Below are 1,136,149 nucleotides of genomic sequence, written 5' to 3'. Positions count from 1 at the left end.
TCCCACTGGCTCCCTCCCTAGGGGATCAGGCCCAGCCTAGCTCATCCATCTGCCTGCATGCTCCTCCCAGCCTCCCTGTGCCCATTCAAAGGAGGCAGCTCTCGTACTTGCTAGAGCTCGAACTACCCAGCTCCTTCCCCAGCCAGGCCTCCTGTAACAGAGGCTGCCTGTGCCTGGGGCTGGGAGACCTGAGATGCCCGCTACATTGAGCCTCCCTGGGAGATGAGAGCCGGCAACCTGAGCCCTCAGAGCACACTCAGAGGCCCCGATTAGCAGGAAGCCTCCTACCTCCCTCCAAAGGCTCCTGCTAGGGGAGGCACTGGCCTTTTCTCCTAATGATGGGAGCCAAAGGGAAAGTAACACGGGAGTCGGAAGGAGCCAAGGCTGGACTTGCTTCCTGCCCCTCATTCTCTCTCCCTTCCTCCCTGGGTTTTCTGTCCTAGTTCAGCCCTGGCTACCTGACAAAGTCATTCTGCTTCTTAGGGCCTCCTAGTCCCCCTGCAAGAAGAGTGGGTTGAGCCCAGAAAGCTGTATGTGACCAGGTGCCCCCAGGTGGTCCTGATGCAGGTTCTGGGTGGATAGGCTTTCAGAAGCAGCCTTTTTGTACATAGCAGAAAGGTTTTTGTCTTACGTTCTTCCTGAAAATAGCCCCAGAAGCCAAGGGTCCCAAGTGAGCACACCAGAGCCTGGGGCTTCTGGGATCAAGGCAGATGATCCACTTGGTGGGTCTTGACTCTTAAAGCTGCTGCCATCAATGGGTCTTTACCCAAAGCCTGAGAAGGAAGCCAATGGAAAAATGAGAGCAGGAGTTCCCGTTGTGGCATGGAGGAAATGAATCTGACTAGGAACCAAGAGGTTTCAGGTTTGATTCCTGACCCCGCTCAGTTGATTAAGGATCTGACGTTGCTGTGAGCTGAGGTGCAGGTTGCAGACGCAGCTCAGATCTGGCGTCACTGTGGCTGTGGCATAGGCTGGCAGCTGTTGCTCAGGCAGCTACAGCTCCAATTCGACTCCTAGCCTGGGAACCTCCATGTGCCGTGGGTGCGGCCCTAAAAAGCAAAAAAAAAAAAAAAAAAAAAAAAAAAAAAGAAAGAAAAGAAAAAAGGAGAGCAGAGCCAAGCAGAGAGACTTGGAGACCTGCCAAGGCCTGGGGACGTTGCTTGAGTCTTGATTTAGTAGGGAAGCCATCCTGATTCTTGGAGTCTGGGGACCTAATACATCCTTAGGCAGTAGGAAGATGATGGAGATTAATATAGCAGGGAGAATTACATGTGCATTTCTATCAGAACAACTTAGAGGAGAGGCCTTCAACAAAATACTTATCCTCTCTGAGCCTCTTTTATTTTATTTTATTTTTTGGACACACCTAGGGCATGCAGAGTTTCCCAGGCCAGGCCAGGAATCGAACGTAAGCCACAGTAGTAACTAGAGCCAAAGCAGTGACAATGCTGGAACCTTAACACACTAAGCCACCAGGGAACTTCAGATCTCTGTTTCTTCATCTGTAAAACAGACATGATAGGAGTTCCTGCTGTGGTGTGATGGGATCCTTAGCATCCTGGGAATGCTGGAATGCAGGTTTGATCCCTGGCCCGGCACAGTGGGTTAAGGATCTGGCTTAAGTTGCAGCTATGGCTCGGACCTGATCCATGGCCCAGGAATTCCATGTGCTATGGGGCAGCCAAAAAAGAAAAAAAAAGGTGGAGGGGGTGGGGGGGCGGTTCCCGTCATGGCTCCGTGGTTAACGAACCCAACTAGGATCCATGAGGATGGGGGTTCGATCCCAGGCCTCGCTCAGTGGGTTAAGGATTCAGCATTGCTGTGAGTTGTGGTGTAGATCACAGATGTGGCTCGGATCCTGTGTTGCTGTGGCTGTGGTGTAGGCTGGCAGCTGTAGCTCCCACTGGACCCCTTGCCTGGGAACCTCCATATGCTGAGGGTGAGGCCCTAAAATTCAAAATAATAATAATAATACCTACTTCAAGGAGTAGTTGTCAGGACTGAATCAGATGTCAGAAATGATAAATAGCTGGGGTAGGGAGGAAGGTCCTCAAAAGGTATAAACTTCCAATTATAAGTTCTGGAGGTTAATGCATAGCCTGTGACTATAATTAACAACACTGCATTGTACACTTGATAGTGGCTGAAAGAGTAGTAAATTTTTTTTTTTTTTTTTTTTTTTTTACAGCCTCACCTGCAGCATGTGGAAGCTGCGAGGCTAGGGGTTGAATCAGAGCTGCAGCTGACAGCCTACACCACAGCCACAGCAACACAGGATCCAAGCCACGTCTGTGACCTACACCGCAGTTCCCTGCAATGCAGGATCCTTAACCCACTGAGCAGGGCCAGGGATCAAACCTGCATCCTCATAGATACTAGTCAGATTCTTAACCCACTGAGCCACAGTGGGAACTCCTACATTGTCTTTTTTTTTTTTTTTTTTTTTTGCTTTTTTTGCTTTTTAGGGCCCCACCTGCAGCATATGAAGGTTCCCAGGCTAGGGGTCCAATCGGAGCTGTAGCCGCCAGCCTATACCACAGCCACAGCAACATCAGATCCGAGCCATGTCTGCAGCCTACACCACAGCTCATGGCAACACCAGATCCTTTACGCACTGAGCAGGGCCAGGGATCGAACCTGCCACCTCATGGTTCCTAGTCGGATTCATTTCCACTGTGCCACGAAGGGAACTCCTACATTGTTATTTTTAAAAGGTGATTTTGAATGAGCATGTGTTGGGCATATCTAGGTACAACCAGGCACTGAAGGTGTGCCCAGAAATCAATCACGATGCTTTTAGGCACAAAGAACAGAAAACCCAACATAAAGTGGCATAAACAATAATAAAATGTATTATGTCAACTACCTGAAAGACTGGAGGCTTCAGGTAGGGTTTGACTGTTCTCTTCCTAGGACTAGAGAATATTTAGCTACATCCTGGAATTTCTATAAATGTCAGGGAACTTAGCTGCAAATAACAGAATATACTCTAGTTTAAGCAGCAAAAGAAGGTATCTAAACATATAAATAGCTCACCCAGCCTCTGAGTGGAATAGAGAATTGGGCTTGGAGGCTAAAGAGCCAGGAACAATATGCCAATTTTACCCCAGGACTGTTGTCAGCAAAACACCTGCTTTTCATCACCACTGGGCGTTGTCTCCCACATAAGAGAGAAAGTAGCTCTAATGCGCATACTCCCACTGCCCCACAAAAGTGGCGAGTCTCTGCCGCTCTGCAGCATCCTCTTCCTCATATAGTTCTCCTGTGAATCAAAGTCAGTAGTATCCAATTGGACCAGCCTGGACCACATGCCTTTGCCCTAACTACGCAGGAGGCTAGATAGAAGAGTCTGTCCTACTTTCATAAGGGGAAATTTTTTTGGCATGCGTAGGAAGGGTTTTCAAAAGATGTTAGGTGACCACAACATAAAAAAAGTCCATTAGGAGTTCCCTGGTGGCCTAGTGGTTAAGAATTCAGCATTGTTGCTCCTGTGGCTTGAGTCTGATCCACACTGGATCACCAACCCACTGAGCGAGGCCAGGTTGTTTTTTGCTTCACCACGGCGGGAACTCCCTACGCTGCCAGATTATACCCAGAGCTCACCCTGACCTTAGATGTCATGCTCTGTCTCAGCCTAAAAAAGTTAAAACCAAGTGAAAGAAGCAATAAAGCATGCAGTAAGTTTGCCCTGCAATCCCCCTTTCCTCCCAAGAGGTACGTGATGAGTGAGTAAAAACACTCTTCCCAGATTGCAGGGAAGCTAAATTATTTTATAGGATAAGAGAAGATTGCTTCTGGAGTTCCCATCATGGCTCAGTGGTTAACGAATCCGACTAGGAACCATGAGGTTGTGGGTTCGATCCCTGCCCTTGCTCAGTGGGTTAAGGATCTGGCGTGGCCGTGAGCTGTGGTGTAGGTAGCAGAGTGGCTCAGATCCCATGCGGCTGTGGCTCTAGCATAGGCTGGTGGCTACAGCTCCGATTAGACCCCTAGCCTGGGAACCTCCATATGCTGCCAGTGCAGCCCTAGAAAAGACAAAAAAAAAAAAAAAAAAAGAAAGAAAGAAGATTGCTTCTGATAATGTGTATAAGTTAGATTCCCAGGCTATTTTTTTTTCCCTTGGTTTTTTGGTTTGTTTATCTTTTTATTATTTTTTTTTTCTTTTTTTTGGGGGGCCGCACCCTCAGCACTTGGAGGTTCCCAGGCTAAGGGTCAAATTGGAGCTACAGCTGCCGGCCTGTGCCACAGCCACACAGGATCCAAGCCATGTCTTCGATCTACACAACAGGTCATGGCAACGCCGGATCCTTAACCCACTGAGCGAGGCCAGGGATAGAACCCAAAACCTCATGGTTCCTAGTGGGATTTGTTTCCCCCATGCCACGACGGGAACTCCTGTTCATATCTTTAGGGCCACATCTGTGACATATGGAAGTTCCCGGGCTAGAGGTCGAATCTGAGCCACAGCTGAGACCTACACCAAAGCCACAGCAACACCGGGTCTGAGCCGAATCTGTGACATATCTAAGCCAAATCTGTGACTTACGCTGCAGCTTGCGGCTTGCACAGGTCACAGTTCACTGTTCTCAAGTTCACTGTTTCTGGCCACAGTATGCTTTGCGAGGACAAAGGAAGTAAGAACTCAGGCCTGGGTTCTGTCTCTGGATTGATTTCTGCCTCCCCTGGGACCTTGGGCAGGCCCCTCCCCCTCTCTGGACCTTAGTCTCTTTGATGGGACCCTCAGGGTTGCTGTGAGCCACCCAGCAAGCACTGAGGTGGGTGGGCTGCTCCGGAGCCTGCAGGAAGCTTGAAGTCTGAGCCAGGATTTTCTTTGAGGGACCCAAAGGCCTTACACTCAACACCTTCTGAAGGGATGCCCACCCCACCCTCTATACAGATGGCAGAACCGAGCACCAAGGATGAAGAAGCTAATTATCATTTAGGGGCAACTGCAGGCACCTGTGCATGCACTGTTACTCCACCAGGACCCAAAAAGGAACAGGTTTCCTGCTCAGACCTGTAAGAACAGCTGGGAGGGTGGGGTGTGAGGAGAGAACAGCAGTTAAGACTTAAGGCCAATGGGCGGGGCATATGAATTCCCCGCCCCCCCATTGCACCACCCGTTTTCTCTTTCACAATTAAACTTTTTTTTTTTTTGTCTTTTTGCCTTTTTCTGGGGCCACACCGGCGGCATATGGAGGTTCCCAGGCTAGGGGTCTATTCAGAGCTACAGCTGCTGGCCTACACCACAGCCACAGCAACGCAGGATCCTTATTCTACTTAAAGAGGCTGGGGATCAAACCCACAACATCATGGTTACTAGTTGGATTCATTTCCACTGAACCACAACAGGAACTCCTGTTTTGTTTTTTTAATGGCTATACCTGTGGCATACGGAAATTCCTGGGCCAGGGATTGAATCCGAGCCATAGCCATCAATCTACGCCATAGCTGCAGCAACACCGGATCCTTTAACCCACTCTGCCAGGTTGGGATGGAACTCAGTGCCTCTCCAGTGATCTGAGCCACTGTAGTCAGATTCTTTTTTTTTCTTTTTTTCTTTTTAGGGCCACATCCACGGCCTACGGGGGTTCCCAAGCCAGGGGTCGAATCAGAGCTGTAGCTGCCGGCCTACACCACAGCCACAGCAACATCAGATCTGAGCTGCATTTTTTTTTTTTTTTTTTTTTTTTTTTGGCTTTTCCAGGGCTGCACCTACAGCATATGGAGGTTCCCAGGTTAGGGGTCTATTTGGAGCTGTAGCCGCCGGCCTACGCCACAGCAATGCCAGATCTGAGCCCCGTCTGTGACCTACACCATAGCTCATGGCAACACTGGATCCTCAACCCACTCAGCAAGGCCAGGGATGGAACCCACAACCTCATGGTTCCCAGTCGGATTCGTTAACCACTGAGCCGCAAGGGGAACTCCTGAGCTGCGTTTTTTTGTGTGCAGTCAGATTCTTAACCCACTGTACCACAGTAGGAACACTGAAGATTTTATACTGTCTTTTTGTTCACCACCGAATCAGCAGTGCCTCAAATAGTACTGGCACGTAGTAGGTCCTGACTGCTGATTCTCGTCCTCCACTACTCATTACCCATTTGCTCCTCTGCCTCTACATCCATGGCTTTGGCCTGTGCCATTCCCTGACCCTTTCACGAAGGTCCCTGATGGACCCTGTCACCATAGGACATTTTAGTCCTTTGAATCTGTTTCTTTTTTAACCTCTGTATTGACCACTTCCTCCTTAAAAACCTTTCTTGTCTTCCCTTAACCTCAATGATCTTCCATTCTCCTGGCCTTCATCCTCTTTAGCTTCTCTTGAGTTTTCTTGCAAGTTCCTTTCCCTCTATTGCACCTTTCCAGGTTTGTTCTACACAGGCCCATTAATTAATTGTTTAATTAATCAATCAATTAGTTTTGCTTTTTAGGGTTGCACCTGCGGCACATGGAAGTTCTCAAGCTAGGGGTTGAATCAGAGCTACAGTTGCCAGCGTACACCACAGACATAGCCACAGCCATGTGGGATCTGAGCTGCGGTCTTGGACCTACATACACCACAGCTCACAGCAACCCTGGTCCTTAACCCACTGAGCGAGGACAGGGACTGAACCTGCGTCTTGGCCTGGCCCAGTGAGGTCGAGGATCTGGGATTGCCATGACCTGTGGTGTAGGCCTGTAGCTGCAGCTCTGATTTGACCCCTAGCCTAGGAACCTCCCTATACCGAGGGTGCGTCCCTAAAAAGCAATAAAATAAATGAAATGAAATGAATTGAAATAAAACGTTTTCCTTTTAAGTATTTTTTACTTTTTTTTTTTTTTTTTGCCACTACATGCAGAAGTTCCTAGGCCAGTGATGGAACCCTTGCCACAGCTGTGACTCAAACCACAGCAGTGACAACACCAGACCCTTAACCTGCTAAGCCACCAGGGAATTTCAGTATTTTTTACTTTTTAATCTCAAAAAAAAGGTAATTAAATTAATCAACCAAGAGAGGCTTTTTCTGTGACTTCAAGAACACCTTGGTCAGAGTTCCTGTTGTGGCCCAGTGGGTTAGGAACCCAACTAACATCCATGAGGATGTGGGTTTGATCCCTGGAATCATTTAGTGGCTTAAGGATTCAGCATTGCCTCAGGCTTAGGTTGCAGATACTGGTAGGATCTGGCGTTGCTGTGGCTGTGACATAGGTCGCAGACGTGGCTTAGAGCCCACATTGCTGTGGCTGTGGCTACCAGCTACAACTCCAATTCGAACCCTAGCATGGGGACTTCCATATGCCACAGGTGTAGCCCTAAAAAAAAACAACAAGAAAGTATGATAACACAAAAAAAAAGAGAACATCTTGGCACATTATTTTATATCACCCTCTGCTAGACACAGACACACAAACCAATTTTAATAAGCACAGGACTATACTAATCTTGAAAGATTATCCTATTATTAATTTAATAGGATTGAGTCATTTGCTCAATAGTTACTGAGTGTCTACAGCATAGCATCATTATATTAAACTCTGAGAACAGAAAAGTAAAATGGAGTTTTGCCATCGCAAACCTTCCTGACAATTAAAAAGAAAAAATTAATTGAGGGAGTTCCCTTGTGGCACAATGGGTTAAGGACTTGGCATTTTCATGGCAGCAGCTGGGATCACCACTGTGGCACAGTTTCAATTACTGGCCTGGGAACTTCTGCATATCAGGGGAGCTGCCTGAAAAAAAACAAAACAAACATTGAACTATTGCAGGATAAATATTAGGATAGAATATGTAATACTTGCTGGAAATAGGAAACATGGGAGTAAGATTAATTTTGAGATTGAGAAAGATTTCTGGAGGTAATTGCTTCTTCAAGGATCTGAAAGATGAATTCATAGGCGTTTGCTAAGTACACCGTAGAACAGCGTGTGCTGGGCCACGGGAACAGCAAGCGGAAAGACCCAGAGGTGTAAAAAAAACCCTTGACCTTTTGGAAGAAGGAAAGAAGTCTACCATGCCAGGAGCAAAGAGTGTCAGGAAGACACATAGGATGAGAGAGTCAGGATAAAGGTGGAGAGGCCTGAGGACTAGACCCTGAAGGGCAAGGTAACCATACTGGGGAGCTTGGGCTTCATCCTAAAACAGTAGGGGAGCCATGGAAGTGTTCTGAGTGGGACAATAGCAGATTTTCGTTTTGAAAGTTTGGCTGTGGCTGCAGAAAGTAGATGAAGGGGGGGAAGGTCCAGACCAGTGGCCAGGAGACCCTTCCAGAGGCTGCAGCAGTCCCCAAGGCCTGGATGAAGGAGTGTCAAGGCAAAGGGAGAAAGGGCCCCCTCAGGCCTTGGTGACTGATCAGATGCAGGGATGAGAAAGGGGAAGAACCAAGGCCAACTGTCTTGTTTCCGATTCAGTGACTGCGTTCTGTTAATAGTGACAGAGAAGGTTGGGGAGAAGGCAGTAAGTTCTTTTTATTTTATTTTATTTTATTTATTTATTTATTTATTTATTTATTCTGTATTTTCTAGGGCCTCACCCGTGGCATATGGAAGTTCCCAGGCTAGGGGTCCAATTGGAGCTGTAGCCATCGGCCTTCGCCAGAGCCACAGCAATGCGGGATCCGAGCTGCATCTGTGACCTACACCACAGCTCACGGCAACGCCGGATCCTTAACCCACTGAGCAAAGCTAGGGATCGAACCCGAAACCTTATGGTTTCTAGTCAGATTCGTTAACTGCTGAGCCACAACGGGAACTCCTATTTTTTTATTTTTAATTTTTAAAATTTTTAATTTTTTTTTTTTTGTCTTTTTGCCCTTTCTAGGGCCATTCCCATGGCATATGGAGGTTCCCAGGCTAGAGGTCCAATTGGAGCTGTAGCCACCATCCTATTCCATAGCCATAGCAACGTGGGATCTGAGCTGTGTCTGTGACCTATACCATGGCTCACAGAAACACCGGATCTTAACCCAATGAGCGAGGCCAGGGATCGAACCCTCAACCTCCTGGTTCCTAGTTGGATTCGTTTCCGCTGAGCCACGACAGGAACACCAGTAAATTCTTTTTATTATTATTTTTTTTAGGGCCACACCTGCGGCATATGGAAGTTCCCAGGCTAGGGGTTGAATTGGAGTTTTACAGCTGCTGGCCTACACCACAGCCACAGCAACTCTGGATCTGAGCTGTGTTTGTGACCTACACCACAGCTCATGACAACTCCAGATCCTCAACCCACTGAGCGAGGCCAGGGATCAAACCCACATCCTCATGGTTACTGGCTGGATTTGTTTCCACTGCACCACAACAGGAACTCCTATTATTATTATTATTATTAACTTTTTTTTAAGCCTCCTGGTGGCATGTAGAAGTTCTCAGGCCTGGATCGAACCTGAGCAATAGCAGTGACATTGCCAAATCCTTAACCACTAGGCCACAAGGGAACTCCCTATTATTAACCATTTCAGAGATTAAAGTAAAATTGATTTATAATATTGCGTTAATTTCCAGTGGACAGCAAAGTGATTCTGTTAAGAATATTCAAGAAGGAGCTCCTGTTGTGGTTCAGCGGTAACGAACCCGACTAGTATGCATGAGGACAGTGGTTTGATCCCTTGCCTTGCTCAGTGGATTAAGGATCTGGCATGGCCCTGAGCTGCAGTGTAGGCTGCAGACACAGCTCGGATCTGGCATTGGGGCTGCGGTGTAGGCCGGTAGCCTCAGCTCCAATTCGACCCCTAGCCTGGGAACTTCCATGTGCCTGAGTGTGGTTCTAAAAAGACAAAAAAAAAAAAAAAAAAGAATATTAAAGAACATTTTTTAGATTCTTCTCCATTATAAGTTATTACAAGATATTGAATATATTTCCCTGTGCTATACAGTAGGTCCTTGTTGTTTGTCTATTTTATATGCAGTAATGTGTATTTGTTAATCCCATACTCCTAATTTATCTCGCGCCAACCTCCCCTAGTAAGTTCTGATCAGGGTAGTTTGAGGTGCCCATGGGACACTTGCCCACCTCCTGGCCTTATCTGAACCTGGCTCTCTGCTAAGGACTCAGGTTCCTCAGCCCTCTCAAGAGAAGGATGTCTTCTCTCACATTTCATAGATCTCGGGGCCAGCAGGCTTCACAGAGTCACCCGGTTCCTCACTGCTGCTTCCCAACCTTTCTTCTCCTTTTTCTTCCCAAACTCTAGCTCTTTGAGGTCAATGCCACCCACTGTAGCATTTATTATTCTCTTAATTGCTATTATCCTTGGACCCATTCATCGGTGACTTTGCCTCCTGGTTCACAGCCTTTCCCCTCACCCCTACTCCAACGCTCATCCTGGGGAACTTAGTCACCCACATGGATGACCTAGCCAGTACTCTTGTCACCTCCTTGACCTCCTCTCTGCCCCTCCCCACCAGCCTCTCTCATGTTCACAGGGAAACAGCTCACCACCCATAACCTTACTTCAACTGAATTCTGAATTTCAAGCCACCCACCCTGACCACCACTTCCTACCCTTCTAGCCCATTTGCTTCAGTGACCACACCACACAGTTTTCAACCTCATCAAGACCTCATTATTTGAATCACTTTTACAGTATTCATCATCTCCTTTCTGTTTTCATTTCCTTCTTTTTGGCTGCCTACAGCAATGAGGGATCTGAGCCTCTTCTGTGACCTACACCACAGCTCACAGCAACCCCGGATCCTTAACCCACTGAGCTGAGGCCAGGGATTGAACCCAAGTCCTCATGGATACCAGTCGGATTCTTAACCTGCTGAGCCATGACGGGAACTCTGATTTCTTTCTTTACTCATGTTAGAGAAGAGTCCATTACTATAGGCACTCTCTTCACATGCCCTCAACAAACTTGCCTGCCTATTTCCATCTCAAACTCCATTCACTTAACTGGCTAGCTCCTAACTGTCAATGTACCCCAACTCCCAGACTTTTTCATGCCTGAACCTTAGCACCCGAACATTACCCACTCACCCCCCAAAATTACTCATCTGGACCTACGGGTTCCATTTTCAGTTCATGACCACAAACCTCAAATAAGCACTCAACACGAAGATCTCTATTTTTCCATCTTGCATTCAGCCTGCAACCCACTTTGCTCTGCCTGCTGTCAATGTCACTCCTTTAAAACTCTCCTATCAATGTCAAAACAGCTTTCTAGTTTCAAAATTCAATGCATGGGTCTGGGGGAGTATGAAGGGAATCAAAAGGTACAAACTTCCAGTTGTAAAATAAGTCACGGGGGGAATTTCCTGTCGTGGCGCAGCGGAAACGAATCCAACTAGGAACCATGGTTGCTGGTTCGATCCCTGGCCTTGATCAGTGGGTTAAGAATCTGGCATTGCTGTGAGCTGTGGTGTAGGTTGCAGACGTGGCTTGGATCTGCTGTTGCTATGGCTGTGGCTTTGGCCAGTGACTGTAGCTCCGATTCGACCCCTAGCCTGGGAACCTCCATATGCCATGGGTGCGGCCCTAAATAGGCAAAAGACAAAATAATAGTAGTAATAATAATAATACTGTATTGCATACTTGAAAGTTACTGAGAGAATAAATCTTAAAAGTTTTCACAATAAGAAGAAAAATGTTTTGTTAACTATGCGTGGCGATGGCCGGTAACTTGACTTATTGTGGGAATCTTGGTGTATTCACATATTGAATCACTATGCTGTACAAGTGAAATTAATATGTCATTTATACCTCAATAAAAAATTCTAAAAGCAGAGCAGAACACATAGATCATAGATATTTCTCTGAATAGAACAGTATTAATACTGGGACCACCTGCAGGTTAATGCTGGAAATTGCTTCATGGAACATTTTCCTAAAAGATTCAGAAGGCAAAGTGCACAGACATCAGGTGTGAAATGTCAGTAAATTCTTTCAGGTAGTGAAATACAAAACAGGTAGTAGGGTCATGCCTGGATGAGTTTTTTGTTTTTCGGTTTTGATGGATGAGTTGTTAAGTAACTCAATACATTAAGGAGATAGAATGCAGCCTCTTACACTTGCTGTTAGGGGAGGCTGTACGTTACAGTGAGTAATAGCTCAGGCTTTGGTGACAGACAGACAAGGGTTTGAATCCCCATTCCACCACTTACTATGTTTTAAGAGGCCTTGAAACCTGAGCAAGCCACTAAATCTGAGCCTCAGTTTCCTCATGTGTGGAATGGAAATAAAATAGGGTTATGTGTGAAATCTGTGAGCTAATGCGTTAAAGTAGTTATTCAGTTACTTTGCACATAGTGAACTTTTTTTTTGTCTTTTTAAGGCTGCACCCATGGCATATGGAAGTTTCCAGGCTAGGGGTCCAGTTGGAGCTGTAGCTGCCAGCCTATACCACAACTACAGCAACACCAGATCCAAACTGTGTCTGCTACCTACACCACAGCTCATGGCAACATTGAATTCTTAACCCACTGAGGGAGGCCAGGGATCGATCTCATGTCCTCATGGTTACTAGTAGGGTTCTTAACCCCTTAGCCACAGTGGGAACTCCCCCCATAGCTCTCTCTCTCTCTCTCTCTCTTTTTTTGTCTTTTTGTCTTTTTATGGCCGCACCTGTGGCATATGGAGGTTCCCAGGCTAGGGCTCCAATCGGAGCTGTAGCTGCCATCCACAGCCACAGCCACAGCAATGCCTGATCTGAGCCGCGTCTGCAACCTACACCATAGCTCATGGCAACACCGGATCCTTAACCCACTGAGCCAGACCAGGGATTGAACCAGCAACCTCATGGTTCCTAGTCAGAATGACGGAACTCCACCAAATAGATCTCTTGACATCTCCAACTAAACCTGTTGTTCCTTTCTCCCTTTTTGAAATCAAGTCAAGTCTAGGAATCATAAATGGAGGTACTGTCTTTCTCCTTACCCACATTCAATCCTTCAGTAAGCCTTTTCTGTTTTACTCCCCAAATTTATCTTAAATTCATTCCCCCATCTCTTCTCCCCACATCTGCTCTACCATCCCTGCCCCCATTCTGGTTCAAGCTACCGTGGTCTTTTTTTTTTTTTTTTTTTTGTCTCTTTGCCTTTTCTAGGGCCTCTCCCACGGCACATGGAGGTTCCCAGGCCAGGGGTCCAATCAGAGCTGTAGCCGCCGACCTACACAGAATGTGGTATCTGAGCCGCGTCTGCAACCTACACCATAGCAACTCCAGATCTTTAACCCGCTGAGCAAGGCCAGGGATCGAACCCACAACCTCATGGTTTCTACTCGGATTCGTTAACCACTAAGCTACGATGGGAACTCCCAAGCTACTGTGGTCTTTTGCTTCATCTTCTACAACTGCCTTCTGACTGATATTCCATCAAAGTCTTAGCTTTTCTATAAGCACCAAAGGGAGCTTTAAACATCATAAATCGGATTACACCTGCCTCAAGGTTTCCACTGTAACTAAACTAAAATCCAGGCTCTTTCCTCTGGTCAACAAGGCCTCCTGTAAGATGACCTCTGCCTGCCTCTCCAACCTGCTCTTAGCCTCCTTTCATTAGGCTTCAGTAGAGCCTCCCCACCCACGCCCCACCCTTTCTATTCTTTGGACACGCCACGCTCTTCCTTACCATAAGGTCTTAGCAGTAGCTGTTTCCCCAGCCTGGACTGCTCTTCCCCCAAATCCTCAAATGGAACCGCCTACTTGTAATTCAGATCTCAGCCCAAATATAATCCCTTGAAAGAGAACTCCCCTGACTACCTTATCTAAAATATACCCTTTCCCTCAATTATCCACTTACCCTATGGATTTTCACTGTATCACTTATAACCTAATGATGATTTCTTTAATATTTGTTTACCATTTTTTTGGCTGTGCCCATGGCATGCAGAAGTTCATAGGCCAGGGATGGAACCTGTGCCACAGCCGTAACCACAGCCACAGCAATGACGACACAACACACTGAGACACAATGGGAACTCCGGTTGTTCCTTTTAATTCTTGTTCTGGGGGAGAGGGAGAACAGTTTTTTCAGTAACTTTTGGAATCAAGAAACGGTATTAGAACCTGCGCCTCTTCTGGATACCTTACCTGGAGCTCACAGAGGCTGTAAGCCTTTTTTTTACTTTTGCCAAGCCTGCAGCTTGTGGAGGTTCCTGGACCAGGGATTCAGCCACATCCACAGTAGTGACAGCACTGGATCCTTAACCTGCTAGGCCACCAGGGAACTCTGAGACTAAGCCTTTTGAGGAAAGGAACAGAGCTGTTCTTTGTGTCTTCTGTAGTTCAAGTATAAAGTTAATACAGGTTTAGTAAATATGTGCTGAAAGGACAGATACATTTGAGTGCCATTAGGTATCATTTTTCTGCTCATCTCTTTATCGAGACTGAGACTGTTTTACCCAAGGCAGAAGGCTGTGGGAATGAGGAAGGGAGGAGGTAGAGTGGGGTAAAGTTGCTTTTTTCCAAACCCTATATCCCACACTTTTACATAGAAGGTCTCTTTCTGGACGTTTTGTACTGTGTATATCAGATTTTGCTAATCTCCTTTTACACAAAGAGATTGTTATTAATGATGTTTAAACATTTCTGCTATGAGGTGCAGAACATTTTATTTATTTCAAGAATTTTCTGCGCATTCTTTTTGTGAAGTAAATTACCAGCATACATTTAGTCTATTTGGGGGTTTGCTTAAAATGAGGCACACCAGTACTAAGTTCAGCTTTAACAATGACTAATTCGCACCATGTGTGGAGTGTTGGATGGCTGTTGGGCGCTGGCCAACAACTAGACATCCACCACTTCTTCTGACCCCTTCACTTCAAGACCACTTGTTTCAACCCGGAGGCGGTGTCCTGACCTTCCGCGACCTCTTTGTCATGGCGTCCGCGGGGCGTCTGCCGCCGAGGCCTTGGCATTATGCCGGGCGGCGACCTTCCCAAGATGGCGGCGACCGGGGCAAATGCGCGTAAGGGGGCGGGGTTCTGTCTCCGGAGGCGGGGCAGGGAGGCTAGAGGGGTCGGGCTAGCGGACGGGCTACTTCCGAAGTAGGCAGCCCCAGCGCGCCTGCGCGGAGCGGCCCTGGGCGCAGTGAGCCAGTGGCGGGGGAAGGCACCGGTGGGGCCGACGGGCGGGTTGAAGGAGGGAAGCGGGCGAGCGAAGTCCCAGTGCGCGCCGCGGCGGCACGGGTACCCTCCCCTTCCGGGCGTGAGGCGCTGTGAGGAAAGCTGAAGCGAGCGGACTCACACCGGCAGCGAGGCGCCGCTACCGCCGCCCCAGCCCAGCCTCCCTCGGCTTCGGCGCTCCCGTCGTGGGGGTCCGGGTTCCTCAGCACACCCAGCTCCAGCAGCCCCAGAGCCTGTCCCCAGTCCTTCGAAAGCCCCGGCGCCAGTCCGGGCCCTTGGCGGGGAGGATGACGGAGCTGCAGTCGGCACTGCTACTGCGAAGACAGCTGGCAGGTGAGCGGGCGGGCGGCCGGGCCGCGATCGCAGCAAGCAGCTGCCTGCTCCTCCTCCCATCTCGGGCGCTCCCGGGCCGGCTGCGGGCCGGCTGAAGGAGAGCGGCAGCCGCCGGCGAGGCCGGCCGCGGACCTGCGAGGGTGGGGAGCCCGGGCGCCGGTCCCGGCCGGGCCCACTACTTCTTCCCCGGCTTTCTGAGGCTTTTGGGGGCGGAGACGCGCCCCAGCCTGGGCCCCTGGACCGGGCCTGGGCCCGGGGGATGCGGGGGGAGGCTGCCCCCTCCCCCACTGTTCGGTGGGACGTTGCGGGGGAGGGGCTGTGGGGCTCCGGCCGGGGCCGACCCTCCTTGAAGGGGCGGGTCCGGGCTCAGGTGCGACGGAGGCCGCCGCACCCCGGGGGCAGGAAGGAGTGTCTGGGCTGGGCCGGCGGCTCGTCCCCGGCTCGGGTGTCCGGGCAGCGGGGGCGAGGGTGGGCGAGAGGAACTGGCTCCCGGGCAGATAGGTGAGGCGCGCCAAACTTCTGCCCGGCAGTGCCGGGTCCGCGGAGTTGTGGCGGACAACAAAAGCGCTGGCCTCCGCGGCCTTGTCGCCGGCGCGCGGGGTACTGAGAATCCGGCGGGGCGCGGGACGCCGCCTCGCCTGCCTCCGCCTGGCACGGGCTCTGGCTGCGCCGCCCGGCTGGGGGAGGGTAGGAGCCGGCCGAGCCGAGAGCCGCTCGCTGGCCCGCTCGGGGCTTTGTGCTCCGGGCGATTCCGGCTCCTGCGCAGGCCCGCGGGTCCCGGAGTCTGCGGCCCGCGGGCTCTGGCTCGGGGCGGCGGCCGGGTCGGCCTCCCCGGAGGTGCCTGCGTCCCCCCTCCCCCATTGTCCCGGCCTCCGGCCGTTTGCGGCTTCCAGGTTGACTTTTTAGGGGGTTGGCTCCGACTCTGCTAGGACTGTGTGAGCGGAGCATGCGCACTGCAGACGTACGTGTGCGGAGTGTAAGGGGGGAGGCGGGTTGGTGGCTTCACAATGCCTCCCCACGTGCTGCCAGATTTAAAGAGAAATGAACCCGCAGTTACCCCTGCTGTCCAACGCCTAGCGTGTGTCCGTCTCAGTTCTGGCGGATCTTCACCTCCCCACTCTTACAGTCCGCGCCCTGAGCCCTCGTCAGAAGCTAAAGGCTTGAGTGAAGACATCTATTTTTGCAATGGGTTTACCAAGAATTTGAGGTGGTAGTTAAATCACCTTTATGGCTTCTTAAGGAAAAGGTTGTCAGGGGCTGTCCAGGTTGTATAATTAGGTTTATTATTAGACCATGAACAAGCAGGTTTGGACAAGTACTGAAGTTCTTTCTAGATGCTCAGGAGGAGTTTTTGGAGTGAATGGAGAAGTTCTAGTGATACTTTTGTCCATCAGAAATAATGTATTGGACCAGAAGTGAAATAACTTCATGGCATCTTATTTCTGCAAACACACCTTACTTTTCTGTGTTTGGGTTTTTTTTTTTTTTTTTTTGGTTTATTTTGTTTTGGAGGAAGGAATTAAGGTATCCTTCTGTCTCTCCAAGAATTCTTTGATCAGAATAAGTTTTAGTTATGTGTGAACTTTTATTAAACAAAATTAAAATACTAGATCAGAATTAAAACATTGCTCAACTGTAACATAATGGTAAAGATACACATTTTAAAGGTGTAAAAGTTAACGCAGTTTCTAAGAATGACATAACAGTGTTAGCAGTAGTAGTATTTCAAAACTATTTCCGACTCACTTGTGAATACGCTCTAAATTTTGATAACCACTTGGTTAAGTTTTGCACTCTTTTTACAAGATTAATCCCAAATGTTGATAAAACATTTCCCAAAGCTCTTTATTGATGCTTGACTTTTCGATAAGGCACACCAGGATATACTTTATCTTAAGGTTGGAGGACAGAATGATTTGGTTAATTTTCCAAGCCTCATTATTAAGTTACTTAGCTTCTGATTAGCTCTTCTTGTCTTCATCAAAAAAATGGACAATTCTTAATATTTTCTTACATTTTTGAAGGATTTTAATTAACATGCTCAAAATGTATAAAATATGCCAAGGCCATTGCATTAAGTGAAATGTGAAAATAGTAAGTTTATGGGAAAGACTTGATATTACTTTCAGACCAACTGAAATTAAGGCCCTGTTGTATCTTAGAATTTAGTAGTACATTGTTTGAGCTTTGTGGTTCTTCAAATGTCATTTGAAAACAGAAAAGAATGCTAAACTGTAATCTCTTGAAATCATTTAGAGTGAACTTTTGGAAAGCTTAATAATAAATGCTTTAAAAATCTTGAAATGTATTGAATTGAGTAGCTACACAAACCTAAGCCATTCCAGCTGCTAGAATTTCAGAAACTTAGAACAGTGGCCCACAATGGTTACATTTATTGAGCCCCTAGTCTGGCAGTCCTTAAGGATTTTACTTCATTACTTGCAGGGAGAATTTATTGTGTGTGTGTTGTTTTGTGGGTAACTGTAATGAAAGAACCTGGTTACTTTGAGAGTGAAGCAGAATGGTTCCTTGGGTTGCAGAACTTAACAGTCTTTGCACTACTGACATTTTGGGCCGATTATTGTTGTGCAAGCCTATAATATGCGTATTAGAATGTTTAGCAGCATTCTAGGCCTCTACTGATCAGATGCCAGTAATATACCTCCTCAGTTGTGACAACCAAAATGTCTCTGTTGCCAGATGTCCCCTGAGGGACAGAAGTCATCACAAGTTGAAAAATCACTGGTAAGGTGTTTTAGTTAAGACTGTAATGGCCATGGTGAAGCAAAAAGAGCACCTAACAGATTCCTGAAATTAGATAGGTTGTGTATTTCTTTGTGGGTATTATTAGACCATGACTTACTGTTTTATGAATTCAGCAGTGACAATTCAGCTTTTGCAATGCATAATGCTAAACACTAAGAAATCCAACAGCACAAGAGGCATCTTTTAAACACATTTTTTTGGGAGTTTCCATCGTGGCTCAGTGGAAACGAATCTGACCAGTATCTATGAGGACGCAGGTTCAATTCCTGGCCTCCCTCAGTGGGTTAAGGATCTGGTGTTGCCATGAGCTATGGTGTATGTTGCAAACTCGGCTTGGATCCTGAGGTGCTGTGGTGTAGGCTGGCGGCTACAGCTCCGATTCGACCCCTAGCCTGGGAACTTATATATGCCGCGGAAGTGGCCCAAGAAATGGCAAAAAGACAAAAAGAAAATACAGATTCCTAGCTTCACCTTCATAGAGTATTGTGTCTACATGTCCAGATGGAGCCAAGAAAACCTAATTTTATTAATTAATTATTAAATTTAATTTTATTGGAGTATAGTTGAAGGAAAACCTAATTTTTATTTTTATGTTTATTTATTTTGTCTTAGGGCTGCACCCGCAGCATGTGGAAGTTCCCAGGCTAGGAGTCTAACAGAGCTGAAGCCACTGGCCTACGCCACAGCCACAGCAACGCCAGATCTCAGCCACATCTGCCACCTACACCACAGTTCACTGCACTGCCGGATCTTTCACCCAGTGGGTGAAGCCAGGGATCCACCCTGAGTCCTCATGGATACTGGTTGGGTTCGTTAACCGTAAGCCACAATAGGAACTCCGAAAGCCTAATTTTTAAAGCAGCACTTTGGGTGACTGGTGTTCTGAGCCCCACACTTAAATAGGTGCCCTAAACTATTTTGCTGTCTGTAGGTAACCCAGTTCCTAGTTTTTTTGTTTTTTTTTTTTGTCTTTTTGCTATTTCTTGGGCCGCTCCTGCGGCATATGGAGGTTCCCAGGCTAGGGGTCGAATGGGAGCGGTAGCCACCAGCCTACACCAGAGCCACAGCAATGTGGGATTCGAGCCTGCGTCTGCAACCTACACCACATCTCATGGCAACGCCATATCCTTAACCCACTGAGCAAGGCCAGGGATCGAACCCGCAATCTCATGGTGCCTAGTCAGATTCATTAACCACTGAGCCACGATGGGAACTCCGGGAACACATTGTTTTTAAGTTATGTTTGTTAGTGAATATCTTTGATATGTGAAATTTAGTTTTTTATAAGTAATAATAGTTTAATTTCCTATAAATTCAGAATGAAACATACTTTCTACATTAATCTTTTTTTGGCCATGCACACTGCATGCAAAAATTCCTGGGCTAGGGATCAAACCCATGCCACAGCATTAAATAGAGCCACAACAGTGACAATGCCAGATGCTTAACTGGCTGACACCAGGGAACTCCCTATATTAGTCTTTTGTAATGAATAGCCTCACTAAAATACTGCTGAATGCTTGTTCCTTTTGTGGCTCAGCTGGTTAAGGACCCCTCATCTCTTTGAGGATGTGAGTTTGAACCCTAGCTCAGTCAGTTAAGGATCCACAGTTCCTACAGTCTCTCCTGTAGGTCATAGATGTGGCCCATATCTCATTTGCTGTAGCTTTGGCATAGGCTGATGCTGCAGCTTTGATATGACCCTTGGCCTGGCAACTTCCATATGCCTACAGGTTCCATCATAGAAAGAAAAAAAAAAAAAACAGAATATATTAAAATGTTGAAGTAAATGATATAATTTGTACATATTAGTATAATCTGTATTTATTCCTGGGAAAGTCCCTGTGGTACAGCAGGTTAAGGATTCGGCATTGCTGCAGCGACAGTGCAGGTCGCAGTTGTGGTGCAGGTTCGACTCCTGGCCTGGAAACATCCACATGCTGTAGGTGTGGCCAAAAAAAAAAACCCCTCAAAAAACAACTCCATTTACTTTAAAGTAGTGCCAAATTATATGGTTTTATTGTGTGCTTTATGTAAGTTAATACATACTATTTTTGGTGACATGCCGTGTAATTGTGATGTTACTTTGTTTTATTTTGTTTTCTGTTTTTTGCCTTTTCTAGGGCCGCTCCCATGGCATATGGAGGTTCCCAGGCTAGGGGTCGAATTGGAGCCGTAACTGCCGGCCTACCCAGAGCCACAGCAACAGGGATCCTAGCCGCTTCTGTGACCTACACCACAACTCACAGCAGCGCTGGATCCTTAACCCACTGATTGAGGCCAGGGATCGAACCTGCGTCCTCATGGTTCCTAGTTGGATTCTTTAACCACTGAGCCACGACGGGAACTCCGAAAATTTTTTTGTTATGGTTGATTTACAGTGCTCTGTCAATTTCTGCTGTACAGTAAAGTAACCCAGTTGTATTCTTTTTCTCACATTGACATTGTTTATTAATAGAGTGATATCTATTATGGGAAGTTTGAAAATCCATTAGCTACCACTGTTTTATTGTTGCTTTTTGACTTTTGAAATGAAGGGTGCATTATCAAGAAGAGTTTCAGTCCTTTAGTTATTTGGTTTTGGGTACTTTGCAAGTTTCTTTGAGGGGATATGCTAACTTATGTAAATTGTGTCAGTGTGCTCTTGCTTGAAGCAAGTAAAATGCTAAGTATTTTTTTGTTTCAATGGAGTAGTTTCAATTAGAATTGAGGAATTTCGCATTTCGATTTTTTTTTTTTTTTTTTTTTTGGTCTTTTTGAAAGGGCCGCAGCCGAGGCATATGGTGGTTCCCAGGCTAGGGGTCCAATTGGAGCTGTAGCCGCCAGCCACAGCCACAGCCACAGCAACAGGGGATCTGGACCGTGTCTGTGACCTGGACCACATACCATGGCAACGCCAGATCCTTAACCCGCTGAGTGAGGCCAGGGATTGAACCTGCGTCCTCATGGATGCTAGTCAGGTTTGTTAACCACTGAGCCACAGTGGGAACTCCTAGGTTATATACTTAACAGAATCTTTGCATTTATCAGTGTAAAGAAAATAGTAATTAGAATTACTTAGCATGACAGAAACCTAAAGTTGACAGATTTAAAACAAATAGCTTTTTTTTAACTCAGTGAATTTTATGGTTCATTTATAATTGTACAGTGACCATCACAACCCAGTTTTATAGCGTTTGCATCCCAAACCACCAACCCATCCCTCACCTCCCAACCTCTCTCCTTTGGAAACCATTAGTCAGTATCTGTTCTGCAAAAAAGTTCATTGTGTCCTTTTTACAAATAGGGTTTCTGGAGCTCCTGTCGTGGTACAGCGGAACAAATCTGACTAGGAACCATGAGGTTACAGGTTCGATCCCTGGTCTCGCTCAGTGGGTTAAGGATCTAGCGTTGCTGTGAGCTGTGGTGTAGGTCAAAGACGAGACTCAGATCTGGCATGGCTGTGGCTGTGGTGTAGGCTGGCAGCCACAGCTCAGATTAGACCCTAGCCTGGGAACCTCCATATGCTTCGGGTTGGCCCTAAAAAGACAAAAAACAACACAGATATCGTTTCTGAGAGACAACTGATCCAGTTGAAGATTTCCAAGAAAATAGTTTGGAAACAACTTGAAGGGCAGAAAGGAAATTCAAATCATTGGCTGTCACAAACACTTCTTCGTGATCCTCGGGTTTTCCATATAGGATTACATTCAGTTCTTACATCGAATCTTTATGAGATACGGAAATTGAGGTTTGTATTATGTCAGGTAATTTCCCCAAGCTAACCCTGATGGAGCTGGCTGGAAGAAATACATCTGTCTGCTGATGAAATCTAAGCCTTTTCCTTCCTTATCAGTGGTTTCTTTAACATTTTGGGGGTGCTTAAACTCCTTTGAGAATCTAGTAAGCATTAAAGATCTTCTCCTGAGGAAAGTGCACACACACACAATTTTGGGTATAATTTCGGAGGGTTTTCTGATCTCTTGAGTGAATTGATGCACGTGGAATGCTGCCTCTTACATCATTCATTCATCAAATTTGATGCCTGTTTTGTGTGCTTTATAGGGATGGCAAATGAACAAGTTATTCTTGTATTCCAGGATCTCAGTTTGTAGAAAATCCTATCCATCCTACCAGAGGCTGCTTTTAAAGTATTAGAGAAAGTCAGGGGAAGTTTGCTTCTGCCTGTCTGGATCATGGAGGGCTTTGAGGAGTTGGTGGCATTTCTTTTTGACTTTAAAAGGATATATAGGAGTTCCTGTGTGGCTCAGTGGGTTCTGGTATTAGTCACTGCAGTGGCTTGGGTTGCTGTTTGATCCTGGGCCCAGGAACTTCCATGCTGTGTGCCCTGGGTGCAGCCAAAAATAAAGAAAGAAAGAAAAGGAGGATATGTAAAATTTGATCACATAACATTACCTGTGGTAAAATATCAGCTTTAAAATTTTTTTCCGATTCATTATGTAGTGATACTTTGAAAAACAATAAAAGTGAGTTATTAGAAAAATTAAGAGACAGTAAGTTCCTGTTGTGGCTCAGCGGGGAACGAGCCCAACTATCATCCATGAGGATGTGGTTTCCATCCCTGCCCTTGCTCAGTGGATTAAAGATCTGGTGTTGCTGTGAGCTGTGGTGTAGGTTGCAGACATGGCTCAGATCCTGTGTGGCTGTGGCTGTGGTGTAGGCCAGCGGCTGCAGCTCCAATTCGACCCCTAGCCTGGGAATTTACATATACTGCAGGTGTGCCCCTAAAGAGCAACAACAACAAAAACAATACAATAAAGAGACAGATTTGAGCCCATACTTAACAATATTAGGTTCATCATATAAAATGACTGACTGAGTTTCTAAATGCTTACTCTGGCTGATTTTCACAGGCCAACTAACAATTGTGTTGGTTTGGCACCAGTTAATGCACCACACTTTAGCACTGCTTTGGACAGTGTAGGATAATATTAAACTGCAGTCTCTCCGTTAGGACAGAGATTTTTATTTTTGTTTATTTATTTTTTTGTCTTTTTGCTATTTCTTGGGCCGCTCCCGCAGCATATGGAGGTTCCCAGGCTAGGGGTCCAATTGGAGCTGTAGCCACCAGCCTACACCAGAGCCACAGCAACGTAGGATCCAAGCCGTGTCTGCAACCTACACCACAACTCACGGCAACACCGGATCCTTAACCCACTGAGCAAGGGCAGGGACCGAACCCACAACCTCATGGTTCCTAGTCGGATTCGTTAACCACTGCGCCACGACGGAACTCCGGATTAAAATTTCCATACTGCCTCCCCTCCCCAGGACTTAAGCACTTATGAACTGAATATTTTAAGGTAGAAAGTGAAACAATTATAATACTTCCATTCAGTAAACATTTAATTCCTTCTTTGTGCCAGGCCATAGGGATAAAAGATTCATGATACAGTTCCTGGCTTCCCCTTCTAGTGGGGGACATAGACTTTTATAAACCAATATCAGTTGATAATTAGAATATCTATACTTCGCCACAATAGTGTAGACATTCTTGCCCTTTTTACTCCCCCTGCTCAACTTAACTTGTTTGAAGTGTGGCTTTGACCAAATGACACTTGTTAGAAATCTGCAATATCTCAGAAAGGTCCTTATTTTTCTCTCATTGCGGTTTCTCTAATGGACAACTCTACCTACTGTGACGAGTTTTTCTAACTCTTTATAAACTACCACAAAAATTAAAGATTTTCTCTCCTTTTTAAATCTTTCTGTCTCTCTCTCTCTCTCTTTTTAACCCCCCCTCCCTTTTTTTTGGTTCATCTGTTCAAAATTTCTTTCCAGTCACCAGCGCTAGGTACCTAGGTTTCCTACCAAGGTGGCTGACCGTATTTTCCACATTTTCCAGCGGAAGAAACTAAATTTGGCTTATCCACTGTAGCAGAACCAAGACAACTAGATTTCATTAATCTCAGTCTGTCCTTTAACAGTTTTTTGGGGGTGGGGTGGGGATGTTGTTTCTTTTTGGCCATTCCCAAGGCATGTGAAAGTTCAAGGGTCAGGAATTGAACCCTTGCCACAGCAGCCACCCTAGCTGCTGCATTGACAACACCAGATCCTTAACCTTGCTGCTCCACAAGGGAACTCCTGAGGCCTCTGTTAATACTTGATTATTTTTCTTTTCACTGCATTTTGCCATCTTTGTACACTGAAATTCTGAAAGGAAGAGCCTTTAATTTTACTGAAAATCATACTCTGAAGTTGAGTTTGCTTCTCTTTGAGAAACCTAATGCAAAAACAAAAAACGAAAAAACCCCTAGGAGTTCCCCTCATGGCTCAGTGGTTAATGAATCCTACTAGGAACCATGAGGTTGTGGGTTTGATCCCTGGACTTGCTCAGTGGGTTAAGGATCCGGCATTGCCGTGAGCTGTGGTGTAGGTCAAAGACGAGGCTCAGATCTGGTGGTGGTGTGGCTGTGGTGTAGTCTGGCAGCCACAGCTCAGATTTGACCCCTAGCCTGGGAACCTCCATATGCCGCGGGTGTGCCCTAGAAAATACAAAAACAAAAATCTAATGCAAGATCAAGAAGTTAATTTTTCAAATTGTAGCCGGTAAACTGCAAAAATAGATTTTAAACTCAGGTCACCTTGGACTGCTCCTTTTTATGCAGTAGTACACTGTTGGTTAAACTCTGAAAACTTTGTGACTTTTGGAAGGGGCACTACTATTGCTTGTGGCCGAACTTGATATTTTGAGCTTTTCTGTTTCTCATCTTCTGTGCTATAGGATTCTAAAACTAAAATACTTGTTTCAAGCCCTATGTACAGAGGTGTGTACAGGAATAAAGGAGACTATTTCTTAATACTTTTACCTTAAGTAAGTAGAGGATAATGTTTGTTAAGTAGAGGATAATGTTTGTTTATTTATTTATTATTTATTTTTTTGTATTTAGCAGTGCATAGGGTGATTTTAGCAGTCTAGGACTTTGCAGCTGTGCTAGCTTCTTTTTTCAAATTGCTGTGAGCATCTGTGGTGTGTTAGTCCCCTAGGGAAATACTATATTTTCAGTGTCTTTTCTGGTTGTTTTTATATCTTTCCCTTAGGATTATACCTTTGCTGTGGTTTCTGCCCATAGCATTTGCCTGGTAGAAAAAGAACAAAACTGTCCTTATCCAGTTTGGTTTATATTTAACTCTTGCAGGTGCAGCAGTGGCATGAGTAAGGGTGCTGTGCTTCCTGCTGCCCTCTTCAGGGTCTAAGGCATATATGGTCTGGCTCTTGGGGAAGCTCTGCCACTATGATAGGCTTTTTTTTTTTTTTTTTTTTTTTTTTTTTTAACTTTTAATTTTAGAAAAGTTTTAGATTTACTGAAAAAATCTGGAAATAATAAGTAGAGTTCCTATATACCCTGCCCCCAGTTTCCCCTATTAACATCTTAGACTAGTGTGGCTCATTTGTCACAATTAATGAACCGGTATTGATAGATTAAGTCTATACTCTCTTCAGATTTCCATAGTTTTACCTGATAACCATTTTTCTGTTCCAGGTGCCTTTCCAGGGTACCCATTGCATTTAGTCGTCATGTCATCTTAGTCTCCACTGTTCTGTGAGAGTTTCTCAGTTTTATGTCTTTTACAGTTTCGAAGAATACCAGTCAGGTAGAATGTTCCTCAGACTGGGGTTGTCAGATGTTTTTCTCATGATTAGATTGGGTTTTCAGAAAGAATAGCACAGAGGTGAAATGCCCTTCTCATCACATGTCAGTTGTACACAGTAATCACATGACAACACTGGTGATGTGAACCTCGACCCCTTGGTTAAGGCAGTGTTGGTCAGGTTTCTCCACTGTAAAGTTACTGTTTTTCTCTTTTCCTACCCTTTTATTTCTTTCTAAGCTGCTCCCTTACAAAGTCCAGCCCACACTCATGTGGGAGGGAGGCACTAGACCCCACCTCCTAAAGGGGACTCTGTGTACTTACATTATTTGGAATTCTCTGTAAAGGTTTGTCACTTCTCTGTTTATTTGTTAATTCAGTCATTTGTTCAGTATGGACTTGAAGTCTGTTTTGGGTTGAAGTCTGTATTAGTCACAGTTCTCCAGAGAAGCAAAACCAATAGGATGGATACAGAGATAGTTCTCTAGGTCATGTGATTGTAGGGGCTGGAAAGTCAGGGATGAGGCAGTGTGCTGGCTGAATTTCCTCTGGGGGGAGGTCAATCTGTTTAAATTTAAGGCCTTTAACTGATTGGATGAGGCCAGTCACTCACATTGTGAGGGTAATCTGCTTTACTGAAAGTGTACTGATTTAAATTGTAATATTTAAAAAAAAATGCCTTCATAGAAACATCTAGAATATTTGACCACATATCGGTACTGTGGCCCAGCCAGGTTGACATAAAATTAATAATACGTGTGTTTTGTTTCTAAATTATCCCAGCTTTAGTTATTAAGAGTTGTTTCAGGTTGGCGCCTAGGTCCCTTTGACCTGCACTCAACCTTTTAGTTTTTAAGCATTTCTTATTTTCTGATGACTGCAGGATGTGTCAGACCCTCTTCTGTTTTCTCTATCCCAGCCTTAGAGTCAGCGTTTCTCTAAGAATAGTAGCTAGAAACCAAGATCTGAGTATGGAAAGTGCTTGTAGCCACTGGGGTGTCATTACCTTATGGGACAGAGGTAGGCAATATGTGTGTTTAAACTAACTTGGGTATATACGTGTCAATGGTTCTGTATATCCATCTGTATGTGTATTTTATTATTACTAAAGTATAGTTGATTTACAGTGTTTCCTCAAGTTCTGTTGTACAACAAAGCGACCCAGTCACACACATTTCCCTGTGCTGTACAGTAGGATCCCATTGCACATCCATTCATCTGCGTATGTATTGAGCTACCCCTAGGTTCATACTTATTTTGACTCTATTCAAGTATTAGAGTGTTTATTCTAGCCTTCCCTTTTTTTTTTTTTTTTTGTAACTTCCCTCTCTGACAGTGAGAAACCTGGCCCTTACCATTTATTTAAAAGCAGTTTTAGGAGTGCCTTGTGGCTCAGCAGGTTAAGGATCCAGTGTTGATATTGCTGTGGCGTGCGTTTGTTTCCTGGCCTGGGAACTTCTGCATGCTGTGGGCATGGCCAAAAAAAAAAAGCAGTTTTAGAAATTTTAAACCCATACCCATGTGGGAAATAAATTTACAACTAGAGTACATTGCTTATGTAAGTTCTTTCTCTGTTTCTTTTCACTTTACAGTCCAAACATTGATTTCCAGCCTTTCTTAGGTCACCTCCTTTCCCTCCCAACCCTTTCAGTGAGATTGTGTCGTACATTTGTAATACAGTTAGATTCATTTGTCATAGTCTCATTCCGTCCTTGTTGATTTTTAAAATTTACGTTCATCAGAGTTCATGCTTTGAGATACACATTTTTCTTCATGGGTCTTTTGTTTTGCTTTTTAGGGCTGAACTCACAGCATAAGGAGGTTCTCAGGCTAGGGGTCTAATCGGAGCTATAGCCGCCAGCCTACACCAGGGCCACAGCAATGCCAGATCCCAGCCACATATGCCCATGGCAACGCCGGCTCCTTAACCCACCGAGTGAGGCCAGGCATCGAACCCGTGTCCTCATGGATACTAGTTGGGTTCGTTAACCACGGAGCCACGAAGGGAATTCCTTTAGTTTTGCTTTTTCCTTGAATTTGTCCAATGTAGCTTTTAGAGTTTGGCTTATTTTATTTTACAATGTGCACTTAAAATTCATTTACATTGTTGCATGAATCAGCCTGTTCCTTTTTATCATTGAATTATATTCCATTGTATACTTTCCACTGTATGCATTCCAATATACTGCAGTTTACTTATACCATGTCGAGGGATATCTTGGTTGTTTTGGGTTTTTTTTTTTTTTTTTTTTTGTCCCGAGGCATATGGAGGTTCCCAGGCTAGGAGTTGAATGGGAGCTGTTGCTGCCGGCCTACACCGCAGACGCAGCAACACTGGATCCTTAACCCACTGAGCGAGGCCAGGGATCAAACCTGCATCCTCATGGATACTAGTTGGGTTTGTAACCCAATGAAGCCACAATGGGGACTCCCTATCCTAGTATTTTAAAAATATTTTAAATATTCTATTCTGTCATGGCACAGTGGAAGCGAATCCGACTGGGAACCATGAGGTTGTGGGTTCGATCCCTGGCCTTGCTCAGTTAAGGATCCTGCATTGCCGTGAGCTGTGGTGTAGGTTGCAGGCACACCTGAGATCTGGCATTGCTGTGGCTATGGCATAGGCCGGCAGCTGTAGCTCGGATTAGATCCCTAGCCTGGGAACCTCCATATGCTGCAGGTGCGGCCCTGAAAAGCAAAAATAAATAAATAAATAAAATATTATAAATTGTTTGGTAAATTGTGAGTCCTTGCATATTGAAAAATGCTATTATTTTGTCCTCACATTGGATTGTTAGGTTTTCTGGGAATTGAATTCTGAGTTGAAAGTCCTTTCCCTACATGCAAACTACTGCATTTAGAGTAGGTAAGCAATGAGATCCTGCTGTGTATAGCACAGGGAACTGTATCTAGTCACTTGTGTCAGAACATGATGGAGGATAATGTGAGAAAAAAAAAAATATATATATATGACTGGGTCAGTTTGCCATATAGCAGAAATTAACAGAACATGGAAATCAACTATAAAATTTTTTTTTTAAAAAAGGAGTTCCCATTGTGGCACAGCAGAAACAACCCAACTAGCATCCATGAGGATGCTGGTTCGATCCCTGGCCTCGCTCAGTGGGTTAAAGAAGGATCCGGCATTGCCGTGAGCTGTGATGTAGGTTGCAGATGTGGCTTGGGTCCTGAGTTGATATGGCTATGTCACAGGCTGGCAGCTACAGCTCCAATTCGACCCCTAGCCTGGGAACCTCCATATGCTGCAGATGTGGCCCTAAAAAGACAAAAAACAAAAAAACAGAAAACATTATGCCAAGGGAAAAAAGCCATATTAAAATAACACATTTTATCTCATTTACATGAAATGTCCAGAAAAGCCAAGTTCATAGGAACGGAAAGTAGATTAGTAGTTAGTTGTCCAGGTGTGGGACTGGGAAAGGGGAGTGACTGACTAATGGGCGCAAGCTTTCCTTTTGAGGTGATGAAAATGCTCTAAAATTACACTGTGATGATAGTTGTGCAACACTAAATGTACACTTAAAATGAGTAGAGTTTTGGGGGTTTTATAAAGCACTTTGTACTTGGGGGCAAGATAGGATATTAAAAACAAATCCTAAACTTTCTGGTTTAGGAATTTCCCCTTTGGAAAAACATTTTCTCTCCTGTTCCTTTTCCTGTGTAAAACATACTTTTAATTGGTGGTGGTGGAGGTGTTCCTTTCTTTTTCCATCTCTGTTTGGTAAAATAAACCCATCCTTTAAAGTTAAAAAACCAGTTGAGGTGTTTTTGATTTTAGTCTGCTCTGATACCTTATCCCTCACAAAATAGATGTATAAGGTTTTTGGCATTGAGAATATGTCTAAAGTAGGGCCTAGCATATTTTTAGTGAACTTTTACCCTCTCTACCCAGTATTTTCTTTTTTTTTAAAATTTAATATTTATATTTATTTTTTATTATTATTAAAGTATAGTTGATTTACAGTGTTTCGTCAGTTCTACTGTTGTAGAACAAAATGACCCAATCGCACACATTTCCCTATGCTGTACAGTAGGATCCCATTGCCCATCCTTCCAAATATAACAGTTTGCATCCAAAAAACCCCCAAAATGCCCATCCATCCTACTCCCTCCCCTTTCCCCCAGGGAACCCAAAGCCTGCCCTTCTTGGCCATGCTCTTGTTTCTGTTTTTTGTTTGTTATTTTTAGATATGATCATCTGTTCCATATTTTAGGTTCCACAAATAAGTGATATCATATGGTATTTGTCCTTTTCATTCTGGCTTATTTCACTTAGTATGAGAGTCTCTAGATCCATCCATGTTGCTGCAAATGGCATTGGTTTGTCTCTTTTTTTGTGGCTGAGTAATATTCCATTGTATATATGTACCACATCTTCTTTATCCATTCATCTATCGATGTACATTTAGGTCATTTCCCTGTCTTGGCTATTGTGAATAGTGCTGCTCTGAACATGGGGGTGCATGTATCTTTTTCGTTGAAAGTTTTGTCTGGATGTATGTCCAACAGTGGAATTGCTGGATCATATGGTAGCTCTATATTTAGTTCCCTGAAGTACAACCACACTCTTTTCCATAGTGGTTGTACCAATTTACATTCCCACCAATAGTGGAGGAGGGTACCTTTTTCTCCATATTCTCTCCAGCATTTGTGATTTGTTGACTGTTGGTGATGGCCATTCTGATTAGTGTAAGGTGGTACCTCATTGTAGTTTTCATTTGCATTTCTCTAATAATTAGTGATATTGAGCATTTTTTCCATATGCCTGTTGGCCATCCTAATGTCTTCTTTGGAGAAATGTCTATTTAGGTCTTCTGCCCTTTTTTCACTTGGGTTGTTTTTTTGTTTTTTTGTTTTTTTTTCACTTGGGTGGTATTTATTGTTGTTGAGTTGAATGAGTTGTTTGTATATTTTGGAGATTAGGCCCTTGTCTGTTGCATTGTTGGCAAAGATTTTCTCCCATTCTGTGGGTTGTCTTTTAGTTTTTTTAATGGTTTCCTTTTCTATGCATTTTATTTTTATTTATTTTTTATTTTATTAAAAAATCTCGTTACAGTTGATTTTTGTTGTTCTGAGTATTTTTTTTTTCAAGCATTTATTATCTAGTACTGCGTTGTGATTATTAGGTATGTATGTGTTTGCCTTGCCCCCTTGTGATATTAACTGGTCAGTCTACTGTTAGTATCCTGTTTCTTTCTTTCTTTCTTTTTTGCTTTTTAGGGCCACACCCTGGGCATATGGAGGTTCGCAGGATACGGTTTGAATCAGAGCTACAGCTGCTGGCTACAGCCACAGCAGTGTGGTATCTGAACCCTGTCTACCACTGACACCACAGCTCACGGCAAAACCAGAACCTGACCCACATCGTTGCCACTACACTACAATGGGAAATCCCAGTATCCTGTTTCTTAATCCCCATTCCCTTCTTTCTCTCTTTTCTCAGTCATGTATAATTCTTTGTAGTGATTCTATTAAAACACTCGACAGAATGGTTTGTAGTAGCCAGATGGAGGACTGGATGCTTGTATAGTGGTGTTTGATTGGTTCATATAACCAGGACGGACATACTCCTACTTTACATCAGGGTTTCTGAACTTAATTGACCCAATTCCAAAAAGTAATCACCTGGAATGAAGACATTAATGTATATACTAAGGAATTGAATAACCAGTAGTTTCATTGATAAACACAGTATTTGGACAGTTTTCCATAATTGGGCAGAACAATTGCTAAAATAATGGATAACTGTATTTGTCTTAAAAAAAAAAAAGAACTTTGCTTGTGTGAAGTCTGGGAGACCTTGCCTAGTAATAGGTAGCTTGTGAGAAAAAGACCTATATCAATCACTTTTTGTTTCGTCAGAATAGACTAGGTTATGCTGTGATTAAAAAAACACAACCCTAGGGAGTTCCCATCGTGGTGCGGTTGTGGGTTCGATCCCTGGCCTCACTCAGTGGGTCGCGGATCCGGCGTTGCCGTGAGCTGTGGTGTAGGTTGCAGACACAGCTTGGATCCTGCGTGGATAGGCTGGTAGCTATATAGCTCCAATTCGACCCCTCGCCTGGGAACCTCCATATTCTGCGGGTACAGCTCTAAAAAGCAAGAAAACCCCCCCAAACAAACAAAAAACCCCCTACAACCCTAAAATGTCAGTGGCTTCAAACACAAAGTTTTATTCCCAGGAACTCAGGTTGGCAGCGGTCTCTGCTCGCTGAAGTTACTCAGTTAATAGTGCAGCCACCATCTCAAACATTGCCAGAGAGAGGCAGTGTTTTTCTGGAGGTTTTGTTTAACAGTGAAGTTAAACTCTGGCCAGACGTGAATGGAGGCACTTCACTTACAAGTCATTGATCAAGTCTAGGCATGGTACCTCTCAACCACAATGGGGCAAAGAAATGCAGTGTTAATTGTGTGACTGCAGTGGGGGAGAACCTGAAGTATTTGACAGCAGCATTAATAACCAGAACATTTTGGAGTTCCTGTCGTGGCGCAGCGGAAAAGAATCTGACTAGGAACCATGAGGTTGGGGGTTTGATCCCTGGCCTCGCTCAGTGGGTTAAGGATCTGGCATTGCCATGAGCTATGGTGTAGGTCGCAGACATGGCTCGGCTCCTACGTTGCTGTGGCTGTGGCATAGGCCAGCAGCTGTAGCTCCGATTCGACCCCTAGCCTGGGAACCTCCATATAATGCAGGTGCGACCCTAAAAAGACAAAAGACAAGACAAACAGGAATTTTATTACTAGCACATAACAATATTTATGTGACATATTATAGACATTCAGTAAATAAACATTGAATGGATGGCATTGTTCAAGTAGCTAAATTTAAATCTCTAAAAAGGATGTTAGGAAATTGCTGGAAGATTATATTAGAAGAGCTAAGCATTCTTTTAAAAAAAAATTCTACAGTTGTATTGCTTCCTCTTTAGTATCTTTTCCTTAAACATCTTTTTCTTTGTTCCTCCTTTTTTTTTTTTTAATAATTTTTTTTTAATTTTCCCACTGTACAGCAAGGGGGTCAGGTTATCCTTACATGTATACATTACAATTACATTTTTTCCCCCATGTTCCTCCTTTTTAGAGTCCTATGTACAAAAAGTCTTAAGTTGTATAAGTGAGACTGCAGTATCTTACCTGCTTTGGAGGACTGTAAAAACCGCATTCATTGGCTAGGATTATTTCAGTTTAGTCTGGATACAACTTTTATTGGATTAGTAAGAAGAAAGATCTACATGTAAAGACTTCTTTCAGTAGGTAGAAAATGTACCTAAGAATTAAAATTGGCCTTCACATTAAAGCAGTAAATGAATTTGTATCTTAAGGATAGTCTTTTTGCTTTTTAGACCTGCATCCATGGCATATGGAAATTTCCAGGCTAAGGGTTGAATCGGAGCTACAGCTGCTGGCTTAACGCCATAGCCTCAGCAATTGCGATCCAAGCCACTTCTGCTGCCTACACCACAGCTCACGGCAACATTGGATCCATAACCCACTGATTGAGGCCAGGGATTGGACCCTGTCCTCATGGATCCTAGTTGGGTTCATTACCGCTGAGCCACAATGGGAACTTAAGCATAGTCATTTTTATTAAGAGAGTAAGTTATGAGTTGTATGGCAGTTCTGAATACTGTATTGTTGAAATATCAATAGCAGATATTAGCATCCTGTTGGTAATGTGAAACTAGTTTGAAAAGTGCAGTCTTTAATTATTCAACACTTCTTATTTAAATTATGGGAAATGCCTATTTTATGATTTTTGAATAGAACCCAGGTTGTTTACTTAAATAAGGCTTGTTCTTTTCTCCCCCTCCTTCTCAATTTGAGTCTCTGGAATATGTTCTATTTTTACTTGTGGATCTACATACTGAAGCTATCTCTGATTTCATGCTCTGAAGATCAACAAGTGATCCTCTCTTGTAAGATGAGAATTGTGTAATAGGTGACTATTAGAAGAGTAAACAAGTCTTAGTAAACATTTATTGAGGTTTTCCCAGTAAAAGCAATGCTGTACCAAATGTCTTTTGGTACTGTGACTAAAGATAATTCAATAATAAATTCAGTGGCTGGTTTTCTGCTTGATAATTGCTAGAAGTAATTTTTATTTTGTTGAGGCTTTACTTTATGCTTAATTTTAATTTTTTTTATTTTTTATTTTTTGTCTTTATGCTTAATTTTTAAACTAAGCCAGGACTATTGAATTTGAAAAAAGTCTTGCAAATCAAATTTTATCTTAATTTTTATTATAAAATGAAAGTGAAGGCCTTAGAATCTGTTTGGGGGATTTAACCATTTTGGCTCAGAGGTAATGAACCCGACTAGTATCCATGAGAACGAGGGTTTGATTCCTGGCCTTGCTCAGTGGGTTAGGGATCTGGTGTTGTCACGCGCTTCAGTGTAGGTTGCAGGAGTGGCTTGGATCCCGAGTTGCTGTCACTGTGATGTAGGTGGCAGCTTCAGCTCCAATTAGACTCCTAGCCTGTGGACCTCCATATGCCTCTGGTGTGGCCCTAAAAAAAAAAGAATTAGAATATCAACCTTTAATTAAATAGATCTGGGGCAGTGATAATTAACAACTTCTGAACATGGAAGACTGGCAGCACCTGAACCCACATCATAAAAATAGGGACAAACTAGATGTGTGTACCCCGTGATGTGATGCAGTGTTGACACCACTTGTGAAATATTCTTGTACAAAATTCACATCTGAGAGAGTTCCCGCTGTGGCACAGTGGGTTAAGAATCCCAACTGCATTGGCTCCAGTCACCGCACAGGCCACAGGTTCAATCCCCAGCATGGCGCAGTGGGTTAAAGGCTCTGGTGTTGCTGAAGCTGTGGTTCAGTTTCAGTCCCTGGCCGGAGAACTTCCATATGCTGTGGTGTGTCCATTAAAAAAGAAAAATTCAGGAGTTCCAGTTGTGGCTCAGCGGTTAGTGAACCTGACTTGTATCCCTGAGGACATGGGTTTTATCCCTGGTCTTGCTCAGTTGGTTAAGTATCTGGCATTGCTGTGAGCTGTGGTGTAGGTCGCAGATGCAGCTCAGATCTCACATTTCTGTGGCTCAGGTATAGGCCAGTGGCTACAGCTTTGATTCCACCCCTAGCCTGGGAATCTCCATATAACGTGGGTGTGTCCCTTAAAAAAAAAAAAAAAAAGAAAGAAAGAAAAGAAAAAAAGACACACAAAAAATTCACATCTGAATCTGATCAAGCCCCTTGATCTACCAGTTTATAGGAAATACAGGGTGCCAGGAAAATGTTCAAAGACTCCAGAGGAGGATATAATCGGTAAAATCTGGAGGGAGAGTCCATAGAACAAGTGTCGTTTTTGACAAATATGTGACAAGAAAAGGCCAATCAGGAAACCTTTAGAAGAGACATATTAACAAAATACAATGTGAGCATCTTGTTTGGATGAGTCTTGATTCTAACCAACTAACTGTAAATGTAGTCTTTATGGAGAAAAAGTGAAAATTTGAGCTCTGGATATGTGATACTAACAAATTGTTCATCTTTTTTAGGTTGTGATGATAATATTGCTATTACGTTTTAGAATTCATACTAAAATATTGACAGACAGAAGTATGACATCTGAAATTTAAAATCCAGATTGGGGAGTTCCCGTCGTGGCGCAGTGGTTAACGAATCCGACTAGGAACCATGAGGTTGCGGGTTCAGTCCCTGCCCTTGCTCAGTGGGTTCACGATCCGGCGTTGCCGTGAGCTGTGGTGTAGGTTGCAGACGCGGCTCGGATCCCGCGTTGCTGTGCCTCTGGCGTAGGCCGGTGGCTACAGCTCCGATTCAACCCCTAGCCTGGGAACTTCCATATGCCGCGGGAGCGGCCCAAGAAATAGCAACAAACAACAACAAAACAACAACAAAAAAGACAAAAGACAAAAAAAAAAAAATAAAATAAAATAAAATCCAGATTGAGGGAGAATGGTTGGGGATACAGATAAACAACATGGTCCCTGTGATAATAATTGAACCTGGGACATGGGTACATGATAGATCATTTTACTATTTTACTACTTTGCTGAAGATTTTGGCGAGTTTTAAAAAAAGAGATGGGAATTCCCTGGTGGCCTAGTGGTTAACGATCCAGCATTGTCACTGCTGTGGGTTAGGTTGCTGCTGTGGTACAGGTTTGATCCCAGGCCTGGGGACATCTGCATGTTGTAGGCGCAGCCCCCCAAAAAGGGAGACATAATATGCTGATGCTTTGGTCTTACATGAATTACATAAAATTCAGTTTTTATATGTGAAGCAAATGAGTTTTCTCAATTGGTTAAATTTTTTCTTGAGCTGTCTTTTCGGCTAAGACCAGGAGAACTTTTTGGTAATGCTATTTATAATTTGAATTATCTATGAAACTTAAACCCTGCCTCATTTTTTGTGTGTTTCATGGTTGGGCTAAGGATTTTTTTTTTAAAAGTAGGATTAAAATAACTTCTGAGATTCATTCCTTTTGACATTCGCTTTAGTACTAGGGCAAGCTATATAGAAAACCTTTTATCACACTATTTTTTTTTTCCTTTTTACGGCCGCATCTTTGGCACATGGAAGTTGTTGGGCTAGGGAGGTCAAATCCGAGCTGCAGCTGCCAGCCATAGCCATAGCCATAGCCGTAGCCACACCAGATCCAAGCCATGTTTTCGACCTATACCGCAGCTTGCAGCAACGTGGAATCCTTTAACCCACTGAGTGAGACCAGGGATTGAACTTGGATTATTATGGATACTAATTGGGTTCTTAACCCACTGAGCCCCAGTGGGAACTCCCATACTATTTAAAAAAAAAATTATTGAAGTATAGTTGATTTACAATGTTGTGTTAATTTCTGCTGTACAGCAAAGTCAGTTTTATATATTTTCGTGTCCTTTTTCCATTATAGTTTAATTACAGGATATTGAATATAGCTCCCTGTGTTAAACAGTAGAACCTTGTTGTTTATCCAACATCTGTATATATATCTGCATTTGTTAGGCCCAAACTCCCAGTTCTTCTGTCCCCACCCTCCCTCTTGGCAACTGCAAGTCTGTTCTCTATATCTTTGAATCTGTTTCTGTTTTGTAGATACGTTGATTTGTGTTGTATTTTAGATTCCATATATAAAAGATATCACATGTCTGTCTTTTTTTTTTTTTTTTGTCTTTTTGCCATTTTCTTGGGCTGCTTCTTCTGCGGCATATGGAGGTTCCCATGCTAGGGGTCTAATCGGAGCTGTAGCCGCCGGCCCACACCACAGCCACAGCAACATGGGATCCAAGCCACGTCTGCGACCTACACCACAGCTCATGTCAACACCAGATCCCTAACCCACTGAGTGAAGCCAGGGATTGAAACCACAACCTCATTTTTCCTAGTTGGATTCGTATCGGCTGCGCCATGACAGGAACTCCAAGCAGAGTAGTTCTTGACTTTAAAAAGAAAGAGAGAGGAGTTCCTGTTGTGGCTCAGTGGTTAACGAATCTGACTAGGAACCATGAGGTTGCAGGTTCAATCCCTGGCCTCACTCAGTGGGTTAGGGATCCGGCGTTGCCGTGAGTGTGGTGTATGTTGCAGATGCAGCTCGGATCTGGCGTTGCTGTGGCTGTGGTGTAGGCCAGCAGCTACAGCTCTGATTTGACCCCCTCCATATGCCCAGGGTGTGGCCCTAAAAGGACAAAAGACCAAAAAAAAAAAAAGATACTCTGTTTGGTTAGAGATTCTTTGAAGTGCAAACTGCTGTACTGTCTGTTCACTGTTAATAGCAATAACTAGCAACTCTATTGTTTTTCTGGTTACACTATTTATTCCTCATATTAACTTGCTTTATTATTGAGGATAATTTTGGCTCTGCCTTCAGTAAATGAAGGACTTAGTGCTGTTTTATTTTTTTTTTTTTGTCTTTTGTTGTTGTTGTTGCTATTTCTTGGGCCGCTCCCACGGCATATGGAGGTTCCCAGGCCAGGGGTTGAATCGGAGCTGTAGGCACCGGCCTATACCAGAGCCACAGCAACTCGGGATCCGAGCCGCGTCTGCAACCTACACCACAGCTCACGGCAACGCCGGATTGTTAACCCACTGAGCAAGGGCAGGGACCGAACCCGAAACCTCATGGTTCCTAGTCGGATTCGTTAACCACTGCACCACGACGGGAACTCCTAGTGATGTTTTAGAAACCTACTGGAGCACCAGCATATTTGTTTGCCTCAGTTTTTTCTTTTGGCTAATAGTCGTTGCTGTTTTTTTCCAGAGATATCCCTAGAGCTTCAGCCTCCAGAGTTTATATCTCTTGCAACTGATGAGAAATTTATCAGTAATATGTATTTTTCCCCTTCTTGAAAAAAGGTTTGAAGAGGAGTATAGTGAAATCTCTCATCCTGTTATAGAAAAAGAGGACTTTGCCTTGTTTCAAAGTTTTATAGTTTTTAAGTGATTGGGTCATCTAAAAATCATCTCACATAGCACTTTTAACTTAAAGTACTGACATCAAATTTAATCCCTAAATTTAATTCTGTAGTCATTCAGTAAATATTTGAATGCCTACTTTTCTAAGCATTTGTAGTACTTTGAAAAACAGAATATAAAAGCTGGCACAGAGTTTATATTTAGTGTGGCAAGACAGATAATAAACTAGATAATTAAGTTAAAATGTGGTGTGTTATTAATAAGTGCCCTGAAGAGAGAGTAAAGTGGGGAGAGCGGATGGAAAGTCGAGGGTGGAGCACTGGTGTCTGGGGCCCAGCATCCCAGGCAGTGAGTGAGGAATAACGACAAATACAAAGGTTCTGGGGTGGGAATGAGAGGCCTAGTTTGTCAACAGAACAACAACGTGGGGTTAGTAGTGCGGTCTTTATAGGTAAAGACTTTGGCTTTTATGCTGATACAGACCATGAGAAGGTTTTCAGCATAGGAGTTGACGTGATTTGATTTACTTTTTTTTTTTCTTGGCTACACCTGTATCATGAGGAAGTTCCTGGGCCAGGGATCGAACCCACCTAAGCCACAGCAATGGCATCGCTGAGGCAACAGGGAACTCCTGATTGACATTTTAATAGGATCACACACACTTGGCTTGTGATGCTGAGTTATAGACTGCAGGGGGACAAGGGCAAAAACAAATAGACTGAGACTTTAGCAGTAAGTCAGAATAGGTATGACATTGGCCTAGACCAGGGTGGTGGCAGTGGAGACGATAAATGGTTGAATTTTTTTATGTACTTGCTAAGTGGAGTGGTCAAGATTTTCTGATGAGCCAGATTTTGGAGGCGTGTGGGGGTGTGTGTGTGTGAGAGAGAATATGTCCTGGATGCTTTCACGGTTTTGGCCTGAGCAATTGAAAAGACGGAGTTGGCATTAACTGCAGTGGAAGAGGCTGTAGGAAAAGGTGGAGAGATTACCAGGGGCTGAGTTTTGAACATACTAATTTCTTTCAGTCTATTAGACATTTAAGTAAAGTCATATAGGCAGTTTACCATATATGATAGGAATTCAATGAAGAGGTATGGCTTAGAGACATAAACTGGGAAACTGTTAGTATATAGACTATATATAAACCATAAGGCTGGATGGGATCAGTAAGAGAATTAAGGACTAAATCTTGGGGCACATCAGCATTGTTGTCAGAAATTATCAGAAATTAGGGAAGGAGTATAAGGAGAAGTGGTCAGGGGGGTAAGTGGAAAACCAGAATATGGAAGCCTATAAGCCAAGTGAAGAAATTTCAAGGAGGGAGGGAGGTCATCTTTGTCAAATAAGCGGTCAGGTAAGATAAGGACTGATAAAAGATCACTAGAGGTGAGTGTCCTTTGAAAAGGACAGTTTCAGCACCAATGTTGGAGGCAAAAGCCAGATTGGTTTGAGCTTGAGTGAATAGGAGAGGAACTGGAGATAGGGAATGCAGATGACTTTTATAAGTTGTGTTCTTAGAATGGGGAAACAGAAATGGGACAGTGACATTTTTGTATTTGTAAAGGTTGGAAAATGACAGCATGTTTGTTGAATGGTATTGAATTCAGGGAAGGGAAGAGGTGATGACCCAAGAGAGGGTAGGAATTTATGGAGCAGTGTCTTTGAGCAGGGGAAGTTAGATGGGATCTAATTACTGCCCATTTTGGAAGCCTTAGATAGGAGCATGGGCAGCTAGCTCTTCTAGAGTTACTACACAAGCGAAGGTGGCGTGGAGTGATGAATCTGTGGGCAGAGATTCAGGGAAGAGGTTGGGTCTTTTGTACACTGTGGAAAACTTTAGTACTTACTCTCATAGGATTTTTGTGAGTACTAAATAGGTTAATACTTTTAAAAGGATGATTACAGAACATAGTAAAGCACTCAGTAAGTGTTGACTATTATTATCATCACTTGAGGTAACTGTCAACCATTTGGTATGACATTGCTAATGCTGTAATATTTGTTTATAAAGTCATAATGTTGTTTACATGACTAGTTTCCAGTTTGGAAACTATAGGAGTTCCTGTCTTTGGAAACGAATCTGACCAGCATCCATGAGGATGAAGGTTCGATCTCTGACCTCACTCAGTGGGTTAAGGATCCAGGGTGGGCGTGAGCTGTGGTATAGGTTGAAGACCCCACTCGGATCCCAAGTTGCTGTGGCTGTGGTGTCAGTCAGCAGCTACAGCTCTGGTGCGGCCCTAAAAAGACCGAAAAAAGAAAAAAAAGAGAGAGAGAAAGAAAGAAACTATATTTTGGAAATCCTGCCTTTTCACTTTAGCCAGATGGATCACTCAGTAATTTCTGGTTATACCATTGTTTGTTTGCAAAGATGCTGGCCACTAGAGGTCTACCCACACAGAATATCAACTGAAAGTACATCCCAGAAAGACAGGATTTTTCATACTTCTAATCAGAAACATTGTAATTTTATATTATGGTCTTGAAGGTGGTCCCTTTTCTTTAATATGTAAGTAAAAGTCCCCTTAGCAAAATTGTAACATTGTCTAATAGAAAAGAGGATTCTTTTCATACTTTGGTTAAAAGTAGCAGAGAAATAATATATGTTCATATAAGTTATAGCTGCAGTTTTAGGACGATTTATAAATAAAGCTGGGCAATTAATGTAGGAATGTTAGAGGAGGAGTTGAAACCTGGAGATGCCTGGGCAGTTTCCTCAGACTCTCACCTGGTTTTAGGCATATTCCTGTTTTGAAAATGAGATGGAGAATATTAAAATATGTAAATACATCAGTGTCATTTTAGGGTGATGGAGGGACGAAAGGTGAAAAGAGAGATATGGAGAAGTCTGATCAGAGATCCCAGAGCTTCTGTTAGAAACAGGGTTTCTCTGATGAAGAATTAGACCTTGGCAATATAGAATCCCAGCTTCTGACTAGGTTGTTGTGTAAGAAGTAATAGGACTAAAGTATATAGATTTGATAAGACAAGACCTGGCATGTAAAAGCCTTTAGGAGGCTTTTAAATTATCTGGGAAAGTTGGAAACTGGAGAGAAGGTTAAAGAGGAGTTGATTTGAATCAAGCGCTGATAATTAAGAATTTAAAATTTACTGTTTGAAATACCTTTAGACTGAAATTATATTTATAAAATATTTGAAATTATAAAATTATAAAAATATTTATAAAATTATACTTTTGAACATCCATCACTTAGTAACTAATGTTCAACATTGAAAAACAATATTGAAAGATATAGAGTCAATGTTTAGACATGGATCCTTGTAGTCGAAAAAGTGTGTCAAACTAAGGGAAGTAATATACTATAAGAAAGATAAAAGGATGCTATAGGTTTTTATAGGAGGAGTAGACTAACTTCAGCAAAAAAGGCTTCGTGGAGGAAGGAGCACTGTGGGTGGCCCCTTGAAAATGGAAGATAGAACACTGAGGATATTTTAGGTAACAACACTGCATTATTAGGTAGGAAAGAGTAGTGCTATAAATCGTTCTGGTTAAAATAAAGTTCAAATAAATGTCTCCGAGCAGGGTTGTTATTCCTTTTTCTTCTTATCCACCAGTGAATCCTTTAAGAATTTATGGGTGAGATGGGTAGGAAGTGGGAAAGGGTGCTCAGTTTTTGATCCTTCTGTTCATTTTAGTCATCTATTCTTAATTATGGACAGTCAGATTTTATCAGATAAGTAAAATAATGCTTCCTCACCTGAGAGAAATCATTTGAGGTAGAAAACAACTGGAAGGAAGTTTGGTAAATATATGGTAAATATGGTATATTTCTTCTCAGACAAGGAGAAGAAAATATTAAAAAAGAAAAAATATTAAGATGATAATGAAGGTTAACTTTGTAAACAGGAGCATAATTCTATAAAGAAAGAAAGGCGCTCTTAGAAGGTAAAATTGAAGAAATCTTCCAGAAAGTATAACAAATAGGGCATTGTAAAAGATGAGCAGTATTTAAAAAAAAATTTGGAGTTCCCGTCGTGGCGCAGTGGTTAACGAATCCGACTAGGAACCATGAGGTTGTGGGTTCGGTCCCTGCCCTTGCTCAGTGGGTTAATGATCCGGCGTTGCCGTGAGCTGTGGTGTAGGTTGCAGACGCGCCTCGGATCCCGAGTTGCTGTGGCCCTGGCGTAGGCCGGTGGCTACAGCTCCGATTCGACCCCTGGCCTGGGAACCTCCATATGCCGCAGGAGCGGCCCAAGAAATGGCAAAAAGACAAAAAAAAAAAAAAAAATTTATTATGGCTATACTTTTACAATGTTCTGTCAATTTCTGCTGTACAGCAAAACGACTCAGCTATACCTTTATAAAATTTTTTTTTTAACATTATCTTCTATCATGTTCCATCGCAAGTGATTAGATATGGTTCCTGGTGCTATACAACAGGATCTCATTGCTTATCTACTCCAAATGCAAAAGTTTGCATCTACTAACAACCCCAAACTCCCAGTCCATCCCACTAGGAGCAAAAGTGAATACTGTGTGTAAATATGTGTTTAGACATTGAAGGTTTTTTGTTTCTATTTTTAAAAATTTTTATTTATTTTTGTCTTTTTGCCTCTTCACAGGCTGCTCCTGCGGCATATGGAGATTCCCAGGCTAGGGGTCGAATCTGAGCTGTAGCCCCCGGCCTACGCCAGAGCCACGGCAACTCAGGATCCAAGCCACGTCTGTGACCTACACCACAGCTCATGGCAACACTGGATCCTTAACCCACTGAGAAAGGCCAGGGATCAAACCCACAACCTCATGGTTCCTAGTCGGATTCGTAACCACTATTTGCCACGATGGGAACTCCGAAAACTTTAAATACATTTTAAAAAAAAAATCTTTATTTTTTTGTTGAGTTCCCGCCGTGGCTCAGTGGCCCTAGAAAAGGCAAAAACACCAAAAAAAAAAAAAAAAAAAAAAGTTTCATTAGTGGCTTCTAGGTTTTTTTTTTTTTTAAATCTGATTTCAGACTTTTTCTAAACTAAGATTTTTTAAATGTTCCCCGTTTTCCTATATTTTCTTGCTGTACTTTTATGGTTTTGTTTTGTTTTTCTTTTTGTCTGTTTTAGGGTTGCACCCAAGGCATATGGAGGTTCCCAGGCTAGGGGTCGAGTCGGCCCTGTAGCCTCTGGCCTATGCCACAGCCACAGCAGCACCAGATCCGAGCCCCATTTCAACCTTCACCTCATCTTGCAGCAGTGCTGGATCCATAACCCACTGAGCAAGGCCAAGGACAGAACCTGTGTCCTCGTGGGTACTAGTCGGATTTGGACTTTTATTATAAGAAATTAGGTAGAGATTGACTTTATTTACTCTAATGAATCAGTTGTTCTAAGACACCATTTTTGACTCATCCATCTTCCCCTCTTCTGATTTCCATGTGTATTTTGGTTCATTTCTGGGCAGTATTCTGTTCTCTAGATCTCTGTTTCCAATCCGGGTTATACTATGTTAGTTACTGTACTTTTAGAAAGTTTTCATGTAAATGTCATCTTATTTTTGATCAACCATGAGCTAAAAGAATTAAAATCAGTTGTGGCTCAGTGGTTAACAAATCCGACTAGGAACCAAGAGGTTGCAGGTTCGATCCCTGTCCTTGCTCAGTGGATTAAAGATCCGGCGTTTTCATGAACTGTGGTGCAGGTTGCAGATGTAGCTTGGATCTGGCGTTGCCGTGGCTGTGGCTGTGTCATAGGTTGGCTGCTACAGCTCTGATTTGACCCCTAGCCTGGGAACCTCCATATGCCGTGGGCGCAGCCCCCAAAAAGACAAAAAGACAAAAAAAAAATCAGTTGTAAACGTCTTATAATTAACAGCTGCCTCTGTCTCTTCTCACTTAGAAAGTCCAATACCAGTTTTGAAGTTTTGATTAAAAAAAATAAAAAATAAATAAAAATAAAAAAAATAATAAAAAAAACCAACTGTTTTTGCCTGGAAGCTATTAGGACGATGGTGTTCAGAAATTTTATTATGCTTTTAGTGTGAGCCTTTCTATTAATGTCTTGTGTATTTTGAAGTCCCTGTTATAAATTTTATGTCCTGCAGTTCTGGGAATATTGTGTGTTTTATGTATGTATGTGTTTTATGTATGTCTTGTGTATTTTGAAGTCCCTGTTATAAATTTTATGTCCTGCAGTTCTGGGAAAATTGTGTGTTTTATGTATGTATCCATTCCTGGTTTTTTTTTCTTTTTTTTTTTGGCCACACCCACAGCATGTGGAAGTTCCCAGGCGAGAGACTGAGCCTGCACCACAGCTGTAACCAGAGTCACGGCAGCAACAGTCTGGATCCTTAACCTGTTGAGCCATGAGGGAACTTCTTTTTTTGTTTTCTCTTAGGTCTTTCTGAAATTTATGTTAATGAGACCAGACTTGTTGATCGGTGTGGGAAGATTAAGATGAGCAGTGAAAAGAGAAGTAGGATGGGGTCAGACAGCTAAAAGGGAAGATGTGTGACAGGTCCTCTGAGGGGCCTTGTGGGCTGTTACCGGATAGGGCTTTCACTCTAAGTGAAGTAAGGAGCCAAGAAGAGTTTCAGCAGAGGAGAGACCTGATCTGACTCTTATTTTGGTAGCTCACTTTTTGAAACAAAAACTGTAGCTCCCAGCTTTTCTGAATAAGAGATTCCTTTTCTTTTTTTTTTGTTTTGGCCGTGCCTCCCACCACCACATATGGAAGTTTCTAGTCCCGAGATTGAACTACACTACAGCAGCGACCCAGGCTGCTGCAATGACAATGGCAGGTCCTTAAGCTGCTGTGCCGCAAGGGAACTCCTAGGTCTATTTTTAAAAATTATTTATTATTTATTTATTTTTTTTGCTTTTTAGGGCTGCACCCACAGTATATGGAGGTTCCCAGGCTAGAGGTGGAATCAGAGCTGCAGCTGCAAGCCTGCTCCACAGCCACAGCCACCAGGATCCGAGCTACCTCTGTGACCTACACCACAGCTCACAGCAATGCTAGGTCCTTAACCCTCCGAGCAAGGCCAGGGATCACTCCTGCAACCTCGTGGTTCCTAGTCAGACTTGTTTCCATTGCACCACAACGGGAACTCCCTATGTTTTTTTTAGATTAAAAAACATTTTACTTTTTGTGTGTATTTTATTTTATGTTTGTGTGTGTGTCTTTTTGCTATTTCCTGTGCCACTCCCGTGGCATATGGAGGTTCCCAGGCTAGGGGTGAAATCCGAGCTGTAGCCCCCGGCCTACGCCAGAGCCACAGCAACGCGGGATCCGAGCCATGTCTGCAACCTACACCACAGCTCACGGCAACGCCAGATCGTTAACCCACTGAGCAAGGGCAGGTACCAAACCCGCAACCTCATGGTTCCTAGTCGGATTCGTTAACCACTGCGCCACGACGGGAACTCCTGTATGTATTTTAAATAAAATTGTAATGTAGTGCTTCATTTTTGAATAGCTTAATTTATCAGTATTGAATTGTATGTTTAACATTTATTTTAATAAGTTTACATTTTCTTTCTTCCTTCCTTCCTTTCTTGGGCTGAATGTGCGGCTTATGGAAGTTCCCAGGCTTGGGGCTGAATTGGAGCTACAGTTGTCAGCCTACACCACAGCGCAACGAGGGATCTGAGCTACGTCTGCGACCTTCACCACAGCTCATGGCAACGCTGGATCCTTCATCCACTGATCAAGGCTAGGAATTGAACCCACATCCTCAGGGATACTAATCCGGTTTGTTACCACTGAGCCACAACAGGAACTCCAAGTTTACATTTTCTTGATATTTCATAATTAACACTTTTTTTTTGCATTGAGATGATTGCTTTTACAAATTATACAATTTGTTAAAAAATCTGAGCACTTTAAAATGCAAATATTATTGCTGGTATTTTGGTATTAAGTGAAAAAATACCGGCATCTCTTTGCTCCAGCATTGAATGTACTAGAATCATCTTGTAAAGTTTTATTCATTACTGTCTAATCCTCACCCTATCCCCCCTAACCTTCGAGTTTTGATTGAGTGCACTGCATTGAATTTATGGGTTGATTAGACATGATCTGACATCTTTACAGTGTTATCTTTGCCAAGAACAAGTCTGGCTTCCTGTGTATTCCCAGCTTTCAGTGAGCATTATATTTATTTTAAATACAGGCTCTATGTTTTTCTGTTAAACTTGAATTGCTTCTGGGTACAGGGTCATTTTTAAATTTTTCCCTTTTTTTGATTAGTTATGTATGGGAAAGCCATTAATTTGTTTAATTTTGTAATTGGCCACTTTGTTTACCTTTTCATTTGGTTTTGTTAGCTTTCCTAGCTGTGTAGTAATCATATTCAGATCTCCTCTTTAAGGGGTTCCCTTGTGGCACAGTGGGTTAAGGATCTGGTGTTATCACTGCAGTAGCTCTTGTACTGTTGTGGTTTGGGTTCAGTACCTGACCCAGAAACTTGCACATGCCATGTATGTGGCCAAAAAAAAATCTCTTAAAGTATATTTTTAAAATCTGAGTACCTCACTAAATTGTTCTAAAACATTGTTAGGTGTTTTACTATTTATTAATAGTTTTTTTTTTTTTAACTGTGTTAAATGCTCTCATTTTTATTTTTCTTTGCTCATAAAACATTAGTTTTATGATTGCTCATCTTCATTTCTTGTCTTTCATAATAGTTGTCATGGCAGGCATCCTTGTTTTGTTTTTTGTTTTGTCTTTTTTGCTATTTCTTGGGCCGCTCCCTCGGCATATGGAGGTTCCCAGGCTAGGGGTCGAATCGGAGCTGTAGGCACCGGCCTACGCCAGAGCCACAGCAACGAGGGATCCGAGCCGCGTCTGCAACCTACACCACAGCTCACGGCAACGCCGGATCCTTAACCCACTGAGCAAGGGCAGGGATTGATCCCGCAACCTCATGGTTCCTAGTCGGATTCGTTAACCACTGCGCCACGACGGGAACTCCCTCTCTTTCCTTTTAATGTGAAGAATGTATATTGACATTTTTTGAAAAAATTTCAACAATGAAAACAAATGCTTTTTCTCATTCAGTCTTTTTTTTAAGAGCTCAGCTTTTCATTTGATCTCAACATAATTTTAGCTCAAAAGATTGAGGCTATCTTGAATTTGTGGAAGATTGACACCTTTTATTTAAATTTATTGTTGGATTACATTTAGTAGTATTTTGTTTCAGAAAGATGGTATAGCATAGGGGTTAAGGGTGCCAGCCTCTCTGTTATCCACCTTCCCTGGGTCTGTTCGCTCAGCTGTAAAGAGAAGATAACAAATAGTTTTCAGCTTGTAGACCAGGAGTGGTAATCATTCAGTAGGCCTTCGTACTAATGTGATGTTAAAATACTTGCTCCTCTCCTTGGCCATTACCCTTCTTGCTTGTGATCTGTTCACTAAAGGGGTAAAGCTGGCACAAAAAGAGGGCCTGGCTGTAGGACTGTGTTCCAGCATAGCCTGGCTGTGGCATGCTTCTCATGGGCTGGTGATTCTTCAGTACCTGCTATTAAATATGTTGGTCTTTCATCTCATCAGATTGTTTTGAGAGTGAGTTACCTGTTAATGATGTTACATACATACTTATCTAGACTAGTGTCTGGGGTATAGTAAATACTATAGTGTTTGCTGTTGTTATTTGGAATTTTTGTCAAGAGTATTCGCTGTGGTGTCTATGCACAGTTGGCTCCATGAATTAGAAAACTCTCTTTGGATATACTTTAATAAAGGAACTCCTTTTTGAATTTACTGTGAACATGTCCGGGACCGATGTTTGGAATGGTTTGGAGAGATAACTCTTTGGCAGCTTACTTAGTTCTTTGGAGGTTATTTTTTTTTTTTTTAATTTAATTTTTTTTCATTACTCGAATTTGTCACATCTGTAGTTGTATAATGATCATAACAATCTGATTTCACAGGATTTCCATCCCGCCCAACTTTGGAGGTTATTGAAGTATTTATTTTCTAATTCTACTTGATGCCATTTGACAATTTGTATTTTATTGGAAAACTATCCATTTTATCTACATTTTAAAATTTATTAGAAACTTAATTTGGTTTTCTCTGTATCATCTTATTCATTCCTTCTTTTTTAGTCCTTATTTTATATGATTGTTTTTTCAGTCCGGCTAGTGGTTTCCCTGTTTCCCTTCAAAATGTATCTCCTAGCTTTTAGAACGAAATCTGCTAGCTTCTGCTTTCCAGTTGAGTAACTTGTGAATTTCTTTAATTCTTTTATTCTGACTTTTTTAAAAGTTCTATTTTCTAACCTTGAGTTTGAATGCTTAATATTTAATTTTAATTCTTTATCAGTTGATAGTATTTCGACTGTGGATCTTCTGAGTGTAGCTTTATTTGTGTATCAAAGGCTTTTTTTATGTAGGTTGTTTTAATAATTGTTATTTACTAGGTAATTTGGATAGATTTTGATTCCCATCTTTGAATGGAATAGTTCAGGGAGAGGAAGTATGTAAATGGTCAAGTCTATTCCACTAAGGGGAGCAATTTGTGTCATTTTCAGATTGTGGTCTCTGTTATTTCTACTTGATTAATTTTTCAAGTGTTACGGCCTGTTATTTCTACTTGATTAATTTTTCAAGTGTTACGGCCTAAATAGATGATCAGTTTTTGTAACTGTTCCTTAGGGATTTGACCTTATCCGGTCATATGTTCAGCCATTTTATTGTTTCATGTTTTATCTTTAAGGACTGAAATGGTGATTGGATTCTACTTTGATTTCTGCTCAGTTTTCTTGTATTTCTTTAAAATTTGGGCTCCAATTATGTATATAGTTCCAGAGTATATAGTTTTATATACATCATATCTTTTTATAGATTATAATCTTGAACATTCTAAAAAGTGACCCTTGGAGTTCTCCTGTGATGCTGCTGGTTAAGGATCTGGCTTTGTCACCGCAGTGGCCTGGTTGGCTTGTGTTGCTGCTGTGGTGTGGGTTCATTCCCCAGCTTAGGAACTTCCACATGCTGTGGGCTCAGCCACAAAAAAAAAGAAAAAAAAGAAAAGAAAAAAAAAAGTGACTCCTTTTGTCACCTTTAATGTTCTATTTTGACTCAAATGGTAAGAGTGTTTATACTTGCCTGGTATTCTTGTCTAACCTTTTACTGTTAACCTTTCAAGTCTTTGTTTTAGGTTTGTCTCATGTAGTTGGATAAAGACAGGTTAGTTTTTTGGGACCCAGTCTGAGATGCTTTTAATTAATGTGTGTTTAATTTTGCTTCTGTAATACTCTTCTTTTCATTGCCTGTATTGTTGTTTTGTTTTCTTTTTTCTTCCTTGAACAACATGGTTTATTTTACTTTCTCTCCCTTCTCTCATTTGGGAAGTTGCATACCGTATTTCATTATGTCTCAGATACCATTGATTGTAAGATGCCTTATTATTTTGACAACCACTAACATGGTTAAGCTCTGTCCAAGAAACTATGACATGCCATTGATTTTAATATGCATGTTAATTTCAGATATACTAAAATGTGGAAAAAAGTGCCTCTTAAGACTAGGTGAAATATGGTAGTTTATAGTTCAGTGGCTATTATAAAGCTGTAGCTTCACTAAAATGTATTATGTTTTTATCAAGTAGATTTTTTTCTGTTTGAGGAGTGGTTGTTTGAATGCTCTATTTTCAGGATTCTGGTATGTTTAAAAATATTGGTGGCTTTCATAAGTGAAGTTATATTTTGGCTGGTTATAGAATTTTTGAGCTATGTTACCTTCCCCTTGATACCCAGTAGTCATTGTTCCATTACCTTCTGGTGTCTAGGATTTCTCTAGAGAAGTCTGGGGCCAGCCTGACTGTTTTTTTCCCTTTATAGGTGACCTACTTCTGCCTGAGTATTGGTAGAATTCTTTCTTTATCCTTGAAGTTCATTAACTTCATCAGGATATAGCTCGGTCTTGGTGTGATTCTCTATTACATTTTCCTGGTACATGGTAAGCCATTTCAATCTGCGTTCAGGAGTATGTTCTTATATATCTTACTGATATGCTTTCAGTTTTATTTTTCTTTCCTGAAGGGACATCAATTTTATGATTATTCATCTTCATTTCCTGTCTTTCATTTCAGATGCTTCTTTTGTCTTCTGCTGTGTTCTAGGTAGTTTTCTCAGTATTATCTTTTCATTAATTTGTTTTCATCAATATCAGGTCCACTACTTTATATGATGTAGTTTTCATTGTGCCAGTGGCTTCAGTACTTCATTCATTTTTATTTATTTATGTCGGTGAGCTGCCCTTTCAACTTGTCTCATTTATTTCCCTCTTTAAAACAGCTTTTACTTGTGGTAAAAACAGGTAAAACCACATTGTCTTGAGATGAGTAAATCAGTGCTAATACCACAGTTTATTCTCCAAGAACACAAGTGATTAGTGAAATCTGTTTTATCGTCATGCTGTTAAATGTGCTTTATTAATGGCATGAAATATGAAAAAACTGTTATTCATTTGCATCCTAAAGACATTTCTTTTTGCAGTTGGGTGAGCTTTTGTGCACAGTAGAAATCTGTTTTGCCATGTGTGCTTTTGTGTGTATGAGAGATAAGTGTTCAAGAATTTTTCTTATTAATCGTTGAAGATCTGTTGAAGATTTTTTTTTACCCAGTGTGTTTGTAATGTAAACCATTAAGAAAAATTTCATTGAGAAGGAAAATCATGACTGACAGAGGCTGTGTCATCCATGTGTGCCATAGTAAAAGACCTGCTGTATGAATTTCATAGGAGTACTAACTTGCTCTTTGCTTTATTCTGAGGAAATTAAGGTGATCTAAAGTGCCCCTTGGAGTTCCCGTCATGGTTCAGCAGAAACGAATCTAACTAGGAACCCTGAGGTTGCAGGTTAGATCCCTGGCCTGGCTCAGTGGGTTAGGGATCCAGTGTTGCCGTGACCTGTGGTGTAGGGTGCAGATGAGGCTCGGAGCTGGCATTGCTGTGGCTGTGGTGTAGGCTGGCAGCTGTAGCTGCTGTTGGACCCTTAGCCTGAGAACCTCTGTATGCTGTGGGTGCACCCCTAAAAAGACAACAGACCAAAAAAAAAAAAAAGTGCCCCTTAATCTCCATTTGAGGTTGAAGGAAATAGTGAAAATTGTGAATGTGTGTAAAATGTGGTTACTGAGTATGATATTTTCACTGTGATTTATTAAAATACGTGCAAGACATATGTACTGTAAAGTATCCTAACTGTTTAATAGGGCCTAGGTTCTCCCATGGTTTTTGTTGTTGTTTTTTTGGGGTTTTTTTTGGTACGGTGGCTGAGATAACTGGCATTTTTAATGTTTTTGTTGATGTTAACAGAGGTTATTTTAGTTAATCAGCATGGCCTGATATGGCCAGCAGCATACCCAGTATTGTGAATAACCTGAATTTACTACTTTATTAGAGTCTATTCATAGCTTATTCTTAAAGTTGTTAGAATTACCTAAAGGCTCTAAACTGTTATGTTTGATTGCCAGTAATGTGGCATCTTCCTGAGATGATGCATATGTTTTCACTGATCCATTAATTCAACAGATATTTACAGAGGGCCTACTACATGCCAGGGACTGGAACAGGTGCTGGAATATATCACTAAACAAAAGTCCGTGCCCTTTTAGAGCTTTCATTCTAGTGGGTGTAGGGGAGATAAACAAAACTAATAGGGAGTATATAAGCATAGAGTAATAAGCATTATAAAGAGTAGGGGAGGAAGTTCCCATCCTGGCTCAGTGGTTAACGAACCCGACTAGCATCCATGAGGTCTTGGGTTCAATCCCTGGCCCTGCTCATCGGGTTAAGGATCCGTCATTGCTGTGAGCTGTGGCAGGCACATCTCGGATCCTATGTGGCTGTGGCTTGTGGAATAGGCCAGCGGTTATAACTCCGATTTGACCCCTAGCCTGGGAATCTCCATATGCTGCCCTCTAAAAAGCCAGGGGGGAAAAAGAAAAAGATTATGGGGATAAAATAGGGAGGACAGTGTAAGAGTATGGGGGTTACAATTTAATTAAAACAGGATGACATTCGTATAATTGAATTAGCTAAGAAAGGGAATCGTTCAGAGGGTCCAGCAAACAAAAGACAGAATTGGGACAGACTTGAGCGTTGGAGGAAGATAAGGGAAAGCAGTTAGCTGAAGCCAAGTAGTAGCAAGTAGAAGGTTGGAGAGATGCTGGATAATTCTAAAGAAACTTTTAGGCCACTATGCAGGCTATTCATTAATCTGAGTCAGAACTCAAAGCCCTAGGAATAGTGACATGATCTGAATTCACATATCGATAGGATCATTTTGGGTGCTGAATTGACACGAGAAAGATTTCAGAGTACCCACGTTTATTAAAGTAAACATTTATAGCCGAAATGAAAGCTCCACCAACAATATCTCTATTGTATTTTTCCTCTTATTAGGAAGAGAAATGCTGTTTATGTCCCACTAGATCTGTTTCATGACTGCCCAACTTAGAGTTGAAAAGCACTGCTAAATGAGATACAACCTTCTTTCCTTGCTGGGAAGGAAGGAAATAGTAGAACGTAGGGTGTTGTGTAATAGAAACTTAAAAAATCAATGTTATCCACAAACTTAGCTTTAAAAAAAATCAAGTAATTGTCAGTGATAGAAAAGGCCTAATCATGAAGAGCCCCACTTCTCAGAGACACCTACTTAAAGAAAAAACCTTGTTCAGATTTCCTGGGGCTTAACTCCATGTTCTAAATAATATGCTTATAGTGTTTATTTTTTGGTTTATCAACTTGAGACATTCTCTGTTGACTTCTTGCTATGACAGATGTTTTCAGTCCCACTTCTCACTACTGACCTTCCTCGTACGACGGTCACTGAACTGGCGCCTCTCTGGGGTTCTGCCCAGAAGATTAGCCTTCCTCCTTCGCTGCACCCCCTCTGTGAGTATTCTGCTCTTCTCCCTCCACTGTGCTTAATCAGTTCACATTCTTCCATCCGTTTTTCATCTTTTCAGAACCATGGGCAATCTCTATGTTCTTTTAAAAAAATATTTTTAATTAAACATTTATGTTAAAATTTCTTTAGAAAAGTTTATTTTAAGTTGTTAGGAAGGAGAAGAGATAATCTGGCACCTTGAAGATTAGAAGTTTTGGCCAAATTTTTTTGTTTTGTTTTTTTTTAAATGTGCGTAGTGTGTTTAAGAGTTAGATGCATTTACAATATTTAATCTTTTTTTTTTTTTTTTTTTATTGTCTTTTTGCTATTTCTTTGGGCCGCACCCGCAGCACATGGAGGTTCCCAGGCTAGGGGTCGAATCGGAGCCGTAGCCACCGGCCTATGCCAGAGCCACAGCAACGTGGGATCCGAACCGCGTCTGCAACCTACACCACAGCTCACGGCAACGCCGGATCGTTAACCCACTGAGCAAGGGCAGGGATCGAACCCGCAACCTCATGGTTCCTAGTCGGATTCGTTAACCACTGTGCCACGACGGGAACTCCTACAATATTTAATCTTTTAAAAACAAATTTTATCTTCCAATGTCATTAACTACTCTTTCAAAGTGATATATAGCATTCTTTCATATAGGATTCCCCCAATTTTAGGTTATTTTTATATTACAAGTTATATAAATTATAACTAATGATCCTATGGATTTTCCTTATGGAAATATTTACATGTAATCTTTATTTCTCAGGAGTGGTCATTGCTAAATCAAAGAAGATAAACATTTTTTTGAAGCCCTTTTTTCCCCTTTCAGTTTTATTGAGATATAATTGATATGTAGCCCTGTGTAAGTTCAAGGCGTATAGCATAATGACTTAGATATATTGTGAAATGATTATTACAATGAAAATTGTTAGGAATTCCCTTGTGGTGTAGCCGTTTTAGGATCTGGCATTGTCACTGCAGTAGTTCGGAGAGCTGCTGCGGTGTTGTTGGTTTGAGCCCTGCTCTGGGAACTTCCTCTTGCCTTGGGCACAGCCAAAAAAAAAAAAAAAAAAAAAGTTCACATTCGTCACATTATATAGTTACTCCAAAAAAAAGTTCTCTTGTGATGAGAACTTTTAGGATCTACTCTCTTAGCAACTTTCAGGTATACTCTATAGCAGTGTTAAGCTTTAGTCATCATATTGTATATTACATCCCGCTACTTATTTATTTTAAAACTGGAAGTTGTACCTTTTTTAGATTCTTAGTAACTATCACCAGTTACCTTCTAGGAAGGTTACAGTCCCACTATCATTGTATTAAAATTTCACTTATTGTGTTCTTAATATTATCAGGGACTTCTAAAAATGTTTGATTCTGCTAGGTTAAAAAATATATATGTATTTTTTAAATTCCCAAGGAAAACAAATACTTGACAGTTTTGAATTGCGTGTGTGTGTGTGTGTGTTGGGGTTGTTTAAAAGGTTTCTAAGAGTACTTTTTTGCCTTTTAATTTTTTATGTCGATTTTGACACGGAAAATTTTTTCAGTTGTCCAGTTAATTAGACTTCCCTGTGTTTTCTTCCTTTCCTTTAACACTTTGAATAGTTCCTATTCCTAAGATCAGATAGGGCTGTGGAGTATTTGAAGGTAGCTTTGAAATGGGCAGTGAAGGGAGAAACTTTTTGACAGTAGTTGCTTTAGAAACACTCAGCTTGTATTAAAAATCTTTCATGATAATTTAGGTTTTTTGTTGCTGCTTTTGAATATAATCAGTTACCTTGTGCTATAGACGTTTTAAATTATTAGACACTTCCATGAAAGTGTAATGTATAAGGCTACTTCAAGTTGTATGAGATGTTATCAGTACTAGTAACTCCATTCTTGGGTAATCTGGCTAAACTAGTCTTTCTACCCAAATTGCATGATACTTAAACTTTCTTTTAATGAGTTATGGAATGTCACCAGGGGATTTGTCACTATTTGGCATAATTCCATTAAGAACTTGTACTGGTGATACTCTAGTCCTTTTGGGGGGAAATTAATTTTAGACTATGAGAACTTTACTGACATTTTAAGCTATTTTTAAGTAGCAGCATTTTATAAAAATGTTTTTAAAAGATACCTTTGAAAAAGCCCAAATGGCAATAGACCAAGGCTTCATAGTAAGTTGTATGGGGAAGAGAGAGATTAGTTTATAACTTGGCTACAAAAGATGGATTCATATTATTTTGAAGGAATCCCTATTTTCTGGGCTTACTGAAATCTCTAACCATTATAAAAATGTCTTTTTTTTTTTTTTTTTTTTGTCTTTGTGGAGCCACACCTATGGCATATGGAAGTTCCCAGGCTAGGGGTCAAATCGGAGCTGTGGCTGCTGGCCTACTTCACAGCCACAGCAATGCCAGATCCAATTCTTAACCCACTGAGGGAGTCCAGGGATAGAACCCAAGTCCTCATGGATACTAGTTGGGTTTGTTACTGCTGAGCCATGACAGGAGCCCCCCAGTGTCAATTTTTTAACGTGACACAAGAGCCTATCCAGTGGCAGTCACATAATTCTTCATTTAGACTCTTTTTTGAAAAAGTTTAGTTCAGTTCCTTTTTTTTTTTTTTTTTTTTGGTGGCCCTGGGGCAGTGGTGGTTGCTGTGCCTGTGGCATGTGGAAGTTCCTGGGTCAGTGTTCAAACCCAGGCTACAGTTGCAGCCTGTGCCATAGCTGTGGCAGTGCTGGGATCCTTAACCTGCTGCACCACAAAGGAACTTCCTAAATTCCAATTTTTCATGCTTAGGTTTTCTTCATAAATTTGAGTAAATATATAAATGATTTCAGAGTTGTCTCATGGATTCTTTACCTCAAGCAGATAAATTGTTCTGTAGCAGGAGGTGGGGTGAGGGGGAGGCACTGAGGTAGAGGAATGAAACAGGAAGCAAAAGAATCAAGCATGATGGCATTTCTTTTTTTTTTTTTTTTCTTTTTCCATTTCTTGGGCCGGTCCCTCAGCATGTGGAGGTTCCCAGGCTAGGGTTCCAATTGGAGCTGTAGTCACCCGGCCTACGCCACAGCCACAGCAACACAAGATCTGAGCTGCGTCTGCAACCTACACCACAGCTCACGGCAACACCGGATCCTTAACCCACTGAGCAAGGCCAGGGATCGAACCTGCAACCTCATCGTTCCTAGTTGGATTCGTTAACCACTGCACCACAACGGGAACACCATCTTTTTATTCTGTTTTATCTCCTTCCTCTCTCTCTAGTAGTCTGATTCCAAGGCAGTGAATCCAGACCAAAATCTTAAGCTTTCCTTTATATCTGTTAGCTAAAATATTTGTTAATTCACTTGACATTTATCATGCCCATTAGAGTTTTTTGGTATGCATAGGGTACTAAAGTGCTTTTCCAAAAAAAAAAAAAAATTCAGTATAACAGTATTTTGAACTGGCATTAAGTAATTACAGCATGTGTATTTAATTTAAAAATACTTCGTGGAAAGTATTTCTAGGTTTTTTGTTTTTTAAAATCAGGGTTAGTTTATCTCTTTTTTTTTGTTTTGTTTTTTAAAATCAGGGTTAGTTTATTTTTTTTGTTTGTTTGTTTTGTTTTTTAAAATCAGGGTTAGTTTATCTTTTTTTTTTTTTTTTTTTGTGGTCTTTTTAGGGCCATACGTGCAGCATATGGAATTTCCCAGGCTAATGGTCAAATTGGTGCTGTAGCCACCGGCCTCCACCACAGCCACGGTAACGCCAGATCCCAGCTGCATCTGTGTCCTACAGTGAAGCTCACAGCAATGCTGGATCCTTAACCAACTGAGCTGGGCCAGGAATTGAACCTGTGTCCTCATAGATACTAGTTGGGTTCATTACCGCTAAGCCAAGTGGGAACTCCAAGACTAGTTTATCTTCCTGTTTCGTTCTCAGCCGGGAGAACCAGACTACCCATTATTTTTCTAGTCCAGGCTTTGAGTTCCCACTCCATAAAAATGACTTTCAACTTTGTGTAATTTTATATCCCTCAGAAACCTAGGAAGGTGATCCATTTGGAGTTTTTTATATATGTGTTGTTAATGAGAACAGGGCCTTGACCCTCTTGAACCTCACACAGACTAAAAGGGCCTTTCATTTTAGGAGAAGCTCCAGAGAAAACAAGGGAGAAAGGGTTCCCATGTGGTGAGAGAAGGGCACATTTGTTTTCAAAGGTTACGTGTTAGGGCAAAGATAGCAAATGTCTCATCATGTGTTCCCTTTGGCTGGAGTGGCTCCTGATTTTGAGTTTCATGATTGATTATTTGATTTAATTTTATTGCCACACCTGCAGCTTATGGAAGATTCCAGGCCAGGGATTGAATCCAAGCCACAACCGTGACCTACACTGCAGCTCCTAAGCTGCAGCTGTGGCAGTGCCAGACCCTTTAACCCACTGTGCGGGCTGGGGATCAAACCTGCATCCCCACAGTGACTTAAGTTTTTGCAGTCAGATTCTTAACCCACTGTGCCGTGATGGGAACTCCCCATGATTGGTTATTAATGGTGCCTCCTTGGGTGGCCACACCAAAGGTTTGAGAGTGATTAAGAGCAGTGCTAGCCTCCCTCAGTCTCTACTTCAGGACCTGCCACACGAAGATCCTTGGCTTCTGTCTGAGGCACTCCACATATATCTTATTTGCATATTGGACTTTCTCGTTGTGAAAAAATACACATAAGAATTTATAATTTTAACCATGTTTAAGTGTACAGTTCAGTGACATTAAGTACATTCACATGGTTCTGCAGCCTTCACCACTATTTCCAAAACTTTTTCATCATCTCAAACTGAAAAACTCTGTAGCCACTAAACGGTTGAATCCATTCCCACCTTCTCTTGTAACCACCTTCTACTTTTCTGTCTCTAGAGTTTGATACCTCATATAAGAATCACACAGGAATTCCCATCGTGGCACAGAGGAAACGAATCCGACTAGGAACCATGAGGTCGTGGGTTCGATCCCTGGCCTTGCTCATTGGGTTAAGGATTCGGCGTTGCCGTGAGCTGTGGGGTAGGTCATAGACATGGCTTGGATCCTGTGTTGCTGTGGCTGTGGCGTAGGCCCAGCAGCTGTAGCTCTGATTTGACCCCTAGCCTGGGAACCTCTTTATGCTGCAGATGTGGCCCTAAAAAGCAAAACAAAACAAAAATTACACAATATTTGTCCTTTTGTATCTGGCTTGTTTTACTTAGCATGATGTTTTCAGGATTTCTTTTTTTAGGGCTAATATTCTATTGTATGTATACACTACATATTGTTTATTCATTCATCTCCCAGTGAATGTCATGAAGATTTCCCCTATGTTTTCTTCTAAGAATTTTAGAGTTTTGGCTCTCAACACTTAGGTCTTTGATTCATTTTGAGATTTAATTTTTGCATCTGATGTTTGGGAAGAGTCCAGCTTCATTCTTTTGCATATGGATACCCAATTTTCCTGATACCATTTGTTGAAAAGTCTGTTCTTTCCCCATTGAATGGTCTTAACACTTTTGGCAAAAATGTGAGTGTATACAAGGGTTTATTTCTGGGCTCTTATTCTATCCCGTTGGTGTATGTGTGTTTTTATGCCAGCACTACACTGTTTTTATTATTGCAGGTTTGTAATAAGTTTTGAAATTAGAAAATGTGAGTCCTCCAATTTTGTTCTTCTTTTTTAAGATTGAGGAAAAAGTTCAGTTGTTTAAAGATTTCTCTCTTTGAAATTTTATAATTATTTCTCAATCTGTTTCCACTGTTTGACTTTTTTACTCTTATGCTATGTAATCACATCTACAGAACAGTATGTGTATATGTGATGCATGCAGCATAAAACATGCAGTTTAAAGAGTTGTTGTAAAGCAAGGTATAACTGCTACCTAGGTGAAGAAATAGTTGTGTGAAATTTTTAAAACCATTGAACAAGCGTATGGATAGGCAGGTGATTCTGTCAGCTGAAGTCAGAAAACAGAACCATGTTTCTCAGGATGCACTAGGAAGAATACTTAGTGTATTGGGGATATGTTACTAGCTAGGGATTGGGGCCCTGGGGGCACTTGGGGACAGGATTTCCTAGAACCTGATGGTGTAGCTAGAGGAAGGAACCTTTGAATGCCTAAGTCTGAAAGAACTCTGCTCTGGAGACTAGTTAGTTAGCAACTAAATTTGTACTCTTGTTTTGCCCAGGATTAAGAGGGAATAAGAGTAATGTAGCTAGAAAACAGTGCCTATTAAAGCTGAGTCATAATGTAATAAGAATTGAAGCTGTTTTGAAACCCAGAGTAAGTTGATCTGGTTGTTCCTAATCACTAACCTCAGAACCCCAAGCTCTTTACATAATTAGAGTCAGGTGTGATTGTATATCCAGTTGGATTGCCTAGTTTTAAATGTCATTTTGGCAAACTATGGTGGTAGGTACTTAATAAATATTAAGTATGTTTAGCATGGTTTTTATTTAAAACTAAAGGGTTTATATTTAGGGTTCATATGTTGTAGCAGTCAAATGAGTTTTTGTATCTTCTTTCCCCCAATTAAATGGCTCCTTTTGAGCATCTTACAATCTAGTGGAGTTATAAGGACAAACAGATTAATTTATACAGCCAGAAAGTGGCAAATGGCAAATTCACTAATATAAAATACCAGGGAGCATAGAAGAAGGTTAGTTTACATCCCTGATTTGGGAAGGCTTATAGGAGGATCTGACATTTGAACCAGCCCATTAAGATTTGGTAGGCTTTCAATAAGTGAAGATAGGTGTTCCCGTCGTGGTGCAGTGGTTAACAAATCCGACTGGGAACCATGAGGTTGCAGGTTCGATCCCTGGCCTCAATCAGTGGGTTAAGGATCTGGCATTGCCGTGAGCTGTGGTATAGGTCGCAGACTCGGCTAAGATCCCACGTTACTGTGGCTGTGGTGTAGGCCAGTGTCTACAGCTCCGATTCAACCCCTAGCCTGGGAACTTCCATATGCCACCGGAGCAGCCCTAGAAAAGGCAAAAAGACAAAAAAAAAAAAAAAGGAAGAAGTGAAGATAAAGGGCTAGTTGAAGCATTACTGTTTAAGTATAGGGGATTAACATGAGTAAGATGAGGGAGGCGATAGGACTTAGGAGTAGTTCAGTGGTTGTCAGCATGAGTATGACTGGGTGTGTACTCAGAGCGGGGAAGGATGTATAGTAAGAGATGAGGATGCAAAGGTTTCTTTTGAAATCAGGTCCTAGAGGACCACCAATGCTGGGTTAATGACCACAATTGTTTATGTCCAAGAAAGATTAATCAGGTGGCAGTTCGTGGGTGGGATTTGTTGGGGAAGGCACTGAAAGTAGGGGCATCATCATTTAGCAAGCTAGTTGGTTGTAAGTGCTGAAGAAGAAGGAACAATACGTAATGGCCACCAGGTTTCAAGGTTGGATGGCTACAGGGAAACAAATGGAGTTAGGTAATTAGAGCAGGTTTGGGAGAGAGGATGAGCTTAGGTGGAGGTCCTGTTGTGAAATAGATTCTGATAGGTAAATTCAGAATAATCTCCTATAGAAGATGGGTATGCAAGCGCCCAGATTAGATTGTTGAGCAAACAGAAGAGAGCAAATGATGGGTTATTCTTGCCAGGCTATGTTTGGAGGGCAGGTGGAGGAAAAGGAACCATTAAACCCTGAGAAGTGATGTTCAGGAAGGGAGGAGAAAACTAAGAATGAGAAGTTACCTGGTGGCTCAGCAGGTTAAGGATCTGGCATTGTCCCTGCAGTGGCTCAGGTTGCTGCTGTGGTGCAGATTGAATCCCCAGTCTGGGAATTTCCACATGGCGTGGGTACAGCCACATGCACAAAATATCCTTACAGTTAACACAGAAGAATTAATCAAATAGAATTAAAATGATCCCAGCGGTTTTCCACCCTGTATGGAAAGCTATACCTAGACTAATGATGTTGATAGTAGCAGTGCAAAAAGTAGATGGACACTAGAGACATTGAAGAAAAGTCAGGGATGGATTAATAGATGGATCTTTACATTAAATGGCCTGGCAGTAAATGAAAAGAGTGGGGAGTAGTCAAAGATGTTAAGTCTCGAACCTGCACAATTGACTCAGAAAATGGGGAAGTTGAGAAGGGAAAAAGAATATATAGGATGAAAATAAACTCTGTGCTCCTACCTTGGAAATAACTTTATTTTTCTAATTATGAAAACATGTGCATGCTTTTTAAAGAAAGTGCCCCCCCCCCAGTTTCCTCAGAAAATACTAACAGAAAAAAATTCCACTTTGGAGTTCCTGTCATGGCTCAGTGGTTAACAAACCAGACTGGCATCCATGAGGACGCGGGTTCGAACTCTGGCCTGGTTCAGTGGGTTAAGGATCTGGCATTCCATGAGCTGTGGCTCAGGCCGCAGACGCAGCTCGGACCCTGTGTTGCTGTTGCTGTGGTGTAGACCAGCAGCTATAACTCCAATTAGACCCCTTGCCTGGGAACCTCTGTATGCCACGGGTGCGGCCCTAAATAGACCAAAGACCAAAACAAACAAAAATTCCCCATTATAAGTATTATATTTTCACAGTATATACAAAGTCTTTAGCTTAATATCCCCATCAATTTTTCTCCATAAAATCAATGTTAGTCTGATAATTTTTCTTGTTTTTCAGTAATTCACTGGGGGAAATTAGTTGTAGCTTTGTTATTAGCAAAAGCTATTTTACTGGTGATATTTAATTTGTACATTCTTACAATGTTCTTAAACCTCTGAAACAGTTCAAGCCTTGCTTTGCAATATAACTCTTCTGCTGAATTCTCTTCTTCCTCCATTTTTACCTTCTTCATAATTTTGAAGATACAAAATCCTATTCTATTTCTAGTCTCTTGGGATAGACACAAAGATAATTTATGAAAGATAATGTATGCACACATACATACATATGTATGACTAGGTCACAGCAGATATTGGAACAACATTGTAAACCAACTGTATTTTGATAAAAAAAAAAACCCTATTGCTATATCCGTGTAGTGCTTAGTGGCATCTGTACTGATTATAGTATATAAATCTATTGTACCGAGTATTTCTTGGCTTTTCAGAAAAACAGCATGCCATGCTCAAGTCATCAATGTTATCTTTGTTTTTCTTTTTCTTGAATAGAAATAAATGCAGGGAGTTCCCGTCGTGGCGCAGTGGTTAACGAATCCTACTAGGAACCATGAGGTTGCGGGTTCGGTCCCTGCCCTTGCTCAGTGGGTTAACGATCCGGCGTTGCCGTGAGCTGTGGTGTAGGTTGCAGACGTGGCTTGGATCCCGCGTTGCTGTGGCTCTGGCGTTGGCTGGCGGCTGCAGCTTCGACTCGACCCCTAGCCTGGGAACCTCCGTATGCCGCAGGAACGGCCCAAGAAATGGCAAAAAAAAAAAAAGAAAAAAAAGAAAAAAAAGAAATGCAGTCTTGGCGTGGTTGGGGCGGGGGCAGGGTCGAGGACAGGAATATGGTCACAGTCACACTCTTATCTTATGGTTTTCTTCCCTTAATAAGCTTTATCACTTCCAACTTTTTTTTTTGTTTGAATGTATGTCCTTTTCTAAGGCTTCTTAGGCTCACCTGTGTTTTCATAGGACATCCCATTTTCTTAGAAGCCGTTTTTACTTAATGTGGAGACAATCACTACAATGTACAAATAAGCTTTTCAGTAAAGGTATATTGCATGTGCTCCATTTCTCTTTAGACGGTAGGGTTCTCTCCTTTTGCTAATGTGATTATAATGAATAAAAACACACAAAAGTAAACAGTAATTAGAATTATTGAAACATAAGTTTTACTACCATCTTAGGGAAAGGTGAGAAATTTAAGGCATGATAATGAAATATACCAGAAAATGAGTTAATAGCAGTATATCACTGCTATTTCCACATAGTCACATGTATTATTCTCCTCTCTGGAAGAAATCTTGGATTAGAACTGAAATGGCTTGCTGCTTAGATTTATTTTTTTTTCTGTAGCAAGCAGGGAATAGAGCCCACTTAGAGGAAATAATGAAAGACCCAGAAATCACACTGTTTTAGTATGCATTTATGAGTTAGCACATGTTAAATTTATATTACCCATTCCAGTTTTTACTTTATGTGTTGCCTTATTTTGTATTTGTAATGTGAATCAAGTAATATGTGCACTAAAAGCAAATGAATAGTCATATGCTATTTTTTCCTGTCGTTCAAGTAGTTACATTTCTGTGCAGAGTTGTCATTCTGATATTTATGAATTTTGTGTTTGATGTGTTGCTTATTACAGCCAAAGAATAAAAAAAAAATTAGCAAAGTCATTTTGGTAAAATTTATGTTAGATATAAAACAGGAAGAGTTCCCATTGTGGCTCATTGAGTTAAGGACCTGACATAGTCTCTTTGAAAGTGTGGATTCCATACCTGGACTCCCTCAGTGGGTTTAGGAACCACCGTTTCCATAAGCTGTGGTGTAGGTTACAAATGCGGCTGTGGCATAGGCTGGCAGCTGCAGCTCCGATTCAACCCTTAGCCTGGGAACTTCCATATGCTGCAGGTACAGCCCTAAAGAAAAGAAAAGAAAAAAAAAAAAAAAAAACGCATATGTTGAAAAGGCAATTGAAAAAAAATCCGGCTTCCATTCTTTACCTTTAAAAACAAACCAAAGTAGGAGTTCTCATTGTGGCGCAGTGGAAACAAATCTGACTAGTAACCAAAGGTTGCTGATTCAATCCCTGACCTTGTACAGTGAGTTGGGCATCAGTGTTGCTGTGAGCTGTGGTGTAGGTCACAGACGTAGCTCAAATCTGGCATTGCTGAGGCTGTGGCATAGGCTGGCAGCTGTAGCTCCAGTTCGACCCCTAGACTGGGAGCCTCCATATGCCACGAGTGCAGCCCTAAAAAGCCAAAAACAAAATACAAAAAAAATACACCCAATTCAAAAAACAAAACTAAGAAACAACCCTAAAACATAAAAACACCCTAGAACCTGCTTTAATGAGTAATTGTTGGAAATTAATAGTAATTACCTGTATTTTTAAAATGAGGAATAATAAGGAATTCCCTGGTAGCTCAGCAGGTTAAGATCTGGCATTGTCACTGCTGTGGGTCTGGTTATTTCTGTGGCTCCGGTTTGATCCCTGGCCCAGGAACTTCCGCATGCCATGGAAAAAGTTAAAATATTAAACTCATTAAATTTCTACAAATTTACTATAGTACTTGTTTTTGTGATTGGGAAAGCTTGTTTTAGATAAAGAGAGAAAAAGAACTTACTGGTAGTGAGTTTTTTTAATAAAAGTTAATTTTGCCATGTACATGCAGAAGTATTTCAAAGTCTTCATTAGATTTTCAGTGCATCTATGGCTATGATAGATGCCATAGATGCCATATAATGAAACAAACATTATAGTTCTCTTATGACACAGCGAGTTAAGGATCCGGTGTTGTCACTGCAGTGGCTTGGGTTGCTGCCGTGGCACAGGTTCAGTCCCTGGCCTGGGAACTTGTACATGCTGCAGATGTGACCCCCCCTCCCCCCCCAAAAAAAGCCTCAAACAAATATTACATAAAGCCCAGATAAAATGACTGGTAGATAGTCAAACTGTGTAGACTGTTGCCAGTCAAAAGGAAGAACAGATTCCTAAAACAATACATGGAAAAACAGGATTTAAACCTAGAAAATGAAAAAGAGAGAAGCACTGAGACTAGAGGTAGATGGTCACTGACCATCTAGATAGAAAGTTTAAGTAGTTCTTAAGGCAGTCTAAGGAGGGGGCTGGATCCAAAGCCAACAGAAAATATTTCCTATGCTAAGTAGTGGGTTTTTGTTTTTGTTTTATGTTTTTTTTTGGTTTGTTTTTTGTTTTTTTCGCTTTTTAGGGCAACACATTTGGTTTCTCTGTTTCCATTATTTATATCGTCCTTTTGTCTTATTTTCCTACATTGGCTAGAATTTGGGCCAGGGAGCAGCTTAATTTTTAGTAATTTATATGGTATCCTTTCTTTCTAGGGTGCTTTGGAGCCAGTTAAGAAATTTATATATGTGTACAATGAATGAAAGATGGGGACTATCAATTTGGATTATTTTCTTTTTTTTTTGGTAGATTTTAAGATATGTTAAACACTTTATCTGTAATAACCTATATGAGAAAATAATCTGAAAAAGAATGGATATATGTATATGTACAGCTGATTCACTTTGCTGTACACCTGAAATTAACACAAGTCAACTATATTCCAATAAAATTTAGGAGTTCCCGTCGTGGCACAGTGGTTAACGAATCCGACTAGGAACCATGAGGTTGCGGGTTCGGTCCCTGCCCTTGCTCAGTGGGTTAACGATCCGGTGTTGCCGTGAGCTGTGGTGTAGGTTGCAGACGCGGCTCGGATCCCGCGTTGCTGTGGCTCTGGCGTAGGCCGGTGGCTACAGCTCCGATTCGACCCCTAGCCTGGGAACCTCCATATGCCTCGGGAGCGGCCCAAGAAATAGCAACAACAACAAAAGACAAAAAAGACCAAAAAAAAAAAAAAATTAAAACAAAAACATTTTGTATTGAGAATGGGTAGAAGCCTTTAAAAATTATGCCATGAATGTGTATTTTGATGATTAACAAAGAAAGTCTGTGATCTATATTAAGTAATAAAGCATCTTGTAATGGGGGGGAACCCTCTTTATAAGGAAATGCTGTTAAAGACAAATCTGAAACCAAACCCAGAATTCATCGCCATAGTGAAGCAAGCAGTGAAGTAGGAGTTCAATGACCTCCAAGTCCAGGATCTACCAATAGCTAGCTTTCAGCTCTTGAGTAGGAGAGTTATATAATAAAATGTCCTGGAACAACTGGCTTATCATACTGGGGGTAGGTGGAGGGGAGCTAGATATTTATGTAAATTATAAAAGGATTGTGATAGTTATTCAATGCTTACAGTGTGCCAAGTGATAGGTTAGACACTGTACGTGCACAAATGTGTTCCTCAAACATGTGAAGTAGACGCTTATCCTCATTTTACAGACGAGGAACCTCACATGGTGAATTAGCCAGTAGTTTAAATAAAAAATCAGATCATTAAAAGAAAGCAGTCAAGGATCTTATAACCTGGGCTTGAGAGAGGGAGGCTTTTTTTTCCCCTTTATGTATGGCAAACCTAAGAGCCATGAAAAAGATCAGCTTTCAAAAAAACTCTTTATCTTCCTTGAACTTCTGTTTAGCAAAAAATGAAAATTGAAGATAATACAAATCAATAATGTTTTGTTTTGCTTTGCTTTTTAGGGCTGCACCTGTGGAATATGGAAGTACCCAGGCTAGGGGTCAAATCAGGTCTGCAGCTGCTGGCTGGACTACACTGCAGCTCGAGGCAATGACGGAACCTGAACCCACTGAGTAGGGCCAGAAATTGAACGTGAATGCTCATGGATACTAGTCCAATTCATTTCAGCTGAGCCACACCAGGAATCTCTGGTTAGACCTTTTCTTGCAGGCCATGCTTGTGGTATACAGAATTTTCTGGGCCAGGGACAGTAATGACAACACCATATCCTTAACCCACTCATCTACCAGGGAACTCCTGTCATTTCTTTCAGGCTATTTTTCTAAAGTCTTCCAGGGTTTTATAGGTATTGTTAGGTGGCTGATAACGAACTTGGAATGAATTGGAGTAGAGAATCGAGTATGTTATCATTATGCCAGGAGAATTTTGGTTGTGGGGCTGTTCATGCAAGTGATGATAAAAAGGGATGGTAAAGAGAGGTAGGTTTCACCTTGAGGCTGCTGCAGCCTGGAGAAATAGAAACGAAAACACACTCTGTGTATTAATATATGAAGTAGAGCAACTTACCTAGTTCCGTTGTACAAAAACAAGAAGATAGGGATTATTAGATTGTAAGTAAAGGGTAACTGGTTTCCCAGAAACCTTAATTTAATTTGAGCAGTACTTAAGAAAATCCACATGAAATGAGGTGGTTAATGATCATTCTCACCTTCGGTGGTGTGGTGAATAGAGTCCCCCATTCATTTGCCTTTGGGGGAGGTGGTCGAACCCCACCATCCATGCTGAGAACCACTTGTAACCCTTGTGTAATGTGGTTGAGGGTAAAGGAAAGCCAAGAACCACTGCTGTAAAGCATTAAAGGGGAGACTGACCATTGACCATGACCATGACCGTGAATAGAGAAGAAGGTACTCTTAGTTGGAAGCAATATGAATTGAGTGAGTTTAGACAAAAAAGGAAATTTGACTTAACCAGATCTATGGAAGGGGGCAGGAGTGGTACCAGGGGTAAAAAAAATCCCTGTTGCTTACGTTTGCTTATTTGACTTCATTTTGGCTTCATTTTCACATAACTGCTCTCTCCTTGAGATTTAAGCTGTGGCTGATAGCGGCTCTTAGGCTTCCCCCTGAATTGGTGCTCCCTTTCTTTAATTCCAGTTTGAAAAATGCTCTACAAGATCGCATTCTCTTGACTTGTCAGGTATTCATTCACTCATTCTAAGCACCCAGGGGTGTAGGGTACAGAAAAAACTGGTCTTAGAATATCAACACGAAAACAAGTATTTGCGTGTAATGTTCAGGGGTGGGTAGTATTTCCCAAAAGAACTAAGATATGGCTTGTTCCTGAGAGTCTAAGGAACATTGTATTGCTTTTATAGCCTAGAGTCTAATGAGCAATTTTAAAGGAAGAAAATGGACACTTGATATTTATTGTACTCTAAAATAGACAATTTTTTTTTTTTTTTTTTTTTTTGCTTTTTAGGGCCACACCTCTGCATATGGAAGTTCCCAGGCTAGGGGTCAAATTGGAGCTACAGCTGCCAGCCTACACCACAGCATCGCAGGATCAGATCCAAGTCTGCAACCTACACCACAGCTCATGGCAACACAGGATCCTTAACCTACTGAGCAAGGCCAGGGATCGAACCTGAAACCTCATGGTTCCTAGTCAGATTCGTTTCTGCTGCACCACAACGGGAACTCCTAAAATGGACAGTCTTTTGCCACACAATATCTGTCCTGCATCACTATCATGGGTTTTGCCATATCTTCCTAATGAACATAGCATTAAAAAAAGAAGAAAAAGGGAGTTCCCATTATGGCTCAATGGTTAATGAACCCAACTAGTTACCATAAGGATGCAGGTTCCATCCTTGGCCTTGCTCAGTGGGTTAAGAATTTGACATTGCCTTGAGCTGTGGTGTAGGTGGCAGATACTTCTTGGATCCCCTGTTGCTGTGACGGTGGTGTAGTCTGGCAGCTACAAGCTCCAATTAGACCCTTAGCCTGGGAACCTCCATATGCGGCAAATATAGCTCTAAAAAGACGAAAGACAAAAAAAAAAGAGAGAGAAATGACTTATTTAAAATGCTAAGACTTTCGAGACTGACATAGTACCACAATCTGTGCCCAAAAGTATGGTCCAGGAGTTCCCGTCGTTGCACAGCGGAAACGAATCCAACTAGGAACCATGAGGTTTCGGGTTCGATCCCTGGCCTTGATCAGTGGGTTAAGGATCTGGCTTTGCCATGAGCTCCAGTGTAAGTTGCAGATTCAGCTCGGATCTGGCATTGCTGTGGCTCTGGTGTAGGCCGGCAGCTACAGCTCTGATTAGACCCTTGACCTGGGAACCTCCATATGCTGCGGGTGTGGCCCTAAAAATGACAAAAGCCAAAAAAAAAAGTATGGTATGGATTTTTTCTTGTGTGATGAAATTCACAAGCAGCCCTCCTATTGTATCTTTCATCAAATTATTTTTTAAAAATTGATGAAAAGTTTATATAAAACCGTAGATTTTAGTCTCAAGGCATAACAATTTCTTGTACTTTGGGGAATACCTGCTACAGTAAATTTTGGCAGAGACATATACTGTTGTTGCTGTATTTAAGTACAAGCAACAACATTTAATGTGAAGAAGCCTTAGATAGTAAGCGTTTGAAAAGGGTATAAGCAAGGTGAAAAACACTGAAAGTAGCAGAGAACTTCCTTAAGTGAAGTTTTAGGAATGTGGTCTAGACTCCTGCCAGGCAAATCTTTTTAGAAGCATATTGGCAAAATCTTTGCAAGATATGATCTCTGACCTCTTGCTTGTCTGCTCCATATTCCTTACGTTTTTGAAGCACAGTAAAATAAAATGTTTTGGATTAGGAAATCAGCTAGCCCTAGCCCATGGCATAGGATAAAGGGAAAAATTCTAATTTTAAGCAATCTTTTAAAGTTTATCAGAATTTATAAAGGTGATGTAATTGATGCATTAAAAAATCTATAGAGGAAATATAAACAAACCTTTTGAGGTTTGCTGACACATTACTTTTTTCAAATTGATTAGTTAATGGAAGCTTTCAGGACAGGGTTATTTTTCAAAGTTAATTTTGATGACTTGGTTTCTGGCAATTTGTATGCTTTAAAGTAATATGGCAATTTATTCCTCTGATAATAAGGTCCCAATTATTTTGACCAACCATCTTAATACTTAGGAGGAGTAATTAGATAGTGTGCAGAAAGAAGGTTTTATTAAAGATTTCAAAAGTTCAAAATGAAGCAGTCCAAAAATAGTCACTTTACAGAAGTGCACCTTACACACAGCTGTGTGTTACATAAATAAACTTGACAGGAATGCACATTCCTTGAACAGGAGACCACAGCCATTGAGACACAAAATCATTGCTGGGCTATAAATTAACAGTTTATATTTTTATATTTGGTTCTTTGTTAGATTTTGTCAACTATTGGTGTTGGCAAAGTGTATTTACAGTTAAAATAACTTACTTTTTCAATATCCAAGTATAAAATGACCTAGAGTTGGAACTTTGAATGTTGTTGTTCTGAGACATCAGGGTTTTTTCCCTGAGTCTCAGTGAAGGTTTTCACATGATCAACAAAATAGTGTAAACCATTATTTTAAACTACATTAAAATGCCTCCCCCCCTTTTTTGCTGGCGTAGGGGTTGGGAGGCCACACTAGTGGCAGCATATTAAGGTTCCTGGTCTAGGGCTTGAATCAGAGCTGTAGTGTCGAACCAGAACCAAGCAGTGCCTGTGACCTACACCACAGCTCACGGTAATGCCCGGATCCTTAACCCACTGAGCAAGGCCAGGGATCAAACCTGCATCCTCATGATGCTAGTCAGATTCCTTTCTGCTGAGCCACAACAGGATCTCCTAAAATGCTTTTTAAACATTAAAAAACAAACAAAACTTTGAGTTCCTGCTGTGGCATAATGGAATCAGCACTGTCTTCTGCAGCACCACGAGGCAGGTTCAATCCCCAGCCCGGCACAGTGGGTTAAAGTATCTGGTTTTGTCAAAGCTGCACTGTAGGTCGAAACTGCAACCCAGATCTGATTCCTGGCCTGGAAACTTCCACATGCTGCAGGGTGGCCAAGAAGAAAAAACAAAACAAAGCAAAAAAACATTTATTGAGAAGAAACTTAAACGTAAAATAATTCCAAAGTATACTAACTGTGCAGTGAACCTCCATGTGCTCATCTAGACTCAGCAGTTACTAGGGCATAACTAGCCTTGTTTGCTCTCTCTCTGCCCTGTCCCTTACGATTTTTTTTTTCTTTTTCGTCTTTTGTTGTTGCTATTTCTTGGGCCGCTCCCGCGGCATATGGAGGTTCCCAGGCTAGGGGTTGAATTGGAGCTGTAGCCACCGGCCTACGCTAGAGCCACAGCAACGCGGGATCCGAGCCGCGTCTGCGACCTACACCACAGCTCACGGCAACGCCAGATTGTTAACCCACTGAGCAAGGGCAGGGACCGAACCCGCAACCTCATGGTTCCTAGTCGGATTCGTTAACCACTGCGCCACGATGGGAACTCCCCCTTACGATTTTTAAGAATGTCCCAAACACCATCATTTGTCTATAAATATTTTAATATCTTTAAAGATTTATGTGTCTCTTAAAAATCAGAGTGAAAAACCAGCATAGTGATTTTCCTTTTTTTCGTGGTTTGTAGACCATTGCTGACCCACAGTGATTTCCAGGTTCACAGAATGCATACGTAACTATCATTTAACAATCACGTGACACTCCAGGATTTACGGAGTTTCAATAATTGAAGTATAATCTACCCAAAGAAAAATGCATAAATATTGTGTATAGCATGCCATTGCAGGCATCCCCAGAAGTCTCTTTCACTCTTCCTCCCAGAAAGAAGGCTGTCACCATGGCCTTACCCTTTGTCATCCTTCACATACTGTGAGATCGGTTTTTGAATATGTAAATCTCATTAGATCACCTTATTGTTTTAAAAACAAAACAAAGAAAAACATAAATCCTTCAAAGACTTATTTTTGCTCTTTGGGTGAAGTGTAAACCAACATGGCTTATAAAGGAGAGTTGGAGTTCCCATTGTGGCGCAGTGGTTAACGAATCCGACTAGGAACCATGAGGTTGCGGGTTCGGTCCCTGCCCTTGCTCAGTGGGTTAACGATCCGGCGTTGCTGCGGCTCTGGTGTAGGCCGGCAGCTACAGCTTGGATTCGACCCCTAGCCTGGGAACCTCCATATGCCGCAGGAGCGGCCAAAGAAATAGCAAAAAGACAAAAAAAAAAAATAAAAATAAAGGAGAGTTGCTGTCCTTCTGACATTCTGCGTAGTTTCAGTTGTATGCCGCGTCCCCCGCCCCCCCCCTTGTTCTAGTCCTCCATATTTCAAATTTGTGTATATGTTCCTCTGTCTAAGCTTTGCACTATCTCCACTCAAATCCTTTGTCTTCTTTGAGATAGCTCTGTTTTTTTTTGTTTGTTTGTTTTTGTTTTTTTTTTTTTTTTTTTTTTTGTCTTTTTTGCCATTTCTTGGGCCGCTCCTGCGGTATATGGAGGTTCCCGGGCTAGGGGTCGAATCCGAGCTGTAGCTGCCGCCTACACCACAGCCACAGCAGCGCGGGATCCGAACCTCATCTGCAACCTACACCACAGCTAAGGCAACTCCGGATCCTTAACCCACTGAGCAAGGCCAGGGATCGAACTCCCAACCTCATGGTTCCTAGTTTGATTCGTTAACCACTGAGCCACAATGGGAACTCCTGAGATAGCGCTTTTCTTGACTTTCTGTCTCTTCATGATTTATAATCTGTGCTTCCTTTGTGCCCCTCCAATTTCCTGTACTAATGTTGGAGCATTAATTGCACATTGTAATTTCCTCCTAACTTCTTTGGGAATCGGGAGCTGGTAATCAGGTGCCAGGTGCTGTAGTGTAGACAGTAGATATGATTAATAGGAATTTAGCAGAAGTCAAAGATTATTGGGTAAATTATTTAGGAAAGTCCTCATGGAGGAATATGGTGCTTGAATTGGACCTCAAAGGAAGCATTCATGAAGATACAGTAATGATCTGCCATTGTAGGTAGATTAAATCTGTTGAATACCCTTGGATCTAGTCTTGTGAGGATCCATTCTATGGGAAAAAGCCATGACAAAAGTGAGATAGATGTACATTCTTCAGCATTGCTTTTGCATGACTTAATGAAACAAGCAGTGGACACCATCACTCCTATAGGAGAAAAGCATGGAGAGAATTTACAAAAGATTTTTTTTTTTCTTTGCTTTTTAGGCCCACACCTGTGTTATATGGAAGTTCCCAGACTAGGGGTCGAATCGGAGCTGTAGCCGATGGCCTACACTGCAGCCACAGCAACACCAGATAGAAGCCACATCTGCGACCTACACCACAGCTCACAGCAGCACTGGATCCTTAACCCACTGAGTGAGGCCAGGGATCAAACCTGCATCCTCATGGATACTAGTCAGATCTGTTTCTGCTGAGTCAGGACAAGGGCTCCCCACACAGCATTTTCTAATCTCTTACTCTGAGGTGGACATAGGAGAGTTTTACCCCGTTTTCTGCAGAGCAGGGACGGGCCTCCCAGGAAATCAGTAGCAAAACTGTGGCTCATTGGCTCCATCACGGTTTCCTCTAATATTTTTAGGCCATGCTCCCTCTGATGCATGAAAAAAAGCCTCATTTCCCCACCCCAGGAATTTCTAATAACTCACCCGTGGGGAGGAGGGCAGAAATCTACCTCCCAAGTTGAGGTTCACTGCATCTTCGGCCAAGCTGTTGAATTTTACTTTCGACAGCTTGAGATATAATTTGAACTCTGAAAAATCAAAGTTGTCCTTATTTCCCAAGTATGAAATACCATAACATTGGAACATTTAAAACCATACCACAGGAGTACCCTTTGTGGCTCAGCAGTAACGAACCACAACAGGAAGTCCCACAAAAGATTTTTAAAGAACCTAGTTGTATTGGAGTACCCTTGTGGTGCAGCAGGTTAAGGATCCAGAATTATCACCTCTGTGGCTTGGGTTTGATCCCTGGCTAGGAACTTCCATGTGCTATGGGCATGGCTAAAAAACCCAAAACTTCTATATATGCTAATTTCAGAGTTTACCACCTACCTTTGTAAAATCCTACTGGGCTTCTGATGGAAAATGCAGCAACAACTAGGTGATTCCTGAATAGGTTATAGAATCTTCCATAAGACTCTTGTATATAGTGTTGGAGAGAATGGCCTGAGTAGTCTGCCCATGTCGTGACTGTCTCTGCTCTCTTAACTGACAGTACAAGTGGGGACTTTAAGCTCTTTTCACTATGTTTGCAGCATGTTGGCACTCAGTAAACGTTTGCATCCATAAAGAAAATGTCAAGATTGAAATACAATTTCTTGCATTTTCAGTATTTTTAAGATGTCTTAGAATAGCTGTTTAAAAGTAAAAAATGCATTTCTTGTGTTTCGAAACACAGTGCTGATTTAAAACTATTTATGAAAGTTTGCTTTGCCTGTTAGGTAAAAAGACTAGACCTAGCAAAAAAAAAAAAAAAAAAAAATCTCCCCTCAAATTTTAAGAAAAGGGGTCATTCATGTTTAAATATAAATAAACTTTCTCTTTTGGCGCTCTCTGTGTTTCATTGGTGTGTTGGGGTGTTAAATCCTAGTTGAAATAACCACCTCTGAATCCTCAAAAAATTAATATTTTCTTCTCAGTTACTTACATATTTTGTTCAGCCTTTATAGCACTCTTGAGTTGTGTTACACTTGCCATGAGACTGAGCTCCTTGAGGATGATGGCAGGAATTATATGAGAATTACAACCCTCTTCAGCCTCCCAGCAAGTCCTCTCTCAATTGCTATCCTGTGTTCTCTGTCCCCACTTCTTAATTTGAGCCAATCTGTGGCCCTTGTTGGTGATTTGTATATTTATACACACACACTCTCTTTCTCTCTCCTGATTGTGGTGATGGCTTCACAGGTGTATACATATATCAGTATGTAAAAATCATATAATTTAAATATGTGCAGCTTGTGGAATGTCAGTTATGTCATTAAAGCTGTGAAAAAAAAATCCTGACAAGACGCCCACCATCAATACGTCATTACTTAATCGAGCCGTTTCTTCAGGAACTGTTCAGACCTTGTACTTTCTTACCTGCTCCTCCTGTTGGCATTCATTCCCTTAGGCTCCAGCTCTTATGCCTGGAAACTGGCCAGCAGGGCAGATGGACCCTCTGCTGTCTATGTGCTCGGAGTCTCATGGGCACAGCTGCAGATGTGTATCTCTGTCTCCCTCCCTCTCTGTCTCTCTTGCTCACATACACACACAGTTGCTAGTGTAAATGAAGGTTACTTAAGCAGCAAATTCCAATGAAAAAGATACCAGGCGCTCTGTTGATATTTCTGAAAGTGTATATTCTTAAGACCACAGCATGAGGATTAACAGAGGTAATTTGGTTTCCCTCTAAACCAGAATCGCTGGGGGATGGGGCTGGATATCTACATTTTTAATAAGCTCTCTCTACCGTTATACTTATGTACCACCACAGAGCTAGTAGAGTGCTAAGAACAAGCTGGAAATCAGGGTAGAAATAAAAGGGCAGTAGAAATTGTTCTTCTGTATAGTTTGTTTTAGCGATTGCGTCCTTGTGTTATAGAGATGGAAATTTTTTTTGGTCTTCTTTGGGCCGCACCTGCAGCACATGGAGGTTCCCAGGCTAAGGGTCGAATCGGAGCTATAGCTGCCAGCCTATGCCACAGCCACCCCAGATCCAAGCCACATCTGTGACCCTACACCACAGCTCATGGCAATGCTGGATCCTTAACCCCACGGAGCAAGGCCAGGGATCGAACCTGCATCATTATGGATTTGTTTCCACTGAGCCACAAGGGGAACTCCAAGATGGAAGTGTTTTGATCATCAGATAGCATTTTGCTAATGGATCCAGGTATATCCATTTAATAGGTTAGAATTTATACCATGTCTATTTAACTTCTGTAATGAGAGTTGGGTGAAGATTACATACTTAACGTTTTTGATAAAAATTTTCTTTTTCCACAGAACTCAACAAAAATCCAGTGGAAGGCTTTTCAGCAGGTTTAATAGATGACAATGATCTCTACCGATGGGAAGTCCTTATTATTGGTCCTCCAGATACACTTTAGTAAGTATAATGAAATGACATTTGGAAGTGGAGCTCTTTTAATTAATTGAACTATGTTATTTTGACAAACTAAAGTGTCCCAGTTTGTAAAAGTGATTGCTAAATTAATCACTTTTAACTAATCACTTTTTTTTTGGTCTTTTTGCCATTTCTTGGACCGCTCCCGCGGCATATGGAGGTTCCCAGGCTAGGGGTCTAATCAGAGCTGTAGCCACCGGCCTACGCCAGAGCCACAGCAACGTGGGATCCGAGCGGCGTCTGCAACCTACACCACAGCTCAAGGCAACGCCGGATCGTTAACCCACTGAGCAAGGGCAGGGATCGAACCTGCAACCTCATGGTTCCTAGTCGGATTCGTTAACCACTGCGCCACGACGGGAACTCCAACTAACCACTATTAACTGATGTAATGATAGACATCTGAATGTGTCTGTCGTTACATCAGTTCAACTGAATGTGGTATTATCAAAGAGCAATAGAAAAAGATGGAATTTCTTAAATATATTATGTAATACATTTTTAAAGAATATATTATGTATATTTTTCCCCCTGTTCTGAGTGGTTGCAGACTAACAAACTTACTGATATTTAATATTCTTTAAGATGGATCATGACTATGTGATGTTAGTGACTAGTACTAGTTCCATACTTTTAGGAGAAGTTGAGGCACTGGGGGGAAAAAATGCAGCAGCCTTCTCAAAGCTATACAACAACTGAAGGGCAGGAGGGACTTTCTCACTTACCTGTGGTCCTTGTTGGTATATCAGATAAATTTTTGGTGATGGCCATGTAGTTTTAGTATAGATATTCTGAGAGCGTAACCCCTTCCCCTCTGTAAAACAGCTAATGGAAGAGAACATTCTATACCAGAGCAGACAGATACATGACATGCAGAGTTGAGTTGTAGTACTGATTTGGGGATTTTCTAAAAATGATGTCACAGTTGTTGCCAATAAAAAATTTTGGTGATCTAGGAGTTCTCTTGACACATCAGGTTAAGAATCCAGCATTGTCACTGTGGTGGCTTGGATCTGATCCCTGTCCCACAACTTTAACATGCCCTAGGCACTTCCAAAAATTTGTGTGTGTGTGATTTATTTCCCAGTGTTATATGTGCACTGGTAATTGTTGCAAACTAAAATAACTCAGTTTAGTCATTCTACAGCGTTAGTTTGGTAGATAACAGTAGCAAATGAAAAACATTGTAGAGTTATTCCCCCACACCCTCATTATTATTTGAAAACAAATTTCTTACCAAATTTTGCACATAAAATCATACATAAAATGTGGGTTATGGACTTGATGAGGTTTTATTTGTCTGGGTTTTAAACTGAAAATACATTGTGTGAAGGTTGCTCAAAGGAGACAGCTATATTCCAGTGACAAAATCTTGTTACTCTTAGCGTTGATATGCAGCAAGGAGAGAAATTCTTCTAAACTAATGTCCATGTAGAGGATTAATTAGGCATTCAGGTTTGACCTCCATCTCTAAAGACCTCACAAAATTCTTACACTTTTTTCATGCAATGATGACAGGAATCTCTAAATATTAGCTGGTTTGTTATATATGTTGTGTCTTTGCAGCTTCACCAAAAAGAGACATTTTAATACTCATTGTACTAATTACCAGTCCATTCTTTCCATCAATAAAACCTTTTTCGGGCCCTCTGTATATGTTTAAAAAGTGCAGGCTGTTGGAGTTCCCGTCGTGGCTCAGCGGAAACAAATCATGAGGTCGCGGGTTCAATCCCTGGCCTCACTCAGTGCTTTGAGGATCTGGTGTTTCTGAGAGCTGTGGTGTAGGTTGCCGATGCGGCTCGGATCTGGCATGGCTGTGGTTGTGACCAGCACCTGTAGCTCCAATTGGATCCCTGGCCTGGGAACCTCCATATGCGGAGGTTGCGGCCCTAAAAAGACCAAAAAGGGCCGGGGGCGGGGGGGAGTTACCAGTTAGTTAGGTTTATATTTTAGAATGTGCCTCAAATTACTAAGTACCATAACTTTAGAATTATGGATTTTATTTTCCTTCAGCTTACTTGTATTTTATTTCTGCAATAAAATATGTTTTTAACTATTACTCAAAAATTTTTTTGAAGTTCCCTTGTGCAACAGATTAAGGAAGCATTGCCACTGCTATGGCTTAGGTTACTGCCGTGGTGCAGTTTCTATCCCTAGCCTAGGAACTTACACATGCCCTGGGCACAGCCAAAAAGAAAAAAAAATTTTTTTTGTTTGTGTTGTAAAAAATGGACTGGAATTTATTAGGGCCTGACTGTATCCACCTGAAGTAGGGAGATCAACAGCCTTTGCTGTGGGGGCAAGGGGAGAGAGAGAGAGAGCACATATGCCTGGGGCAGGACCCTGAGAAAAGCAGAGGCAATTAGTCAGAAGAGGAACAGTGCTGTAGAGGTAAGCTTTCTAAAATGCTACCCAGAATCAAGCATTTAATGGTATTTATTGATAAAACAGGAAATGACTGGTGTTCTTGTGTGTCATGTTGGTGGTGTGAAGAGGATAGAGATCCAGAGTTGGCAGTGGGTTAAGGAGCACTATTGGGCATGAGTATATACGCCTTGAGTGTAAGTAGCTGCCTGTGAAGAGAAGCAGGCTGGGGAGGAGGGTATAGAATTGAAAGTAGGTTAATGTAGGCTTAGATGGCACCCCAAACCTAAGTGATTAATTCATCACTTAGTAATTATAATTAGATCATTTATGTAATGGAAAGAATGAATACTATACCAAAATTCTTAAAAAGCTGGTGAGATATTTCAGTGGTGTCTTTAGCGTTTGTGTAGTCACTAGAGGGCACTCTCTTTACAATCCACTTAATAATGGTACATTCAGGCATTACTTTGAGATTGATAGTTGCATGAGTATTAATTTAATTATACTTATTTTCACATAGTATTAAGATTTTATTACTGCATTTACTATTAATTAATCTTTCTGGTTCTGTTAAGAATAGATTCTCAAGGGAGTTCCCATTGTGGCGCAGCGGTTAAGGAACCTGACTAGTATCCATGAGGACACAGGTTTGATCCCTGGCCTTGTTCAGTGGGTTAAGGATCCGGTGTTGCCGTGAGCTGGGGTGTAGGTTGCAGACATGGCTCAGATCCTGCATTGCTGTGGCTGTGGCATAGGCCAAAAGCTGTAGCTCTGATTCCACCTGTAGCCTGGGAACCTCCATGTGCCACGGGCGTGGCCCTAAAAAGCAAAAAAAAATAAAAATAAAAAAATTCCAGCCCCCAAAACCCCCTAAATTTTATAAATTTGTATTTATGAGTGGTGAAATGTGTACCTTTTATCTCTTTACTCTTTTTTTCTTTTGTCACTAATGGCTAGTCAAGAAGTTATGTGGTTTTGTTTTTTTTTTTTTGTCTTTTTGTTGTTGTTGTTGCTATCTCTTGGGCCGCTTCCACGGCATATGGAGGTTCCCAGGCTAGGGGTCGAATCGGAGCTGTAGCCACCGGCCTACGCCAGAGCCACAGCAACGCGGGATCCAAGCCGCATCTGCAACCTACACCACAGCTCAAGGCAACGCCGGATCGTTAACCCACTGAGCAAGAGCAGGGACCGAACCCACAACCTCATGGTTCCTAGTCGGATTCGTTAACCACTGCGCCACGACGGGAACTCCTCAAGAAGTTATGTTTTATTTTGTTTCTTACCTCTGGCTGTGACATGAAGAATTTGAAGAGTCTTTTCCTTTTTTTTGTCTGTGCTCACTGCATGTGGAAGTTCCTGGCCAGAGATTGAACCTGTACCACAGCAGCAGCTCAAGCCTTTGCAGTGACAATGCCAAATCCCACAACACTGCAGGAGCACTCCTGGAGAATTTTTTTTTTTTTTTTTTTTTTGTCTTTTTGCCATTTCTTGGGCCGTTCCCTCGGCATATGGAGGTTCCCAGGCTAGGGGTCGAATCGGAGCTGTAGCCACCGGCCTACACCAGAGCCACAGCAATGTGGGATCCAAGCCGCGTCTGCACCCTACACCACAGCTGACAGCAGAATCTTAAGATTATTTGTATTTTGTAGTATTGTCTTAGCTTGAGTGGATACAGAAAATGAAGAGTTGGCTAACCAAACTCCCTGATTAATGTTCTTTTACGGTAATGAAGTTCTTTCACAGTTCTCGTTAAAACTTAGAGGCACAAACCGTATATTCTGTAATGAAATTTTGGAGGAAATGAACCGAGTTCCTTCATGGCTTAGAAATTGATCAATGGCTATTCCACGTCATTTATCATTTAGCGCTTAAGAAGATGAGTTTTTAGGAACTGTCTTTAACTCCCTGAGTCTACCACTTTTATTATCTGTATGACTGAACAATTATTTAAACTTTGTCTTGTTTCATTTCTAGGGTAAAACTCTATGCCTAAGAAGTGTTCAGAATGTTCAGTGTTCTGTTTTAATAGCAAAAAATTTGGAAGCAGTCAAATATGAGTATAATGGCTAATTTGTTGAATGTAGCCGATAAACAGGAGACAGGAATCAACAGGAATGTATATAAGAGAATAGTGTTAAGCAGAATTTTCAATAGCAGCATTTGGCATATCATTTAAATAAAATAAACAGGGCAGAATGAAAGGCTGTTATCCTTGTAAGATTTTTATAATTTTAGTACAAAAACAGTAAGGGAAGCCTCATGGAAGAAACTTTAACTAGGCCTAGGTTTCTCAACCCTTTCAAATGTGAAACTATTGGTTGCATACCTCTTTTTAAAATCATGCTATTAATATCCGTGATGAAGAGAATATATAGTGGAAGGAAGGATATTTTTTTTTTTTTTTTTTTTTTTTTTTTGTCTTTTTGGGCCGCTCCCGCGGCATATGGAGGTTCCCAGGCTAGGGGTCGAATTGGAGCTGTAGCCACCGGCCTACACCAGAGCCACAGCAACGTGGGATCCGAGCTGCGTCTGCAACCTACACCACAGCTCACGGCAACGCCGGATCGTTAACCCACTGAGCAAGGGCAGGGACCGAACCCGCAACCTCATGGTTCCTAGTCGGATTCGTTAACCACTGCGCCACGACGGGAACTCCGGAAGGATATTTTAATTTGTTGATGCTTTTCATAAATTTTCGTTTTTACTTAATCATACTAGCATCTTTATGTAGTTGAAAAATTTGTGAATATATAACATGTTAATGTTTAGTCTACTGTGTTTTGTACTCTGGGTTTTTTGAGTTCCTTTTTGCTAACTTGGCTATTCACTATTCAAATTCAATTTGGGGCTACTGATCTAGGCTGAAAAAAAAACATATGGGGTAAGAGGGTACGAAAGGTTAAGGATCTGGCATTGTCTCTGTGTCGGTGCAGCTTCGATCCCTGGCTCAGCACAGTGGATTAGGATCTGGTGTTGCTGCAGCTGTGGCATAGGTTGAAGTTTCAGCTGAGATGCCATCAGATTTCATCCCTGGCCTGGGAACTTCCATATGCCATGGGTGTTGCCAAAAAAACTCCCAAAGCAAAGCAAAACTGAAAACCAGTAGAAGATTTCCCTTCTGGAGCAGCAGGTTAAGGATCTGGTGTTGTCTTTGCAGTGGCTCGGGTCTGGCATGGGTTTGATCCCTGGCCTGGGAACTTGTACGAACCTCAAAGTGAGGCCAAAGAAAAGGGGGGGAAAAAAGGTAGGATTTTTACAGGTGTTAGAAAAGTTAACAATTCCACCTGTAGAAGGAAATTATAGAATTGCATGATTGGTTCAGAATGGGTGAGGACATTGCAGACAAGAGTCAGAATTTTATCCTTTAAACTTCTAAGGGTAGTCATATTAATTAAATTTGATTGAAAATAATTTAATAGACTAAAACAATTTTTCATAATAGGTATTCCAGTCAGCTAATATAAAGCTTTCAAATGGATCTGATAGCAGTCAAAATTCAGGGACCTAGGAAAGCTAACTTAGTATCAGAGAAAAGCCGTAGCACTGAGACAGTTTATGGGCTTTGTGGTAGCTGTTTGATGTCCTTTTACATAGTTTCTTGAATATGTAAAGAAATACATATACAGATATTTGTGGATTTAACTATTCTCTCTCTTGTTTTTTAACCAGAATCCATAATCAGAAATATTTTTACATCATTACCCAGTGTATACTTATGTGTATACATTTTATGAATAGAAAGAAATATGTATGTAGGTTATATAACCGAAACAAACTACTTGTGATAAGTGCCTATATTTTCTTTTTTCTTTTCTTTTTTTGCTTTTTCATGCTGCACTTGTGGTATATGGAGGTTCCCAGGCTAGGGGTGGAATCAGAGCTACAGCTGCTGGCCTATACCACAGCCACAGTAACGCCAGATCTAAGCCACGGCTGCGACCTACACCACAGCTCATGGCAACACCGGATCCTTAACCCACTGAGCAAGGCCAGGGATTGAACCCCTAACCTCATGGTTACTTAGTTGGATTCGTTTCCGCTGCGCCACAACAGGCACTCCAGTGCCTACATTTTCTGTCTATTTTTATTTGTTTAAAAAGAAAACTGGTTGGCCATCCATTTCTCCATCAGTCTGCAAGGACGTTGTTGTGGAGCTGTCAAGGAGAAAAATTACCATGGCTGCTAGTTCTTTGACCAAACCTCAGATGCGTGGCCTTCTGGCCAAGCATCTGCGATTTCATATTGTTGAAGCATTCATTGTCTCATTGAGGGTTGCAACTTTATATAAGTTTGCTGTGACTGAACCAAGAAGGAAAGCATACGCAGATTTCTACAGAAATTACGATTCCATGAAAGATTTTGAGGAGATGAGGAAAGCTGGCATCTTTCAGAGTACAAAGTGATTTTGGAATGTAAAGAAGTTCTTTGGGTTGAGTTCCATGAAGTTTGTCACTTAGCTGTTTTCCTGAACTGTGAAAACTATGAGCTTCAAGTATCTGGGCTAAGAAGTAGTTTCTCTTGATAAATAAATAGTTAACAAATACTGTGAAAAAAAAAAAAGAAAGAAAGAAAACTGGTTAGTGACTCATTTAATTAGTTTTGTAGCCCCAGTTTGAAAAACTATTTCATGTAATTAATATGTCCTAAGACCAATTTGGCACTAACTTAATGCAGTTGGGGTAACTTGGGATAAGAAGGTAGACTTAGCTCTTACCAGTGTGATATACTTTTCACGAATGCTGTTCTAGTCTCCATTTTCCTCAAGTCTTACCAGTGTGATATACTTTTCACGAATGCTGTTCTAGTCTCCATTTTCCTCAAGTCTTCGTGTGTTTCCTCTTCAATCGGTAATCTCAAATTATGAAAAATAAGGCCATAAGGCAGGCCTAAAATCTGTCATTTTTTCCTTCTTAAAATTAGATTAAAAATTCAGTTCCTCAGTGGTACTAGCCAGATTGCAAGTGGGTGGTGGCTACCATATTGGACACTGTAACTGTAGACCATCTTCAGTGTGCAGTAAGTACTATTGCACAGCATCAGACTTTGGACAATCACTAGAATTAAACTCCTAGAGAGACTTCATGCTTTGTTTACTCTACTGTACCCTGGTGTCTGACTTGTAAAGACTGAATAAATATTTGTTAAATGATAAGGTGAGTAAATGGATGGATGGATGGACCAATGGAAGGTCAGCACAGATGTTCCCAGAGAGGGAACAAGAAAATACATCAGCTTTCAGAAGAGAAAAGCCTTGTTGTGTTTGTAGAACAGAAAGAAGACTGGCTGGGAATTCCTGTTGTGGCTCAATGGAAACGAACCCAACCAGGATCCATGAGGATGCGGGTTTGATCCCTGGCCTCACTCAGTGGGGTAAGGATCTGGCATTGCCGTGAGCTGTGGTGTAGGTTGCAGATGTGGCTTGGATATGGCGTGGCTGTGGTGTAGGCTGGCTGCTGCAGCTCTGATTGGACCTCTAGCCTGGGAACTTCCGTATGCCACAAGTGCGACCCCAAACAACAGACAAACAAAAAAACAGGAAAAAAAAAAAGAAAGAAGACCTACTGGATCAGACTGAAGATTGATAGGTTGAGATCGAGATAGAGAAATTGGCAACTTGATTCCTATAGACAATGTTAAATTTTAATTAAACTTTTGAAGTATGTATGTATGTATGTATGTGTTTGCTTTTTAGGGCCGCACCCACGGCATATGGAGGTTCCCAGGCTAGGGGTCCGGTCAAAGCTACAGATGCTACACCACAGCCACAGCAATACCAAATCCAAGCTATGTCTTTGACCTACACCACAGCTCATGGCAATGCCAGATCTTTAACCCACTGAGCAATGCCAGGGATTGAACCTGCAACCTCATGGTTCCTAGTTGGATTCGTTTCCGCTGTGCCACGATGGGAACTCCGGAACTCCAAACTTGAATTTTAAGTGCAGTGGGAACTGATAGAAAGATGCGCAGCACAGCAGTAATGTGGTCTGATCTGGATGCTTTTTAAAAACTGTTTCTTTAACTTTACTGTTTTATTGAGTTTAATAAGGTGGTAGGTATGACAGTTTGCTAAACAGAGTATTTGAGTTAAGTAAACTGCTTGAAATCCAGATTATTTATTTCATTTGTAGTTTTAGCACTAGCACCCTTGTTTTATGTTTAATAATTATCTTACTTACAAGCAGGAACTTACAGGTAAGAATTTGTCTTTTGTTTTCCAGTGAAGGTGGTGTTTTTAAGGCTCATCTCACTTTCCCAAAAGATTATCCTCTTCGGCCTCCTAAAATGAAATTCATTACAGAAATCTGGCATCCAAATGGTAAGTTTATCTAGTTTTACTTCTACATTTGCAAGTATGATGGCATTTCAATGACGTTTTCAAGATCAATAAGTATGAAGTGGTTCTCATTGGAATTGCATTGGAATTTTTGTACTAAGTTCATTGTGTTCCATTATACACATGGGCTAGTAATCTTTAGAAGAGAATGAAGGAGTAACAGATCATGTGGGAAAAAAATCGTTTATTTACTTTGTTTTTAGCTCTTTTTGAGACTCATGTTGTTCCAAACTAGAGGCAAGATTGGTGGATGATTCTCAGTATTAAATAGAGCTCTTATAATTGAGGAAATAATTTTCAAGGTATTAGGTGACTTGTTGGCTGTTAAAAAGAGTATAGAAGCAGTTAAACTTAGATTTTTAATTTTTATTTTCTCATCTTAGCTCCTAGACTATGGACAAAGATTGACTTTTTATGTATATTCTGAACTGTAACAAAGGAATGTCAGAGTCCCTGTTGTGCTCAGTGGGTGAGGATCTGGCCTTGCCGCAGGTGCCACATAGGTTGCAGATGCGGCTAGGATCCGGTGTTACGTGGATGTAGCATAGGCCTGTGGGGGAAGGATTGGGAGGGGAAGACAGACTAAATAGCCAGGAGATAGAGGATTTTATCAGTGGCTCTGGTAAGACACAATGAAAGCTTAAATAATGGCAGGACGAAAAATTTAGTTATTTTCACTTGTGGACTATGAGATGTGGGTGGAAATAGAGAGGTAAGAACTTATTGATGGACCATTTACAAAATATTTATAGACATAAAACCACAGTGAGATACCACTTCACATGTACCAGGATGGCTGTAATCAATAACACAGATAATAAAACAGCATTGGGAGGACACAGAGAAATATGAACCCTCATACATTGCTGGCAAGAATGTATAATGATGTAGCCACTTGGAAAACAGCCTTATAACCCAGAAATGCCAGTCCTAGATAAATAAACAGGAAAATGGAAAACATAGGTCCACAAAATACTTGTACATGAATGATCGTAGTAACAATATTTACACTTGCCGAAAAGAAGAAACAGCCCAAAGGTCTATCACTTGATCAGCAGTAAAACAACATGTGGTGTATCTGTATAATGGAATGAAGTACTAATACATGTTCCAACATGAGCGAATCTTAGAAACATCAGCTAAGTAAATGAAAAGGCTGCATAGTATATGAGTCCATTTCTGGAGAATGTCCAGAAGAGGCCAATCTATAGAGACAGAAAGTAGGTTGGTGGTTGCCTAGGCTTGGGGGAAGGTTGGAGGGAAATGGGGAGTTATTGCTAATGGGTATGGTATTTCTATGACGAATATATTCTAGCTCTTTTTGGAGGTTTACGGTCTTCTGCCAGCATTCAGTATGGGTTGTGTACGAATCGTTTACATGTAATGGGGTTTTTTTTCTTTTAATATGTTTGTGGAAGAAGGTCAGTGCCATGTCTTACTCCTCCACCATCTTTTTTTTTTGGGGGGGGTGTCTTTTTGCCTTTTCTAGGGCCACTCCCGCGGCATATAGAGGTTCCCAGGTTAGGGGTCGAATCGTAGCTGTAGCCACCTGCCCATGCCAGAGCCTCAGCAACGCGGGATCCGAGCCATGTCTGCAACCTACACCACAGCTCACGGCAACGCTGGATCCTTAACCCACATTGAACCCGCAACCTCATGGTTCCTAGTTGGATTCGTTAACCACTGCGCCACCATGGGAACTCCCACACAAACATTTAATATCATGTTCTCAAAGAAAATGACTTGGAAAAGTCCTTATGTGATAAGTGAGGAAAGGGTCACAATACTGTGTAAGTATTTTATGGGAACTTTCTAGTGCTATTAGAATTTTTGTTGCTTTTATTCTTGCCTCTTGATCTATTTATTTAATTTCAGCTAATAGATTGTACTAGCAGGTGAAAAGTGAATTGGAAAGAGGAACCTTAAATTACTTAATAGCTCATATACAAGAAAGACACTGAAGGCAAGGGTCTTGTATGTCGCATTCACTGCTGAACTCCCTGTGTCAAAAGGGTGCCTATCACAGTTATATCTGTCTGTCTGTCTGTTTATCTATCTGTTTTGTTGGACTTAGGTGGGTATGAAATATGTATAAATAATTGTCATTGGTTGTTTATGAGATTTGAGAATTTGGTTGAAAAAAGTTTTACCAAAATTTTATACTTTTCTGTCTTTTCCAACATTTCCTCAATGAGTATGATTTTTATAGTAGGTTAAATTTCACCATAAAAGTTTAGTGGAGGAGTTCCCGTCGTGGCTCAGTGGTTAACAGATCCGACTAGGAACCATGAGGTTGCGGGTTTGGTCCCTGCCCTTGCTCAGTGGGTTAACGATCCGGCGTTGCCTTGAGCTGTGGTGTAGGTTGCAGATGCGGCTCGGATCCCGCGTTGCTGTGGCTCTGGCATAGGCCGGTGGCTACAGCTCCGATTAGACCCCTGGTCTTGGAACCTCCATATGCCGTGGGAGCGGCCCAAAGAAATGGCAAAAAGACCAAAAAAAAAAAAAAAAGTTTAGTGGGTGTTATAATTTTGATAGTTTCACTAATAGAGGGAGTATTTGTGTCTTGCAGATGAGTTTGTGTGTTAAGACACCCTCCCTCATTTAATTTGGTCAGCAGTTAATTTGTGGATTCGATTTTTAAATAGTGGGGGTTTTTTTGTTTGTTTCTTTCTTTTTCATTTTCTTTTTTGGCTGCCCTGCAGCATTGGAGTTCCCAGGCCAGGAATCAGATCTGAACTGCAGTTGTGACCTACACAGCTGCGCCAGTGCGGGATCCTTTAACCCATGTTGCTGGGCCTGGGATCGAATTGGCCCTGCATGGACACCACTGATCCCATTGTGCCATAGCAGGAACTCTATGGATTTTAAAATTGTTTTATAGAATAGAGACCTCAGAATGTTATTTATGTTGATGAATTTTCACTGAATATATGATGTTTTCCTTTTGTGGATTTGAATACATTTTGCCTAAAATTATAATTTTGCCTTTATGTGATTTAAAAAGTATATTATGTTACTTTCCATTTTCTCTTAGGAAAGTCTGGGGATCTTTGACTATCACCAATTTAAATCAGTATGTTAGTGGGGAAACTAGGAAATTATTATATAGAAACTCAGTTCTGGTTTTTGGACCATATACTTTCAGCAAATGAAGAGCAAATTCAATAGATGCCATTTATTGTTTCATTGTGTTTATTCCATGTAACTGCTAGGCACCATGTACATACTAGGTATCTTAAAATTTTGCACAGATGAATAAGATAGCTTACATTCTTTTTGGGTTTCACAGATGGATACTATTTGGGAAAATCTGTGATCTTCCTAAAAATTAAGAGGTTCCATTTTGGAAATTAACTTCTGAATTTACTCAGTGGTACCATTGTATCCAATTTTATACAGATGCCATAAGAATCAGGACCATATGTATAATATATATTTTATGTATAATCACATTTTAAGTATTTAAAACAGGAATCTTATTCTCTAATTTTGCAGTTGATAAAAATGGTGATGTGTGCATTTCTATTCTTCATGAGCCCGGAGAAGATAAATATGGTTATGAAAAGCCAGAGGAACGCTGGCTGCCTATTCACACCGTGGAAACCATCATGATTAGTGTCATTTCTATGCTGGCAGACCCTAATGGCGACTCGCCTGCTAATGTGGACGCTGCGGTAAGGCCCTGCACAGCTCTCCCCTGCCCTGTATCTTCATATGTCTGTATGCGTGTCTGTATTGATACATCTTTTATTCCTCTGAATCTTTTCAAAAATAAGGTAGACATAACTAAGCTTTCCCAGCAAGTACTTGTCCCTGCATCTTTTAAGATTGAAGACACTACCTTAACATAGCTAAATAAGGATTGTCATGTCCACGAAAATATAATATCAAGTCCCTCTTGAGTCCATGTTATTATTTCCAATTTTTATTTATTTATTTTAAATTTTTATTTGTGTATTATTTTATGGCTGCACTCAAGGCATATGGAAGTTCCTAGGTCAGGAGCAGAACCCGAACTGCAGCTGCTGCAATGCTGGATCCTACTGTACCACAGGGGGAGCTTCCAAGCGTTTGTTTTTAAAACTTTCAGACCCAGAAAATTTTGCATTAATTAAAACAAATATCCCTAAACCCTAAACCTAAACTCAAAAATTGTGGAGATTGGGAGTTCTCATTGTGGTTCAGTGGGTTATGACTGACTGGTATTCATGAGGATGTGGTTTGATCCCTGGCCTTGCTCAGTGGGTTAAAGAAAGAATCTGGCGTTGCTGTGGCTGTGGTACAGGCCGGCACCTGCAGCTCCCAGCCTGGAGCCTAGCCTGGGAACTTCCACATGCCATACATGTGGCCCTAAAAAGACAAAAAAATCAAAACAAAGCAAAAAATAGTGGCGATTTTACAACTTTGTTCTTATTATTTTTTTCTAAACTTAGAATTCAGGTCTTCGCATTTAAATACTTCAGCATGTCATGTTGCTATGGCTGTGGTGTAAGTCGACGCCTATAGCTCCAATTCGACCCCTAGCCTGGGAACCTCTGTATGTCACAGGTGCAACCCTGAAAAGACAAAAAAATAAAAATAAATAAATAGATACTATAGTATGTATCTTCTAAGAACACGGGTATTTTTCTACATAAGTATGGTACCACCCTGTCACAGATACAGTTCTATTATATAGAATCTACACAGACAGTCTATATAGATTTTTCCAGTATTATTCTTTATAGCATCCTTTTTGTATGTGTGTATGGGGAAAATCCAGAATGTAGGAACCCATGTTCTATTTGTGCTCATGTTGTTTAGCCTCCTTGAAAACCTAGATAGTCCTAGTCCCTCAGCCTTGTATTCTTCTGTGAAAATCCTTTTTTTTTTTAAAAGGGCGAACCTGCAGCATGTGGAGGTTCCCAGACTAGGGGTCTAATCAGAGCTATAGCTGCCAGCCTATACCAGGAACACAGCAACGCCAAAACCAAGCATCGTCTGTGACCTACACCACAGCACATGGCAATGCCAGATCCTTAACCCACTGAGTGAGGCCAGGGATCAAACCCACTACCTCATGGTTCTTAGTTGGATTTGTTTCTGCTGCCCCATGACAGGGAACTCCCTGTGAAAATCCTTTTGTTCTTACACTTATTATTGTAACCTTTGTTAATGTATATGAAGCCACGGGGGTTAAAGTCACCTTTTTTCTTTTACTTAGACCTATGTAAAAACTTGGGGGGAAAAAACCCTGCATATATATACACCCCCTTTTCAAATCTCTGGCTTTGAAATTTTGAATTTAGTAATTGAATTGAAGTAAATATTGGCAGAAAACCATTCTAACTTTATATTTATAGTCAGGTATCAGTCAGAACAGCATAGGGGTACACCTATGCAGAATTGGTTCCATGTAAGAGTGTGTGAGTAATAAGACATATTAAACTAAGAGTGAGTTGGAAGAAGAGAGGTGTCATTTAAATGCCAAAGTGAAGAAGTAATTACTTTCAGTACCAGTACCCACACTAGCAGCTCTAATTCTAGTGGTCTTCAGTGCATTTATTTTCAGATCTATGTATCATCACCCTTCTGCCATCAATTTGAGTCTTTCTTACTTCTTACCTGTATTATTGAAATAGCTTTCTGTCTGAGCTCCCTGTTCTCAGTCTTAGTTCTCTAGTTCTCTCTGCTCTTTTTTGCCTCTTGAGACTGACCCCTCCCTCTTTGCTGGAATTACTCCTTTCTTCTTAAAATTTCCTAAAAATGATAATGGACTAATTACAAACCTAATAATGTTTAATCCAGAAATACTTCATCAGATGTCTATAAATCTCTGTACATTTCAGCATTGACTTTCTGGGGTAGCCTTGCTTTGAGAGCAGATAGGTTGTTCACATCTTTTCCTCTGTGAAGGAAGGTTGAAGACTTGTATATTAGTCTTTCTGTCCCAAGATGGATGATAGATGGGGGAATGGGGAAACCTGGCATTTTTGTGAGAATTTCCTGCTGTTTACATGATAGGTAAAATCAGCTCTGTTCTCATGTGAAACTATGCTGATGTTGTGTTCTATCCCTTTTGCATGTGCTTGGCAGTGATAGTGATATGCTCAGTGTCACGTGTCCTGTCCTCCCTGCCCCCACAGTATCATCTCAGTGTGATGCACTCTGCCAATCTGCTCTATGTAGGAGGCTCTTTTATGTCTACTTTCTTTTCTGATTGCTTCCTGTAGAGAGAGTTGGTGATCCTTCAGATAGCCTGAATATCTTATTTGTAAGCTGTAGTTTCCTTTTCAGTGTAATACAAAACCTTTAGGGCCTTTTCCTTTTTAAAAGAGAATTTTGCCTATGGGGTAACTTACATAGGGGATTTCAGCTCTTGTATCTCAGCAAAATGCCTGGCAAAAGTATTTTTTGACTACTTTTCTACCTTTTTTTTTTTTTTTTTTTTTTGGTCTTTTTAGGGCCACCCCCATAGCGTATGGAAGTACCCAGGCTATGGGTCAAATCGGATCTCTAGCTGTCAGCCTACACCACAGCCACAGCAATGCAGTTCCTTAACCCACTGAGCAAGGCTAAGGATCGAACCTGCATCCTCATGATACTAGTTTGGTTCGTTAACACTGAGCCACAATGGGAACTCCTACCGTATCAATTTGTTGTTGTTGTTTTTTCCATTTTTGGCTGCCCTTTGACATATGGAGTTCCCGAGTCAGGGATCAGATCCAAGCCACAGTTGCGAGCTAAGCTGCAGCTGCAGCTGCAGCAATGCCAGATCCTTAACCTACTGTGCTGGGCCAAGGATTGAACATAGGTCCCAGTGCTCCCAAGGCTGCCGATCCTGTTGCGCCACATTGGGAACTCCCATATTTAGCTTTTAAAAACATATTATAGACAAAGCATTACATTCAAAATTAAAAATTAGTATTTGAGATTGTAAAAGGAGTTTGCATAAAATCACTTGGTGTTACTTTTATACCCACAGAAAGAATGGAGAGAAGACAGAAATGGAGAATTCAAAAGGAAAGTCGCCCGCTGTGTAAGAAAAAGCCAAGAGACTGCTTTTGAGTGACATTTATTCAACAGCTGTAACTTCACTTATTTCAGGGTAAGTTCATTTAAAAAATCATACTGTTCTTTTGCTGGTGGTTTTTTTTGTTTGTTTGCTTGTTTGTTTGTTTGTTTGTTTTGTCTTTTTTGCTATTTCTTGGGCCACTCCCGTGGTATATGGAGGTTCCCAGGCCTAGGGGTCCAATCAGATCTGTAGCCACCGGCCTACGCCAGAGCCACAGCAACGCGGGATCCGAGCCGCGTCTGCAACCTACACCACAGCTCACGGCAACGCCGGATTGTTAACCCACTGAGCAAGGGCAGGGACCGACCCTGCAACCTCATGGTTCCTAGTCGGATTCGTTAACCACTGCGCCACGACGGGAACTCCTGGTGTTTTTTTTTTATTATTATTATTATTTTATTTTTTGTCTTTTTGCCATTTCTTGGGCTGCTCCTGTGGCATATGGAGGTTCCCAGGCTAGGGGTTGAATCGGAGCTGTAGCCACCGGCCTGCACCACAGCTACAGCAACTCGGGGATCCGAGCTGCGTCTGCAACCTACACCACAGCTCCGGCAATGCCAGATCCTTAACCCACTGATTGAGGCCAGGGATCGAACCCACAGCCTCATGGTTCCTGGTTGGATTTGTTAACCATTGTGCCACAATGGGAACTCCTTTTGCTGGTGTTTTTTTGTTTTTGGGGTTTTTTTTTTTGGCCATACCTGGGGCACATGAAAGTTCTCGGGCCAGGGATTGAACCTATACCACAGCAGCAACCCAAGCCACTGCAGTGACAATGCCAGATCCTTAACGCCCTATGCCACAAGAGAACTGCTCTTCTGCTTTTTTGTAAATGTTGTAAATGTTTTTAGAAATTGTGTGATTTGGGTATTTGAATTGCCTTTTTTTTTTCTTTCATTTGCTTTATTTTTTAATGATAGCATCCAGGATTCTTTTGTTAATTGTTTTGCATTTTCCTTTGTTAAATCCAGCTGTTTTTAGATATTCCATGTTAAACTGGGCGTTTGTATGGTAGCATGATATCAGGGCCAGTAGAAAAAATTTTGCTTTTATCGTATACCATCTGTCCACAAGTCTTTCTTGAGTGTAGCAAGGAGTCAAAGATAGAACGTGCCCATCTGGCTTAGAAGAGGCCCTGGTGTAGATGAATTGATCAAGTATGTGATATTTATTTAGTTTCTTTTTTAAAATTAAATATTGAGGTGATAAAACCTATTTGTGAAACGTAGCATCTAAAAAAAATCAGAAAATCTGATATATCCCTCTACCTGCCACCTATTTTAAGAAAAAGGAAAAAGTGTTTTGTTTGGGCAGTTTTTGATTTGGTGTAAAATGGTATGTCATTATGGATGTGTGTGTTGCCCTAGTTTTTATGCAGTTGCATATAGTGTCATGTGTTTTGACCCTTGACGTTTTCCTTTGTGAAATGCCTTTTCTGGTCTTCAATGTTTTTCAGTTAGGTTATTGATTTGTATCATCATCAAATAGCATCACTTATGTATGCTGTCTTTTAATGAACAGAGGTACTTAATTTTAACGCTGTTGAATTTATTAATTCTTTCCTTTGTGGCTTTTACTTTTTGTGTCTTTCTTCCCTGCCATTAGAACGCTACAATTATATATTGTCTTCTAAAAGTTTTATAGTTCTGCCTTTCACAAATGTGTTGAATTCACTGAAATTGTTTGGCTTATGGTGTGAGGTAGGACTTCAACTTACCTTTTGATACCCATGTATTACTGTTGGCTGAATCATTTATTGACAAGTCCATCTTTTTGCCATTGATAACACAGTGTCGGTTGTGTTACAAACTAAATTTCCCAGTATGTTTTGCTCTGTTTCTGACCTTTCTATGTTTCATTGATTGGCTTGTCTATCCTTGAACTGGTATTATACTGTCTTAATCTTTACTTGTGATTTTTATGATTAGGTATCAGACACAAAAGTGCAAATCAGAAGTAAAGCTAAATCTACCCATCACTCATTCTGTTTTCATGTTTGCTATGTCTCTTTCTGAAAAGGTACCTATCTACTTTTAGATCTCGTTACAATAACCTGAAATGCTGAAAATTAACCTTAATTCTGTGTTACCAGCCTGTAATAACACTAACCTTGCCGTCTTAAAATTACTTGTTTTTTTACCATCTTGTTTCTATCCGTCTTGTTTAGTTTTCCTTAGTTCTGTCCTGATATCATTATCATTATATCTGATACCTCCTTTACATCTAGTCCATGGTCCACACCTTTTTTTTTCTCTTGCTTTCTACCACTGTAGTCAAGTTCTTGTTACTGCACTATTGCCTTAGTCTGCTGGTATTGGACATCTTTCATGTCTGCTTCCATGTCATCCGTCCTAGGAATTTGTCCTTGACACAACTGCCATGTTGGTTTTCACAGAGCTCAGGTCATTGCATTGGTTCTTTTAGGGATGACTCTGACAATATCCCATGAACAACAAACACCTCATGGCTTATTTTCCTTTTCCGTACCATTTTCCAGTCCCCAAAGAGTTTGCAAACAACAAAAAATTGAAGAGGAACAAAATAACAAATATTGAAGCCTAAGCATCTATGTGATTTTACTGTATAAATAGTACTTTATAGAAGTTCCCATCATGGCTCAGTGGTAACAAGCCCAGCTAGTATCCACTAGAATGTGGGTTTGATCCCAAGCCTCGCTCAGAGGATTAAGGATCCAGCATTGCTGTGAGCTGTGGTGTAGGTCGCAGATGCAACTTGGATCTGGCTTTGCTATGTCTGTGGTGTAGGCCAGTAGCTATAGCTCCAATTAGACCCCTAGCCTGGGAACTTCCACATGCCTCGGTTGCAGCCCTAAAAAGATTCCCCCCCCCCCACCGCCAGAAAAAGTTCTTTATAAATTTAGGAAATAACAAAGAATTTTATTATATTTACCTTGGTATTGCAAATTAACTAAATACATACAAATGAAGTGTCCCAGACCAGTTTTGTCAGAGATTGTGATTATATATTATTTCCTTTGTTAGTGGAGTTAATTTATACTTGATCATAACAAACACGTCTTTGAAGTATATGCTTATCAAGGATTAAGTTCCCTTAAAAAGATGGAGGCAAAAAATAATGCTGAATCAAAATACTTCATTGGAGGAGTGCCCCTTGTGGCTCAGTGGAAATGAACCTAACTAGGAACCATGAGGTTGCGGGTTCCATCCCTGGCCTTGCTCAGTGGGTTAAGGATCTGGCCATGAGCTGTGGTGTAGGTCGCAGATGTGGCTCAGATCCCGAGTTGCTGTGGCTGTGGCCTGGGCTGGCGGCTACAGCTCCTGTGAGACTGCTAGCCTGGGAAGCTCTATATGCGGTGGGTATGGCCCTAAAAGGCAAAAAAAAACAAAACAAAACGAAACAAAAACAAACCTTCATTGGAGTTTCCATTGTGGCTCAGTATGTCATCGTGTCTATGAGGATGCAGGTTTGATCCCTGGCTTTGTTCAGTGGGTTAAGGATTTCATGTTGTCATGATCTGCAGCGTAGGTCACCGATGCAGCTCAGATCCAGTGATGCTGTGGCAGTGGCATAGTTCAGCAGCTGTAGCTCTGATTCAACCCCTAGCCCAGGAAATTCCATATGCTGTAGGTGGGATTGTAAAAAGAAATAATAAAAAGTGTGATTTTAACATTAAGCCAGAAATAGTGTATGCTTATAAAATGTACATGACTTTTTAAAGTCAGCACCATTTATTTCAAGTGTTGCACAGGTGATTCAGCTTCACATTTGTCTTTCTAGAGAAAGAAACAATAAACTTGCCTTTTCCATACCAAGGCCTTTTCTCTGTTAGAAATACATTTTATTCAAAGGGGAAAATAGATTTTTTTCTATTCCTACTGAAGAAGTTAGTGTCATTTAAAGCTGGGTCCTCAGAGTTGCTGTCATGGCACAGCGGAAACAAATGCGACTAGGAACCATGAGGTTGGGGGTTCGATCCCTGGCCTTGCTCAGTGGATTAAGGATCCGGTGTTGCTGTGAGCTGTGGTGTAGGTCGCAGAAGCAGCTCGGGTCCTGTGTTGCTGTGGTGGTGGTGTAGGCCAGCAGCTGTAGCTCCCATTCACCTGCTAGCCTGGAACCCTCCATATGCCTAGGGTGTGGCCCTAAAGAGCAAAAATAAATAAATAAATAAATAAAGCTGGGTCCTCACTGTTTAAAGGCTCAAGGAATTCCCTGGTGGCTCAGTGGATTAAGGATCTGGGGTTGTCACTGTTGTGGCTTGGTGCTAGTTCAGTCCCCAGCCCCAGAACTTCTACATTCCACAGGTGAGGCCAAATAACTAAATAAATCTTTTTTTTTTTTTTTTTAAAGGAGGCTTGATTGCCTGATTTTTTTGGTAGTTAATGACTTTCTATAGTTCAGTTCTCTCTGGAGTATTTTTCTTGAAAACCTCACATGGAAAGTTTTAAATGGCTCTTTTGTTGCCCTGAAATTTCTTGTTCATATCATAGGGGATTGATTACTCCAGTGCCCAAACTCTATACCCAGTTGTCTTTTCAGTCCAGAGAGGTTAATTAGCCAGGGATTAATTTGAATGTGGTATATAGTCTTTAGAAAAACATTCAAGTAACATAACCTAGAAGTTACAGTCTATTCATAACAATGTCTCTTGAGTACAGTCTGTGTTTTTAGATTTTCTAATAAAACGTGTGCACATATATATATTTGTGTGCAAATGATAGAACCTGATGCTGGTGAAGTTGGTATATTCATATTTGGTGGATTCAGTGCTTTGCTGGGGACCATTTACATTGATATGAGACCTTTGGAAAGAAATAGTTGTTCTTCTCAGAAGTTGTCTTAAATTAGGGAAATGGCCATGTGTTCAGCCATAGATAAGCCCATTGCTTGCTTCAACAGAGGTTAAAACTAGTGTTTTCCTAACCTTTTGAACAAGAAACCCTGTCACTTAGTCATTAGCCTCGTGGTCTTGTCTCACTTTTCTCTATAAAATGGGGGAAACTCCTTCATGTGGTGTTTAAGAGTATTAGATGAGATGAGTTGTAAAAACTCTTTGTACAGTGCTTGGCACGTAACATGCATGGAGGAGGTTAAGGATCTGGCGTTTGCCATGAGCTGTGGTATAGGTCGAGGATTTGGCTTGGATCTAGTGTTGGTTGTAGCTGTGACATAGGTAGGTAGCTACAGCTCTGATTCGACCCCTAGCCTGGGAACTTCCATAAGATGTGGGTACGGCCCTAAAAAGACCAAAAAAAAAAAAAAAAAAAAAGGCAAAGCAGCAGCAGAAGAAAGCACTCAATAAGGCAGTAGTTTTTTGTTTGTTTGTTTTTGTCTTTGTCTTTTTCGGGCCGCACCCTTGGCATATGGAGGTTCCCAGGCTGGGGTCTAATCGGAGCTATTGCTGCAGGCCTATGCCAGAGCCACAGCAGTGCCAGATCCTTAATCCACTGAGCGAGGCCAGGGATTGAACCCTCAACCTCATGGTTCCTACTCAGATTCACTTCCGATAAGGTGGTAGTTTTTATTTAGATACGGTTCCTGACTTCTTGGCTAGTTGAAGACCTGAGAGCAGCAGACACAGAATAATAGGAAATATTTAAAATGAAATGAATAATTTGTTTCCCAAGAAATAAAATAAAAATGAAAATTTCTAATCAATTCATTTATAAATTCACTGTATAATGCTGTTTTCTTTCTTGTAGGTCTCCAATGAGAAACATGGCACTGTTTTTCCTGCACTCTACCCACCTATTGCTGGACTTCTGATGTAACAAGTTGGCAAACACTGGCTGGAACTGGGCTGCAATAAAACATGCCAGTATCAATGCTGACAAGAGCCTAACAAGTGCCAACTTACAGATGATTACGCATTTTGAATTCTAATGAACTGTTTTAACCTTCAGGAAGAATTGTAAAGACCTGTACATAGCACAACATGATCCGGATAATATATATACTGTTCATGTACATCCACAAATACACCTTGTACCAAATAATGCTTTCTTGTAGTAGAATAAGAATCGTGTAAATTCTCAAAGATTTTAGCAGGTTTTCTTTCCCTATTCATTGTTTCTTATCAGTTTAAAAAAAAAAAAAAAACTCCTTAAAGCATGTCAGATGAAGAGCAATTAGGATTAAAAGTATCCATTTAATTTCCTTTAAACCATTGAGGCTTCATTAAACTCTTTTCACTTACTAAACTTTTGTATCTTCTTTGTTTTGACACACTCCCCTTTGCTTTTATCTCTTCTCTCTGCCAGGAAGTTTTCAAGTCAGTTCAAATACTGAACTACTCAATAAGCAACTACTTGATTTTTACTGATGACTTCAGGGGAATGGTCATCACTAGGTGCTTTGTCCCTTTTGTATTACACTCGCACCCATCTCTTGGATTGGATGTAGCAATAACATTTTTTGTTGTTGAGAGCTCTTGAATTTAGTCATTATCCCCAAGAACTAAAAGGAGTTGGTTCTGAATTCAATTCAGATTTCAAATGACCGAAATTTATCCCGAACAATGCAAAATCCAGGTTTTATTTTTGCCCTTCAGTTGTCTAATGTGAAGGTTGGATGAATATAGCATGCACAGCTACAGGCTTTCTATTTAGCTTCTGGGTTTGCTATTAAAAATGCTGTTTACCCTCATTCCCTTCTCCTCAGCCCTTCATATTTCTTTGCCTCTCTTCTTCTATACTGCAGATTTTTTCCCACCTATTGTACAAAGAAATTGCGATGTATATTTTCATGTAATTTGATTTTGGAATTCTGTCACCTTATGTAGTGAGTTCTTCCAAAATATAATTTTTTTCCAATAATTGTCAAGTTGTTGGCTTTTATTGTATTGAATGAAGGTTATAATACTGAGTGCCAGAGAAGTGCAGTTTAGAGAAATCTCAGGTTGATTCCTTATGCAAACAAACTTAATACTTGAAAATCACTTGGCCATGGCAGTATATGTATTGGACTCTATATAGATTCTTATATGAATCTCAAAGCAATATAGGGATATAAATGCTCTGTTTGCTATTGACATATTCTGTCACTGACATAGTGCACTTGGATTTTATTAATGTTTGAGCATAAGTATATTTCATAAATTTTCTAAAACAGCATCAGGAAATGGTAAAATGAGCATGTACGGTGTTGAAGGCGGGCCCAGGTCTCTCTGTGTTTGGTGTAGGGTTGGGACTAGGAAGTAGTCTTTGGTATATAAGGGACAGAACTTGAGACAGTACCAGATGGAACATGGCATTTGTGAGAATCAGGGATGCATCTCTGCTTTGTGGGATTTGAAAAAATGCTTTGGCAGAAGAGGGAAAGGATTCCCCCAAGTAGCCGGTACTTTATAAATTTTGCATGTCTTTTTTTAAGCAAAATAATTGAGGATATAGTTACAGTAAAGAGTGTTTTTTCTAAGGCTCAGTCTGTTCTTCACTCTGAAGCATTATAAAAACCCATAAATGTGTAATGACTGAATGTGAAATTGTTTGATTCATTGCAGCCCAACTTTTTTCAAGAACTTCGCTTGTGACTTTATTTTTGCAAAGACTGAAAATTGTTGCCCCTATGTTCCAGTACTGCATAACCTACCTGGGACTTTGAAACCCTTTTGTTTTAAATCAGAAGTCGTTCACATGATGGTTGTCTGTGGCAAGATGGAGTCTGAATTTTGCTCCCCTGTTGCTGTAATTCAGCTAGCCATCAGTTGAGTTAAAACCTGGGATTTGACTCTTTAGGGAGGAGCAAATATCCTAGTACTCAGGGACAGCTATTCTTTAAGTGCCACTTTAATGCAGTTACTTTGGTTTAACCATGTGTGTTTAGGGCTAGATCTAGGGGAGTAGAAGGAGAACCAGGAGCGAGTGCACGTCTCTTCACACTTTTCCACCCGGTGCCCTGACCCTGCTACATATCTTTGAAATACAGGCCTCCGTAGATGTCTTTTTCTCTGTCAGAGGTGTCATCTGTGCCTTTCCCAGTGTTCATCTGACAGTGAATCTCAATGCCTCTACATTTGATGTTAAACCACACTCAGGTGACACTGATCCATGTGGCTCTTGTCCCGGTGGTGCCTCATCGTTAGTATGAGGACAGTTCTCTCTTGCTTTAGGAAAAGGTTTTTTCTCCCTGACCTTGTGCCAACTATCAGCAACACCTACATCATCTTATGGATTGTAGGACTGTTGCCTATTTTCCTAAACTCCTTCCAAGTTCTTACAAAGGCTTATCTATTTTTGTGTTCATAATGGGATGGACGATTTCAGTGGCTTTCTGGCCTCCTTTTGTGAGTTTAAAATCCAAATGAGGTTGGTTTCCTTGTCATTACAAGGTAATATCTTTGTGAGGTTATTCCACTGGTTATGCGATCACTTGGGTGTCACAGTATCTTTAATGGCCTTCATTCTTGGTTGTGAAATTTCATTTTATATGCTCATTCACCCTCTACAAATCTACCCACTTTGGGTTGTGGTGCCTGTGTATCTTTGCCCGTCTGGTCTCCAGTTGGTGGAATTACCTTTTTTGTACTGCCACTTCTCAGCATCTTTGAAATTTGACATAATGTTGCTTCATTCCAGTTTTTTTTTTCCTTTAGTTTTTGTAATGTGTTGATTGTATTTAACTATGTGAGTTCTGTTGTGATGTTTACTGTATTGTAAAGCACCTTGATCATGTGATGGGTGCTCTATAAATCAATAAATGATGACTTAGAGGCTGTATCATGAGCTATTTTGGTTTTAGGATGCAGGTCCCCAAAGCAAGTTGTGGGACTCTTTCTATATAAACAGCACACCATACCAAAGGATTCACAGGGGAATTTTGATAAAGAATTTTAAAAATTTCGTTTAAAGAAGGAACCAGAGTTTCTATGCATGCTGATTTAGAACCTTAAATAAAATGAGCACATGTTAGAGCATTACTGGGGATTTTTTCTTTGGCTTAGATTGGCTCTGCCATGAAGATAAGCTGAAAAGTGAAGAACCCAGACTCAGATGTGAACTGGAGGAGACCACAGGCACCATCTCAAACACCACCTTCCCTCCTCTAAACTGATGGGCAGACTTGGCCCAGATAACTGCCCAGTATCACTTAAGAAGTTAGTGGCAAGCGAGGCCAAGACTGAGTACTCCCCCCCCCCCATTATTTCCTTATTTTTTTTCCCTTAAAATTTTCCAAATTAAAATCCTTTTTTATAGAGGACTGCAAACCCCAGCAGGATTCAGGATGTCAATATTCAGCTTTTCACCCTGCATCCTTACGTATGTTGTATACGGATTTAGTGTTAGGTGTTGAAAGCTCGTCTGTCTTGATAGCAGTTGCCAATGGTTTGAAGGCTTCTTCCTTAAAACTTGAGAAAAGGGAGTTCCCGTCGTGGCGCAGTGGTTAACGAATCCCACTAGGAACCATGAGGTTGCAGGTTCTATCCCTGGCCTTGCTCAGTGGGTTAAGGATCCGGCGTTGCCATGAGCTGTGGTGTAGGTCGCAGACACGGCTCGGATCTGGTGTTGCTGTGGCTGTGGTGTAGGCCGGTGGCTACAGCTCCGATTTGACCCCTAGCCTGGGAACCTCCATGTGCCAAGGGAGTGGCCCAAGAAATGGCAGAAAGACAAAAAAAAAAAAAAAAAATTAAGAACATGGAGTAAGAGCTCTCAATCACTAGAAGAAAATCCTCCTTCAGAGCAGTTTGGGGAAAATGGGGGCCTATTTTCAGAGTGTAACTTTCCTGATAAATATATTTGAAATAAAACAATTCTAGGAGTTCCCGTCGTGGCGCAGTGGTTAACGAATCCGACTAGGAACCATGAGGTTGCGGGTTCGATCCATGCCCTTGCTCAGTGGGTTAACGATCCGGCGTTGCCGTGAGCTGTGGTGTAGGTTGCAGACGCGGCTCGGATCCTGCGTTGCTGTGGCTCTGGCGTAGGCTGGTGGCTACAGCTCCGATTCAACCCCTAGCCTGGGAACCTCCATATGCCCAAAGAAATAGCAAAAAGACAAAAAAAAAAAAAAAGAAAAAACAATTCTAGAATGGTCTAAATGATGTCCCTCGACTTGAAATGGTTTTAAGCATAATCACCTACTCAAGGTGTGGAGCAAAGTGATTTGCGTGCCTTTTCCGATGCAAATGAACAGTTTTTAACTGTGTCTACTGTTTGCAAGGCTTTGAAGGAACTGGTTGATTTTCTTCCTTCATAAAATAGGGTTGGTAACACCTCACCACATTAAACTTTTTTCCTTTTTCTGGAGGACTGCAAACACAAACAGGATTCAGTTTGCAGAGGAAGTTATTTCCAGGATAAGGTATTTTTGGTTGTTCAGTTTCGGATGGTATAACCTGCCTGCCACGATAGTTCTAGGCTTCTTGTCTCAAGTGTGCACACCCCACTGAGCTGCACTGAGCTGCCCTGAAACAGTGAAAAAGTCTGAACCCTATTCACAGAGGTGGAATAAACCGAAGGAGAAAAGACAAGCTCTTACAAAAGGCAGCCGGACACATCTTAGACAAAGAAGCTGCCCAGGAAGCCATAGAGCTAAGGTACTTGGTTTTCCCTTACTAGTAGTCTCCATCACGAACAAATAAAGTAGTACTGTGTGTCAGCAACAAGGGATCCAAGTCATGTCTGAGAACTGCACCACTGCTCACAGCAATGCTGGATCTTTTTTTTTTTTTTTTTTTTTTTTTTTTGTCTTTTTGCCATTTCTTGGGCCGCTCTCGCGGCATATGGAGGTTCCAAGGCCAGGGGTCTAATCGGAGCTGTAGCCACTGGCCTACGCCAGAGCCACAGCACACAGCAACGCAGGATCCGAGCCGCGTCTGCGACCTACACCACAGCTCACGGCAACGCCAAAACCGTGACCCACTGAGCAAGGGCAGGGACCGAACCCGCAACCTCATGGTTCCTAGTCGGATTCGTTAACCACTGTGCCATGACGGGAACTCCCAATGCTGGATCTTTAACCCACTGATCGAGGTCAGGGATCGAACCTGCATCCTCATGGATACTAGTCAGGTTCCTTAACCACTGCGCCACCTCAGGAACTCGGACATCTCCTTTATTCTTAATGAGCATCTTTGTGGCAGGCTTGTGCTAGATGTGTTTCATACAGGATTTAGTCAAATTCTTAAAGGGATCTTCCAAGTAATAGGTTCTCATGCAGAAACAGGTTCAAGTTAATTTCTGAAGACTGACTGGAAAGCAAGTAAATTGCAGGGTTAGGATCCGGTTTCATGACCGCCCTTACATACCGGGTGCCATTACCTGTAACCTCAGGAATTTTTTTTTTTTTTTTTTTGGTCTTTTTTCTAGGGCCACACCCACAGCATATGGAGGTTCCCAGGCTAGGGGTCCAATCGGAGCTGTAGCTGCCGGCCTACGCCAGAGCCACAGCAACGCCAGATCCGAGCCACATCTGGGACCTATACCACAGCTCACAGCAAAGCCAGATCCTTGACATACTGAGTGAGGCCAGGGATCGAACCCTCAACCTCATGGTTCCTAATCGGATTCACTAACCACTGAGCCATGACAGGAACTCTGCTCGGGAATATTTTTTCCAGGGTTATAGAGAGTGAAGACTGGTACGTGAACCCAATTCACTGGACTACAAGTTTAGTGGTTCCCTCGCTTTCCCCATTACCATGATGTGACACTGCTTCCCCACAGAGTCTGTTCCCCTATGCTCTTAAGGCAGGTAGCGTTTATCCCTTCCTGCTCTTCATGCTCCCTGTCTGAGACAAGTCCACACAAAGTTCCTCTAAATCAGACTACAAAACAGGAATTGGGTCCATGCTTTAGTGCTCAGATTTCTCAAAACATAACTAATGTAACTCCATCCAACCCTGTGGGTGTTGTAGTTCCCTGATTACTACAGATGCTTTATTTTACAGGATGGATTAAGAGGCCCTCTAGCTCAGGGATTTCAAGCCAGTAATGGTCAACTTAGAAGACAAGGGCCTAGACATGGGACAGGCATTGCTAAGAAGACTGCCTTCATCTCTGCCAGAGGGCTTTTTTCTCCCCCCCTATTTAGGGCCACACCCAGGCTAGTTCCCAGACTAGGGGTTGAATGGAGCTGCCGGCCTACACGGGATCCAGGATACGAGCCACATCTGTGACCTACACCACAGCTCACAGCAACACTGGATCCTTAACCCACTGAGCAAGGCCAGAGATCCAACCTGCGACCTCATGGATACTTGTTGGGTTCCAAACTCACTGAGCCATGATGGGAACTCCTAGAGGGCTTCTGGAAAGTGAAGTTGTGAGGGGGAGGTAGTGAAGCCCTTGAGTTGATTAACTCCCTCAAGGGGAGTTCTCATGAGCATCTAGATCTGTCAATTCTTACATGTGGCTCCTATAAGGGAGAGGCTCCCTGGTTTTCATCGGATTCTTTTTTTTTTTTTTTTTTTTCCGGTCTTTTTTGCCATTTCTTGGGCCGCTCCCACGGTATATGGAGGTTCCCAGGCTAGGGGTCGAATCGGAGCTGTAGCCTCCGGCCTACGCCAGAGCCTCAGCAACGCAGGATCCGAGCCGCGTCTGCCACCTACACCACAGCTCACAGCAACACTGGATCCTTAACCCACTGAGCAAGGCCAGGGACCGAACCCGCAACCTCATGGTTCCTAGTCGGATTCGTTAACCACTGAGCCACGACGGGAACTCCTCATCGGATTCTTGAAGGAGGTCATGATCCTCCAAATCATTAAGAACCATTGGTCCTGGTCCAACTCCCTCTTGAAATTTATGGAGAATCTGAGACGGCAGCATAAATCTTTTAGGGACTTGACCATGATCAACAAAAAAATCAGCTCCACAACCAAATCTGAATCCAGTTCTCCTGACTCCTGGTATAGCTCACAGCAACAGCTCATCAAACACTTTGAGCACTTACTATATGCCAGATGCTAGACTGGTGCTGGTGAGGCGAAGATGTCATATGATGCCAAACCAGACATCAGAACTTCCCAACCATTTTACGTTATGATCCAGGAAATTTGTAGGGCACTCTTAAAATATAAAACAGATGAGACTTCTTGTAGCCAGAGAAGACTATCTTGCTTGGCTACACTGATTTCCCCAGAGGCTCACCATCCAGCATGCCTATAAACCATTCTTGATGGGCAGGGAAGCTTTGAGCTAGGTGAGTCCTCATGCACCCTCCTTAACCTAAGTGTTGCTTCCTCAATGCAGCTCCTCTAAACACCTCCCAGCCCCTCCCTTCTCCTTTTTTTTTTTTTTTTTTTGCTTTTTAGGGCTGCATCCACAGCATATGGAGGTTCCCAGGCTAGAGGTCCAATCGGAGCTACAGCTGCTGGTCTACACCACAGCCACAGCAATGCAGGATCCAAGCCTTGATCCTTAACCCACTGAACGAGGCCAGGGATCGAACCTGCAACCTCATGGTTTCTAGTTGGATTCGTTTGCATCATACCATGATAGGAACTCCAGGAACTATTTTCCTGAGCACATCATTGTTCTTAGTCATTTCAATACTCCCTCCCCTTCTACTTCCGAGGTGTGTCTCAGCCAGAATCCCTCCCTCTTGCTCAAAATTTTAACCCTATGACCCCCGTTTCCATGATCTAACCCCAAATTCCCTCTCCATTTCACCTTGCTACTCAGTAATGCTTAATCCCGGCAGCACCTAACAATTTTCCAACTTCAGATCCTCTGCCTTTTCTGTTCTGACACCCTCATCCTGTTCTCAGATCCTTCCTTCAACATACCATCTCTTGCTCTTGGCTCTTTTCTAAGGCCACCGCTTCCCCTGCACTCCTTAACTGCTGATGCTTCTAGGAGTGGGTACAACCAGCATTCTTTTGATTCTCCTTTTGAGTAAAAATCTGTTTGGAAAGGTTTCATGCTATTCAGTTATATTTAGCCCTCTTTTTGGTTAAAGTCATCCCCGCATTCACTAAAGATTTTAGCACCTGGTAATAATAAATTCCATTATTTAATTCTTGCTTCTCACTTTCACTTCCACTACTGTATTCCATGGCTCTGTACTAGACTACTTTTTTGTCTCCTAATACTATTTAACTTAGGAACTTCATTTTACTGCCCTAACACAAGGCTCTCATAACCTTGTTTACACTGCCCTAGTCTTCAATAGTATAGAGACCTGCAATTTTATGGCTCTATCCAGTCTGCACTGGAGCTGTATTCTCACAGTTACTCTCGATTTCCTTTTGGCAATAAATCCCAAGCCCTGGGCAAAAGCTACAAACCATATTCTCTGCTTCTGCAGCCAGGTGGCTGAGTTCTGCTAGAAAAAACGTGAACCATCCACATCCACAGGAGACACTTGAACCCAGGCCTTTGGAAGGTCTTCTTCTGATTCCTCTCCCAAATTTTCTTCACTCTCTTTTGATTCCCTTGCCCATGAACTTCAACCACAAAATTGATGTCATCAAGCCATCGTCCAGAGAGTCTTCCCTCCTTCACATCTATCTGCATGCATGTTCTTGTTTCCTAACGTTTTAGTAGAAAACGGTGATTTGCCTGTAATTTACAGTTCCTTCTCCTAAATTCCTTCTGCGTTCGCCTGCAGGGCATCCCGCCTCCGCAGGGACCTTGAACCTTCATTAAAAGCCTTTCCCTATTCTTTGGCTCTTTTCTCTCAGCCTCTCACAGCTTGACAAATAAACCTAAAAACCAAGAAAATCCCTTTCTCGATCCTCTCACAGCCAAGTTTTCCCAAAGAATAGTCTGTGCTCGCTGCGTCCAACCTTTTCAGTGCCCTGCCTACGGCCTGGAAAAGGACAGAACCCAGCCAATGCTTGATAGGTCCGGAGGCTCGAAAGTACTAGGTGAGGGGAGACTGGCTTTGGGTTCTTCTTCCTGTGTCCAGATACGCCCTTCACTTTCATTCACTGCTCTTTCCTAATCTCGATCCCGCCCTCAGCCTGGGCTTCAGGACTCTCGCGAGACCTGGGGCCTCCGTTACGCGCCGCCCCGCCTGAGCAGCGCACTTCTCGCGAGGCTGAGGCAGGGCCGGGCCCGACATGGCGGAAGGTAGGGTTTTTGTGGAGCAGCGCGGGAAGGCGCGGAGCTGTGGGGGCGCTGCTGGTTGGGAGAAGCAGCCCTGGGAAGGAACGGCCGGGCGTGGTCGCTTGGGCACAGCGGGTCTCGCGAGCCTTCCTCTCCAGCCTCTGCCGGGCGCCTGGGGCTGGGGTCTTGAGCGCTATTCCTATGGCAACGCCCCTCCTGGCGTCCCGGACCCCACGGGACCGCGGCGAAGTGCGGCGCAGTTCGCGAGGCCCCTTGCCGGGAATGCGTGCAGCTGCGGAGATCCTGAGGAGGGCCGCCGGGGAGAGTCCTTTGATTACGGGCGGTGCTTGGGACTGCGGGGGAAGTGACCCTTCTCCTTAGGAAATCGAAACTGCTGTCCTGGCAGGTCCCGCATCCGGAAGGGGTACATCCCTCTCCTGCGGAAGAGCTTGGGACTCTAATCGGGGTGGAGTGTGGGGGTGAGCCGGGGCTGTCACTGCCCAACGCGCCCAGCGGGCGCGCGCTGTAGACTGTGGATGTCCCAGCAGCCCGGGGATTCGGGCCGGCCGGGATTCTCTCCCCAGGCTTACAGATGTGGACGGGAGGCGGGGGTTTGCTTGGTAGAGGAATTGAACAAGGTCACACTGCTTTTAAGAGATGTGCTATATCAGCCCCCGCCTCCTTTGCCTCTCAGTCCTTTCCTTACTCGCTTTTCAGGCATTCTCTTTATGACACTGCAGGTAAAGGCAGTTCGGCTTCTCAGGTTCTGTCTCCCTTAACTTAGCAATATTGGAATCCTTTATCATGAAAGCCTTGTACAGGTTGGAGGAGAAGAGGCCCAAAGATGGGGGTAAGCTGCCAGGGACCCTAAAGCGACGGGTCGAACCAGGCTAACTTGGTTCTCCTTTTCACCCCATGACTGGAGGAAAATACTCCTTATTTGACTAAATGTTTACTGAGTGACTGTATGGTACTGTTCCACCACCTGTCCTATTGGTTTTGAGCTAAGCTTTGTCTGAACCCATCTTTACTTGGATCTTAGATTTTAGGGGCATCTGACACTCTGCAGGCTTTTCTTATTTGGATTAAACTTGGCAGCAACCTTGTGAAGGAGGCCTGGTGTGGTGTGTTACTTGTACTTTCTTTTATTTATTTTTTTATGTCTGCACCCATGGCATGTGGAAGTTCCCAGGCCAGGGATTGAATCTGAGCAGCAGCTGTGACCTGTGTCACAGCCGCAGCATCGGCACATCCTTCCATCCACTGAGCTGGGCCAGCAATGGAACCCCAGCCTCTGCAGCCGTCTGGGCCACTGCAGTCATCTCCTTGACCCACTGCACCACAGCAGGAGCTCCCCTTGCCCTTTGTAGATAAAGGAATTGAGGCCAGAGTTCTAGAGATACCTGGGACTGACACCCACTTTTTGTCTGTTCTTTCTACCATGTTAGACCCCCTGAAGGAGGAAACATCAGAAAAATATTGTATGAAAGCAGAGGAAGACTAAAAGGAACAGAAAGAAAGCTAAGGTGTCCCCCGCAGCTGGTTTTTGGATAAATCACAGAACATTGTTTAACACAGCGGGCAGCCAGCGTAATGGAGCTTGTTGCCCAGAGCAGAGAGGTGGGGTAGAAAGGTTTGGGAAGGTTTTGTGGGAGGTGACAGGTAGTCCAGCGCTCTTGCACCAGTTAGAGAAGTTGAGGAATGTTTTGAGAATACATTACTGAGTTTGAAATTGAGAGAGCAGCTGGTTTTTCATTCAGTAATTTTACCGAGCATCTGCTGTGCCTTGCCGTCCAATTCCAGCCTGAGGAGCTCACACTGGCTGAATGTTCTTACTGATGGTTATCCTGCAAGTGCCTTTGAGACATGTGCTGGGGTAACCTCCAGAGACATCCAGCCAGCAGAGTACACACCCTAAACAAAAGATCCTTTCAGGGTTAAATTGGCAAGGGAGTACAGATAGGTAAGCAGAGTCAGGAGGGTCTGACTTGACAGTTTGTATCACAGTTTTTTGTGTGTGTTCCATTTTCCTGGTCTGCATTCTGATAAAAGTTTTTTGGAAACAATGTCACAGACTTTGGGAAGAATTGAGTTGAGCAGTCTAGTCCAGTTACCTCATTAAACTGAGAAATTATGCAGAGGAAGGCAAGATTAGCTTGAACATGTTTTGCCCAAGTGTTACTTGTTTAATGCTGCTTGTACTTGAGTCAGAATCTGTTGGAACCACCTATGCTTGTTCAGAAATACACATTTAAATGTAAACAAATAGCAAAAATCTGTGTCATGTTACAATTGGATTATCTATAAACACATTCTCTGGGAACTTTCCTGATGATGGATTTTGTTTGGTGCTGTGAGTGTGTGAGCAGGTGGGAAATTGCGCTTAGGAATAGTAAATAGAACCTGCAGAGGCAGAGTTATACAGTGACTTCTTAATGTGACCTGCATAGAAACCGAGCTCATTTCCTTCCATCCATCCATGGGTATTGGTTTGACCATGTATATTTAGCTAGTCTGCCCTAAAATTAGTTTTCCATTTCTGCCCTACATCTCTGCAGCAGCTATTCTGCTAATCTAAGCGTCCTTCATCACTCAGGAAAGTCCCTCCTTTACTGCTGTGGCTTGGGTTCGATCCCTGGTCCAGGAACTTTCACCAGCCATAGGTATGGGCAAAAAAAAAAAAAAAAAGTTCCTCCTACATGGTCTTCCTGCTTTTACTTTTTCTCCTTGATTTTGCTTCCCCACAGCCTATTTTTATGTTTCCAGCTTCCCTTTAAAACATAAATGAAATCATGTCTCCCCCACCCTTGCAATACACCTCCCCTTCCACGTGCCCTCCCCACTCCCATGGGTCACCGTGATCTTGAAATATATTCTGAAGCCCTGCAGTGACCTGAAGGAAGCGTCTGGCCGCTGGTTAACATTGATGCCTTATTTCTTACTCCTCATTGCCCTGCCTCTTGCCCCACTAACTTCCTTGCTGTTCTTTGTACATTCCCAATGTGCTTCCCCCATTTCTCTGTCTTTGTCCTGCAGTTTCCTTGGCCTCAGACAGTCTTCCCCAGTTTCTCCACTTGGCCGATTGATTTTTATTCACTCAGGTGTCTGTTCAGTTCTCACCTCTTTAGAGATTATCCCTAGTTTGTCTACAGCCATACCACCCTGAACATGTCTGATCTCAGAAGCTAAGCAGGGTTGGGCCTGGTTAGTACTTGGATGGGAGAGATTATCCCTAGTTTGTTTGTTTTTCTTAATTCCCTCACTGGATTATAAATCCCCATGAGGGCTTTTTCTGTTTTGTTCGCTGCCTGCCGTGTCTCCCAATTTAGAAGTGTCCCTGTGGTTGAAGGAACGGATGAGTTATTGAGCATCATTGACCAGACATTGAAGAAAAAGTTGCCTGGATACATCTTTCCTCTTTTGTTCAGTAAGCTGGCTGGTCCAGTTTTTAATGTGCTCTGAATAACTGGGAGCTGCCTAAATTTTGATCCAGGCCAGTTTAGTCTTAGCAGTTAAAGTGTGATGCTTAAGAGTGCCGTCTCTGCAGACGAACGTGGGTTGGAATCTGAGTTTTACTAAGCTGTGATTGTAGACAAGCCAGTTAATTGCTTTCAGCCTCAGTTTCCTCAGCTTTATTTAATTTTTCCAGTTTCCTCAACTTTATTTATTTATTTATTTTTGGCCTTTTTAGGGCTGAACCTGATCCTTAACCCACCGAGTGAGACCAGGGATTGAACTTGTGTCCTCATAGATACTAGTCGGGTTCGTTACTACTGAGCCACAACTAGAACTTCAAGTTGCCTTACCTTTATTATTTAAAAAAATTTTTTTTTAGGGCCGTACCTGCAGCATATGAAGGTTCCCAGGCTAGGGGTCCAATCGGAGCTACAGCCGCTTTCCTACACCACAGCTGTGGCAACGCCAGATCTGTGCCGCGTCTGTGACCTACACCACAGCTCAAGGCCACGCCGGATCCTTAACCCACTGAGTGAGGCCAGGGATCAAACCCACAACCTCATGGGTCCTAGTCGGATTCGTTTCCGCTGCGCCACAACGGGAACTCTTTCCTTAACTTTAAAAGGGGGATGATCACCATCTTGAAGGAAATAGTGTATCAAGAGCCCTTATATCGCAGTGCCTGACGTTTTTCCTCTGCCGTGCAGTCTTTCACTTGGTCTCCTCTTAAACCACTCTCCTCTTTCCTCCCCCAGTAAAATAAAAGTGAGAATTGGAAAAAATGTAAATAATTTGTTAAGCAGAAAAATGATCATAGACTTTTATTAGCTTACTGGAATTGGGTCATAAAAATACCTTTGACAATTGTTTAAGTAACAAAGTGAAGACATTCCATATTCTGGAAAATCACTGGCTGGTACGGTCGCTACTAGATACCTGGTACGGTCGCTACTAGATACATATGTAGGGCTACTTAAATTTAATTAAAGTTAAATAAAATTTAAAATTCAGTTCCTTAGTCACACTGGCCTCATTCCGGGTGTTCAGTAACCACGTGGTTAGTGGCTCCCACACTAGCAGACAGAACAGATGCATAGAACACCTGCATCATTCCCGAAGCTGCTGTTGGACAGCAGTGTTCTAGAAAATATACCAGTCAGTATAGGCTGATAGAAACAGGGAAAGGAGAACGTTTGCTCTTTCCAATTTTGTAATTTATCTCTTAATTTTTATTTTGCTCATTCATCAGATGCCCCAGGCGGTTGATAGTTACGTATTTTTAGTCTGAAGACCCCCTCAAGCACTATCCCTCTCTTTGCCATTCCTTTCTTTTCCTTTTCTTTTTTTTTAAAACAAAGTCTCCAGTCACTGCAGTGTCTGTGGATGTGCCAGAGTAGAGCTACTGAGTCATGCTGAGATATGCAGGCTTCAGTCACTGGCAAGGCGAGTCGCTGTAGTTAGACATTATCATGATTTACAGTCATGCCCAACACAATGAGAAATTGCTGTGAAGTCTGAGTAGGCCAAGGACCTGCCGTGTAAGGCCCTGTGCAGTGGAGGATAGGATGAGCATGGAGTCGAGGAGAGAGAAGTAGTGGGTGGTTAAAAAGGAGGAGCCGCACCTAGAGCCTCTTCTCGGGGAGCTCCGCAGTCCAGGAGGGGAGACAGAAGGCAGGTGTACAAGAAACTGCACTGGAGCCTAGAAGGCAAAACAGGCTTAGGAGTTACTTTGAAAATTCAGAGTAGGAGTTCCCGTCGTGATGCAGCGGAAACAAATCTAAATAGGAACCATGAGGTTGAGGGTTCGATCCCTGGCCTCGCTCAGTGGGTGAAGGATTCGGCATTGCCGTGAGCTGTGGTGTAGGTCGCAGACTCGGCTCGGATCTGGCGTTGCTGTGGCCCTGGCATACGCTGGCAGCTGTAGCTCCGATTGGACCCCTAGCCTGGGAACCTCCATATGCTGTGGGTGCGGCACTAAAAAGACAAAAAAAAAAGAAAAAGAAAATTCAGAGTAGGACGAGCTGTTTAGGGAAGGGGTGGGGAGTATGTTTTGGGTGTCAGGGGAGGCCTTTGCTGCAGGAGATAAGCTGGGCTTATCTGGGCTGGGCTTTGGAAAATAAGCCTCCTTAGGACATGTGGAAACGGGAGTAGTGAGAGGTCACTTTCACAGTGGAAGAAATAGTGGGATGTGAGGTTGGTTGGAAGAGTATGTGAAGGGCCAGATTATGAAGGGATTGGTTAAGCGTTTGGATCTTACTCTGTGGGCCATCAAGTGAGGCTACTGAAAGGTAACAGCTGAAGTAGTGACGTGACTAGAATTTCTGCGGCCTGTTAAAAGGGCTGCCATGTAGGGAATGGATTTGGTGGGGAGGGAGGCTGGAGCAGAGGCTGTAGCGTTGATGTTGAGCCCTTTGCTGAGGGGCGTTGCGGTTATTGCGGGCTGATGTGAGAGACTCGCTCTAGAAGGTGGAAGAGACAGGACTCTTGAAACCTGCTCGTATGTTGACAAGAGGGGATATCAAAGATGACTCAAGGCTTCTAGGTCATGGTGAGTCAGAAAATGACTGGGTTCTTAACGGGAAGAGGAGGGACTGATTTGAGAACAAATGTCTTGACCTCAGTCAGGGACAGATTTTTGCATGAAGTCTGTGTACCTTTAGGTAGTTAGGTCTTAGCAGGCGTTGGAAGCATTTCCAGTCGGACTGGTGTTTGGAAAATTAGCCAGTGAGCTAATATTTGTTGAGTGTCTCCTGTGCAGCCAGTCCTGTCTATAGAGTGTGAGATTTCGAAGGATGTGTAAGTCATGCTATTGACTTGCAGACAACTCTTATTAAGAGTTGAATCTCAATCGGGAAAAATGCGTTTCATTTCTATTCAGTGCAAAGCAGCTCTGCTGGAGACAATGACGGGAGCAGCACACGGTCTCAGTCTTAGCGGAACTTGGGAAGCTGACAGAGGAAGGCAGTTTCTCAGAGCAGCAGCACACAGTCCTTTATAGTTGACTGCGTTTTCTCATCTCTTTTCCATCGAGGATTAGTTTCACCACCATCCAGTCTGCAACTGAGTAATCCCCGACTTCCCCCAACTCTGTATTTGGTCACTAATTCCTGGATCCGTTAAAGCTCTTTCATATGCTCTCCTCTCTGGGCTCATTCCAGTCGTTCTCAACCCGGAGAACCCTGCATGTTAGAATCACCTGCGGAGCTTTTAGAAACCCAGATTGATGCATCACCCAGCTTCAGCAAAGATCAGTATATCCCACAAGATATTTTTTTCAAACTGAGTCAAAATTGAATAAAAGAGTGTCTTACTTAATCATTTTTCATTAAATATAATTATATGTGTGCGTGGTTTGTACACATATACATAAATAAAATAAGATCATCTTTCCAAAGAAGTCCTGAATAGTGAGTTTTATTTGTAACTGTAGTAAATGGATTTTTTAAAGCAAACTTGTATTAAATAATGGCTTTGGGCTTTGTGAAAGCATCCAGGTTATGACAGAATTGCTAGACTTTATAAAGGGTGAAAAAAAGTAAAAATATGAAATTTCTCTTAGCACAATTTTATTTTTAATTTTTTCTTTTTTTCATTTTTATGGCCTATCCCGTGGCATATGGAAGTGTCCGGGCCAGGGATTGAATCCGAGCTATAGCTGCAATCTGTGCCTCAGTTGCAGCAATGCTGTATCCTTTAACCCACTGTGCTGGGCCAGGGATCAAAACCCAAGCTTCTACAGTGACTTGAGCTGCTGCAGTTGGATTCTTTTTTTTTTTTTGTCTTTTTGCCATTTCTTGGGCCCCTCCCACGGCATATAGAGGTTCCCAGGCTAGGAGTCTAATCGGAGCTGTAGCCTCTGGCCTACACCAGAGCCACAGCAACGTGGGATCCGAGCCTCATCTGCAACCTACACCACAGCTCACGGCAACGCCAGACCCTTAACCCGCTGAGCAAGGCCAGGGATTGAACCCGCAACCTTATGGTTCCTAGTCGGATTCGTTAACCACTGAGCTGAGCCATGACGGGAACTCCTGCAGTTGGATTCTTAACTCACTGTGCCACAGCAGGAACCCCTTTTAGCACTGTTATGTTTTTATTTTATTTTTTATTATTTTGTCTTTTCTAGGGCCGTACCCGTGGCATATGGAGGTTCCCAGGCTAGGGGTCTAATCGGAGCTGTAGCTGCCGCTTATGCCAGAGCCACAGCAGTGCCAACTCCGAGCTGCATCTGGGACCCACACCACAGCTCATGGCAACGCTGGATCCCTAACCCACTGAGCGAGGCCAGGGATCAAACCCTCAACATCGTGGTTCCTAGTCGGATTGTTTCTGCTGTGCCATGACGGGAACTCCACCAATATGTTCTTAATGATTCATACAAACTGTGTGTGTGTGTGTGTGTGAACTGGGAGAGTGCAGGCTGGCAGGGGTCTTACTATTCCCTTATACTCTCTTCCAGATGGTATTGCTGTCTTCTTTCCCCTTCCCTTCCTCTTTTCTTTAGGGTATTTTGTGAACTTGAATTCTCAATAGTAAACATACCACTTAGTTCTCATTTTTCACTAAACAACTTTGCTATGTTTAGCACTCTTGATTAGTGAATATTCAGTAATCCAGTGAAAGAAAAATTTCCTCTGCCATGTGACAGGGTTAGGAAAATCGTAGTGGTAGGAATTCATCACCAGTGAGGAGCTTATCCCCCTCCCCCCCCCTCCTTCCTTCCTCTCTCCCTGTCTCTCTCTCTTTTTTTTGGTAAGGAGCTTATCTTTTCTGTTGCCAATAAGGAAGATAGTATTTTCTGGGAAGATTGTACATTCTTTAGTGAAATAGAGATACATGAAAGACTCTTCTGTATGTCTGAAACAAAAATTGTTCCTGTAGTTCTGGAGTTCCCATGGTGGCTCAGTGGTTAACAAATCCGACTAGGATCCATGAGGTTGTGGGTTTGATCCCTGGCCTTGCTCAGTGGGTTAAGGATCCAGCCTTGCTGTGAGCTGTGGTGTAGGTCGCAGGTGTGGCTCGGATCTCGTGTTGCTGTGGCTCTGGTGGAGGCCGGAGGCAACAGCTCCGATTTAGACCCCTAGCCTGGAAACTTCTGTATGCTGAGGGAGCGGCCCTAGAAAAGGCAAAAAAGACAAAAAAAAAAAAAAAAAAAAAAAAAAAAAATCCATGTAGTTCTCAAAATAGATGTTATCATAGCTTTTGCAATCATTTTTCTTTTATCTAATGGATGTAGAGTAGGGACAAAGTCATTTAATAATTAAAGAATTCCACAAAGAACACTAATTCATTGCTAAAATTGGGGCTAGAAAGTAAGAACTATGGAAATGTAGAGAAAGGAAATATCAGGGTTTTGTTGATCAAAAACACTGAATGAATTCAGTGGGTTAGACAGGAGGAGGCTGAGGGGAATAGAAGTTGCATTTGAGGCAGGGAATGGGAAGAACATCTAGTTCCTAAATCAATTAATTAGTAAATATTTGTTTGATATCCTAACACTGGAGCAGAAAGTAAGTAGCATAGTACATGGGATGAGCATGGACTTTGGCTTAAGATCTTAAATCATGATATAGAACATTTTTATAATCTTAAAAAAATTTCCTCAAACTTCTTTGCATTTGACCCCATTTGCCGGACCTCTGGCAACTGCTAATCTGCTTTCTACACAGAGCCTAAAATATTTACTATCTGGCCCTTCACAGAAAAAGTTTGCCAACTGCTGACATTGAAGGAAGAGTCTTTTAGAATCATTGTTGATTCCTTTTCTGAATGTCTCCTTACTTGCTGATTAAATGTATGTATATGTATATATATGTATGTATATTTACATGGCAGTATTTATAGTGCTGTCGATATTGGTCTGTCTTTTTTTAAGGTATTCCTAGGGACTGTAGATTTTTTTTTTGTCTCAAGCATCTTTGGTATGGTCAAGCCTGATGAATTACCCAGAAAGCTCATCAGAATGGCCTCCAGTTGCATCGGTGAAGAGCAAGTGGGTATTACTTGGAAAGAAACGTGATTTAATTACAGTGCAAGTGCTTACATTCTTCACTGATACTTAGCATAGCTCTTTTGGAGAAACTGTAGGTTTTATCTCTTATTTAAATCTATAGGCTAAATTTTCAAAAGGAAAGTTGGAGGAAGAGAAAGAAGAAACCACAGCCGAAAAACTAGTCACTTGAAGACCTAGCAGTAAACCTTTAAACTAGAGACTGTTCTAAATACTTTAATCGTAATTACCCCTCATAGCCCTCTGAGGTGCTCTTTATTCCCACTTTTCCCTGTAAAACCGAAGCACCGAGAGGAGTAAGCGGCTTGCCGGAGTCACAGAGCGAGTCTGTGGGCAGGCTGGGTTCCCACCCAGTCAGGTGAGGCTCCAGGGTACATTCTCTTAAGGACTACATTGTGTTGCCTTTCTAAGAATTGTAATAGCAGCCACCATTTTTTGAGCAGGCCAGGTACTCTTACATGTATTAGCACATTTAATGTTTACAACATACTTGATATATGAGGAGGAGACATTTGCCTGATGTGTCAAACCAGAAAGTGGTGGGGCTGGGATTGGATCCCAATCCATCTAGCTCCAGAGCCTGTGCCTTTTCACCTCTGTGCCGTGCTGTAGATTCTCTCTGCATTATTTATTACTCAGCATGGTCATTGTGTATTTTTTCCTGGAAACAGTCTACCGCTTGGTGGTACTTCAAACAGACACGTTTCCCACAGAATAACATCTCAGCCATGGGTGCTCCCTCCATTACGCTATGAAATCGTCTGGCCGTTGCTATAGCAGTGGTAGATGCACTTGAGATCAGGGTTTCCTCCTACAAAAGATGCTGGGCGGCAGAGTTCACTCATGGTCTAGTGGTTAAGAATGTGGTATTGTCACTGCTATGGCTCACATCACTACTGTGGTTTGGATTTGATCCCTGGCCTGGGAACTCCACATGCTACAGGGCAGCCAAAAAATAAAAAATGAAAAACAAAGTAATTTGACACTACTTTGGTGCTACATTGTTTGGAAGAGGTGCAAATTAGATTGCTCTTTTAAAAAAACTCAGGAGTTGCTGTCATGGTGCAGCAGAAGCAAATCTGACTAGGAACCATGAGGTTGCAGGTTCCATCCCTGGTCTCGCTCAGCGGGTTAAGGATCCGGTGTTGACATGAGCTATGGTATAGGTTGCAGACACAGCTGGGATCCTGCATTGCTGTGACTATGGCATAGGCTGGCAGCTATAGCTCCAATTGGACCCCTAGCCTGGGAACTTTCATGTGCTGTGGGCGCAGCCCCAAAAAGCAAAATAAATAAATATTAAAAATCGTTGCAATTCTCACTTAAACAGAAAACCCTCAAGAGTTCTCGTCATGGGTCAATGGTTAACCTGACTAGGATCCATGAGGACGTGGGTTTGATCCCTGGCCTCGCTCAGTGGGTTGGGGATCTGGCGTTGCCTGAGCTGTGGTGTAGGTCACAGATGAGGCTCGGATCCCACGTTACTGTGTCTCTGACATAGGCTGGTGGCTACAGCTCTGATTCAACCCCTAGCCTGGGAACCTCCATATTCCTCAGGTGTGGCCCTAAGAAAAACAAAAGAGTCAATAACAACAACAACAACAAAAACCTCTCAAAGAGGCAACTCCTGATTTTAAGGCATAGTAGGTGCTTCACAAGTACTTGCAGAATGATAGAACCATCAAGTGCAATGGAAATGTGAAGTATTTACTGATGCTGTAGACTTGATGGATTGGAGCTCTTGGGCAAAATGTTCCCTAGAGTATAATGTGATTAAAACCAAGGTTAAAGGATTCAGTTTGCTTCAGGGAAGAAAAATCTGCTATCTAGAGCCTTAGGCTACCCCTGTGAAAACTTGGAACCTGTCTTTTGGGCAAATGAGATGCCACTGTAGCCATCAGTATGAACTAGCAAGATAAGGTGTCCCCTGGCTGTCCATTATTTGACTTATGCAGAGGCCAGTGAGTGACAGTCATTCTTGCCAGTGCCTTCTATGGAGGGCAAGGCTAGGTCTTGGCTTCTGATGATTTATTTTTCTCATGGAGCCTAGTATTATGCCTGTTCCACAAACCTATTGACTGATACAGTTTAGGAGGAAAATCTAAGAGAGTAAAAGACTGAAACCCTTTGCATGCATTTTCTGGATCCAGTATGCTACAAACACAGTCTTTATTTAAATCTTTGGCAGCGAAACACTCTGGGATATCTTTCCTTCGGCTGACCTAAGCCAGGCGGTCTTGCTCCAGGCTCTGTCAGATGCTGTCATTTTGTTTTTTCATTTTATTTTTCTGTTTTTGACTGTGCCTACGGCATGCATGAGTTTCTGGGCCACAGACTGAACCTCTGTCACAGCAGTGGACCTGAAACACTTCAGGGACAACATTGACTCCTTAACCGCTAGGACACCAGGGAACTCCTGACTTGTTTATTTATTTATTTCACTTTTTTTTTCTTTTTTTAAAGGGCTGCGCCTGTGGCATATGGAAGTTCCCAGGCTATGGGCTGAATCAGAGCTGCAGCTGCCTGCCTATGCCACAGCCATGACAGCGTAGCATCTGAGCCATGTCTGTGACCTACACCACTGCTTACTCACTGTTGGATCCTTAACCCATTGAGTAAGGCCAGGGATTGAACTCGCCTCCTATGGATACCATTTGGGTTTGTGACCTCTGAGCCACAACAGGCACTTTCCTGACTTGTCTTGTTTAATTGCCTGTCTTTTCCATTTGCCCTGTCACTTTGTAAAAATCATGTACCAAGATAGTTTTCTTTACTTTGACACTGCCACTGCATAGGTGCTTATTAAATTTTTAATGAACCTTTAGGTTATATAATTATCTTCTTAGATGAAAGTCTTTGGATAAATCAATAAATGAACAAAAAGTTGCAGCTCAGTCGGTCTTCGTTATAAACAGAACATTCCCAGACTGTGTGTGACTTGGGGAAGTACGTGCTGGGAGCCGAACTTTTTCCTCCAGGCTACTCATCCTGATACCAAGGATTGTCTTAGAAGGACTCCCGTTTTGGGCTTCTCTTTTGGTGTAGTGGGTTACAGATCTGGAGTTGTCACTGCAGCTGCTGTGGTGGGGTTCAGTCCCTGGCATGGGCACTTCAGTATGCCATGGGCATAGCCAAGAAAAAGGAAGTGCTCACATTTCTTGACCCTACCCCAAAACTGCTGAGTTTGGATACTTTCTCTGTTTAGTTCAAACTAGATGATTCTTACGCAGCCAGCTTAGGAATAATGTCATCAAGCATGATCTGAGCCAGTAGGTAGTTAGCTCCTGGTCATGGGTCTGTCCCCTTTCTGCTCCTCAGTTCATTGTCTGGGAATTGAACCAAAAGAGGTGATCCTTAGGTTCCTTCCCTTCCTGAAGTTTTGTGATATATAAAGCCCTTACACTTAGGTATTAGAAAATTTTGATTTCTGGAATTCCTGTCGTGGCTCAGTGGGAACAAATCTGACTAATATCCGTGAGGTCGCAGGTTCAATCCAGGTTCCTGGCCTCGCTCAGTGGGTTAAGGATCCGACGTTGCTGAGAGCTGTGGTGTAGGTTGCAGACGTAGCTTGAATCTGGTGTGGCTGTGGCTGTGGTGTAGGCTGGCAGCTGTTGTTCCGATTTGACCCCTAGCCTGGGAACCTCCCTATGCTGAAGGTGCAGCCTAAAAAGACAAAAAAACACACAAAAGGTACAGCTTAATTTGCATCTTTTCCAAATGAATAATAGCGATGAGTTTCAAGCATGTTAGGCTTTGCTTTTTGGTTTGGGATTTGTTAGTGTAGACTTACTCTATGAGGTGATGGAGTGTTTAAAGTAGCTTATTCAGTGTTTAGCAGTGTTTCCATTTCTGTTTTTACTTTTGTTCATCACCTCATACTTCTGATAATGTCCTGCTGATTTACCATGACTTTTAATTGATCAATCTTAATTTCCATGTCGATAAAACATTTGAAACTCATGAAGCTTTTCATAACTCAAAAAAAAATATTGTATAAACAGTTGTAGTTTAAACTGTTCGGTAATTCTGTAGTTGTGGAATGCAGAGAAGAGGGTGGAGGAAATTCTGACAGTTCTGAGTGCATGTGCCAGTTGTGGTCGTTTCTCATTTTCACAACACCAAAAAGTGTATCTCCCTCTCCCCTCAATTTTACATGTAGAGAAACCGAAGCTCAGAAAGATTAACTGCCCATGGTCCCTTTAGCTAGTTACTAAAAGGATTTGGACGCCAGACTCCACTACAGGTATATATCAGTTTAATTGAAGCATAAGATACGTGCAGAAAAGAGCAAATCATTAGTATAGAACTCAACATTGTAAATCAACCATAATAGAAAAAATAAAAATCTTACCCAAAAACCCTCAATGAATTACCAAAGTGAAACATGGGTGTAACCACTACACAACAACAAAAAGGAGGTTACCAGCACCCTAGAGGGTACCCCTCATGTGCCCTCCGCTACCACGCCCCTGCCAATCTTCCAAATGAGGGTACGCGTTATCGTGACACCCTCGATTGATCTTGCCGCAAGTGATAGCAGGTCTCGAACAAAATTTAATCTTACTCCTCATTTGTATGTCCTTTTACATTTTCTGTTAAAACATCTAGAAAATTGATGCTGGCTTTTCTTTAAAGATGCCCGTCAACACCATTGCTTTCTCTTCGGAAAAAAGTGTAACTTTTGTACAGTCACATGAACTTATTTACTGCTTTGTGTTAGATGCATCCCCATTTAGGGTAAATAGTTGCAATTTCTTGCCTCTTTAGTGCAAGTAGCTATGAAGAACTCTTCAAAACCAGTGATGCATAAATTCGTAGAATACAAGTGTAGACCTGAGTAACAGCGCCTTGCTGAGATTTTTAAAGTATAATAATAGGATTGTTGTAAGTACTGTTTTCCTTTAGTTTTTTGTTTGTTTGTTTGCTGTTTGTGTCTTTTTAGGGCTGCACACACGGCATATGGAAGTTTCCAGGTTAGGGGTTGAATTGGTGCTGCACCTGCTGGCCTACACCACAGCCACAGCAATGCCAGATCTGAGCTGCATCTGCAACCTACACCACATCTGGCAGTGCCAGATCCTTAACCCACTGAGTGGGACCAAGGGTCTGACCTGTGTCCTCATGGATACTAGTTGGGTTCATAATGCACAGAGCCGCAATGGAAACGCCTAGCTAGTGTTTTTAAAGCAGTATTTGGTTTATATATTAGTAGGCTAAATAATTGCAGTATTTTTAAAATATGTTATAGGAATTCTCATCTGATATGTAACTCATGAGCACAGTGCAGTTTAGCAGCTATAAGCAAACTTTCATCATCTAAGTGCCTTCTACTTGATTTTCCCAGGAATACTGATTTACACCTGAAATATCCAGGGCTTTTTTTTGTTTTGTTTTTTTTAACTCAGGTGTTTATGTAATATGGATACTCTAGATAAGGGAAAAAAGTTCCTTACTGTATGTATGGAAATTTGTTTAGTATTTAAACAAATTTCTCTTTAAATATTTTTTTTATAATTATGAAACGCATTTGTTATAGAGTACTTGAAATGTGCAGGAAAGCACAAGGAAGAAAAGAATTCTCTCATAATCCCCCCTTTCAGTGAGATCTACTTTATTTTGTGGTATTTGTCCTTTTACTACTCATATATGTGAATATTTATAATAAAATTGGAATTATAAAATATACTTAGTTTCACAGCCTGCTTTTTTCTGTTATAATTATTCTTTCAGTGTGCATATTTAGTATTACATATTTATTTGAAAACATTAATAGTTGCATAACAACTTCAAGCTCATGTACCACTTAGTTTAGGCCCTGTGCTAGGCTCTGAGATGCAGGTTTGATCTGCATTCTTCCACTTTGGTGAGCAGATATGATGAGTAAGGGCCTGATTAAAGTCATGCTGGAGATGGGATACAGAAGATAGGAAAAATTCTGGAGAATGTTAAGTCAGATTTTGAGTTGGGGTAGTGTCACTTATTAATTTATTAATTTATGGGCCATACAAAGGAAGAGCAATTATGCCTGAAGTTTTTTTTTTTGTTGTTGTTGTTGTTTTTTGTCTTTTTAGGGCTGCACCTGCAGCATATGGAGGTTCCCAGGCTAGGGGTCAAATCGGAACAACAGCTGCCAGCCTACACCACAGCCACAGCCACACCAGATTCAAGCTACGTCTGCAACCTACAGCACAGCTCTCAGCAACGTCGGATCCTTAACCCATTGAGCGAGGCCAGGGATTGAACCTGCATCCTCATGGGAACTAGTCAGATTCATTTCCCCTGAGCCACAGTGGGAACTCCTGAAGTTTTGTTTTGGATATAGAGAATTTAATGTGCCTGTGGGCCGCTGGGGAGAAATATCCGTTGGGCAGATGGATAGATGAAGCTGAGAAGAGGGCTCTCTACTAGAGAGATGGATCCATGGATCATCGGCACTAGGTTTTGGTATCAGCCACAAGATCAAAGATCTGGTGTAATTGCCTTGGGAGAACATCCAGTTGAGAAGAAGGCCATGGATAGACCTCGTGGGGGAGTGTTGGTGGTCAGAGGTTGGGAGGCATGCAGAGAAGCACGTCATGAGACAGACGGAATGGAAGAGAAGGTGGCATTGTGGTGGCTGAAAGAAGAGAAGAAAAGAGGGATGAACAGTCGTGTCCTCTGCCGTGTCGTATAGGTCTGGGAAGAGGACCACTGGCAAGTGTCTGTTGGGTTTGGAAATTAGAAGATCATCAGTGAGAGGAGTTTCAGGGCAGTGGTAGGAACAGAGAGAGGGAATGGGGGGGGAATAGTGGGTGGGGAAATGCGCCTGGTAGCTCAGGATGGAGGGGCAGCACGTGTGGAAGGAGAGTTTTACTAGGTAGAGACCTGGACAGGTTTATGTGTTGATGAGAAGAACCCAGCTGAAAGACATTGAGTTGCTGGAGAAGGGGTGGTGGTTGATAAGGCAGAGAACCTGAGGAGGTGATGGGTTTGGAGCAGGGGTGGGGGGGGTTTGGAGAGGAGGGAGATGGTTTCTCTGAGAAAGCATGGGACAGATGGCAGTGGTTGCTGGTATGGTGGGAGTTGTTGGCAGTATTCTCAAGATACTGGCTAAGCATGAGGCAAACTGGGTGGGAGATGGGCTTGAAGGCAGTGTCACGTTTTGGAATGCCTGTGGTTGGGGAGAGAGATGAAGAGACTGAGGCCCAGAGGGTGATGCAGCAGCACTGTGGTTCCCTAGTTAGAGACCATGACTTTTGCATGGTTGCATGAGTCCCTTCCAAAACTCCAGGTAAAGGAGGAGAGAAGTTTCTTGATTATTTGCTTCCCCAGGAAAGCCTTCCCTGAGGTCCTAAGTTACATTTCTTTCTTGTAGGCTCTCATAGCTCTGTTCTTTCTTTCTAGTGCTCATTAGACTTGTAGTTTTGCATTTGGTTGTTGCAGTTGTTGTTGCGATGATAGAAGTTTACTTTCCCCAGTAACTAAAAGCTCTGAGGAAAGTTAGGTCTGATTTTGCTTATCACTGTACAAGGTCTGGCACCTTGTAGATACTTGGTAAATGTTTCTTAAATTTTTTGGGGGGGTCTTTTTTATTTAGGGCTGCACCTGTGGCATATGGAAGTTCCTAGGCTAGGGGTCAAGTCGGAGCTGCAGCTGCCGGCCTACACCACAGCCACAGCAACGTGAAATCCTTAACCCACTGAGCAAGGCCAGGGATTAAACTTGCATCCTCACGGATACTAGTGGAGTTCATAACTCACTGAGCTGCAACAGGACCTCCGTGTGTTGAATTTAATGCATTGAATACAGTGGTTCTCACCTTTTCTGATCTGCCCTAGCTCATCTGTGAAACATGACTTGCTTCCACCTGAACCATTATTGACTGCCTGGGGCCTTCCTGAAGGAGGCCAGGTGTCAGGTGGTGTGGGGTAGTAGTTAATAGAGCACAGGCCCTGAAGTGAAAATGCCTGGGCTCACAACCCAGCCTCGCCTCTCACCAGCTTCATGACTTGGGGCAAATTCTTAATCTCTCTGTGCTCCAGTGTCCTCATCTCTAAAGTGTGGCTGGTAAAATAGTACCTACCCCATGACGTTGTCATGAAGCTTGCATGAGAATGCACAGTAAGTCTGTAAAACAGCATGTGACACGTAGAAGTTAGTTCCTGCTCCTAGTGGTCTGCAGAAGTCTCCTTGGTGATTTTGGTAATCCGTCCTTGAGACTTCTGGCTTTGTGGTGAAGGACTTTTGGGGCAGGTACCTATTTGCATCTTACGTGCATCTGTTCCTTGTCGTATATTGAATACTGATCTTGAGGGAAACTGAGAAGAAGTCCCTGGGCCATGGCAAGAGCCCGAATCAAAAGCAGTGTTAGTCTTGTAGGCCTAGCAATAAGAAATGGCCGAAATGTCCTGGGACTGCATTGGACCCTTGAGCAACGCTAGGGGCTAACCTTCCTGCACAGCTGACAATCTGTGGCTTGGAGTTGGTCCTGTGTGACCCCAGTTCCTCTGTTACCTGTGGATTCAACCAGCTGCGAGTCGTGTAGTACCGTATCGTATTTACCATTGGAAAACACTGTGTATGTATAAGAAGAGCCGCGCGGTTCAGACCCGTGTTCAGCTGTAGTTGTTGGGGTTGCCGTCCTAGCTGTGGGAGGAGGGATGACGGAATGCTGTACCGTGGTAAACGTGAGTCTTTGTTTCCTTGCAGAGGAGGTGGCCAAGTTGGAGAAGCACTTGATGCTTCTCCGACAAGAGTATGTCAAGCTACAGAAGAAACTGGCAGAGACAGAGAAGAGATGCACCCTTTTGGCTGCACAAGCAAACAAGGAAAGCAGCAGTGAATCCTTCATCAGCCGCCTGCTGACGATTGTGGCCGACCTGTACGAGCAGGAGCAATACAGGTGCGCTCTTGCCGCCGGGCTAGTTCGGGGAAGCAAGCCCTTTTGCTTTATTCCCAGGCCACCTTGCAACGTCTCCTCTCTTACTGACTTTTTTCCCAAGTTTATTTTTTTAATATTGAGAAGCATTTAGTCTCTAGAATGTAAGGCCCTGGAGGCCAGATTTTGTCTCTTTTGTTTGCTACTTATCTTCAGCACAGAGTATGGGAATCATGGTGATAGCATCACTGGTACGAATAGGAATTAGCTCACAGGTCCAGGAATTCAGAGGGGAGAGGTCACTTGGGCCGGTCAAAGAAGGAGTCTTAGAACCAGTGGGTAGTGCAGCATGATGGTTCAGGGTGCACTCTGCAGCCACACAGCCTGTGTTAGAAGCTCAGCTGGCCACCTACTGGCTATGTGACCTTGAGTCATATGATAGGCCTCAGGTCCCCAGTCTGTAAAATGGGGATAATAATACTGCTGTGTACCTTAGGTTGGTGTGTGGCTTAAATTAATAAATGCTTCGTTTATTTAAGCACTTAGAACAGCAGGGTCTGCCATATAGTGAGTTTTCAGGTTTTAGCTGTTGTTTTTGAGTTTGGAGGTCAATGTTAAAGGCTAAGTAGGATTTAATAAAGACAGTGATATTACTAGTCGAGGGAGTGGCTGAGAACAGGCTCAGGCAGGGGAACGTGGGGAGGATGCGGAGGACAGTGAGGGCATGGGTCCATGTAGGGGAGCGCTGGGGGAGGTGGGAAAGGTGGGGTGAGTTGCGTTGAGATGCCACGGTGAGGACTTTGGACTTGATCCTCTAGGAAGTGTGCCGCAGAGGGTTTTTGAGTTACAGGACTGTCATCATCAAAGCGGTGATTTAGGGCGATGAACCCGCTAACATCATATGGACGAAATCTTAAAGAGAAGAGAGCAGCTGTGAGGTTGTGAATTGTCCAGACCGGAAGCGATGAGGGCTTGACCTAGGATCTGGCAGTAGATGCGGAAGAGAAACATGGATGTGAGTGTGCCCAGAAAGGAGGGTTTGGCTGATGGGGAGAAGGATGATTGCACTAAATAAGACATAGCAAAGTTTCAAAATAAATTATGACATTTATTTATGTATTTATTTAGTCTTTTTATTTCTTTCTTTCTTTTTTTTTTTTTTTTTTGCCTTTTCTAGGGCCACTTCCCACAGCATATGGAAGTTCCAAGGCTAGGGGTCTGATCGGAGCTGTAGACGCCGGCCTACACCAGAGCCACAGCAACTCGGGATCCGAGCCGCATCTGCGACCTACACCACAGCTCACATCAATGCCGGATCCTTAACCCACTGAGCAAGGCCAGGGATCGAAACCGAAACCTCATGGTTCTTAGTCGGATTTGTTAACCACTGGGTTGTGATAGGAACTCCCAAAATAAATTATGACGTTTAAAACAGTTCAAATTCCAGAACTGCCATCTACCATCTTAATCATTCCTGAAAGAAAAGTTTAGTATCAAAAAAACAGTGTGTAGGCGTTCCCATCGTGGCTCAGTGGTATCGAACCCGACTAGTATCCACTGAGGATGCAGATTTGATCCCTGGCCTCCCTCGGTGGGTTGGGGATCCGGCATTGCCATGAGCTGTGGTGTAGGTCACAGTTTCAGCTTGGATCTTGAGTTGCTGTGGCTGTGGTGTAGGCCGGCAGCTGTAGCTCCGATTCAACTCCTAGCCTGGGAACCTCCATATGCTGTGGGTGGGGCCCTGAAAAGACAAAAAAACAAAAAACAGTATGTACATATCTGAGTGAAGGACAGCCCTTAAAAATCTAATGGATGTAGCTACTCGTAAAATATCGTTCACTGTCATTTTTTTCCCTCCTCTCTTTTCCAAGGACAGGTGAAAACTTCATTTCCACTGGCCCCAGGGAAGCCTGACATAATTTTTTTTTTTCCCCTGTGGTTCTGGTGGGTCTCTCTTAGGCTTCTAAAACCTGTCCTTTATCTAGAAAAGGCTAAATACCTTTGTTATCTACAGCTGATAATCAGATGGGGAATGGAGACTTGAGAGAGGACCTCGCTTTTGAGGTGGAATAACTGAAATTGGAATATCAATTTCTTTCTTCTTTCTTTCTTTCTTTGCTTTTCCTTTTCCTTTTTCTTTTTCTTTTGCCTTTTTAGGGCTGTACCTGAAGTATATGGAGATTCCCAGACTAGGGGTCAAATTGGAGCTGCAGCTGACAGTCTACACCACAGCCACAGCAATATGGGATCTGAACTGTGTCTGGGACCTACACCACAGCTCACAGAAATGCAGGATCCTGGAGTTCCCATCGTGGCACAGTGGTTAACAAATCCGACTAGAAACCATGAGGTTGCGGGTTCGGTCCCTGCCCTTGCTCAGTGGGTTAACGATCCGGCGTTGCCGTGAGCTGTGGTGTAGGTTGCAGACGTGGCTTGGATCCCGCGTTGCTGTGGCCCTGGTGTAGGCTGGTGGCTACAGCTCCGATTAGACCCCTAGCCTGGGAACCTCCATATGCCACGGGAGCGGCCCAAGAAATGGCAAAAAGACCTAATTAATTAATTAATTAATTAAAAAAAAGAAAAAGAAATGCAGGATCCTTAACCCACTGAGCAAGGCCATGGGCTGAACCTGCATCTTCACTGATGCTAGTCAGATTCGTTAACTGTTGAGCCATGATGGGAACACCTGGAATATGAATTTCTGAAGCAAATGCTCTTTTTTTTTTTTTTTTTTTTTTGTCTTTTTTGCTGTTTTGTAGATCGCTCCTGTGGCATATGGAGGTTCCCAGGCTAGGGGTCAAATTGGAGCTGTAGCCGCTGGCCTACGCTAGAGCCACAGCAACGTGGGATCCGAGCTGCATCTGCAACCTACACCACAGCTCACGGCAACGCTGGATCGTTAACCCACTGAGCAAGGGCAGGGACCGAACCCGCAACCTCATGGTTCCTCGTCGGATTCGTTAACCACTGCGCCACGATGGGAACTCCTGAAGCAAATACTCTTTTACCAAGATAGGAAAAAAATGCCTTGTCCCATGAACATGCTTATTTTTTTTTCTGCTTTTTGGTTGTACCCATGGCATGCAGAAGTTCCTGAGCCAGGGATTGAACCTGCCCCACAGCAGTGACCTGAGCCACTGCAGTAACAATGCTGGATCCTTAACTCGATTAGCCACATGGGAACTCTACCATGAACGTGCATTTTGTTGAATAATTTTTTTTTTAATCTTTTTTGCCTTTTCTAGGGCCATTCCTGCGGCATATGGACGTTCCTAGGCTAGGGGTCAAATCCTAGCTGTAGCTGCAAGACTACACCACAGCCATATCAACTTGGGATCCGAGCCGTATCTGCGACCTACACCACAGCTCACGGCAACGCCGGATCCTTAACCCACTGAACAAGGCCAGGGATCGAACCCGAAACCTCATGGCTCCCAGTCGGACTCGTTAACCACTGTGCCACGACAGGAACTCCTTGTTGAAGAATTTAAATAGTGTTTTTATGTGCATTTCAGCAATCGGAGTAACGAGTCAAGTGTTAAAATTTTTCTTTCTTTTTTTAAAATTACTAGTATTTTTTGTTTCTTTAGGGCCGCACCCACTGCATATGGAAGTTCCCAGGCTAGGGGTCTAGTAGCTACTGGCCAACACCACAGCCACAGCAATGCCAGATCCAAGCCATGTCTTCCACCTACACCTCAGCTCACGGCAATGCTGGATCCTTAACCCACTGAGCGGGGCCAGAGATTGAACCAGGGTCCTCATGGATAATACTTGGGATCGTTACCCTGGGCCACGACGGGAGCTCCTTAAAAATTTTAAATTGAGGAGTTGTTGTTGTGGCTCGGTGGTTAACGAATCCCACTAGGAACCATGAGGTTGTGGGTTCAATCCTTGGCCTTGCTCAGTGGGTTGAGGATCTGGCGTTGCTGTCAGCTCAGACACGGCTCAGATCTGGCATTGCTGTGGCTGTGGTCTAGGCCGGCAGCTGTAGCTGGGATTAGACTCCTAGCCTGGGAACCTCCCTATGCTGCAGGTGTGGCCCTAAAAAGACAAAAGACAAATAAATAAAGTAAAAATTTTAAATTGAACGTTGTGGAAGAAATTGGTTCACTTCCTTTATTTTTACTTAAGTTCAGGAGAAGGCTTTTGTCCCATAAGATAGTAAACGATGGTTATATGTAGTTATTTATTGTTTTAATTCTTTTAGCAATCAAACATAATTTTTCCTATTAATGTGTTTGAGACACTCTAGTAAGAAGCTCTGTATGCTTCCTCTCCAATAACAGCATCCTAGTATCCATATTTTAAAAGGAAATGCCTTTAATTGTCTAGAATGAAATTTAATAAAATCAGTTACTAGTCCTGGAGTTCCTGCTGTGGTGTAGCAGGATTACCGGCGTCTTGGAAGCGCTGGGATGCGGGTTTGATCCCCATGCCTGGCACACTAGGTTGAGGAGCCACGTTGCTTGTTGCTGCAGCTGTGGCTTTGGTCATGACTGAGGCACGAGTGTGATCCCTGGCCTGGGAACTCCATGTGCCGCAAGGTGGCCAAAAGTGAAAAAAAAAAAATTACTAGCTTCGTAATTGTTTGTGCGTAGAGTCTTCATGGACCTGAGCTGTCCAATTTTCCATTTTTGAACTGTATTTTAAAAAAATTATTATTAGAGATTACTAGTGAAATCCTTCTCTTTATTTCCCTTTGGGATGTTAGACTACAAAAGAAAAAAGTTTGACTTGACATTAATGAATAGTAGTAGGAATTTTATAGACACATTTATTTACAAATTTGTATTGACGTATATAGTTGATTTATAATGTGTTAATTTCTACTGTACAGCAAAGTGACTCAATTCATTTATCTGTTCTTTTTCATATTCTTTTCCATTATGGTTTACTGTAGGATAGGACATATAATTCCCTGTGCTATACAGTAGAACCTTACTCTTTATTCATATTATATATACTTGTTTGCATCTGCTAATCCCAAACTCCCAGTCCTTCTCTCCCCTACCCCTCAACCTGCCTTGGCAACATCAGGTCTATTCTCTATATCTGTGTGTCTGTTTTTGTTTTGTAAATACATTGCTTCGTGTTGTATTTTAGATTCCTTGTAAGTGATATGGTATTTGTCTTTCTCTTTCTGACTTAATTTGCTTAGAAACATTGATTTTTATGATTTTGTGGCCAAGGTCAGATTTGTGGCAGAAACAGTAAAGTTAATAGTCGTTTATGTTATTAGAATTTAGTATTTTATAAGATGAATAGTTTACTCTCCACCAGTGCTTTACACCCGAATACACCATAGCAAACAAGAAATTAAACATTTCTTTATATAGAAAAAAGAAAAGAATTTAATACTTTATAAATAAATTCAGAGTTTAAAAATTATTTGTGCTTTGTAAAGAGCTGCATGTTTTCAGGGTTTTTTTTAAACCTTATCATAGGGTATAATCTGAGACAGTGTTTTATGTTCCGTTTTAAATAGAGTATCAATTCTCTTTCTTCTTTATTTATCAATAGTATTCTATGTTAATAGTATTTTCTAGTATTTTGCAATAATAAGTACCCTATTACTCTTTTCAGCTAACATAACTAGTTGCAGCTTGTTTAGTTCTTTGATAGTTTTTTTTTTTTTTTTTTGGTCTTTTTGCCATTTCTTGGGCCCCTCCCATGGCATATGGAGGTTCCCAGGCTAGGGGTCCAATCAGAGCTACAGCTGCCAGCCTACATCACAGCCACAGCAACGCAGGATCTGAGCCACTACGCAACATACACCACAGCTCATGGCAACACTGGATCCCTGACCCACTGAGCGAGGTCAGGGATTGAACCCACATCCTCGTGGATAATAGATTCATTTCTGTTGCACCACAACGGGAGCTCCTAAAGTATGTTCTGGCTGGTGCTTTTGTGGGGTAAAATATATCTGCTTTGGGCATTATATAGAAACAGTATTCTGTTTGGGTCTTCTTTTAAGTAAATGAATTAATTCATGTAATAACTTTTTTCTTTCTTTTTTCATGTAATAGTTATTGTGATTTAGTTTCTAAAGGCTTTCTAACCTGACAAATTATTTTAAAGGGGAATATGAAAGTTTAAAAAAACATACAGATACAAGCAGGATGATGATGATTGTGGACTGCTGCCAACATAGCCATATGGCACGTGCTTGTGTCACCCAGTGGGTCATCCTTAGGTTTTTGTTAACTGCTCACATGATTTCCTGCCTTGGCATTTGGCATTTCAGAGTTAAATATAAATAACTATTTGGAAAGCTGTTTTTGTATAGTGGTATGTCATAGATAAGGAAACATGTTTGAAAAAAAGATTCTTCTCACCTCATTTCTCTATAAATTGTTGAGTAAGAAATGGCCAGTAATAGATCTGAATATTTCTGGTGAGAACAGGAGTCTAGATAGTGGGTTTCTTAATCTTGACTGCTTTGTCGAAGCTAATTTGTTCAGGAGTTCCCGTCGTGGCTCAGTGGTTAGTGAATCTGACTAGGAACCATGAGGTTGTGGGTTTGATCCCTGGCCTTGCTCAGTGGGTTAAGGATCCGGCGTTGCCATGAGCTGTGGTGTGGGTTGCCCACGCGGCTCGGATCCCGCGTTGCTGTGGCTCTGGCGTAGGCTGGCAGCTGCAGCTCCGATTCGACCCCTAGCCTGGGCACCTCCATATGCCGCAGGAGCAGCCCAAGAAATGGCAAAACGACAAAAAAAAAAAAAAGCTAATTTATTCATAGCTTTTTGTCTAACCTTACTTGACCGTTAATATAGTATAGAGCTTTGCAGCACCGTAGTCTCAGAACTGTCATCATAAGCTTTCTGTCTTTCTCTCCCTGATGTTTTATTTTGATCTTTTTTTCTGCATATAAAATGTCTTCTACTTTTTATATGACTATTAATCATCCCGTGTAACTCGTAGGTTCACCATCAATATGTGCCATGAAGGAATGTCATTGAAAGCAGGACATCCCATGTGAACTAAAGCTAGAAGTTCAAAATAGAAAACATGTGTAGCAACATATTATAAATATAACCCATCAGAATTCGGTGCTTGGGTAGAGAAGTAATTTTCCTGTCACCTGTTTTCTTTTGCAGATGTGTGTCATTCTGCCAGTACTCATGTATTTGTCAGCTGTGAATCTAGCTCTGTCTGTTATGATGACATTTTCTTTCTCTATCTGTGGATATTTTTCCTCACCAGTGATCTGAAGATAAAGGTTGGGGGCAGGCACATCAATGCTCACAAGTTTGTCCTGGCAGCCCGCAGCGATAGCTGGAGTCTGGCCAGTTTGTCTTCCACCGAGGAGCTGGACCTGTCAGGTGAGCCTCTGACTGGCTGGGGACTCAAAAATCCCAGCACAAGAGCACTTGGCAGGAGGTTATGGTTTGACATCTTGAAGTGTTTGTGGTTTAATGAAAGTAGAATACTTTTTGTATCAATTGATGGCAGTCATAAACTAGTTAAATTATTAGTGACTCAGTAGATGGTACTTTGTGGATACTTCTGTTTAATATCTGGCTGACAGATCATAAATATTTGAGGGTCTACAGTATTGTTATAATTTATAAAATAAGACTATCTGTTCAGAAACTCTTATCATGTATAATAGTATGCTATAAATATGGGAGCATGTGTAGACAAAGAAATTTTTCTTCCACTCCAAGGAAAAAATCCTGCTGCTGTTTAGTTGCTTAAAATTTAATCATTACTGCCAAAGTAATTTTCCTGATCTGTAAGAACTGAATTCAGAAGTAACAGTTGCTCCAAAAATAAGAATATTCTTTCCTCTTTCTTTTTTTTATAGTGATTTTTATTTTTTCCATTAAAGCTGGTTTAGTATATTCTTTCTTCAACATCTAAGAATGACCATCAGTCTTCAGAATTTGAATAGGTGCACTGAAAAAAAAAAAAGGAAAATGAATAGCACATTGAGCTATTTAATGTTATTTGTTTTATGCCACAATATGTTGTATAGAATTTGGGTTAATATGGTGATTAAGGAGACTTAAAAACATCTTTCAGAAGTTGATTTCAAAATCGTGTTTTTTTTAGTTCTTGCCTAACTGCTGCTAAAAGAAATAAAAAGAGCAAATTTCCAATTTAATTTTGCAATTAATAGTCGAGAGATTACCACATAAGGAGCGTACCCAGGCATTAAGATAGATTTACTTGTAGAAGTGATTGGCTGTGTGCAAAGTCTGCTGAATTATGTCTTTGTTCAAAAGGTTTGCCAGTTCGGGAATTCTCTGGTGGCCTAGCAGTTAAAGGATCTGGCGTTATCACTGCTGTGGCACAGGTTTGATCGCTGGCCTGGAAACTTCCTCATGCCATGCGTGTGGCCAAAAAAAAAAAAAAAAGTTTGCCAATTCAGAAGGTGCTGTTTTCCACGGGCAGTGCTAGGAACCCTGAGAGGGTTGTAACACTCTCCTTGCCATATACAGTTCATACTCTGTTGGAGGAAAGGGGTTAATAAATCATTTCAGGCCAGGGCTGTATACTCAGTAGTGTAATTGCTGTATGTCTGAGGTACAGAAGCGATTAACTTGGGCTGGGGAGGAAGATGGCAGAGGTGGCTAACACCTGGGCAGTGTTGCACAGGTTCAGTAGGCATTTATCTCAAGGACATGGGGGAGTAGATGTCTGCTGCTTTCCCACTGTGAGTGAACTCTGTCTCACTATGTTCATTTCTAAGTTTAACCCGAGGGGCGTAATTCATAGTTGGAAACACACAACATACATACATGTCTGTACATGTGTGTCTGCATCCGTCCCTGAACTAAAACCTCTACTTGGGTAACAGCTTTTATTGGAAGGGCACCAGTCTCCATGATTGAAATCTCTGAACAGAGTTTTTCTTTTTTAAAAATAGAATCTTTTGGGCGTTCCCATCATGGCTCAGCAGTGAGCGAACCCTGACTAGTATCCATGAGAATGAGAGTTGGATCCCTGGCCTTGCTCAGTAGGTTAAGGATCCGGTGTTTCTGCAAGCTGTGGCGTGGGTCGCAGACACAGCTCAGATTCTGAGTTGCTGTGGCGTAGGTCGCAGACACAGCTCAGATTCTGAGTTGCTGTGGCTGTGGTGCAGGCTGATGGCTACAGCTCCAATTGGACCCTGAGCCTGGGAACCTCCATATGCCATGGGTGTGGCCCTGAAAGACCAAAAAAAAAAAAAAATTAAAAAATTGCAATATAATCTTTTGGAGTTCCTGTTGTGGCACAATGGAAATTAATCTGACTAGTATCCAGGAGGATGCAAGTTTGATCCCTGGCCTCGATCAGTGGGTTAAGGATCTGCCATTGCTGTGAGCTGTGGGGTAGGTCGAAGATGCGGCGCAGATCTGGTGTGGCTGTGACTATGGTGTAGGCCGGCAGCTGTAGCTCTGATTTGACTCCTAGCCTGGGAACCTCCATATGCTACAGGTACGGCCCTAAAAAGCAAAAATAAATAAATAAATAATCTTTGGAAGCCATATTATCTTTGACCCCATGTAACAGAGCTGTGGATAGCAAAAAACCCTTTAGATCATGAGATGTTTTTCACAGAATACTTGATAGAATTACATGAACAGATAGTTTTCAAAGACTAGTATAGATAATAAAATGCTGAAAATTCAACTTTGTTAGAAAAAAAAATTTAGGAGTTCCTGTCGTGGCGCAGTGGTTAATGAATCCGACTAGGAACCATGAGGTTGTGGGTTCGGTCCCTGCCCTTGCTCAGTGGGTTAATGATCCGGTGTTGCCATGAGCTGTGGTGTAGGTTGCAGACGTGGCTCGGATCCCGCGTTGCTGTGGCTCTGGTGTAGGCTGGTGGCTACAGCTCTGATTCAACCCCTAGCCTGGGAACCTCCATATGCCGCAGGGGCGGCCCAAGAAATAGCAAAAAGACAAAAAAAAAAAAAAAAAAAAAAAGAAAAAAAATTTCGGATAAGTTACCATCTTTTGGTACCTAAAATACCAAAAATTTGATGATCCCAGTAGTCGTGAGGCTTGTGAAGGTTGCACTCTTGAACATTGCCAGTCACGTGATAATGGATATGATGGTTTTAGAAAACTGCTAGGCAGCTGAGCTATAAAATTGTCTTTTTTTTTTTTTTTAACCTCATCATCTGACTTCTAGGTGATTCAGACAGCATAGATGTTTATCATGGTTTATGTGTAACTGCGAAATACTGAATGTAACCAAATTGAGTAAAAGTGGGGAAAAATGAAATATGACTGCTCCCCAGAACAAACAAAATTACATAAGAACACAGAAAATTGCATCAGTATATAAAAAGCTAAATTTAAACATTGAACTGAAAATCTTGCTTTTCCTTTTTTTTTTTTTTTAAATTACATCACAACATTTAAGAGTTGCTTTAACAAGTAACCATCTGACCCATAATATTGTGTCACTGGAAATCAGATTTTTCTAGAGTTTAGGAAGGTATCATGTTAATGCCTTTAAATGTCCCTGGATGCCCTACTGTTGTCAGTGATCAACGTGGTTTGATCCTGCAGTGAGGTTTGCTTTTAGGAGTGAGCACTGCAGAGCCAGCGTTTTTTGTGGCTTTGGTAGATCAGGCACCTACTGGAGTAGCTGTGGTAGAGCCTATGGCATCTGTGCTTTGCTTTATGAAGTTTATCTTTGGAGGGTGTCATGGGAGAGGGTTCCACCAAGGTGGTGGCCTCTGGGGACTTCTTCATGTTTGTGTGCTTTGTCCAGTAGTCCTGCTGCCCAGCCCGTGTGGGCATGGGTGCTATTGCCCTAAATCTGGGGTTGCAGCAGCTGAAACTGCCTCCGGAGCCTGCGTGTTATGCGATAGCTGGAAACACTACCGCTCGTGGCCGGCCAGGCGTTGAGGGAGAATAGAAATAGGTGCTTGTAAACAAGTGTATAAATAGCATGTGTAAAAAGCTATGTTTTAAGTGGTTGAACCTTTTCCACACTAATGGGCTTGGGGATAAAGCCATTTTGTGAATTTATTTGGTGTTTTGTTTCTTCAGAATTACTCCATTAGTATCACAGATGCTGAGTGCCAGACACTTTTCCGGTACTAGGGGGATAGTAGTGAACAAAACTAAATTCCTAGGAGAGATTGACAGCCTAAGCTTCACACTTTCTTTTGAAGATCTTGTGTAATTGACATTGCTTAAAATTCAAAACAAGCAAATCTTTAATTCTGTTAATTATGAGAATTTTAGCACGTCAGTGATGGTATTATATAGCAAGTGTTTAAAGTGTATTTGAACATGGAAAGTTTTCTTAAATCATACCTTGTTCAAAAAGGTAAAATGTTTTGGAGTTCCTGTTGTGGCTCAGTGGTAACGAAACCCAGCTGGTATCTATGAGGACTTGGGTTCCATCCCTGGCCCTGCTCCCTGGGTTAAGGATCTGGTGTTGCTGTGGCTGTGGCATAGGCCAGCAGCTGCAGCTCCGATTCTACCCCTAGTTTGGGAACCTAACTAGGGGTAGTATGCTACAGGTGCAGCCCTATTAAAAAAAAAAAAATGTTTTGTGCCTGATGCAATGACAAAAACACAGTCACTTTTCTAGGATTCTTGCCGTAAATGCATAACCTTAGTCTAATTATAAGAAAGCATCAGTCTAACCCAAATTGAGGAACATTCCACAGATTAAGTGAGCCACAATGGAGCTCCTAATCACCTGGTTTTAATAATCGTACTATGATTGTGCTAATATTAGGGGAAGGTGGGTAAAGGATGTATGGGAACTCTTGTCTGCACCTGCTCTGTAAATCTTAAATTGTTTCAAGAAAGATAAAAAGATATAAATTTGGAGTTCCTGTTGTGACTTGGTGGAAATGAATCTGACTAGCATCCATGAGTACACAGGTCGATCCTGGGCCTTGCTCAGTGGGTTAAGGATCCAGTGTTGCCATGAGCTGTGGTGTAGGTCGCAGACAGGGCTCGGATCCCGTGTTGCTGTGACTCTGGCGTAGGCTGGCAGCTACAGCTCCAATTGGACTGTGGGTGTGGCCCTAAAAAAAGACCAAAGAGAGGGGAAAAAAAGATATAAATTTGCTTTTTATTGATTATTTTACATATAAAGATATGTTTATAAAGATGCTGACTGTTCACTCGGGAAGAGAAGACTGTAACCGTTAGCTCAACACAGTATAACAAATCATGAGCTTTGGAGGAAAGCAGATATTTCAGTCTCAGTGAAGTAAAGCAGTTTGCTTCAGGCTCAGTGATTGGTTTATAGCCTCTGTAGCACTTGAGCCTAGCAGCTGACCCTGTGCGAGGTTCCAGGGCGGTAGAAGGCTGTTTTGAAGCTAGAGTTTCTTGCATGCTTTCTCCAGCAAAGGTCTTATGGTTCCCTGGCATAAGAGTTTATGGTGAGTCATTCAGCTTTCCTGGAATGTGTTCTGGGTCCTGTCGAGCCGTTCCGAGGAACGGGCAGCATCCTGCTTTGCTCTTTGCCGTCCAGGTGGGGAAACTGCTCATGAACGCACAGACCTGGGAGGTGGCACTGTGCAGTTGAAGGAGCAGGTGCTCAGACTGCGGGCTCAGGCACCCTAAGGTGCTACCGCAAACCCTCAAGGCCAGTGATGTTTTACATTTTCAAGAGAAACAAGGCGATATCTGTTGGATACCATGGGAACTACTAGCTCAAGATTGTTCATTTTCAGTATTTTGATGATATCCTTGGTAGTTTTAAATGTGTCCCTAAATTATTTGCTATTCTTCCCTTCAAAAGGTGGGGAATTCTTCTCTGGAGTGTAGGCGACTGAGCTGGTGGTAGAAGTGATACTTCAGAGAGGTTCTTTCTTGGGCGTGTGCCTTCTTCCTGGCTGTGTTTCGGATTGCTCGCTTTGGAAGGAGTTGGCTGCTGTGTCATGAGGACTCTCAAACAGCCTTTGCGGCCTCTTGCTAACAGCTGAGACCCTCTCCCAGAGATTCTCTTAGAGCTTCACGAAATCTATTTTATCTGTGGTCATGTCTCCTTACTCGATCCTAACATGACTTTTGTGTTTTTCTCTAATCTTTGGTTATTCTTGAATTGTCTGTGTGTTGGTTAAAATAGTCTGCCTTGGAGTTCCCATCGTGGCTCAGTGGTTAACGAATCCGACTAGGAACCATGAGGTTGCGAGTTTGATCCCTGGCCTTGCTCAGTGGGTTAAGGATCCAGTGTTGCTGTGAGCTGTGGTGTAGGTCGCAGATGTGGCTTGGATCTGGCGTTGCTGTGGCTGTGGTGTAGGCCGGCAGCTGTAGCTCCAATTCGACCCCTAGCCTGGGAACCTCCATATGCCGAGGGAACATACCTAGAAAAGGCAAAAAAACAAACTAAAACTAAAACTAAAAAAAAAAAAAAAATAGTCTGCCTTAATAATAGTCGTAGGAATTCTCATTGTGGCTCAGTGGTAAGGAACCTGACTGGTATCCATGAGGTTGTGGGTTTGATCCCTGCGCTTGCTTAGTGGGTTAAGGATCTGGCATTGCTGTGAGTTGTGGTGTAGGCTGGCAGCTGCAGCTCCAGTGCAGCCCTTAGCCTGGAAACTTCAGTATGTCGTGGGTGCAGCCCTAGAAAAAACAAAGAAAAAGGAAAAAAAATAATCATAGCAAATTTTTATATAGCAATTACTGTTTGGTGCAGCTAACCAGGTATTAATGCATGTATCTTTAGAATAATACTTTGAGGAGTATTATCTTTAATGCTTTTAGAATAATACTCTTATAGATGAGGAAATTGTGAAGCGATATTAAATAACTCCCTCAAGGTCACACAATAGTAATGGTCCAAGCTGGGGTTTGACCCCAGTTATTTGAGCTGCAGAATCCATGTCATTAACCACAAGGCTGTGCTGCCTCTCACTTTTGGTTTCTTTTTCTTCTGACTTTATTGAGATATAAAGGAAGTGAAATAAATTGTCCACAGTAAAAGTGTACAGTTTGATTAGTTTTGACGTAACTGTGAAGCCATCACCACATGGAATAACAAACATTTTCTTTATTTTGTTTTTGCTTTTTAGTGCTGCGCCTACGGCATATGGAGGTTCCCAGGCTAGGGGTCGAATTGGAGCTGTAGCTGCCAGCCTATGCCAGAGCCACAGCAACTCAGGATCTGAGCCATGTCTGCGACCTACACCACAGCTCATGGCAATGCCGGATCCTTAACCCACTGAGCAAGGCCAGGGGTCGAACCTGTGTCCTCGTGGATATCAGTCAGATTTGTTTCCACTGAGCCACAATGGTAGCTCCTCGTGTATGTTATCTGAGCCATTCTTTTATATATATATGTATTTTTTTTTTTGTCTTTTCTAGGGCAGCACCCAAGGCATGTGGAGGTTCCAGGCTAGGGGTCTAATCAGAGCTCTTGCTAATGGCCTACGCCACAGCCACAGCAACATCAGATCCAAGCCGTGTCTGAGACCTACACCACAGCTCATGGCAAGGTCAGATCCTTAACCCACTGAGCAAGGCCAGGGATCGAACCCGCATCCTCATGGACAGTAGTTGGGTTCATTATCCACTGAGCCATGATGGGAACTCCACCTTCTTTTCTTTTTTTTTCTTTTTGCTATTTCTTGGGCCGCTCCCGAGGCATATGGAGGTTTCCAGGCTAGGGGTCGAATCGGAGCTGTAGCCACCGGCCTACGCCAGAGCCACAGCAACGCAGGATCCGAGCCGCATCTGCAACCTACACCACAGCTCACGGCAACGCTGGATCGTTAACCCACTGAGCAAGGGCAGGGACCGAACCGGCAACCTCATGGTTCCTAGTGGGATTCGTTAACCACTGCGCCACGACGGGAACTCCATCCCCACCTTCTTTTCTAATGTAAGGACTTAAAGCTCTAAGTTTCTATGTACTGTTCTAGCTTCATCCCTGCAAATTTTCATATGTTGTATTTTCATTGTCATTTAGTTCAGGATATATTCTGTTTTTCCTTGTGGGTTCTTCTTTGACCCTTGAATTATTTACAGGTGTGTTGCTTAATTTCTAGATATTTGGGATTTTCCTAGATATTTTGTTGTTATTGGTTTCCAATTTAGTTGTTATTGTCCAAGAACATACTTTATGTTTCGATCCTTTTAAATTTATTGAGACTTTTTTTATGGCTCCACACGTGGCCTGTCCTGGTGATTACAGGCACATTTGAAAAGAAAGTATATTCTGCAATTGTTGGATGTAGTGCTCTTTAAATGTCAGATCAAAGTGTTTGATAATATTTTTCATTTTTTTTTTTTTTTTTTTTGTCTTTTTGCCTTTTCTTGGGCCGCTCCCGAGGCATATGGAGGTTCCCAGGCTAGGGGTCTAATCAGAGCTGTAGCCACCGGCCTACGCCAGGGCCACAGCAACGCAGGATCCGAGCCGCATCTGCAACCTACACCACAGCTCATGGCAACGCCGGATCCTTAACCCACTGAGCAAGGGCAGGGACCGAACCGCCAACCTCATGGTTCCTAGTCAGATTCGTTAACCACTGTGCCACGATGGAAACTCCTGATAATATTTTTCAGACCTTCTGTATGTTTTCTTTGTATGTCTAGTTCTGTATGTTCCTTGAAGGTGGGTATTAATGTCTGTAATTTTAGAACTCTCAAGTTCTTTCTTGAATTCTGTCAGTGTTTGCTTCATGAATTTCCTTTCTTTGTCGTTATCCTCATGTACATTTGTAATTATTATTACTTTCTGATAAATAGTGGCTTTATCATTTTGAAATGATAATTTTTATAACTAGTAACACTCTGTCTTGAAGTCTGTTTTATCTGATATTAGTCACTGCAACCTTCTTATGCTTATTATTTGCATGATAAATCTTTTTCTGTTTACTTTCAACTTATCTGTATCTTTTTATTTTGTGTTCCTTAAGCAGCATATAGTGAGGTCTTGCTTTTCTCTCTCTCTTTCTTTTTTTTTTTTTTTTTTTTGTCTTTTTGTCTTTTTAGGGCTGCACCTGCGGCATATGGAGGTTCCCAGGCTAGGGGTCCAATCGGAGCTGTAGCTGCTGGCCTACGCCAGAGCCACAGCAATGCGGGATTCGAGCCACATCTGTAACCTATACCACAGCTCATGGCAATGCTGGATTTGTTTTGTTTTTTGGGATCCTTTAACCCACTGTGCCAGGCTAGGGATTGAACCTGTGCCTCTGCAGAGACCTGAGCTGCTGCAGTCAGATTCTTAACCCACTGTGCCACAGCAGGAACTCCTTTTTTTGCCTTCATTTCTAAAGGATATTTTTGCTAGATTTGGAAACTTGAGTTGACAGCACCCCCCCCCCCCAGTTTTCTAGCACATTAAAGATATTTTTCCACTGTATTCTGGCCTCTGATTTCTGATAAGAAATCTGCAGTCATTGGAATCTTTCCTCTGTATGTAGTGGTCATTTTTCTGTAGTTGCTTTTAAGACTTTTTCTTTTTTTTATAGAATAATTTTTATTTTTAATTGTGTTAAAATGCATATAATGTAAAACTTACCTTTTTTTTTTTGCCTTTCAGGGCATATGGAGGTTCTCAGGCTAGGGGTCTAATCAGAGCTACAGCAGCCACAGCCACAGCAACTCGGGGATCTGAGCCTTGTCTGCAACCTACAGCACAGCTCAGGGCAACACCGAATCCTTAACCCACTGAGCAAGGCCAGGGATCCAACCCGCAACCTCTTGGTTCCTAGTTGGATTCGTTTCCACTGCACAACAGCAGGAACTCCACCATTTTAAACATTTTTAAGTTTTCAGTTCAGCATTGTTAAGTATATCAACTGTTGTGAATCTTCATTGATGTGCAGCCTATCTCCAGAGTTTTTTCATTTTGTAAAACTGAAAATCTGTGCCCGTTAAATAGCACCTCCTCATTTTCCCTGCTTCTACCCCTTGGCAACTGCCCTTCTACTCTGTTTCTTTAATTCACTTTAATTATCTCATGTAAGTAGAATCATAAAGTATTTGTCTTTTTGTGACTAGCTTATTTTATTTATTAACGCAATGTTCTCAAAGTTCATTCATTTTTTTTGTATGTGTCGAAATTTCCTTGCTTTTTAAGGCTGAATAGTATTCTGTGTATATACCATATTACCCATCTGTCCACTGAAGGACACTTGGGTTGCTTCTACCTTTCGACTATTGTAAATAAGGCTGCAGTGAATATTGGTGTACACATCTTTCTTTTAGATCCTGCTTTCAGGAGTTCCCGTTGTGGCTCAGTGGTAATGAACCCAACTAGTATCCATGAGGACATGGGTTCGATCTCTGGCCTTGCTCGGCGGGTTAAGGATCCGGCGTTGCTGTGGGCTGTGGTCTAGGTTGCAGACATGTCTTGGATCCTGCATTGCTGTGGCTGTGGTTTAGGTTGGCAGCTGTAGCTCCCATTCGACCACTAGCCTGGGAACCTCTATATGCCGTGGGTGCGGCCCTAAAAAAAAAAAAAAAAGATCTTTATTGTTAAAATTTTCTAATCATCATCTGACAACACAGGGTCATCATAAACCTTCAGTTTGTAAAACAAACAAGCAAACAAAACCAAACCCCACAGTATCTGTGAAGTGCCGTAAAGTGAATTGCAATAAAATGAGTTATGTCTGTACATAGTTTTGGCACTTTTTGGTGACTCTGGACAAATCACATGGTCTACCTATTTTCTCTTACATTAAGAGACATTAAACCCAGTTTACAAAGCCAGCTTAGAATTTCACTTTATTCTAAGATCTGTTCTGTTATAGTTGAAATACTCCTTCAACTAGATTATTTCTATAAATCTAATTAGATGGTCTTCTGATTTTAAAATGTTTTCTCAGAGTTCACACTGCAGCTGTGGCTTGGATTCAGTCCTTGGCCCCAGGAACCTCCATATGCTGTGTGTGTGGCCATTAAAAAAAAAAAAAGTTTGGAGTTCCCGTCATGGCGCAGTGGTTAACGAATCCGACTAGGAACCATGAGGTTGCGGGTTCGATCCCTGCCTTTGCTCAGTGGGTTAACGATCCGGCGTTGCCGTGAGCTGTGGTGTAGGTTGCAGACGCGGCTCGGATCCCGCGTTGCTGTGGCTCTGGCGTAGACTGGTGGCTACAGCTCCGATTCAACGCCTAGCCTGGGAACCTCCATATGCCGTGGGAGCAGCCCAAGAAATAGCAACAATAACAACAACAACAACAAAAAAGACAAAAAGACAAAAAAAAAAAAAAGTTTGAGTTCCCATCGTGGTGCAGCAGTATATAGGTCGGCAGCTGTAGCTCCAATTCCTACCCTAGCCTGGGAACTTCCATGTGCCTGGGGTGTGGCCCTAAAAAAAGAAAAAAAATTACACTGGTGTGTATGTTCATTAAATAAAAATCAGGGAGATGATAATCTAAAAATAATTAGTTACAAATTCTAGTAGGGTTGATAATTTTAGTGTATGACCTTCTAGTGTCTCAGTAGATAGGTAGATAGTCAATCTATGTATGGCCATACAACCCTGAATGTCTTCTCTCTTGGATTGATCTTGGAAGGTAAGTAGGGTTGGACCTGGTTAATACTTGGATGGGAGGCAGACGCAAAACTGTATATATGTGGGTGTGTGTGTATGTGCACCCATGTACACATGCAAATATATCTAACACAAATGAAATTGTTTAATACATGTATTTTTAACTACTTGGTTTTTTAACCTGCTATATAGTGAATTTTTTTATGTTGAATATGGATCTAAATAATTTTAATTGATGCACAATTTTCTAGTATATATTATTTAATTAATTCTCTATTATTGGACTTTTAAGATTTTTGCTTCAGTTTTTCGTTATTAAAAATAATAGTGCATTGACTTATATTTCTCTATATTTGTTGAGTTATATTCATAGGATAATGTACATGTATAATTTCTGTGTAAAAGGTTATGCATTTTAAAGGATCTTTGCTAGTCTGAGACAAAAAATACATTCTAGCTGAAATTTGTATTTCATTGTTGGTAAGGCTTATTGTTCATTTATCTCTGTGAGTTACCTATTTATATCTATTGCCCACATTTCCATTGGGTGATCGTATTTTCATTTTTGTTTGTACGATCTTTTTATTAGAGAAGTTCCCTGGTGGCTCAGTGATAAATGTAAGCTATTTTTCATATAAAATATATTCGGAGGTCTCTATGGCCTAGCAGGTTAGTGCTCCATCGTTGTTACTGCAGCTGTTTGGTCCGTGTCCTGGGAACTGCCACATGCCACAGGTGCAACAACAACAGCAAAAATTTCCCTTGTTTGACTTACATCTTTTAATAGGTTCATTTCCCCTACCCACTGCCCCTTGCAAAACTTAACACGTCTCTGGAGTCAGATGGGACTCAGAATGCTTAAGCGCCAATTTTAATGGCTGTGTGGTATATCTTTGAGTTGCGTATACCAGAATTTCCTTCCTTAGCCTCACCTTTTGGGGGGTCCTCAGGAAGGCCTGAGTATGTCCTCTGTGCCTTGTTTTCAGTGCCTCCACTTTCTTTCCCCAGATGCCAACCCCGAGGTGACAATGACAATGCTTCGCTGGATCTATACGGATGAGTTGGAGTTCAGAGAAGATGATGTGTTCCTGACTGAGTTGATGAAACTAGCTAATCGGTTTCAGCTACAGCTCCTTAGGGAGAGGCAAGTCACAGCAGATATATTCAAGCACCTCAGATGGTGGTGGCTGAGCTTTAATTATGCCAAGCTCTGGGAAAACAGCTGCTTCTGCTAATGTAAATAACTTTTGCAAGGTGTTCTTTTAAAGGCAATAGTGGGGGGAGAATTTTATCTCCCTTCCTTTGTGTTATCTTGTAAGCTAAGCTTTGGCCAAAGCTCTCCCTGGTTTATTACCTGAGATCATAAAGTTTTGTGAACTGATGAACTGAATATGAAATAACATATCCAGTGTCAACCCCTCCCCTTTCCTTCCTATGCCTTTTCCTTTGACATTTCATCCTACTTTCTTTTTTTTTTTTTTTTTTTGGTCTTTTTGCTATTTCTTTGGGCCGCTCCGCGGCATATGGAGGTTCCCAGGCTAGGGGTCGAATTGGAGCTGTAGCCACCGGCCTACACCAGAGCCACAGCAACTCGGGATCCGAGCCGCGTCTGCAACCTACATCACAGCTCACGGCAACGCTGGATCGTTAACCCACTGAGCAAGGGCAGGGACCGAACCCGCAACCTCATGGTTCCTAGTCGGATTCGTTAACCACTGCGCCACAACGGGAACTCCCCATCCTACTTTCTGATATGTCTACCTGGATGAAGTTGTAGGATAATCTCTTGTTAGAAACACATTAAATGCCTGAATTAATCCCGGAGAGTTTCGTAGTCAGTGTTTCTGAGATCTCGCTTCATTTGTTACTGCTTTTTAGGTTCCCAAGGAGATGGCCTGCTCTGTTTTACATACTGCATTTTCTCCGTTGCTCTCCCGAGTTGGCCTTTTAGAACAACAGAAAGCAAAACCCGAGGATACTGGGCAGAATGCCCTTTGCTTTGTTGGAGGTGTGGCCCTTGGTAGTCGGCCTGGTCGGTGGAATGTCGGTGGTCTTCTGTATTCTGTGTGCGTGAAGGAGTGGCTTTTCTTTCCTCCTGGTGGGTCAAGGGATGGTTTCCGCCATCGGGAGGCCTGCCGCCTGTTGTTGTGTTGCCCTCAGGGAGTGAGAGAGACCTTGCTGCCTAGAGCTGCTTGTTCTGTTTTCATCGTGGGGCCGACGTTTCCCATGAGGCGCCCGCGTGCCCCACACGCATCAGCACCCGGGTTACTCCTAACTATCTATGATGCATGTGGGCTCGAGGACATTTTAATACCTAAATCTAAGAATTAAAAAAAAACAAAAACAAAACCAAAAGAGGGTCTAAGATTTGTAGGCACTGTAATATTAGGTTTACCAAAGAGTACTGTAAAGGCCTTTCTTTGGGTGAGTTTTTGAATTATCTGAGAGTGAAATGAGAATGATTTTAACTAGATTGAGTGTGATTTATATCTTCTTTTTCCCTCCAGATTTCCTGAGCTTTCTCCCGTTGCTTATAAATTAAATTGCTTCAATAAAAGTGCCCTGGGATTGGAGTAGTTTAGATAATTGTAATTTGTGTAATGGAGTCTTTAATTAAAATGTTTGTTATTTATTGACTGGTGAGGCTTCATAACTATCAACATTACCAGATGCTCAGTTTTGTGTTGTTGAATGAGGGCATTAAGTTTATCTGCTGCGGTTCTGTTAAGAGCTAGGGTGGAGGAGACTCCGTCCTGGAGTCAAATGTTGGCTTTTAAAAGATCACAGAGTGCCCCCTGCCGTCTGGAGGAGAAGTTACACATTTGAAAGAGTGCTCGAAAGGGCTCGGCCACAAATGTGTGCTGTTAAATGTGAGGCACGTATTGCTTGTTTTTGTAATCAGGGATCGTGGTGGGTTGGGAGTGCTGTCACCAACTTGATGAAGAGCTAATGTTTTGGGTAAGCATTATCAGGAAAATACTCTTTTTTAAAAAGAATTAATAGTGTTTGCTACTGATTGACAGTTAATATAATTATATCCTGATTATTAACTACATGTTCAGTGTATGGTGTTTGGAAAGTATAGAATCATGTAAAGAAAAAAAGTAAATCAACTGTAATTCAACCACTGTTCACCTTCTCTTGTTTACCCTTTTAGTAATTTTCCTGTCTTAGAGTCATACATATGGGATTGATACAAAACTAGACAGGAGTTTGTGGGATCTTCAGTATATGCTTGATTTTGTACTTTCAAAATTAGTTTTGTCGTTTTCGTGCATCCATCTCCTGTTGAACTCTAAAATTAAAAACACGGAGTTCTTGAGGCTCAGGGGGTTAAGAATCCGACCAGTATCCGTAGTGGATTCAACCCCTGGCCTCACTCAGTGGGGTAAGGATCCAGCACTGCCATGAGCTGTGGTGCAGGTCACAGACGCGGCTCAGATCCCATGTTGTGGCTGTGGCGTAGGCTGGCAGCTGTGGCGTAGGCTGGCAGCTGCAGCTCCGGTTCAGCCCCTCACCTGGGAACTTCCATATGCCGCAGGTGCAGCCCTGAAAGTAAGTGAATAAATAAATTTAGAATTAAATTAAAAAGGTGTTAACAACAAATCACTTCTGAGGAAGCCAGTCTGCCTTGCTACTTTCCAGAGAAAAGACATGTCCTGAGAATCTGAATTTTTAAAAATGATCACATGTTCTTCCGGTGTGTAAATCACCTCAGTTACTATTTATAGGCTGTCCAGCTAGTGAATGGCACTCCAGGGGTTCCAGAGTTTCGTGAAACTAAAGTATCTGCCATGTGTCACAAAACATCTGTCCTCCTGAAGCAGAGTCGAGTATCTTGGTGTGTTGTCTTCGGCAGGAGTAAGGAGGAGAACGGAATTTTCAGACTCTCAATGCTTGTCTGTAAAAATTCTTTGTAAAGTGCTGTACAGATGTGTCCGATGTGATTCCCGAGATCACGCCGTGTGTTAGGATGCTAGGATGTTCGTCATCGTGAAAGCGGTAGAAGTTTCCCGTATCTGAAAAGGAGACCTTTTTCTGCTGAAAAGCTCTGATGTCATAGGGCTCCGATGACTTGGTGAGACAGTGCTGTGGTATGCTAGATGCTAGGGACACCAGCTGAGGGACAGCAGTGGTTCCGACAGCAGGGGCTCAGACAACACGGTCACTTAGTGTGATAGTAACTTATTTGGATATTGTGATAATTGGGTTTGAAGGTGCCCTGGGGAGATGCTTCTTTACACCACATCAGCTGTATCGCTTAAAAACAAGGCACTTAAGCCCAGGTCTTGGAATAAAATCGGTGCCTTCATTTACAGCCAGGTGGAGAATCAGCTCCGAGATTATTCTTGCCTCTAGCCTAAGGCCTCACTTGTGAGCTATGGAAGGTTTGTTCCTCCTCCTCCCCAGGTCTTTCTCATAATTTTCTCCTTCTTTCCCCCACCTCCTGCTCACCACTAGTTATCCAAACCAAAATTGGGAGTTACCTGCTCACCAGTCAGTGCTACTTGCGGTAGTTTGGAAACCCTTTGTATCGGTTATTAAATTTTGTGAGTGAGCGTACCTTTCATATACCTCAGACTGTGCCAAGTTTATATAGTTTTCCTTGATTTTGCAAAACAGCGATCCTCTAAACCTCTAAAGTAGAGTATTCTTATGTCACAGAGCGCCTGCGTAGCTTGGCGTTTCAAACGCAGTGGACCTCATCTGAGGTCTTTCTCACCTCATGGTCCATTTTGCTCTCATCACAGCATTCTGCCCTCGTGATCAGAAAAGGGTTTCTGTGGGGCTGTGGGACAGCGATGGTGGGGTGTCAGGGGACACTGACACCATACTAGGCCTCTCTCCGCTGCCCTTGGATGTGAACCAGATTTGTAGAGAGATGTACAAGGCAAGGGAGATGGAAGGACCATGCTGCCCGCCTCCTTCCCCCCTGCCCGTTTCTGTGGCAGCTCACTGGGATTTTCAGGAATTCTGGGGTAGCAAAAATCTGGGGCTTCCCAGCTCTGCATCTTGTAAGCTAGGATGTGCCCCTGCTTTGTGCTGCCAGAGGCCTGCCTACCTGCCTGTGTGCAGCCCTCTCTTCCCTGCTGTGGTGGGCGCCCCCTTACTAGTGATTGTGAGAGTCTTGTTGTCGTTACTGTTGTTGTGCTTGTTACCAGGCCTTACGGACGTCCGCTGTAGCCAGCTCTTCTCTGTCTTGGTGTACTGTAGTTTGCCTCCCAGCTCAGTTGTTTTTATACATGACACATTTTTAAAGTGGGCTTTCTAAGCTTTATTGAGCTGTAATTCACTTACCATATAGGTCACCATTTGGGAAGACTTGTATAAGGAGGGGTTCATATGCTGAGGCATGGAGCCTCATAGCTGAAGCTACTTCTAAGCCACACTGGTTGCGTGCTCGCGTTGTGCTCCTGGGAACTGCCCGTTGTCCCATGCAGCACATCCCAGAGGACTGAGCTTGACCCATCGTGTGTTGATATTACACCTACCTGTGTGTATGAACATTTGCACGTGATTACTTTCAAGGGTGTTGGGGGTTATGCTTAACCTGTTTATTTACAGATTATTTTGATTCTGAGCAGAATGAGTAATATAATACCGGACTTTTAAAATACAGTAACTCAGCTATCGTATATTCTTAACTGCTTTGCATAGACCTTACACCTCGGTGCTCTTGGACATGGCTGGCCAGTACACAGATTATTGCTTTGGGTTTCTCACTTGCGCATCTCTTGGTCCTAATACTGTACCTCGTCCCTGTGCTCTCGTAGATGTGAGAAGGGTGTGATGTCTCTGGTGAACGTCAGGAACTGTATCCGCTTCTATCAGACAGCAGAGGAGCTGAATGCCAGCACGCTCGTGAACTACTGTGCGGAAATTATTGCAAGTCACTGGGTGAGTGCAAGCCCGAGGGATGTGGAAGTAGGAAGGCTGGGGCTTGGGACCTGGTTCCATAGAAAGAGACCTCTCTGGTCCCTAGTGTCCTCTTGGAATGAAATTGAAGGCTCAATAGTTGCGTTAGGTGAGCTGGGAGGTTTTTGTTGTTTTGTTTTTGGCTCTCAAAGTCTTGTTGTTCTGATGTTGGAGTAGAGGGGCAGAAGGTAGCTCAGGTCGGGAAGCAGGCTTGGAACGAAGGGACACACCCGCGTCACCTTCCTCTGCAGGAGCTGCAGCGGAGCCACGGGCGCGGGGGCCGTTGTGGGGCCATCCGGCCCTTCCCAGCTCTCCCCGAGAGGGTGGTTGTGTTTACGTCTGCCCTTCTTAGGTAGCTTTCATCAGAAAGAACTGATACTGCCTTTCTTTTGTTGTTGTTGTTGTTTTGTGCATTAAAAAAAAATCGTGGCTAGTGTCATGCTTTATAGCCTAGTTTCTGCAAGTTGTTTGGTATTCAACAACAACATGTGAAAAACGTACCTTAAGGAACTGGGTTTTAAAGGACTGAAACAGGCACAGTAACCTTTCTCCTGAAATGGGTAGATGTTTAGAGAGCTGCAGCGGCAGAGACCGGCTCGGTGGAGGGATTTGTTTGTGGACGTTCCAGTGAATTCTGTGATGGCCCTCTTTGTAGGGCTGAGGGGCGGACCCTGTTCTCGCGTGGGTGGGGACCCCTCGGGACTGCGTCCCCGTGGGGTGTCAGTGTTGGTTGTGCTTTACCGTCCTCACCAAAGGCTCCATGCCCGGGAGGCGGGCCACGTGGCTGGGCCGTTGGCTCACTGTGTGGACTTGGGCAGATGTTCGCTTTATGCGCTACTTTCTTCATCCGCAAATGGGGATAATGATAGTACCCACCTCACGGGGTTTTCGTGAGAATCGCCTGAGTTGGCAAATGTTTATAAGCCCTTTGAAGTAGGGCCTGCCACATTCCAAGGGCTTCTAAATAAATGTCAGTTGTTGTTGTTGACATGTTGCATCGTCGTGTCTTTCCCTAGGATGACTTACGAAAGGAGGACTTCAGCAGCATGGGTGCTCAGTTATTATACAAAATGATCAAGTCTAAGACCGAGTACCCCTTACATAAAGCTATCAAGGTGGAGCGGGAAGACGTGGTCTTCCTTTATCTAATTGAAATGGATTCGCAGGTACTGTACCTTTTCCCCGATCTGTATTTCATTTGTTTTTCTCTCTAATGCTCCTCATTTCCTTTAATGTCTTTAAATTTTTATTACCATTATTTTTGGTCTTTTTAGGGCCCTACCTGCAGCATGTGGAGGTTCCCAGGCTAGGGGTCTAATCGGAGCTGTAGCTGCCGGCCTACCCCACAGCCGCAGCAATACCAGATCTGAGCTGCACCTGCGACCTACACCACAGCTCACGGCAATGCTGGATCCTTAACCTACTGAGCGAGGTCGGGGATCGAACCCGCAACCTCACGGTTCCTGGTCGGATTTGTTTTCCCGCCGGGACGGGAATTCCACCTTTAATGTCTTGAATGTCCACAGATGACTGCTGGCAGTTTGTTCAAGGCAATCTGAGCTTTTCCTGTCTTGCTTCTCGAAATTCTTCTACCTCTGCGCATTGCCTGCTTCTAAGGACAGTTCCACATTTGTCGGTAGTTGTTACAGCAGTATACCACTTTTAAGTACTAAAAATCTCTTTGAGTTTTTCTTTTCAAACTATAAGAAACCACCACAAATGTAGTGGTAGACAACGCAAATTTATTATCCTATGGTTTTGAAGAATGGGAGTCCAGTAGAGGTGTCACCTTTCTAAAAATTGAGGTGTTGGCCCACTGGGTTCCTTTCTGGAGACTCAAGGGAGGCCTGCACATTTGGGTTGTTGGCAGAATTCAGTTCCTTGTGATTAGAGAACCAGCAACCTCAATCACTGCTACAGAGTGCCTTTCTTTGTGCGAGGCAACGTATTTACCGATCCCGGGGACTAGGACATGGACATCTTCAGGGGCTCTCATTCTGCTCACCACGCTGCCTCTGAAGACCTGCGGTTGCTCTCGAGAGATGGATGCGTCATGAGCTTTTATGCTGGGTGTGCAGGGGAGACGTTACAACTGTGGGGAGGAGTTGGGTGGTTAAGCCGCAGCTGTCAGCTGTTTCCCACCTGAACCTCTGCCCTGGCACGCGTGTTCTGCGGCATTGTCTGCATTTCCCCCGCACACCGCCTTCGTGGTATTTGCACCTGCTCTGTGACCCCTCTTAGTTCTGGGCTCCCTGAAAGGTGTGCATGCTGAAGAGGCCTGAGGGAAGTTTGTGAGTTGAGTCGAGTGTGGGGAGGAAGCAGTGTCACAGGACTAAAAGTTGACATTTGTATGAGATGGTGTCTGAGAGTCGAGGTTGGAGAGATTCAGCTGTATTCTCTACTGGCCGGGTGCTCATGTGCAAACTTCTCTGTGCAGCTGCCCGGGAAACTGAATGAACTGGATCAGAACGGAGATCTTGCTTTAGATCTAGCCCTTTCACGACGCCTGGAGAGTATCGCCAGCACGCTGGTCAGTCACAAAGCTGATGTGGACATGGTGGACAAGAACGGCTGGAGCTTGTTGCATAAAGGAATCCAAAGAGGTAGGAGGAAGCATAGTTTCTCTTTTTCTCTGGGGACAGTTTTACTTATCCAAGTAATTTTTGAAGACGCTCTGACTCCGTTCCACAAATTGCCAAAGGCTTCTTGGGTCTGCACTCGCAGGCCCCATGATGGCACATTTGTGCTTAGGGGGTCAGAGGAGAGGCCGAAGCACTCCTGCCTTACGCCTCGAAGAGGTGGGCTCCTTAGCGGGTCACCAGGACCCCTGAGGAAGGCTCGAAAGATGGTGCTTTCAAAGGAAGCGCCTTTTACTTGTGAGCAGTTGGAGTGGGTGTTTGCTCATTCAGATGTGTCGCTTTCTCCAGGAATTGTGCTAGGAAGACTTTACTTACATCTGTGACTTTACGAGAGGGAAAGTTTCAACACCACAATATTTAAATATATTCTTGCAGTTCCCGTCATGGCTCAGGAGAAACGAATCTGACTAGTGTCCGTGAGGACACAGGTTCAGTTCCTGGCCTCACTCAGTGGGCTAAGGATCCGGTGTTGCCTCGCGCTCTTGTGGTGTGGTGTAGTTTGCAGATGAGGCTTGGATTCTGAGCTGCTGTGGCTGTGGTGTAGGCCGGTGGCTACAGCTCCAATTCCACCCCTAGCTGGGAACCTCCATGTGCTGTGGGTGTGGCCCTAAAAAAAAAGAAAAGAAAAAGAATAGACAAACAAAAAACCCTATTCTTGGATTCAGAGTTTTCACTTTCAGAAGACTAGACTTCTTATCTGTCATGGCAAGTGATAAAGTTTCGTTTTTGTTCTAGAAAAGTGATTTGACATTGTAGCTATAGTTTGAGTACATTGTCATTAGTAGTGGGAAGAGGGAGGTGATAGAATTAAAATCAAAGCATTTTCATCTTAATGAATTCATGTTCCAAGGGAAAAAAAGTACTAGTCTTTTTTTTGTTTTTCCCGTGGACGTCTATAAAGGTAGAGTTCCAGTTTGGAATGAAAGCTTTCAAATGTCTCAAAGCCTTCACTATGTAGAGGTAATGATTTGATTAAAATACTCGCCTTGGCCATTTTTTTGTTTACATGTGGACATCAAAACCGAAATATACTGGTTTCCCCACATCTTTTTTTTTTTTTTTTTTTGTCTTTTCTCCTTTTAGTGCCGCACCCTCGGCATATGGAGGTTCCCAAGCTCTAGGGGTCAAGGTGGAGCTGTAGCCCCTGGCCTACACCACAGCCATAGCAAGACCAGATCCGAGCCTCATCTGCAACCTACACCACAGCTCACAGCCACGCCGGATCCTTAACCCACTGAATGAGGCCAGGGATTAAACCTGCAACCTCATGGTTCCTAGTCAGATTCACGTCCGCTGTGTCACGACGGGAACTCCTCCCCACATCTTAATCATGTATCATCGTCTGGCTGTGCCTTATTATACTGTTATCATCTCTGCCACACTTTGACCGTTCACAGGTGGCTCCTAGTTGGTAGAATGTAGTTACTTCAAATATGGTCCTCTTGCAGCTGTGGCTTTGCCCTTTTTGGGTCAAGCTTTTAATATAAATATCCCTGCAAGCCATGTGTTAGAGTGTTATGCTTGTGCTGGCTGCTGGAGAGGAAAATTTTGTTCATCACTGGGAAGGAAGTCTAGAGTGCGTCAGTGTCAAGAGCAGATGCATTTTTCCCAAGCGCCTCGCCACACTGTGCAAAGCCGCTGGGTGCCGAGCCCTGGGTGTGCGTTCAGGGTGGAGAGTTTCCAGCACATCAGGAATTATTCTTTCCCATACTGCTGAGTGTCTGAGATGTTTATTTTGGAAACAAGAACACTTGTTACTGAAAAAAACAATCTCAGGATTGTGTCTCTTTCCTCTTAGGGACTTAAATTCTCATGTATGATGAAGAAACATCTTTGACGAGTTGCTAAATATTTTGGTGATTGCTTAGTTACGAGAATTGTCAAGAATTGGTGATGCCTTTTTGATGCTTATTTTCAGATGATTTAATCTTGCACTCTAAATTTCTCAGCGGCTGAAAGTGTGTGGGTTGCGGGGTGGGCATGAAAGACTTGATTGCTGCTAACTTGAGGGAGTGTGGCATGGGGTGGAAGACAGAGCACTGGCGTTGGAGCCTGGCTGTACCAGGGTTTGAGTCCTGGCTCATCCCTGTATCCGGTGGCCTTAGACAAGTGACGGAAGCCTTCTTGAGTCTCATTTTTCTCACCTGTAAAGCGGGAATCATTTCTGCGCTGCTGGTTGTGGGGAGAATGAGGGACAGCGCTGGCACCCAGCCCAGGGACCGCCATGTGGCAGGGGCAGCCTCCAGCTCTGACCTTGTCCTGTATTGGATTTCTGTGACCAGCTTTGATTTCTGTAGGAATTTTTCACTTTGCCATCTTCACCTTGAGCTGTCCATCTATTGACCTGCTCAAATGATTAAATTGAGTAATATCCTTAACCTTTTAAGTTCCTTCCGTGTGAAGGTTTTTAATCTACGAGATTTCGGTCTGGTTCTGAACACACTTTGGAATCTATAACCAGAATAGTGGGTGGTCATCCTAATAACGGAGTGTACCGATCAGTTTCTGTGACAGACAAAGGCGGCAGCCAGTGTCCGTGACTGAGTCTACAGGACGTGTGTATGTGGCCCGAGCAAGGCTGTCTTGTCTTACTAGCTAGGTCTGGGCAGGAAGATGAATCCTTGCTTTAAAAAAAAAAAAAAAAAAAAAAACTAGTTCTAGAGTTTCCTGGTGGCACAGTGGGTTAAGGATCTGGCGTTGTCACTGCTGTGGCGGGAGTGTGACCCCTGGCTGGTGAATGTCCACCTCTGGTCCATCTTGTGCTTGTTTTTCTTGATGATCAGCAACATTCAGTGGGTCTGTTTTTGGCCGCAGCACACAGCAGTTGATGTGTGATCTCAGTTCCCAGACCGGAGATTGAGCCCTGGCCACAGCAGTGAGAGCACTGAATCCTAACACCGCACCACCAGGGAACTCCTTCAATCAGTGGGTTTCTCAAGCAGCATGCTCCTGTCTAATTATTTGTAGTAAGCCTGCAGATGCCACCAGCGGGAGTGGCATGAGATGCAGTTTTTATTGAGTAATGAAAATCACTGCCTATTCCTTGAATGAAACATCTGTCAGGAAGCTTCATTGAAAAAAAAGTTGTGTGTGCATTTTTAAGAAATGTTAGCTGAGTTATTAGAATTTTGTGTGTGCGTGTGCGTGTGCATTCTTTAGGGCCACACCCATGGCACATGGAAGTTCCTAGGCTGGGAACTGTGGACACCGCATCTGAGCTATAGCACCAAATTGGAGCTGTAGCCACTGGCCTACGCCACAGCCACAACAACATGGGATCTAAGCTGCGTCTGTGCCCTATACCACAGCTCATGGCAACGCTGGATCCCCGACCCACTGAGCAAGGCCAGGGGTCAGACCCACATCCTTGGGGATACTGGTTGGATCATTTCCTCTGTGCCACAATGGGAAGTCTCAGTAGAAATATTTTCATGTGGACAAGTCATTATAGTAACGCAGCGCCAGTGAATGAGGTGATGGAGTAACTGGAACTATAAGCACCAAATAGTTTTTTGATGGAACTCTTTCTAAAATGTACTAGAGGAGTTCCTGTTGTGGCTCAGTGGTTAACGAATCCGACTAGGAGCCATGAGGTTGTGGATTCGATCCCTGGCCTTGCTCAGTGGGTTAAGGATCCTGCATTGCCATGAGCTGTGGTGTAGGCTGCAGACATGGCTTGGATCCCACGTTGCTGTGACTCTGGCGTAGGCTGGTGGCTACAGCTCCGATTGGACCCCTAGCCTGGGAACCTCCATATGCCGCAGAAGCGGCCCTAGAAATGGCAAAAAGACCAAAAAAAAAAAAAAAAAAAAAAAGTACTAGAGCTTTTCTTATTTACAGAAACTCTTTTTTTTTTTTTTTTTTTTTGTCTTTTCTAGGGCTGCTCCCGTGGCATATGGAGGTTCCCAGGCTAGGGGTCTAATCGGAGATGTAGATGCCGGCCTACACCACAGCCACAGCAACTTGGGACCCAAACCATGTCTTCAACCTACACCACACGTACACCCACTGAGCAAGGCCAGGGATCGAACCCGAAACCTCATGGTTCCTAGTCTGATTCGTTAACCACTGAGCCACGATGGGAATGCCTACAGAAACTTTCTAGGTGATGCTTTTGGCATTTTCTGTTCCCTCATTCTCCTTTTTTGATGTCTGTTGTCTGTTTCCACTAGGTTGTATATCCATGGGCTTTCTTTTAACGTAATGGACTTTGTTTTTTTTTTTTTTTTGTCTTTTGTCTTTTTGTTGTTGTTGCTGTATCTCTTGGGCCGCTTCCGCGGCATATGGAGGTTCCCAGGCTAGGGGTTGAATTGGAGCTGTAGCCACTGGCCTACACCAGAGCCACAGCAACACGGGATCCGAGCCGCGTCTGCAACCTACACCACAGGTCACTGCAACGCTGGATCGTTAACCCACTGAGCAAGGGCAGGGACTGAACCCGCAACCTCATGGTTCCTAGTTGGATTCGTTAACCACTGCGCCACGACGGGAACTCCTTTTTTTTTTTTTTTTTTTAAAGGGCGGCACTTGCAGCATGTGGAGATTCCCAGGCTAGGGGTTGAATCGGAGCTGTAGCCGCTGGCCTACACTACAGCCACAGCAACACTGGATCCTTAACCCACTTGGCGAGGCCAGGGATCGAACCCGCGTCCTCGTGGATACTAGTCAGGTTCATTACTGCTGAGCCATGATGGGACCTCCTCTACGAACATCTTTTGTAAAGAAATCTAAGCTTTGGTCCTTTACAATGATGTTGGTAAAGACAGCGCCTTCCCTTAACCCCCTCCCCCAAGGAAAAAAAAAACAGGGACAGAAGAATGAAAGCATTTCAGAAGGAGCTGGTTAGAGAAGCCTTAAGTTACCAAAGTCATAATTGATTGGAATTAGAGCCAGTCTTTTAAAATAGAATCTAATAGTCTGGACCAGCCAATTCATTTTCTTCCCAAACATTTCCTTGGTGCTTGTTTTGTATAAGACAGTGTGGATACAAACATAAATCAGACATGGACCAATCTGCTTAGTGGCCTTGCCACCTCAATGCCTAAGCTCACATTCCCCAGCAAGATGCTTCCTTGGAAGGAAGAAGAGAGCAGATGGGAGATGTCGAAACTAGATATTTTGAAATTCCATCTCCACCGAAGATCAGATGAAACTCATATTATTCAGATGAAAATGAGCCCAGGAATACAGACAACAGACTTGAGAGCTTTGCCACTCCTGAAATCCCAAGTGCCATCCTGGAAGTTCAGACAGCGGAAGGGTGTTTGAAGAAAATGAAATAATATTGCAAGGCATAAAAGCAAGTTATAAGTGACTGTGTAACAGAAAATCTCATCTGGAAGTTGTGATTCAAAGGAGTGTGGGTCCACAGCACTAAAAGAATGAGGAACTGGAGTTCCCATGGTGCCTCAGCGGAAACGAATCTGACTTGCGTCCATGAGGACGCAGGCTTGATCCCTGGCCTCACTCAGTGGTTAAGGATCTGGCATTCCCAAGAGCTGCAGTGTGGGTTGCAGACACAGCTCAGATCTGGTGTTGCTGTGGTTTTTGGTGTAGGCCGGCAGCTACACATAAAATTTAATCTTTCCTAAGAAAATGAGGCAAGACTAACAAGAGCATCGTAAGATAATTTGACCTCTAGCCTGGGAACCTCCATATGCCGAGGGTGCGGCTCTGGAAAGACAAAAAAAAAAAAAGAAAAAAAAAAAAATGAGGAACCGATGATAGTGTCCTGATGCCAAGCAAAGGACAGGACAGCTCTGGCAGGAGCACCATTGCTGATGATCAGCACAGGGAAGAAGTTCAAGGACCTTCAGCAACCTTGCATTCACCCCAAGACTTGGTGGTCGTAGGACCAGCAAATCAGCCTGGGAGGTTGCTCTGCGTTTTAGGGAACTTTTAGCTGAAGAAGGATGTGATTTGCAAAAAAATTCATCCAGTAGACCTGGGTGGAATAGAGGTCTGCAGAAAGTACCTCTGAATCCCAGCAAAGCTCTTGGGATGACTTAACATACGGACTTTGGCACAGCCACCAAAGCCAGACCATCCAGTTTGCTTTGAGATGCCCATCTGTGAGCTGATCGGTGCACCTGGAGGCCCCTGAGAGAAACACTTTCTTCCACCCAGTTAGGTGGAATGCCTCAAAGCTTGCAGTGTGCACTTAGAAGTGATGGTTTTTCTGTTAAGCTCATTATCTTATGATGTTCTTGTTACTCTTGCCTCATTTTCTTAGGCAAGATTAAATTTTAGGTGAAGTGAGTGTTTTTGTATGTTTTAAATTATAAATGGAACCAAACCTGGAGTTCCCTGGTGGCTCAGCTGGTTAAGGATCTGGTGTTTGCCCCTGCTGTGGCTTGCTGGCTGCTGTGGTGTGGTTTCAGTCCCTGGCCTAGGAACTTCCACATGCTGTGGGCAAAGCCAAAGAACAAAAAATAACTAGAACTAAATCCAAGGAAAATTGAACTTTAAGTAATCTTACAACAAACTTATTTTCTTAGTCCCTATCATCTTCCAAATTAACTTGATCAAGCATATTCTAACTGCTTTTCCACAGGTTTTTTTTTTTGTGTGTGTTTGTGTGTTTGTCTTTTTAGAACCTCACCTGTGGCATATGGAGGTTTCCAGGCTAAGAGTAGAATTGGAGCTGCAACTGCCAGTGTATACCACAGCCACAGCAACCAACTCAGGATCCGAGTTGCCTCTGCAACCTGCACCACAGCTCATGGCAATGCTGGATCCTTAACCCACTGAGCTGGGCCAGGGATCAGTCCCAACTCCCCATGAATACTAGTCGGTTTCGTTGCCACTGAGCTACAGCAGGAACTCCAGTTATTGTCTTAATTTGGTATTTGTAAATAATTTTAGGTAGATTTTTCTACTTGTAATACTGCAAGAGTTAAAGCAATTGAAGGGACTTAGAAGCTTTGTTTTTACAACAAAGTAAATAGTAACGTGCAGATTCTTTGTTAAAAGAGTCAGTTGAAAACCTCTTGTTATGTTAGTATGCAGTGAGGCTGAGAAAGTAAAAGGCATCTTTGTGATAATAATAAATCCGTCACATGGTCTTACCCTGAACAGGAACCTGGCGACAAATACAGCAGGTTGGGAGTAGGTCTTAGGTACAGACTGTGGTCCAGAATGAGAGAGGCAGGTAAATTGTGTTGGGAGGAGTCTTGGAACCCTTTCTGAGAGCTGATGACTGGAAGAGGCCTTTGAAGGGTAGAAGCCTGGTGTACTTAGAATTATGAGGTGATGCAGAAGTGGAGGGTCACGGCAGATGACAGCAAGTCATCAGAAATTGAATTCAAGTATTTAAGTGCAGGATTGCAATGATGAGATATACTCTATCTGCAGTCACTTTTGGGGGGTGGGGGTTGCTTTTTTTTTTTCAGTCCACACCCACTGCATATGGAAGTTCCCAGGCTAGGGGTCCAATCAGAGCTACAGCTGCTGGCATCTGTCACAGCCACAAGGCCAGATCTGAGCCGTGTCTGCAACCTACACCACAGCCCGCAGCAATGTCGGATCCCCGACTCACTGAGCAAGGTCAGGGGTCAGACCCATATGTTAGGACCCATCATGGATCCTAGTTGGATGCCTTTCCGCTGAGCCACAACGGGCACTCCAGACTGGTACCTTTTTGACGCATTGGCCAGAATAGCTTGCCCTGGGCGTTGTCAGATGTGACCATTGCTTCTCCTGTTTCTTTTCAAGGAGATCTCTTCGCTGCCACTTTCCTCATTAAGAACGGGGCCCTTGTCAATGCTGCTACATTGGGTGCCCAGGAGACACCGTTGCACCTTGTAGCTTCGTACAGCTCAGAGAAACACTCTGCAGGTGTGATGTCCGAGATGGCACAGATTGCGGAGGCTCTCCTGCAGGCTGGCGCCAACCCCAACATGCAGGACAGCAAGGGCAGGTAAGCGGTGGAGCAGATCAGCTGCTCTGAGCCCTAGTCCCAGAATGTTGTTTGATGGTGGCACATGGCCGGTAGATGAGGACTGGTCAGTTTGGGGTTATTCAGTCTGAGTTTTATTGAAGTCACAAACATGTGGTTGTTTGTTTGTTTTTATAAACATGTATTTTGCAAATGAGAGAGAGGACTAAGGCCAGAGGCCCTTGGGGGAACCATTCCAACCATTTGCATCCTGGGTAACTGAGGTCCTTGGTTTTAAGCAGTTTCTGTCATTTCCAGAGGGGTCATCAAGTCCAGCTCCTCCAGGGGTTCCTTCTTCCAGCATCCTTGTGAGGGTTACGTGGATACGTTGAAGAGGAGCACGCCATCGCAGAGCGATTTGCTTTATTGCACACCGAGCAGTGAGGTCTCATGGTTGGGAGATTCTCTGGATGAAACCCAACTCTCACAGCTTGCAGATTCCACAGCACATCCCTTTGTGTATTTGACCGCAGTTGTTGTGTTCCTCTTGCCCCTTCCTAGAAATATTTGGTTGAGGATTCCTCGTGGTTTAGAATGTAAGAAAGAGCTGCTTCTCTTTAGGACAACAGCATGGGGGGCATGGAAGGGAGTTAAGCCACCTGAATGATCAACACAGGCCAGACCCACTTTTGTCATGTCCACTCAGTATTTCCTACCTTTAATAATATATACCTCTCGAAGTTCCCGCCGTGGCATGCAGTGGGTAAAGAATTGCTGCAGCCATGGCTCTGATTCATTTCCTGGCCAGGGAACTTCCATATGCCCTGGGTGCAGCCAAAGAAACCAAACAGGAAGAAGAAATAAGAAAGAATGGAAACAGAGATTTGTACGATGGGTGAAGGACCTCAATAAGGCGGATCTCCGTGATCTCAGTGTAATGGGATAATTGCCTTATTTTTCAAAATAACTGCGTCCTCTTTTCTCTTCTGGTGATGCCCTAATTTTTTCCCCCAACTGTAACCATCGCCAGCGTTCTCTACTGCTGAGACCGCTGCCAGCCTGGGAGTCCCTGTGCTCTGCGGGGCAGTCTTCTCGGGGCACGTGAGGGCTAGGCGAGAGCGCTGCAGAGCCGCGAAATGGCTTTGTAATCACTTCTCACCTGTTGCCACTCAGAATATAGCAGAACTGTGGAACGAAAAAAAGTGTTTTCAGAATTATGCAGGCTAGATAGCGAAAAACAGGCATACCTGCGGCAGAAACTACTGTTTTAAAAACACGAGTGAAGGTCAGTATTTCATTGGAGAGTATTTTATTTTATTTTATTATTTTTTATTTTTTATTTTTTTATTTTTTTTGGTCTTTTTGCCACTTCTTGGGCCGCTCCCTCGGCATATAGAGGTTCCCAGGCTAGGGGTCTAATCGGACGGAGCCATAGCCACCGGCCTACGCCAGAGCCACAGCAACGCGGGATCCGAGCCGTGTCTGTAACCTATATCACAGCTCATGGCAACGCCGGATCGTTAACCCACTGAGCAAGGGCAGGGACCGAACCCGCAACCTCATGGTTCCTAGTCGGATTCGTTAACCACTGCGCCACGACAGGAACTCCTGGAGAGTATTTTAGATCTCTTCCTTTTAATGATTTTTGTTCTTTTGGCTACTGAATAAATTGTAACATGTAATCAAATCCTAATGGAAAAAATAAAAATCAGTCAAAGCCAGGAGTTTCCGTCATAGCCCAGCAGTTAACGAACCTGACTAGCATCCGTGAGGACACAGGTCCAATTCCTGGCCTCCATCAGTGTGTTAAGGAGCCGCCATTGCCGTGAGCTGTGGTGTAGGTCACAGATGCAGCTTGGATCCCACGTTGCTGTGGCTGGCGTAGGCCAGTGGCTACAGCTCACATTAGACCCCTAGCCTGGGAACCTCCATATGCTGCAGGTGTGGCCCTAAAAAGACCAAAAAAAAAAAAAAAAAGTCAAATCCAGTTTTATTCTTTGAAACTTGGTCATGGCGTTGGAAAACTGTTTGATGGGGTGAAAGACTTTGTGGCAGAAATGTAGAATTTCTTGTGGATTCTAGTCGCTTCCTGCTGGGCCCGTCCTGAGCTGACGCCTCTTCTTCTTCGTCCTGCAGGACTCCCTTACACTTGTCCATCATGGCCAGGAATGAACACGTCTTCAATCAGTTGCTGCAGTGTAAACAGTACGTAGGGAGACATGGAGAAATGGAAAGCCAGTTGTGAGGGTGGGATTGTGAGTGAAAAATAATGCTTTTAAACCTTCTTTTAGCACTATCAATTTTAAGAAGTAAAAGTAAAAGTACACCGTTTTCGGAGTTCCCACTGTGGTGCAGCAGCATCTCTGGAGCGCTGGGACGCAGGTTCGATCCCTGGCCCAGCACAGTGGGTTAAGGATCTAGTGTTGCCACAGCTGCGGCATAAGTCACAATTGAGGCTTGGATCTGATCCCTGGCCTGGGAACTCCGTATGCCTCAGGGACGGCCCCCAAAAAATGTAACATTCAAAAAGTATAAAGCGAAAGAATGAGCCGTTGACGGTACAGAGTGTCTAGAGATGATGGTGTATGCGGTTCACATTGCTTCCTCATTTCAGACTGGATCTGGAGCTGAAAGACCATGAGGGCAGCACAGCTCTGTGGCTTGCGGTGCAGTACATCACGGTGTCTTCCGACCAGTCCGTGAACCCCTTCGAAGACCTCCCTGTGGTCAACGGGACCTCATTTGATGAAAACAGCTTTGCCGCCAGACTCATTCAGCGTGGCAGCAACACCAATGCGCCTGATACGGTAACAGGTAAAGCGCAGACCCCTGAGAGCTAATGCTCACGTCCGGAGACTCTGCGAAATAGTGTGTCAGCGTTTTTACCAAAAATTTAGAAACTGAATGGCATGCTATTATGAGAATTACTATGAACTTAATTGCAACCATAGTAAAAGGCCTGCTCTTGTGCTTCAAAAACTTAGCCAGTGGAGTTCCTGTTGTGGCTCAGCAGGTTGAGAACCTGCCATAGTATCCATGAGGATGTGGGTTCGATCCCTGGCCTCACTCAGTGGGTTCAGGGTCTGGCCTTGTGGCAAGTTGTGACGTGGGTTGCAGATGTAGCTCGGATCCAGTGTTGCTGTGGCTGTGGTGTAGTCCAGCAGCTACAGCTCTGATTGACCCCTAACCTGGGAACTTCCAGATGCTGTAGGTGTAGCCTTAAAAAAAAAAAAAAAAAATTAGCCAGACTCTAAGTTAAGTCCTTTAAGTGTAAATACTTCTATTTATTTAATGCAGTGAGTTTCGGTCTTGTTGGACTCAGACCTCTTTTGCACTCTTAAAAACTATATGTCAACAAGCTTTTGTTTCAGTGAGTATCTTTGATATTTATCATATTAGAAATTAAAACTGAGAATAAGATGTATAATGACAACAAACCATTTTAGGTTCACATAAAACATTTTTCTTTTCTTTTCTTTTTGTCTTTTTAGAGCTGTACCCACAGCACATGGAGGTTCCCAGGCTAGGGGTCGAATTGGGGCTGTAGCTGCTGGTCTATACCTCAGCCACAGCAACACCAGATCCAAGTCATGTCTGCAACTTACACCACAGTTCACGCAACTCGATCCTTAATCCACTGAGTGAGGCCAGGGATCAAACCACCATCCTCTTGGTTACTAGTCAGATTCATTATCGCTTAGCCACAATGGGAACTCCTTATGAAGATTAATTTTCAAAACATAATTTAGGGAGTTCCCGTCGTGGCGCAGTGGTTAACGAATCCGACTAGGAACCATGAGGTCGCGGGTTCGGTCCCTGCCCTTGCTTGGTGGGTTAACGATCTGGCGTTGCCGTGAGCTGTGGTGTAGGTTGCAGACTCAGCTCGGATCCCTTGTTGCTGTGGCTCTGGTGCAGGCCGGGGGCTGCAGCTCCGATTCGACCCCTAGCCTGGGAACCTCCATATGTCGTGGGAGCGGCCCAAAGAAATAACAAAAAAGACCAAAAAAAAACCCCGAAAAACATAATTTAGTTGGCAGAGTGACTGGTTTCTGAGCTATGCATTATATTCCGTCTTTCGAGATGTGTTGTTTTGGTTAAAGAAAACACACCTCACACAGATACGTGGAAGGAAAAGGGAGGAGGAGGGAGGTGTATTTCATTTCATTTCATTTCATTTTTGCTTTTTAGAGCTGCATGTTCAGCACATGGAAGTTCCCAGGCTAGGGGTCGAATTGGAACTGCAGCGCCTGCCTGCATCACAACCACAATGCAGGATCCGAGCGACCTACACCACAGCTCATGGCAATGCAGCATCCTTAACCCACTGAGCGAGGCCAGGGGTCAGTTGAACCCACATCCTCATCCACACTAGTCGGGTTCGTTACTGCTGAGTGACAACTGGACCTCCAGGAGGCGTCTTTAAGAGCCTTTTCACATAATTGTGGTTATGTTTCTTTGATGCTATAGCTAGCAAAATTTATCAAGGGGTAATTTCTTTAAGATTAGTTGCAGTGTGGAAGCTGAAAGTATTTCAATGAACTTTTTTTTTTTTTTTTTGTCTTTTTGCCATTTTTTGGGCCACTCCCGTGGCATATGGAGGTTCCCAGGCTAGGGGTCGAATCGGAGCTGTAGCCACCGGCCTACACCAGAGCCACAGCAATGTGGGATCCAAGCCGCGTCTGCACCCTACACCACAGCTCACGGCAACGCCGGATCATTAACCCACTAAGCAAGGGCAGGGACTGAACCCGCAACCTCATGGTTCCTAGTCGGATTCGTTAACCACTGCGCCACGACGGGAACTCCTCAGTGAACTTTTTGTATTCTGTCACTAAAATTCATTGTCTGGAGTTCCCGTCATAGTAACGAGCCCGACTAGTATGCATGTGGATGCAGGTTCGATCCCTGGCCTTGTGCAGTGGGTTAAGGATGGGGCCTTGCTGTGAGCTGTGGTATAGGTCGCAGACATGGCTCAGATCCCATGTTGCTGTGGCTGCTGTGAAAGTGCCGAATCCTAACCACTGTACCCCCAGGGAACTTTCAATAATTAACTTTAAATAAAGGTCAAATGTAATCACCTTTTGGGTGACATAAAAGCTAAAGGCAGCACTGCTGCAAGACAGGAAGTGTAGGGAAAACTGTGTTTTAGACTAAAGATCTCTGGAAATGAGGTTGTTACTAAATTGTTTTTAATTCATAAATGTATGTTGTTTTTTGGCCGTACTTTAACTGTGGGATGCATGTAGCATTCTCTGTTCATTATGCTGTTCAAATCTTATTCATTAACCTTTGGATTCCTTAATATATCAGTTTCTGGGAGGTGTATTGATAAGGTTCATGGTGATCATGGATTGGCCCATTTTTCTTACCAGTTTTGTCAGTTTTACATTATGTATTTTGACTTGTTTTTTTTTTTTTTTTTTTTTGCTGCACTTGGGAGCATACAGAAGTTTCCAGGCCAAGGACTGAATGCCACAACAGTGACCCAAGCCACAGTGGTAACAACGCCAGATCCTTAACCTCTAGGCCATCAGGGAACTCCTATATTTTGAGTGTTTTGTTTGTTTTGTTTTTTTGTCTTTTTAGGGCCACACCTGCAGTGCATGGAAGTTCCCAGCCCAGGGGTGGAATCAGAGCTGTAGCCACCGGCCTACACCACAGCCACACCAACACGGGATCCAAGCTGTGTCTGCAACCTACACCACAGCTCATGGCAGCGATGGATCCTTAACCCAGAGATTGAAGCCAGGGATCGAACCTGCATCCTCATGGATACTAGTCAGATTCATTTCTGCTGAGCCACAACGGAAACTCCTATATTTTTAGGGTTTTTTTTGTTTGTTTGTTTGTTTGTTTTTTTTTTTTTTTTTTTTTTGTCTTTTTGCTATTTCTTGGGCTGCTCCCGTGGCATATGGAGGTTCCCAGGCTAGGGGTCCAGTCAGAGCTGTGGCCATCGGCCTACACCAGAGCCGCAGCAACGTGGGATCCGAGCCCCATCTGCAACCTACACTGCATGTAGCTCACGGCAACGCCGGATGGTTAACCCGCTGAGCAAGGGAAGGGACCGAACCCGCAACCTCGTGGTGTCTAGTCGGATTCGTTAACCACCAAGCCACGACAGGAACTCCTATAGTTTGAGTTTTAACCCAAGTTTAGGGTTATTTTCCTTGTACCAGTTTTCAAGTAACATGTAAAATAACCTTAGTCCTCTGTTTTCAACATGTCAGTAATGTTTTAGCACTTGGAGGTTTTCTGTGTTCTGTGGGAAGGTACATGATTTAGGTCTTTTGTACACCAGGATGACCACACCAAAATAGAACTCCTTTTTTTTTTTTGTTGTTGTTTTTTTTTTTTTTTTTTGGCTTTTTAGGGCCACGCTTATGGCATATGGGAGTTCTCCCGCTAGGTCAGGGAATCAGACCCGCATCCTCATGGATACTAGTCAGGTTCATTGCCATTGAGCCACGATGGGAACTCCCCCCAAATAGAACTCTTAATAGGAGTCTCTGAGTTCGAATGACTCTCACCTCGGCATGGAATTGCTTTCTCTGAGGGAAAAGGTAAAGAATGGCATGGAAACAAACAGTGCTTTGTCCCATTGCTTTACTTTGCTTTTTAGTCCTGTGATTTAATTTAATTTGAATTTTCAAACGGCATAGCGGTAGAACATGGGATTTTGTGTTTACTAGAAATAGAAAACACTGCTCTGGGGTAACACCCTTTCAAGAAGAGAAAAAAAAATTTTTTTTTTCTTTTTAAGATTTTTATTTTTAAAAGAGCGACAGTGCTAAACTAAGCACAACATTTCTAAGCCAAGAACAAACATGTTTAAAGCCCTAGGAGTAAAACTGAAACATAAGGGGCATTTTTCTGGTAGAACTTTAGCTCATAACGTCTTCCAAATGGTCATCTAGCCCAGAGATTCTCAGAGTGGACGGTCCAGCCCTCACCCCCAACATTTGGCCACATTGGTGGACATTTTTGATTGTCATCGTAAGGCTGGCGGTGCCGCTGGCGTCTAGTGGGCAGAAGCCAGGGATGCTGGCGAATACGGTACCTGTGCAGGACAAGGAGCTTAGAGCAGAGAATTGTCTGGCCCCGAATGTCAGTAGCACTGCTGTTGAGAAGTCGCTTTCTGACCAACCCAGGAGCGGAGACAGGACTTCCCTCTGGGCCTGGGCGGTGGCTGGTGGCAGCCCCAGGCAGGAGTGAATGTCTCCTGACTGCCAGGCCCCGGCTCAGCCTCGCCTCGTCTCCACGTCCACACACACAGAGTGCCTATGTGGACTCAGATCCTGCCTCCCCGCTTCTGGTGTGGGCTCGCCAGCATGAAAGGCGGCGGGGAGGGGGAGCAGGGTGTGCACAGTGTGAAATTTGACCTCATTTCAGTGCCAATGGCAGAGCGAATATGCCCACTTTCTCGTAGGAAATTGCCTACTCCAGCGGGCGGCTGAAGCAGGAAATGAGGCAGCAGCTCTTTTCCTGGCAACCAGTGGTGCCCACGTTAACCACAGAAACAAATGGGTAAGTGTGACCGGGCAGCCAAGTGAAGTGGTTTGGGTCTTCGGAAGGAATGGCAGCGGTGGATGGGTGGGACAGACTAGAGCCCACATGGTCTACCCGCTGTTCCTGCTCTGATACCCTTCAGAGCAAGACTGGGTGCAGACCTAACGGTGTGGAGGCGCAGAGGAGACTCGAAAGCAGATGAGAATGACACTAGAGAGGGGTCTGGCCTGCTGCTTTGAGGTGTTTGGACTTTATCCTGTGGCAAGAGAAACAGACAAGCAGTGTGATCATGTCAGAGGTGTGAAAGCTTTCTGGAACAGCCGGCGACGTAGCTGTGCCATTGCGGTATAGACTGGAGCCAGGTAGCGATTGTGTAGACAGGCAATGACTTGTCCTGACTTCTGATCCTGGATTTGGACCCAGGGGGCTGGCTTTTCAGAAGAATTGAAGAATTACAGTCAATGGGACATATCTCTGTGGCTCTCTTGGAAGCAAGGGCAGGAGAGGTGCTCAGACGGGTGTGTTAGACTGAGAAGAGGAGAACCGGCCGGGGGTGCGGCGGGGTGGCGGGGGGTGGGGGGGACTGCCGGCAGAGAGGGCATCCCATTGCCATTGTTGAACTCCTTTGTAAACCCTCAGGCAGGGATTTCCTGAGTTAATGGGGTAGTTGGATGTCAAAGCAGGGCTGGGCATCTGAGCGCCCCTGCTTGTAGATCCTGGTAGAGGTCACGGGGTAGGTGCCCACACCCAGGCAGGCTGTGGGGGAGAAGGGCTGCAGCAGAAGGCAGCCCCCCAGAGCAGGCTCCCCCGCCTCGGTGGGGAGCGGAGGGGTGGGAAGGAGGTACGGGGGAAAGGGAGGGAAAGAGCCAAATCCTTATCACACAGTGAAGGCGCAGGGACCCCTGGACCCAGAGAATCAAGAGGCGGCCTTAAAAACAAGTTAGACGTGTGTAGATTACAAAACCCAGCTCAGCAAGTTCAAAGTGGTTCCCCTGGGGAAGGAGAATTTTTGGGGAAAAGGAGGTAGGATCTGGCTATTTTTCACAGCAAGCCTTGTGGGTGTGAAAGAATCCTTGGACTCTTTAAACAATGAGGATATGTAGCTTCTGTAGGAGCCGATGCAAAGCCGCGGGTTCAGGTTGTTTAGGTAAAAGCATTCCTTTGTGTGTGTGTGTGTGTACAGAAAATGGATTAACATATATGTACATATATGTATATGTTTTTCTGTGAATGTTCTGTCGCTGGAAACATGAAACTGGTAATAATGGTTCCTTCAGGAGAGGATAACTGGGGGTGGGGGCAACGCAAGAGAGAAACTGCCTTCTCACTGTATGTTCTGGTGCCTTTGAATATTGAGTGAAGTACGTATATCACCAATTTTTTTTTTTTTTTTTTTTTTTTTTTGGCTTTTTATGGCATATGGAGGTTTCCAGGCTAGGGCTCCAGCCTACACCACAGCCACAGCAGCTCAGGATCCAAGCCTCATCTGAGACCTATACCGAAGCTCACGGCAGCACTGGATCCTTAACCCCCTGAGCAAGGCCAGGAATCTAACCTGCATCCTCATGGTTGCTGGTCAGATTCGTTTCCACTGAGCCACAATGGGAACTCTAATATATCACCAATTTAAAAGGTTTTTAATTTTAAAAACCAGGGGAAGGAGACCTTGATCAGAGTTCAGGACGAGGTTGATGCTGGCTGGTCAGAGGTGTGCCAGTGAGGGTGACTTAGAGTATTGCTTGTCTCAGGGGCTGTGAGTGGGAGGCCTCTCTGGTTTCCACAGTGTTTATCTTAGTGATACTTGGAGGTCGTCTGTTGTTGCTTAATTATAGTCATATATATATATATATATTTTTTTTTAAATTATTCGCTTTTTACTTTTTCATGGCCACATCCACAGCATGTGAAAATTCCAGGTTCTCTCTCTCTTTTTTTTTTTTTTTTTTGGTCTTTTGTCTTCTTAGGGCTGCACCCGGGGCATATGGAGGTTCCCAGGCTGGGGGTCCAATCGGAGCTGTAGCTGCCGGCCTTCACCACAGCCACAGCAACGCCAGTTCCAAGCCGCGTCTGCGACCTACACCACAGCTCATGGCAACACTGCATCCTTAACCGACTGAGCAAGGCCAGGGATGGAACCCGCAACCTCAGGGTTCCTAGTCGGATTCGTTTCTGATGTGCCACGACAGGAACTCCAAAATGCCCAGGTCCTTTAACTCTCTTCGTCTGGCCCAGGATGTGACCCTTCACCTCCACAGGAACCCTTGTCCCTGCAGCCAGATTCATAACCCATCACTCCACAGCAGGAACTCCCCTATATTATTTTATAATAAGCAAAATAATGATAAAAACAACGAGAAGAGTGGAAACGCAGATGAGGAGCCAGGGCGTTTGGAGGGCGCCTGGGAGGACGTTGGAGGAACGAGGGGGAGGAGAGGACACTGAGGAGGGGACACAAGTCATGCAGCTGGGACGGGATGAGCCAAGGGCTGTGCCTGGCGCCGGGGACCCGCGTTTCGGCACATGGGCTGGCCTCCTCGCTGGGTGAAGGGAGCGCCCAGCCTCGGAGCACGCTGACGGGGCCGTCTGTTTCTGTCCAGGGAGAAACGCCGTTGCACACGGCCTGTCGGCACGGCCTGGCCAACCTCACCGCAGAGCTCCTGCAGCAGGGGGCCAACCCAAACCTGCAGACGGAGGAGGCCCTGCCTTCGCCGAAGGAGGCTGCCTCCCTGTCCGGCTCGGCGGACAGCAGCGTCTCCCAGCAGACGCCGCTGCACATGGCCATCGCCTACAATCACCCCGATGTGGTGTCCATCATCCTGGAGCAGAAGGGTAGGTGGCTGGGAATTACTGCCGTCACTGTGACCTTGGCACAGGGGTCGCGAGTAGTTCACCCCCCAAGATCCTTTGAGGTTAAACCAGACACGCTGCGCCCCGGCCCCTGGGTTTCCGTGCGTACATTTTCAGGATGGGGCCTGCCCGTCTCCCTGGTTGGGTGAAAGTGTGAGACCCTCTGACTCCTCTCTTATTTGGGGGTGTCTTTCCCGGGCCACTTCCGTGCAGGTCAGGCAGAGCTTTGCCTTGGCCTGAGCACTGCCTTTGAGATTGAGAACTCTGCTGGTCTTCCTGTGGCCAGTCAGTCCTCTCATCTGCCCATGAGCCCCCCACCCCGGGCGGGTGGACCCTGAGAGGAGCTGGAAAGAGGGGCCATGGGAGGCCCCTGCCACGCAGAAGGCCCATTGCCCTCAGAAAGCCATCTTCCAGTTTTTCGCTCTTCTGCCTTGAAATTTGTCTTGCTCTTGCCTGCGTCCTTGTAAACGCCGGCATTTGTTAGCATTGTGCCTGTGGCAGGAAGTGGGGCGTCAGGTAGGATGTGCCTCTTCTTAGTCCCTGGGGGCTGTGAGCGGGGAGGACCTCGGTGTTAGTAAAGCATCACCGGCACTTTGTTCTCACCCTCCTCGGTGATCAGGTGATTCTCCCTAGTTTCCATCGAAGAATCTGTTTCCCTTTTGGGAACATTCGGTGTTGTAACCTTTCCCAACATTCATCTCCTCATAAGCTTTGCTCCAGACCCTCAAACGTCTGGGCTCCCACTCCCCACAGGATTTACCAGTTCCCCTTGTATAGAAACGGTCAGTCAGTTTGAGACAGAGCTCCTGTTCTCCCGACTACTTAAAACACGATCGTGGGATGGTGAAATCCAGTGCTCTCTCCTTTGAAAAATTTTAGCTAATGCTCTTCATGCCACCAACAACTTGCAAATTATTCCGGACTTCAGCCTCAAGGATTCCCGGGACCAAACTGTGCTGGGCCTGGCCTTGTGGACTGGTGAGGCTTGTTGACGTCGGCAGACAGAGGGCGGGTGTGGGAGGGAGGTGGAAGGGTTGGAGCCAGTCATTGGTTGTAAAATTACTTTCTGTTTGGGTTAAGCCCGTAACAGCCAGTGGGAAGCTGCTGGCCTTGGGAAGTGGAGCCGGTGTGTGTGTGGTAAGAGGTTGAGGGAGCGGGGGAGGCTGAGAGCGCGACCATCGGGGCTCGTTTATTTTGCAGGCATGCACACGATCGCGGCCCAGCTGCTGGGCTCTGGGGCTTGCATCAACGACACCATGTCGGACGGGCAGACCTTGCTGCACATGGCCATGCAGCGGCAGGACAGCAAGAGCGCGCTCTTCCTCCTGGAGCACCAGGCGGACATAAACATCAGGTGGGCTGGGGCAGCACTCCGCCACACGCCAGCTCACGGTTAATTGAGATGGTTCAGGAGCGGAGCCTTGCTTGTAGAAAATATTTTTGGGAGTTCCCACTGTGACACAACAGGAGAGACAGTGTCCCTGCAGTGCCAGGCTGCAGGTTCGATCCTTGGCCCAGGACAGTGGGTTCAAGGATCCAGCATTGCCGCAGCATAGGTTGCAAGTGTGGCTCAGATCTAATCCCTGGCATGGGAACTCCATAGGCTGAGGGGTGGCCAAAAAAGAAAAGAGAAGTTTTTTTGTTCCTTGTTAAATAAAGGAGGGAAACAATGCAAATGTACCAATATTGTGTTAAAACTAAATGTGATCATAGACACAGAAGGGGAATTGCACTTGTTCGACCCTTTCAAGAACAGGGCACAATTGGACTTCCCGTGCAGCTCGCAGCAAAAATAGGGCACAATATTGTATAAATCTCATTAAAATGGACAATCCAGAATCAATTTTTTTTTTAAGTATAAACTTCAGCTGTAGTGAAGTACCTCACAAATGAACTATCAGAAGTCTTGAGGGGGGAAATACACAGTTACATTTTTTTTTTTTTTTGGTCTTTTATTTTAGGGCTTCACTGGTGGCATATGGAAGTTCGAAGGTCGGGGTCAAATCGGAGCTACATCCACAGCCTTCCCCCTCAGTTCATGGCAACGCCGGATCCTTAACCCACTGAGAGAGGCCAGGAATTGAACTTGCATCCTCATGGATGCTAGTGGGGTTTGTTAACACTGAGCCATGATGGGAACTCCTTATGTTTTTATTGTTTTTGTTTTTTCAAAGAAATTTGTCTTTTGTCTCTAATGTCAAGTGACCTGGAATGACTAAGTGGATGAAAAAAGTGTTTTCTCAAGTGGGTAGTTGAGGTGGCATTTTTCTTTCTTTTTTTTTTTTTTTTTTTTTTGGTCTTTTTAGGGCTGCACCTGTGGCATAGGGAGGTTCCCAGGTTAGGGGTGGAGTCAGAGCTGTAGCTGCTGGCCTTTGCCATGGCCACAGCAATGTGGGATCCAAGCTATGTCTGCGACCTGCACCACAGCTCATGGCAATGCTGGATCCTTAACCCATTGAATGAGGCTAGGGATCGAACCCGAATCCTCATGGATGCTAGTTGGGTTCATTAACTGTTGAGCCACTGCGGGACCTCTGAGGCGACATTTTATTCAGATACTGTTAAAAGCAGCTGTACGAGTTGAGCATGCTGGGATGTTAGTTATGTTGTGGGTATAAGGTAGCGTAGTTGTAGTTTTTAAAAAGGCAGGAGGGACAGATGCTGTCGACAGGTTCAGTTTCTGAGTGAAGCGTGTTTAAGGGAAACAGCAAGCCCTGGCCTCTGGATGCCTGGAGGGGTGCCCTCTGTCATTTGGCTCCAGCCGCAAACACTGGTTTTGGTGCGCGTTGCCCACAGGACTCAGGATGGGGAGACGGCTCTTCAGCTGGCCATCAGGAATCAGCTTCCGCTCGTGGTGGACGCCATCTGCACCCGAGGAGCCGACATGTCCGTGCCAGACGAGAAGGGGAACCCTCCCCTGTGGCTCGCCCTGGCAAATAATCTGGAGGACATCGCGTCCACTCTGGTGAGACAAGCTCAACCTCAGCGCCGTTTACACCTGGGGGTGTTTTGTGTCAGGGGTGGATTTGGTGCCTCCGTAGCAGTCGTAAGGAGGGAGAGGTCTGCAGGGTGACAAGTTGGGTCGAGGACGAGCCATTGAAAGTCATGTTAAGGAAGCCTGCAGCTCAGCGTAGTCTTGGCCAACACCTTTTCTTAGGTTGTCTTTTGGAGAAAACTACCAAGAAGCGAGCGAGCCGAGGCCTTTAACCGGATGTGGGCTGCCCTTGCTATCTCCATAGTGATAAGTTCTCACATCTCAGGATTGCCCCCCTTTTTCAGAAGACAGCCTCCAGAAGTGGAGCTAACCCTGGAAGCTCATTTAGTTTTCTGAAGGGTCTGAATTGTGACATTAAGGCGTTTTGCACTGGGGGTGGGGGGGTACCTAGTTGTTCTTGAGAGTCCCTGGTGATTACAGGTGTTTGTGCCTGGGGCCTTATGAGTGTGTATGTGCAGGGCCTCGTGTGCATTTTCTGTCCCTTCCAGGACCTGGCTCTAGAGGGCGCTAATCAAACAGATCTTTGTTTTATTTCTCAAACCCGTCCCATGGAACCTAGTGCAAAAACTTGGGAGATCCTGCTGAGTAGCATCGAGAACTATGTCTAGATACTTATATTGCAACAGAACAAAGGATGGGGGAAAAATGTATACATGTAAGAGTAACTTAGTTCCCATGCTGTACAGCAGAAAAAAAATTAAAATTAAAAAAAAAATCTGAAAAAAAAATACTGAACAAATATATTCAGTTAAAATTTACCTTAAAGTATACTTATAAGTTGCATTCTCTGAACAAAATAAAGCTATTATTAGTAAAAAAAGAAAACTGGCCCTGAGCAGATTTTAATCAGTGTTTGTAAAGCTAATGACTGACACAGATTAAAATAATTGTCAGTTAATCATCAACTGTATCTTGCCTGAAAAATGGATCTAATAAAGTCTGCAGGGCTCAGAGATGGTAATAAACACAGTCGCCTTTTTTTTTTCTTTTTTTCTTTTTTTTGATAGGCAAAAACTAGATTTATTAAGATAGGATGCTTGTGAGAGATGCAAGCGGGCAGGCATGGAAGCTCTGCCTCTTTCTTGCTTTTTTGGCTGCCCCATGGCCTGTGGAGCTCCCGGGCCTGGAATCGGATCCAAGCCACGGTCACGACCTAAGCCACAGCTGCACATAATGATGGATCCTTAACCCGCTGTGCCAGACTGGGGATCAAACCTGCAACCCAGCTCTCCCAAGATGCCGCCGATCCTGTTGCCCCACAGCAGGAACTCCAGCACGGTCACCTTTGCTAGGCGGTGTTTGTGAGTGACCTGTGTTTTCCTGCAGGTCAGACATGGTTGTGATGCCACGTGCTGGGGTCCAGGACCTAGCGGGTGCCTTCAGACACTGCTGCACAGAGCCATTGACGAAAACAACGAGGCCATCGCCTGCTTTCTTATTCGAAGGTGCAAGAAGCCTAAGTATCCCTTCAGCTCTTAGCTTATTGCGAACTGGCTCTTTTCTTATTTACTCCAGCTGCAGCCTTGATATACCTGTAGCTGGTTTGACCTTCATAATGGAGGCTCCCAGAGGGTCACTGTTCTGTCACGTCAGCCATGGCCTTGACTTGCTTTTGAGGAGAGGGGCTCTCGTGCTTGGGATCAAAGAAACTAAAGGCTCCCAGCTTCCTGCTTTGGGAACCTCAAAGGCTCTGGTAGTCAAATCAGCCTGGTTCACGCAGTGAGACCAAGAGGCTGGGGTGGAGGAGACTGAGTGGCTTCTGCAGGACTCCACCAAGATGCCTGAGCCTCGACAGGCTCCTCGGCCTCAGAGGGCCGGATGTGTGGGAGGCGAGGTCCCTGAGGAAAGCTTTAGAATGATTCTCAAACTTTAAATACACACACATCGCCTGGGGAGCTAGAAGAGCTCTGAGTCCCAGGTTGCCCCCATGACCAGTTGCCAAAGAATCTAGGGGAGTGGGCCCCAGACCCCGGTGAGGCCGAGGACCAAGGGCTGCAGTCCCCGGCGGTGGCGGCAGCGGTGGCAGCGGGGGCCTTCCACTGGGTGGGCTGCGCTGCTGCTCTGCGCTGTGGGCGTGCCCGCAGGCCGGGTGCGAGCGTGGCTTCTGAAGCCTTGTACTTCCTCTTCCTTTCAGTGGCTGCGACGTGAATAGTCCCAGACAGCCTGGTGCTAATGGAGAAGGAGAGGAGGAGGCCAGAGACGGGCAGACCCCCTTGCATTTGGCAGCCTCCTGGGGCCTGGAGGAGACGATACAGTGCCTTCTGGAGTTCGGTGCCAATGTCAATGCACAGGTATGGAGAGTGTCTGTTGTCCAGGGAGATGGATGGGACACCAGGATCCGGGAGCTCTCCTTCCACGGCCAGGGACCTCGCAGACTCTCCAGTCCTAGGCCTCTGCTTTTCTGTGCGTGGGCCCGAGGTACGGACAGGTGACGTGACCGTCCCGGGGTCACACAGCCTGCGTAGTAATTGTAGTCATTTCAGGTTAAGACTTTTTTGTGCCTTTGTCCTTCCAGCAAAGGAAGATTCGTTCCATTAGCTTTCCTTTGCTTCCTGTCCCCACTGGTTACCGATTTCCATCGCAAATTTGTTCTAGTCCCAAGTGAGTACTGTGTTTAGGGGAATGTTCCAGGAGCTCAGTGGAGATGTGCACCTGCTGCCCTGCAGCCACATAAGTAGGGTTTAACTTGGAGGTGAGGTTGGTTGCAGCTGTTCTAAGCCAGACGTCTTGGTGCATCTGGTGGAGTAAGAGGGGGTGGCTCTGTCTACTCTGTTTAGCCTCCTGGAAAGCTGCTTTCAAATACAGAGTAGTTGTATTGATTCTCAGAACCAAATTTGTTGTGAAAGTTGTTCCCCTTCAGATTTTCCTGGGTTTTATCTTCATTCGGACGTTGAAATCTGTGCGCTGTCCCCATAGGATGCAGAAGGAAGAACGCCTGTCCACGTGGCCATCAGCAACCAACACGGCGTCATCATTCAGCTGCTGATCTCTCACCCCGACATCCACCTGAACGTGCGAGACAGGCAGGGCCTGACCCCCTTTGCCTGCGCCATGACCTACAAGAACAACAAGGCGGCCGAGGCCATCCTGAAGCGGGAGTCCGGGGCCGCCGAGCAGGTGAGCGGCCGGTGCCCGGCGTTCTCCACGGTGCCCGGGCACAGCGGAGCCTGTTAGGTGGAGACTGAACATGTGTCAGCGGCGAAACAGGTCCCCTCTGCATGAAGACAGTTGTCTTTCTTTTTTTGTTTTCTACCTGGGGTTAATGTTCATGAATGGAGATTGCTCACGTTTCCTCCCATCAAGTATGAAGCTGGGGTGTGTGTGTGTGTGTGAGAGAGGATACGGTGCGTGAGGGAATGGGGTGTGTGTGCCTCCCTCCCTTCCTACGGAGCCCTCATGCTGACGTGACAGCTCTGGTAGCTGCAGGTCCTCTGTGGTTTGATTTGAGGGAGCTTTTTTTCTGCTTTATGTCAGTGGAGCAAAATCTGGAATATACTGTTGGTGGCCTAAACAAAAGACTTTCTAGAAATTTCTAAAGGTGTTTCTGACTGCTCAGGGCTCAGGCTGGCTTTGCCGCTGTGACGTTAGACTGCTGGCTGTGACGCCTGTGGCCTGGGTCCCTCGTTGCCTCCTCTGTGCATCCCCACATTTTGGTGCCTTCCATTCCCTGTCCTTGAGGTTGCAAGTCCACTCCTGCTGCGGGAGGATGCCAGGGCAGCTGGGATCCGCTCCCTTTTTCTGACCACGTGGACGGGACCATGCCCGTGTGGTCACGTGCACAAATACACAGCGTGGGTCCGTGGCGTTGGGGGAGGGACGGGCAGGCATCTGGTGTTAGCGCTTGGGAGGGAGCTCCTGGAACCGAGGGAGGCCGACACCACGGCCTCTCCAGTGGTCGGTGCAGCTCGCCGTGCTCCAGAGGCACTCTTGCAGGAGGGCCCACTAATGCTTTGGTTCCTCCTTGTTGCCTTAGGTGGATAACAAGGGCCGGAATTTTCTTCACGTGGCAGTTCAGAGCTCTGATATTGAGAGCGTCCTGTTCCTCATCAGTGTCCAGGCTAACGTGAATTCCAGAGTCCAGGATGCGTCCAAGTTGACCCCTTTGCACCTTGCCGTCCAAGCAGGCTCAGAGATTATTGTCCGCAATTTGGTAAGTGCCACTGCAGCGTTGCTGCCTGTAAAGTGTGGACTACACGTGTTGCAGCGCGTGCGCGGACGCTCTCATCCCACACAGGTGTTTTGTCGGGGACTGAGCGAGGCCAGCGGGGATCCGGGGAGTGAGGCAGGATGCTGGGGAAAGCCGGTGTGCAGTGGGCAGCGTGTCCTGAGAGCCCAGGGGCGGCGTGGGCAGGCGGATGCTGGATGAGGCTTTGAGGGAGGGCAGGATGTGGGCGGCAGAGGCAGGGCGCAGGCATCACTGGACGAGAGATCCCTGTCTATGCTTCTGCTGCTCTGTCAGGCCTCAGCTGCGCTGTTGAGTGAGCTGTCTCTCTGTCTCTCACTTTTTTGCATTCATCTTTTTAATGTATTTTTTTGAGGTCTAATTGATAGACAGTATTAAATTAGCATCAGGACACAACATATTGATTCAGTGTCTGTATTTTTGCAAAACAATCACAGTAAATCTAGTTAAAATCTGTCACCACATGTCGTTATAAAACTTTTTTCGGAGTTCCTATTATGGCTCAGTGGTAATGAACCCGACTAGTATCCATGAGGACTTGGGTTCAATCCCTGGCCTCACTCAGTGTTAAGAATCTGGTGTTGCTGTGAGCTGTGGTGTAGGTCACAGAAGTAGCTTGGATCCCTGTTGCTCTGGGTGTGGCGTAGGCTGGCAGCTGTAGCTCCAGTTCCACCCCTAGCCTGGGAATCTCCACATGCCACGGGTGTGGCCCTAAAAAGCAAAAACACTGTCCTTAGGACACACATTCATTTGCAACGCCGGATCCTTAACCCACTGAGCAAGGTCACAGATCGAACCTGCAGCCTCATGGTTCCATGATTCATTAACCACTGAGCCACAACGGGAACTCCCTATCATAGACATCCTTTCATGTTAAATCATAAATTTTTATTATCTTAGTCATTATTCTATTTGTATATATTATAATTTTCATAATTAAATACTTTCTGCTATTTGGTTTTAAGCACTGGACATCCTTATATAGTCACTGCAGTCCTGTGTAGCTTTATACACTAGTACTGATTCCGTGTAGGTGTGTAGACTGCAGTCTTAGATTTTCTGTGTCCTGAGGATTGGCTTTTTTGACACCTTGATAATGGCCAGTTTGCCCTTGGGACGGGTTTCGCTGGCCTGTGTCTCACTAGGAGTGTGTGTGCGGCCCTGCGCTCCCGGCTTTGCCAGCGTGGCAGATCCGTGGGTGCCAGAAGGTAGGCAGGCTTGGCCCCCTTACATGGGACCTTGGTTGGTTGTGGCAGAGTGGCTGCTCATGTAATCAACCTCACCAGCTTCTTGCAGGAGCCAAAGTGAATGAATTAACCAAGCACCGCCAGACTGCCCTCCATCTCGCTGCCCAGCAGGACCTGCCCACCATCTGCTCCGTCCTCTTGGAGAATGGAGTGGACTTTGCTGCTGTGGATGAGAATGGAAATAATGGTAAATCCCAGTCCCTCCCCGTGTGCAGTGCTCAGTGCCTGAAGCAGCCCCTCCCTTCTAGGGGTGCAGGTGCTGCTCCCTTTTGTCTGTCCCCCTTTGCGGAGCTTGGCTCTCACAGGAGCAGGGCATCCAGCCCGCTCCTGACCAGGGCCTGGGCAGCCTCCCGAAGTGAATGGTAACCCTAGAGGCCTGAAGTGGCTTCTTGTGAAACCATTAAATCTCGTCTTCGAGTCACTGTAGAGGCAGAAAGCAGAGTTTTAGGAGGTGGCCTTTATGACGCCTTCTTGGGGCGGGTGGGCTGGAAAGGCTGCTCTCTGAGGGGATGGGGGCGGCTCGGCTGCTCCCACTGAGAGGGAGGTTGGTGAGGTGAGGAAACGCCAAGATCTTGTGCGTTGCTTGTGGGCTTGCACTGAAGAGGGCTTCCTCCCCAGCTCTGCATCTCGCGGTCATGCACGGCCGGCTCAGCAACATCCGCGTCCTCTTGACAGAGTGCACCGTGGACGCCGAAGCCTTTAATCTCAGGTGAGTGTGTGGTTCCGAGCGGAGGCTGGGGCTCCACGTCCCCTACCTGCCCCTCCGGGCGGCGGTCACCGGCACCTTCTGGGAGGCCCAGGTGCAAGCTGCAGAACCGGCCACTAGGGCACTTGGCCGGCCTGTGGTGCCCGGGAATTCTGCTTTTTGAAAATACTTCTAATAAGGACTTTTCTGATCTTTGTGTCCTTGAGATTTATTCAAAATCACAGAGGTCAGAAAATCCCGTTGCATTTGTGCGTGATGGCCGTGGCAGTTACATACCTGACTCTTCCACCTTGTCTTATCAGAGGCCAGTCGCCACTGCACATTTTGGGACAGTATGGCAAGGAGAATGCGGCAGCCGTCTTTGAGCTCTTCCTCGAGTGCATGCCTGAGTATCCTCTAGATAAACCAGATGCAGACGGGAACACCGGTATGTACTGAGGTTTTTGTCTGTCCTGTCTCGCTGATATTCCTTGCTTCCTAGAAAAATAAGAGCCCAGGCACACGTGTCACAATCACTTAAGGACATTCAGCCCAGTGGATTTCAGCTGGGCTCCGTGAGCATCTGTCGCAGGTTCCTGAGGTGCAGTTTGGCAGGGTCTGGTTTTAGGCACAAGCGCATCTGAAGCACATCCATCTAGGGATCCAAAGCCAAAGCCACGTCCAAACGGCCCGCCCACCTGTTTCTAGTGCCCTCATCCACCTCCTGTCCATTCAGCTCGGTCCCTCTCCAAGCTTCCAAATCTCCAGAGAGAGAAAATGCAGCCACCTCACAGATGCTGCAGAAGGAGGACGTGCGCTTCAGTGCGTAATGACGTGCTTTGAAAGAGTGCCACGTTGTGGGCAGGTGCGGGCTGGCGTCTAACTGAGGGGCTTAATCAGCGGGCCTCTCTCGGGGTGGTGCCCTAGCTTCCCCCTTGTGTTGATTTCTGTAGCTTTCATAGTTTTTGTGGTGTACTTTTGCTTTCCTTTTTTTGGTGACAACAACCGTGCAAGGTAAGCCGTACATACAGGAAAATCCAAGTCTCCTTCTTCTCGGCCCAGGCGCTCTCCGTGCTCTGCTGCTGCTGCTGTGTTGCTGTTCCCTCTCCGTCGTGCCAGACAGAGCCTCTGTGGCCTTTGGCAGCACTGCATTCACCAACGGGTGTCCCAAGCCTTAGCCTGGGTCCAAATATTTTGTTATCCATTCTTGGTCTTGATTCATGAAATTTTTTTTGGTTTTTCCTGAGCTCCCACTTTTCCTTTTTTTAAATTTATCTTTTTTACTCATGTATAGTCGACTGGAGTTCCTGTCATGGCTCAGTGGAAACAATCTGACTAGCATCCATGAGGGCGCAGGTTTGATCCCTGGCCTGGCTCAGTGGGTTAAGGATCCAATGTCACCGTGAGCTGTGGTATAGGTCGCAGATGGGGCTTGGATCTGGCGTTGCTGTGGCTGTGGTGTAGGCCAGTGGCTACAGATCTGATTGGATTCCCTAGCCTGGGTACCTCCATACGCTGCGGGTGCCACCCTAAAAAATAAAAAGACACACACAGAAAAAGTGTAGTTGATTTATAGTGTTGTGCCAATTTCTGCTGTATAGCAAAGGGACCCAGTCATACCTGTCTGTATACGTTCCTTTTCTCGTATTATCTTCCATCATGGGCTGTCCCGTAAGACTGGATATAGTTTCCTGTGTTGTACAGTAGGACCTCATGGCTCATCCGTTCTAAGTGGAAAAGTTTTGCATCTGCTAACCCCAAACTCCTGAAGGGACGGGAGGTGGATGAGGGCCATAGAAACAGGCGGGCGCCCATCTGGACGTGGCTTTTGGCCTTGGATCCCTACATGGATGTGCTTCAGATGCGCTTGTGCCTAAAATCAGGTCACCCCACTCCCTCTCCCTCCCCCCTGGCAACCACAGGTCTGCAAGGACATGTTTTCTAAGCCAGCAGTGATGAGCCTGGCTTCAGAGGCGTCAGCCCTGGGAGTGAGAGCCTGGAGCCAACACCCACTCCAGTGAGCGCCACTGCCCAGGAGCAGATAGGCAGGCAGGCTCCTGAGTTACACAGACGGGGTTTCAATACCGAGCTCAGTCATGTTCCAGCAGGGTGACTCGGTAAGCTTCGTAACCTGTCTGCCTGTTTGCTCATTTGCAATCACCCCGATCCTCCTGGATCGTTTAGAGAATTTATGGAAGGATTTACAGTGTCCTGTAAAAGGAAGCGAAAAGGGGCTGATGAGCTGTAGCTGTCAGTACGGAGGGCCAGCAGGATGCCCTGGCCAGAGCTGTTCCGAACCGCTGCGCCTGTACCCGCACAGAAGACGGCTCCGTGGACTCGAGAGCTTTCTGGAGCAGGTCCTGCCTGCTGCTGTATTCTTTTCTCCATGTGTGCACCTCTCACAAGTCTTTAGAATAAGCTACTGTGTGAAAAGGGCTGTGTCCCCTCTGCCCCGTGTTGCAGAGGACGGGAGGCAGCTGAGACCTGCTGTATTTCCTGTCTGTGCGACACCGCCCCCCACCCCCCAGCTCTCTTGTGGCCAGAGCTCTGCGTGGCCAAGAGCCGGCGCTGCTCTGGAGCCCTGGTTCAGGGCCAGGTCTCGACGGCACGACACTGCAGGTCCTCCTGAGTTCTCCCCAGAGCCACAGGCCCCCGTGTCAGTGGGGACTTTGCTAGCAAATGTCCGGCCAGCATCAGTCCTGCCCTCGGCTGTCTTCTGCCAAGCCTCTGGCGGGGCCGGCGGGGCCGGCGGGAACGAGCTCCGTGTGTGGTTTTTGTCTTCCAGTGCTGCTCTTAGCGTACATGAAAGGGAACGCCAACTTGTGCCGCGCCATTGTCCGGTCCGGGGCTCGCCTGGGGGTCACCAATAACCAAGGAGTCAACATCTTCAACTACCAGGTTGCCACCAAGCAGCTGCTCTTTAGACTCTTAGGTGAGTGGCCACGTTCCGCTCTTGCAGCGAGAGCACGGTTGGCGGTGTTGATTATCTGGAAGTCCTGGTGCTCCAGATACCTCATAAGGACCTGCTCTACAGGCTGAGCCAGTAGCTTTCCAGGCACCATGCGGCGTAGGACTCTGTGAATGCCATGGAGGCCTTGGGCAGGGTGGCAGGGTCATTGTGAGCCGTCTCCTTTCAGAGCGCTCCGTTTGGGGCCCTTGTCCGTTCCCCATTTCCCATCATCCTGCCGAAATCCGTCAGCTCCGGGCAGGCCCCCTCCCAGGGCTTCTGGCCATGGGTCTGCACATCCTTCGTCCTTCGGCCCATGCCGAGTCCCGGCATCCTTCAGGGTGGGCTTTCGGCTCAGCCCCACTTACCTTTCCTCCCCATGCGCCTCCTGTGGTGAGGAGAGCTTCGTGCTTGATGATCTCATCCCCGTGGCGGTGGCCTCCCTGCCCATGGGTCACTGTACTGTCAGCAGCCACAGTGAGACGGAACAGGGCACGCGCCGAGAGACGAGCTCAGACGTCCGTAGTAGCTGCGTGAGCTTGACATAGGTGGCTCGCACAAGGTCACAGAGTTGGTTTGTAGCAGAGCCAGCGCTGAGGCGCGGCGTTTCCGGAGTTCCCCTGGGATGCCTCAGGTTAAGAATCCAGTGTTGTCACTGCAGCGGCTTGGGTCACTGCTGTGGCACAGGTTTGATCCCTGGCCCAGGAACTTTTCATGTGCTGGGGAAGCAGCCAAAAGAAACAAAAACAAACCAACTCCCCCGCCCAGTGTTTGTGTCTCTAGCCTGCTGTTTGCCGAGCACTTGGTCAGCCTCGTAGGAACTCAGAACAGGAGCCCGGCCGGCCACAGTAACCTGTCTGCTGGCGTGTGGGTGGTGCTGGGTGACAACCGATTCCTCCCTGTGAGCCCCATCTCCTGTGCACACGGCGCTCGCCTTGCCACGGTGCCGGCACGTGGTCCCCCAGCACCAGTAATGCCCAGCCTGAATGCCCCACGGCTTCCACAGGCTTGACACCGAGCCCCTCTGCTGCCCGGGCTGCCTCTCCTGTCTCTCCTCTGCTGCTGGTCCCACCTCAGCCTCGGCCACCCTGTCCAGCAACCTGGGAACCCCCTCGGTCTCCTTCCTGCCCCCGCCTCCCTCTCGCCTTGACTTCGGTTCACTCAGCAAATCTTACAGTTCTGCCTCCTTCATTTCTCCTGCTGCTCCCTCCTCCCTGCTCCCCCAGCGTTTGGGTCCTGCCCCTGGGGCCCGCTGCTGGCCTGTCCCCTCCCTGCCCTGCTCATACTCCGCCGAGCCTGACTGCTTCCCTGCCTTCACTGTGTCTCCCTTGCTCCTGGTCTGCCTCGCCAATGCTCAGCCCCCGTATTTTCCAGCCCCCATTAGCGTGTAGGCAGACCTCGGTCCTGTCCCCACCACTGCAGTAAAGCAAATGTTGCAGTAAAGTGAATCACATGAATTTTTTTGGTTTCCCAGTGCCTATAGAATTACATTTTCATTGTATGAGCGTGCACTAGCGTCATGGCTAAGGAGAGAAATGTGCATGCCTTAATTTAAGGTACTTTTTGGGGAGTTCTCATTGTGGTGCAGCAGAAACGAATCTGACTAGGAACCATGAGGTTACAGGTTCAATCCCTGGCTTTGGTCAGCGAATTAAGGAGCCAGTGCTGCTGTGAGCTGTGGTATAGGTCGCAGATGCCGCTCGGATCCGGCGTTGCTACGGCTGTGGCATAGGCTGGCAGCCATAGCTCCGATTAGACCCCTAGCCTGGGAACCTCCATATGCCGCGAGTGTGGCCTGCTGTGGTACAGTGGGATCAGTGGTGTCTCTGCAGTGCCAGGAAGCAGGTTCAGTCCTCATCCTGGCGCAGTGGGTTAAAGGATCCATCGTTGCCCAGCTGTGGTGTAGGTCAGATTTAATCCCTGGTCTGGGAACTCCGTGTGCTGTGGGGCAGCCAAGAAAGTTTAAAAAAATTAATTTATTGCTAAAAAATGCCGAAGCAATTAGAATAGTGACATCAAAGATCCCCGATCCCAGATCACCATAGCAAACGTAGTAACAATGAAAAAGTTTGAAATACTTGACCAAGTACCAAAATGTGACGCAGAGACACAAAGTAAGAAAATGCTATTGGGAAGATGGCCCCGAGAGACTTGCTCAGTGCAGGGTTGCCCCAGACCTCAACTCGTACAAAACGCGGTCTCTGCGAAGTGCAGTCAGAGGAGACGGGCCTCTAAGTTGCTCTCGTACCCCTCAACTGCCTCTGCAGTGCGGGGCTTTATTTATGGGTCTGTTTTCCTGCTCCTCCTACGCTTGGCTCCTGCTGGGCACAGTCACTCTCTGACAAGAACTAGCCTTCTGCCTGTTACAGATATGCTGTCCAAGGAGCCTCCGTGGTGCGACGGCTCCAACTGCTACGAGTGCACGGCCAAGTTTGGAGTCACTACTCGCAAACATCACTGGTAAGACCCCACCTCCAACATCACCTGCCAGAGGAGTCGGGGGGTTTCTGCTGGTACCATTGCTTCTGCCTTTTTCTGTGATAAACCGTGGCCTCACCAGGGACCTGCACTCTCCTGGGCAAAACTCGGCCAAATGGAGGGACGAGCTGACAGCACTACGCACACTGCCAGTGATGTGGGGAGGCCAGCAGGCACCCACACTGGTGACTGTGTGCTGAGGCCCGTGTTCCCGGTCTGCGCAGCCTGTCAGGCCTCCCCAGGCTCCCTGCCCGCAGTGAAGCAGGGCTGGGCTGCTCCCTGGTGGGAAGGGTGCCTCTGGCCTGGGCCCCGGCCGCTCTGCTGAGAACCGAGGCACCACTCCCCTTGCTGTGAGGCTCTCCTTTGGCTCTCGCAGAGCCTCTCTTTGGATCTTGCGGAGCTCCTCAGGATCACTTTAACTAGTTATTGTCAGGAATTTTGTCTTCAGGGACTGCGGGCTGTGCGTTCGTGGGTCTGACGAGGCTGGAGGGGCGGGGCTGGCCGCAGCCGTGGGTGGCTCCTGGGCAGCCGCTCTCACAGCCTTTCTTTGCTTCCACAGTCGTCACTGCGGACGCCTTCTGTGCCATAAATGCTCGACCAAGGAGATTCCTATTATAAAGTTTGATCTGAACAAGCCCGTGCGAGTTTGCAACATCTGCTTTGATGTGCTCACTTTGGGCGGGGTCTCTTAGTGAGCCCCCAGGAAGGTCCAGGCCACATCCTCGGTCGCCTCCCCAGCAGCTGCTCTGCCCACCAGCCTGACCCGCCCAGAGCAGGAGCTGGCAGTCGTCCTCCCGCGGCAACAGACTGGAACAATTAAGGACCAAATGGCGTGATCGATCTCTTCAAATGATTCTGTATGATTGTTGTGTGTCGGACTGTGATCGAGGTCACGAGTTGTCTCATTAATTGGACCAGGCCATGTAGCCTAGGTGGTCAGTGTGATAGGAATTAGTCCCCATTTTGCTAGCAACATCCAAGGCCACTTCGGAAACCATTTCCCTTCCAGTAGCCCGGTGTCTGTCTCAGAGCGTTCGTGAAGTCTTCCTGCCTGGACGGACTTTCTAGGCAGAGCCTGACCGTCCGTACGGCAGCTGGCGCGCCCAGCGGCTCGACGAGAGCTGGCTTTACTCCAGGGTAAGTGGCTGCGGACTTTTCTGCACAATGTTTTCATAAAGATCATAGGATCCTCTTGCCCTGAAGTCTCTCTCTCTCTCTCTCTTTTTTTTTTTTTTTTTGGAAAAAGCTAAGCTGTATTTTTAGTGAGCTACCCCTTTAAAAAAAGGTGAAATCTTTCTAAACAGGGTTCAAAGATGAGAGCTGAAAAACTTGTGGCCTTAACAACTGAAAGCTTTACCAGTATTCATGTTGCTCGGGTGTCAGGATTGCGCTTTGGCCGCGCCACCTCCGAGCAGCCGTCTCCTCCTGTCATCTCGCTGTGTCCTGTCCCCGGAGTCCTCTCATCTCCCGCTGGGCGCCGCTGGAGGAGATGCACCCAGAGTGTACTGCACTTTTTATATAGCTGCGTTATTGCCGATTCCAATTTAAAAATCCATATTCAACAGACCCCTCCTGCATCTGTGCCCCGGCGATGTCAAGGATCAGCCTTGACCGGACCTCAGCTCACACTGAGTCTTAAAGGGAAAACTCCTGCCGAGTGTCGTGTCGAGCAAGAGAGTCTCACGGGCCAAGCGAGGAGAAGGGGGACTCTCTGACCTCGGGCCGACAGGTCCCATCTCCTCGCCCGAGGGCTTCTTGCTGAACGATTCCCGGTCGTGCCGTGCGTGCTGTCGGTCCCAGGTCCCAGTTCTGTGTCGCTTGTCCCGCCCCTGAGAGCCGGCAGCCGAAGGCCCTGGCCCAGCGTGTGCTGAGTGAGGCCCCAGAGCTTATCAGGCCTTAGCGGCTGCTGGTATGTACATGAACCCATTAACCCACTTCATTTTTTTGAACGTTTGGCCAGTTCTTTAAATATGCACATTTGAAGAGAAACTTCTACCACTGCTTTAAAAAAAGATAAAAACAAAACTCTGAGATGAACCATATGTGTTGTAGTTACACTCAGAGATTAACAGTCTCAGCCATACATACTGTTTTTTTCAGACATTTAATAACCACTACATTTTTTTTTTTTTTTTTTTTTGCATTCATGAAGTATGGATACATGTATAACAGGGACTAAATGTTTTTTTGCAACAGGCTGGTTTTTTGTTTGGATAGCGGGATGTCCTCCGGGTTGCTGGAGATTTACATATCCTGTTGCCTAAAAATGTGTGTAAAATGAGCTGATAAACCAGAGTGCTACTTTTTTTTTTAATATTTCTGTGATTTATAAGATATATATGCTTTCTATGTTAATATGAGCTTGTGCACAGTGTTTCAAGGAAAAAATTAATTAGAGGGGTTTCCTTGTCCCCTAAAGTCTGTGACATATTTCATATAGAATTTTTATAGAAAAACAACTAGTCTTGGCAAACACCTGACCATATGAAACATGCGGTCAGTTTCCATTTTCTGTTGCCTAAACAGGGCCCGAGGAAGTAGGCCTTAGTTAGGTGGCTTGGTTCTTTAACTGGAAAGATAATTATGCTTCAGATAGGCATTGAGGTGGTCGGTACTTTTATAGCTGTTCTTTTAACATTTGTGGTGGAGAGAGGAGGGCAGGAATTCAGTCAGGGATGAGGCTGATTGTCCTGTCCCTGCCCCACCATTACCAGTTCCAGTAACAATCTTGCCTCTAATCGCACTTCAAATCATGTTTAAAATATGTTGAGTCAAACTTCCTTTTTCTTCGTGGAGTCCAGGGATAGCAATGGTACTTAGCCGCCATGGGGTGGGGGGAACATGGCGTGAGTTCCACATTGGCTTGGGGGTGCGTTCTTGGAGCTCTAGAAAGAGCACCTTTCCAGAGTCTCGGATCTCCCTGAGGTGCCGACGTGCACGGGGCTGCGTGCCGCAGGGTCCTCCAGTGGTGGCTGCCGGGGGCGGGGGGGGGCTGTGCATGTTCTCTGTCCCCTCTGTGCTCTCCAGGCTGTCACACTTGATCCTACAACTGCCTAGCTGTTCTTGTGAAGTTTGAACCCATAGCTTAAGTACTACTAATAGCAACATCTCAATTTTATTTATCCAGAAAGTTGCCAACTGTAAATGAGTAGAGCAGGAAGAATGAACTCTACGGACCTCTAACGTGTCGCGTCAGTCAACATGTGACCCTCACTTAGCTTTTAACTGCCTCTTGCTCATCCCCAGATTTATGCTACAGTGTGTTCTTAACAGCCTTTTCTTTTCTTTTTAAGAGGAGGGTACAGACCCTGTGCTATGTATAAATGGAATGGCTAGAACGATCTCGCAGTGACCCTCTAACACAGGAATTTTCCACAAATTTAAGTGCCTCCCCTTAGGACTTCTTGACTTGCAGCTGTCTTTTTAGTGGTGTCTCACTGAAGGAGGTATTAGCGTGTGTGTTCTGTTCGGAGCTTGTTGCTGTGCGTTGTCCACCCCGGTTACAGTTTCGTCGAGGCCAGACGAGATTGCTCGGTTCACCTGCCATATTCTCTCCAGGAGTGGGGTCCCCGTGACTGTCAGTCCTCTACCTCAGAGCCCTGGGTTGTTTGTGACCGCCCTGTTCAGCGTCTCACTCTTCTCCCTGAATGGGGTCCCTGCGCGGAACTCGGCCTGCATGTGGGTTCCCCACCCCTCCCCATTCGTGTCTCCCACCTTGTAGGGAACAGTGTGCTCATCTTGTCCGCAGGCGTGAAGTGGAAGAAGAGCCTTGGGGCAGGGGAGAGCCTTGATCTCCATCCAGCTTTTTGGTTTTTTTTTTTTTTTTTTTTTAATCTGGAGAAAAAACTCCATTGACCTATATAATGCTTAGGCGTGAGAGGCAGACTAAGCCCCACCCCCCAGGCGATGGTGACATGAGCAGGTAAATGCACCGGTTCGGTGACAGCCCCCCTTGGAGCTTGCAGGTTGAGACCGTGATGGAGCTTCTGAAACAAGCTTTCTTCCAGGACCTAGGGTTGCTTCCCTCAGGACCAGCCCCGGGAGAACCGGGCCCAAGGCTGGCAAACCCAGCCCTTGCAGATCTGAAGCACCAGAGCTCCCCAGCCTGTGCTGTGGAGGGGAGGGAGCAGAGGGGAAACAGCTTTCTGAAGGGGTTTGGAAGCCACATTCCCCTTTTTTGTGCAAGTAATTTAGAGAAGAGCTGATTATTTGACAAGATAAAAACTAAACACTTGTTACATTTCCAGAAGTTATCATAGATGCCTTAAAGACTTTCTTTGGAAGATCATTGCCTGTACAGTTACTTTTTGTGTGTGGCATAAATAATGCAGTAACCTGTTACAACTGACAACGTTGGTTTTCTGTAGCTAAGGAGTCTTGAGTTGGCAGCCTGCTCGACTTAATGGCTCAATGTCCTTTTTGGCAGATGTGTGGAGCTGGCTGTTACCATGACAACCTGTGTGCTATACCAAGGGGAGGGGCTGGGCAGAAACAGCAGGCACACATTCGGGTTGATCACCTTGGCTTCCAAGCCATCCGGGTGGTGCTCGGTGTGGGGCAAGGGCATCTTAAGAGGACCATGGCGCGTATCAGCATCGTTTCTTTGGAGTCTGTGTAATGGAATGTATTTTTCAAATACTGATATTTGCATTTTCTGTAATAATTCCTTATAAATAAAATGAGGTAAAATTGTGCATTTAAATTGGAAATCTTAATAACACATTTGTAGTTCTTTTTAATGCAAAAAGTACCAATAAGCATTAAAAACAAACAAACTTTAAACTCTTGACATGTGAATACATTTTTTAAACCACTACTCTCTCGGAAAATTTGGATTTCCAGTGCTTTTCAGAAACACATTATTGACAGCAGTCAAAAAGTAGCTATTTTAGGAGTTTCCATTGAGGTTCAACAGGTTAAGGACCCGACGTTGTCTCTGTGAGGATGGGGGTTCAATCCCTGGCCTTGGTCAGTGGGTTACAGATCCAGCTTTGCTGTAAGCTGTGGTGTAGGTTGCAGATGTGGCTTGGATCCAGCATTGCTGGGGATGTGGCGCAGACTATGGCTGTGGCTTAGGCTGCAGCTGCAGCTGCAGCTCCAATTTGACCCCTAGCCGGGGAACTTACATATGCTACAGATGTGGCCAAAAAAGAAAAACAAGTAGCTTTTTTAGGCATAACAACCAGCTGCCCGCATGTACTGTGCTCTTGGCCAGACTTCGGCTGATGGTGACGTGTCTGATCCTAGCTACCCAGTCTCTGTCACCGACCCCACGCGGCTCTCTCGAGGGGCTCTGGAAATTCCCTCTCTGACTCCATTATCTGGGAGCAACTCCAGAGGATCCGCCCTTGGTGAGGTTTCTGCTGGTTGTGATCTGAAGGGAGGACCAGCACTGTGAGGTTCGGAGAAAACTAAGGAAGTTTAGAATTTCACAAGTTAAAATCTATTGATCCATAAGCCCCCCGTGCAAATTGTACACATCTAGCAGCGTGCCTGGCCCTCACGCTTTCTTGAACTACTGTTTTCCTTTCCTTTACCTGTCTTCCATTGTGCTCACCCCTAGTTTGGACCAGCTGTTTGCTCCTGCTCCAGGGTGGGCAGAGACATACCAAACTGGAAGCATGAAGACAGCAGTGAATCAGGACAAGAACCTTGAGTTCTAGGCTCAGCTTCATTGCTTTGTGTCTTTATTAAGTTCTTTGGGAGTTACCGTTGTGGCACAGTGGTTAACAAATCCGACTAGGAACCATGAGGTTGCGGGTTCGATCCCTGGCCTCACTCGGTGGGTTAAGGATCCGGCGTTGCTGTGAGCTGTGGTGTAGGTTGCAGATGAGGCTTGGATTCTGCATTGCTGTGGCTGTGGTGTAGGCTGGTGGCTGCAGCTCCAATTAGACCCCCTAACCTGGGAACCTCCATATGCCATGGGAGTGGCCCTAGAAAAGGCAAAAAGACCAAAAAAAAAAAAAGTGTCATTCTAGGCAGAAGGACAGCCTGGGTGAGGGAGTCTTAGGCATAATGCAGTGAGATGAAGGCCCGAGGCAGCGGTGCATGGGGGCCAGGGGTGGTGGGAGCACTCCAGGTGCTGAGAGGAGAGGGCCATCGAAGGGCCTCGTGTTCTGCTGCAGAGCTAGTGCCTGATGCCTACGGGTACGGGAGCCAGGGAAGAGGTTTCTGTGGAGAATGCCCACCCGTCAAGATGACTGGGCAGTGGGGAGGATGGGCTGGAGGGGCGCGTTTAGACCCCTGTAGGGATCCAGGTGAGAAAGGACTGCCTCGAGGGGAGAACTGGGCCTAGATGAGGGGGTGCGAAGGGGAGAACTCCAGATGTGGGGCTGCCAGGCCCTGGAGACCCGCTGGGAGCAGCGGCTCGGGGATGACTGCCAGGCTTCTCACTTGGTGTGACTGGTACTTAGAGGTGGTGATGGTGCGACTGTGCCACGGAACGAGTGGAGTGCTGAGGGAGAAGGTGCAGATCGCATGCCAAAACCTTGGCGTCCGGGGGCCGCCTGGACGAGATAGCAGGTCCGGCAGTCTGAGTGGCCGCAGAAGGTGGAGTAAGAGGAGCTGGCGGGAAGGACTCGTGGAGGAGAGGGGTCTTAGGGAGGCTGAGGGGGACACCCGGGGAGATAAGGGAAGTCAGGAAAAAGCCGGGGGGCCCTCAGATATGACAGGTCAGGCGGGTGATCAGGGCAGGTGGCTGTGGGTTGGCCAGTTCAGGCCGCTGTCAAGCAGGGAAGGGCAGAGACCAGGCGACCGTGCTGCACAGTGAATGGGGGCTGAGGGGCAGAGACCCTGAGCACGGGCAGCGTTTCCAAAAGGCTCAGCTGGGGCAGGAAGTCGACACGGTGCTTCTGAGAAATGTGGCCTGAGGGAGTGAAGGATGGGAGCTGTTGAACGTGTCCTGAGAGGGGGAGCGGGGCCTGAAGAGGTAGGAGGTGCAGGAAGGGCAGGTGACGAAGGCGCCGGGCAGCCAAGGGGCCGAGCAGAGTCCAGGCCTGAGCAACGGCTGTGGGCAGAGGGCGGGGAGCCCCACCAGCCAAGGGGGGGTCCCTCCCCTGTCTGGTCAGCCAAGCTGGAGCGCCACCGAGTGGGATTAATGACAAAGGAGAGGAAAAAAGAGAAAGGAGGGGGAGAGAACGTTCCGATGAACAGCCGCAGGGACTGGGAAGTGAGGTGACGGCGCAGATGAGGAGATGGTGCACCTGAAATTGCACCCATTTCCTTATCGCTAAGGTAGGAACACTCCTTGCCCCTGGCTGCTTCACTAGAAACCAGGGGGTGATGGGCATGAATGCTGTCTGGTGTAGATGACAGGTGACCTTGAACTGTTGAGGCTGCTTGTTTTGCACTTGGCAGCCTTGCCCAAATTTTGTGGTGCTAACCAGTGTCTGTGTCGAAGCAGTGAAATCTTTTACTTAGAATGCAGACTTCTTTTGAAAACACACCACCCTGGAAGTTCCCGTCATGGCTCAGTGGTTAATGAATCCGACTAGGAACCATAAGGTTGCAGGTTTGATCCCTGGCCTTGCTCAGTGGGTTCAGGATCCAGCGTTGCCCTGAGCTGTGGTGTAGGTCGCAGACACGGCTCGGATCTGGTGTTGCTGTGGCTGTGGTGTAGGCCGGCAGCTACAGCTCCGATTGGACCCCTAGCCTGGGAACCTCCATATGCTGCAGGTGTGGCCCTAAGAAGACAAAAAAAGACGACAAAAAAACCCCAAAACAAAGCCACACCACCCCTATTCTTAAATGTTTAAAAGAGAAACAACACCCTTGCTTTTAAATTGTTGCTTTGTTCCGAGGCAGCTGGATTTGCTGCATCCATACAAGTAAAGGCTTTTCCATTTCTCGAATTAGCCTATCCTGTTTTCACCTCTTGCTGAAGTGGTCTAGCTCAGAGTCACTCAGTGTGGCTTTCGGTTGTAAATTCAACCAAAGCCTTCCGGTAGAGAGCTTACATACAGAAAGGCCGTCGAAGTCGGGGGTCCCGGCAGTGACCGGAACAGGGTTAACACCTTTCCTCCCCATTTTAGTTTAGTCGACCTGCAGTGTGTGAGAGAGTGGCTCAGTCACGCAGCTGTCTGTAGCTCGCCACGCCTCTACCCGTTCTTTCCGCTGTGGTTCATCACAAGATGCCGATGAAGGATCGTTCCCCGTGCTGTACGGGGAGTAGGACCTTGTTTAGGCGACACCGTTAATTTACACGACTTTTCTGGACGTGTCTGCTTGTTTCGGAGGTGTAAGGGAAAGACGGGGTCTCTCTTGCCAGTGCCCCCGATCCCCCGACCAGGTTGGGAGTTAGAGACAGGGCACAGCTGATCTAGGCGGTCCCAAAGTCTTGGAAGGAAGCTCCCGGGGCTCCCCGCCTCTTTGTGTGTCCAGCCGGCTAGTTTTGAGTTGGTCTTGTGTGTGCTCACTCACACCTGCGGACTCCAAAGCGGGTGGGCGAGGAGATGAAGGGCGCAGTGGCGGAAACAGGCTGACGGTACGCGGCAGGTTGCCAAGCTGTGGCCTCAGGCACCAGAATGGTGAGTCACAGTGAGGCGGCATCAGTCACGTTCGCGGAGCACAGCCACGCTCCTCTCCTTCCAGGCCCTCTTGGTTCAGGTCAGGAGCCACTAGGCTTCCAGGCAGGGCTCTTGGTGGGTGGGCAGCATACAGGGAACCACTTTAGAGGGGGAGGGAGCACGAGGTGGCCAGGGGTGGGCAGCCTGGGTACTCGGCCAAGCTGGGGTGGTCCAAGTCCCCACGATTCCTGTGTGGGGGGCTGTCCGGCGTCTGGTCGCTAGGGGCGCCGGTTGTTTTCACGCACACGCAGTGGGGCTCCTTGGCACCTGGCTTAAACAGCTTCCTGGGGACTCCAGTCCAGTCTCTGCTCACACCTCCACTAGGGAGAGAATGAAAGAGAACTTCTTAAAAGCAGGCACTCCTGCGTTTCTCTGGGAAGGGGAGAGGACGCCGTGAGGCAGGGCTTGTGAAAGGCAGAAGCCAGCCCACTTCCCATCTTGGGGGCTTCCTGGGGCGGCGGTCTGCCGTGGTCACCAGGCCTTCATGCTCTGAGGGCAGGGCCACGGTCCTTTCGCTGTGGCCCCCGCCCGTGCTCCATGCCTTCCTAGGAGGCAGCACGGCTTCCCTGCATTGCTGGCAACGCCTGTGAAAGGCTTTCCGCCCCTGGCCTGGGAGCTTCTCCGAAGCAGTGTCCGGCTCTGACTCTCTTCTCCCTTCCCCGCCACATCCCAGTGTGGGGCTGTGTCTGGCCCTTAGCGTCTGGGGCACTTGGGTGAGGGTGGAAAAGCCAAGGCCCGATGGGTCAGCCGTCTCTGGGAGGCCCGGGTGCACGTGCAGGCTTTCCTGCCCCTTGCGCAGGCCTGGTCCTTGATGTCTCCGGACTTCAGAGCTGGAGGATCAAGCTCTGGCCCAGCACAGCGGAGCAGCCTCCTATCACGGGCAGAGGGCCCTAACTCATCCTAGGGCAATGAGTTCGGTCTCCAGTGGTCCCACAAGCCTTGGAAATGGGAAATGAGCTTCTTGGAACCAGTACCCGGAAAGGTTCCAGTGCCTGGACCAGGATCACGCGCTGTTTGAGAAACACCCCACCTCAGCGTTGGGGCGCAGAACTGTCTCCCTTCCCGGTCCCTCTTCCCCTCCTTGCGGCCATCCATCCCCTCCCCCCAGTCCCTGCTCTGGGGGCTCGTTTCTCCCAGTCTAAAGGGAGCAGACAGCCGTGCACTGGGCTGAGGGATTGGGACGGGCCAGACTCTTTGGGGTGGGTCTGGAAGAGCTTTGTGGGGAAGGCAGAGCCTAAGCAACTCAGTCAAGAAAGCGGGACGGGGTTACAGAGACAGAGATGAGGGCTCTGGGGAAAGGGGAGGGAGCAGGCCCTCCGAGGGAGCAAGGACAGCATCTGAACGCACACAGGCCTCTGGGAGCCTTCCTGCTTCAGGCTTGCATCCCAGCAAGGACCATCTCGGCCCTAGCTCCTGCCCTTGAAGCGTGCAGGCCAGGTCCTACCTGCTCCCTCCTTCTGGAAACACGCTAACCCTGGAGAAGCCCAGTTTCCTGAAGACTGGCCAGGAGAGAAAGGGCTTTTCCTCTTTTCCTTCCTGCTACCTTTACTCCCGCTCCCCTGAGTGAAGGCAGAGGACGTGTGTGATGGGTACAGTGACTGGGCCTAGAGAGAGCTGGTGGCTTTGGCTGCTTGTCCTCGTCCACACAAGCAAGTACCTCAAGGAGCGCCAAAAGCCATGGCCTCTTCCGGCAGAAGAGGGGGGTTCTGCCCAGGTGAGCACGCAGGGGAGCCGTCTCCTTACCCTGCAGCCTCCCTGCCCCTCCTGACAGAGCGGGGCTCTGACTGTGAGGCCCTGGAGCCTGGGCCGGGGAGGGCGGCCATCTAGTTTCCGCATCTTCCCCCCGACGCCACCCCCCGCCCCCGCCCCAGGAGGTAAAGGAGGTGTGGGGACGTGAACTGCATTTGAGTCCAGGCTGGCCTCAGGAGTAAAGGAGGAAAAACGTGTTTTCTCCAGCCTCCCCAAACCAACCTGGAATCCTCCCCAAGGCATCTATCCTAATCTGCTCACCCACTTTCTTCTTACAGGAACAGACGCCTCCGTTTGGCCAGTACTTCCTGGAATTATGTAGAATTTGCAGGGTTTTTAGGACAGCTCCTCAGGGCATCACTGCCAGTGCCCCCCGCGCCCCCCCTCCTGTTGGCAGGAAGGATTTGTGCTGACAAAGAGGAGACGAAGCCCCCTGGATGGAGGGACAGGCCACAGCCAGCAAGAAACAGCACCCATGCCTTCTCGTTCCCAGACCAAGGGCTCTTCAGCAGGGCCTTTGGGGAATTAAAAAAAAAAGAAAAGAAAAAGAGAAAGCAGTTGCCCAGGTCTCAACCCTCATATTCTCATCCAGCTGTCTAGAGTGAGGCCCCATTCTTGTCTTTTTGCCTTTTCTGGGGCCACTCCTGCGGCATACGGAGGTTCCCAGGCTAGGGGTCTAATTGGAGCTGTAGCCGCCAGCCTACACCACAGCCACAGCAACACGGGATCCAAGCTGTGTCTGCAACCTACACCACAGCTCACGGCAATGCCAGATCCTTAACCCCCTGAGCAAGGCCAGGGATCAAACCCGCAACCTCATGGTTCCTAGTTGGATTCGTTAACCACTGCGCCATGAGGGGAACTCCCAAAGTCCCTAGGGATCTTAGCCTGCAGCTGAAGTTGGGAATCCCTATCCCAGAGCACAGGTATTTTGACAAAGTTCCCCTAGATGAACAGTCAGCTCATGGCCTCACTCAGCAAGGCAGACAGGGTGACCAGGCGGTGGGATGTGGGCGCGGGGCAGGAGGAGCAGGAGGAAGCCACGTACCTCTTCGGGGAACACCAGAGGCGGCTGCCCCGGGCGGAGCTCCACTCGGCATTGCACGGGGGGAACCTCTGCTTCTCTTCCAGGTCCTGCTTATTTGCCTGCACGCCTCGGGCGATCATGGCTTCTGTCCGGGTCAGTTCTGGGGTGGGCAGCCCATCCTGGCCATAGAAGCGTCCGCTCACCCTTCCTGTGGTAACAGGAGAGCTGACGTCAGTACAGCGGAGGGAGCCTGGGCGTCTGCAGCGGCGCCAGTAGGGCTGAGTCCCAGCGTTTGTGCCTTAGGCTCTGCCGCAGCCCGCTGGCTGCTGACTGAGGACGAGCTGACCGGAGGGACTCGTGCTGCCTCCCATCCTGGTGCCTCTCCGCATCTCCCACGACTCCAGACAGACGCCTCCCTGTGCTAGGTGTAGAGTCCTCCAGGGCAGAAATTATGAACCCTGTCTCCCTTCTGAGTTCCCCGAGGGCAGAACCTCTTGGGACTCACTTTTCAAATGTTCCCCAGTGCTGGAGGCTCACAGTAGGTGTTCATTCATTCATTGACGAATGAATGGCTTACCTTCTAACGTTTTGTGGCTCAGAGCTTCCCCACACTGAATTATTTTGTCTTATAGAACATAAATGATAAGTCGTTCATTGAGCGCTCGCTCAGTGTCAGGAGCTGTGCTAGCATTTTACCAAGGTTGTGTAATCCTCGTGACCCCTCTGGAGAGGAATGGGTGCTCCCATGGTCCCGGGAGAGACTGGGAGGGTGAAGAGCTGCAAGTCTCCGAGCTGGTCAGTGGCTCTGGCCCCAGGCTCATTCTCTCCTCTCACCATTCTTTTGTGGCTCCGCCCTTCAACAGCCACACTGAGAGGAAACAGGTTTTAGTTTTAGGGGGATCTTTTTGGGTCGTGCCCATGGCATGTGGAAGTTCAGGATGGAACCTGAGCACAGCAGTGATAACGCTGGATCCTTAACCCACTGAGCCACCAGGGAACTCTTGGTTTTAGTTTAAAATCTCCATCCCTGAGAGAATGTCTAAGATCTGAGCTATGGCAGTGGCCAGCCAAGTGGTCAGTGAGCTTGTAGGCCAGAGCCAAGCAGGGGGCAGTTCTCCTTAGGTGCAGGGACCTTCAGCTCCAAGTCCTGAAGTGCAAGTGGCCTTCCCAAGCAGCACCTGTCACATGGCAAGAGAAGCAGCAGAAAGCACTTGAAGGGTCGACCAAGGAGGAGGTAGCAGTCACACCTTCCCCAGCTGTGTCTGCCCAACCTCTTCAGTCCCTGAGAACTAAGATTCCAGGGTGAGTTCATGAACCCAGGATTAATAAGATCATCCTCTCGAGTCCAACTCCCTCTCTTGACTTTTCTGATTCTATTTTTTTTTTTTTTTTTTTTGTCTTTTTGCCTTTTCTAGGGCCACTTCCCGGAGCATATGCAGGTTCCCAGGCTAGGGGTTGAATCAGAGCTATAGCCGCTGGCCTACACCAGAGCCACAGCAACACAGGATCCGAGCCACATCTGAGAACTACACCAAGCTCACAGCAACACCGGATCGATCCTTAAGCCACGGAGCAAGGCCAGGGATCAAACCCGCAACCTCTGATTTTGTCCTCTAAGGAGGCAAATATTAGCCTCTGTCTGTCCTACATGAATTGTTTCCCAGATGGAAGGTAATGCTCGTCAAATATTTGTTCACATCAGTTGTGTAGGGCACTGCGCTTGCTTCTTAAATGAGAAGCTACCTAACAGTGTCCTAAAGACGGTTTTGGGAGTTCCTGTTGTGGGTGTTTGTCAAGACCACACGCAAAGAGGCCTTGAGCCTTCCTGCCTGTGTGCTGAAGCCACAGGTTTGGAATGCAGTGAGACAGGGAAGCTTCCCCCACCCGGGCTGCTTGTTCAACAGGTTCTGAGGCAACAGGCCAAAGCCACAGGTTGGACAAGCCTCTCCCAAGATGCCATGAGTGAAGGAACGAGGTGCCCCGGTCTCTTCCTTCTGGGACATAGCGCCACACTAACAACCAGAGTTTAAGGTGAAAAAGCCATGGGTGTTTTTCAGATTTTAACCTGGAGTCCAATCCCCGAAGAATTCCACCCCTTAAAAAAACTGCGGGACACATAAATGAATGCCATGGAAATGGCCTGGAGAATACCCACCAATGAATTCATAATTCTTCTCGTAGAATGAAAGCCAGTTTTGGAGTGTCAGCATCTCAGAAAATGACAGGTCAGATACATCATCCACAAGGCCTGTTTCAGAGTAGTCCCCGGTCACAAACGCTCTGGATGCATCTCGGCCTGTAGGAGACATGCTTCCAGCAGATTGACTTTTTTTTTTTTTTTTTTTTTTTGTCTTTTTGCCATTTTTTGGGCCGCTCCCTCGGCATATGGAGGTTCCCAGGCTAGGGGTTGAATCGGAGCTGTAGCCACTGGCCTACGCCACAGCCACAGCAACGCAGGATCCAAGCCGCGTCTGCAACCTACACCACAGCTCACGGCAACACCGGATCCTTAACCTACTGAGCGAGGCCAGGGATCGAAACCACACCCTCGTGGTTCCTTATTGGATTTGTTTTCGCTGCTGTGCCACGACGGGAACTCCTAGACTGATATTTTAAACAAACTGATCGTGTTATTCTCTTGCTTAAAAATCCTCCCTGGCTTCCTTTTGCCCTATGACAACATACATGTCCCTTAACATGCCACTCAGGGCCCTACGCCAGCTGCCACCCACCTCGCCTTGCCACCGCGCTCCCTTTCTCCCCTCCCCCACTAGATCAGGCCTCTGCTAACACCAGGATGCTCTCCTTAACACTTGTCACAAAAATCATTCATTCGTTGCTTATGTAACTATTTAGTGTCTGTATTTTCCACTAGTCTGCATGTTTTAGCAGGGAAAGGAACACACCAAACTCCTTTACAATCAATTCCCCAGTATGCGGTAGTGCCTGTTGTTGTTTTCGAGGTTTTTTTTAGGACCACAGCTGAGGCACATGGAAGTTCCCAGGCTAGAGGTCAAATCAGAGCTACAGCTGCCAGCCGACGCCACAGCCACAGCCACAGCAACGCCAGATCCAAGCCTTGTCTGCAACCTACACCACAGCTCACAGCAACGTCAGATCCTTAACCCACTGAGCGAGGCCAGGGATCGAACCCATGTCCTCATGGGTCCTAGCTGGGTTCATTAACTGCAGAGCCATGAAGGGAATGCCATTGTGCCTGATTTTTGGTAAATTCTCAATAAAATACTGACTGAATGAAACCCGCTCATTTAGAATCACTTGGTTTTCAATATGAGTATCAATTCAATGAGGAAAAGAATAGTCTTCACAGCTAATGGGGCTTGGATAACTGAACAGCAACATGCAAAAGAATGAAATTACCACACACCATATATAAAATTGTCTCAAATCAATATGAGTTAAAACTATCTCTTACAAGAAAACATAGGCGTAAATCTTTGTGACCTTGGATGAGGCAATGGTTTCTTAGGACACCAAAAGCACAAGCAATCGCAGGTAAAATAAACTGGATTTGGTGAAAAATTTTATATTTTGTGCATTAAAGGATACTGCAAGAGAGTGAAGGCCCGAAACCATAAAACTCCCATGAGAAAACACAGGCAGTATGCTCTTTGGCATTGGTCTTAGCGTTATTTTGGGGAATATGTCTCCTCAGGCAAGGGAAACAAAAGCAAAACTAAACAAAGGAAACGACTTCAAACTTTTGCACAGCAAAGGAAACTATCAACAAGATGAAAAGGCAGCCTACTGAAAGGGAGAAGATATTTGCAAGTAATACATCTGAAAAAGGGTTAGTATCTAAAATATACAAAGAACTCATATAACTCAACATCAACCCCCCCACCCCCCCCAAAAAAAATCTTGCAAGTTAAGCTTTGTCATGGCTCTAGTTATTGCTGTGGATCCCTGGCCTGGGAACTTCTGCATGCTCTAGGAGTGGCCAAAAAGAAAAAGAAAAAGGCAGAGGACATGAAGAGACATTTTTCCCAAAGGATACTCAGCATCACTAATCATTAGGGGAATGAAAATCAAAGTCAGGAGATATCGCCTCACCCCTGTCAAAATGGCTATTATCAAAAAGAAAACAAATAGGAGATCCCGTTATGTCTCAGCAGGTTAAGAACCCGACTAGTATCCATGAGGATGCAGGTTCAATCCCTGGCCTTGATCAGTGGGTTAAGGATTCAGTATTGCCACAAGCTGCAGCATAGATCACGAATGTGGCTCAGATTCCACGACGTGGCTGTGGCAAAGGCTGGCAGCTGCAGCTGATTCTACCCCTAGCCTGGGAACTTCCATATGCTGTGGGTGTGGCCCTAAAAAAGAAAAAAAGTAGGTTATTTGTTGCCAGGGGCATAGTAGGAGGAAATGGGGAATGACTCCTAACAGATAAGGAGTATCTTTGGGGGATGATAAAAAATGCTCTGGAATTAGTTAGTGGTGGTGTTTGCACAACTTTCTATGTTAAAAACCACTGATGGAGCTCCCACAGTGGTGCAACGGGATCAGCCATGTTCCTGCAGTACCAGGACAAAGGATCTATCCCCCTCTGGGCACAGTGGGTTAAAGTATTTGGCCATTGACACAGCTGGAGTTGATCCTTGCCCTGGGAGCTACATATGCCGCCAGGCAGCCAAAATGAAAACAAAAACACACTGAATTGTACTCTCTTAAAAAGGATGGATTTTACTTATTTATTGGCCATGCTCACTGCATTGAGAAGTTCCTGGGCCAGGGAATGAACCTGCACCACAGCAGTGACCCCAGCCACAGCAGTAGCAAAGTGGGATCTTCAACCACCAGGCCACCAGGGAACTCTGATAAGCTTTTTCAAGGAAGGCAGACAAGTACGTCTATACTAGAAGCAAGAACGATTCAAGCTTCTTAGGGAAAATTTGGAGTGGGGTGAAAGAAAAGTCACTTTGGATTGGAACACACTATAGAAATGATTAATCAGCAGGGCAACTCTGAGGGCAGGGCCAGGGCCTCACTCATCTCTGCCTTGAGAGCTAGGCAATGTGGCACAAAGTAGGTATTCTACTGGCGGTGAAAGAGTGAACAACAGGCAAGAGATGTATTTGTTCAACCTAAGTCACGAAGAGCGGTGGGGAGACAGGACAGAGGCAGGTAACAGGTGCCCACAGTCCTGCCAGAGTCAAAACAGACCAGAACGATGATGTATCTGAGAACGGCCCCCAAAGTGGTCTGACAAATGTGGGTAGGAAAAAAAAAAGCAGATGAATAAACGAAGGAACGAATGAATGAGTGAATGAATGAAACGCAGTCGGCAACCCGCCCGCGTCGTAGCAGGAAACGGCGGGAGCCGCCCGGCTAATACCTGCGAAGCCGCTATACGGGGCCCCAGGTTCGTAGTGCCTCCGGCCAGAGGACACATCGTAGACGCGGCCGAGCAAGGCCAAGTAGAGGCCAGGGTCCCCAGGGCGGCCGCGATAGCGGGCCAGCTCCTCGGGTATGAAAAGGCGGAAGTCAGCGCGGGGACTCCACCAGCCTGTCAGCCGAGCGATCATCGCCGCCACCGCCGCCGCGGCCAGGCCCAGCCAGAGCCCACGCCCGCCGAGCCTCGGCATTTAGACAGCTGTACCCCTCCGCTGCTCCGAAGTTGCCACCTCCGTCCACAACCAAGATGGTGGAGGAGCCGCCGCAACGTCATCGGCGCGACGCGCGCTCTCCCGTGTCCTCCTGTCGTTAAGGGGACCACGGAAAGGGAAGTCTTTGGCAAAAGCGTCACTACTTAGCTCCAACTCTTTCTCGTACTTTACCAGCATAGGTAGTGAACGTGGAACGATACCGAGAAAGTGAGCAGCGACAAGCTTTCTGGGCCCTCAAGTTGCCGCCCCCAACAAAGATGGTGGCAAAAGGAGGCTGGGGGATGACGTAGACATAACTGGAGACGCACCCTCCTGGAAATCCGGCTGTCCTCGGTTAGCTGTTTCACGACAGCCGGTGGAGTCCGCCTGACGGCGTCGTTGCGACAGTAGTCCTCGCTTGTGGGCGAGGAAGCCGGAAGCCGCAGCCGCCGCCGTCGTCCCCTCCCCGTCCCCGCCCGCCGGGTGCCGTCGGAGGTTGACAGGTCGTGGCGGGGAGGCGGCGGCGGCGGCCGAGCCGGGCGCCCGAGGCGGAAACCCCATGGGGAACGCTCCGAGTCACAGCAGTGAAGACGAGGCGGGAGCCGCCGGGGGCGAAGGCTGGAGCCCGCACCAAGACTGGGCCGCGGACTCCGGCACGACCCCCGGCCCGGGCCCCGCGGCCCCGGCGCTGCCCCCGGCCGCGGCTCTGCTGGAGCCGGCTCGGCTGCGAGAGGCGGCGGCTGCGCTGCGGCCCACCCCACCCTGCGAGTCTCTGGTGTCTAGGCACCACGGCGCGCTGTTGCGCTGGCTGGAAGAACGGCTGGGCCGCGGCGAGGAGTCCGTCACCCTGGAGCAGTTCCGGGAGGTGCTGGAGGCTCGTGGCGCCGGCTGCTCGGGCGAGCAGTTCGAGGAGGTCAGGGCTGACTGGAGATTGTGGGGCGGGGGCAGGGGCAGTCATCCCCAAGGGCGTGAAGAGGTGGGTGGTGGCTTTGGAGAGCCTAGGCGGGAATCCATAGGGTCTGCAGGTTCTGAAACTAGGAGCAAGGGTGTGCCGGGACCTATACTGGCGCTTCCAGCCTGCTCGAGCGGGTCGACTGTGAATCTCTTTAACCTTTACTGGGCATGTAGAAAGCCTAGGTCGTTCTTACTCAGAAGTACTGACCAAGCCTAGATGTGTCTGCATGTTGCTGTAGTACAGACCTTTGCGCTGTCCCCTGACACTGGTTCAGCTGCCCTCTGGAGCTTAGTGATCATGCTCCAGAATGGTTTAAGATGTGGTGCAGGGATCAAGGGAGTGGCCATGAGAACCATTCTGTTTTATAGGCTCGTGGGTTTTTAGCCCGCACCTTCCAAATCCAGTGTGGGGGCCCAGCAAATGTGGGAGGAGAGTAACATTTACTGGAAAAATTCACATTCTGAAAGGCACTCTCACCACAAAAACTGGCTTTTCCAAAACACATGTTAGCTTTTAGGTTTTTGAAGAACCATGTTTTAGACTCTCTTAAATGTCCCTCGAACCTAAAACTGATAGGCAAATACCAGGTTTCATGTGACTACTTGTAATTGTACAGTTTGGGGCATAATCATCAACGTCATCTCTGCTAAGTGATGAACAGTGAATTGATTCGGCAAGAAAATGTTTTCCTTAGAAGAGATCTTGGCAATTATCTATACCAAACACTTCATTTTATTTTATTTTTTTAGGGCCGTATCCTCGTCATGTGGAAGTTCCCAGGCTAGGGGTCGAATCGAAGCTTCAGTTGCCAGCCTACACCACAGCCAGAGCAATGTTGAATCCGAGCCTTGGCTGTGGTCTACACCACAGCTCACAGCAACGCCAGGTCTCGGACCCCACTGAGTGAGGCTAGGGATCAAACCCGCATCCTCATGGATACTAGTCAGGTTTTTCTGCTGTGCCACAATGGGAACTCCCCCAAACACTTCATTTCAGAGTTTAAAAGAGAACTGATCTAGGCTTGCCCTGTGAATCAGTTGACAAAACTGAAACTGTCACTCAGATTTCTTGGGGAGTTTTTTGGTTTGTTTGTTTGTTCTGTGTCCTGCTACCTCCTTCCTGGGCCCTGCTTCTTTCTTTCTCTCTCTCTCTCTCTCTTTTTTTTTTTTTTTTTTTTTGTCTTTTGTCTTTTTTATGGCCACACCCGCAGCATATGGAGGTTTCCTAGGGGTAATCGGAGCTACAGCTGCCAGCCTACACCATAGCCACAGCAAGGGCAGATCCGAGGCACGTCTGCAACTTACACCACAGCTCATGGCAACGCTGGATCCTAAACCCACTGAGCGAGGCCAGAGATCGAACCCACACCTTCATGGTTCCTAGTAGGATTCGTTTCTGCCATGCCACGACGGGAACTCCCCTGGGCCCTCTTTCTACAGTGTAGTAGCAAAAAGGTGCTTAATTTGTCAGAATGGGTAAACTACGTAGTATATTCAGTGTCAATGAAAGGTGAACATGTAAAGCAGTAAACTGACAGGTTCTCAAGATGCCATTCAAAAGTGATGTACACTTTCAAACCAGAGGTTTTTTAAAATACTTTAAGAATGTTTTCCTCCTCGTGGCCAGACTTCAGGTAATGTGGTTTGTTTCTTCTGTTTTCCTTTTAAAATACCTGTAACTCATCCTGTCTCTTGAAAATGTTGGTGTTGGTCATGTGACACAGTGAAGGTTTTCGTTTTCCTACTCTTTTTTTTTTTTGAATTCCAGGAGCACACATAATAATTTCCATTCTAGTCCTAGGTGTATTGTGAGAAAATGACATGGTGTCAGAAGAGCTGTGCAGATTTCTTGAAGGAGTTGGCGCATTTCACAGTTGTCCAAAAGAGAATGGAGAGAAAGTGTTTACGTGGTGAGGGTGTCTGACAGAAGTAGAGCTAAAAGAGTCCTGTGATGTAAGGCCAAGAAGTCCTAGAGGTGTGGTCCAGAAATCACTCAAGGGCCATGACGTTACCCATTCATTCACTGAGCAAATATTTGTTGGGCATGTGCTGAGTGCCAAGCGCTTGGATGACAGTGGGCAAAGCAGATGCTTGCTCTCAAAGAGTATCCAGTACTGAAAGAGATACACATCACCCAGCAATAATAGGTGTGGTGAGTGTTATCCAAGGAGATGAGTAAAGACAAAAAGTAACAGGAGTATTTAACCTCATCTAGGGTGTCAAGGAAGACTTTTCAGCTCAGATTTGAGGACTGAAAGCAGACAAGGAGCAGAAAGCATTAGCAGTGTTTCAGGCGGAGGGCGTTGCATGCCCAAGTCCCAAGTCTAGAGGGTGGAGCATCTGAAAAAAATGGTATGATGTGTTAGGGTTACAGAACTGCTTCAAGGGACAGAAAACCTAGTGCATCAGTGCTTGAAGCAATAAAGGAGATTTTGATGTAAAAGTCCAGGTAGGCGGTCCCGGAGTGCTCTGGCAGTTTCACAGTTATCAAGGGCCTGGCTCCGTCCGTCTTGCTGTGCTGTCACCCTCCACTTAAAGACCCAAGTGACTCCTTTGCTTTCACTTTCCACAGTCTATCCGGCAGGAAAGGGAAAAGGAAGAAGGGAGCCAACACCTCTCCTGAGGGCATGGCTCATCCCAATGGCCCAAACCCAGTCACATGACCACATTAACTGCAAGGGAGGCTGGGAAAGATCCTTATTCCATGACCATTTATTAAGCTAAAAATCAAGATTGAATTATGGAAGAAGAGGAGAACAGACATTGGATTACAGTTTAGCAGTCTTTGACTCACATGGCTAGGTGGTGGGATGCAGCAGGAGAACCAGACTAGGAAGCAGGTGGGGACCAGGTTGGGGGAGTCCTTTGCAGCATCTGTTAAACAGGAGTTTGGAAATAGTGAAGTTTTAAGCAAAGTGCCGTGATGGTTGTGGCTGCCTTGTGGAGAACCAGTTGGTAGAGGGTCAGATGGATCCAGGCAGATCCCGTTAGGGGGCTATTACAACAGTCCAAGTAAGAGATTGGGTGGCTTGGGCTGGTAGTGGTAGCTAAGATAGTATGACGTGCACAATTTTGAGAGCTATTTAGGAAGTAGAATAAGCCGTTCTTGAGATTTAGGGGTGGGAGGAGGATTAAAACAAGAAAGGAATCAAGGGTGCTTCTGGCATTGAGCAGTGGGAAAGATGACAGTGCCATTTTGGGGAAGGGAGGATCTGGAGGGGAAGGTGCGTTCCAGTTGGCCAAGTGGAGTCTCGTGTGTCCATGAGACAGCTCCGTGGAAGCGTATCTTAGACCGTTGGGTGTGTGAGCCTGGAGCTTAGGAGGGAAGACTGCCTGAGACAGAGTCATGTTTATTTCCTCTCATTCTCACGAGGGTGTTTTGGTTTTTGTTTTTCTTTCAGTGATCAAGAGTGAAAAGATTGTGCTCTGTGAGAGCTTAAATCCCTTAGAGGTGGCCCATGGACTGTTTAGGCTAGTGAACTCCAAAGATCATTCAGCCACTGTAACCGAAACAGATGGGAAGAAAAATGTGTGAATGGTTGTATCCTCCTGTTATGAAACACAAAATCATCGTAGTCACATACGAAGCTGACATAAACATTAAGGAATCATAAGCAGAGCCATAAGAACTGGGGATGTGTGGAATGTTGTGAGTTCTTATTTTACTTAAAAAAAAAACCCAAAAATCCCTGGCACAGTCTGGAGTTGTCACAGGGTATTAAGGATCCATACACAGAATTCACAAAAAGTGTGCTTGGAAGTTTTCTTTCACATTCCTATTATCTTACCTTGCTCTCTGCAACGTGTTCAGATACATGGAGTCCGATGTCTTAGACCAGCCCCATGAGCCGGGTGGGGGACAACCGCTACCAAACCCAGGAGGAAGCTGAGGACTCTGCAGGGTTCAGGGACTCACCTAAGTAAGATTGAAAGTTAAGTTTTGGCACAACGATCAAGTGTGGGCCTGCTGACTCCAGATCCTGTGCCCTGTTTTCTTCGTAGAACTGGTTCTCTATGGTTATTCTTCTTTAGTCTCTGGACTACCTCGTTACTTCTTTAGTTTTTCCCTTCATGCTAAGGGAGGCCTAGCATGAGTAATCCACATTGGAGGAAAATCATCATGACTTTTTCTTGAAACCTCTTTATCTTTATTAGATTTGGGGCAGGGAGAGGTGGAGCTTGGTTTGGTACTAAATTTACTGATTCCCCACTGGTTAGCACTGGTTAGTTGAAGAGAACAGTTCTGACTCAAAGTGAAGGCTTAGCTAAGGCTTAAAAACCTAATTGGGATAATCTCACAGTGGTTGTCTTGTCTATTACTGAGGGGTAATTATATTTGTAATGTCAAGAATATAAAGATTAGCTATGCATTTGATGTGCTTTAAAAATAAGTCTGTCTTGGAGTTCCTGTTGTGGCTCAGTGGTAACGAACCTGACTAGTATCCATGAGGATGCTGGTTCAATCCCTGGCCCCACTCAGTGGGTTAAGAATCTGGCATTGCTGTGAGCTGTGGTGTAGGTAGCAGACCTGGCTTGGATCTGTCGTGGCTGTGGCTGTCGCTATGACATAGGCCAGCAGCTGTAGCTCAGATGTGACCCCTAGCCTGGGAACTTCCATATGCCCCGGATGTGGCCCTAAGAAGACAAAAAAAAAAAAAGTCTGCCCTTTGACTTAGATAAGTATGCATTTCTGTATCTTAGTTCTACATCTAAACTTCTGAAAATGAATTATGATATTTTAATACAAGCTTTAGTGTTTTGTGAAATAGTAATAAATGTCTTTATAGTAGCCACAAAAATTATGAGTCCTTTCCCTTCATTCATTTTCTGAGAGCTAGGACAGTGGAGCAGATGATCATCAGTATATATTATGTCTTAGTAGAATGAATTTATAAATTCGTACGAGTGTCCAAGTTGCACGCGTTGGTTCTCTGGGCTCCCGTCGCCATCGTGTCCACTCCGCCGTCTTGCCTTCACGTTCCCGTGACCTTAGTTGCTGGAGGTGATGTCCTAAAGGACTTGTTGGAGTTGTACCAAGGACCAAAGTCTGAAACGTTATCATTTTATGGTACAACCACCTTTTCTCTTGGTGGGTGTGGTCCACGGAGAAGGACTCTGATTTGCTCATAGGGTACAATATTGAATTTAATCAACTCTTATGTAGAAGAGGGATAGAGTTTAAATTAAATTCTTACTTGACATCAGAGATTAAAGATTAGATGTTGTGCTCTTAATAGAACATGCTTCCAGAAAATCCTGTAGGCTCTAGGGCAGGAAAAAACTACCAAGCGCAGGATGATAGCAGACGGCTTCCCGGTGGGAATGTAGTGCTCTGGTGCCTACTTTGTGAAATTCTTTGGGTTGTAAGGTCAGAGGGAAGGACCATTTTTACTCATTTATTTATTGTACCGGCTCCTAGCCAGCATTCGGTAGGTGTTTTCCCCATGAAGCCCCCAGTTTGATTTGATGGATTGAATATGGTACAGTTCTCATTCTCCAACCTTGTATTTTATGCTCAATCTGTAACCTTTTATTAAGATATTTCTTGCCTTTGGAGGAAATAGTTAAATACAGTTTTAGTGAAAACTTAAAAAGGTCCTTAATCACTTTTGAATTTGGAGGAAATTTGGAGAAAAATACCATCTCGGCATTATCATATCAAAAGTATTGATCAGTTAATTTTGAATGGCTCTGAGCCCAAGAACTATGCAGGTAGAATTATGTAGATTCAGAGTTCTCTGGTGGCCTAGCAGTTAAAGGATCCAGTGTTGTCACAGCTTTGGCTTGAGTCCCTGCTGGGGTGCAGGTTTGATCCTTGGAGCCTGTAGGGCCTTCCCACTGCCTGAGGGCTCAAGTGCATATTCCTGTGAATGAGCTGGAGCCCACAGGCTGGCCTCTCTTCCTGTCTGACCCTATCTACCTGTGTCCCCTGTGGGACACCCACCTTGTCCTGTGTGTGGACCTTGCTTCTATGAGTTCTTCAAGATTCCCTGCCTTGGCACTATCACCCGAACAGCACCAAACCTTTCTTGTGGCATGATTCCGGTGGCTTCTTTATAATCATGTTTTTAGTCCTACCCTTTAAAAAATTTTTTTGTTTTGTTTTTTGTCCATGCCCACAGCCTGCAGAAGGGATCAAACCTATGCCGCAGCAGTGACAACGCTGGGTCCTTAACCGCTAGACCACCAGGGAGCTCCTTCATTATTACCCTTGAGGCTCTTGTCTCCTGTTTGGTATAGGTCATTTGGCTCTTAAAGCACACTGTGTGATCTTGCTGTCTCAAGATGCTCTGAGGTCCCCTGACACCTCTTTGCACTGCACTGCCACAGCACGCAGGAAGCCTTCAGTAAGCGTGGCTGTTGCTGGTGATGAGGTGGTGCAGAAGAGGAAGGTCCTGGGTGAACTCGAGATTCTTCTGGTCACGTGTGCTTTGCTCTGGGGGAACGACACTGTTGGCTTCTTTTGGAGAACTTCACGATCACTGAGAACTATGGAGGGAAGGTCACAGCTCTGTTTTGATTCTGATTTCCAGAATACCACTTCATTATGTACTGTCCTGCTTTAAACTTCCGTGGCTCTCCATTGCTTTCAGAATCAAATGTTGGTCTAATATTTGGGTCTTACCTCCCAGGGCTCTTTAGCCAGCCAGGTGCATTCACTGTTTCCCATGTCTGGGCGAGTTTTGTCCTTTGCTCCCTTCCCCGCTTCTTAGAGCTTTACTCCCTCCTAAGCTGTCTCCACTTTCAAGCAGCACGTAAGAGCATTTAATAGTAGCATGAGTCTGGGAAAGGCTTGACCAAACCAAGGCTTGAGGGGCTCGAAGAATTTCTAGGCAAAGGAAGGGATATCCCAGTCGAATGGCCCAGCATGTGCAGATACATTGAGGTGGGGGAACGCGCAGTGTGGGGAATGGTATTTCTCTGGTATCTGGTCTAGAGCCTGAGTTGGCCGGGACCTTAGTAGCCAGTGCAGGCAGCCTGCCCCCTCCCCTTACCCCCAAAGGGATCCCTTCTGTAACATCCCGGACAGTTAGCCTGTCATGGTACCAGCAAGTTTGCTGCTCTGTTAGTGTACCTTTTACAGATTGAGCTTGAGAATTGGGCCCTGGACTCAGGCTACTTGTGCACAAATCCTAGTCCCACTGTCCTCGAGCTGTGTGACCTTGATTGATATGGTCTCAGTTGCCTCACCTATAAAATGAGCATGATAATAGTGTCTATCTTACATAGGTGGTGTGAGGATTAAATGAGTTAATTCATGTAAAGCACTTGGAATGATGTCTGGCACATGCCTGATGCTCAGTAAATGTAGCTTTGAGTGGGGTCGCTCTTCTCTATTGTTCTGACTCTGTGCTAAGATTGTTGACTGCATCTTCTGTGACAGCCCTTCAGTGTTCCAATTCAGCAGGGGATGTGAGACAGTCTTACTGATGAGTAAACTGAGGCCTTAGGTGGATAGGTGGCCCTTTCAAGCAATAACTGGCAGAACTAGGAGCAGACCTAGATCTTTTTTTTTTTTTGCTTTTTAGGGCCACACCTGCGGCATATGGAAGTTTCCAGGCTGGGGTAGAATCAGAGCTGTGGCTGCTGGCCTAGGCCACAGCCCCAGCAGCCCCAGATGCTTAACCCACTGAGCGAGGCCAAGAATCAGACCTGCATTCTTACGGATACTAGTCAGATTTGTTATCGCTGAGCCACAAAGGGAATTCCTTTTTCTTTTTCGTTTTATGGCCTCACCTGTGGCATTTGGAAGTTCCTGGGCCAAGGATCAGATCTAAGCTGCAGCTGCAGCCTACACCACAGCTTTGGCAACACCGAATCATTAACCCACAGCCCTGGGCCGGTGATTGAACCAGCAACTCTGCAGCAACCCAAGCTGCTGCAGTCTAATTCTTAACCTACTCTGCCACAGTGGGAACTCCCAAAATGTATTTCTTATAGTGGATCAGCTAATAAAAGTTGAGAGGCACTGCTCTGAGGTTTATTGCCAACCTGGAGGCATCCCAGAGAGACCAGCCAGGATGGGAATGAGACTTAAAATCATACCAGTTAGAAAAATGGTTGAGGTGTGGGGAGTGTGAGGAAACCCGGAGGACCTGATCACGGCTTCCAGTGATCTGCAAGCTGCGTTGGGGTAGAAGGAGCTGAACGGCCTCACGGGGCGGTGACATCAGGGAGGCAGTTTCCATTTATTATATAGAGAGGAGAGTTGCTGCTGTCAGAAGTGGCCAGAAGACGTGAGTGTCCTGTCCCCAGTGACACGTCACAGAGACACTGGAGAAGGGGAGTCAGCATACAGAGGAGCCTTTTTGAGGGGGGGTGTAGGGCTGTTCCAGCAGGGGAACCTTTCTAGATGGGGGATGATGGGGGATGATCAGCCCCCTCCCCCCTCATGGCACCCTCACTGTGAGGCCTGAGCTCCTCAGCCTGGCTGCCAGGCTCTCTGTATTCCGACCTCTGTCCATCTCTCCGTCTCCCGCCCCTGCCTCCTTTCCACACCAGCTAGGTAATAGTTGCCACAATCTGCCGTGCACTCTGCGTCTTCCCTCCCCCCAGGATGGCCTCCTCAGCTCCATATGCCTGGGAATTCCTAGTTATTCATTAAAGCTCAGTTCAGGGGTCACTTTTCTGGGGGCCATTTCCGCCAAACATCCCTACCCCTCCTGGGCTTCTGGCCTCTGGAGGGTCTGTTAGCTCATGGCATAGCTGACTGTGTAGGGTCATGGGCGACATGCCCATGTCGTGGTTGACAGTGCAGGGTCCCAAATCATAGAAGGATTCAAATCCAAGCTCCATCATTTACCAGTGCTCCCCATGGGACCTTGAACAAAATACTTGGCTTCTCTTCCCCTCGCTAGTAAAGTGACGGTACCTACCTTAGGCGTGTGGAAAATACGCACGAGTTGATCCAGGTGAGGTGCTTAGCACTCTGCCTTAATAGTAAGTATTAGTTGTCGTGGTTGTTTACGCTGCTACTTCTGTTATTGTAATCATCACACCTGCCACATTGCCGCTGTTGGTTTACAGATCTCTCTTCTAGGCGGAGAGGATTTTGGAGGGCGAGGACTCTGCTCTGTTCACCCCCTGTATGCAGAGAGCCAAGCACGGGTCAGATGGCATTGAATAAGTGCTGAGTAAATTGGCTTCTGTGAAAGCAACTAGATGTTAAGTGTTAGATTTTAAAACCTGTGCTTTCCTTAAGGACGATTTCTGAGTGTTAGGAAATTACATATTTGTTTGGTGAAGCTCTTAGCAACACTGCTCTGATTTTTTTTTTTCTTCATCCCAGAGGCTTTTTTTTTTGTTTGTTTGAAAATTCTTTTTATCATATCCATTAACTATTGAGAAATAAACAGAGTCTGTTAAAAATAGCAAAATGAGGAGTTCCCGTCGTGGCACAGTGGTTGACGAATCCGACTAGGAACCAAGAGGTTGCAGGTTCGGTCCCTGGCCTTGCTCAGTGGGTTAAGGATCCAGCGTTTCTGTGAGCTGTGCTGCAGGTCGTAGACTCGGCCCGGATCCCGTGTTGCTGTGGCTCTGGCGTAGGCCAGTGGCTACAGCTCCGATTTGATCCCTAGCCTGGGAACTTCCATAAGCTGTGGGACCGGCTCAAGAAAAGGCAAAAAGACAAAAAAAAAAAAAAAAGCAAAGTGGGGGCGTTCCCATTGTGGTGCATTGGAAACAAATCTAACTAGTAACCATGAAGTTGTGTGTTCGATCCCTGGCCTTGCTCAGTGGGTTAAGGATCTGGCGTTGCTGTGAGCTGTGCTGCAGGTCGTAGACTTGGCTCGGATCCTGTGTGGCTATGGCCTGCAGCTGTAGCTCTGATTTGACCCCTAGCCTGGGAACCTTTGTATGTCTCCGTGCAGCCCTAAAAGGATCAAAAAAAAAAAAAAAAAAAAAAGCCTATCTTTATGATAAGCTTTCCCCTCTAACTTCTAATGACCTTACTTTTTTTTTTTTTTTTTTTTTTTTTTTTTTTTGCTACACCCATGACATGTGAAAGTTCCCAGGCCAGGGATTGAACCTATGCCACAGCAGCAACTGTAGTGGCAATGCCAGATCCTTAACCTTCCGAGCCACCAGGGAACTCCGAATGACCTCAATTTTAACTGTCCTTCCCATAACAACCCATCAGATGTTTGAAGAGAAGGAGCCTGTTAGTCCCAGTCATCTCTTCTCCTCACTGAGAGACCGTGGTCCTCTAGCTCTTCTCACAGGGCATTTGCTGCAATCTCTTCATCGTGATCTCGTTCCCCTGGTCTCTTCTATTTCAGTTTCTCTGGGTGTGTGGCTTCCAAACTAAACTCAACTTTCCTGATTGGGTCAGAAAAGAATGGGATGGTATCTTCCCTCCTTTTAAGTGTACCCTTTGATAACTTTTTGGATTAGTAGAGCCCGTTAACTTTTTGGATAATCTCTAAAAAGGAATAGAGACAAGAATGCTGTCATCTCTCTCTTATATTCTGCTTCTAAACTCTGTACCCCATCCTGCATTTAAGTCCATGGTTTGGACCCAAATAAGAATTTGGATATATTCCTATTAAACACTGCATTGTTCAGAGGTATGTGATGGAAATAGGGGTATTTGTGTCAGTGATGAAATGTCAATGGGATGTTTCCATTTTTCATGAAGAAGGGAAACAGAGAGCAGGAGTTTTAAGGAGGAGAGAGGATTACTTAGAAGAGAGGGTGGGAGACTCCTCTGAAGTATTTCCTAGTGAGGGATGTTTATGAGTGAACGTATCAGCAGGAAGAAAGAAGCCCCTGGTGAAGGGGAGGGCCTGAGAGCTGGGGAGAGCGGGGAGTTGCCAGGTGAGGGAAGTCTTGCAGGAGGTGAGAGGGATCAGAGACTCAGGAGAAGGTAACATTCAGATCAGAAAGGAGAAGAGGAACGCTTTGCACTGCTTCTGGGCTTTCACTCTATTGGGCTCTGTTCCAATGTTACTTAATCCAGGCAGCAGTCTGTGAGTTTGCTAATATTTGCTCCATCATTCAGATCAAGAAGCCAAGCCTTATGGAGGCAAGGAAATGTGTGTAAAGTCACATAGCCCGTTCGGTTAGTGACAGAGCAGGATTCAAGCCAAATCCCACGCTATACCCGCTTCCCCAGATGGCCCAGCATGAGCCGGGAGCAAATTAAATTACGGTTAAAGGTTAGCGAAAACAGGACTATGAAGTAGCTAAACCAGGTTAGTTTACTTGTCCAAAGTGTGTTTAGAAGAAAAAGCCCAGCTAAACCGGAGATGCTTCTCTAAGCCAATGCTTTGAATTTTGTACTTTGTAACCAGTTGAACATTTTTGCAGTAGTTTCTTCTGAAATTATTTGGGGAAGGGGGGTAACTCTCTTGAAAGAGATGGAATGAAATGGTATCTTAGTTTTTTGGGTTTTTTTTTTTTTTTTGTCTTTTTATATTTTTAGGGCCACACTCGTGGCATATGGAGGTTCCCAGGCTAGGGGTCGAATCAGGGCTACAGCTGCCAGCCTACACCACAGCTCATGGCAACGCCGGATCCTTAACCCACTGAGCAAGGGCAGGGTTCGAACCCGCAACCTCATTGTTCCTAGTTGTATTCGTTTCCGCTGCGTCGTGATGGGAACTCTGAAGTGGTATCTTGAGGCAATACTTAGATACACACATTTTGCAGAGCATAGTGAGTTACTAGCCTGAATTTCTTTGTTCTTCAGATGATATATATCCAGTCTTCCCACAACAACAATAACCACTAAAATCACAACTCTTGAGATGATAGGTCAAAAAGTTATTCAAGATTTGGAACAGACCTGATGTTCTTGAATCTCTTGTCTTTATAGGCCTTCGCCCAGTTTGATGCCGAGGGTGATGGTACCGTGGATGCTGAGAACATGCTGGAGGCCCTCAAGAATTCCAGTGGAGCTAATCTTCAGGGGGAGCTGAGCCACATCATCAGACAACTGCAAGCCTGTTCCCTTGTTCCAGGTGGGCTCTCATCGTTGTGCTGAATGATAAAGCAGCTCTCCCAGAGCCCCGGGAAACTCTTCTATGATACGAGTGTAGTTAGGCAGGCTTGTGGGCCCCATGAAGTAAACTTGCTTCTCCGATAGTCCTCGTTGAGCTCGTGGTCGGAATTAGTGTTCAGTGTAGTCCTCTCTCTTGTTCCCCAGTTCAGGGAGGGTTGAGCGGTTCTGCCATTTTTATGAAACTTGGTCATGAGACACCTTCCTTAGTGGATCTCTTTATTTCCTTTTCTCAGGAAGCCTTCCCTGGCCCCAATTGTGTGTTCTTTTAGCATCCCGCATTTGTTTTTTGGCAGCAGATTACCGTTGTAATTAATTAATTATTACTTATTTATAAATGTCACTTTTTTTTTTTTTTTGGTCTTTTTTGCCTTCTCTAGGGCTGCTTCTGCAGCACATGGAGGTTCCCAGGCTAGGGGTCAAATCAGAGCTGTAGCCGCCGGCCCACGCCACAGCCACTGCAACGTGGGATCCGAGCCACGTCTGTGACCTACACCACAGCTCACAGTAATGCCGGATCCTTAACCCACTGAGTTAAGGGATCGAACCTGCAACCTCATGGTTCCTAGTCAGATTTGAACCCGCAACCTCATGGTTCCTAGTGAGATTCATTAACCATTGAGCCATGACGGGAACTCCTAAATGTCACTCTTATATTGTAAACTCCACAAGGGTAGGGACCTTCTCTTTTATTTCTACTGTGTCCTCACATTTAGTACAATTTTTGGCACATTGTAGGCACTCAATGTTTGTTGGGGTTTTTCTGTTTTTGTTTTCTTTTTTTTTTTTTTTTTTTTTTTTTTGCTGCACCTGCAGGATGCAGAAGTCCCCAGCCTAGGGGTCAAACCCGAGTGATAGCAGTAATGCCAAGTCCTTAACTGGTAGGCCACCAGACAACTCCAGCCCCCATTTTTTTTTTTTTTTCTGTCTTTTTGGGGCCGCACTTGCGGCATATGGAAGTTCCCAGGCTAGGGGTCTGTCTAATTGGAGCTGTGGCCACTGGCATATGCCACAACCACAGCAATGCCAGATCCAAGCTGTGTCTGTGACCTACACCACAGTTCATGGCAACACCGGATTCTTAACCCACTGAGCAAGGCCAGGGGTCAGACAGATCTGTGTCCTCATGAATACTAGTCAGATTCACTTCTGCTGAGCTACCATGGGAACTCCCCGATGTGTTTTTTTTTTTTTTTTTTTTTAGAAAGCTATCACTCTGAAATTTTTTTTTTTTTTTTGTCTTTTTGTCTTTTTGCCTTTTCTAGGGCCGCTTCCATGGCATGTGTTGGTTCCCAGGCTAGGGGTTGGATTGGAGCTGTAGCCACCGGCCTACACCAGGGCCGCAGCAACGCGGGATCTGAGCCACGTCTGCGACCTACACCACAGCTCACGGCAACGCGAGGCCAGGGATCGAACCCGCAACCTCATGGTTCCTAGTCGGATTTGTTAACCACTGCGCCACGATGGAAACTCCTAAAATTTAAGAATAAAAATAGCTTAAAACTAAGCAATACTTCTACATTGTACCTATGAAAAAACTTTGTCTATGTTATTCTTTTTTCTACTGAGAGAACAATTGAGCTTGAAAGGAAAAAAACCTTGGCATATCATTCTTTTGGTTCAGTTTATCTTTTTTTTTTTTTTTTTTTTTTTGCTTTTTAGGGCAGCACTTGCGGCATACATATGGAAGTTCCCAGGATAGGGGTTGAATCAGAGCTATATCTGCTGCTATACCACAGCCACAGCAATGTAGGATCTGAGGCATGTCTGTGACCTACACCACAGCTCATGGCAATGCCGACCCACTGAGCGAGCTCAGGAATTGAACCTGCATCCTCATGGGTACTCGTCGGATTCGTTTCCACTGTGCCACGACAGGAACTCCAGTTCAGTTTGTCTTGTCCAAGAACTTTTCTTTGCCCTTGGAGTCATCACACTTAGTGTAGAGCCTGAGCTTGGGCAGCAGGGAGGCAGGTAGACCTGTTGGATGCAAGTAAATGTAACTGTGATTGTCCTTGACCTTTCCGGCTTCCCACTAAGGATATATTGATCTGGGCAAGGAGCTCAGTGAAGAATTCCTGTTTCTACTCTTCCTCAGACTGTCTTTAATTGTGTCATTTTTATGGACATTGTAGGTAGCCTGTACGTAATAACTTCTCTTCTCATGGCAGTTTGTTATGCTTTGAATTAGCTTAGTGAACTTATGTCTTGGCATTTACATATTACTCTCACCTCTGCATTTCCAGCATGGGGATATAGCATCAGGAGCTTTATTTGAACACCTCAAAGAGATGTGTTAGGAGAAGGGGAAACGAATGGAGACTAGGGAATCCACCAGTACTCGGGGCACTGTCGCTCTGGGTGACACTGAGAGCAGGGAAATTGAGTTAGAAAAATCTTGGATCCAGATCCCAGGATGCTTACCTAGCAGGTCGTGACTTAGGACTTTCTGCTCAAATTTTGTATCCACAGCCAACTTAAAAGAGTTGTTTTCTCAGTCTTAGGCTGAACCTTGATGAGCTGCACTCACCTCTCTGGTGGGATCTCCATTTCCTGGTCCCTCTGTCTGCCCAGACCATTATTCCTTTTGTATCACATTGTATGAGGGCTGAATGCTTAAAAGAGAGACAGCCCCTTTCCTTCCCCTATTTTTTTTATTATCTTGGCATCTCACATAAGCCCATTTTCCTGAGGTGTGAAAGGAAGATACCAGTGCTGTCAGTGCCTTCCCCACCTCCAGCCCCGCCGCACCCCACCACCTAGTCACGGGGACTGAATGAGAGGATGTGTGGAGGTCCCCTTGAAACTGTCAAATGCCATGGGAAATTGTCATCGGGGCAGTGGATGTATTTTCATCATTGTGTCTGATGTAGCTTAGTATAAAAACAGTTAAGCCTTTGCTCTCTAATGCGATAAACTTATATTCCTAAGACCATATTCCTTTTTTTTTTTTTTTTTTTTTTTGGTCTTTTAGGGCCACACCCGTGGCATATGGAGGTTCCCAGGCTAGGGGTCAAGTGGGAGCTGCAGCTGCCGGCCACAGCCACAGCCTTAGCCATAGCAATGTGGGATCTGAGCCACATCTGCGACCTACACCACAGCTCACGGCAATGCCAGATCCTTAACCCACTGAACGAGGCCAGGGATCGAACCTCAACCTTGTGGACGCTACTTGGGTTCGTTAGCCACTGAGCCGTGACGGGAACTCCGTAAGACCATATTCTATGTGCAAAACTTCTAGTTAGTATTTATGCTTATAAGTTAAACTTATAAATTTTTAAAGCTGGATTTAAACAAATCATTATTCTGAGTTTTCTAAAAATTCTATTAAACTAAAACAAAATTATTATTTTTCTTTCTATGGCAACACCTGCGGCATATGGAAGTTCTCAGGCTGGGGGTCCAGTTGGAGCTAGCTGCAGCTGCTGGCCTATGCCACAGCCATAGCAGCACTGGATCCAAGCCACATCTTCGACCTATGCCTCAGCTTGTGGCAATGCTGGATCCTTAACCCACTGAGTGAGGTCAGGGATCGAACCCACATCCTCATGGATACTAGTCAGATTCTTAACCTGCTGATCCACAATGGGAACGCCCTGATTTTTAAGTTGAGATTATCACTGGTTCATTTCTTAAAAGCTTCGTTAGATTTTTGAATGATTAAAGCTGAAACTATCAGTGAAGATTCCTAATGACTGCTTTTAATTTAGCCAATCCAGATAGGCTGCCAGCAGGGGATGTGGAAACCATTGTAGTGGGTTCCCAAAAAACACCAAAAATTATTTTGTCTGCTCAGGTTTCATAGACATATTTTCAGAGTCCAAGGAGGGGCTGGATGTTCACTCGTCAATGATTCTGCGCTTCCTGCATCGCAATCGGCTCTCGAGCACCGTCGTCCCCTACCCCATGTTGGACCACTGCAATAACATGTGCACTATGAGGGCTTCTGTTCTGAAGGAGTCTCTGGATCAACTGGTACAAAAAGAAAAGGGTATGTGTGCAGGGGTCCGGGTGTTCCTGAAAATGCTTGGTCATCATTTCTTCCAAATGTAGTATTTATTGGTAGGATGAGCCAGCACTTCTCCCCTGCGTTTATTTCTGAAAACATAAGAGTGACCAGTTTGGAACATAAAAATAAGATCTACTCTCCTGCTTCCTTCTTCCCTCCCTCTCCCCGCCCCTCTCCCCCTCCCTCTTCTCTTCTTAACACAACTGATTTCTCATCACGTGGGTCTCTGCGCCGGTATGACTTCAGGGAGGCCTTTCTTCAGTAGTTTTATCTAATTGATGCCCCCACACCCACCCTTCCCTACCTTTTGGTCACTATCACCTTTGCAGGTTTAATGGTCTCAGTGACACTCATCTGAAGTTGCAGCATTTATTATTTGCTTGCATTTTTTCTGTCTTGTTACTTCATCAGTCTTGGCACCCACAACTACGCCTGCCATGTAGTATATACTCTGTGAATAGTTGTTAAATAAATGAGAGAAACCACTATAGACTCACTTAGTGACCATAACATAAGTTGGTAATGTTGAGTTGGCAGATCTGTGGAACATAATAGAGTTCAAAAAATAGACCCAAGTACATCTGGGAAAAGAGTATCAAATGTAGGTATTAGCATTAGAAAAAAATAAAACCAGATTGTTAACCCACTATGTTCAATACAGTAAATTTCAGCTGGGTTAAAAAGTTCAACTAAAGGAGTCCCCACTGTGGCACAGTGGGGTTGGTGGTGTCTCTGGAGCACTGGGACCAAGATTCGATCCCTGGCTCTGCACAGTGGGTTAAGGATCTAACATTGCTGCATCGGTGGTGTAGGTCACAACTACAGCTTGGCTCTGATTCCTGGCCCAGGAATTCCATATGCTGCAGGGAGGCTAAAACGGAGAAAAAAAAGTTCAACTAAAAAGAAAGCTGTGAGAGTGCTAGAAGAAAGTAGCCCCACGTAATAAAAACGAAAACCTTTCTAAGAGGATGTCAACTCAAAAACTACAAAAGAAAATATTAATAAGTTAGACTGCATGCACATTTAAAGTTCTATATGGCAGAAGACAGCATAAGCAGAATCAAAGGGTGTGACATTTTAGGGAACAAAAGTATGTTTTGTAACATCGTGACAGACTTAGTTTTTCACTAACTCTGACTTGGCCAATTACTTAATTGCCTTAGTTTCCTCATTTCTGAAATCATTTAATACATAGAAAATCTGTAGAAAAGTGCCTAGTTCACAGTCAACAGTTGATAAACATTGCTTATTATATGTGTGTTTATATACATTAGATAATAAATACATATATTGATAAGAAGACTTATGACCTAGTGAAAAATAGATGAGGGTGGGATGAGGCCATACTCAGAAACACGAGTACTTCCAAACAAGTGGCTTAAAAAGTCTTACTCATAATTAAAGAAATGTAATTTTAGACTATAAGACACAATTTTCTTCTCTTGGCATGATTTTGCAATTATGTCAGTGGTTTAATACCATAATCAGCTCACGGAGCAGTCCTTGGCCAATTTCTGCTTTGTATGTGCTCTCCCATTGAAAGAGACTTTTAAGGAACGTTTGTTTGTCTAGGGTCAAATGTCAGGCCTATTTCTGTGAGATATTTTAAATGACCTTTTTTTTTTTTTTTTTTCATTGTGAAAGAGATGTCATATGATAAAGTCTGGTTTTTCTTGCAGAGAGCCCTGGAGACCTGACTAGAAGCCCAGAGATGGACAAACTCAAGTCGGTAGCAAAGTGCTACGCTTATATAGAAACATCCTCCAACCCTGCAGACATTGACAAAATGACAAATGGAGAAACATCATCCTACTGGCAATCAGATGGCAGTGCTCGCTCACACTGGATTCGGTGCGTGCTGTGATACCAATTCTTGAGTTAAAGTCTAAGAAAATTACCTGTAGTCAAGGGGTCAGGACTTGATGCGTTCACTGCTGTGGCCTAGGTCCAGTCCCTTCTCTGGGAACTGAGATTCCACATCAAACTGCTGCTTGCTGTGGCCAAAAAAAAAATTAGAATATTTTCTTCTTAACTACCTAGTTTTTTTCTTCTTGTGACTACCTGTAAAGTTGCTTTAAGAATCAAGTAAAAGTAATGTAAAATTATGCAACCTGGTTCATATAATTGTAAATATGGATAATTTATTTACTTATTTTAAGGGAGAAAATTAGAGTTTGACTAATATTTTATGATAATTATTTCAGATCTTTTTCACTAGTTTCTCAGGAAAATTAGTTAGTATCACAAGGGACCAGTGCTTTTCTTATATCTGATGTGATTTTACTTCAAGATCTTTTCTGTATATTTAAAAAAATCTGTGTACAGGTAAGTTAGCCAGTTTAGAAGAGAACGAGGTGGGGAGTTCCCGTCGTGGCGCAGTGGTTAACAAATCCGACTAGGAACCATGAGGTTGTGGGTTTGGTCCCTGCCCTTGCTCAGTGGGTTAACGATCCGGCGTTGCCGTGAGCTGTGGTGTAGGTTGCAGACGCGGCTCGGATCCCGCGTTGCTGTGGCTCTGGCGTAGGCCGGTGGCTACAGCTCCAATTCAACCCCTAGCCTGGGAACCTCCATATGCCGAGGGAGCGGCCCAAGAAATAGCAACAACAACAACAACAAAAGACAAAAGACAAAAAGACAAAAAAAAAAAAAGAGAACGAGAAAGTGCAGTGGTCAAGAATCCTGGAGTGGAATTGATGACGGTAAACTGTAATATGTCTCTAAGTTCTGAAGCTGCTACCTCAAATTTCACCTGTCCCTTCAGAGAATAGACTGGTTTCAGTTGGTGGAAAGAGAAATATTTTTTCTTATAGACGCTGAGTATATTCTTTGGCCATCTAATTTACGGATGAGGGCGTGTACTCAGTTCTTTGAGGGTTTTTGTTTGTTTGTTTGTTTTTGATTTTTTTGCTCTTTATGGCCGTACGCACAGCATGTGGAGGTTCCCAGGCTAGGTGTCGAATTAGAGCTGTAGCTGCTGGCCAGTGCCACAGCCACAGCCATGCGGGATCCAAGCCTCGGCAGCAACCTACACCACAGCTCACAGTAATGCTGGATCCTTAACCCACTGAGCAAGGCCAGGGATCGAACCTGCATCTTCATGGATGCTAGTCATATTCGTTAACCGCTGAGCCACAACAGGCGCTCCCTCAGTTCTTTGGATGACGTTTAGAATTTGCTTCTTGCCAGGTTAAGGGATTTCGTTAGAATGTTCATATTGTACTTTCCCACCTGTATTAGTAGCTTAAAAAGAAATGTAAGATTGATCTTGAACTGAAAGAAATTTTAGAAACTTGGGAAGGTCATAAGGACTTTGGAACTAATAGCCAGCATTTCAAGTTAGTTGTTTTTCGGAAACTCAGTCTTTGGGTATATCACATGTAAGATCTTGGAGATGGGACTTGGGGACCCTACTGGTTCTCAGCCTGAATAAACATTTGTAGTTTCTGCTCTCCATGTTTTCCAGTTTAAAAATGAAGCCAGATGTTGTGCTTAGGCACCTGTCCATTGCAGTGGCTGCCACTGACCAGAGCTACATGCCGCAGCAGGTGACAGTAGCCGTGGGGAGGAGTGCCAGCGAGCTTCAGGAAGTCCGCGACGTGCACATTCCCAGCAATGTCACTGGCTATGTGACACTGCTGGAAAATGCCAACATCAGTCAGCTCTGTGAGTCAACCAAGATGCATCTTGGCCTTCTAACTAAGCGGATTGGGAGGGGAGGAAGTAATGTTTTGCAAGAAGACCTCTCAAGTAAAAAGCTGTTTCTTTTTCTTTGGAGATCTGATTTGCTTCTCATGATGTACATGAAAATGGTCATTATTTCGCCTATTCAGTGTTTTTAAAAGTTATAGAAAAGCAGTAAAGTCTTTTTTAATTAAAAATACTTAATGTTTTCTTATTAGAAAATTAGAAATATGTAGATAAACAAAAATTTTTCAAAATTCTACTACCCGGGGATTTTTCACTGTGGATCCTTTGTGTAGATCCTTCCACACCTTTTCTTGCTGCATGTGTGCATACATGCGTGTGTGTGTGTATGCCTGTGTGTGCATGTGCATGCGTACAACATACCCGTGTGTGTGTATCTATACACACATATGTATATAGACACACACACATTTTTAAAAATAAAAATAGATTTGTGTATATATATTTCTATATATCTCTAGACGTCTTTTTACAAAAATGGTGATATTTTGTACATGCTCTTTTGTAACATTCTGTGTGTTGTCATAGCATATATTCATGCACATCTTTATTTAGTATTGTAAGACTATGCCTTAGTTTTAACCAGCCTTTTATTCTTGGACATTTAGCTTGTTTCCATTTTTATACTATTATAATCTTGCTTCACACATAGCATTTTGGAAATAATCACAATTCTGTGATTTCTTTCCAGGCTTATTTCATTCAGGGAGCCGGAATGCTTCATGTTTTGTCTCATTTCTTCTAATGCTTTCCTGGGCCAAAAGAAGTGTTCTTTGCTCAAAGGAACTGAGGCCTAGGGAGGTAGCGTCTTTGTGTCTTGCCCCTAGGCAAAGAAGTAGTTAAGCTTGTGGAGTAGAAGCTTCCTGTCTTATACTGTGCTGGTCTTTTCTCTAAGTTAGGTCCTTTTTAACTTCTTACCTCCTCCCCTCCAACCCTCATAAGAAATTGTGACAGCTCTTAAAAGTGAGTCATGTCTATGTCATCTATTTGGACTTGATTATTAAAAAGAAATTCTCACAACTCCTATGAACCAGCTGCAGTTTTATAACTAAAGCCAAATTTCAGAACTCTGGGAAAAATTCTTACTATGTATTTAGTCAGGATTTTTGAAATACACTTTGTTGATTTTCAGGACACATAAATTCCTAAGAAGTTTTGTGATAAATAGATTTAAGCCACCCTTAATTTTGCACATGATTTTTATGACTCCTTAGATTGGTCAGTGCATTTTTTGACAAGTTTATTATATACTAGTTCCATTGCACACATCATTTATTTCTGGCATCCAACTATATCTTCAGAATTTTCTTTTCAGAATGTGAATTACTATTTTGCTTTTAGTCGAAAGCCAGCATTTGCTGAACTGAAGAAGTTAATCCAATACTGAATTTGTTGTTTGCGCTTGACAGATGTCCAGATTAACATAAAGCGTTGTCTTAGTGATGGATGTGACACTAGAATTCATGGTCTGAGGGCTGTTGGCTTTCAGAGAGTTAAGAAGTCTGGGGTCTCAGTCTCAGATGCTTCTGCAATATGGTACTGGTCTCTGCTGACATCTCTGGTGACGGCTTCCATGGAGGCAAATCCTGCCTTTGCCCAGACAGTGCTGCGCAACACTCAGTAAGTCACTCTGCTTTCCAGGCCGGCCCCGGCGCACTCATTCTCTGACCCTTTAGGGCGAGTCCCTCAGCAGCCTACGATCATCGAGACTCAGGCAGCAGCTCGGCCCCAGGTGCCCTCTCGTTTCCTGTTTGTGCCTTCAGCTCCAGTCTTTCAGGGGGTCGCACATGCCTTTCCTTCTCTTTAGCCACCGGGAAGCAGTTGCTCACATTTATCTAGCACTTTATATTGGGTACAACACCTTCAGGTGTCATGTCTTATTTACATTGTTGTAAAATGTACCTGTAACAACCCTCTCCACTTTGTAGACAAGGATATTGTGACCGAGGTACATGACCGGGCAGGGATGGGTCAGTCTGAATCTAGGTCTTTGGACCTAGGGCCTTCATTGAGGGCTCTTTTCACTAATGAGTGAGATCTTTTCAAGGACACAAAGTTAATTTATTTTTAAATGTAGAGCATGTTTGAAAATTTTCATTAAAAAACTCTCGGGTTCCCATCATGGCGCAGTGATTACAAATCCCACTAGGAACCATGAGGTTACGGGTTTGATCCCTGCCCTTGCTCAGTGGGTTAAGGATCCGGCGTTGCCGTGAGCTGTGGTGTAGGTTGCAGACGCGGCTTGGATCCTGTGTTGCTCTGGCTCTGGCGTAGGCGAGTGGCTACAGCTCCGATTAGACCCCTAGCCTGGGAACCTCCATATGCTGCGGGAGCGGCCCAAGAAATGGCCAAAAGACAAAAAGACCAAAAAAAAAAAAAAAACAACTCTTGGGGGAAAAAGCTCAGTAACATACAAGGCAAAACAACCAGCTTCAGTAGCGATGAATTATTAGCATAATAGGTAAATGTAATAGCTGGTAATAGTCACTATTAGTGGAGGCCATCATAGTATCAGAAAAATAGAGGTTGTGAACATTTTGTTCTCTAGATGTCTTAAGATTTGTTATTGCTGTTAAATAAAAATTTTCAGCAAATACTGTGGGCAGTGCTAGAAACGATGGGTCGTATTTGGTTAGATTCCTTTCTTCCTGCCTGTTTTTAAATTTAAAAAAAAAATTTCAAACTTAGAGAAATATTGCAACTTAAAAAAAAAAAAAAAAAATCAGCTCCTTCCTGAGCCAGCGGAGAGTAATTTGCCAGCCTGATGCTCCATTGCTGTTGAGTACTTTATTTAGTATGTATTTCCTGCAGACTAGAACATTCTGCCACAACTGTCAGTATCAGGAAATTAGCATTGATATACTTTGCTACCGTGTAATTCTAAGATCCCATTCACATTTTGGTAGTTGTCTTTTATAGCATAAAAATGTCCTTTTCGCTTTTAAAAGGATCCGGTCCAGAATCATACTTGGTATTTCAGTGTCATTTTTCTGTAGTTTCTTCCATAATGAATAATTCCGCTGTCTTTCCTTGATTTCTAAGACTTTGGCACTTCTGGAAATTATGGGTCAGATATTTTGAAGAGTGTCCTTCACTTTCGGCTTACCAGAAATTTCATCATGATTAAACTTGGGCTTTGTATCTCTAGCAAGAGTGCCAGAGAAGCGATGATGGCTTCTCATTGTATCGATTGGGCAGCACACAGCTGCAGACTGTCCTGTTACTAGTGCTGTGCTGTTAGCTTCGATCCCTTCATGAAAGTGGTGCTGCCAGACTTTTCCATTGTAAAAGAATTCTTCTTTCCGCTTTTGTAATTTTTTTTTTTTTTTTTTTTTTTTTTTTTTGTCTTTTTAGGGCTGCACCGTGGCATATGGAAATTCCTAGGCTAGGCATTGAATCAGAGCTGTAGCTGCCAGCCACAGCCACAGCCACAGCCACATGGGATCCAAGCCGCCTCTGTGACCTACACCACAGCTCAGAGCAATGCCAGATCCTTCACCCACTGAGTGAGGCCAGGGATTGAACCTGTGTCCTCATGGATACTAGTCAGATTCATTTCTGCTGAGCCATGACAAGAGCTCCCTGCATTTGTAGTTAATAAGTATTTAGTGAGGAGGTGCTTTTAGACTATGTAAATACCCCATTTGTCATCAAACTTTGTATTGACTGACTCATGATTCCTATTTTATTCCCTGGATTATAATCCGTCACAGTGTTGATGCTCTGATTGGCTCAGGTTTGACTGATGGGAACCCCCTCGGCCTGATTTGTGTGTCCTTTTGCCAAGGCCTCATCTTGGAATACTTCCTTACTTTCTAAAATAACAAGATATTCCAGACTTATTTTGAATGTTCCCTGCCGTAGTCCTAGAATCAGCTATTTTTCTCAAGAGCCACAGTGGCTTTTAGTGGAGAGTTGTGTTTAGAAATTAAACAAACTGAAAACTCATTGCTCTTGGACTGTTGCTTCTCCCAGTAGACACAGCTGCGAAATACATGTTTATAAATAATAGACACACACGTGTCTATATACTTAGACACATTGACACACTCACATATATATTTTTCTTTTTTTCTTTTTTGACCATCCCACAGCACATAGAGTTCCCAGGCCAGGGATCAGATCCAAGCCACTGTCACGACCTAAAGCCACAGCTGCAGCAACACTGGATCCTTAATCCACTGTGCTGGGCCAGGAATCAAACCTGCATTCCGGGGTTCCTGAGACACCATAGATCCTGTTGTGCCACAGCAGGGACCTCCTGACACGTGTATTTATTTCTATATCTGTAACACTGAGAACTCTGGAGTTCACACTGATACTTGTAATTCTTACCCAGCACTATGGTGTTCATTCTGAACTTGCACTTCCCTCCTCTGATCATGAGAAACCTGGCTTCCATCATTCCTTATATATTTACTCATTTAAACAATCCCACTCGGTATAACCAGTCTCCCACCTCCCCGTCCCTTGCCTGGACACCCTCCTCACCCTTTTGGTGCTGACCATCCAGGCCAGGCTGTGTGGATACCTTCTCACCCTCCTGGTGCCCCACTCCGGTTCCTTACTCTGGGCCTCCAGTGCCTCCACCCACCCATGCGTCCACCCAAGCTCACACAGATGCCTGCCTGCGTAGCCCTACTTTATGGATCAAATTTCCAGGAAGGGGAGGAGGAAGAGTTTCTACCTTATCTTCATGAAGCTGTGTCAAGTTGTTGAAGAAAGGATCTATTTAAGTTTATATTGCCAAAGAGTTGTAGCAGTTAACCTGCAGTGGTGTCTTCACTCCTAACTTTTAAATATTAGTGATCTAAAACTATTCTAAAATTTAAAAATTATTTTTGAAAAATCAATTAGGAAAAGTAAGAAAAAAATTACTATGAAACAAAAACAGAAGTAAATTCAGTAAATCCTTGCATTCTGCTTACATTAGACCTCATGGAGTGCAGGTTAGTGTATCGGCCTTACTGCTGCAGCTCAAGGGGGGCCAGAAGTGAGAGCAGAGTGGAAGCTGACACAGTGTTAATCTTGCTGTTTTGTCTCTATTTTGAAGCATAGAAATAAAGTAGTTTCAGGGAATCCTACTTCTATTATCACGAAATGACTTTCGAGTATAGAATTTTGAGTTACTTTTGCATAGCTTCAGTTTGTTCATGGTACACTCATCGCTCAGCACAGTTGTTGACCCAGAGCAAGACTCAGTGATTTTTTTGTTGTTGCATAAAGTTATTAGGTGACTGCTGGTCCAGATGAGGTAAAGGTGTCAATAAGAGGAGATGAGAAAAGAGAAACATTAAAGCAGATATTATGGTAGAAAAGGCAAAGAAACACGCAGGAATAGCGGAGGTCATGGGTGCTGATATGTTTAGAGAAAATAAAATTTATTTTGCAGCTTTAGACACCATGGATCTGAAGGTGAATTTCTTTGTGTGTCACAAACTGCCCTGCCACTGGGGTCTTTCCTAGGAACTCAGGGCTTTTCTCTAGAGTATGTATATTTTTTGTTTCACACTACTTATAATGAATACTTGATTCTAGAGAGCTGAGTAAGCTTTTACAAAGGGAATTCAAACTCTTAAAAGGAAAAAGAAAAGAAAAGAAAGAAACCACATTAAACAGTTTAGCCCCAGGACTCTTGGGGAAAAAAGGCTGGTTTATATTGTGTAGCAGGTTCTCTGTAGGAGCACTTGTCTGTTTCTTGATAAGGGATTAATCAAAATATGCTTCCCATGATTTGGTTTTTGTCTAACATTTTATTATTGCACTAATAGTTTGCCACATGTTCTGATTGTGCATTTTACGCCCCTAGGAAGGCATTGCAGCACATGCCTCCACTTTCCCTCTCACCAGGATCTACAGATTTCTCAACTTTCCTGTCTCCCAACGTTCTGGAAGAAGTGGACAGCTTCCTCATAAGGATAACTAGGTAAAATCAAGGTTGCTAAGAGGGGCTTGGTGGGGGATAGCAGGTATATATCCTTGCTAATAGGTCTTTTGTGTACATTAAAAATGGTTCACTCTTAGCTGCTGAAGAGAAAGGGAAGTACTGGCTCCCCCATCTAAACTGCATTATCTAGCAGTATTACCTGACCTCAGGAATTGAGGGTGAGGGCGGAGTTGTCCTCTGATTCATCTAGAGCAGAGGTCTCAAAGGCCACAGCACAAAGCTTCTCAGTTCATCACATCCCCAGCCCAGCACCTGCTTGTCCCCATGCTCTGTCGAAACAGCCTGATTGTCCACAGACCTGGGAATGGACACCCTGGGCACAGCTCTGTCCCAGCAAGCCCTGAGGATGTTCCTGTGTTGGAGTAAAACCAGGCCCTGAGCCATTCAGACAGTATTTTGTTTTTTGTGTTTTTCTTTGCTTTTTTAGGACTGCACCTGTGGCATATGGAGGTTCCCAGGCTAGGGGTCAAATCGGAGCTACAGCTGTCGGCCTACACCACAGCCACAGCAATGCTGAATCCGAGCCTTGTCTGTGATCTACACCACAGCTCACAGCAACGCCAGATCCTGGACCCCACGGAGCGAGGCTAGGGATCGAATCAGCAACCTCATGGTTCCTGGTTCGATTCGTTTCTGCTGCACCACAATGGGAACTCCGCATTCAGACAGTTTTAAAAGGTCCAGTGTGATGTATCTAAAAAATCAGATGTGCGGGATGTGGAGTAGATCTAAAATACGTTATTGGTGCTTGAAGGAACAAACCCTTAACTTCCCTGGCCAAGCCTCAACCCAAGACCTCTTCATAGCACAACCTTATTGCAACAGCCTATTTAATTTTGGTTTATAAAGTTTGGTTTGTTAAAATTGATAGCATTAATACATATGAATTAAGTCTTCTTTTTTTTTTTTTTTTTGTCTTTTTTTTGTCTTTTTTTGTTGTTGTTGTTGTTGTTGTTGTTGCTATTTCTTGGGCCGCTCCTGCGGCATATGGAGGTTCCCAGGCTAGGGGTTGAATCGGAGCTGTAGCCACCAGCCTACGCCAGAGCCACGGCAACGCCGGATCCGAGCGGCGTCTGCAACCTACACCACAGCTCACGGCAACGCCGGATCGTTAACCCACTGAGCAAGGGCAGGGATCGAACCCACAACCTCATGGTTCCTAGTTGGATTCGTTAACCACTGCGCCACGACGGGAACTCCTGAATTAAGTCTTGAGAAGTGAAGATGTAATTTTCTGGTTTCCTGGGTCGATTTAGTTTTTCTTTAGGTTATCTTAAGGATTTTGGAAAAAGTATTCTTGATAAACAGAGAAAGCATATGGTGGATTGAGTTTGCTTATGGCCATCAGATACACAGATGATGAGCTACCTGGGTTTTCCCATGTTTTTAAGAAGTGAAATGTTTGCTTTTTGTTTATAGCTGCTGCTCCACTCCAGAGGTGGAGTTGACGCTTCTGGCTTTTGCACTAGCAAGAGGAAGTGTTGCCAAAGTGCTGAGCTCTCTGTGTACTGTCTCTGATCACCTGGACACGCACTACGACGCCGCTTCCCTCATCTCTTCCATGGCGTCGGTCAGGCAGAACTTGCTCCTTAAATACGGTAAATGACTTCGGCGTGATGCACAGGTCATAAACCGTCATCGTCATTGGTGTGGGACTTGGTGGCATCTTCTTATCTTTTTGGGTCGTTTGCAGGCTGGATCGTTGTAGTTACACCACAATTTCTGGAAAAACATATCTTCTTTGACTGGGTAGGGAGAAGGGAGGTGTCGGCTCACTCATGGAAGCAGTAACAGAAGAGAACCTGCAAGTCCATTGAGTTGTACTCCCAGGGTTTCCTGGCCGAATCACTTAGGCTTGGTGGCCTTTTGAACACAGCCGTCTTTGGTGAAGCATAGCAGTGTCTCATGGTGTTGGCTGAGAGGGTTGGAGGTTGGATCACCCCTCATTCGGAGGAGGGAGGGGACTACCCCGAGTGCATAGGATCCTTGTCTTGGGGTGCATCCCTCTGCATCCTCATGAGAGCTGGTAGCATGTTGCAACAACGTGTATATATATATATATGGTTGTACATACATGCCTGCCACCACTTTCCCCTCCTGGGCCCAACAGCGTCCATCGTAGCACCTTACTACCCCAGGATGGGATCTCCGAATCCTCCTCCACTCGGGAGTCCGCGCAGCTACTCCCAGATGACTGCAGTTGACAGGTGCTGTCCTGGCTTTGAGTGCTGAAGTATCTGTCCACAAAGCACAGTGTTGGAGCCCATCCTTTTCATGAATATGTCCTCAGGATATTTGTACCTTTGCCTTAATAATTTATTAATAATTTATTTTATGTGTATTTATTTATTTATTTATTTATTATTATTATTATTATTTTGTCTTTTTGCCTTTTCTAGGGCCCCACACGTGGCATGTGGAGGTTCCCAAGCTAGGGGTCTAATTGGAACTGTAGCCACGGGACTACACCACAGCTCACGACAACGCCAGATCCCCAACCCACTGAGCGAGGCCAGGGATCAAACCCACAACCTCATGGTTCCTAGTCGGATTCGTTAACCACTGAGCCACGACAGGAACTCCTATGTTTAATTTTTTGAGTTAGACAATTGATATTCTTATAATCCCAGCCATCCCCCTGCCCCCAGTTTTGGGAAGGTCATTTTCTTTGGAGGGGTAGCGGACCATAGCAGGGATGACTGGATGGGAGGGATACGTAGCATCCGAAAAATATTCTCCAGAAGGATTTTTGGTTCACTTTAGCAGTTACTTAGGGAGGGAGTATGGGATAGAGGAGGAAAGTATAGGGGCACTGTTTGTACTGATAATGTTCTAGTTCTGGGTTGGGTTACAGGGATCACATTATATTATTAAAACAAAACAAAAAGTTTTCAGATCATGGTAGCAAAAATTGACTTTTTTTTTTTTTTTTTTTTTTTTTTTTTGGGCTTTTTGCCTTTTCTAGGGCCACACTCAGTTCATGTGGAGGTTCCCAGGCTAGGAGTCTAATCGGAGCTGTAGCCTCCGGCCTACACCACAGCCACAGCAACACCAGATCCAAGCCGTGTCTGCGACCTACACCACAACTCACGGCAACTCAAGATCCCTAACCCACTGAGCAAGGCCAGGGATCAAACCCGCAACCTCTTGGTTCCTAGTTGGATTTGCTAACCACTGAGCCACGACGGGAACTCCAAAAATTGACGTTTATAATTTTGAAAACTTTAAAGATTTGCCTGGAGATGTTTTAAAGAAATAAAATCCCAAACCTTAAGACATTATTTATTTATTTAAATGCAATTACAGTAAGATTAATTGGCTCCAAAACTGTGTCTTAAGAATCCCCCCACACAAATACGTTGAGTGTATGCTATTAATCTATGTCTTATAAGGCACTTTTTTTTTCTTTTAAGGCCACACCCATGGCATATGGTAGTTCCTAGGCTAGGGATCCAATTGGAGCTACAGTGGCCAGCCTATGCCATAGCCACACCAACGCAGGATCTGAGTCGCATCTGCCACCTATACCACAGCTTGCGGTAATGCCAGATCCTTAACCCACTGAGCAAGGCCAAGGATCAAACCCCTGTCCTCACAGATACTAGTTGGGTTTGTTACTGCTGAGCCACAATGGGAACTCCCACTTTGTTTCTTAATAGTGGTTATTCTAGAATGATTCTACTTGGAATCACTTAGGACATAAGCTGTACTTTGTTTCAGGAAAGCACAAAAGGTGGTATCAACTTTTGTCTAATATTGTTTTCTTTTTTAAAAAATATTTTATTTTTTATTTTATGGCTACATCCACATATGTGGAAGTTCCTAGGCCAGGGATTGAATCTGAGCCATAGCTGCGGCAACGTTGGATCCTTTAACCTGCTTCGCTGGGCCAGGGTTCTAACCCGCATCTCTGCAGTGACCTGCATCCCTGCAGTGACCTGAGCCACTGCAGTTGGATTCTTAACCCACTGCATCACAACGGGAACTCCTCCTTTTCTATTCTAGCTCTTAAATGGGTAAACTTTTAGGCAGCAGTCTGGGTGGCCACAGGCTCTCCATTTCCACTGATGTGCACCCTAGTTTTCATTTCTTTGTAGCACCAGCTTAAGGCTCTCTGTCTTTTCTTTGATCAGGTAAACCTCTCCAGTTGACTCTTCAGGCCTGTGATGTCAAGGGGAAGGAAGAGAAGTCAGGACCTGAAAACCTCCTTGTTGAGCCATGGACAAGGGATGGTGAGTGGTGCATCTGTCAGCTTTTAGCAAATGGAAAGGGCCACGTCTCTGTGAAAGCGCACTCTGACCTTTGGAACTTTCAGGATGTGCAGCCCTCACTGCAGGGGTCCGTCAGGTGGCTTCAGTGGTTCCTGAACCATTCGTGTGGTTTTTTTTTGGTCTTTTGTCCTTTTAGGGTCGCACCCACAGCACATGGAGGTTCCTAGGCTGGGGGTCCAACCGGAGCTGTTGCCCCGGCTATACCACAGCCACAGCAACGCCAGATCCAAGCTGCGTCTGTGACCCACACCACAGCCCACGGCAACCCTGGATCCTTAACTCATTGAGCGAAGCCAGGGATCGAACCCACAACCTCATGGTTCCTAGTGGGTTTTGTTTCTGCTGCGCCACGTGGGGAACTCCTTCTGTGGTTTCTTTACTACAGTGTTGCCGTCTGCTAGATGTCAATCACCTGTAACAACCTAAAAGTACTTGAGCGCCTTCCATTTGGAAAAGGAAGGACTTCTGCCCTTGGAATATAAAAAGCTACCATTTTTTAAGTTCAGATTGTCTTTCTATTGTGTTGTCTCAAAGTATCGAGAAACTCAGTGGATCCACAGCACTGTACTGCTAAAAACATAGCTTAAGAAGAAAGATATTTCTGCTTCCATATGGCTGATCTGGCATTTGATGTGTCTGGAAGGAAGCCTCGTGCCTTCCCTGGCGTGGCTGGTGACGGCTGGTGTGCTCTTCAGGGCTGTGGCTCTTTTTTCCTCCTTGGGGGCGGGGGTGGGGGGTGCAGTTGCGCGTCTCTTCCTCATCCATCTTGCTGGCCAGCTGGTTATTCTGCTGCACAGGTACCCTTTCTCCTCACTGTGCTGCTCTGAATGTCGTCTGTTCAGTAAAGGACGTGGCGTGTTCCAGCAGTTACCTCCCAGTGAAAGGAACTGGCCTTAGCGCTTTGGGACTCAGTTTCCCCCGGCTCTCCTCACTTCCGAACAGACCTCATGCATTTTCAGTGGTTGCCTCCTCTCTGTCCTATTTCCCGTGGTCATTCTTAGCACCAGTGAAAGAAAGGCCTCTGGGAAAGCATTCCTTCCCCAGTCACACCTCCCTCTCCTGGGGGCCTTTGTAAGCGATGGACTGTCACACAAGACATGCTTCCTGCAGTCTGCGCTGAGCGGCTCAGCCTCTGCAGACAGATTTCTTCCCGGCCTCCTCCTGCCACACGGAAGGTCACCACAGACTGCCCAGTCACCTGCCATCTAAAGTGAGGTGGGGATGAGGTGGCGGCATTTCCCCCTCCCCACACCCAGAAAAAGCAAGACCACTCTGCCAAAGGTTCTGAAAAATTAACAGTTTTATCTCTGTAGTATGTAAGGCAGAATCTTCTTAAAACCAGTGTATGGATTTTTTTCAAACTCTCACCTACAGAAAGGCCTCTTTTTGTTTTATCTTAGTTGTTTATTTTTTAGGGGGCACACCTGCGGTGTATGGAAGTTCCCAGGCTAGGGGTCGAATCAGAGCTGCAGCTGCTGGCCTACTGGATCTGGCGAGATCCTTGACCCACTGAGTGAGGCCAGGGATCGAACCCCAATCCTCATGGATAGTAGTCAGGTTCTTAACCCCCTGAGCCACAACAGGAACTCTTTGTCTTTGTTTTTTAAACTTTTATAATCATTTCAAATTGTATCTCCATAATCTTTTTTTCCCCACACTTGCGGTGTATGGAAACTCCCAAGCCAGGGATCAAATCTGAGCCCCAGCTGCAACCTACACCACCACTTGGGCAACGCCAGATCCTTAACCCACTGCCCCGGGCTGGGAATCAAACCCACGCCTCTGTAGCCACCCACGCTGCTGCAGAGGCAGTGCCAGTTCCTTAATCCACTGTGCTACAGTGGGAACTCTGATCATCTTTTTTTTTAAAAAAGACTTTTCCTTTAAAGAGCAGTTTTAGGTTTACAGCAAAACTGGAAGAAGTGCAAAGATTTCTCATATACCTCCTGCTCCACAGCTGGCTCACCTCCCCCACTATCCACATAACCAGAATGCTATGTTTTTACCAAAGGTGAACTTATATTGACATGTCATAATCACCCAAAGTCCATAGTTTACCTTAGGGTTCACTCTTGAAGTCTTAACATTCTGTGGGTTTGAACAAAGGTATAATGACCTATATCCACCATTATAATATCATGCACAGTATTTGCATTGTCTTAAAAATCAGTATATGGATTTTTACCACTATTCTAAATAAGTCTGAAGGCACCGCAGGCTTTTCTGTCGCTATTGAAGCATTTGCCAGCTCTTCTGCTTTGTCTCCTTTGAATAGCGTGTTATTCTCCCTGTGTGGGGTCCGTCCACCTCTCCTGCCCGCCTTCCACTTAACCTTGGTGGATGAATTGTATAAACTAGTTGTAGTGTGGGTTTGATGTTTTTGTTGTGTTTCTGATGAGCACCCAGGTGGGATGTGGGTGGGTATGAGGAGGAGACTCAGGCTCCCCTGGCCGCTCCCTCCACTTCCCTTACTGTCTGTTTCTTGTAACCCAGGCTTGGCTTTGGGCCACTACAAAAAATGAGCCTGACAAGACAGCTGGGACAGAGGAAGGGCCTCACAGCCAGAACTGTGGTTTTGAGGGGTGATTTGTTTCTTTCCTTATCGGGGGCAAAGCTCTTTTCACCACTACCTTTTAAGATCCCAACTGCCAGGAAACCGTGGCCATTGCCACATGCTGCACAGGGCGCCTGGGGAACCCAAACGTGGGCATTCGGAGGGCTGACCTCCCGCAAGTCTTGCCGTGGGGCTGGCATTGTAAATGAATGCAGGTGCTGCCAGCAAAACTGAGGGCGTAGCGTTACTAAATTCTTTCCATTTGTGATTGGGTATTTTTTGTTTCCTGTCATTCCAAGAGAATGAATTGGGCAGAAGGGGCATGGTGGCCAAACGAACGTAGCTTTTAAAATATCATAATAAGACACATGAGCTGTTTTTTTTTGTTTGTTTGTTTGTTTTTTGTTTTTTTTTTTAACCAAGAAAAGGAAGCACAAAGCTTTTATTTTTCTTTTTAAGCTTAATTTATTTAGTGTATTTATTTATTTTGGCCTTAAAAATGTGTACTTGGTGGCAGTGTTATTTTAAAAGGGTCGGGTTCTTTTGACTTAAATTATTGCTTCAGCTACTTTGAGATTAATGAAGACCGCTGACTCATCAGTTAACTTCTAGATGGTGTTTCAGCCTTCACATCAGATTTGACTAGAGTCATCCAGACCTCTGGGGAAGAGTGGCAGTTCAGTAACCGGGATAGTTTTTAGCAGTATTGTGAGTGGAACTGTGTGAAGTTCTGGCTGTATGGCTTCTTAAAATTGTCTGTAGAATTGGTATCAAATAGCACTAGATCAGTAACAGCTTCTTCCTGTAAATTAGTAAAGATTCCTTTGGATTTAATTTTCTTGGTTTTAGTGATAAATCATGCATATTGTCTTATGGAGATTCAGCTTCACAGACTTTTTCATTGAACTCAGTGAAATGAAATAAGAAGTATGAAATTGGTTTTATTCTATTTTATTTATTTTACAGGCTGGGAATCAAACCCATATCCTTGCAGCGACCTGAGCTGCTGCAGTTGGATTCTTAACCCACTATACTGCAGTGGGAGCTCTGATTTTGTTTTATTTTTTGCTTTTAAATATTTTATTGTTATCCTTTTGATAAAACCAAGTAAAGAAGTAAAGCCTACCTAGTTGATAAGTGCCTTCAAATTTCTAGGCTGTATTCCCCCCTCAGTAAGGTGACAGCTCCTGACATGAGTTAATGCAGGAAAGATGTGAAGTTCTTGGGCTCCGTCCAGCCCCAGATGGAGGCCATCCTTTGTTCAGCCAGAGTCAGAGTGCCCACGTGGAAGGCGTGTTGCTCTTCCCTTCCTGTCACAGCCCCTTGTAGAAGTGGCAGGAGCCACTCCCTGGTTGTCCCAGCCATTCCAACAGCACCTCTCCAGGAGAAGTCCAGGCTGTAGGCCTTCAGTCACCAGGCTAGTCCTGAATCTTCCAGAGCTCTCAGGAAAGCATGAGACTTGTTTTATTTTATTTTTTTTATTACTCAGTGAATTTATTACATTTGTAGTTGTACAATGATCATCACACTCCAATTTTATAGAATTTCCATCCCACAACCCCAGCGCATCCCCCGACCCCCTCAAACTGTCTCCTTTGGAGAACATAAGTTTTTCAGAGTCTGTGAGTCAGTACCTGTTCTTTTTTTTTTTTTTTTTTTTTGGTCTTTTTGCCTTTTCTGGGGAGCTCCCATGGCATATGGAGGTTCCCAGGCTAGGGGTCTAATTGGAGCTGTAGCCACCAGCCTCCACCAGAGCCACAGCAATGCAGGATCCTTAACCCACTGAGCAAGGCCAGGGATCGAACCTGTAACCTCATGGTTCCTAGTCGGATTCGTTAACCACTGTGCCACACCAGAAACTCCTCAGTATCTGTTCTGCAAAGAAGTTCACTCTGTCCTTTTTTCAGATTCCACATGTCAGTGAAAGCATTTGATGATGGTGTCTCATTGTATGGCTGACTTCACTTAGCATAATTTCTAGGTCCATCCATGTTGCTAAAAATGCTGGTATTTCATTTTTTTTAATGGCTGAGTAATATTCCATTGTGTACATGTACCACATCTTGATCCACTCCTCTGTCGATGGACATTTAGGTTGTTTCCATGTCTTGGCTATTGTATGGGTGCTGCAGTGAACACTGGGGTGCATGTATCTTTTTGAGTTATGCTTTTCTCTGGATAGATGCCCAGGAGTGGGATTGCTGGATCACATGATAGTTCTATTTTTAGTTTTCTGAGGCATCTCCATACTGTTTTCCACAGTGGTTGCACCAATTTACAATCCCACCAACAGTGTAGTAGGGTTCCTTTTTCTCCACACCCTCTCCGGCACTTATTGTTTGTAGACTTTTTGATGATGGCCCTTCTGGCTGGTGTAAGGTGGTACCTCATAGTGGTTTTGATTTGCATTTCTCTAATAATGAGTGATGTTGAGCATCTTTTCCTGTGTTTTTTGGCCATCTGTATGTCTGCTTTGGAGAATTGTCTGTTTAGATCTTGTGCCCATTTTTTGATGGGGTTGTTTGTTTTCTTGGTATTGAGCTGCAGAACGTGTTTATAAATTTTGGAGATTAATCCTTTTGTCAGTTGATGCATTTGCAAAGATTTTCTCCCATTCTGTGGGTTGTCTTTTCATTTTGTTTAGGGTTTCCTTTGCTGTGCAGAAACTTTTAAGTTTGATTAGGTCCCATTTGTTTATTTTTGTTTTTATTGTCATTACTCTAAGAGGTGGATCTGGGAAGATGTTGCTGTCATTTATGTCAGAGAGTGTTTGGCATGTGTTTTCTTCTAAGAGTTTTATAGTGTCTGGTCGTTTATCTAGGTCTTTAATCCATTTGGAGTTTATTTTTGTGTATGGTGTTAGGGAGTGTTCTAATTTCATTCTGTTACAGCATGAGACTAGTTTTAGTCTTCTCATCTGGATGAGGCAAAAGGGTCAAAAGCAGTTCATGGTCCCAGGAAGAATGGGTGGTCAGACCGATGGGAGCAAATGAGTAAGTTGTATCACTTGTAGAGCTTGGAAGGAGAAAGGCAACCTTGGGTCTAGCAGACCTTTTTGAACTTTTTTTTTTTTTTTTTTTTTGGTCTTTTTTTGTCTGTTCAGGGCCGCACCAGTGACATATGGAGGTTCCCAGGCTAGGGGTCTAATAGGAGCTACAGCTGCCAGCCTACGCCACAGCCACAGCGACGCCAGATCTGAGCCACATCTGCGACCTACACCATACTCACGGCAACACTGGATCCTTAACCCACTGAGTGAGGCCAGGGGTTGAACCCGCAACCTCATGGTTCCTAGTTGGATTCGTTTCTGCTGCACCACAAGGGGAGCTCCTTTTTGTACATCTTTAAGGGATAATTGACAACAACGACAAAAGGTAAACTATAACTCTCATGCAAATATAAAAGGAACATGTCAGTCTTTTTATCGGTCTCATTAATTAGTGAGGGAACTAGCAAGATGTTACAAGCAGTTCAGAGGAGGACTTATTAATATACAGAGATGAGTATGAATACTGACACAGATCTGCGGATAGTTGGTCAGTCTAAATATCAGTCAGTCTTCATAAGGAATAATCAGCTACATTCCTATAGACACAATTTTTATTTCTGTGCACACGAATCATTTGCCTTACTGTCATTATTCTACAGTCTACAGAGTTGTAAAACAGCCTGGAGGCAGTAAAAGGTGGAGGTAGCTCAAAGAGTGTGCTCAACAGAACACCAAGCACTTTGTGTGTGTGTGTGTCTTTTTAGGGCCACACCTGCAGTGTATGGAAGTTCTCGGGCTGGGAGTCCAGTTGGAGCTGCAGCTGCCAGCCTGCGCCACAGCCACAGGAGCACAGGATCTCAGCTGTGTCTGTGACTTGCGCCACAGCTCATGGCTGGATCTTTAACCCACCGAGCGAGGCCTGGGATCAAACCCGCATCCTCGTGGATACTACTTGGTTTGTTACCGCTGAGCCACAACAGGAACTCCTCTAAAGTCACAATCCTTATCGACTTTTTATTTCTTTATTGTTACCTCAGAGCAGGGCTGCTTGTACGTGCTCTGAGAAAGTTATACGTGGCCCACGATGTTGTCTAGGGGTCTGTCAGTGGGGCTGCATCTGCCCAGAGAGGAAATCTTTTGCTGATTTTGATGAGATACCAGATAGACTAGAAGACCTCTGCCTCAAAGGATGTGGTTTGGTTTCGCTGCTCTTGGTTCTTAGGGCTATTACAGATGTGTCAGTCATCCTAACTCTAGTTTTTCCTTTTTGCAGGTTTTCTTACAGAGACTGGAAAAACCAGAGCAAGTACTATTTTTTCTACAGGAACTGAATCTGCCTTCCAAGTTACTCAGATCAGAATTATGGTAATTCTCATGCTGCCTTCTTTAAAAAATGTGACTACTGTTTTTAGAAATAGGATTGCATTTCAGAGGTCCATGTCACTGGTTTTTCATTGTACGTTTAATGGAGTTCCCCGTCGTGGCGCAGTGGTTAGCAAATCCGACTAGGAATCATGAGGTTGCGGGTTCGATCCCTGGCCTTGCTCAGTGGGTTAAGGATCCAGCGTTCCCATGAGCTGTGATGTAGGTTGCAGATGCAGCTCTGATCCCACATTGCTATGGCTGTGGTGTAGGCCGGCAGCTACAGCTCTGATTAGACCCCTCGCCTGGGAACCTCCATATGCTGCCGGAGTGGTCCTAGAAAAGGCAAAAAGACAAAAAGACAAAAAACACCAAAATCATTGTACGTTTAGTGATTATTTATTCTGTGTCAGGCCTGTCGCGCAGGGCAAAGACGTAAAGATAAGTAGATTGTGAAGTCTGGGAATGATGTGAGGATGAGGATTGAGAAGAGAAAGAAATCGTTTCTGGGGAAGCTCCTTTTCCAGGACTCGGAGTCTCTGAGATCTCATTTTGTTGGTTTGATGTTGCATTGAGTTATTTGAAGTTGACCGTATTATTTGGAACCAAAACAGCCGTGGAACTTGGGCCCCTTTGAGGTACTTTATTTAGATCTTTGTTTCCAGGTTCGACGTGGTGGCATCGGTGCCCAGTGTGGGTTGGTGTTTGCCTATAACTCACCTTCTGATAAATTTCATGCAGAAGAACACTTCAAAAGGTTTGAAAAATATGACAAGTGGAAGCTTCAGGAATTCAGGCAATTTGTAAAAAGCAGGTAAGAACAGAATAAAATTAAGGTTGTGTACACTTTTTTATTGGTGAAATGTATTTTCTGTCTTTATAGGAAAATTGCCACTAACCCATCTTTAGTGGCCATGAGTATTCATTGCTTTCTCGCAGCGTATGTGAAAACATCTATTTTAAGTTATTCACAGACTCTTACTGGTTCCCTTCAGGTGTATAAATCTTCAAAATGGCTGGGTAACAATACACGCCTGAACGGTGGGCAGCCTGAGGTCTTTCGTCTTACCTCGCCACTAGGAAATTTACCTAGGCCCCAGCTTCTCTCTTACTTTTGTGCTTTTATTGAAAATATTTTTTTTTTTTTTTTTTTGTCTTTTTGCTATTTCTTTGGGCCGCTCCCGCGGCATATGGAGGTTCCCAGGCTAGGGGTCGAATTGGAGCTGTAGCTGCCGGCCTACGCCAGAGCCACAGCAATGCAGGATCCGAGCCGCGTCTGCAACCTACACCACAGCTCACGGCCACGCCGGATCGTTAACCCACTGAGCAAGGGCAGGGACCGAACCTGCAACCTCATGGTTCCTAGTCAGATTCGTTAACCACTGCGCCACGACGGGAACTCCTGAAAATATTTATTAAGCATCTTTTATGTACCAGGCCTGATGCTTGGCACTGAAGATACCGTAATGACCCAACTGACACAGTACCTGCTTTGTAGAGCCTACCGTTTAGCTCAGAAGATGAGCGATAAAGCCTACAGTGTCCCAGTGCTGTGGCTGCTAGGTAGGTGGGAGGGATGAGGTGTTCCAGGAGCACAGGGCTGAGACCCTGACCTCACCAGGAAGGGCTTCCCGGAGGGAGTGTTGAATATGGATGAGCTAAAGTTAAGTAACGTGGAGTTCCCGTTGTGACTCAGTGGTAACAAACCCCACTAGTATCCATGAGGAGGCGGGTTCAGTCCCTGGCCTCGCGCAGTGGGTTAAGGATCTGGTTTTGCCCTGAGCTGTGGTGTAGGTCGCAGACGTGGCTCAGACCTGGCGTTGCTCCGGCTGTGGTGTAGGCCGGCGGCGACAGCTCTGATTCGACCCCTAGCCTGGGAACTTACGTATGCCTCAGGTGGACCCTAAGGAAAAAAGAAAAAAAACCCCAAAAGCCCTCAGGAACAAGTGGCAGGCAGGTGTCCTGAGCAAAGAGCAGAGTAGAGTTGACAACTCAGAGGTGGAGTCGGGCACACCAAGGGACTGACAAGTCCCGTGTTGCTGTGGTGTGCTATGGGGTGAAGCTCAGGGGCTAGGAAGCAGGTTGAAGGCCTCTTTGTCTCTACTTCGGGGTTTAGACATTATCCTGAAATCCTTGAGGGCAGGGAAAGGGAGTTGGGTGGAATCTGTTGTCAAGAAGTTTCAAGAACAAGGAGATGACACGAGTGCTGTGGAAGTACTGCTCTGGAGCTTGCTCAGTGAGGCATGGGTTGGGGGGGAGTGAGCAAGGTGGCAGGATGAAATGGCGGGGGGGGGGTTGTCACTGTCACATAGGAAGCCAGAGCGTGGGTGACCTCAGCTAGAGCAGCAGCAGCAGCAGTGGAGAGATATGGACCGATTGAAGAGATGACTAGAGGTAGAAGCAGCAGGACCTGGCTGGTCAGTGACTGGAGGTAGAACAGGAGAGGGAAGAAAGCTTAGGCAGCAGTGAGTCCTGGGTTCGCCTGGGCAGGGGAGACCCTGGTAGTGCCTTTTTTTTTTTTTAAGGGCCACACCCTCGGCACCCAGGCTAGGAGTCAAATCACTACCATTGCCAGCCTACACCACAGCCACAGCAACGCAGGATCCAAGCTGCATCTGCCACCTACACCACGGCTCTCAGCAATGCCAGATGATCCTTAACCACTGAGCGAGGCCAGGGATCAAACCACGTTCTCAGAGATACTAGTTGGGTTTGTTAACCACTGAGCCACAACGAGAGCAAACCCCCAGTAGTACCTTTTTGTGAGGTAGCAACTACCTTGAAGAAGCTGGTTTGTGGGAAGTTGATGAGCTCAGATTCGGTCCTTTTGGATTTGAGGTTCTAGGAGGTCTGGGAGATATCCCATAGCTAGTTGGGTGAACAGATCGGGAGCCTGGAGGAGACGTTGTTCTGAAGGGACAGATCTAAGAGACAGTTCAGTGATTGTTTAAAATGAACCAGAAGAGGTCATTCTTGAAGGATGTGTGGCCTTGAAAGAGTAGAGACCTTAAGTCAACATGCTGAGAGGCATGAGCATTGAAGGGGCAGCAGAGGAAAAAGCAGACGGAGAGAAACAGCCAGAGAAGCATCAGGAAAGCCAAGGATGTGTCATCATGAAGCCAAGGGAATATCATGTTTAAAGAGGTAGCAGGTGTCAGATGTTACCCAGGAATCAGTAGAGAAAAGTCTAGAAGTGGGCCTGTTGGATTTAGCCACAGAGGTCCTTGGTGCTGCCCGTGGGTAGTGTTGCTGCCCCTAGCAGCAGCAGCAGGTGAAAACTCTTGGAGCCAAGCCCGACTTGCTCTTTTCGCCCTCGTGCTTTCCAGGTCATCGGGTATGGCGTTTTCACTCTCACCCATACTGTACCACGAGGCTTTCATGTGCATACGAACCACAGAGAATTGTGTTAAAATGTGGATTCTGATTCAGTAGTTCTTGGTGGGGCCTGAGACCTTCATTTCTCACAAGCTCGCAGGTGACTGTGATGCTGCCCTGCCACAGGCGAGGATCTAGAATAACCTCCTCCCCCGCCGGACTTCCTCTGGTGACCTCCCTGACAAGTGGCCGCTTCAGCCTCTAGAAGACCCATAATGCGGGAGGACGCAGGCCTTTCAATACCTAGAATATGCCCAGTTGCCATCTGTATTTGTGACTCAACGCAGTGGTCTTAATTCCAGCCTCTAAAGGAGCTGAAACAACCTCTGTCATGTATATGTGCTTTTTAAAAAGATGCTTTTCTTTAAAAATAACTAGAGGTTATAGTTGTTTTAAAGTCGCTGTGTCCCACTCCTGGGACATATTAAAATAGGTCTTTTTCGCTAAACCTGCTGTCAAAGAAGATCCTTCACATCTTATACAGGATGATTTTTTTTTTTTTTATTAACCTAAATAGAGGCTTATTCACTGGTTGCTTGCTGCTTTTTAGCTCCTGGTTCCAGCCCGAACTACTCGAATTCCTGATTTTTCTGTCCTACGTGTTGTCAGTGCCTGTCCAGTTTGGAGAACACAGGGTTAACAGGCATGCCTCTGTCAGGCCCTCTTCTGGTCTGTACTCTGGGCAGAGCTTGGTCAGCAGGCCTCGGGACCAGCCGTCTGGTGGCTGTGCGTGCTTGAGGGGACTGACCGTCAACTCTTCGCTCCACGCTGCCTGCTGGCCGGCGGTGTGAGCGGAGCCCCCTCTCCCGCTCGCTCGCTACGCCTCCGACTTCCTTAGTGGCTCCCCAGGTGAATGGACAACTTCTCTTCCTCCTCAGATATGGAGGAAGGTCGTGGACACGGTTTTGAGCTAAGACAGAGTTCTAGGGTTAACTACGTCCTGCAAGATTGAGGGGAAGGAGAGAACATCTCTGCTTTCTGTTAGGGAGCTGCCTCTGGGTCCTCTGTCTTTTCCTTCCTCTTGCTGCACATCCCTGTGTTACTTCTCTTTTCCATACAGAACACTCCTGTGTCGGCTAGCTTGTCAGTTGTATCGCAGACTAAATAGTTTCAAGTTTTAGGAATGTTATTTGAAAAGACTGCCATTTTCTCCTTCTCGGTTATTGAATTCCTAAAAAGGAAGTACCATTCAGGTGTCCAGTTTTTAAAAAGAAATGGCACGCAGTTGTGCTTCTTCAGCCTCTGGGTTGAAATACTTTTCCTGAAAGGACTTCTTAAGGAATAGGAAAAAAAAATCCTGAGGCCTTTTGTAAAGGCTGAGGTTTTCCTGTTTCGGAGCTCCAGGATTTGAAAGATCCTTCCGTTGTCACAAGTATGAACCTCATACCAGTTGTGTGTACGTTGGCCAGACTAGGGAGGTGAAGCTGAACCTGCCCTCCCTGGGGTCTTCCCAGAAGCACACACCAGCTGTTGCATTGTGCCTTGTTCCTGAGGAGCTCATCCAAGATGCCTTAACTTCATGTCTCATTCTTCAGATAAGCCAGTTATCTAGAGAAGCACACTTTCTCCTTCGTTCCCAGGTTCTATTTGGGATTAATAAGAATTTCCATTTCACAGACGCAGAGGCCGAGAAGTGGGGAAGAAGTCACCACCAACTCCCTCATATGTTCAGAGGCATCAGATGCCACACCCCGTCCTGATTGTTAAGTGACAAGCCATATTCACAAGTTAAATGCCATTCAGATGGTGCCTTGTTTGTTAGACCCTTGAGGAGTTGAGAAAGAGGAACGTGTTTTGTGATTACCTTTGTGTTTACAGGGTTGGTTGCTCGCCAGATGACCTTGGAGAGGATGATCCTGTGGGCTGGTTTGAGCTGGAAGAAGAGTGGGATGAAGCCGATGTCAAGTTACAACAGTGCAGAGTTGCCAAAGTAAGCAGCAGTGAGTCACGGCCTTCGTGTACCTGCCCCCCCATCCTTGTGTCCTGTGTTTATCGAGTGCTTATTGTGTACCAGCCCTGGGCCAGCCCCAGAATCCTGGAGGTAAACGTGACATGATTATGACCCATGGGAAATTCAGAGTCTAGTGGAAGGTGCAGTTGTATGAGACACTGTGATATGGGTCATGGTAAAGAGACATCCACTGCAGCTCAGAGGAAGACTAACCTCGCCTGAATCCACCAGGGAAGCCTTCCCAGGAAAGGTGGTGTGATGCCAAGTGTTGGAGGCTGGTTAAGCCAGCATCTTTAGCCAGCCTAGGAGGTGTAGAGAAGGGCAGCTCAGGCTGAGAGAACAGTAAATACACAGGTGTAAATGCCAGACAGATGTCTTTCCATAGCTATGAAAGAAGCAGTGATTATTTGGCTATTTGATTTTTTTTTTTACCTCCATTGTAAATTTTTGGAAGAAGCTTAAATAAGAGAAATAAGAGGGGTTCCCACTGTGGCGCAATGGGATCAGTTGGTGTCTCTGCAGTGCCAGGACGCAGACTTGATCCCCGGACTAGCACAGTGGGTTAAAGGATCTGGTGTTGCTGCAGCTGTGGTGTAGGTCACAACTGTGGCTTGGATCTGATCACTGACCCAGGAACTCCATATTCCATGGGGTGGCCAAAAAAGGGAAAAAAAAAAAAAGAAAAGAGCGATAAAAGAACTACAGGTATTCTACATAATAGGTGCTCAGGGAATATTTGTGCAACTGAGTAGTGAATTCTGAAAGGCCCTCAACAAAGGCGCTTTCATTGTAAAAAGCAGAGAGGTGCTTTGATGTTGGGCTTTGAAAATGGCTTAGCTTTGAGCAGACAAGGCTGTGTCCTGGGGTCCCAGCACCTGAGTTGCATGTAACTGGGAGTTTTGAGATGATCCCTTAGAGTATTGACTGTTTTCACCGTACAGCTGTTTTCCCTTTCAAAATGACTGTGCCACAGAGAGGACATCCTTCTCTTACTCATCCTGTCTTAATCCCGTTTTTGCCTTGAAGAGGCAGTAATGCCATGTCTCTGATCGTGATCTCTCCCAAAACCTGACTTTGTTGAGCATTTGTATCACCGCCTTCCTATTTGTTGTAGATGCTGGACTTAGGCTTCATGTCCCCAGTACTAGGTAGAGTGGTGCCTCATAAATCATTAAAGCTATGGGACGGCCTTCCCAGAAAGACCTTTTTTCCCCTTTCTCAGTATCCGGGGCTTCTGAATCCTCCTTGCCGCTCTCTTGTCCTTCCCAGTACCTGATGGTGAAGTTCCTCTGCACCCGCCAGGAGTCGGCAGAGCGCTTGGGGGTCCAGGGCTTGAGCATCAGTGGCTACCTCCGGCCTGCAAGAGCAGAAGCAGAGCAGAGCATCGTCTGTGCCCACTGCAGAAAGGACGCGGAGGAGAGCGTGTGTGGCGCCACACTGCTCCTCAGGACCCTGCAGTTCATCCAGCAGCTTGCCCATGACCTGGTAGTGTTTCCTCAGTTGTTAGACCTTATTCCTTTGGGAAAAGTAAACGACAGTGTTGGTTGAGAAGAACCTGGCCCTGCCGAAGCCGTGCAGGATGAATGAGGACAGCAGGCATCATGCTGCTGTGATGACTTTGGGGGGCCAAGGGGAGGGAGATGGTGGGCGTTGATGGCGTCAGTCGGTGGAAGACTCAGTGGCGTGTGGCCATCATTGTAAAGCTTCCTGGAACAGACAACACACAGATCTTGAAGGGTCCCAGCTGGGGAGTTCCCGTCGTGGTGCAGTGGTTAACGAATCCAACTAGGAACCATGAGGTTGCGGGTTCAATCCCTGGCCTTGCTCAGTGGGTTGAGGATCCGGCGTTGCAGTAAGCTGTGGTGTGGGTCACAGACGCAGCTCAGATCCCGTGTTGCTGTGGCTCTGGCGTAGACCGGCAGCTGTGGCTCTGATGAGACCCCTAGCCTGGGAACCTCCATATGCCTCGGGAAGCGGCCCTAGAAAAGGCAAAAAAAAAAAAAAGATTCCCAGCTGGGTTGCCAGGGGTAGACTGGGGAGATGAAGCAAGTTTATGGAATGTATGTCTCTTTTAAGTCCTGAAATTATTCTTGAAGTGTAGGTGAATTCTCTTTGTTTACTAAGTACCAAAATAATAAGAGGATTTTTAAAAATTGAAAAATAATTGACTTGCAACATTATATTAGTTTCAGATAGACAACATAGTAATTTGATTTTTTTTTTTTTTTTTTTTTTTTTTTTGTCTTTTTGCCTTTTCTATGGCCGCTCCTGCAGCACTTGGAGGTTCCCAGGCTAAGGGTCTAATCGGAGCTGTAGCCACCGGCCTACGCTAGAGCCACAGCAATGCCAGATCCAAGCTGTGTCTGCGACCCATCTGTGTCTCCAGATGCCATGGGTGCGGCCCTAAAAAGACAAAAAAATAAATAAATAAATAAGAAAGACAAATTGGAGTTGCCTATGCCATAGCCATAGCAACGCAAGATCCAAGCTGCATCTGCCACCTACACCACACATCAGGGCAATGCCAGATCTCCAACCCACTGAGTGAGGCAAGGAATCGAACCTGCATCCTTATGGATACTAGTTGCATTTGTTTCCACTGCGCCACAACGAGAACTACACCACTGCTCTTCCTTGTGGTAACTGTTCTCTGTATCTGAGTCTACTTCTGTTTTGTTAGGTTGTTTCATTTTTTAGATTCCACATATAAGTCAAAGCTTAGTATTTGTATTTCTTTGACTTATTTCACTAAGTGTAATACCTTCTAGGTCCATCTGTGTTGTCACAAATGGCAAAATTTCATTCTGTTTACGGCTGAGTAATATTCCACACACACCACATCTTCTTTATCTGTTCATCTATTGAGGGACACTTAGGTTGATCTTGGCTGTTGTGAGTAATGCTGCCATGAACGTTGTGTTTTTGATAGTGACTTCTACAGTCACTCATAAAAGCATGGACCACCCACTCAGGGAAAGATTGTTGCGGCCATCGCCATAGGTACCGTGGCTTATGTCAGGAATCCAGTGGAGCCCTGGCCTGCGTGGTGTGCAGCAGTGTCTACTTTGACCTTCATTCCGCGTCAGGGCACAGTCAGAGACTGATGACTCAATTAGTATGTGGACTGTTTGGTCTTTGTTGTTCGAGCTCTCCTCTCACAGCAGAAAGTAGTTGATGAGAGGGGGATGCTTAGGAGTAGCAGCGGCAGAGTGACCCTTTCAGGCTACGTGTAGGAAAGGGTCGGCACATACCACAGCGGAGTCCCGGACGGTGGGCATCGTCCAGTGGAGATGACTTCTGTTCCCGCCGTGGTATCTATAAGGTCACGGAGCTCTCCTGGGGATGTTACGTGTGTGTATACATTCACATATGTATGTGCACAACACACACACGCACACATTTTAGAAAGTTTCACACCAGAAATAGTTGTTCACAGACGCTTTAGTGGTTACGAGTAAGCATAGTTCTGTTGGATGGACCTTTACACATGCAGAGCCTCCATATCCCTTAGCAGTGAGAAGTAAAGGAACTATTACAATTTTCCTCTAAATGCGTTTTTTAATTTTATTTTTTCTGGTCTTTATAATTGTCTAGGTACAGCAGAAGGGAAGTGGCTTAAAATATAAATCTTTTCTGGACTTCACGGGTCTTGATTTGCAGATCTTCTGGAATTTTTACAGTAAATTAAAGGAAAAGTAAGTCAGAATTTGTTACAAGATGATAATATAAACACAACAGAAAACACTGAAGTTTGCTGTTCTAAATGGACAAGTTGAAAAAAAATAAATAAATGGACAAGTTGAGTTCCCAGTGTGGCTGAGTGGGTTAAGGATCGCAGCTGCAGCTCAGGGTCAGTCCCTGGCCCAGGAATTTCCACATGCCGTGGGTGCAGCCATAAAAATAAATAAATAAGTAAATAAATGGACAAGTTTTTTCTTCCAAGATTTTTTACTTCCTTCTAGTTTGTATGGTTCTGATTTGAAAGATTTTGTTATTATTGAAAATAACACCTTGTATTTCTATGTAGTGCTCTATTTGGGCAGCGTTTTTGCAGACATAATGTTTGTCGCTTATTGTTACAGCCTTATAATGATAAGCAGGTCAAGTGTTATAGTATCTTCCTTTTAGTAATGAAGAAATAGGATCAGGAATGCATTTTTGTGCCCCAAAGTGGGCAGAGTCAGAGAGGGTCTGTGTTTTCAGACTCTCCCATTGTTCATTCCTTTCCACCTTTCTCTCAGCTGGCGTTCTTTTCACTGAGCCTGACGCCTAGTGGAGAAATCTTTGTAGACAGTTGTTAGGCTTGGAGAGTCAAAGCAACTTGCCTTTTTGCTCTCTGATGTTCTTTGTCTTTCTGTAGCCCAAGGGAAGAGTGTGTCTGTGCACAAACCCTGCTTCTGCAGCTCCTCCAGAGCTGCTTCTCCGTGCTGCAAGGAGACGTGCCGGCCGCCTCCGAGGATGCCAAGGCCCCACGCCAGAGCCCTGGGCAGGTGGAGGCCGCCAAGGAGCTCTACGCGCACTTATGCGATGGTAGGGATTGGCATTTCTTCCCTGTGCCCTGTGCTGGTCGCCGGCAGGGTCTCTTACTGTCGAGCACAGGGGTCCTGTGATCAGGCAAGCCTAGGAAAGGGATTTCTTTGGAGAATGAGCTTCCTCGATCCGCTTTTGAATCGCTATTTGAAGTTGAGAGTTTTAGGCCTGCCTCAAGGACTTTCTCCTGGTTCCCGATACACAGTTGTGTTATACGGAAAGTAATTACTGTCACACTACTCAGTCTTGAGCTAAGACACAGGGTTGAAGCGGATCGATTGCGGGGGAGCGATGGTAGTGATTAGTTGAGAATAGAACATATGTGATCATCTGAGGTTATTTGTAAGTCTTTGCAAAAGGACAGAGTAATAATGAAATAAAAACTGATATATAAGGACAGAGTAATAATGAAATAAAAACTGATATATAAATGTGATTTGTTAAATGTGAACCAATAAATTAAACAATGATTTCCTTACACTGCCTAGCCTGTACAGGAGAATTTCTTTGCTCTTTTAGTGAGTTTAGAGGCTGGTTGAAGCAGATGTGTGTGTATGTGTGTGTGTATTAAAGGCCGGTTGTTCATTTTTATCAGTGGTCGATAGGGTAGATGGAGACTCTGTGCCCATGGAACTACTGAAACAAGAAGTCAGGAATACCCTTCTCAATGGGGCTGCCATCTTCTTTCCCGATCGACAGACCCGGCGGAACCATCTCTTCACCATGATGGTAATTATTTATGTTAAATTTACAGATTCCATTCCTGAAGTCTGTTGCAGTGAAACTTACTAGTCTGTTTTCTCTGAATATCCTCTCACGTTCAGTTTCCCAAACGTGTATTTAATTCTTACATACGCGAACGTTGTGTGGGACACGGATATCTAAAGACATAGCACTGTGCTCAACCTGGGGGTGACAGGTAGTCCCGACTTCCGTTTCAGAACCTGTTGAATCGCAAAGGGAGAATTTAGTCTCCTTCATCTTCAAGACGTGCCTACAACCAAGTGTTCTTTTAACATTTTAACTTTATTATGAGAAAATCTAAATCCAGAACTAGACTAAATAATACATTATAATGAATTAATCCCTCCAGCCTCCCAGATACATGCTCATCACCTAGATTCAGTAACTGTAAACTCAGGCTAGGAGTTCCCATTGTGGCTCAGTGATAATGAACCTGACGAGTATCCATGAGGTTATGGATTTGATCCCTGGCCCCGCTCAGTGGGTTAAGGATCTGGCACTGCCGTGAGTTGCAGTGTAGGTCACAGACACAGCTCAGATCCCACGTTGCTGTGGCTGTGGTGTAGGCCAGCAGCTGTAGCTCCAATTCCACCCCTAGCCTGGCAACTTAAATATGCTGCAGGTGCGGCCTTTAAAAAAAAAAAAAACTCAGGCTACATTTGTATCATCTATAATATTCCTCACCCACTCTGCTGCACCCTCTTATTATTTCAGCATAACTCTCTGACATACTTTATACATCAATGTTTCAGTTTATATCTATTTAAAAAAGCACAGCCAAGTTGTATAATCCTCAGATGGATTTTCTTACCCTCACAGGCCCCTTCTTGTTACTCAGATATTAGTACTGAGGGGTGAAAAATGCTTTCAGTTTTTACAGGCATTATGTTACCAAATGGAATATCCTTATACAAAGATCTAGGTTTTTCATTCTGGAGGAAGTATTTCTGTATGAAAATGAATGTATCGTGATACATGAAAAAAGATACTAATGATAATGTCAAAGAAAGCAAAACATTTTCTTACTAAGTCATACCAAAAGCATTTAAGTAAAAAGGGGTTCATGGTCTCTAGGGTCCCAGTGATGGTAAAACACAAGGAAATATAAATAAACTAAGACTGTATAAGAAAGAAAAATTATAATATTATTTAATAATCTTATTTAATAAATCCTATTTAAAAATCCTAAGAAAATACTAGTAAACCACTTCAACAAGATGTAAACAAAATTGTGACTGAGTTGCATTTGTCCTAGGAATGCCAGGGTGATTTAACATAAGAAAATCAGTCAAGGAGTTCCCGTCATGGCGCAGTGGTTAACGAATCCGACTAGGAACCATGAGGTTGCGGGTTCAGTCCCTGACCTTGCTCAGTGGGTTAACGATCCGGCGTTGCCATGAGCTGTGGTGTAGGTCGCAGACATGGCTCGGATCCCGCGTTACTGTGGCTCTGGCCTGGGCCAGTGGCTACAGCTCCGATTAGACTCCTAGCCTGGGAACCTCCATATGCCTCGGGAGCAGCCCAAGAAATAGCAAAAAGACAAAAAAAAAAAAAAAAGAAGAGAAAATCAGTCAATAAGGAGTTCCTGTTGTGGCTCAGTGGAAACAAGCCTGACTGGCATCCATGAGGATACAGGTTTGATTCCTGGCCTCACTCAGTGGTTGAGGATCCAGCATTGCTATGAGCTGTGGTGTAGGTCTCAGATGCAGCCTGGATGCTGTGTTGCTGTGGCTGTGGTATAGGCTGGCAGCTGTAGCTCTGATTCAACCCCTGACCTGGGAACCTCCATATGCCAAGGGTGTGGCCCTAAAAGACAAAAAAAGAAGAAGGAGAAAAATCAGTCAATGAAATTAGAGAGGAAAAAAACATATTGATAGATACAGAAGAAAATACAGAGAAAGCTTAGGTCCTGTTTAAAAACAAACAGAAAGTTCACAAGAAATGTAGTCTAGTCTCTGCTCCTTCCTCTTGGGATGGCATGCCCAGTGATGAAAATAGACATCTTTTGGAGGTCATATTCGTAAACATTTTCCTGCAGGAAAACTTAAAGATGTTAGCTTTTGCAGTGAACACAAGTACACCTGCCATCTTTTGTTCAGACAGGTGGTTCTGCTCCTCTTAGCACTTGCCCGCATCTGAGTCGGGCCCTGTGATGTAGTCGCCCCCGCCCCGGCTTTCCCCCTGTTTGGGACCAGTGAGCTGTGGCATTTCATGCTGCTCTGGGTCTCTGTAATGTCACAGAATAGAGTTCCTGAATGTGCATTTTCTTGTTTTCTAGAAAAATGTCACTGAGCAAGAACACAAGCAATCCCTGCAGCTCACTTTCCGCTCACTGTGCACATATTTTAGGTAAGTTTATAATTCTTTTCAATTGTCCAATATTTCAGCTCTTTGCAAAGTTGTTTTCTTGAGCTGTCCTGTCCTTTCATGTGCGTTTGGTGTAACCAAGTGCCTGCCTCACTCAGCCAAGTTTCTAGGGTGAGGTATCACTAGTCTCAGAAGTGACTAAAATGATGGTAGAACAATAGTCCTTTCAAGAGCTTACTCAAAGCCCCAGTCGCTATAAGACAGTTTAGAGTTGGCGCCATTGGGAACCTTTTTGAAGACTTGAGTTGCTACGTGTATTTGAAGACAGAAACTGAAGCCAAAGGAGTTTGGGGTCTAGTCCTTAAGTCTAAACACAAGTACGTTAAAACCCAACTGCAGAGGCACAGAGGGGTAATTTAGCAAAAAATGGGCTGGGAGGTGATGGGGAGACCTACCTGCTGTGACTGCCGGACACGCTCATGGGCCTGTCGGTGGCATTCGTGGAAGCGCAGACTCTTGAAGGAGGAAACTCAAAGCCTGAGTTCCTCTCTGCAGGCGACTCTGCCTGGTGTGGATGCCAGACCCCGAGGGCTCTATTAAATGTCTTCAGAATCAAGTAGCCAGGATGGTGACGGGGCTGGGGGCTGTCGTGAGGAACCTTTGAAGATGGAATGTTTCGCCTGTTTTGTCAAATTCACAGTCATGAGATTTAGTGTATTTCCTATTGGGGCCAAGGTGATTTGTTCATCAGATTTATTCCCCAGAATCTCTTCTAAGGACTTGAGGGTTTGGGGGCGCCTGTGCAGGTTACATACATAAAGACATGTGGACAGAGAGTGGGACCCCAGCTTTTTCCTGACCCAAACTCCTCCTCGTATCCCATAGAATTGATACAGAAATCTTGCTACATTCTCTTTTGGAACCGTTTGAGTGAAAAGCCCCTTCCTGAAACAAGGTGTAATGACTGATTTGTGTCCTTTCAGTGATAAGGATCCAGGCGGCCTCCTGCTGTTACCTGAGAAAGGCGACCTGGCGGACACGGACCTCAGCGAGGTGCTGGCGGTCACGCGCACTCTGCTCTCCGTTGCCGCTCGGGAGGTAACTGATGGCTGCTCCCTGTTGCCTCTGCCTCTTGCCTTTAGGAGGCAGGACAGGGCAGCCGTGCCTCCCCTCTAGCCCTCACTTACAGCATGGTTGTAACTTTGCCCAGGACTGTCACGCAGGAGCTCAGAGGTTCCCCCACCTGCCTCCGATCCCAGCCAGTCAGCAGCTCCTGCAGATGAGCGAGGGGCGCTTCCCGCCCCTGGGTAGTCAGCCAGCCATGAGTACCCGGAAGTGCTCACTACGGCTTCCTTTGAAAAAGCGGCATGGGTTTCACCTTGCGCCCTTGTGTCAGTAGATGAGCCCAGAGCACAGTCATGTTTGTGGTGTGAAGCCTGTGGAAACCACCCTAAATTGTTTGTTTTAATTTAAGGTTACTTAGCAAATCTGCAGACTAATCAAATCTGAGAAGATGGTCTAATTTTTCTGTGCTAATGGTATTTAAATTTTTTTGCTTTTTTTCTTAACACGAGGGGTATTGTTTCTCAAAATGTGGTCTGTCAACTGGATCAGAATCACCTGATGCACTGTGATAGGCATTTGAATTTCTAGGTCCCTCCCCAAGCCACAGATTTAGAATCTCTGGGGATAGGGCTTAAAACTCTGCATTATATCAAGTACCCCCAGAGACTCTGAAGCGACAGCCCCTGTGCTAGGGGACCTAGAACCGCCTCTGGACTAAAACATGGGAACCAGGGCGTTAGACGTTATGGGGAGACAGGGCAAAGCAAGCCTTGAAGTGCTTAATAACGTAGCTGAACTCAGTGTCTTTAAACCTCTTACTGTAAATGTAACCTCTTAGTTAGTTTTCAGGTTGCTGCTAGAACAGTGATTTTGTTCAGTGCCAGCCACCTGCTGCCATGGGCTGCTTAACAGTGTTCTCCCACCCCCGTTTGCTCTTCGGGACCTTAGAGAACGTGCAGAGTGGCAGGTTGTTCTCCGTAGTGTGCTTGGGCACGTGAGGCCAACTGACCACTGTTGAGACCTAGTACTCCTTTGATTCAGGGTTGTTTGGATTTCGCTGTGATGCCTGTGTTCTTTCAGGTAGTATATCGACTTTATAAGCCTTAACTGTTCTTAATCACTGCTCTGTGAGCTGCCGTCACATTAATGTTCCCTTTGGTTACTTTCTTCTTTCTGTCTCCTTTCCAGACCTGTCCCTTTCCTGCCCGTCTGCATTGCTCTGCCCCGGTCAGCCGTGTCCCATTCTCTTCGCTGTCTTTGCTTCTGCCCTTCCCCGCACTTACCCTTTCTCCTGGAGCTCCTCTAGATCCAGCCTGTTTCCCAGAGCCCTGACGTCTTATTTAAGTCCTGCAGTCACATCGCCAGTGCCATTGGGCAGGAGACTACTCGTTTTCATAGGTGTTAACTCTGCCTCCTGCGTGAGTCGATATGTACTGGAGTCAGGACTAAAGCCCAGGCGACTCGACTCTTAGTTTTGTCCCCTTCCACCAGGCCATCCGCACTGGAAGGTGTCCTTAGAGACATGAGACAGCGTCTGTCCGGGAGAGTTCCTCGTGATCTTTACCACTGGGCGTCACGTTTGTCCTTTTTTCCCTGTCACTTGCCTGTGATACAGAGGAAGTTAGAGACTTCATTGCTCCCCAGGCCAGGGACCACACAGCCATTGAAATAGTTCCTTCAAGTATCTTTCAATAAGAAACATTTAAAGAGGAAGAGTTAGATTTTTTTTTTTTTAATTTTCAAGGTAGTCAGACACGTCCCTAGTCTAGATAATTTCTCCTAAGTCTATTAGTTCCATAAAGATGGACTGAACGCCCGCTATGTGCCAGGACCAGTGCTAGACGTGGGGTACAGTGCCAGAAGAGCACAGTCCTGAAGAGCAGGCAAGCATGTAATCAGGTACAACAGTACAGTAAGGGCCTAAAAGCAAAGGTCGTGTGGGTCCAGAGGAGCACACCTAGCCCTGCCTGATGGAGGAAGGTCGCAGAGCTTTCTCAAGCAGGCTTTGGGAAGAGGTGGTGCTGGAGCTCCTTTTGAGCCCATGAATGGAATCTGAGCAAGCCGAGAGGAAAGGCTGTTCTCTCTGGTGATAGAACAGGACACGATGGGGAGGAGCAGGTATTTGACGGGGAGAATGGTAATGGTTAGACTTTGAACATGTTGGGTTTATGGTTCCGGTGACGATATCTGATTGGACCCTCAGGAGCTGAGTCAGTGTTGGAAATGGAGATTTGCAATCATTAACCAACAGGTGACAGTGGAAGCCATGGGTATCAGTGTCCTCTTATCACCTACAGGCATCTTGAGGCACGCCTACGTAGAAAGGGCAGCCAGGAGAATGAGGAGGAGTGGCAGGAAGAAATTCAGGGGCGACAGAAGCTGAGAGAGAGAAGAGTTTCAAGAAGGACAGTGGTCCGCAGAGCCACCGAGGTTAAGGTTAAGTGGGGGGCGTTGCTCTCTGGCTGGTAACTGTGCCTTTGAGGAATGGTGTCAGCGAGTGATGGGAATAGAAGTGGTAGAGCAGCCGCGGGGGGAAAGGCAAAAACAGAGTGGGGATAAGAGCTTTTTCAAGTGGAATACACATACAAAAGGATATGTATTGATGGGCAATTTAAAGAAACAACGATCCTTTTTAAGAACTAGGACATTACCAATATTTTTAAAATCTTCCCACCCACCCACCTGCCCTTCCATGGCTTACCCTTCTTCCTTGCCGGAGGTGACCACCACTCTGAAGTTCATACCCATCATTCTCTTGTTTTTCTTTCTGGTCATCTCTGCATAGCACGTTTGTTTTGCCTGGTTTTGGCCTTTAATGGAATCATGTGGGGTACCATCTTCTGGGACAAGTTTTTTTTCATCCAGCGGCATTTTGGGGGTTCATCAGTGTTGATATATGTGCTGTAGTTTTGGTTTTATTTTCCACTGGTATACAGTATTCCCTTGATGAATCTGCTACAATTTGCTTATTCATTTTACTTTGGAGGGATGGTTGGGTTGTTTCCAGTTTGAGGCAATTACATGGAAGTTGTAATATGAACATAGCTGTGGTTTGTGTGTGCGATAATTTATTCCTAGAGTCCATTAAAGGACGATAGCGGGATGAAGGATTGTTTTTTAAGGTGGGAGAGATTTGATTGAAGGCTCTGAGAAGGAGCCAGAAAGAAAAGGAATTTGAAGAGAGAGAGGGAGAACTCGGGTGGGAGGGGATTCCTCGGAGGTGGAAGGAAATGGCACAAGGAGTAGAGAAACCATCGGTAAAGTTTCTGAAAAGCTGGAGGGCAAGAGAGGAACTCTCATGCCATCTCTGTTGGTCACTTTCAGGTTGAAGGTTCTTTCCTAACTGTTCCCCACTTCCCTAGAATCTTCTGCCTGTGACAGCTGCTCTCTTAGCGAGTGCCCCTGGCTGTGTTCTGTGAATGGCTTTGTTGTGAGCCCTTCCCGTTTGTCTCCTCCCTTGCAGTGTGAGCTGTTGATGCTCGATGGGGCCCAAGGGGAGGTGGGCTCTGTGCTCTTCTCCCTGTTCTGGTCCGTCCAAGGCAGCCTGCTCTCCTGGTGCTACCTGCAGCTGAAGAGCACGTACTCTGGAGCCAAAGATCTTGCCGTCGACCTTATTGAAAAATGTGAGTTTCAGTATGAAATCCATGAAAACAAATAGGCACTGGGTTTGACTCTGTGTGCTCTCCTCTTAGTACTGCCTGCCTGGAGTAGAGTGTGGTTTTCATTTGGTTATTGCAAATCAGACCCATCTTTGGGTTGTTTTTTTCTTCTTAAAATAGAATCCTCTAGTGTGCTTTTTGTTCGGTTTCCTGTCTGAATGTGGTAGTGTGCCTAAGTATTTTTATTACAGGATCGGGTCATCTCATAGCCTAAATATTGCCTCTGCAGTCCCCCAGACTCTAGGTGACAGCATACTCTTTATTTTTATTCTTTTTAGTGACTGCACCCATGACATATGGAAGTTCCTAGGCCAGGGATAGAATCTGAGCTGCAGCTGTGACCCAAGCTGCAACTGAGGCCATGCCGGATCCTTTAACTCATTGTGCTGGGCTGGGAATCAAACCCGTGCCTCCTTAATGACCCGAGCTGCTGCAGTTGTATTCTTAACCCACTGTGCTACAACAGGAACTCGGATGATAAGATGATACCATACTCTTTAGTGGAGTGTGTCTTCCCTGGTTTTTTTGTTGTTGTTTGGTTTTTTGTTTTGTTTTGTTTTGCTTTGCTTTGTTTTGTTTTGGGGTTTTTTTTGGCCATGCCCTTGGCACACAGAAGTTCCTGGGCCAGGGATCAAACTCTCGCCACAGCAGTGGTAAGGCCAAATCCTTAACCTCTGGGCCACCAGGGAACTCTCTCTTCCCTGTTTTAAGCAAGTTATCCAAAAAAGAAAAAGTCTTGAACTTTTATAATCTGAGGTACATGTGAGCATTGCTGTGATCTTTGCTAACGCTGAAAATACTCAGATTCATGTCCCGTAAACCCACAGAAAATTATATGAAACTCAACAGGTTCTGAGAATTTGTATGTGGAAAATTCAGTTCCGTTAAACTTGATCTCAGCAGCTGTGACAACAAATGCTTACAGTATCGAGTCCTGGCTCTTAATGTTTGGCCACTTGGACGGCACACCTGATGACAGGCCCTTTGTAAACAAAGGGAAAGGCAGGCAGGCAGCTGGGCTGGTCAGCCATGTACCTTCACTTATAAAAATGGTACCTCCACCCCATTGGAAAGTAGCAAAGACAACAGAAACCACAAAATCACTCACTTTAAAAGCATTCTTTTACTACGATTTGCATTGCTTTTCCCTCGCAGAGGAAGACGTTTGTATGACACTTCATGGTCTCTGGTCTCTCTGATGTGGCATTCCTCCCACAGCGTCTGTGGCTCTCTCCACCTTTGCCCTTGATGATGACCAAGCAATGAGGTTAATACCATATAAAATAGTAATTATTTTCTTTATGTTTTGGTAGATGTGGGACAGTTTCTGGCAAGCATGAGAGTGATTTTGGAATCCCTCCTGTCCCAGTACAGTGGGAAAACCATAGTGGAAAAATTATGTAATTCGGTGTTTTCAATGGCAGCTCGTCAACTGGTAAGACCAAGTGGCAACCATTTGTAGGGGGCAGGAGGGGGTAGGGGACCTGTATCCCCCCCTCCAGAGTCCGAGGTGGACGCTGAGTGCTTCATTCATCTTCCTTTAGGTGATCTTCCTGCTGGACTTTTGTACATTAGACATTTCACACTGCACACTCCTGAGAGAGTTCAGCGCCCTGACAGAGCTGTTGAAGGAGCTCTGCAGTGACCCCGACGGAGGACTGAACAAGGTACCTCGCGCTGGCCTCAAACCTGCTTTCCATCCCTTCTTAGGAGCGCTGTGACCATACGCGCGAAACGCAGCACTCAGTGCAGGCCCCACAGATCATTCACCTCCGCAAGACCCTCTGTCTTATCAGTACTTTATCAGTGTGGGTTTTGCAAACGCGGATAAATGCCAGTCTGAGTTGATTTGCTATGGTCAGCAGTCAGCATTAGAAAGGAGACACGGAGGAGGCTGTATGAAGATTAAGTTCATCTCTTTTTTTTTTTTTTTTTTAGGGCTGCGCCTGCAGCATATGAAAGATCCCCGGCTAGGGTTTGAATCGGAGTTGCAGCCCCTGGCCTACGCCACAGCCATAGCCCACCAGATCCAAGCCACATCTATGACCTATGCTGCAGCTTGCGGCAGTGCCTGATCCTTAACCCACTGAGTGAGGCCAGGGATTGAACCTGCATCCTCATGGATACTAGTCGGGTTCTTAACCCACTGAGCCACAATGGGAACTCTTAATTTCATCTTTATATAGCACATGAAATTATATGAAGAACCATGTAAGTGAATAACCATATTGAAGCCCAGAAGAGAAAATGTGTGTTGAAAGGCAAATTAGGGGGTTTGGTATTTAAAAGCATTTTCTCCATTACTCAGCCTTATAGGACACGAAGTTTTTTCACTGTCTTGTTTAATTCTCACAACGCTGTGGGAGTAAAAAGGGCCTACATTAAAAAGCCTATTTTAAAGACAAAAAAGCAAAGATTGAAAAAAAAAAGAGAGGGAGAAGAGAGGATGGGCTCAGATCTGCCAGTGTCCTAAATGTGGGTGTAAGATCTTGATACTCCACGGGATATTCATGTAGGTACTGGTTTTGTAAGAAGTGGTTCTGTCATGGTGAGAAAATAAAAGCTAATGCAGGGAGTTCCCATCATAGTTCAGTGGTTAGCAAACCCGACTAGCATCCATGAGGACAAGGGTTTGATCCCTGGCCTTGCTCAGGGGGTTAAGGATCCGGTGTTCCCGTGAGCTGTGGTGTAGGTCGCAGATGCGGCTCGGATCCCATGTTGCTGTGGCTCTGGCATAGGCTGGCGGCTACAGCTGCAATTAGACCCCTAGCCTGGGAACCTCTGTATGCCGCAAGTGTGGCCCTAAAAAAAAAAAAAAAAAAAAAAGCTAGTGCAGTGCAGACCCCGTGTCTCCTCTGCTGAATAAACGAATGTTGATCAGTCTATGTCGATGAGCTTGTGTAGGGATGTCAGTGGCTGCCGTCTGGGCTGACACAGAGGACAGTTTCCTGCAGGTGGCTGCACGGAGAGTGATGAAAACCTTTCTTGACTCCTTTTTCTGCATAGCTGGATGTTGAGACTTGGCAACAGGAACGTCCTGTGGTGTTGCATACATGGACCAAGGAGTCTGCCCACAACTATGAAAATAATTGCCACGAGGTGTCTGTCTTTGTTAGCCCCGGGGCAACCTATTTTGAGGTGGAATTTGATGAGAGATGTGAAACTGAAAAAAGGTACGACTCACCATTCTTTTTTCCCCAAGCAGTGATGGATCAAAAACGAGAGAAGGAAAGTGATAGAGATTATGCTTTCACAGGTATGACTATCTGGAATTCACTGATGCCAGAGGTGGGAAGACACGCTATGACACAAAAGTTGGCACTGATAAATGGCCCAAGGTGAGTGGTTGTCCCAGAGACCCAGGCAATGCCTACTTCTGCATCAGTTCTCCTTTTGTTATAACCTCAGGAGGACAGAGATGTGGTCTTTGAAGGAAGGATTTATATCATACTTTTGTAAAAGGAAGGGTTTATATCAGAGTTCAGCACCTGTTTCATAAATAAAGTTTCTAGAGGACACAGCCGTGCCCAATTGTTTGTTTCACCTGTAGCTTCGTGGGCACGGCAGAGGCAGGGTTGAGTCGTTGCCGGAGAGAACTGTGTGGCCCAGAAAGTCTAATAATTTACTGTCTGGTTCTTCGCCACCCTGGTTTGTATCACATTGTCCAGAGTAGACAGGGAATCGTCATCCTTAGCACGGAGGCACTGATGGGTCCAAGCAGCCTCGCCCACGACGGGGAGAGCCAGGGTCCCCCTCACAGTTTGGGCTGTGCGGCTCTGGCTGGGAAGGTAAGCGCTGCGTCACCGTTGGGGGCCAAGGAGCAGCGCAGTCCCTGGCTGAGTAGGTAGTGGGCAGGGCAGCGTCTGAGGTTTAGAAAACTGACCAGCAGTTTCCAAGTTTACTTCTTCATAAGGTGCTGTTGTGAATTTTCTGTTTCAGTCACTCCACTGTCCAGTTCTTTAGTAGTTTTGGTGGGGGTGTAAGATATAATGGTGAGACTATAGGCCAATTTTAAATGTAGGTTTTTCGAGTCGTGAAGAACATGCTTGTTGCTGGAGTGCTGCCTTCTCCAGTCGGTTCGACCACTTGACCTCTTTGTTTGTCTCCAGAAAGTGACCTTCAAGGCTGGTCCCCGGCTGCAGTTTCTCTTTCACTCCGACAGCAGTAACAATGAGTGGGGCTACAAATTCACGGTCACTGCCTACGGCCTGCCTGATGTTGCTGTGTCTTGGGGGTTGGATTTGCAACTCCTTGTTTCCCGGCTGATGGGCCGCCTCGCTTCCCAGTGCATGGCCCTCAAGTCTGTGCATCGTAAGTCCACGTGCTGTCCCTCCCCGTCTTGCTCCAGCCACACTGAAGAGCAAGGGGGCGACCCGCTTCACATAATTGCAGTGCAAGGGAATTGATACTACGCCCTTTCGGGAGTTCCCGTCGTGGCTCAGCGGAAACACATCTGACTAGTGTCCCTAAGGATGTGTTTGATCCCTGGCCTCACTCAGTGGGTGAAGGATCCGGTCTTGCTGTGAGCTCTGGTGTAGGTCGCAGATGCGCTTGAATCCCATGTCACTGTGGCTGTGGTGTAGGCCGGCGGCTGCAGCTCTGATTCGACCCTGACCTCCACGTGCTGTGGGTTTGGCCCTAAAAAGGAAAGAAACCCATTTGCTTTCAGTTTCCTTTAAACCAAACCAGAATCAAATATACACTTGATGCTGTTTTCATAAAGTTTCTTGACTCAGTCATGGGGACATATTTCGAAGGACACTATGGAGGAGGTGGGGGAGGGAGCTGGCTTTTGGCAGTATTGTCACCATTTTTTTGTGAGTGAATTTTGGTATATTCTAACCAGAAGGCAGAAATATAGAATAAATTATTTGTATACTCTTTAATTATGTGAATACGTGTAAAATAAGTGAACATGGATTTTGCCTTGAAGAGATTTTTTCTTTCTTTCTTTCTTTTTTTTTTTTTTTTTTTTGGCTTTTTAGGGTCACACCTTCGGCATATGGAGGTGCCCAGGCTAGGGGTTGAATCAGAGCTGTAGCCACCGGTCTACGCCAGAGCCACAGCAATATGAGGTCCAAGCTGCATCTGCCTCCTACACCACAGCTCATGGCAACGCCGGATCTGTAACCCCACTGAGTGAGGCCAGGAGTGGAACCCGAAACCTCACGGATACCAGTCAGATTCGTTTCCACTGAGCCACGACGACAACTCCTATATAGTTTTTTTTTTTTTTTAAGTTTTTCTCATTTTAAAAGTAAAATATCATAGAAAAGTTACATAGTGAAAAAAAAGCCAAGAAGAAAAACCATTATTAATCCTAATCCCCAGAGAGAACCGTTATTAACATTTTAATCTACTTCCACCTTGTGTTTTTTCTTTGGCTCTTCATAAACACATCTGTGGCAGGTATTTTAGTATCATCATTTGTAGTGTGTTATTTATTTATACTTTACAAACTGAAGTTTACAAATTGTGACCGTGTCTCCATAATTAAACATTTCTAAATGGTCTCCTGTTACCGCCTTGGAGGCGACTCCCATTCTGTTTTCAACTTACTACACAAGTTAGTCATTTCAGAGGGACCTGGAACTGAAGCTGTCGTACAGAATGGCAGCATTTCAGGACTGCCTGATGGTTTAGGTCCATCAGGCTCTGTGTTTCACAGTTTTGTTCTGCTGAATGGGTATGACTTCCCGCTCCGACTTAATGCCCAAGTTTTTTTAATCCTTTCTTCATCAGTGCAAAGACTCTGAGTGTGTTAAGGAAAGAACGGAATTCTTGTAAGCCTGTTTCTCTTTCCAGAGTTAGGAAGTAACGTGGCGATACCTCAGGCAAAAATGGCATTAGTCCTCAACTCTCCCTTGTGGAAACCTGTCTTCAGGCACCAAATACGTCCAGAGTTGGGATTAGAAGCAAGCTGGCCCACTCACCCACACCAGGATAATAAGGAGGTATTTACTCTTCTCTTGTCTTTGTATTTGGAGTGGGAAATGTTTACTAGTATTTTATCACTTTAGATTATAAACATTTGTGTTTATATCTCATCACCCCTGTGAAGCTGTTAGTCCTTTGAGGGCGGAAGCTACTACCCCTTGTTCGTTTGGGCCATAAGCGCCAGCATGGCAAGTGCTCACCCGTATTGAATGACTGGCTCCGCAGTGAAATAGCGCAGGAGCTCAGTCAGTCTCTCTTGGGGGAGTCATTAAACAAATCAGGTCCGTTTCCAGTGCCCGCTGAGTCACACTCTAGAGGGAGACTCGTGCTGTACTTTTTGTTCTCCACGGGACAGCAGCCCGATACTTAGGCTCATAATACTCAAAAGCCAAATGAGTTTGCCCGCTGTCTCTCCGTCATCTCTTCGTCCTTCTCTCTGCTCTCCTGCTCTTCCTCCCTTCCTCCCACCTCCCGCCACCCCGTGCTCTTCAGTGGCTGATTGCTGGTCCAGGCCCTCTTCCTCAGCGTCTCTGCTCCGTCAGACCCACCCTTCTCTTACTCCACCGCAGTCCGCTGGCTTCTCTTCTGTCTACCCACTCCGTCTGCCTCCGTCGTTCTTCTTCCTCCTTTTCTGAAGAGTTGGCTTCTTTCAGGCTCTCCCCCCTTTCCTGCCACCCACCAAGACCGTATCCTGTCTCCCGTCTTCTGCTGTCACCTCTGTGTGTGTGCTTCCTAAATAATCAGTTTCCAGTCCTGGTTCTTTTCCCAGGCTCCAGTCACGTGTCCGCCTCTTTCCGTGAGGTGTTCGCATTTCCACGTTCTAACTCCCTTTAACTCAGAAGTGTAAAACCAGGGTGGCTCCCCAGACTGCTCACTCCTATTGTCATTATTGTTTTCCCAGACATTGAGCCACTACTCCCGAGTGTCACCTTTATTCCCACCTTCTTCTCACCTTTCCTGTCCCACGAGCTGCCAGCCCTGTGGATTCCTCTTTGAGGTGTTCATCTCTTTCCATGTCCTCTGCCTCCATCTTTATCCAGGCCCTCATCTTGCACTTGCATTATTACATTGGTACCTACCAAGGTTTTTTTTTTTTTTTTTTTTTTTTTTTTAATCACTGCATTATCTTGTCATTCCACTGCCAAGCACCATTAATGGCTCCCCGTTGCCCACAGGGTGAAGTCTAAACTCCTCAGTGTGACAGTCAAGGCCCTCGCAGTCTCCTTTCACCTTACCTCTCTGACTCTAGTTCCCACCACTCCCCAGCTGAGACTTCAGGCCAGGTCAGTCTCCCCACTGACTCTCTGCTAATGGTTGTGTTCCTCAGGACCAAACCTGCCCCGTCTTCAGGGTCCCGTCCAAAGCCCATCCCCTCCAGGAGGCTTTCCTTAATCACGTTAACCGGCCAGTAGCCCTCTCCTGTGAACTCTCAGCACTGGGTGTCCCTTCTAGGCATTTGGCACTTGATAATCTTTTGCTTTATGGTAGTGGTAGTTTGAATGCTTTTAACGTGTTATTTATCTTTCCTTTTTTTTTTTTTTTTTTTTTTTTAACCCCTGTATCTGTCTGATCTCCTGCCAGTAGTGTTAGATGTCCTGAGAGGATGCTCTGTGCTGTAGCCTTCTGCTTTGGCCTCGTAGGCGTTCAGTCAACTCTCTTTTTTGAATGAATGTGTTAAACATGTTGATGTTTGTTGTTGTTGTTGTTGTTCACAGGTTAAGAACATCCCCGATGATCCCTGCCACCAATTTCTTCTTGACTTTGCACAGTCAGATCCTGCCCAGAACTTCTGTGGGCCATATTCAGAACTTTTCAAAGGATTCATACAGGCATGTAGAAAACAGGCCCCAAAGACAGATATAGTTGCTGGTTCCACTATTGATCAAGCTGTGAACGCCACCTTTGCTGCTCTGGTGTATCGCACTCCAGACTTATATGAGAAGCTGCAAAAATATGGTAACTTATATTACAGGGAATGTTTTTGATCTGAAGGCCAATTGCTAAGTTTTAAGAAAGCCTATCTTAAGCGAACACTGCTAAGTATTTTGGACCATAAACACATTTCCACAACTGTAAACTTCATCTTGTCATTTCTCCTTTGCCAGTCAAAAGATTCGTGACCAATTTATAGTTAGCAGAGTGTAATACATAGCAAGTAGCCTTGAGTTTCCTAATTAGCAGGTGATTTTTCTCTATCTAGAATTCTCATGGAAAACTCCCGAGAAGTTTAATGGAAGGAAACCTTCCCTTGGGTTGTATTCCCAGCTCGCACACTAGAAGTCGTGCAGCTTCAGGTTAATCAGATAACCTTTCTGCACCGTAGTGAGCTTATCTGCAAAGCTCAGCGTTGATTCGCTCTAACATGCTAAGAAATTCCAGTTAAAACCTGGGACGTTTAGGTAATTGAATGTGCGGATAACCGAGGAAGAAAATGTAGGTGTGAACTTCTCTTTAGACTTACAGCCTCTTTGTATCCTGAGCTGCTGGCTTCCTTTGTTGAGAGCCTGCTCCTTGCCATTTCTTTTCCTCACGTGCCCCAGGGATACCACGTCTGTGGATTTACTATAAATGTAGCCTGCAGCCTAACGGGGCCCACAAAGAGGGACGATCTCTCCCTACTCATCATCTCGTGAAGAAAAGCATTTCAAACGCAGGGTAAAGACGAGGTGTGGGCTGTCCCAAGCCCTCTGGCAGGGTGTGTGTTCTTTCCACGCACAGATGAAAGAAGTGCTTCCTTCCTTAGACTAGTTAATCGACTGTTACTGTTGTTGTAATTATGGATGCTATGATCACTGCCACCTTTATTGCTGAGTCCTTTGTGTCTCATATTGCAGAATTTATTTCCCGATGTAAAACATCTCAATTCCTCCCTCAGCTGTTAATAGTTCCTTTAAGAAGCTGCTCAGATAAGTAAAACGACACTGAAGCGTGAGTGATTGAAGGAAACAGCTGTCACATGGAAGAGTGTATCTCTGATGAAGGGCAAGCTGCCCTGTATGGTTTCGGAAAAAAAAAAAAATTCACGATATGTTTTCATAATCAAATTGTAGTAAGAGAACTGGACAATCTTTGTTACCTGTGGGAACTTTCAAGGGAGGGATCCAACACTTATGAGTTAAAAGCTGAGAAACAGAAGGTTTCTGGCTCAGGGAAAGCTCCCCCCTTGTTTTTGCAAATCATGTTTGCATATCACATACCCCTTTGTCTCTGCAAAACGCACGATCAGATGTGACGACTAGAAATATTTTGCCAAATACAGGTTGTTTCTAGAATACCTACCACTGATGCTTTGAAGGAGGCACAGTTGGTCACAGTTCTTTCCGTCCCTGCCGCTAAGGGGCTGTCGATGGGTTCTTCAGAACTGAACTACTTGGGGAGCTGGCCTTGTGTAGCTAATTTGCCAATCTTTGTCTAAAACTGTCACTCTTTTAGGTTAGAAACATATGGAAGGAGTTTTTCAACTAGACTAAGCCGCTCGAGGAGGGACCCTGTTTGTTTTTCTCAGTGCCAGGTGTAGAGCCTGGCACATTCTAGGTATTAAGAAAATTCATTGCATTTGCACTGGCTCAACAGAGAGCATCACTCTGTTCCAGTATATTAGCCTTTAGATTTTAGATGAAGAAAAGGGGCCGGCCTCATAGAGCTTTCTTTAAACAAAACAAAATGTTTTTGTTACTTCTCCAATTATAAAAATAATACGGGAGTTCCCATTGTGGCTCAGTGGTTAACAAAGCCAGCTAGTATCCATGAGGTTGCAGGTTTGATTCCTGGTCTCACTCAATGGGTTAAGGATTCGGCGTTGCCGTGAGCTGTGGTATAGGTTGCAGACATAGCTCAGATCTGGCGTTGCTGTGAGCTGTGGTGTAGGTCACAGACGAGGTTTGGATCTGGTGTTGCGGTGGCTGTGGTGTAGCCTGGCAGCTATAGCTGTGATTTGACGCCTCGCCTGGGACCTCCATATGCTGTGGGTGCAGCCCTAAAAAGACAAAAAGACAAGATAATAATAATAACACCCATTCATGTAGAAGCTTACAAAGTACAGAAAAGCTTACAGTAATTATCAGCTATCATCTCACCACTTCAGGAATACCTCTGTTAACATTTTTCTTTGTATCTACCTGGCCTTTTATTTGGGTATGTTTATATGTGTTTTTACTGTGTAAAACCATGTCTGTACCATGTAAACTCTTTGATAATTTTGCATATACTGCTTCAGTCTAATCCCCACCCAGACTGAGCTGTTTCAGCCACCCTGTAAATACTGTTTCATAACTAACCTTTTTTACTTTATATACGTACCATGAACTTTTTTCCATGTTTATAATTATTTTTTACTCACTTTTAATAATTTTTATTTTGCTTATAATATGTTCAATATTTTACTTTTAATGTTTTACTCACTTTAACAGTATATCCATTTTTAGATATTCATGTGAAAAAAGTTAGTTTGAAGTAACACAGAGAACCCCTTTCAGCTATTTGTGGTTTAATTGATCATTTCCCCCCCACCACCCCCTCTCCGGGTCCTCTCCTGCCACTCTCACTGTGTGAGTGTCAGGGGAAGACTTTCTGTGCGGAGATTTAGAAGTGAATTTATGCTTAGTGTTGCAGCAGTGAATTGTGTTAACTGAATGTCACCTCTCCTTTCCCCAGTAAATAGTGGGGGCAAGACAGCCCTGAGTGAGGAGTTTGCACAGGTGTATTCCTTGGCAGATGGGATTCGAATATGGATGGTAAGATTTTCCTTTGCATGCTATTTCTATATTTTTTGAATTTTTACTATGATATCATGGAATTAAGATAAGTAGCTGTCTCCTCAAAAATAAAACTTCAGGAATTTTTTTTCTTTTTTTTTTTTTTTCTTTTTTTTTTTGGCTTCTTAGGGCCATACCCACAGCATATGGAGGTTCCCAGGCTAGGAGTTGAATGGGAGCTATAGCTGCTGACCTACACCACAGCCACAGCAGTGCCAGATCCAAGCCACATCTGCAGCTTACACCACAGCTCACAGCAACGCTAGATCCTTAACGCACTGAGCAAGGCCAGGGATCCAACCCTCAACCTCGTGGTTCCTAGTTGGGTTCATTTCTGCTGCGCCACAGGAGGAACTCCAGGAATTTTTTTAAGAACTAAAGTTTAGTGATGTGAATGGATAAAAAAGAATAATTGAGAACCCTTGAAGTCGTGATTTGGTGAGTGTTGAGAATGTCAGAGGAAGCAGGGTTTCGTTGACTCTAACCGTTTAGACTAGGAGGGAAAGCAGTGCTTTAGATACTCTTCGACCAGTGACGGTTTTCGGCAGAGGTGAGGCCTCTCTCCGAGGAGAGGGCTTCCTGCGGTTTGGGAAAGAGGTTCTGCGGCACTGTTTGTGACAGCCGTCACCCGGAGGAGCGAAACGTCCGTGGGTAGAACCAGCAACAGGATTGTATGTTATATTACTGTGAGTCTATAGCACGATGAAAAGGAGCGCAGTAGAGCCACATCTGTCAGCATGGATGGTGCTCACAAATGTGATGAGGAGCAGAAGCACGTGGTGGAAGAATGCACAGCTGTGATTCTCCTTCTATAAAGCTGACACTCAGACCGAATGTCTATGTTACGTACATAAAGTGTATGTTATGTACACAGATATTTAGTAAAATTAACCAAATGCATGGAAATGATAAACTCCAGGTTCAGGAGAATTGTTCTTATTACTTAGGCGTGGCGATGAGTACCTGTATATTATTATTTTATTTATATATATACATTTACAACCACCTTAAAAGTTGTATAGTAGTTGAGAAAAGATCTTAAGTGAGTAGAGGATGGATAATAAAATTGAAGGCAGGAGACTAGTTGTGGTTATTAGGTGGGGATGACTGACTTCTGCTACTTAGGAGATAAAATAATTAGTCTCACTGATGGATGTGTGAACAGGCAGGTGGAGCTGAAGACTGTTTCCGGGTTCCTGGTTTGGGTGACTTGGTGGGTGGTAGAAGCATTGACCAGAATGGGAAAAATGGTCTTGGATCTGGAAGTGGGGTGGTCAGTTCAGCTGGGGACAGGATGAGTATGAGGACATCTAGGTTATATGAGACATCCAGCTGTAGAATTTAGTGAGTGCAAAAGAATCTACATGCCGAGGCAGAGATAAGGACAACTTCACATCTTTGGCCATAGTTTTTTTTAAAAGGAATTCGTCTTGTGGCTCAGCAGGTGAAGAACCCAACTAGTATCCACGGGGATGTGGGCTCGATCCCTGGCTTCACTCAGTGAGTTAAGGATCTGGCGTTGCTGCAAGTTGCAGCATAGGTCACAGCTTCGGCATAGGTCTCAGACACGGTTTGGACCTGGTGTGGCTGTGGCTCTGGTGTAGGCCAGCATCTGCAGCTCCGATTTGACCCCTAGCCTGGGAACCTCCATATGCCGCAGTTGTAGCCCTAAAAAGAAAAAAGGAAAAAAAGAATATATGAGTTTATCCAGGTACAAATGCACAGTGATTAGAGCATAGTTGGGGCCCAGAATAAACTGGATAGACAGATGGAGACCAAAATGAACAGGATCTCTCAGAAGAAACTCAAAGGTAACATCATCAGAATGGTGGGAGCGTGTTGACAGAGAAACCAAGCTAGTGGTAGCATTTAAGCAAAAGAGTGTCTCATAAAGTCAGTGACCACAGACAGTTCAAGAAAAAAGGATTTGGCAGCCGACAAAGCACATTGTAGATTATACCTCTGGTGTAGCACAGGCTAGACTGCTGACACTTGGACAAGATGCCAACCTTTTCTCCAAGACCTTGGTCTCCATACATCACGCCCGGTCTTCTGCCTGGGCTGTCAGCACCGTGGTGCATGCTGTGACCATGGCCTGCATGCGTACTAGGAGCACCATTCGCTGCCTGGCAGTCTCAGCATCACTTAGAGGTGTCTTGCTCCTTTAGAGTAGAATAGAGATCAAGTTTCAGTCCAGCGTCGCCTGCAAACCAGGTATGTGACCCTCACCAGACCCTTCACTTCTCTAAGACCTCCTTGCTTTATTTGTACTAGGTCAGCTTTAGGTAAGGGCCCCTCCAACTCCAGGGTTCTAGAATTTTTTTAAAAAGAATAGGGTCATGGTTATAAATTTCTCCCAAATAACACATAGTTAAAAAGAAGGTAGTTTTGCAGGTCGACCGTTAGGAAGCTTCAATGCCTGGATTACCTCCAGGACAAACAAAAACGGCTCAGTCCTAATATCCTCAACACAGGACTATAAAGTCCATGATCTCAGCACGGGGTGCTTTTGAAGTAGTTTGCTGTGGCTGCCCTTGCTCTCCTGCCTGGACAATGTAATTATGTGGCCCCAATCCTCCCCCAGTTAGAGATGAAGCAGAAGTCCCTGATGAGCCTGGGGAACGAGGCAGAAGACCGACGTGGGTCAGAAGCTGCTGAGGCGAACCCCGAGAGCCTGGGTGAGTGCCCGCTCTGGCTGCCAGCCCCGCTTCTTCTGTTTTCACTTCTCAGAAAACCAGTGACCCAGTTTCTAGGCATGTGTTGACACTAACTGTATTTTCTAAGGACATGTCACAAATAGAGAAGTGCCAGAGAGGAATAATTATTTATTAACATGATCCAAATGGAGCATTTTTTTAGGAGGCATTAAGTGTTTTTTGAGCTCTGTCTTGTTATGTTTTTAAGTATGCTCATACTAAATAGTAATAAAATTAAGGAATTACTGTTACTTTTTAAAATGTCATGGTTATGTTATTATCTAAAACTTTTTAGGGAAATAAACTGCAGATTTTATAGATGAAATAATGTAATGCCTGGGATCTACATGGAAATAATCTGGGGAGTGGGGAGCGGGTGGGGGTGAGAAAAGACTGGCCTTGGGTTGACAGCTGTTAAATCTGGGTGAGGGGTACACGGGGGGGTCCTTATACTGTTCTCTCTCTGTATGTTTGAAAATGTCTACAATAAAACATTTTAAAAGTGTGCTCATACTGCCAGGGAGATTTTGATGGATGTGAGGGAAGGTTCGGTTCTGTTCTGTCGGTAGGTGTGTATATCGCTGTGTTAATGGAGATATTTCTTGTCCCAGCTTGTAGAGTTTAAATAGATTATTGCCTCTTCAGAAGAAAACAAGTTGAATTTTGACTTTTTTTCATTATGTTTCTTGCCTTTTGCTTTTAGCGAAGGAGTGTATTCAGAAGAGTCTTCTGTTACTAAAATTTTTGCCCATCGGTGCAAGTTCAAAGGAGAGCTGCGACACGCTGGTGACTGCAGATGAGACGGATCACCTGCAGCAGCCACGGGACCGGCGCCAGAGGACGGGCTCTGTGGCCGGAGAGCATTTCCAAGCCTCCGGCTCCCCCACCGAAGCAGCGCCCCCGGCCGCGGGAGACAGGAGTCCTGGCTTGGGGGTCCAGCTGCCGCCGCCGCCCAGCAGTGGCCCTCCTGCGGCGGACGTGTCCTCTGCCACAGCCGAAGAGCCCTCGTCCCCTTCCACCCCGACCCGGCGGCCTCCCTTCACCCGCGGGCGGCTGCGGCTGCTCTCCTTCCGCTCGATGGAGGAGGCCCGGCCGGCGCCCGCAGTGAAGGAGCGGTACCCGGTGCTGCGGGACGTCATGGACTTCGTCAAAGACCAGGCGCTCTCGCCCGAGAGGTGAGCGCGCGCTCCAGGCGCCCGGTGCCCCGCCTCGTCAGGGCCTTGACGTTCATCTCAGAAATGAGCAAATAATGCTTGCGGGACAGATCAAGGTCTCTCTTAGAATGGTCAGGAGACAGTTTTTGATTTTTTTTTTTTCCCTTTTAAAGAAGTATTTCTTTCACTTGAGGGTTGTACATGATACGGAAATTGTATCTTTGTAATGTACTGGTTGGCTAAAAAAGAACTATTTCTTTTTTCTTTTTTTTTTTTTTTTTGTCTTTTTGCCTTTTCTAGGGCCGCTCCTGCAGCATATGGAGGTGCCCAGGCTAGGGGTCTAATCATTAGACTTGTAGCCACCCGGCCTACGCCAGAGCCACAGCAACACGGGATCCGAGCCGCGTCTGCAACCTACACCACAGCTCACAGCAGCGCCGGATCCTTAACCCACTGAGCAAGGCCAGGGATCGAACCCTCAACCTCATGGTTCCTAGTCGGGTTCGTTAATCACTGCGCCACGACGGGAACTCCCTAGAAAAGAACTATTTCTTTTGGTAGCCACCAAAATAAGTTTGTCTTATATTCATCCCTTGAGAAATTTAGGAGTTGATATTTTCTGACTTGTCAAAGGGCCTACATTCCTAGACGTTTCGCCTGCTTGGCTTCCCTGTCCTCTTGGTCCTGGTTGACCACAGAGACAAACTTCCTTTTTCATTAATTAATTGTTTCATGTGAGTTGAGGGGCTTGTGGCCAGTGGACTGATTTGGAATGCTGCTGAGTAGTGACTAAAAGCAGCAAACAGTTATCGAAATCCTTCCTGAATACTTCGCAGTGGTATTTTTATTGATATGGCACCAGAACCTGGGCGGGGGTCTGTTCTCTCTCTGCCCCAGCTCGAGAGGTTTCTGGGTGTTCCTGACTTGAGTTCTGTCTCCAGTGTTGTCAAGGTTCTTTCCCTGAGGAAGGCCCAGGCCTGCAGCATCCTCGAGGTCCTGAGGATCGCCCAGTGTTGCTCCGAGTCCCTCGGGCAGCCTCACTGCTTCCACCCGCCGTACATACTCTTCCTGCTGGAACTTCTGACCTGCCAGAAAGACTTTACCAAGTAAGTCCAAAGCACAGGTCTGCAAGGAAGCCACGCGAGGTCGTTGTAAAGAAATCCTAGTTGTCTTCTCGGATGAAGGACTCGACCCTTTCCTTGTAGGATGCAGATTTTCGGTTTGGGACAATTTATTCTAATACCATTTCTCCTTAGAAAAAGACTTGTAGTAAGTAAATAATGGAACGTGTTTATTCTTCTGGGTGAGTTTATCAGCTTTCTCTTACTGTCAAATGAGGATGATGTTCCCTGTGTACCCATACCCCTCATTTGGCTCCTGGAAGCTGCGAGCTCAATTTGACGCTCATCTACAGTAATGACATAAATCTAATAAGTACCTCACAAGATTGTTTCAACAACCTCTCAGTAAATATTTTCTGAGTGTTGACTGTGGCAGCCGCTGTTCTAGGTGGTCTGGTTTTCCCAGGGGACGGGCAGACAAGACCCTTGTTCTAGTGGAGCTTATATTCTGTTTTGGAGAGACAGACCAAGAAAAAAATTATATGTGTGTGTACACATAGCGGCAATGTTGATGTATGGTGATTTCATACAGAGTAACCTAATTTGTGTGGTTGGGGAAGGCAGGCCGAGGAGATGACACAGAACCAAGAGATGACTGAGCAGCTGACTTCAGGGGTGGGAGCCCTAAAGACAGGAGGAGCAGCACACAGACCCTAGGGTGGGGGGTTGGCCCAAGGAGCAGAAAGAAAGCCAGTGTGCCTGAGTGAGCCAGATAGGAGGAGATGAGGCCCGAGTAGTAGGCTCATATCATGTAAAGCTTCGTAGGATGCAATTTAAGGTGTTTGGATTTCATACCGAGCTGTAGATGGGAAGTCTTCGGAGGAATTGAAGCCCAAGAGGAACACACTGTGACATATATTTACCAAAGATACTTTTGGCTACTATGTGAAAAAGACCAGAAGGAAGAAAGCAGTTAGGAAGCTGTAGCAGAAGTCCAGGTTTGAACCAGGAAAAATAGCACTGGAGATGGTGAGATTCTGGATATATCTTGGAGGTAGAATTGTCAGGACTTACTGATGGATTCGATGCAGAGGGTGAAACAAGGAATCCTGGGGAAAGAAACCCCTAGGATTTGGCTTGAGCAGCTGGGTGGATGGTGATACTGAGGGAAGAGTATGGAAGAAACAGATGAGGGCAATAATCAGAAGTTTTGTTTTGGCCACGTTTGAACTGCTTCTTTCATACCTAAGTAAATATATCAAGAAAATTGACAGAAGAGCCTAAAGTGCTTGAAAGAAACCAGGACTAGGGATAGACTTTGGATGTTGTCAGCATATAGATGGTATATAAAAGCCATGAGGCCAGGGTGAGACCTTCTGGAAAGTGTGCAGAGAGATGAACAAGAGGGGGCCCAGGACCGACCCTTAGGGGCACTTCTTTGTTTAGTTGAAGTCAAGCAGAGGAAGAGCAGGCAGCTGAGGAGATCAGGGAGTGGCCATCAAGAACAAAAACCAGCGGGCAGGAGTTGCCATTGCCGCCAGGAGAAGACCGTATCTCAAAACATAGGAATGGTCAGTTGTGTCAGATGCTGATGTGAGAGGCGAAACAAGCTAAGAACACACTGGATTTGATGGCAGTCTTACTGGGGCCATGGGCTGCAAGCCCCCTTGGACTGAGTTGAGAAGAGAATGGGGGTAATGAAATGAAGAGGGAGACTAGAAGTTATTTCAGGAAATTTGGCCTCGAAGGGGAGCAGAGGAATTAGGGTAATGATTGCAGGGGATGTGGGCTCCACTGAGGGCTTTGAAGAGGTAGAGTGTACCGCGTGCGGGTGGGAGTGAGTCGCTAATGAGGAAGACTCGATGCGGGAAGAGAGGGACCGGAGGCGGTAGCAACGGCCTACGTAGAGTAGTCGGCCTTTGGCAGAGTCAGGGCGACCGTGGTAGCAGGAGACTCAGTAGCATGCAAGTTGGTTGGTAGATTTGGTGGTGCAGAGACAGAGGTATTCCTGTGGGATCATTTCTGTTTTTAAAATATAGCTCTAAGTGAAAGTTTAGGTAGAAGCAGTGGTAGTTTAAGGAAAGGCAGGGAGGTTTGAAAATTGTGACAGCCAGTCACAATTGCCTGACAATTTTGAGTGCTTATTTGAGAATGATGGTTGTGAATTTAAAGTGATGCTAGTCAGCTTGGTTGTGTGGTGTTTGCTGCAGCCACGTTTCACGGTTTTGATGTAGGCATTCTGTTTCTCAGGCAAGCACGTGGGGGGAGAAAGCAGCAAAGGTTGGGAGGGTGTGATTGTGGTAATGGGCCGTCCAATGAAAGCTGAGTACAGGGCGAAGAGAGAGCACAGCGGGAGTAGGAGATGGTGAACGTGAGGCGTGTCCTGGGTTGGGGCTTGTCGGGATTGAGGAGGCTGTTGCGAGAGTCCCAGAGCAGGTGAGCAGGATGAGAAGTCATGGTCGGAATGGGATGCTCCGAAGTCAGGATTTCAGAGGCAATACAGTTACTATGGTGACAAGGTCAGGGAAGTGACCATCAGACTGGGACGGCAAAGGAGATGGAGGAGAAGACCACTGGAGGCGAAGATGGCAGAGAATTCAGGGACAGGGAACGGGGCATCATTCCCGTGGATGTTGGGGTTGCCAAGGTAACAAGGATCAAGGTAGAAACGGTACCGAGCTTGGTGCTGAAGTCATCAGTGATGGGAGCTAGAGGGACGGGCGTGACCGGGTAGAGAGTGTTAAATGGGGTGATGAGTGAAGAATACTTCACAGTGCCAGGCACTCAGGTAGTGGTGGGAAGGGTAGTTTTTCTGTTAACAAGGAAGGATGAATCATCATCACCTCCATACTCCTGGGAAGCAGCCCTCTTAATCCAGGCCCATGGCTCACATGCCGTTACTTTCTGAAATTACTTGATTTTTATTTACTTTAGTTTCAGTGACACTTCATTAGCTTGCTTCTCCTCTGCTCTTTTCATGTAAGGCAAATTGATTATTAAGTAAATGATGTTTTGGCAATTAAGTGATCAATGATTTCTTCTGCTTCTAGTTATTTTGGACACTTGGAGGGCTGTGGTGCAGATCTACACAAAGAAATTCGAGACACTTACTATCAATTTGTTCTGTTTTTGGTCAAAGCTGTTAAAGGATTCGGTAGCCTAAATGACAGGTACGGGATAATTTTACAATTTCTAGAGAAAAATTATTTCTTTTTTCTTCTGATTTTTAAAGAAATACACTTCCAATGTTGAAAATTCAGAAAGACACAAAGAGTAAAATAAAAATAACCCCCTAATCTTACCATCCAGAGCTAATTGCTAGATGTTAACTTATTAATAGATTTTATTTCAGCCTTTTCTCTATATGGTATACACAGTTAAAGGAGGGATGGGTCTTGGGTCATCTAAGAATCCGTAACCTGTTATTTTCAGTTTTTGATGTATTATGTGCAGTTTTAAAAACTTGAATGTATGAGTTCCCGTTGCGGCTCCAGCAGTAATGAACCCGACTAGTACCCATGAAGATGCAGGTTCGATCCCTGGCCTCATTCAGTGGGTTAAAGGATCCAGCATTGCCGTGAGCTGTGGCGTAAGTCACAGATGTGGCTCGGATCCTGCATTGCTGTGGCTGTGGTGTAGGCTGGCAGCTGCAGCTCTGATTCAGCCCCTAACCTGGGAACCTTCATTTGCCATGGATGCAGCCCTAAAAAACAAATTAGAGACCTTGAATGTAAAGCCATTCCCCATTCTCCTCTATGGTAAGTGGTTTGGACACAACTGGTTCTTTTCTATATCTAAGTGGCATAACCTGGGTTAATAGGGGCTGGCCTTGACCTTGTTACGTATCAGAGGTGATTTTTACTTTACCATGAAATGTCCCCTGTGATAGTCCAGACGGAGGCATGCTTCTTTATGCTTTCAGTACTCTTTTGCTTAAGCTGTCCTTGGAAGAGGGTTTGTATGGAGTCTGAGAAATTTGAAAGGCGATTACAAGAAACTCAAACGAGGAGTTCCCGTCGTGGCGCCGTGGTTAACGAATCCGACTAGGAACCATGAGGTTGCGGGTTCAGTCCCTGCCCTTGCTCAGTGGGTTAACGATCCGGCGTTGCCGTGAGCCCTGGTGTAGGTTGCAGACGTGGCTCGGATCCCGTGTTGCTGTGGCTCTGATGTAGGCCGGCGGCTACAGCTCCAATTCAACCCCTAGCCTGGGAACCTCCATATGCTGAGGGAGCAGCCCAAGAAATGGCAAAAAAAACAAAAAAAAAGAAAAGAAACTCAAACAAGAACCTGGCGTTCCCTTCCTCTTTCCACTGACAGACACACCAGGTCTCTGACTGTTTCTGTCGTCTCCTTTGGTGATGGGCAGCTTTGGTAACTTTCACTTCGTGGCTTCTTCAGGTCCTTGTTGCCTGCCTTGTCCTGTGTCCAGACGGCCCTGCTTCATCTTTTGGACATGGGCTGGGAGCCCAGTGATCTTGCCTTCTTCGTGGACATTCAGTTACCAGATCTCCTCATGAACATGTCACAAGAAAACATAAGTGTCCACGACAGTGTGATCAGGTAAGAACCCAGCCCCGTGCTCCGCAGTTGCTGAAGTAGACCGTGCAGAACAGGGATCGCGCTCCAGGGGCTCAGAGCTGGCCCTGGGCCGAGACCCTCTGTGGAATACCCTGCCTTTGCCACATACTGGCTGGACGACCTTGGGCAACTTTTTAAACTCCTTTGTGCCTCAGTTTCCTCATCTTTAGAACGGTGGGTTGTCACAGTACCTGCCTCATAGGATTGCTGTGCAGAATAAATGCGTTCTCTTTCTTAGTGTTCAGCACGGCGTCGGGGCACAGTGGTGTGTCGCGGTTGTCGGTGGTGGTGGTGTGAACTCAGCACAAGCATCCTCCTCACTTTTGGATCCTCCTACGGCAGTTGAAATGGAAAATCCTTTTCCATATTTTTGTTATACATGTGTGTGCTTTTAGCCACTTTATTAACCTCTTGCACATTATGGAGTTCTCATGGTGGCTCAGCAGTAAGGAACCTCACTAGGATACATGAGGACGCAGGTTCGATTCCTGGCCTTGCTCAGTGGTTGAGTATCCGGCGTTGCCGTGAGCTGTGGCGTAGGGTGAAGATGCAGCTCGGATTCTGAGTTGCTGTGGCCCTAAAAAGACAAACAAAACAAAACAAAAAAACTCTTGCATATTATGAGGACTTAAGGTATGAGAAAAAATATTATGCAGAGTTTTTTCTTTTCTTTCCACTTTTTTTTTTTTTTTTTTTTTTTTTTTTTTTGTCTTTTGTCCTTTTAGGGCCATACCCGCAGCATATGGAAGTTCCCAGGCTAGGGGTTGAATCGGAGCTACAACTGCTGGCCTACACCACAGCCACAGCAATGCAGGATCCGAGCCACATCTGTGACCTACGCCACAGCTCACGGCAACACCGGATCCTTAACCCACTGGACGAGGCCAGAGATTGAACCTGCAACCTCATGGTTCCTAGTCAGATTCGTTTCTGCTGTGCCACGATGGGAACTCCTTCTTTCCACTTTTAATGAGTGTCTCCACCCTGCTGAGGTTCACTTATCCATTAACCATTCATGTCTGTAGAAAAAGGAGAGGATGTAGGAAGAGAAAAGAGGAGAAAATTAGGAGGAAATAAACTGAGTCAACATCAATTTTCACTCTCACTGAAGAGATACTCTGGGAAAAGGAGGCAGAATGTAAGCTGCCAGTCAGTTCCTTATTTCAAGCTTCACTTGCACCTACACGGTCTCGTCCTTGGGAACAGGGACTGGACCTTTCCCACCAGTCCCCTTAGCAGTGGTCCAAAGCCAAGTGAGAGCAGGCCTGAAGTCAGTTTGTTGAAACACACAAATGAACAAATGTGTATTTGTTGGTTGGTAGATATTTTGCATTTGCTGTCGGGTAGAGACTTTTGTATTAAAATTCTGGTTGCCGAAACAAACTGCAACGTGTAATTTTGGAAATCTATAACATTACATCTAAAAGGAGACCCCAAGACTATCTATTAGAAACGGGGAAACCGAGGACCAGTGCTGAGTGCTGTGTCCAGGTCTTTCCGCAGCTGGCAGGAGAGCCAAAGCCCCAGGGTCTCCTGACTCCCTTCTCATGCTGCTACTACTATGGTGTGTCCAAATTGGACCTTTTTTTTTTTCCAATCATTTTATTTGGCTCCAGTGCCTGGCACATAGTAGATTCACCAAAAGTGGCTGATGAATGGCATCATGCCCGGTAGGTATAACCTTTCAAGCTCTAATTCCTCGCCCGTTGTAGTCTGCTTTGGAAGGGGCTTCTCTCTTTTCATTGGTATGTATTTATCTAACATCTTGCAAATCCCTGGGCTTTGAAAACCAAATTGGCATCTTCCTCTTAGAAGTAAAAGTGCCCCATGTGTTGGACCCATAGGACCCAGAGTCTGCTAACAAGCACTTTCCTTGATTATGGGAGAGGCATGCTTTTCTCTCTTTATGTCCTTCTTTCAGCCAATGGAGTGAAGAAGATGAGCTTGCTGATGCCAAGCAGAATTCAGAATGGATGGATGAGTGTCAGGATGGCATGTTTGAGGCCTGGTATGAAAAAATAGCCCAGGAAGATCCAGAGAAGCAGAGGAAAGTAAGACCTCTCAACTAGAGTCATCTGAAGTGATCTGCGAGGAGTTTGGCGAGGAGAGTCGGGGGGGGGGGGCGGTGCCAGCAGGCTTTCCCCCGAGAGGGCTCCAGGTGGCAGTCAGTACCTTAGTGAGTGGGCTGTCACCGAGCCTGGGCATTAAACTGAGGGGCCCTCAATTCTGACTTGACCGCACTCAGGCAGTGGCTCCCTCCCGTAGAATTAGATTCACAGGAAATTGGCTCATGAGGCTGCAGTAAGAGATTAAGTGCCAGTGAATTAATTTACGGCAAGAAGTAGAATTACTGAAGGCCCTGGACTCTGGCGTCCTTGGTACATACATTCCTGTAGGCAAGCACGTGGGAAGCCGAGGTTCAATCAGAAGGTCGCCCCGTGAGCAGGCAGATGTGCGCAGCGTCAGAGTTAGAGGATTCAGATGTGCAAAGGCACCAGGCTCAGGTAGCCCGCCACGTCCGTCTCCACATTAGGGGTTTTTCTGTCCCCACCACATATTGTCAGGCATCTGCTGGCCTCGGGTGTGCTGATTTTCTTAGTTTTCTGTGCCTACTCTGTGCCAGTTACTTTGCTCATGTGGCATCTCGGTCGTGCTTGGAGGGAGCACACCACTTGGCCTGTGCAGGTTTTCTCTCTTGGGAGCCGTTCTGTAGCTCTAGGGTGGCGTGGCACATTTGCCGTGATCCATTACTCTAGGGTCACTTGGTGATTTATTTCCACGCCACAAATATAACCTGTGCTATAACCTCCAGGGATTCTCCAGTAGAACATTTTATTTGCTCATGAAACGGTGCCTTTACTCTCCCCAGAAAGTTTTTAAAGCATCAGCAAACAATTCTTTTGCAGTGTTTCCTGTATCTGTGACTACCACCCTTGTCCAGCCAAGTCCTCAGCCAGGAATCTGGACGTTGTTCCTGACCCTCCTTTTTTGGGGGGCCCCCATGACCAGTCAGTCCCTGGGGTTCCTCGCCACCGCCACCTTGGACCTCTCAAATCGTCCCACCTTGCCCCATCTCACCTACCGCTCGTTCCAGCCCTAACTGCTGGTCGGGGGGTTACTGTACAGCTGCTGTCGGGGCCAGTCTCCCTGACTCCAGTCTTGCCCCCTCTCATCCACTCTCTCTGTGACCAGAGCAGCTTTCAGAAGGCTCAAACGGAATCCCACTGCTCTTCCATTTAAAAACATCCATGACTCCTGAGACTAGCATCCAAGGAACTTTGCGGTTTCGCCTTTCTAACTTTAATCACCCCCTCACACTGTGTCCTACATGTGGACTTACTAGCAAGGTCACGAGCCCTCGTCTCGACCCTTTGGTGCCTCCAGGAGCACTTGCCATTGCTTTTACCCGGCTTGCCCACCTCCCTTACCCCGGCCCAGCTAATGCTTGTCTGCCCCTCCCTCAGATCTCACCTGAGGAATGAGCTCCTTTGAACAACTTCCTGTGCCCTCCAGGGCCTCTTGCATCTGCCCCTCCAAGCCCTTAGCGTGCTGTCTGGCGTCCTCTGTTTGCCCCTTCACGTCCTCGTCCTAGCGCCTAGCGCAGTGTGTGGAATGGCTCAAGTGCCTCTGCAAGGATGGGCTGAGTAAGGAAGAACGGCCACATCTGAACGTCTGCGGGTTCATTGTGCCTTGTTTTGTCGTGTAGATGCACATGTTTATTGCTCGCTACTGTGACCTGTTAAACGTGGACATCTCCTGCGACGGCTGCGATGAGATCGCCCCCTGGCATCGCTACCGGTGTCTGCAGTGCAGCGACATGGACCTCTGCAAGACTTGCTTCCTAGGTACACCGCCCGTCGCTGCCATACCCAAGAGGAATAAGCATTTCTCTTTCCCCTGATCTTGTCATTGTTTTAAACTCCCCTCTGCAGTGCCAGTGCTGCCGAGTGGCATTCTCTGAGTGATGTGCTCCAGGGCTCTGTGATCCGAGGCTCTTCCACCTCCTGTCTTGCTGGGTACAGGCCCTCGATAAACACTCAGCACCAAGGGATATACATTTAGTCGAGTTTTCAGGAAATTATTTGGCCTTCTGAATCATGCAGTGTTTGTACGTACACACAAGCAAACCTCAGAAATACTTGAATCCTCTTGGCTTGCAGGTGCTGAGGTAAAGCAAATCGACAGCAGTGAGCAGTTGAGTGCCCAGTCGTGTAAGCCACAGCCCCTGCCCCGGAAGCAAAGAGAGCCTTAGCAGGAGACTGGACCTGCTCGCAGAATGTGTATTCCAGTACAAGTGTCCATGCTGAGTTACAGACGAGCAGTACAGATTATTCTGGAAAACTTTAGAAGTAGGGAAGCCTACCGTTGCAGAAGAGCTTATGGAGGAGGTGGAGTGTGGATTGGTCTTTGGAGGAAGTTAGACCTGGATGATGTGAAGGAAATAGCAGCGAATGTGTCACCATCCATAGTCTGTCCTTTGCTCAGACAGACTCACCCCGGTGTCTGCAGCTGAGTGTTGGATCGAAACAGGTTGGGCTCAGATGGTGGGACCCAGAGAGGCCAGGCTGAGGAACGTGCATGAGTCCACAGACAGTGGGGAAGGTTTTTCAAGTAGGGTGTTAACATGATCCGAGCTGTGCTAGAGGAAGGAGGTTCTGTCCGTTGAAGAGGCTCCTTTAGGAAATCAGTCACAGTAGAGACAAGGGGATTGGTGCCTGGACTAGGTTTCTGGGGCTGGGGACAGAAGTGGGTCAGAGGTAAGGAGCACGAAGCAGGGTGTGTGAGGGGCTTGGAGACCCACTGGACTCAGAGTAAGAACGTGGCCAGAGCCGTCAGTCCCTTTTGTGACTAACCTTTCTCGCTCAGTGGGTCTGGGGTTATGGGTCTCTTTTCATCCCTTGATTTGAGAATGAAGAAGTAAGATCGAAACACCTGATAACATCTTGGTGGTTGTCCGCAAGAATACACCAATTGATGCTTAATATTTGTCAGAGGAGGGGTCACAACTTGGCAGGTGAACTTGTACCTCCCGGCAGAGGTTGCGGTGGAAACTAGTGATCTGTTTGATTGGATTCTGTGTTGCACTGGAAAGGAGGGTCCATCCACGGCATCATTCCTAACAAGTTCCGTGCCAAGGATATCGTCCGTGTGCTCAGAGCCACTGGGCAGAGCACCTCGGTCTCCAGGAGATGCCTGTGGCCCCCGACATCCTGAGTGATCATTTGGGAACAGTCCTTCTGGGGTTGGTTTGAGTTTGGAACCAGTTCTTCTAAGAGCCCTTTGGCCCAGTCTGCCTCATGCTGCTCTTTTTCCTTCAGGTGGTGTGAAGCCTGAGGGCCATGGAGATGACCACGAAATGGTCAACATGGAATTTACGTGTGACCACTGTCAGGGTTTGATCATAGGTCGGAGGATGAATTGCAACGTGTGTGATGACTTTGACCTTTGCTATGGATGCTATGCGGCCAAGAAATATTCCTATGGGTATGTCTCAAGTGGCCTCTAGTCCAGTAACCTTTTCTCCAGGTGTTTGTTTGCTTTTTAAAAAAAATAGATACATAAAACCTTTCATGATAAAAAATTTCAAACATCCCCTCAGTGAAGTGAGTAGAGTGAAGAGAGTAGTACAATGGTACAATGAATCTTCATGTACCCATTATCCAGACTCAGCAATCAGGAAGATTTTCCTTTTTCTTTTTTTTTTTTTAGGGCCACACTTGTGCCATATGGAGGTTCCCAGGCTCGGGGTTGAATCAGAGCTACAGCTGCCGGCCTACACCACAGCCACAGCAATGCAGGATCCAAGCACGTCTTCGACCTACACCACAGCTCGTGGCAATGCCGGATTCTTAACCCACTGAGTGAGGCCAGGGGTCTCCAACCTATAACCTCATGGTTATTAGTCGGATTCGTTTCCGCTGCGTCACAACAGGAACTCCAGGAAGATTTTTCTATATGTGCTTTAGTTTATTCTTTTTTTTCTTTTCCTTTGTTAAAGCATTTTAAAGCAAATTCCAGACCTTAAATCATTTCCTTACTACATTGTATCCATCTCTCAAAATTATGGGCGTTTTCTTTCTTTCTTTTCTTTTCTTTTTTTTTTTTTTTTTGTCTTTTTAGGGTTGTACTCGGTTCCCAGGCTAGGGGTTGAATTGGAGCTGCAGTTGCTGGCCTACACCAGAGCCACAGCAACTCAGGATTCAAGCTGCATCTGAGACCTGCACCACAGCTCACGGCAACACCGGATCCTTAACCTGCTAAGTGAGGCCAGGGATCAAACCTGTGTCCTCATGGACACTAGTCAGATTTCTGCTGAGCCACAATGGGAACTCCTGGGCATTTTCTCACATCACCAAAATGCTGTTACCACCCCTACAACAGTTCATAGTAGGGAATTCTAACTTTGCCTGGTTTCCATAGACAGTGTTCTGGGGGCTGTGAAATCCTGAAGTGGTATGTGCAGTGTTTGTGTTTGTTCATTTTTCTGAAGAGAGGGCCCACACCCATCTTGAAACTTCCAATAACCACAGCCTTAGACGTAACTGATGTCCAGTCCTGACCATGCATGTGGTGCCCTGAGGCCCCGCTCTCCTTGGACACACAAAAGGGCTGGTAGGCCTTAAAAATGCCTTGCCTTTGCAGCCACTTGCCTACGCACAGCATCACTGCCCATCCGATGGTGACCATCCGGATCAGCGACCGCCAGCGGCTCATCCAGCCCTACATCCACAACTACTCCTGGCTGCTCTTCGCCGCCCTGGCTCTCTACAGCGCCCACGTGGCCAGCGCAGAGGATGTGGACGGCGAGAAGCTGGCTCCCCAGGCCCGCAGGAGTGCCGCCGCCCTGCGGAGCCGGTGCATGCAGCTCGTAGGGGACTGTCTGATGAAGGCGCACCAGGGTAAAGGTACGAAACCGAGCCCCCCCAGCTGCTTGAGGAGCAGCCCAGCAGAAGGGATACGTGGTGCTCGGTATAGAGTCAGTCGCCAAAATCGTTTTCAAGAGGTGCTCACCCTGGCGTGGAACTTAATTTTAAATCCCCAGATGCATTGGAGAGAAATGTTGGCATCAAAATAGCATCTAGTGTCTCCAAAATATTTATGTAAAGATATAAAAATATTAATAATTAAAACTCTTGATGTCTGTGGATGGAGTATTTAGTATCTGAACCCATCAGCTGTAATGTTGCCGAAGGAATTCAGCCTTTTTTTAAAACCTGGAGTGCAAATCTACTTCCGTACAACCGTGTTCCAGATGAGAGCTATTTACAACTGAAATCGTTTGTCCAATAAAATATCTAGATGACTCTGACTTTGCTGAGGGTACCAAGGAGAAAAACGCTGTGCACGAACTTGAGAGACATTTAAGTTCCGTTCAGAGGGCTGGACTCCCCGCCACGGTAGTGGACGGCAGGGAGGTCAGACGGGCGAAGGACCAGGCGGGCAGTGCCAGTGCTTCACTGCTCTTTTCTTATCTCTCTGCCCCAGTGGAGCTGTGGGAATCTGGTTGTGTGGGGGTGACTATAAAATTTTAATGTTTGTGTTTTTCTAAACAGAGGATTCTGTTGTATCTTTTGTCCTCTGTGGTTAATAAGGTAAAAGCACACCCCACTGTTGAAACTTCTGGTGCCTGAAACCAGGAGCTGAGTAGATTGGGACCGCTCAGTTTGGGATCGAGAGTTCTTTGGCCTCGTTTGTGGGAACCTCAGCCATCTGTCTGCAGAGAGTAGCAGAGTGATCTGTGGCATGTAGCGGGAAATGACCCTCGGTTTAAAACTTGGAACCATTCTCTCATTTGCTTCTCTTGTAGGTCTTAAGGCGCTAGCTCTTCTTGGTATTTTGCCTGATGGCGACTCTCCTCCAGAAAATCAGGCCCCGCCAGTCACCGCGCCCACTGGAACAGCAGAGGAGCAGCGGGAGAAGGCGGCCGCGCAGGCTGCTGCAGCGCCGGCTGACGCAGGCCCTCTTGCGCACTGCAGCGTAAGTGACGGTCCTCTCCTGTGCAGTCACGTGAGGGACGGAGCAGAGAGGTTAAGGGCACAGGCTCATGACCCAGCTCGCCTGGTGCAGATCCCTGCTCTGTCAGACCTTGGGCGGGTCACCCGTCTCTTCACCTCAGTTTTCTCATCAGTAAAATGGAACGATAGTGATAATTGATACCTATCCCTTAGCATTGTTGCGAGGATTTATAGGTACACACATTGAGTTATTGTCTATAAAGTGCTTAAAACAGTGTTGATAGTAAGTTGCTCATTAGCATTAACTACTCCGGTTACCTGCCTCCTGCGGTTTTCATAAGGATTGTCAAGATTATGCCCCAAGGGAATTGGTTCCTGGCCCTTGGTGGACACCGTATATGTGAGGCTCCTATATATGCAGCCAACGAATAGGTGCCACCAGCTGCAGGCTACTTCCACGTGTCGTTTACTCACGTTGTTTACAGTCGTTTGCTTCTGTAGTTTATAGTCATTTACGTAGATTACAGTGGTTTACACGTGTAGTTTATAGTCGTTTATACATATAGTTTATAGTCATTTGCTTATGTAGTTTATAGTAGTTTACTTACATAGTTTACAGTAGCTTATATAGATAGTTTACAGTAGTTTACATATGTAGTTTATAGTCATTTACATATATAGTTTATAGTAGTTTGCATATACTTAACATACGTAGAAGAAAAATCTGGGTCTAGATGGAACCTGTGACAGTGACATTAAAGATTGTTCTGTGGGAGTTCCCTTGTGGCTCAGCAGGTTAAGGACCCGGCATTGTCACAGCAGCAGCTTAGGTTGCAGCCATGGTGCAGATTTGGTCCCTGGCCCCAGAATTTCCGCATGCCGTGGGTGTGCCCGCTTACCCCCCTGCCACCCCCACCAAAAAAAGAGATTGTTCTGTGGAAAAGCACAGCAGAGCTTCGGTGATGTCGCCTCCAAAGCTTGAGGTGGGCTGTATGTCCTTGGCTTTGCCCCTGGAGCTGCCTCTTATTTCTGTTCTCTGTCTCTGTCCTGGATTGTCCCCAGTTGGCAGTTATAGTTCACTAAGATTCTGTTGTCATTTAGAGGAAGACAGAAGCAAAGACTGCTGGCAAAAACCTAAAAATTCTGTTAGCTTCATTCAGCCAGAGTCAGCACAAAACAGGTAACATAATAACCTTCAAGCCTGTTTTGACTACAAAACCCTTCTCCAGACAGCATTTTACTCACCCACAGGTTACACTGGGCCGAGAGAATGTTATCAGCAAAGACAGGATAAATCAGCAGTCTTGTCTTCACCTTTGAGCCTCGGAATAATTGTATCTTCTTGTGAGCTCCTAGCATCCTATAATATGCCACCCATCAGCACGCCAGCACCCGTGGATCTGTTTATTCATTTATTTATATCAGGATGGACTCAACAAGTTTTTTTTTTTAATGGGTTAAAATCTTTTACTTATTTATTTTGATGCTCATATTGACCCATGTTTGGCCAGTGGAAACTCCTTCAGACTGGCTTTTGTGTCGTTTTGATAGGTCTTCATTATTCTTTGAGCACTTCCCTAATTTTCGATACACAAAGATGGTTCAGGCTTATCTTAGGCTTTCCCTGGCGAGGGACTGGAATCAGCCTTTTTCTAAGGCACTCCCAGAGCATGAGTGTCACTCCTTTTGGGTCGTCTTCCCATCAGCAGCTGGGTGCACCCAGGGTGCTCTGTCTCTTAGTCCTCTAGCTAGCAAATGGCAGTTGCCAGCACTGTCCCCACGGTGCAACCTGAATATCCCCAATACGATGGCCTGAAGGACCATATCCCATTGGTGCCCTGAGTACAAACCCCTTGTTTTTGAATTCCTGCATGTTTCTAGCCAATCCTAGGCCCTGTTAAAGGCATCTTCCCTCCACCCCTCTAATGCCTAGAAATGCTTTTTGTTGTAAACCACTGAGAAACCAACCTCTGTCAGAGGCACATCCAGCGGATTCTGTCTACAGCAGCCTCTGACCAGTAGTGAGGACCCTTCAAGGGCCCTGCAGTGCAGCTGCAGTAGCTCTTTGGAGCCCTGTGGTAAGAGGAAAGATCAAGACTCACATTCTAAGCCAGAACTTTGGAATGATAGTGTTTGCACACAGCGCCACTTAGCACGGAGAACGTGCTGCTGGAGGTCTTTTCACAGGGACTGTTTTGAGCAAAGCAGGCAGCTCTCCCAGTCCTGGTCCTCTCTTGGGACAGTCACGTTTTTCTTTGGGGGATGTTGAGGGTAGGATTGATGTTGACCTGACGGCATCTGGAGAGTATCAGCAGAGGGCAGGACAAGTCAGCTGCCACCCAGAGATGTCAGGGTCTCTGGGGGGTGTTCGGCGTTGTACGACACGCCACCTTTGGCTCCTTGGAGGTGGGGTGCCTCCACCGCGCACAGAAGACGTCCCGCATGGCCTGGTTTCCACACATTAGCCTGTGTGACAACAAGGAAAAGCACGCTGAGGGCCTGGGGCATGCAGGTGGTTTTGAGGGTGACTCCAAGTGACTCCGGAGGAGATTCAGGCCGAAGACCATCCCCTGCCGGTCTGGGCAGCTCACTGCCAGACTCCGGAGCCCAGAAAACCCTCCCAGCGCCAGTGAGGGCCCCCTTCACAGGTCTCCTTGACGAAATGGAACTCTGACAAGGGCAAGACAGCTTATGTGCTGGAAGGAGATCCACACCTTTGTTTTTTTTTCTTTCCGTCTTTGGCTTCTGAAAGACAAATAGAACGCGTAGAGGTTTGTAGCAGAGCCACTGGCGAGGTGACCGCAGGCTCTGAGAGAGCGGCATGCGGAAGACGTTTGGGGGAATGTGATGCAGTGACTGCTGTCTTAATTAGGGTACAGAGTATCAGCAGCAGTGAGGGGCCTACTCTAATTCAAAAGTATTTTAGTTTGTGAAGACCAATTGGCCAGTGATTTTAGAAATTGTATTATATTAGCAAGTAAACTTCTGTTATAAGACAGATACCTTAATTCTTTTACACTCCGCATTGTGTTTTTAGGGTAAGAGAGATGTTCCCAAGGAAGTCAGGCCTTTGGATCCCAAGCAGAGAAGTAAGGCGGATGAAGGTGTCTCATTAATGAAGGAGCCCTCCTGCCGCACTCAGACTTCAGACGCAGCTGCAGATGCCTGCACACCTACAGGACTTCCAGGTAAAGACTCTGACAATTACCTTGATCTCTTTCATCTTTTTTTTTTTTTGGCTGCGCCCGCAGTATGGAAGTTCCCAGGCCAGGGATCGAGATCTGTTTCGTCTTGAAAGACGCACATGCCTACCCCTGAGTTATTTCTTGCACACACGTTAGAATTGGCTAGCAGCCAAGGGCGCGTGGTTTCTCTGTCCTGCGTCAGATGGTGTTGATAACACTTTAAGAGTCATCTTTCCTTCATCCTGCCTGCTTTCCTATGTTGTTTATTCCCTCATTTACTGAGGGCCTCCATGCACCAAACACTCCCAGACCCCGGGGATGAAATAGGGACCGAATCAGACAGACAGACATGTGCCTCGTGCCCTCACGGCGCTTACAGTCTGGGAGGGTTTAAGACAAAGGTGTTCGTGACGGAAAGGTAAGGTGGAATGTGATCCATCCCGGAGAGGGGCCTGAGCGGCTGTTAGCAGTGATTGGTTCTAACTGGATCAGGCGGCCTCCAAACGAAGCCTCGTGAAGGCGCCTGCAGGGCATCGCGAGTAGGCCGGGCTCTGCTGCGGGGGGAGGGCTTTCAGAGCAGAAGGAACAACGTGAGCATAGGCCCCCGAGTGGGAACCCCCAGATGAATCCAGGGAGAAGTCCTTTGGGCAGGTGTGTAGGGAGGGAATGGAGCCCTGGAAGGCGGACCTGGACGGGTGCTGGGGCTCTGTCGTGGAGGCCCTCAGACGCCTGCCTGGGGACGGCAGCAGCAAGGTCAGAGCCATGTTTTAGGAAGATTGAAGGGCCAGGAGACTGGCAGCAAATGTCAGCCTCCTCCTTCAGGCAGCCCAGGGAGGCAGGATCCTTCCCACGCACCCACTCTGTGAGGGGGCAGAGGTGAGCACCCGGCATTCTGCCCTGTCTGTGGGACCAGCTCTCAGAAGGGGCTGGTGCTCATCTCTGCAGAGCATCTCATTCGAAATTCCAGAAAACAGTCTGACACGCCATGTCAGTCCGGAGTCATCAGAAGCCACTCCGGTCTGATTCCAGCCGAGGACCAGCATCCTGGTTCACATACAGTTTATTCATTCATGTACTTAATGAGTACCTGCTGTGCTCCAGAAACATTGTCACTGAAAAAAAAAAAAATCTAGAAAGATTTGATAAACAATATCAAATGATAAAATATGTTAAAGGGTAATTAAATGCTGTGAGCATGAAAGAGCAGGGTGATGGGGAGTGCAGAGGGGTCGGGAGAGAGAGGAGCAGGCTTGACTTCAAAACCGGGTGATCAGGGCAGGCCTCGCTGAGGTAGACGTGTTCAGCTGTAGGTTTGTAAAGTCCCAGCTTGATTCTGTCATGGCACAGGGGCAGTGCATGTGGTTCGCTTCCCTCTTCATACATATATAGAGGCTGCAAACTCTGAGTGTTTGGTATTTTACAACTCAGATGCTGAAAATTCAGAAGCATCATCTCAGAAACCCATGGAGGAAAAAGCAGTTACTCCAAGTCCTGAGCAGGTGTTTGCTGAGTGTTCCCAGAAGAGGATTTTGGGGTTACTAGCAGCCATGTTACCTCCCCTAAACTCGGTAAGAGACAAATGGCTTTTTTTTTTTTTTTTTTTTTTTTGATTCAAAAAAGAGGGGTGGTATTATGTATAGAAAAAAATTTTGGAAAACTATATACTGAAATTAACTGTTAATTGCGGTTGTCGCTGTATCCCTGAGGGTGTGGGATTATCAGTTAGAAGTGGGATTGTAAAATGGTGCCTGAGAATGTTTATTTTACAGTAGATTGTACCTAAGCCATTTCTCAGAGATGCTGCATAATTCCTTTGGCCCCAGTCCAGTTATAAATAAAATACGAAGGCGATAGAGTGTTTAGTTGATGTGGTTACATAGATTTTGTATTGAACAGATTTTTCTCCCTCCTGACAGGATCCCACAGGGCCCCTGATAGACCTGGAGCACGTGCTGCCGCTCATGTTTCAGGTCGTCATCTCCAACGCAGGCCACCTGAACGAAACCTACCACCTCACACTGGGTCTGCTTGGCCAGTTAATCATCCGGCTTTTGCCAGCGGAGGTAGATGCCGCAGTGACCAAGGTCCTCTCAGCCAAACACAACCTGTTTGCGGCAGGAGACAGTTCCCTCGTGCCTGATGGCTGGAAGACCACCCACCTGCTCTTTAGCCTGGGAGCCGTCTGTCTGGACAGGTAGCCACTCCTCGCCGTACCCCCTTGGTGTTCAGTTCTTTAGATCAGTGATCTGGCTGTTGATTAATTTCAGTGTGCTTCAGTGCTGTTGTCTAGTAATCTTCTGTGAGAATAGAAGTTTCACTAGCAGTGCTGTCAGCTGACAGTAAAGCTGTGCTTAAAGTAGCTGTGCCATCTCGGCACTGTCTGCCGATTCAGCTCTCTGGTGACACATGTTCTGGTTTGTTTTTTTCCTGAGAGTAATAAATGTAGGCTTTGAGGTTGAAGAAAATAGATATGTTTTTGTTATAAAAGTAATATAATCATGATACCAAATTTGGAAAACAAAAATTTGAAAAAGAAACAAAAACAAAAACAAGAAATCACCTTGCCTTGTACCATATCAGTGCATCTGGTGCTGTTTTAATATATTTCCTTCCAGTCTTTTTTCCTGTGCTTGAGAGTTTGCGCAAGTGCACATGTGGGAGTGACCTTTACCGAGATTTTTTTTAAAGTATAGCTGTAGACTGAGTATATAAGTAACAAAATCTTGCTTCTCCCCCCGCCCCCACCGTTATGTGAAAAGCATGGTTCTGTTAGTTTCAAAACTTATTAACGCAGGGCTCTTTGGCATGCTTCTGGGTCTACCTTGGAATGTAGCGCGCTCCGATGAGTTGAATTTGAAGCCTGTGCACTGCCATTTATTTAATGGAGCTCTTGCCTTCCAGCCGGGTGGGCTTGGACTGGGCGTGCTCCATGGCAGAGATCCTGCGGTCCCTCAACAGCGCCCCTCTGTGGCGTGACGTCATTGCCACCTTCACAGACCACTGCATCAAGCAGCTGCCTTTCCAGCTGAAGCACACCAACATCTTCACCCTGCTTGTGCTGGTCGGCTTCCCCCAGGTACTCCACTGACGGTCTCGCCTCTTCTTCCAGCTGTCATCAGGCACATTAAAGTCTACACTTTTGGAAGTTTTTTTTTTTTCTTTAGTTATATAATTTGCTTTTACAGTATTGGTGTAGTTTCAAGATGATGGGTTTGTTCACCCTGCATTTTTAACAATTTAGCTATTTGATTCATTTTATTAGCCAGCAGTTGGCTCTGAATAATAGGTAGCTGTAATATACTAAATTACAGAGAACCTCAGAGTACAGTTGTATTTCACATGGACATTCATCTTGACCTCATTTCTAATTTTCATGTCTCTCAACTGGTTGGGGCAAAGAAAACTGTGAAAACATGACTTCACCCCGCAAGCACTTAAACCAGTTCTGTGCCAGGCGCTGGGCTGAGATGGGAAGAACCCTAGCCTTGAATGCTTGTTCACGTCAGCGGCACAAGCCAAAGAGACGATGCTGGACGCGCTGTTGAGTTGCCTCTTCTGTCTCTGTCACGTTTAGGTCCTCTGTGTAGGGACCCGCTGTGTGTATGTGGATAATGCCAATGAACCACATAATGTGATCATCTTGAAGCACTTTACTGAGAAGAACAGGGCTGTGATCGTCGATGTCAAAACCCGCAAGAGGAAAACAGGTCCCAAGCATGATTATTTTTTCTAAGAATGCGAGAATGTTGTCCAGTCCCTGTATACCCTAAAATCAGTGAAGATACTTGGTTTTTGCCCCTGCAGATATATGTTTAAAAATCATGTTATAGCTCCCTGAACTTCTTTTTCCTCATTTCTGAAATGATGTGGTTGACAGAGTTCACTCATGGCACCGCAGGTTAAGGATCTGGCATTGTAACTGCAGCAGCCCAGGTCGCTGCTGTGGCGCTAGTTTGCACCTGACCCAGGAATATCCACATGCTGTAGTGTGACCAAAAAAAAAAAGAAAAGAAAGAAAGAAATGATGTGATTGAATTGGGATCGATTTTTTTTATTTTTTGGCTGTACCTGTGGCCTGCGGAAATTCGGAGCTGGGGATTGAACCTGAGCCATAGCCATGAAAATGCCTGACCCTTAGCCCACTGAGCCACCAGTGGACTCCTGGATCAACTTGAAGGCCCTCTCCAATCGTTTGTACATATGGCTCTGTGTGTTTTAGTTGGCCCCATGTTAGTATACTAAGTATTGAAATCAGGTCTTCCAACTTCATATTCCTTTTCCGAATTGTTTTCGCTAGTCTAGTTCCTTTGTCTTTTTCTATAAACTTTAGAACCTCAACTTATCAGTTGCTATTATAAAGAACCTGCTGGGGTTTTGGCTGGCATTGCAGTGAATCTATAGCTCCGTTTGGGGAGAAGTGACATCTTAACAATATTGAGTCTTTTCACCCAGGAGCATGGTCGATCTCTCCATTCACTTAGGAAATAAACGTCAGTCTTAGGAAATGTAGGTCTTAATTTCTCTGAACCTGGCAATAGACTATCAGCTGCCTTCTCTTATTCCTGATTTTGGTAATTGGTGTCATTTCTTTTTTTGTTACCTAGGTTGTCTAGCCAGAGATTTATCCATTTGTGTAATCTTTTCCAAGGACTAGCTTTTGTCTGTTTTTTCTCTATTTTCTGTTTCATTGATTTCTATCTTTAACATTATTAATTTCCTGATTTCTTTTTGCTTTGAATTTAACTTGCCCTTTTTTTTTTCTGGATTCTTTTGGTGGAAGTCTAAATCACTGCTTCGAGACCTTTCTTTGTTGATAGAAGCATTTTAATGCTATGATGTTCCCTCTAGGTGTGGCTTTAACTGCATTAACAATTTTTGATATGTTGTATTATCCTTTTCATACAAGTCAGAATATTTTCTACTTGTGATTTTTTTCCCTCTATGATTATTTAAGTTTTTGTTGTTTAATTTCCAAGTATTTGGGATATATTCCAGATATCTGTTACTGATTTCAAGGTTAATTACCTTTTTTTTTTTTGTCTTTTTGCCTTTTCTAGGGCCGTTCCCGCAGCACATGGAGGTTCCCAGGCTAGGGGCCTAATCGGAGCTGGAGCTGTCAGCCTACACCAGGGCCACAGCAGTGCCAGATCCAAGTGGCGTCTGCGACCTACACCACACCTCACGGCAACGCCAGATCCTTAACCCACTGAGCGAGGCCAGGGATTGAACCCACAACCTCATGGTTCCTAGTTGAATTCGTTAACCACTGCGCCACGACGGGAACTCCTTAATTACTTTTTTGTCAGAGAACATACTATAAATGATTTAAGTCCTTTTAAGATAATTGCAACTTGTTTTATGGTCTGAAATTTGGCCTGTTTCTCATAAGGCTCCATGTGCACTTGAAGAAAATGCACATGCTGTGTTGTTGGTGGAGTGTCCTATAGACATTCATTGTCATTTAGGTCAAGTCACTTGAGAGTGTTCAAGTTTTCTATATTCTTACTGATTTTTTGGCTGTTCTAACAATTACTGAGAAAGGAATTGTGTGTTCTCATTCATTGTGAAATGTTTCTGTTTATCCCTAATAATATTCTTGTTCTGAAAGCTAATAATTTCTGTGGCCTCTCTAGCTTTTTAAAAAATGACTAACCCTTGCAAGATGCCTCTTCTTCAGTTCTTTTGCTTTACACTTCAGGTGGATTCTTGCAGATAGCAGCACATAAAGGAGTCTTCTTTTTTAATCCAGTTCGACAATACCCGCCTTTTAATTGAGATGTTGGCACCATTTATATTCAGTCCTTATCAAGATCATTGCGTTCATTTCTACGACTTCTGTCTTGTTTTTTATTTGTCCATCAGTTCTTTGTTCCTTTTTCCCTCTTCGCAGGATGTGGGATCTCGGTTTCCACTCTAGAGGTTGAACCCTGGCCATAGCCATGAAAGTGCCAAGTCCTAATCACTAGGCCACCAGGGAACTCCCTTGGTTTTTTGTTTGTTTTTGTTTTTTAATGATTCCGTGTTATCTCTACCTTTGACTTTTAAACTGTATCTCCATTTTTTTAGTGGTTGTTCTAAAGTTTACAGGAATTTACCTTGAAATAATTTTTTAGTGGTGCACTAGGGTCTATAATATACATCTTTAACTCATTGTAGTCTGCCTTCAAATAATATTATACCGCTTCACATATAGTAAGGAAACGTTATAGGTTTTATATTTTTTATTTTATCATCTTCCGTGCTGTTATTGTCACACATTTTACTTTTACACAATACAAACCTCACAATATATTATTTATTTTGCTTTAAAAAGTCATATATATATTTTTTCCTTTTTTTGGCTTTTGAGGGCCGCACCTATGGTATATGGAGGTTCCCAGGTTAGGGGTCCAGTTGGAGCTACAGCTACCGGCCTAGGCCACAGCCACAGCAATACCATATCCAAGCCGCATATGCAACCTATACCACAGCTTACGGCAACACTAGATCCTTAACCCACTGAGCGATGCCAGGGATCGAACCTGCAACCTCATGGTTCCTAGTCAGATTCATTTCCATTGCACCACAATGGGAACTCCAAAAGTCATATATTTTTAAAGAGGTTTTAAAATGAGAAAACAATATCCTTTCGTTTAGTTACAATTTCTGGTGCTCTTCATTCCTTTGTGTAAGTTCAAGTTGCTACATGGTATCTTTTTTTCCCCTGAAAACATCCCTTAATACTTCTTTTTTTTTTTTTTTTTTTTTGTCTTTTGTGTTTTTAGGGCTGCACCCACGGCATATGGAGATTCCCTGGATAGGGGTCAAATTGGAGCTGTAGCCTCCAGCCTACACCAGAGCCACGGCAATGCCAGATCTGAGCCACACCTCAAACCCACAGCACAGCTCACGTCAATGCGAGATCCTTAACCCACTGAGCAAGGCCAGGGATCCAACCCGCAACCTCATGGTTCCTAGTCGGATTCGTTTGTGCTGCGCTGTGACAGGAACTCTTTTTTAGCGCCGCACCCAAGGCATATAGAGGTTCCCAGGCCAGTGGTTGAATTGGAGCTACACCTTCCAGCCTACACCATAGCCACTGCAACGCAGGATCCAAGCCTCATCTGCGACCTACATCATAGCTCATGGCAAGGCTGGATCCTTAGCCCACTGAGCAGGTCCAGGGATTGAACCTACATCCTCATGGTTACTAGTCGGATTCGTTTCTGCTGTGCCACAATGGTAACTCCCTCTTTGCATATTTTGAAGACAACAATCCATTTTCTTCTGGCTTGCATAATTTCGGCCATGAAGTCAGTTGTCATTCTCTGTTACTGTTCAAAATGTGTCTCTCTTCTCTGGATACTTGTTACTTTTAAGATTTTTCGCTTAATCACTGGTTTTTTGTATTTTGATTATAATGTGCCTTGTCATGATCTTCTTTCTTTTTTTTTTTTTTTTTTTTTTTTTGCAGCATATGGAGATTCCCAGGCTAATCAGAGCTGCAGTTGCTGGCCTACGCCACAGCCACAGCAATGCCAGATCTGAGCCGCATCTACAATCCACACCACAGCTCACGGCAACACCAGGTCCTTAACCCACTGAGCAAGGCCAGGGATGAAACCCTCAACCTCATGGTTCCTGGTCGGATTCATTTCCACTGCACCCCAACAGGAGCTCCTTGATTTTCTCTATGTTTCTTCTGCTTGGTGGTTTGTTGAGCTCCTGGATTTATGGATTTATAGTTTTCATCAAATTTGGAATTTTTTTGACCATTATGTCTTCAAATAGTCTTTTGCCCCCAGGTAGGACACTTCCACTCTCACTGGTGGGAAGATAAAATATTTCCAGAGGTGTATGTGAGCTCCAAGAATTGTTCTGCTTGCTGGTAGTTCTTTCCTAGAACTGGGTAGTTTCCTCTCACATTTGTACAGATCAGTATTCAGCCAAAGACTCGTGGGGAACCCTCTGTGAATATCTAGAGAGATCTCTCATAACCTCCTTCTCTCTGTACATCTCCCATCTCTGTGGTTTTCTGCCCCATAAATTCCAACTGCCTTGAACTCCTTGAACTGCGACCTCCATCTCTTCAGTTCGTTGGAACTGGACTCTGCTTGGATTTCCACGCAATGCTGGGCAGCTTGGAAACTGTCTCCAGATAGCCAGGGCTATTGGTGGGCTCACCTGATTTATGTCTCTTCTCTCAGGGGTCATAGTCCTGTCCTGCCTTGCCCAGTGTCTGCAAAACATTGTTTTCGTATATTTTTTCCAGTGTTCTGGTTGTTTAATCTGACCCCTCTTAGTCTTGTTCAGCAGTGGGCGTCTCTCATGTGTCCTAACCTTAAGAACTCCCCTCGGCACCTTTGCAGATAGCTGTTTGTGTGAGTAGTAGGAGCATGCATTGCCTCTCATCGTTTCTAATGGGTAGGTGGCCCCAGACCACTTTTGTCCTCAGCTACAAGCTGACCTTAAATGTATAATGGCTAAGTTTGAAGCCAGGAAGATTTGTGGTTTGGTGTCTGCAGTTCTTTAGTAAGTCACATTCCTGGGAAAGAAACTTAGCTGCGAGAAGCGTTAACTGTGCTTTTTGTGCCTTTGTTTTCCTGTCTGACGTCACCCTCCAGTGAAGGACTACCAGCTGATTCAGAAAGGCGGAGGACAGGAGGGCAGTGACGCCCAGGCCCAGCTGAGCCAGTACTCCCAGCACTTTGCCTTTATTGCCAGTCACCTTCTGCAAACCAGCGTGGACAGCCATTGCCCTGAGGCAGTGGAAGCCACATGGGTCCTGTCCCTGGCCCTCAAAGGGTTATACAAAACCCTAAAGGTAAGGCGGAGCCTCTTCCACTTGCTAATGAATCTGCCTGGGACCTGACACCTGCAGGGTATTAACTAGAAGGAAATACCGTCTGATTTCAATGGATGGTTAACCCTAGGATCTTGATGGTTTTTAGAAATGGCTGGGGCCTTGCCCACGGGTAACTTTAAGGAAGAAACAGAGTTTTACCAGTAGTTGGTTCTCTGTGATTTTTCAGCACTGCCTCGTGGAACCAGGTCCTACTGCCTTGTGGGTGCATAACCTTGGAAGATGAGAAGGAAAATGGACTGAGCAGTTTCTCACTTTCCCTCTGAACCACAGCTCCTTCCGGTTCACCATAGGAAGACTAAAGGGGGCCGATATCTATGGGATCTTTGAGCCATAGGTTTGGCAGTTGGGGTGAGAGAAGGCAGACGGGGTAAAGAGCTGGGCGATGGCTGACGTGAGATGGGAAGCCTATGGGAAGCCTCGCCGTGTGGGGAACAAGATGCTTCTACTGCCTGAGGGACATCGATGGGGAGGAAGGGATCCCTTTGAGGACGATCTTCCGGACCCAACTAGCCAATTGCCTTTGGAAAGCTCTTGAATTCTTGACTTCGGCAGTGTTGGCCAGGAGGTCATGGAAGGACCACAGGGAGATGGGACGAGATGGTGCTTCAGCTCTGGTCCCACCCTGAAAGTTTTTAGTTTTAGGATTGAGACCACACATGTGTGGGTTGTTGATTTCATGGCATTTATTACAACCTACGATTGCTTTAGTTGTTTGCATTATAGTAGGAAAGAGAAAATAAACTCCCTGAAGGCAGAAACCATTTCTGTATTTGAAACCTTCATTCCCTAGATATTTGTTGAGCACCAGATGCCAGATGGAACTGAGTAGGTTGCATTGAACTAGAAAGAAGATCCCTGCTGTCTTGGAGCTTTCAGCCTAAATTGCAAGGGAGACAGCAAAGAGCCTGTGAGGAAGACCACCCTGAGCCAAAAAGAGCCTTTCTGAGGGGGCGAAATTTGAGGTGATAAATAAGGAGTCTGGGCAGAGCATTACATGCTGGGAGAGAGCCAACTCCAGGCCCAGGAGCAGGCCTGGTTGTCAGGGAGCAGAAGGAACACCCTAGGGCTTCAGGACAGTGGCAAAAAGGAGATGCGACCACAGAGGCAGCCAGGGGGCCTGCAGGACCTTGTCAGCCAGGATGGGCACCTTGATTGTAGTTTACGGAACAGTGGGAAGCTTCTGGAAGGTAGAGAGCAGGAGTGGGACATAAAACCTCTGTTCTTAGCGTAGGACTCTGCACGTAGAATGTACGAGGCTTCAGAAATATTTGTTGAGTGAATGAATTAGACAGTGAGTGAACAGACTTAGGTTATGGCTCAGCTTCAGACTTTCATCCTTCCTCTGACTCTGGAATTTTCACCAGAAGGTAAACTTGGGCCGCTCGCTGAGACTGGGCTCTGACAGACGCCTGCTTCTCCCCGAGTGACCCTCACTGTCTTCACTCTGAGGCAGCTGCAAATCATTCCTTTTCTACTGGCAGGCTCATGGTTTTGAAGAGACTCAGGCTACCTTCCTTCAGACTGATTTGCTGAAGCTGCTGGTGAAAAAGTGCAGCAAAGGGACAGGCTTCAGTAAAACGTGGCTCCTCCGGGACCTGGAGGTAAGGGACGAGGGTGCTTCCTGCTGCAGAGCCACTGGCCTGGGAGTAGAAGCACCGGTCAGTCAGGGCCAGCGCGGCCCTGTGCACTGCACTCTCTCCTGGGCTGTTGTTTGTCCTCGCTTTGGAAATAGAGATTGTGACACTGTCTTCCCCTGTCAGGGAAAATGAACTCAGTGTTTGTTCAAAGGATATTGAAAGAGAAGTATTTTATGGAAACATACAATTGACCATTATATCCTGGTAATAAAGTGTGCCCTTGAATTATTATTTCCCTTTCAAGTTCCTTTGAGCTAAATTTGTCCTCACTTATGTTTATTTTATGTAGGATTTTAGTTGATCATTTTCATTTTATTACTCTTTCCCATAGGCCTTAGGGTTTTTTTGTTTTTTTTTTTTTATTGGAATTATTGTGGTTCCTGGTGGAGTTCCTGTGCCCAGTGCCAGCTTCAGGTCCGGAAAGGTTGCTGCCGTATGGGAGGCGGTCCCCCGTTCTTAGTCTCAGAGGCCCGAACTCCAAGAAACAGCTCTCAGTTGCCACAAGAGGGTTTGGTTAGGTTTTCGAAAAATATGCTAAAACATAGTAATGGATAACCTGGTGAGCATTTGAACGCTCATTCTTTAGGAAATGTTTTTAAATTAAAATTTTTTTATATTCAAAATTTGCATTTCTTTATATTCAGAGAATTTGAAAAATAGAAAAAAAAAATCTCCAAATTTACCCCCTCAGACACAGCTGCCATTAGTATTTTGTATATTTCCTTTTTCTCATTTTTTTCCTCCTGTGTCTATATTACATACAGAAATTTAAATCATACAATGAGCACACTATTGAAATAAACAGAGGTCATGTGATGGCCATTTTTTTTTAAGCTTCTAGTTTTCATAACCATCATTTTTAAAGGCCGCACATGATCCGTTAAAGCTGAATTTCAGTTTTTGCCGTTATGAAATGCTTCATTAACCACGTAATGACTGTAACCTTGTTGTTTGACATTCCTCCTAAAAGATGAGTTATGGAGTCAAAGGTTATGAACGTTTGTACTGCTCTGTGCGTTTCACCAAAATGCTTCTAAAAAGGTGATACCAGCTTACCCTGTCAGTGGCACAGTTAATAAACACAAAGGTCCCTTGTCGTTTTAGTTGGCATTTCTGTGATTGTCAGTACTAGCGAACGTGTTTTCCTATTTCTTTACTAACTTTCCATTCCTTTCGTGAGCTCTGATGTCTTTTAGAAAGTAGGACAGAAACACGGTGGCTCCAGTTGCTGCTGTGGTGTGGGTCCAATCCCTAGCCTGGGAACTTTTCTTCTTTGTGCATTTTCAGACTGAACCTGTGGCATATGGAAGGGTCCAGGCTGGAGGTTGAATTGGAGCTGCAGCTGCCAACCTGCGCCACAGCCACAGTCACACGGGATCCAAGCCACGTCTGCTACCTACACCACAGTTCATGGCAATGCCGGATCCTTAACCCCCTGAGCGAGGCCAGGGATCAAACCCACATCTTCATGGATTCTAGTCCAGTTGGTAAGGCACTGAGCCACAGTGGGAACTCCTGGCCTGGGAACTTCAACATGCATTGGGCGCTGCCCAAAAAAAGAAAGCTAGGTCAAATATTTTTTATCCTTTGAGGGTTAAAGACCTTCTCAGCCACTAAACACTCACATTCCTGCCCTGCCTGGTGTTCTTTCCGTGTAGGTTTTGTCCATCATGCTGTACTCCTCAAAAAAGGAGATCAACACTCTGGCCGAGCACGGGGAGCTGGAGCCGGATGAGCGCGGGGACCAGGAGGAGGATGTGGAACGGTCGGTCAGCAGCCCTGGGGAGCCAGAGCAGAAGAAGCTGGACCCTCTTGAAAGCCTGGATGAGCCCACCAGAATCTGTTTCTTGGTACGTTCTGGGTCATGGTGTGGATTGAGAAAGTGGCTCTGAGGAATGGATTCTCTTTAGCCACAGGGAACTCTTCAGGCTGATGTCCTGAGAATTACTTCCTGAAGACTCAGCCTGAGTTGGGTAGAATTTTTCCGGAAGGATGCAAAAGCCCTTACGACAGTAGCTCTTAATGTTTTGTGGTCACAGACCCAAAAGCTTTAGATTGTTTTTCCCATAAAATACATGTGCAAAAGCTCATGTGAAATTCTGCACGTGATTTCAGGCCTGTCCGTAAACCCCCAAATGCCAGTCTGTGCTCAGAGTTACTGGGCTCTTACTTTCCGTGGATAATGCCCCCTTCCTCGGAATGACGTGAAAATGGGCAGGGGCTTGGACTTCCAAGAGTCTCTGTGAAGAGCAAACGAAGAGCATGGGGTGGATGTGAGAACAGCAAGTGCGGTTTTTGAAAACATCAGAGGAGAGTCTAGGACTTAGATATATGTGCCAGTGTCAGACTTGAGTACAAGGCAGCACTACAGAGAAGCCAGCAGCGAACGCGGCCTGGTGGGTAGCGTAATGTGGTGGCGCCCTCTCAGTTGTCTCTCGTCTGCTTCCTCCCGGGGCCTCCAGATGGCTCACGACGCCCTCAATGCCCCTCTGCACATTCTCCGGGCCATCTATGAGCTGCAGATGAAGAGGACCGACTCCTTCTTCCTGGAGGTTCAGAAGAGGTAAGGGACAGTTCGATGCAGCCAAGGCGTAGCAAGGGAACAAGCGAGGGCAGGATTCTCTTCACCTCCTGCCCAGGGGAGCTGGGTAAAAACTCCGAGAGGCCAGCGAGCCGCTGGGGGACTGGTTTTCAGCTCTTCATAAAGCGACTTGAAAGCTGACTGTGCTACACTGCATAGCTCATCCCTCCCCCCACCCCTTTTTTGGGGGGCTGCTCCCATGGCATTTGGAAGTTCCTGGGCCAGGGATCGAACCTTAACCACAGCAGTGACAATGGCAGGTCCTTAACCTGCTGAGCCACCAGGGTGCTCCTGCATGGCTCATCTTTGTGTTGTACTGTATGCAGCTATGGGAAGAGCTTTGAACTTGCAGTCTGCTTCTTAGCCTAAACTCCTTAGGGATGCAGACATTGCCACCCACACCAAAGGCTGTCTCCCGTGTCAGTCCAGGGAACAAGCAGTGCCGAGCAGGACCTTCACCTCTGTTCTGGTCAAAAGTGGTCTTTGGTTTTGTTGTTTCACTTCCGTTTTCATGTTTTTTTCAAAGATTCCTATAAAATTAACAACATTACCTTCCTCTTGACTAGTTCTTGGGCCCAGCTCTCACATTTGTGTCAAACTTCATACATTTGTAACTGATCTCCTCCTCCCCTGCCCATGTCTCAGTTTTGACTTCCTATCCTAACTTGTATCCAGTTCCAATTGAATTTGTTCTTTTCTTTGGTTATTTCATATTTCCGTTTTCCCACATATTATTTCTTACCTCTTGCCTCAAATCCTTTGTGAGGAGTTCCCGTCGTGGCACAGCAGTTAACGAATCCGACTAGGAACCATGCATGAGGTTGCGGGTTCGATCCCTGCCCCTGCTCAGTGGGTTAACGATCTGGCGTTGCCGTGAGCTGTGGTGTAGGTTGCAGACGTGGCTTGGATCCCGCGTTGCTGTGGCTCTGGCGTAGGCCAGTGGCTACAGCTCCGATTAGACCCCTAGCCTGGGAATCTCCATATGCCGCGGGAGTGGCCCAAAGCAATAGCAAAAAGACAAAAAAAAAAAAAATCCTTTGTGAGATGAAGCAGAATTGCATCAGTTAGGGCAGAAGTACCGTGGTTGGGAAGGTTAGAATTTGTTTTTCTCTCATGGAACAGTCAGCGGTAGGCGGCAGCCCGGGAGGTGGGCATCTGCTTCGTGAGGTGGCCCCACCCCGCGGTGTTGTCATCCGTGTGGTCAGAGCCAGCCTGCCCGCACCACCTCACTCGTGCAGCCCCAGGGCAGGGGGACGTGGAGGAAGGAGCTCCGAGGGAGTCGGGGCTGCGAGATCGCGTATCTGACTAGAACTGGAGACCTTTGTTTCTAAAGGAAAGGGAGACTGGATCCTGAGGGACCCTTTGCAGCGTCGCTCTGCTCACATGTGCCCGTCTGCTTGCCTGAGTAGATGGACACTGTGACTCTAGTTTGAGAAACATGGAGAGTGAGCATGTAATTTCGGGAGAAAGGAAAATACCGCTGAGCCGCATTTCTGCCACCGTTCGCTGCCTCTCTGTAACTCACGAACCCAACTTGGTGCCCCTCCTCTTGAGGTTTGACGGAGACGAGCTCACCACGGATGAAAGGATTCGGACCCTGGCTCAGAGGTGGCAGCCCAGCAGGAGTCTGAGGCTGGACGAGCAGAGCGCCAAAGCCGTGGACACAGACATGATTATCTTACCGTGCCTGGTAGGTCTCCCCGCCCCCGCCCCCGCCCCCGCCCGTCGGGAGAAGCCCAGGCCTCCGTGACCGTGGTCTCTGGGCTTGCAGTCCCGGCCCGCACGCTGTGAGCAGGCCACCGCCGAGTCCAACCCCGTGACCCAGAAGCTGATCTCCAGCACCGAGAGTGAACTGCAGCAGAGCTACGCCAAGCAGCGGCGCAGCAAGAGCGCCGCCCTCCTGCACAAGGAGCTCAACTGCAAGAGCAAGAGGGCCGTCAGGGACTACCTCTTCCGCGTGAACGAGGCCACCGCCGTCCTGTACGCCCGCCATGTGCTCGCGTCCTTGCTTGCCGAGTGGCCCGGGCATGTGCCGGTGAGTGAGGACATCCTGGAGCTGAGCGGCCCTGCCCACATGACCTACATTCTGGATATGTTCATGCAGCTGGAGGAGAAGCACCAGTGGGAGAAGGTAACTGGGCAGCCGAGGGGGGCGCTCACCCCACTCACCCTCCTCTTTGTGCCCCCTCGCCCCTCTCGGGGTTTGAACAGGCTTCCTCTAGTGAGTGCCTTTCTGGAGTGAGGTTCTGTGTGAACCCCCACCCCCGCAACCCCGGACAGGTGTGAACTCGAGGAAGGTAGGGGTGGGTCCCCGTTGAGCTCGCCCAAGCACTGCCTGGAGCTGAGCTCACAGCCCAGGCAGGCTTGGTGCTCAGGCAGTCCTTGAAATAATGACCCCACGAAAGCTTCCTTGCCGTTTTCCTTTTTTGTTTTCGCACTTAGGAGTCTAACGCTCCTTGCGAGCCCGTCTCTTCTCATGTCCCCTAGAGCGTCACATAGCGTGAAATGCAAGGGACAGGATTAATTACGATTCTGACAGCCTATTCCTGTGGCACGGGAAGCCTTCCAGGCGGGTTTGTGTCTTCAGTTTTAAACCATCTTTTCCAGAATATCTACCCACTGCCAGCACTTACACCTGTGTTATGTTGTGGCCTGGAGGGAGTTTTATTGGTGAAGAAATCAAGACTCCCAGCTTCTGGGTGGCAGACGTGGGATCTCACAGCACAGTCTATGCAGTCTCTTAAGTCCCATGCTTTAATTTTAGACGTCATTTTGACAAATGGTGACTGTCTTTTGTTTTTAAATCAAAACTTGAACCTGGTCCTTGAAAGTAGTGCCAGGTTAGCAAACTTTCACAGGGACAGAAGCATTTCTTCCACCTCCTGCTGGGTAGAATCAGGGGACCCACCGAGCGGAACTCGGGAGCCCTGGACACAGCTCCTAGCTGACCTAGAAAGTTTTGTCACCATCTTCCCATGTTCCCTGCCTGTGTCCCACCAGATCCTGCAGAAGGTGCTCCAAGGCTGCCGAGAGAACATGCTGGGGACCATGGCCCTGGCTGCCTGCCAGTTCATGGAGGAGCCAGGAATGGAGGTGCAAGTGAGGGAGTCGAAACACCCGTATAACAACAACACCAACTTCGAGGTACGAGCCATCGGCGGCCAGACTCCCCCAGCCTCAGGGCACGGCTCGTAGGACCCGCAAGGGGTGCTGAGTAATCAGCTCCCACTGCAGCTCTTCTTCCCCCACTCCCTGCCCCAGACAGACCCTGCCAAGAAAGTGCTTCCTGTCTAAGCAGCAGTCAACCTCCCTGAAGCCAGACCAGGGAGTCTGTACAAACAAGCCCTTTCTTCTCCTGACTTTGTTTGAATGGAAAACACTGGGCCACCTGGCCCTGGAGGAGAGTTTACCTTTCCTGCAGCAAGCTCCTTGGAGTGAGGCCTTGGCATCTCTGGCAGAGACGCTGAGTGTGGATCTGGGTTCAGCCCTCACTCTCCATCTCCTAATGACCTGGCCACACCATGGCGACTCCCATCCCTTTGTCTAATTACCCTGAACTGAAAAGCCTCATCTTTTCCATCCTTGACTTTGTACCTGGACAGAGAGAGGTAGGCGTTTGGATGAGGCAGGAGTGGGGCCGCCGCAGTTATTCTCAGTGACTGGTACCACTTGCATTTCTTTAGCTCTTTTCAAAACGTTGGAGCTGGCAAGGCACAAGCTTCTGTGTGAATGACACACTAGAGCAGCAGTGGTGGGTGACAGAGAAACTAATCTAGAATGTGGTTGTCGCCCAGCTGAGATTCTTTTTGGTGAAGTACAAGCCTCCTCTCTCTTCCTTCTAAGCCTCTTCTCTCCCCGGTTCCCAGCCGCTGGCCCCATGGAGACACATCTAGTGAGCTACAGAGTTCTGCCTCCCAGGCATCCCCTCACCTCCTCTGCTGCCCTGACTCCTCTCCTTCTCTGGGTGCCTCTAGGAGCTCCTCGCTGATGCCCCACAGCTGGTCTCCCCCTTTGCTGCACACCAGCTGCCCCAGTGATCTCAGTACAGCAGGCACCCAGTCCAGGCGGTCTCCTGGTGACACCTTCCCCTGGGCTCCCCCTGCTGTCCAGACGAAGTCTACACACCTCCCTTCGACACACAGGGCCTTCACCATGTGCCCTGCCGGCCTCTCCATGGTCACCTCACCCCTGTCCCCACCTCCCAAGCCTATGTGCTCGTAAAGCTCACCCTGCCTCAGACTCAGCAAGCTCCTTCCTGTTCCCTGGACGTATTGGACCTACCAGTGCTCTTTCCTCCGCCTGAAGCGCTGCCACACGCGCTCACGTCCCCCTCTCACCTGCCTCCTCCCCCGACAGGCCCCTCTTCCTCCTCCTCCTCTCTCTTTGCAGCAACCTGGGCAGCCCTGTCCTGGGACTTTTTCCTGTCCCCCCCACCAAAGCCGTGCCCTGTCTGCAGTCTGCGCTAGTGTCTTTCCTGCTGTGTTTGCAGCCGGTATGCGTGCTCCCCGGCCCAGGTGGCCTGAGAGTTCCTGGAGGGCAGGGGCTAAGGCCCACCATTCTTATGTGCCCAGTTTCATAAGAAACTGGGACTCGGCAGGAGGAAGCCCTCAGTGACTGTCCAGGGACCAGCAGTGACAGGAGTGTCCTTGTTTCCCCTCCTAGGATAAAGTTCACATTCCTGGTGCCATCTACCTCTCAATCAAATTCGATCCTCAGTGCAATACGGAGGAAGGCTGTGACGAACTGGCCATGTCCAGCAGCAGTGACTTTCAGCAGGATCGACACAATTTCAGCGGGTCCCAACAGAAGTGGAAAGATTTTGAGCTTCCAGGTAGTAAATACTTCGTTTTCTAGACTCTTAACCTTAAGTACTGAAAAGGGAAGCAGTCGGAGGATTTCACAGTGGCTTTACCCTGTTTCAGTGGCGCCCCCTCACTTGCCTTTCCCTGCTGCTGCAGTGGCCTGACCTTCTGATTCTTGTGTGCCAGGAGACACTCTGTATTACCGCTTCACCTCCGACATGAGCAACACCGAGTGGGGCTACAAATTCACTGTGACGGCTGGACACCTGGGGCGATTCCAGACAGGTGTGTGCTCCGGGCTTTCCCTTGGCGTGCTCTCCCTGCCCAGGACACTCTGTGCGTGTAGGTGCCGTCACGTCACTGGTCTTCGTTAAAATCAGAGCAGGTGCTTTTCTCTGAGACGTCCATGAATTTGCCTCACAAGCCCTACGCATGGCACTCTTGAATGTGCTGGGCTTGGCTCGCTGTGACGTGCATGGTGAGATAGAAGAGCCACCTGTCAAGAGCTAGAAGAGATGCTCGTTCTCTTAGAAGTGCCAGGGAAATTTTGCAAAAAGGAGGAAGTGAAAATGAACCTATGTTGCTTTTACAAAAGGCATAATTTCAAACAAAATCTAAATGATCACCATGGTTTTGTCCTGTTTATTAGAACTTGAGTCGTTTATGTTTCTTAAATGTCTGTGTTTTGTGGGGGTTGCCAGGATTTGAGATTCTGAAGCAGATGCTGTCGGAAGAAAGAGTTGTGCCACACCTCCCACTGGCCAAGATTTGGGAATGGCTGGTGGGAGTGGCCTGTCGCCAGACTGGTCATCAGCGGTTAAAAGCCATCCACCTACTTCTGAGGATTGTGCGATGCTGCAGCCACAGGTCAGCCGCCTTCCAGATGGGGTCCTTTGCTGGGCGTTATGTTGTGAACATGGCCCCACACACTTTGCCATTTCTCTCTGTTAGTGGAACCATTGATGAAAAGAAGTTTCTGTTTGAATGTCTCCTAGTTCATTTCCTTCAGGGTAGTGCTTTCATTGTCCTGTCCAGGATGTGCTTCCTTACTTGACCTCAGGGTCATGAAGGTGACACGTGATTGTTTTTCCTTTCACGTTGAGGTCTACAGTCCACACGGAAAGAATTTTAGTGCGTGGTTTGAAGATTTGTTGCTTTCTCACATGGATCTCCAGCTGGCTCTAAAGCCCACCGCTCCCCTCACCACACTCCAGTGCCCCTCTTTGTCACAGAGAAGGTGTCCATACACACCTGGCTCCACTTCTAGTTGCTCTTGTGCCATGGGTCTTCCTGGTTATCTTTGTGCCAGGATCACACTGTCTTGTATATTGTAGCTTTATAACACATTTACGTATCTAACGGTATAAATCTTTCAGCCTGGTTCTTCACCTTCAGGGTTGTCTTGGCTATTTTGACTCTACATGTCCAGATACATTTGATTGATTGATTGCTTCTTAGGGCCACACTTGTGGCATGTGGAGGTTCCCAGGCTAGGGGTCTCATTGGAGCTGTAGCCGCCGGCCTACGCCACAGCCCCAGCCACGCCAGATGCAAGCCACGTCTATGACCTACACCACAGCTCATAGCATCGCCGGATCCTTAACCCACTGACTGAGGCCAGGGGTCGAACCCACATCCTTATGGCTACTAGTTGGGTTTGTTTCTGCTGCTCCACAATGGGAATTCCCCAGATACATTTTATTTTATTTTATTTATTTATTTTTGTCTTTTGTTGTTGTTGTTGTTGTTGTTGTTGCTATTTCTTGGGCAGCTCCCGCGGCATATGGAGGTTCCCAGGCTAGGGGTCGAATTGGAGCTGTAGCCACCAGCCTACGCCAGAGCCACAGCAACGCGGGATCCGAGCCGCGTCTGCAACCTACACCACAGCTCACAGCAATGCCGGATCATTAACCCACTGAGCAAGGGCAGGGACCGAACCCCCAACCTCATGGTTCCTAGTCGGATTCGTTAACCACTGCGCCACGACGGGAACTCCTATTTTATTTTTTTGTGATTTTTTTTTTTGTTTGTTTGTTTTTTTTTTTTTTTGTTGTTTGGTCTTTTTGCCGTTTCCTGGGCTGCTCCTGCGGCATATGGAGGTTCCCAGGCTAGGGGTCCAATTGGAGCTGTAGCCGCCGGCCTATGCCACAGCCGCATCTGCAACCCACACCACAGCTCACGGCAATGCCAGATCCTTAACCCCCTGAGCAAGGCCAGGAATCGAACCTGCAACCTCATGGTTCCTAGTTGGATTTGTTAACCACTGCGCCATGATGGGAACTCCCCCCAGATAAATTTTAGACTTAGTTTATTTTTTCCCCCAGGCTTATTGAAGTATAATTGACAGAGTTGTCATGTATTTAAAGTGTAGAATGTAATGATACGATAAACATTACACACTGTGAAAGGATCCCCAGAAGCGGGTTAGCTAACACACCTGTCACCTCATGTGTTTACCATTTTTGGGTATGTGACAACACTTAAATGTCACTCTCTGTTAAATGTTGTGGCACTGTACACGGTTGTCAGCTGTAGCCACTGTGTTGTGTAGTAGATCCTCTGGCCTTGTTCATCTAGTCACCAAACCCTTTCCCTCCTTCCCAGCTCCCAGCAGCCACCATTCTAACTCTGCGTCTATAGGTTTGACTTTGTTTGGATTCTGCACATAAGTGATACCATGCAGTATTTGTGTCTCTTGATCTAGCCTATTTCACGTAACATGATGCCTCCATGTTCATCTGTGTTGTTGAAAGTAGCAGGATCTCCTTCTCTGTCATAGCTGCATAATATTGCCTTGTGTGCACCACATTTTCTTTCTTAATTCATCCATTGGTAGACACTTCTGTCGTTTCCATACCTTGGCTGTTGGGAATAATGCTGCAGTGGACATAGGAGCACTGATAATCTCTTTGAGGTCATGACTTCATTTCTTTTGGATACACCCAGAGGTAGGATTGCTGGGCCACTTGGTGGTTCTGACTTTAATTTTTTGAGGAACCTCCGTTCTGTTTTGCGTAGTGGCTGTAGCAGTTTATATTCCCACCCAACAGTGTACAAAGGCTCTCTCTCTCCTCCACATCCTTGCCAGCATTTGCTATCTCTTCTCTTTTGATGGGAGCCCTCCTAGCACAGCTGAGGTGATATCTCATTGTGGTTTTGATTTGTGTCCCCCCCCCCCAGTGATGAGTGACATTGAGCACTTTTTTGTGTACCTGCGGGCCATACGTGTGCCTTCTTTGAAAGGATGTCTCTTTAGGTCCTTTGCTGCTCTTTTTAATGGGGTTGATTATTTGCTATTGAGTTGTGTGAGTCCCTTGTATATTTTGAATATTAACTCCTTATCAGATGGGTGGTTTGCAAATTCCTTCTCGTGGTCCATAGGAGGCCTTTTCACTCTGTTTCCCTTGTAGGGAAGCTTTTTAGTTTGATATTGTTCCACTTGTTTATTTTTGCTTTTCATATTCAAAGCAAAAAAAATCATTAGATCTACTATATATGCAGCTTTTTTAAGTTTCACATTTTATGTTGCATATCTTGCCCTTTTCCACTGAACATTTATCTTGAGATTTTTTCCGCTGTCATTGAAAGTGCTTCTTAACCGGTTTTGAAGATGCGCAGTTGATTTACATGAAGGTGCTTCAGGATCTCCTTTGCCCTGGAGCCCTGGTTTGGCGGCAGGGTTCTGGCCCTTTTCTTCTTTGACTGTTCGGGGCTGTTTTAGGGGAAGGTGAGTGGGACCGTGGTGCACTGACTTCACTAGATGGGTCGGGGGAGCGTCAGTTCCCAGCTGCTCCCCTCTGTCTGTCTGACCAGCGTGGTCCCAGCAAACCGCATCCTTCCTCCAACAGCGACCTCTGTGACCTCACGCTGCTGAAGCCCCTGTGGCAGCTCTTCACCCAAATGGAGTACAGCCTGTTTGAGGACGTGACCCAGCCTGGCATCCTGCTGCCCTTGCACCGGGCCCTCACCGAGCTCTTCTTCGTCACTGAGAACCGCGCCCAGGTGAGGGCCTCCCTGCCTCCTCTCAGGTTCCAGGGCCAGGCCGGGCCTCGGATCACGGCTTCTTTGAACGCTGGGGTGTCATGGACGGGTGGGGTTCGGGGGACAGGCAGGCGTGGCCTGGAGTCTGTGGGCCCCTCTCCCTGCCCTGGAGAGCCGTTGGGTCTGCCCTGAGGTTGCTTGTTTATTCAGGCCTGACGCCAAAGGGAAAACTGCCCTGGATCAGCCCTTGACAGCAGTGAGTTTGGGCAGATAAACTGATGGGTTCTTTCTCCTCCCTCGTCTTTTCCCTCCCGCAGCACAATAGACGCATTGACGTGGGAGGTGAAAGGGCCTTTCCAAGTTCTCCAGCCCATCCTCTCGTTTTATAGTGAGAAGACGGGCTCCCCTCTCCCGGAGGCGGGGAGGTGGGCAGTGAGGTGCCCAGCAGAGCAAGCAGCGATGATCCCACCTGAGGCTTCTGGGGTTGTGGGTCGTGGGTGGGTGTCTCCTGGGAGCCGGCCCTTACAACTGCACCCTGCTCTCTCCGCAGGAGCTCGGCCTGCTGCAGGATTACCTGCTGGCCTTGACCACCGACGACCACCTTCTCCGCTGCGCGGCACAGGTACCCCTCCCTGCGGCTGTCCCGCCCCCACCCCGAACAGCCTGGGTTTGCACAGAGCTCTGTTTCGAGTCAGCCACTTCCTGCTGAGGTCCGAGAGAGCAGCCGAGCCCCATTTATCAGTGTCATTCACATTAAACTGCGGGTCAGTAGACACTAGCAGGAATACGTGTCCTTTAAACCAAACAACCAGGGCCTTAAATTTACAGTTTGGCTGATCCCTGAAGTTTCCGTGGAGTTGGATTTCAGATATTTTTGGATGTAACTTTTTTCCCTGGTAGGAGAACTCCTCCCTGACAGCTGTTGGGTCTCAGGGGCCCTTTATGCTTTGAAATTATCAAAGGTCCCCAAAAGCTTTTGTTTATGTACATTATATATATTGATACATACCACTAGAAATTAAATTAGATTTTATTTACTTATTTATTTTGTCTTTTTTAGGGCCACACCCGTGGCATATGGAGGTTCCCAGGCTAGGGGTCTAATCGGAGCTGTTGCTGCCAGCCTACACCACAGCCACAGCAACGTCAGACCCAAGCTGGTCTGCGACTTACACCGCAGCTCAGAGCAATGCCGGATCCTTGACCCACTGAGCAAGGCCAGGGATCGAACCCGCAACCTCATGGTTCCTAGTCGGATTCCTTTCTGCTGTGCCGTGACAAGAACTCCTAAATTAGATTTTAAATTTAGAAATTAAAAATTAAAATGTTAGGAGTTCCCATCGTGGCGCAGTAGTTAACGAATCCGACTAGGAACCATGAGGTTGCGGGTTCGATCCCTGCCCTTGCTCAGTGGGTTAACAATCCGGCATTGCCGTGAGCTGTGGTATAGGTTGCAGACGCGGCTCGGATCCCGAGTTGCTGTGGCTCTGGCATAGGCTGGCAGCTACAGCTCCGATTCGACCCCTAGCCTGGGAAACTCCATATGCCGTGGGAGTGGCCCAAGAAATAGCAAAAAGACAAAAAAAAAAAAAAAAAAAAAAAAAAAAAAAAAAAAATTAAAATGTTAAACACATTTCTCAATTTATTTTTAAAAATAACAAACTGGAGTTCCCATCGTGGCACAGTGGAAACAAATCTATGAACCATAGGTTGTGGGTTTGATCCCTGGCCTTGCTCAGTGTGTTAGGGATCCGGCATTGCCGTGAGCTGTGGTGTAGGTCTCAACGCAGCTCGGTTGCTGTGGCTGTGGTGTAGGCCGGCAGCTACAGCTCCAATTTGACCCCTAGCCTAGGCATCTCCATATGCTGCGGGTGCGGCCCTAAGCAAAAAGCAAATAACAGTAATAAAAAACCCATTCTATTTTAACATTACAGTTGTGAAAAACAACTATATTTTTCAAAACAAAATAATGTTTGAGAAGGTGGCATTGTGTCCCATTTTTTCAGATCTCATTAATGTCATTACTCTGCTAATAGAAGCAGCTGAATTCACACAGCTGCTTCCGCATCCACTTGTTGTGTTATCCCACACAGTAGCCTCTGGAAAACTCCACTGTATACTTGTGAGAAGATGAAAGTAAAAAAGGCAAAATAATGTCGCGGTATTTTTGTGGAGGTGGTTGTCACGATGCAAAGAGAGCCCCTGAAAGGGTGTAGGGAACCCCCAGGCTCCAGGTACATTTGTGAACCCCAGGCTCACAGAGTCCTTGGATATGGCAGAGCCAGGGGGCTGTGTCCACAGTGTCAGGATCGGGCGCCGAGGCTCAGAGAAGGGAGAGATTGGCTCCGGTCTCAACCGAGGGGGCTTGCGGTTGGGACTCCTGGCCAGACCCCCGCACTCTGTTCCTGCAGGTTTTCTCGGTGAACCTACAGTCCTCCTGCCTCCTCCCCTCATCCTCTGCCGAAGGGTCTGTGTGGATTCTCCTGAGACCTGCAGGCAGAGGAGAACCCCCCCTCCTAACGGATGCCTGCCAGCACTGCTGCCACTGCTGCCACCAGGCCTGGGGTCTTGACGTTTGACCATTTTGACCCCAGTAGCGTATTCCTGTAGGCTCTTCCCTCGTGCCTGTCCCTGTGTCTCGTCCCCTCACCCCCGCTCTGACCCGCCCCATGGTCTGTCCACTCTGCTGGGCCCGTGTTTTCCGCCTCTTCTCCCTGCCTCCTCCTCCTGCCGCAGCTCGGAGACCACCCTTGGCCTGGCTCCGGGGCATCTGCCTTCCCAGCGTCTTCCCACCGTGCCTTCCAGGGTCCCCGCACTGACTGTCTCCTCCCTTCTGTACCTCTGTGCCGCTGTTCCCTTTCCCTAGGGCGCGTTCCCAGGCCCCACCTCCGCCCCGCGGATGCCTCCTCTGAGGCCCCAGCATCGCACCTGCTTTTCTCTTGAAGCAGTGATGGTCCTGCCTTACCTCCTGGCTCTTCATGTAGTCTCAATTGCTTTGTCTTTCACTCTAGACTGTGGTCCCATCTGGCCCACCTCTGCTTCTCCCCTGCCCCCCTCAAGTGCTCAGCGGAGGAGCTCGTTCTGTCAGCACTTCATGACCCAGCACGTGGCTGGTTCTTGACATTGCTGATGACTCTTTCTCCTCCACAGGCTCTGCAGAACATCGCTGCCATCAGCCTGGCCATCAACTACCCGAACAAGGCCACTCGCCTCTGGAATGTCGAGTGTTAGCCCTTGGTGTGGCATGCACGGAGACAGATAATCTGTCCACGAGGATCTTAGAGCAGCTGCCTGAACTCATTCGGGAAGACTCCCGTGGCGTCGGCGCCTGGCTCTCCTTGTGCACTCCTCTTCCTCCGACTCGAATGCTAAGCAGCCACGTCTCCAAGAACTTCCCGTGTCACAGGCGAGGCACCCGCACATACCATAGCATGTGAGAATAAGCAGAGCCGTGCAGAATCATCAAAAAGGCCAGGCAGGAGGCCCTTGAAAAGGTTGCTCAGAGACCTGCCTCCTCCAGGGTCTGTCCCTGCAGAAGCCAAAGCCCCAGGAAGGCCTGGCCATAGCTGCACAGGAAAGGGCTGTCTCCTTTGAGCTGGACCTGTCTGCACTTGCCCTTCAGGGGCGATGGCGTCTGCCCAGAGCTGCCTTCCTCAGCAGAACCTCCAGCAGCAGCGGCCCACCCTGGGAGCTCCTCTTTTGCTTTTGCTTCTTGAGGCTGGTCTCCAAACCCAAACCGGTGGAAGCCCCTCCTGGTTCCCACCTGGTCCCCAGCATTCAGTCCGGGACCCACTGCCGCACTAGCCCCTGCGTAGCCACAGCGTCCCAGAGAAATCCTTGGTGAGAAAAGTGCCCTTGGGAACAGCCAGCAGCCACCGTGCGCGTCCATCTGTGCACTGCTCCCGGCACAGGCCCATTTTTTTAGTTGTTGTTTTAACTTGTTTAGTTTCCACCTCATGTTTTTAGAAAGAACCACCTTGACTCCCCTGAGAGGGCCTCGGGGGGTGACCGTCGGTCCGCCGTGCAGGGGGACAAACTGGCTCATTTGACAGTCGCAGAACTTGAATATGCTTTGGCTTCGGTACCTAAAGACTTGACATGTAATCAGAGGAGATCTTATTTTAGAAGTAAAAAAAAACAAAAAAAAAAAAAAAAAAACCAAAAACCACCACACGATGATGTTGTTTCTGCTCCATGGTCGTGGTCATCCATCACGTCCACCTCTGGGACTCTCCGTGGTTCTTTAGCTGTCACTTGTTTAGCAATAACTACATTAGTTCTAATGAATGCTCTTTTCCATGTTGCTTTTTACGGTTGTAGTCTTACCCTGAAGTGCTGATTATTCTCTTGCCAAAGCCACGCTGTGGCGTGCAAGGCTGGGTTGGCCCATGGGCTATGGATAAGCCTCCGTGGGACTCGTCACTTGCAGACTGCCTGAGGCAGCTGCCATTTAAGCAGGGGGGAGTCTGGGCCTGAGCACGTCCCCCACAGAGGGCCAACCCCAAGCGCATCACAGCCAGGGCCAAGCTGAGCGGGCCAGCACTGCCACGGCCTTGGAGGCCCCCTCTTTGGGGCCCAGGAGCTTCCTCCTGCAAGAGCCCTTTTTTCTTCTGGGTCGGGAGGCCAGGGTGCAGCACCCTTCTGCAGCCCTAGAAGTGGATTCTGAGCCTGGCCCCACCCTGCCTGTGGAGCCGTTGTGGAAGGGAGAATTCAAAGGAGACAGAAACAAATAGGACAGGTCCTGAAACTCAGTCACCTGAAGCCCGTCGCCCGGATGTCAGCAAGGCCCGGGCAGCCCCGTCTCCCAGAGGGTCGGGGTGTGAGGAGACAGGCGCTGCCAGCTTGGTAGAAACCCCTCTCTCATCTTCGGTTCTGCCCGCATCCCAGAGAAGGCCCCGCGCTCTGTGCCGCCAGGCGGGTCTCCCGTCGAGGAGGGAAGTCCCGGAGAAGAGCCGCGCTTGGGAGGAGAGGAGAGGTGTGCGCCGCGGCCGCAGGCTCGAGCTGGGCTGCCGGCAGGTACATGCGCGGAGCTGGGGCTCTGGCGGCTCCCCCTCGCCTCTCATACCTCAGACGGACAGCAGAGCAGGGACCCAGGGGCAGGACAGGGGTCACACCCCTCGTGGCAGCGGCCACCAGCGTTGCTCCCCATTCTTCCACCAGAGGATAAACTACGTAACCGCGGGATTCCTCGTGGCTTCTGCCTGTACACCGCCCTTGCTCTTCTGGTCTCTCTGGATTCAGTTTGCATAGAACAAGCCTCGGTTTTCCCTTCGTGCACAACTGCTGCTCTCGCCCGGCAGGGCCCCACCCAGCCCGGCACCCCGGCACCCCTGCACCCTGCCTGCCTCTGCTTCCAGCCACTGGGTGGCGCTGCCGAACCAGGCCCCGCTCCCCTGGTCCTCAGCCGGGGGCCAGCAGCTTCTGCAAGTGAATTCCGTCAAGACCATCATCCCTCTGATCCTTCTCAGGAGGTGGGACTGCCTGGAATGAGATGAAACTGGCAGGAATGAAGGTGTGGAAACATGTGCCTAATCTCTAAAGAAATCTGTTCCAAACCATGTATATTGTACAGACAGACGCTGTTCCTAATGAGGAGTGACTTATTTTCATCATCGTTTTTAATTTGTTTTCTTACGGGTTTTCGATTTTGAATTTTTCTTATTTGGTTGAAAGAAAGAATTTTGATTATATCAGCTGAGTGAGTTCAGCTTGTAAAAAGGATGTTAAGCTGTGGGTAAAATATGCAGATGAAGAGAAATATATTGTACAAATTCTATATAAAAGTACACGTGTGTGTGGGCTCTTTCCCCCTCCTCCTCGTTCCCCTCTTTCTGTGTCTCTTGTGAAGAAGATACTTGGAGTTTCTCCCAAACCCAAACTGATGGAATTTCTAGAATCCCAAGGCCTGGGGGTAGAAAGGAATCCGAGGTTCTTAAGCTCCGATACCCCTCCCCACTGACTACAGTCCTGCGGGGACCCACCTCCCCTCGGGCTCGCGATCTGGGGGCTTAGGCTCATCGCCCGCTACCTCTGCACGGCTGCTCAGCACGCACAGGCGGTGCTCCTCTCCAGCCCCACCCCGAACACCCTTCATCCCTCACAGGACACCCCAAGGAGGTGGGGACAGGTCTCCGCCTTACGCGGCTCTGCACCTGCTTCCGACTAAACACGGGGCTAATGTCCACGTGTCCTGTGGTCTTGTGCTTCTTCCTCCCTCACGTCTCCGGCTTTTTGCTTAATTGCTCTTTTCCCTCCTCAGCCACATTCCTGGTGCTAAAGGCTGTTTCTTTTGAATTAGAGAAGAGAGCCTGGTGGGAGCCGGACTTAACTAAGCTTCGAAACCCATCTGTTCCAGCCTGAAAGCGTCTGACACATCCTCCTAAAGCCCCCAGACTGCCTTCCAAGGAATCGGGGCCCAGGACCCAGGACCCAGCCTCAGCCCTCACTGTCCCTGAGGCCAGCAAGGAAACTGAATCAGCCTGAGGCTCAGCAGAACTGGGCGCTCCCATGGCCTGTGCAGCCACCAAGTCTCCCTCTAGGGCCCTTTTTCGCCTTCTCACAGCGTGGCCCGAGCACTCTGGGCCTTTTCTCCGAAGAAAAGTCCGTCTGGAGAGCCTGGCCGTGTAGTGCTCTGTCTGTCTGAGTCCTGTGCTGCTGCTTTCACCGGCTGCCTTTGTTTGGCTGGAAGGTTTGCCTGCTGAGATTAACCCACCCATAAACAATAGAAGGTCACAGAGGTCAAATGCAGGTTGAACGCGAGCCTTTTGCAATGTAAGGGAAACAGTTCAACTAGCCGAGCCTCCTCAATTGTGAAAGAACTAGAAGCTGTGAGAGGTCAGCTTGGAATCCCACAGGAAGTGGTGGCAGAGCCAGGCCAGCTCACTCCTGCCGCCCAGCCCCAAAGCTGTCACCACGGCAGCCCCGCCCTCATTCACTCAACAAACACTCACTGGACAGATCAGCAGTGTGCTATAAACCACTCGGTGAAAAACCGAGGCTCCCAGATAGAGGGCCCATCTAAACATGGCCCTGTGGGCCCTGTATGGTGGCCCCTGTCACTCACTGCCCTTTCCCACCCACTCCCCTTCCCTGCTAACAGAATCCAATTTTTTTGCAGGTGGTGACAAGAGATACTTTATTTATTTAGGCTTTTTGCCTTTTCTAGGGCTGCTCCTGTGGCATATGGAGGTTCCCAGGCTAGGGGTCCAATTGGAGCTGTAGCTGCCGGACTACATCACAGCCACAGCAACATGGGATACGAGCCACGTCTGCAACCTACACCACAGCTCACAGCAACGACAGATCCTTAACCCACTGAGCAAGGGCAAGGATCAAACCCGAAACCTCATGGTTCCTAGTCGGATTCGTTAACCACTGCGCCACGATGGGAACTCCAACAAGAGACACTTTAATCTCAAGAAAGGTAGGACCTTCCACCAGCTCCTGAGGAAAGTCCTAATTGGTTTAAATCCCTGTTGGTAATCTCATTTCTATTGCTGAATGCTCACTTTCTCAGCCCCTCCCACAGTCACAGTGCATGTGTGACCCAGTTCTGGCTAAAGAATTCAGCGGAAGCTGCTGGGAGGCTTTGGGGAAGGGATTTTTGTCCCAACCCCCTCCTGTTCCCTGTTCATCGACTGTGATGAGAGCATGCAATGCTTGGCTCTCCTGCAGCAATCTCGCTGCCACGGGGGAGAAACAGGAGGTGAAGAAGGAAGAGCCTGACCCCTTGATTACACTAGGCACTGAACGACCCCTAGAATCACCAAGCTCCAGATATGCATGTGTGCATGAGAGGGAGAGAGAGAGAGAGAGGGAGTCTGTGTGTGAGAATGTTACTGTTTGGTCTCTTACAGATGAAAGCAATTCTGACCCAAATTTATGCAACAATTTAGCTCCAGTAGTTTGAAAAAAAGTAGTTCTGTCTCATCAACATGAAAGGTATATGGAAAGGCAGATATGTAAAAATTCCTGAAATAAATAGCTCTCTGATGGTATCCAGTCAAGCCACCAAAGGCGTTAAGCTGCAGCCATTACCAAGTTATTCTTCTCCTTTCTAGGGAGTCTTGCAGATGCAGCTTTGCTCATGCTCAGTGAGGTTCCAGACGAACTTTGGAGGCACTGCCCTGGATTTGTTGGGATTTCTTCAGCTGCAAGTTAAACCCACTCCAAACTAGCTTAATTTAAAAGAGAACTTACTGACTTACAAAACTGAAAAGCCCAAGAGTTGCATCTGGCTCCAGGCAAAGCTAGATTCCAGGTCAGTGTGTCTGTCTGTCCCCACCCCCCACCCACAACCATCCGCCTCTCTCCCCTGCTCTGCTTCCCTCTTGGGCTTTCACTAAGGTGAATGTCAAGAACCAGGTGATGGTTCTCTTCTTTCCAACCTGACTGTGGACCACCGCTGACTCCCCAGTGGTAAGAGCCTCTCTCTGTCTCTTCATGTGAGGCTCCCCTGAGTTGTTAACTGATGTTTTCTAAGCTTGATTTAACTTCATGTTTACAAAGCTACTTGGGAGACCCATGCGTTTGCAGGTTATCAGTCCAGAACTGCTGAGCAACACAACATCCATGACAACTGGGCAGGAGATGTGAAAGGAGACCTCCGCACATGCTGAGGGTCATGTCAACACATCTCCTCCACCACTCAGCTCCCTGCCCGGCAGGGTGCCCCTCATCCATTAGAGAGTATAGACATTCCCCCTACAGAAGTGGAGAGAAACATCCAAAACCAAGTGATTTAAAAACAAAAAGGTCACGGGCGTTCCTATAGTAGCTCAGCAGTAACAGACCCAAACCACAATTACTATTTTGCAGTTAACGACAGTGAAAAAAATATAAAAATTGTGTTTGGGGAGTGGTCAAAATTTTATTCAAGGAAAATCATAACCATAAGTGAATTTTTATTAACATAAGGTAAAATTAAGTGAACTAAGTGTTCATGTCAAGAAGTTAGAAATCAAAAAGCAAAATAATCCTAGGCAAGCTAATAGGAATGAATGGAGATTAAAAATAAAATAATAGGTGTTTCCACTGTGGCTCAGCAATAACGAACCTGACTAGTATCCAGGAAGATGTGGGTTCAAACCCTGGCCTCACTCAGTGGGTTAAGGATCCAGCATTGCCATAAGATGCGGTGTAGGTTGTAGACATGGCTTGGATCCTGCTGACAACTGCAGCTCGGATTATACCCTTAGCCTGGGACCTTCCATATGCCACAGGGTATGGCCCTAAAAAGATAGATAGATAGAGTAATTAATTAATTAATTAATAGGTATTCCTTTGTGGCACAGAAGGTTAAGATCCAGCATTTTCACTCCAGTGGCTTGGGTTGCTGCTGTGGCTTAGGTTCAGTCCCTGGCCTGGGAACTTCCGCATGCTGCAGGCATGGCCAAAATAAATAAAAGAAAATAAATAAAGTAGTAGAAAAAATAAAATAGATAAATGTGAATCCTAAACATGTCAGTCACAAAGCTGATGGGTTTAGCAGCCTTCCTATAAACAGCCATCCCATTCCTGTCTCTGCTGAAGGAGGGGCTGCTTCTTAAACAAGGGAAGCCTCTGATAAGAAATTAGATGTAAAATTCAAATAGGTTGACAGAGATCGAAAACAAGGTATCGTATAAACAGCATCCACAAAAAAGTTGGAAAGTTAATACCAAACAAAATGGACTTTAAAATAGAAAATGCTACTGGTGATAAAGAAGAATTTGATAATGATAAAAGTATCAATCCATCGGGAAGATTTAACAGTTATAAATGTATATGCACCTTATTACAGAAAAACCAAAGTATTAAAACTGACAAAAATTAAGGGCGAAATAGACAATTCAATGATAATAGTTGGAGACTTTAAGACTCCATTTTCAATAATGGAAAGAAAAACTAGTCAGGTCAGCAAGGAAATCGAAGACTTGAACATAAACTAACTTGACCTAACAGACATCTAGAGGATAGCCCACCCAACAACAGCAAAATATACATTTTCTGAAGTGCACATGGAACATTCTCCAGAACAGACCATATGCTAGGCCATAAAACAAACCTCATTAAATTAAAAATGATAGAATTAATACCAAGTGTGTTCTCCTCCTACAATAAAATGAAGTTAGAAGAAAAAGTTGTTATTCTGTAGAAAGAAATTTGGGAAACTCACAAATACGTGAAAATTAAACAACACAGTCCTAAATAACTAATGGATCAAAGAAGAAACCAAAAGGAAAATTAAAAAATGAAATGAATAAAAATGAAGATACAAACGCCAAAGAGCAGCTAGAGCCATGTTTAGAAGACGTTTTAAGCTATAAATACCTACCTTAAAAGAAGAATGAGGAGTTTCTGTTGTGGCTCAGCAGTAACGAAACCAACTGGTATCCATGAGGATGCAGGTTCTATCCCTGGCCTCACTCAGTGTGTTAAGGATCTGATGTTGCCATGAGTTGCAGTGTAGTTCACAGACACAGCTTGGATCTGGTAATGTGTGCCTGTGGCATAGCTGGCAGCTATAGCTGCTCTGATTCGACCCCAGCCTGAGAACTTCCATATGCCGCTGGTGCAGCCCTAAAAAGATTTTTTTAAAAAATGATCTTGGAGTTTTCTGGTGGCACAGTGGGTTAAGGGACCCAGTGTTGTCATTGATGTGGCTCAGGTCACTGCTATGGTGCCAGTTTGATCCCTAATACTGGAATTTCTGCACGATGTGGGTGTGGCCAAAAAAAAAAGAAGAATGACCTCAAATAAGTAACCTGATTTCCACCTTAAGAAAACAGTAAAATAAAAACCAGCTAAACCTAAAGAAGGCAGAATAAAGTTTGGAATGGAAATAAATAAGGAATAGAAAACAGAAAAATCAAGTTCTGGGTCTTAGAAAAGATGAACAAAATTGAAAGACTTTAGCTGAATTGACCAAGAAAATAAAAAAGAATACTCAAATTGCTAGAATCAGAAATGAAAGAGGGCATATTACTAAAACCTTACCAAAACAAAATGGCTTATAAAGGAAGACTATGAACAATTATATGCTAATAAATTATATAACTTGGATGAAAGGAACAAATTCTATAAAGATACAAACTACCTTCAAGAAGAAATAGAAAATCAGGAGTTCCCTGGTGGCTCTAAAGCACTAGCATTGTCACTGCTGGAACACAGGTTTGATCCCTGGCCCAGGAACTTCTGTATGCCTGGGTATGGCCAAAAAAGAAAAAAGAAGAAATAGAATATCTATAACAAGAAATTGAATTAGTAATCAAAACACTGCTTACAAAGAAAAGCCCAAAACCAGATGGCTCCACTGTGAAATTCTACCAAATTTAAAGAAGAATTAATACCAAAGCATTATTCACAACCTATTCCCAAAATGGAAAAGGAAGTAATACTTCCCAACTCATTCCGTGAGGCCAGTATTACCACGACAATAAAACCAGTGAAGACATCACTGGAGAAGAAAAACACAGGCCAATATCTCTTATGAATGTGGATTCCGAAATCCTAAACGAAATACTAGCAGACCAAATCCACATTATATGTAAAAAATTATATTCCACGAGTAAGTGGAATTTATCACAGGAATGCAAGGTTGGTTTAACATCTGGAAATCAATGAACATTATACATGATACCAACAGAATAAAAACAAAAACTGTAGGATCATCTCAAAAGACACAGAAAAATCATCTGAAAAAATCTAACACCCTCTCATTATAAAGCATTCAACAAACTAGGATAGAAGAGATCTTCAAGCTCATAAAGAGCATCTACGAAACCCCCACTGACATCATACTTATTAATGAAAGACTAAATGCTTTTCTCCTGAGATCAGGAGCAACACAAGGATGTTTACTCTCATCACGTCTACTCAGCATTGTACTGGAGGTTTGAGCCAGGGCAACTAGGCAAGAAAAGGAAATAAAAGATTCCAGATTGGAAAGAAAGAAGTGAAACTGGAGTTCCCGTCGTGGCGCAGTGGTTAACGAATCCGACTAGGAACCATGAGGTTGTGGGTTCGATCCCTGCCCTTGCTCAGTGGGTCAAGGTTCCGGCGTTGCCGTGAGCTGTGGTGTAGGTCGCAGACGCGGCTCGGATCCTGCGTTGCTGTGGCTCTGGCGTAGGCTGGCAGCTACAGCTCCGATTAGACCCCTAGCCTGGGAACCTCCATATGCCATGGGAGCGGCCCAAGAAATGGCAAAAAGACAAAAAAAAAAAAAAAAAAGAAGTGAAACTATATTTGCAGATGACATGATCTTGTGTATGGAAAATCTTAGACAAGTCACTAAAAAACTATTAGAACTAATATATGAATTTCAGAAAGTTGCATAACACAAAATATCTATCTAAACAATTTTCTTTCTGTATATTTGCAATGAACCATCCAAAAATGAAATTAAGAAAACAATTCCAATAAAAATAGCATCAAAAATAATAAAATACTTAGGAGTTACTTTAACAAAAGCAATGCAAAATTCATCGTGTGAAAACCGTGAAACGTTGAAATAAAGATCTAAATAGATTGAAAAACAATCAATATTCACAGATCAGAAGACTTCCTGCTATTAAGACGGCAATAGTCCCCAAGCCGATCTATAGATTCAGTGCCATCTCTATCAGATTCCCTCACTTCCTTGAAGACCTGGCAAACTGATTCTAAAATTCCTAGGGAATGACAAGGGACTGTGCACAGCCAAGACAATATTGGAAAAGAAAAACATGGGAGAACTCACACTCTCAAGTTCAAAATGTACTGCAAAGCAACGATTTCAAGACGGTGTGATACTGACATAAAGATAGACATATTACTAAACGAAAGAAACAACTTACAGTGTCAACAACCCCATTTATATAAGAAAAAATACTCTTAATATAGGGAAAAGTCTCACAACATTTGCAGTGATAATTCTCAAATAAATACAGGAAATACAGGTAGAATTAAATATGTAGGCTTAAGGCCTGGTGTCCAGAGTGTGTAGTGACCCAGGCCCAGGGGCTGCCCAGAATCAGGGCTCCGTGAGAAACAGTCGGCTCCTGTTTGTTCCAAACTCCCAGTGCCTCTCAGGCAACCTGGAAAAACACAATTCCCCAAGCAGGAAACCCGCCGCATATTCCAGCCTGGAGACCAGAAAGCCAAACCCTGTGACAAATTCAAAAACAAAACTTAAAAAAGCAAACTCTCACAATAGAATGTTAAAAAAAAAAAAACAACAACTTTATTTTCCTTTTTTATTAATAAGTACTACACATTTGTTGTAAAACTTTTTTCAATATACAGATAAGCAAAAATAGATAAATTTCCCATATTCTCACCAGCAAGTATGACCAATGTTAATATTTTACTGCAAATGTTGTGAGACTTTTCCCTATAGATAAAATTTGTTGATATTATTTATAACTTGTTTTTTCACTTAGTGATATGTGTGAATGTCTTTATGTGCCCAGTAAATATGCATGTATAATATCATGTAAAACATCTGCTCTTGCCATTTTCCCTCCTCTCACGGAAGTTTTTCTCTCCTTGTGGACGCCTGCTCCTGGCCTGGACCCAGGCCTGGCCAATAAGAGCCTTCTCTTCCCCTGCTCCAGTGATTCGTCCTGGGTTGGGCACGTGACCCAAGTCATTCCAATGAAACTCTGTCCCAGGACTTTCGCCACAACTGCGGAGAAAGAGAAGTTCTCTTCTGACTGGGGTTGCTGGGACAAAGGAACATCAACCTGGAGCTACTGGTGTTCCTTCCATGGTCCTGTCAGGAGCCTAATAAAGTCCACTGATGTTTTGTCCCCTGGTACAGCCACCCTGACGCCAGCCACCCTAAACTTAATCACATGAGCCAAGAGTTTCCCATTTTTGCACAGCCGCTCTGAGATGGACTTCTGTTACTTGTAACCCAAAGAGGCCCTAACTAATTCAGTGAGCTAGGAGCCAGGTGCTATGCCAGGCCCAGAGATGCAGTGTGACAGGCAGACCCAGTCTCCAAGGTCCAGGCTGTCTCCTGGTGGCTGACCTTGTCTGTGGTCCCCCCACCAGCCTGCCCAGCAAGGCAGCCCTCTAGGTCCTGCTGTCCACGGAGGCCTGCAGATTTTGTAAACTCTCCTGCAAGAGTCCTTCATTGGCAGGAGAGCAAGAACTTGAACTCACATTTCCCCCAAATGCTTGACCTCACCTTCCAAATTTCTTAATGTTTCCCACTGTAGCTTAAATTTTATGTAAATTCTGCATTCCCTACTATTCTGTCTCAATATTTTTTTCCTTTTTAGGGCCGCATCTGTGGCACATGGAAGTTCCCAGGCTAAGGGTCAGATTGGAGCTGCAGCTGTTGGCCTACACCACAGCCGTAGCAATGCCAGATCCAAGCCACATCTGTGACCTATGTCACAGCTTATGACAATGCCGGATCCTTAACTCACTGAGCAAGGCCAGGGATCGAATGTGCATCCTCGTGGATACTAGTCAGATTCTTAACCTGCTGAGCCACAGTGGGGACTCCCTGTGTCTTAATATTTAAAGAGTGTGTTCTCCAAAAATCTTGGAGTAAAAGTAAGATCACACTGTTTATCCTGACCTACAGAAACTAGACTCATCATATATAGGATATATGACTAGCAAATATTTTCTCCCATTTTGTGAGTTGTCCTTTTAAGAGTATGTGTATATATACACGTATATGTTCTTTTTCAGATTCTTTTCCATTATAGGTTATTACAAGATATTGAATATAGATCTCTGTGCTATATGGCCAGTCCTTGTTGTTTATATTTATATGTAATAGTGGGTACCTGTTAATCCCAGACTCTTTTATCCCTCTCCACCCCTTTCCTCTTTGGTAACCAAATGTCTGTGAGTCTGTTTTTATTTTATAAATAGTTTCATTTGCATCATTTTAAGGTTCCACATATAAGTGATATCATATGATATCTGTCTTTCTCTTTCTTTGTATAATAATCTCTAGGTCCATAAAGAAGACCACCACATCTTCTTTATCCATTCGTCTGTCATTGGTCGCTTCCATGTCTTGGTTATTATAAATAGTGCTGCTATGAACACTGGGGTATATGTATCTTTTCAAATTAGAGTTTTTATCTTTTCTGGACATATGCCCAGGAATGGGATTGCTGGATCATATGGTATCTCTATGTTTAGTTTTTTAAGGACCCTCCATACTATTCTCCATAGTGGCTGTCCTAACTTACATCCCCACCAACAGTGTAGGAGGGTTCTTCTTCCTCCATGTCCTCTCCAGCACTTATTATCTGTAGGCTTCTCAGTGATAGCCACCCTAGAGTTCCTGTCGTGGCACAGTGGAGAAGAATCTGACTAGAAACCATGAGGCTGCAGGTTCGATCCCTGGCCTCACTCAGTGGGTCAAGGATCTGGCATTGCTGTGAGCTGTGGTGTAGGTCACAAATGCGGCTCGGATCTGGCATTGCTGTGACTGTGGCTGTGGCACAGGCCAGCAGCTGTAGCTCCAATTCAGCCCCTAGCCTGGTAACCTGATGCCACAGGTATAGCCCTAAAAGCAAAAAAAAAAAAAAAATTAGAGCCACTCTAACTAGTGTCAGGTGATACTTCATTGTATTTTTGATTTGCATTCCTCTAATTATTAGAGATGTTGAGTATCTTTTCATGTGCCTGTTGGACATATTTATATCTTCTTTGGGGAAATGTCTAGGTCTTCTGCTGACTTTTCGATTGGGTTGTTTCCTTTTTTGAGCTGTATGAGCTGTTTGGATATTTTGGAAATCAAGCCCTTGTCGGTCACATCATTTGCAAATATTTTCTCACATTCTGTAGGCTGTCTTTTCATTTTGTCTATGGTTTCCTTTACTGTGCAAAACCTTGAATGTTTGATTAGGTCCCATTTTTTATTTTTCTTTTATTTCTTTTGCCTTTGGGAGACTGACCTAAGAAAACATGGCTATAATTTATGTCAGAGAATGTTTTGCCTATGTTCTCTTCTAGGAGTTTTGTGGTGTCCTGTCTCACATTTAAGTCTTTAAGCCATTTTGTGTATAGCATGAGGGAGTGTTCTAACTTCAACAATCTATATGCAGCTGTCCAGCTTTCCCAATACCTCTTGCTGAAGAGACTGTCTTTTCTCCATTTTGTATTCTTGCCTCCTTTGTAAAAGTTTAAATTTTGATGTGGTCCAATTTATTTTGTCTTTTATTGTTTGCTTTTAGTGTCATATCTAAGAAACCATTATAAATTCTAAGTTAGGAAGATTTACCGCATGTTTTCACATAAGAATTGTATAGTTTTAGCTGTTTGATTCATTTTGAGTTAATTTTTGTATATGGTGTGAGGTAAGGGTCCAACTTCATTCTGTTGCATGTGAATATCCAATTGTCCCAGCCACGCAGAGCCTGGAGTGGGCATCTCCCATCTCCCTGAGAACCTTGAAGAGAGGGCACCCCCACACCATTTCAGAAAGGACAGGTCCGCTGAATGCCAGGCCCCGTTCAGGTCAGGATGGTTTGGATCTGAGACGATGGAGAAAGAAACATGATGAGTGAGGACAGGACAAGAAAACAAAGCAAGCGGGGAATTAAGATGGGGGGTGGGATGGGAGGGCACTGAAATGAGGGGACTGGGGGTAGTCTGGCTAGGAGGGAGGGGGAGCCCACCACTGACCAGAGAGCTCAGAATCTGGGGTTGGGGTGAAGCTGAGCCAGGAGCCAGGAGGAGACCTGGAACTGAGGGCTCCTCAGCCACCCAGAAAGGACAGCCCTGAAGCTAAAGATCCTTAGAGGACTGCCAGGCTTAGAGTGCCTGGAGCACTGTTCTCAGCTCCCGGAAAAATAAGTGGTCCCAGCCCTCACTTCAGAACAATAGATGTCCGTGTTTCCAGGCAACATCGGTGAGGCGTTCGGGCTCATGAATTCAGGTACTGACTGTCAGGGCCCAGCTCCTGGATCTGCCACAAATAAGTATGTGGCCTTGGGCAAGTCACTTAACCTCTCTGATCCGTGAGCCTCAAAGGAGGAAAACCTCAGGGTGGGATGAAGGGAGTAAAGTCAGGCAAAGCGCTCAGGCGACCCCGGTACGTACCGCATGCCAAGAGTCAGTTACTGCCTTGTGCCAGGAAGCCTAGAAGTGTAAGGACACTCATTTTCCAATTTTTCACTGTTTAGGTTTCTTACAATGACGGTATATATACTCATGAGCACAAAACTCAGTGACGCTTAGGATTTGTGCCTTGGCGTTTTAACCCGGGGCTGTTCCTGGCTAGAGACAGGAGGCCGAGGGCGAAGGCCACACTATTGGTTTGACCTGAGCGTGGCCAGGCTGCGCTTGGCTCAGAGCCGACTACGGCAGGAAGCATTTGCTGCCTGGAGTCCCCAGCCCTTCATGCCTGGGGCTGCTGGGCAGGGGCTGCCTTGGTGGGAGGAGCTGAGGCAGACCTTAAAAGGGAGCTGGGCGGGGGGTGCTCTTGGAGCCTCATCGCTGCCACCAGACTGGCATGTGGCCCACTTTATTACAGCCTAGGAGTCATTTCAGAGGGCGGGTGACTTGCTTAGGGTTTCATGTGTGTTTCTGGGAATGGACCCCCAATCTAACCTGGGCTTTCAGCACCCTTTTCGGAAAGCCAAGTTCTAGGCCCATGGGCCATAGGAGTCTGAGACGCCTGGTGTCAGCATCTGCACCCCTGGCCGCGGGAAAGTCACATCCGCTGTTAGGCTGCGGGCGTGGGCTCTGCGGCACCTCCTTGGGGGGAAGTTGGCATTGTGTTCTCAATGGCCGGTTGTGGAAAAATCACACACAGAGAGCAGAGTAAACAGAGAACCGGGGGCCGCCGTCATGGGAACCGCCGGGTGGAGGTGGCAGTGGAGGCCAGTGGAGGGAGGCTGTGGCTTGGCCCAGGCTCACCTTGGAGCCAGGAATCTGCCAGCACAGGTCCAGAGGGCCTAAGGGGTGGCTCAAGGAGGTCTGAAGCCCGAGGAGCCCCCCAAGTTCAGCCAGTGAGCCAGGGCCAGGGCAGCACCCGGCCTCTCTGCTCTAGCCCCTCTGGCTCGTGCTCTCCCAGCCAGAGAAGAGATGCTGGCAGAGGAACAGCAGGACGTTTTTTTCTGAATTATCATTTCAAGGAGGCTCTGGAGACAGCCCTCATTCTTCATCTTCCAGACCCTAATCTTGACTGATGTTCAGAGCAAGGAGCCATCCATAACCCAGTGAAACGGAGTGTGGTTCCGAGTACAGCTCTGCACCGTTTGTTTAGGTAAAGCCCTTCACACCCTGCAGAAAGACACTAGTACCTGGAAGACCCTGGCACACAGAATGTGTGAGCTCATGGGAGGTAATTAGCACATGGAGGTATCAGCACATGGGAGGCAGTCACACTTAAAAGATCAGAATCGGAAAGATTCAGGGGGGTGGATCACACTTAAGACCTGCCGCCTGGGCCCCTCACTAAGGACCTGATCAAGGGGTACCTTCATTTAAGCGGATGATGAATCACTTTGAGGCTAGAAGTGGAAAGAGAGGCAAGATATGGATGTATTAATTACACTCCCTGGTATGACTTGTAACCACAAGCCTTTGGAAGTGACTGGACCCCTGCGCCATCTCAGGGCCTGGGGATGAGGTCGGCTTGCTCTCAGGAAGCTACCGCTTCCTGTGTCTAAGAATAAGGATCAAACAGCATTTCCCTCAAGAGCTCTCAGCCTCCCAGGAGAGACACAGGTCCACTGAGAACACAGGCCCTCCCTCAGCCTTCCATCCTCCGTGAGGCTTCGTCTCTGGGCTGCCCTGGCTCGGCACTCACGCCGTGCCCTGGCTCTCCCCAAAGCAGTGTGCAGCTGCTGGGGCTCCTAGGAGCCTGGGGCTGCTTCAGCGCCTCCTCCCCTCCCCTCCAGGACGATCCCAGCAGCTGACAAAGAGCTGGGCCCTCTCCGTGCCCATGGGAGGAGGTCCCTAGCCTGCTCCCACAGCAGCGGTGGCCTTTCACCTGCTCGGCGTCCCTTCCTCCAGCTCCAGTGCCTCAACTGTCCTTTGGGGACCCCTCCTCAGCCCTGGCGTTGACCTCTCCCCTCTTCCTGAAACCCCCCATCTCTCCAGTTCAGCGTATGTGACTCCATATAGCCCACTGGAGCATTTCAAGGATTGGTTCAGGAGTGGGCTCGGGACCCATGTCCTGTAGGAGCAGAGGACATGAGACTCAAGTCAAGGGCTTGCGATGAAACTGTTGGCAGAGAGAATCTCCTTCCCCTTGGGTGGCCACACAAGCGAGATGTTAGAGTGGCCGGCAGCCACGTTACTGCATGAGGAAAGGACCCCCTTGAAAATGGAGCCGCCACCACAGAGGAAACAGCCCAGAGGCAGAGAGACACTTTCTTTCTTTGTTCTTTTTCGTTTTTCAGGGCTGTCTGTTGTGTTTTCACACTTATCCTAACCTTTTTTTTTTTTTTTTTTTTTTGGCTTTTTAGGGCTGCACCCATGGCATCAGAAAGTTCCCAGGCTAGGGGTTGAATCAGAGCTGCAGCTGCCAGCCTACACCACAGCCACAGCCACAGCCACACGGGATCCAAACCTCGACTGCGACCTGCACCACAGCTCACGGCTACACCAGATCCTTAATCCACTGAGTGAGGCTAGGGATCGAACCTGCATCATTATGGATCCTAGTTGGGTTTTTTACCCCTGAGCCACAATGGGAACTCCAAGAGACATGGTCTTAAACTCATAATTCGAGAGGCCTTGATTCAGCCGTTTCTGAAGCCATATCACTCCCTGGACTTTTCAGAGAAATGAGTCAATCATTTCCCATTTGTGCCTCAGCCCGTTCAAATCAGGCTTGTGTCCCCTGCGACTGAGAGACTGCACTTGTCCAGCACATCCAGTTCAGACTCTGTGGGACAATGGCGACCTTCCAGGTCACCGCCCCTTTTCTCCGGAAGATCCCTGCTGGCCTACTTCACTCACTCCTCACTTAGACTAAGGACACTCAGAGGGGCTCGGGGGCTCAGGGGGAAGACGCCAACCAGGAGAGACGCCGGAGGGCGAGGGCTGCGGAGGGGTGGAGGTGTGCAACCTGATCCCGCGGCGTAAGAGGCCCTGGCGTGAGGGAGACTCAAAGGGCTGCCGAGACCATCCTGTCTGGCCCTTGCTGTGCCAGCAACGCGACTGAGGCCAGAGGGCAGGGACTGCCCAGGCCCAGCAGCTGGGCAGGGCTCTGTCCACTCAGGCATCGTAAAGAGGCAAGTCGGATGGAGCCCCACACCTCCGCCGGCTGCTCTCTGTGGAGGCAAGATTGCGGCCTGAAACTGTAAGAAGACCACAGGCCTGGGGCTGGAGGGGGAGAGCCTCTGGGACCACCTGATCCCACCTGTCCATCCCTACCCCTCAGCCACCGTGCGAGAGTAGAAACTAAGGTCCAGAGAGGGGCTGGGATCTGCCAGAATTTGCATGGCACGTGTGGTCCGGGGGGCATCCACTCCCTAGGCCTGGGGGGAAGGGCAGGCTGGAGCGGGTGGGGGGTGAAGGTGAGGGGCCCCGAGGGCAGCCCAGGGCTGCTGTCTGATCTCGGGTCTGTGTGGCTGCCCCTGGGTTGAGCGGAGGCCTGACCTTTCTATAGCAAGTGCTCCTTGTTCCCTTGGAGAAGGGGATGCTTCAAAAAAGCAGGCAGGCCAAAGACAAGCAAGACTTGCCCAAGGTCACCCAGCAAATGGGAAGCTGGCTGAGACCCGAGTCCTGGGCCCCACAGCTGTGTTCGAGGGAACCCCAGCTTCCACTCTCCCTTCCAGCGTTCTCCTTCCTCTGCATCTTCTCTCAACTGGTCCTTCTAGGACCCCAGAAGAGGGGTTGGGGGAGACTTTGTTTAACCTTTTCCCAGGGGGCAGGGTGCACTCTTATAGAGGCAGCTGAAGTAGGGCCCTAATGGAGGGTTCATGGTCATTGGCAGCCGGCACGCTATCACCTTGGAGTAAGCGCACCCCCGCCCCTGCTTAGGGCCACAGCTAGAATTTGTCCCTGGGAAGGCCAGGTACATTCTCCAGCAACTGGCAGAAGCTTCCCCAACCACTCACCTGCCTGTCCAACCCCAGCCAAGTTCTAGAGAAGCCACCCTCCAACCCTGCAGCCTGCAGGGGGCTCCCTTCCAGAGCCAGAGCCAGAGCCAGAGCCGGAGCCCTTCTCTCCCAAGTGGAAGGGGCAGCACAGGAAGTCCCCAGGTGGAGATGTTCGGTGATGACCTAGTTTACTGAAGAGGCAGCAGAAGCACCTGGAGGTTTCACAGGCTCCCAGGGATCCCCCATCGGCAGGGGCCCGGTGTCCGAGTTGACTGGGCATGTGGTTCCTCGGGCTGTGCCCAGGGGCTCTGCTGGCTGGCAGAGTCTATGGTCTTCAGAATTGAGTCAGGTCTGCCCCTAACTGTGCAACCCTGGGGCATCAGGGCATCATAATGTGAACCTACTGGGATCTGGGCTGGGCCCTGGGGCAGAGGGAAAGCTCCGGAGTGCACTCAGCTCAGGAGGACAAAAGAGGGCATACATCCCAGCTCAGTGCGGGGCTGGGAAACGGTTCCAACATCCCCCTGGGCGGCAGGCACGGGGGTGGCGGTAGGCAGTGGGGCAGTGAGAGTTTTCAGTTTCTCGAGTTAGAAAGACCAGACCAGAGGGTAGGGCCCATCTGCATGGGACTAGCTTGCTCTCCAGAAAAACAGGACCATGTTTTAATGAGCACATCCAAGCACCTGCCAGGGCCCCTGTTTCCTCTGCCCCCTGACAGGACCGGGTTTTATGACTCTCACTGAATTTGCCTTAGTTTATTAGGCATGTAAGGGTCGCCTCTGGCTGTGTAATTAACATTTCTTTCCTTGCAAGGGAGAGCCTCTACTTTCCCAGCAACCGCCTGCTGCGCACGCACCTGGGGGGGTGGGCTGTCCCTCCACTGTGGACACGGGTCAAGCTGGTGCCAGGACTCAGCATTGCCATGGTGAGCAAGAGTGTGTGGCTACTGCCACCCCATCGCCACCCCACGTGGTTCCCGTCCCATGGCTACTCTGTGGTTCCTGTTCTGTGTCTGTTCCCTTGACATTTATGGCAGAAAATGTCATCGCACAAATGTGTATTGTTTTCATCGGCCCTCCTTTGTCTTCTTGCTGACAACATTCCCTGTTCCTTCAACACTCGGACTCCTTTCCCAGCGGAAGCGCTGGCTCCTTCTCCTCGGGACCGTCCCTGGCCTCTCCAGTCCCACCTGCACAAAGGGAGATGGAAGAAGAGGACTCAGACGCCTCTCCAGGTCAGATACTGGGTTCTACTATTTTGTCATTTTTAAGGTGAGGGACAGAGCCCCAGCCTCCTTCCCCACAGCTCCTCAAGAGCAGGTCATCAGGCACTGGGTCCCTTAACCCCTTCTTACCTGTGCTCTGAACCCCTCGCTCTGCCTGGCAGAGCGACACCACTAAGGCTGAAGACCTCTGGAGCCGTCCCGTAGGGCAGGCCCCGTGCTCAGTGCTGGCGACACCAAGGAGGTGGAGTACTCCCGTTTCTCAGACAGCGATGTGGAGAGCAGGGCCTGCGCTCTTTTTGTTTGTTTGTTTGTTTTTGCTTTTTGGGGCCACTCCCACAGCACATGGAGGTTCCCAGGCTAGGGGTCGAATCAGAGCTATAGCTGCCGGCCTACACCACAGCCACAGCCATGCCAGATGCAAGCCGCGTCTGTGACCTACACCACAGCTCACAGCAACGCCGGATCGTTAACCCACTGAGCGAGCCCTGGGATGGAACCCGCAACCTCAGGGTTCCTTGTCAGATTCGTTTCCACTAGCGCCACAATGGGAACTCCAGGGCCTGTGCTCTTCACCTCCACAACACACTGCCTCTTGTTTAAAAAATAAGAACAAAAACCAGCAAACTGTCCCCCCCCCCCACAATTCAGAATATTTACAACCCAGGAAGCTAACCAGAAAGCCTTGGGGGCCAAGACCCCAAATGGGATTATCTTAGTTGGGTCCCATCCTTTATCACACCCTTTCGCTGACATTTGAGGCAAAATGCAGCCAGCTCTGGAGATGCCCAGAGCCTGCCATGACTCCGGACCAGGATCTGCATGAGGTCACAGGTATCCTATTGTAGGGAACAGGCTTGGTTCATGTACTCAGGCTGTAATTAATCATTAGGTTCTAAATGAGTCCTGTTTCTCCCTTTTCCTCCCTTTGTCCTCCCTGGGAAACCTCTGGTGGGGGGTCAGCCCCTCCATCTGCTGGCTTCCCTCCAGCTGTTCCAACCAGCTGGGTAGTGGGCACCAGCTGGGTAATGGGCACCTCTGGCAGTTCTGATTCAAATGCACAGCCCAGGTGCACAAAGCAAAAACTGCAGATGAGCGAAATGACTCTTCCTGAAACCCTTCAAGAAGGGATGGGGAGCCAGATACCATCACCTGTTGGTGGTTCCAGCCTGCTAGCTTTCCTGGCAGGCTTGGGGCAGTCTTGGTTTCTCCAGTGGAGCCCATGCCCAGGGGCATCTTAGCACCCTGAGGTCCTGAGAGATGATTGGGCCCAGAAGATTCATGACTCTGTCCCACTTACCCACTGAGTGCATAGACAAGTGGAGTGACCCACACCATTTACCAGCTACTTAACCCAGTTCCCACTTGTATTGATGAAAGGCTTTTAAATCATCTCTCAGAACAAGGAATAGATGTGGGCAACCTCAGGCTATTCTGCAGCTCAGCCATGCCTCCCCACTCCAAGCTCCTTCCCCATGGCCATCCTCAGTGTGAATTTCTCAGCCTCAAGCTGGATGCCTCATGGCCACAAAATGGCTGCTGCAGTTCCAGGCATCAAAACTCTTCATGGACAGGAAGCAAGGAAAGCAAAGGCATCATCCTCTATAATTTATTTAGGAAGACCCTTTCACCTCACTGGCCACGGGTCACATGGCTGTCCTCAGCAGCCAGGGAACTGAGAAAGCCAGTATCTGGCAAAGAGCAAGGGTCTCCCCATGATGGGCTTAAATCCCTCATGTTTCATGCACTGTGCCAGGGTGAAGTCTTTGCTACCTGGAGTGAAATCAAGGCTCTGTGAGCTAAAAGAGGGGCATCTTTGTTGGGTAGCCAGCTAAAAATGCTGTTTTCTCTTCGTTAAATTCACGACAGTCCACTGAGGTGGATCTTGGTATTATTCTCATTTTACAAAGGATGAAACTGAGACTCATTTAGTAACTTGCCCAAGATCACATGACTGGTAACTAGTAGCAGTTTAATCCCAGGTCTGTCTCCTGAGAGCATACTCTTAACTACCACATACCCTTAGGTACCTGCTACCTGGGTATGTGCCAGCCAGGCTGTGACCCTCTTGAGGGAAGGGACCATATCTTTCTTATCTTTGTATTTAGGCAGTGTCTTACAATGGACAGAAGCCCAGCTGAACTGATTTCAACACAGAATCATTTGGGTTTGATACTTGCTGCTTTGTAATATGTTTTATAACTGAGAGTACAAACTTGCCAACACCGCCTCTAAAAAAATAACACCTATCTCTTTTCTTTGGTATCCTTTTCCCCTTGCTCATGCTGGGTTCCTGAAGTCCTGGGAAGAATTCCAACGTAAATATTACCAGTGATGGAAATCTGAGGGAAGGCGAGGAGGATGAAAGACGAATTGAGGCCCCAAAGAGTGTCCAGTTCCTCCTTAACTGCAGAGCCATGGAAAATTCTTTGTTCCCAACTGCTGGCTTCTTGCCTCCAGGATCTGGGTGGGTATTGCCCCTTGGTCCACTTCCTGGTCAGGTCACAGACAGTTTGTCGGTGGGGGGAGTGTCCTGGGGAACAGAGGGCAGAACCAGGCTGGGTCCTTGGAAGTGGATGCAAGGTGCCCTGAGCATCTATCTGCCCCCCAGGAAGCCCAAGCTGGTCTCTGTAGGTTCACTAACTCACTTAGCGCTCAGAACGACTAAGCTGCCCATCTTACAGCTGAGAAAACCGGCACTCAGAGAGGTAAAGCCGCTTGTCTAAGGTCACATGGTGGGGCTAGGACAAACATCTCAAGCCTCTGGGCTTCTCAGGTGAGGTTCTTGTCCCAGTCCAGGGTGACAGCCATCTCGGGGACCTCGAAGAGGATGCGGATGGCAGGCTGGGGACCCCGGCCCCTCCTCAGAGCTTTTCCCAGGCTGTATAACCCAGTGGTCATGAGCAGGGGCCTTGAGTCAGAGGCAGGTCAGGAAATTAGCCCTGCAGTACCTAGGGACCCAGCACAAGCAGTGCAGCACAGGAGTTACGAGCCTGGGCTCTGGGGCCAGATGGCCTGTGTTCAAAGCTCTGTTCTCCCATGGACCAACTGTGTGGTCCTTACATTATTGTGCAGCTCTATCTGGTAGCCATGTACACCTCCTCTAAAGGCTGCTGGTAAAGACTAAATCAGCCCGGAGCTGGCTGTTGTTACTTTATATCCTCAGAGCAGAAAGTGCTGTGGGGGGCCTAAAGCAGACCCCACACCCAGTCCCACCCTTCCCTCCTCCCCAGCAGGTGGCTTTGTGGATGACCCACCCGAGAGGGCCTGTTCTGATTTGGGTACACAAATGAGGGGGGTGTGACCGCAGGGAATTAAAGGCAAATGGACCCAACTTGCAAATTTGGGCATTTTCATGGAGTGCGGTTGTTGGGGCTGGAGGCTGGAGGCCATCGAAAGACCCCCTCCTAGCCCCACCCCCCCAGTACAGAGGGCCAGCCCAGCCCAAGCCTGATGAGTGTCCCCAGTACACCCAGCCATTCTGGGAGTGAGCACACTCACCCATCACACAGATTCCCTTGGTCAGCTAGGCCTAGGCTGGGTCTGCCGTAAGTCATGGCCTCAGGGAGGAGCCCAGAGAAGGAGAGGACGTGCCAAGGTCACCTACAGAGCCGGCAGTGGGGCAGGGAGCCCTGCCGTGCACCTGTCCAGAGACTGGCCACAGCCCAGGCGTCAGATGTCCTGGGCACTGTGCCTGGTCTGCCACGCTGGGGATCTGGGTGCCTTTGCCAACTTCCCTAACCTCTCCGGGCTCCTGGACTCCACCTGGGAACCTGGAAGGGACCCAGAGCACTGGAGCTGCCCTGGCAAGAGGCAGTACCTAGGCTCTGGGCCACAATGACAGGATATCCCCAGGGAGCTGGGCTGGCTGCCACGCAGGGAACACCAGGGCGGAGACCTGGCACCACGGATGAGAGGCCCCAAAGGGCACTGAGGAGGGAAAGTCAGGACAGCTGGGCCCTGAGAGGGTAAAAGAACAGGCCAGGAGTGGCGTGGAAACTGTAACAACAATGAGAGGCCCACAAATAGAGAGCTGAATCTTTGCTCTGCCCCCAGCCTAGGAGCCTGGGGCAGGCCCGGGTCTCCTGCCACTTTGTTCTAATTTTGCTTCTGGGTGGGCTGTGTGAGCAAGTCCCTACCAGGAATCCTGTGAACTCCAGACACTGTTGTGTCCCACCCCACTGCACAGAGACCCTGAGCCCAGAGGGGAGGAGGCTTTCTCAGACTCTGAAGGCCAGGGTCATGCTTGAAAGTACCCAGCCTCACTTGAGGACTTAACCAGCCCCACTAATCCAGCCCCAGGCCCAGGGTTACCTACAGGACAAGGCTGAACCAGCTGCCCCTGCTCTCTGCACACAGGGGCAGGGATGTTCTCCAGGCCGAGGGACTGACCAAGACAAGCCTTACCCTCAGGTACCCCCAGGCCAAAGGCCTTTCTCCAAACCAAGGAGCAAGTCCCAGGTCTCAAATTCCTTTTCAAGCTGTGCCTCAGTCTTTCAAACCTGGTTGGGTGTAACCATTTACAAGGCAAATAAGGGTTTTGTGTTTTATCTTTTTACAACCCACTATTAGCTGATGCCATACAGGCCGACTGGTCAGGTGTGGCCTTGAACCTGGAACAGAGTGGCCTCCCTGCCAGGGAAGAGTTTACCTCACTGGCCAAGGTGATGATCAGCACAGCCCAAGAATATCCACGACACTCTGTGGTTATGCCAGACATTATAGCAGGAAAAAAAAAAAAAAAGAAAGAAAAAAACCATAGAGCTAGAAGGAAACTCAATTGGCTGTGTGATCTCCAGTAAATTCCAGGCTCTCTTTGGGCCTTAACCCCAGTCCATACAATGAATGCTGACTCTGACATATTCCATAGTGAGAATGCCACAGCTCACAATAACGTGATTCTATTCATTGAATTTTTCACTCTCCAGTATTTGTACCTCATTTCCTCTTCTTCTCTTATTGCATTGGCCAGCTAAAAACTTGTTCATTTAACCCATACCTTTGAGAGTCTAGTAAGTGCCAGACCAGGTGCCAGGCTCTGAAATGCCATGAGTGCTACAGACACCGTCTCAGCCTCAGGAGATTCTCATTCTAGAAGCAAATTTTATAATGACCTTCATGCACTGGGCCACCCTGTAGAGACCATTCATCTGCAGCTCCCGTCCTGGAGGGACGCACAGCTTGGGTGCTGCACATGGAGATTCAGGCAAATAGGGAGGAGCACAAAAATGCTAGGCCACTCTGGAGACACAAGGTCACCAGCTTCTGAGGGGTCAGAGAGGGCTTCTTGGAGAAGGCAGCACTTGAGCGTGGCTTTAAAGAGTGAGGAGGGTTTAGCCAGGGAAAGATGAGAAGAACAAGTTTCCCACCCTAGATAACAGCGTGGACAAAGGCAGGGGGGAGAAGACAGGTAAAGTCAAGTCCACGGTGCTGAGGGGCACCAAATAAGGCTGGCAAACCGAGGAGACGATGTTAATTAGAGAGACCCTGGGGAGCCATGGAATGTGCTTGAGCAGGAGAGGAGCCGCACGCCTAGGAAGGGGAATCTAGCGGCAGCCACGAGGGGAGGCAGGCCTGGAAGGAGCAGGCACGCCCTCATGGGACAAGCTCCCCCTCTTCCTGAGGTCCGGGGGTGCCTGTGTCCGCCACTGGGAGGGAGAGGACAGCCTCCTCTCCTCAGCCTGGCCGCGGAGGTAAGGGGGCAAGGACAGGAAGTTGCCTCAAGGAGCCGAGGCGCGAGCAGCCTGGTCCAGGGCCCTGCCCCCCAGCTGCGCAGGTCAGTCCCACAGAGATGGATGCAGGGGAAGGAGGCCAGCATCCTCAGGCCAAAAGTCTAGGCGTCCAGGGCCGCAGGCGCCTGGGTGCCTGTGGTCCCACTGCTGACAAACCTCTGCTTCCCCAGGTCCTAGCGGCCAGGCGCACTCCTGCCTTGATGCAGTCGTTCCGACACTCTCCCTGACACCTCCTGGGAAGCAAGGTGAGTTCTAGGGTGACCACAGAGGGGTGCGGGCAGACAGTCCAACCAGTGTGCTGGGAGCTTGATGGGGACCTGTGGGCTGCGGAGCCTTACTGGCCTCAAAGATGGGCTGTAGCCTGTGGGCCTTAAAGACTAATAGGAATGAGCCCTGGAAGGGTGTTCCCAGCAGAGAAAACAGAGCGAAGAAACTTCCTACTGTGTACAGGGAACTAGACATGGCCCCAGTGGGGCAACCATAGGAGGCAGGAAGTGGCGAGGATGAGTGTGGGCTGAGGAAGATGGTCACCCCTGAGGGGCAGGGCTGGGAGGAGATGAGAGGGTGAGGGTCCCCAGCTTAGAGCACACAGAGAGGCTGGAGGCCCGGGGGGAAGGGTGGCTCCAGGCCAGGTGGGGCCTTGGGCCCAGGAGGACTGGGGAGGTGCATCTGGAACTTGCACAGGGGTCCCCACCCAAAGACCAAATTAGAAGAACTTGGGGTTAGGGAGAGGTAGCCAGCAGGAGGGTCTCCCCCACTGTAGCGGGTGGCCAGTCTTTCCTGCCTGCCCTCAAGGGGTCTGTCTAAGAGGATGGAGCGGAGCTAGGACAGTGGGCTTGAAATCCATGCTCTGCAACAGCGTCCTAGGGAACCTGGGACACCTGCCCACCTGGGCCTGGGAGGAGGAAGCGAGATTCCCCTGCTTTCCAGGGCTGTTTGCATTTCGAGTCAAACCCATTTACAAACCAAAGCGGGGCAGCTGCAGGGCAGCCCCAGCCTCTCTGTCTTCTCTAAGGACTGCAGCTGCCTCAGCTGCTCCCACGGCTGGTGCTGCTGGGACAGACAGGGAATGAGGCCCAGAGACAAAACAGGGACCTCCACTACCTCGTGGCCAGGTCGGCTTTGCATGGGCCATTCCCTCGGCCTGGAACACCTTTCCCTCTCCTGTTCCTTCAGATTTCAGCAGAAGTGTCCCCTCCTCCAGGCGATCTCTGATCTGCCCTCCCCGCCACGTTCTCAAGGCACCACCGGCACCTGAAGTCCGTTTCTGTGTGTGGTTATTTGGGATTAACGACTTGCTCCCTTCTCGGCTGTGAGCTCAGGGAGGACAAGGACCATCTCTCCAGGACTTGGCAACTTGCCTGGTGCATGCCGGGTGCTTGAGAAATATTTGGGAAGGAAGTGGGGAAGGAAGGAAAGCAGAAAGAAGGGAGGAAGGAAGGAGGAAGGGGGAGGGGAGGGGAGAAGCTGGGGCAACAACAGGGTTGGAGCCCCGTCCTCTCGCCTCCAACCCTCCCAAACTCCGGCCTGGCACCTGTCCCCTGAGCTATTGCTCAAGGCCCTTCCCCAGGTTCAGGGCGGAGCCCCCATGGGCCGGGCTGTCCTAGGCTCACTCCCTGGCTTCGGAGGAGACCACCCCAGCCTGGCCCAGCAGAGGCATCCCAGCAGCTGAACCTCAAGGACAGTCACCAGCGCAGGAGGCATGGGACACCTGGCCTGGGAGTTCCAGCTGAAGCTCTGCCTTGGACTCCCTGGCTCCAAGTCACTGTTTGAGTCTCATCATCTCCCTGGGTCTCGATTTCCCCTTGTGTATGACGGGAGGTAGGCCTTGACCTTTGCATGGGGCCCCGCTCAAGTCAGTCAAAAGAACGCAGGGAATGTGAATACACAGGGCCGGGTGGCCAGGGAACTGAGTTTCAACGTGGGGAGAGATTTTAGGGAGAGGAGATGGGAGAGCAGCCTGGGCCAGGGAACAGCCTGGACAAAGGGCTCAAGCTAAAACGTTCAAGGCCAGTTTGGAGAATTTTGAGGAGGCCGGTTTGCTTGGATATACGTAGGAGCCAACTGGTAAAGGAAGAGCTGTGCCCGCCGGGTGGAAGAGCCCCAGCTTTATCCTGCCAGTAACGGGGAGCTGAGGAAGGATCTGAGCAGAGAGGAAGGAATGAAAGCCCCAGCTCAGGCAGGTAATCTGGACACACAGGCTTAAGTCTGGAGGCAGGGAGGCCAGGGTGGAGGCTGTCAGAAGGCTGAGAGAGAAAGGGCCGCCACAGTAAGGCCGAGCAAGGGAAGGGGGGCGAGAAGGAGAAACCCTTCTCTGCCTCCACCCGGAATCGTCCAGGCCCCTCACACTCCACTTGGACCTAAATACACTCCTTGACACCTCCCACTCACCCTGCTTCTCCTCCACCGCAGGGCTGATCCCCGTGCCCACCAGCTGTCACTCCTCCTTTTCCTCTCAGCCCTGATTCTAAGCCACAACCAGGACCTATCCATTGCAGCCCAGGACCTGCCATCTGCCTGGGTCCAGATCTCCTCATTTTTCTTTAGAACGATTGCGGGGTCCTTTCAGTCTCTGCTCTCCCCTTCAACCCCTTCCCCACATTGGCTTCCAGGGGCGAAACTGTTCTAGAAGGCAAATATGACCTTGAATCTTCACGGTTTAAGAAGCCAGGTTGGAGTTCCTATCATAGCTCAGCAGAAACAAATCTGACTAGCATCCATGAGGACGCAGGTGCAATCCCTGGCCTTGCTCAGTGGGTTAAGGATTCGGCATTGCCGTGAGCTGTGGTGTAGGTCGCAGACATGGCTTGGATCCCACAATGCTGTGGCTGTGGTCCAGGCCAGCAGCTACAGGTCTGATTTGACCCCTAGCCTAGGAACCTCCATATGCCATGGGTGCAGCCCTAAAAAGACGAAAAAAGAAAAAAAAAAAAAAAAAAAAAAAAGAAGAAGAAGAAGAAGCCAGGCCATTAAATGGTCAGTCAGGGCTCTCAGGGTCCCAGCCCTGCCTCTGCGATCTGCCTTCCTGGTCCCTGAGTTCACGTTCCTCATGATGCAGCCATGCTGAGGGATTGAGTCATGGTCCCTGGCAGACAACCGAGGTTTGCCTCTGCCTGCAACACCCTCATCTTCATGTGTCCAAATCCTTCCAGCAAAGACCTACCTTCCCCCCATGCTCCCCCGGCCCCTCTGCCTCCTGCCGGGGAGGTGATAAATTCTGCCATTATCTGCACTGTGGGGGATTTAGAAAGAGCTCTCAGTACCTGGCTCTCAGTACCTGGCAACTGGGAGGTGGGGAGGCCAGACCAGCTCTTTGGACAGCAAACTTGGGGCCATGTCACCCTGGCCCCCAGCTGTTTGTCTAGGTGCAGGTAGAGGGCTCAATGGGGGCATACGAGCAACTGAGCCGGTACGTGAGTCTGTGGGAGCTTGGAGGGATGCCCAGTTGTCCTGGGGGCAGCCGAGCAGGTGGGCCTGCTGACAGGTGTGTGCACCTGCCAGGTGGGGGCCAGAGTTGCCGACAGCTGTCGGCCCTGCCTGCGGTGGTTTGGAAGCAGCATGGGGCGGGCTGGGCTGGAGAAAGGGAACAGAGGCCAGGCTGCCAGAGCAAACAGGCAGGCCTGGCTCTACCTTTGAGCAAACACCAACTGACAGCGGAAGGTGGGGTGGAGGGGAGAGGCTTAATGTTAAGGTCCCTAGGGCTGGCAAAGGGGAGTCAGCCCCCAGGATGTGTAAGTGGGGAAGCAGGAAGGGCTTTCCAGCTGTTTGAGGGACTAGGGCCTCATGTCTCTGGGAGAGAGGTCTCCTGTGGGGAGGGGGAGGGCTCTGTCCCCACCTAGTCCTGGCTAACAGTTCTCCTGGCAACTTAGAGATACCGGTAGGGCTGTCTTTGCCATCTGCAGTGGTGGAGGAAGAGCGCGGAAATACGGGGTATATGGGACTTGGGATCTAAAGCGTCAGGTTGCAAGGAGCCCCAGAAGACCAGTATTCATTGCCTCCACGGCTGCAGGCTGAGCCCCAGCTGATGCCCCTGGAGTCAGTCTGGATGGCCTGTCACAAGCAGCAAAGGGCTGGACTATTCCATCCGGCTAGAACTCACTGAGTGTGTCCATGCGCAATGAGGCGTGGGGGAGGGGAGACAGAGGAGGAGGACCATGGCCCCAGGCTGGGGCAAGACATCGGGACCTGGGGGGACACTGGGCAGGGGTCGGCGGCAGGTGGCCAGGCTGGATGCTGGGGCTCCTGTGTGCTGGGGGAATGTGTGCGGTCCCCGTCTCTGGGGAGGCTTTGGGGCTGCTGAGGCGTCCGGTTTGAACAGCAGGCTAAGGGAGCTCAATCCTGGAATCTGACCTTGTGCCACCAAGGTGAATCCCAGAGGCCTGGGCAGCACAGGCCCACCTGCTGGGGGGAAGATGGTGGGTCGCCTGAGACGGGGTGGGTCTCTCAAACTGGAGGGTGTGAGCAGACTGCTGCCTTTCGCTCCTCCTTTTGGCAGGATGAGTGGTTTCCGCCTCCCCACAGCTTGCTTCCCTGACCTGCAGCCCCTCCTCCTGGCTCCCCTGGACAGACTGGAGCTCAGGGAGCACTGCAATGGGAGCCCCTTAGTCCCTTCCCTATCCTGGGCCAGAGTGGCCCTCCATGGGGGCCCTGGGGGCCCTGGCCAGAGGCCCCACACCCTCAGGCTTCTGGAGGCAGCCCCACCCCACCTGGCAGCTACATTTCCTGCTGAGGTGAGGGTGAGTCTAAGGTAACAAGACTGGTTTACTTTGGTATATACTGGTTCATTGTTAGAGGTCCTGGTTGTGCGGGGAATAACCGCTCATCGCTGGGCTTTAGGATAACGATAAAGAAACCAGAAACTTCCAAAGAAGAAAACATCAAGTCATCTCCTCCAGAGGAGGCCTGCTTAGGGTTAGGGTTTGGGGGTTCCCTCTAGACCCAGAGTCGCACTTGGCAGAATTAGAGTCGGGGGGGGGTTAGGAAGCCCCACTACGTACAGGTCCATTCTGCCACCGCCCGGGACCCAAGAAGACGCCTAAGAAGGCCACTCAGAGGCCAGTGCTCTGCAGCTCCCTTCCGTTCTCCGCCCCGGCACCCCACGTCCCTCACCGCCAGCTCGGTGGACAGCGGCTGAGGCCCTTCCGGACCACACGGCCTCGGCTCCCCCAGCCTCAGCTGTGCGTGGGCGGCCTCAGTTCCCCCTTCTGCGGAATGGGCGGGCAGCCCAACCTCCGCGCCCAGGGGCGTTGCGGGGGCGGGGCGGAGGGCTCCGAGGGCGGCCGGAAGGGGTGTGAGTGCGGGGGCGGGCCCCGCGCCGCCCCGCCCCGGGGAGGGAGCCCGGGGCGCAGCATCCTGGCGCGGGCTCCTGCCGCCGCCGCCACTGCCGTCGGGGAAGGTCCCAGCGCGGTCATGGCCTTGCGCGGCGCCCGCCCGGGCCCGAGCCCCCAGTGCCCCGCGCAGTAGCCCCGCGGCGAGGCGGCCCGGACGGTGCCGACGGCTCAGACGGGCGGGCGGCATGGAGGAGGCGCACCTGCTCCCGGCCGCGGACGTGCTGCGTCGCTTCTCGGTGACGGCCGAGGGCGGCCTGAGCCCCGCACAGGTGACACGCGCGCGAGAGCGCTACGGCCCCAACGGTGAGAACGCGGCCCGGGCGGGGGCAGCGGGGGCCCCGCGCGCCGCAGTCTCAGTTTCCCCCCAGGCACCTCGGCCGCGGAGCGGTCCTCTCCCCTCTGAGCCATATGCCCCCGCGGGCGGGCGGGCGGGCAGGAAGCGAGGGCTCCGGAAACCTCTGCAGATGCTCTTGGGGCTCCCGGAGGGCTGCGCGGCACCTTGGCGGGGGAGGAGGGTACGGGTTCCGGGTTCGGAGACCGGACGCCCGCTCCCCCGCCCGGCTCTCCTCCCTCCAGGCCCAGGGACCAGTGAGGCCCTTCCGGGCTTCCCACCTCTATCCGCGTCCGCGTCCACTCGGGCAGGCCTTAGCTCACCCCCACCGGCCGTCAGCACTGCATCCCCGCGCCGCCGCCACCCGCCCTGCCAGCATCTTGCAGGTGCACGCACAGGTCGACTGGCGACAGACCAGCCAGGAATTCCTGAGGCGCAGCCTGCCAGCTGACCCCGCAGGGCTCTCCTGCACTGGGGACTCAGTGAAATACCCAGAAGGTGCAGACTGTCAGCTGGCAGCCTTGGGGCCTCCACCCCCACCCCAGGTCTTCCTCTTTCTGCAGCCCCAGGCGGATGTGGCTGGCGGGAGTTGGTGGGGGCTTTGAACTGCAGAGGCGGGAGACCCACCTCCGGGGGGCGGGGGGTAGGGGGAGGTGGCAGGTTCAAGGCCTCACTGGGGGAGTTGCCTGGGAGGCCTTTCCTTCCTGGGTGACCTGGAGCCACGCCTGCCCATCTCTGGGCGGAGAGGGAGCTTTCACGCTGTTGCTTTTAGGGTGGGAAAAGCGTCCTTCTTCGTCATGTTTAAAGGAGTGTGGGATTCCCCACCTGCCAGGAGGCACAGCTAGTGCCAGCATCGTCCCCGTGTGACCCTGAGAGGGTAGAAGATGTAGACTCCCTCCCCGAGTTGCTTCCCGGCAGGATTTGCCACCCCCTTCGCCCTCCCCAGGGCACTGGGCAGAGTGCTAGGGGCGGGGAGAGAAATGTCGCCTGCATCCCCAGAGTGCAGCCGGGACCTGCATCCGTTCAGGACTCAGGGTCTCACCCTCTCAGGGTTCCCAGCCAGCCAGAGGGAAGGTTCTCTGGCGCGAGGGTCTCACTGCTCAGTGCCGGCTTGAAAATTACGAAGAGCTGTCAAAAAGGGAGCTTTGGGTTTTGTATTGGTTTATGACAACCACCTCTTGTATAAATATTATCTTTCTGGAGCAGAAATCCTTTTTCAAAAAAATTAGTTGCTATATTTAGTTGAGCTGTGGGAGGAACTAGGGAGATAAATATTATTTAATATCCCCCATTCGTGACTTGGCAGAGAGGGTTCCTTGCTGCAAGAGGGCAGGGCAGCAGGTCTGGGGTTCCAGCGCCTCCTCTGTGGCCTCCAGCTTGGGAGTCCTGATTCCCAAGGGAAGCTGGAGACCTGGGGCTTTGTTTTGCCTCCCAAATCACGCAGATGTTGCCCTGCATTACCCTGGCCACACCCTTCTCCTTTCTGGCCCCCATGTCTTCATCAGTCCAGCAGAGGGGAAGCTGGCTGGGGAGGAGGGAGCCTCTGGTTCGCCCCTGCGCTCTTTCCTCTGGTTGTTTCTTTGGGGGGATGCCCTGGCCACTGAGCATCTCTGTGAGGTGACGGATCAGGATGGCACTGGAGGAGGGTGGCAGGAAAAGATGGGGGGCTGTTCCCGAGCTCCCCTGGTTCCTCTGTGCTTTGACAATAGTAAAAAACAAAAGTTAGTGTTCAGTGGGACCAGGCCAGAGCCGGGTCTTAGCACTTTTCATCTCTTATCTTGTTTCTTCCCCCAAACAACCGTTGTCACCCTCATTTTACAGAAGAGATGACTGAGGCCCCAGATTAGATAGCTTACCCCAAGTCACACAGCAAGTGGTACTGGGTGCCCGCCCCTCTCTGGGCCTCAATTTCCCTAGAGGTCCCAGGTTCTGCAGGCTCTGGGACCCTGGTGTTGGGGTCGGTACTCGGAGCCCGGGTAGCTCCACAGGAGCTGTTCCAGCCTCGGACGCACGCCAGTGCTCTGGAAGTTGTCAGGTGAGGGGAAGGGAGCCAGCTGCCCCTTCCTGCTTCATGCTCCCCCCACCCAGCCCCGGCCTGAGGAGGCGTGGGTGTCACAGTCTCTGCCAGCACAGCCTTTGGGGTGAGGCTGACAGGGTTTTGAGCCCCAGCTCTGCCTGTTCATAACCGTGCTTCCCCTCTCTGTGCCGCCACTCATTTATCATAAGCGGGGCTGCCACAGGACCCACGTCACAGGCTTATTTGTGAGTGTTTGCGTTCACCGAGCCGAAGAAACTGGCCCTGGCTCTGGACCAGAAGCTCGAGGGAGAGGGGAGGGACCTGCAGGCTGCGGGGAACACCCCAGGGACTAGTGTCCCCCCCCACCCCAGGAGTCTATGCACCTGCAGGGTCGTTAGCACTGGAAACCACAAGGAAGTCATTTGCTTAAGTCCTGAAGTTTGCAAGTTCTGCCAGCAGAGGAAGAGGGGAGGCAGGGGCTGCGGACCCTCCCTCCTCCCTCCTCTGAGCTCGGGGAGGGGCCTCCGTGAGTGAATGTGCTGGGAGCTGTACCCCGATGTGTCCCAACCCCAGTGTGTAGCATGTCCTCCGAGGCCCCGACTGGGCAGTAAGTGGGAGGCTCCTGGCCTCTTGGGAGCCTGCCTTTCTCTGCAGGTCCCAGAGGTGCCCAGGGCTCAGCTTTCTCCCAGGGCTTTCTACATCCTTTCAACTTATTTTTCGTATAAAAATGTATAGCCTTCAAAGGGTGAGTATATGATAAGTTCTCCCTAGATCTGTCCCCAAACACCCACTCCCAGTGGCCCGTGTCACCCTCAAGGTATCCTGTGTACACACGCGTCTGGTCTGTGATGGATGATCTTTTTTCCATGAAAGGGAGTGGATTTCGAGGGCTCTTTTGCCCCTTCTTTCCATGTGGTCGTCACTCTTGGAGATGGCTCCACCTGGCACATCCTTTGGCGTCCTGGTGGCTAGGCAGAGGCTGTTCCAGCCTTTCCTCACCCGAGCTTTTGATTGTTCACAGCCTCTGTGATCACACATGTGTTATAAGGCATATGCTTGCCCCCACATCATTTCACACACTGTGAATATCGGCAAAGGATAAATTCCTAGAAGTAGACCCGCTGGTGAAAGAGCGTGTGTATTTTCCATTTTGACACCTATTGCTAAATTGCTCTCCGTAAAGTTGCACCAATGGACCTCCCCGTTTCCCCACCACCTGACCACATGATGCATTATCGGATGCCCATCTAATAGAAAAGTGGCCTCTCATAGTCTTATTTTGCATTTCTCTGCAAGGCAGTTTGGGCATTTTTGGGGTCTATTTAGGAGCCACTTGATCTCCTTGTGTCCCTGGACTGGATGGCTGCCTGTCACCTCTGCTGGACGTGAGCCAAGGCAGGAGGCAGCACGGGGTTGGGTGTGTCCTGCCAAGTGGGTCAATACCTAAAGGCCCCCTGGGAGCCCAGTGATGAGGGGATCTCTGCCAGGGGCAGAGGGGGAGCTGGGGGAGGGGCTATGATGGGGGCTGGAGCCTGCCTTCCTGGGCCTCAGCCTGTGCATCTGTACAGTAGGTACAAGAGTCCAGGGCTGCCAGGTGGCAGGGATAGTTTGTATTTAGATTCTGCCAGAGGTGTCTTGGCTCTGACCTTATCTCCTGCTCTCAGCCCAGCCCTCCCCCTCCTTGGTCCCCATGTCCTCAGCAGGCAGAGGCAGGATCCCGAGATCCCCTAAGGGCCTTGCCGATGGGAACTGACTCTGGGATTGGGTGGGGGTGCAGTGGGGTGGGGGAGCGTTGCCTGCAGGGATTTGGAAGCTCTGGGTCCTTCCGGCTTCATCCTTGTTCTCTCACCCTTGTTGGGTAGGCTTAGTGCCCCCTCCCAGGAATAGCCCCAGCCCTGCCCCTGCAGATCCCCCAGCCCTTGTGCCCCAGGTGGTCCAACGTGGTGGGCACACGGATGCCCAGCCAATGTGGTGGGTACACAGATGCCCAGCAACTCCTTTGCCTCTGGAGCCTGGTCAGCCAGGTAGGCTGCAGGCCCAGGTTGTCCACTCCAGGTGGGGCCTGGAGACCCGGGCAGGCCAGGTGGGTAGGGCGGGGTCTGCCCAGCCAGAGCCTCGCCCTGGCTTTGCAAGTGACAATGTAATTGCTCTGTAAATTTACCTTTGAGGAAGACCTCAGTGAGCACTTGCCCCTCCCGGCTGGAACCAACATCTAGAAGCTGAAATACCAGTTTCCAATGTTGCGAGAAGGAAGAACTTGAGGGGGGCTAGGGGAGCAGGTGGTGTGGGGAGCCTGGGGACAGCACTGGCCCTGTGCCTGCCCCATTCTCCTGGGGCAACTGAATCAACCCTTCTGTGAGGCGCTGTGGGGCCCCAGGAATGACTCGGCCCCTACCTGCCCTGGGGCCGCTCTGGTACAGGGCTGGCAGCAGCGCTGATGGCGAAAGTTCAGATGAGGAGATGGCGAGGTTCCCTACATGGAAGGAATGGCAAAGGCAACATCTTGGACAGAGAAAAGCTTTAGCAAACCAGGGGAGAGGGTGGCCGTCCCGTGGCGTGGCAGTCCTGGCTGGCAGAGGGAAGGATGGACATCTAGGGAAGAGGCGTGATTCGGGAAGGGCGGGTGGAGCAGCTCCAGGAAGGCCTTGAAGGTTGGTCTTTATTCTGCAGGCCCAGCAGAGCCGCTGAAGGTCTGTGAGCAGGGCAGGGTCATTCCTTCAGTTACAGAGTTTTATTGAGCACCTAGTGAGTGCCAGGCGCTGTCCCAGGTCCTGGAGGCACTGGAGTGTCTATTGTTATTATGGGCAATGTTCTCTGAGCATCATGTGTTCTGCGCATTATTCTAAGTGCATATTATACATATTACATTATTTCATCTTCATAACAACCTTATGAGGTAGATACTGTTATCATCCCCATTTTGCAGACGAGGAAACTGAGGCACATCCAGGGTTAAAATGATTTGCCCGTGGCCACAGAACTACTAAGAGATAGAACAGGATTTGAGGGGTTCCCTGGTCACTCAGCTGGTTAAAGATCTGGCATGGTCACTGCTGTGGCGCAGGGTTTGATCCCTGGCCTGAGAACTTCTGCATGCTGCGGGCATGACCAAAAAGAAAAAAAAAAAAAAAAAAAAGAATAAGATTTGAACTCAAGCCCTCTGGACCAGACTCCTTGCTCTAAGCCATAGGGTTTTTCTGATCATGTTGCAGGCCCCTCCAGGCCGGCCTCTCATCGGGCATCCGTGGGCATGGGTCTGTTCACTCTGGCAGCAGTGACCCAGAGCGGGGACTGGCTGGGAGAGGCTGCCACGTGAAAAGTCCAGACATGAATTGTGGGGGGTTGTTTGCCCCCAGGTCTGACTAGCTGGGTTTGGGAGGGGACTGCACCTCCTATTACTGTCTTGGCAACCTGGTGGATGACACTAAGATGTGGGCAGAGCTGGAGCATTCTCCCCACTTCACAGGTGGGGCATCTGGTGCTGCTGAGGGCCCATGCCACCACCTCAAGGGGAACTGGTTTAGCCTCCCCCCACCCCATGCAGCCTGGGGATAGCAAGAGGGAACCAGCATCTTTCAGGAATGCCTAGGAAGGGGAGGAGGGGCTCTCCCAGCCCCTGGACCACCCCCGCTGTGGCCCTGGAACTTATTCATGTGAGCGGAGAACCGAGCTGTCCAGAGTCTTGACAGGATCGGAGTTTGAAGCAGACCAGGAATGAGCAGGCAGGGCCCAGTAGCCCCCCAGACACCACCTGTCTTGTGAGGACAGCAGAGCCTCTGGACGGGGATGATTGGGCTGGTGGCTCTGGAGTTCCAGCAGAGGGGTGAGCCGACTGATGGGATGAGGGCATTCAGCCCAACAGTCAGGACTTGGGATATTGTGTCTTTCCAGGTGACCTCAGCTGGGGAGGCAGGAAGACCACCGGGGTGAGGAGCAGGACAGCCTGGGAGTGAGCATCAGAGGTCCAGAGCAAGGGTTCGAGAGCCGTATTGCCTGAGCATAGAACCCTTCCCTGCTTTTTCTTAGCTGTGTGACCATAAACTAGTCACAACCTCTCTGTGCTTTGGTTGTCTGCTTTGTAAAATGGGACTAATAATTGTGTCCTCCTCGGGTTGTTGGAGAATCACAAGAGAGTAATGCACACGAGGAGTCAGCATGGCGTCTGGCGCCCTCAGCACTAATAATTCTGCTGTGATTATTCCATGTGCGGGGCACCTGCTCACATGCTGCTCACACGATGCCCTCCCCTTTATCCCTGGAGATGAAGTAGGTGGAGCTCCTGGCACACTGTTTGGTGTGTAGTAGGTGCTTAATAAATGTGACTCTTCTTAATATTAGTGATCATAGTGACAATCCTTGCAGTGGCCCTTCAGGGTGGGGGTGGGTACGCCACCTTCCAGATGAGGTTGGGGATCCCACGGGGAGCCAGGTGCTCAGGTGGGACTTGAGGCGTGTGCATTGCATGTGCAGGGATGGGCGAGGCATCGGCGGGGGCCACCTTGCTGAGCCACCCCCCCCGGGGGGGGTGAGCAGATGGGGGTGGAAGGGGAGCCTCGGGGTAGAGGCCTGGTCTGGGGAGAAAGGGGGTGTTGGACAGGATCCGCTAGCTTATGCTGCTGTCACAACCCCCAGATCTCAGCAGCTTGAAGCAACAGAGGTCATTTCGTGCTCACGCTGTTTATACGCATGTCCGCTCGGCTCACCTGGGAGCTCAGGGTCTCCTGACTCTGTGACTCGGGTTCACAAGGCTGACACCATCTCACAGGTCGCTGAGTGCTGTGGCAGAGGGACAGACAGCCCCAGACCTGCGCCATCCAACAAGGTAGCCACTAGCCTCCTGGGGCTCTTTGAGTTCAAATGAAGGAAGATTATTAAGTATAATTTAAAATGTAGCTACTCAGCCACACTAGCCGCGTTCTCCGTGGCCGGTGGCTGCTATGTTGGACAGCAGGGCTGTAGGACTCTTCCCGTCATCACAGAAAGTTCCAGCAGTGCAACAGTCCAGCCTGAACTGACATACATTCTTTTTGCACTTCACGCCGGGAGCTGGGACGAGCAGTCCTACTGGGTGCCCCCATGGTGGGGAAACAGAAGGATTTGGGGAGCATAATGATGACCCCCACCGAGGGTGGATCCTGGATCAGGTTGTGGGTCAGCAGAAGGGGAGAGAAAGGAGGATGGGGGAGACAGACCAGCAGGCAGGGCGCTAGAGCTGGTGGGTGTGCCCCCTACAGGCTCCCCAACCCCGGGCCTCCCCCCTGCCCAGGAAAGACTCCCTGAGGAGTGTGGTGGCCTAGAGGCTACAAGCCAGACAGGGAGGGGTTGGGGAGATGGCAGGAGGGATTCCACGTGAGACTTAGATAAACCCCCTTGACTCAGGATCCCTGAAGACACCCGCGGAGGTGAGGGGTTGAGGAATCTCCTGGATAGAGCCCAGCAGAAGCAGGCTGATGTGTGCCGTGCGGCTGGGGCATGGCTGAGATGACCTCTGAAGGACCCTACGCTATTGGAGAACTGGCCCCGAAACCAGGCCTGGCCCTCCCCCCGCCTTTCCTGTTCGCTTCAGCTAAATAGATCAGAAGGAAAAAGTCTGTTTGATTTTAATCTCAACGCAGGACACTGGAGGTTACATTTTCCACGGAAAATGTCAGCCGTTGCCTAAAATAGGACTTTGGAGAAAATGCTAGAAAGTGTATTTTTAGGTTCTATGTTTTCCTCCTGGATTCCTGCAGCCCAGTGGGCTGCTTGATCCTCTCCACGGTTCAGCTGCCACGGGGCAGTCCCCAGACCTTCCAAACAGGTGGGCAGGGGAGAGGGCGCCCGTGGGAAAAAAGGCTGGCAGGTGCTCCCGCCAAAAGCAGGTGGACAGAGGCAAGGACCCGTGTCAGGAAGGAGGAGGGAGGGAGAGCCGGCCTGGCGTGGGGCCTCGGATTCTGCATGGCTAGCAGCTCCTGGGTGATATGATGCTGCGGCCTCTGGGACTGTGTCCTCTGAGGGGCGCGCGAAGGCAAGGCTCGGTTAGGCTGGGCCTGGGAGGGGCCTCAGACAGCCTGCGGCCAGTCCGGAGCTTGGCGGGAGGAGGGACAAGCCCGTCAGAGCCTGTGCTCCCCTTCCCGCAACCCACACACTTGCTGTGTGACCTTGTTCAAGCCTCGAATCCACTCGACCACAGTTCTTGCACCTGGGAAACGGGGTCAGCATTCGCACCTGCCTCCCCTTTAAGCTGCTGGGAAGATTCCAAGACTTGAGATACTGAGGCAGCGCCTGTAACATAGATGCTTCAGGAAACATAGGCGATAAAGGCAGAGGCTGTAAAGTGACAGTGGGTCCGGGTGGTGTTTGGAAACATGGTTCTTGAGAATGTTCTGTGGGTCTGGGCCTGAGCCTGCTGGGTGGGTCTCCATTGAGCCTGCAGCGGGGCCCTGGGAGGGGACAAGCTGACTCAGCCTCCTGAAACCAGTCTGTGCGCGGCGGGTTCCTCACTGCCCCGGATGTTGGCTGCTGGACCCGTGCCCATGGGGAGCCCTGGGGGGAGTGGGGCTCAGAGAGCCACCGGTGCTGCTGACCTTGTCCCCGTGGTCTTGGAGAAGCAGGTGTGTCAGAGGTGGCCCGAGCTGATGTTCCCAGTTTGAGGGAGGGCTACTCTGCGTGGGTAGGGGACACTGAACAGGACTGGGTGGCCCCCTGAAAAAGAGCAGTGCAGGGGAGCCGTGACAACCGCCAAGTCCCTGTGGCCTCAGGGGTCCGTCTCGTCTCCAGGGGTCTGGGTCCCCTCCATGCAGTGAGGGAGGGACGGGACTGGAGGGGCTGGAAGGCCCCTCCTGGGTCTGGTCTTGTCCCAGGATGAGCCAGGCCACACCAGATGTTCCTCAGAGAGTCAGGTGAGGGTGGGGGTGGAAGCATCTGGGCTCCAGCCATCCGTTCTGTGGCCTCTGAGAGCCGGGGGCATGTGTCCTGCCTGTCTTGGAGTCCCGGTGGGCACAGTGGGGAGGGGCGCACACTCGCCCAGTGCCCCAGTGCATAACCCAGTCATCTCTTGTCTCCCCACGGCTCCTGTGGCTGCCTGGATCCTGCAGAGCTCCCAACGGAGGAAGGTGAGGCTTGGGCCACTGAGTGACATCTTGGGCCATTCACTGTCAGGCTGGGTCCACCCCTTCCCGGCAGATGCTGAGCCTCCCAGGATCCCCCACCTGTGCCCCCCTAGCATCCACTAGTGCCCCCCATCATCACCCACCTGTGCCCCCAGCGTCACCCACCCGTGCCCCCCAGCATCACCCACGTGTGCCCCCCAGAATCATCCACCTACGCCCCTATCATCCCCCACCGGTGCCCCCCAGCATCACCCACCTGTGCCCCCTAAGGCCTCAGCTCTCCCTCTTGGAATGGTAGGGAGGGAGTGGGCCACGTGGTCCTGGGGCCGCCCCAGCTCTGCATAGGGGCAGGTAGCCGGTCAGGGGCCCAGGCCTCATGCAGTGCTCCCCTTCCAGGGAAGTCCCTGTGGGAGCTGGTGCTGGAGCAGTTTGAGGACCTCCTGGTGCGCATCCTGCTGCTGGCCGCCCTGGTCTCCTTCGTAAGTAGGGCCCCCTATCCCATGACATAGCCCCATCCCATGGCCCCAGGGAGAGCACAGTGGGGCAGCGCCCAGAGGCCCAGGCTCGGGACCACAGGGCTGTCCTCTCAGCCGCAGGCATCCCTGGGTGCCTACATCCCCCCGCCTTGCCCAAACCCTCACAGCCCCGACCCTGGCCTCCTGGCTTGGCCCTCGTACACTGTGGCCATGCAAGGTGTAAGAGCAAGCTTGACCCCCCCACCCCCGCCTTAGGGCAGTTCCTCAGCCTCGGCCCTGTCGACTTCTCGGACCAGGTAATTCTTTGCAGTGCAGCTGTCCTGTGCAAGGTAGAATTTTTAGCGCCATCCCTGGCTTCTGCCCCCCACATGCCAGTGGCATGCCCCAGTTGTGACAGTCAAGTCCACAGATGTTGCCAAATGAGGTCTCTGGGGGGCGGAATGACCCTGGTTGAGAGCCCATTCCATGGCCTGGAGCCCTTCAGACAGCAGCTCCTCCTCCTGGCTGCTGCTCCCTGTTGCTGCCCAGAGTCCTGGACCCCCAGGGCCACGGGGCCAGGGTGGAGCCGTGAGGTAGGGGACAGTGGTGTCATCAGTGGCAGAGCAGCAGAGACCCAGGGGTCATGCAGGGAATGGCCCCTGAGGGTGTCTGGGACTCCTGCTCCGGGCCCCACGCCCAGAAGGGCCTGGGAGGAGCCCTCATCTTGGCGACGTAGGGTACAGGGCGGCAGGGGCGCTGGGTAGGGCCCTCTTCCCCTCCAGCCAGCAGGGGCCCAGCCGGCTGCGTCAGGCCCTCCTGGCTGCTCACTGGAAACTGCGGGCTCTTAGAAAAGTCTGTCCAGGCAGGTGCCCAAAATAGCTGAGCCAGTAGGGTTCTGGTGCCCCCTCCACCAAACAGATGGATACACTGAGGCCTGGAGAGGATGACAAGCATCCACTTGGGCCGAGAGGTGGGAACGGGCTTGAACCAGGTCTCCTGCCTCCAGGCCTGAGCTCTGGCTGGAATCATGCTCCTCTGGCCAGTGGACCGTGAGCCTGAGCCTAGAGCAGGATCACCCAGGCTGCTTAAACCCCAGACTGCTGGAGTTCCCTGGTGGTGCAGTGAGTTAAGGATCTGGCATTGTCACTGTGGCAGCTTGGGTCACTGCTGTGATGTGGGTTCCAATCCCTGGCCCAGGAAGTTCCACATGCTATAGGCGCAGCCAAAAAAAATTTAGAAAGAAAGAAAACAGACTGCAGGGCTCCACCCAAGAGTTTCTGACTCGGAAGATCTGGGATGGACCCTAAGAATTTACATTCTAGGAGTTCCTGTCGTAGCTCAGTGGTTAACGAATCCGACTAGGAAGCATGAGGCTGCAGGTTCGATCTCTGGCCTCGGTCATTAGTTTAAGGATCCAGCATTGCCATGATCTATGGTGTAGGTCGCAGACACGGCTTGGATCCCGCGTTGCTGTGGCTGTGGTGTAGGCTGGGGGCTACAGCTCTCATTCGACCCCTAGCCTGGGAACCTCCATATGCCACAGGAGCGGCCCTAGAAATGGCAAAAAGACAAAAAAAAAAAAAGAATTTACATTTCTAACAAGTTCCCAGGTGCTGCTGCTGCTACTGGTGGTGAGGGCAGCACACCTGGAGAACCAGCCAGGCAGAGAGCAAGGCCTCCAGCTGGCCGTCCTACAGCTGCCCCATGTGGGTGGGGTGGGACGTGGGCTGTGATGGCCTCTCCCTGTCGGAGGGTGGGTGTCCTAAGCCAAGACCCTCTCAGAGAGGACCTCTCCAGGTCCAGGGTTCCCCAGGGGCACCTCCTCCAAAACAAGGCAGGGGGCACACAGAGACTCAGCATGCAGAGGAAACGGCGAGCAGACCCTGGCTCACAGCACAGCCTGAACTCACCTGCACCTGCTCTGATCCTGGCAGGTCCTGGCCTGCTTCGAGGAGGGCGAGGAGACCACCACAGCCTTCGTGGAGCCCCTGGTCATCGTGCTGATCCTCGTGGCCAATGCAGTTGTGGGCGTGTGGCAGGTGGGAGGCCCGGGGGTGGGCTGGGCCCTGGGGTCTCCCAGCTGCTACGTGTGACCTCCACCTAGTCCTGGCATCCTGCAGGTCCTTTTGCTTCCAGATCTGTCCTGGGCCCTAAGACTGTCCCTCCAAGGGGGTGGCCTGCTGGGGCCAGCAGGGACCGACAGTCTGCCTGCCTCTGCAGGAACGCAATGCTGAGAATGCCATCGAGGCCTTGAAGGAGTATGAGCCTGAGATGGGTAAGGTGATCCGTTCAGACCGCAAGGGTGTGCAAAGGATCCGCGCCCGGGACATCGTCCCTGGAGACATCGTGGAAGTGGCAGGTGCGTTGGCGGCCTCCTCCTTTCACTGTGTGACACCGGTGAGCCCGTCCTTCTCTGTGCCCCCATCTTGCTGCTTATATATGCAGGGGGGCGGGGGGGCCGTCGGTTCCGCCAAAGCTCTTTCACCAAAACCCCATGAGACAGATAAGGGGACCGTAGGCCAGGGCATAGCTCGGGGCCCTCTTGGCTCTCCCAGGAGGTGGTAGCCAAAGCCATTCTCCCTCCACAGTGGGAGACAAGGTGCCCGCCGACCTCCGTCTCATTGAGATCAAGTCCACCACGCTGAGAGTGGACCAGTCCATCCTGACAGGTGAGGCCTAGAGGCTGGGGGGCAGCTGGGCCAGGGGCGGGGGGTGTCCTCGTGGGGATTCTCATTTCCGATTCCACGACCAGGTGAATCTGTGTCCGTGACCAAGCACACGGATGCCATCCCGGACCCCAGAGCCGTGAACCAGGACAAGAAAAACATGCTGTTTTCTGTAAGTGCTTGGGATGCCCGGGACTGCTGCCTGGACAATGATGATAAAAATAACGTTTAGATTAATGAATTGAAACCCTATAGGAAAGAACCTCATCAGTTTTCCATTGAAAATACATGGAAATTTATGTCAATATAGCTGTGTTTACTGAAGGCTGTGTGCCTGGCCCTCTTCTAAGCCCTGTACCTGTGTTAATTTATTTAATCCTCACATCGCCTTTGAAATAAGTACTCTTGTCTGCATTTTCCAGCAGAGAAACAGGCACAGAGAGGTTAAGTAAGTTGTCCAAGGTCACACGGCCAGCGAGTGGCAGAGCTGGGATGTGGACTCAGATATCTGACTCCGGGGCTTTTCCTCCTACTTGCTAGGCTTATCCTGCCTTAAACCAGAGAGAGGCAGTTTGCCTGTAATCACTCAGTAGAATCCTCCAGAGGGAGAAGTGTTGCCAAGATGGTGAAGGATGCCAGGAACGGTCCATTTCTCAGATAGGAAAACTGATCCCCAAGGCAAGATGCCAAGCCCCACACTCTCGGGGAGAGTGATGGCTTCAGCTCTGGTGGGAGGGATCAGCCCCTGTTGCCTCGAGGGTCTTAACCATAACCCAGCAACAGCCTGAAGCTGAGCACAGAGGCCGCAAAGACGGGTCTGGCCCAGGGCGCTCGGGTATAAGGTTTCCCCGGAAGTGAACAGAAATGGAGAAAGCGACGCTTCTTTAGGACTGCTCCCTGCCCAGGTGCCTGGAAGCTCCGGCCAGCCGCTTTGGTGGGGTGGGGATGCCAAGAGACACATTCAGCCTCCGCTGGAAGCTTTCTAAGGAGGGCGCTCTGGCTAACTGCAGGCCAGTTCCTTAGCAGAGGGGTGTGGAAGTGGAGGCAGGAGCTGCATTGCTCAGGGCAGAAGAGACACGGAGGCTGCCAGCACCCCCTCCTCCCCAGCCGCGGCACAGTGCACCTGTCTGAAGGCGATCGAGTAATGAGCCTCCCCAGAGCATCTGCATCTTGGGCCTCAGTTGGACTGTTTTTAGTTGTTTTTTTTTTTTTTTTTTTTTTGGTCTCTTTGCCATTTCTAGGGCCGCTCCTGCGGCATATGGAGGTTCCCAGGCTAGGAGTCGAATCAGAGCTATAGCCACCGGCCTATGCCAGAGCCACAGCAACGCGGGATCCGAGCCGCATCTGCAACCTACACCACAGCTCACGGCAACGCCGGATTGTTAACCCACTGAGCAAGGGCAGGGACCGAACCCGCAACCTCATGGTTCCTAGTCGGATTCGTTAACCACTGCGCCACGACGGGAACTCCTCATTTGGACTGTTTTACAGGAGAGGACATGGAGGCTCAAGGCTGGCAGGCCCTTACGCCAAGCCTGGGGGGTTCCTGGGGCCTTGGGAATGGAGGGACTTGAGCTCAGGTGTTTTGGAGTCTTCAGTAAATATCTGAGATCACAGCTGCACTCCTGTGTAGCTACATCGATTGTTTCTGAGCTGCATTTTGATGGGTTGGTGCTGCGCGGTGCTAGTTGGTCATAGTGTCCACATCAGTGGCTGCTTGCTCTGTGCCAGGCATCAGACCAAGTCCCTGCCTCCATAGAACTGACACTGTGATGGCAATGGCAGCCATAACTCAAGGCTACAGAGCTGCATACATCTGGGAGCCTAAGTGACATGGAGAAAAAGAAAGCCAGGGAGGGGGATATGAGCCCTCACCCCGGCCCAGAGGGATCGGGGGTCCTGGGCCCCAGCTGGGGTGTTAAGCAGTCCTTCCTTATCCCTCCCTCGGCCAGGGCACCAACATTGCATCAGGCAAGGCAGTGGGTGTGGCAGTGGCCACAGGGCTGCACACGGAGCTGGGAAAGATCCGGAACCAGATGGCGTCAGTGGAGCCAGAGCGGACGCCGCTGCAGCAGAAGCTGGATGAGTTTGGGCGGCAGCTGTCCCGCGCCATCTCCGTGATCTGCATGGCCGTGTGGGTCATCAACATTGGTCACTTCGCCGATCCAGCCCACGGAGGCTCCTGGCTCCGTGGCGCCGTCTACTACTTCAAGATTGCCGTGGCCCTGGCTGTGGCCGCCATCCCCGAGGGCCTCCCGGCGGTCATCACTACATGCTTGGCACTGGGCACACGGCGCATGGCCCGCAAGAATGCCATCGTGCGGAGTCTGCCCTCCGTGGAAACCCTGGGCTGCACCTCAGTCATCTGCTCTGACAAGACGGGGACACTCACCACCAATCAGATGTCGGTCTGCCGGGTGAGTGGCCACAGCCAGCTTGGGTGCCCACAGGTGTTCTGTGTGATGCTCGGCGGGCTGGGCTCCCTCTCTGGGCCCCTTCCTGACTCCTTTTTGGTGGTGGATGGAGGAGAGAACCTGTGGGCTGCCCCGTGGCGGGGAGCGGGTCCAAGTTTTCATGGGGCAGCGCACCAAAGCCTGGCTGGACGTGCTTCACTGGGACCCGTGTGTCAAGCCCACCTGTGAACCTGTTTCCTCATCTGGAGTTTGGGTGACCATACCTGCCAGGTAACCACAGAGGACATAAGAAAGGGTCAGGTACAGCCTGGGCATCTGAGCCCCGCTTGGCCTGGACCCAGGTTCTATCCTGTTCCACCAGAACTCTTTGTGGTCAGCACCTGTCACCAGATACACCATCTCCAGTGACCTGGGAAGGGCCCGGGGCAGGAATTATTCATTCCCTGGCACTCGATCCCACCTCCTGGGCTGCTGCCTACATGCTCCAGGGATCCTGGCTGAGACTGCAGCAGGCCTCTGGGGCACAGGAGGGGCAGGGCGATAGTGAAGATTGTGGGTTTCCCGCCCTGCTCAGCTTCCCCCACTGCTCCCCTCCCACCCCTGCTCGTGTAATCTGCCCGCTGGGCCTGGAAAACCCAGGCTCTGTGTCTGAGACCTTCGTTCCCCACAGAAGCCCTTCAGAGGCTGCTGCAGGGGCAGGTGCATCAGCAGCTGTACTGCCCTGTGGCCCCTGACCTCATTTGAACAGGGTATTCCTCCACTGAAGTAAAGATTTGAAGGACACAGCAGAGGGGGTGTTCCCATTGTGGCTCAGTGGTAACAAACCCAACTAGTATCCATGAGGACACGGGTTCGATCCCTGGCCTTGCTTAGTGGGTGAAGGATCCAGCATTTGCCATGAGCTGTGGCATAGGTCTCAGATTCAGCTTGGATCCCAAGTGGCCATGGCTGTGGTGTAGGCCGGCAGCTGCAGCTCCAATTCGCCTCCTAGCCTGGGAACTTCCACATGCCGCGGGTGTGGCCCTAAAAAGGAAAGAAGAAGAAGGAGAAGACAGTATAGGGAAGTCATGGGGACTATACATGCTGGATGATGGGCTAAGAAAACTGACGGCTCAGGGACTGTGTTGGCTGGAGAGCTGTCCCCAGGGGCAAGGAGGAGAACACAGTAGGACATTTATTGAGCACCTGCTGGGTGCTTTGCTGGCCACTGGCATGGCATTGTGCAGCGAGGCAGTTTTCAGGAAGCAAGAAGTATCTCCCTGACATGGTGGGCTGACGAGGACATGGGCTGCCCTGGGAGGAGTGAGGCCCCTGTCCCTGAGGTACACAGGTAGGGGCTAGGGGACCCAGCAGGCCCTGGGGGCAGGAGCTCCCTCTCTGGGGAGAGGGGTCTGTGCCTCCAATGGGGTGTGAATTTCCTCCCTTGAGGCCAGGAAATCATCAAATTGAAGGGCAAGGAGGGGCAGCTGGGCTCCCACCACCCTTTTCCCCCGTGTTACCAGTGAAACTGAGGCTCAGGTGCTCAGGGGTCACAGTGAGTTGGGCAGGGATCCAGGCTTCCTGTCCCAGTTCAGGGCTCTGTCAGGCTGGCAGCTGCCCCAGAATATTGAAGAACCTGCCACAAACCCCTCAGGGGTCCAGAGCAAAGGAGAAGCCTGAACTGGACACACCTGTACAGAGCCGAGGAGCCCAGCCTCTGCCTGGACGCCCTCCTGGGGCGGCGGTGGGGAGGGTGTGTGGCTGGAGCGCCCTGGAGCCAGGCTTCCAGTCAGCCCGGCTGCCAGGGAGGAGGGAGGAAGGCCGGCCTGAGCACGCGCCCGCACTCCGCAGATGTTCGTGGTAGCCGAGGCTGAAGCGGGCACCTGCCGTTTGCATGAATTCACCATCTCAGGGACCACGTATGCTCCGGAGGGCGAAGTGTGAGTGCTGGGCTAAAGGGGCGCGGGTGGGTGGGGTTTCCGAGTGGGCGGAGCTACGTAAGGCAGCTCTGAGCAATGTCAGTGGGCGATGTCTCATGGGGGCGGGCCAAGAGGCTGGGCACCGCCCAGGGAGCGGGCTGAGGCCCCTGTACTGACCGTCTTGCCTCTGCAGGCGGCAGGGGGAGCAGCCTGTGCGCTGCGGGAAGTTTGATGGGCTGGTGGAGCTGGCGACCATCTGCGCCCTGTGCAATGACTCGGCGCTGGACTACAATGAGGTGCGCCCCGGCTCCCTTTTATGATCTCCCTAGCATCCAGGCGCTCGAGACAGACCCTTCTCCCAGGGCATCAGTGCTCCCGGGTTTGGCAGCCCTCGCCTCTCTGAAGTGCCACGCCTCAGGAGCACTGCCATCTCTGCACACCCCCCACTGCCACCCCTCCCGCTTCCTCACACTGGCTTTGGAACCCTGCTTTGGGGCTCTTGGGCTATAGGGGCAGAAGGGCCAGGGTGCTTGGAGGAAGGGGTTTGGGGGACAAGACTAAGAAGGGTGTTTAAAGCAGCAGGCACAGCCCAGAAAAGGCCCACAGGCCGGAACAGTCCGGTGTGATCCAGGTGCTGAATGCTCTTCCCTGGGCCTGAAGCAGCGGGATGGAGCGTGTGCAGGGCTGCTGCTGCCTCAGTGGGGTACTCGGCCGGATCAAGCCAGTCTGTGGCCAAGCCGAGGGCAGTAGACAGACACCAAAGGGTTTGGAGCAGGGGGGTGAGATGGTCGGATCTGCATTTATAAAAGCTCGCCCAGCTTCAGTGGAGGACAGAAGGGACTGGGCAAGACCAGAGCCCAGGAGCCCAGTGGTCATCCGGGCCTGAGAGACGCCAGCTGAGTCCTGGCTGGGGCCGCAGGAAGACGGAAGAAGCCATGGGCTGGAGAGAGATTTAGGAGCCAAGATCTTGGGGCTTGGTCACTGGTTAGGTGAGAGTGAGGGAGGAGGTCAGGGTAGCTTCCGGTTGCTGTCCTGGCTGGAACCATCGCTGGAGGGTGACAAATCTAGGGAGGAGGAGAGGTAGCCTGAGGGTCCCCGGGGAACAAAGCCCCACAGGCAGCAACTGAATGCATGGGCTTGGAGCTCAGGAGAGAGGTTGCAGTCGGGCTGGGCCCTGACGGTCGTGAACCCATGAAGGCCGTGAAGGCCGGTAGAGGCATATGAGCGAGACAAGAGGGGAGGCCAGGAGTGGGGCCGGACAGCCGGGTTTACAGAGGAGTCTGGTGAAGGAGGCTGACAGGGGCGAGCGGAGAGCGATTCAGAGGACAGGGCAGGTGGTGGCCACTGATGTCAGGGGCGAAGGGAGCCTTGGTAGCGGGGGCGAGCCTCCGTTCCGGGCACCTCCAGACCCGACCCAGCTGGGCTGGGAAAGGCCCACAGGCCTGGTACAAAGGTGGTTACAGGCGACCCTGGCAAAGGGAGCTCCAGGGGGCAGGGAGTGAGCGGGAGGTGAGGCTGGGGCCCTGTCCCTCACTCCCTGCACCCCGGCACCCACTAGGCCAAGGGTGTGTATGAGAAGGTGGGAGAGGCCACAGAGACAGCCCTGACTTGCCTGGTGGAGAAGATGAATGTTTTTGACACCGACCTGCAGGCCTTGTCCCGAGTGGAGCGAGCTGGTGCCTGCAATGCGGTGAGCAGAGCAGCACTGGGGGTGCAGGCCACAGACCGAGCGGCTAGGGTCCTGGGGCATCTGGAGAAGACAGAGAGGGGAACGGAGTGGTGGGAGGCTTCCGGGAGGAGGAGGGACCTCAGACCACTAGTAAGACTGGGGAAGGGGAGAAAAGAGGGGAGACGCTGTGTGGGCAAGGACTTGAGGTTGGGGCACGCACAGCAGGGTCAGGAAATGGCACCTTTGGGGTGTTTCTGGGGCTGGGGAGGGAGAGGAAGGCCTTGAACGCCGGGGTCAGAGGAAGGCAGACACCACCATGCAGGGAGCAAGAGGTTCTTGATGGGGCCGGGCAGCTGGCGAGGAAGCACCAGAGCTGCTGGCACCACCTCTCACGCCCCACCCTGCCTGGACCCCGCAACGCAGGTCATCAAGCAGCTGATGCGGAAGGAGTTCACGCTGGAGTTCTCCCGGGACCGCAAGTCCATGTCCGTGTACTGCACGCCCACCCGCCCCGGCCTGGTGGCCCAGGGCAGCAAGATGTTTGTGAAGGTGGGTCCTCCTGACCGGCCTGGGGCCTCCGGAGGCCCCAATCCCCAGTCCTCGGAAGAGCTGGCGCCTGCACGGCGGGAGACTGAGGGAGGGGTGAGGCCCACTGTCGAGGTGACCCCTCCAGGATGAGGGTGGCCAGCCTGGCGCGGGGACCTGGCGGTGGGATCTAGGAGTCGTGCAGATGAAGCTGGGGCCAGATGCTGCGGCCCGCCCCACGCCGTGGTCCCAGCTCCGGGCTGAGAGGCACTGTCTGGCCACCGACCTTGGGGTCACCAGGCCCCTCTGCGGGCCTCAGCCTCCCCACTGAGGGCAGGGCAGACTGGAAGGTCTCCGGAGCCCTTCTGCTTCCGACGAGGGTGCTGAGGTGGTTGGTGGGAAGGAACCAGCTTCCATCCAGAGCCCTGTCCACAGCCCTTCCCGTCAATGGTTTTGAACCTAAAGTAGGGATCAGAGCCCTAGCTTCACCCTCAGTGGGGGTTTTAATCTCTTCGGAAATGAAAAGCTTCTGTACTGGAAGCTTGGGCAGCTTAAAAAACCTAGCATTTGGAGTGCCCTTCGTGGAGAGGGAGCGGGTACTGATGGAGGACCCAGAGGCTCTTCCCAGGCTTGGGCCAGCTCAGGGGTGAGACCTCAAGGCCACTGAGCAGCCTGGCACCCCCAAGACCAGCTTCCTAGAGCTGCAGCCCCTCAGCATGGCTCTACGTTTGGTCCCCAGGCTGGGCTCAGCCCAACTGCTGCTGCTGAGCACCCTACAGAATTGGGATCCTGGTAGCACCAGGCCAGCAGGGAGGCAGGGCCTGCGGAGGGCTCCTATTCACACCCCATCCCCCAAATGCTGCAGCAAGCCTTCTCAGCGATGGGCAGTGGGGGGAGGGTGCCACCGTGTAGACATCACGTGGGATCAAACCCAGTGTGACACCCCCGCCCCCCGCCCCTGTGGGTTTTCTCACACTTGGTTCCCACTCTCAGCTTCCAAAGCGTGTGTTCCGGGGTGTGCCTTGCTGTGTGTTCCCTGGGGTGGCCTTCCCCCGTGTGTGGGCCTCAGTTGCCTCAGTTAGGCAGGAGAGAGGGGAGCTGACTGACTGATGGACAGTGCCTTCCTGCCCCGCACTGCAGGGGGCTCCTGAGAGTGTGATCGAGCGCTGCAGCTCCGTCCGCGTGGGGAGCCGCACGGTACCCCTGAACACCACCTCCAGGGAGCAGATCCTGGCCAAGGTCCGGGACTGGGGCTCGGGCTCGGACACTCTGCGCTGCCTGGCACTGGCCACCCGGGATGCACCCCCGAGGAAGGAGGCCATGCAGCTGGACGACTGCAGCAAGTTTGTGCAGTACGAGGTGGGTGCCGGGGCCTGGGGCTGGGAGCTGTGGGTCTGCCTGCAGCAGCTGGGCAGGTGGAGGTGGAGACTGGCCCGGACCCCACTCGCATATGCCCCCCCCTACAGACAGACCTGACTTTCGTGGGCTGCGTGGGCATGTTGGACCCTCCGAGGCCTGAGGTGGCTTCCTGTATTGCACGCTGCCGCCAGGCGGGCATCCGTGTGGTCATGATCACAGGGGACAACAAAGGCACCGCCGTAGCCATCTGCCGCCGCCTTGGCATCCTCGAGGACACAGAGGACGTGGTAGGCAAGGCCTACACGGGCCGCGAATTCGATGACCTCAGCCCTGAGCAGCAGCGCCACGCCTGCCGCACGGCTCGCTGCTTCGCCCGGGTGGAACCCGCCCACAAGTCCCGCATCGTGGAGAACCTGCAGTCCTTCAACGAGGTGACCGCCATGGTGAGGCCATGGGATGGGAGCCTGGGGAGCCTGGCCGGGTGGGGGGGGGGAGGAGCACGTGTCACAGGGCTTAGAAAGAGCAACCCAGGCACCCCCTGCTTCATTCGTAGTTTTCCTGTTTCAAACAAAGAAAAATTGAGGAGTTCTGATGTGGCTCAGTAGGTTAACCCTAACCCTAACCCTAAGCCTAGGAACCATGAGGATGCAGGTTCAATCCCTGGTCTCTCCCAGTGGGTTAAGGATCCAGCATTGCCCTGAGCTGTGGTCTAGGTCGCAGACACAGCTTGGCTCGGATCCCACGTTGCTGTGGCGCTGGCGAAGGCCGGCAGCTCCAGCTCCAATTTGACCCCTAGCGTGGGAACCTCCATATGCTGTGGGTGCAGCCCTAAAAAGGGAAAAAAAAAAAAGAGAAAGAGAGAAACTCAAATGATTTTTGTAGTGAATGCCTATAAATATCCACCACCCAGATTCTACAAATAACATGTTGTTCTGCTTGCTCCATCACGCCCCTATTCATCTCTCCATCCTGAATTCATCTTTCCTAAAAAGCACTTCAAAGTAAGTCGCAGACATCAGTACCCTCTGCCCCCACACCTGGGGGGGATCATTGCCATCAGCCCATGAAGTTCGCTTCTGCTCCTTCCCCAGCACCCCCAGCACAACAGGCAACCACTGTTCTGTTTGTTTCCATCATAGATGAGTGATGCCTGTCCTGGATTTTCTTTTTTTTTTCTTTCTTTCTTTTTTTTTTTTTTTTTTTGGTCTTTTTGTCTTTTAGGGCTGCAGTCGCAGCATATGGAGGTTCCCTGGCTAGGGGTCCAATCGGAGCTGTAGCCACCTGCCTATGCCACAGCCACAGTAACATAGGATCCAAGCCTCGTCTGCAGCCTACACCACAGCTCCTGGGCAACGCTGGATCCTTAACCCACTGAGCAAGGCCAGGGATCGTACCCATGTCCCCATGGATGCTAGTCAGGTTTGCTAACCACTGAGCCACAGCGGGAACTCCCAGATTTTCATGTGAGTGCGATCATGCAGCATGTGCTCTTCTGTGTTTGCTTCCCTTGCGATTTATCCACGTCGTTGTGGGTTTTAGTACATGACTGCTTCTCTCTTGCTCAGTGGCATTGTGAACATACCACAGTCCTTTATCCTTCCTCTCTGGATGGACATTTGCTTTGGGCCCGGTTTTTGTTCTCTTGCATTCTTAATTGCTGACCTCTTCATCGACACGGATTTGATTCTTGACCTTGACCTCACACCTGACTTAACCTCGGATTTGATTCTTGACCTTGACCTCACGCCTGACTTAACCTCCATTTATGGTCTTGACCTCCAGCCTAACCCAGTCCTTTACTTTGATTTTAATCCTGACGTATGGCTTAGCTTATTGCCTGGCTAATGAACTGCAGACCGACCTTGCCTTGCCTACCACTTCAGACTTGTTTTTGACATTATCTTTGACCTTCACACTGACTTGGTGCTATCTTAATCTGATTCTTTTCTCAGAGCTCAGCCTTGATATAGGTTCCAGTCTTGACCTAGACCCTGACCTGAGCCCTGGCATTGACCTTGAGCCCTTCCCAATCTAATACTTGATGTTGACTTCGACTATGATCTGGCCTTCAGTCTTGACCCTGACCTTAACTCCAGCTTCTACCATGACATCACTCCTGATATGGACCATAGCCTTGACTTGACCTCTACTTTAAACTAAATTTTTTATCTTGAGCATGAGTCCATTTTTGACCCTTTCACCTTGGTTCCAACCTTCACTTTGACTGCAGCCCCTCACTGGTCCTTGACCTGAGCCACAACCTTCACGTCATTCCTGAGTTGACCTTAACTTTGTCCTTAACTTCAATTTCATCTTCTACCCCACGTCCCCCCCTGGGTTTCAGCCCCACCCCCAGCACTGACTACCCTCATCCCCATCCCCCCCACCGTCTTCTCTGACCCTAGACTCAGTCTCCTCTCCAACTCGATCTCCTTGTCGGCCTCCTTGCCTCCCCCTTAGCCTCCCCCGCAGATCAGTTTCTAAGCTCACGACCTCACTGTTTGTTCTGTCCAGCTGCCTGCTTCCTTGGGGATGTCCCCTAAACTTGGTGGTGGGCTGAGTTGAGGGGAGTCAGGGAGGTGGAAGGAAAGTTTCTCAGGCGAGAACCCACCTAACCTGGCCCTCAGACTGGAGACGGGGTGAACGATGCCCCAGCCCTGAAGAAGGCGGAGATCGGCATCGCCATGGGCTCCGGCACAGCCGTGGCCAAGTCCGCGGCGGAGATGGTGCTCTCAGACGACAACTTCGCCTCCATCGTGGCTGCCGTGGAGGAGGGCCGGGCCATCTACAGCAACATGAAGCAGTTCATCCGCTACCTCATCTCCTCCAACGTCGGAGAGGTCGTCTGGTGAGGCCCTGCGTTCCTCCCCCCAAGCCCTCTGGACCAGCTCTGCATCCCTGAGCCCGGGACACGCCGGCTCCTGGGATGGGGCTGCAGGGGTGGAGGGACCCGTGCCCCGCCCTGGAAGGCTGGGGCCCTCCAGCGTCCCAGCTCAGAGCGGGCAGGGACGGGGCCACCTCATCGCTCTCCAGAGGCCCTGATGCACCCCAGCCCCCGAGATCGCCCCTCCAGCCATAACCTTCTTCCCGCTTTCAGAGTCCACAACACATGATGGGAGGATTTGCCTCACCTTGGGACAGTAGTGTGTTCGTGTGTGTACTTGGGCGTGTGCCTGAGTGAGAGGTGTGCGTGTGCACATGTGTGCGTGTGAGTTCCTGTTCATCTCTGGGCATGAGGACAAGTACAGAGCATTTGTGATGGGGTGTGATTGTGTACACACTTAGGTTCACGTGTGAGAGACGCCTGTGGGGAATGGCGAGCACATTTACCTGGAGGAGTACAAATTCTGCATCTCGGGGTTCCCATCGTGGCCCAGTGGATTAAGGACCCGACATTGTCTCTATGAGGATGCGGGTTCAATCCCTGGCCTGGCTCAGTGAGCTAAGGATCTAGTGTTTCTGTGGCTCTGGCATGGGCCTCAGCTGCAGCTCTGATTTGACCCCTAGCCTGGGAGCTTCCCTATGCTGCAGGTGAAGCTGTAAAAAGAAAACAAAAACAAAACAAAAAAAAAGAATTCCACATCTCTGCCTGTGAGGGAAAGTGTGTAGGTGTTTGTGTTTGTGGGATTGTGTGGCCTGTGCTAGGTATTGCATGCGTCTGTAAACAAACATATATATGCTTAGGCAAGCACTGTGTGTGTGTGTGTGTGTGTGTGTGTGCGTGCGCGCGCGCACGTGTCTGAACTCGCGGAGGCAGGGCTGCTGTGGGGATGGCAGGGAGCTCTTGGGCCTGGCGTGTGAATAGGAGCTAGACCCTCCATTTGCTGGGGGCTAGAGCCCATGACTCTGGTTCTAGCATCTTCCTCACGGCAATTCTGGGCCTGCCCGAAGCCCTGATCCCTGTGCAGCTGCTCTGGGTGAACCTGGTGACAGACGGCCTACCTGCCACAGCCCTGGGCTTCAACCCACCAGACTTGGACATAATGGAGAAGCGGCCCCGGAACCCTCGCGAGGCCCTCATCAGTGGCTGGCTCTTCTTTCGATATCTGGCTATTGGAGGTGAGTGGGGCCCCAGCCTTCAGTGGCATTCCTGGAGCTCCCTAAGACTCTTATATCGGTTATACTGACAAACTACAGACCAATATGACTCAGTCTGGTTTATTCCAAAAGAAACTATGTGGGTTCATATAACTGAAAAGACTAGACATGCTTCAGGCATGGCTGGATCCAGCCCTCAGACGGTATCATTGGCCTATTTTGGCTCTGCCTCAGCTCCATTCTCAGGTGTCCCCTGGAGTGGCAGAATGGCTGCTGCAGCTCCAGCCCTCATACTTGCAGCATTACAACCCCAAATAAAGCAAAAGAGAGAACCTTTTATCTTATTACTCCCTCAGTATTAGGATAAAAGTCTCAGGCCTGTTCTTGGTCCACATTGGGTCACCTGCTTATCTCCAAGCTAATAATCACTGTGGTCAGGGGTGGGGTAGATGCTGATTGCTAATTAGGGCCACCACTGGCACTGCAAACCACATGGCTTATGAAGGGAGAGAGGGGCTCCCTGACAGAGACTCAGAGAACTATTAAGAAGGGGAGACGGACGCCAGGAAACCGCAGTTGTCCATTATAGCCAGTTTCCTCCTGCCCTCCCTACAGTGTACGTCGGCCTGGCCACAGTGGCTGCCGCCACCTGGTGGTTCCTGTATGATGCCGAGGGACCTCAGGTCACCTTCTACCAGCTGGTGAGCAAGGGACAGCTAGGGAGCCCGCTGGGGTTATCTCGGAGGTCGAACTCACAGCCCAATTTGGAGTTCCAGGGGAAGGGGGTCCAGAACCCCATGGGTGCCCAACGGATGTCCCTCCCCGTCCCCACCCCCACCCCCACATCCAGCACCTGAGGAGGGAAGCTCAGAAGCCACAGGAAGTCTAGAGATGGTAGCGCAGCTGCTGGGGCCAGAGAAGAGGCTTCTCCTTCCCCCAGTCATTCAGTTGCAGGGGAACAAGGAGCCTAACTGCCCAGAAGTGTCTTACCTTTATTGGGAAACCCCCAAACATTGAGGGAGCCCCTCCATGCTGGAACTTCAGACAGAGGGTCAAACTAGGTGTTCAAGAGTGGAGAATCCGCCAGGCTCCCCGCTTCCATAACCAACGCGTTTCTCGGGGAAGGGACGGCTGATCTCTTGAAGTCACTTGGCTGGCCTGACATCACTCAGCACAGCTCTGGAAGCCAGCCAGGAGACCCCTGAGCTGCCTTCTGTCAGTCTGAGCAGCCAGTGCATCTCCTTTGCTTGAAAGAACCTTCAGGGCAATTCTGGCAAAACCGGTTGCGGGTTTCTTGTTTAAAGGGGAGAGCTGCAAGGATGCAGAATTTCTTTCCCTCGAGTGTGCCTGCCTCTGCTGCTTTCCTGTAGATAGAAGAGCTCAAGGGAGGGACCCCGACTTCTTGCCCCACTCTTGGAAAGGTCTGGGGAGCACAGGGCAGTGTGAGGTCTAGGCAGAGGCAGCCCAGGCACACTTTCCTCCACCTACCAGCCCTCAAGCACGTGGGGTTCTCCCTTCTGGCAGCAGTGGGGGGGCACAGGCCCAGCCCCTCATCCCCCCGCCCAGCCTCGGGCACCTGCTCGCGGAGCTCCTGTGGGAGCAGCCGGTGGAGCGTGAGGATGCGCTCACCCTCTGCTGCCTCCTCCTTCCAGCCCCGACTCTGTCACCATCCTTTGTACTGCAGACCCCAAATCCCCCACAGACCTACCCCCACACTGACTCTTCTTCTTCTGAGCCCAGTCCCATGTGTCCAGCTGGATACTTCTTCTGGGATGTCTCACCGTCCATTGCCCTCACCAAGTCCAAAGACAAATCTGTCACCTTCCCCTAAATGATCCCCTCCTCCATCCCCATCTCAGTTCCACTGCCCGCCTGGTCACCCAAGCCAGACCCCCGGGGATCATGCCAGACACACATCCCATGCCCAGTACCGGTCAGTCCCCAGTCCCCTTGGGCCCACCTTCCCCGCTGTCCTCAGGTCGTTCCATTTCTCATTTGTCCACTTGGTCGAGAAATGGCTATTGGGCACTGACTCTGTGCCAGAAACAAATTGCTAGGGCTATGGCAGTAGCCAAGCCGGCAGAATCTCTGCAAAGAGCATCCCGTCCGGTGGGGAGAGCGCCCTGGACGTAGGCAGTCACATTTCAAGGTGAGAAGTGCTTCAGCAGAGAAAAGGCACTTGGCTGCAGGACTTAGAGGTGGTCAAGGGTTAGACCTAAGCTAGAACTTTCAGCTCCAGGTGTTGGAATTTCAGGAGAGGTGCCCAGAGCTCCTGTGATTCCCTGGAGGAATGCCGAACAAAGGTAGCAGAGCAGACCCTGGATCCTGGCTGCCCTGGTTCACACCCTAGTTCCATCGCACACTAGCTGTGTGATTTTGGAGAGGCTGCTTAACCTCTCTGTTGGTTTCCTCATTTGTAAAATGGATGATAATAGCCCCTGCCTCATAGAGCTATCAGGAGGCTATCCGGAGTCAATACTTGTCAAGTGCTTAGACCAACACCTGGCACCTAGTGAGCGCTATATATATGTTTTAATTAAGTTAATGAAACACAGCAGGGGTCCTTGCAGGAGAAGGTAAATAGGAAAGAGCCAGGGAGGCAAAGGGAAGGAGTAAGAAGAACAGGGGCTTCATTCAAAGAAACAGGGACACACACACACACCGCCCCGTGGGGCAGGGAGAGGGGGTTCACGATGAACCTGTGAGGCGGAAGTTCCAGCCCTGAGCCGGAGGTCACACTGTGACCCACAACCCAGGGCTCAGTGCACGCATGGTTTCTGGTGAAACCCAGGAAGTCTCAACTGGGCAGAGGGTTTATCTACTGAAACACCTCCATGCGATCTTGTGTGTGTTTTCTTCCCTTTGCACGGGGCTAAGGACGCAGGCAGGCAAGTGCCGGAGCGGGAGGTGTGTGCAGCACGCTCGAATGTCCCTGTTTGCGTAAGGTCACTACCACTGCCATCTGGAGGTGGAGCCTGACGGTGGCGGTAGAGCCGGCGGGAGCACTGGTGCTCTTGGTTACTGACCAAGTTTAGGACATTTTCTCTGCCCCGTGATTGGTGCCAAATAAAAGTGTGCCCTCAGGAGTGCCCGTCGTGGCACAGCGGAAACGAATCCAACTAGTATCCATGAGGATGCCGGTTCAGTCCCTGGCCTCAGTCAGTGGGTCGGGCTGTGGTGTAGGTCACAGACGTGGCTTGGATCCTGTATGGCTGTGGTGTAGGTCACAGACGTGGCTCGGATCCTGTATGGCTGTGGTGTAGGTCACAGACGTGGCTTGGATCCTGTATGGCTGTGGTGTAGGTCACAGACGTGGCTTGGATCCTGTATGGCTGTGGTGTAGGTCACAGACGTGGCTTGGATCCTGTATGGCTGTGGTGTAGGTCACAGACGTGGCTTGGATCCTGTATGGCTGTGGTGTAGGTCACAGACGTGGCTTGGATCCTGTATGGCTGTGGCTGTGGCGTAGGCCAACAGCTGCAGCTCTGATTCAACCCCTAGCCTGGGAACCTCCATATGCCACAGGTGCAGCCCCCCCAAAAAAAGCAAAAAAAGTGTGCCCTTGTCCCAAATACTACAGGTTGGTTTTTGGAGAAAACCCCACCGTGGATTCAAATAAGATTCTCCATCTCTTTGTTAAAATAAGAAATCTAGGGAGTCCCCTGGTGGCCTTATGGTTAAGGACCTGGCATTGTTGTCACCGTCGTGGCGTGGGTTTGATCCCCAGCCCAGGAACTTCCACATGCTGTGGGTGTGGCCAAAAAGAAAAGAAAAGAAATCTAGCCAAGCCCTAATCTTTTATAATTGCTCATCCTGCATGAAAGAGAAAAGTGCCAGCAGCCCCTCTGGCTGGCAGTCTCCTTACCTGCATTTAGGCCACGCGGACAATGAGGGATGTGTTTCCCGGAGAGGAGGTCAGACAGGTCATTTGACAGATGTCCCTTTGCGGGTTGTTTCCCCAGCAGGTGACCCCCATTTCTAAACCCAGAGTTCAGACTCCAGAGGCTAGATTTATCTTGTTGCAGAAGAGAGCTGTTTAACCCCGTGGGGCAGGAGAGAGCAAGACAGAGGTGCTCACGCGAGTCCTCAGTTCAGCATCTAATCCCAGCGGATGCTGTGAGCAAGGTTTAGGGGCAGGAAGCAAACTCCCCTGGGCTGCAGGGGCCAGAGCCACTTCCCTTATCGAACCCGAGAGCTTCTTATTACTTAGGTAGAAGCCGAGTAGCCAGCCCACACCTGCCCATCATCAGGCCGTGTCCTGAGCAAAGGACGATTTGGCAGAGTGCAGTTTCCGCGGCAGAAAGGGGGGGAGGTATGAGTGGACTCTTATTTGATAACAGTGACTGGGGCCCCGGGAGCCTTCATCCACCCACCAGAGGTGAATTCTGCACAAGCAGCCTTTTGCTGCCTGATTTGCACATGCATGTACTCATTCTGGGGTCTCAGGTAATCACCTCTGCTACTCAGGCCCCCACCGCCTGATGCCAGGGCCCTCTGCCATCCTGCCCAGCGGAACCCCCTCTGCGCCCCCTCTGTCTCCGCATACCCCTGTCCCAGAACAGGCTGCCCTTCTCCCTGGCAGAGTGCAGCTCCTCTGTCCCCATCCTGGGTGAGCGAGCACCTGTCCTGGACCCTCCCTGGAGCAGCGCTGGCTGTGTTGCGTCCTCAGATGTGGTGGAGAGAGGCTTCCCTCTTCCCACGCCCGGCCCCCCCTGACCGCTGTTCCCCCCGCCCCCACCCTGGGTGCCCTCAGAGGAACTTCCTGAAGTGCTCCGAGGACAACCCGCTCTTCACTGGCACTGACTGCGAGGTCTTTGAGTCACGCTTCCCCACGACCATGGCCTTGTCTGTGCTGGTGACCACCGAAATGTGCAACGCCCTTAACAGGTGGGCTGGGCAGGGGCGCCTGGAGCTGGGGCTGAGGGGTGGGGCTGAGGGTCAGTTGGGGCCCCGAATCGGGCTCAGAGGTGTCCAGGCTTGCAGTGTCAGGTTTAGGGGGTCTAGGATTGGGGGCTGAGGGTCAGAAGGGTCCAGAAGAGGGTTCTGAGAAGCAGTGGGAGTCAAAATTGGGGTCCAGGGAACAAAGGAAGATGATGAAGGTCTGAAGAAATAAAAGGGTCAGGGTCGGGTCTGAGTGACACAGAAAGAGGGACCACGACCCAGGCCAGGCCCCTGGGGGCTGAGTGGCAGTAGGGACACACCCCTCTCAGCAGCACTGGCCTCCTAGAAGCTCTCTGGTCTTTAAAGGGCAGTGCCGAGGCTCGGACCATGCCCCACATCTCCACAGGGCGGGCGGGTGACCACAGCAGGGCCTGCCCGCCTCCTGGCCTGAGGTGAGCCTCCTGTGCCCTTGGCAGCGTCTCGGAAAACCAGTCGCTGCTGCGGATGCCACCCTGGCTGAACCCCTGGCTGCTGGCGGCCGTGGCCATGTCCATGGCCCTGCACTTCCTCATTCTGCTTGTGCCACCTCTGCCGGTGAGTCACCACCCTGCCCGGCACCCCTTCTCCAGCTCCTGGGGTGACAGGGTCCTAATCCTCTGACCTGGGCCTTTTGGGGCCCCTCTGGGGTGGCAACAGCCTGGGAGCTGTGGCGGGGGAGGTCTGATGGTGCTGGCACCCTGGCCAGCCACTGTCCTCCAGATGTGCCCCCCACTTCAGGAACCCCCTCCCGAGACCTGGGCAGCGAAAGAGGTGGGGGAATCTCTCGAGGCTGGGCCAAGGCTGGGGAAGGACGATGCCCTTTCCTCTCCGAGTTCCCCGCAGGGAGAGGGCGCTGGTCCTGTGGGAGAGGGGAGGGGAGGGCACCTGGGGTGGAGGGAACAGATCTGGGGGGGACCTTAGATGTGCTCTGGAGGAGTCCGCCGTAGCCTGGGTGTAGGAAGCGGTGGACTTGGGGGGCTCTGGGCACTGCTTCCGTTAGCTCCCTCCCCCTTCCTCCCCGCCCAGCTCATCTTCCAGGTGACCCCCCTGAGTGGACGCCAGTGGGTGGTCGTGCTCCAGATCTCTCTGCCTGTCATCCTGCTTGATGAGGCCCTCAAGTACCTGTCCCGGAAGCACGTGGACGGTGAGCGGAGGCCCCAGGCCCTCCCCGCCCTGCTTGCCTCTGGCCTGCCCCCCACCCCGGGCCTGCTTCTGCTCCCAGGTGGGCCGGTGCCAGCTTCAGCCTGTACCAGGGGAGGCGTCCTGGGGTCACCAGATGGAGCCCGAAGGGGCCCCGGTGGCTGTGACCCTTGGTATCTGCAGGGGTAGAAGCGTGGGAAGGGCAGGGCAGGCCCAGAGCCAGACAGGGCAGGTCAGAAGGGCTGGGGAAGGCGCCATCCCTACTGGGCCAGGGTTGGGGGTGTTTTTTGGAAGAGGTGGGGTTTGAGCACAGGTTGGAAAAGGGAGGATTGAACCTGGTGGAGAAGGGCTGGGCTCGCCTTGTTGGGTTCGCCTGGCTTGGCCTCTCCAGTAGGGCTGGGGCTCGGAGTACAGGCTAGAGAGGTGAGGCCGGACGGTGGCAAGGGGCCTTGGATGCCGAGATAAGGACCCTGGACGTCCTCCTCAGGGAAGTGGGGGCCATGGAAGGCTGGAAGCCTGGGAGCCTGGGGGACTTTGGAGGGCAGATGGGGCTTGACTGAAGGCAGGGAGGCTGGTGGGCCTTGTTGAGCTGGTCTGGGGGAGACTCTGAGGCCCGGCCCAGGGTGAGCCAGTCCCAGGCAGTGCCTCTGGCTCCATCATTAACCAGAGATGGTGCCTCTGGTCCCAGGGAGGCTTGGCTTGAAAGCGTGGTGCTCTGCTGTCAGCAGCAGTAGAGCCCGCGGGATGGACACGGGCTGGGCATCTGTGGCCACATCGGAGAGGTGGGGTGGAGTGTGCTCGCCGGCAGCCCAGACAGCTCTGCCCCGTGCGGCCGCGGTCCCTCGGGCCTCCTAAAGGCAGACAGGGCGGGGGTGAGACAGAGGACCCTGTTACGTTCCCAAGCCAGCCTGGTGGCCTTTTAAGGAAATTTTGCAGAGGCTTGAGGCTCATGGCTTCCCCAGATTTACAAGGGGTGTGTCCTGGGGAGAACTGTGGGTTCGGGGTCAGCCCGGGGGGTGTGGGGTCCTCTTGCCCCACCTCCTGGCTCTGCCCAGGTGTGGCTGAGCAGCTGTCAGGCAGAGGCCCGCGGGCCAGGCTGGGGGGAGCGGAAGCCTGAGACACTGAGCGGGGGCAGATCTGGGAGGGCCTAGGGTACGAGGAGGGGCTTGGAGTTTATTCTGATGGCAGTTGGGGAACCGTCAGAGGGAGTGACAGGCTGAGCCTGTAGTGTGACGCCAGGGACGGGAGGCTGATGCTGGGAGGCCTCGAGGCCTAGCGGGGCAGGCGAGGACGAAAAGAGCTCAAGAAATCAGCAGGCCTGGCCTGCGGGACAGGCACGAGGCCTTGGGTTCTGGCCCTCGTGATAGTGGGTAGTGGTTCCCCACACTGAAAACCAAGAGGAGGCGATGCCCCGGGTGCTCTGGGGGTTGACGGAACACTGGGGTGAAGGAAGCCCCCGATATCCAGGGGCTGGAGGCAGCCCCCGAGATGCTGTGGGAGAGGGAGGCTCCCCCAGACAGGACAGAGGGGCTGGAAGGCACGGGCCTGGCCGTGTGCTCCCACGCATACATCCTAACACACTCTTGGTTTTTCTTCCAGAAGAAAAGGGCCGGCAGTGAGTGCCGGGAGCAGAGAGGGGTCTCCAGGGCGTACCTCCAAGTGACAGTGCCCGTGCACCTGCCCCACCCCACGCCGCCACCCGCTTGCCGCTTGCTCACTGGGCCCTGCTGAGGCCCCAACGGCCGCCCCCAGGCCCCAAACCCGGGTCTCTCGCCGACTCCGTCTGCCTGGGGCTCCAGGAGTCCTGTGTCTGGGGCTCTCCTGGGAAGTTCATCCCGGAAGCTCTGGCCCGGGAGCTGCAGCCTGGGAGGGGCTGCGCAGAAGCCGGAGCAGAGCCGGAGGTGCCGAGGCCTCATCCCCAGACCTACAAGCACATGCTGGAGCCGCTGCCTCTTGCTTGGAGGCTGGGCATTTACTTGTGACCACGCCTCTGCACTGACGGACGACTCTCTCTCCCAGGGCCTGGTCTGCGGCCGCTCGGCCCCTGGTGGAGGGGGGACATCTGGGCCCAGCTGTGCGCTTCCGCAGACTCTGCTCACGAGGGCTGGGGCCTGTTGCTGTGTGTATGTGCAGGGGGTTGAAGGCCCAGAAAGAGGGACACAGGTGTCGAGGCCGGGGGCTGAGCAAGGACCTGCTCTCCTGGAGCCAGCCTGCCTGCCCGCCTCCGCCCGGCGCACCCCCAGACTCAGGTCTCTCTGTTCCAAGCAAACCAAACGTGCTGTCTCGGGGTTGCGCTGCCTGTTCTGCCAGGAGGAGCATGGATTTGCCTTCTGTGTCCCTGGTGCCTGAGACCCCGGATGTCCTCGAGTCCCTGACTGACTGCTGTGCCCTGCCCCCCGACCCAGTGCACCAGGTCTGCACGGCCGGGGGCCTCTGAGTCCCCTGGACTCTTGGCCTTACTCTTTGCCCCTGACCCTACACACCCGTGAGCCGAAAGAATGTCACTAAAAATGGCTAGTTCCCCAAGGGCGCTGCCTCTCCCGCCCTCCCCCTGTGGTGACACGGGTGTGCGTGCGCGGAGATCACGTCCGATGCTGGGAAAGAGCGTTTGAGGGACAGAAACGTGCTCTTCACTCAGCTTTTGCCCCTTTGGCAAAAATGAGTGCTGCACGGAAGAAAGCAAGGGAGGGGAACAGGGGCGTGTGTCGCCCTCTTGGGAAGTGTACGACGTGGTGACTGCGTGCAAATCAGGACTCACATCTCTGTTCTGGTCCCCAGAACGAGAAGCCCCCTCAGCCTGCCTTGCAGACAGATGGGCTTCACGTCCTGTGCCCCCTCCCCGCTCCTTCCACCCTCCCCTCTCTTGAAAGTGAAAGAAGCAGAGCCTCTCCCGGTGCCCCAGAAGCCTGCGGGGCCGGGGCCTTGTACCCGCCTGCTGACAGGCCGTCTGGTAGAGAAATAAAGGTTGAGTGTCCGGGGCAACAATGAGGGGCCGTCAGCATCTGTTTCCTGGAGTGCAGTCCCCCTTCTGCCTGGGGGCTGCCACCCCCTGCACACCGCCCCCCTGCTGCCCTGCCACCGGGAGCTGTGAGCCCAAGTCTGGGGCTCCCGTGCTACCAAGCAGGGGTCCTGTCCGCCTCAGACAAGGCCCGGGGGAGGTGCTGACTTCCGAAGCCACACCCCGGTGGCAGAGGCGTGACTGCTTTCTCCTCTCGGTGCAGCATTTGACAGTTTGTCCACGTGACCCAAGCGCTTGACACATATGCGCTGGGAAACAGACGGGGAGGGGTCCAGGGCTCAGCAGCCCAGGGCAGGGCTGGGCCTGGCGTGGCGCTGGACAATCGGGGAACCCCAACCCTGGCTGTTTTGTGGGTCCTGCATCCTCCTGAGGTTTTTCTCTTGCTCGATTTCTCTCCCCTCCCCTCCCCTCAAGGTACCACCCACCTCTTGTCCTTCCCTGCCTGAGGCTCGCACTGTCCAGGACCTCATGAGGCTGCTTGACATTAGCTGCCGACTCCCCCAGGTGCCCCCCGGGAGTGGGGGCTCGGGGAGGGAGGAGCATGGCCCCTGACCTTCCTCATTTCCTCCTTTGCAGGGAGGACTCACTGCCCTGGGGAGGGAGCTCAGTCCTGCCCACAGGGCCAGAGGCAGGACTAGCCACCTAATTTGTGGGGTTCTGTGCAAAATGAAAATGGGGAGCCTGGAGTTCCTGTTGTGGCTCAGCGGGTGAAGAGCCCAACTAGTAAGTGAGGACGTGGGTTCGATCCTTAGCCTCGCTTAGTGTGTTAAGGATCCCTGGAGGCTGTGGCTGTGGTGCAGGCTGGCAGCTGCAGCTCTCATTCAGCCCCTAGCCTATGAACTTCCATATGCCGCAAGTGCAGCCCTAAAAAGGAAAAAAACACACGTGGAGCCTGTTGTTCAAAAGTGAAGACCTTAACAGTGGCAGCAGAGCAGTAAACCAAGCACAGGGCCCTCCCCTCCCGAGCACAGGGCTCCGTGCAGTGCGTGGATGGCATATCCGGGAAGCTGGCTGGGACCCGAGGAGACGGGACCCGGCTTTAGGAGCTCCCGAGTTTTGTTCGGGAGACAGGACTTGGCACAGAGCACACCGCGGGAGCCAGGCATGGGCAGGAGTCCTCGGTGGACAAGGCCCCTCTATGCCGCTTCGCAGGTCATAACGCCTTTTCAGACAGCTCAGTGTCCTCCACCAACCCCGTGAGAGGGGCCGGGCCAGGGGCGGGCGGGTGGTTTCTGTCCTACAGATGAAGGGCCTGAGGACCCCGAGAGTGCGACCACCTAGCTGGCCCTCGCCCTGATGGGCAGGCGGCAGGTGGCGCTGGAAAGGGCCTGGGGGCCAGGCCTGCTCTGCCGCCACCCCCACCCCCGCCCAGGCCTGCCCAGGGCTGGCCCAGTTCAGCCCACAGCATGGAGCCTGACCGGCCAAGATGGGGCGGCCAAGGTAAACAGAGGTTTCCTACCTCGCGGCGCTGGCCCGGGAGGGAATTCCAGGGAAAGCCCCAGCACGCTGCTCCCTGGCTCGGGCATGGCAGCGGCCGAAGTGCCCACGGCCTCCCCCTGCCCCTCTGCGGGCAGGATTTTGTGCTTCTATGCCCCCCGCCTTGCACCTCTTGCAGGAGGAGGAGGGACCCCCTTTGGGGTTGGGAGAAATGACGGGCAAAAACAGAAAATGAAGACTTGGGTTCACACACAGACTTGACCCCAAGTGTTCATAGCTGCTCTGTCCACTGTACCCCAAGTTGGAAGCAACCGCGGTGTCCGTCAGCGGGGAGGCGGGGGGATGAACAAACCGTGGCAGGCCCGTGCGGCGGAACACACCTCCGCAGTGGAAGGGACAGAGCAGCTCTACGCATGACACGTAAAACCCTGGTACTGAGTAAAAGAAGCCAGAACCAGAAAGAGCCCGTACTGAGTGATTCCACCTCGATGAAGTTCCAGAAAAGGCAAAACAAATCTGTACCCACAGAGCAGATCCATGACTGCCAGAGCTGGGGGTTGGGGAAGATTGACAGCAAAGGGCCCGGAGGGAACGTTCTAGGGTGATGGAGTCGGGGGGAGGGGGCCGTCGCATGCATCTGTCAAAACTCATCAAACTGTGTGCCTAAAATGGCTACATTTTATTGCATGAAAATTATACTTTAATGCAGTTTGATTTAGAAAAAAAGAGAAAAGAGGCAGGAGCCAGAGGAGGTGGTGGGCACACGGCGGCTGTGGGAGCAGCGGTTTTGGCGTCAGCAGGAGGCGGGCCTCGCGGTGTGGGTGCAGTGTTTGCGGCACAGGGGCCCAGGCCAGCCCCACAATGTTCCCCCTTTCCAGGGGCAGGAAGAGGCTGAAGACCAAGGGGAAACAGCCCAAAGGGTGGAGGAGAGCTGGGAGGTGTGGCACCTCAGCCACTGGGTCAGAAGGACTCCAGCCAGGTCACGGCCCATAGCAGGGTCGGGAAGGAAGGGGGCATGAAGGGGCTGGAGAAGCTGTGCCAGGTCAGGGCAGTGGGGGGAAGCCAGCCTGGGACACCCCCCCCAGACAGTCCCCTGAGGCCAGCCCAGGACCCCGTTGTAGCAGCATCCAAGAGGCTGTGCGGCATTAGGAGCGGCCCTGGGACCCTGAGGCTGGCCCAGACGGTGTGGGGGAGGTGGGACCGAACTCTGCTGGCAGAGGTGTGGCCCTTGCAACCTCAGGACCCCAAGTGGCCACGGAGACCCAGTGGAGCCTGTGCTGACCCCCTCAAGGGCCTGGGCTGGCCTCCAGGACAGGCACAGGCCCCCTCCACACTCACAGAGCCGCTAAATTTAGCCAGGCAGGGGAGGCCGCCCTGGGGCCGAGCGCTTGGCAGCACTGCCTTGTCTCCCTACAAGGCCCGGCCCAGTGCCCGAGCTGGCCATCCAGCCTTTGGGCTTATAAGGCAGCTCTGGAGTCTTGGGGTGGGCTCTGGGCCAAGATCTCAGACTTTGGGGAGCCTCCTTCCCGGCCACCAGCAGACCTGGGAGCCCCTTGCTGTGTGACCTTGGGCAGCGGCACTCAAGTCCCAGAGCCTCAGTGACCTTATCTGTAAAATGGGAATTCTCAAGCAGACATCACAGGGCCACTAGAAAGAAAAACCTGCAGAACCACGTCTCCCTTGCTCCTCAAAATGCCTCAGACAAACGCAGATACCTGTGCCGTCCCTGACGTTGGGGCCGAGGGCGGGAAAGCACAGCATTTTAGTTCCAGGGAAGGGGACATGACCCTCTCAGCCACCTATCTGACTCTCGAAGAGTCTTTGTTGAGAAAAGGAATTGGGGAAGGAAATGTAATTGCTTTTCTTTCTTTTCCTTTGGGCACATTTTGGTTATGATAACATCCCCGAATGAGACCGGCATTTTCTGAGTGTCAAGGTCAGAACCGAGGCTCTAAGAGGAGCACTTGCATGTGCGCCAAGCAAGTCTGTCCATTGATCCATCGGTTCGTCAGCAAGCCTGGCTCCTCGGAGGAGTTAGAGGAGGAAGCGGGCGAGGAGGGCGGAGGGAAAGAGAACGAGGAGGTGGAGAACATGGTGACAGCGCTGAAAGGGACAGACATCGATTAGAAAATGATGGCGTTCCCGTCGTGGCGCAGTAGTTAACAAATCCGACTAGGAACCATGAGGTTGTGGGTTTGATCCCTGGCCTCGCTCAGTGGGTTAAGGATCCGGCATTGCCATGAGCTATGGTGTAGGTTGCAGACATGGCTTGGATCCCGCATGGCTGTGGCTGTGGCTGTGGTGTAGGCCGGCGGCAACAGCTCCAATTAGACCCCTAGCCTGGGAACCTCCATATGCCACAGGAGTGGTCCCTAGAAAAGGCAAAAAGACAAAAAAAGAAAAGAAAAAGAAAAAAGAAAATGACTGTCTAGGAGTTCCTGCTGTGGTGCCATGGAAACGATCCAGATAGTATCCATGAGGTTGCGGGTTCGATCCCTGGCCTCGCTCAGTGGGTTAAGGATCCGGCGTGGCTGTGAGCTGTGGCATAGGTCGCAGACCTGACTCAGATCCCGTGTTGCTGTGACTGTGGTGTAGGCCAGTGGCTACAGCTCTGATTCGACTCCTAGCCTGGGAACCTCCATATGTCGCAGGTACGGCCCTAAAAAGCAAACAAACAAAAGAAAATGATGGCCTGACTTCCTTCCCTCCTCCCTCCCTCCCCCACCTCCTTCCTCACCTCCCTCCCTCCTTTCCCCCTCACTTAGTCCCTGCTACCCCCCTGAGGAGGGTAGCCGAGTGGGACACAGAGATGGTGTCAGCCTCCACCCCACCCCCATGCCCCCACTGCAAGCGGTTCATGTCCAGGGTCTGCTCTGCCAAGGGCCACGAGGTCAGCGACAAAGGGGACGCCTTTTTGTCTGGGGTCAAGACCAGGCCAAGGGGATGTGGTCACTGTGGCTCTGGCTCCCAGCATCTCTGGATTTTCCTTAGAAAATCCCAGGATGTGTACTTACCAGCCCCTCTTAAAGGAAGTATCGTCGGACTGACAGCTGAGCCTGAGGTTGCTGGGAACTCCGTGCTGGGTGAGGCTGACCTGTGCGACGGGGGGACTGGCCTGGGGTGCTGGCAGGGGCCCTAGGCCTGCCATCCGTGGAAGCCCCTCACTGTCCAGAAAGCAGCTCTATTCAGACCTGAGGCTGGGATTCCCAGCCCGGGGCCTGGCTCCCCGCCCAAAGCCATTTCCCAGCTAAAGGGCTGCCAGAAAGAAGACTCCCGTCGGGGCGGAGCGGGGCGGGGGTGGGGGGAGCCCCGAGGACACCCAGCCTGGGTTGAGGGAGGGCCAAGGAGATCTTCCTGCTTCAAGCTGAGGCCTCCTCTACCAAACGGCGTGAGCTTGGGCAATTCACTTCTCTCTGAGCTCCAGTTTCTTCATCTGTGAAATGAGGAGGAGGCTGGGGGAGGCCTCCAGCCCCAGCCCAGGCCCCCGAGTCCCTGCGCTGAGGGCCGGGGCTGCAGAGGAGCTGCACCCTGAGCGTGAGAGTGGCCTCGGCTGCTCTGTCCTCAGTGTCGTCCGGACCTGTCCCCTGGGATTGCTACCCGTGAGGAAAGTCCCTTGTGGTCCCCGTTTCCCAGATAAGGAAGCAGGCTCAGAGCGGGGCACGTGCCCAGGCTCCCCCAGCAGCAGCAGAGCCAGAGCTGCTCACCCAGGCCGGGCTTTCCTGGCTGGTCTCCAGATCCTGATGGCCACATGTGGAACAGATGTGGCCCTGGCCTCGTCTGCGTACCTGGCCCTGTGTGCCGGTTCTGGGGTTAAGGAGGTGTGGCTGCCCTGGAAGTAGGGGGTGGAAAAGCCAGCCCGACCCCGCAGCCGATGGGGCAGAGGCCAGGCTCAGCCCCAGAGGAACGGGTGGATGGCACAGTCTCTGAGGTCAGGGTGGGGGTCCTGCGGCGGGTTCAGGAGGCCTCAGGCCCCTGGACTGGAAGCAGCCCTCCTTTCTCTTTGCCTCCAGGCGTCAGACCCCCAGGGACTGAGGTGTCCACTTGGGGGTGGGGGAAGGATGTTTGAATCTTGGATGGGTCCCTGTGTGGGGGAGGGCTCCAGCCTGAGGCCACTCCACCCAGGCCCTGGCCTGAGCCCCCAGCTCTGTCCTACCAGGTTCGTGGGGGGCTGATGGCTTTATCTTTGCCTCATGACGGGTGGCCCATGGTTTCCTGCCAACAGCTCCTGTTTCCGGAGGCCCAGCAGGGCCCAGGCGGAGCCAGGAGGGGCAGTGGGGCCGGGCCTGGGTGGCCCCCCCGGTCCCGCCCCCATCTATCTTTGGGAATTTATTTGTCCACAGGCGCAGGCTGGCCCACAGTCTATTGCCTGCCGGGGGCCCAGAGCTGCTCCGACCACCCGGGGGCTCTCCCGCCCAACACAAGCCAATTGACCTCTGACTCCTGACCTCTGGCCCCACCTGCCCGGCCCTGCCCTTCTTAAGGGGCTGGGAAACCCCTAGACGTTGCGCTGTAGACGCAGGTGTTGTGCCCCAGCCCCCCGCCCTCCCCACCCCACCCCGGGAGCCGAGGCCGTGCCGGGGGCTCGGTCACCAGCCTGCAGCCTGGCGGCCACCATGGCACGGCGGCTCCAGGACGAGCTGGCCGCCTTCTTCTTCGAGTACGACACCCCCCGGATGGTGCTCGTGCGCAACAAGAAGGTGGGCGTCGTCTTCCGCCTGATCCAGCTCGTGGTTCTGGTCTACGTGGTTGGGTGAGTCTGGACCCCTTCCCTCTGCCCAGCATCCCCCACCCCCGCCCCTGGCCTGTGCTCCAGGCTCTGGGGCGCCTCCCATGACCCCAAGGAGCCCTGCTTTCTCCCCATCGGCGGTCAGCCGCCTGACAAACCACTCTGGTGTCCCTCAGAAGGAAGGGGAGCCCACTGACCCACTGCCCACTGGGGGCCGGCGTCGAGGGCCAGCCCCCGCCCTGGGGCGCACGGTGAACAAGAGGCAAAGCCTCTGGGTTCCAAGGAGCTGGCCGGCTGCTCACAACGGTTCCCGCAGGTGGCGGGACACTTGGAAGCCAGGCCCCCGCCCTTCTGCCTCTGACTTCCCCCGCCTCCCCGCCACTAAGAGGGGGAGGCTGCCCCCCGGTTTTCAGGCCAGAGCTGGAGAGACCCTGCTCCCACCGGCCCTGCCTGAGTCAGAGGCAGCCCGGGCTGCTCGAGACCCTGAGCAGAGAAACTTTCAAATTTGGCCCAGCTGCTGCCCTAATGGTGGCTTCCAGGCAGGGTTTGCAGGCTGGTTCTGGTCCCAGGGAAGACAGCTCCTTTCTGGACATCGAGGGGCCTGTCCCCCATCCCGGGGTGCAGGAATAGGAGTATGTGGGACTCCCCAGCGGGCTGGCCAGCTCAGCAGGTGCTTGTGTGAGCACACATGTGTGTGATGTGTAGCTGTGTGCGTGTCGTGCCCAGAGCTCTGTATGGGGGCCGGCTGCCCATCGGGTGTGGCGGCTGGGTGTGCCCTGGGGCTGAGGCTCCTAGAGGCCCAGGAGCCACGGAAGGGGGTTCGGCCCCTACTGGGGGGTCTGGGGCATCCAGCAGCCCTGGCCCTCTGGTCTTCATGTCCCCATTTTTGCTGTGAGGCCAAACCAGGGCGGGCTGACCAGGAGGCCGGACTGTGACCACGTAGGTCCCCAAGGCCTCTAGGTTCCAAAACAGCCTTCCTCTGCCTTAGTTGGCCCCCGAGGCCTCCGAGCTGGTCAGGTAGAGCCAGGGCCAGACCCCGGCTCACCTTTCAGCCCCTGTGTTCTTCCTATTCACAAACCAGCCTGACATCGGCAATGTCACTGAGCCTGTGAGGGGAACTGAGGCCCAGTTAGAACAGGGGCCTCTGCCTTCTCCTTTCCTACATCTCAAGGGTTCTTAGAATTTTCTGATGACAGCACTGGAGCTCCCATTGTGGCTCAGCGGGTTAAGAACCCGACTAGTAGGAGTTCCCGTCGTGGCGCAGTGGTTAACGAATCCAACTAGGAACCATGAGGTTGCGGGTTCGGTCCCTGCCCTTGCTCAGTGGGTTAACGATCCGGCGTTGCCGTGAGCTGTGGTGTAGGTTGCAGACGCGGCTCGGATCCCGCGTTGCTGTGGCTCTGGCGTAGGCCGGTGGCTACAGCTCCGATTCAACCCCTAGCCTGAGAACCTCCATATGCCGCGGGAGCGGCCCAAGAAATAGCAACAACAACAACAAAAAGACAAAAAAAAAAAAAAAAAAAAAAAAGAACCCGACTAGTAGCCATGAGGATGCAGGTTCGATCCCTGGCCTTGCTCAGTGGGTTAAGGATCCGGCATTGCCGTGAGCTGTGATGCAGGTCGCAGGCGCGGCTTGGCTCCCGCGTAGGCCGGCGGCTGTAGCTCCCATTGGACCCCTCGCCTGGGAACTTCCATATGCTCTGGGTGCCGCCCTGAAAAGAAAAACAAAAACCAAAAAAAGCTAATTGTGGCACCAATGCGTGTCCGCCATTCGCCACACCCCTGACGCGGCAGGGAAGAGAGGCTCCCAGCCCAGACCTAGCCCATCTCTCCCACAAGAGGCTGGGGGATGTTGTCCTCACTGCAGCCCCTAAGGTTCCCTATGACCCACTTTCAGGTCAGCGCTGGGAGCAGTGCCAGGCCCTTTTGTGTGTTGCTCAGACTGTCAGAGGGAAAGGGACAGTCCTCCCACCTCACCCCCAGCTGCAGCATATGCCCCGGGCTGCCATCCGGTCCTGAACACATACCTCCAGTGACGGGGACCTCACTACCTCCCTCCTTCCCTTCCTCCCTCCCAAGACAGTGCACTCGGTTTTCAAACAGATGTGTCAGTGAGACCCAGAGACACCGAGTGCCTTAGCCTGGATCTCACAGCTGGAAAGAGGCTGAACCAGGATTTGAATCCAGCTGTGTGAGACCAACATCAGCCTTGATATTTCGGAAAGGAAAACCCTCAGTGAGGTGCAGCGACCTGCCCAAGTCACAGAGCAGAGGGAGGAAGGCAGAGTTCCTCCAAATAGCCCCAAATCCCACATCAGAAGGGCTCTGAGAACTTTCTGATGACGGCACTGGAGCTCCTGTTGTGGCTCAGCGGGTTAAGAAGCCGACTAATAGCCACGAGGATGCAGGTTCGATCCCTGGCCTTGCTCAGTGTGTTAAGGATCCCAACGCCCCCCACCCCAAGCTCAGGCTCCCGCTGGGGCTGACTCCTGCTGTCTCTGGCGCCCTCGTCTGGCCACTGCCCACTGCTGCACTGACCGCTCAGCTAGGCGTCCACAGCTGCAGACCAAACCCAGCCTGAACTTGGACTTGCAATCTCAGGCCTTGGTTTCCCAGTTGTTCCATGGAGCAGGGGTGGGGGGACCCTCTAAAGACGTTGCTTACAGGCTCAGAAATGTGCTCTTTCCTAGGGAGGGAGGGCCTTTCATTAATTACCCCCCACCCCCGCTGTCTGACTCTGTGGTGTGGGCCCTGCAGGGGACAGAGGGGAGCATAGAGGAGCCAGACACCCCAACCCAGAGACAGGGGACAGTCCAGGTGGGGGATGGGCAGACAGAGACAGAACTGGATGAAGGAATAGACACTGAGCACAGAACTCAGATGAAGAGAGGCGCTGAGGCATAGAGATGGAGGAGTTACTGAGACAGACGGCAGAGAGGCTGAGATGCTAAGAACTCGAACAGACTGCGAGAAGGGAGGCAGGCTGTGCTCGCTATTGGTCACGCTTTTCTGGGGAGTCCAGGGCAAGTGCAGGGAGCAGGTGGCCCTGAGGCCCCAGTGGGCTGAGCTAAGACATCACTCTCTTTGGCTTGAATTAACATGGTAATTTGTAGTTAGAAGTGATGTCTTCTGGGAAGGGATGAGCTCTCTTTCCTGGAGGTGTGCAGGCAGTAGGCTGTCATCATGACCTAGCAGGTCCATACAAGCGGTGTGCTGGGACATGTCCCTGCCTGGGGGACTCTGCCTGGGGGAAGAGAGAGGTCTGGCTGCGGTGCCTGGGAGGATCCCAAGGGGATCTGTGAATGCTGCTTGGGGAGGAAAGCCTGGGAAGGCTTCCTGGCGGAGGTGACACAGTAGTGGAACCACCCTTGAGCAAAGGCCTGAAGGCTGAAGTCCAGGCAGGGCTGCTATTGGCTCTCTCTCAGACTGCCCCCACAGAGCTCTTGAAATCACAGGCTTCTGATCCTGCAGCACACCAGGATAAGGAGACACAAATTACTGCTGGGAGAAACGCATCCACAGCATCTTCTCTCTGCCTAGTACTGGGTTGGGTTCCATGCGGCAGAGGTGGGGTACGGGGGAGGGGTATGAGCGAGAAGGCAGAGCGGAAGATGAATTAGCTGGAAGGTCTTGGTTGCTAGTGACAGAAACCCAATACAAACGGATTAAAATGGAAGAGTGGGGGAGTTCCCACCGTGGCTCAGCGGTTAACTCATCTGACTAGCATCCATGAGGATGCAGGTTCAATCCCTGGCCTTGCTCAGTGGGTTAAGGATCTGGCATTGCCATAACCTGTGGTGTAGGTTGCAGACACAGCTCGGATCCTGCACTGCTGTGGCTGTGGCATAGGCTGGCAGCTACAGCCCTGATTCGACCCCTAGCCTGGGAACCTCCATATGCCATGGGTGCAAAAAAATAAAAAATAATTGGAAGAGTGCAGGCACTGATTGGTTTGTGTAACTGAAAAATCAATGTGGGCTTCAGGCCTGGCTGGATCCTCATTCCAGCAAAATACCCAGATCCAACTCTTACTGGCTGCAGTTGAGTCATGTGCCTGTGCCAGAACCAATTGTTGTGGCCAAGGGAAGGGAATGCCCTGATTGGTGGAGCCTGGCTGTGTGCCCACTTCAGTCCAGGCTCTCCTGCTGGAAAGCAGAGTGTGATCGAAGGTCCTGGGGCAGGTAAGGGACAGCAAGAGTCACTTGGGCTGGGCGGGGGGAGCATGAACGGAGCCAAGGGAGAGGAGGGCCACCGGCCCAGGCCGCTCAGTGCTGGGCTTAGGAGCATGGGCTTCCTCTTGCCGGGGGTGGGGAGCCATAGAAGGGTGTCCAACAGGGGAGGGCCCAGAGAAGACAGGTGCTGGGGTAAGGGTGGAGGCCAGAGGCGGGATAGCTCTGAGGAGGCAGCAGTGATGAGAGGAGAGGGTGAGGCGAAGGCAGAAGCAGTGAGCATGGGGGTCAGGTCAGCGTCCGGTGGGCCCCGCTCAGCTTCTGCTCGCCGTTGCTGCGGCAGGACATGTACCCAAAGGGGCCAGAGTTCCTGATTTCTCAAGAGCAGTGGGGGGAATTCCTGTCATAGCTCAGCGGGTTAAGAAACTGACATAGTGTCCACGAGGACGCAGGTTCAATCCCTGGCCTTGCTCAGTGGGTTAAGGATCCGGCATTGCCACAAGCTATGGCATAGGTCGCAGATGCGGCTCAGATTCGATGTGGCTGTGGCTGTGGTGTAGGGTAGCAGCGGCAGCTCTGATTCAACGCCTGGCTTGGGAACCTCCTTGTGCTGCAGGGGCAGCCCTTAAAAAAAAAAAAAAAAAATTTCCCAGAGCAGTGGGAAATTGGAATTTATGAGTGAAAGGAACATCTCTTGGTTTTTAGAGGTTGGCAACTCATTCGAAACATTTAAAGACACAAATCATCAGCCCGACTTGTCTGCAGACTGCACGCTGATTAACAAACGTCTAAGCCCCCAGTGTGGACCCCAGCTCTGAACTCAGTCCCTCCAATGCCTGGAGTCTGGCCTTGCCCCTCCCTCAAGGGTGCTCTGCCTGATAGCATGTGTCTGATCTGGGCAACTCCTGCCTGTGGCCAAGGCTACACCCTGTGTCACTAGCCACACAACCTGTCCTCCCAACCCCATGCTAAAGCTGCCGCAGCATCTGCCCCAGCTCCTCTTATGCCCCAGCCCCACCCCCCCAGGAAGTCCTCTGGGTTCTTGGATGGAAGCCAAGGGGGGACAGGAAGGAAGCAGGGATGCGAGTCATGTGGGCATGATGGAGCCAGAGGGCGCGAGGGTCACTTCCAGGCTGTGCGCCTGGGGGATGGGGCGGGCGTGGCGCCATCCTTCAGGGTGAGGGCACCAGAGGTGCAAGTTCTTGGCAGGAGCGGAGGCATTCAGTTCGGTCCCACTGAATTTTTGTTTTGAGATGGAATTCACATGTCATAACATTCATCCTTTTAAAATATACACGGTGGTGGTTTCCAGTATAATCACGAAATTGTGCAACAGTCACCCTCTCTCATTCAGAACATTTGCACGCCCCCCCAAAAGAACCTCAGACCCCTTTAGCAGCCACTCCCCATTGCACCTCCCTCCATCCTGCTTTGCCTATTCTGGACGTTTCATCCACATAAAATCACACACCATGTGGGCTTTGGTGTCCGGCGTCTCTCCCTTAGCCTCCCGTTGCCAAGGTTCGTCCATGTTGGTTGGAACGTGTATCCGTACCTCGGTCCTTTTACGGCTGAATAATATTCCCTCGTGTGGAAATTCCACGCTTAGCCGGCCGTGTGCGGGGTTTCCACTTTTTGCTTGTGACGGATGTGAACATTTGTGTATACGTTTCTGTGCAGACGTGTTTTCAGTTCTTTTGAGTATTCAGTTCCTAGGAAGGCAATTGTTGAATCAAAGGGTAATTCCATGTTTAACTTTTTGAGAAACTTCCAGACGGTTTTCCAAAGGGTCAAGTTGAGCTGGCGGTACCTGCGAGATGTCCGGGCAGGGAAGGGGCTCAGCCCGGGGCGGGGGGAACATGTGTCACCACACAGTTGGAGATGTCAACGCTTAGGTACCTTCTCTGAGTGCAGAATTTTGGGTTGCTTTGTTCTTTTCGGTACTTTTCATGCCTAGAACAGTCCTTGGCACATCATCGAGGTCTGATAAGTAAATATTTGCTGAATGACCAAACGAGAGTAGGAAATTGAAATTCGGAGGCGCATACAGATGTGCAGATAGAAAACCGGGGACAGAGTGTGCCTGCGACAGCTCACTGGGGTTTCGGCCTGCGCTGAAAATGGAAACCAAGCGGATGGGGGCAGATCGACATTTAAGGAGGAATCAGTGAAGGCGCCCCGGAGGCTGTAAATAAACAGGGTTATTTAGTACGTGCCTGCTGCATGCCAAACAGTGTGCTCCCTTCCTTAAAGAGAACTCACGGGGGGGTTCCCACTGTGGCTCAGCGGTAACAAATCAATCGGTCTCTATGAGGATGCGGGGTCCATCCCTGGCCTCGCTCAGCGGGTTAAGGATCCGGCGTTGCCGTGAGCTGTGGTGTAGGTTGCAGACACGGCTCAGATCTGGTGTTGCTGTGTCTGTGGTATAAGCCAGCAGCTGCAGCTCTGATTCGAACCCTAGCCTGGGAAATTCCACATGCCACAGATACGACCCTAAAAAGCATTAAAAAGAGAGAGAGAGAGAAAGACTTTATCGGAAGGTCCCCCAATCACCTAGCCTCTTCCTGGGGCCCAGCCTGCAGCTCAGTGAATGGTAGAGTCTTGCCTATATTTGTCGAATAAGCAGCATCTTTGAGGTAGGTTCCTTCATCTCCTTTTTACTGAGACATTCCGGGCTCAGAGAGGTTTAGTTTTTAGCCAGAAGTCACACAGCAGGCGAGTGGCGGCGCTGGTGTGTGAACCTGCCGTCTGTGACTCCAGAGGCCACGCTCTTGGCTATTCCACCACGTGGCCTCGTCTACAGGGGGCTGTTGGAGAAAAGAAACAAGACAGGTTGTTGCTGAGGATGAGGAGGAAAGAATGGAAAGGAGAAATTCTGGAAGTGGGGGGGGGCTTCTGAAGATCCCAGTGTCATTGGCTTCAGGCCTCCTTGGTGGCCTTCCCTGGGCGGTGACCACAAGACCAGGTCAAGGTGAGCGTGGCCTTGGAGGGGTGGGCCTGGCGCCACGGCCATTCTGTTATTATCAGGACGGGGTCATTGATGATAGCTTTGGGCCCCAGGACCGACGGCCCCCGAGGGCAGACACCGCCTGGAATGACTGCAGCACCCCAGCCTGCAGCCTCTGTGTGGCTCCCGGCAGACCCACTGATGCCAGGCTGCTCAGTGAGCGGGGCAGAGGCCTGGGCCGAGGGCCTCGAGCCTGGGGTCTGCCTCTGCCTCCGGAGGGACCTCCCCCAGGCCTCAGTTTTCCCATCTATACTGTGAGGGATTGGTTTTGGGCAAAGAGAGAAACGCACTAGGATGTCGGGGATGGGGCCGCCAAGAGGGCGGCCGGTGACCTCTCCTCCGAGGCTGCGGAATATGGAGCAGCTCCCCATTGCCCCCCCCAAGAGCATGCCAAGAGCAACTTCCAGCTTGGGCTTGGAGCCGGAGGCCTTCCTGGAGGAAGAAACTAAGGAGAACAGGGCTCTGGGTGATGCCCCTCCCTCCCTGAGGAGGCGGAGGCAGGGAGGCCGGCTCAGGACACTGAGGATTGTCCCGCCTCACCTGTTGCCATCTGAGACCTGCAGGGGGCAGCGGTGACCATGTTAAGCTTTGGAGTTAGGGGGCAGGGGCCGAGGGGCGGGGGTGCCATCTGGGCTCCCACCAGGCTTGCTGGCCAGGAGAGGAGGGGGCTTGGAGAAGGAGGGAAGAGGAGGACATGGGCGGGCTGCCTTCCTGGGGCCTGGAGCAGGGAGCCAGGCCCAGGGAGCGAGCAGTGACTCTGGGACTAAGAGGCCTAGAGAATTCAGCTACCGGGCCTGAGTTCCGGGGGCCAGAAGAGGGGCTAGGAGTCGGCTTGGACAGATGGGTAGGGCGAAGGGTCACAGGGACATAAATACCCTCCCCACAGTCAGCCCCGGCCTCGGGCGTGCTCACAGGTGTGCCCTGGAGATACACAGCCACACGCTCTGATGGGCACCAGGAACAGACAGACACACACACACACACACACATACACACACACACTGAATCGCCAAGATTCTCTCCCAAAGGGAGAAGACCACACCCTCGAAAAAAGTGCTATCCCGAACTCTCCCTTGCAAGCCCCAGAAACCAAACCCAAACTAGCTTAAATAACGGAAGAGACTCTATTAGCTCATGTACAGTCCAGAAGGAGCTGTCTCAGCATGGTGCCGGTACGGCAGGATCCAGGCGCCCACACAGCATTGTCGGGGCTCCGCCCTCTCCATCTCCTGCCCCTGGTTTTCCTCTAAGCTGGCTCTGCTCTCAGACTTGCTCTCTCCGTGAGGACTACCCATAGTTTTGGTCTTTTGCAGCCCCCTTGCTTAACCACCTGGCAGCAAGGATGTCTCTTTCCTGGTGATTCCCAGACAAACACTGGCACACAGAGGAACCTCCCCGGGGCTGTGCGCCCACCCTCAGACCTATCACTGTTGCGAGGGCGATGGAACATTGACCGGCAGGCCTTGGTCACGTGTCCCCCACCCTGGGGCTAGGAAAGAGGTTGGCCCCACTAAACCTCCCAGAGTGATGGAGAGCCCAGAGGAACAGGGCTTCCTGGGCTGGGAGGGGAAGGCCAGAATTTCCCAAGAAAGCTGGGAAGCCTCCAGCCAGAGCCATTCCCATAAGGGCCTCAACTGGGGCCAGATGCAGCCACTTAGCCTCCGGTTTCCCTTCCAGTTAGTCTTCGTCCCCAGGGGATCCCAGCAGAGCTGAGATGGTACCAGCTCATGACTCGATCGCAAACACCTGTGGCCTGTGCAGTGCTCGCCCCGTGCCAGTATCCACTCTAAGTGCTTCCACAGGCCTTAACGCACAACACGAGCCCTGCTGGTACTATTATTGTTGACATTTCACGAGGAAATTGAAACAGAGAGGAATCGAATGGCTCACCCCGAATCACACACCCTGGGAGGTTCAAGCCCAGGTTCCTCTGCTCAGAAGGCCGGGTCTCCGCCATCGCGCTCTGCCGTTTCTCAGCAGGAGGACCTCGGGAAGGGAGGGAGAGCCAAAGGAAGGTTGGGGTCCAAGAAGCTTGGCCTCCCCCAACCCCTGCTCTTGGAAAAGACAATGAAAGAGACTCCGGGTGGCTCTGCTCCCTGGGAATTAATATTTTCCTTGTGAAAAGAATGGTGGAATTGCAGGCACAGGCCAGCAGGGGGAGCAGGTGAAGCCTTCCTGCCTCCAGCCCAAGATAGAGCTTTAGGAGCAGAGAGCGGCTCCCAGGAGCATCTGGGGAGGGGAAGGGTGGGGACTTGACAGGTCCAGCTGGGGCCAGAAAGGGCAGTGCCCCACATAGCCTCGTGCCATCCTTGAATGGCCACGCCCAGCTCTGGCCCCTCTCCCCCCCCAACCCCCCTGCAGGTGGGTGTTCGTCTACGAGAAGGGCTACCAGACCTCTAGCGGCCTCATCAGCAGCGTGTCCGTGAAACTCAAGGGTCTGGCTGTGACGAAGCTTCCAAGCCTGGGCCCCCAGGTCTGGGATGTGGCCGACTACGTCTTCCCGGCCCAAGTGAGCTGACTCGGGGGTGTGCCTTCCACCCACAGGGCCTGCGGGCTCAGAGCTGGTTTAGGCTCCTCCCACCCCCCTGTGCACCGGCTGAGCTCCCGTCTCTCTCTGGACCTCGGCTTCCCTACCTGTGCATGAAGGGCAGAAGCAGCCTGATAATATCACCCCACTCTGGCGTTTGGGGTTTGGAGGCTGCTGGGTGTGGGTTCAGGGGCATGCTGGGGCAGTGCTCGCCTTCTGGGGGCTCTTTCCCCAGCTCAGAGCCCTGCCCTCCCCTCCCCTACCTCTCACTTCCAGGGGGACAGCTCCTTTGTGGTTATGACCAATTTTATCGCCACCCCCCGGCAGGCTCAAGGCCACTGTGCAGAGGTGAGGACTTTCCCATCTTCCCCTCTTGGACCCGCAGGGAAAAATACAAGGAAGAGGAAGCCCCCTTGGGCATCGGAGGGAAAGCCAGACAGGCTTCCTGCGGGGACCACGGTGGTGGAATTTCAGGCACAGATTTACACAGAGTAACAGCCCACCATGGGCGGGGCTGAGGCTTCCCTCCCAACTGTGTGCCAAGCAGGATGCCGAGCCTCACTGCCCACCCAACCTCCCCAACCCCTGCCGGCTGACATCAACACCAGGGCAGCCGGGCAGGAGCCTGGAGGGGTCCTGGGAGGGGACTGGGGCAGGAGGCTGTGAGCAAGGGTCACCCCAAAGGGGTCTGACACTCGGCCCCACGCCCTCCCTAGGGCCCTGGGGGCGGGAAGGGATCTTCTCAGGACCCTGCCTGAGGGACCTGGGGCCAGCAGCTCTCCCCTCCCCCAGAACCCGGAAGGGGGCACATGCACAGGTGATAGTGGCTGCACCCCGGGAAAGGCAGAAAGGAAGGCCCAAGGTAAGGTCCCCCTCCTCCTTCCTCCTCCACAGACCATCACCTCCAGGCTTCCTCCACCAGGAAGTCCTTCCTGCTCTCTCCCCTCTCACCACCCTGACCTTGGCCTCCCCTGTCCCAGACCCAGCCACATTTCTGTCCTCAGGCTTCTGCTCTTGGGCGCCCCATCACTGGGGGCTCCTTGGAGGGGGGCCGGGGAGAGCTTCCTCTGCACCCCCAGCTTAGGGTGGGCAACCAGGGGTTCCCCCTCGCTCCAGGTATCCGCACGGGCAGGTGTGTGGCCTTCAATGACACCGTGCAGACGTGTGAGATCTTTGGCTGGTGCCCCGTGGAGGTGGACGACAACATCCCACGGTAATGCCCTGTCCTTCCAGGGAGCTGGTTCCCAGTCCCGACAGAGAAGCATCTGGGTCTGTGCTCGGCAAGACCCCCTTCTTCCAACCCCACCCTCACCCCATGTGTGCAGCCCAGGCCAGAGGTCCCCCCCTCCCCCAGCCCCTGGTTAAGGGGCCTGAGAGTCCACATCCCAGCATGCCCACCCCTCCAAGGACCCCGGGCCACAGGAAGTCCCCGCAGGCTCGCACACCCCTGCACCCCGAGCCGAGCTCTGGCGGGCGCCCGAGGGACTCCTGGGGAGGGGCGGTGAGTGAGTTCTGCCTCCTCCAGCCCCGCCCTTCTCCGGGAGGCCGAGAACTTCACTCTCTTCATCAAGAACAGCATCAGCTTTCCCCGCTTCAAGGTCACCAGGTTCGTGGGAAAAGCGGGCAGCCGGGCAGGCGGCTCCCGGAGGCTGCTCCAGCTGGTCTCAACCTGTCACTTCTGTCACCCTGCACTCGTGCTGACTTCCTTCTGGAGGCAGAGGCTCGGGCTGGGCCCCTGGGGTGGGCTGCCTTCCGTCTCCAAGGGCTAAGACGGGGTCTTTCTGGGGCCTGTGAGGGGTCCCCGGAGCTTCGGGGCATGGCGGGTGCTCTCCGCTGGCATACCGCCCCCTCCAATGCCCTCTGTCCCCACAGGCGCAACCTGGTGGAGGAGGTGGATGCCGCCTACATGAAGACCTGCCTCTATCACAAGACCTTGCACCCGCTGTGTCCCGTCTTCAACCTCGGCTACGTGGTACAAGAGTCAGGCCAGAATTTCAGCACCTTGGCAGAGAAGGTATGGTGCCAGGCGAGTGGGGAGGGCTGGGCACCCAGATCATCAGGCCAAAAAAGGCTTTTGGGGTCCAGTTAGACCTCCCCGCAAGTCCCCGGTGTGGGCTGAGCATATATACGGATCTGTCCCCTGACATTGGGGGTCTCTGAATCTCAGTGCTGTGTCCTCAGCCAGGCCTGGCATGGACCCGGCCCAGAGGAGGTGCCCAGAATGAATGGCCATGGGCAGATGTCACCTGGATGCCCTCTGAGGGCCCACTGTTTTTTAAATATTAGATAAAAGCTGCTTAACGAGTGCCCGTCGCGGTGCAGCAGAAACGAATCCAACTAAGAGCCATGAGGTTGTGGGTTCCAACCCTGGCCTTGCTCAGCGAGTTAAGGATCCAGTGCTGCCGTGAGCTGTGGTGTAGGTCGAAGACACGGCTTGGATCTGGCGTTGCTATGGCTGTGGTATAGACTGGCAGCTGCAGCTCCAATTAGACCCCTAGACTGGGAACCTCCATATACCGGGGTGCGGCCCTAAAAAACAGACAAACAGAAAAACAGCAACTTAAGTCCCATGACCCACGGGCCTGAGAAATCCTCTGCCCTGCCCAGGGTTTCCGGGAACCTGAGGCTGAGATGCACGGTCACGTGGGGTTCTGGGAGACGTGGTACCTTATAAGGAGCAGAGACCTGTCTGACCGGGTTCAGGTCCTGGATCTGCCCCTAATGAGCCACGTGACCTCAGACAAGTCTCTGACCCCCAGTGTGTCTGAGCTCTAGCTCCTGTAAAGGAGGGGCAGTGATGGAGTTCCCATTGTGGCTCAGTGGATTAAGAACCCTCGCAGTGTCTGTGAGGGCGTGGGTTTGATCCCTGGCCTCACTGGGCGGGTTAAGGACCAGCATTGCTACGAGCTGTGATGTGGGTCACAGATGCAGCTTGGATCCTGATGGCTGTGGCTGTGGCGGAGGCAGCAGGTGCAACTCCAATTCAGCACCTACCCCGGGAACTTCCATGTAGCACAAGTGCAGCCTTAAAAAAAAAAGCAAAAAAAGGAGGGGCAGTAGCAGTCACGTCTGGCCGAGTTGCCCTGAGGATCAGAATTCACTTCAGTACGGCCTTGCCCATGGCACCCTACGTACAGTTCCCGTGTCATCTTTGTCATCCCGCTCTTTCCATCAGGGATGGGAATCGGCCTCTTTGCTGTGACATCACACCCCACAGCATCACTCACAATACCTTGATCTAGAACTGAGGTCAGCAAACTTTCTCTTTTTCCCTTTCTTTCTTTCTTTCTTTTTTTTTTTTTTTTTTTTGTCTTTTTAGGGCTGTCCCCATGCCATATGTAAGTTCCCAGGCTAGGAGTTAAATCAGAGCGACAGCTGCCAGCCTACGCCACAGCTCACGGCAACGCCAGATCCCAGCCATGTCTGCAACCTACGTGTCTGCTCATGGCAATGCCAGATCCTTAACCCACTGAGTGAGTTCTGGGATCAAACCGGCAACCTCATGGATACTAGTTGGGTACTTAACCCCGCTGAGCCACAGTGGGAATTCCAGCAAACTTTCTTTAAAGGGCCAGAAACTAAGTATGGGCCGTAGGCCGCCTGGTCTCTGTTCCAGCTCCTCAGGTCAGCTGCTGTAGGGCAAAGGCCACCAAAGGCCACCAGACAATCTGTACACAGATCCGGCCCTCAGGTCTCAGCTTGTCAACCCCTGGAGGGAGTTGACACACAGGACCAGAAGGCGGAATGTGAGTTAGCTTTCCTCTTTCCTAAAAATCTCCAGGCCACCCCCACAAGGAGCTTCTCACCCATCACCTCCGTCTCCAGGGGTCTAGCTTCTCACCTCGCTGCGCCCCCAGCTCCACGCCTATTCTGATCCCCGCCCAGTTCTCTTGCTAGAACCCCCCCACCTGTTCTTGCCCCCGCCTCGCCCAGAGGATCTTCAGTTTCTCAAATGCTCTCTTCCCAGCCCATGTCTTTATAGACTCAGCCTTTAACTCCACAGTTATTGACTGTGACTCAGGATCAGTGACAGATGAGACAGACAGCCCCACCCTCGTGGAGTTTACAGTCTCGGAGGAGACGGGTCAATAATCACACAAAAATAAATGTGTGGCAGGTGTTCCCGCCGTGGTTCAGTGGAAACAAATCTGACTAGGATCCATGAGGACGAAGGTTGGATCCCTGGCCTTGCTCGGTGGGTTAAGGATCCGGTGTTGCCGTGAGCTGTGTGGTGTAGGTCATAGACTTGGCTCAGATCCCCTGTTGCTGTGGCTGTGGCATAGGCCGGTGGCTATAGCTCCAATTTGATCCCTAGCCTGAGACCTTCCATATGCTGTGGGTGTGGCCCTTAAAAAAAAAAAGACCCCCCCCCCAAAAAAAAACTGTGGCAGAGTTATTTTGTGGCTCAGTGGGTTAAGGATCCAGCTTTGTCAGTGCTGTGGCTTTGGTGGCTGCTCTGGTGTGGGTCCCATTCCTGGTCCAGGAACTTCTGCATGCTGGGGTGCAGCTGAAAAGGAGAAAAAAATAAATAAAACATGAAGTTACAAAGTGACGCACGTTCTAGAAGAAAACCACAGAGAGAATCACGGGGGGCATATTTTAGACTGGGGGTGGTGGTCAGGGAAGGCCTCTCAGAGAAAGTGACCAAAGGATGAAAAAGAGCCAGCCTTGTGGGAAGAACTGCACGTGCAAAGGCCCTGAGGTAGGAAGACCCTGGTGTCTTCTAGAGACGGTCAGAAAATTTGAGTGGGGCTGGAGGAGATAACAGGACTTCAACCTTGAAGCAGCGTCTCAGTGTCTTTTCTCAAAAATTTTCCCCCTTTGAGACTGCTGGCCTGGCTATAAGGCAGGAGTTCTTGATCCCATACCCTTTATTTTTTTTTTTTCCGTCTTTTTGTCTTTTTAGGGCCGCACCCACAGCATATGGAGGTTCCCAGGCTAGGGGTCGAATCGGAGCTGCAGCTGCCAGCCTACGCCAGAGCCACAGCAACGCGGGATCGGAGCCATATCTGTGACCTACACCACAGCTCACGGCAACGCTGGATCCTGACTTAACCCCTGGGGGAGGCAGGGGATTGAACCCTCGTCCTCATGGATACTAGTCGGGTTTGTTACCACTGAGCTACAACGGGAACTCCCTAGACCCCTGATCTTACGCCTGTGTCCCTGGCAGGGTGGTGTGGTGGGCATCACCATCGACTGGAACTGTGACCTGGACTGGCACGTGCGACACTGCAAACCCGTCTACGAGTTCCACGGGCTGTACGAGGAGAAAAAACTGTCTCCAGGCTTCAACTTCAGGTGCCTGCTGCGCCCCTGCCAGTGCAGCCTTCTTTGGGGTCCCACCAGCTTTTCTGCCCCCAGAACCCATTGAGGCCAAGCACGTGGGGGCAGGGGGTGGGGAGCAGAGGATCCTGGGAAACTCCCATCCTGCTGGGATCGGCCAAGCAGGGAGCCAGCAGGGAACACGAGCGTAGACGCCTGAGCCCTGCCCCTGGCTCTCGGTCCCCTCGAGGCCCCCCTGGCCAGGACGGGCTGGGGACATGCCGACATCAGGAGTCAGGGCCGTGGTTCCTGGAATGCGGCCTGGGGTCCTGCTTGTGATTCCCCCTCTGTGTACGTTGAGGGGCACCGGGCCGGCCTCATGGACCTCAAAGCACTCCTGCATCCCCGAGGCTCCGTGAACTCTGGACTCAGGCTGATTCTCCATCACCTTCTGCTGCAACCTCCTCCCCCGTCCCCAAGGTTTGCCAGGCACTTCGTGGAGAACGGGACCAACCACCGGCACCTCTTCAAGGTGTTTGGGATTCGCTTTGACATTCTGGTGGCCGGCAAGGTGAGCATCCGCTGTAAAGGGCAGCCAGACACACAGGCTGAGTTCCCGTGAGAGCCTGTCGGGGGGCCTACGGCTGGTCCGCATTCTGCACACGTCTGTGTCTGATAACAGAGGGACCTGGGTGCTGCTGAGGGCGGGGCTTTCCAGCCTGAGACCACCCCTCCGCCACTATCTCCCTGTGTCCAGGGGGACAGAGCCAAAGTCAAAACTCAGAGCTGCTGACCAGCACGGGGTCCCTGCGCAGAGCTAGACCCGTGGGCTGCAGGCAGAGGGGCTGGTGAACAGGGGAGGGTCGGGAAGCTCCCTTGCCCCAGGCCTGAGTGCTTCTGAGGAAGGTCTTTTCTGCTCCACCCTTTTTTTTTTTTTTTTTTGGCCTTTTCTGGGGCCGTTCCTGTAGCATATAGAGGTTCCCGGGCTAGGGGTCTAATCAGAGCTGTAGCCACCGGCCTACACCACAGCCCCAGCAATGCGGGATCCGAGCTGCATCTGCAACCTACACCACAGCTCAGGGCAACGCCGGATCCTTAACCCGCTGAGCGAGGCTAGGGATCGAACCCGTAACCTCATGGTTCCTAGTCGGATTTGTTAACCTCTGCGCCACGACGGGACCTCCTCCGCCCGAGCCTTCTGACCGTTACCCCTTCTCTCCCCGGGCCCTGCCGCCAGGCCGGGAAGTTCGACATCATCCCCACAATGACCACCATCGGCTCTGGCATTGGCATCTTCGGGGTGGTAAGTGCTGAGGTCGCTGTGCCGGGTCGGCCCCTCCCCTTCCACCTCAGCCACCATCTCCCTGCTCAACCAGGCTGTAATTGTCCCCTCTTGCTGAGCCCACCCACCACCCCGGACCCAGCTCCCACCCAAGGAAGCCAAGGCCCAGAGCTGGGGCAGCACAGAGGCGGGATGCAGCCTGCAGGGCTCCTCCCCCACCAGGACTTGGGGTCTGGACAGGACTCAACCGGGCCCCCCCTGCGGTCAGCAGGGACAGAAGAGGGGTGCTGGGGGGGTCCTGTCCTTGCCCCCCAATTCCCTTGCTCTATCCACCACCCACTGCCCTCAGGCCACGGTTCTCTGTGACCTGCTGCTGCTCCACATCCTGCCCAGGCGGCACTACTACAAGCAGAAGAAGTTCAAGTACGCAGAGGACATGGGGCCGGGGCCGGGGCCGGTAAGAGAGCCCACTGGGTCCTCCCTTCAGCGGCCCGAGGCCCGCGTGTCCGTGCTGGGGAGCCAGCTGCTTCTTGGGGCTGACTTTCACCCTCCCGATGCTCACGCAGGGGGAGCATGACCCCGCGGCCACCAGCTCCACCCTGGTTCTGCAGGAGAACATGAAGACATCCTGACCTCTGCCCCTGACCCTGACTGGACGAAGCACGAGGCTTCCGGCGGAGGCCCCGGCAGGGTCCCGGCCAGGGCAGAGGGGTCTCCCCGCGAGATCTCCCCCCTCAACCTTCAGCCAGGCAAACATCAGCTTGCCGGGAGCTTTAGGTGGCCACTGTGAGAGGCCGGCATGAGTCAGGGCTCTGGGCTCCAACTCTGCACCCCCAAGGGAGCCTAGCCCTGGCCTCAGCCGCTCCTGGCTTAGAGGTTCGTGCCTCTCCCTCCGGGCCCTCATCCACGCCTCCCACGGCCTCGTGTCTCAGACTGTGTTCTGCTATGTGGCAGCCACTAGCCATGGGTGACTATTTAAATTTAAATTAATTGCAATTGAATAAACTAAAACATCCGTCCTTCAGCCTAGCCTAAATGCACACACGTGGCTGGTGGTTGCCCCGATGAACCACACAGAACATTTCCAGCATCACAGAAAGTTCTGCTGGACGGGTCTCCTTGAACCCCATTTCTTCCTGGCCCCAGATTTCCCGGGGGAGCTTACCAAGAGTGCCAGTGGCACCTGGGCCATCCCAGACCTCCTGAATGAGAATCTCCAGGGCTGGTCACATAATCTGCAAAAATAGCCAGCTCTTCAGGTCATTTTTAGGACCTGCGTTTTAGAACCACTCCTGACTAGGTGTCCGATATAGCCGAGGCCTGCATCACCTGGCAGGTGCAGGCCTTGAGCAGATGTGTGGTGCACTCACAAGCCTCACGGTGTCTCATGCACACTCATCTGAATGCACTCCCCCCCCATCCACACTGTGTATTTGAACAGCAGCCATCTGAACACACTTACACCTCCAGGCACAGACTCGTGGTCCACGCCACATCCCCTCCCCGGGGATGAGCTTCTCCCTGCGTGTGTCAGGCCAGGACAGCCCCGTCTAGTGATGGATTCTTACTCAGCTACCTCTGATCTGGGTGGGCACCTCAGCTGAATCCTGGGCCCCCTGCCTGTGACTCAGCCCCAGCTCTTGCGAAGCCTGCCTGGATCTGTCAGAACACAAGGTCTGGGAAATAAATCAAGGGGTGGCGTATAATAAACGGAATGATGAATGAGTTCAAACCTCTGCCTTCTGCCCTTCTTCCCAGCCCTCTCTGAGATGCTGTGCCCTGCTGTGAGATGCAGAGCTGAGCTGTGCCATCTTGGAGGTCCTTCTGGATCTTTCCATGGGAGGGGGTGAGCTGAGCTCTGCAGAGGCGATACCAGGGTCAGCTCGCCCCTCCCCACCATGCGCCCCGAACCTTGGCGCTCTTCCCAGTCCTCCACCCGCCCCTCCCACAGCTTTGAAAGGCCTGGCGCTGGGACCGGCAAAGACCCCAGGAGAGCCCTCACGAAAGCAGGGGTGAGCGCTCTCCCAGGAGGGAGAGATCCCAAAGATTTCTGTTGGAATCCTAGAGGGGGAGGAAGGTCCACCTGCTGTGGGGATGACCTCCGGTCTGGACGTACAGCCAGGCAGGGTCTCTGGGCAGCTCCACCATCATGCTCTGTCTAGACCAGTGTCATCCAACAGCAGTGATGGAACAGTCTTTTTTTTCTTTTTGCCCTTTTAGGGCCGTACTTGCGGCATATAGAAATTCCCAGGCTAGGGGTCGAATCAGAGCTGCAGCTGCCGGCCTACACCACAGCCACATCAACGCCACATCTGCAACCTACACCGCAGCTCATGGCAACGCCAGATTCTTAACCCACTGAGAGGGTCCAGGGATCAAATCTGCATCCACATGGATACTAGTCAGGTTCTTAAACTGCTGAGCCACAGCGGGAACTCCTGATAGAATTTTTTTTTTTTTTTTTTTGCTATTTCTTGGGCCGCTCCCGCAGCATATGGAGGTTCCCAGGCTAGGGGGTCTAATCGGAGCTGTAGCTGCCAGCCTATGCCACAGCCAGAGCAATGAGGGATCCAAGCCATGGCTGCAACCTACACCACAGTTCACGGCAACACTGGATCGTTAACCCACTGAGCGAGGCCAGGGACCGAACCCGCAACCTCATGGTTTCTAGTCGGATTCATTAACCACTGCGCCACGACGGGAACTCCTTTTTTTTTTTTTTTTTTTCCTTTAGGGAAGTTCCCAGGCTAGGGGTCAAATTGGAGCTACAGCTACCAGCCTACATCACAGCCACAGCAATGCAGGATCCAGGCCGAGTCTTGGACCTGTATCACGGCTCACGACATAGGAAGATCCTTAATGCACTGAGTGAGGCCAGGGCTCACGCAACCAGGGACCAGAATTTTTATTCACTTTAAATTGCCACATGTGGGAGTACCCCAGTGGTCTGGCAGTTAAGGATCTGGCATTGTCACTGCTGTGGCTTGGGTTCGATCCCTGGCCCAGGAACTTCCACATGCCGTGGGTGAAACAAACAAACACAACCGCCATGTGTGGCTCACGGCCACCATATTGGGCAGCAGAGGCGAGCCCCTCCCTTCTCCCTCAGGTCCTTGGCCTCCTGCCCTCATCCCCGGCCCAGAGCCATCCTTCAGATTTTGTAAGACAGGAACTCTCTCTTCTTTCCTCCCTTCCTTCTCCAGACCTACCTGCTTTTAGACCTCCTGTTCCCTCCCCTTCTGAAAGAGAGAGGATTTCCCCTTGGTACCCGAACCACCACCAGCCCAGAGACCTCCCAGCAGAGGTGGCCCCTCCCGTATTTGCTCCCCTCCTCTGCCTCTGCCTAGCCCGTTTCCCTGCAGCTCTGCCTGCCCCCTCTTCCCTGCCGCTATTCCAGCAGGACGGGTCTACACTTCCCTCTGAGTCTCACCCTCTACACTTGGCCTCCAGCCCCTACCCCCACTTCTGGACGCCCTTGCCAGGGTTACCAGCAGGCTCCTTGTTGCCAAATCCAAGCGGACACTTCAGTCTGTATCCTGTTTGGCCTGTCAGCCTCTGACATGGTTGGCCAAGCCTTCTTTTGTTGACAGATTTCCTTCCAGCACCTCCTAGGACCCACCCTCTCCAGATTTTGCAGCCAGCCTCATGTCTAGGAAAAAGATAGATTTCAACTGCAGCTCTGCCACTGTGTGTCCTTGGGCAAGTGGCTTGACTCTCCAAGCCTCCTCTGAGTCAGGGATAATAATAGCCTCTACTCAGGGTGGGGTAAGATAAGATATGGGAAATGCCTAGCGCCCAGCTTGGCACACAGTAGCACTCTGCCCCTCCATCCAGCCCCTCTTCCAGTGGTGGAGTTGACTAGCTGTCCCCAGATATCTATTCTCTCTACAGTGATACAAACCTTGGTTCTCAGCAGGGTATGCGGCTGCCTAGAATGGAAGCTGCATTCCCAGCCTCTACGAGCAGCTGGGTCTGGACATGTGACTTAGTTACAGCCAATCAGATGGATGTGGAAGAGTCATGGGAACTTTCCCCAAAAGGAAGCTTGTACAGATCTTTTGCCCACTTCTTCTTTGTCGTCGTCGTCTTCTTCTTTTTAGGGCCACACCCATGGCATGTGGAAGTTCCCAGGCTAGGTGTCGAATCAGAGCTGCAGCTGCCAACCTACACCACAGCTCATGGCAACGTCAGATCCTTAACCCACTGAGCAAGGCCAGGGATCAAATCCTCATCCTCAAGGCTACTAGTTGGGTTCGTTACCGCTGAGCCACATGGGACTCCTGCCCTCTTCTTCTTCATCCTTGTCTCCATTCCCACTGCTTGGGATGCACATGTGATGGCTGGAGCTCTAGCCACTATCCTGAATCATGAAGACAAGAGTCAAATCCAGAGGTTGCTAGAGCAGTGAGTGGAAAAAGCCACATCAGGAAGGACTTTTTGGAGCTGAGCTGACATTCTGTTACCCAAAAACTGGATTTGCCTCTTGGTGGATGTTAGGTCAGGTGAAGGAAGGATTTGTTACTTGCAGTAAGTAAGGAGAACACCAGGGACCTTTCCCAGAGCAGTGTCTCCCCAACAGCAAAATTGGGGAAGTTTTTTTTTGGTCTTTTTGTCTTTTTAGGGCCATACCCGTGGCATACGGAGGTTCCCAGGCTAGGGGGCATAGCTGCTGGCCTATGCCACAGCCACAGCAACACCATATCCTTAATCCACTCGGCAAGGGCAGGGATCAAACCCGTATCCTCATGGAAATTAGTTGGGTTCGTTAATCACTGAGCCATGATGGGAACTCCATAAATTGGCAAAGTTTTAAGCTAACCATATACGTATATTCATATAGGGCCTTGGCCAGTGTACACATCAGAGAACTGGGGCAAATGCTAACAGATCCAAACTTTGGTTGTTTGAAATCACGAGGGTCAGAAAATGTCAACCTCAGCATCCTTTAGGTTCCAGTTGGTCTGGTGGTTGAGAAAGTTTAAATTTTGCAAAACTAGGAGTTCCCACCATGGCTCAGTGGAAACGCATCTGACTAGTATTCATGAGGACGCAGGTTCGATCCCTGGCCTCACTCAGTGGGTTAAGGATCTGGTCTTGCCGTGAGCTGTGGTGTAGGTCACAGACTTGGCTTGGATCCTGCGTTGCTGTGGCTGTGTCTGTGGCCGGCAGGCAGCAGTAGCTCCAATTCCACCCGTAGCCTGGGAACTTCCATATGCCGCAGGTACAGCCCTCAAAGGACAAAAAAAGAAAAAAGAAAAAAAATTCGGCAAAACTGCTCAAGAAAACGCTTCAAGCTATCTTTACCATTGAATCAGCACCGCGAGTCTTTAAAGTGATCTATTATCTTCACTATCTTTACCTCTCTTGCCTGATAGCCGTTTGTTTCTGCGTTTGTTTCTGCGTTCTTTTGTTCCCTCAAGGTCATCCGTGACTGAGGTCTATTCGAGGACAAGCAGAGCAGCCAGGCTTAGATCACAAAATGGCTCCTGCCAAAAATGGCTTTTCTTATGTCAAAAAGCTATGCCACGTCTGACTCTTTCTCTCTGGGAATCCCCTACCCTATCTGCTTATCATACCAGGCCAACCTTGTCTTCCCTAAGGCTCTTATGTGGGATTTCCGAGACCAAGGTCAAAACCGATCCTACCTGGTACAGAAGATTTTCCCACTGAAAGTGTGTGTTCTGTCCTCAGCCCTTATTTACTTGCTCTGAGTTATCTCAGCCTTTCTCATGGCTCTGCTTACTGACGACTTCCAAAACTGTCTTGCCGGCCCAGCCCTCTTTCCTGAACTTCAGCTCCACACATCCTGTCTCCTAATTGCCATGTGCAATTAATTATTCATTTGACAAGCATCTTTTTTTTTCCGGCCGCACCGGGGCCTGTGGAAGTTCTCAAGCCAGGGATTGAACGCTCACCACAGCCGCAACCTGAGCTGCTACAGTGACACCGCCAGATCCTTAACGTGCTGTGCCACAAGGGAACTCTTGGACCAACATCTTTTAAGCACCTACATGGTGTGTCAGGCTCTGTGCTAGATGAATCAGGCACAGTCCTTGCTCTCAAGGAGCTCCCAGCCCAGAGGCAGAACAGGCAGGTAGGTGAGCAGATTCTCATCTCTAGGAAGTCCCTCAGAGGGACTACTCACCTATGCTGGGCTGCAAGACAGTTATAGGGAAGGGTTTCTGGCAGAAGGGGCATTTAACCAACCCTGAAAGGAGTTAGACGGGCAGGCAGTTAGGACTGAGGTGATGGAGGCCTCGTTAGCCTTATTTTCTGGGTACTGATGAGCCATGCAAAATTCCTAATCAGGAGGAGACTAGTTGGACTTGTGTTTCTGAAACACTGTTCTTCTTGCTGTCAGATGGAGAAAAGCAAGTGGGTGGGGGTGGGTGGGGCAGGGTGATGAGGCTGGTTGGGGATGGGAGGCCAATGAGGAGGTTGCTGTGGCAATTCAGGTACAAGAAGATAGGGAAGGGCAGAGAAGCAGAGAGAAGTGGATGGATTCCAGAGATATTTCAGAAGTAGCTTGGGCAGGGCTTGGTGACCTACTGGTTGGAACAGGAAAGGAACAGGCTGATGACTCCCAGGTTTCTGGCCCCAGATTGAGATAGGGACTTGAGAGGAGTGATATGGGGCTCTATCCTGGACAGGTGGTGGGCTGAGGTGCCAGAGGATACACAAGTGTGACAGAATTGAACCTTGTTGATTGAGCTCTTCAGGGGGAGAGGTGAGGGGCAGAGTCCCCAGGAACAGCCCCCATGAAGGTCAAGACATCCTACTGTCCCCTCCACGCCTCCTGCCCTAGCTAGGACTTTCCTGTCGCCTGCTCACAGAGCCCTTCCCCAAACACGATTCAGACTAAGACCCCAGCATTCTGTTAAAACTGCTTCCAGTCTCCCCTCCTCGCCACCCCCCCACGGAAACCTAAACTCCTGACTCTACCGTTCAAGGCCTTTCGACCTGGCCCTTGGCCTGGGCCTCATCCTGATACTGATCTTGCTTTGTCCCTCCCCTAATACTCTATGCGCGTCATCCGCGCCCCCCACCCCGGGGTGGAGGCGGGGGTTGGTGCGCTCTTGCCCCTGCCAGGTCGAGACGGTTGGGGGACAAAGGATTTGGGGGCGAGGTAAGCACCTGTACCCTCCAGGCCCCGCCGAAGGACCGAGGCTTGGCCCTGCTGGGATTTCGGGGACCCCAGGCAGCCGGCGGCCGGGCGACGGGGGCGTGACTAGGCCGGTCCCGCCGCAGGGGGAGGTACTCCTCCCGAGCCACCGCCCGCCGCGGCCCCTCCCCTCCTGGAGCCCGAGGGTAGTTCTGGGCTCTGATTGGGCGGCGCCGGAGAGGGGCCGCGCGGCCCGGCCAATGAGCGCGCGCCGGACGCGGCAGCTGGCTGGGGAGCGAGCGGTGCCTGGAGCCGCGGCGCCGGCGGTCTGAGCTCGGAGATCTCGGCCCTGGCTGAGCGGGCGGGGCGCGCGCCGCGGGAGCGAGCCTGGCCGCCCGCAGGGCCGCGGAGACTGTCGCAGGGCGCTGAGGTAGGGGTCGGCTGGGAGCGGGTCTGGGGTGGGGAGCGGGAGGGGACGAACGCCTGAACGTCGGCTCGGAGCATGCAGGGGAGAGGGCTGGTCTGCGAGGCTGCGTCTGTGAGGACAGCCGAGACCCAGTCCATGCGGAGATCCTCCCCCTTGGGTCAGCCGGGCCCAGTTTATGGGGTGCCTCCGGGAGCCTGCTTCTGTCTGCGCTTGTACCCGGGACCGTATCGGTGAGGGTGCCCCGCGGTCTGCGTCCCTTCCCCAGCTCTTGCCTGCGGGACCGCGTCCATACCAAGCGCACTGCCCCCGCCCCAGCTCTCGGTGGGAGGCCTTGTGTATGAGGAGTGGGCCAGACCTGTGCACCCACGTGCAGAACTGCGCGGAGCGCTCCTCCCACACGTCCCTCCCCTGAGTCTCCCTGCAGGAGCTGGGGCGGGGGTGATGAATGGGACAGATGCGGCGCGCGGCGCTTTAGCTGCGCAGTCCTCGCTGCCTCCGGCGGGGGTGGAGGGGGGGCGGCGGAGGTGGCCGCTGCGACTTCTCGGGCCTGACAGGCACAGAACTGGTGGCTCCGAGGGTGCACACGTGCGCAGGGACCTATGTGTGGTGTTTGGAGGCGGGTGTGCATCTGTCACGTGGACACAGGAGTGTGCCTGTGTGTGTGTGAGGAGGGTGCATTACAGGATGGAGTGGTGTGTGAGGGCGGGTCACGCGGACCTTGGCGTGCGCCTCTTCCGGGAGTGGTGTGTGTGTGTGTGTTGAGGGTAGAGGGGTGCATAGGGAAGGCTCTGTCCCAAGTCACAGGACCGTGCCGCGGTGGGCACATATGGAGCTCTATATCTGCCAGGGAGTCGGGAGGCGCGCACAGCTTGTGTCCTGGTGGCCGCACTGGCCGCCCCCACAGCCCTCACGCCTTCCTTCAGCGATAGGGACCGAGCACCCACTGTGTGTCAGCCCGTGTCCTAGGCCCATGGACCCCTGCCCTTTCCTTGACCCCCTACCCTCAGTCCTCACAGAAGGCACAAGGATGGTTTTTTAAAAACTCATCCAGTTGAGTCCCTCCCCTGCTCAAAACCCTCTGGCTTTTGAAGCCTCCTGGTCTCTGTCCTAAAGAGCACCCCCCCCCCCCCCCGCCCCGGCCCCGGGAAAAAGCCAAGCCCTGAGTCCCAGCCAGGCACTGGCTCTCTGTCATGCAGTGTCCACTTCCATCCTCTCCTCCTCTGAATCCTTACTCAGCCATCATGAAAGAGCTTAAATGTCGCCTCCTCCAGGAAGCCATCCCGGAGGCTGGTGACACTGAATGACAGGGCCGTCTCACCCAGGTGCGACTCTGCTTGCCATCAGCTACTTCTCACACGTGGACACCCACTCTGGACAGTGCAAGCAGCCTCTCACCTCACAGCCTTTGCAGTCGCTGTGCCTGAAATGCCCTTCCCAGATGTCCACACTGCTGGCTCCCTCATGTCCCTCGGATTCTGCTCCAATCCTGCATTAGAAAGGCATTTCTTACTGACTGTGCTGTGTAAATAGCACCCCCGGCACCTCACTCTTGATTCCCCTTACATGATTGTATCTTTTCTCTGTAGCATGTACCTGGCTTTCTTGTTTGTTGCTTCTTGCCCCACTAGAAATTAAACCTTGTGAGGACAAGGACTTTGTCTTTGCCGTTCCCTGCTTTATCTCTGGGCACCCAGCACAGAGCAGGTGCTCAATGAGCATTTGTTGCATGAATGAGTGACTCTGGGCTTGTGTCCTAGAAGTCTGTGTCCCCAGCTGTTCTCTAGCCTGTGAGTGCACCCCCACCCCCACCCCGGTCTAAGGCTAGGGCTCCTGCTCTTCTGCCCTTCAGATTCCAAGATCTTGGAAGGCCAGGTCTGGAAGAACTGTGACCACATTTGCACGTTAGAAATATTCCCTCTCGCAGCTGGTAGGAAGGATGGGGTGGGGTGGGGTTGGGGTGTGAACCGGGAGGCAGGCGGAGTGTGTGGTGGAGCCAGTGACAAGGAGAGAGGGGGTCTGGATCTGGACTTTTTAAGGAGTTCCACTTGGTGACCTCACCCAGCAGTGGGGAGAGCAGGAAGAGCTCCCAGAGGAGGTGTCTGAACTGTCCCCCAGCAGCAAAGGAGAGAGAGGTGTGTTCCTGGCAGAAGGCACAGCTTGTACAAAGGCCTGGCAGCAGAAGAGTCTGCGGTTTGGCCACTGCGAGGAGTGTGGTTCGGGCAGAGTGGAGAGTCAGTGTGGGGCTGGGGGAGTGGGGACGGACTAAAGGGAGAAGACGGGTGATGCGGGGGCTTGGGTTTCTGGTCCAGGAACTGGGAGGATGTTGGCACTTGTCTCTGGGATGGGGACGGAGGAGGAAGAGCAGCCCGGGAGGAGATGCTGAGTTGAATTGGAGCCTCATGGGGACCCAGCTGCCCAGCAACACGGAGGGAAGGAGGCAGCTGGCTGCAAAGAGTGGGGCTGGAGGCGCAAACGTGTGGTGTGGAGGGTGAGGAGGGGCGGAGGGCGATGGCGCGGCCTGGCGACCGTCAGCCAAGATGCGCTGAGGATGTGCCCAGGGTTGCCGCGCTGACTCAGGCTCGAGCCCACCTCAGTGCCTGGGGCCTCCCTGGGGAGGCGGGAGGGGGGCGTCCTCACAGCAGGCATCCTCAAGCCTGACTTGGCACCAGACGCCTGGGCCTCCCTCGAGGGGACTGAGTCATCCCGGGCTGGGGTGGGAGCCTCGGAGGGCACCGGTTGCCAGGGCCCTGCAGACACTTGTCAGGAGCATAAACACGGCTCCTCTGCGGCAGCCTGGTGTTGTCAAGGCCGCCGTCTGTGTCCGGCTCAGGCGACTAGACCACCCCTTACGGTTTTCCCTTCTGCGCTGTCCTCTGCCAGTGCGGGCCGAGTCCCCTCTTGCCCGGATGGGAGCTGGCCCCCTGCTGGGTTCACAGCAGCCTTCCAGAACTCAGGGTGAGGCCTGCCTGGTGCCTGAAATCGTCTGAAGTGGAGCTGCTTGAACCGGCTTGGATGAGAGCAGGTCGTGCCTGTTCCGTCCTGCTCTGGGCCTCCTCCAAGGGACCCAGGAGTTGAGGCGCATCCTGAGGAAGCCTGGCTAAGCAAGGCCTGGAGCCAGTCTGCATCCCTGGGGAGCAGCCAGACACCTGGGGAGGAGGGGCGCGGCCTGGGAGAACTCTCAGGGGGGAACCGGCCCCCTGGTTCCAGGGGGCAGATGTGGAGGTATGCTTTGTAAGTACATCCAGGCTCTCTCTGGGTGGCTTTGAGGCAGACACATCCCGCCCCACATTGCTCAGGCAAATCTGCTGCAAAGTCCACCATCTCATCCTCTTCCTCCTGGAGCCCTGGGAGGTGGCAGGACAGTGGCTATTTATCTGATCACATATGAGGAAACTGAGGCTCCGAGGGGTTCAAGGACTTGTCCAAGGCAGCCCGGTCACAGTCTGGGAGGACAGATCGGGGTGGCTTTTCCCACTGACGGAGGACCTTGATCTGCTGCAGGACTAGGCTGGTCCCGGGAGGCTCCCCGCACCCGTAGTAGCCTTGCCCTGCTCGGCCCTGGGCCCGGGTGCCAGCCTGTCTGTCCTCTTTGCTCAAGTGGCTCCGAGCTACCCGCTGAGTCAATTTTTACAGAGCCTCTCCCAAGGCCTCAGCCTGGGGACCTGGGGCCTGTGAGACCCCCGGTGAGCCTCTAGAGAGGGGTGGGTCCTGCCCACGACACACAGCCCAGCCCAGCAGGCAGCCCCAGGCGAGTGGACAGGTGACTGTGTGGGAAGTTCAAACTTGACTCTGGGATTAGGTGGGGGGAGGGTGTTGGGGGGGTGCGGGCCCCACCCCCCATCCTGGGCACACGTCCACAAAGATCTAAAGACACACAGCGCATGTGAACACACTTACGCACATGCATGGACCACAGCCGTGGAGATAGGCTCCTGTGTGTGGACACCCCCGCCGCCAACACACATACAGACACGCCATCATCCCAAGCCTATAGCCCTGCTCACACCTATTCTCTCACATGGACACACACCCTCACCCGCACGGCCTCGGGCGCCAGGCCCTGTCGCCTGGACACGAGGCAGGAACCTGGGGCCTCCCGGGGCGCCTCCCCGCACAGCGCAGCCTGCTTAGTCACCTGAATTTGATCCAGGCGGGAGGGAGGGTGCAGGGCCTGACGTCAGCCCTCACAGCTGCCTTGTGCCGCCCGCGCATCCATCTGGGCCACCGCGTGTCCCAGGCAATCACAACAACAGCAGCACAACAACTCAGTTTTACGGGGCTTCCTTAGACGCAGGCCCAGGAAGGGTGTTCACTCCTTTCCTCTCTCTGCACAGCCACCCAAGGAGGTGGTGCTGCGACTGACCCCATTCTGCAGGTGGGGAAAACCTCGCCCAGAGGGCAGCCACCTGCCCGTGGGCACACGGCCAGGCAGGGGCACAGCCTGGCAGCCTAGCTTCAGAGCCCAGGCTTTAAACCGGGTAACGGCGCCCACACTGGAGCAGGAAGGTCCTACCGGGAACTGCTGTGTGACCCCAGGCCCAATCCCCGCCCCTTGCTGGCCCCACTTTCCCCATCTGAGAAAGAAGAGGAAAGAAGTTGAAGGAGGAGGGCTCCTGGCTGGGGTAACAGCCGAGAGGTGGCTGGGGTCACATGCAAATCGGATGGGCTAGGGCAGCCTGCGGCTTCTGCCCGTGGTGGCTCGGTCCCTCCCTCCGTCCCTGCCCTGGACCAGAGGGCAGGAGCTCCTGACACCGGCATTCATTCCCTGCTGTGGGCTTGTTGGGGTCCCCCCTCTGAGGCTGCTTTTCCATCTGTCTAATGGGACCAGGACTACAAATGATCACTATGGAAACCACTCCTTCATTCAACAAATACCTACTGAACACCTAGTGTTTGTGGCACTGCTGCAGAAAGAAATAATCTATGGAGTTGATATTCCGCTGGGAGAAAAAGGGCCTACAGAGGGGCAGCAGGGTGGGCCACCTACCCGGAGGAATGGGATGGGGGTGGGCCAGGCTTGGAGGGCTCCCTTTAGCCTTGACTTCCTCCTTCCTGTAAGCAGCCTGGTTCCTGGAGCCTCCCTGATGCTCTAACACCGTTCCACTTCCTCCAGGGAGGCCTCTCTGATGCTCTAGCCTCACCAACTCCTGCTCTTCTCACTGCTCCAGGGCCAGTGTCCAAGTCTTTTCCTGTTGCCACTCCAGATTCCCTTCACCCTTCCTTCCACATGCCAGCATCAGCTCTACCCCCTCCAGGCTTCTTCCACTCACTCAATACACTGCGTGCAGGGCCTAGGGGGTCTGGACCGCGCCGTTGCCCACAGTCCGTCTCCAAGCCTTGCTGTAGCCCTAGGGAATCCGGGAAGGTCCTGCATCACTCGTACAGATAGGGAGACTGAGGCTCAGTGTCGGGAGGAAGCTGCCCAGGGCCCCACAGTAGGTTGGCAGGCAGGACTAGAACCCAGTCCAGGCACCTCTGTGGCCAGTGGACGCCAGTGAGTCCTGCTCCTTGACATCTGTCAGAGCAAGATGATGGGCGAATAAGGGAGAAATGGAGACCGTGTTCTCAAAAGTCTTGTTGTGGTGACAGTGCAAGTTATCACCAGACAGGAAGGGCACAGGGTCAGAGGTCTACTTACTTCCTTTTCCTGAGAAGATGCTGAGTCTGATCCAGGAAGGGGGAGGGGCGTTGGCTGGGGCGGGGCCGGTGGTCAGCCTGGGACAGAAATGGAGTCCCCGTCTGAGTGTCAGGGCTCAGCCCGGGGTTGTGGTCAAGGGTGAGGGCTGAGGCTGGACATTGGAGGTGGATTTGGGGTTCAAGCCGGAGTGAGTCCTTGGCCTGGGGCCTGGTTCGGGCCTCAGACTGCCATAGGGCCAGGGCGGATGTCAGGCCAGCCCCAGGGCAGGGGGACATAGCCTGAGTGAATGTGGAGAACATTTTGGCCACGTGAATAATCTGGAAGGAAAAACCAGGGGGAATAAGTGCAGTGGGGTTTCTCATCACAGCCACCAAGGCAGGGGCGCCCTCCCCTAATGGACTCTGCCCTGGGCAGCAGGCTCGCTGGAACAGGGAAGTGAGTCCTGGGAGACTTGCCCTGGGTGCTGGAGAGGCCTCCCTGGAGGAGGTGAGAGCGGGTGAGATGGGCCGGAGCCCCAGGGAAGTCTTCCTGGAAGCAGTGACCGGGTGGAGTGGGGCCTGGAGCATCAGGAGCCTCTGCATCATCAGCGCCCAGCTCAGCCCAGCGCAGCTTCCAGGCGGCAGCCACAGCATTGGAATGCTCTGCTGTCAAGGGGTGGGGCCGTGAGTCACTGGGCTGTCCGCTGGATGGGGGCCTGAGCTGACCCTGGGCTCTGTTCCTCCCAGCGCTGCTGGGGCGCCAGTGTTCTGCCCACATCTGTCTGTCCTGCCTCCAGAACATCAGATGCTCCTGTTTCCTCGTGAAGCCAACAAGGCAGATGCGACTGTACCTGTTTTACAGATGGGGATACTGAGGTCTAGAGGGCTGGTGTGCAGCAGAGCCAGATGAGTCCCCGGAATGCCTTCAGCTAGCAGGGAGACCTGAGTGTGGGTGCTGGCAAGCCAGGCAGAGGGAGCAGGCAGGGCGGAGGCATGGAGGTGGGACTCCCAAGCTGGGGCTCCAGTGCAGAAGGGCCTGGAAGTCTGGCCTCCTTGCTGTGTGGCCAGGATCGAAGCCTCCTCTGCCCTCTTTTCTCAGGTTCCCAATAAGGCTGCACAGAGGACACCCTTGACCGTGGCGATGGAGGGGGGCCCAGCAGTCTGCTGCCAGGACCCTCGGGCAGAGTTGGTGGAGCGGGTGGCAGCCATCGATGTGGCGCACTTGGAGGAGACAGACGACAGCCCAGAGCCTACCAGGAACTGTGTGGATCCTCCACCACGGGCCAGAGCTGCCTCCATGATCCCTGGCGGTGCTTCAAGACACCTCGCAGCCCGGCCCAGCCTCTCAGCTAGAAAGTTCTCCCTGCAGGAGCGGCCAGCGGGGAGCTGCCTGGAGGCCCAGGCTGGGCCTTACGCCACAGGGCCTGCCAGCCACATCTCCCCACGGGCCTGGCGCCGGCCCACCATCGAGTCCCACCATGTGGCCATCTCAGATGCAGAGGTGAGTAGATCAGAACCAGGGGGTGCCCGAGAGCTTTTCAGTTGTCCTCAGGGAAGATCCTTTGCTGTCCTGTCTCTGCCACACAGCTGTCTCCCTTTGGTTTACATGCCCCCAGAGCTGAGAAGCTCACTACCTCACTATATGGCCTCTTCCCACCCTGGGAAGCTCTGCTTGAACCAACTGCTGTCTCCTGTAAGTTCCACCATTCCCACCCCTAGTCCAGGCCCAGGAAGTAGGCTCTTCCCTTGTCCCCCAAGAAGTCCTCCTAGAGCTCTGAAGATCAACAGTGTGTCCTCCTGGCCCCCAAGTCTTCCTCACATTGAGGCCCCCACCTCTAATCCCACCTCCTAGAGTCTGCTCTGACTTGGAAGCTGCCAGCTTGCTTCCAGCATCTGGGCTCCCACTGGCTCTGCCCTTGCCACTTAGACCTGAAAGTGAACCCAAGTACTGAGCCATCTACAGGCTTCAGAGGCTGAGCTTTTCATGCCTGAGCCAGGGCTCTGGTCTCCTGTTCCCAAGGCTCTCCTCATCTTTCTTGTCCATGCAACCTCCTCATTCGGCTGCTTCTGGAAATACTTGCTCCTGGGTTTCTCACATCAGCATCTCCCAGCCCCTCGGCATCCAGGCAGGATTCAGTGCATTTTTCTACCCCTTTCTAGGGAGTGAAGCATAGGCATGGTTCACCATTCATGTTTTCAAACTATCATTATCCAAGGCTTCTTGTCACTTTTGGTGTCGCTTTTGGCATTGGCATTACCGCACTTCCCTATCCAAACTTGAGAAGTCAATGAGACCTGGGGTCTGGGAGTGAGGGGGGGATCAGGATTGGGCCCTTGGATGTGCTCCTGAAGTGGGAGAAGTGCTGCTTCTGGATCAAGCTTTACCTGATGACCCCTCTCTTTATCCCACCAGGACTGTGTGCAGCTAAACCAGTACAAGCTGCAGAGTGAGATTGGCAAGGTAGGCCTGGGGACAGGCTAGAAGCAGTAGGAACTTGTCTTGTGGCCTTGGGGGCCGCCTGTCTGGATCCTCTGCTTGGGACAATCCCCTCTCCTCCTTTGGGAATGTGAGGCCAAGCCAAGAAGGTCTTAGCCTAGAAGGGAGGAAAGTTTTGTGCCGTGTAGGAAACACCTGGGGTGGGGAGTGGAAGATGACTCTTGATTTCTGACTCCCTAGAGTTTTTTTGTTTTGTTTTATTTTTATTTATTTTTTAGTTTTTGTGGCTGTACCCATAGCAGACAGAACTTCCTGGGTCAGAGATTGAACCCTAACCCCCACAGCAGTGACCCTAGCCACTGCAGTGACAATCCTGGATTCTTAATCCACTGCACTGCCAGGGAACTCCCCAGAGTTTCTGATGGAAGGGAAGGAGAAGGCATAAAGCTGTGTTGAGCCCGATAGGGACAGTGACCGGGGCACAGGAGCCCTCTCCCTGCCTGTCTGAAATTTATGCCCTTTGGTAGCAGGGGTGGAGATGGGATGCGGGAGGAGGGGGTTGGAGCCACTGAGGCTCCCTTTCTCCTGAGCTAGCCTCAGGGGAGGTTGCCCTGACCAGGGGGGCTGTCCTGTGCCTATCTGCAGGGTGCCTACGGTGTGGTGAGGCTGGCCTACAACGAAAGTGAAGACAGGCACTATGTGAGTCTGGGGATCAGAGGGAGGTGTTGCCCAAGCTGAACCCTGGAAGCCTGGGGGATGGGCGGGAGCTGTGCTGGGAAGACAGAGGACAAGGCTGCCTTTAAGGGAGTGAGCTCCCTGTCCCTAGGGGTATGCAAAGGGAATGAGCTGCTTTTTTTTTTTTTTTGCTTTTTAGGGCGGCACTTGTGGCATAGGGAAATATGGAAGTTCCCAGGCTAGGGGTCCAATTGGAGCTGTATCCGCCAGCCTACACCACAGCCACAGCAATGTGGGATCTGAGCCACGTCTGTGACTTACACCACAGCTCATGGCAATGCTGGATCCTTAACCCACTGAGTGAGGCCAAGGATAGAACCTGCATCCTCATGAATCCTAGTCAGGTTTGTTAACCGCTGAGCCACAATAGGAACTCCAGGGAATGAGCTTCTTGGCCCTGGAAATATACAAACAGAGGCTGGATGTTTCTGAGGGGAGAGCTCCAGAAAGGCTTTTTGCGGGGAATGGCTGAGACCTAGGTTCAGAGAGGGCCACCTCCTAACCCAGCTTAACCATGCTCAGGCCATACCCTTGGTGCCTGCATGCCCCTCTGGACCTTAGGTCACATCTACCTTTGCAGCCTGTTCTAACCCTTGGTGTCTGCGCACCAGTGACATGTCCACCCTCCCTTCTTAGGCAATGAAAGTTCTTTCCAAGAAGAAGTTACTGAAGCAGTATGGCTTTCCGCGTATGTATCTGTCGGGTCCTGAGCGGGGAGCTCCTGGCCTGGGGGCGGCGGTGGAGGACACCTCGGAAGCTAGTTTTTGTTAGGCCTGGGGGTAGACAGGCGAGAGCGAAGCAGAGCCCTTGGGATGGGACGGTGCTTGGTGGGTTGAGGCCAAGGCTATGGTCTTGCAAGATTCTTGCTTAAGGCTGGTTGGTCGCAGGGCCATGGTGAGGCCCTGCCTTCTGCAACAAGCCAAACAGCCCTTCCTGGTCACAGGTCGCCCGCCTCCTAGAGGCTCCCAGGCTGCCCAGGGAGGACCAGCTAAGCAGCTGCTGCCCCTGGAGCGGGTGTATCAGGAGATTGCCATCCTGAAGAAGCTGGACCACGTGAATGTGGTCAAACTGATTGAGGTAGGCGGTGAGCCTATGAGGCCTGGGGAGCAGCCTCTGGTGCGGAGAGGACACTCGGCACAGACTCAGAGGTCCTGCCGAGGGAGGTGTGCCAAGGGCAGGGCCAGGCTTGGGGTGGGGGTTGCCAGGAGGCTTCCTGGGTCAGTTCTAGCTGGTGGATGGGGAGGAGCTGCTCCAGAGGCAAGAAGTGAGCTCCCATCATGGCAGGAGGGGAGAGAAGGGCTGGATGCCTTGGGGTGGGCCAGGATCAGAGCCACAGATTTCTGAGGCCTCATTTGTCTGATGCCTGCACAGTTCCTGCTCCATTGTCCAGGGTGGCTGCAGAGCATACTAGGGGTCCTGGGGCTGGTGAGGTCGAGGAGGTCTGGGACACCCCCGCCCCCCGCCCCCATGCCTCCCCAAGCCCCACCCCCACGTCTGCTCCCTCTCCCCAGGTCCTGGATGACCCAGCTGAGGACAATCTCTATTTGGGTGAGTGACCCAGCTCATTCCTGAAGCAGCTTACCTGGGTGGGCTCGAGGGCTCCTCCGGGACACATTTGACCTGCAGGTGGGCCGACTGACCTCCTGGGGGCAAGGAGGAAACACGTGTTCTCTAGCTCTGGATTCTTTTGCCCAGCCCTGCTGAGCCAGGCTCAGAATATCCAGTTCGATTCAGCAAATATTCCCAAGCCCCTACTCCACTGATGGGAGAGACAGTGCATCAGAGAGATGCAGGAAGTAGGCTGCGGGATGTGGGTTCCCAGACCCTGTCTGATAGGTCTGTGCCTCAGTTTCCTCACCTATAAAATGGGGATAATAGTGGGATCTACCTCACAGCGTTGATGTGAGAAGCAAATGAGTTATCACGTGCAAGACACATTAGCTATTGTCATTAGTAACAGTAATGCTGTTATTATTTAGGTCCTTGGTGCCCAATTCAGGGCTGGGCTTAGAGGCTCTCAGGGAATGGGCCAGAAGGAATTAGAGGCCGAGGCTTCCGTCTCCACTCCCTCTCCTACCCGCCTGTCTGCTAGGACCTTTAGCAAACTTCCTGCTCCTTCTCCGAGGCTCAGTTTCCCTCCTGTAAAAGGGGTGCATGCTGATGGTCCTTGGAACCTGAGACTCCAATGAGGCAGGTCCGTAGCAGACCCACTTTCACCCATTTACTTCCTCTGATACCCTGGGACCTCTGTCCTGTCCCTTAGGTGTGCCTGGATGTCTAGACCCTCTGCAGGCCTCCAGGACGGGGAGGGACCTGGACATCAGCTGTTGTCCAGCCTGGCTGCCCCTTACCTACTCTTCTTCTCTTTTCTTTCAGTGTTTGACCTCCTGAGAAAGGGGTGAGTTTCCCATCCCAATCAGGGAGGTCAAGTGTTCCTTTCCCTTCTGTATCCCTACTCCAGGAGAGAAAAGAGGTCCAGGCTCTGTCCTTGGGGAGCTGTGGTCTGGGGTTGGGGTGGGGGGGACAAGGGACCAAGGGGGCAATTGATTGAAGGCTGGCGGAGTCAGTGAGGCTGGAATGGTTGGGGAGGTTTCAGGAAGAGGGCAAGGGTTTTGAGCCAGGACTTGAAGAACTGAAAAAAGGGTTTTTTTGTTTGTTTGTTTTTTGTTTTTAGGACTGCACGCATCTCCTATGGCAGTTCCCAGGCTAGGGGTTGAATCGGAGCTGCAGCTGCCCACTTACGCCACAGCCATAGCAACACCAGATCCGAGCCACATCTGCCACCTACACTGCAGCTCATGGCAACGCCGGATCCTTAATCCTCTGAGTGAGGCCAGGGATCAAACCCACATCCTCATGGATACCAGTCGGGTTTGTAACCTGCTGAGCCACAACGGAAACTCCTGAAAAAATATTCTGATGGAGGAGAGAAGAAAGGAATATTTCTCTAGCAAAAGTATAGAGCTTGGGCTCAACTCTCACCTGTATTCAAATCACAAAGAGTTCTTCCAGTTTTACAAGTCTGTGAGTTGGGTGGGATGCCATTTGCTCCCATTTACAAGAGGGGAAGCTGAAGTTCAGAGAGGGTAAGTGGCTTGCCCAAAGTCACACAGTGAGTCACTGATGAAATCTAGGGCTCTAGCTCACACTGGCTTTGCCTGACCTTCGCAGGGTACGTGTAGAGCAGCAGGCATGAGGTAGTGGACACAGGGCTGGGTGGACTTGGAGACCCTAATGGGCAATGCCTTGAATACAGGTTGTGACCTGTCTCTGCCTCGGAGCCCTGAAGACCAGTTTGGGGACGGGGCAGGGAATGGTGTCCTTTTAAGACTCAGGGGCTTTTAGCAGTTTTGACCTCCATTCAAAGCAAGAAATACAGTCTTCTTTTGGTTGTGTTGTTTTGGTTTGGTTTTGGGGTTTTTTGCTTTTTAGGGCCACACCCACGGCATATGAAGGTTCCCAGGCTAGGGGTTGAATCAGAGCTGAAGCTGCCAGCCTACACCACAGCTGCAGCAAAGTGGAAACCGAGCCGCCTCTGCAACCTACACCACAGCTCACAGGCATTATACTCTGAAGCATTCTACTTCATAAGGAAAAAGAAAAGCCGTAGCCACCTACTAAATTGATTTCATGATCTTCTTGGTCCTGGCCCTACAGTTTGAAAAGCACTGCTCTAAATGACATCTTCACAACTGTCTGATTATAGATAATTAAGTACTTAGAAGAAGGAATACCAAGCTAATCAGAAATTAAGATAAAGCTAATTTGAAACTGCAACGACAGGAAAGGGATATTTGTGTCTGTGAGTGTTTTCAAGTTGTCATTACAAGGGAGGAGGGACCTGTTCGAGCATAGAGGGCTCCCAGGAGGTCCCGAGGGGTCTGCATAGCCCAGCCCCACCCAGTGCCTCTTCACCTGCCTCCGCCTTTGCTCCCAGTTCCTCCCGCTAAACACCTCTCCTTCTCGTCCCACAGGCCGGTCATGGAGGTGCCCTGCGACAAGCCCTTCCCCGAGGAGCAAGCGCGCCTCTACCTGCGGGACATCATCCTGGGCCTTGAGTACTGTGAGTCAGGGGCTGCCTACCCCCTGGGCTGGGGACCCTGAAAACCGGCGCACGGGAGGCCGGCTACGGGAGGGGGCGGAGTCAAGGCTGAGCCGGCTTTGAGGAGTTCCTGTCAGTCAGTGCTGCTCTGCCAATCATCTTTATCTGGGGGCGGGGAAATAGCCCGGTGGGCGGAGCCAAAACCTTAGGTGGGGGCGGCTGACGTCACTGGGCATGCGCCAGGTCCTTCTCAGCGCTGCCGCGGCGGCGGCGGTGGCTGCGCTGTATGTTCTGCCTGTGTCTCCCCTCTGCTGAGTTCTTAGCCAATCCTTGCCTCGCCGCAGGGCCTCAAGAGCTGTGGGGAGGAAGCAGTTTATGTCGAGCTGCTCAAGGAAGAGACTGGGGGCCTGGGGCCTGGGCCGTAGCAGAGTGGGTTTACCGTGAGGAGCCCTAAGGTGGTGAGAGCTCAGCAGGGAGGGTGTTCGCTTAGCCTCTGTCTCTGGAATTCACTTGTTCATTCCTTTATCCATTTATGAATACCTATTAAGTGCTAGCCAGGGCCAAAGGTGCCAAAGGCCCAGAAGTGATCTCAAGGATCTTGCAGCCCGGGAGGGCCAGGAAGGGATTCTAAGCAGTACCTGCCAAAGCTGGAAAGGCTCAAGGGCTGTCAGAGCCCTCCAGGACCAGGGCGAGGCTTCCTGGAGGAGGCGGCATATGAGTAGGGTCCTGAAGGATGAGTAAGAGTCCACTGGCCGTTTGGAGGGGTGGTGGGAGGGAGTACACCAGGCAGAGAGCATTGCATGGCAGCAACTCAGGGGGCCGTGGACATGGACTAGGTGAGAAAGGGAGAAGTTTGATTTGCTTAAGTCCAGTCTGGGGGCAGGGGATAGTGAAAGATGATGCCGGAAGCGCTGTCCAGGTGGCATCACCACCACAAGGGCTGGGAATGCCTCCACAGAGGATTTTCATGACTTCCTGCCGACCTTGTGAGCCCCTGAAGGCTTGGAGAGGGGAGGAGAGTGATAGGAGTTGTGTCTTAGAAAGCTCTGTCTGGTAGCTGTGTGGTAGCTGGCTGGCTGGCTGGAGGGTGAGAGGTGGCCAGCTGGTTATGGAGGAGGCTGGTTTTGCAGCCCAAGTGACAGATGGTGAGGCCCGGATTAGGGCAGTGGTGGTGGGGAGCAGATGTGAAGGAGGTGACGTGGCCAGCACTGGGAGAAGGACCAGTCATAGGGAAAAGAGGCACCCCCAGACTCCTACAGCTCTGGCCTGGCTTGGGGAATGGGGCACAGCTTAGTCCTCTGACTCTCAACTTGGTTTACCAGAAAACTGTTCTGTCCCTGAGGGAACAGGTGAGGACCAGCTGAGGTCTGACCTGTGGGGACAGGCACAGGAATGTCTGTTTCATTTGAGCCACTCCAGTGCCCTTAGATTACTGCGGTCTTTGTCACACGTGGGGAAACTGAGGCCCAGAGAGGAGAGGGCTTTGCCGAAAGTCCCTAATAAGGGCTTAGAGGTGTGGGAAAGGGTCGTTTGACCCTGTGGCGTGGTCACCTGCAGGCACAACCCCGTACCAGCTCGGCCTCCACCCCGCTTTCTGATGTCTCCCATCCTCTCTCCTAAAGAAAAAAAAAAAAAAAAAAAAGAGAGAGACTCTAATCCATCTGGCTTCTTGGGCAAATGTTCTTCAAAACCCAGCTCCTCGCTGAGAAGGGTTTCCCGGGTTGGTTGGCACCAGGGGCTGGACAGACGGACAAGTGGAGGCACCAGGAGCCGAAAGACCTGCCTTGTGATTCTGGTTCCAAGAAAGGAGAGCTGAGGCTGCCCTGGGAACGTGCTTGGGGAGGCTCGGGCCTGCTTTTTAGAGATGAGGCAGGTGCAGCCGTGTGGGTATGAGAAGCAGTCACATCTGGAATCTATGCTAAGAGGTTCAGCCCATGGGCCTTGCTGGTGCATTGGATGTGGGGTCTGAGGGAGAGAGGAGTTGAGGTTTTGGGCCTGAGCAGCTGGTACCATGGCCATGAAGTGAATGGCAAAGAACACGGCTTTTCCGTTCTGTTGGTTTGATTGGGGGAGGGGGAAGGGAGTGGCAGGCGGAAGAATCAAGCCCTGAATCAGGCGTATGACTGAGAAATACTGGAATACATGTCGAGATGTCCACTGGCTGGCCACTTGGATGAAGGGCTTGGCGTTCAAGGGAGAGGCCAGGGTTTAAGATAAGAATTTGAGGCCACTTTCCATGGTCAAATACACAGCCTCCTGAGCCTCTCTGCCCTGATGGGGGTGTGTCGGATCCCTTGTGTGCACCTGGCACAGAGGAGTCCATGGGTTTTGTCATGATTGTTACATGGCCCTCCCTCCCTCCGCCCCCAGCCTTCCTCTCCTCCTCCCCACACCCCTCTCTTCCTCCCCACGCCCCTCCGCTCCTTCCCGTTCCATCTTCCCTCCTCTCCAGCATCCTGGGGTCTGCTGGTCTGGGGAAGGTGTTTGCTGAGGGGGGAGCCCATAAGTGGTTAGCTGTGAGATGTCTCACTGTCCTGGCAGTGCTGGACCCAGGAAGCAGGGTGGGCACTCAGCCTAAACTGCGGAAGTTTAGGAACTCAGCCACGTTCATCCTGGCAGTCCCAAGGCCTGGGGACCCTCCTTCTCTGAAACGCAGTCAACTCAGAGTCCCTGGGGCTGAGGCAATACCTCTGCAGGACACCCCACAGGGCCACCCTCAGTCTGAGGGGCAGGGACAGCTCTGACAGGCTGGGCGGGGGTGGGACTGGAGAAAGGCTTTGATGAGCTTTGAGCCTGCAGATAGTGCTCACTAGGGAGGGCCCGGGATGGCCTCTGGAGAACCCCTTCCCCCAATTTCCTCTGCCCTCCGCTTTCAGTGGCAAGTGCCTTGAATGTCACAGAGAGAGCCCTGGACTTCGAGTCCGGAGATTCCTCAGAGTCAGTCCTGGCTCTGTTACTGACGGCCTGGGTTCGCATCTCACTGCGTAGTGGAGCAGAGGTCCTGGGGAGAGGAGTGTGCGCAGGTCCAGGAAGGCCCAGCTCCTCCTCTCTTGCAGTTTGATGCGGCCCCTGTGGCCAGGCAAGGGGGGGCGGTTTGGAGGGAGGGGGGTTCTGGGTGGTGGGTGCCCAGGCCAGCCCTCGAGCCGCCTCTCTCCGCAGTGCACTACCAGAAGATCATCCACAGGGACATCAAGCCGTCCAACCTGCTCCTGGGGGACGACGGGCACGTGAAGATCGCTGACTTTGGTGTCAGCAACCAGTTCGAGGGGAATGACGCTCGGCTGTCCAGCACGGCAGGGACCCCGGCGTTCATGGCCCCCGAAGCCATTTCTGATTCCGGCCAGAGCTTCAGTGGGAAGGTGGCTTCCAGGGCCCGGGCCGCGTTGGGGTTCAGGTGGAGGGGCGGGGTGGCTTGTCGCTGGGCCTCATTTGCAAGCTGAGGCTGCCAGGGCCCTTGTTTCTCAGGCGTGAGTTCCCTCCCTCGTGTTGGCCTTGCCCCGGAGGCTCCCCGATGCAGGCCTTCTCTCCTTCTCCAAGTCTTCCCTGCCAGCTGCCCTGTGCTGAGTTCTGGGCTGGACTGTGGAATAGGTGGAGCCCGGACAGCCCAGCCCCTGCCCTTCTGGAGATGGTGAAAGGGCAGAGGAGCTCCTGTCTGGGGGGAAGTTGGTGACTCCCCTCCATCTTCTTGAACTAGGCCTTGCAGAATGGGGGGCATTTGAGCAGGAGGTAGAGCCCAGAGAACATATGCGAGAGCTGAGGGGCACAGGATAGAGGGCACGGTGGGGCTTGGGCAGAGCTTGGGGGTCTGGAACTAAGTGGCAGAGGCAGTGGCAGAGTTTTCTGAGCAGGATGTGCAGTTCTGGTCTCCCCTGGGAAGTGCCAGCTGCCCTGCTGTGGTCCTGCCACAGAGGAAAGGATCAGAGGCATTTGGACACATGTGGGTGTGGAGCTCAAGAGAGATATAGTTTTTTTAAAATTTTTAATTATTACTGCTATTATTTTTTGGCTGTGCCTTCAGCATGCTTAAGTTCCCAGGCTAGGCTCAAACTCATGCCCCAGCAGTAACCACATTGGATCCTTAACTGCTGAGCTGCCAGGGAACTCCATTAAATTTTTTTTTTTTTTTTTTTTTTTTTTTTTTTTTGCTGCACCCATGGCATATGGGAGTTCCCAAATCAGGGATCAAATCTGAGCCACAGCTGTAAACTATGCCGCAGCTTCAGCACTCAAGATCCTTAACCTGTGCAGAGCCGGAGATTGAACCCTTGCCTCCAGGGAGAAAACGCCAGATCCTTAACCCACTGAGCCACTAGGGAACATTAACTTTTAATTTTGACATTATTCCAAATTTACAGAAAAGTTGCAAAAATAATACAAAAAACTCTCAGGGGTCCCGTCGTGGCTCAGCAGTTAACGGATCTGATTAGCATCCATGAAGACACAGGTTCGATCCCTGGCCTCGCTCAGTGGGTTAAAGATCCGGCGCTGCCGTGGGCTGTGGTGTAGGTTGCAGACACAGCTCAGATCCTGTGTTGCTGTGGCTGTGGTGTAGGCCGGCAGCTGCAGCTCTGATTGGACCCCTAGCCTGGGAATCTCCATACGCTGTAGGTGTGGCCCTAAAAAGGCAAAAACAACAACAACAACAAACAAACCCAAAAGTCTCCTGTATCTTTTACCCTGATTCACCCACCGTTGCATTTGTCCCATTTACCTTTTTATCCCCGTCCCTCTATGTACAGGCGTTGGAGACATTATCTCCTTTTATCACGACATATTTCCGGAGATGTTTTCTGAGAACAAGGACATTCTCTTACATAACCTCAGTAGAGTTATCAAAATTAGGACGTTTATCATTGATAACAGACCGTTGCCTAACTGACCTTATTCGCATTTCATCAATTGTCCCCATGCTGTCCTTTAATGCCTTTTCTTCTTCTGGTCCGGGATCCAGTCTAGGGTGGGTTGCTGCATTCACTTGTCACATCTCTTTGGGGTCCTTTACTCTGGAAGAATGGCTCCGCCTTGATATTTCTGAAGCGAGCGGGCCTGTGGTCTCGTGGTCAGTGATAGGATGTCAGTTTGCGTGTGTCCGGTGTTCCCTGCTGGATTCAGATGAGGCTTCAGAGGCAGGAAAATAGGTTTGAGAATCACTCGTCTAAGAGAGAACGCGGGTATGAGGAAAGGAAGTGGCTTCCAGGGGAGAGAGACGGCACATCTGAACCCAGGGCATGGGGGAGCCCAAGGGGTTGTGGAGGTAGCCGAGGGCCAGGGCCTGTTCAGGTGTCGGGAAGAAGGTGGGTGGTGGCTTCTCCAGTGGGTCATTGGAAGAGGGACGACCTCTTGGAGCCAGAGCTGGTGTAGCAAGTGGAAGTTCAATATATACGGTTGTCTCCAGACTGGGCGTGTGTCTGGGGTACAGCAAAGGCGACCCTGTAAATGAAGGGGGTTTTGTAACTACTGAGTTGGAAATATGTCTGTTCTGGGCCTGTTCCAAGGAGACTTGGAAACCCTGGAGGGCAGGGGGCCTGCTTTGGCCGTCCCCATGGCCCCAGTGCTCAGCACAGGGTCTAGCATGGAACAAGGGCCTGGGAGTGTTTGTTGAGTGAATACATGACTGAGGAAAGAGGTTCCTGTCATGCCCCCTTCCATGGCCCACTGGAGCCGGGTGAGTGGGCAAGGGGTGTTGATCGCTTTGGAGGAACTGACGTAAGCTGCTTCTTTCTAGGCTTTGGACGTGTGGGCCACTGGGGTCACGCTGTACTGCTTCGTCTATGGGAAGGTGAGTGCAGGGTGGGCTGGTGGAGCCGGGACAGGCCCACGCCCCTGGCACTGTGGGCTGGACCAGCTGAGCCAGGATACATGACAGAGGCAGGCCCTGCCTCTGTGTCCTTAAGAGAGTTTTGAAAGAGCCCACCTAGCTCAGAGAAGACCGAGGGAAAAGGGGCTTTTCTGTTCTTCTCTTGGCCCCTTAAGGGGGTGGAGTCGTGTGCGGGAGTCCTGGCACTGGAACAGCAGACACCCCAAAGGAGGGGTAGACAGTGGTGCTGCCACAACCCCAGCCAGAGCGCTCCCTGTCCTTCTGTCCTTTGATGCCATTCCTTCATTCATCCACACATTCACTCACTTGTTCACTCAACAAACTGTCCTTGCCTCCTGCTGTGGGTCAGGTCAGACCCCTGAGCCTGATGTGGCTGAGATCCCTGTCTGCAGGTGCTCCCACTCAGGGACCATACTAAGGCCTGGGAAGGGATCAGGGAACATGTTCCCAGACTCAAGGCCCTGGCCGTGCAGGCCTTGCTGCGCGTGGCTGTCGTGCTGGCCAGTACCCAGCCCCCTGGTTCCCTCTGTGACTCATTTGTGCAGTCCCTGCTCATTGAGCATCGCCTGGGGCCCCGGGCCCTGCACAAGTTAGATGAGGCCTCTGCTATCTCCCTGGGAGCCCAGGGCTGCCCCCAGTGAGTCACGCGCTGGGCCCGCATCCTTTGTCTCCCCCCTGCCTGCAGTGCCCGTTCATCGATGATTACATCCTGGCCCTGCACCGCAAGATCAAGAATGAGGCCGTGGTGTTCCCCGAGGAGTGAGTTGCCCTCTGCGGGGCCCTGTCCACCCCCAGTTTTATCAGAGCTTTTGTCCCTTCAGGGCCATACCTACCCCGGCCTGCCGATCTGGAGGTGGTGGCGCTGCTCCCCGGGAGGGACCCCTGGGCAAATGGAGAGAGATGGGAGCAGGGTCTCTGAGACATCTGGGTCCTGGGTCGGATCTCCTTGTACAGACGGCAACTCTGAGGCCTGGGGCGAAACAGGGATGGCCCAGGTCGCGTGTTCACACTGCTTCTTCACCGAAGGCCTCTGTGAGATCAGTGGCATCAACCCCATGCAGAACCCGCTCCCCACCTTGGGCGGAAACTCTGCCTTCTCTGCACGGGCGGGGGGGGGGGCAGCTTCAGGATGTCAGTACGCTCCCCCATTTCACAGATGGAAAAGTGGAGCCTCAGTGGCTCTGTGATTTAAAGCCACTGCCTCCTCGCTGCCCTTTCCTTTGTGACTGAGGTCCCTGAGCCCAGAGGGACTGTTTGGAGAGGCCCTTCTGCTCACCCCTGCTCCTTCTGGTTATGATGCTGGCTTCCATGGCAGCCAGTCTGACACCCCCACCCCCACCCCCCACACTGCTCTGTTCAGGCCCTTTCACTGTCTGCTCAGAGCGCCGGGGCAGGTCAGAAACGAACCTGGGAGTTGTCCTTGACTCCTGCTCCCTCTGGCCCACCTCCTGGTCTGGCCCCAGGCCCTGTTGAGTCCAACTCATATTTCTCTTGGCCATTGCCACCTTTACCCCATGCCTAGTTCAGGCCTCAGCCTTGTCCAGCCACCACAGTCAGGCCAGGGTGAGCCTGAGAAAGCATAGCACATCTCTCCATATCCCCTGCTTACAGTTTTTCCAAGGCTTCACAAAGCCCACAGGAAGAGGCCCTCCCTGGCCTGGGCCTCCCAGGACCTCTGGGTGTCACCGTCTGCTCATCGGCTGCACAGCTCCCCGCCCTCTGCCCCCCACAGCACTGGCTTCCGTCCCTTTCCTGTGATTACCTGTCTCTGTGCCTTTCTTCCTGCTGTATATCCTTCTCCCCAGCCAAGAGTTTAAAAAGGGATTTAGGGATTTAAAAAGAGATCTAGGACAGCAGAGGGAGCCAAGGTCATGGTCCTAAGAGCAGGTTCCTTCTCCTAAGAATTTAAGTAGCAATGAAGCTTCAAGTGTGGGCAGAGACAGCCGAGGCTGATGTGCTGAGTCCTGCTCCCCTCCCCCTGAGCCTCAGCCCTGCCCCAGCCTCCTGGGTGGTGACATGAGCCTCAGTTTCCTCCTCTGTCAAATGACAATCTTCCCAGATGGAGGAGCGGCTAAGTTGGTGAGTGTGGGCGAAGGCCTCCTGGGGTCCCCTAAAGCGACTCTTCTCAGGTGATCCCCACCATCTCTGCCCCCTGGGGGGAATCCAGCACCTGTGGGGCCCCGTTGTCTTTGTGGGCTCTGCCCCCTGAGGGAGACTGCTTTACTTCCGACTCAGGAGAACAGGATACCTGTGTACTTGCGCTGGAACTCTCTCCTGCACCCGGGCCTTGGGTGTGTCCCCCCTGCTCTCTGACAAGTGAGGGGTGGCACCAACGGGATGGGGGGGGGGCAGAGCAGGGTAGAGGGAGGCACGGACCATCAGCAGTCTCTCTTCATCTCCTTCCTTCCCCCTTTTTAGGCCAAAGGTCAGTGAAGAGCTCAAGGATTTAATCCTGAAGATGCTAGACAAGAACCCGGAAACGAGAATTGGGGTGCCAGACATCAAGGTTGGGGAACCGGAGATCTTGGGCGGGGCTGGGCTGCAGAACACAGGGCTTCAGTGTCCCCTTTTGGAGACCCCTACCTCGGGGGCCTGTGTGTGTTGGCTTTGGGTTTGGGGCTTGTGGGCTTTGGTCAATGCCCAGGCCCCTTGGTGGCTGGTGTCTGTGGCCTGTGACCCTGACCCTCCCCGCCCTCCGCTCCGCAGTTACACCCCTGGGTGACCAAGAACGGGGAGGAGCCCCTTCCCTCGGAGGAGGAGCACTGCAGCGTGGTGGAGGTGACCGAGGAGGAGGTCAAGAATTCAGTCAGGCTCATCCCCAGCTGGACCACAGTGGTAAGAGGATGGGGGCGGAAGGCGCTGAGTCCTGGGGCTGTGGCTGCCCCCCTGAGACGCACTCTGTGCAGGGGACCAAGGGCCGCCTGGTCGACCAGCCCCATTGCTGGACCTCTGAGGCCACTGTTGCCCTGGAGGCCCGAGGGGAACGAGGTCACGTTGTCAGCCTCGCAGTAGGGAGACCAGGAGGCGTGGTGACCGAGAGGGAATGATTTAAATACCCTGCCCTCGCCGAGAGTCAGCATTCACCATGACCGGAGAGGCATTTCCTTCCTTCCTTCGTAACGGTTCTTGAACTTCTGCTATTTTCCAGGCACTGGACTAGGTGCCAAGGACATGACAGGGAGAAGGCCTAGGAATCCTCTGAATTGGAGAAGTAGCCCCGGGAGCCCCCGCATGTCTAGCAGACCCCACCTTTGTGCTCTTTCCGGTCTCCTATGTTTTAGCTTTTTTGTCTTCATCTGGACATCTGCCATGTTCACAGTTAGAAGTTAATGTAGCCCCTGATGGTTATCTTGGGGTTTTTTGTGTGGTTTTTTTTTGTTTTGTTTTTGGTTTTTGGTTTTTTTTTTTTTAAAGACACTGCCCTGCACTGAGGTCCCATGGAGAAGCAGGGTGAGCACAAGGCTAGAGGACAGGAGCCCTTGCCGGCGCGGGGGTCTGGCCTGTGCATTCAGGCCTCCCTGCCAGGGCCAGGCCCAGCTAGGGCCAGCTGGCTAACGTCCCTGTGCTGCAGAGCTCTGGGGCTCTGTGGGGTCCCTGGTGTTGTCAGCCCCCAATGGGTCCCTACTGCCACTTCCCTGGTCTTAGCCACAATCGTCTCTCCTAAACCACTGAAATCTCCTCCTAGGTTGTTCCCCTGCTTCCACCCTCCCCTTGCCCCCACCACAGCTGGTGCTCAGCTTAGCAGCCGGGGTGGTTCGGTGACCTGATCATGTCACTTCTCAGGTCCCCCTGCTTACTCAGGCTCCCATGTCACTTGGAGGAAGAGCCACAGCTCTAGCTGCCTGCCAGACCCTGCACGGCCTGCCTGTCCCCCTCTCCCTGCTGACCGCCTCTCCTCCCTCCGTCCACTCGGTTCCAGCCACGTGCCACGTGAGCTGCTGCCCCAGTGCCTTTGAACATCCCTTCCCTCTGCCTGGGATTCCCCAGCCCAAACGTCCACAGGATCGCTTCCTCCCTACCTCCAGATATTTACTCCAAAGTCACCTTCTTGGCAAGAAGTGACCCTTCCCTGGCCCTTCTCTATAATTCCAGCCTCCTCTTTGTCACACCTTAACCCCTTTCCTTGTTTTAACTTTTTCTCCGGAGCCCTTCCCACTAACAAACATATAAAGTTTGCTGATTTGTCTTATGTATTGCCTGTCCCTGCAATTAGAATGTCAGAGGGCCAGAATTTTTCTGCCTCGATGTGGTCCCTGTGCCTGGAATAGTGTCCGGCATATGTCGACGATGCTCAGTAAACACGTAGTGAGGGAAGGGAGCGGGGAGGGAGGAACACAGGCGTGTGAGAGTTTGTGTGCATGTGGGCGGGCGGGTGGAGCTGTCCTTACAGTGGCAGGGGGGACAGAGTCAGAGAGCCAGGACACAGCATGCTGTCCCCTCCCGGCATCCTCCCAGGCTCAGCATCTCTCTGGCTGCCGGGGATGGCCTCTCCTCTCTCCTTCCCCTGTAGCCAGAAGGCATTCCTAATTGCAGTCCCATGCCTTCAGCCTGGCGGCACAGACACCTCCTGGCCTGCGCGGCCTCTGTGCCTCCCATGCCCCGGGGGCACCGGGCTCGCAAGGGGCTCATCACCATTGCCAGAATTCACCGTCAGCCACCTCCCCTCCCTGCTCTTGCCCTGCCCTCTGCTTAGAGTGCTCTTCCTTGTTCTCCCCAAGCAAAGGGAGCCTCAGTGGGGCCCACCCAGCAGCTGTCCCCTCCAGGAGTCGGAGAGGAGGCCGCCGGGGTGTGTGGGAAGCTGGGGGCCTGGGTCCCTCACTCTGACATGTCCTCCCCAGATCCTGGTTAAGTCCATGCTGAGGAAGCGTTCCTTTGGGAACCCATTTGAGCCCCAGGCGCGTAGAGAAGAGCGATCCATGTCGGCTCCAGGAAACTTAGTGTCGTAAGTACTGGTGGGCTGAGGCCGGCAGGTGCTCGCTGGGGTGGGGCGGGGTAGGTGCAGGCTGAGCCCTGGCACTCAGAGCCGGGGCCCATGTGCACCTCTGTTTTCAGCCTAGTCAAGGTTTGCGGACAGGCCTGGGGTCTGCTCCTTGTAAGAAGGTTGGCTTGTCTGTGGAGGGAGGGACACTTCTGTTGACTCTTCCTGGCCCAGGGCAGTGTTAGCTGCTTGAATGGCTTGTGCTTCCTCCAGCCATTGCTGAAGCCGAGGGCCCAGCCAGCACTTTGTAAATGCTTGTCCAGCAAGAAAGCGTGGACAGGCTGGCTGACGGAGCCAGGGGAGAGGTCCGTGGCTGCAGGGTCCCCACTGAGAACAGGGCACATGCAATCACCACCTCCTAGGAGAGGTCAGAAAAGCAGTTCCCCCAACCTCTGTGAGCCCCGTCCTTAGCGTTTCTGCCTTCTTCCACTGAAATAAAAGTCACTTTGGGATGCCAACGAGGCCTGCTGGAGTTTGTGCACAGACCTGCCAAGAGAAAATGGTGAGGGGGTCCTGGACCAGAACGTGGACCTGGGACCTGGGTTGCCTTCCTCCGGCCTGTGAAGGGGGCAGCAGGGCGGAGGGGTGTGCCCCCCAGCCCATGGTGCTGCGAAGCCGTGCTCCCCAGAGAGGTGAGCGCCCGCCGCTGTCCAGGTGCCTCGACCTCTCGGGAAGAAGCAGTCTCAGCTGTGCCGCCCAGGGGCCCAGAGGTTGGTTTTGTTCACACGAGACCAGCTTCTTGTAAGTGGGCTCTTCGGAAGTGTCGGGTCCCACTGGTCGACAGGCCGGTGTCTGCTCCCTGCCAAAGGTTGCTTGCACTCAGGGAGGTCTGGACACCAACCTCCTGCCTCCCTCTTGGCAAACTCCCTGGCTGAAGCGGGGTGAGCGAGTGGGGCGTGGGAGAGGCCATGGCAGTCCTGACCTTACTTCCACTTCCCTGTCTCTTCCGTGAGGCGGCCAGCTGTGGGTAGGGGTTCCCTGACCTCCTGCAGGTCTGCAGGCTGGGGTGCTGGAATCAGACTTAGTGTAAGGGACCAAATATTTTGCATCCAAACCGAGGCACTTCTGAGAGCGCAGGAGGAAGCCGTTAGGACAGGCAGAACTAGGACCAGGAGGAGCAAACCTGGACAGCTCGTCTCTAGCTCAGTGCCTGGGACACTGCGCCCCCTAGTGGTGGGACAGGCCAGTCCCGGACTAAGGACACATCCGGCACCTAGTCCACGCCTGGCACGGGGCTGGGCGCCAAGAGTACAGCGGAGCAAGGCAATGGTTGTCCTTTTATGGACATGTTAATGGGGAGACAGGTCAGTTTGTTAGTCTAGACTGAGAGAGAATTGGGCTTAATACTTTCCAGCTATAAAATTCTGTAATTCTGTGACTCAAGTTTAATACTGTTATTTTATTTTATTTATTTTTTTGGGGGGGCTATGCCTGCAGCCTGTGGAAGTTCCCGGGGCAAGGAATGACCTTGAGCCAGAGCAGTGACAAAGCCACATCCTTAACTGCTAGGCCACCAGGGAACTCTTCAAGTTTAATTCTGATAAGCAGGTTTCTCTCATCAGAGTCCCAACATTTGTCCTTGATGGACTTTGTTGGTTTTTTGGTCTTCTTTATGATTTGGGATAATTGTTGAAATTCCACAGTAGAGTTAAATGGTATTGATCCTTTTTTAAGATATCAAAACCCATTCATTGGTCATGTTTTTAAAAAAATGTCTTGGGGGAAAATCAGATACTGGGATCTATCAAATGTGTGGCTGGGTAGACGCTGTCCTGCGAAACAAAGAAAAGAAAATGCAAAACCAAAGCCCTTCTACCCAGGACCGTGGGAGCTGATCTAGGCCAACACGGAGGGCCTATGATCTGGCTGGTCCTTGAGGAGGCGGGAAGGTCAGATTGGGAGAGGCTTTGGAAGCCAAGCTAGGAAGTCGAGGCTTCATCTCCAGGCAGTAGGGAGCCATGGAGGATTGTAGGCTGACACTAAGGACGAGCCACAGTGCAGGGGGGTGAGACTGAAGTGAACTCGGGGAAGGGAGTGAGGGGGGATTTGAGCGACGTGGATGCGAATGCCTTGTGCATGTGTGTTCTGACCCCTGGGGTCCCTCTGCCCCTGGTGTCCCCTGAACAGGAAAGACGGGTGTGGTGAAGGAGGCAAAAGCCCGGAGCTCCCTGGCGTCCAAGAAGATGAGGCTGCGTCCTGAGCCCCTGCATGCTCCCAGGGCCACCCGGCAGCACGCTCATCCCACGCCTCCAAAGGCCCACTGCCCTCATGCCAACAGCCACCCCTGTGGGCAGGGGGCTGGGGACTGTGGCCCCTCTCCCAGCCCTCCTCCCCCGTCGTGCTGCATGACCTCTGCACATGTGTCCAGGGACAGCCTTGGAATGTATGTCGTCTGGGGTTTGGGGGGTGGGGCTCCAAAAAGGCCTTGCCCCTTGTCCTGGCTCTCCCTGGCGGGACCCATCCCTTGTGGAAGCTCGGTGCCCATGGTGCCTTAGAAACCCTACTTGGCTGGTCAGCAAGGCCCAGGGGTGGGAGGCAGGAAACCAAGATGGCAAGTGGAGGCCTGGTTTGCCACCGCTGCCGAGACCTCCCGCTTGCTGGGGCTGGGAGGTGGACGTGGCTCAGCTGCCACACGCACAAGGAGGGGTGTACCCTGCCCACCTCGGGCGGCGCTGCCAGAGCTCTTGTGTGCTGAGAACACTGATGTGGAGGCTCTGAGCCCTTGGTGGGTATTCTTGGGCCTCACTGGGGCGGGGGCCACTCCTGGAGAATCCAAATGCCTTTTTTGTGATCTTCTACTTTTGTGTGTAACTTGGTGGGGGAGGGGGGTGCCAAACCCTGCTTGGGAACATGTCACCTGAGGTCTCCTCTAGCTTTGGGTTGTTCCCAGCACACCCCCCATTGCTTGGCAGCCAAGTGGACCGGACTGACCTTCCTGGATTGTGTTGCACACTCGACCCTGTCTGGAGAACAGGCTGAGTTGAGGCTCTGAGCAGAGGCCTGAGCAGGAGCACCACCCTTCGCTGCCCGCCTCCCTCCCTCCCACCCACTGTGGCTGCAGGAGACGCCAGGGACCTGACATCAACCGAGGGCCCTGGACTCCCAAGGCTGGAGCCTTGCAGATGCCAAAGTAACTGGAATCCAATCTTCGATCCTCCCCGTCTGGCCCTGGAAGCTGCCCTCACATTCCAACGATGAAGGACCAACTGTCCAGGTTGGAGGCCACACTAGAGGCGGGACCCTTGTGAGGTGCTGGCAGGTGGCCACGGAGCAGGGGGCCCACCTTCCGCTGCTGCCTCCCCCAGGAGTTGCTACTCCGCCTGCTCAGAGATCAGTGCTTGGCTGGCTGGCTTGGCCTTGACTGATCAAATGTTCAAGAGACTGAGCCCCAAAGGAAAATCAAGCAGGACTTGGACACCTGCCCTGCAAATATGGGCTGAACGAGGGATTTCAGTCACCCACATGGGGTTCCTGTTGCAGGAGCGCTTTGTCAAGACGGGAAGGGGGCGGGCCTGGAGGATTGCCACATCTTGCGTGTCTCCATGCCTGTGGGTGTTCGCCGCGCCTCCACGCACACACGCCCGTGCGTGCCCATCTGCTGCGCACAGCATGTCTTGCACCTGCACATGCATCTGTAATATAGTTTCTATGTCTATTTAAGGCTCTGAGCAGAATGCGGCCCGTTGTCACTGGGTCCACACTTCTCCCTGCTCCTCTGCACTAAGTTGTTGTAACCCGGGGCTTAAACGGTACTTCCGTACTGTTCTTAAGAACACTTTTATAGAGTTCGTGGCAGGCCGTGCACGGATCAGCACATTTTCCTTGAGCAGCTCTGCACTGGAGCCGGGAGGGTAAGGTTTCAGGGGACACCCCCCCCCAACCTTGTGGAGCCCAAAGGTGGGCCTAGCTCCCTTGCTCTGCTTGTGTCAGAGCCCCAGTGGGGTGCTCCCCGCATCACTGGGGGAGTTGGTTGGCGTCATTGTTTCTGAATGTAGCACAAGGGATGGACAAACTCCATAAGAGTGTTTTAAAAATTAACTTCCCAGGAAGTGAGTTAAAAACAATAAAAGCCCTTTCTTGAGTTAAAATACAAAAGGCAAAAAACAACCACCTTGGTTTGCATGTTTTCTGCATCAGGATGTGTTCTTTCTCACCAGCTGGCTTTGCTGAAGGGGTCTCAGTAGGACAAGAGTGGGAGGAGCTCTGGGGGTGGGGAGTGGGAGGGAGGGTTAATTTGGAAGGTGAGGGGCTACAGTCCAGGATGTGGCTCAGTCTCCTGGGTAGGTCTTGTGGCCCCTCCTTGGGAAGAACAGGGTATTTGGGAGCCAATGGACGGCCCACAAGAGCACCTGGCCTCTTTTGCAGGGGCCCAGGGAGGCCAAGGTCTGGTCCTTGGGAGCCCTCGTCACTCCTCATGGGACAGAAGTCTCAAGTGGAGCCTCACAGGAGTCCCTGTGACACTGCCTGGGTCTCCCCAGTGTCCCCTTAGCTTTGGGCGCGAGGACCTGCCATCCATGCTCAAAGGAGGGTCCGGCATGGCCACGATGAGAACAGTTATCACTGAGGTCAGCCAGCCTGGAGTCTGAATCCAAGCTTTGCCATCTAATAGCTGTGTGCCCTTCGCAAGTCATCAGAGGAGTCTCAACTTCCTTACTGGTACAATGCAGATAATCAGGTCCCTGAGCATCCGACACAGTGCTTGGTACAGAGTATGTACTAAGCAAGTTGAGACCCTTAAAAAAACAAAGAGAATTCTGCCTCTGGGGCTGTCTGCAGCCAGCCTTGAAGGTCATGGGCTCAGTCCTACGTGATTGCTCTTTGCTTATTTGTGGAGCTCCTCATTGGGTGAAATCAGAGACCAACCAGAAAGAAATCAAGCCAGAGGCTGCCCATCATGGTGATCAGCTTTTCTATCTGAGAAGTGGGGAGGAGTTCCCGTCGTGGCGCAGTGGTTAATGAATCCGACTAGGAACCATGAGGTTGTGGGTTCGGTCCCTGCCCTTGCTCAGTGGGTTGACGATCCGGCGTTGCCGTGAGCTGTGGTGTAGGTTGCAGACACGGCTCGGATCCCGCATTGCTGTGGCTCTGGCGTAGGCCGGTGGCTACAGCTCGATTCAACCCCTAGCCTGGGAAACTCCACATGCCGCGGGAGCGGCCCAAGAAATAGCAGCAATAACAACAACAACAACAACAACAAAAAGACAAAAGACAAAAAAAAAAAAAAAAAAAAAAAAGTGGGGAGCTGCTTCTGCATGTTCCCTGGTCGTCCTGTGAAGCCCCCATGAGGGCTGCACCAAGCCCTCTGCAGGAAGGGTGCCGGGGGCCAGGCAGACGTTCCCCAAATGCCAAGACCAATAAGCCACTCACTTGCCACCACTGCTGTCCCTCACTTTTGGACTCACCATCTCTCACTTCCTCACTGGTCTCCAGCCTTCATCCTCAGCACTCCAGTCCGTTCTCTTACAGCCTGCCAGCTTGCTACTGTGGTGTGGGTTCAATCCCTGCTCTGGGAACTTTCAGATGCCACAGGCATGGCCAAAAAAAAGCAAAGCACCACCTGCCAGAGTGATGTGTAGTGATGCACCCTCCTGACCACGCCCCCCCCCCAGAACCCTTCCAGTGCTCATTGCCATCAGCCCCACTGGCCTCTCTGGATGCTGTCCTGACCCTCGCCCCACCCACCCACTCTGGAGCCACTTCTTGCCCCTCACGGCTCTTCATACTCACTCCTCCAGGCCTTCCCCTACCCCTGCCTGTCAATCCACTCTCCAAGACCTAGTCTATACTCAGAAAAACCCCCAGGCTGATTCATCCCAGGTGTTGGCCCTCAAATCCTGGGCCTGGGTCTGATAGTCCAAGTCGTCACGCGAAGAGCTTTGAAAAAGACTGTGATGTCTTTTCCCCATGAGGACAACCACTCTGGGTGGCACACTAAGGTGGGGAAACTGAGGCCCAGGGACCAGTGACTCACTCAAAGCCTTTTTTTTTTTTTTTTTTTTGCTTTTTAGGGTTGCACCCCACGGCACATGGAGGTGCCCAGGCTAGGGGTTGAATTGGAGCTGTAGTTGCTGACCTACCCCATAGGAACAGCAACAAAGAATCCAGGCTGCCTCTGCAACGTATACCACAGGTCACCGCAATGCAGGATCCTTAACCCACTGAACGAGGCCAGGGATCGCACCCGAATCCTCATGGATGCTAGTCAGATTCATTAACCACTGAGCCACGACAGGAACTCCTCGCTCAAAGTCTTATAGTGAGTTAGGGAAGATCCAGGGTTAGAGCCCAGGTCTCCCGCACACCCACCCCACCCAGGTCTTCCCAGGTCAGCTGCCAGGAAAACCCAGAACCCTAACAAGGGGACACTGAGAAGGGTAGGTGGGAAAATCAGATGAAGGTTGCACTTCCAGGCCTAACCACATGATTCATGCTAGAATCTCCCAGGGCCAAGAACTGAACCCATGCCATATCAGCAACCCAAGCCACTGCAGTGACAATGCCAAATCCTTACCCCTTGCACCACAAAGGAACTCCATCCAAGGGAGCTTTTAAAAAAAATCAGCCACCATTAGAGATTCTGATTTAATTGGTCTGGGATGTATGTATTCTGGGTGTCTTTTTTTTTTTTTTTTTTTTTTTGGTTTTAACAAATAGATTTGGAGGGACCCTTTCAAGTTGATAAAAAAATTTAGTAGAAAGTACAGAGTTCCCATAGACCCACTCACTCCCTTCTCCCACCCCCCAGTTTCCTCTGTTAATAACATCTTGCCTTAGTGTGGTACATTTGTCACAATCCATGAGATAATATTGATGCATTATTGTTAATTAAAGCCCACATTTCACTTTATTTTCCCATTGAGCCCCATAACACAGCAGTGATCCAAGCCACAGCAGTGACAATGCTGGATCCTTAACTGCTTGGCCACCAGGAAACTTAACATTTTCTTTAATTGTAGGCACTTTCCTTCACTACTGACCTGCCCATGTTCCAAGAATAGACATGAACTGGGGGTCTGGGCGTGCTTGTGTGTGCCCAACTTAGAACTGCACCTGACTTCCATCAGGTGTGTCCGATGCTGGTCATGCTCTTCCTTGGTTTTTAACTGTTTGTTCCTCCATGCTCAGAGCTCTTGGAGTCTCAGTTTTGTGGTGTATAAAATGGGCCAATCATTGGAAGACCTGGAAGAGATAAAAGATGTCAAGGAAAATGCGTTGTATACCTACAGACTTGCGCAAATGTGATAGACCAAGGCTCACTCTGGGGTCTGGAGGCAGACTGTTTAGACTCACATCCAAGTTTATCCCTTAAATACCCGGTCACCTTGAGTAAATTTTTATTTTCTTCCTTCCTTCCTCTCTCTCTCCCTCCTTCCCTCCCTCTCTTGCCTCTCTCTTCCTCTCTCCTTTTTCTTTCCTTCACCCCCTCTTCCTTCCTGCCTTTCTTTCTTTCTTTCTTTTTTTTTTTTTTTTTTTTTTTTTTTTTTTTTTTTTTTTTTTTTTTTTTGTCTTTTGTCTTTTTTGTTGTTGTTTTGTTGTTGTTGTTGTTGTTGTTGCTATTTCTTGGGCCGCTCCCGCGGCATATGGAGGTTCCCAGGCTAGGGGTCGAATCGGAGCTGTAGCCACCGGCCTACGCCAGAGCCACAGCAACGCGGGATCCGAGCTCCGAGCCACGTCTGCAACCTACACCACAGCTCACGGCAACGCCGGATCATTAACCCACTGAGCAAGGGCAGGGACCGAACCCGCAACCTCATGGTTCCTAGTCGGATTCGTTAACCATTGCGCCACGACGGGAACTCCCCTTTCTTTCTTTTTTTTTTTTTGTCTTCTTGCCTTTTCTAGGGCTGCTCCCCTGGCATGTGGAGGTTCCCAGGCTGGGGGTCCAATCAGAGCTGTAGCCACCGGCCTATGCCAGAGCCACAGCAACGCAGGATCTGAGCCGCGTCTGCAACCTACACCACAGCTCACGGCAACGCCAGATCCCTAACCCACTGAGCAAGGCCAGGGACTGAACCCGCAACCTCATGGTTCCTAGTGGGATTCGTTAACTACTGCACCACGATGGGAACTCCTCTTTCTTTCTTTCTTTTGTGTATGTGTGTGTTTTGTCTTTTCAGCGCTGCACCTGACGCATATGGAGGTTCCCAGGCTAGGGGTTGAATCAGAGCTGCAGCTGCCAGCCTACACCTCAGCCACAGCAACGCGGGATCCAAACCGCTTCTGTCACCTACACCACAGCTTAAAGCAACACTGGATCCTTAACCCACTGAGCAGGGCCAGGGACTGAACCCTAATCCTCATGGATACTAGTCAGGCGCGTTAATCACTGAGCCACGATGGGAACTCTAATTTTATGGCTGCACCCGCAGCATATGGAAGTTCCGAGGCTAGGGATTCATTCTCAGCCTCAGCTGTGACCTATGCCGCAGCTGTGGCAAGGCCCGATCCTTTAACCCACTGAGGCACAGTGGGAACATCAATCTTGGTTAAATTTAAATGCCCCCCTTTGTAGTAGTAATACTTCAAAGGGTATGTGTAAGGATTCGGGCGCTTGGAACAGTCATTGGCAGGTAATGATTGCTTGGTGCAATTATTACAGGTATACTGCCCAAGGTGTGTAGCTATTTTCTAAGGCCAGACTGCAGCGAAAGGCTCCAGGCCCCGCCCCCTCCAGTAGGCCCTGCCCTTGTTCCCACTCGGTCCCGCCCTCTTTTCCACCAGATCCCGCTTCAGCTGGCCCTCAGGTACCTCCCGCCACTAGGGGGCGTCGTGGCTAAACAGGGCCCTTTAGCTGCAGCAGGCGACGCTCTAGGTAGCGGAGGCCGTTGCTCTGTGGCTAGTGGCAGCGGCGCTCTAGCCGGTGGTGTGCGGGGAGGGCGCTCAGTGGTGCGGCCGGCGGGCGGCGATGGCGGCCGTTCGGGGCCTGCGAGTGTCGGTGAAGGCAGAGGCCCCGGCGGGACCGGCCTTGGGGCCCCTGTCGCCTGAAGCGGAGTCCGGTTTGGACCGCGGCGAGCCGGAGCCCATGGAGGTGGAGGAGGGCGAGCTGGAGATCGTGCCGGTGCGGCGCTCGCTGAAGGAACTGATCCCGGTATGGGCGGGGGGGCGGGGGCGAGGAGGAGGTCGCCGAGCGAGTGTCCCGCGCCGGAGCAGGCCGGAAAGGGAGGCGGCGGGGGCTGGGGCCAGGGACGGGGGCATTCAGAGGAATGGGAGAGGGGGACGAGCCCTTGGGGGACGGGGGCTGGGACCGGGAGCAAAAGAAAGGACGCCTGAGCGCCCGGAAATGGGTATTGAGGGGGCTGGAGGAGGTGGGGTTGAGCTGGGGGGTAGTTGAGGACACCCTCTTTGCTGCCACTCTGAGCCAGTCTTTGCAAGAGGGTGGGCGAGGAGGGGTTAGGATTGTTTGGCGGCTTGAGATAAAGGGGCAGCCTCGGGCGGGAACAGAACCCGGAGCGGCCCAGAAGGAACTGTCGGGCGGGGGGAGGCGCCGGCATCCCGGCCTCCCTGTGGGTCCTGCACCGGTGGAGCTGATGTCTGTTAAACACAGCACTCGCGGTTTCCCTTGAGAGGGCTGAACTTGTCAGCTGCAGAAACTCAGTGTCCCTATTGTGATTTGAGGGTCATCTTGCTCCACCGCATCTGACCCTTAATTAAACCAAAAACATCGTAAACCAGCTAGTGGTCCGTCTTTTATCGCAATGGGGAATGTGAGAGATGTTTTGCTTGTTGTGGTTTGAGAGTCCTATGTCTGGTTCTTAGGGTCGGTCTCAGGCCTGCAGAGCTCTTCTCATGTACTTAATTTCTCACCAGACATGGACTGTTTATGTTTTCAAGTCTTGCTTTTAACTGAGATTATGGGAAAAGGTAGAGGTAGGAGCACTAAAGATAGCAAATGATAATGCTGACTCCGGCAACCACAATTAACATAGTGGCATTTTACCATTTACTGCATTGTATCGTTTAAATATCACTGTGACTGCGAAATAGACGTTATCCCCTTGTTCATTCAGTTCAACCTGTACTTATTGCATCCTCCACTTTGTGCCAGGCATAGTCCTAGGCGCTTGATCAAGATCAAGATCAAACTCCCTCCTGGAATTGACACTCCAGTTGGGGGACACAACTAAACTCGTAATTACCAATATTGGTGAGTGCTGTGGAGAGAATAAAACATTTTAATGGGATAGGAGAGTGCAGAGGGCAGAAGCAGGAAGCAGAATGGCATAGGATAGTCAGGAAAGTCCTCTGGCATAGCGACGAATAAGCTGAACCCTACGTGACAGAAAGGAGCCAGTCATGTGCAGGCTTGGAAGAGAGTGTTCCCAGAAGGGGCAGCAGGAAGCACAAAGGCTCTGAGATGGGAACAAGGTTGTTTTGTTGGAGAAACGCAAAGTTCTGTAGCTCTAGTGGGAGAGCAGTAAAAGAGGTCAGAAAGGTAGGCGGATACCAACAGAGGAAACTTAGGTCCAGAGAAGCCAAAGGAATTGTTCAGTGTCCTGTGATCAGTGAACATCAGCGCTGTGGTTTGAGTCCCCAGGCTTCCAAATCCCATCCTGTTTTCTTTGCACTGTTCTCTTTCCCCCCAGGAGGTCCAGGTGAGTCTGGACTTTCTGCATTTTGGTGGAGCCGTGTGCTCCATCTGGTGGCCTGACATGGTGAATTTGTCCAGTCTGGGTTGGGGTAATGAGAGACTGCTTCATCTTGGGTATTTTTCATGAAAGCCTTCAGATTTTCATCTACATGGATGCCTTCAGTAGAGGGAATTGCTTTAAGCTGTGGACAGGCTCTGATTTAGAGAAGAGTTCTCGTTAGAGTGGTTGATTGCTACCTGGGAGTCACTGGGACAGGCCTCCTCCTAATAAGGGAGTTGGGGAAGGATTGCTGAAAAGAATGACTTTCCAGGGAGTTCCCGTTGTGGCGCAGTGGTTAACGAATCCGACTAGGAACCATGAGGTTGCGGGTTCGATCCCTGCCCTTGCTCAGTGGGTTAATAATCCGGCGTTGCCGTGAGCTGTGGTGTAGGTTGCAGACGCGGCTCGGATCCCGAGTTGCTGTGGTTCTGGCGTAGGCTGGCGGCTACAGCTCCAATTAGACCCCCAGCCTGGGAACCTCCCATATGCTGCAGGAGCGGCCCAAGAAATGGCAAAAAGACAAAAAAAAAAAAAAAAAAAAAGAATGACTTTCCAGAAGGAATAGGTTGTTGGGCTGTCACTTATCATGTGCTTAGCTTCAGTTGCTTGCTAAGCATTTCTCACCTCTTCCCTTTGTGTTAGGACACAAGCAGGCGATATGAAAACAAGGCTGGCAGCTTCATCACCGGAATCGATGTCACCTCCAAGGTAAGACAGACCGTGATTTGTTTATTTGTTTTGAGAAGCAGGTGAACTTAATGAACTTGCTTCTAGGACTTGTAGAACAGCAGTTATTTTTTAGCTACTTTTTACTTTTGTTGCTGGATTAAACTCTTTTAAGTTAAATTTTGTATTACGCATTGATGCCTTCATACATTCTGAAAACATTTAGGCAGCTTTTGTATGTTCTCCAGTCCATGAGAAGATAAAATCACTATACCTAGATGCCTGTGCTTAACCATATCCAAGGAAGAGTTCTTTGTTGAGAATGCTTTTTTATGCTGCCCCTTTTTTAGAAATGTGTAAACCAAACAAACCAAAAAAAAAAAAGGAGTTCCAGTTGTGGCTCAGTGGTTAACAAATCCAACTAGGAACCATGAGGTTTCGAGTTCGATCCCTGGCCTTGCTCAGTGGGTTAAGAATCTGGCATTGCTGTGGCTCTGGCGTAGGCCAACACTACAGCTCCAATTAGACCCCTAGCCTAGGAACCTCCATATGCCATGGGTGTGGCTCTGGAAAAGACAAAAAAAAAAAAAAAAAGAAGACGACGACAAATAAATAAAAGTAAAAACGTGTAAACTGTTTCCACTTTAAATGAAGCAGAACGGGGAGTTCCCGTCGTGGCGCAGTGGAAATGAATCCACTAGGAACCATGAGGTTGCGGGTTCGATCCCTGCCCTTGCTCAGTGGGTTAATGATCCGGCGTTGCCGTGAGCTGTGGTGTAGGTTGCAGACTCAGCTCGGATCCCATGTTGCTGTGGTTCTGGCGTAGGCTGGTGGCTACGGCTCCGATTCGACCCCTAGCCTGGGAACCTCCATATGCCGCGGGAGCGGCCGAAGAAATAGCAAAAAAGACAAAAAAAAAAACCCCAAAAAACAAAACAAGAAAAAAAAAAAAAAAAAAGAAGCAGAATGCACATAGTAGGCCCTCAGTAAATATCTTTATCCCTCACTGGTTGAGGCCTAGGATTAGGAAAATAGGACTTCCTGGTTATGTGGTTAAACTTTGAAGGCCAAGTTGATTGAATTTTTCTCAGTACCTGGGAATATTGCCTTTTATCTAGTGATTGCTAGCACTACGTTACCAGCTTCATTGTAACTCCTCACAGAGCCAAATGTATTATTTTCCTTCTTATAAACAGTTGATACTGAAGTTCCTGTAGTGGCTCAGTGGTTAATGTATCCGACTAGGAATCATGAGGTTGCAGGTTCGATCCCTGGCCTTGCTCAGTGGGTTAAGGATCTGGCGTTGCTGTGAACTGTAGTGTAGGTTGCACACTCTGCCTGGATCCCGAGTTGCTGTGGCTGTGGTGTACTATAGCTCTGATTCGACCCCTAGACTGGAAACCTCCATATGCTGAGGGAAGCGGCCCTAGAAAAGGCAAGAAGACAAAAAAAACCAAAAAAAACAAAAAAAAACAGTTGATACTTATTTGTTGCTTTAATTTAAACATTCTTTCTGATTTTAATGTGCGTAATTAAGTTTGGAACAGAGTTTGAATTACAGTTCTGAATAAATAATATTGCATTACTGTTTTGGATGTATGAAAGCAAGAATAAAAATAAGTATGTCATGCTTACTATTTTATATTTTATCTGGGTCTCAGTCTGCCTCAGATTACTTAAAAGCCAAAGGAACTGATCATCTTTTTTGACAAGAAGACAAAATAAAGAGAAATGTTTTCTTATTGTAATTGAAAAGGATGTATACAGTACGTTCTTAATCCTACACAGTTTACCATTATATGAAACAAATGTATGGGGAAAGGGGTAGTAGCCCAGAATTGCTATTTTAGTCGTTACTAGAGGAAGGTAGTTTAGTTGTTTCCACTGGGAAGACTTGAGTGAAGAAAATTAGTGTCTGGAGTTCCCATTGTGGCTCAGTGGTTAACGAATCCAACTAGGAATCATGAGGTTGTGGGTTCAGTCCCTGGCCTTGCTCAGTGGGTTAGGGATCCGGCATTGCCGTGAGCTGTGGTGTGGGTCGAAGACTCGGCTCAGATCCTGCGTTGCTGTGGCTCTGGTGTAGGCTGGCAGCTGCAGCTCCGATTCGACCCCTAGCCTGGGAACCTCCATGTGCCTCGGGAGCAGCCCTAGAAAAGGCAAAAAGACAAAAAAAAAAAAAAAAAGAAAAGAAAAAGAAAAGAAAGAAAATTAGTGTAATTGTTGGGAAATAACAGAAGTGTTGCTGCTTTACCTATCCTCATGGGTTTTGTTTTTTGATTTTTTTGTTTGTTTTTTGTTTTGCTTTTTAGGGTCGCCCGTGGCACATGGAGGTTCCCAGGCTAGGGGTCTAATTGGAGCTACAACTGCCGGCCTACACCACAGCCACAGCAACGCCAGATGCAAGCCTAATCTGCGACCTACACCACAGCTTACAACAATGCCAGATCCTTAACCCACTGATCCGAAGCCAAGGATCAAACCCGCAACCTCATTGTTCCCAGTCAGGTTCATTTCCACTGTGCCACAGTGGAAACTCCCCTCACAAGTTTTTTATAGTCAGACCTTCAATTAGTGTGGCAAAGTCAGTATACAGTTAATGACGCTTCCTAAGAGCTATCAGGAACTCACAGTTGGATCTGGAGTTATTTTAGCTCTTGGGGGAAAAAAACCTTAGGAAACTGTTTATTTTATTTTTCAGTGAAGCAGCAGTGCTTCTTGTCACTTCAAGATGAAAACTGGCAATTCCCTGGACACAAGTTAAGAATAGAGAAGAGAGTTTCATTGCTCCAGTGTTATTTTTCCACAAGGAGGGAGCTTTAGGGAGTGGTCTGCTCAGGCAGACATAATGGGATAGGTGTGATTACCATGCACGCAGACAGCCTGAAATGGGGGTGGTGGGAGGGCTTCTAGAAATAGCACTGAGCAGAAAATTTTCCCCCTTCCTAGCTGAAGTGTCTCTAGCAAACCTTTTGACTTTTTTACGCCTCAGTTTCTGCGCCTGGAAAATGGAATGTTAATTTTGTTGTAATTCGTTTCCATGGTGGCTGGTAGTAAGTGAAATGTCAGAGCACGAAAGCTTCCTTCATTGCTCGTTGGGTCAGCACACACTGTTGAGTTGCGACTGCTCCGCTCCGTGCAGTGATGGCCATAGAGTCATTATGGCGCTCGCTCCCAACGATAGCATCATCAGGGTCCATCCTCCCAGTCACTGATTGTGAAGATCAAATTCTTGGGTTTTTTTGGTTTTTTTTTTTGTCTTTTTGCCTTTTCTAGGGCCGCTCCCAGGCTAGGGGCCTAATCAGAGCCGTAGCCACAGCAACTTGGATCCGAGCTGCGTGTGAATATCCAATTCTCTACGCAATTAAAGACAATGTTGCTTGTTCCTTTGGAGTCTTTTAGGCTTATCACTGGTGCCTCATTTTGTGTATGTGATTTAACTTTCCTCCTCCACGTTTCCCTTCTCTGGCTCTGTACTTTCTAGGAAGCAATTGAAAAGAAAGAACAGCGAGCCAAGCGCTTCCATTTTCGATCAGAAGTAAATCTCTCCCAAAGGAACGTTGCCTTGGACCGAGACATGATGAAGAAAGGTACAGGGTATTTGGGGGGATTTTTTCTACGTAATCCCAGTGAATGACTTTTCCCTGCCATGGCCTCACGCTCTGGCCTTGCCTCGCATGTCCAGTCCTCATCCAGACACTCCCAAAGGAGGGAACTTAGGAATTCTCCATTTCTTAGCTGATCTGTTAAAGTCAAGCTGCATTAGCTGGGTCGCAAATGTTAGAGCTGGAAAAAAGACGTCATGTCTGAGAAGCCCAGAGGACAGCACTGAATTGGTGGCAGAGCTGAGAGTAGAACCTTGCTTTTATGGACCCTTACTCATTTTCTGCTTTTTTCATAGAATTGGTAACTTCTCTTTGCCTTTCTTGGGGGGCTGCACCTGCAGCATATGAAAGTTCCTGGACCAGGGATCTAATCCAAGCCATAGCTGCAGCCTATGCCACAGCTATGGCAACGCTGGATCCTTAAGCCACTGCACCGGTCTTGGGATTGAATTCTCACCACCTCAGAGACAACTCGGATCCTTAACCTGCTGCGCCACAGCAGGAGCTGCTCTTTGTCTTCAGATACAGTGGAAGTGTATCACAATGAGACTGTCTTTGAGGGGGGTCAGGTTGGTGGGGAAATACCATTAGTACTTCTTTTGATACAGACTTGTGATTTTATTTTTGTGTTTTCTTAGGGTATTTTGCTTCCTAGAACTCATTCTGAATTATATATGATAATCTACCCCAGTCTTTGAAGGCAATTTATAAATAGCAGGGAAAGTTAATATTACCCTTTTACTGAGTTACAGCCATGTTTATTACTCCACGAATGCAAACGGTCTCCCTCTGTTGTGTTTGCAGATTTGAGAGTTGTAAAGGGCTTAATAGGCCGAGCTGTCTGTGTGAAAGGTCTGTGCTCTGCTGTGTGGATTTCTGTAGACTTGCTTGTTTGATAAAAACATGTTGAATGAATGAAAGAGTAGCTACTATTTGTTGAGAACTTGCTCTCTTAACAGGCACTGTGTTAATGCGCATGCTGCATATTTGTTTCTTATTCATTTCTCAGAACAACCCCATGAGGAATATATTTTTGTCACTGTTTTAGAAAGAAGGAAACAGGCTCAAAGAAGTTAAATAAATGCCCAGATTTACACAGCTAATAAAAGTGGAGTCGAGATTAGACCCCAAGTTTATCTAATTGGAAAGCCTTGCTCTTGGCTACTTTTCTCTATTGCCCTATGATTTATGACATGATCCTAGAGACCTAAACCTCCTCAGTCCACCCAGGAGATGGAGTAGCCTGGATACAGAGCTCCACTCTGAATATTTTACTCTTTTTTTTCTGCATCATGAGTTCAGTTTGGAAATACAACCTTGCTTCCCTTGCAGACTGGATTTCCAGGCATCTGCTCGAGTGGATTTCTGTTTCAGGATAGTTCCTCTGAAGGCCAAGGCCAGCTGTGCAGCTTGGCTCATGTGCCTGCATAGTCTGGGCCCAGGCAGACCTCTGAGACCTCTCTTAGAACTCCGCCTTGGAAGCACCAGGGTTTCACACACCTGTTTACGTCTAGTCCTGCGAGCATTCCGTGTGACATCTCGTCTCTGTTCTTGTTCATGCCTGTCTTTGCTGATTTGCTCCTTCTTGTCCCAGGCTTTGTCTGGTTCAGATGTCACTTCCTCCATGAAGCATCCCTAATTACTCACTTCCATCTCTCTTCCCACCTGTGTTGGCGTCTTCACAATGCTGAGCCCTCCAGGCAGCTGGTCTCAGTTCCTTGGTGAAGGTGGACCGGTTTGTGAACCCTTTTTGGCCTCACTCTCCTTGTCATCATCAAAATGGGAATATGATACCTACCTGAATAGGATCACTTTGGGGATTAAATTTTAATTTTACAAAAATGATTTTTTGAAAAACAATCCCATCTCATGGTTCTAAAGATACTCCTAAAGAACAGTAGATCTGCATGGAACATCAGTTGCTCATTACAACCTGTTTTTGATCCACTTGGCCTTGGAGTGTTTTCCTGAACTCCAGAGACTCCCCTGCCTTTTCCAGATCAATTTAAATTACAGTGAGGGATGTGTTTGGATCTATCTCTGAGAGAGTTATTTTTGTACCTCCTCAGGTAATTCTGATGTGTATTTAGGACTAAGAACCACTGGTGTTGTGTTAAGAGCATGGGTTCGGAAGCCTAACTGCCTGTATTCAAATCTTGACTTGTCACTTGCTTTTTTTTAAATTAATTTTTTTTTTTTTTTTTTTGCCATTTCTTGGGCCGCTCCCACAGCACACGGAGGTTCCCAGGCTAGGGGTCGAATTGGAGCCACAGCCGCCAGCCTACACCAGAGCCACAGCTACTCGGGACACGAGCCGCGTCTGTGACCTATACCACAGCTCAGGCAACACCGGATTCCCAACCCACTGAGCAAGGCCAGGGATCAAACCTGCGACCCCATGGTTTCCAGTTGGATTCGTTAACCACTGAGCCACGACAGGAACTCCTAATTTAATTTTATTTAAAAAAATTTTTTTATTATAGTTGATCTGACCTGTCACTCTCTAGCTCTGTGACCTTAGGCAAGTTATTTCGCCGCTAAGAACCTCAGTTTCTTCATCTGGAAAGGCAGATTAATCTTAGTTCTTATAGGCTGTTGGGAGGCACTAAAAAAAGTTATGATTCGTAGCGTGGTGTCTGGCATATAGTAAGTGCCCAATAAATGTTTTTTTTTTGTTTTTGTTTTTTGTCTTTTTGCCATTTCTTGGGCTGCTCCTGTGGCATATGGAGGTTCCCAGGCTAGGGGTCTAATTGGAGCTGTAGTCACTGGCCTACGCCGGAGCCACAGCAACGCAGGATCTGAGCCGCGTCTGCGACCTATACCACAGGTCACGGCAACGCCGGATCCTTAACCCACTGAGCAAGGGCAGGGATCGAACCCGCAACCTCATGGTTCTTAGTCGGATTCATTAACCACTGTGCCACGATGGGAACTCCTGAATGCTAGTTATTATTACCGTTATCTGGCTTTCTCCATCTTCCAAGCAGTCAATCTAAGTGGCCCAGCCTTTTGGGAGAATGGGGACGTTGGAATAAACATCTTGATTCCTGCAGCCACAGTAGGTGTCAAGTTTTTTCCTCTTATTAATACCAACAGTAATAAAATAGACCATTTGATAATTTCTTACTATGTGGCAGTCACTCTGCTGTGTGGTTCACTTATCCTTTCAATCACCCTGTTGTGAGGGAAAGTATCACTTCTGTCTTACTGGTGAGGAAAGTAAGGCGCTAAGAATTTGAGAAGTTTGCCCAGGTGCCACAGCTAGTAAGTAACAAGGCTGGGATTTGAAGGCTGGTCTGACTGAAGCCTGTGTTCCTAACCTCTCTGCCAGCTTCTGGGATGTAGTTTGGGATGTGCCGCCACACACCAGTCTGCTTCAAGAGTGACTTGCGACTCTCCCCAAGTGACTCAGTGTCAGGCAGCTTCAGTCTCCTTACCTCCAAGATCAAAGCTTTCATGGTCGGAAGGGAGCTGAGATCCCACCTCCTGCCCGGTGCTGCAGGCCTTCTGGCAAAGTTTCCAGCGGTTTTTCTGGCCTCTGCCTGAACATTTCTCATGATGGCATGAGAACTATTTATGGGGTGGTCAGTCTTGTTTGGGGTTGCTTCTTCATGTTGAACAGAAATTGCCTTCTGTTTCTGTTGATTAGTTATTGTGGGACTTCTAGAATATTAAGGCCTTTCCTCATTTATAGAATAACTTCAGATAAAGGAATGGATAGCCCATTCTCTGAACTTTATGTGACATGACTTTCTGGTCTCTCCTTTAGGCCATTCCTGGTTTCTAAATGTCTTTCCTCAGGTGAGGTGCAGATTCCAGAGTTGGTTGGATTCGTAGAGAGCATGGCAGGACGACCCCAGCCTCGGTCCCTGCCATCTCATAGTATTGGTCTTCTGGTCAACCAGAGCACGCGTTCTTTCCCCCAGGACGAGCACCCATCCGAACAGTCTTTCTCCTCTTATTCTTGGGGTACTTTAAATTTCAAGACTCCATTTCAGCCTGCGGAGTTAATTTCATCTTAACTCTGCCCTTCACCATTTGAGCTGCAGTGCTCACTTTGGTATGTGTGGCTTCCGTATCTTCATCTAGGTGTTGGTAAATGTTGGACAGGATAATCCCGTGTCATGCCATGACACATAGATCCATGAATTAGAGTCTTCTCCTGTTACCAGGCCCGTGTTGCATTTTTATTGTCATGGGGAAATAGAGGACATGCCTTAACGCACCCGAGATAGGAGGTAGAACACTGTCTGTGGGGTTCTTTGAATTTCTTGGCCTGCTAATCCAATCAGAAGAGGTTAGCCTGACGTGAGCTCGCATGTCATTTTTTATGGGAAACACTTACTTTCTTGAGGGATCAGAGAGTCTGTCTGATTAGCCATTTTATAAAAACTTTGGGGAATGACGATCTTTTCAATCTTTTTGAGAATTTGTTTCCCTCATTTATGAAAATCAGCATAGAATTAGTCCTTCTCAAGGCTTTAAGGTACTTTTGCTCCCTCTCTGTAACTTCTTAGAGATTATTAGCTAATTCTGAAATCAGTGCTATGTGTTTCAGTCAGTACAGTGGGGGTGTAATTCTAGACTAGAAGTTTTAAATCTATTAAAATGAATTCTGAAGCTTTCATCACCTATCTTAGGTTTTATTTCTTACTTAACGGTAGCAATTCTGCTGTCAGTTAGTAGTATAGCAAAATAGATGAATAGTTCTGCCGTTTTTTCTGCATCATCTTCCCAAAACAATGTTGCTCCAAACACTTACTTTAAAAAAAAAAATTAGTATTTTTTGATGAGCCTGTTTACTCTGGACTGTAGCCTTTTCTTTGTTAGATGTTAGACAGACAATTCATGTCCACCAAAGAAAATTTGGAAAGTAGAGTAAGAAGAAAAGTTGCCTTCAGTCTAGTACCCAGACTCAGTCATTGTCCACGTTTTGTGTATTTCCTTCTCATCGTTTCTGAGTATGGACTTTTGTGTGTGTTTCCCTTTGTAGTCATCATACTGCTTTCTCCCAGTTCTTCCTTGTGTGCTTTTAAATTTGTCATTGGTGATGCACCCTTTTTCTATCTCCCACGTGTGTTCTTGGTGAGTTACACGCATCTAGCCTCTGCTGCTTTCTCTTTCCTTGGGATCACCTTCATACTCTGAGTTACTGCATTTAGCGTCTTCCACATTTTTTGATCATTCTAATCTAAGGCTTTGGGATTGGCTCTTTTTTCTCTGGATTTTCAGAAATTTGCTTTCCTAAAGACTTGAGTTTTGTGTCCTGATACTTGTCATTCATTGTCTTCTTTCTTGTTGGAAAATCCAGGATGATGCGCTCCCATCCTGCCTGTAGTCAGCACTCAGTAAATACCCAGTTCTCATTCCCCGGTCATCTGTTCACTGCCATCTCAGCAGTTAGTCCTTTCTCATCAACCGGGTGTCACTTTGGGCGCCGTCTCTGTTGCTTTGTTTTCTGTTAAGCAGTGACATTGTCAGCAAGGTGAGGACGTGTTGCGCCTTCTCCTTTGGCGGGCTTCCATCAAAGCCTGAGTTCGTCTCATGCAAGATAAGTGCTCCTCACCATGTCACCATCTCCTGCCAGGCTTTTTTCTGCCTGCTCTTCCGGCTGTTTCCTCTACCTTCCCCAGGAGCTCTCTGTATTGTTTGTCACCGTCTTCAGAACTATCTCTTTACTTTCCATAGGCTTTGTTCCTCCGAAGTCATGGCTTTTAACTTGACGAACTGAGAAGGCCCCCTGAGCTAACCCCTTCAGTTTCCCATCCTACATGTTGGAGTAACTCTGCGTGTCCTGGGTGGGCATCTGTCTCATTGGGGCCTCTGTTCATTGTTGCCCAGCTGGTCACTAATAAGGACCTGCTAGGATTCGTAAGACCTGATGTCTCTGTCTGTATGAATCTGGATTGGCAGGAACCTGATTTAGTCTGGCCACACATAATGGGCTCCCTTTAAACCTATCTTTTACTCTTCAAAATGACCAAAAAAAAAAAAAAAAAAAAAAAATTAAAAAGAATTTTTATCTGAAAGAATTCTCTTGTATTTCAAGTTCATTTGTTTTTGTTTTTGTTTGCCTTTGCTAGGGCTGTACCCGCAGCATATGGAGGTTCTCAGGCTAGGGGCCTAATCGGACCTGTAGCCGCCGGCCTACGCCAGGGCCACAGCAACGCCAGATCCAAGCCGTGTCTGCGACCTACACCATAGCTCACCGCAACCCCGGATCCTTAACCCACTGAGCAAGGCCAGGGATTGAACCTGCAACCTCACGTTTCTAGTCGGATTCGTCAACCACTGCGCCACGACGGGAACGCCATCAAGTTCATTTGTTTTAAATAAAATATATGACATATTGGAATTGCTGCTGTGACACAGTGGGATCGGTGGCATCTTGGGAGCAGTGGGACACGGGTCTGATCATTGGCCCAGCACAATCTGTCATGGACATGGCGTTGCCACAGCTGTGGCTTAGGTTGCAGCTGCGACTCGAATCTGATCCCTGGCCTGAGAACTCCATATGCCATGTGCAGGGCAGCAAAAAAGAAAAAATAAATATGTGAATAAATAAATAAAATATATGACGTATAAAAACAGACTTGGGAGTAATGGATGTTGAATTTTTGGCAGATTTACTTTGGAGTAGTGGGGTAGCGAAGAGATGTGGAAAGCTTACACAGGCCTTAGTTTTATATGTAATTTTTTGGTTTCCTTTTTATAGCTGCACCTGTGGCGTATGGAAATTCCCAGGTTAGAGATCAAATCAGAACTGCAGCTGATGGACTACACCACTGTTAGAGCAATGCAGGATCCGAGCCACATCTGGACCTGTACTGATGTGGCAACGCTGGATTCTTTTTTGTCTTTTTTTTTTTTTTGTCTTTTTGCCATTTCTTGGGCCGCTCCCTCGGCATATGGAGGTTCCCAGGCCAGGGGTCGAATCGGAGCTGTAGCCACTGGCCTACGCCAGAGCCACAGCAACGCAGGATCTGAACCGCGTCTGCAACCTACACCACAGCTCAAGGCAATGCCGGATCCTTAACCCACTGAGCAAGGGCAGGGACTGAACCCGCAACCTCATGGTTCTCAGTCGGATTCGTTAACCACTGCGCCACGACGGGAGCTCCAATGCTGGATTCTTAACCCACTGAGGGAGGCCAGGGAATGAACCGGCATCCGCACCGAGACTACTTTGGGTTCTTAACCCATAGGGCCATAATGGAAACTCCTGTAATGTTTTATTTGCCTCAAATCTTTTAGAGAAATTAAGCAATAAAACTAGGTGGCGGGGTGCTCACTTTGGCAGCACATGTACTCAAATTGGAATGATACAGAGAAAATGACGATGGCCCCTGTGCAGGGATGACACACAAATTCGTGAAGTGTTCCATATTTTTTCACTTTGCTCTACCTCAGAAAATTGACAGAATACTGTAAGCCAGCTGTAATGGAAAAAATACAAATCATTAAAAAAATATTTTTTCTTTTTCTTTTTGTCTTTTGAGGGCCGCACCTGTGTCACATGGAGCTTCCCAGCCTAGGGGTTGAATCAGAGCTGCAGCTGCTGGCCTACACCACAGCCACAGCAACGCAGCATCCTTAACCCACCGAGTGAAGCCAGGGATCAAACCTTCGACCTCGTGGCTGCTAGTCAGATTCGTTTCTGCTGAACTTTTCTTATTGTTGACATATTTGCATAATTCACAATTAAAAGGATTAAATGAAATAATGTGCTTAAAATATTTAGTAAAATATTTAGTAAAAAAGTATCACAATTCCGGTAAGGCTGAGATTCCTTTTGTTTTTGTTTTTGTTTTGAAATTTTTGGGCCATCCTGAGGTTATGGAGTTCCTGGGCCAGGGATCAGATCTGAGCCACACCTGTGGCAACGCTGGATCCTTTAACGCATTATGCCAGGCTGGGGATTGAACCTGCGTCCTAGCGCCGCAGAGACATTGCCGATCCCATCGCACCACAGCAGGAACTCCTGAGGTTCCTTTTTGACCACATTCCTCAGACTTTCTTCCCTCCCAGAAGTAACAGTTGTCAGTGTAGAGCAAATTATTCCATGTCTTTTTCTGGCTATTTGTGTACACAAATGTGTATCCTTAGAAAATATGTGGTGATGTTTATGTTATTAAAAAATTAATTTTTAATGTGTATTTTTTGCTTCTTGCTTTTTTCATTCAGTGATGTGTCTTAGAATCTTTCCATGGTATATAGTAACTTACCTTGTTTTTAACTGCTTAGTATTAGGGATAAACCATAATTTATCCTCTGATAGCTACTGAGTTATTAAAACAGTGCTACAGCAAACTGTTTGTGTGAGCCACTTGTGAAGCCACTTGTGTTTAGGGTGGGTGCTGAAGAGAATGCCTATGCCTGAGGTCATGTTGTAATAGACACTCCCAATTTGCCCTTCAGGGTAGCTGTGCCAGTTCACACTCCCACCAGCAGAGGGAGTGGCTCTTTTCCCAGGCTGCCACCAATTGATACTAAAAAACATAAAACCTGATCAGTGAAAACTGATACCTTGTTTTATTTTTATTTTATTTTTTGCCTTTTCTAGAGCCGCTCCTGCGGCATATGGAGGTTCCCAGGCTAGGGGTCGAATCAGAGCTATAGCCGCCGGCCTACACCAGAGCCACAGCAAGGCTGGATCCAAGCCACGTCTGCGACCTACACCACAGCTCACAGCAACGCCAGATCCTTAACCCACTGAGCAAGGGCAGGGATGGAACCCGAAACCTCATGGTTCCTAGTTGGATTCTTCAACCAACTGAGCCACGACGGGAACTCCCCTGATAGCTTGTTTTAATGTGCGTTATCCTGATCAGCGGTGAGGGCAGCCATCTCTTCATATGTTTACTGGCCTTTTTCTTTTTATGTGAGTTACCTGTGTGTGTCCTTTGCCCGTTTTTATTTGGGGCTGTTGTTTTCGTATTGGTTTGTAGGATTTCTTTGTAGGATTTTCTTTGTTTCATACTTGGCTTTATATCCTGGTGCAGTGTCTTGTCTTCTTTTCCAAATTGTCTTGACTATCTCACATTTCTCTTTGACATATCTTTAAAAAATTTTAGAGTCTGGGAGTTCCTGTTGTGGCTCAGTGGTTAACGTATCCAACTAGGAACCATGAGGTTTCGGATTTGATCCCTGGCCTTGCTCAGTGGGTTAAGGATCCGGCGTTGCCGTGAGCTGCGGTGTAGGTCGCAGATGCGGCTCGGATCCTGCATTGCTGTGGCTGTGGTGTAGGCCAGTGGCTACAGCTCCGATTCAACCCCTAGCCTGGGAACCTCCATATACCACGGGACCAGCCCAAGAAATGGCAAAAAAGACAAAAAAAAAAAAAAAATTTAGAGTCTGTTTATCAGGTTCAATGAATAATCCTGTTGAATTTGGTGTTTTCACTACTACAGGTTAATTTGGGGGGGGGGGGCACTTATCATGTTCATTGTCAACACCATTTGTTTAATCTTTCTTAGCCTAATAGGCCTGTTATGAATTGTCATTTGTTTAATGCTATTGTTTTGTGATAAAAATCAATGTAGTTTACCTTGCTGTCAAGTCTCATTTTCTTTTGAAATAACTGTCGTCTCTTTCAGCCCAAGCTTTTAAAATACCCGTTACCTGAACGGTTCTAAAGGGGTGCTGGTGGGATGTGCAGCAGCAGGTGAGAAAATTCCATCATCTTTTCTGCGTCTGGTTTTTCTAGCAATCCCCAAAGTGAGACTGGAGACCATCTACATTTGTGGCGTAGATGAGATGAGTACCCAGGACATCTTCTCCTATTTTAAAGAATATCCTCCAGCTCACATTGAGTGGTTGGATGACACCTCCTGTAAGTACACCCAGGTGTTCTGTTGAGTATGCCTTTGTTTACGGTTTTAAAAGACTTCTTGCCATCCCAGATGGTGAATGATTGTAGCCAGACTATGTCTAACCTCTGCGCTTAGCCTAGGAGAGAAAAAAAACTGCCCATTGATGAGAACCAGAGTGCATTAACCAGTCTGGCTAGGTTACACACCATGAGTGTTCTAAGTCAGCTCAGAGGTGGTGATCAGGGCTGGAGGATTGGTTGCTGGCGTCTGAGTGGGTTTCCCAATAAAGAGGTGGGTCCAACTGCATAGACGTGGGGCTCCATTTTCAGGGCTTTGGACTTTGTCATTGCAGTTGCCATACAGCTCTCTAGAGGGCTGTCTCTGACCTTGAGCTCAACCAGAACCCTCTTGACACTGTGCCAGACCTTTCACCTCTGCTTGCTTGTTGTATTTGTTTGTTTGTTTTAAGGACTGCACCCGTGGCATGTGGAAGTTCCCAGGCTAGGGGTTGAGTCCGAGCTGCAGCCGCTGGCCTTTGCCACAGCCACAGCAATGCCAGATCCTTATAACCCAGATCGAACCTGCATCCTCATGGATACTAGTCACATTCTTAACCCACTGAGCCACAGCGGGAACTCTACCTCTGCTTGCTTTGAATCATGTTTTCTGGCACTTCATCTGCTTTGCCTTAATCTGTGAGCTGTTCCACTTGTGAGCTAACTGTACTTTTTAACTTGCTTCCCACTCCAAGTCTGGCTTGACCTCTGGTAACCAAGCTGCTGGCTTCTTATCTTTTTTTTTTTTTTTTTTTTTTTTTTCTACACCCATGGCATGCAAAAATTCCTGGGCCAGGGTCTGAACCCGAGCCGCAGCAGTGACAACACGGAGTCCCTAACTGCTGGGCCACCAGGAAACTCTGCCACTGGCTTCCTGTCTTAATTCACTTCTAGTCTGGCTTTAATTAATGCCAGCTTGCCGACCTGGTTTTCCTGGCTGCTTTCTTTTGATGTTATTTCAGTGTTTTCACTGAAAGAAGAAGAAATATGACTAAGTAAAAGGTTTTTCTCCTTTTTTTTTTTTTTCGGTTCTAACTTAGACCGTCCAAAGCAGGGGTTGGAAAACCTTTTTTGTAAGGGCTGGATAATATTTTAGGCCTTGCAGGCCATACAGGCTCTATGGAGTGTACCCAGCTCTGCTATTATAGCATGATAGCAGCCATAGGCAGTATAATTGAATGAACCTGGCTGTTTTCTATACAAACATGTGGTGGGTGTGTAGTTTTTTGTACATTAATTATAACTAAATAAAGCTGTAAATAAAACATGTAAATAGCTGGGTGGTGGATGAATGAATGAATGAATAAACAGGTGGTGGGCTGCATTTGCTAACCCCTGATTTAACAGAACTATAACTAAGGAATGTTTGAGTCAGAGGGACCCTTAGAATCATCCAGTTCAGCTACCTCCTGCTGTACATCAGAAACTGCGAAACAGAGGGAAGTTATTTGCTTAAGACCATGTGGCATATTATTCACAAGAATGAGAATCCTTAGACCTTCATTTCCCAAACTGAGACAGGGATAACAGAGACATCAGTTTGAGAAATACTGCTTTAGAGTTAAACTTCTCAAAACCTTTTCCTTGATAAATTCACTTAAAGAAGCAAATTAAATTGGTTGCTGCAAAGCCAAGTGGCTGTCACACCTCCATGGTGTGTATGCCATGGGTGCCATTGTCACTTGACAGTAGGGGGACATCATTTACTATGTCTGGACAACAAGTAGCAGCAGAGGGCTTCCATGTGGGGGCAGAAGAATAAAGGATAATCCAAATTTATTTGACAGCATCATCGTCATCATTAAGGACGGCGAACATTATGTGTGACACTCCCTCTCTGCCAGGCAGTCTTAATATACAGAACCCTTGTCCATGGAAGTCTAGACCTTTCTGTTGAGTCCAGTGTGTGAAGGCAACGCTAGGCTAATTTTATCAAAGCTTTTACTGCCATGTTCTGTGCTTCCTCTTATGAGTTGATTTTATATTTACTGATGCCACTTTGAGGCTACTGGAGACCATAGCAGTGAACATGATGTAGTCTCTGTTCTTAAGAAACTCCTTGTTTGGATGGGATGTAACGTGTTATTTTACATCTTATTTTAGGTAATGTCGTTTGGTTGGATGAAATGACGGCCGCAAGAGCCCTTATCAATATGAGTTCTCTGCCGGCCCTGGATAAGATAAGAAGCAGGGATGCCAGTGAGGACAAGTCATCTGAGAAAAGTAAAAAAGGTGACTGGCCACAAAGGAGGGACTTTGGGGCTGAAAGTCCTATTCTTTTTTTTGTTTGTTTGTTTTTTGTTTTGTCTTTTTGCTATTCCTTGGGCCGCTCCCGTGGCATATGGAGGTTCCCAGGCTAGGGGTCGAATTGGAGCTGTAGCCACCAGCCTACGCCAGAGCCACAGCAACTAGGGATCCGAGCCACGTCTGCAACCTATACCACAGCTCACGGCAACGCCGCATTGTTAACCCACTGAGCAAGGGCAGGGACCGAACCTGCAACCTCCTGGTTCCTAGTCGGATTCGTTAACCACTGCGCCACGACGGGAACTCCTGAAAGTCCTGTTCTTTACAGGTTGAATTTCTGTGCAAAGTGTCACCTAGCATCTCATGGCCAGTTTTTTCTGAAGTCAGCTATGATGCTTTGGATCATTCATAAAGAGGAGGAGAAAATAGTAGACTTAACATACACGAGATGGAGTTATGTTAAGGTTCATCTCGTCCCTCGCGTTCCATTTTATTTTTGAAATTTTTAAATTTTGTTAAGGTTTTTATTTATCGTATTCGACTGACAATGTTGTGTCTGTTTCCGCTGCCCGGCCTTCCATTTAGACAAGCAGGAAGACAGTTCAGACGATGACGAGGCTGAAGAAGGAGAAGTTGAGGATGAGAACTCCAGTGACGCAGAGGTCAGTAAGGGGGTGAAGGTGTCCAGAGCTTTCGCTGTAGACAGCTGCTTCCTGTCTTGCTGGTGAGCCTTAACGACGTGCTGCCACGTGTTCTTCCTCTGGCTTTCACCTCAGACCTCCTGAGGGGGCACCAGGCTCTTGGCCTTTCAGTTCGTGTGGCTGTAGTGAGCGATTGATCTTGATGTCTTAGACGAGTACTCCACTGCTCTATTAAAGGAAATGATTGTCTTGAGAAATAGCTTGAAGTGGAGTTTTGGTTTTTGTTTTTTTCTTTTTAGGGCCGCCCTCGTGGCGTATGGAAGTTCCCAGGCCAGGGGTCGAATCGGAGCTGCCAGCTGCCAGCCTACAACCACAGCCACACACGATCTGAGCCGTGTCTGTTGGATCCTTAACCCACTGAGTGAGGCCAGGCATCGACCTGCACCCTCGTGGACCCTAGTCGGGTTCATCACTGCCGAGCCACCACAGGAACTCCTGAAGTGTTATTCAATCAGTAACATTAAGGAAGAGCGAGTAATGGGATATTTCTTAATGGAGTATGTACTGTTGTTGGAAATGTTAAAGTGTATTCATTTAAAAATTATTTATTGAGTGCCTACTATATACCAAATTCTAGGTGCTGGGGATATAGCGTCAAGCAAACAAAGTCCCTGCCCTGTCGGAGCCTACATTCTAGTGGGGAAGACAGACAGTACACAGATACGCAGATATGTAATGTAATGTCAGGAAGGATGAGTGCTGTGAAGAAAAGTAAAGAAGGGTAAGCGGCTAGAGGACGATGGAGACGACTCTCTTAGACAGGTGGTCGAGGAAGCCCTCTGACTTAGACATCCTGCAGCCGAACTGGCGCTCTCTTGCTGATGGGTGCTTTTAAAGACAGACTGCTTTCTTAACCACTGGTACCTTTGCTACTGAGTAAATTTGAATAAGCCTTTAATTTTTGTATTGAAAATGCTCTTTTTCCTTAAGTTGGACACATTGTCTCAGGTAGAAGAAGAGTCTCTGCTAAGGAATGATCTTCGCCCAGCTAACAAACTTGCTAAAGGAAATCGGTTATTCATGAGATTTGCGACGAAAGGTAAATGTGATAACTGGTAGTGATTTTTATTTTTAACCAAATGATTTTTATCAAGTGACACCTTCTCTCTCTTTTGAATCGAAAGTTCAATCAGGTGGTCTCAAAGGTCCTTCAGACTGTAATCTTTCTGTGCTCGTAAAATTGTTGGCTTGCTGCACGAGTTGGCATTTCAGACATTGAAAGTGAATATTAGTCATTTGTGTACTTTAGTTATTTCTGGCTAAGGTAGATTATTTTCTATTAAAGCCAGTATGCCCCCCTCTGCTTTTCAGCCAATTTATCATCTGAACTATGAAAAAATTTTTAAATTATATTTTATGTATCATAGCAATATCTTCTTGGACATTGCTACTAGTGCCATTCAACTCTAATTCTCTAAGGAATTAAAAACCTCTTAACAATTCATAAGGCTTTTTATGCACAGTGATTTGGTGTACATTTATAGTGTGTGTGTTTTGAATCAATTGAGAGTTAATTGGAGATGACAGCCCTTCACCCCTGAATATTTCAATATACATTTCTGAAGAACAAAGACTTTGTCTCACACACAGTTGTCAAAATGAGAAAAAAAATTTTTGGTGCTTTTTAGGGCCACACCTGCTGCATATGGAGGTTCCCAGGCTAGGGATCCAGTCAGAGCTATAGCTGCTGGCCTGTGGCACAGCAGTGCCACATCTGAGATGTATCTGCAACCTACACCATAACTTGAGGCAATGCCTGATCCTTAACCCATTGAGCGAGGCCAGGGATCAGACCTCCATCCTCATGGATACTAGTCAGATTTGCTACCGCTGAGCCACAGAGGAAACTCCAAAATCAGGAAACTTAACATTAATACACTACTGTTACGTGATCTGTAGTCCACATTCATATTTTACCACTTCCTGTAATTCCCCACCTCTGAATATGAAAACTGCCTGGCATGTAGTGAGTGCTACGTAAGTGATAGCAGTTCTTGACGATGGTGATGATGGTGAATACATTTGGATTATTCCTGTTTTATTTTTACAGCCACACCTGTGGCATATGGAAGTTCCTGGGCCAGGGGTCGAATCTGAAAGCATCTGGGACTTAGACCACAGCTGCGGGAGCACTGGATCCAAGCCACATCTGCAACCTATGGTGCAGCTTGTGGCAACACCAGATCCTTAACCCACTGAGCAAGACCAGGGATCAAACCCATACCCTCACAAAGATAACATCAGGTCCTTAAACTGCTGAGCCACAACAGGAACTCTTGTACTATTCTTTACACTGCTCCCCACTGTACTAGGATCTACTCCAGGACTGACGGGGTATGAAGTCCGCCATGTCTCCTTAGCCTCCCTGAATGTGGAACCGCTCTAAGGAATTAAAAGCCTCTTAACAATTCATAAGGCTTTTGTTTGGTACTCTGTTTTGTTTTCCTTGACTGAGACATTTTTCGAAGAGGGTAGGCTTATTATTTTATAGGCTGCCCTTTAGTTTCAGTTTGTCTGATGTCTCCTCCTGATAATTATCGTGTTGTGCATCTTAGGCAGGCATACCACAGAAGTGAGGTTGTGTCGTTTTCAGTGCTTCCTATTAGGAGGCACATCTATTTATTTGTCCCACTCCTGGGGGTGTTAACGATTGCCAGGGTTCTCCACTGTAAAGTTACTCTTTTTCAACTTAGAATTCAAAGATTTTATGGGGAGTTGCTTTGCGACTATGTAAATAGCCTCTTGCTCATCAAACTTCCATGTAATAGCTTTAGCGTCCATTGATGACTTCTGAACTCTCATTTATTTGTTGGCAGTGTGGTGAGGAAGAGCTTTCCCGTTTTACCCATTTATTTATGTATTTAGCTATTTATATCAGTTTAGATTCATGGGTTTTTATTTTTATTTAAAAAATTTTTTTTGGCTGCATCCGTGGCACATGAAAGTTCCTGGCCAGGGATCAATTCCCCACCACAGCAGCAACCCAAACCACTGCAGTAACAATGCCAGATCCTTAACCCCTGCACCACATGGTAACTTCTTGTGGATTTTTATTTTATTCTGCGAGTTATGATCTGTTGTGTCGTTTTGATTCACAAATTATATTGGATTTGGCCAGTAGAGCCCCTTTAATCTGTGTTCTTTTGACATGCCTGTGTGATTCTTTGAGCACTTCCTTGCTTGGTGGCACAATGAAACATCTTGCTTCTCCAGACTCACCTTGGACTTTCCCTGCCCCAGATCTGGAATCGGCCATTTTTCCAATAAGCTGGTGGGCGTGTTTTTTGTAGGGTGCACCTTCTGGTTTGTGTCCTTAAGTTTACCTTTGGCCCTGGGTACATTCTCCTCAGTGTTTGTCCTTTGCAGTCAGAGACCTTTATATGATGAAAATACGTGTGGTCACCGACCACCTTTTCTTCCTATTCATTGGCATTTTAACTTGATAAATGGGACCTTTTCTGCATTGACTTCTTTGAGGAGCCATTTGAGTGCATTCTAGACAGATGGTGCGATGCTGTTTTCCTTAAGCCATCTTGAGGAACAACACGATAAACTGGAAAACATGGTTTGCAAACTGTCTGGCCTTACATATAATCTGTTTCACCCTGATTCTTGTTACTGGAGTATTGTCATTCAGAAGTGAATATCATCTTTCGGAGGGCAGTGAAAATGCCACCTCTTCTAAAAGCCCTTTTGATTCCTAAATGCTGGTAATAACTGATGCTCTCTTTTTGCAAATGGGACCCAGTACCTTGTGTGGTTGTTGTTTTTAACAGTGTTTCCTCTGTGAGGTCAGTCACCTCCTTAACAGCAGCTTAACCTCATTCATCTCTGGATTTTGCCCCACCCCCTCCCCACTGCACTGTGTTAGTAGACAGTCAGAGAGTGAATGTTTAAAGTGTGTCTTTCCCTTTTGTTGGCAGATTGTGCTGATCTGATCCCAGCTATGAAAAACATTTTTTCTTTTTTTATAATCCATTCAGCATTGTCTTCACACCCACAAGAAATCCTTGATAACTATTATAATTTTTTTTTAGATGACAAAAAGGAACTTGGAGCAGCAAGAAGAAGTCAGTATTACATGAAATATGGGAATCCAAATTACGGAGGCATGAAAGGAATTCTTAGTAATTCTTGGTGAGTGTAAACCTCAAAATACAGTAGTTTAGTTGGTGCTTAAGCTTTTCTTAATCCTCCAGCTGCTGTTCTGCGGTGGCGTGCCAACACCGTGTGTGGACTCGAAGGAAGACCTGAAGACAGAGTTCACGAGTTTTAACCGTGGTAGATGATGTGAGAAGGCTGACTTTCAGTTTCACGTAAAATGTCTCTGTTTCAGCACCTGACATTGCGTCAGTGCGTAGTTGAAATTAATTCCTGGATTCCAGGGTCCTTCCTGCTGGTTTTTGATGATGTGCTCATTTTGGCAATGTTGCAGGAAGCGAAGATACCATTCCCGTCGCATTCAGCGGGATGTGATCAAGAAGAGAGCCCTGATTGGGGACGACGTTGGCCTGACATCCTATAAACACCGACATTCCGGTAGTTGCCTGCTCAGCTCTTGGGTAGACACATATTTGGCTCCCGAAATCATATTTTTATTCTTAATACAGTCTGTTAAGGTTCCAAACTTTATCATCCTCTCTTCCTTGCCCTCACCCTCTGCCAACATATAGGAAAGTAAGTCAAGTCACAGTTAATTTTAAATTGCCCGTGCAATGAAGTCAAATGATTTTATAAAAGCTGTTCTAACAGTAAAGGCCAAATGTGGGAAAAATTAAAACTTCTCCTAGGAATCTAATTTTTCTATTAATATCAAAGCTGCATGGAAAAGATTTTGTTAATTATTTTGTCAGATTAGATGGTTTTATCATTCCTTTGTCTGATGATGAAAATAGGCTGCTCCGTCTAGTGTTCTGTGCTTGTCGGCTTGTGCGTGTGAATGCCTCCCTCAAGTGGGATATCGTGACTTGGGTTTCGTTTTGTTTTTTCCTTTTCCTTTTTTTTGCTCTTCCTCTCTGTCTCCCTTTCCCCTCCCTCCCTTCCTTCCTTTCTTTTGGTGCTTATTGTAAAAGAACCATTTTCATTATGTTTTATAAAATTTGTTTTTATTTTGAACCTAATCTCTGAAATATTCTACATGCTTGGTAGAACTAGCCAAGTCAGTGTAAAAGATGGAATAACACACATATGCATTTATCATTGTCGTTGAGACAGGGAGAGGTGAAATCTACACATTTTAATTAGAATATCCAAACTTGTATATTTGTCTTTTTTTTTTTTCTTCCTTTTTACCGCCTCACCTGTGACATATGGATGTTCCCGGGCTAGGGATCAAATTGGAGCTGCAGCTGCTGGCCTGCGCCACAGCCACGGCAACACCGGATCTGAGCTGCATCTGCAACCTACATCGAACCTTGCAGCAACTCTGGATCCTTAACCCACTGAGTGAGGCCAGGGGTTGAATCTGCATCCTCATGTAGACTGTGTCAGGTTCTTAACCTGCTGAGCCACGATGGGAATTCCAAAATATGCATCTTAATGCGTATATTTTTTTGTTACACAGTTAGGCTTTTCCAATTTCATTTACTTTTAAGATAGTTTCCTTGTGTAATCTTTATATTCGTAGCAAAGAACTTAAAAAGTAAATTGCCTCCAATTCCAGCACTTCAAGATAACTGATTTCTTTTTACATTTTCCCTATTTGTCTCCTTTTCACAGTAACTATTGTAATAACTGTCATGGACATATATTTCATATTCTACTTCTTCTTCCACTTCTAAGCATTTTCCCCTGACCTTTAAAGGTGCAGCTGAGGCTCATTTTTCGTGGTGGTGATCTTCTGTAGAGTCACCATCATCATCGAAGTAGCAAATGCTGAACTGTTCAGAGCCTGGACACACCCTTTTCATCAAATGATCAGTATATAACCTTGTTTGATGTGTATTTCTATTTAAAAACACCTTATTTTATACATATTCCTGATTCACTAATGTTGGACCCGTGGCCAACAGCACTACAACTTACGCTTGAACAGAGCTTATCAAAAACATGTATTTTCTCCATAAGGCACATCATAGTTTTTCTGTGCTTAGGAATACTAGACAGCTTTGGAACTATGCTCTGAGGCTTTTTGTTTGTTTTTGTTTTTTTAGGGCTGCACCCATGGCATATGGAGGTTCCCCAGTCTAGGGGTGGGATCAGAGCTATAGCCACCGACCTGCACCACAGCCACAGCCACGCAGGATCCGAGCCACGTCTGCGACCTACACCACAGCTCATGGCAATGCCAGATCCTTAAGCCACTGAACGAGGCCAGGGATTGAACCTGCGTCCTCATGGATACTAGTCAGATTCATTTGCGCTGAGCCATGACGGAAACTCCCTGCAGGCTATTTTAAACAGGGAAATCACCAATAAAAGCCACAAAAGCGTTAATAAGCACTCTCTAGACTGCAAAAAGGACACTTGTTTACAGTGTGAGAGATGAAACAAAAGATAGGACAGGGCCTTGTTTGCCCACAGTTGGGAACATGCATGGCTGGTACCTCAGATATTTTGCCTCTCCATGCATGCCCACAAATGACTACAAAAGCACCATGGGTATTGATTCTGGGGTTCTGAATAAATCTGGTAAATTCTCAGATATAGAATCTGCAAATAATGGTGATGAACTGTATTTTAGATAACTTTATAATATTTCATGAGGCTCTAGGTCATGCTTTTCCTAGATGTTCTTGTGTTGTAGGGATCAGAATGGTAACCGGAGTAGTATTTTTATTGATGATACTCCAGTAAACTCTTAGGATGGGAATCCCATCTTTTGAAAAGGTCACTGATGTAGAAGAGAGAAAATCAGACTTGTTAGTTTTAGCACTTGCCTAATGTATTTTGCTTAACTTCTTTAGGACTAGTGAATGTTCCCGAGGAACCCATTGAGGAGGAGGAGGAGGAGGAGGAGGAGGGGGAGGACCAGGACATGGATGCCGACGACAGGGTGGTGGTGGAGTACCACGAGGAGCTCCCAGCGCTCAAGCAGACCCACGAACGGAGCACATCTAGGCGGTCCAGTGCCAGCAGCTCAGACTCTGATGAAATGGACTATGATCTAGAACTGAAAATGATTTCCACTCCTTCACCAAAGAAAAGCATGAAGATGACCATGTATGCCGATGAGGTGGAATCGCAGTTGAAAAATATCAGGTAAACATATTTTCATTTGATTTAAATATCAATGATCGCCTTCTTAATGCCTCTTAATTTATAATCGTTCTTATCTGTTCTAAGTCCTTTGTAGAATTTGAGTAAAAGCATCGAACTTTTCCTCTTAATGTACAAGAAGTGATTCTTTTTGTAAAAACTGTAGACGGTAAAGAAAGTGAAATCACCTATCATCTCATCCTCTTCCTAGAGAACAACTGTTAGCATTTGGGTGGATGACGTTACTGCTAGTTTTATGGGTATTCATAACACATAGAGAAATTATAGATGTATTTCTGCAAAAATGAAGTTATGCTCTTTAAATTGTTTTGAAATAAGCTTTTTCCATATAATATACTGTAGTCATCTGCTATTTTTTCAGCTGTATGTAGTTCGTTGTTTGAAAGTGTCATGGTTTACTTAACCAGTCCCTTATTGATGGACATTTAGATGGCTGTTTTCTTACTATCGTACTGACTAGATAAATTCCAGTTATTGCACAAAGCAGTGTACATGTTTTCACGTGTGGTATTGCTGGAGTTCCTGTTGTGGTGCAGCGTGTTAGGATCCATGAGGATGCGGGTTTGCTCCCTGGCCTCATTCTGCAGTGCCCTGAGCCGCAGTGTAGGTCTCAGATGCGGCTCAGATCTAGCGTTGTTGTGGCTGTGGTGTTGCCGTGGCAGCTGCAGCTGCAATTTGATCCCTAACCCAGGAACTTCCACTTGCTGTGGTGTGTTCCCCCCCCCACAAAAAAAGTGTGGTATTGCTGAACTTCCTTCCAGAAAGGTTTTACTCACTCGCATTACCACCTCTCACCTACATATTTACCAACCTCTTAGGTATTGTCACTGTGAGTTTTGCTATTCATAGGCCCAAAAATATGCCTATTTTCATATGCTTTTCTTGGGTGACCATGGAACTGAGCAGATGCCTGAGGGCCGACGGCGTAGGCCCGGCTCAGAGGGCTGGAGGCGGGCGTGTTCTGAGTGCTCGTAGCGGTGTGTTTGGGAAAAGGGAAGAAAACACTGTGAAGCTGGTTTGTTTGTATGGCTTTGTTCACATGCTCACTTTCAGTTTTTAGAGAACTTCCCGATGGCTGCCAGAGTAAGGCTCGTCCCCTAACACAGTGGGAGGGGTCTTTGACAGAGACGTCTGCCTTTTAGAGAAAGGGATTGTAGACTCTGTTGTGTCTTGACCACAACCAGATCAGAGTCCGGGCGAGCAGGGGCCTCTGGCCCTTTGCCGGCCTCTCCGTGGCGTTAGTCCCAGGAGAAGGGGACTCGCGGTTACCTGCTCTGTGGACGCTCACAGATACCGCGTGTGGAAACCACTCCGGAAAACTCAGGGATCTGCTCACGCCAGCCGGCCTCTTTACAGCAGGCTCATCGTGACTTTTGTAAGCGAATAGTCAGTGGTGTGCGGTGTTTGTAAGTGAATGTCGGCCGTATCGGATGAGGTTTCTTCCACCGTGTGTGGGTTGTCGTGTTCGTGTCATTCCACAGCCGAGTTGGTTTACGAGGGCCCCTCCCCCGCCCTTTTTTTTTTTTCAAGGAACTCCATGAGGGCAGACACTCTATCCACAAGCAATATAAAAAACCGAATTGGTAACAAATTACCGCCTGAGAAATTTGCGGATGTCCGACATTTGTTAGATGAAAAACGTCAGCACACACGTCCACGGCCACCAAGCAGCAATACTAAAACAGGTATTGTTCCGTTGTGTTTCTGGGCTTCATTCTGAGTTCCAGAAAGGAATTCGGGGCAGGGATAGATTCTTGGATAAAATGTTATAATTTGTGGACCAGTTTAGTTGTGCTGTTAATCACTTCTAAATTTTAGGTTACGCATTGGGATTTTAGGACGTGAAATTTAATCAGACCTTTGCAGTACTGGCTTTCAATATTTTTGTCCCAAACAGTTATTCTACCCTGTATGTCATTGGTGTACTTTATACATAAGGACAGTAGAAATTAAGTTGGGTTGCGGTGTAAATGGTTAAGCATTTGAACTGGTTAGTTTATATGCGCAAACAGGCTTATAGTGAATCCTCGGCCCTGCTCGCTGTGTGCCAGGGCCAGGTGCCAGGAGCGTCAGAGTTCTGCAGGGGGTGCGAACTCATCATCAGAACGCAGATGGAAAGCAGTAGAGCCCCCATTCGGATAATTACACCCAGAGCAGAGGGGGGGACACTGTAAGCGGTGGCCTGTGGGAGCAGAGAGGGGCGGTCGGCCACCTGGGGGAAGATCTCTTGCGGGAGGCTTCTCAGAGGTCGTGGCTGTAGAGCGAGGCCTTGCAGAGGACGTAGGCTCTAAGTTGGCCAACCTGATTTTTTTGAGGTGGGTGGTAACATGATGTTCTCTCTGTTGCAGAAAGAACTTGGTGGCAGGGTAGGGTGCAATAGAGAGTTAAGTAAGAAGCAAGGACTGACCTAGGTCAGGGACAGTGGGGACAGGATTGATGGGAACGGCACACCGTGTCAAGGAAGACGACTCGGCCCTGGGAGGTGTGGCAGGAAAGGGAGAGAAGCCAAGGGGCTCAGGCCTGAGCAGCTGGCAGACGGGGACGCTGTTCTCGGAGAGCAGGATGAGTGAAAGGTCAGCACAGCCACTCCTGTCTGCCTTTTTGTTGTGCTGTTCCTGTGAGAGGGAGCTCAGGGGACAGGCAGATTTCCTGGACCGAAGGCGGGGGTGGGAGGCAGTGGTTACAAGACAAACCAATCTCATTTGGGACATACTCCTTTGATCCTTTGCTTTTTGTCAGGCTCATTACATTTATTGTAAAATGTAATAGTTTTATTGAGAACTTCTTATATGTTTAAAGACTGCAGCTTCCACCCTGAGGGAGCTCGCAGTATTTGTTGTTAGTTGAAATGTTTATAAACTATTTGCTCTGCTTAATTCTACTTTACTTATTTATTTGTTTTTTTGTCTTTTTAGGGCCGCACCCATGGCATGTGGAGATTCCCAGGATAGGGGTCGAATGGGAGCTACAGCTGCCCGCAACGTGGGATCTGAGTCTCTTCTTTGACCTAACGCCGGATCCTTAACCCACTAAGCAAGGCCAGGGATCGAACCCATGTCTTCATGGATACCAGTTTGGTTGGTTAACCGCTAAGCCACGACAGGAATTCCATGCTTGATTCTACTTTTAAAAAACAAACACACACACAGAAAGCAGTCTATTCTGTCTCAGAAATTCCTTTCTGGAGCAGTTGGCCTAGATTTTTTTCCCTATTTGAGCCCCCGGGGGTTCTCATTCGAGTTTTGCTGGGGGGGTGGGTCCAGGCTGACTGTGAAGAGGGAAGGCTCTTAGAAGCTTGGTTGTGTCGGGTCCCATGCCTTTACTCGGGGAGATTTGCACCAGGACCTGTAGAGACCTCGGGGTGAGTACAGACAGCAACGCATACGCCTGTGGCCACCGTAGTACTTTGTGTTTTCTTTTTGTAGATATACGCCAGCGATTAGGAAAAAGACCATATTCTCCAGAAAAGCCTTTTAGTAGTAATCCGGTCGTTCGGAGAGAGCCCTTTTCTGATGTCCATAGTAGGCTCGGCGTTCCCAGGCAAGACGTTAAAGGCCTCTACTCGGATACTCGGGAGAAGAAATCAGGTTGGTAAACACTTGAAAGTGATGGGCGTGGGAGTTGGGTCAGGGCAGAGACACCGAGGGCGAGCGTGGAAACACTCGCTGTCAGAAGGCAGGAAAGAGCGTAAGACAAGAATAAATTATTTTTCCTCTTCCGTTATAATCATTGTCATCCACGCCATCATCGTAATGATAACAATGGGAAATACAGAAAATGGAGAAAAAGAAAACCCACCCCTGATTCTTTCTATTTAGCGCATGGTTTCATAGATGCTATTCCAGTCTTTGCCTGTATACATGTCCTGCTCTGTTCCTGCGGCATTTTTTTAAGCTATTTATTTATTTATTTATTTTTGTTTTTTAAGGCCACACCCATGGCATATAGATGTTTCCAGGCTAGGGAGTGGAATCAGCTGTCATCCTACACCACAGCTCACGGCAACACCGGATCCCTGACCCACTGAGCGAGGCCAGGGATCAAACCGAATCCTCGGGGATACTAGTCAGATTCATTTCTGCTGCGCCACAACTGGAACTCCTGTATCATCTTATCATAGTCATTTTTCCACATTGTTGTTGTCTTTACAAGTAAAACTTTAAATTGTCTTAGAGTGTGACTATCCTATGGAATTCAAAACATGTATTTCTCTATTAAATATCAATATTTTTTAAATAATGGAGTTCCCTATTGGCTCCGTGGGTAAAGGATCCAGCTTTGTCACCACTGTGGCTCTAGTCACTACTGTAGTGCGGGTTTGATCCCTGGCCTGGGAACTTCAGCATGCCACAGGTGTGGCCCAAATAAATAAAGTGATAAAGAACAGAACAAAATAAAATTTAAAAAAAAGTAATGAAGAGTGGTCAGAATCTGAAAGTTTACAGAGAGCATAGCAGGCCTGTCAGTTTGCCCAAAGTCTTACCTGGGAATGATCTGGAATGGCCCACTCCTGGCAGAATGAAGTTGTGCACAGCATGGGGAGTCTCCCCGGGAGAGGGCAGGTGTAGCATAAGCAGGCTCCCAGGCGATTCTGTGTGGCTAGCGTGGGAAGCACATATCCGCAAGCCGTGAGAGTCTCCTGCTGGGTCCAGTCCCCTCGGTCTACACCGCACCAGAGAAATGAGGCCGTCTGCCCAGGTCTGCATCGTGGTTGCAAGTGCCACAGATCCCCCCGTGTTTCTTGCATGTCAGGTGTTGACAGTAGCCCTGTTTCTCAGCATCGACTACCAGAGCTGAAATGCCTTCTCACCCAAACAGGTAGTTTATGGACTCGCTTAGGATCTGCAACCAAGACCAAAGAAAAGAACACGAAGAAAGTGGATCACAGGACGCCCGGCACTGAGGAGGATGACTCGGAGCTGCAGAGGGCGTGGGGGGCTCTGATTAAGGAGAAAGAACAGTCTCGCCAAAAGAAGAGCCGGTTAGATAACTTACCATCTCTCCAGATTGAAGTTAGTCGGGAAAGCAGCTCTGGTTCAGAGGCAGAGTCATGATGCCGTTGGAGCCAAGGCAGCTGCCCCAAAGCCTGCCGTCCTTGCGCTGGGTGGGGCGCGCAGGGGGACCCCTGCCTGCGGGCATTGGCGCCCCTTCGTCTTACACAGTCACACCCGCTCTTGCTCCATCAGCAGGACATCCTAAGAATGTGACGTGTTTTGAAGGGCATCTCTCTCATCTTTTGCTGCAGATGTTATAGTTCTGGGCCCTCGGTTCTTTTCCCGCCGCCCCACAAGCTTTACCCTTTGAGGAAAAGGCAGCCCTCCAGATTTTGTAGACATTTTTCTTAATATTTTTAACATTGTGTCTTTTAAAAGAAATGTTTTACACAGTTCATCCAAAGAGCAGAGAACTGAACTTCTCACTATTGCCTTGGCCCTGACAGCTGTTCCCAGCACCCTTTTCTCAAGAAAAGTCAATTCCCAGGTGCTTATTGGACAGCCTTCGAGGGGGAAGATGAGGGAAGCTGCCAGCTCACCCTTCCAGGACCCTAGTGTGGGGGCCGAGCCTCATGGACCTGACCTCAGAGGTGCACCAGTGCCGCCAGGTAGACAGAGCTGCAGCGTCGATCGCGCCTCATTCCTCCCTGGGGATTTATTTCTGTTAGGGCCTCGGTAGCGCTCCGCGTGAAGCGAAGATCAAGTTCAGTGCTCTGGGATTTTTAGGAACAAAAACTGTGACTTCTGGATTGGGGATGGATTTTTGTGCTAGGGGTGGGGTCATGGGTTAATGTTGAACAATTTTTAAGTCTGTATTATGTTTAAAAATATTAATGATTTAAAAGTTAAGATTTTTAATTTTATATGTGAAAATACTTCCTGTTGGCTACAAGGGAAGCTCCAGTGGTGTCTTCTTATGTGCTGTTAAATATATATTCTATACTTGGGAAGAAGGCAAGGAGAGGAGTCTCATTATTTTTAAATGATCCAGCTGTATAGTCTGTACATAGGGCTCAGCTTGTTTTTTGGCCACTGTAGGGGGAAGAAGCTAAGGTGGGAATTTGTTGTTTGTTATCACTTCAGAAGTGATGCAGTGCTGTTTATTCTTTCTGTCTCCAAGTTCTAGCGCCTGAAGACATCTTCAGAACTGACAAGTAAGGTAATGGCTATAGAAATGGTAGTTCCCCTATTTCTAAACTGCTTGGATTGCTTTGCCTTGAAAAGGCAGTCGTTTCTTTTGTCTCCCTGTCTGATTTTTATTTTGAAGTACGTGGTGTTTGTGTTTCTCTGCCAGCTAAATAAGAGTGCTTTACTTTGATTCAGTAGCGCTTAAGAGTTACTGAGAATAATCCTTTGTCCCTTTTGTGACTCCTCGCCTGTCTGGAGTGTTCCTGCAGCTCAGGGTTCGAGAGATCTTTGCTCGTGTCTGAGCCAGTGGTCACACTGCGAGTTAGTTGCCCCGGGGTGTGACCGAAGGCAGAAGGAAGGCTGTTGTGAATAGAAGGAGGGGCTGTGAGAGCTCAGGGTTCGAGAGATCTTTGCTCGTGTCTGAGCCAGTGGTCACTGCGAGTTGGTTGCCCCGGGGTGTGACCGAAGGCAGAAGGAAGGCTGTTGTGAATAGAAGGAGGGGCTGTGAGACTTGGGAGCTGCCGCAAAAACTCAGTTGTCAACATTTGGTTGGTTAACCCCCTTTTTGCCCCTCCCTGTAGGGAGGTTAGAGAGTGTAACTGTATGTTTGAGCTTTCTAACAGGATTCTCGGAAAGCACTGGTTCTGGTTTCTCTGCCTCTTGAGACCTAAGGTTTCTGAGCTCTTCGCCCGTGAGGCAGGCAGCTGAGAGCCAGGTTCTTAAGGAGGCGGCAGGAGTTAGGGGGTTGGTCACGTGAGAAGCGCAAGCGCCTGAATCAGAGACCTGGACACCACCCCCCGGCTCTGCTCCGTGGGCCTGCGTCTCAGCTCCCCTTCTAGAAAACGGATGGGCTGGTACCAGAGCTGCTGGCTCTCTGGGTGCATCCATGGTGGTGTGCTCTTCCCGGAGCTGTGGCTGCAGCGGGCTGGCCAGCACCCCTGTCCGCGGCAGGTGGAGGGAGGGTCAGGGAGACAGCTGAGGGTGTGAGTTGGGGGCTGGGCAGGGGCTGACCCCCATCCCGTTGCAGCCTCTGAGTCTCCTAGAGAAAGAAAGGTGTCCCCGTGGTCAGGGTCCCCGCTGACATGCTCTGCGGTGTTCAGAAAACATCCCTTCTTAGACTCTCTCGAGTTTCCCAGGCATGACCTTTCCCCACCGTTTGTCCCAGAGCCTTTCAGCCTTCACCAGTCCCCTGGCAGAGGCCAAGGAAGTCTTTCAGGAAGGGTCGTGGTGTGCAGTTAAAAGTCACCTAACGGAGAAAAATGCCCACCTCGGCAGCCTTGCAGTTCTCAGAAACACGTAGCACCGTGAAAATCACCTTTAAAGATGGTAAGATTATTTCCCCAAATTCTTGGCCTCGGCCTCTCACTCTCCAGCCCACACTCAGGCTCTCAGGTCTTGCAGCATCTTCCGCTGCTCTGGATGCCCAGGGCCTTTCTTTGGGGTTTGGAGCAAGGATGGACAGTCGGGGCAGTCCCCTGGCCGGGCGCTCCTCGCGTGAAGGCGACAGGGCTCCGCACTTTTCTCTCTTCCTTTTGGTCTTTACACAGGAGATTATAGGTACGTTTTTGCTGCTTCGTAATACTTGCAGATATACCTCATTTCCGTTTTCCACTCTCCCTCTTGGGAGAGCTGGCGGAGCCCGCGGCCAGGTGGAAACTCCTCCCCTGGCCCCCTCTGGTCTGCTCCCTTGAATCCCACCCCCTGTCTTGCGTCTTCACTGGTTCCTCTGCCCTGTCTCTCCCTCTCTGTTCTGCATGCCGCAGCCAGCGTGAACTTTGGTGTCCGCAGCTGTATGAAGATAGAATTTCACCCAGAGCAGTTCACCCATTTCACGTGTACGCTTCGGTGGCCTTTAGTATATTCACAGAGTTGTGCGGCCCCATCATTAACTGTAGATTGTTTTCATCACCAAAATGAACAAACCCTGTACCATGAGCAGTGCCCTATTCCCTTTTTCTCCTTGGCAACCAGTTTTGTCTCTGTGGATTCGCCTGTTCTGAACATTTCATAAAAGGGGAATCATATGCTTTGTTGGCTCCTTGTGACCGGCTTCTTTCACTGAACATACTTCAGGGTTCTTCCGTGTTGTAACGTGTCTCAGTACCTCATGTTGGTTTTATTGCCCATTGTACAGATACACCATATCTCGTTTATCCGTTCATCAGTTGAGAGACAGTTGGGTTGTTTCTGCTTTTTGGCTATTATGAATAATGCTGCTAAAATTCACACACAAGTTTTTAGACAGATATTTGTTTTCATTACTCTGGGGTTTGTATATGGAGGAGTGGAATTGCTGGGTCATATGGTAACTCTCTTTAACCTTTTGAAGAACTGCCAGACTGTTTTTCCAAAGGGTTATTTTTTTTCCCCCTCTGCTATGTTCTTCCACATCTTCATCAACACTTGTTATTTTCTGATGTAAAATTGGTCTCTGGTTAGGGTTTCGATTTGTGTTTCCCTGATGGCTAATGATACCAGACATCCTTCATTTGGTTTAGGAAGAACATCCTGTAAGAAGGTTTTTCCTGTTTCTCCTCTGCCTAAAACCTTTCCGAAGCTGCGCCGTTGCTGTTGGGGTGAATTCTGAACTCCTTTGCCAGGTCGCAAGGTTGGTCGGTATCAGCTGGTTCTCGCATCCTCCCTGCTCTCTCCTCACCAGCTCCCTAGGCCCCTTTCAGGCCCTCCAGCCTCCCAGACTCTGCTCCTTGCTATTCCTCCCCTCATGGAGATGCACACACAGGCCCTCTTCTCTCTTCCTCATCCTCAAGGCCTTACGACCTCTTCAGGAAGCTACCGGCGCCTTCCAGAGCCGAGCCATGGGCCCTGCTGGGTGTCCCACAAAGGAGTCTCCTTACGTTCCAGGGTTAGCGTGTAAAGTCACGCCTAGGATAAAAACGGAGCAGAACCACGCTTCCTCTCGGGAACCCCGAGGAAGGTGCCGTGTGGAAGCCCACTGTCTCGAGGTCCGGGGTCGCCGGTTCCTGGCCACGTGGGAGTAGATCGTGGTGTCGTCTTTGGCTGAACGGCAGGAGAAGTGGCTGCCCTGCAGTTAGGGCCGTGTTGTGTAAGGGACACTGATTTGTAGGCATTAGACTCACATTCAGGTGAGCAGCTGGCTTGTGAAGAGGCTCCTGGGAGCTGAGACAGGCCACGGGAGCAACCCGGGCACCAGCCCGCGTCAGGCCCCCCTGCCTGTCCGTGCAGGGAGTGGAGGGACAGATGGATGGAAGGGCCCACTCGGCTTAAGGTTGTTCTCTTTTTCCCGAACTTTTTCAGACAAATACCATCTGTTTGCTCAAGTGAAATGTGTGTGGAATGCCAGATCTGTTCTCGCCAAGCCTGTACACTGGATTGGAAGTCCCTGTTCCTGCCTCGTCGCTGTGCTAGACTGTGAGCTCCGTGAGAGCAGGGCCACATCTGGCTTGTCTGGGGAGGTCCCGAGTCCAGGTACCGCACTGGCACCTGGCAGGTCCCCAGCTGTGAATCCCGCAGCTGCAGGAACGGCTCCGACCTCCGAGGCCCCAGGGTCCTCCTCCGGGCCCATCCTCGTGGTCCTGCCTTGCACACACAACCCTTCATGTTCATGTTTGGATTTCTCTGCTAGCAGCCCTAACAAGCAGGCATCTCCATGTTGTTGTTTCTGTTCTTCCCACCAGGCCAGTCCAGAGTTGATGTTGCCTAGAAAGTGTTTAGTAAATGCATAAGTCGTGGTAACCCAACCCAGGACTGGTACCTTGTTTGCAGGCTAGTCTGCTTGAGAGGCAGGTTATTCACCACTGCATAAACTGTATTTACATAAGAAAGAATCTCACTAATTAGACCTCTGTAAAATTCAAATTTTGATGATTTGGCTGTATCTGAGCTGAAGCTTTTAACTCAGCTCTACAAGGATTTTGCTGGAGAGGCATGTAGCAGTCACATAGACCAGGATATTTTAGAAAGCATTCATCTGCCCTCAGGAGAGCAGGAAAGGAAGCTGGCAGGTGGATGAGAGGCCCCAAAGAGGGACCACTGGGCCAGGTCTTAGCATCTGATCCAAGGGGTCCGCAAAGTGGCAACAGTCCAAAGAAATAGGACTCGTTCCGGCAGCAGCTCTTTTGCCTAAAGTAGCCTTTCCACCCGCACGCGGGGCACTTTAAAAATTATGGTAAGGAGTTCCCATCTCAGCGCAGTGGAAACGAATCTGACTAGGAACCATATGGTTGTGGGTTTGATCCCTGGCCTTGCGCAGTGGGTTAAGGATCCGGCGTTGCTGTGAGCCATGGTGTGGGTCCCAGACACAGCTCGGATCTGGTGTTGCTGTGGCTCTGGCATCGGCCAGAAACTGTAGCTTCGATTCAACCCCCAGCCTGGGAACCTCCATATGCTGCGGGTGCAGCCCTAAAAAGACAAAAGACAAAAAAGTTACGGTGAAATGCTGACAGGCAAGTTGGATGAAAGGTAACAGCAGATGATGGCCTCACAGATTAATTGCTGCACAATAAGTTTGACGTGTAAGTATTTGGTTTTCAGTCTTACATAACAAGGAGTAAATTAGAATTTAAATGATTTTTTTCTTTGAACCAAAAGGGCAGAATTTCTTTGATAATTGTGAGAACAGCATACTGGCTTCGAGGCAGACTGTTAACGTAATCTGACCAACAGTAATGTAGGCCTTTTCTTACATGTTCATAAAATAAATCTTAGAAGAAGAAAAAGTACTGCAGCATTTTTTAAAAAATGAAATTCTATGAACATTTCACGGAACTTTGATGTTTCTGGGAGCAGTTAGGGAAATGCTGCCCCAAAACCTTACTTTAGAGAGTTGTGAGCTTTTGCTGTGCTGGGTGTGAACCCACCAAAGTCAGCACCAGTCCCGGGGTTCTCGCCTGGTTTTGTTGGAGCCATTCCAGAGGCCCTCTTTGGAGGACGGTCTTTAGTAGTGGAGACTCGGTGTTACCTCAGACGGGCGGTCACCCCTGCTCTGGCGCAGAATAGATGAGTGAGGACACGAGGCCACACCACTGGCAGGAGAGGTGCCGTGGCCTTCCTGCCCCCTTCTGGGCTGTCGTGATGTGTTCCCCCTTGTTACTGGCAAGGGTTCCTCAGAGGGTCTGTGAGCAGGAGACAGCACTTCTTGCTCAGGGACCGAGTCTTGGGGGGTGGTCAGATAGGGTGGCAACTGGGATCGGGCCTGGAGCCTGGGAGACTCGTTCTGTCTCATCTATAGACTGGAAAAGACTAAGCAAGTGTCTTCACTCCTGGGGACCTTTTGGGAGGTGGGGACACTGCTCAGTCCACGGCACCCAGTGATGCAAGGATCCCGGGATGTGTTCGTGGAATAAGATCCCTGCTTTTTAAATCTCAGGTACCGGGAGGGATTTAGACCCATGGATCTGAAGACAGTAGGGTGTGTAGTTGTTCAAGGCCCCTGCACGGGAGGAAACAGAGCTGTTTGAGTCCCAGTTCAGCCACTTAGCAGCCACATGGCCGCGGGCAAGTGACTTAACCCCTTTCCGTGCCAGCCTCCTGACCTGTGGAAGCAGGATGGCCAGGTAGGGTGGCTGTGAGGATCGGAGGCGGGCTCGCGTGCAAGGCCCCGATCTGCGTTCCCTCCTGACTTGGTCGGTGGGGGATCTCTGCTGCTCTGCGGTCTTCCCCGGCGCCCCTTTGCCACCCTGTCCTCCCCTGCAGCCCTGTCTCTTGTCTCAGTGCCTCTTCCCAATGCCCTCTTCCCAGCTTCTTAGGACTCAGACGGCAAGTGGGTAACTAGAAACATCTCCAGCATCCGAGGGCCACGAGGCAGGGTGCTGAGTGTTGACATCGTGCTTTTGACGCTCAAGACGAAGCAGTTTGCCCTTTTATCTCGTGCTGGACGTGACCTCTCCACCCCCCGACTTTAAAGCCTCCCCCTTCTCTCTGCCGTGAGCTCTTTGAGAGTTACGTCCCGTCTCCCCTGAATATCTTCGTGTGCATTTGCTAAGAACAAGGACATTCTCTCCTATAACCGGAGTGTTGTCATCGGTTCAGGACATGTGTACTTTTTACCCCATTGGCACAGCCGCATCTGATCTGTGGTTTCGTGTTTCAGCTTTGCCAGCTGCCCAATAAATTTTTTTTTTTTTTTTTTTTTTTTGGTGCCTTTTCTAGGGCCACTCCTGCGGCATATGGAGGTTCCCAGGCTAGGGGTTGAATCGGAGCTGTAGCCGCCGGCCTACGCCAGAGCCACAGCAACTCGGGATCCGAGCCGCGTCTGCGACACACACCACAGCTCACGGCAATGCCCAGATCCTTAACCCACTGAGCAAGGGCAGGGACCGAACCCGCAACCTCATGGTTCCTAGTTGGGTTCGTTAACCACTGTGCCACGACGGGAACTCCGCAATAATGTTTTCAAAGCAGTTTTTTTGCTGGTCTCGGATCCAATCCAGGATCACACACTACATTTAATATCCTCTCTCTCATCTCCTGTATCTGGACCAATTCCTTTGCTTTTTATGAGAGTGACGTTTTTGAAGAGTTCAGTCCAGTTATGTTGTAGAATACCTCCCAAGTTGGTCCTTGACAGAACGTTTAACGTAAACTAAGTCAGAGCCATTTTCACATTCCTTTTAGATACATGTGTAGTTGCTGAATGCCCAGCCTTGTGCTCAGCGCTGTGAGCCGGGAGCGATGCACAGCGCAGCCTGGCTCTGCCTTGAGGCCTTCATATCTGGGTTTGTGGGGACAGCAGTTACCATCAGAAGAGGCCCCTGTGTGTGCATGACTAGGGGTCTGCCATGCTGGCACCCACAAGCTTGGAAAATAGATCTTAGGTGGATGCAGGAGGAGTCAGCATTCTGGAAGTCTCTGAAGATGCTGGAAATGCCCTGCTCCTGTTACAGTGTCCCCTCGCCGGCCTCACCTGGCTTCCTGAGAGGTCCAGAAGTTCACACTCCAAACCGACGTCCTGCTTCTCTCAGAAACCTGCAGCGGCCCACGGGCCTGGTCCTCGCCTGGCCCTGCTGCCGCTGCTCTGCTCTGCGGCCTGGGGCTGCCCCCTCCTGCTGGGGGCCAGTGCCCCAGAGTGTGGGGAGACAGCCAGGACCTGGGCCTGTGATGAGGGTAAGTCGCCTTGGGATGGTCTCTTCCTTGTGACCTGGTGGGTGACTCCCCAGACCTTCGGAGTTTCAGCTGTGTCACTTCTCTGTTGGCTGGCACACAGTGTGAAAAACACTGCCTCGTAATGTCTATTCAGACAACTGTGTGACATCAAGGAGCTCTCCATGCTGGCTGCAGGGGTTTGGTCAGACCTCAGCAAATGATGCAAGAACGTTGTACGTAACACCCATCTTTACAGGCCGTTGGTCAAGCAAGCTTTCACTGTGAGGGAGACACAAAACAAAATTTTCATCTAGTCAGTAAGTCAACACCATTGTCTGCTGTGTTTTCACACTTGTTTTAACTTTTTTTTTTTTTTTTTGCTTTTTAGGGCCACACCTGTGGCATATGGACGTTCCCAGGCTAAGGGTCATATCAGAGCTGCAAATGCCAGCCTACCCCACAGCCACAGCCACACAGGATCTGAGCCTCGTCTGCGATCTATGCACCACAGCTCACGGCAGTGCCAGATCCTTAAGCCACTGAGCAAGGCCAGGGATCGAACCCACATCCTCATAGTTATTAGTCAGGTTCGTAAGCCATTGAGCCACAACAGGAACTCCCTGTCTTAACACTTGTGAAGTGCTTTCCCTGGGGATGGAGACACTCATATGAGAGAGACATAGAGTCCTCTGCCTTTTTGATGGTACATTAATGAGAGAAAATTGAAAATTCGGTTCCTCGGGGACTCGTGACATTTCAAGGGCTCAGCTGCCAGGGGTGGCCAGTGCTGGACCGTGCTGGACCGTGCCGACCTAGGCCCTCGTTACCGAGTTCTGGGGGCAGCCCTGCGCTGCTCTTCCAACAAACCGTCCGGGAAGCAGGGGTGCAGGAGAGACTTCCTTCTGCGACGGACATGGTCACACAAGGAAAACTTGACAGATCGTGAAGCTGACACTTAAATCTGACTGCAGGGTGTTGGCAGTATGTCCTCTGGGCTGTGGGTTGGCTCAGAGCCGTGCTGAAAGGTGTCTGGAATGTCAGATGTCAGCTGTTCCGGCAGCCCAGAGCTCTGCTGCGTTAGCTCCAGCATCGTGGTCCTGTGGTCAGTGCTGGTTTTGGTTTTGTTTTGTTTTGTTTTTTAATTGTATTGGACTAGAGGTGACTTAGAATGTTGTGTTAGTTTCAGGTGTGTAGCAAAGTGAATTAGTTATAGGTATGCCCACTTTTTTTTCTGATATAGGTTATTACAAGCTGTTGACTAGATTTCCCTGTGCCGTGCAGTAGGTTCTTGTTAATTTTCTATTTTATGCAGTTGTGTGTTTGTTATTCCCATCCTCCTCATTCTTCCCTCCCCACCACGTTTCCCCCCATGGCCAGATTTTAAAGAGAACACATGGAGTTCCTGCTATGGCTCAGCAGAAGCAGATCTGACAACTATACTCTGGTTCGATCCCCGGCCTCACTCAGTGGGTTAAGGGTCCGGTGTTGCCGTGAGCCATGGTGTAGGTTGCAGACGAGGCTCGGATCCCACGTTGCTCTGGCTGTGGTGTAGGCTGGCGGCTACAGCTCCGATTCAACCTTAGCCTGGGAACCTCCATGTGCCGCAGGTGCAGCCCTAAAAAGAAAAAAAAAAAATTGGAGCCAAAGCTGAATTGAGAGAGTGGTTCAGTCTCGGGTCTTTCCTCTCTTACCTGGCCCCCCACAGTCTCAGGGCCTCAAGGGGGCAGGCCAGGTGCAGGAGCCGTTTCCAGCTATGGCGACGCTTCCTGTGAGAGGGACCCTGGGCTGAGGGATGTGGTGGTGGGTTCTGGGGCCGGGGCTGGGACTCACCTAATGGATGGTAGACAACGGCTGGATTAATACTGTTCCTGCACCTCGAACATCAGCTGAGCACGTCCAGCCCTGTTCCCAGGCCAAGCCTGGGCTCTCGGTTCCGTGAGCAGAGTGTGGGTGATGGGGCAGGGCTGGCAGGTGTCTCTAGGCTGCCAGGACCCAGCCCACAGCTGCTGAGTCAGCCACGCAGCCAACTGTGTAGAGTGGGGCGTCTGTGTCTACTTGAAAGCGCCTGTGGTCCTTGCCTGTGTGTGCACCTCTGTCCCCGCCTCCTGGCCGCCCGAGCCCAGGAGCTGAGGAGGGAAGCTGAGCAGGCTGAGGCCCACGCCACCGCCTCTGCTCCGGCCAAGATGTGGCTCTTCCACACTCTGCTCTGCATGACCAGTAAGTCAGCCTCGCCCCCTGCCCCGCAGGGCTGCTGTGCCCTCAGCACAGCCTGTCTGTCGTGTGTGTCTGGTGGGGCTCGGAGCCCAAGGTCGGAGAAAGTGTGGGGACGTCCCCCAGGAGACACTGGGACTCCGTGGGTCAGACCCCCAGGCTGGGAAGGGCCTCTGGGCTTTATTGGCTGCTGACAGCATGTGGCTTTGGACTCCAGAGCTTTGCCTCCTGTTCCTCCTGCCCCCTCCCCTCCTCGTGTGCGCCCTCTCCCCCGGCACCCACTCCAGGCAGCCCCTCAAGTTTGTGCCGAGCTTGTGCCCAGAGTGCGGGAGGTTGGCGGTGCCCACCCGCCCCGCAGCACCCCCTTGTCTTACAGACCTTCTTTTATAGACAGACCAGGGGTTTAGCCGAGGAGGGTGAGGACCCTGTGAGCAGGTGAGCGCTGACAAGAGACAGCGGGCCGTGCTGCTGGTACAGGGGGATCACATGGGAGACACCTGCTTCCTGTTCCTGACCTCTTCTGGTGTGTGAGCCGGCGTGGGGGAGGGGGCTGTCACACTCCCATGGAAGCCCCTTGGGGCCAAGCCAAGCCGGGAGCCTGCCCCTGCCCACCCAGCTCCAGGGATGAGGTTGAGCTTGGTCAGCCCCAGGGGCCTCCTGCACTGGTCAGCAGCTTGATGGAAGAATGCGACTGGACGCCAGGCAGGTGTCGTTTCAGGGGTCCTGGGAGCCCGAGTTCTCTCTAAGGATCGGTTGGGGGCCAGCAAGGGGGTGGCTGAGAGCCGAGGCCGTGGGGGAGGGGGCTCAGATGTAGCACCCACCATGGTGCCAGATACCCAGCGGCAGGCCAGAGCACCAGCAAAGCACACATTTTGGACACCTTTTAATATTTGATATTTCAAAAGCATCAAAGTAGTCATCAAAACTTGGTTGAACTTCCTTTTCCTTATTTGAGTTTAGACTTCCCTTTATTTTCAGTTGCATGTGGTGTGTGGAGGAAGTCTCAGGCTTTTTCTGGCTTATGGCTTTGATCCCCCATCACCGAGAATGTCTAGAGGAGATGCTTAGACGAGACCCTGGTCCACCCCCTCCCAGTACGAAGGCGGGGACTGAGGCCAGGGTTACAAGCATGTATCTTTAGAAATGGGGCTCAAGCCCAGGCCTCTGCCCCCTCCCAGCTCTAAAATAACCACGGCCTGGGTCACTAACCCTGGTGTCTCTTTGGGCTCCTCATCTGTCTCCTGTGGCCTCTGGAAGGACCACTGCAGCACCGACTTTTGTCAGCAAGGTCAATCCAGATGACATTTATCAAACCCCTTCTGAAGCGAGGCACTTCCCAGGCAGATGGACAGCAGAGAGCAAGATGGAGCAGACTTGCCGTGAGGTGACTTAGCCCACGGCTTGGCTGTGCCATGGGCCGAGGGTGAGCGCAGGGCCCCAGTAGCTCCTGTCTGAATGGGAGAAATGGTGCTGTGACCGTTCTGCTCCAAGCTGTGAGAGCCCGAGACTTAGGGGAGGGACCAATCCTGAAGAGCTTCCTGGAGGAGGTGAGACTGGCGCTGAGTCTTAGGGGCTGGGGACAGTCTGAGAAAGTGACAAGGAGATTCTGAGGAGGGTGGAGGAACTCCTCAGACTGTGACCCCAGGCCCAGGGCCCTGTATCCTGTGCCCGCATCCTGGGCCTGGGCAGAGAATCTAGACCGTACCTGGCCTGACCCAAGTGCCTGCTATGGTGAAGTCCACGTCTCACCTGTGGGAGCCGATGAGATGATGTCAGTTGTCTAAGTGAGTCAGATGCAGATACACACACACACACTGAAACCCTGGAGCTGCCCATTTCGTTCTGCTGCCGTGCAGCCTGCTGTCCGCAATCTGCCTTCACCCCGACTCATTCCGTGACCACAGCCGCTCACTTCTCCTCCCCGGGTCTCAGAGACGGAGTCTGCTTCACATGTGTGAAGCAGGGAACCAATGCTGTGGGCTGGAAAAACCTCACAGTGGTGAAGGAGCCAGAAGTCCAGGGCCAGCTCTGCTGCTGCACCAACTGCAGGCAGCAGCCAAGACCCTACGGGGGAGCAGAAAGGTCACACCTTGTTCAGCCCAGGGCACAATCCCGCACCTAGGTGTGCAAATGTGTGATAGCAAACGTTGGTCCTTGTGGAAGGGCAACTAGTGTCCGGGGTGGCCCAGAGGCTGTGGGGGTCTTTGGCAAGTGCAGACTGGCGTCCGGGGGTGAGAAGGAGGCTTTCCGAGCAAGAGAAGCAGCCTGGACAGATGTGGGTGTGAGGAGTCTTTTGGTGCAAGGTGAAGGGAACAGAAGGCTGTCTGCTCTGATGTCGCCTGCCCCCCACAACCAGGACACGCTGGGCTCGGGGGGAAGCAGCCCGCACACACACACAATGACCCTCTATCCCCAGCCTGGGGGCCCGCTGATGATGCCTTCAGGTGACGCCCAGAGCCTGGGGAAAGGGCATTCCCGGCAGAGGCAGGACGGATGTGCAGTGCTGCGGGCCAGGCAGGTGTGAAGAGGAGGCCTTGTGGGAACCAGCCACCTCTCGCCTTCTCTCGGAGGCTGGCTTGTGGGGAGGAGATGGGCCGTGCAGGGGTCAGGCTGGGGAGGTGCAGAGTTGGGGTGGGGAGTTGGAGGGGCAGAATGCCAGGCTGAGAGAGCTCAGGCCTCACCCCCAGGGCAGTGGGAAGCCCAGCCGGCCTGGAGCCAGGTGGTGACAATGAGACCTGCCTGTTGTGTGGAAGGCAGAGTCCTGGAAGAAGGGGAGGGAGGGGCCAGTGAGGTGCCTGCTGCCCTCGGTCTAGGCCAGGGGGCCTGGCGGGAGGGCATGGGGAGGAGGGGACGCTTACGAGAAATTTAGGAGGCAAATCCACAGGCGCGCTTCACACAGCCCAGCGCAGTCTGCTCCAGACCTGCGAGCCGTGGTCATCAGGCAGCCTGTGAGGGGGGCTGGGGGGGAGGCTCAGGGTTGAGGTTTGGGCCGGAGACGGTGAGGTTGGACGTGAAAGGCCGAGACAGGTGGGCGGATGGTGAGCTACCCCACGGGACAGACAGCCTGAGGCCTGAGCCTTCCCCGCAGGCCTCGCCGGCTGCCCTGGCCTGGGTGTCAGGGTGGCGGAGTCTAGGCCCAGTTCTGCAGCTGGGCTCCTTGACTACATTCAGGCAAACCCTGTCCCCTGGGTTCCGCTTGCTAAACCCAGAACGCTGCTGGGAAAATGTACATTTAAAATGCCTGGTGCGGTCGGGGGGAGGAGCTGGAGGGGAGCAGTGGTGGCTGACAGGGTGGAGGGAGGCTCTGACTCAGGGGCCCGTGTGGCCGAGGACAGCTTGGGGGGGCAGCCCTGTGGGCGGTGTGGTGACAGACACTGGTTCAGAGGGTCTGTCACCTCCGACAGCCCGAGAAGGGGGCTTGAGACAGAGAACGTGACAGGGCCTCCCTTGTGGTTAGACCACTGACATTTAGCACCGTGTGCTGAGCCCCCCACACATCGGACGCCGCGCCCCGCATTGCCCCACTTTGTCTGCACAGCCCCACATCACAGGTGGGAAGACGGAGGCAAGGTGGCAGGCCCAAGGTCCTTAGGGGCTCTGTGGCAAAGTGAGGGTTTGAACTCGGGACAGCCTCCCTCTGGGGCTCATGCTCTTCGCTCAAAGTGGGAAGTGGAAAGGGAGGGGTGACCTGATGGAGGGGCCGGGGGGAGTCTGCTTGAGCAAAGCAAGCCATGCCTGGGAAAGCTCAGCAGACCTGGTGACACCCCTGTGTACACACACACGTCCTCACGCCTCCCCTGGGGTTCTCACTGACCTAATTACCAGCTCTCTAACCCAGAGCTCTGCCCCAGCTCAGTGAGCTGTTGGCACAACGGGGAACCTGCTCTGTGATTACAGCAACCCCTCAGCGCCTCCAGCTTTGACTAAAGGCTTTAGAATTAGACAGATCTGAGCCCCAGTTGCAGATTGTCATTTGCTGATGGGCCATGAACAAATCGCCCAACCTCTCTGAGCCTCAGCAGCCGAGTATAGCCCCTGGATGAGAGCAGGTGGTTCAGGAGGGTCTCATCTTAGCTCCTCCCCTTTCCCACCGCTCAGGGAACAAAGTGAACATGGGGGTGAGGAGGTGGAGGGCGGCGGTGAGGCATCTCTGACCCCTTCTGATGTTTCCAGGACACCTCATCTGGGCCTGGCCCTGCGCTGAGTGGGGCTTTGTGGTCGGGGGTGTCATGGGTGACTCAGATTAGATTATAGTTTTGGGGAGACAGACTTTATCACCGATCAGTCTGGCCCAGACATGATTAGTCAGAACCAGGCAGAGACACCACAGGATGCCAAAGGGGGCTCAGGGACCAGTGGCTCTGTCTCCTGGAGCAGGGAGAGCCTGAACAGGGCTCCAAAGGATGGGGTGGGAGATCGGGGAGGAAGGCATGCTGGGCAGAGGGAACTGCTTGTGCAAAGGCCCTGGGGTGGGAGGTGTGCGGATGTGTTCATGAAGTGGGGTCTAGAGCTGGAGAGCAGAGCTGGCGTAGGGGACACTGGGCAGGGCAGGGAGGTGCCACAGAAGCTCAGGACAGGAGACTGAACTTACTGCAGGGGTTTCGGTTCATGTCTGTAAGTCATAGAGACAGTAAAAAGGGGGAAGAAGGCCTTCCGGTCACCCCCTGTAAGAAGGGGGTGGCTCTCACTTTTTAGTTTTTTTCACCTGTCCCATCATCTTAAAACAAGCTTTATCTTAGCACATTGTAGATTTTTATGAGTCACCACAAATCATTCCAGGCAAGGCAGAGGATAAAGGGAAAGCATAAAGAACTGATGTCTATTTTGTGCCAGGCTTACGGAGAGGGACCGGGCACAGAGAGCAGAAGCTGCCCTCTCACAGGGTGCCTGCTCCAACAGCCTTTAGAAGGGTGGGTTTTTTTAAACAAAATTTGAAGCATCTGTAAAAATAAGGATATTGAGCATAAAGCCAATATCCCTGCCTCCTAGATGACCCAGCTATCAAGATCTTGCTGCCTTTGCTGCATGTGTTTTACTGTCCCCTTTTGTTTTCCTTACCAAAGGGTTGTACAGCCTGGCTGCTCACAGTTTGATCTGGGGACCAGCAGCCTGGCATCACGGAGTGGCTCATTAGACTAGAATCTCAGCCCCGCTTCCTGACCCACGGAATCAGAATCTGCATTTTAAGAAGATTTAATCACTTGGGTGATTCATTTGTGCGCTCGTGTTTCAGAAGCCTTGTTTGAAGGCAAATCCCCCACATCAGTCATTTCACCCTTAAATACTTCCATATGCATTTCTGAAGCCCAAGGACGTTTTCTTACACCGTCGCAATGTTCTCATCGCCTGGCAAAAGTAACAGTGGTTTTTTGGTATCATCGAATACCCAGTTCGTATTCAGATCTCTCGGTCTCAGCGTGCCTATTTTGAACAGTTGTTATATTCGGTGAGAGCCAAAGAGCCAAACAAGAGCCACACGTGTGGTCGCTGTGCCTCTCAGTCTCGAGTGGCGCCCTTGCCCATTTGGGGGACTTTGTCTCTTTCAAGTCTCTGCTTTACTGTAGAGCTCGTTGGCTTGGCTTACAGAACATCTTCATTCAGGATTCGGGTGCCCGCTTCCTCTCAGTGAGGTGGGTCCTTCCACCCTGTACACGTCCTGCAACAGGGGCATTTGGGCTCATTCAGATTTAATTTTTGGCAAGCATATGCTAAAGAATCGGGGGGATTTTTCCATAGTTCCTGCATTTCTCTCACTCCTCCTTTCTGTTTCCTTAGCCAACAAATTTTAAAGACTTGCTTCTAACGGCGTTCCCATTGTGGCTCAGGGGTTAATGAATCTGACTAGGAACCATGAGGTGGCCGGTTCTATCCCCGGCCTCGCTCCGTGGGTTAAGGATCCGGCGTTGCCGTGGGCTGTGGTGTAGGTTGCAGACGCGACTCGGATCTGGCATTGCTATGGCTGTGGTGCAGGCTGGCAGCTGCAGCTCCCATTAGACCCCTAGCCTGGGAACTTCCATATGCCATGGGTGCGGCCCTAGATTTAAAAAAAAAAAAAAAAAAAAAAAAGAGCCTTGCTTGTCAGTGTGGCCTTAATGCTGGCAGCCTGGGCATTGCTCAGGAGCCTGTTAGAAATGCAGAGTCTTGGGCCTCAGTACTCTTCTTATGGGGCCCCACTAGGGGTCATATATGCCGGGGGATTCCCCCTTAGGGAAACTAAGTTGAACTAGTGGGCTTGGGGGGGGGGGGGTCCGCCTAATCCTAAAGTGCTCTTTCAAACTTTCATCTAGTAGTTTCATCCACTGATGATCGGAACCTGACTTAATTATTGTATTTCTTTATGGCTTGCAAAATTGTCTTTTTATGATTGTTATTCCTTCCACATTGATTAGTGATGATTCTTCTGTATAGAACTTTCTCATTAACTAGGACTACTTGGTGACCCCGAAATGCAGCTCATATAGGAAAGACAAGGAAATTACCTCATACTTTAATAGCCAATCTTCAGAATAAGGGGACGATGCCTTCACTACTTCTAATGGGGAACAGTGCAGTGTTTTGGTTACTCTTGTTTTTGTCTTCTCTCTTTTTTTTTGGGGATTTTTAAAATTAAAGTATAGTTGATTTACAATCGTGTGCCAATTTCTGCTGTACAGCAAAGTGACCCACTCATACATAGATATACACTCTTTTTCTCCTGTTCTCTCTGTCCTTTAAGTATCATTATGAACCCCTGGTTTTTGTGTATTCAATGTGCCTCAAACACTTGCAATTATTATTAACTTTTTCACTGAACTACAGTTGAGTTGCAGTACTGTGTCTCTTTTAAGTGTATAACAAAGTGATTCAGTTATTTATATATATAAGCGTGTGTGTATTCTATTTCAGATTCTTTTCTGTTCGAGGTTATTATAAGATATTGAATATAGTTCCCTGTGCTTTACAGTAAATCTTTGTTTTTTGTTTTATATATAGCAGTGTGTACCTGTTAACCCCAAACTCCTAATTTATCCCTCCCCCCACCCAACTGTCTTTTTTTTTTTTTTCCTCGTCTGTTTAGGGCCACACCCACAGCATATAGAAGTTCCCAGGTTAGGGGTTGAATCAGAGCTGCAGCTGCCAGCCTACACCACAGCCACAGCCACGTGCGATCTGGGCCTCATCTGTGACCCACACCACAGTGTAGAGCAACGCTGGATCCTTAACCCACTGAGCGAGGCCAGGGCTTGAACTCACATCCTCATGGATACTAGTCAAGCTCTTTACTGCTGAACCACAGTGGGAACTCCCCGACTATCTTTTTTAAAGTAAACTTTTTCTGAAGACAACATGTAGAAAAATGGGCAAATTCGGATCAGTGAATTTTCAAGTTAAGTCAAATCCACTGATACCCATTTTGAGAAGCAGAGATGCTTACCAGCATCCCAGAAGTACCTCCCATGGCCCCCTTCGTCACTACCTTACCCCCAAGGGGAACCACACTCCTGACCTCTAGTACCATGGATGAGTTTGCCGGTTTGAACCTGCTACAGGTGGAGATGTGTACTCTGTTCTGATTCGTTCCTGGCATCTTTCCTCGGACCTTGTGTTGGTGAGATCCAGCCACTTTGTGGCTTACGTTCCTGGTCCCAGCATATTCCATTGGTGAATAGACACAGGTGTCTTGTTTTTTCTACTGTTGCTAGATATTTGGCTTGTTCCAGTTTGGGGTTATTGAGGCTACAGACATTCTTGTACATATCTTTTTGGGAACATATGAGCACATTTCTGTTGGGATTATGACCGAGGGTAGAATTGCTGGGTCATGAATTATGCATATGCTCTGCTTTCATTGATAACGGCCAAATGGTTTTCTAATGGGGTCGTGCCAGCTTACACTCCCACCAGCAGTGTGCGAAGGTTCCAGTTGCTCCACGTCATTGCTAAGGCTCTCCTGCTCGGTGTTTTTTTCCTTTCAGCCATTTGGTGGTCGTGTCGTGGTGTCCCACAGAGATTTTAATTTGCCTTTCTGGGACGTCGGATGATGCCGTCTCATGAGATTCCTGGCCGTTTGTGTGATCTCTTTTTGTGAAATGTCCTTTTTCTGTTACTGTGCCTGCTGTTTTCTTACTGATCTGTAGGAATTCTTTACATGTTCTGATATGAATCTTTCATCAGATATGTGTGTTGCAAATATCTTTTCCCCTCTGTGACTCACTTCTTCACTCTCTCAATGGTGTCTTTGGATAAACAGAAGTTCTTAAGAGCAAGGAAGTTCAGCGTATCAATTCTTTCCTTTATGACCAGTGTTTTTCAGTGTTTAAAAAAATGCTTGTCTATCCCAAGTTCCTTTGTTTTCTCTTAAAAGCTTTGTTCCCTCTTTTTTTTTTTTGGTCTTTTGTCTTTTTAACACCCATGGGCATGTGGAGGTTCCCAGGCTAGGGGTTGAATTAGAGCTGTAGTTGCTGGCTTTTGCCACAGCCACAGCAGCGCCAGATCTGAGCCTTGTCTACACCACAGCTCACGGCAACACCGGGTCCTTAACCCACTGAGTGAGGCCAGGGATCGAACCCACATCCTCACAGATGCTAGTCGGGTTCATCAGCCACTGAGCCACGACGGGAACTCCTGTTCCATTTTTCATATTTAGATATACAGTACCTCTAAATCCACATTAAATCTTCAGTCCATGAGGAATTGATTTTTTGTGTATGATGTGAAAGAGGAGTCAAGATTAATTTTTTTCCAGCTATAATGGAAAAAATTAAAATCATTTAAAGAGAAAAAAAAAGATTATTTTTTTTTTCAATGTTGATATCCAAGTGACCCATCACCATTTATTTCAAAAATCATCTGTCGTCATGGAGTTAGTCCCCTGGTGACTCAGCAAGTTACAGATACGGTGTTGTCACTGCTGTGGCTCTGGTTACTGCTGTGCTGCAGGTTTGATCCCTGGCCTGGGACCCCTGCCATGGGTGTGGCCAAAATAAATAAAGTCACTTATTCTCAATGTTTGCGAAGTGTTGGATTTTTCAAACTACTTAATCATGTCATCTGCTCGAAATGATGGTTTTATTTTTTCCTTTTTAACCTTGGTGCTCTGTGTCTTTTTCTTTTCCTACTGCCCTAAAATCTCCAGCAAAATGTTGACTAGCAGTGACAAGAGTGGGCATCCTTATTCATTCCTGATTTTAAGGAGGAAACTTTAAATAACTCACCAATAAGAATGATGTTTGCTAAACGATTTTTGTGGATAGTCTTTCTTTCTTTTTTTTTTTTTTTCTTGCTCTTTAGAGCCAAACCGTTGGCATATGGAAATTCCCAGGCGAGGGGTCAAATCAGAGCTGTAGCTGCCGGCCTACACCTCAGCCGCAGCAACTTGGGATCCACACCACGTCTATGACCTACACCATAGCTCATGGCAGTGCCACATCCCTAACCCAGTAAGTGAGGCCAGGGATCGATTCCCGAAACCTCGTGGTTACTAGTTGGATTCATTTCTGCTGGGCCACAATGGGAACTCCTTTGTGGATATTCTTGATTAAAGAAATTCCCTTCTATGCCTGGTTTGCTACAAACTTTGAAGTTATAAAGCAGTATTGGATTTTACCAAATGCCTTTTTCCACATCTGTCATAATGACCATATGATTTTTTCTACTTTTTTTTCTGTTAACATGATGAATGAATTGATTATTTTCAAATGTCATACCACTCTTCCATTTCTGAAGGAAAATCCACTTGAGTGTAATGTATTATGCTTTTATAAACCCCTGGACTTGACTTGCTAGTATATTTCTTAGGATCTTTGTGTTTTGGTGCAAGAGAGAGAGCGCCAGCTTTCCTTTCACGCATTGCTCTTGGGAGGTGTTAATATGAATGTCATCTGTCCCCAAAATGGTTGGACCGTGTGTGTCCTTGTATTTTCTCTTCTCTGGGAGAGATTAGTATTTCTTCTTAAATGTTTGGGAGAGTTCATCAGAGAAGCCATCTGGGCTTGGAGTTAATGGATTCCGTTTCTTTAATTTGGGATTATTCAGATTTCACTTTAGTCAGTGTTGATAAATTTATTTTTTGAATAATTTGCCCTTTTCACCTACAGGGTCAAGCTTAATGGCATAAAAGTGTACAAACTATCTTCTTATTTCTTAAATGTCTTAGGCCGTGTTCTGCTGTCTTCTTTTTCATTCATGTTGATAATTTCTATGTTCCCTTTTTTTCCTTAATCAGTATTGCTAGGGGTTTATCAATTTTATTTTTTTATTTTTATTTTTTTATTTATTTTATTTATATATATATATTTTTGTCTTTTTGCTATTTCTTGGGCCGCTCCCAGGGCATATGGAGGTTCCCAGGCTAGGGGTCTAATCGGAGCTGTAGCTGCCCGGCCTATGCCAGAGCCACAGCAACTTGGGATCCGAGCCGCGTCTGCAACCTACACCACAGCTCACGGCAACGCCGGATTGTTAACCCACTGAACAAGGGCAAGGACCGAACCTGCAACCTCATGGTTCCTAGTCGGATTCGTTAACCACTGCGCCACGATGGGAACTCCCAGTTTTATTACTTTGTCTAAAAACCAAACTTTGATATAGTTTCATTGCTATGTGGTCATATCTTTATATTCCTTCCTATACTTTTTCTAGGCTTGATTTGCTGTTCATTTAGTTTCTTGAGAGGGAAGACTACAAAATTGGTTTTCAGCCTTTCTTTTTTTCTTTATTTAAACATATGCATTTAAGTCTGTACATTTCCTCATTTCCTCTAAGCACTGCTTTTACGGTATCCCACAAGTTTTGCTTTGTCCTCTCTAAATTGTCATTCAGTTCAAAACGTTTTAAGGTTTCTATTCTGATTTCCTCTTTGGCCCTAAGTTATTTAGAACTGCATTGCTTAATTTCCAAGAAGTTCAGATTTTTCTCACGTCTTTCGGTTATTGGTTTCTTGTTGAATTCCACTATAGTCAGGGAACATATTCTGAATTATTTAAGTCCACTGAAATTTGTCGAGGCTTGCTTTATGATCCAGCACACTTACAGTCAATTTTGGTGTTTCGTGTGCATTTGAAAAAAAAAATGTTTATTTTAACATTGGTGGGTAGGGTATTGTGCTGGTCAATTAGATCAAGCTCATTAATTTTGTTGTTTAAATCTTCTATATCCTCACTGGGGTTCTTTTTTTTTTTTTTTTTGGTCTGTTTTTGTAGATTTGTTAAATCTTTTGATTCAGTCAGTTTTTGCTTTATATAGTTTACGGTGATGTTGTTGGAGACATACAGGTTTAAAATGGTTCTCTCTTCCATACTCGTATGTGTACAGTTCCTTCTCTTCTTTATATAAAAGACAGCATAGACCTGTCCTTTGCTCAGTGATTTTACCTTGTTCCTCAAATCTCTCCTGCTAAGTGAAAAGCCATTCATTGGGGAAAAAAATATTCCCATCAATGTTTTAGTGGAAAAATTGTGATGCATTCCATCCACCTCCATACCCAAACAATTTTCATGGGTGGAAAAATTTATAAATTTACCAGCAAAACAAGTTTATATTTTTAAAAACCCAGTCATTTGAATATAAAAATATAGTTTATGGATATGACTTACTGTAGTGAAAGGTTTACTGTCCTTGTCAAAGGAAGAAATGAGGAGTTAAGAGCAGGTGGTGGAAGAGAGGTGTGAGGGAGTCATTACTGAAAAGGTGCACTTGCCTTTCGGCCTTGTTTCTCTACTGTTTTTCAACCTTCAGGGGACTCACAGCTCTCTTGCATTCAAACTGCCTTTAAAAATAAAGTTCCAGCACAGAAAAATGCCCTGAGGGCAACATAAATACTAAACCTTAAAAACACTTCAGAACACCCAAAAATAGCTTATGGACTCAATAGACTGCAGAATTGAGAAAATGCTACCTCTTTAGCCCCCTCGATGGGCAGGCATATGCGAAACAAAGCATTTGGGGTTTTACCAGAACATGGCAAGCAATGCAGATTTGTTCCCTATGATATTGTTGGGCTATAAATTATGTTGAGAAAATTGGTGCAAGTGTTTTTGCCCAAAAGTATGCTGTCAAAATATGCTTTCAGAGTTCCCTTGTGGCGCTGTGGAAATGAATCCGACTAGGAACCATGAGGTTGCCGGTTCGATTCCTGGCCCTCACACAGTGGGTTGAGGATCTGGTATGGCTGTGAACTGTGGTGTAGGTCGCAGCTCAGATCTGGCATTGCTGTGGCTGTGGCCTAGGCCAGCAGCTGTAGCTCCGATTAGACCCCCTAGCCTGGGAACTTCCATATGCCACAGGTGCAGCACTAAAAAAATACACACACACACACACACACACACACACACACACACACACACACTTCCTTATAGCATGGTTTTGTTTATTTGTTTTTGGCATGTCTGCAGCATGTGCAAGTTCCCAGGCCAGGGACTGAACCTGTGCGACAGCAGCGACCTGAGCCCCTACAGTGACAATGCCGGGTCTTCAACCCGCTGCACTGCAAGGGAACGCCCCTTGTAGCATGTTTATTTAGTGTACTCAGGGATAAAAAAATCATCATACTGTCATGAAAAAGGGAGTATAGCTTTTCAAGCACTGTTATGGCCAAAAAAAAAAAAGCCGTTAGTTGAGCAGGATTTGAACAGATAAGGCTGCCGACTGAACTTCACCTTGCCCTTTTCCCATGTAAATATACAGTAGACTGTCAAGCAGTGGAGTATCGTGCTTCTAAAAATTCATTCTGGCAACTGGTCTGGAAAGGATGTATCCTGAGGGACAAGTCCTGGAAAAGCAAGGGCAGGAGACTAATGAATGTGCCCCAGCAGACGACAGTGAGGTCAGCGGGGGCAGAACTGCGTCCCTGGAGACGCTCAAGTGCATGTGAGGATTCTGAGAAGGATAAAGGGCGTATTTCAAACCTATGGGGATGATATGAGCAATTCCAGACATGATGTTGAGACAGTTTCCTTTTGGGGGGAGAAAAATATATGCAAAAAGAAAGTATAGATGAATCAAAGAGTCAAGCCTAAGAAATGAAACAAAATATCAAAGAAAACATGAGTGCGTTTTAAAAAAAAATCTGAGTGGGAAAGCGTGACACAAATCTCGAGTCATAAAGGGAAAATAAATGCACTACATAATAAATGTAGATGTGAGAAAAAATTTAAGCAAATTGAACAAACAGCTCAGTGAGAAACAGTATCTGTAACACAGTGGCAATTTCTTTTGAACGAAAAGCTCTTACAAATTAATAAGAAAACACAATAAAACCTCATAAAGATGAATCATGTATATGCGTAGGCCGCAACCAAACTTAGAATAAGAGGCTTGACTTCGCTCACAATTAAAAACATAGTTTTGGGGAGTTCCCGTTGTGGCGCAGCGGAAACGAATCTGACTAGGAACCATGAGATTGCAGGTTCAATCCCTGGCCTCGCTCAGTGGGTTAAGGATCCGGCGTTGCTGTGGCTGTGATGTAGGCCGGCAGCTGCAGTTCCGATTAGACCCCAACCTGGGAACCTCCATATGCTGCGGGTGCGGCCCTAAAAAGACCAAAAAAAAAAAAAAAAAAAAAAAAGACACACACACACACACAAATAGTTTTGGGACAAAATAATGAGATTCTCTTTTAAAACAAGGATGGGAGGTCTGCACAGTCCCAGCAATGCTGCGAGGAGCCAGGCCTTCCGTTCTGAAGCAGCCTCTTTGGGGGGCAATCTATCTGTATCAATTTTCCTGAAAATTTGTGTGTCTGTGTGTGTGTGGCTTCATCTTGCTTTATTTTTCTTCTCTTTCTTTCTTTCTTTTTTTTTTTTTTTTTAGGGCTACACCTGTGACACATGGAGGTTCCCAGGCTAGGGGTCAAATTGGAGCTATAGCTGCTGGCCACCACCACAGCCGCAGCAACATGGGATCCAAGCTGAGTCTGAGACCTACACCACATGCATCTCATGGCCACACCGGATCCTTAACCCACTGAGTGAGGCCAGGGATTAAATGAACATCTTCATGGGCATTATTAGTTGGGTTCGTTCCCGCTGAGCCACAATGGGAACTCCACCTTGCTTTATTTTTCAATTGAATATTGTCAGATGTTAAATCACTGCCATAAAAATGAAGCTCCTCAGTGTTCCTGTTGTGGCTCAGTGGAAACGAATCTGCTAGCATCCATGAGGATGCAGGTTCGCTCCCTGGCCTCGCTCAGGACTCCTGCTCTGGGACCCTCCATATGCTGTGGGTGCGGCCCTAAAAAGACATAAAAAAGAATCTTCTCATTAAAAAAAAAAAAATCACCCTTTATGTGAAACACAATTACAAACCTCAGCTTAAAATGGAAACATTTAAGATCATGTGGCATTAGTTTTCTGATCTCTGTAAAGTGTCTAGTAGGTGGGTATTGATGCATCACAGCCACTGCTGTCATCAGTAATACATCACCAGTGCTCATGGATCTCCTAAGTTCCAGTTTGAACTAATGAATTAGTTTAGCATATAAAGCAAGACCAAAGGTGGAAGCTGTAGCAATTTATCTACTCACTTTCTTTCTTCTTTTTTTTTTTTTTCTTTTTAAGACCGTGCCTGAGCATATGGAAGGGGCGGAATTGGAATTCAGCTTCCAGCCTACGCCACAGCCACAGCCACAACAGAGCCAAGCTGCATCTTCGGCTTACACCGCAGCTTGTGACAACGTTGGATTCTTAACCCACTGAGCAAGGCCAGGGATAGAACCTGCCTCCTCATGGAAACTAGTTGGGTTCTTAACCTGCTGAGACATAACGGGAACTCCAGCAATTGATCTATTTTCTAGATGTTATGTTTTTCCTTAAGTATCCTGCAACTTTTTTTTTTTTTGTCTTTTTCTAGGGCCACACCCGCGGCATATGGAAGTTCCCAGGCTAGGGGTCAGATCGGAGCTGTAGTCACCAGCCTTACACCAGAGCCACAGCAACGCCAGATCTGAGCTGTGTGTGCACCCTGCACCACAGCTCACAGCAACACAGGATCCTCCCCCACTGAGTAAAGTCCCAGGGATCGAATCTGTGTCCTCATGGTTCCTAGCTGGATTCATTTCCGCTGAGCCACAACAGGAACTCCTCCCGCAAAATTTTTAATGAACAATTTCAGACATACAGAAAAGTTGAAAAACTTGTGCAGTGAACAACCATGTACTACACTTGGATTTTACAACGTATATAATATGTGTGATAATGCAAATGTAACAAAAGGTTGACAACCGATGTATGAATAAATATATATTTATATAGATCCATCTATCTATATGTATCCATCCACATATTTCCACTTATCCATCCATCAAGCTGTCTTGTATTTTTGCATTTCCAAGTAAATTGCAGACATAAGTTGTACTTTTCATCCCTAAGCAGTTCAACACTCATATCAACTAGAGTTCAATATTTGCTTTTGATTCGTGGGTTTTTTGTTTTTGGTTTTTTTTTTTAGGTAAAATCTGCATACAGTGAAATGCACAAATTTTAAATGGACCATTTGATGTATGTTTGACAAATGTACACCTTTGTAGCCCAGACGCCTATGGAGATGCAGGATATTTCCATCATCCCAGAAAGTTCCTTCCTGCCCCTTCCCAGTTAATCCCCAACCCCCACTGCCCCAGGCAAATTTTTTTTTTCCTGTAGATTAGTTTTGCCAATTCTGGAACCTCATATACATGCAGTCACATACGGCTTCTTTCACTCAGCATAATGATTTCTGTGATTCACCCATCTTGCTGTGTCTATCGATTGTTTGTTCATTTTCACTCCCGAGTAGTGGTCCACCGTCTGAATATATCCCACTCAGTTTATCCGTTCCTCAGTTGATGGGTATTTGGGTTGTTTCCAGTGTGGGACTGTTAGAAATAAAGGTACCGTAGACTTTTTTTTTGAGGACATATGTTTTTTCTTGGGTCACTTGGAGGTGGGCTCATCGAATGTGCGCAGACCCTCTCTCTGGGCCCCAGCGTCTGCTTTGACTTTGGTGCCTGAGACAGGGATGAACACGTGCCTTGTGGCAGGTATAGAACGTGCACCGTGGGGGACGTGAGAAGGCAGGACGTGCTCTGGGAGAGAGCCAAGGAAGGCTTCCTGGAGGAGGGGGCCTTGGTGCCGACACAGCTTGGTTTAGTAGGAGGAACAAGGGCTCTGGGTCAGACATGCCTGCACTCCAGGCCCATTGCTGGAAAAAAAGATCCTTGGGCGTCTCGCTTTCCTCGTCTGTAAGATGGAGATAACGGTGCTGCAGGATTTGATGAGGTCAAGTTGTGTCTTTGGTTAAATAGTCTTCTTTTCTCGCCAGGCCTGGCTCCCCTGGCCGCCTTCAGCGTGGATGTGGCCCGGACCTGGGTGACTCCCGAGGGTGCTCCCTACGTGCTCAGCTCCCTTCTACATCAAGACTCTGGCACCAACCAGACCTGGTAAGCAGGGGGGCAGATAGCAGGGTTTGAGGACTGAGGGGTCCTGGGGAGGCTGAAAAGGCCCCCAGACAAGGCCTCGGCTCCCCACCCTACAGCCTGGGGAGAACCTCCTTTCACTTCCAGAGGGGCGTGCAGGGGAGTGAGAAGGTGGGAGAGACACTGCGAGCTCAGGCCCAGACCTCCCAGCCCTGCCCGGCCCCTCACCCTGGCCTCTTGGGGTGGGAGAGACGAAAAACTCTTCTAAAATAAGGTTTATTAAGGCTCGTCTGCCCTTTACAAAGGCAACACATGCTCAGTATAGAAATTTGGGGCCGTGACAATTTTTTTTTTTTTTTAATGGAAAATGTGAGGCAGGCAGGAGGGATGGTTGCAAGGCAGGCTGTGGGTCTGGTCGCTGTGGTTCGGTGACAGTGTCACTCTGTATTTATAGCAAGACGCTCAGCCCTGAGCCTCAGTTTCTCATCTTTGCTGTGGGGGTGATATTTCCCTACCTCACAGGGTTGTGGCAAAGACGGAGTTAATGCCCATCATTAAGGGTTTGGCGCAAGTAAGTTTTGGCACCAATCCGGCCAGATTTAAGATCAACGCACATTACTTTATATTTTTAAAATATCATCTGTACCCACCCAGGAGATAAGCAGAACATTTTAAGCCTGACAGCATTCGCTGGTAAGGATGTGGGGAAACAGGAGTTTGTGGGAATGTGAGTTGGTACCCGGGAGAATCCTGTTGACATTTGGGAGAGAGTTGAGGATGCAGGTGGCCTTTGGCTCAGCGATTCCACTCCCAGACCCCAACCTCAGGGAACTCCTCAGGCACATGTAAAGATACTGATTGTAACACTGTCTGGAATGGTGAAAGACTGGAAATAAGCATCATTGACAAGTGGAAGAAGTTAGGTGGGAATCTTCTGATGCCACAGCAGGTAAAAATGAATGAAATAAGTGCAGTCGTTCTCAACTGGATCACTCTCCAAACTAACTATAAAACGAAAAAGGCTAGTTTAGAATTATTTATAGGAGTTCCTATCATGGCTCAGTGGAAATGAATCTGACTAGCATCCATGAGGATGTAGGTCCGATCCCTGGCCTCGCTCAGTGGGTTAAGGATCCAGCATTGCCATGAGCTGTGGTGTAGGTCACAGATGGGGCTCAGATCGGGCGTTGCTGTGGCTGTGGTGTAGGCTGGCAGCTACAGCTTTGATTCGACCCCTTGCTTGGGAACCTCCATATGCCGCGGGTGCACCCCTAAAAAGACAAAAAAAAAAAATCTGAAGTCAGGATCCAGTTAAGTTTCATGGGTTGCATATCATTGCTGTATCTTGAGTCTCCCTTAATCTAGAGCAGTCCCCCCACCCTGTCTGGTTTGTGATGGTCACAGGACTCTTTTTTTTTCAGTAGTTTTTTTTTTTTTTTTTTTTTTTTTTTTTTGTCTTTGCTATTTCTTTGGGCCTCTCCCGCGGCATATGGAGGTTCCCAGGCTAGGGGTCGCATAGGAGCTGTAGCCACTGGCCTACGCCAGAGCCACAGCAACATGGGATCCGAGCCACGTCTGCAACCTACACCACAGCTCAAGGCAACGCCGGATCGTTAACCCACTGAGCAAGGGCAGGGACTGAACCCACAACCTCATGGTTCTTAGTCAGATTCGTTAACCACTGCGCCACGACGGGAACTCCACAGGACTCTTTCTATGCTTAACAACCCAGCTGCTCCAGGCTGGACCCCCTACCCCCAACCTCCTGCCCTCTCTCTTCTGCTTCTGGTCAATGGTCAAGGGTTTCTTTCAGACCCAGCACACCTGAGCCAGGAGCCCAAGGTTCCGGATGGCTTTGGGGGCGGCACCAGGTGAGGCGCTCAGGGCTCCTGGCTGAGCGGAGCTCTGTGTGATGGACAATGGAGAGGCAGTGGCAGCTGCTGAGGCAGCATTCTTGCCCTGGACCCAGGCTGAAGACCACACCAGCCAAGCAGGCTTGGACCCCATACTTGGTTTCCTCTGTACATTGAAGAGACTGGTGACTATTAGATTTAGGTGGTCAGGGCAGGGCCCATTCACTCACGCTTTCCTTCTTTCCTTCATTCACGTGAATTTACGGAGCATCTACTTGGTGCTGGGGGAAGTTGGGAGGATAAGGTGGTAAAGCAGACACAGTCCCCGCTCTCCCAGAGGTCCTGGCTCTTGTGGAAAACAGGTCACGTGGTGACCTGAGTGATGGCTGCTCTGTGGGGACATCCAGGGCCCTTTGGGGACATAGAGGCTTGGGTCCTTGAGCCAGAGGATATATAGCGACCCTGAAACTTAGGAGCTGAGCAGGAATTCATGAGAGACGGCGTGAGATGGGGAGTCAGGGAGAACAGCTTGGTCAGAAGTCTGGAAGCTGCCCTGAGCAAGGCCAGCGAGTTGGGAAGGTGCTGGGGCTGAAGCTGAGGGGATGAGACACTGGATGGGGGCGAGGGGGGGTTGTCACCCCGCACAGGGGGTTTGGGGAACCAGATCACTTGAAGCAGGGAGGGCAGTACCAAGAGGGTTAGGAAGGTTTTGGCTGCGGGAAGATGAATTGAAGGTAAGCATTTGCTGTGTTGTGTTTGGTAAAGGTTTATTGACACGTTGCCACACAGAAACCCGCGCACGGCATCAGAGGGCCCCTCAGTGCCTGTTTCCAAAGTGAAGAGGGCCCCTCAGTGCCTGTTTCCAAAGTGAGCCGCCCACACGCGCGGCATCCAGATCAAGAGGCAGAACAGAACCAGCCTTACAGCAGCCCCCTGCATCCCTGTGCTGCCTTCCAGGCCCAGGCGAGCGGGAAGCGCCGTTCGCACCCCCGGCTCCATGGGCTGCCTTCGCCTCCTCTTGAGCTTCTGGTGCCGTAGATGCTCGGTTATGTCAGGCTCCTCTCCCTCGATATGCAGTTCTAGGAATCAAGGGGCACGTGTTATGGTTGCTAGAGTTTTCCTTTGTGTGAACAGTGCTGATGAGGAGTGTTCTGGCCGTTGCCTTGGGCTGTGACACACAGCACGGCTCTGCACTTTCTTTTGCTGGGCAGATGCACTTTTTATCAGCCGTGTGTCCCACGGTGGAGTAGCTGGGTCATGGCTCCTGCTCGGGGTCCGCATTCAGTTTTCCAAATGTCGCAGTGCCGGAGCGTTCTGAACGCAACCCACCTCCCCCGTCAAGGTCAAGGCCAAGTTTTAGCCCCAGTTATTTGTGACTTTCTCCTGCCCTCCCAGCAGGGCCCTCCTGACGCCTGCTACAAAGCTCAGCAGATTTTAAGCGCCCTCCATCAGAGGCCAAGCCGAAAGGCCACAGCAGAGGCGGAGACTGTGAAGCCCCCAGAGCAGAGGGGGGCTCTGAGCCCACCTAGGGGTGGGGGGCGAAGCTCAGCCGGGCTCATGAAAACCTCCTTGAACATCTGCTAAAGCAGAGGGAGGCTCACGGGTTTGAACACACACACGTGAGGAGGATGTGTGGGAGGCACTTCTGGGTTCCTGCCACAAACATTGGAACCCGAGACCACAGGCTGCTACACGGAACAGGAAATGCACTGCTGGCCGCCTGGGCCACAGAGGAAAGGCTGGCTCGCTGGGCGAGATGTGTCCCTTCACTCCCTCACATGGTTTCTCTCTTTTTTTCTTCTTTGCCTTTTTAGGGCCACATCTGTGGCATACGGAGGTTCCCAGGCTAGGGGTGGAATCGGAGCTACAGCTTCCGGCCTACACCACAGCCACAGCCACGCCAGATCCGAGCCATGTCTGCTACCTACTCCACAGCTCACGGCAATGTCAGATCCTTAACCCACCGAGCGAGGCCAGGGATCGAACCTATGTCCTCATGGATACTAGTCAGATTCATTGTCACTGAGCTGCAACGGGAACTCCTGTTTCTCTGTAAGATCCAGCCAGGCTGGCAGTGTTGTGGGCTTGGCTGCTGCAGGAGGGTGGAGTGGAATATAAAGAAGGCCTGGGCGCTGTGAAAACAGACTCTGAAGACAGAGATGAGTTAGAGCCGGGTGAAGGCAGGAGATGGGCTGCATCCAGCCCAGGGGTCACAGCAGATGGTGGGTTCAGCAGTTGTTTGTCAGTCAGCCAGTCAATAAGCTTGGAGAAGAGACTACCCCCCAGGGTGGGGGTGGTTAAAGGGATAGGCCACAGAGGCAGCTCCGGCCAGGCCCCAGGCTAACAGGATTGCATGATCGAGATGTGAATGGCAACTTTGGGTTCTGCAGTGCACAGCCTGTGCAGCTGTACATGGCAGTCTCTTGGAAGCTCACAGTCTATGTGGGAACAAAAGCCAGGATAAGGGTAGGTGTCCAGTAGTGAGGGCTTCCTAGAGGGCTTGGGGAAGCCTTCCCTAGTAGCTGTTGTTTGGGAAGATTGTTCTGTAGGAAGAGGAGGTGAAAAGTACTTGCAAGCAGAAGAAAGAGCTTGGGCCACGGCCTAAAGGAGGAAGGACAGCTGAGGCCATTCCACCTGCTCACCAAAACCTGATGTGGGCTAGAGCCCAGCACTGAGTCCACCTTTGCGGAGGAGCAGAGACAAAGGTCTGGGCCAGGGCTGCGGCCCGGGCTGGGGAGGGGTCTGGGGCAGAGGAAAGGCTGCTGAGCAAGTGACCTAATTTGGGGGCTCAGCTGCAAGCCCACAGAGCTCAGCTGCACCTGGCCCTCCGCCCCTCAGCCCCGCCCCAGAGGAGCCCCCTTGCCTGATACCTGGGCTGTCATTTAATTCAACAAATGTCACCAAACACCTGCTCCATGCCAGCCTCAGTTCCAGGCCCTGGGAATAAAGTGGCGAACAGATAGGCAAGATCCTTGGGGAGCTTACCGTCTTTGCGGGGGCAGATGATAAACAGTAACCGGGTAAACGGGACGCGCTCAAACGAGGGCAGCTTCCGAGAAGGAAATCAACGGGGTGACGCAAAGCAGAGGAACTGGGTTGTGAGGCGAGGCTGATGGGGGAACGCATTTGTGAGGAGCTCACAGTTAAGCAAAGCCAAGGAATGAGAATGAGCCAGGCTCGGGAAGAGTTAGGGGGGCCCAGCAAGGCGGAGGGCCTCAGGCAAGAGAGAGCTGGGGGCAGCCTTGGAGTAGAAGCCAGCCGGTGTGGAGCTATGGCTTGGAGAGCCAGGGAGCTGCAGCAGCGTCTCAGAGGCAGGCAGGCATTGCACGGGGCTGCAGCAAGCAGGGTGGACCCCTTTCCTAAGTGTACAGACGGCTGTGGAAGCAGAGGAGTGGCATGGTGTAAATTACAAGAGTAAATTTTAGGAGTTCAGCAATAATGAACCTGACTAGGATCCATGAGGACGTGGGTTTGATCCCTGGCCTCGTGCTCAGTGCGTTAAGGACCCGGCATTGCCTGAGCTGTGGTGTAGGTTACAGACGAGGCTCGGGTCCTGCGTTGCTGTGGCTGTAGCATAGGATGGCAGCTGCAGCTCCAATTTGACCCTTAGCCTGGGAACTTCCATATGCTACAAATGTAGCCGTAAAAAGAAAAAAAAAAAAAGAAAGAAAGAGTGAATTTTAAAAAACAAATAAAAAAGGACAGTTAGGAGGCTATTACTGTAGACCAGGCAAGATGATGGTGGCAGGGGAAAAGAGAGGAGAGTTGCTCTTTAGATATACTTTGGAGGAGGAGTTCCCTTGTGGCTCAGTGGGTTAAGGACTTGGCATTGTCATTGCTGTGGCTCAGGTCATTGGGTTTGATCCCTGGCCTGGGAACTTCTGCAAACTGTACGGCAGCCAAGAATAGATCTCAAATTTATTATATTACAATTTGGGAGGTCAGAGTCCGAAAGAGGTCTTACTGGGCTGAAATCAAGGCATTGGCAGGGCTGTGTTCCTTCTGGAGGCTCAAGGGGAGACTCTGTTTCCTCACCTCTTTGCTTCTGGGGGCCGCCTGCTCCTTGGCTTGTGGCCACTTCATCAATCCTCAAAGCCAGCAGTGCCTTCCTCTTATAAGGACCCTTGTGATCATATTGGACCCACACAGATAATCCAGGATAAACGTCCCATCCCAAGAACCTCAGCTGAATCAAATCCACATGTGCCCTTTGCATGGAAAGAAACTTAATTGTGGGAGTTCCCGTTGTGGCGCAGTGGTTAACAAATCCGACTAGGAACCATGAGGTTGCGGGTTCGACCCCTGCCCTTGCTCAGTGGGTCAAGGTTCCGGCGTTGCCATGAGCTGTGGTGTAGGTTGCAGACGTGGCTCGGATCCCATGTTGCTGTGGCTCTGGCGTAGGCAGGCTGGCAGCTGCAGCTCCGATTCGACCCCTAGCCTGGGAACCTCCATATGCCACAGGAGCGGCCCAAAAAATGGCAAAAAGACAAAAAAAAAAAAAAAAAAAAAAGAAAAGAAAAAGAAACTTAATTGTGAGTTCTGTGAATTAGGATGCAGACCTCTCAGGGTGGGGGGGTGGGGGTCATTATTCTGCTTTCCCCAGCTGTGCTGCTCTGCCTGGCAGAGGGGTGCTAGCGTCACAGGCACAAAGGCGGGGATGTCGGCGTGTGTCGTATGGAAGCCAGGGGATGCGACGGGATCACTAGGGAGTGTGTGCTGGCAGGAAGACAAGGACCTGCCCCCAGGGTGCAGGTGCCGTTTAGAAGTCAGACGGGGAAGGAGCCAGCCAAGGAGTCTGAGAGGAGGAAGTGAGAGAGGTCCGGGGAAATCCGGAAGACAGTGTCTCAAGGCCGAGAGGGTCACACATGTCTGGGCTGCTGAGAAGCTGAGGAAGAGGGGACAGAAGGGTGTCTCTTGGATCCGGCAGTGTGGGGGCCACTGCTGACCTCGGCAGGACCCTTGTCAGAGGGTGGAAGTCAGCGTGGAGTGGGTGGGGGGCTGGGCAGGGCACACCCGGGGGTGGATTTTATTGGTATCGTCAACCGTGGAGGTCCGTGAATGACATATTTCATAATTTTAAAAACGTTTGCGTGGGAGGTGAGAAAGTGGAAACGGTACCCTAACCCACCATAGCTGCCTGACCTGTCACAGCGTCGGCTTCCTCTTTACGGAGTGCTCTGTGGCTTCCTCCCGCCCTCAGCGTAAGGCTTTGGGACTTGGCTTATTGTTACCAAGCCCCATCTTTATTGTTTTTTCTTTTTTGGCTGCCCTGTGGCACTTGGAGATCCTGGGCCAAGGATCAGATCCGAGCGGCAGCTGTGACCCAAGCCGCAGCTGCAGCCCTGTCGAACCCTGAACCAACTGTGCTGGGTCAGGGATGGACCCTGCCTCCCAGAACTCCCAGGATGCCGCTGATCCCATTGTGACACAGCGGGAACTCTCCCTAGCCCCGTCTTGAGGGGCCCTTCTCCAATATCCCCACTCACAACCCCTAGGATGGGGCAGCCTGATCCCCGCTGGGCAGCACAAAGGGTGAGAATTGGAGGCTGACCCTGGCTCTCTGCTGTCTTCCTGGGCTCAGGGTGGGGGGCAGAGTCTGCCTTCTGCTCAGGAAGCACTGTCACTGAGGCTGGGTGGGGCAGCACCTGCGGCAGCCACTAAGGAGCCAGCGCTGTCCCCAACAGAAGCAGCCGTGCTGCTGGTGGCATCCTGGTTCCCCCCCATCACCAAAGACCAGAGAGTCTTTACTTATCAGCAGTATCACCCCCACCTCTGTCAGGGCAGGCCAGCAGGCAGAGGGGATGCCTGGAGCGGTGCAGAGGTAGAGGTTGAGACCTCGCCTCCCACATGATGCAGATCCTGGGCCGGGAGCCTGCCTGCCTTTCCAGGTCTGGCCTTCTCCATAGTTTTCCAGACAAGGAGCCTGTGGGTCTGTGCCTGGGCAGGCAGGGAGGAGAAGGGAGTCACTGACCAGCTCAACCTTGCTGCCTCCCCTCCCGCTCAGGCTCCTGGTCACCAGCCCCAGAACCAGCAGGACAGCAAGCCCCCTGCACCAGTGTTCCCTCCTCTGGGACGAGCTCCATTGCCAGCCAGTTGGTAAGTCAGCCCCACTCAGGGAACGCGTCCTTTCTAGGAATCCCACTCATCCCAGCCCCACCTAACCCTAGACTCTACCCCTACAGCCAGACTTTCTTTCTTTCTTTTGCTTTTTTAGGGCCTCGCCTGAGGCATATGGTATTTCTCAGGCTAGGGGTCTAATGGGAGCTGCCACTGCCTTCCTACGCCACGGCCACAGCCACACCAGATCCAAGCCACATTTTGGACCAGCACCATATCTCATGGCCATGCTGGATCCTTGAGCCACTGAGTGAGACCAGGGATCGAACCCGCATCCTCATGAATACTAGTCAGGTTCGCTACGGCTGAGCCGTAGTGGGAACTCCAGGCCTTCCATCCTGATGCCCGGTCCCACCCCTACCCAGTCCTAGGCCCCAACCCACCTTTCCAGACCCAGTCCTAACAAAAGTGATACTGAAATGTATGAAGTGCTCGCCTGACACTGCAAAGTGCTTCGTGTACTTTTAATCCTCAAAACCACGCGCTTTACAGAAGAGGAAGCTCCAGTTCAGAGAGGTCCTTGGGTTTCCAGTACGACCAAGGTCACGCACCTGGGCAGCACCAGAGATGCAAACCCAACTCCACCTCCTTCCAAAACCCAGCCGACCCTGGCTCACCACACCTGCAGGGAAGCCAGCCTTTCTCCTCGGGTCCAGCGGTGGCCATCCTAGCATCTAGCGCAGGGCCTGCCATGTATGAAGCATGCTGGATAAATGCCATTTGGATGAAGAAACGAATGGACCTCATTCGCTCATTAACCACGCTCTGCCCACCCCGCCCAGTCTCACTCTAACTGGAGACCCACCTCTGCCGACCACCCCTCTGCCGTATAAAGCGGCATCCCGGTCCCTGCGGGAGGTGCTGTGTGGAACAGCTCAATCTCTGCCACAGAAGGGGACACAGTCTGGCAAGATGACTCCAACATGAGAGTCTCCTGTGGCCCACGTTGGGGAGGGAGGGGACGGAGCTACCCTCCTGCCCCTGGGGTTGTGGGACAGTCAGATTCCTGGGAGACGGGACTTTGAGAGTGGAGGGTTCTTTCGTCTATACGGGCAGCCCCAGCGCTGCACACACCCCCAGCTAGTGCAGCTCCATCTCCCTGCCCCCCAGACCAGGGCCCCGGGAGTACAAGCACCGGGTCTCAGTGTTTCTGCATCCCTGTCACCATCTGTCACAGGCCGGGCACAGAGCAGGCATATGTATGTGTTGAGTGAGAGAACCTGGGGGGAGAGGCAGGCTCTTTGTCCTGGGTGTGTCCAGTCCTGTCCCTTTTTTTTGGCTTTTTAGGGCCACACCCGCAGCATATGGAGGTTCCCAGGCTAGGGCTCAAATCAGAGCTGCAGCTGCCAGCCTATACCACAGCCACAGCCACTCCAGATCCTAGCCGTGTCTGTGACCTACACCACAGCTCACAGCAACACCAGATCCTTAACTCAGTGAGTGAGGCCAGGGGTTGAACCCACATCCTCGTGGATGCTAGTTGGGTTCATTACCACTGAGCCACAACGGGAACCTCCCAGACCTGTCCTTAATCCAGCATCGAGAAGCTGCTCTGAGTGCCAGCTCCTCCTCACGGGGCCCTGGCCAAGATGACCCTCTGCCCTCTGCCCCTGGCTCCTGGGTTGCCTCCCAGCATCCCTCCCTCCTCACCTGGGCTTAACTGTTTCAGAGCACGCCCACATCCCCAAAGGGAGGTACCGGGGAGTGACGCTTGTCCGGAACCATCACGGTGTTTTGGTGAGTGTGGGAGGGCAGAGGGCCTCAGGGAGGCTGGTTGACCACTGTGGGTACCAGTCCTGTGGCAGGTGATCCTCACACCTGAGCCCAGCTGTCTCCCTGGTGCCAACCCCAGGGCTGATGGTGGCTCTGACCCGGGTGCTCCGTGTGACCCAGCCCGCTGGCCCTACTTCTGGGGAGGGCTAAGCCAGCTCCTCCTGCATCCCCTGCCTGGTGGAGGCACTTGGTGCTGGCGTGGGGGTGCAGCTGTGTCTGCGACCAGGGGGCCTGGGCCGGGGGGGACCCAGGCTTTGCCCTCCCTTTCTCTCCCTCCCCAGGTCTGCCTTCAAGTGCCCGTGCGGCAGCCCCACAGCCTCAGCTCAGAGCTCACAGGCAACTGCAGCCTGCTGGCCCCCGACCTCCGTCCCAGGGCCCAGGTCTACTTCTCTGACCTTGGTAAGGCCTGGACCCTCACTCGCCTTGGACAGCTCTGAAGAGATCTCCTTGGGTCTGCAAGGAGAGGCACCAGCCCGTGGCAGATGCCGAGGGACGCAGGGGTCCGGGGAGGGCTGGGTAGGCCTAGGCCCCGTGTGAAGGGAAGCAGGGCAGAGCTGAGCGGGGGCTTGCCTGGAAGCCAACGAGGAGGCTGCCTGACTCTGAGCTCTTCGTGTGTTCTTTTAAAAGAAAGTCTCCTGGAGCCCGATGGCCACGTGGCTGCTGGCGACTGCTCCAGGAGCAAAAAGGGCAGCACAGAGAACACAGCCAGGCGGCGCCGGGATTTGCAGGTGGAGGAGGAGGAGGAGGAGGAGGCGGCAGCAGGTGAGAAGCGGCAGAACCGAGTAGCTCCCAGGGGTTGTCAGAGCTGACTCTTAGGCTGGTGGCCTCCAGGGGTCTGGGAGATGGGGTGCCGTGGCTGGATTCTACAGGCCTGGTCAGTCCCAGCTCTGTCCTTCCCCCACCCCCCCATCTTGCAGATGGGGAAACTGAGGTTGAGAGAGTGGGCGGAGCAGGTGTGCTGAGAGTGACACAAGCACATCAGACCCTGAGCAGGTGTTGGCTCTTTCTTTATTCTGAGACAAAGGCTTCCCTCTTGGGAGCATCACCGACGTGCTCCTTGAACTGAGCCCTCAGAGCTTGAAGGGGGTGATCGCCCTCCAGGGCAGGACGTGTGCCCCCCCTCCTGCCCCACAGGCCCCGCCCGCTCCTGACCGGCTCCCTGTCTCGGCGCAGGCACCGAGATTGCCATCATCCTGGATGGCTCAGGAAGCATCGATCCCCCAGACTTCCAGAGAGCCAAAGACTTCATCTCCAACATGATGCGGAACATCTATGAGAAGTGCTTCGAGGTGCGTTTCCCTGAAAGCGGGACTCCCAGGCCGTGCTTATCCAGAACTGCGAACCAGCCACCTCCAAACAGCCGCCAAAAATCCAGTCTCGGTTCTGTGGGTTGGCTACTGGGGCTGGGCTCCACTGGGTGGTTCTTCTGTTGGTCTTGTCTGGACTTTATTCCTCCCTCTACGGACATCTGGCTCTTTGCCTGGATGGCCTAAGATGCCCTCACCTTCCTGGGCCATGTGCCTCCAGCTGCCCAGCCCAGCAACTCCTTCATGGCAAGCACTTTTCAAGCCTCTGATTGCATCACACTTGCTGATGTCCCACTGGTCAAGGCAGGTCACATGGCCTAAGCCGGAGCCAGTATGTTGGGGGGCTATACAGGGACAAGGGTTCAGGGAGAAGCCTATGAGTCACTGGGAGCCGCTACCATCATACCTCCCTCCACCCCTACTGACTTAGAGAAATCCCGCTGCCTGAGCATCTCCTCCTGCCCAGAGACAGGAGGACTGGATGGATTCTTCCACTGCTTCCAGGAAGAGCCACCTAAGGGGCAGGGATGACCTTGGGCGTGGGGACTCTGCCACCCTCCTCCTCCCTTGGCGCCTCTCCTCCAGTGCAGCTTTGCCCTGGTGCAATACGGGAGCGTCATCCAGACGGAGCTTGACCTTCAGGACAGCCAGGATGTGGCGGCGTCCCTCGACAGAGTCCAGAACATCACTCAAGTGGGGAGTGTCACCAAGACAGCCTCCGCCATGCAGCACGTGCTGTGAGTAGGAGGGCAGCGGGGGTCACCTGCACACCTGCTGGGTGCGGGCTCACGAGCCTGCCCGGAGGCTCGGGAGCCTCCTGCATGGAGGAGGTGGCTCAACAGAGCTGTGAGGGAGAAAGGGTCAGGGTTCTGCCCCTTCCTTGGCCGAAAGGGGACGGTGAGGTCTTCCAAGCCCACCTGGGCTGATGGCGGACACCTCCAAAAATTCTTCCAAAGGCGACGCCCGTGAGCAGCGGTGGGGCACAGCGCTTACAGGAGGGGCTCCGTGGTCAGGGCCCCCTCGGTTCAAATCCCAGCTCCGCTTTGTACTTGTAAGACCTTGGACGAGTTGTCTAACCTCTCTGTGCTTCCACGTCCTCGCTTTTAAAATGAGAATAACGATAGTACTTGCCTTACAAGTGGATAAACGGGTTAAAACAGGTACTTTGCCTGCTCAGTGCCTGACACAGAAGCGCTATGTAAATCTTGGCCACTGTTGTTAAGGTCGTGATGAGTCCCACACGTGCCCGTAAGGAGTGGACTCAGGTCTGGCCGGCACCTTTCCCTTGGGGGCAGGTGAGGGCGAGCACCCCTGCATGGCAGCCTCGCCTCTCCCCTCCCTGCTGTGAATTGTAGGGCCATCCCCACCCCTCTCTGGGCCTTTATTCTCCCCGAGGGCCCCTTAATCTTCTCAAGTGCTAGAGCAGGTCAGTGAATAAAACCTCCCCAGGGCTCCGTCCTCCCTTTGGCAAAGCTCTCTCCGTTCACTCTCCCTGACTCAGAGACAACATCTTCACGCCAAGCCACGGCTCCAAAGCAAAGGCATCCAAGGTCATGGTGGTGCTCACCGATGGGGACATCTTTGACGACCCCCTCAACCTCACGACTGTCATCAATTCCCCGAAGATGCAAGGGGTCGAGCGCTTTGCCATTGGGGTGAGAGCTGGGGGCCACCTCCTGACTTGGTGCAGCCCGGGGTGGGGAGGAGTCTGGGTTCCAGCTCACCGGACCTCTGCTCCGTCTACCAGCAGGCACCGTCTCTCAGCCCCTGTGTCCCATGTGCCCCCCACCCCACCCCCTTCAGAGGGGGTCTTCCTCAGACCATGTCCCCATGGTGGTCACAGCTCACTCATCCAGCGGGACGGGGAGAGCAGTGGACACCCTGGGAGCCGCTGGAGGGCTGGCAGGAAAGGTTCCTGGAGGAGATGGTGCCGAGCTGAGCCTTGGAGGAAAAACAGGAGGAGCTGACCTAGGAGTTCCCATCGGGGCTCAGCGGAAGTGAACTTGATTAGTATCCATGAGGTCATGGGTTCAAACTCTGGCCTTGATCAGTGGGTGAAGGACCCAACGTTGCCATGAGCTGTGGTGTAGTTTGCAGGTGCTGCATTGCTGTGGCTGTGGTGCGGGCCGGCACCTGCAGCTCCGATTTGACCCCTAGCCTGAGAACCTCCATATGCCACAGGCACGGCCCTAAAAAAAATGGAGTATCAGGAGTTCCCGTCGTGGCGCAGTAGTTAACAAATCCGACTAGGAACCGTGAGGTTGTGGGTTCGGTCCCTGCCCTTGCTCAGTGGGTTAAGGATCCGGCGTTGCCGTGAGCTGTGGTGTAGGTTGCAGATGCGGCTCGGATCCCGCGTTGCTGTGGCTCTAGCAAAGGCCGGCAGCTACAGCTCCAATTGGACCCCTAGCCTGGGAACCTCCATATGCCCTGGGAGCGGCCCAAGAAATAGCAAAAAGACAAAAAAAAAAAAAAATGGAGTGTCTGACGTAGGGCTTGGTGGGGAGGCAACGGTGGGGGGAGAGGCAGGAAGGGCTCTGCAGGCAGAGGGAACAGCATGGGCAGAGGTGAGAAGGAGGCTGGTGTGTTCAGGAAAACACATGCAGAGTGTGTGGGGGAGAACAGGGAGCAGGGGAAGGAGTGGGGGATGGAGGCCCCGACAGCCGCGGGTGGTGGTGGGGGACGCAGCCCTCTCCCAGGGCCTGGAGAGCCCTCTGGGCTTGGGGCCCAGCCAGCCCTCATGGTGCTGGCGCACTGACCCAGGGCCTCTCTGCAGGTGGGAGATGCGTTTAAGAAAAGTAATACGTACAACGAACTGAAGCTGATCGCCTCGGACCCTGATGAGGACCACGCCTTCAAAGTGACCAACTACATGGCGCTGGACGGGCTGCTGAGCAAACTGCAGCAGAGGATTATTCGTGTGGAAGGTGAGTGTCCCTGGGGCAGCCCCCTCGGCGTTCAGCAGGAGGCCCGGGGCCTGAGCTCCAGCCCCGCCCCAGTCCTCCCTCCCCGTGGCCCCGCTGGACAACTCCCGTCCCCTCTCTGAGCCTCTGCTAGTCCTCTCAACAGTCAGCAGTCCCTCCAGCCCTCCTCACGTTGCCCAAATTCCGTGATGCTCTGATGAGAAGCTCTTTCTGGTGGCAGAGAACAAAGGGTGACCGGGGCGTGGTGCCTGCCACCCCGGAGGAGGGAGGGGACGGCCCAGCCCCCTCTGCCGGGAGCTGCTCAAGCAGGACCCCAATCTCTAGCCTGGGGCTCAGCCCATCTTACCAGCCATCCTGCCTTCAATGGGGAGTCCAAGCTGGACCCTTCCCCAGCCTGGTTTCTCGCTTCACCGTGGCCCACAGCACCCTCACTGGGCTTCTTGGCTTCCAGGCATGGTCGGAGATGCCCCCCACTACCAGCTGGCACAGGTGGGGTTCAGCGCCCAGATCCTGGACGAGGTATGTGGCCGACTCCGCACCAGGCATCCTTGCCAAGGGGAGGGCCGGGGGGTGGGGGGTGCTGGCTCTCAGGGTGGGACTCTGCCCTCCTGTCGTGAGGCCTCTGCTGTAATTTTTGTCACAGAGCATTCTGCCTCTGTTTTTCTCAAGAGATTTATAGTATCTGGCCTTGAAGGAGCCATTTTAGGACAAAGGGAAACCCTTTTTTCTCTTTTTTTTTCCTTTTCAGGGCTGCATTTGTGTCGTATGGAAGTTCCCAGGCTAGGGGTCGAATGGGAGCTGCCGCTGCGGGATCAACACCACAGCCACAGCACCTCGGGATCCAAGCCGAGTCTGCCACCTGCACCACTGCTCACGGCAATGCCAGATCCTTGAACCCACTGAGTGGGGCCAGGGATTGAACCCACAGCCTCATGGATACCATGGGTTCATTACCACGGAGCCACGATGGGAACTCCCAAGGGAGACAGTCTGGGTGCTCGTCCCAACCTGGGCCTTTGAGGGTGACAACAGAATGGCCCAGTTTCTAACAGGAGGTTGTTTCATCCTGTGCTGGAGAATTAAATGCCGCCCCTTAAGGCAGATCTGTAGCGCCTGGGCTCTGGCCTGGGTCGGCTTGCCCACCAAGTCGGGTGCTTGTCCCCTCCAGAGGCCCTGTTCCCACGGGGGGGGGACACATGGGCAGTGAGGACACTGTCCTTGCATGTGGCGGAAGCACAGCGAGCGCCTCACTCGGCACAGGTGCCCTGTGCCCCAGGCCCAGGCCGCACTGCCTGTGGGGGCGGACGGAGGTGGTCCCTCTCGTTCCATCCTCGTCGCACTTGAACGCTCAACGCCTGGGCCCTGGGTTGCATTTCTGCCCTGGGGTTCGCTGGTACAGGAGGGACAGCCGCCCTGACAGGAGCACGGGACAAGGCAGGAACCCAGGGTTTGCCTCTCGGGCTACGGAGCAGCCCCATCGCCCCATGCCCACAAGGTTCACTGTGCTGGCTGGTCGATCTGCAGCCACCGTGGCTGGCCCTGGGTCCCTCTCGCTCAGACGGTCAGTCACCAACCCTTGTCCCCTGCAGGGGCAGGTGCTACTTGGCGCCGTCGGGGCCTTTGACTGGTCAGGGGGCGTGCTGCTCTATGACACACACAGCCGCCGGGGCCGCTTCCTGAACCAGACGGTGGAGGACGCCAGGGGCGCGCAGTACAGCTACCTGGGTGAGGGCAGGGCCTGGGGGCTACCTGGGTGAGGGCGGTGCTTGGGAACTCTTGGTGGAGGGGTGAGGCCTGGACGGGGATACCAAGGCTAGTTGGGTAGGGCCTTGGTCTGTGGACTGAGGGCTGGGCCCCGGGTAAGGACCCCAAGACTGAGAATTAGGGCCTCCTGGATGGTGACAGGGCCTGCTTGGTACTGATGCCCAGGGCAGCTACCTAGGGAGGTGGGGCCTCTCCGTTAATAATAGTGGTGGGTGACCCTTCACCCCCTCCTTGGACTTGATGTACCGCGTGGGTCACGCACGTGGGTGGCGAATGTGTGCGGAGTGCATTTTGAGCGAAGCTCGAATGCAAGCTCGAATGCGTGTCTGTCATATCTGTGGGGCATGTGTGTGTAACCAGCCACATGGACAAGCGGGAGCCATCGCGGGTGAAGTTGACAAGGATGAGATGGTCTCTCCAATCTTGCCTCCCTGCCCAGGCCTCCTTGAGGGCCTGACTGGAAAGCGGGGGGCCCAAGGAGAGGCCCAGTGGGAGCTCCTGATTACAACCCCCCCTCAGGTTACTCGGTGGCCGTGCTACACAAGACCTGTGGCCTCTCCTATGTGGCGGGGGCTCCGCGGCACAAGCAGCGGGGGGCTGTGTTTGAGCTCCAGAAGGAGGGCAGAGAGACGGACTTCGCGCTGGTGCTGGAGGGCGAGCAGGTACCTGCTGGAGAAGGACCCCCTGTTCTTATAGACGGAGGATCTGGAGGCCCCAGAGGGAAAGGCACAGGCTCGAGGGCACACAGTGCGTTGGGGACGCAGCCTGGGCCGATCTCAGGCAGGGCTCAGCCTCTGCTCCTGCTCTGCGTGTCTGATCACCAGCTGCTCTGCCCCACTGAGGGGGGGTCAGGCTCGTCACCCAACCCCTGTGTTATTCTGGCCCATGCGTTGATCTGGACACCCCAAATGTGGTGGTCCAGGAAGAGCAAGAGCAGAGGTCTAGCCATGCTGCGGGGTCCCGTGGCGGGGGGTGGGGGACTCCCCAGAACTCCCTGTGACCTGCGTGCCCCCCGTGGCTGTAGATGGGGTCCTATTTCGGCTCCGAGCTGTGCCCTGTGGACGTGGACATGGATGGGATCACGGACCTCTTGCTGGTGGCAGCTCCGTTTCACCACATTCAAGGAGAGGAGGGCAGAGTCTCTGTGTACCGTGTGAACCACCAGGTGGGAGAATCTACGTCTTTGCACGTTGGCTGAGGCTGCGGGGCTCAGCCTGGGGTCCAGGTGACGGAGGCTGGGAGCGCCCTGGCCCTGCCTTGAACCAAAGGGTGGTGATGGGGAGCTCAGAGTAGATGGGGGCCAGGTGGGGCGCCTGCTCCCCTCTCACGTTCCCCACCCCATCATCCCAAACAGCTGCCCAGTTGACAAAGCACACTTTGTCTGTCACCCCACTTGTTTCTCACAGTAAGGGTGAAAGGTGGCTGTCACTCCCATTGTACAGATGAGGAAGCTGAGGCTCAGTGATGGTGAGACGTGCTCCAGTTTACAGAGCAAGGGTGTGGTGGAGCCAGGCCTCCTGGTGGCCAGGCCAGTCCCCTAACTGGGGGAGCAGAGGGGTGCAGCTCTGCGTCCTGGACTGCAAGGCAGGAGAACCCTGCCTTCTTCACCCCTCGCTCACTGTATAGCCTTGGGAAGGTCTCTTGCCTTTTCTGAGCCTCAGACCTCCTGCTGGAGCATCGGGATCAACGAGCCCAGGGGCATGCCTCCTGGGGTGGTGGGCTGGTGGGCTGGTGGGTGGGCAGCCTGCATCCCTGTCTTGAGGGCTGAGCTGCCTCTCTGCTTTACAGGATGGTTCCTTCACCTTGGCACGCACGCTCAGTGGGCACTCCAGGTTACCTTATGCCCGATTTGGCTTTGCCATGGCAACGGTGGGGGATATCAGTCAGGATCAGCTCACAGATGTGGCCATCGGGGCCCCCCTGGAGGACTTTGGGGCCGACGATGGTGCAGGCTTCGGCAGCGTGTACATCTACAATGGACACTCCACCAACCAGCTGGTTGACCTCTCTACTCACCAGCCACAGGTGACCTGCAGGGCTCTCTCCTGCCTCTCCTCTGGGACCCCGACCTTCCCCAGATAGGATGGCCCGATACCCAAGTCAGCTCCAGTCCTACATGCCAGGCGGGTCCCGGGGGGTTGAGAGTGTCCAGTGAAGGGCAGAAGTCACCCGGAGGGTCTCATCCCAGACCCTTGCAACGGGGCTAGAGGTGGTGGCAACATCCTCCCACTTTCCCGACCTGGCTCTCCCTCCTTCATTGGCATTGCTGACCACAGACCTGCTTCAGATCTGCTTTCCTCTCTTTCTGTGCCTCCTCTGGCTTCCGTCCCCACCCAACCCCTCCATGCCTGAATCTCATTCCCCTGCATTGCCAACCTCCACACTAGGTCTTTTTTTTTTTTTTTTTTTTGTCTTTTCTAGGGCTGCACCTGCGGCATATGGAGGTTACCGGGCTAGGGGTCCAATTGGAGCTGTAGCCTCTGGCCTACGCCACAGCCACAGCAACTCGAGATCTGAGCCACATCTGCAACCTACACCTTAGCTCATGGCAACGCCGGATCCTTAACCCACTGAGCGAGGCCTGGGAGCGAACCCGAAACCTCATGGTTCCAGTCAGATTTGTTAAAACACTGAGCCACGACGGGAACTCCCCACACTACGTCTTTGATGGGCACTTTGTCCTACCTCCAGTTGCTGTTTCTTTCCAGGCTTGGGTCCTGTGTGTCCAGCAGCTCCCGAACACCTCACCCGCACAGCCTCCAGCATCTCACTCTCAGAATGCCCAGCCAAAAGCATCCTCTGCCCCCAGACCTGCTGCTTCTCTGGGCCCCATCCCTCCACCCCTCACAGCAGAAACCCGGGATAACCCCAGATACCCAGCTCAGCCTGTCCGCCTCCCCAGTCCAGCCCCTCCTCTCCATCCCGACCTCCCCCCCGCCCCGACCCCCGGCGCCCGCCTCCTCGCCATTTCCATCCTGCGATTTCAGTGGCCTCTCTGAAATGTAATTCTAATTAGACAGCCATGCCCCCACACCCCAGCCCCACAGCCAGCCTCCTTGCACCCTGTGCCCCCTGCTCCAGCTGCCCTGGCCTCGGCTGTTTTCTCAGGTGACTCTGCTCTCCTCGTCTCCCGGTCAGGCCTCCCCTCCCTTCAAGCCTCCCTTCAGATACCACCTCCCCCGTGAGACTGTTGGCCTTCTCTCTCCAGATCCTCGGTGGAGGACTCCCTGGAGCGGGGACCAAGGCCGGTCTGCCGATTGAGTAACACCAAAGGGAAGCCCTTTCCCTCCCTGACACCTTGTGTTTCTCCCTCCACAGAGGATCAGAGCCTCGGCGGTGGCCCCAGGACTCCACTACTTCGGCATGTCCGTGGCCGGTGGCTTAGATTTCAGTGGGGACGGCCTTGCTGACATCACCGTGGGCGCTCTGGGCCGGGCGGCTGTGCTCCGGTAGGGGTCTGCCCGGGCGTCTGGGCAGCTTCACCGGTTGCCCTGCCCTAAATGACCCCCTGAGGACCCCAGGCATGGACGGGAGGGGGCAGTGCAGTGGTTAAGAGCACCTGCTCCAGGGTCTGCCCATCTGGGTTTGAACTTCAGCTTGCCTGTACAGGGGTGCCCTTGGGCAGGCTATTGATTTCAAAGTCCCAATTCTCTCATCTCTAAATGGGAATAACAATGCACTTACCTCACAGAGTTAAGAGGACGGAGAAAATCTATGCAAAGTATTTAGCGCAGTGCGAGTGATGGCTGCTATTATTACTGCTATTGATTTCAGAGCGTCTGTGCTCCAACCCTAAGCTCCATGGCTATAAATAAGCCCACAGAGCACCTCTCTGCCCTGTGACTCGGCTGTTTACTCAACACCCCTCTTGGCTGTCGCTCAGAGGCATCGCAAAGTTAACACGTCTAAAAATGGCCTCTTTCTCCCACCCCCCATTCCCTCCCCCCCTCGCCCCTCCCTGGGTTTTCTATCTCAGCCAAGCGTGCCATTTGTTCAGGATGAAAACCCAGGTCCTCCTGGATTCCTCTTTGTCCTTCCCCTGCCACCCCACAACAAAACTTCATTGGCTCTGCCTCCAGAATACCTCCTGAGAGCGATCGTCACCTCTCGCCTGGACCACTGCCGTGGTGTCCTTCCCTGCTTCCCCTCCCTGGGCTCCCTTGTCCACCCAGCAGCCGGAGAGATCCCTTCCCTCTTCTGCTTAAACCCCTCAACGGCTCCCACTTAGAGTAAAATCCAAATTCCCTAGCAGGGCCTGGCCCCGCAGACCCCTGCATCCCCACCTCTGTGACTCCCCTCGGTCCCACGAACTGTGCCCTGGGGATGCTGACCTTCTTGCTCTTCAGACAGACTGAGCTCATTCCTACCACAGGCCCTTCGTACAAGCCGTGCCTTCTGCCTGGAATGCAGTTGCCCTAGATCTTCTCGTTAACAGATCTCAATTTAAGTCTCTTCATTTGTGAAGCCACCCACCTAAGGAGCCCCCAGTCTCTGTTACCTAATCTTGTTTTATTTTTATCACAGCCTGTACATAGTGTGACCCGTACATAGTAGTTTCCTGTTGCTTTTTGTTTATTTGCTTGTTGTCTGTCTTCCACGAGGGCAGGCCTTGTCTCTTGCCCTGTCGTATCCTGAAGGCTCAGAACAACCAGCACTTGGCGTATGAAAGATGGTCGATAAATATTCATCCAATGAATGAATGAGCCAAGCGTTGATCCGGACGTCCCGTGGGCCCTTCTCACGGTCGTCTTTGCTGTCTCGTTTAGTGCAAGACCTGTGGTTCGTCTGAAGGTGTCCATGACCTTCATCCCCGAGGCACTGCCCATTGGCTTCCACGGCGGCGTGAAAGTGCATTTGTGTTTTGAACGCAGGTCTGGGACCACAGTTGCTGAGTCAGGTAACAAGCAACCTGGCTGACCCGTCCAGTGTGGTGGGCGTTCACTGTTGGCTTTAGTGGGGGGCAGGGAAAGAGGGCTGGGTGGGGGTGGGTGTTATGAAATGAAATTCCTCTATTATTATTATTACTTTTTTTTGTCTTTTTGTCTTTATAGGGCCGCACCCTTGGCAGATGGAGGTTCCCAGGCTAGGGGTCGAATTGGAGCTGTTGCCACCAGCCTATGCCACAGCCACAGCAACACCAGATCCAAGCTGCATCTGTGACCGACACCACAGCTCATGGCAACGCTGGATCCTCCTTAACCCACTGAGCGAGGCCAGGGATTGAACCCGCAACCTCATGATTTCTTGTTGGATTTGTTTCTGCTGTACCACAATGGGAACTCCTTTTTTTTTTTTTTTAAATTCCTCTATTAGATTTTTGCTCCTTTGACCTCAGGTTCTGCTTAATGGAAACCCCCCCAGAAAAGGGTGACCCTCTGTTAAAGTCACTCTGAAGGGGTCTGTCTGACCCTGTTGGGAAAAGGGGCATTAGATCCCTTCCTCAGGTTGAAGGGTTGGGTTTCTGAAAGAAGCCTCAGGAAAAGGCATTCATTTCTCCGTCTCCATCTGCTATCTCCACGCGCATGTGTGTGTCGGGGGCGGGGGGGGCTCCTGAGAGGTGCCCTTCCTCTTTCTCTCCGGGTCACATCTTCCCCCTCCCCTCCTCCCTGGCCCGGGTCCCAGGTGCGATTGGATCACCTGCTGGAGGCCTGGCCTCTCTTCCCATCCCCTTACCTGGCAGTGTTTGGGAGACTTTCCAGAAGGCAGAGGGTGGGCATGGCTTCCACAGCCCAGGTACTTACTGCCAACCCAAGAGGTCCCCTCCAGAACAATCCCTCAGCACCAGGGCCCCAGGTTTCATCTCTCAGGACTCATCCCAATCAATCTCTCTGCTTCCTGCAGGTCAGAAAGTGCTCTCGCCGTGGGGGTGGGGCTGGGAGGGCTTTACCGCAGGAGTCCCTGATCGAATCTGAGCGTAGAAAAGGACAGACCTGTTAGTTCTAGGCTGCAAGGTTCAGGCCACAGAGTCGGAACAGCAGCTAGTAAGTGGCTGTGTGACATTGGACAGGTGTCTTTCACTCTCTGGGCACTGGTTTCTCTTCTCCACAGTGAGGGAATTGGCCCCAGTTATTTACAAGGTGCTTCCAGCTCTGCTCTCAGGTTTTACTCTGTGATTTCTCTCTCCATTCCTTGACTTTTTTCTCCTCCTCGTTACCCCCACCTCAAGCCCAGCCTCCCCCTTTGCCCCCCTTTCCCCTGGGAAGACTGACTCTCTTTTGAGGATGCGTGGCTCCAGGTCTGGGGCGGGGGCACCGAGGGACCCTAGCCAGGTGCCAGAAGACATGAGAAAAGGACTTTTGAAGTGAAGGAGAAACTCAGGGAAGGCGACACCCCTCCGGAGGGGCTCGCAGGAAGGCCCCCTGTCTGGGGCTTGCCCATCCCAGCACCATCCACAAGATCTCTCTTCACTCCCAGGCCTCGGAGAGACCTCTCTGAACTTCACGTTGGACGTGGATGCGATGAAGCAGAGGAAAAGGATGCAGTGTTCAGACGAGAGGCAGTGTCAGAGCTCCCTGAGGAAGTGGGGTGCTGGGCCCCAACTCTGCGAGCCCTTCCTGCTCCTTCCCACAGAGAAGCAGGTAAGTGGAGGGGTTTCCGAGAGGGTCCAGAGGGGTCTGTGTTGTTGGGAAGAGAACTGAGGGGCATGCAATGAAGCACACATACCCCCCACCCCCCGCCACGAAGCAGGCAACTGAAATAATCGTAATAGATCCAGAACCACGTGGTAGCCTGGCGGATGGGAGTTATGGTGCAGAAATCCAAATTAAAGAAACCTTCTGACACTGAACACCAAGTAAATCTCCGAGCTTCCTAGAAGCTGGGTGAAAAGGGAAATGCTTTCTTTGCTGACGTTTTTCCTGGTAATAAATTGGGAATAACAAGGGTGCCTCCCCAGTGAGGTAGACCCATTACACCTCACCCGGGTGTATAACACGAGTCAAAACCAGAGGGCCCTTATGAGAGTCGGACCCAGAAAAACTGAACAAGATTGAGCTCCCTGGTGGCTCCGTGGGTTAAGGATCTAGCTTGTCACTGCTGTGGCTCAGGTCCTGGTACAGGTTTGATCCCTGGCCTGGGAACTTCTGCATGGTGGATCCTTAACCCTGAGGCCACCAGGGACCTCCCCAATAAATCACAAATTATGCTTCTGACTACACATCTGTTCTGATTGTTAACTGGATTAAGAGTGACTTTCCAGCAAGTCTGTGGCTTCCTTAAATACAAGCATCACTGTCTTTTCTACCCGGGAATCATGCTCACCTACTCTCAGGTGTTCAAAGCTGCTGCCTGGCAGAAACGCTCAATAAACAAAAGAATGGCAGAAAACAGCAGGCAGCCTCCTGGGCCATCTCCTTGTCTTCAGTTTTTTGTCTTTTTTTTTTTTTTTTTTGCCATTTCTTGGGCCGCTGCCATGGCATATGGAGGTTCCCAGGCTAGAGGTCCAATCGGAGCTACAGCTGGCCTACACCAGAGCCACAGCAACACCGGATCCGAGCCGTGTCTTCGACCTACACCACAGCTCACAGCAACGCCGGATCCTTAACCCACTGAGCAAGGCCAGCAACCTCATGGTTCCTAGTTGGATTCGTTTCCCCTGCGCCACAATGGGAACGCCCAAGAAAGATCTTTGTAAATACAGATGTGACTGTGACGCTTGCCTTTCATGGCTCCCAGTCGTCCTCTGAACAAAGTCCGAGCTTGTTTTTAACTTCTGATGGCGGAAATCCCTTTGCGGGAGGGATGGGAACAGTAAGGCGTTAGGAAGCCTGAGGCCATGGCAGATCAAGGGAGATTTTTCCCAGTGCTGTTGGTGGCTTGGTTGAAGGAAGTATCCCTTCAGCCTGGTGTATTTGGAAGAGGCTTGGGACTCTTGGCTCACCAGCGTCCTTGTTTCTTATTGCGACAACGTCGAAGTTAAAATTGTCCTTGTTTCTTATTGTGACGATCTCAAAGTTAAAAGTGTTCTCCCCGTCGTTTTCTCCCCACATCAACTCCGCCCCTGAATTCCCTGGCGACTCCGCAGCTCTGTCAGGAGGACTGCTTCTCTAGCATCATTGTCAAGGTCAGCTACCAACTCCAGACCCCTGAGGGCCGGACGGACCATCCCCAGCCTGTCCTGGACGTCCACTCTGAGCCCTCCGCCTACTTCCAGGTGACTCCGCGAAGCCCAGACTCTTCTGGGAGCCATCCCCCCAAAAGCCTTCCCTATCTGCAAAGGATGCTAAAGTGGGAAGGGTCTCCAGGCAGCCTTTGGGCCCCATGCTGTATAGTCGGAGCTATAGCGTTGCTGAGATGGAGTTAATTTGCCCAGGACTCACGGGTGGGTAACGCAGGTCTCCAGACCATCCCCAAGGCTAGTTCTTCTGTGATCACAAAAAGTGCCTGCTGCATTCTCGACGAAGCACATGAGTACGCGGCCCGACTTGGCGAGGGTCTCTGATGACAGTGTGGTGGGGGGTCTTCCTGGGGACTGGACTGGAGCCCACCTGCCCTGTGCTGCAGAGAGCACGGCCTTTGGCTCCCCTGCCTGCCCGGGTCCTGCCCAGGCCTTCAGGCTAAAGGACCCACCAGACCTGCACCCTGGCAGGGAGGTAGTGTCACAAGAAATATCTCATAACAATAAGAAATCAGTGGGGGAAATAAACAGTCCAACTTGTGGATTCTGTGATCTCTAAGGAGATTCTCTTCCCACTCAGGCCCTCTTCTCCCCGGCCCCCCCGACCGGGGTCATCTGTCATATTCATTTAGAGAGTCCTACGGGGTATGGAGAAACCAGCAGGATCAAAGATGTGATGACACGAGCACTGAAGAGTAGTCGTTACTAACACTGAAGAGTTAGTTGGAATGAACTGAACCTCCCCAAATAAAAAGAAGCCCAAAGTAGTTCATGCTGGCACAGAAAAGCTGCAGGCAGCAGAAGTATATTCTAGGTAATCATAGGACACTCACAGCTGTCCGATATTTGCACAGAAGTGCTCTATGTTAATTCAGTTATATAAGCCTTTAGCTCCAGTTTTGGTTAATAGCCGATGTCCAATCACAAGTAGCAAATAGAAATGAGGACAGCGTAATCAGAGTGACCGTTTCCACTGCTCACCTGCCCAGGAAGAGGGGGAATCAGGGAATGATTCCCCAGGAACGAAGATTCTTACCTTAATGTTTTAGGCAAGTGCCTGTATTTCAAATGTATAAGAGCACATTTCTTTTCTTTTTCTTTTTTCTTTTCCTTTTTTTCTTTTTTCTTTTTTGCCATTTCTAGGGCTGCTCCCGTGGCATATGAAGGTTCCAGGATAGGGGTCTGATTGGAACTGTAGCCGCCGGTCTACACCACAGCCACAGCAATGTGGGATCCGAGCTGTGTCTGCAACCTACACCACAGCTCACGGCAACACTGGATCCTTAACCCACTGAGGGAGGCCAGGGATCGAACCCACAACCTCATGGTTCCTAATCAGATTCGTTGACCACTGAGCCATGACAGGAACTCCCAGGGTACATTTATTTTCTAAATAATTTTTTAAACTTTGGTATTAATGGTAAGTTAGATGATTCAGGAAAGAGCAGAAGAACAAGGAGTTCCCTCTGTGGCTCAGTGGGTTAAGACCCTGACTAATATCCCTGAGGACGTGGATTTCATCCCTGGTCTTGCTCAGTGGGTTAAGGATCTGGCATTGCCGCAAGCTGCAGCTCGGATCCTGCGTTGCTGCGGCTGTGATGTAGGCTGACAGCTGCAGTTCCAATTTGACCCCTTCTCTGGGAACTTCCATATGCAGAGAGGGTATGACCCTAAAAAGAAAAAAATAAATGAAAAGCCCTGCCCTAAATTGTTGGTTGGCCCAGTTGGACAGAGCTCCAAGCTCTGACTTCTGCAAATTGCATCTCCTTTCCCCAGGAAGCAGGTTTCCTTTCTAGCCCTGGGCTCCCTGGGCTCCCACTCTAGCTGCAGGTCACAGAAACAGTCCTGGCATATGGTCATAGGTGGTCTCTGGCTGCTGGGAAGATAAATGCAGAGATTCCCCAGGTTGGGAGCTGGCTATGTTTCTTTCATAACAAAAAAAAAAAGAAAAAATAGAGCAGATCCTTTAGAAAACTTGATTTTTCAACCTGAGCCAGAGCTTTTCAACCTCACCTGGGCCTTTTGGACCCCACGTGACTTTCTGAATGAGGTTGTTTTGGTGTCAGCAAGATTGCAAGGGGAATATTTAACCTACAGAGAAGACGAGCCATGGGGGCAGAGGACCTGATGGGGTGGGGGAACCTTGACAATATTTGGTTTGGTGTCCCCCCTTTGTGCCCCTGCTGTTCCTGCCTCTGTTTAAAAGGACTAAGGAAGCTTTTCTTCGCATGGGTTTTCCTCCCTGAAATGTTCAAAGTAGTGAGGTCGTCGTGATGCTGCTTAGTCAGCTTCATATGAAAGTGACAGGCATTGGTATCATTTCACAAAGGTCACTCCATTTTTGACCTTGGCCAGAGGCCTGATGCCAAGCACACCTCATCCCTGACAGATCAAGGACTGTCACAGTCACGGCTCTCTCGGCCAAGTGGACCCAACCTCCGCCTGGGCGCCTCTACCCAAAGGAGGGACAGGCATGTCCTAAGGAGAAGGTCACGAGGCAAGGCTATGGGGATGGCGGGTCCCTGGACTGATCCTGCCGCTCTCTGTCTGGTTGCAGCTGCCCTACGAGAAGGCCTGCAAGAATAAGCTGTTTTGCATCGCCGAGCTGCAGTTGGACACCACCCTCTCTCAGTGAGTGGAATCCAGTCGTCACACGTTCTGCAGTTAACTTCCTCCTGCAGGCTTACCTGGGCGAACCCCTCACCAGGACCGATGGCTCACTTCCTCCTCCTCCTCCTCCTCCTCATGGCCCGCAAAGGGCTTTGCATGTATTGTCTCATTGCTTAGTCAGCTGCCCCGTGGGGGCGGCAAGACAGAGGCTTGTATTCCCATGTTAGAGATGAGGGAGAAGACGCAACCGAGGGCCTGCCCGAGGTCATGTGGTCATTGGGTGGCCGTGCACCCAGTCTCTTGACCTCCTGGGCAGCGCGATTTTCATAACCCCGTGTCTCTGGCTCCTAGGACCACCTCAGCGGTAACCTCTTCCCTGGCTCACCTCTTGAGCAAATCACTTAATTCATGACATATTTAGGGGGCCTCTCCTCTGTGCCCAGCATTCCTGGAGCTAGAGATACATCCGTGAACAACACAGACAAAAAAACCTGGCCCTCTGGTGCTTTTAGGGGGAGAAGATCATATGTAAGTCAGTCTTAGGTTGGTGAGATGTGCTATGAAGAAAAATAAGGCAGGGAAAGTGGGAGTGCTGGCTGGAGGTGGGGTTGCAGTTTTAAACAGAGCAGTCAGGAAAGGGCTCATGGAGAAGGGGACATCTCGTGGAGAGGAGGTCCCGGAATGAACTGGGTGTGTGTTGGAAGGAGGAGCATCTTCACAGGCCCCGAGCTGGGAGCCTGGAGCAGGGCGGACGAGCCGGGACACCGGTGTGGTTGCAGTAGAATGAGGCGGGGAGGAGAGGCCGTGCGTGGCTGCCTCTCCGCATGGGCTTTCCCGGGGAGCTGGGAAGGCGAAGGAAGGCCATGGCCATGCACCCGAACGGGATCCTTCTTGCTGCTGCATTGAGAACAGACTGTAGGGGCAAAGGTGGAAGCAGGCAGATAATGACCCAGGTGAGAAGTGATGTGACTTGGGCCAGGACGGGAGCAAAGAAGGTGGTTATGGTTTGAAATTAGAGTCCCCAGGATTGGATGGCAGGTTGGATGTGGGAAGTGAGAGAAAGAGAGGGATCCAAGAAGTCTTTCGAGGTTTCAGCCAGAGTGTCCACAATGGAGCTGATACAATATCCATTGGTCACGCTTAGCTATTGTAATTCAAACGAATTAACATTTTTAAAAAATTTAGTTTCTTCATTGCACGAGGCACGTTTCGTGTGCTCAGTGCCCTCACGTGCCTAGTGATACCAAATGGCACAGATACGGATCATTTCTGTTCCTGCCAACCTTCTCTCGGACCACACTGAATTCTAGAATGATGGCAACGCCCAAGAACAGAACTGGGGGAGATTTTTGGAAGCATGGTTTTGGAAGGCAGGGCGGGGAGGAAGAGATCATGCGTTCAGTTTTGAGTGTGTGGTGGTCTTAAAATGCCCTCCCTGGCTCCTTGTGCTGGGTGTGTGACATGGCCCGGATGGTCCGTCGGCCAGAGTTGGCATCTCTGGGGAGGAATACTGTTCTCTGGGTCCTGGTAAGCCCTCACAGACATTTGCAGGACTTGTGTTTCAGATGCGGATGGTTTAGCGATGCCCCCTCATTCACTAAGGATCCAGTTACTGACTTTTGAGTGTTTTGGAATCCAGCCTAAGGAGCAGACACTTGTTTCTATCAGGGAGTAATGTATAGCCGAGAACGAGAACGTGCCCCGCTCCCCCCCAACCCCAGCCAAGTCCTTGTGAAATAGACTGTGAGACAGTGGCTCTATATCACCCCCTAGTGTACACAGCAAGCAGTCTGTTCTTTTTTCAAAAGCATTGCGCCTCATCCTCAGCATCCAAATGTCTCAATGGTTTTGATCTCTTTGTGGACATGCATCTCCTAGAGAATCTAAGGGAAACTACGGACCCTTCTCCCTAGGAGATCACATGTGCATCCCTAAGTGTTTGCATTCGGGGCCCTCTGAAGCTCTCTCTGGCCCTCAGGTTAAGAATCCCTGGTAAATATTCCCATGACTCTCGGATCCCTCTCCTGGGCTCTAGAACAGGATACCCAACTGATGTTTCAACATCTCTGCCTTCTTATCCTCTGGGCGCACCTCTCATCGTGCCCCGGACTGACCCTCTCTGGTCAACTTCTGCTCCCTGGCCTTCCGGTGTTCTCTCCCTCACGACTAGCGCCACTGGGTCATCCAAGCTCGAAACTCAAGACATAAAACTCAGGACAGGAGTTCCCATCATGGCGCAGCAGAAATGAATCCGACTAGGAACCATGAGGTTGCGGGTTCGATCCCTGGCCTTGCTCAGTGGGTTAAGGATCCCATGTTGCTGTGGCTGTGGCGTAGGCCGGCGGCTACAGCTCCGATTCGACCCCTAGCCTGGGAACCTCCATATGCTGAGGAAGTGGCACTAGAAAAGGCAAAAAGACAAAAAAAGAAAAAAAAAAAAAAACGCAGGACATAAAAACACTCTCCTTTTGTTCTGCTTGCAAGTACAGACTCATCACCTCTGGTTTCTCCCCTTGCCCCATTCCTACTTCTAGTGTCCACCTCAGGCACCTGTCGTCCTCAGATTGGTCCCTACGAGGCTCTGTCTCTGCCCCTTCTCACCCTCCAATCAGTCTGTCCTCTTCTCCGCTGTGATAAAAAGAACAACACATGGAGTTCCCTGGTGGCTTAGTGGGTTAAGGACCCAGCATTGTCACTGCAGTGGCTTGGGTCACTGCTCTGCCGAGAGTTCAATCCCTGGCCCAGGAGCTTCTGCAGGCTGCAAGTATGAAAAAAAAAAACCACAACAAAACACATGTCACATTACTCCCCAGAGCTGCCCATTCTTTTTTTTTTTTTTTGTCTTTTTGCCTTTTCTAGGGATGCCCCTGCAGCATATGGAGGTCCCCAGGCTACAGGTCTAATTGGAGCTGTAGCCGCCAGTCAACACCACAGACACAGCAATGCCAGATCTAAGCCTCGTCTGCAACCTATACCACAGCTCATGGCAACCCACTGAGCAAGGCCAGGGATTGAACCCACAATCTCATGGTTTCTAGTCGTATTCGCTAACCACTGAGCCACAACAGGAACTCTTGACCATTCTATTTTTGAACCTTTTGGGCTTTTTAGAAAGTTTTCTTTGTATTGTTAAAATGTTTCCCAGTAGGTGTCAATTGCTAGGAGTGGTTCTGTTCTCCAGCGATTGAAGGAAGTGCCCGCACATGTCCCCAAGTCTTCTTTTCTCCAGGCTGAACAGATGTTTTATTTATTTATTTATTTATTTATGGCCTCGCCCAAGGCTGGCAGAAGTTCCCAGGCCAGGGATTGGATCTGCGAGAGAACAGTGACTTGAGCCACAGCAGTGACAATGCTGGATCCTTAACCTGCTGCACCACCAGGGAACTTCTAAACCACAGCCTTTATTTATTTATTTATTTATTTTTGGTCTTTTTTTTGCCTTTTCTAGGGCCTCTCCCGCAGCATATGGAGGTTCCCAGACTAGGGGTTGAATCGGAGCTGTAGCCACCGGCCTATGCCAGAGCCACAGCAACTTGGGATCTGAGCTGCATCTGCGACCTACACCACAGCTTATGGCCACGCCGGATCCTTAACCCACTGAGCAAGGCCAGGGATCAAACCCGCAACCTCATGGTTTCTAGTCAGATTCGTTAACCACTGCACCACGACAGGAACTCCAACCTCACAGCCTCTAAATTGGATGGGCTGGGATGATTTTGTGGGTGGGAAGGTTGAGATCAAGAGGCAACCTTGACCAGAGGCAAGGGCAGCGTCTGTGTCCCGTGTGCTGTCTCTCCTTGTTGAGCAGCCTGTCTGGCACAGGGTCCTCCATCAATATGTATGACATGGACGAAGTGTGCCGAGCGTCACAGTTGAGTTGCTGGTAGAAAGAGGAGTCCTCCCAGCTCCCTGTTAAGGCTGTTAGACCTCGGGCAAGTTAGTTAGCCTCCCTGGGCTTCTGTTCCTTCTTTATAGAATGGAGAGTAAACATACTATTTCATAGGGTTTTACAAGGATTCACTGAGTGTGTAAAGCATTTCGTGCTAAATAAATGGTCGTGTCACACAGGGTATGGCAGTCCAGGGGTTTGCTTCTGTTGCGGAGAGGAAAATCTAGGCTAAATGCATCCTTTAGGCAGTTTATCTAAGGAGTTGGTTAAGAAGGCGCTGCCGTATTGCACTAAGGTTTTTGAGATTCAATAGACTGGTAAGTAACAGTTATCTGTTTGCCTACCCTGTGCAGGCGGGCGCTGGTGGTGGGTCTCACGAAGGAGCTGACCATGAACATCAGCCTGACTAACTCTGGGGAGGATTCCTACATGACAAGCATGGCTTTGAATTACCCCAGAAACCTGCAGTTTAAGAGGATACAAAAGGTAACTGTGACAGCAGTTTTGCAATCAGGCTGCCTCATGGCTTTTCTCTCCTGCATACATGCTTTGTTATGGCAACCTCCTACCTCTGCCTCCAGCCTCATCCTGGCTCATGCAATACCTGGTTATTTACTAGACAAATCCCCTCCAACCCAACTCTATGCCGTGAATCCAATCATGTCATTCTCTGCCTCAAAAAACCTTCAATGGGGTGTTCCCGTCGTGGCGCAGTGGTTAATGAATTTGACTAGAAACCATGAGGTTGCAGGTTCGATCCCTGGCCTTGCTCAGTGGGTTGGGATCCGGCATTGCCATGAGCTGTGGTGTAGGTCACAGATGCGGCTTGGATCTGGGGTTGCTGTTGCTGTGGCTGTGTCTGACTGGACCCCTAGCCTGGGAACCTCTATATGCCTCAGGTGTGAGCTTTAAAAATCTGCTTCAATGGTATTATTTTGCTGCCCCATCACTCCTTCTGCCTGCAGTCTTTCTTTTTTTTTTTTTTTTTTTTGTCTTTTGTCTTTTGTCTTTTTGTTGTTGTTGTTGTTGCTATTTCTTGGGCCGCTCCCGCGGCATATGGAGGTTCCCAGGCTAGGGGTCGAATCGGAGCTGTAGCCACCGGCCTACACCAGAGCCACACAGCAACGCGGGATCCGAGCCTCGACTGCAACCTACACCACAGCTCACGGCAACGCCGGATCCTTAACCCACTGAGCAAGGGCAGGGACCGAACCCGCAACCTCATGGTTCCTAGTCGGATTCGTTAACCACTGCGCCACGACGGGAACTCCTGCCTGCAGTCTTTCTTAACCAGGGTTCTTTTTTTTTTTTTTTTTTTTGTCTTTTTGCCATTTCTTGGGCCACTCCCATGGCATATGGAGGCTCCCAGGCTAGGGGGTCTAATTGGAGCTGTAGCCACCAGCCTACACCAGGGCCACAGCAACGCGGGATCCGAGCCGCATCTGCAACCTACACCACAGCTCACGGCAACGGCAATGCCGGATCCTTAACCCACTGAGCGAGGCCAGGGATCGAACCCACAACTTCATGGTTCTAGTCAGATTCATTAACCACTGAGCCACAACAGGAAATCCTCTTTTTTTTTTTTTTAATGCCATTTTAGGGCCACACCCATGGTGTATGGAGGTTCCTAGGCTAGGGGTCCAATAGGAGCTGTAGCTGCCAGTCTACGCCACAGCCACAGCAACCTGGGATCCAAGCTGAGTCTGCGACCTATACCACAGCTCACAGTACTGCAGGATCCTTAACCCACTGAGCGAGGCCAGGGATCAAACTTGCATCCTCATAGATCCTAGTTGGGTTTGTTAACCACTGAGCCATGAAGGGAACTCCTTAACAAGGGTTCTGAGACGGAAATAATCTCTAATAAATTAGCTTGTACTGGAAAGCAAAAGTTGGCCTGGCCTTTTATCACCCTGGGAACAGACTCAAAGCCAGTTGCAAGATACTAGGAAGTAGTATCTCTCCCAATGACCCCCTGCAGCTATAAAGTATTGTAACATTAAGAAATTGTGTTCTCTGAAATCACAGCCAGGCAGAAACTTTGCTGTTTGCAGTCATATCTATAATTAAGAAATCATCTTACTCTTGCCTGGAGAATCTAAGCCACTGCGACCAAGAGAAGCAGTCTCAATTTCCATCTGAGGCCCAGAACTTCAGATAAAGTTTTTCTGGACACTACTTTTTTTTTTCTTTTTTCTTTTCTTTCTATCTGTCTATCTGGTTTTTTTGGCCACCCCGTGCCATATGGAGTTCCCAGGCCCAGGATCAGATCTGGGCCACAGTTTCAGCCTAAGCTGCAGCTGCGGCAATGCCGGATCCCTAACCCACTGTGCCAGGCCAAGGATTGAACCCATGTCCCAGTTCCCAAGACACCATTGATCCCTTTGTGCCACAGTGGAAACTCCCGGACACAACTTTTCACATTCACTTTAACTTAGTCTCCAAGGAACTGGGTGCCTGCAGTCCAGACCTGGTGCTGAGTGGCCCTTTAACACAGAGCCTATCAAGACACTGCTTTGTTTCCGTTTCCTCTGGACCCCATCTTTCCCCAAACTCCTTGAATAACTGTCTTTTCCACTGTTTAGTGAGATCCACCACCGTGCAGGTTTCCTCATTGCAGTGAGTCCACAAACCCGGCTTTGTCACACTACGGGCTTGTCCCTGGTGGTCTGAGGCTCTTTGGGCTCGGACAGCACCCATCACGTGAAAAGAATATCAGGGTCTCCTAAGCACCCAGAATGGAACTAGATGCACCATGCTTGGAGAATTTAGAAAACAGTAGTCACTCAAATTGTTTCCTGTATTCAGTGGTCCAGCGGAGGCACCATGGCTGAAAAAGCCAGTGCTTGAGCTCATGCTGGCCTTCCAGTCCATTGCGGCACGTGAAAGTCGCATTGATCCAAGTGGCGGTCCCAAGGTCTCCTTCCCCAGGAAGACGTGAAGATCCGTCCGGGCTGGACTTCATCTTTCTCTGCTGCTTTTCTCTGTACCGCTCCCACAGAACCAACCCCTCCTGAGGCCTTGCATGTAAATTCCTCAGTCCACCCAGTATGAGAGCCCTTCTGCCTGGCTTTGAGGCAGACGAGGACAAAGTCTGATTTATTTGTGTCCCCAGCTCCTGGCAGGGTGTCTGGCTTGTTGAATTACTGTGAGGAAACATCTCCATTATTTGCTTTGTAAAAACAATGTCTTCAGGAGTTCCCATCGTGGCTCAGTGGCTAACGAATCCGACTAGAAACCATGAGGTTGTGGATTTGATCCCTGGCCTTGCTCAGTGAGTTAAGGATCTGGCGTTGCCGTGAGCTGTGGTGTAGGTCGAAGACGAGGCTCGGATCTGGCGTTGTTGTGGTTGTGGTGCCAGACGGCAGCTGTAGCTCCAATTAGACCCCAGCCTGGGAACCTCCATATGCGTGGATGTGGCCCTAAAAAGACAATAAGACCAAGACAAACAAACAAACAAAAAAACAGTGTTTTTTGGGAGTTCCTGTTGTGGCACAGTGGGTTAGGAATCTGACTGCAGTGGCTCGGGTTGCTAAGGAAGCACAGGTTCAAAACCTGGCCTGGCATTGCCACAGCTGCAGCTCCGATTCAGTCCCTGGCCTGGGAACTTCCATGTGCTGTGGGTGTGGCCATAAAATAAAAAATTTAAAACAGGTGTCTTTTTTGGAGCTCCCATTTTGGCACAGTGGAAATGAATCCTACTAGTTACCATGAGGTTTCTGGTTCCATCCCTGGCCTCACTCCTGGGTTAGGGATCCAGCATTGCCATGAGCTGTGGTGTAGGCTAGCAGCTGTAGCTCCAATTCAACCCCTACCCCAGAACCTCCATATGCCGTATGTGTGGCCCTAAAAAGACAACAAAACAAAACAAAACAAAAAAAGACTGAAAACAATGTCTTGTGTTAACAGCCTCCTTCTCCGAACATTCAGTGTGATGACCCTAAGCCAGAGGCTTCTGTCCTGGTCATGAACTGCGCGATCGGTCACCCCATACTCAAAAGGTCATCTGTGAGTCTGTTTTGATTGGTTGACTCTTCTCACCAGCCTGGGGGTGGGGTCTTCTTCTTCCCCGTCTCCTTAGACTCTCGGCTGCAGTCTCCATGCTTCCCTTTATGTACCATCCACCCACAGCAGGGCTGTAACGGGGAGCGGTGGGGAGGGGGTTAAGCTGGGGGTGGTGTGGAAGGAGCCTCAGCCCCGCGCTGAGGTGAGGCCCCGATTGGCCACTGAGGAGCTCTGTGCTGTGGGGCGTCTCTGAAGTGGTTTCCTCAGCGGTAAAGGGGCAATAATGCTGCCTGCCCTGCTCACTCCATCCTGACAGTGTGAGGCTCACGTGGAATAACGGACCTCGAAGCATGTTGTGCTACAAACACGTGAGGAGTAGGAAGTCTGCCTGTTTAGTTAGTAGGAAGCAGTTTGGGTTGTGGGTGGCATAAAGGGGAATCGAGTGACTTTTTTTTTTTTTTTTTTTTTTTTTTAATAGGCAATGTTTTCATTAGTCTGGCAGCTGGAGGAGAGTGCCTTTCCAGATAGGACAGCCAATATCAGTGTCAGCATCACCAAGTGAGTAATGCCTGGGTCACAGGGAGACCCAGACTATCTCCCACATGCACACATAAGAGCCATGGCTCCCAGAGCTCCCGTCATGGCTCAGTGGTTAACGAATCCAACTAGGAACCATGAGGTTGCGGGTTCGATCCCTGGCCTTGCTCAGTGGGTTGAGGATCCAGCGTTGCCGTGAGCTGTGATGTAGGTTGCAGACGCGGCTCGGATCCCACGTTGCTGTGGCTCTGGCGTAGGCCGGCAGCAACAGCTCCGATTCAACCCCTAGCCTGGGAACCTCCATATGCTGCGGGAGCGGCCATAGAAAACGCAAAAAGACAAAAAAAAAACAAAAACAAAAAAAAAACAAAAAAAACCACGGTTCCCTCACTACCCAGGAAGAAGGGCAACCTCAGTGAGGCCAGAGGAGGCACCTGTGTCCTTGCATCGACCTGGCTTTTGCTTCTTGTTATCAAAGATACTTAAAATGTTCTTTCATTGACTCACAAAGTAAAACCATACTATAGTCTGATAGAATGAGCCCTGGACAGGAGCTCTAATTTGATGGATTTAACTTCAGAGAAGCCCTGTCATCTGCAAAACCTCTATGTTTGTGGTAGGGTGGGGTATGATGTTGGGAGTTCCCAAATGGGGGTGATTCTGCCCGGAGGGGCAATGCCTGAAGACATTTTTAACTGGGATGACTTGGGGGATGCTATTGGCATCTAGTAGGTAGAGGCCTGGGATTTTGCTAAATATCCTACAATATACAGGACGGCCTCTCACAAAGACTTATTTGGCCCAAAATGTCAGGATTGAGAAACCCTCTTAAAATCACTGTTTCTCCAAGAATGGTCTTCTAGTGAGTCTTTCTGCACTCCAGTTGCTTATCTCCAAGAGTCTTTTTTTTGTTGCTGTTTTTAAGGCCGTACTTGCGGCATACGGAAGTTCCCAGGCTAGGGGTCATGTTGGAGCTGCAGTTGCTGGCCTGTGCCACAGCCACGGCAACTAGAGATCCAAGCTCCATCTGTGACCTACACCATAGCTCAGGGCAACGCTGGATTCTTAACCCACTGATTGAGGCCATGGATCGAACCTGCATCCTCATGGATACTAATCGGGTTCATTACCACTGAGCCACAACGGGAACTTTCCCAAGAGTCCTTTCTTATCTGACCCCCAGTGATCCTGGGAAGCCAAGATAAGAGCAACCAGCTGCACAAAGCAGGTGTGCAATAAACTGACCTTCTTCTTTCCTAGTTACAATGAAAATCGGTCTTCGGTCAGTAAGACCCACAGCCTTTGGTTCAAGCATGCCTTCATTGCGGTTCTTCCCAAGTAGGTACTTCCAAGGGGCCCACACCTGAGGGAAAGTGTCAGGTGTTCTCCCTCATGGGCAGAACTGGTGGTCAGGGTGGATTGGCCTTGTCCTTCCCTGAGAGGAGGCTGCTGAGAACCCCGGCTCCCACCAATCTCTAGGGCGCTGATAGCTGGGTCCTAGGAAGCCCAGGATTGTAATCCAAGGGGGGCACTAATGTGATGCCAAGGAGGGAAGAGGGGGGCTGTGGGGTTGGGAAGAAAGGAAGGGAAAAAGTAAGGCCACTCCGAGGAATGATAATTAGAGACAGAACCAGCCCAAATATACAGAATGGAGATATTCTAACCTGAGCCCAGCTGCCCTACCACCACTTGCTCTGATCCCTCTTAAGGATCGGGGCGCTCTGTCCTAGTGTGTCTACGTGGTAGCACTGAGGTGTATTTAAACTGAGAAAGAGGCCTTGAGGCTAATCCGTGTCCTCTCAAATGCAGACCATCAGTGATGTACCTGAACACCAGCCAGGCGCTTTCCTACCACAGAGAGTTCCTCTTTGACGTAAGTGCTGCGCTGGTCATGGCAAAGCCCCAGGCGGCAAAGCAACGCCAGGCATGACTCCCACTCTGATTTTGTTTTGCAGATATATGGGGAGAACCCTTTTGGAGCTAAGTTCCAGCTGCAAATTTGTGTTCCGGTTAAATTGCAAGGTTTCCAGCTCATAAGAGTGAAGAACCTGACCAAGACTCAGGTACTTAAGAGGTTGTATTAGGACCACAGCTCCGCAGAGTGACTGTGGATTCTCAAAGGTATAAAAACTAGAGCTCTAGAAAACGAGCAGAGGAGTTCCTGCTGTAGCTTAGTGGTAACGAACCCAGCTAGTATCCATGACGATGTGGGTTTGATCCCTGGCCTCACTCAGAAGGTTAAGGATCCGGCATTGGATCTGGCACTGTGGTGGCTGTGACAAGGGTTGGCAACTGCAGCACCAGTGATTTGACCCCTAACCTGGGGATTCCCATATGCCGAGGGTGCAGCCCTACAAGGCGAAAAAGAAAGAAGAAAAGGTTAGTTAACCTGGGAAGACATTAGGAGTAAATTACCAAAGTCAGGTTCACAAGGAATATTAACCACTCGGCCCTTAACGCGACATTTGTTTTTCTTCCCTTGATGAAGAAATAAGCAAAAATTCAAACCTTTTAGTAGCCATGGAGTCATTTATTTTCCCTTTGAAAATCAATGACTTCTGCTTTTCTTTGAGGTTGGCAAGTGAGCTTGATAAACAGGTGGCATTTCTCACACTTCTCCCTATAAAGTGTCTACCATCTTCCTTTCCTCTTGCCTTCCAGACTGTCTGCCTCCATCTCTGCTTTGCTACAGGCGCTTTGCTCGCAGGTGACTCCTCATCTGCAGTGAGGTTCCCAAAGCCAGCCTTCTGACACCTACAGCCACCAGATCTGATCACTGCGACAGCTGAGGCTTTGGGCTTTCCTGATTTTTCTCCCCCTGCTCAGTCTCTATAAAGTATCAAGGCTCAAAAAGGAAAAGGTGGGAAGGAATTTACAGAATGGAGTCTGCTGACAGTTAGCAAGAGGGCCTTTCAGCTGTAAACATTTATGCTCCGGTATAGTTTATTTTTTAAGAATAATTTTTAAGTTTAAACATGTTAACAAACATTTCAGTTTCCACTGGGAAGCAAAATTCTTGTTTGAAAAGCTGCTTGGACACCTGTTACGCATGGGAATCCCACCCTGTTCTGGGGCTAGAGGTTAAGAACGGCAGCAGGGGCTTCCCGCCCCGAGCCCTCTGCTGGGGTTGGGGGGCGCCCCCCGCCCCCGCTCACTTAAAGAGACTGTGCTGGCAGAGCAGGTCGGTGGCAGAGCGGAAGGTCAGCATGGTCTCATGGAAATGCTGGATCTTCTTCCTTGTTCGCTTCAAGGTGGGGGTGTTACATTTGGTCTTGAAGGTCATCTGTTTCAGAATCTTATCCGTGAGGTAGTGCAGCCAGAGCACGTTGTTGTAAGGGTGATAGTCGCCCCAGCAGTTGTTGTTCTCCTTCCTCATCAGCCTGTAGATTTCGAACTGGTAGTCACCTTCTCCAGTGAACAGGTCCTCGTCCATGGAGATGTCACAGAAAACCACGATCCCGTCCCGCTCCAGGCGAGACAGGGTGTAGTCGATGATGTTGACCTGCAGCCCGCGGGAGGCGATGGGGTACGTCTTCCCGTGGAGGGTGTAGTGGAGCTCTTTGAGGCTGGTTTTCTTCAAGAGCACATTTCCCCAGTGCAAGTCGCGGTGCTCGAAGTGCAGCGAGGCCTCTGCCACGGCGAGGGAGGCGGTGATCTGGTGCAGGATGCTCTTGGCGGTGGCAATGGAGTTCAGCTTCGAACTCATTTGCTCGAGATCGATCCCGCCAAACTCAAATTCCAGCACGATGAAGAGCTGGTCTTCCTCAAAAAAGTCAGGCCGGTCGTTTGCAGACCCTTTCGTTGAGTTGTAGCGATCCCAGGCTTGGAGGAGCAAGGGAGGGTAAGATCCTTGAACGCAGCGCACCGAGTTCAGCCCGATAAAGCCGTTGGTGCGATGACATCCCTCAGCAGACAAGAGGCTTAGCTCTTTGGAGATGATGATCTCCGGCAGGATTTCCTCGAAAGTTTTCTGATGAACTCCATTGACTAAGTCGGGTCCCTCAATAGCAATGATTTTCAGGGCCACTGGTGTGTGGTCAGCAATTGTTTGAAACACTTCGCCGAACACCCCTTCCCCAATCTTCTCACAGCATTCCAGTTTTTCTTCGGAAAGGCAGTAGCTGAAGGGGACAGGGCCCTCCTGACTGCATTCCCCATAAACCTTTTCTGCATCAGAGGCCTTTTTGTCTGTGACATGTAGTGACTTTAAGGGGGTGAGCAAATACATGGAGGAGGAGTGCCAAGGGGACAGAGCACTGTTTGTTCTGTTCGTGACAGGAGGGTTTGAATGTTCTGACATGAGGGACTGAGAGAGGGAACTGGCAACGGTGTAGCTGCTACACACGTTCGACACAGCAGTCACAACAATCTTCTTCTTGTGGAAACTGAAGGAAGCCCTGGATTTGGTCCAAGAGCAGGTGTTCTGTGAATGAGTCAGCTCCTGGGTGACAAATGAATCTTCTTCCATCTTTTGGCCTTTTTTAAACTGGTGGTGATGAAGGAGGGAGGTTTCTGCTGTCTCCTGATGCTTCCTTTTCCGGCTTGGTCCACTTCTTTCAGGCCGGTTGATTTTCGCAGGTATAATACCGCCCTTGCACCTGCGGGCCCCCTGGTATTCTACCTGGATAGTTCCTTGAGACCCGAGCTCTTGACAAGAGTCCTGGCCTGTGGCCCTCTTCTTACCCATGCTTGATAAACCTGGACTGTCCAGCCTATTCCCCACCAGTTCCCTTTCACAGCAGGATTCCCTCATACTCTTCCCATCTGCCCCAAGCTCAGAATGCTCAAGATCTCCTGGGTCCAAAAGGCTAAAGAGAGCTGACCTGAGGCTGGCATGGGCTTGGTGGGCCAACCTGGTGAGCCTGCTTCCTGCTGTCGCCGCCTCCTGGGAGCAGGGGAGAGGTGGCCGGTCCAGGGAGGTTCCTGGGAGGTGGAAGCCGCTCGGAGCTTCAGAGGCTGCATGGAGAGAGGCAGGAGGGTCGGTACCGATGCTGTCTCCTGGCGCAGGGAACCCGGGGCCGGGAGAGGCCGGAGAGCTAAACAGGGACGCACTGGTGCCCAGCTCGCCGCCGTCCCTGGGCTGCCTGCACACGCTGAGGTCCGGGCTCAGGCGGCCCGGGTTGCGGTTGGGGAAGGGCGGCGGTCCGAGCGGGCCGCAGGGGGTGCTGCACTTCTGAGGGTACCGCGCTCGCAGCCTCAGGCGTCTCGGGGTCGCGTTCAGACTCGGGCGGTTCCTGGACAGTCGGCCGCCAGCGCGCTTCCGCCGCTGACCCACCGGGCTGCTGGGGAAGTCGGGGTCGTCAGGATCGTCGGAGGAGACGGACTGCGAGGGGCCGCCGCCGCTGGCGTCGCTGCTGCTGCTGCTGAAGAAACGCTTCCGGTCTTGCGGCGGGAACCACTGCACGGCTGCCTGGCCCGGCCGCCGCCGCGGCCCCCCGCCGCGGGCAGCCCCATACGTTCGGAAGAGCTGACTCCCGGGTCGCGGGAGTGACGCCGCCATGGCCGGCACCCGCCAGGCAGTTCAAATGCAAACACCGCGAGACTTCCTCGAGACGCAGACGCGCCCGCGGGCCGGCCGGCCCGCCGGGTCCTAGCGCCCGACCGTGCGCCTGCGCAACACGACGGTCTCGCCGGAAGTGGGATAGGGCGGCCAACTATGGCGATTTGTCTTTTTCATTGGGCTGCGGGCACTGCTCTCGTTTCAGGCCGACACTGTGTGCACGCAGAAACAGGAACCCGCTTGTGGCAGCAATCCGGTTGAGGTGAGTGCAGCCGTCCCCAGGGGCCCAGAGAGGGAGGAGGGTCTGAAGCCGGTGACGTGAGACGCCCTGATAGTACTTTTCCGAGGTTTCCCCTGAAAGCACAGGCGGGGGGCGCTCCTTAGCCTCTTCACCGGGTCACGTTCGCCAGGGTTGCGGCTTTGCTAGAGGCAAGTGAGCGCAGAAACTGCTCACGTTCTCTATTCTGGGCCCTTGAGGTGTTGTGTGTGCCGAGTGCTAAAATTCCTGGCTTTTTCAGCCGTGGAGGGGTTGTGCTAACATCCATCTTCTTCCAGCGTGTGGAAGAATGGCATTCAGTGAGCTGTGACATCACTTCGGATAAAGAAAATGTAACCGTGTCCGCAGAGCTCTCCTTAAGTCAATCAGAGCAGGTACTTCAGATTTGACTGTCCTGCTGTTTCATGGGATTCTTCCTTAGGAAGGATAGCCTTTCCAAATATAACATGTCCCAAACAGGTCTCTTGAACCACCTGCTGCTGTCCTAACCTGTTCCTTACCCACTTACTCGGTGTAACTTACAGGGTAACTTACCCAGGTTACTTACTAGGTTTTCTAGGAATTACATGCAACTCTTCCCTTTCTTCATCCCCAAATCTGTTCCAGCAGCAAACTCTGTCTTTCTATCCCCTCCACTTCTCCCAAATATATTCTACATCCCTTCCTTCTCCCCATCTCCACTGCTGCTGTTGTAGCTCAGGCCACTGCCTCTTGCTTGGGTTTATTGGCGTAACCTTCTCTCTGCACTTCTTGCCTCTGCTTTTGCGACGCCCTCTACATACGGTCTTCACATAACAGCTATCTCTTAAAAGGAAATGTTGTTCCAGTCATTTCTGGTGTTTTGTTTTTTGGGTTTTGTGTTTTGGGATTTTTTGCTTTTTTAGGGCTGCACCCAGGGCATATGGAAGTTCCCAGGCTAGGGGTCAAATCAGAGCTATAGCTGCAGGCCTACGCCACAGCCACAGCAATGCAGGATCCGAGCTGTGTCTTCATCCTACACCACAGCTCATGGCAAAGCCAGATCCTTAACACTGAGCAAGGCCAGGGATTGAACCCTCGTCCTCATGGATACTAGTCGGGTTCATTACCACTGAGCCAAAATGGAACTCCGTGTCATCTGCTTTAAAAAAATAAATAAATAAAAAAAATTTGAATACACTGAAACTAAAATTTGTGCTTTTTCAGTGGCCTGCAAGGCATCCTATGATCTGGTCTCTGCTTGCTTCTTCAACTTCACCTTCTAGTACTCACCTCTTCCCTGCTGTTTCTACTCCAGCTTGCCAGTATTGTTCTGACCACAGGACCTTTTTACTTGCTGTTCCTATTGCACAGCACTGCTCTTCTCCCAGATCTTAATGTGTGTGGTTTCTTCTTATATTTATCTCAGGTTATTTTTTTAGAGAGGCCTTCTCAGATCACTCATTCAAAAGTAGGAATTAGGAGGAGTTCCCTTTGTGGGTCAGTAGTAATGAACCTGACTAGTATCCATGAGAACACAGTTTCGATCCCTGGCCTTGCTCCATGGGTTATGGCTCCGGAGTTGCAGTGAGCTGTGGTGTAGGTCGCAGACACAGCTCTGATCTGGCATTGTGGCTGTGATGTAGCCTGGGAACTTCCTAGCCTAGCCCAGACCCCTAGCTCAGACCCCTGGCCTGGGAACTTCCATATGCCACAGGTGCAGCCCTTACAAAACAAAAAAGAAAATGAAACAAAACAAAGTAGGAACTAGGAGTTCCCACTTTGGCACAATGGGATTGGTGGCGTCTCTGCAGCACCAGGACATGGGTTTGATCCCTGGCCTCACTCAGTGGGTTAAAGGATCTGGACCTGCCTCAGCTGTGGTATAGGTCACAGCTGTGGGTTGGATCTGATCCCTGGCCTTGGAACTCCATTTGCCATGGGGTGGCCAAAAAGAAAGACAAAAAAAAAAAAAAGTGGGGACTGGAGTTCCCGTTGTGGCACAGTGTTTAACGAATCTGACTAGGAACCATGAGGTTGTGGGTTCGATTCCTGGCCTTGCTCAGTGGGTTAAGGATCTGGCATTACCGTGAGCTGTGGTGTGGGTCGCAGACGCGGCTCGGATCCCGAGTTGCTGTGGCTCTGGCGTAGGCCGGTGGCTACAGCTCCGATTCGACCCCTAGCCTGGGAACCTCCATATGCTGCGGGAGCAGCCCAAGGAACGGCAAAAAAAAAAAAAAAAAAAAAGTGGGGACTAAAGTCTAGTTTAACATCATGCAGTGATCCAGGTGAGAATGATGAGATCTGAACCAAAAAAGTAGCAATGAGGATGGAGAAAAAGGAACAGGTGCAAGAAAGCCTGAAAAAAGAGAATCGTCAGGAACTGACTTGGGGCACATGGTGGAGTACGCAGTAAAGGGTAAGGGAGAAGACGCTGAGGTGTAACCGTAGGTTTCTTGCTTGGGTAGCTTTGTGGTTCCTGAGGCAGTTAATCAGCTGAAGGAATACTGGAGAAGGAACACGTTGAAAAGAAGGATGGTGAGTGCCATCCAAAAATAGTTTTCCTGTGTCTAAAATATGTTTCGTTTTCTTTCTAAACCCATCTTATAGTTTCGAAGAGATGTGACTGAGTTGGCGATCCTTGGTGAAATATCTTTCAACAAGTCTCTATATGAGGGGCTGAATGCAGAGAACCACAAAACTAAGGTAATCCCTGGCTGTTGTCTTATTTTCTGGGTGGTGTCCTGGGAAAACAGCCTGGCTTTGGAGGCCCTGTACAGGCACTTGGCTCTTGCTGTCTTCCTGTTTCAGTCTTATCACGTCTTTTTTTCTTTTTTCTTTTTAGGGCTGCACCTTTGGCATATGGAAGTTCCCAGGCTAGGGGTCAAATTGGACCTGCAGCTGCCGGTCTATACCACAGCCACAGCAACTCAGGATCTGAGCAGCATCGGCAGCCTACACTGCAGCTCAAGGCAGTGCCGGATGTTACACTGAGCGAGGCCAGGGATCGAACCCACATCCTCATGAATAATAGTCACATTCTTAACTGGCTGAGCCATGACAGGGACTCCAGTCATCACTTCTGATCTTGACTTTGTCACCAACTGCCTCTGTGACCTTGAGTTACTCAGCTGCTGCCTCAGTTCTTCTGTCTCTGAAATGAGGCACCTGAATAAAAGGCCTAAGCTAAGGAAGTCTCAGTTGAAATAACTAGGCTGGAATCAACAGATATATATACTTTGATTTGAAAATATGTATTTTTTTCATTTCCTAAGTGAGAATTTTTTTATACATATATTAACTCTTCATGTGTGGCATCAGTGTTTAGTTATGATGTAGCACGGTTACAGTACTCAGGAAGGCGTAAATCTTTTTTTTTTTTTTTTTTTTTTTTTCGCTTTTTTTTAGGGCTGCACTTGCAGCATATGGAGATTCCTAGTCTAGGAGTCTAATTGGAGCTATAGTCGCCAGCCTACACCACAGCTATAGCAATGCTAGATCTCAGCTGCATCTTTGACCTACACCACAGCCCACGGCAACGCTGGGTCCTTAACCCACTGAGCAAGGCCAGGGATCGAACCCACGCCTTCATGGTTCCTAGTCAGATTCACTTCCGCTGTGCCACGACGGGAGCTCCTGGAATGCATAATTCTTTTGTAAGTCTTAGATTGAGTGCTAGAACCCTTGGATTCATTTTGCAGAAGTATGACCTCAGGTCATTCTGACCTTCATGATCCACGGGCTGAATACCGCGTGTGCCGCCCTGGGTTGTCATTCTTGTTCACGCTCACCTCGATGTGCCGCTGTCATCGGAGACGCGAGCTCCTCAATTAGGCATGATTCAGTATCTGAGGGAATGTTAAGAGGGTGAGGCTGGATTGCTAAACATTAGGTCCTCTGATTTCCTCCCTGGACGAGGAGAAAGGCACAGTTGTTTAGCCATGCCAGGGATAGCATTGGAAGTTCCCAGGCTAGGGGTCGAATTGGAGCTGCGGCTGCTGGCCTGCACCACAGCCACAGCCATGCTAGATCCGAGCTGTGTCTTCAACCTACACCACAGCTCACAGCCGTGCCGGATCCTTAAGCACGGAGCAAGGCCAGGGATCAGACCGCATCTTCGTGGATACTAGTCTAAGATTCTTAACCTGCTGAGCCACGACAGGAGCTCCATGTTAATAGTTCCTTATATGCTCATTCTTAATTAGTTTGTGTATAAATTTCCCCTTTTTACTTACTGATGGTTTTATTTCTATAGCATGATTATTTTCCTTTTAAAAAATTCATTTCCTGAAGCAAAGTTTTAAGTGCATTTCAGCTGTAAGTAAGGGGAAACTCCTGCTGATGTGCCACAGAGGCATCTGCTGTTTATCTAGTGAGGGAGGCAGACCGGGGTCAATGGCCTGGCCCCTTGGAATCTTGTGCTGTACCCTCTGTGTTGTTGGTGATGCCTTCTCTTGTGGCTGGCAAAATTGCCACCTCTCCCAGTGCTGTATTTTCTTTCTTTCTTTTTTTTTTTGTCTTTCTAGGTCTGCACCCGCGGCATACAGAGGTCCCCAGGCTAGGGGTCCAGCCCCAGCCGGAGCTACAGCTGGTCTACGCCAGAGCCACAGCAACACCAGATCCGAGCCGCGTCTGTGACCTACACCACAGCTCATGGCCAGATCCTTAACCCACTGAGCAAGGCCAGGGATTGAACCCTCAACCTCATGGTTCCTAGTTGGATTCGTTTCCGCTGCGCCACAAGGGGAACTCCCAGTGCTGTATTTGCACATGGCAGAATACAAAATGGCAAGCCAATGGACTTCCCGTGTGGTTTGCAGCAAAACTGCAAGCCGAGAGGTCAGAGGCAAAAGGAGTTTTTCTTCATGTGCTTTCCCTTTTCAAGGAGGAACAGTTTCCTAAAAGTTCCAGCAGACAGTCTCCTTCCACCTTATGAGTGAGAACTGGGTCTCGTGTCCATCCCTGTCAAAACGGGATGGTTTTGCTGTGATCCGCTTAGACCAGTCATGATTCCTGAACAAAATCTGAAAGAAGAGAATGGCTGCTAGGCCACCATCAGTGTTTGCTGCAAGCAGTGGTATCCCGTGTCCTGCTGCTCCATGCACGTTTGCCGGGACAGCTTTGGGGCACTTTCGGAACCTGTGGGTTTGGAAGAGGAGAAAGGGAAGAGGCTTGGAGAAATAGGAGTATTTCTTCTACTCAAATCTGGCCTGTTACAGCACTGTCCTCATGGGTCTTCCTTTTATTACCTTCATAAACCCCAGGCACTTAAGTCCTCCCCCCACCCCAACCCCCCGCCACCCCCACTTCACTCTTCCGTAAAGGAAACCCCAGCTCTCTTCCTGTTCTTCCTCCCCCTCCATTGCTCTGCTCCCCCCCTCCCTATTCCCAAGGCTCAGAACTTAAGTTCAGCTGCCTGTGACTTCAGTAGTGCCTGGGGGTGGGGTCAACCTTTGGAAGCGTTTATATTTATAACTTAATCGGAAGAGGCCTCAAGGGTAAATTTGTCCAGCCTTACCCCTGGTACAGTAATTCTCTCCAAAGCATCCTTGACCGTGGTGCTTAGACAGCTACGGGAAGGGATTCAGAGTTTGGGGCAGGCTCAGATGTCTCGATGGCCCTCTGGCCCCACTTAGGCCCTGGGAACATGTTCTGGCCTGGTCTGTGTGCTGGCCTCAACTTGGGAGGGCCGTATCTGGGTCTCACTTGGGAAGCACAGCCCCTGGGCTTTCCAGCTGACCCCTGTCAGGGAGAGGACGCTTGGGCTCCCGGAATGGAGAGCGCTTTTGGACAGCAGTGCAGGGTGGCTTCCAGTGGAGGAGCTTTTCAGTAGCGCACGTGGATGCCGTTTGCACTTCGTACCGTGTCTCTGATGTTCGTTTGGTGAAGAGCAGACCATTTTCTTGTGTTATTTCATGTTGGAAAAATGTCCCATCAATCGTTAGGCAAGGTCACAATGAGTTGTCAGACAGGGTTGGAGGAGTCTCAGAGATCATTTAACATAGGTCATCGTTTTGAAGTGGTGAGCTTGTGGTGTAGCTGGATATAAAGTCTTGATTGTGCGTCTTTCAGTATTCTTTAAAACCTAGAGACCTTAATTCCTTGGGATCCTCTGTTAAAATGTCAGAGACTCCTTAACAGACTTAGCTCTTCTAGATAAAGAGACCAAAAATAGTTTGTATAAAAAATTTTGGCCAGGAGTTCCCGTCGTGGCGCAGTGGTTAACGAATCCGACTAGGAACCATGAGGTTGCGGATTCGATCCCTGCCCTTGCTCAGTGGGTTAAGGATCCGGCGATGCCATGAGCTGTGGTGTAGGTTGCAGACACGGCTCGGATCCTGCGTTGCTGTGGCTCTGGCGTAGGCCGGTGGCTACAGCTCCGATTCGACCCCTAGCCTGGGAACCTCCATATGCCACGGGAGGGGCCCAAGAAATGGCAAAAAGACAAAAAAAAATTTTTGGTCAGAATTCCCGTCATGGCTCAGTGGTTAACGAATCTAACTAGGAACCATGAGGTTGAGGTTTCAATCCCTGGCCTTGCTCAGTGGGTTAAGGATCCGGCGATGCCATGAGCTGTGGTGTAGGTTGCAGACACGGCTCGGATCCTGCGTTGCTGTGGCTCTGGCGTAGGCCGGTGGCTACAGCTCCGATTCGACCCCTAGCCTGGGAACCTCCATATGCCACGGGAGGGGCCCAAGAAATGGCAAAAAGACAAAAAAAAATTTTTGGTCAGAATTCCCGTCATGGCTCAGTGGTTAACGAATCTAACTAGGAACCATGAGGTTGAGGGTTCAATCCCTGGCCTTGCTCAGTGGGTTAAGGATCCAGCGTTGCCATGAGCTGTGGTGTAGGTTGCAGAGGTGGCTCGGATCCCGAGTTGCTGTGGTTGCTATGGCTCTGGTGTAGGCTGGCGGCTACAGCTCCAGTTAGACCCCTAGCTGGAAACCTCCATGTGCTGTAGGTGCGGCCCTAGGAAAGACAAAAAAAAAAAAAAGAGTTTCTGTCATTAGATAATTTTACTGTGCTTTGGTTTTTTTGGTCCCCCCCAGCACCCAGTTTTGGTTCTTTTTGCTTTTCAAGGATTCTATTGCTATATGGAGCTCAGAGATTCTTTCCTTAGCCATGTTCAGTCTACTAATGAGCACATCAACGGCATTTTTCATTTCTTTTACAGCGTTTTTTTCATCTAGCATTTCTCTTTAGTTCTTTCTTGGGATTCGTGACTCTTTTCTTGCGTGCTGCCTGCTTTATTCATTAGAGCCCTAGCATATGCACCATAGTTACCTTACATTCCTGGACTGCCCATTCCAACAAGCTTGCCCTGTCTGGCTGTGATGCTTGCTCTGTTTCTTCAAATCATGGTTGTTTTGTTGTGTTTTGTTTTTTTTCCTTTTTGGTATGCCTGGTAACTTCTTCTGGATAGCTGGACATGGTGTACCAAGTAAAAGGTACAGCTTTATTTTATTTTATTTTATTTTTGCTTTTTGGGGCCACACTTGCTGCATATGGAGGTTCCCAGGTTGGGGTCTAATCAGTGCTACATCCGCCGGCCTACGCCACAGCCACAGCCACATGGGATCCAAGCCGCATCTCGACCTACACCACAGCTCATGGCAACGCCAGATCTTTAACCCACTGAGCAAGGCCAGGGATCGAACCCGCGGCCTCATGGTTCCTGGTCAGATTCGTTTCCGCTGTGCCTCGATGGGATCTCCTGAAAGGTACAGCTATAGATAGACCTTGGTTAATGGGGTGAGATGTCGAGGAGGGAGGTGTTCTGTGTTCCGTGATTAGGTCTCAGTCTTTTAAGGAGCCTGTGCCTCTGGGCTGTGGACATCACCACTGTTTTTCAGGTGTTTTTCAACCCCCTCCTGGGGACAGGATGGCTAAAGTGGGCTTGAGTTGGGTCCTTCCCTCCCCTGGGACGGGTAGGCTGTGATCATGCCCAGCAGGTGAGGCTGTGGTTAACTTGTTTCCCCCGAGGGCAGGCCTTGTCATAAACAGAGTTCTCTGGCTTCTTTCCGAACTGTTCGCCCCCCCTTGCCGGAAGCACCGAGGGTATTTGCTGCAGTGTTTACTGTGGGAACCTGCTCGGGCTCGTGGAGCAACGGCATTCCCTGGGGTCAGCCGCAGGGTTGTCAGCGCTGCGCCCCGGTGGCCCCTCCGTGGCAGTTCTGGTTCTGCTCCCCCAGGGCCGGTAAAGGCCTCCGCTCTCTTCCCTCAAGGGGGCAGCAGTTTGCCTTGCGTCTGTCTGCCCCTCTCTTAGGGATCCAGAAAGAATTGTTGTTTTTTCTCAGTCCCTTCGGCAGTTTACTTGTTAGCAGGGCGTGGTGACGTCCAGATGTCTTACATGTGGAACCGGAAACCAGGAATCTCATCAGCTAATTTTAGATGCTGCATCAGGAAATCTTTAACTTTTTGCTTTACTGTCCTCCGTCCCGATCAATACACCGAATGCTGCCAGCTTCTCTTATTTTGCTCCTTAAAATAATGTGGAGTTGTTTCGTGGGTTTTGTTTTTAATCATTTTGCCTTTACTCATGGGGTGGTCTCTTTGTTTTGTTCCAGATCACTGTCATCTTCCTGAAAGACGAGGAGGTGTATTCTTTGTCTCTCATCATTCAAAGCAGTGTTGGGGGCCTTCTGGTTTTGATCGTGGTTATAGCCATCCTAGTCAAGGTCGGTTCCGCTCACCTTCCTCACGGCTCTGGTGTCGGGCACAGTCCTCCTTGGCACAGCCAGCCCCTGTCTTAGAGCAGCGGCCCTGGCCCTGCGGGCACTGTTCCCTCTTCCTTCAGCTACGCACCCGTTGAGGCAGCACTTGATCCTTTAACCCACAATGCAGGGCAGAGGATTGAACCCGCGCTACAGTGACCCAAGCCTCTGCAGTAGGATTCTTAACCCATTGCACCACAGAGGGAACCCTGGCCTTCTCGTTTTGTTTATTTATTTGTTTTATTTTTTTGCTTTTTGGGGCCACACGCGCAGCATATGGAGGTTCCCAGGCTAGGGGTCTCATTGGAGCTGAAGATGCCAGCCTATGCCACAGCCACAGCAACACAGCATCCGAGCTGCGTCTGTGACCTACACCTCAGCTCACGGCAATGCCGGATCCTTAACCCACAGAGCATAGGCCAGGGGTGGGACCCGCAACCTCATGGTTCCTAGTCAGAGTCCTTTCCGCTGTGCCACAACGGGCACTCCCCTGCCTTCCCATCTTAAGGGTCAAACTCTTTCGCTGCTGTTCGAGACCGTCCATTCTCTGGCCTCTGCTCTCTCCACGCCTTAAGTGTTGCTTTTTGCTCAGCACGATAAACGAAATCGGTTTGTGTGCTGTGCTTGCAGCGAGGCTCTCCACACCCACCTCCCTCGCCCCTTCCTTCTCTTTGACTTGCTCTCACTCTTCCCTTCACACTCAGCCCAGAGATTCCCGAGTCCTTTGAACTCCCCTCTGGAAACCCTTCCCAGTGGCCGTCGCCACACTGTGTTGTAACTGCTTCCTTTCCTACTAGACTGTGGGCTTCTCGAGGCGGGAGGCTGTACTGGATCTCTTTCTAGCCTCAGCCTGGTCGATGGAGCACCTTTGCATGAGCAGATCCTACGGCCAGGGAAACTGGAGGACTTTGCAGAATTACGTTCAAATGGGTTGACGTGCCCCCGGGGTTCAGAGAAGGTGGAAAATCCCTTCTGACTGGGGCCTTTGCACGGGAGAGGCTTGTGGACAGGCAGGATTTAAGATGGGTCTCTCGGTGGTGGGAGTATCGGAAGATTCACGGGAAGCAGAGACGCGGAGGAGCACAGAGGCCGTTTTGGCAGCAACCAGATAAGTTGTTTTCCGAACCAGATGCATGGTTTAGGCCTGTAATTGGACTTCTCTCCCTTCGTTTCAGTGTGGCTTTTTTAAAAGAAAATACCAACAGCTGAACTTGGACAGCATGCGGCAGTCCCAGCTGAAATCAGACAGTTTGCTGGAAGAAGAAAATTAGGACCAGCCTTCTCATTCATGGAGAGTGTCACCCACAGTCCTGGAGCTTCTAGAGACTTGGTGATTACTGCGCAGTGCTTGGAAAAGTACTGACTGCTTTTCCTTTGGGATGATGGAGGGCAGGATCTAACAGATTGTTAGTAGAATGTTGTTTTTTAACCATGCGTTGTCCCCCAAGTGTCTGTGTATCAGTTCAGAAAAGAAACTTGGCGAGCATTTGGTATTAAATAAATAAAGTCACAGTGTTTTCTTTACAGCAGTGCCTTTAGTGTGTAAATGTATCATACTTTGTGATTTCTTTTTTCTCCCCTCAGGAGGAGGCTCTACAGCATTTCCCAACCTTATTTGTCTAAGAGTGTTTATTTTCCTGCTGTTTCTATTAACGCCTTCCAGAATGGTGTTCCATGAAGTACAGCTTGGGGGACAGTGGACAAAAGCAGTTCCTAGCCTAGCAGTTTCAGAGCCCAAGATATGGCCTGTTACTTCAAACGAGGCCCCCCCAAAAGCACTGCCAGAACAGATGTAAAAAGTAGAAAAACACAGGTCACCAAAACAGGAAGGGGAAGGGAGAGGAGGAGGCCAGGACTTCGTCCTGCAGCAGCAGCAGCATCGTTTCTGTTGGGTGTGAGCAGGTCTGCACGTGTCGACCTAACATCCTGTCTCTCATCTGGCCCTCACCCAGCTTCCTGCTGAGTGAATTGCTCAGGGGACCTTGGTGAATGCGTCCGGGGAGCAGCAGGAGCTGGAACCTGGCCTGGGAGTTGGGAGCACAGAGATGAGGGCCTAGTTACAGGCTAGTGTTGCTCTGAGCATCTTATTTTATTTAAATGCCCCATGCTGGTAACACTTGGCCTCATCGCTCCACTCCCAACTCTACCAAGCGGTATAAAAGTCACTGCCAACAGGTAAATGGCGCAGAAGGATGTGATGTAGAAGGCAGTCCTGTGATCCCTCTGTCTTCAGGGGCTTTCGTTATTATTTCTTCCGAATTTTAGTGTTTTCTGAAACCTATGTGGGTGTAAGGTGTCAATTAGGGGATTTAACCTGTGGTTTGTTTGTTTATTTTTCTTCAGAAGCATAACTAATTTTTGCAGCACCACCTGCAGAAATACGTAACCACCTCCTCTGCTCGTCCTTGCTCTCCCAGTATCAGGCGCAGGAAGGTGCTAACCATCTCCCAGACTCCCTTGCAGTGTAGGTTTTAGTCTCTCTTTTGCATGAGACTAGAAGGTGGAAAGATGGGAGAAGGCTTCCTTCTGCTTCTGGCCATGTGGTGGCATCAGGTGAGGACAGGCCCCTTAGTGGCAGTGTGACAGTGTGGGCTCCAGCTCTGGTGGGGGCTTCCTGCTACTCCTGACCTCTGGGTGACCTCAGCCTTCTTGTTTATTGGTTTTTGGTTTTTTAATATACTTTATTTTAAAATTTATTTTTGGTTTTTTTTGGCCTTGCTGTGCAGCAGCTTGATGTGGGATCTCAGTTCCTCAACAAGGCATTGAGCCCAGGCCACAGCAGTGAAAGCACTGAATCCTAACCACTAGACCACCGGGGAACACCTAGCCTACTCCTCTGTGTTTGTTTTTTTTCCTTTGTCTTTTGTCTTTTAAGGCCACACCCATGGCATATGGAGGTTCCCAGGCCAGGGGTTCAATCGGAGCTATAGCCTCCAGCCTACGCCACAGCCACAGCAACGCCAGATCCGAGCCATGTCTGTGACCTACACCACAGCTCACGGCAGTGCTGGATCCTTAACCCACTGAGTGAGGTCAGGGATCGAACCCGCAACCTCATGGTTCCTAGTTGGATTCGTTTCCACTGCACCACGATGGGAACTCCTCATTTTTATTTATTTATTTATTTATTATTATTATTATTTGTCTTTTTGCCATTTCTTGGGCTGCTCTTGCGGCACATGGAGGTTCCCAGGCTAGGGGTCCAATCGGAGCTGTAGCCACCAGCCTATACCAAAGCCACAGCAATGCGGGATCCGAGCTCCTTCTGCGACTTACACCACAGCTCACTGCAACACTGGATCCTTAACCCACTGAGCAAGGCCAGGGATAGAACCTGCAACCTCATGGTTCCTACTCGGATTCGTTAACCACTGCGCCATGATGGGAACTCCTCGTTTTTATTTTTAAAAAATTAGTCTTTTTCAGATAATTCTTAGTTTCTGTTTTTTGTTGTTGTTGTTGTTTGTTTTATTTGCTTTTTAGGTGCGGTACCTGCAGCATATGGAAGTTCCCAGGCTAGGGATCAAGTTGGAGCTACAGCTGCCAGCCTACACAACAGCTCACAGCAATGCCGGATCCTTAACCCACTGAGCAAGGCCAGGGATCAAACCTGAGTTGTAATGGATACTGGTCTGATTTGTTTCCACTGTGCCATAATGAGAACTCCTCTTAGTATGTTTAAGATTGAAAAAAACTTCCTTTGAGCTTTTAATTTAAATATCTAGGTTAAGTTGGAGAGAATTGTTATCTTTATAGTATTGTCTTCTTACTCAGAAATAAGGCATTGCTTGGAGTTCCTGCTATGGCAGAGAGGGTAAGGGTTTGGCATTGTGCAGCTGAGGTGTAGGTTGCAGCTGCAATTTAAACTTGATCCCTGGCCCAAGAATTTCCATATGCCATGGTGTGGCTGAGAAAGAAAAAAAAAAAGACATTTCTCCACTTGCTGAGGTTTTTTTAAAAAACCCTGCAGCAAGATTTTGTAGTTTTCTTCTTCAGAGAGGTCTTAATTTATAGACTTTAATTTCTAGATGCATTGTATTTTGTATTTATATACATGTGTATGTATATATATTTTATATATTTTTTGTCTTTTCAGGGCTGTACCCACTGCATATGGAAGTTCCCAGGCTAGGGGTCGAATCAGAGCAGCCTACATCACAGCCACAGCAACACCAGATCCAAGCAGCATCTGCAACCTATACCATAGCTCATGGCAATGCCAGATCCTTAACCCACCGGTTGAGGCCAGGGATTCAACTTGTGTCCTCATGATTACTAATCGGATTCTCTTCCGCTGAGCCACGATAGGAACTCTGGTATTTATGTTTTTTTATTGCTACTGTGAAAAATACCTTTTTCCCCCTGACTTATTACAGAGAATTTGTATTTAGAACAGTTGGTTGTTTTGAATATTTTATCTTATTTGCCATCTTAATGGACTCTGTGTGTTTTTTTTTTTTGTTTTCATTTTTTAAAGTTTTATTGCAGTGTTGTTAGACTCTGTTTTTTTTACAGCTTTCCTGTTGACCCTCTTGAATTTTCTAAGAAGAAAATCCTACCCTCTTTCTGATATTTATAGTCTTTTTTCAACCATTCTTTCTTTGACTAGAGCTTGTAAGACTCTGAGAAGTTACCTCTGTGCCCGACTTTATTTTATTTTTTTCTTTTTACCTTTTCTAGGGCCACTCCCACGGCATAGGGAGGTTCCCAGGCTAGGGGTCTAATCGGAGCTGTAGCCGCCAGCCCACATCACAGCCACAGCAACTCGGGATCTGAGCCGAGTCTGCAACCCACACCACAGCTCACGGCAAGGCTGGGTCTTTGACCCACTGAGCGAGGCCAGGGATCGACCCCTCAACTTCATGGTTCCTAGTAGGATTCTTTAACCACTGCGCCACGACGGGAACTCCGGAACTGCCTATTAAGGTATGTACATTGTTGTTTTAGACATGGTGCTATTGCATCCGTAGTGGACTACGGTGTAGTGTAAGCATAACCTTTATATGCGCTGGGAAACCAAAAATGTGTGTGACTGGCTTTTTTGTGGTATTTGCTTTGTTGCGGTGATCTAGAACTGAGTCTGCAATAACTCAGGAGCATACCTGTATGTTTCTTGGGTCGTTTCAGTGAGATTTGCCTTTGAAGGAAAAGAAATAGGTAAGTTTGCTTAGATATTTCCCTGTTGTGTTTAAATTATCATTATTACAGGTGATTTGCAATCCCTGCTTTTATCCCTTTTTTAATCGCAAATAAGACCCTGCTTCCTGTCAAGCCTGTATTGACCATCTATGAGTTATTGACTGAGCTGAGCTGATTGGATTTAGGCCTATGTCACTGTAGTCAGAAGACTTGAGAAGGAAGCAGTCTGTGAGGAGGCAGAGGCTTAAAGAGAGACGTAGTTAGATGGTAGACATTCGTGTGCTGTGGCTTGGGCCACAGCTTTGCCTGCCTTCTGAAAGATGCCTTTCCCATTTCCTGTTCACCGTCTCCTGCCTGGGAACAGGAAGTGCCAAAGCTTGCATAGATCCAAGGACAGTGGGTCTTGTCGCAGAGCCACTGTCCTGGCCAGAAAAGGACCTCGATGGGGCCAGTTGGACACTAGCACGGGGAACAGTTCCCCTTGTAGTTTCTGTTTTCATTTTCCCTGTTAGAGACCGGTGAGTACTGATTCCAGTAACCTTCGTCTCTCATGATAACATCTGAGCTTTGAATTTGACTGTTGGAGGGATGAAATGGGCAAATGCGAAGATCTAAATTGGTCAACTCTTTAGGCTTAATTAGATTTGAGAAAGAGCCATTCCGTTCAGCCAAGCCTCGCAATCTAAAATTAGCTGCACTCGTGGACTAGTCCATGCACTTCTTCTCTCCTACCCTTACAAGGAGGGGTATGTGGTTAAGATACCCCTCAGTTTTAGGTATTTTGGGGTCTTCTAGCTATAATTATAACCTTGGAATAGTGCCATTACTTTTAACTAAGAACAGATTTAGTAAAGGGAACCAAAGGAGTTTTCATCATCTCAGGAATTGCAGTTCAAATGTCAGAGCTCAGGAGGTTGCTGGATGCACCTACATAGGCAGTTCCCAAGTCCAGTTGACTTGACTTTATTTTGGTTAGCGGAAGGACATTCCAAAGGGTACGTAAGAAATATGTAGCTAGGAGTTCCCGTCCTGGCCCAGCGGAAACGAATCTGACTCGCATCTGTGAGGACGCAGGTTCAATCCCTGGCCTTGCTCAGTGGGTTAAGGATCTGGCGGTGCTGTGGCTGTGTTGTAGGCTGGCAGCTGTAGCTCCAGTTTGACCCCTAGCCTGGGAACTTCCGTATGCTGTGGGTGCTGCCCTAAAAAAAAAGAAAAAGAGAAAGAAAGAAATATATAGATACAGCCTCACAGTAAGATCAAGAGTGGAAAGTGAAAATTTGCCATAGTCACAGCCTCGCCCCATCCTGTACCCCACCCTTTTTGGCTGAGGCAAAGTGCTGGAGCGTGTGTCCTTCCAGGGCGTGTTCTGTGCTTTTGTAAATATTCACATATATACAAGTACATAGGTTTGGGGAGGGGGGTTGTGTGTGTGTTTTACATAAACGAGAGCAGAAATTCTGCCATTCGTGATCATTTATGACCGTTTTATTTTTGGGCCATGCCCGCAGCAAACAGAAGTTCCCAGGCTAGGGGTCCAATTGGAGCTGTAGCTACTGCTCCACCACAGCCGCATGGGATCTGAGCCTCGTCTGCGACCTACACCACAGCTCATGGCAATGCCAGATCCTTAACCTGCTGAGCGGGGCCAGGGATAGAACCTGTGTCCTCGTGGATACTAGTCGGGTTCTTAACCTGCTGAGCCACAACGGGAACTCCCGTTTGTGACCATTTTCTAGAACCCAGTGTCAGAGACAAAATGCTGCTGTTGCATGTGAGGGTGTAGGGTAGGGAGACCTGATAGCTTGAGTCAGTGTGTCTTTGGGGAATTCACAAATTTGTATAGCTCATTGCAGTTTGTAAAGAAGCCCTTTCAGCTTTTTCCAAAAGTGGAGTAAAGACCTTTTGGTCATTGCTGTGCAATATGCCAAGTAGCTTTCCAGACTCAACAGTACGTGGTTAGCAGCCGCCTGAACGTGCCACTGGGCACGTAAGGGTGATTTGAGATCGGTAGAATCAGAGAGCGGTGTGCTCTCCAGAGTGGGGGACTGAGTCTTGCAGATTCAATAGAATCAGAGAGCAGTGTGCTCTCCAGAGTGAGAGACTGAGTCTTGCAGACTCGCTGGTGGGCACTAGGAAGCAATAGTCATCACTGGTCTAAAAGAGGAACTCTTCCTAAGTTTCACAAGAAGACAGGACCACAGTGCCAGCCTCCAGGAGAGCCGGCTGGAGGCTCTGCTCCCCCTCCCTCCTCCCGAGGAGAGGATTCTGGGTAGCTCCCAGGACCCGGTAAAACCAGCTGCAGCCCTAAGGGCAGAGAGGGGAGGGCATGAAGGCCAGCTTTCTGGGGTTGCCTCCTCTCTGTCCAGGGCGGGGGAAGGGGGCCTCGTCTAGCCCTGCCGAGAGCTCCGGCAGATGTCCTTGGGCTCTTGGCCTTAGATTCCTGGGTTGGACTAGGAACCACTGGCCCACTTTGGTTCTGCAAACCTTTTATATTTCCTAGTCTAGGGAAAGGCTACCAGCCTTAACTCCTGGATTCTGCACTGGGGCTTGGAGTCCCTAGCCTCCTAGATAAAGAACTCACCAGTAGATTAGCTAGTTAAGGACCAGCTAGTACCTCTAGGTCAGGGGTTTCTAACTCTTTAGTGTGCCATAAAGCCCTTTGGTGGTTTGGTGATGCCTAGAAACCTTCTCAGATTATCTCCAAACATTCTATTATGAAAATGTTCAAACATACAGAAAAATTGCATTCTACACTGAATATTTGGTTTATTCCATTAATACTTTACTATGCTTGGAGTTCCCATTGCGGCTCAGTTGTTAACGGATCCGCCTAGGAACCATGAGGTTGCGGGTTCGATCCCTGGCCTCGCTCAGTGGGTTAAGGATCCGGTGTTGCCATGAGCTGTGGTGTAGATCGCAGACGCGGCTTAGATCTGGCGTTGCTGTGGCTCTGGCATAGGCTGGTGGCTACAGCTCTGATTAGACCCCTAGACCCCATGTGCCACGGGTGTGGCCCTAGAAAAGGCAAAAAGACCAAAAAAAAATTTTTTTTTACTATGCTTGTTTTATCACATATTTTTCCATCTATTCATCCATCAACTTGTTTTTATTTATTTTTAATTTTTGCTTTGCTTTTTAGGGCCGCACCTGTGGCATATGGAGGTTCCCAGGCTAGGGGTCGAATCGGAGCTGTAGCCACTGGCCTACACCACAGCCACAGCAACACTGGATTCTTAACCCACTGAGTAAGGCCAGGGATGGAAGCCACATCCTCATGGATCCTAGTTGGGTTCGTTAACTGTGAGCCACGACGGGAACTCCGGAAACATCTATAATTCTGTTGGTTTTAAGGTGCAGGTACTGCTAATTCTCCTTTGGTTTGTTGCCTACATTCATAACGGAAGGAAATGGTACATTTCAGTTAGAGCGCAGTAAAAAATATGGAATCTTTTCCATCCAACTTCACAGATCTAGTCTGTATATGCTGAGGCTTTGTGTTTTTTTTTTTTTTTTGCTTTTTAGGGCCACGAAACACATGGAGGTTCCCAGGCTAGGGGTCGAATCGGAGGGTAGCCGCTGGCCTCTGCCACAGCCACAGCCACGCCAGATCCGAGCTGCGTCTGTGACCTACACCACAGTCCACTGAGCAAGGCCAAGGATCGAACCTGTGGCCTCATGGATGTGCTGCGCCATTTAATGAAAGCATCTGTCTTACCCCAGGCCCTGTACTTTTGCAGCTGATCTAACCATCCCTCCAGCCAACCTGGAGGAGGAAACTACTTGCCCAAATCTCCAGAGCTAGTTGAAGGAAGAATCTCTAGGTCTGATATTTTTCCACGAAAGCTTCATTACAGACGAGGCGGAGTGTGGGTGAACAGCAGCCCCGGAGGGAGTGGAGGTTTACAGGCGTTGCTGGGGAAGAGGCACAGGTGGAGCTCAGCAACTCAGGTTCCTGGGCCCCACCTGCTCAGGGTCCTGATGCTCTAGCCAGGCTTGGGCCCGGGAATCGGCTTTTGGGGCACACACTCCAGGGTGATAGCTGCTGCCAGAGCCACGCCCTGGGAGGTACTAGATATGAGATCAGGGTTTGTTCATCTGATTGTACTTTGTCAGTGAGTAGCCCTCAGCACACTTGGAGTCTCAATGACTAAGAAGTTGCTTCAGGAAACAAATTTAACATGATGCTCTGGTAGGATCATCTCTGTTGAAATCTTCTAGAAATATACACTCAAAAATAAAGGCTTAGTCACTCCTGACATTTCAGATATGCAGGCTTAATGGGTAGAGGCAGGAGTTCCCTCATGGCACAGCAGAAATGAATCCGACTAGGAAGCATGAGGTTGCAGGTTCAATCCCTGGCCTTGCTCAGTGGGTTAAGGATCTGGTGTTGCCGTGAGCTGTGGTGTAGGTTGCAGACGTGGCTCAGATCCGGCGTGGCTGTGGCTCTGGCGTAGGCTGGCAGCTGTACCTCTGATTAGACCCCTGGCCTGGGAACCTCCATGTGCAGCAGGTGAGGCCCTAAAAAGACCAAAAAAAAAAAAAAAAAAGGTAGCAGCAGGGCGATCAGAAATCAACCTTCTCCCTTCCCCTCCCTGCCCCATCTCCCCTTCTCTCCTGGGTGACCGCCTGCCTCATATAGGCCTCTTCTGCCCTCATAGCCCTGCAGGTAAGATATGCACCCAGGTGCAACTCCCTGAAGCAGGGTCGGATCCTGTCCTTCTGGAATTAAGAGAAGGATCCAGGAGGCCTTCGTGAAGGAGACAGACCCTGTGAAGCTGAGCCCAGAACCACGAAGCGCAGAGGCGCTGGGGTGGGAGAGTGCAGGATGTGATGACATTGTCACCTGCCCCGGGGCTGGTGTGTGTAACGGGCTCACGAGGCCAGAAAGGCAGGCGGGGACCACAGCCACAGAGAGAGTGAGAATCTGTGCACGGCTGAGTGCAGGAACTGCTGCAGCCACAGCCGCTTGGGGGGTTTCATGCGAGGACGTCCTGCTCACTCTTGGTTTGTCACTACAACCCTGTGAGCCTCGGAAGGGGATGGATGAGAGCAGGTTCATGAAGTGGCTGGAGAAGCCCCCGTCAGGAACAGGAGCGAGCGCAGGGCGAGCTTTGGGATGTACCGGGCGAGTTGGAGTGGGCACTGCCTGTGGGTTTGGTGGACTTGAGTTCCAGTCTTTATCCTTTTCAGTGTCCGGTGGATCAATTTACCTTTTTGTAGTGACTTCAGGGGAGTTTCTCCCAGGTCACATTCTGAGAACTGAGCAGTGGGTAACCACCCATCCACTAAGATGGGTCACAGGGCACCTGATGGACGCAGAAGCGCTTCCTGCCAAGACGGGCTTCCTCTTCCTCTTGACTTTACTGAGGCCGCATTACTAATGCATCTGCTGTTTCTTAAATGGCCCACTAATGCCTATTAATGGAAGGTGTTTATCCTAGCAGGACTCCCCAGAGCAAAAGAAAAATTAAAGAGTAAATGGCTTTGCGAAACCCTGTCCACGCCCCGCCTTCCCCGCTCTGGTCCATCCTGGGCCACCCAGGATACCGAGGGCTCTGAAGGAGAGCTCTCTCTGGCTTCAAGGACTTCGTGTGTCTGAGGAAACATTCCGAGCTCCTGAATCAGGCCTTGCCTGAGCCCTCCTCTGTCAGGAGTGGGAAATAGAACCTCATTCATTTGGTGTAACCTCTGAAACTCTACTCCAAGGATCACATTACTTTATGGGGCTTATGTTTTCTTTTGCTTTTTATGGCCGCACCCGCAGCATATGGAAGTTCCCAGGCTAGGAGTTGAATTGAAGCTACAGCCTACGCCACAGCCACAACAACACGGGATCTGAACCATGTCTTCAACCTACACCACAGCTCACGGCAATGCCGAATCCTTAACCCACTGAGCGAGACCAGGGATCGAACCCACATCCTTATAGATACTAGTTGGGTTCATGTCCACTGAGCCACAGTGGGAACTCCCTGTGTTTTCATTATTTCTAGTTTGCTTTCCTTTATTTTTTGGAGACTACTTTTTGAGTTCATTTAAAAAATTTTTTTTATTTCTTTTTGGGGCTGCACCCACAGCAGATGGAAGATCCCAGGCCAAGGGTCTAATCAGAGCCTACACCACAGCCACAGCAACCTCAGATCTGCAGCCTACACCACAAGCTCATGGCAACACTGGATCCTTAACCCACTGAGCAAGGCCAGGGATCGAACCTGCGTCCCCATGGATCCTGGTTGGCTTCTTAATCTGCTGAACCACAACAGGATTGAGTTCATTTTCTAATCCTCCAGCACTTTACTGAAGCTTCCTTCCATCGTGCAGGACAGTCTGGTGCACGAGCTGAGCCTGGCCTCTGCCTTCACTGCCCACCCCTGCTTTAGGGGACAGCACTCTTCTCATCAAGCAGCATGTGGACCCCTTGGGAGAGGAGGGGGAAGGAGGCTTTGACGAATTTGAGGACTAGCCTTTCACCCCAACCCCTGACCCAGGGAGTGAAGCTGAAAGGCACCCATCAGTTCTTCGCATGGCAGGGCACTGCTCTTGGCCCTGGGGGCGGTGCCAGCCCCTGCGGAAGGTGCCCATTCTTTTTTTTTTTTTTTTTTTTTTTGTCTTTTGTCTTTTTAGGGCCACACGTGAGGCATATGGAGGTTCCCAGGCTAGGGGTCGAATTGGGGCTACAGCTGCCGGCCTATACCACAGCCACAGCAATGCAGGATCTGAGCCTCATCTGCCACCTACACCACAGCTCACAGCACCGCCAGATCCTTAACCCACTGATCGAGGCCAGGGATGGAACCCACATCCCCATGGATACTAGTTGGGTTCATTAACCTCTGAGCCATGCCAGGAATGCCCCCATTCTCTTGGCCGACCCCTCACTTGCACGTGGTGTCATGAGCCTCGACTTCACGCCAAGGAGTGCCGTGTGGTGCTGGGTCGAAGGTGTTCCCCAGCAGTGACTCCCTTCCCCAGCGGCTCTGCAGATGGCTGACGACATGCTAAATGCCCAGAAGGGGCTTTTGGCACCAGAGGACAGAGGCCGCTGGCTGGCCAGGAGACCTAGTACCAGCCCTGGCTTCTCAGGCGTCCTCAGACCTCGTTTCATCAAGTGTGAAGTAGGCTTGGGAGTTAGCTCTCCGGCCCGCTCGCGGACTGAATTGAGTGGGTTGCTGTGGCAGCTGTAGACGGTCATTGTCACGGTGACAGTGCAGGTGACGTCTTGGGCTGGGGAGCCAGATTGCCTGGGTTCAAATTCTGGCCCCCATGCTTACTAGTGGTATTACCTTGGACACGTCCAAACTCGTAGGGAAACATGAGGATAAGCAGTCAGTCCGTCATAGCGTGGCCGTGGCCGTACAGAGAAGGGCTGAGAACAGCGCTTAGCAGGTCGTAAGTGCTGAGAAGCAGTCATTCTGCAGTGATGGCCAAGATCATTTGAACAGGGGGCCTGTCGAGATGGGGTTACGGAGAGACTGGAGAAACCAGCCCTCACAGACGGGAGGCAAAATTTTCATTCAAGTGGAGACTTCGTCTTGGTTTTGGAAACATCCCTGGTGTGGACTTCTAATGATAACAGGTGCTAAAAGCAAAGACCCCTGTTGCTGCTTTGGGTATAAAGGGAGTTAGACCTGAACTTGTGGGGGCGGTGGGCTGACCCCAGCCACGCGGGGGTAGATGGCAAATACTTGGGTTTGCAGCGCATGAGAAGTTATTTTTCATGTTTTGACCACAGGAAGAAATATTTTACACCTCATGATGTCATATGCAAACACCCATGCTTCCAAGTTTCACAGACCGTCTCCCCTTACTTCCCTAAACACGCTGCTGTTTTCTTTTCTTTTCGTGGATGTGCTCGTTGGAACTTAGTAAAGCGATGTCAGGACCTATTAATGGGTCTGGATCTAGCCCAAGAAGCTATGCGGGAGGGAGCCCGCAAGGAGGGGTCTGGTCCCAGCCCCAAGCGCAGCCCTGTCCCCTCTCATGTCCCTCATGTGGTCTCTAAAGCATCTGTATAGTTCTGTCAGAAACTGCAACCAGGAGTTCCCGCTGTGGCTCAGGGAGTTGAGAACCAGAACAGTCCATGAGGATGCGGGTTGGATCCCTGCCCTTGCTCAGTGGGCCAAGGATCCGGTGTTGCTGTGGGCTGTGCTGTAGGTCGCAGTCGCAGCTTGGCCCTGGTGTGGCTGTGGCCTAGGCCAGCAGCTGCAGCTTCCATTCAACCCCTAGCCTGGGAACTTTCATGTGCAGCAGGTGCCGCCCTAAAAAAAAAAAAAGAAAGAAACGAAACTGCACCAGGTCTTGGCTGGGCCCTGAGGGGTTGAGGAGGGGCTGCCCACACGGGAGGCAAATAAGAGAAGAGCCTCTTCCCCGAAGCCAGAGGGCGCTTATGACAGGTTATGACAGGCATTTCAGCCTCTCCAGCAGCGCACAGCAGGGGCTCAGTAGAGGTGTGAGGAAGCAGGAACAGGGCAGTGCCCTGGTCTGGAGCTAATGGTAGGCTCTGCCTTGTGACCCGGGGCCTCAGTTATCCCACTGCAAAAGGAAAGCCCTGGTCTCTGGGGGATCCCTCAGCAGCACACCCTAGCCTGGCCGCAAAGCCTGCAGCTCTCTTTGGGGGGGGTGTCCCAACATAACACCATCACGTGTGCAGCTTGTGCAGGGGTGGGGGCCCTGTGAGGACGATGCGTTCCAGCCTTGAGCTCGTCTCCAGGCTGGATTGTGAGACCCTGGCATTCTCTCACGGGCTTGGACAGGCTTTTTCATGGGTGGAATGTCACTGCGCTCTGGCTGCGTCGCCTCTGAGTGTTGGAGAGCTGTGCGAGGGCCTGGCTGAGTAGGAGGCTGGCAGGAGAGTGAGGAAGGGAGCTCTGGTGACAACTGCTACGCCTTTCCTCCAGGATGATGTCAGCTTCCAAAATCCCCCGTCATGACTGGAACAGGGCGGAAGCTGAAATCCCATCCCTGTTTAAAAAAATCAGGCCTGGTCTCACTCACTCAAATTATGTACTGAAATATGGCAGGTGTAGCCCTGACAATGGGGTGCAGAGATGGCCGAAGGCAAGGTGCCTGCCCTCCTGGAGCTTATGGTTTTTTTTTTTTTTTTTTGTCTTTTGTCTTTTTAGCGCCGCACCTGCGGCATATGGAGGTTCCCAGGCTAGGGGTCTAATTGGAGCTGTTGCTGCCGGCCTACGCCACAGCCACACCAGATCCTCAACCCACTGAGCGAGGCCAGGGATCGAACCTGCAACCTCTTGGTTCCTAATCAGATTTGTTTCCGCTGCGCCAAGACGGGAACTCCTGGAGCTTAGCGTCCTAATGGGGGACATAGGCAATAAGTAAGTGAGATCCTATCCACGAGGGACAGGTGCTCGAGGGGAATAATACGGGGTAATGGGATAGTGGTTGGGGTGGAGGCTGCTCTCTTCCTTTCAAGAGGAAGTGGCATTTGTGTTGAAACTGATGAAAAGATGCTTTTCATCTGTGCTTCCGTAATGACAGGAGCATAGATTCTCAAGCCACACCCTAGTCTTAAGGGAAGGAAAATATGGGGCAGGGCCCAGATATTTGCATTTTTCTTCCAAATGATAACCCTTATCAATAAAACTGGAGACCCTAACCCGCCCCGGGGCTTTTACTTTGAGAGAAGATTGTACCTGGTGAACTTTAGGGTCCCTTCCAACTCTCCCCGCCTCCCTCTCCGGCGAGCCTCAGGGAGGGAATTTCTCAGCTGCGCCTGAGGGCCAGGCTAGGGAGGAGTGGGCCTGCTTCTGGTCATGTTGCAGGTTGGCAAGGGGTGAAATTCAGAAAACGAGCGTGCACAGCACCCCCTCGTCCCCATGCACACGCATGGACACAGCACAGGGAGCGCACCCAGGACCCTGCTTCTCTATGGCTGTCCCACGTTCCAAACCTGCTCACCTCCTCATCTCCGCTCCCACCGCCTCTAATTCCACTTGTAAAGGCTGCAGATGGCTTCGTTTAGATAAGGTCCATCCCTTGCTTTGGGAACATTTTCACCAGTTGGCACCCGCCCTCTCTCCAGACATATTTTAAGATCCCAGGCCTCACCCGCCTGTCTCCCCACCCCCACATCATGCGCCCTGGCCGTGTGCACAGTTCTCCGTGTTCTGGCTCCTGAGCTGAGCTCTGCTTGGCAACTGACTCCCAGGAGTGTGGGTTTTAAACTCGCTGCAGCTGCAGCTGCCGCAGTAAAAGCACACAGCGGAAGGGGATGGACGCCCCAATCTGTGAGGGGAGGGCCAGGTTTCCCCCAGCGAGCAAGAAAACGCAAGAAACCTGTGTTTGCTCACATGCTCTTTACCCCCACTTCCTGTGCGTGGGCCGCGTGCTATAAACGCTCCTCCCCTGGCCTCAGTTTCTCCGTCGATTCAATAGGAGGAAGCTCGGGATTTCATTGCTTCCAAAGAAATCCCTCCTCTCCCCTCACCCCTCCCGCGCAGCGATCTCCGCAGGGCCCTCGCCGGCCAGTGGCCGGGAGGCGGTCCGGCGGTGTCATTGCCGCTGTCAGGGGAGGAGGTGGCAAGGTCGCGGCCCGAGGCCCCCGGCGGCGCTGCCGCAGCTTCGCCAACCGCCGGCCCCTGCCGGTTGCGCCGCGCCGCCGGGCGCTGCGGTGCCCACGGCGGGGCCGGGGCGGCTCCCATGCGGCACACGTGCGGCGGCGGCGCGGTCGGCGAGCCAGGTGAGCGGGTGCCATGGGGCAGGCGGGCTGCAAGGGGCTCTACCAGTCGCTCTTGGACTACAAGACCGAGAAGTACGTCATCGCCAAGAACAAGAAGGTGGGCCTGCTCTACCGGCTGCTGCAGGTCTCCATCCTGACCTACCTGGTGGTGTGAGTTCTCCGGGCTCTCGGGGAGGCGGGAGGGCCCGCGGGGCGGGGGCAGCCGCTGTGGCCTCCGGGGGACTGGGGGGTGGGCATTGGCTCGTGTGCGCCTGGGGCGCCCTGTGGCTGGGGGTTGGGACCCTGCTGCCGGCGGGGAGCCTTCTTGTTCCCTTAGGTGTAAGGGTTGGGGGCAAAGAGGGAGCCCTTTACTCCCCCACTGGCTCTGGAGGTGGTGAGATGCGGCACGGGTTCCTGGGTTCTCCAGTTATGAGGCTTTCCCCAAGCAGCTCCTTCCTCCAGGGCTGGGCCCCAGACGGTTAGGGCTTCAGGAAGGGGTCAAGGATGCAGGGGGTTGGGCTGCAGCTGTTGCCCGAGCCTCCCTGGGCCCTGGCGGCCCTGACTCAGGCACGGGGGGCGGGGTGGGTGGTAGTTTATTTATAATCACTGAGCTCAGTGCCAAGGTCCGGGCTGGGGCAACTCCTGAACCTGGTGTGTCCCTGAAGTTCCTTCTCCTCGGCAGGCCTCACCAGCCCTGGCCTCTGTCCAGTTGAGGGTCCCTTCTAGAAACCCTGTACCCACCCTGGCTCCCAGGTCTCCTGTCTGACCCCCCTCTGGCCCACAGGAGCTGGCACCATCAGCTGAGGGGCCGTTCCTTGGGGTCAGTCATGCACGGTTATGAGCCCCCAGCCCCACCTCATCCGCATGTGGGGAAGGGACGGGGGAGAGGAAATGACACACCAGACAACTGGGGTACAGCTGTCTTTTACGCCTTGAGTAAATGCTGTTCGGTCCCTCCTGCTTCCTGACGGCGGGAACAGCAGATGCTCCTCCTGGGAGGGCGGGCTCCCACCTGGAGACCAAGGGGCGGGCATCCCCGGCCGGTCATCTCCAAGGCACCTGGCTACCTCCCACCTGAGGGCCTTTTGTTGATACTGCTCCTCAGCCAGGCGCCCCTTTCCTCCTCCGCTGGATCAGCACCCACGCCCCTTCCTGCCTGGTTCTCACGCTCCTCCCCAGCATTCCCGCGGTGGAAGTGTGTGCTTACGCAGGGATCGTTTGCTTCATGTCTGGGCTAACTCCTCACCAGTCTGAGGAGGCCCTGAGGGCAGGGCCTGCCCGCCTCCCTTAACTGCGTAGGGAATAGGTGTGCAATGGATGAATGAATGTTGTTCCTTGAGTATTTGCTCAATGTTTCGTTCAGGCTGGGCCCAGTGTGTCCCTACTAAAACTGCTAGTGACTCAAGGGTCACAACCCTCTGAGGGGCCCTTGGAGATGGGACAGCCTAGGGCCTAGGACACGCCAGCTCTGCTCCCAGAGACGAGGTGGATGCACCCTGGGAGGCGCAGAGCCCCCCGCACCACTGCTGCATGACCTCCCTGCCCTCTCCTGGCCTCAGTTTTTCCGACTTTACCAAAGGGGGTTGACTGGACAATCTCTGACATTAACAGTGACATTGGTAATAAATTGATGTGTGGTATTCATTGAGCTCCTCCTCCCTGCCTGGCACTTGCTGTGCTAAGCAATTTACATATGCCACATCATTAAAAATATTTTGAGCATGGACGTTCGCCTCATGGCTCAGTGGTTAATGAATCCGACTAGGATAGAAACCACAAGGTTGCGGGTTCGATCCCTGGCCTTGCTCAGTGGGTTAAGGATCCAGCGTGAACTGTGGTTTGGTTGCAGACTCGGCTCGGATCTGGCGTTGTTGTGGCTGTGGCGTAGGCTGGCGGCTATAGTTCCAATTAGACCTCTAGCCTGGGAACCTCCATATGCCCCAGGTGTGGCCCTAGAAAAGACAAAAAATATATGTATATATATTTTGAGGAGTTCCCATTGTGGCGCAGCAGAAACAACTGGACTAGTATCTCTGAGGATGCAGGTTCAATCCCTGGCCCCGCTCAGTGGGTCAAGGAACCGGCATTGCTGTGAGCTGTGGTGTAGGTTGTAGACAAGGCTTAGATCCTTTGTGGCTGTGGTTGTGATGTAGGCTGGCAGCTGTAGCTCTGATTAGACCCCTGGCCCGGGAACTTTCATGTGCTTTGGGTGCAGTCCTAAAAAGCAAAAAAAAATTTAAAAAAATGTATTTTGACATAATTTATACTCACAGAAAAAATTTTTTTCTTTTGGCTGCCCTCGCAGCATATGGAAGTTCCCCACCCAACCAGGGATCAAATCCGAGCCACAGCTGCAGCAGTTTGGGATCCTAAACTTGCTGTACCACAGCAGGCACTCTTTACGTCATGTTTTAGATTCCATGTATTAGTGATATATGGTATGTCTTTTTTTTTTTTTTTTTTTTTTTGTCTTTTTGCTATTTCTTTGGGCCACTTCCGTGGCATATGGAGGTTCCCAGGCTAGGGGTCTAATAGGAGCTGTAGACGCCGGACTACGCCAGAGCCACAGCAACGCGGGATCCGAGCCGTGTCTGCAACCTACACAGCTCATGGCAACGCCGGGTCGTTAACCCACTGAGCAAGGGCAGGGACCGAACCCGCAACCTCATGATTCCTAGTTGGATTCGTTAACCACTGCGCCATGACGGGAACTCCCTCTTTCTCTTTTTTTTTGTCTTTTTGCTATTTCTTTGGGCCGCTCCCACAGCATATGGAGGTTCCCAGGCTAGGGGTCGAATCGGAGCTGTAGCCACTGGCCTACGCCAGAGCCACAGCAACGTGGGATCTGAGCCGTGTCTGCAACCTACACTACAGCTCACGGATCCTTAACCCACTGAGCAAGGGCAGGGACCGAACCCACAACCTCATGGTTCCTAGTCGGATTTGTTAACCACTGCGCCACGACGGGAACTCCCCTCTTTCTCTTTCTGATTTCACTTAGTATGATAATCTCTAGGTCCATCCATGTAGCTGCAAATGGCATGATTTCATTATTTTTATGGCTGCATAGTATCCCACTGTATATACTTTCATCTCTGTTATCCATTTATCTGTCAGTGGACATTTAGGTTGTTTCCCTGTCTTGGCCACTATGAATAGTGATGCTGTGAACACTGGGGTGCGTGTATCTTTTTGAACAATGGTTTTGGCTGGATCATATGGCAACTCTTATTTTTAGTTTTTTTTGTTTGTTTGTTTGTTTGTCTTTTTGCTTTTTCTAGGGCTGCTTCCGTGGCATATGGAGGTTCCCAGGCTAGGGGTCTAATCAGAGCCTTGGCCACTGGCCTACACCAGAGCCATGCTAGATCCGAGCCACGTCTGCAACCTACACCACAGCTCACAGCAATGCTGGATCCTTAACCCACTGTGCAAGGCCAGGGATCGAACCCACAACCTCATGGTTCCTAGTTGGATTTGTTAACCATTGAGCCATGTCGGGAACTCCCTTTTTTCTTTTTCCATCTTTGTTTTTTTTTTTAAGGGCCACACCCGAGGCTTGTGGAAGTTCCCAGGCTAGAGGCTGAACAGGAGCTGCAGCCACCTCCCTACACCACAGCCACAGCCATGCCAGATCCCAGCTGTGTCTGAGACTTACACCACAGCTCTTGGCAACACTGGAGCCTTAACCCACTGAGTGGGGCCAGGGACTGAACCCAAGTCCTCATGGATACTAGTTGGGTTTGTTTCCACTGAGCCACAACGGGAACTCCTGTTATCTGTAGATTTTATTATTTTTTTGTCTTTTTGCCATTTCTGGGGCCGCTCCCACAGCACGTGGAGGTTCCCAGGCTAGGGGTCGAATCAGAGCTGTAGCCACTGGCCTACGCCACAGCCATAGCGACATGGGATCTGAGCCGTGTCTGCAACTTACACCACAGCCCACGGCAATGCTGGATCCTTAACCCACTGAGCAAGGGCAGGGATCGAACTCGCAACCTCATGGTTCCTAGTCGGATTCGTTAACCGCTGAGCCAGGATGGGAACTCCGGTAGATTTTAAAATGATGGCCATTCTGATCCAGGTGAGGTGGTGCCTCATTATAGTGTTGATTTGCATTTCCCTGATAGTTAACAGTGTTGGCCATCTGTATGTCTTCTTTGGAGAAATGTCTATTAGGTCTTCGGACCATTTTTTGTGTTGTTGAGTTATATGAGCTGTTTGTATATGTTGGAAACCAAGGCATTGTTGGTCACATCATTTGTAAATATTTTCTCCCAGTCTGTAGGTTGTCTGTTTAGTTTATGGTTTCCTTTGCTGTACAGAAGCTTTTAAGTTTCATTAGGTCCCATTTGCTTATTTTTGCTTTTGTTCCTATTGTCTTGGGATGCTGACCTAAGAAAACACTGGTACAATTTATATCAGAGAATATTTTGCCTGTTTTCCTCTGGGAGTTTCACAGTGTCATGGATTCTATTTTGAGTCCTTAAGCTATTTTGGGTTTCTCTCTGCGTGGTGTGGCGGTGTGTTCTAACTTCATGGATTTACGTGCGGTTGTCCAACTTTCCCACCACCAGTTGTTGAGGGGACTTCTTTTCATGGTCTGTTCTTCTCTCCTTTGTTGAAGATGGACCGTAGGTATGTGGATTTATTTCTGGGCTCTCTATTCAGTTCCATATGCCTGCTTTTGTGCCAATACCATGCTGTAAAAACCATTTTTAGACGGAAGTCAAATTCACCTAGTATGTAATTCACCCTTTTAAGTATTTAAAATTATACAATTCAGTGGGTTTTAGCACATTTACAGTGTTGTACAACCACGTACAGATTTCATATAAACCAAACTGTTACAACATGTGGTCTTTTTTGTTTAGCTTTTCACTTAGCATAAGTTTTCAAGTTTGCAAGATTTCTCCACGTTGTGGCCCGTGTCAGCAGATCACGTCTTTAAGGGCTGAGTATCTCCCATCATGCGGACCTGCCCCACTGTGCTCGGGTGCTCGTCTGTTGGACACTTGTGCCGTCCCTGCTTGGGGCTGGTATGAATACTGTCGAGAACATGCATGTGCAGGTTTTGTGTGGACAAACATTTTCAGTTCCGTTGGGAGTGTACTGAGTGGAACTGCTGAATCACATGGTAAAATCTTTTGAACGGCCATCTAGCTGCTTCCACAGCACCTGCACTGTTTTACATTCTCACCAGAAGTACCAATTTTTCTGCATCCTAACCAACACTTTCTATTTTTTGGTATCACAGCCCTTCCTGGGTGGGAAGTAGTCTCATTGCACTGCCCTCATGGCTAATGTTGAGTATCTTTTCACATGCTTATTGGCCACTTGTATATCTTTCTCAGAGAAATGTCTTTTCAAATCCTCAGCCTATATTTAAGTTGGGTTGCCTTTTTTTTATTGTGGAATTATAGGATGCGTTGTGTATTCTGGGTACTAGACCCTTCTGTCATGGGAGCCACTTTTCCCCAGCGTGAGTCGTCTTTTCACGTTGTTGTGTCCCCTGCTGCTCAAAAATGCTCTTCAGTCCAACTTTGTTGTTGCCGCTTGGGTTTTGGGTGTCTAGGTTTGAACTCTAATTTTGTAGCATGCCTCTCAGTTTGGGTCTGTCTGGGCTTTCCTCACGATGAGTTTCAGGTTGTGCACAGGTCCTATCACCATCCTCCCCCCCCCCCCGGAGGAGGTGCCGTTGGTCCTAGGTTGACCCCCAGAGGGGTCACATGGCGGGTGTGCGGTGAGCAGGCTTCAGCCCAGGCTCGTCCAGCTGCAGGACCCTGGCTCCTGAGAGCAGCAGCCTCTCGCTTCTGGGATTGTTGGTCCCCTCTGCTGCTTGCAGGACCGGCTTTCAGGCTACAGCGGGAGTTAGGACTCCTGCCCAGGAGCTGGTGGGAAGAATGGAGCCCCAAGCCTGCCCCCTCCTCACCCTGGGGGCCCTTCCTGAGGGCAGCAACGAGGCTGACAGCCACCTGCTTGCCCTCCCCTCCCCGCAGCTGGGTGTTCCTGGTGAAGAAGTGTTACCAAGATACCGACACATCCCTGCAGAGCAGCATCATCACCAAAGTCAAGGGCGTGACCTTCACCAACACCTCGGAGCTTGGGGAGCGGCTGTGGGATGTCGTGGACTATGTCGTCCCACCCCAGGTCTGAGGCTCACCCCGCACGGGGGCCAGGATGGCAGGGTCTGGCTCAGGGTGGGCCACAGGGGAAGCTGCTTGGGGACCCAAGGACCTCGGTTCAGTCTCCTCTGGCCTGGGATGGCTACAAGATGTGCAGAGGGAGACCACGCCTGGATCCCACTCCCCCCAACCCCCGCCCTTCTGACCGTGCCTTACGGGGCTACTCTGTTCCCAACAAACCCTGAGCCAGTTGAGACCAAATGGGACCCAGAGAACTTGCAGGTCAGTGTGAACCGGGTGGCCTGGCACTGATAGCCCTACCCTCATAGTGGCCACTGCGCCTGGGAGTGGTTTCCTGCCCTGATCCCTGGGCCAGGGCCCGGCTGTCTTGCTGCTGCCCCTGCTTGTCTCGGATCTGAGCTTGAGCCCTGGGGGCTGAGGTCAGAATGGTTTGGGGAAGGTGAGTGACCCATCTAAGGACACCTGCTCAGGGACTCTGAGGTCAGTGGGTGGAAGCCCCTGACTTTGTGGCTCCCAATGTTTGTATCACCCATGCAGAGACCCCCTCTCCACCCCTGGCTGCGAGACCGCCCTGGGGAGGGGGTTCCTCAACTCCCCTCTGGTTCTTTAGGGAGAGAACGTCTTCTTCGTCGTCACCAACCTGGTCGTGACCCCCAACCAGCGGCAGGACACCTGTGCTGAGGTGCGGCTTGGTGTGGAGCGCTGGCAGGGGCGGGAGGGCGGCCAGCAGTGCTTGGGGTCCACCCCTCTCTTGAAGCAGGGGTTTCTCTCCCCACCTCGGGCCCTGGCGGGGGTGTGCGCTGGTGCTTGTAAGCGGCGTGCGCGCCCGGGCAGGGGAGGAGCTCTTGTCCTAACTCCAGGTATGGGACCTGGCTCTGCGAAGGGGCCCCTCCTCCTAGCGCCCTTTCTCTCCTGGCAGAGCGAGCGCATTCCCGATGCCCTGTGCCATGAGGACAGCGACTGCCCCCCTGGGAAGCCTGTTGTGGCTGGAAATGGTGAGGCCTGGGGAACAGAGAGAATTGGAGGTTCCAGCTTCTTGCCCTGTCCGTCCCTTCCCTGCAGAAGAGAGACCTGGGGTGCAGAGGGGGTGTTGGAGGTGGGAGGTTCCTGCATTTTCCTTGTCCCTTCCCTGCAGGAGTGAGAAGTGGCCGCTGCCTGCGGGCGGGGAGCGCGCAGAAGGGCACGTGTGAGATCTTTGCCTGGTGCCCAGTGGAGACAAAGTCCAGGCCAGTGTGAGTGGCTGTAATCTTGGGACCCTGAGGAGTTACCCAGCCTGATGGTGGAGACATGTCCATTTGGAGTCCTCATTCTGGGGGAGAAGTCAGGACACCCTTGGCAAAGGCTCCAGGGGACCCAGGGAGCATGCAGGATGGAGCCTCAGCCCAGGCCTGGGGGAGGCATGGAGAGGGCATGGGCGAGCCTCCTAACGGGCTGTCCTGGCTTGGTTTTCAGGAAGCCACTCCTGGGCGAGGCTGAAGACTTCACTGTTTACATAAAGAACTTCATTCGTTTCCCCAAATTCAACTTCTCCAAGTACGTGGGCCTGTGTGCATGTGACAGCGTGTCTGATGAGCCACCAGGTGATGCAGGCGCGACCCTTTCCCCTGCCCTGGCGGTGGGGGAGTGGTTAGGACTTGCACAGGGGCTCAGGTCAGAGACTCAGTCTGGGCAGGGTGAGAGCCCAGTGACTCCAGGGTGAGGCTGTTTCTGGCGCAAGAACAGTCTTGCCTTTACCTCACTGGCTGTTTCCGTCTCCACCCAGGACCAATGTGCTGGACACCAGAGACAAAACTTTCCTCAGATCTTGTAAATTTGGCCCCAAGAACCCCTACTGCCCCATCTTCCGACTGGGGTCTGTGGTCAGCTGGACAGGGAGCAACTTCCGGGAGATGGCCGTGCAGGTGGGCGGTGTGCGCTCAGCCCTCCTGGGGACTGGGGGGGTGTGGGCTCTGCAGGGAGGAGGGGGTGTGGACCCAGGGCTCTGCCCGTCTCAGGACGAGCTGTGCTGCACAGCCAACTGTGCTGCACTCTGAGGGGCACACTCCCTCCTGCTGTCTGTGCTCAGACCTTGGGCATCAGCGGCTGAAACCCAGCCAGGAGCCCCGCTGGCATCCTGGCACAGGTGCACTGTGCCTGTCCTGTAGGAGGGGCTCCCTCCCCTCGGTCCCTTCTCCCTGAAGCACAGAGCGGGAGGATACGGGCTGTATGCGATGCACTTCTCTCAGCCACTCCAGAGGCAGAGCTAGAACCCTGGACCTTCCTCCTTCCTCCTGAAGGAAGCTCCAGGGCAGGCCAAGCCCTGGCCTGAGCTCCTTGCCGTGAAGAGCTGGTCTCTGACTTGGTCCGTTGGCAAGAAGTTCTGTGCACTGATTCTTGTCTCTCTTGCATCAAGGGCGGTGTGATAGGAATCCAGATTGAGTGGGACTGTGATCTTGATAGACCTCCCTCTGAATGCAACCCTCGCTATTATTTTAACCGTCTGGACAACAGATTTTCAGAAAACTCTATCTCCTCTGGGTACAACTTCAGGTAACTGGGGCTGAGCCTGCCGCTTGATGACCCCACCCACGTTTCAGGCCCTTTGCTGGGTGCAAGTGCTATGACCCCCCCTTCCTGGGAGTAGGTGTCACAGTGGGAGGTGCAGGCGGGGGAGGCCACCAGGGGCCTCTGGAAGAGAGAGAGAAGCATCTGCCATGGCCCTGGACTTGCCCTGAAGCTGGGGGGGGTCCATCAGTGCCTTGGCAGCTCTGGGCTGGCCCAGCAAAAGTGGGAAAACCCTTGCCTCTTGGGCTGTGTCTGGCAAGAACGGTCAAAGATGGGAAGGCATCTTTAATGTCATGTTATCAAGAGGGTCCGCCAACCTTTCCTGGGGCAGCTGAGAGCCCAGGTCCCAGGGTGGGGGCGAAGGGCTATAAATCTCCAAGGCAGCCAAGCCTGGGTGGCCCAACAGAGGAGGCCCAGGCAGGCCGCGTCTCCCTGAGCCGTGTCTCCCCCAGGTTTGCCAAATATTACCGAGACGCGGCTGGGGTGGAGTTCCGCACGCTGTTTAAAGCCTATGGGATCCGCTTTGATGTGATGGTGAACGGCAAGGTGTGTGGGGGTGGTCCTCCCGAGGCCGGGCGGGTCCTGGGGGGCGGTTCTCCTGAGGCTGGGCGGGGCCTGGGGGGGGCGCTCCTCACTCGACCTTGTCTCGGCCCCAGGCGGGGAAGTTCAGCATCATCCCCACCATCATCAACGTGGGCTCCGGAGTGGCACTCATGGGCGTGGTGAGTCCCCCCACCCCCGCCCCCCAGGGGCGCACCAGAGCCGGGGAGAGCAGTGCAGATAGGGGTGAAGAGGGCTGTCTGGGGCTTCACACCCCACCAGGGCCCCCCAACTAGCAGTGACTGCCTGGGTTTCTCTTGGCAAAGCCAGAGGCTTCTGCCTGTGGCTCTGTGGCTGGGGGTTCTCTGGGATCCTGGGCAGCTTTGCCTCCACAACTGCTAAAAAGCAGCAGGATCCAGCCATAGACAGGCTTGCTCAGCTGTGGTCCTGCTAACATCTGGGGCCACATAATTTGTGTGGGGCCACTTTGTGTACTGTAGGGTATTTAACAGCATTCCTAGCCTCTGGCCCCCAAGCTGCCAGCAGCACTGTCCCCCACAGTGATTGCCAAGCTGTCCCCCAACCCCCACAAGTTGTGAATCACAGGGCTGAAAAGATGAGAGGCCGGGAAGTCAGACTGTGGTCCTGCTTTAGGTCTGTCTCGTCAGCTGGGCCCAGGGGCCACAGGAGAGGGAGGAGAGGCTGGAAGGCAGGACTCCCTCATGCCCTTTTGTATTTCTGGAAGTTCTTTAAAAGACAGGAGCATCCTCAGCAAGCCCCCTGCTGAGGTTTCTGGCAGCCTTGTTCCTGGTCACAGCAGCCCAACGAGCGTCTTCTAGGAGGACCCAGGACAGACTTTTTATTAAGACCAAGAAAACTGTCCTGTAACAGGACCAAAGAGGCCACACTCCTGAGAGGTGGCTGGTAGAGCAAAGTGGCCCCAAAGGACTCAACTGCAGACAATTTCGGGGGAGCCTTGCATGTTTGTATTTGTAACTTCCCTAGAGAGGGGTCACCTTCAGCCATCACTTTCTCGTGATGTGGGTAAACCAGAACACAGGGCACCTGGGGGACACACCTGGAAGGTAACTGGGCTACCAGTGGTGGTAGAGGCTGGGGGCGGGTGCGGATGGGAGGTGTGTTCTCTGTGGAACGAAGAATTGATAACATTTTCGGCATCTGGGGAACAAAAAGGTGTGCAATGCCCAGGGTCAGAGGACCGGGTTCACCTGTGGGGCTGTCCATCAACCCCTCCGAGCCGGCCCCTCTCTGTGCTGTGGGTGGAGTGCCCTCTGGTGGAGGAGAGCGGTATCTGCACCACCCACTCTGGTCTGAAGAGGCCAAGTGTCCGTGGGGCCACCGCCTCAGGCCAGGCCTCTTCCTCGTTCCCTGAACACTGCTGTGCTGGCCGCGTTCACTCACCCTCCAACCCACCTCTCCGTCCCCAAATGCCACAATTCTGTTTCCTGCCTCTATTCCCAGGCCTTCCTTTGGTCTTATATAAAATCCTGTTTAGTCTACACTCAGCCAAATGTCCCTCCCCAGGCTCAGAAAGTCCTGTTTTCTCTGTCCCCTCCCCCGCCCCATTCCTCTCCCCATCACAGGGCATGTTCCCCTGTCATAACTTACATGCTTGTCTCCCGCACCAGAGGGGCGTCCCCAGACAGGCTCATTGTCTTACCCCTGCCCCCTGCACCCCAGGGCAGTGCCTGGCACTGGTGCATGCTCAGCAAACGGGCTGCGTGCGATGGGGTCAGGGCCGTGCAGGGGTGCTTGGCCTGAGGGATCAGACGGCCTGGGCTAACCCTGGCTCTACCATGGACCAGCTTTGTGACCTCGACAAAGGTGCCGCTTTCTCAGCCAGCATCTCCGTCTCTCAGGGCTTGTTGCAGGAGGTCAAATGGCATGTGGCTGGGTGCTCTCTCCAAGTCTAGGATTCTGAGTCGGACCCTAACTCTCGTGCAGGGGTCTTTCTTCTGTGACCTGGTGCTCATCTACTTCATCAAAAAGAGCAACTTTTACCGAGACAAGAAATACGAGGAAGTGAGGTCAGTTATGCTTCTTCCCAGTGGCCCTAGGGGAGCCCCCGACCCCTATGCTGGTTTTCTGTGGGACTTTGCGGGGAGAGAGGCAGGATGACAAAGAGCTCCCTTGGAAGGGCAGGGGACAGTGGAATGTTCTGTTACCTGCTCTCCAGAACCGGATTCTGCTTCACTGGCAGAGGCCATCACCGGCCATGGGCAGGAGAGGCGGTTTCCAGGGCTGGCTCTGCCACTGTCTCCTTAGGTGCCTTGGACCAGTCCCAGGCCTGCTTGGGCCTCAGTTTCTCTGTGAAACAAGAGTGTTGGTTTACACAGATAGTGTCTTCCAACCTCTAACTTTAGGATTCTCGGACCCGGTGGTCGTGAGGGGCTGGGGGTGAGGGAAGCTGGAGTGGTAAGGGAAGGGAAAAAAGTCAGATCCCCCCCCCCCCCCCACTATGGGGGCCTGTTTCCAGGCTCTTCAGGGCTGTGGGCTTGGTGGGGTTTGTGTGTGTGTATCTGAGGAGCAGACCCCAGGGAGTGGGAAATCCTGATGGCTGGGTGGGCAGGAAGGGGCAAGGGGCTCTGGCCCAGCCTCTGGGGAAGGCTTTCTGCAGGTGCTGGGATGGGAACGGGGAACTGCAGCTGGTGGGCTCTGGACAGGCACTGGGTGCTCCCCCAGCTCCACCCCACCCTGCACTACCTGCCTGGACTGGACCCCAGCACTGATTCTCAGGCTGAGTCCTGACTGCACCCATCACCTCTACTGAGCTGCTGAAGGAAAAGGGGATCCCCTTGCAGGGCGAGTGGCTTACCAGTCCACAGGAGGGGTGATGCCGGGGATCAGCAGGCCAGGGTTGATGGGTCATGTCCTGCCCAGGGACCTCGAGGGCCTCGCCCAGATGGCGGAGTCCTCGCGGCAGAGGGTGGCCCCGGACACAGCAGGGCTGGCAGAGCAACCCGAGGTGCAGGATGGAGGCAGCGGCCAGAAGGAGAATGGCTGTGTGTGCAGGCAGCTCCTCCAGCCCACCAGGTGAGGGCTGCCCAGCAGAGGGCCCGGAACAAGACCTGCAGAGATTGCCCAGCTGGCTACTGTGCTTCTTGCCTTGGGTAACGTGGCCACAAAGCAGGATGCCCGGACCCAGCAAAACCCATCCACACTGGACTCTGGGGGGATGCGTGCTGGCGGTGCTTTAGCCCCTCAGTACCTCTGAGTGACCACAATCCGTCTGCTTGCTGTGCTATCCCGGCATTAAGACAACAGCGTTACCACGTGCTCAGGCTCGCTCTCTGCCGCACGCTGCTCTGAGCTCTCTGTACATGAACTCATTTCAACAGCCTAATGAGGTGGACACTAACAGTCCCTAGTCTAGTAATGAAACCCAAGCGCAGAGGGTTAAGTAACTTGCTCAAGTCACACAGCTAATAAATGGCAGAGCTGGGATTTGAACCTGGGAGATGTGTCCTTAGAATTGTTCTCCATCCGGCCATTCTGCCCTACCAGGCACCTCCCCTTTCCTCCACTCCTGGTCAGATGCCTTCCCTAAGCTCCGCTTTGATGTGGAAGTTCTGGAGCTGCCCTCGCCTCAGGAGGATGGTGGCTGTGCTGACAGGTGGCCTGCAGGCTGCCTTTCCCTGGAGCGCTGCCCAGAAGGCCTGGGCATTCTGGTGCTTTCTGGAGATCTGACCACACCTGGCATGGGAGGCAGCCTCCGGGCCTGCTCTGCTGTCTCGCTGTGTGCCGCTTGTCAACTAAGTCCAAGGGTTCGTTCACTGACCTGGGCTGGCCTTCGGCTGGCCTTCCACTGCCCCGAGCTTTCCACTGACTCGGCGGTTGGCAGCCTCCAGCAGGTAGCTGGGCCTGGGCAGGGAAAGAGAGAGAAGTCAGCCAGGATGGAGAGGAGGAAGGAAAGATGAAGAGGCTGGGGGATCTGCTGGCGGAGGCCTGTGTCTGCAGCACCCACACGCGCTCCCTGAGCTGACGATCACTTCCTGGGTGCTTGCCTGAGCTTCGCCTGTGAGAGGGAAGAGTAGCAGCCTTGTGGGTCTTGGTGTGGCCCTGCCCTTTGCCGTGGGGGTGGGGACACGTGGGGCCCTCCTGTGGTGGCTGCTGCTCATTGCTGGGCCAGCTCCAGAAGCCTTGGCCTGAGCGTCTTCCTGTGCCTGGGCTACAGATCTGGGGCCCCACAGGGCCCGCCCTCTGCGAATACTCACGGCCTGCAGCGCGGCCAGCCAGAGGCTTCTGCGGGAGGAGTGTGCCTTTCGGGGCGCCATCCCTGTCCGCAGGGCTCCCAACTGTCCTCTGTGTGCCCCCACCTGCCCACACAGGTCTGGCCACCAGGAGAATGGAAAGGTCACTGTGGAGCCGCTGCAGAACCTGCAGGCCGTGGAGGCGTAGCCAGAGGTGTCGCTGAGCAGATGTGATGAAGATACACAACGGCCTGCAGCTCTGACTCGGAAAGGGTCGTCGTCCGCAAGGGACCGGGCTTCCAGGCACGGCCATCTCTCTGGCACTTTGGGATCTTGCCACAAGTTTTTTGTTGTGCGTGGAGGAAAAGGGAGCCTCCCAGTGGCCAGGGGGCCAAGAGGGTTTCATTTTTTCTAAGGACCTAGGAGGGCATTCAGTTATTCACTCATTCACGCAGTAAACACTTTGATGCCTGCAGTGGGGGGCTCTGTCCGAGAGATGCTTGAATGAGACACACTGAATTGGCCCCCAGGGAGGGGAGCACACGTGTCCTTTCCTCCAGAGCTGAGAGCCCTGAGAGCTGGGCCCCGCTCTCTGCCCTTCCTCCAGCCTCTAGCTCAGACTCCCACAAGTCCCTGGAGCAAATGATGGCTCCTCAGTGAAAGACCTCAGCCAACATCCAAGGGACATGTGGCCTTGCCCCCAGGAAAGGACTGGACCTGTGAGGAAGTGGCTGGCACGAAGGGGAGAGGAAGGAGAGCCTCAGGCACTCGGGGAGCACGTCTCCCCAAGATGGGAGACGCATCTGTCTGTGTGGTCTGACTCTTGCTCTCCTGCGGGCTGCGCATGTCCTGTCCGGCTTCCTCCCTCACTGCTCTACGGTCCCGTCTGAAGGGCTAATGAGATGACAGGAGGCACTCACCTGGCAGGTGGAAACAGCTGTCAGACGGCCCTCAGCCTCCTCCCTCAGCGGCTACTCAAAGTGTGGTTCGTGAACCAGCAGCAACAGCATCATCTGGAAGCTTGTTAGAAATGCAGCCTCAGGCCCTTTTCTCCTCCCCCTAAATCAGAACCTGCAAGTCAACAAGATTTCCAGAAGGTTCAGGTGCACGGGCAAGTTTGAGAAGCAGGGCTTGAGGAGATATTCCAGGTCCAGTGGTGAGGGAGGGAAAAACCGGCTTTGGTGGGTGGCACCAATTTCTAGATCAGACTTAACAGCCGAGCTGCCTTAAGGGCAGGATCCCCCCTTCCCTGCCCTGGAAAAGCAGCATTATACTCAATTCGTTCAAATTAAAATATTCTGACTAGGTCATACAATGACTCAAAATTTAAAAGGCACAAAAGAATAGTGAAGAGCTTCCCTCCCACCTGCCCCCTGAGGCAACCTGTGTTAGCAGTTCGAGAAGCTCACCTGTCCCGCTGAGAATCCACTTGGTTATTCAATCGCTGCCTTCTCTCAGGAAATGAGCTTCCTCGGTCAGAAACGGATGCTGGAGATGGAGACCCCATCCTGGCTCAGCGGAAACGAATCTGACTAGTATCCATGAGGACACAGGTTCGATCCCTGGCCTCACTTAGTGGGCGAAGGATCTGATGTGGCTGTGGCTGTGGTGCAGGCCAGCAGGTGCAGCCCCGATTAGACCCTGGGAACGTCCATATGCTGCGGGTGTGGCCCTAAAAAGACAAAGAAGAGAAAAACTGATGCAAAGCCAGCTTGCTCGCTTCTCCCGCAGAACTAGCTAAGGATCCCCTGCATAGATGCAAGGGCAGGAGCCTAGAACTCAATCACTGTTGTGAAAACCATCAGGCAGCCAAAGCCTGCAGTGCTGCCCCTCACCCAGCAAGCCTGGGTGCTGTCTGAGCCCCGGCCCCGACTGAGGGAACGTCCCCTCTGGGAGGACTCTGGTTCTCCACACAGAGGGGACAGTAAGCATCCCTCCACCGGGGCCTCTGGAGGAGAGGGTCCCAGGGGCCTGAACAGTCTCTGGCGAGGCCCCACCTCTGGGGCAGAGGTGTGTGGTCCCCAGAACAGGACCCCTTCTAGAGCAAGCAGCTCCTTCCCTCAACAGCCAGGTGACCTGTCAGCAGGCTCCACCTGCTCTCTGAAGAGAAATTAAAAATCCGGTTGATTTACTATGGTGTTTCATTCCTCTAAGGCAAACACCTGGATTTGATAACAGTGTGTTATGTGTATGTTTGGGGAGGAATAAAAAGGGCAGGGGTCACAGCCACTTAGGAGTGGGTTTGGTTTCTTTTAACCTGATTTTGGAATCGCTTGGCAGCAGCCATGTGCATCGCGCTGTTGGATACTGGAAGGGAACTGTCTCCCTACCGTTACACGTCCAGTCAGTAAATATTTACTGGCTGCCCACCGTGTCACGCATTGGACTACATGCTGGTGACGCAGAGGCGAGCAGCAGAGAAACGGTCCCAGCCTGAGTCGAGGGGTAACACATGGATCACACATGGGATGGGCTGCTCTGAGAGTCCTCAGAGAGGAGCAGCCAGGGGTTTCCACAAGCGACATACAAGTTGAAATCGGAAGGGTTAGTAGCAGTCTAATTAGGTGACAGGGGAAGCATCCAGGTCAGGGAACCTGATGCGGGAAGGAGCAACTGAGGAACGGGAGGAAGACAGTGACTGGCGCAGCTTTTGTGAGGCTTTCTTTTCATCAAGTTGGCCGTCAATTTTAAGGGTCGCCCCATTAAACACTGCCACTGCGGACTTAGCTAGTTGTTTCTCCAAGTCCAGAAAAGCTTTCCAGGCAGCCTCCCCTCTACCAGAAAGGCCCGTGACCCCCATCACCGCTTCTGGATGGTGGCGCACACGGCTGGTTCCCTGGCTTTTGCACCGTGCCTTCCCCCCTCTTTGGCATCATCTTGCTGAATGAGCGGAGGTTCGTTCATCTTACAGAAACTGGCTTTGACATGGGAAGAAGTGAAGCAGGAATCTGAGGGGGGTCCAAACCTGGGAAAGCCGCTCTCCCTCGGGGCGCTGGCTGCTCCCCGGGAAGAGGATGGGCCAGCCTCTCAAGAGCTCCTTTCCTCGCTGACGTTTCGGAATCACAAGAACTGTCTACGTTTAGGTTCAGGCTCTGGCCTGAGGCCATCTACCTAGTATTTTCCTAAGGACCCATTTACTCCATGCCTTGCGAATACCACGATGCTGGTCAACAGGGCAGTTTTAAACTGGGTGCCATTATTGTGACATCATGGGGACCAACCGTGAAAGAGCAAAATGCCCTCTAGTCCTGGTGCAGGGGTCACCAGGACTAATCAGTCATGATGGCTTTTTGCCCCCCGCCCCCAATCAGGTTCCTTTCTCAGTGGCTAGCTGTCCCCTGGGGACCAGTCATAAAGGGGGACTGTGACTTCCTCCAGGTGTCTCTAAGTATCCTGGGGAAGTCCTTAAACCGCTCCACTTGGGATGGCATCTTGCATGTCTGGAAAAAGGGCTCCACTTGGTTCCAGCCCCCCACCCACCCCCTCAAGTGACACACAGCAAATTCTCTAGTGGACCCAAGAACTTTCTACAGGACACATTGCTTCCAGCTGTTTCCCCTGAGGCCAGTATAGAGAATTCAAGGGGTATGGCAAGCATTTGCTGGGTCCTGCCCAATATATGTATTTGCTGACATTTTTATTTGGTTATAAATCAATAAAGGTGCTAATTTAAAACACGTTCTGATTTTTTTCTCCTTTAGGTTTCATAGAGACCTGTGTTTTCAGAATGTAAAGGCAAGACCAAAAGAGGTTGACACAAGACACAATTTCCTTATTGTCTTGCAAAGAAATTCAAATAAAGTAAGGAGACTCTCTAAATGAGAAAACATTAAAAGCCTAGGAAGGCACTGAAAAAAGCCTAGGAAGGCACTTTTTAAAACGGAAGTTCTGGGGCAGGAGAGAATTTGAGCCACAGCTGTGGCCGGATCCTTAACCCACTGCACTACAACGGGAACTCCAAACTAGTACTTTTTATTTAATGAGTATAATTTAATGAACCTCTGGAAAGCATCTGGAGTCAAATTTTTACATTCTGCTCTAGAAGGTTATTAAATTCTCTCAAAATGATAGAAACATGAAGACATGCATTGACGTGTTTTTTATAACAGTGAATATTTCAGACAATCTTACTGCCCAACACGGAAGCAACTGTTAGGTAAATCACTCATATTCCCCCACAGCCCCCAGCTGGACAGAACCCTCCCTTCCCACTCAGAGGCAGCCCTGAAAGGACCGGGGAGGTTGGGAGAGGGAGTGGGTTGTGCAAACCGTAAATGTGAGCCTCTTCAGCGGTGGTCAGAAAAAGGTTCAGAGGCAGGCATGGGGAGAGGGAGGCAAAGCTATCACCTAAGCTGCTTCTTGGCTTCATGTGAAAGCACACGGTCCAGAACTCAAAATGGGATTGAGGAGGCCCTGGGCCTCTGCTACTGGTCACAGACCACCAACTATCTGTAAAAGGGGACCTGGATTCAAGCTCTCAGATACCCTTCTTTTTTTTTTTTTTTTTTTTTTTTTGTCTTTTTGCCTTTTCTAGGGCTGCACCTGCGGCATAAGGAGGTTCCCAGGCTAGGGGTCCCATTGGAGCTGTTGCCACAGGCCTATGCCAGAGCCACAGCAATGCCAGATCCGAGCCACGTCTGCGATCTACACCACAGCTCACGGCAATGCCGGATCCTTAACCCACTGAGCAAGGCCAGGGATCGAACCCGCAACCTCATGGTTCCTAGTCGGATTCATTAACCACTGAGCCACAACGGGAACTCCCTCAGATCCCCTATTGATCTAAAACTTAATCTGTTTTTTTTTTTTTTTTTTGCTTTCTAGGGCCGCACCCCCGGTATATGGTAGTTCCCAGGTTAGGGGTCGAATCAGAGCTACAGCTGCTGGGCTACAAGACAGCCATAGCAACATGGGATTGGAGTGTGTCTGCGACCTACACCACAGCTCACGGCAACAATGGATCCTTAACCCACTGAGCAAGGCCAGGGATCAAACCTGCATCCTCATGGATACTAGTCAGATTTGTTTCTGATGTGCCACAATAGGAACTCCTGATTCTTTTAGGGCTGCACTCATGGCATGTGGAGGTTCCCAGGCTAGGGGCTGAATTGGAGCTGTAGCTGCTGGCCTATGCCACAGCCATAGCAATGTCAGATTCAAGCTGCATCGGTGACCTACACCACAGCTCATGGTAATGCCAGACCCTTAACCTGCATCCTCATGAGTGCTAGTCAGATTCGTTTCCCGTGAGCCATGATGGGAACCCCGAAAACTGATTATTTTTCTAAAAGTCCCAATCTGATCATCTCACTCTTTTTTTCCCCTCCTTTTTAAGCCCACACCTGATGCATATGGAAGTTCCTTGGCCAGGAGTCAAACCCCAGCTGCAGCTATGACCTACACCACAGCCACACCACCACCAGATCAGAGCCCCAACTGTGACTCATGCCACACCTTGTGGCAATGCTAGATCCCTAACCCACTGAGCCACAATGGGACCCCTGATCATGTCACTCTTGACTAAACTTTCAAAGGTTCTGTCGCATGGGCTATGGGCAACAGGCCTCTCTTCTGTGGGCCACGGGTGACAGAGCCTCCTGCACACCCTTGTGTGATCTACAGGCGGTGGGGCAAACATCCCAGTCATGTTAGACTCCAGAGGTGGGCGTGGCCTGCCACCACTAGGGGTCCATGAACAGGCACCACTGTGGCCCCAGTCACCTCAGAGGAGGGCACTGCAACTGAGCACCACCCGTTGTTGCTCTCACTCCCCTGGGAATGCACACGCCCTGCGGCTGCCACTGCCAAATGCCATGGGTGTCAGGGTCAATGCCACTTCCCAAGGCCCTGCAACCTTTCCAAGGGTCCGTGCTACTGTCGGGGGCCCAACAACCAGGTACTGGCTATGAGCCCTGCTCACTGCCTCCATTTCCCTGGAAGCACAGGCAGCACCCTATCAAGGAGGTAAGAGCCTGCGCACACTGAGAAAAGAGATACCAAAGCAGTCCTCCCACCAAAAATAAATAGTAAGCCTCACAAAATACCCAGGGGAGCTCTTGCCCCTCCAAGACTACAGTAGTTGTTATTCTTAAACTCATGAATAAGAAAAACAGAAGCAAAATAAAGAAGCTCAGGAATCATTCCCGGTTAAAAGAACAGGAGAATTCCCCTGAAAGCACAAACAGTGAAACACACCTCTGCAGTCTAACAGACACCGAGTGCAAAAAGGAAATAGTGAAAATACTTAAGGAATTAAGAGCAGATCTGAACAGTTATGCAGATTACTTTAGAAAGGAACTAGAAAATACGAGGAGCCAAGGAAAATGAGAAAATTCATTTGCAGAGATGCAAGCTGAGTTAAAGGCACTGGAGAGAATGAATAATGCAGAGGAACGAATTAGTGACGTGGAAGACAGAATAATGGAAATCACCCAATCAGGACAGCAGACAGAAAACCAAATGAAAAAAACATGAAAGCAATATAAGAGATCTATGGGACCATATAAAGCAGGCCAATCTATGCATAATAGGAATTCCAGAAGGAGATGAAAAAGAAGAGAGGATTGAAAGTATATTTGAAGAAATTATGCCTGAAAACTTTCCGAATCTAAAGGAACAAATATCAAGATACAAGAAACACAGAGGGCCCCAAGCAAGTTGAAACCAAACAGGCCCACACCAAGATATATCATAATAAAAGCAGCAAAGGTTAAAGAGAAGAGTCTAAAGGCAGCAAGAGAAAAGCAAAGAGTTCATTATAAGGGAAACTACCCCCCCCCACAAGGCGATCAGCTGATTACAGAATAGTACAGGTCAGCAGAGAGTGCAAGATATACTCGAAGATCTAAAAGGGAAGAATGTGCAGCCTAGAATACTCTACCCAGTAAGACTATTTAAAATAGAAGGAGAAATAATTTCCCCAACAAACAAAAACTGAGAGTACGGCAATACTAAACCCACTGTAAAAGAACTACTGAAAGGGCTCTTCTAAATAAAAAAGACGAGGATGGAGAAAATCACAACTGGAAAGTAATCAATAAGCCAGCATACAGACCTAAAAGAAAAGAAAACAAAACAAAATACAAACCTATTGTAAAAGTGACGATAAACACAAGGAAAAGCAAAAGGATAAAAAAGAACATGTTCAAAAAGGACATCAAAATCATAAAGTATGGGGAAGGAAAAGTAAGAAAATCTAGACATTATTTAGACATTATTTAGACATTATCTAGACATTATTTAGAATGTGTTCGAGCTTATGTAACTATCAGGCTAAAGCAAGCAGATATAGGAAGGGGTTAACATACCTGAAAAAGAGGGCAACCACAAATCAAAAGCAAACAGTACATTCACAAAAACTGAAAAGAGGAGGACACACTAGCATAAAATAAAAGGAAATCACCCAACAAAAAAAGAAAGGAACAAAGGAGAAACAACAGAATCAACTGGAAAGCAAGGTTGAAAACGGCAACAAATACATTATTTATCAATAATTACTTTAAATTTCAATGGACTGAATGCTCCAATCAAAAGACTTAGAGTGGCAGACTGGATAAAAAAAACAAGAGCCAGGAGTTCCCATCGTGGCGCAGTGGTTAACGAATCTGACTAGGAATCATGAGGTTGCAGGTTCAGTCCCTGGCCTTGCTCAGCGGGTTAAGGATCCGGCATTGCCGTGAGCTGTGGTGTAGCTTGCAGACGTGGCTCAGATCCTGCGTTGCTGTGGCTCTGGCGTAGGCTGGTGGCTACCGCTCCGATTCGACCCCTAGCCTGGGAACCTCCATATGCCACGGGAGCAGCCCAAGAAATAGCAAAAAGACAAAACAAAACAACAAAAAAAACCCCGAAACAAACAAACAAAAAAACCAGGAGCCTACAACATGCTGCCTACAAGAGACTCACCTAAGGGCAAAGGACACATATAAATTCAAAGTGAGGGGATAGAAAAAGATATTTCATGCAAATAGAAAAGACAGGAAAGCAGGAGTTGCAATACTCATATCAGACAAAACACACTTTAAAACGAAGGCCATAGACAAAAACCAAGAGGACATTACTTAATGATAGAAGGATCAATTCATGAAGAGGATATTACACTCATCAATATATATGCCCTTAATATAGGAGCACCCAGATACATACGACAAACACTAGCAGACACAGAAGGAGAAAGTGGTGGAAATATAATAGTAGCAGACTTTTAACACCCCACTCACATAAATGGACAGACACTCTAGAAAGAAAATAAGGCAACAGAAATACTAAATGACGTAATAGAAAAGTTTAGCCTTCATTGATATTTTCAGGACATTACATCCAGAAAAACCAGAACATATACATTCTTTTCAAGTGCACATGTAACATTCTCAAGGACTGATCACATACTGGGGCACAAAATTAACCTCAACAAATTTAAAAGTATAGAAATTATTTCCAGTATCTTCTCTGACCACAATGGCATGAAACTAGAAATCAACCATAGGAAAAGAAATAAGAAAAAACTGACTAAATGGAGACTAAGCAACATGCTACTAAAAAACCAACGGGTCAACGGGAAATCAAAAGGGAAATTAAAAATACCTCAAGAGGGGATGGGAAAAGATATTTCATGCCAATGGACAAGACAGGAAAGCAGGAGCTGCAGTACTCATATCAGACAAAATAGACTTTAAAACAAAGGCCATAAAGAAAGACAAAGAAGGACACTATTTAACGGTTAAAGGATCCATTCAAGAGGATATTACAATTGTCAATATACATGCCCCTAATATAGGAGCATCCAGATACCTCCAACAAATACTAACAGACATAAAAGGAGAAACGGATGGGAACACAATAATAGTAGAAGACTTTAACACCCCACTCACATCAATGGACAGATCCTCTAGACAGAAAATCAACAAGGCAACAGAAATCCTAAATGACACAATAGGAAAGTTTAGCCTTAATTGGTATTTTCAGGATATCACATCCAAAAAAATCAGAACGTATACATTCTTTTCAAGTGCATGTGAAACATTCTCAAGGACTGACCACATAGTGGGGCACAAAACTAACGTCAACAAATTTAACAGTATAGAAATTACTTCAAGTATCTTCTCTGACTACAATGGCATGAAACTAGAAATCAACCAGAGGGAGAGAAATGAGAAAAAACTGACTACATGGAGACTTAAACAACATGCTACTAAAAAACCAATGGGTCAATGAGGAAATAAAAAAGGAAATTAAAAAATACCTCAAGACAAATGATAATGAAGACACAACCATTCAAGATCTATGGGATGCTGCAAAAGCAGTGCTTAGAGGGAAATTCATAGTGATACAGGGTTTCCTCAAAAAAGAAAAATCTCAAATTGACAACTTAACCCACCACCTAAATGAATTAGAAAAAGAACAAACAAAACCTAGTCAGAAAAAAAAAAAAAAAAAAAAAAAAAGGAGTTCCCGTCGTGGCACAGTGGTTAACGAATCCGACTAGGAACCATGAGGTTGCAGGTTCGGTCCCTGCCCTTGCTCAGTGGGTTAACGATCCGGCGTTGCCGTGAGCTGTGGTGAAGGTTGCAGACGTGGCTCGAATCCCGCGTTGCTGTGGCTCTGGTGTAGGCCGGTGGCTACAGCTCCGATTCAACCCCTAGCCTGGGAACCTCCATATGCCGCGGGAGCAGCCCAAGAAATAGCAACAACAACAACAAAAAGACAAAAAAAAAAAAAAAAAAAAAAAAACAACAAAAAAAACCTAGTCAGCAGGAGGAACGAAATCATAAAGATCAGAGAGGAAATCAATAAAATGGAGATTCAAAAAAACAATAGAAAAAAATCAGTAAAACTAAGAGCTGGTTCTTTGAAAAGGTAAACAAAGTTGACAAACCTCTGGTCAGACTCACTAAGGGGAGAGAAAAAAACCCAAATAAACAAAATAAGCAATGAAAAAGGAGAAATCACAACAGATACTGCAGAAACACAAAAAACCATGAGAATACTATGAACAATTATATGCCAACAAATGTGATGAGTCAGAAGAAAAGGACAACTTTCTAGAGTCTTACAGCCTGCCAAAACTGAACCAAGAAGAAATAGATCAACTGAACAGACCGATCACTAAAAATGAAATGTAACATGTAATAAACACACTCCCTACAAACAAAAGGCCAGGACCAGATGGCCTCACAGGCGAATTCTACCAAACATACAAAGAGGAACTTATACTCAACCTCCTTAAATTTTTCCAAAAGGCTGAAGCAGAAGGAAGCTCCCAAAGACATTCTATGATGCCAACACCACCCTAATACCAAAAAAGAAAATTATAGGCCAATATCTTTGAAGAATATAGACACAAAAATTCTCAACAAAATTTTAGCCGACTGAATCCAACAACTTATCAAAGAGATCATACACCAAGTGGGATTCATCCCAGGTTCACAAGGATGGTTCAACATATGCAAATCAATCAACGTCAAACACCACATTAACATAAGAAAAATCAAAAACGTCATGATCATCTTAATAGATGTAGAAAAAGTATTTGACAAAGTCCAGCATCAATTCATGATCAAAACTCTTACCAAAGTGGGTACAGAGGGAACCAGTAATAAAAGCCATTTATAACAAACCCACAGCAAATATAATATTCAATGGAGAAAAGCTGGAAGCCTTCCCACTAAAATCTGGAATAAGACAAGGATGCCCACTCTCACCACTCTTATTCAACACAGTATTGGCAGTCTTAGCCAAGGCAGACAAACAAAAGAAATAAAAGGCATCCAAATTGGAAGAGAAGAGGTAAAATTGTCTCTGTATGCAAATGACATGATACTATATAAAGAAAACCCTAAGGACTCAACACAAAAACTACTTGAACTGATCAACAAGTTCAACAAAGTAGCAGGATATAAGATTAACATTCAGATTTCAGTCACATTTCTGTATACTAACAATGAAATATTAGAAAAGGAATACAAAAATACAATATTTTTAAAAATTGTACCCCCCAAAATTAAATATCTGGGAATAAACCTGACCAAGGAGGTGAAAGACTTACATGCTGAGAACTATAAAACACTAATCAAGGAAATTAAAGAGGATTCAAAGAAATGGAAAGATATTCCATGCTCCTGGGTGGGAAAAATTAATATTGTAAAAATGGCCATACTACCCAAAGCAATCTACAGGTTCAATACAATCCCCATCAAATTACCCATGACATTTTTGACAGAACTAGTAACAAACAGTCCAAAAACTTATATGGAATCATAAAACACCCAGAAATTTCCTAAGCAATCCTGAGGAACAAAAACCAAGCAGGAGGCATAACTCTCCCAGACTTCAGGCAATATTACAAAGCCACAGTCATTAAAACAGTGTGCTTCTGGTACAAAAACAGACATATGGACCAATGGATCAGAATAGAGAACCCGGGAATAAACCCAAACACCTATGGTCAATTCATCTTTGACAAAGGAGGCAAGAACATAAAACGGGAAAAAGGCAGTCTTTTCAGAAAGTGTTGCTAGGAAAACTGGACAGCTGCATGCAAATCAATGAAACTGGAACACACCCTCACGCAGGCACAAAAATAAACTCAAAATGGCTTAAAGACTTAAACATAAGACAAGACACCACCAAACTCCTGGAAGAGAACATAGGCAAAACATTCTCTGACATCAACCTTACAAGTATTTTCTCAGGTCAGTCTACCAAGGTAACAGAAATAAAAGCAAAAACAAACCAATGGGGACCTAATCAAACAGACAAGCTTTTGCACAGCAAAGGAAACCGTTAAAAAACAAAAACAAAAACAAAAAGACAACTTACAGAATGGGAGAAAACGGTTTCAAATGATGCCACTGACAAGGGCTTAATCTCTAAAATATACATAAACAGCAAAAAACCAAACCACCCAGTGGAAAAATGGGCAAAAGACCTGAACAGACATTTCTCCAAGGAAGATATACAGATGGCCAACAGGCACATGAAAACACGCTCAACATCACTGATTACTAGAGAAATGCAAATTAAAACTACTATGAGGTACCACCTCACACCAGTCAGAATGGCCATCATTAACAAGTCCACAAATAACAAATGCTGGACAGGGTGTGGAAAAAAGGGAACCCTCCTGCACTGTTGGTGGGAATGTAAATTGGTGCAACCACGATGGAAAACAGTATGGAGGTACCTTAGAAAACTAAATATTGGACAACCATATATGATCCAGCAATCACACTCCTGGACATACATCTGGGCAAAACTTTCACTGAAAAAGATAATGTGGAGACTTGGGATTAAGATGGTAGAATAGAAGGACTGGAGCTCACCTCTTATAAAAACAACAAAATTATAACCAAATTCTGAACAACCTTCAATCAAATGGACTGGAAACGTTAAAAAAGATATCCTACTCCAGAAGACAAAGTGGAAGCCACATCAAGAGGTAGGAGGAGTGATTACATGATACAAGCAATCCAGTAACTCCCGGGTGGGAAGCCCACAGACTGGAAAGTAACTATATCACAGAGACTCACCTACAGGAGTGAGAGTTCTGAGCCCCATGTCTGGTCCCCATGGCTGGGGATCTGGTATTGGGAGAAAGAGCCCCTAGAGCATGTGGCATTAAAGGCCAGTGGGGCTTGTGTGCAGAAGCTCCACAGGACTGGGGGAAACGGAGACCCCATTCTTTTTTTTTTTTTTGTCTTTTTGCCTTTTCTAGGGCCACTCCCGTGGCATATGGAGGTTCCCAGGCTAGGGGTCGAATCAGAGCTGTAGCCTCCAGCTTACACCACAGCCACAGCAACATGAGATCTGAGCCACGTCTGCAACCTACACCACAGCTCACAGAAACGCCGGATCCTTAACCCACCTCATGGTTCCTAGTTGGATTCATTAACCACTGCGCCACGACGGGAACTCCGGAGACCCCATTCTTGAAAGGCGCACACAGGCTTTCACATGCACTGGGTCCCAGGGCAAAGCAGAGACTCCATAGGAATCCGGGTTAGACCTGACTGCAGTTCTTAGAGGATCTCCTGGGAAAAGAAGGGGTAACTGTGGCCTGCTGTGGGGGAAGGACATTGGAGGCAAAGCTCTCAGGAATATTCATCAACATGTGTTCCTCTAGAGGTGGCCATTTTGGGAAAATTTGGCCCCACCCATCAGTAAACAGGCTGTCAGAGACCTCCCCAGGCACACAGCTTCCTCTAATCTCACCCAGACACAAAGCCCCACCTACTGGAGGGATAGGAATCAACCCCACCTACCAGTGGGCTGGGCAGGCACCAGTCCCTCCCATCAGGTAGGCCACAGCAAGCCCCCATACTAACTTTAGCCACAAGGGGGGCAGACATCAGAGGTAAGAGAGGCTACAAATCTATTGTCTCCAAAAAGGAGCCCACACCAAAAACCTATAAAAATGAAAAGGCAGAGAACTATAACTCAGATAAGGGAGCAAGAAAAACTCCCAGAAAAACAGCTAAGTGATCTGGAGATTATCAGCCTCCAGGAAAAAGACTTTAGACCGATGGTGCTGAAGATGATGCAAGACATCAGAAATAAACTGGAGGCAAAGATTGATAATTTATAGCAAACAGTGAGCAAAGAAATACAAGGTTTAAAACTTAAGCAAGCAGAAATGCAAAATACAATAACTGAAATAAAAAATTCATCAAAAACAACAAACAGCAGAATGCAGGAGGCAGAACAAATAAGCAAGGTGGACAGACTAGTGGAAATCACTGATGTGGAACAGAAAAGAGAAAAAAGATTGGAAAGAAATGAAGACAGTCTAACAGAACTCTGAGACAACATTAAATGCACCAACATCCATAATACAGGGATGCCAGAAGAAGAGAGAAAGGGACAGAAAAAATATTCGAAGAGACAATAGATGAAAGCTTTCCTAACATGGGAAAGGAACCACTCACTCAAATCCAGGAAGCACAATGAGAAACACATAAAATAAACCCAAGGAGGATCACCCTGAGACACATATTAATCAAACCAGCCAAAATTAAAGATGAAGAGAAAATACTGAAAGCAGCTAGGGAAAAGAAACAAACAACATACAAGGGAACCCCAATAAGGTTACTGGCAGATTTTTCAGCAGAAACCCTGCAGGCCAGAGGAAGTAACATGATATACCTAAAGCGATGAAAGGAAAAAACCCCCAATCAAGATTACTTTACCCAGCAAGGTTCTCATTCAGATTTGAAGGAGAAATCAAAAGCTTTACAGGGTAAGCAAAACCAGCAGAACTCAGCAACACTAAACCAGCTTTACGACAAATGCTAAAGGAACCTCTCAAGGCAGAAAAGAAAAGAAACAAAATGACAAGGCTCACCAGTAAAGGCATATATATACAGTAAAGGTAAGAAATCATCCACTCACAAATATGCTACAAAATCAGAAATCGTGAGGAGGGTACAAATGCAGGAAGGACAGTGGAGATGCACTTGCAATTAAGAGACCAACAATTTAAAACAATCTCATATATATATATGTATACGCATGCCTATATCAAAACTTCAGGGTAACTGCAAACCAAAAATCTACAACTGATACACACAGGAATAAGAAAAATCAACTCAAATACAACACTAAAGATAGTCATCAAACCACAAGAGGAGAGAACAATAGAAGGGAAAAAAAAAAGAGTAACAAAAATAAATGCAAAATAGTTAGCAAAATGGCAATAGCGTGTAATATCAGTAATTACCTTAAATGTAAAGAGACTAAATGCCCCAACCAAAAGACAGACTGGCTGAATGGATACAAAAACAGGACCCATATATATGCTGTCTTCAAGAGACCCACTTCACTTCTAGGGACACTTACAAACTGAAAGAGAGAGGATGGAAGAAAATATTCCATGCAAACGGGAATCAAAAGAAAGCTGGCGTAGTGATGCTCATTATCAGACAAATCAGACCTTAAAATAAAGAATATTATAAGGGACAAGGAAGGACATTACATAATGACCAAAGGATCAATCCAAAAAGATATAACAATTGTAAATACATATGCTCCCAACATAGGCTCACTTCAATATATAAGGCAACTGCTAACAACCTTAAAAGGAGAAACTGACAATAACACGGCAATAGCAGGGGACTTTAACACCCTACTTACAGCAATGGACAGATCATCCAGACAGAAAATCAAGAAGGAAACACAGGCCCTAGGTGAAGCATAAGACCAGATGGACTTAACAGATATTTATAGGGCATTCCATCCAAAAGCAGCAGAATACACATTCTTTTCAAATACACAGGGAACATTCTCTAGAATTGATAAGAAAACTGAAATCATATCAAGCATCTTTTCCGACCACAATGCTGTATGACTGGAAACCAACAACAAGAAAAAGAACTGTAAAAAACCCCCACAAACACGTGGAGACTAAACAACATGCTACCAGATAACCAATGGGTCACTGAAGAAATCAAAGAGGAAATTAAAAAATACCTAGAAGCAAATGACAACAAAGACACAACACTCCAAAACCTTTGGGATACAGCAAAAGCAGTTCTAAGAGGGAAGTTTATAGCAATACAAGCCTACCTGAGGAAACAAGAAAAAGGTCAAATAAACAACCTAACTTTACATCTAAAGCAGCTACAGAGAGAACAGGCAAGGTCTAAAGTTAGTAGAAGGAAAGAAATCATAAAGATCAGAGCAGAAACCAATGAAAGAGAAATGAAGAAAACCACAGAAAAGATCAATGAAACGAAAAGCTGGTTCTTTGAAAAGATCAATAAAATTGATAAACTCTTAGCCAGACTTAGCAAGAAAAAAAGAGAGGACTCAAATCAATAAAATGAGAAATGAAAAAGGAGAAGTTACAAAAGACATCACAGAAATACAAAGGATCATAAGAGACTACTATATGCAACTATATGCCAATAAAAATATGGAAAACCTAGAAGAAATGGACAAATTCTTAGAAAAGTACAATCTTCCAAGACTAAATCAAGACAAAATAGAAAAGATGAATGGACCAATCACAAGTACTGAAATTGAAACTGTGATTAAAAAACTTTAAACAAACCAAAGTCCAGGACTAGATGGCTTCACAGGCGAATTCTATCAAACATTTAGAGAAGAGCTAACACCTATCCTTCTGAAACTATTCCAAAAAATTACAAAGGAACACTCCCAAACTCATTCTATGAGGCCACCATCACCCGGATATCAAAACCAGACAAAGATATCACAAAAAAAGAAAACTATGGGCCAATTTCACTGATGAACATAGATGCAGAAATCCTCAACAAAATACTAGCAAACTGAATCCAACAATACATTAAAAGGATTGTACATCATGATCAAGTGGGATTTATCCCAGGGATGCAAGGATTCTTCAATATCTGCAAATCAATCAGTGTGATATACCATATTAACAAACTGAAGAATAAAAACCATATAATCTTCTCAATAGATGCAGAAAAAGCCTTTGACAAAATCCAACACCCATTTCTGATAAAAACCCTTCGAAAGTGAGCATAGAGGGAACCTACCTCAACATAATAAAGGCCATATATGCCAAACTCAGAGCTAACATCATTCTCAGTGGTGAAAAGCTGAAATAATTCCCACTGAGATCAGGAAAAAGACCAGGATGTCTGCTCTTGAGACTACAATTCAACATAGTTTTGGAAGTCCTAGCCACGGCAACCAGAGAAAAGAAGTAAAGGAATCCAAATTGGAAAGGAAGAAGTAAAACTATCACTATTTGCAGATGACATGATATTATACCTAGAAAATCCTAAAGACACTACCAGAAAACTGTTAAGAGCTCAGCAATGAATTTGGCAAAGCCACAGGATACAAAATTAATACACAGAAATCAACCACAACAAAGAAATATACTAAGAATGAAGGATGAGAAAGAGAAATTAGGGAAACGATCCCATTTACCATCACATCAAAAAGAATAAAATACTTAAGAATAAACCTACCTAAAGAAACAAAAGACCCATACTCTGAAAACTGTAAGACACTGATGAAAGAAATCAAGATGACATAAACAGATGGAAAGACATACCATGCACTTGGATTGGAAGAATCAATATTATCAAAATGATTATACTACCTTAAGCAATCTACAGATTCAACATAACCCTTTCAAATTACCAAGGACATTTTTTACAGACTAGAACAAAATATTTTAAAGTTTGTTTGGAAGCACAAAAGACCCAGAATAGCCAGACATCCTGAGAAAGAAAAATGGAGCTGGAGGAATCAGGCTCTCTGACTTCAGACTATACCACAAAGCTACAGTCATCAAAACTATGTGGTGCTGGCACAAAGACAGAAATATAGATCAGTGGAACAGGATAGAAAGCCCAGAATTAAACCCATGCACCTACAGTCAACTAATCTATGACAAAGGAGGCAAGAATATACAATGGAGAAAGACAGCCTGTTCAATAAGTGGTGCTGGGAAAACTGGATAGCCACATGTAAAAGAATGAAATCAGAACACTTCCTAACAACATACACAAAAATAAACTCCAAATGGATTAAAGACCTAAATATAAGACCAGACACTATTAAATTCTTAAGAGGAAAACACAGGCCACTCTCCGACATAAACCACAGCAATATCTTCTCAGATCCACCTCCTAGAGTAATGACAATAAAAACAAAAATAAATAAATGGGACTTAAACTTAAAAGTTTCTGCACAGCAAAGGAAACCCTACAAAAAGACAACCCACGCAACGGGAGAAAATATTTGCAAATGAAGCGACTACCAAGGGATTAATTTCCAAAATTTATCAATATCTTCTGCAGTTCAATACCAAAAAAACAAACAACCCCATCAAAAAATGGGCAGAAGGGAGTTCCCATTGTGGCGCAGTGGAAACACATCCGACTAGGAACCATGAAGTTGTGGGTTCGATCCCTGGACTTGCTCAGTGGTGGCAACAGCTCTGATTAGACCCCTAGCCTGAGAACCTCCATATGCTGTGGGTGCACCCCTAAAAAGACACACACACACACAAAAAGGCAGAAGATCTAAACACACAATTCCCTGAAGAAGACATACAGACGGCCAAAAAAACACATGAAAAGATGTTCCACATCACTAATTATTAGATAAATGCAAATCAAAACCACTATGAGGTACCACCTTACGCTGGCCAGAATGGCCATCATCAAAAAGTCTGCCAACAATAAATGCTGGAGAGGGTGTGGAGAAAAGGGAACTCTATTACACCGTTGGTGGGAATGTAAACTGGTGCAACCACTGTGGAAAAACAGTGTGGAGATTCCTCAGGAAACTAAAAATAGAATTACCATTTGATCCAGCAATCCTACTCCTGGGCATCTATCCAGAGAAAACCATGACTTGAAAAGATACATGTACTCCAATGTTCACTGCAGCACTCTATACAATAGCCAAGACATGGAAACAACCTAAATGTCCATGGACAGAGGAGTGGATAAGATATGGTACACATAAACAATGCATATATACAGCTTTTTTTAGGGCTGCACCCACAGCATATGGAAGTTTCCAAGCTAGGGGTCAAATCAGAGCTACAGCTGCCAGCCTACACCACAGCCACAGCAATGAGGGATCCGAGCTGGGTTTGTGACCCACACCACAGCTCACAGCAACGCAGGATCCTTAACCCACCGAGCAAGGCCAGGGATCAAACCCGAAACCTCATGGATCCTAGTGGGGTTCATTAACCACTGAGCCATGAAGGGAACTCCCACACAATGGAGTATTACTCAGCCATTAAAAGGAAAGAAATAACAGCATTTGCAGCAACATGGATGGACCTAGAAATTATCATGCTAAGTCAGTCAGACAGTGAGACATCAACATCAAATGCTATCACTTACATGTGGAATCTTAAAAAAAAGGACACAATGAACTTCTCTGCAGAACAGATACTGAGTCACAGACTTTGAAAAACTTACGGTTTACAAAGGAGACAGGTTGAAGGTGGGGGGATGCGCTGGGGGTTTGGGATGGAAAGACTATACAATTTGGTTGTGATCGTTGTACAACCATAAATGTAATAAAATTCATTGAGTAATTGAAAAAAAAAGAAACTAAATTAAAAAAAGGAAAAAGATACATGCACCCCTATGTTCAGTGCAGCACTATTCACAATAGCCAAGACACGGAAACAACCTAAAAGTCCATCCACAGATGAGTGGATTAAGAAGACGTGGTACATATATACAATGGACTACTACTCAGCCCTAAAGGAGAACAACAACAACAAAAAATGCCATTTGCAGCAACATGGATGGATCTAGAGACTCTCATACTAAATGAAGTAAATCAGAAGGAGAAAGACAAATACCCCATGACATGGCTTATATCTGGAATCCAATAGAGGGCACAAATGAACATTATCTACAGAAAAGAAACTTATGGACATAGAGAACAGACTTGTGGTTGCCAAGAGGAAAGGGTAGAGTGTGGAAGGGACAGGGAGTTTGGGGTCAGTAGATGTAAACTATTGCATTTGGAATGGATAAGCCATAAGATTCTGCTGGATAGCACAGGGAACTATGATCACTTGTGACTGAACATGATAGACAATAACGTGAGAAAAAGAATGCATATATATATGCAAAACCGGGTCAGTTTGCTGTGCAAGAGAATTAACAGTACATTATAAATCACCTATAAAACAATTCAACAAACAAAACTTTCAAAGGTTTGCTATTAGTATCAAAGCCAAACCATAAGTGAGCAAGACCCTATGAGGCCTTCTCAGGAGGCAATGTCTTCCACCTGCCTCTGTCTGTAGAAAACCTGTGCCTCCTAGCCCTTCCCTGAGTTCTCAAGAATAAATTTAATGAGAAAAGTGAGAAAATACAGAAAGGAAAACAATCAAGCAAAACAAAATAATAATAATAATGACAGCTGAGCCATTAAACAAAGTTAAGGAAAAAAAAAGAGTTCCTGTGGTGGCACGGTGGTTAGTGAATCCGACTAGGAATCATGAGGTTTCGGGTTCAATCCCTGGCCTCGCTAAGTGGTTTAAGGATCTGGTGTTACTGTGAGCTGTGGTGTAGGTTGCAGACACGGCTTGGATCCTGCATTGCTGTGGCTGTGGTGTAGGCTGACAGCTGTAGTTCTGACTGGACCCCTAGCCTGGGAACGTCCATATGCCGCGGGTGTGGCCTTGAAAAGACAAAAGACAAAAAACCCCCCCAAAACCCCAAACAAACAAAAAACCCAAAAAAACAAAAGTTAAGGACCTCTGGCTCCTCCTCAGGGGCTATGGATAACATTCTGAGCCATGTCTTTAAAGCTATTTTACAAATATGAAACCAGGTGGAAGAAATTAACTGTATGCTTGCCCACTAGTATGTAGATCCTAGGCCGGTTCCAATCTGAAGGCTGATGATGCTGACTCCTGGTTACCTCACCAGCAACCAATCACAACAATGTCTACAGCTGGTCATGAACCTGCAACCCTCACCCTGTCTTAAAAAAACCTTTCGCTGAAAGCAATCGGCCATTTGGGCCTTTTGAGCACTAGCTGCCTGGTCCCCTTGTTCACTGCCTGCAAAAACAAACAAAAAACTCTGCACTTTCGTGAACGGTGTTTGTAGAGTCTCTTTATTGCACAGGGTGAGTGGACTCAAGTTTCTTAACAAAACCCCCCACTGGGTCTATCCCAGGGCCTCTTAACTCTAAAGACACAGGCCAAAAGCTATCCTTCCCAATGGCCCTCACATATGTATTTTCTTGCAAGTAACTCCCTCCACACTTGACTGTTAATAAAGTGATCTCAATCGTAATGTTGTTTCTTTAAAGATGCTACCCCCCACCCCCCGGCCCAGCTAGGTCTGGGGCTTCTGTGTACGCTCTTCATAGCACTTACCATAATTTGAATATTTGTGAAAACAAGTATTACTAGTCTTCCCAGTTAAGACTATACATTCCACAAGCAAATGCTCATTACTTAACTCTACTACCATATTTTATTTCTCAATTAAATGTATGCACTTTATTCTAAAATAATCCTCCTGACAAGAAGGGATCATGGATTAACATAGAGACAGAGGCATTTACACTCTAGACAAGCCCAAAGTTTAGCTTAACCATTGTCTGTTTAATCTTCACTAGACACAGTCTAGAAGAAAGAGCTTGAATTTATTTCTCTTTTTTTCTTTTTGGCCACACTCATGGCACGTTGAAGTTCCAGGGCCAGGGATCGAAACCGCACAATAGCAGCCACCTGAGTAGTGATAACGTCAGATCCTTAACTGGCTGCACCACAAAAGAACTTGAATTTACCTCTTTTTTTCCTTTTTTTTTTTTTTTTTTTTTTCTTTTTAGGGCCACACCTGCAGTATATGGAAGCTCCCAGGCTAGGGGTCAAATCAGAGCTGCAGCTGCCAGCCTACGCCATAGCTACAGTAATGCCAGATCCCAGCCGCACCTGAGATCTACATCACAGCTCATGGCAACGCCAGATTCTTTAACCGAGTGAGGCCAGGGATCGGAACCTGAGTCCTCATGGACACTAGCTGGGTTTGTTACTGCTGAGCTACAATGAGAACTCCCTGAACTTACTTATTTTTTAAATGGAAACAACAGCTAGCTCTGACTTGGTGAAATGGAACTGAAACGACACCACTCACAACTGAAAGGTGTGGTTAGTGGGAGGGAAGACTGGGCTCTGAAAAGATATACTCAAATAATTCAGTACGGGCAATTAAAAGACCTACACTGAAATCCTGGCTCTGCCTTTTCCTAGCTATGCCTCCTATGGTAGAGGTATTTAACTTCTCTGAGCCTCAGATTCATCAGTGGGGGCTAAGAATCAATCTACTGCATAAGAATACTGCTAGAATGAGATTGAGTGTAGGAGTTCCCATTGTGGCTCAGCGGTAACAAACCCAACTAGTATCTACCAGGATGCCTGTTCAATCCCTGGCCTCGCTCAGTGGGTTAAGGATCCAGGCACTGCCATGAGCTGTGGTGCAGGTCAGAGATGCGGATCAGATCCCAAGTTGCTGTGGCTGTGAGGTAGGTCGGCAGCTGCAGCTCTGATTCGACCCCTAGCCTGGCAACTTCCATATGCCACAGGTGCGGCCCTAATAAAAGCAAAAAAAAAAAAAAAGAAAAAGAAATGAGTGTGAAAGGTGCGCAGTACAATGCCTGGTATATAGAGCACACTTAATAAGTATTGACTGTTATTAGTTCTCGGGATGTTAATAAGTTCTCTTATTTAGGCCTTATTGACCCCTCTGCGAATAGCCCATGTGTCAATGCAAGGAAATGAAAGAAAGCTAAGGCGCAGTCAGAGAGCTCTCCCAGAGTCAAAACCCGGCGATTCTGCACCCACAGCGGCGGGAAGGGGGGGGGGGACGGGGGGACGGGGACGCGGAGCGCGGCGCTTTAAGGTAGGAAAAAAACTCCACAAAGGGTCTCACGCTTCATTTAATCTGAAGAACAGTACAGGCTCTTCGTCTTCAGATATAAATTATTCATAACGTTACAGAACAAGCAGCGAATCCAACAATTTAAAAACTAGGTAAGTCTACACGCTGTTAATTTCCGGCAACCGTCCTCCCAATCTGCTTTTCAAAAAGAAGTCATCCCTGCCCTCCTTTCAGTAGACGTGCACCATGCCGTAGAGGAATGTCCAGAACAGGACGTAGGTGAAGAGGCCTCCAATGAGACCTCCTGTAAAGAGAGGTCTTCGCGACTTAAAATATTTGTTCCACCTCCTTCCCGCCTTGAGAATTAAGAGCAAAGAGAGCAGGATGGAGGCGAGCAGGTAGAAGATGAAACCGTACAGGCCGGTGAGGCCGAGGATGCCGGCCGTGGCCCCCGACAGCGCCGACACCGAGGTCCGGCAGTAATCCAGGACGGCGGCGTTGCCCCGCACAGCGGCCTCACTGATGAACGGCGGCCCTTCCCGCTTGACCACCACAGCGGCCATCGCACCCACCCGGACTCGGCCTCTGCTTTCTCCCGAAGCAACGCGGGGCTGCGGAGAGAACCACGTTACAAGTAGCGCCCAGAGCCTGGCGAGTTGGGTTCACGCCGCCCCTTTCCCTAGGGCTGCCAAGACTTCGCACCACCTCCCCGCCCCCAGCGTCTCGGACCTTCGAAAAACGCTGAGAAAGCTGAGGGTTCGGGACGGCTGGCCGCATAGCTGCATTTCCCGCCTAGACTCGGCCACTTACCTGGAACGCGGCGGCGGAGGTAGTCACTCGACGTTCCCTCAGACAGCCTAGAGCAGGGACTCCCGCGACGCCATCTTGCGCAGAGGATGCTGGGAAGGCCCAGGCTGCGCACGCGCCAAGGCCTCGCTCCCCGCCCCCCCTCCGCCTCTGGCGCACGCACTGAGGACGCCTCAAGCACGCACCACCCACTTCCCCGCTTTTCTACGCACGCACGGGAACTTCCGAGAGCCGGACAGCGCTCCGGCAGGTGATTCGCTGGAGTCTTGTTAACTATTCATAAGGGGGCGGGCTGGGCCGTGCAGCCTTTGTTAACCAGAGAGGGCGCGGCCACCGGGATTCTCGCTGCAGGCTTCGGGGAGCGGCGCTTGGCTTCCAGATTGGGGTCGAGATGTCCTACATTCCGGGCCAGCCGGTCACCGCCGTGGTGGTGAGTGCGCTCGCTCGGGCTCTTCCTAGTTTTGGCTTGCCCCCACTTTGCAGATAGGTAAATTGATACACCAAACAGGTTGACAAAGCGTCGAACCCGGGACTCCTGCAAACCCGCAGCCAGAGCTCCGGTTCCCGCTCTGCGGGACAGGAGCCGTGGTCTTCCCCAGCCAGGCAAGAGGTGGCTGGGACCCACGAGCTTCCTGAAGACCCGGGATCAAGGCCAGATCCTGCTCGCCGCCGCCGCCGCTCTGGACTCTTCTTACTGAGGGAAAAGGCCCCGGCTGTGGGAGTCTAGGAAGCGTCCCCTTCCCAGGCCTGTGTCCCCAGCTGGGTAGCCGCGGGGGGCGGGCGCCGGATCCAAAGTCCATGAGTCGCAGCCTCTGGAATGAGGAAGTGCTTCCTCCGCTCCAGCCGGCGCCGCCGCCCAAGACTTGCGGGTGGAGGTAGCCGGAGCCTGAGTAACAGTCCTACAACCCCTCCCATCTAGCCTTGCCTTCTCGGACGCACAGTCAGTCGGTCCAGAGTGAAGGCTCATACAACTGACTTGATCCCGCTCCGAACTTTCCCTGGATCCCCAAACAACTCTTGGGGCAAAGCCCAGGTCACCCTCCTGGCACTTGGGGCCTGAGGAGACCCTTCGGGGTCGGCTCAGGCCCCTGGTTGCCCTCTTGGTTCATCTTGGGTGCCAAGTGCTATGAGAATAGGCAGAGAAGTTGGGACATTAGACTCAGACGCCAATGTCACAGCTGGATGGGGCCTGGAGACCCATTCCATGGCTGAGGTGGGGAAATTGAGTCCCAGAGAGATGTCTGGCCATGCCCAGCCATGTAAAGAAGGCTTCAAGAAGGACCCAGATCTCTGAGCAGAAATGCCTGCTGGGCAAGGAATGGGTCAGATGGAAGTCGTAGCCCTAAGGGCCCTGCCACTGGCTGCAGTATCCAGATGGGCGTGTTGGGGACTCCAGCAGCCAGGTGGTGTGACCAGGGAGCCACTGATAAAGCTGCCATGTGAGGGTGAGCTTAGCACACCAGCTCAGGCCTGGACTGCTGACAGCTGTCCTCAGCTTCACCCTGGCTGCACCGGCTTGGCTTTTCCAGCCTTCTAGCTGCCCCAGAGAGAAGGGGTCAGGTTTGCTCTTTAGCTAGAAAAAAGGGAGTGCAGGTGGGGAACCAAAGAGGCAGGAGCCTCCCTGACCTCACCCAGGAGGTCAGTGATGGGGCCTTGTCTCCCAGTCCAGACCTTGGAGATGGGTCAGAGGTGTCCCCAGAGGTGGAGCAGGCCTGGAGGAGCTCACACTCTTACACACGAGGACCTAGGTCCTGCAGGCCTCAGGTGTCATGCTTCCTGCTCCCCTTTCTCACATGTCTCTCCTGGCCCCTGGGCCTTCCTCTAAGTTTTAGGACCATGACCCCCTGGTTCTTCTCTAGGAACATGTTTGAATATGGTGGGTGGGGCCTGGCTTCTCCCTCCTGTGTCCTGGATCCGGGATGGGGTGGAAGAGGCTCCTCCCTACCCCAGGCCCTCTCCCACATACTTAACGCTGTGACAGTGTTAAAACCATTTGGCCTCTTCGCTGAACTCTGGGTCCATAGGTTCGTCCACCTTCTGGACACCTACCTGGACAGCTCTTGGTTCTCCAGCTCAACATGCTCCTTCTCTGGGATCCACATCTGGGAGATGGTTGTGTTCAGCCAGGCGGGGCCAGATGGCTGGCTGGGTGCTCCCCTTGCCGCCTCTGCATGATGGGCCATCCGGAGATGTCCCACCTCTGTGAGACATCTGTTGCCTTACTGCCTGGGTGGTCGTTTCAGCATCAAACCTGACCATGATCTACCGTCAGCCCTACTCCCCAACTCCTGGGAGCTCCAGTGGGTCCAAAATCAAGGTCAGGTGGCCAAACTCCTGGTCAGCCCAAGGCCTGGTACAAACGGCCCCTCCTTCATGAAGCCCCTCAGATCCAGATCAGGTCACATGCAGTTGCCTTTTACTTTGTTTTTTCCTTCTTCCTGTTAAAACTCTCAACTTTGGGGGGTGTGGGGTGGTCATCTGGTCTGGAAGGTGCCTGCTGAGGGCTTTGAAAGGAGCCTGGCACCGTTGGGGTCCACAATCTCACCGTGTGGTGAGGGTGCCCTGGGCCCTGCATCCACCTCCTACACTGCACAATAGCAGGGCCCCGGGGCTTAGGGAGATGTCCTGTCCCTTAGGCTGGTCTCCTGGCCCTGCACTCACCAGTCTAATGCATCTCGCCTCAGCCTTACCTCGCCTCCCGGTTCTGGTCCTGTGCCATACACTCCCGTCTCAAGGAAATGTAGCCACAGCACCTTCGAGCCTCTGCTCCTGTTCTCTTGGCCAGGACAGCTCTTCCTCCCTTCTGTGCAAGTCTGATCCCCGCTGTTCTAAAGCATCTCCTGTCTCACCCTCAACAGGGCTGGCTTAGCAATCTGAGCTGGCCTCAGCAAGGTGCCTACATGTTTTGTTCAGAGCTTGACCCCTCTTGCCCCTGTGTTCCCTCCCCTGGGACAAAGACCCCATCCGGAACAGCCACAGCATCCTGGCTCAAGAGCCAGGAGGGGCTTAGTCTGTGTTAAGAAGGCTGGTACCTGTGACGTAGGAAGCTGGGAGAGGTTAGGGAGAAGGGTTGTGTGGGTGGGTTGGTGTGGCTGAGTTCTGAGCCTTAACCCCCCAGCCTCCCAGGCTGGTGAATAGCTGGCTTCCTGCAGGAGATCCTGGGCCCCACCTCTGTGGCATGGCTCCGAGCCTACCCAGCTGCCTGAGGCTGCTGCTGGAGACACAGGCCACATTCTCTACACCCACTCGCCCCCAACTCGTTTTTTATCTTTGCTAGCAAAGAGTTGAAATTCATAAGCTGCGTCAAGGTGAGAACTTAATCCTGGGCTTCAGCATTGGAGGTGGAATTGACCAGGATCCCTCTCAGAATCCTTTCTCAGAAGATAAGACAGACAAGGTGAGGGGGTCTGGGGACCTCTCCGTGGGGCACAGAGGCCTGAGATGGTGGGTCTCTGCTTCCTGGGCCTTTGTGGAAGGAGCTGACCTCATCTCTCGCAAGCAGTCCTCTTTAAAAAGGTCCAAGACATGATCTGGTGGGAGTGAGGAGGGGTGGGGTGGGGAGAGGGCCTGCCAGCCCTCCCAGTACTAGGAAGCCTGCTCAGACAGAGGCTGGAGCGTCTGTGGGGCTGCCCCGCTGCCCCCTTGGCTGTCTTGGCACAGCCTGTGCTGGGGGGTGCTGGCTGTGGACACATGGACAGCTAAGAGTATGCCATGCTGGGCTTTGCTCTATGGATAAGAGGCCGGTCCTGTGACCCCAGTGCTTGACTTGGGGGGCCTATTTTTCAGGGCATTTATGTCACGCGGGTATCTGAAGGAGGCCCAGCGGAAATTGCCGGGCTGCAGATCGGGGACAAGATCATGCAGGTAACAGACATCCCAAAGGAGGAAAACAAGGCTTGGGCCAGAGGGTTTAAAGCACGTGGGGTGCGTTTGGGGGTGTGGGGCTGCCCCTGCCTGCCTCCCCGGGCACCTGGGAGACTCACCAAAGCCGCTCCGGAGCCTATGCTGGCATAGCCCTCTTTCCTGTGTGTGGTGGCGCTTGGTGTCCCCAGATCTGGGGCGTCAGCTTGGGTGACTCAGTTCCCCCCGCAGCCCGTCCTGCTTGCAGATCCCAGAGGGCGGCGAGCTGAGGGGGCTGCATTCTCTCCCTGGGCCAGGTGAACGGCTGGGACATGACCATGGTCACGCACGACCAGGCCCGGAAGCGGCTCACCAAGCGCTCGGAGGAGGTGGTGCGGCTGCTGGTGACGCGGCAGTCGCTGCAGAAGGCGGTGCAGCAGTCCATGCTGTCCTAGCAGCTGCCAAGGTCCCTGCCCGCCTGCCCGCCTCTGTGCAGTGACACCACCTCCACGCTCTGTCTGTCCCTTGTCCTGGCTTCTGATGGCTGGGCCCCGACTCGGAGCGGCAAGAGCTGGTCCCAGGGGCCTGACCCAGCCTTCCTTCTCTCCCACCACGGGCCCGAGCTCTTTCCCTTGGACACAGGATTAGCAACGAGGGCCTGGAGCCCAGTTTGAATCAGTCTATGATGACCACAGACTCAGCCCCCAAACCCTGCTGCTTGGCCACAACCGTGCCCAGGCGAGGAGCCCTCCCACCCCCCACTACTTGAGGGCACCACACCGCTGGGAAACTCAGGGGCATGGTCCTGCCCCTGCCCCGTGTCTCAGCCCTACAGTGCCTGTGCCCCGTGCCCTGTGCCCCACACCCCCTGCCACGTTCCCCAGTGAGGACCGACTCACACTGCCAGAGACACTACCAAGGTTTGCCCGGACAGAAGCCAGGCAGGCTCACTGCTCACCCATCGCACCCCAACCAAGGGGCGCTGGCCTCCCTGGGGTTCACCTGCTTACAGGATTTAGATGAGGTTCGAGGCTGACATTTCAGGGCAGTTCTCAGGATTGCCATTTTCCTCTATGCCCGTGGGTTTAACTTTTGTATTTTTTTAGTCACAACTTTGATACAAAGCGTTTTTATCTTACTCTTTGGAGATGCCAGTTCAACTTTTGAATTTAGCTTACTAATTCATATCTGGGAACTACATTTAATAAGGGAACCAGCCTTACTTCGGTTACTGTGGAAATGGGGCAGCAAGAAGCTGCCCCCCATATTGTGCCCAATAAACAGTACTGGATTCACCAGGGGTCTTTGCTGAGACTTGGGGTAGGCTTATTCGGGGGTGAACTGTGACAGCTTTGGCTGTAAGGCTGGCTGACCTGGCCTCCACCGCTCTGAACAAAGCCCACCTACTCCCCAGCCTGCGGATGCTACGCTTGGCCAGGGCCACCCCCGTGGGAAAGTCTGGGAGTCCCTTCCCCGGGACTGGGCTCCCCAACTTCCCTTGTGTAGCCTAGCTTCAGCCTCCATGGCCGGGCTCGGGGGGAATCACGGTCACCAAGGTGATGGGAAAACACCCACCTCCTAAGACTCTGAAGAGCACTCAGTTTACCACAGTGAAGGGTACGGTCCTAAATGTTCCCAGAGACTGGAGCTGACAAGATGGGGGTACGCTGGGGAGCACGGGGGCCTCTGCCTGGCCCAGCATTGGCTGCTTTACCGCCTGGCGGTTGTGACTACTCAGGGACCCACCTAGCACCGCCACGTCAGATTTGTGCACATCTCCCATCTATAAAGTGTGGTACCTGGTCACACACTGGGCAGCCCCAATGAAACAGGTGTGTGGGCTTGGTCAGGCTGCAGTCTCTGCTTCAGGCAAACGGGATCCTCAATTCTTTGGTACTTATTACACCTGGATCAAGGCAGAAACTGGAAGACACCTTTCCCTGCCAGCCGCATGCCCTTCAAGACCTCAGCCAACCTGTGCTCACAACCACAGCCTGACTGCTGAGCCCCGGGTACTACAGATGGGGTACCTGTGGGACCTACCTGGCCCTGCGCAGGTAGGTGTCTTGTGCCACCCAACAGGGCTCCCCTGATGAAGTGCTGGGTCGGCATGCCACCGTCTCTGGATCCGCGAACTTGGCGACCTCATGCATTTCCTGACAGGGAGTGACCGAGGCCGTCTCCCTAAGTGCCACGGACTTGGTTCTGAAGTCAACATACCTGCCTCCTGCATCTGGCACATGCTCAGTGTGCAGAGGAAATAAATCAGGTTTAATTAATTAAGGACAGATGTCCCTCATGCTGATATCGTGGTAAACAAATCTGAGAGCAGACTGACAAGCTCGACGCGTGTACAAGGCACATCCTGGGCCCCTCCCCTCCCCCACTGCCACAGGAAGGACAACTACTTGGGTTGGGAAAGGAGAGGCTTTAGGATCAGGCTGGGCCCACGAAGATTGTATGGGGTGGTCTCAAGTCCTTATCTGAGGCTCCTAAACAGCCATAAATTGGGGAGTCTCAGGTGAGGGAGAGGGGCCTGCCCTTCCCCTCAAGGGAGCTACTCACCACCCGGCAGGTCTGCAGGCCTCTAAGGCACAGACTGGTGTGTGTGTGTCCTGCATCCCACACTCAGGGTAAGGAGCAGGTCAGGGGCTCACATGGGGCCCGACCAGGAGAAAGTGGAGGTAGCAGAAGGCAGAAGAAGCTAAGCCATCACTTCCATTCCATCCCTCTGGAAAGTCCAACGGGGGTTGTTCGTGTGATAAGGATCCAGAGTGTTGGATGGGAGTCTGGTTCCGAACAGATCTGTTGGGCACCTCAAGGCTTGAAAACACTGTTTCTTTACCCGAGCCTGGCCTGGCACGCCTGTGATCACATGTCGTGGAAGTGGAGTTACATGGAACGAGTGTCAGGACAGTGAGTGCTCAGAGAATGCAGCCTTCGGGGGTGGGGGTGGGGGTGGGGCTCCCAAAGCCTAACCCCAAAGTCCTAGCCCCTCTGCCACCAGCACCAGCACCACTGGGTCTATTGGCCACAGCACCTGGCTGCTTGGTCTCTGGACACAGCAGCGGCAGCACAGTGCCCTTGGCTCTCCCAGCTGCAAGGTCAGTCCTTCAAGTTGCTCCCAGAAACACTGGTTGCTTGGGGCAAGGCCTTCTGGTCCAAGCTCAGTGCTCAATCCTGCCTGGGATGGCTGCCTGAAGCCTTAAAGAAAATAGAGATGCAGCATCAAGATGCAGGAGGGCCGGATGCCTGGCCGGTAAGGCCCAGGAGGGGCTGAGACCTCTGGGGAGGCTGGGAGGGACGACCCATGGTCTGGCCATTCATCTCCACACTCAGGTGCCAGTCCCACCGGGAGGTTCCTCCCTGGCCCAGCAAAGTTCTGGCCCCAGGCAGGCTGGTTCGAGGTTAAGGCACTTGGCCCTGAGGAAGAGGATGCTTCTCCACATGGAGCCAGCCCTGCACTTGAGACAGCTCTTCCAGCCTTCCTGGTGGAGCCTTTCCCACCAGGGCCCTGGGCGGGGGCTGCTTCCTCTGGGTTCCTGGGAGCTAGTTCAGCTGCTCATACCCTGGTTTTTTCCTGTACAAGCAGAAGTGCTGGATGAAGAAGACAATGTCGAAGATGATGGAGAAGATGCCAAGTCCAAACTTGGTTGGGTCTCCAAAGATCAGGGTCCACTGGTCTGTAATAGCCAGAGGGGATGGGATTGGTTTCAGTTTTAGGCTGGCAGCTCCTGATGTAGCTGGAGTCCGTGGGGCTGGAGGCGGGGGGGGTCGGGGGGGGGGGGGGTCGGGGGGGGGGTGGTGGTGAGGGCCCCTTCCCCGTCCAGGAAACCACACATCCTCCAGCTACCAGAGCCCCCAGGATTGGCTGGGGAATTCCCCCCCCGGGGAGGGCGTGGCCTCCAGGAAGCCCCGCCCAGCCTGTGCGTCCAGCCCACCCACCGACTCACCGTTGTTGTAGGACTGGAGGAACATCTGGAGGAGGCTGAAGCTGCCTCCGGTGAAGTCCAGTAGCACGTTGCCAATGCTCCAGCCTTCGGTGCTTTTGTAGTGAAAGTTCATGTAGGCCTGGGCCAGACAGACAGACAGACAGACCGGAGGCGGTGAGGGGGCTGGGTGGTGGCCTCCAGCCCCTTGTGACCGCCGCTCCAAACAAAAGTGGCTCTCATTCCTCCTCCTCATGTGCCTGGACCTCGACGCTGAGAAACACAATGACCTTTGGGCTCTGACAAGCCTTGGCTGAGGGCGCGGTGTGGGCGGGTCCTGGGGGGGGTCTCATCTGGGTGCTCGGCAACCAGAGCCCCCCTCCCCCCAGCCCTGCACCTCCCAACTCCGGCAGAGGGAGGGGGAGATGCTGCCTCTCCGGCTTCTTCCTCCCTATCCTGGCTTTCCAGTTACTCTCATTTTATTTCTCGCTTTCAAATGGAGATTCTTCCCAAACTCAGCCGGGACTTCGTGCTGCGCTTACAAACACGGGCCCGGAGTCTGACTGCCTGGTTTGGAATCATAATTCCACCATCACACCTACGTTACCTGGGAGAGTTATGTGCGTTCTCCCGGCTTCAGGCTCCCTATCTTAACGCCCTCCTTAGTCCTGATTGGGCTCTGGAGCCTCCGCCTCGGGCTCCCCAGGTTCATCCACTTGGATATCACTCCTCTTCCTGCTGCCAATGCCCCACATCCCTTCTCCAATGCCAGGACCCTCCGGGCTTCTCTGACTGGTGTGACCTCCCCTCCCACCACCTGGAGGGGTGGCTTGGTCTTCACAGTGGCCTTCTCCCAGGGAGGCACCTGTCGGGTCCCCTTCTCTGTCCTCTCCCACCCTCTTCTGTACCTGCAGCCACCTCTCCAGTCCTGGATGATTCCAAACACCTCTAACTGGGGCTCCTGCCTCCCAGGCTTCCCAGGCCCAAGCCTTCCCACACTCAGGCCCCACTTTCCCCAAGACCTTCCCCTGCTCTGAAGCCTCTTTCCCAAGCGCCCTGGGACCTGGCCCCACGTTCCTGGCTTCCATACTGCTCTGCGAGCAAGGTCTCCTCACTGCCCCCAGTTTCTCCGAGCCTGCTGCGCCGCCTCCTCTCTTGTCCACAGGACGGAGTCCTGTGCCTCCTTACGGGTATGGCTCTGTTTCCATGTCCTCCAGGGGGCTGGCCCTGAGTCTGCCCAAAGCACCCTCCTTCCTGAGCCCATGGAGTACAAGGTCCCTGCGCCCGGCAAGCTGAAAAGGGGCTTCCGCACTGGGAATGGGGTGAATTCAACGAGGCTCTAGATTCCTGCGCAGAGCCTGCAGCTGCAGTTCCTGCATACTGGACCCTGTCCGGGCCACTCTGCCTGTGGGGGACGCTGCATTCGACTGTCAGTCTCCGGCTCTGAATGAGACTAAGGACTTGAGGATGGGTGCTGAGGACCCACAAGGAGGACCCTGGCTGGTGGTGGGCGCCCCTTCCTGCCTTCTCTTCCTCCGGATCCTGCTGTGGCTTGGCAGCTGGTGGTAACTGGCAGGAGCCGTGGTGGGGTGAGGGGCAGAACTGAAGCCATTAGAAAGGTGGGGGAGTTCCCGTCGTGGCGCAGTGGTTAACGAATCCGACTAGGAACCATGAGGTTGCGGGTTCGGTCCCTGCCCTTGCTCAGTGGGTTAACGATCCGGCATTGCCGTGAGCTGTGGTGTAGGTTGCAGACGCGGCTCGGATCCCGCGTTGCTGTGGCTCTGGCATAGGCTGGTGGCTACAGCTCCGATTGGACCCCTAGCCTGGGAACCTCCATATGCCGCGGGAGCGGCCCAAGAAATAGCAACAGTAACAACAACAACAACAAAATAAAAAGAAAAAAAAAAAAAAAAAAGAAAGGTGGGGATGGGGGAGATGGGAGCAACCTGCTTGACCTTGACTCTCAGAGCTAAGCATGAACTCAGAAAAGCCTCGACCAAGTTCCCAGAGGGATTCCTGGTCCCAAGGAAGGGCAGGCAGGGGTCATGGTTAGATTCGGGCCAGGCCCCGCACCCACTGGGCTTCACTGACTTTCTCCTTGTAACTTTCCGCCCACATTTCCTCGCCCCCAACAGAAGCTGCCCCACAGGAGCTGGGTCCAGGGTTGGCATCTCATCCCTCTCATGCTAACGGCTGCGGGAAAAGGGAGGTGGCCCCTGGAGGTACCTGCGGGAAATACTTGATCAGCGTCACCGCCAGCTTGATGTAAGAGAAGCAGAAGAGAAACTGCAGCCATGTGATGGACCCGACTGCGGCCACGATCAAGGCGGTGAGGGTGAAGAGCCAGGAGAGCACCAGGAAGCTGATGGCAGGCCAGGACACGCGCTGGTTGCCTCGCTGAAGACGAGACAGGGCGAAGGGAGGGAGGTGGGTGTGGTGGGGATGGAGCACAGAGAGTCCGGCACCAACCACATCTTGTCACTATCAGGGTCTCCGGTTCCGTCCTTCATGGACTGGCAGAGCCCATTTGCTGCTTATTCCCATGCTGCAGAACTGGGTCCCTCTCAGAGCCCCCCAGGAGCAACGGGTGCTGGGGACATAGCCCTGATCTTGCTGGAGGCTTGGCGCCTCATCCTGACCCAGGCTCCTTCCAGGACCCGAGGAAGCCTGATTGTCTCTGGAGTCTCCCCCTTCCCTACTTTTCCCCAAAGCAGGCCTCCCTCATCTAATCTTCTTAGCAAAGGGTAAGAAACCTAGAAAGTGGCCGCCATGCTTGTGGGAAGGGAGCTCCCCAAGGGAAGTGGTGCATCCACAGGGAAGTGAAAGAAAAGCGGCATCCGTGACGCCCTGAAACCACAAGTAACCAACGCGGCCCTTCCTCGCTGAGACAGACAGACAGCCCTCCAGCAACACAAGGCCTGGCTCCTCAACCCAGCCCTCCAGACACCTCAGGACCTCTCCTGCTTCCCCCATTGGCACCCCGGCCACACCCACCGCTTCCTCTTGCTGCTTTCTGGCCTTCACAGTTCTGTCCCCCAGCTGGGGTGCCCCGCCCTGGCCCTCTTCCCCATTCCCGTAGGAAACTCACTCATCCCAGGGACCACAGCGCACTCATCCCAGGGACCACAGCGCACTCATCCCAGAGACCACAGCGCATTCATCCCAGGGACCACAGCTCAGGACCATTTCCTTGATGCCCTCCTCCCCCTTCCTCCCTGGCTGGGCTGGGGTGGTTCTGCGCAGCTCTCGGCCTGCTGGGTTGTCATCACTTCCCCGTCTGTCACCGCAGACCTGGGCAGCCTGAGGGCCTGGGCTCATGGGGTGTTCCCGGGGCCCAGCCTATTCTCCACACCCCAGGACGCAGGTGTGAGTCAATGCACACACTTCCCTTCTGGGGGTTTCTGTGTCTTCTCTACGAAGGCAGGGATGGGGTGGGTGGTGGGGGCGCTGGCCCGGGCGGCCCGAGGAGAGGCAGGGGCCAGGGTCACCACTCACCTCATACAAGCAGCACTGCACCAGGACAACCAGGGTGAGGGCGACCGCGTGCAGGCTGAAGAAGACGTCGTTACTGACCACGGGGTTCACACCATTGGGGTATTTGAGGAGAAACTGCTCCTGTTTGGGGGTGGGGAGAAGTTAGGGGGTGCGGGTGGCCAGGCCTCCGGACAGCCTGGGCCGGGCCGTGGGGGGCGGGAGCGCCGTACCTTGATGTAGGGCACCCAGAGGAGGCCGATGTTGAACACGCTGTAGGCCACGAAGCCCATCAGGTTCAGGGCCACGAAGTCGAAGCTCAGACCAACGACACTGGGGCCCCGAGGTGTGTGTGGGGGGAACAGAAAGACGAAGCAGGGCAGGGGTGAGACCGGGGGCTGCAGGGGACAGAGCTCCCAGCACATGAGAAGGAGGGCCTGGCTCCCCCAAGGAGGGCAGAGTCTTCGGGTCCCTCCCCCAGGCCAGCTCAGAGGCCACCCACTCCCACCCTCCTAAGAACCCCTGCCTCCCCCCAGAGACTTCTCCTGCCTCAAGTCCCAGCCCCACATTGAAGTCTGGAGGCCTCCTGCAGAGAAAAAGAGCACTGCGCCTCCCTCCGCCCCCCCCCCTCCGGCCACCCCTAGTGGGGAGCTGGTGTCCTTGCTGCAAGAAGGTGCACGCCTGGGCCCTCTGTCCTTAAAATCAACGTGGGTCTCCTGCATGGGAGCACAACCTGACACTAATTCCTCCAGGGCTGGGTGCACCAGGAGCACGGCAGATTCCAGTGGACGCCCCCCGGCCCCCCGCAACCAGCCCCTTCTCCATTTCACTGAGAAGCCCTCCAAGGGAGGGCTGACTTGGGCGAGGGACCAAATGCCCTCCACTGCAAGTCCTCCACAGGCTCTTAGAACTTTCGCAGTGGACCCTTTTCTAGAAAGGGCAGGAAGAGAGAAGAGCAGAGGGACAAGTCGGAGCCTGCCTACAGCCTTGCCGGAAGGCCCTCATCCTACCAGCCCCAGGGAACCTGCGCCGGAGAGCTCCACGGGTTACCTTTTCCGCCTCCAGTTGGTGATGACCTGAGGGTAGAAGGAGATGGACCAGGCCACAAAGTAGATCCAGCCAATCACCTGGTTTATGATGCTTAAGATGTGGCTGTGGATCACCGAGAAAAGGATCCTTGGGCTGGAAAGAAAGTTGGGACCGAGGTAAGCCGAGGCTGGGCTTCTGAAGGAAACCCCACTGGCTCCCTTCTCATCACGCAGGGCGCACGTGGATGGAGGCCAGTCTACCTGGTCTGGTTGGAATGATTTCCATGCAGATAAACAGTGACTTGTCCCACATTTTGAGAGGTCACTTGAAAAGAGGAATTTGTCACTCCGGGAGGCACCACAACCTGTTAGGAAAATTGAATTAGATCCGGCATCGTGTGGTTACTGGGACCTGAGTGAGTGTCCAGCTCCACACGCACTAAGGAATGGAGGGTCAGACCATACACAGCCCCTGCCCTCCAGGAGCTTCCTAACAGACAGAGCAATCGGCAATCGGCCAATTTCTGATTGGAGCAATCAGCCAAGCGGGGGGCCCTGCACCTGTTAGACTTCCTGAGCAGAAGGTGGGGGGGGGGCTCTCCCTCTCACTAGCTCTGTATTCCTGTGCCAATTATTTGAGCTCTGATCTCAGGTTGCTCATCTGTAAGTGGGGATCACACAGGCATCCAGCTTACAGGGCTGCTCTGAATGACACACGTCCAAAGAGCTTACAGCACCAAGCAAGCTGGGAGAAGCTTCCCATCACTGCTACCCTACGACGACCGCTAGAGCCTCTGCTTCTGTCACGATGGGCGGCTCCTCCGGATCCACAGAAGGATGTCTGCCCCTCGCCCAGCCTGGTGGCGAAGCGACAGAACAGAAAAGGTGCGCACGCCAGCCCCCCAGCGGCGTGAACGTTCTCACTGTCACTTCTGCCCAAGAGTCACTGAAAGCTCTGCTCCAAGCAATGGCATTTGGAGGCCTGCCCGCAGCATCTGACCTTCCAGTCACGCCTCCTGCTGCTCTCACATCCCCCGAGTGTGGCAGGGAGCGGGATGACACCTTCCCCGAACCACACTGTCCCCCCCGCCCCCATCTCTTTGGTGCCTGGACGATGCTCTGGGCCCTGCCGGCCCCCACAGTGTGAGGATGTGTCTCACAGGATTACAGTGGCCCCTTCGTGCTCCTTTGAACACGGTCTTTTTGCTCTTATCCCCAGCAACCAGGGGGCTTTGGCAAGACAATTGAAATGGTGCAAGTGGCTGCTCTAAAGCCTGAGATCCAATTTGTGGCCAGGGTCTTGTGAGTTACATGCTCCCGACACATACTAACCACCTTGGCTCTTTTATTCTCCCATCCTCATTTGTTCTTATTTTTAGCAGATTTTCCTGGCAATGTTGTTTGCCTCTTTCCAAGGGGCCACCAAGGCCTTTCTGATATTGGGTAGGAGGAAAATTGGTCAAATGACATTGACTGATACAAGGCAGAATGAAATCCTAACTGTGGTTAGCTTTTTTAAAAAAATCAATAAACTTAATTCTTTAGAGTACTTTTAGATCTACAGCAAAATTTACTGCTATTTCCTTACTGAGTACTTTCTTTTTATGTGCCTGGCTCAATCCTAAACATTTTATACTTGTTACTGCTTCTAAATTCTCGAAGCCCCGATGAGGAGAACTTCATTATTAACTGTCCTCAGGTGAGAAAACTGAGATGTGTTGGGTGAAGCACCTTGCCTGGGGCTCACAGGTTGGTCTCCTAGACTGCCTGAACCCCCACTTCTTTTTTCCCCCGTCTTTTCTTTTTTTTTTTGTCTTTTTGCCATTTCTTGGGCTGCTCCCGTGGCATATGGAGGTTCCCAGGCTAGGGGTCTAATCGGAGCTGTAGCTGCCCACCTACACCACAGCTCACGGCAATGCCAGATCATCAACCCACTGAACAAGGGCAGGGATCAAACCTGCAACCTCATGGTTCCTAGTCGGATACGTTAACCACCGTGCGACGACGGGAACGCCTCTTTTTTTTGGCCACACCTGCAGCATGTGGAAGTTCCGGGACTGAACCCCTAACACAGCAGTGACCTGAGCCACTGCAGTGACAGTGCTGGATCCTTAACTTACTAAGCTGCAAGAGAACTCCATGACCCCCAAATTCTAACCAGTGGTTTCCAAAGGCACATGAGTGGTTTGAGATGGGGAGAGGCCGAGGGAGGCATGAGTGTGAAAAGTGGGCTGGTGCCCATACAGTTCATTCTATAAATGGATCTGCCACCATCACACTAATTTTTTTTTTAATTGAACCGTATGTGCAGAAAAGTGCACCCAGATTAAGAAATGGAACATTTCCAGACCCCAGGAGCTGTGTTCTGTTCCCTTTGGGGTCACAGCTGATCTTAAGGGAAATTGCTCTAACACCACAGATTTGCTTTTGTCTATGTCTGACTTTACACACAAAGAATCACAGGATTTTATTTTTTATTTATTTATTTTTATTTTTTTGTCTTTTTGCCATTTCTAGGGCCGCTCCCGAGGCATATGGAGGTTCCCAGGCCAGGGGTCGAATCAGAGCTATAGCCTCCGGCCTACGCCAGAGCCACAGCAACACAGGATCTGAGCCGCGTCTGCAACCTACACCACAGCTCACGGCAACAACGGATCGTTAACCCACTGAGCAAGGGCAGGGACTGAACCCGCAACCTCATGGTTCCTAGTCAGATTCGTTAACCACTGCGCCACGACGGGAACTCCAATCACAGGATTTTAAAAGATAATACTTTCACTTAGCTGTTTGGGCATTAAACTAAGTGATCGGCATCCATTCTTCAGTCTAGATTTGATCTCGGAGGGCTGAGTGCTGTAACCCGGTGTTAGAACCAATGGCTGTTCTTACCCTGCAGCAGGCCTCACATCCCGGGGCAGGGGGAGGTTGTGGGAAAGGGCCTTATTTAACGAGGCGTGGGGTTCACTGGGGGTCAGATGAGACTCCCCTCTCACACAGGTCCTTTTAGGTAGACACACTTTATTATTATTTTTTTTTTTTGGCTTTTTTAGGGCCACATCCATGGCATATGGAAGTTCCAAGGCTAGGGATCGAATCTGAGCTACAGCTGCCAGCCCACACCACAGCCACAGCAATGGGGTCCGAGCTACAGCTGCCAGCCCACACCACAGCCACAGCAATGGGGGAATCCAAACCTCCTCTGCATCCTACACCACAGCTCACGGCAACGCTGGATCCTTAAGCCACTGAGCGAGGCCAGGCATCGAACGCGCATCCTGGGATACTAGTCAGGTTTGTTTCCGCTGCACCACCACGGGAACTCCCTAGGTAGATCCTCTATCTGATCAGGCGTCAATACGGTTTGCTTGCCCAGGGGCTCAGAGCTGATTTGCACCCAGTTTTACAGCCATACGGGGCCTCGCACCCAGCCTTATGGCTATCAATTTCATCCCTGTGTTTATCTTGTCTGGTTTTTACTTCCCTTACTGATTTTTGTTTTATTTTATCAAGTTCATCAGTAAGTCGCTCAGATCCTTGGTAAGATGGAAGCAGGGTATGTATTAATAGATAAATGCATAAGGGATAAGAATAGTTATCATGATTATACCAGACAGCCTCTGGCACTGGTTTTTGGAAATAACACACAACCAGTGGAATCGCAGAAAACTGCTTTGCAAACTTTTATGTGAACCCAAATTATCTTGCTTACATGCAGATTTTTTTTTTTTTTTTTTGCTGAGCCCAAGATATGTGCAAGTTCCTGGGACAGGGATCGAACTGGTGCCATAGCAGCCACCCAAGCCACAGTAGTGACAATGCTGGATCCTTAACCTTCTGTGCCACCAGGGAACTCCTCTAAAAAGTTGTGGGGGGATGGATAAATTAGGAGTTTGGGATTATCATACACACACTTCTATATATAAAATAACCAACAAGGGAGTTCCCGTCGTGGCACAGTGGTTAACGAATCCGACTAGGAACCATGAGGTTGCGGGTTCGGTCCCTGCCCTTGCTCAGTGGGTTAACGATCCGTTGTTGCCGTGGGCTGTGGTGTAGGTTGCAGATGCGGCTCGGATCCCGCGTTGCTGTGGCTCTGGCGTAGGCCGGTGGCTACAGCTCCGATTCAACCCCTAGCCTGGGAACCTCCATATGCCGCGGGAGCGGCCCAAGAAATAGCAACAACAACAACAACAAAAGACAAAAGACAAAAAAAAATAAATAAAATAAAATAAAATAACCAACAAGGACCTACTGTATAGCACAGGGAACTAGACTCAATATTTTCTAATAACTTGAAAAGGAAGAGAATCTGAAAAATATTTTTTATATATATACATAATATATAAAAATATTATGTATATATATATATATACACACACACACACACCCTGTATCATTATGCTGTACACTTGCAACTAACACAACATTGTAAATCAACTATACTTAAAAAAATAAAAGAAAATAAAAGGTTTTAAAGCAGGTCCATGAATGCTCTTGGAGTAGCCAGGTCTTAGAAAACCATCTTAAGAATTTCTTCTAGGAGTTTCCGTTGTGGTGCAGCGGAAACGAACCTGACTAGGAACCATGAGGCTGTGGGTTCGATCCCTTAATCCTTGGGTTAAGGATCCGGCGTTGCTGTGAGCTGTGGTGCAAGCTGCAGGCATGGTTTGGACCCTGCGTTGCTGTGGCTCTGGCACAGGCCCGCAGCTGTAGGTCTGATTTGACCCCTAGCCTGGGAATCTCCATATGCTGTGGGTGCGGCCCTAAAAAGCAAAAAAAAAAAAAACCAAGAATTTCTTCTATATCCTCTGAACCACTTCTGCCTTAGATTTTTTACCATCACCTTCCTAATTCCATCTATCTGGCACAAAACACTGATCTTCAAGAAGACTAATAAACCCCAAATCAGAGATTTCCAGACTAACGTGACAGAAGCATCCCTCGGTATAAAAACAAGGTGGCCTGGTTCCACAGACACTTAGTTAAAATGTGTTTTGTCACCCCGTAGTTCTCTACCCATCCATGAAGAGTCATTACTTACTTCATCGGGGAGCTGAAGGATAGTAACGTTTTTCGAACGAAATGTGATTTCAAAAGTGATCACCAGGGTTGCGTTTAAAGGACGACTGCGGATAAGAAAGACAGACACCGTACGCTATCAATATCACTTACATGTGGAGTCTAAACTATGGCACACATGATCTATCTACACAACAGAAACAGATCATGGGCACAGGGGACAGACTCATGTTTTCTGGGGGAGGGGGAGGGCGTGGGATGGACTCAGAGTCTGGGGTTAGCAGGTGCAAACTCCTGCACTTGGAGCGGAGAAGCAATGAGGCCCTCCTGCACAGCACAGGGAACTACAGCCAATCACTCGTGATGGAACTGGACGGAGGATACTGCGAGAAAAACAACGTACATATATGTATATGTATAAACGGGTCACTTTGCTGTACAGCAGAAATTGGCCCAACATTGTAAAGCAACTACCATAAAAAGCAAGCAAGCAAATAACGAAGGAGGCCTGTGGAGGATAAGAGTTGGTTACTGCTGAGAACTGGGATCCTGACCAGCCCTCCTGATGTCACAGCGGGGCCTGTCCTTTCTCAAGCGATTAGGGTGAGGAAATGCTGTGTGCCTGGCCCTGGGAGGCCGAGAACCCCTCTCCGCCCTGCTTTTTAGGAGTTTTCTGGGGCTGGGTGAGAACACGAGAAGGTGGGAGACTAGCAGTGAGCGGCACACGAGGGGTCCAGAGGCCGAAAGGACCGTGTCATCTGCTCTGGTGGGCAAGGCTTCCGAGAGGGGTTGAGGAGCAGGGAACAGGGCCCCAGAAAGCAGTAGATGCGTCTGAGTGGGAGCAGCCCGTGGGGGGCTCACGTCTGGGCTTAGAGGCCTGGGGTTAATTTGGAAGGTGGTGGAAAGCCGCTCGAGGATTCTGCAGAGGGGAGAGTTGGGTGAGGGATGATGTGCTGGATTTAAGGTGTCGACGTGCAGAGGTGGCAGGAGCTGGGGAAGGAACGCAGGTCTGTAGGGAGCTTTGGTTTGAGATCAGACCTCCCAGGAGGGGTGAGGAAAAGGAATAAGAGTAAAGAGAAAAAAACACCCAGGGTTCTAGATCTTCATCTCGGGGGGGAATCCTCAAGGCTGGGAGGCAAGAGTAGAGGCAAAGCAGGGAAGGATACAGACAAGGCACAGCCTGGACGAGGTCGGCATCCTTGTGCAAGAGCCAGCAGAGAGCAGTGATGGGACCCTCAGACAAGGCTGAGCAGGCGTGCTGCACATGGGGGTCCATCCCGTGCAGGTGGATGTGACCTCAGAAGCGCTGCTGAGGGACTCAGCTCCTGCTGCCAACCTTCAGGGCTCTCTTTGAATACTGAGAGCTGCGGAAAGGGCCACTCTGCAGTCTGGCCTCAATTGCCCATCACTCAAGGACTCTTCTCAGCTGGGGCAAAGGCTCAGGTATCTGGGGAGAAGCCCCCTTCCTCCTCCTCCCACTGGAAACAAGGACTCAGCGGTTGGGGGAGAGAGGCTTTGGGAGCTCCATCTGCAGAGCAGGCCCGGCACCCTTCCCTCCCTGGCTTGTCTTACAGTGAAGAGTCAAGGATGCCACACTTGCAACGTGAACAGGGGTTAGGGGGCAGCCCCGTCGACCCAGCCGTGGGGTGAACCAGCTGGGCTGAGGACAGAGCTGGGCTCAGGAACTTACGGAAGGGAGATGCTGATGCTGGTGGAACTTCCGTTTTCCAGCTTCACAGAGGGAGGAACGGTGAAGTCGACTGCTGACTCTGCAACGACCCAAATCAAGGACATGAGTCATTAGGTCAGAGAAGTCGGGCCTAGGAGATTCCTAACAGCCTCCATCCCCTAGGCGCACACTGGAGGTTCTGAGGCTGAGTATGAGCTGGGACTGGAAGTGGCCGAATTATGCTGCGCTTTCCCCTGCTGCTGCCAGAGATGGAGGAAGGCAGAGGCTTGAGCAGGAGATGCTGTAGCTTCCTCCATCCCTACTGAGGGGCTCCAAGGGTCTGCAGGAGTCACTCAGAAAGAGAAACCATGGAGCCTAAAAATTGGTCACAAAGGAATTCAAGACATGAGCTGGGACTGGAACACGAGGGCTTAGACCACCTCTGCAGACGGAAAGCCCAAAGGTTTCCTCTGTTCGTGGAGCTGAAACGGCCCTGCCGAACAGGTCCAGCCCCTTCCTGCAGTCTCAGAGAGACACCTGGGCCCAGCTAACCTGTTTCTACTCCTTCGGGCTCCGGCACAAACGCAGCTTACCCGGTTCATTCACGGATCCCCTCCTGGAGGCTGACTCTACTGGGCACTTGGGGGAGACCAGGGAACAGCATACACTGTTTCACTACCAGGGATTTCCTCTTGACGTTGAGGTGTTAACTCGGGAGGAGGTGGACAGATAGGCCTCTGGGGTGAGGGAGGAAGAGGGTTTGGGAGGCCAGAGACTCCAGGGTAAGTTGGCCTCAGAACAGGCGTGAGTTAGCTCCTCTCTGACTTCTCCCTGTGTTCTCCGGGCAGCCCGGCCCCAGCCTGCCCCCTCTCCAGGGGTGCCTGATGCCCCAGGCACATGTCTGCTCCACCTCCCTCGCCTGAGGGCCTTCAGGGCGATCAGGAGTCTAGGCTGGACTGGGAAGGGGCCCCACAGGCGAAAGCAGGAGCTCAGTTTGATGAAGATGGTGCTTGTGGGCAGAGCGGCTACGGGCAGGGCCCAGGTCTCCCTCCCCAGACCTCTCAGAGGCAGAAGATGAGCTGAATTTTTAGATGCTCAAGTTGGAATTTGTAGATGCTCAAGTTAAAACTTCCCTCATTCGACCTCCACTGTCTGAATTCCCGTCTCAAGCATCCTCCCTGGCCGTTTCCCTCCCTCTACCTGGACACCTTGTGGGGTGAGTAACCTCCTCTCCTCCAAGGGAACCCACCAGCCTGGAACTTGTACTCTGGCGCCTGGCTCTGCCACCCAGGACCTCTCGGACCCTACCCAAAGCAGCAAGGGAGACGCAGGCTCTGTCCTGTGTCTGCAAGTCTCTAAGCTGATTTCCAAAGTCCATTGTCCTCAGTTCCCACCCTGGCCCTTGTGGAGGCCAAGCTGCTCAGAGCAGGGCAGGATGCAGCCCCCTTAGGTGCAGCCTCGGGGCCTGGAGGCAGCCCTGCCCCTCCTTGTTCACACGCACCACACTGATATCAGACTGAGGCTCTGTGCTGGGTTGCTTAGCATGGGCAGGAGGACTTAAAGGCCCCTGCTGCTACTTTCTTTTTTTTTTTTTTGGCTTTTTGCTATTTCTTTGGGCTGCTTCCGCGGCACATGGAGGTTCCCAGGCTAGGGGTCTAATTGGAGCTGTAGCCACTGGCCTACAAGAGAGCCACAGCAACGCGGCATCCGAGCCACGTCTGCAACCTACACCACAGCTCACAGCAACAACGGATCGTTAACCCACTGAGCAAGGGCAGGGACCGAACCCGCAACCTCATGGTTCCTAGTCGGATTCGTTAACCACTGCGCCACGACAGGAACTCCTGCTGCTACTTTCTACCTAGAGCTGAGGACATCATATAAGCAAGACTTTGCTCAGGACCAGGATACTGAAAGTGATGCTACGCAGCCACCTACATTCGGGATCCCTGGGGCTCGCCTGGGATTGCGGTCAGAGTGAGTGGGACATCCCTGTGGCCTTGGCTCTTCCAGTCCTTGCCTTTTAGGAGGAGGCTGTGACCTTCAAAGGACCAAATTAGGGAAGGTTCACTTCTCCTTCACTTTGGCCACTGAAGATGGCAGCGCACAGCATCTGAGAGACTGGGCTGTGCACCCGGGCTCTGTCTCTTCCTAGCTGTGTGACTAAGGGTAAGGTACTTAACCTCTCTGAGCCTCCGTTAATTCACCTGTGAAATGGGGAGCAGAGCACTACCTCCTTCGTAGGGGTGCTGTGAAGATAAGGCAGGATGTTTGTGACGCAATTTCCAGGGGGCCTGAGTGAAAAATAACTGCTGAGGACTATTCTCTCATCATGTAAACTCTGCAGGGCATTTTTTAGCCCAAGATGGGAGGGAGTCAGAAAGCTGAGCTCCCAGAAAAGTACATTTTAAAGTTTGCCCCTGGGGCAGGACTCTCTGAACACATCAGAATAACCAAATGAGTCTTGATGAGACCACTCTAAGGTTCCCCTAAGGAGAGGCTGCTTTTTAACAAGTCGTCCTTATTGGCACCGCCTCCACTGTGCCCCCCCCCCCCGCCCCCCGCCACCACTCTGCCACACTGTCAACTCCCATTCTCTAATTACTACAGCAGTGAGAGGCAGGCAGTGTGATTCCCATTTCTGAGCCAGGCTGACCCGGTCCAGAGCTCATGTCCTTGCCACTAGGTGGCAGCACCTCAAGATGTCACCCAAAGAAATGAGGGACCAAAAACTCTGAAGGGGAATGATCTAATTTAGGGTCCTCCATGACCACTCCCCAAAGAATAGACAAGTCAGGCACTACAGATATGAGGTCGGAAACCCGATTCCAATTACTTGATTTTATGGTGGCTCCTCCTACTCTTTTATGACATTCTATATCGCTGTACCAGTGATGAAAAGGAGCTGGGGTCCTATTTGGGACGCATCTTTGTTACTTTCTAGCCATGTGACTTTGGGTAAGATCTTTACCCTCTCTGGACCTAAGTATGCCCTCTGTATAACTGAGGTGGTGATAGCTAGAGCCGCTCCCCCCAGCCCCCAAGGCTATGCATTAGCATTACTAATGGAGTTTGATTTAAAGCGGGCCAAGGAGTTCCTGCTGTGGCTCCGTGTAAGGACTGCTACCCAGGAGGACTTGGGTTCAATCCCCGGCTCTGCTCAGTGGGTTAAGGAGCTGGCGTTGCCGTGAGCTGTGGTGTCGGTCACAGACATGGCTGCGATCTGGAGTTGCTGTGGCTGTGGCGTAGGCCAGCAGCTGGAGCTCTGATTTGACCTCTAGCCTGGGAATGTCCATATGTCACAGGTGCAGCCCTAAAAAGCAAAAAATATATATAAATAAAATAAAGCGGGCCAAGGGGCGTGTGCACAATCTTGGGCATTAGACCCGGGGGATAGGATTCAGCAGCCCTGGGTGGGGCTCTGGCATCTTTACTGAGGAACACTGGGCTCCATGGTGTTCTTTCTTTCTTGGAAGAAACCTCTTCTTTCTCGGAAATTGCTTATCCACAACGTGTGACTCCAAAGTAACATGACTAACAAACCAGGAGGAGTTGATCAGATAAACATTTTCTCAGAGATTCCAGAAGCCAAATAAATGGAGTGGGACACCCACCGTGCATGGCTCTGGGGACGCTTCTGCAAGGGTGTGCCCTGTTTGCGCCAGGTTCACCTGGAAACTTTAGCCACGGGTTTTAAGATGTATTTTGTTGTTTTTTTTCTTTTCACAGCCACACCTGTAGCATACGGAAGTTCCCAGGCAAGGGGGCCAATCAAATGGGAGCTACAGCGGAGACCTAAGCCTCAGCCATGGCAACACTAGATCCGAGGCGCATCCATGACCTCACCTAAACTTGGGGCAAGGCCATACCCTGAGTGAGGCGAGGGACTGAACCTACATCCTCAGAGAGACAACCTTGGGTTAACTCGCTGAGCCACCATGGGAACTCCCGTATTTGATTTTTGACGACAGTCAAGCCGATGATCAAGATCCTGGGTCTGGTGTCCTTTGGAGGCTCTACACAGCTTTTCGTGGAAGGAATTTCGGCAACGTTTGGGCAATGGAGAATTGATGGAATGACACAGAACTTCAAGGGCCTGCTCTGAAGTCAAGCCTTCCAAGGATGCCCAAACGCTGACATGTTTTTCAACAACCAGCTTGGATTCCACGAGGCCCCTACCCCTTCTGCGCCCTGTTCCTCAGTCCCTCTCTAGGGGAAGGGCTTTTTCATCTTACCAGGGGATGTTGGGCAGGCTCCTCAGGACTCTGTGCCTAGCAAACCAGGTGCAACAAGGTAGCCACCTTGCCTGCTTCTGCAGCATCTCCCAGGACCCATAACTCCCTCTTTGCAATTCACAGGGCAGGGCCATAAGTGCTTCTTTACAGCTATTATCCCAGATTTTTGGAGCTCCATTGTTTGATACTGGTGGTACAGAAAAGGCAATAGGAGACACCCCCCCACCACCACCACCATCCTGGGCAGAAGGCCAATTATTTGTGGAACCATCTGGCTCCTGGCAAAACTCCTGGACTCCAGACCTTGGTCTGCTCCACTACCTGGCCACCTGGGCAGGGGCAGGTGGACACATGCAGTCTGAATGGGCCTAAATCTTTGGTTGCAAAAACATCGGGCTACTTACTCCATTTCCCTCTTGACACAGCTGATAACACGTTTGTAAACTTACCACATTTCTCTATAAGCTTCAGGGGGGACAGGATAAAAATAACCAGCCACTTCCTTATCATGTTCCTCGATTTCAAAGAACTAGGATGAAAAACGAACAGCAAGAGAAGTTCAGGTTAAAGTCAGATCAGCTCAGCAACAAGTGGACACTATGTCATCAGGAACCATGGCACAGACAGTTCATAAAGGACTTTCACTTTACCCTGTGACCTCATGGCCTCTGCATCACCAGCTTGGAGAAGGGGACCCCGGGGAGGGCTTACCTTTCTCAGAAATGTGGGGAAATGGGCTCAGAGAGGCTAAGTGGGTTGGTTAAGGTTCCACTCTGAGGAAGTGAGCAAATGCTGAATTTCTCCCTCTTCAACTGCTTTGTGCAACCTAGTGAACAGAACGAAAGCATGCAGCCTTATTGGCTGGGTTTTTTTTTTTTTTTTTTTCAAAAGATATTAAACCTGTGGACAGATATTTGACTCTGTGAACCCACTAACCTTGAGGAAATGAACTGCATTCCCTATCCTGGGACCAGCATCAGTGGGTTAATGCTATCAACTGACCCTTGAGTCAAACTTTTTCATTTTCCAAGCGTCACCTCTCCCAGACTGGCAAGGATCTCTCATGATGGGACCCAGTGAGGGACAAGCCCCAGATCAGCCATGGAGTGGCTTAGTGGTTAAGGGCGGGAGATGGTTACCGGGTGCTTAAAGGTACAGGTGAACCACAGGTCAAGATGGGGCAGGTGAGCGAAATATCTGCCACTTAGTTTCTTTCTGCTGCCTCAGGGTTCAGTGCTCAGACTCTGCAACCTCTTTATAGCCTCTGCGGATGCCTGCAAATTGTGAGAGGGTAGGAGAGGTCTGTGTGGAAATTTCTTTGCTCCTGCTCTGGTTTCAGCTTCCCCCAAAGACCTCAAAAGGTATCCTGATACTCCCCTCCCTCAAAAACAAACAAACAAACAAACAAACACACACACACAAAAACAAAACAAAACAAAAAAATCCCTCTGAGTTCCTACTGTGGGTTAAGAATCCAACTGCAGAAGCTTCGGTTGCTGCAGAGGTGGGGGTTCAATTCCCAGCCCCGGCAGTGAGTTAAAGGATCTGGTGCAGCTGTGGCCTGGATCCAGTCCCTGGACAGGGAAATGTCCATATGCCACAGTGCAGCCAATTAGAGTCTCCCTCATTGCTGCGTCCTGCCTGACCTCCACTCCCCTCGTCTCAACCTAGGGGCCTCTCTGCCTGCTACAGCTCCCCCGGATCAATGGGTCTTAGGAACTTTCCCACCTGCTGGCCCCCGTTACCTCCTCCTTGGCCTCCTCTGGAGGCCTTGCCCTTGGCAAGGGATCCTCAGCCTCTCTGCCCCTCTGCTTTCTGTACCCTGACTTTTGGGAAGTTGCTCTCCTGTGTACGGGGAATGACCTCCCTCTCATTCTTGCTACTCTCGGCTCTTCACACTTGAGGATGTATGTCCTCAAGCTTAGGATTCAGTTCCTTCCCCAGGGCAGAATCTGGGTTTTCCCTGAGAATTCAGATGCAGAATCAAGCCCAACCGGTTCCTCTCTCATTCCACAGGAGTGGAATGTGGGCTGAGGAACTCAAACACGTGGACGGCAAAAGTTCCCCGGCCCCGAAGGCTGACGCACCTTGGAGGAAAACCATCATGACAGGTAGAAAGATATTGAGAGATATATGGTTTGATTAAAATGTTAGGAAAAGATTAGGTTAATAATTCTACACAAAAACTGGAGTTCCCTCGTGGCTCAGCGGGTTAAGGATCCGGTGTTGTCACTACTTCGGTCTCTGGTTACAGCTGTGGCGTGGGTTTGATCCCCGGCTGAGGAACTTCTGTATGCCGCTGGCACACTAGCCTCTGTGAACGCTACAGGTAGAAATGGAGAATTTCACCACGATGGGCTGAGTCTGGCATATTGCTCTTCTAGCCTCACTCAGATGCCACCTCTTTCAAGAAGCCTCCCATTGCCAATCCCCTCCCAGGGGGCAACCTGTGGCAGCTGCACTTAGTCAGGTATCTGGTTAATTCTGTCACCTGTTCTACAATCTGGACCTCCCTGGATCTTCTCTTGGAGAAATTAATACAAACAGTGGCAAAGAGTGTGCCCCTTGGAGACAGACTTCACAGGTTTGAACCTGAGCTCCCCGTTTATTAGCTGTGTGGCTCTGGGTGCTACTTAACCTCCTCAAGCTTCAATTTCCTAAAGTGAAAACACGGGCAGTGGGAACTAAGTCATAGGGCTTATATGAGATGAAACATTAAGCACGGTTTGTGGCCTTTTAATCAGAAGTATTAAAACTTCAAGGGGGTGGGTGTTGGTAAGGAAAAAAAGTTGAGAAACAATAAAGTAAATACAGCTGGTGCCCAGGGCGCCTAGCAAGCTCTCACAAAGCCCGGGCTGTTGTTTTCTTCAATGTTGTTGAAAAAGGCTGGGCCCAGTCGTCCTCCCTTTCTCTATCCTGAAAGCCCCGGAGGGCGGGGCCGGATCTCATCCTGCCCACTCCCCTGGGGCCAGGCTGGCACTTGAGCACCCTAAAAGGAGTTCGAAGTGGTCTTTTCAGCGTCTCACATCCGCAGAGCAATCTGCAAACTCCCAGACCCAGATTCAGGAGGCAACTAAGCAAAAGGCGGGGAAAGGGGCGCTAACCTGCACTGTAGAGCCTCCCAAAGCACCTCGGCAGCCTAGTGTCCCCTGCCTCCACTCGCTACCACCCGAGCCCTTCAATCTGGGGGCTCTCCGCGAGGCCGGGGCTGGCGGCAAGAGACAGAACCCCGGCGCAGCTAAGAGAGGCTGGAAGCGCGGCAGGCTGTCCAACTGGCTTGCTGTGCGAGTCTCTGGACCTCAGGGGGTGCGCCTGAGAAATGAGGGGGAGAGGCTTTCGGGGCCGCGCAGGCTCTCACCTGAGGTCCTCTAGCTTCAGAGGACCGGTTGCACTGGACGCAGGAGCGGCTCTCGACGGTACCCGCCTCTCTCCGCCGGCTTGACTTAACTGTGGGGCGGGCCAGAAGTCACCTGACCCGAGCCACCTGATTCACGGAGGCCAGATCTCGGCGCGATGCACCCTGGGAGCTGTAGTTTTTCCGCGTCTCAGAGGGACAATTAGGGGTTGGAGCAAAGCGGAGGGGCGCAGGCAACTCGGCAGGGATGGGGACTCGGGTATGTGAGAGGGTTTAGTCACCAATAGGGCCACAGAGGCTCTCTCATCCCCCAGCGCCTCTCGGTATCCCGAAGAACTTTGTTGAGCGAGGACAAAGCTTCACTCCAATTCGCAAATCTTGCTCTGAGGGGCGGGGCCCCTAGGTCCCGCCCTCCACCACGGCTCCGCCTATAGCAGGGGACGGTCACGCGGGGCGCGCGACTCAACCTTCCTCAACCAATGGGGAGACGAATTCGCCCGTGTCCAGCGTGGCTGGAAAGAGTGGCAGGCGAGGCTCCGCCTTGGCTCCCTGGTCCTGGGCGAAGTGTGCGGGAGAGGGCGCCTCGGCCCCAGACGCAAGCGCTGCCATGGCTGCTCGATCTGTCACTCTGGGCATCGACTTGGGCACCACATCTGTGAAGGCGGCCTTGGTGGAAGCCTCACCGGGTGACCCTTCCGGGTTCGTGGTACTGGCGAGCTGTGCACGAGCTGCGCAGGCCGAGACGGCGGCCCAGAGCGCGGCGGCCGGGTCCCAGGTGAGGCAGCGTCCTGGAGTCGCGCCGCCTCCAGGAGCCTCCACTCTTCCTCCTCAAACAAGTCTCCCTGACAGCTCCAGCCTGCCTGATCTCTGCCTGCCTGCTGCAACTCCCTCCATTAGGTTTCCTCTCAGGAAATTTCCCACCTCCTGGCACCGATCTTCCCGACTCTCCGGCCTTCTCGAGGAGCCTTGCCCTTGGCTCTCTATGTATACCCCCTTGCTCTCTGCACTCTTACCTTGTGTACCTTGACCTGCAGGTAGTTGCTCTCTTATACATGGAGAGATCTCAGGTCTCCTTATTTTTGTTGCTCTCTGCCCCGCGCATTTGCCAGTGTCCTCAGATTCACTAGGGCAGGGTCTGCTTTTTCCTTGAGAAATCAGATGCAGAATCAGATGTAGCCTGCCCCTTTCTCAACCAGATGTAACCTGCCCCAGTCCCAGAAGTGGTCTGTGAGTGGAGGGACTCAAACACTTGGACAGCAAAAGTGCCCCAGCCCCAAAGGCTGATACACCTTTGGAGGAAAGACATCAGGACAGATAGAAAGACATTGAGAGAGATCTTGATTAAAATATTAGAAAAAGTCAGAGTTCCCATTGTGTCTCAGCGGTAACGAGTCCTACTAGTATCCATAGAATGTGGGTTTAATCCCTGGCCTGGCTCAGTGGGTTAAGGATCCGGTGTTGCTGTGAGCTGTGGTGTAGGCCGGGAGCTGCTGCTTGAACTCCAGCCCTAGTCTGGTAACTTCCATGTACCAAGGGTTCAGCCCTAAAAAAAAAAAAAAACAAGAAAAGAAAAGAAAAAACAATTAGAAAAAGTTCAAATTGTTAAAGCTACAAGATAGAAACAAAATCTCACCTCCGTGTGTTCAGCTGAGGCATATGGGTTCCGAAAGGATGTCAATCCCCAAAGCTGGGTTCCATTAACTCCCAGAGAAACGTAGCTTTATGTTCAGATCATTGACACTAGAAATTAACATCAAGGAACTTTGTGTGTAACCTCACGAATTTTTTTTTTCCTCCTGGATCTCAGCTTGTTCTCAGAGTTGAAATAAGTGACCTTTATGGTCCCTTCCAGCCACAAATCTCAATTTTCTGAGCCAAGCTTCACTCCTAAGAGCTTTGTTGTTCATAAGCTCTTGCCACATACCTGGACTCCGTTCTACAGGGTTCAGAGTCCATCCTGCTCAGAAGCATTTTAGAGGACAAAGATTTCAGGAACACTTTGCATTTTCATAGGACCTTTCAAAATTAGTTTGGTTGGGGGCATCAGGGTATTTTAGAATGATTATCTCATTTTATGGACTATGAAATGGAGGGAAAATCAGCTCTGACCCTGTGGATGTGAGTGGCAGAGCTGGGGTTCTAGGGGGTGAGTTTAGGCAGTGCCCTTTTCTCTTGAAGTAGGGCCACTTTATGAACACTTTCCCCACTCCCCCAGCTTTTAACAGGCTGTTCTTTGCTTACAGGCACACCCAGGGCTCCGCACCTGCCTAGGGAGGGGTTTAGGGTAATAACTCCCCTTGCATCCTCGTGTGTGTTGTGATCTGGGACAAATGCATTGCTGTAATTTCATTTGTAGCAGGATTTCTCAACTTTGGCACTGTTGATATTTTGGGTTGAATGATTCTTTGTTGTGGGGGGGGGGGCTGTCCTGTGCATTGTAGGATGTTGAGCAGAATCCCTGGCCTCTAACCAACTGCATGCCAGTAGACTCTTCCCCCCTAATTGTGACGCCCCAAAACTGTCTCCATATTTCCAAAGGCTCCCTGGGGAACAAAAATCACCCCTGGGGTAAAACTACTGAACTGTAGAAATACCCGGTGGCTCTGTTCTTTCCTCATGTCCATCCTTCTCACTCTTTAGAAGTATGGTGCACTCCACGACACTTTGGGGATCGTGTTCGGCCCTATGGGAAAGATCAGCCTATTATCTGTTTGCAATTGTAAAATATCAGGATCCAGCTGTGGCAACACTGCGCTGGGTTGGGGATTGAACCGGAGCCCCTGGCAGCAACCTGTGCCACTGCCATCCGATCCTTAACCCACAGCGCCACAGCAGGCACTCCTTAAAATATTAGGACTTTTGAGGGAAGCTCCGTGACGCTTTCTGAGTTGTTAATTTTTCCTTTCGTGGCCTCAATTTCCCCATCTGTAAGAAAGGTTGTCGGGGAGGAGGGTTGAATGTTTTCTGAGTTCTTTTTTCAAATCAGAAGTTTAGGATTTGATCTAGATGTAGACTCCTCAATACTCTGAACTAAGGAATGGGGGCAGCGCCTTTCCTGTTACATCGTGAGGGTACCCATTGTCCGCCCAATAATTTATTCCTCCATCACACTCATCGCTAAAACTCGAACTCATTGCCCTTCACTGACTGCCTCCTTGTCTTCATTCCCATCTGACCTGTTTCTCGCCTCCACTGTCCCCACCCACACAGCCCACCCACCCTGTGCCCATGTGAAACAGCAGCTCCTCTGTCTTGGGTTCATGCACCATCTGTCAGCCATGTGGGAACTCTTTAAACCAGCCCTGCCCAATAGAAATGTGACCACACCTGTAATTTTCAATTTTCTAGTAGCCGTATTAAAAAATAGTAAAAAGGAACCATGAAATTAATTTTATTGCCTATTTTATTGACCCCAATGTGTCAAACATAGTATCATTTCAATATGTAATAATCAATGTAAAATCCTTAATGGGATATTGTGCTTTTTTTTTTTCCCATACTAAATCTGTGGTCTGTATTTTATTTTTTTTTATTTTATTTTTTTTTGTCTTTTGTCTTTTGTTGTTGTTGTTGTTGCTATTTCTTGGGCTGCTCCCGCGGCATATGGAGGTTCCCAGGCTAGGGGTTGAATCGGAGCTGTAGCCACCGGCCTACGCCAGAGCCACAGCAACGCAGGATCCGAGCCGTGTCTGCAACCTACACCACAGCTCACGGCAACGCCGGATCGTTAACCCACTGAGCAAGGGCAGGGACCGAACCCGCAACCTCATGGTTCCTAGTTGGATTCGTCAACCACTGAGCCACGATGGGAACTCCTGTGGTCTGTATTTTAAATTTACGACACATTCCGACTCAGACTAGCTGCGTGTGCCTAATGCCTGCCGTGTTGGACTAGGCAGGGTTAAACAAATGTCTCTTCCCTGCTTCCTTTTTTCTTTGCCCGCTGTCTTTTTTCTTCTGTCCAGGGAGATCATGCACAGCCATGCACCTCCTTTTTTGGCCCAATTGCCCAATCAGTTCTTTTTTTTTTTTTTTTTTAAATGAGCGCTGCAACTTTTATTTCACGTTCTCTCTCTCTCTCTCTCTCTCTCTCTCTCTCTCTCTTTTTTTTTTCCACACGGGCAGTATGTGGGAATTCCTGGGCCGGGGATCGAACCTATGCCACACAGCAGCAACCAGAGCCATAGCAGTGAGCACGAAGGAGCCTCAACCCGCTAAGCCATCAGAGAAACTCCCTGCCCAGTCAGTTCTGCTGTCGACGTCCCTGCATAGAGTTGTTAGGATGTGGGCTGCTTCCTCAAGAAAATGCCCTATGCTCCCTCTGCATTCCTTCCACCGCCCCAGCCCTCCTCCCCTTCCTTCGTTCTGCACTTTGGGTCATGCCCGTTAGGAGCCCAAAACTGCCCTCGCTCAGCAGGCTGAGGAGGGGGTGGGCGAATGAAGGTTTTTCCCTCCGGGAAGAGGAAGCCCGCACTGCCCCTGGAGAAAGCGGGAGGCCTGGGGTTTCAGTCTTCAGATGCTCCTACAAGACCATGAGCTTTGTTTTGTTTGCCAAAAACAGACATTTGTTAAGAGCTCAGCCACATTTTTCTTCTCCTCTTGAGTTTCTGTGGCTGCTTAGAGTTGGTGGATATAAATTTATTTTGTGCCTTGGGGTGATTTTTGTGCACCAGGAACACTTTAGTTTGGTTGAAATAAAAATAAGTTTTGAGGCGTTCCTGTCGTGGCTCAGTGGAAACGAATCTGACTAGCATCCAGGAGGATGCAGCTTCAATCCCTGGCCTCGCTCAGTGGGTTAAGGATCCAGCGTTGCTGTAAGCTGTGGTGTAGGTTGCAGATGTGGCTCAGATTTGGCGTTGCTTCGGCTGTGGCATAGGCCGGCGGCTATAGATCTGATTTGATCCCTAGCCTGAGAACCTCCATATGCCGCGGGTGTGGCCCTAAAAAGACAAAAAAAAAAAAAAAAAAAAAAAAAAGTATTCAATGTATTAGGAGTTCCCTGGTAGCTAGGTGGGTTGAGGAGCCAGTGTTTACTGCTGTGGCATAGGTTTGATCCCTGGTCTGGGAGCTTCTTCATGCTGCAGGCTTGGCCAAAAAAAAAAAAAAAAAAAAAAAATTCAATTCATTAGTTCTTATTTAAGCTTTTAAATTTAGCTTATAAAGGTTATTCCATTTATAAGCCTATCTTTTTGTTCATTTTGGCCACCCGCCTGCCCTGCTCCCCTGATTATGGAGTGCCCAGGACAGGGATCAGACCCAAGCTGCAGTTGCAGCAACACCAGATCCTCCAATCCACTGCCCTGGGCGGGGGATTGAACCTGTGCCCTGGTGCTGCAGAGACACTGCTGATCGCATTGCACCACAGTGGAAACTCCAAGCCTAATATTTTAACCATCATTTTTGAGGGCCTTTTAATAATACTTAATCCCATAGATGTTTTAAACAGTATATATACATTTAATATGTTTTCTTTTTTTAGGTACTACAGTTATTAGACCTAAATCTTTTCAGATTACTTAAATAATTTTTATGGATTTAATAAATGTATAATTAAACTTAAATACTCATATGTTTCAAATCCTTTTATAAATGTAGTGAGATTTGAACATATAATCACAAATCTAGATCAGTTATACAATTTCACAGTTTAAGTTGAAATGACAAAAGTAATCTAGGCCAAATTCTCTAGAACATGTACATTTATCTAAAATACTAAATACCCCAAGATTTCTTAACCACAAATATTAATGACATAGGTATGATTCTTTTAGACATGCATAAATTAATTGCATTCTCAAACTTCCCACTTTGAAACTTACTTATTCACTAAGAAAACAATGATGTTGGAGTTCCCTGGCAGCTCAGTGGGTTGAGGATCTGGCATTGTCCCTGCTGTGGCATGGTTAGGTTCCCCGGCCTGGGAACTTCATGTGCCGTGACTGCAGCCACCGCACCCCCCCTCCCCCCGCCCCCCAACAACACCCTCCCCAGCAAAACACCAAAATGATGTCACTTGGGTTAATTTCCCTTGTGCAAATTTTGTGGTGGCTCCCTTAACTTACTGATTTTTTTTTTTTTTTTGGTCTTTTTAGGGCTGCACCCCATAGCATATGGAATTTCCCAGGCTAGGGATTGAGTCAGAGCTATAGTTGCCAGCCTACACCACAGCCACAGCAATGCGGGATCTGAGCCTCATCTGTGACCTACACCACAGCTCACAGCAACGCCTGATTCCCGACCCACTGAGCAAGGCCAGGGATCCAACCCACACCCTCCTGGATACTAGTTGGACTCGTTTCCACTGTGCACAACGGGAACTCCAATGCTTCTTGTCTTTTCCACCCTTGGAAAATCTCTCCACACTCTCAGTCTGGTCTCTCTCTGTAGAGTTTATCCTACTGCCCCGTTAACCTTCTGAAAACACAGCTCTGATGATACTCTCCCATTCAGAAAGCCCCGGGGGCCCCCCACTACATTTTCCAGGCAAAGCCCCTCGTGATTAGGCCCCAGCCTCTCCTCTTCTCCAGCCTTATCTCCAACCACCCCTTGCACTGCCCATCCCGATGGTGCTGTGCCCAGCTATCCCCTGGGCTTCCTCTTGGGGTTTTGGTTCCAAATCTGGGGCCTGGCCCTCAGGGCATTCAGGAACCGTTTGCCAGATGGATGCACTGAAGCGAACCCTAGGGCCCAACCTCAAGTGCTTTAGTCCAAGAGGCCTTTCTTGCTGACTCCTTTCCTGCTGGGTTCCTTCCTGCCGGGTTCCATTCTCCCCCGCACCCCTGCCCCAGGGCTCCAAGTGCCTTGCCAAAGACCCTTGCCTGATTTCTCCCTGCAGCCCGGTCTTGTGTTTCCCTGTCCATCCTACTGGACTGTAAGTGCCTGGAGGGCAGGGCAGTACTTTGGGGAGCTTGGGCCTTTAGGTGATCCGAACCCACAACAGCGCCTCCTCTGTGAAGGGGGATGGGTTGGTCCCGCTGGAGGTGGTGGAGACCCATCAGGCCCACCTCTCATCCTTGAGGCCAGTCCGTAGGTCCTAGAAGGGACTTCAGTGAAGTTAGCTGGGCAGCCAGCACCCCGGAAATCCCTTGAGGCCTCTGGTCCCCCTCCATCCCCCTCCCCCAACCTGCGTGTGTGCCTCTGCCCCCCAGAGGTGTCCTGTTCTGTTTGCAGGGGCAAGAGCAGGATGTGAGGAGAATCGTCCAGGCCCTGCACGCGTGCCTTGCTGCCCTTCCCCAGCAGCACCTGCGGAAGGTCTGTGGCATTGGAGTGTCAGGACAGATGCATGGAGTCATGTTTTGGAAAACAGGCCAAGGTATGCTGATGGGCTCGGGGTGGGGGTGGGAGGGCGATCACGCGCTCTTAACAATGACCCTGGACCCGGAAGAGGGCTGCGGAGGGCTTTCTGTGGAGGCTCAGCTTATCCTGTGGCCTCTTGTGTTCTGTGGACATCCTGTCCTGTTCAAAGATGTAAGCAACAAGTGAATGGTCCCCTCACACATCCGTCATGAACAGGGAGCCAGAAAGGACGGAGTTCTCGCTGATTCTCTGTTGGATGCAGTGGAGTGGATTTTCCACAGCTTTCTCTTTCTTGGTGCCGGCACCTCCGAGCATTTGTGCCAATAACCAAGAGATTCGTGTGGCTGTAGCAGATGCCAAGTCACAGAGGAGAACGCTTTTGAATTTGGGCATAGTTTTTGTTGTTTAGCATAATCACAGATATCCATGATTTTTTAAATTCCAGGGCGTGACTTCTTTTTTTTTTTTTCTTTTTTTTTGCTTTAGGGCCGTACCCGTGGCATATGGAGGTTCCCAGGCTAGGGGACTAATCAGAGCTACAGCTGCCAGCCTACGCCACAGCCACAGAAACATGGGATCCAAGCCATGTCTGCGACCTACCCCACAGCTCACAGAAACGCCAGATCCTTGACTCACTGAGTGAGGCCAGGGATCGAACCCACCTCCTCATGGTTCCTAGTCAGGTTCTTAATCCTCCTGGTGATGCACCCTTGATCCGTCCCCAGGATGGGCCTGGGGTCTTGAAGAAACCAGCGCAAGCTCCCTCCCGCCTCCTCTCTCTTTGTCTGCCTGTTGTCGGGCCAGCTGGGGCCATGGGAGCTGCTTGGCTCCGTCGGTAGCAGTAGCAAAAGGCTGATTAGGGTGTTAGAGCTGACCTCTCAGGGGGAGTCCAGGTTGTAAAAGCTTTTTAAAGTCCTTAATTTTGCATTAACGAGAATGAATGTCCTTTTAATACTAAAACCCTTTCCAAAGAGGACAGCAGAGATCTAATGACTGTGGTCTGGTCACATGCCTTTCTCTCTGCCCGCCACCTGGACTCTGTAACAACCGCACAAACCATCACCCGCATCGCTGGAGAGAGCTGCTTAATATTTCATTCAACCTGCCCGCATGCCTTCTTGTTTTGGTTTCTGTTTCTGGGAAGCAGGAAAGCCACTGTTTGACGATGATGGTACCTGCCTAGCCGAGTGAGTGAAATCATATTTGAGATCAGGTCGTTCCGCTTTAAATAGCAGCTGTAATTCAGTTTGGTTTCAGGACCTACAAGACTCGAGGCTCTGGGCTGGGCCTCATGGGAGACATAGGAATGGGGGGATGCAGCCCTCATCTTCCAGCGCTCACTCAGGGCACTCAGTGCAGATGGGCACCAGGCACCCGAGCAGAGCTAAGTGCTTCCACGAGGGCACAGGAGAGCCAGTTGGAGGAGAGGAGAGGGAATGACTGGTGCCTTCTGAGAGGCTGTGGTTACGCCTGTTTCCACATTCCATTTTCAGGCTCAGTAATAGCAGGAGAGAAGTGGGGATGATAAAACCAAGCTAAGAGGCAACCCACAGACGGGGAGAAAACTTTCGATAGTGTACAGTAGACAAAGGATGCACACGGGTCCATATAAAGAATGAACAACAAAGAAAGGACAGATGGGCCAGTGGCCAAACAGGCAAAGGACACCACAGGCCATTCCTCAAAGAGGAAATAGAAATAGCGAATACGCATATGAAAAATTGCTCAGTGTCATGAGTAACTAGGGAAAAGCAGAGAAAACAGCAAGGAGAAATCATTCTCCACCCACTGGATTGCGAGAAATCCAAGTTTGAGCAGGTCAGGGGTTGGCAAAGAGGGTGGAAAATTGATTCTTTCAATGCCGCTGCTGGTTGCGTAAATGAGCTTGGCCATTTGGAGGGTAGTTTGGCTGGGTATGAAAAATAATAGAGCTGCTATGACTCAGTGGCTTTGCCACTTAGAATCTGTTCAGGAAAAGCACTTTAATATGTATGTGCTAAAGAAGCAGGATCATGGTTGCTCATTGCATCCTTGTTTATCGTGGTGAAAACATGACTTTTAACCATGGAGTAGTGGTTAAATAAATACTGGTACCCATGCTGTAGATATGCAGTAGTTAAAAAGAATAAGGTGCGTTCATGTGTGAGCCACACGGGAAGTCCAAGGTGCATTCATGTGTACTGACTCCAGGATATGTTGTCGGATGATAAAAAGAACCTCTAGAAAAAGAGATGCAGTATAAAAAATAATGATACCTTTTTTTTTTTTTTTTTTTTTTTTTTTTTTTTTTTTTTAGCTGTGCTTGCAGCATGCAGGAATTCCCAGGCCAGGGATTGAACCTGAGCCATGGCAGTGACAACACCAGATCCTTAACCCCCTGAACCACAGGAGAACTCTGTGTTTTTAAAAAACAGACAAAACCAAATGTAGAACAAAATCCCCTCTAAATCAACCAAACCATACAAGGAATGTTGTGTGGATATAAAAACCCAACAAGGGCTGACAGTGACAGGAAGGGAGCTGGGACTTCAGGGGGGAATGGTCAAGCAGTATTTTTGCTTTGTCTGTAATATTTGAGCATTTTATATTGACAATGCATTCACTTATCAATTGTGTAATAAAAAATATTATTATTATTATTATTATTGCCAAAAGAAGAAGAGGAAAGAGAGATAGAGAATATCTATCAAGCCAGATTTTGGAACAGACTGGACTTGAATCTCGGCTCTATCACTTAGTAGCTATGTGACCTTTGGCAAGATTTTTAAAACTTCCCTGTGCTTCATTTTTCTTATGTGTAAAATGAGGTTAATCATCACACCTATGTTGTAAGGCTAATATGTCGATTAAATAAATTAATATTTTTGTTTGTTTGTTTTTTGCTTTTTAGGGCTGCACCCGCAGCATATGGAAATTCCCAGGCAAGGGGTCAAATCGGAGCTATAGCTGCCAGCCTATACCACAGCCATAGCCACGCAGGATCTGAGCTGCATTTGTGACCTACAGCACAGCTCATGGCAAAGCCAGATCTTTAACCCACTGAGCAAGGCCAGGGACCGAACCCAAGTCCTCATGGATACTAGTTGAGTTTGTCACCTGCTGAGCCCCGAACAGAACTTCCTAAATTAATATTTTTAAAGTGCTTTGAACAATACCTGGTATGTGGTAAAGAAAACTTTGTGTTCATTTTATAATACAAACAAAATAAAAAGGATAGATCAAAAAGTGTAAAAAAAAAAAAAGAAAAAAGAAAGAAAGAAAGGAAAAGAAAAAGGGTCAAAGGAGTTTGGGAAGCAGACAAAAGGGTTGGAAAAAAAAAATGCTGCTGATATCCAGCTTTAGGGCTGGGCTAAGAACCCTGGCTGGGGGCAGAAAAGTAGCTGTGAGGGTAGACTATGCTGAGAAGGGACCCTCCTGTTCCCTCACTTACTCCTGGTTCCTGGGTGGAACTCATTTGCTTCAGGTGCACATGCGCGTACGGCTCTGACTGCCTGCTTGCTCCTACTGGCCAGAAACGCTGAGCGTAAATGAAGCATTGTCGTGAGTGATAAAGTCTGTCCTGTAACCTCACCGGCAGGGTGATCTTGAGGACATGCCTGTGCCGGCCAGTTGCTCTCTTCTCCATTTCGGGTCCTCTCCTCTGTTCCAGGCTGTGAATGGACAGAGGGAGGGGCCGCCCCTGTGTTCGAGCCCAGAGCCGTGAGCCACCTGGTCACATGGCAGGATGGCCGGTGTAGCAGCAAGTTTCTGGCTTCTCTGCCCCAGCCAGAGTCCCATCTCAGTGTGGCCACGGGCTTTGGCTGCGCAACCATCTTCTGGCTTTTGAAAAATAGGTACGGAAAACTCTTCTTGGATTCAGGTGATGGATTTCCAAGAGCAGGAGAGTGGCTAGTGGGCTGTAGCTCTAGCTGGTCCGCATCATTCCATACGCTGGACTGTCCCTCCGTGAGTGTGGCTCAGTACAGGGTGTAGTCGCAAGAGCTAGACTTGGTCTACCCCTGCTTCCTTTCACAGAGGGCTCTTAGTGGTTATTGATTCTAACCCAGGGGGGAAGGAAGGGGCCAGACGGGAACTTGACAGGGGTCATGTGGTGGGTTCATGGTGGGGTCAGGGCTGCTAAGAATGGCTGATGTCCTGCTTTCCCAGGCATGGTGAGTCTTATGAGTCCCCTCCCCTAAGACTGACTCTGGCCAGCTTGGCTTGGAGGGGCTGGGAAGTCCTCCCTGTGGGGAGGGGCAGCCATCCAGCGACGCTGTGTCTAGTCTGAGGCCCACAGTTAGGGACAGCACGTGCTTTCAAGTCAATATTAGACCATGTTGAATTGTTTTGGGTATAAAAAACAGCCCAGAATTCCTGAAGTCCTATGATGCAGCTGGTACCATCCATGACTACGTGGTCGCCATGCTGTGTGGCTTGACGAGACCTCTGATGTCCGACCAGAATGCCGCTAGCTGGGGATATTTCAACACCGGGAGCCAAAGCTGGAACTTGGAGATGTGAGTATAAATCCTGCAGGCTGGCTTGAGGCTGAAGGGCAGAATCTCTAGATTGGGAGCTTGAGTGGGGCTTTCCCATCTAAGAACTGTGGAGGGTTCCATGAGGCCAGGAATCAGTTGCCTGTCAGTCCCTGGGGATGGGTGGGCCTGTTGCAAGTGAAATCCTTGGAGGGGGCGCCACACATCACGCCATGCGGTCCTGCCCTCTACTGTGGCCCAGATCTGGGGCGGGCTCCCCAGTTCTTTGTGCACCCCGGGCCTAGCCCATAGATTCCAAAGAACAACTTTCGTTCTTTAATGTATTTTAAGATAGGGTTAAGAAATGGAAGTAGTAGGCTTGAGGGATGCCTTTTAAGTTCTTTTTTAAACAATCATTTGCCTTTTCAGGTCCAGAAGTCCCATGTCCTATAAGTTCACTTCCTTCGGGGCTCACATTCTGAGCTCTGTAATAAAACAAAAAGCACCTGGTAGTTCAGGTAAAGGACTTTCTAGCATGTTTTTGAAATTGACAGCCCCATGTTCACTAACCCAAGCGATGAATGCATTTGGTCTTTAGGAGGTATATGGGTTTGACTTTGGTTTGGCCTGTGCTAACCAGCTGCGATTTTGCTCTAAAACTCCAGCTGCCTCCCTTTGCAGAGTGTTTGTGCTCCCTTTCAAAACAGGAGGCCCGATGTTGATGATATCTGCTGCTTATCCCATCCTTTCTGATCTTCTCTGCTGAAACTGGTTGTATTCTTCCCCAGAAGACCCATCCCAAGCTCTTGAGAGTGTTCACACTTTAAAAATCCAAGCCTTTTCCCTACGGTTTAAAAAAAAAACCTGAAGAGGAGTTCCCTTGTGGTACAGTGGGTTAAGGATCAGACATTGTCACTATGGCTTGGGTCATTACCATGGCACTTGTTTGATCCCTAGCGCAGGAACTTTCATATGCCACAGACACAGCCAAAGAGGCCCTCTGTGAAAACGCTGAATTCTTTCCTCTCTCTTTCCTTTTTTCCTTTTTCTGTTTTGTCTTTTTAGGGCTGCACCCATGGCATATGGAAATTCCTAGGCTAGGGATTGAATCAGAGCCATAGCTGCCGGCCTGTGCCACAGCCGCAGCAACACCAGATCTGAGCCACATCTGCGACCTACACCAAAGCTCACAGCAACACCAGATCCTTAACCCACTGAGTGAGACCAGGGATTGAACCCGCATCCTCATGGATCCTAGTGGGGCTCTTAACCTGCTGAGCCACAATGGGAACTCCATTCCCTTTCTTCTTCTTTTGTGTTTTTGCCATTTCTTGGGCCGCTCCTGTGGCATTTGGAGATTCCCAGGCTAGGGGTCTAATCGGAGCTGAGCTGCCAGCCTACGCCAGAGCCACAGCAACATGGGATCTGAGCCACATCTGCGACCCTCACCACAGCTCATGGCAACACCGGATCCTTAACCCACTGAGCAAGGGCAGGGATCGAACCTGCAACCTCATGGTTCCTAGTCGGATTCGTTAACCACTGCGCCACGATGGGAACTCCTCCATTCCCTTTCTTCTTGAGTGTGTATCCTACAGTGCTGTCCTTTGCTGAGTTTCCTGGAAGCAACAAAAACAGAAAACCAAGCACCAGGTAGATAAGTTGTCCACTTTTGGTTTGCAGACTGAAGACTGCAGGCTTTCCTGTCCACCTGCTCCCGGATGTCGCAGAGCCTGGCAGCATAGCAGGCAGAACTTCCCGAACGTGGTTTGAAATCCCAAAGGGGACGCCGGTGGGCGTGGCCTTGGGTGATTTGCAAGCCTCCGTCTATTCCTGTATGGCCCGAAGGACAGACGCAGGTAAGTCTTTCTTTGGTTTTCTCCTTAACTTCTGCTGGGGGCATCTAAGCTCCAACTCTGTGCAAGGGTCCGAGGGGCCCACAGAGCCAGCAGTCTCACTGTGCTCTTGACTATTATTCGGCAAACTTGAAAAACGCCCTCATCCCTACTGGTGAAACATCTGCCCAGGGAGCTTACCATCCAGCAGGGCGAGTGCTGTCCTGACCACAGTCCGTGCCTTTCCTCTTTAGGGCCGGGCGAGGGAAGTGACTCTCTCTAGTTGGCTGATTTCTGCTAACTGACCTCTGTTAGTGTGGCCTTAACGGACTGAGAAGACCAGGCTTTTTGGCCTGGTCTCATGAGACACGGAGGAGCGACTCCGGGGAGAGTCTCGCCGGGGAGGCTTTGGCCTTCACCTGCAGGAGAAAGTCATCCACTCTGTTCTGGGACTGGGAGCTCCCCGCTCCTGGCTGGGGGAGGCTGAGAAGCACACCTTGGAAATGAGAAGGAGGTGGTATCCACTGCAAATGAATGAAACCTCCCCAGAGAATGAAACGCTTGGGCTGAGGTCTTTCGCTCTGTAAATAGTTAGTTGCCAGTTAGGTGTAATGAATCACCCTCATACTCAGTAGCCTCGAACAGCAAACGTGCTCTTACACAGTTTCTGAGAGTCGGGAATCTGGGTGTGGCTAGATGGTCTGGCTCACGGTCCCTCATGATATCGCAACCACGCTGTTCAACCAAAGGCTTGACCAGGCCTGGAGGACCCCCTTCTTTTTTTTTTTTTTTTTTTTTTTTGGTCTTTTTAGGATCGCACCCATGGCATATGGAGGTTCCCAGGCTAAGTGTTGAATTGGAGCTGCAGCCGCTAACCTATGCCACAGCCACAGCAACATGGGATCCTTAACCCACTGAGCGAGCCCAGGGATCGAACCTGTGTCCTCATGGATACAAGTCAGATTCATTTCCACTGAGCCACGACAGGAACTCCCAGTATCTTTTTTTTTTTTTTTTTTCCCCTGGAGGACCCAGTTCTCAGCTCACTCCTGTGATTCTTGGCAGGAGGCCTTGGTTCCTTGCCACGTGGGTATTAGGGAATGGAGGGAGTGGACAGTATCCACTGAACTGAGGCAGCATCCTGACACTGAAGAACTGTGCAGGCAGCTCCAAATAATCAATGGATCAGTTTTTTTTTTTTTTTTTTTAATTTTTTACAGCTAAACCTGTGGTATATAGAATTTCCTGGACTCGGGGTCTAATCGGAGCTGTAGCTGAGGCCTGCACCCTGGCCATGGCAACACCAGATCCAAGCCACATCTGCAACTTTTGCCACAGCTTAGGGCCTCACTGGAGCCTTAACCCACTGAGCAAGTTCGGGGATCTTGAACCTGCATCCTTATCAATTACATTGGGTCCTTAACGCACTAAGCCAGTGGATCGGTTTATTATAGGGTAACTTATATCCAGCATGGGATCAGGCAGACAACAATCTGAAAGCATCCACAGCCCTCTGCACCATTGGGGGAGCCGTTGGGACAATTTTGTAGTTAAACTAAGGTGTGGGGGCAAGTGCCTGGAAATAGGACGTATAATCCTAAGTCAAGATGACTGAATAGCTAACTAGTCTCATAGGCGCCAGGAACATGTCAGTGAAAATCTTCATCATTGTTTGAGACCTAACAGGGCCACCTAATTATTACTAAACAATGTCTACTAACTATCAGGCCCCTAACAACAGAGAAGTGAGTTATCACATAGCACAGTCCTGGGTAGGAAGATCAGGAGGGACTATATGGGACCAAGATGGGGTCAGTTGTGCTAATAGCCATACACATGGCCTCTCCATAGGGCAGCTTATGACACAGTACCTGCCTCCTCCAGAGCAAGTTATCAAGACAGAAGCTGTAGGCATTCCCTGCTGGCCTAGTGGTTAAGGATTTGGTGTCACTGCTGTGGCTTGGACTCGATCCTTGGCCTGAGAACTTCTGCATGCTGCAGGCAGCATGCCCCACACCCCCCCAAAAAACACAGAAGCTGCAGTGTCTTTTTATGACCTAGTCTCCAAAGTCACACCCTGTCACTTCTGCTTTATTCTCTTCATCAGAAGCAAGTGCCTGAGTCCAGTCCACACTCAGGCAGAGGGGAATTAGGCTCTGCCTCCCAAAAGGAGGAGAGGCAAGGAATTTGTGGATATACTTTTAAAGCCAGCACACTGTCCCCCAGCCCTATTATGACTTCTGACCTCTGAGTTAGTCCAACCGTCTTAACCTCTGCTTCCCTTGGGCCCCAGTTCTCAATATCAGCACCTCAGTTCAGCTGGTAGCCTCCATGCCTCCAGTATTCCAGCCGGTGCAGACTCCAGACCCCACGGCTCCAGTCGCCTACTTCCCCTACTTCAACAGGACCTACCTGGCGGTGGCCGCATCACTTAATGGGGGCAACGTGCTAGCCACATTCGTCCACATGCTGGTCCAGTGGATGGCGGATCTAGGTAAGAGTGGCCCACACAGCGGGCCACCTGTCCTTTCCGTGTGGTACTTTCTGATGCTGAATGTGCTCTAAGCTTCTAGATCCATGTCTCAGATCCAGCCCAGTTCTGGCACTTTCCTTCCTTCCTTAGGGATCTGATCGCGTCGACTTCTTCCCTCTCATCTTCTGAGCTGCCATCACCTCCTTTTTTTAGAGGCACCTTCTCCCCTGATTTTGACTTTGGAGACTCCTAGTCATCTCCCGGCTCTCCCCAGCCCCGCTGCATTATTTTCTTTGTCATTTGAGGTTTGCCTTTTGATGACTACAGACAGTTGAGAATAAATGATTAGACATGAACGAGTGAAAAGACTTCCAGTATTTTACAATATTATACAATTCTTTTTTTTTTTTTTTGGTCTTTTTAGGGCCACACCCACTGCATATGTATGTTCCCAGGCTAGGGGTCAAATGGGAGGTGTAGTTGCCGGCCTACACCACAGCCAAAGCAACGCCACATCCGAGCCATGTCTGTGACCTACACAACAGCTCACGGCAATGCTGGATCCTTAACCCACTGAGCAAGGCCAGGGATCGAAGCCACGTCCTCACAGACACTAAGTGCAGTTCCTGACCCACTGAGCCACCACGGGAACTGCTGGTGTTTCTCTTTATACAGATGTGACTATTCTTTTCTTGAAAGAGGTGGTAATATTTAATTTGCCTCTAAGATCCTTTCTTTTTTTTTTTTTTCCTAAGATCCTTTCAAAAAGAAGTCTTATTCATTTTCTGGTTCTTATTTTGATGAAACAGAGGGCTTTGAAGGTTAGCAGTTTATATAATGTAAACTTTTATTAAATTTCTATGGTATTTCATTTGATTTTGATTTCTCATTCCTGAGGCTGTATAGCTGAGTTTGCATAAGTTAAATATGCTGCTGGTGACTCTGTGGTGACTCTTGGTTGGTGGTTCTCAGCACTGGCTGCACACTGGAAATATTTGCGGAGTTTAAAAAAGAGTGTTGATGTCCCAGTGTCACTCTTAGAAATGCTGATTATTTGGCTCCTGAGGGAGGAGTGGGGCCTGCACATGGCATCTTATAAAAGCCCCTCAGGTGATTCTGATGGCTTCAAGTGTTGATGAGCACCGGTCTAGAACCTTCTATTCCAAAAGCATGGGCCTCAGGCCAGCAGTACTGGCTTCCTCTGGGACATGATGACCAACGTAGAATCTTGGGGCCCACCCCAGGCACACTGAGGCAGAAACTGCATTTTAATAAGATCCCTGAGTGGAGTTCCCATTGTGGCTCAGTGGTTAACGAATCCGACTTCGGATCCATGAGGTTGTGGGTTCTATCTCTGGCCTTGCTCAGTGAGTTAAGGATCTGGCATTGCCCTGAGCTGTGGCATAGGTCTCAGACTCAGAGCAGATCTGGCATTGCTGTGGCTCTGGCTGGAGGCTACATCTCCAGATTAGACCCGTACCCTGGGAACCTCCATATGCCATGGGAGCAGCATAGAAACAGCAAAAAAAAAAAAAAAAAAAAAAAAAGTCCCTGAGGGATTCATATGCCCCTTCACCTGAGAGCTCTGGTCTATACTCTAGTTTTCAGCGTTTGCCCAGAGGTAGGCTAGGTTGTGAGCAGCGCTGTGGGTGGTCCTGGGATCCCGGTCACAGAGCTAGGAAGTCTAATAGCAGCCACGATGATACTGATCAGCATATGCATGTGGCCTCCTTGGGACCAAGGGTCGTGCAGCTGTGGGATGGTTGGGACTCATAGCAATAATTACGAGAGCGAGATCTCTCCTGAAGGCTGGGCTGGGGTCTGCAGTGAGAGAGCTGGCTGGCGTCTGGGGCAGAGCACAGCGAGCCAGACTAAGTGCGTCCTGACTTGGGCAGCATCCAGCCGCAGTGGGTAGAGGCAGCAGGTCAAGATGTTCCTGTCCACAGAGAATTCTCGAGAGTCTCAGCCTGCAGGAAGAAGGTGCCTGAACTCACACGGGTCTTCTCTGTTCCTGGCAGGCCTGGAGGTTGAAGAATCCACTGTGTACTCACGCATGATCCAGGCAGCTGCACAGCAGAGAGACACCTGCCTAACCATCACACCCACCGTGCTGGGTGAGAGGCACCTGCCGGACCAGCTGGCCTCAGTGACCAGAATCTCCTCCTCTGACCTCTCCCTGGGGCACGTGACCCGGGCCCTGTGCAGAGGCATCGTTCAGAACCTGCACTCAATGCTTCCGTTCCAGCAGCTTCAAGCGTGGGGCGTGGAACGAGTGATCGGCAGTGGGAGTGCGCTGTCCAGGAACGAGGTGCTGAAGCAGGAGGTGCAGAGGGCTTTCCCTTTGCCAGTGGCCTATGGGCAGGATGTAGACGCAGCTGTGGGGGCCGCTCTGGTCATGCTCCAGAGAAACCTTAACCAGCAGGAGTCTTAGCACCCTCATTGGTGGAAAAACTGTTGCCAATTTTATCTGATTCGTATTGCGGATGTGATCTTGGGGTCATCCTTTTCCTGGACCGCTCTGTGGGGAGTTTTTAAGCAATGCTTGTTCTCAGGGCATCATTTTGACCATGAACCAAGCTTCAGGGCCCACGCTAATAATGCAGCCAGGAGTCACCAAGCAGATCTCAAATCAGTGCCTTCTGAAAGAGACTCACCTGGGAGCTGGTTGCGAAAGTAAATGTGGAAGAAAGAAAGGGGTGGGGGGAGAGAGGGAGAAAGAGAGAGAAAGAGGGAAGAAAGGAAAAGGCACAGTAGCCCAGCATCCTTGTCAGCAGGGTCATCTGTGATTCACCTGTAGACGGTGAAAATAAACGTAGATTTTAGACACCAAAAGTGTCTGGTGGCTGTGGGCTCCAAATAAGCACAGAAGACTTGATCCCCTTTGTCCAGCTTTTGGAGTGATTGTTTTGAAGAACGTGGAGCCTGGACTTTGGTCACAGGCGCCATTGGAAAAGTCTTCCTCTCTAGACTGTACACCTGAGGCCCCTTTTCCAATCTCATTTTTCTCTGGCCATGGCTGGTTAGCCAGAGTGCCCCGAGGACAGTGATGCATGCTGGCTGGGGTGAAGATGCAGCCGTCTGTGCTGGCCTTCGTGCCACGTACTTCTCCTCCAGCTGCCCCAGATCCTCCCAACCCAGCTGGCTTGGAGGCATGAACAGCGAAGGAAAGGTGGAGTGTGACCAGCAAGGGGGACAGATGCTGCTTGGCCTCACCATTCAGGCATGTTTTTCCCAATAGTCTGACCAGGACCCTTTTCCAGGAGTATGTCTGTGCAGCAGGGTGTTTTTGCTCCTGCACGTCCCTGAGACGCCTTCCAAGGGAAGGGATGCAGCCAGTGTGACTGAGAAATAAACCTTTCATGTTTGAGGCTGCTGAGATTTGGGGGGGCTGTTCATTATCACAGCATAATTTAGTTCATCCTGACATTTGCAGCCACGGTAGAGAAGCCTGAGAAGTCTCAGCTGCCCTCAGCACCGACCCAGACAATTCACATTTATGGCGCATCTCCTGGGACCTGGGTGTTCTATCAGGCATGGGGATGTGTTTGTGGAATTTCCATCACTAGGGAAGGAAATAAATTCTATATCAGATTTGCCCACACGCCCAGAAGGAGGAGCAATTCATTCTTTGCGCAAATGACATCAGACTAAACCTTGGAGAGTTTCAGTCCATTGAAACAGTGTTTTTTGAGTAGCTACCAGGGACTAGAAGCTAATGGAGACACTACTTGTTTGAACTCACTTGACCTTCATAATAATCCTAGAAGTGGGCGCTATTCCCTCCATTTCACAGATGAAGAAACCGAGACACAAACAAGTAACTTACCTAAGATCCCGATGCTAGGATTCAAAACGCAGAGCCCACTTTTCCTGAGCATTCTAGCTGTCGCTGAAACTCGGCATCTGTCTGTCATTGAAGCTGGAGTCAGGAGATCACATGATCGTAGTCACGGCCTTCTGAGTTATTTCCTAGCATAATAATACTTGTGATTAGAGGTTAGGACAAACTCAGAAAGTTCCTGAAAGACTTCGTGTGCTAATAGTCTTTAACCCACAGGCCATTGAGCTCAGGGGGCCAGATCATTAGCTCATAGGTGCTTGTGTTTAGGGTGCGATCAAATGAGGGAGAAGCACAGGAAGGGCTCCAAGCTGTTCAGTTTTAAAGTGTTCATTTCTACAGGAAGCATAAGGAATACAAGTTTCCTCTTGGGTGTCCAAGATGCCCACGTCATTATGTGCATTCCTTGAGAGGGGACCAGGATCCTGTCCCAAGGCTGTACTGTTGTTGCTTGACGGGTCTCCCTTGTTTTTGCCACCCCTCCCTTCCCCGATCAGCAGCTGTCTGAACCTGCCCCTTGGAACGCAGGGAAGGCCGTGGAGGCGGAATGAGGCCCATTTCCTAAAAACGAGAAATGGGGAACGCAGAAAGGCTTTGGTTTCCAGGAGTCCCACAGGGTCACACAGGCAGCAAGGTCAGGCTAGGCAACGTTAAAGTGACTGGCCTGGAGTTCCCGGTGTGGCGCAACAGAAACGAATCTGTCTAGGAACCATGAGGTTGCAGTTTTGATCCCTGGCCTCGCTCAGTGGGTTAAGGATCTGGTGTTGCTGTGAGCTGTGGTGTAGTTTGCAGACATGGCTCGGATCCCATGTTGCTGTGCCTGTGGCATAGGCCGGCAGCTATAGCTCTGATTGGACCCCTAGCCTGGGAACCTCCATGTGCCACAGGTGCAGACCTAAAAAGAAAAAAAAAAAAATTTGCTGTTGGCATAGCCTGTTGGCTTGTACCTGTGACAGGGAGCCCCACCCTCTAAACATCAAAAGGAGCCTATCACGTCTTCTTCTTCATCCACCTGGGCTTCCTGGTGGGCACGGGCCATTTTATTCACCCTACTCACCACCCAGTGTTTGCAAAATGCACAGCAGGCCTTTGGAAAGAGAGTCAGTCATGCCTTTTTCTCAGGCACGATTAAATGAAGAGGTTATGTCTTTGAAAGTGAGACATTCTTGGTATAGAGATGCTCATTGCGTGACTCAACATTAAGCAAACCTTGTTTTTTTTCATCAGAAAACAATTAGTCACCGCCTTGAGCTAATGGCCGGATATAGCTCAGCAGCCAGCAGATGCAGGCTGAATAATGAGGAGACGCACAACTCCCAGGCCTGCCTGGAGCATTACCAGCTCCCAGAGCCCATTCATACCCATATCCTTGTTAATCCTCAGCAAAGCCCCAGAAAGCACTAACCCACAGACCCAACCAGCAAGGAGAGGAGTCTTCTTCCAAATTCACTGTTAGCCATCTGGATCTGGGGCCCCTGAAGCTGTTTAAAATTTGAGAGACTGGAGATCCCTGATGGCCTCGTGGTTAAGGATTTAGCATTGTCACTGCTGTGACTCAGGTTCAGTCTCTGGCTTGGGAATTTATGTATGCTGCGGGCACAGCCAAAAAAAAAAAATTTGTGAGGCAAGACACATAAGTCAGTACAAGATTAAGAAATCTCAGTGCAAGATTTAGAAAACTCACGATGGTACAACCACTATGGAAAACAGTATCGAGGTTCCTCAGAAAACTAAAATGTAGAACAACCATATGACCCAGCAATCCCATTCCTGGACATATATCCAGACAAAATTTTCACTGAAAAAGATACATGCACCCTAACGTTCAAAGCCCTATTCACAATAGCTAAGACATGGAAACAGCCTAAATGTCCATCTACAGATGAATGGATTAAGAAGGTGTGGTACCTATGCACAGTGGAAAACTACTCAGCCGTAAAAAAGAATGAGGTAATGCCATTTGTAGCAACATGGATACAACTACAGATTCTCATACCAGGTAAAGTAAGTCAGAGAGAGAAAGACGAATACCATACAGTATCACCTCTACGTGGAATCTAAAACAGGCGTTCCTGTTGTGGCTCAGTGGAAACAACTCTGACTAGTATCCATGAGGACGCAGGTATGATCCCTGGCTTCACTCAGTGGGTTAAGGATCCAGCATTGCCGTGAGCTGTGGTGTCGGTCATAGATGCAGCTTGGATTCCTCATTGCTGTGGCTGTGGTGTAGGCTGGCAGCAGTAGCTCCGATTTGACGCCCCCAGCTTGGGAACCTCCATATGCTGTGGGCGCGGCCCTAAAAAGCCAAAAAAAAAAAAAAAAAAAAGGCACCAATGAACCTATCTACAGAACAGAAACAGACTCACAGACATGGAAAACATACTTGTGGTTGCCAAGGGGAGGAGGAGGGAGTGGGATGGACGGGGAGTGTGGGGTTGGTAGATGCTGACTATTACATTTAGAATGGATGAGCAGAGAGGTCCTACTGTATCGCACAGGAAACTATACCCAATCTCCTGGGAGAGAACATGATGGGAGATAATAGGAAAAAAAGAATATATATATATATATGGGGGTCACTTTGCTGTACAGCAGAAATATATAGAATATATATTTCTGAATAATAGGAATATATATAGAATATATATATTCTGATAATAGGAAAAAAGAATATATATATACATACATATATATATATATATATATATATGGGGGTCACTTTGCTGTACAGCAGAAATTGGCATCACATTGTAACTCAACTCTTCTTTAATTAAAAAAAAAAAACAACTAACCACAACAGCATAAGAAAAACTCAGGACAAGACTAGCGGTGTTGTTCCTGTCCTTGGGTGAGTCTCAGGCATCTGCAGTGGGGCCTTTAGCACCCTCCCCGGGGCTGGGACCAGCACCCCTTGCTTCCTTCCCACCTGGTTCCTCTGGTTCCTCTGGAGGCGCCAGGCTGACAGTTCCCAACTTTGGTAATTAGGCTTTTTTCAGCACATGGGCGTTTGCTGGTCCCTCGTTGTGCTAGAAAGTCTGGCTTCAAAGATGAGAGGCTGGGGTCCCGAGTGGTTGAAGAAAATAGAGTCGGTTCCTATTGCCAGCGTCAAGGGCTCAGTTGACGTCCGTGTGCCCCGTGGCGGTAACACATACACACCGAGAGAAAGCACCGTGGTCGTTAGTGATGTGAGCAGTTTCGGCCTGGGTCCCACCAGACGTGGCCCGCCACCTGCTCTGGGACCTCCGGCACCTTCCTGTGCTGCCTCTCGTCCCCATCCGACCCGAGCGTGGAGAGGCACCCCCCACCCAGAAGTCATCATTAAAAAATGAATCTACTTACAAGGAGTTCTAATGGGTACATCATTACATAGATCCAAGAACACCGTGTTTCAAATTATGGCCCGGAAACCACACTGATGGTGGTGAGGCCCAGCCCTGAGGTCTCGTCCCAACACCATTTTATGAGCTTTAGTGGAACCACTCAGCGCAGGTGCTGTTTCGATAAAGCCAGGCCAGCATGCACCTTTGGGAGCAGCACGGAACGACGCTTGGCGAAGGGAAATGGAGGGGGCCGGAGTCTGTCTCGTCCTGGAGCTATTAAAATCTGCAAAGCCCGATGCAAACAGCAGAGAAGTGCAAGCTCAAATTTTAGGAGGCGCCAAGTGAGAGCAGCACAGCTGTCAGTATTTGGCAGGGTACCTAGCCTGTGCCTCGCATGCCTCATCTGTAAAGTGGGGACAAAATCGTACTCACCTGTGAAACTCTGTGAGGGTCTGATGAGCTAGAGCCTCTAAAGTGCTTATCCCAGAACCTGTTTTTCTGCCTGCCATTGCGGTGGTCACTGGGGTCAAAGGTACCACGCATGTGTCCCAGGAAGGCAGAGTTTGGAAGAGGTGGCATCTGAATGATAGAATCTCAGCATCCATAGGTCTCACCAGCCCCCTAGGTCGTCATGATGAGATAAGTGGCATGGATGTTGGGCAGATGGAAGGCAGGGGAAGGCCTGGAGGCAGGCACCGTGAGTGCGGCAGGGGAGCAGATGTGTCTAGGGGACAGGAGAGGGTGGGCCAGTGGGAGAGGGGACTGGGGCTGGGGTCTCAGGGCGCCGAGTGCAGCGGTGGGGCCTGGATTGATAAGGAGGCATGATCGGGACCATGGATTGGGAGGTGGTGGGTGGGGGAGGCCCTTCTGGGTCTTCCCGTGAGAAGGAAGGGCTGCCGGCCGCAGTGAAGGATGAATATGAACCACAGAAATGTAGCCCAGAGAGCGAGGACAGAGAAGGCGAGGGCGAAGAGGACAAAGCACACCCGCCTTGGGGACCAGAAGAAGGATGGTGCCTTTACAGGCGGGAATGTTGGGGGGCGGTGGAGTGTGGAGGGGAAAGAAGTCCATCCTGGGAGGTGCTAAGGGAAGGGGTTTGTAGTCTTTAACTGGAGGTTGCGGGAGGCGGGGATGGAGCGCCAGCGAGAGGGCTGGCTGGACACCGGGGAGTGGAGTCACTGGCTTGGGAAGGTCAGATGCTTCTCAGGGGTGGGGGTCTCAGGGCGGGGAAGGTGGGAGTAAGGGTCCCGAGGAGCCTCTGCGTGTAGGGGAAGGGCTTGGCGAGGAGAGGCAGCCAAGGAGACGGAGAGGCGCTGTCAGGGAAGGAGGACAAGGGCCCGGCGTGTCCCCTGCAGCGTTCAGAGCATGCGCAATACCACGTAGCTTCTGGGATGCCAGCCCCCAACAGCTCAGTTACAAAAGGGGACACGTTTAGTGATGGGTGTTGTCCTCACCAGAGGCCGAAATCACCTAGGAGGCTAAGGTGACAGTCCTGGCGGAGAAGTGACTCTTCCCTTTCCCAGACCTTGCTTCTGGGCTGGCCAGTTCTCTCAGCCTTTCTCAGATGTCCTCCACGCATGCCTGGGGGCTGCCCACGGCTGAGACCCGGGCCTGGCCCAGGCAGCATCTGGCACAGCATGTCACAGTCTCTGTACTGAGGTGTATTTAATGCTTCTGAACTGTACACCTAAAAGTGGTTAAAATAGTAACTTTTTTCCCCCTTTTTTTTTTTGGCTGCCCTGCGGCACATGGAGTTCCCCAGCCAGGGATTAGATTCAAGCCACGGTTGCGACCTAAGCTGCAGCTGCGACAACCCTGGATCCTTCATCCCCTGTGCCTGGGCCAGAGCTCGAACCTGTGTCCCAGCACCAAACACAGTCAGTCCCATTGTGCCCATTGCAGGAACTCCTAAAATGGTCACTTTTATGTTATACGTATTTTGCTACAATTAAAAAAAAAAAAAGAATGAATTCCAAGCTTCTCTATTTTTTTTTTTTTTGACTGACCCCTTAGTATGCAGAAGTTCCTGGGCCAGGGACCAAACCCATGCCACAGCAGTGACCCAAGCCAGAGCAGTGACAACACTGAGTCCTCAACCTGCTAGGCCAGCCGAAAACTCCCCAAGGTTCATTTTAATTGAAGCTAAAATGGCACCTATCAAATGGCTCATGGATAAAAAGGTGCCCACGCAGGGGACAGGGCGTGCCATGGTGGGACGGGCCCAGCTTCCATGCCAGACCATCAGTGTGACCCAGACAATCATCTAATTGCTGGGGTCACAGATTTCCCATCTGGAAAGTGGGTACAACAGTCGCTGCCCTCCCACCGCACCGGGTTGCTGTGTGGCCGGAGAGTGGGGTGGTGACATCTCTGTATAAACTCTAGAAAGTCATTCAGGATGCATGCAGTGTCTGCACTTTAATGCCTGACTCAGGGGCCAGCTCTCCTGAGCTTCTCCAGGCAGAGCTGTGGTGGGCCTTTCTGGCACGTGGCTGCTCATTTCAGGCTATGTCTGTCCCACGGCTTCTTGGAGTCCTACAGGGTTCCCGTGGGAAGCTTCTAGGGCCGTTTCTGAGGGCACTTTGGGCTACGGCCTGTAGGTACTCCCAGAAAGACCTTGAGACTTCTCTTAGCCAGATTCTGGGAGGGAATTAAGCCCTGGTGGATGTGATGAATTAACTTTTCCCCTCTCGCTTTAGGATCACAATAGGAAAATTGAGAAAAGAAAGTCCTCGCCATTTTCCGTGTTCTCTGGTTCCATGGGGAACCCCAGGTGAGACAGGCTGGGACCTGGCAGACCCACAAGTGCCCCCACCACCGTCCTTAGCCCAGATTTGGGCACACAGGGAATGAGAGGCCCAGGAGAGGCAGGGACTGGTTCTAGGCCACAAAGAGTTGGTGGCAAAGCCAGCACTCAAAGCCAGGAGGTCCCTAAAAGCCAGGCCAGGACTACGTGCTGGTAACACAACTCTTCACATTCCTTCTGCATTTTGAAAACGGAGGGGAGCAAGGCTAGGGCTCTGGTTGTGAAAGCGCATTTGATGACCTGTTTCCCCAGACCACCCTGTCCTGCAAGAGGGGTGGGTTTGGGAGGCCTGAGCAGCGCCACGCTTACTTGCGAGAGCTGCGGTCACCAGCTCCGGCTGGTTCTCGGCGGCATGTGGCTAAGTGCACTGCGGCCCTGGCATGGTTGGAGGAGGGGCAGCAGCTAAGTGGTTTCTGAAAAAGGGCAAAAATGATGGGAAAGGCTTTGGGATCCTCTGGGAATCGGAGCCTCGGCAACAGCAGCTGCTACCGTTGCTGGAACCATTTTCCTTGAGTGCCAGAGCGAGCCTCCAGCCCGTCCCTGCCAGCGTGGAGCAGCCTCGGCCCGGGGAGGGGCTGAGGACCCTCACGGAGGCAGGGGAGGCACCTCTTCTCTTCATACCGGCTCAGCGCTCCCTTCAAGTAGAACAGCCTTGGAGCTCATCGCACCTGCTGGGTCTGGGGTGTGCCTGCGTCTAGCTGGTGAGTTCCTTCTGTGGCTGGATGGCCAAGGCAGATGTTCACTTTTGGAAATGGCAGCGTGAGCTGTCAAAAGCTGAACCCTGCCTCTTTCCAGCTTTCCAGGCTGTTCAACTGGTCTCCTGGCGGCTCAGTTACCTTCTCTGAAAACTGGGGGGAGTGACAGTGGCTGCCTCAAAGGCCGTGGTGAGGCTTAAGTGGTGCTATAGCTGTGGTACATTAGCCTGGCTAATCGGAAGTGCTTGGTAAGTGATAGTGGCGGTTGATGTTATTGATGTGTATTATCTGTGCCACAGTCATCCTGGGGCAAAGGGGCTGTGGCTGCTGCAGAGGCCGGCGGTTTGTGGCTGGAGGATTCCGCGCGTTGTCCTCTGCTGAGTGAAGGCGTGCGGGGCTGGAAGGGAGGAGCCCCAGGTCCTTGTCCAGGCTCCACTCTCTGTTTTCAGTAGGGTTCCTCTGGCTCTTCATCCACGGGTTGGGAAGTGCCCAGCTCTCCATCCCTCTTTAGGAGATGCTCAGGTAGGATGAGGGGACAACCTTGATCATGGCTGGGGGCTAGACCAGCATCCAAACGCCTGCAGGGAGGCTGGATGCAGACAGATGCTTTGGGCAGAGAGGGGAGTGTGAGAGCTGCACCCCAGGATGTCTCACCTGGACTGGGGAGAGGAGAAGGGAGGCTTCTCTCAGGTGCTGGGCAGTGCTCTTTCTGGCCTTGGCAATGAGAAAGACCCAGAGGCCAAACCAGGTCTTTGCTGGGCAGGGTCATTTTCTCAAGACCATCCTTCAGTCCAGATTGGTGTGTTTGCAAATCTTGTGTAAAACAGAACCACCCCCTCTATCAGACACCCCAAATCACGGTTGGAAATCCCCCCATCTTTGTAGAATGTTTGACTATGACAGGTGTATTGCTGTGGGGCTCACAAGCTGGGTATACCCCAGGCCTGGCAGCGTGGACTCTCCTGCCCATGTTCATCCTCTCAGACTAGGGCAAATGGCCTCTCTGTCCCTGTCTTGCCCTCTGTCATGGGAGAAGCTTGGTTTCCAGTAGGGGATCTAAGGAAGCAGGTGCAAGAGCTGCAGGACAGAGTCGAGGTTTGTTGACTGACTAACTGATAGCACTGGGTGGGCTGCTTCATGCTTACTGCATTTGGTTAGATTTGGACCAGTCAGAGTGTAGCCAAAACTGGCCTCTGTACACCAGCACCAATGAAGTCTTGGAGATAGATTTTGAGGCGAAGCAGAAAGAACAGTTTCATTGCTTCGCCAGGCAAAGGAGGCCCCAGCAGGCTAACACCTCAAAACTGTGTCCTCCCTGGGGAGGGGATAGCAAGGGGTCTTATGGGTTTATCTTGAAAGACAGGGTTGTTGATTACGGCGTCCTCGTTCTTCTCCCTCCATAGTTCATTTCAGAGCCTCAAGATCAGTGTCAGGTGGTTTGGCGAAGGTTTCTGGTGGTCTTCAGGGTTATGACTCCTTGACCTTCTCTCTGGAATGGAGATTGCTTACGAAGGGAAGGGGTGATAGCGGATGTTCCAATGACAAAACACCAGGTGCAATAGAACTCCAACTAGAAAGTAAGCAGGAGTGATAAGTTCGTGGGCCGAGGCAGGACATAACATCACGAAGACTGTTTTAACTTGTTTTTAGCTGTAAGAGGATTTCTTCATCATTAACTCTTGAGTCAGCCTTTTTTTTTTTTTTTTTTTTTTGGTCTTTTTGCCATTTCTTGGGCCGCTCCCGCAGCATATTGGAGGTTCCCAGGTTAGGGGTCGAATCGGAGCTGTAGCCACTGGCCTTCGCCAGAGCCACAGCAACGCGGGATCTGAGCCGCGTCTGCCACCTCCACCACAGCTCACGACAACACCGGATCCTTAACCCACTGAGCAAGGCCAGGGACTGAACCCGCAACCTCATGGTTCCTAGTCATATTCGTTAACCACTGAGCCACGACGGGAACTCCGTGAGTCAGCCTTTTGAGACTTAGGGGAGGCCTGGGAGGCTAAAGGAAAAGTCTTTTACTTCAAAACACAAGGACTCAGGGGCTGGTACACAGTTTCAAGAGAAAGAAGCACAACTGCTCAAAAAGAACCTCACTGTAATGTTCTCGGAGGTGCCTGCTAATAGGCGCTTTCTTGTCGGGCTGTTAGGAGCTGCTAGTTGGGGAGCAGGTTTATTCTTGATGTTGTAACCAGCCTTATCCAAGGGGAGATATTCCTGGGAAAGCCAGGCCTGGCATATGGCATGGGCCTAATTTGTCTTTGTTTGGGGGTCTGGAGCTTCCTGGAACGCTTGTTTTGAGCAGAGACTCCTACAGGGTTGGGGCTTTTGAGTGGAAGCGCGTTGTCCCCACCTGCCTGGCCCCAAGACTGGGAGTACCTGGTCTAAGGGGCCCCCAGGTCTTGGTGTGAGATCTGGGGCTGAGTTTAAGGGCTAGGAAAGAGCCCCGAGCCTCGCAGAGGAGTGGTGGAGTGCCGGGGAGGCTCTGGGGCCAGGCTGCTCGGGCTCCACTCCAGGTTCCACCTCTTAGAGATGTGAGAATAAAGAGAGTGAGGGCATGAGAGCTTTCCTTTGCACAGCATGTGCTCAAATACTTCAATTACACTCATGCTCTTTGGTCTCCGGTGCCTTTTATTTATTTATTTTTTTGTCTTTTGAGGGCCACACCCACGACATGTGGAGGTTCCCAGGCTAGGTGTCGAATGGGAGCTGTAGCTACCAGCCTACACCACAGCCACAGCAATGCGGGATCCGAGCCACGTCTGGGATTTACACCATAGCTCACGGCAATGCCGGATCCTTAACCCACTGAGCAAGGCCAGGGATCGAACCCGCAACCTCATGGTTCCTAGTTGGGTTCGTTAACCACTGAGCCACGACGGGCCCTCCCTCCTGTGCCTTTTAAATGCTGATAGGCTCCCTGTATTATGAACAGACCTTGATGGGGAAGTTATCTTCTGGGAGCAGACTAGCACCTGGGTCCCTGCTTCTGAAGCATCTCATGGCTTTCTGTCATTCAAGCAGTAATGTCCACAGCCTGTCCCTTGGCATTCCAGGATGACAGCCATGTGATTCTGGCCCCACCGTCTATCTTCCAGGCCCACTGGCTTCCTCTCCATCAGCTACGCTGGGGACCCTCCTCCTCTCCCCCAGCCCCAGCCCAGCCTTGCCCCTTCCAGGCCCAGCTCATCTGTCACCTCCTCTGCGAAGCCTTCATCAGCGTGCCGGACTCTCCCGTGGTTCCCCTGCCTCTGCCAGAACCTGGTTTCTGTCTCAGATGGGGTCTCAGTCCTCTCTGCGCCCCCAGCACAGGGCCCGGCACCCAGTAGTGTCCGTGGATGGGTGTTGAGTAATGGGATGCAGACATGGGTGATGGTTGGATGTGAGGCTTTCTGTGGCCAGGGCCACTTCCTAGGACAGGGTTTCCACCTGATGGAAGAATCGGAGAAAGGCTCAGACCCTCCTGAAAGCAGAACAACAGGCAGGAGGGAAAATGGGCTGGGAGTCAGTGTCTGTCCCGTTCATAGGATGTGAGATGATGAGGCTGCTTCTTTCCCCCCACGGATCTGGGCATCAGATTGTAGCTGATTTATTGCCACGGCCCCGCCATGTGCTCTGCGTTTTCACTGCCTGAACTTGCATGTGAAAATGCAGCCTTGAGAAGCCTCCCATTCCTTCAGGGGCTCTTTTCTGGAATCCAGGCACTGCCTGAACACGAATCTCTCTAGCTTCCTATGGAAATGGGAGCTAGAAGGATCTGGATCTGATCTTGTTCATTTCCTGGCACTGCTTTTTTTTTTCCCTTTCTTTTTCTTTTTTTTCCTTTTTCATAAAAAGATGGATCAGGCAAGCTTCTTGTCCAGGAGGAATTCACAGGGCTGGGGGCAGATAAAACAGTGACAATAGCAATCACTAGATTGCATGGTGGATGGTGCCAAGAGGGCCACAAAGATGGACGAAATGAGCTGGGCCACTCTGGAGGAGAGGGGAGCACGATCAGAGCAGGGATTAGGGGGCATGGAAGTGGCATCGGCAGGGAGGTGGCATCTGAGGGGTGGGTGTAGTATTTGGACGAGAGGAGGAGGAAAGAGCACCCCATGTTGAGACCCCATGGAGGCCAAGGTCCCTGAGATGTGGTGTAGTCCCAGTTACCTGGGAGCAGAGATGCTCAACCAGACGGAGGAGAAGAGTAGGAAAAGAAGCTAGGAAAGGGGTGGAAAACAGTATCAATGCAAGTTTACGGCCACAGGTGCTGGCACCAGCTGCCAGTGTAACGCCAGATGTTCAGGCCTAGAAGGCCCACCTGCCCTGAATCACTTAATATCTAAAAGTTCAGGGCCAGGATGCTTGAAATATACTAATTTCACAACGATGACAAAAAGTGCAAAAACCCCCATACAAACCCAATAGTTGTGCCAGCCAGGTCAAAGGGCAAAGGCAGGCGGCACATGGCTGACAGTGGGGACACAGGGCACAGGAGGGCCCGAGCAGCAGGCAGTGAGGGTCTGTCTCTGCCAGCCACCTTCCCGGGATGCGGACTGCTTGGCTCTTTGAGGCCGAGCCAGCGCATCACCCAGTGCCTCCCTGAACATACAGCCAGCAATAGGCCTTCCTCTTGTTTCCCTCATTCTGAGCGCAGAGGGAGGCAGAGCAGGAGGTATCATTCCCATTCTGCAGATGAGGCAACCGAGGCTAGAGAAGAAAAGTGACCCATCCGAGTCCCTCAGAGCCTGAGGACTCCAAGCTGGGGGCTGATCCATTCCTGGAGGTTGATGGCCATGGCGCTCTGAGGCCTGGTCCCTCCTGGGGCCTCTGGGGTGGGAGGTACTGCACCCCTGAAAGCTTCTTTTCTGGGATCCTGGGGGCAGTAGCTGTTGGACTTCTGGGGTGTCCTGCTTCACAGGGGCCTTGGCTGCAAGGGCAGGTGGGGACTTCGGTCCTGTAGCTCTCGAGCTGGGAACAAATCCCATTTTCATGGCTGTCCACAGGCTGCCTCTTGGGCCACAGACGATCCGGCAATGATGAAGAAATGGGAGAGCTTAGACGCAGGGGAGTCTCAACAGGATTCCAGTCCACACCCCCAGGATGGGGACCCTACCTTAAGACCAGCTCCAGCCAAGCCCCACGCCTTCCCCGCGGTCGAGAGCCACAGCCAGCGCTTTGGAAAGGGTGACTCAGAGGACGCGTCCCTCGTGGGCTGCTCTTACGAGGAAGGCCAGCTGGCATCCTGCCCAGCCATCACGGTCAGCCCTGTTGTCATCATCCAGAAGCCCGGGGATGGCCCCACCTGTGCCAGGTAAAGAGCATGTGGAACCCAGCCTCCCTCCCCATCAGGAGCCCAACTGGCCCAGCTGGCTGAGGTCCCAGCTCTGGAGATGTCATGGGATACCTGAGTTTATGAGCGGAAGGTCACAGAGCTGGGGAGCTGGGTGGGGGCGGGTGCCCTCCATAGGCTGCCTGCCCCAGCATCTGCATTCATAGGACCTTTGAGACATATGGTCATACCTATTGGCATACAGGCTGATCCTAGCTGCTGGCTGATCTCCACGTCCAGGTCTAGAGGGCTCAGCAGCTCCAATTATGCAGACTTCAAGTTGAAGAACTCAAGGGCAGGATGCTTTTAGACAGAGTACAAAGCAGCTCCAGTGAGAGCCCACCAGCCCTCTCGCCTCCTCCAAGGCAGGACAGGGACTGCATAGGCTGGGTGATTTCTGGGGCCATGTGAGGTTGCTTTTTCACTCAGCAGGGGCCAGCCACACCCCTGCCCCCAATCCCCAGGCTACCTCAGCCCTGAAGCAGGCAGAGAAGTGAGTGGCCTGGGTGTTAGAGGAAGCAGTACCTGCAAAGCCTTTCCAGATGATGCCTACAGACGGGGTGGGAGTAGAATGGGGGCCCCTGTGCCCCAGTATCCCTGTTACAGCAGTTTCCTGGGCTGCCACTGGACCGGGGGGAGGGGGGAGTTATATCATGTCTTTTCCCTTTTTGGCTTGCCTCGGGATTTAGTCATGACAAGCTCCGAAGGCCTCAGGGCCAAGGGGAGAACAGCACGTGAGTTGAAGATGTTTTTTGGTCCACAGGCAGCCGTCCCAGGACTCTGTTGATTCTGAGAACTTCAAGCTCTATGATCGGAAGAAGATATTTGAGGCAGTTGCTCAGAATAACTGTGAGGCGCTGGAGAGCCTTCTGCTCTTTCTGCAGAAGAGCAAGAAGCATCTGGTGGACAGCGAGTTCAAAGGTGGCCCGGAGGCCGTCGGGTGGTGGGGAGGGTCCCCCCTGCCATGGTGCCTACTCTGACCCTCACGTTGTCCTGCAGACCCCGAGACAGGGAAGACCTGTCTGCTGAAAGCCATGCTCAACCTGCACAACGGGCAGAATGAAACCATCCCCCTGCTCCTGGAGATCGCTCGGCAGACGGACAGCCTGAAGGAGCTGGTCAACGCCAGCTACACGGACAGCTACTACAAGGGTGAGGAGGCTGGGGCCGGCACGGCTCTGCCCACAAGCGTGCCTGGAGTCCGGAGGGCACCGTCACGCCTGGGCAAGACTCTAAGCTCCTCACTCTCTGTCTCAGCCAGGATCTTCTGGTCCTGGGGGTCCCTGCCTCCCCCACCTGCTGGCTGGATGCTCCTTGCCCTTGGGCAATTTTGATTGTGCCAGCTCCCAGTCTGGGGTTCCCTGGGTCTCTACTCCTGCCCCAGGGATTCCCTGGGCCCCCTTGGTCTCCTCTGGTTGGGGGTCATCCTGTACCTTCTGCCCAGGCTCTCCCCCAGCACGTGTCCAGGCACCCCTGCAGGACTCTGAGCACAAAGCCAACAGCATGTGTCCTCCCCAGGCCAGACGGCACTGCACATTGCCATCGAGAGGCGGAACATGGCACTGGTGACACTTCTGGTGGAAAACGGGGCCGACGTCCAGGCTGCGGCCAATGGGGACTTCTTTAAGAAGACCAAAGGGCGGCCTGGCTTCTATTTTGGTAGGGAGACCACATGGTAGACACTTGGCTTTTCTTTCGATGACTGCCAAGGGGAGGTTTGGGGTGGAGACAGAGGGAGTCGGAGGCCAAGTGGTGCAGGGGCCAAGCCAGTCTCTTCCTGGGGAGGCCCACTGTGTGCCTGTGTTGGCCATAGGCGAGCTGCCCCTCTCCCTGGCTGCGTGCACCAACCAGCTGGGCATTGTGAAGTTCCTGCTGCAGAACTCCTGGCACCCAGCTGACATCAGTGCCAGGGACTCCGTGGGCAACACTGTGCTTCATGCGCTGGTAGAGGTGGCTGACAACACGGCCGACAACACCAAGTTTGTGACGAGCATGTACAACGAGATTCTGATTCTGGGGGCCAGACTGCACCCCACTCTGAAGCTGGAGGAGCTCACCAACAAGAAGGGGCTCACGCCGCTGGCTCTGGCTGCCAAGAGTGGGAAGATTGGGGTAGGGAGGCAGGGTTGTGCCTGAGCTGGGGGTGGTGTGGGAGGGGACTGCATGCCTTACGAAGCTTCTGGCATCGCCGCTGTGCAGAGCCCTGGTGATGCCACTCCTGGCTGTAGGGGTAGGGCTGGGGCATCAGAGTAAGCCAGAGGAATGGAGACGCTGAGCGGAACCCAGCCGTGCCTATGTGGCCCTTTTTGATTTCCAACTCTCAGCATCACTAATCAGATGTGGGGTGGGGGTGGGTGTTGGGCCTGGGGAGAGGGCTGGGTTGATCTGAGACATGGAAATGGAAACAGAAGCGTTTGGTGTTTTTTTCATGGAAGACAAGACTTTGGGTGATACAAGGTCCAAATAGGCTAGGGCACGTCCAAGTCCGTGGATACTACCAGGCCATAGCAGGCTGAAGGTGGGGCAGGGCATTTGACAATTGGAGAGGAGGGGACTTCTTAGCATCAGGGGAATCTAGAAACTTGTCTTACTGAGTCTCTCAGGATGACAAGCCTGACTCTTCAACCTTGGTTTTATTTCTTGGATTTTCTTTGTTTATTTCCTTCGGGCTGGAGGCTTTCTAGAATGGGCCACTGCAGTCCTTCACTTTGAGATGGGAGAACTGGGGGGCCAGGTGTGATCAGGTGATGGGTCCAATGTGGCTACAGCTTGGGTCGGAGGCACTGGGTAGGTTGATTTTTTTTTTTTGGTCTTTTTGTCTTTTGAGGGCCACACCCAGGGCGTATGGAGGTTCCCAGATTAGGGGGTCTAATCAGAGCTGTTGCTGCCGGCCTACACCACAGCCACAGCAACGCCAGATCCGAGCTATGCCACAGCTCATGGCAACGCCGGATCCTTAACCCACTGAGCGAGGCCAGGGATCAAACCCGCTCCTCATGGTTCCTCTTCAGATTCGTTCCTATTGAGCCACGATGGGAACTCCTGGGCATGTTGATTTTGACGGTGGTCAGGAGGCAGGTAGAGGGGGGCAGTGGCTCTTCTGGGGCCTGGGTGGGATCTCTAACAGGGCTGGGAAACCGAGTTATTCTTGGAGCAGAGCTGGCGAGCTGGTGGGAATGCAGTGTGGGTGAGGCTCCAGGCTGGCCTTTAACAGGCTCTTGTATCCCTGGAGCAGGTCTTGGCTTATATTCTCCAGAGGGAGATCCAGGAGCCTGAGTGCAGGCACCTATCCAGGAAGTTCACCGAGTGGGCCTACGGGCCCGTGCACTCCTCGCTCTACGACCTGTCCTGCATCGACACCTGCGAGAAGAACTCGGTGCTGGAGGTGATCGCCTACAGCAGCAGCGAGACCCCTGTGAGTGTCCTGGGGCTGGGCCCCAGCCAGGGAGGGCTTCCCATCTCACTGCACCCCAGCCCCCACGCTCAGTCCCTGGTCCGGCTCTGCCTCTTTCCATCGATAAAAACCCGTTCCCTGGGGCCGACACCCTACAGCCTCACCTTCCCACTCAGTCCCGCCAAATGTCTTCCTGCATCAGGTAATCAATATATGATAATATTTCCATAAAACTTAAATATTTCAAAGGTACATTGACAAAAAAATCCTCATGTTATACCGTATAAAAACAGATAGCTTCGTTTCGTTGGGATGAATTGGGTCGTACTGTGCAACAGAACACCCCTTTTTTCTGCTTATTGGCGTGTCTTGTAGGGAGTTTTATAGCAGCATCTATGGATCTGCTTTATTAAAAAAAATGACTGCAAGTATTTCATCGTAGGGGCGAGGAGTCAACGTCCGTAGACGGACATTTAAGTTATTTCCATTTTTTTTTCTGCTACAATGTGGCAGGCCACTTGGCATGGGTCTGAGACTATTACTATGAAGGGTACCTGGAACTGGAATTGCTACGTCAGAAAGTATGTCCTCCAAAAAGATCGCATCAACACACTTGCCCATCCCCAGTGGGTACACCCCTACCCATGTCCTTGCCAACCTCGGTATTACCCATCTTTTTTCTTAATCTTTTTAGGGCCGCACCCATGACATATGGAAGTTCCCAGGCTAGAGGTGGCATCGGAGCTGTAGCTGCTGGCCTACACCACAGCCACAGCAGCACAGGCTCAGAGCTGCATCTGTGACCTATACCACAGCTCATGGCAGTGCCTGGATCCTTAACCCACTGAGTGAGGCCAGGGCTGGCACCCGTGTCCTTATGGATACTGGTGGGATTCGTTCCCACTGAGCCATGACGGGAACTCCCCCAAAGCATTACTTGCAAGGATGGTGTCCCAGGCTCTGGGCCCACCCTCAGCAGGGAAGCCTTCCAGTGCCCTTTGTCTCATGCGTAGGTAACAGCCACTCCCACCTGGACAGCCTGTCTGGCCCAGGGCTGGAAATGAGAGAATTTAAGGAATTCAGAGGCCCCTTCCTCCCTGCCCTCAGCCCCTCTGTGAGCAGCCTCGTGCCAGGCTCTGCCTGTGTCAGCCTCTTCCTGTTACTGTGGGAAGAGCAAGGATGGAGTGTCTCCGGAGAGGATTGTCAGAAATAACGGGAATCTGGAGTTCCTGCCTTGGAGCAGTGGGTTAAGCATCTGACTGCAGGGGCTCGGATCACAGCAGACGCGCGGGTTGCATCCCTGGCCCAGCACAGCGGGTTAAAAGGATCCAGCGCTGCTGCAGCTGTGGCTCGGATTCAATCCCAGGAACTTCCACATGCCGCGGGGGTGGCCATTAAACAAAAGAGAGAAGTGATGGGCATAGAATTTGGGGCAACAATTGTGAACTCTTGAGTGTCAGGGGTTCTTGGGGTCACATGTCCAAATTCTGCCCTTGTTCACGGCACAGCAGGGGCACTGAGGCCCCGAGGGTGGGCCGTGCAGGGAGCCCACTGGTTCATATCTGTGACCCTCCACTGCTCCGGCTGAGGGTGCGGTCCTGCGGAGAGCGAGTGTGTGGAGCTCCCCGGGCTGACACGGGCCTGAGAGGCGGGTCCTGGCGGGGAGTGGGGCTCACCTTTCTTTGCTCCCCTTAGAATCGCCATGACATGCTCCTGGTGGAGCCGCTGAACCGCCTCCTGCAGGACAAGTGGGACAGATTCGTCAAGCGCATCTTCTACTTCAACTTCTTGGTCTACTGCTTGTATATGATCATCTTCACCACGGCCGCCTACTACAGGCCCACGGAAGGCCTGGTGCGCAAGAGTTTGGGCCTCAGGGGGCACATGGGGAGGAGGTGGGCGTTCCTACAACACCCCCAAACCCCAGGCCCAGACTGGGCCCTGGAGAGAGGGAAGGGTCGCCTGGAGATCTTGCATCCCTGTGCTGGGGGTCACGCACCCTCCTCCTGTTCTCAATTCCTCCTCCAGCCTCTGTGAGGCTGAGCCTGTGGTTGCTGAGGCCCCCGACTGCAGAGGAGGGGGTACTAGGTTAGAAAGGATGCAGGACTTAGGGCTCCGGAAGCAGCTCTTCCCTAGGCTGGGTGTCTGCAGGGTCCCGGGCTGGCACGCACCCCAAGTCCATTGCCATCCCACTCGCCTGCCCACTTTTGTTCACTTGCTCACACATGATTCGTTCCCTGGACATGTACTTTCAGCGCTTCTAAGCCAGGCCCTGGGCCATGCATCACATTGCCTTAGGACCAGATTCTTCTGCTACCGGGAGCCACGCTCCCTCTTGAGTTTCCAAATTGAGTCCTTTCCATTCAGCCTCCAAGCACTCAACTTGCTGCCTTTATCTCCAGGGTGCTTCGCTTGTCAATATGATTGAAAAACTCAACTTCCTAGTTAGGCAAAACCTGATTTCTAAACACCTATTAAAGCCACCTAATGACTTTATTTTAAGAGAAAAGAGAAACGTGCTAATAAGGCAAGCTAGTGAATTGGTGCTTATGAGACATGGATGGTAGGCTGAAAGGAAACTCACTCTGGAAAACTGCGGCTGAAGCACAAAGAAGACACCCATATGTCAGTGGCAGGGCAGGGTTGGCTCTCCCTCCCCACCCTTGGGAAACCTTGAGAGTCCTGGGCAGCCCGGGGTTGACCATGGGCTGTGGGATTAGCCAAAAGCACATGGCATAGGGTCTGGAAGGGTGCCTCCCCCAACGCCACCACCCTCCTCCCAGCCAAGCAGAGCTCCACGCTGGGACATCAACCAGGAGACAGCACAGCACAGAAAGGATGCCCCTCTTAGCACCCAGAGGCTGCCCGCCTTGGAAGTCGGGTCCCACAGAAGGGCCTCCTTGCAGGTGTCTGCACAATAAAGCATTGTTTTTATTTGTGTCTCTCTTCCTGATGGAGGCTGAGCTTCTCTGAAAGGGGCTGGATCTTCATCACGGGGCTTTGCACCTGGTAAAGGTTTATTGAATGAACGAATGGAATCACTCATCTCTCTGCCCTTTGCAGCCTCCCTTTAAGCTGAACCACACCGTGGGGGACTATTTCCGAGTCATTGGAGAGATACTTTCTGTTGTAGGGGGAATCTACTTATTTTTCCGAGGGGTAAGTGTTGCTTCCCACACTGTGGGTTTCCATTGTCACCTAAACAAAAAGCTGAGAGACTCCCTTGGTGCTCACCCACTTTTTTTTTTTTAATATAATGATTTTAATTTTTTTCCATTGTAGCTGGTTTACTCACCCACTTTTTAATGCATCAGCCATGCAATGGAGCTTAGAGAGGCACAGGCGAAGCTGAGAGCCCTCAGGCATTCACGGCTGAGGGGTGCAGCCTTGCCCTATGGGTCCCCTCAGACCCAGGGCAGTCGTGCTGGAAGACAGGCAGTCAGGGTTTTCCACTGAATATAATATTTAATTAGAGAGGTAGAGAGGAAAACTCTTAGGGGACAGGATCATGACTGTATTTATTCAATTAATTGAAATTGTCTGTTAAAGCTCAGAATAATGAAAGAAATGGATAGGTATACTGGAACCATTTTTTTTTCAATTTAAAATTAAAACAATTAAAGTATAGGAGTTCCTGCTGTGGCTCAGCCGGTTAAGAATCTGACTAGCATCCCTGAGAGTATGTAGGTCGCAGAGGTGGCTCGGATCTGGCTTTGCTGTGTCTGTGGCATAGGTGGGCAGCTGCAGCTCAGATTTGACCCCTAGCCTGGGAACTTCCATAGGCTGCAGGTGCGGCCCTAAAGAGAAAAAAAAATTATAGTTGATTTACAGTGTTGTGCCAATTTCTGCTGTGGAGTAAGTTGACCCATTTCTGCATACTTAGACATTCTTTTAAATGTTATCTTGCAGCATCATCTATCTCAGTGAGGTCGGGTATGGTTCCCTGTCTATCCAATAGGACCTCATTGCTTACCCATCCTAAATGTAATAGTGAGCATCTATGAGCCCCAAACTCCCAGCCCATCCCACTCCCTCCCGCTCCCCCTTGTCAAGCGCATGTCTGTTCTCTACCTCTGTGCGTCTGCTTCTGTTTTGTAGATAGTGGAACCATCTTCTTTTACTAAAAACTTGAACATGCATATTCCGTGGCCATTCTCGTATAGGTGGGACCACTCTTGTATATACAAAGGGAACTAAATGCAGAATTTGAGATTATTGTGATTTTTTTCCCCCTTAATCTTTTGGATCTAAGTCACATCTCCCCCCCCCCACCCCACCCTTGTAGTAACTCATGTTTAGGGAGTCTTTCCACCTCATTGGACTCTGTCTTTACAGAAACAACTGTCTCTAGTTTCACACTCATAGTTTATATTAACGTACAGAGTGACTGGAGTTCCCGTCGTGGCTCAGTGGTTAACGAATCCGACTAGGAACTACGTGGTTGCGGGTTCGATCCCTAGCCTTGTTCAGTGGGTTAAGGATCCGGTGTTGCCGTGACCTGTGTGTGGTACAGTTCGCAGATGGGGCTCGGATCTGGCGTTGCTGTGGCTCTGGCATAAGCTGGCAGCTACAGCTCAGTTAGACCTCTAGCCTGGGAAACTCCATATGCCGCAGGTGCAGCCCTAGAAAAGACCAAAAAAAAAAAAAAAAAAAAAAAAAAGTCCAGAGTGACAGTGAGCAAGGGCAGCAGGCAAAGAGCATTCTTGGCAAACTGGATTATGCAGTGGGAGGGCGTGGAGTGTGTGGGTGTCCTGGCGAGGAGCATTCACCTTGGGTACCATTCAGAAGGTTTTCGGGGAGCAGAGAGCACCGCAACCTGATGAGTTGGTTCAGGGGAGGCTAGTGAAAGAATTTTTACTCTAATGCACACTTAAGAAAATTAGCGAAAAAAAGCACAAATGAGAAAGAGAAGAAAATACTGCCCAGTCCCATCATTTAAGCACAGCAATGGATAACATTTTGGTCTTTACTTCTAGGTATAGTTGGAATTTCACTCTATTTAAAAAAATCTTCCTGATCGAGTCACATAATATGCTATTCCACTGCCTTCACTATCTTTGCTCTGATGCATTCCCATGGTCCATCTCGGCACCATTGAGGAAGCATTCCAGGCGCTCACCATTTCTTCCCCCCCATATTTTTAGGGCCGCACCCATGGCACATGGAGGTTTCCTGGCTAGGGGTCGAATCGGAGCTACAGCTGCTGGCCTACACCACAGCCACAGCAACACCAGATCCGAGCCACGTCTGTGACCTACACCACAGCTCCCAGCAATGGGGGACCCGAGGTGTGTCTGTGACCTCTACCACAGATCAGGGCTATGCCGGATCCTTAACCCACTGAGCGAGGCCAGGGATCGAACCTGTGTCCTCATGGATACTAGTGGGATTCATTTCTGCTGCGCCTTGACGGGAACTCCTTTTGTTTGTTTGTTTGTTTGTTTTTGGAGGTGCTCACCATTTAACCTTTCGTGGGATCTTCTTCTGCCTCTTTAACCTGCAGATTCAGTACTTCCTGCAGAGACGGCCTTCACTGAAGACCTTGTTTGTGGACAGCTACAGTGAGATGCTTTTGTAAGTGATACTGACTCATGTCTCCGTAGCAGACAGCATCTTTGGGCCACGAGACCGGGGGTTACAACAATCAGCTCGTTCTCGCTCATCATCTCGTAAACCCATATACTGGAACATAGTAGGGCCTCACAAGCATGTTGCATGAATGATGGAAGGCACCAATAAACGTTTGTCGGGTGAGTGCATACCGAGGGTCCACTCTGTGGCAGGTGTGTTCCAGGTACTAGGAAATGACAGTTGTGTTCCATGGGCTTATGTGGTTTATAGTCTGAGTTAGATGTACCCTTATCCATTTCCCCCCATCCTTTTGTCCATACCTCCAGTACTTACCAAGTTGACATGAGGATATTAAGATGAAGTAGACATGGATCCTGCCTTCAAGGAATCTGCAATCTCTAGGGTGGGGTTTCTCAAGCTTGGAACCATGGACGTTTTGGACTGGATAGGTTGTGGTGGGGCTGTCCTGTGCCTTGTAGAATGTTCAGCGGCATCCCTGGCCTCTACCCGCTAGATGCCAGTAGCCTTCTCCCTGTCCTCCAGTCTTGACAGTCAGAAACGTCCCCAGATATTTCCAAGGGCCTGCTCCCCGTCACGACGTGGGGGAGACAAAAATCACCCCTGACTGAAAACAGATAAATCCTGATTTAGGAGGAGGCAGATAAATCAAAAACTCCGTTATAAGAAAATGTGGATAGTATGGGAAACCCGTTTCCTTCATAAAATAAACCAGACCTCTGTGAGCGTCCCTTGGAGGGCCCAGGATGCAGAGAGGGCTTTCAGACCCCGAAGGGGTCTTCTCCTGGGATTTCTACTTACGGCCTCTGCTCTGATCCCCAGGTTTTCCCCATTACAGGGGCCTTGCTTTTTATTCCTGGCGGGTGCAAGAAGTTGATTTCTCACCCTATTTGCAGCTAGCTTGTCCCTAGGACTCATGGACCTCATCCTTTTACTAGAATCTTGAGGTTCTTACACTGTAGCCCCAAAGGCAAATTCAAAGGCAGGGTCTAGAGGGTTGGTGCAATGCTGACTTGCTTTATTTAGAGAGGCAATGTTCTTCTCCACAGTGCTATGTCAATAAACTCCATTCTACTCTCAGGAAGATCCATTGTGGGCATGTTAAAAAATTTTTAAAAATGTTGTTTACTCAAAGCTACCCATGCACATAGGTAAAACTTTTAACTGGACTAAAAAAGCTTGTAGAAAATGTAGGGGTACTTCACCCCAATCCTTCCCACTCCCTGCAACCTTCCTTCACAGGAACAATCACTTTCCAACTTGTAGCTCTTTCTTCCGACATTTATTTGGTGTCCTTACACTGCCTTCCTGTCTGCTCCTTCTCCTTAGCTTTCCAGTATGGTTTGTAGTAATTTTCATTTTATCCGGTATTCAGCACTGGCATTTTTGTGTCTCAGCAGATATTCATAGTTGAGCTTCATCATATACTATAATATTTCTTTTCTTTCTGTTTCTCCTGAAGTTAATAATTACCTTGTTTTTACTTGTTCAGTTTTCTTTGTATCCATTGCTCATTCTTCCCATACGTCTCGAAGCTTCTTAGTACAATTTTCCTCAAAAATCAACCACACAAATTATAGGATTGATCCCTGGATTTTTTTTTTTTTCTTGAGGGCTCTCCCCCTGGCGCTCTATGCTTTCCTTCTAACTGGGCTGGTTGTCTTCTAGGTCTTCTACTTAGCTGCCATCACGGGACTTCTTGTTGCTGCCAGCCTTGGAATTCTCATTGCTTTGCACCTGGTTAGAGTTTCTCTCTCTCGTTTTGTTTTTTAGGGCTGCATCCATGGCATATGGAAGTTCCCAGTCAAATCAGAGCTGCAGCTGCCAGCCTATGCCACAGCCATAGCAACACCAGATCCTAGCCACATCTGCAACCTACACCACAGCTCACGACAATGCTGGATCCTTAACCCACTGAGCGAGGCCAGAGATTAAGCCTGCATCCTTGTGGATGCTAGTTAGGTTTGTTACAGTTGAGCCACAACAGGAACTCCCTTCCCCACTCCTTGTTTTATTGGAACACATCCTGCAGTATTTTCATCTGGTGGAAAAGAGGGCAGGTGATGAGAGTTTTCATTGTGCCAGAGGAGTCCATTGCTCCCATGTGTACATCCAGGATGCTGTCCTTCTCTAACACCTTGGAGATCCCTTTCACTTCTCTTCTGGTTTGAATCTGCTATTTTCCGAACTCTAGATCTTCTGTGTTCCTGATTTACTTCCTTGTTTTGGGGGGAGGATATCCTCATGCAAAGAAAGGACATGCATAGTAGGGAAGGGAGAGTACAATTGCTTTTAAATCTGACATATCTGAAAGATGTTTCTACTATACCTTCACATTTGATTGGTAGTTTGGTTGGGTATAAAATTCTTTAAAAATTCTGAAGATATTTCTCCGTTGTTTCTTGGCTTCCAGTATTAAAAGTGCCAAGTCCAAAGCCATTCTGAATGTGTGAATGGGGTTTATCAACTTTAAGCTGCATTATACTCTGGTCTAGATAAAGAGAATTGTTGGAGAATGTCCAAAGTTAGTCTATTGCATCTTTTCAGTCCTCTACTCCTTGAGGGAAGGAGTCTGGCTGCCCACTTTCTGAGAACTGAGCAAAAAAGAGGGCTTTGTGTAATCTGTCTTGCACCCAATCACATAATGTAGTTTTTGCTAAAGTACCAGTGCGTTCATGGATATTTGATGTAATGGGATCTAAGGACCCTCTTTTAAAAATCTTTTTCAGAGGCAAAACCTCCACTCCCCATTAAGTTAGGTTTCTTCACCTCTCCTCCAGAGATACGTAAGCCTTTTGAGGGTCCTCGATTAAGCAAGTTGGTTCTTAGGTTTTTCCACTATGAATTCGGATTTGGCTTTCTTGGATCTGCTAAGTCATTTTCCATTTCTCCACTGCTTCCAGCTTCTAAAAGTCCCATGTGCAGACTCCATTTGCTACCCAAGGCAGCCTTTGCCTCTTTTGGCTGACGTCAGTTCTCATTTTGGCCAGGGGTCTGCAGATGCCAGGGAATAGTATTTCTTTGCAGCAGAACTCCAATTAATGAGCCCGTTTAGTGACACTAGTTTTCAGTATGCTCACATCAGCACAGCGGTGATTTTTGCTGGGTTCTCATGTACAAATGGGATGATGCGTCATCAGCATGGTCCACAGTGTTAATGCAGCTGGTTGAGGGGGCACTTCTGGGAGGAGACAATGATGAGCAACACCACCTGGGACTTTCCATGAAATCTACTACTACAAACATACTGTATACATGCTTATTTACACATCAGTAATTTGTGTGTAAAGAGAAGATTTTGCACACCCTCATCACTTCCTACCCTCTGCCCCTAGAAGTGATTTTTGCCCCTTGGGGGCAATTTTGCTCTCGCTGAGGCTCCTGGGCTAAAGGAGGCAGGACAGCCAACCCCAGCTCCCCCATGACCCGAGTCTGTGCCTCTGACAAGAAGCCCAGGGAGCTTGGGCTTGTCTGGGGGGTGGGGTGGTGTGTGTCAAGCCTCCTGGATGCTGATGCACCATGCTTCCTGTCCCTCCCCCCTCAGCTTCGTGCAGTCACTGTTCATGCTGGGAACTGTGGTGCTGTACTTCTGCCACCGCAAGGAGTACGTGGCCTCCATGGTGTTCTCCCTGGCCATGGGCTGGGCCAACATGCTCTATTACACCCGTGGCTTCCAGCAGATGGGCATCTATGCTGTCATGATTGAGAAGGTTGGTGCTGGTTCCTGTGGGCTTCTCTGCAGAGCCTCTTTATCTCCTGGGTATGGGGGACCTGGTCCCACAAACTCCATCCATCCTCTCTATGTGGTCTGGAGAGATGCTTAAGACTGCACTTTAAGACTCATCTTTCCAGAGAATTCCCCCACAATCAGGCAACCTGGCCTAGACCCAGGTTTGCGGGCTCCCCTGAAACTGGACCCACCTCCGGTATAGCGGGCTCCCCTCTCCCACCAGAACAAAGGCCAGTGGCGGGGGGTGGGGTGGGAGCTGTGGTAACTCCCTCATGACACCTGAGATGAAAACCACTAAACCAAAACCCCTCCTGTATGTCCTCTGATTCCCCTTGAGCTCAAGATTAACCCCCCACCCCCAGACTGATGCTGCCCTGGCCCTTTCCTCAGCCTCTCCCAGGCCTGGACTTGGTTCTGACAAGCCCACTCTCTCCTGCAGATGATCCTGAGAGACCTGTGTCGCTTCATGTTTGTCTACCTTGTTTTCTTGTTCGGCTTTTCCACAGGTAACAGGCTTGATCAAGTCTGGTGGGGGGTGGGGCTCCTGCTGACCTCAGGTTCCTGAGGATTCTGCGGGGCTGGATGGGGAGAGGCCCGCTGGGGTGTGTGTCTGCAGGTGACAGAGCAGGTGGACAAAGAACACGGAAATAGCAGGAGAATCTGGAAATTGATCCATAGAAGATTTTAAATAATTTTAGAGGTATGAAGTGCTATTGCCTGTAGTATAGCTGCATTTTGGCTCAAAAAATTTTTTTTATTTTGGCATTGTTTTAGATTTTCAGAAAAGTCATGAGAATAGTACAAAGGACTTCTCTATGCTCTTTATGCAGATTCTCCCAATTTTACCACACTGAAATAAAAAAAAAATAAAAAATCATTTTCCCTCCTCGCTACATGCGTGCGCATGCACACACACACACACCACATTACACCACACTGGAAAAAAACAGTGAGTTGCAGACATGCTGAGTCCTTTACTACTAAATAGTTCATTGTGTATTTCCTAAATAAGAACATTCTCTTACCAAAACTCAGTATAATGATCAAAACTAGGAAATTAACAGCAATACAGGACAATTAGCTGATCCTAGCCTTATTCAAATTTCACCCGTTGTCCTGATAATGACTTTTATAGAAATCAAAATCCCTGATCAAGCATTCTATTTGATTATCAAGCCTCTTTAGTCTGCTTCAATCCAGAGAAATCCCTCACTCCTTCCTTCTCTTTTGTGATCTTAGCGTTTTCACTGCGTAAAGGCCAGTTTTTACAATGACTCTCAGTTTGAGTCTGTCCTATGTTTCCTCACAATTAGATTCAGGAATGCATTTTGGTCAAGAAGCGATATGTGTCTTCTTTCGTGTGTACGAGGAGTCCCACAGTGTCCGTCTGTCCCATTTCTGGCGCTGTTAGCTTTCGTTTCTTGGTTTTGGTGGGTCTGTCAGGTTTTTCCACTATCAAGTTATGATCTTTCCCTTTGTAACTGGTAAGTAATTTGTGACGTGATGCTTTAAGTCTATGTAAATATCCTGTTTCTCATCAAACTTGCATGTCTCACCTGAATCACCTGATCCTGTGATGGTTGCAAATGATGATTTTCTAACTTATTTCTCCTACATTTATTAGCTGGCATTCTACTGTAAGGAAGAGTTTTTCCTTACAGTAATGTAATGGAAATGCTTTCCATTCTGCCACATTTATTTACCTATTTATATTGGTAGGACCTCGTAGAGTCATTTCTGTTTTTGTTTTTTTCATGGATTCTCACTTTGTTAGATGGGTGATAACTCCTTATGACCATCATTTATTTTCATGCTCAGATTCTCTGAGAAATGGTCATCAGGGGCCCTTTCAAGCTGGCTGTGCCCTTTTCTTTGAGCAATTGTGTCCTGTGTCCCACTTTGATCCTCATCTGAGTTCTGCAGTTACATGGTCCACGTGGTATACCCTCCCCATCCCCATCCTACAGCCTGTCTGAGAGTGATGGCAGCTTTTTTTTTTTTTTTTTTTGCTTTTTAGGGCCGCACTCATGGCATATGGAGGTTCCCAGGCTAGGGGTCGAATTGGAACTACAGCTGCTGGCCTACACCACAGCACACAGCAATACTGGATCTGAGCCATGTCTGCGACCTACACCACAGTTCATGGCAACACCAGATCCTTAACCCACTGAGTGAGGCCAAGGATCAAACCTGCAACCTCACCATTCCTAGTTGGATTCGTTTCCGCTGAGCCATGAAGAGAACTGCAATGGTGCCTTTGTTTTTTTTTTTTTTTTTTTGTTTTTTTTTGTCTTTTTTTTTTTTTTGTTGTTGTTGTTGCTATTTCTTGGGCCGCTCCCGCGGCATATGGAGGTTCCCAGGCTAGGGGTTGAATCGGAGCTGCAGCCACCGGCCTACGCCAGAGCCACAGCAACGCGGGATCCGAGCCGCGTCTGCAACCTACACCACAGCTCACGGCAACGCCGGATTGTTAACGCACTGAGCAAGGGCAGGGACCGAACCCGCGACCTCATGGTTCCTAGTCGGATTCGTTAACCACTGCGCCACGACGGGAACTCCCCAATGGTGCCTTTGACTAGAAGGGATCTGATAGGGATTGGTGTGGGCTCTGGCATGTGGTCTGAAGCCCTGCCTACCAGGGACCATGGGAAGGGATTAGGCCAGGGGGGTTAGCGGATAATAGATCTGCAGTAACTACGGGGCACAACTGCTACAGAAGCTCTCAGACTCAGGACTACATTTCCCAAAGAAAAGTGCAGAATGCAGCAAGAAGCCATTCTGCTCTGAGCTTCTTAGCCCTCGTGGTTTTAGAATGGGCTAGTTCTGGGCCACCTTCTAAGGGGCAGAGGCAGACAAGGTGAGAAATTAGATTTTGGACCCGGGGCTGACATATGAGGTTAGGCAGGTTGTGCCCTGAACAAATGTGGCTGTATTCATTTCATGCATATAGATTTGCGTATTTATTTTAGCATTTTCCTAGCAGATGATGATAAAGTTTTTTTTTTAAATAAAACAATATATTATGACACATTTCTGATGATTTTAAAGAAGGGTTGTTTTGTTTGATTTATTTTTAATTCACACAGAGGTGCCAAGCCAGAGTTCCTGCTGCGGGACCATGCTGGGGGTAGTGGGTTTGTATGTTGTGGGACCTGGAGTCTGGGCTTCCATCCAGCTGTTTGTTTCCACGCTCTATAGCTGTGGTGACACTGATCGAGGATGGAAAGAATGACTCTGTGTCGACGGAGGTGTTCCACAAGTGTCGAGGGCTTGTCTGCCGGTCGCCAGACAGCTCCTACAACAGCCTGTACTCCACGTGCCTGGAGCTGTTCAAGTTCACCATCGGCATGGGTGACCTGGAGTTCACGGAGAACTATGACTTCAAGGCTGTCTTCATCATCCTGTTACTGGCCTATGTGATTCTCACTTACATCCTCCTGCTGAACATGCTCATCGCCCTCATGGGCGAGACTGTCAACAAGATTTCGCAGGAGAGCAAGAACATCTGGAAACTGCAGGTGTGTCCCTTGGCAGGGTGTGCGCAGCACCAGCGGGCCAGCTGCTTTGGCTGTTTCTCAATGCACCTGGGTCTCTGCACCTTTGGGGGCAGGGCAGAAAGTCCAGCTTGCCTGGGGGCTCAGGCAGCAGCCTCTTCTTCAGTGGGCTGCCTCTGGCACCTCCTGCAGGGGTTCCTTGCCCAGGGTCACCAGCTGCCATTCACACATGCTGTGTCTCTCGTGGGCTGCGTGGTCCCTGGTGGGACGATTTGGAAGGCTCAGCTCCCTGGGGAACTTGGTCTGGGTTGGGCACTGTGGGAAGCAGCTAATCAGGGGGTGGGGATTGACAGCTGCATTTTTTGAGCCACCTGGTCCACATCTGTCTTTTCCAGATGCTGGTAATAACAGCATCTTTTTTTTTTTTAATTTTAATTTTTTAATTTTTAATTTTTAAAATTTTTACTTATTTTTTTTCCCGCTGTACAGCATGGGGACCAAGTTACACATACATGTATGCATTCTCTTTCCTCCCATTGTTTTGTTGCAATGTAAGTATCTAGACAGAGTTTTCAATGCTACACAGCATCTTTCTTATTAAGCAGCACTGGCTCTTTGCCAGGTACTACAACAACGGTGCCAAGAGGGTACTTTCCCTATCCCCAGTTTTGGATGAAGGCGTGAGGCATAGGGAAGTCAAGCATCTGTGTCCAAGGCAACCCAGCCAGCCCTTGGCCCAGGCAGTTTCACTCCTGAGGCCCTGCTCTTAAGCATGGCACTATGTTGCCCCCTCATAAGGTTCTCAGGGAAGGCTCTGGGGCTGGCACCCTCTATTTCACGCACAGCTGCCCTGCCCAGACCTGGCAGGCACCAGCTGTGCCTGGGTAAATCTGGGATGGACAGCTGGTCTCTGTCCATGGAATCTGTACCTGTTGGGCTGTGGGAACCAGCCTTGTGTAGAGGTCACTGGAGGTCCGGCTTGGAGGAGCAGGGACAGGGAGAGACCTGAAGAGGCTGACCTCGGCAGGCGTCACTAGCAGCCGGGGTGGCCCCTGGATGAGCCCTCTGTCCTTCTGCCTGTCGTGTCTTCCCGCAGAGAGCCATCACCATCCTGGACACGGAGAAGAGCTTCCTTAAGTGTATGAGGAAGGTCTTTCGCTCAGGCAAGCTGCTACAGGTGGGGTACACACCTGATGGCAAGGATGACTACAGGTGGTGTTTCAGGTAATTCTCAGGCAGGAATCAAAGCTTGGGGAGCTCTGGAGCTCACCCAGAGCCATCTGTGGGCATAGGGGCCATTCCAGAACCTAGTATGGGCCTGGGGGTCTCTTGGGGCCAGTTGTGAGTGTAGGTAGAGGGGCTGCCCTAGGGGTTGGCTGTGGGCACAGGGGATTCAGCGTGGATCCCAGCAGCTGGAACGCAGGCATGAAATCCTAGGAGATGAGGTGTTCAGAAGGGGTTACCTAGTGGTCAGGGTCAGAGCCAAAGATCCAGTATTTGAAATCCCTGGGCCCCATGGTGTGGCCAGAGAGCACATCTTCAGGGGTGATGTCCAAAAGGCAGGCCCCTCTGGGTCTCCCCTTAGCAGCTCTGTCTCCTCATCATGGTCTATGGGCTTGGTCCATGGGACTAAGCCTGAGACCCCAGAATCTGTCCGTGGACCACCAGCTCCCTGCTCCCCATCTCCTCCCCCTGCAGGGTGGACGAGGTGAACTGGACCACCTGGAACACCAACGTGGGCATCATCAATGAAGACCCGGGCAACTGTGAGGGCATCAAGCGTACCCTGAGCTTCTCCCTGCGGTCCAGCAGAGGTGAGGTGTGAGGGGCGGGTAGACAGCTGAAGCCTTGGGGTGCCCCACTCCTGGAGCAGCCCCAGGCGTCAGCCACCCACACACTCAGTCATGGGTGCGATTGTGCTCCCACGCACACCTGCTCAATCCACAGCTGCACATGCCTGTGCCCGCTGGCCCTGCAAGCACCCCTGGTCATCAGTGCCCCCAGAGGAAGCAGTCAGTCCATATCCAGCCTCCCCGTGGGTGGCCCTGTCTCCTCTGTCCGGGTTCTCACACCCAGTGTCTGCACTCAGCCTCATGAGGCTAATGGACACTCACCTTGCTGGACACACCCAGGGGTGCAGAGGAGGGAAGGGTGGGAGGGGCCAAGGGTACACCTTGAACCGAGAAGCCCTGCGGAAAATCACTACCAGAAAAGTCCTTTAACCATTAGAGGCAAATGTTTAACCGTCGACATGAAATTAAAGATCCAGCTAAAGAGACTTACTTAAAAATGAGGCAAATCTAGTCTTACATTGAACACATTTTGAATGACGACCCTGTACTAATTGTTTTTAGTTTTTTAAAATTATTAAGTTAAAGATATATCCGACACGAAATTTGCTATCTTAACTGTTTAAAAACAAAAATTTTTTTTGGCGGTACCCATGGCATGTGAAAGTTCCCAGGCCAGGGATCAAACCCAAGCCACAGCAGCAACCCCAGCCACAGCCATGACAACACCGGATCCTGAACCCTCTGAACCACCAGGGAACTCCTTCACCATTTTTTAATGTGCACTATTTGGTAGCATTAATTATATCCATCACCCTTATTTATTTCCAAAACATTTTTACTCTTCCAAACAGAAGCTCTGTACCCCCCAAACAATTACCCCTATTTCTTCCTCCTCCCAGCTCCTCGTAACCTCTTTCTATTTTCTATCTCTTTGAATTTCCCTGTTCGTGGTACTTAGTGTAAAAGGAATCACGCGATATTTCTCCTTTTGTGTCTGGCTCAGTAACATCCCATTGTGTGTATATACCGTATTTTGTTTGTCTATTCAGCTGTGTACTGAAATAAGGATTGTCTCCACCTTTTTGGCTACTGTGAATAATACTGCGAACCCTGGTGTATGAAATTCTTGTTTGATCCCCTGCTTTCTGATCTTTTCGGCGGGAGTGGAATTGCTGAATCATAGGGTACATCTATGTTTATCTTTTTGAGCAACTACCAGACTGTTTTCCAAAGCACTTGAGTCATTTTACATTCCCATCGGCAATGCATGAAGGTTCTACATTCTCACCTATTCTTGCTATTTTCTGTTTTTGTTTTTGATTATAGCCATCCTAATAGATGTGGAGTAGTATAGCTCATGGATACATATTTTCCTAAGGACTTATGATTTTGAACATCTTTTCATGTGCTTATTTGCCATTTATAGATGTTCTTTGGATAAATGCCTACTCAAGTCTTTGGCCCATTTAATTTTTTTTTATTGTGTGTTATAGGAATTCTCTGCATCTTCTGAATATTAATTCTTTATCACATACATTTGTCAATATTTTCTCCTATTCTGTGAGTTGCCCTTTGATGAACAAAAAGCTTTTATTTTTTATTTTAATTTTTAAAAATATTTTAATTTTTTCTATTATAGTTGGTTTACAACGATGGACAAAAGCTTTTTTTTTTTTCCTTCCTGCAGCATATGGAAGTTCTCAGGCTAGGGGTCAAATTGGAGCTGTAGCTGCTGGCCTACAGCACAGCCACAGCAACGCTGGATCCTTAACCCACTGAGCAAGGGCAGGGATTGAACCTGAGTCCTCATGGATACTAGTCAGATTCATTACTGCTGAGCCATGATGGAAACTCCCTAAATGGATACTCTGATAAATGTTGACGAATATACACACTCAGGCAACCACTACCCCACGCGAGATACACATCATCTCCATCACGCAAGACTGAGCCTCATGCCCCTTTGTAGTCAATTCCACCCTCCCCATCCCAGATATATCCCAGTTTATATCACTAGAGATCAGTTTTATATCAGCTTTTGTTTGAAGATGAAATGTTAATTTCATCTTCCTGTTTAAAGGATATTTTCATTGGATATAAAATTCTGGGTTAAAAGATTTTTGTTGTTATTTTTAATTTCAACACTTAGACTCTGATTCTTTGCTGTCTTCTGGCCTCCATTGTTTCTGTTCCATAGTTTATGCTGCTGTTCTCCTGTCTATAGTGTGTCTTTTTCCCCCCTTTTGGCTGCTTTCAAAATATTCTCTTCATCTTTGGTTTTCAGCAGTTTGACTAAGAAAACTTAGGGGTGGTTTTCTTCGATTGTATCTTGGCTTAGGCTTTGCCAAATGCTTGGATCTGTATATCAATATGTTTCATCAAATTTGTAGAGCTGTATATACACTTTATTTTCCTATCTTTTCCTTTTACATGCATGTGAGACCATTTGATATTTTTCTGTGGGTTTCCGAGGCTTTGTTCATTTTCCTCAATTTTGTCTGTTTCTCAAATTTAATAATTTCTATTGACCTGTCTTTACTGACCCTTTCCTCAGTTATCTCCAAGCTGCTGTTAAGCCCATCCAGTGGATATTACATTCTAAATAGCACATTTGGTTATGGAATTTCTATTTGGTTCTTTCTTAAAAAAACACTTTCTACTTCTCTCCTGAGATTCCTTAGCTGTTCCCTCAATAAGATTGTTTTTCTTTGGTTCTTTGAACATATTTATAATAGCTACTTTAACTTCTCCACCTACTAAATCTGCTAAATCCAACATTTGGGCCATCTTGGGGTCAGTTTCTATTGACTGGTTTTCCCCCTGACTGTGAGTCACATTTCCCCATTTCTTGTATGTCTAGTAACTTTTAATTGTATACTGGGCATTGCGATAATAATATGTTGTAGAGACTTTTGTTTGAGTTTTAGTTCTAGTTGGCAGTTTAGTTACTGATGAATCACCTTGAACGTATGTAGACTTAGTTTTAAAGTTTATTTTAGTAGATATGTGGAAATGCCAAGGTATTAGCCAATCCCATCAAACTCAACCTCCAAACTCTTTCCACTGAGGAGCTTGTCAGGGTTTGGTTTTAGGCCTTGTTAAGGTGGATCTTGAGTAGCTCTTGCTCTAGTGCTTATAGAGTAAGTAGTGATTTCTGATGTTTTTAACTTGGTTCTTAGACTAGAAAAAGAGTGTTGAGGAGGTTCTTCACTGGCTCGGCTGGATCTCCGATACCCCTCAGTACTGCTCAGCTTCTGGTGTCTCTGTCCCACTTTTAATCCCATAGCAGCCACTGTCTGGTAAGCCTGTGCAAGTATAGCCCAACTCTCAGCCAAGGACATGGGGGAACCCCCCACCCCAAAGACTTCTTGAAATCCACTTCCATAAGCCCCTTCTTCCTCTTCTCCTGCACCCTATCCCATAGATTTTAGCTGCTTTGCCTGTCCCTTCTTCCTTAGCTCAGAGGCACTGCCATACTCTACTTGGATTCCAGCTCACTGCAGGGCAGTCTGAGAATTCGTCCCTAAGCAAAACATCAGGGTGATCATGGGGCTCACCTTGTGAATTGCAGCTTCTCAGTCTATTGTCTTATGCCTGAAGACATTTTCTGCATGTCTTTTGTCTAGTTTTATGATTGTTGACAGCAGGATGGCTAGCTCAGTAATGGATACTCCTCAGAGCTGGAAGTGGAAATTTATTTTATTTAGAGACTTACTTTTGGAAAACCACTCAAGGCCTTCATCAGTTTTCCCAAGGGCTTCCTGCAATCTTATAATTTCTCCACGTGTTTCATTGGATGCACTCCCTGGGTCATGTCATAGCATTTATTGATTCTCTCTTCTTCAGTTGTTCGTGGATCCACCTTGGCCACAGATCCCTTCAAAGATGGCTTTTCCTGTGATTTGAGCAATTTTCCACCATCCCTCTTATTGATTGCATGAAACCACACAACTTTGACAAGATTTGCTGTTTCAGTTTTCAGTTGATTGGTGTGGTGTTTGCATGACGTTGCTGGCTTTTTACAACCTTATGCATTCACTGTGCTATTAATAAAAACATTGACGCAGTGGCAGGGATAGACACACATTCATGTCGCTTGGGGTGGGGCTCGGTGATGGTTAGAGGTTCCCTGATTCCACACATATGATTAATTAGTGAGTATTTCCCAAGGATTTGCTTTCCTATGCAACTTTGTAACAGTGGAAACTCCAGTAATGAATAGTCAGATAATTCAGATAACAAAGAGCTCTCCCCACCCACATAGCACGTATGATTAGGAAGGGGTGAGGGAATGCAGGTGAGAAAGAGAAGGAGAGAAAAAGTGGTCAGAAGCTGAGTTAGGGAGAGCACGTGAAGGGGTCTTGGCATCAGGACTGTGGGAGAGGAGCACTGGGCGCCCCAGGCCTTTGTTAAGGGCTCTGGAACTGGAGCTGTGCCAAGTGTTCTCTGAGGCTGGGTGGCCCCACCATCCATCCAGCTAGAAGAGGGTGTCTCAGTGAGCCCCTGGCCTATCTCTCCACGGAGCCCTCCTGCATTTATGCCCAGGTACCCTGAAACATCCTCCTGGCGCTTGGTGTCCACCTATGGTTGATTGCCAGGCCAGTGTCAGCCTGCAGGCCTGGGGGAAGCCCAGGACCTGGCGAATTCAGCTGGAGTGGTCACAGTGGGCCCAGCCTCCCATATTCCTGATGCCTTTGAGACGTGACCAGTGTGGGACACCAGCAGAGGGTCCTGAATGTTGGCCTGAGGGTGGAAGGTGTGAATTTAGGCTGGTTTTCCAGGGAGATCACACCCAAGATGGCCAGCCAGAGGGCTTGGCTGACCAGGGCTCTGGCAAGTGGAAGGAGAGCACGAACAGCTGTCCCTCTTGGCTGTCACTTCTCTGAGATCGCCAGGGTGGGGGAGGGCTGAAGATCACCACAGGGGTGACAATGGGGTCCTCTTCAGGGACTTTCTGGGATTTCAGGCCACATGTGAGAGCCCATTCGGAGGCCCAGTGTCACCATGGTTCCCTTGCCATTACTCCTGGTCCTCTATGCCCTGGTTGGGCCTGGACCCCAAGTCCTGATCCTTGGCCTGGTGTTCATTACCCTGCAGCTGACCTGGTGTGGAGCCACTCCTGGGGCAGCCCCAGTGTTGATCTCTCTCCCACGTGGGCAGAGAGCAGCAAGCTGTGGACTCTCCTGAGGCCACAAGCAGGTCAGGGTGGCGGGTGGACCAGGGGAATTTAGGATCTGCTAGAGTGGATGCGGCTCCTTGAGCAGCTGAGGGAAGAGGAAACGGCACCCATCTCTGTGCTCAGGAAGTACTGGTGGGCCTGGGCCTCCTTTTCTCTGGAGGGTGGTCATGCCAGCAAATCACTGTGTGGTATCGTTTTGCTGCCTCCAAGGCAGTAATCGTGTTTCATCCTTCAGTTGCAGGGAGAAACTGGAAAAACTTTGCCCTGGTTCCCCTCTTAAGAGATGCAAGTACTCGAGAAAGGCACCTTGCCCAGCCCGAGGAAGTTCATCTGAAACACATCGCAAAGTCGCTCAAGCCAGAAGATGCTGAGATCGTCAAGGATCCTTAGGCTGTAGGGGAGAAGCGAGGGACCACACAGGATGCTCGCAACCCTGTGGGCTTTAAAATACCCCGTTGTTGCTGGTGGCGGGGGCCACTTAGGGGCCACTGGCGGTGCCTCGGCAGCCTGGCCCCACCAGTGCCTGCCTCCCAGGCCCTTTCCTAGACCCCTCGGGACAAGCTGTGGGAATCATTGCCGGATGCATGAGAAGAGATAGTCACGCAACCCTCACTGTCCCCAAATGAATTGCCTGACACAAAAGGATCTGCTTTTCCAGTTTTGACTGGCTTAATCAAACATTGCGAATAAGAAATCTCCATGCGCTCAACACAAAGCCCTGTTTCCTTTGATTTTATATTCCTGGGCCTGAAAGGTAGCGAATCCCAGGAAGACACCTCTTAGAACAAAACCCTTCCTTCGAGATAAAATGCCAAAGCCCTTCTCTATATTGTGCTTAATATCTCCTCTGTCCAGAGGGGCCTGGGGTGATGACAGTCACGCCTCAGAGAAAGAGGGTGAGGCTGGCCCCATTCCCCGCTCTTCCAGAATCTGGTGTTTCCGGAGTGACTCCCTCCTTCTGTGTGATCCACCACGATTCCGAAAATATTAGCTCTATTGCTGCGCAAATAAAAGTACCGAACCTTGTCCCAAAGCCACGTGACAAGAATTTTTAAATGATCTCCCATCTATAGTGGCCATGGTCCTGCTCGCCCATGGTGGAACCTACTTCCACCTTCACTCATCCTGCCATCCATCAAATAAATACATAAATAAACATAGAAGTCATAGCAAGTGTGAATCATGTGTCAGTCATTGGGTGGCATAGCTCATTGGCTCCATATGGTCTGTGCGTGCACGTGTGTGTATATATGTGTGTACTTGTATGCACTACCCTGTATGGCTAGGAGCCTCTGGTCACCCCTTAGTTATTGCTGGTGGGTGAGGACACCCCTCCATGCATCTGCCTATCATAGTTAGCAAACTGTGGGCCAATGACCCAAAACTGACCTGTCACCTATTTTGGTAAAAACACACTTTTATTAGACTGCAGTCAATGAAGCCATTCATTTCTGTACTGTCTCTGGCTACGTTCATGCTGCAATGCAAAGATGAGCCGTTGCAAGGACGCAAGAGCCTGCCAAGCCTAAAATATTTCTTTTCTGGCCCTTTATGTCAAAATTTGGGGACCCCTGCTTTCTGGACTAGAACTTAAGAAAGAACGATCCAGAAGAGAGCCTGGCAGGTTTTGTTATGTCTGTGGAGTGTGGAGTGAGCTTCCCAGTCATGAAATCACTGGGTGTGGGGTCATGAGGTGGGAGGAGGTTAGCTGAGGCCGAGCTTGGGCCGGGCTTCTGTGGGAGGTCCACCTGGAGGGAACCCCGGGACACTGGGAACACTCCTCCGAGTTCTCCGGCAGCACGTCTGCCTCCACACACAAGGCCCAACAGAGGAGCCCTTGGGCTGGTTGACCAGGTGGCTGGGCCAGGCATGACGTGAGCTGTAGCCAGACCAGAGCAAATGAGCAAAGCGGAGGAGTACCTGTGGCTACAGCACCTGGAAGGTTTATGCAAAGTGTACTGTGTGCATTATCCTTTACGCCTCCTGACAGCCTGTGAAAAGCTATTATTAACTCCATTTCATAGATGAAAAAACTGAGGCTGGGACAGTTAGTAAGTTTACATGTCAGTAAGTAGCAATGCCTGGGTCTGACTGCAAGCAAGGCTGACTTCAGAGTCAGGTTTTTTTTTTTGTTTGTTTTTTTTTTTTCTTTTTAGGGCCACACTGGAGGCATATGGAGGTTCCCAGGCTAGGGGTCAAATTGGAGCTGTAGCTGCCGGCCTACACCACAGCCACAGCAATGCCAGATCCCAGCTGCATCTGTGACCTACCCTATAGGTCATGGCAATACCAGATCCTTAACCCACTGAGTGAAGCCAGGGATCAAATCTACATTCTCGTGGATACTAGTCAGATTCGTTTCTGCTGAGCCACGATAGGAACTCCTGACTTCAGAGTCTAAACTTGACTGGGGAGCGAGGATGCGTGGCAGAGAATGGGCTGGGACGTGCCAGCCTACCCCTGGGTCAGAAGGTTTGGGCCTGTGACTCTTTGCTTTACCTATAGGCCTTCCTCAGAAAATATGTAGACAACAGAAATCTGCAAGTTTCTGCAAAGTGGATTAACTTCTGAACTTCGTGCCGGAAGGGAACATGTGGGTGTTCTTTTGTAAAATGAGTGATCACAACCTTTTGTGAGAACCTGGGTTGTTTAAAGGAGGACACACGTGCAACTGGCCTGGTCTTTTTGCATCTGTTGCTGTCTCTTTTCCTCTCTTTGTCCTCATGACCGGCGCCCCAACACCTGGAGGCAGCACGAGTCACCACCCAGCGTCTCTGATGGGAAGGTTGCTCCGCTCTGCTAGCCCAGGGACAGCTGTGGCCACTAGGATGCAGACAGACCCCCCACTGACCACTGAGTGGGTCTGCTCAGGCCCAAGGCTGCTGATGGAGCTCTACCTGGCTCCCGGTCCCCCCGGCCCCTCTCCTCCCTGGCACTGCATCAAGTGGGGTGTTTCCTAGAGCAGGTCAAGGAGTCCGTCCTTCCCTGGCTGCACCCACCCCACAGAGACCCCATCTCTCCCTCCTCCCTCCTGGAGGTGGGGGGAACTTGTGGGCCCACAGCCTGGGCCTGATGTCCCCAGAGCTTGAGAGGTGCGGGGAGGAGGCGGGTCTGCTCGATGCCTGCCTGGTGTGTCCTCCAGGGGGTGTTTTACAGTCCACTGCAGACGGACACGACCTAGACGGACGCGGCTGACTGAGGCTCTGTTCTGACCTCAGTCTGACCAGATGGGGGCATATGCAAGGCGTGCTGGCCTGAAATTCAGGACTCTGGGGAGTGGGTTTGGGGCGAGAATGTCCAGAGGCTGCCCTTCCCCTCTTGCCGCCTGCACTCCACCTCGCTTCCCTGGCCCCATCTTCCCTTGTTGGTTTGCTACCTCCAGACAGTCAGTCTGCAAGGTCTCTCCTGGGACTGTAGCCACTTCAGGCTCTGCTGGCTCCAGTCACGGCCAGAGAAAGGCCTGAGGTCACCGGGGGAGGGTGGGCACAGCATGGCCCTTGCCACAGCAAGGAATGAGGGGCTGGATTGTGGAGAGAGTTTGTCCATCTTTTCAGGCTCCCAGGCTTTGGGGGATCCCATGAATGAGCCTCACGTGGGTTAAAGGTCACGCACATGGCAGCCAAGGCCAAGTGGGGTTCTGCAGGCCTCCAGCCTTGGTAGAAGGGGGTGGGACCCTTGGTTCACACCCCTGCCGCTGTGCTGTGTGGGCCCCCCACGCAGGGCTGGAATCCCACCAGGGCGAGCATCAGCCAGTGTTTCAACGGCAGAGGGGACACCATTGGGTCTGTGGTGCTGGCTCAGCCCAGCTGGTCAGTTCCCTGCCTGACTCTGCAGGTGACAATGTCTCCCGCAGGGTCCCATGCACCAGAAGGCTCACCCTTTGTGACTAAGGGGTCAGAGCGACTCAATGGCCTGGGGCCACCCAGTGGGCTGCAACTGGACTTGGCCGAGCATCTCTGATGCCTCCTGGAGTTTAGACATTGCCCGAGCTTGTCACCACTCCTTGAACCTGCCTGGTCTCTCGCTTCCGAGTCCCTGCTCGTGGTTCTCCCCGTGTGGACCGTCTTCCCCCTTCCCAAGTCCAACCCAAACGCTCCCTCTTCCCTGAACCCCTCCTCCACCTCCTCATTAGAGGCACTTCCTCTTTCTCGGTGGCCTCAGCCCTTTTTGTCCTTGTAACCTGACCAGTGGCATCAGGGTCCTTGCCGGAACCTGGCTTCCGTGTGTCATACAGCTCCTTGAGGGTGGAGACCAGCTTCCCCAGCTCTGAACCTCCCTCTGGCTCCGGGCTTCCCTGCTTTGTCTCCCACCATGTACTCTCAGGATGTGTTGGATTAAACGGGATTGAATGCCGATCCGCCCCTGTGCACACACAGTGCGGGGGTGGCGGTGGGGACGCTCCCCTTTCTCCTCGCTGGGCACGCTGCCTGGCATTGGGTGGGAGATAGGGGCCTTTTTAACCAGGCTGGCCTTTAGGAAAACATGCTAACACAAGGCAAAATGCAGATGCTGAAATTGGGCAACAGGCTCACCCTGAGGGTTGGAGGAAGTCAGCCAGAAGCAGCTGGGAGGGGTGAGGGGCTGAGTCAGAGGGGCCATTAATGGAGCAACAGAGGGCGGATTATGCTTGATCCAACACCGAGCTTTAATGTAGGAGTTTCAGGCAGTGATGAAGTTGGGATTCTGTGCTTGGAAACATTGGCGCCTATTAACTTCAAAAGCAGCCCCTGTGTTCGCCACACCTGAAGCCTGTTGGCCAAGGAGTAGGTCTTCTGCCCCTTACAGGCCACAGGTCCTGCTGTTCCTTGGTCAGAGGCCGGATCTGCCTTCTGCCTCTGCCCAGGCCTGGCAGGTCATGGTAACCAGAAAGCCAGGGGCTTGCCCGCAAGGCCGCCAAGGATGTCCCTGCCCCATTAGTTGCTGATGCTGTCACAGTGCGCAGAGACTTCCTGCTCCATCCTAGTCCTGCCTGGCCTGCTGCTGGAATAGGTGTGTAATTCCTGAGTGAGCAGGGCCACCCCAGCCTTGCTCCACCGGCTTCACAGCTGTGGCCTGGCCAGGAGGGAGTCTGCCCTGACTCGTGGGCCTTGGAGGCATGTAGCCTGGCGGTTGCTGAGAGAATGAATTGCAAGTCAAAACCAGGAACAGGTGTTAAATAGTTGTCACTCTTGGATTTCCATTGTGGCTCAGCGGGTTAAGAGCCCGACTAGTATTCATGAAGACACAGGTTCAATCCCTGGCCTCGCTCAGTGGATTGAAGAATCCAGTGCTGCCGTGAGCTGTGGTGTAGATGGCAGATGCAGCTTAGATCTGGCGTGGTTGTGGCGTAGGCTGGCAGCTACAGCTCTGATTTGATCCCTAGCCTGGGAACCTCCATATGCCATGGGCATGACCCTAAAAAGAAAAAAAATAAAAGTTACACACACAAAAACATCTGTCACGGTTTACTGAGTCCTTTCTGTGCTCTGGGCCTTGTTTTAGCCTTCCTGTGTGTTCTTTCATGTAAGCCCTCTGGTAACTCTGCAAGCAGGGTTTAAAATGCACACTTCACAATGAAGAAACTGGGGCTTGCGAGAAATGACTTGCCCAAGGTCAATGGCCTAGAGGTAAGACAGCCAAGGGGTGAGGTTTATGGTGCAAAATTTCTGGTGGGAAGCATTGAACGGGGACGTCCTCTGTCTCTGAAGGGACTTGATCTCAGATTTTGAAGGCTGGGTATTGAGCTTGGGGGCTGGCCACCGTGGGGTCAATGGGGCCAGCTCTGGCTGTGGCCTTGCCTCTCAGGGGTTGAGGCAGAGCATTCAACCTTTCATTCGGCCCTCCCGTGAGCAGGATCTCTGACGTCTCACAGGGTCCTTGGGAAGCAGGTGTTATGAAGCCCATAATGGGAAACCTCAAATTGAGAGGAGGGAAGACCTGGGACCAGAACTTAAGCTTTGGCACCTGCTGCCTCCCTTGCCTTCTCCTGGGTTAGGGTGAGGCTGCGCCGTGGGTGTGGGGGGTGAATCAGGCAGGACACGTGGGCTGTGCGCAGGCGCTGCAGCTGGGGCTGGTGGGCGTGGCCAACCTGGCTCCGAGTGCAGGTGGCCCAGCCAGTTTTGCCTCTGATGCCTCATTCCAGCCATCCCTCTGCCTACGATGAGAGGATGAGAGTCTCTTGCCACCTCAGCTGTAGTCCCACCAGGGGCCTATGGGCCCCGGACATGCCGTGATCTGAGAACAAGGGCAGCCGCGGCCACCCCGGCATCCTCAGGTGAGTCTTTGCCGCATGGGGAGCCTGTGCCCTCCGAGGCCCCAGGGAGCCCAGAGTAAGGCGCTCAGGGGTCCATTTACAGCCAAGCCTGCCCTTTGCTGATCGGCCTCAGGGGAAGGTTGGGAGAGAGCTTGGACCTCCAGCAGGGGAAACAAAGCTGACATGGGCTCGTGGCCACCGGGAGAGTGGGAGAGAGAGCACAGGTTCTGAAGGACCTGGGAAATGTTCCCTGAGGTTTGGGGATCTTGGGGAGGGGGGACACTCAGCTGTCCGGAGCCGAGGGGAGGCTCCTGGCTCCCCAAGCCGGCCCCAGGGTGATGGGAGCTCAGGCTGGGATGAGGTGGCCCCAGAGCTTGAGAAGGACGGGGCCCAGGCATCTCAAATGGATTGACCCCACCACCACTCACCCCCTCACAGCAGGCCCTGGACGGGGGGTGGGCCCTGTGACACCCAGGCCTGGTCTGTTTCCAAGGAAAGGCCATTGCAGTCAGTAGCAGGGCTTGAGAGGCACTTCCCAGGTGGGGACACCAATCCCAGAGAGAGGGAGGACCTGACCTGCGAGAGAGTCCAGCAGGTGAGCATGCAGGTTTATGGGGTGACTCAGGGAGCTAATTATAGCTGCTGCAGTTCCCAGCCAGAGTTCTCCCGACCCTCCCCTGCCCTGGCTGCTCAAGATGGCCCCTCACTCACAAGTCAGGGCAGAGAGCGTGGAGCAGCCAGTGGTCACAGGTGAGAGACATAGGGTCCTTCAGGACCGTTCAGCTCATTTCTCAGAAGGGAAAACAGAGGCCCAGGGAGAGGCAAGGGACCGATCCTCCATCCCTCCCCTCCAGTGCTGGCCCAACCCAGCCTTTAGCCCCATCTGTCCACAGGTTACTTTGGGCTGAGGGAGGGGGTGGAGGCCTCCTGTCCTTGTCAGGCTGTGACCGTGGATGCAGCCAGGGACCACGTGCTGATGATTCCCTTCCCACAGGATGCCCGAGGCCCCGGCTCAGAGCCTCCTGCCACCAGGTGCCTACACCCCAGGGCCAGCGGCCTCCCCGGATGACTCTCCTCTCAAAGGCTGCTCATGTTTAGTGGGCTGGGGGCTGAGGGGTGAGGCTCTCCCATATCCAAGCCTCACTGCAGTCTGAAGACAACCCCATTCAGACGCTTCCTCCAGGGAGCTCTCCTTTCTGCGTCAGGATCATCAGTGGTCCCAGTGCCACCCTGCCCAGCTGGGCTCTTCTTCCAGAAATCACCCCACTCCCCGGTCCCGGTGACTCTGAGGGCGGCTCAATCAGAGAACAGTCCCTCCTGGCTGCCGTCACCTGCTGTCCACCTCATCCCCCACAGCCAGCCCTCCACCCCCCATCCTGCCGGCCCCCGTGGCAGCTCCTTCTAGCCTCTGGTCACCTCCATGTCCCATGTACTGTCTCCTATAGAACCCAGATCCCTCTTGTGTCCCTGCTGCCCCCGGATCGGCCACGGCTCTGGCTGCCTTTCCAGACCCCACCTGCTCCTGAGTGTCTCACTGCCCGTGGGTCCAGCCACCCCAGACTCTCCAGTCACACCAGCGGCACTTTCTTGACTGCTGGTCTTTGCTCAGGCTGTCCCCTCTGCCTGGACAGCCCTTCTCCCCACACAAGAAGCTCTATGTTCCCCTCAGTCTCCTGGGAGACACCAGTTCCTCTTCCCAGTACCTCCCTCCATGCCAGCTCCACGGGGCTCTTCTAGGACCCACAGGAGCAGGGCTGCTGAGGCAGGGCACAGGGGAAGCTGCAGGGACAGTCTCCCTGACCTGAGACGCGTAGGTGACCTGACAGGGTAGAGTGAGCTCCCTGTCTAGCGGGTGTGAGCAGGGGCCACACAGTGCCACATGAGGGGGCTGAAGCCCCCCGAATTTCCCCTCTGTCCCCTCATCCTGAGCATCTGTGCTTTGATTGTGTTCCAGCCATGAATGCCCATCCCAAGGAGATGGTGCCCCTTGTGGGCAAAAGAGCCGTCATCCCCAGTGGGAACCCTGCCATCCTGCAGGAGAAGAGGCCGGCCGAGATCACCCCCACCAAGAAGAGGTAGTGCTGGCAGGTTCTGGCTCAGCCCTGGGTGCTGCGCTGTGAGGGTCATAGGAAGAGCCTGGTGCCTACCTTCAGGGAGCCCGTGCCAGGGGTGGACCTGAGACTCTCAGTCTCATCAGGGGTGGGCTGGTGCTCAGCCAGGTATAGCTGTGGCGGGCGGGGTGGGGGGGATAGGAACAGCCCTGCACAGTCTGGGGCTGAGCTGGGGACGCCAACATGACTGGCATCACCAGGGTGGCCTACCTGGAGGGGCTGGGGGCATGGAGGCAGAAACATTCAGAAAGGCTTCCGGAGGAGGCAGGGGATTGCTGTAACCATTCTGAGATAAGGAGCCCCCCCCCCCCAAAAAAAGGAGTTCCCGTCGTGGCGCAGTGGTTAACGAATCTGACCATGCAACCATGAGGTTGCAGGTTCGGTCCCTGCCCTTGCTCAGTGGGTTAATGATCCGGCGTTGCCGTGAGCTGTGGTGTAGGTTGCAGACGTGGCTCGGATCCTGCATTGCTGTGGCTCTGGCATAGGCCAGTGGCTACAGCTCTGATTCGACCCCTAGCCTGGGAACCTCCATATGCCACAGGAAGCGGCCCTAGAAATGGCAAAAAGACCAAAAAGACCAAAAAAAAAAAAAAAAAAAAAGGAGCCCAAAGGTGGGTGGAAATTGTGGGTAGCCGGACCCCCTCCTGGGTACATTTTTCATGTCCACTGAGGGTCATTATCCACTGTGTGTCTGGCCAGGTCAGTGAAGCTCTCCAACCCCACCAACAAGGGCGCCAGCTCATAGGAGGATGGTTATTTGCAATTGTGGCAACAATGTGCTTGGCCAAGCGCCCGTGTGGCCCTAAGAGTGTTTTGTTAACTTGAACTTTGTCTTCATTGTCGTTATTGTCATTGTCACTCCCTAGGGCCCCTGGGAACTGGGCAGGGCCGGGATGGTTATGACAATTTCCCAGTTGGGAACACAGAGGAGGCAGGAGGAGAGAAAGTACTTCTCTAGGGTCACACCTGGCCCCCAAGCTGCCCCCCTTGCTGTCCCCCACCCCCTTGGCCGATTCAGCACCTCTCAAGCCTGAACACCCCTCCTCTGTGCCACTCATGCCTCCCTTGGACACAGGTGGGCCACCTCGTCTAGGCTGGCCCATTCGCCCTGCCTCCTCTGTCCCTGTCCCAGGCCCCCTCTGGGGGAGCCTGCTGTTTTTCCTTTTGTTGGTTTGGGTAATAATTGCTGAAGCCTTCTGTGCACCAGGCTGGGGAGACTGGGACATGGAGAAAAAGAGCCTGTGCCCGCTCACCGTCTGGGTGCTGAGAGGGACACAAGGGAGAGGGTGGGGAGTGCCCTGGAGAAAGTGAACTGGGAGGGCAGGGCCCAAGGAGGGGCAGGCTGTTTTGATCCTGTGGGCACTTCGTGGAGGAGGTGGCGTTACAGTGGTGACGGCAGGTGGAGACAAAGGGCGAGACCCAGTGAAGGGTCCTAGACGGCTAAAGCGCTGGTAGGTGGGTGAGTCTTTGGGAAGACGGGTCCCATCGGGGCTGGGTCTTGGTGGTCAGTTAAACTTGAGGGCAGTGGGGAGCCACAGAGGGGTTTTGAGGGAGAGAGAGGGCATGACGAGACTTGCCTCTTGGAAAGGATAGTCTGGGTGATCCATGTGGATGATGGACTGGATGCGCGTCTGTGGGGACTGTTGCCCAGATGACAGGTGGTGAGGGATGGAGAAGTGGGTGACAATTAGGATTGTGGAGTCTGCACGAGTAACCATGGGAAGGGAGGGAGAAGGAGGACCGAGATGTGTCCCTTTCTTCTTTTGGGGACACCTAGAGGGATGGCAGCGCCGTCTCTGACACGGGCACTTCGGAGGAGACGGGGCAAGGTCAGGAGGAATGAGCCAAGGTCAGGTGTGAAATGCTGGCTGAGCGGCGCTGGAGGGACATTCGGGTGGAAGCCTCACCCTGGAGGGTAGCAGAGAAATCTGGCTGGATGTGGAGATCACACAGGTGTTAGGGGGCCCGTGGGGGGAGCCTGGGTCTTGGAGGGCTTGTCTGGGTAGAAGCAGAGATAGCTGAGCTGAGCCACCCAGCACCACCCTCCTGCCTCCTTCACCCGTCCCTCCCCTCTGACTTTCCCAGGGGAGGTTGGACCTCAGAGAAGGACTGAGGAGAGAATCCCAGGTTCAGGAAAATCTCATGTTCTTCCTGCTGTCAGGCTGCCCTTCTGAGCCCAGCCCCGTTCATGGCCTTTGTTCCAAGGTCAGCTCTGCCTATGGCCCCAGCGCAGCCAAGAGTCTGGTGTGGGTGTGTCCTGGGTCTCGTGGAGCCGTGGTTCCTTCTCCTTCCCAAGGCTCTTTGAGGGCCCTCATGTGCCTACTTCTCTCCAGACCCCAAAGGTTGGGGCATCTCCCTTAGAACTGAGCAGAAGACTGAGGTCTAGGAATAAAAAAGAAAAGAAAAAATATATCTAAATAAAGCAAGCAGGAGTTCCCATTGTGGCTCAGTTAACGAATCTGACTAGGAACCATGAGGTTGCAGGTTCGATCCCTGGCTTTGCTCAGTGGGTTAAGGACCCAGCATTGCTGTGAGCTGTGGTGTAGGTCGCAGATGCGGCTTGGATCCCGCGTTGCTGTGGCTCTGGCGTAGGCCGGCAGCTACAGCTCCGATTCAACCCCTAGCCTGGGAAACTCCATATGCTGTGGGAGTGGCCCCAGAAATAGGATAAATAAATAAATAAATGAATGAATGAATGAGTGAATGAAAGAAAGAAAGCAGTTCTGACCAGTAAGGGAACATGTACTAATGGTGGAATTGAAGGCACCAAGTAATCTAGACTAGGGAGAGATTTTTGGACCTGGAGCTTTTCCTTGAAGCATCATGCCCCTCCCTGTGAGCAGCTGCTATGGTGACATCCTTACTGGGCCCTGGGCAAGGGGATGTCCCAGGATATAGACACAGGCCATGAAGGCTGCAGAGGTGCTGCCCTTGAAGCTCAGAGCACTGGGACTTTTCTTGGGACAAAGCAGGAGAGATAAGCTCTTCCCCAGCCCGGGGGCTGCCTGGGGATAGTTTTTTCCATCAAAAGGATAGAAATGCAGGAGAGATGGTACAGAGCTGTTTGCCCACCTGCATTCACAACACCAAGATGGTGGCGCCTTTCAGGCTGGGTCGAAATAAACAAAGAGCACCTGCTGCAGATCAAGAGTCAAGATACCACCTGGCCAAGACCTTGCTGCCTGCTCAGGCTGGTAGGTGAGATGTGGCACGTGCAATTGCAAGTAGGGCAGGTGTGGGACATGCCTTCATGGCCTAGAAGCTTCCTGCCTCAGGAGTTAGGTCCTTACCCACCACAGGTCCTTTCTAGCCTGGCTCTGACCAACCTCCTTCCCAGCTTCTGAAGATCCCCTTCCTCAGTCACAGCCTGCATCTTCCCACCAGGGATGCCCTTCTTATGCTTCTCTCTCTGCTTCCAGGGCTTTTCCCAAAGCCCAGGTCCATTTCAAAACCCAGAACGAATCCCACTCTGACAGAGCACAGAGACGTCCCCTATCCCTGTCCTTGACCGGAAGAACCCTCTCTTCCCTTGGGCTCCTATAGCCCAGCTCCTCTTTTGAAGAGGGAGTTGTGGTTGTTGGAACGATGTCTTGGCTCAGATATCTGAGCACAGGGTCCCTGGAGAGGTCATCTGTCCCCTCCCTGCCCCCCAGTTTCCTACACAGAGAACATGAGTAGTTTGGGGGTCAGTGGGTGAATCAGTGATGGAGGAGGCAGGACAATGAGACAAGGAGGGGGTGAGCTGATGAGTAAGCTGCTCAGTGCTCAGCATGGTCCCTCAGCACGCGTGAGGATGCTCCACTGTGAGATGAGGCAATGCTTCTTACCCTCCTTTGGGCCCTCTCTCTCCAGTCCTGGAGTGGATAGATGCTCTCATGCTCTGGTTTCTTGAACCAAACCTGAGGAACTTGAGGCCCCTATGGGCTCTGGCGAGAAGGGGAGGAGGTGGAGGATAGGCAAGGTCCCTCTTCGGCTTCTTGCACAAGACCGGGAAGGAGAGGAGAGGGCTTTGGGTTACTGAGAGCCAAGAGGGAGTCACTTGAGGGACGCAACCTCCCAAGAGTTACAGTTTAGGGTTGTGTCAGTCTGTCTGCTTATTGGTCTCCATCTACCCACCTATCTACCCACCCAAGGATGCATTCCTTAGTCATCTATCTGTCCGTCCATCCATCCCATTCCATGCATCCATGCATGCTTCTATTCCTCTCTCACTTTAACTAGCTCTTCATCTATTCCCTAATCTGTCCAACCAGCCATTCTTTTTTCCACTCATTTATCTTTCAACTATCCATCCTTTGGCTCATCCATTGTTAGGTCTTCTGGGTGTCACCACCCATGTTGTGTTTCAGAGAATTAGGATGATATAAGAGTAGTTTCTGCCACTGATGAACTTATAGTCAAAGGACAGTGTGTTGTTGCAAGAAAAGCAATGGCCTCACTGTGCTGTACCTTTGACTGATCCTTGGAGCCAAGTCTTACCAACCCACTGGCACAGGATCTTTGTGAGGGGAGGAATTTTTGTTTACTTGTTCCCCACTGTATCCCCAGCTCCTAGAACAGTGCTTGGCGCATTTTAGATGCTCAATAAATATTCGTTGAATAACTGAGCTACTTCTGAGGAGCCCAAATAGGTGGGGTGGGATGGAGGACAGGGCAGGGGCTGGACCAGTTGTCCCAGGGAAACAGATGCAGGTGTGAGAGTGGGGCTCTGCTGGAGATGGTCAGCAAATCTCAACTAGGGTGTTTGGGGGCTGAGCTTCCAGCAAATGTGTTGGCAGTTGCTGGGTCAGAGCTGCCATCATGGTGTGGGGACGCTTTGGCACGGCTGTTCTGGGTACTGCAAGGAGAGGTGATCCCATTGGATGACCTCTGATGCCCACTTCAGCTGGACAGTCCACAAGCAGATGGTCTTGAAACTGTGCCGGCTCCAGGGTCCAGGTCTTATGGACCATCTGGCCCAGCCATTCTCCAACCAGGTGAGGACCCTTGGCCCAGAGAAGCCTCGGGTCACACAGGAGAGAGGCAGAGGCAGAGCCAGACTAGAGGCTAGAACCCAGGCCTCAGGCTCCCAGCTGGGGGTTTGATTCTTCCTTTGTCTTCTCTTTTGGAAGAATGACTTTTTATTAATTAATTAATTAATTATCTTTTTAGGGCCACACTCACAGCATGTGGAGGTTCCCAGGCTAGGGGTCCAGTCGGAGCTGTAGCCACCAGCCTACGCCACAGCCACAGCAACGGGGGATCCTTAACCCACTGAGCGAGGCCAGGGATTGAACCCGCGTCCTCATGGATGCCAGTTGGGTTTGTTAACTGCTGAGCCACAACGGGAACTCTTGATTCAATTTTTTAGGTCGAGTCAGGTTCCTCTTAATGGTCAAGAGACAGGAAGGTGGGGGTGCCAAGGTATCAGCCAGCCCTGCCCTCACCCCATTTATGCCCCATTTCTGGACTAGCTCTGAGCCTTCCAGGCTTCTCTGTGCCTGGAGGAGAGGAGAGGGCTTCCCTAAGCAGGCCCAGGTCTCTGTCCTGCCTGGCTCACCCCAGGGAATGGCTGGGTTGCACAATACCTGGAGCTGGTTTGGCTGGAAGCAGAGCCACAGGGGCGGGCAGAGCAGTGTGGATCGTGGTGTGGGCTGTGAGCCTGGACCTCAGGAGTCAGGTCCCCTGACCAATTTGGCTTCTACCCCGGGAGGGTGACCATGGATGCGCTGTTTCTTCATACTGGGCCTCACTGCCCTCATCTGAAGAATGGGGTCACCAACCCTTCCCTGCCGCCCTCCCTACTGAACTTGACGAGGCCCGCACGGTACTTTGGGAGCTCGTCTGTGGTCTTGGGAAGAAGGGAAGGGGTGTATGGACCCCTCTGGGCCTGGCGAGGAGGCAGGTGCAAAGGCGTTTGGGAGGGAAGCGTGCTGGTCAGGAGGCCCCCACCCTGGCAAGGTCACAGAGCCAAGTCACAGAGCCAGACGTGATGCTGCAGCAGCCATGGGGCGGGGGTGCTGCTGCAATGGAAGTCACCCCCCAGCCTGATCCTTTCCGTCCAGGTTCTCATGAGAAGGCCTGTCTCTGAGTGTGTGACTGTGGGTTCTGAGAGCACGTGCAGCTGCCTTTGTGGGTGTGTCTGGACCTGGGGCCGGGACTGTGTCTGGCTGGGGAGTCACATCTTGAGCACGTGTCTTGCTTCTCCTGGGGCCGGGTCTGGCCCCACGGGCCCACGTCTCTCTTCTCCCAGCAGCAGGGGAAAGCAGCCCCTCCTCGGCTCCCCACCTCCATTGTCCAAGAAGGTTTTCTAGGGTTTTCTTTTGACAAGGAGCTCCCTCCTGTCTCCTGACCCTTAGCCCCTCCCTGTTCTATATCAGCCCTTCTCAGCCTCTTTTCTGTGCTGACAAACAAGACGAGTGATGCTGGAAGGGTGCTGCATGTGGGCATGGGGCCTGCTGCTGAGCAGCTGCTGTAACCTGGCCCTTTCCCGCTCCCTCAAGAGCCCGCAGAGGCCCTTGTCCATTTGAGTCTGGGCTCCTCCCCCCCAGGGCTCTTGCTTCAGACCTGAGGCCTGAGGGGCAGTTGGCCGGGGGGTGGGAGGGTGTGCTGGTGGTGGGGCAATCTAGTTCCCACTGCCACCTTCCCCATTTCTGGTGAGTCCTCTGTACCTGGAGGTAGCTGCAGACAGGACAATGTCCCTTGGATGTTAGGCTACCCCAGTAGAGACCCCTGGGTCCATCTACCCTGTATTTTTAGTGACAAGAGTCCTCCAGAACCAGCTTTGAATCCAAGCTCTGCTGACCACCTGCTGTGCAACCTCAGGCAAGTTGCTGGATCTCAGAGTCCTCACCCACCCACCTGTGAATTGAGGGTGCTACTGACAGCACCTCTCTAGGTTGGGTGAGGCCCCATAGGCCTAGAGTCCAGCACAGAGCTGGCTGAGAGTGAGCACCAAGCGTGTGTGGGCACCTTTGGCAGGGGGGTTGCAGGGTACACAGGTGGACAGGCCCTGCCCCTGCTCTAATTGCCTTGCTTGGGTATCCCCCCGCAGCGCACACTTCTTCCTGGAGATAGAAGGGTTTGAGCCCAACCCCACTGTCGCCAAGACCTCTCCCCCCATCTTCTCCAAGCCCATGGATTCCAACATCCGGCAGTGGTAAGTACCCACCCCCGGCCCCCTGCCCCCTGCTCTGGCTCAGCTCCTGGCTCCAGCTGGCAGGCACATGGCCAGGTAGGCAATGCCTCACCCTGGCCACACAGCCAGGCCTGGTTGTGGCATGTTGCCATTGTCCATTTAAAAATTTGTCCCTCTCTCTTCCCTCCCCACTCCCTGCAGCATTTCTGGCAACTGCGATGACATGGACTCCCCGCAGTCTCCTCAGGATGATGTGACAGAGACCCCGTCCAATCCCAACAGCCCCAGGTGAGCCTGGCCCTTGCCCTCCTCCCACCGTGCACACCAGGCAGCTGCCAGAGGGGTGGGTACCAGGACTCAGCAGGAAAGAGAAAGAGGCCACCATTCTGTGGCTCTGGGACCATTGTCTGGGCCCATGGCTGTGATGTGTAGGTCATTTTTGTGGGGAAGGGAGTATTACGTTTTATAAAAAGTAATACCTATTCATTATAAAACATCCAAACAACAGTAAGTAGCAGTCTGAGAACTTAGCTCAACCCCATATACATAAATTAAAAATATAGGAGCTCCCATTGTGGCTTAGTGGGTTAAAGACCTGATGTTGTCTCCATAAAGACATGGGTTCAATCCTTGGCCTCACTCAGTGGGTTAAGGATCCAGTGTGGCATAGGTTGCAGATGCAACAGAGGTCACAGGTGTGGCTCGGATCTGGTGTTGCCGTGGCTGTAGCTGCAGCTCCAATTTAATCCCTATCCTGGGAACTTCCATGTACCACAGGTATAGCTGTAAAAGGAAAAGAAATACACGCATGTAGACATCAAATAGCAACGTGCATTTTGCAAGAACACATACAAACAAAAGGGTGTATACAGCAGCATGTTCCCCTGGCTGCCAATCTGGAGTGTGGGGGTGGGGAGAGAGAGATGAAAAAAATTCAAACACCACAGTATGAAAGTGATTTTTCTTCCCATAATCCATATTTTGGAAGTAATCACGCTGAACAGTTAGGTATGTATCTTTCCTGATCGTGCTATGCGGATCCAAAATACAGTTTGATAGAAGGCAATTGCATTTGGACTGGAAGGGGAGCAGTGCAGGGCTATATGCATCCTGAGAGGCCCCAGCCCTGGTGGAGGGCATTTCAGACATTGTGACAGGCAGGTGCAGATGGTGGGGGCTGGCGTAACGCCCTGCAGGCCCAGTGGCTCTGCTGGGGGGACGGGAGAGGGTGGGGGTGGCGATGCATGTGTGGTGAGCTGGAAACATGTTTCGGCCGCAGTGCCCACCTGGCCAAGGAAGAGCAGAGGCGCAAAAAGAAGCGGCTGAAGAAGCGCATCTTTGCAGCTGTGTCTGAGGGCTGTGTGGAGGAGCTGGTGGAGCTGCTGATGGAGCTGCAGGAGCTTGGCAAGCGGCGCCGTGGCCTGGACGTGTCTGGTCAGTGCCTGCCTGCTCTGGCAGAGAGTGCAGGGTTAGGGGTACTGCTTGGCTCCGGCTGCCCACCTACCATCCTCTACCCGCTCTGCCCTCCAGCCTTAAATGCTGGGCTGGTGGCTTTGAACTTGATTTTGAGGGCAATGGGGAGCCACGGGAGGGCTTAGATGGGTGGCATTCATGGTCCAGCTACTTTGTGGAGGATGGAATAGAACTGGAGAAGGCTGCTGTTCAGGCAGAGTTGGGACCCCAGCAGCAGGGGGAGGGGGAGCAGCTCTTCAGCCTGTGGCGTTGGCAGGACTCCAGGACGGGAGAAGTGAGTCCAGGGTGGCGCCCTTTGGACTTGGGAGGCTTGATGGCCAGGTACCCATCCCCCGAGCTGTCTTGGGGACCAAGTGAAGGGGGGAGGTGGGGAGCTCTATTTGTAGGCAATGGGGAGGGGAGCCGGTGGGCCGGAGATTTCTGGGTGTCAGCCCTGAGGTAGATGGTGGGAAGCTAGGGAGTGGGTCTCTAATGAGGCTCTGGGCAACTTAGCGGAAGGAGGAACCAGCAAGGGAGCTGGAGGAGAAGGAGCTGGACAGGGAGGTGGGGAAGGGAGAGTGTGGGCCAGAGAGGCCAGCGGAGGCCTTGGGGCAGGGTCTTGAGGTCTGAGACTGCAGCCCCCACCCCCTGGCTTCCCCTCTTCTGCACTGGGCGGGCCGAGGGCAGATGGGGCCCTCCCGGTACCCTGGCTCCATCCCACGACCCTGCCTGCAGACTTCCTCATGCACAAGCTGACGGCCTCAGACACGGGGAAGACCTGCCTGATGAAGGCCTTATTAAACATCAACCCCAACACCAAGGAGGTTGTGCGGATCCTGCTCGCCTTCGCCGAGGAGAATGACATCCTGGACAGGTTCATCAATGCCGAGTACACGGAGGAGGCCTACCGAGGTACCTGCCTGAATTTCTCAGGGGGGTGGGGACCACACCAGGCACAGGCATTGCTGTCACCAAAGCCCAAAGCACTTAGCTCGGTGCCCGGCACCTTCCTTCATTCTGCAAACATCCTTGAGCACTGACCACGTGCCAGGCAGTGTCTTTGGCCCTGGGACACAGGAGTGAACAAGACATGAAGGCTGCTGCTCTAGATCACGTACTTTAAAAAACTGATCAAAAATGCTATGAAAGGAGTTCCCGTTGTGGCTCAGTGGTTAACGAATCTGACTAGGAACCATGAGGTTGCGGGTTCAATCCTTGGCCTTGCTCAGTGGGTTAAGGATCCGGCGTTGCCATGAGCTGTGGTGCAGATTGCAGTTGCGGCTCGGATCCTGCGTTGACCCCTAGCCTGGGAACCTCCATATGCCATGGAAGCAGCCCTAGAAAAGGCAAAAAGGCAAAAAGGCAGAAAAAAAAAAAAAACCCACCAAAAAACCAAAAAAAAACAAAAACAAAAATGCTATGAAAACAAAGAATTTAAAAATAGGTGTAAAAAAAGGTAAAAAAAAAAAAAAAGGTAAAAACCTTTTACCAGGTAATGTCACCAAAAGTGACTGGGGATAGGTGACTTTGGTGTGGATGGTCCGAGAGGTGACATTGGACCTGAAGCCTGCTCGATGGGCAGGATCCAGAACCAGGCAAGAGCAAAAGCCCAAGAGGGAACTGAGCTTGGCAGGCCGAGCCGTGGGAAGAAGGCTGGAGACGAGGTCAGAGAGCGGGGCTGGGGCCAAGCCTGGCAACTGTCAGGATCATTGTCATCATCACCTGCCCCACCCAGGTCTCAGTTTTGTGGTTTCTCTCTTCGGAGACGGGGCATCCGCATGGACACGACGTCAGGCTCCCAACTCGCTGAGCCACAGCGGAAACTCCTTTAGGTGAAATTTTTTGAACGAGTGATAAAGGAAGGTTACTGTCTCTATGAAGGTCTTGCTGCCCTGGCTGCGAATCCTTCCCCCTCTCCTTTCTCGGCCTCCCCTTGCCTTGGCCATTCCTTCTTTCAGGAATCAGCCTCCCACTGGTGAGCTTGTGGGGGGGCAGGGCTGCAGGCAGCCACTCTCTCTGCAGAGTGGGAGGAACCATGTGTTCCTGTCTTCCCAGAAACCAGCCCCCCCTCCACACACACACACACACACACACACACACACACACACACACACACGCATATAAATATAGAGAGACAGAAAGAGAGGACGAGAAATATATTTGGAATCACTGGTTATCAGGAAGATGAAACTATGAACCTAATGAGTTAACACTTCTAACCTACCAAATTGGCAAAACCCAATAATGATTATATATATATGACACATATGTTTAATTTCTAGTATTTTTTTTTTTGGCTGTGCCCATGGCATGTGGAAATTCTCAAGCTAGGGATCAAACCTGCGCCATGGCAGTGACCCAAGCTGCTGCAGTGACAATGCAGGGTCCTTACTCTGCTGAGCCACAAGAGAACTCTTCACTTTGTATATTGGTTATATATATTTTCTTCTTCTTCCTTTTTTTTTTTTTTTTTTGTCTTTTGTTGTTGTTGTTGCTATTTCTTGGGCCGCTCCCGCGGCATATGGAGGTTCCCAGGCTAGGGGTTGAATCGGAGCTGTAGCCACCGGCCTACGCCAGAGCCACAGCAACGCGGGATCCGAGCCGCATCTGCAACCTACACCACAGCTCACGGCAACGCCGGATCGTTAACCCACTGAGCAAGTGCAGGGACCGAACCCGCAACCTCATGGTTCCTAGTCGGATTCGTTAACCACTGCGCCACGACGGGAACTCCTCTTCTTCCTTTTTTTTAATGGCTGTACCTGTGGCATATGGAAGTTCCCAGGCTAGGGGTCGAATTGGAGCTGTAGTCACCGGCCTACGCCAGAGCCACAGCAACGCCAGATCCAAGCCAAGGCTTCGACCTACATTACAGCTCATGGCAATGCAGGATCCCCGACCCACTGAGCAAGGCCAGGGATGGAACCCGCATCCTCCTGGATACTAGTCAGAGTCATTCCGCTTCACCACATCAGGAACTCCCTAAGATGTATTTTGAAATACAGAAATTTTTATGTCAGCAAATATAAAAAAATCAGTTTTGTTTTTTTTATATTTTTGCATTTTGGATTTTTCTTAAGATTTTCCCTTCCAAAAGGTTAGTTATGAACAATTTTCAAATTTTTAAAAATGCTTAGGTCTATTAGTCCACTAGGACTTCATTTTTTTTTTTTTTAAATGGCCACGCCTACAGCACATGGAAGTTCTGGGACCAGGGGCTGAATCAGAGCCACATCTGAGACTGGCCAGGGATCGAATGTGGGCCTCTGCAGCGACCTGAGCAGCTGCAGTTGGATTCTTACCCCACTGTGCCACAGCGGAAACACCCATCAGGACTATTTTTATGGCAGTTCCCCTTGTGGCTCAGTAGGTTAGGACTTGATGTTCTCACCCTGAGGATGCGGGCTGGATCCCTGGACTCGTTCGGTAGGTTAAGGGTCTGGCATTGCCGCGAAGTGCAGTGTAGGTTGCAGATGCATCTTGGACCCGGTGTTGCCGTGGCTGTGGTGCAGGCCTCAGCTGCGGCTGCAATTCGACCCCTAGCCTGGGAACTTCCATATGCTGTAGTTGTGGCCATAACAAGAAAAAAAAAAAAAAAAAGACTATTTTTTATGTAAGGCACGGCAGCAGCTCTTTGTAAAATGCTCTTTCTGTTGGAATGTTCTAAAACTCCCTCCCCCCTCCCCCCAGCCTTCCAGTCCCCTTTATCTGGAGGTTCTGTAGGCTCTACCAGCAGGGTCCGTGCCCCTCCTCCCCCTCCATGCTCCTTCTCCCCTGTGCTGTTTCTCAGTTACCAGGGTGCCATCCACCCAGCACCCAGGCCAGAAGCCGGACCTGAGACGCTCCTTCGCCCCCAGTCCCCACAGACCATCGTCAGGACTCTTCTCCTGAGGATCTTTGGCTCTATTAGCTGGATTGTTCCTTACAAGTCTGGGCTTTTTCTAAAGCATCTGCCAATTTCGCAACCAGGGTGCTTGGAAAACACAAACGTACAAAACTGAAACCCTGGTTGTGTCACTTTTCTGCTTCAGTGCCTTCTGTGTCTTGCAGCCTTTAGGATAAGGTTCTAACCTCTTCACCTGGCTTATGAGGCCTTGAGTCCACCCCATCCAGCCTCACTAAATTTATGTGCCCTCAGTTTAGAGGCCACTTTTTTTTTTTTTTTTTTTTTTTTGTCTTTTTGCCTTTTCTAGGGCCGCTCCCGTCACATATGGAGGTTCCCAGGCTAGGGGTCTAACCGGAGCTGTAGCCACTGGCCTATGCCACAGCCACAGCAACGCGGGATCCGAGCCGCGTCTGCAACCTACACCACAGCTCATGGCAACGCCGGATCCTTAACCCACTGAGCAAGGCCAGGGATTGAACCCAAAACCTCATGGTTCCTAGTCAGATTTGTTAACCACTGAGCCACAGCGGGAACTCCCTAGAGGCCACTTCCTGAAAGCCCCCCAACCCCTCTGGCTGTGTTAAGAGCCCCTCTGGGTACTACGGCCCCTGCACCTCCTTGCATCACAGCGCTTAGTTCTCAGACTAAGCGCTGAGAACTTTCTGAGGACAAGAATCAAAACTGCATCTGGGAGTTCCCTGGTGGCTCGGCAGGTTAAGGATCCAGTGTTGTCACTGCTGTGGCACAGGTTTGATCCCTGGCCCAGGAACTTCCATAAGCCTTGGGAGTAGCTAAAACCAAAATAACTCCCCCACCCCGCCCTCAAAAAACCCCCAAACAACAACAAAAACCTCTGCCTCCCCTGTCCCGCTGTGTCCTCAGCACCTGGCACCGCAGCACAGAGCAGATGACCCATAAACATTCCTTGCTCGCAGGCAGGAGGAATGAAACAAAGAATGAAGTTAGGATTTTTGGTAGAAGGGCGACACAGACCAGACAGGCGGTTGGTATGGGTCCATGGTTTCGTAAAGGATCCATGCAGGATTCGGAGGCCAGAGAGGGTGTGTCACCCCCTGGGTCCCAGCGGCAGGGCGCCGCTGCTCACCTTTGCTCGGTTTGCTTGGTTCGCAGGGCAGACGGCACTGAACATCGCCATCGAGCGGCGGCAGGGAGACATCACCGCCCTGCTCATCCACGCGGGCGCCGACGTCAACGCCCACGCCAAGGGGGTCTTCTTCAACCCCAAGTACCAGCACGAAGGCTTCTACTTCGGTGGGTGCTGCCTCCGCCCAGGGTGGGGGTTGGGGTCCGTGCGCGGGGAGGAGCGCGGGGCGGGGCTTTTGTGCCTCGGGAGGCGAGGACAGGCAGGGAGCTGGAGACCCTACTGCCAGTCTCTGCCGGCTCCATTGTGTCCGAGGCCCTGGAGGACAGAACCAGGGCCAGGGCCAGGGGGGCGGTAGGGGCAGATCCATTCTGAACAGGGTAGCCAGGCGGGACCAGAGAGGAAGGGGCCAGGGACGCGGCGGTGAGGGAGGGGGGATGGAGGAGCCTGCATTCCTGGAGTGTCATCTTGGGGTCTTAGAGGGCCCATAGGCACCACCTGAGCAGCCCTCAGAGATCTGGGAGGGAGAGCAAGGAGAGAACCCTATTTTAAGCCCTAGTTTACCCCGGAGGAGACAGGTTCTGAGAAGGGGAATGACCTGCCTCAGTGTAGTTAAGGAGCTGACTTGGGCATCCTGGCAGCCAGCTGTGGCTTCTGTCCTGCGTCCAGTGCCTCTCAGGATGCAAAAGGATGAAAATTGCTTGACACATTACAGAGTCTAAAAGCAAATGAGTTAGGCTGTCCCTGATGAAAAAAAATTTTTTTTTAAATGTGCAACTTAGAAAGAGTGGATGTACAGTTTTCTGTTCCGCAAATGCATGCTGTCCTATAACCAGTGCTGCGATCAGGACAGGGGACAAACAGCTCCCTGACTTCAAAAACTTTCCTGGTTCAACTTCGCTGTCATCTCCTTCTAGCCCAGGCCCTGACGGATGGCTGAGGACCTATTTTCTGCTCTGTGTGGCTTTCCTGTTTTTTTGTCTTTTTAGGGCCCCACGTGCAGCATATGGAAGTTTCCAGGCTAGGGGTTTAATCAGAGCTGCAGCTGCTGGCCTATGCCACAGCCACAGCCACGCCAGATCTGACCCACATCTGTGACCTCTGCCACCACTGTGGCAATGCTGGATCCTTAACCCCTTGAGTGAGGGCAGGGATCCAACCCGCATCCTTGTGAATACCAGATGGGGTTCTTAACCTGCTGAGCTGCCCAGGGAACTCCCTGTGTGGCTTTTTAATCAGCATGACTAGATGGGTCTGGGTGGCCTTGAGGATGGGGTCTGGTTTAGTCCATTGCCCGGCATCAGATCCTTATCACATGGGATGAAGAGAGGGCACAGGAGGGAGACTGAGGGGGAAGTAGCAGGAGACCTGATGTCGTCTTGGTTCTGTCGCCACTTTGCTGTGTGACTATGTCTGAGTCACCTGCCATCTCTTTTTCTCAGCAAACATTTATTTGTACACCAGGCATGGTTCTAGGGGTTTTTTTTTTGTTTGTTTTTAATTGCCACCACCTATGGCATATGGCCGTTCCCTGGCTATGGGAAAGGCCCTGAGGTAGGAAAAGGCCCTTGCGGCTGGAGGGGAGCCCGTGAGGAGGAGAGGAGGCGATGATGTCGGAAGACGTAGGGCCTTGTGGGCTGTCCTTGGAATGTGAGCTTTTCTTCTGGGTGAGGTGAGCCTTCCTTGTCAACAGGACCCGTCTGGCTGCTGCACTGAGGATAGGGTTGGAGGGCCAGGGTGGCAGCAGGGAGACCAGCCAGGACATCCTTGCCACGATCTGGCTTCAGTCTCCCACCCCCTGCTGAGGTGGTCCAGAGAAGCCCCAGTCCTAGGACGTGGGGGTCCCTGCTCTGGTCCATGGGAGACCCGAGCCCTTGCGTTCCCCTTCCCAAGGCGAGACGCCCCTGGCCCTGGCCGCCTGCACCAACCAACCTGAGATTGTGCAGCTGCTGATGGAGCACGAGCAGACGGACATCACCTCGCAGGACTCCCGGGGCAACAACATCCTGCATGCGCTGGTGACCGTGGCCGAGGACTTCAAGACGCAGAACGACTTCGTCAAACGCATGTACGACATGATCCTGCTGAGGAGCGGCACCTGGGGCCTCGAGACCACGCGCAACAAGGACGGCCTCACGCCCCTGCAGCTGGCCGCCAAGATGGGCAAGGCCGAGGTGGGCCAGGCTTTGGGGGCAGGGAGGGAGGGTGAGAGGCAGGCTCCCCTGGGGGCCCTTCTGGGTGGCCAACCGCACAGAGCCACGCACAGGCCGGACTTCAGGCCCTAACATGGCTTCTATCTCCTGTGCCGGAACCCCCTCCCCTGTGCCAGCGGAGGGGAGCCTTAAGGCTGCGGTGACAGATGGTTGGTGACTGGGGATCCGTGCATGGATGGCAAAGCACCTGAACTGAGGCTGAACGTCTAACCCTCAGGACTTGCTGCCTCTTAGGAGGACAGGGGTCCCAGGACGTCTGCTCTGGATCCAGAGCCCATGGGCTGCTGCTCCCCGATGTTGGAGAGACCCCAGCCTGTCTATCAGGTTGAAACATTGAGCCAAGTCCCCCGTAGAGTGTGTGGCTGTTCGTGGTCCTTTGTGATGTGGCCAAGAAACTCAAGTTAACAAGGGAGCCTCGGTGGAAACTCGGCTAGGATGGGCTCACATCTCTGTAAAAGGATCTGGAGCCATGGCTTGGTTCAAATTCAAGGTCAGGCCTCAGGTGGGGGTTGGGGTCTTGGCAAAGCTGCTCCTCAGCCTCCAGGCCTCCAGCCCTGGGAGGGGACCGTAGCTCTGGGGAGGCTGCAGGAAGGCACTGGGTGGGTGGGGAGCCATTGAGCAATCCCAGTCATGCCAGCCTCAGGGCCACTGGAGGAGGAGGCGGTGCCCCGAGGGCCTTGGGTCCTGTCCCAGTGCTCAGGGCTGGGGACCACAAGGGACCTTTTCATTCTCCTGTGGGAGTAGGAGGACTCGGAGAACAGCTTTGACAGAGGGGGAATTGTGTGCCTGCCTTGCCCATCTCCTGCCCACCCCAAGGACACAGCTTCCTGGGGGCTTTGAGGAAAGGCAAACTGTGGTTGCAAGTGGAGCTTTCTCTAAGGATGGCTGTGGCATGTGCTGTGTCTGGGGAGATGGCTTCCTGCATGGAGCATGGCCCCTGGTTCCCTAGAGGAGAATGTGCCTCCCCCCATACCCGCCACCCCTGGCCAGTGTCGGGGAGGCACCTGCACCCTTGCTGGCCCCTTCTTTCCTCCGTTCAGTCTTCTTTGGAAACCTTTCTGGATGCTGCCCAAGGTGGCCACTGTGCTGGGAGTGGAGTGACACATGCTTGCGACACAGACCCTGTCCTGAGGCTCTTCTAGGTTGGGGCCCAGGAAGGGGAGCCGAGCCCTGTCTCTAGGAGCTCCCTGCCTGGGCTGTCGAGACAAGGCTCCCGTGCAAGGAAACTCCAGTGGAAGATGGAAGCTCCAGTGTCAGTACTCTGACACTGTTCTCCCCAACAGGACCTTCTTCCTGGACCTTGTGTTGGTGCCCCAGGAAGCTCTGCCCCCATCTTATGGTCACCCGGGGCTCAGCTTTGGGGAAGTGGTGAATTCTCCATCCTGCTTGCACTTTGGAACTGCCCGGGGGAAACTTTACAAGACACCAATGCCTGGGTGCCACCCCCAGAGATTTGGATTGAATTAGTCGATGGTGTGAGATTTTCAAACGTTCCCTAGTGACCCTGACATGCAGCAGAGAGCAAGGCTCACCGACCTCTTAGAGAGTGGGCCCCATGGGCCTCCCTGAGAGGTTGGTGTCTTGCGTCACCCCTTCTGGCCATGAGCAGTGAACCTCCACTGGCAGGATCTGGATGGAGGGGAGCATGGGGAAGCTAGAAAAACATCTAGCTTCTTTTCAAGTCCAGGCCAAACAGAGATTATTTCTCCAAATTGTCAGTGCCTGCATTCTTCCCTGAACAGACTCCCCAGCTGGTGCAAGGATTCGCCAGCTGACTGTGCAGCTCTCTGGCGTGTGCCGAGGGCCTTCAAGCCTCTTGTCTCTGGTATTCACAAGCTCCATCCATCCCAGTGGGAGTCCCCTCCGGGGACCTGTCTGCCTTGGGCGGGCCCAGCTGCGTTGGCCCTAAGCCCCATCGAGTGGTTGACGGTTGTTCGTCTTCCTGTCTCCAGATCCTCAAGTACATCCTCAGTCGTGAGATCAAGGACAAGCGGCTCCGGAGCCTGTCCAGGAAATTCACCGACTGGGCGTACGGGCCCGTGTCCTCCTCGCTCTACGACCTCACCAACGTGGACACCACGACGGAAAACTCGGTGCTGGAAATCATTGTCTATAACACCAACATCGACGTGCGTCTGCCGGGTGGGCCGGGGAAGGTCGGGGGTGGCAGGCTGGGCCTCAGACCAGGGGCTCAGGAGGGCCTGGGAAGACCCCGTGCTACTAGCTGGACGTGTCTTCAGCCCTCATTCCTTTGCCTCAGTGGGCAGGGCGTGGGGGCCAGTGCTGGGGCCACCTGATCTCAGCAGCCATTGTGGTGGGAATCTCCTGGCCCCAGAATCCTGGGCGGGGGGCGGGGCATGGTGGGAGGGTGTTGGTTTCCGTCTTGTTTCTCCCCGACTCCTCCTATTGGTTCTAGATGGTTGGGCTGAGAATCCCCTCTTCCCCAAACCTGAACCCAAACGAGGGTCAGGGAAGAGTGCATGGCAGGAGCAATCAGGGAGGGCTTTCTGGAGGAGGCAAGGAGGGGAGATCCGGGAAGCTGAGGAAGAGAGGGGATCCGCAGTGGGAGGTTTGTGGCTCTTGGTGGAAAGTGAGACAACAAGCTGGATCTTCATGCTTCACATTTTACCAAGACTCGTGCTTCCTAGAGCCTGCCTTGCCTGGGGTCTCCCTTGACCCTCACAGGAACCTGGCTGGAATGGCAGGGATTGAGATCAGCTTTATAGATGCGGAGACTAAAGCCCAGAGAGGGTCAGGGGTTTTCCTAGGGTCACAGAGTGAACAGGGGCACAGGAGGGACCAGAACCCTGGTTGTGGCCCTGGCCCCTCTTCCAGCCTTCGCTCCCCCATAGGCATCAGATCTGTGCTCCTGTGGCATTTGGCTGCTGTCTGGGTGCAGTGGAATTGAGCCTCAGGAGCTGGAAGTGACCCTCCCAACATTTCCGGCCAAACCAGTTCATTGGCCCCTTCCGCCAGGGGCAGTGCTGACTCAGCTCCCTTTGAAAGGAGGGCCTTTTTTTTTTTTTTTTTTTGGCTTTTTGGCTTTTTGCCTTTTCTAGGGCTGCTCTCGTGGCATATGGAGATTCCCAGGCTAGGGGTCGAATCAGAGCTGTAGCCACCAGCGGCCTATGCCAGAGCCACAGCAACGCAGGATCTGAGCCGCGTCTGCAACCTTCACCACAGCTCATGGCAATGCTGGATCCTTAACCCACTGAGCAAGGCCAGGGATCAAACTCACAACCTCCTGGTTCCTAGTCAGATTCGTTAACCACTGCGCCATGACGGCAACTCCCAAGAGCCCTTTGAAAATGGTCGCTCCCTCCCTTTCATCTCCGTGGTGACTGGTGCTGTTGTACCCCCAGAACCGGCATGAAATGCTGACCCTGGAGCCCCTGCACACGCTGCTGCATATGAAGTGGAAGAAGTTTGCCAAGTACATGTTCTTCCTGTCCTTCTGCTTCTATTTCTTCTACAACATCACCCTGACCCTCGTCTCTTACTACCGGCCCCGGGAGGTGGAGGTACACGGGCCCCTTGAGGTGGGGGGCAGGGTGGTCATAGCTGCAGGAGCTTGGAGGCCCCCCCCCCAATGTACTGATGGGGATACGGAGGCCCAGAGAGGCCAGGAGATTTGCATGGGGTCCCTCGATTGTCATGTTTCACGATGGCTTGGACCCTGAATGGTTGCATCTCCAGGGCTTGGTTGAGCTGAGCCCCAGATGCTCAGCCCCCGGCTGACCCCTGCTGGGGGAGGGAGGCAGGATCAGGGGACCCCCGGCCCTGCTCAGGCTCCCTGTCTCCATCTGGAGCTGACTGGGTGTTTTTGCCATGAGGGCCACAGGACGTGGGAGGCGGGGAGGTCCCTTGGAGAAGCATTCCCCCCACTCTGGCTTCGGTTCCCATTCATGATCCAAGGCACAGAGTCTCAGCTTTAGGAGTTCCTGCTGTGGCTCAGTGGGTTAAGAACCTGACTTAGCGTCCATGAGGATGCGTGGCCTTGCTCAGTGTGTTAAGAATCCTGCGTTGCTGCAAGCTGCGCCGTGGCTGTGGCTGAGATTGTGGCCAGCAGCTGCAGCTCTGCTTCAACCCTTAGCCTGGGAACTTCCATAAGCCACAGGCGTGACCCTAAAAAGAAAAAAATTAAAAAAAAAAAAGAATCTCAGCTTTAACTGTGTTGTGGGGCTCTGGGAGTGTCTGGAGTTGACAATGACATGAGGTGTGAGGAGTGGTTAGCACAGGTTGAATCATGCTTTTTGCTGTAGAATTCTGGGTTCCCACTGTGGGAGGGGAAGGCAGGGGCTGGGGGCTGCCATTCCTTCTCTGATTCTGTACGGAGGTCAGGCTTTGTGCCAGCCTCTGGCCCAGCTCGAGGGTTCAGCGTGTGTGCATACATTGTTCCCCCCCAAGAGCTGGTGAGACCCCTGCTTCCTCCCTCCTCACCCCGCCCATCCATTCCTCTCCCTTCCTCCTCAGGCCCTGCCGCACCCCTTGGCCCTCACGCACAAAATGGGGTGGCTGCAGCTCCTAGGACGGATGTTTGTGCTCATCTGGGCCATGTGCATTTCTGTGAAAGAGGTGAGTGTGTCACCAAGCCCTCCCAGATGGGGCCTGAGAGACAGGTGCGCTGACAGCAAGCTCTGCTACTGCCGCGGGGGGACCTCCGGGGAGACACACGCTTTCTAACCTTTAGATTTACATTTAATTACAAAATGGAAATAAATAAATAAGCAGGCTTATCCTACCTACTTCATCCCTCCATCCCTCCACCCATTTGTCCCTCTATCTGCTTTTTATCTCTCTTCCCAGCCCCTCAGTGACCCGTCTTCCCCTCCCCTCCATCCACCCATCCAATCACCTGCCCTCTCTCATCAGCCTGGCTGCTCATTCATCCATTCAAACACCCTCACATCCTTACCCGCAGTCCTTCTGTCTTTATCCACCCATCTTTCCATCTGTTTGTCAATCAGTTGATCCATTCACCCATCCAACCAATGAATCGACAAGTGTATTCTGAATGCCTTCTATATGTGGGGTCCTGGGGAGGGTGATTGGGTTGAGGGGGTTTGCCCTCTTTGAGCTCATAGTCTGGTAGGGGATTTCAGATGGATACAAACATCTAGACATGAAGATACACTGTGAAAGGGCCTGATGTTGGGCTCAGATCTGAGAAGGGAGATGACAGGGGGGCAGCAAGGAAGGCTTGAAGGCAGAGAGATGGCACTTACTCTGGTAGGGCAGGGTTGGCATGAGGTTGGACTGTGGAGAAGGTATTATAGGATAGGTGTGGGGAACAGCATGAACAAAGGCTCAGAGGCTGGAAAGCAAGACCATATTTGGGTGCTGGCAGGTAGTCGTATGATTGTGCTGCTTTGTAGGTTCTGGGGTGAGGATGAAGTGAGGTTAAAAGATGTAAGAAGATTAGGGGGAGCATTGACTCTGATCCTGGGGTTGCCTCTGTCCCCCAGGCACAAGTCCCCTTCCAGGTCCCTCACCTGGGTTTTGGCCGAACCCTTGCATACTCCCTACTCCCTGAGTCGCAGTTCTAGAGAAACGCCTCCACCCCCAGAGCCTCCAGTGAGAGGCATGAAGAGAGGGCAGCTTTTCTTTCCTTTCTGGCCTCAGGGCATCGCGATCTTCCTGCTGAGACCCTCAGATCTGCAGTCCATCCTCTCTGACGCCTGGTTTCACTTTGTCTTGTAAGTAGGTCTGTCCCCTTGGTCACCACCTCCCAGGTAGGGCTAAAGTCCTATCTGATGGCTGCTGTGTCCCTCTGCAATGGCCATCCTACCATGTTGCCCTGTCCCAATCATTCTGCCAAGTCACATTGCCAGGATCTCCTTTCTCCCTTCTGCTAAGACAGGCACATAGATGCCCATGGAGAGGACCAGAAAATGCCAGGTGAGTGCCCACCATCTGGTTGCAGGGACTGACTCCGTCCTGCAGGTGGCACGGAGAAGGTGTGGAGAGGCTTAGCTGTCCTGTTTAGTTTTTTATGAAGGGACGGTCCCAGCCAGTTCCTCCCAGCTGCTGTCTTGACTGTGGCAGATCAGGGCTGGAAGGTACTTGAGAAAACACTGATTCTCATCTGTAAGCATGAAAATGGAGACTCAGAACAGGGAAGTGAGTCACACAGTCACGGGGAGCTTGGGTCATGTCAAAGCCAGCCCTGTTCCCCCGTCATCTGCACCCCAGGCCGGTGCAGGATAAACTATCCTAGGCCCCAGCCAGAAAGCCAAGGTCAGCAGCTTCTCTGAATGAGGTCATGTGCAGCTGACATCAGAGGATTACATGACCCCTGTCTCTAAAGAAAAGGAGGCCATGTGAATGGAACAGAATCTGTGATTGGGATGAATCATATTGGTCTCCGTGGCTCTGTAGACCCCATCACAATCCCTCTTATGTGCATTTGGGAGGCTGGGTCTGTAGGAACTTGAATTTTGGTCTAATATTTCCTACTGCCTATTAATGGGTGTTTTGTTAAGTATATACCTGCCTTCTAGCAGCACAAACCAAGTTCTCCATCCCTGTGGGCAGGTGAGGGGCCCAGAAACAGCAGTGAATGGACAGGCCAGGTGCAGCACTGCTCCTGATGCAAGTCATGTGTGAGCCTGTCACCTTTGAGAAAGTCTGATGATTCCAGAGAACAATCTGTTTGTATAGCCACTGGCTTTGGTACAGACAACAGGCACCGATGCCTTGTCCTGCTCCTCTGCTTTTTACTCGTTTTGTTAGTGTAGAGGAAAATATAAACATGCTTCCTCATTTCAGCCCCAAATGCACCAATCACCCCCAACATTTGCTTTTGACTGCACAAGACAATCAGGGTTGCCTGTGTCCTAACTCTTTTTTTTTTTTTGTCTTTTCCAGGGCTGCACCCATGGCATATGGGAGTTCCCAGGCTAGGGGTGTAATCAGAGCTGTAGCTGCTGGCCTATACCAGAGCCCCAGCAATGTGGGATCTGAGCCACATCTGCGACCTACACCACAGCTCACGGCAATGCCGGATCCTTAACCCACTGAGCGAGGCCAGGGATCGAACCCGCAACCTCATGGTTCCTAGTCGGATTCGTTAACCACTGCGCCATGACAGGAACTCCTGTGTCCTAACTTTAACTAGTTAGATATTTTATGATTGCAGAGACTGCCTGATGTCATAAGCAAGAGTTTCTATCTGGATGTCTGCCTAACTGATGGCGTTACATACTGTTTAGGAGTAGATTTTGATTGTGTATGTTTGGTATAAATTAAACTGCCCTTTAAAATTTTAAACTGTAGTATAATACACATAATAGAGAAGTCAAACCGTCTTAACCATTTTTTCTGTACACTTCAGTATTGTTTTCTTTCTTTCTTTTCTTTTTAGGGCCTCACCTGTGGCATATGGAAGTTCCCAGGCAAGGCATTGAATTAGAGCTGCAACTGCTGGCTGTGCCACAGCCACAGCAATGCCAACTCCAAGCTGCATCTGCGACCTATGCCATGGCTTGCGGCAACGCTGGATCCTTAACCGACTGAGCGAGGTCAGGGATTGAACCCGCATCTTCATGGATACTGGTCAGATTCTTAACCTCCTGAGCCACAATTCGGTACTGTGAAGTACATTGATGTAGTTGTGCAGCCAGTCTCCTTTTAGCATGTCGATTGTACAGCATATATTGTAGTTTTTTAAAAAAAAGATTTAAAAAAGTTGGTTATGGGAGACTTTTGTTATGATTGGCTTTTGCGTATAAGACATTGTCGGCGTTTGTCATTTTGGTTAAAACTGCAGTCCTTCACTGCACCCTTCAGTCTACCCCAGTCGGTGACATTCAGAAGTCACGCGGGTGATTTAAAGAACATACAGCCTCCTGGGAGGCACTCTGGGCCTTCTGAACCAGCATCTTTTGGCCCCAGGGATCTGTGTCTTTAAAAAGTCCTTGTCAACTTCAGTCCGCCTACCGCTGGCCCCGACTTGCATCTGGCAGTGCAGTCGGCAAGGCTGGATTTTAGATGTGGTCAAGCAGATCTGGGGCTGGTCTGCTTCGCGCCAGCCACCCAGGGTAACCGTTTAAGGGATGTTGGGGGATTTGGTTCTCTCTGCCCTGATGCTGAGGAGAAGGAAGTAAGGCCCTTGTCTCCTGTGTCTCCTGAACAGTTTTGTCCAAGCTGTGCTTGTGATACTGTCTGTCTTCTTGTACTTGTTTGCCTACAAAGAGTACCTCGCCTGCCTCGTGCTGGCTATGGCCCTGGGCTGGGCGAACATGCTCTACTACACGCGGGGGTTCCAGTCCATGGGCATGTACAGCGTCATGATCCAGAAGGTGCGTTGGGGCTGCTGAACATCAGAGGTGGGCGGGGAGGACCCTCAGATGGGGAGGAAATGAGGCTTGCCCAAGGGACAGGCCACGGCTCTTTCTCCCAAATGCCATGATCTCCCTAGGCCTTTGGTCAGGCTCTCTGGGATGGGGGGATATATATATATGTATATATATATGCACACAGATAAGTTTTTAGATATGTTTACCATATAAAAATGTGTACCATGCAAATTACAAATAATAATAAAATATGCAATGCTTTTTGCTGTGACTTCCACATGGCTGGTTGAGTCTTACAGAATAATTTTGGGTGAACTCTCATCTCTGTGGCTAACCCATGGTTGCAATTGACAAGTGAGGTTTCTGCCAACATAAATGTTGCTTGATGCTTTCCTTGGCTTTAAGGAGTGAGATGAAAGGAAAACAGTGAAGACTTATGTTGGAACTGCACTTGTTGTCAGTGATGTTGAGCAATGTTTGCTGACCTGGATAAGAGGTTTCAAATACTAGAAAAACATTTCCTTAATGTTTTCATGCTCTTCACAATGGAACAGCTAAAGATAAGACGTAAAATTGAATCTGCCTTGACATTTTTATCCATCACGGTCCTAAGTCTAGCTCTAGACAGTCAGCAATCTCTGATTTGCAGCACTTAACCAATTTCCATGGTGTAAATATTCACACCATGATTTCCAGCTCCCAGCCTGACATCCCTGAATACCGAATTGGGAAGGGGTGCACATTCACACGTTATTATTGCTTTTTCTACTGCATGGCTATGATAGCTGTAAATAACCTTAAAAGTCTAGATAATTGTAAAATGTAGCCAAGTCATTAGGAAGTGGTGAGTTTTGAATATTTATTCTCTTTGTTTCTAGTGTCATTTATTTAACGATAAGTTTACATAATGTAATTCTTAGACATGGCTGCGTTTGACAACCAGCTCAGAAAATTCATGAGTGTGACAATCAGCTCTTGTGAGCTGGTACCAGCTGGCTCCAGCACACCACAGCCCCCAGGAAGTGTGAGGATTCCAGATGTAAGATTCTCTAGGAAGGGTGCTGGTGTACAGCCTGCATCAGCAGGGACAGAGACAGACTGTGTTCTAGGACGGAGGAGGGCGGAGAACAGGAACAGAAGACAAGTCTTTCCTGGGGAGGTGGGCCCAGGGCTGAGCCGTAGAGGGAGCAACAGGAGGATCGGGCCTGGGGCACAGGAGAGTGGCCCCAGTGAGGACGTGGTCAGGGTGTGAACCTGGAAGAGGGTGGGAAGCGGTCAGATCAGTGTCCAGTGAAAATGTGCTCAAACCTGACCCTTGAATCATGTTTCTTTCTTTGTAGGTCATTTTGCATGATGTTCTGAAATTCCTGTTTGTATATATCGTGTTCTTGCTTGGATTTGGAGTAGGTAATGGACTTACAAATGATACTAACCTTATACCGATGTCAAAAAGCACACAGGAGCCTCGGCAGCAATTCTGTTGGCCACCAGTGAACGCATACTGTGCTTCGCGTTTCCCAACCATCATCTTTTTACTTCTCTTAACATCTTGACCCAGAGGGAATCATCATCATCCCTGGTCATAAGGGAACCGAGGCTTAGAGACTCCACGATTTGAACTGGTCCCTTTTATCCATCCACGCCGTGTGCTATGCCTCCCACCTTTACATCCATCATCTTATGTGGCCCTCACAGCCTTGGATAGGTTTGACGGGTGTTTTCAGCCCCATTTTACAGATGGGGAAGCTAAAGTTGGCAGAAGTTTGATTGATAAAGTAATGTGGCAAGGTAGTCTCCAGGGGTCCTTGACGTCAGGGTACTGTCACAGTTTGCTGCAGATCTATCTCTTAGGAGCTTCTGGTCTGCTGGCTACCAGGGATGGAGAACCCCTCTTAAAAACCTCCTCATTTGCAACAGAGGGAATAGCACAACCTGATTTTATTTCTAACCTCTGCCTTAAGAGACATGTTTTTGTTTTCCCATGCCAGTTTTTTTTTTCCCCCAGTCATCATTGGCATTTGAAGTCAGGCAGCTGTTCCCATCTGTCTGGTACCTCTTCTGGGTCACAGTTTGCTGATTTATTTGCTCCTTCCCTAGCTTGTTTATTCTTCCATCCATTTGCTCATTATTTTGATCACTCATTCATCTGTCCCTTGAGCAGTGAGCTGTAGTGCACTGGAAAGAAGAGAAGAAAGAGCCCCAGACCTTGACCAGAGATCTTGCCACAGAGCCTCAGGAAGAGACTCAGGACTTCCCTGTCTCGGGGGAGACAACTTGGACTACAGGAAGCTGGGAGTTCAAAACTTGTTGGGGAGCCAGGGATACACATAGATTATACTTTGCAATTCTGCAAGCCCAGGAGTGATCAAGGGCTGATCAAGGGGCAGAGAAGGGAGAGAAGAGTTGGGGCTTTGCTAGGCAGGAAGGGCTTTCTGTAGGAGGTCAAGGCAGACACCAGCCTGATGAGGCTTCTGGAGGATTTGAGTGAGATGGAATTTAAATGGCTAGAGAGGAGGCAGCAGGCCGGCAGTATGTGTGTGGGGGGCATGTGTGTACGTGCAAGTATGCATGAGCTTGTCAGATAATTAACCAGAGAGCCTGTGTTATGTCCTCCCAGCCCTGGCCTCTCTGATTGAGAAGTGTTCTAAGGACAATAAGGACTGCACCTCCTACGGCAGCTTCAGTGATGCGGTGCTGGAACTCTTCAAGCTCACCATAGGCCTGGGTGACCTGAACATCCAGCAGAACTCCAAGTACCCCATTCTCTTCCTGTTCCTGCTTATCACCTACGTCATCCTCACCTTCGTCCTTCTCCTCAACATGCTCATTGCCCTGATGGGAGAGACCGTGGAGGACGTCTCCAAGGAGAGTGAGCGCATCTGGCGCCTCCAGGTGAGCTTGGCAGAAACCCTTCCGCCGGGGCCTTCCCAGGGGCTCGGTGGTTCAGCACATGGCACCAGTGGCTCTGGGTTGGGGCCTGGGAATCTGCGTAAGCTCTCTGTGGTTGGCCAGGTTTGAGGAAGCTGGGTTCCTGGAACAAAGGCTCTAGAGAGTGTGCTTGACAATAACATGCATGAGAAGAACCCAGGCTTATGGGTGCCTTCTGCTCAGAGTCAGTGGTGTGATATGCGGATGCTGAAGTGTGGCCTCGGGTTGTATTAAGAGGAGCATAGAGTATGAAGCAGTGGAGGTGACAGCTCTGCTCTTCTTCACTACTCCTCACATGCTGTGGGCCTTGTACACGGAGGACATCAACCCACAGGATAGTTCAAAGGTAGTGACCAGATTTGGGAGAGAACTGGCGATCATGCCTCACAAGAAATGGTGTTGGAACTGGATTGAAGAAGGTGGAGAGTTTCTTCAGATATCTGCAGAGCTACTTCCTTCTGTGGCCTCAGAAGGCAGACAGGACGATTATGGGGCAAAGATGCAGCAAAACTTTGATGTGATACAAGGAAGTTACTAATTATTAGGGCCCTCTCAGTTGGATTGTTGATAATATTCAGGAGAAACTGGAAAAATTATTCCCAGGAAAATTGCATAGGGGATGCCAAGCCCGAGATTGGGATAGGACTGCACGCTGTCTGAATCTCCCTCCCCCTCCTGGGATCCAGGGTCCTAATATTTTCAGTTAGAAAGCTCCTGGACTTCCAGAAACATTTATTTTTAATGTGAATTTTTTTTTTTTTTTGGTCTATTTAGGGCTGTACCCATGGTACATGGAGGTTCCCAGGCTAGGGGTTGAATTGGAGCTGTAGCCGCCAGCCTATACCACAGCCACAGCAACACAGGATCCGAGCCATGTCTGCAACTTTTACCACAACTCACAGCAATGCCAGATCCTTAACCCACTGAGCGAGGCCAGGGATTCAACCTGCGTCCTTGTGGATACTAGTTAGATTTGTTTCTGCTGAGCCACGACAGGAACTCCTAATGTGATTTTTAAAACAATTTGAACACCTTTCCCAAACTTACTGGGTTTTCATTTTTGAAAGCTGGATCTATGCGTTAAGCATTCCCTGTGGGTAGAGTGGGCTATTTGGTGGTGTGTGTGCACGGATGTGGGCGCATCCACACTCACATGGAGCTATGCTCCTGGGCTGACGACTCAGCGACACACTCAAGCTTGTTTATGTCCCCAGAGAGCCAGGACGATCTTGGAGTTTGAGAAAATGTTACCAGAATGGCTGAGGAGCAGGTTCCGGATGGGAGAGCTGTGCAAAGTGGCCGAGGAAGATTTCCGACTGTGTCTGCGGTAACGAAGGGCGAAGGGCCCTTTGGTGGTGCTCTTTGGGTGGGCGAAGAGAGATGAGTTGGTGAATGGTAGCAAAATGGTGCTGCCATTTGCTTGCCAGACCAGGACCATGGTCTGCTCTGCCTCCTCAGAAGATGGAATTTGCTTTTTCGGGGTCTTTGGCCCTGGGACAGGCTTCCGGAGCCTCAGAAAGGAGCTGGGAGAGACTCTGCCCCTTTGAAGCTGTCTCCATGGCCGCTTTCTTCCCAGTGTCTGGCTTAGAAGAGATTCGCCAGCCTGGCACTGTTTGTCCTTGTGTCTACCCTGCACGGGTTCATGTGACATGGGACCAGAGGCACATTTTGTCACGAGCAAATGGAAAGCGAGACAGCTGCTTTCGACAGATGTCAAGTTTCTTGGTTTTTGAAAAGTACCTGCATGTGCCCTGACCGTCTTTTTTGATGGGTCCACCTTTTCCTGCCCTCTGTCTGACCGCCTGACCCTGCAGCCCACCTGGGAGTATAATTACACCTTAACTTATTTCTCTGAATGAAACTCCCACCCCCCAGGAGCCATCATTTTGACTATGATTGTTACCCTAACAAATATCTTTAATTTCAACACCTTCACTTTGGAGATGGTCTCTGAATGTGAACTTCAGCAAATCATGGTCTCCAGTTACAATCCAACACCTGAAAGCAGCTCTCTCAGGCTGTTTCAGGCTATTCTGTCTGCAGATGCCGCCCATGGCCTTTTTATCCATTTCTCATGCTGGCTGGGCTAGACGTAGGGTGGACTGCTACACACACATGGGCTGGTCTGGCAGCCAAAGCACAGTGGGAACAGCCATGAAATGTTTTCACGTATTCTTAAGGACAGGAAAGACATTGCTGGCATATGACATAGGGTGGGAGAAGATGCTGAGGTTGACATGAGATAAACCAATAAAAGGCTGGCTGAATAAGGTAAAGGACTAAGCGGGGACACTGAAGAGATGGAAAGAGATGGGTTACACTGTTCACCCTTTGGGGGTCTGAACCCTACTAACCATCTTCCTTTAGTGCAGCCTCAGCTGGAACTGAACTTGGACAAATTTAATCCTCAGGCCCTCACATCTCAGCCCAGGCCTCCTCTTCTCCCTCCTGCCTTCCCTCCCTCCCTCCCTCCCCTGGGTCTGCCTCTCCTGAGTTGGGCACAGCCACCGCTAGCTAGAGATGCCCCTTTATACCTCTCTGATCTTCTGGGTCCCACACCCCGGGAGGAGGCTGATGCTGGAGGCCTAGGAAAATGGGGACTCAGGCAGGTGTCAAACCCTAACAACACTGGTGTGACCAAGAGGAGCAGGAGTGCTCCTGATCCTTGGAACAGACCGAAGGGGAGCTGTGGAGGACACCCCAAACACTGTGCTCTTTGTTTGCATTTAATGAGGTGTAGTTGGTAAGTAGTGAGAATGATTCTCACACTCACAGGATCAACGAGGTGAAGTGGACTGAATGGAAAACTCACGTCTCCTTCCTCAACGAAGATCCGGGGCCCGGGAGACGGACAGGTACCGATGCTGTTGGGAAGCGTGATGCCCACTCCTGTCTGGCCACGTGACCTCGGGCAAACCAAGTCTGAGGGCCCTGATTTGCCCCCAAATGCGAGAATGGAATCAATCCCTTCCAGCATTATCATTTTATAACTTGAGTTGGAACAACTTCTCAACTTCTCAACCTGGAGGCACATCTTGCAGAGTGCTATATTTGTAAAATAGTGTTTTGTTTTGTTTTAAGCAGATTTCAACAAAATCCAGGATTCCTCCAGGAGCAACAGCAAAACCACCCTCAATGCATTTGATGAAATGGAAGAATTTCCAGAAACTTCAGTGTAGAAGCAGGACCTGGAGCTGTGGGCGTATGGGCCATCCGAGGTTGCAGGCTGGGTCCTGGACTTGGTGCAGAGGGCTTCGCAGAGTGATGGAGCCTGGCTGCCCCCGCAGAGATGAGGAAAGCACCCTCATGCCTAGTCGGTGGTTGAATGGAGGGGCAGGTGGCAGTCTCTCTGAGTGGGGAACACCTTGGGTTTTGTTATTCGGCCAAGAGTTTGTATAAACCCACAGCCAGCAGTCCTGAGCCTGGGCGGTTCCAGGAGTCCCTGAATCCTGAGTGAAGTTCCTATGTTCACCAACTGCCGGTCCATGTGGCTAGGAGAAATGGTGGCAGGGCAGGGGCCTGAGGAGCCCAGGGAGCAGGGAGGGGGGGGGTCTTTCTTTTGCCAACATCTTGACAGCCCCCAGCCTCAGTCCACACATTCTACCATCTCCCCTACTGTGACGGGATCTCCTGAATTTCAGGGACTCTTGATCCCATCCCAGAATGTGCGGGGGACTGAGTTAAGCCGGATATCCTGGAGTCAGGGGGGAATGAGAGCTTCTGGAACCTTGGGGAGCCGGAAAGCATTCTTGGAATGAATAGCCTTGGTATGTCAAGGTTCAAACTGTCTCTAACTGAGAGACGTTTTAAGTAGCATAATTAACGCAGGGTTTTTCTTTTCAATAGCGAAAGGTCTTTTCAGTGTTGATGGAAAATTACTTCCAATGAAGTATGATTTATGTAATTTTAAAAGCTGAGAAACAGATTCTAGGATTTGGAGTTGGATGTAAGTATTATATACTTGGCCTCAGGGTGGCCAGAGCAAGGACCAAAAACTTTTCGTTATGCAGAGAAAAGTCCACACAAGGCACACCAGGCAGGGCCTGCCTGCCATCTGGGTGAAAGATCTTGGCTGTTTTTCTTGTCCCAGCTCAGCAACCGTGCATGCCTCTGAGCTGGGATCGTGGCTTCATCTGAAACAGAAATAGCAGCTGCTCTATTTATATGGTCTTGAATCTCAGAGGTTACTCATATATCAGTGTTTCTCATTGGAAGAATTTAACAAAATACCTGAAATGCTCTGATATTAAGTATTTTTGTTAACTGTGAATTTTGAAGCAGAGGAGAAGGCGTGTGAGGAAGGAGCATTTGCTGAGATCGGGGCTGATTTTAAGATCCTCATTCTTCCCTTGAAATTACAGAGTCACTTTGGGGGCAGAGGTAAAGAAATAGTCCAGGTTACTAGAGCTTTAACAGACAGAAAATCTACCCTGCCTTGGATATCTGATAAAAGATTCATGTGGGAATTTTTGAGATGGAATTCTAATGATATTAACCACCATGCATTGTAATTTTTAAATGGCACAGAAATCATTTTTTTTCAGATGGCTTGGTTATTGGCTAGTTAATCTGCCTTGAGGCAGACTAAGGAGTATGGGTCGAGCAGTTCACTCTTGGCCCATTTCTCTGTTCTGGGCTGCATTGTTCACCAGCTCACCTGGAGGGGTAGAAACTTGGCCTTTGTGCCCCCCGATGGGCTGGGCCAGGGAGGTGGAGGATGCAGCCTTAGAAAGGTGCAATCTGCAGCAGCCCCTGTGCTCCCAGCTGACCCAGGGAGCCAAGTGCTCTGCATTGTAGTGGTCAGACCAAGCTCACGTGTGAGCAGGGGAGGAGAGGGCTAGGCACGCTCTCTGGAGAAGGGAGGATTTGGGGGGATTGTCACGGAGGCAGGAGGAGCAGGTGTGTTACATGTGGGCAGAACTAGTGCCAAAAGTTGGGAATTTCAGGGAGAAAGATTTTGGTTCAGTATAGGCCAGCAGCTGCTTGAGATATTGGGGAAGCTGAAGCAGAAGCTGGTCGAGCACATATTAGGGATTGTGTCAAAGGTCACAATCAGTTGAACTTGAAGGTCCTTTCACTCTGGAGATGAGCATCTCATATCTGGAGCTACCTACCTGCATTTATCTGGAACATCTGTCTTGGTTTGAAGGCAGCTGTTTGGTCCATAGCACTGTGGAGCTGGGAATTCAGAATTATTTTGTTTCGGATGTGAATGGATAAAGCTGTGTGGCTCTCCATTTCCCACTTGAACAAAAGCTGGGAGGTTAGACAGACAGGAATCAATAACTGGATCTTTGTCTTCTTACACATATGGAGACCTGCTGTCTATGGATCTGGATGGCATTTGTTGGCAGGACCATTTTCTGTACTGGATTGTCTTCCTAACAGTGGCATTCCCCAGAGGCTCTCAGCCTAGATGGTCTCAGCCTAGGTAGGTTTATCAAGGAAAGCAGTGAGTCAAAGAGCACTGGTTTTAAGGGACCAAGTTCTCTTATTTTATACCTGGAGACAAAAGCTCCAAGTCTTGTTTGAAGTCACGCAGGAGGTTGTATCAGAGCTGTCAAAGCTGGAGTATTCTGGCTCTGGACCACAGATTCTGCAGGACTTTTTTTTTTAAGCACAGTGATTGGCAAATTTGAGTCTCCCTTTGTGGCTAGCAGAAGTTAGGAGGCTAGGGATTTTTGCTCAGATGACTCATGTTAGCAATCTATATTGTCCCTATGACAGGTTTAAAATTCAAGTGTGGGAGTTCCCGTCATGACTCAGTGGTTAACGAATCCAACTAGGAACCATGAGGTTGCGGGTTCGATCCCTGCCCTTGCTCAGTGGGTTAAGGATCCAGCATTGCCGTGAGCTGTGGTATAGGTCGCAGACATGGCTCGGATCCCGCGTTGCTGTGGCTCTGGTGTAGGCCGGCGGCTACAGCTCTGATTCGACCCCTAGCCTGGGAACCTCCATATGCCATGGGAGCGGCCCAAGAAAATGTCAAAAAGACAATAAATAAATAAATAAAATAAAATAAAATTTGAGTGTGTGCACACAGGTGTGCAGGAAACCATCCCCCCCCGCCCCCCGCATACACACACCGTGCCATACTGAATCCATGGGTGTATCAGGACATCTTAAATAATTCACATTTCAGTATTTTAAGGGGAAAGTGTTTTCCAGGGATGAAATCTCCCACGCTCAGATTACAGTTTTGGCTGGAAATTTTCCTGTAGCTAAACTCTGCCTCAGGAAGACCACATGAATCTAGACATTATGTGATATATCTGTTTGGAATACAAATGGTGCTTGCCTTCCTCCCTGGGCTGTGGGAGAAGGAGTTCAAGGCTGTACTGTGAAGTCACTAAGCTCTTGGAAGGCTCCTGCCCAAGAGCCCGGTGTTACTGACCTTCCTTTCCTTCCTCAAGGCCTTGCAAACCCTGTCCTTTTGCTCTGGGCAGGGCCCCGGTAGCTGGGTCGTCATCTGGGCCTGTAAACCGTACTTGATCTCTGCGTTGATATACATGTTTTTACTGTGATCTTGGTCCCGAACATAGAATTGTCACCTTGTTCTCAGTGAATGTACCTGATCCTTGCAAATTCCAATTTACATACTTGTTCTTAGTGTTTTGTGTGTGTGAGGGTCTGTGTTTGAGAAAGAAGTCATAAATGTAGTAAGAACATTGTAGTGCCATTGCAGACATGCTTTTATGATTTCTAATAAATATTTATTTTGCCTTGTTATGATCGTGTTTTATCCTTGTCTTAGGTGTGCCACTTTGAAGACTGACTAGACACTCTCGGGTGTTGCTTAACACGAATGGATAAAGGGAAGGCCGCTTTTGAGAGTGAAAGCATTATTACCAGTTCCAGCTCAGGGACAGAGTCAGCACGCTAGGACATGCTGCCTTTGTGCAGTGTTTACATTTCAAAGTGTGTCATGTCCAGCACCACTTGTGAACCACTCAACCACTCTGGAAGCAATGTGAGTAAAAGGAGACCTAGAGATCTGAAGTGACGTGCTCAAGGAATCAGAGTCTGAAAATGTTATAGGTTCAGGCCATATGACCATGAACAAGGGGTCCATCCATCACGCTTGCTGGCTCTCAACTTACTTTCTCTTTCTTGGCCACACCTGTGGCATGCAAATGTTCCTGGGGCAGGGATGGAACCTGTCCCACAGCTGCAACCAGAGCTGCAGCAGTGACTGTGCTGGATCCTTAACCCACTGATTCACAAGGGAACTCTCCAACTTACAGTCAAGGGATATAAAACTGTGGCTCCACTTGGAGACCAGGAAGTATAAATCCCTCCTGTCTATCTCCAGGACCTTTATAAGGAGTCAGGAAGGGATGGGTAGAAAGAGCTGCTATTACCATCATTATTGCCCAACATACATGTACATGGATTTTTCACTCTTTTGAGTTATTTCGAAAGAATGGCAATTCTCAACTTGAATGCCAAAATGCCGCTATGTACTGAGGGGCTGCAGAGCTTGCAAACAATTTGTTAGTCAGTGATATGCTACATTTTGTCAGTTATTTACATAATCCAAATAATTCCCAGAATAACATCCCTCAATGGGATATGTCTTCCCGAGTGGCGAGGAAATGGGACTTGTATAAAATCCACATCCCAACTTAAACAGGCTTCAGCCTATAATCTAGGAAGGTGCCATCCATGGAGACATTCTGGGTAGACTGATAGAGAAATGGTGGAAACCCTGTCACAGGATATATTCTGGGGGTGGGATGCCTCGGTCATCGAGGACGAAGAGTTTTATGGCTTTTGATATTGTAAAAAATTACCCACCAAAAGGCATTTTGCATTTTTTTAGCTTTTAAGATTGTATGATTCCCTATTTATAAAGCTCTTTTATTCATACTGATTAAATTAACACACAGTTTTGTAGATGGTTTGATGACTATTATATCTCCATTTAATAGATGGGGAAATTGAGACTTGGAGAGAGATGGAATAACAGGTAAAGGGCACAGTGCTTTTCTCTGGGCCAAGGATCCAGATTCTCTGAAGTGTACTGGTACGTGCTAGTCCAGGAGTGTCAACAAACTTGTATAACAGAGTATTGTAGCTCAGCCTGAGTCACATTTAAGAATAAGTGTCATCCAGGTAAAGGTGCTGGGGGTGGTGGTGAAATAGGGTTTCAATACGAAGGAACAACATGGGCCAAGATAGTAGGGAACTTGGTACATCTGAGGATGGATAAAGGGAAGGGAAGGGAGAAAATTCCAAGTGGAAGGGCCAGTCTGTGTAAAGACATATAGGAATAAAACAATATGTAGCCAACTGGAACAGAGAGGCCCTAAAGGCCAATAAGTCTAGTGAGGTTGTGGGGAGGGAGGGACAGATCATAAAGGGCCTTTTGTGTTAGGAATTTGAACTTGAATAATTTATTATTCTGTGTGTGCTAGGCACTGTGCTAAGTACTTCCATGCATTAGTCCACTTAATCTTCACGGTAATTCCATGAGAACGGCACTATTATTGTGATTATCCCCATTTAAAAAATGAGAAAACTAAATCTATTGGAAATAATCAAAATAAAACCGAAAGTGGCTAAAGCCACACAGCAATATGTTATAGACTTTTAAAAATCACATCTAACTCAAGAAACTCTAGCAACTCTTTAGAAACTCTAAAGAGTATAAATACTGAGTCATAATGAAACAGAAACAGACTCAGGGACATAGAGGACAGACTTGTGGTTGCCAAGGGGGAAGGGGGTGGGTGAGGGATGGACTGGGAGATTGGGGTTAGCAGATGCCAACTATTATATATAAAACGGATAAACCACAAGGTCCTACTGTATAGCACAGAGAACTATATTCAATATCTCGTGATAAACCATAATGGAAAGATCATAAAAAAGAATCATTTATACATATATATGTGTATAACTGAATCACTTGGCTGTACAGCAGAAATTAACACATTAGAAACTATACTTCAGTTAAAAAATTTAAGAAACTGAGTCAGAATTACACTTGATAGAAGTAATCAATACAAAAACTAAAACCACAATGGCCTAAATTGCACATTATGAATTTTGTAACTAACTAAAATTGATGGAAGAACAAAGTGTTTTTGTTAAAATATGTGTCTGGAAAAAATTGACCCCCCAAAAGTTGAGCCTGGACACAGAACACAAAGGAACATTCACAGTGGGAGAAGGAAGCTTGGTAAAATTTGTAATATACAAAATGGATACATCAAACTTAACTACCTAATTCAGAAGGAAGGGAGTTTATTCCAACGAAAATCATTTTGGTAAAGTATAGAAACAGTTTAATTGTGTGCTATAGAACAATGAATAGGAAACAGATTGGCTTAATGGAATTTGCTCTGTAAGAATGAAACTATATATGTAGACATATATATATGTTGCAGATAATGCTAGTATGATTTTGGTAAATATATCTGAAACCATAAACATGAGTTCCTTGGGGCCTGAATCTTGGGATGAAATATTCCTTTTTTTTTTTTTTTTTTGTCTTTTTTGCCATTTCTTAGGCTGCTCCTGCAGCATATGGAGGCTCCCAGGCTAGGGTTTGAATCGGAGCTGCAGCCACTGGGCTACACCAGAGCCACAGCAACACAGCACAGCATCCGAGCCATGACGTCTGCAGCCTATGCCACAACTCACTGCAACGCTGGATCCTTAGCTCACTGAGGAAGGCCAGGGATGGAACCTACATCCTCAATGGATACTAGTCAGATTTGCTTCCACTGAGCCATGACAGGAACTCCAGGAATTTCTTAAGGCATTTTCATGGCCACACTACCCAAAGCAATCTACAGATTCAATGCAATCCCCATCAAGTACCCACGACATTTTCCCCAGAGCTAGAACAAACAATCCAAAAATTAATATGGAACCACAAAAGACCCAGGATTGCCAAAGCAATTCTGAGCAACAAAAACCAAGCAGGACGCATAACTCTCCCAGACTTCAGGCAATATTACAAAGCCACAGTCATCAAGACAGTGTGGTACTGGTACTAAAACAGACAGACAGACCAATAGAACTCAGAATAGAGAACTCAGAAATAAACCCAGATACCTACGGTCAACTAATCTTTGACAAAGGAGGCAAGAACATTAAATGCGAAAAGAAAGTCTATTCAGCAAGTATTGCTGTGAAACCTCGACAGCTGCATGCAAATCAATGACACTGGAACACACCCTCATGCAGACACAAAAATAAACTCAAGATGGCCGAAAAACTTAAATATAAGACAAGACACCATCAAACTCCTAGAAGAGAACTTAGGCAAAACATTCTCTGACATCAACCTTACAAATGTTTTCTCAGGTCAGTCTCCCAAAGCAACAAAAATAAAAGCAAAAATAAATCAATGGGGCCTAATCAAATGGAGAAGCTTTTGCACAGCAAAAGAAACCAAAAAGAAAACAAAAAAGACAACTTACAGGATGGGAGAAAATAGTTTCAAATGATGCAACTGACAAGGGCTTAATCTCTAAAATATACAAGCAACTTATACAACTCAACAGCAAAAAAGCCAACAACCCAATGGAAAAACAGGCAAAAGACCTGAATAGACATTTCTCCAAGGAAGACATACAGATGGCCAACAAGCACATGCAAACATGCTCAACACCCCTGATTATTAGAGAAATGTAAATCAAAACTACCATGAGATACCACCTCACGTCAGTCAGAATGGCTATCAATAAGAAGTCCACAAATAGCAAATGCTGGAAGGGGGTGTGAAGAAAAGGGAACCCTCCTGCACTGTTGGTGGGAATGTAAGCTGGTACAACCACTGTGGAGAACAGCATGGAGGTACCTTAGAAAACTATGCATAGAACTACCACATGACCCAGCAACCCCACTCTTGGGCATATATCTGGACAAAACTTTCCTTGATAAAGACACATGCACCCGAGTGTTCACTGCAGCTCTATTCACAATAGCAAAGATATGGAAACAACCCCAAATGTCCATTGACAGGTGATTGGATTAGGAAGATGTGGTAATATATACACAGGGACTACTACTCAACCATAAAAAGAACAAAATAATGCCATCTGCAGCAACATGGATGGTACTAGAGACTCATACTGAGTGAAGTAAGTCAGAAAGACAGATACCATATGATATCACTTATATCTGGAATCTAACATATGGCACAAATGAACCTTTCCACAGAAAAGAAAATCATGGACTTGGAGAATAGACTTGTGGTTGCCAAGGGGGAGGGGGAGGGAGTAGGATGGATGGGGAGCTTGGCATTAATAGATGCAAACTATTGTTTTTGGAATGGATTGGCAATGAGATTGTGCTGTGTAGCACTGGGAACTATGTCTGGTCACCTATGATGGAGCATGATAACATGAGAAAAAAGAATGTATACATGTATGTGTAACTGGGTCACCATGCTGTACAGTAGAAAAAAAATTGTATTGGGGAAATAACAATAAAAAAATAATAATGCATTTTCAAATAAGAGACATGGATTTGAGTCACGTTTCTATTAGTGTGCACTGCCTCTGCTATTTCTGCTATTTCCTATGCTGGTGGAGCCCAAAGGCTTCCTCACATGTTGGCTGGGAAAAAGGTCAAGTGTGTCCTTTCAAAGTAAGAAGGGAGGGCTGTGTGTGTGTGTGTGTGTGTGTGTGTGTGTGTGTGTGTGTGCAGGAGGTTCTTTGCTCCCTGGGTTCAGGGCAGAACAAGTGGGCATGCCAGAGCAGCAATGCTTTGTGTGGGTGACTATGGACAAAAGACCATTCAAAGTATCTTGATTTCTTTATAATGTCATCTTTCCAGTCAGCCCTCATTTCTTGTTCACATTTCATCTTCAAAAGACATTTAAAAATCTATGGATATCACAACTACTGCTAAAGTTTATAGACTAGATCTTTAACACTTTATCATTAATTCAAATGTGAAAAAATTTAAAACAATGAGCCTGCACCATTAGTGTTTAGTAGGATTTTGACATTACTGGAAAACATACAACATTGAATTCTTGCTCAAGTTAATAACTTTTTGTGTGTAGTCTCTATTTCAATGTTAAAATTTGAATTTAAAGGCTGTTTACAAAGAATGTTAAACTAAGTATATTGCATAAAAAGTTATACAGAAATAAGAAATGCACTTCATTGAATAAGCTGCATATATAAAGTACAACATCTTTAAAAGATATTCATTAATGTATTGAGTCATTCAAGAAATTTACCTGAATGTCCACTGTGGGCAAGGCACTGGGCTATGTGCTTTGGAAATGAAGTTGAATAAGGCACCATCTTGCTCTTCAAAATCGTACTTTACAAACGAGTGGAATTTGTCAAGGTACTTTATAACAAGTGAGTTAGAAAGGATTTCTAATGCAAAGAGGAGTGAATACCTTTTGCATTGAGTGTTAGTTTAGTTGTCTTTGCGAAAGCTTCTTTCTTTTCATAATATGCCGCCTCGTTTACAAACACCGGGTACACAGTACAGTCTCCACCCAATGGAATAGTCTTCCCATCAAGAGTTAAAAACACAGGATCCCCAGGGTGCAATGGTTTCCAGTCTTGATCCTTTCATGAAACAATTAAAAACATAAATTACATTTGGTTTTTCTCCTACTTTAAATTTTTTATAACGGAAAAGAATATGAAAGAGTATATATATATGTGTAACTGAATCACTTTGCTGTAGGCCAGACTCTAACACAACATTGTAAATTAACTATACTTCAATAAAGATAAATTAAAAAAATTTCATGTCAGGCTCCAGACAACTAAAATGTCTTCTTTTAAAAGAGATACTTGAGAGGCATGTGGGTGATCTGACTGCACTGAGACTGAGCAGTTAATTTTGGCAGAGGGTTTGAGAGTTCCCCTTTTTATTTCTATAACTGACACATGCGATGAGCGTTTGCTTTAATAAGAAGTTTGCCTTGAATGTTGCCAAAGAGATTTATAATATCAAAAGGCAAAATGAAATTCACGTCTCCTAAGTGAATATTCTAACTCTTGCTAGCTGAAGATAAATGTTGCTCAGCAAAATTTAGGAAATATCCATTTAAGAGCCTTCAGTGTATGAGACATTATACTTTTGGGGATAAAAAATGAGTGACATTGTGCCTGCATGTTAGGAGGTTCTATTCTGGTGGGGATTGGTGGGAGAAGGTGGGGGTAGGCTGGCCAAAGTCCAAGATGAAGTGGATGTTTCCCATACGTGTCTCCACATTCCAATAACAACTGAATCATTTGAAAGGTCCCCACCAGGGACTTGAACCTGTGACTCCTCACACACCAGTACTGGCACACCATAGGAACCCTAGGGTGGTTCCTATCACACTTGGATGTATTTGCAAATCATAAATGGATCTTGTTAAAATGCAGATTCTGATTCTCTAGATCTGGGGTGGGGGTCTGAGATGCTGCATTTTTAACAGTTGCTAGCAGCAGCAGCATTACCTGAGAGTTTGTTAAAAAAAAAAAAAAAAGCAGAATTTTATTCCCCTAAGTTAAAATCTTCATGTTAACAAATCCCCAGAGAGTCACATGTGCAACATTTACGTATGAGACGTACTGTATTACAGCAATTTTCTGAACCCTGGCTGCACATTACACTTACCTGGGATGTTTCAAAAATACAGATGAGTGAAGATTCATCAAATCAGAATCTCAAGAGTGGGGCTCACGTGTCAATATTTTTGAAATCATACGGTAAAATCATTTTTGTGTAATAGTTTTATGAGTTTTGACAAATGCATAGCATAGAGTTGTATAACCATGTAATCAAGAAACAATTCTGTCACACTCCTCCCGTTCCCTCATCCTTATTTATAATTCAGTTTTTTTATTTTTTTAACCCCCCCCCCCCACCCAGGTTTCAAGACCTACCACTAGCCATGTTTGCTACTCATCTCGTTCCTCTCACCTCTCTGCCTTCCCAGGATGAGGTTTGTATTTCCCATGGATGTCCTTGAGGAATGTAAAACTTAAAAAAGTCCTGTGTTATAGCTGGTTGTGACATCATTATCCTGGCCTCTGTTTCTTCTACTTGCAGTTGTTGTTACCTGTAGTGCTTTCCTCTTCTCTCCTCCCCAATCTTTATCTTTGTGTCCTTTAAGACTTTGCCTAAGGCTCCTTCAAATTCCACCGGGACGGCACTAAGGCACAAAGCTGTCTTTGCTCTAGTAGTCTGTATTTTGGGGCAGGCTACTTTATTCAGTTGGAAGTTGGAAGGACTACCATTAGGGTCATTTAAATAGGAGTTTGAACTGGATCAGTGGTTTTCCACCCTAATTATCCAGGCCAATAAGATCAGATTATCCCAGAGTGGGGTCCCAGCACTACCATTTTTTTAAAAGGCTCTCCGGGCAATGTGCATCCAGGGTTGAAGGCACCAGGCTAGACAATCCACAGGCTATCTTCCATTTCTGAGCTCTGAGGGTGTGTAGGTTTTAGCTTTTTGGTATCTTTGGCTCTCCCTTCTTTTACCTTTGCCTTTTCCAGGTTTAAACCTTCTATACTCTCCCAAGAGCCTCCTCTTCTCCTTCACTATGCCATTATTGATCAAACTACACAAGGAGGAGCTACTGGGGTTCTGAGGAGTAAGGATGTAGTGGCAGAAAACATTCCAAAGAAAGAGGTTCTAACTGTTTTGCTCTAACTTATATTAGTGATCACAGGGAGGTGGTAGCAATGTGGTCAACTGCAAAGAACATTCATTCAGGACCTGCCATCAACAGCGATGGGGCTACGGGAAGGATCTAATTTCTGAGCCTCTGTTTTCTTGTATTAAAATAGAATCATTCCTACCTATCGCCCTTGAACCAGAAATTTCACTTTCTCTGACCTCCCACCCTCACCTCATTATTCTGTTACAGGATCTGGTTATCTTCCTTTTCAAGACCACAGCTTAGACTTCAGTATATCTAGACGATAAATTCCACAAGAATATAAACTATGTTCATTGATGCCGTCCCAGAGCCAGCACAGGACATATGCCATAAATATTTACTGAGTGATTGAATACCCTAAGTATACTGCAATGTTTTAGAGAACATCACATGAGCTAATGAATGTAAAATGCTCTCTGGACAGGAAAGTTCTACTCAAAGGTAAGGCATCATTATTTTGAATATTTAAAAGAAACAGTCAATGTTACCTGAAGTTTAGGGTGGATAATAGCAGCAATTTCTCCACTTTCATTCCGGGGATAATCAACTTTCTCCATTATTTTATAGACTTCAATAGCACAGGGAGGAAATTCTTTTCCTATGGTAAAAACAACATGTATAAATAGGGAGTTCCCGTCGTGGCTCAGCGGAAACAAATCCGACTAGGAAAGATGAGGTTGTGGGTTCAATTCCTGGCCTCGCTCAGTGGGTTGAGGATTCGGCATTGCCATGAGCTGTGGTGTAGGTCTCAGACGCGGCTTGGATATGGCATTGCTGTGGCCGCTAGGCCAGCGGCTACAGCTCCAATTGGACCCCTGACCTGGGAACCTCCATATGTCGCACGTGTGGCCCTAAAAGGACAGACAAAAAAAAAAAAAGTATAAATAGCAACTAAAAAAAATCTCCTGAGAAAAGGGAAGTTGATGTTTTAAAGAAGGAAAAACAACCAAAAACTGAAGACAGACAGTTCAGGAAGAACACACTATGTTGTTGTTGGGTTGTTTTTTTTGTTTTTTGTTTTTTTTTTTGTTTTGTTTTTGTTTTGTTTTTTTGTTTTTTGCTTTTAAGTCATTTTATTGTGAAATATAACACTCAGAAAGTACAAAAAATATAGTAATAGTTTAATGAACTGTAAAGTGATTATCCATGTAACCACCTCCCAGGAGAGGAAATAGCACACTGTCTGCATAGCAGCATCCCCTGAATGTCTCTGTCCCATCATGTTCCCATTGCCTTCCCATCTTAGCAGAAACCACTAATTTTGGTAATGACTCTCTTGCTTTATAGTTTTGCTACCTATGTATGAATCTCACACAATATCATTCAGGTTTGCCTACCTCTTGATGTTTTGCAAATATAATCAATCAGTATATGTGCCTTGAATCTGTCTCCTTAAGCTCTTCTTTGGAAAATTCATCCATACTATGGTATGTAGCCATTGTCCATTCATTTTATTTGCAGTATGGTATTCCACTCCAAGAAAATACCATAATTTATTTATTCTTTCTATGGTTTATGGACATCTTGCATGTTTCCATCTTGGGGCTATAAAGAAGAATGTCACAGGCTTGAGGAGCTTCAGGCAGAGAGCTGCTCTGCCGCCGCCAGCACTGACACACTGTACTGGATCTTCTTCCCGGTGCTTGAATGTCCCACCCTAAAGCTGAGAAAGTCACCCTAGAAACACATGTCATTGGCCATAACAGCATCTGCTCCACTGTTGTCTTGTTTCATTATTGTCAGCATTAATAAAATCCTGAGTATTGGCTCTTTGACTGATGGTTGCAGGTCCCAGAAGCCTTTAGCTTTCTTGGCCTATGTCGTAACTGAACAGTATATTCTAAAAGGGTTTGTACCCTTTTTATTAACAATAAGAAGTTTAAGTTTCATAATCCTGGACCAATCTAATATACCAAAAATTCTATCACTTGATTTCTTATTCTCTTTATTTGTTTCTTCTTCTAACTAATGAATTTGTCCATGTCTTACTGAGTTTTTCATGGTTACACTGTTCTTGAAAAATAAAATTTATGGGCTAATAGGATAGAGTAGTTTTTTTTTTTAATTTCAATTTACTTAAACTAAAAAACCCCAAACAGTTCATTCTTTTCATCCATCTCCTAGCTGTTTCTGCTTTAGGCAGCCCTTAATTTGTTCTCTGTATCTACAAGTTTGGTTTTACATTTTTAATTTATTTATTTTTAGATTTCACATATAAGAGAGATCATACGGTAATTGTCTTTCTCTGCCTGACTTATTCATTTAGCATAATGCCCTCAAGATCCATCCACATTGTTGCAAATAGAAAGACTACATTCTTTTTTATGGCTAAATAATATTTATATGAGTACTACAATTTCTTTATCCATTCCTCCATCTACGGACACTTAGAGGTTGTTTCCACATGTTGGCTGCTGCAGATTATTCTGAACAAACACAGGGGTGCCTGTATCTTTTTGAATTAGTGTTTTCATTTTCTTTGCATAAATACCCAGACTAGAACTGCTAGATCATATGGTAGTCCTATTTTTAATTTTTTTGAGGCATCGCTATGCTGTTTTCCAGAGTGGCTGCACCAGCATTAGAGTCCCACCAACAGTGAGCAAGGGCTCCCTTTTCTCTATATCCTTGGCAAAACTTATTTATCATCTTTTTGACAATACCCATTCTAACAGGTATAAAGTGATACTTTGTTATGGTTTTGATTTTTATTACCCTAATGATTAATGATGGACAGCATTTTTTCATGCACCTTTTAGCCATCTGCATGTCTTTGGAAAAACATCTATCCAGATCTTCTGTTCATTTTTAAATCAGATTTTTTTTTTTTTTGCTATTGAGTTGTATGAGTTCTTCATATATTTTGGATATTAGCCCCTTATCAGATATATGATTTCCAAATATTTTCTCTCATTCAGAAAAAAATATTTTCATTTTGTTGATGGTTTTCTTTGCTGTGTAGAAGCTTTTTAGTTTGATATAGTTCCACTTGCTTATTTGTGTCTTTGTTGTTTGTGCTTTTGGTGTCAGAGTCAAAGGATTGCCAAAATCTATTTCAAGAAGCTCACTACCTATGTTTTCTTCCATCAGTTTTACAGTTTCAGTCCTTGTGTTCAAGTCCTTAATCAATTTTAAGTTCATTTTTGAGTATGGTATAAGATAGTGGTTGAGTTTTGTTCTTTTGCATGTGGCTGTTCAGTTTTCCCAACACCTTTTACTGTGGGATTGTCCTTTCCCCATTGTATATTCTTGGCTCCTTTTTAGTAAATCAATTTACCATATATTCCTGGGTTTATTTCTGAGCTCTCTATTCTACTCCATTGATCTGTGTGTCTGTTTTTATGCCAATACAGTACTGTTTTAATTACTATAGCTTTGTAATACAGTTTGAAGTCAGGGAGTGTGATGCCTCCAGCTTTGTTCTCTTTCTCTAGATTGCTTTGGTTATTCAGGCTCCTATATGGTTCCATAAAATTTTACTTAAGAATGTTCACAAATAGCACTAAACCAAAAGATGTTTTCGAATTATTCCTACTAGCACACTGTCCACAAGTACATGAGGTAGGACAGAGGCAGAAAATAGAACTTAAAAAGTCAGTGCTGGGGGAGTTCCTGTTGTGGTGCAGTGGAAATGAATCCGACTAGGAACCATGACATTGCAGGTTCTATCCCTGGCCTCGCTCAGTGGGTTAAGGATCCGGCATTGCTGTGGGCTGTGGTGTGGGTTGCAGATGAGGCTCAGATCCTACATTGCTGTGGCTCTGGTGTTGGCTGGCAGCAATGGCTCTGATTAGAACCGCTAGCCTGGGAACATCCATATGCCATGTACGTGGCCCTAAAAGGACAAAAGACAAAAAAAAAAAAAGAAAGAAAGAAATAGCCAGTGCGGGAAAGAACTGGGAATCAGGATACCTGGGCTCTAATCTCCTAGATGTGTAAACTTGAGCTAGATGCTTAGCTTCTCGAAGCTCACTGTCTTTACCTGTCAAATGAAAGCTTCACATTAGTTTATCTGGGAAGGCCCTTCCAGTTCTGACATTCTATGATTGCATAACTTCAGGAGAACGTCCGGCAGGTTAGGTGACTATCAATCAGTTAGCTTTTGCAACACAATGGATACTAGTCAGGTTCATTCACCACTGAGCCACAATAGGAACTTCATAGACTTCATTATTTTTTGACTGCAGTTTTAGGTTTACCAAATAAGTGAGCAGACAGTACACAGAGCTCCACATACCCATCTCACTACCAGCATTGTCTTCACTATTCTGTAATTATACAAATACTACATGAATACATCAGTCTTCTTGAACACAATTCAAACAAAATTAACCTGGTTTTCCCCTCCTCTCTCCAGTAATCACTGTTATTAGTTGGATGTGTTTTCTTCTGTAACTTCTTCCTGTGTACGAACATATATATTTATATGTATCCTAGCAAGTGTTTATAATTATTATCATTATTATTTTGAAGAAACTTGATATACTGTATGTTCTGGTCTGCAACTTGCTTCCTTTCAACTAACAGTGTAGGTTAAAGATCTTTCTATGCTAGTTTATTTAACTAACCAGCTGATGGATAGTCAAGTCATTTCCATTGTTTTGCTTTACAAACAACGGTGTGATAACTACTCTGGTATGTGTCATGTAAGTGTGCATGTGCTTGTGTTTCTCTGAGATGTGAAATTGTTGGATCATAGGATTTGTGCATTTTAGAAAGTGGCTACTGTAAAATTATCCTCTAAAGTATCTTCACCAATTTACCTCATCAGGGAAGATCCCCTTTTCCTACACCCTTTCCAATGTTTAATATCAGATTTTAAAAGTTTCCCAATCTAGTGGGAGAAAATGGTTTCACATTTTAATTTGTACTTCTCTGATTACTAGTGATATTGGACATCTTTTCACCTATTTATTGGATACTTGTTGTTCCTGGTATTTCTTTGCCTTTTAAAAATAAGATTAATAGGAAAACGAAGATTTCATTTGGGGAGTTTTATTTGTTGCTGCTTTTCTTGAATGTGTCTACACTGGTCATTGATGAATGGCTGAAGTGAATGAAATTTTTAAAGAGCACCTAACATCACAAACAGGTCGAATTTGACTTAGGATCCAATTGCTACAATGTTTAGTGGTTAAGTCATTATGTGTACTCCTCTCACACACATACACACAAGCTAACAATTAATCAGTTTCTGCCTACTACTTACCTTCATTGAAATTATGTATAAAATCAAGAGCATGTTTAATCATTTTTCTCATTTGATCCAGAATATCAGCTCGCAGAACTCCTTGAGGCTGGGGACCAACTTCTATACCTAGGTACAGCAGGGGAGATAGTCACATTTACATAAGCACTAAAATATAAGATTGACCATTTTAATATATCAAGATCTAGAATGTCATCATAAAAATGATTTAAAGGAGTTCCCGTCGTGGCGCAGTGGTTAACGAATCTGACTAGGAACCATGAGGTTGCAGGTTCGGTCCCTGCCCTTGCTCAGTGCGTTAACGATCCGGCGTTGCCGTGAGCTGTGGTGTAGGTTGCAGACGCGGCTCGGATCCCGCGTTGCTGTTGCTGTGGCTCTGGCGTAGGCTGGTGGCTACAGCTCCGATTCAACCCCTAGCCTGGGAACCTCCATATGCCGCGGGAGTGGCCCAAGAAATAGCAACAACAACAAAAGACAAAAAGACAAAAAAAAAAATGATTTAAAAAGTAGACTTGATAGCATCATGGAAAATATTTCTGACATAATGTTAGGCAAAAAATAAAGCAGGACTTTTACATGTACAAGCTATATGCATAGTAAATAAAGACTGGGAGAGAACGTGGGGAAAAAAAATCAAAGAATTGTGTTATAGTAGTAAGGCTTGGGGTCTTTTTTCTTTAAATTTCCATCAATACTGTAAAAACACTTAAAATTATGATAGAGTAATAGTAGAAAAATTTATGCTGCCAAAATAAAAAGTGGCCACAAAGATAAACTATCATAGACTTAACATTCCGCTTCTGGGGGAAAATACATCCATTTAGTAATAGAAATCTAGACTAAAAGAGCCATGGATTTAAGTCAGATTTACAATGTGTGTGACCCTAGAGCAACATTCTTGCCCTTAAGATAACAACCCATCCTGACATGATAATGCAATGGTTTAAATTTTCTTCAGAAAAAAAATTGTATTCACTTCTTCCCATCCTAATAAAATTATGCCTGTACTATCAGGGTCCACTTCCGTGGCAGTCAAGCATCTATCCATAAATCTTCAAAATACTCTTTCTCCACTTATCTAGCCCCTTCCCTCCTATTCAAGTCTCCCACACAGATATCACTCCAATCATCACCTTTCCATTTACATAAAACCACCAATCAAGTATAACATCATCCATTCTCATTCTCTTTTACCAACTCATATGCATTCTTTCCACCTATCTTATTTTCACCCACTTCTGTTATTTCTTTTTTTTTTCTTTTTTGCTTTTTAGGGCCACACCCACAGCATATGGAGGTTCCCAGGCTAGGGGTTGAATTGGAACTACAGCTGCTGGCCTACACCACAGCCACTGCAACTCAGGATCCGAGCCGCGTCTGTGATCTACACCACAGCTCATGGCAACTCCAGCTCCTTAACCCCGTGAGCGAGGCCAGAACTGAACCCACAACCTTGTGGTTCCTAGTGGGATTCGTTTCCACTGAGCCACGATGGGAACCCCCACTTCTGTTATTTCTTAATGTTCAAAATCTTACTATATTCTCTTTTATCTTCATTTTTCATTTTTGTGCTTAGCTTTCCTGGATATGTGTTTGGGCATATATTTAAGTATATGGTATAAGTGTGGCTAAGGGATGCACCAGTACATAAATGATTCCAAATGTGTGACAATGTCTTCACGGACATGTTTGTATGCATCCTGTAGGATACATTGTTGGTTGCCTACCCCCAATTCACCCCATCTTACTCCTTGCCAACAGAGTCCTGATTCTGGTTGGGTATCCAACTCCGGAGTAAATGTAGAATAGTTTTAGTCAATTATAGTAATCCCATTAACCGTAGTAATTAAATTAAGAATAGATAATTGACCCAGTTCTGAACAACTGGCCATAAGAAGGGTCTGCAGGGGAAATCCTGAGAGTCTCCTTTACTCCGTTAGATATTGTCACATTGGCATATGATGCTTGAAACTACAGATGACATCTTGCGGCACTTAAAGTCACAGATGTATTTAAAATGCTGAGTTGGAGAAACAGTCTCTTTGATCTTAAGTGTTTTTTCCCCTCAGTAAAAAAAAATTTATTACGAATAAAATTGTAGAGTTGGAAAGAGAGCATATATTTCTAACTATTTATGATGTTCTTAATACTTCTCCATATTAAAATGTTTGAAAGATTTGCTCTATTTTTTAAGAGCCAAACATATCAGTAGATATTTGTTCTAAGAGTGACCCTGCTCCATAAATGTAACAGACCAGGATTGCTCTCTCAAGGTTTGGAAATTTTATGTTTTATTTGGTGTCACAGAGAAGCAGGATCTCTATCCATTATTGTTAAGCATTGAATTTGTTTCAAATAATTACCTATACTTGGCTATTTAGTTGCTTCAATTGATCCTTTGATTATGTGCCAAAAATTATCAATAGCTGAATAACCAAGATAACTTTAAATTTGCTTTTCTTTGACAACCCATTTTTAAATTAAATTGCTCTTATTTCAAATGCCTGAGATCTGGAGTTTCCATCGCAGCTCAGTGGTTAGTGAACCTGACTAGCATCCACGAGGAGTAAGTTCAATCCCTGGCCTCACTCAGTGGGTTAAGGATCCGGTGTTGCCCTGAGCTGTGGTGTAGGTCTCAGATGTGGCTTGGATCCCGCGTTGCTGTGACTGTGGTGTAGGCCAGCAGCTACAGCTCTGATTGGACCCCTAGCCTGGGAACCTCCATATACTGCAGGTGTGGCCCTAAAAAAGACCAAAAAAAAAAAAAAAAGACCTAAAATGCCTGAGAAGTAACAATAACAAAAAAAAGATTTTAAGTTGTGACTGCAATTTTAAAGATTATAGTGTGGCCTGCAAACAATTATGCTAATAGGTCATTTGGGCAAGAGAATGGAGTATAGAAAAAAGAGACTGAGAAGGTGCATGAGCGTACAAGCCTGAATCTTAGAAGTTACCAGAAGGTAAACATGAATTCACAGTCTGGGAATCTGACAGGGCAAACAAGTGAATGGATAACAGACACAGGTTACCAGAGACTCTACTGCAAAACAAGTGTTAAGAGGGATGTTGGGAGAGAATTTTCCATGGGTCTTTCGTATTTCTGCACATTTCACCAGCAAGATATTGACTGCCTTGGCTCCAGGTTATTTTTTTAAAGAATGTGTGCATAGTCAATAGTCTTGGAAGATAGGGATGATGTCCTCCTAGGAGCAAAAGGCAGGTTGCTTACTGCCCATTATAAAATATTCAAATTCCTTCAGCCCATTGTTTCTTCCTGAGATGCAGAAAGCTGCTCAATGAAATTGAGAAAATCTGATATAGAGATTGCCTGCAGATAGTTTGCTTATTACTTGACAATTGTTAAGCCATAAAAACAAGCAAAGTCACTATAAATAGTCTTTAATTTTCTCAGTTTCATCTAGGACATATTTTATTTAGTTGTGACAGGGGGAGATATGACTTACCAACAGGATACTTGGCTATAGAACGTGTGGTTGCATATTTGAGGGAAGGATGCTCAATAAGATAAACATAGCAGGGTAATGGAGCCAGAGACGTCTGGAAAGAATTTAAAACATCTTTCTTATTATGTAAAGACCATATGCTTTGTACTCTTTGCTGCTAGAGTCAATAATGCCTTCAATATGTTTTACTTCAATCAACTAAGATTTGTTAAGACAGCTTTATGAAATATACTCTAAAATCCAAAGTTATTATTAGAGCTTTGAAAACACAAATTACATATAAAATTGGATTAGGCATAGCTTTCTGGATAAAATGTTCATTAAACAATTCTCCAGAACTGTGAACAAAGAATATGAATACATTCTTCTGAATGGATTTGGTTATTTTTGTTTTCATCACTGGTTACTATTTAGCTTAGTACTGGTCTCTTAAAGAATTGTTTCTATCCCTGTGGGCCAGGTCCCTACAGATGTTAGGTAACTCCTCTACTTCCACTTATCTGAATGATAATTCAGGAGAGGCCTCAGTTTTGATAACAATGGCAGCCCTGAAGCTTTTGTGTCTGGCAAACAAAGTATTCAGCTCTCCCTTCAATGAGCAACAAAGAATAGCTTCATTTTGATCTCCTACCAGAACTACTATCTAGTCAACATCAAAAATTTAAGGAAACAGGAATAACAGCTAATCTTTACTATCTCTTAGGCATTCAGCTAAATATTCAGATAAATATTTTATCTCATTTAAGACTTATAATGGCCATACAGGCTAAGTGTTGTTATTATGTCAATTTTATAAAACGAGGAAAGCAAGGTTTGGGAAGTTAAGTATCTTGTTCAAGGTTAGTAAATGAGAAAGCCAGGATTTGAACCTAGATACTCCTAGCTATTTGGGTCACACTCTTTCCATTAAAATGTGCTAGCTCCTATCAGCTCTCTGGAAGGAAGGCTATCCATTACATAGAAATGTACAAATAGTTTATTTTGTGTTTTGCTTGGTTTTTATTTTCTAGCAGTTTTTCTCTAGTCAAGGCACTGGATTTCTGATTGTTTCATCACAGCCTTAAAATGATTAGCGCTACGAAATACGAAAGATGGGATGTATGTTGGAGTATACGAATCAGATGGAGACAAGGACATGAGCCCCTCTCTTTATCATTGGTCTTTAATCAACATTAAATGACTATTTTTTGAGTTTCCTAAAACTGTCATTGAACCACTTTAACCACACCAGTTAAAATTTGGGTATTAATTTACCAAATGGCCTATGATTTTGGTGGCTACCTTGATAAAATATTTATAATTGTACAGATGCAAGAATCTATATATGTTATACTATTTTATTCATTATACTTATTATTTTACTCATTTCATTTTTTATAATGATTTTTATTTTTAAATTTTTATTTCACTCATTTCTTCTCCTTTTTTCCTGCCTGCCACTTCGACTTCTCTTCTGGTGCTCCTCCCAACCCCCCTTTTCTCTTGGACCTGCCCTCCTGACACTCTTCTGGTTGTTTCACATCTATACCTGACTTAAAAGTACAGGTCCTAGGCTAACTTGTAAATGAGTAAAATTGACATTACCTTAATATAGTGAAACATCTGAATTAAAAAGTCATTCCTGGAATCTTCAAGAATAAGAGTGCACCCCATGTTAGAAGTAGTGTTGTGAAGGTCAAAAATAATGTCATAGGAATCTTCACTATCTTTTGGACCAAACAAACGACTTATTTCTTGAGCCCTTCTTACTTCATATGGCAAATCCTCTGACATTCTTTTGCTGTTATGAGCAGAAAAAAAAAAGATTAACATCTATGGCTAAGGTGACATAAATGTACAATAGGAACACAGTATATACGAAACCAGTTTCCAAACATTCAATGTGAAAAATCTGTGAGGGAAATGGAAGTTTACTTGAAAACTTTATAGATGAAAAACTACATTTTTCCTCCATTTGATTCCACATAAGGTTGCACTGACATGCTTGCTAATGATGGTTCACTTGTGTGGCTGGTCACAAGAAGGACATTTCAACAGAACTTACCATTTGACTTCAATCCTGAACAAAATTCTTCCATTAATTTAATCAACAGTCTCTTAGTAGTTAAGTGCACTGGGCTATTACAGAGCTAGACCATCAAGTGCACCCATTTTTTTTTTTTTTTGCACTCTAGCTAGTTCTAGTGCACAAAAATAGTCAAACTTAGGTGTTCACATCTAATTCTTAAGTGATGCCCATGAAGCTCTAGTGGTCCAGGGTCAAGCTCTACAGAGAAGAGTCTGTAAACCCTGAGAAAATACAAATATTTGCAGGTAATTACATATATGAGTTTTTCTGGGAATGAGGGTTGATAATTTGTATTGTTTTCTCAAATGAATTCTCTACCTTGCCCTTCCCCACTCCCCAAATGGTTAGGATATATTTTTTTCTTAATGTATCTGGTAATTTAAATTTATTTTTCCTTATTAAAGCATTCAACCACATTTCTCTATAATTTCACATATTTATATTTTCTATTTTTGCTAGTATCTTTTTTTAATGCATAGGCTTTTTTTTAAAAAATCTGCACAATTTGTGTTTTTAAAAAATATAAGTATAGTTGATTTACAGTGTTGTGTTAGTTTCAGGTATACAGCTAAGTGATTCAGTTATATGTACATATACATATTTTTTCAGATTCTTTCCCCATATGGGTTATTACAAAATATTGAATATAGTTCCCTGTGCTATATATTTTAATCTGCTGTTTATCTGTTTTATATACAGTAGTGTGTATATATTAATCCCAAACTCCTAATTTATTTCTTCCCTTCCTTTCCCTTTGGTACCCATAAGTTATTTTCTGTCTGTATGCACAGACTATTTTATTTATTTTTTCCATTTTAAAAGTTTTATTGAAGTGCAGTTGATTTACAATGTTATGATAATTTCTGCTGTACAACAAAGTGATTCAGTTATATACATACACATAGCCATTTGTTTTCAGATTCTTTCCCCATATAGGTTAATATTGGGTAGAGTTCCCTGTGCTATATAGCAGGTCCCTATTCACCTTCCATTCCATATATAATAGTGTGCATATGCCAGTCTCAAGCTCCCAATCCATCCCTCTCTGCACCCTGTCCCCTTTGGTAACCATAAGTTTGTTTTTGAAGTCTGTGAGTCTGTTTCTGTTTTGTAAAATAAGTTCATTTATAAAATTTTTTTAGATTCCACATATAAGTGATATCATATGTTGCCTGTCTTTCAAAGAACCTACAGTTTGCACCTGGATAATTATTGCCTGGACTGCAATCAAGAAAGTGGAGCAGCCATTTTTTTCAATTATGAAGAAAAGTGATGAGGACAAAAGATTAGGGCTGGTGCACTGGGAAAAGAGAAGTCTGTGGCATTTATGATATCATTGAGCCACTGCACTAACCCTAGAGTGCTTACCTCTGGGCTTACTATTTGTGAAAAGAAATCCTTATTTGATTTGTTTAAGCTGCTGTTTTCAAATTTCTATCACACACAACCAAACATAGTTCTTAATGGGTACTTATGCACTTTAAAAGTTAATTCACACAGCTTCATGAGTTTCCCCTCACCAACTGATGTGCATCTAAAATTCTTCCCCATGTGAGTAAATGGCACCTCCAGCCACCCAGTTGCTCAGAGTCAAGGCTTGAAGTTTTGAAAGATAATAGATACTTTGAGTTCCCATGCCTGGAATCAAGGTCCCAGAGTCCCAAGGGATGAGGCTGATGGAATAGGCAGGGACAAGATCCTAAAGGGAATAATGGCAGCTATGCTAAGTTACTTAAATCTATCTGGATAAGAGATTTTTGAAGAATTTTTAGCATGGGAAACACATGACCAGATTTACACATTAGGATGATTCTTAAGGCTACTACCACACAGACAATAGGTAGTAGTAAGGCCGGATGCGCAAAGATTCTTTAGGAGATTACTCTAACCATCCACAGAAGAAATAAAGTAAGGCAGTGAAAATAGAGAGGAAGATTAGATATGCAAAATACTTTCAATTATTCAATACTTGAGGGAGTTCCCGTCGTGGCGCAGTGGTTAACGAATCCGACTAGGATTCATGAGGTTGTGGGTTCAGTCCCTGGCCTTGCTCAGTGGGTTAAGGATCCGACCTTGCTGTGAGCTGTGGTGTAGGTCGCAGACGCTGCTCGGATCCCGCTGTTGCTGTGGCTCTGACGTAGGCTGGCAGCTACAGCTCCCATTAGACCCCTAGCCGGGGACCCTCCCATATGCTTCGGGAGTGGCCCAAGAAATGGCAAAAAGACAAAAAAAAATTATTCAATACTTGAATAATTGGAAGACTTAGTATCCCTCTAGACATAGGGGATGAGGAATGGGGAGGGTTCTAAGATGATTTCTGTAGGTGATTTGGTGCATAAAAGTGGTATCACTGATATGGGGGAAATAGGAAAAGCAGCAAAATTTGGGAGATGGGGGATGGGAAAATGTAACTGACTTATCTAGTTCATAAGTTTCCATAACCACCCTGAGAGAGAACTGTCTAGCCTCTGATAAATGTTCCTAGGTCAGGGATTGAACCAAAGCCACAGCAGTGACAATGCTGAATCCTCAAAAACTTGGCCACCAGGGAACTCCAGAAAGTGAATTTATAATAAAACTTTAAAAAAAGAAAAAAAAAAAAGAAAGTGAATTTAATTTAAAAGACTACTATCATTGAAATACATGCTACTGAATGCTCATAAAAAGAAAACTCAGGGAGTTCCCGTCGTGGCGCAGTGGTTAACGAATCCGACTAGGAACCATGAGGTTGCGGGTTCGGTCCCTGCCCTTGCTCAGTGGGTTAAGGATCTGGTGTTGCCGTGAGCTGTGGTGTAGGTTGCAGATGCGGCTCGGATCCCGCGTTGCTGTGGCTCTGGCGTAGGCCGGTGGCTACAGCTCCGATTCGACCCCTAGCCTGGGAACCTCCATATGCCGTGGGAGCGGCCCAAAGAAATAGCAAAAAGCCAAGAAAAAAAAAAAAAGAAAACTCACTCTAGTCCATCTCAGAGCTACTTGGGAAGTTAACAATGCAAACTAAAAGTTATTCTTGAACAAATCCTTACTTGTAATATAAGAGCTAGTTAATAGATGTTTTAGGTGAATAGATAAACTTTAATTGTGTCGATATAACCTCAGACATGGTTTGATGTACAAGGTATGACTAATGTATAAGTGCCTCAGAAAACGTCTATTCCATAAAGTGAGACAAATTTGTATGAATGTGGTAACCATCTTTTGATCTGTGATGGGATTAAATTGAAGCAACTCTCTAAACTCAAATTAGGATTTAACAGAAAATGAGTACATAAAGCAGTACTATGGTAGTTGTTTCTGTACATGACTGATATCTTAGCTTGCAGTCTGTTAGCTCATTGAGATTAAAAACCATTTTGTACATAGCTTTGTATATCCATGATACCTGGCACAGCGCCCTGTGAAGAGTGGGTGTTTAATAATATTTTTATGTAAATGAAAGAAAAAAGTGGTAAAAAGCTCATAGGCATATATATTTTTGGTAGTGGCTATAATGATGTATACAAAGGCAAAAATAATTAATAAGGACAAACCTAGAGTGTTATGTACATTGTATGCAATGTGTCATCAACTATAATTTAAATTCAGGTCTCAGTGATCCCCACTGAAGGTAGGACATCTACTCCTCAGATCACAGAGTGGACTAATGTTTTCTGAGGGTATTTATTCACTCTTTCATGCAACAAATATTAGTCGAAACATTACACATTTCTTAACTAGAACTTTAGGCATCATCATAAACATAGTTGCAGAAAAAGGAGCATTGTGCCACCTAGAAAGCTAACAAATATGTACCTAAGCATAATGGCCAAATATTAATGGAATGCAAAAGACTATTAAATCTGCTTCTTTACAGATACGATTTAAAAAATAAAAGCTTCTGTAATCTGTTGTTTCAGTCTGCATAGAATACATTTAAAAAGAAAAATCAGTTAAAAACCATCTGATGTTTTAAAAAGTTTCTAAAAGAGCACATGAATGCTCAGTTTAGATAACTGAGTAATTCATAATGGAGTATGATTAAAAGTGAAAGTGCTCTTATTCACAAGAGCAACTGTATGTATGGATATGAATATCATATGCATATACACATACACATGCTCTCACACATACTACTTTTCAGACAGACAGACAGACACACACACACACCCCTGTGCATGCACACACATACAACACAAATAAGAACAGTCTTACCCAAGATTTTCAGGGTCAAAAACTCGATTCAGGTCACAGTCAATATATCTGGTGCACTTCTCCACTGCTCTTGGGTTGGTTATAAATGGTTTTACCTCCAGCCCTGTTCTCTGAATCTCAGTGTTGTTCTCCAGCCAGTGCTTAACTAGAAATACTCCTGTGAGCTCATTCCCATGAGTTCCTCCAAATATAGCAACCTTTTTTATGGGATCTTCAGCAACTTGACAAGAAGTCATTTTATCAGGTAGTTTTATCTGATTTCTGCAATTCAGAAGGGAGGAGATCAAAGAAAACTTAATTTCTTAAGCAAACTTCAGAAATTTAAATCTAAATGAGACTTTAACCAAAGTGCAAAGTACAGAGTTCTCTTGAGTGGAGTATATTTTAATTTTCTGTTAGTTCTGAGCCTTGTTTATTATAAGGACACTCCCTTCTTTAGCCCTGCCCTTTACCATATTTGGATTAAAATATGCAGAGATCAACTAGAGATACAGCTGTTTACTTTAACTTCTAACTCCCTCAAATGGTCGTTAGACCTAAATGCAATAAAAATTAGCATCTCACACTAATGCAAAACTTCTGTTTTCTCTTCAGCTAGAATGTCATCTAATGGTGCATTCACTACTGTTTTAGTAATAAAAATAGATTATATTTTTCTTATCCTCAAAAATATAAAAGAGAAGTGGCCCACGATGTGCGTGTTATTATTCAGTATTTCTGTTTCCACTTTAAACCACTTCCTCTGAATTGAGTTCAGCAGCTCCCCCCAGCCCCGCTTAAATCATCAGAGGCCACGTGAATTTCATCTCTACATACAGCCAAAGGCAGAACTCAGAGGGCTCCTCTGGAACCAGCCTCCTTTCTTTGCAAATGCTTTTTTTTTTTTTTTTTTCTTTTTAGGGCTGCATCCGCAGCATATGGAAGTTCCCAGGCTAGGGGCTGAATCAGAGCTGCAGCTGCCAGCCTATGCCACAGCCATAGCAACGTGGAATCTTTAACTCACTGAGTGAGGCCAGGGATCGAACCTCTATCCTCATGGATACTAGTCGGGTTCATTATCCTCTGAGACACGATGAGAGCTCCCCAGAATGCTTTCTCATGGTCAGAGACACAAGAACCAAATCATGATCACTGTAAAAAGCTACTTTGAAACATGCTTTCTTTCTCATGAAGTTATTGGTGATTCTGTGTTGACTTCCTTAGGGATCTTCCTCACTCTTTGCCTGAAAAGGAAAGGAAAAACAACTGTTAGTAATTTTCAAGTTTTTGAGATGCCTGAAAATGTCCTGGGGCATGCTATATATACTATGATATGCTAGATTATATGAGTTTGTGTGGACACAGCCCAATTTACTGGGAGCAGGGACTCTCTTTCCACTGGAATGTGTTGCTCAAGAGGGGGTCGTTTTAGGGGAAATCATCTAGAATACTGTATGTACTAAGATGATTACGTCCCTTTGGAGAAATGACTCTGAGCCAAATCTGATTTGATTTCATGCTCAACCATCCAGAAAGTCAAATACGTTCAAGTATGAAAAACACTATGTGCTAGTAATGGGAGACTGTTTGAAAAGGGTACAACCAGAGTAAATCATTACAACTGCAGAGTAGTTTATTTTATAATGTTTGCCCACATATGTTATCTCAGTTTGCTCACACGTCCAGTTTATGAGATAGGATGGGTTAGGTACTGACAATCTCATTGCAGGGGTAAAGGAAAAAGAGGTTAAATAACTTGGTTAAGGTTCCCGAGTTTTCAAGAGAAAAACTTGGCCTGGGACCCAGGTTTTCTGAATCCAAGTCCAGCGTTTTTCACAGAACAATAGGGTGCTCCCTGTTATTTTTGGCTTCCCCAAAGTCCTAATTTTTCTCTTTCCAAATTCACGTAAACAGTCGGTACAGTGTGCTCAGGAAACAAATAAGCTTACGAACAAGACACACGAAGGAAATATAAATGTGAATGCTTCAAAATATTAAATATAAACCAATACCTGTATTCTTCCTTTAAGAGACTATAATGCATAGAGAAAGCATAGTAATAAAATCAAACTGTGCGCATTACAATTACTTTTCTAACTTCAGAAAAAGCCCCCGCAGCCTTTGATTTTCTACCCCCATTCGTGTACACTGCACACTTCAGTATAGAGATGCCAGAAACAAGCATAAATGTAAACAGATGACAGTCGCATTGTTCAGGTATTTTAGTTTTAAGAACAGTAGCTATGGTGAATTATTAACCCTCGATTATGTTTTGTTTCTTTTCTGCCAATGTGTGGTTAGCTCTGTCCTTTGCCCTAGTCTCTTTGGAAATGCTGCTTCAGCCCTGTAGTTGTAGCTGGCACAAATGACTTGTAGTTCAAGGCTTGTTTTATGGAATTTTAACTGATCAGCACTTTGAAGCACATCTACTATCCACAAAGTTTCCTTTACATGTCAAAATGAGTAACTTTTTGAGTTAATGAATTATAATTCTGTTTTATACTTACCTTGTTTATTGTGTACAGAGTTTGTCTTCTGCAGAAAGCTTTATTAGAAAAAAAGGAAAGCATTTCCTTAGAACTAGAGCAACAGAGGCTTTTCATACTCTTATTCCAAGTTAACTTCCAAAAGATTTTTAACTCCCTGTTTCCCAAAGCACACTAAATTTTTGAACCCTACAGAAACTGCACACTTTTATTAGTCTAGTTCTTTTCTGAGAGTGCATAGAAGTGATATTATACAAAGTGGGATCTTTTCTAGTTGTCACTATCTCACTATTAGGTTGCATATTTAATGTTTCGAGGTACAGAAAATAAGCCAAGTTACTTCCAGCACTACAAATGTTTTGTGGGGATGGTGGTGCCTGATTTACTAGTAAAATAATGTAGTTTAAAACAAAGGGAGAATAATTTTTCATAGTCGTAGCTGTACAATAGATTAACACTAGAAATTTTGTAGGAGAAAAATTTAATGCAGGGTTTGTTTCCAAAAATAGTGCAATAGGGGGATAGAGAGGGTCTTCTCTCCAAAATTACACATAAAGTGTCTTACACATATTGTGGTTGGCCAGTAGTCAAGTAATCAAACTACTCTTACTTGTTTAATTTTTTTATTCCTCTGTGGCCCTATAGCTGTCATCTATTCTGATTAACTTTCTAAGTGGAGATAAATAAATGGTAACTGGAACAACATAGGAATCAAATAAATTAAGTTTATAAACTGCTAGCAAAGATTCCATGTTGCTTATGTCTGTAGTCCTTATAGATGTAGTACAGGATGTTGCCCACAGTGAGTTTTAAGTTTTTTTCTTCCAATGAGAAATTTATTTTAGGTAGATGGGTGTTGTGTGTATGTGCATGTATGTTATGTATCAGGTCAGAACCTGCTTTCCTGAAACTTTTACTCGTTTTTTTTTTTTTTTTTTTTTAAGTCTCCTCTCTTGAACAATGAAGATGAAGTCTTTTTAGACAATTTACCGTGTGAAGCCTTTTTTTTTTTTTTTTTTTTTTTGTCTTTTTGCCTTTTCTTGGGCCACTCCTGGCATACGGAGGTTCCCAGGCTAGGGGTCAAATCAGAGCTGTAGCCACTGGCCTACGCCAGGGCCACAGCAACACGGGATCTGAGCCACATCTGTGAGCTACACCACAGCTCCCAGCAACGCCAGATCCTTAACCCACTGAGCAAGGCCAGGGACTGAACCCGCAATCTCATGGCTCCTAGTCAGATTCCTTAACCACTGAGCCACGAGGGGAACTCCCCGTGTGAAGTCTCATCTTTTCCAAATCAAATGGAGACCCCTTTCCTTCAAACCTATTCCTTAGTTTGGCAGTCAACATGATCTATTAGCTAGTCTCAATCTACCTCTAATCCTAGCTCTTAACATTCTCTTTTATTTGATCTAAACTTCAAAGAAGATACTAATATGTACCATGGTCTTAGGTCTTCACTAACAAACTTCATCTTTGGGTCCCTCTGCACCTCTTCCCTTCACCCTTTCTAGTCTTGAAATGGTCAGAAGATAGAGTAACAACAAAATATGGTCTTTGAACCCAGACAGAGGTAGAATTATTATTCCTGCCCTCCAGTATCTTCTTAATAAAAGGCAACTACTGATGGTAAACAAGGGCTAACATTTTTTGAGCACTTACAGTGTGCCAGAACCATTCAATTTAATATCTTTTGCGCAATTAAGTATTATTATTGACATCTTACTGAGGAAGGAAATGTAGGTTTAGAGGGGTTAACTTGCTCAAGAGCAGAGGCAGAGCAAGGAGCCAAGGGTCAGAGTCTGGGTCACTGCACCTTTCCTCTCCCGAGGCCCCAGTCTCTGAGGCGCAGACTCTTTCCCTCCCCCCTGCTAGTGCAGCACTGCCTGGCCTTCCTGCCTGGGCCTTGCGCCGCCGTCATCTAAACCCATGGCTCAGCTCTGCCAGCCTCCTAGCGACTCCAATGCCCCATCTGATTGACCTGACTCAGAAACTCAGCCAGACCAAGCGAGATCCTTATGAGGCCCACGGCCTTTGAGACATTCTCTTCTAGGCAGGCTCTGGGTTGCCATCGCATCTCACAAACTGAGGTCCAGAACCTAAGAAATGCTCTCCACGTGAGAGAACGGGGTTGGGAGACCAGCCGTGGGCCCTAATTTAGGACGAAGCCAGGGCAGAAGCCAGCGGGGCCCCACAGGCAACTAGAACAGGCTTGTCCGTCTCCAGGCAAAACTCCAAAGAGGTAGAACATTCCTTCATAGCGTACCTCACAGTGTGAGAACACAGGGGAGGTTGTGGGGCGGGGGTGAGGGGGGGGGAAGAGCTCAGGTTTCCGTTCCAGAGGGAGGGGGCAAGAATCTCTCCCTCTTTGTCCACAGAACGAAGGACGCCATTCTCCACCCCGCCCGGCCTGGAAGCCGTGGCGTCTGCGCCTGCGCGTCAGCAACGTGGGCGGGTGCGCATGCGTACGGCGCCACGCCTGCGCTTTTTCAGAGGCGGGAAGGGAGCGGCGGTTGCTGACTGAGCTGCTTCGGTAACGGTTGACTGAGGTGAGGCGCTTGAGGGTTAAAGTTGCGCGTCGTCTTAGCAGGAGGGCCAAGAAGGGAAGGAGCCTGTGTAGGCCCTAGGTACCAAACTGCCCTGATCCCCGGAACAGGAGAGATAGTTGGAAGAGAACAGGACCCTGACCGGAGTTTTTCGTTTTTCCCAGGAGGGGCGCACATAGGCCTCATGGCCTCGTTCTGAGGCAACGGTCTGTCGGTGTTTGGCGCACGCGCACGCACGCGTTAAGCAAACTTTCGGCACATCGACGCCACCACTCAGATTAATGCAGTTAGGGTCCAGTTGGAAGCCCGAGCGGGGAGCAGGGAGGAGGCGGTGGGAGCGTGGTTCAGAGTCCCTGTACCCAGGGTCAGTGGTCCAGAGTCAGAGACTCAGAAACGTGTCAACCCTAAATTCAGGATGTGTTGTTGGTGTTTCTGGGCTAAGAGAAGGTTGCGTAACCTCTGTTTTATTTATTTTTTATTTTGTTTTTTGTTTTTTTTAGGGCCCCACCCGCGGCATATGGAGGTTCCCAGGTTAGGGGTCGAATCGGAGCTGTAGCCGCCAGTCTACAGCACAGCCACGGCCACGCCAGATCCCAGCCTTGTCTGCGACCTACACCACAGCTCCCTGGCAACGCTGGATCCTTAACCCACTGAGCAAGGCCAGGGATCGAACCCACAGCCTCATGGTTCCTAGTCGGGTTCCTTAACCACTGAACCACAATGGGAACTCCCCGTAACCTCTCTTTTAGTTCCTAGAATGGGACCAAGAATATCTTCCAAAGGATTACGTATATCCAGCTTCAAGGCCAAGCTGTGGAAACAAAGGGGAGGCAGTCCCTGACCTCGTTTCTCGTTTTATTTCTAGAGGCGATATTTGGAAATTAATATTTACCTCAGTACGATTTACATTATTAGTCAAGTGGTGTTCATGTCTGTTTGTTTTATGGGGCAGTGAACTTGGGAGCAGAAATGATCTTGTTTGCATTTTACCTTTTCACAGAAGAGGTCTTTGTTGAATTAAATTGGGATTAAAATATAAGAGGCTAAACATGGAAAAAATACGGCAAAAACTGTGATAAAAGAAAAAAATAGCGAAAAAAATCTTGTTTCAGTTATTGAAGTTATAGAAATAGTGGAAACTTATCGTTACTGTTATTCTGGATATTAAATGAGGCCTTTGTCTTGGTATTGTATCATCCAGGGATATCAAATTAATGGCCAAAGCAGATGATCTGCATAGAGGGGATGTTTTGTTTTTTGCCGTGACGGAAGCATGTGAAAATTCCTAGGCCAGGGATGGAATCCGTGCCACAGCAGCAACCCAAGCTGCTGCAGTGACAGTGTCTGATATTTAACCCTCTGCTCCAACAAAAGAACTGCTGAATAGAGTTTTTTTCTTTTTTTACATGTAATTTTCTTTCTTTTTAAAAATTAAAGTGTTGATTTACAGTGTATTTTTAGTTTCTGTTGTACAGCATAGAGTTTTAAACAGACACAGAACATAGTCTTTTTTTTTTTTTTTTTGGCTTTTTCTAGGGCCACTCCCTCCGCATATGCAGGTTCCCAGGCTAGGGGTCTAATCGGAGCTGTAGTCGCCGGCCTACGCCAGAGCCACAGCAATGCGGCATCCGAGCCGGGTCTGCAACCTACATCTCAGCTCACGGCAACGCTGGATCCTTAACCCACTGAGCAAGGCCAGGGATTGAACCTGCAACCTTGGTTGTATTTGTTAACCACTGTGCCACGACGGGAACTCCAAGAACATATTCTTACATGACTAGTTCAATTATGTATGTTTGCCAGTGTTGTAGTCCATTTCCCTCTTTGTAGATCTGTTTTAGATTTATTCTTACTGTGGGTCCTTGGTTCTGTAATAAATTACATAGACTCTGTGAAAATCCACATGTGTTTAGGAAGCAAGGCTATAGTCACTCTAGTCTTAACTTACTTCAAACAGATTTGGAAAAATAGGTTATGTTGAAAAATCTTACTCAAAAAGCAAAAGACGCCATAGAGTGTTTATGTTATCAGGTTCAAAATCAAAGTTTTAAACCCTAATTTCAGTAATTACCAGGTTGAGAATTTGATTTTGCTGTTGATACAGTATGAGTTATAAATTTCTTGTTTTTGAAGGTTTAGTCAACTTCATGTTGTAAAGTTGGAGTGCTAAAGAAAAAGTTAGAGACTTTGATATTGAAGGAAATGAAGAGAAACCTAAATGAAAATTCAGCTCGAAGTACAGCAGGTATTGATCAACTTTTATTTAAAGATTTTTTTTATAGTTTGTATGTAACATGTAAACCTTGTATAGTATATAGATGCAACATTTTGGAAGGAACTTTTAAAAAGAATGAACATATAGTCTACCTGCTTTACTTTTTAGGCTGAAGGAAAGAACTTTTTACTCAAGACGAAATGGCCTAGGTGGAAATAAAATCAGACTTTCCTGGATTTATGCTTTCTGCAAACCCAGTTGCTTGAGTTGTTTTGTGCTTTTATGCTGAAAGTAAAGAAATTAATAATATTTAACATTTTTATTTATGACTTATTTAAAATAGTTCCAGAAGTATTTCTTTTCTCCCTAACAGCTTCCCCTGCCATTTATGCATTCCCAATTTATTAGTATAAGGACAGAAGCAAGGATGATGAGAACCAAGGGAATGATGATGGTGCACAGTGAAGATAACAGCTGTTGTTTATGGTGGATGTACTGTATTCTGGGCACTTGATTATATATATTAATTTATTTAACTCTGAGATAGTTATTATTATCACACCTGTTTTCTAGATGAGAAACAAAGGCACAAAGATGCTAAGTAAGTAATGTATGAAATGGAAGAAAGACATTAAATCATATATTACTATTATGTCATATTGACACAATGAGTTTAAGGAGATAGCTGTATTTTGTACTTTAAAATTATAATTCAAGCCTTCTTTGAAGCTGTAATTCAAACATAGACAGTCTGACCTCTAGAACCCACATCATTTTCCCAGCTGTTCATTAGGCAGTTATCACAGAGTATATTCTCCTGTAGTGTTGATGGATCAACTAGTGTTTAGTACAGTGGCAAGATATCTAAACTGAGTTAGGAAGCTTGAGCCCTATCTAGGTTCTTTAACTTTGGCAGTGTGCAAGCTTTTTGACTTCTTTTCTCCCTGAGATACCTTTTAATTTTAGTGTTTGTAAATTCTGACTTCTGACTTGACTTGAGATCTCAGGTCTCTCATCTGGAGGGTGTGGAGTAGTATTTATTCTCATTTATATTTATTCCTGTTACTCTTGGGCATTCTTAAAATGATCCACAGAAATATGCACTACAGACACCTGGAGTTTGTGCTGAAATTGCAGAGTTTTGGCTTCCAAAAATTATTAAAATAAAACCTATGTGAGTGGCATCTAGGAACTGGCCTGTTAAGCATAATTACAGATAAGTCTTACTAAAGTTTGAGAACCATGGCATTAAAGGGTGTGCTGCCGTCGTTCAGAGAGTGGTTAGGGTTTTGGAAAGCATGGGTCAAATTTTGTTTTTCCCTTACCTTTATTGTACTTGAAGGGTCCCCTCCAGTTGATATGATGATAAGCAAGTACAGGAGGGAAGTAAGGAAAACAAACAGTGGATTTGGAAAGGTTTGGGGGATGAGGGAGGAGATGGGAATTAATTCCAAACAAGAGAATTAAGGCACTGTTAACAGAATATGAAAGGAGTTTTTAGACAAAGCTATTTGGTATCCTAAAAAGATTGTAAAAATATATCCAAATCTATAGAAATATATCTAATAAATGTGAAATTAACATATAGAAGTAGACAAATCCAAGTTGTGTATTATATGAGTAATTATTCTATAATTAGATTTGCCTATTAGGTACTAATTTATTGGTACATCAATTTAGGCTGTTTGCCTGTACCATTGTTCAATCAGAAAAAGAGGAATAGACAGCCATTAACATCCAGTCCACTTAAAAATGATCCAGGTGTCAGTACTGCTTCTGACAGTTATGATTTCCCTCCTCTACCAACAGGTAAGAAAATAAGGTGAAAATTTTCAGTAAGTACAAAATGGGATTATAGAAAATTACCATTTCTGTTTTAGTATAATGGAAATAGAAAGTTTATTTTTTTCTTCTTCCCACTATCCAATTATAAGCATTACTTGGCTCTTTTTGAACATTCCAGTACAGTAGTTTGGGTTTCCTTGTCTACAGGGATGTCTTAGCATTTAAATGGAGTATCTTAAATGTGGAGCCTTTGTTCTAATAAAGTAGTAGCCTATATTGTAAAGATATTTTTCTTTTTCAAAACACATAGGTATTATAACTTAAATATTTGGTGATAAAGAATGAAGAAACTCAAGTTGCTTCAGGAATAAGGATAAGTGTGAATGGGAACATTGGAAAAATTGAAGAAAATAGACTTTAGGAAGGGTAGAAGCCCAGGAATTTCTAGTGCTTGGCCCTAGTCTTTTTTCTCTTCTTACATCATCTTTGCCTTTCTTCATTTGTTGGTTTTCACTCTTTCATCCAGTTGGCTTCCTTATAGCTTCAACTGGCACGTGAGCTGAATTGCCCTTGTTGGGTGTTAACATAGTTTTTAGTTCTAGTTCTCAGAGCCTGTCGTTGGCTGCCCACTGTTTCTCCTGATTCAAATTCTAGAGAAAGAGAGCCTTTGCTTCAGTTCATATTTTAAAGTGAGGTAACTGAAATCCTGATTTAGCTTTATGGTTAGGCCTCTAATCTCTGAAACAATTAGCTGTGGTGGGTTGTGCTGGGAGGTCTTAATGTTTGCTTACTTTTTACTCCTTTCTGGAAGAAGGCATGAACAGTGGACAGGCAGATATTCTGAAATGTACTTGGTACATGCTGGTTATATACATTTACTTTTTTGGGTACATGTTAAAAAACCTTTAGTAGGATTTTATGCAGCTAGAATTTTAAAATCCTTTTATAGATGACAACACTTGTTAATTTCATTCAGTGTGCACCATAGATTTTAAGCTACTTTAAAATCTTTATTTTTTTTCTTACACGTTTGAGGAATTAGAAGTATGAATTTAATATAATTATCATTTTTATGGATAAAAATAAAAAATTCACATAGGTGTGCATGAGTGGGCATTTATCTGGTCATCTACTACTATTAAAAAATTCTGAGTAGCGTGAGTGATGGATCATCTTGAAAAATAACAGCTAGAGTTCAACATAGGGAAGTGTGCATTCTCCTGAAGTACTGAACTCTTTAAACTCTGACCAGGATTGCTATCTATCAGAGATATAATAATATTCTTATATTGGGTAAGAGATAGGACTAGACCAGTGTTTTCCAAATTTTTTCTTGATCCATTAATACATTGGTAAATAGCCAATTTTTAAAGAAGAGAAACAGAAGAGACTTAAGTAGAATAGAATATAAAATATCAGTGTATCACACATAGTAAGAATAAGAATTGTTGGTAAAATTGTTACGTTTTCTCTCTCTCAGACACACATGTGTACACATGCACATCATGCATGTATATGTTCTGGGTTTTGATGTATTTCTTGCTGTGCATTGGGATTAAGAAACAATGATTTTATTATAATGAGTTTACATTACAAAGAACAAGGTGCTATACTAGGATTGACTGTGCAAGAAATATGAACTAAGCTATTACCTTGCTTAGAGTACAATGGGAGGAAAGACATCTAAAAAAATGAATAAAGTAGGCTGTGACAAATTCCACAACAAAGTACTGTTGGAGAACATGTCCATATATTTAAGTTCTTTTCTTCTTCAAGTTTTCAACTTCTTCTCCCTGCAAATTAAATAAATATCAAATAATTATTTCAAAAAAAGTTATATATTTTATTCTTATGTATGTTACTTATATCTTTTGAGATTGGGCCTGGGAAGCTATGAATCCAGAGTTGCCTCCTTTAAGAAAACCAGTGAACACAGGGTATGTGGAAAAATATATACCAATGAATGTGTTTGTCTGTTACTGACTGATGTTATTCTTCTATGTATATTTTATATTTTTGTATTTCTCAATTGGGGAACAAATAGTTAATAAGACATTTTTTTTTTCTTGAAAGGCAAATACCGCTTTCAGTTTCTCATCCCCTGAGAAATCAAGATTCTGTGTCTATATCTATTCAATCAAATGCTGAAAGAAGCAAGAGTGGTTGGAGGTGAGTCTGCTTAAGATTTTTATTATTCTGTTTATTCTTCTCCTTCCCAACTCCTCCTTTACTCCCTTCCCTCTTCCTCTATCTTAAACAGAATTACATTTAGGAAATTTTTATACTTAATAACTATGTATAGTTATATTAATTATGTTTTGTAAAAGAAGGGAATATGCCATATACAACTTTAAAAGTAGGTAATTTGGCAGTAATTATATTTCCAGAGAATACTTCATATTATAAAGAAATTTCTGCTAGTATTTATCATGATGAATTTTTAATTTTGCTGTATATCATTAATGATCTAATTGACAGTAGGTAAAGAGTTAAGAATAACTGTATCTAAATGTTGGATGTATTTAAAGATTGAGAACCAAATAGAATTCTCAGTCTTACCCCGGTAAGGTAGTCAGCTCCAATGAAAATAGGGTAGTGTAAGAAAGGAAAGGTGGAGAATGAAATGCATAAACATCTGTAGTGGTAGGGCTCAAGAAATGAAGAAGACCATCAAGGAAGATGGTGAGGGTACTTCTGGGTCATTGTTGGAAGTATCTAAGTTTAATGTCTAAGTAATATGAAAAAAACAGAAAAAGGACCTGGATTATTTTTTAGGTTGAGCTTTAGTATTCTTAGGCAAGTGGCAAATATTGAAAGAAATAATTTGGGAAACAAAGTTTTGGAAAAACAACACCAAACCCAGATCATGTATCAGTCATTATTTAGTGCCTCAATATGTTATTTTAATAATCCTTACAACTACCCTATGAAGTTAACCTTACTCTCACTTTCATTAGATAAAGATACCATATTTTTTAAAAGGGGAAACTTTATTTAATAAAGTGGTTAATATAGCAAAATAATATTCTTATTTTAAAAAATTTAATATTAATATTACTAGTCATGCTATCTTCCTCAGGACCAGTTAGTTCTTTCTTCAGTACCACTGCTTGACACTAGGCCTAGTCAGTGGTTTGAGATATTCCTTGGAGGCATAGTTCCAGCTGCAAGTGCTAGGAGAAAATTCATGCTGATGGGTATTAGAGAATTAGGTACCAGATTATAATCTGGATAGGTAGTCAGTATCAGATATTCCAGTTTGAAATAATAGATGACCTGTCAGATGGAATGTAACATCAGAAAATAGAGGACCAGAAAACACTTGAAAACCCAAGTAGGCACTTGGTAATCTGTTGAATATCTTTTAACTTGTTCTATGCTTAGGTTTAGAATCTAGGCTAACATTGACAGATTTAGCAAATAAAAATACAGGATGCCCAGTTAAAATTGAATTTCAGGTAATCAACACATAGTGCCACATGTAGTGTTTGGGACATACTTACACTAAAATTTTGTTATTTATTTGAAATTCAAATTTAACTGGGTATCCTGTATTTTATCCTGTAACTCTTATCTAGACTATCCTGAAACATGAAATTTGCAAGAGCAATGCAGACTCCCATTCTTTTAGGTATTATGCTGTTAGACAAGTTGTTAAGATAGGTTTAATTTACCAGAATTACTATACTGGATGAGAAGGAGGGATGAACTGAGGTTACATCTTCAAGCTTTTATGCTCCTACAACTAGACTTAATTGGTCTTAGAGAAATTAGGATTGCACTTGGTGGTTAAGAAATCTCAGTTGAGGAGAGGTGAAAACTTTAGAAATTGGAAATTGGACACAATCTGGCAAATAGGTTCATGTAGAGACATAAATTGTTTTTAAGGGAAGACAAGGTGTTCTCTTTTTTTCTATAATAGTCTACTGTTCTTATTATAAAAGTAATATAATCCTTCTAGGAAAAAAAGTGAAAGGTAAAAAGTTATTCATAGTCACATTGATCCAGAGATAGCCATTAATTAATTTTTAACCTCAAGCTTGGGGTTAATAGATGCATTCCTTTGGAATGGATTACCAATGAGATCCTGCTGTGTAGCACTGGGAACTATGTCTATTCACTTATGATGGAGCATGATAATGTGATAAAAAAGAATGTATACATGTATGTGTAACTGGGTCACCATGCTGTACAGTAGGAAAAAAAATAATGTATTGGGGAAATAAAAAAAAATAAAAAAATAATTTTTTAACAGAAAAATCAAGGTATATCTTTCTTAAAATCTTATTTAAAAAAGTTGAGCTAGATGATATCCAGAGACCTGCCAGCACTAAATGTGTATGGTGGATAAAATATAAAATTCTTTTGATGTATTTATGTAAACTTTGTGTTGTCTTGTCTGTCGCTACCATGAAAGTCCTTCATTAAGGATTTTATAAACATAACAGTTTATTTGATGTTCTTATATATGGAGTAATTAGAATACCTATTGCCCTATTCACTTGGAATTGTTTTCTTACCATGCATCATGTCTTTCAATGATTCTTGTTATATAGACCTGCTGTAAAAGTTAATGTAAGGTAATGTATAATTTAAGTCAGTAACTCATAGAAAGAAATGGCAGACTCCCCATAATAACTAAATTTTACGTCTCCTTTACCTTGCTCGGATTGGCCAAAGATTGGATTCTTCTCTTTCATACTCTGTCTCTGGAGCACTTTCTTGACACTCCCATCCTTGTTACGATTCTTCTGGACCGTAGTTGAATGTTGTACTTCTAACCTATTAAGATCTTTAAGCTCCTTGGTAATTGCTGGACAGCCTTAGCTTAAATACTCTGAATCCAGAGATTTTCATGTCCTCATAGGCATTTGATGAAGGGGAAGGTAATTTTAGTTTCTTTTTTTTTTTCCTTTGTCTTTTTAAGGGCTGAACCTGTGGCATGTGGAGGTTCCCAGGCTAGGGGTCAAATCTGAGCTGCAGCTGCTGGCTTACACCACAGCCACAGCAACGTGGGATCCAAGCCACATCTCATGGCAGCATCAGATCCTTAACCCACTGAGCAGAACCAGGGATCAAACCCATATCCTCATGGATACTAGTTGGGTTTGTTAACCACTGAGCCACGATGGGAACTCCTAGTTTCTTTATCTCATAATTACCATGTTGTCTTTTCTTTTGTGTCAGTGTGCTTTTCCATTCTAGTACCTTTCCTTCTCTAGATGATTTTGGCTTCTCCAGGAAAGAACATTTTTTCCAATTTCCAAGGCATTTATATTCTCATTCTTCCCATAATAGAGTATATCAAACAATTTGCAGAGTTTTGACTATTTTTAGCTATGTTACTTTCGTTATTTTCAGAATGTTATAACAAAAAGTATTTTAAAAGAATACAATATAAATTTTTTAAAGTATTCTAAAATATCTGTATACCAATTTTTGACTGACTTCATATTTTTTTTTTTTTTTTTTGGTCTTTTTGCTATTTCTTTGGGCTGCTCCCGCGGCATATGGAGGCTCCCAGGCTAGGGGTCGAATCGGAGCTGTAGCCACTGGCCTACACCAGAGCCACAGCAACGCGGGATCCGAGCCGCGTCTGCAACCTACACCATAGCTCACGGCAATGCCGAATCGTTAACCCACTGAGCAAGGGCAGGGACCGAACCCGCAACTTCATGGTTCCTAGTCGGATTCGTTAACCACTGTGCCACGACGGGAACTCCTGACTTCATATTTTACTCTAACTTGAGTTATTTACCTTTCCACTGATCTAAACTGTGAGTATAGTCCAGGCAGATATGCAAAATCTAAGAGTTTTTATTAGCAGAGGAGAATTTACCATAAAGTTAATGATGCTAAAGCATCAAAGCTTTAATTTCTTTGTCCCCTTCAAAGGCATGTTCTGTTCCATGGGCCAGAGAAGAAAGCAACAGCTGGAATTGAGTGTAGGCCTGTACCATGCCGGGGTCATCCCTATATCCTGGTGTGAGACTATAGGCATGGTTGCTGGGTGGATAGCTTTACCTTCACATCCGTTTGGCTCCAGTAATAGTCTGTTCTTGGGAATCTTAATAGAGCATTTGTACCCTATCTTTGTCCCTAAGGGGAAGGATCTGAGGGAGATGCTGCTCTCTGCCTTGTTTAGGAGCCACTACAATTTAGACTTCATGGTCTAGTTAGGATGTTGAGGATCTGACTGTGCTGGATTGACTGCTGAAGAAGCACGTGCGTGGGCACACCCAGCAAGATGAAAGAACCGCAGTTCTCACAGAGCTTGTCCCTAGGCTAGGAGCACCTCCTGAGCAAAAACATTTGAGAAAGTTGAAGATGTGTTGTAATAAGGAGTTGTAAAGCTAAAAGAAACTAAACTTTTGTAGTTTAATTTTATTTTTAAACTATAAAAATAAAAGTACTTTTTATAGCCATGAAGAATAGAAATATGTTTCTGTTCTCTGTATTGAGTATAAAGTTATCATACGAAGAAGTGGTCAAGGTAGGAAAAAGGTCTTAGGTAGAGGTGTATCATGGAGTTAATCCTTGATAATAATAATTTTTCCTGGATATTGTGATGTTTGTGGTATTTATCATCCTTAAAAATTTTGTAATTATTTGTGATTTCTTATTTTCACACCAAATTTTGTACATAATTTACTTACGAAGGCTCCCCAAATTATACAAGATGCAGGTCCCATATTATCTGGATTTATTTCTGGTCACTAGAACCTAGATCTTTTCTTGGATTATTTTCCCTAACAAGATAGGGTTTGCATTGTTTGCCCTCTTATAGTACTTGTGATATTTTAAGGAAAATTGTTCAGAAGTAAGTAATTGTGGCTTGGACTAGTTTTTCTGTGTGGAACTTTTAACTAGCCTGCTGAGAAATTATAGTTTTGATTTTGGCCTCATTATCATGTTCTGATTAGCTAGTAAATATATCTCAGGTTAGTGTAGCTAGTAAAATGCCGGAACAGATTTATAAATAGGGCTTTTAAACTACACAGTAAAAGTACAAAATTTCTAGTCAAACGTCTGTCTACCCTGCCTTGTTATTTAAAATCACCGACAAGCCATAGTTTAACTTTTGAAAATTTTACTTCGTATAAAATTAAAAAGTAAATGTATAAAAAAGGAGATAAAAGTCCTCAAATTCTTTCTACTCTGAGATAAGTCATATGAAGGCTTATATAGTTTGAAGATATACTCTGGTACTAGACTTTGAGTTCGGAGATGAGGATTCACTGGGTTTTGGATTGTCATTGCTATATGACTTTGGTTAAGTTACTTCTTCCTCTTTAAGATTCAATTTCATCACCTGAAAAGATAGATATAATTGTAGGGTTGTTGTGATATATTTGGAATTTCTAACTGGTCAGTAATTACAAAGTAGTTTATAAGTCACAAATTACCATGTAAATGCAAATTGTTATTAATAATATTCTTTTAATTAAGAAAAAGTATATAGAAACAAAACTAACTTTTTTTTTAAACTATTACAGCTACACAGATGGCAACAAAAATACCAGTTTAAAAACTTGGGATAAAAGTGATTTTAAGCCTCATTTTAAAAGAACGAATGTAATGTCAGATAGTGGAATAAATTCTTATCCAAAGAATTTGGGAGCTCAACAACAGAAACAATTGAGAGTATCTGAATCTACTAACTTATCTCACCAAAGAGAAAGTGAATTACTCAGACAAACACATTCATCAAAAATATCTGGCACCACAATGAGAAGTCTAGACAAAAACAATGCATTACAGGCATTTAAGCCCAGTTTGCAACAAAATCAATTTAAGAAAAAAACGTTGGATGGTTTTCCGGAAGAAAATGCCCTCAAGGTAAACTTTTAAGTATTAATTATTTGCATTTTTGTATTTACATTAAAAATATGGTAAGAATTTAAAAAGTTGCATTTGAAATCACTCCCATGGCATACATTACTTTATTAGCACAAATACCCAGTCTCATTGGAGTAGGTGAATGTTAGTTTTTAGAATATTTTCTTAGAATTTGTGAATGGCTGCTTCTTTTTGTAGTTGTTTTAGAGTTTCCTATGGGGTTGTGAATTTCACTCTTTACTGATTACTGAGATAATGATAGTTTGTTCATTGCTTGCAGACATTTTTCAAGTTCTTCATATGTCAGTTTTTTAAAATAAGGGTGAACAAACTCTTTCTATAAGGGTAATACTGTCTCTTTTGCAACTACTCAACTATACCTTCTGCTGTTGTAGTTTAAAAGCACCCATAGGTAATTCATAAGTGAATGAGTGTGGCTGAGTTCCAATGAAAGTTTATCCCAAAATGACAGCAGATTAGGTTTGGGCTGCAGGCCGTAGTTTGCTGACCTCTGCTCTATAATTTGGTCTTACTTACTTTTCCATCTTTGTATTCCATATTTTACTACTTGTTCAATTCTCCAACCATTTCAGACTCTTCGTGATTCTTTATGCATGATATGCAGTCTAATATGACTCTGGTTTATTTTTCCCCATACCTGTGCCTCAGTCTTATTTCCTCTTTCTGCTACTCACTCTAGTTGTTCTATATTGTGTGTATTGTGTGTGCTGGCTGTTTGCTGTCTTCCCTTCCTCACCTCCTGACCTAATATATTCTTTCTCCTCTGCTCTTATTTGTGTTCTGGAGGGCTGAATGGTCCTACATAGTGTATCATCCTGGGATCCTTTACCTTGCTTCTGTTAGGAATCAGCCAGTGGGAGTGGAAGTTACTGGCAGAACATCGTACATCAAAGGGTAGGAAGAGAGGTTTTCCTATTCCCTCCCTGCTTAAATGTGGTTTTGTAGGTGATAGTGTCCGTGCATCATGTAGCCCCTCCATGAGTCCAGCTTTCACAGGCTTGGTAATTTTATCTCTTCTGCTTGTCCTTTCAGCCTAGAAGTGGTAGCAGTTTCTTGTTGTTAGTCTTTGAGTGCTTAAGTACACTATATTTATTTTGCCTGTACACCTGTAGGCAGTTTTTTTTAATAAGCTCTTTGGGGTAATTTTTTTTTCTGGAAATCTGACTAATATAGCGTGTTTCACAGTGATTCTCAATCTTGTTTCCTTGTACAAGAATGATATGATATAGTTAACTTAGTAACAGTGGCTCATTATGGCAGTGATCCTCAACAGGAGGCATTCATATCTTGGTTAGGAATGGGAAGAGGAGGGGAGGTAATTGTAGTTAGAAAAAAAAGTTCCCTCAAGTGTTCTTGGATATGTCGCTTCCCTCATGAAGGAAAGTACTCACTCCCTCCCTGAAAATTAATATCTTAGTATACTGTATTCTTAGTTGATCTTTTAAAATTTTAGTTAATTCACCTTTTATTTTTGTATAATCTTATGTCACCAGGCTTTCTCTCTCTTTTCAGTTTTATTGAGATATAATTGGCAGATATATACAGCACTGTATAAATTTAAGGTGTACAGCATAATGATTTAACTTACATACATCATGAAATGATTATCACAATACCTTTAGTGAACATGCATCATCCCATATATATACACGAAATTAAAGAAATGGAAAAATTTTTTTTTCTTGTGATGAGAACTCTCAGGATTCTCTTAACTTTTATATGTATTGTATTGTGCTTATCTCTAGTACTTATTTATCTTATAACTGGAAATTTGTACTTTTTGACCACTTTTATCCAATTTCCCCTTCTTCTGTCTTTGCCTCTGGTAACCACAAATGATCTCTTTTTCCTGTGAGTTTGTCTTTGAAGTAATAATGACCCACAATACTATGTTAATTCCTATTACCCAACATAATGGTTTGGTATTTCTATACATTTCAGAATGACTACATATTAAGTCTAGTTATGTTATCATGCAAAGTTATTACAAAGTTATTTACGATATTCCCCACACTGTAGATAGCAATCTATATATATATATATATATATATATATACAGTTATTTTAAGTTTCTAATCTCTTAAGTTCAAACAGCCCTGAATTTTTACCCCCCAACCATGTTTGTTGTTTTCTTTTATAATTTTCATTATAAAAAATTTTCATTTCCAGTTTTAGCTAGAGATGTCCCTTTAATAGTTCTCGGAAAGCTAGTTTGGTCATGCTGAACTCTTTTAGCTTTTGCTTGTCTGTAAAACTTTTATTTCTCCATCAAATCTGATGGAACCTGAGGTGAGCTCAGGATATTCCTATTCCACCTGATGCCTTAAGACATCCTGAGCCCACAGCTGCCCTAGGACCTGGCCCTGTCCACCAGAGGCTCAGGACCCAGCCTCATATACCAGTATACCAGCACAAGCCTTGGCACTGCACTTGCCAGGAGTAATGTCCATGTGGTAGAATGAAACACCCTAGAATGGCTACTCTCAGTGTCTTGTGTCTATAGGGAAAGCTCATTTGCCTCCTGCCTTTCCAGGAGGCTCTCCAAGATTACTGGGTGGGTCTGACCCAGGCTCCTTTTAAATTAATACTTCTCCCTGAGTCCTAGAGCGAGTAAGATTTTGTGTGAATCTTGTATTTTGGAGTCTCTACTTCCCATAGCCCTCTGTCTCTCCTGAAAGTAAGCATCACTGGCCATCAAAGCCAAATATCTTGGAGGTTCATCTTCTTGGTGCAGGACCCCACACTGAGGAGCCCACGAGAGATTCAGGACATTCACTCCTTGGAAAGAACCTCCGCAGTTGTAACTATCCTCGTGTTTGTGGGTTGCCCAACCCCGAGGGTATGGGTCTTAACTATACCCTGTCTTGCCCTCCTACCCGGCTTGTTGTGGTTCTTTTTTTTTAACTTTTTAAAAAAATTTCCCCAATACATTGTTTTTTTTCTACTGTATAGCGTAGTTACCCAGTCACACATACATGTATACATTTTTTTTCTCACATTATCATGCTCCATCATAAGTGACTAGACATAATTCCCACTGCTATACAGCAGGATCTCATTGCCAGTCCATTCCAAAGGCAATAGTCTGCATCTATTAACCCCAAGCTCCCACTCCCTCCCTATCCCCCTTGGCAACCACAAGTCTCTTCTACAAGTCCATGATTTTATTTTCTGTGGAAAGGTTCATTTTTGCAATATATTAGATTCCAGATATAAGTGATATCATATGGTATCTGTCTTTCTCTTTCTGACTGATTTTACTCAGTACGAGAGTCTCTAGTTCCATCCATGTTGCTGCAAATGGCATTATTTTGTTCTTTTTTATGGCTGAGTAGTATTCCCTTGTGTGTATATATGGCGTCTTCCTAATCCAGTCGTCTCTCAGTGGACATTTGGGTTGTTTCCATGTCTTGGCTATTGTGAATAGTGCTGCAATGAACATGTGGGTGCATGTGTCTTTTTTAACCAAAGTTTTGTCCAGATATACGCCCAAGAGTGGGGTTGCTGGGTCGTATAGCAGTTCTATGTATAGATTTCTAAGGTACCTGCATACTGTTTTCCATAGTGGCTGTAGTGGCTTACATTCCTACCAACAGTGCAGGAGGGTTCCTTTTTCTCCACACCCCCTCCAGCATTTGTTATTTGTGGACTTCTTAATGATGGCCATTCTGACTGGTGTGAGGTTGTATCTCATGGTCGTTTTGATTTGCATTTCTCTAATAATGAGGGATGTTGAGCATGTTTGCATGTGCTTGTTGGCCGTCTGTGTATCTTCCTTGGAGAAATGTCTTTTCGGGTCCTTTGTCCATTTTCCCATTGGGTTGTTGGCTTTTTTGCTGTTGAGTTGTGTAAGGTGTTTGTACATTCTAGAGATTAAGGCCTTGTCAGTTGCATCGTTTGACACGATTTTCTCCCATCCTGTAAGTTGTCTCTTTGTGTTCTTTTTGGTTTCCTTTGCTGTGCAAAAGCTTGTCCGTTTGATTAGGTCCGATTGGTTTGTTTTTGCTTTTATTTGTGTTGCTTTGGGAGACTGACCTGAGAGAACGTTTGTAAGGTTGATGTCAGGGAATGTTTTGCGTATGTTCTGTTCCAGGAGTTTGATGGTGTCTTGTCTTATGTTGAAGTCTTTCAGCCATCTTGAGTTTATTTTTGTGCCTGGTGTGAGGGTGTGTTCCAGTGTCATTGATTTGCGTGCAGCTGTCCAGGTTTCGCAGCAATTCTTGCTGAATAGAGTTTCTTTTTCCCATTTAATGTTCTTGCCTGCTTTGTCAAAGATTAGTTGGCCATAGGTGTCTGGGTTTATTTCTGGGTTCTCTGTTTTGGGTTCCATTGGTCGGTCTGTCTGTTTTGGTACCAGAAGCACACTGTGTTGATGACTGTGGCTTTGTAACATTGCCTGAAGTCTGGGAGAGTTATGCGTCCTGCTTGGTTTTTGTTGCTCAGAATTGCTTTGGCAATCCTGGGTCTTTTGTGGTTCCATATAAACTTTTGGATTGTTTGTTCTAGCTCTGTGAGAAATGTCGTGGGTAATTTGACAGGGGTTGCATTGAATCTGTAGATTGTTTTGAGTGGTGTGGCCATTTTTACCATATGAATTTTTCCAACCCAGGAGCATGGAGTAGCTTTCCATTTCTTTATGTCTTCTTCAATTTCCTTGACTAATGTTTTATAGTTCTTGGCATATAAGTCCTATACCTCCTTGGTCAGGTGTATTCCCAGGTATTTGATTTTTTGGGGTGCAATTTTAAAGGGTATGGTATTTCTGTATTCCCAATGTAATATTTCATCGTCAGTATACAGAAATGCGACTGATTTGTGAATGTTAATCTTATAGCCTGCTCCTTAGCTGAGTTTGTTAATCAGTCGAAGTAGTTTTTGGGTTGAGTCCTTAGGGTTTTCTATGTTTAGTATCATGTCGTCTGCATACAGTGAGAGTTTTACCTCTTCTCTTCCTGTTTCGATGCCTTTTCCTTCTTTTGTTTGTCTGACTGCTGTGGCCAGGACTTCCGATACTGTGTTGAAGAGCAGTGGTGAGAGTGGGCATCCCTGTCTTGTTCCAGATTTTAGTGGGAAGGCTTTCATCTTTTCTCCATTGAGTGTCCCATTTGCTGTGGGTTTGTCATAAATGGCTCCGATTATGTTTAGGGTTGTTGCCTCTGTATCCACTTTGGTGAGAGTTTTGGTCATGAATGGATGTTGGACTTTGTCAGATGCTTTCTCTGCATCTGTTGAGATGATCGTGTGGTTTGTGACTTTTCTTTTGTTAAGGTGGTGTATGACGTTGATTGATTTGCGTAGGTTGAACCATCCTTGTGAACCTGGGATGAACCCCACCTGGTGGTGGTGTCTGATCTTTTTGATATGCTGTTGGATTTGGTTGGCTAGGATTTTGTTGAGAAGTTTTGCGTCTATATTCATCAAAGGTATTGGCCGATAGTTTTCTCTTTTGGTGGTATCTTTGTCTGGTTTTGGAATTAGAGTGATGGTGGCTTCGTAGAATGTCTTTGGGTGTGTTCCTTCTTCTTCTTCATGCTTTTGAAAAAGTTTAAGGAGGATGGGCACCAGATCCTCTTTGTATGTGTGGCAGAATTTGCCTGTGAAGCCATCTGGTCCTGGAGTTTTACTCGTATGGAGTGTTTTTATGACGTAGTCAATTTCATTTCTAGTGACTGGTCTGTTCAGTTGACCTATTTCTTCTTGATTCAGTTTTGGCAGGCTGTAAGACTCTAGAAAGTTGTCCATTTCTTCTAGATTGTCAAATTTGTTAGTACACAGTTCATGGTATTCTCGCATGGTTTTTTGTATTTCTGTAGTATCCATTGTGACTTCTCCTTTTTCATTTTTTATTTTGTTTATTTGGGTTCTTTCTCTCCTTGGTGAGTCTAGCCAGAGGTTTGTCAATTTTGTTTACCTTTTCAGAGAAACAGCTCTTGGTTTCACTGATTTTGTCTATTATTTTTTGAATCTATTTTAATGATTTCCTCTCTGATCTTTGTGATTTCCTTCCTTCTGCTGACTTCAGGTTTTGTTTGTTCTTCTTTTTCTCCTTCATTTAGGTGGTGGGTTAAGTTGTCAACTTGAGATTTTTCTTCTTTTTTGCAGAAGACCTGTATGACTATGAATTTCCCTCTGAGCACTACTTTTGTGGCATCCCATAGATTTTGAGAGGTTGTGCCTTCATTATCATTTGTCTTGGTGTACTTTTTAATTTCCTTCTTGATTTCCTCATTGACCCATTGACTTTTTAGTAGTATGTTGTTTAGTCTCTATGTAGTCAGTTTTTTCTCATTTCTTTTCCTGTGGTTGATTTCTAGTTTCATGCCATTGTGGTCAGAGAAGATACTTGAAATAATTTCTACACTCTTAAATGTGTTGAGGTTAGCTTTGTGCCCCGGAATGTGATCAATTCTTGAGAATGTTCCATGCGCACTTGCGAAGAATGTGTATTCTGATTTTTTTGGATGTAGTGTCCTGAAAATGTCAATTAAGTCTAACTTTTCTATTGTGTCCTTTAGGATCTCTGTTGCCTTATTGATTTGCTTTTCTGTCGAGAGGATCTGTCCATTGATGTGAGTGGGGTGTTAAAGTCTTCTGCTGTGATTGTATTCCCATCAGTTTCTCCTTTTATGTCTGTTAGTAGTTGTTGGAGGTATCTGGATGCTCTTATGTTACGGGCATGTATATTGACAATTGTGATATCTTTTTCTGGAATGGATCCTTTAACCATCTTTTAATAGTGTCCTCCTTTGTCTTTTTCTTTTTTTTTTTTTTTCCCTAGGACTGCACTAGCGGCATATGGAGGTTCCCAGGCTAGGGGTCAAATCAGAGCTGTAGCTGCCGGCCTACTACACCACAGCCACAGCAACATGGGATCAGAGCCGCGTCTGCAACCTGTACCACAGCTCACGGCAATGCCAGATCCTTAACCCACTGAGTGAGGCCAGGGATCGAATCTGCAGCCTCATGGTTTCGAGTCGGATTTGTTTCCACTGTACCACCACAGGAACTCCTTCTTCGTCTTTCTTTATGGCCTTTGTTTTAAAGTGTATTTGGTCTGATATGAGTATTGCAGCTCCTGTCTTGTCCATGGGTATTGAAATATGTTTTCCCATCCTTTCACTTTCAATCTATATGTGTCCTTTGCCCTAAGGTGAGTTTCTTGTAGGCAGCAGATTGAAGGTTTTTGCTTTTTCATCCAGTCAGCCATTCTGTGTCTTTTGATTGGAGCATTTGGTCCATTGACATTTAAGGTGATTATTAATAGATATGTATTTATTGCCATTTTACACCTTGTTTTCCGCTTGATTCTATGTTTCTCTTCTTTTCCTTTTTCGGTTGAATGTTTTCCATTTTATGCTCGAGTACTTTTCTTTTTAGTTCTTGTGAATGAAATGTTTGGTTTTGATTTGTGGTTGCCTTGTTTTTTAAGTATGTTAATCCTTTCCTGTATCTGCTTGCTTTTGCCTGATAGTCATATAGGCTCAAACACATCATTAAAACAAAAAAAAAATCTATATTTTCTAACTTTCCTTCCCCATATTGTATGATTTTGACGTCTTTTATTTTTTAACATGGTCATGTTTATATCTGTATGCTGGCTTATTTAAGTGACTGCTTTCAATTTTGGTTTCCTCCATCCTAATTCTTCTTACTTCTTTTCTCTCTCTCTCTCTCTTTTTTTATTTAGAGAAGCCCTTTCAATGTATCTTTTAAAATGGGTTTAGTATTGCTGTACTCTTAGCTTTTGTTTGTTGGAAAAATTCTTTATTTCCCCTTTTATTTTAAATGATATTCTTGTTTGAAAGAACATTCTAGGTGGCAGATTTTTTCCTTTCAGCACTTTAAATATGTCTTGCCACTCCCTTCTGGCCTGTAGTGTTTCTGTAGAGAAATCAGCTGATAGCATTATGGGGGTTCCCTTATAATTAACACTTTGCTTTTCTCTTGCTACCTTTAGAATCCTCTCTTTTTCTTTACCTTTTGTCATGTTTATTATACTATGTCTTGGTGTGGGCCTGTTTGGGTTCAACTTGTTTGGGGCCTGCTCTGCTTCCTGTATCTTGATATCAGTATCCTTTAGATTTGGAACGTTTTCAGCCAAAGTTTCTTCAAATATATTTTCAATCCCCTTTTCTTTTGCTTCTCCTTCTGGAATTCCTATTATGCATAGTTTGGCCTGCTTTATATGATCCCATAGGTCTCATATTGCTTTCATATTTTTTCGTTTGGTTTTCTGTCTGCTGTCCTGATTGGGTGATTATGTTATTCTGTCTTCCATGTCACTAATTCGTTCCTCTGCATTATTCATTCTGGTTTTTATTGCCTTTAGCTCAGTTTGTATCTCTGCAAATGAATTTTCTAGTTTTTCTGGGCTCCTCCTCATATTTTCTAGTTCCTTTGTAAAGGAATCTGCATTACTGTTCATATCCTCTCTTAATTCTTTCAGCCTTTTCACTATCACCCTTTTGAACTGAAGGTCCGTCAGACTGCAGAGGTCTGTTTCATTGTTGGCTGCTTTAGGTGAAGTCTCCTGTTGCTTTAACTGGGAGTGGTTTCTGAGCTTCTTCATCTTGCTTGTGTTTTTCTTTTTATGTGAGTTTGGAGAAGCCAAACTGCGGTCTTGTAAGGCTACTTCTATGCAAGAATACCCCTTTGTATTTTTTTGGGGGGGGGGTTACTGTTTATTTTTGGTGTGGGAGTGTGAACATTTGCTGTCTCTTTCTTTGGTGTGAGCAGGCTGCTATCCCCAGGATGTTCAGTGTGTTTTCAGCGAGAAGGAGGCAGTGGGTAGGGCCAGCAGTCAGTGCCTGGTCGTTGGGCTCTCACCAGCAGCAAGGACCTGCAGGAAGGTGGCACAGGCCACTCCTAGTTGCAGGGCCCTGGGAAGTGGTGATGAACTCTAGGCAAATCTACAAGGTGACCAGAGCATTTGGCAGTAGCAAGAGTATTTTATTTTGCGTGAGTTCCCAGGGGAGTGGGAGCAACGGCAGCTTGTGTTTGATTGCAGTGCCCTCCTCTGAAGTGATTAGAACCGCAGGTGATGCTTATTCAGCGACCCCTAGTGGGAGTGGGCCAGGACCGTCTCTGGAGTCAGTGATAACTGTGGTGGTTTTGCCCCCCCCCCCCCCCCCCCGTAGATGGTGCATGAAGCAACCGGTCTCACTTAGCCCACATAGGAGGTGCTATACAGGCTGCTCCTAGTTTCAGGATCCTGGGAAGTGACAGAGATCAGGTGTGTGGGTACTGCCTGGAGCGTTTGGCAGTGGCAGCAGCAGGGCGGGTGTGTTCCCGGGGAGTGAGAGCAACAGCATATGGTGCTTGGTTGTAGTGCCCTCTGTTTTTCTTTTTTGCCAACCTCTGAGGTGACTGGGGTTGCAGGTGGGGCCCACTCACAGGCCCCCAGTGGTGGCAAGCCACGCCTTCCTCTGGCCTCCGAGAGGACTGCTGTGGTGTGTCCCTGCCACCTGTAGATTGTGCAAGAGGCACCACGTGGCACTTAGCCTCCTGATGGACTTGGCCCACTCAAGAGGTGCCTGGCCATCATTAGCCTGCAGAAGAAACATCCAGCCTCCCATAAACGAGCAAGAGGCTTCTTGCCACCCATAGCCTGCGCCAGAGCTGCCCTACCCTCTGAGAGCCCACGGGCATGTGCACGCTCTGGCACAGGGCGTTTCCTCTGGCATCCGCCCCTCCTCCTCTCCCTCTTCCCAACAATGGTGCCTTGCCTCTTCCAGGGGTCCAGACATTCTCCCAGGTTCCCTCTGCTGTGGTGTTCCCCTCATCCTGTGTCACAACTCCCCTGCCTGTGGCACCCTGCTCCTTAGCCCCTCAGGCTGTCCCCGCACAGCCGGCCCCAGTCCTCTCCCTGGGACTGACCTCCGGAGCATGAGTCTCTGCGCCCAGCCCCCGCCTGAGCATCTCAGGCTGTGGTGTCCAGGCTGGTGGTTCAGATGATCTGTGCGGCTCTCGCTCTGCTTTGCTGGTCTCAGTCCCGCTGCTGTGCTTTTCTCAGCGACTTTGAGGTTCCTCTGGCTCAGCTGATCTTTCCGTCAGTTGGGTGGCTTCCCAGGAGGTGGGTTCCTTTTGTCCTCCACAGCTGCCTCTTGGGAATGCTGGTCCCATCCTGATTGCATTTCTCTCTCTTTTTCTGTCGTTCTACCCAATTATGTCAAGAGTTTTTTGCCCTTTTTGGAGGTTTCAGTTCTTCTGCCAGCATCCAGTTGATGTTCTGTGTGAGTCGTTTTACATGTAGATGTGTTTTTTGGATGTGTTCATGGGAGGGGGGAGCCCGACCTCTTACTCCTCCGCCATCTTGCTCTGCCCCTGGTTCTTTCTTTATATCTTGTATGATTTCTTTTCTGCCAGTCTTCCAGTTTTTCTCACCAATAGTTTCTCTGTAAATATTATAGTTTAAGAGTATCCATTGGAGTAGGCAAGCTCAGGGCTTTCCTACTCCGCCGTCTTGTCCATTCCGCCCCCTTAGTTGATCTCCGAAAATGCCAAACACATTCTCTTCTCAAGGTTTTCACACTCACTGTTTCCTCTGGCCTCACTCAATAACCTATTTAAAGTAATAAACCCTGTCTCTTTTTATCCTTTCACCTGTTTTTTTTTAAATGCATAGGATTTATTAATTCCTGACATTCTATTATATATTTATTTATTTTCTGAATCTCCCATTAGAATGTAAAATCTATGAAAGTAGATAGCTTTTCTGTTTTATTCAGTACTGTTTCCTCATTAGCTATGTTTGGCACATAGTATGTGCTAATAAATATTTTTGGAGTGAATGAATGAATGTGTCCAGCTTTCCTTTCCTCCAGAGTGTGAGCACATTAGGGAAAGAAATTGTGTTTTATTCACTTGTGTTTGTCACAAAGGATTGGCATACAAGGCTTACAAAATATTCAAAGAATCGACAAACGAATGAGTAAATGAATGTCCGTATAAAATAGAGATAAATAGAAAAGTAATTATTATTATTATTTTTTGGTCTTTTTTTTTTAGCTATTTCTTGGGCTGCTCCCGCGGCATATGGAGGTTCCCAGGCTAGGGGTCAAATCGGAGCTGTAGCCACCGGCCTACGCCAGAACCACAGCAACGTGCGATCCGAGCCGCGTCTGCAACCTACACCACAGCTTGCGGCAACGCCGGATTGTTAACCCCCTGAGCAAGGGCAGGGACCGAACCCGCAACCTCATGGTTCCTCGTCGGATTCGCTAACCACTGCGCCACGACGGGAACTCCGAAAAGTAATTATTTCTTAATTGTCTCCAAGTGCATCCTAGTTTATTCTCCTTCGTAAAGTACTGATGATGCTTTTTCTTTGGGGGAGTAACTGTACTAAAATTTTCAGTTTTTTTTTTTTTTTTTTTTTTGTCTTTTCGCCATTTCTTGGGCCGCCTCTGTGGCACATGGAGGTTCCCGGGCTAGGGGTCTAATCGGAGCTGTAGCTGCCAGCCTATGCCAGAGCCACAGCAACGCAGGATCCGAGCCACGCCTGCGACCTACACCACAGTTCACGGCAACGCCGGATCCTTAACCCACTGAGCAAGGGCAGGGATCGAACCCGCAACCTCATGGTTCCTAGTCAGATTCGCTAACCACTGTGCCACGATGGGAACTCCTTCAGGTCTTTTTACATGTTTTAATAGTCTTGTAACATACTTTATACATTTGCCTATTATAATAACCTAAAATCTTTATAGAAAGTCAATGAGTATGATGAAAAAAATTACAGGTTTTTTTTTCTAATGCATGTTTTTATTTTTTTCAAAAGGAAGCCCCATCATATCAGTTAAAGCTTAAGGAAAAGGATAATTCTTTAAGAATTATATCTGCAGTTATTGAAAGCATGAAGTATTGGCGTGAACATGCACAGAAAACTGTACTTCTTTTTGAAATATTAGGTAGGTATACTACAAAAATTCTTCAGGAAAACTATTTGGGCCGTAGTTTTGAATGTTAATAGGAATACCTAGAGGATCTTAAAGAAAAATAAAATTTTACAAAAAGAGTTTATGGTTTATTACAATTTTCTTTAGTTTCTGTGTCTGTCATTGATTTGTGTGACTTAAGATGTATTTGATTATTCATGGTAGTAGTATTCTGATTCATAATGTTAAAACTGGAAACAGTCTTACAAGTAATCCAACCCAGCCTTTGAGGTAGGCGAGAAACGGGGCAAATAATTAAAATAGACTTAACTAAAAATTAAAGAACTGGTTAGCAACAGAACTGGATCTAGGATCCAAGTCTCCTTATTCTCAGTAGAGTGTTCTTTATTGTATTAAGTCTAGTAGTAATTTTGTCTATAGGTTAAATTAGAAATTAGATATTCTCAAAGAACATTTGTGAAGAGTCCTTCAGTGATGTAAGTAGACACCCTAGAATTAATCTGTTTTCTGAATTAATATTTAAAAGGGTGGAGAGTTTTGTAGAATGTTTCTGGAGTTTAATTTTGCTTAGAATGAAGAGACAGACAAGAGGTAGAGATTCAAAACGTATTTCTTCTCCATAGTTAAAAATGTTTAATTTAAATTATGAAATATTTGGAGTTCCCATCATCGCTCAGTGGTCAGTGAATCCGACTAGGAACCATGAGGTTGCAGGTTCGATTCCTGGCCTTGCTCAGTGGGTTAAGGATCCGACATTGCCGTGAGTTGTGGTTTAGGTTGCAGATGTGGCTGAGATCCCGCATTGCTGTGGCTCTGTTGTAGGCTGGTAGCTATAGCTCCGATTGGATCCCTTGCCTGGGAACCTCCATATGCCACAGGTGTGGCCCTAGAAAAGACAAAGACAAAAAAATATATGAAATATTCTAAACATACAGAAAAAATAGAGAATATAATAAATATCCGCATACCTGTGTTATAAATATCTTTGAAAACGCCTATCCGTTTTTCTTCTCTAAAGATAGTCATGGTATCTTTCCTTTCCATGCTTTTAATAATTTTACTCTATACATCTGATTTCATAAATTTCTCTCTATGTATTTATTTATTGTTTTAAAATATAGAGTCTGCATTTTCTTTTCTTTTCTTTTAGCTTTGTCTTTTTAGGGCCACACCTGTGGCATATGGAGGTTCCCAGGCTAGGGGTCCAATTGGAGCTGTAGCCGCTGGCCTACAGCACAGCCACAGCAACGCGGGATCCGAGCCGCGTCTGCGACCTACACCACAGCTCACGGCAATGCTGGATCCTTAACCCACTGATCGAGGCTAGGGATCAAACCTGCAATCTCACGGTTCCTAGTTGAATTTGTTTCCACTGCACCATGACGGGAACTCCTAGTGTCTGCATTTTCATCCAGCATTATGTTTTTGACATTTAGCCATCTCTCTGTCCTGTCACAATTTTGGCTTCATCCTGATGCTCCAATTGTAGTCTCTCCAGCAGCTTCTGATTCTTCCCATGTGGTATTAAGATGATTATCACAATTCTCTATACCATACATTCTTCCTTATACAACACTGTCATATTCTTTGAATAGTTTCTTCTAGTTTCTCCTCCCCAGAAACTAGCAAATGGCCCCTTGCATGTCATCATTTCTGACAGGGTAGCAAAGCGCATCACTGCAACACTGAGCTCTGTAGCTGGGGAAGGGGATATGCTGATTGACTTACATCAGTTTCAGGTCACTCCTGGCTTTGAGGGTGGGGACAAATCCCACCCAAATCATATGGCTGAGAATGGCATAGGAGAGACTAGGGGAAATGGAGGCTGACCTCAAAATAGCAAATGCCTACTGTTAGTACTTAAAGGTGGCTATTAAAGGAGTGAATAGAGCTCTCTTATCTAATTTCTTAAGATAAACATGAATTATTTGAATTTTATACAGGAAATATATATTTGAAAGAAGTTAAACAGTTTGTTCAGTTTAGTAAGTTGAAGAACTGAGACTTAATTTCATGACTTTGATTCTAATTCAGTGTTTTGTTTCATTAAGTCATGATGTTTATTTGTTACACATGTGTATTTTGTATATAATAATGTAGTAGACTGGTGTGAGGATTTAACGACTCCATCAGACACATTCTAAGAAAAAGGCTTGGCATTCCTATCGTGGTGCAGTGGTTAATGAATCCGACTAAGAACCATGATGTTGCGGGTTTGATCCCTGGCCTTGCTCAGTGGGTTAACGATCCGGCATTGCCGTGAGCTGTGGTGTGGGTTGCAGACTCGGCTCGGATCCCGCGTTGCTGTGGCTCTGGCGTAGGCCGATGGCTACAGTTCCGATTTGACCCCTAGCCTGGGAACTCCATATGCCATGAGAGTGGCCCAAGAAATGGCAAAAAGACAAAAAAAAAAAAAAAAAAAAAAAAAAAAAAAGGCTTCAGATGGCCAACTATTATCGATTGTGTAAATAGGTCATATAACCTGTTCCTAAGTTGAAAAGGACCAGAAATTTTGTTTTCTTTAGAATAAAATGCTTTCGGAAATACCTTTCCCTCTAAAGATGTTTTCTCATTATTGTAGAAATACAACTATTAGAGGTTGGTTTTGAAATAGTTATTTAAATATCAAATTCCCTTTGTTAAATTTTATTTGCATTTTACCAGCACTGATTTTTTTTTTTCTCCTTCTGTTTCAATACTGCTTAGCTGTTCTCGATTCAGCTGTTACACCTGGCCCACATTGCTCAAAGAATTTTCTTATGAGAGATGGGAAAAGTACTCTGCCTTGTGTATTCTACGAAATAGTGAGTATTTTTAAAAATAGTCTTTGCAAAGCCTGTGCTGACAAAAACATACAAATTTAGGCTGTAATTCCATTGTGTTAGAAATTCTGTTAACAACCTAGTAGAACTTTCAACATTTTGTTTGGTTTTAGTTCTGATAATTGAAATTGTTTATTTGTTCAACTAATATTGATGGCATACTATGTTCCAGGTGCTATGCTAGATGCAGGGGGATACAAAGTGGAATCTAAGTGGTAAATGGCTCTTTCTCTCAAAGAGTGTATACTTTCAGGTAGAAAAACAAATAGTGTAGATGTTATGCTGTGGTGCATTAAATGGTATGATAGAGGTGTGTGCAGGGTGCTCTAGAAGTAGATAGGGAGGTGGGTCATATCAGGGGAAGATTTTTGAAGTTATGTGGTAACCTATCTTATTTTAGATATTTAAGATCTAATAAATTAAGCCAAAGTGTTGGGGTAAGGAGAGGTGGGAAGAATTCATTCTAAGGTGAGGGAGCAGCATATGCAAAGATGTAAGCTCAGAATAGATACAGCCTAGATTGTTCAAGAAACTGGAAGTAGTTTGTAAACACCACAGTTGTAGAGTTAGTGAGTGATGGCAGTGAAGGTAGAGGTTCTGAACTTGGGGGAAGGCTGAGAGTGGGCTGGGGTGTCAGGAAGAGGCTAGAGGTGGCAAAGAAGGCTGGAAACTTATAAGACATATACTTTGTAATAGTTTGGGATTAATTCTGAAATTGGGCTTAATTCTGAAGTCACACTTGGATTCTAGTTTATACTCTCCATTTACTAGCTTTATGACCTCGAATGAGCTGCTTAAATTTCCTGAGCACCAGTTTTTTTAATCTGTAGAATGGGGAGACTAATTCCTACTGTGAAAGTTTCTTTTGGAGATTGGATGATAAAACATGAATGCATAGCATCTGACACATAGCAAATGATCAATAAATAGTAATTGTCATTAGTTTCTATATATATGCTTATTATTTCTCTCTAGTCTGATAAATTTAAAAAACTTTTTAATTGAAGTATAACATACACAGAAAAGTGCACAAATCATATCTATACAATCCTATGAAGGTATCACACAGGGAGCATCACCAAGGTTAAGAAATAGAACATTGCTATCACTCAGTGCATTCTTGTGCCTCTTCCCATTCACTACCTCCTGTTTTCTGCCTGAAATTAACCATTGTTGTGACTTTATTAATATCATAATTAATTCTGCCTGGTTTTGAACTTATGGTATCGTGAGTATATATCTTCTTTTATCATATGGTGTCTTTCTTTCACTCAACAGAGTGTTTGTAACAACATCTATGTTGTTGCGTGTAGCTATAGTTCGTTTATTTATATTTCTGTGTACAACATTCTGTTGTATGAATGTATTACAGTTTAGTTTTTTATTCTACTCTTGGTGGGCATCTTGTTTATTTTCTGATTTTTTGTTGTTACGAATAATGTTCTGTGAACATTCTTATGTATGTCTCTTGCTGTGCACATGTATGCCTTTATGTTGCGTATATGCCTAGAAGTAAAATTGCTGGATTGTAGTGCATGTGTATGTTCTAATATGGTAGTTATTGCCAAATAATTTTCTGAAGGGTTGTAACAACTTATGTACTCACAATCAGTGCAGGAGAGTTGTAGTTTCTTATTAACATTTAGTACTTGCTAGTCTTTTTTATTTTAGCCATTCTAGTGGCTGATGTATTTCTGCACTTTTGATGTTTACTGGCCATTTATAAATATTCTTTTGAAAAGACTGTTCAGGCCTCTTGCAATTCTTTTACTATTGAATTATTTGTCTTTTCCTTATTGATTTATAGAAGTTTTTGAAAAACTATTCTGCATACAATTTTTCTGTTACACGTATTGCAAAAATCTTCTCATACTCCATGGTTTGCTTTTTCAGTCTTAATAGTGGCTTTTGAGGAACAGAAAATCTTCACTTTGATATAGTCCTTTAGCAGTTATCTGTATTTCCCTTATAGTTAGTGCTTTTTATGGCTGTTTAGTGAAAGCAATTCCAGAATACTTTCATTTCATTTATGACTGAGAATATTTGGAGCTGGCTGGTCTTTTTCTGCAAGTCCCATTTCGGCATAGCCTTTTTTTTTTTTTTTAAATACTATGATTTTTATTCTTTTCCATTATAGCTGGTTTACAGTGTTCTGTCAATTTTCTACTGTACAGCATGGTGACCCAGTTACACATACATGTATACATTCTTTTTTCTCACATTCTCCATCATAAGTGACCAGACATAGTTCCCAGTGCTATACAGCAGGATCTCATTGCTAATCCATTCCAAAGGCAATAGTCTGGATCTGTTAACCCCAAGCACCCCATCCATCCCACTTTTTCCCCCTCCCCCTTGGCAACCACAAATCTAGACTCCAAGTCCATGATTTTCTTTTCTGTGGAAAGCTTCGTTTGTGCCGTATATTAGATTCCAGATATAAGTGATATATGGTATCTGTGTTTCTCTTTCTGACTGACTTCACTCAGTATGAGAGTCTCTAGTTCCATCCATGTTGCTCAAATGGCATTATTTTATTCTTTTTTACGGCTGAGTAGTATTCCCGTGTGTGTGTGTGTGTGTGTGTGTGTGTGTGTGTGTGTGTGTGTGTGTATATCACACCTTCCTAATCCAGTCATCTGTTTATGAACATTTGGGTTGTTTCCATGTCTTGGCTACTGTGATTAGAGCTGCAATGAACATGCAGGTGCTTGTGTCTTTTTCAAGGAAAATTTTGTCTGGATATCTGCCCAAGAGTGGGATTGTGGGGTCAAATGGTAGTTCTGTGTATAGTTTTCTAAGGATAGCCTTTTTGAATATCCCAACCCTAAGCCTGGGATGGGGGTGGTGTGGTTACTAGGGAGACCACGGGCTCCACTTTTTTCTTCCTATCCCTGTGGAGCCTGTCAGAAGCTCTCCTCAGTTTCTTAGACTCTCAAACTGCCTTGAGTATAATTGGCAAATACCTAAGGGGGAAAGCATCCCCAAGTAGCTGCCATTCTGAACTCCTGTCCTCTCTCAGATGGTATCTCTGTAGTTCCTCACTGCTTTTGCTATCTTTTGGTGTCTATGAAGATATTTTAAAATAAATATTCTATTCAGCTATTCTAATTGTTTTTAGTGGGAAGGTTAGTCTGAACTACCTAATCTGCTATCTGCTGAAGGTAGAACTCTGGTAGTCTAATAGAAGTAAATATTTATGTGCTATTATTATACTGGGAATTATTCAGTCTTTTAAGAAGCAGCAGATCACTAACCTGTAAGAAGCTCTACCCAGGGAAAGTCTGTCTTCTGTGAAAGGGTGCCCGTTTATGCCTAGCTAGCTAGCATAGCCTTGTCAGCAGTGGGGCCCTAAATGCGGTAAGGGAATTACAGCATTTTGGATGATTCATATTTAGTTGATCATATTTTTAGCTTTAAAAATTGAAATTTGAATGAAGTAATAAATAACTTTATTGTTTAAAAACAGGATCGTGAACTTCCAAGACTGATTAGAGGCCGAGTTCATAGGTGTGTTGGAAACTATGACCAGAAAATGAATATTTTCAAATGTGTTTCTGTCAGACCAGCATCTGTTTCTGAACAAAAAACTTTCCAAGCATTTGTTAAAATTGTAGATACTGAAATGAGATATTATACTAATGTAATGAATGAAATTTAAGTAGTGACGAAGGCAGTTTAAATAGTATAAATTGAAAGCAGCATTTATCTGTTATTGTTTAATCTACTGTCTACATGGTTCTATGGCTACTGTTTTTCTGTATTTCACTTGTTAAATTAAAATATTTAAATCCTTTTAAGTGTGGAAAGAATTTTTGAAAAATAATTTTACTATTTTATAAAAATGCTATTTGCTAAAATTAAAAAACATTTCAAATAAAAATATTCAGTATAATAAAAATAGGTAGCTACTTATTTGACATGGGATGATAGTACACTTGAGTCAGCCTAAAAAGAGGCAACATCAATCTTAATGGGGAAATATGGAGACATTCTCACTAAAGTCAGGAGCACGGCCAGGGCGCTTACTGTCAGTACTGTTACTAAGTATCATACTGCAGTTGCTAGTTTATGCCGTTCATTTAATTCAAATAGTTAGAGGGCATATACTTTGTGCCAAGCACTATTTCAAAGGCTTGTAAACAAAGTAGCTAACAGAGAAACAAAAAATCTGAATTTATGGGATTTGTATTCTAGAACCCATAGAATACATTAGACAAAAAAGAAGTATTTAGGGTATAATAATTATTGCTATTGGCAGATGATATAATTTTATATATGGAAAACCTAAGAGAATCAACTGAGAAACTACTGCAAAATGAGATAATTTGGTAAGGCACTAGAATGGAAAACTCAGTATGCAGACATCATAGGTAGATGTTATTTATATGACCTAAACCATTAGAGTGCAGAATGGATAAAGACGCCATTTGAACAAAAAAATCTAAGACCAACCAATACTAAATGATAAATGTGGAAAGTGCATAAACAAAACTTTAAAATACATGCAAGTGAAGGGCACGAAAGAAGACGTGGACAAGTGGAAAAATAAATCATTTTCTAGGATAAGAAGACAAAGATATTGATTTTTCTAAAATTTATTTATAATTTCTGTAGTTTTTCTTTCTGTATGTGTACAGAACCATACATAACACACTAGTCAGATGGATACTTAAGTTTATTTAAAAAATAAATGAGAATAGTCAGGAGAACTCTTAAAAAAACAATAAAGAATAGTTTTATCAAATATTATAAAGACTTAAACATATGTTAGTTATCTATTGTTGCACAACCAATTACCCAACAAATTAGTCGCTTTAAAAAATAGCATTTATTTTCTCTCACAGTTTCAGCAGGATTTCAGCAGTGGTTTGGCTGCGTGGCTCTAGCTTGGGGTCTCTTAGGAGGACTCACTTTAATGATTGCCCATGATTGCCAAGTGGGTACTTGCTGTTGGAAGGAGGCTTCAGTGTCTTACTATGTGGGCCTTTCCAAAGGACTGCTCGAGTGTTCTCATGACCTGGTAGCTAGCGTCCCCTAAAGCAGGTAATCCAATAGTGAGTTAGCTAGGTGGGGCTATCCTTTATATGATCTAGCCTTGGAAGTCCCATAGCATCGCTTTTACTATATTCTGTTTGTTGTTAAGTGAGTCATTAAGTATGGACCTTACTTAGGAGGAGGGAAGTTAGGTACCACCATTTGAAGGAAAGAGTGTCGAAGAAATGGCAGATGTTTGAAAACTAATACGTATTATGAAGGCACATTTATTCAAGCAAAATATGGTACTGGTTTATGAGTAGAGAAAACAATACTGGGTCACCATGCTGTACAGTAGAAAACTGACAGAACACTGTAAACCAGCTATAATGGAAAAAAAATAAAAATCATTATATATGTAAAAAACAATAGAACGGAATTTGAAATATAAAAATACACTCAAGTACATAGAAAACTTAATGATAAAGAAAGGATCTGGAGTCAGTGGGGAGGAGAGACTATTCAATAAATGGTGTTAGAACCACTGGGAGGCTTCAGGAAAAAATAGAGTTGAATTTTGTACTAAGGTTTTTAATGTATTTTTCTTATTCTTTTGTGGTCTTTTAAAAATGTATTTAACTTTTTCATCCAATTGGAAGTTATGTTTGTGTGGGTTGCAAGGCACAAGGGTTTATTTCCCTAATAGTATATGCATTTGCATTTAATTCTCTCTTAATTTCCTGAGACCTGTCTTTCTGAAACATTATCTGCACTCTGGCCTTTCCTCTCTACATCCTCTCCTCGTCCCCTTCCTTTAGATCTCTATTGCTCATCATTCCGTGAAGCGAGCAAGTGCTGGGGGGAGGGGGGTGATAGTCTCCAGCTTTAAAAGCAGTCAAGGTGGAGGAGTCCCTTGGAAGGTACATGAAAGGAGAATGCAGGGGATCATGGCAAGTTCTTTTCCAGCTTTATAGTTACTGCTTTGTACCAGAGATTAAGTTGGGAGATCATATCTAGAAAGATGGTCTGTTTTCTTATAGAATATGGTGTATACTTTGACCAGAAACCTTTATATGGTGCTGTTTTTCCCATGGCCCTGATCCATGAGTTTGGGAATCAAAGGGTGGTAGCAGGACTTACTTCTCTCATTATGATATTAAATCATGTGCTCATAGAATTTTTGCTTCCTGCCCGTACAATCTTGGTCTCTGCTGGTTTAGAAATCTTATTTTTTGCCATAGTCTGGGTTGCCCAAAGGGCAGAGACTGAGCCAGAGTCTTGTTTGCAAGTATTTGCTTGGGGATGTTATCTCATGGGGAGAAGAGACAGATAGACAGGTATAAATAGGGAAGAAGGGAGAGCCAGTTCTGGGGTGGCTTATTGAGTTGGACACCACCCGATGTGCATAAGACTTGATGAAATGCATCAGAGGACCATCCACCTTAGTGAAAACAGGGGAAGCATCTGTCTGTTAGCACCTGGTATTTAAGGGCTGCCTGTGGGTCATCAACTCCCTTGTACTTTCGGGTTGTGTGTGAGTATTAAACTGGTTTCCCATGCCATTCTGCTCCATGGAGTAAGAGAAACACTAGGGCAGGGCACAAGAAGCAGGTGGAGCAGGCATGAGGTAGTATGCTTATATTGTATCTATGTGAAGCTGGTTGGAATCTGTGTGGACCTGGTTCCTGCAGCTGTGGCTGGAGTAAAAGATGATGTCTGGGGGAATCTGAAGTGCTGTGCAAGAAGTGTCTGATTCAGTTTTCAAGGGAAGAATGCTTCTACCAGTATTGCTTTAATAATTCTATTCTAATGGGAGCTGAGACTGCCGCAGCTGCCAGCCTACACCACAGCCACAGCAATGTGGGATCCTTAAGCCACTGAGTGAGGCCAGAGATGGAGCCCATGTCCTTATGGATACTAGTCCAGTTCATTAACTGCTGAGCCACGGCAGGAACCTCCCATTTTGGGTTCTTTATGTCACTGAACCAACACGTAAACGAAAGAATTACCATAGCGTCTGGGGTAATTCAATCCAAATTAACAATGGCAAATTGGGTTTCTCCATATGGTGAGGAAAGGAAAAGACCAGGCCTTGTATTCTGGGGATTCTTTGGGGTGCCATTCAGTAAAAGTTAATGGAAAACTTTAACAACCGAATAAAAACCAGTAGCACAGAGGATTCAGATTCCCAAGGAATGAAGCTTGAAGAGGAAGAACCCTGTTGGCTGAAGTGATGACAAAGGGAATATGGGATAGGTATGGTAGAAGGAGTTAAAAATGTTAGCTTATGGCATTGTGCTGAACTGCGGGTAAGGAAGAGCTGGAAACAGGAGTAGCAGTAGACATGACGGTGGTGGTGGTGGTGGGTGCTAATAAGGTTTTCCCAAAGGAGTCAGGAGCTAGATGTACCTCAGTGGGGTGCACAGCTCAATTTCCTTTTCTGTCTTGACCTGAGGAAGAATTTGAACCTCATCTGGGAGTTTATTTTTTCTCTTATTCTTGTCATTTCCAAATATGTGCATGTGGTTGAATCATAGACATGTAATGTTTATTGACTGCAGATTTATCTTTCTCCTGGAATAGGTTTGTGGGAAATTGGGTTGTAGTGAGAGATTCTGCTACCCTAGGGATCTTTGCAAAAATATGTCTTTCATGGTGGTACTCTGATGGCTTCTTGTTGCCCACAGGATAAAGTCTGAATACCTTCAGCTCTGAGCTATTTTGGAGTATTTTCAGTCTGGTCCCTGCTTGTTTTAATGGCTTTTCCGTTCATTGTTTTTCACTGCTGAAAATGTAGGTTCCAGCCCCACGGGACTACTGTCCATTCCCTAAACAGGCAGTGATTAGGCGTTTATACATGAGCTTCTCTCCATCCCCACCTTCCCTGAAGTGTAGTCAGGTGTGATTAGTAACTAACCAGTCACTGCTCCAGGATTCTGAGAGCATTTGTCCCATAGAGGTCCTGGGAGGTTACTCTGTCTTTAATGAGTTCCTCCAGGATCTAGACTCCTTAGGGATCCAGGGCCCCTTAGGCCCAAGGATATAGAATGGGAGATGTGAGAAGGGATGTTGCAGACACAGGCGATGACTACAGAGGCTGTCACATCTCATCCCTTAGTGAATAAAGGGGAGCAGGAACTTGGGTCAGGGTCCTGGAGTCATCCTTAGACACACTAGGTGAGTTTGCAGAGGATGAATGAGCTGGTCCGTTAGGGCCCTTCCCACCTGAGGGTCTTGATTTCCTAGCTTGTGTGATGTTCTGCAGGAGAGTTTTTCAGGTATAATAATCCTCCTCTTCATCTCTCAGCCTCTCAAATTTCTCCACAATCTAGAAATATTTTGACTGATGTTGACCTGGTGCACTAGCCTTTTTATTAATGATAGCATCTATAAATATAACTCAGTAATGTATCTCACAAGATTGTGTCATTTCAACATAGCACCTCCTCTCTGTGAGGCAGGCATTTAGTGCAGAGGTTCTTTTTTTTTTTTTTTTTTTTTTTTTTTTGTCTTTTTAGGGCCACTCCCGCGGCATATGGAGGTTACCAGGCTAGGGATCGAATCAAAGCTGCAGCTGCTGGCCTACACCACAGCCACAGCAACTCGGGATCTGAGCCACATCTGTGACCTACACCACAGTTCATGGCAACAGCGGATCCTTAACCCACTGAGCAAGGCCAGGGATCGAACTCGCATCCTCATGGTTCATTTCAGCTGAGATACAACGGGAATTCCCTAATGCAGAGGTTCTTGACCCTTGACTATGTAATAGAATCCGCTTCCCAGAGATTCCAGTTGCATTATTGGAGAAGAGTGTAGGAATATATATTTTTAAATACAGTGTGGTCCACAGACCAACAGATTTGGAATCACTAAATGCAAAATTTGTGCTTATAAAATACAGAATTTTAGGCACCTCAATAGACCTATTCAGTCAAAACCAGCACTTAACAGGGCCCCTAGGGAGTTCATGTATAAATTAAATTTTTGGAAGCATTGCCCTTTGTGATTCTTATGTGCAATCCAGACTAACTCCTGATTTACCAGGTGAAGAGGATGAGGATGTTGTTCATGGAGCAGCTGAAGCTCATATTCCTGATCTCTGGTAGCACCTGCAAGTGCTGACTCTCTGGTTTGTGATTCCTAGTGAGACTTGTGACACCAGAGAATGATCTGCTCATGTCTCAGGAAAGCAAAATTCTAAGCAATTAAGTGCATGAAGCTTCACGTGATGTTTTCCCTACTGCAACACCAGAACATTAAGTCCATGTGTAAAGAAATATTAATGTAGCTCAATTAAACGGCATCAGCAAGGTGAAAATCCTTGCAGTTTGGGCTCAGTTATGTCTCTTTGAGGAAAGGAATTTCGCATGTCTCGTATTCCTCCTTAATTTTCCTAGCTCTGAGGCGTACCCTGAGGTGTGGGTGTCTGGAGAGTTGGCACGAGGTCTCAGGGGTAGGCATTACCTTTATTCCTTCCTCCTAACCCCAAATTACTGAACATCTCCATCAGTTTTACTTTTTTTGCACATTGCCAACACTCAGTCCTGTGGATAGCAACACAAGGAATAAGTGACGCTGGATGTGGATACTGGATTATCTGCTCTGGATAAAGAGTAGAATGGTTAAGGTAGTCAAATATTTTCCGTAATTCTAAGGTTACATCCAGGAGTTTTGTGAGAAAGTGTCAAAAACTAGTGAGTTTTTATTCTCTGAGGGTTTAGTAGTAGATACTTTAATATAACATTAGTTTTCTGTCTTTAAAGTTGGAGGAATGCATGTCTCATCCTTAAACACAGCCAATAAATATTTCACAAAGTGAAACATTGCCTACATCCGGGCACTGTTCCAGGTTTGGCGCTGCTGCAGTCATGACAGTAGACACGTTTACAATTGCTATAGTGAGAACAACTCTAAACAAATAATACCCCTGTGCACTGAGTGCTATGAGGACAAACACAGGATGCTGTGGAAACATAGCAGTGCGTTCTCCTCTGGTCTGGGGGAAACAGAGGATTTAGCTGAGTAAGTGGCTTGTAATATACCTGCTGGATAAATAAGGGCAAGCCAGATGAAAAGGGAGCAGAAGGAGGAAGGTGCTATGCAGGAGGATCTGCAAGTGCAAAAGGACGGAGGCAAGAAATTGTGACTTTTAAGTCCAGCATTGGTAGAGAGTGGAGTGTGTGTCATTACGGGGCAAGATGAAGATGTGGATGCAGGCAAGGGTCAGATCATGAAGTGCCTTTTTGCCCTTGAAAGACCATTTGCCCTTATCTTAAGAGCAATGAGAATCCATGAAGATTTTTAAGAGTGTGGTGATCAGATTTTCATCTTAGAATGCCACACTTTGAAGAAATTGATGGAAGGTGAGCATGGAAGCAGGGAGATAAATTAAGAGGCTGTTCCAATACTACAGACAAGTTATGATGTTACCCTGGTCTGGGGTGTAGTGAGAGTTGAGACAGTAGTGGATGAATTAGAAAGAGAATAAAGTGGGAGAATCTGTAGGACTTGACGGACTGGGTGCTGATAGTGCCAGAAAGGAGGGAATGAAAGAAAACTCTTAGGTTTATGACTTGAGCCTGCATTTCTTTTCTGAGGCATGAGAGAATTGAAGGAGTGGGCAGGGCGAGCGCAGGAATTCATATGGGATCAGTTGAGCTGAAGATGCTTGTGATACTCCATGGGAAGATAATCACTCAGGAATTGGTGATAGAGCTGTGAAAGTCATAGAGGTTTACCCATGAGATTTAGATGGTAATTGATGTCATAGGAATAGGCAGGTTCTGATTTCAGGGATGTGTATGTAGAATTATGAGAGAACAGTGTTTAGGAAAAAGCCTAAGAAAACACCAGAATATAAGATACTATTGGAGAAGACACCAATCAGATTTATTGAAAATGAATGGCAAGGAGAACCAGCATGAGCACGTAGAAGATACGAGATTAGAGTGTTTTTGAAGGCAGGCAAGAGTTAATATTGTTGCATGCTAATTGATGAGAAATAAAGGAAATATCTGCAAAGCGGCTTGGATTTAGAGATGTAGTGTATTTCTGGTTACAGAGAGTGTTGTTACAGATAATGAGGATAAAATCCGTTATTGAAGAACCGCTAATAGATATATGCATCACAGAAATATGTTCATTTTTATTCAGATTTTTAATGGATACGATTATTTTCTGCTAAAGAAGCTGGACGCAAAACATGATGGGAAGAAATAAAACTGTCATCTCAGAGTTCCTCCTCCTGGGCCTGCCGATTGCACCAGAACATCAAAACCTGTTCTATGCTCTGTTCCTGGCCATGTATCTTACCACCGTCCTGGGGAACCTCCTCATAACTTTCTTGATTCAATTGGACTCTTACCTCCACACACCGATGTATTTCTTTCTCAGCAATTTGTCATTCTCTGACCTCTGCTTCTCTTCTGTGACTATCCCCAAGTTGTTACAGACCATGCAGAGCCAAGACCCATCCATCCCCTATGCCGGCTGCCTGACCCAAATGTATTTCTTCCTCTTCTTTGCAGACCTGGAGAGCTTCCTCCTTGTGGCCATGGCCTATGACCGCTACGTGGCCATCTGCTTCCCCCTGCGCTACACCACCATCATGAGCCCCAAGCTCTGTCTCTCCTTGGTGGTGTTGTCCTGGCTGCTGACCACGTTGCACGCCATGCTGCACACCCTGCTCATGGCCAGACTGTGTTTTTGTGGGGACAACGTGATCCCCCACTTTTTCTGTGATATGTCTGCTCTGCTGAAGCTGTCCTGCTCTGACACGGGCATTAATGAGTTGGTGATATTTATCATGGGGGGGCTCATTCTTGTCATTCCGTTCCTACTCATCGTCATGTCCTATGCACGGATTGTCTCCTCCATCCTCAGGGTCCCTTCTACTAGGGGTATCCGCAAGGCTTTCTCTACCTGTGGCTCCCACCTCTCTGTGGTGTCACTGTTCTATGGGACAGTAATTGCTCTCTATTTGTGCCCATCAGCTAAAAATTCTACTGTGAAGGAGACGGTCATGGCTATGATGTACACTGTGGTGACCCCCATGCTGAACCCCTTCATCTACAGCCTGAGGAACAGAGACATGAAGGGAGCCCTGGGAAGAGTCTTTTGGAAAAGGAAAACTCCCTTCTCTCTATGTTGCTGAAGCTTGGGATGTTCATATAATTTAATGCAATAGACTGTTGATATTAATATTGGGATATTAACTCAGACGTCTTTTTTTTCCTAATGATCTTTTTACTAAAATCACATAGTAAGAAATTTCCCAGCAAGCAAGTGAGATAGAGTGGAAGTATGGAGTTGAACTTGAAAAGGGGATCTCAGGGACTTGCTAGCAGGGTCTCGCTCTTTGTTTTAGCTAGGTGATGCCAAGAAGCATCATTTAAAAACTTTGAATTGATCTTTCTTTTCAAATTGTTAAACAACTAATTTAACATTTTTAAAGAAATCCCAAACCTGCTTTAAATAATCTTCTATCCTCCCAGGTCTATACTGTTTAAAACTCAACAATTCTTACTCTTCAGGCTCTCTCTCCTAAACTAAGCTTTTAATTAAAAAATAATAATTTTTTTTTTTTTTTGGTCTCTTTAGGGCCGTACCCACAGCAAGTGGAGGTTTCCAGGCGAGGGGTCGAATCAGAGCTGCAGCTTTAGGCCGACTCCACAGCCAGAGCACCATGGGATCTGAGCCGAGCCTTTGACCTATAGCCCAGCTCACAGCAATGCTGGATCCCCAACTCACTGAGCGAGGCCAGGGATCGAACCTACATCCTCATGGATACTAGTTGGATTCATTTCCTCTGAGCCACAAAGGAAACATCCCAGACTCAGTCTTTAAGGGTATCTCTCTCCTGGTTAATGATTTGGAATTTATCAACACATTTTGTATCTGTGATCTTATTCTACTCTTGTGATGATTCCACAAAGGACTCTTAGCACCGTCTTAAAGACTAAACAGCGTGGAAGTTGATGACGTGCTAAGGTCTCAGAGTGGGTCAGTACTGGCTTATTTCAGATCTCAGAATATCCGATGTTATGAATTCTTCTTCTCATTCCGCCCACTTCAGGAATCAGGGACAAACTCATTTTTCAATCTTAGCTCCACCTATGACATTGTGTAGCTTTCCAACACTGGTCCACCTGTTTCCTTATGGTCTCCTCTAAGGAAAAGGTATATCTTCTTGATAAATTGACTCCCTTGTCCTTACATAATGACTTTCTTTGTTAATTGTTACTAATTCTAGTTAAAGTCTATTTTGTCTAATATAACTATAGCTTCCCCTGCTCTCTTGTGGTTTCCACTTGAATGAAGTATTTTTTCTGTCCCTACCCTTGAGCATATATGTGTCCTTAAAGGTAAGAGTGAGTATAATTTCTGTCTTAAGTGTTGAGTAGAATTTCCCAGGAAACCCATTTGGGCTTGGTACCTTCTATTTTGGTATGTTGTCAATTATTGATTCAATTAAAAAAATATATAGAACATATTGGGATTGTCTGTTTCTTCTTGTGTGAGTTTTGGCAAATTGCGTGTTTCCAGAAATTAGTCCATTTCACCTAGGTTATCAAATTTGTGGTCTGTGGAGTTGTTCGTAGTAGTTTTTTATTATCCTTTTCATGTCCAGGCAATCTATGGTGATGTCCTCTTTTTCATTTTTTGTGTTTGTAAATTGTGTCCCCTCTCTTATTTCTTAGTTAGCTCGGCTAGAGGCTTATCAGTGTTATTGCTCTCTTCCAAGAACGAGACTTGTTTCACTGTTTTTCTCTATTGATTTTTTATTTTCAACTTCCTTGACTTCCCTTCTAGGTTGTATTATTTGTTTTTGTGTGCTTACTTTGGGGTTAATTTGCCCTTCCTTTTCTAGTTTCCTAAGGTGGAAGCTTAGATGATTGATTTTGGATCTCTTTTCTTTTCTAACTTGTGCATTCAGTGCTGTAAGTTTCTGTCTAAGCAGTGCTTTTGATAGATTGTGTTTTCATTTTCATTTAGTTCGAAATATTTTCAATCTTACCTCGATGTATCTTCTTGGACCCATGTGTAATTTAGAGGTGTATGTTTAGTTGCCTTATATTTTGGAATTTTCTAGTTGTGTTTCTGTTATTGATTTCTATCTAGTTTAATTCCATTGTGGTTTGAGAGCAGACATCATATGATGTCTAGTGTTTAAAAATTTTAAAGTGTATTTTGTGGCCTTGAATGTGGTGTACCTTGGTGTATATTGTGTACGAACCTGAGAAAAATGTATGTTCTACTGTTGTTGGTTGAAATAATCCATAGATGTCTATGATACTCAGTGCTGATGATGTTGTTGAATTCAGCTGTGTCCTTACTGATTTTCTGCTTGCTGGATCTGTCTGTTTCTGAGGGCGGGCTATTGAAGTCTCCAAGTGTAACAGTGGATTCATTTACTTCTCCTTGCCATTTTTTGCCTCACACATTTTGATGCTCTTTTGTTGGGTGCATATATGTTGTTAAGGTTGTTATGACCATTTAGTGTTATGTAGTGCCTCTCTTTATCCCTGATAACCTTCTTTGCTCTGAACCGCATGTATTTAAAAAAAGAAAAGTTTTGGGAGTTCCCGTCGTGGCTCAGTGGTTGACAAACCCGACTAGCATCCATGAGGGTGCGGGTTTGGTCCCTGGCCTTGCTCAGTGGGTTAAGGATCTGCCATTGCCATGAGCTGTGGTGTAGGTCGCAGCTGTAGCCCAGACTTGATCCCTAGCTGGGAAACCTCCATGTGCTGCAGGTGCAGCCCTAAAAAGCAAAATGAAAAAATCAGCAAGAGAAGCTGTTTCAACATTCAAAATCCAATAAATCTAAATGCTCATATCAACACCTAAAGAAAAAAAATCCACAATGATGAAAAACAAACAAACCAACAAACCCGCGTCGTGTGAAACCCCGAGGAGACTACTGAATTAAAGTCACATTCCAAAATGTAGTTATGTGGATGTGGATATTGTCACATTGCTCCAAGTGGCCCTTTGCTATTAAAAAGGGAGATTGACTTGGAAAAGAAGATCATCACAGTAGGTGGAGGAAAAAACTTTGGCAAAGAAAATTCAACATTAACTTAAGAAATTTGTGATTAAGACTCTCATCAGACTGGGAATAGACAAAAACTTCCTCAGTCTGGTGGAAGAGCACCTTCCAGCAAACTGTATGTCATATGTGAGTTAAGGTAAAAGTTGAATCCTTTCACCTAAGACCAGGAACAAAGTGAAAATGTTTGCTCTTCCTGCTCTTATTCAGAATTTTACTGGAAGTCCTAGGAAATGAAAAAGGGCAAGAAAAAGAAATGAAAACGTACAGTTTGGGAAGTAAGAAAGGAAACCATCTCCATTCACAGACAACATGAGCATCTGTGTGGAAAATCCCAAGGAATGTAAATCCAGTTTTTAGAACTAATAAGTGCGTTTAACATGATCATAGGATATAAGGTCAATATGTTTAAAAGTTACATTTTTGCATATAAGTATTAATATAAGCAGGTGGAAAGTTAAAAAACTGGTTACGAACATGTGGAAAGTTAAAAATTTTAAAGTACCAATTACAAGAGCACCCAGCTATTAAATACTTGGGCATAAATCAAACATAACATTTGCAAGATGTATGTGAAAAGTCACGTTGACTGAGGAAATAGCAGAGATCTAAGGAAATGGGTAGATAGCCCATGTTCATGAAGTGGAAGACCCGATAGTCTTAAGTAGTTGGCGCTTCTGAAACTTAGCTAAAGTTTAAACACGATTCCAATCAACCATTCAGCAGGATTTTTGGAATGCAAATTGACAGTCTGATTGTAAAATGTATGTATCAAGGCAAGGCAACTGAAAAAGCAAGTTTGATTTTGGAACGAAGAAGAAATATCAAGACTCACATGGTCTGATTTCCAGATTCAGTTAAGTAATCAGGAAAGTGTGACATTTGAGGAAAGATAGAAATGTAGATCAGTATAGAGAGTATAGAATAGTGAACAGAGTCCAAAAATAGATCCACTCGCGTATCAATCAGCCATTGATTTTTCAGTTGAGATATGGTGGGTGGACAATATTACACAAGTTCCAGGTGTACAGCATCAAATGAGCCACGATTTTCAATCAGCCATTGATTATCTGTTTATTTCTTTTGCTTTCTAGGGCTGCACCCGTGGCATATGGAGGTTCCCAGACTAAGTGACAAATCGGAGCTACAGCTATTATAATTACATAGTCATTAATGTAATGTTATATTGGTTTCAAGTGTATAACAACTGTGGTTCTTATGTGACCTGATATAGGGACAGGGTTGTCATTCTGTTTGGGGTGGTATATCGATTACCAGGGGAAAACTGGGCTGCTGTACACAAGTGGAATGGACAGGACCATATCTGAAATTCTGCGGGAATTCTCTGATTGCCTCTTAGTGATTTTCATCCACCATAACAAATGTTCATGAAACTATAACGACCCAATAAGGAAAGCCCCAGGAGGAAACATTTTCCCTAGGAATCAAGGTTTGCATGCTACCACCATGGGAAGGACCCATACAGCAGAGATGATGCCAGAGTAGCGGGGGGGGGGGGGGGAGGAGTTGTAAATGTTTTATGGCCTTGTAGTCAATTTCAGGGTAAGGAAGTGCCAGAGACCAGGAGGTAATTGGACACATATGGAGGTTCCAGAGATGGTGGTGGCGGGGAGCTGCTAAGGTTTTCCTGTAGAAGTGAGGAGCTAGACATGCCTCAGTAGATTACACATCCGGGTTTCTTTCTTGGCCTGAGGAAAATGGAGTATATCTGGGGAGAGTTTAATTTTTCTCTCATTCCAGTACTTTCCATGTGTCTGCATGTATTTGGCCCGTAAGTGTTAACTGCAGGTTTCTCTCTCCTCTGAGGTGTGTTTATAAGGAAGTGGATTGTGGTAAGAGGTTGACCAGCCTGAAAATCTTGCCCCAAAATATGTGTCCTTAGTGACCCTATGCTCAAAGGCCAGTGATGGCTTCTTCTTGCCCATAGCATAAGGCCTGCTAAACTCCTGAGATAATTTAAGATCTCACAGCCTGCTTCCTGCTTGATTTTATGGCCTCTCCAACCATCTTCCTTCACCTCCAGATGTGAGCTACAGCCACACGTAGTAGTGTAGGCGCCAAACACAAAAGTCTACTGTTTATCAGCTAAACAGGCAGTGATTAAGTTTTCATACATGAGCTTCTCTCCCTCCCCACCTTCCCTGAAGTGTATAGTCAGGCGTGATTAGTGATTGTAATCAGTTCAGGAGTTGGAGAGCCTTTGTCCTAGAGAGGCCTTGGATAATTACTTTGTCTTTAATGAATTCTTCCAGGATCTGGACTCCTCTGGGATCCAGGGCCCTTTGGGCCCAGGGATGATTAGAACCGTAGACAGGAGAAGAGCTTTTGCAGACGAAGGTGAGGGTGGCAGAGGCTCTTTCACATGCCTTAGTGGATAAAGGGGAGCAGGATCTTGGGTCAGGGTCCTGGAGTCCCCCTCAGACACACAGGGTAAGTTGGGCAGAGGGCAGCTGAGCTGCTCCCTTAGGGTTCTTCCAACCTGAGGCTCTTGTTTTCCAGGTTGTGCGATGTTCTGCAGAAGGTCTCGGGGTGCGAGAACCCGCCCCTTCTCCATGTCTCTGCCTCCCCTGGTTTCTCCACATTTGAGAAGTATTTTTATTAAGTTTCACTTGTCACCATGCTTTTATTAGTGATAGCATTAAGAAATATTACTTAATATAGAGTCTACTTCCACAGTTTGCGTCATTTCAACAAAATAACAGCTCTTGAGGTAGGCATTAATGGAATAGCTCCGACCCCTTGTTCTACTTCAGAAGCACCTCTGAGCTTTGAACAGCTTTGTGCAGCCCTCTTCTCACAGACTGTGGTTAGCAGTCACTGAGGGGTGAGTGGTCATATTTCTGTTGAAAAGCGAGGTGTATCCTTGCTCCTCAGGGTGTAGTCCGTGGACCGCGGCATGAACCGTACGTACCTGGGTGCTAATTTAAAATGTAGAAGTTGGCCTGCAGACTCGGAAGCAGTGTGAACCCAGAGCTCCAAGGTGGTTTGCATGGAGATTACATTTAAGAAGCACTGCCTGAGGGGATTGGTATGTGCCGAGAACTCCTGATTGAAAGGGTGAAGAAGGTGAGGGGCTCGTTGCATCAGCAGCGCCGGGATCCTCAAGTGCTGCCTCTGGTTTGTCATCCCCAGTCATACTGTCAGCACAGGAGTCAGGTCCCACGCAGTTATCAGGGAAACAAAATTCCGAGAAGCCTGGTGAGTGATTTCTGCTACGTGTTTCTTCCCACTGTGATGCCAGTAGCTGCGGCCGTGTGTTAAATCCTGTTACTGTGTCCGGGTCAACTGGCATCAAGGGGTGCAAATCCCAGCAGTGGGACTCCGTTATGTGTTCAGTGAAGGAGGGTCCCCCATCTCTTCGTGCTTGTCGTGTGCTTTCTTTGTCAGCTTTGAGGCACCCCGGCGAGAGTTAGGCTTAACCAGAGACTGAGATCCAGTGGGGCGTTCTGTCTGTCTCTCCAACTCCATGTGTATACGTGCATGTATGTCTAATATCCCCATCGTCCATCGTCTGATAGTGAAATTGCAGTGTGTTTGAAGCACCGTGTCATATTCTGTGGGGACGAGACTACGTCCCTACATTTTGTAATAAAACGTGAGCTTTAGTGCTGAATGGTTGAGGCTAGCATGTTCTTGTCCTGGGAAGATTGAGTAGGAGTGGTGGTTCTAACCGAAAAGGCGTTTTGCTGCCTTTCACGTTGGAGGAATGCATGTCTCAGCCTAAAGCACAGGCAGTAAGTCTTTAGGAAACACGACCCCTATCCAGGCAGTGTGCCGTGTGCTAGCTCTGCTGTAGTTGTGAAGGCAGTTGTAGACGTGGTGTTTCCTGCGTGGCCTCTCTTGTCTGGCAGGGAAGGTGGCTACGAGGAAATAATCCCCTTGGCCTGGCGTGTCGTGGGAGGAGCACGGGATGCTTGGAAACAGAGCAGTGGGTGTCGCCTGGTCTGGGGAGACAGGGAAGGTTTGCTGGGTTAGCGGCATGCAATCTGTGAGAAGGATAAATGGGGGCAGGCCACGTGGAGGGCGCCGAAGGAAGAAGATGCTGGGGAAGAGGAGCAGCAGATGCCGGATGCTGGGGCAAGATGGTTGCATTTAAGTCCCGCATTGCTGGAGCGTGAGCTGTGAGTGTAGTGTGGCGGCCAGATGAAGCTATGGAGGCAGGCAAGGGTTAGGTTATGAGTCACCTCTGAAAGGCATTCGGCTTTAAGGACTCTGCCTTCATGTCAAGAGCATTGAGAGTGCAGGGAGACTTTGTGGAGCAAGGTCACCGGTTCTCCATCTTCAAAGGCCTCGTGTGATGAAGGATACTGACATAGAGGGTTCCAAGCACGGCAGCAGGGAGATGAATTCAGAGCTGGTTCCAACAGTCCAGACAAGATGTGATGCCAGGTAGGCTGATCTAAGGATCTAAGGATGTTGATGAGAGAAAGGAGGGAATGAAAGAAAACTGTCATGGTTTCATCTGGAGCCTGTGAAACTCTTTTTCTGAGCTGCGGAGATGAGAGGAGGAGGGAGTTGGGAGAAGGGCACAGGGGATGATGTGTTTCTTTTGGAATCCGTTTAGTTGAAAATGCATGTGATGCCGTCGGAGAAAGCTAATCATGAAGCAGTTGAGTATTTTTTGACTAGGTTAGCGAGACACCTAAATGGATGTCTAAAGCCATTGGAGTAGGTGAGGTTTCCTGGAAGGTACATGGAATTAGAGGAGAACCGCCTGTGGGTAAAGGTCCTAGGACATCCGTCAACTTGAAGCTGTGAACCAAAGAGAAGCCAGTTGTAGTTATTCACGATGTCTGGCCAGGCAGGTTTGAGGAAAACCAGTATACGCTGTGTCTCAGAATCTAAGGGATAAATAAGAGAGTTTTAGGGTGTTTGTGCTGTCGTGCGGTGGGGGAGAGTCCAGCGTTGTATCTGAACTGGCATGGGGTCGATCCTGGCCCAGTGCAGTGAGTTCGGGATCCAGGGTGTGTTGCTGCAGCTGTGGCATAGGTCACAGCTTTGTTTCGGGTTCGACCCCTGGTCTGGGGGAACTTCCCTGTGCCATGAGGGTGGCCAAGCAGGAAAAAACGAAATGAGTGTTTTTGGCAAGTTGGAATGTTGTTTCATGTTGAAGGGAAGTAAAGTAAGAGCGTCAGTTCCCCTCATAGGGATTCTGTTTGTGGAGATTTGAAATAGTATAGAGATGGTCATTATTGGGGTGAGCGTGAGCTAAGGTATTTTTGCAGAGCATGTAGCAGACCATGGATCGTATACTGATGTTCATTTTTAACTTCAGGTTTTCATGGACACTGTCCTTTCCTCTTGAGGACCTTGGAGAAAGAGCATGACAGGAAGAAATCAAACGGTTGTTTCAGAGTTCCTCCTGCTGGGACTGCCCATTGAGGCGGAGCATCGAAGCCTGTTCTGTGCTCTGTTCCTGGCCGTGTATCTTAGCACCGTCCTGGGGAACCTCCTCATCATGGTTCTCATTTGCCTGGACGCCCACCTCCACACGCCCATGTATTTTTTCCTCAGCAATTTGTCTTTCTCTGACCTCTGCTTTTCCTCTGTCACCATGCCCAAATTGCTTCAGAATATGCAGAGCCAACATCCATCCATCCCCTATGCCGGCTGCCTGACCCAAATGTATTTCTTCCTCTTCTTTGGAGACCTGGAGAGCTTCCTCCTTGTGGCCATGGCCTATGACCGCTACGTGGCCATCTACTTCCCCCTGCGCTACACCACCATCATGAGCCCCAAGCTCTGTCTCTCCTTGGTGGTGCTGTGCTGGCTGCTGACCACGTTGCACGCCATGCTGCACACCCTGCTCATGGCCAGACTGTGTTTTTGTGGGGACAACGTGATCCCCCACTTTTTCTGTGATTTGTCTGCTCTGCTGAAGCTGTCCTGCTCTGACACGGGCATTAATGAGTTGGTGATATTTATCATGGGGGGGCTCATTCTTGTCATTCCGTTCCTACTCATCGTCATGTCCTATGCACGGATTGTCTCCTCCATCCTCAGGGTCCCTTCTACTAGGGGTATCCGCAAGGCTTTCTCTACCTGTGGCTCCCACCTCTCTGTGGTGTCACTGTTCTATGGGACAGTAATTGCTCTCTATTTGTGCCCATCAGCTAAAAATTCTACTGTGAAGGAGACGGTCATGGCTATGATGTACACTGTGGTGACCCCCATGCTGAACCCCTTCATCTACAGCCTGAGGAACAGAGACATGAAGGGAGCCCTGGGAAGAGTCTTTTGGAAAAGGAAAACTCCCTTCTCTCTATGTTGCTGAAGCTTGGGATGTTCATATAATTTTATGCAGTAAACTGTTCACATTAATCCTGGGCTTGTAACCTAGAGTTCTTTTTTCCTCTGTATTGTTTTTGTGAAAAAACTTAGTATGAAATTTCCCAGCAAGCAAGTGAGATAGAGTGGAAGTATGGAGTTGAACTTGAAAAGGGGATCTCAGGGACTTGCTAGCAGGGTCTCGCTCTTTGTTTTACCCAGGTGATCCTAAGCAGCATCATTTAGAAACCTGGAATTGATCTTTCTTTCCAGTTGCTCAACAACTAATTGAATATGTTTATAAAACCTCACACCTACTTTAAACAATACTCTGTATCCCCAGGTCTATACTGGTTAATGCTCACATTTCTTACTCTTCATCTTACCTGTCCTAAACGGGTTCTTTAAACTTTATTTTTATTACTCAGTGAATTTTATTTTATCTTTTATTTTTTTATTTTTTTAAAGATCATTTTATTTATTTATTTATTTATTTGTCTTTTTGCCTTTCCTAGGGGTGCTTCTCGCTGCATATGGAGGTTCCTAGGCTAGGCGTCTAATCAGAGCTGTAGCTGCCAGCCTACACCAGAGCCACAGCAAGGCGGGATTTGAGCCACGTTGCGACCTACACCATAGCTCACAGCAACTCCAGATCGTTAACCCACTGAGCAAGAGCAGGGATCGAACCCACAACCTCATGGTTCCTAGTTGGATTCGTTAACCACTGCACCACGACGGGAACTCCTCAATGAATTTTATTACATTTATATTTGTACAACAATCAGCACAACCCAATTTTTTCTTACTGTTTTGTTTGCACTGTATAGCATGGGGACCCAGTTACACATTCAGGTATACCTAATTTTTTCTCCCATTGTCGTGCTGCAAAGTAAGTATCTAGACATAGTTTTCAGTGCTAACAGTAAGATCTCATCGTAAATCCATTCCAAGAGCAGTAGTTTGCATCCATTAACCCCATGCTCCCAACCCCTCCCACTCGGTTCCCCTTCCCTGGGGCAACCACAGGTCTGTATTCCAAGTCCATGATTTTGGTTTCTGTGGAAAGGTTCATTTGTGGTGTGTATGAGATACCAGATATGAGTGATATCATGGGATTTGTCTTTCTCTTTCTGACTTACTTCACTCAGAATGAGAGTTGCTAGTTCCATCCACGTTGCTGCAAACGATTATTTGCAAACGATCATTATTTTGTTCTTTTTTATGGCTGAGTAGTAGTCCCTTGTGTGTATATATGGCGTCTTCCGAATCCAGTCGTCTCTCAGTGGACATTTGGTTTGTTTCCATGTCTTGGCTATTGTGAATAGAGCTGCAGTGAACATGCGGGTACATGTGTCTTTTTAAACCAGTTTTGTCCTGATATACGCCCAAGAGTGGGGTTGCTGGGTCGTATAGTAGTTCTTTGTATAGATTTCTAGGGTACCTGCATACTGTTCTCCATAGTGGCTGTAGCAGCTTACATTCCCACTAACAGTGCAGGAGGGTTCCTTTTTCTCCACACCCCCTCCAGCATTTGTTATTTGTGGACTTCTTAATGATGGCCATTCTGACTGGTGTGAGGTTGTATCTCATGGTCGTTTTGATTTGCATTTCTCTAATAGTGAGGGATGTCGAGCATGTTTGCATGTGCTTGTTGGCCGTCTGTATATCTTCCTTGGAGAAATGTCTTTTCGGGTCCTTTGTCCATTTTCCCATTGGGTTGTTGGCTTTTTTGCTGTTGAGTTGTGTAAGGTGTTTGTACATTCTAGAGATTAAGGCCTTGTCAGTTGCATCGTTTGACACGATTTTCTCCCATCCTGTAAGTTGTCTCTTTGTGTTCTTTTTGGTTTCCTTTGCTGTGCAAAAGCTTGTCCGTTTGATTAGGTCCGATTGGTTTGTTTTTGCTTTTATTTGTGTTGCTTTGGGAGACTGACCTGAGAGAACGTTTGTAAGGTTGATGTCAGGGAATGTTTTGCGTATGTTCTGTTCCAGGAGTTTGATGGTGTCTTGTCTTATGTTGAAGTCTTTCAGCCATCTTGAGTTTATTTTTGTGCCTGGTGTGAGGGTGTGTTCCAGTGTCATTGATTTGCGTGCAGCTGTCCAGGTTTCGCAGCAATTCTTGCTGAATAGAGTTTCTTTTTCCCATTTAATGTTCTTGCCTGCTTTGTCAAAGATTAGTTGGCCATAGGTGTCTGGGTTTATCTCTGGGTTCTCTGTTTTGGGTTCCATTGGTCGGTCTGTCTGTTTTGGCTTTGTAACATTGCCTGAAGTCTGGGAGAGTTATGCGTCCTGCTTGGTTTTTGTTGCTCAGAATTGCTTTGGCAATCCTGGGTCTTTTGTGGTTCCATATAAACTTTTGGATTGTTTGTTCTAGCTCTGGGAAAAAATTTGACAGGGGTTGCATTGAATCTGTAGATTGTTTTGAGTGGTGTGGCCATTTTTACCATATGAATTTTTCCAACCCAGGAGCATGGAGTAGCTTTCCATTTCTTTATGTCTTCTTCAATTTCCTTGACTAATGTTTTATAGTTCTTGGCATATAAGTCCTATACCTCCTTGGTCAGGTGTATTCCCAGGTATTTGATTTTTTGGGGTGCAATTTTAAAGGGTATGGTATTTCTGTATTCCCAATGTAATATTTCATCGTCAGTATACAGAAATGCGACTGATTTGTGAATGTTAATCTTATAGCCTGCTCCTTAGCTGAGTTTGTTAATCAGTCGAAGTAGTTTTTGGGTTGAGTCCTTAGGGTTTTCTATGTTTAGTATCATGTCGTCTGCATACAGTGAGAGTTTTACCTCTTCTCTTCCTGTTTCGATGCCTTTTCCTTCTTTTGTTTGTCTGACTGCTGTGGCCAGGACTTCCGATACTGTGTTGAAGAGCAGTGGTGAGAGTGGGCCTTCCTGTCTTGTTCCAGATTTTAGTGGGAAGGCTTTCAGCTTTTCTCCATTGAGTGTCCTATTTGCTGTGGGTTTGTCATAAATGGCTCCAATTATGTTTAGGGTTGTTGCCTCTGTATCCACTTTGGTGGAAGTTTTGGTCGTGAATGGATGTTGGACTTTGTCAGATGCTTTCTCTGCATCTGTTGAGATGATCATGTGGTTTGTGACTTTTCTTTTGTTAAGGTGGTGTATGACGTTGATTGATTTGCGTAGGTTGAACCATCCTTGTGAACCTGGGATGAACCCCACCTGGTGGTGGTGTCTGATCTTTTTGATATGCTGTTGGATTTGGCTGGCTAGGATTTTGTTGAGAAGTTTTGCGTCTATATTCATCAAAGGTATTGGCCGATAGTTTTCTCTTTTGGTGGTATCTTTGTCTGGTTTTGGAATTAGGGTGATGGTGGCTTCGTAGAATGTCTTTGGGTGTGTTCCTTCTTCTTCTTCATGCTTTTGAAAAAGTTTAAGGAGGATGGGCACCAGATCCTCTTTGTAAGTGTGGCAGAATTTGCCTGTGAAGCCATCTGGTCCTGGAGTTTTACTCGTATGGAGTGTTTTTATGACGTAGTCAATTTCATTTCTAGTGACTGGTCTGTTCAGTTGACCTATTTCTTCTTGATTCAGTTTTGGCAGGCCGTAAGACTCAAGAAAGTTGTCCATTTCTTCTAGATTGTCAAATTTGTTAGTACACAGTTGTTCATGGTATTCTCGCATGGTTTTTTGTATTTCTGTAGTATCCATTGTGACTTCTCCTTTTTCATTTTTTATTTTGTTTATTTGGGTTCTTTCTCTCCTCTTCTTGGTGAGTCTAGCCAGAGGTTTGTCAATTTGGTTTACCTTTTCGAAGAACCCACTCTTGGTTTTCATTAATTTTCTCTGTTGTTTTTTGAATTTCTATTTTAATGGTTTCCTCTCTGTTCTTTGTGATTTCCTTGCTTCTGCTGACTTTAGGTTTTCTTGTTCTTCCTCTCCTTCATTTAGGTGGTGGGTTAAGGTGTCATTTGAGACCTTTGTTCTTTTTTGCAGAAGGCCTGTATGGCTATGAATTTCCCTCTGAGCACTACTTTTGTGGCTTCCCATAGATTTATTTGTCTTTTTGCTATTTCTTGGGCCGCTGCTGCAGCATATGGAGGTTCCCAGGCTAGGGGTTGAATCGGAGCTGTAGCCACAGGCCTATGCCTGAGCCACAGCAACGCGGGATCCGAGCCGCGTCAGCAACCTACACCACAGCTCACGGCAATGCCAGATCGTTAACCCACTGAGCAAGGGCAGGGACCGAACCCGCAACCTCATGGTTCCTAGTCAGATTCGTTAACCACTGCGCCACGACAGGAACTCCGCACCCCATAGATTTTGAGAAGTCGTGCCTTCATTATCATTTGTCTTGAGGAATTTTTTAATTTCCCTCTTGATTTCCTCATTGACTCATTGGTTTTTTTGGTAGCATGTTGTTTCGTCTCCATGCAGTGGTTTCTTCTCATTTCGTTTCCTGTGGTTGATTTCTAGTTTCATGCCATCGTGGTCAGAGAAGATACTCGAAATACTTTCTATACTCTTAAGTGTGCTGAGGTTAGCTTTGTGCCCCAGGATGTGATCAATTCTTGAGAATGTTCCATGCGCACTTGCGAAGAATGTGTATTCTGATTTTTTTGGATGCATTGCCCTGAAGCTGTCAATTAAGTCTAACTTTTCTATTGTGTCCTTTAGGATCTCTGTTGCTTTACTGATTTTCTGTCGAGAGGCTCTGTCCATTAATGTGAGTGGGGTGTTAACGTCTCTTACTATGATAGTATTCTCATCAGTTTCTCCCTTTATATCTGTTAGTATTTATTGGCGGTATCTGGGTGCTCCTATATTTGGGGCATATATGTTGACGATTGTAATATATCCTCTTCTTGAATGGATCCTTTAACCTTTAAAGAGTGTCCTGCTTTATGGCCTTCGTTTTAAAGTCTATTTGGTCTGATATGAGGATTGCAGCTCCTGCTTTCCTGTCTTGTCCATTGGCATTGAAATATCTTTTCCCACCCCCTCACTTTCAATCTATATGTGTCCTCTGTCCTCAGGTGAGTTTCTTATAGGCAGCAGATTGAAGGTTTTTGCTTTTTTATCCAGTCAGCCACTCTCTGTCTTTCGATTGAAGCATTCAGCCCATTGACATTTAAGGTGATAATTGATAGATGTTTATTAATTGCCCTTTTAAACCGCATTATTTTTCCAGCTGATTCTCTGATTCTCCGGTCTCCTTTCTTTTCTTGGTTGGATGGTTTCCATTTATTTATGCTTAAGTACTTTCCATGTTTTGTGAATGTAGTGTTTGGATTTGATTTGGGGTTGCCCTGTTTTTGAAGTATGTTAACCCCTTCCTATAATTGTGTGTTTTAACCCGATAGTCCTGTAGATTCAAAGACTTCATTAGCATCATAAAATTTAAAAAAGAATATTTAAAAGAGAATCTACTTATTTCCTTTTCCCTTGCCCACATTTTATGATTTTGATGTCTTACTCTTTTTAATTTTATTTTAAACATCTTCATAATTAAATCTGTATGCTGGCTTATTCGAGTGGCTGCTCTCTGATTGTGGTTTCCTCCATCCTAGTTCTTCCTCTTTTTTTTTTTTTTTTTTTGATTTAGGGAAGCCCTTTCAGTATTTGTTTGAGAATGGGTTTTGTATTGCTGTATTCTCTTGGCTTTTGTTTGTTGGAAAAAACTTTCATTTCCCCCTCTATTTTAAATGATATTCTTGCTGGATAGAGTATTCTAGGTCGCATATTTTTTCCTTTCAGTGCTTTAAATATCTCTTGCCATTCCCTCCTTGCCTGTAGAGTTTCTGTCGACCAATCAGCTGGTAGCCTTATGGGGGTTCCCTTATAATTGACACTTTGCTTTTCTGTTACTGCCTTTAGGATCCTCTCTTTGTCATGGACTTTTGCTATTTTTACCATAATGTGTCTTGGTGTGGGTCTATTTGGATTCAACTTGTTTGGGGCCCTCTCTGCTTCCTCTATCTTGAAGTCAGTATCCTTTAGATTTGGAAAGTTTCCAGTGATAATTTCTTCAAATATATTTTCAATCCCCTTTTCTTTTTCTTCTCCTTCTGGAATTCCTATTATGCATAGATTGGCCCACTTCATATGATCCCATAGGTCTCTTATGTTGCTTTCATGTTTTTTCATTTGACTTTCTGTCTGCTGTCCTGTTTGGGTGATTTCCATTATTCTATCTTCCACATTACTAATTTGTTCCTGTGCATTGTTCGTTCTGGTTTTTACTACCCTTAGCTCAGTGTGTTCTCTGCACATGAATTTTGTCGTTTTTCTTGGCTCTGCCTTATATTTTCTAGTTCCTCTTGGAGGGAATCTGTATTACTGGTGGAGGTGCACTCCCTGTGGCCAGGCAGGGTTTGCTGTTCCGCTAGTGTGGAGTGTTTCCTGAGGGCTGGTGGTGTTGGCTGGCCTTCTTTGAGGCAGCGGGGCATTTCCCAAGTTTGGGCGGGGCCAGCAGGGTCACTCTGAAGCAAGGAGGGTCACTCTGAAGCAAAGGAGGACTCCCCGAGGGTGGGCAGGACTGTCACCACTGCACCATGGTGGTGGCGGTGCACTTCCCGGGCCGGGCAGGGTTTTCCCTGGTGCCCCTGTGCCACAGAGCTCTTCCCGTGGGCGGGTGGTGCTCTTCCCGTGGGCGGGCGGTGCTGGGCGGCTTGCTCTCCTGGAGTGCAGTGCTTCCCGAGGGTAGGCGGGGCTCGCTGGCTCCCTCGGAGACAGAGGAGCACTTCCCCAGGGTGGACAGGACTGACAGGTCCACACCGCGATGGAGGCAGACTCCCTGTGGCCGGGCAGGGCTTGGCCCTGCGGTCCTGGGCAGCTCCTGCGTGTGGGCAGTGCTGGGCCGTTGCTTCACACGAGTGCCATGCCTCCCGAGGGCAGGCAGGCCGGGCCGGGCCGGGGAGAGCCCAGGAGGTGGTTGGCTTCCTGCGAGTGGTGAGGCCAGTCGTCCGGGATCAGATAACTTTGTAGTCACAATGAGTAAGAGGAGATAAAAGAGGGAAAAAACCAAAAACCATATCATGAAAGAAATATGGGATATCTTTACAGATCCATACAGAGAGTCAAGGATGATAAGGGAATAATACAAATAATTCTATGCCCGTAAATGTTGCAATTTAGATGAAATGGATAAATATGTTGAAAAACAATTTCTAAAGCTCACTCACAAAGACCAGATAACCTAAATGGTTGTTTTTATTGGAGAAATTGGATTTGTGTGTAAAATTCTCCTGACAGAGAAAACTCCAGGACTAGACGGCTTTATTGGTTATATTATGAAGCAGTTAAGAGAGAAATAATACTAATTCCATTGCAAACTCTTCCAGGATGTACAAGACGAGGAAGTACCAACTCATTTTAGGGCTCTGATAGCGAGACCAGATAAAGACATTGCAAGGAAGCTGTAGACAAATACCCGTCATGAACATACACATTAAAATCATCAAAGATAGGAACCAGTAGAATCTAACAGTATATGAGAAGGATAATAAATCACTATCAGGAGGAGGTTATTTGGGGAATGAGAGGCTGTTCTGGCGTTTCTGTTGTGGCTCACTGGAAACGAACCTGAGTAGTATCCATGAGGACGTAGGTTTGATCCCTGGCTTTGCTCAGTGGGTTAATGATCCGGCATTGCCACGATCCATGGTGTAGGTCACAGACATGGCTCGGATCCTGCATTGCTCTGGCTGTGGCTTTGGCCAGTGGCTGCAGCTCCAGTTCGACCACTAGCCTGGGGACATCCATGTGCCACAGGTGCAGTCCTAAAAAGAGCAAAAAAAAAAAAAAAAAGCCGCTTCAACATTTAGAACCCAATAAATCTTAAATGCTCATATCATCACCTAAGGAATAAAAATCCATATGATTAAAAAAAAAAACCAAAAAACCACCATTGGAGTTCCCGTCATGGCACAGTGGTTAAGGAATCTGACTAGGAACCATGAGGTTGCAGGTTCGATTCCTGGCCTTGCTCAGTGGGTTAAAGATCTGGCTTTGCCATGAGCTGTGGTGTAGGTTGCAGACACGGCTGGGATCCTGAGTTGCTGTGGCTGTGGTGTAGGCCAGTGGCTACAGCTCCGATTTGACACCTAGCCTGGGAACCTCCACATGCCGCGGGAGCGGCCCTAGGAAGGCAAAAAGACAAAAAACAAAACAAAACAAAAAAAACCCCCACAAAAACAAACAAAAAAACACCATCGCATGAAACCCTAAAGAAACCACTGAAAATAAAAGTTTTATTCCAAAGTGTAGTTTTGTGGATATGGGTATTGCTCCAAGTGGCCCTTTGCTATTAAAAAGGGAGAGTCATTTGAAGAAGAACAAAGATTCTCACAGTAGGTAGAGGAAAGAACTTTGGCAAAGAAAATGCAACATTAACTTAAGAAATTTGTGATTAAGACTCTCATCAGACTGGGAATAGGCAAAAACTTATTCAGTCTGGTGGAAGAGCAGAATTGTATGTTATGTCGTAGTTAAGGTAAAATTGAATCCTTTGGCCTAAAATCAGGAACAAAGTGGAGTTCCTGTCGTGGCGCATTGGTTAACAAATCTGACTAGGAACCATGAGGTTTCGGGTTTGATCCCTGGCCTTGCTCAGTGGGTTAAGGATCTGGCGTTGCCGTGAGCTGTGGTGTAGCTCGCAGACGTGGCTCAGATCCCGCGTTGCTGTGGTTCTCGTGTAGGCCGGCGGCAACAGCTCTGATTAGACCCCTGGCCTGGGAACCTCCATATGCCGCGGGGGGGTGGGGGTGGGGGTGGGGGTGGGGGGGCCCTAGAAAAGGCAAAATGGCAAAAAATAAATAAAATAAAATCAAATCAGGAACAAAGTGAAAATGTTTGCTCTCATTACTCTTATTCAGTATTTTACTGGAAGTCCTAGGAAATGAAAACATACAGTTTGGAAAGTAAGAAAGGAAACCGTCTCCATTCACAGACAACATGGTCATTTGTGTAGAAAATCCCAAAGAATGTAAACCAGTTCTTAGAACTAATAAGTGCGTTTAACACGATCACAGGATACAAGGTCAATATGTTTAAAAGTTCCATTTTTGCATATAAATATTAATATATGATGAACAGGTAGAAAGTTAAAAAAAAACCTTTAAAGTACCATTTACAATAGTACCCAGCTATTAAATACTTAGGCATAAATCTTACATGACATATGCAAGACGCGTGTGAAAAATCACCACCCATCGATTGACGAAATAAGGGAGATCCAGGGAAATGGATAGATAGGACGTGTTCATGCACTGGAAGACCTGATAGTCTTAAGAAGTTGACTCCTCCAAAACTTAGCCAGAGTTTAAACACAATTCCAGTCAACATTTCAACAGGGTTTTTGGAACACAGATTGGCAGTCTGATTGTAAAATGTATATATCAAGACAGGAAACTGAAAAAGAAATTTTGATTTTGGAAACGAAGGAGAAATATCAAGACTCACATTGTCTGATTTCCAGAGTCATTATTTTGTTAAATAATCAGGAAAGTGTGACATTTGAGGAAAGATCGAAATATAGATCAGTATGGAGCGTAGAGAATAGTGTATGGAGTCCAAAAGCAGATTCACTCCGGTATCATCCATTGATTTTTCAGTTCAGATATAGTTGCTGTGTAATACTATATAAGTTCCAGGTGTACAACCTAATGATTTACGATTTTCAATCATCCATTGATTTTTTTTTTTTTTTTTGTCTTTGTGCCTTTTCTAGGGCTGCACCCGCAGCATATGGACGTTCCCAGCCTAGGGGTCCAGTCCGAGCTGTGGCCACCAACCTACTTGAGGATCACAGCAACGTGGGATCCGAGCCGCGTCTGCAACCTACACCACAGCTCACGGCAGCACCGTGTCCTTATCCCCCTGAGCGAGGGCAGGGATCGATCCTGTGTCCTCATGGATGCCAGTCCGGTTCGTTAACTGCTGTGCCACGATGGGAACTCCCCATCCATTGATTTTTTGACGAAGGTATAAAGACAGTTCTGTGGAAGATAGTCTTTTCAGCCAAAGGGGCTGGAAAAACTGGATTTCCACATGACAAATAAAATGGCTCAATCTGTACCTCACCCTCTCAACACAAAGCACTCCAAATATATCATACATCTAAATACTTGTATGAGTACTGAGAAAATGCTGTTTTGGAGGAGCCAGACACCCTGTTTTGTGGGGCCAGAGGAGTCCCAGGGCAGGAAACTTGGAGCATGTCGAGCAGAACTGAGGTGAGGCGATGGCAGGTTGTATCTACTAAAGCTGGCTGACAGTCGGGTGTGTCTGGAATAAGGGTTGAGGCTGATAGAATCAAAAAGGTGCCCGAGAATTGTCTCGTGTGGTTCTCAAGGGAGGAGTGCTTCTACCAGGGGATGTAACAGTGGTTTCACTGAATGTGAAGTTGAGACAACCACCTGGACATTTTTTATTTATTTTGTAATGTTTTATTCTTTGTTTTTAGGGCCGCACATGTAGCATATGGAAGTTCTTGGACTAGAGTTTGAATCAGAGCTGGAGCTGCTAGCCTATATGCCACAGCCACAGCCATGCCAGGTCCAAGCCACGTCTTTGACCAAAACCATAGCTCACGGCAAGGCTGGATCCTTAACCCACTGAGCGTGGCCAGGCATCAAACCCGAATCCTCATGGATACTAGTTGGATTCATTACTGCTGAGCCACAATGGGAACTCCCAAACACCTGAACATTTTTAAAAATAATTATTGAAACCTTGTTTCCTTTTTTGTAAAAAAAAATTTGAGGTATAATTAATGTAATAATATATTAGTTTCAAGTGTATAACAACTGTGGTTCTTCTGTGACCTGGATATAGGGACAGGGTTGTCATTCTGTTTGGGGCCAGTGCTGTTGATTACCAAGGGAAAACTGGGCTGCTCTATACAAGTGGAACAGACATGACCATGTCTGAAATTCTGGGGGGAATTCTTTGAGTGCCTTTTTTAGTGTTTTCATCCGTAGTAACAAATGTTCATGAAGCTGTAACAACCCAATAAGGCAAGAGCAATGAGGAGGCAGATTCTCTAGGAATGAAGGTTTGCCTGATACCAACATGGGAAGGACCCAGTACAGCTGAGATGACGCCAAAGTAGTAAAAAAAAAAAAATGAGTTGTAAATGTTTTATGGCCTTGTAGTCAATTTCAGGGCAAGGAAGTGCCGGAGACCAGGAGGTAATCGGACACACATGGAGGTTCCAGAGATGGTGGTGGTGGCAGGGAGCTGCTAAGGTTTTCCCGCAGAAGTAGCTTACACATCCGGGTTTCTTTTCTTGGCCTGAGGAAAATGGAATATATTCAGGGAGAGTTTAATTTTTCTCTCATTCCAGTACTTTCCAAGTGTCTGCATGTATTTGGCTCATAGAAGTCTAATCCTTAACTGCAGGTTTATCGCTCCTCTGCAGTGTGTTTATAGGGGAGTGAATGGTAGCGAGAGATTTATCACGCTGAAAATCTTTCCAGAAAATCCCTATCTTTAGTGGCACTGTGCCCAAAGAGCAGTGAAGGCCTCTTCTTGGTCATAGAATAAAGAAAGTCTCCTAACTCCTAAGATAAATATTTTAAGATATTCACAGCCTGGTTCCTGCTTGTTTTTATGGTCTCACTAACCATCTTCTTTCACCTCCAAAGTGCAAGTTTCAGCCCCACATACTACTGTAGGCGCCAAACACAAACGTTTATTTCTTAATAGGTAGCGAATAAGTTTTTTCACTTCTTTTTTTTTTTTTTTTTGGCTTTTTAGGGCCGCACCTGCAGCATATGGAGGCTCCCAGCCTCAGGGTCAAATCGGAGCTGCAGCTGCCAGCCTCTGCCACATCCACAGCAACCCAGGTTTCAAAATGAGCTGTGTCTGTGACTTACACCACATCTCATGGCAATGCTGGATCCTTATGACAGAGCTCAGGGCCAGGGATCGAACAAGCATCCTCATCAGTACTAGTTGGGTTCAATACTGCTGAGTCACAATGGCAACTCCAGTTTTCATACGTGAGCTTCTTTCTCTCCCCACCTTCCCTGAAGTAATCACTGGTCCAGGTGTGATTAGTGACTGCAATGAGTGACTGGTCCAAGATTCCGAGAGCATTTGTCCTAGAGAGGCCTTGGGTAATTTGTCTTTAATGAATTCTTCCAGGATCTGGACTCCTCTGGGATCCAGGGCCCTTTGGGCCCAGGGATGATTAGAACCGTAGACAGGAGAAGAGCTTTTGCAGACGAAGGTGAGGGTGGCAGAGGCTCTTTCACATGCCTTAGTGGATAAAGGGGAGCAGGATCTTGGGTCAGGGTCCTGGAGTCCCCCTCAGACACACAGGGTAAGTTGGGCAGAGGGCAGCTGAGCTGCTCCCTTAGGGTTCTTCCAACCTGAGGCTCTTGTTTTCCAGGTTGTGCGATGTTCTGCAGAAGGTCTCGGGGTGCGAGAACCCGCCCCTTCTCCATGTCTCTGCCTCCCCTGGTTTCTCCACATTTGAGAAGTATTTTTATTAAGTTTCACTTGTCACCATGCTTTTATTAGTGATAGCATTAAGAAATATTACTTAATATAGAGTCTACTTCCACAGTTTGCGTCATTTCAACAAAATAACAGCTCTTGAGGTAGGCATTAATGGAATAGCTCCGACCCCTTGTTCTACTTCAGAAGCACCTCTGAGCTTTGAACAGCTTTGTGCAGCCCTCTTCTCACAGACTGTGGTTAGCAGTCACTGAGGGGTGAGTGGTCATATTTCTGTTGAAAAGCGAGGTGTATCCTTGCTCCTCAGGGTGTAGTCCGTGGACCGCGGCATGAACCGTACGTACCTGGGTGCTAATTTAAAATGTAGAAGTTGGCCTGCAGACTCGGAAGCAGTGTGAACCCAGAGCTCCAAGGTGGTTTGCATGGAGATTACATTTAAGAAGCACTGCCTGAGGGGATTGGTATGTGCCGAGAACTCCTGATTGAAAGGGTGAAGAAGGTGAGGGGCTCGTTGCATCAGCAGCGCCGGGATCCTCAAGTGCTGCCTCTGGTTTGTCATCCCCAGTCATACTGTCAGCACAGGAGTCAGGTCCCACGCAGTTATCAGGGAAACAAAATTCCGAGAAGCCTGGTGAGTGATTTCTGCTACGTGTTTCTTCCCACTGTGATGCCAGTAGCTGCGGCCGTGTGTTAAATCCTGTTACTGTGTCCGGGTCAACTGGCATCAAGGGGTGCAAATCCCAGCAGTGGGACTCCGTTATGTGTTCAGTGAAGGAGGGTCCCCCATCTCTTCGTGCTTGTCGTGTGCTTTCTTTGTCAGCTTTGAGGCACCCCGGCGAGAGTTAGGCTTAACCAGAGACTGAGATCCAGTGGGGCGTTCTGTCTGTCTCTCCAACTCCATGTGTATACGTGCATGTATGTCTAATATCCCCATCGTCCATCGTCTGATAGTGAAATTGCAGTGTGTTTGAAGCACCGTGTCATATTCTGTGGGGACGAGACTACGTCCCTACATTTTGTAATAAAACGTGAGCTTTAGTGCTGAATGGTTGAGGCTAGCATGTTCTTGTCCTGGGAAGATTGAGTAGGAGTGGTGGTTCTAACCGAAAAGGCGTTTTGCTGCCTTTCACGTTGGAGGAATGCATGTCTCAGCCTAAAGCACAGGCAGTAAGTCTTTAGGAAACACGACCCCTATCCAGGCAGTGTGCCGTGTGCTAGCTCTGCTGTAGTTGTGAAGGCAGTTGTAGACGTGGTGTTTCCTGCGTGGCCTCTCTTGTCTGGCAGGGAAGGTGGCTACGAGGAAATAATCCCCTTGGCCTGGCGTGTCGTGGGAGGAGCACGGGATGCTTGGAAACAGAGCAGTGGGTGTCGCCTGGTCTGGGGAGACAGGGAAGGTTTGCTGGGTTAGCGGCATGCAATCTGTGAGAAGGATAAATGGGGGCAGGCCACGTGGAGGGCGCCGAAGGAAGAAGATGCTGGGGAAGAGGAGCAGCAGATGCCGGATGCTGGGGCAAGATGGTTGCATTTAAGTCCCGCATTGCTGGAGCGTGAGCTGTGAGTGTAGTGTGGCGGCCAGATGAAGCTATGGAGGCAGGCAAGGGTTAGGTTATGAGTCACCTCTGAAAGGCATTCGGCTTTAAGGACTCTGCCTTCATGTCAAGAGCATTGAGAGTGCAGGGAGACTTTGTGGAGCAAGGTCACCGGTTCTCCATCTTCAAAGGCCTCGTGTGATGAAGGATACTGACATAGAGGGTTCCAAGCACGGCAGCAGGGAGATGAATTCAGAGCTGGTTCCAACAGTCCAGACAAGATGTGATGCCAGGTAGGCTGATCTAAGGATCTAAGGATGTTGATGAGAGAAAGGAGGGAATGAAAGAAAACTGTCATGGTTTCATCTGGAGCCTGTGAAACTCTTTTTCTGAGCTGCGGAGATGAGAGGAGGAGGGAGTTGGGAGAAGGGCACAGGGGATGATGTGTTTCTTTTGGAATCCGTTTAGTTGAAAATGCATGTGATGCCGTCGGAGAAAGCTAATCATGAAGCAGTTGAGTATTTTTTGACTAGGTTAGCGAGACACCTAAATGGATGTCTAAAGCCATTGGAGTAGGTGAGGTTTCCTGGAAGGTACATGGAATTAGAGGAGAACCGCCTGTGGGTAAAGGTCCTAGGACATCCGTCAACTTGAAGCTGTGAACCAAAGAGAAGCCAGTTGTAGTTATTCACGATGTCTGGCCAGGCAGGTTTGAGGAAAACCAGTATACGCTGTGTCTCAGAATCTAAGGGATAAATAAGAGAGTTTTAGGGTGTTTGTGCTGTCGTGCGGTGGGGGAGAGTCCAGCGTTGTATCTGAACTGGCATGGGGTCGATCCTGGCCCAGTGCAGTGAGTTCGGGATCCAGGGTGTGTTGCTGCAGCTGTGGCATAGGTCACAGCTTTGTTTCGGGTTCGACCCCTGGTCTGGGGGAACTTCCCTGTGCCATGAGGGTGGCCAAGCAGGAAAAAACGAAATGAGTGTTTTTGGCAAGTTGGAATGTTGTTTCATGTTGAAGGGAAGTAAAGTAAGAGCGTCAGTTCCCCTCATAGGGATTCTGTTTGTGGAGATTTGAAATAGTATAGAGATGGTCATTATTGGGGTGAGCGTGAGCTAAGGTATTTTTGCAGAGCATGTAGCAGACCATGGATCGTATACTGATGTTCATTTTTAACTTCAGGTTTTCATGGACACTGTCCTTTCCTCTTGAGGACCTTGGAGAAAGAGCATGACAGGAAGAAATCAAACGGTTGTTTCAGAGTTCCTCCTGCTGGGACTGCCCATTGAGGCGGAGCATCGAAGCCTGTTCTGTGCTCTGTTCCTGGCCGTGTATCTTAGCACCGTCCTGGGGAACCTCCTCATCATGGTTCTCATTTGCCTGGACGCCCACCTCCACACGCCCATGTATTTTTTCCTCAGCAATTTGTCTTTCTCTGACCTCTGCTTTTCCTCTGTCACCATGCCCAAATTGCTACAGAATATGCAGAGCCAAGACCCATCCATCCCCTATGCTGGCTGCCTGACCCAAATGTATTTCTTCTTTTTTTTTGGAGACCTGGAGAGCTTCCTCCTTGTTGCCATGGCCTATGACCGCTACGTGGCCATCTGCTTCCCCCTGCGCTACACCACCATCATGAGCCCCAAGCTCTGTCTCTCCTTGGTGGTGCTGTGCTGGCTGCTGACCACGTTGCATGCCATGCTGCACACCCTGCTCACGGCCAGACTGTGTTTTTGTGGGGACAACGTGATCCCCCACTTTTTCTGTGATTTGTCTGCTCTGCTGAAGCTGTCCTGCTCTGACACGGGCGTTAATGTGTTGGTGATATTTATCATTGGTGGACTCATTGTCGTCGTCCCTTTCCTACTGATCTTGGTGTCATATGCCCTTATTTTCTCTTCCATCCTCAAGGCCCCTTCTGCCAAGGGCTTTTGCAAAGCCTTCTCCACCTGTGGCTCCCACCTCTCTGTGGTGTCACTGTTCTATGGGACAGTAATTGCTCTCTATTTGTGCCCATCAGCTAAAAATTCTACTGTGAAGGAGACGGTCATGGCTATGATGTACACTGTGGTGACCCCCATGCTGAACCCCTTCATCTACAGCCTGAGGAACAGAGACATGAAGGGAGCCCTGGGAAGATTCTGTCTCTCTTTGTTGGTAAACCTGGGCTTTGGACATAATTTTGTCAAGCATACTCATTAATACTGGACTATTCTAGATTTTTTCCTCACCTGGAAATTTCTGTAAACCTGACACGATGCATAATTTTTTAAATAGGTAAAATGTAGTCACATTGTTAAAGTAGGGAGGCGTGTCCTGGTGATATTCTAGCAAGGTCTTCCTCTTTGTCTTCCTTTTGGAACCCTGGAGAAGCAGATTGTATTTATTTTTTATTTTGTTGTTTTTTTTTTTCTTTTTTCTTTTTATATAATGATTTTTTTTTAAATTTCCCATTGTAGCTGGTTTACAGTGTTCTGTCAGTTTTCTACTGTATAGCATGGTGACCCATTTTATTTTTTTGGAGCCACAGATGCAACATATGAAAGTTCCCAGGCTTGGGGTGTAGTTGGAGTCACAACTGCCGGCCCACACCACAGCCACAGGAATGCCAGATTCGAGGAGTTTCTGCAAACTACACAACAGCTCATGGGAATTCTGTATTCTTAACCCACCAAGCGGGCCAGGGATTGACCCCATATCATTATGGATATTAGTCACGTTTGTTTCCACCGAACCTCAACGGGAACACCTGGAAAATCATATTTAAATAATGTTCATGCCTTACACACTTGCACTAATTTAATACAGAAGAGTTTTTTGCCCTTTTTTGTTAAATCTTGAACTCTGTATTGAGTTTGATAATGTTTTAAAATAATTCTGTCTTTTTGAAAACTCATTGTTTATAAATACCCTTTTTTTGGTCCATTGTACAGCATGAGGACCCAGTTACACATACATGTGTACATAAGTTTTTGTCCCATTGTCGTGCTGTGTTGTAAGTATCTAGACATAGTTCTCCGTGCTACACAGCAGGATCCAATTATAAATCCCTTCCAAAAGCAGTAGTTTGCATCTGTTAATCCCAAGCTCCCAATCCCTCCCCCCCCACCAGGCGACCACAAGTCTCTTCTCCAAGTCCATGATTTTCATTTCTGTGGAAAGGTTCATTTGTGCTGTATATTAAATACCAGATATGAGTGTTATCAATATGGTGTTTATTTTTCTCTTTCTGACTTACTGTACTCAGTCTGAGATTCTCTAGTTCCATCCATGGTGCTACAAATGGGTATATTTTGTTCTTTTTTATGGCTGAGTAGTATTCCCTTGTGTGTGTGTGTGTGTGTGTGTGTGTACACCACATCTTCCTAATCCAGTCATCTGTGGATGGACATTTGGGTTGTTTCCATGTCTTGGCTATTGTGAATAGAGCTGCAATAAACATGTGGGTGCATGTGTCTTTTTTAACCAAAGTTTTGTCCAGATATATGCCCAAGAGAGGGATTGCTGGGTCACATGGTAGTTCTTTGTATAGATTTCTAAGATACCTGCATACTGTTCTCCATAGTGGCTGTACCAGCTTACATTCCTGCCAACAGTGCAGTAGGGTTCTCTCTTCTCCACACCCCCTCCAGCATTTGCTCTTTGTGGACTTCTTAATGATGGCCATTCTGACTGGTGTGAGGTTGTATCTCATGGTCGTTTTGATTTGCATTTCTCTAATAATGAGGGATGTCGAGCATGTTTGCATGTGCTTGTTGGCCGTCTGTATATCTTCCTTGGAGAAATGTCTTTTCGGGTCCTTTGTCCATTTTCCCATTGGGTTGTTGGCTTTTTTGCTGTTGAGTTGTGTAAGGTGTTTGTACATTCTAGAGATTAAGGCCTTGTCAGTTGCATCGTTTGACACGATTTTCTCCCATCCTGTAAGTTGTCTCTTTGTGTTCTTTTTGGTTTCCTTTGCTGTGCAAAAGCTTGTCCGTTTGATTAGGTCCGATTGGTTTGTTTTTGCTTTTATTTCTGTTGCTTTGGGAGACTGACCTGAGAGAACGTTTGTAAGGTTGATGTCAGGGAATGTTTTGCGTATGTTCTGTTCCAGGAGTTTGATGGTGTCTTGTCTTATGTTGAAGTCTTTCAGCCATCTTGAGTTTATTTTTGTGCCTGGTGTGAGGGTGCGTTCCAGTGTCATTGATTTGCGTGCAGCTGTCCAGGTTTCGCAGCAATTCTTGCTGAATAGAGTTTCTTTTTCCCATTTAATGTTCTTGCCTGCTTTGTCAAAGATTAGTTGGCCATAGGTGTCTGGGTTTATTTCTGGGTTCTCTGTTTTGGGTTCCATTGGTCGGTCTGTCTGTTTTGGTACCAGAAGCACACTGTGTTGATGACTGTGGCTTTGTAACATTGCCTGAAGTCTGGGAGAGTTATGCGTCCTGCTTGGTTTTTGTTGCTCAGAATTGCTTTGGCAATCCTGGGTCTTTTGTGGTTCCATATTATTTTTGGATTGCTTGTTCTAGCTCTGGGAAAAATGTCATGGGTATTTTATTATAGCAATGAAGTGTTTGAACCTACAGGACTATCAGGCTAAAACACACCATTATAGGAGTGAGTTAACATATTTCATATTTCATATTTTTTGATTTGGCAATCCCAAATCAAATCCAAACATTACATTCACAAAAAATGCCAAGTATTCATGCATAAATAAATGGAAACCATACAACCAAGAAAAGAAAGGAGACCGGAGAATCAGAGAATCAACTGGAAAACGTGGTTTAAAATGGCAGTTAATAAACATCTATCAGTTATCACCTTAAATGTCAATGGGCTGAATGCTTCAATCGATAGACACAGAGTGGCTGACTGGATAAAAAAGCAAAAACCTTCAATCTGCTGCCTATAAGAAACTCACCTGAGGACAGAGGACACATATAGATTGAAAGTGAGGGGGTGGGAAAAGATATTTCAATGCCGATGGACAAGACAGGAAAGCAGGAGCTGCAATCCTCATATCAGACCAAATACACTTTAAAACAAAGGCCATAAAGAAAGACGAAGAAGGACACTCTTTAAAGGTTAAAGGATCCATTCAAGAAGAGGATATATTACAATCGTCAACATATATGCCCCAAATATAGGAGCACCCAGATACCGCCAATAAATACTAACAGATATAAAGGGAGAAACTGATGAGAATACTATCATAGTAAGAGACGTTAACACCCCACTCACATTAATGGACAGAGCCTCTCGACAGAAAATCAGTAAAGCAACAGAGATCCTAAAGGACACAATAGAAAAGTTAGACTTAATTGACAGCTTCAGGGCAATGCATCCAAAAAAATCAGAATACACATTCTTCGCAAGTGCGCATGGAACATTCTCAAGAATTGATCACATCCTGGGGCACAAAGCTAACCTCAGCACACTTAAGAGTATAGAAAGTATTTCGAGTATCTTCTCTGACCACGATGGCATGAAACTAGAAATCAACCACAGGAAACGAAATGAGAAGAAACCACTGCATGGAGACGAAACAACATGCTACTAAAAAAACCAATGAGTCAATGAGGAAATCAAGAGGGAAATTAAAAAATTCCTCAAGACAAATGATAATGAAGGCACCACCTCTCAAAATCTATGGGAAGCCACAAAAGTAGTGCTCAGAGGGAAATTCATAGCCATACAGGCCTTCTGCAAAAAAGAAGAAAGGTCTCAAATGACACCTTAACCCACCACCTAAATGAAGGAGAAGAAGAACAACAAAACCTAAAGTCAGCAGAAGGATCAAAGAGGAAATCATTAAAATAGAGATTCAAAAAACAACAGAGAAAATTAATGAAAACCAAGAGTGGGTTCTTCGAAAAGGTAAACCAAATTGACAAACCTCTAGCTAGACTCACCAAGAAGAGAGAAGAACCCAAATAAACAAAATAAAAAAGGAGAAGTCACAATGGATACTACAGAAATACAAAAAACCATGCGAGAATACCATGAACAACTGTGTACTAACAAATTTGACAATCTAGAAGAAATGGACAACTTTCTACAGTCTTACAGCCTGCCAGAACTGAATCAAGAAGAAATAGGTCAACTGAACAGACCAGTCACTAGAAACGAAATTGACTACATCATAACAACACTCCATACGAGTAAAACTCCAGGACCAGATGGCTTCACAGGCAAATTCTGCCACACATACAAAGAGGATCTGGTGCCCATCCTCCTTAAACTTTTTCAAAAGCATGAAGAAGAAGAAGGAACACACCCAAAGACATTCTACGAAGCCACCATCACTCTAATTCCAAAACCAGACAAAGATACCACCAAAAGAGAAAACTATCGGCCAATACCTTTGATGAATATAGACGCAAAACTTCTCAACAAAATCCTAGCCAACCAAATCCAACAGCATATCAAAAAGATCAGACACCACCACCAGGTGGGGTTCATCCCAGGTTCACAAGGATGGTTCAACCTACGCAAATCAATCAACATCATACACCACCTTAACAAAAGAAAAGTCACAAACCACACGATCATCTCAACAGATGCAGAGAAAGCATCTGACAAAGTCCAACATCCATTCACGACCAAAACTCTCACCAAAGTGGATACAGAGGCAACAACCCTAAACATAATCGGAGCCATTTATGACAAACCCACAGCAAATAGGACACTCAATGGAGAAAAGCTGAAAGCCTTCCCACTAAAATCTGGAACAAGACAGGGATGCCCACTCTCACCACTGCTCTTCAACACAGTATCGGAAGTCCTGGCCACAGCAGTCAGACAAACAAAAGAAGGAAAAGGCATCGAAACAGGAAGAGAAGAGGTAAAACTCTCACTGTATGCAGACGACATGATACTAAACATAGAAAACCCTAAGGACTCAACCCAAAAACTACTTCGACTGATTAACAAACTCAGCTAAGGAGCAGGCTATAAGATTAACATTCACAAATCAGTCGCATTTCTGTATACTGACGATGAAATATTACATTGGGAATACAGAAATACCATACCCTTTAAAATTGCACCCCAAAAAATCAAATGCCTGGGAATACACCTGACCGAGGAGGTAAAAGTCTTGTATGCCAAGAACTATAAAACATTAGTCAAGGAAATTGAAGAAGACATAAAGAAATGGAAAGCTACTCCATGCTCCTGGGTTGGAAAAATTCATATGGTAAAAATGGCCACACCACTCAAAACAATCTACAGTTTCAATGCAATCCCTATCAAATTACCCTTGACATTTTTCACAGAACTGAAACATTTCTCTATGCTCTTAGGTCAAAGCTAAATAACACCCAAGCTTCTCAGCCTCCCAGCATCCCTCTAAATGTGTCCTATTCATTTTTCCTTGCACACCTTTCACATCATTTTATAACTTAGATTTTTTCCTCCTCTGATTTGTTTGTGTGCCTACCTTATGTTTTCTGACCCTGTTACTGAACTCAGAACTTTGTCTGCTTGTCACTCAAGATTCCCATATGGAAAGGCAAGTGTTGGATAAAAGGAAAGAGAGTTTCATTGAGGAGGTTGGCAATCCTGGGGAGAAAGTGGAATTCATGTCCTAAAGTACCAAGTCCACCGTCTAATCTGGCTTGGAGAGCATATAGGAAAATAGGAAGGAGCCGTGTGCTCTGGAGAGGGATATGGGATCCATGATCAGCTCACAGATAGTACTCTGATTGGGCAGTGCCGAGGGACCTGGGAGTCATCATCATCAGTCTTCTAGTTCCAACCTACCTGAGGTCTGTGTGCTTATGGGCAGCATGTGGTTAACGTCTTCCACCTGGTGGGGGTGGGGTTCAGTATCTGGAAAAGAACTTAAAGGATATAGCTCAGAATATCATCTGTAGCCCTTGCGGAGGAATTAAAAGTCGTTGACTTTGTTTCATGGCTCAACTATTATTGTTTTGTCTTGCTTGACAGTTTCCCATTGTTTCTGTGTCTTTTCACTTACCTGATTAAATTTGTTCTTTGGCTAAAGTTTTTCTACAGACAAGAGGTTGGTGGTGGACATGGAGAGGTCTGTCCTGAGAAGTCCCCATAGGGTCCTGCTCAGTTACACCCTGGCCTGAAGCAGATTTTTCTAGCCTCTTTTCTATGAGAGTGTATTTTGTTTTTTCCTAGGAATAACTAATACCTAGGGGCCCTAAAGTTTATTTACCTAGAGGCTGGCAGACAGGTTTAGAATTTAAGGATGCCTCTCTTCTGTCCAGTATTTTGAACTTTATAAAGAACTTTATACCTACATTTTCATTCTACCCTCATGACAATTCCGAGAAAGAAGAAAAGATTGATCACCATCTCACAGACTGAAAAATACAGCATTCAGTTACTTGCCAATTCACACAGTGTGTCAGTTGTTAAGTGTATGTAAGATCCCAGATGGTGTGACTCTGTAGTTTCTTCTAATTTTAGAAAAAAAGGGGAATAGCTATTATTTTAAAATAGAGAGAGAGAAGAGAAAAACTCTTAGCTCCCATTTATGGTATGAATTAGATTTCCAACATTGGTACATTTGTGGCATCCAGACTCACAACTTCAACCCTCTCATATTCTGGCGATCTCCGCATCTCTATCTGACATCCAGATCTCTCTCCTGAGCTTCCCAACTGTTATTCTCATCTGCCCAGTGGACATCGCCACTGAAGGCTCTATGAACACTTCAATCTCGGCAGGCATGACAATGAACTGTATATTCTCCCAAGTCTGATCTTGGTCCTTTGTTCTATATTTTTATTTATGATGCCGCCTTCCACCCAGCTACTTGAGCAGACTCTCTTGCATATGTACATATGTTCACAAAATTAGATTGTTTCAGGATCCTCTGATAAAACATTTTCATTTAAAATTGCATTTCCTAAAATTTTTTATTATTCTTCACAAGATAGCTGAGGCAACACTAGTTGCTATAATGAATATATTCTGAAAACTTAGTGGCGTAATACAACAGAAGTAACATCAGCATGATAAAGGATGAATATTTAGAGTAAATCACCTTCCTCTATATAAGAAAACTCCAATTAGAAAGCTGTGAAAAATAAGTCTTATTCTCAAATAGCAATGAAAATTATATGCAAGAACTGTAAGAAGAAAACTTTAACTAAAACTTTACTGCAAGATGTAAAACAGTAGCACAATAAGTGGATGTGTACAATGACCCTGGAAAGAGTGTCTCATTTCAGCAGGTTTTTGAAGAGTCATTTTTATAGTAAAATCAGTCCTTTAGAAACTGCATTTTGATCACTTTGAAACCTCAATATTTCAGTATTAGTTCTCCTTAAATACATTCAATGCAATCCAAATCAAATTCTTAATGGAATTATTTTTTTAGGAAGTGACAAGTTTATCTTGATGTAAGGAAATTTGACATATTCGACCCCATAAAAATAGGAAAATAGTAAAAAAAAAGAAAATAAGAAAAAATAAGAAAGAATTAACACTGTAAAATGTCTAACAGACATAAGATTAAAATTCAAAATATCCAAAGATCCCCTACAGATAATATAAGAATGAACTGGTAACTGAATAGAAAAATTTACAAAGAGTATTAACAGAAAATTCATAAAGAATAAACAGTATGAAAAGATGTTCAACTTCAGTGTTAACCAGGAAAAAGTAAACTGAAAAAAACCAAGTAATAATTGACAAAAATTTACAAATTTGACCTTGTATGGTAAAGGCAATGATGTGGGAATAAGAGCATGCAAGTACACTTCAATTTTCTTGAAATATAATTTACATACATGGAAATGAACCCAATTAAAATGTACTATTTTAATGAATTTTGGCAATTATAAGCATCCATATAACCTCTACCCCAATCCAAATTTGTTATAATTCCACTACCTCAGAAATTTCTGTGACCCCTTGCAATTAAGCTCCCATATCCTACCACTGATCTGATTTCTATCACTATAGATTAGACTTGCCTGACTTTAAACTTCATAGAAATGGAATCATTTAGTGTGTAAGCTTTTGTGTCTAGTGTCTTGAGCACTGCACAATATTTTATAGATTTAGCTATATAATTCTGAGTATCAGTATTTTTTTTTACAAAGTAGATTTCCATCATATAAATATAATGTAATTTATTCATTCGTTCACCTTTTCCTAGACATTTAAGTTACACTCAGTTTTTGAAGATTATGAACTGTTGAAAAACACTATATCCTTTCCCCACTAAATTACCCGGGTACCTTTGTTTAAAGTCAACTGAGTACCTGCGGGTAGATCTGTTTCTGGACTCTATTTCTGTTCCATTGATCTATATATTTCTTACTCACCTATCCCTACTCAGATGTTCACATTATTCTATCTCTGTTACATGGTTTTCCCCTAATGTACTCTCATATCCACAGAGTCTTTTCTAACCTGACCCGATCCCAGAGGGATATTTATGTCCTCTATATTTTAGCAATGCATTTGTTCTCTTTAATGTCATTTTCTTTCTATTTTTTTTTCTTTTTAGGTCCACACCTGCAGCTTATGGAAGTTCCCAGCCAGGCTAGGGGTCAAATCAGAGCTGCAGCTGCTGGCCTTCGCCACAGCCACAGCAGCACCGGATCCCAGCCACATCTGTGACCTACACCGCAGCTCTCAGTAATGCCAGATCCTTTAACCCACAGAATGAGGCTGTGGATTGAACCCAGTCTCATGGATACTAGTCGGATTCTTAACCCACTGAGCCACAGTGGGAACTCCTAGTGTCATTTTCTTTAAATTCAGTTTTGCTATTAAAAGGTAAAACATGTTGTTTGCATTTGTTATCATGACATATTTTTCTTACTTTATTGCTAGTAATGTTAAACAGAATTCTTCCCATTATTGTTTTAATATGGCTTTAAAAATTTTAAGCTTGGAGTTCCTGTCGTGCCTCAGTGGTTAACGAATCCGACTAGGAACATGAGGTTGCGGGTTCGATCCCTGGCCTTGCACAGTGGGTTAAGGATCCGGTGTTGCTGTGAGCTGTGGTGTAGGTCGCAGACGCGGCTCGGATCCCGTGTTGCTGTGGCTCTTGCATAGGCCAGCAGCTACAGTTCCGATTTGACCCCTAGCCTGGGAACCTCCATATGCCTCGGGAACGGCCCTAGAAAAGGCAAAAAGACAAAAATAATAATAATAATAATAAAATAAAATAAAAATTTTGAGCTCCTTATCAAAATTAATTTCTTGATCGGTTGGATTACACCTTCAAGTCATTTTAAAAATAAAAATGGTACACGAATGCTGTATTTATCGAATGTTCACATATTTCAGATTTTCCTTTTGTATGTATGTTTGTATCTGAAGGACAGCTTGATTAGATAGAGAATTTTGTGGACATCCGTTTTCCCCTTTCCCACATAGCTGTGGAAAAACCTGAGGTAAGGCTGACTGCTTTCCCTTCCCTCCACCTTTTATGTGGTCATCTCGCCCCACCCCCAACTTGGCTGAAGCTCATACAATTATTTCTGCAAATTTGAAATTTCATAATTTCATCAGATTTTATTTTTATATTCTGACTTTTGTTACTGTTTTTTCACAACACAGCCTATCCTTTTGATTTGTGTGTCTGCCTCTTCATTTCAAGAGAGTTTTTCACTAGTATATCTTGGGATGTTATTATTGTTCCTCCCCCTGCCAGTAAGAACAATAATTTTTGTAGCAGGTTTGATACTTATTTAGTGGAATAATATAAACAAAATGATAACTTTATTTCCTACAAATGAAGAAGAAAAACAATTTACAGTATCATGATTCTATAAATATTATCACTGCAGAAGCAAGATGTATTACTGAACTCATAGATTTAAAAAAAATGGAATCCATTGTCATTAAACTTGTGACATTCTAACCAGAAATTACAAGTTTAATTTCAAAGTAGTTTGTCTAACTTATAATCTGTCAGTTGCTCAAATCTGTCCATATTTCATTTGTTCATGTTTATATCACACACCACTCTCCCTCCCTCCCTTTCTTTTTTTTTAATTTCCCACTGTACAGCAAGGGGGTCAGGTTATCCTTGCATGTATACATTACAATTACATTTTTCCCCCACCCTTTCTTCTGTTGCAACATGAGTATCTAGACAAAGTTCTCAATGCTATTCAGCAGGATCTCCTTGTAAATCTCTTCTAAGTTGTGTCTGATAAGCCCAAGCTCCCAATCCCTCCCACTCCCTCCCCCTCCCATCAGGCAGCCACAAGTCTCTTCTCCAAGTCCATGATTTTCTTTTCTGAGGAGATGTTCCTTTGTGCTGGATATTAGATTCCAGTTATAAGTGATATCATAAGGTATTTGTCTTTGTCTTTCTGGTTCATTTCACTCAGGATGAGATTCTCTAGTTCCATCCATGTTGCTGCAGATGGCATTATGTCATTCTTTTTTATGGCTGAGTAGTATTCCATTGTGTATATATATACCACATCTTCCGAATCCAATCATCTGTCGATGGACATTTGGATTGTTTCCATGTCCTGGCTATTGTGAATAGTGCTGCAATGAACATGCGGGTGCACGTGTCTCTTTTAAGTAGAGTTTTGTCCGGATAGATGCCCAAGAGTAGGATTCCGGGGTCATATGGAAGTTCTATGTATAGATTTCTAAGGTATCTCCAAACTGTTCTCCATAGTGGCTGTGGCAGCTTACATTCCCACCAACAGTGCAGGAGGGTTCCCTTTTCTCTACACCCTGTCCAGCACTTGTTATTTGTGGACTTATTAATGATGGCCATTCTGACTGGTGTGAGGTGGTAGCTGATGGTAGTTTTGATTTGCATTTCTCTTATAATCAGCGATGTTGAGCATTTTTTCATGTGTTTATTGGCCATTTGTATATCTTCTTTGGAGAAATGTCTATTCAGGTCTTTTGCCCATTTTTCCATTGATTGATTGGCTTTTTTGCTGTTGGGTTGTGTAAGTTGTTTATATATTCTAGAGATTAAGCCCTTGTCGGTTGCATCATTTGAAACTATTTTCTCCCATTCTGTAAGTTGTCTTTTTGTTTTCTTTTTGGTTTCCTTTGCTGTGCAAAAGCTTTCCAGTTTGATTAGTCCCATGGGTTTATTTTTGCTCTAATTTCTATTGCTTTGGGAGACTGACCTGAGAAAATATTCATGAGGTTGATGTCAGAGAGTGTTTTGCCTATGTTTTCTTCTAGGAGTTTGATGGTGTCCTGTCGTATATTTAAGTCTTTCAGCCATTTGGAGTTTATTTTTGTGCATGGTGTGAGGGTGTGTTCTAGTTTCATTGCTTTGCATGCAGCTGTCCAGGTTTCGCAGCAATTTTTGCTGAATAGACTTTCCTTTTCCCATTTTATGTTCTTGCCTCCCTTGTCAAAGATTAATTGACGATAGGTGTCAGGGTTTATTTCCGGATTCTCTATTCTGTTCCATTGGTGTGTCTGTCTGTTTTGATACCGGTACCACACTGTTTTGATGACTGTGGCTTTGTAGTATTTCTTGAAGTCTGGGAGAGTTATGCGTCCTGCTTGGTTTTTGTTTCTCAGGATTGCTTTGGCGATTCTGGGTCTTTTGTGGTTCCACATAAATGTTTGGATTGTTTGTTCTAGTTCTGTGAAAAGTGTCATGGGTTATTTGATAGGGATTGCATTGAATCTGTAGATTGCTTTGGGTAGGATGGCCATTTTTACAATATTGATTTTCCCAATCCAGGAACATGGAATATCTTTCCATTTCTTTACATCTTCTTTGATTTCTTTGATTAAAGTTTTATAGTTCTCGGCATATAGGTCCTTTACCTCTTTGGTCAGGTGTATTCCAAGGTATTTGATTTTGTGAGGTGCAATTTTAAAAGGTATTGTATTTCTTTATTCCCAATCTAATATTTCATTGTCAGTATACCGATGCGACTGATTTCTGAATGTTAATCTTATAGCCTGCTACTTTGCCAAATTTATTAATCAGTTCAAGTAGCTTTTGGATTGAGTCCTTAGGGTTTTCTATGTTTAGTATCATGTCATCTGCATACAGTGACAGTTTTATCTTTTCTCTTCCTGTACGGATGTCTTTTATTTCTTTTGTTTGTCTAATTGCTGTGGCTAGGACTTCTAAAACGATGTTGAAGAGCAGTGGTGAGAGTGGGCATCCCTGTCTTGTTCCAGATTTGAGTGAGAAGGCTTTCAGCTTTTCCCCATTGAGTATTGTATTTGCTGTGGGTTTATCATAAATGGCTTTGATTATATTCAGGAATGTTCCCTCTATACCCACTTTGGCGAGGGTCTTGATCATGAGTGGATGTTGAACTTTGTCAAATGCTTTTTCTGCGTCTATTGAGATGATCATATGATTTTTGACTTTTCTTTTGTTAAAGTGGTGTATGATGTTGATTGATTTGCATATGTTGAACCATCCTTGTGAACCTGGGATGAACCTTACCTGGTCATGGTGTATAATTTTTTTGATATGTTGTTGGATTCGGTTGGCTAGGATTTTGTTGAGAATTTTTGCATCTATATTCATCAATGATATTGGCCGATAGTTTTCTTTTTTTGTGGTATCTCTGTCTGGTTTTGGAATGAGGGTGATGGTGGCATCATAGAATGTCTTTGGCAGTATTCCTTCTTCTTCAGCCTTTTGAAAGAGTTTAAGGAGGATGGGCACCAGATCCTCTTTGTAAGTGTGGTAGAATTTTCCTGTGAAGCCATCTGGTCCTGGACTTTTATTTGTAGGGAGTGTTTTTATGACATCTTCAATTTCATTTCTAGTGATCGGTCTGTTCAGTTGGTCTGTTTCTGCTTGATTCAGTTTTGGCAGGCTGTAAGATTCTAGAAAATTGTCCATTTCTTCCAGATTGTCAAACTTGTTGCCGTATAGTTGTTCATAGTATTCTCTTATGGTTTTTTGTATTTCTGCTGTATCTGTTGTGATTTCTCCTTTTTCATTTATAATTTTGTTTATTTGGGTCCTTTCTCTCCTCTTTTTAGTGAGTCTGGCCAGGGGTTTGTCAATTTGGTTTACCTTTTCAAAGAACCAGCTCTTGGTTTTCATTAATTTTCTCTGTTGTTTTTTGAATCTCTATTTTATTGATTTCTTCTTTGATCTTTATAATTTCCTTCCTTCTGCTGACTTTAGGTCTTTTTTGTTCTTCTTTTTCTAATTCGTTTAGGTGGAGGGTTAAGGTGTCCATTTGGGATCTTTCTTCTTTTTTGAGAAAGGCCTGAATTGCTATAAATTTCCCTCTGAGCACTGCTTTTGCAGCATCCCATAGATTTTGAGAGGTTGTGTCTTCATTATCATTTGTTTCAAGGTAGTTTTTAATTTCCTTCTTGATTTCCTCATTGACCCATTGGTTTTTTAGTAGCATGTTGTTTAGTCTCCATGTAGTAGGTTTTTTCTCTTTCCTTTTCCCATGGTTGATTTCTAATTTCATGGCATTGTGGTCAGAGACGATACTTGAGATAATTTCTACGCTCCTAAATTTATTAAGATTAGTTTTGTGTCCCAATATGTGGCCGATTCTTGAGAATGTTCCATGAGCATTTGAGAAGAATGTGTATTCTGATTTTTTTGGATGTAGTGTCCTGAAGATACCAATTAAGTCTAACTTTTCTATTGTTTCCTTTAGGATCTCTGTTGCTTTATTGGTTTTCTGTCTAGAGGATCTGTCCATTGATGTGAGGGAGGTATTAAGGTGTCCTACTGTGATTGTATTCTCATCAATATCTCCCTTTATGTCTGTTAATATTTGTTGTATGTATCTGGGTGCTCCTATATTTGGGGCATATATGTTGATGATAGTAACATCCTCTCCTTGGATGGATCCCTTAATCATTAAGTAGTGTCCTTCTTTGTCTTTCTTTATGTCTTTTGTTTTAAAGTGTATTTTGTCTGATATGAGTGTTGCGACTCCTGCTTTTCTGTCATGTCTATTGGCGTGAAATATTTTTCCCCACCCTTTCACTTTCAATCTATACGTATCCTTTGTCCTAAGGTGAGTTTCTTGTAGGCAGCATATTGAAGGTTTTTGCCTTTTTATCCCCTCAGCCACTCTGTGTCTTTTGATTGGGGCATTCAGTCCATTGACATTTAAGGTGATAATTGATAGATGATTATTTATTGCCATTTTGAACCTCGTGTTCCAGTTGATTCTATGGTTCTCCATTCTTCCTTTCTTTTTTTTTTGGTTGGATGGTCTCCTGTTATTATCTGCTTGAGTGTTTTTTTTTTTTTTCATTTTTTGCGAATGCAATATTTAGTTTTGGCTTGTGGTTGCCCTGTTTTTTAAGTATGCTAACCTCTTCCTATAATTGTATGTTTTAGCCTGATGGTCCTGTAGGTTCAAACACTTCATTACTATATTAAAATTAGGAAGAGAAACATACAAACAAACAAACAAAAAGGGTTATTTATTTCCTAACATCCCTTTCCTACATTTTATGATTTTGATGACTCTTTTTTCTTTTTTTTCTTTTTAATTTTATTTTGTTTGAAGCATGTTCATGATTAAATCTGTATGCTGGCTTATTTGAGTGACTGCTCTCTGATTGCGGTTTCCTCAGTCCTAGTTCTTCCTCTTGTTTTTTTTTCTTTTCTTTTTTCTTCCCTTTCCTTCCTTTCTTTTTGGTTTAGAGAAGCCCTTTCAATATTTCCTTTAACCTGGGTTTTGTGTTGCTGTATTCTTTTAGTTTTTGTTTGTTGGGAAAAATTTTTATTTCCCCTTCTATTTTAAATGATATTCTTGCTGGATAGAGTATTCTAGGTTGCATATTTTTTCCTTTTAGCACTTTAAATATCTCTTGCCATTCCCTCCTGGCCCGTAGTGTTTCTGTAGAGAAATCAGCTGATATTCTTATGGGGGTTCCCTTGTAGGTAACATTTCTGTTTTTCTCCTGCTGCCTTTAGGATCCTCTCTTTATCACTAACTTTTGCCATTTTTATTATTATGTGTCTTGGTGTGGGTCTATTTCGGTTCAATTTGTTTGTGGCCCTCTGTGCTTCCTGTATCTTGAACTCAATATCCTCTAGATTTTGGAAGTTTCCAGCGATAATTTCTTCAAATATGTTTTCCATTCCCTTATCTCTTTCTACTCCTTCTGGAATCCTATTATGCATAGATTGGCCCGCTTTATATTATCCCATAGGTCTCTTATATTGCTTTCCTGTTTTTTGATTTGGTTTTCTATCTGCTGACCTGATTGAGTGATTTCCATTATTCTATCTCCCATATCACTGATTCATTCTTCTGCATTATTCATTCTGGTTTTTACTTCCCTTAGTTCAGTTTGTATCTCTGCAAATGAATGTTCTAGTTTTTCTTGGCTCCTCCTTATATTTTCTAGTTCCTTTCTGAGGGTATCTGCATTACTGTTCATACCTTCGCTTAATTCCTTCAGTACTTTGACTATTTCTCTTTTGAACTCCAGATCTGTCAGACTGAAGAGATCTGTTTCATTGTTGATTGTTTTAGGTGAGTTCTCCTGTTGGTTTGACTGGGGGTGGTTTCTCAGCTTCTTCATCTTGCTTGTTGTTTTCTTTTTCCTGAGGGAGTTGTACTCTCCGTGACCTGGCAGTGTTTGCCTTGTCACTGCCGTGGAATGTTTCCTGAGGGCTGGCGTTGTTGGTCAGTCTTTTTTGAGGTAGTGTGACTTTTCTGGAGTGTTGATGGGGCTAACAGGCTCTCTTTGAAGCAAAGGAGGGCTTCCTGAGGGCAAACAGGACTGGGAGGTCCACACGACGATGGTAACAGTTCTCACTCTGTCAGGCAGAGCTTGCTCTGGTGTTTTTAGGCTGTGGGGTTCTTGCATGGGGTTGGCAGTGTTGGGCAGCTGTTCCTCAGGAGTGCAGCACCCCCTGAGGGCTGGAGCAGCTAACTGGGTCACTGAGAACCCAGGAGGCTCTTTCATAGGGCAGCCCAACTCAGAAGGATGGCCTGAGAATGTAGGTGGATCTTTTCACAGTCTGGCCAAGCTTGTTGTAGCTTTTCTGGGCTGAAGGGGGTCCTGCAGAGAGCTGGCAGTCCTTTGCAGCTGTTCCACAAGAGTGCGGCTCCCCCCGAGGGCTGGAGCAGATAGCTGGTCTGCTGAAAACCCAAGAGACTCTTCCCCAGGGCAGCCTGACTCAGAAGGACTGTCCGAGAATTAGGCAGATCTTTTCACGACCCGGCCAGGCTTGTTGTAGCTTTTCTGGGCTGCAGGGGGTCCTGCCTGGAGCTGGCAGTCCTATGCAGCTGATCCGTGAGAGCTCAGCACCCCCTGTCCCTCCCCTTCTTGATTAGTCTCTCTCTTCTGCTTTCATTTTTCCTTCTCCTTCTTTTTTGATATAACACTTGAGATAATTTTCAAACATCAAGAGACTTAGCCACTAAAATTCAGCATTCAGGAGCTCTAAGAAACAAGGACATTCTCATACATAACTGCAATACCATTATCACATCTAAGAAATTGAACATTAGTACATGTATATTTAATATACAGTTTGTATACAAATTTCTCCAATGATAAAAGATTATTCTTTATTAGAGACTTATTAACATAGAATTCATATGTCATACCATCCACCAATTTAAAATATAAAATTAGATAGTTTTTGTATATTCAGTGTTGTGCAACCATCACCACAATTTTAGAACATTTTCATTACCCTTAAAGGAAGCCTGTGCTCATCGGCCATTGTAGAGTGCATTTTCCCCTAGTAATCACCAGTCTGATTTATAGCTCTCTGGGTTTGTCTATTTTGATATCCATGTAAATAGAATGACACAATATGCGGCTTTTGTGACTGGCTTCTTTGCACTGGCATAATGTTTTCAAGGTTCATCTATATTGTAGTATGCTTCAGTACTTCACTTATTTTTATTGTTGAATGATATTCACTTGATGGATATACCACATTTTATTTATCCAGCTCTCAGTTGATGGTTGTTTCCACTTTGGGTTTATTGTGGTTAATAGTGTTGCTGTGAATATGCGCCTATGAATATTTGTTTGAGTACCTCCAGTTGTTTTAGGTCTGTACGTAGGAGTGGAATTTCTAGGTCATAGAGTAATTTTATATCTGTCTTTCTTAGGAATCACCAAACTATATCACTCACAATTTTCCTTTCCCAGTGACCCCCATCCTCTGCCCTCTTCCAAACCCTACGCTTTATCTTAGCCACAAGGAATTTCTTTTATTTTGTAAAAATCTCCAGGCTCTCTCCCTTCTGGGTTTTTCCTTTTACCATATCCTCTCTTTGGATGCTTTCATTCCTTTTTTCCTATAGAACTCCTCAGATGTCACTTAAACTTCATTAAAAATTGTCGTCTTTGGTCCACTGGATGAGGGCAGGTATCCATGATACGTACCCTTATCACATCCTATATTCCCCCATGATAACATTTGTAACATTCGAGAGTAGCTTGTTTTGTTATGATGCCTGTGATTTAGACTGTAAGATCCAGGAGGGCAGGGACCATGACTTCTTGGCCACTGTTTTTCCCACAGCACTGGATCAATGCTCATACGTGGCACTTACCCAGTAAACAATGATTTAATGGATTAAGTATTTCTTAGGTGGATCCATCTACACATTACTTGCTATCATGGAGTTTAAAGTCCAGGTGAAGAGAGAAGGTTGGTGTATTTGGAGGCCCTCACCAAACAACATAAAATTGTTGGTTAAGTGTTACAGTCTTTGATTCTGATAATGTTGTAGAAGGTCAGATACTGCAGAAGAGAAGGCAGATGTTATCGTGGGCTGTGATGGTTAAGGAAAGCTTCCTTGCGAAGCTCAGACTTGGGGTAAAACCAGAATTCTGTCTCTAGACATGACTTACTCAGAAATGTGGCTCAGAGCTGTGGCTCCATAAGCACAGTGGGGGGGAAGCACGGGATTTTTTTTTTTTTTTTTTACTAATTAGTTTCTTTGGAGCTCAGGGACCCCAGGGGTCAAGGCATTGTAGAAGAGAGGAGTCAGAAAACAATGGCAGAGACTCTGACTGAAAATGCATCATGTGGAAGTGACAGGCAGGAATCAGACTCCGGTGCCACACTCGGACAAGCTGGGTAAGCGGGAGTGCAGAAAAGGCAGTTAGTCTAAAATCCCCTTAAACAGATATTAGGATTCCATAATTCTCTACCGCAGCTCCTGCAGGGTGATGTAGACATCCTCCTCCTCAGTGGTTTCCACAGTCAATGGAATTGAGAATCACCAGAGCTGTTGATGGCTTCTAGTCAATTGTATGTTTGTGGAGTGCTTTATACTTTGCAAACACCCATCATTCTAAACCCACAGTTCTTTAAGGTATGTAAGATTCACTGACGGTGGAGTGTAAGGTTGGAAAAGTTGAGCAATTTGCCATGATTACAGGCCAGTAAATGATGAAAGCTGACTCCTCTGGGCTCCTGAATATTTTTCCTGGGAGTGATGTAAACAGAAAGAGATCATCCTGGGAGCCCCTTTCCATGAAGCCGGTTTTCCTCACTGTCCAATGAACTACCTTAAGATTACTCTCTTCACTCTGGATAGATTCAACTTATAAGCTGAGAAGAAGTCCTCACGATTTGGGTTCCAATCTGGCGTTGCCAGGTCTTCCCTCTTCTCTGGACCCACTGACCATTCTCCTACCCTTCCCATGCACCCCACCTCAAGGAAATCACTTTAATTTGCTAGGACGAAGTTTCACTTCACCTCCTAACTCTGGCCAAGTCATTTTTTCTTTTCCAGCAAGTTTTATCATCATTCTGGGGCTCAGGCTCTTGGAAATAAAAGCTGGGAAAGTGTGTGGACTCTTTCTGCTCTCCTGACACATCTCTATCCTGAGGCAGTGAACAGAGAGCTACCTGAATGGAAGGAAGTGAAGGTGAAAAGCAAGGAAACAGAACCTTCAAAGATTAATAATGTCTCAAAAGTTATTCTGTACTTAATTTTTGAGATAATTTACAAATCGAGACAGTTCAAGGATCATTTAATCTCTCACTCCTTGAACTAGTTGATTCGCCCCAAATGTTTCATGGTTTCTAATGCTTTTGTGCACCTTCCATTGAAGGCAGTTTTTGATTGCCCTCCTGCTCTATTCCCTAGCCAAGAGGAGGTGGTTGTACTTATAGATATTCTGGAGTAGACTGCAGATACCTCTTTAATGATCAGATGCGTGAATAAAAGCAATGTCTCACTCTGCCTTTCGGAATAATTTACTCTCAGAATCCCTTCTTTCTGTGCTCTCATCCGTAAGACTTCTGCCAGTAAGACATACTGACCTGCAAGGTGTAACCAGTCCCGGAAGCCCTCCTGGTTAGAAGTTAAACTCTGAAATTAGACTGTTGGAGTTAAGTTCCAGATCTGTTAATAAGTGTGTGACCTTGTGCGAGTTACTTAATTTCTACCTAAAAAATAAAGGTAATAGTACTCGGTTCCACAGAGTTGCTGTGAAGAGTACATGAGTCAGTGCACATTATACTTTTATACCAGTGTTTGGCAAGAGCAAGTGCTGACAGATGTTTTTGTGGTCTTACTATCCTCAGTCTGTCATCATTATCAGTATAATCGTCGTCTTCACCCCCCACCAGCACCATCATCTTAATCGCCATTGGCATCATTCCTCAGTGGTAAGGATGTCACATGACTGGTTTTCTGGTTGATATTATACTATTTGTTTCCCTAAGGGAATGGCATACAGATTTTGTCTATTTCCTGTCCACATTCAGACCATGCTGATCTGACCCTACCCCGGGTTCTCTCATAGAACATTATTAAAGAATTCTGGAATTTGATTGAATTTGACCCATAACTTCATATGCTTTTGTGCTTTTCCTTTATGTAAATAGGTATTTATTCCTTAGGAGATTTCAAGTAAAGAATTAAACTTAATGGCTATGACTTGTGGGTATTTAATTTAAAATGCCTTTTTGAAAGTTCTGCAATGTGTATGTAAGTATGTGTGTGTATATATAGCCCATACTGTCATGCAAATTATTCTTAATTTTAAAAAGGTAAAACAAAAGCAACATGAAAATGGGAAACCAAACTATCACCTCAGAATTCCTACTCCCGGGCTTGCCCATTGAAGCAGATCAGGGAGACCTGTTCTACGCTCTGTTCCTGGTCATGTAGCTTACCACTGTCCTGGGGAACGTCCTCATCATTGTCCTCATTCGACTGGATGCCCACCTCCACACGCCCATGTATTTGTTTCTCAGCAATTTGTCTTTCTCCGACCTCTGCTTCTCTTCGGTGACCATTCTCAAGTTGTTGCAGACCATGCAGAGCCAAGACCCATCCATCCCCTATGCCGGCTGCCTGACCCAAATGTACTTCTTATTTTTCGCAGACCTGGAGAGCTTCCTCCTTGTGGCCATGGCCTATGACCGCTACGTGGCCATCTGCTTCCCCCTGCGCTTACACCACCATCATGAGCCCCAAGCTCTGTCTCTCCTTCCTGGTGCTGGCCTGGGCATTGACCACATCCATCTCTTTGTTGCACACCCTGCTGATGGCTCTGCTGTCTTTCGGTGCTGATAATGTCATCCCCCACTTTTTCTGTGACATGTCAGCTCTGCTGAAGTTGGCCTGCTCTGACATTCAGATCAATGAAATGGTGAATTTTGTCTTGGGACGGCTTGTCCTTATTGTTCCATTCCTGTTGATATTTTCATCCTATGCAAGAGTTGTGTCCTCCATCCTCAAGGTCCCTTCTGCTGGGGGTACCCACAAGGCCTTCTCTGCCTGTGGTTCTCACCTCTCCGTGGTGTCTCTCTCTTATGGGACAATCATTGGCCTCTACTTGTGCCCTTCAACTGACAGTTCTACTGTGAAGGAGACGGTCATGGCTATGATGTACACTGTGGTGACCCCCATGCTGAACCCTTTTATTTACAGCCTGAGAAATCAAGATATAAAGGGAGCCCTGAGAAGAGTCTTTTCAAAGCAGACAATTCAGTTTTCTCTCAGACACTGACTTTAAAGATTAATGTGTGTTTTCAGAAATGAGATGTACTATTGACAATGAGTAGTATTCTGAATAGTCTAATAGCACCTAAGTTTGGCGCTGCAAATGCAGCCCCATAGCACTTCCAGGGCGGTTTCCCCAGATGTCATTAGAGGTAGGTCCATCGTGTCTCTTGCGTTTCCCACTGTATTTTGGGTGTGATGTAGCACGAAGACTGACATGTAGTGAATACTCAATGACTGTAATTCAGTTTCTAATAAATACCACTCTTACCTTGGTGTTTATTGCACTCAAGGAATGTGCAGTAATTCCTAAATCACTAAGAAATAAATCCAGATTGCTCAGACACTTCAGTGCTTTTGGTTCTGCCAAACATATCTATTCCATGAAGAATATCTTCCAGTTTTTTATGTAGTTGCTCTTACAATTTTTTACTCTCCAGAATCATCATTTCTCCCCCTGCTCACCTATTCAGTTCTTTTTTTTAAATTTTATTTTATTTTCCCACTGTACAGCAAGGGGGTCAGGTTATCCTTACATGTATACATTACAGTTACAGTTTTTCCCCCACCCTTTTTTCTGTTGCAACATGAGTATCTAGACATAGTTCTCAATGCTATTCAGCAGGATCTCCTTGTAAATCTCTTCTAAGTTGTGTCTGATAAGCCCAAGCTCCCGATCCCTCCCACTCCCTCCCCCTCCCATCAGGCAGCCACAAGTCTCTTCTCCAAGTCCATGATTTTCTTTTCTGAGGAGATGTTTATCAGTTCTTAATTTTATTTTCAGATGTTGATTGACTCACCCATTTAGTGACCACATTCTAAAATTATCTTTTTCCTTTAATTGTATCAACCATTTGTCAGTTAATGACATATTACTTCTTTTTATAATATATCTGTCTGTCTGTCTATCATCTATCTGTCTGTCTGTCTGTCTGTCTATCTATCTATCTATCTATCTATCTATCTATCTATCGCTTTTTAGGGCCCCACCTGTGGCATATGGAAGTTCCCAGACTAGGGGTTAAATCGGAGCTGTAGCCACCAGCCTATACCACAGCCACAGCAACTTGGGATCCAGGCCACATGTACGACCTCCACTGCATCTCACAGCATCACTTGATCCTTAATCCACTGAGCAGGGCCCTCGAACCCGAGTCCCCATGAATACTAGTCATGTTTGCTACCACGGAGTCACAGTGGGAACTCCAATAATATCTATATTTTGGATGAGAATTCCTGATTTGAATTAGAGCCATATGATATGGAGTGGACCGTAGAGTTGTGTTATGAATTGCTTAATTTATATAAGTAAAATGGTGGCCCATCCATACAGCTTAAGGTAACACAAATAATGACAGAAGGACTAGAATGTATTTATGACTCCCAGGTAGATTTTTTTTCCCTCTGGAATATTATGCTGAAATTATTTGATGTTTTGTTTATTTTTTTCTTACCAAGTGTATATTATAAGTGTCTTGAGGACAGGTGCCCTCTAGTCTCTGCAATGCCAAGTTCAGTGCCTTGTATCTGCTAAATATAGAATAAATATTTATTGATTTGAATGTGTTTTGAAAGGTTCCTTGAAATGAACATAGGTCTTTTTTAAAAAAATCACCTTTAAAAAGAAGTCTTCCTAACAATGCCAGCTTTTATTTTTTCTTCAAAAAGTTTTTATTGATTATGAAAACAATACATTCTCACCAGAAAATATCCAAACATCAAAGCAATAGATAATAAAGTGGAAGTGTGTGGGTCCTTCATTGTTCTGCACCCCCTCCATGATGGCAGTAAAGTTGAGAAGTATTCTTCCAGATAATTTCTTTGTGCAGACTCTTTATATATAAATAAACGGGGCTAAATGATAGCTACCTTTTTTCAGTTGTTGTCACTTAAAACATATTCTGATTGCATCATTTCATCTAATGACGTGATTCTTCTAGAAGCTGTACAGTGTTTTTTTATATATATAATGATTTTTATTTTTTTCCATTATAGCTAGTTTATAGTGTTGGGTCAATTTTCTGCTGTACAGCATGGTGACCCAGTTACACATACATGTATACTTCCTTTTTTCTCATGTTATCATTCTCCATCATAAGTGACTAGACAGAGTTCCCAGTGCTACACAGCAGGATCTCATTGCTAATCCATTCCAAAGGCAATAGTCTGCATCTGTCAACCCCAAGCTCCCAATCCATCCCACTCCCTCCCCTCCCTCTTGGCAACCACAAGTCTCTTCTGCAAGTCCATGATTTTCTTTTCTGTGGAAAGGTTCCTTTGTGCCGTATATTAGATTCCAGAGATAGGTGATATCATGTGGTATTCGTCTTTCTCTTTCTGACTTATTTCACTCAGTATGAGAGTCTCTAGTTCCATCCATGTTGCTGCAAATGGCATTATTTTGTTTATAGGCCGAGTAGTATTCCCTTGTATATATATTACCACATCTTCCTAATCTAGTCATCTGTGGATGGACATTTGGGTTGTTTCCATGTCTTGGCTATTGTGAATAGAGCTGCAATGAACATGCGGGTGCATGTGTCTTTTAAGGAAAGTTTTGTCCAGATATATGCCCAAGAGTGGGATTGCTGGGTCATATGGTCTTTCTATGTATAGTTTTCTAAGGTGTCTCCATAGTGGTTGTACCAGCTTACATTCCCACCAACAGTGCAGGAGGGTTCCCTCTTTTCCACACCCTTGCCAGCATTTGTTATTTGTGGACTTCTTAATGATGGCCATTCTGACTGACATGAGGTGGTATCAGTTTGCATTTCTCTAATAATCAGGGATGTTGAGCATGTTTTCATGTGCTTGTCAGCCATCTGTATATTTTCCTTGGAGAAATGTCTATTCAGGTCCTTTGCCCATTTTTCCATTGGGTTGTTGGCTTTTTTGTTGTTGAGTTGTAGAAGTTGTTTGTATATTTTAGAGATTAAGCCCTTGTCAGTTGCATCCTTTGAAACTGTTTTCTCCCATTCTATAAATTGTCCTTTGTGTTCTTTTTAGTTTCCTTTGCTGTGTAAAAGCTTGTCCATTTGATTAGGTCCGATTGGTTTGTTTTTGCTTTTATTTGTGTTGCTTTGGGAGACTGACCTGAGAGAACATTTGTAAGGTTGATGTCAGAGAATGTTTTGCCTGTGTTCTCTTCTAGGAGTTTGATGGTGTCTTGTCTTATCTTTAGGTCTTTCAGCCGTCTTGAGTTTATTTTCCTGTATGGTGTGAGGGTGTGTTCTAGTTTTACTGATTTGCATGCAGCTGTCCAGCTTTCCCAGCAATACTTGCTGAAAAGACTGCCTTTTTTCCCATTTTATGTTCTTGCCTCCTTTGTCAAAGATTAATTGACTATAGGTGCCTTGGTTTATTTCTGGGTTCTCTATACAGTATTTAGTTAAGTGGATGTATTTACCTTAATTTATTTAAATGATCTGTTCTTGATGAACATGTGGGTTGTTTTCAGTTTTCTTGCTTTGTTTTGTTTTGAAAAATGTTTCAGTTTTATTTCCTGGTTCATATGCTTTTCTGTGAATTTATGCTGTATTTCTGTGGACATGTTCTTAGAGATGGGTGTACTACTCAAAGGATATGGACATTTTATAACTGGGTAGAAACTACTGTATTGCCTCCAAAGAATTCTTTTAAGATAAACTCCCTCCAAAATTAAATGAGAGTGGCTGTTTCTTTAAAATGTTCCTAGTGCTATTTTGCTTTCAAAATATTTATCAACCTGATATCGAAAATATGAGATTTTACTATTTTAAAATTGAATTTCTGTATGTGCCAGTGAGGTCTCTTTATATTGATTAGCTTTTGGTATGTTATTTGTGTATATTCTTTGCCTTGAGTTGATTGTCTTTTTTCTTACTATGGATAATGTCACTTTGTCTATCTCATAAGTTACATTTCCCTCATTTTTTTATTTACCTTTTGACTTTGATGTGGTATATTTTTTTCCTCACTGGAGACTGTAAATTTCAAAGTGGACAAATAGCTTGATTTTTATTTTGGAGAGATATATGTATATCTATCTATCTAATGCTTGGAAAGGGCTTTTATATCCAAAATTGTGTTTTCCCATTCTTCTTTATAGTTCTTGTATGGTTGTAGTTCCTATCTCTTTATTTTTAATCCATCTGATTTGATTTGATTTGGCTTATGGGCACCCCTCTTTCTCATCTCCCCTTCTCCAGGAAGTCAGTGAGCCCATCCTCACTGATGTGAAAACTACCTTTATAATACTAAGTACTCACATGTACTTGAGTCTACTACTGGACTCCATCACATTGATGCCATGTGGTTTACGTATATATATCTAAGGTTTACCTTCATAATAATACATTTAAAAAATCTTGCATGAAAAAAAAAACCATAGTAACTTAAAAAAAAATCCTGCGTGGCAGACCCTCCTCAGTAGTCTTCTCTTCCAGTCTTTCCTGAAACATTTATCCTTTCATATATGCGTCAGATCTATCTTGTTATGTTCTTAAAAAACACCTGTTTAACTGGTGTTACATTTAATTATTGCATTGATTTATAAAAGTTGGCTATTTATAAAGCTGTCTTACAAATTATAAATAAGGAATATCTTTTCACATATTCAAATTTGTTCTATTTTGAATTCTGTAGATTTCTTAATTTGGTATCCATATACAACTTAATGCATTTAGTCCTAGATATTTTACTTTTTTCTTATGTTGGAGAGAGGAGGTCACTATTGTGTTTTTGGACAGGTAATTTTTTTGTATAAAGAAGAGTGATCAATTATTAATTTTTATTATTTTTATTGGAGTATAGTTAATGTATTAGTTTCAGGTGTACTGCAAAGTGAATCAATTATATATATATATATATATATATATATATATATATATAAATATATATATATAATCCATTATTTTTTCTCATATGGGTGATTACACAGTATTGAGTAGATTTCCCTTTGAGGACCTGTATTTCTTTTTTTTTTTTTTTTTTTGATGACTTATTTTTTATGCCAATTTTGCAACAGCCTACCTTACTAATTACTTAGTGTTCTCTAATAAGGATTTTCAGTTACATAAATATTCATAAGTGTGCATATTCCTTTCAAATATTTAGTTCTGTTACTTATTTCTCTTTCTAACTGTATTGAATATCATATCAAGGATAATATAAGGAGTTCCCATTGTGGCCCACAGGTTAAGAACCCAACATATTCTCTGTAAGGATGAGGGTTCTATCCCTGGCCTTTCTCACTGGGTTAAGAATCCAGCATTGTGGCAAGCTGCAGAATGTGTTCCAGATGTGGCTCGGATCTGGTGTTGCTGTGGCTGTGGCCTAGACCCCAGCTGTAGCTCTGATTGGACCCCTAGCTTAGGAACTTCCTTACACACAAATGCGGCTATAAAAAGAAAAAAATAATATGAAATAATAGTGTTTCTGATGAGAGTTTAGATGTTGGTGTGGGGTCTGGCCTTTGTCCCCCAATAACTAAGCGAGAGGATGATAGAATCTTCCAAATAGTTTTGGGTTTGGAGGGCACAGTTAATTCCCTACTTGCTGAGGGGATTCTCTGGTGGGAGGAAGTAACTTTGCAGAAAAGCCCATCACTACATGGGGCAGCCACATCATGGCAGTGCTGGTCTAGGAAAGAGTGTCTCTAATTCCACCTCTACCTCTACATGCACACAAACATGAGTCCTCTCAGCCACCTTGGACCATGAAGATATGAAAAGTTCTTATACATACTAGTGGAGCCCAGACCGTAGCTGGCATTTGAGAGCCAGTGTGTATCCATAGGCTGTCAGGATAAGAGGTGAGAGGATCCTGTAACAGCAGCTAAGGTCACAGACCATAACCAGACCATGGAAGGCATGGTTGAATCTAAGGGAATCAGCAGAACCTGTGAGCTGTGAGAAGGTCATTGGCTCCGTTTCTAAAGAAAAGTCATGCATTGTTCATGTTAGAGGAGCGATGTCAAGTTCCATCAACAGCGGATATTAGGCCTGAAATCAAGAGGATACATAAGCCTCAAAAATCTAGAAAAAGTACAAACAACAAAACCAACACAAAGAAAATAGGAAGAAGGAATTAGTGAATGTGAAAATTAGCAGAGCTGAAGACCGAGAGGCAATAGAGGAACAAGAACAAACTAAATGTTGGTTCTTAGGAAATATTAATATAGCAGATGTAATGCTGGCATGTAAGATAAGACAGAAAAGAGAAGAGCCATTAAATGAAACCTCTAGAAGTGAAAAAGAGCAAATCAACTAAAGAGTTGATCACAAGAATCACAAGAATAAAAAAAAATCACAAGAATACTATATACAACTTAAAATTTTTATTTTTTTATTTTATAGGGTCACATCTATGGCATAACGGAAGTTCCCAGGCTAGGGGTCGAAACGGAGCTGCAGCTGCCAGCCTATGCCACAGCCACAGCAACGAGGGATCCTTAATCCACGGAGCCGGCCAGGGATCAGACTTGCATCCTCATGGATATTAATTGGGTTCTTAACCCACTGAGCTACAATGGCAACTCCCTATATACAACTTGAAAATCCTGAAACTGAAAATATAGACAAAATTATGTTTTAGAAACTTATACATTACTAAAATTCGCTCAATAGGATGTAGAAAGGAATAGACTACAAATCATTAAAAAAAAAATGAACTTTTTGGTCTTATGACCTTGGGAAAACTGCTTGGTTTCTCCAAGCTGGTTTCCTCTCCTTTGCGTTGAGAAGAATAATGGTATCTTCCTCCTGGAATCTTGTGAGATTTAAATGAGACCAGTGCCTGGAGCACTTAAGACAGTTCCTGGCACAAAAATAATTCCTCATTAAATGTTATATTTTATTATTTTTATTTCAAAGATCTCATTATACCATTGTAATATTGAAACACTGGAAAAGCATTAAGTATCCATAAGGGAATGGCTAAACAGTGGAACAGTCACAGTTTAGGATTCTGTACCATGAAGTTAAAAATGACGAAGTTCTGCTTGTAGTGATTAGAAAAGATCTCGTAGATGTATAATTTCATGAAAAAGAAAAAATTCAGAATAATATGTAGAGAATAAAACTATTGATGTTTCAAAATTAGGTGGGGGGTGGTAAGGGGAGAGAGAGGGAGAGAGAGAAAAAAGGGATATTGAATTAGTTACTAGGATAAGAGTTGAATTTGGATTGGGTGTTTGCCAAGGAGAATTGTATCTCTATCTCTGTTTTTGAATTCTTACTATGAAAAGTGTGGATATAATATCTAGGGAATGGAACAAAACTTTTTTAAAACTTAAAAAAACCCCTGAAAACTAAATCTTTCCCAAAGTTTCTGGAAAGGGACTCTGTAGAGGTGTGGGCTACACTGCAGCACACCTTTAAAGAACCTGAGACCTGCACTGTGTCTCCAGTTTCCTCTCCACCCACCGGGTTGCTGCTGGCAGCACTCTTCCTTCTCTCCACAAGATTCATTCCCTACTCCCCTGTGTGTTCCCCTTTCAGTCCCCCCCAAATTTTAAAAGTAGGCTATTTCAAACATTCAGACAACACAGAAGTGAATTTAGCTTATGGCTCTGTACCCATCCCTATGAATAAATACTTTGTCATGTTTGCTTCAGGTCTAAATTTTAATTTAACAAGGAATAAAACACTGCAGGATTAAAAATTGCGAGTGCTTTGGAAAACTAAACAAACAATCAAAAAAAAAAAAAAAAACGGGGATGGGGAGTTCTTTTGTGATTGTATTGAAATGCCAGTTAATCCAGACCTGCCCTCACACCTCTTGGAGCGCCGCCCTCCATCGGAGCCCCCTTTTTAGGGAGCCCTTAACTTCTTTGTTGCGGAGGCTGTAGATGAAAGGGTTCAGGGTCGGTGTGACTACGGCATAGACCACGCTGGCCAGGCGGTCATAGCGGGCAGAGTAGGCAGATGACGGCCGGAAATAGACAGAAAGGATGGAGCCAAAGAAAAGTGACACCACCACCAAGTGGGCTCCGCAGGTGGAGAAGGTGCGGCGCCGGCCCCCTGCGGACCGCACTCCCAGCACCGTGACCAGGATGCGTGCGTAGGACAGGGACACGAGGAGCAGCGGGGTCAGCACCACGGCCAGGCCCTCAGAGAAGATGGCAGTCTCCGCGGCGGACGTGTCCGAGGTCGCCAAGCTCAGCATCACGGTCATGTCACAGAAGAAGTGGCGCACGGGGGCGGAGCGTGGGTAGGAGAGCTTGGAGATGAGCACTGTGTGAAGCAGTGAGTGCAGGTGGGCCACTGCCCAAGATGCCCCCACCAGCGCCGTGCAGCGCCAGGGCGTCATGACCGAGCCATAGTGCAAGGGGCGGCAGACGGCCACTGCACGGTCATAGGACATGGCTGCCAGCAGGTAGCTCTCGGTGATGCCCAGAGCCACGAAGAAGTACATCTGGGCAAAGCATCCCTGGAATGACACAGCCTGACCTGGGTGGAGCAGGCCGGCCAGCAGTCTGGGGACTGTGACTGTGGTAAAGCAGACGTCCACGAGGCTCAGGTGGCCCAAGAAGTAATACATGGGGGAGCGGAGGGCCCCGTCGGACCTCACCACCACCACCATGCTCAGGTTGCCCAGGGCATTGACCAGGTAGACCCCAAGGAAGAGCAGGAACAACAGTGGATGGATGTCTGTTCCATCCATTAGGCCAAGGAGGAGGAACTCTGGGGTGGAGGTGAGATTGGCCAGGGCCATGGAGTGCCTGCACATGTGGGGGTGCTGGGGGGAGAGAGGACGCAGAGGGGTAAATTCTGGTACCTTTAGGTAGACTTTTGCATGTGGGGGTTCCATTTAATAGTTTAAAACTTCTGCTTGCTAAAATGGCTTAGAAACCCCTTTGCTCATCCAAGAATCCTGGTTTTATTAAGGAACTGACTCTCAGAAGGCTGTTCTAGACTGGTGGGTAGTCTCAAGCTTTGGAGTAGATCAGATCTGATTTTGAATCCTGGCTGTATCACTCAAGTGATGTGTGGCCTCTCTGAGCTTCATGTTTTCTTAAGTGAAAATAGTAGTTGCTACCCCTACAGTTGTGAGAGTAGAGGGGATAATAAATCCGAAGCACTTTGCATAGCGCCCACCACATATTAAGCAGTCAGTACTGTCATCTATCTATCTATCTATCTGACTATCCATCATCTATCTATTTTCATCATTATCCTCATTATTTACTTAGTCACACCAGTAGTTAGGGGCAGAACTGAGGCCCAGACCATCTGAATATAAGCGGAAATTTTTTCTTAAGACGTCTTATTGCAATCGCCATTCATTTATTTACCACATATTATGTGGAAGCTCAGGAGGGCTGTAGTAGTTATTTAAGTATGTTTTTCTTAGTCTTAGCTAAAACCTGCTTCCCTGTGATTTCTACACGTGGCCTCAGTTTTGGCCACTGGGGGCCACACACCAAATGTACTTTCTCTGCAGCTTTTTACATCATGTTTGAAGAAATCTATTCTAGGTCTACTAAGTCTTCTTTTCTCCAACCCATGCACCCCTAGTGTTTTAGATTGTTTCTTAGGATCTAATTTCCAGGTCGTTTTCCATTCTGATCACCCTCTGCTTAGTTTTTGTTTTTCTGAATGGGAGTTAGGAGATTAAGGTGGTGGAATAGAAGGACTGGAGCTCAACTTATCTCCTAAAAACAACAAAATTTACAACCAAATGCTGAGCAGTCTTCAACCAAATGGACCAGAAACTTTCAAAAAGACATCCTACTCCAGAAGACAAAAAGGAGGCCACATCAAGAGGTAGCAGGGGTGATTACATGATAAAAGCAACCCCATACCTCCCGAGTGGGAAGCCCCACAGACTGGAAAGTAACTGGTTCACAGAGACTCACCTACAGGAGTGAGAGTTCTGAGCCCCATGTCAAATCCCCGTGCCTAGGGATCTGGCATTGGGAGAAAGAGCCCCCGAGCATCTGGCGTTGAGGGCCAGTGGGGCTTGTGTGCAGGAGCTCCACGGGACTGGGGGAAATGGAGACCCCATTCTTAAAAGGCGCACACAGACTTTCATGTGCACTGCGTCCCAGGGCAAAGCAAAGTCTCCATAGGAATTTGGGTCAGACTGACTGCAGTTCTTGGAGGTTCTCCTGAGAAAACACAGGGTGAATGTGGTTTGTTGTGTGGGAAGGGCATTGGAAACAAAGCTCTTGGGAATATTCATCAGCATGCCTTTCTCTGGAGGTGGCCATTTGGGGAAAATCTGGCCCCACCCATCAGCACCAAGAAACCCCAGGCCAAACAACGATCCAGGTGGGATCAGAGCCCCACCCATTAGTAAACAGGTTGCCCAAAAAACCCCCCAGGCACATAGCCACCTCTAATCTCACCCAGAAACAAAGCCCCACCCACCAGAGGGATAGGAATCAGCTCCAGCTACCAGTGGGCAGGCACCAGTCCCTCCCATCAGGAAGCCTGTAGCAAGCCCCTGTACCAAACTTCAGTCACAAGGGGGCAGATGCCAGAAGTAAGAGAGGCGACAACTCTTATTATCTGTAAAATGGTCACCACACCAAAAACCAATAAAAATGAAAAGACAGAGAACTATAACTATAACTCAGGTAAGGGAGAAAGAAAAAACCCCAGGAAAACAGCTAAGTGATCAGAAAATTCTCAGCCTCCAGGAAAAAGACTGATGGTGCTGAAGACAATGCAAGACATTGGAAATAAACTGGAGGCAAAGATGGATAATTTACAAGAAACACTGAGCAAAGAAATACAAGATATAAAACTTAATCAAGAAAGAGATGCAGAATATAATAACAAATAAAAAACTCATTAGAAGCGGCCAACAGCAGAATACAGGAGGCAGAAGAACGAATAAGCGAGGTGGAGGATAGATTAGTGGTAATCCCTGATGTAGAACAGGCAAGAGAAAAAAGATTGAAAACAAATGAAGGGAGTCTCAGAGAACTCTGGGATAGCGTTAAACTCACCAACATCCGTATTATAGGGGTGCCAGAATGAGAAGAGAGAAAGGGACAGAAAAAACATTCCAAGAGATAATAGCCGAAAGTTTCCCTAACATGGGAAAGGAACCACCCACTCAAATCCAGGAGGTACAGTGAGTACCATATAAAATAAACCCAAGGAGGAACACCTCGAGACACATATTAATCAAACTGACCAAAATTAAAGATGAAGAGAAAATATTACAAGCAGCTAGGGAAAAGAAGCAAGTAACATACAAGGGAACCCCGATAAGGTTATCAGCAGATTTTTCAGCAGAAACTCTGCAGGCCAGAAGGGAGTGGCATGATATACTTAACGATGAAAGGAAAAATCCTCCAACCAAGATGACTTTATCCAGCATGGCTCTCATTCAGATTTGAAGGAGCAATCAAAAACTTTACAGATAAGCAAAAGCTAAGAGAATTCAGCAACATTAAACCAGCTTTACAACTAATACTAAAGGAATTTCTCTAGGCAGAAAAGAGAAGGCCGCAACCAGAAACAAAAATACCACAAATGACAAGGCTCACCAGTAAAGGTACATACGCAGTAATGAAATCATCCACGCACAATTAGGCCACCAAAATCAGAAAACATGAGAAGAGGAGGGTACAAATGTAGGACATTGGAGATGCACTTGCAATTAAGAGACCAACAACTTAAAAACAATCTCATGTATTTTATATGGTACTCATATCAAAACTTCGGAATAACTGCAAACCAAAAATATGCAATTGATACACACACAAATAAGAAAAATCAACCCAAATACAACACTAAAGATAGTCTTCTGAATGGGAGTTGGACACAGTGCTCTAGCTGGGATTGGGCTATGTGGAGTTCCCTGAGGGGCACTGAACAGCTCAAGTGCTCACACCTATTTATCAGGTCTGCTTTGGGTCAGGCACTGTGATGGTCTCTGGGACTATAAAGGTAGGTCAGACATTGCCCTTGACCTCTAAGCCATGCACAATGTAATAGGCACTACTAACTATGAACAAAGTGGGAATGATTTCCTCTGCTTGGCTAATCAGGGAAGATTCCAAAGAAGAGGAGGTTTGAACCAGGGTTGAAAGAATGAATTAGGAATTTTATCTAGTCACTTATGATGGAGCATAATAAAGTGAGAAAAAAGAATGTATGCATGTATGTGCGACTGGGTCACCTTCTTATACAATAGAAAATTGGCAGAACACCGTAAACCAGTTATAATGGAAAAAATAAAAACCATTTTGAGATTGAAAAGTAAATAAATAAGCAACAGAAAGGAAAAAAAAAAAAAAGAATGAGTAGATCACCAGACAGACGTGGGAGTGGGAAGGGAATTTCAAGCAGTGGGGAGAGTGAAAATATGGCTTTTTTCCTACAGCTGTAAGGCCGAGTGGAGTGGGGTGGGAGGAAGATAACACAGAAGTGAGAAGACAGCAGAGGAATGCTGGGTTTCTTACCTGCAGGGCAGCATGCCAAGCCTCAACACCTGCAGAGCCTGTGGGCTGGTCTCCCTCCTGGCCAGAAGTCCCTGGTCTTGAGGACAAATGCATCATCATCCATCTCTGCCTAGAGACTTCAGGGTGTTTCCTGTGGGCTGGGACAGCAGCCTTAGAGAGAGAGAGCCAGCTGTAAGGACCCTGGGAATTCCTGAGCATGCTCTTTCCACTCAGCTCTGTTGCCCTGCAGTCTCACCACTGCCCACTGTATACAGCACGAACTGCTCATCCTGGCACCCTTAGTTTTCTGGCTTGGTTCCCAGCATTCTTCTCCAGCCTCAGTTCCAATTGCTTCCACACACTTTCCTTCCCCACCTCCAGCCAGGTTAGCCTTGTCACTGTCTCTTGCTTACACCTTTCTCATAGGCCTTTCCCGCACACTCTCCCTTTGTAGCACTTCCTAACCCATTCCAATACCCAGCCTTAGCTCTACCTCTTCCAGGAAGCTCCACCTCCTTTCTTGACTTTTCCAGCCCACAGGAATACCTCTCTTCTCTGCCTTTGGTAATCTTCATTTGGCATTTAGCCCTCATTTGCTGGTATAAAAGTGACTTGCTGCTGTGATGCTTATCTTTCCCACTAGATGATGAGCTCTCTGAGGGCAAATATTTAGTTGTCTGTTCCATCTGGTCTTAAGCCTGGCACAGGGCTTTGTTTTATATCTCCTGGCGGTCAGAAAATGCTCCAAAGAGGAGGTGGCATTTGAGGAGGGCCAGCTTGAAGGACAAGGCATTCACTGGACAGACAAGAGTGGAAGGGGCTTCTGGAACGAGGGAATAGCACGTGTAAAGGAAATGACAAGGGAAACCTTAGAGTAGTTACCTAATCTCTCACTTAGAAAACAGCAGGTGCTTAATAAGTGTCCACTTCTCCCCCCCTCCAGCCCCTAAACGCTTTTTGTGATAGGTATACTGACTGAGTTTATGTTGCTCCCCCTGGGATGCCTGGCATAAGACTGGGTTCCCTGGATGCTTAGCTGCTACTGTCCACTCAGAGCTCTGTTCTGAAGCCTAGATATGGCAGATGTCTCCTTTGAAACGTACAGGAAGGGAGTTCGCGTTGTGGCTCAGCGGAAACGAATCTGACTAGCATCCGTGAGGATGCAGGTTTCATCCCTGGCCTTCAGTGGGTTAAGAATCCAACATTGCTATGAGCTGTGGTGTAGGTCACAGATGCAGCTTGGAGCTGGTGTGGCTGTGGCTGTGGTGTAGTTCTGGTGGATACCGCTCTGATTTGACCTGTAGCCTGGGAACCTCCACATGCTACAGGTGCAGCCCTAAAAAGACAAAACAAAACAAAATGAAACGTATAGGAAGGATTTATTTAAGGTCATCAAATGAGGCAGAGATTCTTAGGATTTAAGACTAGAAACCCCATCTCCCAGGCAGCTTGCAGCCCTAAATCTATATGGAAAAAGTCATCTTTGTAGGAAACAGCTGCACTAAGACATAGAAGCACACAAGAATATAAGCCTGTGCACTGACACAGACACATCCTGATAAATCCAGACACACAGACCTGCCAAAGGTACACTCACACCAACTAAGACAGGAATATACACAAATGGGCACATGTGGACACCCACTTACAATCATTTACACACAGATCCATGCACAGATCCATCCGTAGACATACATGTGCCATACGCATAAAGACCCAGACACAAATCACTGCACCACCCAAAATGCCAGGGACACAGAGACCTCCACGGGTCCTCTCAGGCGCTCTGAGACCCACGCAAGAGTCTTCAAACAAAACCAACATCTTCCTCCTCCCTCTCGTCTCAAGTCTCCTACAGAGTGGGTGGTGGCCCCCAGCATCCTTAGTTCTGGGAGTTTCTAGCCAGTTCCTCAACTTTGGTCTCTTCGGCCCATATTCTTCTCTCAGTGGGATCCCAAATAGCTTTCTATGCAACTGCAGTTTTACCCACCATGGCACATGGAAGTTCCCAGGCTAGGGGTCTCACCAGAGCTACAGCTTCTGGCCTATGCCATGGCCACAGCCACTGCAACTCATGATCAGAGTCCTGTGCGTTACCCGCACCATAGCTCATGGCAATGCCAGACCCCCGACCTGCTGAGCAAGGCTGGGGATCGAACCCGCATCCTCCTGGATACTAGTTGGATTCGTTTCCACTGCCACTACGATAGGAACTCCTTGCAACTGCAGTTTTTATCCAAGGCGAGCCCTTTGTATTCCAAGGGCTTCCTCCTTTCTGCTTTCCTCTGCCAACTTCTCAATCATTTCTCTTTGATAATTTACACAGCAGCCTCACCTGCTGTATTGACTCTATGCCAGGCAGGAAGAGCATCCATAGCTGAATAAACACTGTCCAAGAGTTCACCTTCCTATCTTAGTATCAGCCAACTGACAGGACCCCAAGATAGCATCTCCCCCACCACCCGTGTCACCAGTAGGAAGCAAGGCCCAGAGAACACTGCCTCAAGTCATTCAGCAGTTTGGCCATGGAGCCAGGATTTGAATCCAGGGCTCTGACCCAACCCAAGATTTCATCCACCTCCCCATCCTGTCTGCCACGCGTCGGAGGCTCGTTTCTCTCTCCCAGTGACACTCGATCTACTCACTTTGCCTTCCTGCCCTTGATTATTCTGCTCCCTGCCAGCAAGTCTCTTGCCTGACTACTCACCTGTGACCTGGCCACTCACCTGTGAACACACATGGGTGGCGCTGCCCCCACTTTGCGTAGGAGAGGGTGATCAGCTCCCAGAAGGGGAGTTAAGGCGGGTATGCCCTGGAGAGGAAGATTTACCTTAACAACCAAAGCCGGGAGGTAAGGCATGCAGGCTTCAAGCAGAGGGGTCAGCCAGTAATTAGTTAACCAGGAAACTCCACGGAGAGCTGTGGGGACCTCTACACCTGCTGGCACCTTGAGGACCCTTCTCTCAGCCAGCAGGCTTCTTCTCTCCTACCCCGCTAGAGAGACTGAGTGGGCAAGAGGGGATGCGGGGGTCTGGGAGCCCAGATTTGGGCTGGGCACTCCTTCACGTGGTGGCCCCTGTGCTGGCCCCTGTGTGCTCAGAGATGGTCTGAGAGGGGCAGGGCTTGTTGAAGATCACACAGCCAGGAGACCCTGGTGTCTTCTCGCTGGCAGTGCCTAGGCTGAGTTGCAGTCATCATCCATAAATCTGCTGCCTCATGGTGATGCCTCTGCTCAGAGAAGAGCTCTTTCTTCCGATCTCCCTGTGAAAAGAGCAGTGAAGTGGAGCTGGGGATCTTGATGCCCAGTCTCCCATCAGGGGTATCAGAACCTCTTTCCTGAGCTGCAGGGAGCAGCCCCAGAGGTACCACCTAACCCAGAAGTCCAGGGAGGGAGGAGGGGCTGGAGATGCTGGCAGATTCACCCCAGGACAGCAGAATCTGACGATCCCTTTGTGCTGGACGATGGAACATTCTGAGGATGCCCCCTGAGCAGTTAACGTGGACAGGTGTGGCGCTGCTCCTGATGGACTTCAGGGGTTCTGCCCTCTGTCCCCCTGCAGCCCAGGTCAAAGATTCTAGGATCTCAGCCCTGACTAACTGATGTCAGGGCAAGGTGATTCTACTCTTCGTCCCAAAGTCCTTTGACTGTCTTGTCCTCACTGGCCTGGCAAAGCAGCCCCCCTGCATCTGGAGGGCCTGGCCTAATTCCCAGGCTGAAAATTTCTCTGGGGACAGTCTCTGTCTTTCTCTCTTATTTGCCCTTCCTCCACCTGGAGTGACTTTTAACCCTTGAGGGTCTGATACCCACATCTCAGGGGATGAGCCTCTCCAGCTCGACTGTTCATTCACTTGAAAACATTGGTTGTGGCCCACGGGGTGCTGGTCTTGCTGGGGTCTGAGGAGTCAGAGGAGTCTTCGAATGAGGGAGGTAGTCAGGCCCCAACCAGTTGCAGGACCCCAGGCAAGTGTCTTCATCGCTCTGGGTCTGTTTCCTCTTTGGTAAATGGAGAGGGGTGAACTGACAGAATCTGACGATCCCTTTGTGCTGGACGATGGAACATTCTGAGGATGCCCCCTGAGCAGTTAACATGGAGGTCAGGGAAAGAACTGGTGCACAGCTGTGCTAGGCTGGGCAGTAAAGGCCCTGGGGGCTCAGAATGGAAGCTGCACCTGTGGCTTGGGTGTTCAGGGAGCACTTCTGGGATAAAGTGGGGTTTAAATGGAGCAGAGACGTAGGAGGATTTGGGTGAGGGGGAGAGCACTGTGGGCAACTCAGAGTGTCTGGGAAGCACAGTTTATGCAGAGGGGGCACAAGGAAATTCAAGGGAAGGGAAAGCCCACCTGTGCCCGTTTCCGGTAGGAGAGCGTCCACTTCCCTGGGGCTCCAGCATCATCCTACCCTTACTCAAAGTTTCTGTACCTCAGTGTCTCACCTGTAAATGGGGAAATAGAACCTGTTTCATAGGGAGGCTTCATGGACCAGATGAGTTACTGCACTAAGAATAGCACCCAGCACCCACAAGCTGCAGGTCGGCTGTTGCTATTATCATCCTACTGTGCACTAGGTGTTCATTCTTTCACACTCCCAAGCTGGATTTTTTTTTTTCCAAGAAACCACTTTGAATCTTTCCATTACCGCGATAAACATGAAATGACTGTTGGTCAGCAGTAAAGAGGCAATAGCTTCCTGGTGATAGCAGCTGTTTCAAATAGATGTGGAGATACTGATATCCTGAGAATATCATTGGTGTTATACCATGTGGTCATGTGTGATTCTATTTAATGTGTGCTTACTGTTTGCCAGTGCCACGTACCACCACAGGATGGAAACATGGTTACCATGGAAAAATGGTAATAACGAAAACAAAGGGAGTCTTTGGAGACTCTCTAGCTTTAAATTCATAAGGCATGCTTTTCTTTTTCTTTATCAAAATTTTGTTATTGTGGTAAAATACTCAGAACATATAATTTATCGTCTTAATCATTTTAAGTGTACAGTTTAATGGTATTAAGTATTGGTTTCCTTTTTAAATTCATTTTTTATTGAAAGAAGATGGTCTTGTTTTTTTCTTCCTCATCTTTAAAATTTCCTTATTGATTTTTTTCTTTTCCTATTCCAAGGATAATGTATATTTATTATAAAGAAAGAAAATACAGAAATGTATAAAGAAAAAAAAATCTCCTGACCTCTTCCCATATCCTACCTCTACAAGGTAATCGGTATTGATAGCCTAGTTCCACACCTTTCTCCAGCTCATGCAAACTTACATCTATTTTAATATTTAACTATCATCATGTATTTACCCACACACACTTGTACATATAAAATTTTTCAAAGTATACTTTTTTAGCATAAAGAGAATATAAGAAACTTATAAGGATGCTGGCAAAAGATTTAATACTCCAGCAAAGCAAATATTTTTATTTGTATTTTTTTCCAGTACACACACAGGGTTGAACATTTTTTCCTTTTCATTTTCAACCATAGACTTTAAGTAAGAAAATAAACTACATGGTATTTATGCTAATGGATGCATGTTTCATGCAAGGGACATGCTACAAGTTCACTGTTGTAATTTCGAACAAATAATTAAGTGTATTTCATCAACTTAGGTCTTTTTTCCTCAAGGAAGAAAAGTGTTCCTGAGACCCCAGAGGAAAAAACCCAGGATCAAAGAAGTGAATATTTCTTTGATTCCTGACAAGTGTGGAGAAGTTTTTCATCAAGCAAGCTTTTGAATAATTACACAGCCATCAGCAATGGCTAAATATGCTTTTTCCCCACCGTAAAATACTATAATGATTTTATAGTATGAATTTTTCTTTTCTTGACTTTTGCTTCTGTGGAAAATAGAAACTTGTTTTCCTTTCCTTTGACTGTTAAGTAGGTTTCTCTATAATCATATGAGGTGTGGCTGTATCTGCTGCTTTATCTGCCTGTTTCCAGCACAGTATAGCCAGCTCTGAATAAGGATCTTGGCCTGTCTTGGGCTTTGCATCTAAAAAACAATAAGCTATAAGACATTTAATGTTTGTACTTTTCCATTTAAAGTAAGTTTTATTTTTATATTAGCCTAGTTATAATCCTCAGACAAATGAATAAATACAAGATGAAATGCAACTGATTTCTTTCTTAATTTTTTTATTACTTGGTGAATTTATTACATTTGTGGTTGTACAATGATCATCAGAACCCAATTTTATGGGATTTCCATTCCACACCCCCACCGCATCCCCCCACCCCTGAAACTGTCTCCTTTGGAAACCGTAAGTTTTTCAGTCTGTGAGTCAGTAACTGTTCTGCAAAGAAGTTCATTGTGTTCTTTTTTCAGATTGCACGAAATGAGACTGATTTCTGAATGTTAATCGTATATCCTGCTACTTTGCTGAATTTGTTGATCAGTTCAAGTAGTTTTTGTGTTGAGTCCTTAGGGTTTCCTATGTTTAGTATCATGTCATCTGCCCACAGTGACAGTTTTACTTCTTCTCTTCCTAGTTGGATGCCTTTCATTTCTTTTGTTTGATGATTGCTGTGGCTAGGACTTCCAATACTATGTTGAATAGCAGTGGTGAAAGTGGGCATCCTTGTCTTGTTCCAGATTTTGGCGGGAAGGCTTTCAGTGTTTCTCCATTGAGTATAATATTTGCTGTGGGTTTGTCATAAATGGCTCTGATTATGTTAAGGAATGTTCCCTGACACTCACTTTGGTAAGAGTTTTGATCATGAAAGATGTTGGACTTTGTCAAATGCTTTTTCTGCATCTATTGAGATGATTGTGTGGTTTTTGACTTTTCTTTTGTGAATATGGTGTATGACATTGATTGATTTGCATATGTTGAACCATCCTTGTGAACCTGGGATGAATCCCACCTGGTCCTCGTGTATGATTTTTTTTTTATGCTCAAACTTTTAACTTTTATTATTATTACTTACTAGTTATTTCCCCAATACAATTTTTTTGTACTGTACAACATGGTGACCCAGTTACACATACATGTACACATTCTGTTTTTGCACATTATCAAGCTTCATCATAAGTGATTAGAATAGTTCCCAGTGCTACACAGCAGGATCTTATTACCCATCGACTCCAAAGGCAACATTTTGCATCTATTAACCCCAGACTCCCAGTCCATCCCATTCCCTTCTCCTCCCCCGTGGCAACCACAAGTCTCTTCTCCAAGTCCATGATTTTCTTTTCTGTGGAAAGGTTCATTTGTGCCATATATTAGATTCTAGATGGAGGTGATATCATATGGTGTCTGTCTTTCTCTTTCTGACTGACTTCACTCAGTATGAGAGTCTCTAGTTCCGCCCACTTGTCAATTTTGTTTACTTTTTCAAAGAACCAGCTCTTGGTTTTTTCAATTTTTTCTATTTTTTTAATCTCGATTTTATTGATTTCCTCTTTGATCTTTATGATCTTTTCCTTCTTAATTTCCTCATTGACCCATGGGTTTTTTAATTTTTTAATTTTTTTTTATCTTGGACTTCTCTGCCTTTATTTATTTTGCTTTTTAGGGCCGCACTCGCAGTATATGGAGGTTCCCACACTAGGAGTCGAATCTGAACTACAGCTTCTGGCCTACGCCACAGTCACAGCAATTCAGGATCTGAGTTGTGTCTGCGACGTACACCACAGCTCACGATAATGCCAGATCCTTAACCCACTGAGCAAAGGCAGGGATCGAACCCGCAACCTCATGGTTCCTAGTCAGATTAGTTTACGATGCACAACAACGGGAACTCTGACCCATGGGTTTTTAAGTCCCCATGTTGTTTAGTCCCCATGTAGTCAGTTTTTTCTCATTTCTTTTCCTGTGGTTGATTTCTAGTTTCATGCCATCGTGGTCAGAGGAGATACTCGAAATAATTTCTGTACTTTTAAATTTGTTGAGGTTAGATTTGTGCTCCAGGATGTGGTCAGTTCTTGAGAATGTTCCATGTGCACTTGAGGAGAATGCATATTCTGATTTATTTTGGATGTAGTGTCCTGAAAATGTCAATAAAGTCTAACTTTTCTATTGTGTCCTTTAGGATCTCTGTTGCTTTACTGATTTTCTGTCGAGAGGATCTGTCCATTGATGTGAGTGGGGTGTTAACGTCTCCTGCTATGATTGTATTCTCATCAATTTCTCCCTTTATGTCTGTTAGTATTTGTTGTAGGTATCTGGGTGCTCATATGTTAGAGGCATATATACTGACGATTGTAATATATCCTCTTCTTGAATGGATCCTTTAACCATTAAATAGTGTCCTTCTTTGTCTGTCTTTTTGGTCCTGTTTTAAAGTCTATTTGGTCTGATATGAGTATTGCAACTCCTGCTTTCCTGATGAAATATCTTTTCCCATCCCCTCACTTTCAATCTGTATGTGTCCTTTACCCTCAGGTGAGTTTCTCGTAGACAGCAGATTGAAGGTTTTTGTCTTTGTCTTTTGATTGGAGCATTCAGTCCATTGACATTTAAGGTGATTATTGATAGATAAGTATTTATGGCCATTTTAAACCTCGTTTTCCAGTTGATTCTATGTTTCTCTTCTTTTCATTTTTTGCTTAGATGTTTTCCATTTATTTTATGCTTGATTACTTTTCAATTTTTTAAATGTAATGTTCGGTTTTGATTTGTGTGACTGCCCTATTTTTTAAGTATGTTAACCCCTTCCTGTATCTGCTTGTTTTAGCCTGATAGTCGTATAGGCTCATACAGAGCATTAAAATAAAAAAGAATGTGTATTTTCTTACTTTCCTTCCCCACATGGTATGATTTTGATGTCTTTCTCTCTCTCTCTCTCTCTCTTTTTTTAACATCTTCATGTTTAGATCTGTATGCTGACTTATTTAAGTGACTACTTTCCAACTGAGGTTTCTTCCATCCTAATTTTTCTTCTTCTTTTTTTTTTAAATTTTAGAAGCCCTTTCAGTATTTCTTTTAAAATGGGTTTAGTATTGCTGTACTCTTTTAGCTTTTGTTTGTTGGAGAAATTCTTTATTTCTCCTTCTATTTTAAATGATAATCTTGCTGGATAGAGTATGCTAGGTTGCAAATATTGCCCTTTGAGCACTTTAAATATATCTTGCCACCCGCTTCTGTCCTGTAGTGTTTCTGTAGAGATATTAGCTGATAGCATTATGGGGGTTCCCTTATAATTAACACTTTGCTTTTCTCTTGCTACCTTCAGAATCCTCTCTTTATCTTTAACTTTTGCCATTTTTATTGTAATATGTCTTGGTGTGGGTCTATTTGGGTTCAACTTGTTTGGGGCTTGCTCTGCTTCCTGTATCTTGATATCAGTATCCTTTAGATTTGGAAAGTTTTCAGCCATAGTTTCTTCAAATATATTTTTATTTATTTATTTATTTGTTATTTTCCCAATACAATTTTTTTCCTATTGTACAGCATGGTGACCCAGTTACACATATATTTACCCATTCTATTTTTGCACATTGTCATCCTCCATCTTAAGTGAATAGACATAGTTCCCAGTGCTACACAGCAGGATGTCACTGCTAATCCATCCCAAAGGCAATAGTTTGTATTTGTTAACCCCAAGCTCCCCAATCACCTCACTCCCTCTCCCTTGACAACCACAAGTCTCTTCTGCAAGTCCATGATTTTCTTTTCTGTGGAAAGGGTCCTTTGTGCCTTATATTAGATTCCAGATGTAAGTGATATCATATGGTACCTGTCTTTCTCTTTCTGACTTACTTCACTCAGTACGAGAGTCTCTAGTTCCATCCATGTTGCTGCAAATGGCATTATTTTGTTCTTTTTTATAGCTGAGTAGTATTCCCTTAGTATGTATACCACATCTTCCTAATCCAGTCATCTGTCAATGGACATTTGGGTTGTTTCCAGGTATTGGCTATTGTAAATAGTGCTGCAATGAACATGAGGGTGCACGTGTCTTTTTTAAGGAAAGTTTTGTCCGGATATCTGCCCAAGAGTGAGGTTGCTGGGTCATATGGTAGTTCTATGTATAGATTTCTAAGGTACCTCCATACTATTCTCCATAGTGGTTGTACTAGTTTAGGTTCCCACCAACAGTGCAGGAGGGTTCCCTTTTCTCCACACCCCCTCCAGCATTTGTTATTTGTGGACTTCTTAATGATGGCCATTGTGACTGGTGTGAGGTGGTATCTCACGGTAGTTTTGATTTGCATTTCTCTAATAATGAGGGATGTTGAGCATGTTTTCATGTGCTTGTTTGCCATCTGTATATCTTCTTGGAGAAATGTCTTTTCAGGTCTTTTGTCCATTTTCCCATTGGGTTGTTGGCTTTTTTGCTGTTGAGTTGTATAAGGTGTTTGTATTATTTAGAGATTAAGCCCTTGTCAGTTGCATCGTTTGACATGATTTTCTCCCATTCTTAAGTTGTCTCTTTGTGTTCTTTTTGGTTTCCTTTGCTGTGCAAAAGCTCGTCCGTTTGATTAGGTCTGATTGGTTTGTGTTTGCTTTTATTTGTGTTGCTTTGGGAGACTGACCTGAGAGAACATTTGTAAGGTTGATGTCAGAGAATGTTTTGCCTGTGTTCTCTTCCAGGAGTTTGATGGTGTCTTGTCTTATGTTTAAGTCTTTCAGCCATCTTGAGTTTATTTTTATGCCTGGTGTGAGGGTGTGTTCTATTCCAGTGTCATTGATTTGCGTACAGCTGTCCAGTTTTCCCAGCAATTCTTGCTGAATAGAGTTTCTTTTTCCCATTTTATGTTCTTGCCTGCTTTGTCAAAGATTAGTTGGCCATAGGTGTCTGGGTTTATTTCCGGGTTCTCTATTCTGTTCAGTTGGTTTGTATGTCTGTTTTGGTACCAGAAGCACACTGTGTTGATGACTGTGGCTTTGTAATATTGCCTGAAGTCTGGGAGAGTTATGCGTCCTGCTTGGTTTTTGTTGCTCAGAATTGCTTTGGCAATCCTGGGTCTTTTGCAGTTCCATATAAATGTTTGGATTGTTTGTTCTAGCTCTGTGAGAAATGTCGTGGGTAATTTGATAGGGGTTGCATTGAATCTGTAGATTTTTTTGAGTGGTTTGGCCATTTTTACCATATGAATTTTTCCAACCCAGGAACATGGAATAGCTTTCCATTTCTTTATGTCTTCTTTAATTTCCTTGATTAATGTTTTATCATTCTTGGCATATAAGTCCTTTACCTCCTTGGTCAGGTGTATTCCCAGGTATTTGATTTTTTGGGGTGCAATTTTAAAAGGTATTGTATATTTGTATTCCTCTTCTAATATTTCATTGTCAGTATACAGAAATGCAACTGATTTGTGAATGTTAATCTTATAGACTGCTACTTTGCTGAATTTGTTAATCAGTTCAAGTAGTTTAGCATCCCATAGGTCTCTTATATTGCTTTCATATTTTTTCATTTGGTTTTCTGTCTGCTGTCCTGATTGGGTGATTATGTTATTCTGTCTTCCATGTCACTAATTCGTTCCTCTGCATTATTCATTATGGTCTTTATTGCCTTTATCGCAGTTTGTATCTCTGTAAATGAATTTTCTAGTTTTTCTGGGCCCCTCCTCCTATTTTCTAGTTCCTTTCTAAAGGAATCTGCATTACTGTGCATATCCTCTCTTGATTCCGTCAGTATTTTCACTATCACCCTTTTCGACTGAAGGTCCGTCAGACTGCAGAGGTCTGTTTCATTGTTGGCTGCTTTAGGTGAAGTCTCCTGTTGCTTTAACTGGGAATGGTTTCTGAGCTTCTTCAACTTGCTTGTGTTTTTATGTGAGTTTGGAGAAGCCAAACTGTAGTCTTGTAAGGCCATTTCTGTACAAGAATACCCCTTTGTATTTTTTTTGGGGGGGGTTACTATTTATTTTTGGTGTGGGAGTGTGAACATTTGCTGTCTCTTTCTTTGGTGTGAGCAGGCTGCTATCCCCAGGATGCTCAGTGTATTTTCAGGGAGAAGGAGGCAGTGGGTAGGGCCAGTGGTTTGTGCCTGGTTGCTGGGCTCTCACCAGCAGCAAGGACCTGCAGGAAGGTGGCACAGGCCACTCCTAGTTGCAGGGCCCTGGGAAGTGGTGATGAGCTCTAGGCAGATGTACAAGGTGGCCAGAGCATTTGGCAGTGGCAGCAGCAGGGTGCGTGAGTTCCCAGGGGACTGGGAGCAACAGCAGCTTGTGTTTGATTGCAATGCCCTCCTCTGAGGTGACTGGAACTGCAGGTGATGCCTGTTCAGGGACCCCCTAGTGGGAGGGGGCCATGACCATATCTGGAGTCAGTGATAACTGTGGTGGTTTGCGCCCCCCCCGCACCTGTAGATGGTGCATGAAGCAACCGGTCTCACTTAGCCCACATAGGAGGTGCTGTACAGGCTGCTCCTAGTTGCAGGATCCTGGGAAGTGACAGAGATCAGGCGTGTGGGTACTGCCTGGAGCGTTTGGCAGTGGCAGCAGCAGGGTGGGTGTGTTCCCAGGGAGTGAGAGCACCAGCAGGTGGTGCTCGGTCACAGTGCCCTCCTCTGTGGTGCCCTTGAGGTGAATGGGGCTGCAAGTGGTGTCTGTTCTTGGACCCCAGTGGTGGCGAGCCACTCCCACCTCTGGAGCCACATAACTGTTGTGGTTTGCCCCCACCTCCTGTAGACCGTGCCAGAAACACCTCGTCCTGCCTGGGCCCCACGGGAGGTGTTGCAGGAGCTGCTCCTAGTTGTAGGTTCCTGGGAAGGGACAGTGATCAAGCATCTGGGCACTGCCCAGAGTGTTTGGCAGTGGCAGCAGCAGGGAGGGTGTGCTCCCAGGGGAGCGAGCGCAACAACAGGTGGTGTTCCGTGTCAATGTCCTTCACTGTGGTGCCCTCTGAGGTGGTGGGACTGGAAGTAATTTTTGCTCAGGTATCCCTCTTCTTTTTTGCCAACTCCTGAGGTGACTGGGGTCACAGATGGGGCCACTCACAGGCCCCCAGTGGTGGCAAGCCATGCCTCCCTCTGGCCTCTGAGAGGACCACTGCGGTCTGTCCCTGTCACCTGTGGATTGTGCAAGAGGCACCATGTGGCACTTAGCCCCCTGATGGCCATGACCCAGTCAAGATGTGCCTGGCCACTGGTAGCCTGCACCAGAAGTGCCCAGTCTCCCTATACAAGCAAGAGGCTTCTCACTGCCCATAGCCTGTGCCAGAGCTGCCCTGCCCTCTGCGAGCCCACAGTGCAGGCTGTTTCCTCTGGCTTCCCCAGTCCTCCTCTCCCCTCCCGAACAGTGCCGCCTTGCCTCTCCTGTGGGTCCGGACCTTCTCCTGGGTTCCCTCTGCTGTGGTGTTCCCCTCATCCCGTGTTGTACAACTCCCCTGCCCATGGCACCCTGCTCCTTAGCCCCTCAGGCTGTCCCCGCACAGTGGCCCCAGTCCTCTCCCCGGGACTAACCTCTGGAGCCTGAGTCTCTGCGCCCTGCGCCCAGCCCCCGCCCGAGCAGCTCAGGCTGTGGTGTCCAGGCCGGTGGTTCAGATGATCTGTGTGGCTCTCGCTCTGCTTTGCTGGTCTCAGTCCTGCTGCTGCCTTTTTCTCGGTGACTTTGAGGTTCCTCCAGCTCGGGTGATCTTTCCGTCAGTTGGGTGGTTTCCCAGGAGGTGGTTCCTTTTCTCCTCCACAGCTGCCTCTCGGGAATGCTAGTCCCGTCTTGATTGCTTTTATCTTTTTTTTTCTGTTGTTCTACCCAGTTGACATAAGAGTTTCTTGCCCTTTTTGGAGGTCTGAGTTCTTCTGCCAGCTTTCAGTTGATGTTCTATGTGAGTCGTTTTACATGTAGATGTGTTTTTTGAATGTGTTTGTGGGAGAAGGTGAGCGTGACCTCTTACTCCTCCACCATCTTGCTTTGCCCCCTCCACAAAGTAAAATTTAAATATATTTTTCCCCTCAAGTTAGAAATAATTCAAATTATTACTGAGTAGATTTCCCTGTGCTATATGGTAGGGCCCTGTTACTTATCTATTTCATACATAGTAGTGTGTATATGTGCAATAACCTATGGGGAAAATAATCTGAAAAGGAATGCATATATGTATATGTATAAGTGATTCGCTTTGCTACATACCTGAAACTAACACATTGTAAGTCAGCTATACTCTAATAATATTTTAAAAAATAATGTTTTGATGATATGGTGAAATGGATATGGGCCACTTCTAAATGCAGACTAAGCCATCTCCTTTCTGTTTGTAGAGAGTTTAACAATATGTATTAAGAGTCTTAAAATTTTCATAACTCAAAATATCCACCTCATAATAGTAAAAAAATGAATCTTATTTATTTAGAAACAAACTTAATCAAAACGTGGAAACATTTTTAAAAATCTTCAAAACACTTCTTTGGAAGTAACACTTGAATAAAGAGATAGACCATACTTTTTCCCTTTCTGGAAAGATCCAGTATTATGAAGCTTTCAGTTATCCTCAAATTGTCTATGAATTCAACACATTCTAATTCCCAGTGGTAGTAAATTCCAGTAAGAAATATGATAAACTGGAAGAGAGAACATGTGAAACTAATCAGCTACGTTTAAGAGGAAGGAGAGTGGCGAGAATGTGGTGTGAATATGAGATTTCCAGAATGAGTTGTGGCTGTGTTCTAAAGCTACCATGGTTGAAACACTGTGGCTCAGGCATAGAATGGTGTGACAGAATATAAAGTTCAGAAGTAGATAAGTGTACAAAAACATTTAATATTTGACAAAAGCATTCTTCAAGTTTATGGGAACAGTCTTGGGAGAAAAGGCTATAGAGGTAAAAAATAGTGTTGTGTCCTGACATCAAATCATGTACTAAAATTTTGAATGTAAAAATGTAAAACATAAAAAAGTAAAAAAATAAAATTATAAGTAGAAAATATAGATGAGTATTTACATAAACCTGAGATGGGGAAAATAATTTCAAGTGTGGCAGCAAAGAGAGAAGTCATAAAGCATAATATTTATATACTTAACAACAGAAAATAAAAGTCAGTATGTAAAAACACAGTTAGGATTAATGGGAGACAAATATAAATAGGAAAAGTATTTGCGGCAAAGAGTTACTATTTTCACTACAATAAGAAGAAAAATAAACTTCACAAAGAAATGCAAACTAAAACAGTAATGGCCAATAGAGATGATCGCATTGGGAAGATTTGTTTAAATGATAACACTGAGTTGGTTAGGGTTAGGGAAGGGGTCCTCTCGCATGAAGTTGGCAGAAAAGCCAAATGGTACAATCCCTCTAGTTGATAATTTGTCAATATTCATGAAAGTGTTGAAAATACATGCATGCATATAGTCCAGTCAAGGAAATGACTGTGCAAAGACACAGAAAAACTTCACATTTGATAGTGGAAACCTGGAACCAATATAAAGGGTCAAGATACAGTTGTTTAAAGAAATCCTAATGCAGTTATAAAATGATATTGCCATTGCGTACAGTGGAGCAGGTACATTTATTTAATATGTGATTGATAAAAAGGAGGCTGTGATGGGAGGAAGAGTGAGATCAGGAGAATTTTGGGGTGTGAAGGGTGGAAGAACAGAATGCCAAAAGTCAGACAAAAAGTGAAGAAACAGGAGTTCCTGTCGTGGCGCAGTGGTTAACGAATCCGACTAGGAACCATGAGGTTGCAGGTTCGGTCCCTGCCCTTGCTCAGTGGGTTAACGATCCAGCGTTGCCGTGAGCTGTGGTGTAGGTCGCAGACGCGGCTCAGATCCTGAGTTGCTGTGGCTCTGGTGTAGGCTGGCAGCTACAGCTCCAATTAGACTCCCAGCCTGGGAACCTTGATATGCCTCGGGAGTGGCCCAAGTAATGGCAAAAAAAAAAAAAAAAAAGTGAAGAAACAGAGGCCAGTGTTTGCAGGGAGGTGGAGACTTGTACCCAGGCATTCTTCTTTTGAACACATCTGCCCTCTACTGTGGCTTTGCTAGTAAGTCTTGTTAACTGTGCTACTGAAACCACCCATCACTAATTGGCCTCCTCCATCCTCCTCTCTAATGTCTGGTTTCTTTCTCACTAAAGGACCAAAAAGAAAGTAATTCTTTTCTGGTTGTTCTTTCCTCTGGCCTTATTAGCAGAGATGCAGCAGACAATCAGCAAATCCCCAGCCTCCCTTCACCCCCGCTGGGCACATTACCCTGACCTCTCACTTGGGAGCTAATTAGAGGAGTTTGTGGAAACTGCAAGGACTTCTTCGCATCCTGCCCTGGTCGTCTCAGTGGGAATCTTTGTTAGAAAGGTTGCTGATGGGTGTGCCTCTTGAGGCCCTGCCGAGCTAGAGAAGTTAGAAACGTTTATCAATTAGTTTCCCTTGTCTAACAGACCTAAAGATACTGAAGTGTTTGGAGACCCAAGAGATTAATCATGCTCCCCATCAATGTCCATGGGGGGGGGGGGCGGCAAAGTCTGAGTCTGAAGGACTCATTTAACAGAAGTGAGGGCCAGTGTGGTACAAAGGGCATAACACTGGCTGGGGAAGGCTGGAGTTTGGGGGCAGTAAATTCCTACTCTGATCCTTATTAGAGAGAGGCCAGAAACTCTAGAAATATAGCAACTTCTACTGAAAATGCAATGGAATTTTAATATCTCCTTCTACATTGTACTTTTCAACTATATTTAATCCTCAGAATAATCATTTGAAGTTCATGTTATGATCCATTTTATTTTATTTTATTTTTTTTTTTATTTTCCCACTGTACAGCAAGGGGGTCAGGTTATCCTTACATGTATACATTACAATTACATTTTTCCCCCACCCTTTCTTCTGTTGCAACATAAGTATCTAGACATAGTTCTCAATGCTATTCAGCAGGATCTCCTTGTAAATCTATTCTAAGTTGTGTCTGATAAGCCCAAGCTCCCGATCCCTCCCACTCCCTCCCCCTCCCATCAGGCAGCCACAAGTCTCTTCTCCAAGTCCATGATTTTCTTTTCTGAGGAGATGTTCCTTTGTGCTGGATATTAGATTCCAGTTATAAGTGATATCATATGGTATTTGTCTTTGTCTTTCTGGCTCATTTCACTCAGGATGAGATTCTCTAGTTCCATCTGTGTTGCTGCAAATGGCATGATGTCATTCTTTTTTATGGCTGAGTAGTATTCCATTGTGTATATATACCACCTCTTCCGAATCCAATCATCTGTCGATGGACATTTGGGTTGTTTCCATGTCTTGGCTATTGTGAATAGTGCTGCAATGAACATGCGGGTGCAAGTGTCTCTTTTAAGTAGAGCTTTGTCCGGATAGATGCCCAAGAGTGGGACTGCGGGGTCATATGGAAGTTCTATGTATAGATTTCTAAGGTATCTCCAGACTGTTCTCCATAGTGGCTGTACCAGTTTACATTCCCACCAGCAGTGCAGGAGGGTTCCCTTTGCTCCACAGCCCCTCCAGCACTTGTTATTTGTGGATTTATTAATGATGGTCATTCTGACTGGTGTGAGGTGGTATCTCATGGTAGTTTTGATTTGCATTTCTCTTATAATCAGCGATGTTGAGCATTTTTTCATGTGTTTGTTGGCCATCTGTATATCTTCCTTGGAGAAATGTCTATTCAGGTCTTTTGCCCATTTTTCCATTGATTGGTTTTTTTGCTGTTGAGTTGTATAAGTTGCTTATATATTCTAGAGATTAAGCTCTTGTCGGTTGCATCATTTGAAACTATTTTCTCCCATTCTGTAAGTTGTCTTTTTGTTTTCTTTTTGGTTTCCTTTGCTGTGCAAAAGCTTTCCAGTTTGATGAGGTCCCACGGGTTTATTTTTGCTCTAATTTCTATTGCTTTGGGAGACTGACCTGAGAAAATATTCATGAGGTTGATGTCAGAGAGTGTGTTGCCTATGTTTTCTTCTAGGAGTTTGATGGTGTCCTGTCGTATATTTAAGTCTTTCAGCCATTTGGAGTTTATTTTTGTGCATGGTGTGAGGGTGTGTTCTAGTTTCATTGCTTTGCATGCAGCTGTCCAGGTTTCCCAGCAATGCTTGCTGAATAGACTTTCTTTTTCCCATTTTAAGTCTGGGAGAGTTATGCCTCCTGCTTGGTTTTTGTTTCTCAGGATTTCTTTGGCAATTCTGGGTCTTTTGTGGTTCCATATAAATGTTTGGATTATGATCCATTTTATAGATGAGAAAATGGGACATGCAGAGAGGAAGTGACCTGTACAGCAACACACAGTTAACAAATAGGGGTGTCAGCCCAGAAGCCAGGTCTCCCAACTTCTCAGTCCAATGGTGTCTTCACTTGACCATGGCCTATTTAATGCAACAAAGAGCATGGGCTTCTCAGCTTGCTGCCCAGCACATAGAGAAGGCTCGCTCCATATTTGCTTTTCCTTATACCTGGGCCTGGACAACTACCTGTAAATACCAAATAAAGGTGTGAAGACTTTTAAGGCCCTGATGTCATTATCTCCTCAGGTCCTACAAACAAACTTTGAAAATAAGGTCAGCTCTTTTCTGGCTGCTGTTCCAAGAGTCCTACCCAAGCTCACTTCTTTCATTTTCAGTTATTGCTGCCTCTTAGGCCATCACATCTCTGCTTAACCCATGCTATCACCTCCAATCTGGGTATCTCTCCAGTTGCTGAAGCCCAAGAGCCAACTTTTACTCATCACAGATCCACTGTGCACAATTTATTCCTGAGCTTTTTCCCGCTCTCAAACTTATCACCTATCCATTTAATTTAATTGCGCATGGTTCCTTATTTCCCTCTAGCGTTTGGCATCCTGTGGGGGTGTGCGTGTTTATCATGTAGTAGGTGAATAAAAAAGAGCTCAAGATACATAGAAGGGACTGCTTTTACAGATAAACTAACTGATGGCTTAGAAAGTCCGTGTAGCCTTAAATAGAGGAGGCTGGGTTAAAACCCAGATGTCCTGTCTAAGACTCTCTTCATTCAATTTACTATCTTCCCCATTTCTGAGACTCATTGTACTGAAAGTCGGTATCAGTCTGTTTAGTTGAGAATTCTTTGGTGACTTCCTAGAGGCAGGCAGGGAGGCAAAGATTCTAGACTAGGAGATGGCACTTGGAAGCTGCCCTACCCACTAACTCTATGGCCTTTGGAAAATCACTTAGCCTCTGCTTTTTTTTTTAACATGCAAAGTGAAGATAATAAAACCTGGATTTCCTATGTTCTAATCCTGGCCCTGGTTGTGGGTGACACTCAACTGTGCAGATGCAATGTTCAAATGAGAACACAGATTTCAAAGTGCTTTGGTTAATTTTATTTATTTATTTATTTATTTATTTATTTATTTATTCCCCCATAGATTTTTTTCCCTACCATACAACATGGTGACCCAGTTACACATATATGTATACATTCTTTTTTCTCTTATTATCATGCTCCATCATAAGTAACTAGACATAGTTCCCAGTGCTATACAGCAGGAACTCACTGCTAATCCATTCCAAAGGCAATATCTGCATCTATTAACACTAAGCTCCCAATCCATCCCACTCCCTCCCCCTCGGCAACCACAAGTCTCTTCTACAAGTCCATGCTTTCCTTTTCTGTGGAAAGGGTCCTTTGTGCCTTATATTAAATATCCGATGTAAGTGATATCATATGGTATTCGTCTTTTTCTTTTTTCACTCAGTATGAGAGTCTCTGGTACCATCCATGTTGCTGTAAATGGCATTATTTTGTTCTTTTTTATGGCTGAGTAGTATTCCTTTGTGTATGTATACCACATCTTCCTAATCCAGTCATCTGTCAATGGACATTTGGGTTGTTTCCAGGTATTGGCTATTGTGAACAGAGCTGCAATGAACATGTGGGTGCATGTGTCTTTTTTAAGGAAAGTTTTGCCTGGATATCTACCCAAGAGTGAGGTTGCTGGGTCATATGGTAGTTGTATGTATAGATTTCTAAGGTACCTCCATACTGGTTGTATCAGCTTACATTCCTGCCAGCAGTGCAGGAGGGTTCCCTTTTCTCCACACCCCCTCCAGCATTTGCTCTTTGTGGACTTCTTAATGATGGCCATTGTGACTGGTGTGAGGTGGTATCTCACGGTAGTTTTGATTTGCATTTCTCTAATAATGAGGGATGTTGAGCATGTTTGCATGTGCCTGTTGGCCATCTGTATATCTTCCTTGGAGAAATGTCTTTTCGGGTCTTTTGCCCATTTTCCCATTGGCTTTTTTGCTGTTGAGTTGTATAAGGTGTTTGTATTATTTAGAGATTAAGCCCTTGTCAGTTGCATCATTTGACATGATTTTCTCCCATTCTGTAAGTTGTCTCTTTGTGTTCTTTTTGGTTTCCTTTGCTGTGCAAAAGCTTGTCCGTTTGATTAGGTCCGATTGGTTTGTTTTTGCTTTTATTTCTGTTGCTTTGGGAGACTGACCTGAGAGAACATTTGTAAGGTTGATGTCAGAGAATGTTTTGCCTGTGTTCTCTTCCAGGAGTTTGATGGTGTCTTGTCTTATCTTTAGGTCTTTCGGCCATCTTGAGTTTATTTTCGTGTATGGTGTGAGGGTGTGTTCTATTCCAGTGTCATTGATTTGCGTGCAGCTGTCCAGGTTTCGCAGCAATTCTTGCTGAATAGAGTTTCTTTTTCCCATTTTATGTTCTTGCTTGCTTTGTCAAAGATTAGTTGGCCATAGGTGTCTGGGTTTATTTCCGGGTTCTCTATTCTGTTCAGTTGGTTTGTATGTCTGTTTTGGTACCAGAAGCACACTGTGTGGATGACTGTGGCTTTGTAATATTGCCTGAAGTCTGGGAGAGTTATGCGTCCTGCTTGGTTTTTGTTGCTCAGAATTGCTTTGGCAATCCTGGGTCTTTTGCGGTTACATATAAATTTTTGGATTGTTTGTTCTAGCTCTGTGAGAAATGTCATGGGTAATTTGATAGGGATTGCATTGAATCTGTAGATTGCTTTGGGTAGTATGGCCATTTTTACCATATGAATTTTTCCAACCCAGGAGCATGGAGTAGCTTTCCATTTCTTTACATCTTCTTTAATTTCCTTGATTAATGTTTTATAGTTCTTGGCATATAAGTCCTTTACCTCCTTGGTCAGGTGTATCCCCAGGTATTTGATTTTTTGAGGTGCAATTTTATTTATTTTTATTTACTTATTGTTTTTGTCTTTCTTGACTTTTCTAGGGCTGCTCCCGCAGCATATGGAGATTCCCAGGCTAGGGGTCTAATTGGAGCTGTAGCCATCAGCCTACGCAGAGCCACAGCAACGCGGGATCCGAGCCACGTCTGCAACCTACACCACAGCTCACGGCAACGCCAGATCCTTAACCCACTGAGGAAGGCCAAGGATCGAATCTACAACCCCATGGTTCCTAGTCCGGTTCATTAACCACTGCACCACAACAGGAATTCCTGGGGTGCAATTTTAAAAGGTATTGTATATTTGTATTCCTTTTCTAATATTTCGTTGTCAGTATACAGAAATGCGACTGATTTCTGAATGTTAATCTTATAGCCTGCTACTGTGCTGAATTTTTTGATCAGTTCAACTCCCATAGGGTTTTCTATGTTTAGTATCATGTCATCTGCATACAGTGACAGTTTTACCTCTTCTCTTCCTATTTGGATGCCTTTTATTTCTTTTGTTTGTTTGATTGCTGTGGCCAGGACTGCCAGTACTATGTTGAATAGCTGTGTTGAGAGTAGGTATCCCTGTCTTTTCCAGATTTTGGTGGGAAGGCTTTCAGCTTTTCTCCATTGAGTGTCCTATTTGCTGTGGGTTTGTCATAAATGGCTCTGATTATGTTAAGGAATGTTCCCTGTATACTCACTTTGGTGAGAGTTTTGGTCATGAATGGATATTGGACTTTGTCAGATGCTTTCTCTGCTTTCTCTGCATCTGCTATTGAGATTATCATGTGGTTTTTGACTTTTCTTTTGTTAATGTGGTGTATGATGTTGATTGATTTGTGTATGTTGAACCATCCTTGTGAACCTGGGATGAACCCCACCTGGTCGTGGTGTATCTTCTTTTTGATACGCTGTTGGATTTGGTTGGCTAGGATTTTGTTGAGAAGTTTTATGTCTATATTCATCAAAGGTATTGGCCAATAGTTTTCTTTTCTGGTGGTATCTTTGTCCGGTTTTGGAATTAGGGTGATGGTGGCTTCATAAAATGTCTTTGGGAGTGTTCCTTCTTCTTCTTCACCCTTTTGAAAAAGTTTAAGGAGGATGGGCACCAGATCCTCTGTGTATATTTGGTAGAATTTTCCTGTGAAGCCATCTGGTCCTGGACTTCTATTTGTAGGGAGTGTTTTTGTGACATATTCAGTTTCATTTCTAGTGATTGGCTGTTCATTTGACCTATTTCTTCTTGATTCAGTTTTGGCAGGCTGTAAGTCTGTAGAAAGTTGTCCATTTCTTACAGATTGTCAAATTTGTTGGCTGTATTTATAATTGTTCATAGTATTCTTAAATATATATATATATATATATATATATATATATATATATATATAGTATTTCTGTAGTATCTGTTGTGACTTCTCTTTTTTCATTTATTTTATTTGGGTTTTTTCTCTCCTCTTCTTAGTGAGTCTAGCCAGAGGTTTGTAAATTTTGTTTACCTTTTCAAAGAACCAGCTCTTGGTTTCATTGATTTTATCTACTGTTTTTTGAATCTCTATTTTATTGATTTCCTCTCTGATTTTTATGATTTCCTTCCTTGTGCTGACTTTAGGTTTTGTTTGTTCTTCTTTTTCACATTCATTTAGGTGGTGGGTTAAGGTGTCAACTTGAGATTTTTCTCCTTTTTTGAGGAAGGCCTGTATGGCTATGAATTTCCCTCTGAGCACTGCTTTTGTGGCATCCCATAGATTTTGAGAGGTCATGCCTTCATTATCGTTTGTCTTGAAGTATTTTTTAATTTCCCTCTTGATTTCCTTATTGACCCATTGGGTTTTTAGTAGCATGTTGTTTAGTCTCCATGTAGTCAGTTTTTTCTCATTTCATTTCCTGTGGTTGATTTCTAGTTTCATGCCATTGTGGTCAGAGAAGATAACTTGAAATAATTTCTGTACTCTTAAATGTGTTGAGGTTAGCTTTGTGCTCCAGGATGTGATCAATTCTTCAGACTGTTCCATGTGCACTTGAGAAGAATGTGTATTCTGATTTTTTTGGATGTAGTGTCCTGAAAATGTCAATTAAGTCTAACTTTTCTATTGTGTCCTTTAGGATCTCTGTTACTGTATTAATTTTCTGTCGAGAGGATCTGGCCAATGATGTGAGTGGGGTGTTAAAGTCTTCTACTATGATTGTATTCCCATCAATTTCTCCTTTTATGTCTGTTAGTAGTTGTTGGAGGTATCTGGGTGTGCCTACATTAGGGGCTTATATATTGACAATTGTAATATCCTCTTCTTGAATGGATCCTTTAACCATTAAATAGTGTCCTTCTTTGTCTTTCTTTATGGCCTTATTTTTTAAAGTGTATTTTGTCTGATATGAGGATTGCAACTCCTGCTTTCCTGTATTGTTCATTGGCATGAAATATCTTTTTCCATCCCCTCACTTTCAATCTATATGTGTCCTTTGCCCTAAGGTGAGTTTTTTGTTGACAGCAGATTGAAGGTTTTTGCTTTTTTATCCAATCAGCCATTCTGTGTCTTTTGATTGGAGCATTCAGTCCATTGACATTTAAGATGATAATTGATAGATGTTTATTAATTGCCATTTTTAACCTTGTTTTTCAGTTGATCTTATGTTTGTCCATTCTTCCTTTCTTTTTTTTTTGGTTGGATGGTTTCCATTTATTTTATGCTTGAGTACTTTTCTTCTCAGTTTTTGTGAATGTAATGTCCGGTTTTGATTTGTGGTTGCCCGGTTTTTTAAGTATGTTAACCCCTTCCTATAACTGTGTGCTTTAGCATGATAGTCACGTAGGCTCAAACACTTCATGACAGTAATAATAAAAAAGAACATTTATTTTTTTACTTCCCTTGCCCACAGCATATGATTTTGATGTCTTTTTTTTTTGCCTCTTCATGATTAGAAATGTATGCTGGCTTATTTAAATGACTGGTTTCTAATTGCGGTTTCCTCCATCGTAGTTCTTCCTCTTTTTTTTTTTTTTTTAAATTTAGAGAAGCCCTTTCAATATTTCTTTTAGAATGGGTTTAGTATTGCTGTACTCTAATAGCTTTTGTTTGTTGGAGAAATTCTTTATTTCTCCTTCTATTTTAAAAGATATTCTTGCCAGATAGAGCATTCTAGGCTGCAGATTTTTTCCTTTCAGCACTTTAAGTACATCTTGCCACTCCCTCTGGCCTGTAGTGTTTCTGTAGAGAAATCAGCTGATAGCATTATGTGGGTTCCCTTATAATTAACGCTTTGCTTTTCTCTTCCTGCCTTTAGAATCCTGTCTTTACCTTTCACCATTTTTATTTGTAATACGTCTTGGTGTGGGACAGTTTGGGTTCAACATGTTTGGGGCATTCTGTGCTTCCTGTCTCTTGATGTCAGTATCCTTTAGATTTGGAACGTTTTTGGCCATACTTTCTTCAAATACATTTTCAATCCCCTTTTCTTTTGCTTCTCCTTCTGGAATTCCTATTATGCATAGATTGGCCTGCTTATATAATCCCATAGGTCTCTTATATTGCTTTCATGTTTTTTCATTTGGTTTTCTGTCTGCTGTCCTGATTGGGTGATTATGTTATTCTGTCTTCCATGTCACTAATTCGTTCCTCTTCATTATTCATTCTGGTCTTTATTGCCTTTATCACAGGTTGTATCTCTGTAAATGAATTTTCTAGTTTTTCTGGGCCCCTCCTCCTATTTTCTAGTTCCTTTCTAAAGGAATCTGCATTACTGTACATATCCTCTCTTGATTCCGTCAGTATTTTCACTATCACCCTTTTCGACTGAAGGTCCGTCAGACTGCAGAGGCCTGTTTCATTGTTGGCTGCTTTAGGTGAAGTCTCCTGTTGCTTTAACTGGGAATGGTTTCTGAGCTTCATCTTGCTTGTGTTTTTGTGAGTTTGGAGAAGCCAAACTGTAGTCTTGTAAGGCCATTTCTGTACAAGAATACCCCTTTGTATTTTTTTTGGGGGGGGTTACTATTTATTTTTGGTGTGGGAGTGTGAACATTTGCTGTCTCTTTCTTTGGTGTGAGCAGGCTGCTATCCCCAGGATGCTCAGTGTATTTTCAGGGAGAAGGAGGCAGTGGGTAGGGCCAGTGGTTTGTGCCTGGTTGCTGGGCTCTCACCAGCAGCAAGGACCTGCAGGAAGGTGGCACAGGCCACTCCTAGTTGCAGGGCCCTGGGAAGTGGTGATGAGCTCTAGGCAGATGTACAAGGTGGCCAGAGCATTTGGCAGTGGCAGCAGCAGGGTGCGTGAGTTCCCAGGGGACTGGGAGCAACAGCAGCTTGTGTTTGATTGCAATGCCCTCCTCTGAGGTGACTGGAACTGCAGGTGATGCCTGTTCAGGGACCCCCTAGTGGGAGGGGGCCATGACCATATCTGGAGTCAGTGATAACTGTGGTGGTTTGCGCCCCCCCCGCACCTGTAGATGGTGCATGAAGCAACCGGTCTCACTTAGCCCACATAGGAGGTGCTGTACAGGCTGCTCCTAGTTGCAGGATCCTGGGAAGTGACAGAGATCAGGCGTGTGGGTACTGCCTGGAGCGTTTGGCAGTGGCAGCAGCAGGGTGGGTGTGTTCCCAGGGAGTGAGAGCACCAGCAGGTGGTGCTCGGTCACAGTGCCCTCCTCTGTGGTGCCCTTGAGGTGAATGGGGCTGCAAGTGGTGTCTGTTCTTGGACCCCAGTGGTGGCGAGCCACTCCCACCTCTGGAGCCACATAACTGTTGTGGTTTGCCCCCACCTCCTGTAGACCGTGCCAGAAACACCTCGTCCTGCCTGGGCCCCACGGGAGGTGTTGCAGGAGCTGCTCCTAGTTGTAGGTTCCTGGGAAGGGACAGTGATCAAGCATCTGGGCACTGCCCAGAGTGTTTGGCAGTGGCAGCAGCAGGGAGGGTGTGCTCCCAGGGGAGCGAGCGCAACAACAGGTGGTGTTCCGTGTCAATGTCCTTCACTGTGGTGCCCTCTGAGGTGGTGGGACTGGAAGTAATTTTTGCTCAGGTATCCCTCTTCTTTTTTGCCAACTCCTGAGGTGACTGGGGTCACAGATGGGGCCACTCACAGGCCCCCAGTGGTGGCAAGCCATGCCTCCCTCTGGCCTCTGAGAGGACCACTGCGGTCTGTCCCTGTCACCTGTGGATTGTGCAAGAGGCACCATGTGGCACTTAGCCCCCTGATGGCCATGACCCAGTCAAGATGTGCCTGGCCACTGGTAGCCTGCACCAGAAGTGCCCAGTCTCCCTATACAAGCAAGAGGCTTCTCACTGCCCATAGCCTGTGCCAGAGCTGCCCTGCCCTCTGCGAGCCCACAGTGCAGGCTGTTTCCTCTGGCTTCCCCAGTCCTCCTCTCCCCTCCCGAACAGTGCCGCCTTGCCTCTCCTGTGGGTCCGGACCTTCTCCTGGGTTCCCTCTGCTGTGGTGTTCCCCTCATCCCGTGTTGTACAACTCCCCTGCCCATGGCACCCTGCTCCTTAGCCCCTCAGGCTGTCCCCGCACAGTGGCCCCAGTCCTCTCCCCGGGACTAACCTCTGGAGCCTGAGTCTCTGCGCCCTGCGCCCAGCCCCCGCCCGAGCAGCTCAGGCTGTGGTGTCCAGGCCGGTGGTTCAGATGATCTGTGTGGCTCTCGCTCTGCTTTGCTGGTCTCAGTCCTGCTGCTGCCTTTTTCTCGGTGACTTTGAGGTTCCTCCAGCTCGGGTGATCTTTCCGTCAGTTGGGTGGTTTCCCAGGAGGTGGTTCCTTTTCTCCTCCACAGCTGCCTCTCGGGAATGCTAGTCCCGTCTTGATTGCTTTTATCTTTTTTTTTCTGTTGTTCTACCCAGTTGACATAAGAGTTTCTTGCCCTTTTTGGAGGTCTGAGTTCTTCTGCCAGCTTTCAGTTGATGTTCTATGTGAGTCGTTTTACATGTAGATGTGTTTTTTGAATGTGTTTGTGGGAGAAGGTGAGCGTGACCTCTTACTCCTCCACCATCTTGCTTTGCCCCCTCCACAAAGTAAAATTTAAATATATTTTTCCCCTCAAGTTAGAAATAATTCAAATTATTACTGAGTAGATTTCCCTGTGCTATATGGTAGGGCCCTGTTACTTATCTATTTCATACATAGTAGTGTGTATATGTGCAATAACCTATGGGGAAAATAATCTGAAAAGGAATGCATATATGTATATGTATAAGTGATTCGCTTTGCTACATACCTGAAACTAACACATTGTAAGTCAGCTATACTCTAATAATATTTTAAAAAATAATGTTTTGATGATATGGTGAAATGGATATGGGCCACTTCTAAATGCAGACTAAGCCATCTCCTTTCTGTTTGTAGAGAGTTTAACAATATGTATTAAGAGTCTTAAAATTTTCATAACTCAAAATATCCACCTCATAATAGTAAAAAAATGAATCTTATTTATTTAGAAACAAACTTAATCAAAACGTGGAAACATTTTTAAAAATCTTCAAAACACTTCTTTGGAAGTAACACTTGAATAAAGAGATAGACCATACTTTTTCCCTTTCTGGAAAGATCCAGTATTATGAAGCTTTCAGTTATCCTCAAATTGTCTATGAATTCAACACATTCTAATTCCCAGTGGTAGTAAATTCCAGTAAGAAATATGATAAACTGGAAGAGAGAACATGTGAAACTAATCAGCTACGTTTAAGAGGAAGGAGAGTGGCGAGAATGTGGTGTGAATATGAGATTTCCAGAATGAGTTGTGGCTGTGTTCTAAAGCTACCATGGTTGAAACACTGTGGCTCAGGCATAGAATGGTGTGACAGAATATAAAGTTCAGAAGTAGATAAGTGTACAAAAACATTTAATATTTGACAAAAGCATTCTTCAAGTTTATGGGAACAGTCTTGGGAGAAAAGGCTATAGAGGTAAAAAATAGTGTTGTGTCCTGACATCAAATCATGTACTAAAATTTTGAATGTAAAAATGTAAAACATAAAAAAGTAAAAAAATAAAATTATAAGTAGAAAATATAGATGAGTATTTACATAAACCTGAGATGGGGAAAATAATTTCAAGTGTGGCAGCAAAGAGAGAAGTCATAAAGCATAATATTTATATACTTAACAACAGAAAATAAAAGTCAGTATGTAAAAACACAGTTAGGATTAATGGGAGACAAATATAAATAGGAAAAGTATTTGCGGCAAAGAGTTACTATTTTCACTACAATAAGAAGAAAAATAAACTTCACAAAGAAATGCAAACTAAAACAGTAATGGCCAATAGAGATGATCGCATTGGGAAGATTTGTTTAAATGATAACACTGAGTTGGTTAGGGTTAGGGAAGGGGTCCTCTCGCATGAAGTTGGCAGAAAAGCCAAATGGTACAATCCCTCTAGTTGATAATTTGTCAATATTCATGAAAGTGTTGAAAATACATGCATGCATATAGTCCAGTCAAGGAAATGACTGTGCAAAGACACAGAAAAACTTCACATTTGATAGTGGAAACCTGGAACCAATATAAAGGGTCAAGATACAGTTGTTTAAAGAAATCCTAATGCAGTTATAAAATGATATTGCCATTGCGTACAGTGGAGCAGGTACATTTATTTAATATGTGATTGATAAAAAGGAGGCTGTGATGGGAGGAAGAGTGAGATCAGGAGAATTTTGGGGTGTGAAGGGTGGAAGAACAGAATGCCAAAAGTCAGACAAAAAGTGAAGAAACAGGAGTTCCTGTCGTGGCGCAGTGGTTAACGAATCCGACTAGGAACCATGAGGTTGCAGGTTCGGTCCCTGCCCTTGCTCAGTGGGTTAACGATCCAGCGTTGCCGTGAGCTGTGGTGTAGGTCGCAGACGCGGCTCAGATCCTGAGTTGCTGTGGCTCTGGTGTAGGCTGGCAGCTACAGCTCCAATTAGACTCCCAGCCTGGGAACCTTGATATGCCTCGGGAGTGGCCCAAGTAATGGCAAAAAAAAAAAAAAAAAAAGTGAAGAAACAGAGGCCAGTGTTTGCAGGGAGGTGGAGACTTGTACCCAGGCATTCTTCTTTTGAACACATCTGCCCTCTACTGTGGCTTTGCTAGTAAGTCTTGTTAACTGTGCTACTGAAACCACCCATCACTAATTGGCCTCCTCCATCCTCCTCTCTAATGTCTGGTTTCTTTCTCACTAAAGGACCAAAAAGAAAGTAATTCTTTTCTGGTTGTTCTTTCCTCTGGCCTTATTAGCAGAGATGCAGCAGACAATCAGCAAATCCCCAGCCTCCCTTCACCCCCGCTGGGCACATTACCCTGACCTCTCACTTGGGAGCTAATTAGAGGAGTTTGTGGAAACTGCAAGGACTTCTTCGCATCCTGCCCTGGTCGTCTCAGTGGGAATCTTTGTTAGAAAGGTTGCTGATGGGTGTGCCTCTTGAGGCCCTGCCGAGCTAGAGAAGTTAGAAACGTTTATCAATTAGTTTCCCTTGTCTAACAGACCTAAAGATACTGAAGTGTTTGGAGACCCAAGAGATTAATCATGCTCCCCATCAATGTCCATGGGGGGGGGGGGCGGCAAAGTCTGAGTCTGAAGGACTCATTTAACAGAAGTGAGGGCCAGTGTGGTACAAAGGGCATAACACTGGCTGGGGAAGGCTGGAGTTTGGGGGCAGTAAATTCCTACTCTGATCCTTATTAGAGAGAGGCCAGAAACTCTAGAAATATAGCAACTTCTACTGAAAATGCAATGGAATTTTAATATCTCCTTCTACATTGTACTTTTCAACTATATTTAATCCTCAGAATAATCATTTGAAGTTCATGTTATGATCCATTTTATTTTATTTTATTTTTTTTTTTATTTTCCCACTGTACAGCAAGGGGGTCAGGTTATCCTTACATGTATACATTACAATTACATTTTTCCCCCACCCTTTCTTCTGTTGCAACATAAGTATCTAGACATAGTTCTCAATGCTATTCAGCAGGATCTCCTTGTAAATCTATTCTAAGTTGTGTCTGATAAGCCCAAGCTCCCGATCCCTCCCACTCCCTCCCCCTCCCATCAGGCAGCCACAAGTCTCTTCTCCAAGTCCATGATTTTCTTTTCTGAGGAGATGTTCCTTTGTGCTGGATATTAGATTCCAGTTATAAGTGATATCATATGGTATTTGTCTTTGTCTTTCTGGCTCATTTCACTCAGGATGAGATTCTCTAGTTCCATCTGTGTTGCTGCAAATGGCATGATGTCATTCTTTTTTATGGCTGAGTAGTATTCCATTGTGTATATATACCACCTCTTCCGAATCCAATCATCTGTCGATGGACATTTGGGTTGTTTCCATGTCTTGGCTATTGTGAATAGTGCTGCAATGAACATGCGGGTGCAAGTGTCTCTTTTAAGTAGAGCTTTGTCCGGATAGATGCCCAAGAGTGGGACTGCGGGGTCATATGGAAGTTCTATGTATAGATTTCTAAGGTATCTCCAGACTGTTCTCCATAGTGGCTGTACCAGTTTACATTCCCACCAGCAGTGCAGGAGGGTTCCCTTTGCTCCACAGCCCCTCCAGCACTTGTTATTTGTGGATTTATTAATGATGGCCATTCTGACTGGTGTGAGGTGGTATCTCATGGTAGTTTTGATTTGCATTTCTCTTATAATCAGCGATGTTGAGCATTTTTTCATGTGTTTGTTGGCCATCTGTATATCTTCCTTGGAGAAATGTCTATTCAGGTCTTTTGCCCATTTTTCCATTGATTGGTTTTTTTGCTGTTGAGTTGTATAAGTTGCTTATATATTCTAGAGATTAAGCTCTTGTCGGTTGCATCATTTGAAACTATTTTCTCCCATTCTGTAAGTTGTCTTTTTGTTTTCTTTTTGGTTTCCTTTGCTGTGCAAAAGCTTTCCAGTTTGATGAGGTCCCACGGGTTTATTTTTGCTCTAATTTCTATTGCTTTGGGAGACTGACCTGAGAAAATATTCATGAGGTTGATGTCAGAGAGTGTGTTGCCTATGTTTTCTTCTAGGAGTTTGATGGTGTCCTGTCGTATATTTAAGTCTTTCAGCCATTTGGAGTTTATTTTTGTGCATGGTGTGAGGGTGTGTTCTAGTTTCATTGCTTTGCATGCAGCTGTCCAGGTTTCCCAGCAATGCTTGCTGAATAGACTTTCTTTTTCCCATTTTAAGTCTGGGAGAGTTATGCCTCCTGCTTGGTTTTTGTTTCTCAGGATTTCTTTGGCAATTCTGGGTCTTTTGTGGTTCCATATAAATGTTTGGATTATGATCCATTTTATAGATGAGAAAATGGGACATGCAGAGAGGAAGTGACCTGTACAGCAACACACAGTTAACAAATAGGGGTGTCAGCCCAGAAGCCAGGTCTCCCAACTTCTCAGTCCAATGGTGTCTTCACTTGACCATGGCCTATTTAATGCAACAAAGAGCATGGGCTTCTCAGCTTGCTGCCCAGCACATAGAGAAGGCTCGCTCCATATTTGCTTTTCCTTATACCTGGGCCTGGACAACTACCTGTAAATACCAAATAAAGGTGTGAAGACTTTTAAGGCCCTGATGTCATTATCTCCTCAGGTCCTACAAACAAACTTTGAAAATAAGGTCAGCTCTTTTCTGGCTGCTGTTCCAAGAGTCCTACCCAAGCTCACTTCTTTCATTTTCAGTTATTGCTGCCTCTTAGGCCATCACATCTCTGCTTAACCCATGCTATCACCTCCAATCTGGGTATCTCTCCAGTTGCTGAAGCCCAAGAGCCAACTTTTACTCATCACAGATCCACTGTGCACAATTTATTCCTGAGCTTTTTCCCGCTCTCAAACTTATCACCTATCCATTTAATTTAATTGCGCATGGTTCCTTATTTCCCTCTAGCGTTTGGCATCCTGTGGGGGTGTGCGTGTTTATCATGTAGTAGGTGAATAAAAAAGAGCTCAAGATACATAGAAGGGACTGCTTTTACAGATAAACTAACTGATGGCTTAGAAAGTCCGTGTAGCCTTAAATAGAGGAGGCTGGGTTAAAACCCAGATGTCCTGTCTAAGACTCTCTTCATTCAATTTACTATCTTCCCCATTTCTGAGACTCATTGTACTGAAAGTCGGTATCAGTCTGTTTAGTTGAGAATTCTTTGGTGACTTCCTAGAGGCAGGCAGGGAGGCAAAGATTCTAGACTAGGAGATGGCACTTGGAAGCTGCCCTACCCACTAACTCTATGGCCTTTGGAAAATCACTTAGCCTCTGCTTTTTTTTTTAACATGCAAAGTGAAGATAATAAAACCTGGATTTCCTATGTTCTAATCCTGGCCCTGGTTGTGGGTGACACTCAACTGTGCAGATGCAATGTTCAAATGAGAACACAGATTTCAAAGTGCTTTGGTTAATTTTATTTATTTATTTATTTATTTATTTATTTATTCCCCCATAGATTTTTTTCCCTACCATACAACATGGTGACCCAGTTACACATATATGTATACATTCTTTTTTCTCTTATTATCATGTTCCATCATAAGTAACTAGACATAGTTCCCAGTGCTATACAGCAGGAACTCACTGCTAATCCATTCCAAAGGCAATATCTGCATCTATTAACACTAAGCTCCCAATCCATCCCACTCCCTCCCCCTCGGCAACCACAAGTCTCTTCTACAAGTCCATGCTTTCCTTTTCTGTGGAAAGGGTCCTTTGTGCCTTATATTAAATATCCGATGTAAGTGATATCATATGGTATTCGTCTTTTTCTTTTTTCACTCAGTATGAGAGTCTCTGGTACCATCCATGTTGCTGTAAATGGCATTATTTTGTTCTTTTTTATGGCTGAGTAGTATTCCTTTGTGTATGTATACCACATCTTCCTAATCCAGTCATCTGTCAATGGACATTTGGGTTGTTTCCAGGTATTGGCTATTGTGAACAGAGCTGCAATGAACATGTGGGTGCATGTGTCTTTTTTAAGGAAAGTTTTGCCTGGATATCTACCCAAGAGTGAGGTTGCTGGGTCATATGGTAGTTGTATGTATAGATTTCTAAGGTACCTCCATACTGGTTGTATCAGCTTACATTCCTGCCAGCAGTGCAGGAGGGTTCCCTTTTCTCCACACCCCCTCCAGCATTTGCTCTTTGTGGACTTCTTAATGATGGCCATTGTGACTGGTGTGAGGTGGTATCTCACGGTAGTTTTGATTTGCATTTCTCTAATAATGAGGGATGTTGAGCATGTTTGCATGTGCCTGTTGGCCATCTGTATATCTTCCTTGGAGAAATGTCTTTTCGGGTCTTTTGCCCATTTTCCCATTGGCTTTTTTGCTGTTGAGTTGTATAAGGTGTTTGTATTATTTAGAGATTAAGCCCTTGTCAGTTGCATCATTTGACATGATTTTCTCCCATTCTGTAAGTTGTCTCTTTGTGTTCTTTTTGGTTTCCTTTGCTGTGCAAAAGCTTGTCCGTTTGATTAGGTCCGATTGGTTTGTTTTTGCTTTTATTTCTGTTGCTTTGGGAGACTGACCTGAGAGAACATTTGTAAGGTTGATGTCAGAGAATGTTTTGCCTGTGTTCTCTTCCAGGAGTTTGATGGTGTCTTGTCTTATCTTTAGGTCTTTCGGCCATCTTGAGTTTATTTTCGTGTATGGTGTGAGGGTGTGTTCTATTCCAGTGTCATTGATTTGCGTGCAGCTGTCCAGGTTTCGCAGCAATTCTTGCTGAATAGAGTTTCTTTTTCCCATTTTATGTTCTTGCTTGCTTTGTCAAAGATTAGTTGGCCATAGGTGTCTGGGTTTATTTCCGGGTTCTCTATTCTGTTCAGTTGGTTTGTATGTCTGTTTTGGTACCAGAAGCACACTGTGTGGATGACTGTGGCTTTGTAATATTGCCTGAAGTCTGGGAGAGTTATGCGTCCTGCTTGGTTTTTGTTGCTCAGAATTGCTTTGGCAATCCTGGGTCTTTTGCGGTTACATATAAATTTTTGGATTGTTTGTTCTAGCTCTGTGAGAAATGTCATGGGTAATTTGATAGGGATTGCATTGAATCTGTAGATTGCTTTGGGTAGTATGGCCATTTTTACCATATGAATTTTTCCAACCCAGGAGCATGGAGTAGCTTTCCATTTCTTTACATCTTCTTTAATTTCCTTGATTAATGTTTTATAGTTCTTGGCATATAAGTCCTTTACCTCCTTGGTCAGGTGTATCCCCAGGTATTTGATTTTTTGAGGTGCAATTTTATTTATTTTTATTTACTTATTGTTTTTGTCTTTCTTGACTTTTCTAGGGCTGCTCCCGCAGCATATGGAGATTCCCAGGCTAGGGGTCTAATTGGAGCTGTAGCCATCAGCCTACGCAGAGCCACAGCAACGCGGGATCCGAGCCACGTCTGCAACCTACACCACAGCTCACGGCAACGCCAGATCCTTAACCCACTGAGGAAGGCCAAGGATCGAATCTACAACCCCATGGTTCCTAGTCCGGTTCATTAACCACTGCACCACAACAGGAATTCCTGGGGTGCAATTTTAAAAGGTATTGTATATTTGTATTCCTTTTCTAATATTTCGTTGTCAGTATACAGAAATGCGACTGATTTCTGAATGTTAATCTTATAGCCTGCTACTGTGCTGAATTTTTTGATCAGTTCAACTCCCATAGGGTTTTCTATGTTTAGTATCATGTCATCTGCATACAGTGACAGTTTTACCTCTTCTCTTCCTATTTGGATGCCTTTTATTTCTTTTGTTTGTTTGATTGCTGTGGCCAGGACTGCCAGTACTATGTTGAATAGCTGTGTTGAGAGTAGGTATCCCTGTCTTTTCCAGATTTTGGTGGGAAGGCTTTCAGCTTTTCTCCATTGAGTGTCCTATTTGCTGTGGGTTTGTCATAAATGGCTCTGATTATGTTAAGGAATGTTCCCTGTATACTCACTTTGGTGAGAGTTTTGGTCATGAATGGATATTGGACTTTGTCAGATGCTTTCTCTGCTTTCTCTGCATCTGCTATTGAGATTATCATGTGGTTTTTGACTTTTCTTTTGTTAATGTGGTGTATGATGTTGATTGATTTGTGTATGTTGAACCATCCTTGTGAACCTGGGATGAACCCCACCTGGTCGTGGTGTATCTTCTTTTTGATACGCTGTTGGATTTGGTTGGCTAGGATTTTGTTGAGAAGTTTTATGTCTATATTCATCAAAGGTATTGGCCAATAGTTTTCTTTTCTGGTGGTATCTTTGTCCGGTTTTGGAATTAGGGTGATGGTGGCTTCATAAAATGTCTTTGGGAGTGTTCCTTCTTCTTCTTCACCCTTTTGAAAAAGTTTAAGGAGGATGGGCACCAGATCCTCTGTGTATATTTGGTAGAATTTTCCTGTGAAGCCATCTGGTCCTGGACTTCTATTTGTAGGGAGTGTTTTTGTGACATATTCAGTTTCATTTCTAGTGATTGGCTGTTCATTTGACCTATTTCTTCTTGATTCAGTTTTGGCAGGCTGTAAGTCTGTAGAAAGTTGTCCATTTCTTACAGATTGTCAAATTTGTTGGCTGTATTTATAATTGTTCATAGTATTCTTAAATATATATATATATATATATATATATATATATATATATATATATATATATATAGTATTTCTGTAGTATCTGTTGTGACTTCTCTTTTTTCATTTATTTTATTTGGGTTTTTTCTCTCCTCTTCTTAGTGAGTCTAGCCAGAGGTTTGTAAATTTTGTTTACCTTTTCAAAGAACCAGCTCTTGGTTTCATTGATTTTATCTACTGTTTTTTGAATCTCTATTTTATTGATTTCCTCTCTGATTTTTATGATTTCCTTCCTTGTGCTGACTTTAGGTTTTGTTTGTTCTTCTTTTTCACATTCATTTAGGTGGTGGGTTAAGGTGTCAACTTGAGATTTTTCTCCTTTTTTGAGGAAGGCCTGTATGGCTATGAATTTCCCTCTGAGCACTGCTTTTGTGGCATCCCATAGATTTTGAGAGGTCATGCCTTCATTATCGTTTGTCTTGAAGTATTTTTTAATTTCCCTCTTGATTTCCTTATTGACCCATTGGGTTTTTAGTAGCATGTTGTTTAGTCTCCATGTAGTCAGTTTTTTCTCATTTCATTTCCTGTGGTTGATTTCTAGTTTCATGCCATTGTGGTCAGAGAAGATAACTTGAAATAATTTCTGTACTCTTAAATGTGTTGAGGTTAGCTTTGTGCTCCAGGATGTGATCAATTCTTCAGACTGTTCCATGTGCACTTGAGAAGAATGTGTATTCTGATTTTTTTGGATGTAGTGTCCTGAAAATGTCAATTAAGTCTAACTTTTCTATTGTGTCCTTTAGGATCTCTGTTACTGTATTAATTTTCTGTCGAGAGGATCTGGCCAATGATGTGAGTGGGGTGTTAAAGTCTTCTACTATGATTGTATTCCCATCAATTTCTCCTTTTATGTCTGTTAGTAGTTGTTGGAGGTATCTGGGTGTGCCTACATTAGGGGCTTATATATTGACAATTGTAATATCCTCTTCTTGAATGGATCCTTTAACCATTAAATAGTGTCCTTCTTTGTCTTTCTTTATGGCCTTATTTTTTAAAGTGTATTTTGTCTGATATGAGGATTGCAACTCCTGCTTTCCTGTATTGTTCATTGGCATGAAATATCTTTTTCCATCCCCTCACTTTCAATCTATATGTGTCCTTTGCCCTAAGGTGAGTTTTTTGTTGACAGCAGATTGAAGGTTTTTGCTTTTTTATCCAATCAGCCATTCTGTGTCTTTTGATTGGAGCATTCAGTCCATTGACATTTAAGATGATAATTGATAGATGTTTATTAATTGCCATTTTTAACCTTGTTTTTCAGTTGATCTTATGTTTGTCCATTCTTCCTTTCTTTTTTTTTTGGTTGGATGGTTTCCATTTATTTTATGCTTGAGTACTTTTCTTCTCAGTTTTTGTGAATGTAATGTCCGGTTTTGATTTGTGGTTGCCCGGTTTTTTAAGTATGTTAACCCCTTCCTATAACTGTGTGCTTTAGCATGATAGTCACGTAGGCTCAAACACTTCATGACAGTAATAATAAAAAAGAACATTTATTTTTTTACTTCCCTTGCCCACAGCATATGATTTTGATGTCTTTTTTTTTTGCCTCTTCATGATTAGAAATGTATGCTGGCTTATTTAAATGACTGGTTTCTAATTGCGGTTTCCTCCATCGTAGTTCTTCCTCTTTTTTTTTTTTTTTTAAATTTAGAGAAGCCCTTTCAATATTTCTTTTAGAATGGGTTTAGTATTGCTGTACTCTAATAGCTTTTGTTTGTTGGAGAAATTCTTTATTTCTCCTTCTATTTTAAAAGATATTCTTGCCAGATAGAGCATTCTAGGCTGCAGATTTTTTCCTTTCAGCACTTTAAGTACATCTTGCCACTCCCTCTGGCCTGTAGTGTTTCTGTAGAGAAATCAGCTGATAGCATTATGTGGGTTCCCTTATAATTAACGCTTTGCTTTTCTCTTCCTGCCTTTAGAATCCTGTCTTTACCTTTCACCATTTTTATTTGTAATACGTCTTGGTGTGGGACAGTTTGGGTTCAACATGTTTGGGGCATTCTGTGCTTCCTGTCTCTTGATGTCAGTATCCTTTAGATTTGGAACGTTTTTGGCCATACTTTCTTCAAATACATTTTCAATCCCCTTTTCTTTTGCTTCTCCTTCTGGAATTCCTATTATGCATAGATTGGCCTGCTTATATAATCCCATAGGTCTCTTATATTGCTTTCATGTTTTTTCATTTGGTTTTCTGTCTGCTGTCCTGATTGGGTGATTATGTTATTCTGTCTTCCATGTCACTAATTCGTTCCTCTTCATTATTCATTCTGGTCTTTATTGCCTTTATCACAGGTTGTATCTCTGTAAATGAATTTTCTAGTTTTTCTGGGCCCCTCCTCCTATTTTCTAGTTCCTTTCTAAAGGAATCTGCATTACTGTACATATCCTCTCTTGATTCCGTCAGTATTTTCACTATCACCCTTTTCGACTGAAGGTCCGTCAGACTGCAGAGGCCTGTTTCATTGTTGGCTGCTTTAGGTGAAGTCTCCTGTTGCTTTAACTGGGAATGGTTTCTGAGCTTCATCTTGCTTGTGTTTTTGTGAGTTTGGAGAAGCCAAACTGTAGTCTTGTAAGGCCATTTCTGTACAAGAATACCCCTTTGTATTTTTTTTGGGGGGGGTTACTATTTATTTTTGGTGTGGGAGTGTGAACATTTGCTGTCTCTTTCTTTGGTGTGAGCAGGCTGCTATCCCCAGGATGCTCAGTGTATTTTCAGGGAGAAGGAGGCAGTGGGTAGGGCCAGTGGTTTGTGCCTGGTTGCTGGGCTCTCACCAGCAGCAAGGACCTGCAGGAAGGTGGCACAGGCCACTCCTAGTTGCAGGGCCCTGGGAAGTGGTGATGAGCTCTAGGCAGATGTACAAGGTGGCCAGAGCATTTGGCAGTGGCAGCAGCAGGGTGCGTGAGTTCCCAGGGGACTGGGAGCAACAGCAGCTTGTGTTTGATTGCAATGCCCTCCTCTGAGGTGACTGGAACTGCAGGTGATGCCTGTTCAGGGACCCCCTAGTGGGAGGGGGCCATGACCATATCTGGAGTCAGTGATAACTGTGGTGGTTTGCGCCCCCCCCGCACCTGTAGATGGTGCATGAAGCAACCGGTCTCACTTAGCCCACATAGGAGGTGCTGTACAGGCTGCTCCTAGTTGCAGGATCCTGGGAAGTGACAGAGATCAGGCGTGTGGGTACTGCCTGGAGCGTTTGGCAGTGGCAGCAGCAGGGTGGGTGTGTTCCCAGGGAGTGAGAGCACCAGCAGGTGGTGCTCGGTCACAGTGCCCTCCTCTGTGGTGCCCTTGAGGTGAATGGGGCTGCAAGTGGTGTCTGTTCTTGGACCCCAGTGGTGGCGAGCCACTCCCACCTCTGGAGCCACATAACTGTTGTGGTTTGCCCCCACCTCCTGTAGACCGTGCCAGAAACACCTCGTCCTGCCTGGGCCCCACGGGAGGTGTTGCAGGAGCTGCTCCTAGTTGTAGGTTCCTGGGAAGGGACAGTGATCAAGCATCTGGGCACTGCCCAGAGTGTTTGGCAGTGGCAGCAGCAGGGAGGGTGTGCTCCCAGGGGAGCGAGCGCAACAACAGGTGGTGTTCCGTGTCAATGTCCTTCACTGTGGTGCCCTCTGAGGTGGTGGGACTGGAAGTAATTTTTGCTCAGGTATCCCTCTTCTTTTTTGCCAACTCCTGAGGTGACTGGGGTCACAGATGGGGCCACTCACAGGCCCCCAGTGGTGGCAAGCCATGCCTCCCTCTGGCCTCTGAGAGGACCACTGCGGTCTGTCCCTGTCACCTGTGGATTGTGCAAGAGGCACCATGTGGCACTTAGCCCCCTGATGGCCATGACCCAGTCAAGATGTGCCTGGCCACTGGTAGCCTGCACCAGAAGTGCCCAGTCTCCCTATACAAGCAAGAGGCTTCTCACTGCCCATAGCCTGTGCCAGAGCTGCCCTGCCCTCTGCGAGCCCACAGTGCAGGGTGTTTCCTCTGGCTTCCCCAGTCCTCCTCTCCCCTCCCGAACAGTGCCGCCTTGCCTCTCCTGTGGGTCCGGACCTTCTCCTGGGTTCCCTCTGCTGTGGTGTTCCCCTCATCCCGTGTTGTACAACTCCCCTGCCCATGGCACCCTGCTCCTTAGCCCCTCAGGCTGTCCCCGCACAGTGGCCCCAGTCCTCTCCCCGGGACTAACCTCTGGAGCCTGAGTCTCTGCGCCCTGCGCCCAGCCCCCGCCCGAGCAGCTCAGGCTGTGGTGTCCAGGCCGGTGGTTCAGATGATCTGTGTGGCTCTCGCTCTGCTTTGCTGGTCTCAGTCCTGCTGCTGCCTTTTTCTCGGTGACTTTGAGGTTCCTCCAGCTCGGGTGATCTTTCCGTCAGTTGGGTGGTTTCCCAGGAGGTGGTTCCTTTTCTCCTCCACAGCTGCCTCTCGGGAATGCTAGTCCCGTCTTGATTGCTTTTATCTTTTTTTTTCTGTTGTTCTACCCAGTTGACATAAGAGTTTCTTGCCCTTTTTGGAGGTCTGAGTTCTTCTGCCAGCTTTCAGTTGATGTTCTATGTGAGTCGTTTTACATGTAGATGTGTTTTTTGAATGTGTTTGTGGGAGAAGGTGAGCGTGACCTCTTACTCCTCCACCATCTTGCTTTGCCCCCTCCACAAAGTAAAATTTAAATATATTTTTCCCCTCAAGTTAGAAATAATTCAAATTATTACTGAGTAGATTTCCCTGTGCTATATGGTAGGGCCCTGTTACTTATCTATTTCATACATAGTAGTGTGTATATGTGCAATAACCTATGGGGAAAATAATCTGAAAAGGAATGCATATATGTATATGTATAAGTGATTCGCTTTGCTACATACCTGAAACTAACACATTGTAAGTCAGCTATACTCTAATAATATTTTAAAAAATAATGTTTTGATGATATGGTGAAATGGATATGGGCCACTTCTAAATGCAGACTAAGCCATCTCCTTTCTGTTTGTAGAGAGTTTAACAATATGTATTAAGAGTCTTAAAATTTTCATAACTCAAAATATCCACCTCATAATAGTAAAAAAATGAATCTTATTTATTTAGAAACAAACTTAATCAAAACGTGGAAACATTTTTAAAAATCTTCAAAACACTTCTTTGGAAGTAACACTTGAATAAAGAGATAGACCATACTTTTTCCCTTTCTGGAAAGATCCAGTATTATGAAGCTTTCAGTTATCCTCAAATTGTCTATGAATTCAACACATTCTAATTCCCAGTGGTAGTAAATTCCAGTAAGAAATATGATAAACTGGAAGAGAGAACATGTGAAACTAATCAGCTACGTTTAAGAGGAAGGAGAGTGGCGAGAATGTGGTGTGAATATGAGATTTCCAGAATGAGTTGTGGCTGTGTTCTAAAGCTACCATGGTTGAAACACTGTGGCTCAGGCATAGAATGGTGTGACAGAATATAAAGTTCAGAAGTAGATAAGTGTACAAAAACATTTAATATTTGACAAAAGCATTCTTCAAGTTTATGGGAACAGTCTTGGGAGAAAAGGCTATAGAGGTAAAAAATAGTGTTGTGTCCTGACATCAAATCATGTACTAAAATTTTGAATGTAAAAATGTAAAACATAAAAAAGTAAAAAAATAAAATTATAAGTAGAAAATATAGATGAGTATTTACATAAACCTGAGATGGGGAAAATAATTTCAAGTGTGGCAGCAAAGAGAGAAGTCATAAAGCATAATATTTATATACTTAACAACAGAAAATAAAAGTCAGTATGTAAAAACACAGTTAGGATTAATGGGAGACAAATATAAATAGGAAAAGTATTTGCGGCAAAGAGTTACTATTTTCACTACAATAAGAAGAAAAATAAACTTCACAAAGAAATGCAAACTAAAACAGTAATGGCCAATAGAGATGATCGCATTGGGAAGATTTGTTTAAATGATAACACTGAGTTGGTTAGGGTTAGGGAAGGGGTCCTCTCGCATGAAGTTGGCAGAAAAGCCAAATGGTACAATCCCTCTAGTTGATAATTTGTCAATATTCATGAAAGTGTTGAAAATACATGCATGCATATAGTCCAGTCAAGGAAATGACTGTGCAAAGACACAGAAAAACTTCACATTTGATAGTGGAAACCTGGAACCAATATAAAGGGTCAAGATACAGTTGTTTAAAGAAATCCTAATGCAGTTATAAAATGATATTGCCATTGCGTACAGTGGAGCAGGTACATTTATTTAATATGTGATTGATAAAAAGGAGGCTGTGATGGGAGGAAGAGTGAGATCAGGAGAATTTTGGGGTGTGAAGGGTGGAAGAACAGAATGCCAAAAGTCAGACAAAAAGTGAAGAAACAGGAGTTCCTGTCGTGGCGCAGTGGTTAACGAATCCGACTAGGAACCATGAGGTTGCAGGTTCGGTCCCTGCCCTTGCTCAGTGGGTTAACGATCCAGCGTTGCCGTGAGCTGTGGTGTAGGTCGCAGACGCGGCTCAGATCCTGAGTTGCTGTGGCTCTGGTGTAGGCTGGCAGCTACAGCTCCAATTAGACTCCCAGCCTGGGAACCTTGATATGCCTCGGGAGTGGCCCAAGTAATGGCAAAAAAAAAAAAAAAAAAAGTGAAGAAACAGAGGCCAGTGTTTGCAGGGAGGTGGAGACTTGTACCCAGGCATTCTTCTTTTGAACACATCTGCCCTCTACTGTGGCTTTGCTAGTAAGTCTTGTTAACTGTGCTACTGAAACCACCCATCACTAATTGGCCTCCTCCATCCTCCTCTCTAATGTCTGGTTTCTTTCTCACTAAAGGACCAAAAAGAAAGTAATTCTTTTCTGGTTGTTCTTTCCTCTGGCCTTATTAGCAGAGATGCAGCAGACAATCAGCAAATCCCCAGCCTCCCTTCACCCCCGCTGGGCACATTACCCTGACCTCTCACTTGGGAGCTAATTAGAGGAGTTTGTGGAAACTGCAAGGACTTCTTCGCATCCTGCCCTGGTCGTCTCAGTGGGAATCTTTGTTAGAAAGGTTGCTGATGGGTGTGCCTCTTGAGGCCCTGCCGAGCTAGAGAAGTTAGAAACGTTTATCAATTAGTTTCCCTTGTCTAACAGACCTAAAGATACTGAAGTGTTTGGAGACCCAAGAGATTAATCATGCTCCCCATCAATGTCCATGGGGGGGGGGGGCGGCAAAGTCTGAGTCTGAAGGACTCATTTAACAGAAGTGAGGGCCAGTGTGGTACAAAGGGCATAACACTGGCTGGGGAAGGCTGGAGTTTGGGGGCAGTAAATTCCTACTCTGATCCTTATTAGAGAGAGGCCAGAAACTCTAGAAATATAGCAACTTCTACTGAAAATGCAATGGAATTTTAATATCTCCTTCTACATTGTACTTTTCAACTATATTTAATCCTCAGAATAATCATTTGAAGTTCATGTTATGATCCATTTTATTTTATTTTATTTTTTTTTTTATTTTCCCACTGTACAGCAAGGGGGTCAGGTTATCCTTACATGTATACATTACAATTACATTTTTCCCCCACCCTTTCTTCTGTTGCAACATAAGTATCTAGACATAGTTCTCAATGCTATTCAGCAGGATCTCCTTGTAAATCTATTCTAAGTTGTGTCTGATAAGCCCAAGCTCCCGATCCCTCCCACTCCCTCCCCCTCCCATCAGGCAGCCACAAGTCTCTTCTCCAAGTCCATGATTTTCTTTTCTGAGGAGATGTTCCTTTGTGCTGGATATTAGATTCCAGTTATAAGTGATATCATATGGTATTTGTCTTTGTCTTTCTGGCTCATTTCACTCAGGATGAGATTCTCTAGTTCCATCTGTGTTGCTGCAAATGGCATGATGTCATTCTTTTTTATGGCTGAGTAGTATTCCATTGTGTATATATACCACCTCTTCCGAATCCAATCATCTGTCGATGGACATTTGGGTTGTTTCCATGTCTTGGCTATTGTGAATAGTGCTGCAATGAACATGCGGGTGCAAGTGTCTCTTTTAAGTAGAGCTTTGTCCGGATAGATGCCCAAGAGTGGGACTGCGGGGTCATATGGAAGTTCTATGTATAGATTTCTAAGGTATCTCCAGACTGTTCTCCATAGTGGCTGTACCAGTTTACATTCCCACCAGCAGTGCAGGAGGGTTCCCTTTGCTCCACAGCCCCTCCAGCACTTGTTATTTGTGGATTTATTAATGATGGCCATTCTGACTGGTGTGAGGTGGTATCTCATGGTAGTTTTGATTTGCATTTCTCTTATAATCAGCGATGTTGAGCATTTTTTCATGTGTTTGTTGGCCATCTGTATATCTTCCTTGGAGAAATGTCTATTCAGGTCTTTTGCCCATTTTTCCATTGATTGGTTTTTTTGCTGTTGAGTTGTATAAGTTGCTTATATATTCTAGAGATTAAGCTCTTGTCGGTTGCATCATTTGAAACTATTTTCTCCCATTCTGTAAGTTGTCTTTTTGTTTTCTTTTTGGTTTCCTTTGCTGTGCAAAAGCTTTCCAGTTTGATGAGGTCCCACGGGTTTATTTTTGCTCTAATTTCTATTGCTTTGGGAGACTGACCTGAGAAAATATTCATGAGGTTGATGTCAGAGAGTGTGTTGCCTATGTTTTCTTCTAGGAGTTTGATGGTGTCCTGTCGTATATTTAAGTCTTTCAGCCATTTGGAGTTTATTTTTGTGCATGGTGTGAGGGTGTGTTCTAGTTTCATTGCTTTGCATGCAGCTGTCCAGGTTTCCCAGCAATGCTTGCTGAATAGACTTTCTTTTTCCCATTTTAAGTCTGGGAGAGTTATGCCTCCTGCTTGGTTTTTGTTTCTCAGGATTTCTTTGGCAATTCTGGGTCTTTTGTGGTTCCATATAAATGTTTGGATTATGATCCATTTTATAGATGAGAAAATGGGACATGCAGAGAGGAAGTGACCTGTACAGCAACACACAGTTAACAAATAGGGGTGTCAGCCCAGAAGCCAGGTCTCCCAACTTCTCAGTCCAATGGTGTCTTCACTTGACCATGGCCTATTTAATGCAACAAAGAGCATGGGCTTCTCAGCTTGCTGCCCAGCACATAGAGAAGGCTCGCTCCATATTTGCTTTTCCTTATACCTGGGCCTGGACAACTACCTGTAAATACCAAATAAAGGTGTGAAGACTTTTAAGGCCCTGATGTCATTATCTCCTCAGGTCCTACAAACAAACTTTGAAAATAAGGTCAGCTCTTTTCTGGCTGCTGTTCCAAGAGTCCTACCCAAGCTCACTTCTTTCATTTTCAGTTATTGCTGCCTCTTAGGCCATCACATCTCTGCTTAACCCATGCTATCACCTCCAATCTGGGTATCTCTCCAGTTGCTGAAGCCCAAGAGCCAACTTTTACTCATCACAGATCCACTGTGCACAATTTATTCCTGAGCTTTTTCCCGCTCTCAAACTTATCACCTATCCATTTAATTTAATTGCGCATGGTTCCTTATTTCCCTCTAGCGTTTGGCATCCTGTGGGGGTGTGCGTGTTTATCATGTAGTAGGTGAATAAAAAAGAGCTCAAGATACATAGAAGGGACTGCTTTTACAGATAAACTAACTGATGGCTTAGAAAGTCCGTGTAGCCTTAAATAGAGGAGGCTGGGTTAAAACCCAGATGTCCTGTCTAAGACTCTCTTCATTCAATTTACTATCTTCCCCATTTCTGAGACTCATTGTACTGAAAGTCGGTATCAGTCTGTTTAGTTGAGAATTCTTTGGTGACTTCCTAGAGGCAGGCAGGGAGGCAAAGATTCTAGACTAGGAGATGGCACTTGGAAGCTGCCCTACCCACTAACTCTATGGCCTTTGGAAAATCACTTAGCCTCTGCTTTTTTTTTTAACATGCAAAGTGAAGATAATAAAACCTGGATTTCCTATGTTCTAATCCTGGCCCTGGTTGTGGGTGACACTCAACTGTGCAGATGCAATGTTCAAATGAGAACACAGATTTCAAAGTGCTTTGGTTAATTTTATTTATTTATTTATTTATTTATTTATTTATTCCCCCATAGATTTTTTTCCCTACCATACAACATGGTGACCCAGTTACACATATATGTATACATTCTTTTTTCTCTTATTATCATGTTCCATCATAAGTAACTAGACATAGTTCCCAGTGCTATACAGCAGGAACTCACTGCTAATCCATTCCAAAGGCAATATCTGCATCTATTAACACTAAGCTCCCAATCCATCCCACTCCCTCCCCCTCGGCAACCACAAGTCTCTTCTACAAGTCCATGCTTTCCTTTTCTGTGGAAAGGGTCCTTTGTGCCTTATATTAAATATCCGATGTAAGTGATATCATATGGTATTCGTCTTTTTCTTTTTTCACTCAGTATGAGAGTCTCTGGTACCATCCATGTTGCTGTAAATGGCATTATTTTGTTCTTTTTTATGGCTGAGTAGTATTCCTTTGTGTATGTATACCACATCTTCCTAATCCAGTCATCTGTCAATGGACATTTGGGTTGTTTCCAGGTATTGGCTATTGTGAACAGAGCTGCAATGAACATGTGGGTGCATGTGTCTTTTTTAAGGAAAGTTTTGCCTGGATATCTACCCAAGAGTGAGGTTGCTGGGTCATATGGTAGTTGTATGTATAGATTTCTAAGGTACCTCCATACTGGTTGTATCAGCTTACATTCCTGCCAGCAGTGCAGGAGGGTTCCCTTTTCTCCACACCCCCTCCAGCATTTGCTCTTTGTGGACTTCTTAATGATGGCCATTGTGACTGGTGTGAGGTGGTATCTCACGGTAGTTTTGATTTGCATTTCTCTAATAATGAGGGATGTTGAGCATGTTTGCATGTGCCTGTTGGCCATCTGTATATCTTCCTTGGAGAAATGTCTTTTCGGGTCTTTTGCCCATTTTCCCATTGGCTTTTTTGCTGTTGAGTTGTATAAGGTGTTTGTATTATTTAGAGATTAAGCCCTTGTCAGTTGCATCATTTGACATGATTTTCTCCCATTCTGTAAGTTGTCTCTTTGTGTTCTTTTTGGTTTCCTTTGCTGTGCAAAAGCTTGTCCGTTTGATTAGGTCCGATTGGTTTGTTTTTGCTTTTATTTCTGTTGCTTTGGGAGACTGACCTGAGAGAACATTTGTAAGGTTGATGTCAGAGAATGTTTTGCCTGTGTTCTCTTCCAGGAGTTTGATGGTGTCTTGTCTTATCTTTAGGTCTTTCGGCCATCTTGAGTTTATTTTCGTGTATGGTGTGAGGGTGTGTTCTATTCCAGTGTCATTGATTTGCGTGCAGCTGTCCAGGTTTCGCAGCAATTCTTGCTGAATAGAGTTTCTTTTTCCCATTTTATGTTCTTGCTTGCTTTGTCAAAGATTAGTTGGCCATAGGTGTCTGGGTTTATTTCCGGGTTCTCTATTCTGTTCAGTTGGTTTGTATGTCTGTTTTGGTACCAGAAGCACACTGTGTGGATGACTGTGGCTTTGTAATATTGCCTGAAGTCTGGGAGAGTTATGCGTCCTGCTTGGTTTTTGTTGCTCAGAATTGCTTTGGCAATCCTGGGTCTTTTGCGGTTACATATAAATTTTTGGATTGTTTGTTCTAGCTCTGTGAGAAATGTCATGGGTAATTTGATAGGGATTGCATTGAATCTGTAGATTGCTTTGGGTAGTATGGCCATTTTTACCATATGAATTTTTCCAACCCAGGAGCATGGAGTAGCTTTCCATTTCTTTACATCTTCTTTAATTTCCTTGATTAATGTTTTATAGTTCTTGGCATATAAGTCCTTTACCTCCTTGGTCAGGTGTATCCCCAGGTATTTGATTTTTTGAGGTGCAATTTTATTTATTTTTATTTACTTATTGTTTTTGTCTTTCTTGACTTTTCTAGGGCTGCTCCCGCAGCATATGGAGATTCCCAGGCTAGGGGTCTAATTGGAGCTGTAGCCATCAGCCTACGCAGAGCCACAGCAACGCGGGATCCGAGCCACGTCTGCAACCTACACCACAGCTCACGGCAACGCCAGATCCTTAACCCACTGAGGAAGGCCAAGGATCGAATCTACAACCCCATGGTTCCTAGTCCGGTTCATTAACCACTGCACCACAACAGGAATTCCTGGGGTGCAATTTTAAAAGGTATTGTATATTTGTATTCCTTTTCTAATATTTCGTTGTCAGTATACAGAAATGCGACTGATTTCTGAATGTTAATCTTATAGCCTGCTACTGTGCTGAATTTTTTGATCAGTTCAACTCCCATAGGGTTTTCTATGTTTAGTATCATGTCATCTGCATACAGTGACAGTTTTACCTCTTCTCTTCCTATTTGGATGCCTTTTATTTCTTTTGTTTGTTTGATTGCTGTGGCCAGGACTGCCAGTACTATGTTGAATAGCTGTGTTGAGAGTAGGTATCCCTGTCTTTTCCAGATTTTGGTGGGAAGGCTTTCAGCTTTTCTCCATTGAGTGTCCTATTTGCTGTGGGTTTGTCATAAATGGCTCTGATTATGTTAAGGAATGTTCCCTGTATACTCACTTTGGTGAGAGTTTTGGTCATGAATGGATATTGGACTTTGTCAGATGCTTTCTCTGCTTTCTCTGCATCTGCTATTGAGATTATCATGTGGTTTTTGACTTTTCTTTTGTTAATGTGGTGTATGATGTTGATTGATTTGTGTATGTTGAACCATCCTTGTGAACCTGGGATGAACCCCACCTGGTCGTGGTGTATCTTCTTTTTGATACGCTGTTGGATTTGGTTGGCTAGGATTTTGTTGAGAAGTTTTATGTCTATATTCATCAAAGGTATTGGCCAATAGTTTTCTTTTCTGGTGGTATCTTTGTCCGGTTTTGGAATTAGGGTGATGGTGGCTTCATAAAATGTCTTTGGGAGTGTTCCTTCTTCTTCTTCACCCTTTTGAAAAAGTTTAAGGAGGATGGGCACCAGATCCTCTGTGTATATTTGGTAGAATTTTCCTGTGAAGCCATCTGGTCCTGGACTTCTATTTGTAGGGAGTGTTTTTGTGACATATTCAGTTTCATTTCTAGTGATTGGCTGTTCATTTGACCTATTTCTTCTTGATTCAGTTTTGGCAGGCTGTAAGTCTGTAGAAAGTTGTCCATTTCTTACAGATTGTCAAATTTGTTGGCTGTATTTATAATTGTTCATAGTATTCTTAAATATATATATATATATATATATATATATAGTATTTCTGTAGTATCTGTTGTGACTTCTCTTTTTTCATTTATTTTATTTGGGTTTTTTCTCTCCTCTTCTTAGTGAGTCTAGCCAGAGGTTTGTAAATTTTGTTTACCTTTTCAAAGAACCAGCTCTTGGTTTCATTGATTTTATCTACTGTTTTTTGAATCTCTATTTTATTGATTTCCTCTCTGATTTTTATGATTTCCTTCCTTGTGCTGACTTTAGGTTTTGTTTGTTCTTCTTTTTCACATTCATTTAGGTGGTGGGTTAAGGTGTCAACTTGAGATTTTTCTCCTTTTTTGAGGAAGGCCTGTATGGCTATGAATTTCCCTCTGAGCACTGCTTTTGTGGCATCCCATAGATTTTGAGAGGTCATGCCTTCATTATCGTTTGTCTTGAAGTATTTTTTAATTTCCCTCTTGATTTCCTTATTGACCCATTGGGTTTTTAGTAGCATGTTGTTTAGTCTCCATGTAGTCAGTTTTTTCTCATTTCATTTCCTGTGGTTGATTTCTAGTTTCATGCCATTGTGGTCAGAGAAGATAACTTGAAATAATTTCTGTACTCTTAAATGTGTTGAGGTTAGCTTTGTGCTCCAGGATGTGATCAATTCTTCAGACTGTTCCATGTGCACTTGAGAAGAATGTGTATTCTGATTTTTTTGGATGTAGTGTCCTGAAAATGTCAATTAAGTCTAACTTTTCTATTGTGTCCTTTAGGATCTCTGTTACTGTATTAATTTTCTGTCGAGAGGATCTGGCCAATGATGTGAGTGGGGTGTTAAAGTCTTCTACTATGATTGTATTCCCATCAATTTCTCCTTTTATGTCTGTTAGTAGTTGTTGGAGGTATCTGGGTGTGCCTACATTAGGGGCTTATATATTGACAATTGTAATATCCTCTTCTTGAATGGATCCTTTAACCATTAAATAGTGTCCTTCTTTGTCTTTCTTTATGGCCTTATTTTTTAAAGTGTATTTTGTCTGATATGAGGATTGCAACTCCTGCTTTCCTGTATTGTTCATTGGCATGAAATATCTTTTTCCATCCCCTCACTTTCAATCTATATGTGTCCTTTGCCCTAAGGTGAGTTTTTTGTTGACAGCAGATTGAAGGTTTTTGCTTTTTTATCCAATCAGCCATTCTGTGTCTTTTGATTGGAGCATTCAGTCCATTGACATTTAAGATGATAATTGATAGATGTTTATTAATTGCCATTTTTAACCTTGTTTTTCAGTTGATCTTATGTTTGTCCATTCTTCCTTTCTTTTTTTTTTGGTTGGATGGTTTCCATTTATTTTATGCTTGAGTACTTTTCTTCTCAGTTTTTGTGAATGTAATGTCCGGTTTTGATTTGTGGTTGCCCGGTTTTTTAAGTATGTTAACCCCTTCCTATAACTGTGTGCTTTAGCATGATAGTCACGTAGGCTCAAACACTTCATGACAGTAATAATAAAAAAGAACATTTATTTTTTTACTTCCCTTGCCCACAGCATATGATTTTGATGTCTTTTTTTTTTGCCTCTTCATGATTAGAAATGTATGCTGGCTTATTTAAATGACTGGTTTCTAATTGCGGTTTCCTCCATCGTAGTTCTTCCTCTTTTTTTTTTTTTTTTAAATTTAGAGAAGCCCTTTCAATATTTCTTTTAGAATGGGTTTAGTATTGCTGTACTCTAATAGCTTTTGTTTGTTGGAGAAATTCTTTATTTCTCCTTCTATTTTAAAAGATATTCTTGCCAGATAGAGCATTCTAGGCTGCAGATTTTTTCCTTTCAGCACTTTAAGTACATCTTGCCACTCCCTCTGGCCTGTAGTGTTTCTGTAGAGAAATCAGCTGATAGCATTATGTGGGTTCCCTTATAATTAACGCTTTGCTTTTCTCTTCCTGCCTTTAGAATCCTGTCTTTACCTTTCACCATTTTTATTTGTAATACGTCTTGGTGTGGGACAGTTTGGGTTCAACATGTTTGGGGCATTCTGTGCTTCCTGTCTCTTGATGTCAGTATCCTTTAGATTTGGAACGTTTTTGGCCATACTTTCTTCAAATACATTTTCAATCCCCTTTTCTTTTGCTTCTCCTTCTGGAATTCCTATTATGCATAGATTGGCCTGCTTATATAATCCCATAGGTCTCTTATATTGCTTTCATGTTTTTTCATTTGGTTTTCTGTCTGCTGTCCTGATTGGGTGATTATGTTATTCTGTCTTCCATGTCACTAATTCGTTCCTCTTCATTATTCATTCTGGTCTTTATTGCCTTTATCACAGGTTGTATCTCTGTAAATGAATTTTCTAGTTTTTCTGGGCCCCTCCTCCTATTTTCTAGTTCCTTTCTAAAGGAATCTGCATTACTGTACATATCCTCTCTTGATTCCGTCAGTATTTTCACTATCACCCTTTTCGACTGAAGGTCCGTCAGACTGCAGAGGCCTGTTTCATTGTTGGCTGCTTTAGGTGAAGTCTCCTGTTGCTTTAACTGGGAATGGTTTCTGAGCTTCATCTTGCTTGTGTTTTTGTGAGTTTGGAGAAGCCAAACTGTAGTCTTGTAAGGCCATTTCTGTACAAGAATACCCCTTTGTATTTTTTTTGGGGGGGGTTACTATTTATTTTTGGTGTGGGAGTGTGAACATTTGCTGTCTCTTTCTTTGGTGTGAGCAGGCTGCTATCCCCAGGATGCTCAGTGTATTTTCAGGGAGAAGGAGGCAGTGGGTAGGGCCAGTGGTTTGTGCCTGGTTGCTGGGCTCTCACCAGCAGCAAGGACCTGCAGGAAGGTGGCACAGGCCACTCCTAGTTGCAGGGCCCTGGGAAGTGGTGATGAGCTCTAGGCAGATGTACAAGGTGGCCAGAGCATTTGGAAGTGGCAGCAGCAGGGTGCGTGAGTTCCCAGGGGACTGGGAGCAACAGCAGCTTGTGTTTGATTGCAATGCCCTCCTCTGAGGTGACTGGAACTGCAGGTGATGCCTGTTCAGGGACCCCCTAGTGGGAGGGGGCCATGACCATATCTGGAGTCAGTGATAACTGTGGTGGTTTGCGCCCCCCCCGCACCTGTAGATGGTGCATGAAGCAACCGGTCTCACTTAGCCCACATAGGAGGTGCTGTACAGGCTGCTCCTAGTTGCAGGATCCTGGGAAGTGACAGAGATCAGGCGTGTGGGTACTGCCTGGAGCGTTTGGCAGTGGCAGCAGCAGGGTGGGTGTGTTCCCAGGGAGTGAGAGCACCAGCAGGTGGTGCTCGGTCACAGTGCCCTCCTCTGTGGTGCCCTTGAGGTGAATGGGGCTGCAAGTGGTGTCTGTTCTTGGACCCCAGTGGTGGCGAGCCACTCCCACCTCTGGAGCCACATAACTGTTGTGGTTTGCCCCCACCTCCTGTAGACCGTGCCAGAAACACCTCGTCCTGCCTGGGCCCCATGGGAGGTGTTGCAGGAGCTGCTCCTAGTTGTAGGTTCCTGGGAAGGGACAGTGATCAAGCATCTGGGCACTGCCCAGAGTGTTTGGCAGTGGCAGCAGCAGAGGGGGTGTGTTCCCAGGGGAGTGAGAGCACCAGCGCATGGTGATTGGTTGCAGTGCCCTCTTCTTCTCTTTTTTGCCAACCCCTGAGGTGACTGGGGTCGCAGGTGGGGCCCACTCACAGGCCCCCAGTGGTGGCAAGCCACGCTTCCCTCTGGCCTCTGAGAGGACCACTGCAGTCTGTCCCTGTCACCTGTAGATTGTGGAAGAGGCACCACGTGGCACTTTGCCCCCGGCTGCCCTTAGCCCATAGAAGTGTTGCCTGGCCACCAGTAGCCTGCACAAGAAGCGCCCAGTCTATCCTAAATGAGCAAGATGCTTCCCACCACCGGTAGCCTGTGCCAGAGCTGCCCTGCCCTCTGAGAGCCCACAGTGCAGGGCGTTTCCTCTGGCTTCCCCTGTCCTCCTCTCCCCTACCGAAAGTGCCGCCTTGCCTCTCCTGTGGGTCCGGACCTTCTCCTGGGTTCCCTCTGCCATGGTGTTCCCCTCCTCAGCCTGTGGCGCCTTGCTCCTCAGCCCTTCAGGCTGTCCCCGCACAGCCGGCCCCAGTCCTCTCCCCGGGACTGACCTCTGGAGCCTGAGTCTCTGCGCCCAGCCGCCGCCCAAGCAGCTCAGGCTGTGGTGTCCGGGCCGGTGGTTCAGATGATCTTTGCGGCTCTCACTCTGCTTTGCTGGTCTCAGTCCCATTGCTGCCTTTTTCTCGGTGACTTTGAGGTTCGTCCACCTCGGCTGATTTTTCCGTCAGTTGGGTGGCTTCCCAAGAGGTGGGTTCCTTTTCTCCTCCGCAACTGCCTCTCGGGAATGCTAGTCCCATCCCCATTGCTTTTATCTTTTCTGTTGTTCCACCCAGTTACGTCAAGAGTTTCTTGCCCTTTTTGGAGGTCTGAGTTCTTCTGCCAGCATCCAGTTGATGTTCTGTGTGAGTCGTTTTACATGTAGATGTGTTTTTTGGATGTGTTCATGGGAGGGGGGAGCCCGACCTCTTAAATCCTCTGCCATCTTTCTCCACCTCAAAGAGCTTTATAAATACTGTTACGTGCTAATTCATAGAATAATGAGAAATTGTACTACTTTTGCAATTCACCTGAGTTGTAACAGTGCTTTTACCTTGTCACAGAGAAGACTTCTAGATGGCGGAATGGGTATAGTGGAAGGAGGTATTATTAATATGTTTCTGAGAGTGTCTGCAAGGAGGCATACATAGATTCCTGTGGTGTATAAGATGACAATTGCTGAGTTTTAGCAGGAGGATCCTGAATGTCCTTAAAAAGTTCACAGGTGTGTTGAGAATGGTGAACATCTGGAAGTTTCTTTGGACGTGAGCTATCTGAAGTCAGAGTGGCTGCACCACAATATCTCTAGAAGTTTCTTTTAGTACCAGGAGGCCATGAACCTATGTCTGGGGATTATGAAACATACATGAATCTTCACCAAGATTAGTCACTACCTTTGACTGGAATTACATAAAAAGATTCAGGAGTTCCCATTGGGCAGCACAAACAAATCTGATTAGTATCCATGTGGATGCGTGTTTGATCCCTGGCCTCACTCAGTGGGTCGGAGATCTCTCGTTGCTATGAGTTGTTGTGTAGGTTGCAGATGTGGCTTGGATCCCGTGTTGTTGTGGCATAGGCTGGCAGCTGTAGCTCCGATTTAACCCCAGCCTGGGAACCTCCATATGTGGCAGGTGTGGCCCTAAAAAGAAAAAAAAATTAAAAACTAGGCAGCAGTTCATGGGTGCTGCAGGGGTGGGTGTTGGTGCTGGTGCAGGATAAGGGTTGGTGTGGAATGGAGGGTGAAATTTGAATTTTCAGGGCCAGGATATGGGAGGAGGAGAAAAATCGTTCTCTTAGGATAGGGATGCTTCGGTTTGGCTCTTATCTCAAAAGAGGAGGCGTGGACAAGTTGGCCAGTAACTGTTTCACTTCATGAACCCAGTGACCTTGTATCGGATAGAGAAGCCAACCTACCATTTTCTCAAAGGTGAGGATGGCAGAGGACACTTTGAAAGCTGCAGAGAAAATACTACAGTCAATTCATTTTACCCACCGCCCCCCACAACATGTCCCCCAATAGCACTTACGAAAAATTTTAGATTACGGAATTCAGTGAGAAATTTCAAATCAATCATAATGGAAGATAATATGAGAAAAAGTATGTGTATATATATATATAAGAAATATATATGAGAAAAATATATGAGATAAAAATATATGAGAAAAAGTATGTATATATATATGACATATATATATAAGACACACACATATATATGACACACATATATATAAGACATATATATATGACACACATATATATGACATATATATGACACACACATATATAAGACATATATATATATATGACACACACATATATAAGACATATATATATATATATAAGACACACATATATATATAAAGACATATATATATGTATGTAAGACTGGGTCACTATGCTATACAGTAGAAACTGATCCAACACTGTAAATCAACTACACCCTAGTAAAAAAATAAATTTAATGAAAAAACATGTAGATGGAGCAAGAACTCTAAGTCCTTCTTCATTTCCCTCCCCTTTCCCAAGTCCTGTTCCCTCTGCAGAGGGAATCACCATCTAAAACTTGGGGGTGGTCTGAGGACTTTCTGGCCCATTCACGTTACATAGCACATTAGCATCACTTTCTAAATCTAGCAATATGTGCTCTGTATCTTTTCTTGTCAATACATTCACTCTCCTTTTTAAACAAAAGTATACTTTTTATTAAAATTATTTTGAAATTTTTAATTAGAGTATAATTGACTTATAATGTGCCTTTAAAGAATTTTTTTATTAAAATTACTTAGACCACACATGAATTACTCATATTTGCACAGAAGAGTTAAAAACTCTTCGCTTCAGACCACCATTTAAAGAAAGACAGAGTTCCCGTCATGGCTCAGTGGAAACGAATCTGACTAGCATCCATGAGAACACAGGTTTAATCCCTGGCCTTGCTCAGTGGGTTAAGGATCTGTGTTGACATGAGCTGTGGTGTAGGTCACGGAACAGCTTGGACCCCACGTTGCTGTGGCTGTGGTGCAGGCCAGTGGCTATAACTCTGATTTGACCCCTAGCCTGGGAACCTCCATATGCCATGGGTGGGGCCCTAAAAAGACGAACACTCTGTAATAATTTACAATCACTCATTTATTACTATTATCCCGCTTGTGTAAAGTACTCCAAGCTGAACAGATCCCAGTCTCGAATGTTACAGGATTTCATACCCTGACACTCTAAGCTCAGTTCTCGCTAATTCAAGGTTTTCTTTCACTTCTTTGCAAGAAGGAAACACTTTTCTGGCTCTAAGTTCAGGTTGTTTCTCTTAGTTTTGAGAGAAATGACATTGCTGTTTACAAAATCAGGACCCCATACTCTGGTACAGATATAGTTTATCTTAAAAGTGGGGGAGGGGAAATATTTTAATTGAGATTTTAAATATAGTTCAGTTGAACAGTCATTACATTAAAAAATACAAGATAGTTAATTTGTGTCTCACTTCCTGATCCACATAGTTTGCTCCCATCTGTCTTTAATCCATCGTCTGTCAGCTATTTAGACACGCTTTTCCCTAAATTTTAGCCTTTGTCCCCAGTCCAAGGCAAACCATATTCTACCCTGGCCCATCTCTACTTTCCTTCCTCCTTAATCCATCCCTGAATATTCCTTTTCCCACATCCAAGCCTTCAGTACAAGAAAGTGGGGTACACAAGGAAGAGGCAGCATCTTCACGCCCACTGCCTTCTCACTCCGGGGGCCGCTTCCCTGTCAGCACCCTCTTCAGGGCGCCCTGCACATCAGGGTTCCGGAGGCTGTAGATGACTGGGTTCAGCATGGGACTGAGGATAGTATTGAGGATCCCAATGCCCTTATCCTTGTCCGAAGCTGACACTGAGCCCAGACGCATGTAGCTGAAGAAGCCAGTTCCATAAAAGATGCAGACCACAGTGAGGTGGGAGCCACACGTGGAGAAGGCCTTCTTCCTGCCCTCCGCTGAGCGGATGCGCAGGACTGCGGCTGCAACGTGGGTGTAGGACACCGAGATAAGGATCATGGGGACCACCCCCATGAAGGTGGCCCCTGCGAAAAGCAGCTGCCCATTGAGGTGGATGCTGGAGCAGGAGAGCTGGAACAGGGGTGGGAGGTCGCAGTAGAAGTGGTTGACCACATTAGGGCCACAGAAGTCCAGCACGGACACAGCCACTGTGTGCGTCAGAGCATTGATGAGGGAGATGGTGCAGCAGATGCCCACCAGGGCAGCCTGGACTTCCCGGCTCATGCGGGTGCTGTAGGTGAGGGGCTGGCAGATGGCCAGGTAGCGGTCATAGGCCATGGCTGTCAAGAGGTGACAGTCTACACCAGCCAGGAGGTGGAAAAAGAAGAGCTGTGAAATGCAAGCCGCATAGGGAACTCTGCACTGGTGGGTCAGGAGACATGCCAGCATCGGAGGAACGGTGACAGTGATGCATCCAATGTCCAGCAGAGACAGGTTCCCCAAGAAATAGTACATAGGAGTGTGGAGTTTGGGCTCCACAAAGATGGCAGCCAGGATGCTGAAGTTGCCCCCGACTGTGATTACATAGGCAAAGAGGAAGACAGTAAAAAGGATGGCTTGCAGTCTTATGTTCTCTGTTAGGCCAAGAAGGATGAACTCAGTGACAGCGGTTCTGTTGCCCCTGGCACCCAGCTCCATAGTCTGCTACTGAGAATTGTAGGGAGAAGACTTGAACCTGCTGAGGAGGAAGGAGACGCACAGAGACACTTAGTCTCTCTACTGGATGCTGGGGCGCATGGCATGTACCTCTCTGGGTGGAACAGTTACCGGCTTAGAGCTTAAGCAGGATCCTGGAGGCCCCTAGGATGCCAGACATTAATCCTTCAATTGCTGGTGGAGGCTGAAATCCAGGGGATCCCAGGGAAGAGGCTGGGCAGAGAGAACGGCTTTGGGGATCCAGGACAGTGGCTGTTCACCAATAAGGAAAGGAAGCGTTTCAATATTTTTATAACTGTGAAGGTCATATCAGTGTGGAGTGACAGCAGCTCTGACGAGCTCCACAAATAAATAAACATCGAGGTTCTAGAAATCACAGTGTAGAAGGGCAGCACCACAAGGAGGGTAGAGGGACAGGATCTCACAAAAGCAGAAGAGATACAAGAGAGTGAGTGAAGAGAGGAGCAAGGGGCAAAGCACAGGGACACACAGAGGCTGTGCAGGGAGGACATGAAGGCAACTGGGGATGGACCAACAACATTTTTAAAGTGTGAACTATGAGTATTGTGCTGAACACTTTGTATTTATTCTCTTACTCAATTCTCATGAAACTCTGTGGGGTAACTCTTATTATGTTTATGTAATCAGGACACTGAGGTTTGGGAAGGTTAAGTAAGTAGCCCAAAGCTGTAAAGCTCTTGACAGAGCTATGTCTCAAACCTGGGACTGCCTGCCTCCCCAAGCCCACAGTTTAACACAGCAATCCCTTCCTCATAGCTCATCTCTTGCTGTTTCATTGTTGGAGAAGATAAACTTCTCTTATGATCTTGTCCCATGTATGCAATCTCCCCACCCCGAGTGCTGGGGAAGCCCAGCAAAATGTGGCGTTTGAAGATAGCATACGATTAATAAGAATGTTCTGTGCAGGTGGTAGAATGAGAGTGATAGCCTGGGACAGGTAACATCTTTCAAGTACTTTTTCTTGTTTGCTTGCTTGCTTGCTTTTTAGGGCGGCCCATGGCATATGGAAGTTCCCAGGCTAGGGGTCAAATCGGAGCTGCAGTTGCTGGCCTGCCACAGCTACAGAAACATGGGACCTGAGCCATGTCTGCAACCATACACCACAGCTCATGGCAGTGTTGGATCCCTAACCTACAGAGTGGAGTCAGAATCTAACCCACATCCTCATGGATACTAGTTGAGTTCATAATCCACTGAGCCACAAAGGGAACTCCCTATCAAGCACTTTCTATCCAAATTACTTTCATTTATTACCTCATTCAATCCATACAAAAATTCAGTAAGGTAGATAATACCAGTAACTGAGACTTAATTATTTTACCACATGTCAAGCACTGTTCTAAGTATTGACACGTATTATCTCATTTAGTTCTTAAACAAGCCTGTGAAGTAGATACTATGATACTATTGTAGTCCCCATTTTATAGATAGGAACCTGAGGCACCAAGGGGTAAGATAACTTGTCCAAGGTTATGCAGCTAATGAATGTCAGAGCTGGGATTCAAACCCAGGCAGTGTGGTGTCAAAGTCTGTGCTTTTAGGAGTTCCCATCGTGGCCCAGTGGTTAACGAATCCGACTAGGAACCATGAGGTTGCGGGTTCGGTCCCTGCCCTTGCTCAGTGGGTTAACAATCCGGCGCTGCCGTGAGCTGTGGTGTAGGTTACAGATGCGGCTCAGATCCTGCGTTGTTGTGGCTCTGGCGTAGGCCGGTGGCTCCAGCTCCGATTCGACCCCTAGCCTGGGAACCTCCATATGCTGCGGGAGCGGCCCAAGAAATAGCAAAAAGACAAAAAAAAAAAAGTCTGTGCTTTTAAACGCTTCACCCTACACCTCTGAGAGAGGGAATGGATGGTTTCCACCGCTGGTAAGTGGCAGAACGAGGGTTGAAGCAGGGCGACTGGCCAAAGGTGGCAGCAGGATTCATCAGGAACGCTCCAAGCACCTGTCACCTCTGGGACAGCTAATTTGGTGATACAGGTTATTTGCTCTGGTCGGAAGGCAGAAGGGTATTTGTAGGAGGCCTTCGTGGTTCTAGGAAATGTCACTACGGTTGGCTTTTCCGAGCTCAGCATTAAAGCTCTTCATTTCCTCTCTCCTGACCCCAGTCAGTCCATTATGGCACCCTCCATTTGCTGCCTCTGCCCTTCATTCTTCTAGTCTCGAAGAGTGGAAAACATCACTTTTGTGTTTCGCTACCATTTCCTGAATCCAAGTATCACTGAGTCCTTTATTCTCCTATCCACAAGGGAAAAGGCACATGAAGATCATGAGTGAAGGAAAGGAAATTACTTAAGAGGTCAGGAATGAGGAGGTCTAGAGCAATGGGAAGGTGCATAGGTCCATGGGGTAACTTACCTTTTACTCGGAGCAGAGTGGACAGGTGGTTTTTTTTTTTTTTTTTTGTAGAGAGAACAGTGGGTTCTAAGCTGACCCAAGGTAGCCTGTCTTCAGAAGCCTTATAAAGGGGGTGAGGCAGGGGCTGAGAAAGTCTGTCTTGGTGCTCTCTCTGTATTTGGGAGCTAACAAGCACCTAGGGGCCCTAAAAATCACCTCCCCCAGGGATTGCACAAGAAGCCAGAGGCAGACAAACAACCTCAGTTCTTCAGTCCTTAAGGGTTTCTCTCAATTGCCTAATATTTTGGGCTCCATTACAGAAACATTAGATTCATAACATCATGCCAGGTTCCTAATGCCTCTGAGAAAAGAGGAAAGATATAGTTACCATATTATTGATGGAAAAAATAAGATCCAGGGGGCTTAGATGACTTGGCAAGACCAGAGAGTGCTTCTCTAGTGGAACTCGGGCTGGGCCCCAGACAAGCTGATTCTAGTACTGTTTTCTCTCAATTATTTTTCACACTGGGTTTTATAAGGCTTGGCTTTTAAAAGTTGGGTTAAATGAGGTATAATTTTAATTATGAATTTTGATGAGTTTTGATAAAAAGTATACTGTCATGTATCTACCATCTCCATCAATATACCAAAACCATTGATCACTCTAAAAAGTTCCTTCTACTCCTCTGTAGGCAATTCTCTCTTCATACCGTAGCCATGGCAACCTCTGACTTGATTTCTGTCCCTCTGGTTTTGCCTTTTTCATATATCAGTGGAGTCACATGGTTTGAGACTTTTAAAAGATAACTGGATTTATTCAGTTATCATAATCCTTTCGAGAGTCAGGCATGTAGATTATACGAGTAGTACAGTCCTTAGTACAGTCCTTTTTTTCACTGAGTAGTGTTCATTGTATAGATGTATTGTGATTTGTTTAGCTATTTGTCAGTTAATGACCATTTAGGGTTGTTTCCAGATTTTAGCTGTTACAAGTAAAGGTACAATAAATATGTGAAAACAGGTATTTTTTTTTTGTGTGTGTGTGTGGATGTATGTCTTCATTTCTTCTTGGAAAATATCGAGGAGTGTGATTCTCGGCCCTATGTGAGTGGATGTTTAATCTTAAAAGAAATTGCGAAACTGTTTTCCAAAGTGGCTATACCTCTTGCATCCCTCCTAGCAATGCATGAGATTGCCAGTTGCTCATCAACACTTCGTATCATCAGTCTTTTTAATATTAACCATTCTATTAAGGTGTGCAGTGGTATCTCATTGCGGTTTAATGTTTTTCCTTAAAAATATTGAGCATCTTTTCATGTGCTTATTCACCATCTGTATGTCATTGATAAAGTATTTATTTAAATACTTTGCTCCCCCATAAAATAAAAAATTGGGTTGTTTTTCTACTTCTTATTAATTTAGAGCTTTTTAAAAAATATATTCTGGATACTGTCTTTTAATCAGGTAACTATTTTGCAGATATTTTCCCAGTTTATGGCTTGTATTTTCACTTTCTTAATAATGTCCTTTGAATAACTGACATTTAAATTTTTGATGATATCCAATTCATCAATTTTTTTCTTTTACGATTCATGCTTTTTGTGTCTTATCTAAGGAATTTTTGTATTTGGTTTGCAAACAAGCCCTGCACACAGAAGGCAAAGAGAGACCAAAGAAAGAGGCAGGCCACTCCAGATTGGTAGGTGGCAGGTTTAATAAGCAAGAGGACTGTAAAACACATCCTATAGAACCAAAAATTCTGTGTGGTCCTCTTGAAAAAGGGGCCTGGATAGCATGATGAGGCAAGAGGCCAAGGCTGGGCGTCTCAAGGCCTGCCCTAGAGCAGGGATGAGTCAGGGTATGGAAAGGTACAAAGAAAAATTGAAGTTCCAACACTAGAGACCAAGGCTAAGCACTAATTTCAAGGATCAGAAGCAGAAGAGAGGCCAGCTTCACAGTAAGAAAGTTTAGAGCCATGTGGAAATATGATCAGAGAAAGAGAGAGGGAATGCTTTGCAGTTCATTTTTATTGGCTCCCAGATGCATGCTGAATGGAATGGTTAGGGTTGCTAAGAGGGTCAAAGAATGATTGATTGCCTCTGGTTTTCTTAGGTGACCAGATAATGCTGTACAAATGAATAGGTATCAGAAGAAGAGCAAGGTTGGTGAGAAGATAAGTTTAGTCACGATATGTTTGGTTTGTGATGCATGTGGAAATGGCCAGTAGACTGATGAATATATACATCTGAAGTTTAGAAATGAGGAATCATCAGGGCAGATAAAATCACTAGTGAATGAGAGAATTCAGGATGTCTTTTTAAATTAGCACATTTCCCAAATTACTGAAATCACAATTTAGTTACATAAGTTGTTATGACTGTAATGGGCACATACGTTTTCACCTTGAATTTAGAGGACATACTTCTAGAGTTTTGTCAGCAACTGTATTGCTTGGTTCTAGGCTTGAAATAGAAGCTTCTTATTTTATTCAAGAAAAACATGGTAATTTTTTTTCTAGCAGAATTTACTTCAAACATCTGTAATGCCTTATGTAACTTTATTCAAAATTATTTAAAAATTCTACTCATCCTTGAAAACATCTTCCAGATTTCTAGTGTGTTAAGTTCTACAATTTTTTCTTTTTCTTTTTTTTTTTTTTGGCATTTCTTGGGCCGCTTCCGCGGCATATGGAGTTTCCCAGGCTAGGGGTCTAATCGGAGCTGTAGCCTCCAGCCTACGCCAGAGCCACAGCAACGCGGGATCCAAGCCGCGTCTGCAACCTACACCACAGCTCACGGCAACGCCGGATCGTTAACCCACTGAGCAAGGGCAGGGACTGAACCTACAACCTCATGGTTCCTAGTCGGATTCGTTAACCACTGCGCCACGACGGGAACTCCTACAATTTTTTCTGATACTGAGACCTTGAGCAGGCAAATGCGTCCTATTGCATTTCAAGTTTTTCATCCACAAAATGAAGAAGAATAGTGATGCCTACACTGTGGACCAGATAGGAATGTGTAGAAAAGCAAATAAGATACTAGACATGAAAGTGTTTCTGTGAATTGGAAAGTACCATTTTCATGTAAGGAATTATTATCACTATATTTATTTGTATATAGTTTGGTATTTGTATATAGTTTAAACCTACATCACTGTTACAGTTTTCATGTTAGCCGTCAAGAGAGAAATTTATGTCTCTGATAATAATGCTGAGAAAAATCTCAAAAGAGGTTACATGAAAATGATGATTATGTCTTAATAGCTAACATTGTTATAGCACTTTGCCGCAACAGACTGGATTCGTTAGGGGTAGAAACTGACTTTTTCTCCCTGTGCCCTAATGTCCAGTACAGAGCTGGACATTTAGTAAAACTTCAATAAACATTTGTGGGGTGAATCAATGAATGAAAAGAACTTTCAGGAGTACCCATTGTGACTCAGTGGGTTAAGAACTTGACATAGTGTCTGTGAGGATGTGGGTTCAGTTCCTGGCCTTGCTCAGTGGGTTAAGGATCTGGCATTGCCACAGCTACAGTGTAGGTCACAGATGCGGATTGGATCTGGCATTGCTGTGGTGTAGGCTGGCAGCTGCAGCTCTGGGAACTTCCACTTGCTGTGAATGCAGCCATAAAAACAAGAAAAGAACTTTTATATACATTTATTAATTTAAACCTTATATGATTATTGCCAAATAATCAGTTCTTTTTCTTTTTGTCTCCAATGCTTGCTGGTTCTGTAGGTAAATAGTTTTTTAGTCTCTAGGCTTTAAAATAAGCTGTGTATGACTTAATAAAATATATTTTATTTGTGGATTATAATTTCCTTGAGGACAAGTGTTAAACCAGTACAGCAAGAAAACACTGTCAACAACTGAACAAATCAATTGTTAACAAAACAGTTTTGTTAGCCCCCCAAAAATTACTGAGAGGTGAAAATTACTTAGAACTCACTACTTAATTATTGTATTCTACTCTATTTCATACTTCAATCGATACTTCAATGAGTACTTTCTCTTAATTGATATGCCAATATATAGAAAATCAATCATTTCTCTTTCTTTATTTTGCTTTTTAGGGTTGTATCCACGCCATATGGAGGTTCCCAGGCTAGGGGATGAATCAGAGTTGCAGCTGCCGGCCTACACCACGGCCTCAGCCACGCCAGATCCAAGCCATGTCTACAAGCTACACCATGGCTCACGAAAATGCTGGACCTTAACCCACTGTGCAAGGCCAGGCTTCAAACCCATATCCTCATGGATACTAGTCAGATTCATCTCCGCTGAGCCACAGCGGGAACTCCCCATTTCTTTATTTTTCTCACTTTTGTGTGGGGGGGTATCTCACTCCATCACCTATTCTCCTTCTTCTTGGACATTTTACACTTCTTCCTTTTTATTGTACCAGCTTATAAACATGCAGCTCTTCTCATCTTTAAACAAAACTAAAACAAAGTCCAAAACTTCCTTAATCTTCTGTTTCTCCATTGGCTACTTTGGTCCTTCCCTTCTTCCAGTCACTGCTGAACGTGTCCTGATTTCCTGGCTTCTGGTCCCCTCTGTGTCCCACTGCAATGGTCTGTTCTTACTCCTCCTCTCAGACGGCCCTAGAAGAGGTCACACTCTGCCTGGAAAGACTCCCTCCAAGCCACCTTGGCAAATGCCCACTCATCATGTAACACATGGCTCAGCCTCCAGCTCTTCCAGATGCCTCTCTCAGTACCTTTGTTTCCCTTCTCTCCATCCTCCCTGTGCATGTCTGCCACCTATATGTGTCTCTCTAACTCAACTCCTTCTATATCCAAGGAATCCTCTTGAGGTTAGATCTTGTGTTTCCTTCCATTTTCTGCATCTCAGTATTTAGTATTATTCATGCTATGTTTTAGGTGCTCAATGAAAATTTTTGGAATTAATAATTTAACGGAATTATACTTTTATGGACATAGGTCGTTTCATTTAGTGACATGTCCAATTTAGTGACAAGTCTGTACCCCTGTTTCCTCCCTAGATAGTGCTGAATTGTACAGACCGTCTTCCCTATAGTAAGACAGTGATTCATCCTATTACTTGAGTGCCTCATGTGCTGGTAGAAGTTTCCTATATCGTTAAGTTTAGAGAGGCTCAGAAACTTCTAAGAAACAGACATACATGAGAGAGCAAACCTTTTTTTCAGTGGTGACAAGACTAGAACATCAAATGCCTAGATCAGGGATGACAAACTCCTCCAGCCAGTGTCTGTAAGTGCCAGGCATACGATGTGTTGGGCGGATGCCTGGCAAACTGGAGAGTACTGGTTCCCTCCAACAAGGGCCGTGGAAACTTAGCCCTAGATGATTGCTGATATGTAAGAATGGAGACCTACTGTTGGCAGGTTTCATGTCATAAGAGTTGAAAACCACGGAAAATCTGATGACTTTTGTTTTGTCTTGTAAACCACACATCTGTGCTTCAGGTACAACCAAGGGTCTTTTAACTGGAGATCTCTGTGAAATATACAAAAGTGATTCCTTTCCATTGAGTTTCTAAGTGCAAATGTCCCTGTCAGAATATTAAATTCACATAGAATCTTTTTCCAGGGTTCCAATAGTCGGTGGGAGTTTCAGAGACTCTACGCCAGCTGCTGCAGAGTGAGCAGATGCTCATTAACCCTAACCTCTGGTACATGCCTTCTTGGCTTCCTGAATCACTCTGGATAAATTTGCATTGTGCCAAGAGAAATTCAACTTTCTCCTATTTCACATGGTCATAATGTTTTGTTTCACACAATCTTTTTTTTTTTTTTTTTTTGGCCTTTTTAGGGCCACACCCACAGCATATGGAGGTTCCCAGGCTAGGGGTTGAATCACAGCTGCACCTGCTGGCCTACACCACATGGGATCTGAGCCATGTCTGTAACCAACACCACAGCTCATGGCAACACCGGATCCTTAACCCACTGAGCAAGGCCAGGAATTGAACCTGTGTCCTCATGGATATTAGATTCATTTCCCCTGAGCCATGATGGGAACTCATCATATGATCTTAATGTTTTTCCCAAACTGGAACTTGAGTAAAGAAGACTTGAAAAATTGAAGAGATACACCTTGTTCCAGGTTGGGAAAATCAATAATTCAAAGGTATAAGCTATTCCTAAATATAGGCATTGACACTGTCTTAGAGGTTTACAAGTGGATTTTTAAATTAATCTGGAAGGATGTTTGTATGAGAGTAAGAAGCTACAGGACTGAGTAAGGCTGGGACATGCCAATGCTAAGGAAAGAAGAGAAAGACCTTGACACCTACATATTAACTTGTATTGTAATACAATAGCAATTAAAAAGTTCAAAAGAGAGTCAACAACAGACCAAACTAGAAGGATATTTAGCAGATAATGAAGGGGTCATTTCATATCAGTGGGGAAAGAATCAATGAACCAATGCATTCAAAAATTTAAAAAAGGTTCATTCTAGGAGTTCTCGTTGTGGTGCAGTGGAACTTGTGTCTGTGGAGGAGCAAGTACGATCCCTGGCCTGGTGCAGTGGGTTAAGGATCCAGTGTTGCTGCACCTGTGGTATAGGTCACTGCTCTGGCTCGGATTCCATCTCTGGCCTGGGTACTTCCATATGCCACAAGTGCAGCCAAAAAATGAAAAAAAATTAAATTGACTAAAAAACAAAGTAATTTTTAAAAAGCCAAGTAACATTTTAAAAAATTTGTTCTATCTGCTCAAAAGAATACTTTGCAATCTAGAAAAAGAGGAGGAATGTCGTGGAAAAAGGTCCATCTAGATGACAAGTGAAAAAAATCATGCTATAGAGCTGTAAGTATAGACTAATTCCGTTTTTACAAATATGTATTAGGTATGGAAAGATTTGTAACAATCATATGCTAAATATTAATAGTGATTATCTCTGGTGAACTTATGGGTAATTTCAATTTTTTGTACTTTCTAATTTTTCAGTAAGCATACATTTGTATTGCATTATGTAAAGAGCAGTTTGAAGCTAGAAATTGAATAAATGAAGAAGCGTCTTCCTCCTTATGCAGAGGGAGAGGCTGGTTTGTAAGTCAGAGGGGGCAAAGAGCTCCATTTCATCAGTCAGGGAAACTCTTCCAAATGAGCCAAATCTCTTTCTCTACTAAATTCATTACATGCAATTTTTTGTTGTTGCTGGTCCAGTATTCTACATCATCTCTGAGATTTTTCTAAACAATGCTTATTCCTTCCGATTTGAGTTTTTAAATTTGTTCTCTTTTTGTTGATTTATCTGCTGAAATTGGCCTCCAACAATTCCCTCAACCTCTACTAACTGTTACAGAATAAACTATAAATTGTTAAAGGGATGAAACTTTTTAATTCATATTTTAATTTTATTTAAATAGCTTTTTTCTTTTTCTTTCTTTTTTTTTTTTTGGTCTTTTTGCCATTTCTAGGGCCACTCCCGAGGCATATGGAGGTTCCCAGGCTAGGGGTCTAATCGGAGCTGCAGCCGCTGGCCTGCACCAGAGGCACAGTAATTCGGGATCCGAGCCCTGTCTTCGACCTACACCACAGCTCATGGCAATGCTGGATTCTTAACCCACAGAGAAAGGCCAGGGATCAAACGCACAACCTCATGATTCCTGGCTGGATTTGTTAACCATTGAGCCACGATGGGAACTCCCTAGCTTTTTTTTCTATAATACTGATCTCCCTTTTCTTTTTTTCCCCTTTATTGCCCATCTGTCCAACGCAACTTGCAGATACCCTTCCTCATTGAAATGATTTATTACTTTTGAAAGGCAGTAGTTCAAGACGTAGCCTGCCTAGGTTCAGCTCCCAGCTCTGACATTCACTTGCTGTGTGACTTTGGGAAGTTACTTCACCTCTCTTAGGTTGAGTTTCCTAATCTGTATTTTGTAAATCTGTGTCTATCTCATAGTGTTGTTCTGAGGATTAAAGGAGTTAATGGATGTCAGTCACTCAGAAGAGTGACCTGGCACATGGTAGTCCTGACATCAGTAAGAGCAATTATCCTTTTTATTGCACTTTCCTTCCTAACCCAGTCCCTGATCTGATTTCATAATATTCACATTCCACTTATGCTAATCACAATACCTCTTGGAAGCAGTAAGCAGAGCCATGACATTCTTTAAGGCTAGAGGGAGGGATCTCACTTGGGGGGCTCTCTCCCCATGAGAACCCGCCGCAGGGCGCCCTGCACATCAGGGTTCCGGAGGCTGTAGATGAGTGGGTTCAGCATGGGGCTGATGACAGTGTTGAGGATGCCAATCCCCTTGTCCTTGTCTGAAGCCTCCACTGAGCCCAGCCTCATGTAGCTGAAGACACCTGTGCCATAGAAGATGCCCACCACAGTGAGATGAGAGCCACACGTGGAGAAGGCTTTCTTCCTGCCCTCTGCGGAGCGGATCCGCAGGACTGCAGCTGCCACGTGCCCATAGGACACAGTGATGAGGACCAAGGGGGCCACACCCATGAAGGCTGCTGCTACAAAGAGCAGCAGCTCATTGAGCTGGGTGCTGGAGCAGGAGAGCTGGAAGAGCTGTGGGAGGTCACAGTAGAAGTGATTGATCACATTGGGGCCACAGAAGTTAAGAGTCGATAAGGCAACAGTTTGGGTCAGTGCATTGGTGAAGGAGAAGACACAGGACATGCCCGCCAGGGCTTGCTGGATTCCCCAGCTCATGCGGGTGCTATAGGTGAGGGGCTGGCAGATGGCCAGATAGCGGTCATAGGCCATGACGGTCAGCAGGAAGCAGTCCACCCCAGCCAGGAGGTGGAAGAAGAAGAGCTGTGAGAGGCAGGATGTATAGGGAATGCTTCTGTTATTGGACATGAAATGCCTCAGCATGGCAGGGACAGTGACACTGATGCATCCGACATCCAGCAGGGACAAGTTCCCCAGGAAGAAGTACATGGGGGTATGGAGTTTGGGCTCAGCAAAAATGGCAGCCAGGATGCTGAAATTGCCAGCCACAGTAGCTACATAAGCAAGAAGGAAGATGACAAAGAGGATGGGATGTAGAGAAGGAGTGTCTGTTAGACCCAACAGGACAAACTCCGTGACAACGGAATCATTTTCTGAGGCTCCCAGATCCATGGCTCTCTTCCACTAGCGGCAGAACTGAGCAAAGCTAGAAGGTGTCAGTGGTGGCAAGAGGAGGATGAGATCTTGATAGCAATCACCCAGTGTAGCAGCGTCCAGGAGAGGGTGGGAGGTAAGGACACGTACAATTTAACAGAAAGTTATCGAGACATAATAGGAGAAGACTTAATATATCTGACTCTAACTGGGTAAGAACAGGTCATTGAACAGACTCAAACAGAAATTGATGAACTGACAGAAAAAGGGGGAAAATGTAACTATTACCTTTAGAATGGATAAGCAGTGCGGTCCTACTGTAGAACACAGGGAAGTATGTCCAATCTCTTGGGATAGAACATGATGGAAGATAGTATGGGGAAAAGAATGCATCTATATGTATGACTGGGTCATATGCTGTACAGCAGAAATGGACATAACACTGTAGATCGACTATACTTTAATAAAAAATAAATTTAAAAAAAAAGTTAAAAGGGAAGATTATTTTCCTGAAACCAGAATCCCAAGAAGAAAACCCCAAGCCATGGTGACATGACCATAAATTGGGTATGTGAGATCCCACAGGATGAAAGCAAGGCTTCTGAGAGAGGGTAGGGGCAGGCATGCTCCCCCAGCCTGTGTCCCTGAAACCTCCATGTACATGCCGACGTATGTGATGCAGCAGTGAGATGACTGCTGTCGCCCAGACTGTTAAAGAGATTAACTTGTGAAGCCATGAGACTTGGTCTGGACTTTTTTTTGAGGGGGGGAGGTGAAATGAACTCAGAACCATGAAACTGAATTCGAGGACATCTCCAGCTCCAGAGTTGCTGACTACCAGCCTGTAGATGGTCTCGATAGTAAGACTATACTGCATTTCTCCATATAGCATCTGGGAAGTTTCAACTCCAAAATACTGACCTTTTACTGAATAAGAAAAATGTGAAATGAGCTTTGGAGCAACATGTGTTTCCAGACTTAAACTCTAGGTGGGGTCAGTGGATATCCAATTGAGCTGCCTCCCTGGATGCCCAGCTGAGCTCTCTCCCACATGCCAGATAAGCAGATACCCAGACTCTGAGTTCTCTTCTGCCTCCAACTCCACCACCACTGGGCTGCTTGCTCTTCTTTCTCCTGCCTCTAACTGCACATCATCCAATGCACACACTGTGATGAACCCAATGACCAGATAAGGCTAAAAAGTCTTTCACGGTGCCTTGACCTGCTCCCACACAAGATTTCCTAGATAACACTTTCCTTTCCCTGACCCTGAGTAGTCTCACTAGTAAAGCACACAGGGATCCACTTCAATCTCTGGCTGAGGGATGGATATTTAGGTCACTCGCATGGGGATATTTAAGTCTACTCACAAAAGGAAGAGGCTGGAGTTGGAGTTCCTCAGTGGGCAAAAGGCATGAGCAGAGGGAAAGTGTTTTCTAATGATTAGTGTTGAAAATAACGTCCTCAATCCACAGTGGGTCAACCACCATCTAATGGTCTGGACTCTTCTGCACAGGTATGTTCTGACCATCACCTCAGCCCTCCAGATCTGAACTGGTCTTCATTCTTGATCTTCTCTTGATGTAACTATCTCAGTAACAGCTCTGCCCTCCTCCCACTTAGTGAGGCTTTGAACCTTAGTTATCATGGTCTCCTCCTTGTCTCTAACCCTTACCTTCAAGCAGCCAAGTCCAACTGGTTCTTTTCAGGAGAAGGAAGGAGCCCTTCCATTGCCCAGAGGATGAACTGCCCTTGTATGGAAACCAAGTTGGGGGCATGCAGTGAGGAGTCTGGGGATGGCACTCACCCTGTCAAGGGGATAGACACTTCTTGGGCAAAGAAGAGGGACAGTCATGCTGGCCCCTAGACCTCCACATGGTGATAGCTTATAAAGGATCAAGAGACAAGAAAACAAACAACTCAGCTGACATCACCCTCACTCTGGATTTTTCTCCTCCCAACTGATACCCCTGGAGGCCTCAGAAATCAGCATATTCCAGGGGGAGCCATTATATCATTGCCACAGATATAATGATCTCTAGTAGCTTTAAGATGTTTTGAACTTTATCAAAGTGTTTCCAAGTGTTACCTTCATGGATATGGCAAAATTCATTCATTCATTTTAATAAAAATGTTTCTGAGCACTTACTCAGAATCAGCATTCTTATCAGCACATTTCAGCGTTAAAATGAATCTCAGAAAGCCTTAAAGGGCAGTAAAGTTCACACTGTGTCGGGGATGGAGTTGGGACTCTGGGTTTCTGGTTAGTCCAGCCTACCATCTTGGGAGGGGAGAAGCAGTGACTTCCCAGCCTTGCTTGCAGCATAGGGCTGCTCGGGGGTTGGAGCTTGGGGCAGGACTGCTCCTATCTCATCCTCTCCATCATCTCACAAGGCCACCTCACATCTCCCATGACAGCTCACTATAACCATTTTCAAACCCAGCTTCTCTTCTAGTCTCAAACAACTATCTTACCCCTTCTCTGCTCCCTTAGTACAATGCAGACCCTCTAGAATCCTCACCCTAAATGTTTTCTAGCCTCGTGTGCCCAACACCAAAAAGAAAGATAAAGGTTTGGAGTATCCTCTAGACCAGGACCACTCAACTTTTGTTAACTCCTAAAAGTGGTTTTAGGCATTAAATAAAACCATTAACAATTCTTCTTAATTAAGAAGGTTTTCCCACTGGCTCTCATTAGCAAGTTTGAGAGCCATTCTTTGCAAGATCAATGGAAAAGCCTCATAATGTCTCAAGATGGCCATAAGCCGAGGAGGAGTTGGTAGGAAATTAGGATGAATTGAGAGCTTTGTTGAAAGCTGTCCATGGAAGGGAGTTTCTAGGTTCCAGAGCCCAATGGAACCCATTACTGTACATTCCTCACCTGACCTAACAAAGGCTGCGTTCTCCCCCTCGACAGTATTCTTTTCTCCCACCTTGTTAACCCAGAAACTCTGTCCTTGCAGACCCATCACAGGTCTTCTTTCTCCTAGGAAATCTTCCTTGCACCTGTGAGCTGGGCTAGGTGCCCTTCCTCTAAACTCCCATAGCAATCTGAAGGCAACATGCTGATATCTTCATTTTTCTATTTGTTGATCCTGATACCTAATTGTGAATTAGATATTTCTGCATGAACATCCCACAGGAACATCAAGCTCAATATGTACAAAACCAAATGCATCATGTTTCTCCCTGTTCACAGGAACATCAAGCTCAATATGTACAAAACCAAATGCATCATGTTTCTCCCTGTTCTACAAGAGGTACACACAACACACACACACACACTTAATTTTCTTGTTTACAAAAGGCAGGATATTGAATTGAAATCTTATTTTCAGATTTTTCTCTGCCTTTCTTTTCTGAGCATCATGGAATGGATCATTTTCCAAAATTTTATCATGACTTTCTAACATTCTGTCATTTGCATTTGCCAACATTCACTTAACCATTGGGTATTCAGTTTCCACTTTGTCATCATTATAAATAATAATGCAACCAAGTCTTTGCATCTCTGATTTTTTGGCCTTTGTCCTGAATAATTTTTTTTTTTTTTTTGCTTTGTAGGGCCATACTCATGGCATGTGGAGGTTCCCAGGATAGGGGTCCAATTGGAGCTACAGCTGCCAGCCTACATCACAGCCACAGCAACGCAGGATCCAAGCCACATCTGTGACTTACACCACAGCTCATGGCCATGCTGGATCCTTAACCCACTGAGTGAGGCCAGGGATAGAACTAGTTGAATTCGTTTCCACTGTGCCACAATGGGAACTCCTCTAACCTCAATCTGTGCAAAGATCTTTTCTCATCCATTGATAGTCTACATTCCCAAGACTAGATTCCTTGTCATCTCATGACAAAAAAGTACAAATTACATATATTTTTGTGAGGGACAGGGGAAACATTCTTCATATCCCTCACCTATATTCTTCATATCCTTTGCCTATATCTTCCTTTGGGGGGCAGGTGTTAACTGGCGCCAAGGTCTGTTGGCTTGCTTGTTAACAGAGGTTTCTTTAACTCAATTAACCATGAAGGAAAAGAAAAATGATTCATTATGTAAACATGTGGCAATTCAAAGCCCTCGTGTAATAAAGATCAGCTAGTGGGAAAGAAGCAACTCTGAATTTTTAGACTATTTAATTTATATGGGGACTGATGATGATGATGATTGCATCACATTCTCTTGAAGGGATACAGATTTTTGCTCAAAAGGAGGAGCTTGCTGCAAGGCCCAGACTTCAGCTCTCAGCAGAGCCAAAAAAGGCTACCATCTCTCTCTGTGATTACTTTTATTTAATAATATTTTGTGTATTGGTTTTTGTTTTTAATGTATTTCATACATTATTTCATAAATAAAGCACATATAACAATGCTGTATACACAGTGGTATTCTCGGCTTATAAATAAAAGGTACTCCACCCTAGAATTTAGACAAATACGGCAGTGATGGGAGAGTCCCACGGAGGTCACTTTGCATAAGGAATGGTACAACCTCCCAGAAGAGGGCAGAGAGCACTGATATGCCCAAGTCCAAGGACAATACTTAGACTGTTAGAGGGAATCTCATGTTTGGATGTCATTCCCTTCCCTAGACTCACACTGGGTCAAGGACGAGAGTTTCAATAAAGTGGTGGTGAATATAAAGTTTTCTTGATTATTCCCTTATTGGCCTGTGTGTAAGTCACTTAAAATTTCCTTTTATTATGGCTCTTCCACATTTAGAACAGATTTCTAGAAGTGGTCTCAAAGGTTATAAAAACTGGTGTATTTGATAGCAAGATATCTAGCCAGGTCCTCTATTTAATGATCAACTGTTTTCCTCTGGCACTGTACTATAAAAATTTTAAAGCACACAGTAAAGTTCAAATAATTGTATAGTGAACTCTCATGCACCCATCATCTAGATTTTACCATTATATTTGGTCTTTATGTAGCTGGGATCTTTCAATGGTTTTTCTTCTTTTGCTTGTTTATTTCACTATTATGTTGTGTGATTCTCCTATTAGTGTCCACAGCTGTTGCTCTTTTTTTTAAGGCTGTATAGGATTGCATGGTATGAATGCACCACAATTTATCATTTCTTTTCTTTTATCATTTTCTGTTTGAAGGTATTTTTGCTTCTGTGGACACTCTTGTACACATCTCTTGGCACGCACATGCAAGAATTTCTATGGTTGCTAATTAGAAATGGAATTTGTGTATCTTACAGTTTAAAGGATAAAATCAAGTTGTTTCCCAAAGTGCTTGTACAATTTTAGGATATTACCAGTTTTGTGTAAGATTTTTTAACAATCTATATTCTCATAAAAATTGTTATTATCTCCTTTCTTTGTTTAGACCAATACAGTTTGAAATGGTGTCTCTAGTGTGATTTTAATTTGCATTTTCTAGATTACAAATAGGGCTGGACTTCCTTTCCTAAATTCACTGGCTATCTGTGTTTTCTCTTCTGTGAAACCCCTGTTCATATCTTTTGCCTATCTTCTATTGGATGCCTTGTATTTTTCTTATTAGTTGTAGAATATTTGAATATATTTTGTATACTTCAGGATAGCTGTATGTGTTGCACATCTCTTAATTTGTAGTTGTCCCTTCACTTAAAAATAATTGTCTTGGAAACCAAAAAGAAAACAAAAAGACAACTTACAGAATGGGAGAAAATAGTGTCAAATGATGCAACTGACAAGGGCTTAATCTCTAAAATATACAAGCAACTTATACAACTCAACAGGAAAAAAGCCAACAACCCAATGGAAAAATGGGCAAAGGACCTGAATAGACATTTCTCCAAGGAAGATATACAGATGGCCAACAAGCACATGAAAACATGCTCAACATCCCTCATTATTAGAGAAATGCAAATCAAAACTACCATCAGATACCACCTCACACCAGTCACAATGGCCATCATTAAGAAGTCCACAAATAACAAATGCTGGAGGGGATGTGGAGAAAAGGGAACCCTCCTGCACTGCTGGTGGGAATGTAAGCTGCTACAGCCACTATGGAGAACAGTATGGAGATACCTTAGAAAACTATGCATAGAACTACCATATGACCCAGCAATCCCACTCTTGGGCATATACCTGGACAAGACTTTCCTTAAAAAAGACACATGTACCTGCCAAGTTCATTGCAGCTCTATTCACAATAGCCAAGAAATGGAAACAACCCAAATGTCCATCCACAGACGATTAGACTAGGAAGATGAGGTATATATACACAAGGGAATACTACTCAGCCATAAAAAAGAATGACATAATGCCATTTGCAGCAACATGGATGGAACTAGAGACTCTCGTACTGAGTGAAATAAGTCAGAAAGACAAAGACAAATACCATATGGTATCACTTATAACTGTAATCTAATATACAGCCCAAATGAGCGTTTCCACAGAAAAGAAAATCACAGACTTGGAGAATAGACTTGTGGCTGCCCAGGGGGAGAGGGAGGGAGTGGGAGGGATCGGAGCTTAGGGTTAATGGATGCAAACTATTGCTCTTGGAATGGACTTATAATGAGATCCTACTGTGTAGCATTGAGAACTATGTCTAGATACTTATACTGCAACACAACAATGGGAGGAAAAAGTATGTATACATGTATGTGTAACTTGGTCCCCATGCTGTACAGTGGAAAAAAATAAAAAATAATAATAAATATAAAAAGATAATTATCTTATAATGAATAGATATTATAAATTTTAATGAAGGAAAATTTATCAGTCTTTTAAAAATTATTAATGTTTTTGGACTTAAGAATGACTGGGAGTTCCTGTCGTGGCTCAGTGGTTAATGAATCCGACTAGGAACCATGAGGTTGCAGGTTCGGTCTCTGGCCCTGCTCAGTGGGTTAAGGATTCAGTGTTGCCGTGAGCTGTGGTATAGGTTGCGGCCCTAGAAAAGGCAAAAAGACAAAAAAAAAAAAAAAAGAATGATTGAGCTCCTAGAATATCATGAAGATATTCCATAGACTATAACTCTTGCATTTGGAGTGGATAAGCAATGAGATCTCACTGTATAGCACAGGGAACTGCATATAATAACTTGTGATGGAATATGATAGAGGATAATGTGAGAAAAAGAATGTTCTGTCAATCTCTGTACAGCAGAAATTGACAGAACATTATAAATCAACTATAATAAAAATAAAATTTGACATTTTTATTCTCCAGTATAAGTATTTCATCCACCTGAAACTGATTTTTGTGCATGGAGTGAGAAAGACAGCTAATGTCATTTTTTCCTATGGATATCCAACTGCCGTGGCATTCTTTATTCAAAGGGCTGTCTTTTTCCTACTGCTCTGTTGGCTGCCAGTGTCACATACCAATTTCCCACATACTATTTCCAGACTCTCCAGTTTGTTCTTTTGGTTCATTTCTCTAATTCTGCTCAAATAAGGCACAGTTTTAATTACTGTACCTTTAAAAACATTATGACGTTATGATGCCTTGCTGGGCAGGCAGGAGCAATTTAGTGAGACAGTAAAAGAGTCACACTGTGGATGGTAGCAGAGTACAGAGCTGAGGACTGGACTTGGACAGAATGAGCACAGCTTGGATGTGGAGCCCCAGGCTCATCCACTCCATGACAGACACCAGGCGCATGGTAAGATGATCGGCGAGCATCTAAAGGTAAAAATACATCCTCTATTCCTTTCTGAATTGGCTAATATAAATTGGAAGCATCTATAATTGGCCATTAAGGAACTAAAAAAAGGTTGACACCAGCATCAGAGTACCTGCCAATGGCAAAGAATGAGTCATAGGAGTGTGTGATGTGTGCTTTTTGAATTAGAAGAAGAAAGGATGCAACATTTTACAGAAAGTTGTTAAAACCACATTATGGGGTTTGAGTTCCAACTCTGTTACATCCTAGAAGTATAAGCAAGTTACTAAACCTCCCTGAGCTTCAGTTTCCTCTTTGCAAAGTGGGGCAAATAACAAATGTACATCAGAGAGTTATTGGGAGGATCAAGTAAGATAATGCAGTAAAATGCGGGAAATATTAGTGATAGCTATTTTATTACTATTATTTGTTGATCTCTTGCCAAAGTCTTTTAAGTATATTATTTCATTTAATTCTCAGACCAACACCATGTGGTCAAGATACCGTTCTTACTTCATAAGTGAGGAAATTGAAGCCCAGAGCTGTTCAGCAGCTGGTCCTAAGTCACATCATTAATAGCTGAAGAAGTGAGTTTGACTGTAGACCAGGTCCATGCTTTTCACACCACACCAGGCTGCTCTGGTGAAGTATGAGCAGTAGGGGTTCTACAGCTAGGTAAATGCAAGGTCTCCGTTATGGTGGACATAACACCACTCAATTCTTCTGTTGCCTCTTCTAGAATCATTATGCCCACAATGCAGTCCCAATGGCCTCCACTAACAAACTCTTGAGGGAGAAGACACTGAATTCTTGAGGACTCCTTAGCACACTGACTTTGCAGAAAGCTTCTCCCCTTTGTCTCCTTTCTTGTGCTTCCTCTAATCCCTAGGTCAAAGCATGCCTTGGAGTTGGCTGTGCTCTGCTCAAAGCTCTCCTTTAATCCAGGAATCTAGGAGAGGAAAGCACTCAGTATAGACTCTAGTCTCATCCCAGGTCCACCATTAGCTCCATGGGTGACTTTGGGAACATCTTTGGACCTCACTGCCCTAGTGTGATAAGTGGAATTAATAACACTCCCCACTCACCCCATGGAACCAATATGGAGTAAGAAGTCAGATGGGAGGCCTTGTTGAGAAGATCAAAAGCCTCACAAAGTTTTGAAGCATCAATACCGGGCTCACTAGAGATTTGGGTTGTTTATTGGTCTATGGCTCTCCAAACCCCAACCTTTCCTTGGAGGGCTAATTTCTGAGGTCCCCAGGGATGGCACTGCATTGTAGCACCTCACAGCAGAGATGAGCTCATCTTGTCTTTCACTCATTTTCTCATATATGGCCCCTTCCTTGCTGTCTGGGGCCAGGGCCCGCACAGTGCTACACCCTCTTAACTTCCCTTCAGAGAAGTTCAAAGCCAGGAACCTCTCTGGCTTTGGTCCCTGTAACAAGGTGAGTATTCTCCAGGGTTCCTCTTCTGTTCCTTAGTAGTGGAGAAGGTACTTGTTATCAAGCAAGTCAAATCTCTCTCACAGAGGATTCAGTAGAGAAAGAGAGTCTTAACTTGGGGCAACACATCAGGTGAGGAAAAGAGCTGAAACTTCCTATGTCAGGCTGCTTCGCCAACACCTGTCATTCTTGGATGAAGCCTGCTTTTTGTTTTTTATGGGTATAAATATGAGCGCATTTACTGAATTCAACTTTTCTGCTGAACCTGTTCCTCAGGGAGCAATCTTGGACCAGACCTACATCAGAGAACCTGATGGAGCCCTTCATCATGAGATGCATAAAGGAGTCACTTGGAATGTCAGAGCAGGGGGCCATAAACACTCAGCAGGGGCAGCCCAGGGCTCCTTATGGACACCTGAGAGTGGTAATCTAGGAGGACCTCTTCAGTTAACACTACAGTGATCTTAAGATGGACCTCTTAGATGCATAGACCAAGGTCATCCTAGAATGTTGGTAGCAATAAGTAAGCTTCACCTCTATAGAGTGAGGATAACATGGCATCTCTTCTTGCCTAGCCTTATTTGTTCATAGTGTTGGTCCCTCCTAATTGCCAAATTATATCAGGCTGTTTCAAGAAGAGATGTGTCAGTGAATGAATTACCTAAAATTTTTTTCTTAAAGTATATTTGATTTACAAAGTTATGTTAGTTTCAGGTGTACAGCAAAGTGATTCAGTTATACATATATACATTTTTTTTCAGATTCTTTTCCTTTATATTTTATTTTATTTCAATTTTGCTTTTTAGGGCTACACTCATGGCATATGGAGGTTCCCAGGCTAGGGGTCGAATTGGAGCTACAGCTGCCAGCCTACGCCACAGTCACAGCAACGCAGGATCCGAGCTGCGTCTGCGACCCACACCACAGCAATGGCAACAGTGGATCCCCAACCCACTGAGTGAGGCCAGGGATTGAAACTGCATCCTCATGGATGCTAGTTAGATTCATTTCCACTGTGCCACAATGGGAACTCTACTTTATAGTTTATTACAAGGCATTGAATATAGTTCCCTGTGCTATACAGTAGGTCCCTGTTGTTTATTTTCTATTTAGTAATGTGTATATGTTAATCCAACCTCCTAATTTATCCGTCCCCCCACCTCCTTTCCCCTCTGGTAACCATAAATTTTTTTATGTGTCTGTGAATATATTTCTGTTTGTAAATAAGTTCATTTGTATCAAATTTTAGATTCCACATATACTTGATATATATTTGTCTTTCTTTGTCTGACCTAGTAAATAGATTGTTTTAACTACTCTTAATTGTTTCTGTTATGTTATCTAAAGAGATCAAAGATTCCTATAGCACTATGTCTCTTCTTTTTATTCGAACTTACATCATATTAAATCATATTAATTTTTATTTTTTGTCTTTTTGCCTTTTCTAGGGCCGCTCCCATGGCATATGGAGGTTCCCAGGTTAGGGGTCTAATCAGAGCCATAGTGGCCAGCCTACGCCAGAGCCACAGCAATGCGGGATTGGAGCCGTGTCTGCAACCCACACCACAGCTCATGGCAATGCCGGATCCTTAACCCACTGAGCGAGGCCAGGGAGTGAACCCGCAACCTCATGGCTCCCAGTCAGATTCGTTAACCACTGGGCCACAACGGGAACTCCTATATTAATTTTTTATTATCTTGTATAAATTTCAGCTCATCCAGGAAGTCTTTTCCAAATTGCAGCTCATCTGATGCTCCCTTTTACTGAAAACTTGTTGATCTATGGTCTTGCTTGGCAAATTCTTTCATTTATTTCAGAAATATCAAGCACCTACTGTATGCACAGTGTGATGAAAAGCATTGAGAATGAAGAGCTGAGTCAGGCATAAATCTGTCCTGAAGCCACTTACAGTGGCAGAGGAGTGGTAGAGTACTCTGTAGAGAAATGACCATGCAAGAGGTTCACAGATTAACAGTAAAGGTGCTGAAGGAGTTTAATGGAGAGGAGTTTGAGATGAAGAAGGATAAGGAAAACTTTTATAGAAGAGAAACATTTTAGTTGAGTCTTAAAGAATTTGAGCCAGTGGAGTTAGCAAAAGGACATTCTAGGTAAATAATCTGAGCATAGATAGGTGTGAAACTTTATAACCCAAGTAGAAGTGGATTTGAGAGGGCAGTTGAGAGGTAGTTTAATTATTCTTTAATAATTTAATGTATGGGAGCTGTTTTCCTCCTATTGATATGTAAATTCACATAGTATTTATTCATTGAGTCTAGGTCTATAGTTAGACCCAGATGGTGACATAAGAGGAGTCAGGGATTTCGCAGTTTTTAGGAGACTGTAGGAGACTTTGTATCAAATTTATTACCTATATGGAATCTTCTGTGAAGCATCCCTAAAACAGACAACCACCACAATACAAGGATCCAACTTGGATTCTGACATTGCAGCTCCCATTAACTATCCCTGCGTGTCTGATGTTGCTGTTGCATCTTAGTCACACATAAAAAGCGAACCCGTATAGAACAGAAGATGTCTGAAGGGTCTAGATAGGTCAGTTTCTGGCCAAGAGAGCAGGGTATGGAAGAAGAGAGCCAGAGGTCATTGGGGTGGTTTCCAAGACTGTCCAGGTAAAGCAACAGGACATTCATAACAAAGACTTTTCACGATATCCTAACCTGTAATTTTCTATATTTGTCACTGTTTTTATGCACTATCTATAATAATCATAATGTCAGTGTGAGAAGCATTCAAGTTCTTATTTGGAGAGTACAGCAAAAAGTGATGCTTATGATGGTAGAAAGGAGGTTGGAGCTGGGGGCAGGGTACTGTAGGCTGCAATCAGCCAGAGGAAGATCATGAGATACAGTATCGAGGTCATGAGAGGGTTCATGAATGAAGGGTAGTCTGAGGGGGGAAATACCCACCAGGACACTTGGGAATTTACCGTGGGGCTTACATATGAAAGTGAGACAATGTATTTATATTGAACAACTAAATTGGGAAGACTGATCCCTTCCACCATGGGATGTCTTCTTATAGGGATCCATGGAGCCAGAATCTGGGGCCAATGGAACAGTCGTAACTGAGTTCATCCTGCTGGGCTTGGTGGAGGCACCAGGGCTGCGACCAGCTGTCTTTGTACTCTTCTTCTTTGCCTACCTGCTCACAGTCGGGGGCAACCTCAGCATCCTGGCAGCCATCCTGGTGGAGCCCAGACTCCACACCCCCATGTACTTCTTCCTGGGGAACCTGTCGGTGCTGGACATTGGGTGCATCACTGTCACTGTTCCCTCAATGTTGAGTCGTCTCTTGTCCCACAAGCACACAGTTCCCTACGCAGCCTGCCTCACACAGCTTTTCTTCTTCCATCAGCTGGCTGGTGTAGACTGCTTCCTATTGACAGCCATGGCCTATGACCGATTCTTGGCCATCTGCCGACCCCTCACTTACAGCAGCCGCATGAGCCAGATGGTCCAGAGGATATTGGTGGCTGTGTCCTGGGGTTGTGCCTTCACCAATGCACTGACCCACACTGTTGCCATATCCACCCTCAACTTCTGTGGCCCCAGTGTGATCAATCACTTCTACTGTGACCTCCCACAGCTCTTCCAGCTCTCCTGCTCCAGCACCCAGCTCAATGAGCTGCTGCTCTTTGGTTTAGGTATCCTCATGGCAGGTGCACCTGTGATTCTCATTGTCACCTCCTACATCCATGTAGCAGCTGCTGTTCTACGAATTCGCTCAGCAGAGGGAAGGAAGAAAGCCTTCTCCACGTGTGGCTCCCATCTCACTGTGGTGGGCATCTTCTATGGCACAGGTGTCTTCAGCTACATGAGGCTGGGCTCAGTGGAGGCTTCAGACAAGGACAAGGGGATTGGCATCCTCAACACTGTCATCAGCCCCATGCTGAACCCACTCATCTACAGCCTCCGGAACCCTGATGTGCAGGGTGCTCTATGGCGAGTACTCACGGGGAAGCGAGTCCTTGCATGAGAGGTGTCTCAGAAGGGTGGAACCATAGCAAGTGTCCCTGTCTTTCCTCAACCTTGAGCAAGATGACTTTTGTTAGGAAGTGAGACTCGTTCTCCTGATAATAGGTGTACAGGTTCTATAGACCAGAACCCTTGGCTAGTTGCCATTTGGTCCTAGCTACTCTTCCCATTCCAGGTGGAGTTGGAACCAGGACACTCTGTCTCCTGGAAGGTTCATGGTCCTATAGGAAGGACCCTTTGTTTTTTTATGCAGGGATCCCAAAAAATATACCAGCAGAGATTCTATCCAGACTGGAATATGGCTGCTGCCAAGTATTAGCACATCCTATTGTTAGCACATGTCATATATTTTGTTTACACAGTATATGATAGGATTTTCTACCTGTCAGATATCTACAAATTTACCTTATCTATTTTAATGACTGCCTAGTGTTAATTTATGAGTTAATCATAATTTACCTAATCATATTCCTTTTTTTTTGTCTTTTTGCTATTTCTTGGGCCACTCCCGCGGCATATGGAGGTTCCCAGGCTAGGGGTCTAATCGGAGCTGTAGCCACTGGCCTACGCCAGAGCCACAGCAACGCAGGATCCGAGCCGCGTCTGCAACCTACACCACAGCTCACGGCAACGCTGGATCGTTAACCCACTGAGCAAGGGCAGGGACCAAACCCGCAACCTCATGGTTCCTAGTCAGATTCGTTAACCACTGCACCATGACGGGAACTCCCCTAACCATATTCCTTTTGATGGAGTTTAGATTGTTTCTAGATTTATTATAATTATGACCAATGATGTAAAAAATATTCTTTAGAGATGTGTTTCTATTATTCTGCAAGGATTTCTACAGTGTAAGTTCTAATTAATAAAATTCCTGAGTTAAATAAAATTAGATTTTTGATTTGTTTTCCCCACTTATCCTACAAAATATTGGCACTACTTTATTATTACAACACTGAGTGAAACCACTTCATCCCCATGCCTTTGTCAGTAGTAACTCTTATAAATAAAATTCTTCTAATTTTTCAAAATATAATGGTTGAAAGTTGCCAATTAATATTTTTAACATGCACTCCTTTGATGTTGCCATAAAGTGGAATATATTTTTAAATGTTTATTATGTACATTTATGATGTTCACCGAATCGTGTAGAAGCCTTTAACCCCCTGATGTGACTCTATCTGAAGAGAGTCTTTAGAAAGTAATTAAGGTTAAATGAGATTAATTAGGAAGTACTAATGGGGTATTTTAGGAAGTAAATAAGGTTAAATTGGGTGGGGCCTTAATCCAATAGGACTGTAGGCTTATAAAAGAGGAAGAGGCAGAGAAAACACTGCTAAATGAGGACACAGTGGGAAGGTGGCCCTCAGCAAACCAGGAGGAGAGCCCTCACCAGAACCTGACCATGCTGCCACACTGATCCTGGACTTCTAGCCTCCAGAACTGTGAGAAAATAAATTTCTGTTGTTTATACCACCCAGTTTATGGTATTTCATTATGGAGGCCTGAGTTAACTAATACAATCCACTGGTATTTCTCCCATTGAGAATTATTTTTTTCCAAGTTTATTGAGAAATCATTGACAAATATAAGCATATATATTTAAGGTGTACAAATTGTGTGTGTGTGTGTGTGTGTGTGTGTGTGTGTGTGTGTATATAGTGAGATTAACAGGATCAAGATAATCAACATCCATCAGTCACACCCTTTTTTGTGTGTCATGAGAATGCTTAAGATTTACTCTCAGCAAATTTCAAGTACATAACACTGTATTATGAGCTAAAATCACCATGTTATACATTAGATCCTCAGAATTTCGTCATCTTATAACTGAAAGATTCTTTACCCTTTGATCTACATTGCCCCACACACCCCTCCCCCAGTTCCACATGCAAGTGATACCACATAGAATTTGTCTTTCTCAGACAAAGAAGGACACTAATGGTTAAAGAGCCATTCAAGAAGAGGATATTACAATTGTTAATATATATGCCCCTAATATAGGAACATCCAGATACCGCCAACAACTACTAACAGACATAAAAGGAGAAATTGATGGGAATACAATCATAGTAGAAGACTTTAACACCCCACTCACATCAATGGACAGATCCTCTCGACAGAAAATTAATACAGCAACAGAGATCCTAAAGGACACAATAGAAAAATTATACTTAATCAACCTTTTCAGGACATAACATCCAAAAAAATCAGAATACACATTCTTCTCAAGTGCACATGGAACATTCTCAAGAATTGATCACATACTGGGGCACAAAGCTAACCTCAACACATTTAAGAGTATAGAAATTATTTCAAGTATCTTCTCTGACCACAATGGCATGAAACTAGAAATCAACCACAGGAAATGAAATGAGAAAAAAAAGCTGACTACATGGAGAGTAAACAACATGCTACTAAAAAATCCAATGGGTCAATGAGGAAATCAATAAGGAAATTAAAAAACACTTCAAGAGAAATGATAATGAAGGAATAACCACTCAAAATCTATGGGGTGCCACAAAAGCAGTGCTCAGAGGGAAATTCATAGCCATACAGGCCTTCCTCAAAAAAGAAGAAAAACCTCAAGTCAACAACTTAACCCACCACCTAAATGAATGAGAAAAAGAAGAACAAACAAAACCTAAACTCAGCAGAAGGAAGGAAATCATAAAGATCAGAGAGGAAATCAATAAAATAGAGATTTAAAAAATAGACAAAATCAAAGAAACCAAGAGCTGGTTCTTTGAAAAGGTAAACAAAATTGATAAACCTCTGGCTAGACTCACTAAGCAGAGGAGAGAAAGGACCCAAACAAAATAAGAAATGAAAAGGGAGAAGTCACAACTGATACTACATAAATACAAAAAACTATGAGAGAATACTATGAACAATTGTACAGTAACAAATTTGACAACCTAGAAGAAATGCACAACTTTCTAGAGTCTTATAGCCTGGCAAAACTGAATCAAGAAGAAATAGACCAACTGAACAGACCAGTCACTAGAAACGAAATTGAATATGTCATAAAAACACTCCATACGAGTAAAAGTCCAGGACCAGATGGCTTCACAGGAAAATTCTACCACACATACAAAGAGGATGTGGTGCCCATCCTCCTTAAACTTTTTCAAAAGCGTGAAGAAGAACACTCCCAAAGACATTCTATGAAGCCACCATCACCCTAATTTCAAAACCGGACAAAGATACCACCAAAAGAGAAAACTATCAGCCAATACCTTTGATGAATATAGACGCAAAACTTCTCAACAAAATCCTAGCCAACCAAATCCAACAGCATATCAAAAAGATCAGACACCACCACCAGGTGGGGTTCATCCCAGGTTCACAAGGATGGTTCAACATACACAATCAATGTCATACACCACATTAACAAAAGAAAAGTCAAAAACCACATGATCATCTCAATAGATGCAGAAAAAGCATTTGTCAAAGTCCAACATCTTTCATGATCAAAACTCTTACCAAAGTGTGTCTAGAGGGAACATTCCTTAACATAATTGGAGCCATTTATGACAAACCCACAGCAAGTATGATACTCAATGGAGAAAAGCTGAAAGCCTTCCCACTAAAATCTGGAACAAGACAGGGGTGCCCACTCTCACCACTCTTATTCAACATAGTATTGGAAGTCTTAGCCACAGCAATCATCAAACAAAAGAAATAAAAGGCATCCAAATAGGAAGAGAAGAGGTAAAACTGTCACTCTCTGCAGATGACATGATATTATATATAGAAAACCCTAAGGACTCAACCCCAAAACTGCTTGAACTGATCAACAAACTCAGCAAAGTAGCAGGATATAAGAGTAACATTCAGAAATCGGTCTCTTTTAGGTATACTAAAAATGAAATATTAGAAAAGGAATACAAAAATAACCTTTTAAAATTGCACCTAAAAAATCAAATACTTGGGAATACACCCAACCAAGGAGGTAAAGGACTTATATACTGAGAACTGTAAGACATTAACCAAGGAAATTAAAGAAGATGTAAAGAAATGGAAAGCTATTCCATGTTCCTGGATTGAAAAAATTAATATTGTAAAAATGGCCATACTACCCAAAGCAATCTACAGATTCAATGCAATCCCTATCAAATTACCCATGACATTTTTTCACAGAGCTAAAACAAACAATCCAAAAATTTTTTATTTATTTATATATATATATAAATATATTTTTTCTACTGTATAGCATTTATATGGAGCCACAAATGCCCCAGAATTGCCAAAGCAATCCTGAGGAACAAAAACAAAGCAGGAGGCATGTCTTTCCCAGACTTCAGCCAATATTACAAAGCCACAGTCATCAAGACAGTGTGGTACTGGTACAGAAACAGACAGACCAACCAATGGAACAGAATACAGAATCCAAAAATAAACCAGACATCTGTGGTCAATTAATCTTTGACAAAGGAGGCAAGAACATAAAATGGGAAAAGAAAGTCTATTCCGTAAGAATTTCTGGGAAAACTGGACAGCTGCATGCAAATCAATGAAACTAGAACACACCCTCATACCATGCACAAAAATAAACTCAAAATGGCTGAAAGACTTAAATTTAAGACAAGACACCATCAAACTCTTTGGAAGAGAACATAGGCAAAACATTCTCTGACATCAGCCTTACAAATATTCTCTCAGGTCAGTCTCCCAAAACAACAGCAGTAAAATAAAAAATAAACCAGTGGGACCTAATCAAATGGACAAGCTTTTGCACAGCAAAGGAAACCAAAAAGAACACAGAGACAACTTACGGAGTGGGGAAAATAGTGTCAAATGATGCAACTGACAAGGCCTTAATCTCTAAGATATACAAGCAACTTACACAACTCAACAGGAAAAAAGCCAACAACCGAGTTGAAAAATGGGCAAAAGACCTGAATAGACATTTCTCCAAGGAAGATATACAGATGGCCAACAAACACATGAAAACATGCTCAACATCAATGATTTTCAGAGAGATAAAAATCAAAACTACCATAAGATACCACCTCACACCAGTCACAATGGCCATCATTAATAAGTCCACAAATAAATGCTGGAGGGGGTGTGGAGAAAAGGGAACCCTCCTGCACTGTTGGTGGGAATGTAAGCTGCTACAACCACTATGGAGAACAGTATGGAGGTACCTTAGAAAACTATGCATAGAACTACCATATGACCCAGCAACCTCACTCTTGGGTATATATCCGGACAAAACTTTCCTTAAAAAAGACATGTGCACCCTCATGTTCATTGCAGCACTATTCACAATAGCCAAGACATGGAAACAACCCAAATGTCCATTGACAGATGACTGGATTAGGAAGATGTGGTATACATACACAAGGGAATACTACTCAGCCATAAAAAAGAACAAAATAATGCCATTTGCAGCAACATGGATGGAACTAGAGACTCTCATACTGAGTGAAGTAAGTCAGAAAGAGACAAATAGCATAAGATATCACTTACATCTGGTATCTAATAAAAGGCACAAAGGACCCTTTCCACAGAAAAGAAAAGCATGGACTTGCAGAAGAGACTTGTGGTTGCCGAGGGGGAGGGAGTGGGATGGATTGGGAGCTTGGGGTTGACAGATGCAGACTATTGCCTTTGGAATGGATTAGCCATGAGATTGTGCTGTGTAGCACTGGAAACTATGTCTAGTTACTTATGATGGAGCATGATAATGTGAGAAAAAAGAATGTATAACTGGGTCACCATGCTGTACAGTAGAAAAAAAATTGTATTGGGGAAGTAACAATAAAAACATTGTTAAAAATAAAACATAAAAAGAATTTGTCTTTCTCTGTATGGCTTATTTCACTTAGCAAAATGACATCAAATTCCATCCATATTGTTCCAAGTGACAGGAGTTCCTTCTTTTTTATGGCAGAATAATACTGCCATGTGTGCATGTATATGCAAGTGTGTAAGTTTTCTTTACTTAATCACCTGCTGAAGGACATCTACGGTATTTCCATTTCTTGGGTATTATGACTAACACTGCAGTGAACATGGGAGTACAGATACCTCTTTTAGATAGTGATTTCACTCCTTTGTCTATGAAATTAGAAGTGGGATTGCCAGATCATATTGCCGTTCTATATTTAAATTTTTGAGGAAATGCTGTACTGTTTTCCATACAGTTATACTAATTTACATTCCCACCAATAGTGCACAAGTGTTCCCTTTTCTCTGCAACCTCACCAACAGTTGTTATTTTTTGTCTTTTTGATAGTAGCCATACCAACATGTGTGTGTTAATATCTCATTGTGGTTTTGATTTGCATTTCCCTGATGGCTAGTGATGTTGAACACCCTTTCATGTACCTGTCAGCCATTCGATGTCTTCTTTGGAAAAATGTTTTTCAGGTCCTTTGTCCAGTTCTAAAAGTGGATTATTTGCTTTTATTTGATATTGTGTGGTATGAGTTCTTTATATATTTTGGATATTAATACCTTATTAAATACATGGTTTGCAAATATTTTCTCCCATTCTGTAGGTTGCCTTTTAAATTTATTGATTACTTTGTTTATGCACAGAAGCACATTAGTTGATGTATCTCATTCTGCTGAAGTCAATGTTGGTGGCCAAACTATGGGGCTCTGCAGGTGGCAGTAGCAGAACTATTGGGGTACTCAGTGCAAAGTTTGTAGGAGTCCTCCTGTTGTCCAGTTTTTCCTGTCAGGGGAAGCTGTAGCTGAGGGGATCCCTCTTGGCACCAGGTTTGGTGTGCTGGCTCTCAGAGTGGCAGGGGAGCTGGGGCCCTGGGATCAGGTGCACTTGCTGTGGTGGTGGCACTGGTCTGAGCTGGAGGCATGTGCCAATCTCCCATGGAACTGGGGTCTGAGGCTCAGTGCAGTGACTCAGGGTCTAATAGAGAGGGAAAATGCAGTAGTGACACAGGCTTTGGGATGAGAGGGTGCAGTGGTATCTTGGCCTCACGTGGCAAGGTGCAGCAATAGCACACCCTGGAGATGGCAGTTCCAAGTCCTGGCTAGCCTTGGGGGGCATGGAGCAGAGCAGCAGCAATGCAGCCTGGTGATGGGAATCTATGCCAAGACTCAGGACTCAGGGGCAGGGAACAGGGCAATGGTTGCACTCCCTGGTGATAGTAGGTCAAAGCTGTGACTTGGGACCCAGGGAATATGGTGCAGAGCAGCTCCTGTCAATGGGGAGGTGCTTTGATGTTCTTATAGTAGTGACTGGGGCCCTGGAGGCAAGTCTCACTGCAGTGACAGCTCCAGCCCAGGGGAGGAGACTCAGTGGCAGGGACTCTGCACAGCTCCATTGGCTGTATTCAGCATTGGTGAAAACTCTAGGGGCTCTTGGTGGCTAAGTCTGCAAATGTCCACGGTATGGTAATAAGGCTTGCTAGGGTTCTCCCGCTGTCCTTCAAGGACATCCCTGTTGGTGATGACCTGCTCTGGACTGGAGGATGGGGTGACTCAGGTAAGATGCTCCCTATACTTTTCTATGCAGTCATCCTCAGTGTTTGAGCCCCACAGGGTTTTCTGCTTCTCTTTTGCAGTGGTCTAGAGTGCTCCCAGAGCAGCTGCATGTAAATCAATGAAACTGGAACACACCCTCACAAACATGCACAAAAAGAAACTCAAAATGGCTTAAAGACTTAAATGTAAGACAAGACACCATCCAACTCCTAGAAAATAACACAGGCAAAACATTCTCTGACATCAACTTTACAAATGTTTTCTTAGGTCAATCTCCCAAGACAACAGAAATAAAAGTAAAAATAAACCATTGGGATCTAAGCAAACTGACAAGCTTTTGCACAGCAAAGGAAACCATAAAAAAAAAAAACTTACAGAATGGGAGAAAGTAGTTTCAAACGATGCAACTGACAAGGGCTTAATCTCTAAAATATACAAACAACGTATACAACTCAACAGCAAAAAACAACAAACAAACAAACAAACAAACAAAAAAAAAACAGCAACAACCCGAGTGAAAAATTGGCAAAAGACCTGAATAGGCACTTCTCCAAAACAGATACACACATGGCCAACAAGCACATGAAAACATGTCAGCATCACTGGAGCGATAGTTTTTCTCCTTTACAGAAGAATTATTTAAGAGCTATATTTTATTTTCCTTGTGGATTTTATTGATCTTTAAGCTTCTGCTATCATTTATAATTTTTATGTATAGTACTTTTATGTTTTTATATTATATATTATATGCTGTAAAGCCTTAACAATCATATGTTACCTCCTTGAGCCTAACTCTGGAGGGTCAACTCTCCATAAGATCATCAAGTCAAGACTAATTCTTCGCAGTGACAGTCAGCAGATACAATGAGAGAGCAAGAGAGTTACATGGCGGGAACAGCTGGAAGTTGATCTTAGTGCTATGGACTGGGCTACTGGCTATTGGGGTGAAGTAGAGGCTGCTATTCCTGAGAGCCTGATGCTTAGGCTCATCCCTGGAGCATAGTCCATGATCTAGTTGAAGCAATATTTATCACAGACAACAGAAGCTAAGTGTATATTGTTTGGAGGAGAGAGGTGAATTGGAAGAGGGTAGGAGAGTAAATCACATAATTGTTGAGATCTTGTACCTCACAATCAGGCAAATGCAAGTTTGAACCCCAATTCCTCAAAGTCTAAGGCAGATTACTGAACCACTCTGAACTTCAATTTATTTATCTATGAAATGGGAATAATAAAGGTGTCTACCTCATAAAATTGCTGTAAGGCTTGATTGGGATTCTGTGTATAAAAGAGCCTATGACATAGTATCATTGACACGACAAGGATGTGATGAATATTATCAGTTTTTTATTACGTTGCTTACAGTATTGGTGGTCTCCTCATAGGAGCTTTATGCGTGCTAATTCATTTAATCTTCCCAGCAACCCTAAGAGGGGACATTACTCTCATTTTACAGAAAAGGAGACTGAGGTCCAAAGGGGCTTGGTAGTGGTTGATAACTAGATGAGCAGGTCTGCTCACCTACAGAGTCCAGCAGGCTTCCCACAGAGAGTGTGTTATCACACGGGTAATTACAGGAGAAGGACATAAGAATCCAGGGGAGGCACACAGCCTCTCCAGTTTCCTTTTTCCATCATCTCTATCACTAGACTTTTATCTTCTGAGGGTCTGGCCTAGAAGTTCATGGTCGGGCAGCAACTTCCCAGGGGAAGTTTTCCTCCCAGCACCACCTCTCAGGATCATTATCACGGGACTCCCAAGACTCAGTCTCTGTGGCCCTTGCTAACAAGGTCCCGGGTGGGAATGTATTTTGTTCCTGAGGATTCGTTAGGCAGTTGAAGTTGGGAAAGGCTTCTCCAGCTTCTTCCTCCTTTCCTGGCTCTCTTACTCCTCCTCAGGTTTGGAAGGAAGCTAATCTTTCCCCCCAGGTCCTGTAGAGACCAAACGTTTAGGAGAGCAACACTGTTAGTCTGGGGACCAGATTCCGTCCTGTCTCTACTTCTAGTTCCCACGTGACTTTGGGGAAGCAGACAGTTCCCCCATGTCCCCATCTGTTAAATGGAGTTATTACGGTATTAACGTGGGGGATGGTGATGAGGATGTTTGAAAAAATTGAGTCACCGCAGAGGTGTGAGGCCCCACTGCTTTACCACTACAGTATTTATTAGGGCTTGTGTTATTTACCTGTCCTTAGCTTTCCCCATCTCCTCCTTATCCTTTGTGGGCTCATTTCCAGGTCCCAAGATGATAAAACTGTCATGTGGAAAAGTCCCGTGACAGAGACGATCTCAGCCTCTCTATCTCTTTTCTGTATATATAGCCCCTCCCTTGCCTCCAGGTAGTGGACTGAGCTTGTGCAGATTTTTTCCCCCTTTTTACAGCCATTTCCGTGAAACCTTGCTGGGCACTGTGCCATAAAAAAGTGAGTTTTTCATGGCCCTCCCTCTGCTTCCATGTAACCGGGAAGGAACTTTAATTGTTACTGAGTAAGTCAAGCCTCATGGTTTTACTGATGCAGCAACCAAAGTCTCAAAAGCACAAATAAGAGACCTGCTCAGGATGACGTATCAGGTGAGTAGAAAAGCTAAGACTAACCATTGAGTTTTCTCTTCCAGGCACCTTTACCAGTGCCCCCTTTTTGTAGATGAACTGGTTTTTGTTGGGGTGAGTGGGAGGAGGTTCAGTATTTCACTTTCCTGCCCAAAATATAACCCTTTCTGAGAAGCTTGACCGAGTCCCTAAGACCAACCCTAGTGCATGAAGGACCTATTGGAATTTCAGAGGAGGGAGTGGTCACAGCACAAGAGGGAAGCCTGGGACACGTGGACCCTCCAGAATGGTGATCCAGAAGCCTTCTCACTAATGATCATTCTTGTGATTCCATCAGCCACAGATGCCCTGATTGTACAGTTTGGTGAACAACCAGACTTTAAGGAGATTTCATGTAAGCTTTGTCCCTTGTTGATTGAAGTCTGGACAGAAGCTACTAGGGGAGCATATTATTCTGGCTCATGACTTACTTGTTTTTGATAACTATATCTTCCAACTGTAGAAAATGCAGGAAGTTTACATAAAGAGCTGTGTGTCAGTGTACAGATTGCCACAAGCTCTACATGCCCATCTAGACAAATGGGGGAGTTATCCCTACAGAGGACGGCTTGTGCCTTTCACTTGACTCTGAACCTCCTCCAAATCAAATCAGTCCTTCAAAGTTTACCACACATTCTCACTTGTCCAGAAACCCTTTCCTCACTACCATAGCCCACAATGATGTCCTCTTTGTCAGGAAACCTCTTTGTCAACCAGTGCAGTTTTTCATTTATTTATGAAACAATGCAAAATTAAAATGAGTTTATGCATACAGTTCCTAAAGTTGAATGAGCCGTAAATCTCATCCTTATATTGAAGTGGAAGTGGAGTTCCCGTCATGTCTCAGCGGTTAATGAATCTGGCTAGCATCAACGAGGATGCAGGTTCGATCCCCGGCCTTGCTCAGTGGGTTAAGGATCGGCATTGCCATGAACTATGATGTAGTTCAAAAAAGCAGCTTGGATCCTGCGTTGCTGTGGCTATGGTGTAGACCAGCAGCTACAGCTCTGATTCGACCCCTAGCCTGGGAACCTCCATATGCCATGGGTGCGGCCCTAAAAAGAAAAAAAAAATTGAACTGGAGGAGCTACACTATGTCAATAAATGATTGTGGTAGAAGGCATAGTGGTACATGCCATGTAGAATAAAATTAAAGGGAATGTTGAAGGTGTGAACATTGCCTTAAAATGGACACAGACCAAGGAGGCATTTCTGGGGGAGACAGCATTCGACCGAGTCTTGAAGACTTTGACCATGTGACACTGAAAGAAGGCTATTCAATGGGGGAAACATAGGAAGCCACAGAGTTTGCAATCTGATGACAGGGGTTAAAATAAAAAGGGAAATGACCCCACACTAGGCACTAGGCACTAGTTTGGACTCGAGCTACAGCAACCTCCAAGGCAAGACCGCGTGATCTACAAGGGCACAGCTTCCGTGAGTATGGGAGTGGATCTCTGAGTCATAACAATGGGTCAAAAAGAGACTGAGAGAGAACTGCTGGAGAAGAACGTGGGTTTCTGATCCTTGAGGTGCCTTGACTGTATGTGTAAAGGTTAAGAGTGGGGTCTCTGGAATCAGAATGCCCAGGTTATAACCTTGCCTTCAGCCGCTTGCTTTCGGTGACTCATGTTCTTTCTGTAAAAACGGTATCCATTTCCTGGGGAGGTTGTGAGGAATGATAACCACATGCAAAGCACTTACACTGTGCACAGTGGCTAACCCAGTGTAAGTCTCCTAACAGCTGCTAGCTGTGATTTTGTCAGAGAATGTCCCAAGGAAGTCAGTCAGTATCTAAGATACTGGGACAGCCTGAACAGCAGCTAGTATAGGGGAAAAGGTTTCTGGTTTCTCGCTCTCTCTCTCTCTCTTTTTTTTAGGGCCACACCCGCGGCATATGGGGATTCCCAGGCTAGGGGTTGAATCGGAGCTGTAGCTGCCACAGCCACAGCAACTCTGGATCCGAGCCACGTCTGTGACCTACGCCACAGCTCACCGCAAAGCCAGATACTTAACCCACCGAGCAAGGCCAGGGATTGAACCCATGTCCTCATGGATGCTCGTCAGGTTCATCAACTGCTGAGCCACGATGGGAACTCCTGGTGTCTCTTTTGTTCAATTAGTTTATTGTGATTTGAGACTCAGCAGCTATGTCATGATCATGTTCAGGAAGCGGTACTTCATAAAATATTCTTAAAAATCTCTATCAGTTACAGACAAATCAGAAAATAGAGTAGAAGAAAGATGATATAAACCATCCATTTAATTACTCACACCACTGATAAGGTTTGGTTATTTCCTTCTACTTTCTGTGTGTGTTCTAGTGCATGTGTGTATTTGTGTTAATATTGAAATGATACCATGTTGGGTAGTTTTGCATTCTGCTTTAGTCATCTAACGTTATAAGAATTTCACTTTTTAGTTTTTTTTTTAATATGTTTTGCAGTATGTTTTTCTCCAATATATATCAATGGTATAAAGGAAATAAATGGATTTTTGTATATCTGTGTCTTTCCCTCCTTTTTAATGCAAGGCAAAAGCGCACTATATGGTGTATATATTCTACAAACTGTTTTACATTTAATAATATTTGATATCTTTCAAATCAGCACGGACAGAGCTATTTCCTACAGCTGTAAAATATTCCATTGGAAGAATATTCCATAATTAATTTAGTAAACCCTCTATTATAAACAGGTTATTTGCAATTATTTGGTATTACAAAAACGCTGCAACAAATAAGCTCACACATACATCATTGCTTATAAGTGGCCATATATCTATTGGATAAATTCCCAGAAGCGGAACTGCCAGGTAAAAGGAAAAATACGTTTGTAATTTGGAAGGTGTTGCCAGAGTGCTCTTTCCCCTTCTCACGTCTGCCTTACAGCTATCGTGTAAATTCCCCGTGTGGCCAATCCTAACCCGGAAGCAGAGAGAGAATGTGGTTTGGGGGGATGTAGTTACACTTGGCTAATTTGTCAGAATTTTTGAATTTTTATAGATTTGTCCATTTTGATAAAATATTTCTACATTTTGAGTCATATATGCACTATTAAAAGTCTCCCGTTTCCCCCAATAACTATATGGTTTAATATTTACATTTAAATCTTTGATCCATTTAGAATTTATTTTTGCAAAATATATGAGATATGTATACAAGTTCTGTTTTTCCAGATAGCTGTGTTATCGCCCTAAAGCATTTATTAAATAATATGTTTTCCCATTCCTTTAAGATGCTGCCTATATTATACACTAAATGCCTGTATTACTTTAGATCTGTTCCTGGACTTTTCATGTTTTAGCTTATAAAATGTTCTTTTTTAGCTTAATAGGGGTGTAATCGACAGATAAAACTGTAACGTATTTAAAGAATTACATGATGATTTGATACATGCTTACATTGGGAAAGGACTCCCACGTGCCTGTGAATGAGGCAAAGCTGTGGCGATAAACTGCAGTGATAGAGTTAACGAGTGCTGTGTGGCCTGGGGAGGGGGAATGTCTTTACTTCAAGAGGGCGAGCTCAGTGGTCAGCATGCAGAAGGAACTCTGTTTCTTCTTTTTGAATAAAATTTATTCAAAATATATTGAGAAAAATGATTCCTCATCTCCTTGGATATTTCCTTGCAGGAACTAAGGCAGCCAAAATCTGGGGCCAGTGGAACAGTCGTAACTGAGTTCATCCTGCTGGGCTTGGTGGAGACACCAGGGCTGCGACCAGCTGTCTTTGTACTCTTCTTCTTTGCCTACCTGCTCACAGTCGGGGGCAACCTCAGCATCCTGGCGGCCATCCTGGTGGAGCCCAAACTCCACACCCCCATGTACTTCTTCCTGGGGAACCTGTCGGTGCTGGACATTGGGTGCATCACTGTCACTGTCCCCTCAATGTTGAGTCGTCTCTTGTCCCACAAGCACACAGTTCCCTACGCAGCCTGCCTCACACAGCTTTTCTTCTTCCATCTCCTGGTTGGTGTAGACTGCTTCCTGTTGACAGCCATGGCCTATGACCGATTCTTGGCCATCTGCCGACCCCTCACTTACAGCAGCCGCATGAGCCAGATGGTCCAGAGGATGTTGGTGGCTGTGTCCTGGGCTTGTGCCTTCACCAATGCACTGACCCACACTGTTGCCATATCCACCCTCAACTTCTGTGGCCCCAGTGTGATCAATCACTTCTACTGTGACCTCCCACAGCTCTTCCAGCTCTCCTGCTCCAGCACCCAGCTCAATGAGCTGCTGCTCTTTGGTGTGGGTTTTATTATGGCAGGTACCCCCATGGCTCTCATTGTCACCTCCTACATCCATGTAGCAGCTGCTGTTCTACGAATTCGCTCAGCAGAGGGAAGGAAGAAAGCCTTCTCCACGTGTGGCTCCCATCTCACTGTGGTTGCCATCTTCTATGGGACTGGTATCTTTAACTACATGCGACTAGGCTCAGCCAAGCTTTCAGACAAGGATAAAGCTGTTGGAATTTTTAACACTGTCCTCAACCCTATGCTGAATCCAATCATTTACAGCCTCCGGAACCCTGATGTCCAGGGCGCCCTCTGGCGGGTACTCAGGGGGAGGAGGTCAGTGGCTGGATGAGGTCATGTGTCCATTCCTCTCTTTCTAGACCCAAGGAGAAATCCTCTGAGGCCAGTAACTAGGACAAATGATCCAGAACTACTTCTGAGTCTCTGAGCATTTGGAATTTTTGGTAGATCATTCTTATTTCCCAGAGAAGCCCTGCCCAGTGATAGAAAATGGGTGTGTAGGCGCTGCCAGGTCAACCTTGACAAACTATGACTTCAGTCACTGTGTGCCCCTTTTCTGAGAAGTGAAACCTGGGAAGCTTTGAATGCTTACACATGCATATCTCACAGAGAATGACTCTGGTTGTTTCCAGCCAGGGTTCCCAAAAGTATCCCAGCAGCCTTCCTAGGGGGTCATGTGATTATCTCAAGTTCGGGTAGCTGGTCTGTTTATAAAACATAGACCTAAATATCAAGATTATTTTATCTTTCCCATAAGGCTTCTACAAGCACCACTGCCCCCCCCCCCCGCCCCAAAACAGCCCATTCCTCTCATATCACACAAGATACCATAGGATGTAGAGGGGACAGATGGGAAGCTGTATGGTCATGTATCTTCTAGTAACTCTGGGGAGCATGATCCCTCCGTGCAAAATTTTAGAACTCCATTAACATAAATGATGAATCTTATAATACAAAACCGAAACTTCCTCAGCTATCCTTATGTGTTTCAAATTCTTTGAAAAGATAAACATTTATAACCTTACTATTTAAACATTTAAAAAATATATCCAGAATACCCAATATGAAATTCCTCTCTAAATTCTCACTCTCAGTACCCAAACTTTCTAGGTAAGAAAATCCACATCTGTAAATACAAATTACATGGTGATATATGCCTACCAGCCTTTAGTCATTATTTAGCTATATTTTCCTTCTAGATTCCCTTTAGATGCGCAGCCCTGGCATCTCTACTGTGCCCTTGATGTTTCCCAACTAATTTCCCTAGAACTTCCCTTTGATCTGCACCTGAAGGCTTGGCTTCTCCATGATAATTTATGAGGATCAAGGGATTGAAAGGATGGGGTGAGATGGAGAAGAAGAGAAAGGACATGAGGGAAGGAAGCAAAACAAGATTGCAGGTAGAAGGTTTGGGAAAATGAGGATGACAGAGGGGGAACAAGGAGAGATGGGATAGAACTGCAAGCAAACGGGATTTAGAGCGATAAGCGTGGAAGATGAGGAAAAAAATGGAGAAATTGGATAAGATGCCTTGAGACTGTTGAAAGATCAGAGGAAGGAAATGATGTAATAAAATCAGTGGGTTAAGCATGAGCGATTCGGGCTTCCTTTTCTATATCATCCAGCAATAACCAGTCCTGGCAGCTCTAACACCATCATTGTAGTCCATCCTCTCTACCAAGAATGATGTACTATTTTAAGTTTTGCTAAAAGTGCTCAAATGTGCACAGGGGAACTCCTTTTATCTTCCTCTAAGCAGAAGATGTTCCTAGGATGTCAGAAAGAAGGTTTATCAGGTGGGAAAAGAGGAGAGAAAGAATCTGGTTATTTTATATACCCTCATCTCTAAAATATCATCCAAGTTTATGACTAACCACCTAACTTACCAATTTATTTCATGTCTTTAGGATCATGCTGGCCAATACCATCAAAAACATGGGGGGAAATGGCTATTTCCTGGTCCTTTTTTAGTCACCAAACTTCGGTGTTACAAACTCAGGGTTACAAAGAGTGAGCTTCCTCCAGGGTCAAGAAAACTGCTAAGGAAGACCTGACACATGGTTCTCAGCTCATCACCTCCCCTCACCCACAATGTTCTCGACCTTGAGTAGGTCCTTCAGTTTCTCTGGGCATGTACTTGAGAGAGGCACAAAGTAATCGTTGAGGTTTTCTTCACCCCTATTGTTCTCTGATCTACTACTCATCTGAATGAACAGAAAGACAGTCTCACTGTTTACCCTGAAGTGTTACAACAAAGTCCACCCTCGCTTCTACCCACCAGCACTTTGAACACTGCTGCACAACAGAGTTTCTTGTTTACTCCCCAGACCCCTGTGCCTCTGGCCTTTCTTCCATCTGAACACTCATCTCAAGCCTCAAGGGATGATTCTGTGTGGTGGCATCCCTGGGCGGGCTAGATCAGCTCACTCAGCTTCCTAAAGGCTGACCAAGGACAGGGTTCTCAGCATTCTGTCCACCCACCCAGATCATAGGATTTCTTTAACAGTTGGAGAGATTCCTTTCCCTTGGAATTTGTCTCTTCTTTTTCACTCCAAACTGGGAATCTCTTTGCTACTTAAAAATTGTATCATACATTTAATATATCATGTTGTAAAAGTTCAAAAAATACAGAATGTTATCACTCTTTTACACCATTCCCACAATAATCCCATTTTTAAAAGGAACAACGGTTGACAGTTGTTTAGCTTTCCAAACAAATGCACACACACACAAACATATGCAAAAACACTATACTGTTCTATAATCTGTTTTTTCCCTTTCCGCATTACCTAGTATGACTCTTATTTTTAGACATATTTGGATGTACCCACAGCACGTGTAAGTTCCCAGGCCAAGGACTGAACCCATGCCACAGCCTTGGTCCAAGCTGCTGCAGTGACAATGCCAGATCCCTAACCCACTGCACCACCAGAAAACTCCAACCTAGTATAACTCTTCACATGTCAACCTACAGATCTAAAGGCTTCAGAGCATTCCATTTTATGTATAAACTATAATCTCTTTAACCAAACCCCTGTTGATATAAATTATTTCCTATTTGCAATTGCAAATAATGGAATTAGTGTCCTTATTTAGTATAAATCTTTCCATACATCTGAAATCAGTTCTACTGGTTAAATTCATAAAAGTGATGTGTGTGTGTGCACACTCATGCTAAGGAAATGCAGATTTAAAAATTGTCTTCATTTGGAATGGATAGGCAGTGGGGGCCTACTGTACAGCACAGGGAACTGTGTGTGGTCAGGTCAATTGCTGTACCACAGAAATTGAAGAAACACTGTAAATCAACTATAATTTAAAATTTTTTCTAAGAGGAGGATCAAAAAAAGAAAAGATACTTTGCATCATGAAAATAAATTTAAAAAATAAAATAAAAATTGGTAAATATTCTGCCTTTCAGTTTGCCAAAAAAATGTGCACCATTTTATACCTTGATTAGCAGTTTATTAGAATACTTCTTATCTCACTTGGCTTCACTGGGTGTTTTATCTTTGATAAGTAGGTTAATGCATTTTTTTATTTGAATTTTTTGGTTTATGAGTGTGGTTGGATAGATTTTTACATATTTCTTTGTGATTTATTCTTTCAAAATTGCCTGTTCATAGTTTTGGCCCTTTGGGAACAATTTTATCTTAATGATAAATGGAAACACTTCATGTTTTAGGATAGTATCTCTTTGCCATTTATGTTACAAATGTATTCCCCAATTTCCCATTTGTCTTTAACTTTTTAGGGCATCTCTCACTCAAGCTAAATTTGATATTTTTATGAAGTTTAATTTGTTTTGTGTCACGCTTAGAAAAAAACGACTTTTCCATCTAAATGCTGTATAAATATTTGTCAGTGATGCTTTTTTGGTACTTTTACATTTCTTTTTCAAATATTTAATATATAAAATTTTTATTTTTGTGTATACTGTAACTTTTCCCCCATTGAAAAAAACTGCCCCAATATCATAAAGTGTAAGCTTGACCATACATATAGTGTATGCGAGATTATATTGTAATAGCAAGAAGGCAGAAGAGGAGGTTCCCTCACTCGTATTCCCCCCTTAGCAACATTAATTTGGACAAAAAAGTGCTTTTATGGAAGCTTTGTGGTCTAAGTAGGAGACTGTGAGATCCAGTGTATTAGTTTCCCACTGCTGCTGTAACAAATTACCACAACTATAGCAACTTAAAACAACAGAAATGTATTCCCTTATGGTTCTAGAGGACACAAGCCCAAAATGGGTTCCTACAGGTCTAACTTCAAGGTGTCAGCTGGGAGAGTTCTTTTGGGAGACTCCAGAGGGAAATCTGTTCCTTGCTTCCTCCAGTTTCTAGCGGCTACTGGCATTCCTTGGCTTGTGGTCACATCACTCCAGGTTCTATTTCCATTACACTGCCTTTTTTCACTTCTGTGGTCAGATATCTCTCCACCTCTCTCTTACAGGAACTCTTGTGATTACACTCAGGGCCCACTTGGATAGTCCAGAATGATCTCCCCAGATTGAAGACCCCTAATAGTCACATCTACAAAGTCCTTTTTACTATGTTTAAAGTTTATTTCAGGGATTAGGACCTGCGTATCTTTTGGGGCCTACCACAGCTAGGTATGGGAATTATTTTCAATGCATGAATGATTTCCTCTTGGACATGGATGGGATTTCCTTTCTCAGAATATGCTGAGACCTAACCCTAATTCTTTTGGAAGCACTGAGGAAAACTGGGAGACGTTCCGGAGGAGGGCAGGCATCGTCGTGTAAAGCACCTGCTTCACGTGAGATCTCTGGATGATCTTCAGGCCAGAGAAGGTTGATCTCCTCTAGCAAGAAGAAAGGGATGATTTTTCCAGCCAGGTGGGTTCAGGACAGTCTGAGTATTCAAAATTCTCATGCGCACCCCCTCAAACATCCCCACCCAGGACTCAAGGTCTCCCTCCTTCCCTATCAGGGCACTGGGTTCAGCATAGGACAAGCAACTAAGCCACACATTCGGCCTCCCTTGCAGCCCTGTCACCCTGTCAGTCAGCTCCCAGGCCAGGCTTTCAGTGCTGTCTGCCTTGTACCTGCAGAAGATTAATGTCGCACTGAATGCTGCCATGGGAGTTTTCTGGCTTTCACTATATACCCCTGGCTTGAGCCTTCTGTTCCGTTTGTTTAAGGATTCCAAGAACATTTTAAAAAGTCATCCTTTATTATTCGAACCCCACAATTCCCATAATTACCATTGGTTCTCCTAATGTTCATGTCCTAGAGCTAACACATAACCCAGAGTTTCCTCTTCCACTTGTATCTCGTCTCAGTCTATCAGAAGTGAGTCTTGGTGATTATGCGAGGAGTTATCAGCAACCTCATTTACTCCAAGCAGCCCAGGCCCAGCATTTCACGTGGAGGAGATGCTTCCTAGGGCGGCTCCCAGTACAAGCTGTCTTAGTTGGGTTCCTGACAAAGCAAAGCCTGAGACAAGTTGTTTGGGTGATTTAAATGGGAAATCATCTCAGGGAGAAAAAGTAAGTTTATTTATTTGAGAGCTGGTCCCAAGGAGCAAGCCTGGGGTTATAAAGAGAGTGAGGCAAAGGAGGAAGAACTGTCCCTGGCTGAGGGGCTCACTACCAAAGTCCCTGCTATGGGCAGTAGAGATTTGTTTGTGTAAGAGCATATAGAACACCTCCTAGAATTGTCTGAGGGGGGGGCATTTATCCAGTGGCTCCTATCTCTTATCATTGAGTTGCCCTCTTCGCTCGGAGCCCCACAAGTGCTCAGACCTGGTAAGGTCTCACATAGTTCACTGCGTCAGAGGAGCCCAAGGAAGAGGCTACATCCTATAGATTTGCAACAAGCAGAAGCCTCCAGGGAACAGACCAACCCAGCCACAACTGAAATCAGAAGAAATGCCTAGCAAGATGGGAGTCCAAACATCTACTGTGTCTGCTGCAATGTACTTTATAGAATTGTTGGACGAACTGATGGCAGTCCCAGGCTTGTGAAGTTCTCAGCATTTTCCCATGTATATAACAAGCACTCATCGATGTTATCAATTGGTGTGTTGATATACTGGCATCTTGTGGAAGCTCTACCCGCAGCCTAATGAATCTTTATTAATAATTTTTGCAGCAGCCTAATGAATCTCTATTAATAATTTTGCTCTGAGGTAGAGGATATGCTCAGTTCACAGGTGAGCAAACTGAGGTTCAAAAGGGTGCAGCAACTTGTCCAAAGTCAAATTACTAATAACCAGAGGAACAGGTCTGTCTCAGTGTTTTTCCGATTGCTCCAGGTGGGAGGAGAGCGTACACTCTCTTGGGAGAGGGCGTGTTGGGTGAATAATTACTGATAGGTATAGGAGCTGGAAGAACACACTTATCACCCTCCCCACATCTTCTGTTTATTAATCTGTGACCTTCACCAGGGCTTTCAGTTTCTAAGGGCCTGGCTTGGACAATCATACTAGAAGGCAACTTCCCGAGAGTCCTTCTAGCTCAATATAGCTCTTCTTCCACCACCTCCAGAATCATTACAGGATCCACAAGACACAGTCCCAGTGGCCCCACTAATAAGGCCTTAAGGGAGAATGTACCACATTCCTGAGGACTCATTAGAAAACTTGGTTTGAAGAAAGCTCCCTCTTGCCTCTCTTCTGGGGCCTCCTCCTCATCCCCAGGTCCAAGATTTCCAAATCTGGAAATTAGCTTGTCTCTGCTCAAAGGCTCTGTTTGGGGTTGATGTCTGAGAAAGAAAACCACTCCCCCAGGAGACCTGTATCTGGCCTCAGTTGCACCTCACTTCCTGGGTGACTTTAAGAGGATGGACAAGTCCTGCAGTCTTCGGTGACGCCAACATTAGTGGAATCTGTATCACCTGCCTTAACTACCTGCCATAAAGCCAAGGCTAGCGATTAAAAACTTTTTTTAAAAAAGTGTAAATACTAGAAGTTGTAAGGCATTGTTGCTGTATTTATGAAGGGCTTGTGTTGTTTACAAAACAGCTGTCTCTGTCCCTGTCTGTCTGCTCCTTCCTGGGAGAGTTAATTTCTGAAGCCACCAAGGAATGATACCATAGAGAAGATAACCCTATGATCTTCCTCATTTTCTCATATGGCCCCTTGCATTCTGGGTGGAAAACTGGGTCTGCATAGCTCCTCGTCTTTCCTGAAGAAACCTCCCTGGTTTCTATGCCCTTGTCAAGGTGAGTACTCTTACAGGTCCTTTCTCTGCTCTTATGAAACAGAGACAGGGCTTCCATTGCCATCGGCTTAAACCTGACTTTGCACTTGATGCAACTGATGTCCTTAAAAATGAAAGAATTTTTAGAAGATCTGGAAGTGTAACCCAAAGATCCTGGCTCCTTTTCTGGGCTCTTTGTCCACGCCCCCTTTCTTTGACATGCCTGTTCTCTGTTACTCTTAGGAATGAGTACGAGGTGATTCCACTGAGTCCAGTTTGCCACCCAGGACCCACTTCATCAGGCAGCTAGAACCTTCCCTCCAGTCAGAGGCTTTGCTGAGCTGTTTTGTTACTGGGAGCTTGGAGAGATTGGGTGGCGTTCCACCGCAGGGGTTGTCTTGACCCAGAAGGGAGAACCTGAGGCTCATTATAAAGCCCTGAGAGTGGTAATCCTCAGTGATGGGTGTGATGTCCATCGGACACTCAGATGTCTCTGGATGACCAGAGGTCATCCCAGAATCCCACTGATTTCAAGCAAGCTGTATCTCTGGTCGTCCAAGGCTTGTTGCTCTCCTCTCTCTGGCCGTAACTTGGTCATCTGTAAGGTATACCCTTCCTAAGGGTCTTATTTTTTTGAGTAGTTTATATGAAAATAAACATATCAGGGTGTGGACTGCTGCTACATTACTTGCTTGTTCCATCAAAACAAAGGAAAGCAGTAGTCCTTTCAGCAACCTTGCACCTGCACTTGCCCTTACACCTTCCCTGAATCATACTAATCCAAAACAGTATGATTCCAAAACTTCCAGAAAGTCTTTCATCACCAAATTCCAAAACTTCCAGAAAGTCTTTCATCACCACTCCAGCTCATACTGATGAATTCCTCTGAATTCCTCTGGACATTTGTCCATCCTTTTAGTTATTTAAGTGATAATTACATACTTACTATTTGTGAAGTACTAAGATAAGAATTGTTACTGGAAAACGGAGTCAAACATGTATTCTATCCTTAAGTTGCTTACAGAGAAGTAGGGGAGAGGTGCTTTACAGAAAAATGACTTATCTAGACGGGAAGGAGTAATGTTTCATGAGATAATGTGTAGTGGCAGCTTAGTAGAGACAGAGACAGAAACAGAGACAGAAATCCTTTTGAGATGGGGCAGTTTCCAGGGAGGATTCATTCAGAAACCAGCATTTGAGTCAACTCTTGAAATACTTGGGCATGTGGAGTTGGAGGGAAGTCACTGAAAGTACGGAAAACATGAGCAAGGAGATTAGAAAATCATAGGGTTACAATCCAATGCATGGGTTAAAATAGACCCAGAAGGTAAAACAGAGAGTAGTAGTTCTCTAACGTGTAAGAAAGTTATCCATCGATTCACCTACTTGCAAAGCATTTACCAGTTACCAAGTTCAGCAGTGATGATCAGGCCTGAAGATAATCCCCTTATGTCACTGATCATGTGATCTTAGAATGTTAAGAGATCACTGCATCCAACTTTCCACCTGAGCTCAGGCTCTCATCTCCCTTTCCCTTCTGTTAGAGTTACCAGACTCTCACTGCTTCCCCACTTCTGTAGTCTATGCAAGGCAATAGCATTACGCTTAGTGAAGCCCTAGCTCCACCTATTCCATGGGGAATAGAGTGACAGTGATGTTTTTTGCTCAAGAGTTTATTAAAGGATCCGAAAAACTTAGCTCAATCTAGCTCTACTTATGTACCTGCTCCCTTTGAGGACTTCTACTCAGAGCCATTGGTCAATCGACCATGCCTGAGTCAAGGGCAAATGGAATATGGGTGGTTTTGCCATGCAGAAAACTAACTGCACTAGCAGCATCCACCCCACCTGTCATGCTTACAATTTTGATTTCAGAGGAAGGCAGCAGAGACTATTTAAAGAATAATTTTAAGTTAAGCTGTTATTCAATGTCTTATGTAAAGCTTTAATTAACAACAATAATACTAGCAAGTTATTGACCATGGTATTTTTTAATGGCTGCATCCATTGCAATACAGAAGTTTCTGGGCCAGGGATTGAATCTGAGCTGCAGCTGCAACCTGCTGCACTGGGCAAGGGATCAAACCTGCACCTTCTCAGTAACCCAAGCTGCTGAAGTTATATTCTTACCTTACTGCATCATGGCAGGAATTCCAATTAAAGGATTTTAAATTCATACTTCAGAGTATATACCTTACTTTGGAGAAATGGCTCGAGTAACTGACATCCGTAATCACGAGTATCTTCTCCCTGATGCTTGCCATACTTTTGCTTGATCTTCAATATTCCTACAAGTCTTGAAACTGAGGTTGTTTTCAAATGCTTTCTAGATATTTCTCAGGAAATAGCATTACTTTTTCAATTTTGAAATCTGCTTGTTAGTTTGCGCTAATTCCATTTCACCATTTTACTCTCAACTACATTAAGAGAGGACGTCTGTTTTTATCTTAATTTATTTTCCCAAGTAGTCTGACATTTTTAAGCTGGGAGACGATGGGAAGGACAAAGTGCTAGGGGTGTGGGGGCATCTCCGCCAAAGGTAGGATAAAGGCACGGAGTGATGGAGGAAGTGAGTGAGTGAGCGAGGTGTGGCCTGGGGAGTGGGAAAACCACCAACCAGACACCTAGGAAATTACCGTGGGTCGTTTAAAACATTTATGTTGAATACGTACACTGAGTGGACAAAAACTTCCACTTCTGGGACATTTGCTTATACAGACTCATGGAGCCAGAAGCTGGAAACAACAGGACGGCTGTTACTGAACTAATTCTACTAGGCCTGGTGGATACAGAAAAGCTGCAGCCTGTGGTCTTTGTACTCTTCCTCTTTGCCTACCTGCTCACGGTCGGGGGCAACCTCAGCATCCTGGCGGCCATCCTGGTGGAGCCCACACTCCACACCCCCATGTACTTCTTCCTGGGGAACCTATCAGCTCTGGATATTGGATGTATCACTGTCACTGTTCCTGCAATGTTGGGTCGTCTCCTGTCCCATAAGCGTACAATTTCCTATGAAGCCTGCCTCTCCCAGCTCTTCTTCTTCCACCTTCTAGCTGGGATGGACTGCTTCCTGTTGACAGCCATGGCCTATGACCGATTCTTGGCCATCTGCCGACCCCTCACCTACAGCAGCCGCATGAGCCAGATGGTCCAGAGGATGTTGGTGGCTGTGTCCTGGGCTTGTGCCTTCACCAATGCACTGACCCACACTGTTGCCATATCCACCCTCAACTTCTGTGGCCCCAGTGAGGTCAATCACTTCTACTGTGACCTCCCACAGCTCTTCCAGCTCTCCTGCTCCAGCACCCAGCTCAATGAGCTGCTGCTCTTTGGTGTGGGTTTTATTATGGCAGGTGCACCTTTGGTTCTCATCATCACCTCCTACATCCATGTGGCAGCTGCAGTTCTACAAATCCGTTCAGCAGAGGGCAGGAAGAAAGCCTTCTCCACATGCGGCTCCCACCTCACTGTGGTTTGCCTTTTCTATGGGACTGGTATCTTTAGCTACATGCGTCTAGGTTCAGAGGAAGCTTCAGACAAGGATAAAGGGGTTGGGGTTTTCAACACAGTTATCAACCCCCTGCTGAACCCTCTTATCTACAGCCTTAGAAACCCTGATGTTCAGCGCGCCCTGTGGCGGGTACTTGTGGGGAGGCGGTCACTGGCCTGAGAGATGAGAGGACCCCTCCTTTCCTGCCCTTTCTGGGTTGGGGAAAATTTCCCATGGTGGAAGTAACCTTGAAAAATGGTCCATAACCATTTTTCTGTCTTCCGGTGCCTGAAGATTTGTGTGATGTTTGTCCTGCAAAGAAACCCTACATAGTTCATTCATTTATTCACACAATGGATATTTAGTGAATTGTTCCTGTGACCCAGACACTCTTCTAGGGCACTGGTCAACAGAACAGACATAAGTCTCTGCACTCATGCAGCTCACATTCTAACAAAGGGAGGCAAACAATGAACAAGTATCATATATGGCATATCACATAGCGATAAGTGCTGTAGAGAAAAACAAGCAAGATAGGGAGATATGGAGTTAGGTTCTGCAGAGCATGCTCCTGGGGAAAGTGGCTACCCTGGTTTTGGCTGTGCTCAGTTTCCAGGCAAAGGTGATGATTTGGAAGTCTTGTAGGTCTGGATAGCAGTGTCCTACAGGGAAGGGCTAGTTGGTTAATCACAGCCTAAGTAACCAAGAATATTATTTCTGTGAAGTTTTCTTCTGTTTGGGGACATGAGAGTCCCTCTAGTTCAGAGTGAAGTGTTGTCTTAAATCATGGGCCCAGTGACAAGGATTATTCTATTCTACTGTTCATCTTTCTCCTCCAAGAAAATCACTTCCTTCTCTTCACTACCTGCCTGGATTTTTCCCATCTGTATCAGGCAAAATAGGCCAGGTTACATTGTGTAATGAAAAGCCCCTAAAATCTCAGTGGTTTACAACAGCAAAGGTTAAGTTCACATTCTTGTGACCTCAATTATCTGACAGATCCAAGAAGAGTTGCTGCTTTTCAGATTATCTTTTTCTTACTGTGAGGATGAGAGTAACATCTTCCAAGCGCTTTATATGTTGAAGTGGAAACCGGAAGTTTATATTTGATTTGATTTGATAATTGCCTGTGGTGAACATTTATGATCTTTTTCTCCCTATCAAAACAACTTATTATCAATTACACTAAAACAAAATCATTACATTTTATAAATATACTCTCACTTTAATCTGTATAATACTAAGTAACTCTATTCAAAAGTTTTGCTATCCAGGAGTTCCCGTCGTGGCGCAGTGGTTAACGAAGCCAACTAGGAACCATGAGGTTGCGGGTTTGATCCCTGCCCTTGCTTAGTGGGTTAAGGATCCGGCGTTGCCGTGAGCTGTGGTGTGGGCCGCAGATGCAGCTCAGATCCTGCCTTGCTGTGGCTCTGGCGTAGGCTGGCGGCTACAGCTCTGATTGGACCCCTAGCCTGGGAACCTCCATATGCCACGGGAGTGGCCCTAGAAAAGGCAAAAAGACAAAACAACAACAACAACAACAACAAACCCCGCAGTGTTAAAATCAGGCTGGTGTTTCATATCTGACCTTCCCATTAACTAAGTGATGTTAGTTAAAGTACTTCTTTATATTATCATAGTCATGTAAGGCAGACATGTTTTTATCATGTATATTACTTTATAGTTGGAGAAACTGAAGAATATGGTCTTTCTGATAGATCTTTCCAACAGATGCCAGTTTCCATTTGGCATCCAGGTGGTTCCAGGGAACATGGTTCCACTTGTGACTGCAGAGTGGAGGTACCAGCACGTCTCACTGGCCTGGCCCCAGTGATGGGTCTACATGGGCATGTGACCGAAGTTAGTCTAACAAGAACCCTTCTACCAGCATGTCTCCACTGGATTTCCATGACAGAATCCTGCCCTACATAAAATAGTTTGAGTGACTACTTCTGCAATTATCCCAAGGCTACATAGCTGGCAACACTCTAGGTTTACAGGCCAAAAGTTACTTCATTGCAAAGAATGGATACTTTAGGCTACTAGAACTTAATTTCCTTTAGAAACCCTGATACAGAAGAGCCACTCTAGACATTTGCTTCAGGTCAAGCAAAGAAACATTCTTGCCCTCAGAAGCCTGAGAAACACTCAAGAGCTGCCTGGAGGGGCCAAAACCCAGGAGAGAGAAAGGAATTCCAAAGAGCTTGTGTTGGCAGTTGCACTGCTTTCCTCTACAAGGCATATGGTGATTCCAACACAGGGGCAGAGAGGCTGAGAGCAAAAGGTGCAGCCAAGAGGCTAAGAAATGAGCAGAGATGTTAGCAGGTTTCTGCAGCTGGAGAGACAAAAACTGGAGTTAGGGTCCTGACAAAGGGGAAAGGATGGTAAATACTCCAGGCCCTCAATGGGGACTCTTAACACGCCAAGTCCTAGAAGTAACACATAACAGGAAATAGGCCAACCCTCACAAGCAATGAAACTTCACTCTGCATCAGTTCAACCCTAGACTGAATGAAAGTGATCTATGCCTATCCCCACTGCCTGCCAGAAGCAAAATAAATCCTTTTTGGAGGAAGACGATATCATCTAAAGCAATGCCATGCTATAGAAACTAAACCTGAGACACATATATAATTTAAATTTTCCTAGTAGCCACATTTTTAAAAAGGTGAAATTAAAGATATATAAGAAGAACTTTTGCACAGGTTTTGCCTGAGTAGCAGGAACTGTGGGTTAGCACTGAGGCAGCGTGACTGTGCCCAGCAGAGCATCAGGAAAGGGGCGCCTCACTCCAGGCACCTGCAGTGGCGTTAGTGCAGGTGTCTTCTACAAATGGCTCACAGACAGCAGGTGCCATAGAGAAGGCCAGAGCTCAAGACCACGCATGGATGTGTGCTAGAGAACATGAGAGACACTGCCCACCTCCCCAGGCCACAACTGGGAAAGTCTGAGATGGTGGCACTGTGGTCCCATGGTCAGATAAGTTGAAGGTTTTGTTACTGCAAACCTCTACTATAAGTATTAGTGGGACCCTATTTATTGCCAAGGCTGGTGGGGTTTGGTGGACCTTGGGTTACACATATGTTTTCATCATAGACATATGAGTTCATTCTGAGCTGGATCTATCCTATATACCACATAGGATAATGCACTTTCCAAAATTATCCTCATGTCAACCTCCGGAAGACTTTCCCTAAGAGGAGTCTTCCCAGAGCCCCATGCATGTCCTTGTTTCTCAGGCTGTAGATGAAAGGGTTCATCATGGGGGTCACTACCGCGTACATGACTGTGGCCACTGAGTCCTTCATGGAGTAGGTGTGGAGGGGCTGCAGATAGACCATGCCAAGTGTCCCGTAGAAGAGGGAGACCACAGCCAGATGGGAGGCACAGGTGGAGAAGGCTTTGTATTTGCTCGAGGCTGAGGGTATTCGGAGGATGGCTCTGACAATCCGGACGTAGGACGTGATCATGAACCCGCAGGGGGTGAGGAAGATGAAGATGCCGGTGGTAATCAGTGATGTGTGAAAGACCTGGGTGTTGGAACAGGCCAGCCTCAGCAGGACATACATCTCACAGAAGATGTAGTGGATATTCCGGGACCCACAGAAGGTCACCCTGGTCATGAGGAGGGTGAGGGTGAGTCCGTAGAGGACAGAGAGTGCCCAACACAAGGCGAGGAGTGAAGCACAGAGCCCAGGGCTCATGATGGTGACATAGTGGAGGGGTTGGCAGATGGCCACATAGCGGTCATATGCCATTGTGGCCAGGATGAGGTTGTCCAGGGTCACCAAGGAGACCAGGAAGTAGAGCTGTGTCAGACACCCTGCATATGAGATAGCTTTGTTCTGGGACTGAAGGTTCACCAGCATCTTGGGGATGGTGTTGGTGACGAAGAAGAGGTCAGTGGAGGAGAGGTTGGCCAGGAAGAAGTACATGGGGGTGTGCAGACGGGAGTCAGAGCCGATGGCCAGGATGATGAGCATATTTCCCACCACTGTGACCAGGTACATGGACAGGAACATCCAAAACAGGACCCGCTGCTGCCCAGGACTCTGAGATCCCCAGGAGTGGGAACTCGGAAAGTCCACTCTGGTCGCCTCCATCCATTTCTCCAACTGCCTGCAACATCAGCACCAGCAAACATTTGTTTCCTACGTCCCCCTCAATTAATCAAGGACATTCACATAAGCAAAATCAACTATTTTCTCAGCATTGAAATATCTTGGACTAAATTTTTTTGTAATATTTATAGTATAGATTAACAACAAAATAATAGCAGGCACAAACACATAACATGGAAAAAAATCTCTGTGCAACTTAATCATTCTAGCAACTTCTAATCTGACATACTCAATATTAGAGGAATAATGTCTATGTCTTATTTAAAATCTTATCTTATGATCTTTTGAAATGTTTTAATGATTAGTATATCATGATATTGAATAGATTTTAAATGATATTTAAAACAGGTGTACGCATTATAGGAAAGGGCTTTTGTACAATTGGACAAAAGGAGTGGAGAGTAAAAATACTGGAAAGGAGAAGGAAAAATTACCATTATTTGTTGACAGTCTGGTGTATCTAGGAAATCGAAGGCAATCAACTGAAATGCCATTCCAAATAAAAAGCAACCGCAGTAAAGTAGCAATCACACAATGGAATGACCCAAAACTGAAAGTGGGTCCAGTAAGCCATATAGTGCAGTGATTAAGACTTAAGATGAAGATTTCAGATTCTGGAGTTCATGTCTGAGCTCCGTCACTTGCTATGAAACCTCAGACCAGTTTCCTGAGCTCTTTAAGACTTGCTTGCTTCTTGTAAAGAGTGAGTTGTGGCAAGAATAAAATTAAGCGACAGAGCGCTTAACACTGTGTTGGAACATAGTGGGGCATTGAATAAAGATTGCCTATTCCTGTTATAAATATTATAACAGGTGAATAGTAAATAGTCATCAGGTGAAAATACAATGTGAACAATCACATTATCAACAAAATAATGTAAGCATTGAGATGTTAACAAGAATTAGGCAAGACCTTCCATTCTCCATTTCTCCATTTAAATAATAAGTGAATAGATTTACTAATTTCTAGATAGAAAGATAAGGTATTGCACAGCAGCCTATTCTCCTGCATTAATCTAAAATTTATTTAACCTATCCAAAGTTTTGTTTGGGGCAAATAAAGACTAAGTTTCATCTAGAAATAAATGTGAAAATAAACCATGACGATATTGAAAAGAGTGTTAGAAAAGGAACACTTTATTCTGCCAAATACGAAGGACTCTGAAACCACGTGGTACTGGAGCTGGAGTGAGCAGATCAATAGAGCTGGAAATAACTTTATAAATGGGGATGAGTACATGTAAGATTGAGCAGACTATTATGGCAATACTGTAAACCGGCAGGTAAGGGGTGCATTACTAAATGGTGTTGGGACTGCGGTCTATTTAGCAGAAAACATTAGCTCAGTGTTTCCTATCTTACCAAAACCATTTTGAAGGTATTAACAATTAAAATGATTTATTGTGCCTTTTTCATTTTAAGTCTCATGTAGATTAAAAATTAAAAATAAAAAAGAATATAAATAGACTAGATTTAATTCCACCATGTAGAAATAGATAACCACCTTCACATTCTGAAGTCTTTTATGTTGAGACATGAAGGATGAGAAAAGTCTTTTGGAGTCCTGAGCAAGAAGACTTGCAAACAAAGAGATGTGTGTGCAAAGGCGCTGAGGTGGAGAAGGGCTTGCTGTGTTTAAGAAACCACATGCAGGCCAGTGTAGCTGGACTGAGGAGGAGAGTGGTGAGATACGAGGTTATGCAGGCCAGCAGGGTCCAGATCATGCATCTTATTAGGGTTTTTAAAAATAAGGAGCCTTAAAGGATTTTAAGCAAAAGAGAGTATGTGTATGTATGTGTATATGTATTTATGTATGTGCATAGATAGATAGTTACAGCAACTACCCTTCTATTTGTATTTTATAATAATATTTTAATAACCAACACCCTTAAATATAAAAATTTTAAAATAGTCCCTGAATTTTTTCCAAATAAAAATGATTTTTTACTATATTGCAATCTCTTTTTTTGTCATTTTGCCATTTCTTGGGCCACTCCTGTGGCATATGGCGGTTCCCAGGTTAGGGGTCAAATCAGAGCTGCAGCCGCCAGCCTATGCCAGAGCCACAGAAATGCAGGATCCAAGCCGACCACAGCTCACAGCAACGCTGGATCCTTAACCCACTGAGCAAGGCCAGGGATCAAACCTGCAACCTCATGGTTCCTAGTCAGATTCGTTAACCACTGCGCCACGACAGGAGCTCCTGCAATCTCTTGATTATAAAAAATTATGGAATTTTCAAGCAATACTGAAAATATCAAAAATGTAAATACCACTCCAGATTCTGTTATCATTTTGGTGAAATTCTTCCAGTTTTGTTTTCTCATTAAGTCATTCTTACTCAGCAGTGTGCTGGAGATCATTCTATAAGTCAAGATGTTCACTATTTTAAAAAGCTGCATACTATTGAATTTTATGACTGTATTGTATATATTTTTCATTGATGACTCTAATGATGACTATTTAGTTCTTTTCCTGTTTTCCCTATTACAGACAATACTGCAGTGACTATCTCCATACCTACGTTTTTAGATATATTTCTAGCTACGGAAAAGAATATACACTTTCCTTTTTCACAGATGTTACCAGAGTGTCCTCTCAGGAGATGGTTTCAACTTGTGCTCCCCAAATTAATGTCATGGAAAGTGTCAGACTCATTTGTCCTTGTCAATCAGATCTGTGAAACATATTTCAATTTTCACAGTTTTCATTACTTTCTTGTAAATCAAGATAGAGAAGTTTTAAAATTAGTGCCTCTAGCACGGATAGCTGTGATTGGTGAGTCAACCATCTGTAGCTAAGAGTTACACCACAATTGTAACAGCATTTATACTTTCTGTACAACAAAGAAGCTTTGTAAATAAAATCTTAACATTAAAAAAATTAAAAAAATAAATAAAATTAGTACCTCAAAGAAATAGCCAAATGGACTTTGGGGAGCTACACCACCAATACGGAGAAAGAACTCTCTCAGAGAAGCAAGGACAACAGTCACAAACTCTACTGATAGTTACTGAAGATACTTGAGATCCAGAAACTTTTGGCTTTTATCCTAGAAATGAACACTGAGGAGAATGCCAGACTACTTAAACTTGCTCTTCCAGGTTTTTTGTAAATTTAACTTTATATTTCTTGAAGATCATAGAAATATGCTATAAAATCCCTTTTCACACACACACACACACACACACACACACACACACACACACACACACACACTGTTTTTGTTGTTGTTTTTACCAAGAAAGAATATATTTTTTCTTAAAGCATAATGATAATATTTTCTCCATATTACTGAGTGTTTTCCCATCAACAAATAGAAAAGTGTACACCCAACAATGTCATTTTGTGACTTTGGAAATAAATAAGGATATGCTTTTGATTAAAAAAATTCTAGTTCTAGAAATTTATCTTAAGAATATAATGGTAATACACACACACACACACACATATATATATATGTGTATATATATATATATTAGCTGTTTACCAGAGCCCTGTATTAATAGCAAAAATGTAGAAAACAATATTAACACTCAACTTTAGAGTCTGTTTTATTATGGAATAGGCAAATCCATAGAGACAGAAAGCAGACTTGTGGTTTCCAGCAGCTGTGGGAGGGGAGAAATGGGAGTGACTGAATAGTTATGGGTTTTCTTAATGATGAAAATGTTCTACAATTAGATTGCAGTGATAGCTGCACAATTCTGTGAATAAATTAAAACCGTTGAATTGTAGGCTTTAAGTGGGTGACTTTGTTTTCTTTTATTTACATTTTATTGAAGCATAGTTAATTTACAAGGCTTTGATTATTTCTGCTGTATAACAAAGGGACCCAGCCACACATACTATACACATATCCATTCTCAGATTCTTTTCCCACATAGATTATCGCAGAATACTGGGCAGAGTTCTCTGTGCCATACAACAGGTCTAAGTGGGTGAGTTTTAATGGTATTGATTTATATCTCAATAAACCTGTTTTTTAAAAATTATATAATCCTTTAAATCAGTGGAGTACTCTGAATCTATCATAAATGATGATGTTAATTTTTTTCATTTATATATAGAAAGTTTGCAATAACTGTTAAAAATCCAATTTAATCCTACACAATAAAATAGGAAACTTAAAGTTTACCCCTACCTGACGCTAGTGATACCTGCCCTGAGGTGTGATTGTCAGGAGGAAGGATGAGAAAATACACGTAAAGTGCTCAGGACTGGCTGAGCCCCATCCCTAACCAGCCTGGTGCCTGGAGTTCAACGCCCTCTGAGATGCCTCCTGACAGAAGTGTGGAAGGAAGGCAGGTAACAGGGCTGGGGACAGCTAGAGGACGCTCAAGGACACTGGCCCATCCACTTTCTTGGCCTCAAGAAAGTGTCCCCCACACTTTGGGGTGCATCAGAATCACCTGCAATGCTCATTTTAAGAGGTTCAGGTCCGTCCCTTCCTTGAGATGATTCAGTAAGTCTGTTCTGAGAACGCACTCGTTTTTAGCAATCCCCCAGTGATTTTGATCCAACTTTTGGGAAACAGTGCTCTGAGTCTATAAGGGTCAGTGGGCCACTTGAGTGATCAGACAAAACGGTCTTAGAGACACAAACCCTCTGTGTTGTGGCTCAGTGGAGCGAATGTAGGTATGGTTTAGCTAAGGGCTCCAAACACAGTGTTGGAAACCTGGCCGTTAGTACCTCTTGTGTTGCTCCCTAGCTGTGTGACCTTGAGGAGAGCACACAATCTCTCTGAGCCTCCTCATTTTACTCATAAAACCTTTCCCGCAGACTGAAGAGTCATATGCAGCAGAGCACATGACAGCACTTTGAAAACTGTGCATTAAAGATTGGAGGGATTGTTAAATACATTTAAATATTGAAGAGATTTGAGTATATGAAGACTTTCAAAAACATGTATGAGAGAGAAAATGCAGGAGAAATATTTTTAAAAGGAGAGAGGGAGGGAGGGAAAGAGAGAGAGAGACAGAAAGACAGAGGGAGGGAGGGAGGCTGGGAGGTCCAGACCTTCTTCACTGCTCTGTGCTGGTTTCACTGGTTCTGTTGCCTCCACTTTCCTCCTCCCTTAATGAAAATTCACAGTCAGGACATAAAAGATCTTAGGTAAGACTCTAGGACTCAGGGCTGGAACAGGGTAAATACGAAAAAGCAGGGGAACTGGTACCTGGATCTTTGGTCCCCTAATAGAGAAGACAGAACATCAGGCTGCTCCAGTGAAGCTGGGAGACCTGAGTACTGATGCCTGAAGCTCAAGTTCAGAAAGGAAGGGTCTGAATCAGACTGTGACAGGCCTATTTATCAGTTTTGGGAGAGTCCTCAGGGAAGGAATCCCAAGACAGCTTCTCCAGATGAACAAGAGTAATGAGCAAGGGTCTTGGGAAATGAGTCTTGTTTACAAGGAATAAGCCAGACTCTCTCTCTCTCCTTCCTCACATTGTGCCTCCTCCATTTTCCTCCCCCCTCTGTCCCTATTTTAGGTGAACAAGCTGAGTTTGGGTGTCCCAAACTACAGATCCCTCAGTCTGTCCTCCCTCTGACCAAGCTTTTATCCCACAGACTCAGAGCCTACCTACCCTCTCCATAGAGGTACTGTATTTTTAGCATCTCTGTCCAGTTAACACCTGGTCTTGTCTTTGCATCTCCTCTGTGATGGGGAGCTCACTACCTCCAAACAGATTTCAAGCAAAATGTCTCTAGTCTCTCAGTTGATAGCTAAAAACCACCATCTCACTTTGGAGTCCTCATTTAGCACAGAGTTATTCCACAGATACTCTGCTGGAGGAGAATATGAATTCTTGCAGGCATGTGCCTGATTCCACTACTGGATGGGCCATGATTAATTTATGGATGTGTTGTAGGCCCCAAGTTCCTTTACTTTTCAAATCTAACAATAACAAACCCTTCACTGGTCAAATTATAAAGTGGTCACAGTTGTCAGTGCCATGACCCAGCCTTCCCAAGGACAGTCGGCCTCTGTCCTGCTGCCAAAGTCCTTGAACTTGGTTACAACGTGAACCCCTTTTTGGAAGTGGCCCGAACTCCAGCACCTCTCAACAAAAAACCTCAGTTATGCTTGCTGCTTGGGCAAGTTATGATTGTTCCTTTCTTCTTTCATTTTATTTATTTTTTATTTTATATTATTTTTGCTTTTTAGGGCTACACCTGTGGCATATGGAAGTTTCCAGTCTAGGGGTCAAATTGGAACTGCAGCTGCCGGCCTACAGCACAGCCACAGCAACGCCAGATCTGAGCCGCATCTTCAACCTACACCACAGCTTGTAGCAATGCTGGATCCTTAACCCACTGAGTGAGGCCAGGGACCAGACCCTCATCCTCATGGATACTGGCCGGGTTCTTAACCTGATGAGCCACAAGGGGGACTCCCTTGTTTGTATAATTTAGTGATGGCAGGTGTTGGGTTAGGTGCTAGGGAGTCGCCATGAACAAGATGGACCTGACTGCCTGCTCTCCTACAGTCCAGAAGAGATCTTCTGAAAGCAAAGAGACAAGGGAAAAAGAACCACAAACTGATGTGTGTCTATTTTAGACTAATCTGAAATAGAGAATAATGGAGGAGGAGCAGGCAACTTCTTAGGTTGGTTGGTCTGAGAGATACTTGAGCTGAGACCAGATGGAGGAGGGGGTGTCAGCTACTTGGAGAGTTGGGAAACGAGCTTTCCAGAGAGGCACAAAAGTGTGGACTCAGGAAAATGATGCAAGAGTTATGTCTGGGGGTGGGGGAAGCAGAGATGGGGCCCTACTTTGCTTCTGAAAAGAATAACCTGCTGCTTGGAGGGCCTCCAGGACCAGGGTCTCTGAGAGACATTCAGAGAGGGCACCCCTTTCAAGAGAAAGAACCTTGAGAAAATACAAGATTCTCTTACTGTGAAGGTGAAAATCAGCCATGATTTAAACAGATACAGAAGAAGGTTAAAAAGTAGCTACATACAAGTTACCATAATTTTTACCTTAAGTTTATTTATTTTATCTTCTCATTATAAACTGTTCATAAATCTGTTCACTGAAAATAAAGTAGGTTATCCCTGTAATGTTGAGAACTTTAATGATTGCAATATTTTAGATTCATAACTCTCATATAATGTACTTATGTAATCTCCTCTTTTTTTCTTTTTTTGTCTTTTTAGGGCCGCACCCACGGCATATGAAAATTCCAAGGCTAGGGGTCTAATCAGAGCTATAGCTGCCAACCTACACCACAGCCACAGCAATGCTGGATCCTTAACCCACTGAGCGACGCCGGGGATCAAACCCACAACCTCATGGTTCCTAGTCAGATTCGTTAACCACTGAGCCACAACAGGAACTCCAGTAATTTCCTCTTTTTATAGGAAAAATATACTTGTTCCCTTCCAGTTGTAAACTCTTTGTCATCCAATATTGACCTTACTTGCTAATATTTTGATTATTAACCTACTTTCCATGACCTCACTGATCAAGTTTTAATTATTAGAATAAAAGGCTGCACAGACTTTAGAATTATGAACATCATAGAAGATACTTTTCCTTATGAAAACTTACAAGTAAAACACGTGAATAAAGAAACAACTCTTAACAGACTAACTTTAAAGAAAGATGCCAAACCTTGATTTTCCTAAGAATATCAAACCCATGGTGGAGCGTCAGGGGGAGGGGAGTGGCAATAAGGTGTATGTGAGACTTAGAATTGAGACACCTGAGGTAGAAATTTCTGTGGCAATCCTCAGTGAAGAGATGGAGAATTCGCACAGTTTCTCTGCAAAGTCACTGTCCCCATGAGGAGACTTTGCCCCTCAGAAGTCTCCCCAGGGCTCCCTGCATGTCCTTGTTTCGCAGGCTGTAAATGAAAGGGTTTAGCAGGGGAGCCACCACTGAATACATGACAGCAGCTGCTGTATCCTCTTCTACTGCGTTGGAGGACGAGGATGAGGGGCACAGATAAGCCCTGATCACAGTCCCAAAGAACAAGGCAACAACAGCAAGGTGGGATCCACAGGTAGAGAAGGCCTTGTACCTTCCTTGGGCAGAGGGGACCCTGAAGATGGCTGAAACGATATGGATGTAAGAGGCCAGGATGAGCATAAAGGGGATTAAAATGACTGCTCCCCCCAAGAAGAGGAGCACAAGCTCATTGACCCGCGTGTCAGAGCAAGACAACTTCATCAGGGGTCCCAGGTCACAGAAGAAATCTGGAATGATCTTCTTAGAGCAGAAGGAAAGTCGGAATATGAGGAAAGTGTGTGTCATGGCCACAAGACTTGTAAGGGTCCAGCAGGCGGTAACCAGGACGATACAGCGTTGGCGGCTCATGACCATGGTGTAGTGGAGAGGGTGGCAGATGGCCACGTGGCGGTCATAGGCCATGGCAGCCAGGAGAAATATGTCCATGTCCCCAAACGTCAAGAAGAAGTAGAGCTGAACCAGACACCCTGCATAGGAGATGGACCTGCTCTGGGTCTGGATGTTCACCAGGGCCTTGGGCACGGTGGTGGAGGTGAAAAGGATGTCTGCCCAGGACAGGCTGGCCAGAAAGAAGTACATGGGTGTGTGGAGATGGGTGTGGGTAACAATGGCCAGGATAATGAGCAGATTCCCAGCCACAGTGACCACATACATCCACAGGAACAGCAGAAAGAGCATGTGCTGCTGCGCTGGCTGCTCGGAGAGTCCCCAGAGGAGGAACTCAAACACGCTGCTCTGGTTCCCTCCTGCCATGTGCAAGGAAGTCAGAGAAAGAGACTTGGGGAGAAACACCGGAACAGGGAGTGTGCGTTCCCATTAACATTATCTAAACACGTTTCACTCTAGATGATGGATGAGAGTGCCAGTCTCTTAACTCGAGAGATGAAAAAGAATGATCTTAAGTTATTTGTGCACATACTATGCGCACTGCATTTTTATTGGACCCTACTCGATGCAATTGACTAGGAAGTGTGGGAGATACAATTTAAGGAAGTTAGACAAGATTTCTTGGTTTATTTCTCTATACTCCTTTCTGTCCCAGATTTATTTAGGTGTAGTTTCTTCTTCTTCAGCTACACTCTCAGGAAAGTTTAGAAGCTTTTTTCCCTTCCTTCCTTCCTTCATTCCAACCCTCAACCTGGCAGAGGGCTAGGCAAATAAGACAGTGATAATTCATAACTGCAGAACAATTTCAATCTCATGGGATAGACATAACTACCTTATTAGAATCCTATAAAATTTTGATTCAGGGTTCTTCACCCATTCAGCTGCCTTGAGATCACTCTCAGACCCCAGACTTTACCTGTTCTGATCTATTGTGCCTCAAAGTCAATATTCTGAAGACACAGTTTCATGGTATCTATTTTGCCAGAAACCCATTTAATAATCAAAGAGCTACTGAGTAAAGATATGTAAAATAACTCAAGTTATCTATAATGACAAAGAAGAAATTGTAATCTCTAGTCTCCAGAGTCTCAATACCGGGTTGAATGCGCGCGCGCGCGCGCACACACACACACACACACACACACACACACACACACACACACACACACTTCTGATACCAAGCAGACTGAGACAGGAAAGGAAGGCTTTCTGGGCCGTGAATGTAGTTCAGGATCTCACCAGATGGACATGGGCAGCACATTAAGGCAAACTCTTGAGCAAAGTTACAGCAATAGGAAGCCTTGGTCTGGTTCAGAGGTGGGGAGCGGGAGCTTTGAGCGGAGGAGGGTTTGCAACCTGAGATAATCCTGGGAAAGGGACCTGAGGGTCAAAGTTGGAACGTCTGGAAAGGAAAGAAAAGAAAAGAAAAGGATCTGGACTTTTATTCTGTGTCTTATAAAAAACCACTAAAGCTGCTTGAGCAGGAAGTGATGTTACTGCCTGGGACGGTCCCATATTTGAAAATCCCATTCCTTTTGCACATGTGAAACCAACTGAGGGTTAGACATGGAGTCGATCAGTCAGATTGAGGGAGAAAAATTACCATCGTTAACTGAAAAAGACTAGGTGGGGAATGAATCTTGGCTGTGTTCACTAAGTGAGCATTTTAATACACTTCCAAAAAGAAATCTATTTCCCCTCTCATAGGCTTTGCTGGACAATGATGGGACTCTCCCACGGGGGAAGCGCCTGTCCCTATAAAACATAAAAAGAATTGATACAGTTATGTGTAACTGGGTCACCATGCTGTACAGTAGAAAACTGACAGAACACTGTAAACCAGCTACAATGAAAAAATAAAAATAAAAAGTATATATTCAAGTAAAAAAAAAAAAACTGGGAAGAACAGAGCTAAATGGGTCTTTCCTGAAAGTAATCAGATTTCTGATGAGAAGGGAGAAGCTGAGGCCCCAAATTCAGCAATCAGATAAGTCACTAGATAAATCATGGCTGCTGGTCTAATGGAAGAGGACTTTGTATGGAAAGAAACACTGGGAATAGGGAGTCTGTGTTCCCCTAATGAGAGAGGCAATTCAGTATGGGGGAGTTTTCTTTCTGACTGGTAGAACTTCACACATTTCCACACCAATGGCACCTACTACATACAATTTCATCAGTTCTACCATATAAAAAAATGTTGTCCCTGCACCAAACTTTTACAGTATTTTGTCTACAGAATTTTTATGATTTTTTTCCTCTCAACAAATTCAATTTTGTTCAATTCCCACTTGAATATTCTCATGTCCCTGTATTACCCACAGATTTTTAAAATCTATTTTGTCTCCCCTCAGTAGCAGTAATAGTTACTTGAATGCAAAATTGTTTTTAATTTTTTTAATTTTTATTGTCTTTTTTTTTTTTGGTCTTTTCTGGGGCCACACCTGCGGCATATGGAGGTTCCCAGGCTAGGGGTCAAATCAGAGCTACAGCTGTTGGCTTATACCACAGCCACAGCAACGCAGGATCTGAGCTGCATCTGCGACCTACACCACAGCTCACGGCAATGCCGGATCCTTAACCTACTGAGCGAGGCCAGGGATTGAACCCACATCTTCTTGGTTCCTAGTTGGATTTGTTTCTGCTGTGCCATGATGGGAACTCCCCAGAAAGATTTTTTTTAAATAAGAAAAAACTTAAGCTTTTTATCAGAAGAGAATTCCCTAGGAAAGTGTCACTATAGAGAAAAATCCCTGCACAATACATCAAGAATTTTTTTAATTGAATTGAACAGTTAAGATTTATGAAAGACTATTACAAAAGAGAAATAAAGAAATTCAGGGAAGAAATTGACTACAGGAAGATGTGAAATAAGACCTGAGAAAACTCTGGAAAGAAACTGAAGAACAAGTTACTTCTTCAATGAAAATGCAATTGCAAAGAATTCAAAGGAGAATGAACAATCTAGAAATCATTATAAAGAATGTAAAAGACAGCAATTTTAAAAGTAAAAGAAACAAAATTTTGTTTTTGTTTTTTGTCTTTTCTAGGGCTGCACCTATGGCATATGGAGGTTCCCAAGCCAGGGATCTAATTGGAGCTGTAGCCGCTGGCCTACACCACAGCCACAGCAACGCCAGATCTGAGCTGCGGCAGCAACATACACCACAGTTCACGGTAACGCCCGATCCTTAACCCACTGAGTGAGGCCAGGGATCGAACCTGCAACCTCATGGTTCCTAGTCGGATTCGTTAGGCACTGAGCCACGACGGGAACTCCAAAAGAAACAAAAAGTTTAAATGAGATAAAAGAGTTAGAAAGTGGCAGTTATAGAAAACTAAAAAAAAGGATATTCAGTACATTACAAGCAGAGTCTCCATAGAAGTAAACGAAACATTGGAATAGAAGAAATATTTAAGTTTACAAATTCAAGGAGTTCCCATCGTGGCGCAGTGGAAACAAATCCAACTAGGAACCATGAGGTTGCAGAATCAATCCCTGGCCTCATTCAGTGGGTTAAGGATCTGGCATTGCCCTGAGCTGAGCTATGGTGTAGGTTGCAGAGGTGGCTCGGATCTGATGTGGCTCTGGCTGAGGGGTAGGCTGGGAGCTGCAGCTCCGATGAGACCCCCTAGCCTGGGAACCTCCATGTGCTGCAGGTGTGGCCCTCAAAAGCAAAACAAAAAACAAACAAACAAAAAACCCCCGCATTTAAATAAACTTCCCTGAATAAAAGGAGACCTTACTCTATATGCTGAAGAGACGTACCTTATACTTGGGAAAATTGATACAAAACAGTTACCTCCAAAACATACTTTGGTAAAATTATTAAACCTTTATTTATTTATATATATTTTTTTGTCTTTTTTTGTTGTTGTTGTTGTTGTTGTTGCTATTTCTTGGGCCGCTCCTGCGGCATATGGAGGTTCCCAGGCTAGGGGTCCAATCGGAGCTGTAGCCACCGGCCTACGCTAGAGCCACAGCAACGCGGGATCCGAGCCGCGTCTGCAACCTACACCATAGCTCACGGCAACGCCGGATCGTTTAACCCACTGAGCAAGGGCAGGGACCGAACCCGCAACCTCATGGTTCCTAGTTGGATTCGATAACCACTGCGCCATGACGGGAACTCCCTATTAAACCTTTAAAATAAAAAAAGAATCCTCTGGCAACCAGCTGCTCCTCCCCTATCCAAAAAGTCAAGGAACTGATAAGGGGGAAAAATCAGTTGGCATCAATTGGACAGCAACATTTAATGCCATAAAGGAATAAAAGAGCATTCTAAGAAACTCAAAGATATATAGGGACTTCAAGGATTTTATGGCAGCCAATCTGTACTTTGGATATAAGGGTTATGAGCAGAGTTTAAAACATAAGGAAACTCCAGGAATGTTGTTCCCATAAGCCCTTCCTGTGGAAACTACTACAATATGAGTTTTGGATAATCAAGAAAGGGTTGAAGTAACATCAACAAAAAGACTAGTAAAAAAAAATATATATATATATACATACACACACACACATACCAGAATATGTGGCTAAAGGTGACAAAATATTACATAAATTAATATCTCTAATAACATGGAAATAACTCACCAAGAAATGGAAGAAGGAAAAAAGTAGAAAGTATAATAAGTTTCCGATTTTCTTTGAGGAACTGTTCCGAGAAAAGAAATAAAATATATAAGCAGATCTATCAAGTAGATGTTTAAGTTTATTCAGGAGAATAAAGAAAAACTAAAAGATAATACTATTAATAAAACAGTATTGGATGGTGGAAAAGGAGAATAAATGTTACAAAGTAACTTCATTGCAGTTTACACCAAGGGGCAAAGATATGGTCTAAAGGGAGGAAACACGGGGGATATGTTATATTTGGGTAGTAGCATAATGAAAAACATTCCACGGTGAGAGGGAAAGACAGGAAACAGACTACATGCTGAAGGTCATAAAGTAATATGACAGGTAAAATCATACGGCAGACCTATTTCAAACATATCAGTCACGTGAATAAAAGAGCTCAATGCACCTATTTTTTTTTTTTTTCTTTTCTAGGGCCGCACCTGTGGCATATGGAGGTTCCCAGGCTAGAGGTCTAATTGGAGCTGTAGCTGCCAGCCTACACCACAGCCACAGCAACGTGGGATCCGAGCCGCGTCTGCGACCTACACCACAGCTCACGGCAACACCGGGTCCCTAACCCACTGAGCAAGGGCAGGGACCAAACCCGCAACCTCATGGTTCCTAGTCAGATTTGTTAACCACTGCGCCACGACGGGAACTCCTCAATGCACCTTTTAAAAGAAAAACTCTAACTCGACTCACCAAGCAAAACCCAATTCTACTCTGTACATAAGAGAAACAGCTAAAGTAAAGCAATTCAGAAAAGTTGAAAATGGTGAGTAAACTCTGGGGGCTAATGTAAAAAAAAGAATGGATCTTTTTCTCAAACAAGGCAGGAATCAGGACCAAAACCATTAAACAGTATGCAGATTACTTTAGAATAATAAAGCCTACATTCACAATGAAATCATTAAAAGTATACTATCTTTAATATCTAAGCACTAAATACACAGCAGATATTTTCTTGAAGTGGAAACTATAGAAGATACAAGAAATACAAACTCTTTAATAAAAAGAGACAAAAACCTTCTCTAAAGTCTAAGGCAGAGCAAGTGGTTAAAAAGTAAGTAAGTACAGCAGAAATTATCACAACAGTGTACATCAACTACACTTCAATAAAACTTTTAAAAAATGAAAAACAGAAAAAAGTAAATAAGGATAGATACTTCCAAACAAAATAGTAAGACATGTGAATATATGTATGTGTATACACACACACACACACACATCACCGTGTTCCAATAGTAGTAATAAACACACGTCACTTTCAAGCACTTTCATGCACTTTTCAAGAACATATAGGGAAGAAAAGACACCATATGAAGCCACAAAGAAAATTTCAATAAATGACAAAAAGCAGCCATAATTCAACTAATGACCTCTGAAAAGGAGGCAATAAAAGCAGAACAATCTCAGGGAAAAAATGGCCTTTCAACCGGGAAATAGCTGAATTATCTCTACCAAATAACTCTAGGGTCCAAAGAAGAACTAAAAACCCAAATTTCGGAATGCTTCGAAAATAATAATAATAATGCTACATGTCAGGAACTATGGCATATTGCTAACATAAGAATCAAAAGCTTTTCTTTTCCACAGAAAAGAAAATCATGAACTTGGAGAGCAGGCCTGTGGTTGCCAAGGGGGACGGGGAGGGAGTGGGATGGACCGGGAATCTGGGGTTAATAGATGCAAACTATGGCTTTGGAGTGGATAAGCCATGGGATCCCGCTGTAGAGCACTGGGAACTATATCTAGTCACTCATGATGGAGCATGATAATGTGAGACAATAGAATGTATACATGTATGTGTGACCAGGTCACCATGCTGTACAGTACAAAACTGACAGAACACTGTAAACCAGCTATGATGAAAAAAAAATTAAAAATCATTTTCAAAAAGACTCAGGAAGAAAATGTGGTAATCATTCTTTTCTTGGTCATACCATGGTGCAACTACCTGCAAATCTCAGTGGCTCACAAAAACAAAGATTTATTTCCTCGCTTACGTTGCATGGCAACTCAAAGTTTTATGTGGCTCTGATTAGGACTGCTTCATGCTTCTTCTTCATTCTGGGACCCAGGCTGAAGAAGCAGCCCACATTTGGGACACTTAAGGAAAAAGAAAAGAGCAAGAGAGCTTATGGAAATGCACAATGGTTCGTAAAGCTTTTGTGTGCAACTGGCACACATCATATCCACTCAGCTTCATGGCCAACCAGACAGCAGAGGGATGCAGAGCTATAACCTACCACGGGGAGGCAGGGCAAGTGACATGGGAGCGAAGAATGACAGTGAATAATCCTCCTTTAGGAAAGGGAGACAAAACCTGCTATCAAAAGTACAACCTAGCAGATCTGTCAGCAATATGTCCCCACAGCAACACACAGGAGCAGAGAAGGGGAGAGGGGTGAGCAATGCCTTGAGTGGCCAGCAAGAGGAGGGCCTGACACACAGCAGGATGCAGGGACCTCTGAGGGTGTGCCCCTTCACCTGGACAGGACAGGACTTGGACACTGGGCTGCAGGCCTGGCTCTGCTGGACCCGAGGACAGGCTCAAAGCAAGATATTCCCCCAATAAAGAGCATCTCCTACAAAGTCAAACAGCAGAGGAGGTTCCTGCCAGCGCCTCCCTGTGGAGGAGAAGGGGAAGGAGGTTGGTGGGGAGACAGTGTGAAAGGAAGGGAACTTGCATTCAGGTGGTCCGACCAGAAGCCGTAACTCGGGAACACCTTAAATGCCCTCCAGAGCCACTGGAAGCAGACGCTGCTGTCATCCTGTGCTCATGCAGAAGCTGTGGCTCAAAGAATGAGGTGCCCCAAAAGTCTCACACGGATAAATAGCAGAATCTGCATCTGCTCTTTTCTCTTGTGACTCTTACTTCCAGGCACTGTGGCCTGTGCTTTAGAAGGGAGCAAGGGAGGCAGAGCTGACATTTGGGCTTACATAGCTTCCGACTGGCCAACTAGCAGTCCATTTGGACCCAGGGCTCTCCCTCTGATGGCCAGCAGATGCCATCCTGGGTGCTCTGAGTTCCTCCATCAGTGCCTGCCTGACCTTGACTGTCTCTCTGGGACCTGTCCATTCAACACGCCCATCAATCCAACACTGCCTGCTTTGCTAGCATCAACTATGATATTCATCAGCTTCCTGAACACACAGGTTCCCCTCAACTCCACTCCCTAGTCCTCATCTCTGGTTGTTCTCAGCTATTCTTCCTTCTGCCTGGAACATTCTCTCTAGCACTACCTCCCAACAAGTCCTGCTCCTCCCTGAGGTTCCAGCACAAATGTCCCTAACAGAACTTCTCAAGCTTTCTGCATCCTGCTGGGGGTTCCAGTATCAACCTTCACTGCCCTTCTTTCAATACCGCTATAACTGATTATACCTACTTCATTAAGTCCAGCTTCAGCACCAGAATGAAACCTGCAAGAAGTCAGGGTCCTTGTGTGTTCTGCTCATCATGTGATTCCCCCGTGCCTAAGATAATGCCTGGCTCCAAAGAGATGTCCAAGAAATAGATACCAGTGCATGAAGGTGTGAACACAGGAAGATGCATAATTCAACTCCATTTTACCTTTAGAAAACTGAGTTCCATAAACATGAGGGAAGCAAAAACATAGCTCCCCTGAATTCATGGGTGGATGGAAGGAGGGGTGCTATCCACTGACACTATATTCAAGAGGTCCAGAACCTTGTACTGGCTGTAAAACAGACTCTCCCCCTTTTTTTTAGAGTGCCTGACTTTCTGAGTCTCCCTGTGGGGGCTAGAATATTAAATCCGTAGTCATCCTAAAGGATTCGCTCTGGGATTTTCAGTGTGTCAAAGAAACTTCTCTCACCAGTCCATTCGCCCTGTCCAGAGAGGCTGGCTCTAAATACCCCTGCTGTCCTTGTTTGTAGAGCCGTTCTGGACTCATCAAGCCTGCAGAGACCCTCTCTTACCTGCTCTCCCCCACCACCTATTTTCTGTGCACGCTCCCCTCAATTTGGTGGCTCCCATAAACTTCCTAGGGGACCTCTTGTCTTCTGGTCAAAAACACTTTGGGTTTACATCATCCTTCCTCCCAAACAGTACAAGGTCAAGATTTCATTATACTTTTCTTAACCAGTTCTAGGGCTTTTCCTTCCTACTTGACTTTGACATTTCACAGATGGAGAGTATGCCTTATTTATCTTCATAACCCTCACTGCACTAGGATAGCCTGGTCTGTGCTAGCTGTTGTACAAACACACACTGGGCTGTGTTGGTGCTTGTGTTCTACCCCAGCTGCGGAGCTTACCTTCCTGCCCGAGATCTACCCTGATGACCTACTGCCCCTTCCTCAATGTGCTACAACACTGGAAATTAAAATAAAACCCTTCTCAAGCGCTCAAAGGCTATTCCTATGTGCAACAATGAACATACTAACAGGCTCAGGTCCAGGATGCCTGCCTCTGCTGCCGGGTTGGTGATGGGGATGTTTCTGTTCATCAGCATCAGGACCTCTGGCATAACCTTAGGGTTCTCAGCCCTGGGCTGTAAGGGAACTTGTGCTATTTCTCTATTTCCCAGGTAGCCTCCAAATGAGCCCTCTGTGGGAGCTTGGAGCTTAGTAATTATTCCATGCCCTTTACGTCCCCTCAGGAGCATCTGCTGAGAAAGGGGAAGGAAGTGGTCTCGTAGCTCTGGGATTTCCTTTCAGAAATGTTATTATCTGCCTGGCTCTTGCGCTGATCTAGAGAGCTACCCCATCCGTCCAAAATGATCTCCTTTGGTCAACGATGTCTGAAATGGCACTTTACTGAAGCCACAAAAAGCCTCTGCTAAATTAGGATAGTTTGTGTGAAGGAAATCACCTCTTGAGCCAGTAGAAAATGTATGAAGTCATTCTCACTTGGGTAGATTTTTTTCTCAGAACTTTTATGAGAAGGTCACTATAAGCTTGGTGGAGGGATGGAGAGAGGGATAACTATTGGGACACAATGGTCTGTGAGCTTTCAGTGGGAAGACATTGCGGACTGAGGGGCACCGGGGGCAGTGGGTGCTAGAAAACTCCACACTCTGAACACGCTTGTGGCTCTACTGCAGATGCCTGATGAAAGTCATCTCCTGGGTCACCAGTGGTTTCCCTTCCCAGAGTGGGTCTCTGACTCTGCACTTGTTCCTCTAAGTGCAGCTGCTACACGTGTCATCAGAGTTGAGACCCATCATAGCCCCACCCCACCATCTCTGTGGCCAGTGCTTGCCTTGCTCTTCTTTCAGAAAAGAAAAAGAAAAGAAAAGCTAGAAAGGAAAAGCTCCGTCTTAGAATATACATGAAGTTGTCTTAAAATGGCCAACCCGGACCACATCCCAGGCCGGGGATCAAATCTTACCCACACTTGCAACCTATGCCACAGCTGTGATAATGCCAGATCCTTAACGTGCTGTGCCACAGTGGCAACTCCAGAACTGTGCCCCTTGTTACATTTTTAAAAGTTTTTATAGTTGATTTACAATGTTGTGATAATTTCTGCTGCACAACAAAGTGCTTCAATTTGACATGTACATGCATCCATTCTTTTTCAGATTCTTTTCCCACACAAATTGTCACAGAATATTGGGCAGGGTTCCTTGTGCTATACAGCAGGGCCCTGTTGGCCAGTCATTCCATATACCACAGTGTGCATATGCTAATCACAACCCCCCAAACTATCCCTTTTTATTTTATTTTATTTATTTATTTTGTGCTTTATAGGGCTGCACCCACAGCATATGGAGATTCCCAGGCTAGGGGTCAAATTGGAGCTGGAGCTGCCAGCCTACACCACAGCTACAGCAATGCCAGACCCAAGCAACATCTGCAAACTATACCACAGCTCATGGCAATGCTGGATCATTAACCCACTGAGCAAGGCCAGGGATCGAACCTGCAACCTCATGCTTCCCAGTCGGATTCATTTCGGCTGTGCCACAATGGGAACTCAGAGAGCAGACAGATTTAATAGATATATACAATAGATTCAATCCAAAAGCAGCAGAGCATATCTACTTTCCAAAAGCATCAGAATATACATTCTTCTCAAATGCACATGCAATAGTCTCCAGGATGGATCCCATGTTAGGCCACAATGCAAGTCTCAATAACTTTAACAATACTGGAAGCATGTCAAGCATCACTTCTGATCACAACATGATGAAGCCAGAAATCAACTATAAGAATGAAGCTGAAAAAAAACCCACAAATACTAAACACATACTATTAAACAAGCAATGGGTCAACAGAGAACTCAAAGAGAAAATCAAAAAATACCTTGAGACCAATGAAAATGGATACAACATGCCAACATCTACGGCAGGCAGCAAAAGCATTCTAAGAGGGAAGCTTATAATGATACAGGCCTACCTCAGGACACACATTTAAACATTTCAAATAAACAATCAAATCTTCCAACTAAAGCAACTAGATAAAGAAGAAGAAACAATCCAAAAGTTCATGTAAAACTGAAAATCATAAAGATCAGGACCGAAATAAACAGAGACTTTAAAAACAATATGAAAGGTCAAGGAAACTAACCCGATTCTTTGAAAAGCTCAACAAAACTGATAAACATTTAGCCAGATTCATCAAGAAAAAAGAGAGAGGCCTCAGGTAAATAAAATCAGAAGTAAGATGTCACCTTACCTTTGTCTGGGGAGCCCAGGTCCTGGACCCTTGCTGGAGACCATTGAAGCTGCTGAACGATGCAGTAAACACATTGGGCGCATGGGCAAAAGCACAACCACGAAGAGAGAGCTTTAGCATGACCTGCACCTGATTTTGCTCATTAATCTACATCACCTTCCCTAATTAAAGTCATGTGGGCTAAAGCCTAGGGCCTTTGTTCTGCAGAACAGAGTGCCTTCTGGCCCCCCACTTCCTACATGCAAAAGAGTCTTGTGTGCTTTGTTCTACTTCGCCCTCCCTCTTCCAGGATTCCCCATTGCCCTGCAGTGCTGGACACAGCAGAGTGGCGCTCAACGTGGGGCTGGAAGAGAAGGTCGCCATGAGCAGGAAGAGGTGAAACTACAGACGGTGGAAACGGTAGCCTTGCACTCCATGGAGTCATGACCGTGAGCGGCAAGTAGAAACTTTAAACCAGGATAACAATGGGGAAGAATCCATCACAAGAAAGTCAACATTATATTCAGTTACTTAAATGCAGGACAAAACCGTCAGGGGCCTGGGGAACAGAGTCTAAGATAGAGGAGTTGTTTAAGCCATGGTTCAGTATGATCCTTGGTTTCCAGGTGAAGGTACTGTGCGCCCAGAATGTTGGCATCATGTCGGAGCAAATTTAAAGTGCGCCCATCAGTCTAGGGCCTCTCTCTCCGTTTCTGTTTAATCCACGTGGGGTGTAGAAAGGCACAATTTGGAACCCTTGCAGGAACATAAATATGAATCCAGCATCTCATGGAACTGACTATTTTACACAGTTGTACCTTATTTGTGGCTAAACCTTTGAAATGGGAAATAGGAGGTCTCTGTTTTGCTTGTTTGTATGGGTCGTTGGGTGTATCGTGCATATATGGCATTGCCAATATGAATTCATAAAAGACCTCTACTTAGTTGGCTTGAAGGAAATTAAGTGCTTACATAACTTCTCAAAATACCTAAAGTCAATTAATTTTTGGTTCACGTGAGCTGGGGAAAAATTCGATATTCATTGTGAGACCTTAAGATGAAAGTGTGTTGATCTAATATAGACATGTCTTCAGCGTTACCAACATTACGTATAATACCTTATTGTACCTAGGTTGAATGGAGGAAGGTAATGGCATTTTATTAAGAGAAAAGAAAGTCCATCTGTCTTATAGCTTGTTATTTTGAAGGGAAAGATGGGGGCAGAATAATATGGATACAAGAAGTGATGGAAGGTTTGTGGGACGTGGACAATGAGAAGAATTTGGGGCATGGTCAGGACTAAGGTTAAAATTTCAGTAAACTAGTTTTAAAAGTAAGCTCGTGCAAAACTTGAATTTGGATTCGGTCTCTGTTACAAGGTTTTCTGAAGTCAGGGCTGTGGGAAATCTAAGACAGCTGCTTGGCTCCTCCCGGCTCCCTGGAAATCCCAATAATGAAAAAGAAGTAGTGTGTTTTCCATTTGGGGGAGACTTTCTACAGTCCTAATTTGGCTATGTTTGGTGAAAATGAGGGTAGTTTTAAAGAAAAAGACTGTTTTGACTCATATTCTAGGTTTGTGTATTGAGATGACTGTCTAAAACTCACCTCCCAAATAGTTCTTTGCCACTGTTACCTCATTATAACCTTTGAGGTATTAAGAACAATAATCGAAGCTTTTTCTGAAGCTGATTGCTGTAATCTGTCTCTGGGCAAATATCAGATGTCCCAGGATAACCAGGGGACTATATACACAGTCTGGAAAAGCATCATTTAAGGGGTTGTCTCCAGCCTAAAAGGTTTCTTATCAGGAATTTCTAAGTGCCACATGCACAAGGAAAGTGAAGAAAATTACCTCTTAAATTTATATGTCTCACTTGAGAAGGGCCTCTACATTGGACTGGGGTATAGACAGAATGGCTGACTTCAAACTCACCCTAAAACAAGGCTCTAATGAGAAAAACCCCAATGCATGGACCAAAAGAAGCCAACATAGAAGTAAATCACTCTCCCTAGATCGCCACACCTGCCTCATATGGTTATTTGTTTACGTCTGATTTACCCTGATGGGTTTCTCCCTTCCAAAGCTCTTATTGATGGTATTAGGTGAGATCCCCTCACCTGGCCAGTTAAAATCCTGCTCTGACCCAGGCCATCAATATGGTTTTTTTTTTTTTCTTTTTTTTTTTTTTGCCATTTCTAGGGCCGCTTTCTGAGGCATATGGAGGTTCCCAGCCTAGGGGTCTAATCAGAGCTGTAGCCACCAGCCTACGCCACAGCCACAGCAATGCAGGATCGGAGCTGCGTCTACAACCTACACCACAGCTCACGGAAATGCCTGATCCCTAAACCACTGGGCAAGGCCAGGGATTGAACCCGCAACCTCATGGTTCCTAGGCGGATTCGTTAACCACTGAGCCACGAGGGGAACTCCATAAATATGTTTTCTTTTAATGTTACTCAAGGTCAATTAGCAACAGGTGAGACTTCAGCCAGGGGATGCCAGGCTCTATTAATTTGACTCTAAAGCCTCCTTGATGTTGGGAACAATTAAGCCATTTAGGAAAAACCAGCCTAGTAACACTAGGAAATTAGGCCGAATGGACAAAGCCAGTATATCATTTCCTTTAAAGATAAGAAACGACTAAGCCAGCTGAACAGGGTGAAAGCTCTTAACTTACATTTTCGTTTATGACTTTACTAATACTGCTATCTACATTTGTATTAACTGTTTTCACAAAACTGCTATTTCTTGCGTTGCCAAATCTGTAACTGAAATCTCTGATAAAATGGTATACAGTTCCCTATGACATCAGGGATTTCTAGATATGGGAAAATGCAACAAGGGGGGGATATTTTCCTGGACCATAACAGACTAGGAAGGTAGGTGGTCCAGAGACTTTTTGGCAACTGTTACTAAGGCCTCATCCAGTCACGGCATATGGAGTTGCCCGTCAGCAAAATCTTTGCCAGATCTAGGAATGTTCATTCCTAGCTCCGTGGGACGAAATGGTCACGAAATGCCTCTCAAAACTATGGTTGAGCTTGTGACCATGAGGAAACACTGTGAACTGAAGTTTGGCTCTTACCATCAGCCTCTGCATGGAGGAAAACGTGAGCCACTGCAGCTGCCGCCCCGCAGCACCCCCTGAACAGGGCCCAGCGTGACAATCAGGAGGGAGGCACTCGGTGCTCTGGGAAAACCGACAGGACAGGCCTCCAGAGAGTTAGATTTCAGGTAAGGATTTTTCTGGACCCAAATTCGTATATCTTTTCATATCCAGAAAAACCGAAATCATTTGCAGTGGCATCTGCATTGGCTAGCAGAGGAAAAAGGCAGAATAGAATAGTTGTGGGTCAGACATCCAAGGTCATATGAGAAAATAGTATGGGAGTAATTTTAGACAAGTCTTTGTAGTGCTAAGAACTTTAAGCTTTTTTTTTTTTTTTTTGACTTTTTGCCATTTCTAGAGCTGCTCCTGCGGCATATGGAGGTTCCCAGGCTAGGGGTCGAATCGGAGCTGTAGCCACCATTGTACACCACAGCCACAGCAACAGGGGATCCAAGCCGCAACTCTGATGTACATCACAGCTCATGGCAATGCCGGATCCTTAACCCACTGGGCGAGGCCAGGGAATCAAACCCCCAACCTCATGGTTCCTAGTCGGATTTGTTAACCACTGAGCCATGATGGGAACTCCAAGAACTTTAAGCTTTATGTACCCTGTCAGATTTGATGCCACCAGCTGTTCTCAAAGTAGTATCAGCATCAGCTGGCAGCTGCAACCTTACATTTTCAAGTGCCCCTCTTATAACAACAGAAAGGAGACAACATGTATACGGACCGATAGCTATGTCTTAATGCCATATCCAACTCCTGTTATGTCTTAATAGCACATCAATCATTAAGACCTACTTGGATAAAACGACACTCCTCCTTCAACAGTACCAGTTACCAACCTACATTCCAAACCTCTGTTTAACCTTATTTTTCTTTTTTTCCCAGTCTCTACAGTAGGAACCTACCATGTCCAGCCACCCAGTACTCGTCACCCCAGCCAGCAGGAAGTAGCTACAGAAGAGAGCACCGTTGCCCCATCCCTATAACCAAAGGCTGGAATAATAGGTTCCCAGGAAGATGGAGACAGACCCTGCCGCCCCATCCCCTGAGTGTGACTGTTCAACTTGGAGACCTGCTGCGGACATGGTCTGCAGAACTGGATTGATCCACAGACACCAGATGAATGCTCTGCAATCAAAATTTACTAAGACAGTTCTTATGCAACAAATACATACAAACATGGGAGATGTTGGACACCACTGAAACTGCTGAACGATGCAGTCAACAAATTTGGCACACGTGCAAAAGCACAACCATGAAGAGAGAGCTTTATCATTGCCTGAACCTGATTTTGCTCATTCACCTGTGTCACCTTCCCTAATACAAGCCATGTGGACTAAAGCCTAGGGACGTTGTTCTGCAGAACAGAGTGCCTCCTGGTCCCCCACTTTCTAGATGCAAAGGAGTCATGTGCTTTGTTGTATCACGCTCTCCCTGCAGGGCTGGACGCAGCCGGGACTAACATATGTGTTGTGGATCTGAACACAGGGCAGGTAACAATAGAGCAAACGAATGGTGTGACTTGAAACTTGGGTAGAGGAAAAAGTAATTAAATGCTGTTTTATCATTTCCCATGTGCACATAGTCTGATAGATTTTGGAGTGGTTCTAACAAATACATGAGTGGAATAGGAGTTAATGAGATACCAGTTACAGTTGGCATTGACTTTTAGTGCTAACTATGTGCTAGGCTCTGCTATAAGGATTTGCCAGATATTAAAGCATTTGATCCGCACAACAACTTTATGAGGATATTAGTATTACTCCCATTTGAAAGACGAGGAATTATGTCCCAGAACTGTCCCAGGTCAGTTATAGGCAGTGAGTGGAGGAGCCTGGAGTCAAATCCAGCCAGAACTCAGAGTCCTCACCATGGCCCACTACAGAGTCAGAGTGACCTCTCTGCCACAGGAGGTGCTAAGCCATAGGATAATGACCATTCATCAGGGCAGGTATAAAGGTGGTACACACATGAAATGGACTGGATAACCTCTAGGCCCATGCCATCCCTATGAATCTAAAAACAGGTGAGACCTCCCGTCAGCATGGTAGACAAAGAAGGCCTAACTACCACCCAAACCCGACTCAAGTCAAATCCTAGAGGAACGATGAACTACAGTTCCTTTGCTTTGCACATTTCACATCAAAAAGCTTCTGCGTAGCCTGATAGAATGACCAATAGCTTACTGGTACCACATTCTTGGATCCCCAGGGGAGGTTCTAAGTTGGTGCTAAAACAGCAGAGGAGAAGGGTCCATATGCCAACAAAGCATTTACAATAGGCCGGCCCAGGGCTTGGACCCTAGAGACATACTCTCCCTACAACCATCCTGCCTATCCTTCCTCCTAGAAGAGAACTCTGGGAAATATCATTCTTGAGAGCCACTGCCTCCCTCAGGGCATAGTTATACAAGGGTGTTAACAGCTCAACAATTAGGTGGATTCTGGCCTGAATGAAGATGTGGGAGAGTCACTTTTCAGGACCTTATAATCTGGTGAACACATCATGATTAGATCTCTCTTACGACCCATCTTGCTTCCTTGAGGGGAAAGCTAGAGTCCTGATCTTCAGGTCCTAACCAGGACAGCTCCTTCTGCCCCTTCTGTTCTGCGGTTGGGAGTCTCAGGGTTCTTCTTCCTAAGCTATTCCAGTCCTGTCTCTCTTCTGCTTCAGAAACACAGGACCAGAGACTCGCTCTCCAGGACTACCCCTGGCACATTCTCTGCTTGCCTCCAAAAATGGATGCCAGCGGATGCTGGACCAGCTGCCTGTAAACTCCCTCTTCATGGAAGAAGAGTGAAGGGAATAGGATCAGGACCATTTGGGGGGCAGCATCTGAGCTGCTCTCCAGGTAGTTGCTGTGAATGTTAGAGCAGAAACTCTTTAGCAACATCAAGGGATGAAGGGCTGGCAACTGGCACACATACATCACCTCCCTTAACCCCACCACATCCTCAAGAGGTAGGTAGGATTCTTTGGTCTTTTCACCAAATGAAAAAACGGTGACTGAATTACCTGCAATCACACAGAGAGGTTGGCAAACCTAGGACTCAAATCTTGGCTGCAGACCCAAGTTACCAAGATATGATGGCTACAAGGTGGGGAGAGAGAGATGCATGTGTGTGTGCACACACGTGTGTGTGTGTGTGTGTGTGTACGCCCATGTGCACTTGCACAAGCCCACTTTCTTAGCGAGCAGGGATGGTGATTCTTAGTTCCTAATGAACAAAAAAAACAAAATTCTTGTTTTGGTTCAAAAGCCTCCATTTGCCACACTATTAACCAAACTTGTCTTTCCAGACTGATTTATTCCTGCTTTTATCCTGCGCGCTTAGTAAAGATAGAAACTAAATTTTGCCTGAAGTAGTCCTCTCATGAATGAATGCTCTGAGATTTTCTCCATGATAAAGAACTTGGAATTCATCTATTACATGAGGGGTAGGCAGTTGGTTACTGTAAAGAGGGCACACAATCAATATGGTACTTTTACTTTGGGATCCGGTAAGCAGATGTTTCTACAAAGTTTGTTAAAAGGAAGAATAGATAAGCACTGGGCTGGCAGCTAGAAAGAGTTACAAGATTGAGGAGCATTCACTGAATGACTAAAATGGCCATGTGTACCAGCTAATGGGAAAGAGGTGATGTTGAGATAGAGAGCATTTTGCAGCTGAGAGAACAGTGGAGCAATATGACTGAAAAACCAAAATAACAGGATAAGAGAATATTGGATGTATGGACACGCTTCTTCTGAGTCTTGGGGAACAGACTGGAAGTAAGTGTATGGCAGGATATCCAGAGGAGACGCTTCAGGAAATGCTACCCCTCTCATCTCAGAGGCGATGGCTATTCTAGAATGAGTAACATACTCCCATTCGGGATGCATATGTTTCCTACATGTGCATGTATTATTTTACATGTTAAATTGTACATATACTGTGTGATATGCCTTATGATGAAAACCAATTGGTTTTTTCCATCACATTATGAGTTTTAAAGATTATTTAGTGTCAATGCATGCTTTTTAGCTGTCATATAGAACTCATCAATGAAAAAGTCACAAAGAGCTTGTCCATTTCTAAGCTTTCTGTGTGAAGTGTACATGCTTTAAATGTTTTCTGCAACACATGTGTTAGAGGTTCTCTTAGGTCCAAGCAAGATGCAGTATTGCTGATTTAGTTAAAGCTGTGAGAGTTTTGCACTTTCCTAGATATGGGATAATTGGTCTCCAAATGATCTTACTAATTTTTCCATTTCTTCCCGACTACTTAACATTGTCAGACTTTACACTCACTCCAAGACAAAGCATGTTACATTAAATTTTGTTTTGATCTGGTTGAATATCTCTTCTTTGGCTTATTCGTTCATACCAGTGTTTTCTATGACTTGCCTGTTTAAGTCTGTTGTCAATTATTTCCCATGGGTATTGGTTTTCCTTTCAGTGGGCAGTAATCTTCTGTTTTCGGAATACCAATCCCCTACTACCATGTGCATACCACATACTTCTTTAAGTCTATGATTTGTCTTCCTCCTTCCTTTACATTGTCTATTTAGCACAAACGTTTTTAATTCCAAAGAATCAAAACTTACAATACTTTCTGTGGTGGTGTGTATTTTGTGCCTGGGTAAAGAAATAACTTCCTGGAGTTCTTGCCATGGCTCAGCTGGTTAAAGACCCAATATTGTCTCCTTGAGGATGGAGGCTTGATCCCTGGCCTTGCTCAGTGGGTTAAGGATCTGGCATTGTCATGAACTGTGGTGTAGATCACAGATGTGGCTTGGATCCCACATTGCTGTGGCTGTGGCGGACATTGGCAGCTGTAGCTCTGATTAGACCCCTAGCCTGGGAACCTCCATATGCCAAAGGTGCAGCCTGGAAAAAACAAAACACAAACAAAAAACACTAAATGAATAAATTCGCACCTATCATAAATGTATTTCCTTCTCAAGTTGTTGACAGTTTGATTTCCACAATTAATCCATTAAGAATTGTTTTTCATATTTTTAAGCATATCCAATCATCCTAGTACTCCTTACTAAACAGTCAGTCCAACTGTACCCAGCTTACTTCTACACCAACCAGTGTCAGGCAACAATTGCTAATAAATAAATTCATGTGTTTGTAGGCTCTCTGGAGGGTCACATAGCTGTATTTGTCCATCACTATGTCAGTACTGATCTGCCACATTTAGTACCTGAAGAAACCCCTTTCATACTTGATAGTGCTCTTCTTCCCTCTTTACTTTCCTAAAAATTGTCTTACATCTCCTTGGCTCTTGGTGCTTCCACATGAGTTGATGACTCAGTTCACTACATTCCATGCTTAAAAGAAACCTGTGGTATTTTGACTGGGATTGTGATGAGTTCATACCTTACCTGGAGGAGAATTCACCTTTTCACGACCTTGTCTCCACATTGCTTAGCTATTCTTATTGTCATTCAGTTTTGCAATTTTTAATGTCTTGGACCCTGGTTATTAGAATTGTTTCTAGCGTCCTTAAATTCCTGTTCTTATCGAGAATAGGAAGTCTTTTAAAATGATAGTGTGCAATTTAGTGTACCAATATTACTGAGGTGTTTTGTTGTTGTTGTTGGGTGTGTTGTTGTCTTGTGCTTTCTAGGACCACACCCACGGCATATGGAAGTTCCCAGGCTGGAAGTCAAGTGGGAGCTGCAGCTGCCAGCCTGTGCCACAGCCACAGCCATGCAGGATCTGAGCTGTGTCTGCGGCCTACACCACAGCTCACGGCAACACCGGATCCTTGACCCACCGAGCAAAGCCAGGGATCAGACCCGCATCCTCATGGATCCTGGTCGGGTTCCTTAACCCCTCAGCCATGAAGGGAACTCCCACATTTTTGTTTTAATATTGATTTATACCAGAAAACTTGCTGAACCCTCTTAGTTCATCTCAAGAGCCTCCTGGATTTCCTTTATAGACAAACGTGTTTTCTGTGAATTCTATCCATTTTGTTCTTTCATTTCCAATTCTTATATGGCATAGATTGCTTCCAGTGCTCAGGTGCTATGCAGAAGGCTCAAAACAAATTCTCTGCTTCCTTTGACTATGTAGCCACATCTCCCAGGGTCCACCACAGCATCACCTCTGGCTTACAACTCTGGCTCTGAGGGGTTTTTCCTTTCTTTCTTTCTCAAGTGTACGTGATTCCATTTCTTTCCTTTAGGTTGGCTATGTGCCTTTTCTTTAATAATTTTTATAGAGTTTCTGTGTGTTTTAATAGGAATGGGATATGTCAATATCAGCTAAGTCTGCCATGTGGCTAAGCCTCGGTCTCTATTGTACTCTCTACTCTGTCAGCCAACCACAATTTCTAAGCTCTTCTGTTTACTGAACCTTCTCAACTCTGAGATACTATGATTCTGTGTATAAATGAAAAAGGGAATTTCAAGAGAGAAAAATTCATTCATTTAGGTGCAGAGATGGAAAGGAATACATCATATTTAGGGGAACAGTATTCTTACCTGCTTCCTCTGTGCCCAGCACATAATTCCAATGTGTACTACTGGAGACCCTGAGAATTCATAGTTAACTTAATTACAAATAGAAGTAATTACTGAGTAGAGGTCTCTCTAGAAAAAACAGTGAATTATTTAGGATGTCCTGGACTATAGTAACAAGTATGTGCAGAGAATCTAATGCTTTAAACAGAATAAATAGTATTTCTCTCTTATGTAACCGTCCTAGTGGGTATCTTTGGTGGTGGGTGGCCTTCCTGGATGTAGAGAGCTAGGGACACAGGCTCATTCCACCCTGTGACTCCACCTTCCTATTCAGCCTACTGGCCACTTGCATCCAGCTAGTGCAAGGGGAAAGGGAATTTAGAGGAAGACCAGAACTGGAACATGTGAATGGATTGGCTAGGCTTCAGTCATGTGCCAACACCTCAGCACAAGGGAGGCTGGGAAATGTAGTCAAGCTGAGGATCCAGGAAGAAGAGAACAGAGTGTATTTGGGTGAGATGCTAGGAGTCTCAGCTACAATTAGTACACTTCAGATTCAAGGTGGAAAAAGGAGGGCTCCAGAAGTATCGTAGTTAAGAGAGCATTACAATAGTTAGGTAGAAAATGATGGTGGTCAAAGCTAAAGCCCAGAGACATTAAGTAGGAAGTATATGTTCGAATTATTCCAAATGAGGAATCAACAAGATCAGATCTAGAGGTGAGGGACAGCCTGTGTGACAGTGCCTGATAACCCCTGACATGTGGGGGGAGATGAAGTAAACATGGATATATTCAAACTACTGAGTGTAAATACATGGGTCCATAAAATGAAAACTACTCCAATCTCTGCACAGGAGATATAAATAAACAAGATATTCTTTTCTGTGGAAAGGTTCCTTTGTGCCATAAATTAGATTCCAGATATAAGTGATATCATATGGTATTTGTCTTTCTCTTTCTGACTGACTTCACTTAGTATGAGAGTCTCTAGTTCCATCTGTGCAGAAATAGGAACTATATCTAGTCACTCATGATGGAGCATGATAAGGGGACAAAAAAGAATGTATACATGTGTGTGTAACTGGGTCACCCTGCTGTACAGTAGAAATTTGACAGAACACTGTAAACCAGCTATAATTTTAAAAAATTAAAATTATATATATAATTATATATAATCAAATATTATAAAATATTAAATATTAAATTATAATTAAATATTAATATTAATATTTATATTAAATATTAATTAAATATAATAAATATTAAATATTAAATTATACATATATAATTTTAATATAAATTAAAATTATATATATAATTTTTTGAGATATGCTTCTCAAAAAAAGCTTGCAGTCTGCTTAGGTTGACTGTTCAAAGTATGGCGCTTGGTCAGACATGTTGGCAGAATGACTGAATGATGAAATATGGGGAGGGGAGATCAAATCTACAGATACGGACCAGACCGTCTATTAAGCAGCAATTGAAACCACGATTGAACTGGATGAGTCCTCAGAGGAACTAATTAAAGAAGGTAAGGTAAGGTAAGGTCAAAGAAAAAAATATTATGATTTTATATATATATTTATATTACACAATATTTATTACACAAAATATATATATATTTAAGTGTTTGAAATAGAGATGAAATCTATCCAAAGAGGTGGTGATATCTTCTTTTAAAAAGGGACACCTAAAGTAAACACTTATCTTGTTTGGCTACAACCTAATCCCAATTGTCTTTGTGACTTACAATCTTCTGGTGCCAGTCTACACACTTGTTACCTACTGGGCTCTGGGCTCATTCTGAGTTTGGTCAGCAGAACAATTTCTACTGTCCGGGGGGCTCCTGGTACTAGCCATCCTTTGCACTAGAGTGTTTTCTTAAAGACTCCAAAACACTATCCTTTCCTTTTCACGGACAGTAAGATTAGCATGTGACTATGGCTTCTCCATGAAGTTGTAAGGTCTTTGAGAACAAAGACTATGCCATGGAGGAACAAATGGATGAACAAACTGTATTTTCCCCAATTTATGATTTTGCCTCAGAGTCTAACAAAGTTTCTAGCACATCCAATTGAACATAATTGTTAGATGATTGATCCCTAGGTGTTTGGGTGATGGGGCTGGGTTTGGAGGGGATGGGCATTTCTGATACACCCATTACTCACGTTTTACACGTGGGTGTCCAGCACTAATTGTCAATTTGTTCCACTGACCAACAGGGATATTCTCCCCCCAATATTATGCCTATCTTTGGCTTTAGGAAGCCCAGGTATAGACATAGCAACCACAGGAGTCCAAGGTGGTGGCTTAAGAAGGTCATTACACACAGCAATTCACAACTACTTCTGGATTCCTCTCCCTTTTCTACTAAAGGATCCATGAGAGAAGACAACCAGTCCTCCAAACTGGATTTCATCCTTCTGGGAGCTAGCAGTCAGAAGGAACAGGAAAACTTCTTCTTCTTCCTTTTCCTGTTCATTTACCCCATCACATTAATTGGAAACCTGCTCATCATCTTGGCCATCTGCTCTGAGATTCGCCTTCACAACCCCATGTATTTTCTTCTCGCCAATCTCTCGCTTGTTGACATCTTTTTCTGCTCTGTAACCACCCCTAAGGCACTGGCCAATCATCTTGTTGGCAGCAAAGCCATCTCCTTTGGGGGATGCATGGCACAAATGTGTTTCATGTTAGCCTTAGGTAACACAGATAGCTACATCCTGGCTGCTATGGCATATGATCGTGCTGTGGCCATCACCCGCCCACTTCATTACACAACAGTCATGAGCCCAGGGGCTTGTTTCCTCTTAGTTGTTGGGTCTTGGGTGATGGGAAATGCCAATGCTGTCCCCCACACCCTGCTCACGGCTCGTCTGTCCTTCTGTGCAAACAAGGAAGTGGCCAACTTCTACTGTGACATTGCCTCTTTGCTCAAGCTGTCCTGTTCTGACATCCACTTCAACGTGAAGATGATGTACCTAGGGGCTGGTGTTTTCTCCTTGCCATTACTATGCATCATCATCTCCTATGTTCGGGTGTTTTCCACGGTCCTACGAGTTCCATCCACCAAGGGTGTGCGCAAAGCCTTCTCCACCTGTGGGTCCCACCTCACAGTTGTTTCTCTGTATTATGGGACAGTCATGGGCATGTACTTCCGCCCTCTGACGAGTTACAGCCTCAAGGATGCAGTGATAACTGTGATGTACACTGCCGTGACTCCAATGTTAAATCCTTTCATCTACAGTCTGAGAAACCAGGACATGAAAGCTGCTCTGAGGAAACTCTTCAGCAAGAGAATCTCCTCATGACCAATGTTAGGCCACAGTAGAGATTGCAGTCACTTGGAAGTCCATCCCCAATGTCCTCCCCCTTACCAGAAGCCCCCTTTCATCTCTCAGGGCAAGCCCACTCAGGTCTGCTGGCTTCCACTAGCTCTTGGCATGTCCAAAAGCAGCCATGGTATCAGCAACACGTGGCTTCGCCCTTTCAAGCATCTGGTACGATGGTGCTATGAGGCAACATCATCTTTCGCTCTGTACCTTGCAACCAATCAGGACCCTGTGGGGTCCTCCTAAAGACAGACCCCGCAGGTCCCCCAAGTGCCTCTTGTATGTAGAAGAAGCTTGGCTCCTCTGACTCGCTTTTGTATCTATCTCTTCTGCTCCTTTCAGCTCTGAGTCACATGCTTCTGCTGAGCCATGCACACAGACATGGTAACCACAAAAAGAATTCTGATTACTGCTTAACTTTATACAAACAGCCCCTTATCCAAAACCTGTCTCCCACAGGGAGATAGGAGGTAGCAACAAAAGTAGCAACTGTCAGGATTTATAGGAACATCGTTACCAGACTTATGTCAACTGACCAAGATCAAAGAGGTTCCACAACCCTCCTCAGACACTTGGTGGTGCCCAGGTGTCTGTGGTTGTCGGTCATCTTCTGACCTTAACCCCTTTGAGGGTCCCCCTTCCCTAGCATAGAAGAAGCTTGAACTCTACCCCAAATTGAAATGGTTCTTCAGGACATTGGTCCTCCTGGACACTGGTCCTCCCTCTTCTCCTTTCACTGCCTTCCTGAATAAAATTGATTCTCCTTTCTACAACATCTTGTCTCGAAACTTATGGTTGACCATTGTGCGGCAAGGAGTGTGACTTTGGACTGGGTCACACCTCTTTTCAGGTGTTAATGTCATGTTGGATTCCCTCACTACACAATCAATGTGTTCATGCCTTCTTATCTGCTAATATTTCACCTTCTCCCTATTATACCCTAACGTATCCACCTTTGAAAGGGACATTAGGTTACGCCACTGTGTTGGGTCAGGTGGTAGAAAGCAATATTAGTCTAGCAAGTACCTCCCCCTCAATCCACTTCTATTCAGACAGGCTAAGGTTACATAGGTATAGAAGGAGTGAGCTAGTCTGATCACTTAGACAATCCGTGTTGCCAGATCACAGTACAATCCACTCTATCAGACTCTTAGGAATCCTAAATTCAGATTTTAGCATGTAGTTGCTGGCACAGGAATTATCCCTGCCTCGGGGCCTGGTACTTGCAGCCTGGTCCTGGGACCACTTATCACGTTGGGGTGGGGGGAGTGGGGAATCAAGGTAAGGTGGGAAAGAGAGAAAAGAGCATCATCATTGTACCAGAGTACACCTCCTTTGTCAAAAGCTGCCTAGGCATACTAGCTCACCTCCTGTTCCCCAGATCCACCAGGAAAACAGAAACCTATCCAGTACCCACACTCCTCTAGCCCCATTCATTTTCACACTGAAGGCAAACACACACTCATGAGGGTGTATAAGCCAGCCCTTCATCCCTTTATCTCCCCTCATTTTGGACAACCATTGCTTCAGCGGCTCATTCCAATTCTCCATGAACACAGCACTCTGAGAAGGACACCCCTCTGCCCATTGCTGAGCAGCATGGGCTGTGAAATGTGTTCACCCGTCTGAGGAAATAACAGCTGGCTGTCCAACGTGGTGCTACAGCTTCTGGACCAGTCCTTTTATGACACGATGGATATTTGCCTCGATAACTGGGAAAGCAAATCCCAGACCAGACAGAGTCGGTGTCCATTCCTGTCAAGACTCAATGGTAGCCCCTCTCAGCTACCGGCATCAGGCTCACTTGCCAGCTAAGATCAGGACCTTCCCTTCAGGGACTCTACCACATAGCCATCTGCCATCTCTGTCTCTTTTGCTGGCAGACAGAACAGATCTTCTTCACATTTTGTGCTTCAGGGGTGGGTGGGGGCAAGAGGAATATGTCAAGAGTCAACTCATTTCTGCATTGCTGCAGTATCCTGTGTCCACTCATTTCACGGACCCAGATGGCAACATCAAGTGTGGTCTGGTTTTCTCTTCAGACCTCTTAGTATTTGCTTAATATATTTAGATGCTCCAACGTTGGGTGCATGTGTATTTATGATTGCTGTATCTTCTGGATGATTGACTTCCTCAGCAGTATGCAATGACCTTTCTCCTCCTTATACCATTTTTGTCTTAAAGTCTATTTACAGTATAAATGTATCTATCTCTGTTCTCTTTTGGATTCCATTTGCAAGGAAGAGCTTGGGCATCCCTTCATGTGGAACCTATGTGTACTCTGAAAGTTGAAGTGGGTCTCAGCATACAGTTGAATCAGGTGTTTTTATCCACTCAACGTCTCTAGGCTTTTGGACTGGAGAATGCAATCCATTTATATTTAGAGCAATTTTGACAGGTAAAGATTTATCATGGGTTGCTTTCTGGCTATTTTGTAGTCCCCTTGTTCCTTTCTTCCGCTCTTGCTTCCTTCCTTTCTCCATTAATGATTTTCCATAGTGGTACACTGTTATCCCCTCCTCTTTATATTTTGTGAATTAACTATAGATTTTTACCATGTGGTTATCAAGGCCTACCTAAAACATCATACAGATATAAAATGTATATGAATGTCTATTTTACACTGATAACCATGTAACTTAAATCACATACAAAAACCTTGTTCTTTTACTCCGTCCCTTTATGTATTTAATGTCATAATTTCTCTCTTTTTAAATTGTGTACCTATTAACAAATTATTTTGCCTATAGCTATTTTTAATACTTCTTTTGTATTTTTTTTTTTTGTCTTTTTAGGGCCACGTGTCCCACAGCATATGGAGGTTTCCAGGGTAGGGATGAATCTGAGCTGTAGCCACTGGCCTACATCACAGCTCATGGCAATACCAGATCCTAAACCCACTGAGCAAGGCCAAGGATCAGACTGGTGTCCTCATGGATACTAGACAGATTTGTTTCCACTGACCCATGACGGGAACTCCTGCTTTATTTTTATTTATTATTTTTATTATTTTTATTTTTGTATATTTTCCTTCTCTAGGGCCACTCCTATGACATATGGAGGTTCCCAGGCTAGGGCTCGCCAGAGCCACAGCAACATGGGATCCGAGCCGCGTCTGCCACCTACACCACAGCTCACTGCAACGCCAGATCCTTAACCCATTGAGCAAGGCCAGGGACCGAACCCTCAACCTCATGCTTCCTAGTAGGATTCGTTAACCACTGTGCCACGATGGGAACTCCTGGCAACTCCTATGTTCAATACCTCTGTCCTTTAACTAGCATTAAGTGGTTACCACACCACTACATTACAGAAATAGAAGTTTCTGAATCTGACTCTATGCTCTCCAGTGTGTCATATATTTTCATGTTGCTACTTAGTGACTGTTCATTTCTGCTGGAAGAATTCCTTTCAGCATTTCTTGGAAAGCAGGTTAGTGGTGATAGAATCTCTCAACTCAATGTTTGTTAGGGAAAGTCTTTATCTCACATTCACTTCTGAAGAACAAATTTGCTGAGTAAATTATTTTTGGTTGGCAGGTTTTTTTCATTTAGGCTTTGAGTATGTCATTCCCCTCTCTCCTAGCCTGCAAGGTCTCTGCTGATCAATCTGCTGATAGTCTTATAGGAGTTCTCGTTTATGAGAAATGCTTATCCTTTTACTTTTCCTACAAATATATTTTTCTGATGTTAACTGTCTAAAAAAATGTCAATTAAAATCTCTTTATTTTGTGTGTGGGGGGTGTCTTTATTCATTTATGTCTCTGTGTCCAGGGCAGTTTCATTTTCATCTAAATTTTTGTCTGACTCATTCTGTATTTTTTTGTAGTATCTTAAGAATGTGAAAGATAATTTATTAAAAAAAATTGGGGGAGTTCCCATTGTGGCTCAGGAGTAACAAACCCGACTAGTATCCATGAGGACATGGGTTCGATCCTGGGCCCCTCTCGGTGGGTTAAGGATCTGGCGTTGCTGGGAGCTCCAGTGTAGGTCACAGATGCAGCTTGCATCTGGCATTGCTCTGGCTGTGGTGGAGGCCAGCAGCTGAAGCTCTGATTCAACCCCTCGCCTGCAAACTTCCATGTGCTGAGGGGGCAGCCTGAAAAAGACCAAAAAGAAATGCTGTTCACTTTCTTAGGTTATTTGCACAAACACATTGTTCTTCCAAACACTTCAGGTGTTGCTTTCTTTTTCTTACTCTGAAAATATATTGTACCTATCATTTCTTCTTTTTGAAATGTCTTTAATGGAGAACACTATGACGGTACCTTAGAAATCTATTCATAGAACTACCCTATGACCCAGCAATCCCACTCTTGAGCATATATCCGGACAAAACTCTCCTTCAAAAAGACGCATATACCTGCATGCTCATTGCAGCACTATTCACAATAGCCAAGACATGGAAACAACCAAATGTCCATCGACAGACGATTGGATTAGGAAGATGTGGTGTATATATACACAATGGAATACCACTCAGCCATAAAAAGAACAAAATAATGCCATTGGCAGAAACATGGATGGAACTAGAGACTCTCATACTGAATGAAAACAGTCAGAAAGAGAAAGACAAATACCAGATGCTATCACTTATAATTGGCATCTAATACACAGCACAAATGAACATTTCCACAGAAAAGAAAATCATAGACTTGGAGAATGGACATGTGGCTGCCCAGGGGGAGAGGGAGGGAGTGAGAGGGTTCGGGAGCTTGGGGTTAATGGATGCAAAGTATTGCTCTTGGAGTGGATTTACAGTGAGATCCGGCTGTGCAGCTATGAGATTGAGAACTATGTCTAGATACATACATCGTAACACAACAATGGGAGGAAAAAATATGTATACATGTAATATTCTTAGATAGATTTATATGTATGTATGTATCTATAACTGAACCACTGTGCTATACAGCAGAAAATAACACTGTGTCAACTACACTTCAAAAAAAATGAATTTAAAAAATAAAATAAAATGAAATGTCTTTAAAGGAGAAGGGATTTAGCCATGATTGGAATATTCCAGTAGGCAGTTCAATTTAACCTCTCTTTCCATTCAGAGATTTTTTTTTCTTTTTGGGAGGAAAGGAATGGTCATATATCCCTCGATAAGCTAAAGAAGCTGTAATCACTGGCCTTAGATAAGAGTTGCAAACATTTGAGCTTAAAATATTCTCTTCCCATTTCTCATATATTACTCCACAATTCCTTGACCCCAATGGTACCAGTAAATAAAATTTGGAATAACAATAAATTCCAAGAATGACATCAAGAGCAAAATGTGGTTACTAAGAAGAAAGTACACCATGGGAAGTCATTTTATCCATACACAAGAACCCATGATCTGGACTTTGAAACACGATCTAAACACGGGGCGAGGAACAGCAGAGCACCCAGGATGTATAACCTGAAACTTGTCTAAAAGGAAATGTAATTAAACAAAGCTCCTTTCAACATCTACAATGGGCAGCCTCGGATGAAGGATTTGGGAGAGTTGTACAATTAGATGAATAAAGCCAGAATTAGTAAAATAGCAGTTGACATTTTCTAACAGCTACCTATGTGCTGGGCTTCATTTTAAAGACTTTTCAGGTTTTCGTTCGTTTGATCCTCATAACAACCTCATGAGGATGCTCTTGTTGCCACATTGTTACTCTCGTTATACAACGTACATTTAATAACGATCCAAAGTCAGTTGCAACCAACAAGAGGCAGAGCCAGAACGGGTACGCAGCCAGAAACCACAGGCCTCACCATGGCCCTCTGCAGAAACTTAGTGACCGCTCTGCCACAAGAGGGGCTAAGGCAGAGCATACAACCATCAATCAGGGTTCGTATAAAGGTGACAGGTACATGAAGCCGACTAGATAACATTTAGGTATTTTCTAGCTCTAAGAATCTGAAAATGTAGCAGAGCCACCATCCGCATGCTAGGTAAAATATAATGACCAGCATGACGCCCCTCTATCAAATGGTAGAGGAACGATGATAAAACACAAGTATTATTCTCGGCCACACTTAAAACCAGAAACACTTCCCAAGGGGTGGTTCCAAGTTTGTGCTGAAGCAGAGTAGGGCCCACATTCTAACAAATGAGATAGAATAGCTCCGCCCAGCACATGGACCCTGGAGGCCTAGTCTCTGGGAAACCAACTCGCCCAGCTTTCCTTCAAGGAGAACTCTAGGCACAATCACTCTTGAGAGCCACTCTGTCCCCTCAGGCACAGCTATAGCTCTCACCAGTTTTCTGACTTTGGCCTGAATATAAGGACCTGCAGGAGTCATGCCTCAGGACTTTATAACCTGGGAAATAGTCACCTCGTTTTCTCTGCTAAAACACACTCTACTTCCAGGAAGCTAGAGTCCTCAACTTGAAGCCCCGTTTGGGACAGACTCTTTTGCCTTTTCTGCTCTACCGCTGGGAAAACTTGGACTCTTCTTTGCAAACCATCCCAGTCCTGGCTCCCCTGCCTCAGGGACACAGAGCCAAAGACTTGCTCTCTAGGCCGTTGACTAGCACTTTTCCCAGCATGCCTGCCCTCCAAAAGGCATGCTCACAAATGCTACATCAGACGCTGTTTAGTTTCCCATTCATGGAAGAGGCATGAAGGCCACAGAACCAGGACTCTTTTGGACTGCATCTGCGTGGACTCCCCAGTAGGAGCTGCATGTGTTAGGGAACAGACTCTATGTCAGACACATCAAGAGACAGATAGCCAGCAACAAACACAACAGGCATCCTCTTTTCTGACCCTCACAAAATTTCCAAGAGGTAAGTAGAATTATTCTCATGGTATCACCTGGAATATAGTGAACTGAATCACCCAAGATCGCACACAGAGATTGGCAAAACTAGGACTCCAGCTTGGCCTGAATTCAGAAAGCAAGGTTCTAAGATCAGAAAGTCAAAAGGCAAGGAAGAGACGAGAGAGAGACAGAAAAAATCCCTTCTTTTCTGATACGTTGTTATCCGGGTTCTTGTCCGTGAAAATAGGATCAGAAAGGGGTGCTTCTGATTTGGTCTTCTCAGGTCTGAGCTCTTTCTAATTCCTGAACTCTGTGTGTGTGTGTGTCTGTGTGTGTGTCTGTGTGTACACAAGCTTACACAAATCTACTGTCTTAGAGCGGAGCTACCAAACCAACTTACACGTCCACAGTCAGTGGTGCATGCTAACAGGCCCCTGTACAAAATGATGTTATTTTATTGTCTAAGCACGGATGGCTTCAACTATTAGGGAGGGAATCTGGAAACACTCAGAGGACATTTTGTGGCCTTGTCTGCTCCCTTCATGCCATAGGGTGGCTTTCTGTACTTGTGTCCCTGAAAAACTGTCTCAACTCCTGCAATGGATATCGCAGAGCACCAGCACTTCCCAGGAAGGCTGTGTTAGTGGCCGGCACAGCCTGGGACCCCTGGCTTCTCTCCAGTAAATGCGAGGCTCCCATCCTGTCTCTAGCATGTACGTTGATGCACCTCCTGCTCCTCTTCTCGGAAGGATAAGTTTTCCCCACCTCTTTCTTCGGGGTTTCTAGAGAAATCATCTCTCCTCATCATGACGCCCTATACCTCACACTTCCTATCCTCGAGGCCCTCTGCTCAGAAACCTCTCCTCTCTGGTTCTCTTTCTTCACTTCTGCAAGTATTACACCAACCTCACATCATTTTCTGGTGCTACATGTTTTTGCATTCTTCTCTTATCATTTCATAAGATTTAACAGGTGTCGATTACCAGAAGGAGCTGAAAGATTGGGGAACATTCATTGAATGACCAAAAGATCTACGATATTTACTAGCTAATGATGGAAACGCTGGTGCTGAGGTAGAAAGTGGGGACAGAAAATACCACAGCTGAAAGAGGGGTGGAGTTTTATCGCAGAGGAAACGGAAGAAAATAAGGGCGTGAATATACAGATGCATCTACACTGCTCTTCTCAGGTTTTGGAGGAAAAGAACAGGATGGAAGTAGGTGTATTGAGGTGATGCCCTGGGGCAGATGTTGAGGGAGGATTCTCTCTCTCTCTCGTGGGTTTGTTTCTCAGTGAACAGGGACATGACGCTTAGGTTTCTCAGAGAGTATTGGTGTGGGAGGTACGGTGGATTTGAGGGGAATGGCAAAGATTTTGATGAACTGCCATGGATAAGGGGGAGAGTGAGGCTTGTCAAAATGTGTTGAGGATCCAAAAGGAATTGATCATCATAACTTCTAGCCTACATTTGTATGATTCCTCCACCGTGCCCTGGCTGTGCAGGAAGAGGGAAATTAAAACATGGACAGATTTTCTCAGGCTTGAGGTTTTGCTGGAAGCCTGCAATGCCTTGGATGCCTGCGGGTGCGAGAGGAGAGAACCCAAACTGGGCTGACAACGTGAAATGCAAGACAGAGCTTAGAGGCTGGAGATGACCCTTGGATCAAAGAGCAGTTATACACAAAATGAGTGAGCTGGGAGGGGCATGGACACTTAAATAATGTGAGCCAAAACAGTGTGAAGTAAAGTAGCTTAAACAAAGCCTATTTGCATCCACTAAGTTTTTCTTCCTCTAGCCTGAATCTCTTCTCCATTGCATTTTTCTTCTCTCCCAGCATCATATATTGCCCAAGGACCACTCTTCCTAGTGTAAATGCCGGTTTCTTTCCTCAACCCATTTACACACAAGACTCTATCTCCTCCCTTTAGTGACAATGGACGTGACCCACCCAGGCCCATTGCCACATTCTGTACACAGTTATCTCCAGACCTTGAAATCTTTATGTTAAATTTAATTCTTTATTTTAACGTTGTTAAAAGTCAGAGAGACAAAGAAAATAATGTACCAAGAAGTCTTCCTCTAGATTTAACAGGATAATATATGCTCCACATTTCTTAAGAAATAATACACTTGAAACTCTTCTGGTGCCTATCCAAAATCTTCTTTTTCCCACTATCCTCCCAGAGGCAACAGCCATGCTAGAATGCGTAATATACTCCCATTCGGGATGTAAACTTTTACCGCATAGACATGCATTATTTTATATGCTAAAATGTGCTTGTACTGTGTGATGCACCCTACGTTTTATAGCAACTATTTTTCCATCGCATTGTGATTTTTAAAAATTATTCCATGTTCACAATCATTTTAATCGTTGTACAGAATTCAATCGTAAGACAACTCCACAGTGATTATTCGTTTCTAAGTTTTCTGTATGACAATATATATCCTTCTGGAATGCATGTGTTAGAGGCCTCTAGGGCCAAACACGAAGTAGAATGTAAGAACTGTCAGCTTACCTAGATGTGGGATAACTGTTCTCCTAATGGTAACAGAAAAATTTCCATTTCTTCCCTAACATTTGCAACTGTCCGACTTCATATCTGCTCCAGAGGTAAAGGGTTTTTTTATTTCCCCAATACATTATTTTTTCCCTACTGTAGAGAATGGTGACCCAGTTACACATACATGTATACCGGATTTTTAATTGAATTTTGTTTTAATTTGGTTGAACATCTCTTCTGTTGGTTACTGTTCATACCGGTTCCTTCTTCTGTGACTTGGCTATTCAAGCCTGCTTCCTATTATTTCCTCCTGGATTTTTCGTCTTTCCTTATTAGTGTGTAGGAAGCTTCTGTACTCTGAATACTAAGCCTTTGTTATGTGATTATGTGAGCAGCACATACTTCTTCCAATCCACGATTTGCCTCTCCCCTTTCTTTACCCTCTGTTTCACACACATGCTTTCAAGTTGCCAAATTTTACATTTTTGCTTCTGTGTTGTAAATTTTGTGCCTGGTTAAAAAAATCATATTCTATCCTGATACTATAAACACTTTTCTTCTAAAGCTTCTGAAGTTTTGCTTTTTACATTTATTAGAAATGTTTCTGTATTATTCTTATGTTTTGGTGTCTAAGAGTCCCAAACAGCCAGTCCAACCGTGCCCTAGCTATTTCGAAGCCTACCCACGTCATGTACCAATTTCTAACAAATAGAAATGCATTTACATGGATATTTCAAATTTCTGTTTGTAATAGAATTTTGTTTATAGGCTCTCCAGAATGTTACATAGATGTATTGTCAGTTCCTGTGTCAGTACTAATCCAAGGTAGGAAGGGCCAGAGGAAGTCATTCCCCCTTAACAGCACTATTAAGTATACAAATGACCTCCTCTGGCCCTTCCTACCTTGGATTCTTTCTCCAATGTTTCTATTTCCTCAAATTGTCTTGGCTCTTCTTGTCTCTTTATGCTCCCATACGAATTTAACTAAGCTTACTAAGTTCCATGCTTGGGAAAAACTTCTGGTGTTTTATTTAGGATCACAATGATTTCCTAGATTAATAGACTGGTGGAGAGTTGACATTTTTATAATAGTGAGTTCTCCATTAATATTGCTCACCTCCACATTTTCTAGGTATTCTTTCTGCCACTCAGTAACATTTAGTCATTTTTTCTAGTTTTATTGATATAGAGTTGACCTACAGCACTGCATAAGTTTAAGGTATACGGCATAACGATTTGAGTTACATGTATTGTGAAATGATGATTTTACAATATTTAAAGTCAGTCTTGGACCTCGTTTGTTAGGGGTACTTCTAGATTTCTAATGTCTGCTGGCACTGGGGATAGAGAGTCTTTTTTTTTTTTTCTTTTCTTTTTGCCATTTCTTGGGCCACTCCCGAGGCACATGGAGGTTCCCAGGATAGGGGTCTAATCGGAGCTGTAGCTGCCAGCCTATGCCTGAGCCACAGCAATGCAGGATCGAGCCACGTCTGCAACCTACACCACAGCTCACGGCAACGCTGGATCCCTAACCCACTGAGCAAGGCCAGGGATGGAACCCGCAACCTCATGGTTCCTAGTTGGATTCGTTAACCACTGCGCCACAACGGGAATGCCTAGAGAGTCTTTTTTAAAAAGCAATTTATTTTTGCTTGATATAGGAACATTATGGATTTTTTAAATATCAATTTATACCACACATATATGCTCAAACTTCTGAATTATCTAGAAAGTCTCTTTGATTTTCTTTGAAAGCAATCACATTTTCAATGAATTCTATCCATTTTGTTCTTTCCAAATCTTATATGGCCAGTTTTTGGTGCTATTTTCATAAATAGGATCATGCTTTAACTGTTTTACATGGGGATTCAAATCAAATTTCCTGCTTCATGCAGATTTGTGGCCACATTTTATCCATGGGTCATTAACACCCCAGATCCCAGCCTTTGGACCTAATTCCTACTTGAAACCCCAAGGATCTGTCGCAGCATCAGCTCTGGTTTACAGCTCTTGTTCTGAGTGTGCTTTTTGTTTTTCATACCTGCATAGTCCCATTTCTTTCTTTTAGGTTTAAGTATGCATTTTTAATCACTTATCACATTTATTCATAATTTCTATGTGTTTTAATTGGAATGGGACCTGGTGGCATTAGCTAAGGCTGCCGTGTTGCCAGAAGCCCCTCCTCTAAAATATTTCATTACCATATGAGCTAACCATAGTCTCTGAACCCTCTGGTTTTACTGAACCCTCTCAACTCTGAGAGATTATGATTTCACGTGGACATAGGGAAAGTCATTCAAGAGAGAAAATCAAACTCATCTAGGTGCAGAGATGAAAAAGTGTATCATATTTGAGGGAAATATAATTTTATCTGCTTTCCCTGTGCCTAGCATACAATTCCCATGTGTACTATAAAAAACACTCGGAGTTGGTGAGTGACTATCACACACTGAATCAATTATTGAGTAGAGGTCTTTTTAGAAAAATTAGTGAATTGCTTGGGATAGTCCAGACTACAGTAACAAATAATGACAAAGTGCACAAGGGTTTAGGAGGTCCCGTCGTCGCTCAGCAGAAACAAATCCGACTAGGAGCCATGAGGTTGCAGGTTCGGTCCCTGGCCTTGCTCAGTGGGTTACGGATCCAATGCTGCCATGAGCTATGGTGTAGGTTGCAGATATGGCTTGGATCTGACGTGGCTGTGGCTATGGCTATGGCATAGGCCAGCAGCTACAGCTTGGAATCGACCCTTAGCCTGGGAACCTCCATGTGTCATGGGTGCAGCCCTTAGAAAGAAAGAAAGAAAGAAAGAAAGAAAGAAAGAAAGAAAGAAAGATAGAAAGAAAGAAAGAAAGAAAGAAAGAAAGAAAAAGTGCACAAGGGGTTAAATAGGGTAAATTTTGTTTCTTTCTTCTGTAACAGCAGGTATCCTTGGTGGATGATAGTTTTCCTGAGGACATAAGCTCATTCCTTCATGAGACTTTGGATGGGTAACTCCACCATCCCATTCAAAGTCTCCTGGATATTTCATTTAGTTTGCATGACAATAAATAGTGTGGAGGAAGCCTGGTACCATAAACATAATCTCCATCTAAGTTTTCTGAACTTTGGTCTTCACAATTCATCCTTTAAAATTATTTTCCTCTATTTTCACAGAGAGGAATCCAGCTGACTTAGCACTCTGTACCAAACGTACAGTCTATCCTTTTCCTGCCTAGTACTAAACCATCCATGTCATATACGAATTTCTGATAAATCTTTGATCTGTTTCTAAGCACTCTAGACTGCTATACAGACCTATTTGCTTGCCCGCATGCCAGGACCACTCCACTCTTTGAATCATTATGACAACTGACAAGTCAGGTCCTTCCTCCTTATTCTCATCCTAACACTATCTTCTTGGTTCTTTATTCTCCTACATGAAGTTTTGGATCAGTTTACTAAGTATCATCTTTTAAAGAAATATGTGGTATTTTGACTAGCATTGCATTGAATTCATAAAATAATTGTAGGTGAATTGATGTTTCTATAATATTATCTCCCTGGTTTTAGGTATTTATTTTTTGTTCAGTAAAATTTTGTTATTTTTGCAACCAGACTGGACTTTTTAAAAATTTTTTTTTTGTCTTTTTGCCATTTCTTGGGCCGCTCCCGTGCCATATGGAGGTTCCCAGGCTAGGGGTCAAATCGGAGCTATAGCCACCAGCCTACACCAGAGCCACAGCAACACGCGATCCGAGCCGTGTATGCAACCTACACCACAGCTCATGGCAACACCGGATCATTAACGCACTGAGCAAGGGCAGGGACGGAACCCGCAACCTCATGGTTCCTAGTCAGATTCATTAACCACTATGCCATGACGGGAACTCTGGATTTTTTTAAAAAGAATTATTTCCATATTTCTTAAAATTTATCTTGCTCTTGTGAATGGGGATTCTTTATTTATTTACTTTTGGTCTTTTCTAGGGCCACGCCTGTGGCTCGTGGAGGTTCCCAGGCTAGGGGTCTAATCTGAGCTGCTGCTGCCGGCCTGCACCACAGCACAGCAACACAGGATCAGAGCTGCATCTGTGACCTACACCACATAAAATAAACCTGGATATAATTCAAGAACTGGGAGTTCCCTTTCGCAGTAGAAATGAATCCAACTAGTAACCATGAGGTGGCAGGATTGATCCCTGGCCTCGCTCAGTGGGTTAAGGATCTGGCATTGCCGTGAGCTATGGTGTAGTTCACAGACATGGTTCAGAACCTTCGTTGCTGTGGCTGTGGTGTAAGCCAGCAGCTGTAGCCCAACTCAACCCCTAGCCTGGGAGCCTCCATATGCCACAGGTACAGCTCCCCCCCCCCCAAAAAAAATCAAGAACAATTGACTGTGTGTGTGTATACCCACATATACATATAATGAATAATATTTCAAAATAATCCCTCTCTAAGAGATAATAAATAAACAAGATATCGTTCTCCTCCTTACAAAAGAGTGTCATCTACTTAGATTGGATGTGCAGGGTGTGAGGTTTGGTCAGATATGTTTGCATGATGACTAATGAGGAAATGTAGGAAAAAGAGATCAAGTCAACAGACATAGACCTTATATTCTACTAGGCAGTAACTGACGCCACAGTGAAGTTGGGTGAGTCACTGTAGGAGATATTGTTTCTAATATGAGATGAGATCAAAGAGAAAAACATCATGATTATACATATTTCAGAGTTGGGAATGTAGATGAAGCCTATCAAATGTGACTGTTTACCTAAAAAAGGAGAAAATGTGATACCCAGCAAGTAAACTCACTGATATCATTTTGCTATAACCCAACCTCAGTGGTCTCTATAACTGGCAATCTTCTGACACCAGGCTGAACAACTATTAACATTCTGGACTCTGGGTTCATTCTGAGTTTTGTCCGTGGAACAATTCTAATTGTCCAGGGTGTTCCTTGTGCTAACTATCCCTTGCACTGGAGTTTTTCCTCAAAGACTCCAAACTACTGTCCTTTCCTTTTCATATTTAATAAGATTAGCATGTGATTCGAGCTTCTCTGTGAAGTTGTAAGGTCCTTGAGAGTAGACATTGTCGTATTTGAATAAATGAATGAATACATTGTATTTTCCCATACATATGACTTTGTGTCAAGGTCTAACAAAGCTTCTAGTGTGTCAAATATAGACTTTAACTATTTGTAAAGTAATTATACCCTAAGAGTCTGGGGGATGGTGCTAGGGTTGGGTAGGATGGGCACCTATGATTCAAGATTGTTCACTTCTTAGAAAGAGTGTCTAGAGCTAACTGTTGATTATTCCCCATGACCTATAGTAACTTTGAGCCCAAATGTATTGCCTACCTCAGGATTTAGTAAACCCCGGATTGATACAGCAACGACAGGAATGAAAAATGGTGGCTGAAGAAGATCATTCTACACAGTACTGCACTACTCATGCTGGATTCCTCTCCCCTTCCTGCTCAAAGATCCATGGGAGAAGGCAACCAGTCCTCCAACCTGGATTTCATCCTCCTGGGAGTTAGTGGTCAGAAGGAACAGGAAAACCTCTTCTTCACCCTCCTCCTATTCATTTACCCCATCACACTGATGGGAAACCTGCTCATCATCCTGGCCATTCACTGTGATGTTCGCCTTCACAACCCCATGTATTTTCTCCTGGTCAACCTCTCCTTTGTCGACATCTTCTTCTCCTCTGTAACCATCCCAAGGGCTCTCGCCAACCATCTCTTAGGTACCAAAGCCATCTCCTTTGGGGGATGCCTAACACAGATGTGTTTCATGCTGGCCTTGGCAAACACAGATAGCTACATCCTGGCTGCTATGGCATATGATCGTGCCGTGGCCATCACCCGCCCACTTCATTACACAACAGTCATGAGCCCACGGGCTTGTGTCCTCTTAGTTGTTGGGTCTTGGGTGATGGGAAATGCCAATGCTGTCCCCCACACTCTGCTCACGGCTCGTCTGTCCTTCTGTGCAAACAAGGAAGTGGCCAACTTCTACTGCGACATTGCCTCTTTGCTCAAGCTGTCCTGTTCCGACATCCACTTCAATGTGAAGATGATGTACCTAGGGGCTAGTGTTTTCTCCTTGCCATTACTATGCATCGTCATCTCTTACGTTCGGGTCTTTTCCATGGTCTTACGAGTTCCATCCACCAAGGGTGTGCGCAAAGCCTTCTCCACCTGTGGGTCCCACCTCACAGTTGTTTCTCTGTATTATGGGACAGTCATGGGCATGTACTTCCGTCCTCTGACGAGTTACAGCCTAAAGGATGCAATGATAACTGTGATGTACACTGCCGTGACCCCGATGGTAAATCCTTTCATCTACAGTCTGAGGAATAGAGATATGAAGGCTGCTCTGGGGAAACTCTTTAGCAAGAGAATCTCATGACCAATGTGAGGTCATATTAGAGATTGCAGGTACCAATTAGGATACAATCAATATCGAGCCCTAATGTCTTCCCTCTCCAAGAAGCCACCTTATTATTTACAGCGATTAAATTCCCCTTCTCAGAAATCTTGTGAATTACATACACACAACTCATGCAGTACAATGTATCAAAAAAAAAATTAAAAATAGGCAGAAGACCTAAATAGACATTTCTCTAAAGAACACATATGGATGGCAAAAAAAAAAAAATACATGAAAAAATATTCAACATCACTAATTGTTAGAGAAATGCAAATCAAAACTACTATAAGGTACCACCTTACATCACCAGAATGGTCATCTTCAAAAATTCTACAAACAATACATGCTGGAGAGGGAGCGTGTGGAGAAAAGGGAACCCTCCTACACTAATTGCAGCAATGTAAATTGGTACAACCACTAGTTAAAAACACTGGGAAAGTTTCTCAAAACACTAAAAATAGAACTACCATGTGATCCAGCAATCCTACTCCTTAGCATCTATCCAGAGAAAACCATAATTGGAAAAGACATATCCACTCCTATGTTCACTGCAGCACTATTTACAATAGTCAAGGCATGGAAGCAACCCAAATAGTCATTGACGAGAGGAATGGATAGAGATGTGGTACCCACATGTAATGCAATATTTCTTAGCCATTAAACAGAGTGGAACCATGCCATTGGCAACAAGATGGATGGACCTAGAGCTTATCATACTAAGTGAAGTTAGTCAGTGAAAGAGAATCATCACAGGAAATCACTTAGAGGTGGACTCTTAAAAAAGATACAAATGAACTTACTTGTAGACCAGAAACAGACTCACAGATTTCAAAGACAAATTTACTGTTACCAAAGGGGACAGGTGGGGTGGGGGCGGCGGGTGGACTGGGGGTTTGGGATTGGCATGTGCACACTCTGGTATATGGAATGACTGGCCAACAGGGACCTGCTACATAGCACAGGGAACTCTGCCCAATATTCTGGGACAATCTATATGGGGAACGAACCTGAAAAGGAATGGATGTGGGTATATGTATAACTGGATCACTTTGTTGTACAGCAGAAATTATCGCAATGTGGTAAATCAACTCTACATCAAGACAACTTGAAAACATGAAAAATAGGGAGTTGCCATCATGGTGCAGCGGAAACAAATATGACTAGGAATGATGAGGTTGCAGGTTCTATCCCTGGCCTCGCTCAGTGGGTTAAGGATCCTGCACGTCCATGAGCTGTGGTGTAGGTCGCAGACATGGCTCGGATCTAGTGTTGCTGTGGCTGTGGTGTAGGCCAGCAGCTACAGCTCTGATTGGACACCTAGCCTGGGAACCTCCAAATGCTGTGGGTGTGCGGAGGTTAAATAAAAAAGTCAAAAAAATAAAAAAGACATAAATCATGAAAAATAAACCTTATGAGTTAGAAGACATTCTATTATCAATTCATACACATCACTTCTCCCTTTGGCAAAGTGGCAGCAAAGTTGTTGGGTTCCTGTCCCCACTACGCTGCTGACGGGCAGAGTCAAGCTGAGAATGTCTGAGCCATGGTTTTTATTTACATAATGGAAAGAAAAAACTGTCTGCCTTGTTGCTGTCAGAGAGGGTAAGGATCATCGTACTTCATACTTTGAAGTCTATAAATCACTACCTGAATGTCAACTTGGGGGATTATTATATCGCCCCTACTTTGCTTGCAAACCTTGAGGGCAAGAGTTGTCCTAACGCTCCACTCGACTTCTACCAATGCTGGTCATTGAGGTGCAATCAATAAGTATTGGTGAAGGGAGAAGGAATGAATGTAAGTGAATCAGTGTAATCTGATAATGATGAGACAGGAACAGACGTGATTTCATTTCCCACCCATCCCACACCCGGTATGTTACAAGTCATTTTGGAACCATTCAGAAAACAGAAATTTTAATGAAGATACACAGACACAAAGGTGTACACTGAAAGTGGCTTAGAGGATAAAAGATAAATGCCGGAGTTCCTGTTGTGGCTCAGTGGTAACACTTGACTAGTATCCATGAGGACGCGGGTTCAACCCCTGTGGTGTAAGCCAGCAGCTCCAGCTCCAATTTGGACCCCTAGCCTGGGAACTTCCATATGCCATGAGTTCAGCCCTAATAAGACCAAAAAAAAAAAAAAGATGAATGCTGCTGTAACTCAAAAGTTTTTAACTGCAAAAAGAAGTTATTTTCACTAGGACTGGAGGAACAAAAGGGTAAAGGTGGTGTTACCAGAACCTAGGAATTCAGAAGAGGGATGACCACACATCTGAAGCTCAGATGTCTGAGAGGAGCTGCCAAGACGCTTCTACTTGGTCCCCACATACTTAAATGATGCAAACAGTCATTCCTGGGGGGCTTTGGATGCTCAACAATTCTGCCTATTTTTTTTTTTTTTTGGTTGATGTTATTTTTAGGAATCTTTCCTATTGGACATGGAAACACAAACATATCCCAGATGTAGTTGTAGGCATGGGTCCTCCTGGAAGCCCTTTTTGTATTATCAGTAGAATGTCCTAATTGAGCTCAGTCACTCCACCCAGGAAAGAAATACTTTTTTTTTTTTTTTTTTATTTCCCTGAATGGCCCAGAGAGTTATGCTACAATTTTGTTGATCTTATCATAATAATATTAGCTGAAAATCTGTAAATTCCCAAAGATTATTATTGACAACTTTTTCATAAGATTATAAACAACCACAAAATACACATCGGGGAGCAGAAATAGATGCAACAAAAGTACATTAAAAATAAAGCACGACAAAAAAAAAAGGAAGAGAAAGATGAACATAGGATTCAGGCTGAGAGGATATTGAAGAAGAAAGACTCAAGGGGATGGAAATGGGGTACCATGTATTTGATATGGATTATCCCCAAAGTCCTAATTTTCAGGTTGGGTGGTGGATCAATGGGAACCTACAACATTTTCCCTTATGAATAGATAAATAGTGATGACAGGTTGGCACACAGGTAGATATCTATAGGTAAAAATAAGGAGCTCTTTATGAAGCAACAACACGTGTTTTTCTTTAATGAAGGATTGGACAGAGACACCAGTAAGAGACAGAGGGGATTGGTGAGACCAGGAGTTTAATTAGGTACATCAGAAAAATCTAGCGAGGGAGTGAGTGAAAATATAGACAAAGAGATTCAGTGTAAAAGAATGTGGACATACAAACAATAGAATGTAGTAATTTTTATGATAATAAATGACATCATTGATGATAATGGAGAAGAGAGTAATTTACGAAGAGCAGTTCCATCTTGGGCAGATTTTAAAAGTTCCCGTGGTACACTCTCATGGAAGAGAGTATTTAACCATAAGGATATGAAACTTGGCAGCAAAATTAACAGAGCATGAATCAGAGTGGAGGTGATAAGTAAAGTTTGGAGAAGATGAAATCATCCAAGAACGTCTGTCGAATGACTAAATTTCGGGAAAGGGGGCCAGAGTGGAGAATGAGGATTCTGGTAAGGGATGGGAGGAACCTGGCAATACTGACTTGACGTCCCTGTGAGTCAAGCTATGTGTCTCTCTCGGTGTTCTATCCACCAAAGCACACAGCACAGTGTGTTTTTACTGTACTCTCATAACACTGTGGAGTGGGCAGGCAAACACTTGTTTCAGAAAAAAATGGAACGATGGCCCACACAAGGAAGAAAGTCCTGAGCACTAGAAAGGAAGTTCCAAATGTGCCACACAGTTTCAGAGAAAGTCAGTATTTCATTACATATCAAATATGCATGTGTGTACTTCACGTGCTTTTACTGCATCACATTCATTACGATTGCTTTTAATGTTCAAAAGAGCCCTGAAGAACAGACAATAGTAACCCTCTTTTCCAGACGAGAAAATAAACTCTCCAAAATGTGAAGTCACATATTTCACATGCTTCAATCAGAAAGAGGCACGTGAGGATTTGAGCTCAGTTCTCTTCATGCCCAACGCATTCCCCTCACCTGACAGGAGATATCAGCACACAGGAGATATAAAATAACAGACAGACAGCTAGGTAAACTGGAATTGTGAACTAGCAGAAGACATGGCTAGTACTGGTGCTGGTAATAGGTGAGCTATGGGACAGAGGTGGGAAACATGGGCTCACATAGACGTTATTGAACTTTGAAGGAGGAAGGAGATGTGATCTTTCCTTTCATTGCCCAATCTCTTCACTATCATTCAGTCCAAGATCCAAGTGTCACTGAAGAGAATTCCAATTCCAAAAGGAAAAAAATGATAGTAACAAATCACAGCTCTCTTGCTCCATTTATGCCTCTGGTTTCCCAGGAAGTCATGAAAATTGTTCAGTGGTGTGGTATTGGGCCACAGGTTTGGGGAAAATAGGAGCAGAGAGAGTATTTCTTCTCTAAAATGGTGCTCTCCCAGGAGGACGTGGTCCAAGGGGGCAGCAGAGGAAGATTCTTCCAGCTCTGAAAATTGAGACTTACCATTAACGTGCTAGAAAAGGAAAGTCTAACTTTCACTCTAACCTTTGTTGACATAAAACAAATAGACCCCCAGTTATTTCTCCAGGAAATAAAAGGGAAGCAGGCTATTCAGGATCAACAACGAATTATGATTCTGAGTCTGCAAACTCGTTAAGCCACAGTGCAGATGCCCCAGGCAGCAGGAAGAGGAGAACAATTTTAAAGAAGGGGCGAGGGGAGTTAAGAGGGCTATAGGAAACAAACAGTCCTTTGGAGGAAGTGAGATTTCAGTGGTGGCATCTCATTGGCTGAGCTGTGACTATCTCTCATTGACTGAGCCTTTGCCAGGTACCAGGAGAAAGTCTGCTTGCTGGGCTCTGCTATTGCAGTGGGGTGACAGGGATACCCCTTCTGGCCTCTTGATACTGTCTTAATTGAGGGTTTTGTGTATTAATTTCTACACCTTCCTAGGTAGAATTCTAGGGAAAGAGGAAATAGAATTATTTTTACTTTCCGCAGTTAACACCAGAAAGACTTCCCTGCAGGCTGCAATCGAGATGAAGCGCTTGAGTGTACCCCAGGCTTTGAAGCTCCCGAGGGCTGGGCCCACTTTGTGTGGAATCAGATAGGGGCCCACATTCCAACAAAGAGGCTAGAATGGGTCAGCCCAGACCTTGGACCCTGGAGATGTACTCTGGGAAGCTTTCATCCCCCTTTCCTTCTAGAGAAGAATTCTGAGAATAATTACTCTTGAGAACCATCGTGTTTCCACAGGGCATAGCTGGAGCAGCATGTACTGAGTGTCAACAATTACTCTGACTATGCTCTGAATGAAGTCCTGGGGGAGTCATGTTTCAAGAGACTGCATAACTTGGGGAATAATTCCAAATGTTCGCTTTGCCATGACCACCTCGCTTCCTTAAAGAGGGAACTAGAATCCTCATCTTCAGGCCCCATCCAGGCAGCTCTTTCCACCCCTTCTGCTCCACAGTTGGGAAACTTTGGGCTTTTCTTTCCAAACTATCCCAAGCCTACGACCTTTCAGCAGGAACGGAGAATCCGCTCTCCCAAACTACTGCTGGCACTTTCTCCAGCACACCTACTTCCCAAGAGGCATTTTAACATGCACTAGACCAGCTGATTATAAACGTCCCCTTGTGGAAGAGGCCAGAACGTCACAGGACCAAGTTCCTTTTTGATAGCATCTGAGCCACATTCCCAGGTAGGGGCTTTGGGTACCGGAGAAGAGACTGTGACAGTGACATCAGGAGATAAATAACCAGCAACTGCACTGCACACATTACCCCCTTTAACCGCCACAAGACCTCAAGAGGTAAGCAGAATCACTACATGCTTTTATCAGATGGAAAACAATAATTAACTGAATTGCTTAAAGTCAGGAGGAGTGGCAAAACTGGACTCAAAACCTTGGCTTCAGAACCCAAGTTCTCAAGATCTGATGAAATACAGTCTCTCTCTCTCTCTTCTCTCTCCCCCGCCCCCTCTCTCTCTCTCTCTCTCTCACACACACACACACACAGATAGAGGGAGAGAGAGATCGATCCTTCCCTTCTGATAATTGTTCTCCTTGGGCTTTGTCTGAAAAACAAGAGGATGAGGAAGGGATAATTCTCATTTGGTTTTCTCAATCCTGAGCTGTCCACCTTCAAAAGAAATATTGGTTGGGAGTTCCCGTTGTGGCTCAGTGGTTAACAAACCCGACCAATATCCATGAGGATGCGGGTTCGATCCCTGGCTTTACTCAGTGGGTTAAGGATCTGGTGTTGCCATGAGCTGTGGAGTAGGTTGCAGATGTGGCTGGGCTCCTGCGTTGCTGTGACTGTGGAGTAGGCTGGCAGCTGTATCTCTGATTCGACCCCTAACCTGGGATCCTCCATATGCAATGGGTACAGCCCAAAAAGGAGAAAAAAAAAGAAGAAGAAGAAAGAAAAAAAGACATATTGTTTGACTGGGCACATTAGCAGCCACACAAGTGCATTATTTAAGAAAGGGGCTAAGGACAATCCTCCCTCCACCTCCACAGTCAATGGTGCAAGCTAAGAGGCTCCTTCAGGAAATTATGCTCTTTCATTGGCAAGGCACTGATGAGCTGACCTGTGGGAGGGTCTCAAAGCACTCAGAGGATATCTTTTTGGTATGTTTGCTGACTCAGATGACAAGGGGAGATATGTGGCCTCCCTTGTCTTCAGCTACATCACACTCAGGTGACGGCTGTCTCAGAGCACTGCCACGTCCCACGAAAGTGGGTTTTAGTGGCCAGCATTTCCTAGGACTCTGGTTTAACTCAGCAAACTCAAGACTCTTACTCTGCCCCCAGCATTCATGCTGACGCCCCTCCTGGCTCCTCTCCTTGGGGGCACAGGGTTCTTCAGCTCTTTCTCAGGGTTCTTGCAGAAATCACTTCTTCCCATGATGACACTTGACATCCAGCACTGAGGGTCTCCAACCTCAGCCCCTATGCTCAGAAACCTCTCTTCTCTCGTCTCCTGTTTCTTTGGTTCCTGCATTGATTATACCTACCACTTCTTTCCTGGTGTTATTCTTACACTAATTACTTATCTTTTTCTTTCCTTGTGGTTGTTCTCGCACCAGATTAGCATTCAGAACGTTGCCTTATGGATCAGCCATTTAATATACATGCTCAGATATCTATGCTTATATTAAATGAAAGTTTCCATATCTGCATTATCAGCAAAGGTTAGTTCTGCTCAGATCCACTCTACCACCTTCGTACCAAAGGAAGGACAAATTACTGTTGGTCAAAACCCACCACCAAATAACCCACAACCTCCTTTCCTGAGTGAATTCCTCCTATTCCCCTGCCTGTATCCTCAGCTTCTGATAAAGGTAAATGACACATTTCTGCCTGGAGTTACCCTCCATTTTCTCAACAATCTGTCCTTGAGTTTTCCCTCCGTGATAAGGAACTTGCACTTCATCTTTTAGGTGATGGCTAGACAAGGAGTAAACTTAGAGAGACAGACACAATCACATTTGCATTTTATAAATACAGTTTGGGGTCCAGTAAGCAGACATCTCTACAAGTAAGTCTAGATGAGCATTGTATTTGGCCTCTGGATCCCCCTTCCCGGTGTAAATAGCTTCCTTTTTTTTTTTAACCTCTTCACAAGGAACACTCTCTTTATCTCCTGCATTCAGTGAAAAATGTACCTGCGTCACCCAACTCCATGGCCACTCTCTAGACCAAATATCACTCCACATGTGAAATATTAATTTTAAACTAAATTTGCTTATGATAGTAGTAAAACATCAGAATGACAAGGAGCGTAACATAACAAAACTCATCATCTAGATTTTAAAAATATAAGATTTGGTCAAATTAGCTCCACACATTTTTAAAAGAAATAAATATTACAGATGCATTCAAAAATACTTTTTTTTTCCATCCAAAATTACATTTTTCTCCCTCACATTCCAGAGATAACTGCAATCTCTTGGGTGGACAGTATATTCCCATTTAGGATTTATATTTTTACTACATATGCGTGTGTTGTATTTTTATGTGTTAAAGTGTGTATATATTGTGTGATGTGGACTATATCTTGCAGTAACTTTCTTTCTTCCACCCTATTTTTAAAAATGTGTCTATATGAATTCGCTCGCTTTCACTATATGAATTCATTTAGTCTTTACTGCTGTACAGAATTCATTAACAAGAAATGGGCACAATTTACTTAACCATTTCTCTGTACGGAGGCCATTTCTAAGTTTCCTATATGATAACACTCATCCTTTTCTCCTTGAACACATATGTCAGAGTTTCTCTAGGGTCTCATCTAGACGTGGAATTGCTGGGTCACGGGTGTATGAAGTCCAACTCTTCCAGAGATGGGCTAATTTTTCCTGAAATGCCAATACTAATTCTTTCATTTCTTCCCAACTCTTAAAATTATCAGACTCTTATACTTGTATACACTCTGAATGAACAATTTAAATTGATTTTTAATTTAGTCGAATTATCTTTTTTGTTTGTTTGTTTATTGCCCACATCACCTTCCCCTTCTATGACTTGCCTGTTCTCATCTTTGCCCGTGATTTCCTAGTATAGTTTTGGTTCCTTTATTCCTAGATTATAGGACTCGTGCATATTCCAAATACTAATCCTTTACTGATATATGCGGAGCAAATAACTTGTTCAATCCATGATCTGTCTTGCCCCCTCTTTTGAGTTGTGTTTTCACACAAATGCTTTGGTTGGAAGGTAATTAAATTTTACAGTATTGTCTCATGTTTTGTGTTCAGTTTAAGAAATCAAGTCCTACCTACATATTATAAACAAGTTTTCTCTTTTTTCTTCTACAATTTTGAAGTTTTGTTCCTTCAGTGAATTCTCTAGATACTATTTTTCAGTATTATTTTTATAAATGGGTATCCAGTTATCCCACAACTCTCTGCTAAATATACAGTCCATCCTTTTCCTGCTCATATCTAAACCACCCTGTGTCATACAGCAGTTTCTCATAAATGCTGGGTCTGTGCTGAGCTCCCTAGTCTGTTACATAGTCTATTTTTCAGTCCTTCTAACTGTATAACTGTACTGTTTGTATTATCAGAGTAAATCATGTTTATACCTGATGAGGTAATTCCATTCTTATTCCTTCTTGTCTGAAATTGATTTAGCAATTCTTGGATCCTCATTCCTCTACACAAATTTTAGGATAGGTTTGGTATATCCTATGTGTAAAGGAAAACTGTGGTGTTTTCATTGGATTGCACCAAATCCACAGATTAACTGGAGAACTGACATTTTTACCACATCAAGTTTTCCTGTTAACAGTGCTTATCTCCACATTACTTTAGGTATTTTTTTCTTTCATTAAATAAAATGTTGTAATATTTGACACCACCTTTTTTTTTTGTCTTTTTGCCTTTTCTAGGGCCACTCCTGCAGCATATGGAGGTTCCCAGGCAAGGGGTCGAATCAGAACTGTAGCTGCCAAGCCTAAGCCAGAGCCACAGCAACACAGGATCCGAGCCACGTCTGCAACCCACACCACAGCTCATGGCAACGCCGGATCCTTAACCCACTGAGCAAGGCCAGGGATTGAATCCACAACCTCATGGTTCTTAGTCGGATTCGTTAACCACTGAGCCATGACTGGAACTCCTATTTGACACCACTCCTGAAGCGCTTTTGTTACAATTATTCTCAGAATCTAAAATTTCTCTTCCTACTATGGATAGGGATTTTTTGAAATTATAATTTCTAATTCATTGTTACTGAAGTACTGGAACAGGATTGATTATTATTATTATTATTTTTGACTTTTCGCCATTTCTTGGGCCGCTCCTGGGTCATATGGAGGTTCCCAGGCTAGGGGTCGAATTGCAGCTATAGCCACTGGCCTTCGCCAGAGCCACAGCAGCACAGGATCCGAGCCGCGTCTGTGACCTACACCACAGCTCACGGCAATGCCAGATTATCAACCCACTGAGCAAGGGCAGGGATTGAACCTGTAACCTCATGGTTCCCAGTCAGATTCGTCAACCACTGCACTGCACTGCACTCCAGGATTGATTATTTTTAATATTGATTTATATATAGCTAACTTCCTGAAATGAATTAGTTTATCCATGTATTCCCTTACATTTTCATTGGAGACAACCATAATTTCTGTTCATTTGCTCCATTTTGCTCTTTGCTTTCTACTTCTTACATGACAAAGAAAAAATGTTTATAGTACTCTGTTGAACAGGGCAACCCTTCAAGTGTTTTTTGCAGGGGGCTTAAGGGCATTTCAAGGAAGTGAGACAATTAAATTCCTTTGGGTGCAAAGGTGAAAAAGCACATCACACTTGGGGGAAAGTTAGTTCGATCTGCATCCCAAGTCCTCCCATATCATTCATATATACAATGGGAGACAAGAGAATTGGTGATCAAGTTAGTTAGAGGTTGAATTCATTGCTGAGTAGCGCTTCTTTAGAAAAATGTGAATTATTTGGACCTAATGGACTACAATAACAAATGGATAAAAAAATGTGTAAGGGGAATTCCCATCATGGCTCAGCAGAAATGGATCTGACTGGCATCCATGAGGATGCAGGTTCGATCCCTGGCCTTGCTCAGTGGGTTAAAGATCCAGCTTTACTGTGAGCTGTGGTGTAGGTAGCAGACGTGGCTCTGATCCTATGCTGCTGTGGCATAGGCTGGCAGCTGTAGCTCCAAGCCAACCCCTAGCCTGGGCACCTCAATATGCCACAGGTGTAGCCCTAAAAAGACAACAACATCAAAAAAATGTGTCATGGTTTAAAAGAATAAAAGCTTATTTCTCTCCTATGTGGCAGTTCCAGTAGGTGTCTTCTTGGTGAGTCGTGGCTCTCCTGGATGTAGAGAACTAAAGACACAGGCTCATTCCACCCTGTGACCCCCACCATTCATTCAGCCTCCTGGCCATTTTAATTCAACTGACACAAGGGCAACGAGAGTATGGAGCACGCCCAGAACCGGAACACACAGGTAAACTGGCTAGAACTCAATTACATGTCCACAACATAGAGGCCAGGAAATAGAGTCTAGCTGAGTGCCCAATAAGCAAACCCAGTAGACTCGGGTGAGCAGCTAGCAGTCTCTCCAACACTTAGCAAGGCCATGAAGTGCAAGATACCAAAGAGGAGGGAACCAGGAGTCTAGCCGGTAAGGCAGCATTTCAATATTTCAGCGAGAAAATGATGGTGGTCAAAACTACAGCACTGAGACAGAAAGTGGAAAAGCTGAGATAGATACAAATTATTTTAAATGAAGAAATCAAGAAGACAGGATGGAGAAGTAAAGGATTGCGAGTGCCTGAGAGCACCCCACATGTGGGAAGCCCATATGGTAAACCTGGATATAATTCAAGAAATACTGAGTGCAAGCTGATTGGTACACAAAATGAACAATACTTCACAAGAGCCTCTCTGCAGGAGATGAAAATCAACAAGGTATAGCTTTCCTCTTCAAAAAACCTGCCAACTATTTAGGTTGGGTGTGCAGTGGATGGGGTTCGGTTGGGCATGTTAGAGTGTGACAAATGTGGAATGAGAGGAACGAGAGGGTACATCTACAGACGTACACCTGACTAAGCAGCAGCTGAAGACATTATAGAACCGAATGACTCCTTCGAGGAAATAATGAAGCCAAGGAAGGGAAAAACCAAAGAGAAAAGCATTCTACTTACATACACCTAAGGGTTTAGAAAAGACACATAGTAAAAATACACTTTGAAAACAGGATACTTGGGGAGGAATGTGACTAGGCTTGCTTTGCTACAATCCATTCCCAGTTTTCTCTCGGATTTATAATCGTATAACACCAGTGTAGACACCTAATACTTCTGGGATCAGTCAGTAGAACAACCGAATTCTCCAGGATGCTCCATGTATAACACATTCTTTGTAATGAAATGCCTTCCTCAAATACTCCAAAATGCTGTCTTTTCCCTATAATGCATAAAAAAAAATTAGTGTGAGAACCTGGTTTCTTCATAGCAGAGACTATGTCATAGATATTGAATAAATGAATACACAAACTGTATTTTTGACATGTTCGTGGTTTTGGCATGAGGCCTAACAACGTATCTAACACTTGCAAATTTAAGTTTAATTATCTGTTAAATACTTAAATCCAAGGTGTCTGGCCTCTGGAGGATGGGCACTTCTGATTCACAATGACCACGTCGTAGACATGGGTAAATGGCTTTCTGACAGTGAGTCCAACTGATGAACAGAGATGCTTTTCCACCAGTATTAGCTGTCTTTGGATGCAGCATGTCCAAGTATAAACACAGATGACCTAATGTGGTGAAAACAGAAGGTGTTAGACACAGTGCGTCCCTAATAATTCTGGATTCTTCTCCTCCCTTCTTCACAAAGGAGCGATGACGGAAGAAAATCAATCCTCTGCCCTGGATTTCATCCTGCTGGGAGTCAGTGGTCATCAGGAACAGGAAACCCTCTTCCTCATCCTCTTCCTGTTCATGTACCCCATCACAGTGACTGGAAACCTGCTCATCATCCTGGCCATCTGCTGCAACAGTCGCCTTCACAACCCCATGTATCTTCTCCTGGCCAACCTCTCCTTTGTCGACATCTTCTTATCCTCTGTAACCATCCCTAAGACACTGGTTAATTATCTCTTGCACAGCAAGGCCATCTCCTTTGGGGGATGCCTAACACAGATGTATTTCATGATTGCCTTGGCTAACACGGATAGCTACATCCTGGCTGCTATGGCATATGATCGTGCCATGGCCATCACCCGCCCACTTCATTACACAACAATCATGAGCCCACGGGCTTGTGTCCTCTTAGTTGTTGGGTCATGGGTGGTTGGAAATGCCAATGCTGTCCCCCACACTCTGCTCACGGCTCGTCTGTCCTTTTGTGCAAACAAGGAAGTGGCCAACTTCTACTGCGATGCTGTCCCTTTGCTCAAGCTGTCCTGTTCTGACACCCACTTCAACGTGAAGATGATGTACGTGGGGGTTGGTGTTTTCTCCGTGCCATTACTATGTATCATCATCTCCTATGTTCGGGTCTTTTCCGCGGTCTTACGAGTTCCATCCACCAAGGGTGTGCGCAAAGCCTTCTCCACCTGTGGGTCCCACCTCACAGTTGTTTCCCTCTATTATGGGACGGTCATGGGCATGTACTTCCGCCCCCTGACGAGTTACAGCCTCAAGGATGCAGTGATGACGGTGATGTACATGGCCGTGACCCCGATGTTAAATCCCTTTATCTACATACTGAGAAATGGGGACATGAAGGCTGCTCTGGGGAAACTCTGCAGCAAGAGAATCTCCTTAACACCAACGTGAAGTCACCCATTGGAGGCTACAGTCCCCAATTAGGATGCACTTGGAAATGCACCCCCAATGTCATCCCCCTCCAAAAAGCTGCCTTCGCAATTTCCAGCGAGAAATTCCTCTTCTCAGAAATCTTATAGCAACTATGAGTCATGTTAGTGAAATTACCACTTTGCACACATTGTTTTGTTTTGGCAGGAATATGGGGTTCATCGCCCAGCTAAGCAAGTGACTGTTACAGGAAAGCTGAGAAAGACTGAAGCTCAGCTTCTACACCCACATAGTAAAGATAATACCTGCTCTGCTAGTGTCATAAGGTATAAGGATCACAATGGTTCAGCATATTAAGGCTAGAAATCACTACACAAATGTCATTTTTACTTGACGCCTATGTTTAAAGTTGCATGCCTCTTAAGTCAGGAGCTGTCTTAACATGTTACCGTACCTTTCACAGTCGTGGTCAAATAAAGTGCACCCAATGAATACTGGTGGAAAGCAAAATGAAGATAGGAAAATATTAGTCTCTAAACTGTAATAGATCATGACTATGCATAATCATACTGGATATGACAACTATTATATAACTGGAATGTCAATAAGGACCTACTCCAGAAACAGACAGTACAACAGGTATGCTGAAATCAAGAAGATTTAACATAGGGAATTAGAGATTTAGGTATATCCCCCAAGAGAAAAGGGGGAAATAAAAGGTGAAAAAAGATTCTGAGATAACCCAGAGACTAAAGACTTCAGAAAGAAGTTACATCCTCTCTCAACTAGGGGGACAAAAGGCAAAAGGAGGTGTTACCTGAACACTGGAGCTCAGAGGAGGGATGACCACATATTTGATGCTTAGATCTCTGGGAGAGCTGTCAGATCACTGGCTCTGGTCTTCACCTAGTAAGACTACCCACATTCTCATTCCTGAGGAGTCTCACTAGTGTTGCCTTTTTAAAAAATTGCTGTGCTCTCTACTCATCTCTGGTACGGGCAGGGAAATACTAAGTTCACCCCAGACATAGTCAGACATAGTCTTCCTTGCCCTCATGGTGTAGCTGAAACACAATGTCCTTGCTAATTAAAATCTCTCACTCCAGCTGGGAAAGAATTCCCTTTTTCTGAGAGGGCCACAGAGACATGCTACAATGTGGCTGACCATTAGCAACATAATATTAACTACAAACACCATGTGATACCATTTACATGTGGAGTCTACAATAGGGCACAAATGAGCCTGCTTACAAAACAGAAACAGACTCACAGACATGGAGAACAGACTTGTGGTTGCCCGGGGGAAGGGGGAGGGAGTGCGATGGATGGGGAGCTTGGGGTTGGTAGATGCAAATTATTACATTTAGGATGGATAAGCAATGAGATCCTACACTACAGTGCAAGGAACTCTATCCAAGTTCCTGGGATAGAATATGATGGAAAATAGTACAAGAAGAAGAATGTATATATGTATGTGTGACTAGGTCACTATGCTGTACAGAAGAAATTGGCATAACACTGTAAATCAACTATACTTTAATAAACACACTCACACACACACTACTAACTATAGCCAGTAAGAGGCAGAGTCTGGGATGAAGCCCAACCAGAGCTTTCAGTCTTCACCATGTTTCTCTATAGAAACACAGGAACCTCCACTAGAGCAGGGGCTAAGTCCTAGCATAATGACCATTAATCCGGGCTGTTTTGAAGGTGCACATACATGAGGTGGACTAGATCAAGGTCCTTTTCTTCTCTAGGAATCTAACACATTCAGAGACTTACGATCAAAAGACTAGAAAAAATAAAGTGTAACTTCCACCAAAACTTTCCCCAAGACAAATCACAGACCAAAGATAAAATAGAATTCTTCTTTCGACACTGAACACTATACAGGCTTCATCATAGCCTAGAATAAAGACCAGGAGCTCAATTTTACCACAGTTCTTATAGCCCAAGGGTTGGCTTCAGTTGCTGCTGAAGCAAAGGACAGGGGCCCACATTCCAGCAAAGAGGCCAGAATAGTCAGCCTAGGGCTTGGACCCTGGACACACCTTCTCTGGGAGATGCTGTGGACCATTCTTCCTTCTAGAAAAGATCTCTGAGGACAGTTTCTCTTGAGAAAATCTCTATCCCCTCAGGGCACAGCATCAGAGTCTCTAATGAGTCTCAGCAAGCACATGTTTCAAGAGACTTTATAACCTGGTGAATAAGCCACCGTTTCCTCTATCCTGTGACCCATTCTGCTTCCTTGAGAAGAACGCGGGAGTCCTCGTCTTCAGGCCCCATCCAGCTCAGCTCCTTCTGCCCCTTCTGCTCCACGATTGGAAAATTCGGAGCTCCTCTTACCAAACCATCCCTGTCCTGTCTCTTCTGCCGCAGGAACACAGGACCGGAGACCCACGCTCCGGGGCTACTACTGGCACCTTCTCCAGCATGCCTGCCCCCCAAAAGAATGCTAACAGGATCTACACCTGCGGGTGGCAAAGCCCTCATTCATGGAAGACGAGTAAAGGCCACAGGACCAGGACCCTTGGGGCAGCATCTGAGCTGACTCCCCAGGTAGGAGCTTGGATGCTGGAGAAGAGACGCTTATGACAGCGATATCAAGGGGCAGACAGCCAGTAACGATCCTACAGGCATTACCTTCCCTGACCCTCACAACACCCAAGAGGTAAGTTATTTTGTGAGATTAAAAATAATGGTGGATTGAACGGCCTACAGTCACACAGAGAGGTGGCAAAACAAGGACTGAAACCTTGGCCTGAATCCAGAACCCAAGATCTCAAGATTGGATGATGGACAAAACAGAATGGGGGTGGGGGTAGAGAGAGAGAGACTCCATCTGATGAGTAGACAGTGGTTATTCTTATTCTTGGGCCCTTATCCATGAAAATAGGATGAAGAAGGGGTAGTATTGATTTATTATTAAGAGTCCTCAGCTCCATACTTCCTGAAATAATATTGTGTGTGTGTATGTGTGTGTGCGTGGCACATGTGCTCACATAAGCTTGTTGTGTTTTTTTTTTCCTGTCTTTTTGCCTTTTCTAGCGCCCCACCTACAGCATATGGAAGTTCCCAGGCTAGGGGTCTAAGCAGAGCTATAGCTGCTGGCCTATGCCAGAGCCACAGCAATGCGGGATCCAAGCCGCTTCTGCCACCTACACCACAGCTCACGACAGCGCCAGGTCCTTAACCCACTGAGTAAGGCCAGGGACCGAACCCACAACCTCATGCTTCCTAGTCAGATTTGTTAACCACTGTGCCATGACGGGAACTCCTGGGAACTCCTATTTTTAATACTTCTGTCCTTTAACTAGCATTAAGTGGTTACCACACCACTACATTACAGAATTAGAGTACTCTGAATCTGACTCTATGCTTTAGTAAAATTATTAGACATTTCAAATAAAAAAAGAAGCTTCTGGCAACCAGCTGCTCCTCCCCTATCCAAAAAGTCAAGGAACTGATAAGCGGAAAAAAATCAGTTGGCATCAATAGGACAGCAACATTTAATGCCATAAGGGAATAAAAGAGCATCCCACGAAACTCAAAGATATATAGGGACTTCAAGGATTTTATGCCAGCCAATCTGTACTTTGGATATAAGGGTTATGAGCAGAGTTTAAAACGTAAGGAAACTCCAGGAATGTTGTTCCCATCAGCCCTTCCTGTGGACACTACGACAATATGAGTTTGGGATAATCAAGAAAGGGTTGAAGTAACATCAACAAAAAGACTAGAAAAAAAATATACACACACACACACACATATATACACATATACCAGAATATGTGGCTAAAGGTGACAAAATATTACATAAATTAATATCTCTAATAACATGGAAATAACTCACCAAGAAATGGAAGAAGGAAAAAAATAGAAAGTATAATAAGTTTCCGATTTTCTTTGAGGAACTGTTCTGAGAAAATAAATATAATATAAGCAGATCTATCAAGTAGACATTTAAGTTTATTCAAGAGAATAAAGAAAAACTAAAAGATAATACTATTAATAAAACAGTATTGGATGGTGGAAAAGGAGAATAAATGTGACAAGGTAACGTTACTCTTGTTTACAGTAAGGGGCAAAGATATGGTCTAAAGGGAGGAAACACGGGGGATATGTTATATTTGGGTAGTAGCATAATGAAAAACATTCCACGGTGAGAGGGAAAGACAGGAAACAGACTACATGCTAAAGGACATAAAATAATATGACAGGTAAAATCATACGGCAGACCTACTTGAATAAAAGAGCTCAATGCACCTTTTAAAAGAAAACCTCTAACTTGACTCACCAAGCAAAACCCAATTCTACTCTGTATATAGGAGAAACAGCTAAAGTAAAGCCATTCAGACAAAATGAAAATGGTGGGCAAAAGCTGGGGGCTAATGTAAGAAAAGAATGTGATCTTGTTCTCAAACAAGGCAGAAATCAGGACCAAAACCATTAAACTGTATCCAGATTACTTTAGAATACTAAAGCCTACATTCACAATGAAATCATTAAAAGTATAGTATCTAAGCACTAAATACAACAGCAGATATTTTCTTGAAGTGGAAACTATAGAAGATACAAGAAATACAAACTCTTTAATAAAAAGAGACAAAAACCTTCTCTAAACTCTAAGGCAGAGCAAGTGGTTAAAAAGTAAATAAGTGCAGCAGAAATTATCACAACAGTGTACATCAACTACACCTCAATAAGACTTTTAAAAAATGAAAAACAGAAAAAAGTAAATAAGGATAGATACTTCCAAACAAAATAGTAAGACATGTGAATATGTGTATGTGTATACACACACACACACATCACCGTGTTCCAATAATAGTAATAAACACACGTCACTTTCAAGCTCCTATAGAACATATAGGGAAGAAAAGACACCATATGAAGCCACAAAGAAAATTTCAATAAATGACAAAAAGCAGCCATAATTCAACTAATGACCTCTGAAAAAGAGGCAATAAAAGCAGAACAATCTCAGGAAAAAAATGGCCTTTCAAACGGGAAATAGGTGAAATATCTCTATCAAATAACTCTAGGGTCCAAAGAAGAACTAAAAACCCAAATTTCGGAATGCTTTGAAAATAATAATAATAATGCTACATGCCAGGAACTATGGCATATTGCTAACATAAGAATCAAAAGCTTTTCTTTTCCACAGAAAAGAAAATCATGAACTTGGAGAACAGGCTTGTGGTTGCCAAGGGAGAGGGGCAGGGAGTGGGATGGACCAGAAATCTGGGGTTAATAGATGCAAACTATTGCCTTGGGAGTGGATAAGCCATGAGATCCCGCTGTAGAGCACTGGGAACCATGTCTAGTCACTCATGATGGAGCATGATAATGTGAGACAATAGAATGTATACATGTATGTGTGACTGGGTCACCATACTGTCCAGTACAAAACTGACAGAACACTGTAAACCAGCTATGACGAAAAAAAATTAAAAATCATTTTCAAAAAGACTCAGAAAGAAAATGTGGTAATCATTCTTTTCTTGGTCATACCATGGTGGAACTACCCGCAAATCTCAGTGGCTCACAAAAACAAAGATTTATTTCCTCGCTTACGTTGCATGGCAACTCAAAGTTTTATGTGGCTCTGATTAGGACTGCTTCATGCATCCTCTTCATTCTGAGACCCAGGCTGAAGAAGCAGCCCACATTTGGGACACTTAAGGGAAAAAGAAAAGAGCAAGAGAGCTTATGGAAATGCACAATGGTTCGTAAAGCTTTTGCGTGCAACTGGCACACATCATATCCACTCAGCTTCATGGCCAACCAGACAGCAGAGGGATGCAGAGCTATAACCTACCACGGGGAGGCAGGGCAAGTGACATGGGAGCGAAGAATGACAGTGAATAATCCTCCTTTAGGAAAGGGAGACAAAACCTGCTATCAAAAGTACAACCTAGCAGATCTGTCAGCAATATGTCCCCACAGCAACACACAGGAGCAGAGAAGGGGAGAGGGGTGAGCAATGCCTTGAGTGGCCAGCAAGAGGAGGGCCTGACACACAGCAGGATGCAGGGACCTCTGAGGGTGTGCCCCTTCACCTGGACAGGACAGGACTTGGACACTGGGCTGCAGGCCTGGCTCTGCTGGACCCGAGGACAGGCTCAAAGCAAGATATTCCCCCAATAAAGAGCATCTCCTACAAAGTCAAACAGCAGAGGAGGTTCCTGCCAGCGCCTCCCTGTGGAGGAGAAGGGGAAGGAGGTTGGTGGGGAGACAGTGTGAAAGGAAGGGAACTTGCATCCAGGGGGTCTGACCAGCAGCCCTAACTCGGGAACACCCTAAATGCCCTCCAGAGCCACTGGAAGCAGACGCTGCTGTCATCCTGTGCTCATGCAGAAGCTGTGGCTCAAAGAATGAGGTGCCCCCAAAGTCTCACATGGATAAATAGAAGAATCTGCATCTGCTCTTTTCTCTTGTGACTCTTACTGCCAGGCACTGTGGCCTGTGCTTTAGAAGGGAGCAAGGGAGGCAGAGCTGACATTTGGGCTTACATAGCTTCCGACTGGCCAACCAGCAGTCTATTCGGACCCAGGGCTCTCCCTCTGATGGCCAGCAGATGCCATCCTGGGTGCTCTGAGTTCCTCCATCAGTGCCTGCCTGACCTTGACTGTCTCTCTGGGACCTGTCCATTCAACACGCCCATCAATCCAACACTGCCTGCTTTGCTAGCATCAACTATGATATTCATCAGCTTCCTGAACACACAGGTTCCCCTCAACTCCACTCCCTAGTCCTCATCTCTGGTTGTTCTCAGCTATTCTTCCTTCTGCCTGGAACATTCTCTCTAGCACTACCTCCCAACAAGTCCTGCTCCTCCCTGAGGTTCCAGCACAAATGTCCCTAACAGAACTTCTCAAGCTTTCTGCATCCTGCTGGGGGTTCCAGTATCAACCTTCACTGCCCTTCTTTCAATACCGCTAGAACTGATTATACCTACTTCATTAAGTCCAGCTTCAGCACCAGAATAAAACCCGTAGGAACTCATGGTCCTTGTGTGTTCTGCTCATCATGTGATTCCCCAGTGCCTAAGATAATGCCTGGCTCCAAAGAGATGTCCAAGAAATAGATACCAGTGCATGAAGGTGTGAACACAGGAAGATGCATAATTCAACTCCATTTTACCTTTAGAAAACTGAGTTCCATAAACATGAGGGAAGCAAAAACATAGCTCCCCTGAATTCATGGGTGGATGGAAGGAGGGGTGCTATCCACTGACACTATATTCAAGAGGTCCAGAATCTTGAACTGGCTGTAAAACAGACTCCCCCCTTTTTGTTAGAGTGCCTGACTTTCTGAGTCTCCCTGTGGGGGCTAGAATATTAAATCCGTAGTCATCCTAAAGGATTCGCTCTGGGATTTTCAGTGTGTCAAAGAAACTTCTCTCACCAGTCCATTCGCCCTGTCCAGAGAGGCTGGCTCTAAGTACCCCTGCTGTCCTTGTTTGTAGAGCCGTTCTGGACTCATCAAGCCTGAAGAGACCCTCTCTTACCTGCTCTCCCCCACCACCTATTTTCTGTGCACGCCCCCCTCAATTTGGTGGCTCCCATAAACTTCCTAGGGGACCTCTTGTCTTCTGGTCAAAAACACTTTGGGTTTACATCGTCCTTCCTCCCAAACAGTACAAGGTCAAGATTTCATTATACTTTTCTTAACCAGTTCTAGGGCTTTTCCTTCCTACTTGACTTTGACATTTCACAGATGGAGAGTATGCCTTATTTATCTTCGTAACCCTCACTGCACTAGGATAGCCTGGTCTGTGCTAGCTATTGTACAAACACACACCGGGCTGTGTTGGTGCTTGTGTTCTACCCCAGCTGTGGAGCTTACCTTCCTGCCCGAGATCTACCCTGATGACCTACTGCCCCTTCCTCAATGTGCTACAACACTGGAAATTAAAATAAAAACCCTTCTCAAGCGCTCAAAGGCTATTCCTATGTGCAACAATGAACATACTAACAGGCTCAGGTCCAGGATGCCTGCCTCTGCTGCCGTGTTGGTGATGGGGATGTTTCCGTTCATCAACACCAGGACCTCTGGCATAACCTTAGGGATCTCAGCCCTGGGCTGTAAGGGAACTTGTGCTATTTCTCTATTTCCCAGGTAGCCTCCAAATGAGCCCTCTGTGGGAGCTTGGAGCTTAGTAATTATTCCATGCCCTTTACATCCCCTCAGGAGCAGCTGCTGAGAAAGGGGAAGGAAGTGGTCTCGTAGCTCTGGGATTTCCTTTCAGAAATGTTATTATCTGCCTGGCTCTTGGGCTGATCTAGAGAGCTACCCCGTCTGTCCAAAATGATCTCCTTTGGTCAACGATGTCTGAAATGGCACTTTATTGAAGCCACAAAACACCTCTGCTAAAATTAGGATATTTTGTGTGAAGGAAATCACCTCTTGAGCCAGTAGAAAATGTATGAAGTCATGGGCATTCTCACTTGGGTAGATTTTTTTTTCTCAGAACTTTTAAGACAAGGTCACTATAAGCTTGGTGGAGGGATGGAGAGAGGGATAACTATTGGGACACAATGGTCTGTGAGCTTTCAGTGGGAAGACATTGAGGACTGAGGGGCACTGGGGGCAGTGGGTGCTAGAAAACTCCACACTCTGAACACGCTTGTGGCTCTACTGCAGATGCCCGATGAAAGTCAGCTCCTGGGTCACCAGTGGTTTCCCTTCCCAGAGTGGGTCTCTGTCTCTGCACTTGTTCCTCTAAGTGCAGCTGCTACACGTGTCATCAGAGTGGAGAGATCCATTATAGCCACACCCCACCATCTCTGTGGACAGTGCTTGCCTTGCTCTTCTTTCAGAAAAGAAAAAGAAAAGAAAAGCTAGAAAGGAAAAGCTCCGTCTTAGAATATACATGAAGTTGTCTTAAAATGGCCAACCTGCACCACATCCCAGGCCGGGTATCAAATCGTTCCCACACTTGCAACCTATGCCACAGCTGTGATAACGCCAGATCCTTAATGGGCTGTGCCACAGTGGCAACTCCAGAACTGTGCCCCTTTTTTGCATTTTTAAAAGTTTTTATAGTTGATTTACAATGTTGTGATAATTTCTGCTGCAGAACAAAGTGCTTCAATTTGACATGTACACGCATCCATTCTTTTTCAGATTCTTTTCCCACACAAATTGTCACCAAATATTGGGCAGGGTTCCTTGTGCTATACAGCAGGTCCCTGTTGGCCAGTCATTCCATATACCACAGTGTGCATATGCTAATCACAACCCCCCAAACTATCCCTTTTTATTTTATTTTATTTATTATGTTGTTTAGGGCTGCACCCACAGCATATGGAGGTTCCCAGGCTAGGGGTCAAATTGGAGCTGGAGCTGCCAGCCTACACCACAGCTACAGCAATGCCAGATCCAAGCAACATCTGCAACCTATACCACAGCTCATGGCAATGCCAGATCATTAACCCACTGAGCAAGGCCAGGGATCAAACCTGCAACCTCATGCTTCCCAGTCGGATTCATTTCCGCTGTGCCACAATGGGAACTCAGAGAACAGACAGATTTAATAGATATATACAAAAGATTCCATCCAAAAGCAGCAGAGCATATCTACTTTCCAAAAGCATCAGAATATGCATTCTTCTCAAGCTCACATGCAATAGTCTCCAGGATGGATCCCATGTTAGGCCACAATGCAAGTCTCAATACCTTTAACAATACTGGAAGCATGTCAAGCATCACTTCTGATCACAACATGATGAACCCAGAAATCGACTATAAGAATGAAGCTGAAAAAAAACCCACAAATACTAAACACATACTATTAAACAAGCAATGGGTCAACAGAGAACTCAAAGAGAAAATCAAAAAATACCTTGAGACCAAGGAAAATGGATACAACATGCCAACATCTACGGCAGGCAGCAAAAGCATTCTAAGAGGGAAGCTTATAATGATACAGGCCTACCTCAGGACACACATTTAAACATTTCAAATAAACAATCGAATCTTCCAACTAAAGCAACTAGATAAAGAAGAAGAAACAATCCAAAAGTTCATGTAAAAATGAAAATCATAAAAATCAGGACCGAAATAAACAGAGACTTTAAAAACAATATGAAAGGTCAAGGAAACTAACACGATTCTTTGAAAAGCTCAACAAAACTGATAAACATTTAGCCAGATTCATCAAGAAAAAAAGAGAGGCCTCAATTAAATAAAATCAGAAGTAAGATGTCACCTTACCTTTGTCTGGGGAGCCCAGGTCCTGGACCCTTGCTGGAGACCACTGAAGCTGCTGAACAATGCAGTAAACACATTTGGCGCATGGGCAAAAGCACAACCACGAAGAGAGAGCTTTAGCATGACCTGCACCTGATTTTGCTCATTAACCTACATCACCTTCCCTAATTAAAGTCATGTGGGCTAAAGCCAAGGGCCTTTGTTCTGCAGAACAGCGTGCCTTCTGGCCCCCCACTTCCTACATGCAAAAGAGTCTTGTGTGCTTTGATCTACTTCGCCCTCCCTCTTCCAGGATTCCCCACTGCCCTGCAGCGCTGGATGCAGCAGAGTGGTGCTCAACGTGGGGCTGGAAGAGAAGGTCTCCATGAGCAGGAAGAGGTGAAACTACAGACGGTGGAAACGGTAGCCTTGCACTCCACGGAGTCATGACCGTGAGTGGCAAGTAGAAACTTTAAACCAGGATAACAATGGGGAAGAATCCATCACAAGAAAGTCAACATTATATTCAGTTACTTAAATGCAGGACAAAACCGTCAGGGGCCTGGGGAACAGAGTCTAAGATAGAGGAGTTGTTTAAGCCATGGTTCAGTATGATCCTTGGGGTTTCCAGGTGAAGGTACTGCGGGCCCAGAATGTTGGCATCATGTCGGAGCAAATTTAAAGTGTGCCCATCAGTCTAGGGCCTCTCTTTCCGTTTCTGTTTAATCCACATCGGGTGTAGAAAGGCACATTTTGGAACCCTTGCAGGAGCATAAATATGAATCCAGCATCTCCTGCAACTGACAGTTTTACACAGTTGTACCTTATTTGCGGCTAAACCTTTAGAATTGGAAGTAGGATGTCTCTGTTTTGCTTGTTTGTATGCGTCTTTGGGTGTATCGTGCATGTATGGCATTGCCAAAATGAATTCATAAAAGACCTCTACTTAGTTGGCTTGAAGGAAATTAAGTGCTTACATAACTTCTCAAAATACCTAAAGTCAATTAATTTTTGGTTCACGTGAGCTGGGGAAAAATTCGATATTCATTGTGAGACCTTAAGATGAAAGTGTGTTGATCTAATACAGACATGTCTTCAGTGTTACCAACATTACGTATAATACCTTATTGTACCTAGGTTGAATGGAGGAAGGTAATGGCATTTTATTAAGAGAAAAGAAAGTCCATCTGTCTTATAGCTTGTTATTTTGAAGGGAAAGATGGGGGCAGAATAATATGGATACAAGAAGTGATGGAAAGTTTGTGGGACGTGGACAATGAGAAGAATTTGGGGCATGGTTAGGACTAGGGTTAAAATTTCAGTAAACTAGTTTTAAAAGTAAGCTCGTGCAAAACTTGAATTTGGATTCGGTCTCTGTTACAAGGTTTTCTGAAGTCAGGGCTGTGGGAAATCTAAGACAGCTGCTTGGCTCCTCCCAGCTCCCTGGAAATCCCAATAATGAAAAAGAAGTAGTGTGTTTTCCATTTGGGGGAGACTTTCTACAGTCCTAATTTGGCTACGTTTGGTGAAAATGAGGGTAGTTTTAAAGAAAAAGACTGTTTTGACTCATATTCTAGGTTTGTGTATTGAGATGACTGTCTAAAACTCACCTCCCAAATAGTTCTTTGCCACTGTTACCTCATTATAACCTTTGAGGTATTAAGAACAATAATCGAAACTTTTTCTGAAGCTGATTGCTGTAATCTGTCTCTGGGCAAATATCAGATGTCTCAGGATAACCAGGGGACTATATACACAGTCTGGAAAAGTATCATTTAAGGAGTTGTCTCCAGCCTAAAAAGTTTCTTATCAGGAATTCTAAGTGCCACATGCACAAGGAAAGTGAAGAAAATTAACCCTTAAATTTATATTTCTCACTTGAGAAGGGCCTCTACATTGGACTGGGGTATAGACAGAATGGCTGACTTCAAACTCACCCTAAAACAAGGCTCTAATGAGAAAAACACCAATGCATGGACCAAAAGAAGCCAACATCAGAAGTAGATCACTGTGCTTTATGTTGGGAACAATCAAACCATTTAGGAAAAACCAGCCTAGTAACAGTAGGAAATTATGCTGAATGGACAAAGCCAGCATATAATTTCCTCTAAAGATAGGAAACGACGAAGCCAGCTGAACAGGGTGAAAGCTCTTAACTTACATTTTCATTTATGACTTTACTAATACTGCTATCTATATTTGTATTAACTGTTTTCACAAAACTGCTATTTCTTGCATTGCCAAATCTGTAACTGAAATCTCTGATAAAATGGCATACAGTTCCCTATGACATCAGGGATTTCTAGATACGGGAAAATGCAACAAGGGGGGATATTTTCCTGGACCATAACAGACTAGGAAGATAGGTGGTCCAGAGACTTTTTGGCAACTGTTACTAAGGCCTCGTCCAGTCATGGCATGTTGAGTTGCCCGTCAGCAAAACCTTTGCCAGATCTAGGAATGTTCATTCCTAGCTCCGTGGGATGAAATGGTCACGAAATGCCTCTCAAAACTATGGTTGAGCTTAGGACCATGAGGAAACACTGTGAACTGAAGTTTGGTTCTTACCATCAGCCTCTGCATGGAGGAAAACCTGAGCCACTGCAGCTGCCGCCCCGCAGCACCCCCTGAACAGGGCCCAGCGTGGCGATCAGGAGGAAGGCACTCAGTGCTCTGGGAAAACCGACAGGACAGGCCTCCAGAGAGTTAGATTTCAGGTAAGGATTTTTCTGGACCCAAATTTGCATATCTTTTCATATCCAGAAAAACCGAAATCATTTGCAGTGGCATCTGCATTGGCTAGCAGAGGAAAAAGGCAGAATAGAGTAGCTGTAGGTCAGATATCCAAGGTCATATGAGAAAATAGTATGGGAGTGATTTTAGACAAGTCTTTGTAGTGCTAAGAGCTTTAAGCTTTATGTCCCCTGTCAGACTTGATGCCACCAGCTGTTCTCAAAGTAAGAATCAGCATCAGCTGGCAACTGGAACCTTACATTTTCAAGCGCCCCCCTTATAACAACAGAAAGGAGACAACATGTATAAGGACCGATAGCTATGTCTTAATACCATATCCAACTCCTGTTGTGTCTTAATAGCACATCAAACATTAAGACCTACTTGGATAAAATGACACTCCTCCTTCAACAGTACCAGTACCATCCTACATTCCAAACCTCTGTTTAACCTTATTTTTCTTTTTTTCCCAGTCTCTGTAGTAGGAATCTACCATGTCCAGCCACCCAGTACTAGTACTCGTCACCCCAGCCCGCAGGAAGTAGCTACAGAAGAGAGGACCATTGCCCCATCCCTATAACCAAAGGCTGGATAATAGGTTCCCAGGAAGATGGAGACAGGCCCTGCCGCCCCATCCCCTGAGTGTGACTGTTCAACTTGGAGACCTGCTGCGGACATGGTCTGCAGAACTGGATTGATCCACAGACACCAGATAAATGCTCTGCAATCAAAATTCACTAAGACAGTTCTTATGCAACAAATACATACAAACACGGGAGATGTTGGACACCACTGCTGAACGATGCAGTCAACAAATTTGGCACACGTGCAAAAGCACAACCATGAAGATACCGCTTTATCATGACCTGCACCTGATTTTGCTCATTCACCTGTGTCACCTTCCCTAATACAGGCCATGTGGACTAAAGCCTAGGGACTTTGTTCTGCAGAACAGAGTGCCTCCTGATCCCCCACTTTCTAGATGCACAGGAGTCTTATGTGCTTTGTTGTATCACGCTCTCCCTGCACGGCTGGACACAGCAGGGACTAACATATGTGTTGTGGATCTGAACACAGGGCAGGTAACAATAGAGCAAACGAATGGTGTGACTTGAAACTTGGGTAGAGGAAAAAGTAATTAAATGCTGTTTTATCATTTCCCATGTGCACATAGTCTGATAGATTTTGGAGCGGTTCTAACAAATACATGAGTGGAATAGGAGTTAATGAGATAACAGTTACAGTTGGCATTGACTTTTAGTGCTAACTATGTGCTAGGCTCTGCTATAAGGATTTGCCAGTTATTAATGCATTTGATCCGCACAACAACTTTATGAGGGTATTAGTATTACTCCCATTTGAAAGACGAGGAATTATGTCCCAGAACTGTCCCAGGTCAGTTATAGGCAGTGAGTGGAGGAGCCTGGAGTGAAATCCAGCCAGAACTCAGAGTCCTCACCATGGCCCACTACAGAGTCAGAGTGACCTCTCTGCCACAGGAGGTGCTAAGCCATAGGATAATGACCATTCATCAGGGCAGGTATAAAGGTGGTACACACATGAAATGGACTGGATAACCTCTAGGCCCATGTGAGACCTCCCGTCAGCATGGTAGACAAAGAAGGCCTAACTACCACCCAAACCCGACTCAAGTCAAATCCTAGAGGAACGATGAACTACAGTTCCTTTGCTTTGCACATTTCACATCAGAAAAGCTTCTGTGTAGCCTGATACAATGACCAATCCTTGGATCCCCAGGGGAGGTTCTAAGTTGGTGCTAAAACAGCAGAGGAGAAGGGTCCATATGCCAACAAAGCATTTACAACAGGCCGGCCCAGGGCTTGGACCCTAGAGACATACTCTCCCTACAACCATCCTGCCTATCCTTCCTTCTGGAAGAGAACTCTGGGAAATATCATTCTTGAGAGCCACTGCCTCCCTCAGGGCATAGTTATACAAGGGTGTTAACAGCTCAACAATTAGGTGGATTCTGGCCTGAATGAAGATGTGGGAGAGTCACTTTTCAGGACCTTATAATCTGGTGAACACATCATGATTAGATCTCTCTATGACCCATCTTGCTTCCTTGAGGGGAAAGCTAGAGTCCTGATCTTCAGATCCTAACCAGGACAGCTCCTTCTGCCCCTTCTGTTCTGCGGTTGGGAGTCTCAGGGTTCTTCTTCCTAAGCTATTCCAGTCCTGTCTCTCTTCTGCTTCAGAAACACAGGACCAGAGACTCGCTCTCCAGGACTACCCCTGGCACATTCTCTGCTTGCCTCCAAAAATGGATGCCAGCGGATGCTGGACCAGCTGCCTGTAAACTCCCTCTTCATGGAAGAAGAGTGAAGGGAATAGGATCAAGACCACTTGGGGGGCAGCGTCTGAGCTGCTGTCCAGGTAGATGCTGTGAATGTTAGAGCAGAAACTCTTCACCAACATCAAGGGATGAAGGGCTGGCAACTGGCACACACACATCACCTCCCTTAACCCCACCACATCCTCAAGAGGTAGGTAGGATTCTTTGGTCTTTTTACCAAATGAAAAAGCGGTGACTAAATTACCTACAATCACACAGAGAGGTTGGCAAACCTAGGACTCAAATCTTGGCTGCAGACCCAAGTTACCAAGACATGATGGCTACAAGGTGGGGAGAGAGAGATGTATGTGTGTGTGCACACACGTGTGTGTGTGTGTGTGTGTGTACGCCAACGTGCACTTGCACAAGCCCACTTTCTCAGCGAGCAGGGATGGTGATTCTTAGTTCCTAATGAACAAGAAACAAATTTCTTGTTTTGCTTCAAAAGCCTCCATTTGCCACACTATTAACCAAACTTGTCTTTCCAGACTGATTTATTCCTGCTTTTATCCTGCGCGCTTAGTAAAGATAGAAACTAAATTTTGCCGGAAGTAGTCCTCTCATGAATGAATGCTCTGAGATTCTCTCCATGATAAAGAACTTGGAATTCATCTATTACGTGAGGGGTAGGCAGTTGGTTACTGTAAAGAGGGCACACAATCAATATGATACTTTTACGTTGGGATCCAGTAAGCAGATGTTTCTACAAAGTTTGTTAAAAGGAAGAATAGATAAGCACTGGGCTGGCAGCTAGAAAGAGTTACAAGATTGAGGAGCATTCACTGAATGACTAAAATGGCCATGTGTACCAGCTAATGGGAAAGAGGTGATGTTGAGATAGAGAGCATTTTGCAGCTGAGAGAACAGTGGAGCAATATGACTGAAAAACCAAAATAACAGGATAAGAGAATATTGGATGTATGGACACGCTTCTTCTGAGCCTTGGGGAACAGACTGGAAGTAAGTGTATGGCAGGATATCCAGAGGAGAACTCTTCAGGAAATGCTACCCCTCTCATCTCAGAGGCGATGGCTATTCTAGAATGAGTAACATACTCCCATTTGGGATGCATATGTCTCCTACATGTGCATGTATTATTTTACATGTTAAATTGTACATATACTGTGTGATATGCCTTATGATGAAAACCAATTGGTTTTTTCCATCACATTGAGTTTTAAAGATTATTTAATGTCAACGCATGCTTTTTAGCTGTCATATAGAATTCATCAATGAAAAAGTCACAAAGAGCTTGTCCATTTCTAAGCTTTCTGTGTGAAGTGTACATGCTTTAAATGTTTTCTGCAACACATGTGTTAGAGATTCTCTTAGGTCCAAGCAAGACGCGGTATTGCTGATTTAGTTAAAGCTGTGAGAGTTTTGCACTTTCCTAGATATGGGATAATTGGTCTCCAAATGATCTTACTAATTTTTCCATTTCTTCCTGACTACTTAACATTGTCAGACTTTACACTCGCTCCAAGCCAAAGCATGTTACAATAAATTTTGTTTTGATCTGGTTGAATATCTCCTCTTTGGCTTATTCATTCATACCAGTGTTTTCTATGACTTGCCTGTTTTAAGTCTGTTGTCAATTATTTCCCATGGGTATTGGTCTTCCTTTCAGTGGGCAGTAATCTTCTGTTTTCCGAATACCAATCCCCTACTACCATCTGCATGGCACATACTTCTTTAAGTCTGTGATGTGTCTTCCTCCTTCCTTTACATTGTCTATTTAGCACAAACATTTTAAATTCCAAAGAATCAAAATTTACAATAGTTTCTGTGGTGGTTTTTTTTTTTTTTTTTTTTTTTTTGCTATTTCTTGGGGCACTCCCGCGGCATATGGAGGTTCCCAGGCTAGGGGTCGAATCAGAGCTGTAGCCGCCGGCATACGCCAGAGCCACAGCAATGCGGGATCCGAGCCACGTCTGCAACCTACACCACAGCTCAGGGTAACGCCGCATCGTTAACCCACTGAGCAAGGGCAGGGACCGAACCTACAACCTCATGGTACCCAGTCAGATTCGTTAACCACTGTGCCACGACGGGAACTCTGCTTTTGTGTATTTTGTGCCTGGGTAAAGAAATAACTTCCTGGAGTTCTTGTCATGGCTCAGCTGGTTAAAGACCCAACATTGTCTCCTTGAGGATGCAGATTTGATCCCTGGCCTTGATCAGTGGGTTAAGGATCTGGCATTGCCATGAATGGTGGTGTAGATCACAGATGCGGCTCGGATCCCACATTGCTGTGGCTGTGGTGTAGGCTGGCAGCTGTAGCTCTGATTAGACCCCTAGCCTGGGAACCTCCATGTGCCACAGGTGCAGCCTGGAAAAAAAAAAATAAAATAAAACAAAAAACAAAAAACAAAACCACTAAATAAATAAATTCGCACCTATCATAAATGTATTTCCTTCTCAAGTTGTTGACAGTTTGATTTCCACAATTAATCCATTAAGAATTGTTTTTCATATTTTTAAACATATCCAATTATCCTAGTACTCCTTACTAAACAGTCAGTCCAACTGTGCCCAGCTTACTTCTACACCAACCAGTGTCAGGCAACAATTTCTAATAAATAAATTCATGTGTTTGTAGGCTCTCTGGAGGGTCACATAGCTGTATTTGTCCGTCACTATGTCAGTACTGATCTGCCACATTAAGTACCTGAAGAAACCACTTTCATACTTGATCGTGCTCTTCTTCCCTCTTTACCTTCCTAAAAATTGTCTTACGTCTCCTTGGCTCTTGGTGCTTCCACATGAGTTGATGACTCAGTTCACTACATCCCATGCTTAAAAGAAACCTGTGGTATTTTGACTGGGCTTGTGATGAGTTCATACCTTACCTGGAGGAGAATTCACCTTTTCACGACACCGTCTCCACATTGCTTAACTATTGTTATTGTCATTCAGTTTTGCAATTTTTAAGGTCTTGGACCCTGGTTATTAGAATTGTTTCTAGATTCCTTAAATTCCTGTTCTTATCAAGAATAGGAAGTCTTTTAAAATGATAGTGTGCAATTTAGTGTACCAATATTACTGAGGTGTTTTGTTGTTGTTGTTGGGTGTGTTGTTGTCTTGTGCTTTCTAGGACCACACCCACGGCATATGGAAGTTCCCAGGCTAGAAGTCAAGTGGGAGCTGCAGCTGCCAGCCTGTGCCACAGCCACGCAGGATCTGAGCTCTGTCTGTGACCTACACCACAGCTCACGGCAACACCGGATCCTTGACCCACCAAGCAAAGCCAGGGATCAGACCCGCATCCTCATGGATCCTGGTCGGGTAGGTGTAACGCTCAGCCATGAAGGGAACTCCCACATTTTTGTTGTAATATTGATTTATACCAAACAAACTTGCTGAACCCTCTTAGTTCATCTCAAGAGCCTCTTGGATTTCCTTTATAGACAAAAGTATTTTCTGTGAATTCTATCCATTTTGTTCTTTCACTTCCAATTCTTATATGGCAAAGATTGCTTCCAGTGCTCAGGTGCTATGCAGAAAGCTCAAAACAAATTCTCTGCTTCCTTTGAATATGTAGCCACATCTCCCAGGGTCCACCACAGCATCACCTCTGGCTTACAACTCTGGCTCTGAGGGTTTTTTTCCTTTCTTTCTTTCTCAATTGTACGTGATTCCATTTCTTTCCTTTAGGTTGGCTATGTGCCTTTTCTTTAATAATTTTTGTAGTATTTCTGTGTGTTGTAATAGCAATGGGACATGTCAATATCAGCTAAGTCTGCCATGTGGCTAAGCCTCGGTCTCTATTGCACTCTCTACTCTGTCAGCGAACCACAATTTCTAAGCTCTTCTGTTTACTGAACCTTCTCAACTCTGAGATATTATGATTCTGTGTATAAATGAAAAAGGGAATTTCAAGAGAGAAAAATTCATTCATTTAGGAGCAGAGATGGAAAGGAATACATCATATTTAGGGGAACGGTATTCTTACCTGCTTCCTCTGTGCCCAGCACATAATTCCAATGTGTACTACTGGAGACCCTGAGAATTGGTAGTTAAATTAATTACAAATAGAAGTAATTACTGAGTAGAGGTCTCTCTAGAAAAAACAGTGAATTATTTAGGATGTCCTGGACTATATTAACAAGTATGTGCAGAGAATCTAATGCTTTAAACAGAATAAATAGTATTTCTCTCTTATGTAACAGTCCTAGTGGGTGTCTTTGGTGGTGGGTGGCCTTCCTGGATGTAGAGAGCTAGGGACACAGGCTCATTCCACCCTGCGACTCCACCTTCCTATTCAGCCTACTGGCCACCTGCATCCAGCTGGTGCAAGGGGAAAGGGAATTTAGAGGAAGACCAGAACTGGAACATGTGAATGGATTGGCTAGGCTTCAGTCACGTGCCCACACCTCAGCACAAGGGAGGCTGGGAAATGTAGTCAAGCTGAGGATCCAGGAAGAAGGGAACAGAGTGTATTTGGGTGAGATGCTAGGAGTCTCAGCTACAATTAGTACACTTCAGATTCAAGGTGGAAAAAGGAGGGCTCCAGAAGTATCGTAGTTAAGAGAGCATTACAATAGTTAGGTAGAAAATGATGGTGGTCAAAGCTAAAGCCCAGAGACATTAAGTAGGAAGCCTATGTTCGAATTATTCCAAATGAGGAATCTACAAGATCAGATCTAGAGGTGAGGGACAGCCTGTGTGATAGTGCCTGATAACCCCTGACATGTGGGGGGAGATGAAGTAAGCATGGATATATTCAAACTACTGAGTGTAAATACATGGGTCCATAAAATGAAAACTACTCCAATCTCTGCACAGGAGATATAAATAAACAAGATATTCTTTTCTGTGGAAAAGTTCCTTTGTGCCATAAATTAGATTCCATATATAAGTGATATCATATGGTATTTGTCTTTCTCTTTCTGACTGACTTCACTTAGTATGAGAGTCTCTAGTTCCATCTGTGCAGCAATAGGAACTATATCCAGTCACTCATGATGGAGCATGATAAGGGGACAAAAAAAGAATGTATACATGTATGTGTAACTGGGTCACCCTGCTGTACAGTAGAAATTTGACAGAACACTGTAAACCAGCTATAATTTAGAAAAATTAAAATTATTAGATATATATATAAAATAAATACACAAGATATGCTTCTCTTGAAAAAAGCTTGCAGTCTGCTTAGATTGAATGTTCCAAGTATGGCGCTTGGTCAGACGTGTTGGCAGGATGACTGAATGAGGAAATATGGGGAGGGGAGATCAAATCTACAGATACGGGCCAGAACATCTACTAAGCAGCAATTGAAACCACGATGGAACTGGATGAGTCCTCAAAGGAACTAATTAAAGAAGGTAAGGTAAGGTCAAAGCAAAAAATATTATGATTTTATATATATATATATTTATATTAAACATTATTACACAAAATATATATATATTTAAGTGTTTGAAATAGAGATGAAATCTATCCAAAGAGGTGGTGATATCTTCTTTTAAAAAGGGACACCTAAAGTAAACACTGATCTTGTTTTGTTACAACCTAATCCCAATTGTCTTTGTGACTTACAATCTTCTGAGGCCAGTCTAGACACTTGTTACCTACTGGGCTCCGGGCTCATTCTGAGTTTGGCCAGTGGAACAATTTCTACTGTCCAGGGGGTTCCTCGTACTACCCATCCTTTGCACTAGAGTGTTTTCTTAAAGACTTCAAAATGCTATCCTTTCCTTTTGACGGGCAGTAAGATTAGCATGTGACTATGGCTTCTCCATGAAGTTGTAAGGTCTTTGAGAACAAAGACTACGCCATGGAGGAACAAATGGATGAACAAACTGTATTTTCCCCAATTGATGATTTTGCCTCAAAGTCTAACAAAGTTTCTAGCACATCCAATAAAACATAATTGTTAGATGATTGCTCCCTAGGTGTTTGGGTGATGGGGCTGGGTTTGGAGGGGATGGGCATTTCTGATACACCCATTACTCACGTTTTACACGTGGGTGTCCAGCACTAATTGTCAATTTGTTCCACTGACCAACAGGGATATTCTTCCCCCAGTGTTCTGCCTATCTTTGGCTTTAGGAAGCCCAGGTATAGACACAGCAACCACAGGAGTCCAAGGTGGTGGCTTAAGAAGGTCATTACACACAGCAATTCACAACTACTTCTGGATTCCTCTCCCTTTTCTACTAAAGGATCCATGAGAGAAGACAACCAGTCCTCCAAACTGGATTTCATCCTTCTGGGAGCTAGCAGTCAGAAGGAACAGGAAAACTTCTTCTTCTTCCTTTTCCTGTTCATTTACCCCATCACATTAATTGGAAACCTGCTCATCATCTTGGCCATCTGCTCTGAGATTCGCCTTCACAACCCCATGTATTTCCTCCTCGCCAATCTCTCGCTTGTTGACATCTTTTTCTGCTCTGTAACCATCCCTAAGGCACTGGCCAATCATCTTGTAGGCAGCAAAGCCATCTCCTTTGGGGGATGCATGGCACAAATGTGTTTCATGTTAGCCTTAGGTAACACAGATAGCTACATCCTGGCTGCTATGGCATATGATCGTGCCGTGGCCATCACCCGCCCACTTCATTACACAACAATCATGAGCCCAGGGGCTTGTGTCCTCTTAGTTGTTGGGTCTTGGGTGATGGGAAATGCCAATGCTGTCCCCCACACCCTGCTCACGGCTCGTCTGTCCTTCTGTGCAAACAAGGAAGTGGCCAACTTCTACTGTGACATTGCCTCTTTGCTCAAGCTGTCCTGTTCTGACATCCACTTCAACGTGAAGAAGATGTACCTAGGGGCTGGTGTTTTCTCCGTGCCATTACTATGCATCATCATCTCCTATGTTCGGGTGTTTTCCACGGTCCTACGAGTTCCATCCACCAAGGGTGTGCGCAAAGCCTTCTCCACCTGTGGGTCCCACCTCACAGTTGTTTCTCTGTATTATGGGACAGTCATGGGCATGTACTTCCGCCCTCTGACGAGTTACAGCCTCAAGGATGCAGTGATAACTGTGATGTACACTGCCGTGACTCCAATGTTAAATCCTTTCATCTACAGTCTGAGAAACCAGGACATGAAGGCTGCTCTGAGGAAACTCTTCAGCAAGAGAATCTCCTCATGACCAATGTTAGGCCACAGTAGAGATTGCAGTCACTTGGAAGTCCATCCCCAATGTCCTCCCCCTTACCAGAAGCCCCCTTTCATCTCTCAGGGCAAGCCCACTCAAGTCTGCTGGCTTCCACTAGCTCTTGGCATGTCCAAAAGCAGCCATGGTATCAGCAACACGTGGCTTCGCCCTTTCAAGCATCTGGTACGATGGTGCTATGAGGCAACATCATCTTTCGCTCTGTACCTTGCAACCAATCAGGACCCTGTGGGGTCCTCCTAAAGACAGACCCCACAGGTCCCCCAAGTGCCTCTTGTATGTAGAAGAAGCTTGGCTCCTCTGACTCGCTTTTGTATCTATCTCTTCTGCTCCTTTCAGCTCTGAGTCACATGCTTCTGCTGAGCCATGCACACAGACATGGTAACCACAAAAAGAATTCTGATTACTGCTTAACTTTATACAAACAGCCCCTTATCCAAAACCTGTCTCCCACAGGGAGATAGGAGGTAGCAACAAAAGTAGCAACTGTCAGGATTTATAGGAACATCATTACCAGACTTATGTCAACTGACCAAGATCAAAGAGGTTCCACAACCCTCCTCAGACACTTGGTGGTGCCCAGGTGTCTGTGGTTGTCGGTCATCTTCTGACCTTAACCCCTTTGAGGGTCCCCCTTCCCTAGCATAGAAGAAGCTTGAACTCTACCCCAAATTGAAATGGTTCTTCGGGACATTGGTCCTCCGGGACACTGGTCCTCCCTCTTCTCCTTTCACTGCCTTCCTGAAAAAAATTGATTCTCCTTTCTACAACATCTTGTCTCGAAACTTATGGTTGACCATTGTGCGGCAAGGAGTGTGACTTTGGACTGGGTCACACCTCTTTTCAGGTGTTAATGTCATGTTGGATTCCCTCACTACACAATCAATGTGTTCATGCCTTCTTATCTGCTAATATTTCACCTTCTCCCTATTATACCCTAACGTATCCACCTTTGAAAGGGACATTAGGTTACGCCACTGTGTTGAGTCAGGTGGTAGAAAGCAATATTAGTCTAGCAAATACCTCCCCCTCAATCCACTTCTATTCAGACAGGCTAAGGTTACATAGGTATAGAAGGAGTGAGCTAGTCTGATCACTTAGACAATCCGTGTTGCCAGATCACAGTACAATCCACTCTATCAGACTCTTAGGAATCCTAAATTCAGATTTTAGCATGTAGTTGCTGGCACAGGAATTATCCCTGCCTCGGGGCCGGGTACTTGCAGCCCTGGTCCTGGAACCACTTATCACGTTGGGGTGGGGGGAGTGGGGAATCAAGGTAAGGTGGGAAAGAGAGAAAAGAGCATCATCATTGTACCAGAGTACACCTCCTTTGTCAAAAGCTGCCTAGGCATACTAGCTCACCTCCTGTTCCCCAGATCCACCAGGAAAACAGAAACCTATCCAGTACCCACACTCCTCTAGCCCCATTCATTTTCACACTGAAGGCAAACACACACTCATGAGGGTGTATAAGCCAGCCCTTCATCCCTTTATCTCCCCTCATTTTGGACAACCATTCTTTCAGCGGCCCATTCCAATTCTCCATGAACACAGCACTCCGAGAAGGACACCCCTCTGCCCATTGCTGAGCAGCATGGGCTGGGAAATGTGTTCATCCGTATGAGGAAGTAACAGCTGGCTGTCCAACGTGGTACTACAGCTTCTGGACCAGTCCTTTTATGACACGATGAATATTTGCCTCGATAAGTGGGAAAGCAAATCCCAGACCAGACAGAGTCGGTGTCCATTCCTGTCAAGACTCAATGGTAGCCCCTCTCAGTTACCGGCATCAGGCTCACTTGCCAGCTAAGATCAGGACCTTCCCTTCAGGGACTCTACCACATAGCCATCTGCCATCTCTGTCTCTTTTGCTGGCAGACAGAACAGATCTTCTTCACATTTTGTGCTTCAGGGGTGGGTGGGGGCAAGAGGAATATGTCGAGAGTCAACTCATTTCTGCATTGCTGCAGTATCCTGTGTCCACTCATTTCACGGACCCAGATGGCAACATCAAGTGTGGTCTGGTTTTCTCTTCAGACCTCTTAGTATTTGCTTAATATATTTAGATGCTCCAACGTTGGGTGCATGTGTATTTATGATTGCTGTATCTTCTGGATGATTGACTTCCTCAGCAGTATGCAATGACCTTTCTCCTCCTTATACCATTTTTGTCTTAAAGTCTATTTTTCAGTATAAATGTATCTATCTCTGTTCTCTTTTGGTTTCCATTTGCAAGGAAGAGCTTGTGCATCTCTTCATGTGGAACCTATGTGTACTCTGAAAGTTGAAGTGGGTCTCAGCATACAGTTGAATCAGGTGTTTTTATCCACTCAGCATCTCTAGGCTTTTTGACTGGAGAATGCAATCCATTTATATTTAGAGCAATTTTGACAGGTAAAGATTTATCATGGATTGCTTTCTGGCTATTTTGTAGTCCCCTTGTTCCTTTCTTCTGCTCTTGCTTCCTTCCTTTCTCCATTAATGATTTTCCATAGTGGTACACTGTTATCCCCTCCACTTTATATTTTGTGAATTAACTATAGATTTTTACCATGTGGTTATCAAGGCCTACCTAAAACATCATACAGATATAAAATATATATGAATGTCTATTTTACACTGATAACCATGTAACTTAAATCACATACAAAAACCTTGTTCTTTTACTCCGTCCCTTTATGTATTTAATGTCATAATTTCTCTTTTTAAATTGTGTACCTATTAACAAATTATTTTGCCTATAGCTATTTTTAATACTTCTTTTGTATTTTTTTTTTTTGTCTTTTTAGGGCCACATGACCCACAGTATATGGAGGTTCCCAGGGTAGGGATGAATCTGAGCTGTAGCCACTGGCCTACATCACAGCTCATGGCAATACCAGATCCTAAACCCACTGAGCAAGGCCAAGGATCAGACTGGTGTCCTCATGGATACTAGACAGATTTGTTTCCACTGACCCATGACGGGAACTCCTGCTTTATTTTTATTTATTATTTTTATTATTTTTTATTTTTGTATATTTTCCTTCTCTAGGGCCACTCCTATGACATATGGAGGTTCCCAGGCTAGGGGTCTAATCAGAGCTGTAGCTGCCGGCCTACGCCAGAGCCACAGCAACACGGGATCCGAGCTGCGTCTGCCACCTACACCACAGCTCACTGCAACGCCAGTTCCTTAACCCACTGAGCAAGGCCAGGGACCGAACCCTCAACTTCATGCTTCCTAGTAGGATTCCTTAACCACTGTGCCACGATGGGAACTCCTGGCAACTCCTATGTTCAATACCTCTGTCCTTTAACTAGCATTAAGTGGTTACCACACCACTACATTACAGAATTAGAAGTTTCTGAATCTGACTCTATGCTCTCCAGTGTGTCATATATTTTCATGTGGCTACTTAGTGACTGTTCATTTCTGCTGGAAGAATTCCTTTCAGCATTTCTTGGAAAGCAGGTTAGTGGTGATAGAATCTCTCAACTCAATGTTTGTTAGGGAAAGTCTTTATCTCACATTCACTTCTGAAGAACAAATTTGCTGAGTAAATTATTTTTGGTTGGCAGGTTTTTTTCATTTAGGCTTTGAGTATGTCATTCCCCTCTCTCCTAGCCTGCAAGGTCTCTGCTGATCAATCTGCTGATAGTCTTATAGGAGTTCTCGTTTATGAGAAATGCTTATCCTTTTACTTTTCCTACAAATATATTTTTCTGATGTTAATTGTCTAAAAAAATGTCAATTAAAATCTCTTTATTTTGTGTGTGGGGGGTGTCTTTATTCATTTATGTCTCTGTGTCCAGGGCAGTTTCATTTTCATCTAAATTTTTGTCTGACTCACACTGTATTTTTTTGTAGTATCTTAAGAATGTGAAAGATAATTTATTAAAAAAAATTGGGGGAGTTCCCATTGTGGCTCAGGAGTAACAAACCCGACTAGTATCCATGAGGACATGGGTTCGATCCTGGGCCCCTCTCGGTGGGTTAAGGATCTGGCATTGCTGGGAGCTCCAGTGTAGGTCACAGATGCAGCTTGGATTTGGCATTGTTCTGGCTGTGGTGGAGGCCAGCAGCTGAAGCTCTGATTCAACCCCTCGCCTGCAAACTTCCATGAGCTGAGGGGGCAGCCCGAAAAAGACCAAAAAGAAATGCTGTTCACTTTCTTAGGTTATTTGCACAAACACATTGTTCTTCCAAACACTTGAGGTGTTGCTTTCTTTTTCTTACTCTGAAAATATATTGTACCTATCATTTCTTCTTTTTGAAATGTCTTTAATGGAGAACACTATGGCGGTACCTTAGAAATCTATTCATAGAACTACCCTATGACCCAGCAATCCCACTCTTGAGCATATATCCGGACAAAACTCTCCTTCAAAAAGACACATGCACCTGCATGCTCATTGCAGCACTATTCACAATAGCCAAGACATGGAAACAACCAAATGTCCATCGACAGACGATTGGATTAGGAAGATGTGGTGTATATATACACAATGGAATACCACTCAGCCATAAAAAGAACAAAATAATGCCATTTGCAGAAACATGGATGGAACTAGAGACTCTCATACTGAGTGAAAAGTCAGAAAGAGAAAGACAAATACCAGATGCTATCACTTATAATTGGAATCTAATACACAGCACAAATGAACATTTCCACAGAATAGAAAATCATAGACTTGGAGAATGGACGTGTGGCTGCCCAGGGGGAGAGGGAGGGAGTGAGAGGGATCAGGAGCTTGGGGTTAATGGATGCAAAGTATTGCTCTTGGAGTGGATTTACAGTGAGATCCGGCTGTGCAGCTATGAGATTGAGAACTATGTCTAGATACATACATCGTAACACAACAATGGGAGGAAAAAATATGGATACATGTAATATTCTTAGATAGATTTATATGTATGTATGTATGTATAACTGAACCACTGTGCTATACAGCAGAAAATAACACTGTGTCAACTACACTTCAAAAAAAATGAATTTAAAAAATAAAATAAAATGAAATGTCTTTAAAGGAGAAGGGATTTAGCCATGATTGGAATATTCCAGTAGGCAGTTCAATTTAACCTCTCTTTCCATTCAGAGATTATTTTTTCTTTTTGGGAGGAAAGGAATTGTCATATATCCCTCGATAAGCTAAAGAAGCTGTAATCACTGGCCTTAGATAAGAGTTGTAAACATTTGAGGTTAAAATACTCTCTTCCTATTTCTCATATATTACTCCACAATTCCTTGACCCCAATGGTACCAGTAAATAAAATTTGGAATAACAATAAATTCCAAGAATGACATCAAGAGCAAAATGTGGTTACTAAGAAGAAAGTACACCATGGGAAGTCATTTTATCCATACACAAGAACCCATGATCTGGACTTTGAAACACGATCTAAACACGGGGCGAGGAACAACAGAGCACCCAGGATGTATAACCTGAAACTTGTCTAAAAGGAAATGTAATTAAACAAAGCTCCTTTCAACATCTACAATGGGCAGCCTCGGATGAAGGATTTGGGAGAGTTGTACAATTAGATGAATAAAGCCAGAATTAGTAAAATAGCAGTTGACATTCACTAACTGCTACCTATGTGCTGGGCTTCATTTTAAAGACTTTTCAGGTTTTCGTTCGTTTGATCCTCATAACAACCTCATGAGGATGTTCTTGTTGCCACATTGTTACTCTCGTTATACAACGTACATTTAATAACGATCCAAAGTCAGTTGCAACCAACAAGAGGCAGAGCCAGAACGGGTACGCAGCCAGAAACCACAGGCCTCACCATGGCCCTCTGCAGAAACTTAGTGACCGCTCTGCCACAAGAGGGGCTAAGGCAGAGCATACGACCATCAATCAGGGTTCGTATAAAGGTGACAGGTACATGAAGCCGACTAGATAACATTTAGGTATTTTCTAGCTCTAAGAATCTGAAAATGGAGCAGAGCCACCATCCGCATGCTAGGTAAAATATAATGACCAGCATGACGCCCCTCTATCAAATGGTAGAGGAACGATGATAAAACACAAGTATTATTCTTGGCCACACTTAAAACCAGAAACACTTCCCAAGCGTTGGTTCCAAGTTTGTGCTGAAGCAGAGAAGGGCCCACATTCTAACAAATGAGATAGAATAGCTCCGCCCAGCACATGGACCCTGGAGGCCTAGTCTCTGGGAAACCATCTCGCCCAGCTTTCCTTCAAGGAGAACTCTAGGCACAATCACTCTTGAGAGCTACTCTGTCTCCTCAGGCACAGCTATAGCTCTCACCAGTTTTCTGACTTTGGCCTGAATATAAGGACCTGCAGGAGTCATGCCTCAGGACTTTATAACCTGGGAAATAGTCACCTCGTTTTCTCTGCTAAAACACACTCTACTTCCAGGAAGCTAGAGTCCTCAACTTGAAGCCCCGTTTGGGACAGACTCTTTTGCCTTTTCTGCTCTACCGCTGGGAAAACTTGGACTCTTCTTTGCAAACCATCCCAGTCCTGGCTCCCCTGCCTCAGGGACAGAGAGCCAAAGACTTGCTCTCTAGGCTGTTGACTAGCACTTTTCCCAGCACGCCTGCCCTCCAAAAGGCATGCTCACAAATGCTACATCAGACGCTGTTTAGTTTCCCATTCATGGAAGAGGCATGAAGGCCACAGAACCAGGACTCTTTTGGACTGCATCTGCGTGGACTCCCCAGTAGGAGCTGCATGTGTTGGGGAACAGACTCTATGTCAGACACATCAAGAGACAGATAGCCAGCAACAAACACAACAGGCATCCTCTTTTCTGACCCTCACAAAATTTCCAAGAGGTAAGTAGAATTATTCTCATGGTATCACCTGGAATATAGTGAACTGAATCACCCGAGATCGCACACAGAGATTGGCAAAACTAGGACTCCAGCTTGGCCTGAATTCAGAAAGCAAGGTTCTAAGATCAGAAAGTCAAAAGGCAGGGAAGAGACGAGAGAGAGACAGAAAAAATCCCTTCTTTTCTGATACGTTGTTATCCGGGTTCTTGTCCGTGAAAATAGGATCAGAAAGGGGTACTTCTGATTTGGTCTTCTCAGGTCTGAGCTCTTTCTAATTCCTGAACTCTGTGTGTGTGTGTGTCTGTGTGTGTGTCTGTGTGTACACAAGCTTACACAAATCTACTGTCTTAGAGCGGAGCTACCAAACCAACTTACACGTCCACAGTCAGTGGTGCATGCTAACAGGCCCCTGTACAAAATGATGTTATTTTATTGTCTAAGCACGGATGGCTTCAACTATCAGGGAGGGAATCTGGAAACACTCAGAGGACATTTTGTGGCCTTGTCTGCTCCCTTCATGCCATAGGGTGGCTTTCTGTACTTGTGTCCCTGAAAAACTGTCTCAACTCCTGCAACGGATATCGCAGAGCACCAGCACTTCCCAGGAAGGCTGTGTTAGTGGCCGGCACAGCCTGGGACCCCTGGCTTCTCTCCCGTAAACGCGAGGCTCTCATCCTGTCTCTAGCATGTACGTTGATGCACCTCCTGCTCCGCTTCTCGGAAGGATAGGTTTTTCCCACCTCTCTCTTCGGGGTTTCTAGAGAAATCATCTCTCCTCATCATGATGCCCTATATCTCACACTTCCTATCCTCGAGGCCCTCTGCTCAGAAACCTCTCCTCTCTGGTTCTCTTTCTTCACTTCTGCAAGTATTACACCAACCTCACATCATTTTCTGGTGCTACATGTTTTTGCATTCTTCTCTTATCATTTCATAAGATTTAACAGGTGTCGATTACCAGAAGGAGCTGAAAGATTGGGGAACATTCATTGAATGACCAAAAGATCTACGATATTTACTAGCTAATGATGGAAACGCTGGTGCTGAGGTAGAAAGTGGGGACAGAAAATACCACAGCTGAAAGAGGGGTGGAGTTTTATCGCAGAGGAAATGGAAGCAAATAAGGGTGTGAATATACGGACGCCTCTACACTGCTCTTCTCAGGTTTTGGAGGAAAAGAACAGGATGGAAGTAGGTGTATTGAAGTGATGCCCTGGGGCAGATGTTGAGGGAGGATTCTCTCTCTCGTGGGTTTGTTTCTCAGTGAACAGGGACGTGATGCCTAGGTTTCTCGGAGAGTATTGGTGTGGGAGGTACGGTGGATTTGAGGGGAATGGCAAAGATTTTGATGAACTGCCATGGATAAGGGGGAGAGTGAGGCTTATCAAAATGTGTTGAGGATCCAAAAGGAATTGATCATCATAACTTCTAGCCTACATTTGTATGATTCCTCCACCGTGCCCTGGCTGTGCAGGAAGAGGGAAATTAAAACATGGACAGATTTTCTCAGGGTTGAGGTTTTGCTGGAAGCCTGCAATGCCTTGGATGCCTGCGGGTGCGAGAGGAGAGAACCCAAACTGGGCTGACAACGTGAAATGCAAGACAGAGCTTAGAGGCTGGAGATGACCCTTGGATCAAAGAGCAGTTATACACAAAATGAGTGAGCTGGGAGGAGCATGGACACTTAAATAATATGAGCAAAAACAGTGTGAAGTAAAGTAGCTTAAACAAAGCCTATTTGCATCCACTAAGTTTTTCTTCCTCTAGCCTGAATCTCTTCTCCATTGCATTTTTCTTCTCTCCCAGCATCATATATTGCCCAAGGACCACTCTTCCTAGTGTAAATGCCGGTTTCTTTCCTCAACCCATTTACACACAAGACTCTATCTCCTCCCTTTAGTGACAATGGACGTGACCCACCCAGGCCCATTGCCACATTCTGTACACAGTTATCTCCAGACCTTGAAATCTTTATGTTAAATTTAATTCTTTATTTTAACGTTGTTAAAAGTCAGAGAGACAAAGAAAATAATGTACCAAGAAGTCTTCCTCTAGATTTAACAGGATAATATATGCTCCACATTTCTTAAGAAATAATACACTTGAAACTCTTCTGGTGCCTATCCAAAATCTTCTTTTTCCCACTATCCTCCCAGAGGCAACAGCCATGCTAGAATGCGTAATATACTCCCATTCGGGACATAAACTTTTACCGCATAGACATGCATTATTTTATATGCTAAAATTTGCTTGTACTGTGTGATGCACCCTACGTTTTATAGCAACTATTTTTCCATCGCATTGTGATTTTTAAAAATTATTCCATGTTCACAATCATTTTAATCATTGTACAGAATTCAATCATAAGACAACTCCACAGTGATTATTCGTTTCTAAGTTTTCTGTATGACAATATATATCCTTCTGGAATGCATGTGTTAGAGGCCTCTAGGGCCAAACACGAAGTAGAATGTAAGAACTGTCAGCTTACCCAGATGTGGGATAACTGTTCTCCTAATGATAGGAGAAAAATTTCCATTTCTTCCCTAACATTTGCAACTGTCCGACTTTATATCTGCTCCAGAGGTAAAGGGTTTTTTTATTTCCCCAATACATTATTTTTTCCCTACTGTACAGCATGGTGACCCAGTTACACATACATGTATACAGGATTTTTAACTGAATTTTGTTTTAATTTTGTTGAACATCTCTTCTGTTGGTTACTGTTCATACTGGTTCCTTCTTCTGTGACTTGGCTATTCAAGCCTGCTTCCTATTATTTCCTCCTGGATTTTTCGTCTTTCCTTATTAGTGTGTAGGAAGCTTCTGTACTCTGAATACTAAGCCTTTGTTATGTGATTATGTGAGCAGCACATACTTCTTCCAATCCACGATTTGTCTCTCCCCTTTCTTTACCCTCTGTTTCACACACATGCTTTCAAGTTGCCAAATTTTACATTTTTGCTTCTGTGTTGTAAATTCTGTGCCTGGTTAAAAAAATCATATTCTATCCTGATACTATAAACACTTTTCTTCTAAAGCTTCTGAAGTTTTGCTTTTTACATTTATTAGAAATGTTTCTGTATTATTCTTATGTTTTGGTGTCTAAGAGTCCCAAACAGCCAGTCCAACCGTGCCCTAGCTATTTCGAAGCCTACCCACGTCATGTACCAATTTCTAACAAATAGAAATGCATTTACATGGATATTTCAAATTTCTGTTTGTAATAGAATTTTGTTTATAGGCTCTCCAGAATGTTACATAGATGTATTGTCAGTTCCTGTGTCAGTACTAATCCAAGGTAGGAAGGGCCAGAGGAAGTCATTCCCCCTTAACAGCACTATTAAGTATACAAATGACCTCCTCTGGCCCTTCCTACCTTGGATTCTTTCTCCAATGTTTCTATTTCCTCAAATTGTCTTGGCTCTTCTTGTCTCTTTATGCTCCCATACGAATTTAACTAAGCTTACTAAGTTCCATGCTTGGGAAAAACTTCTGGTGTTTTATTTAGGATCACAATGATTTCCTAGATTAATAGACTGGTGGAGAGTTGACATTTTTATAATAGTGAGTTCTCCATTAATATTGCTCACCTCCACATTTTCTAGGTATTCTTTCTGCCACACAGTAAAATTTAGTCATTTTTTCTAGTTTTATTGATATAGAGTTGACCTACAGCACTGCATAAGTTTAAGGTATACGGCATAACGATTTGAGTTACATGTATTGTGAAATGATGATTTTACAATATTTAAAGTCAGTCTTGGACCTGGTTTGTTAGGGGTACTTCTAGATTTCTAATGTCTGCTGGCACTGGGAATAGAGAGTAATTTTTTTTTCTTTTCTTTTTGCCATTTCTTGGGCCACTCCCGAGGCACATGGAGGTTCCCAGGCTAGGGGTCAAATCGGAGCTGTAGCTGCCAGCCTATGCCACAGCCACAGCAATGCAGGATCGAGCCATGTCTGCAACCTACACCACAGCTCACAGCAACGCCGGATCCCTAAACCACTGAGCAAGGCCAGGGATGGAACCCGCAGCCTCATGGTTCCTAGTTGGATTCGTTAAGCACTGCGCCACATCGGGAATGCCTAGAGAGTATTTTTTAAAAAGCAATTTATTTTTGCTTGATATAGGAACATTATGGATTTTTTAAATATCAATTTATACCACACGTATATGCTCAAACTTCTGAATTATCTAGAAAGTCTCTTTGATTTTCTTTGAAAGCAATCACATTTTCAATGAATTCTATCCATTTTGTTCTTTCCAAATCTTATATGGCCAGTTTTTGGTGCTATTTTCATAAATAGGATCATGCTTTAACTGTTTTACAGTGGGATTCAAATCAAATTTCCTGCTTCATGCAGATTTGTGGCCACATTTTATCCATGGGTCATTAACACCCCAGATCCCAGCCTTCGGACCTAATTCCTACTTGAAACCCCAAGGGTCCATCGCAGCACCAGCTCTGGTTTACTGTTCTTGTTCTGAGTGTGCTTTTTGTTTTTCATACCTGTATAGTCCCATTTCTTTCTTTTAGGTTTAGGTATGCATTTTTAATTACTTATCACATTTATTTGTAATTTCTATGTGTTTTAATTGGAATGGGACCTGGTGGCATTAGCTAAGGCTGCCGTGTTGCCAGAAGCCCCTCCTCTAAAATATTTCATTACCATATGAGCTAACCATAGTCTCTGAACCCTCTGGTTTTACTGAACCCTCTCAACTCTGAGAGATTATGATTTCACGTGGACATAGGGAAAGTCATTCAAGAGAGAAAATCAAACTCATCTAGGTACAGAGGTGAAAAAGTGTGTCATATTTGAGGGAAATATAATTTTATCTGCTTTCCCTGTGCCTAGCATACAATTCCCATGTGTACTATAAAACACACTCGGAGTTGGTGAGTGACTATCACACACTGAATCAATTATTGAGTAGAGGTCTTTTTAGAAAAATTAGTGAATTGCTTGTGATAGTCCAGACTACAGTAACAAATAATGACAAAGTGCACAAGGGTTTAGGAGTTCCCACCATTGCTCAGCAGAAACAAATCCGAATAGGAACCATGAGGTTGCAGGATCGGTCCCTGGCCTTGCTCAGTGGGTTAAGGATCCAATGCTGCCATGAGCTATGGTGTAGGTCGCATGTGGCTTGGATCTGACGTGGCTGTGGCTATGGCTATGGCATAGGCCAGCAGCTACAGCTTGGAATCGACCCTTAGCCTGGGAACCTCCATGTGTCATGGGTGCAGCCCTTAGAAAGAAACAAAGAAAGAAAGAAAGAAAGAAAAAAAGAAAGAAAGAAAGAAAGCGTGCACAAGGGGTTAAATAGGGTAAATTTTGTTTCTTTCTTCTGTAACAGCAGGTATCCTTGGTGGATGATGGTTCTCCTGAGGACACAAGCTCATTCCACCATGAGACTTTGAATGGGTAACTCCACCATCCCATTCAAAGTCTCCTGGATATTTCATTCAGTTTGCATGATGAGAAATAGTGTGGAGGAAGCCTGGTACCATAAACATAATCTCCATCTAAGTTTTCTGAACTTTGGTCTTCACAATTCATCCTTTAAAATTATTTTCCTCTATTTTCACATAGAGGAATCCAGCTGACTTAGCACTCTGTACTAAACATACAGTCTATCCTTTTCCTGCCTAGTACTAAACCATCCATGTCATATACGAATTTCTGATAAATCTTTGATCTGTTTCTAAGCGCTCTAGTCTGCTATACAGACCTATTTGCTTGCCCCCTTGCCAGGACCACTTCACTCTTTGAATCATTATGACAACTGACAAGTCAGGTCCTTCCTCCTTATTCTCATCCTAACACTATCTTCTTGGTTCTTTATTCTCCTACATGAAATTTTGGATCAGTTTACTGAGTATCATCTTTTAAAGAAATATGTGGTATTTTGACTAGTATTGCATTGAATTCATAAAATAATTGTAGGTGAATTGATGTTTCTATAATATTATCTAACTGGTTTTAGGTATTTATTTTTTGTTCAGTAAAATATTGTTATTTTTGCAACCAGACTGGACTTTTTAAAAAAGAATTATTTCCATATTTCTTAAAATTTATCTTGCTCTTGGGAATGGGGATTCTTATTTATTTGTCTTTTGGTCTTTTCTAGGGCCATGCCCACGGCACGTGGAGGTTCCCAGGCTAGGGGTCTAATCTGTGCTGCTGCTGCCGGCCTGCACCACAGCAGAGCAACACAGGATCAGAGCTGCATCTGTGACCTACACCACAGCTCACGGTAATGCCAGATCCTTAACCTACTGAGCAAGGCCAGGGATCAAACTCGCAAGCAACCCATGGTTCCTAGTCAGATTCGATAACCACTGCACGACGACTGGAACTCCCAGGGATCCTTTTTTTAAATTATAATTTCTAATTTATTGTTGCTTAAGTATTAGACAGTATTGATATTTAACTACTGACTCCTATTCAACTAACTGGCCTAAATCTTTTAGTTTATCTAGAGGGTCTCTTGAAATTTCTTTGAAAACAACTCTGTGAATTCTATCCACTTTGTTCTTTCTATTCTTTTTTTTTTTTTTTTTTTTTTGTCTTTTTAGGGCTGCACTTGTGGCATATGGAGGTTCCCAGGCTAGGAGTCAAATCAGACCTACAGCTGCTGGCCACAGCCACAGCCACGCCAGATCCAAGCCACGTCTGTGAACTACACCATAGCTCACGGCAATGCCGGACCCTCAACCCACTGAGAGAGGTCAGAGATCGAACCTGCATCCTCATGGATTTTGGCCAGATTTGTTTTCACCGAGCCACGATGGGAACTCCTATCCATTTCTTTTATGGTAAAATATTTTCTAGTGTTCTTTTAACAAATAAAGCAACACTTCGAGTGTTTTAGGCAGAGGACTCAGGACGAGCTCCCTACTTGATGCAGATCTGTGTCCACATCTCAGGAAAAAAGGGCCATTATCACCCCAGACTCCATCCATTAGGACCTTATTCTTGGTTGTGAACATCAAGGGGCCACCAGAGCATCAGCTTTGCTTGACAACAATTTCTTTCAGCTTGTTAAAAATTTCTCATATTGAGGTATTCCCACTTCTTTCTTTGATGTTTGGGCATATGCATTTTTTTTATTTTGCCTTTATAAACTTAGAAAAAAATTTTAATGGCCATACCCATGGCATATGGAAGTTCCCAGGCCAGGGAGCGAACCCACACCTCCACAGTAACCCAAGCCGCTGCAATGAGATTCTAACCCATTGTACCACAGCAGGAATGCCAAACTTCAGAATGTTTATATATTTTAGCCGTAATGTGGCCCGTCTTTGTCAGCTTAGTTGACCATGTTCCCAAGAGCACTCCTCTTAATTTTCACTGCCTTACCAGATGAGCTAACCAGAGTCTCTAAGCCCTCCAGGTTTATGGAACAATCTCACTTCTGCCATATTATGATTCTGTGGCAATATAGGGAAAGGCATGTCAAGAGAGAAAACCAAATTTATTTAGGTGTAGAGATGAAAAACTAAATTATATTTTGAAGGAAAATAATTTTACCTGCATTTCCTATGCCTTGGGTATAATTCCTAAGAAACTACAGGAGACATTGGTGGTGGAATGAATTACATTTTGAGTCAATTCTACTCAAGAATTAGTGAATTCCTTAGAAAATCCTGGACTACGGTAATATAGAGGACAAAATATGTAATGCCTGAAAAAGAATAAAAGTTTATTTCTCCTGTGTGTAACAGTCCCAGTGTGTCTTCGTAGTGTGTGGTGGCTGTCCTGGATGTGGAAAACATGGGACACAGGCTCATTCCACCACGTGACCCCACCATTCCATTTAGCTTCCAAGCCTTTTGCATCCAGCTGACAAGACCTGGAAAAGAGGGCAGAGGAAGCCCAGAACTGGAACACAAGGATGGATTGGCTGAATTCAGTCACATGACAACATCTCAGGGCATGGAACGTTGGCAAATGGAGTCTAGATGAGTGCACAGGAAAAGAACAATATGGATTTGCATGAGCAGCTAGTAGTCTCTGCCACAAATAATATGCGTCAAGATAGATCAAAGAGTAGGAACCATTATTGTGAAGGAAGCATCACAATATTTCATGTAGAAAGTAACAGCAGTCAAAACTAAAGCACTGAAACAATAAATAGGTCATTTATATACAAATTACTTGAAACTGAGTCAATAAGGTCAGATATAGAGGTGAGAATAAACTGAGTGTGCCTATGAGTATCCTACATGTGGGAAACCCATAAAATAAACCTGAATATAATTCAAGAACTGGGAGTTCCCATTCGCAGCACAAATGAATCTAACAGGTAACCATGAGGTGGCAGGTTTGATCCGTTGCCTTGCTCAGTGGGTTAAGGATCTGGCATTGCTATGAGCTGTGGTGTAATTCACAGACGTGGCTCAGAACCTTCGTTGCTGTGGCTGTGGTACAGGCCAGCAGCTGTAGCTCCGATTCAACCCCTAGCCTGGGAGCCTCCATATGCCACAGGTGCAGCTCCCCCCCAAAGAAAAAATCAAGAAAAATTGACTCTGTGTGTGTGTGTGTGTGTGTGTGTGTGTGTGTGTGTGTGTGTATACCCACATATACATATAAGGAATAATATTCCAAAATAATCCCTCTCGAAGAGATAATAAATAAACACGATATCGTTCTCCTCCTCACAAAAGGTTGTAATCTACTTAGATTGGATGTGCAGGGTGTGAGGCTTGGTCAGATATGTTTGCATGATGACGAATGAGGAAATGTAGGAAAAAGAGATCAAGTCAACAGACATAGACCTTAGATTCTACTAGGCAGTAAGTGAAGCCACAGTGAAATTGGGTGAGAAACTGTAGGAGATATTGTTTCTAATATAAGGTGAGATCAAAGAGAAAAATATCATGATTATATATATTTCAGAGTTGGGAATGTGGATGAAACCTATCAAATGTGACTGTTTACCTAAAAAATGAGATACCCAGCAAGTAAACTCACTGATATCATTTTGCTATAACCCAACCTCAGTGGTCTCTATAACTGGCAATCTTCTGACACCAGGCTGGACAACTGTTAACATTCTGGACTCTGGGTTCATTCTGAGTTTTGTCCGTGGAACAATTCTAATTGTCCAGGGTGTTCCTTGTGCTAACTATCCCTTGCACTGGAGTTTTTCTCAAAGACTCCAAACTACTGTCCTTTCCTTTTCATATTTAATAAGATTAGCATGTGATTCGAGCTTCTCTGTGAAGTTGTAAGGTCCTTGAGAGTAGACGTTGCCGTATTTGAATAAATGAATGAATACATTGTACTTTCCCATACATATGACTTTGTGTCAAGGTCTAACAAAGCTTCTAGTGTGTCAAATATAGACTTTAACTATTTGTAAAATAATTATACCCTAGGTGTCTGGGGGATGGTGCTAGGGTTGGGTAGGATGGGCACCTATGATTCAAGATTGTTCACTTCTTAGAAAGAGTGTCTAGAGCTAACTGTTGATTATTCCCCATGACCTATAGGAACTTTGAGCCCAAATGTATTGCCTACCTCAGGATTTAGTAAACCCCGGATTGATACAGCAACGACAGGAATGAAAAATGGTGGCTGAAGAAGATCATACTACACAGTACTGCACTACTCATGCTGGATTCCTCTCCCCTTCCTGCTCAAAGATCCATGGGGGAAGGCAACCAGTCCTCCAACCTGGATTTCATCCTCCTGGGAGTTAGTGGTCAGAAGGAACAGGAAAACCTCTTCTTCACCCTCCTCCTATTCATCTACCCCATCACACTGATGGGAAACCTGCTCATCATCCTGGCCATTCACTGTGACGTTCGCCTTCACAACCCCATGTATTTTCTCCTGGTCAACCTCTCCTTTGTCGACATCATCTTCTCCTCTCTAACCATCCCAAAGGCTCTCGCCAACCATCTCTTAGGTACCAAAGCCATCTCCTTTGGGGGATGCCTAACACAGATGTATTTCATGCTGGCCTTGGCTAACACAGATAGCTACATCCTGGCTGCTATGGCATATGATCGTGCCGTGGCCATCACCCGCCCACTTCATTACACAACAGTCATGAGCCCACGGGCTTGTGTCCTCCTACTTGTTGGGTCTTGGGTGATGGGAAATGCCAATGCTGTCCCCCATACCCTGCTCACGGCTCGTCTGTCCTTCTGTGCAAACAAGGAAGTGGCCAACTTCTACTGTGACCTTGCCTCTTTGCTCAAGCTGTCCTGTTCTGACATCCACTTCAACGTGAAGATGATGTACCTAGGGGCTGGTGTTTTCTCCTTGCCATTACTATGTATCGTCATCTCTTATGTTCGGGTCTTTTCCACGGTGTTACGAGTTCCCTCCACCAAGGGTGTGCGCAAAGCCTTCTCCACCTGTGGGTCCCACCTCACAGTTGTTTCTCTGTATTATGGGACAGTCATGGGCATGTACTTCCGCCCTCTGACGAGTCACAGCCCAAAGGATGCAATGATAACTGTGATGTACACTGCCGTGACCCCGATGGTAAATCCTTTCATCTACAGTCTGAGGAATAGAGACATGAAGGCTGCTCTGGGGAAACTCTTCAGCAAGAGAATCTCCTCATGACCAATGTGAGGTCATATTAGAGACTGCAGGTACCAATTAGAGTACCATCAATATCGAGCCCTAATGTCCTCCCCCTCCAAGAAGCCACCTTATTATTTACACCATTAAATTCACCTTCTCAGAAATCTTGTGAATTGGATGCAAACAACTCATGCAGCACAATATACAAAAAAATTTTTTTAAATAGGCAGAAGACCTAAATAGACATTTCACCGAAGACATATGAATGGCAAAAACAAAAACAAAACAAAAAAAAAACCCACATGAAAAGATATTCAACACCACTAATTGTTAGAGAAATGCAAATCAAAACTACTATAAGGTACCACCTTACATCACCAGAATGGTCATCTTCAAAAATTCTACAAACAATACATGCTGGAGAGGGAGCGTGTGGAGAAAAGGGAACCCTCCTACACTATTTGCAGCAATGTAAATTGGTACAACAACTAGTTAAAAACACTGGGAAAGTTTCTCAAAAAACTGAAAATAGAACTAGCATGTGATCTAGCAATCCCACTCCTTAGCATCTATCCAGAGAAAACCATAATTGGAAAAGACATATCCACTCCTATGTTCACTGCAGCACTATTTACAATAGTCAAGGCATGGAAGCAACCCAAATAGTCATTGACGAGAGGAATGGATAGAGATGTGGTACCCACATGTAATGGAATATTTCTTAGCCATTAAACAGGGTGGAACCATGCCATTGGCAACAAGATGGATGGACCTAGAGCTTATCATACTAAGTGAAGTTAGTCAGTGAAAGAGAAACATCACAGGAAATCACTTAGAGGTGGACTCTTAAAAAGGATATAAATGAACTTAGTTGTAGACCAGAAACAGACTCACAGATTTTAAAGACAAATTTACTGTTACCAAAGGGGACAGGTGGGGTGGGGGCGGCGGGTGGACTGGGGGTTTGGGATTGGCATGTGCACACTCTGGTATATGGAATGACTGGCCAACAGGGACCTGCTACATAGCACAGGGAACTCTGCCCAATATTCTGTGACAATCTATATGGGGAACGAACCTGAAAAGGAATGGATGTGGGTATATGTATAAGTGGATCACTTTGTTGTACAGCAGAAATTGTCGCAATGTGGTAAATCAATTCTACATCAAGACAACTTGAAAACATGAAAAATAGGGAGTTCCCATCATGGTGCAGCGGAAACAAATATGACTAGGAATGATGAGGTTGCAGGTTCTATCCCTGGCCTCGCTCAGTGCGTTAAGGATCCTGCATGCCCATGAGCTCTGGTGTACGTCACAGACATGGCTTGGATCTAGTGTTGCTGTGGCTGTGGTGTAGGCCAGCAGCTACAGCTCTGATTGGACACCTAGCCTGGGAACCTCCAAATGCTGCGGGTGTGCAGACCTAAAAAAAAAAAACAGACAAAAAAATAAAAAATAGATAAATCACGAAAAAAAACCTTATGAGTTAGAAGACATTCTATTATCAATTCATACACATCACTTCTCCCTTTGGCAAAGTGGCAGCAAAGTTGTTGGGTTCCTGTCCCAACTACGCTGCTGACGGGCAGAGTCAAGCTGAGAATGTCTGAGCCATGGTTTTTATTTACATAATGGAAAGAAAAAACTGTCTGCCTTGTTGCTGTCAGAGAGGGTGAGGATCATCGTACTTCATACTTTGAAGTCTATAAATCACTACCTGAATGTCAACTTGGGGGATTTTTATATCGCCCCTACTTTGCTTGCAAACCTTGAGGGCAAGAGTTGTCCTAATGCTTCACTCAACTTCTACCAATGCTGGTCATTGAGGTGCAATCAATAAGTATTGGTGAAGGGAGAAGGAGTGAATGTAAGAGAATAAATGTGATCTGATAATGATGAGACAGGAACAGACTTGATTTTATTTCTCACCCATCACACACCCCAGTATGTTACAAGTCATTTTGGAACCATTCAGGAAACAGAAATTTTAACGAAGATACACAGATACATAGGTGTACACTGAAAGTGGCTTAGAAGCTAAAAGATAAATGCTGGAGTTCCTGTGTTGGCTCAGTTGTAACACTGGACGAGTATCCATGAGGACGCGGGTTCAACCCCTGGCTTTGCACAGAGAGTTAAGGATTCAGTGTTGCCGTGAGCTGTGGTATGAGTCGCAAATGCAGCTCATATCCCTTGTTGCTATAGCTGTGGTGTAAGCCAGCAGCTCCAGCTCCAGGTTGGACCCCTAGCCTGGGAACTTCCATATGACATGAGTTTGGCCCTAAAAAGAACAACAACAAGAAAAAGATGAATGCTGCTGTAACCCAAAAGTTTTTAACTGCAAAAAGAAGTTACTTTCACTAGGGCTGGAGGAACAAAAGGGTAAAGGTGGTGTTACCAGAACCTAGGAATTCAGAAGAGGGATGACCACACATCTGAAGCTCAGATGTCTGAGAGGAGCTGCCAAGACGCTTCTACTTGGTTCCCACACACTGAAGTGATGCAAACATTCATTCCTAGGGGGCTTTGGATGCTCAACAATTCTGCCTATTTTTTGGGGGTTGATGTTATTTTTAGGAATCTTTCCTATTGGACATGGAAACACAAATGTATCCCAGATGTAGTTGTAGGCATGGGTCCTCCTGGAAGCCCTTTTTGTATTATCAGTAGAATGTCCTTCTAATTGAGCTCAGTCACTCCACCCAGGAAAGAAATCCTTTTTTTTTTTTAATTTCCCTGAATGTCCCAGAGAGTTATGCTACAATTTGGTTGATCTTATCATAATAATATTAGCTGAAAATGTGTAAATTCCCAAAGATTATTATTGACAACTTTTTCATAAGATTATAAACCACAAACAACCACAAAATACATGTTGGGGAAGAGAAATAGATGAGACCAAAGTACATTAAAAATAAAGCACGACAAAAAAAAAAGCAAGAGAAAGATGAACATAGGATTCAGGACAAGAGGATATTGAAGAAGAAAGACTCAGGGGGATGGAAATGGGGTAGCATGTATTTGATATGGATTATCCCCAAAGTCCTGATTTTCAGGTTGGGTGGTGGATCAATGGGAACCTACAACATTTTCCCTTATGAATAGATAAATAGTGATGACAGGTTGGCACACAGGTAGATATCTATAGGTAAAAATAAGGAGCTCTTTATGAAGCAACAACACGTGTTTTTCTTTAATGAAGGATTGGACAGAGAGACCAGTAAGAGACAGAGGGGATTGGTGAGACCAGGAGTTTAATTAGGTACATCAGAAAAATCTAGCGAGTGAAAATATAGACAAAGAGATTCAGTGTAAAAGAATGTGGACGTACAAACAATAGAATGTAGTAATTTTTATGATAATAAATGACACCTTTATTGATGATAACGGAGAAGAGGGTAATTTACAAAGAGTAGTTCCATCTTGGGCAGATTTTAAAAGTTCCCGTGGTACACTCTCATGGAAGAGAGTATTTAACCATAAGGATATGAAACTTGGCAGCAAAATTAACAGAGCATGAATCAGAGTGGAGGTGATAAGTAAAGTTTGGAGAAGATGAAATCATCCAAGAACGTCTGTCGAATGACTAAATTTCGGGAAAGGGGGCCAGAGTGGAGAATGAGGATTCTGGTAAGGGATGGGAGGAACCTGGCAATACTGACTTGACGTCCCTGTGAGTCAAGCTATGTGTCTCTCTCGGTGTTCTATCCACCAAAGCACACAGCACAGTGTGTTTTTACTGTACTCTCATAACACTGTGGAGTGGGCAGGCAAACACTTGTTTCGGAAAAAAATGGAACGATGGCCCACACAAGGAAGAAAGTCCTGAGCACTAGAAAGGAGGTTCCAAATGTGCCACACAGTTTCAGAGAAAGTCGGTATTTCATTACATATCAAATACGCATGTGTGTACTTCACGTGCTTTTACTGCATCACATTCATTACGATCGCTTTTAATGTTCAAAAGAGCCCTGCAGAACAGACAATAGTAACCCTCTTTTCCAGACGAGAAAATAAACTCTCCAAAATGTGAAGTCACATATTTCACATGCTTCAATCGAAAGAGGCACGTGAGGATTTGAGCTCAGTTCTCTTCATGCCCAACGCATTCCCCTCACCTGACAGGAGATATCAGCACACAGGAGATATAAAATAACAGACAGACAGCTAGGTAAACTGGAATTGTGAACTAGCAGAAGACATGGCTAGTACTGGTGCTGGTAATAGGTGAGCTATGGGACAGAGGTGGGAAACATGGGCTCACATAGACGTTATTGAACTTTGAAGGAGGAAGGAGACGTGATCTTTCCTTTCGTTGCCCAATCTCTTCACTATCATTCAGTCCAAGATCCAAGTGTCACTGAAGAGAATTCCAATTCCAAAAGGAAAAAATGATAGTAACAAATCACAGCTCTCTTGCTCCATTTATGCCTCTCGTTTCCCAGGAAGTCATGAAAATTGTTCAGTGATGTGGCATTGGGCCACAGGTTTGGGGAAAATAGGAGCAGAGAGAGTATTTCTTCTCTAAAATGGTGCTCTCCCAGGAGGACGTGGTCCAAGGGGGCAGCAGAGGAAGATTCTTCCAGCTCTGAAAATTGAGACTTACCATTAACGTGCTAGAAAAGGAAAGTCTAACTTTCACTCTAACCTTTGTTGACATAAAACAAATAGACCCCCAGTTATTTCTCCAGGAAACAAAAGGGAAGCAGGCTATTCAGGATCAACAACGAATTATGATTCTGAGTCTGCAAACTCGTTAAGCCACAGTGCAGATGCCCCAGGCAGCAAGAAGAGGAGAACGATTTTAAAGAAGGGGCGAGGGGAGTTAAGAGGGCTATAGGAAACAAACAGTCCTTTGGAGGAAGTGAGATTTCAGTGGTGGCGTCTCATTGGCTGAGCTGTGACTATCTCTCATTGGCTGAGCCTTTGCCAGGTACCAAGAGAAAGTCTGCTTGGTGGGCTCTGCTATTGCAATGGGGTGACAGGGATACCCCTTCTGGCCTCTTGATGCTGTCTTAATTGAGGGTTTTGTGTATTAATTTCTACACCTTCCTAGGTAGAATTCTAGGGAAAGAGGAAATAGAATTATTTTCACTTTCCGCAGTTAACACCAGAAAGACTTCCCTGCAGGCTGTAATCAAGATGAGGCACTTGACTGTACCCCAGGCTTTGAAGCTCCCGAGGGGTGGGCCCACTTTGTGTGGAATCAGATAGGGGCCCACATTCCAACAAAGAGGCCAGAATAGGTCAGCCCAGACCTTGGACCCTAGAGATGTACTCTGGGAAGCTTTCATCCCCCTTTCCTTCTAGAGAAGAATTCTGAGAATAATTACTCTTGAGAACCATCGTGTTTCCACAGGGCATAGCTGGAGCAGCATGTACTGAGTGTCAACAATTACTCTGACTATGCTCTGAATGAAGTCCTGGGGGAGTCATGTTTCAAGAGACGTCATACCTTGGGGAATAATTCCAAATGTTCGCTTTGCCATGACCACCTCGCTTCCTTAAAGAGGGAACTAGAATCCTCATCTTCAGGCCCCATCCAGGCAGCTCTTTCCACCCCTTCTGCTCCACAGTTGGGAAACTTTGGGCTTTTCTTTCCAAACCATCCCAAGCCTATCATCTTTCATGCAGGAACGGAGAATCCGCTCTCCCAAACTACTGCTGGCACTTTCTCCAGCACACCCAAGAGTACACCCAAGAGGCATTTTAATATGCGCTAGACAGCTGAGTGTAAATGTCCCTTTGTGGAAGAGGCCAGAAGGTCACAGGACCAAGTTCCTTTTTGATAGCATCTGAGCCACATTCCCAGGTAGGGGCTTTGGATACCGGAGAAGAGAGTGTGACAGCGACATCAGGAGATAAATAACCAGCAACTGCACTGCACACATTACCCCCTTTAACCGCCAGAAGACCTCAAGAGGTAAGCAGAATTACTACATGCTTTTATCAGATGGAAAACAATAATTAACTGACTTGCTGAAAGTCAAAGAGAGAGGGTGGCAAAACTAGGACTCAAAACTTTGGCTTCAGAACCCAAGTTCTCAAGATCTAATGGGTGACAGTCTCTCTCCTTCACACACACACAAACAGAGACAGAGAGAGAGAGACTCTTCCCTTCTGATAATTGTTCTCCTTGGGCTTTGTCTGAAAACAAACAAACAAACAAACAAAAAAACAGGATGAGGAAGGGATAATTCTGATTTGGTTTTCTCAATCCTGAGTTCTCCACCTTCAAAAGAACTATTGTTTGGGAATTCCTGTTGTGGCTCAGTGGTTAACAAACCCGACCAATATCCATGAGGATGCAGGTTCGATCCCTGGCTTTCCTCAGTGGGTTAAGGATCTGGTGTTGCCGTGAGCTGTGGAGTAGGTTGCAGATGTGGCTGGGCTCCTGCGTTGCTGTGACTGTGGAGTAGGCTGGCAGCTGTATCTCTGATTCGACCCCTAGCCTGGGATCCTCCATATGCAATGGGTACAGCTCAAAAAGGAGAAAAAAAAAAAAGAAGAAGAAAAAAGAGAAAAAGACATATTGTTTGACTGGGCACATTAGCAGTCACACAAGTGCATTATTTAAGAAAGGAGCTAAGGACATTCCTCCCTCCACCTCCACAGTCAATGGTGCAAGCTAAGAGGCTGCTTCAGGAAATTATGCTCTTTCATTGGCAAGGCACTGATGAGCTGACCTGTGGGAGGGTCTCAAAGCACTCAGAGGATGTCTTTTTGGTATGTTTGCTGACTCAGATGACAAGGGGAGACATGTGGCCTCCCTTGTCTTCAGCTACATCACACTCAGGTGACGGCTGTCTCAGAGCACTGCCACGTCCCACGAAAGTGGGTTTTAGTGGCCAGCATTTCCTAGGACTCTGGTTTAACTCAGCAAACTCAAGACTCTTACTCTGCCCCCAGCATTCATGCTGACGCCCCTCCTGGCTCCTCTCCTTGGGGGCACATGGTTCTTCAGCTCTTTCTCAGGGTTTTTGCAGAAATCACTTCTTCCCATGATGACACTTGACATCCAGCACTGAGGGTCTCCAACCTCAGCCCCTATGCTCAGAAACCTCTCTTCTCTCGTCTCCTGTTTCTTTGGTTCCTGCATTGATTATACCTACCACTTCTTTCCTGGTGTTATTCTTACACTAATTACTTATCTTTTTCTTTCCTTGTGGTTGTTCTCGCACCAGATTAGCATTCAGAACGTTGCCTTATGGATCAGCCATTTAATATACATGCTCAGATATCTATGCTTATATTAAACGAAAGGTTCCATGTCTGCATTATCAGCAAAGGTTAGTTCTGCTCAGATCCACTCTACCACCTTCGTACCAAAGGAAGGACAAATTACTGTTGGTCAAAACCCACCACCAAATAACCCACAACCTCCTTTCCTGAGTGAATTCCTCCTATTCCCCTGCCTGTATCCTCAGCTTCTGATAAAGGTAAATGACACATTTCTGCCTGGAGTTACCCTCCACTTTCTCAACAATTTGTCCTTGAGTTTTCCCTCCGTGATAAGGAATTTGGACTTCATCTTTTAGGTGATGCCTAGACAAGGAGTAAATTTAGAGAGACAGACACAATCACATTTGCATTTTATAAATACAGTTTGGGGTCCAGTAAGCAGACATCTCTATAAATAAGTCTAGATGAGCATTGTATTTGGCCTCTGGATCCCCCTTCCCAGTGTAAATAGCTTCCTTTTTTTTTTAACCTCTTCACAAGGAACACTCTCTTTATCTCCTGCATTCAGTGAAAAATGTACCTGCATCATCCAACTCCATGGCCACTCTCTAGACCAAATATCACTCCACATGTGAAATATTAATTTTAAATTAAATTTGCTGATGATAGTACTAAAACATCAGAATGACAGAGAAAGAAACATAACCAAAACTCATCATCTAGATTTTAAAAATATAAGATTTGGTCGAATTAGCTCCACATTTTTTTTAAAGAAATCAATATTACAGATGCATTCAAAACTACTTTTGTTTCCATCCAAACTTATATTTTTCTCCCTCACATTCCAGAGAAAACTGCAACCTCTTGGGTGGACAGTATATTCCCATTTAGGATTTATATTTTTACTACATATGCGTGTGTTGTATTTTTATGTGTTAAAGTGTGTATATATTGTGTGATGTGGACTATATCTTCCAGTAACTTGCTTTGTTCCATCCTATTTTTAAAAATGTGTCTATATGAATTCGCTCGCTTTCACTATATGAATTCAGTTAGTCTTTACTGCTGTACAGAATTCATTAACAAGAAATGGGCACAATTTACTTAACCATTTCTCTGTACGGAGGCCATTTCTAAGTTTCCTATATGATAACACTCATCCTTTTCTCCTTGAACACATATGTCAGAGTTTCTCTAGGGTCTCATCTAGATGTGGAATTGCTGGATCACGGGTGTATGAAGTCCAGCTCTTCCAGAGATGGGCTAATTTTTCCTGAAATGCCAATACTAATTCTTCCATTTCTTCCCAACACTTAAAATTATACTTGTATACACTCTGAATGAACAATTTAAATTGATTTTTAATTTAGTTGAATGTCTTTTTTGTTTGTTTGCTTATTGACCACATCAGCTTCCCCTTCTATGACTTGCCTGTTCTCATCTTTGCCCATGATTTCCTACTATATTTTTAGTTCCTTTCTTCCTAGATTATAGGACTCATGCATATTTCAAATACTAATCCTTTACTGATATATGTGGAGCAAATAACTTTTTCAATCCATGATCTGTCTTGCCCCCTCTTTTGGGTTGTATTTTCATACAAATGCTTTGGTTTGAAGGTAATTAAATTTTACAGTATTGTCTCATGTTTTGTGTTCAGTTTAAGAAATCAAGTCCTATCTACATATTATTTAGATAAAAACTTATTAATACATATTATTTAGATAAATGCTTTAGGTATTTTTTTCTTTCATTAAATAAAATGTTGTAATATTTGACACCACCTTTTTTTTTGTGTGTGTGTGTGTTTTTGCCTTTTCTAGGGCTGCTCCCATGGCATATGGAGGTTCCCAGGCAAGGGGTCAAATCAGAGCTGTAGCTGCCAAGCCTATGCCAGAGCCATAGCAACATGGGATCCGAGCCATGTCCTACCACCTACACCACAGCTAAACGCAATGCCAGATCCTCAACCCAATGAGCAAGGCCAGGGATTGAACCCACAACCTCATGGTTCTTAGTTGGATTCGTTAACCACTGAGTCACGACAGGAACTCCTATTTGACACAACTCTTGAAGCGCTTTTGTTAGAATTATTCTAAGAATCTAAAATTTCTCTTACTACTGTGGATAGGGATTTTCTGAAACTATAATTTCTAATTCATTGTTACCGAAGTATTGGAACAGGATTGATGATGATGATGATGATGACGATGATGATTATTTGTATTTTTGCCATTTCTTGGGCCGCTCCTGCAGCATATGGAGGTTCCCAGGCTAGGGGTCGAATCGCAGCTATAGCCGCTGGCCTTCGCCAGAGCCACAACATCGCAGGATTTGAGCCACGTCTGTGACCTACACGACAGCTCATGGCAATGCCGGATTGTCAACCCACTGAGCAAGGGCAGGGATCGAACCTGCAACCTCATGGTTCCCAGTCAGATTCGTCAACCACTGCACCAGCACGGGAACTCCAGGATTGACTATTTTTAATATTGATTTATATATAGCTAACTTCCTGAAATGAATTAGTTTATCCATGTATTCCCTTATATTTTCATTGTAGACAACCATAATTTCTGTGCATTTGCTCCATTTTGCTCTTTGCTTTCTACTTCTTACATGACAAAGAAAAAATGTTTATAGTGCTCTGTTGAACAGGGCAACCCTTTAAGTGTTTTATGCAGGGGGCTTAAGGGCATTTCAAGGAAGTGAGAAAATTAAATTCCTTTGGGTGCAAAGGTAAAAAAGCACATCACACTTGGGGGAAAGTTAGTTCGATATGCATCCCAAGTCCTCCCATATCATTCATATATACAATGGGAGACAATGAGAATTGGTGATCGAATTAGTTAGAGGTTGAATTCATTGCTGAGAAGCAGTTCTTTAGAAAAATGTGAATTACTTGGACCTAATGGACTACAACAACAAATGGATGAAAAAATGTGTAAGGGGAATTCCCATCATGGCTCAGCAGAAATGGATCTGACTGGCTTCTATGAGGATGCAGGTTCGATGCCTGGCCTTGCTCAGTGGGTTAAGGATCCAGCTTTACTGTGAGCTGTGGTGTAGGTAGCAGACATGGCTCTGATCCTATGCTGCTGCGGCATAGGCTGGCAGCTGTAGCTCCAATCCAACCCCTAGCCTGGGCACCTCCATATGCTACAGGTGTAGCCCTAAAAAGACAACAACAACAAAAAAATGTGTCATGGTTTAAGAGAATAAAAGCTTATTTCTCTCCTATGTGGCAATTCCAGTAGGTGTCTTCTTGTGAGCCGTGGCTCTCCTGGATGTAGAGAACTAAAGACACAGGCTCATTCCACCCTGTGACCCCCACCATTCATTCAGCCTCCTGGCCATTTTAATTCAACTGACACGAGGGCAAAGAGAGTATGGAGCAAGCCCAGAACCGGAACACACAGGTAAACTGGCTAGAACTCAATTACATGTCCACAACGTAGAGGCCGGGAAATAGAGTCTAGCTGAGTGCCCAACAAGCAAACCCAGTAGACTCGGGTGAGCAGCTAGCAGTCTCTCCAACACTTAGCAAGGCCACAAAGTACAAGATACCAAAGAGGAGGGAACCAGGAGTCTAGCCGGTAAGGCAGCATTTCAATATTTCAGAGAGAAAATGATGGTGGTCAAAACTACAGCACTGAGACAGAAAGTGGAAAAGCTGAGATACATACAAATTATTTTAAATGAAGAAATCAAGAAGACAGGATGGAGAAGTGAAGGATGAGAGTGCCTGAGAGCACCCCGCATGTGGGAAGCCCATATGGTAAACCTGGATATAATTCAAGAAATACTGAGTGCAAGCTGATTGGTACACAAAATGAACAGTACTTCACAAGAGCCTCTCTGCAGGAGATGAAAATCAACAAGGTATAGCTTTCCTCTTCAAAAAACCTTGCCAACTATTTAGGTTGGGTGTGCAGTGGATGGGGTTCGGTTGGGCATGTTAGAGTGTGACAAATGTGGAATGAGAGGAATGAGAGGTTACATCGACAGATGTAGACCTGACTAAGCAGCAGCTGAAGACATTATAGAACCAAATGACTCCTTCGAGGAAATAATGAAGCCAAGGAAGGGAAAAACCAAAGAGAAAAGCATTCTACTTACACAAACCTAAGGGTTTAGAAAAGACACATAGTAAAAATACACTTTGAAAACAGGATACTTGGGGAGGAATGTGACTAGGCTTGCTTTGCTAGAATCCATTCCCAGTTTTCTCTCGGATTTATAATCGTATAACACCAGTGTAGACACCTAATACTTCTGGGATCAGTCAGTAGAACAACCGAATTCTCCAGGGTGCTCCATGTATAACACATTCTCTGTAATGAAGTGCCTTCCTCAAATACTCCAAAATGCTGTCTTTTCCCTATAATGCATAAAAACATTAGTGTGAGAACCGGTTTCTTCATAGCAGAGACTATGTCATAGATATTGAATAAATGAATACACAAACTGTATTTTTGACATGTTCGTGGTTTTGGCATGAGGCCTAACAACGTATCTAACACTTGCAAATTTAAATTTAATTATCTGTTAAATACTTAAATCCAAGGTGTCTGGGCTCTGGAGGATGGGCACTTCTGATTCACAATGACCACGTCGTAGACATGGGTAAATGGCTTTCTGACAGTGAGTCCAACTGGTGAACAGAGATGCTTTTCCACCAGTATTAGCTGTCTTTGGATGCAGCATGTCCAAGTATAAACACAGATGACCTAATGTGGTGAAAACAGAAGGTGTTAGACACAGTGCGTCCCTAATAATTCTGGATTCTTCTCCTCCCTTCTTCACAAAGGAGCGATGACGGAAGAAAATCAATCCTCTGCCCTGGATTTCATCCTGCTGGGAGTCAGTGGTCATCAGGAACAGGAAACCCTCTTCCTCATCCTCTTCCTGTTCATGTACCCCATCACAGTGACTGGAAACCTGCTCATCATCCTGGCCATCTGCTGCAACAGTCGCCTTCACAACCCCATGTATCTTCTCCTGGCCAACCTCTCCTTTGTCGACATCTTCTTATCCTCTGTAACCATCCCTAAGACACTGGTTAATTATCTCTTGCACAGCAAGGCCATCTCCTTTGGGGGATGCCTAACACAGATGTATTTCATGATTGCCTTGGCTAACACGGATAGCTACATCCTGGCTGCTATGGCATATGATCGTGCCATGGCCGTCACCCGCCCACTTCATTACACAACAATCATGAGCCCAGGGGCTTGTGTCCTGTTAGTTGTTGGGTCGTGGGTGGTTGGAAATGCCAATGCTGTCCCCCACACTCTGCTCACGGCTCGTCTGTCCTTTTGTGCAAACAAGGAAGTGGCCAACTTCTACTGCGATGCTGCCTCTTTGCTCAAGCTGTCCTGTTCTGACACCCACTTCAACGTGAAGATGATGTACGTGGGGGTTGGTGTTTTCTCCGTGCCATTACTATGTATCATCATCTCCTATGTTCGGGTCTTTTCCGCGGTCTTACGAGTTCCATCCACCAAGGGTGTGCGCAAAGCCTTCTCCACCTGTGGGTCCCACCTCACAGTTGTTTCCCTGTATTATGGGACAGTCATGGGCATGTACTTCCACCCTCTGACGAGTTACAGCCTCAAGGATGCAGTGATGACTGTGATGTACATGGCCGTGACCCCGATGTTAAATCCCTTTATCTACACTCTGAGAAATGGGGACATGAAGGCTGCTCTGGGGAAACTCTGCAGCAAGAGAATCTCCTTAAAACCAACGTGAAGTCATCCATTGGAGGCTACAGTCCCCAATTAGGACCCGCTTGGAAATGCACGCCCAATATCATCTCCCTCCAAAAAGCTGCCTTCGCACTTTCCAGCGAGAAATTCCTCTTCTCAGAAATCTTATAACAACTATGAGTCATGTTAGTGAAATTACCACTTTGCACACATTGTTTTGTTTTGGCAGGAATATGGGGTTCTTCGCCCAGCTAAGCAAGTGACTGTTACAAGAAAGCTGAGAAAGACTGAAGCTCAGCTTCTACACCCACATAGTAAAGATAATACCTGCTCTACTAGTGTCATAAGGTATAAGGATCACAATGGTTCAGGCTATTAAAGCTAGAAATCACTACACAAATGTCATTTTTACTTGACGCCTATGTTTAAAATGGCATGCCTCTTAAGTCAGGAGCTGTCTTAACATGTTACCGTACCTTTCACAGTCGTGGTCAAATAAAGTGCACCCAATGAATACTGGTGGAAAGCAAAATGAAGATAGGAAAATATTAGTCTCTAAACTGTAATAGATCATGACTATGCATAATCATACTGGATATGTCAGCTATTATATACCTGGAATGTCAATAAGGACCTACTCCAGAAACAGACAGTACAACAGGTATGCTGAAATCAAGAAGATTTAACATAGGGAATTAGAGATTTAGGTATATCCCCCAAGAGAAAAGGGGGAAATAAAAGGTGAAAAAAGATTCTGAGATAACCCAGAGACTAAAGACTTCAGAAAGAAGTTACATCCTCTCTCAGCTAGGGGAACAAAAGGCAAAAGGAGGTGTTACCTGAACACTGGAGCTCAGAGGAGGGATGACCACATATTTGATGCTTAGATCTCTGGGAGAGCTGTCAGATCACTGGCATTGGTCTTCACCTAGTAAGACTACCCACATTCTCATTCCTGAGGAGTCTCACTAGTGTTGACTTTTTAAAAAATTGCTGTGCTCTCTACTCATCTCTGGTACGGGCAGGGAAATACTAAGTTCACCCCAGACATAGTCAGACATAGTCTTCCTTGCCCTCATGGTGTAGCTGAAACACAATGTCCTTGCTAATTAAAATCTCTCACTCCAGCTGGTAAAGAATTCCCTTTTTCTGAGAGGGCCACAGAGACGTGCTACAATGTGGCTGACCATTAGCAACATAATATTAACTACAAACACCATGTGATACCATTTACATGTGGAGTCTACAATAGGGCACAAATGAGCCTGCTTACAAAACAGAAACAGACTCACAGACATGGAGAACAGACTTGTGGTTGCCCAGGGGGAAGGGGGAGGGAGTGCGATGGATGGGGAGCTTGGGGTTAGTAGATGCAAATTTTTACATTTAGGACGGATAAGCAATGAGGTCCTACACTACAGTGCAAGGAACTCTATCCAAGTTCTTGGGATAGAATATGATGGAAAATAGTACAAGAAGAATAATGTATATATGTATGTGTGACTAGGTCACTATGCTGTACAGAAGAAATTGGCATAACACTGTAAATCAACTATACTTTAATAAACACACACACACACACACACACACACACACACACACACACACACACACTACTAACTAGCCAGTAAGAGGCAGAGTCTGGACTGAAAACCAACCAGAGCTTTCAGTCTTCACCATGTTTCTCTATAGAAACACAGGAACCTCCACTAGAGCAGGGGCTAAGTCCTAGCATAATGACCATTAATCCGGGCTGTTTTGAAGGTGCACATACATGAGGTGGACTAGATCAAGGTCCTTTTCTTCTCTAGGAATCTAACACATTCAGAGACTTACGATCAAAAGACTAGAAAAAATAAAGTGTAAGTTCCACCAAAACTTTCCCCAAGACAAATCACAGACCAAAGATAAAATAGAATTCTTCTTTCGACACTGAACACTATACAGGATTCATCATAGCCTAGAATAAAGACCAGGAGCTCAATTTTACCACAGTTCTTATAGCCCAAGGGTTGGCTTCAGTTGGTGCTGAAGCAAAGGACAGGGGCCCACATTCCAGCAAAGAGGCCAGAATAGTCAGCCTAGGGCTTGGACCCTGGACACACCCTCTCTGGGAAATGCTGTGGACCATTCTTCCTTCTAGAAAAGATCTCTGAGGACAGTTTCTCTTGAGAAAATCTCTATCCCCTCAGGGCACAGCATCGGAGTCTCTAATGAGTCTCAGCAAGCACATGTTTCAAGAGACTTTATAACCTGGTGAATAAGCCACTGTTTCCTCCATCCTGTGACCCATTCTGCTTCCTTGAGAAGAACGCAGGAGTCCTCGTCTTCAGGCCCCATCCAGCACAACTCCTTCTGCCCCTTCTGCTCCGATTGGAAAATTTGGAGCTCCTCTTACCAAACCATCCCTGTCCTGTCTCTTCTGCCGCAGGAACACAGGACCAGAGACCCACGCTCCGGGACTACTACTGGCACCTTCTCCAGCATGCCTGCCCTCCCCAAAAGAATGCTAACAGGTGCTAGACCTGCTGGTGGTAGCATCTGAGCTGACTCCCCAGGTAGGAGCTTGGATGCTGGAGAAGAGACTCTTATGACAGCGACATCAAGGGGCAGACAGCCAGTAACGATCCTACAGGCATTACCTTCCTTGACCCTCACAACACCCAAGAGGAAGTTATTTTGTGAGATTAAAAATAATGGTGGATTGAACGGCCTACAGTCACACAGAGAGGTGGTAAAACAAGGACTCAAACCTTGGCCTGAATCCAGAACCCAGGATCTCAAGATTGGATGATGGACAAAACAGAATGGGGGTGGGAGGAGAGAGAGAGAGACTCTCCATCTGACGAGGGGACAGTGGTTATTCTTATTCTTGGGCCCTTATCCATGAAAATAGGATGAAGAAGGGGTAGTTTTGATTTAGTGTTAAGAGTTCTCAGCTCCATACTTCCTGAAATAATATTGTGTGTGTGTATGTGTGTGTGCGTGGCACATGTGCTCACATAAGCTTGTTGTCTTTTTTTTTTTTTCCTGTCTTTTTGCCTTTTCTAGGGCCGCACCTGCAGCATATGGAAGTTCCCAGGCTAGGGGTCTAAGCAGAGCTATAGCCGCTGGCCTATGCCAGAGCCACAGCAACGCGGGATCCAAGTCGCGTCTGCCACCTACACCACAGCACACGGCAGCACCAGATCCTTAACCCACTGAGTAAGGCCAGGGACCGAACCCACAACCTCATGCTTCCTAGTCAGATTTGTTAACCACTGCGCCACGACGGGAACTCCTTGGAACTCCTATTTTTAATACTTCTGTCCTTTAACTAGCATTAAGTGGTTACCACACCACTACATTACAGAATTAGAGTACTCTGAATCTGACTCTATGCTTTAGTAAAATTATTAGACATTTCAAATAAAAAAAGAAGCCTCTGGTAACCAGCTGTTCCTCCCCTATCCAAAAAGTCAAGGAACTGATAAGCGGAAAAAAATCAGTTGGCATCAATAGGACAGCAACATTTAATGCCATAAGGGAATAAAAGAGCATCCCAAGAAACTCAAAGATATATAGGGACTTCAAGGATTTTATGCCAGCCAATCTGTACTTTGAATATAAGGGCTATGAGCAGAGTTTAAAACGTAAGGAAACTCCAGAATGTTGTTCCCATCAGCCCTTCTGTGGAAACTATGACAATATGAGTTTGGGATAATCAAGAAAGGGTTGAAGTAACATCAACAAAAAGACTAGAAAAAAAATATACACACACACACACACATATATACACATATACCAGAATATGTGGCTAAAGGTGACAAAATATTACATAAATTAATGTCTCTAATAACATGGAAATAACTCACCAAGAAATGGAAGAAGGAAAAAAATAGAAGGTATAATAAGTTTCCAATTTTCTTTGAGGAACTGTTCCGAGAAAATAAATATAATATAAGCAGATCTATCAAGTAGACGTTTAAGTTTATTCAGGAGAATAAAGAAAAACTAAAAGATAATACTATTAATAAAACAGTATTGGATGGTGGAAAACGAGAATAAATGTGACAAGGTAACGTTACTGTTGTTTACACTAAGGGGCAAAGATATGGTCTAAAGGGAGGAAACACAGGGGATATGTTATATTCAGGTAGTAGCATAATGAAAAACATTCCACGGTGAGAGGGAAAGACAGGAAACAGACTACATGCTAAAGGACATAAAATAATATGACAGGTAAAATCATACGGCAGACCTACTTGAATAAAAGAGCTCAATGCACCTTTTAAAAGAAAACCTCTAACTTGACTCACCAAGCAAAACCCAATTCTACTCTGTATATAGGAGAAACAGCTAAAGTAAAGCAATTCAGACAAAATGAAAATGGTGGGCAAAAGCTGGGGGCTAATGTAAAAAAAGAATGTGATCTTGTTCTCAAACAAGGCAGAAATCAGGACCAAAACCATTAAACTGTATGCAGATTACTTTAGAATAATAAAGCCTACATTCACAATGAAATCATTAAAAGTATAGTATCTAAGCACTAAATACACAGCAGATATTTTCTTGAAGTGGAAACTATAGAAGATACAAGAAATACAAACTCTTTAATAAAAAGAGACAAAAACCTTCTCTAAAGTCTAAAGCAGAGCAAGTGGTTAAAAAGTAAGTAAGTACAGCAGAAATTATCACAACAGTGTACATCAACTACACTTCAATAAAACTTTTAAAAAATGAAAAACAGAAAAAAGTAAATAAGGATAGATACTTCCAAACAAAATAGTAAGACATGTGAATATATGTATGTGTATACACACACACACACACATCACCGTGTTCCAATAGTAGTAATAAACACACATTCCTTTCAAGCTCCTATAGAACATATAGGGAAGAAAAGACACCATATGAAGCCACAAAGAAAATTTCAATAAATGACAAAAAGCAGCCATAATTCAACAAATGACCTCTGAAAAAGAGGCAATAAAAGCAGAACAATCTCAGGGAAAAAATGGCCTTTCAACCGGGAAATAGCTGAAATATCTCTACCAAATAACTCTAGGGTCCAAAGAAGAACTAAAAACCCAAATTTCGGAATGCTTCGAAAATAATAATAATAATGCTACATGTCAGGAACTATGGCATATTGCTAACATAAGAATCAAAAGCTTTTCTTTTCCACAGAAAAGAAAATCATGAACTTGGAGAGCAGGCTTGTGGTTGCCAAGGGGGACGGGGAGGGAGTGGGATGGACCGGGAATCTGGGGTTAATAGATGCAAACTATTGCCTTGGGAGTGGATAAGCCATGAGATCCCACTGTAGAGCACTGGGAACTATAGTCACTCATGATGGAGCATGATAATGTGAAAAAATAGAATGTACACATGTATGTGTGACCAGGTCACCTTGCTGTACGGTAGAAAACTGACAGAACACTGTAAACCGGCTATGACAAAAAAAAAATAAAAATCATTTTCAAAAAGACTCAGAAAGAAAATGTGGTAATCATTCTTTTCTTGGTCATACCATGGTTGAACTACCTGCAAATCTCAGTGACTCACAAAAACAAAGATTTATTTCCTCGCTTACGTTGCATGGCAACTCAAAGTTTTATGTGGCTCTGATTAGGACTGCTTCATGCATCTTCTTCATTCTGGGACCCAGGCTGAAGAAGCAGCCCACATTTGGGACACTTAAAGGAAAAAGAAAAGAGCAAGAGAGCTTATGGAAATGCACAATGGTTCGTAAAGCTTTTGCGTGCAACTGGCACACATCATATCCACTCAGCTTCATGGCCAACCAGACAGCAGAGGGATGCAGAACTATAACCTACCACGGGGAGGCAGGGCAAGTGACATGGGAGCGAAGAATGACAGTGAATAATCCTCCTTTAGGAAAGGGAGACAAAACTTGCTATCAAAAGTACAACCTAGCAGATCTGTCAGCAATATGTCCCCACAGCAACACACAGGAGCAGAGAAGGGGAGAGGGGTGAGCAATGCCTTGAGTGGCCAGCAAGAGGAGGGCCTGACACACAGCAGGATGCAGGGACCTCTGAGGGTGTGCCCCTTCACCTGGACAGGACAGGACTTGGACACTGGGCTGCAGGCCTGGCTCTGCTGGACCCGAGGACAGGCTCAAAGCAAGATATTCCCCCAATAAAGAGCATCTCCTACAAAGTCAAACAGCAGAGGAGGTTCCTGCCAGCGCCTCCCTGTGGAGGAGAAGGGGAAGGAGGTTGGTGGGGAGACAGTGTGAAAGGAAGGGAACTTGCATTCAGGTGGTCCGACCAGAAGCCCTAACTCGGGAACACCTTAAATGCCCTCCAGAGCCACTGGAAGCAGACGCTGCTGTCATCCTGTGCTCATGCAGAAGCTGTGGCTCAAAGAATGAGGTGCCCCCAAAGTCTCACATGGATAAATAGCAGAATCTGCATCTGCTCTTTTCTCTTGTGACTCTTACTGCCAGGCACTGTGGCCTGTGCTTTAGAAGGGAGCAAGGGAGGCAGAGCTGACATTTGGGCTTACATAGCTTCCGACTGGCCAACCAGCAGTCCATTCGGACCCAGGGCTCTCCCTCTGATGGCCAGCAGATGCCATCCTGGGTGCTCTGAGTTCCTCCATCAGTGCCTGCCTGACCTTGACTGTCTCTCTGGGACCTGTCCATTCAACACCCCCATCAATCCAACACTGCCTGCTTTGCTAGCATCAACTATGATATTCATCAGCTTCCTGAACACACAGGTTCCCCTCAACTCCACTCCCTAGTCCTCATCTCTGGTTGTTCTCAGCTATTCTTCCTTCTGCCTGGAACATTCTCTCTAGCACTACTCCCCAACAAGTCCTGCTCCTCCCTGAGGTTCCAGCACAAATGTCCCTAACAGAACTTCTCAAGCTTTCTGCAGCCTGCTGGGGGTTCCAGTATCAACCTTCACTGCCCTTCTTTCAATACCGCTATAACTGATTATACCTACTTCATTAAGTCCAGCTTCAGCACCAGAATGAAACCCGCAAGAAGTCAGGGTCCTTGTGTGTTCTGCTCATCATGTGATTCCCCAGTGCCTAAGATAATGCCTGGCTCCAAAGAGATGTCCAAGAAATAGATACCAGTGCATGAAGGTGTGAACACAGGAAGATGCATAATTCAACTCCATTGTACCTTTAGAAAACTGAGTTCCATAAACATGAGGGAAGCAGAAATGTAGCTCCCCTGAATTCATGGGTGGATGGAAGGAGGGGTGCTATCCACTGACACTATATTCAAGAGGTCCAGAACCTTGTACTGGCTGTAAAACAGACTCCGTTTTTTTAGAGTGCCTGAATTTCTGAGTCTCCCTGTGGGGGCTAGAATATTAAATCCGTAGTCATCCTAAAGGATTCGCTCTGGGATTTTCAGTGTGTCAAAGAAACTTCTCTCACCAGTCCATTCGCCCTGTCCAGAGAGGCTGGCTCTAAATACCCCTGCTGTCCTTGTTTGTAGAGCCGTTCTGGACTCATCAAGTCTGCAGAGACCCTCTCTTACCTGCTCTCCCCCACCACCTATTTTCTGTGTGCCCCCCCCAATTTGGTGGCTCCCATAAACTTCCTAGGGGACCTCTTGTCTTCTGGTCAAAAACACTTTGGGTTTACATCATCCTTCCTCCCAAACAGTACAAGGTCAAGATTTCATTATACTTTTCTTAACCAGTTCTAGGGCTTTTCCTTCCTACTTGACTTTGACATTTCACAGATGGAGAGTATGCCTTATTTATCTTCATAACCCTCACTGCACTAGGATAGCCTGGTCTGTGCTAGCTGTTGTACAAACACTCACCGGGCTGTGTTGGTGCTTGTGTTCTACCCCAGCTGTGGAGCTTACCTTCCTGCCCGAGATCTACCCTGATGACCTACTGCCCCTTCCTCAATGTGCTACAACACTGGAAATTAAAATAAAAACCCTTCTCAAGCACTCAAAGGCTATTCCTATGTGCAACAATGAACATACTAACAGGCTCATGTCCAGGATGCCTGCCTCTGCTCCCGGGTTGGTGATGGGGATGTTTCTGTTCATCAACACCAGGATCTCTGGCATAACCTTAGGGTTCTCAGCCCTGGGCTATAAGGGAACTTGTGCTATTTCACTACTTCGCAGATAGCCTCCAAATGAGCCCTCTGTGGGAGCTTGGAGCTTAGTAATTATTCCATGCCCTTTACGTCCCCTCAGGAGCAGCTGCTGAGAAGGGGGAAGGAAGTGGTCTCGTAGCTCTGGGATTTCCTTTCAGAAATGTTATTATCTGCCTGGCTCTTGGGCTGATCTAGAGAGCTACCCCGTCCATCAAAATGATCTCCTTTGGTCAACGATGTCTGAAATGGCACTTTACTGAAGCCAGAAAAAGCCTCTGCTAAATTAGGATAGTTTGTGTGAAGGAAATCACCTCTTGAGCCAGTAGAAAATGTATGAAGTCATGGGCATTCTCATTTGGGTAGATTTTTTTCTCAGAACTTTTATGAGAAGGTCACTATAAGCTTGGTGGAGGGATGGAGAGAGGGATAACTACTGGGTCACAATGGTCTGTGAGCTTTCAGTGGGAAGACATTGCGGACTGAGGGGCACCGGGGGCAGTGGGTGCTAGAAAACTCCACACTCTGAACACGCTTGTGGCTCTACTGCAGATGCCTGATGAAAGTCAGCTCCTGGGTCACCAGTGGTTTCCCTTCCCAGAGTGGGTCTCTGTCTCTGCACTTGTTCCTCTAAGTGCAGCTGCTACATGTGTCATCAGAGTTGAGACCCATCATAGCCCCACCCCACCATCTCTGTGGACAGTGCTTGCCTTGCTCTTCTTTCAGAAAAGAAAAAGAAAAGAAAAGCTAGAAAGGAAAAGCTCTGTCTTAGAATATACATGAAGTTGTCTTAAAATGGCTAACCCGGACCACATCCCAGGCCGGGGATCAAATCGTTCCCACAGTTGCAACCTATGCCACAGCTGTGATAACGTCAGATCCTTAACGGGCTGTGCCACAGTGGCAACTCCAGAACTGTGCCCCTTTTTTGCATTTTTAAAAGTTTTTATAGTTGATTTACAATGTTGTGATATTTTCTGCTGCACAACAAAGTGCTTCAATTTGACATGTACATGCATCCATTCTTTTTCAGATTCTTTTCCCACACAAATTGTCACCCAATATTGGGCAGGGTTCCTTGTGCTATATAGCAGGTCCCTGTTGGCCAGTCATTCCATATACCACAGTGTGCATATGCTAATCACAACCCCCCAAGCTATCCCTTTTTATTTTATTTTATTTATTATGTTGTTTAGGGCTGCACCCACAGCATATGGAGCTTCCCAGGCTAGGGGTAAAATTGGAGCTGGAGATGCCATCCTACACCACAGCTACAGCAATGCCAGACCCAAACAACATCTGCAAACTATACCACAGCTCATGGCAATGCCGGATCATTAACCCACTGAGCAAGGCCAGGGATCGAACCTGCAAACTCATGCTTCCCAGTCGGATTCATTTCGGCTGTGCCACAATGGGAACTCAGAGAGCAGACAGATTTAATATATACAATAGATTCAATCCAAAAGTAGCAGAGCATATCTACTTTCCAAAAGCATCAGAATATACATTCTTCTCAAGTGCACATGCAATAGTCTCCAGGATGAATCCCATGTTAGGCCACAATGCAAGTCTCAATAACTTTAACAATACTGGAAGCATGTCAAGCATCGCTTCTGATCACAACATGATGAAGCCAGAAATCAACTATAAGAATGAAGCTGAAAAAAAACCCACAAATACTAAACACATACTATTAAACAAGCAATGGGTCAACAGAGAACTCAAAGAGAAAATCAAAAAATACCTTGAGACCAATGAAAATGGATACACATGCCAACATCTACGGCAGGCAGCAAAAGCATTCTAAGAGAGAAGCTTATAATGATACAGGCCTACCTCAGGACACACATTTAAACATTTCAAATAAACAATCAAATCTTCCAACTAAAGCAACTAGATAAAGAAGAAGAAACAATCCAAAAGTTCATGTAAAACTGAAAATCATAAAGATCAGGACCGAAATAAACAGAGACTTTAAAAACAATATGAAAGGTCAAGGAAACTAACACGATTCTTTGAAAAGCTCAACAAAACTGATAAACATTTAGCCAGATTCATCAAGAAAAAAGCGAGAGGCCTCAGGTAAATAAAATCAGAAGTAAGATGTCACCTTACCTTTGTCTGGGGAGCCCAGGTCCTGGACCCTTGCTGGAGACTATTGACGCTGCTGAACAATGCAGTAAACACATTTGGCGCATGGGCAAAAGCACAACCACGAAGAGAGAGCTTTAGCATGACCTGCACCTGATTTTGCTCATTAACCTACATCACCTTCCCTAATTAAAGTCATGTGGGCTAAAGCCAAGGGCCTTTGTTCTGCAGAACAGAGTGCCTTCTGGCCCCCCACTTCCTACATGCAAAAGAGTCTTGTGTGCTTTGTTCTACTTCGCCCTCCCTCTTCCAGGATTCCCCACTGCCCTGCAGCGCTGGACACAGCAGAGTGGCGCTCAACGTGGGGCTGGAAGAGAAGGTCGCCATGAACAGGAAGAGGTGAAACTACTACAGACGGTGGAAACAGTAGCCTTGCACTCGACGGAGTCATGACTGTGAGTGGCAAGTAGAAACTTTAAACCAGGATAACAATGGGGAAGAATCCATCACAAGAAAGTCAACATTATACTCAGTTACTTAAATGTAGGACAAAACCGTCAGGGGCCTGGGGAACAGAACCTAAGATAGAGGAGTTGTTTAAGCCATGGTTCAGTATGATCCTTGGTTTCCAAATGAAGGTACTGTGCACCCAGAATGTTGGCATCATGTCGGAGCAAATTTAAAGTGCGCCCATCAGTCTAGGGCCTCTCTTTCCGTTTCTGTTTAATCCACGTCGGGTGTAGAAAGGCACATTTTGGAACCCTTGCAGGAGCATAAATTTGAATCCAGCGTCTCCTGCAACTGACAATTTTACACAGTTGTACCTTATTTGTGGCTAAAACTCTGAAATGGGAAATAGGAGGTCTCTGTTTTGCTTGTTTGTATGGGTCTTTGGGTGTATCGTGCATGTATGGCATTGCCAAAATGAATTCATAAAAGACCTCTACTTAGTTGGCTTGAAGGAAATTAAGTGCTTACATAACTTCTCAAAATACCTAAAGTCAATTAATTTTTGGTTCACGTGAGCTGGGGAAAAATTCGATATTCATTGTGAGACCTTAAGATGAAAGTGTGTTGATCTAATATAGACATGTCTTCAGCGTTACCAACATTACGTATAATACCTTATTGTACCTAGGTTGAATGGAGGAAGGTAATGGCATTTTATTAAGAGAAAAGAAAGTCCGTCTGTCTTATAGCTTGTTATTTTGAAGGGAAAGATGGGGGCAGAATAATATGGATACAAGAAGTGATGGAAGGTTTGTGGGACGTGGACAATGAGAAGAATTTGGGGCATAGTCAGGACTAAGGTTAAAATTTCAGTAAACTAGTTTTAAAAGTAAGCTCGTGCAAAACTTGAATTTGGATTCGGTCTCTGTTACAAGGTTTTCTGAAGTCAGGGCTGTGGGAAATCTAAGACAGCTGCTTGGCTCCTCCCGGCTCCCTGGAAATCCCAATAATGAAAAAGAAATAGTGTGTTTTCCATTTGGGGGAGACTTTCTACAGTCCTAATTTGGCTACGTTTGGTGAAAATGAGGGTAGTTTTAAAGAAAAAGACTGTTTTGACTCATATTCTAGGTTTGTGTATTGAGATGACTGTCTAAAACTCACCTCCCAAATAGTTCTTTGCCACTGTTACCTCATTATAACCTTTGAGGTATTAAGAACAATAATCGAAGCTTTTTCTGAAGCTGATTGCTGTAATCTGTCTCTGGGCAAATATCAGATGTCCCAGGATAACCAGGGGACTATATACACAGTCTGGAAAAGTATCATTTAAGGGGTTGTCTCCAGCCTAAAAGGTTTCTTATCAGGAATTTCTAAGTGCCACATGCACAAGGAAAGTGAAGAAAATTAACCCTTAAATTTATATGTCTCACTTGAGAAGGGCCTCTACATTGGACTGGGGTATAGACAGAATGACTGACTTCAAACTCACCCTAAAACAAGGCTCTAATGAGAAAAACCCCAATGCATGGACCAAAAGAAGCCAACATCAGAAGTAGATCACTGTCCCAAGATCGCCACACCTGCCTCATATGGTTGTTTTACGTCTGATTTACCCTGATGGGTTTCTCCCTTCCAAAGCTCTTATTGATGGTATTAGGTGAGATCCCCTCACCTGGCCAGTTAAAATCCTGCTCTAACCCAGGCCGTCAATATGGTTTTTTTGTTTCTTTTTTTGTTTTTTTGCCATTTCTAGGGCCGCTTTCTGAGGCATATGGAGGTTCCCAGCCTACGGGTCTAATCAGAGCTGTAGCCACCAGCCTACGCCACAGCCACAGCAATGCAGGATCGGAGCCGCATCTACAACCTACACCACAGCTCACGGAAATGCCAGATCCCTAACCCACTGGGCATGGCACAGGGATTGAACCCGCAACCTCATGGTTCCCTGGCGGATTCGTTAACCACTGAGCCACGACGGGAACTCCATAAATATATTTTCTTTTAATGTTACTCAAGGTCAATTAGCAACAAGTGAGACTTACAGCCAGGGGATGCCAGGCTCTATTAATTTGACTCTAAAGCCTCCTTGATGTTGGGAACAATTAAGCCATTTAGGAAAAACCAGCCTAGTAACACTAGGAAATTAGGCTGAATGGACAAAGCCAGTATATAATTTCCTTTAAAGATAAGAAACGACTAAGCCAGCTGAACAGGGTGAAAGCTCTTAACTTACATTTTCCTTTATGACTTTACTAATACTGCTATCTACATTTGTATTAACTGTTTTCACAAAACTGCTATTTCTTGCATTTCCAAATCTGTAACTGAAATCTCTGATAAAATGGCATACAGTTCCCTATGACATCAGGGATTTCTAGATATGGGAAAATGCAACAAGGGGGGATATTTTCCTGGACCATAACAGACTAGGAAGGTAGGTGGTCCAGAGACTTTTTGGCAACTGTTACTAAGGCCTCGTCCAGTCATGGCATGTTGAGTTGCCCGTCAGCAAAACCTTTGCCAGATCTAGGAATGTTCATTCCTAGCTCTGTGGGACGAAATGGTCACGAAATGCCTCTCAAAACTATGGTTGAGCTTATGACCATGAGGAAACACTGTGAACTGAAGTTTGGCTCTTACCATCAGCCTCTGCATGGAGGAAAACGTGAGCCACTGCAGCTGCCGCCCCACAGCACCCCCTGAACAGGGCCCAGCGTGGCGATCAGGAGGGAGGCACTCGGCGCTCTGGGAAAACCGACAGGACAGGCCTCCAGAGAGTTAGATTTCAGGTAAGGATTTCTACGGACCCAAATTCATATATCTTTTCATATCTAGAAAAACTGAAATCATTTACAGTGGCATCTGCATTGGCTAGCAGAGGAAAAAGGCAGAATAGAGTAGCTGTGGGTCAGACATCCAAGGTCATATGAGAAAATAGTATGGGAGCAATTTTATGCAAGTCTTTGTAGTGCTAAGAACTTTAAGCTTTTTTTTTTTTTTTTTTTTTTGGCTTTTTGCCATTTCTAGAGCTGCTCCTGCGGCATATGGAGGTTCCCAGGCTAGGGGTCGAATCGGAGCTGTAGCCACCATCCTACGCCACAGCCACAGCAAAAGGGGATCCAAGCCGCAACTCTGACGTACATCACAGCTCATGGCAATGCCGGATCCTTAACCCACTGGGCAAGGCCAGGGATCAAACCCCCAACCTCATGGTTCCTAGTCGGATTTGTTAACCACTGAGCCACGATGGGAACTCCAAGAACTTTAAGCTTTATGTACCCTGTCAGATTTGATGCCACCAGCTGTTCTCAAAGTAAGAATCAGCATCAGCTGGCAGCTGCAAACTTACATTTTCAAGCGCCCCTCTTATAACAGCAGAAAGGAGACAACATGTATACGGACCGATAGCTATGTCTTAATGCCATATCCAACTCCTGTTATGTCTTAATAGCACATCAATCATTAAGACCTACTTGGATAAAATGACACTCCTCCATCAACAGCACCAGTACCAACCTACATTCCAAACCTCTGTTTAACCTTATTTTTCTTTTTTTTCCCAGTCTCTACAGTAGGAACCTACCATGTCCAGCCACCCAGTACTCGTCACCCCAGCCCGCAGGAAGTAGCTACAAAAGAGAGCACCATTGCCCCATCCCTATAACCAAAGGCTGGAATAATAGGTTCCCAGGAAGATGGAGACAGACCCCCCCCACAATCCCCTGAATGTGACTGTTCAACTTGGAGAACTGCTGCGGACATGGTCTGCAGAACTGGATTGATCCACAGACACCAGATGAATGCTCTGCAATCAAAATTTGCTAAGACAGTTCTTATGCAACAAATACATACAAACACGGGAGATGTTGGACACCACTGAAACTGCTGAATGATGCAGTCAACAAATTTGGCACATGTGCAAAACACAACCACGAAGAGAGAGCTTTATTATGACCTGCACCTGATTTTGCTTATTAACCTGTGTCACCTTCCCTAATACAGGCCAGGTGGACTAAAGCCTGGGGACTTTCTAGATGCAAAGGAGTCCTATGTGCTTTGTTGTATCACGCTCTCCCTGCAGGGCTGGACGCAGCAGGGACTAACATATGTGTTGTGGATCTGAACACAGGGCAGGTAACAATAGAGCAAACGAATGGTGTGACTTGAAACTTGGGTAGAGGAAAAAGTAATTAAATGCTGTTTTATCATTTCCCATGTGCACATAGTCTGATAGGTTTTGGAGAGGTTCTAACAAATACATGAGTGGAATAGGAGTTAATGAGATACCAGTTATAGTTGGCATTGACTTTTAGTGCTAACTATGTGCTAGGCTCTGCTATAAGGATTTGCCAGATATTAATGCATTTGATCCGCACAACAACTTTATGAGGATATTAGTATTACTCCCATTTGAAAGACAAGGAATTATGTCCCAGAACTGTCCCAGGTCAGTTATAGGCAGTGAGTGGAGGAGCCTGGAGTGAAATCCAGCCAGAACTCAGAGTCCTCACCATGGCCCACTACAGAGTCAGAGTGACCTCTCTGCCACAGGAGGTGCTAAGCCATAGGATAATGACCATTCACCAGGGCAGGTATAAAGGTGGTACACACATGAAATGGACTGGATAACCTCTAGGCCCATGCCATCCCTATGAATCTAAAAACAGGTGAGACCTCCCGTCAGCATGGTAGACAAAGAAGGCCTAACTACCACCCAAACCCGACTCAAGTCAAATCCTAGAGGAAAGATGAACTACAGTTCCTTTGCTTTGCACATTTCACATCAGAAAAGCTTCTGTGTAGCCTGATACAATGACCAATAGCTTACTGGTACCACAATCCTTGGATCCCCAGGGGAGGTTCTAAGTTGGTGCTAAAACAGCAGAGGAGAAGGGTCCATATGCCAACAAAGCATTTACAATAGGCCGGCCCAGGGCTTGGACCCTAGAGACATACTCTCCCTACAACCATCCTGCCTATCCTTCCTCCTGGAAGAGAACTCTGGGAAATATCATTCTTGAGAGCCACTGCCTCCCTCAGGGTATAGTTATACAAGGATGTTCACAGCTCAACAATTAGGTGGATTCTGGCCTGAATGAAGATGTGGGAGAGTCACTTTTCAGGACCTTATAATCTGGTGAACACATCATGATTAGATCTCTCTTACGACCCATCTTGCTTCCTTGAGGGGAAAGCTAGAGTCCTGATCTTCAGGTCCTAACCAGGACAGCTCCTTCTGCCCCTTCTGTTCTGCGGTTGGGATCTCAGGGTTCTTCTTCCTAAGCTATTCCAGTCCTGTCTCTCTTCTGCTTCAGAAACACAGGACCAGAGACTCGCTCTCCAGGACTACTCCTGGCACATTCTCTGCTTGCCTCCAAAAATGGATGCCAGCGGATGCTGGACCAGCTGCCTGTAAACTCCCTCTTCATGGAAGAAGAGTGAAGGGAATAGGATCAAGACCACTTGGCGGGCAGCGTCTGAGCTGCTGTCCAGGTAGATGCTGTGAATGTTAGAGCAGAAACTCTTCACCAACATCAAGGGATGAAGGGCTGGCAACTGGCACACGTACATCACCTCCCTTAACCCCACCACATCCTCAAGAGGTAGGTAGGATTCTTTGGTCTTTTTACCAAATGAAAAAAAAGGTGATTGAGTTGCCTACAATCACACAGAGAGGTTGGCAAACCTAGGACTCAAATCTTGGCTGCAGACCCAAGTTACCAAGATATGATGGCTACAAGGTGGGGAAAGAGAGATGCATGTGTGTGTGCACACACGTGTGTGTGTGTGTGTGTGCGTGTGCACTTGCACAAGCCCACTTTCTTAGCGAGCAGGGATGGTGATTCTTAGTTCCTAATGAACAAGAAACAAAATTCTTGTTTTGGTTCAAAAGCCTCCATTTGCCACACTATTAACCAAACTTGTCTTTCCAGACTGATTTATTCCTGCTTTTATCCTGCACGCTTAGTAAAGATAGAAACTAAATTTTGCCGGAAGTAGTCCTCTCATGAATGAATGCTCTGAGATTCTCTCCATGATAAAGAACTTGGAATTCATCTATTACGTGAGGGGTAGGCAGTTGGTTACTGTAAAGAGGGCACACAATCAATATGATACTTTTACGTTGGGATCCAGTAAGCAGATGTTTCTACAAAGTTTGTTAAAAGGAAGACTAGATAAGCACTGGGCTGGCAGCTAGAAAGAGTTACAAGATTGAGGAGCATTCACTGAATGACTAAAATGGCCATGTGTACCAGCTAATGGGAAAGAGGTGATGTTGAGATAGAGAGCATTTTGCAGTTGAGAGAACAGTGGAGCAATATGACTGAAAAACCAAAATAACAGGATAAGAGAATATTGGATGTATGGACACGCTTCTTCTGAGTCTTGGGGAACAGACTGGAAGTAAGTGTATGGCAGGATATCCAGAGGAGACGCTTCAGAAAATGCTACCCCTCTCATCTCAGAGGTGATGGCTATTCTAGAATGAGTAACATACTCCCATTTGGGATGCATATGTCTCCTACATGTGCATGTATTATTTTACAAGTTAAATTGTACATATACTGTGTGATATGCCTTATGATGAAAACCAATTGGTTTTTTTCCATCACATTATGAGTTTTAAAGATTATTTAATGTCAATGCATGCTTTTTAGCTGTCATATAGAACTCATCAATGAAAAAGTCACAAATAGCTCGTCCACTTCTAAGCTTTCTGTGTGAAGTGTACATGCTTTAAATGTTTTCTGCAACACGTGTTAGAGATTCTCTTAGGTCCAAGCAAGATGCGGTATTGCTGATTTAGTTAAAGCTGTGAGAGTTTTGCACTTTCCTAGATATGGGATAATTGGTCTCCAAGTGGTCTTATTAATTTTTCCATTTCTTCCGGACTACTTAACATTGTCAGACTTTACACTCACTCCAAGACAAAGCATGTTACATTAAATTTTGTTTTGATCTGGTTGAATATCTCCTCTTTGGCTTATTCATTCATACCAGTGTTTTCTATGACTTGCCCGTTTAAGTCTGTTGTCAATTATTTCCCATGGGTTTTGGTCTTCCTTTCAGTGGGCAGTAATCTTCTGTTTTCCGAATACCAATCCCCTACTACCATGTGCATAGCACATACTTCTTTAAGTCTGTGATGTGTCTTCCTCCTTCCTTTACATTGTCTATTTAGCACAAACGTTTTAAATTCCAAAGAGTCAAAATTTACAATAGTTTCTGTGGTGTTATCTATTGTTTTTTTTTTTTTTTTTTTTTTTTTTTGCTATTTCTTGGGCCGCTCCCGGGGCATATGGAGGTTCCCAGGCTAGGGGTCGAATCAGAGCTGTAGCCGCCGGCATACGCCAGAGCCACAGCACTGCGGGATCCGAGCGCGTCTGCAACCTACACCTCAGCTCAGGGCAATGCCGGATCGTTAACCCACTGAGCAAGGGCAGGGACCGAACCCACAACCTCATGGTTCCCAGTCAGATTCGTTAACCACTGTGCCATGACGGGAACTCCGGTTTTGTGTATTTTGTGCCTGGGTAAGGAAATAACTTCCTGGAGTTCTTGTCATGGCTCAGCTGGTTAAAGACCCAACATTGTCTCCTTGAGGATGCAGGTTTGATCCCTGGCCTTGCTCAGTGGGTTAAGGATCTGGCATTGTCATGAACTGTGGTGTAGATCACAGATGTGGCTTGGATCCCACGTTGCTGTGGCTGTGGTGTAGGCTGGCAGCTGTAGCTCTGATTAGACCCCTAGCCTGGGAACCTCCATGTGCCACAGGTGCAGCCTGGAAAAAAAAAATAAAATAAAACAAAAAACAAAAAACAAAACCACTAAATAAATAAATTCGCACCTATCATAAATGTATTTCCTTCTCAAGTTGTTGACATTTTGATTTCCACAATTAATCCATTAAGAATTGTTTTTCATATTTTAAAACATATCCAATTATCCTAGTACTCCTTACTAAACAGTCAGTCCAACTGTGCCCAGCTTACTTCTACACCAACCAGTGTCAGGCAACAATTTCTAACAAATAAATTCATGTGTTTGTAGGCTCTCTGGAGGGTCACATAGCTGTATTTGTCCATCACTATGTCAGTACTGATCTGCCACATTAAGTACCTGAAGAAACCCCTTTCATACTTGATAGTGCTCTTCTTCCCTCTTTACTTTCCTAAAAATTGTCTTACATCTCCTTGGCTCTTGGTGCTTCCACATGAGTTGTTGACTCAGTTGACTACATTCCATGCTTAAAAGAAACCTGTGGTATTTTGACTGGGCTTGTGATGAGTTCATACCTTACCTGGAGGAGAATTCACCTTTTCACGACCTTGTCTCCACATTGCTTAGCTATTCTTATTGTCATTCAGTTTTGCAATTTTTAATGTCTTGGACCCTGGTTATTAGAATTGTTTCTAGAGTCCTTAAATTCCTGTTCTTATCGAGAATAGGAAGTCTTTTAAAATGATAGTGTGCAATTTAGTGTACCAATATTACTGAGGTGTTTTGTTGTTGTTGTTGGGTGTGTTGTTGTCTTGTGCTTTCTAGGACCACACCCACGGCATATGGAAGTTCCCAGGCTAGACGTCAAGTGGCAGCTGCAGCTACCAGCCTGTGCCACAGCCACAGCCATGCAGGATCTGAGCTGTGTCTGCGACCTACACCACAGCTCACGGCAACACCGGATCCTTGACCCACCGAGCAAAGCCAGGGATCAGACCCGCATCCTCATGGATCCTGGTCGGGTTCCTTAACCCCTCAGCCATGAAGGGAACTCCCACATTTTTGTTTTAATATTGATTTATACCAAACAAACTTGGTGAACCCTCTTAGTTCATCTCAAGAGCCTCCTGGATTTCCTTTATAGACAAACGTGAATTCTATCCATTTTGTTCTTTCATTTCCAATTCTTATATGGCAAAGATTGCTTCCAGTGCTCAGGTGCTACGCAGAAGGCTCAAAACAAATTCTCTGCTTCCTTTGACTATGTAGCCACATCTCCCAGGGTCCACCACAGCATCACCTCTGGCTTACAACTCTGGCTCTGAGGGGGTTTTTCCTTTCTTTCTTTCTCAAGTGTACGTGATTCCATTTCTTTCCTTTAGGTTGGCTATGTGCCTTTTCTTGAATAATTTTTGTAGAAATTCTGTGGTCTTAATAGCAATGGGACATGTCAATATCAGCTAAGTCTGCCATGTGGCTAAGCCTCGGTCACTATTGCACTCTCTACTCTGTCAGCCAACCACAATTTCTAAGCCCTTCTGTTTACTGAACCTTCTCAACTCTGAGATATTATGATTCTGTGTATAAATGAAAAAGGGAATTTCAAGAGAGAAAAATTCATTCATTTAGGTGCAGAGATGGAAAGGAATACATCATATTTAGGGGAACAGTATTCTTACCTGCTTCCTCTGTGCCCAGCACATAATTCCAATGTGTACTACTGGAGACCCTGAGAATTGGTAGTTAACTTAATTACAAATAGAAGTAATTATTGAGTAGAGGTCTCTCTAGAAAAAACAGTGAATTATTTAGGATGTCCTGGACTATAGTAACAAGTATGTGCACAGTATCTAATGCTTTAAACAGAATAAAGAGTATTTCTCTCTTATGTAACAGTCTTAGTGGGTGTCTTTGGTGGTGGGTGGCCTTCCTGGATGTAGAGAGCTAGGGACACAGGCTCATTCCACCCTGCGACTCCACCTTCCTATTCAGCCTACTGGCCACTTGCATCCAGCTGGTGCAAGGGGAAAGGGAATTTAGAGGAAGTCCGAACTGGAACACATGACTGGATTGGCTAGGCTTCAGTCACGTGCCCACACCTCAGCACAAGGGAGGCTGGGAAATGTAGTCAAGCTGAGGATCCAGGAAGAAGAGAACAGAGTGTATTTGGGTGAGATGCTAGGAGTCTCAGCTACAATTAGTACACTTCAGATTCAAGGTGGAAAAAGGAGGGCTCCAGAAGTAAAGTAGTTAAGAGAGCATTACAATAGTTAGGTAGAAAATGATGGTGGTCAAAGCTAAAGCCCAGAGACATTAAGTAGGAAGCCTATGTTCGAATTATTCCAAATGAGGAATCAACAAGATCAGATCTAGAGGTGAGGGACAGCCTGTGTGACAGTGCCTGATAACCCCTGACATGTGGGGGGAGATGAAGTAAACATGGATATATTCAAACTACTGAGTGTAATACATGGGTCCATAAAATGAAAACTACTCCAATCTCTGCACAGGAGATATAAATAAACAAGATATTCTTTTCTGTGGAAAGGTTCCTTTGTGCCATAAATTAGATTCCAGATATAGGTGATATCATATGGTATTTGTCTTTCTCTTTCTGACTGACTTCACTTAGTATGAGAGTCTCTAGTTCCAACTGTGTAGCAATAGGAACTATATCTAGTCACTCATGATGGAGCATGATAAGGGGAAAAAAAGAATGTATACATGTATGTGTAACTGGGTCACCCTGCTGTACAGTAGAAATTTGACAGAACACTGTTTACCAGGTATAATTTTAAAAAATTAAAATTATATATATATATATATATATATATATATATATATATATAAACAAGATATGCTTCTCAAAAAAAGGTTGCAGTCTGCTTAGGTTGTATGTTCAAAGTATGGCGCTTGGTCAGACATGTTGGCAGAATGACTGAATGACGAAATATGGGGAGGGGAGATCAAATCTACAGATACGGACCAGACCGTCTACTAAGCAGCAATTGAAACCACGATGGAACTGGATGAGTCCTCAAAGGAACTAATTAAAGAAGGTAAGGTAAGGTCAAAGCAAAAAATATTATGATTTTATATATATATATATTTATATTACACAATATTTATTACACAAAATATATATATATTTAAGTGTTTGAAATAGAGATGAAATCTATCCAAAGAGGTGGTGATATCTTCTTTTAAAAAGGGACACCTAAAGTAAACACTGATCTTGTTTGGCTACAACCTAATCCCAATTGTCTTTGTGACTTACAATCTTCTGAGGCCAGTCTACACACTTGTTACCTACTGGGCTCTGGGCTCATTCTGAGTTTGGCCAGTGGAACAATTTCTACTGTCCAGGGGGCTCCTGGTACAAGCCATCCTTTGCACTAGAGTGTTTTCTTAAAGACTCCAAAACACTATCCTTTCCTTTTCACAGGCAGTAAGATTAGCATGTGACTATGGCTTCTCCATGAAGTTGTAAGGTCTTTGAGAACAAAGACTATGCCATGGAGGAACAAATGGATGAACAAACTGTATTTTCCCCAATTTATGATTTTGCCTCAAAGTCTAACAAAGTTTCTAGCACATCCAATTGAACATAATTGTTAGATGATTGATCCCTAGGTGTTTGGGTGATGGGGCTGGGTTTGGAGGGGATGGGCATTTCTGATACACCCATTACTCACGTTTTACACGTGGGTGTCCAGCACTAATTGTCAATTTGTTCCACTGACCAACAGGGATGTTCTCCCCCCAGTGTTCTGCCTATCTTTGGCTTTAGGAAGCCCAGGTATAGACATAGCAACCACAGGAGTCCAAGGTGGTGGCTTAAGAAGCTCATTACACACAGCAGTTCACAACTACTTCTGGATTCCTCTCCCTTTTCTACTAAAGGATCCATGAGAGAAGACAACCAGTCCTCCAACCTGGACTTCATCCTTCTGGGAGCTAGCAGTCAGAAGGAACAGGAAAACTTCTTCTTCTTCCTTTTCCTGTTCATTTACCCCATCACATTAATTGGAAACCTGCTCATCATCTTGGCCATCTGCTCTGAGATTCGCCTTCACAACCCCATGTATTTTCTTCTCGCCAATCTCTCGCTTGTTGACATCTTTTTCTGCTCTGTAACCATCCCTAAGGCACTGGCCAATCATCTTGTAGGCAGCAAAGCCATCTCCTTTGGGGGATGCATGGCACAAATGTGTTTCATGATAGCCTTAGGTAACACAGATAGCTACATCCTGGCTGCTATGGCATATGATCGTGCCGTGGCCATCACCCGCCCACTTCATTACACAACAGTCATGAGCCCACGGGCTTGTGTCCTCCTACTTGTTGGGTCTTGGGTGATGGGAAATGCCAATGCTGTCCCCCACACTCTGCTCATGGCTCGTCTGTCCTTCTGTGCAAACAAGGAAGTGGCCAACTTCTACTGTGACATTGCCTCTTTGCTCAAGCTGTCCTGTTCTGACATCCACTTCAACGTGAAGATGATGTACCTAGGGGCTAGTGTTTTCTCCGTGCCATTACTATGCATCGTCATCTCCTATGTTCAGGTCTTTTCCACGGTCCTACGAGTTCCATCCACCAAGGGTGTGCGCAAAGCCTTCTCCACCTGTGGGTCCCACCTCACAGTTGTTTCTGTGTATTATGGGACAGTCATGGGCATGTACTTCCGCCCTATGACTAGTCACAGCCTCAAGGATGCAGTTTTGACTGTGATGTACACTGCCGTGACCCCGATGGTAAATCCTTTCATCTACAGTCTGAGAAACCAGGACATGAAGGCTGCCCTGGGGAAACTCTTCAGCCAGAGAATCTCCTCGTGAGCAATGTGAGGCAACATTGGAGACTGCAGTCACTTAGAAGTCCATCCCCAATGTCCTCCCCCTTACCAGAAGCCCCCTTTCATCTCTCAGGACATGCCCACTCAGGTCTGCTGGCTTCCACTAGCTCTTGGCATGTCCAAAAGCAGCCATGGTATCAGCAACACGTGGCTTCACCCTTTCAAGCAACTGGTACGATGGTGCTATGAGGCAACATCATCTTTTGCTCTGTACCTTGTGACCAATCAGGACCCTATGGGGTCCTCCCAAAGACAGACCCCGCAGGTCCTCCAAGTGCCTCTTGTGTGTAGAAGAAGCTTGGCTCCTCTGACTCCCTTTTGTATCTACCTCTTCTGCTCCTTTCAGCTCTGAGTCACATGCTTCTTCTGAGCCATGCACACAGACATGTTAACCATGAGAAGAATTCTGATTACTGCTTAACTTTATACAAACAGCCCCTTATCCAAAACCTGTCTCCTACAGGGAGATAGAAGGTAGCAACAAAAATAGCAACTGTCAAGATTTATAGGAACATCGTGACCAGACTTATGTCAACTGACCAAGAACAAAGAGGTTCCACAACCCTCCTCAGACACTTGGTGGTGCCCAGGTGTCTGTTGTTGTCAGTCATCTTCTGACCTTAACCCCTTTGAGGGTCCCCCTCCCCTAGCATAGAAGAAGCTTGAACTCTACCCCAAATTGAAATGGTTCTTGAGGACATTGGTCCTCCCTCTTCTCCTTTCACTGCCTTCCTGAATAAAGTTGATTCTCCTTCCCCCAACATCCTGTCTCGCAACTTATGGTTGACCATTGTGCGGCAAGGAGTGTGACCTTGGACGGGGTTACACCTCTTTCCAGGTGTTAATGTCATGTTGGATTCCCTCACTACACAATCAATGTGTTCATGCCTTCTTATCTGCTAATATTTCACCTTCTCCCTATTATACCCTAACGTATCCACCTTTGAAAGAGACATTAGGTTACGCCACTGTGTTGGGTCAGGTTGTAGAAAGCAATACTAGTCTAGCAAGTCCCTCCCCCTCAGTCCACTTCTATTCAGACAGGGTAAGGTTACATAGGTATAGAATGAGTGAGCTATTCTGATCTCTTAGACAATCCGTGTTGCCAGATCACAGTACAATCCACTCTATCAGACTCTTAGGAATCCTAAATTCAGATTTTAGCATGTAGTTGCTGGCACAGGAATTATCCCTGCCTCGGGGCCGGGTACTTGCAGCCCTGGTCCTGGGACCACTTATCACGTTGGGTTGGGGGGAGTGGGGAATCAAGGTAAGGTGGGAAAGGGAGAAAAAAGCTTCATCATTGTACCAGAGTACACCTCCTTTGTCAAAAGCTGCCTAGGCATACTAGCTCACCTCCTGTTCCCCAGATCCACCAGGAAAACAGAAACCTGTCCAGTACCCACACTCCTCTAGCCCCATTCATTTTCACACTGAAGGCAAACACACACTCATGAGGGTGTATAAGCCAGCCCTTCATCCCTTTATCTCCCCTCATTTTGGACAACCATTCTTTCAGTGGCCCATTCCAATTCTCCATGAACACAGCACTCCGAGAAGGACACCCCTCTGCCCATTGCTGAGCAGCATGGGCTGGGAAATGTGTTCATCCGTATGAGGAAGTAACAGCTGGCTGTCCAACGTGGTGCTACAGCTCTGGACCAGTCCTTTTATGACACGATGAATATTTGCCTCGATAACTGGGAAAGCAAATCCCAGACCAGAGTCGGTGTCCATTCCTGTCAAGACTCAATGGTAGCCCCTCTCAGCTAATGGCATCAGGCTCACTTGCCAGCTAAGATCAGGACCTTCCCTTCAGGGACTCTACCACATAGCCATCTGCCATCTCTGTCTCTTTTGCTGGCAGACAGAACAGATCTTCTTCACATTTTGTGCTTCAGGGGTGGGTGGGGGCAAGAAGAATATGTCGAGAGTCAACTCATTTCTGCATTGCCGCAGTATCCCATGTCCACTCATTTCACGGACCCAGATGGCCACGTCAAGTGTGGTCTGGTTTTCTCTTCAGACCTCTTAGTATTTGCTTAATATATTTAGAAGCTCCAGTGTTGGGTGCATGTATATTTATGATTGCTGTGTCTTCTGGATGACTGACTTCCTCAAGCATGCAATGATCTTTCTCCTCCTGTTACCATTTTTGTCTTAAAGTCTATTTTTTCAGTATAAATGTAGCTATCTCTGTTCTCTTTTGGTTTCCATTTGCAAGGAAGAGCTTGGGCATCCCTTCATGTGGAACCTATGTGTACTCTGAAAGTTGAAGTGGGTCTCAGCATACAGTTGAATCAGGTGTTTTTATCCACTCAGCATCTCTAGGCTTTTTGACTGGAGAATGCAATCCATTTATATTTAGAGCAATTTTGACAGGTAAAGATTTATCATGGGTTGCTTTCTGGCTATTTTGTAGTCCCCTTGCTCCTTTCTTCCGCTCTTGCTTCCTTCCTTTCTCCATTAATGATTTTCCATAGTGGTATACTGTTATCCCCTCCTCTTTATATTTTGTGAATTAACTATAGATTATTACCATGTGGTTATCAAGGCCTAGCTAAAACATCATACAGATATAAAATATATATAAATGTCTATTTTACACTGATAACCATGTAACTTAAACCACATACAAAAACCTTGTTCTTTTACTCCGTCCCTTTATGTATTTAATGTCAGAATTTCTCTCTTTTTAAATTGTGTACCTATTAACAAATTATTTTGCCTATAGCTATTTTTAATACTTCTTTTGTTTTTTGGGTTTGTTTTTGTCTTTTTAGGGCCACATGACCCACAGTATATGGAGGTTCCCAGGGTAGGGATGAGTCTGAGCTGTAGCCACTGGCCTACATCATAGCTCATGGCAATACCAGATCCTTAACCCACTGAGCAAGGCCAAGGATCAGACGGGTGTCCTCATGGATACTAGCCAGATTTGTTTCCACTGACCCACGACGGGAACTCCTGCTTTATTTTTATTTATTATTTTTATTATTTTTTATTTTTGTATATTTTCCTTCTCTAGGGCCACTCCTATGACATATGGAGGTTCCCAGGCTAGGGGTCTAATCAGAGCTGTAGCTGCCGGCCTACGCCAGAGCCACAGCAACACGGGATCCGAGCTGCGTCTGCCACCTACACCACAGCTCACTGCAACGCCAGTTCCTTAACCCACTGAGCAAGGCCAGGGACCGAACCCTCAACTTCATGCTTCCTAGTAGGATTCCTTAACCACTGTGCCACGATGGGAACTCCTGGCAACTCCTATGTTCAATACCTCTGTCCTTTAACTAGCATTAAGTGGTTACCACACCACTACATTACAGAATTAGAAGTTTCTGAATCTGACTCTATGCTTTCCAGTGTGTTATATATTTTCATGTGGCTACTTAGTGACTGTTCATTTCTGCTGGAAGAATTCCTTTCAGCATTTCTTGGAAAGCAGGTTAGTGGTGATAGAATCTCTCAACTCAATGTTTGTTAGGGAAAGTCTTTATCTCACATTCACTTCTGAAGAACAAATTTGCTGAGTAAATTATTTTTGGTTGGCAGGTTTTTTTCATTCAGGCTTTGAATGTGTCATTCCCCTCTCTCCTAGCCTGTAAGGTCTCTGCTGATCAATCTGCTGATAGTCTTATAGGAGTTCTCGTTTATGAGAAATGCTTATCCTTTTACTTTTCCTACAAATATATTTTTCTGATGTTAACTGTCTAAAAAAATGTCAATTAAAATCTCTTTATTTTGTGTGTGGGGGGTGTCTTTATTCATTTATGTCTCTGTGTCCAGGGCAGTTTCATTTTCATCTAAATTTTTGTCTGACTCACACTGTATTTTTTGTAGTATCTTAAGAATGTGAAAGATAATTTATTAAAAAAAATTGGGGGAGTTCCCATTGTGGCTCAGGAGTAACAAACCCGACTAGTATCCATGAGGACATGGGTTCGATCCTGGGCCCCTCTCAGTGGGTTAAGGATCTGGCGTTGCTGGGAGCTCCAGTGTAGGTCACAGATGCAGCTTGGATCTGGCATTGCTCTGGCTGTGGTGGAGGCCAGCAGCTGAAGCTCTGATTCAACCCCTCGCCTGAAAACTTCCATGTGCTGAGGGGGCAGCCCGAAAAAGACCAAAAAGAAATGCTGTTCACTTTCTTAGGTCATTTGCACAAACACATTTTTCTGCCAAACACTTGAGGTGTTGCTTTCTTTTTCTTACTCTGAAAATATACTGTACCTATCATTTCTTCTTTTTAAAATGTCTTTAATGGAGAACGCTATGGTGGTACCTTAGAAATCTATTCATAGAACTACCCTATGACCCAGCAATCCCACTCTTGAGCATATATCCGGACAAAACTCTCCTTCAAAAAGACGCATATACCCGCATGCTCATTGCAGCACTATTCACAATAGCCAAGACATGGAAACAACCAAATGTCCATTGACAGACGATTGGATTAGGAAGATGTGGTGTATATATACACAATGGAATACCACTCAGCCATAAAAAGAACAAAATAATGCCATTGGCAGAAACATGGATGGAACTAGAGACTCTCATACTGAGTGAAAACAGTCAGAAAGAGAAAGACAAATACCAGATGCTATCACTTATAATTGGAATCTAATACACAGCACAAATGAACATTTCCACAGAAAAGAAAATCATAGACTTGGAGAATGGACGTGTGGCTGCCCGGGGGGAGAGGGAGGGAGTGAGAGGGATCGGGAGCTTGGAGTTAATGGATGCAAAGTATTGCTCTTGGAGTGGATTTACAGTGAGATCTGGCTGTGCAGCTATGAGATTGATAACTACGTCTAGATACATACATTGCAACACAACAATGGGAGGAAAAAATATGGATACATGTAATATTCTTAGATTTATATGTATGTATGTATGTATGTATGTATAACTGAACCACTGTGCTATACAGCAGAAAATAACACTGTGTCAACTACACTTCAAAAAAAATGAATTTAAAAAATAAAATAAAATGAAATGTCTTTAAATGAGAAGGGATTTAGCCGTGATTAGAATTTTCCAATAGGCAGTTCAATTTAACCTCTCTTTCCATTCAGAGATTCTTTTTTCTTTTTGGGAGGAAAGGAATGGTCATATATCCCTCGATAAGCTAAAGAAGCTGTAATCACTGGCCTTAGATAAGAGTTGCAAACATTTGAGGGTTAAAATATTCTCTTCCTATTTCTCATACATTACTCCACAATTCCTTGACCCCAATGGTACCAGTACATAAAATTTGGAATAACAATAAATTCCAAGAATAACATCAAGAGCAAAATGTGGTTACTAAGAAGAAAGTACACCATGGGAAGTCATTTTATCCATACACAAGAGCCCATGATCTGGACTTTGAAACACGATCTAAACATGGGGCGAGGAACAGCAGAGCACCCAGGATGTATAACCTGCAACTTGTCTAAAAGGAAATGTAATTAAACAAAGCTCCTTTCAACATCTACAATGGGCAGCCTCGGATGAGGGATTTGGGAGAGTTGTACAATTAGATGAATAAAGCCAGAATTAGTAAAATAGTAGTTGACATTCACTAACTGCTACCTATGTGCTGGGCTTCATTTTAAAAACTTTTCAGGTTAGCGTGCGTTTGATCCTCATAACAACCTCATGAGGATGTTCTTGTTGCCACATTGTTACTCTCGTTATACAACGTACATTTAATAACGATCCAAAGTCAGTTGCAACCAACAAGAGGCAGAGCCAGAACGGGTACGCAGCCAGAAACCACAGGCCTCACCATGGCCCTCTGCAGAAACTTGGTGACCGCTCTGCCACAAGAGGGGCTAAGGCAGAGCCTACGACCATCAATCAGGGTTCGTATAAAGGTGACAGGTACATGAAGCCGACTAGATAACATTTAGGTGTTTTCTAGCTCTAAGAATCTGAAAATGGAGCAGAGCCACCATCCGCATGCTAGGTAAAATATAATGACCAGCATGACGCCCCTCTATCAAATGGTAGAGGAACGATGATAAAACACAAGTATTATTCTTGGCCACACTTAAAACCAGAAAGACTTCCCAAGGGGTGGTTCCAAGTTTGTGCTGAAGCAGAGAAGGGCCCACATTCTAACAAATGAGATAGAATAGCTCCGCCCAGCACATGGACCCTGGAGGCCTAGTCTCTGGGAAACCATCTCGCCCAGCTTTCCTTCAAGGAGAACTCTAGGCACAATCACTCTTGAGAGCTACTCTGTCCCCTCAGGCACAGCTATAGCTCTCACCAGTTTTCTGACTTTGGCCTGAATATAAGGACCTGCAGGAGTCATGTCTCAGGACTTTATAACCTGGGAAATAGTCACCTCGTTTTCTCTGCTAAAACACACTCTACTTCCAGGAAGCTAGAGTCCTCAACTTGAAGCCCCGTTTGGGACAGACTCTTTTGCCTTTTCTGCTCTACCGCTGGGAAAACTTGGACTCTTCTTTGCAAACCATCCCAGTCCTGGCTCCCCTGCCTCAGGGACAGAGAGCCAAAGACTTGCTCTCTAGGCCGTTGACTAGCACTTTTCCCAGCACGCCTGCCCTCCAAAAGGCATGCTCACAAATGCTACATCAGACGCTGTTTAGTTTCCCATTCATGGAAGAGGCATGAAGGCCACAGAACCAGGACTCTTTTGGACTGCATCTGCGTGGACTCCCCAGTAGGAGCTGCATGTGTTGGGGAACAGACTCTATGTCAGACACATCAAGAGACAGATAGCCAGCAACAAACACAACAGGCATCCTCTTTTCTGACCCTCACAAAATTTCCAAGAGGTAAGTAGAATTATTCTCATGGTATCACCTGGAAAATGGTGAACTGAATCGCCCGAGAGCACACACAGAGACTGGCAAAACTAGGACTCCAGCTTGGCCTGAATCCAGAAAGCAAGGTTCTAAGATCAGAAAGTCAAAAGGCAGGGAAGAGATGAGAGAGAGACAGAAAAAAATCCCTTCTTTTCTGATACGTTGTTATCCGGGTTCTTGTCCGTGAAAATAGGAGCAGAAAGGGGTACTTCTGATTTGGCTTTCTCAGGTCTGAGCTCTTCCTAATTCCTGAACTCTGTGTGTGTGTCTGTGTGTGTCTCAGTGTGTACACAAGTTTACACAAATCTACTGTCTTAGAGAGGAGCTACCAAACCAACTTACACTTCCACAGTCAGTGGTGCATGCTAACAGGCCCCTGTACAAAATGATGTTATTTTATTGTCTAAGCACGGATGGCTTCAACTATCAGGGAGGGAATCTGGAAACACTCAGAGGACATTTTGTGGCCTTGTCTGCTCCCTTCATGCCATAGGGTGGCTTTCTGTACTTGTGTCCCTGAAAAACTGTCTCAACTCCTGCAACGGATATCAAAGAGCACCAGCACTTCCCAGGAAGGCTGTGTTAGTGGCCGGCACAGCCTGGGACCCCTGGCTTCTCTCCCGTAAACGCGAGGCTCTCATCCTGTCTCTAGCATGTATGTTGATGCACCTCCTGCTCCGCTTCTCGGAAGGATAGGTTTTTCCCACCTCTCTCTTCGGGGTTTCTAGAGAAATCATCTCTCCTCATCATGACGCCCTACATCTCACACTTCCTATCCTCGAGGCCCTCTGCTCAGAAACCTCTCCTCTCTGGTTCTCTTTCTTCACTTCTGCAAGTATTACACCAACCTCATATCATTTTCTGGTGCTACATGTTTTTGCATTCTTCTCTTATCATTTCATAAGATTTAACAGGTGTCGATTACCAGAAGGAGCTGAAAGATTGGGGAACATTCATTGAATGACCAAAAGATCTACGATATTTACTAGCTAATGATGGAAACGCTGGTGCTGAGGTAGAAAGTGGGGACAGAAAATACCACAGCTGAAAGAGGGGTGGAGTTTTATCGCAGAGGAAACGGAAGAAAATAAGGGCGTGAATATACAGATGCATCTACACTGCTCTTCTCAGGTTTTGGAGGAAAAGAACAGGATGGAAGTAGGTGTATTGAAAGGATATCCTGGGGCAGATGTTGAGGGAGGATTCTCTCTCTCTCTCTCGTGGGTTTGTTTCTCAGTGAACAGGGATGTGACGCCTAGGTTTCTTGGAGAGTATTGGTGTGGGAGGTACGGTGGATTTGAGGGGAATGGCAAAGATTTTGATGAACTGCCATGGATAAGGGGGAGAGTGAGGCTTGTCAAAATGTGTTGAGGAACCAAAAGGAATTGATCATCATAACTTCTAGCCTACATTTGTATGATTCCTCCACCGTGCCCTGGCTGTGCAGGAAGAGGGAAATTAAAACATGGACGGATTTTCTCAGGGTTGAGGTTTTGCTGGAAGCCTGCAATGCCTTGGATGCCTGCTGGTGCGAGAGGAGAGAACCCAAACTGGGCTGACAACGTGAAATGCAAGACAGAGCTTAGAGGCTGGAGATGACCCTTGGATCAAAGAGCAGTTATACACAAAATGAGTGAGCTGGGAGGAGCATGGACACTTAAATAATATGAGCAAAAACAGTGTGAATTAAAGTAGCTTAAACAAAGCCTATTTGCATCCACTAAGTTTTTCTTCCTCTAGCCTGAATCTCTTCTCCATTGCATTTTTCTTCTCTCCCAGCATCATATATTGCCCAAGGACCACTCTTCCTAGTGTAAATGCCGGTTTCTTTCCTCAACCCATTTACACACAAGACTCTATCTCCTCCCTTTAGTGACAATGGACTTGACCCACCCAGGCCCATTGCCACGTTCTGTACACAGTTATCTCCAGACCTTGAAATCTTTATGTTAAATTTAATTCTTTATTTTAACGTTGTTAAAAGTCAGAGAGACAAAGAAAATAATGTACCAAGAAGTCTTCCTCTAGATTTAACAGGATAATATATGCTCCACATTTCTTAAGAAATAATACACTTGAAACTCTTCTGGTGCCTATCCAAAATCTTCTTTTTCCCACTATCCTCCCAGAGACAACAGCCATGCTAGAATGCGTAATATACTCCCATTCGGGATGTAAACTTTTACCGCATAGACATGCATTATTTTATATGCTAAAATGTGCTTGTACTGTGTGATGCACCTTACGTTTTATAGCAACTATTTTTCCATCGCATTGTGATTTTTAAAAATTATTCCATGTTCACAATCATTTTAATCGTTGTACAGAATTCAATCATAAGACAACTCCACAGTGATTATTCGTTTCTAAGTTTTCTGTATGACAATATATATCCTTCTGGAATGCATGTGTTAGAGGCCTCTAGGGCCAAACACGAAGTAGAATGTAAGAACTGTCAGCTTACCCAGATGTGGGATAACTGTTCTCCTAATGGTAACAGAAAAATTTCCATTTCTTCCCTAACATTTGCAACTGTCTGACTTTATATCTGCTCCAGAGGTAAAGGGTTTTTTTATTTCCCCAATACATTATTTTTCCCTACTGTACAGCATGGTGACCCAGTTACACATACATGTATACAGGATTTTTAACTGAATTTTGTTTTAATTTGGTTGAACATCTCTTCTGTTGGTTACTGTTCATACTGGTTCCTTCTTCTGTGACTTGGCTATTCAAGCCTGCTTCCTATTATTTCCTCCTGGATTTTTCGTCTTTCCTTATTAGTGTGTAGGAAGCTTCTGTACTCTGAATACTAAGCCTTTGTTATGTGATTATGTGAGCAGCACATACTTCTTCCAATCCACGATTTGTCTCTCCCCTTTCTTTACCCTCTGTTTCACACACATGCTTTCAAGTTGCCAAATTTTACATTTTTGCTTCTGTGTTGTAAATTTTGTGCCTGGTTAAAAAAATCATATTCTATCCTGATACTATAAACACTTTTCTTCTAAAGCTTCTGAAGTTTTGCTTTTTACATTTATTAGAAATGTTTCTGTATTATTCTTATGTTTTGGTGTCTAAGAGTCCCAAACAGCCAGTCCAACCGTGCCCTAGCTATTTCGAAGCCTACCCACGTCATGTACCAATTTCTACCAAATAGAAATGCATTTACATTGATATTTCAAATTTCTGTTTGTAATAGAATTTTGTTTGTAGGCTCTCCAGAATGTTACATAGATGTATTTGTCAGTTCCTGTGTCAGTACTAATCCAAGGTAGGAAGGGCCAGAGGAAGTCATTCCCCCTTAACAGCACTATTAAGTATACAAATGACTTCCTCTGGCCCTTCCTACCCTGGATTCTTTTTCCAATGTTTCTTTTTCCTCAAATTGTCTTAGCTCTTCTTGTCTCTTTATGCTCCCATACGAATTTTACGAAGCTTACTAGGTTCCATGCTTGGGAAAAACTACTGGTGTTTTATTTAGGATCACAATGATTTCATAGATTAATAGACTGGTGGAGAATTGACATTTTTGTAATAGTGAGTTCTCCACATTTTCTAGGTATTCTTTCTGCCATTCAGTAACATTTAGTCATTTTTTCTAGTTTTATTGATATCAGTTGACCTACAGCACTGCATAAGTTTAAGCTATACAGCATAACGATTTGAGTTACATGTATTGTGAAATGATGATTTTACAATATTTAAAGTCAGTCTTGGACCTCGTTTGTTAGGGGTACTTCTAGATTTCTAAATGTCTGCTGGCACTGGGAATAGAGAGTCTTTTTTAAAAAGCAATTTATTTTTGCTTGATATAGGAACATTATGGATTTTTAAAATATCAATTTATATCACACGTATATGCTCAAACTTCTGAATTATCTAGAAAGTCTCTTTGATTTTCTTTGAAAGCAATCTCATTTTCAATGAATTCTATCCATTTTGTTCTTTCCTTTCCAAATCTTACATGGCCATTTTTTGGTGCTATTTTCATAAATAGGATCATGCTTTAACTGTTTTACAGTGGGATTCAAGTCAAATTTCCTGCTTCATGCAGATTTGTGGCCACATTTTATCCATGGGTCATTAACACCCCAGATCCCAGCCTTTGGACCTAATTCCTACTTGAAACCCCAAGGATCCGTCGCAGCATCAGCACTGGTTTACAGCTCTTGTTCTGAGTGTGCTTTTTGTTTTTCATACCTGCATAGTCCCATTTCTTTCTTTAAGGTTTAGGTATGCATTTTTAATTACTTATCACATTTATTTGTAATTTCTATGTGTTTTAATTGGAATGGGACCTGGTGGCATTAGCTAAGGCTGCCGTGTTGCCAGAAGCCCCTCCTCTAAAATATTTCATTACCATATGAGCTAACCATAGTCTCTGAACCCTCTGGTTTTACTGAACCCTCTCAACTCTGAGAGATTATGATTTCACGTGGACATAGGGAAAGTCATTCAAGAGAGAAAATCAAACTCATCTAAGTGCAGAGACGAAAAAGTGTATCATATTTGAGGGAAATATAATTTTATCTGCTTGCCCTGAGCCTAGCATACAATTCCCATGTGTACTATAAAAGACACTCAGAGTTGGTGAGTGAATATTACACACTGAATCAATTATCGAGTAGAGGTCTTTTTAGAAAAATTAGTGAATTGCTTGGGATAGTCCAGACTACAGTAACAAATAATGACAAAGTGCACAAGGGTTTAGGAGGTCCCGTCGTCGCTCAGCAGAAACAAATCCGACTAGGAGCCATGAGGTTGCAGGTTCGGTCCCTGGCCTTGCTCAGTGGGTTACGGATCCAAAGCTGCCATGAGCTATGGTGTAGGACGCAGATGTGGTTTGGATCTGACGTGACTGTGGCTATGGCTATGGCATAGGCCAGCAGCTACAGCTTGGAGTCGTCCCTTAGCCTGGGAACCTCCATGTGTCATGGGTGCAGCCCTTAAAGACAAAAAAGAAAAAATAAGTGCGTAAGGGGTAAAATAGGGTAAATTTTGTTTCTTTCTTCTGTAACAGCAGGTATCCTTGGTGGATGATGGTTCTCCTGAGGACACAAGCTCATTCCACCATGAGACTTTGAATGGGTAACTCCACCATCCCATTCAAAGTCTCCTGGACATTTCATTCAGTTTGCATGACAATAAAGAGTGTGGAGGAAGCCTGGTACCATAAACATAATCTCCATCTAAGTTTTCTGAACTTTGGTCTTCACAATTCATCCTTTAAAATTATTTTCCCGTATTTTCACATAGAGGAATCCAGCTGACTTAGCACTCTGTACCAAACGTACAGTCTATCCTTTTCCTGCCTAGTACTAAACCATCCATGTCGTATACGAATTTCTAATAAATCTTTGATCTGTTTCTAAGCGCTCTAATCTGCTATACAGACCTACTTGCTTGCCCCCATGCCAGGACCACTCCACTCTCCTCCTTATTCTCATTCCTAACACTATCTTCTTGGTTCTTTATTCTCCTACATGAAGTTTTGGATCAGTGTACTGAGTATCATCTTTTAAAGAAATATGTGGTATTTTGACTAGCATTGCATTGAATTCATAAAATAATTGTAGGTGAATTGATGTTTCTATAATATTATCTCCCTGGTTTTAGGTATTTATTTTTTGTTCAGTAAAATTTTGTTATTTTTGCAACCAGACTGGACTTTTTTTTAAATTTTTTTTTTTTTTTTTGTCTTTTTGCCATTTCTTGGGCTGCTCCCACGGCATATGGTGGTTCCCAGGCTAGGGGTCGAATCAGAGCTGTAGCCACCAGCCTACACCAGAGCCAGAGCAACACAGGTTCCAAGCCGCATCTGCAACCTACACCACAGCTCACGGCAACACCGGATCATTAACCCACTGAGCAAGGGCAGGGACTGAACCCGCAACCTCATGGTTCCTAGTTGGAACGTTAACCACTGCGCCACGACGGGAACTCCTGGATTTTTTTTAAAAGAATTATTTCCATATTTCTTAAAATTTATCTTGCTCTTGCGAATGGGGATTCTTTATTTATTTCTCTTTTGGTCTTTTGTAGAGCCGCGCCTGTGGCTCGTGGAGGTTCCCAGGCTAGGGGTCTAATCTGAGCTGCTGCTGCCGGCCTGCACCACAGCACAGCAACACAGGATCAGAGCTGCATCTGTGACCTACACCACAGCTCACGGTAATGCCGGATCCTTAACCTACTGAGCAAGGCCAGGGATCAAACCCGCAAGCAACCCACGGTTCCTAGTCGGATTCGATAACCACTGCACGACGACCGGAACTCCCAGGGATCCTTTTTTTAAATTATAATTTCTAATTTATTGTTGCTTAAGTATTAGACAGTATTGATATTTAACTACTGACTCCTATTCAACTAACTGGCCTAAATCTTTTAGTTTATCTAGAGGGTCTCTTGAAATTTCTTTGAAAACAACTCTGTGAATTCTATCCACTTTGTTCTTTCTATTCTTTTTTTTTTTTTTTTTTTTTTTTTTGTCTTTTTAGGGCTGCACTTGTGGCATATGGAGGTTCCCAGGCTAGGAGTCAAATCAGACCTACAGCTGCTGGCCACAGCCATAGCCACAGCCACGCCAGATCCAAGCCACCTCTGTGACCTACACCATAGCTCACGGCAATGCCAGACCCTCAACCCACTGAGAGAGGTCAGAGATCGAACCTGCATCCTCATGGATTATGGCCAGATTTGTTTTCACCGAGCCACGACGGGAACTCCTATCCATTTCTTCTATGGTAAAATATTTTCTAGTGTTCTTTTAACAAATAAAGCAACACTTCGAGTGTTTTAGGCAGAGGACTCAGGACGAGCTCCCTACTTGATGCAGATCTGTGTCCACATCTCAGGAACAAAGGGCCATTATCACCCCAGACTCCATCCATTAGGACCTTATTCTTGGTTGTGAACATCAAGGGGCCACCAGAGCATCAGCTTTGCTTGACAACAATTTCTTTCAGCTTGTTAAAAATTTCTCATATTGAGGTATTCCCATTTCTTTCTTTGATGTTTGGGCACGTGCATTTTTTTATTTTGCCTTTATAAACTTAGAAAAAAATTTTAATGGCCATACCCATGGCATATGGAAGTTCCCAGGCCAGGGAGCGAACCCACACCTCCACAGTAACCCAAGCCGCTGCAATGAGATTCTAACCCACTGTACCACAGCAGGAATGCCAAACTTCAGAATGTTTATGTATTTTAGCCATAATGTGGCCCGTCTTTGTCAGCTTAGTTGACCATGTTCCCAAGAGCACTCCTCTTAATTTTCACTGCCTTACCAGATGAGCTAACCAGAGTCTCTAAGCCCTCCAGGTTTATGGAACAATCTCACTTCTGCCATATTATGATTCTGTGGCAATATAGGGAAAGGCATGTCAAGAGAGAAAACCAAATTTATTTAGGTGTAGAGATGAAAAACTAAATTATATTTTGAAGGAAAATAATTTTACCTGCATTTCCTATGCCTTGGATATAATTCCTAAGAAACTACAGGAGACATTGGTGGTGGAATGAATTACATTTTGAGTCAATTCTACTCAAGAATTAGTGAATTCCTTAGAAAATCCTGGACTACGGTAATATAGAGGACAAAATATATAATGCCTGAAAAAGAATAAAAGTTTATTTCTCCCGTGTGTAACAGTCCCAGTGTGTCTTCGTAGTGTGTGGTGGCTGTCCTGGATGTGGAAAACATGGGACACAGGCTCATTCCACCACGTGACCCCACCATTCCATTTAGCTTCCAAGCCTTTTGCTTCCAGCTGACAAGACCTGGAAAAGAGGGCCGAGGAAGCCCAGAACACAAGGATGGATTGGCTGAATTCAGTCACATGACAACATCTCAGGGCATGGAACGTTGGCAAATGGAGTCTAGATGAGTGCACAGGAAAAGAACAATATGGATTTGCATGAGCAGCTAGTAGTCTCTGCCACAAATAATATGAGTCAAGATAGATCAAAGAGTAGGAACCATTATTGTGAAGGAAGCATCACAATATTTCATGTAGAAAGTAACAGCAGGGGAGTTCCCGTCGTGGCGCAGTGGTTAACGAATCCGACTAGGAACCATGAGGTTGCGGGTTCGGTCCCTGCGCTTGCTCTGTGGGTTGACGATCCGGCGTTGCCCTGAGCTGTGGTGTAGGTTGCAGACGCGGCTCGGATCCCGCGTTGCTGTGGCTCTGGCGTAGGCCGGTGGCTACAGCTCCGATTGGACCCCTAGCCTGGGAACCTCCATATGCCGCGGGAGCGGTCCAAAGAAATAGCAAAAAGACAAAAAGAAAGTAACAGCAGTCAAAATTAAAGCACTGAAACAATAAATAGGTCATTTATATACAAATTACTTGAAACTGAGTCAATAAGGTCAGATATAGAGGTGAGAATAAACTGAGTGTGCCTATGAGTATCCTACATGTGGGAAACCCATAAAATAAACCTGAATATAATTCAAGAACTGGGAGTTCCCATTCGCAGCACAAATGAATCTAACTAGTAACCATGAGGTGGCAGGTTTGATCCGTTGCCTTGCTCAGTGGGTTAAGGATCTGGCATTGCTATGAGCTGTGGTGTAATTCACAGACGTGGCTCAGAACCTTCGTTGCTATGGCTGTGGTATAGGCCAGCAGCTGTAGCTCCGATTCAACCCCTAGCCTGGGAGCCTCCATATGCCACAGGTACAGCTCCCCCCCCCCAAAAAAAAATCAGGAACAATTGACTCTGTGTGTGTGTGTGTGCGTGTGTGTGTGTGTGTGTGTGTGTGTGTATACCCACATATACATATAAGGAATAATATTCCAAAATAATCCCTCTCAAAGAGATAATAAATAAACATGATATCGTTCTCCTCCTCACAAAAGGTTGTAATCTACTTAGATTGGATGTGCAGGGTGTGAGGTTTGGTCAGATATGTTTGCATGATGACGAATGAGGAAATGTAGGAAAAAGAGATCAAGTCAACAGACATAGACCTTAGATTCTACTAGGCAGTAAGTGAAGCCACAGTGAAATTGGGTGAGAAACTGTAGGAGATATTGTTTCTAATATAAGGTGAGATCAAAGAGAAAAATATCATGATTATATATATTTCAGAGTTGGGAATGTGGATGAAACCTATCAAATGTGACTGTTTACCTAAAAAATGAGATACCCAGCAAGTAAACTCACTGTTATCATTTTGCTATAACCCAACCTCAGTGGTCTCTATAACTGGCAATCTTCTGACACCAGGCTGGACAACTGTTAACATTCTGGACTCTGGGTTCATTCTGAGTTTTGTCCGTGGAACAATTCTAATTGTCCAGGGTGTTCCTTGTGCTAACTATCCCTTGCACTGGAGTTTTTCTCAAAGACTCCAAACTACTGTCCTTTCCTTTTCATATTTAATAAGATTAGCATGTGATTCAAGCTTCTCTGTGAAGTTCTAAGGTCCTTGAGAGTAGACGTTGCCATATTTCAATAAATGAATGAATACATTGTATTTTCCCATACTTATGACTTTGTGTCAAGGTCTAACAAAGCTTCTAGTGTGTCAAATATAGACTTTAACTATTTGTAAAATAATTATACCCTAGGTGTTTGGGGGATGGTGCTAGGGTTGGGTAGGATGGGCACCTACGATTCAAGATTGTTCACTTCTTAGAAAGAGTGTCTAGAGCTAACTGTTGATTATTCCCCATGACCTATAGGGATTTTTTTTAGCCCAAATGTATTGCCTACCTCAGGATTTAGTAAACCCCGGATTGACACAGCAACGACAGGAATGAAAAATGGTGGCTGAAGAAGATCATTCTACACAGTACTGCACTACTCATGCTGGATTCCTCTCCCCTTCCTGCTCAAAGATCCATGGGAGAAGGCAACCAGTCCTCCAACCTGGATTTCATCCTCCTGGGAGTTAGTGGTCAGAAGGAACAGGAAAACCTCTTCTTCACCCTCCTCCTATTCATTTACCCCATCACACTGATGGGAAACCTGCTCATCATCCTGGCCATTCACTGTGACGTTCGCCTTCACAACCCCATGTATTTTCTCCTGGTCAGCCTCTCCTTTGTCGACATCTTCTTCTCCTCTGTAACCATCCCAAAGGCTCTCGCCAACCATCTCTTAGGTACCAAAGCCATCTCCTTTGGGGGATGCCTAACACAGATGTATTTCATGCTGGCCTTGGTGAACACAGATAGCTACATCCTGGCTGCTATGGCATATGATCGTGCCGTGGCCATCACCCGCCCACTTCATTACACAACAGTCATGAGCCCACGGGCTTGTGTCCTCTTAGTTGTTGGGTCTTGGGTGATGGGAAATGCCAATGCTGTCCCCCACACTCTGCTCACGGCTCGTCTGTCCTTCTGTGCAAACAAGGAAGTGGCCAACTTCTACTGTGACCTTGCCTCTTTGCTCAAGCTGTCCTGTTCTGACATCCACTTCAACGTGAAGATGATGTACGTGGGGGTTGGTGTTTTCTCCGTGCCATTACTATGCATCGTCATCTCCTATGTTCAGGTCTTTTCCACGGTCTTACGTGTTCCATCCACCAAGGGTGTGCGCAAAGCCTTCTCCACCTGTGGGTCCCACCTCACAGTTGTTTCTCTGTATTACGGGACAGTCATGGGCATGTACTACCGCCCTCTGACGAGTCACAGCCTAAAGGATGCAATGATAACTGTGATGTACACTGCCGTGACCCCGATGGTAAATCCTTTCATCTACAGTCTGAGGAACCAAGACATGAAGGCTGCCCTGGGGAAACTCTTCAGCAAGAGAATCTCCTCATGACCAATGTGAGGTCATATTAGAGACTGCAGGTTCCAATTAGGATACCATCAATATCGAGCCCTAATGTCCTCCCCCTCCAAGAAGCCACCTTATTATTTACAGCCATGAAATTCCCCTTCTCAGAAATCTTGTGAATTGGATGCAAACAACTCATGCAGCACAATATACAAAAAAAAAATTTTTTTAAATAGGCAGAAGACCTAAATAGACATTTCTCTAAAGAACTCATATGGATGGCAAAAAAACAAACAAACAAACAAATGAAAAGATATTCAGCATCACTAATTGTTAGAGAAATGCAAATCAAAACTACTATAAGGTACTACCTTATACCACCAGAATGGTCATCTTCAAAAATTCTACAAACAATACATGCTGGAGAGAGTGTGGAGAAAAGGGAACCCTCCTTCACTATTTGCAGCAATGTAAATTGGTACAACCACTAGTTAAAAACACTGGGAAAGTTTCTCAAAACCTGAAAATAGAACTAGCATGTGATCCAGCAATCCCACTCCTTAGCATCTATCCAGAGAAAACCATAATTGGAAAAGACATATCCACTCCTATGTTCACTGCAGCACTATTTACAAGAGTTGGGGCATGGAAGCAACCCAAATAGTCATTGACGAGAGGAATGGATAGAGATGTGGTACCCGCATGTAATGGAATATTACTTAGCCATTAAACAGAGTGGAACCATGCCATTGGCAACAAGATGGATGGACCTAGAGCTTATCATACTAAGTGAAGTTAGTCAGTGAAAGAGAATCATCACAGGAAATCACTTAGAGGTGGACTCTTAAAAAGGATATAAATGAACTTAGTTGTAGACCAGAAACAGACTCACAGATTTTAAAGACAAATTTACTGTTACCAAAGGGGACAGGTGGGGTGGGGGCGGCGGGTGGACTGGGGGTTTGGGATTGGCATGTGCACACTGTGGTGTATGGAATGACTGGCCAACAGGGACCTGCTACATAGCACAGGGAACTCTGCCCAATATTCTGGGACAATCTATATGGGGAACGAACCTGAAAAGGAATGGATGTGGGTATATGTATAAGTGGATCACTTTGTTGTACAGCAGAAATTATCGCAATGTGGTAAATCAACTCTACATCAAGACAACTTGAAAACATGAAAAATAGGGAGTTCCCATCATGGTGCAGCGGAAACAAATATGACTAGGAATGATGAGGTTGCAGGTTCTATCCCTGGCCTCGCTCAGTGGGTTAAGGATCCTGCACGTCCATGAGCTGTGGTGTAGGTCGCAGAGGCAGGTTGGGTCTAGGACTGTGGTGTAGGCAGCAGCTACAGCTCTGATTGGACACCTAGCCTGGGAACCTCCAAATGCTGCGGGTGTGCGGACGTAAAAAAAAAAAAAAAAAAAAAAAAAAAAACAGACAAAAAAAAAAAAATAGATAAATCACGAAAAATAAACCTTATGAGTTAGAAGACATTCTATTATCAATTCATACACAACACTCTCCCTCTGGCAAAGTGGCAGCAAAGTTGTTGGGTTCCTGTCCCAACTACGCTGCTGACGGGCAGAGTCAAGCTGAGAATGTCTGAGCCATGGATTTTACATTTACATAATGGAAAGAAAACTGTCTGCCTTGTTGCTGTCAGAGAGGGTGAGGATCATCGTACTTCATACTTTGAAGTCTATAAATCACTACCTGAATGTCAACTTGGGGGATTTTTATATCGCCGGTACTTTGCTTGCAAACCTTGAGGGCAAGAGTTGTCCTAATGCTTCACTCGACTTCTACCAATGCTGGTCATTGAGGTGCAATCAATAAGTATTGGTGAAGGGAGAAGGAGTGAATGTAAGAGAATAAGTGTGATCTGATAATGATGAGACGTGAACAGACTTGATTTCATTTCCCACCCATCCCACACCCGGTATGTTACAAGTCATTTTGGAACCATTCAGGAAACAGAAATTTTAGCGAAGATACACAGATACATAGGTGTACACTGAAAGTGGCTTAGAAGATAAAAGATAAACGATGGAGTTCCTGTTGTGGCTCAGTGGTAACACTTGACTAGTATCCATGAGGACACAGATTCAACCCCTGTGGTGTAAGCCAGCAGCTCCAGCTCCAGGTTGAACCCCTAGCCTGGGAACTTCCATATGCCATGAGTTCAGCCCTAATAAGACCAAAAAAAAAAAAAAAAAGATGAATGCTGCTGTAACTGAACCGTTTTTAACTGCAAAAAGAAGTTACTTTCACTAGGACTGGAGGAACGAAAGGGAAACGTGGTGTTACCAGAACCTAGGAATTCAGAAGAGGGATGACCACACATCTGAAGCTCAGATGTCTGAGAGGAGCTGCCAAGATGCTTCTACTTGGTCCCCACATACCTAAATGATGCAAACAGTCATTCCTCAGGGGCTTTGGATGCTCAACAATTCTGCCTATTTTTTTTTTTGGTTGATGTTATTTTTAGGAATCTTTCCTATTGGACATGGAAACACAAACATATCCCAGATGTAGTTGTAGGCATGGGTCCTCCTGGAAGCCCTTTTTGTATTATCAGTAGAATGTCCTAATTGAGTTCAGTCACTTCACCCAGGAAAGAAATCCTTCTTTTTTTTTTTTTTTTTTTTTGCTAATTTTCCTGAATGTCCCAGAGAGTTATGCTACAATTTGGTTGATCTTATCATAATAATATTAGCTGAAAATGTGTAAATTCTCAAAGATTATTATTGATAACTTTTTCATAAGATTATAAAAAACCACAAACAACCACAAAATACACGTCGGGGAACAGAAGTAGATGCAACAAAAGTATGATAAAAAAAAAGCACGACAAAAAAAAAAAGCAAGAGAAAGATGAACATAGGATTCAGGACGAGAGGATATTGAAGAAGAAAGACTCAAGGGGATGGAAATGGGGTAGCATGTATTTGATATGGATTATCCCCAAAGTCCTAATTTTCAGGTTGGGTGGTGGATCAATGGGAACCTACAACATTTTCCCTTATGAATAGATAAATAGTGATGACAGGTTGGCACACAGGTAGATATCTATAGGTAAAAATAAGGAGCTCTTTATGAAGCAACAACACGTGTTTTTCTTTAATGAAGGATTGGACAGAGAGACCAGTAAGAGACAGAGGGGATTGGTGAGACCAGGAGTTTAATTAGGTACATCAGAAAAATCTAGCGAGGGAGTGAGTGAAAATATAGACAAAGAGATTTGGTGTAAAAGAATGTGGACGTACAAACAATAGAATGTAGTAATTTTTATGATAATAAATGACACCTTTATTGATGATAACGGAGAAGAGAGTAATTTACGAAGGGCAGTTCCATCTTGGGCAGATTTTAAAAGTTCCCGTGGTACACTCTCATGGAAGAGAGTATTTAACCATAAGGATATGAAACTTGGCAGCAAAATTAACAGAGCATGAATCAGAGTGGAGGTGATAAGTAAAGTTTGGAGAAGATGAAATCATCCAAGAACGTCTGTCGAATGACTAAATTTCGAGAAAGGGGGCCAGAGTGGAGAATGAGGATTCTGGTAAGGGATGGGAGGAACCTGGCAATACTGACTTGACGTCCCTGTGAGTCAAGCTATGCGTCTCTCTCGGTGTTCTATCCACCAAAGCACACAGCACAGTGTGTTTTTACTGTACTCTCATAACACTGTGGAGTGGGCAGGCAAACACTTCTTTCGGGATAAAAATGGAACGATGGCCCACACAAGGAAGAAAGTCCTGAGCACTAGATAGGAAGTTCCAAATATGCCACACAGTTTCAGAGAAAGTCGGTATTTCATTACATATCAAATACGCATGTGTGTACTTCACGTGCTTTTACTGCATCACATTCATTACGATCGCTTTCAATGTTCAAAGGAGCCCTGAAGAACAGACAATAGTAACCCTCTTTTCCAGACGAGAAAATAAACTCTCCAAAATGTGAAGTCACATATTTCACATGCTTCAATCGAAAGAGGCACGTGAGGATTTCAGCTCAGTTCTCTTCATGCCCAACGCATTCCCCTCACCTGACAGGAGATATCAGCACACAGGAGATATAAAATAACAGACAGACAGCTAGGTAAACTGGAATTGTGAACTAGCAGAAGACATGGCTAGACTTTTTACAAACAGTGAGGGCCCTCTGGTGCTGGTAATAGGTGAGCTATGGGACAGAGGTGGGAAACATGGGCTCACATAGACGTTATTGAACTTTGAAGGAGGAAGGAGACGTGATCTTTCCTTTCGTTGCCCAATCTCTTCACTATCATTCAGTCCAAGATCCAAGTGTCACTGAAGAGAATTCCAATTCCAAAAGGAAAAAATGATAGTAACAAATCACAGCTCTCTTGCTCCGTTTATGCCTCTGGTTTCCCAGGAAGTCATGAAAATTGTTCAGTGATGTGGCATTGGGCCACAGGTTTGGGGAAAATAGGAGCAGAGAGAGTATTTCTTCTCTAAAATGGTGCTCTCCCAGGAGGACGTGGTCCAAGGGGGCAGCAGAGGAAGATTCTTCCAGCTCTGAAAATTGAGACTTACCATTAACGTGCTAGAAAAGGAAAGTCTAACTTTCACTCTAACCTTTGTTGACATAAAACAAATAGACCCCCAGTTATTTCTCCAGGAAACAAAAGGGAAGCAGGCTATTCAGGATCAACAACGAATTATGATTCTGAGTCTGCAAACTCGTTAAGCCACAGTGCAGATGCCCCAGGCAGCAAGAAGAGGAGAACGATTTTAAAGAAGGGGCGAGGGGAGTTAAGAGGGCTATAGGAAACAAACAGTCCTTTGGAGGAAGTGAGATTTCAGTGGTGGCGTCTCATTGGCTGAGCTGTGACTATCTCTCATTGGCTGAGCCTTTGCCAGGTACCAAGAGAAAGTCTGCTTGGTGGGCTCTGCTATTGCAATGGGGTGACAGGGATACCCCTTCTGGCCTCTTGATGCTGTCTTAATTGAGGGTTTTGTGTATTAATTTCTACACCTTCCTAGGTAGAATTCTAGGGAAAGAGGAAATAGAATTATTTTCACTTTCCGCAGTTAACACCAGAAAGACTTCCCTGCAGGCTGTAATCAAGATGAGGCACTTGACTGTACCCCAGGCTTTGAAGCTCCCGAGGGGTGGGCCCACTTTGTGTGGAATCAGATAGGGGCCCACATTCCAACAAAGAGGCCAGAATAGGTCAGCCCAGACCTTGGACCCTAGAGATGTACTCTGGGAAGCTTTCATCCCCCTTTCCTTCTAGAGAAGAATTCTGAGAATAATTACTCTTGAGAACCATCGTGTTTCCACAGGGCATAGCTGGAGCAGCATGTACTGAGTGTCAACAATTACTCTGACTATGCTCTGAATGAAGTCCTGGGGGAGTCATGTTTCAAGAGACGTCATACCTTGGGGAATAATTCCAAATGTTCGCTTTGCCATGACCACCTCGCTTCCTTAAAGAGGGAACTAGAATCCTCATCTTCAGGCCCCATCCAGGCAGCTCTTTCCACCCCTTCTGCTCCACAGTTGGGAAACTTTGGGCTTTTCTTTCCAAACCATCCCAAGCCTATCATCTTTCATGCAGGAACAGAGAATCCGCTCTCCCAAACTACTGCTGGCACTTTCTCCAGCACACCCAAGAGTACACCCAAGAGGCATTTTAACATGCGCTAGACCAGCTGACTGTAAACGTCCCCTTGTGGAAGAGGCCAGAAGGTCACAGGACCAAGTTCCTTTTTGATAGCATCTGAGCCACATTCCCAGGTAGGGGCTTTGGATACCGGAGAAGAGAGTGTGACAGCGACATCAGGAGATAAATAACCAGCAACTGCACTGCACACATTACCCCCTTTAACCGCCAGAAGACCTCAAGAGGTAAGCAGAATTACTACATGCTTTTATCAGATGGAAAACAATAATTAACTGACTTGCTGAAAGTCAAAGAGAGAGGGTGGCAAAACTAGGACTCAAAACTTTGGCTTCAGAACCCAAGTTCTCAAGATCTAATGGGTGACAGTCTCTCTCCTTCACACACACACAAACAGAGACAGAGAGAGAGAGACTCTTCCCTTCTGATAATTGTTCTCCTTGGGCTTTGTCTGAAAACAAACAAACAAACAAACAAAAAAACAGGATGAGGAAGGGATAATTCTGATTTGGTTTTCTCAATCCTGAGTTCTCCACCTTCAAAAGAACTATTGTTTGGGAATTCCTGTTGTGGCTCAGTGGTTAACAAACCCGACCAATATCCATGAGGATGCGGGTTCGATCCCTGGCTTTACTCAGTGGGTTAAGGATCTGGTGTTGCCGTGAGCTGTGGAGTAGGTTGCAGATGTGGCTGGGCTCCTGCGTTGCTGTGACTGTGGAGTAGGCTGGCAGCTGTAGCTCTGATTCGACCCCTAGCCTGGGATCCTCCATATGCAATGGATACAGCTCAAAAAGGAGAAAAAAAAAAGAAGAAGAAAAAAGAGAAAAAGACATATTGTTTGACTGGGCACATTAGCAGTCACACAAGTGCATTATTTAAGAAAGGAGCTAAGGACATTCCTCCCTCCACTTCCACAGTCAATGGTGCAAGCTAAGAGGCTCCTTCAGGAAATTATGCTCTTTCATTGGCAAGGCACTGATGAGCTGACCTGTGGGAGGGTCTCAAAGCACTCAGAGGATGTCTTTTTGGTATGTTTGCTGACTCAGATGACAAGGGGAGACATGTGGCCTCCCTTGTCTTCAGCTACATCACACTCAGGTGACGGCTGTCTCAGAGCACTGCCACGTCCCACGAAAGTGGGTTTTAGTGGCCAGCATTTCCTAGGACTCTGGTTTAACTCAGCAAACTCAAGACTCTTACTCTGCCCCCAGCATTCATGCTGACGCCCCTCCTGGCTCCTCTCCTTGGGGGCACAGGGTTCTTCAGCTCTTTCTCAGGGTTTTTGCAGAAATCACTTCTTCCCATGATGACACTTGACATCCAGCACTGAGGGTCTCCAACCTCAGCCCCTATGCTCAGAAACCTCTCTTCTCTCGTCTCCTGTTTCTTTGGTTCCTGCATTGATTATACCTACCACTTCTTTCCTGGTGTTATTCTTACACTAATTACTTATCTTTTTCTTTCCTTGTGGTTGTTCTCGCACCAGATTAGCATTCAGAACGTTGCCTTATGGATCAGCCATTTAATATACATGCTCAGATAGCTATGCTTATATTAAACGAAAGGTTCCATGTCTGCATTATCAGCAAAGGTTAGTTCTGCTCAGATCCACTCTACCACCTTCGTACCAAAGGAAGGACAAATTACTGTTGGTCAAAACCCACCACCAAATAACCCACAACCTCCTTTCCTGAGTGAATTCCTCCTATTCCCCTGCCTGTATCCTCAGCTTCTGATAAAGGTAAATGACACATTTCTGCCTGGAGTTACCCCCTATTTTCTCAACAATCTGTCCTTGAGTTTTCCCTCCGTAATAAGGAACTTGGACTTCATCTTTTAGGGGATGGGTAGACAAGGAGTAAATTTAGAGAGACAGACACAATCACATTTGCATTTTATAAATACAGTTTGGGGTCCAGTAAGCAGACATCTCTATAAATAAGTCTAGATGAGCATTGTATTTGGCCTCTGGATCCCCCTTCCCAGTGTAAATAGCTTCCTTTTTTTTTTAACCTCTTCACAAGGAACACTCTCTTTATCTCCGGCATTCAGTGAAAAATGTACCTGCATCATCCAACTCCATGGCCACTCTCTAGACCAAATATCACTCCACATGTGAAATATTAATTTTAAATTAAATTTGCTGATGATAGTACTAAAACATCAGAATGACAGAGAAAGAAACATAACCAAAACTCATCATCTAGATTTTAAAAATATAAGATTTGGTCGAATTAGCTCCACATTTTTTTTAAAGAAATCAATATTACAGATGCATTCAAAACTACTTTTGTTTCCATCCAAACTTATATTTTTCTCCCTCACATTCCAGAGATAACTGCAATCTCTTGGATGGACAGTATATTCCCATTTAGGATTTATATTTTTACTACATATGCGTGTGTTGTATTTTTATGTGTTAAAGTGTGTATATATTGTGTGATGTGGACTATATCTTCCAGTAACTTGCTTTGTTCCATCCTATTTTTAAAAATGTGTCTATATGAATTCGCTCGCTTTCACTATATGAATTCAGTTAGTCTTTACTGCTGTACAGAATTCATTAACAAGAAATGGGCACAATTTACTTAACCATTTCTCTGTACGGAGGCCATTTCTAAGTTTCCTATATGATAACACTCATCCTTTTCTCCTTGAACACATATGTCAGAGTTTCTCTAGGGTCTCATCTAGATGTGGAATTGCTGGATCACGGGTGTATGAAGTCCAGCTCTTCCAGAGATGGGCTAATTTTTCCTGAAATGCCAATACTAATTCTTCCATTTCTTCCCAACACTTAAAATTATACTTGTATACACTCTGAATGAACAATTTAAATTGATTTTTAATTTAGTTGAATGTCTTTTTTGTTCGTTTGCTTATTGACCACATCAGCTTCCCCTTCTATGACTTGCCTGTTCTCATCTTTGCCCATGATTTCCTACTATATTTTTAGTTCCTTTCTTCCTAGATTATAGGACTCATGCATATTCCAAATACTAATCCTTTACTGATATATGCGGAGCAAATAACTTGTTCAATCCATGATCTGTCTTGCCCCCTCTTTTGGGTTGTATTTTCATACAAATGCTTTGGTTTGAAGGTAATTAAATTTTACAGTATTGTCTCATGTTTTGTGTTCAGTTTAAGAAATCAAGTCCTATCTACATATTATTTAGATAAAAACTTATTAATACATATTATTTAGATAAATGCTTTAGGTATTTTTTTCTTTCATTAAATAAAATGTTGTAATATTTGACACCACCTTTTTTTTGTGTGTGTGTGTTTTTGCCTTTTCTAGGGCTGCTCCCATGGCATATGTAGGTTCCCAGGCAAGGGGTCAAATCAGAGCTGTAGCTGCCAGGCCTATGCCAGAGCCATAGCAACATGGGATCCGAGCCATGTCCTACCACCTACACCACAGCTAAATGCAATGCCAGATCCTCAACCCAATGAGCAAGGCCAGGGATTGAACCCACAACCTCATGGTTCTTAGTTGGATTCGTTAACCACTGAGTCACGACAGGAACTCCTATTTGACACAACTCTTGAAGCGCTTTTGTTAGAATTATTCTAAGAATCTAAAATTTCTCTTACTACTGTTGATATGGGTTTTCTGAAACTATAATTTCTAATAAATTGTTACCGAAGTATTGGAACAGGATTGATGATGATGATGATGATGACAATGATGATTATTTGTATTTTTGCCATTTCTTGGGCCGCTCCTGCAGCAGGTTCCCAGGCTAGGGGTCGACCCCTAGGTTCCCAGGCTAGGGGTCGAATCGCAGCTATAGCCGCTGGCCTTCGCCAGAGCCACAACATCGCAGGATTTGAGCCACGTCTGTGACCTACACCACAGCTCATGGCAATGCCGGATTGTCAACCCACTTAGCAAGGGCAGGGATCGAACCTGCAACCTCATGGTTCCCAGTCAGATTCGTCAACCACTGCACCACCATGGGAACTCCAAGATTGACTATTTTTAATATTGATTTATATATAGCTAACTTCCTGAAATGAATTAGTTTACCCATGTATTCCCTTATATTTTCATTGTAGACAACCATAATTTCTGTGCATTTGCTCCATTTTGCTCTTTGCTTTCTACTTCTTACATGACAAAGAAAAAATGTTTATAGTGCTCTGTTGAACAGGGCAACCCTTCAAGTGTTTTATGCAGGGGGCTTAAGGGCATTTCAAGGAAGTGAGAAAATTAAATTCCTTTGGGTGCAAAGGTGAAAAAGCACATCACACTTGGGGGAAAGTTAGTTCGATCTGCATCCCAAGTCCTCCCATATCATTCATATATACAATGGGAGACAATGAGAATTGGTGATCGAATTAGTTAGAGGTTGAATTCATTGCTGAGAAGCAGTTCTTTAGAAAAATGTGAATTACTTGGACCTAATGGACTACAATAACAAATGGATGAAAAAATGTGTAAGGGGAATTCCCATCATGGCTCAGCAGAAATGGATCTGACCGGCATCTATGAGGATGCAGGTTCGATGCCTGGCCTTGCTCAGTGGGTTAAGGATCCAGCTTTACTGTGAGCTGTGGTGTAGGTAGCAGACATGGCTCTGATCCTATGCTGCTGTGGCATAGGATGGCAGCTGTAGCTCCAATCCAACCCCTAGCCTGGGCACCTCCATATGCCACAGCTGTAGCCCTAAAAAGGCAACAACATCAAAAAAATGTGTCATGGTTTAAAAGAATAAAAGCTTATTTCTCTCCTATGTGGCAATTCCAGTAGGTGTCTTCTTGTGAGCCGTGGCTCTCCTGGATGTAGAGAACTAAAGACACAGGCTCATTCCACCCTGTGACCCCCACCATTCATTCAGCCTCCTGGCCATTTTAATTCAACTGACACGAGGGCAAAGAGAGTATGGAGCAAGCCCAGAACCGGAACACACAGGTAAACTGGCTAGAACTCAATTACATGTCCACAACGTAGAGGCCGGGAAATAGAGTCTAGCTGAGTGCCCAACAAGCAAACCCAGTAGACTCGGGTGAGCAGCTAGCAGTCTCTCCAACACTTAGCAAGGCCATGAAGTGCAAGATACCAAAGAGGAGGGAACCAGGAGTCTAGCCGGTAAGGCAGCATTTCAATATTTCAGAGAGAAAATGATGGTGGTCAAAACTACAGCACTGAGACAGAAAGTGGAAAAGCTGAGATACATACAAATTATTTTAAATGAAGAAATCAAGAAGACAGGATGGAGAAGTGAAGGATGAGAGTGCCTGAGAGCACCCCACATGTGGGAAGCCCATATGGTAAACCTGGATATAATTCAAGAAATACTGAGTGCAAGCTGATTGGTACACAAAATGAACAGTACTTCACAAGAGCCTCTCTGCAGGAGATGAAAATAAACAAGGTATAGCTTTCCTCTTCAAAAAACCTGCCAACTATTTAGGTTGGGTGTGCAGTGGATGGGGTTCGGTTGGGCATGTTAGAGTGTGACAAATGTGGAATGAGAGGAACGAGAGGTTACGTCGACAGATGTAGACCTGACTAAGCAGTAGCTGAAGACATTATAGAACTGAATGACTCCTCCGAGGAAATAATGAAGCCAAGGAAGGGAAAAACCAAAGACAAAAGCATTCTACTTACATACACCTAAGGGTTTAGAAAAGACACATAGTAAAAATACACTTTGAAAACAGGATACTTGGGGAGGAATGTGACTAGGCTTGCTTTGCTAGAATCCATTCCCAGTTTTCTCTCGGATTAACAATCATATAACACCAGTGTAGACACCTAATACTTCTGGGATCAGTCAGTAGAACAACCGAATTCTCCAGGATGCTCCATGTATAACACATTCTTTGTAATGAAATGCCTTCCTCAAATACTCCAAAATGCTGTCTTTTCCCTATAATGCATAAAAAAAAATTAGTGTGAGAACCCGGTTTCTTCATAGCAGAGACTATGTCATAGATATTGAATAAATGAATACACAAACTGTATTTTTGACATGTTCGTGGTTTTGGCATGGGGCCTAACAACATATCTAACACTTGCAAATTTAAATTTAATTATCTGTTAAATACTTAAATCCAAGGTGTCTGGCCTCTGGAGGATGGGCACTTCTGATTCACAATGACCACATCGTAGACATGGGTAAATGGCTTTCTGACAGTGAGTCCAACTGATGAACAGAGATGCTTTTCCACCAGTATTAGCTGTCTTTGGATGCAGCATGTCCAAGTATAAACTCAGATGACCTAATGTGGTGAATACAGAAGGTGTTAGACACAGAGCGTCCTTAATAATTCTGGATTCTTCTCCTCCCTTCTTCACAAAGGAGCGATGACGGAAGAAAATCAATCCTCTGCCCTGGATTTCATCCTGCTGGGAGTCAGTGGTCATCAGGAACAGGAAACCCTCTTCCTCATCCTCTTCCTGTTCATGTACCCCATCACAGTGACTGGAAACCTGCTCATCATCCTGGCCATCTGCTGCAACAGTCGCCTTCACAACCCCATGTATCTTCTCCTGGCCAACCTCTCCTTTGTCGACATCTTCTTATCCTCTGTAACCATCCCTAAGACACTGGTTAATTATCTCTTGCACAGCAAGGCCATCTCCTTTGGGGGATGCCTAACACAGATGTATTTCATGATTGCCTTGGCTAACACGGATAGCTACATCCTGGCTGCTATGGCATATGATCGTGCCATGGCCATCACCCGCCCACTTCATTACACAACAATCATGAGCCCACGGGCTTGTGTCCTCTTAGTTGTTGGGTCGTGGGTGGTTGGAAATGCCAATGCTCTCCTCCACACTCTGCTCACTGCTCGTCTGTCCTTCTGCAGAAACCAGAAAATAGCCAACTTCTACTGTGACATTGTCCCTTTGCTCAAGCTGTCCTGTTCCGACATCCACTTCAACGTGAAGATGATGTACGTGGGGGTTGGTGTTTTCTCCGTGCCATTACTATGTATCATCATCTCCTATGTTCGGGTCTTTTCCGCGGTCTTACGAGTTCCATCCACCAAGGGTGTGAGCAAAGCCTTCTCCACCTGTGGGTCCCACCTCACAGTTGTTTCTCTGTATTATGGGACAGTCATGGGCATGTACTTCCGCCCTCTGACGAGTTACAGCCTCAAGGATGCAGTGATGACTGTGATGTACATGGCCGTGACCCCGATGTTAAATCCCTTTATCTACACTCTGAGAAATGGGGACATGAAGGCTGCTCTGGGGAAACTCTGCAGCAAGAGAATCTCCTTAAAACCAACGTGAAGTCATCCATTGGAGGCTACAGTCCCCAATTAGGATGCGCTTGGAAATGCACACCCAATGTCATCTCCCTCCAATAAGCTGCCCTCGCACTTTCCAGCGAGAAATTCCTCTTCTCAGAAATCTTATAACAACTATGAGTCATGTTAGTGAAATTACCACTTTGCGCACATTGTTTTGTTTTGGCAGGAATATGGGGTTCATCGCCCAGCTAAGCAAGTGACTGTTACAAGAAAGCTGAGAAAGACTGAAGCTCAGCTTCTACACCCACATAGTAAAGATAATACCTGCTCTGCTAGTGTCATAAGGTATAAGGAACACAATGGTTCAGCATATGAAAGCTAGAAATCACTACACAAATGTCATTTTTACTTGACGCCTATGTTTAAAATGGCATGCCTGTTAAGTCAGGAGCTGTCTTAACATGTTACCGTACCTTTCGCAGTCGTGGTCAAATAAAGTGCACCCAATGAATACTGGTGGAAAGCAAAATGAAGATAGGAAAATATTAGTCTCTAAACTGTAATAGATCATGACTATGCATAGTCATACTGGATATGACAACTATTATATACCTGGAATGTCAATAAGGACCTACTCCAGAAACAGACAGTACAACAGGTATGCTGAAATCAAGAAGATTTAACATAGGGAATTAGAGATATAGGTATATCCCCCAAGAGAAAAGGGGGAAATAAAAGGTGAAAAAAGATTCTGAGATAACCCAGAGACTAAAGACTTCAGAAAGAAGTTACATCCTCTCTCAGCTAGGGGAACAAAAGGCAAAAGGAGGTGTTACCTGAACACTGGAGCTCAGAGGAGGGATGACCACATATTTGATGCTTAGATCTCTGGGAGAGCTGTCAGATCACTGGCATTGGTCTTCACCTAGTAAGACTACCCACATTCTCATTCCTGAGGAGTCTCACTAGTGTTGCCTTTTTAAAAAATTGCTGTGCTCTCTACTCATCTCTGGTACGGGCAGGGAAATACTAAGTTCACCCCAGACATAGTCAGACATAGTCTTCCTTGCCCTCATGGTGTAGCTGAAACACAATGTCCTTGCTAATTAAAATCTCTCACTCCAGCTGGTAAAGAATTCCCTTTTTCTGAGAGGGCCACAGAGACGTGCTACAATGTGGCTGACCATTAGCAACATAATATTAACTACAAACACCATGTGATACCATTTACATGTGGAGTCTACAATAGGGCACAAATGAGCCTGCTTACAAAACAGAAACAGACTCACAGACATGGAGAACAGACTTGTGGTTGCCCAGGGGGAAGGGGGAGGGAGTGCGATGGATGGGGAGCTTGGGGTTGGTAGATGCAAATTATTACATTTAGGATGGATAAGCAACGAGATCCTACACTACAGTGCAAGGAACTCTATCCAAGTTCCTGGGATAGAATATGATGGAAAATAGTACAAGAAGAAGAATGTATATATGTATGTGTGACTAGGTCACTATGCTGTACAGAAGAAATTGGCATAACACTGTAAATCAACTATACTTTAATAAACACACTCACACACACACTACTAACTATAGCCAGTAAGAGGCAGAGTCTGGGATGAAGCCCAACCAGAGCTTTCAGTCTTCACCATGTTTCTCTATAGAAACACAGGAACCTCCACTAGAGCAGGGGCTAAGTCCTAGCATAATGACCATTAATCCGGGCTGTTTTGAAGGTGCACATACATGAGGTGGACTAGATCAAGGTCCTTTTCTTCTCTAGGAATCTAACACATTCAGAGACTTACGATCAAAACACTAGAAAAAATAAAGTGTAACTTCCACCAAAACTTTCCCCAAGACAAATCACAGACCAAAGATAAAATAGAATTCTTCTTTCGACACTGAACACTATACAGGCTTCATCATAGCCTAGAATAAAGACCAGGAGCTCAATTTTACCACAGTTCTTATAGCCCAAGGGTTGGCTTCAGTTGCTGCTGAAGCAAAGGACAGGGGCCCACATTCCAGCAAAGAGGCCAGAATAGTCAGCCTAGGGCTTGGACCCTGGACACACCCTCTCTGGGAAATGCTGTGGACCATTCTTCCTTCTAGAAAAGATCTCTGAGGACAGTTTCTCTTGAGAAAATCTCTATCCCCTCAGGGCACAGCATCGGAGTCTCTAGTGAGTCTCGGCAAGCACATGTTTCAAGAGACTGTATAACCTGGTGAATAAGCCACCGTTTCCTCCATCCTGTGACCCATTCTGCTTCCTTGAGAAGAACGCTGGAGTCCTCGTCTTCAGGCCCCATCCAGCTCAGCTCCTTCTGCCCCTTCTGCTCCACGACTGGAAAATTCGGAGCTCCTCTTACCAAACCATCCCTGTCCTGTCTCTTCTGCCGCAGGAATACAGGACCGGAGACCCACGCTCCGGAACTACTACTGGCACCTTCTCCAGCATGCCTGCCCCCCCCAAAAGAATGCTAACAGGTGCTAGACCTGCTGGAGGCAGCATCTGAGCTGACTCCCCAGGTAGGAGCTTGGATGCTGGAGAAGAGACTCTTATGACAGCGACATCAAGGGACAGACAGCCAGTAACGACCCTACAGGCATTACCTTCCTTGACCCTCACAACACCCAAGAGGTAAGTTATTTTGTGAGATTAAAAATAATGGTGGATTGAACGGCCTACAGTCACACAGAGAGGTGGCAAAACAAGGACTGAAACCTTGGCCTGAATCCAGAACCCAGGATCTCAAGAATGGATGATGGACAAAACAGAATGGGGGTGGGGGGAGAGAGAGAGAGACTCTCCATCTGACGAGGGGACAGTGGTTATTCTTATTCTTGGGCCCTTATCCATGAAAATAGGATGAAGAAGGGGTAGTTTTGATTTAGTAATAAGAGTTCTCAGCTCCATACTTCCTGAAATAATATTGTGTGTGTGTGTGTGTGTGTGTGTGGGTGTCACATGTGCTCACATAATCTTGTTGTCTTTTTTTTTTTCCTGTCTTTTTGCCTTTTCTAGGGCCGCACCTGCAGCATATGGAAGTTCCCAGGCTAGGGGTCTAAGCAGAGCTATAGCCGCTGGCCTATGCCAGAGCCACAGCAACGCGGGATCCAAGCCGTGTCTGCCACCTACACCACAGCTCACGGCAGCGCCAGGTCCTTAACCCACTGAGCAAGGCCAGGGACCGAACCCACAACCTCATGCTTCCTAGTCAGATTTGTTACCCACTGCACCAGGACGGGAATTCCTGGGAACTCCTATTTTTAATACTTCTGTCCTTTAACTAGCATTAAGTGGTTACCACACCACTACATTACAGAATTAGAGTACTCTGACTCTGACTCTATGCTTTAGTAAAATTATTAGACATTTCAAATAAAAAAAAAAATCCTCTGGCAACCTGCTGCTCCTCCCCTATCCAAAAAGTCAAGGAACTGATAAGCGGAAAAAAATCAGTTGGCATCAATAGGACAGCAACATTTAATGCCATAAGGGAATAAAAGAGCATCCCAAGAAACTCAAAGATATATAGGGACTTCAAGGATTTTATGCCAGCCAATCTGTACTTTGAATATAAGGGCTATGAGCAGAGTTTAAAACGTAAGGAAACTCCAGAATGTTGCTCCCATCAGCCCTTCTGTGGAAACTATGACAATATGAGTTTGGGATAATCAAGAAAGGGTTGAAGTAACATCAACAAAAAGACTAGAAAAAAAAATACACACACACACACATATATACACATATACCAGAATATGTGGCTAAAGGTGACAAAATATTATTTAAATTAATATCTCTAATAACATGGAAATAACTCACCAAGAAATGGAAGAAGGAAAAAAATAGAAAGTATAATAAGTTTCCGATTTTCTTTGAGGAACTGTTCCGAGAAAATAAATATAATATAAGCAGATCTATCAAGTAGACGTTTAAGTTTATTCAAGAGAATAAAGAAAAACTAAAAGATAATACTATTAATAAAACAGTATTGGATGGTGGAAAACGAGAATAAATGTGACAAGGTAACGTTACTGTTGTTTACACTAAGGGGCAAAGATATGGTCTAAAGGGAGGAAACACAGGGGATATGTTATATTCGGGTAGTAGCATAATGAAACACATTCCACGGTGAGAGGGAAAGACAGGAAACAGACTACATGCTAAAGGACATAAAATAATATGACAGGTAAAATCATACGGCAGACCTACTTGAATAAAAGAGCTCAATGCACCTTTTAAAAGAAAACCTCTAACTTGACTCACCAAGCAAAACCCAATTCTACTCTGTATATAGGAGAAACAGCTAAAGTAAAGCAATTCAGACAAAATGAAAGTGGTGGGCAAAAGCTGAGGGCTAATGTAAAAAAAGAATGTGATCTTGTACTCAAACAAGGCAGAAATCAGGACCAAAACCATTAAACTGTATCCAGATTACTTTAGAATAATAAAGCCTACATTCACAATGAAATCATTAAAAGTATAGTATCTAAGCACTAAATACAACAGCAGATATTTTCTTGAAGTGGAAACTATAGAAGATACAAGAAATACAAACTCTTTAATAAAAAGAGACAAAAACCTTCTTGAAAGTCTAAGGCAGAGCAAGTGGTTAAAAAGTAAGTAAGTACAGCAGAAATTATCACAACAGTGTACATCAACTACACTTCAATAAAACTTTTAAAAAATGAAAAACAGGAAAAAGTGAATAAGGATAGATACTTCCAAACAAAATAGTAAGACATGTGAATATATGTATGTGTATACACACACACACACACATCACCGTGTTCCAATAGTAGTAATAAACACACTTTCCTTTCAAGCTCTTATAGAACATATAGGGAAGAAAAGACACCATATGAAGCCACAAAGAAAATTTCAATAAATGACAAAAAGCAGCCATAATTCAACTAATGACCTCTGAAAAAGAGACAATAAAAGCAGAACAATCTCAGGGAAAAAATGGCCTTTCAACTGGTAAATAGCTGAAATATCTCTATCAAATAACTCTAGGGTCCAAAGAAGAACTAAAAACCCAAATTTCGGAATGCTTCGAAAATAATAATAATAATGCTACATGTCAGGAACTATGGCATATTGCTAACATAAGAATCAAAAGCTTTTCTTTTCCACAGAAAAGAAAATCACAAACTTGGAGAGCAGACCTGTGGTTGCCAAGGGGGATGGGGAGGGAGTGGGATGGACCGGGAATCTGGGGTTAATAGATGCAAACTATTGCCTTGGGAGTGGATAAGCCATGAGATCCCGCTGTAGAGCACTGGGAACCATATCTAGTCACTCATGATGGAGCATGATAATGTGAGACAATAGAATGTATACATGTATGTGTGACTGGGTCACCATGCTGTCCAGACGGAACTGACAGAACACTGTAAACCAGCTATGACAAAAAAATAAAAATAATTTTCAAAAAGACTCAGAAAGAAAATGTGGTAATCATTCTTTTCTTGGTCATACCATGGTGGAACTACCCGGAAATCTCACTGGCACACAAAAACAAAGATTTATTTCCTCGCTTACGTTGCATGGCAACTCAAAGTTTTATGTGGCTCTGATTAGGACTGCTTCATGCTTCTTCTTCATTCTGGGACCCAGGCTGAAGAAGCAGCCCACATTTGGGACACTTAAGGAAAAAGAAAAGAGCAAGAGAGCTTATGGAAATGCACAATGGTTCGTAAAGCTTTTGCGTGCAACTGGCACACATCATATCCACTCAACTTCATGGCCAACCAGACAGCAGAGGGATGCAGAACTATAACCTACCACGGGGAGGCAGGGCAAGTGACATGGGAGCGAAGAATGACAGTGAATAATCCTCCTTTAGGAAAGGGAGACAAAACCTGCTATCAAAAGTACAGATCTGTCAGCAATATGTCCCCACAGCAACACACAGGAGCAGAGAAGGGGAGAGGGGTGAGCAATGCCTTGAGTGGCCAGCAAGAGGAGGGCCTGACACACAGCAGGATGCAGGGACCTCTGAGGGTGTGCCCCTTCACCTGGACAGGACAGGACTTGGACACTGGGCTGCAGGCCTGGCTCTGCTGGACCCGAGGACAGGCTCAAAGCAAGATATTCCCCCAATAAAGAGCATCTCCTACAAAGTCAAACAGCAGAGGAGGTTCCTGCCAGAGCCTCCCTGTGGAGGAGAAGGGGGAGGAGGTTGGTGGGGAGACAGTGTGAAAGGAAGGGAACTTGCATCTAGGGGGTCTGACCAGCAGCCCCAACTCGGGAACACCCTAAATGCCCTCCAGAGCCACTGGAAGCAGATGCTGCTGTTATCCTGTGCTTATGCAGAGACTGTGGCTCAAAGAATGAGGTGCCCCCAAAGTCTCACATAGATAAATAGCAGAATCTGCATCTGCTCTTTTCTCTTGTGACTCTTACTGCCAGGCACTGTAGCCTGTGCTTTAGAAGGGAGCAAGGGAGGCAGAGCTGACATTTGGGCTTACATAGCTTCCGACTGGCCAACCAGCAGTCCATTCGGACCCAGGGCTCTCCCTCTGATGGCCAGCAGATGCCATCCTGGGTGCTCTGAGTTCCTCCATCAGTGCCTGCCTGACCTTGACTGTCTCTCTGGGACCTGTCCATTCAACACCCCCATCAATCCAACACTGCCTGCTTTGCTAGCATCAACTATGATATTCATCAGCTTCCTGAACACACAGGTTCCCCTCAACTCCACTCCCTAGTCCTCATCTCTGGTTATTCTCAGCTATTCTTCCTTCTGCCTGGAACATTCTCTCTAGCACTACTTCCCAACAGCCCCTGTCCCTGCATCAAGTCCTGCTCCTCCCTGAGGTTCCAGCACAAATGTCCCTAACAGAACTTCTCAAGCTTTCTGCAGCCTGCTGGGGGTTCCAGTATCAACCTTCACTGCCCTTCTTTCAATACCGCTATAACTGATTATACCTACTTCATTAAGTCCAGCTTCAGCACCAGAATGAAACCCGCAAGAAGTCAGGGTCCTTGTGTGTTCTGCTCATCATGTGATTCCCCAGTGCCTAAGATAATGCCTGGCTCCAAAGAGATGTCCAAGAAATAGATACCAGTGCATGAAGGTGTGAACACAGGAAGATGCATAATTCAACTCCATTTTACCTTTAGAAAACTGAGTTCCATAAACATGAGGGAAGCAAAAACATAGCTCCCCTGAATTCATGGGTGGATGGAAGGAGGGGTGCTATCCACTGACACTATATTCAAGAGGTCCAGAACCTTGTACTGGCTGTAAAACAGACTCCCCCCCCCTTTTTTTTTAGAGTGCCTGACTTTCTGAGTCTCCCTGTGGGGGCTAGAATATTAAATCCATAGTCATCCTAAAGGATTCGCTCTGGGATTTTCAGTGTGTCAAAGAAACTTCTCTCACCAGTCCATTCGCCCTGTCCAGAGAGGCTGGCTCTAAGTACCCCTGCTGTCCTTGTTTGTAGAGCCGTTCTGGACTCATCAAGCCTGCAGAGACCCTCTCTTACCTGCTCTCCCCCACCACCTATTTTCTGTGCACGCTCCCCTCAATTTGGTGGCTCCCATAAACTTCCTAGGGGACCTCTTGTCTTCTGGTCAAAAACACTTTGGGTTTACATCGTCCTTCCTCCCAAACAGTACAAGGTCAAAATTTCATTATACTTTTCTTAACCACTTCTAGGGCTTTTCCTTCCTACTTGACTTTGACATTTCACAGATGGAGAGTATGCCTTATTTATCTTCATAACCCTCACTGCACTAGGATAGCCTGGTCTGTGCTAGCTATTGTACAAATACACACCGGGCTGTGTTGGTACTTGTGTTCTACCCCAGCTGCGGAGCTTACCTTCCTGCCCGAGATCTACCCTGATGACCTATTGCCCCTTCCTCAATGTGCTACAATACTGGAAATTAAAATAAAAACCCTTCTCAAGCGCTCAAAGGCTATTCCTATGTGCAACAATGAACATACTAACAGGCTCAGGTCCAGGATGCCTGCCTCTGCTCCTGGGTTGTTGATGGGGATGTTTCTGTTCAACAACACCAGGACCTCTGGCATAACCTTAGGGATCTCAGCCCTGGGCTGTAAGGGAACTTGTGCTATTTCTCTATTTCCCAGGTAGCCTCCAAATGAGCCCTCTGTGGGAGCTTGGAGCTTAGTAATTATTCCATGCCCTTTACTTCCCCTCAGGAGCAGCTGCTGAGAAAGGGGAAGGAAGTGGTCTCGTAGCTCTAGGATTTCCTTTCAGAAATGTTATTATCTGCCTGGCTCTTGGGCTGATCTAGAGAGCTACCCCGTCTGTCCAAAATGATGTCCTTTGGTCAACGATGTCTGAAATGGCACTTTATTGAAGCCACAAAACACCTCTGCTAAAATTAGGATAGTTTGTGTGAAGGAAATCACCTCTTGAGCCAGTAGAAAATGTATGAAGTCATGGACATTCTCACTTGGGTAGATTTTTTTCTCAGAACGTTTAAGACAAGGTCACTATAAGCTTGGTGGAGGGATGGAGAGAGGGATAACTACTGGGACACAATGGTCTGTGAGCTTTCAGTGGGAAGACGTTGAGGACTGAGGGGCACTGGGGGCAGTGGGTGCTAGAAAACTCCACACTCTGAACACGCTTGTGGCTCTACTGCAGATGCCTGATGAAAGTCATCTCCTGGGTCACCAGTGGTTTCCCTTCCCAGAGTGGGTCTCTGACTCTGCACTTGTTCCTCTAAGTGCAGCTGCTACACGTGTCATCAGAGTTGAGACCCATCATAGGCCCACCCCACCATCTCTGTGGACAGTGCTTGCCTTGCTCTTCTTTCAGAAAAGAAAAAGAAAAGAAAAGCTAGAAAGGAAAAGCTCCATCTTAGAATATACATGAAGTTGTCTTAAAATGGCCAACCCGGACCACATCCCAGGCCGGGGATCAAATCGTTCCCACAGTTGCAACCTATGCCACAGCTGTGATAACGCCAGATCCTTAACATGCTGTGCCACAGTGGCAACTCCAGAACTGTGCCCCTTTTTTGCATTTTTAAAAGTTTTTATAGTTGATTTACAATGTTGTGATAATTTCTGCTGCACAACAAAGTGCTTCAATTTGACATGTACATGCATCCATTCTTTTTCAGATTCTTTTCCCACACAAATTGTCACCGAATATTGGGCAGGGTTCCTTGTGCTATACAGCAGGTCCCTGTTGGCCAGTCATTCCATATACCACAGTGTGCATATGCTAATCACAACCCCTCAAACTATCCCTTTTTATTTTATTTTATTTATTATGTTGTTTAGGGCTGCACCCACAGCATATGGAGGTTCCCAGGCTAGGGGTCAAATTGGAGCTGGAGCTGCCAGCCTACACCACAGCTACAGCAATGCCAGACCCAAGCAACATCTTCAACCTATACCACAGCTCATGGCAATGCCAGATCATTAACCCACTGAGCAAGGCCAGGGATCAAACCTGCAACCTCATGCTTCCCAGTCGGATTCATTTCGGCTGTGCCACAATGGGAACTCAGAGAACAGACAGATTTAATAGATATATACAAAAGATTCCATCCAAAAGCAGCAGAGCATATCTACTTTCCAAAAGCATCAGAATATGCATTCTTCTCAAGCGCACATGCAATAGTCTCCAGGATGGATCCCATGTTAGGCCACAATGCAAGTCTCAATACCTTTAACAATACTGGAAGCATCTCAAGCATCACTTCTGATCACAACATGATGAACCCAGAAATCAACTATAAGAATGAAGCTGAAAAAAACCGCACAAATACTAAACACATACTATTAAACAAGCAATGGGTCAACAGAGAACTCAAAGAGAAAATCAACAAATACCTTGAGACCAATGAAAATGGATACAACATGCCAACATCTACGGCAGGCAGCAAAAGCATTCTAAGAGGGAAGCTTATAATGATACAGGCCTACCTCAGGACACACATTTAAACATTTCAAATAAACGAATCTTCCAACTAAAGCAACTAGATAAAGAAGAAGAAACAATCCAAAAGTTCGTGTGAAAATGAAAATCATAAAGATCAGGACCGAAATAAACAGAGACTTTAAAAACAATATGAAAGGTCAAGGAAACTAACACGATTCTTTGAAAAGCTCAACAAAACTGATAAACATTTAGCCGGACTCATCAAGAAAAAAGAGAGAGGCCTCAGGTAAATAAAATCAGAAGTAAGATGTCACCTTACCTTTGTCTGGGGAGCCCAGGTCCTGGACCCTTGCTGGAGACCATTGAAGCTGCTGAACAATGCAGTAAACACATTTGGCGCATGGGCAAAAGCACAACCACGAAGAGAGAGCTTTAGCATGACCTGCACCTGATTTTGCTCATTAACCTACATCACCTTCCCTAATTAAAGTCATGTGGGCTAAAGCCAAGGGCCTTTGTTCTGCAGAACAGAGTGCCTTCTGGCCCCCCACTTTCTACATGTAAAAGAGTCTTGTGTGCTTTGCTATACTTCGCCCTCCCTCTTCCAGGATTCCCCACTGCCCTGCAGTGCTGGAC

General features: G+C 46.6%; 39 protein-coding genes, 4 long non-coding RNA genes, 1 other non-coding gene and 3 pseudogenes across 141 annotated transcripts; 34 read left to right on the top strand and 13 right to left on the bottom strand.

The window, feature by feature from the left end:
- Positions 1-13,898: 13,898 nt before the first annotated feature.
- Positions 13,899-19,902, bottom strand: LOC146398352 (uncharacterized). The gene is made up of 2 exons (XM_084985741.1): positions 19,186-19,902; positions 13,899-18,291 (listed from the first exon to the last, which is right to left on the bottom strand). Exon 2 carries the CDS (start codon positions 16,319-16,321, stop codon positions 15,740-15,742), a length of 582 nt encoding a protein of 193 aa, XP_084841867.1. The 5' UTR covers positions 16,322-18,291; positions 19,186-19,902; the 3' UTR covers positions 13,899-15,739.
- UBE2G1 (ubiquitin conjugating enzyme E2 G1) lies at positions 15,125-99,865 on the top strand. Of its 2 annotated transcripts, none has more exons than XR_014821622.1 (6): positions 15,125-15,373; positions 75,291-75,393; positions 84,000-84,097; positions 87,611-87,789; positions 91,080-91,242; positions 96,667-99,865. XR_014821622.1 is itself a non-coding variant. In XM_021067700.2 (6 exons), exons 1-5 carry the CDS (start codon positions 15,328-15,330, stop codon positions 91,164-91,166), a joined length of 513 nt encoding a protein of 170 aa, XP_020923359.1. In that variant the 5' UTR covers positions 15,125-15,327; the 3' UTR covers positions 91,167-91,202; positions 96,851-99,865. The 2 variants fall into 2 exon arrangements, 1 of the variants encoding a protein (XP_020923359.1); XM_021067700.2 differs by having other exon boundaries at positions 91,080-91,202; positions 96,851-99,865.
- Positions 30,591-34,653, top strand: LOC146398351 (uncharacterized). The gene is made up of 2 exons (XR_014821683.1): positions 30,591-32,375; positions 33,147-34,653. It is a non-coding gene; the product is annotated as an uncharacterized LOC146398351 (long non-coding RNA).
- On the bottom strand, positions 43,254-51,163 carry LOC146398350 (uncharacterized). Its single transcript, XR_014821678.1, has 2 exons — positions 48,716-51,163; positions 43,254-48,679 (listed from the first exon to the last, which is right to left on the bottom strand). It is a non-coding gene; the product is annotated as an uncharacterized LOC146398350 (long non-coding RNA).
- Positions 81,908-82,351, top strand: LOC102157773 (cytochrome c oxidase subunit 6C pseudogene; annotated as a pseudogene).
- A 6,264-nt stretch (positions 99,866-106,129) lies between the features above and the next one.
- On the top strand, positions 106,130-195,059 carry ANKFY1 (ankyrin repeat and FYVE domain containing 1). 10 transcript variants are annotated; one of them, XR_014821497.1, is made up of 26 exons: positions 106,130-106,159; positions 124,290-124,482; positions 131,668-131,786; positions 143,882-144,017; positions 148,648-148,771; positions 149,806-149,955; positions 151,227-151,392; positions 159,142-159,346; positions 161,441-161,509; positions 161,919-162,118; positions 166,731-166,828; positions 169,408-169,639; positions 170,537-170,635; positions 170,858-171,011; positions 172,454-172,622; positions 173,979-174,097; positions 174,787-174,943; positions 175,569-175,769; positions 176,626-176,802; positions 178,122-178,269; positions 178,701-178,791; positions 179,091-179,215; positions 181,553-181,699; positions 184,084-184,174; positions 184,752-185,329; positions 194,784-195,059. XR_014821497.1 is itself a non-coding variant. In XM_013981229.3 (25 exons), the coding sequence occupies exons 1-25, from the start codon at positions 106,150-106,152 to the stop codon at positions 184,882-184,884; spliced, it is 3,513 nt and encodes a 1,170-aa protein (XP_013836683.2). In that variant the 5' UTR covers positions 106,130-106,149; the 3' UTR covers positions 184,885-188,974. The 10 variants fall into 10 exon arrangements, 4 of the variants coding, with proteins under 4 accessions (XP_013836683.2, XP_084841517.1, XP_020923353.1 ...); XR_001299971.3 differs by lacking the exon at positions 194,784-195,059 and adding an exon at positions 185,497-188,974; XR_014821499.1 differs by lacking the exon at positions 194,784-195,059 and adding an exon at positions 185,497-188,974 and having other exon boundaries at positions 143,882-144,109.
- On the bottom strand, positions 188,908-201,702 carry CYB5D2 (cytochrome b5 domain containing 2). 11 transcript variants are annotated; one of them, XR_014821606.1, is made up of 5 exons: positions 200,892-201,208; positions 197,688-197,828; positions 195,554-195,740; positions 194,767-195,020; positions 188,908-193,766 (listed from the first exon to the last, which is right to left on the bottom strand). XR_014821606.1 is itself a non-coding variant. In XM_005669123.4 (5 exons), exons 1-5 carry the CDS (start codon positions 201,139-201,141, stop codon positions 193,657-193,659), a joined length of 735 nt encoding a protein of 244 aa, XP_005669180.1. In that variant the 5' UTR covers positions 201,142-201,208; the 3' UTR covers positions 189,850-193,656. The 11 variants fall into 11 exon arrangements, 8 of the variants coding, with proteins under 8 accessions (XP_005669183.1, XP_020923357.1, XP_020923354.2 ...); XR_014821605.1 differs by having other exon boundaries at positions 188,908-193,076; XR_014821607.1 differs by lacking the exon at positions 200,892-201,208 and adding an exon at positions 201,471-201,702 and having other exon boundaries at positions 189,850-193,076.
- Positions 201,548-313,900, top strand: ZZEF1 (zinc finger ZZ-type and EF-hand domain containing 1). Of its 5 annotated transcripts, none has more exons than XR_014821468.1 (55): positions 201,548-202,054; positions 213,911-214,055; positions 217,890-218,084; positions 219,782-219,953; positions 221,566-221,765; positions 223,217-223,427; positions 227,617-227,733; positions 229,174-229,352; positions 231,888-231,986; positions 238,842-238,933; positions 239,596-239,744; positions 244,124-244,235; positions 245,526-245,741; positions 247,851-247,951; positions 248,617-248,786; positions 249,382-249,515; positions 251,809-251,879; positions 252,821-252,935; positions 256,366-256,525; positions 257,875-257,996; positions 258,106-258,228; positions 259,568-259,734; positions 259,818-259,899; positions 260,671-260,872; positions 262,367-262,515; positions 264,214-264,454; positions 267,152-267,231; positions 269,837-269,930; positions 270,652-271,123; positions 272,044-272,208; positions 275,214-275,333; positions 276,562-276,723; positions 278,663-278,792; positions 280,448-280,586; positions 282,060-282,225; positions 283,384-283,646; positions 284,549-284,718; positions 287,734-287,884; positions 289,310-289,449; positions 289,798-290,075; positions 290,783-290,957; positions 291,456-291,588; positions 296,485-296,684; positions 298,208-298,327; positions 300,022-300,213; positions 300,826-300,926; positions 302,499-302,634; positions 302,716-303,075; positions 303,945-304,088; positions 305,607-305,775; positions 305,867-306,031; positions 306,448-306,613; positions 309,595-309,748; positions 310,278-310,349; positions 312,878-313,900. XR_014821468.1 is itself a non-coding variant. In XM_084985291.1 (55 exons), the coding sequence occupies exons 27-55, from the start codon at positions 267,229-267,231 to the stop codon at positions 312,956-312,958; spliced, it is 4,755 nt and encodes a 1,584-aa protein (XP_084841417.1). In that variant the 5' UTR covers positions 201,548-202,054; positions 213,911-214,055; positions 217,890-218,084; positions 219,782-219,953; positions 221,566-221,765; positions 223,217-223,427; positions 227,617-227,733; positions 229,174-229,352; positions 231,888-231,986; positions 238,842-238,933; positions 239,596-239,744; positions 244,124-244,235; positions 245,526-245,741; positions 247,851-247,951; positions 248,617-248,786; positions 249,382-249,515; positions 251,809-251,879; positions 252,821-252,935; positions 256,366-256,525; positions 257,875-257,996; positions 258,106-258,228; positions 259,568-259,734; positions 259,818-259,899; positions 260,671-260,872; positions 262,367-262,515; positions 264,214-264,327; positions 267,152-267,228; the 3' UTR covers positions 312,959-313,900. The 5 variants fall into 5 exon arrangements, 4 of the variants coding, with proteins under 4 accessions (XP_084841417.1, XP_084841416.1, XP_084841418.1 ...); XM_084985291.1 differs by having other exon boundaries at positions 264,214-264,327; positions 305,933-306,031; XM_084985290.1 differs by having other exon boundaries at positions 305,933-306,031.
- Positions 313,901-330,003: 16,103 nt separating this feature from the next.
- On the top strand, positions 330,004-376,515 carry ATP2A3 (ATPase sarcoplasmic/endoplasmic reticulum Ca2+ transporting 3). Of its 15 annotated transcripts, none has more exons than XR_014820290.1 (23): positions 330,004-331,954; positions 334,242-334,409; positions 337,845-337,919; positions 352,429-352,446; positions 352,840-352,922; positions 354,833-354,937; positions 355,119-355,257; positions 355,487-355,567; positions 355,651-355,736; positions 357,517-357,981; positions 359,809-359,897; positions 360,070-360,172; positions 361,435-361,566; positions 361,969-362,094; positions 363,211-363,429; positions 363,537-363,872; positions 366,057-366,277; positions 367,286-367,488; positions 368,083-368,168; positions 372,221-372,354; positions 372,715-372,942; positions 373,414-373,531; positions 375,127-376,512. XR_014820290.1 is itself a non-coding variant. In XM_084982885.1 (23 exons), exons 2-23 carry the CDS (start codon positions 334,304-334,306, stop codon positions 375,144-375,146), a joined length of 3,060 nt encoding a protein of 1,019 aa, XP_084839011.1. In that variant the 5' UTR covers positions 330,004-331,954; positions 334,242-334,303; the 3' UTR covers positions 375,147-376,512.
- Positions 376,516-380,983: 4,468 nt separating this feature from the next.
- P2RX1 (purinergic receptor P2X 1) lies at positions 380,984-400,691 on the top strand. 5 transcript variants are annotated; one of them, XM_084985631.1, is made up of 13 exons: positions 380,984-381,066; positions 382,324-382,733; positions 392,247-392,394; positions 392,689-392,760; positions 393,205-393,274; positions 393,529-393,625; positions 393,938-394,018; positions 394,285-394,426; positions 397,586-397,713; positions 398,158-398,248; positions 398,915-398,980; positions 399,309-399,416; positions 399,526-400,691. In XM_084985631.1, exons 2-13 carry the CDS (start codon positions 382,597-382,599, stop codon positions 399,589-399,591), a joined length of 1,206 nt encoding a protein of 401 aa, XP_084841757.1. In that variant the 5' UTR covers positions 380,984-381,066; positions 382,324-382,596; the 3' UTR covers positions 399,592-400,691. The 5 variants fall into 5 exon arrangements, with proteins under 5 accessions (XP_084841757.1, XP_084841759.1, XP_084841758.1 ...); XM_084985633.1 differs by lacking the exon at positions 380,984-381,066 and adding an exon at positions 381,328-381,582; XM_084985632.1 differs by lacking the exon at positions 380,984-381,066 and adding an exon at positions 381,371-381,591.
- Positions 400,692-406,369: 5,678 nt separating this feature from the next.
- On the top strand, positions 406,370-434,221 carry CAMKK1 (calcium/calmodulin dependent protein kinase kinase 1). 9 transcript variants are annotated; one of them, XM_021067685.2, is made up of 17 exons: positions 406,370-406,491; positions 413,204-413,605; positions 414,518-414,565; positions 415,187-415,240; positions 415,913-415,964; positions 416,220-416,353; positions 416,788-416,824; positions 417,653-417,674; positions 419,251-419,339; positions 422,478-422,677; positions 425,044-425,097; positions 425,822-425,895; positions 427,372-427,452; positions 427,555-427,642; positions 427,843-427,971; positions 429,975-430,078; positions 432,242-434,221. In XM_021067685.2, exons 2-17 carry the CDS (start codon positions 413,246-413,248, stop codon positions 432,312-432,314), a joined length of 1,599 nt encoding a protein of 532 aa, XP_020923344.2. In that variant the 5' UTR covers positions 406,370-406,491; positions 413,204-413,245; the 3' UTR covers positions 432,315-434,221. The 9 variants fall into 9 exon arrangements, 7 of the variants coding, with proteins under 7 accessions (XP_020923344.2, XP_084841689.1, XP_020923348.2 ...); XM_084985560.1 differs by lacking the exons at positions 406,370-406,491; positions 427,372-427,452 and adding exons at positions 412,211-412,612; positions 412,967-413,052; XM_084985561.1 differs by lacking the exons at positions 406,370-406,491; positions 427,372-427,452 and adding exons at positions 412,211-412,622; positions 412,967-413,052.
- A 4,755-nt stretch (positions 434,222-438,976) lies between these two features.
- NCBP3 (nuclear cap binding subunit 3) lies at positions 438,977-475,863 on the top strand. Of its 5 annotated transcripts, none has more exons than XR_014821571.1 (15): positions 438,977-439,202; positions 441,385-441,450; positions 444,890-444,995; positions 454,717-454,842; positions 456,982-457,110; positions 457,711-457,787; positions 458,757-458,865; positions 461,864-461,963; positions 462,262-462,365; positions 464,732-465,026; positions 466,575-466,729; positions 468,470-468,635; positions 469,867-470,025; positions 470,485-470,646; positions 474,443-475,863. XR_014821571.1 is itself a non-coding variant. In XM_084985537.1 (14 exons), the coding sequence occupies exons 1-14, from the start codon at positions 439,020-439,022 to the stop codon at positions 470,591-470,593; spliced, it is 1,884 nt and encodes a 627-aa protein (XP_084841663.1). In that variant the 5' UTR covers positions 438,977-439,019; the 3' UTR covers positions 470,594-470,991. The 5 variants fall into 5 exon arrangements, 3 of the variants coding, with proteins under 3 accessions (XP_084841663.1, XP_084841662.1, XP_003131914.4); XR_014821570.1 differs by lacking the exon at positions 474,443-475,863 and adding an exon at positions 471,159-471,277; XM_084985537.1 differs by lacking the exon at positions 474,443-475,863 and having other exon boundaries at positions 470,485-470,991.
- Positions 452,295-452,401, top strand: LOC146398349 (U6 spliceosomal RNA). Its single transcript, XR_014822168.1, has one exon. It is a non-coding gene; the product is annotated as a U6 spliceosomal RNA (small nuclear RNA).
- A 4,095-nt stretch (positions 475,864-479,958) lies between the features above and the next one.
- ITGAE (integrin subunit alpha E) lies at positions 479,959-547,679 on the top strand. Of its 2 annotated transcripts, XM_021067683.2 has the most exons (31): positions 479,959-480,445; positions 496,718-496,835; positions 504,669-504,760; positions 506,451-506,518; positions 506,836-506,953; positions 507,182-507,316; positions 507,728-507,843; positions 508,447-508,598; positions 509,363-509,516; positions 510,635-510,785; positions 511,234-511,301; positions 512,372-512,507; positions 513,066-513,208; positions 513,571-513,711; positions 514,335-514,571; positions 515,865-515,995; positions 517,313-517,443; positions 518,961-519,124; positions 520,570-520,698; positions 523,220-523,293; positions 527,515-527,647; positions 531,074-531,172; positions 531,648-531,727; positions 532,967-533,044; positions 533,516-533,579; positions 533,662-533,769; positions 537,412-537,468; positions 537,762-537,857; positions 540,052-540,147; positions 546,009-546,119; positions 547,331-547,679. In XM_021067683.2, exons 1-31 carry the CDS (start codon positions 480,412-480,414, stop codon positions 547,424-547,426), a joined length of 3,510 nt encoding a protein of 1,169 aa, XP_020923342.2. In that variant the 5' UTR covers positions 479,959-480,411; the 3' UTR covers positions 547,427-547,679. The 2 variants fall into 2 exon arrangements, with proteins under 2 accessions (XP_020923342.2, XP_084841520.1); XM_084985394.1 differs by lacking the exon at positions 537,762-537,857 and having other exon boundaries at positions 480,264-480,445.
- Positions 534,216-537,229, bottom strand: HASPIN (histone H3 associated protein kinase). The gene has a single exon (XM_021067684.2). The coding sequence runs from the start codon at positions 537,204-537,206 to the stop codon at positions 534,858-534,860; it is 2,349 nt and encodes a 782-aa protein (XP_020923343.2). The 5' UTR covers positions 537,207-537,229; the 3' UTR covers positions 534,216-534,857.
- Positions 547,680-561,667: 13,988 nt separating the features above from the next.
- P2RX5 (purinergic receptor P2X 5) lies at positions 561,668-579,087 on the top strand. 6 transcript variants are annotated; one of them, XM_013981217.3, is made up of 13 exons: positions 561,668-562,143; positions 567,969-568,119; positions 568,726-568,797; positions 569,035-569,110; positions 569,251-569,347; positions 569,568-569,648; positions 569,878-570,016; positions 570,508-570,644; positions 571,112-571,205; positions 571,316-571,381; positions 573,165-573,247; positions 574,101-574,253; positions 575,549-579,087. In XM_013981217.3, exons 1-13 carry the CDS (start codon positions 562,007-562,009, stop codon positions 575,616-575,618), a joined length of 1,356 nt encoding a protein of 451 aa, XP_013836671.3. In that variant the 5' UTR covers positions 561,668-562,006; the 3' UTR covers positions 575,619-579,087. The 6 variants fall into 6 exon arrangements, 5 of the variants coding, with proteins under 5 accessions (XP_013836671.3, XP_020923332.2, XP_020923334.2 ...); XR_014821594.1 differs by lacking the exon at positions 574,101-574,253 and having other exon boundaries at positions 573,080-573,247; XM_021067673.2 differs by lacking the exon at positions 571,112-571,205 and having other exon boundaries at positions 573,080-573,247.
- Positions 572,163-576,958, bottom strand: LOC146398348 (uncharacterized). Of its 2 annotated transcripts, none has more exons than XR_014821634.1 (6): positions 576,820-576,958; positions 576,331-576,481; positions 574,914-575,081; positions 574,036-574,288; positions 573,386-573,527; positions 572,163-572,378 (listed from the first exon to the last, which is right to left on the bottom strand). It is a non-coding gene; the product is annotated as an uncharacterized LOC146398348 (long non-coding RNA). The 2 variants fall into 2 exon arrangements; XR_014821633.1 differs by having other exon boundaries at positions 574,999-575,081.
- Positions 579,088-597,814: 18,727 nt separating the features above from the next.
- Positions 597,815-598,669, bottom strand: EMC6 (ER membrane protein complex subunit 6). Its single transcript, XM_005669120.4, has 2 exons — positions 598,585-598,669; positions 597,815-598,385 (listed from the first exon to the last, which is right to left on the bottom strand). The coding sequence occupies exon 2, from the start codon at positions 598,335-598,337 to the stop codon at positions 598,005-598,007; it is 333 nt and encodes a 110-aa protein (XP_005669177.1). The 5' UTR covers positions 598,338-598,385; positions 598,585-598,669; the 3' UTR covers positions 597,815-598,004.
- Positions 598,670-598,918: 249 nt separating this feature from the next.
- Positions 598,919-603,717, top strand: TAX1BP3 (Tax1 binding protein 3). The gene is made up of 4 exons (XM_003131848.4): positions 598,919-599,011; positions 601,859-601,978; positions 602,368-602,445; positions 602,739-603,717. The coding sequence occupies exons 1-4, from the start codon at positions 598,973-598,975 to the stop codon at positions 602,874-602,876; spliced, it is 375 nt and encodes a 124-aa protein (XP_003131896.1). The 5' UTR covers positions 598,919-598,972; the 3' UTR covers positions 602,877-603,717.
- Positions 603,718-604,671: 954 nt separating this feature from the next.
- On the bottom strand, positions 604,672-625,221 carry CTNS (cystinosin, lysosomal cystine transporter). 4 transcript variants are annotated; one of them, XM_021067681.2, is made up of 13 exons: positions 625,131-625,221; positions 622,484-622,598; positions 622,222-622,301; positions 617,559-617,637; positions 615,891-615,975; positions 611,111-611,214; positions 610,872-611,003; positions 610,055-610,154; positions 609,846-609,965; positions 608,577-608,747; positions 606,375-606,492; positions 605,990-606,104; positions 604,672-605,625 (listed from the first exon to the last, which is right to left on the bottom strand). In XM_021067681.2, the coding sequence occupies exons 3-13, from the start codon at positions 622,280-622,282 to the stop codon at positions 605,589-605,591; spliced, it is 1,122 nt and encodes a 373-aa protein (XP_020923340.2). In that variant the 5' UTR covers positions 622,283-622,301; positions 622,484-622,598; positions 625,131-625,221; the 3' UTR covers positions 604,672-605,588. The 4 variants fall into 4 exon arrangements, with proteins under 4 accessions (XP_020923340.2, XP_020923339.2, XP_084841784.1 ...); XM_021067680.2 differs by lacking the exon at positions 622,484-622,598; XM_084985658.1 differs by lacking the exons at positions 611,111-611,214; positions 622,484-622,598.
- Positions 625,222-625,657: 436 nt separating this feature from the next.
- SHPK (sedoheptulokinase) lies at positions 625,658-644,786 on the top strand. Of its 2 annotated transcripts, XR_014821593.1 has the most exons (8): positions 625,658-625,902; positions 632,298-632,439; positions 636,073-636,256; positions 636,767-636,919; positions 637,307-637,395; positions 638,561-638,736; positions 641,006-641,206; positions 643,204-644,786. XR_014821593.1 is itself a non-coding variant. In XM_005669118.4 (7 exons), the coding sequence occupies exons 1-7, from the start codon at positions 625,735-625,737 to the stop codon at positions 643,614-643,616; spliced, it is 1,437 nt and encodes a 478-aa protein (XP_005669175.1). In that variant the 5' UTR covers positions 625,658-625,734; the 3' UTR covers positions 643,617-644,786. The 2 variants fall into 2 exon arrangements, 1 of the variants encoding a protein (XP_005669175.1); XM_005669118.4 differs by lacking the exon at positions 637,307-637,395.
- On the top strand, positions 637,753-681,510 carry TRPV1 (transient receptor potential cation channel subfamily V member 1). 6 transcript variants are annotated; one of them, XM_084985497.1, is made up of 19 exons: positions 637,753-637,872; positions 642,707-642,732; positions 648,831-649,040; positions 651,043-651,116; positions 656,833-657,140; positions 657,922-658,079; positions 658,158-658,310; positions 658,677-658,817; positions 658,972-659,270; positions 660,394-660,573; positions 662,248-662,406; positions 663,616-663,711; positions 666,056-666,126; positions 669,686-669,851; positions 670,311-670,377; positions 673,070-673,389; positions 674,462-674,589; positions 675,064-675,179; positions 680,573-681,510. In XM_084985497.1, the coding sequence occupies exons 5-19, from the start codon at positions 656,863-656,865 to the stop codon at positions 680,725-680,727; spliced, it is 2,487 nt and encodes an 828-aa protein (XP_084841623.1). In that variant the 5' UTR covers positions 637,753-637,872; positions 642,707-642,732; positions 648,831-649,040; positions 651,043-651,116; positions 656,833-656,862; the 3' UTR covers positions 680,728-681,510. The 6 variants fall into 6 exon arrangements, with proteins under 6 accessions (XP_084841623.1, XP_084841626.1, XP_084841625.1 ...); XM_084985500.1 differs by lacking the exons at positions 637,753-637,872; positions 642,707-642,732 and adding an exon at positions 651,945-652,092 and having other exon boundaries at positions 648,788-649,040; positions 651,043-651,850; XM_084985499.1 differs by lacking the exons at positions 637,753-637,872; positions 642,707-642,732 and having other exon boundaries at positions 648,829-648,875.
- A 4,936-nt stretch (positions 681,511-686,446) lies between these two features.
- Positions 686,447-740,194, top strand: TRPV3 (transient receptor potential cation channel subfamily V member 3). Of its 8 annotated transcripts, XR_014821555.1 has the most exons (22): positions 686,447-686,590; positions 688,524-688,644; positions 695,714-695,818; positions 695,999-696,085; positions 697,077-697,231; positions 697,985-698,161; positions 702,267-702,407; positions 704,131-704,411; positions 706,403-706,579; positions 707,813-707,971; positions 708,924-709,025; positions 710,073-710,146; positions 712,644-712,750; positions 714,088-714,154; positions 715,365-715,639; positions 716,890-717,002; positions 718,451-718,530; positions 718,760-719,442; positions 722,430-722,645; positions 729,524-729,596; positions 730,527-730,760; positions 740,006-740,194. XR_014821555.1 is itself a non-coding variant. In XM_013981215.3 (18 exons), exons 2-18 carry the CDS (start codon positions 688,526-688,528, stop codon positions 718,852-718,854), a joined length of 2,337 nt encoding a protein of 778 aa, XP_013836669.3. In that variant the 5' UTR covers positions 686,447-686,590; positions 688,524-688,525; the 3' UTR covers positions 718,855-722,404. The 8 variants fall into 8 exon arrangements, 4 of the variants coding, with proteins under 4 accessions (XP_013836669.3, XP_005669173.3, XP_084841636.1 ...); XR_014821554.1 differs by lacking the exons at positions 729,524-729,596; positions 730,527-730,760; positions 740,006-740,194 and having other exon boundaries at positions 712,585-712,750; positions 722,430-723,569; XR_014821553.1 differs by lacking the exons at positions 729,524-729,596; positions 730,527-730,760; positions 740,006-740,194 and having other exon boundaries at positions 712,585-712,750; positions 718,760-721,106; positions 722,430-723,569.
- Positions 718,384-747,860, bottom strand: ASPA (aspartoacylase). 11 transcript variants are annotated; one of them, XR_014820166.1, is made up of 10 exons: positions 747,735-747,829; positions 746,252-746,471; positions 745,249-745,509; positions 740,577-740,772; positions 738,993-739,086; positions 735,529-735,636; positions 730,808-730,917; positions 728,049-728,223; positions 720,790-721,102; positions 718,384-719,808 (listed from the first exon to the last, which is right to left on the bottom strand). XR_014820166.1 is itself a non-coding variant. In XM_084982548.1 (10 exons), exons 2-10 carry the CDS (start codon positions 746,302-746,304, stop codon positions 719,805-719,807), a joined length of 1,143 nt encoding a protein of 380 aa, XP_084838674.1. In that variant the 5' UTR covers positions 746,305-746,471; positions 747,735-747,836; the 3' UTR covers positions 718,384-719,804. The 11 variants fall into 11 exon arrangements, 9 of the variants coding, with proteins under 9 accessions (XP_084838674.1, XP_084838677.1, XP_084838676.1 ...); XM_084982548.1 differs by having other exon boundaries at positions 720,790-720,931; positions 747,735-747,836; XM_084982551.1 differs by having other exon boundaries at positions 720,790-720,853.
- Positions 747,861-750,204: 2,344 nt separating this feature from the next.
- On the top strand, positions 750,205-921,120 carry SPATA22 (spermatogenesis associated 22). 7 transcript variants are annotated; one of them, XM_084982608.1, is made up of 10 exons: positions 750,205-750,262; positions 752,393-752,504; positions 754,155-754,283; positions 756,136-756,196; positions 756,333-756,428; positions 761,756-762,098; positions 773,899-774,028; positions 776,723-776,820; positions 909,655-909,780; positions 913,426-914,019. In XM_084982608.1, exons 2-9 carry the CDS (start codon positions 752,462-752,464, stop codon positions 909,757-909,759), a joined length of 1,005 nt encoding a protein of 334 aa, XP_084838734.1. In that variant the 5' UTR covers positions 750,205-750,262; positions 752,393-752,461; the 3' UTR covers positions 909,760-909,780; positions 913,426-914,019. The 7 variants fall into 7 exon arrangements, with proteins under 7 accessions (XP_084838734.1, XP_084838732.1, XP_084838733.1 ...); XM_084982606.1 differs by lacking the exons at positions 909,655-909,780; positions 913,426-914,019 and adding an exon at positions 919,951-921,120; XM_084982607.1 differs by lacking the exon at positions 913,426-914,019 and having other exon boundaries at positions 909,655-910,513.
- Positions 787,953-789,008, top strand: LOC110256093 (olfactory receptor 1E5-like). Its single transcript, XM_084985675.1, has one exon. It carries the CDS (start codon positions 788,021-788,023, stop codon positions 788,969-788,971), a length of 951 nt encoding a protein of 316 aa, XP_084841801.1. The 5' UTR covers positions 787,953-788,020; the 3' UTR covers positions 788,972-789,008.
- Positions 795,915-798,205, top strand: LOC110256092 (olfactory receptor-like protein DTMT). Its single transcript, XM_021067670.2, has one exon. The coding sequence runs from the start codon at positions 797,211-797,213 to the stop codon at positions 798,159-798,161; it is 951 nt and encodes a 316-aa protein (XP_020923329.1). The 5' UTR covers positions 795,915-797,210; the 3' UTR covers positions 798,162-798,205.
- LOC100517779 (olfactory receptor-like protein DTMT) lies at positions 810,772-817,843 on the top strand. 2 transcript variants are annotated; one of them, XM_084985674.1, is made up of 2 exons: positions 810,772-810,842; positions 813,294-817,843. In XM_084985674.1, exon 2 carries the CDS (start codon positions 813,342-813,344, stop codon positions 814,311-814,313), a length of 972 nt encoding a protein of 323 aa, XP_084841800.1. In that variant the 5' UTR covers positions 810,772-810,842; positions 813,294-813,341; the 3' UTR covers positions 814,314-817,843. The 2 variants fall into 2 exon arrangements, with proteins under 2 accessions (XP_084841800.1, XP_084841799.1); XM_084985673.1 differs by lacking the exon at positions 810,772-810,842 and adding an exon at positions 812,250-812,407.
- On the top strand, positions 834,041-835,103 carry LOC146398347 (olfactory receptor-like protein DTMT; annotated as a pseudogene).
- OR1R1 (olfactory receptor family 1 subfamily R member 1) lies at positions 842,576-849,458 on the bottom strand. The gene has a single exon (XM_084985679.1). It carries the CDS (start codon positions 843,770-843,772, stop codon positions 842,732-842,734), a length of 1,041 nt encoding a protein of 346 aa, XP_084841805.1. The 5' UTR covers positions 843,773-849,458; the 3' UTR covers positions 842,576-842,731.
- On the bottom strand, positions 902,764-1,082,252 carry LOC100517239 (olfactory receptor 3A10). Of its 3 annotated transcripts, none has more exons than XM_084985677.1 (2): positions 1,082,192-1,082,252; positions 902,764-904,591 (listed from the first exon to the last, which is right to left on the bottom strand). In XM_084985677.1, exon 2 carries the CDS (start codon positions 904,319-904,321, stop codon positions 903,374-903,376), a length of 948 nt encoding a protein of 315 aa, XP_084841803.1. In that variant the 5' UTR covers positions 904,322-904,591; positions 1,082,192-1,082,252; the 3' UTR covers positions 902,764-903,373. The 3 variants fall into 3 exon arrangements, 1 of the variants encoding a protein (XP_084841803.1); XR_014821596.1 differs by lacking the exon at positions 1,082,192-1,082,252 and adding an exon at positions 977,519-977,593 and having other exon boundaries at positions 904,504-904,591; XR_014821597.1 differs by lacking the exon at positions 902,764-904,591 and adding an exon at positions 1,063,600-1,063,683 and having other exon boundaries at positions 1,082,192-1,082,245.
- Positions 914,045-919,595, bottom strand: LOC100517422 (putative olfactory receptor 3A4). The gene has a single exon (XM_084985678.1). It carries the CDS (start codon positions 915,774-915,776, stop codon positions 914,829-914,831), a length of 948 nt encoding a protein of 315 aa, XP_084841804.1. The 5' UTR covers positions 915,777-919,595; the 3' UTR covers positions 914,045-914,828.
- Positions 927,760-928,937, top strand: LOC100514318 (olfactory receptor 3A1-like). Its single transcript, XM_003131842.5, has one exon. It carries the CDS (start codon positions 927,864-927,866, stop codon positions 928,809-928,811), a length of 948 nt encoding a protein of 315 aa, XP_003131890.1. The 5' UTR covers positions 927,760-927,863; the 3' UTR covers positions 928,812-928,937.
- On the top strand, positions 938,632-944,714 carry LOC100517605 (olfactory receptor 3A1). Its single transcript, XM_021066312.2, has 2 exons — positions 938,632-938,842; positions 942,494-944,714. Exons 1-2 carry the CDS (start codon positions 938,831-938,833, stop codon positions 943,448-943,450), a joined length of 969 nt encoding a protein of 322 aa, XP_020921971.2. The 5' UTR covers positions 938,632-938,830; the 3' UTR covers positions 943,451-944,714.
- LOC100514488 (olfactory receptor 3A2) lies at positions 947,690-954,829 on the top strand. Its single transcript, XM_003131843.4, has one exon. It carries the CDS (start codon positions 953,008-953,010, stop codon positions 953,953-953,955), a length of 948 nt encoding a protein of 315 aa, XP_003131891.1. The 5' UTR covers positions 947,690-953,007; the 3' UTR covers positions 953,956-954,829.
- LOC110256090 (olfactory receptor 1D2-like) lies at positions 954,807-957,918 on the bottom strand (annotated as a pseudogene). The gene has a single exon (XR_014821626.1). The product of XR_014821626.1 is annotated as an olfactory receptor 1D2-like (transcript).
- Positions 965,034-968,968, bottom strand: LOC100514870 (olfactory receptor 1P1-like). The gene has a single exon (XM_021067668.2). It carries the CDS (start codon positions 966,617-966,619, stop codon positions 965,669-965,671), a length of 951 nt encoding a protein of 316 aa, XP_020923327.1. The 5' UTR covers positions 966,620-968,968; the 3' UTR covers positions 965,034-965,668.
- Positions 989,457-990,386, top strand: LOC110256089 (olfactory receptor 1A1-like). Its single transcript, XM_084983032.1, has one exon. It carries the CDS (start codon positions 989,457-989,459, stop codon positions 990,384-990,386), a length of 930 nt encoding a protein of 309 aa, XP_084839158.1.
- On the top strand, positions 1,003,241-1,007,927 carry LOC110256088 (olfactory receptor 1A1-like). The gene has a single exon (XM_084985702.1). The coding sequence runs from the start codon at positions 1,005,099-1,005,101 to the stop codon at positions 1,006,059-1,006,061; it is 963 nt and encodes a 320-aa protein (XP_084841828.1). The 5' UTR covers positions 1,003,241-1,005,098; the 3' UTR covers positions 1,006,062-1,007,927.
- LOC146398346 (olfactory receptor 1A1-like) lies at positions 1,016,784-1,020,792 on the top strand. The gene has a single exon (XM_084985688.1). It carries the CDS (start codon positions 1,018,415-1,018,417, stop codon positions 1,019,351-1,019,353), a length of 939 nt encoding a protein of 312 aa, XP_084841814.1. The 5' UTR covers positions 1,016,784-1,018,414; the 3' UTR covers positions 1,019,354-1,020,792.
- On the top strand, positions 1,040,791-1,041,720 carry LOC100625767 (olfactory receptor 1A1-like). Its single transcript, XM_084983031.1, has one exon. It carries the CDS (start codon positions 1,040,791-1,040,793, stop codon positions 1,041,718-1,041,720), a length of 930 nt encoding a protein of 309 aa, XP_084839157.1.
- Positions 1,054,537-1,059,956, top strand: LOC146398345 (olfactory receptor 1A1-like). Its single transcript, XM_084983030.1, has 2 exons — positions 1,054,537-1,055,148; positions 1,057,388-1,059,956. The coding sequence occupies exon 2, from the start codon at positions 1,058,166-1,058,168 to the stop codon at positions 1,059,129-1,059,131; it is 966 nt and encodes a 321-aa protein (XP_084839156.1). The 5' UTR covers positions 1,054,537-1,055,148; positions 1,057,388-1,058,165; the 3' UTR covers positions 1,059,132-1,059,956.
- Positions 1,067,663-1,072,031, top strand: LOC146398344 (olfactory receptor 1A1-like). Its single transcript, XM_084983159.1, has one exon. It carries the CDS (start codon positions 1,071,093-1,071,095, stop codon positions 1,072,029-1,072,031), a length of 939 nt encoding a protein of 312 aa, XP_084839285.1. The 5' UTR covers positions 1,067,663-1,071,092.
- A 130-nt stretch (positions 1,082,253-1,082,382) lies between the features above and the next one.
- Positions 1,082,383-1,089,582, top strand: LOC146398343 (uncharacterized). Its single transcript, XR_014820365.1, has 4 exons — positions 1,082,383-1,082,622; positions 1,085,264-1,085,406; positions 1,086,181-1,086,751; positions 1,087,933-1,089,582. It is a non-coding gene; the product is annotated as an uncharacterized LOC146398343 (long non-coding RNA).
- A 4,665-nt stretch (positions 1,089,583-1,094,247) lies between these two features.
- LOC146398342 (olfactory receptor 1A1-like) lies at positions 1,094,248-1,095,266 on the top strand. The gene has a single exon (XM_084983029.1). It carries the CDS (start codon positions 1,094,248-1,094,250, stop codon positions 1,095,175-1,095,177), a length of 930 nt encoding a protein of 309 aa, XP_084839155.1. The 3' UTR covers positions 1,095,178-1,095,266.
- A 15,766-nt stretch (positions 1,095,267-1,111,032) lies between these two features.
- On the top strand, positions 1,111,033-1,114,188 carry LOC146398341 (olfactory receptor 1A1-like). Its single transcript, XM_084985698.1, has one exon. The coding sequence runs from the start codon at positions 1,111,829-1,111,831 to the stop codon at positions 1,112,792-1,112,794; it is 966 nt and encodes a 321-aa protein (XP_084841824.1). The 5' UTR covers positions 1,111,033-1,111,828; the 3' UTR covers positions 1,112,795-1,114,188.
- Positions 1,114,189-1,123,870: 9,682 nt separating this feature from the next.
- LOC100627505 (olfactory receptor 1A1-like) lies at positions 1,123,871-1,126,570 on the top strand. The gene has a single exon (XM_084985689.1). It carries the CDS (start codon positions 1,124,736-1,124,738, stop codon positions 1,125,672-1,125,674), a length of 939 nt encoding a protein of 312 aa, XP_084841815.1. The 5' UTR covers positions 1,123,871-1,124,735; the 3' UTR covers positions 1,125,675-1,126,570.
- Positions 1,126,571-1,136,149: the final 9,579 nt, after the last annotated feature.

Source organism: Sus scrofa, chromosome 12, assembly GCF_054392235.1.
Source record: "Sus scrofa isolate SSC_HxYL_T2T_F1_AM1 chromosome 12, Sscrofa_HxYL_maternal_Yorkshire_Landrace_v2.0, whole genome shotgun sequence".
In the NCBI taxonomy this organism is placed as follows: domain Eukaryota; kingdom Metazoa; phylum Chordata; class Mammalia; order Artiodactyla; family Suidae; genus Sus; species Sus scrofa.
The sequence above is the reverse complement of the archived record's forward strand: the minus strand, read 5'-3'. Positions and strand labels throughout refer to the sequence as shown.

Bases quoted from the DNA above. Each gene is read 5' to 3' on its own strand.
- P2RX1 (XM_084985631.1), top strand. From the start codon at position 382,597: ATGGCACGGCGGCTCCAGGACGAGCTGGCCGCCTTCTTCTTCGAGTAC. The intron at 394,019-394,284 runs GTTCGTGGGAAA...CTGTCCCCACAG, and splicing joins CCCCGCTTCAAGGTCACCAG to GCGCAACCTGGTGGAGGAGG. The intron at 398,249-398,914 runs GTGAGCATCCGC...CCCTGCCGCCAG, and splicing joins ACATTCTGGTGGCCGGCAAG to GCCGGGAAGTTCGACATCAT.
- LOC100514870 (XM_021067668.2), bottom strand. From the start codon at position 966,619: ATGGCAGGAGGGAACCAGAGCAGCGTGTTTGAGTTCCTCCTCTGGGGA.
- TRPV3 (XM_005669116.4), top strand. From the start codon at position 688,526: ATGAATGCCCATCCCAAGGAGATGGTGCCCCTTGTGGGCAAAAGAGCC. The intron at 712,751-714,087 runs GTGCGTTGGGGC...CTTTCTTTGTAG, and splicing joins ACAGCGTCATGATCCAGAAG to GTCATTTTGCATGATGTTCT. The intron at 717,003-718,450 runs GTAACGAAGGGC...TCACACTCACAG, and splicing joins GATTTCCGACTGTGTCTGCG to GATCAACGAGGTGAAGTGGA.
- TRPV1 (XM_084985497.1), top strand. From the start codon at position 656,863: ATGATGAAGAAATGGGAGAGCTTAGACGCAGGGGAGTCTCAACAGGAT. The intron at 658,311-658,676 runs GTGAGGAGGCTG...TGTCCTCCCCAG, and splicing joins CACGGACAGCTACTACAAGG to GCCAGACGGCACTGCACATT. The intron at 663,712-666,055 runs GTAAGTGTTGCT...TTTAACCTGCAG, and splicing joins TCTACTTATTTTTCCGAGGG to ATTCAGTACTTCCTGCAGAG.
- LOC146398342 (XM_084983029.1), top strand. From the start codon at position 1,094,248: ATGAGAGAAGACAACCAGTCCTCCAACCTGGACTTCATCCTTCTGGGA.
- ASPA (XM_084982548.1), bottom strand. From the start codon at position 746,304: ATGAACCCGACTAGTATCCATGAGGATAGAGGTTCGATCCCTGGCCTC. The intron at 735,637-738,992 runs GTAAGTCATATC...TGCTGTACCTAG, and splicing joins TATAGCCAAGTATCCTGTTG to GTATAGAAGTTGGTCCCCAG. The intron at 730,918-735,528 runs GTAAGTAGTAGG...TTTTTACCATAG, and splicing joins TATACATAATTTCAATGAAG to GAAAAGAATTTCCTCCCTGT.
- CAMKK1 (XM_021067685.2), top strand. From the start codon at position 413,246: ATGGAGGGGGGCCCAGCAGTCTGCTGCCAGGACCCTCGGGCAGAGTTG. The intron at 416,825-417,652 runs GTGAGTGACCCA...CTTTTCTTTCAG, and splicing joins TGAGGACAATCTCTATTTGG to TGTTTGACCTCCTGAGAAAG. The intron at 417,675-419,250 runs GTGAGTTTCCCA...CTCGTCCCACAG, and splicing joins TTTGACCTCCTGAGAAAGGG to GCCGGTCATGGAGGTGCCCT.
- EMC6 (XM_005669120.4), bottom strand. From the start codon at position 598,337: ATGGCCGCTGTGGTGGTCAAGCGGGAAGGGCCGCCGTTCATCAGTGAG.
- LOC100517239 (XM_084985677.1), bottom strand. From the start codon at position 904,321: ATGGAGCTGGGTGCCAGGGGCAACAGAACCGCTGTCACTGAGTTCATC.
- LOC100627505 (XM_084985689.1), top strand. From the start codon at position 1,124,736: ATGACGGAAGAAAATCAATCCTCTGCCCTGGATTTCATCCTGCTGGGA.
- LOC146398352 (XM_084985741.1), bottom strand. From the start codon at position 16,321: ATGCTCCGCTCACACAGTCCTAGCAGAGTCGGAGCCAACCCCCTAAAA.
- NCBP3 (XM_084985537.1), top strand. From the start codon at position 439,020: ATGGCGGCCGTTCGGGGCCTGCGAGTGTCGGTGAAGGCAGAGGCCCCG. The intron at 441,451-444,889 runs GTAAGACAGACC...TGTACTTTCTAG, and splicing joins GAATCGATGTCACCTCCAAG to GAAGCAATTGAAAAGAAAGA. The intron at 457,111-457,710 runs GTGACTGGCCAC...CCTTCCATTTAG, and splicing joins ATCTGAGAAAAGTAAAAAAG to ACAAGCAGGAAGACAGTTCA.
- UBE2G1 (XM_021067700.2), top strand. From the start codon at position 15,328: ATGACGGAGCTGCAGTCGGCACTGCTACTGCGAAGACAGCTGGCAG. The intron at 84,098-87,610 runs GTAAGTTTATCT...CTAATTTTGCAG, and splicing joins AGAAATCTGGCATCCAAATG to TTGATAAAAATGGTGATGTG. The intron at 87,790-91,079 runs GTAAGGCCCTGC...TTATACCCACAG, and splicing joins CTGCTAATGTGGACGCTGCG to AAAGAATGGAGAGAAGACAG.
- TAX1BP3 (XM_003131848.4), top strand. From the start codon at position 598,973: ATGTCCTACATTCCGGGCCAGCCGGTCACCGCCGTGGTG. The intron at 599,012-601,858 runs GTGAGTGCGCTC...TATCTTTGCTAG, and splicing joins AGCCGGTCACCGCCGTGGTG to CAAAGAGTTGAAATTCATAA. The intron at 602,446-602,738 runs GTAACAGACATC...TCCCTGGGCCAG, and splicing joins TCGGGGACAAGATCATGCAG to GTGAACGGCTGGGACATGAC.
- LOC110256092 (XM_021067670.2), top strand. From the start codon at position 797,211: ATGACAGGAAGAAATCAAACGGTTGTTTCAGAGTTCCTCCTGCTGGGA.
- CYB5D2 (XM_003131870.5), bottom strand. From the start codon at position 201,141: ATGCCGAGGCTCGGCGGGCGTGGGCTCTGGCTGGGCCTGGCCGCGGCG. The intron at 197,829-200,891 runs GTATTAGCCGGG...TGTCTCCTACAG, and splicing joins CCCGTATAGCGGCTTCGCAG to GCCGAGATGCATCCAGAGCG. The intron at 193,077-195,553 runs GTACGTGGCTTC...TTCTCTCCCTAG, and splicing joins CTCTGGTGTTCCCCGAAGAG to TGGAGGTGTGAGCAGAGACT.
- LOC146398344 (XM_084983159.1), top strand. From the start codon at position 1,071,093: ATGACGGAAGAAAATCAATCCTCTGCCCTGGATTTCATCCTGCTGGGA.
- LOC100517779 (XM_084985674.1), top strand. From the start codon at position 813,342: ATGACAGGAAGAAATCAAACGGTTGTTTCAGAGTTCCTCCTGCTGGGA.
- LOC100514488 (XM_003131843.4), top strand. From the start codon at position 953,008: ATGGAGCCAGAAGCTGGAAACAACAGGACGGCTGTTACTGAACTAATT.
- ANKFY1 (XM_013981229.3), top strand. The intron at 159,347-161,440 runs GTAAGCGGTGGA...TTCGTCCTGCAG, and splicing joins ATGCAGGACAGCAAGGGCAG to GACTCCCTTACACTTGTCCA. The intron at 171,012-172,453 runs GTGGGCTGGGGC...CGTTGCCCACAG, and splicing joins CAGGCGGACATAAACATCAG to GACTCAGGATGGGGAGACGG.
- LOC110256093 (XM_084985675.1), top strand. From the start codon at position 788,021: ATGATGGGAAGAAATAAAACTGTCATCTCAGAGTTCCTCCTCCTGGGC.
- LOC100514318 (XM_003131842.5), top strand. From the start codon at position 927,864: ATGGAGCCAGAATCTGGGGCCAATGGAACAGTCGTAACTGAGTTCATC.
- P2RX5 (XM_013981217.3), top strand. From the start codon at position 562,007: ATGGGGCAGGCGGGCTGCAAGGGGCTCTACCAGTCGCTCTTGGACTAC. The intron at 568,120-568,725 runs GTCTGAGGCTCA...CTGGTTCTTTAG, and splicing joins ACTATGTCGTCCCACCCCAG to GGAGAGAACGTCTTCTTCGT. The intron at 571,206-571,315 runs GTGTGTGGGGGT...TCTCGGCCCCAG, and splicing joins ATGTGATGGTGAACGGCAAG to GCGGGGAAGTTCAGCATCAT.
- LOC110256089 (XM_084983032.1), top strand. From the start codon at position 989,457: ATGAGAGAAGACAACCAGTCCTCCAAACTGGATTTCATCCTTCTGGGA.
- LOC146398345 (XM_084983030.1), top strand. From the start codon at position 1,058,166: ATGCTGGATTCCTCTCCCCTTCCTGCTCAAAGATCCATGGGGGAAGGC.
- HASPIN (XM_021067684.2), bottom strand. From the start codon at position 537,206: ATGGCGGCGTCACTCCCGCGACCCGGGAGTCAGCTCTTCCGAACGTAT.
- LOC100517422 (XM_084985678.1), bottom strand. From the start codon at position 915,776: ATGGATCTGGGAGCCTCAGAAAATGATTCCGTTGTCACGGAGTTTGTC.
- ZZEF1 (XM_084985290.1), top strand. From the start codon at position 201,701: ATGGGGAACGCTCCGAGTCACAGCAGTGAAGACGAGGCGGGAGCCGCC. The intron at 287,885-289,309 runs GTAAAGACTCTG...TTTACAACTCAG, and splicing joins CACACCTACAGGACTTCCAG to ATGCTGAAAATTCAGAAGCA. The intron at 303,076-303,944 runs GTAACTGGGCAG...GTGTCCCACCAG, and splicing joins AGAAGCACCAGTGGGAGAAG to ATCCTGCAGAAGGTGCTCCA.
- CTNS (XM_021067681.2), bottom strand. From the start codon at position 622,282: ATGATAAGGAAGTGGCTGGTTATTTTTATCCTGTCCCCCCTGAAGCTT. The intron at 617,638-622,221 runs GTAAGTTTACAA...GGGTCGTTGCAG, and splicing joins GAAGCTTATAGAGAAATGTG to AGTCAGCAGTCGACTTCACC. The intron at 605,626-605,989 runs GTATGAGCAGCT...ATTTTCTTTAAG, and splicing joins TTGTACAGGAAAAAACCAGG to GCTTCAGGCAGCCATCCCAG.
- LOC110256088 (XM_084985702.1), top strand. From the start codon at position 1,005,099: ATGCTGGATTCCTCTCCCCTTCCTGCTCAAAGATCCATGGGAGAAGGC.
- ITGAE (XM_021067683.2), top strand. From the start codon at position 480,412: ATGTGGCTCTTCCACACTCTGCTCTGCATGACCA. The intron at 507,844-508,446 runs GTGCGTTTCCCT...CCTCTCCTCCAG, and splicing joins TCTATGAGAAGTGCTTCGAG to TGCAGCTTTGCCCTGGTGCA. The intron at 509,517-510,634 runs GTGAGAGCTGGG...GCCTCTCTGCAG, and splicing joins TCGAGCGCTTTGCCATTGGG to GTGGGAGATGCGTTTAAGAA.
- SHPK (XM_005669118.4), top strand. From the start codon at position 625,735: ATGGCTGCTCGATCTGTCACTCTGGGCATCGACTTGGGCACCACATCT. The intron at 625,903-632,297 runs GTGAGGCAGCGT...TTCTGTTTGCAG, and splicing joins GCGCGGCGGCCGGGTCCCAG to GGGCAAGAGCAGGATGTGAG. The intron at 636,920-638,560 runs GTGAGTATAAAT...TTTGGTTTGCAG, and splicing joins CAAAGCTGGAACTTGGAGAT to ACTGAAGACTGCAGGCTTTC.
- LOC146398346 (XM_084985688.1), top strand. From the start codon at position 1,018,415: ATGACGGAAGAAAATCAATCCTCTGCCCTGGATTTCATCCTGCTGGGA.
- SPATA22 (XM_021066066.2), top strand. From the start codon at position 752,462: ATGAAGAGAAACCTAAATGAAAATTCAGCTCGAAGTACAGCAG. The intron at 756,197-756,332 runs GTATGTGGAAAA...TTTTCTTGAAAG, and splicing joins AGAAAACCAGTGAACACAGG to GCAAATACCGCTTTCAGTTT. The intron at 762,099-773,898 runs GTAAACTTTTAA...TTTTTTCAAAAG, and splicing joins CGGAAGAAAATGCCCTCAAG to GAAGCCCCATCATATCAGTT.
- ATP2A3 (XM_084982884.1), top strand. From the start codon at position 334,304: ATGAAAGACGAATTGAGGCCCCAAAGAGTGTCCAGTTCCTCCTTAACT. The intron at 355,568-355,650 runs GTGAGGCCTAGA...TTCCACGACCAG, and splicing joins GGACCAGTCCATCCTGACAG to GTGAATCTGTGTCCGTGACC. The intron at 359,898-360,069 runs GTGAGTGCTGGG...TTGCCTCTGCAG, and splicing joins TATGCTCCGGAGGGCGAAGT to GCGGCAGGGGGAGCAGCCTG.
- OR1R1 (XM_084985679.1), bottom strand. From the start codon at position 843,772: ATGGAACCCCCACATGCAAAAGTCTACCTAAAGGTACCAGAATTTACC.
- LOC146398341 (XM_084985698.1), top strand. From the start codon at position 1,111,829: ATGCTGGATTCCTCTCCCCTTCCTGCTCAAAGATCCATGGGAGAAGGC.
- LOC100625767 (XM_084983031.1), top strand. From the start codon at position 1,040,791: ATGAGAGAAGACAACCAGTCCTCCAAACTGGATTTCATCCTTCTGGGA.